Source organism: Manis javanica, chromosome 6 (assembly GCF_040802235.1).
Source record: "Manis javanica isolate MJ-LG chromosome 6, MJ_LKY, whole genome shotgun sequence".
Taxonomy (NCBI): domain Eukaryota; kingdom Metazoa; phylum Chordata; class Mammalia; order Pholidota; family Manidae; genus Manis; species Manis javanica.
Window position 1 is genome coordinate 46,860,167 of NC_133161.1, and position 1,153,433 is coordinate 48,013,599.

A 1,153,433-nucleotide genomic window follows, 5' to 3' on the forward strand; every position below is an offset into this window, starting at 1 on the left:
AAGCTTAAAGACATTGTGCTAAGTGAAATAGGCCAGTCTCAAAACAACAAATACTGTATGGCTCCATTTATATAAGATACTTAGAGTAGTCAAAAATAATAGAGTGGTGCAGAGTGGTGTACAGAGTGGGGACTTACTGTTTAATGTGTAGAGTTTCAGTTTTACAAGATGAGAAGAGCTCTGGAGATGGACAGTTTTGGTGATGGTTACAGAACATTATGAATGTACACTTTAAAACAGATAAGGTGGTACATTTTAATATGTGAATTTTGCCACAATAAAAATAAAATCAAAAAAGAATTCAGCAGCACTCTGAAAGAATTGCACCATAATCTAGGAGTAGTTAATTTGAAAAATGCAAGAACGATTCAATATTAGATGACCCATTGACCTAACTCACCATATTTTTAAATCAAAAGGGAAAACTCATATTCGTTTTCTACATGCTGAAAAGATGTTTGATAAATCTCAGTATCCATCTTTTTTATTGTGGTAGAATATACATAATATTAAATATACCATTTTAGTTATTTTTAAGTGTCCAGTTCAGTGTCATTTAGTACATTCAAATAATTAGGCAATCATCACCACCATTCATCTCCAGAACTTTTCCATCTTCCCGAAATGAAATCTGTCAAAATTAAACAATAACTCTCCATTCCCTCACCCCCAGCCCCTGGAGACCACCCTTCTTTCTGGTTCCAGGAGCTGACTACTCTAGGTACCCCAAATAAGTGGAGTCATAGTATTGCCCTTTTGTGATGGGATTATTTCACTTAGTGTAATGTCTTCAACGCTTATCCATGTTACAGCATGTATCAGTAGTAATTCCTTCCTTTTTAACGCTGAATAATATTCCATCATATATATAGACCACATTTTGTTTATCTTTTCATCTGTTGATGTACTTGGATTGCTTACACTTTCTGGATATTGTGAATAATGCTACTCTGAACATGGGAGTACACGTATTCTTTGAGTCCTTGTTTTTAATTCTTTTGAGTATATATCCAGAAGTAGAATTCCTGAATGGTATGGTAATTATATGTTTAATTCGATGTTTAATGTTTATACTAAAGAGCCAATATCCACTCTTCATCTTTTTTTAAAAAATCCCTCTAAATTAGAATAGATGAATTCTTCCTTAATATAGCAAAATACTCCATCTCAGTTTAGAAGCCAGCATTATGCTTAGTGGGGAAAGTGAAAATATTTACATCAATGACAGGATAAAAATGAAGATACACACCATCACTATTGTCATGTAATGTTTTGGAGCTACTGGCCAGCACAGTTCAACAAGAGAAAAGAATAAAAGATGTGAACTTTGGAAAGGATATCAGATTATCATTATTTGCAGAAGATGTGGAGTGTTTCCTGGAAAATTCAAGGAACTCAGCTAAAGAACTGTCATAAACAATAAGAAAATTCAGTAAGTTAGCTGGATACAGCTGTCAGTAACTTCCAAATACATGAAAAGCCACCAGTTGGAAAAATATAATGGCACAGAATATAAAAGAAAAGAAAAAGATGACATGAAAACATGATACACAAAACATTGTTCAAGAACAATTGTAATAAGACAGTTGTAAATTAAAACAAGACTAACAATTCATCTGCATCGACTTGTCCCACATCTATCCATGCATTCATCTCTCCATTTATCTGGTTAACATATGCTGCATGCCTACTATGTGTTGTTTGTGCACTCTGTGTGAGGCTCTGGAGGAAGGAGCTCCAAGCTGAAAGATGAGAGAACTGGATTCTATTTAGATTCAGCTCTTGACCCACTGCCTGTCCCCACCCCAGAAACATCATTGAAATAACATTTTTCCCATCTCAGATTGTCAAAAATCAAAAAAGCTGATATAATAGCATACTGTGGTAGAGTGACTGTGGAGAAACAGGCATTCTCATACATTGTTAGTGGAAAAGTACATTGACACAGCCCCTGTGGAGGGCAACTTAGCAATGTTCATCAAAATTACAAATTTACCCTACCTTTTGACTCAGTGGTTTCAATTCTAGTACAGGTGACCCTTGAACAACACAGGCTTTGAACATCTTGGGTTCACTTATACTGGATTTTTTTCAGCAAATATGTTGGAAAATTTTTGAAAATTTGTAACAACTTGAGAAAACATTTTCTTTTCTCTAGCTTACTTTATTGTAAGAATACAGTATATAATGCATATAACATTATAAAATATTTGTCAATCAACTCTTTATGTTATTGGTAAGGCTTCTGACAACTGTAGGCTATTAATAGTTAAATTTTGGGGGAGTCAAAAGTTATATACAGATTTTCGGTGACATGGGGAGTCAGTGCCCCTAACCCCCCTTGTGCATCAGTCAACTATACATCCATATAATGGAATACTAGGTAATCATTATAAAGAATGGGAATAATCTCACTTAATATGTGGAATATAAAAAACAAAAACTGACCTCATAGATACAGAGAACAGATTGGTGGTTGCTGGGCAGGGGAAGGTGGTACAAAATGGGTGAATATAGTCAAAATGCACAAATTTCCAGTTATAAAATAAACACGTTATGGGGATGTAATGTACAGCCTGGTGACCATAGTCAGTACTGTATTGTATATTTGAAAGCCGCCAAGAGAGTAGATCTTAAAAGTTCTCATCCCAAGGAAAAAAAATCTTTAACAATATGTGGTGATGGATAACTAAACTTAGTGTGGTAATCATTTCACTCTATATGTAATATATACATATGATATATATAAAATCACTGTGTTGTACACCTTGGACTAATACAATGTTATATGTCAGTTATATATAAATTTTTAAAAAAGAACAGAGGAACATTTTTCTTTGTGCTGATTTGCAAGCATCTCCAAGAAACATTACTATTTGAAAAACACATTCAGAAAAAATTATTATACCACCATTTATGTTAAAAGAGAGACAGAGAAAATAAGTAATTCATGTTTTTGCTTTTATATACATTTAGTATCTCTGGAAACACATAAGACACAGAGATAGTAGAGACCTGAGGGGCTGGAAGTAGTATTTGAGGGACTAGGATGGGAGGGAAACACTTTACCCTTGGTACCTTTTTTGCTTTTGCAATATATGACTGTATTACCTATTCTTAATTAAATTATTTTAAAAAGAGGTATCTACTGAGATACTGACCTAAATTAGAACTTGCATCCATATTCAATTGCTAGGACAATAATTTAGGTTAAATACAGTCTTCTAGTTGAGTTTTTCCAAACTATTGTCAAGACAACCTTCCCTTTCTCTACAAGATTGAAAGAATTAGGTGTTAACCTGGCATCTGGACAGAAATAGCTGTTTAATTCCAAGCATGGATGGGTTAGGAAAGCTGCAAAGTTATTGTTCTTATAGAATCATGTAACACCTTGTAAATACTTCTTGCCCAGTGGGGGCTCAATAAATGCTGCTGACTCCTCTGTCACAGAGAAGCAATATTAACTTAGAAGGACTAACTGAAGTCATTTAATCAGAAAATCAATTTCATTTTCCTTGTCATGGGGAAAATATTTCTGCTAAGTTGAGAAATATGCAGAGGTGATTATATTGTAACAAGGATTCAAATGGGAATCCAGGAGTTAAAATTGTGTGAACAAAACAGATGAAAATCAATTTTCTTTGCATTACAGCTGGCAGTGTTGAGCACACTTAGCCACATATGGAAGTCATGTTTACTAGTTCAAGAATATAGTATCACTTTACAGTGCTTAATATTCAGAGGCCCACATTATATTGCTTTTTTTGCAATTTTTGAACAATTCTGGGTCAAGTTGGCATTAGGGCTACTAAAACCCTAGAATAATTGCAACTTGCTGCCCTACCCCTGCATTTTACTTCCTGTGGTCCTAAGACCACGATTGTATCAGATATTAATCTACAACTCAACCACCAAGTGGATTTTATTGAAACTCCTGTAATTCTACTACCAGAAAACATGACAAACAGCTAACATGTCACTGAAGATTTATGTTTGGTTTTGAAGCCCATTATCTTTTAGGAAATATTGCATAGTATGATTCACTGAGTGGGAGCAGTTTCATATAACCAAGGTTTCTCTGTATTGATTTCACAGAGTCATTATGAGAAACTCAAGTGTCTATACTTTGCTAGGCTCACACGATTAAAAACAAAATCAACTTCAGGGATCATTAGCAAGAAATAAATGTACCCTGTAATACTAAGAATCTTAGACTGAGCTTCCACATACTGTGACTAATGCAGCCCTACATTTCCCCCCTCTGTTTAAGGCCAATTCAAGGAGAAACTGGTTGCTTTGACCAAATTGACCAAACAACTGGTTGGCATGCTGCTTTTCTCTGCTGATAAATTAATGGAACCACCTGAGATCTGTACAGTTTTGGAGTCTGTAGAGACCTTAAAGATCCTCCAGTTCAAAACTCTCACCATACTCACCATTCTAGCTGCTCTGCTTAACACAGCATGGTAAGGGCATGATATCAAAAGGAGGCAATTCAAGGGCCCAGGAGAATGGATAGAGTAGGGCCGTAGTCCTGTCAACTCTCTTTTTCCACTAACTTGAGAAAATTCTCTTTATTGGAGATGATATTGGACACTTAATGATAGAAAGCTCAGGGCTTTGCAACAGTAGTGAGATGGCTAGGGAAGTGGAGGAAGGTGGCAGTGGCAGTTCAAAGTTGACTAGGGTCCATTTTAATGGCTTGCTATTAATCCATGTACTGTAGCCAAGGTGCAAATGCTTTGTATCACTAAGCCAAGTGTCCTGACTTCCTGTTCCCTTCTCACTTAAATTTTCTGAGTTTTGGAATCTAAACTACTCTGTGCCATTACTTTACTAGGCCTCTCTTCAGCATTAGATACACTAATCAGTCTCTCTTCCTTAACATATTTTCCCCCCCTTTGCTTCCTGGACCTTACAATCTACTAGTTTTCCTTCTATTTCATGGGCAGTTTCTTCTCAATTAGATTTTATCTCTCTCCCTGACCTTTCCTTTCCTCTAACCTGATTTCTTCACTTAATGATAAGTGTTTTATACTTAACATGTCCATAAAATAACTCATTATTTATCTTTTCCCACTGCACAATTTACCCTTGCCTCACCTCCTATTCCTTTTCCCATCTTAGTAAATGCATTGTCTTCTACTCAGCTCCTCAAACCAAAGACTTAGGAATTGTCCAGCTTTTCCCTTTCCCTCATCCTGCCCCCATGTCCAAACCATCAGTAAATCCTATTGGATTTACACAAAGTACATCTCAAAACCATTCCACCTCACAACTATTGCCCTTGTCCAATCCAGTCTTCTCTCAAACTGGATAATAGGTTTCATTCTTTTCCACTGCCAGCTGTTCTCCACAAAGCATACAGAGGAATCTGTAAAATATAAATTGGATCATGTCACTTCCTGCTTAGAACACCAGTGTTTTGCCATTACTCTTAGAATAAAATCTGAACTACTTACCTGACCCACAAAGCCTGGAGAAATTGTAGCCCCACATGGTTTTGTCCCCTCACTCGAGGCTAAAACCACATCCACTCCTTTCCTCTTCTAAAGGAACCCAGAAGCCAACTCATCTTCACCTAAGGTCTTTGATACTGTTCTGTGCATCTGAAAAAGACTTCCTTCACTCCTTCACAGAGCCACTTCTTTGTCATTTAGGTCATAGCTCAAATCCACCTCCTCAAAGAGGTCTTCTTTCAGTCTCACAGTATTTGATCTATTCCAATCAAAGGGGAAGAGGATCATGCAGAAATCACCAGCTGCCTGGCCCCTAGCAGGGTGAAGCCTTTGATTCCTCTGGGAGATAGCATTGTCCTTCAAAAGCACATTCTGCAAAGACAGCTACTTGCTGAATGTGACACAGTTGTAACACCAACTTACTGTGGCTTGATTTGGGTCAAAAAATATCTCTGGGAGCATGAGACTTACCAGAACTAAGTGACAAATGAACTATTTCTTAGTTAATGAAAGGTTCCTTTCTGAAAACAATAGGTGAGTGGAGTTACTATTAATGTTGAAAGTGGGAGGGGAAAAGCAGAAGAAGGCTATCAGAGAAAGACACCTAATTTAAGAAACACTACCAACTCTGTAGCATCTTACTATGCTAATAAACAGTGACTGTAATGGGGTATGAGGTGGGGACTTGATAATAGGGGGGAATATAGTAACCAAAATGTTGCTCATGTAAAACCTTCCTAAGGTTATGTATTAATGATACTTTAATAAAAGAAAAAAAGAAACACTGTCAATGAGAAGGGCTGCTTCATATTTTCTAGTGTTGTCTGTTGTAATTGACTGTAGGAGCAGTGCCAGCCTCTACAATGGGGTGGAGTGTTTTCAAAGCAAACTGGATCACAAGTCAATAGAGAAAGAAGAAATTAAGTTAGGGTAGGAAAGCTAGGACTCATGGTAATGAGTATTCTTCTTACCTTAAGCATTACTTGATAATCTGGATTGCAACCCTTACTTTCCATTATCATACTTATACTGGAATACTAAGAAACATGCTTAAAATACCTTGAATCCAAGGTTTCTCAACCTCAGTGCCACTGACATTTTGGGCCAGATAATGCTTTGTTGTGGGGACTGTTGTGCACTGTACGGTGTTTAGTAGCCCCCCTAACCTCTACCAACCAGATGCCTGAAGCTCTCCGTAGACAACCAAAAATGTCTCCAGACATTGCCAAATCTCCCCTGGGCAAAATCACCCCTGGCTGAGACAGCTGATGTAAGATTACTGAAGCTCTCAGAAAAAAGCCCTAGAGAAGTGTCTTGGGTCAGGATTCCTATGGAGAATATTAAGGGGGGAATACTTGGGAGGAGCACCTCAAGGGAGTGAAGGAACAGGGCTGGACAGGGGGAAATGCTGAGATGCATTGCTGTAAAGTTGTCAGTAGACCCTTGGGGAGCTCTAGAGCCCCTCAGGGTTGAGTCATCCCTTCGCCTGGTGACTGCATGCATAGGACATGGCCTTGTCAACACTCTCTTTCATAGAGAGCAGTGCCCAAAGAGAACCCAGCTACGAGCCATGCTGCTGGCATCTTGGTCACTCCAGTCCTGAAGGGAGCTTTCAGCAAAGTACCACAGAACCTGCTCTCAGAAGAAGATAGCATTGACTGCCTCAAGGCCATGGTCATAAAGATCGAGCTTGGTGGTCTTTGGAATAAACTGTTAGAAGTCTCCAGTTTCATAATCACAAGGTCATTTCATAATCCAGTGCTATAATGGTCAATGCTATAATAGAAAATTAGAAGAGCAACTTCTGACTCCAGTCATTTTTGAAATGTATGTAATTTGAATGTTTTCGTAAGTTCGTAAGTCGGTTTTTATCGGTTAGAACGCAGATAAAACTTTCATAAAACTGCCTAAAACTATGCCAACCAGAGCTCTTTTTCAGAAAGTATTTAAAGGCCCCTGTGGAAATGACCAGTGGCTACTGATTCTGATTTGTTTTATGAAGGAATAAAACTAGAAAATTTCCTCTGACTCTCTGAGCCAAAGTGAATATTCCAGAAGGTGATGGGGCTGTTCCAAATCATTCTTGGCAAAAAGCTTGCTGGGTTGGTCATGATAGGCTGGAACTTGGCTCTGTCACTGTAATTTAGTCTCTTCTATCAGAGTGTAATCCTTAAACAACAGTAGTACAGCACCAAGTGCTTTGCCTTGCATTATCCTGTTTAATTGTAAAACAACAGCCCTAGAACCATCTGAGGCTCTGTGATTATCCCCATTTTACAGGAGTGAAAGTGGAGGCTGAGAGGGCTTGTGCAATTTATACAAAGTCTCCTGGTTAGTAAGTGGCTAGGCTGAATCCAGGTCTGTCTGACTGCAGAGGACCAGGTTTTGTTCTTTTGTATACATATTCTATGTCATAGAATAGCTCCTTTTCTTTATATGAAATCTCTAGACTCTGGAACTACTGAAGGAAGAAGTATCATAACAAGCACTGGCTTTTGTTCACCAGCCAGATGCATATTCCTCAACTGCTCTCTTGAAATTTTGACTGACAGGAGGAGATATGAAGACATTTATGAAACATGGTTCCATGTTTCCTCAATCCTTACAGCAACCCTCTCAGGTAGGAAATAGTGTCCCAACATCTTAGGTGATGAGAAAAGGAGGCAAGTCAAGTCCCAGGGAAGGGCCTTCCTCAGTCAGGTACGTGGTGGTGCAGGTTCCACCACAGCTTAGGCTTCTCTCCAGGCGCTGGTCTCAGCACTGCTGACTGATGCTCTAGGCAGTGGTTTCTGTGCTCACCCCCAGTGAGCCATGGGACCTTTCTCCCCTCAGGAAAGCCGTTCCCAAGATGAGTTCAACTTGGAAGCTGGCTGGACTTCTTCTTGTAACACTGGCCCAGTGCTTGGAGACGTGGTTACTGCTTTGATCTAGCTGTTGTTGCTATGTCACCTATAACTAAACAAATATATCAAACCAGAGGGTGTAGAAATGTTTATTTTTGACTTTACTCTCCACTAATAGCACAAATTGTGCAGTGGAAAGAAAGCATAGAGAAGTACTTTATCTGAAGCCACACAGACCAGGTAATGGAGCGAGAAACAGAAAAACATCCAGTCCCATTCTGCTGCCATTAGTGCTGCATGCTGTGTTCTAACTGCAAGATGCAGCAAATTAAAGCATTTGACTTTTGAGGTTGCAAATTATGAAGATTTTACTTAGTGTTTAAATTCTTGGGATTAAAAAGAAGCAAAATAACTCAACAGAATTGTGATATACACACAGAAATTGTTTTGATACATAAAAGGGAAAAAGAGGAAATGGCATGGCCTTGAATATCAAAGATGTGACTGTTAACCCTACAGGCAATAGGACAATGTAAGGCACTATTGTGTGTGTGTGTGTGTGTGTGTGTGTGTGTGTGTGTGTGTGTGTGTGCAAGTATTCAGAGCTAACAATTAATTGAGAACACACTTTGCCAGGTGTTGTTCAAAGCACTTTCAATGTATTTTCTCATTTAATGCTCACAGTATCCTTTGAGTTTGGTGATGACATTTTCCCCATTACACAGGTAAGGAAACTAAAGGCCATTGCCATGGTCTCTCAGCTAGTAAGTAGCAAAGAAGGGACTTAAGTTCAGATCTCCTGGGTCTAGAATCCACACTCTTAGCCACCATGCTATACCGGGACAGTTTCCTTGCTAGGGACAGGTCCTACTTCATGAACCCACTTTATGGACATATGACCTGTGCAATGCACAGGGCCCTGGGCTCAGAAGGACCAGCACTTGGTTTACAAAAATGGGGCTAATAGCTAAGGAGATGTATGACTAGTGAAAGATTGAAGTCAAAATGCACAAAAATCAAACTATTTTATTTAAATGGAAAGAAAATGATGAAAGGAGTTACATCATAAAGGACAGACAGTGTTAATTTTTTTTATATGCACTGACATCCCAAAAAATGTTAAGTGGGAATAAAGAAATGGTTGGACTTCCTATAGTTAGCCTGAATTAGAATACATTTTAGTGAAAAGCAAGATGGCTGCATTTCTTTTATTTTTTTAATATTGGACTTCTTAATTGAAGTATAGTTGAGAGTTGTATACAATATTATATTGGCTTCAATTATACAACACAGTGATTCAACAGTTACACACATTATTAAATCCTCACGCCAACTAGTACAGTTACTGTCTGTCATAGAAAGATGTTACAGAAACATGGGCTATGTTCTCCAGGCTGCCCTATCTCCATGACCAACTTATATTATGATTGAGTTTTTTGTGCACCTTTATCCCCCACACCCTCCCCGCCCACCCACCCCAATTCCTCCCCCATGGTAACTACAAGACACTTTTCAGTGACTCTGAGTCTACTGCTATTTTGTTCATTTTGTTTTGTTTTGTTTTTAGGTTTCACAAGTAAGTAAAACCATATGGCATTTGTCCTTCTCCACCTGGCTTATTTCACTTAACGTAATACCCTCCAGGTCCATCCACATTATCACAAATGGCTGAATAATATTTCATTGTGCATATGTACCACATCTTCTTTATCCATTCATCTGTTGATGGACACTTTGGTTGCTTCCATGTCTTGGCTATTGTAAATAATGTGGCAATAAACATAGGGGTTCATATATCTTTTTGAATCAGGGATTTTGTTCTCTTCAGGTAGACCCCTAGAAGTGCAGTTACTGGGTCATATGGTATTCTATTTTAAGTTTTTTGAGGAACCTCCATATTGCTTTCCACAATGGTTGAACCAATTTACATTCCCACCAGCAGTGTAGGAGGGTTCCCTTTTCTCCACATCCTTGCCAATACTTGTTATTTCTTGTCTTCTTGCTGCATTTCTTTTCAATTGTGCAAATGCTCATTGAGCATCTGTAATGTTCTGATCACTTTGCTGGGTACCCAGGAGGATGCCGAGGACGAAGAACCCTGATGAAGACACAGAAACACGAAATAGGAGCAATTACTAATATCTTTCAGCCAGCAGGCCGAGTTATACCTTATCTCATTTAAGTTTGACCAAAACTTCACTTGAGGCCATTGAGGCCTAGAAATGATGTAAGTAGTAAGTATTGGAGGTAGAGATTATCACAGCAACAAAGTGAGGGATGGTAATTAACCACAGGATTAAGTGCTCTGGAAATACAGAGGAGGGGCCATTCCAAATTATTTTATTAATTTGGTTGGTTAGTTTGAATTTGGGAGTATACATAGGAATTTTCTCCTTATGCACTCATTTCCACACCCTTCTTCGTTTCTCCTAAATTACCCCACCACCAGCACTTCCTTCCTCCACACTCCAAACTATTAACTTCCCAGACTCTGAGAAAGGAGGAAGAGATTTGTATCCCCTGGAACAAAATAAGTCTAGGTTTGGTTTCTAAACACCTTTTATTTGTTGCTCTTTGTTTTGCTTTGTTTTTATAGCTTCATTATCTTCAGGACATTGATTAGAAATTGCCCCAGTTTTATACTGTTACTGAGTCATTATTAATATATAAATTTGTGTGTGTTTTATATGTATATATACACACACATATGCATAAATACACAAAGTAATGAGTCCTTTCAACTTGTTCTTTCTGGTAAAAACAGTGTTACAAAGTCAAATCTGGAAATTTTGAGCAACATAAAGCCTAAAAGAAGTCAATGTTGTGCTTATACATGAATATGAAAGAGGCTTCATCTGAACCTAACCAAGGAGCCATGCCAACGGGGAAAATAAAAAAGTCACACAGCTCATCTCTGCCGTCTTATTACAAGAGTCTCCAGAGAACTTAAGGAGGTCCTTGAGTCCCTGATGGAAGGATAGTTCAGGAAATAAAGTTCTAAGATTCCATACAATTTTATCTTTGAGAATTTTAAAGTGATAAAATTTATTCTTATGTTTTCATAAATATGATTTAGATCCCATTTTTTTCTATACAACATTTGGTCTACACAATAGAATTTATTGTTGGATCCTACCAAAGTACTGGAATTCCTTTGACAGGAGACATTGCAGACTTCTGCATTCAATTTCTACCAAAATTCAAAGACATTAGAAAAAACCTATATAAAAAGGAAGTATTCAGTCAACAAGAGATACAGAATAACCTTTCAACCATGAAAAACAGAGAATGGCCCGGGACTTACCTATAGATGGGGCATCTTCCCTTCACAGAACAACCTTGTGTAGAAGTAGGCAACAGTAACTGAGATCTAAATGGTATCTTACAATACAGTTTCTACTTATACTATCTTATTCTTTGTAGAAACAAATGTTTGAAATTCAAACCAAACAATTCACTCATTAGATAAAAAAAAATTACTTTTACATGATTGTATAAGAAATATTATGTAGTGTTTGAATGTTGAATATATATATATAAAAGAACTTAAGGAAGAAATAAAAAGGAAACAGGGCTAACATTTTGATTAGGTAAATGATATATCATATCTTTAGTTATAAAGATATACCTAAAGAGGCTATCTTTATAAATTTTCTGTATGTTCAAAAATAATACAAAAATCAGACCATATACATTTCATTTTTATAAAAATATCACAGAAATTATGTCAATTCATGTATTTCTTAACATCAGTTTGAGCACCTACATAATATTATTTTAATTATGAGCCATATTATTAAACTGGTCATTTTTAGACATTTTTACCCACTTTTTTGTTATTATTTAACTTGCAGTGTAACTAGTCTTAACACACATCCCTAATTATTTTCTTAAACTTTATTCCTGTCAATGGGCTTGCTGACTGAAAGGATATACACATTTCTAACACCTTTGGCCTGTTGAGCCAAATTTATATCCATTTATTCAGTCAGCAAATGTACATTGAGTGCCTGCTACATGTTCAGTTCTAAAGTGGATTCTGGGTTCTGGTGCAGAGCAAAATAGATATAGTTGTCACCTTCACAGCACTTACAGTCTAGACAGAGAGAGACTTTAAGCAAATACCCACCTATAATAAATCACTGAGGGAAAGAACAGAGCACCATGAGTAAATGTAATTAAGGAACCTAACCTTGTCTAGGCTGGAGGAAGGGTGCCAAGGAAATGACACTGTGACATTGCAGCTGAGACCTAATGAGTAGAAGGACAGACATTCCGAGAGTAGAAGGACAGCAAAGTGTGCAGGACCTGAGAGAAGAGCTCCTCAAAGGAACTGGCAGAAGCCCTGGGGCTGGAGCACAGTGACTGAGAGGGAAGAAGCTTGGGCAGGTGACGTGCTTACTGCAGTGAAAGCTATGACTGAAGAGTTTGAAGCAGAAGAGTCACAGTGTCTGATTTATGTGTTCTAAGATTCCCGCTGGCTGCATAGGCAATGTAAGTAATAATTTAGGAGGTTAATTCATTTGCCTAGAAGTTGAATCATGGTGTCTTAGAAGGAGACAATGGCAGAAGACACGGAAGAACTTGAGACATAATTGGAGGGCAAATAAACAAGCAATTAAGGTTCAAGCACAGAAGACAGACAGTTTTCCTGAACCCTCATGATACTATTTTTAATTCAAAGTAATTAATAAAATAATAATACAATAATAAAAATAAATAAAATGATAATTAAATACTTAAAATACAGTTTCAATGTCACTTGCATTTGTATCATGCTGATTATTAGCTTCTTGAACATTTTTATGAGCAATTTGCATTTATTCTTTTGTATCTGCCCATAGGGTTGTTTCTTAGGGCTGCCATAACAAAATACTACAAAGTAGGTGGCTTAGGAGAGATATTTATTCTCTCATAGGTCTGGAAACTTAAAGTCCAAAATCAAGATGTTGGCAGAACTGTGCTCCTTCTAACACCTCTAGGAGAAGTTCCTTCCTTGCCTCTTCCAGCCTCTTCTAGCTCAGGCTTTCCTTGGCTTATAGATGTACCACTTCAACCTCGTCTTCCATCTTAACATGAGGTTTTCCCAGTGCATCGTCTGTATCTTTGCCCCTGTAAGGACACCAGTCGTATTGGATTTAGGGCCTATCCTGTTCCATTAGGACTCGTCTTAACTAATTACATCAGCAGTCACCCTGTTTCCAAAGAATGTCACATTCTGAGGTACTGGGGTTTAGGACTTCCATATATCTTTCAGGGGGACACAATTCAACCCATAATAACTCAAAAAAGATCTTTATATGCTGCAAATATTTTTCTCAGTTTTATCTTATTTGTGATGTTTAGGACAAATATAGGTAGTTCAAATTCATTTTATGAACTTAATCTACTGATTTTTTTTTTTTGAGTATCTGCTGAGTGCCTACTGTTCAGCCGGCACTGTTCTGGATGCCCTTGATCCAGATGAATGAAAGTGGGCTTCTTACCCCAATGTGCACATAGTCTAGGAGGCAGACATGTAAAACAATATAATTCAATATGATCACTACAATAATAGAATTTGAACTAAGTGGAGAGGGGCAACAGTGGGGAAGTATCCAGCTGAGTTTGGGTGGCTGGGGGAAGAGGCACAGAGGTCCTTGGGTAGTAGTGAATAACCAAGGAATGACAAGTTTCACTACTTACGCCTCAAACAGACAGATTCCTGGCGAGCTGTTCATAAAGTAGGCTATTCAGTGTGTCCCATGGCCCACAGCATCAGCATCGCTTAAGAGCTTGTTAGAAATGCAGAAGCTCAGGCCCCACTCCAGCTGTTTTATCAAAATCTGCAGTTAAACAACATTCATGGATGATTTGTTTACACATGAATGTTTAAGCATTACCTTATTCTTTGAAAGTTATTTTTTCAGGTTTGCAGTCACAGGCCTTTGCCTGTGATTTTAAGGACATAATTTGAAACTACTCTAGAAGCTTTGCAATACAAAGGCAAACTTAATTCTTCCACTGTGTTATGTCAAGATGCTGATTAGTACATCAAAATGAGCAGCCTTCACCAAATAGCTTCATAATCCATGGGAAAAGAGACCCAGTTTACACATTTCAGGGTAAGCACAGTGGAAGCCAAGGGGACAATTTGCTCTAGGGATGACCCTGGCATGACCCTATGATTCAGACCGAAGATAAGCCTCCAAATCCATGTGCTGGATCAGCTGTTCATAGGGGATTTGTCTTCTCCCTTATAATTGGTCTCCCACTTGTATTTTGAACAGGTGGTTCAGGGAAAAGGGAAACTTTTATTTTTTTAAACAGTTGAATAAAGGAAGCATCTCTTTGAGAAAGGAGAGAGACAGGAGCGGTTTCTGGTGTGGTAATTGGGTAGAGTAAGCAACAGGAGGTGGGGTGGGTGAGAAAGAGATCAGCAGAGAAAAGGGAAACAAGAACTGGTGAGAAAGAGGAGAACTCTCTCCCCAAAGTGTAACAACTGCCGGGTCATTCAAAAGCCAAGCTCAGTTCTGTGATGAAAAGGAAGGAACACAAGGTGGATGACTAGGATACAGGTGTCAGATACTGCAGCCTCCAGACAGAAAATGTTCCTTAGGAAGCATGCAACACGTAGAAAGTCAGGCCTGGCACTCTGCAGCGTGTGCGCTGCTGCCCGCATAACCTCTTCTCTGGTGAACTCAGTCATAGGTTTTAGTAGAACAAAGACTAGAATCCATCTTAATACATGCTGAAAGATGTCACAGAGGCACTCAAACAGTAAGCTGGGCTGCTTTTTTACTGCCTGCTTTGTATGCATCCTGCTCACCAAGAAACCTCTCACTGACATTAGAGGGAACTTAATGGGAATTCTTTTCAACTCAACACATAAATATGGAGACTTGCTGTCTGTAATTTATCATGTGGGTCAGGACTGCCATGTACAATTGAACAGATAGACAGCTCAACTCCAGGCACTCTTTACTGTTGAGCACTACACAACCCATACCAGAATATACAGCTGCCCTGGCCCTGGAAAAAAATAGTGGTTAAGACAAGGTGCCCATATTCAATTTAATATAAAAACTAGTAGCTAGGAAAATATCTCTTGGAGAAACCCTCAAATTTCTTATGACGTATGAAAATGGGAACTAGAAACTTTAAAATCCACTCATCCTCATATAACATGCATAAATGTTATTTTGGGTTTTTCATGGACTGTTGTTTTTATTAAAGTGTCATTAATATACAGTCTTACATTGGTTTCAAATGTACATCACAGTGGTTCAACAGTCCCCATGATCTACCTATACTGTGATTGTGAATTACTGTGCCCCTTTATCTCTCTCCCACTACCCCCCCTCACCTGTCCCCATCTCTCCCTCTTCATAACCACTAGTCACTTCTCAGTGACTGTAAGTCTGCTGCTGTTTTGTTCCTTCTGTTTTGCTTTGTTTTTATATTCCACAAATAAGTGAAATAATATGGTATTTGTCTTTCTCTGCCTGGCTTATTTCACTGAGCATAATACCTCTAGCTCCATGTTATTGCAAATAACAGGATATCTGTGCTTTTTATGGCTGAATAATATTCCACTGTGTATATGTACCATATCTTCTTTATGCATTCATCTATTTATGGACACTTACATTGCTTCCATATCTTGGTTATTGCAAATAGTGTGGCAATAAACATAGGGGTGCATATATCTTTCAAATCAGGAATTTTGTTTTCTTCAGGTAAATTCTTCTGAGTAGAATTATGGATCAAATGGTATTTCTGGGTCAAATGATATTTCTATTTTTAGCTTTATGAGGAACCTTTATACTGCTTTCAAGAGCAGTTGCACCAATTTACATTCCCACCAACAGCGTACGAGTGTTCCTATTTCTCTCCAGCATTTGTTGTTTCTTGTGTTTCAGTGACTGTTCTAACTGGTGTGAGGTGATTTCTCATTGTGGTTTTAATTTGCATTTCCCTGATCATTAGTGATGTGGAGCATCTTTTCATGTGCCTGTTGACCATCAGATTTCTTCTTTAGAGAACTTTCTGTTGAGGTACTTCTCCCATTTCTTAAGAGGGTTATTTGTTTTTTACGTGTTGAGCTGCATGAGTTCTTTATGTATTTTGGATGTTAACCCCTTGTCGGATATGTTGTTTTGAATATATTCTCCCATATTGTAGGGTGCCTTTTTGTTCTGATGATGGTGTCCTTTTGCTATACAGAAACTTTTTAGTTTGATGTAGTCCCAATTGTTCATTTTTTATTTTGTTTCCCTTGCCTGAGGAGATGTGTCCAGGAAAATACTGCTTAGTCTTATATTCAAGAGATTTTTGGCTGTGTTTCCTTCTAAGAGTTTTATAGTTTTATGACTTACATTCAGGTCTTTGATCCATTTCAAGTTTACTTTTGTGTATGGAATTAAAACAATTATCCAGTTTCATTCTCTTACATGTAGCTGTTCAGTTTTGTCAACACCAGTTGTTGAAGAGGCTATCTTTTCCCCACTATATATTCATGGCTCCTTTATTATGTATCAATTGACCATATATGTGTGGGTTTATAGCTAGGCTCTCTAATCTGTTCCTTTGATCTATGGGTCTGTTCTTAGGTTTCATGGACCATTTTTTAATGTTTTTAATTGGGTATTTCAAACTTATGTTATTTTTCAGGTGCCTCTTTATTTACAATGTATAACCTAAGCCTAGTTTTAACTTTCTTGTGAATAAATGAGATTATTATTTTTTAGCCCTCCCCCCAAATAGTTAATGGAACATATGGCAAAGCATATAGAATGTCATAGATAGCAGCCAACTGACAACTCCTTCAGCAGATCTTTTTTACAATGGAAAAGCTCACTTTGTTTTTGTATTTCTTTTTCTAATTCAGTCTAATGATGATCAACTTAAGTTTGACTGCTGTTACCTCATTGTGACAATAAACTTATTTTTTAAATACTTACTAATTTTTACTCTTAAAAATATATGCCTCTATCACATACCATATACAAAATTAGTTCAATGTGGATCAAAGACCTAAATGTAAAAGTTAAAACTATAAAACTTTCCTAAAATAAATCATAGGCATAAATCTTTATGACCTTGGATTAGGCAATGTCTTCTTAGAGATAATCCCCAAAGCAGCAGTAACAAAAGGAAAAATAAGTTAACTTGACTTCATTAAAATTAAAACATTTTGTGCTTCAAAGTGAAAAAAGACAACCTATAGAATGGGAGAACATATTTCAATGTATGGATCTGATAAGGAACTTGTATCCAGCACATATAAAGAACTTTTACAACTCAACAAATAAATAACCCAATTAAAAAATGGGCAAAGAATTTGAAAGACATTTCTCCAAAGAAGATATGCAAATGGCCAATAAGTAAATGAAAAGATGCTCAGTATCATTAACTATAAGAGAAATGCAAATCAAAGCTATAATGAGATAACATCACTTTCACCAGGATGACTACAATCAAAAAGATGGACAATAACAAATGTTGGTAAGGAAGTGAAAAAATTCAAACCCTCATATCATCTGATTGGACTGAAAAATTGTATAGCTACTTGGAAAAAATAGTTCTTCAAAATGTTTAACAGAGTTACCATATGACCCATTCTACTCCTCAAGTAAATTGAAATATATTTCCAAACAAAAACTTGTACACAGTGTTCATAGGAGCATTATTCATAAATCTAAGAAAAGGAAGCAACTTACATGTCAATCTACTGATTAACTGATAAACCAAATGCAGTATATCTATATAATATATATCCAATATGGAATATTATTTGGCCATAACAAATAAATGAAGAATTGATATGCTAAACATGGATGAACCTGGCAAATATAATATTTAATAAGCTAGACACAAGAAGCTATATATTATATGTGGATAGAATTTCCAGAATATCTCATCTGACTTTGGTACATCTACAATCATAATTCTCAAGTCAGAGAATTCAGTTAGGTTCAAAGTACCATGCAGATTAAGTCCAAAGCTCATCCATTCCAGCTATTATGTGGCAGCTGCAGCCAGGGGGCGCATCCAGGACATAAGGACTGTAGAAGCAAATAACTGTGATTGTGGGGAGCCCCTTTGCTGTTATTCCAGGAATACACAGGAGGCAAGCTTCGAGGCCTTTTCCCCAAGGTGCCAGAAGATGAGCCAGCCATCGCTGGTCCATGTGTTGAAATGTCCAGGGCCACGTCCATTTCACTCCTAATTGCTGCACCCATCCTTGCAGTGCATATCCAATAAAGTGGGTGCCTTGATTGCTCTCAATCACCGGCGACCATCTATAAGCTGCAAAGAGATGCTCTAGGCCCTTCTTGGAGGTTTGCTGATCTGCACAATTTGCAGGGCACTCCTTCTGGGCTTGGCTGACTTTTTCAAGCCCCACCGATGGGCTATAGCCCACATTGTCTTTTGCCCCATGTGCGACAAATCCTGATGTAGCTATTGGGCCACATCATGGGCAGGCTTTCCTTCTAGCCAGCGCACCTGGGCCAATGTGTCTGCTTCACCATTCCCTGGGGATGCCAAAGGCAAATGGCCAGTCATATGATATACAGTAGGTGTCTGTGCCACACCACTCCATGGCTGTTGGGTCCAGTTTCTCACCCACCCCGCGATGGGATAGGTGGTTACTACCTTGGTCAGAGCTTTTCTGGCAATGGGCTCCATAGCCAACAAGGCATGGTACATAGCAGCCAGTTGCTTATCTGTCAAGGTGTACCAGACCTCCTCTTCTTTCCATAGTTGTGACCAGGCTCCAGGCAGCAGCAGGAGCAACAGCAGTGGCAGAAGCAGTAGCCTTAGGCTCAGGCCATAGGCCAGGGTCAGTGTGGCCAGCAGCAGTGGTGGTGCCTCCATGACCACACAAGTGTAGACACATGTCCCTTGGTGTGAGTGCCACTTCTCCCCATCATTTCTTGGGGCAGCCCTCCTAAAGGTTGCACCCATTATAACAGATTTTGGGTTCAGAGGAACGCTGCTGCCATGCCAGGTGTAAGTCTGGGGAGAGGAAATCCCGGGGCAAAATACCTCTAAAAACCGAAATCAGTCAAAGGGAGAAATAAAGTTCAAAACCCATTTATTGCTTACAAAACTGCAGTCCGGCCCATCTCTCTCTTTTGCTTCAGCAGCAGCAAAACTGGCCCACCCCGTCACCTCTCAGGTACAGATAAAGCCCTCCTTGCCCAGGTAATTACCCATTGATGTGGACATGAACTTCTCTTCACCCTTGAGGAATGATGCAAATGCACTAAAGCCATACTTCTTTCCACCTCTGAACGCCTATTGATATGTGTTTACTAAAGCCAGGCAAGATATTCTGGAAATGTTACAATTTTACCCACAGGCCATCCCTCCAGAAATCTCACCTTACAATTTACTCGTTCCCCCTCTTCTGACCTATCTAGTAACATACAATAGCAGCAGCAATAGAATTTTGATAATCCTCAAGCCAGAGGATTTGGCCTATGCAGCTTAAGTAAATGTACTTTACAGCACAATCTCTCATTAAGCTGGTTTTGCTGCTGCTGGAGCAGAAGAGTGAAGTGGGCCATACTGCAGTTTTGTAAACAATAAATGGGTTTTAAACCTTATTTCTCCCTTTGACTGATTTCAGTTTTTAGAGGTATTTTGCCCTGGGATTTCCTCTCCCCAGACTTACATTATATGATTCCATTTCTATGAGATGCCCAGAACTGGCAAATCTATGGAGACATAAAGTAGATTTACTGGTTGCCAGAGGCTAGAGAGAGAGGACAGTGGGAAATTGCTAATGGGTACAAGGTCTTTTGGGGTGATGAAATGTTCTGTTACTAGATACTGGTGATGATTGAACAACTATGTGAATAGGCTAAAACCACTGAATTATACACTACAAAGGGAGGAATTATATGTTATGTAAATAATATCTCAGTAAACATATTATTTTAAAAAACTATATATTCATTTCAGAAAAGGAAAAAACAGACTAGAAAAAATTCACCCCAAATCCTAAAACTCAAAAATTCCATTATAAATATTTTTCTTTCAGAAAAATTAGAAACCTGAAGCAATGTGTACTTTGTCAATTTATAGTTCAAAAGTAATAGTTAAATCCATAAACAACTCACTTCAGGTGAATTCTACATGGAAATGACATTGCATTTAGCAGATGCTGAAGTTTTTTGCATGAGGCTTCAGTATACATTCTAAACTGAAGCTTCCAAAAAAGGGCACTTACACACTGAAAGATTTTGTAATAAAGAGTCATGATATCTACAACTTACTCTCAAATTGTTCAGCAATAACAACAATAAATAATATGTGTGAATAGAGATAAAGCAACCATTACAATAATAATTGGTGAGTCTAGGTTGAGGGTATAAAGTAGTTTTTATACAATTCATGCAACTTTTCTTTAAATTTGTGTTTTGTTTTCAAAATAAAGAGTGAAAAAGTAATAAGGTGTACTTGATACAGTAATCCCATTTTAGGGGCCTAACCTGAGGTCCTTAAAATTACATGGACCTGTTAACTGAAAAATTAGATGGGGAGGGTGGCAAAGAGCAGTAAAAAGAGTGTCCTCACCACATCACCTTCCAAATCTTGGTTTATGATGTGTGCCCTTGGTAATGGGTGGCATTTGAGGAAGAAAGCATAGCGTACCCAACTGTAACTCCAGGGGGAAGGGTGTTCCCCAGCCTGAAGCAAATCCCCTGTGAAACTGGTGAAGCTGAAATAAGTCAAGGGGAAGGGTAGGTTGGGAGAAACCATTTTTTATTGCTCAGAGCTTGCTCAGATTCTCTAGCTAGGCCCAGCCCTGTCCGTCCTCTCTAGCTGCCGCTCGCACTGTGCCCTCACGTTGCTCTCTCTACTTCCTGCCCCTTATGGGAGGTCCTTGGTGACTGGCAGAAGCTGGATTGATTATATACCAGGAAGGGAAGGGAGGAGAGAATGGTCATTATCTCTCCACCCCTTGCCCCAAAAGCTGCAGAAGGCTGCAGTGGTAAACACCTATTGATATATAAATGGACTAAGGCCAGGCAGGAGATTCTGGAAATTCTGCAAATTCTGCAATTTACGCCACACCAACCAATCACTTAAGAGGGTCCAAGTCCTCACTCTTGGCTGGTCAAGGTATCAGTTTGGAGTGCTGTCATATATACTTTCATTTCAGTTTCTTCTCCTATCCCTTTATTCCAAAGTTATTTTTAAGTGGTTAATCTATGTAATAAAAAATAATTTCTACACATGTAAGAAAACGGCTGAAAGTAGAAGGTAAGGCACAGGGGGTGGCCCCTGTCTAGTTAGGGCAAGATAAGGGCCCTGGAAAGGACAAACGGTATGCTTACTAAGGACCTTGTGAATGTGAAAAACAGGAGAATTACACTGAAACAATGCAACAATGTATAAGAAGGTTCTCACTGAACCTCCCTTGATAAAGAACATTTTTACTGACTATTAAGTCATGTAGCTCACTGGCTTAACCAAGGCATACTAGTTAAAAAAAGAAATGACCTTTAGTATGATTGGCTAAAATATAGCTGGCATTCTGATGGGAACCTATAGAAAATAAACAACTTCCTTCCCTTGTCTGTGCAACAGACATAAAACCCCTAGACCTGAGCCCATGAATGGCAGCCTTGCCCCTCTCAGTATGTGCCTGAAAGTTCTGTGTCTTAACTTTTCTCTATCAATAAAAAGCCTCTTTCTTGCTTGCCTACCTTGAGCATTTGTGAAATTCATTCTTCAACTCCATAAACAAGAACCCCAGTATCATCTTTTGGGAGCTCCTTCAGGATCTCTCCCTGTTCTCAGCTGCCTAGAGGGCAGCTACCATTCCCTACTACTCTCACTTTAATGAATTCCTTCCTTTCCTATACTCATCTGACCTATTCGAGAATTCTTTCTCATTCAGAGTCAAGAACCCTCCCCATCCAGGTTGAGATTTCTCCAGTGCTTCACCTGTGGTCAGGGAGACTCCCCAGATGCAGCTGCCTGGCAATAAAAGGATACCCACTAAACTGACAGGGAGGGGAGAGAGTGGAGAGGTGAAAAAGGGATTCCCACTTTTTACTTCATGTTTTTACATATGTCAGTATTGTTTTAATTTACTATTCATCATGAGCAGGTACTATTTTTTATAATTAAAAGCACTTCTCAAGTTTCTGGGATGAAAGTACATGATCTTGATAACTTGCTTTAAAATATTTCAGTAAAGAATAAAAGGAAAAATAAGTAAATGCAACAAAATCTTGATAATTTTTTAATCTGGGTGATAGGCATATGGCAGTATTGTACTCTCTACATTTTGTGCATATTTGAATTTTTTAAAAGACCACTGTGAATAAACATTTTTAAGTGCAGGAGAATGATGCCGAGGAAGAAAGCGCCCATTCGACCAAACTATCTGAACAATAATGTTGTTGTCTTGTTTTTGAAAAATATTTAAAGGTATTGGAAAATGCTTACTCTATATCAAGCATTGGCAAAATTTTTTCTAAAAGTTACACAGTAAATATTTTAGACTTTACAGAGCTGCAGTCTATGCTACAACTACTCAATTCTACCATTGTGATAGAAAAACAGCCAGAGATAATACATAAGTGAATGTACCAGCTATGTTCCAATAAAACTGAATTATGCACACTGACATTTGTATTGCATACAATTTTCACATGTCACAAAATCTTTTGATTTTTTTCAACCATTTAAAAATGTAAAACCATTCTTAGTCCATAGACTGTACAAAAACAGGCTATGGGCAGGATTTGGCCCCTAGGCCATATTTTTGCCCTGCTCTATACTATCTGAAAATCCTCACCTCATTTTATATACAATGCAAAAGTATATACATAACTTCTTCCTATCAAAAAATGATAGGGGGTGGTTAACCCAAAATGTGAATAGTGACTATGTCTGGGTGATAAGGTTTAGGTGGTTTTTATTTTAATTTTATTTGTTATTTTCCAAAATTTTTACAATAAACATTTCTGATAAATAATGTTTTAAAACAATAATTTCACTGTCTTCAAGAAGAGAGACAGGAAGATATAAAATGGAGATTAGGCTCTTACCCATCTGTCCTGAATGTCTTCTGGAGTCCAGATCAAATTTAAAAACTTCTGAAGATTTCCTTCCTGTTCTGGGATTCTGCCTCCTTACACAATCAAATGCCTGTGACTTAATTCCCTTCAGCTTGGAAAGCAATCCTCTCTCTCCCTTCACTATGAAAGTAAATTTCCAAAATTAAGACCTGTAGGCTGAGGGGCCTCTTGCCCATCTGGGCAAATGTGATTAGCAATTGCATCTGGTGGTGTTAAGGGAACCAGGCAGTCCAGCTTTTCTCAAAGCTTGGAAATGTGAAAAACAGTAAAAAATACCCTGCAGAAGGCCACAAGGGGGCAGAGAACCTGCAACCCATGGAAAAAGCAGGGTTGGCGCCAAGGAGAGCATACTCTTTTGTAAATTGTCCCAATTATCTAAATCCCTTTCAGAAACCAGTTTAAGAATAGTATAAAGACTTTGCTTTGTTCACATGCAATGGTAATTCACAAAATTGAGCCTGCATTTTTCTGGGAGCCTTGATAACTAGGGTCTTTCAAAAAGGCCAAGGCAACTTGCTCTTTTTTCTCATGGTCCAAGGTGAAGGTTCTGGAAAATGTACACGTTCTCCAGAAACAGGGAGATGTGTTCTAGCTCACAAGCAATCATTGTTTTATAAAGGTAGTCTTTTTCACTTTTTCATATGTAACAAAAATTAACCAAGTCAAATCTAAGAGGAAAAATTCCCGTTTATTACAATTCCCCCTATAAAAAAATCCAGGAGTCAAATGGAGAAGTACAAGGGATGTAAACAAAGGAAACATGAATTAACATCTGTCTAATCATGCAAGTTATTCTAATAAAGGGTCTTAATATTGTTTCCTAAGTGTGATACTATGATTTTAATAAGAAATACATATTTGGACAAGGTCCTGGTTTCTGGCAGAGCTCCTAAAACCCTTGAAACTTCCTAAGTGATAAGACCCTTAAAGGTGTCTTTGTTATGTTAATAAGGTGACCTTTAGACCCCACCTAAGGATGGGGGCTGGTTGCCAGCAGAACCAACCTTATAATTAGAGGGTTGGAACTTTCAGTCCCACCCCTTGGCCTCCAGGAAGGGGAAAGGGGCTGGAGGTTCCCTTTCAATCTCAATCACCAGTAGCCAATGATTCAATCAAGCACGCCTATGTAATGAAGCCTCCATAAAAATCCCGAAGACTGGATTTCAAAGAGCTCCTAGGTTGGTGAACATGTGGCGTTTTGGGGACACTAGCATGCCTGGAGAAGGCATGAAAGCTCCAAACTGTTACCCAGATTTTGCCCACCTCTTCTACCTGGCTGTTTCTGATTATAAATATAACCAGGTATCTTGTCTGAGTGTTTCAGTGCTGGGCAAGTTCACTATGGATCAGTGAGACCAAGAAATGACAACAGAAAGGTTCTTGGGGTAAAAGGGTTTATACCCAGCTTTATTCTCCCAGCAGTAGGTCAAGCACTTAGAATCATGTCTTCATCCAGAAGTCTGCAGATCTGTAATCCACCTCCATCTCTGCCTCTGGGCAGAGTTCTTTATACAGTGACTCAGTCAATAATAGCTCATTGCCAAAGGGTGTGGAAACATTAACCTAGTAGTAGGCCAATACATCTTCAAGTAATTTAGGGTCATGTAAGGATCCTTGCCATAGGAACTTCCATTTTCCCCACACCAGATAATATAGTAAGTAAAATGTTTCTCTCAGTTCTGTGAGCTGCTTTAGCAAATTGATAAAACTCAAGGAGAGTGTCCTGGAGACCTCCAATCTGTAACCAATCAGATGGGTGGATGATACAGGTGATAACCCGGGATTGTCACTGGCTTCTGACATGGAGGGTAGGGTGAAGGAGGCTTGTAGGACTGAGCCTGTAACCTGTTGGGATCTGATGCTGTCCCTAGTTAGTGTTAGAAGTGACTTGAATTACAGATACCCAGCTAGTGTTATACAGAGCTGCCTGCTAAGGGGAAACACCCACACACATTTGGTGACCAGAAGCAAAGGGTTCTGTCTAAGAAGTAAAGGAAACACACAGGTGGAAAACTGGGTTTTTCTAAAATACAGAGTAACTCACAAATTTAAAAGAACTATAAAAATTTAAGTTTTGCCTTTTTCAAATAGCAGGTAATAAACAGTAGCTAATGGTAACTGTACCTAATATTTACTCAGCACGAAGTGCCAGATGTTTTGCCAAATACTTTTCACATGTTTTTTAGTAATAATTATGAAACTAGTGTAGATAATACTATTATTTCCTTTTTATAAATGCAAATATCATCAGAGTAACTATTTCTCACCTGGACATTCTTGAACTCAGCCCTGTTTTGTCATCACTCCCTACTCTCAAAAGCTACCCACTGAAAGAGGAAATCTCTGTAAGCTTTCTTATATTAACAGTTCATAAATATGAATGACAACCTTGGATTATAATACAAGAACAAAACACTTGTCCTCAATTCTACCTCCAGCTGTGCCCATTTTTGCCTTCCTATCACAGAAAAACTCCTTGAAAGTTTCTATGTGTCTCCAACTTCTCTTCTGTTCTCTCTCTCTTTTTTTTTCATTAAAGTATCATTGATATACACTCTTATGAAGGTTTCACATGAAAAACATTGTGGTTACTACATTCACCCAAATTATCAAGGCCCCCGCACACCCCATTGCAGTCACTGTCCATCAGCATAGTAAGATGCCACAGAGTAACTACTTATCTTCTCTGTGCTACACTGTCTTCCTTGTGGCCCCCCAACACCATGTGTGCCAATCATAATGCCCCTCAATCCCCTTCTCCCTCCCTCCCTCCCCACCCACCCTCTCCTACCCCTCCCCTTTTATAACCACTAGTCCCTTCTTGGAGTCTGTGAGTCTGCTTCTGTTTTGTTCCTTCAGTTTTGCTCTGTTGTTATACTCCACAAATGAGGGAAATCATTTGGTACTTGTCTCTCTGCCTAGCTTATTTAATATAATAAGCTGAGCATAATACCCTCTAGCTCCATCCATGTTGTTGCAAATGGTGGGATTTGTTTTCTACTTATGACTGAATAATATTCCATTGTATATATGTACCACCTCTTCTTTGTCCATTCACCTACTGATAGACACTTAGGTTGCTTCCATATCTTGGCTATTGTAAATAGTGCTGCAATAAACATAGGGGTGCATATGTCTTCTTGAATCTGGGATCTTGTTTTCTTTGGGTGAATTCCTGGGTCAAATGGTATTTCTATATTTAGTTTTTTGAGGAACCTCCATACTGCTTTCCACAATGGTTGAACTAGTTTACATTCCCACCAGCAGTGTAGGAGGGTTCCCCTTTGTCCACATCCTTGCCAACATTTTGTTGTTCCTAGTCTTTTCAATGTTGGCCATCCTAACTGGTATGAGGTGATATCTCACTGTGGCTTTAGTTTACATTTTCCTGATAATTAATTAGGTGGATCATCTTTTCATGTGCCTGTTGGCCATCTGAATTTCTTCTTTAGAGAAGTGTCTGTTAATATCTTCCACCCATTTTTTTAATCAGGTTATTTGCTTTTTGGCATGTGAGTTCTTTATATATTTTGGATGTTAACCCCATGTCAGATACGTTGTTTTCGAATATATTGTCCCATACTGTAGGATGCCTTTTTGTTCTGCTGATGGTGTCCTTTGCTATACAGAAGACTTTTAGTTTGATGTATTCCCATTTGTTCATTTTTTATTTTGTTTCCCTTGCCCAATGAGATGTGTTAACAAAAAGTTGCTCATATTTATATTCAAGAGATTTTTGTCTATGTTGTCTTCTAAGAGTTTTATGATTTCATGACTTACATTCACGCCTTTGATCCATTTCGAGTTTACTTTTGGGTATGGAGTTAGACTGTAATTTAGTTTCATTCTCTTACATGTAGCTGTCCAGTTTTGCCAACACCAGCTGTTGAAGAGGCTATCATTTCCCCATTGTATATCCATGGCTCCTTTATCATATATTAGACCATATATACTTATGTTAATATCTGGACCCTCTATTCGGTTCCATTGATCTATGGGTCTGTTCTCGTGCCATTACCAAATTGTCCTGATTATTGTGGCTTTGTAGTAGAGCTTGAAGTCAGGAAACATAATCCCCCAGCTTTATTCTTCCTTCTCAGGATTAGTTTGGCTATTCACAGTCTTTTGTGGTTCCGTATGAATTTTAGAACCATTGTTCTAGTTTGTTGAAGAATGCCATTGTTATTATGATAGGAATTGCATTGAATCTGTAGATTACTTTAGGCAGGATGGCCATTTTGACAATATTAATTCTTCCTATCCATGAGCAAGGGATGTATTTCCATTTATTGGTGTCTTCTTTAATTTCTCTCATGAGTGTCTTCTGGTTTCCACAGTATTGGTCTTTCACCTCCTTCGTTAAATTTATTCCTAGGTACTTTATTCTTTTTGATGCAATTGTGAATAGAATTATTTTTCTGATTTCTCTTCCTGCTAGTTCATCATTAGTATATAGGAATGCAACAGATTTGTGTGTGTTGCTTTTGTATCCTGAAACTTTGCTGATTCAGGTATTAGTTCTAGTAGTTTTGGAGTGTATTCTTTGGGTTTTTTATGTACAATATCATGTCATCTTCAAAGAGTGACAGTTTAACTTCTTACCTTACAGGTGGGGAGAGTCGGCATTCTTATCTTGTTTCCTGATCTTAGAGAAAAAGCTTTCAACTTTTTGCTATTAAGTATGATTTGGACTGTGGCTTTGTCATATATGGCCTTCATTATGTTAAGGTACTTACCCTCTATACCCATTTTGTTCAGCATTTTATCATGAATGGATGTTGAATTTTGTCAAATGCTTTTTTAGCTTTTACGGAGATGATCATGTAATTTTTGTCCTTTTTGTTGATGTGGTGTATGATGTTGATGGATTTTTTAATATTGTACCTTCCTTGCATCCTGGAATAAATCCTACTTGATCATGATGGATGATCTTTTTGATGTATTTTTAAATTCAGTTTACTTTAATTTTGTTGAGTATTTTTGCATCTCTGTTCATCAGGGTATATTCATCTGTAATTTTTTTGTGTATTGTCTTTGTCTGGTTTTGGTATTAGAGTGATGCTGCCCTCATAGAATGAGTTTGGAAGTATTCCCTCCTCTTCCACTTTTTGGAAGACTTTAAGGAGGATAGGTATTAGGTCTTCACTAAATGTTTGGTGAAATTCAGTGGTGAAGTCATTTGGTCCAGGCTTTTGTTCTTAAATAGTTTTTTGATTATCAGTTCAATTTTGTTGCTGGTTATTGGTCTGTTCAAATTTTCTGTTTCTTCCTGGGTCAGTCGTGGAAGGTTGTATCTTTCTAGAAAGTTGTCCATTTCTTCTAGGTTATCTAATTTGTTAGCATATAATTTTTCATAATGTTTTCTAATAATTCTTTGTATTTCTGTGGTATCTGTAGTGATTTTTCCTGTCTCATTTCTGACTCTGTTTATGTGTGTACACTCTCTTTTTTTCTTAATAAGTATGGCTAGGAGTTTATCTATTTTGTTAATTTTCTCAAAGAACCAGCTTCTAGTTTCATTGATTCTTTCTATTCCTTTATTCTTCTTGATTTTATTTATTTATGCTGTGATTTTTATTATGTCCCTCCTCCTACTGACTTTGGGCCTCATTTGTTCTTCTTTTTCTAGTTTCATTAATTGTGAATTTAGACTGTTCATTTGGGATTTTTCTTTCTTTTTGAGGTAAGCCTGTATTGCTGTGTACGGTCCTCTGAAAACTGCCTTCACTGCATCCCACAGATTTTGGGGTGTTGAGTTGTTATCATTTGTCTCCATGTAGTGCTTGATTTCTGTTTTTATCTGGTCTTTGATCCATTGATTATTTAGGAGCATGTTGTTAAGCCTCTAGGTGTTTGTGGACTTTTTAACTTTCTTTGCATAATTTATTTCCAGTTTCTTACCTTTGTGGTCTGAGAAGCTGGTTGGTACAATTTCAATCTTTTTTAGCTTACTGGGCTCTTTTTGTGGCATAATATGTTATCTGTTCTTGAAAATGTTCTATTATCACGTGAGAAGAATGTGTATCTTGCTTCTCTGGGGTGGAGTGATTTTAGATGTCTGTTAGGTCCATCTGTTCTAATGTGTTGTTTAGTGCCTCTGTCTCCTTACTTATTTTCTGTCTGGTTGATCTGTTCTTTGGAGTGAGTGGTGTGTTGAAGTCTCCTGAAATGAATGCATTGCATTCTATTTCCCCCTTTAATTCTGTTAGTATTTATTTCACATATGTAAGTGCTCCTGTATTGGGTGCATAGATATTTAGAATGGTAATATCCTCTTGTTGGACTGACCACCTTATCATGATGTAATGTCCTTCTTTGTCTTTTGTGACTTTCTTTGTTTTAAAGTCTGTTTGGCTAATACACGTACTGCAACTCCTGCTTTTTTCTCCCTGTTATATACATGAAATATCTTTTCTTCTTCCTTCACTTTTAGTCTGTGTATATCTTTAGGTTTGAAGTGAGTCTCTTGTAGGCAGCATATAGATAGGTCTTGCTTTTTTTTTTTAGAGGGCATCTCTCATATTTATTGATCAAATTGTTGTTAACAACAATAAAATTCAGTATAGGGGGGTCAACGCTCAATGTACAATCATTAATCCATCTCAAGCCTAATTCTCGTCAGTCTCCAATCTTCTGAAGCATAACAAACAAGTTCTTACATGGTGAACGAATTCTTACATACTGAATAAATTCTTACATGGTGAACAGTACAAGGGCATTAATCACAGAAACTTTCGGTTTTGATCATGCATTATGACCTATAAACAATCAGGTCAAATATGAATATTCGTTTGATTTTTGTACTTGTTTTATATGTTGATCCCACATTTCTCCTATTATTATTATTATTTTTATTTTTAATAAAATGCTGAAGTGGTAGGTAGATGCAAGTTAAAGGTAGAAAACATAGTTTAGTGCTGTAAGAGGGCAAATGTAGATGATCAGATGATCAGGTGTGTGCCTATGGACTGAGTATTAATCCAGGCTAGACAAGGGCAGCAAGACATCCACGGATGCAGAAGATTTCTCTCAAAGCAGAGGAGGTGAGGTTCTGAGCCTCACCTCTGTTGATCCCCAAATTCTCACCTGATGGCCCCCCTGCAACTGTGCCTGTCTTAGGTTGTTCCTCCCTTGAGGAATCTAACCCGTCTCTGGCTAACCAGTCATCTTCCGGGGCCATACAGGGAAATGTAAAGTTGGTAAGTGAGAGAGAAGCGATATTGTTTGCAAAGGTTAGCTTTTTACTTCTTTGCAGATTTATGCCCTGTGGCTTCTATGCCCAGCACTTGTCTCGAGGTATCTTTACCACCTGGAGGAATTATGATACTCGGTAAATTCGATATGAGGCACGAATTCTATTTAAGGGTTGTAATTAGGAAGGAAGAAGAAAAGCTATAGATGTAGCATATAAAGGAAACATGGGAGGATTGATTATTTCTTTGACATATCTTCTTGTATAGTACCTTAAGTATGTATAGGTTTTAAACTACTAACTAATTTGCACACACATATTAACATAATAGGAATACAGTGACATAAACAAAGCAAATCTATAATTACCATCCATCTCCAGTGAAGCCAAGAAAACCATTTAGGCACCCTAGGCATTTGTGAAAATTTATCTATGATATGATGGATATTGTCCAACTGTACTTGAACCATCAGACAAATTAAAGCAGCCCATTTCTGGGATCTGTTCACATCCCATATGTTCTTTTAACCATAGATAGTCTATAGTCATGAGATTTTGGAGTGCTACAACTTGCACCCCTCCCAACTCCTGGTTGAGTTCCAACAGTACAGATCCGGTCAAATTCGTTATCTCACTGTATGCACATGCCAGCCTAGACATCTCCCTCCTCATTCCTATGGCAAGTCCAGGAGACGGTGGGCTGGATGCAGCCACAACCGCAGCATCGTCCGGATCCCTGTAGAGGCTTTTTGATGATCATCCCCCTGCACAAGTCCTCCAGAGAGTGCTGATGCCGGAAGCTCCTCCTCATATCTTATCTTAGTTCATTTTCTGGGTGTCCAAGATAGGCCTTGATCTTCTGCATAGAAACAAACAGACCCTTTGCCCACACTTTGACATGCCCTCTATACCACTGTGCAGAACTCATTGGAGGTCAGCACACAGTAACTGCTTTTTTTTTTTTTTTTTTTTTAATTAAGAGAAAGGAATATTATCAGAAAAGAGTACCTCCATAGCTGATCATCTGACACCCTTTAAGTGATCAACATTAAGGATATTTAAAGCATGTGTTGATCTTTGATTTACCAATAGTTTTATCCTGTTAAGGAGTAATCCCCCTTTTCTTTCTTTCTTTCTTTCTTTTTTTTTTTTTTTAATTTTTAATCTACACTTACATGAAGAATACTATGTTTACTATGCCCTCCCCTATATCAGGTCCCCCCTAACAACCACATTACGGTTACTGTCCATCAGCTTAGCAAAATGTTGTAGAGTCACTACTTGTTCTCTCCGTGTTGTGCAGCCCACCCTCCCCTTTCTCCCTCCCCCCATGCATGCTAATCTTAATACCCCCCTTCCTCTCCCCCCCCCTTATCCCTCCCTGCCCACCCATCCTCCCCAGTTCCTTTCCCTTTGGTACCTGTTAGTCCATTTTTGGGTTCTGTAATTCCGCTGCTGTTTTGTTCCTTCAGTTTTTCCTTTGTTCCTATACTCCTCAGATGAGTGAAATCATTTGGTATTTCTCTTTCTCCGCTTGGCTTATTTCACTGAGCATAATACTCTCCAGCTCCATCCATGTTGCTGCAAATGGTTGGATTTTTCCACTTCTTATGGCTGAGTAGTGTTCCATTGTGTATATGTACCACATCTTCTTTATCCAGTCATCTACCGATGGACATTTAGGTTGCTTCCAATTCTTGGCTATTGTAAATAGTGCTGCAATAAACATAGGAGTGCATCTGTCTTTCTCAAACTTGATTGCTGCGTTCTTAGGGTAAATTCCTAGGAGTGGAATTCCTGGGTCAAATGGTAGGTCTGTTTTGAGCATTTTGATGCACCTCCATACTGCTTTCCACAATGGTTGAACTAATTTCCATTCCCACCAGCAGTGTAGGAGGGTTCCCCTTTCTCCACAGCCTCGCCAACATTTGTTGTTGTTTGTCTTTTGGATGGCAGCTATCCTTACTGGTGTGAGGTGATACCTCATTGTAGTTTTAATTTGCATTTCTCTGATAATTAGCGATGTGGAGCATCTTTTCATGTGTCTCTTGGCCATCTGTATTTCTTTTTTTGAGAACTGTCTGTTCAGTTCCTCTGTCCATTTTTTAATTGGGTTATTTGTTTTTTTTTTTGTTGAGGCGTGTGAGCTGTTTATATATTCTGGACGTCAAGCCTTTATCAGATCTGTCATTTTCAAATATATTCTCCATACTGTAGGGTTCCTTTTTGTTCTGTTGATGGTGTCTTTCGCTGTACAGAAGCTTTTCAGCTTAATGTAGTCCCACTTGCTCATTTTTGCTGTTGTTTTTCTTGCCCGGGGAGATATGTTCAAGAAGAGATCACTCATGTTTATGTCTAAGAGGTTTTTGCCTATGTTTTTTTCCAAGAGTTTAATGGTTTCATGACTTACATTCAGGTCTTTGATCCATTTTGAGTTTACCTTTGTATATGGGGTTAGACAATGGTCCAGTTTCATTCTCCTACATGTAGCTGTCCAGTTTTGCCAGCACCATCTGCTGAAGAGACTGTCATTTTGCCATTGTATGTCCATGGCTCCTTTATCAAATATTAATTGACCATATATGTTTGGGTTAATTTCTGGGGTCTCTAATCTGTTCCACTGGTCTGTGGCTCTGTTCTTGTGCCAGTACCAAATTGTCTTGATTACTATGGCTTTGTAGTAGAGCTTGAAGTTGGGGAGTGAGATCCCCCCTACTTTCTTCTTCTTTTTCAAGATTGCTTTGGCTATTTGGGGTCTTTGGTGTTTCCATATGAGTTTTTGAATTATTTGTTCCAATTCATTGAAGAATGTTGCTGGTAATTTGAGAGGGATTGCATCAAATCTGTATATTGCTTTGGGCAGGATGGCCATTTTGACGATATTAATTCTTCCTAGCCATGAGCATGGGATGAGTTTCCATTTATTAGTGTCCCCTTTAATTTCTCTTAAGAGTGACTTGTAGTTTTCAGAGTATAAGTCTTTCACTTCTTTGGTTAGGTTTATTCCTAGGTATTTTATTCTTTTTGATGCAATGGTGAATGGAATTGTTTTCCTGATTTCTCTTTCTATTGATTCGTTGTTAGTGTATAGGAAAGCTACAGATTTCTGTGTGTTAATTTTGTATCCTGCAACTTTGCTGTATTCCGATATCAGTTCTAGTAGTTTTGGAGTGGAGTCTTTAGGGTTTTTTATGTACAGTATCATATCATCTGCAAATAGTGACAGTTTAACTTCTTCTTTACCAATCTGGATTCCTTGTATTTCTTTGTTTTGTCTGATTGCCGTGGCTTGGACCTCCAGTACTATGTTAAATAACAGTGGGGAGAGTGGGCATCCCTGTGGTTCCCGATCTCAGAGGAAATACTTTCAGCTTCTCGCTGTTCAGTATAATGCTGGCTGTGGGTTTATCATATATGGCCTTCATTATGTTGAGGTACTTGCCCTCTATTCCCATTTTGCTGAGAGTTTTTATCATGAATGGATGTTGAATTTTGTCAAATGCTTTTTCAGCATCTATGGAGATGATCATGTGGTTTTTGTCTTTCTTTTTGTTGATGTGGTGGATGATGTTGATGGATTTTCGAATGTTGTACCATCCTTGCATCCCTGGGATGAACCCCACTTGGTCATGGTGTATGATCCTTTTGATATACTGTTGAATTCTGTTTGCTAATATTTTATTGAGTATTTTTGCATCTACATTCATCAGGGATATTGGTCTGTAATTTTCTTTTTTGGTGGGGTCTTTGCCTGGTTTTGGTATTAGGGTGATGTTGGCCTCATAGAATGAGTTTGGGCGTATTCCCTCTTCTTCTATTTTGTGGAACACTTTAAGGAGAATGGGTATTATGTCTTCTCTGTGTGTCTGATAAAATTCCGAGGTAAATCCGTCCGGCCCCGGGGTTTTGTTCTTGGGTAGTTTTTTGATTACTGTTTCAATTTCTTTGCTTGTAATTGGTTTGTTTAACTTTTGTGTTTCTTCCTTGGTCAGTCTTGGGAGGTTGTATTTTTCTAGGAAGTTGTCCATTTCTTCTAGGTTTTCCAGCTTGTTGGCATATAGGTTTTCATAGTAGTCTTTAATAATTCTTTGTATTTCTGTGGAGTCTGTCGTGATTTTTCCATTCTCATTTCTGATTATGTTGATTTGGGTTGATTCTCTTTTTCTCTTAATAAGTTTGGCTAGAGGCTTACCTATTTTGTTTATTTTCTCAAAGAACCAGCTCTTGGTTTCGTTGATTTTTGCTATTGTTTTATTCTTCTCAATTTTGTTTATTTCTTCTCTGATCTTTATTATGTCCCTCCTTCTGCTGACTTTAGGCCTCATTTGTTCTTCTTTTTCCAGTTTTAATAATTGTGATGTTAGACTATTCATTTGGGATTGTTCTTCCTTCTTCAAGTGTGCCTGGATTGCTATATACTTTCCTCTTAAGACTGCTTTCGCTGCATCCCACAGAAGTTGGGGCTTAGTGTTGTTGTTGTCATTTGTTTCTATATATTCCTTGATCTCTATTTTGATTTGTTCATTGATCCATTGATTATTTAGTAGCATGTTGTTAAGCCTCCATGTGTTTGTGAGCCTTTTTGTTTTCTTTGTAGAATTTATTGCTACTTTCATACCTTTGTGGTCTGAAAAATTGGTTGGTAGAATTTCAATATTTTGGAATTTACTGAGGCTCTTTTTGTGAGCTAGTATGTGGTCTATTCTGGAGAATGTTCCATGTGCACTTGAGAAGAATGTATATCCTGTTGCTTTTGGATGTAGAGTTCTATAGATGTCTATTAGGTCCATCTGTTCTAGTGTGTTGTTCAGTGCCTGTGTGTCTTTACTTATTTTCTGCCCGGTGGATCTATCCTTTGGGGTGAGTGGTGTGTTGAAGTCTCCTACAATGAGTGCATTGCAGTCTATTTCCCTCTTTAGTTCTGTTAGTATTTGCTTCACATATGCTGGTGCTCCTGTGTTGGGTGCATATATATTTAGAATGGTTATATCCTCTTGTTGGACTGAGCCCTTTATCATTATGTAGTATCCTTCTTTATCTCTTGTTACTTTCTTTGTTTTGAAGTCTATTTTGTCTGATATTAGTACTGCAACCCCTGCTTTCTTCTCACTGTTGTTTGCCTGAAATATGTTTTTCCATCCCTTGACTTTTAGTCTATGCTTATCTTTGGGTTTAAGGTGAGTTTCTTGTAAGCAGCATATAGATGGGTCTTGCTTTTTTATCCAATCTATTACTCTATGTCTTTTGATTGGTGCATTAAGTCCATTTACATTTAGGGTGACTATTGAGAGATATGTACTTATTGCCATTGCAGGCTTTAGATTCGTGGTTACCAAAGGTTCAAGGTTAGCTTCTTTAGTATCTTACTGCCTAACTTAGCTCGCTTATTGAGCTGTTATATACACTGTCTGGAGATTCTTTTCTTCTCTCCCTTCTTATTCCTCCTCCTCCATTCTTCATATGTTGTGTGTTTTGTTCTGTGCTCTTTTTAGGGGTGCTCCCATCTAGAGCAGTCCCTGTAGGATGCCCTGTAGAGGTGGTTTGTGGGAAGCAAATTCCCTCAGCTTTTGCTTGTCTGGGAATTGTTTAATCCCGCCATCATATTTAAATGATAGTCGTGCTGGATACAGTATCCTTGGTTCAAGGCCCTTCTGTTTCATTGCATTAAGTATATCATGCCATTCTCTTCTGGCCTGTAGGGTTTCTGTCGAGAAGTCTGATGTTAGCCTGATGGGTTTTCCTTTATAGGTGACCTTTTTCTCTCTAGCTGCCTTTAAAACTCTTTCCTTGTCCTTGATCCTTGCCATTTTAATTACTATGTGTCTTGGTGTTGTCCTCCTTGGATCCTTTCTGTTGGGAGTTCTGTGTAATTCCATGGTCTGTTCGATTATTTCCTCCCCCAGTTTGGGGAAGTTTTCAGCAATTATTTCTTCAAGGAGACTTTCTATCCCTTTTCCTCTTTCTTCTTCTTCTGGTATCCCTATAATACGAATATTATTCCTTTTGTATTGGTCACATATTTCTCTTAGTGTTGTTTCATTCCTGGAGATCCTTTTATCTCTCTCTATGTCAGCTTCTATACGTTCCTGTTCTCTGGCTTCTATTCCTTCAATGGCCTCTTGCATCTTATCCATTCTGCTTATAAATCCTTCCAGGGATTGTTTCGCTTCTGTGATCTCCTTCCTGACCTCTGTGATCTCCTTCCGGACTTCATCCCACTGCTCTTGCATTTTTCTCTGCATCTCATCCCACTGCTCTTGCATTTTTCTCTGCATCTCATCCCATTGCTCTTGCATTTTTCTCTGCATCTCTGTCAGCATGTTCATGATTTTTATTTTGAGTTCTTTTTCAGGAGGACTAGTTAGGTCTGTCTCCCTCTCAGGTGTTGTCTCTGTGATCTTTGTCTGCCTGTAGTTTTGCCTTTTCATGGTGATAGAGATAGTTTGCAGAGCTGGTACAAGTGACCGCTGGAAGAGCTTCCCTTCTTGTTGGTTTGTGGCCTTTTCCTGGGAGAATAGCGATCTCTAGTGGCTTGTGCTGGGCAGCTGTTCACGGACAGGGCTTCTGCTTCCTGCCCAGTTGCTTTGGGGTTTATCTCCACTGTTGCTGTGGGCTTGGCCTGGCTGGGGCTGTTCCTCCAAAATGGTGGAGCCCCGTTGGAGGGGGAGTGACTGGGAGGCTATTTATCCCCGTAAGGGGCCTCTGTGCTCCCTGCTGCCCAGGGGGTTAGAGTGCCCAGAGATCCCCAGATTCCCTGCCTCTGGTCTAAGTGACCTTTCCTGCCCCTTTAAGACTTCCAAAAAGCACTCTCCAAACCAAAACAACAACAGCAACAATGAGAGAGAGAACAGAAAGGGAAAAAAAAGGAAATAACATGTGATTTTTTTTTTTTTTTTTTTTTTTTGTCCTCAGGTGCCGGTCCCAGGCACCCGCTCACTGGTCCTGCTGCCCTGTCTCCCTAGCACCAGGGTCCCTGTCCTTTCAAGGCTTCCAAAAAGCACCCACCCACCGGTCCTGCAGGGAAGGAATGCTCAATATTCTTTGTCCTCAGGCGCTGGTCCCAGGCACCCGCTCACCATTCCCGCCGCCCTGCCTCCCTAGCACCGGGGTCCCTTTCCCTTTAAGGCTTCCAAAAAGCACTCACCAAAAAGAGAGAAAAAAAGGGGAAAAACGCGCGATTTCCTCCGTCCTCAGGCGCCAGTCTCAGGCACCCGCCCGCCGGTCCCACAGGGAGAAACGCGGGATATTCTTTGTCCTCAGGCGCTGGTCCCAGGCACCTGCTCACCGGTCCCGCCACCCTGCCTCCCTAGCAACGGGGGCCCGTCCCTTTAAGGCTTCCAAAAAGCACTCGCCAAAAAAAAAACCGCACTGGTTTCTTTCCACCCACCGGGAGCAGGGGGAGGGGCGCTCGGGTCCTGCCGGGCCGGGGCTTGTATCTTACCCCCTTCGCAAGGCGCTGGGTTCTTGCAGGTGTGGATGTGGTCTGGATGTTGTCCTGTGTCCTGTGGTCTCTATTTTAGGAAGATTTTTCTTTGGTATATTTTCATAGCTCTATGTGTTTTGGGGAGGAGATTTCCACTGCTCTACTCACGCCGCCATCCTGGCTCCACCTCGGGTCTTGCTTTTTTATCCATTCAGTGACTCTATGTCTTTTGATTGGTGCATTCAGCCCATTTACATTTAGGGTGATTATTGATAGATATGTGCTTATTGCCATTGCAGGCTTTAGATTTGTGGTTACCAAAGGTTCAAAGGCAGCTTCTTACTATCTAACATCCTAACGTATCTTGCTTATTACACTATTTCAAATACAGTCTAATGGTTCTTGTTTTCCCTCCTTTTTCTTCCTCCTCTACTCTTTATATATTAGGTGTCATATTCTGTACTCTTTGTGTATTGCTTGACTGATTTTGTGAGTAGTTTATTTAATTTTGTATTTGCTTAGTAGTTAATTGGTCTACTTCCTTTACTGTGTTTTTTCCTATGGTGACAGCTATTTAGCCTTAGGAACACTTCCAACTAGAGCAGTCCCAAAAAACACTGTAGAGATGGTTTCTGGGAGGTATATTCTCTCAACTTTTGCTTATCTGGAAATTGTTTAATCCTGCTTATTTAAAAGATAATCTTGGATGGTATAGTATTCTTGGTTCTAGGCCCTTCTCTTTCATTGTTTGTGGGAGGTAAATTCCCTCAACTTTTGCTTATCTGTAAATTTTTTAATCCATGATTCTAATTTAAAGGATAGTATTTCCGGATAGAGTATTCTTGGTTGGAGGCCCTTCTGTTTTATTACATTAAATATATCATGCCATTCCCTTCTGGCCTGTAAGATTTCTTCTGATAAGTCTGATGATAGCCTGATGGGATTTCCTTTGTATGTGATCTTTTTTCTCTCTCAGTCTGCTTTTAATACTCTGTCCTTGTCCTTGATCTTTGCTATTTTAATTATTATATGTCTTGATGTTGTTTTCCTTGGGTTCCTTTTGTTGGGAAATCTGCACAATTCCATGGCCTGAGAGACTTTTTCCTTCTCTAGATTGGGGAAGTTTTCATAAATTCATCCCTCAAAAAGACTTTTTATCCCTTTTTCTTTCTCTTCTTTTTCTGGTACCCCTATAAAGTTAATACTGTTCAATTTGGATTGGTCTCAGAGTTGTCTTATTATTGTTTTACTGTTTCATTCCTAAGATCCTTTTCTCTCTCTGTGCCTTATATTCTCTGTTTCCATGTTCCCTAATTTCTATTTCAGTTGCCATCTCCTCTAACTCATCTAATCCACTTTTAAATCTCTCCATTTTATGTTTCACTTCAGATACTGTATTTTTCAAAGTTTCTATCTCTTGAAGTACCCCCTGAAATCTTGAATATTTTTCTGTAGCTTCATGAGCATGTTTAAGACTTTTTTTTGAAATCTTTATCAAGAAGATTGGTGATTTCAGTTTCACTTAGCCCTCTTTCTGGCATCTTTTCCTGTATTTTTGTTTGGACAGGAATTTTTTGCTATCTCATTTCTTTAATAATTCCTATGGAATAAAATCTTTGTGTAGGCCCCGCCTTCTAGTGACCAGAAGCTCTATTCTCTGGAGCTACTGAGCACCTGTAGCAATGGTGGGGGGTTGCAGGCAAGCAGAACCAGTACCTACCGGGAGGAAAGAACTCTTGCCTGCCTTCCTGGTCGTAATGATTGCCTCTACTACCACGTCCAGTGGGCCAAGTGTGCAGGGAGGAGCCTCTGTACTATGTCCCTGTAGCTGTTGTATGCAGAGCCATCCCCCAGCTGGCCTGGCACAATGGCAGCAGGTGTGTGGGCCAGTGCCTGCCGGGAGGAAGGATCAGCAGGCTGCTTACAGCAGTGGGGTCCGCAGAGATGTGTTGCTAGCAAGGCAGATGGAGTGTATGAAGCTCCTGAGAGTTCCCCACCTGCTGGGCTGAGTGTGCTGGGACAATTTTGTTCACCTGCCCTTTCTCCTGAGCAGTGAACTCTGTGTAATCATTGTTCCCTTATGTTCTTCTGACTGTTGGGAAGTCTTTGAAAGTGCCCAAATTTCTTTTTTCCTGGAGGGCCATTGTGCCTTACCTGTTCTCCACAAGCAGCTGGAATCTCAGTCTTTCCCAGTATTCTACCTGTCTTTGCTTTCCAACCACACTAATCTCCAGAGCACCATGTAATGCAGGTTTGTACTCCTGGAGCACATCTCCAGGGGTGGGTGTTTAACAGTCTTGGGCTTCTACTCCCTTCCTGCTCTGTCTCTCTTTCTCCCACTTGTGGGCTGGGCTTGTGTCCCGCAGGATCACAACTTTGCTACTTTACTCGTTCCTGTGAGGTCGTCTCTTTTCTGCAGATGTGGGCAGTCTGTTGCAGTCTCAAGTCACTCTTTCAGGATTAGTTGTATTTTCTGTATTTTAATGTTATATGTGGTTTTGGGAGGAGGTTTCTGCCTCACTTCTCATGCTGCCATCTTTTTCCCAATCTGGGGGAGGATATTCTTAAGGAACTCCACTTTTTTTTTTTAGTTGAAGTGTAGTTGACCTTATAATAGATTTAGGAGTATAACATAGTGATTGGATTTGTATTCATTCAAAATGCTCACCACTAAGTGTAGTTAACCTCTGTCACAGTACTAACTTATTACAATATTATTGACTATATTCTCCATGCTGTACCTTCCCTGTGAGTTATTTATTTTATAACTGGAAATTTGTACTTGTTTATCCTCTTCACCTATTTTGCCTATCCCCTCTCTCCCTTCCCCTTTGACAGTCACCAGTTCTCTGTATTTATGAGTCTGTTTCTGGAGTTTTATTTGTTCATTTTTCTTTTTAGATTCCACATATAAGTAAAATCATATGCCATTTGTCTTTCTTTGTCTGACTCATTTCACTTAGTATAATACCCTCTAGGTCTATATATGCTGTCAAAAATGGCAATATTTCATTATTTTATGGATAATTAATAATCCCTTGTGTATATATACCACATCTTTTTTATGCATTCATCTAATGATGGACACTTAGGTTGCTTCCATATCTTAACTTGTGTAAATAACTTGTGTAATTGCATATCTTTTCAAATTAGTGTTATTATTTTCTTTGGGTAAATACTTAGTAATGGAATTACTGGATCATATGATATTTCTATTTTTAATTTTTTGAGGAACCTCCATACTATTTTCTATATATTCCTACCAACAGTGTACAAGGGTTCCCCTTTCTCCATATCTTCACCAATAGTTCTTAGGTCTGTTGTTTTTAGCCATTCTGACTGGTATGAGCTGATACTTCATTGTGGTTTTGATTTTCGTTTCCTTAATGATTAGTGGTGTTGATTTTTCATGTGTCTGTTGGCCATCTGTATGTCTTTGGAAAAATGCCTGTGCCGTTCCTCTGCCTATTTGTTAATTGAATTATCTGGTGTTTTTTGGTATTGAGTTGTATGAGTTCTTTACAAGTTTGGTTATCAATCCCTCATTAGATATACCATTTGTCACTTTATTATCCATCCCATTCATTGATTCAGCAGGTTGACTGTTCATTTTTTTGATGGTATCCTTAACTGTTCAGAAGCTTTTCAGTTTGATGGAGGTCATATTTGCTTATTTTTGCTTTTTTTTCCCTTTCCTGGGGAGATGTATACAGAAAAAAATTGCTAAGGCTAATGTCCTAGAATTTACTGCCTATGTTTTCTTTAAGGAGTTTTATGGTTTCAGATCTTACATTGAGATCTCTTGTCCATTTTTAGTTTATTTTTGTTGATAGTGTAAGAATGTGGTCCAATTTCATTCTTTGGCATGTAGCTGTTCAGCAACACTATTTATTGAAGAGACTGTCTTTTCCTCATTGTGTAGTCTTGTCTACTTTGTTACTGATTAATTGACCATGTAAGGTGGATTTATTTCTGGGCTTTATTGTGGTCCATTGATCTATGTATCTATTTTTATGCTATGACCATACTGTTTTGATGATTATAGCTTTGTGGTATAGTTTGAAATCAGAGCACAGAACCTCCAGCTTGGTTCTTTCTCAAGATCGCTTTGGCTGTTTGGTATATTTCATGATTCCTTTCAAGTTTTAGGGTTTTTTCTAGTTATGTAAAAAGTGCTGTTGGCATTTTGATAAGGATTGCATTGAATCTATAGATTGCTTTTGGTGGTATGGAAATTTTTAACAATATTAATTTTTCTAATCCATGAACATGGAATATTTTTCATTTATGTATGTCATCTTCAGTTTCTCTCATCAGTGTCATAGTTTTCAGAGTACAGGTCTTTCACCTCCTCGGTTAAATTTATTTCTAGGTATTTTATTCCTTTTGTGCACTTACAGTGTATAGAAATGTGACAGACTTCCATATGTTCATTTTGTATTGTGCAACTATATCAACTCACTTTAGTTATGATTGCACAAATCTGAATGTTTCATCAGTGGATTGTAATGTTGACTGAGTAATAAAGTCATAGAATATCTAAAATATTTTTCAATTTTTAATTATGTAAAATATAATTCCATTTAAATGAAGTTACATAATAGAATTAACAATGCTTGGTAATGCATGCATCAGTAATTAAATAATAAAGAAAAGGGAGAGAATGATAATACAAAATTCAGGATAGCATTTAACTTTGAAGTAAAGGAGAGAAAGGAGGGTGTTATAGGTAATTTTCTATTTCTCAGCCTGGATGGGAGATTCACACATCTTTATTTTATTATTATATATGTTTATGCATTTTGTACACTCTTGTGTTTATGAGTGTGTTACCTCAGTCCTCTAAAAAGCCAAGATGGGGTTAAACATGCAAGAGATTGAGTAAGGAAATGCCTAGAAGGTGTGATGCAGGTCTGTGCCCTGGGGAGGAGAGGGCAGGAAAAGCAGGGTTGGATTGGCAGATCCTTAGACTACAGCATACTTCTAAGGAAGCTTCAGCCAGGCCAATGAGGAGCCAAGACCATCCCTCAAGAGGTCCCCATTTTGCACAAACAGTGTCCTTGCCATGACCAGTCACTGGTTGGAATCAACCTTGGGAAGCATGACTTTGGTGTGAATTTGGGGGTGCTTTCAAAAGGCAGCAGTTGGGCTGTCAGTTAATTACAATCCCTACAACAGGAGATCTCAAAGGTGCATTTTTGAAGCCAGCACAATGGTATGTAACAGCAATTTTTTTCGATTGAATGAAAATGGGCAAAGAATATCAAGGAAGGAAGGAAAGCTCTCTGTTACAGAAGGTTGCAATTTCATAAATGTAGAAGCAATAATATAATTAAGAAAAATCATCTTATTTTCTAGTTCCCAAAGTAATAACTGTTTTGGCAAAGCTCATCAAAAGCTTATTGAAAGATGCTAAAACATGGTACAAACAAAGTATCATCCCACAGATTACTAACTAAATACAAAGAAATAATATATGTTCCCAAAGAAGAGATCCAGTGGTCTACTACCTTAACCAGGTTTTCAAATCTGAGGATTGGTCCCATTAGGGAGACCTGAGTGTATGTGCAGGCCCACCTCACACTTACAGAGCCAGAACACAAAGAGGCCTACATGCAATTTTCTAAACATTTAAAAATTGTGAATCAAGCTAGTAATTTTCATTAACTATATTTTATTCTCATACCTTGACAAATATTCCTTTATAATGTACATAGTATGTATGTGTAAAACTGTGGCTTTTATGCAGACTTTGAGATGACAAAGCTATAAAAATATCAAAGGCAACCGAATTTAATTATTGTGCACATGTGAGTTTTGTGTTGATGCACTGTGATGTTGTAGTAAATAAAGACATATACATGATTGTATTATATATTTGGATGTTACTAATGTTTATTGCTTTCATTTCAGTAAAACCACTAGGTTGCTATAATAAATAATTTGACATTATTGTGTGCTATAGATAGTAATAATCTAAAGGATTCATAATATAAAATATAATATTCAAAGTATCCAAAATTTGAATATATTCTATTAAAAATATAATATAAATATAGAAAAATTTTATATATACTTTCCAGAATTATTGCTTATCTTGTAAACATTCAAAATGATTAAAAGGCAACTGAAATTCATATTAAAATATATAATAAAAGGTATTTAATTAAAACTGAAATTATATATTTTTTTGAAAATTTGATGAAAGCTTATACATATTTTTATGGTAATAAAATTTTCTGTAATTCTAGTGTTGGATATTCATCCAGTTGCCTATGTAAAAAATACTTATGCACACATATTTCATGCATATATAAAAACTCTTTAATTTTGCAAAGTGTGCAATTTACAAACACCACATGAATTCATGAGGATTTCCAGAACCTCAGTTTCAAATGGGAAGGAAAAGCAAGGAAATGGATGCTTGTTACTACATTGTGCAAGAATTTCTGCCCTCATACTGAGAAGAATGATTTTATGAGTTAATTTGTCTTTTCTCCTAATTAAATACTGTACCCCATGCTTCCTCCTCACAGTCCAAAGCAGTGTCCCTCCATCATTGGCACTAAGCACAGCCATAAACTTGGATTTAGCCATAATCACTGAATAGACATTGTATTCTAAGGATGAGGGTGTGGAGAAGCATTTGCCTAAGGCCTGAAGAGTGTTATTGACACCTGGAGGACCCAAACCAATGAACTGAGAATGGTAAACTTTCTGCAATATGATTGGCATGGTCCCCTCCAGAAGTTAATATGAATGAGAAGTACTAAGGACAAACATCAATCAAACACAGTGGGTGAAGCTTGATCTCTGACTGGTTTCCAAAAAGTAAAATGTCTATAAAAGATTTGGTACATTTATGGAAATTTGAATAAGGACTGGCTATTAGATGATGTTGTGAATTATTGTTAATGTTTATAGTTGTAGTAATGGCATTGTTATATAGGAGAATCTTTTTTTAGGAAATGTAGGCCAAACTCTTTAGTGATAATACATCATGATGTTAGCAACTTACTTTCATGTAGTTCAGCACAATATGTTTCTTAACTAAGAGACTAGTAAACATCCATATTATGGTGCATAGGTTGTGGTAAACAGACTCTGTTACACTACTATTGAGTGTGTAAATCGATGAGACCTATAGAAAGAACAATTTGACAATATCAAATGTGCAAATCCACAAATCTTCTAATGTAAAATGACACATGTGCAGAATGACACATGTCCATCAGTAGGGATATGAAAACTGTGGTACATCCATATGGTATACAATGGAGTACTATGCTGGAAAAAAATGGAAAGTTTTAAGTTAATGATATGGAAAGATCTCTATCCATTACTACATGAATTAAAAAAAAACAAGACACTGAACAGCATTATAGTATGCTCCTATTTAATTAAGAGAGAAGAGATGTTTATGTATAAATTCTTTTTTGGCAGGGTACGTAGGAAGTTAATCACAATGGTTGCGTGGGAGGGGGAGAATTAGGTAGCTCCGGGACAAGGACAAGAGGAAGGCTTTCCCCTGATGATCCTTTTCATGCTTTCTGAATTTTAAACATGTGAATGAATCACTTATCAAAACAATTTTTTAATTATCTACATTAAATAGTACATATCAGCATAAATGTCAAAGGTTTAATAACTGTAACATATAAATAATTTTATAGACCAGTAAGGAAAAAAGGGGAAGAGTTGGCTTTTGCTAAAGTGGCCTTGTTTAGAATGCTGGTGCAGACTGACTTTTAGTAAGTTTATTATTAATATTTTAAATACATATATTGTTTATTATTTAATAATAGGTTTATTATTAAAGTTTTAAATTGTCTACCCACAATGTACCCCCATAATTGCCTGCCCCAAGAGTAGACTGTTTTCATTGCCCTGCCCTTAATATGCCACTGCCTCAGTTTACTCTCAGAGAAAAAGAGACAGAGAAACAATGGAGGGAGAGAAAAGATGCATCAAAATATGTTCAACTTTATTACTAATCTTTGAAATGCATATTAAAACAAATATGGAGCAACATTTTTAATCTGGCCAAAGATATATATTTTTTTAAATAGTAACATACCATAGTGGCAAGTGAGTGAAGAAATGAGAATGTAGATATTTTGCATTTGTATTTTTAAATGTTCATATCCACTGACCTTATAATTCCATTTCTGGAAATTTATCTAAAGAAAGTAATCAGAGGTGGAAACAAAATATTATTTACAATAGCAAAAAATAAAAAATTAGATGTCTATAATAAGAAATTAAATAAATTACATCTGTATTTTGAGAAACTATGTCATTAAAAAATGCTATAAAATAATGCTTATTGACTTGGAAATGTTAAGAAGGCAATTCAAACCATGTACAAAGAAAGAAAACATTTTTTGGGTAAACTTTACATAACAAAATTTACCGTTTTGACTATTCTTAAGTATACAGTTCTGTAGCATTAAGTACATTAACACTGTTGTGCCACCATCACCACCATGTATCTATAGAACTTTTTCAGCTTGAAAAACTGAAACTCTATGTCCATTAAGCAACAACTTCCCATTGTGCAATTCCCCACAGCTCCTGACAACCACCATTCTACTTTCTGTCTCTGAATTTGACTGCTTTTGGTACCTTATATAAATGGAATCATACAGTACTTGCCATTTTGTGAGTGGCTCATTTCACTTAGCATAATGTCCTTAAGTTTCATCTTTACTATAGCATGTGTCAGAATTTCTGTCCTTTTACAGCTGAATAATATTCATTGGATGAGTATATCCCATTTTGTTTATCCATTAGACCCTGGGTTACTTCCACCTTTTGACTATTGGGAATAATACTGCTGTGACTATTGGTGTACAAATTGCCTTTCGAGACCTTTCTTTCCACTCTTGTAGGTAAATACTCAGAAGTGGAATTGCTGGAGCATATGGTAATTCTATTTTTAATTTTCTGAGGAACAACTGTAGTGTTTTCCATAGCTGTCACATTATTTTTCATTCCCATGATCAGTGCACAAGTTTCCAATCTTTCCACATTCTGGTCAACATTTGTTATTTTCTGTTTTTTAATAATAGGCATCCTGACGGGTGTGAAGTGCTATCTCATTGTGGTTCAGATTTGCAATTCCCTAATGATTAGTGAAGTTGAACATCTTTTCATATGCTTATTGGAAAGAACCCACTTTTAGAAAACAAACTTTTATATAAAAATCTATTACCTAGGGGAGGACAAAAAATATTAACATTAAAATACTATCAGTTGCTGAAATACTATCTAGCAAATATTGACTCTCTTCCATAGTATCACCACCTGGAGGAGTATAATTCTCCACCCTCTAACGTTGGACCTAGTGTGCCTTGTTTTGGTCACCAATGGAGACAGCCATGTTTGAATTCAGGTCCTAGAAGCATCACATGTTCCCCATATCCTCTAATCAGACATCTTCTAGGCAACGCCTTGCTCACAAAATGACCTGTGGAACAAACCTAAAGTTGTCCTATGGCCTGAAACAAAGCCACCTAAGCTGACCTACAGAACTGTGATCAAGAAATAATTGCTCATTGTTGCATGCCAATGAGATTTTTGAGGCCATTTGTTACTCTGGAAAGGCTAACTGATACGTAGAGTTTATCTCTGTATAGTGTGATTGAGTGCTTTTTCCCTCCCCTTATTTGTGCTTCTAAGTATTTCCCAAACTTTCTACAATAAACACTTACTGATGATAAAAAATAACCTGAATATTTTATACCAAAAAATTAACAGTGGTTATTCTGTTATTAGCCACACATTTTTAAAACGCCTTTGTTTAAATTCTGAATTTGTTTCACAATGAGCATGTCTTCCTTTTGTAACCAGAAAAAAATAATGACGACTTTTGTTTGTTTCTTTTTCCTCAAACAATGACCATTTAAGAATCCCAAAAAGAACTAGGAGTTAGTAGTGAAGCCAAGTAGAGAAGCATAAAACATCCTTATTGGTTGCCTAGGCTGGGGGTGGGAAGGGGCCTGACTACAGATGGGCACTGGGATCTTTTGTGGGGTGTTAGAAATGTTCTAAAATCTGATTGTGGTCATGGTTGTACAACTGTGAATTTGCTAGAACTCATTGAGTTATATACTTAAATGGGTGAATTTTATGGTATGTAAATGATACCTCAATAAAACTTTTTTTTAAAATTATTCTTCCTTTACATGACACTTTAAAGATATAGGCTTTAATTTCAAGAACTGGAACTACAGAAAACTCTTCCAGTAAAAACACAAATGACAACAAAAATAAAAATAAATATACAGGCTGAAAAAATAGAATAATTAAAAAGCAAATCTGAAAGAGGATAAGAAGCAAAGAGTCTTTGAAACAAAAAAGCTGCAACCCTTGATTTAACACAAACACTTTCTTTTCATTGAGCAAATGTGATTTACCCATCATATTCTCTTAAACACTGGTCCCAGATAGCACATAAGAGCCAGGCTTGGGGGCAAATGGCTAGTAATGGGGTAAGTTTGTATCCTTAGAAACCAGCACAACTTGAGGACAGGTTAACAGACAAAAGTGCAAACGCACTGAGCTTGCTAACAGCAACTGCAGTGTGACAGGAAATTTTCCTTTCCCTCTCCATCAATGGGCTAACTAGTCAGCTACTTGTTGAAACTTGAAGAATATAAACAAATGAGTAAACTAGTACCATGTAGGGATTAGAGATATAACCAAACCACATGGCTGATTCAGAGGTTAATTTACTTTAATCCAAATGATTTACAAAGTATGGAAACTAGTTTCAAGTACAGTAAAAGCTCTGCCCAAAAGTCCTAAATTCAGCCCGTCTGTCTGGAAGTCATCTGCTTGTCAAACCTCTAATAACATCTAGTTCTTGCAATATGAAAGTTGCCATGACAACTGAGGGAAAAGTTTTGGTCAACAGAGTATAATCCAAAAACAAAAGAAAAACACAACCCTTTGAGCAGCTTCTCTAAGCCAAAGGAGATTCGAAGGACATACACCCAAAAAGCACAATGTCTCACAGGTATCAAATCTGGGGATCATAGGCAAGAAACAAAACCAGATGGCAGGGTCAAATTGACAAAGCAGGAAACATGGCCACCCATCCTCTCCTTACCTTGGGCACCTTGTACACAAGATGTCCAAGAAATATTTATTGGTTTGATCTGCTTGGGAGAGCTCCAAATCCTTATTTCATGTCCCAAAGAAGAATGAGCTTGTCTCATTTGAACTGAGGCCCAAATACACTAAATTGATATGAATTTCCAGAAATCTCTGTACTTGAAATAATTGATCTTTTATTGTTACATTTTCTCCAACACCCTAGACTCAATATTTGGTTTGACATGAATTCAAGGGAAAACTGCTTTTGTAAAAATTAAATTCAGTTAAGACAAAATAGAAAGTAAATTTAAGACAAATTAGTTTTGAAGTGTTTTGAGAGAAATGCTTTTTCTGTGTATAATGGGAACTTTCTTATTTTTCTCTGTATTATCTATTCTTACTTCATCTGTTGACTGCCCATGATTTTCCAGCTCCCACTTTCAGCTGTGTGATTAAAGGGAGCTGATTCCATCTCAAGTTTCAGGAAGATGTGACTGGGCTTGGCCAAATGAGAAGCTTTACCCTTTCCTGGCTGTGACTGATTCAGGATTGTACGCATGACTTAATCAGAACTAACAGCCAATGCTGGACCATCCACTGAGGGAACTGGGTCCTTATAAAGCCATCATGTCTCTGGGGGTATAAGGCACTGTGGCAGACTGCAAATACCACTGTAGTGCCAAAAGGACTTATTTTAAGGCCCTGCTTCCCACAAGCTGCATCACCTTGGGCAGATCATTTAACTTCCCTGAATTTCTTTCTCCTCATCTAAAATTCCTTTGGAGTTTCTGTTAAGATTCTGTAAAGGATGCATATGTGAAGCATGTTATAAATTATGAAGCATTACAAGATCTTGTGTTTGCTTTCCTAGCAACCAAAACTGGAATAAGCATGTAGAGATTTCTGGGTCTGTTCAATGCACTGGAAAACAAAGAACATTACCCAGGAAGAAGAGAATCTGAAGCCACAGAATGTCAGAGCCAGAAAGGATCTTGCAGGATATCTGGTCCAGCCCTCTCATTTCACAGATGAGCAAACTTGCCCTATCTACCACTGAAAGAGAGGAAATCAGATAAGAACAACATTGCAACCATTCAGCCAGGTTCTCCACATTAAATTAATCAGATAATAAACTATGGCCTCTAAGCCAGAGATCATTCCTGTGTTTGAATAATGTAGTTATATTCACCTTGTGGTAAACAGCCTCACCTGCAGAGAAATGACAGCAACATTAAAAAAGAACGTGTTTATATTTACCCAATAGCTCACCTCCTCTGCACAGCTCAGCTCTCTGAGTTCTAAGATGGGAGGAAAAGAACTTTGCATTTGGAAAAATTGCTGAGCCATATGTCTGAGATGCTTAACAAATGACAGTAGAGATTTTATTTCACTTTTTTTATTTTCCCTGTTGGTGAAGCAACTTTTGCCAGGAAATTATTTGCCAAATGGTGACTTCATTTATGATGCTGACAATGTGATGTCTAACAGCTGACATCTGACTACTTTTTAAAAATCTGTCCCTTAGGTTAGGAACAGAAATGTTGCAAAAATTCAGAGATGCACATGTAGTGTTCAATCATTTTGTATGGATAAAAGTTATTGGAAGAAGTCATATCTGGTCAATATTTTTAAATATTATAGTAACACCTAGTGCAAAAGGTACTTCATGTATATTAAATAACTTAATCCTCATAACTCCAGGATGTGGTTACTATTTTTATCACCCACAGGTTTGAAGTAAGTTTCAGAGAGGTTGAAGAGCTTTCCCAAAGTCACCCAATCAATGAGTAGAAGAGATAGAACTTGAACTCAGAAATCTTGGCTCTATAGTCTGAGCATTTAACTGTGCTGACTCTCTTGTTGATAATCTTTTGCATAGAATACCTTATGTGTTCTTAAAGAAATAACTTGTGTATGAAATTAAGGTAATTTAAAATATATATTCAGATATACTTTGAGTCATTCACAGTATCAAGGGAAAGCAGGGTCATGTGAATGGGAATGTAAGCTTTGGAGCCAAATTCAGTTGAATCTGAGTTCAGTTGAACCTGAGTTCAGTTACTGGATAGGAGCTGTTATGACCTTGGGCAGATTCTTGAATGTCTCTGTGTTTCATCTGTAAAATAGGGATGATAATGTTACTTAAATCCTAAAGTGGTATAGTGGGTTAAATGATAGTTAAGTAAAGTGCATAGCCCAGTATCTGGCACATAGAATGTACTCAGTAATTATCATTCATTATCATTACTATCATCAATATGATTACCCTGTGTATCAGATATTACTTTAGCTCTGCCTCAGCTTCTCTCACCCTCACCTCTCACACCTGCAGCTCAGTCTTGCTCGGGCTCCAGTCTGCTTCTTACATCTGCTACCTGTCAAGGCCTCACCTTAAACCCAGCTGTGCCCCTGTCACCTCCTGCCCAAGGACATCTCTGTTGACCCGTGCTTGAGACTCCAGGGAAAACTGCTTGACACCTGAGCATATGCAACCCAGAAGTGCTAGCAGTGAACCCTCCAATGGTCAAAACTTGATCCTTTCTTCTGCCTTGTCAGAGAGTGTATTTGCTAGAGCTGCCATAACAAAGCATCACACTGGGTGGTTTGAACAAGAGAAATTTATTGTTTTCCAGTTCTGGAGGCTAGAACTCCCACGATAAACAATGCCAACAGGATTGGTTTCTTTGGAGACCTCTGTCTTTTGCTTGTAGCTGCTCACCTTTCTATGTCCTCTCATGGACTTTCTTGTGTGTATGTGCATCCCTGGTATCTGTGTGTGTTTCCAAATTTCTTCTTCTTAAAAAGATTCCAGTCAGATTGGATTAGGGCTCACCCTAACAGCCTCATTTTAACTTAATCATTTCTTTAAAGATCCTATCTCTAAGTACAGTCATGTCTGAAATACTGGGGTTAGGGCTTCAATATATGAATCTGTGGGGAGACACAATTCAGCCATAATGGAAGATCCCAAGAAGCATTTCATTTGGCCTCTCAGAAGACCTATGGGAAGGACAACCAGTTGACCATAGTGGTAGCCAGTTTGAAACATACCCTTCCCTGGTTTGCGTCTCTGCCCCTCTGGGATCATGCTTACCAGCAAAGTTCTCACACATAAGCCTTGGTCTCAGATTCATGCTTCTTGGGAATTTGGCCTAAGACATCTGGTGGACATTGTAGATGGTGTCCTACTACAGGGCCAACCAGACCCATCAATGTGACACAAGCTGTCCTCTCCGCCCTCCCTACCCAGCCTGTACTGGGCTTGGCATGATCTAGTCATCCTGTGCTATTCATTCTCATCTGTCCTCTCCAGGACACAGAGTCCCTATCTACCAGTGACAGGCTAGGTCCCTTCTCCCCTTCAAATTCTATTAAGAAAGCCCAATTTCACCTTCCTATCAATGACCTTTATTACCCTCCTGGAGATGAGTTTTAATCTCCATATAATTTTAAATAAATATCCTGGGCTGATTAGGGAAGGTAAGAGTGTTTCAGATTTGCACAAAAAAAGAGAAAGAAAAGCACAGTACTTCCAAAAGTATGTAGATTAATGCTTGAGAATGATATAAGAAAAGTTAACAGATGTGCAGTTGGCCAATCCCAGATTTTAATTAAAACCCATCTTTTATTGGTCAAAACATGACTAGTATGGCAGCCAAGCCAAAAGAGAGAACTGGATTAATGCACACATGCTCACACATACATATACACAAACACATACTTCTTAGCATTCTGTTATGTTACATTATGTGAAAGCCATAGGATATGGATACAAATGGATTTTTCATGTATTTCTCTTGGCATTATGGCTATTTTTAATGTAACATGCAGTAAAATAGGAATTTTAATTAAGTTTATGTTCTGACCATCTGTATTTATTTGTAATTTCTGTCTCTTCAAAGCAAATATGTGAACCTGATTTTAGACCTGGAAATATCTCAGGTTGCAACCACAAATGCATTATCAGCAAACTGAGAATGTGTGGTCTGAAATATAAAAGATTAGAAGAGGGGGAGCCCATTACCATAATACGACAAAATACCCAGATATTAGTTATGCAGCCACTAATTTATTCTAACATGCTTCAGGGAAGCTAAAAGGGAAATTCTACATATTTTCAAGGAGAAAAAAGCCTCAGCACCAATAAATTTCCAAAGAATCAATTAAATACATTTTACATGTTTCTGTGGGCTTTGATACTAGTTTTCTTTTCATCTTCACTTCTTGTATTTTTTAAATGCATAAAAAGCTATGTATAACCTGTATCCAAATGTTTTATTTAGTCATTTAGCTTCTTTTTCTTTAAAACAGTTAAAAACTCACTAATGTACACTAAGAATAGTGAATATAGCCAATATAAAATAGTAAAAAGTATTTATATGTACCTGGAAGTAATAACAAGATACTCTTTTAAAATATTCTGTAGAACAGACATAAGACAGCCCTGCAGTCTCCTGCCTGCTTTTTGGAGCATGAATTGAGTTGGCTGTATTTTACCTTTGAATTTTCTGTGAAGTATTTGTTAAGTAAATTAAAACTATAAATATACTTATGTCCAGTTTGAAATGGCAAATCTGGGTAGAAAACCCAAAACAGCATAGCCCACCTTCCTACTAAAATTCATAGGAAGATGCAGGAGACAAAAATTCACAATACTGAAAACAGACATAGTCAGCCCCCTGCCAGAATCTGAAAGGCCTTCTCAGTTTTTGCCTCTAGAAAACAAGACTGTCTATTTAAATAGAAATGTATGCAGCCTTTCACCACTGTCTTGCCCCCAAATACAAGTCGTAGGCCAAGCAGAAAAAGAGAAACTCTGTCCTATTACACGACTTCGGCTTTTCAAGGCAGTCAGGACCTAGCTTCTCCAGCTAAACTCTCCCATTTCCAAATAACTCTCTTCTCTCAAACTTGTCCATTAGATACATTTCATTTATTTACTGACTAATTATTTATTCTATGCCTACTCTCTGACAGACACAGTTCTAGAAGCTAGGGATGTAGGAGTAAATAAAAAAAATAAGCTCTTGTGAAGCTCAAATTCAAGCAGGACATACATCAAGTTTTATATCCACTTGGAGACTCACTCGAGAAAACTCTGCAGGAGTTGGGAAGAGAGAGATGAAAGTGGCAGTGCACCTTGGGAGGTATAGCCCCCACAAGAAAGTTCAATAATAGGAACAAGGAAATCTCTGTGTTTCAATGTGTTCCATCCATTCAGAGTGATAAAGACCCAGGAAGTGAGCCTAATGCAGCCCAGCAAGGCAGAACTGGAAGAAAGTCTGCCAGACAACACAGAGGCCAACCTGGGCTGTGTCATGGGGGGATAGTGTTATGGAGAAAACCAAAGCAGGGTAAGGGTGATGGGAATGCAGGGGTGGCAGTTGAAGTGGGGACAGAGTGGTCAGGGGAGGCTTCTCTATGAGGTGATATATGAGCAGAGTCCTGAAGGAAATAAGGAAGCCATGCAGGTGTTTGGGGAAGAGCAGTATGAGCCTGTGTGTGGGCATCAGCCTCCATCTCTAGGCCCTGGAGTAACTCCTGGTCTGTTCTTTCAGTTTAGTCAAGGCCAGGTTGTTTCTGCCAACAGCATCTCTACAGCACATCTTCTTCCTTCTAACCTCTAAAAACTTATTTAATCCTGACATTTCCATCCCTCCTGGCCTAGTCGTTGTTATAGAAAGCTGCCTGCAGGAGAAAGGAAAAAAATAAACCAGATGACACAGAAGGGAAATATATCCTAGAGTGTTACAAAAATAGTTCCTCCATTATACATATTCTATAAAAATTATTGATTTAAAAATAAAGAAGAATCTAAACAAGCAGAGAGAACAAAAGGTTACCTAGAAAGGATGCAAATCAGGCTTACCTCAGACTTTGCCTCTACAATAGTGAATTCTAGAAGATAATGAAAATATGTCTGCAGATTTTAGCAAAAGGATCATGACACTAGAATTTCATATGTATATGAAATTTTATGTCATTCTCAAATATTTAACATGTCAGAACATGAATTATCCTATCCAGAAATTTTTAGAAAATATATTCTGATGAGCACTATACAGATGAAAATTAAGAACTCCAAAAAGAGAAAGTTATTGCTAAAAGGGTTAAGATCCCTCACTATTCACTGTGGAACCTGAAATCAGGGGTCAGATTTGGCTGGGGGTCAGAGTGTGGGGGCAAAATTTGGCCCTACCATGCTTCCTTCAACACAGTCCCTCCTGTGGCTCCTCCTTCCACTTTCCAGTGCCAGGAAATGGGTTAATTGAGCCATATCCTTCAGCTTTCAGTTCAAAGGAAATCTTTTGCATGTTTAATTGCCACCGACACTGTAATGCATAGTGTTCTCTTCTAGCACTTGCTAGCATGCTTGATGCTTAATACCAGTTAAGAAACTGAATCAGGGGAATTACTTTTAAAAGGTGCTTTCCCCACACAAAAGCAGAGTGACACAATGCAACATAATGGCCTTTTTTTCTGACATGGAATATGAATGATTTTCTGTGCCTTTAAAAGTCATACTGAGAGTCCTGAGTCACTGAGGTTTAATTGAGGAAGACAACTAACTCACTAAGAGGTGTAATCTGTCATTGAGACTCTTCATACCTCTTTCTTACAGAATCTTCAAATATTCAATCCAACATAATTGCAATTATGTTTTTTAAAAAAAGTATTAAAAAGGAATAATAAGGAAATGCATTCAAAGGTTAAAAGAAGGGATGTTCTGCTTGGGCAATGGACTTCCAAGTGATTTCTTTTTTTCCTGCTTCATATAGTTAGCTGATGATGATGATGATGATGATGATGATTATTATTATTATTACGTTAAGAACTGTAACTCCGAGGGGGAGAAATATTTTCCCAGCCCAGGGCAAAATACCTTTGAACTGAAATAAGTCAAAGGGAGAAATAAAGTGGAAGAAACCCCTTTATTGGTTACAAGCAGTCGTCCACTTCTGCTCGCTGGTGTCTCTCAAGATCTAACTGCAAAAAGGGACCCCACCCCCCTCTGGGATCCAGGTGTGCCCTAGCTCCCCCTTGTAATCACCTATTGATAGGGAGATGGATACTTCTCTCCACCCCTTGGAAAAACCTATTGATATGGAGATGAATAAGGTTCCGCAAGAGGTTCTGGAAATATTGCAATTTTACCCATATGAACTGTTTTACTTTTTATAAAAATTTTAGCAGATATTTTTAAAACAGATTTTTAAGAAACCAGCACATGCAACTTTATGTGTACCATATAATTGTAACTATATAAAAATGTATACATCAAAAGGAAAATATATCACAATGTATTTTGAGACTATCCATAGATTTTTTTCCTTCTTTATCTTCTTATTTTCTCAGTTTTCAATAGGAGCAGGTATTTCATCTGTAATGGAAAAAAGTATTCTTAAATTAAAAGAAGGGGGTGAGTGACTTGAGCTTGCTTAAAGAGAGCAAACAGACTACTATGTGGATGCTAAAAAAGTAATTGCTAATTATAAATCGTATTTTCATCAAAACTGATCAGGTCCTTCCAAGAGGCATCACCTATCTCTGTCTCCTGCAAAGAAAACCTAGACTTCCTTGTCCTCCTGTTTGCTGGGTCTTAACTATTATGAATCCTTAGGAAGCAAATGAATGTCCAGATTCGGAGTAATCTAAATATGTATTAAGAACAAAGAATCATTTCCTAAAAGAAACAGTCTGCCAAGATTTCATCTCACAATGAAAATGACCTTTTATTTTAGTGTGCTGACCAATTTATCTTTCATTGTCTTAAATCTTTCCCCTTCTGAAAAGGAATTTGCTTTTCCTTTGAATTACCAAAAGACCCATTAAAAAGACTTTCCCCAAACAGTGTATTCTCAGTGGAAATCAAGGCACACTTTCTCCAGCCCTTTCTCAGTTTGTCCACAGTTGCCCTGCCTCACAATGATGTAGGGTGCTTTTTTAAAATGAAGATTCTCTAGGAACTGATGAAGATCTTCTGAATCAGTTTCTTAGAGATGGGCCCCAGACTTTGCATTTAAAAACAGTTTCCTGAGGAAAGAATATATGTGGCTCACAATATGTATGCAGTTAATATGTGCTGAATAAATTAACATATAAAGGGAGGAAAGTTTCCCCAGTGGTTCTAATGCAAACTAAAGTGTAAGAACCATTGTTTTACCTTAGACAAGTTAACGGAAGTAAAAAAAAAAAATTGGTCTGCTCTTCCCACTCTCCCTTCCATGTTATTCTATTAGTATTCCAAATTATTAGAGTTCAGACTCAGCCCAAGAACCCTGGTGTGTCTCATTTTACAGATACGGAAAGGGATTGAAGTTCTGTTCTGCAGGATTCACAACCACTTTAGTGATCTGACTTCAAAGTCATGACAATAGCCACGATTTATTGAGCACTCACAGTTGTCCCTGTACTTTACAGACATTATCATACTTAATCCACCCTATGAACAGGTAAAATCTTACAAAATAGATGCCACTATCCCCGTTTGATATTTGAAGAAGCTGACAATCAGAAAGGCTTTGAATCCATGTGTGTTTTGTTATCCAGACTGGGTTTTTCTGGCCGTGGCCTGATGTACCAACCTGCGGTAATCTTTGTCACTAGTTTTCATTTGTTCTCCTTTTGTTCTTCCCAAGTATATTCTATGTGCTCACCTATACCTTAAATAACTCATTTAGGGCAATCCCTTTGACTTAAAAGTTTGTTTTCTAAAATTCACATTTTATTATTCCCTGGGCATTAATATCAGATTGGTTACTGAAAACCTTTAATAAGGGAAGGGTGGCATATGAGTGAGAGGCCTCACTCACAATAATACCCAGGACCAACTTGCCCTGGAAGCCTATTCAGATCTCTTCAGTTCCATGGTCATGGACATTAGTCCTGTTAAACCAATAGCTGAGCTTTTCAGAGGATCTCTGTGTATGTGTTTGAAAAGGAGAAGATGCTAACCTCTGGGAGAGAGACTAAGAATACAGTCAATATCAACTGAAATAGGTATGTTTGTTATTCATGTACTTCTTTGTTGTTTTCTATTATAAAAATGCATGCATTTGGATTGTGATTCAGTTTGGCAAATCACTTTCCTGAGCTTTTCCTTAATTGTTAGGCCAATACCAGGTCCTTCATTGTTCAGAAAGGAAATGATCCCACAGAGGTTGTTATACGTCTGAGAGGACAGTGGAAGCTGGGGGTATCCTATAGAAGTTTAGGCGTTTGCGTCTTAATTTCACTATTTCATTTCAAGTATCTTTGTCAACCATAAGCTCTCTGAGATCAGGGATGATGTCTGTCTGGCTCACTGTATCATCTCTGGCATCTAGCCAGAAGGCACTCAATAAACATTTGTGATGAACTTTAAATTTGAAGCCTTTCAGAAACTCTGTTGACTTTGTAACAATGATTTTGTATTTTCTCATCTCTTACAGAGCAATATAATTGAGTACAGATAGCAATGTCTTAAGTTGTTAAATATCTGAGCCCATATGTAAGATTTCAGACATTCTTTTTTGGCATTAAAGATCTGACTAGAAAAATGAGATGAAACAGAAAGTATGATAGATTAGAACCATGCTAAAGAATGAAATAAATCCAAATTCAAAATTATCACAACAGTGTTACTATTTTTCTCTTTCCTTTTGTTCCAGAATGATATTACTTTGCTCTAGGAACAATGAGCATTTGTCATCTGCATTTTGCTCTCTTCCAAATAAAATAGCTATATAGTGTGGATTTACAGACAAAAGCCTTCTTGAGTCTAAAGACACGCTAAGGATAACTAAGACTGGTGATTAATAGCAGTTGCAGGAGTGTCTTGAGTTCTAAAGTCTAAAAAAATCGATCTTAAGGCTGCTACAAGTTTGGTCCTATGGATCATAAATATGGAAAAATGTATCATTTCCTTGTTCAGGTACAGCTCTTAAAGTAACATGGCATTGTTTTGACTGCAAAGATATATACTGTTCAGGGCTATTGGAGATAATAGTCATAAGCATTCTATCTATTTACTTATTATGGTTTATGGTAATCCTACAAGAATCACTGATACTTCCATATTAGCATGAAACAATTATAGAATAATAAAGTTAGAAAAGACTTAAAAAGATCATAAGGTATGGGTTTTGTTAATATACATATTATGGGCTAGGAAATATGATAAAAAGTCTTAAAAATATGCATACCCTCTCACCCAGTAATTCTGCTTCAAGGAACTTATCAGAACTGTATATAAAGGTGAATGTACACATATGTATATCGTATCCCTGTTTATAATAGCATGAAATTGGAAACAGCGTAGATGTGCAACAGTGGAAGATTGGTAAAATACTTATGGTATACCTAATAACCTGCAACCACTGAAGTCACACTGTTGACTTGGAAAATATTCACTATCTACTGTCAAGTGACCAAAAGCAGAGAAGGGGACCATATGGCTGGTATGATTAATGAGTTCAAAGCTGTGCTTTTATGTATGTGTATGTGTGGGTAAGAGAACTGTGGCAACATTAATGGTGCGTGGATTGGATACTTTCTTGTGCCTCCCATTCTCTTTAGCCACCCTTTTTATTCAGTCACTGCTATTGAAAAAAGTAAGCAGGTAAACTGCAATGGCACTTTGCTGCTGCAGAGGTTCTCTCAACCTTGTGAGTCTTCTGCAGAAACCCTCTCAGCCTTCTGAGATCTGTGCAGATTTGGAGAACAAGGGAGTTTATGCTCCATGAAGTGACCTTCCACCAAAGCAAGAGGTGGGAGCCATGGGGGTGAATATTTCAAGTGGTGTGCTGGCAAATATTTAACATCCAGCTCTGGCAAAAAGAGCTCTAATTTGTAGCAGTCACTTATTTCCATGATGTAAATGCTCCTTCTGCAGTAAATTTCAAGCCACCAACCCCACTGTCACTAAACACAAAGTTGGCAAGAAATGAGCGTAATAAACTGTGCCGTGCTGGGACAAGCAGGCTCCAACACACTGTTGAATAATACTCACCTCTGCCATCTCCTCAGTGGACAATCTGAAGCACATTCTATACATCTCATCTCCTCAGACAGTACCCATGAGACTGAGCTCTGCTTGCCCAGAGTGGTGAACAATTTGATAACACACCTTTGAATTGCCTTTCCAACCTTCCCTATTTCCCTGTCTCCAGTCCTCCAAAAGAAACATGAGACCTTGTCTAAGGCTCTTTCTAGGGAATTTTGGGTATGTCAATTCTGAGTGATTTGTATATTTTATTTGTGCTTCTTAGTAATCTCAATTTCTTGTATCAGATGGCATTTAATGTAATTTAAAGGAAATAAGGATTATTTAAAGTAGTGCATAAATTCTATATATCATAACAGGATCTCTGGTAAATCAGAAAACATTATATAATTTAGCTACCTCCAGGGCTCACATTTGTTGTTTTCTATGCCTGCTTGTCCTGTCCTCCTATAGTGCAGATTTGAGCCTGATCCCCAGGGAGGGGAAAGAAAGAACAGTATGACCAGGAAAGCAAGAATTAATGGAAAAGATAAGCTTTATTTTTCTTGTTGGGTTATTTTTTATTTAATCTCACCAAACGTCACATTTAGATATTCATTAAAGGATAATGAAAATAATAATTATAAATGAGAAAACTACGATTCTTAAAGTTTGATGATTAGAAAAAGAATGTTGGCATACCACTCAGATTTAGAAAGATTTTTAGATATAAGTTTTCAAAACTTGTCAGTTGACAAGGAAGTGATAACATCATTATTCTCAGGAAATATTTCATTCTGAGAAAACCTCTGCAGGAAAAAAGTCTTACAGTAAAAGAGAATTTAAATTTAGTTAATCATCCAGATGCAAAAGAAAAGTATAAAAATCTGTAGCTATTAGAAATGGCAAGGAGAATATATAATAGAACAAATTTTGTGTTCACAATATAAAAAAACACACACAAGTGTAATTGTATTAAACCCAGAAAGAAGTATGTGGGACCTAAAATCTGCAAGATTTTATTTACTGATGGATGTAAGTCTTAGAAAAATGGAGGGACTACCGTGTGAAGGGACTTGGGATCTTTAACCTATTTCTTTTCTTACCCATGATGAAGCCAAAGAAACACTTTTAAACCCCCAATAGTTACACAGCAGTATTTGAGAGATCTTTTCAGCCTGCTTCTTTTCCATTTACTTTGTCTGGAGTTTCCAGATGTGTGTGTATGAATGATATACATACACATGTATGCATGCACACACAAAATGAATATATGTGTATATGCATACATACATACATACATATAAAACTATCGAAAGAAATATAAATATGTAGAACTTTAAAATATATATGTAGATTTATAGTAACATTTATTTTCTTTATAATTTTTCCACTTTCTAAAGTAAAGCTGTATTACATATTACTTCTATAGTCAGAAAAGAAGTGTTTAAAATCAAATTCAAATGGGATAAAATGTTCTTAGACTCTCAAATATTTTTTATGCCTAAATTCTCCCCATCAAGCCTGTGTTACTGCCCATCTGGTGGCAGCCATCAAAATTCAGTCATCAAGTATGAGGTGCTTTGGGGACCAGGCTTTATAAACCCAGCCTATTTCAGTGGCAGCACTTGTCACAACAGTGAAGCTTAATAGCTACATAGCTGAAAGGAAAGTATGACTTAGCGATATCTTGGAGTTCAAGGGGCTCTGAGACTTGGGCTCAATGACAGAGTGCTATTTTCTTGGGCAACTTTGTTTATCAGGGGCTATTTTTTATTTCCTTCTTTCCTCTGCCTTTGAAGAAGCCCAAAGTGAAATTACTGTTACATCTTTTCCAACTCCATATGACCTTTAAGTATACATTATGGAAGTAACTTTGCTTGCTTATACTTTCTCTTCAACATGATTATCTTTTTTTATTCTGGCATTATTCTACTGTATCTTATGCTTCTATATAATCTGTCTGAAATGAGTTTTGGAAAAGGACACAGAAATATCAGTCACTATACACTGAATTCCCTCAGGACCTTCCCAAGACTCCTTGAGATCTCTGAGAAGCACAGCCTTGCACAGCACAGTGGAAAGAATTAAGTGGAAGGGGGAATGTTTTGCTTCTGAATGTGTCCTTCTCACAAGCCTTAGTAAGTGGCTTGCCTTCCTTAGACCTCAGACTATGGAATATTTGCTTTCTTACCCGAAATTCTTTGGAACTTCCTTTTGTCCTGGTTTCCCTGACTTGTAAGAGCCAATCATATCAGGCATATATGATGAGAGCCACCTATTTAACAAACATTTCATGAGGCTGTGTACATAGGATAGTGTGCTATGTTAAAATCTTCATACTCTTTAAATGTTGGATTCCTGAAATCCAACATCTCTGAGTTAATTCTAGAGAATTTCTTTTAAGACCTGCCTGCTATCGAGATATTTATAGCCTTTTCATTTATAAATGCAAAAAAAAATTAACACAACATAATTATCAACTATAGGAAACCAGGATAAGTAGTTTCTCAAATGTAATTTAAAAATTGTAAATTTAAGATGATGTAGAAATATGGAAAAAAAATAAAAACAATAGAAAACAAAACAATTATATATATATATATATGTATATATACACAGCTATGACTGCACAGGAATTTAAATGACTGAGTTTGAAATAGAGTTTTAAGTACATTTGGGGGGTATGACAGGTAGGAAAAAACTTAAATGATTATTACTAATATCAAATCATTGGTTGCTTTGCACATTTAGGTTCAAAACTTTGGATAGACTTTAACTTTTGCAAGTATTAGTGCCCATAAATGTATTCAAACTATAAATTCTTTGTCATTGGATCTAATAATCATTTGAGAAAATATCAAGGTAAATTATTGTTTCATGAAAAACTTTGGATAACTTCTCTTACAGTTTAAACAGCTTTCAGTCTTATTTTGGCTTTACAGGACTAAAATTTTTCCAAGAGTTCAGTTGCTTCATCTGCTTATTTTTTACTGTGTTAATCATAAATCTATGTTTGTGGCAAAATAATCATTTCCGTAGTAACCAACTGGGATGTCTCAAGGAGGGGATTAAGATTTCAGGAGAAGAATAAACAACAGGAGCAGATGAATAATGAAAATAACCACAATTCTTATTCTCAATAAGAATAGAAGTATTAAGATGACAAGGATGTCATGGTCTTTCAGAATTTTTTCAGCCTTTAAAACACTACTTCAGCTTGGTTTTCCAGGAGACATCAGTTACTCTAAGAGGCAGCTTACTCCTGTACCATAGACCACTGTATGCATAAAAAGTGGGCATGGAGGAAAGCCACATAAAGTCTCCATAACACTTAATTTCCTAGGGTGGGAGAAAGAAATGTATACTTATACGTAAGTTTTACGTAACTTCCCTACAGGGGCAGAGCTGAACTACTTTATTTTTTAATTTACTTTTCTTCTAGAACAAAAGAAATCCATGAAACATATGATAAAGTAGAATAAGCCATTTGAAAATTCTGTTTAAATGAAGCAGGGATTAATTTGACCTGCATTTTTCCTACTAAATACATTCTGGATAAATCAAAAATCCAAACAGTATCAATAGGATGTACTTGTGTTTTCTGTATTTTATAGCAAGTATCACATAGTAAAATGATTAGTTACATGACACACAGGCAACTCTAAATGTGTAGGACTTGAAGTTACGGCAATTTGCATGTTGCATAATTTGCCCTTCTGGCTCTATGCTTCATGTACCTCAGTCAGCTGGTCAACATGCAGTAGGCTAATGACAAGAAGAGACAGCCTAACACTGGATAGGGAAATGTTTACATTTTTTTCATTTGGTATAACTTCTATATGGTAAAGTGCACATAATTGAATCACACAATTCTAGGAGTTTGACAAATGTGTATGTTCATGTGATTAATACCTAAATGAAGATGACAGACATTTCCACCACCGCAGAAAATTCCCTCATGCTTCAATTCTCCCTTCTAACTTCTACAGAGGTAACCATCATTCAAATTGTTTTCACCTTAGATGAGTCTTGTCTGTTTGAAAACATCATATAAATGGAATCATACATTACATATTCTTTTGCATCTAGATTCTTCTTCTCATTAAGTTTTTGAGATTTATCCACCTGGTTGCATATATTGGTAATCATTTCCTTTTTACTACTGAGTGATATTCCACTGTATGTATATGTCATTTTGATTTATGCTTGCTGGTTGATCATTTGTGACCAGTCTATGTAATGTAAATTGTAAATCACAAGCGAGCCTGCTTATATCACCTGCACTTCTAATCTCATCTTATTATCACTATTTTGTATTTCTAAGCATTAAAATGATGTTAAAACTGCATAGACTGATAGAAAAAGCTAAAATAAGAGAATTTTTAAAGCAATCAGTTTCAGTCCTTTCAATATTTATACCCAAACTACTAGCTAACCTTTGTACAAGACAGAGATTTTCTTCTCAGAACTACTCTAATGAATCTACAGGGATTTTAATTAGCACATCAATTACTTCAGGGGCTATACCGTGGGGCAGATTTTGTGGAGCAGGAAACTTGATTATAAGTCCACCCACCCAGTCCCTAGCACCCTCCACACCCTGGCTCCTTTCATTGCCTTGTTCTTCTCAGGGCTCCTTACCTCATGCCCTCCCCAGGACAGCTATCTCAACTCCAGTCTCATGTGGCCTTGATCACAGCTGGCTATGACAGATGGAAATAGTTCTAATAAGTTAATTCTAAGGGTTAGATAATGAGGACCTAAGGGGTTTTCCCTGCCAGAGAGAATTTACATTTTTAAAAGGAAACTCCTAGAAAGCAATGCCCAGCATGTGGAAGGTAATCAATAAATGTTATCTCTATTTCATCAAAAAACCAAAGATACCAAATTTTAAAAGTAAAATTAAGATAGGGTAAGAAAAAATATTTTAAGAACCAGATGTCATAGCATCCTTTGAACTATACTGAACTCCAGTGACAATCTTGTCATGGAACTGCCAGCAACCAATTTTGCTGTTGCATAAAGACAAGAAGAAGAGTAGACTAAGACACAGAGAGGGAGTAGCCTACAAAATCATCTGAAACCTGGGTTCAGACATCTCTTGCACTTCCTCTACTAAAGCCCCAGTTATAACTATGTGTGATCCTTCACAAATGGAGAACAGTATTTTGAAGTAGTAATCTATGCTTCTTTTTCCAATATTCCAATCTACCTCCACCTTCTCCTCAGTCAGGCAGCAGAAAGGGGTGTGTGTGTGTGTAAGCATGCACGCACCTGTGTTCAGGCACCCACTCAGTAGGGTTGCCAATAAAGAAATGCAGGGATAGAAAAGAGGCATTGACTTTCAAAACAGAGTTTTGTAACTATAGATAATAGTTTGAGATAAAGCATTTTTGAGTTTCGAAAGCCTAGATTATTAGAATCAAAACCAACATCCAAGGACTAGTGACATAAAGTTTATAATATTATCCACAGATTTGGAAAAAATGCTTTGCAAAGGAGATTTAGACACTTCAAACTGAGTAAGGAGGAGGAAGAAATATGTTTAGACACTGGTGGGTGTTCCAAAGAGGGAATCAGATAGGTAGAACCCCTTGATAAATTTGGGGATCTGAAAGCAATCAATGGTTGTGCCTCCTTCCATAGATGGGACTCACAGAGGTAGCAAACCTTGCAGGAACCTCCCACCCCAGCATGGTGGGACAGCAGTAAAGTGCAGCCTGTGTAGGTCCAGAGACCCTTAGGCAGCGTGGCTCCCCACATCTCTCACAAGAGTATTTGAAAGTCTTTAATTTACCTTTAATGTCATGAGGGAAATTATCCTGGTGCCATGCTAGTCTCTAAGTTTTCTACTAGGCAATCTACCCCAGAGGTGCTGGGTCAATAAGGCTCAGAGACCAAGTAAGATGTGCAAATCAATTTAAAATGTATAATAAGAAAGAGAAAGATATGAGGTAGGGTAACATACTTAGGAAAGGGTGTGAGCAAGGTAGAAGGATCATCCTGAAATCTGGGTCATGCAATGCTTACAAGTACCCCTCTCCCTGCCTCATAAGCCTTCCCTGATGATGGTGAACTAAAGAACCAAAGGTGAGGTTTGAGCAAAGAGGCTCAAGAGACAGAAGGTATCTGGGATCAACGCAGACACTTGTTTTATAGGAGAGACACAGGGTTGTATAGACTTGACCGGAGCTGTGGCTCACCGATCAGCTTGATGAGCAGTTGTAAATTTTATCTGGCAGAGGATATTTGGGACCCAAATGGCTAATTTAAGATCTCATAAGCATCAAGTGCTTCTTATGCCTCCTGTGTATTTAGTATATCATGAAGATTAAGTGCCTCTGGTTCCCCATGTATATTTAGTGCTTTGTGAAAATTAGGTGTCTTTTAGTTCTTCCCTTTCTTCCTATCTGTGTTCAGTACTCAGAAGCCCTACTTACATTTTTACATTTTACATTGTCTCCCAAGTTACTAACTTACCTATATTGACCACAGTTTATGAGTTTTCTCATCCCATTTCTGTTTTCTATAATAGAATTGAAATTCTCAAATATTAGAGCAAATATGTATTCATCCACCATTGCCCCCCACACATACATACACATACCACAATAATACCTAAGGGTTGGCCAGCAAACCAGAAGATAGAGTTACCTGATGACCAGAGACCAAATAAGAACTCAGACATCTCAGCAAACCACAGGAAGAAGATTGAGAACAAGAGACCCCCAAAGGGTCTTATAAAACTTAGATGCAATTGAGGGGATAAAGAGAGAAATGGGGTCCTTCAAAGTGACAGAGAGAAATTCTTGCTTTGACTGAGTTTGCCCAAAATTGATTATCTTTTCACCCTCTGGGAAGAATAGGGCCTCTGGGTCTGTGCTGTTCAAGATAGTAGGTAGACGGCTACTATATTTGACAGTGCCAGTATGGAACATTTCTATACATATCTTGTATGTATGAATATATCTCATATGTATGAGATATGAACATTTATATCTCAGAAAGTATGGGACAACACTGCTCTAGATATAAATTGAATTATTAAAAAATAAAGTATATCCGTGGAATGCCCAGACTTACAGATTGACATTATACTTGCTATACACATAGAAATTCATTACTAGGCATCATCAGCACTACTCTTTTTTGTTTGTTTTTGTTTGTTTGTTTTTATCAGATAGAAAGACGCTGATTCAGCCCTTATTCTCTCTTAATGTTTTCTGTGTTCAGTGGCCTATGTTTTCAAGACAGCTAGCTGCGGGAAAAGGATTCATCCAGAACAGAGTTAAACCAACCGTGATAAGGTAAAAAGAACCATTGTATCATTTGCTAGGTAAGGTCACACATGAGGGAAAATATGAGGACTTTTGTGTTTTTCTCTGAGTGAGATAGGAGCCACTGGAGGGTTTGAGCAAGGAAGTAACATAATCCAATGTATGTGTTAAGAGGCTCACTCTGGCTGCTATGTGGAGAATTAACTGGAAATGTGCAAGGGTGGATGGAGGGAGATCATTTGCTGCATATAATCCAGGCTGAAATGCTGGCTGCTTGGCTCAGGGTGGTAATGACAGTTTCGAGAAGGGAGAGCTGCCTATTGCTGATGGATCACAACTGGAGTATAAGAGGGAGTAAGATACCCTGGGGAACTGGAATAAGGGAATTTCCACTTACTGAAATGGGAAAGCCTGCAAAAGCATAAGGGTTGGCAGGGGGAATGTTTGGGAACATGCCAAATTTAAAATGACTATTTACCACCCAAGTGTAGATGGCAGCTGTACGTTCAAGTCAGGAGTTTTCACAGAGGTGAGGACTGGAGTTATGAAACTGAGTGGTGCCAACATATAGATGCCTTTAAAGCCGTAACCCTTGGATAGGATCATTTAGGGAATACGAGTAGGTGAGTGTAGCTAGAGAGGAGAGGAGGTCTGAGGTCTGAGGGTGCCCTGAGGAACCCAGTGTTTAGAAGTGGGACCAAAAAAAAAAAAAAGAAAAAGAAAAGAAAGAAGCCATCAGCAGATAGTGAATGAGTAAATGATCAGTTGGGGTTGATTGGTAGCGTAAGGTGTGTGCCAAGATTTGACCCTTGAGTCTGGAGGTCACTGGGCCTTGAAGGGACAGGTTTTGGAGGAATGATGGACTTAAAGTGTGACTGGAATGTGTCTCAGGCTTCCTGGGGTGCCTGGTCATCTTGGTGAAGTATACCAACATGCAGAAGTTAGTGCATTGAAGGACCAATTGATATTACTGATTTGGGTGAACCAAGTGAAATAAACCTGTGGAGAGAGATGTTTCACACCTAGAAGACAGGGCAGGAGCAACTCAAAATGAGACAAGAAAAGTAAGTAGAAAATCAAGAATATTGTGGCATGAACTCATATTGAAAAGATAGCAGTCATTGAGGCTTTGGAAACACCCAAGATTATTTATGTTGCTGTTAGATAACTTTTTCCTCATATTAAATTAATTTTTCTGGCATTTCCTCTTTAAACTGGTTTTTCAGACTTACTCAGAAACTCTAGCTGATAATTTATGAGGGATCAGATTAGCAAGATTAATAGAGTATAATATGCCTCATTAGAAGGTTGTTGGTTTAAAAAAAACACTTTATTTTTGCACTTTTTTTGGGTATAGAAGGGTGTATAATTAAAAGCTCCACCCTGAACATCAAAGGAAATTTCTTCTAACTACTTCTGGATTTAGTTCTTATTCACATAATAAGTTTATGTTTCTTTTCAAAAATTTATTTGTCACTTTAAGAGATAATCATTCAAAGGTTCAAGATCATTTAAGAGATCGCTTACAAAGGGTGGAGACTTAATTCATTTTCATTGTTTTTTTTCTCTTCTCCAAAACAATGATGACTGTTTCTTTAGGTTTTTTTTTTATAGGGTACATTATCTATTTAAACATACTTTTGAGTTCTTTTTCATCAACTTTAACCACTATCTCCTGACTCACTACTTTAATAGATAGGTATATCAGGACCCTTTTGGAAATGTTTCCAGATACATCTGATAAAAATAATTTTATAAAAGCATGATCATTTGAGGTGGGAGGGGGAGTTGCTTTTACTCTCCTGCCCCGTCCACACAATCCCCACCCATCTCTGTATTCCCATTTCTATTACCTAACTTAAAACTGCTAATGACCACCATCATTTCTGACCTTGATTATTGAAATAGCATCCTAAAGGCTTTCCCGCAGTCCTTCATTTTCTTTAATCCAGTGGCTCTCAGATTTGAGTATGCATCAAACACATCAAACAAAGTAGCATGTTCAAACACAGACTGCTGAGTCCCACCCCAGTGTTTTTGCTTCAGCAGATGTGGGGTAAAGCCTGAGAATCTGCATCTCTAACAACGTCCCAGATGAGGCTGATGCTGCTGGTCCAGGGCCACACTTTGAGAATCACTGCTCTATTTCTTCTCTACACTGACACCAAAATCCTAAGCACTGGCATACAGGATCCATCATAATATGACACAAACTGTGTCTTTTTTTAATAGCTTTATTGAGATATAATACACACAGTATACAGTTCATCCATTTAAATGTACAACTCAGTTACTTTTAGTATATTCATCATTGTGTATTCCTCACCATAATCAATTTGTGACAGAAACTCTGTATCCCTTAGCCATCACACCCAATTTCCCCTATCACCCCTCAGCTCTAAGCAACCATTAATCTACTTTCCACCTCTTTAGATTCACCTATTCTAGACATTTCATATAAATGGAATCATACAATATGTGGTTCTTTTTAATTGACTTCTTTCACTTAGCATAACTTTGTCAAAGTTCACCCAAGTTGTAGTGCATATCAGTACTATTGTATGGGCACATGACATTTTGTTTACCCATTCCTCAGCTGATGAACATTCTGATTGTTTCCACATTGAGACCACCATGAGTAATGCTCCTGTAAGCATTTTTGTATGAGCATATGTTCTCATTTCTCTTGGGCAAGTCCTAGGAGTAGAATTGCTAGGTCACAACAGTAGTTCTATGTTTAACTTTTTGAGGAATTGCCAGACTATATTCTAAAGCAGCTTCACCATTTTACATTCCCAGTAACAGTGTATGAGGGTTCCAATTTCTCCATATCCTCACCAACACTTGTCTTTTTTAATACAGAAACTCTAGTGGGTGTGAAGTGATATGTTATTGTAGTTTTGATTTGCATTTCCCTAATGATTAATAATGTTGAGCATTTTTTGTTTATTGGTCATCACATAACTTCTTTGTAGAAATGTCTATTCAGATCCTTTGCCCAACTTTTAATTGTCTTTTTCTTAATCAGTTTTAAGGGTTCTCTCTATATATATTCTGACTACTATTCCTTTATCAAGTATATTATTTGCAAAAAAATGTCCCTTTCTCTGGGAATTACTTTCTTAATAGTGCCCTTTGATGCACAAGTTTGTTTTGATCAAGTCCAGTTCAAATTGTGTTTCATTGGTCTTTGAATCCCTAGAACTTAAAACAGTGCCTGGTATATAGTAGGCATCAATCTGTAGTTGTTGAATGAAGAAAAAATGCTATCAATTCAGTTAATAGGTACGGCTAAGAATTTACCATTTAATAAAGAAGCATAGAATATATTAGAGCAAAGAGTGTTATCTATCACCCTGATATCCAGATTCTTCTTCCAGGAATAGACTAATTCACATCTGGGCACACTGCCCAGTTACTCTAAAAGACCTCATTTCCCACTTTCTCTTCTAAGTTGGCCGTGTGACTATGTTCTGAATAATGAGACAGAAGTAGAAATATGTAGAACAGCTGAAAAGTCTTTCCAAAGGGAAGAGGCCACACCCTTTTTCAGCCTTTTTTTAATCCTGCTCCCTGGAACTAGGATGTGATATTTGGAGCATTAGAAGCCATTTTGGACAATGAGGAAAAGGCAGCAGCAATCTGGAAGAGCCCCTGAGACTCTGAAGACCAAGGAGTTTCACACCAACTTTAACATGAAAAGTAAATACATATATAATTTTAAGCCACTATTTTTGGAATTTCAATTATTCTAAAACTAATCTAATCCTCACTAGTCTTTCTACCACACCACAGGATTCAAAGCACAAAAATGCCTCTGTCATTATTGTTGAATTTAGCACATTCTTTATTGTCATCTATTAGTTTTCCTTTGGGCATACCCTGAACATGGGATCAATGCCAAAGTTTCAGTCTCTTGGTGTAGCACTGATTGATTGAAAGATAATGTGACCTGGAGTCAGAAGATCTTAGAGTCAATCCTGGCTCTGCCTCTTAATAAACCTTGCTGAGCCTCAACATCTTTCATCAAAGGATCCTAACAAAACTCTACCTTCAGGCTGAAAGGAAATGAGGCTTGTGAAGCATATAGAGGAGTGTCTGGCACATAGCTTATAAGTGCTTCTTCCTGTTCATTTGGTGTCTCTCTAGGGAGCTCAGGTCAGAAATGAGTTAATTTGAGATTCCTTAGTTATTTCATGGAATGCGCAGGAGACATGAGACAACTATGATTTAGAAGAACCTGAGCAGGATTATAAACCCCACAAGGGCAGGGCTGTCTTATTTTTTGTTGTATCCCTATTGTCTGGAAACTATAAACACTTGAGGAATGTTGGCTGAATGGATTAATAAAAGTATGGTAAATTTCATGGCCCCAATGCCTCAGAATCAATATTTTCCTGAATGTAACCCAGACTAAGGATAGGCCAGTGTTACATCTGAAATGACCACTCAGACCTTGCATTAGGATCTCCTTAGGCCAGAGCCAGAACACACCCCTATAGCTGTTTAAGAGTCGTTGAACTGTACATCCTAAAAGGCCATTATGCTCAACTATCAATATTAAGCAATAGGCAAAGGGATGCAAGTGAAAGTCACAACATGGCAAAATAGAAGCAACCTGCATAAAATCTACCTCAATCCTAGGTACTCGGAAATATTAAAAATTCCCCCTGCTTTTTTTCATTTCTTTCTCCTCTTGGGAAAAGTATGACTGGGTAGTAGATTCTGTGCCCAGGTTCTGCTTTACCTGCTCTGTTAAGAAAAAGAGCTCTTCTTATCTCCAGAGCTGTTATGAGCTAATTACTGACAACTGCTGTGAACTGCTTTACAAAATATAATATCCCTATGGTGATTCTATTAGAAGCCTTAGGAAAGAGACAGCATTCTCTCTTCTATTTTTACCCTTTAAAAGGTTTAACTAAAGCTCCATGCAATCCCCCTGGAAATTCCCTCCTAAAGTCTATGAGTAGACAGTAAACAAGTCCCAGCATCTCTGAATTCAGATATTCATTTTGAGGACAGGTGCAAGATTCATGTCCCATGCATCAAAGACCAGCATAAGTGTTGATCCAAATACAATTTCATGAAGCAGATTTTGCAAAGGAGGTAAATTCAATATGTATGAAAAGACTTGGAGCCCAAAGCCGAGAAGATAAAAGAGAAAGCAAAGAAAACATTCTCTATCCTAGCCAAGCCCTCATCACCAGTAGGGAGGACCAGGCTGCTTGCTCACCATGGCTCCCATGAGGAGAAAACAGACCTCAGCAGAACAGCTCATCAAACCTGCCCTTCATTTCTTTCTTATGTTGCTAGTCTTTTGTTGATCTTCATTACTTCATTGCTAAAGGAATGGAGAGCCGATGGGTGCTACAACATGAATGAACCTTGAAAATATGATGCTGAGTGAAAGAAAGAAGGTACAAAAGGAATATTTAGAATAGGCAGATCTGTAGAGATAGGAAGTGGCTTCATGGTTACCTAGGCCTAGGGTTGGGGATGGAGGGATAGGAGAGTGATAGCTAAAGGATATGGGGTTTCTTTTTGAGGTGATGAAAATATTCAAAGACTGACAGTGGTGATGGTTGCACAGCTCTGTGAATACCCAAAACCATTAAATTGTATACTTCAGATAAGTGGATTGTATGATAATATGAATTATATCTCAAAAAAATATAATCTATCTAAAACTTGCTCTGTATAATTCCCTTCGCAGCACCAGTCCAGAAAGGACAGTCTGTGGGCTAGCTGGGCAAGTGATTATAGTTAAAGCCGTGTATGTGATTGAGAGTTTCCCAAGAGATACTCTAGAGGACACTAGGTTTTCAGCTGTTAGATATAATTCTAGTTATTTTCAAATAGGTTCCAGTCACAGAAATTTGGGAATGTTAGAGTTAAATTTAAACAGGATCTTTACCGCTGGAATGCTCAGGTTTAATGGGCAGACATGCATTGTGAATCTCCAAGAGAGGAATAAGAGCACGCATGGTTTCCCAAACTGGTTTAATCCTGAAACCTTTCGTCACAGCATCGTGCAGAATCAGTCTTCCATGACATGATGCTGGTAAATGCTCGTGTAAGTCTCTAATCTCAACAGGAAGCCCTGGAAACAAATGTTATCATACAAAAATTAATATAGGCCTTCACACAGTTGAAATATTTTCAATTACATGTCTGCATCTGCTTTTAAAAGTTCAGTCACAAGCATTGTTTTTGCTTTCAAAATTCTTTTAATTCTGTATTCAATATTTATAAATATAATGAGTGTGATTTGAGTAAAAATTCACCCTTTTACTAAATAAGTAATTCTCTGGTATATCTCCACTTGCTTCTGTGAAATGGAATTTGTATTATTTTTCTCCTGAAATAGAAAGGCACTCTAAGAACATATAAAAATCCTCCATAATCCTTCTGTCCTGACCCACAGATCAAATCATTCTCTCAGAATTCCACTTAGTTCACTTCTCAGCAGCAATGTACTGGCAGGCTAAATGAAAGAGGTTTCAAATTACACAGACTTCATTCATTTTACAAAATATGCTTTGAAGTTCTGTAATAACAATTAAAAGTAAATGACACATTTAAAATTAGTGAGCAAATGTGTGGGGCTGTTACTCTGTCTACCCTATTGTTCTCCACATATAGCACTGCAGAAAATACAGTAATCCACTTTGTGTCTTTCCCTTATGACTGCTTTGCTTGGGTTCTAATTCCCAGACTTATTTGGAAATAATCGTTCAAGAGGCGAGAGAAAGAGACTAACAATTACTGAGTGTAATAACTGGGTAGACAGAAATGTGAAGAAAGACTACTCCAGGCTGAGAAAGGCAGTAAGTTGATAAACTTCAGGTGAGTGGGTCATCTATATCACTTGTTCTCTGTGGCAGCCGACACCAAGCAACATCTGCATGCCCTGTCAAGTGCAGCATCTTACTTAGGGTTCAGATCAACCATGAGAGCAGGGTCCTCTCCACCCATTTTACAGATGAGGAAACTGGGTCTCAGAGAATTAAGAAACCAGCCCAAGATTCTCAAATAGAGTATTGCGGTACAGCAATTTGGCGCCGAAGTTTCTGGAATCAAAATGTATGACAGCTTTTTTCACCAATACTAGACTGGGAGAAGTTAGAAAGGCAGACTGGGGAGGGGTTGTGAAAGTCCTTGCACAACAGATAGATTTATACTTTACCCTGCAGGCAGTATGATTGTTATTTGTTATCCAAATGCTTGCAGACTCAATATGCTTAGGCAAATAGATTGGCCATTTCTGGTTCTCCTAAGAAACTTCCTGAGTTTGTCTAACCCTCAAAATGAGTTCAAATAATCACAATAAACATCAAATATTTCACTTACCATTTTTAATCCAGTTTTACAAATGTGCATTGTGCAGTTAGGCCAGGATCTTTTTACAAGAGGTCAGTATCAGTCATCACAAAGGATATCAATAAGCCAATTTCCTAACCCTTTGCCTATACCTATAAGCTTTATTCTGGAACAGAAAGTTCTAAGTCTAATTTTATGTAAGAATTTACTAATGTATTCAACGTATGTTAATTGAACACCTACTATATGTTAAACATTGTGCCAAGAGCTGGGCATTCAATAAATGAAGATATGTCCCTGTCTTTATAGATACAGGAAAACATCCAGGCAAACATAGTACAGTGTGATAAAGAATATAATAGAGAAAATACAGAAGGATGTAGGGTTGTATAACTCTAGATCTAAGGGTTGAGGCAGTTTCCCTTGGTGGCATGGTGTGCAGGCTGAAGGAGTAGCAGAGTACAATGATGTCAGGACTGGATGGAGGGGTTCTAATCCTGCATTTGCATTACACTCATGTGGGGAGTTTTAAAAACTGCTGCTATCCAGACTCCCCCTCAGGCCAATTCAATCTGAATATCTGTGAGTAAGGAGCAGGCAATTATTTTCATAAACTTTCTCAGGTGATTCTAATGTGTGGCCAAGTTTGAGAATTGCTGACTTGAATAGTTACTAAAGTTTTTCAGAGTGGAAACTATGTGAACCATCTCTAAATTCAGATTTAATGCCCATGTAAATTTGGAAGTAAATCATTTTAAAATGCTTTTCTCAGTTACTGTAATGTGATCTTTATCTTAATTATTCTGGAGTTCAGAAATATTTATGGCTACAGAGAGATAATAAATCTTTATGAGAAATTAGATGAATCTGAATAGTGGGGAAATTGCTAGCTTTTCCTAATAGTTGGGTGGAAAAAAGTGCCTCGTGGTAATTATGCCTGTGTTTACCAGTATTTTCTGCTCTCCTTTCATGGTCAGTGGGAGGGTTATTCTTCCTTGCCCCTTTGAAATTCTGAGTATTCATATGACTTTGTTTAACCAATAAATAGTGAATATAATTGGCATGTATCGCTTCCATGAGGAAGTATTTCAGAACAGGTCATCTTATATTCCTCTTCCTCTGCCTCAGAGATCCCTGAAGACTTGTGTTGACATGGCATCGTAAGATACAGTCACAGGCTGGTGTGCTGAGGCAGCACACAAAGAGCAGGCCCTGTGAAGAGCCACTCAGGCCTACAGTGGACTTTGTGGGTTCAAGAAATACATGTCTGTTGTTTAAACTGCTGAAATGTTAGAGTTGTTTATTACTACAACATAATCTAGCCTAACTACCTTCTCAATCAGGTGGAAACTACCTTCTCAATCAGGTAGACACCTATTTTTGTATTTCCTCTCCCAGATCCAGGCTTTCCACTCACATTCTTATCTATGATCAGTATTATAATTAATACCCTTCCTTCCTTCTTCCCTTCCTTCCCTCATTAACGTTTATTTAAAAAGTCATTAGGCAGGTCCAGTCAACAGCCAGAAAGTAGTTGAGTGGATGGTGGTCCAGCAGATTAGAGGATTTGTTGCTTACAGGAGAATTGAGCGAATGAGTAAATATACTGAGGATTATAAAGCCATATTTCTTGCTCTCAGATAAGGGAATTACAAATATAATACAGAAGGATAATGAATGTGGCACTCAGTTTGGTCTTAAAGAGCAGTTATGTTGCAGACTCATAGTTGACCTATATCTATATCTGTATCTAAGTCTATATCTGTGTATCATTTGATGAATGGAAAGAAAAATGAATATGGATGTATCTTACCTTCCATCATAGTTCTATACTCTGAGAGATCCTGGAAGGAGCTATAACTCATAGCAGTAAGCATAGCTTTGATTTCTAAGAATCATTTTCTATTAATAGTTAAAAAAGGAATCTCAGAAAAACTTACAGATTTTAGGACCTAGGGCAGCAAAAGCACAAGATGAGTATGGAAAGTAATTTCTTGTCAGGAACTAATAAAGTACTCAAAAAATGATAGGGCCATCTCAAAAGGACATAGCAGCATAAAGGGACAACCACTGGGCAAATCTGGGACAATGTGAACATCAAAATAAACAGTGGTAGGAATGGATTATAAACTACTGAATAAAATATCCTTAAATCCATGCAGGTTTAAACAAGGAAATGAATAAATTAATGGGGAGAATAGGCTCTCTATAATAGAATGCCAACTATTAGATGCAGAAGAAATAAATAGAAAATCACCACTAGGCAACAGTCTTGATGATAATTAATTCAGGCAAGAAATTCAATAAATGCTAACTTTGTGGGTGAAAGAAAATTAGATGACAAGTGGAATATTTACATAGTCTCAAAGTATCTCCCCATCAAAGACTTAGAGTTATGAAGGGGACAAGAATAGCTCTTCAGTAAAGTAAACTGGCAGACACCACCTTATTCAAGTGTAACATTAAATTGTATCACCAGATTGCAAGTATGTGCCACCTGACAGGATGCAAGGAGGAATTAGCACTGATTTTATGGTAATCCTGCCCCAAATTCACATATAACCTGGGTCTAATTTTAAGGAAAATCAGACAATCCCTAAATTGAAGAGCATTTCTACAAAATAACTTGCCCATTGTGTTAAAAAATCTTACAGTCATGAAAGTCTAGGAAGGACTGTGGAATTATTCTAGATTAAAAGGAACCAAAGAAGTATGACAACTAAAGGCAACAGACAACACCGTATTGATGTGTATTGTCATTTTGCTATGAAGAATGGTGCTAGGACAGTTGGTGAAACTTGAATAGGGTCTCTGATTCATGGATACGTAGGAGTTCTTTGAACTGTTCCTCTAACTTTTCTGTAATTTTGAAATTATTTCAAAACTACAAAATATTAACACTGTTGTAAAGTGAAATAGTTCTACAGACTTCCCTTTCAGGTTTACATTATAAAGTGAAAAGATGTGGGAAGTTTGAAAGGAGTCTCAAATTATTTGGCTTAGCTCTGGAGTGTTTTCTTTGCTGTTTTTTTTTTTTTATTTAATGAAGTACCTAAAGTTAGGGATCTTAATTTTTTTAAGTTTGTCCTTATTTAAGTTTGCATAATTACTTACTGCTTTCAGAACTGTGATGGGCACTAGGGGTATATGGTTATGTCAATTAGGTAAGTGTACAGTGATCTACTGAGAAATTATTTTCATCCAGGTCTTTAGTAATTTAAATGTATATCCAGAGCATATGCCAATAGAATATGACTCAAGAGGCCATTAAACTCAAAATATAGAAGAAAAATAGACGTAAGCAGTGATCTTTTTACCTATGTTTAACACAAGTAAGCAAGGTCCTTTAGCCAGAAGAATATGAAATGAAGATTTTTGAAAATCCTTATCAAAAAATACAAAATGCTTTTTTTTCTAGTCATAGGCAGCCTGCAAAATAAAGAAACAATGGAAAATTTTATTAAGCAAATAAACATTATTTTTCTATCTCAATAAACATGTAGTTTGCAAATTGTGCCAAAAAGGGCTGCTCTTCACCTTGCTAGTAAACAGGTATCCTGTTGACAATCTCAGCATGCATCTCCTGTTTCTGCCTTCTGGGCTAAATTCTACCTACATCTACTGAAAGAGACACAACAGGGAGTTGAAAATTTTTGGAGTAATTATTCTAGGGCTGGTCTCTAAGTGAGACTTCAGAGAAAGAATTCCAATCTCTGCCTTCCTCCACAGCAGTTTACATAAACCACTCTCAGTATCAGTCATACAGTGAGACATTCATACTGAATGTCCACATGTGTCAGGGGCTGAAAGCCCTAGTCGGGGAACACAGTACAGAGTGAAGTGGAAGCCCTGCGCCAATGTACAACTGGACTGAAAAGTATTGGTGATCAGTATATTTGTCTTGCTATTTAATATCATACCTCTTTGATTAAAAACAAGAATAAGAAAGTTCTGAAATTTTCACAAAAGATTTTTCATTTATCTCAAAAATAAATGACTTGGTAGACTCTGTAAGAAGCATATTAAAACAAATAGAGCAGGCAGTCTAGTAAGTTATCAAGTAAGTTTCCACTTACCATCTTTTCTTTATCTCAAAGCTTGAGACAATAAAATAGGTGTTATGAACAACTCTTTGGCCATTCCTAGCTGTATTTATTTGCTAGGGCTGCCATAACAAAGTAGCACAGACTGGGTGGCTTAAACAACAGAAATTAATTTTCTCACAGTCCCGGAGGCTAGAAATACAAGATCAAGGTGTCGGCAGGACTGATTTCTTCTGAGACCTCTCTCTTTGGCTTGCAGGTCTTCACAAGGTGTTCCCTCTGTTCGTGTCTGTGTTCTAGTCTCTTATAAGAACACCAAAAGGGTTAGGGTCACCCTAACGACCTCATTTAACCTTCATTACCTCTTTAAAGGCCCTATCTCCAAATACATTATGAATTAATGGCATTAGGACTTCAACATATGAATTTTAGGGGGTCACAATTCATTCCATAACAGTAAGTATTGCTTAAGAATTTTTCTTATTGCTTGGATTAGAGCCTTTGTCAATAATATCCACATATTTTCAAAAGAGACAAAACTCATCCCATAATGAGTTTCTAGAAATATTTCATGGTAACAACTTCAGGGCTGGACAAGTCCCATTTCCTGGCCCACTAATTCAGATCTGGCTCAGGTCTTTCTTCACTAGATCTTTGGGAAATCAGCATTGTCATTAATTCCAATTTGATCTCAGTCTGCTTTTTCAAGTCAAGATACTCTGGGGTTTAAGGATATGATTGAGCCCTCATTTCATACACATCCTATGGTGGATTTTAAGAGCAGTCGTGATTCAAGCCACGCAGGTACCCACCTTGATCACAGTCTCATGGCCACAAATGCTAGACAAGCCAGAATGGCATTTGAGAATATGACTTCAAGAATTGCCTTCCCTGAAAATAATACTCATTTAGGAAGTTGGTGGAAATACTCATTAGGAAATAATTACTCATGGTGAAAGTCTCACTCATTTCTACTGCATGGAGTATAACTTGGTGATAAATGTCAAAAGTAAAAATGTATAATAATTTGGTCCTGATACTTACTTCTGAACACTTACCCTACAGAAAAATGAATTTATGTATATGTTATATTATAAAATATAGAAATGCATTCATTGCAGTATTATGTTTAATATCAGAAGATTGGAAACATGTTCATCATAAGAGCATGGTTAAATTACTTTGGTATAAGCATATGATAGAAAGGTATACAGCTATTCAAAAAATAGGTGATTATATTGTTGCTTTTTATAATGACAAGCTAAGTTATTCAGATCAACCCTCCACTGAAAGCAATTTAAAATGTTGGATAAAACATTAAATATATAAATATATATTAAATACAAATTAAATATAAAAATTATATAAATATAAATATATAATTATATAAATTTAAAAACTATATATATTTATCCAGGCAATAAGAACAATTCTTAAGCAATACCTACTGTTATAGACTGAATATATATATAACTCTTAAGACAAGGGATATCTGACAAATGAAAATGATATCTAAGCAAAAGTGGAAAACCAGAGAGATGAGTACAGCAGCTACTTATGTTCTGAGATCATTTTCAATCCCAGCAACTTTGCACTTATGTATTTTGGAGTAAAAAAGAACTCAAAGCCCCAAGCCACCCCATGTGGGTACTATAACAGAAAACCCCATAATGTGAAGGGACCTCAGGGTAACAATGAACCAGAAGTAAAACCAACACTCACCCCAACCCAGGGGAATGCAAAGGAAGATGATTTCATGCAGAGCTGAGCATGAGGATGTGGGGGGAACCCCACCCTGAGATTTTTTTTTTAACCATAAAGTGGCCCTCACAAACATGTTTACCTCAACTTTACATTATGTGGGTGGTCCAAAAGAATCTCAGGCGATTAATTTAAAGTAATCCCAGATTGACACTACAGTTTTTCATGTGGAACAACAAATCCTTTCTAGAAGAGGTACCTTTATTCTTGGCCTTAGAGAACCCCACATAGAGTTTTTCAAAGGCAATGAGAAGCACACAGTGAAAGAAGCCAAGTGCCCATGGAAATTAGGCTTCATGAGTGAGAATAACAGAAAGTAGAAACAGACCCACAAATAATTGAGGTATTGGAATTTCTAGACATAAGCTGGATAATATCTACAGATACAGCAAATTTACAAAGTTATCAAGCATATTTGAAAAAGAACTAAATTGATGTCCCGAAGTGAAACTAATAACTCAAATTAAAAACTCAATAGCTGGGGTTCATAGTAGCATTAGACAGAAAAAAGTATCTGAAACATAGGAAGAGAAAAAAAGATGGGGAAAAAAAAGGGGATGGAATATAGAGTGATAATTTCTAATATATATATATATTTTTTTCTAATATATATTTAATAGAGATGATATTTCCCACTTAACAGATACTCTTTTTATTGCTGTAAGAAAATAGCTGCCACTCTCTAATTTTATTTATTTTCTAGTGAAAATAGCTTTCAATAAGGAGAACAATAAAGACCTTTGAAAAGCAACAAATACAAATAGTTTGTTACCAGCTAACTCTCATTCAAAGGTATTATAAAGAAGGTGTTACAGTCAGAATGTAAGTAAACTCAGATGGAAGGTTTGAGATGTAAGGAGTTAAACTTTAAAGCAAAGACAAAGGATAGAAGAATGGCAAGTCAAAGAGGGAAAAGGTGATGACATAAAGGAGTAAAGGCAGAGGGTTGGGCAAATGTTTGGGCAAACCTAGCCCACACCTACCACATCATGTTTCTCTGTCCTGCACACATTTAGGAACGGAATTGACAAGTGCCTAAATATAGAATTAATCATAACAAAACTAAAACCACCAGTTAGAAACTGATATAACAGGACAGTGATATTAATTTGCAGGCAAGGGAAGTGCTGGTTGTCAAAGTGATGATATGATAATATGACAAAGGGAATAAAAATCAAATCAATACTAACAACAATACTGAAAATAGTGGGACCAGTCTATATAAAAGTGGTTGTGAATCTTGACAATAAATAAAAAATTACAGTCCTTATATGGAAGTAACAGAGTGAAGAGATAAAGATATCATCTATGAAGTCTGACTGGCATGCAATTGGACCCTAATAGTGGCTGGCCGTTGACATAGTCACCACCTCTCAGGGGCCTGTCCTCAATTCTGAAGGTCCCAAACCACAATTTGTCAGTGGACTCCAAAGTGAACAGTCTTTTAGAGATTGTTTCTCAATTGCTCGTTTATTAAAGTATAGCTTCTCTTCTCCAGTGACCAGAAAGCTTGCATCCACTTTTAAGGTCATCTACTGCCAGAATTAAGGTGAAATATCTCACTCCCCAACTTCAAGCTCTACTACAAAGCCATAGTAATGAAGACAATTTGGTACCGGCACAAGAACAGAATTAAGGTGAAATAAGAATTTATATTTTTATTTTCTCATATGTGCCTAAGGAACTCTGGAATCTGTGAGTTTACTGGTTAGAGGACAGGAGTGGAAGAGACTTTTTGGTATGTGTATTCACATGGTTCAGAAATCTTTGAGTCATGTGGATTATCTATAAATTTTAATAAAGGCTGTTGTTTACCCTTTTCTGAACACTCTTGAAGGCTTAGACAGTCTGAGCAACAAGGTACCTTGCAGACGTGGGTAATGATGAATCTCCACCTCTGTTCTTATAGTGCTGACATAAACCTAAACCATAATGCCTCCCTGCCTGAAATTATATACTTCCTGCCTCCTACTGATCAGCCTTAAAACAACCTGAATCCCTTAGTGTTGCCCCCTCTGGGCCTGTCAAGAAAGTGACCCTTCCTGAGCCAGGAATAAGCCTAAAATCAAGTCCACAGCAAGAAGTGAGATGAATTACCCCAAGGGTGACCAACTTGCCCCAGTTTGCCCAGGACTCCCCCCAGTTTCAGCACGGAATTTCTCCTCTCCAGAGAAACCTCTCAGTCCCAGGCACACTGGGGCAATGGGTCACTCTTGCTGCCACCAACTTGGCTATTCTCCTTTCCTTTTAGAGCCCAAATGACTTCAAATTCATGAAAAAAAAATTATGTGAATCGAAGCCAAATAATATCAGACATGTATGTATTAACTACCATATGCTAGACATTATTATAAGCAGTCAATTCATGTAGACTCATTTAGCCTGTCACAACAATTTTATTTTAACTCCATTTCATTGATGAGAAAACTAAGGCTCAGAAAAGTTAAATAACTTGTCCAAAAGTGCAGAACCAGTATGTGGTAGAGCTGAGATTCGAAGTTAAGTAGTCTGACTTCAGAGAACACATGCTTAACTATTTCACTATACTGCCTTTTGCTATATTATGTTTCCCACATAATTTCTATTCCCCAAATGTTACACCCTCTTCTGTGATTTCTTCTTTCCATTGTCCCTGCTACTTTATATGTTGGTTCTGATTCACTTATGAATCTCCCCTTTACTTCTAATCTGCTCCTCATTCATTTACTCAACAAACATTTCAGTATGCCTACTATGTGCCTGGCTGCCTTCAATAGCTTTCAATCTAGAGGGTGTTCTAGACATGTAAATAGAGTGCAGAAGTTCCCAAACTTTCTCAAGTCACAGTACCTTTAGCATGATATTACTAATAATATTAGCAGTATTTCACAGTGTCCCTACTTCAAAAGAAATACCTAATAGTTTTCTTTATTAGTTTAGGTCCAAACATCTTAATAGTAGTTGCTTTTGTGGTATCTGATATATATCTGTTTCCCTCAAAAATATAAAGATCCTTCAGTGGCCATTAGCTCCCTGTGGCCCTTAGGGGCACCTCAGCACACAGTTTGGGAACTATGGGCATAGCGATTACATGCTTAGTACCTAGAGTCAGTTGACTGGGTTCAAATTGTAGCCCTTCCATTCGACTGTGAACTTGGGCTGTAATGAGGTCTCTCTGAGCTTCAGCTTTCCTCACCCGTATGGGGATTATAATAGCAGGCTGGCCTCATAGGCAATGACAAGAAGGTAATGAATATATGTAGAGTCCCTGGAAAAAGACTTGGTATTCAGTCACTAGAGTGTTAAGTTCCACAGAGGTAGGGATTTGGTCTGTTTTGTTCACTGTTGTATCTCCACTGCCTTTTTCTTTTCTCTTCTTTTTTATGTTCTCTACTTTAAATAAACCACAAAGAGGACAGTCCTGATCTAATATAATTAACAGTGGGAAAACCACAAAGGAAGTAGATTTCTACAACATGTATAAAGCAGGAACATGATCTATGCTAGGGACTGAATGTTGTGTCCCTCAGCATTGAAACCTAAATCCCCAGTGTGACGTTATTTGAAGGTGGGTCATGTGGGAAATGAAAAGATCATGAGGGTGGAGCCCCAGTCATAGGATTAGTGCCCTCATAAAAGGTACCTCAGAGAGCTCTTTTATCCTTTATGCTGTGCGGGCACAGTGAAAAGACGGCTTACTATGAGCCAGGAAGCAGGCCCTCATCAGTCACTGCATCTGCCGGGGTCATCATCTTGGACTTCCCGGCCTCCAGAGCTGTGAAACATAAATTTCTGTTGTTTAAAAGCCACTCATTCTGTGGCATTCTCTTACAGCAACCCAAATGGACTAAGACCGTCTAGTGTGTATCCTATTCATAGGTGAACATGGGAGTGAAGGCAGGCATGTAATCCTTTGCACAGGTACACCTGACACTTGGTATATCATACTTTGTAAGCAAGTTTTTTTTCTGGGCCTTTCTCTGTGGCTTCTACCAGTGACTCCCTTCTGTGCTATCTTAAAGTTTCATCAGACTGATTCAGAGCCTGGACAACATTGGAAAAGCAGGTGTATCCTTCAGCAGCCCTATTCTCTATGGTAGACTTACTGCAGCTGTCAGTAGAAGGTAGTAAGACATTTTTCTGACTCTCCAAGATGTGCTAGATTATTGTCTTCCAGAGCCTTTCATTCTCCTTAAGGCTCTAACAAAGTTCCTGTAACAATCCTGTCTCTCTTTAAAATACACTTTTTAAAAATTTCTAATTGCTCTGTCACTTTTTCAGTTTATTTAAGTGTACAATCAGTGGTTTTTAGTATATTCACAAAATTGAACAACCATCACCACTATTTCCAGAACATTTTTATTTTCCCAAAAAGAAACCCCATACTCATTAGCAGCCACTTTCTATTTCTTCCTTCCCCTAGTCCCTCACAGCCATTAATCTACTTTCTGTCTCTATAAATTTGCCTATTATGGACATTTCATTTAATGGAATCATACTACATGTGGTCATTTGTGACTAACTTCTTTCACTAAGCATAAGGTTTCTTTAAGGTTCATCGTTGTTTTGGCATGTATTAATACTTTATTCCTTTTTATTGCAGAATAATAGTCCATTATATGGGTGTACCACATTGTATTTATCCATTCATCAGTTGATGGACATTTGGGTTGTTTTTACTTTTTGTCCATATGAATAATGTTGAAAAGAACATACATGTACAGTTTTTGTGTGGGCATATATTTTCAATTCTCATATTTCTCATAATTCATTTTCATATTTCAATTCAACACCTAAGCGTGGAATTGTTGTATCACTATGACTCTGTGTTTAACATTTCAAGGAACTGTCAAACTGTTTTCCAAAGCAGCTACAGCATTTTACATTCCCACCAACAATGTATGAGGATTCCAACTTCTCTATATCCTTGTCAATACTTGTTATTATCTGCTTGTTTTGAAAATTGTAGCTACGCTAGTGAGTGTGAAGTGGTGGTATTCACTGTGGTTTTAATTTGCATGCTACAAGTAGCTAATGATGTAAAACATATTTTCCTGTGTTTATGGGTCATTACATTAAGGCAAGTCAATTCAAATTTCTTACTTCTTTTTAAATTGGATTATTTGTCTGAGTTGTAAGAGTTCGTTATATATTCTGAATACAATTCCCTCATCAGATATATAATTTGCAAAAGTTTTCTCTTATTTTATAGATGGACTTTTCGTTATCTTGGTGTCATCATTTCAAATACAAAAATTTTTATTTTAATTTTGTTAAGTCCAATTTATCTTTTTTTTCTTTTGTTGCTTGTGCTTTTGGAGTCAAATCTAAGAAACCTTTGCCTAACCCAAGGTTATGAGGATTTACTATTATGTTTTCTCCTATGAGTTTTATAGTTTTTGGCTCTTACTTTTAGGTCTTTAATCCATTTTGAATTAATTTTTGTATATGGTGTGAGGTAGAACTTCATTCTTTTCATGTGGCTATTATCAGCCAACTGTCTTAACACCATTTGTTAAAAAGAGCATTAGTTGCGTCACTGAATTATCTTCACATGCTTGTTGAAAATCACTTGACCATAAATGTAGGAGTTTATTTCTAGACTCTCAAATCTTAAAAAAAAAATTTCCTTGTTTTATTGAGAAATATGGACTCTCAATTCTATTTTATTGATCTGTCTGTTTATCTTTATGCCAAGACTAAACTGGCTTGATAAGTGTAGTTTTTTAGTAAGTTTTAAAGTTGGCAAGTATTACTCCTCCAAATTTCTTTGCCTTTTTCAAGATTGTTTTGACTATTCTGGGCCCTTTGAGTTTCCATACGAATTTTAGGATCAACTTGTAAATTCCTGCGAAAACATGGGACTCGGACAGGAATTGAGTGGTACATTTGTTTAGTATTGTTACAGGTCAGTTTGGGGAGTTATTGCTACCTTAACAATATTAAGCTTCCAATAAGATGTCTTTCCATTCAGTTAGGTTGTCTTCAATTTCTTTCCACAGTGTTTCATATTATAGTTTTCTGTGTCTACACACCTTGCACTTCTTTTGTTAAATTTGACTTTAAATAAAATTTATTTAAATCAATTTTAAGTAAAGTTAAAGATTATTTTATTCTTTTTGTTGCTATTGTAAATAGTTTTTTAAATTTCATTTTCAATTCATTGCTAGTATACAAACAATTGATTTTTGTACATTAATCTGATGTCCTATAATCTTGCTGGACTCATTAGTTCTAACAGATTTTTGGTGTGTGGATGAATTTCTTAGAGTTTTCTATATATGAAATCATGTTATCTGTGAATAAACAATTGACTTTTGAATGTTGAATTTCTTGGTCAAAAATCCTGTCCGCATTGGTGTAAGGAAGGTCTCACTAGTGAGCAGCAAGATGCTCATCTTGTTATTGAAGAGAAAAGGGAAGGTTTCTGTCTTAGGATATTCGCTGAGATGTTTGATTAAGCAGCTGTTCTTGAACAGAGGATATTTTGCCACAGGGGACATTTGGAAATGTCTGAAGACATTTTTGGTTGTCACAACTTGGGTGAGAGGGGGAAGAGTTCAGACTAGCATTTAGTGCTGAGAAGCCAGGGAGACCGCTAAACATTCTGTAATACACAGAACAGCCTCCCTCCGTCTCTCCCTCAGCAAAGAATTATCTGAGCCAAAATGTCAATAATGCTAAGGGTGACAAACCCTGAAATAAAGGAGTAATTTCTGAAAATTTCTTCTCTCAATAGCACCTGAGCCACTCTTCTAAAATCTGCAGGCCTCTAAGGAAGTTAGGAGCGAAGTTCAGGCAGTGATTTCTTAGGCCATAGGGGCTGCGTAACAGCGATGGAGACAGCGTCTGAGGCCATGGCTCAGCAAGTCCATAAACAGCTGGATTAAGTAGTGCACAGTCTTCAACACAGAACACACTGCAACTGCCCCGGGGCCAGTGGCTCTGTGTGATAATTACTGTGGCACCAACAGGGGATGTTAGGTTTTGCGGAACCTGATGCTTATATAATTGCAGGGTGGTAGGGCTGGGGGCAGCTCTTTAACAAAAATGCAAACAGCACATTAGACACTGGGCCTTGGTAGGGACCCATGCGAGTTTTCAGAGCCCTGAAACTGAAATGCCACTAGCTTTATGGTAAATCTGCCTCAGAGCAGAAGTGGTACAGGGTGCAGTGGGACCACCAGTGAATTGCTCCATCCTTCCTGTTTTTCTGAAGAGCATTTTAGCTAATTTGCATTAAGGAAAATATAGGCAGTGTGGTGTGTGTTTTATTTCACTTTTTCTTCAGTGAAAACAATCTAAAGTTCTGCAATTTGGCTTTAAGATCAAACTGGACCACTGCAGAAAGATAAACAACAGCCCTAGACACTTAGAAACAGGCACCAAGTGGCTAGGCTAGTAAGGACAACAAATGGCTTTGATAATCTGTTTCCAAATGCCACTTGATGAAATTTAGTACATAAGATGTAAGCTTTGCAACACAAACGAGTCATGTAACCCATATTACAATAAAAGCAGTGAAATGTGCTTTTTTATACTACTTTTTTATATTTCAAAGTATTATTATTTCACATTTACATAGCACTTTGTGTCAGCTGAGTGTTTTTTAACTTCATTATTTCTTTTAATGGTCTGCTGAAGCCAGTCCTGGTGGGTATTAGCATCATTTCAAAGACGGAGAGAAAGAGGGAGAGGCTTACCAAAAATAATGCAGAGAAAGAGAGGGGAATGCTGAAAGAGGACAGACTCAAAGGATCAAGAATATTGGAGAAATCCAAAGGAAAGTATGACTGAAGTGTCTGCAGCTGTGACTATCACAGAAACCTGAACTTTCAGGCAGTGAAGAGGGGGCATCCCTCAGAGTTTGAGAGGGAGAGCATCAGAATCAATAAAAGACCTATTACTTTTCTCAAATATAAATAAGCACATGGAACAAGGAGAAGTAGCATTTGGCCAAATTTATGAATGACCAGGCTATAACTAACTTCCTTGACAGTGTAGAATTCCCTCTGTCAATGTCAGAGAGGAAATCAGGTACTCGGGTTGCAAATTCCCTTAGTGTGACTGTCCCATGCAGGATCTAGTAAAGGGAGGAAGTGTACCTGAGCCATAACAGCCATGCATATGTCACATCTGTCTCACTCACCAGATTTGGGCGGATTCCTGCAAACCACTGAACTCCTCCATGGTTAATTCAGAACCCACTGAACGTTTAGACTCCTTATGAATGGCTGAAATTCCAGCATTATAGTTATTCTTCTGTAGAAAACAATAATGGCTGACACCTAGTACTCAGTAAGTGCCAGTTCTGTCCTAAGCACTTACAGACATTAACTAATTTAATTCTCACAATAACCTTGTGAGATAAGTACTTATTTTACAGATGAAAAACTGAAGCCCAGAGGGGTTAAGGAATATTCGCAAGGTCACACAGCGAGTAAATACCGAGTTCAAATTTGAACTCCAAGCAGCCTGGCTCCATAATCTGTACTGAAATCTCTTCTCTAGAATGCTTTATTAACAGCCTTTAAAATACTTTCTTATTTCATTATTTGCAAATAAAATACCAATGTACATGTCAATATTTCAATAGCATTAGAAGAATGGACAACGAGCAAGCTATTTTTTAATATATTTTTTATTTTGATATCATTTATGTACAATTACTTGAACAACATTATGGTTACAAGACTCCCCCTATTATCAAGTCCCCACCACATACACCATTACACTCACTATCCATCATCGTAGTAAGATACTATAGAGTCATTACTTCTCTTCTCTGTATATACTGCCTTTCTCGTGTCCCCCACTCCGCTACATTATGTGTCCTAATTGTAATATCCATTTTTCCCCCTATCCCTCTGTTCCCACCCATCATCCCCAGTCCCTTTCCCTTTGGTAATTGTTAGTCCATTCTTGGGTTCTGTGAGTCTGCTGCTGTTTTGTTCCTTCACTTTGTTCTTATACTCCACAGATGAGTGAAATCATTTGATACTTGTCTTTCTCCGCCTGACTTATTTTACTGAGCATAATACCCTCTAGCTCCATCCATGTTGTTACAAATGGTAGTGTTTGTTTTCTTCTTATGGCTGAAAAATATTCCATTGTGTATATATGCCACATCTTCTTTATCCATTCATCTACTGATGGACACTTAGGTTGCTTCCATTTCTTTTTTTAATTTTTTTTAATTTTTTAAATTTTGGTATCATTAATCTACAATTACATGAAGAACATTATGTTTACTAGGAACGCCGCTTCACCAAGTCCCCCCCACAAACCCCATTACAGTCACTGTCCATCAGCGTAGTAAGATGCTGCAGAATCCCTACTCGTCTCTGTGTTGTACAGCCCTCCCCGTGCTCCCCCCATTATACATGCTAATTGTAATGCCCCCTATCTTTTTCCCTGCCCTTATCCCTCCCTTCCCACCCATCATCCCCAGTCCCTTTCCCTTTGGTAACTGTTAGTCCATTCTTGGGTTCTGTGAGTCTGCTGCTGTTTTGTTCCTTCAGTTTTTCTTTGTTCTTATACTCCACATATCAGTGAAATCATTTGATACTTGTCTTTCTCTGCCTGGCTTATTTCACTGAGCATAATACCCTCTGGTTCCATCCATGTTGTTGCAAATGGTAGGATTTGTTTCCTTCTTACGGCTGAATAATATTCCATTGTGTATATGTACCACTTATTCTTTATCCATTCATCTACTGATGGACACTTAGGTTCCTTCCATTTCTTGGCTATTGTAAATAGTGCTGTGATAAACATAGGGGTGCATATGTCTTTTTCAAACTGGACTGCTGCATTCTTAAGGTAAATTCCTAGGAATGGAATTCCTGGGTCACATGGTATTTCTATTTTTAGTTTTTTGAGGAACCTCCATACTGCTTTCCACAATGGTTGAACTAGTTTACATTCCCACCAGCAGTGTAGGAGGGTTCCCCCTTCTCCACATCCTCACCAACATTTGTTGTTGTTTGTCTTTTGGATGTTGGCCATCTTAACTGGTGTGAAGTGATATCTCATTGTGGTTTTAATTTGCATTTCCCTGATGATTAGGGAGGTGGAGCATCTTTTCATGTGCCTGTTGGCCATCTGAATTTCTTCTTTGGAGAAGTGTCTGTTCAGCTCCTCTGCCCGATTTTTTTATTGGATTATTTGCTTTTTGTTTGTTAAGGTACATGAGCTCTTTATATAATTTGGATGTCAACCCCTTATCGGATATGTCATTTATGAATATATTCTCCCATTCTGCAGGACATCTTTTTGTTCTACTGACAGTGTCCTTTGCTGTACAGAAGCTTTTTAGTTTGATATAGGCCCACTTGTTAATTTTTGCTTTTGTTTCCCTTGCCCGTGGAGATACATTCATGAAGAAGTTGTTCATGTTTACATTCAAGAAAATTTGCCCCTGTTTTCTTCTAAGAGTTTTATGGTTTCATGACTTACATTCAGGTCTTTGATCCATTTCGAGTTTACTTTTGTGTATAGAGTTAGATAGTAATCCAGTTTCATTCTCTTATATGTAGCTGTCCAGTATTGCCAACACCAGCTGTTGAAGAGGCTGTCATTTCCCCACTGTATATTCATGGCTCCTTTATTGTATATTAATTGACCATATATGCTGGGGTTAATATCTGGACTCTCTATTCTGTTCCACTGGTCTATGGCTCTGTTCTTGTTCCAGTACCAAATTATCTTGATTACTGTGGCTTTGTAGTAGAGCTTGAAGTCAGGGAGAGCAATTCCCTCTGCTTTATTCTTCCTTCTCAGAATTGCCTTGGCTATTTGGGGTCTTCTGTCATTCCATATGAATTTTAGAACGATTTTCTCTAGTTCATAGAGCATGGGATGAGTGTCCATTTACTGGTACCTTCTTTAATTTCTCTTAAGAGTGTCTTGTAGTTTTCAGGGTATAGGTCTTTCACTTCCTTGGTTAGGTTTATTCCTAGGTATTTTATTCTTTTTGATGCAATTGTGAATGGAATTGTTTTCCTGATTTCTCTTTCTGCTAGTTCATCATTAGTGTATAGGAATGCAACAGATTTCTGTGTATTAATTTTATATCCCACAACTTTACTGAATTCAGATATTAGATCTAGTAGTTTTGGAGTGGATTCTTTAGGGTTTTTTTATGTACAATATCATGCCATCTGCAAATAGGGACATTTTAACTTCTTCCTTGCCAATGTGGATGCCTTTTATTTCTTTGTGTTGTCTTATTGCCATGGCTAGGACCTCCAGAACTAGGTTGAAGAAAAGTGGGGAGATTTGGCATCCTTGTCTTGTTCCTGATCTTAAAGGAAAAGCTTTTAGCTTCTTGATGTTAAGTATAATGTTGGCTATGGGTTTGTCATATATGGCCTTTATTATGTTGAGGTACTTGCCCTCTATACCCATTACCCATTTTGGTGATAGTATTGTCATGAATGGATGTTGAATTTTGTTGAATGCTTTTTCATCATCTATGGAGATGAGAATGTGGCTTTTGTCCTTCTTTTTGTTGATGTAGTGGATGTTTTGACAGATTTTCAAATGTTGAACGATCCGTCGGATGAATCCCACTTTATCATGATAGATGATCTTTTTGATGTATTTTTGAATTTGGTTTGCTAATATTTTGTTGAGTATTTTTGCATCTATGTTCATCAGGGATATTGGTCTGTAATTTTCTTTTTCTGTGGTGTCTTTGCTTGGTTTTGGTATTAGAGTGATGTTAGCCTTGTAGAATGAGTTTGGGAGTATTCTCTCCTCTTCTACTTTTTGGAAAACTTTAAGGAGGATCTGTATTACATCTTCACTAAATGTTTGATAAACTTCAGCAGTGGAACCATCTGGTCCAGATGTTTTGTTCTTAGGTAGTTTTTTGATTACCGGTTCAATTTCTTTGCTGGTAATTGGTCTATTCAGATTTTCTGTTTCTTCCTGGGTCAGCCTTGGAAGGTCATATTTTTTTAGAAAGTTGTCCATTTTTTCTAGGTTATCCAGTTTATTACCATATAATTTTTCATAATATTCTCTCATAATTCTTTGTATTTCTGTGTTGTCCATAGTGATTTTTCCTTTCCCATTTCTGATTCTGTTTATCTGTGTAGACTCTCTTTTTTCCTTGATAAGTCTGGCTAGGAGTTTAGTCCATTCAGTGACTCTGTGACTTTTGATTGTTTATTTTCTCAAAGAACCAGCTCCTGCTTTCATTGATTCTTTCTATTGTTTTATTCTTCTCAATTTTATTTATTTCTGCTTTAATCTTTATTATGTCCCTCCTTTTACTGAGTTTAGGCCTCATTTGTTCTTCCTTGTCTAGTTTCATTAATTGTGAGTTAAGACTGTTCATTTGGGATTGCCTGTATTGTACTATATTTCCCTCTTAGCACAGCCTTTGCTGCATCCCACACTGTTTGTGTTGTTGAATTATTGTTTTCATTTGTCTCCATATATTGCTTGATCTCTGTTTTTATTTGGTCATTGATCCATTGATTATTTAGGGTATGTTATTAGCCTCCATGTGTTTGTGGGCTTTTTCATTTCTTTGTGGAATTTATTTCTAGTTTCATACCTTTGTGATCTGAGAAGCTGGTTGGTACAATTTCAATCTTTTTGAATTTACTGAGGTTCTTTTGTGGCCTAGTATATGATCTATTCTTGAAAATGTTCCATGTGCACTTGAGAAGAATGTGTACCCTGTTGCTTTTGGATGGAGTGTTCTGTAGATGTCTGTTAGGTCCATGAGTTCTAATATGTTGTTCAGTGCCTCTGTCTTTTTACTTATTTTCTGTCTGGTTGATCTGTCCTTTGGAGTGAGTGATGTATTGAAGTCTCCTGAAATGAATGCATTGCATTCTATTTCCCCGTTTAATTCTGTTAGTGTTTGTTTCACATATGTAGGTAATCCTGTGTTGGGTGCATAGATATTTGTAATAGTTATATCCTCTTGTTGGACTGCTTCCTTTATCATTATGTAATGTTGTTCTTTTTCTCTTGTTACTTTCTTTGTTTTGAAGTCTATTTTGTCTGATACAAGTACTGCAACTCCTGCTTTTTTCTCCCTATTAGTTGCATGAAATATCTTTTTCCAGCCCTTTACTTTCAGTCTGTTTATGTCTTGGGTTTGAAGTGAGTCTCTTGTAGGCAGCATATAGATGGGTCTTGCTTTTTTATCCATTCAGTGACTCTGTGTCTTTTGATTGGTGCATTCAGACCATTTACATTTAGGGTGATTATTGATAGGTGTGTACTTATTGCCATTGCAGGCTTTAGATTTGTGGTTACCAAATGTTCAAGGGTAATTCCCTTACTATCTAACAGTCTAATTTAACGAACTTTGTATGCTATTAGAAACACAACCTAAAGGTTCTTTTTTTTTCCTCCTTTTTCTTCCTCCTCTATTCTTTGTATGTTATGAATCATATTCTGTACTCTTTGTCTATCCCTTGGGTGACATCTACTTAGCCTTAGAAATACTTCCTTCTATAGGAATCCCTCCAAAATGCACTCTAGAGATGGTTTGTGGGAGTTAAATTCTCTCAGCTTTTGCTTATCTAAGAATTGTTTAATCCCTCCCAAATTTAAATGATAACCTTGCCAGGTATAGTATTCTTGGTTCAAGGCCCTTGTGCTTCATTGCATTAAATATATCATGCCACTCCCTTCTGGCCTATAAGGTTTCTGTTGAGAAGTCTGATGATAGCCTGATGGGTTTTCCTTTGCATGTGATCTTTTTTTCTCTCTCTAGCTGTTTTTAAAAGTCTGTCTTTATCCTTGATCTTTGCCATTTTAATTATTATATGTCTTGATGTTGTCTTCCTTGGGTCCCTTGTGTTGGGAGATCTGTGCACTTCCATGGCTTGAGAGACTATCTCCTTCCCCAGATTGGGGAAGTTTTCAGCAATTACCTCCTCAATGACACTTTCTATCCCTTTTTCTCTCTTCTTCTTCTGGTACCCCTATAATGTGAATATTGTTCCATTTGGATTGGTCACACAGGTCTCTCAATATTCTTTCATTCTTAGAGATCCTTTTTTCTCTCTGTCTCTCAGCTTCTTTGTATTCCTCTTCCCTAATTTCTATTCGATTTACCATCTCTTCTACTACATCTAATTTGCTTTTAAGTCCCTCCATTGTATGTTTCATTTCAGATATGGAATTTCTTAATGATCGAATCTCTGACTTAAATTCGTTTCTGAGTTCTTGAATATTTTTCTGTACTTCCATAAGCATGTTTATAATTTTTATTTTGAACTCTCAGGAAGATTGTTGAGTTCAGTTTCATTTGGCCCTTTTTCTGAAGTTTGTAAGATTTTGGTCTGAACCATGTTTTTTTGACATTTCATATTTCTATGGGTGCCCACTAGTGCCCAGAAGCTTCAGTCTCTGGAGCTGTTCAGCCCCTAGAGTGAGGTTGGGGGCCTTAGGGGAGTGGAGCTGGTGCCTGCGGGGAGGAAAGATCTGTTTCCTGATTCCCGTCTGCCATGCCTGTCTCCAGTGTCAGACAGAGCCCATGGGCCAAGCACACAGGTGTAAGCCTCTGTGCTCTGCATCTCTAGCTGTTGTAGGCAGAGCTTCCCTCTGGCTGGCCTGACGCCAGCACAGTGACTGCAGGTTTGCGAACTGGTGCCTCCAGGCTAGGAGGAAGGCGCAGCAGGCTGTGAGTCACAGAGGGGGGGCCTCAGAGCTGAGTAGGCAGCCAGCAAGTGGAGCACCTGAAGCCCCTCAAAGTTCCCAACCAGGTGGGCAGAGTACACCCAGACAACCTTGTCCAGCTCTCCTTTCTCCCATGCAGCAAGCTCCTTGCAAACCCTGCTCCTTCAGCAGGCCACTCACTGCTAGGAAGCCTCTCAGGCCGCCTGCCTTTCATCTGACACAGAGCAGTCAGATGTGGATCCTCTCCTCCACAAATGGCCAGAATCTCAGTCTCTCAAGCACTCCACCTGTCCAAGCTCCCCAATGTCCAGAGCACCACACAATATAGGTTTCTGCTCCCAAAGCAGACCTCCAGGGCTGGTGTTCAGCAGTCCCAGGCTTCCACCTCCTCCCCAGCTCCGTTTCTCTCTTTCCTGCCAGTGAGTAGGGGAAGGGCCTGGGTCCTGCCTGAGTAAGGCTTTCGTACATTACCCTGTTCTGTGAGGTCTGCTCTGTTCGTGAGGTGTGTGTGCAGTCTGGTTCAGCCTTATTTCTTGTTGCTGTTTTAGGGTTAGTTGTATTAATTAACTATATTTTCATAGTATTTGTGGTTTGGGGAGGAGTTCTCCGTCTCACCTCTCATGCCGCCATCTTGAATCCAAGCAAGCTATTTTTAAAGATGGGAGAATAATTTCTGTATTCTTGTCTCCAGGATTATCTACACACTGTATCTTCTCCTTTTGTACCCCTAAATTGCTTTGGAACTTACTATTGTATTGGTTATTTTCTCAGTTGTAGTTAGCTGGCATTCCTTGGGAAAGTCTAGGAAGCACATCAGTTTTCCTCCATTGATTTGTGACCTGTCTGAGACAGGGACGTTTAAAAAAAATTATGATGTATGCCTTGTACAGAGAGGCATTTGATAAATGTTAATTGAATTAATGGAATTGAATTAAATGTCCAGGCAATGGGTTGGTTCTAATTTGATAGAGGATCAAAAGAACACTCTGTAGCAACATTGTTGAATAGAACTTCTACAATGAAGGAATTGTACTATATCTACACTGTCTAATGTGGTAGCCACAAGCCACATGTGGCTATTGGGTGCTTAAAATGTGTCTAGTGTGACTGAGGAAATTAATATGTAATTGTATTAAATTTGACTAACTTTAAATAGCCATAGCTTTATAGTATTAAGTTTTTCACCAAATAAATTAATTCAAGTCCCCATTTCTAAAACCATTGCCTGAGATACAGGGCTTTTGTGAAAGTCAAGGAACCAGTCCTAGTAATCATAGAAGAGACGTAAAAGAGAATAAAATTACATTACCTTATAAATGGTTTTATGATGATTGTGCATTCAGAGTATCTCAAGTAAAATAAAGTTTTAATAATTACCATGACAAAGATTTATCAAAAATTTAAATGTGTATATCCTTTGAACCTGCAATTCATTTTACAAGGAGTTTCTTCTATTCTGACATGCACTATAGGGCAGATGTACAGGGATAGTCACTGAAGCACTGCTTGTAATAATAAAATAGCAAAAGACAATCTAAAAGTCTATAGGTACAAAGTGGGATTAGTAAACTATAGCTCTGTGACAGGAAGAACAATGGTCCAAGATGTTTACATCCTAATCCCTAGAATCTGTATATATGTGACTTACATGGCAAAAGGGAGTCTCCAGATGTAATTTAGCTAAGTATCTTGAGATGGAAGAGTATCCTGTACTATCCAGTTGGGCCTAATGTAATCACAAGAATCTTGTAAGAGGGAGGCAAGAAGGTCAGAATCAGAGAGAACAAGATGTGATGGCAGACATGGAAATCTGGGTGATACAATTTGTTAAGCTGGGGCCATGGGCCAACGAATGGGGCAGACTCTAGAAGCTGGGAAAAGCACAAACGTGTATTCTGCCTAGAGCCTCCAGAGGCAGTCCTGACAACACCTTGACTTTACCCCAGTGAGGCCCGTTTGGGACTTCTGACCTCCAAAACTGTAAGATAAGAAATCTATGTTATTTTAAGTCACCAAATTTGTGTTAATTTTTTACAGCAGCAATAGGAAAGTAATACAGGTATTTTCATATATAGTGGAATATTGTGCAACCATTAAAAATGAAGCACACCTGTTTTCATATGGACAGATCTCCAAAATATATTATTAAATAAAAAAAATTAAGGTCCAATTCAATTTGTATATAATGGTACCGCTTGGTTACAAAAGATCACGGGCCTATATATTTCTGGAAGGCAAAACAAAAAATTAGTAATAGTGATTACCTCTGGCAAGAGACACTGTGGGGCATGGCCAGTCAGCGTTAGAAGGGATTCTTACCACAGTGTGCAACTCAGAGCTGTAATACATTTTGAGAATTGTAACTTGGTAGAAAAATCCACCTCCAAACTAAATTCTTTGTGGGCCGAGATAAACCACACCAAACCCCATTGGCATTTTGCAGGTGCGTCCCTCTGAGCTTCAGGGAAGAGTAGGTAAATAAGTTCCCTGACACTAGCAATTAGCTTCTGGGTATGAGAACTGCTAATGTGTGCTCCAGAGCAGCCAGACTTGAAGGTCAGATGGAAGTGGAGAGAAAAAGTCCCAAGGTCATGGTGGAAAAAATAGACACTAACTCCATGTGCAGAATTAGACCATTCAGAAAGAAGAAATTGTGCTTCTTTCCCAGAAGTATGGTAGTAAGGAAGTGTCAGAGGGGATTTTAGTTTTGTGAGCCAGGAACCTAGAGCAGGAAATCTAAGTGGTGAGGCTAGAATTAATTAGTAAGTGTGGACTGCAGAAGAAAGGAAACAGTCCACAGCCACTCCTGCAAACTGGTGTAGTTCTCACCCAAGGCAAGCCGACTGCTCTGTCTGAGCCTGCAGGCCTTGCTCTCAGCAGGGGCTACGCTACATTCCCCTCTCTGCAGTCAGGCACTGCCCTTCACCCAGTGGCTCACAAGACAGGAGGGAGTCTCACTGGGGGATCATGGGAGTTAGCTCTGGGAAAGGGAAAGGGATGGCTTTTCAGTTTAGGTTTGAAGGGTAGAGAAAAAACTTGTAAAGCCCAAGGTCAGTTTGGGGAGTAGTGATGACCCCTGGCCCCTGGGATTCAGGGCTTCTTGAAGCATAAGAGAAAAGGGCAGGAGCCAGCCCCCAGGCCCTCAGAAGCACACAAAACACAACTACTTAACATGTGAATCATTTAATCTTTCTAAATCTTGATTTGTTTATCTGTAACATGGGAATGAGTAATGGTACCTCTGTGGTGAGGGTTAACAGAGGTTGTCACTGTGCTTGACAAACACCATGGCACTCACATCATTTATTATGTTACTCACTTAGTACACCATTAGCTCCCTTAATATCTGCTACGGCCTTGTGTGACAGGCTCATTAAGTCCCATTTAACAGATGGAGAAACTGAGGTACAGAACACTGAAGCAGCTTGTCATGGTTATCCAGAAATGCAGCAGCAGAGCAGAACTTACTGCAGGCAATTTGGCATTATAGGTTCTGTGCTTAACCGCTAAGCATACACCTCTTGAGGTAATTAGAAAACAAAAACAAAAACAGTATCTGTGGCTGTTATGATAACTTGTGCAGGGTAAGGTACAGTTATTTATTCCTATCTTGCAGATAAATAAACTGAAGTTTAGGAGGATTAAATCATTCAAATGTTAACTAGCTATTCTTTTGTAACCTGATGTGTGGGGCTCAGGTATCCGCACCAAAGGCATGAAGACAAATGTCACCAGGCCACCTGCTTCACTGGCAGCTCCCGAAGGACTGTGAGAGCTGGTGGGAGTCAGGCAGGAGGGACATCCTACTCATGTCTAAAGAGAGGGCAGTCCCTACTGTAGGGACTCCTACTCATGTCTAGAGAGAGTCAGCCTAAGGTGCCCGGTGCTGCCAGGACTCCCTGCCCATGTCCCAGGGTGGAGGAGAGCCGGGTGGGCATGGTGTGGCTCCAGAGCCAGGGCCACAGCAGAGTGGTAATGTCATGGGCCCTTTGAAAGCCACAGCACTGTCCAGGTGAGGCTGCCAGGAGCAGATGGTGACACTGGCAGGAATGGAAGCAGTTATAGGTCCCTCAGCAATCCCTTGTCTGGTTTGGGTCAGAAGGGGGAGACTGTGGGAGGTGGGACACAGAATATGAGCTTCATTCCTCATTAGCACTTTGCCTGTATACCTGGCATGGTGGTCTGGGTAAACACCTGCTATAGCTTTCACTGATACCTGTGACACAGTAAGATGGCTCTTTGAGTTAAATGTAGTTTGAAAAGCTGGCTTCAGCTCACTTCAGAAATCACAGGAGAGTGACAAGTTTAAGGCTACACCATTGCCAAAATGACTGTAGTACTAAGGGAAATAGCTTGGGTAATTAATTTAATAACTGAAGAACATAGAAAATGTTCTTGTTTTGGAAAGGGGCTCATTTATTTGCCATGCTAGTAGGTCAGACTTGCTTATGTTTGAACTCATTTCTTTCTTCTCTTTTTCTCTTCCTGCCTTAATCTTGAGTTTGCTTTAGAGTTGTGCATCTATAGACTCCTTTTCGGAAGTTATACTTTACAAAAATGTTTCAGTATGAAGTTGACCTATTTTGGTTTCTATCAACATTTTCTACTGGAATATACTTTATTTTTATTCATCAAATGATAACTTGGGGAAAAAATGCAGGGGATAGAAGGAGGGATAGAGACTGAGTGGGAATGATGCCTGGCACAGTGGTCATTTCTGTTGCTCCTCTCACAGCTGCAGGGACATTCTCACTGGTGGTGGTGTTGGGCTGGGTGTGTGGCCAGAACACCATCCCTAGTCCAAGACCAAGTGGGAAAAGGCAGATGCAGTAAGAAGGTGTCATAGGCTGATTATAGAATATTTTACACCTACCAGATGATCTTGACATTTAGATTCAGGGTCCTGATTAAATAGGGAGGCCTACAAGATTCAGTGAACAGTCAGGAGGAAGTCTCATATTTGTTCCAACATTTTGCCATGGATCTTTCCTTGCTGCCGTGACAACAGGCCGAGAGCTCGCTCTGTTATGGTAACTCTCAGACCTCGGCCTTTGATTCTATCATGTGGAATTTGCAATACTCTCTTGGAGTAGGACTTGCCCTGCTGCCCAGTCCCTGGTTTCATAGTGGGTAATTCAGCTTGCTCATTCTCTAAGGCTAATCTTTTATGATCCAGGCCAGGGAACCTGAAAGAATTGTACCTATCTCTGAGATATGTCTTCTGTTCAAAGACATGTTGAATAAATCAAATGGAGGATTATACTCAATGAGTATTTAGAATGCCAGAATTGCATTCAACTGTAAGTAATAGAAACCTCAGACACCAGTAGTTTAAATAGGAAAGGAATTAATTTTCTTACAAAATGAGAATTCCACAAGTTGTCAGTTCAGGGCTGATGTGGTAGATTCAGGACATCATCTTAGAATGTGGTCCTTATCCTTATGTTCACAGATAGCTGCTGGAGCTCCAGCTATCACATCATGCACTTGGAAGCAGAAAGGAAGAAGGGGCCAACTGGTGCCCAGCAGTTGAGTCAGAATGGTATTTCATTTATTATTTTCTTAATTAAAGTACCATAGATATAGATTCTTATGATGGTTTCAAATGCACAACACAGTGGTTCAGCTTTCACCCATATTATCAAGTCCTCAGCCCCTCCATTACAGTCACTCTCAATGTAGTAAGATGTCATTAATTGACATCATAGAGTCAGTAATTGTATTCTCCATGCTGTACTACTGTCCTTGTGACCTCCCTATATTATGATTGTGAATTATAGTGCCCCTTAAGCCCCTTCTTCCTCTCTACCCACCCTCTCCAAACCCTCCCCTTTGGTAACCACTAGTCCTTTCTCAGTGTCTTTTGAGTCCATTGCTATTCTGTTCCTTCTGTTTTTCTCTGTTTTTATACTTCACAAATTAGTGAAACCATTCTGTGTTTGTCTCTTTCTGCCTGGATTATTTCATTGAGCATAATACCCTCTAGCTCCATCCATGTTGTTGCAAATGGCAGGGTTTCTTTTCTTTTTTATGGCTGAATAATATCCCATTGTGTATATGTACCACATCTTCTTTATCTATTCATCTACTGATGGACACTTAGGTTGCTTCCATTTCTTGGCTATTGTAATAGTGCTGTGATAAACATAGGGGTGCATATGTCTTTTTGAATCAGGGATCTTGATTTATTTGGGTAAATTCCTAGGAGTGGAATTACTGGGTCAAATGATGTTTCTATTTTGACTGTTTTGAGGGACCTCCTTAGTGCTTTCCACAATGGTTGAACCAATTTATATTCCCAGCAACAGTGTGGGAGGGTTCGTCTTTCTCCACATCCTCCCCAACATTTGTTGTTTCTTGTCTTTTGGGTAGTAGCCATCCTAAATGGTGTGAGGTGATATCTCCTTGTGGTTTTAATTTGCATTTCCCTGATGATGCACGATGTGCAGCATCTTTTCATGTGTCTGTTGGCCATCTGTATTTCTTGTTTGGAGAAGTGTCTGTTTAGGTCCTCTGCCCATTTTTTAAAGTATGGCTTTTAAGAAGCTTTGACAGAAGGTCCATACAACGACTTTCACTTACATCTCAACAGCCAAAACTTAGTAATATGGCTGCCTCTACCTGCAAGGGAGCCTGAAAAATACTGAGTTTAATCAGGACACATTGCTTCCCTTCACAAAAATCTGTTACTAAGTAGCAATGTTACTAAGTAGACATTGAATAGGCACGTAGGAGTCCATCACAAATGCCCCTGAATGGATGAACATGTGAGGTACTGAAAATGACCAAGTGTAATGTAACAGCAGGAACAGGCCTAAAGAAGAAGCCAGAATTTCTGGAGGTCTATTCAATAGCTTCCAAAGGCTGCTGATAATATTGACAGATAATGATATCACTAATCCAGCATATACGACACGCCTACACAGTAAGAGGCAAATGACATTGTAATTGGGAACAAAGAAATCGATTCATGGGGTTGCCACCCCCTACTTCAAGGATGGAATGCATGAAAGGTGACATGTAGAAATAAATTAGGTACTGTTTGAATAAATATGCAGAGTTTTACCAGTTTGGTCATTTGTTTTTTAGTAAATACATTTTTAAATGAGAACATTTTGTCAGTTAAATTTCTATCAACTCTCTCCACCATTTTCAAGTAAATCCTTCGTAAATCCTTCGTGCGTAATAAGCTGGTGTCACTAGTTAACCGAGTCTGATGTAATGAATTTTTTAGATAATGGAAACATTCTTTTAAGCAACAATGAACAAAAAATTGCCAAGTATTACTGGAGATCTTATGAAATCTTACTTCCTGTTTCATCAACACTTATTGAATAATGTAATGGAACATTTTTGACTGGCTGCTACTTTTGTAGAAAACCTTTCTCACCATTTCTCACCCCTTCACCACCTCCCGCTCTCCCACACATACACCTTGCACATACCACACATTCCTCCCCAACACTGCTGTATATAAGGAAGGGAAATTCTGATGGAGTGCTGAGGTATTCCTTTTTCCTGGGGCATGATTTAGAATCAGCAGGTACTCAGATGCTTGGAATACACTTGTACTTTTTATAACTTATTGAAATGTATTTACCTCTAAGTCATCACCTCAAATTGTTACGCTTCTTGAATTCTTATGCTTTGTTCACCTTTTTTGGTATATCTCAGTCTAGCAACAGCCTTTTAATTTGCTATTTGTAAACTGCTGCGCTCTGGTAAAACCAGAACACCTCATTGATTAGCCTGTGGACAAAGTAAAAGTAAAAAGCTCAGGGAGCTCTCAAACATTCATGGCGTGTATGTACATTGGTCAGCCCACTTTGGAAAATGGTTTGGCAGCATCTACTAAAATTGCACATATGCATAATCATGGACCATATTCATGTCCATTAATATAGGACACAGCTTTATGCATACCCTGTGCTAGGTAGGACTTGCTCCAGCCTTCCTTCCCCTATACCAGCTCAGGCCTTATTGTTGATACCCTTCTCCTATGGTGTCCCTCCCCTCAGCTTGTCTTAGGCAGCCTGCCTTAGCCCATTCGAGGCGTGTCCATGACTGGGAACCTCAGTGGGGAAGATCAGGAAACTTGAGCAGTTTCCCTCAGTAAGCTACACCGTGTGACGTTCCCACACCTTCTCCAGAAACCTTCAAATTCTGTACCATTTAGGATGACTTCACCATCAGTATCTACCACTATAAGCCCAACACAAACTGGCTCAGACAATAAAAGGGAGTCATTGGCTCCTGTAACTGTAAAGACCAATGTAGTCTTGAGACACAGTTCTATCAGAGATACAGTTCAGTTTCTCTAAAATCTCTCAACTATGTGTTCTGCCAGGTTGGTTTTGTCCTCAGACAGAAGTCTCTCATGGTCATAAGATATCTGCCACCATCAACTGGGCTACGTGCTTCCTCGTTCAAGTCAGCACAAGAGAGCAGGCCTCTATCCAGATGACTGCTGAACAATAACTCCAAGTTAAGTTCTGAGGAGAACTTCCGGGCAGTGCCCACCTCCTGAACCAGTCATTTTGGCAGCAAGACCCCATCTATAGAGTTGAAGCCCCAAGCCCTAGTCAAGCAAATGAAACAAGCAAACACAAACAACTCCTCCTGCTGGAATAATGGGTGCTTACTCTTACTGCATCTACAGGACTAAAAGGATTCACTCAGGTGGCTCATCCCAGAACAGAGAGGGTATGCTCCGAAGTGCTGTCTTAGAAATAGCGATGGTTGGCAATTTTAAATGCCAACTTCCCTCCTAAAACACAAAGTTCTGCCTCACTGCTGTACCAGACTGTAACACCCACCCACCTCTCCAAGAAATCTAAGGGCATTTGGTGAGGAGAGGTGACCACACACCATAGCATCTGCAGACCTGGATTCAGAGATGATAATAGTAATGCCCATCTTTGATGGGCATTTTGTAGTTCCCACTGTGTTTCCGCATTGCAGCATCTCATTTCATCCCCAGGAGCTGGGTAGGGTCTGTACTGTTATATCCAATTTATAGATAAGGAAATCTCAGAGAGTTTGAGCAACAGACTTAGCCAAGGTTAACAGCTTGTAAGTGGCAGTCACCTAGCATTGGGATATAGGTCTTTTTGATGCTGAACTTTTTGTAGGGACCTTTACTCTGATTTAGCCTTTGGACCAGAGTACAGAGTAAGAAAGATGTTAATTTGATTGTGGTTCAAAGGGATGGGAGACTGGGTAGGGGTTGTCTGAAAGAAGGATCTGCTGCAGGACTTGGAGAGAACATGAGAGAGAAGATAGAAAGATCTTCTTAACCTTTGCTTCTGCCCTTTTGCTGGTTTTCTTTCTCAATTTCCTAATTTGCTAACTGTGTTTCTTTCTCAAATTCTCTTCTCTGGTGCAACTTTCTCAAACATAATACCAGTTTCCATGCCCAGGCCCCATTCAAGAATCAGTCCTGAAAAGGAAGAGGGGTGGTGAACAAGGTGGAGAAAGATGGAGGGGTGCATAAGATTGGAAAGAGTAAGAATGGGGGTGCTGGAAGAAAGTGTAAAGAGAAAGAAACTGGCATCATGAGTTGGCTAGGACACCAAAGATTAACTGTAATCTAAAATGTTAGGTTATTATATACATTTTTAAAGAGAACTAATGTATTCAAGCCAGTATGACTTTGAACTGCAGACCCAAGGGTGGAGACACTCTAAGATTGGAAAGGCCATATCTACCAACCAAAGGGTTTTGTCAATAATTTTAAAGTATAACTGGAGACTGGTCAGGCACTTGAGAACATTATCTTTGTATACAGCACTTGTTTTAGATATATTTGGAGTACTCACATACTCAGCTTGTTGAAAATTAATTTTCTTAAGACTCTGATCTGCATTGGAATATGGAAGGAAACTGAGAATTATGAAGTTTTAGAGCCTGGAAAAAATCCTTGCCAACTATTTCTTCCCTCTGATGTGACCATTACCTGGGCAGCTCTGACATTATCTTAGGGATCTGTTTAATGGGCAAAGGGTCCTTTTTGAATTATTTGCACCAAGAATTAGATTTCATTTAACTTCACTGTGGTGAGAAATTTGGCAGAGTAATTCATCTGAATACTGTTGTGACAGTAAGAGTAATCTAATTTTTGTACTACGGCACGGAAGGAAAAACAGGTTGCAAACTGGTTGTTCACAGGCCACATGTGGTCTGCAGATGGGACTTGTGTGCCTTCCAGTGTTGAGGAGAACAGTTCTCCTCAGATCACCACCGGTCCTCACTATCCACACAGTGCGCACATGTGCACTCACACACTGCCACCATCTTCCATTGCTTTCCATCCTGGCCCTTAAGCCTTCTGAGTTTTCTGAGCCTGGGGCCTCTAAGATTAAAAAAGTCATTAAATACAGGAAGAAAGAACCATTTATGTTGGCAAAGCATAGTGAGATGAAAATTATAAAAAGGTAAATTTAGTTCTAAAACAATAGGGAGAACTCCTTCCTGAAGGAATTACTGGAATCTAGGTCCATTTTCTGAAAAGCCTCTACATGGGTCCAGCTCTGAGAAGGGACTGAGTGGCAGAGCCCTTTGAGATGGCCTTCAGCAGGGTTGTTTGTTCTATGGCTCCAGGAACTAAAACTACAGCAGAAGATGTGATTATGTCAAACAACTGGCTGAAAAGCAGCAATGATTAGAGTAGTTCCATAGACAGGAGACAAAGACAAAGACCAGGACAAACAAAAAGAGTCACTTTTCCACATGATAGGTGATGCCTGTGTTTCCCACTGCACCACAAAGTCAACAGAAGGAAGGTACAAAATGAAGGGGAGGTCAGGGACCCAATGAGGAGCAAAATAAGGATCTTTCAAAAGTCTTGCTTCCCTCTAAAGTTCAATTTAAGAATATTTAGGCAACAGCAATGAAAGGAACTTCCAAAAGAAGAGGGAAGGGAAAAAACAAGCCAAGAGCCTCAATGCCTGATGGAGGCGCCCAGCTCTTTCTGTAATCAGTTACCTATCCTGCCCCTCAGTGCCCTCACCTAAGCACGTTTGGCAGTGCTTCTCCCCCTCAGCGTTAGTGTCTGCAGTGTACATGAACATACTCCTGTCTTTTACCAGGAGCCTGACTTCAACCCCCAGGTTCTAGGAGAAAGAAGGAAAATGATCCATAACACCCAAATTCAAGTATGGATATTATGTTAAGAGCAAGAACTCTAGAGTCAGATGGACTTGAACTCAAATCCTAGTTTTGGCACTTATTAGCTTTATGGACCTCAGTAAGTTAACTTACTTCCCTGGGTCTTATTTTTTCTCCTCAATAATATGGACATAATGTATTTATGGATCTTATAGGATTTAAAAACTTAACCCATGTTAACACATCTAGTCCAATGCCTGACATAATAGTAGGCACTCAATGAACAGTGGTAATTGTTATTTAAAATAATCATCTCAATGAGCTTGAACATCTGTGAAAGGGAAAGGTATCCTGGTCAGTCAAATAAAAGGAGAGCTAGTGTCAGATCTCATGTCATGGCTGAATGCCTCCCTGCTTATCTCTGTCCAGTTGAATGGCTTTGTCTATATCAGCAGAGACTAAGAAACTAATGAGACAAGCATTTCATAAGTGCCTGTTAGGGGCACAGGGCAGCGACACTGTACTGGACCCAAAAGAGGTCTCATCAAAGGTTGGGCCATAATCATGGAAAGGTATAACTGTTACTATCTATCCAAGCTGAAAAATGATTGAAGATGAAAATAACAAATTGTTAGAGATTGCTTCAGCATTGAAAACGGAGATCTTAGTGCACTGCCTTATCACAGTGCAGAGCTATACTCCCATACAGCTTTTATTGAGCAAAATGTGCAGTCACAATGAAAGATTGTCTCCTTTCTCAAGGACACTAGGATTGATGGCCTCAAAGGTGGAATGCATTCACCCCAGGCTGGGGGCCAGATAATACTGTGGGATGTGGGAAGAAGACATTAGACCTTCCATTTCTGTTTCTAAAAAGCCACCTTCTTAAAGTATCTGACTTATTTTATAATATGCCTACTATATTTGAATAGCAGTGCTTGCATATAGTTTATAAATAAAAATAAAAATATTCATGGGATCGAGGCTTACATTTTTTAATTGATGGGGTTCTTGATTAAGAACTGGTCTAGAGGAGAAGGAAGACCAAATAAGCCAACATTCAAGATCTAATGCACAGGGAGCTTGGCTGGAACACAGATGATAAGCATGTACTTCAACAGGGAAGGAAAAAGAAGCAGGATGCAGGGAAGGCTTCCTAGAGGAGGTGACAGGCTGAGCTGCTAAGGTATGTTTGGTGAGGGGAGAAGGGAAGAGGGAAGGCTGTTTCAGGCAGGCTAAACAACACATGGAAAGTCAAGGTATACAGTGAATGGATTTTGAAAACTAAAATAATTTGCTCCAATTTGAAGTGTCAGTGTATGTGAGGGAACTGCAGGAGGTCGGGCCAGAAGGCTTATACTGAGATCCAATCATGAAGCCCATTGAAAAGGAAGCTTATTCTGATGGTGAAGGTTGGTGCTGAGGGGGATTCCAGCAGAAGAGAGGTCATGGATGGTGTTCCCAACTTGACCTTCTAGCTGCCTCTGTTGACAGTTATCTGGGTCCTAGAGGAAAAGGATTTCAATAGTGGGAGCTGATGGACCCTCAAAAAAGGGGCTTTTGAAGGGAGAGAAAATGTTCAACACTGGCATTGCTGTGTGAGCATCAGTTATGCCTAAGGACGCATCTCTGGGCTAAAAGGCTCTTTTTCGAGCAGTGTTGCCTTAGTGAACCCATTACAATCAACAGCAACAAGAGTTATCCCCTGATTGAGCTCAAGTTGAAAAGGAGGAAAATGGCAGACACCAGAGCCACAAAGGGGACAGCATGTGGAGTCTACTGAGCTGCCCCGGCAGACTCTAAAAACCATCACAGGAGGGCCTTGCAAAGTCTTTGGTGTTTCTTCATGTAAGGAGAGATTGTACTTGTCTTATTCAAATTGTATCCCTCATATCTTGCCCAGTGGGACAGGCTACAGGGTTGCACAAATCCTGGGGCCACTGTCCATACAGTTTCCTGGATCAGTAACACTGAGTTGTGCCATAGGAGACTTGCATAGATGTTCAGTCCAGATATGTTGAAGGAACAAATGAAATACTGATTGGTTGGCTGCTCTTATGACCTTACTTAAACCTCACTGGGCTGGCCAAATCCCAGCAGATTTGGGTCTAGAGCTATTAGCTGGGTGGCAGTGTGGCAGATTGCAGAAGCAGAAGCAGAATAAATCTGGGATGGTCGGTTAGAACTGTAGTCCTTGGCTGGGTATTTCACACGTTAGTTCTGGAGAAATCCTGTAAGGAACTGGAAATAAAATGCCATAGCTATGCATGTAGTCAGTAAGGCAGAAGCAGCCAGGCAGAGAGCTAAGGGGCAATGCCCATGAGGACTGGTCACTGGTGGTATCCAACTAGAGAACCCCTGTTACTCTTCCTCAGGCCAACACTTAATTCTAGGTAGAATGAGACTGGGGACCAAAACCAGAATTATTCTCCAAAGAACAGATAAGACTGATTCATTTCTGAGCTGGAATAAAATCAGTACAAAGAATTTGAAGATGTGGTTGCATAAAAATTAAACAAGAAAATCTGGAATAGATGTTGGCCTCCTTGGAAGAAGGTAGGCCCTAATTTAAGTATCTGGTCAAGGCAAAGGTTGTGGGTGGCAAGAGCTAGGGAGCATCAGACATTCTTATAAGTGGCCATAGACTGGCATGAGCTGAATAAGACCTGGATTCCTGATCTGCTGTCTCTATACTGGTAGCAGTAGAAGGAATACCTCAAGAACACAAGAGCCAGTTTACATGTAGTAAATTGAAAAGAAACTTAAGAAGGACCTGGGGAGTGACCCAGAAAACCTGAGAAAGCAGGTTGAAGTTGAAGGCAGTATGGAAAGTTAAATTCAAAACAGAATCCAGTGTTCATACACATCCTCTCATAGTGCTAACAGATGTCCATGCAGGGCACAGGAAGTGCACGGTTTTGATTACAGTGTATCTCTAAATTAACTGAGTCCTGTATGTGGAAGCCAGACAATTTCACAAAGCAGAATCCCTTTATGGTTTTGATTGGCTCCATAAGACCAATGTATTCACACTTTCCTGACAGTTGCCCCCCCCAATCAGCAATGGACATGCTGGATTTTAAGAGACTGCTCCTGGATCCCAAATCATTTGTAATGCTAAACAGCAAGCTAAGGAGCCACTATATTTCCATTCTTTGTCTGGGCCTACATGTTGGGAGGCACAGTGCCCTGGGGAGAGGCAAATGGTTTCCAAGAAAAGGGTCTAAAACCCAGAGAATGCTTGTACTCCACAGCCACTATCAGATCCTTCTGTCTCTACAGTGGTCTCTCACTGTCCCTTTTCTTTGAAACATTTTTACTCTCCATATCAGGCAGACAGGCATGTTTTTTGTAGGTATAGCGGTATACCAGCCATCACTATTCTCTTTGATAGAATAGGTTGAAGTGTTTGTTCTATATATTTCTATAGCCTGCTATTGACTTTTTCTGAAGGGAGACCATTGAAAAAACATTTTAAAATAAAAGTACATAATGGTAAGCATACCATACTAAAGGATTTTTTTTAAAGTTTGCCTTTGGTTACTATCTCTGTCCTTTTATTGTCTTTTGATGCCTTACTGAATGTACTACAAATGCAGAGAGGAAACAGGAGGGCTGTGTGTACCTGAGAAGTTACTCCATGCTTCTGGCTTCAGTTTACCAAATCTTCAAAATCAGTGGGTATGATTGTCAGAGTATCTTCCAGATCTAGAAGACCATGATTATGTATCCAATATAAAGACCAGAAAGGCCTAGCATGTGCATAATTTTTTAAAAAATCATATGACCACAATGTCATATAAACGGAGCTTCAGTTTATGCATGAAGACTTGGTAGTGGGTTATTTCATGCAAAATAAACTGAGTCTTTATAAAATACTAATAATTGCTCAAGATAAAGAAAAAATTTAAATCTTAAAATCTTTATTCATTAAAAAAATTATTTCGGCTTGTTTCATTTAAAAACTTCTATGTATTTAATTTGGCCTATCAACATTTTATTTTTAGGAATACTGAAACTGATAGTAGGTAGTGGAGACTTAGGCATTTGTGAAATCCAGTTCCCTTACTTCCTTCATTTTTGACCTACACATTTGTGGCACTATCTCTGTACTCTCTTGCCTGAACTACCTCTGTTCCTCTCCACACTCTCTCTGGAGCCAGTAATTCCACATAGCTTTTCCTCTGGAAGACAGCGTTGCAACTTCTCCAAAGCTCTCAGTGCTTCCTAGATGCTGCGTGGTGGGGGGTGCCTATCACTTATCTCTAGGGGGAAGCTGCTTTGGCACCATTTGGCGTGAAGTTTTTGCATTACATTTCCCTGTCCTGTTGCGTGTGTGTCTGCCAGATATTCTGCCTGCTCTCAGCTGAAGGCCTTGGGCTGGGCAGCTGAACACACTGCACTGTTGCCAAAATTCTAATTCAAGGTCTAGAATTCTAACTCCTGCTCTTTAGACCCTTGTCTGGCCCAAGCTCCAGTCTCTCCCACCAGCCGGGTCTCTGGTTCATTATCAGGCCACCCTGGCCCTGCCCCCATGCCCAAATGGGCCCAGGAAATCATTCTTGGCACCAAACTGAACTTCAGCAACACAATGCCATGGGTGAGGGAGTGTATCATTCCTATTTGCTGTGACTGTCAGATTGTAAAACTTTTTGTGGTGCCTTTACTCTAAATACTCAATGAAAAGCCTTAACAATCCTGTTATTAGAAATGAATATGGTTTATGGAAAGGGAAATATATTTCTCTTATGTAGCTGCAGCAGAGGGTAAGTGAAACTTGTTCTTAGTAAAAATGCTAAATGCAGCATATGTGCATTAATTTAAAAAATGTACTTTTGGATCATAAACTGATAATGTGTAGTGTTTCTTAGGCACTAAAAGTGCCTTTTGAGGGAACACACACTTCACAGGTAAAAACATGAGTGCAATCGGGGTGGCAGTGGGGACAGAGATAATTGATTCTTAGCAAAAATGCTGGTTTTCTGGTAAGCTATCAAATTTAACTCAAATGCATAAGTGGTCAACATTATGGTTTAAAGGCTTACAGGATGGTGTAATCTTGACTGACTGGAGGAATCTCTTCTCTTTTGAATGAAGAATAAATTTGTTTTTATTTATTGACCCTTAACCCTATTTTCACTCCTTGCCTTAACCAATGCACAGTCCTTTCTGCTGAGGCAGTCTTCTTGCTCCCACGGAGACAGATGGGCTCATTTCCAGACCTGAAAAATGGGGCAGTGAGGTGCTGTAATTTGGGGAAATGAAATCATTTTAGTTTTTGTTTTCCCAAAAAAACCAGGGAGCATAACAAACGTGCTACATATGTAAAACATAGGCAAATGCACTTGACAATCTTTCTCTTTTGAAATTTAAGTAAAGCTAAGACTGACTTCTGGCCTAGAGGGAAACTTCATTAAAATCAATTACTTAGTACAAACCTCCAGAGAACAGTGTTTTTCTTTTCTTTTTAAAGAAGGTTTAAAGGTGCACACAATTACCTTTCCTGGGTCCCCTGTGAATGTGTCACACCTAGGCAGATGGCCAAGTGCAAACAAATGTCCCTGAGAGGGGCCTGGGTAACTCCCCGAGTTCTCATCCCTGCGTGCATGTGTAATTAATGCAAGTGTATGTATCAAGACTGGAATACACACAACCAAGGAGGCTCCAAAGCGATTGCAACCGTTACCAACTGTGTAAGGCAGGCCGAGTGAGAGAAAGTTGGTGGCAGGCGCTCCCAGGTGAGGCCTCGGTCCAGGAGCAGAGGCTGGGGCCGCACAGCTGCCGCCACACGCCCTGGTCCCTCCTCCCAGATGCGACGGCCTCCCCCCCCACCCTCCCCCCGCCGCCGCCGCCGCCGCCTCCGCCTCCCCTCGGCCTCCCGGTCTCTCCCCGCTCTCCTCGCATCGCTCTCGCCCCCTCTCCCTCCGTCCCGTCCTCTCCGCTCCCCTCACCCCGCCTCTCTCCCCCTCCTCCGGCCCCTCCTCTCCTCACCCCACCCTCCCTCCCTTCCTCCGCCCGCTGGCCCGGCGCTCGCAGTGCCGACTCCAGGGGGGCTCTCGATGTAGCACCATGACAGGCATCGCCGCCGCCTCCTTCTTCTCCAATACCTGCCGATTCGGGGGCTGCGGGCTCCACTTCCCCACCCTGGCCGACCTCATCGAGCACATCGAGGACAACCACATCGGTAAATGGCCTGGGGATGAGTGGGGGTGCCCGGTGCGCGGAAACTCTTGCCCAGGCGAGAACCCCAGAATGTCCAGGGGTGGCCAGGAGGGAGGAAGGCGGCGGCGGGGCGGGGAGGCTGTGTAAAAGCCCGGGGCGTGGGGGTGGCGGGATGCGGCGGCGCGAGGTGCTGAGGTGGGGGCGGTTGCAGGGTGTGGGTGGGGGAGGGGGGCGCCCCGAGGTGCGGCGGGCCGGTAGGCTGGCTGGGGGAGTCCGGGGGCGCGCGCGCCGGCTGCTAAGTGGTGGGAGTGGGGGTGCGCCGCGGCGGGGGCGGTAGGGGGCGGCACCGGGCGTAGGGAGATGCGGCGGCGGCCGGGCCGCCGGGGGACGGGGCGCCGAGCGGAGGGCGCGGCGGGGTCGAGCGGCAGGCCGGAGGGCCGGCGCTGGTCAGGGGCGCAGAGTTAGTTGGCGCCGGTGGTCCGAGCGGCTCAAGGCGCCGGGGGCGGCGGGGGGCGGGCGCTGCACGCCGCCCGCCGCTTCCGCCCGGGCTCGAGCTGTCAGGGCTCGGCGGCGGCTGCAGCCGCTGGGAGGAGGGTGGGGGGAGCGGGGGTGGCTCCACCGCGGCAGCCATTCCGCTTCCTCCTCCCGCCGTCGCCGCCACTGCGTCCTGTCAGCGCCGGTTGCTAGGTGTGGTGCGTCGGGAGGGGGCGGGAGCCGGCGGCCACGGGCCGAGCACTGGGCGCTCGCCTTCTCCCCCGGCGGCGGTAGAGCTCGCCCAGCCAAGCCGGAGACGCTGGCCCTGGGGCCCTTCTCCCCCGCCCCTGTCCCGGCCTGGCGCGGACGCCGGGGCGCTGCGGACTGAGGTCCCGGGTGCTCCCGCAGGCCGCGCCCAGCACCCGAGCCCGGCTGCCCCGAAGGCCGCTGCGTCTGAGTCCTCTGGAGAGCAGTCCCCAGAGGCTCGCGGCCAGGCGTTCAGTGTGTCCCGGCTCTGAGCTATGCTTTTCAAAGGGTTCTAGGCCCGAGGTGCTCTGGACGCGCCCGGGATCCGCTGCGGCAGCGTGCGCAGCGCCCCGGGCGTGGGGGGACTCTGGCGGTGGGGGAGGGAGCGCCTCGCCGGGCAGCTGCTATCCCTTCCTGCCCAGGACCCCTGAGTCTTTCAACAAGTCCTTTAATTCGCTGAAGTCCTTGCATACATTTACATGCTCTTGTCCTGAGCTCCTGCGCGGGGCATGGGTTGGGTTCATCTGGCTCAGGCCAGCCAGCCACCTGCGAGAGGTGTGGCCGGTACCCGCGAGCTGTCCCTAAGTGTGTGGAAGGTGAAGGGACCTCATGATGCCCCGGTGTGGCTGTCTACTCTAGAGAACCTGTAAATTGCCCTAGAAAGTCATTTCCAAATGAATGCTATAGATTCAGCCATGTGGATGCAGCTCACGTTTCTACGAAGTTGAAAGAATAAATCACGACTGCTGTGTATTTATGCACGAATAAAATGAGGCCCGGCCTTATTCTCCTTTGCTTAGTATAATGCTATCTTTTTGCACACAGTGGGTTTTTAATCACTGAATGCCAGTTTAGAATGTTTCATGGGGCATCCAAAATGGGAAGTAGTCATTGAAAATGTCTACAGACTGTCTTTCAAAAGGTAATCCTGATGAGTAAAATTGTCCAGGTTTTGAAACTTAAAGTTTTAAGACATCTGTCTAATAGCTTCTGCCATCTCCTCTGATAAGAGTGTAACAGAAGAGCTAGGCAAGGTTTGGTAGTCTTTAAAGCAGGAGTTTAATGGGGTAACAGAGTTGCTGATTCATATCACGATTGAATAATCATAACTGAAGGTGCTTAAAGAATTTTTCATGATGGATAGTTCAAAGTAATACTAAAACACGAGTAATATAAAGTTTCAATAGAAATTTTGTTCAAGCTCCTTCCCTTTCAATGATAAATAGAAAATAATAAATGGAAATAAACATAAATAATATTTCCTGACCTAAGTATGTCTGCATATTCCATTCACTCTCACTAACAGTTATTTCAGGATAAGCTATAGTTAATGTAAGGTAGCAGAAATCATTTTCCTACATTGTCTGCCTACTTGGACTACCTAGTTAAAAGGAAATATAAATTATATTTATTGAAATGTGTTAAAGATGGTTATCCTCCTTGATAATTTAGTTTCTAATCAGATGATTTAAAAGTAACTTGGTGAATCCAAAGAGTTTTTTAAGTTTGCAGAAATTGTCTTTGGTGTTGTGCAAATATTTTAGGAGGGTTAAGGGTTCCATAAATTTTCTAAAACTCAACTTTTAAGTAATGGTTATTCCCAAAGGGCTAGTGTTTTTTTCTCACTGAAAAATATTGAAAAATTACATTTATAACAATAGTTGTGGCTAGGCAAACTGTGTGGCCAAGTTAACAGTGATTATGCTTTGGAATTAGTTTGAAACCGGCAAACTTTATGGAAGGTACGTGCTAAAATAAACACTTGAAATTCTCAAGATGGAGACAAACCTCAACTACTATGTACCTCAGCTGAGGAGAAGCCCCTTACTTTCAAAGACAGCCCCATATGCAAAAAGAAGTTTTAAGAATTGACCTCAAGAAGAATAAAAACACCTGAAGAGTAGGGAAGGTCATGTAAGTGCGCTTTTGATAAAGAGCATGAGTGAAACTATATCAGACAAAACATTTAGTGAAAATACATGTGTTGTTAAGTGATATTATTGTTTGTGTTTTAGTTATAAATTTTTGGAGACAGATGGTTATTTTTAATAACTGACAACTGATTTCTTGTTCTTATTAAGTGGCCACATTAAAAAGCTGCATGGAGAGACTACCGAGAGATTTATGTTAATACTTAATTTTTTTAAGTAGTTTGTTATTTAGCAATCATAAGGATATTAGATGTATGCCTAGGCGGAACTTCCATCTTGGGGACCTTCCTTAGTTATTATCATTAATCAGCTACTAGTCAAAACCTCAAGCAGTAATGAAATGAAGGTTTATATGAACATGGTGTGTTTCTTGCTTGTCAGATTTTTCAAGGCCTTTAGTGCACAAGGCCCATAGTTTTCACTGTAACTGTGTTATTTACAGTGTTCAGATTAATTAAATGCTTTAAGTGAGAGCACCTATCTCTGTTACTTATATGTGCATGCTTAGCTCTTGTTTTTTACCACTTTCCTAGACACACAAGGTACAATATTTGGGGCTGCAGAGCCAAGGGAAGTGTGGTTTTCACTGTCTACTGTTTTAGCTATCTTCTATTCTGATTTTCTTACTTGCATTTCATCCGTGGTCTAGTACTGGAGCACCTGTTGCTGTGTACAACCCAGTATCCCAGCTAAAACATTTTACCCACCCTAAATTGCCTAGAAATCCCACAGTCCTGCAACCATCAAGTGTTTCTCTGTCAGCTTTGCTATCCATTCATCCATTCATACCCTGGCTGTTTCCTGGAGATCGGAAATGCTGATTAGGATTTGTTTGTTTCTTACTGTGAGTTGAGTTTGTAGAAACACCTATGCACATCCTCGGTAGGTGAAATTACACTGACACTAGAAATCATAGAAACACCCGGAACACTAAATTTAACACTGAATGGTTATGGCACAGACTCATGAAATTCCTGCTCTGTCCATGCATCCCAGTGCTGTGATATCTTTTGGCTTTTGGTCTCAGAAAGACAACTATTTAATCATTTTTATCAGATCTGATTATTTGGTGCATTTATAAAAGTCCCTCTGCATTTTTAATTATTTATAAAAATATATAGACCACCCACCTATTTTGTGCTAAGCACAGTTTTAGACACTTGGGGTTTTTTTTTTTTTTGGTGAATAAGCAAAGATCCCACCCTTTGGGGAGTTTCTGTTCTAGAGGGGAGGTAGACAATAAACAATGAGCAAAAGAAGTAAACAACATAGTATGTTGGAAGGAGGTTAGCGTTAATGAAAAGTGAATGATCAGAGCAGGCTAAGGTGGATTGGGAGGAGGAAGTGTTGGAATTTTAATTGGTTGGTCAGGATAGATGTCACTGAAAAGCTGATAGGTAGGCCAGAACATAAGTGAGGGAGTAGTTACAAAGATACACTGGGAACTCCAAGGTCCAGGCGGAGGCATGCAAAGGCCCCAAGGCAGACCATACCTCTTAAACTGAAACACAGATCTGGCCCAATTCAGTTATTCTTGGTGCCAAACTAGCAAGTCATTTAGAACTTCCTCAGATGTTAGAGCTTCAGCTTTGCTGTTGTTGATTCAAACTGTCCTGTAGGGGCTCCACTAGGATATGGAGTATTGCTGACTAATTACAGTAGCTTCGACTTGGTGGTTCTCCATCCTGAATGGCAGCAGGTTGCTCCTTGTTAGTTTCCTCATCTCCAAAACTCAGGCAATTTATCCATGCTATTTCATTTCAGAGGGTAGGTATGTACAGCATCTAATTAACAAAGGTCAAAGTCTCTGCAAAGAAAAATAGAGTAGTTATTAGACTATCAATAATGTAGAATTTGGCTCCAGTGATAGTTTAGTAAGCATTTGCATTACTATCTTATAGCACAACATAGTATACTAAATAGATTAATGTATGTCCCATATGTAGTAGACCCTTATTATCCTTACTTTATAGGCAAACTGAGGCTCAGAAAGGTTACATAACTTGCCTAAGTGTCCTTAGCTAGTAAGTGTGAGCTGGAGTTTAAATTTCAGACAGGCATGGAGAACTGGGCCCGTGCTGGATTGCCAGTAGATAAAGAACACAGTATATTCCCTACTCCCTCTCCAGACACAGTCTGTGTAGAAAGTAACTAAACTCTTGAGATGAGGACCATTCGAGAGGTAATAGTGAATCCAGCCTGCTTGGGTTTGAGTATACACTCCTGCTACTTGTTGAATGTTTGTGGACTAATGGCTTGACCACGCTGTGCTTTGGTTTCCTCCCCTGTGTAATGGGGACATTGATAGCACCTGCCTCATGGAATGGCTGATGAGGCTCAGGGGAGCTCATATATGTCAAGTACTCATCTACAGTGTTAAATTATCTACCTTATCCAATTTTTTGCCATTTTATGTTTACTAAGTAAGTATGTTTGAAATCTTTCTATGCAAGTCTCCATTAGAGGTTAACAGAATATGGGTTCTGTCTACCTACAAATGTGTAAAATCATTAGGCCCTTCTTGGGAAAGATTGAGAATGAGAAATAGGAGAACCTTTAGCAGTCCAGCATTGGGGTTGCAGTCTTGGCCACTTTCTCTTCTGTGTGGCCAGAGGCACTTGAGATGCTGGCAAAGGCCTTTGCCGCTGTGGATTGAAAAGTGGGGTTAAGGCCCGTGGCTTTCAGCATGGTCTTCCTTGTGGCCTGTATTTATTTGAGGCACACACACACATGCACACACCACACTGCAGTTTAGGGAGACCCCTAATTCTGAAACTCACAACCTTCTCCAAGATACTGTCTTCAGTAGTTTTTCCATTTACCCACTTCTCACCTGTGAACAGTCCTGTCACTTTTAAGGAAACATTGCTAGTGAAAATTCTGTTTCAAAAATTTCACAAGCTGCCGATTACTTTCTTTTAGTGTCCCTGTGTGTGAATTTCTACTGTGTGACTGAAATGTAGAAACAGAAAAAAACTGCCTGTAACTCATGGCATTGATAAAGGCCTCCATGTTCTTTGGAAAATGGTTTTCTTTAGAGTGCATATATTTTGGAGACATCTCCCACCTTGACAACTCAAGAAAGGTGAACTGACCACTGTTTTAAAAAAAATCCTATTTTTCCTGTTGATGACAGTGCAGGAGCCACAAGGCTGGACCAGGCTGGTGACACTTGATGAGCAGGGCTTTCCTAGGACTGTTTGGAAGCCAAAGGCCTTGTGTTTTTAGACTAAGGTTTGAGAGACAGGACACAATGCTATTGAACCGCTTAAAGTGCTCCCCTTTTCCAGCTTTTGCTTTTAGGAAAAGAAATATTCCATATTTCTTTTTATTTCTCTCATCACTCTGTCCTTACCCTGCCCTCAGATCTTGACTATGCAGACATGTCCTGGGCACTACTGATTAAATACTTGCTGGATTGCAGATAATACATTTTGTTTCATGTCAAGCTAATAGATTTGTTCCATACTGACCTAGCTAAACTGTGGAATAGCAAATGCTATTTATTTGGAGTCTGAAAATTGGAAACTGCAAATGTCAGAAATTTATTATATGTTTGTTTAAAAAAAAGCTTTTTATTTAATATGCTACATCTACTTAAAGGAAAGTATGTTTTCCCCTTGCTCTAAGCACGAAATGTTGCTGTCGTTTTCACCTATTTTTTTAAAAGGCCAGCTGCAAGCAGAAACCAGATAATGGATATTCTCTTTAAGGAAGAAGTCTTCCCACTAATAATTTCTCCACTTTGACAGAAGTCAAAGTGACTCTTTTTGGATCACTAACTACAGACTCTGTCTGTGTCCAGTATCGAAAAGCACTGACAGTCTTCTGATGGCCAGAGTGGCCCTTGCCTAGCTCACCCACTGGCCTCCTAAAGGGAGCCCTGTTTATTGTGTACTGGGCTATAATGGTGACTTTCTTCTGAGATAGACCTCTTTGAAGGGACAAGATCTGGATACCATGTTATAAACATAGAAAGACTCACTCTTTCTTTGGTAGTACATATATATAATTGATATATATACAAAATATACAGATAAAAGGTATATAATATACAAAATACATATACATATACTATCTTAATATATATGTGTGTTTATACATATACATGTATATCTACATACACATATATGTATGTGTGTACATACATTTATATTTACTCTCATTCTCTCTCTGTCAAGATTACTATGGAAAGTGAGGACTGCCGTACACATTTTTTAGTATTTTCTGTATGTGAGTACTTAGACAGTACTTCTCCAAGAAATTGAGGTTTATTTGGAAAGACCAGGTATGTACAGATTGAGATAAATGATAAATAACAACAGAGGCAGATTTATCGGAAAGCTAATGAAACCCAGTCCCCCCTCCCTTGTATAATACATGTTTTATAATTTTTTAATACATTGCTAGGGCCCACACAGCCCTTTCCAAGGCCCAGGAGGAGCCCTCACAGTGTGTACAGCAGTATATTATGGGATCATAACTTGTAAAATTTGAAAAAGTAAGATTAACAGCTATCTGTTAAAATTTTCCTTTTCCACTCTGACTTCTCCTCTTAATGTTTCTGTTCGGGTTGAGTGACATCGGAGTTTAGAGTATTTGAGAGTTTGAGATACAGTTAAGGGAAGTTGAATTGGGGACACATTTAGTTTGAGTTTGGTGGGATATATTTATGTGGTTCACAATCTCTCTTCTCTGTCTGGTTAAGGTCCCTAGCCATCCTAAAGTGGGAACCACTTTCCCGGAGTGTCCTCCATTGTGCTAGCTCATTTGGGGTTCTTCACAAAGGGGGAGGGACAGAGGTAGTACTCAGCATGAGAATGTCCTGTGACTTCTGCCAGTAGGAATTAGTTTAAAAGGTATGAAGCCAGAAGCTAGTCTGGAAAATTCTACAAGTTAGTTGTGTCAAATTTTAAGTAGTGAGTTCACTTCTTATCTAATGGTAGCTAATATGGAAGTTCCTTTTGTTAGGCATATACTCAGTAATGCAGATAAACTATTTTAAACATGTTTTTTATGGGAATTCTGTATAAGTTTCTTTCTCATTTGGTATGAGTGTGTACATTACAATAACAAAAAGTATTGGTGACAAGCTGGTTAATGAGTATTATCAATATAAAGAATATTTAAAGTTAGTTCAATGCATAAGAAAAGCTTGAAATTACCTTGAATTCTATGGCTCATATTTGACAGGAATTAACAGAAGTGTTTACAAATTTGACAACAATCCTAAAAATTTATGTAGCATTACCAATAAAGAGCTATGAGGCTGAAAGTAACTTCTGAATTATCAGTAATTAAAAATAAGTTTCAACCACCCACATTTGAGGAAAGACTGATTTAGCTTTGCACCTTACAGAAAATGATATAACATAAATCATTGTCATATGAGAAATAAAAAGAGTGAAGCTCAGAAGAAGTGGTAATCAGGTGGTGAATTCACATACTGGGTTCTTTTTCTACATTTTGATTTTGTGAGGTTTTGGTAATGTTAGCTCTAAAATTTTTGGATTTTGTGATTTCTAAATCTCAATAAATGATCACTTTTGTAAGCCTTTTGTATTTATAACATTGCTCTCCCGCCTCCTCCCCCATAAAAAAAGGATCCAAAGCTAAAGGCCTCACATATCTTGAGTCCATTTTTTGGTACCAGTTAGAGAGTTACTACTATGTGCCAGAGACTGTTCTAACAATTTTTATACAGTATTTAATTCACCCTCACAGCAAGCCTATGAAATAAACATTACCCCATCCTAGATGTACTTTCAATTTGGAGTTAAATATCTTATCTAGTGAAACATCAACTAGAAGTTTATTTTGGTAAGATCATAAAACAAATATTTTCCTTTAATACAGAAAGCTTTTTTTTCCTCAGAAAATAACATCATTATAAATGGTCTTTTCTTTCCTCTGTCCTGTAGTGCCTGCTCACATCCCTGCCACAGTTGTGAGCACCATACTTTATGGTAACCACTTGTATACTTTGCCTCCCCAAGAAATGCAGCCCCTTCTAGAAGTCAGGGAACAGGGCCTTGTCATCTCCCTTAGCCTGTTCACCAAGAAGTGTTTTCAGAAATGAAATGAAAATATAAATTGAGAAGTGCTTTGGGGAATGAAAAGTAAGTTAATAAAGGTAACTTTGGGCAGTGAAAAACATTTTTGAAGCTGCTCTTTTCTGGATGTGTGCATATACATAGAATGCTATATTTATGTATTATACATGTATGTTTATGACACATAGATACTGCTTATGCAGTTAGTCTAGGGTAGCTCATATTAAAGGAATTTGAAGGTTTTTTTTTTAAAGGAGATTTGAAAAGGAAATCCGTATCTTTATATTTGGGAATTTAACTGGGTTAGTCCTTTTCTAGGTGGAGGATATTATAAAGCTTACAAAGAGCACACTTTAGATCATACTACTCCCATCACCAGACCTTAAACAGCTGGTGCAGGAGCACTCTTGAAATGGTTTAAAATGCTTAAAATTGAAGCACCCTTTTTCTCACCTAAATCATCAGTGGAAGTCTTGAATGCTGATTTAGCTATCTGATTCTCAAAACGTGGCGTAATTATATAAGTAATGACAAAGGCAAGGGCATCGATAGAGGCATATTTGTACAGCTTACTGTTAGGTAAACTGAACACCATGGTAATAAGCATAAACTATGCCCATGCTTCCTCAGGTATCAAACATCAAATGAAGGAAATGGAGTTTTTGATGTTTCTTTATAAACTCAAGCTAAGTACATATTACAGAAAGTTTTCACCTCAAAAATTCCAGATTAACTTTTCTAGGCCTCTCTCCTTGAATAATCTCACTTAATTGAGGTATCTGATTGACTGATGGACTGTGAACTAAAATTCCATTTTAGGACTCAGCAAGTATCACACAGGTATGTCCTAGGCCCCAAGTTATCCATAGATAGTTTAGATTTTAGATCTTTATCGAGTAGATCTGTTGATAGGATATTACAGATAGTAGACATCTGGAGTTTGGCATCAACTTATTGGCTAAATCTGTGTGATTTAAACTAATGTGTCTCCATGTTCTGCCCAAGTTGGAAACTCCCTTTTATGTGTTGGCTTCAGTTCAGCACTTGCAGGGGCCCACACCGAAATACTTACTGTTAAATATGCAAACATCAGACAAAAAATTTGGTCAAGAGATGTTAAGTTACATGTGCATTTCACTTCAGATGTTAGAATAAAGAAACAATGTTTTGTGAAAACCTGGAAAGATGATAGCATCTTAAATCTTAACTGTTTATGTAATACATATTGTAAAGTTGTGAGAATTATTCTTATCTGTGTGGCTTGTGGAAAGCATTCATTGATTTATAAGTCACACCCTATATATATCAATGGTTTTCCACATGGGTTGTCATTAGTGAACATGGGAACAATAAGGATGCCTGGGCTCCACCCCAGAGCTTATGATGTGATTCACCTGGGATGGTCTGGGTCTGAGCATCTGTGTTTTCAGTGCATCAGAGTTCATTCTAATTTGTTGTAAAGTTGGGAACCCATTGATTTACACTAATGGAATAACTAGCAGTGTAAAAGTTATGGCGTTTTAAAAAGGAATCACACTTTTTAAAGGGGTGTGGCCTTTTTTGGATTTCAGTTCTGTAGGTGTAGTTTTACTTCTACTGAAAGCAAGCATTTAATACAGAACAAGTTTGAAGATGTGATACTATCTCTCATAGGTCGGTAGAGCCTAAATGGCTGAACTGGGAAGCCTGTGGCCTAAGGTCTTAAACGCAGTGCCCTCAGAATACAATTATGCATGGAGGGACCGATGTGCAGTGTAATTTGGAGTGGTGGGGATACACGCAAACTGAAGGGCCCTTGCTTTACTTTAAAAGACAGCTGCAGCTTACCTCTAGTCCAGTGTGCAGCTGGAGTGTACGCCCCTTGCTGGCAGATCCTTTTTAAAGTTATTATTATGTTTATTATTTGAGAGGGATGCCAGGAATTAAGATTTTTATGTGGAATCTATCTTCAGATGTTTGCAACTAATACAGATGGTTTTAAACATTGTGCAAGAAAACCAGTCTATCTAACCACTGTATTTAATAAGAGATATTGATGATAGGCCATGTGTTTTAATGGAGTGCATGTGAATGCTGAGGTGCAGAGCACACTTGGAAGACAGTTGTTTCTAGTAAAGAAGTTACACAAATTAGAGAAGGTACAATGGAAGAATAGTGGCTTATAGTGTTTTTTCCCCCCATTTTTCTTTGTGAAATGGTTAACTATTTTTTAATATGAAAGCTTTGTGATTTAAAATTTTTCTTTTATACCAAATTCTAAAAAATGAGCTTCAAAACCTGCAAATTTATTAAGATCATGATCACATGTATTTCCCTCCCCTGGGAAAAAGGCAGGACCACTTAAAAAACTCTATCCTGTGTGTTTTCATCATGGCAAAAAGATGACTTTAAGCAGATGAATTGAGCATTGTATCACTGAAAAACTGGAAGGAAACTTAGAGAGATGATCTAGCTCCCCTAGTTAATTCCATAGATGAAAAAGCCGAGGTGGTTTAAAGTCATGAGTGAGCAAAAGCTCTTGACCCAGGGGAACTGTGAGCACAGCATCGGGCGCAGTAGTTCAGCATGCAGTTCTTGGGGCCAGCTTGCTTCCCTCAGAATCTTGGCTTTGATCCTTCTATCGAGTTATATAACTGTTCTGTGCCTCATTTTCTTCACCTCTCTAATGGAAATAAACAGTATGTATCTCAGGTTTAGTGAGATACCACGTATATTTGGTGTATTCTCTGTTGGAACTCTGGTGAATTCTGAAGAAAAGAAAGCTCTTAGGTTAGTTCCCTTGTCTCCTGGAGGAGGCTCTCGTGCAGACTAACTGCAGAGGGGTTAAGAGTGCTGCCTTGAATCCTGCTTGAATACTGTGGCCAAGTTATTTAATTTCTCCAGACCTCCACTTCTGTCAGATGAGTGTAGTTAGTATTTATCTCAGAGTGTTATGAGGATTAAATAAAATCATGCATGTGAAGGGCCAGGCAACTTGGAAGCACCCTGTGAATGTTAATCCTGACATGGTTATACCATCTTCTTGCATCCGTGGTGATGCTCTCAATGCCACATTCCTCAGATTCTTCTGCCCTTTTTATGTTTCCACAATATGATGAAAGAAGAATCAAAATAACCTTATATATTTCTGTTTTTTTGTGAAGTATTTTTGCTTTGAGGTATTTGATGAAATTCAATTTCCCTGGTAGAATTTTGGTTTGTGTTTGTGTAAGTCATACTGAGTTGTCATAGGAATTCATGAGCTGTTAAAAAATTCCACACAAAAATTCTTGCTGTTTCAAAATATACCAGCCTTAATATAGTATTGTTTATCCAGATTTATGTTTGAGACATTAGATCATGTGACTAGAAAAATGACCTCCATGTTTGATAAATATAATTTTACATTTGGGAGAAAAGGGATTTTAAGAGTCTAGAGAAGTTTATTGAACTATATAAACAGAAAACATATTTTTTTTCATGTTGTACCAACTAAGCAATGGAGAGACAGGAGATGATTTTGTGTGTTGTTTGTAAAGGTTTGTTGTAAATCACTCAAAAGGCTTTGTAGGGCTTTTATGGAAAAATCCAAGAACATGACGATAGGACTCTAACAAAATGCCATGCTCTCCTCCTTAAGTGGCTGTGCATCTCTTTAATAATAGTCCTTGAAATGTCACATAGTCAATGCTGGAAGCTTCTCAGGAAAGTCCTGGGATAGGCCTTGTTTTAGAAGCTCAAGTGGCAGTAATTGAGTTGTTTACTGATTGCAGAGAATATTTAAAATACTTTGTTCCTCAATGGTATTTGACAATGACTGAAATCATTTTCCATCCTATAGAACTTAATGCCACTGGTTTTCCCCTTTAAAGAGTGGGCCATGATCTGATACATTTAAGCAGCTGGTCCAGTTTTTGTGGCTTATCAGTAGTTGAATAAGAAAATGGTTTTGAACTCTCTTACTAGTGGGGGTTCCTTTAGTTGTACTCCTTCTCCCTCCCCATGGATTTATGTCTTGAAAGATTTTTGTCTAAAAAATAATCTGATTTAATAAGTAATTAAATGCTTTGTTTTCCTGCTTTTTTTTCTATACAGCCACATCTCAAACTCCTGATGTATGTATTTAGTAAATATTTATTGAACACCAGCTATGCCAGCACTGTCTAGGAGCTGGGGTGCAGTAGTGAACTGCACAGGTAAAGTCTCTGCTTGTGGGAGAAGCAGACAAAACACAAGAACCTAAGAAACGATCATAGTGCTGTGAAGAAAAATAGAGTGAGGAGATAGAAGTTAAGAGGCCTATTTGAGATAAGTTAGTCTGGGATGGTCTCTAGAGAGGGAGGCATCTTGGAAGCGACCTGAATGAAGTAGGGGGATGAATGAGCCATTCAGGCATCTGGGGAAAGAATGTCCCAGGCAGAGGGACCAGCAAGGACAAAGGTCCTGATCAGGAGGGTCTGGTGTGCTTGAGGAGAAGCAACAAGGCAGTGCGTGGGAGCACAGGGAGAAGGGTAGGGGATGAGATAGGGACAATCCTCAGGGGCCTCCACATGAAGACCTGTGCGTCAGCCAGTGTCACCAAACAGTGTCACTAAATGATGATGTGGAATGTTGGTGCAGCTTTATTATGGCTATAGTTTCCGCTATGCTTTTTGTAACGTTCAAATAGCTTAAGGACCCCATTACTACCTTGAAAGCCCTGTGGAAGTCTGGGAAACCCTAATTGGAGCCCTGATCTCTTCAAATCTAGTTTGCTTTTTGTTTGGTCTTAAAAGCTGTGTTTATATTTTGAGATACATATTTTGAGATCTATATTTGACTAATGTAATTCATTTAGTGTTTTCTATTGTATTTTGGAGTAGGAGTGAAAAAAAGGATTATCAATAATCGCAATGCATTAAAATATAATGTTTGGTAGGGTTTCCAAACTTTGGGGATGTATAGATTTCTTTGAAGTTTCTCTTTAGGAGCTTTGTGAAATCTTGCATAGATTTTAGTGGGTATGAGTGTTGGCAGAAAGGTGGGGTAGGAGATGGGCAGAAGAAAGGAGAGAATGGTCTTGACAGCAATAACTTAAAACATATTGAGGGACCAAAATATTACTGAGGAAGATTATATAGACTGTGAGCCTGAAGATACTATTTTATCATCAGTACCTTTTTTTTAATTCTGAAAGATGTATTTTATATAGCTCTTCCATGAAAAATAGACTGTTTTTTCTTCTATATCTGCATCTTATGGGGAGTATAAACATTTCACTGAAGTAAGCTTTTGATTTTGTTAAGGGTATAAGAGCCTGTTCTCTGTATTGTAACGTGTCAGTATCTTTGTTCAAGTAATTGAGAAATGGTGTGTTTTGGGTAACAGGATGTCGAGGCAGTTCATGAAATTCAAGGGAAAAATCAGAGTGTGAGATACTCAGAAATACGTGTATTTGTATTTGTATTTGTATTTATTTGTAGCTGTAAAGCCTTTCCAATTTATGTAAGATGAGGACTTATTAGTTAGCTTCTGCCACAGTAATGCAGCATAACAAACTATCCCCAAACTCACTTATTCTTATGTCTCTGGCCTGCAAGGTAACTGTGTTTGTCTGGGTCGGGTGGGAACTGGATTCAGCCTGGTGGCTCTGCTCCCAGCTGCTGCAGGGTGGCACAAGTCTGCTGACTTGTGTCCATTCTGGGACCAGGGTGAAGGGGCAGTAGCCATGAGGGGCTTGCTTTTCTCCCGGTGGAGCACTGGAGCACAAGTGCCATGCCAAATCATAGAAGCTTATTTAAAGGCCTGTCCTTTTTATGTCATGTACATTACATTCCTTTTGTCAAATCAAGTCACATGGCCAAGCACACAGTTGATAGGGCAAGGAAATTCCTCCTAAGGGGAAGGGGTAGAATGACAGATATCTTTTATTAGAAATAGAACAATTCCAAAAAGATATGATGTTTAGTAGAGATATAAATTTTCCCCTAAAATGATCATAATAGTATATAAACATGAGGTTGTTACCTCTACAGCCTCCCAGAGAATTTGGGAGGCATATGTTGAGACTTCCTAATGAGGAATAAATAAGCATTTCACACAGGGATATAAGACTTAGAGAAAATAAAAGCAGTTAAATGATTTCTGCTCAGCCAGAAAGAACACGGGGGATCTTCGCTGGTGAGGAATGACCTGTTTTCCATTCTGGGGTTACTTAAGAATCCAAAGGCTTTAATTTGGGTCCAAGGCTCAGTGTTGCGTGTCTGTCTTGTAAGTTCCTTTCTGAGCACAGAGAGCTTCAGAAAAGCTTTGGGACTGCTTTGTGGGGTGGGTTTTGTGCCCTTTCTCTTTCTTGAGTTCTGAGCCAGTGTCATAGAGGATGGAAAAGGACTAACCTGCCAATTGAGAACCTGAGGCCTTAACTACAATTCTTTGCTGTGGAGGGAAGGGAGGGCTTGATTGAGTGAACAGCTAGCAACTTGCTGCCTTGGACCAACAAGTTAAGTCTGCTTTCTGTTGAATAGCTAACAGTCTAGTGGTTTTATGGAAAAGAGTGAGTCATTACAATAATAATTAATATGATTTACAATTTACTGATACCCATTCTACCTCTGTACATCACATCTTCTGGTGGCTGAAGGAGTGGCCACTGGTATCAGACACCCCAGGTTCTGGTTGGGCTGCTCTGTGACTTTGGACAACTTACTAATGTATAATTTTCTCATTTGCAGAATGAGAAATATGATATTTACCATATGGAGCTGTTAGAGTTAAGTAAGTGGCAAGTCCTAGCACACTGTCTGGCACATGTAAAACGTTAAATACTTATGAGCTGATACTGTAGTGCTTTTATTATTATCTTTTGTAACAGGTACTACAGGCAGCATTCCATTACTGTTATTCCAGGATTTCTGTTTCTCCTCACTAGTTTGTGAGCCTCCAAAAGGTATGATTAATGGCTCTGTGTTTTATCTCTGCATCCCCATTCTGCAATATCACAAGTCAATGATAAGGAGCTTGAATGGCTAGCCACTAAATTGTATCCAGACATGTATCCTCTACCATAAATAAAGTCTCTGGCTCCATGGACCAAATTAGACTGTTCCTAAAAACAGATTTAGTCACTCTTTTTTCACATTCACACTTTGCCTTGAAATAAAGACTTTCAAAGTAAAAGGAACTTAAAGGTTTTGAGTTAGTTCTATACTCTCCCTTTAATCAGATCAGACACTTTCTACTTACTTAGGGAAACTGTGGCTTCTTAGTTACATCAGAAAAGTTGAAAAATTATGGAGGCAAATTTTCATGGTGTCTACATATTTAAAGAGCATTTAAAGAATATTTTTTTCTAATATTCTTCTAACTCCCGTCCTTTGTGTTGCCTCTCAGATTGTGGCTGTGATCTTACCATCAGCTTTTTCAAAGGTATTGTAAATTTTCAGCCAAGTCATTGTTCTCAAGGAGTAGTCACTGTAGAAAAAAGACTCAACTATTATAACAGGCGCCCAGTGTTATGTAGATTAAAGGTCTGAGAAGTTTATTTATCTTCCATGTAAGGCTCCATAGTGGAGAGGCAGGCTGCTTAGCTCCATGCAGCCAGTCAGGGCTTCACATTCCTTCCATCCTATTTCTCTGCTCTCCCAGACTCTCTACTCCTCTTCTGTATGGTAAAAGCTGTGTTCCCTGGAGTCCTTCTTGGAGGGTGAATATTTGTATTCACCTTAGGGAAAGGAAAAGAGTGTGAAAGAGTGTACATACTATGTGTTATGGCCCAGGCCTCCAAGGGTAACCTGTCATTCCACTCCTGTTCTATCGGTAGGAACTAAATTGCATCACTACATGTAGCTGCAAAGTTGCTGGCACATGTCACCCCCTAGACCTTAACTACAGTTCTCTTGTGTGGAGGGAAGGGAGGGCTTGAGTGAGTGGACAGCTAGCAACTTGCTTCCTTGAACCAACAAGTAAGTCTGCCTTTGAGAATTTGGCCTTTCTGTTGAATAGCTAAAATATAGTCTAGTGGTTTTATGGAAAAGAGTGAGTGGTTACAGTAATAATTAATATGATTTACAATTTACTGAGCTCCAACTGTGTGCTACTGTGACTCTTAAACACAAGAATGCATTATCTCATATAACTCTCCTCAGAAAGACCATGAGGAAAATTCTGTTATTACCTGCATTTTATAGGTTAAGACACTAAACCTTAAGGTGGGTAAGTAACCTTGTCAAATTGACATAGCCAGGCCTGTTTGACTCCAAAGCCTTCACCATGCTCCCCTGGGAAGGGTGAGTCCTTAGGAATAAAGCATAGCTATATGCTGCTTCTAATTTTGGCTTCTGTAGCTACTCAGGAGCAGAGACTGTCAGAAAAACAGTGGGTTCTCTGGAAAGATTCAAGCAAAGGCTGTTAACCTTCTGTTGGGGAGTCCATAGATGGACTTCCTGCTTTGAACTGTGGGTCATGGCAGACTTCCATGATGCTCTCTGAAGGTTAAGTGCACTGCTTTGTGCGCTTTGGTTTCTGCATGCCATCCACAATTCCTCATTCATTTGACAGAGGTAAAGTCCCATTAGTAGACACATTGTGTGTTTGCTTGATAGTGAGGCACCTGGCAGCATATAGCACATGAGGGTCAATAGTTGAGACTAGGGTTCTAGCTTGACTTTGGTCAGTCATGTCAACCTTGAGACTCCATTTCTTGGGGGGTTAAATATTTGCACTGGGCTTAATAACTGGTTTTCTGGGAGTGCTTCTCAGGCCTCTAGGATTTTTATAGAACTCTGGTAATTTTCATCCCCTACATATAGGGCAGTTGGATTTTTCTTAGATTAAAGGATTTTTCAAGTTTCAAAAAGTAAAAATCAAAGGGCTGATTATAGTGATAATGGTGAATTATTGTTGAATGCCTATGGTGTGTTAGGCATCACTGTTCTGAATGTTTTGCATGAATGGATTCACCTGGGGGATGTACCTGTTATTATTTCCAGTTTACAAATGAGGAAGCTGAATGACAGAGGTTAAATAACTTGCCCATTCCTGCTCCTTAAAAAGTAACCAGGATTCAAACTTGGACTTTGAGATCTAGAGCTACGCTCTGCTGTGGGAATGGATGATTTCTGAGGTTTCTCTCAGGTCTAAAAATGCATGGCTCTATGCCTGTTGTGTATACAGACATAGACAGCTCAAGAACTTTTCTTCTCCAAGAAAGACTCCCAAACATTTACTACCTCCCTCATGACAGTTAGAAGCAAATCATAAAGGTCCGTATCTTGTTGATAATTTCAGAAGTCCTGTTACCTGTTTGTCATTACCAATGCAGCATGAAGTTCTGTTATATTGAAATTTCTAACCATGGACATGCTTTGGTACATATACTGACAGCTTTCTGAAACACAGCTGGTCCCGGGGGTAGTGGTCATAAATGGGGCCCCCTTTTCATGAGATGCTTTTGGTAAGCAAGGAATGACCTCCTGGGATGGATCAAAAATGATGCTTTGAGACTAACAGTGCTATTAAGGGCATCTTAAACTCATAGAACTTTACAGCAGAAGGAACCTTTGAGATCATCTAATCCAACAATCTGCTTTCATGCAGTAAGCCTCACCTCCATGTCCCTGCACTGGTCTGAGTGCTGGGGACACAGCAGTAAACAAAGGCTGCCTTCCCGTGGAGCCTACCTTCTAATGGGAGACCCAGAGCAGCAACAACTACGAGAGAACACACGCCATATTAGGTAGTGGTAAGTGTTGGAAAGAAAAGTAAAGCAGGACAAGGGGGTAGAGAGTGATAGTGGGGGTTTTGTTTATATTATGTTTTCGATGGGATATTCGTGTAAATCAGTGTTTCTCAGCCCTTTCTTCCTTAATCCCCTCCCCAGGAGCTATTCTTGATACTGTTTCCTGTTCCCCTCCAACCATGAAATTTTAATACCGTAGAGACTAATATTTGTTTAGTTATTGTATGTGTATCTGTCCCTTATATATAAAGGGTGAGATTGCCTAGCCCCACCCCAGGATCTGCTTTCATCACTTTGGGGGCAGAATCACCTCATCGCTGTTATGTTCTGCTTTCTGCTATTGTAAACAAAACAAGATTTAGCTGCTTTTAAAAAAAGATCATAGTCTAAGCTAGAACTTTTTAATTCAATTTCCTAATTATGTTTTTACGAATAAGGAGTATCAGGGCTTTGAGTGAAATTCAAAAAAAAAAAATTGTTCAGACATAAGGAGTGAAGCCCGAGACCCTAGGCTCCCAGTTTTCTGCGGTGCACAGTGCGATAGGCTGTATATACACCAGGAAGGATGAAGTTCACTAAGCGTAGCTGAGTTTTCCTGCGGCTGGTGTGGAGCTGAGTGATGGAGAGCCTCCGACCACTGCTGTCCAGTGCTGCAGCCTCCTCACTGCTCTCCCGACTCCATGTCAGCTCCTCCATCCAGCAAAGCTCATCCTCTGCAGCAGCAAGAGGGAGCTTTTGAAAATGCCCATCATATCAAGCCACTCTGCTTACCAGCCTCTCCATTTTAGCAAGAGAAAATCCAGCTGTTCTGTGAAGGCTTACAAGTCTCTCACCTGCCCCCTACCCCTCAGACCCTACCTCCTTCCTCCACTGCGCTCACCAGGCCTCAGCCACACTTGCTGTCCTCTTTCTGCAACATGCTGACATGGTTCATGCCTCAAGATCTTTCTTTTGTTCCGTTGCCTGGATTTCTCTGGTTTAGATTTTTAAAAGATGGCATTCAAATTTTTGGAACAGTTTCAGAATTACGGAAAAATGGTGATGGTAGTACAGAGAGGTCTCCTGAGCCGTGTGCTTGGCCCCTTCTGTAAGTTTTCTCCTGACTCTTTCCTTATCGTTCACGTCTCATCTGCCCAGAGGCTTGCTGTCTCCACCTCAGCTGATGGGGCAGCCCGCACTCCCTCCTCGTTCTGTCACATTACCCAGTTACATATTAGCACTTAACCTCTGCTGGGATTATATTATTTGTGTATTTGTTTGTTTATCCTCTGTCTCTCCTCACCAGAATGTGAGTGTCTTTAGGTTAGGGACTCACAGCTGAGGGCACTGTTTTCTCAGGGCCCATGAAAGGTTTGTCTAGGACCTAAAGCCATTACTGGCGAGCCAAAGCAAGGAGCTAGGTTTCTTGTCTCCTGTTCAAATGCTTGACGTCACTAAACTCAGCTCAGTCCGTGTCCATGTCAGACTGAACTCAGCCCAGCTGCAGTCAGTGATAGGACTGCATGTTCAGAGGACCAGTTGGAAGGTATATTAGGATGAGGATATAAAGTGGTGGTGAGAGGACCCTTAGACAAAACTGGCTTCCCCAGAATCATCCTACAAGACATCATCTTGACCCCTTGTATTGTTGCTTCTTTATAGCTGAGAATTTTCCCTGAGCTGTGTGCCCTGTGGGTGTGGGTATCATCTTTACTCAACTGTGCAAATAGGATCTAATTTGGGGCCTACAAAATTAGATTGCATTGGCCCTGGTAACACACACTTGACCACAGTAGCTTAGGTAAAAGAATTCTGAATTTAGCTTGTTGCTCTTTCTCAGTGGCCCAGGATGTTCTGCCATCTCTGCCATCTCTTTCTCTTTACCTCCTAGTCCCAGAGTTCTAGTTAATATTCCTCATTTCCAGGCTTTCAGGAAAGCCAAAGGGGCTTTCTGGGAAGCCCTACACAGCAGCTTCTGCTTATATTACATTGGCCATACCTATGTGAATGGGAAGTGTGTGTGTGTGTGCGTGTACACATGTTCAGTGGCCTCCTTTCTCCTTAGGCCCAGAGTCGTTGCTTCCAGCTGAGCTTGGGGAGGCTGAAAAGTATAACTTTTCCCCAGGGAGCACTGTCCCGGGTTCTGTTATGAAGGAGCAAGGAGAGAGTAGGTGCTGGGCAATCGCCGCTGCAGTGACCAAGGTAGATGTTTACTCCTATCAATTCTGCCACCTTAGGAAGTTAGAAGGAAATAATGGGGTTTAAGCTTACATCAGAGATTTTTTTTAAAAAGGACTCTTACATTCATTTTGAACAGTTCCAATATCTTGGACTATCTCACACCAAAATGTGATTTTGTATATGTAATGCATGATCAGTAGTTATATGCAAAACTTTTTAACAGGGACCCTAACATATAATGGCTCAAAGAAGATAGAAGCTTCTTCCTCTGTTGTTAATAGTAGACTGTGGTTTGGGATGGGTAGTCCTTCTGTTTCATGAAGCTCTCTAAGGACAGCTTTCTTTTCTCTTGTTGCTTAATCATTCTCTAGGGTGTAATTGGCATATTATGTCCCACGGGCCATATTTGGCCTGTCCCTGTTTTTGTATGGCACATGTACTAGTGGTTTTTACATTTTAAATGTTTGGAAAAAAAGTTATATAACATGTGAAAATTCTGTGCAACTCAAATTTCATGTCCATGAATAGGTTTTATTGGAACACAGCCACACTCATTTATTTCCATACTGGTTTTGGTTGCTTTCATGCTACAATGGCAGAGTTGAACAGCTGTGACAGAGCCCACACAGCCAAAACACTTACTGTCCCGCCCTTTACAGAAGTTTGTCACCCTCAGCCCTAGTATGTGGTCGTAGACCCCATGGTTCAAGCTGGCCTCCTCTCGCCTTGTCTACTTTTCAGCCTATGGGAAGAGGGACTTGTTATTAGGCACACATAGCTTCAGGAAAGTGGAAAAATAGTTTGCAACTGGGCAACAATTTCCCCAGCTAAAACTCTGGAGTTCCTGTTACTAAAATGGAGAAGGAAAGTACTGATGCTGGGGTACGTTTGAAAGACTGTCACAGGGCTCTGTGTGTGCATGTGTGTGTGTGTGTGCATATGCATGCTATAATCTTTTTTCTGTTTTAAAATCCGTTGTGGTTGACTGAAGGATAGTGAAGGCCATCTTGATTTGTATATAGTGTTCAGTGGTTTCGATATAAACAGTTAATGGAAAATGTGGTCTAGATGAAGGAGGACTTACTCATCCATTCATTCAACAAGTATCCAATTAGAATTATTACCCCTTCTTTGCTTGGTAGTGTGCTGTGCTTTAGGATCTGAACTTAGCTCTCTTACAGCTAGGGACGTACTCCTGCTTGTAGAGCACGGGTTCTCAGTGTGGCCCCCAGACCAGCAGCATCAGTACTGGGACTGTTAGAAATGCAAATTCTCAGTATCACGTCTTTTTGCCCCAGACTTACTAAATCAGAAACTAGCTACTATCAGAAACAGGGTGGGACCTGGTGTTTGTGTTTTAACAAGCTCTCAGGCAATTCTGATGCACATTGGGAGTCACTGCTGTGTAACCTTAATCCACAACTATGAACGAGTGCCCCCCTCCCTTCACTGAATGAACATTTTGTGCTTTCAGGAGAATCAACAAACATTTTCTCCTCCTACCTAGATTCCTTATCAATAGTCTCTTGTACTGAGAAAATGTACACAAGTCAAAACAGACAAATCATATTTTGCTCTGGATTTTTTCCAGCAGACAGTGGCAGACTCTGCCAAGCCACAAAGTGACTCCCTGTGAAATTGGCCAAGTGACCACCACCACCACCACCACCACCACCACACAGAGCATTCTCAGTCCTTGACTGACTCCTCTGTTTGAAAAGGGGCCTTAATAGCCTTGACCTAATGACTTCTCAGGTTCTGAGGAAAACAGACACCTTGTGCTCATACAAAGGACCAAGAGAACCTTTCACTGCAAGGACTTAGTTAAGGAGCAGTGGCTCCAGCCAAACAGTTTAGGTGATTGGCTATTTAAGTATATTGTTGCAAAGCTCTTGGCAACCGCAAAACCCCATTCTGTTGGAAGGAGCGGCGGTTTGGGTTGACAGAATCTCGTGTCTCCCAAGGCATATCTGTATGTACTAGGTACTTTACTTTGGACATTACCTGTATTAATCCATATAACCTCTTAGCCACCTTTTGAGGCAGGTATCCTCCTGATCACTCTTTATCAAAAGCTGAAGCATGGCGAGGCTAATGTGCACAGGTCTTCTATCCAGTAAAAGGCATGGTGAGAATTTGAACCCACGTAGCAGGAGTCTAGAGGGCCACACTCTTTACCGCCGTGCAGCACAATCTCTAAAAGTGGTGCTTAAGTTTGTACTTCTGTGGCCACACACACAAACACTCACGTACACACACACATTCTGGGCTGTCACGACCTGGATGTGGTTGTTCTCTGGGTCTCCTCCGCGTGGGTTCTGTTGCAGATCTTGGTGGAGGCGCTCCTTGCGGCATGGCCCTGAGCCGCCGGGCCCCGCTTTCTGTGTTCAGTACCTCTGCTGATTGACTTTGAAAGGGGAAGAAAGAATTACTTACTGTAGGCCAGGGGACTGTAAGAGGTTCCCAAATTACTCATTTCCTATCTGAATTCCTCCTCCTGCCTCAGAACTAAAACACACTTTATAGGGGAAGAATGAAGACTGTTTGACTCTGTGGTAGCACATTTTGGTAATTAATGGACTTGTGCCTCTGTCAGGAGAGTGATGTATTATTCTAGAGTCCTGCAGGATGAATTAACGCCGGAGTGAATTATTTGATTTAACTGGTATTTACAGTAACTAAAGACAGTTTATTACTGGGTTGGGTTTTAATCTTCTCTCAAAATGAGTTCTCCTCGTATTCTGCCCAACTGCCCAGTCCCTTTAATGGGTCCAAAATTGCATAAAATGAGAAGGTGCCAAAATAGTTGAAATAAGTTAAACCTTCTGCTTCATCATCCATTCCATTCAGTAATACAGTATGTTTTTACTGTAGTCTCTCTTCCATCCCCCTCCCAGTCATTTTTATTAGTGATTGATGTGATTGCAGAGTGGTTTGGTGGGAAAAGCACTTGCAACCAAATTTAGAAAACCACAGGCTAACTTTTATTTTTAGTTTTAGGGAACAAGGGCAGATAGCAGTTGCAAGTAGATTACTGTATCTGCTTTTAAGCTTTTTTTTCTTTAATGTTTTGGCTCTTGCTCTCCCTAGTATGTTTTGTCTATTTTGAATATACTTTTCTTTGAGGAGAAAAGGCCATTCTTTTCTATCAGACAGACCCCATTTATTTTATTTCAGTATGTAGACTTCACCTTAATAAGAAATTGAATATATTTTTACTCACTGAAGTTACAGAAATTCAAAAGCTGAGAAATTACTAAATCCCATAAAAAATGATACGTAGGAATGGGGAATCATAAATAATGGTTTAATATTGTTACCAACATCCAAAAGTTGCTCAGTGATACATGAATAAGGTACAAGCAGAATAATAAAGGATGTCATTGAATAGGGAATGTGAATGGGATTCATTTTCCACCCGCATAGACAATTGCAGGGATGGGGGGGATAGCCAGTGAATGTAGTTTGGTTAGTTGGTTGATTGTTGAGTGAATGTTTGAGCCCTGCATCACTCCAGGGCACCAGGCTATTGGAAATGAGGGTAAGTTTGCCCAGGGATATTGAACAGACTGTGCAATTATCGAATCTGAAGTACCAGAAGGGTCATCAGAGGTCTCAAACCCATCCAGCAATTCCATGCAAGATTTCTTCTGTAGGAATCCTGACAAGTGGCCCACTGCTGTTGGACATTGTGATGATTGTGATTGCAGGGCCTTCCTGGGCCATTCTTCTTGGATTCTCTCTTATACAGGCCAGATATCCTCAGGGGTGGAGGGAAATTAACAGGACAGCAATCCTCTAAACCCTGGGAAACCTGTGTTAGGGGTTGCCATTCATTCACTTCCTTCATCCATTATGCAAGGACCAGGTACTGGGCATTCTCAGCATTTCCCAGCACTCTCCTTGGATTTTCCCTAGTGAAGTTCACACGGAGCCTTCTTACAGATGCACGTGATTGTTCCTGAGGGGAATGTAGGAGGAATCAAGAGAGGGGCAGAGAAGTTCTGGGCTTTTGGTTCCTAACAAACTCAGTCTGAGCCCACATTGTTACAGGCTCTAAAAGCTTCCTTTTAGAAGTATCACATCCTGGCTGTGGTGTGTGGTAGCCCACCATGGTCACTGCTGGACCACATCAATTCTGAGTGTCCCATTCAATGAAATAGGTCTCCAGACAAGGGTTGTCAAAGAATCAAGGCTCTAGAAGCCATGAATGAAGAAATAATGAGAGACTGGTGGTGCTAGGCTTGGTGAAGAGAACCCAGTTCCAGATACAAGGGGGCCTGCTGAGGAGGAGGGAATAGATTTGTTCATTGTGTTTGCAAAGGGTGAAAATGGTCAGAATAGAGATTACAGTGGGCCAGTTTGCTTCAGATAGAATTTCCTGGTATCTTCTAGAATTGACCAGTTACTGGTGGCCCCATGCTAACTCATCCAGACGCAGTGGAGGTGAGTGAGAGGAACCTGGAACACGGATGAGTAGTCAGAGGAAGAAGTCCAAACTCACGAGAGGCCTATGAGCAGGGTCTTGGAGGACGAATGAAGTCAGAAGGCAGAGAAGGGCAGACATTTCCCCTTGGGTGACTGTGCACACAGGCATGGGGTTTCGGGGGAGCAGGCTGCATTTAGCTCCTAGGGACTAAGGCTGTGTGGCAGTAGGCATACATGGTGGAGGGAAGTGGAGGAGAAAGCAGGCTAAGGCTTGCACAGTAGGTTGGTTTCCATGCCTTTATTTTGTTGACAGGAGGTGGGGGTGGGAGGGCTGGCCTGGCAATCCCAGACTATATAGTTTGGTTGGAGACAATCCCAGGCTGTTCTCTGCCCAAGCATTTTTCTCCATCTTTGCTTCTGAATCAAAGGGAAAATTGTCATTAACTGGAAATTGGCCTCTGGAAGTTGGAAATTAGCCAGATAGCTCAACAAACCTTTTACATGAATTATACATTTTAAAAATTCTGCCTAGAAACTAACACAGACACTACATAATACCACTCTATGCCTGTTCTGAAAATACAATGCAGATATACATATTTAGCTATAATGGTTGTGAAAAACTTTTTTATTCAAATCTGTGTATCTGTTTATCTGTGTATCTTTTTTGTGCTTTCTCATTCTTTGTCACTTTAATCAGTGTCTCCCCTTTTCATGCCTCCTGCCTTCCTTCTTTCTCTATGTAACCCTTTCTGCATTCACTCCTCCATCCCAACTATTGTTATTAACTGGCCACATTTACTTATCATTCTTCTATTTCCTGAGTAGAATTTTTTTTATCTTCCTTTACAAAGGAAAACTAAATATTTATTTTTACTTATTGGCTTTTGATTTTTCTACCTCGTTCTAAATCAATGGGAGATACAAGAAACTCATACAATGTCTTGGATAGAGTAAGCATTTAATAAGAATTACAAGAAAGGCAAAGAAGCTTGGGAGAGAAAAGGATGTGCTAACAGGTGGTTAGTATAGTGGGGTAGCTGGTGGATCGAGTACCCATGGGTCAGAGGGCCATTCTACTTATACCAGGAACTAGACTCAAGGTTTCATGAGTAATAAAGCAAGCCATTGTGGGTGTTCATACTTCTAGGAGTTTATACCAAATATACAACTGTTAGGTGTTCAGATGAATCTTAATAAAATCATTGGGGAGGTGTCAAATGTGGGAAAATCCTACACAGAGGTGGTTTGGCAACCCTGTCATGAATCCACCAAAGCTAATATATTTCTTTTTAAACATATCTATCATCAGATGACCTGTAGCTTTATTTTTTTAAGCATAAGAGAACATACAATTATTCATCAGATCTGGCTGGATTTCATCTCTACAGGATAAAATAATTAAGTCAGATTGAAACTCCCACTTCATCATGTCAGAATGAAACTTTGTGAAGACATGTTTTGGAAAATCTAAGTAAAATGGTAATGTGATCGATAACCTAAAGCAGAAAGAAAAAATAATTAGTATATGTCAACATGAACCACAATTCTTTATTTTGTTTTTAACGAATAAAGAGTATTGTTGCTAACCTTTATTGAATTGTGGCAATTTTTAACAATTTCAAAATGCAGAGTATTTATTTAAAAACTTACTTTTAATTCTTACAATTCTAAAAATAGAAATATTATATCTTCTGGTTTTAAAAGTATTGTAGAAAATGAAGACAATAAAGAAAAATACAATTATAAATTATAGAAAATTTATAAGACATAGAAAAACAAAGTACATTCATCATCCCCCCCTTCCAGGACTATTGCTATGAACATTTGGAAATATTTCCTTTCAGTCTTTGTTTATATGATCCTTTAAGTTATTATGTATAGTTTGTATCATGCTTTTTCCATAACCTGATAACTTCAACATTTTTACTACTAATACAGATTTCTTGTACTTGAAATTTTGAAACCATGCATTATAATTGCAAATAGTTTATGAATATACTTCACATTCAGCCTGTAGACACTGAAATACCTGGTGGAATTTCAGACCCCACAGCTGGTCTCTTCCAGGCTATATTGCAGGGGCCTGGAGGACACGTAGCCTGTGGCAAGAGAAGCCTGTGCACTTTGTAGCCACACAGGCTTCCTTTCAGACCCCAACTGAGGGCTTCCTAATCTTTCACTTCTGTGAATCTCAGGCAGGTTACTTGCCTCTTAGGAGAGGGAAGGTCTGCTCTGAGCTCAGTAGTAATCCTGCCCAAATGTGCAGACCTGTGCCAACTCATGATAATGTTCTCACTGATCTGCAGCAAAATGAGAAAAAATACAGAGACACTGTGTGAATGTCTCTTCAAGTTAAATGTGTCATCTGTATCTTTTATTCTGAGAAGATGCCCTCTGGTGTGTGCATGAAACTATTGTTTTTTTATGAAATGAAGATGATAACAGTAGGTAGCTTTCTTTCTGGACTCTTCTTTGGCACATCACTTGTCTTTAAAGGTCTCCTTTGTGAAATCTAGGTCTGGAAGCAACTTGTTTTATAGGCCAACTAAATTGTTGGCAGTTCCCCGACTGTTCCCTGCATATCTTTGCTCACCCTGCACAGGCTTCCGGGAATGCTCATACCCACCCTTTATCAGAATGGAAATTCTGTCATGGCCCCTCAAGAATCACCCTCTAAGGTTTCCAGACCCGCCTCTCCACTAGGTGGACCGACCATTTCCCATCTGTGTGAAACTTAAGTTTCACCTACTCAGTTCTCTGACTGCCTTCCCTTGAGTCTAGATGCTCATTGAAGAAAACGAGTCCTATTCCGAGGACCGTTCCTTGAAGGAGCCAGGCAGCACTCCTCCTACGCTCAGCAAGGGCACAGAGAAGCACAGTATCCTAGCACACCACCTCTGGCGACCACCGGGCTCTCTTGTTTCCTACGGTGTTGCTGCCAGAAGCCGCTTTTCCAATTGAAATTGTAAGACTTTGACAGTGTGTTTATTTCATCAGAAGAGTAAAATGTGGGAAAGAGTAGAATAAGAAAATAGACAATGCACAGAAAATGAGTTAACTGTTAAGAACAGTGAATTACCTAGTAATTAGTGAGCTTGTTGCCCTTTCAGATGCTTCAGCAGGTAACATTCATTTTAGACAAATCCCAAGTTTAAAGATAAGTGAATTTTTTTCTTCCCCACTGATTCAAATTGAAGAAAAATGTTGCTTGTGTGAATTTATTTGAACCCATGGGTTTGGGCTTTCCCCTTGCTGCTTTATTTTTGCTCTTTTTCCAACTAGATTCTTCCCCCTGTTTCTTATACTGAGAATTTCAGTAGTGAGGAAGACTTGCCAAGGAGAGCTTTCAGTAGCCCAAAAGCCAAGGCCCCGTCTATCTGAGAGACTGGAGGGATGGAGGGGGTGGAGACTTTTGAGCCTGTTCACATTTGATTTTGAGAGAAAAATATAACTAAATGAATCACTGCCCTTTCTTTCTACCTGGATATCTTTCCTGACATTGGTGACAGACCTCTGTGGCACTATTTCCAGTCTGAATGGCATTAAGAATAAAAGAGACTTTTTATGCTTTGGTTGACAGAGCAAGAAAGGGATATAACTGTCTGATGCACATTGCTAAAATACGAGAGCTTGGACTGAGGAGAGGAGGCTGTGTACAGGCAACACAGCCCAGCTTATATGTGAATGCTCCCTGGTATTACGAAAAAGGTCTTGATTGCTTCACCACAAATGACAGTGACAGTGCCTAATCCCAGGAAAGAAAAAGTTACAGTTTTTGGTATGCTTGATTTTGGATTAGGAGAAAAGAAATAGACCATCTCCTTGTTAATATCAAAACAGTGTAGTAGATGAAGCCGGTATAAGTGGATGGGACAACTTTTACCTGTCCTTAAGGCCCCTCACCTGCCCACCTCTGACCACATCAGCCACAAGAGGTTTTCCTCCAGCAGATGCCGATGTGCACATGTCATCAGTGCAGTGTGGTTTCGCAGCAAATCGCAAACCTGTGGACCCTGTTCTTTGTGGCTCCTTTGTGCAGTGCGTTTGTCTGCACAGCTAACTTGTGATCTGATGGAGGGCAGGACCATGTCTCACTCTTTTTAACTTATTTTACTAAGAAAGACCTCTTGACATCAGGTAGGAACTTGCTAATGTTTTGAATGAATGAGTAGATGGATGGATGAATTAATGAGTGGAACAGTTTCTTAGTCTTTACTCAAAATCAAGCCATGTAATACTCAGACATGCTTTCTGAGTAGATTAAAAGTCAAGAAGGTAGACTGTGCATGAATGTTCTCTGAAGTCTATGTACAATAGCAAGGAATTGGAGATGTCCTGAATGAGTAATAATAATGAGATAGGATTGGTTTCATAACTGGTACATTCACTGCTCTTCTGCATAGCTTCTGAAAAGTGTTGGTTATGTAGCAACTTAAAGAAACATGTTTGATAAAATGTTATAAAAATGGCATTCCAAGTTATATGTATGCTCACAGATATTTGGGAAACCCAGTTGCACAGGAAAAAAAAGGAAATTCACTGAAATGTGAAGACTAGTTAAGATGGTAGATATGAGTTATTTCTTTCCTCTATTTTACAAATGCCTTGGAAAGTGGCTGAATTGCTTTTATAATGTAAAAAAAATAGTATATTTTACTAATAGGGGAAAATATATTAATTGTGAACAGTTTCTGAGTTGGAGGGTGAGGACTTACTCTGTAGACTTTTCTGTGTCATGGAAATGCTTTATGATTTTTTTTAAGGGAAAACACTAGTAGTTTAGCAGCAAGGGCATAGTAACAGTTTCCAGAGTGACAGTTAACATTATAGGAAGAAGATGGAAACTTATGTTTAGAAATGACAGTTGTCTTGAGCCATTTAGAATAGGGAGACACAAGTCTGCTAAACTTGGTAACCTCTGAGAACATCTCTGTTTAAGAGCTTTAACACATTAGGCTGTTTATAATGATGATTCTGTATCATCAAGTAAACGCTTAATTATGTTCAGTAGACTCTGTTTAATAAGGCATGGACTTAGTGCCTTTTTAGTACTTAATTAGTACTTAAAGGCACTTGATAAGATAAATTTCATTTATCTGAAAATTCACTCATGTGAAACACCTGAAGATGCTAAGTCTTCAAGTATCATGGGGTAGCTCGTATGCCCCTCACAGCGGGCAGGTGGCAGTTGGTCAGGCTTGTCAGTATTACCTGTAACGTAGAAATACTGGCCAGTTGATGAGTGGAGAATAGCTCTCCCTAATTTAGTGTTGGTCTGGTCTTTACAGTCGAGAGATTTCATCAGGATGTTGGCTTCTTATCTTCTGGCTTCTTTTCTTCAGCATGTATAGGCATTTCCAACTCTTTGCTTGAATTCTTGTTGGCTTGCCCAGCATGGCCCTCCTAAAGGAGTCAAAGTGACCAAACCCTGTTGATATTTCTTTGGAGGAGAGAATCACAGAAGTCAAGAAATAGCATTTGGAATGTTAGCACAGGGCTTATTTCAGGCTATCTAGGAAGAACATAAAAGTGACATGAAGCAGTGGAATGCTACTCAATAATAAATAAAACAACAGACTCCTAATCCACATGGCACATGCATGAATCTTAAAATCTTCATGCCAAGTGAAGGAAGCCAACACAGAAGACTTCATACTGTATGATGCCATTTACATGAAATCCTCGGGAAGACAAAACCGGAGGGACAGATCAGTGGTTGCCTGGGGCCTGCAATAGGGGAAGAGTCTTGATGAAAAAAGGCAGATAGGGACCTTTTGGGAGGTTATGAAGATGTTCTCTTCTTTCATTGTGGTGGTTACACAACTGTGCACGTTTGCCAAAACTCACCAAACTGTACACTTAAAAATGGGTGCATTTTATTTTGTACAAACTCTGTTTCAGTAAAGCTGTTTGTAAAAGTTAACACGGAGAGACCTTCAAACCATTTTTCATGCTCCTTTGAAGATGAATTAGTTTCTCAAACCATTTTCAGTACTGTTACTGTTTGTTGGATGTCTACAGGAAACTACCTTGCTGAGTGTTTAAAAATGCTTCATATGACTTCACTCAGGGTTAAGTTCAAGCGAGTGATTGATTAAACTACAGGGCCAGGGTGCAATTTCTCCTCAGCCTTGGATTTTCCTTGTCCCCATTTCAATATGTGCTCAGGTGTGTTTTCGTATTTGCTTCCAGTATTTTGGGAGGCATGACCTCATAGTGTCCTACCCTCAGTACCTGCAAAAGCAGATTGTGCCTTGGAGCCTTGCCTGGGGGACCTTTCAGTGCCCTGGACATTTTGGTGACCTTCTTGTTGGACCTTCCATTTGCTAGAAATGTAGATCAGGCTTAAAGGGGATTGAGGATGGGGGCTTTCTTGTTTCCTAATGGTCTTGGCTCCCCCATTCCCCATTCAGCAGTGCAAGCTCACTATGGACCTCTGTCCATCTTGCAGTATTGAATGTGTTTTTATGTTTTAGTGGAAAATAATTTTTAAAGCAGAAGAGAGGAGATTGAGCTCATTTTCCAAGCTAACTAAAAAGCAAATTGAAAAAGACCAACCAAAATTAATTTATAAATTCCATCAAAATTTATATTTTACTGTTCTTGGAATATGAATAATGTTGGGAAACCAAGTATAATTTTTCAGCAAATTTAATTTTGATTGAAAAAAGCTGAAATAGAAAGATTAGGAATTTTTATCCATCTGTCCATTTTCCTGCATTTTGGGTGTATAATTTAGAGTCTCATTTGTAATATAAATGAGCATATTTGCTGCTAGATGATTACACTGTGATTAAACTGTGATTATGTATGCTTATTTTTTATGTCACACTATTGTTTATTTGATTTAACTTTCTCCTTTTTTTAGTTGGTGTTTTATTCTTTTTCCTTTCCGTCCTTTCTGTAAAGAGTTTGTGCAGGCCCTGATGTAGATTGTGCCCTAGCCTCCTGGTGACAGAGTGGTGTCACTGCTGATTGGCAGGCTGGGCCTGAGACTGGAGCAAAACTGCAGCTCCCATTGTTTCCAGCAAATGTTTGCCTCTTAGGGCCATGGAAATTGATGACTGAATAATGCAGTGTACACACACTGAGAACTTACAATTCCAGACAGAACAGTCTGTTTTTCTTCCAATGCAGTGTGCTGAGAATATGTGCAAAGCTTTCTTGGTCCCGTGTCTTCAACTCTATCATTTCCTTTAATATTTCAACCTTCTACAAATCAGCAGTATCTTTAATCTTGTTCTTATTACCAGCTCAGGGTTAAGCATTGAACTTGAAAGTGATATGCTGTTTGACCTTGGGTTTGAATTCCTTTATCTTTAAATTGGGAGGATAGTACTGCCTGCGTCTAAGGGGATGTGGTTTAGAAAAGCTAATTAGTGATTATAAAGCAATTCATAAACATGCTTAGCATTGAAGAATCTGTTCCAAGTTCTTTCTCTCCTCTTAATCCCCCCACCCAGCAACTTTAATCTGTATAGCTTCATTTGTTAGTCCACTTCTTCCTTCCTTCCATCTACTCATCCAGTTTTCTTTACAAGCCACTTTCTATGTGCTTGGGGGATTCAGTAATGAATGATATTGACTCTAACCTTTTGGAGTTTACATTTTAGTAGGAAAGACAGATAATAAAATAACAAACAAGACCTGGCTTATGTTTTTAAGGGCCACTCTGGCTGCATTGATGAGAATACACCATAGTTTACTTTTGTGAATAGTATAATTTTCTTTTATACTTAAAGGATCTATCTGCAGTTCAGAAGACTAGACATGGGTAATGTTCCTTTTCTGCCTTACAGAGGGACAGACACTTCAGTAATTGCTAGAGGGGAGAAGAGAGAGTCCTCCCATTTATTAATTCTTTCAGTAAATACTGTGTATGTTATACCCCTAGGACTGTGTGGTCAGTGGAACATCATCTCCCAAGGATATGGTCTCTTCCTGTCATGGGGAGGCAGACACTCCAGCCAAGAATTACAATTCAGTGAAATACCTGCTCTGAGGAAGGTGTGTTCAAGGTGTAGTGGTTAGAAGCAGTACCTGAGGGAATCAAGAAAGGCCTAACCAGAGAAACAGGTAGCCTTGAACTCAAATTTAGAGGATACAGATGAGTTAGCAACATGAGGAAGTGTTAGGAGAGGCTTTCCAAGAGGGGAACAGCACTACAAAGGCTGGAGGCATCACAGAGCCTCGGTCTATGCCTGATAATAAGGAAACCTTCCAGTTCTTAAGGCATGCTTTATTTAAAAAGCCTAGTTTGATCTTGGAACTGAAGATAATATAACAACATAAAAGGTGAATTGAGAGTCTTGTTGAAATTACCTTGACATTAGTCTAAATACAGCTTTTCTGCTGAAGAAATTGGTCTGGTTTAAGAAGTATTGGCCTCTTACCAATTCCTTACAGAAATTTCCGGCATTCCATCACTATGTACCTAAAGAACGCAGAGGAAGTTCTTGGACTCCGCCTCTAGAGGTCAGACAGCTGAGTCTTCAGGGAATCTTTTTCTGAAACCTTCTCTTCCAGTTGTCAGACTTTCTGTGTAGGAGCTGCTTGTTCATTTTGTTTGTTAATGTTAAATTTCTAGAAGTCACATGTCTCTGAGTTGTGTCTAGATCGACTTTCTACTTAACATTTGGCTTGGAATTTCACTGGAACAGGACACAGGCTGTGGCTGCATCTTCTGAACCTGTGAATTTTTTTGGTACCCCAAATTAAAATCTTGGATAATATAACCTGAGAGCTTCCTTAAAATATGTGCTGTGAAAGAATTTCAAATGCACCACCACATATTCATAGCTGTAAATTTCTTAGTGTGCTGAAACATTTAATATTTCCTTCAACCATTCAAAAAGTTGTAACAGTTTGAATTATATTTGAACATCACTTGTATGGCTTCCTTTGTAAACTTGCTGAATTCAATGATTTCAAAAGAGTGTATTTGAAATATTTATACAAATCCATTGTTTACTATCTTTCCTAGCATTTTTTATCATAATATAATGAAAGAAAATTGATTTTTTTTTCACCAATCCCCACATTTGTGTTACCAGATCACCTCTTTGTTACATCAATATGGTATATAAATGTTATCATTTATTGTGTGTGCCATGACATGAAAACTATTGGCAGCACCAACAGAATCCATTGGGACTAGGTAAAGTCAACTGTAGAAACTTTTAAGGGCATACATGTTCTCGCCCTGCCCCAGACCTACTGTCAGAATCCCACAGAGTTTGGGGAGTGGGGCAGGCAGGCTTATGTTTCCTAGATTGCAGTCGAAATAGTGTAATGAGTATTTTTGTGTCTGCTAGTGTTCCTCTATTTTGACACTTTAGCACTTTGCTTTAGCTCAGTCTGGGCAACTGCGGTGTGTAGTCACTTCATTAAACCTTTACAGGAACTTTTCAACCTTCCCTGGTCTTCCTACCCACCTCCTTCCCTTTCCTGAGAGAACCCTGTCCTCTGTCTCCCCCGCACCAGCGTTCTCTCAGCACACTTCAGTGACTGTGTTACATGTTTGTCCAGAGGGCTGTTGCCCCCTGCTTCACGCTGAGCTCCTTGGAGGCAGAGTGCTGTCTTCATCCTGGTGTCCAGGGTCCACTCACCTAGGGGGCCCTCAGTAAGCACCTTGAATAAGTTCAGGGCAACAGGAAAACAAGTCAGTATTCCCTGGTCCTCCAGCTGGTGCAGAGAGGAAGGAATGAACCCTTGCTGAAGTTCCCTTGGGTCTTTCCCTTGGCAGTTTTGGCCACTTCAGGGACAGGCCGATGGCCCTTCAGTTCCTCATATTCTGATGGCAGCATACAAAGGCAGCGTTTTGTGGCAAAATCTGAACCAGGATCAGGTATCACTGTAGGCAGTCATGAAATTTGTCTCTGATAGTCAATCAAGAGTAGTAGAACAAAAGGGCATCAGAGCCTGGCCATGGGGCAGTAACTCAGCCCTTCTACTCTAATCATTAATCAGTCAGTTAATTAATGACCTAATTAGTCAATTAGTGAATTTTCCAACTAGTTAATTATAGTCAACTAACAACCTAGTCAACTAATTAATTACTCAGTTAACTAGTTAACTAATCAATTAAGGCTTATGTAATTTATGGTTTCCAAACAGCTTTCATGTATGTTATCACATGTGAGCCTCCTGCCAACTCTAGAAGGTAGTTAGTGTTGATGCCTCTCTTTTACACATGTGGAAATTGAGGGCAAACTCACAGAGCTCCTAACTGGTAAGTCTGGGAGTGAGCCCAGGTCTTTGGATTCCTAATTCAGTGCCCCTTTCCCTGTCCTAGATGTCCATAATTCCTTCAGGTCCTGTCAGTCTTGGCAAGTGTATGCTCAGCACAGAAATGAGACCCAGGACCCTGTGGAAAAAACTGGAAGCAAATATTCTTCCAAGACCCAGTTTGGATCAGACGCCTACTAAGATTTACAAATCGGATTTCCTTGTTCTCTTTGAAAGAAGTCTTTAGTCTAACTGAAAAGCATGTCATGCCTGTCAAAAGAAGCTAGCGACAGATGAATAGTAAAGCTTTCTGAGGATGAGAATAAAGGGTTTTTATTAAAGAGGGAATGCATAGCAACTTAATAATTACTGTTGAAATAGTCACAGCAATGCTTTCCATAATTTAATCTAACTTAATACTAACTGTCTCCTCCCTAGTGGCAATACATCAATTAATTAATAGTAGGTTGGATTTGAAGCTATGCCTTTATATTTAGGCCATTATTAACTTGTTCTCTATGCCTTTCTGACTTGGCTGAGTCTGTTCATAGAGTTGCAGAAATGAAAGTAGCTTCTTCCTATTTTCATTATGATTTCTACCAGCATCAGGATTTTAGAGTGTATGCTATTCTCTGTTTTACTCTTTTCTTGTAATAAACATGTAAGCCCCGCACACAGGGAGATTACACCTGTTTGCTTTGTAGCACATAGTAGTGTCGTCTTGCTAGTTTTTTTTTGCAAGAGACAGTAGAAGATAGTTGTTAAGACTTTGGGCTATGAGTGAGATTACCTAGAATTGAATTCTCACTCTACCATTTCACTATTGTGTGGCCTTGGGCAAGGAGTGTAACCTGCCGGTGCATCAGTCTCCCCATCAGGAAAATGGGTCACAATTGTATTTACAGGTTGTCATGACAATTAAATGAATTAACACATGTAGCGTTCTTAGAATACCCAATATGTTCTAAATACCAGAAAATCTGTGTTAACACTAGTAATAGTATCTTCATGGGTCCTCACTTGCTCTTCATTTCCAGGGTACTGAACTGACACAGTATTCCTTTGTTGATAAGTCACTCCCATTTGCCAGATGGCCTAAAACTATCCAAGTTGGCCATCCTGCATTCCTGGCTCCACTGCAGGTACCATTAGAGAGATGACTAGAAACGGCATTGGTGCGGAGGGGGAGGCACCATTCAGAAAGCATTGCCATCTCCATCCTGGGGATGTACAAGATGAATTATGCATAATTCATCCAAGAGCTCACCATTGAGAGGGAGGAAAGGACTTGCAAGGAAGTGCTTCTGATGCTTTGACACATGCTTTTGAGGAGCCCCAAGAAGTAGCAGGTAAAGGTATTTCTGTTTATTGCAGTTCTCTTGTCCCAAGTAGATTTAACCCTCTTGTTTTGTAATTGCCACAGGCTAGTGGATGGTCACTGGCAGCAGGACAGAGGGGCTGTAGATGAACAGAAGATAGGCTGCACAGAAAATGCTGCATCTTAGCAATTGAATGGCCTCATGCCTCTAGCCTTCCCCCTCCCCCCTTCCCTGCCCCACATTTTTTGTATGGTTGACTCTCTGTGTAAACCCCTTCTTGCCCTCAGGAGAGTTCTGAGAGGTCATACATCACAGTGGTCCACTCTGGTCTTTGGAATCAGATGTCCTGAGTCTCAGTCCCAGCACCACCACTTTGCTAAGCAGTTTCATGCCAGTCACTGCCCCCCTCTGTGCATTGGCTGCTCCACTTGTAAGATGGCATCAGTAAGACTAGCTCATTGGGTTGTTGATCAGAAAGGGGTCTTGCACAGGGTAATCATGTAGCAATAGTTGTTGTCATTTTCTAACCTCAGGCTTGAAGTGGGAATGACCCAGCCCACCCTCCAGCCCTCTGGCTTGCCTGCTCATCTCACTTGTTGGCTCCCTCATGGCGTATCTCAAGACTCAGTACCTCTGGGAAGCCTTCCTAGCAGTCCCTCTCTCCTCACACCACATGCCTCTGGGCCTGAACAATTGGTACTTATGTCAGTATTGGGTCTTATCATGCAGTATTTTCACTGCCATTCCTACTGGTCTCTCTCCTTAATTAGACTATATATCTGTGATGACAGGTCTCCGTTATTCTGGCAGAGACTGAAGTGCCTGGGGTGCAGCAGGTGCTCACTAAACATGGGTGAATTTGAGCTGTCCTGTCATACCACACATTCAGTCTCCTGCTTGACTGAGCCCAGCCTGCACCCACCTCGGTTGAGGTGGTGTTTTTGTCTCGATTCTAAACTCGTTACTGTTTCTGGACTCATCCTTGATGGAGGAGTACAGGCAATACCTTTATGTATCTATAGTCAATTTCCTTTTTCCCTCTCAAGGGAGGCCGACTTCTCATTTAAGAGATCACAAGAATGGGAAAAAAGTTAATGTGGCAGATAACAACTTGGGTTTAGAGTTAAGAAAACTGGATTTGAATCCATTTTTTAGCTGTACTTCCTCAAACAAGTAAGTTAAATTCTATGTCCCAGTTAACTTCATCTGTAAGATTAGAAGATTATATGTTCTTCACAGAGTGGTGAGGGTTATGTGAGATAATAATTGCAAAATGTTCAGCACAGTGCCTGGCATATAGTGAGCTTTGAATAATTAGTCCCTGCTATGATTATGATCATTGTTGTTATGTTTTTGGCTTCCATAGTAGCATGGTAGATTGTTAATGCTAGCCATACATTTGGGAAAAATGAATATTTTTTGCTTTAGTGAAACAGAATGGAAAAAGGTATTTGTACAGTTACCAATCTCAGCAGCTTGTAGAAACTTCATTATATGGTGTTGCTTAAAATAAGAAAGTCTGTACTATAGCACAAGACGTTAATACAGGAAGAAAACTAGAGATGAATGTGTTGATAACCTCCTTCTATGTAAATACATACAGACAGACAAGTTTATGTTGGTACCACCTACGTAGCCAAAATACAGCCAGTTTGTTTATAAGTATTTTGTTTGTGGTGTTGCTGTAATGTCACTTCACTTCACCCTGAAATGAATTTTTAAGAGGTATTTTACAGTTCATCCTCTTTGCTATTGATCAGACTTAAAAAGTAATTGCTTCTTTTGAAGCTCTCTTTTGCCCTTGAAAACATCTCCTCTGTGTTCTTTCAGCACAGTGCCTCAGAATGTCATCCCCAGATGTCCGTGTGAGGCGGGGGGCTTTTTATCAGGTAAGATTTTGGCAGAAAGTCCTGAGTAAAGTTATTTTGCTATAAATCCAAGCCAGTTCTTATTAAAATAGCCAAAGAACATGTAGTTATGAGCACGTGGCAGAGTGCTGTTTGCTCTTAGAAGCAATTAACTGACATAAGAACAACTGTAAAACTCATAACATGTGGCAATCCCCACATCTTTAACAGTATGTTTTGTGCCACATGGTGAAAGCTCTGTCTCATATCTGCCTTTCAGTTAATATTTGTAGTAACAACGCAGTTCTGTTGTTAGGTACTCAGCCTGTTGAGGAGGAACACAAACACTGGGCCTAGAATTTTCCATGTTTAGATTTCCATGTTTAATCTTCACTCAAAACCTTTCTCTGTGTGTATGTAGTATAACGTGCATGTTTGTATTTCAAATAGTCTGTATCTTTCCATGGTAATTGATGATGTTACCATATAAGGAAAATATTAATGTCCCCCCCACTCATTACTTCCTACTTATCACTTAGGAAAATTGCTTCCTAGCTATCACTTAGACAGCATAGCTCATAGTTTGCTTCATTTTGAGTAACAGAGGAGGTACCACTCAAGCACCTATTTGATGTTTATTGAGCACCTGTAATATTTTGTTAAGTCCAGTGATGGGCATTTGGGAGGTGGGAGGAATCAGACACAAATCCCATCCCTCAAGGACCTTAGAATCCAGGAGAGATAATACTCATATAAATAACTGATGGAAGATAGAAGGTGGGAAATGGCAGTGTGAGAAAGGATTGGTCAATATTCTATAGGTGTTACAAATCCATCTATCTATCTATCTCTCTATATGCACACACATATCTTTCAAGTCTCTGTTGTCATATCCTTGGGAAGACCCCTAACATGAAGCTTACATTGTCACTATAGGACTGTGCTTTTAAACTAATTAAAATTACCTCATTTGGGTATACAAAAATCACTTTTTTTGGGCCTCTTATTGGTGTTTCTCACAACGAGGGTTGTGTTGTAGTTCTTCAGTAAAAGATAAATACTGGTAAATTTAAAACAATAGTAGAGACCCAACTGTGGATATTAAAACTGTAAGTGCTTAGTTACAAATAGACATTGGATATGCTTTTGATGCTTTTTATAATGGAGAAGTCTCCAAATTTAAAAAGCAAGGTATTGCCCCATATGTATGTTAATGTTCCTTTTGAAACAACCAGTACCAGTGGAGTGCTCACTACATGCCAGGTACTGACCAGGGCACAGTGGACAGGACAAGGAGCAAGAGATGAAACTTCTTCTTTTGTGAAAACTTGGGTTTTAGTTCAGGAAGACAGGGATACACAAATGAACAAATATACAAACAAGATAACATTTCTGATAGGCCTAAGTGTGAAGAAGGAAATAAGATAGGCAACGGGACCAATAAAAATGGATAATAAAAATTGTATATGAGTTTTATAGGTGAGAGGAGGGACAACATTAGTTAGATTCAGGGAAGGCCTATCTGAAGAAGTGAAATTGATTCTGAGACCAGAGTTATTGGAAAGAGTGTCTGGATGATGACTGTTCTGGGCAGAGGGAGCAGCAAGTGCGAAGGCCTGAGGTAGGACCAAGTTGGCCTGTTCAAGGAACAGAAGGAAGCCTCTGTGGCTGGAACATTATGAGTGAGGGTGAACGGGGAGGTGAGGTCCTGGTAAGCCTCAAGGAGTTACTGTGGGTAGGTTCAAAAGCTAGTGCACAAAAAGCCATTTATCTCAAGTTGAAGCTGAACCCATAGTATTAATGCTAGGCTGAATGCTCAGTCCTGAAAACAAGTTGTCACTAGGTGAAAGGAGACAAAGGAACATCTCTATTTCCTGTCCTGTGTCCTCCTGGCAGATTTTAAAAAGTAAACACAATTTGCACATTCTGTCTCACCATCTCTTTGTACCAGTATCTCTTTATCAAGGCAGCAGATGTTCTTATGCTCCTTTAATTTTATTTCCCCATTTTATCCCTTCCCTGCTATATCCCTAAAGTATTTCATTTTATAAACTTAATTTTACCTTTCTTCCCTATTTAATCAGTCTCAATAGAAACCCTGGTTTCTTCAAGGCAGTAGATTATAACTGGTGGTAGGAAAGCAGAAATAGAAAATAATTGATATGGTCTGGTCTGCTTATAAAATTTGTATTTTAAAAGAGGGTTAAGCAAAATGAATCTATTTTAATGAATAAGCTGGTAAAATAAAGATGTGTAAGCTATTTGAGAGGTTTGGAGGGTGATCTTTTCTGGAAAGCAGAGACTCATCCTTGCTTGTTTGGGAGTTTGCTTCTGTAGTTCCTTTCCTCCACTCACATATTCTCTCGAGAGTTCCATGGACATCGGTAAAGATTTTTTTGCAGCAGCAGTTGGAATTTGCACATTTGGGAGTAGTGTGAAGGGTCGGAGATGGGTTGGGGGTGAGGGTGGGAGAGAGTGGCCAGCTCTGTGGGTTTATTAATTGTTTGTAAATTGAATATAAATTGAGAGCTAACTAAATTCTGGTATTTTATTTGGCAAATTTCACCTGCACCTGGAGGATTAAAGAAAGCTAATTATGATTGACCTTCCTTCCACGTCTACGTTTCATTTCCACTCTATGTTTATTCATATGGGTGCAGGCTAATTCTGAATAATGCTAATGATGAAGAGCCATCATTACACAGAAGATCATTCTGTGCTTCTAATTAAAACTATGGCTGGAAATTGGTTCCTTATGCGTAGCTCAAATTGCCTTTGCAGTAATTTCACTTTATAACTTCTAGTTAATCCTCTCCTTACCACCCATAAGAATCCTTTCTTGTCCTTGAAGTTGACGCTTTTGAAATCTTTATGGGCAGTCCTAGTTTCCCCTAAGCTGTGTGAATATCCTGATACTTCTTCCTGCAAGTCTTCACATTTGTAAGCAAAATAGACTCTGCTCCATTTTCTCCCATTGCACTTTTAATGAGTTCTGGCACTGAAAGAAGACTTGATTTCATGTTGCGGTCAAAATTATAAATTAACTGAGCCTGACTGATTCTCATTCTCCCTAATGAATTCATTGCTAAATGTCTTTCAGCCAGACTGCCACATACAGTTCACTCTGATTAGTGTTCTGCAATGGCAATCAAGTGACCAATAACTCACATGTTTTCAAAATGAGCACTTACTACATTCCATTTCATCAGTTATAGTAGGAAAATTACATATAATGATATTCTTATTGGGGTTCCAACTAAGAGATGTTTTAGCCAAGAAACATCTTATCATGGGGGACAGTATGATCAAAGAGGTTTTCTTTTCTAACCAGTGTTTTATGAGTTATGGTCAGTCTCTGATCCATATGTTCCAGGTAAGATTGCTTAGCACAATCAGTTTGAAGATTTGTGTGCTGATTCTCTTTATTCCACTGACTTTCAAGAGCCACACCAGACAGTAGGATGTAGAGCTGTGCTGCTGCTTTTCCCGCAGCAGAAGAAATTTTGAGAAAGAAAAGTGACATGGCAAAGTGACAGCCCAGTTTTCCAACCTAGAGGTTAGAAAAAATCAGGCAATATTTGACTCTCTAAAAGAATGGTAACAGAACTGTAGGCAAATTGAAGGGTACGGCTCCGGGATAAGCTCTGTAGATTTGTGGTTGGTGCTGAGAAATGCTTACTTCGGTCATTTGTTGAATGAGTAAAAGAATGTGGTGTCCAGAGCTTTTTGTCGGTACGTGTAAAGAGCAGGTTGTAGTGGGCCAGATGTTTGTCTTTTTTGTTTGTTGTTTAGAGGAAAATGAGAAAGTAATTATGTCTTTGGTGATATTTAATTTTCCACTTATCTTGTGCATAATGTTGTATTATTTATGTAAGGAGAGAAGGATGTGGTGAAATAAAAAAATACTTTGGAAGAAGATAGGCTCTCTTTTGTTATTTCCCTAACCCTAGGTCCTAAGGGGAGAGTTCCTTGTGCATATTTGGGTAGTCATTTAGAAAGATGTTTTTGGTAAAGTGACAGGCAACAGATTTGATGGCCTTCTGTCGCTGTGAATATACAAATCACCAACATGCAGTTCACTCATATTTACTTAGGGTTCCTAGTCTTATGGAAACTAGTGGACACTGTTTAATAGTAATTTGGCTTAGGAATTACTGTGAAGGGTCAGGGCATCTTACAGTTTCATATGTAATTATGTTAAAACTTCATCAGAATCTGACGTGGGGTCTGGGAGTCTTTGTTTCTAAAAAGCTCCCCAGGTAGTGGTTATGAAAAGCTAGGTATGGACCCATGCCTTCACTGTCAGAGAACTATTATATATGAAGAACTTCACAGAATATGTCATTTTCATTTTGACTCTTCAAGTGGGTCTGCTTCCATTGTAAAGCAGTTCTCAGGCCAAATATTAAAAGGATAAATTATTCCCTGCCCTTTGGCCTAACACACATTTTGTATTCTTCTGTCCAAACTGTTGTGTTCAAGAGACTAAGGGGTATGGTGGGAGTACAGTAGACTCAGAAATGGTGAATGAGCACTATTTCAGAGAGAGCTAAATACCAGCTAGACTGGATATCACTGGAGTAGTACTTTAGAATTTCACATGTATTATCCCACTTGGCCTTCAGAAAACTCTTGGGAAATCAGTAATATAGATAGTATTCATTAACATCCTCATTTTCCAGATAAGGAAACAAGTGTAGAGTAATTAAGTGACTTACTTAAATTCACATGACTATTAAGTGTTGAAGCCATTGCAGGCAAGCTCTGTGATACCAGGTCTTGGAGAGGAGTGTGAATGTGAGCAAGTCACATAAATTTCTGCTCTGTTTATAAAGTATGCAAGAATTTACCTTTCAAGTTATGATGAGTGTATTCTGTGAGATTCATTTATGTTTTGACCACTTCTTGGTTGAAAAAATTTGAAGTTTATAGAATCTCAGGGCATAGTTAAAAGTTTTGGTGGGAAAAGGTCTCAATTTTGTTCCATTATAGTCTTTGGCTCCCTTTGAATTTAATGAGGAAAATTTGGTCTAATAAGTTCATTGAGTTGAAACCTTATATTAATATATTGTATGTATGTCTGGAGGCCTTCAAATAATGTATACACATTCATTAAAGTGAACTAATGAGCTAATAAAAATTAATAAACTTAATCACTTTAATAAAAACAATGAGATTTTTAGTGTACTTGTACAAATGACAAAATATTTCTATTGTGTACTGGCTACATAAACAGAATTTTTATTCTTTTTTTAAATTTAAACTCTTACCAGTAGAGAGTTAATGTTTAGGCATTCTGTCATTTTATATAAAAGAATCAAGGAGTGGTAGAAAGTTGCTGACAGATATAACAAACACATACAATAACTACATATACTCTGTCTTGCCAATGGGTTTCAGCCCCAGGGAAGTTTGCTATGGATTCAGTGTGACCAAAGAAAATGACAGCGAAATGTTCTTGGGGTGAAAGGGTTATACCCAACTTTATTTCCAGGTAGCAGGTCAGTCACTCGAATCCCGTTCACTCAGAGCGAGTCTGCATACAGCAAGCAGGTCTCTGCCTCTGGGCCCCTTTGTCCACACAGCCATCCTCTGGGCCCCTCTGTCCACACAACCGTCCCCTGGGCCTCTCTGCCTGCACAGTTGTCCTGCACAGCCATCCTCTGGGCCTCTCTCCTCTGCTCTCCTGCACCCTTGCAGTCCTGCCACTGTGTTACACCCAAAGCACTGGGTGAGCTCTTTTTATAGTCAACAGCCATGTATTGCCCACAGATGTGCAGTGAGCTAGTCAACGAGGGCCAGGTGAGAATCCTGGCCACAGGAACTCTCATTTTATCCACATACTCTGATCCCACTGTTTTTTTTTTTTTTTTTTTTTTTTTGTGTGTGTGTGTGTGTGTGTGTGTGTGTGTGTGTGTGTGTCTGTGTGTGTCTGTGTGTCTGTGTGTGTCTGTGTGTGTGTGTGTAGAAAGAGCCAGCAAGTTATCTGGAAGAATATAATGTACCAAGTTATCTCATGTGGTGGGGTTGTGGGTATTTTCACTTTCTTCTGTTAGCTTTTCTACTTTTTTTTTACAGTGAATATATATAACATTCGTAATCAGAAAAAAAGATATTTTTTAAAAAATAACTTTAACAAAAGACACAAACTTTTTCTCAACTGCAGTCCTCCAAGTTCATCACACTCAGAGAAACAGGAGCTTGTAGTTCTTGGCTATAGTACTGCTTTGTTTTCCCAAGTGAATCTTCTTTCATTACTCCTTATTTAATACCCCTTGAAAAATTGAAGTAACCATAGTGGTAACTTAAATACAAATCCCTGCATCCAATATTGCATTCTTATTCAAAAGGCAGGATGCTCTATCCCAGCGCAGGTGAGTCAAATGTCTGGAAATGGGACCCAGAAATCCACTTTTTTATCAGGCTTTACAAGTGATTCTGCTGAACAATTAAAGTTGAGCTTCACCATTCTGATTGTAGGTTTCCTCATGTGTACTTACTTTATAATGATTAAAGTATCTTCTAGATTGTTTTTTCATCCTCATAGTTTTTGATACATGTGTGCCCGCATACCATCCATTTTATTATCTGGAACACTAAGAGATTAAATGTTCTCTCTAAAATACAAGAACTAGCGGGAGTCATCCATTCAGCGATGGTTTGGGGAGTATTTACAGTGAGCCCTCCTGGAAGCCCTCCCACCGACCCTAGGCTGGAGCCCTGACAGTGCTGGAATGGGTCCAGGGAGAACAGCGTTAGATCGGAGAACTCAGTGATTCTCAAAAGCTTCTCTCAGAAGGCTACCGCGAACTTGAGTTTCCTAAAGAATAACTTTCTTTTCATTTCTCTCGCAGCCAGAACAATTGGTTATCTTAAGAAATAAGTAAATCAGCATCTTCTGTTCTGAGTGGTGCATTCTTTGGAAAAAATTACTGTGTCAGGAATTCACACAATGAGTGTGTTTGTTTTGAATGCATGCCATTGTGCTGAAGGTACAGGGCAACTGTCCTTGGTTTCCTGTTAACTGAAAGAATTTGTTGCAAGTTGGTGGTATCTTGCTGAATTGACCTCAGCAGGTGGCTCTCAAATGTAGCATGCATAGTATCACCTGGAGAGCTTGTTAAACCAGATTTGTGTGTGCATTGCCAAATTTCTAATTCAGTAAGTGTGGGACTAGGCCTGTGAATATATATTTCTGATAAGTTCCCAGTTATTACTGCTGATGGTACATCAAAGAACCCCTGGCTTAAAAGAAGCATTCCAGTGACCAGGACTGCAGTCTGTCTACAACATGTTTGATTTTTTAAATCAAAATTTAACGTAGCGTCCTTGAACTGTGGTTATCTAACCTCAGAGGGAATAGAGGGTTATCTTCTTTCTAAATGGATGGTAAGCTACATTTTTCTTTCTTTCTGTGTGTCTCCACTTTGATGAAACTAAAGTGTGTGGCACTTTTTTTTTTTCCTTTTAGACTCCCAGGCTAAATGAAGTACTAGTGGTGTTTCTCTTTAAGGGTTAATATGAAGTCAGGCAAGCCTGGTGAAATGGTTGTGTCATCCACACAAGTATGGCAGCTCCTCTGCAAACTGCCATTATTGCTCCCCAAGCGGATCCATTCTAGGCCAGCCAGAAAGATGAGGTCCTATTCCACTTCCACAGGTTCCTCTGGTGTCTGTATGCCCCAAACTGAACCCCCCAGCCCCACCCCCACCCCACCTCACCCCTAGATGGGCTACATCTAAGGGTGCACATGTTTTTCTTAACGTCATTTGTGTTTAATAGAAACTGTTGGTACCTTAAAAACTTAAGGCATGATGTTTTGGAAGAATCTGGCCATTTTCCCTTGGCTTAACTCTCGTAAGGTTAGTCTGGGAACCCTTGGTGTCTTGCCAATGGGTTTCAGCCCCAGGCAGGTTCACTTTGGATTCAGTGTGGTCAAAGAAATTGGCAGCGAAACATTCTTGGGGTGAAAGGGTTATACCCAACTTTATTTCCAGGTGGCAGGTCAGTCACTAAAATCCCCTTCACTCAAAGTGAGTCTGCATGCAGCAAGCCGGTCTCTGCCTCTGGGCCCCTCTACACGCATAGCCGTCCCAGTCTCTGTCCTCCGTGCTGCCACCACTCCAGCCTCTGCTCTGCTCTCCTCTCCTGCAGCCTTGCAGCCATGCTACGGTTCGCCCAGAGCACTGGGCAGAATTCTTTATATAGAGTCAATAACAACTTGTTGCGCACACATGATGTAGTGAGCTAGCCAACCAGGGCCAGGTGAGAATCCTGGCCACAGGAACGTCCATTTTATCCACAAACACTAAACAGAACCATTCGTGACCTAACACTGATGAGAATAATTACAGTGTGATTCAGCAAGGCCTAGAAATACCATTTTGTTAGTTATCTCTGATTGCTTGCCTTGGGGCCAGGGCGGCGCTAAGGAGAGCCAGGGAGGACAGGTAAAGGAAAATGGCAGCCCTAGTAGTGTGCAGCCCTTCCTAAGGGAAGATCCTCAGCTCTTGGGCTTTGAACACCAGATTGATGTTAATTGGGATTTTTTTTGTCTCAGCATTGTCAACATTTACATTCACTTTACACATTGGATTTGCATCTGAAAAGACCAACTATAATCAACATTTAAGGGATAACACTCATATTTGCATATGATTGAGCAGACATGTTAAGTAATTTTAGCCCGGCTGTTGCTAGGAAACCAATTAATAATGCTCTGTGTTTCATTAAAAACTGGGTTCTCTTTGCTTTCATTTAACTTCACAATTCAGCTGCTTGGGCTGCACTTTTTCTCCCTCAGTAAATTGTGACAGATAAATTATCGTTTTACTAAATTTATTTCTGTGATTACAGTTGTTAGTCATATCTGTCAATACAACTTCAAAGCTTTTTTTTTTTTAATGCTTAAGGTGGGGGAAACTGAATTTTAACTGTTAATCATTTTTCCCTCTATATAACTTATGGGGGATTTAAATCATACTTTCGTGAGGGCCTCACAAATTGTCAGTTAACAACAACAACAACAAAATTAAAGCAATCATCCCTGTCCCATAATTGCACCTTCACCGTGTGGTGACTAATAATTAGAATATTAGTCACTATTCAGAAAGTGACAGACAGCTGATTAAGCATTCAGCTGCATTTTGTTTCTCTCTGCCTTTCCCTGGTTTGTGGGCTAGGCTGGGTTCTGTCTTTTATGCAGTGCAATTAAAATTGCCATGACTTTATTTTACATAATAGACTTCTGCTCTTCTGAAGAGAAAATACATAATTTTAGCTACTATAAGTGCCTCTCTGAACCAATCAACTGGGCAGTTGCATTTAAACTGTAATGGCATATTGCAGTTCAGCATTTTGTAGTATTGATCTGGTCAGAATGCTCATTAGAAAGCAAAATTAGTTCCTATTCACATCTGTTTCACAGTATTTCAATTACTTTATTTGGGTGATGCCTGCAAATGCATCTGTTTCTTCAGCTTAGCTAAAATGATGATCTTACTCATTTTCAGAGGGCTAAATAAGGCAAATTAGAATCTGCTCTCATATTTTGTACCCCACTTTGGTCTTTGGATGTGAAGATAGAGTGCAAAAGAGGACATAGAATTTGGAAGCAAATAGCTCTGGAGTCAGGTTCTGTCCGAGCTCCCTCTTTTGGCTCTGTGCCTCAGTGTCCTCATGTGTCAAAAAAAGAAGAAAGGGTTGTAAACAGTGGGGTGGGCAGTGGATGCTTGGCAAACATTCCTTCCTTTGCCTTCAAGAACTGCTTGGGCACTGTATTAGTTTGCTAGGGAGGCTATAACATAACACCACAGCTGGGTTGGCTTAACCACTAGAAATGTATTTGCTCACCATTCTAGAGGCAGGGAATCCAAGATCCAGGTGTCAGCAGGGCAGGTTTCCACCAAGGCCTCTCTGGCTTGCAGGTGGCTGGCTCTTCCCTGTGTGTCCCCATATTCTTCCCACTGTGTGTGTCTGGGTCCCAGATTCATTTTCTGAGGTAAGGAAATGAAGATTGCACTGGAGCTCACCCTATGTGTCCCGTCCAGCGGGACTTAGTTATTCGTGGGGACGAGGGGGATCCGACCTGAAAGAAAATGGGGGCGAGAGAAGAGCGAAGGCAAGACAGTATTCTGATCAAGCCTTCAAATTTTATTGTAAGACGGGGGTAGATATACACCAGTGTTCAGGGGCAGAGTGGGCCATAGGATACTTGTAGGCAGGGGATTGGCTGCATAGCAGGGGTGGCACAGCGAGTTACATTCTGATTGGTATATGATAATGGGGAAGGAGGGGGAGAAGAGTATCTCTTGGCGCGCGCGGGCTTCCTTGTTGGCGCGCGCGGGCTCGTAGCTAATCTCCAAGAAGTGAAGCAGGAACCTCATGAACTGTGGCCATCTTGTTGTCTTTGTGTGGCTCCCAACATCTCCTCTCTTTCTATTTATTTTAGAAAGGTGGGCCTTAATCGAGTGAGGGAATAGAGGCCTGGCTCCTCCAGCAGGGTAACATCCTGCAAATGCTCTCGGTATCTTTTAGGGAGGAGAGGCAGAGCTGAAAGCCAAATTGACCTTAATATATCAAGGCTTTATGTACATATGGATACCAACCTCTATGCAAGCCAGGCGTATTCTCAGGGAGGACCAGAGAGGTTCTAGGAAGAACCCTCCCTTGCGGTACTTTGTCTCGCACTCATCTCGATGCCCATACCCTCATAGTTAGGGGTATGTCTGGCTCTGGCTGACCAGCATATGGGCCACATTAAGTACGGTGCCAGAATCGATGGTACCATGGTTGAGACGCCTGTAAAGTTGAAAACCGGAGACCGGGAGCATTGGTTGGCTCGGTGTAAGACTCTTCATCACAGGCCGTAAGTCTGTGATAATGAACAGCAACCGCTGGCTTGACGAGCTGGTCAACTTGCTCTCGAATAAAAACTGTCAGTTTTCTTAAGGCCCAAGGGCCAAGAGACACTAAAAGGAAGAATCCTGCCAAGGGTCCAAGGATGGTGGGGATCAGAGTAGTTAACCAAGGGGTGGCAGAGGTCCAGTTTTTATACCAGGCCTCATCCTTTTCTCTTTGTTTTTGCCTGGCTTCTAGGTTTTTCTTAACTTTATCAATGCTATCTTGCACTAACCCTGTTTTGTCTTTATAGAAGCAACATTCTTCTTTAAGAGCAGCGCAGAGGCCTCCTTCTTTCAGGAAAAGGAGGTCTAACCCTCGGCGATTTTGGAGCACTACCTCAGAGAGAGAGACAACAGATTCTTTCAGGCTGTCTAAACCCTCTTGCAGATTTTGTATGTCTTTATCAATAGCTTGACTAAGAGCATAATATTGTTGTTTAGAAGTAATTATGGAGGCAATGCCTGTTCCAGCCCCAGCTGCTCCTAGTCCTAATAATACAGATAAGGTAATGGCGGTTACTGGCTCACGCTTAGTGCGAGTAGAGCCCGAGTAATATGGAAGGAGGTCTTCGGTGGGATGTATGAAAATCTTGGGCATGAGCATGACTAAAACACAATATTCATTGTTAGATATTAATAAGCGCGGGTTAACAGAGGGCGTTATGCCAAAGGAGCAAGCAAAATAAGTACCGTTGGGCGCGACAAGGAATTCATAGGACAGCGGGGGTGAGAAGGAGCTGTTACAAATGGGTACTAGCTGAGGGGGTAGACGCAAGAGGGGGCTATGTATACAGAGGCCTATTCCCGAAAGCTGCGTCAATGTGAGACCCGGAGAGGTCTCTGAAAAACGGGAGGGGTCTGACCAGCGAGTCTTGCTGGAGTCATTGGTAAGTATGAGGTCTGCTGAGGTGTTTACTAAAACTGCTATCCCTTCGTAAAACGGGGGAACGGGGGAGAAACATAACCAGCACTCGCTATATCCAGTGGAGTTAAGGGATTTTGCAGTCACATTAGCCAGGCCTTTAAGGATTTCGCCTGTGGAGGGTAAAACCGGGGGGAGCAAGGCCTGGAAAACAGTACTAGTAGACAGGGGAGAAGGGTTAGAAGGTCTTGGGTCTCTTGCCTTAGGGGCAATAGGGCCAAGGACAACGTGCTTGTTGGCGTTTGGAATGGATCGAATTAATTTGATTTTAAAAGTGAGCCCAGGGTCCTTTCCTGAAACATAAAGCCTTAGCCCCCATTCATGTCCCCTGAGCCATCCATCAATAGGGGCCCTTTTTCCCTTGTCAGTAAAGGTAATGGAGAGCGGTGTACATCGCCCTCTTGTGGATTGGGTGCTTTGACATTCTGGGGTAACAGTTGAGTTAGGCTTGGGATTCCAAGCCCTACTTACAGTTATATAATCCCAGGTGGAGCTAGGCTTCCAACTAGCATCTCCCGTAGTCTCACACCCCCAGGAGTCACAGAAATAGGAGTCTCTATATCCACATTTATAGTTAAGGGCTCGATCTCTATGAGCTCCCGGGCAGACATAAAATTCTGTTTCTCTGAGGTAGGTTCTCCTAGGGGTGTTGTTACACCCAGGAGAAGTGGTAGATTGTCCCTCAGGGTAGGTCTCAGGGGAGGTGGAAAAAGGAAAGTAAATGTCTGGGGTCCCCCAGGCCGCAGAAGCTCCAGCGGCCAAGTCACAGAGATCAGGGGCAAGAACAGGCCATGGGGGGGTACTTGCTAAGGTGGAAGAACTGAAAACGACGTCTCCTGCTTCATTGGTGACTGTCCAGGTGAAATTGGAAATCTGATGGGTCCAAACGGGGCGAAAGGTCATGACGAGGGTCAATAGTGTACATATCTTCATTTTTGCCTCCTGAAAATAAACAGAAAGGGAAGGCTTCTCAGGGGTTAATATGCCCTGGACTGGAATTATTATTGTTTTTGCCTCTATTTGTGTCTAGGAGTTTAATGAGCCTATCTGGGAGCCATCGGGCATTTTGTGCCTTAGCATCATATATACAAGCATGTCCTTTCCCCCATATGAGCACAGGGTCAGGCCCGTGCCATGTGTTGGTCATCGGATCTCTCCACATAGCCTGTGCATAATTATCTGCCGTGGAGGGATGCCAAAGGCGATCAGCAGCGGTTTTACCCGCGGAGTCATAAGTAAGGAAATTGAGAACAAACAGTGCATGATTTAGGAGTGTCTTTGCATTACCTGTTCTCGGATAGAGTACTTCTCCCCCCGACTGAAGTTTGAATAACATGTTTTTAAGGGTTAAGTGGGCTCTTTCAACAATGCCTTGGCCTTGGGGATTATAGGGAATTCCTGTTACGTGCTTAATATCTAACTGCGCACAGAACTGTTTAAAGCTAGAGCTGGCGTATCCAGGCCCATTGTCAGTTTTTAAGATTTTAGGTTGTGGTAGATATGCCAGGCATGAGAGAACATGGGTAATAACATTTTTAGTTGCCTCTCCCGTTTGCAAGGATGCACATAGGAAACCACTACATGTGTCAATAGACACATGGATATATTTTAATTTACCAAAGGGAGGGTAATGAGTGACATCCATTTGCCATATCTCTCCTGGGACTAACCCCCGGGGGTTGATTCCGTTATGAGGCTCTGGGAGGAGAGTTAGACATCCTTGACATTGTCGAACTATTTGGCGGGCCTGTTCTCGGGTGATTGAAAATTTGAGTCTAAGAGTGTGAGCATTGAGATGATGTAGTTCATGAGCCCGTTGGGCTGCAGCTAAGGGTGAGTCTGGCGTGACAGAGGCTACTAATTGAGTCGCCAGATCAACCTTGTCATTGCCTTTGGCAAGCGGCCCTGGAAGGCCAGTGTGAGCGCGTATGTGCCCGATGAAAAAAGGGGCATCGCGGCTTAAAATTAGTTTTTGCAACTTTGCGAATAGGGGGGAAGCATTTGTAGAGGGACGTATGTAAGGCACTGTCTCTAATAGGGGAACAGAGGTTGCTACATAGGCACTATCAGTGTAGAGGTTAAAGGGGGCATCTATTAAAAGCTCAAAAACCTTGATTATTGCAGTTAGTTCAACAAGCTGTGCAGAAGAGAGGTCTGTCTGTATTCGAGTAACTTGCTCATTAATACTGAAAGCGGCTATGCCGGAGGAGGACCCATCAGAGAACACCATTACGGCCCCAGCAATTGGCGTGGTTTTAGTCCTTTTGGGAAAGACAACCGGGGTCTTTTGAAGGAACTGGACTAATCTGTCTGCAGGGTAATGATTGTCTATTGTCCCCTGGAAGGAGGTGCAGCTAATTGCCCAATCATCATCATGTTGAATAAGCCATTGTAATTGAGATGTATTGTATGGGAGGGTTATAACCTCAGGGTCTCTCCCAAACAACTTGAGAGCTGCCTCTCGGCCTAAACGTAAGAGGGCAGCAACTAATTGAGGATAGGTAGCTAAGACTCTAGGGGGGGAGGCTGGCAGATGAACCCAAAATAGTGGATGGTTTTGCCAAAGGACTCCTGTAGGGGAGAAGGGGGTAGGGAAAATGAGCAGCCACAAACTTAGATGTGGAGAGAAGTAGCTAATGGTCTGTTCAGAAATAGCCCGCTCTACAATGGTTAATGCCCTTTGTGCTTCTGATGAGAGCGAGCGGGGGGAGGAAGGATCAGGGTCTCCACGTAGGACATCAAACAAAGGCTTTAACTCTCCGGTGGTCAGCTTTAAATAAGGCCTGAGCCAGTTGATGTCTCCTAGCAGACGCTGAAAATCATTAAGAGTGTTTAAGGAGCTTCTCTTTAACTGAATTTTTTGAGTGAGGATTTTATTAGAAAATAATTCAAAGCCTAAAAATAGTTGGGGGGGGTGGACCTGGACCTTTTCTGGGGAAATTTGTAGTCCTCGATCTCGGAGGGCAGTGACTAGCTGTTGACTGGCCGCATAGAGCTGTTGCTGGTCAGGACCGGCAAGAAGAATATCGTCCATATAATGGATAATATACAAAGTGGGGAAGAGCAACCTAAAGGGGTCTATAGTCTGGGCTACAAACTTTTGGCAAAGAGTAGGGCTGTTGGCCATTCCTTGTGGGAGAACTCTCCACTGAAACCGGGGAGAAGGCCCTACACAATTGGTAATGGGTATACTAAAGGCAAAACGTTTGCAATCATCAGGATGCAAAGGTATGGAGAAAAAGCAATCTTTTAGATCAATTACTAATTTGACATACCCTTTAGGAATGGCTATTGGAGAGGGAATTCCCGGTTGTAATGCGCCCATAGGGACCATGGTCTTATTGACCGCCCTGAGGTCTTGTAGGAGCCTCCACTTGCCTGATTTCTTTTGAATTACAAAGATTGGGGTGTTCCAAGGGGATGTAGAAGGTTCAATATGTCCAGCAGCCAGCTGTTCCTGCACTAACTCTATGGCTGCATTTAATTTTGTAGTGGTAAGGGGCCATTGATCGATCCAGACAGGAACATCACTTTTCCAAGTAATCTTGTCTGCCTGGAGTGCAGGAGGAGCAACGGCCCTTACGAAAAATGTTTTTCAAACCCTAAACCTGAGCGGTCTATCTTAGGCGTGGCCAGTATCGGGTTGGGATCTCCCTGTTTTAGTTTGCCCAACCCCTGACCAGGGAGGTAACCCTGTGAGAGCATCTGCTGTGTTACAACTTCATTAGGGCTACACATGATGACTTTCATTTGAGAAAGGATATCTCTTCCCCAAAGATTTACTGGCAACCCAGGAACTACGAAGGGTTGAATGAATCCGGTATTTCCTTCTTCATCTTCCCAGTTTAGTAACTGTGAGCTCTGTAAGGTGTTTCTTGACTGCCCAATTCCTTGTAGATGGGTCAAGGAAGCGTGTAAGGGCCAGCTGGAAGGCCATGAAGCCTGAGATATGACCGTAGAGTCGGCCCCCGAATCTAAAATTCCTTCAAATACTTTTCCTTGGATTTTAAGCTTAAGAGTGGGGCGTTCTTTAGTAATAGCTTGGATCCAATATAAGTCTGAAGAACCTGGGGTAGAGGAGCCTCGCTTCTTATGAATAGCAGGGTGAGATGTACTTAAAGGGAGGGGGAGTGCCTGCGCAAGGCGCTAACCTTTCATAATGCTGACAGGGCACTGGGGAGCACTAGCAAGAATTTTTATTTCTCCAGTATAGTCATTGTCAACTAAGGAAGGGTGGACAATAAGGCCGTTTATTGTGGTGGAAGCTCGCCCTAAAATTAGAAAATAAGTATCTTTGGGAGGTGGGCCATAAATTCCTGTGGAAATAATTGTAACTCCCTCTTCAGGCGTTAATATTGTTGAGGAGGAGGCACAGAGGTCAAGTCCTGCACTCCCGGGTGTGGCCCGATAGAGGGCGGGAGTGCTACAGCTAGGCTGTTCCCCGAGGCCGGCTGAAATGGAATTGGCTGGGGGGCCCGGGGCTGGCCCCTCAGCCCGTTTCCCTGAAAAGGGGGGGTGAAAGGATTTGTGGTACTATAAAAAGGATTTGTTGGATTGTTACGGCACTCTTTGGCCCAGTGCCGCCCCTTATGGCAGCGAGGGCAAATACCGGGGACTGACCCAACTCTAGGAGGAGGAGCTGAGGTAGGGCATTGGCGAGCGAAATGGCCTGGCTGTCCACATTTAAAGCAGTTACGCATAGGCGGTGCGCCCCTGGGGAAGGAAGGAGGATAAGAAGCCGGGGGAGTCTGAACAGCGGCACCTACAGCTAAAAGGGCTTGGACTTTGGATGTAAAAGGATCGACATCTCTACACATTCTCAGCATTTCATCAAGAGTTTTGTCTCGAGTCTTACCGCGGAGGACGGCTCGACATGCCGAATTGGCGTTTTCATAGGCTAGCTGTTTTACAATCTTATCATTGGCAGCCGCGGAACCAAGGGTCCTTTCGGCGGCCTCTAACAGTCTGCTAACAAATTCGCTATAGTCTTCTTGCGAGCTTTGAGTGATCTTAGTTAGAGGAGTGTTAGCAGTCCCGGAAGCAGGGAGTGATATCCAAGCGCCCAAAGCGGCATCTTTCACTTGAGATAAAAGACCAAGGGGAAGGCGCTGCTGCCTGGTTTCAGAGATATATCTGCCCTGTCCCGTAAGCTTATCAAACGTCCAGGACGCTGTTGGGGAATGAGGGTCTTTTACATTGGCAGCAGCGATGGTCTGACAGCGGTCAGCAAAATCTGCCTTCCAAGTTAGAAACTGACCACGGGTAAGCACCGCCTGGACTATACGCAGCCATTCACCTGGGAGTAAATGTCCTCCTCGAGACAGCGAATCAAGAACAGAAAGGGTAAAAGGGGCATTGGGGCCATAAGCTTTAACGGCTGCGTTCAGCTCTTTTAAGCTTTTGAAATGGATTTTGTGAAATTCTCTAGGGCCATCGGCAGGTTCGGCCGGCTCTGGCTCAGCCTGCTCTTCCCCCTCACTTTCTAATTCCTGAGCAGCAGGGGCGTCTTCACCATCGCTTTCAAGATCGCCCTCTCCCGGGCTACGTGTTGTGGAGGTGGGGCCAGAGCGGGCGGAGGCCCGGGTAAGAACAGGAAAGAGCAGTTTTTTAGGTTTTGTGGCTGTAAGCGGTTTCTTAGAGAGGCTCCTTTGCGAAGATAATGAGGGACGAACTGGTTGGGAGACAACCAATTTTTGGAGATGGCAAGTTATTCTTTGTTCTACTATCTGTGCTATTAGGTCTTCAGTGCTGGTAGGGGGGCTAACAGGACCGGGAGCCGGAGGGGGTAGCGGAGGGGCCGACGGGGGCAAAAAGGCCGGGGCGCAAACATTGGGAGGCCGAATAGGGGGAGTGTAAGAAGGGGGGTTAAGCGACGGGGCGGCAAGGGGCCAATCTGGGTTGTGATACCTGGCCGCCTCGTCCTCTAGTTCGGCCGCGTCTCCCGGATCTAAAGGTTCGCTATTTTGGCTCTTAGTCACGACCGGAAAAACCTTTTGTGTATCGACAAAGTCCGAATCTCGAGGGAGAGGCGGATAAATGCAACATTTGGGAGGGGTATCATGGAGGGCACCGAGCAAAGATGGTGTCAGGCTAGGGGAAGGGGATTTAGCTGATTTTGGAGCAGGGGGATCACTCGAAAGAGACGATTTTGAGGCCGCCCGAGATAGGGGGCGGAGGCAATATTCTGCCACTGACAAGAGTTGACGTTTATCAGGGTCAGTATTTTCAACAATATCTCTGATAAGACTCCAATAGGAAAATACTGAAACAGGAACAGAGTCAGGGCCGTTTTTGATAAGATAATCATTTAAATCTCTACCTACTTTCTGCCATTTTTTAGGATGAATTTCGGGGCCATTAACAATAAACCACGGACAGACTTCATCAACAAAAATAAAAAACTTTACCAAGTCTTTCTTTTTAACTCGAACTCCTCTCTCCCTAAGCGAACTTTTTAGGTCTCTTATGAAGACCGCTTCTTTACTTAATCTAGTTCCCATTTTCTTATAAGGCGGCCGGTACTCACCAGGGACGACGACCTCCGTGAGCGGCGAAAGGCGTCTCCTATTGTTTCATCAAGAAGGGGTCTGGCCAGACGATATCTTACTCGGGGGTCCGCCTGCGAAGGATCCGCGCCTCTGGCCCCACGTTGGGCGCCACTTGTCCCGTCCAGCGGGACTTAGTTATTCGTGGGGACGAGGGGGATCCGACCTGAAAGAAAATGGGGGCGAGAGAAGAGCGAAGGCAAGACAGTATTCTGATCAAGCCTTCAAATTTTATTGTAAGACGGGGGTAGATATACACCAGTGTTCAGGGGCAGAGTGGGCCATAGGATACTTGTAGGCAGGGGATTGGCTGCATAGCAGGGGTGGCACAGCGAGTTACATTCTGATTGGTATATGATAATGGGGAAGGAGGGGGAGAAGAGTATCTCTTGGCGCGCGCGGGCTTCCTTGTTGGCGCGCGCGGGCTCGTAGCTAATCTCCAAGAAGTGAAGCAGGAACCTCATGAACTGTGGCCATCTTGTTGTCTTTGTGTGGCTCCCAACACCTATGGGCCTCATTTTACCTTAATCACCACTTTAAAACTCCTGTTTCCAAATACAGCCATTTTGAGGTACTGGGGATTAGCACTTAAGCATAGGATTTTTGAGGGAGACACAGTTCAGCCCATAACAAGCACTGACAGAGAAGCTGCACACGGAGCATTGCTGTCTCCAATTCACTCAGTTTGAGTCCTACCCAGTGGTCAAAACAACTGAAACAAATCTACTGAAAAGGGGTCAGGCAATGGGGTTCTTTGATTATGACTTTTATGGTTAGGTCAGAGTTGATCAGAAACAGTAATACATAAAACCCTCTTTTTGTTTCTTCTTTCAACATTTCTGGGTATATTTAAAGGCCACTTTTTCATGGCCTTAAAAGGGATCTTTCAACTTCAGGATCTTAACATCCTTGTTTTTACCCTCCGTTGTTACTAGATGTGGACATACAAGGTGTAGGCGACAGGGATAAATGTCCATTTACCTATCTAAATGAATGAATTGCGGAAAGTGGCTCTGAGGTGGCTAGCAGGGGTCAGGATTTATGACCAGTACACAGATGGGCAATTGTCACTGTGGTTACAATGATAAATAAAAATAGTTACCATCTCTGCTTTTATGGAGCTGACAGTCTAGTGAGGAAATAGACTTTTATCAACTAATATCTCAGTTCTAACAGTACAGCTCTGATAAGCACAGGGAAGGGAAGGGAAGGCATGTGATGCTGTAAGGGTGGATAATGGTAGAGATCAGGGCTGGCTTTCCTGGCTCACCTGAGATCTGAAGGGTAGTAAGGCTTCTCTGGTAAATGGGTAAACGGTGTGGCCTGTGGTGCTTGGGGTGGCCATGGGCTAGAATATGGGCAGTAACATTTTTTCAGGAGAGCAGGCTAAGTGTGCAAATGCCCAGAGGCAGAAAGGAGCTTAACAGGGAAGGCAGGAACTGAGAAAAGAGCAGTGTGTTGCTAGAGGAGAGAAGAAAGGAGGGAGATGTAAGCTGGGCAGCCTTGTAAGAAGACTGGGGGAGTTGGAAAGAGTTTCCTAGGGAAGTGACATCTGTATCTTTAAGTGTAAATTTAACTGATTTCTTCTGGTAGAGAAGAGGGATAGGCATTTTTGGACAGAATATCAATAATGATGTGTTCACTGTAGCCAAAGTGTCCCTTACATGAAGGAGCCCCATTGTTCCAATTAATGTAATTCAAACATCAGTGGTTCAAACTAACTAGGAGTTGACTCAGTTTGCCATATATGGAGGTATATCTGCAGGGACTCATTAAAAAGAGAAGGAGGAAGGAGAGCCGTGTTACTGAGGGACAGTGTTGGAGGGTGACGCTCCAGGGTTGCCCGAGCCTTAAAAGCAGTGATACTTTAGTTTTACATTAGTTCAGGTCTGGTGGACTAATGGAAGGTTTGCTGCACTGACATCTCAGGCCCAGTGGGCCCCAATCCTTCTCCTGCTCTAAGATCCAGGAGGGCCCCTTAAATCCTGCTCCCAGCCCAGTGTCACTCTAGTTGCTGGAAGCAGTCCCAGCTCAAGGCAGGAGAGACCAGAGAGAGAGCTCCAGCCCCTGGTCTGGGTCAGCAGTTATTATTAGGGTGACCCAGGTCACGGTGGCCCAGTTCTGAAGCAAGGTTCAGATAATCACATAAGCTGAGCTGCAGAGCATGTTCTAGACATGGTGGGCAGTCCTGGGGGGGTGGAAGATGTTCTGCCTGCAGGGGAGGAAGAACTGGAACAGCAGATTGGGAGCACATTAGACAAGACTGGCAGCTGTATCTCCTGTGGAAGAACTGGTCTGTCATTTGGTTTTGGCTCAGACATCAATCTGTTTCTTTCCCCAAGGAAGCTAAAATCAGATACAAGAAGATTTAAAATTGGAGCTTAGAATTTTTTTCTGCTTTAAAAAATTTATTTACCTTAATAGAAATAAACAAGGCCACTTGCTGGATACTGTTAGTCTCTGTATTTCAAAGGTTTTCATAAATGTGGAGAATATTCTTTGATCCGTGAAAACCAAGATTTTTCTTCCCATGTGAATATTGTCACCAAACTATACTTTAGGTCCAGAGGTAGCTTGAGAGAGAACTGTTGATGGCTTCCAAGGTTCTGAGATTCAGCTATACCAAAAGACCACGATATCTAAGGATTATTATAATTAGGGGCACAGATTTCCTTGTGAATAATAGAGCAGCTACCTAAAACAACATCTGAAAGGCAGTTACCTCCAGTCTAATTCGATGAACATGGGCTTCATAGTATCTGGCCAATTGAGTATTATCAGTTCTTCTGAGTCCCCCAGAGAAACGTATAAATGTGAGATGCTCTTATCTATGCTGGCCACATGTGCACAACTGTGCTTCTGTTAAGTGAGTTTTTGTTTTAGCTCAAGCGAACGATAAACTGGCCTTTCACTTTTAGGAGATTCAGGAAACATTATTGAACACCTGATGTCATGTCAGTAGGAACAAGGAATGGGATGAAAGAATGGTCACACATCCCCTCTTGAATTTCATGTGAGTAATGCAGAGGAAGTCACATGGATAAAGGCAAATAGAAATGGAGCTCAGGCTAAAAACCCTGGCATTTATACACATTGCTACATCTCATAGCTTTGTAGATGACTTATGGTCTCTACCAGCCTGTTCTAAAGTATACTTCTCCTAGGGTCCTTCTTTTGTGCTTGTAGATACTTTTAATTGCATCTCCGCTTTACTGGAGTGCTCCTGCTGTTAACAGCCACCTCCTGCAGAGAACTCTGGTTCCCAGCAGCAGAGGCTCCCTGGCCAGAGTGGAGGGAAAAGCGTTGATATGGTAGGATAAGGGAAACCCCAGATATGGGGGCACTGAGAGGAGAGCATTGTGGAATCTGAAATCTATGGGCTTAGAGATTTCTTGTTTAGCATCATCAAGGTCTCCGGCAATCTGCTGGAAGAATTGGAAAGAGGGCAGCAGTGCAAAGCTGGGCAAATCCACCAATGCAGGTGGCTTTTCCAGGCTGGTTAGGCTGCAGCTGTGCATTAGCTCTCAGCAAATTGTCAAATGGCTTGGGAACGTGTGTGGACTCCAGGGAAAAGAACTGTATGCAGCTAGCAGTTCAGACATCTTCCTCCACTTCAAGGGACAAAAGGAAGGATGCCTGTCAGTCTGCCATTCATAGTCACTTTTTTTAAAAGCACTTGACACTGACTTCTCTATGAGTCAGCATTCTCAAGCAACAAGATGGGTTTGATGAACGGGTGTGCGAGGCTTCTTGGGGTTGTAATGTTCTGTGTTTATAGATTGTGCTAGGGAGTGCAAGGAGGAGAGCAAGCGTCTCATCCTCAAAGACCGCTACTCTAGTTAGGGGGTTTGTTAAACCCATGACAAGGCAAAGCAAAACGCAAAAAACCAAAACACTTTTCAAGACAAGACAGACATGGACTGATGGCCCCGCTGTGGGTCTGGGTGCCAGGGATGGAAGTCGGAGGGTCTGGATTGCACATTTCAGGACAGGCAGGGTTTAGAGGGTAAGGAAAGGAGAGGACATTGGGAGCAAGAAGGTGAGAGAAGGCCAGAGGTGGACAAAAGAAACCTATATCTGTTGTGCTCACTACTGGATCTAGCACATGATAGGAGTTTGTTAGGCATCACTAAATATATAACTAGACCAGAATATAACTTCTGGTATAGATTTATTTATAGATAATTCTTATAATTTTCTAGAGGACTAGTAAAATGAAGGGCAGGAAAAAAACAGGTTAAGGCAAAAAGAAACAGGAGTTTTTATCCATTGATGTGTCCCAAATGTCTAGAATAGTGCCTGGCAAAAAGTGGGACTCAATAATTGGTGAATGGATGAAATAATCAATGACATGATTTCAGGATGTCATGTAAGTAATAGGGAATAAATAACATTGCAATTTTTGAGAAAATACCGTTTAGGAAAAACATGGCAATCATATGTAGAATTGTTCGTAAATGGGAGAGTGAGGAACAAGATGACCAGTTAGGAGATGATGAGGTGGACACAGTGTCCAAGGAGGGTCTGAAGGAGATGAGTGGTATTGGGAACCAAAGAGAAGAGTGGGGTAGGGGACATGATGAATGGCTTGGTGAGTGGCTGTCCTAGGGTGTGAGAAGAATCAGAATATGCCTAAGGTATAAGGCATGAAAGAGTCCAGGTAAATTGCAAAGTGATAATATTATTGGCATAGATGGGAAAAGCAAGGTAAGTCTTAGCTGGAGGGGAAGCACAGAGGACATCCTTAGTTTTAGATACTTAGGTGTGATATGGGGGTACTTTGCCTCCATTAGGCACTTGAAAGTTGAAAGCACGTTGACATTGAAGAAACTCGCCTCAGGGCTGGAGATGAAGTTTGTGAGTCGATGGCAGACTGCAGCTCACTGTGGGGGGCAGCCGCTGGGGCTTCAGCAGGGAGCCAGGGAGGCCTCTGTTCCAGGGCAGTTGGCTTCCCCTTCAGCTCCGTTTCCCTTAGGAATACCACGGGGGTCTTAGCAGCTCAGGTTGTTCACGTGCTGGGGAGTTATTAATCCCCAGGATTCTCCTGACCCGCCTCCCCAGCATTTCCTTCATTTCTTACGTAGGATTATTTTGTTGCTGTTGTTTTTCTGGTACATTATCCCCTATGTGAAATTTTATAATTTGCATCTGATATACATGAGCATCTGCTTAGAAACTTGCTGTTTTTAAAGGATATGCACATAAAGGTGTGTGTGTGTGTAAATCTCTTAGAGACTTAACTGTACTTATTTTTACAACCTCAAATGACAGGGAAATGTGTACAAAATGCATTGATTGAATTAAAGGTGAAGGATGTTAATAAGGAAATAAAAATTAATATTGGAATAAAAGGGTATTTACAATAGAATTCTATACCTTTCTCACTTCTACCTTAAATCTACCTTAAAAAATTCTTGTTTAATAGAAACTTTTCAATAGAAATAATTGGAGATGTTAAATATTTGTCAAAGAGTATCATTTTTTGTGCTTGTTTTGGAGCAAATGTTAAAATGGAATGATCGAAGGTTAGCATAGCTCTGTGCAAGGATGACACACAAATTCATGAAGCATTCCACATTTTTACTTATTTTTATGAACACTCAAAAAAAAAGTACCATTCTTCACTTTCCAACTGAGGTAGACCAGAAATTCTGTAAACTGCTTTTTCTATTTTCTCCCTCCTTTTTTTTTCTGTAAATCTTCTGACTGTCACACTGGTGATCTTGAGTAAGTGAATTTGGGTACGCCAGAATTCTGTCATTGACTAGAGATACCAAACTTCAACTATGGGGTGCAGCTTGCCTTTTAAACAAATTAATTGTGAAAAATAATTTAACAGCCTCCAAATTGTGAATTTCTCAACAGCATATTGTGTCTGTATATCTCTTTAAGTAGCACATCTGCTGAAAAGATATTGATTATGTGGGAGTATCGGCATTGCTGTATGAATGCAGTTTCGTAAAATTTGGCAGTTCCCATAAATAACTGAATAGCATAAATTGTATTTAGTGTCTAGACTAGAGAATTAGAACTACCTTGTTTATAAAAACCCAGATTGCTGTCTACACAAACAGAAAAGTATGTAAAAATTGTGTTTCTAATGTGATAGTGATGAAATTTTTCATATATTGTGTTGGGCCAAGGGGGTAGCTATCCAAAGAAGGGCAGTGTTGGTTCTGTATCTCATATCATTCAAATAAGCTCCATCTTGATCAGCTCATTTTTTAATGATGGTTGATGATATTCAGAAGAATTATGACAAAGAAAGGGAGAAATCAGGAAGGCAATTCATAAAATACCTGGTCTACCTCAGTTGGAAAAAGTGAAGAATGATATTTTTAACAAGGATTTCAAGATATGAGTATATATTCATATCTACTTTAAATCATAAAAGGACTAGAAGAAATATGGGCAAACTCCTTTATAACTTTGAAGTTAAGACAGCCATTTCAAACTCTGATTCAAAATTCAGAAACCGTGGAAGTAAAAGATTGATAAATCAGACTAAATTCAGATAAAAAAATTTACCTGGTTAAAAAACACAATATGCAATTTCAAAAGATAAATGACAGTTGGGAGAAAACATTTGCAGTGGATAAAGAGCTGCTCTCTCTATATAAAGAGCTACAAATGAATATGAAAATGACATTCAGACCAATAGAAAAATAGGCAAAAGATATGAACCTGTTATTCATAGGAGAAGAAATACAGGTTGTCTTTAAACTGAAGAGCAGATCTTCAGATTCAGGCATAATAAGAGAGATGCAAATTTAAATTAGGCTCAAGTTGCACTTTTCACTTTGTCAGACTGGCAAAAATTCTAAAGTGTGGTAATTATACAGTGTTGACCAGATGTGGAAAAATTGTTGCTGTACTTCTTGTGAGAGTACAAAATAGCACAACCCTTCTGTAGGCCAGTTTGGCAATATCTGTCAAGATTACAAATGCAATTACTTTTTGACCCAGCAATATGGTTCTGTTAATTTTTCCCTGCAAGTACATCTGAGTACGTATGAAGTGATGCATATAGGACGTTTCTCGTTAGACCATTGTAATACAAAAGACTGTAAACAATTCAAATATCCATTAGTAGGAAATTGAGTGAAACAATCTGATTCATCCATACAATTGAATATTGTGCAGCATTTAGAGAACATGGAAACTCCTTTATACAGTGATTGGAAAGATCTCCAAGACATTATTAAATGAAGAACAACAAGGTGTAGAACAATTGTAGCATGCTACCTTCAGTGTAGAAAGGGGATAGAATATGAGTGTACATTCATATATACTTGTATCTGCATGAAGAAACATTGAAAGGGTAAGCAAACAAAAGAAACGAGGAAGCTGGTTACCTTTCATGGGTGGGTGGGGAGAGGGGCGGACAGAAAAAACGAAGGAGCAGCACTGTTTGTTGTACTGTGTTATTTTAATTTGTGAGCCAGGTGAATGAATCTTACCTATTCAAAACAAAAAACAAGTTATGTGTTTGTAAAATTGCATTTCAGTGCGTCCAGGGACTGGAAATAAACTGTCTGGACCTTTATCATCTCTTGTTTGGACTCTTGGCTTCAGCTTCCTGAGTGGGTCTTGTATTTAGTGTATCTGGAACTGTGCTGTCCAGTGTGGTAACCACTGACCACCTCTGGTTTCTGAGTACTTAAAGTGTGGCTCATCCAAATTGAGATGTGCTGTAAGTGTGCTGGATTTAGCAGACTTAATACATGGGGGAAAAAGAATGTAAACTATCAATAATTTTAAAAATAATGATTGCATGTTGAATAATAATAGTTTGGACTTGGGGGGTTAGTGTGCTATTATTCAATTTCATTTGATCAATTTTTTTCTTGAAATGTGGCTACTAGAAAATTTAAAATTACATATTTGGCTTGGTTCTTTGGCTTGCATTTTATTTTATTTTTTTGTACAGCACTGATGTAGACTTCTGTCCATACTTGGCATATCTGCCAGAATTACTTAAAAAAAAAAAATAAACATGCTTTAGAACTTTTTTATTTTATTTTTTGTACAGCACTGATGTAGACTTCTGTCTGTATTTGGCATATGTGCCGGAATTACTTAACAAAAAAAAGATAAACATGCTTTAGAACTTTTATTTTCTCCTAGATGCCAATAGAGACCCTTCATAATAGTCCCTGAGATGCTTCCTTTCCTGAGTGCCCATCTCCTTGCACATGTAAACACTGCTTCTCTTTACTCCCTGGACTGCAGGCCCATTTGTAAATGTGAGCCTTTCAATGTGCTGTCACTTCTGCTTGCAATGTCCCTGAATCTGAGTCTTGTTGGCTCGAAAACTCTCACTAACCATATGAACCCAGTTTATATGCCCCTTCTTTCATAAAGCTTCCCTGGCTCCTCTGCCCTTCCCTGTATAGGTTTGGTGCACCTGTGTGTTCTCACACTTATCACCTAAAGCTGCCACTAGGTTTTTGAAGGGTATTCTCTCTCTCCCCAGACTGAGCTTCTCAAGGGCAGAACCCATCATTTTTTTGTATTCCTAGGACCTGAAACTGCCAGTAAATAAATTTCAAAAAGTTGGTTGTATTTTGTTGAAAGCACACCATGCCTGTATGCCTGGCTGGTGCTTCTATTTGTCAAGTCTGTATATTGAGGAAAGCAGCCTCAAACCCCATAGGTCTTCCCTTGACTAAGAATAGGCCTCTTTGGAATGTTCAAGATTTAAACAGGCCAGCCTCCCTACAAACTGCTAAGACACTGGTAGCACCAACCCTACAGTGAGTCCTGGTCTTCAGGGTTGTGTTCAGACTGGAAGATGACAGGTGTTTGTATTCAGTCAGAGGTCAAAAATGCAGGCTGGCTGCATGCCCATGTTTCCAGAAAGTAAAGATGGCAGGTGATTGCCAAGAGGTGAAGAAAGCACTGGTGGAGGCCAGCCAGCCTCAAGAAGGCCATGAGCTGGAGTAATGAAGTTCTCCAACATCTTGTCAATGGGCTCTTACTTGAGTGACCGTGTGTGGAAAGTCACTCCTGCTTGTTAAGATTACCTTTGCCTTCCCTTCTGCTTGTGTTCACTTAAGCTTCTTCTTGAAAGAGGAAAGAAGAGTCATAAACAGAATATCCAGGTTCTGTTGAGCAAAGATTTTTTTTTGTTATCATTAATCTACAATTACATGAAGAACATTATGTTTACTAGGGTCCCCCCTTCACCAAGTCCCCTCCACAAACCCTATTACAGTCACTGTCCATCAGCATAGTAAGATGTTGTAGAATCACTGCTTGTCTTCTCTGTGTTGCACAGCCCTCCCCGTGCTCCCCCCTCACATTATACATGCTATTTGTAATACCCCTTTTCTTTTTCCCCCCTCTTATCTCTCCCTTCCTTCCCATCCTCCCCAGTCCCTGTTAGTCCATTCTTGGGTTCTGTGATTCTGCTGCTGTTTTGTTCCTTCAGTTTTTCTTTGTTTTTATACTCCACATATGAGTGAAATCACTTAGTATTTGTCTTTCTCCACCTGGCTTATTTCACTGAGCATAATACCCTCTAGCTCCATCCATGTTGTTGCAAATGGTAGGATTTGTTTTCTTCTTATGGCTGAATAATATTTCATTGTGTATATGTACCATGAGCAAAGATTTTTTAGAAGGAAAAAGAAATTTTGCAAGAAACTTCTCTCCTTAGCTAAGTGAAAGGGCTCATGTTTACACGCAAATTTTAGAAGCTTCCTTACTGCTGTTCAGGATCCATTTATTTCTTACATAATGACTTACATTTTTAGTAGGCAAAGCTTCTCGTGTAGCTCTCATTATCAGTAGGATGAGGAGCTCTATCTTTAGTTTGAGGGCTAATAATGTAGCAGAAAGTTCAATGTCTTCAAGGGGCTAGAAAAATTGGTCTGCACCTATTTTGCTACTTAACTGGTGGTATGAGCATAAGCAAATTATGTCACCTCTCTAAGCCTCATTTTTTTTTTTAGTATAATAGGATTGTGAACAACTCCTGGCTTGTGAGCATTACAGGAGGCAAATGACAAATGGTACCTAATATAGCCTTGAACATACTAGGTTTTGTTATACAGGGTTTATATCTCCCATACGAATGTAGGTTTTCTTTCCTGACTAGTCACCACACGAGCACATCCAAGGCAGAGGCAAAGAGCTGATGGTTTCCTGCTTGTGATGGACTGTGGTGGCTGCTCTTCTGGGCCTCCTGTTATCTGAGGGAGGGAGGGAGCAGGTGGGTCACAAGTCAGGGCTCCTACGCTGGAGAGCTAGCTTTGCCATTAGTTAGTCCCTTGAGAATGCACTCTTATCTCCTTGGTTCTGAGCCTACTCCTTTGTAAAATGAAGGTGTTCACTTTTTTCTTGTCTAAAATGCTCTGATTCTGTCTCCACAAAGCAACAGAAGTGGGCCTCCAGGAGTTACACTGCACTGTTTGTAGGGCACCCATTCACTCTGAGAACCTGCACAGCAAGGCGCTGCCAATTCCAAACAGGCTTGAACAGGAGGACTGGTCCCCTTTCCCTTTGGGATTAGGTTCCAAGGCCAAAGTCACCTTTCTGGGCTCCATTTTCTATGCTTTGCTGTCACCTTCTCCCAGGATCCACCCAGCTGCATTTCTCACCAGAGATGCTTGTGTTTTTTCTGGGGTTGAGAGTGGTTCCTCATTATTATTCTGATAAGAGGGAGAATAATCATTTTTAAGAGGGAGATTATCAGCAGGCTTTTTTGTTAAAGTAACCTTTGTGCTTAGAGAACATCTATAATGAACGTTTTGCTTTCTCTTCGGCACTGAGGTCTATGCAGTTGGCCTTCTCTACGTGTTTATTCTAGTCTGTCTCTGCCTCCTCACCTTATCTGACTGCTCACCCTGAGGGGACCCATCCTTCATCTTGTCTGAGATGGATGAACACAGTACTTTGTATGCCTTATGACCAGCTAATTCAAGCTGGCAGCAATCAAGATTTGGGGCTAATTATCATTAAAGGGTAATTTCATTGCTGCCTATAATTGATTTTGTCTTAAACCCACTATTACACTCCTTTTGTCACATGATTAAAAAAGAAAAAATGCTTTTGGCAATGAACTTTCCAAAACAGGTTTCCTACGTTCAGTTCTTTTTCAAACCAACTTTAAAATTTAAAGTCTATCTTAATAAAATAAAATGGAAACAGTTCACCACTGAACATTTCAAAATCAGCATCTGGTTTGAATAATGAGTTTTTTGGTCCAAGTTTTGCTTCATTGAATGAAACTAATAAAACTGCCCTCAATTATTATGTCAGTGACTTCTCCTTCCCTAACTTTTGCCAATTTGGAGGCCACTAGGATTTCTCTCTGAAAGTTCTCTCCCAGTGGTACTTGTTTTACATTTTTCTGTCACCAGCAGGGTAGAGGTGATGGTATCCCATGATCACAAAACCATAGGTTTGGGACATTTCAAGTATCTTCACCAGTCAAGCTCTTGGAACAAGAGCAAAGTGAAAATTAAAAGCCCTAGAGTTGGAATGCTTGACAATTAGATGTTGGTATAGCACTGTGGCAGCTCTGCATATTCTCTTTGAACCACTATAGAGTGGCATTTGCTCTGATAAGGTCCAACCCGTGAGGTCATCGTGTCCATTATTCCTTTCTTTGTTTATCTAAAGTTGACTATATTTTACTTAATCTTGTATCATGTCTTGTCTGCTCGTCTGCCATGGAGATCTCTGGCTTCAACTGCTGCAGTGTAATTTTTGGCTTGAGAGGTTATTTGGAACATTAGATCTCTGTATTCCTAGCCATTTCATGCTGCCTATCTTGAAACATGCCCCCATTTGAAGTTTCATCAGTCTGGAATGAGAAGCACAGTGACTACAGGTACCAAGAACATTCTCTGCTCTCCAAAGCACTTTTCTGTGCTCCAGGTTATCTGGCACAAGGATGAACACTATTCCTGGTTGTATTCTTCGCAGGTGAGTTGGCTCAGCTACTCTGTGGTTTAACCTTTGCATAGTTTATATGTGGTTTTAAAAATACACGGAAGTGCTTCAAGAGACTTGTTGTAGAACCCTGCACACAATGAGGTGCCTCAAGAAACTTCACTCAATAAGAACTGGAAATTTACTCTCATCGGAGGCTTCTGGGTTGGTTGGTATGTGAGGGACAAGTTGAAAAGTACACCTGTAAGACTGGGAAATTTAGGTGACAGATTAATTTGATGTTTGTAGCTTGAGTCCTTTGGAACTGCTTAAAGGTTAGATGTTTCTACTGCATTATAAATTTGTAGTCCCCTTTCCTGAGATAAAACAAGTGGGTGTTATTTAAATTACTTTCCTAAACTCAAAACCTGTCCACAGCTAATGCATTCCTGTAAGCACTCAGATTTCTCCAGACCCAGTTTTGTGCTAGCTCACTAGACTGTGGGGTCTGTGGAAAAGATGGAAGTATACACATTCCTGTATTTCCTAAGTCAGGAATTTTGTGTCTTTTTCTTGTATAAAGAACAGTATTTCATAATGGTATGTATGGCGTTCAGAGCTGAAAGGAGTATTTATATGGAGGTTCTCAGAGGGATGCCTGGTATAAAAACTGTAAGTAATTTGCCTCACTTGTTTGTTTAAAATTCTCAAGCATAGTGCCATACTAACATAGCTTTTATTCACTGAATCTCCTTTACAGTGAGGGAAAAATGACCATGTGATGAATGAAATAAATATACTGGACTTGATCCTCAGAAAGGCCTATGATGTTTATGTTAAAAGGTGATCCTCTGTTCCTTCTGCTTGGCAGAAGGCCTGGATGTATAATGAGGCACTAACATGTCAGATCTTGTTTCTCCCAAGACCCTAGTGTTGTCTTGTAACACTTGGGTTCTATTTATTGAAGCTATGATGTGCTGTAATGGTGCATTGATGCGCACCTAGCCAGGTGCAAGACTCAGTGATGGAAGTAGTGGCTATTGGAACATTAACTTAAGATTTCCTGACTTGTGTGTGATGAAAATACCCATCCCAGTGTGGAATCAAAAGCAAGTGGAAAAAAAATCATTGGTCTTTGGAAGAAAATAATGTCATGTCAGCAATACTAGGGAATTTCTGTGTTTGTAATCCTTTTCTGATATGGACTCATTTATTTTCTCTAATTTCGTTGTCGTAATAAAGCATCTCATACACCAAAGTAAACTGTAAGATGCCCTCCACAGTGAAGATTATTCTTGCTACCTGCTGAAAATCTCTGCATGTGCTCGGAGTGGGTCCCAGCAGAATGATCATGAGCTGCTGTGTGTCGTCCTCAAACCAGTTCCCATTCCGTCTGATCCTTTCTGGGAACGCATTGTTACTCCTGGCAGAGAGTCCAGATGCAAAATAATTTTTTGTTTGTTTTGTTTTTTATGAAGAAAAGGAAGCCAGGGTTGGTGAGGATGAGATGCAGTATTCTCATCTTATTAGTCACTTCCATAAAATGAAAAATAGAAGCTTTTTAATAGAAACTTGTAGAATTCTTTCTGACTGACTCTTCTTGGGTAATGCAGTCTCAACATAATGATGTGAGAGGAACAAGTCAGGCTTGCTATGTTGCTGACAAGCAAAATCGTACTAAGTTGATTGAGTCAGTCAGTTTTACAATTTTGCTGGTAGAATCTCTAATAGGATATAATTTCCTAGTTGCTTCTTTCTGAAGGGTCTGGTGGGTATGATTATAAAATGCATAAGTGAGCTCAACAAGCCTGCCTTATGTCGCCTGTGCCCACGCCTTAGATGGAGCTGGCCTTGTTGCTGGGCTCGGGTGTCCCAGGGTGTGGTTTATCCACTTGAAACCCTATGTGTTCAGCTCAGTTAGATTAATTACCTTCCTCACCAGGATTCACAGTGCTTTGCAGTTTAGCTGTAGTAACTAAGTGTTAGTTTTGCAAGTAAAAGGTGCTATTACTGTCCTCTGAAGAGCTATGGTTTCTCTAGAATAAATAGAAACAAGTTCTAAATAAGCATTCCAGCCAGGATGGAACGTAGGTTAGCAAATTTGTCTCTAAGCTGAGTTTTATACTGGCTGTGAGACATTTGCATTTAAAAGAGAGTTCCAACTCAGTATCATTTCTGTTTACTGCCTCCTAAAGTAATCCCACTGTGTCATAAAAGAACATGCTAGAGTTAATAGAGTATGTCGTATCCTCTTGGGTTTCCAGGTAGGGATCATTGACTGGAACTCAAGCTTTTGTCCATGGAGAGTTTACACAGAAATCCACTCCGGGTGAGACATGGCTGTATCATTAGGGCCTAGCAAAAGTCAAGGACAGCATCCTCTTCCTTGAGCTTCCTGAAGTCAGGTGATATTTCTGACACACAATAAAGGAGATCAGGCAGTCTCTGCACCCTTAAGTGATCACACTTAATCTTTTAATCTCCCCTTCCCTCTCCCCCATTCTTCTCCAGGGGAAGACAAAATCCAAATTTATGATTAAGATAATCATTTGTAGGGTTAGACATTGAGTGAGTGGACCTATGAACTTAATCCTTTCCAGAATCCTTATGTTGTGAGAATTCTGTTACCAAACTTTGTACTAAAATAGATAAGTACAAGGAGGTAGAGAATTATAGTTCAAGCATGACTAACTTAGGCACATCTTCAGTATAACAGTGTACTGTAATAACAATAACACCACTACTCACGTTTTTATTGAAGTGTCAGATTATTTAGTAATTATTTTCACATTCCTTATTTCATGTGTTCCTTATGTAACTCTGAGAGAGATGAGGTACCATTTAATTCTAATAATTTATTTGATATTTATTCAGTGCCTGCTGTGTGCTAAGCCCTGTTTCTAAGTACTGGGACTCAGTCAGGAATAAAACAATAAAAAATCCTGGCTTTTGTGGAACTTGTACATTAGCTGTGGGGAGACAGACCATAAATAAATGAAATGAGTGACATACAAGTGTTGGTGGGTAGTGGAACTGCTATAGAGAAAAGTAAAACACAGAAAAAAAAGGAGGTAGGAAGTGTGTGTTGGGTGGGGGGAGAGAATTTTGTCACAATGCTTAATAGGGTGGTTGGGGAATCACCTTGGGGAGAAGGCCTTTGAGTAATGACCTGAAGGAGGTAAGAAGGTGAAGGCCTGGGAGAAGAATATTTCAGGTCAAGGGAGCAGCTGGTACAAGTGACCCTGAGGTGGGAACCTGCCTAATATGTTTGAGGAACTGCAGGGAAGGTAGCGGGGTCGGAGTGAGTAAAGAGGGTAGTGGGAGATGAGGTGGGGGTGTCCACAGGTGGGCCAGCACGAGGATTTGGGCATTTTGTCTATGAGAGATGGAGAGCTACTGGTGGACTTGAGCAGAGGAGTGACATGGTGGGTGGACACTTTAATAGTATTACTCTGCTGCCATGTTCAGAATAAACTGAAGGGGGCATGGCTGGAAGCAGAAACTGATCAGGGAGCTCTTGCAACAATCCAGGCTGGTGTGACAGTGGTGTGAAGTGGGGGAGGTCTTTTATAGGTAGGGTCAACAGCATTGGCTTGAGAGCATGAGGAAGAGAAAGAAGTCAAGGATGACTCCAAAGTTTTGACTTAAGCAACTAGAAGGATTTGGTTATCATTCACTTTGATGAGGGTGACTGGGAGGAGCAGGTGTTGAGGGCTGGTAGGAGATCATGATCTCATTTGGGGCTGTGTTAAGTTTGAGAGGCCTTTTATATCTCCAAATGATTATCTCCAGTATGCAGTTTTTGATATTCCAGTGTGAAATTCAGGAGAGATGTCAGAAACTGAAGATAGATATGTAGGAATAGTTGGGCTATCGGTAGAATTGAAGCCATAGACCGGATGCGATCTTGCGATCCTCCTAGGGGGTGAGAATAGATAGAATAGAGAAGAATCAAGGGGTGAATCCTGGTCACTGGAACAATAAGAAGCTGAGAGACTGGAGCAACCAATAAAGGAGACAGAGGAGAAGGAGCCACAGAGATGGAGGAAAACTAAGAGGGGGGTGAGTTGGAAGCCACGTCAAAGTGTTTGAAGGAGGAGGGAGTAATCATCTGGTCAGTGTGATCAGTGGATTCTGTCGTCATAAACCAAGCCCTGCAGCGAATGACTCACCACATCCATGGCTGGGAAATAGCTGGGCTAGGGCCCAAAGTCAGGCGCCCTTTCTTTCTGCCAGAGAGTCCTCTGGCTGTATCTGACTTTCGTGTGCCATCTTCTGTCATCAGGTGCTTCCTGCGTTGTGTTCACAGCATTGCACTAGTTCCACTATTTCAACAACAGTATGACATGCTTTTGTTTTTTAGTTTGTATGAAAATTTTGTTCTCCCAGATATTTAAGTAAGTTATACATGCTCATTGTGGAAAAATTAGAAAAACAGATAAGCAAAAGTAGAAAAAAGTTAAAATCATTAATAACATTTGTACCACTCAGAGATAACTATGCTCACAAATTGGTGTATGTCTTTATAGACTTTTCTCCAGCCATGTACATGGACACATATAGTCTTTTCCAAAGATGTCTTTTCCAAAGGTTCATTTCCAAAGTACTAAATATATACTATATTATATTACATTGTAATCTTTTTAAAACCATTTTTACTAGTATGTCATGAGTGTCCATCATGGTGTGTATACCATGCATATTGTTTTATATTTTTTAAAAATTGTGCCTGGATATTTATATTACGGTTTGCTGAGGTTATGGTGATAAAAGGTAATCTCCGGATCACCTACAGGAATTAACCCTGAAGGAGAAGAGTGAAAATAATGGGCAAGTTTACATTCGTTGAGCTGTAGCAAATTCTAGGCACTGTTATCTGCAATATATTATTTAATTCTTACAGCAATCCTACAAGGTAGGTACTGTTATCTCCAGTTTTTGTAGTTGAGACCTCAGGAGACATACACTTGCTCATGGTTAGGATGCAACCTGGTTAGAGCTGGGGTGGATTTGGACCCAATCAGTCAGCTCCAGGGCACACAGCGTCTCCACTGTCCATCTCTTCTCTCTCACTACATTCTCACAGTTGACCCATACTTAGTCTCATTAGCTGCCTGCCTCCCATGCCTTCTCAGGGCAGCAGGCAGGCAGGATGGTGGAAGGGAGCACATGCTGGGAGTGGGATCATTAGCTCTCTGCTTCCCGCCTGCAGTGGCACCGCTACCTACCCCAGTCAGTTACTGAGTTGTATTTGATGAGGTGCCATTTATTCATCTGGGGTTCATAAGACAACATATAGAAAATTAAGGTTTTATCATTCAAGGTTTACTCGATTAAAGAAAAAATTTCTACATCTAAAAAGGTCCCTAGTAATATGGGGCCCTTTTGGGCTTTAAAAAAAAGTGACATTTCAACCCATTAGTTAAACACTGATGCTCAAATACACCAGGCACACACTTTGAGTGGGCTTAAGCTTTAAATATGTGCCTTTTGGGATCCCTTTTTCAAACTTTCTTGTGCACCATAGTCTTGTTAGATACTCTGCAGTGGAATAAACATAATATATAACACAATATATGTGAACAAATGGTGTATGGTATATAGCATTTAACTGTCTATGATAAAGATGTGCTTACTAATATGTAGGCTATAGCAATAGTTAAAATGTTGGGTTGTGGTGGAGGACATACCAGATTATGTTTGAAATTAGAGTTGTGGTGTTTGCAAAATTAATGTGGTGCAGTGAGAATGAAAAGGGAACTCCTCTATTTCCAGTGTCCCTGTTGTTACCTATAGTTTGAATTGATGGTTTACTTCATTAAGTCACTGCACATCATACTTCAAAGCAATACTAAAAATGCAAAATTCCATACTAATCACCTAAGTATTACTGTCTTCTTAGGTGCTCAGATTATATGATCTCTAAGTAACTACTACCACTAGTTCAGTGCTAGGTTAAGTAAGAGCTTTATCTTTAGCCAAAAAGTAGTTAAGTGCTGCTCTAGGGTTTGGTTCATCATTCCAGTTTTTAGCCCAGTACAGAACCCGGTGCTTCCACACAGATCTTCCAGCCCTGCTTCTCGCTGGTCCTATAATCACTTTCTATAAACTAGTCTATCTATTCTGGTGATTCTTCTCTTCCAGGCAGACCTTTACTTCTCAGAATATTGGCTTAAGATTTTAAAAGCAGTGAGTATCAGTGATGGTCTTTTGATCCCATTTTCCATTCTCAAATACTCTCTTAGATTTATATCTATAGAGTGATCAGAATAAAGGTACTTCTGTGGTGGGTTAAACTGAGCTCTTTCCTAGGAAACTGTCATGCTGCTTATAGAAGTCAGCATGCTATCTCAAAAATATAGGATAGTACATTAAAGTAAACTTGTGGAGTCATCTGTAGCATTCGGATGCTGACCCTTAATTTCCAAGCCTATCAAAGTGCCCGTTCCTGTTCGTAAGCTGGAAACTTCCTGTTAAGTCTGAAGAGAGGAAATCCCAGGGCAAAATACCTCTAAAAACTGCAATCAGTCAAAGGGAGAAATAAGGTTTAAAACCTGTTTATTGCTTATAAACTGCAGTCCCGGGCTGTCTCTGCTGCTCCAGCAGAAGCAAGCAAGCAAGGAAGGACCTCGCCCTAATTTCTCAGGTTCAGATAAACCCTCAGTTGCCCAGGTAATACCCGTTGACATGGAGATGAACTTCTCTCCACCCCTGAGGATATGCAAAGGCACTAAAGCCAGGCGAGATATTCTGGAAATATTACAATTTTACCCATACTTCCTCATTCAATAAGAATTATATCTTGTTAGTTATGTGTATGTAAGTTGTACTTGAAGAATCCATAGTTTCAGAAAGAAAACATTTTTCATGTGGATTTATAGTGGTTTACTTTATGGAAGTTTTAGGCAAGCTCAGAGATGCTAATCTAAAATCTAGAGTTCTTGTAAGGATTGTGGTTTATAAAAATGCTCTTTCGTGTTGTTTCATAAATCCTGGTTTACAGTTTATTTTGAACTTGATTTATGGACAGAAGAATTACTCTGATTTACTCAAGCTGATGGGTTTCTCCACTCATCCTCTCTTCAGAACTTGCCTTTAACTCCCTTTTAATAAATAGGGAGTCTGGAACACATTGTCCATTTCTTTTCCTTCCAACATTGGATTTCAGACTAATTAACAGAATAAGGCAAACATCTTTCAAAAATTTGACTTTAAGTACTTGGATATATATCACCAGAATGATTAAAAAAGAACAGGGTGTTTCATGTGCCTCCCCTCTCTTAGCAAGCACAAAAACTTCTCTTGGCTGTTCCCAACACTGAGGCCCGCCAAGCACAGCTCTGAGCCCCGAGGTTTTGGAGCCTACGAGTCCAGCTCTCTTTGTAGGAGAGCGAAGTCCCCCTTGTTGTTCCTCAGTTCTGGTTTCGTCACTGGGTAGCTTTTGAAAATATGTTAAAAAGGCGTTCCATCTTGCCTACTACCTCTCCCCCATTTTGGTGAGGTTCCAAAGCTTAGAAGAGTTAACTTTGCCAAAGTGGAATTTATTAGCTGTAAAAAATGCTTTTTAGTCTTGCTGGAAGTTGTGAATAGACAATGAAAATTTCATAGCATTTTGTCAGTCAGTCTGAATACAAGTTAAAAAAAAGTACCAAATCCTTTAGCATTGGGACTTGGGGTTGGGAGTGTGTTGGGTGACTATCAGATAAAGGACAAGATATTGGGTATTTAACAGAGTATTCTATACTCTTTGAAAAGAAGAGGAAAGTTTTAGTTCCATTAATGCAAATGATTCCCATGTTATTCTAAGTCATGTTGGGCAAGTTGTCAGCAGTAACAGAGTCAGGAGAAAGGGGGTGCCGGCCACCCTCAGTCCTGGTCCTCACTTCATCCTGTTGCTCATGAGGGTGAGTTAGAGTAGCTCAGGACTGCGTACCATAGCCCAGGGGGTGGGGGACATTTAGTTAAGAACATTAAGCTTTGTCTTTGTGAACAATTTCCAAAGAGGAATTTGAATTTGGGCATGACTAGTGAGTGGATTTTCCTTTATGGATCTTCTGGGTGCAGTGGTAATAATAGTGTTCCCCTTAGACTTTCCTTCCTGTGTGGTATGCCTAGCAAGCACCTGACATATTGTAAATGTACACTAAGTCTTAGCTGTTGCCATTATCATTATTCTTAATCATCTGTTACCATCTGAAAGGAAAGGAGTGACACATAGCAGCAATTCACCAGAGAGTTCTGCTTTATTAGGGAAAGGTGCTGGGTTATATAGGAAGGGGCATGAATTGATTGAGGTGTCACTTCTACGGGGCTGTTGGCTGTTGGCTAGGTGCTGGGATTGGGAGGGGGGCGAGAGGTGATTGGGCTTCAGGTGGCGCCGGTGGGAACTGAGGACCCCCGAAGAGAAGCCGGAAGTTTGCCATCTTACTGGTGGGGACCCTTCATTCCCCCCTTTCTCCTCTATGGGTTTGTGGACGTTGCTTTCTCTCTGACTGCTTCTTGCTGAATAGGGGCGTAGAAGGAAGTGAGGGTTTGAGGATTGGGAGGAAAGGGTTGATAGGACTCCCCGCAGTAAGGACGAGTAGGTGTGGACTTCTTCAGGTTTGGAAATCAATGAAGGTTCCCTGTAACCATAGGTTGCGGACCTGTTGATTCCAATGGTGCCAAGAGGATATGGGTGTCAGGAGCCAGGCGTCTGCGGCCATTGTTTCCAGGAACAGTTTCCAGTGGAGAGAGGGGTCCATCTCAGCGTGTGGTGAGGAGGTCACCTGAGGGTGAGGGATCTTCTGTGGCCAGAAGCTGGTAGTTCCTGAGTAAAAGCTGGTTGAAAGCTTGATTAGAGATTTTTCCGACTTGGGATTTGATGAACTTTATTATACAGGGTAAGAAGAGACAGGCGAGAAGAATGATTATTATGGGGCCTGCAATGGGCCAGAGCTAGGTGAGGAGGGGGTTTGTTAGTATTGAAGAGAATGGGTTGGAATTGGAAGCAGAGTGGAGGCTGGAGGCAAGGTCGGTGAGTTTGGTAATGTTAGTTTCTACAATGCCGAAATAGCAGCACTCTTCCCAGAGGAAGATGCAGGTGCCGCCCTTCTCGGCTGTAAGCAGATCCTAGGGCCCGCCGGTTTTGAAGGGTGACTTTAGCTAGCGAAGTGACCTGTCTTTGGAGAGAGGCTAGAGAATCGGCAGTGGATGTCAGGGCTCCCTCAAGTTTGGCGTTGAGATCTCTAACTGCCTATAGAGAGTGACCCAAGGCTTCTCCCGAAAACCCTGCCCCAATGGCTGAGGTGATCAAAGAGCTACTGACCATGATGGGAAGGAAAGCAGCTCTTTTTGTGCGCGAGGGCAAGGGAGGTTGGAGCTCAAGGAATTCTGCCATGCTGTAAAGTGTTAACTGTGGGATTAGGGTGACGAGAATGCAGGGTGTATCGGAGTTGAGAGGCAGTGAGTTGAAAAGCCTGCCATTACACCAAAAGAAGTGTCCCGGTTGTGTAAAAGTCTTAGAGCCGGAGGTGGGGTGTAGATAGAGAGGCAGTGAGGTGCACTGGAGGGGGGGTGGAGTTGGGCCTACACAGTGGTGGATGGTGAGATTATCTGCGTATTCTGGTTCCCATAGGGGTATGTCTGCCAGGGGGCAGAGGGGTTGTCTTTCTGCATGGAAGGAGTAGTTGGAAATATTAAGGGGCACGGCGGCCAGCAGTGGGCGCTGTAGTGATGCGCACAAGAAACAATTGGCTGTGTTAAGGGTGTGGTTGAGAAAGATGGTGGTGTCCTGAATGAGCTGTAATGAAGAGTAGGAGAAATGGGAAGAGGGGTGGGGATAAGAAGATGAAGAGGCGCCATCAAGAGTTTGGATAATGACTTTTTCGGAATGTCTGATATCTGATGCAACTTGAGAGATCCGGGAATGAGAGGGAACATACTTTTGAGAGATATGAAGGGTACCGTGGGGGGTCGAGGACCCCCCCCCCATAGTAAACTGAGGCTGTGACTTTGGCAGCTCATCAAGAGTCCCAGGGATCTGGGATTGATAAGGAGAATGAGCCGTTGGGATATTTCATGAAACAGTTGGAGGAGTAATACTGTGGGTACTGGAAGTTACTCATGTAGTGAATTGCACAAGACCAGTAGGGACATCTCTTGTAGGTGTCTGGCTATCGCCTGTAATAGGCTTGTTTTTGGTCATAGAGGAAGCAGAGGTAGGGAGAATGAGGGTAGCTGCTAGTGAACACTTCGGTGGAGGGAGGAAAGTGGAGGTATAAAGGCTCAGAGCAGCTTTTCAGAGGGCAGTCTGGTGTGGCAATGAGGGCAGTAACTTTTGTTTGATGCTGTGTGTAAGTCTGTCTGACTTTGAATCGCCATACAAAGGAGGCTGGGGTGGCGGGGAAGACAATAGGAATGAGGAAAAAAAAGCGAGAGAGCAGTAAAGGAGGAAAAAGTCATGATTCGGGTATGGATGGCAAAGGGTACAACATTGTCTTTGGTGCCTATGGTGGGCATTTAACTCGGACTTGGAGGGTCCGGAAAAGCTTGCTGGAAGAAGGGATCTTTCTGCTGGGACCTGAGGAGGGAGTAGGAGTAATGAGGAAGGGAGCAGGAGGCAGGATGAGCACTGGCTTACAGTGGAGTGGCACAGTTGCGGAACTTTGAGGACCTTGTTATGGCTGGAGTGTGAGGCCAGGGGTGGGGAGAGGTGGGAGAGGAACCTGCAAGCCTTGGGAAGGAGAAAGGAAAGGAAAGAGCTGTAAGCAGGGAGTGACACAATTAGGTTTGCATTTTAGAAAGATCACTGTGGCCGCCAGTGGAGGCTGGATTGGAGGGAGGCAGACTGGAGGCAGTGAGGCCAATGAGAGGGGAGTTGAGTATTTTGTGTGGAGTTGATGACGGCCTACACCAGTGTGGGATGTGTGATGAACATGATAACCACAAGGGCATCGTCTCTCTACCTTACACAGCACGTACTATGCCAGAAATTTACTCTGAGTGCCTTATATATATTGACTTACTCCATCCTCAAAATTGTTTTTTGGAGATGTGTACTGTTAATACATAAAATATTTTATTCCACTGGACAGATGAGGAAGCTGAGGGCCAGGAACATGCCCAGTTGCAGAAACGTAAATGGTGGGGACGGAGTTTGAACCCAGGCAGATCTTAGCTGTCACACACATAAGCGATTGGATTCAAGTGCATTTGGGAGGAAGAATGCAGAGGATTTGGTGATCTTAATTTGAGGGTTGGTGATAAACCAAAGTGATCTATGGTTCCTGGCCTGGGCTCCAGGTGACTAGTGGAGGCTTGACTGAGATCGGGGTTTTTAATGGGGATTCTTAAACATTCCCGTATGAAATCTTTCCCGCCATACCCTGTTCAGTCTCTAAATGGTGAAATTGTTTTAGAAAGAGGACCTGGTAACTGCCTAGCGAAGAAGTATATATAGGGATAAAACTACCTATTTGTGTGCCCCAGGATTTTGCCCCTAGGGTCTTGTTTATTTGGGTCCCCATCCCTTCCCCCATAGCTGACACCATGCCTTGGTTAAAAAAAAAAAAAGATCTGCCAACCCTGCTGTAACTCCCGACCTCAGCTGAGAACCAGGCCCTCCCCCCAACTCCCGGTTCTCAGCGCCCTTCCCCCTGCCTCGGGGTCCTCTGCAAGGTGGCATGTGGTGCACTGGCTGGCCTTGATCTGGTCTTCCTCAGAAGCACTAGCTAGCCCCAGGCCCATCCCAGGTGATCTCCTGTTTAGCCCCAGGCTCCCCGGCTCCTACAGGATGGAATTCTTAAACTCAGAATCTCAGCTCTATTAATGGGACCCTGCCTGGATCTCCAGCCCCAAGGGAATGTCACTACCAAGAGCAGTTGGAAGAGCTAGTGCCCATCCTCACAGGCCTCGCAACTGAATCTTTCTACCACCTGTTTGCTTATAAAACCAGTGTTTCACTTAAATGGCCATAAAAAGTAGTTGTTCACAGTATATGGATCTTGGGAACAGCAATAACAAGAGAAATCAATCTGTGTTTGATATATGAAAATACAGTACAAGTAAATACATATTCTGCTTCATTTAAAAAGAAAAAACACTGTGACCTGCTACCTTGGTTGGCCTACCTTTTGACAAACACTGCTTTACCCTTGGTCTTTGACTTAGTTGTTAAATGACACAATAGAGAATTTGTGTTTTCAGCTATGAGGGATTTTTACAGTAGAAGGAGCAGAGCAGTCAGCATTCCCACTCGTAAAATCTAGGTTTGTTAACATTTGAATTCTGCTGTGTCATATTGATGCCGGGGTTCTTGTTCACGAAGCCCAAGAATGAGCTTCACAAACACTCAAGGCAGGAGAGCCACAGGAGAGGCTTTTATTTAGAAATAAAGTGAGAGAATAGAGCTCCTGGCTCATGCCAGGAGGGGACAAGAGAGCCCGTAGTGGTGTGTTGTCTAGGGGGTTTTATAGGCAGTTGAGGATTTTTCGAGAACATGAAAAAAAAAATTTAGGGTTGTGGACTTGTTAAGTGGTCTCTGAATGTTTAGAATTAATTTAACACAAGCAACTTCCTCTGATGATTTCTCTCTGAGATACCAGCATCTTGGTCTGGGGACACAGGAAACAAGGCCACCTGCTTAGCCCCCCAAGGTTGGCCGAGGTATTGTTTGCTAAAGAGTAAGTTAAGAATTTCTAACCTCTTAATGTCTTGGGTATTAAATGTCTTGGGTATTAAAATGCAATCTTATCTGTAAGGTGGAATCCTTCTTGCCTTGTTGTTTATGCCTGGGCTTACTTGCTAAATTAGTTGCCCAGTTTGCAAAATCACTTCATCAGATCTGGAGGAGAGACAGCACATAGGCCCATAGGCCCGGGCCTTTTAGTATGCTAAAGTGAATCTTACACATGTTTATAAATGGTTAGCATAATAAAACATTGCTACTCTTTACCTGGGGAACATTAACTGATCTCACTGAAGAATGATTCCAGAGCTTAATGTTTAACATAGAGTTTTAGTAGGGGGGTTTCCTTGCACGTAGTTACATTGCTCTGACTGTAAATATTCCACCCTGCTTTTCCCGGAGGCCCTCACCCTACTCTGACTACATCCATGGTCCCTGTCTCAATATGTTTAATGTTTACACTACTGCAGCCATTTAAGGCTACACTTATTTTTATTGAATATTTGTGTAGTAGTGGAAAGAGCATAGAGCTAGTATGGGTAAAATTAAACATTTCCAGAATATCTCGCCTGACTTCGGTACATCTGCATATTAACAGGGGTTCAGAGATGGAAAGAAGTATTGCTTTAGTGCATTTACATCTTTCCTCAGGGATGAAGAGAGGTTCATCTCCATATCAATGGGTAATTACTTGGGCAATGGAGGGCTTATCTGTACCTGAGGTGAGAGGGAAGGCTGGTTTTTTCTGCTGCTAGAGCAGAGAGATGGGCCGGACTGCAGTTTGTGAGCAATAAATGGGTTTTAAACTTTATTTCTCCTTTTGATTGATTTCAGTTTTTAGAGGTATTTTGCCCCAGGATATCCTCTCCCCGGACTTAACAGCTAGTAATTGGGGGAGCTGGGTATAAGTCTCCTCTTGGTTCTGAATGAGTTGGTTTGGGCTTTAGTAAGTCAGCGTCACCTGTGTGTGTAACATTCTTCCAATAAAGTATGGTGGGTGCTCGGACTAAATTTTTTGTTCATATTTTTTTAGTTCTAAAATTCTTTACATTTGTAAAATAGCATAGTGATTTACATACAAAATGTCTAGAAACTCAGCACTGCTCAAATATAAATATTTTCTCAAGATCTGAATCTTCCAGCATGTGTTCTTTCTCAGTATTTTTTCTGGTTAAACATTCAAATATCACATTCAGTTTACAGAAGTATGCTGAGGAATTTTTTCCTCAGTGGCAATGCAATTGTATTTCATATTCAAATGTCCAACTTATTTTGTGGATTAACAAAATTACATTGTGAAAATTTCATTTCCAGGCAGCACATTGTTGCATTTCACCTATAAGTCAGTAATGAAAATCAGAATGTTGGGATTCAATCCCAGCTCTGTTAGTTCAGACAAGTTCATGGGACCAGCCTTTGTGCTAGCTTCCTTATTTCCCCAGCCATAGGACACCATTTCTGAGCGGTGTTCTTTCTACAAAATGTTCTCTGCACTAGGTGACCAGCCTCACTCTACCTGCTCAGCCTGTTTGTCTTTGGTTCTGGGCTTCCGCCGCTAAAGCCACATCAAGATTTATCTTCAAAATATATGTCACTTTTTGGATTACTAATCTTTTCCCACCTCAATACCTCATCTGTAGTTGGTTAGTATCTGCGTATTTATTTGCCATTATTGTCAAGTTTTGTACATGTGAATATGTAGGCTTCCCCAACTAGACTGAAGTGTGCTGTTCAGTAAATGCTTTTGGAGTGGATGAGTGAGGCGTGCTGACCAGTGCTGCCTGAATGGATGCCCAACTCCATTCATCTCCATTCCCGTAAGTGGAAAGCGTGACATAAGTGAGTGGACCAGTGATGTCACCTTTGTTTCCCAGAAATGTGACGTTACTATTGTAATTGTCATTGTGTGTGTTTTCTGGTAGTCTTTTGCCCAGTATTTCCATCTCTGCGTCTTTCTGAGCACATAGTAGGAGCATGCTTCCTGCCCCTAGGCTGGAATTGTGACATGATTGGGTGAATGAAGTTGTTTGGGTCTGTATGATTGGTTCCTGCCAGTGACCTCTGAGTGGAAAGCAATATGTGGCACATCTGGGCAAGAGCATATAATTACTGGTGCTCAGAGGTTCTCTGGGTCCCCCTTGTCCCTCTTGTGTGTTGACTGACAACTCTCAGTGGACAAGTAGTGTGAGCAAGAAATAAGCCTTGTGGACTTGGGGGTTGTTTGTTCCCTCAAAAAAACGTCTCCTTTCCTGACTACAGATTATAGTAACTGGAGATTATAATGTGCATTACGTTATATGGCCCAGCATAGTAGTTAAGAGCCCAAACTCAGAGCCAGAATGCCTGCGTTTGATTTTTGGCTCTGCCACTACTAGTTGTGTGAACTTAGGTAAAGTATCACTTTCCATGTGCCTCAGCTTCCTCATATGTAAAATTGGGAATTTAATAATATAGCCTATGTTATGGAATGGTTATGAGAATTAAAAGTGTTAATATTTGTAAAGAAGTATGGCCTATTGTTAGGTGTTTGTTGAGTAAAATAAATAAATGTACCATAGAGCAGTGGGAGAACTTAAGGCCTTGTGCAGCTCTATGAAGGAAGGTTTAAACTCTCAAAGACAGCCCATAAAGCAGGTCAGTGACTCAGGCCAGCTAGTAACTTGGCACCAACTTTACACCTGCATCTGGAGCTCTTTGAACGCCTCTGGGGCTGTGGAAGCCTGGAGTTCATCATGCCTGTGCAGAAGCGCACAGTGTGCTGGAAAGAAAAGTTGCTCTGTGGCCACTGGGAGTTGTGGAATAACTAAAATTTACTTCCTTCATGTCGTTGTCCCACTCCTCTGTGCAGGAGACTTCTCTGACTCAGCTGAAGCCAGGGGCTGTGTCCTTCCATCCCAGGTCCCCAGGCTTTCCCCCTTACATTCAGGTACCTGGAATTTTACCTCCTTCCAGAGGCATTCCTGTTCAAGTTAGCCAGCTGTGATTTTTCTCTCACTCCACCCTTTATAAACATCCAGCTCATAGAACTCTCCCATTTTTTTAACCTTAGGACAAAATGTACATCACTTGAATGAATAAATGTACCTGTGCTATTTGTTCCATTGTGTCAGTGTATGTTACTCCCATCTATTTTAGAAAACAAGCTCTGAGGCAAGGATTTGGCTTAACTCATATATACAAGACTAGTAAAATGTTCTGTGAAATTAGAGACACCTAATAAATGCTTTAGACTTTTGAATGACGCTATAATCATTTTAAGGGAGGCTGATGTATGTGTGTTTAAACAAATGGCATGTTTTCAGCAACATTCTGGCAAATTAGCAACTTCTTAATTTAAAAAAAAAAGCCTACACTCAGAAATGGAATTTTGTAAACTGCAGTAACATGCAGTTATTTATTGCTGAACTGATTTAAGCAGGGACTGAATTGCAGTGGTGGAGCCAACATATAATTTTTTTTACTATATCTGTTTATTTTCTGAAAAGTTGGTTGGGTTAGATGGTAAAGGGGGGCAAATTAAAGGCATTATTGTGAATTTAATGCATATTTTACAGAGTTAGTTAAAAAACCCTTTATATTAGGTTAGCAGATGTGATTTGGCACCACCTCTTCCCACACATGTGCCCTTTTCATTAGGAATGTGTGCCTGATGTGGTGCAGATGGTATTTAAGCCACTTAGTAATATTTTCCACAACCTGTTTTTAGTAACTAGGCTTGAATTTGCTCCTTCAAAATACTGAACTGTCTTGTGACAACTTTGTGAACTAAGGAACTTGAAATGTGGTAAGTGTACCAGCAGAGGGCAGTGTAAGCCAGTGTTTTATTCACAGGATCCCCCTCCTGTTTCCACACTGGAAGAGTTAGTGTTGTCACTTTATTTGGGAGATACGATTTGAGAATTTTTTTAAAAATGAATTCATAATGACAGAGTTTTAAAAATATTCCGTTGCGTGTCCTCTAGTAAGAAAATAAATTGTCCATCACAGATTTGAGCTGCAATTCTATTTTGTGAACTTAATTGTTTATGACTCCTCTGTCAACCGATATGCGTGACTGAAAGGTATAGTCCTTCTATAAATTCTTAATGCACTTAAAAGCGGTAATGTTTAATTGGATAAAAGAGGTTTTTCCTCAGCTCAGTGAATACTTATGTTTTTCAATATTATGTCTATGAGGGGTTTCTGTTGCTTTTATGATAAGAGAGTAAAGGTCATTTCCAAGTCACGTGGTCCAGTCAAATGTCTGTTACCATCAGAGTAACAAGGGCTGCCTCCTGTTACATTCTGTTTTGTTGCATAACATAACATTGTTGACTTTTACACATACATTTTTCCCCCCATACCACCATTCAGAGAACCCTACCCTCAGGGTCTCTCATTTCCTTGTTGCTATTTTTCTCAACTCCAAAAGTACAGTCTCCGCCTCTTCCCTTCTGTCTTCAGTGCCTCTAACTTCTGCTCACCCCTCTCCCTTCGTGTCTGTCTGACATCTACTACTCTCCCTCCCTTATAGACTGAATGTTTGGCCTCTGCCCGCAGCTGATACGGCGAAATCCTAGCCCAGAATGTGACTGTTTGGAAATAGGGCTGGTGAGGAAGTGATGAAGGTTAAATGAGGCCATGAGGGTGGGGTCCTAGTCTGATAGGGCTGATGCCCTTGTCAGAAGAGGAAAGCTCACTCAGGAGTCGGCTGCTAACTGAATAAAACACGGCCGTGTGGGGACACAGGAGGAAGGGGGCTCTCCCCAGGGCCCAAGCTGGCTAGTGCCTTGGTCTGGGACTGCTGGCCTGCGAAGCTGCGGTCTGTCGCTTAGACGGCCCAGACGGTATTTTGTTATGGCGGCCTATGGTAGTGCCTGGTGGGAGCCCAAGGGTCGGAGAGGGGAACAATCACTGCCTGTCGGAAGGTAGCAAAGGCTCCTCAGGAAGGACTGAGGATCAGCAGGAGGCAGGGGACTGCTCAAAGTGGGGAGTCTGGCCCAGGAGGTCCAGAAGAACGAGTGAATGCATAAAATGACCCGTGCATTTGATGGAGAATGAAGAGACGGATGAAAATGAAGACTCGAGGGATGGGATAGACTGGGTGAAGCCCTGGAAACTAGTCTTGAGTAGTTTGGTCTTGATGCCGTGGGGAGCTTCTCATAGATTGGGAGAAACCTAACTCTTGGGACATGGAGATGTTGGGAGGAAGCCAAGCAACGGCATGAGGACTGTGCTCTCTCTGGTTGCCAGTGTTTCTAGGCAGGGCTTCTTTTTCAGTGGGACTTCAGATATATTTCTGGATATTTATTTTCTTCTGCCTTCCTGTGCTGCTTTGATGGGAAAGTTGAGGGCAGTAGAGGAAAGGAGGCATTTTCAAAGTCTATGAGCAGAATCATGAAGGAAGTGGGGGTGGAGCTGGTGCCTTGTGTGGAAGGAGAGGCTTTGGGTCTGCTGGCTCCTGTTTCCATCCAGGAATTTCCAAGTCCTCTGTGCCTAATGGTTCATTCTTCCCTCGGAACCTTCCTGTAAGACAGGTGGCTGTTTTTCAGCAGATGGGAATCTAGAAATAGAGCTTATTAACATGTATAGAATCACAAACAAGTTAGCTTATGTTTCTAGGACAGAAGCCCAGACCAGTCTGAGCCTCTCCAGGCCCTTGGAGCAGCATAGGTTATAGACAACAGGCAGAGTGAGGCAGCCCTAAGATAGGGCCTGGAAGGATTGTGACCTCTGATGTTTGGTGAGCTGGCCCTTCAGTTTCTGCCCTGCCACTTGCCAGCTATTGAAAAGTAGCCTTTATTCTGGGTGAACATTAGGGATGTGTGTTAGTGGAGAAAGGGAAGGATCAATACTGCATAGGCAGACAGGTATTTGTTTTTAGATTCTTTCTTGATTAACAAATACAAATGTCTTATTGCCACAGAGAAAATAGAACTTAGACTTTTATTGCAAAGAATTATATTGCTGACATATAGTGTTGCCACATTTTGGACTTACGTGCTTTTCCCACCTTTGAGACATGGAACAGTTACCACTTTCTGACATGATCTTATTTATGTGATTACATGGTTATGGTCTGTCTCTTGCTTTCACTGCACAAACATATAGGGTCCACTAGGGCTGAGGCCTTGGTATTTCTCATAGTTATCTCCACATTTATGATGTGATTGTTGCACTTGATAAATATTTGTGAATGAATGAATGAAATAGTGAAGGGGGAAGGAGCAAATTTTACTGAGCACTGAATTCATTCTTTCCTCCTGTTACCCTCTTCCCCCGCCGTCTTACTCTATGTTCAGAGTTGAGAATATACTAAAAGGTTTCTATGTTATTGTCTTGTTTGCAGGCATTGCTGGGGGAGGGGGCACACTACGGCATCTGAGAAGGAGGAATCAGCACCTGGTACCTGGCAGTGGGGGTGGCTCTGGGCTCAGTCAAGAGAAGTGGAATATCACCTCTGAGCCCCTTCATTCCTCCCACAGTGGGCTGTGTCCTGCTAGCTTAGCAATTTATCAGTAAACCAACCCAGTGAACTCACTGCCTGGTAGACCTGGATGGACTTTAGCCATGTGAAATGCTCATATACCAGGAAAATTTTCAGCAAGTTGAGAAGATATCTAAATGGTGACAGATCAAAAATCAGGATTATCAGAGAATTAAGTTTGAAGTTATTCAATCAGTACCTTTTTAATTGCAATATCAAAATCACTGATTCTAATTAATGGGTGGAGAATAGGGGGTGATGAGTCAGATGTTGTAACATCACAAAGATTTTTTTCAAAGATGTGCCCCTTAATGTTCTTCAAATACACATGCGAACTAGGACTCAGCTAAGTAAAACTAGAACAGCCTGTAGAAATCCTTCAAGGACATGTTTTAGTGAAGAAATTTGAATGATAGGAACTAGCATATTATTTATCTGTGACTGTTTCTAAAAGCTGTTCTATGAAGTAGTTTAAGCAGTTCTCCTGCCCCTTATAAGTTTTTAACATTTTTGAAAGTTCAATCAAACTCCCTGTTTTAACCAAATGAAAACCAAAATAAATGGAGTCATTTTTGAAAATGTGATCTTTTCATTTCCTTCTTTTTCTATTTTGGCAATGGTTGGGATGACTCTCTGCTTTCTTTTTCCTAAGATGGAATATTAAAATTTAGATTATTGCTGTGAGATTTTAAAGAGTAATTTTTGAAACTAATTATGGTGATAATTTAAACATGAACTCCTGTCCATTGGTTCCCTTCTGTAAATGTGTAAGCACAATGTTTACTTACACACATGGAGTCATGTGTGGCACTCCACGTATGTCCCCAGTCAGAAGACAAAGAAGATATCTAAGAGGTTCCCAAAATCTTAACCTCTTTTAACTGGAAGTCAAGTGTTGCTATGGACTTGTTTTAATTAAGACTTTCTAGCAAAAATGTTTTCTCGGGGTAACAAACTTGAACTGCATGAAATGTTATTGCTAAGTTGGTGTTACAAGGTTGTGATCTATTGGCATACTAAGATGAAAGCTGAGTCCTTTAAAATCTATCAAATGGGATTCAAGGACCCTTATAATTTAAAACAAGGTAGGTAGTACTTTCCTTATTAGGATGCGCACACACACACACACATACTCTCTGACCTGACAGATATGGATATGGAAGTATATTTCTGAATTTTAATATGCAGAAGTAATACACAAATCTTACATTAAACAGATTTCCCTCTGATCTTATTATACACATATTTAAGTTAACAGTCTGCTCTGCATTCAGGATTCATTTTTCTTTCAGGTTAATATTAAGCTGATTTTTAAGAGCATATAAAAAATTAAAACCTTATTCCCTCTCTCTAAAAGTGAACTTAATAGGAGTAATACCTAAATTAAAAAATTAAACTATTTAAAAAATGTTCTTAGTGGCAAAAATTGTTATGGTAGCATAGTCAGAACAAGGGAAAATACCTTATAAATACCTGCTTTAACAACTGTGACTTTTAATAATTGTGAAAAATAGCATGACTGTTAGAGGGAAACATTAAATACTCATGAAAATACAGACTTCTCTTTGAGACATAATGAAAATTAAAGTTCAGGGTGATAGAAAAAGTACAACTCTCAAAAGTATATAAAATAATGTTATTTCACCTTGTAGAATTAGAAATATAATAATTCTAATAAAATTGTAAATAAAACAACTGAAACAAAAAACATCCATGAAATAGGAGAAAAAATGACTTGAGTAGGAAAAGAGGAAGGCCAGATGAGGAGGCATCGTTACAAGTCCAATAACATCCTCCATCCAGGCCCCCACATTACCCTTGTGGCCTTGGGTAAGTTAAACAGCAAAGCCTCATTCTCCTCTATGACATGGAGGTAACAATACCTGTTTCAGAGGGGGTGCTGTGCTACTTAGGTGGGATGATTAGAATATAGAGAGAGTTAGCTATTACTTTGTCTAGATAGAATAGAAAATGTTAAATGTTAAGAATGCATTATAACCCTAAAATAGTCTCTATTTGGCACATAAATTGGCCTAGACTTTATTATTAACAGCAAACTGTAGGTTCTTATACCTTGATTTATAAAAGGTATGAACAATAGATAAAGAATGGGCAAGTTAAGCAGTTACAGAAATTGGAGAAAACCCAATATTCAGCCTGCATGTTTGATAAGCAGAGAGGTTTATCAATGATAATGATGATGCCAATACACATTCATTGAGTTTATGAGCTGTTCTAGGCACAGTTAGGACTACATAGGCAGTGTCCTGTCTACTCTCACTACAGCCTATGAGGGAGGTTTAGTTGTTAAATTAAATGACAGTTGAGAAAAGTGGGGTTTAGAGAGGTTAAGTAACTTGACCAGTATCTACAGTGGATGTTGGGGTTGAAGCCTTAACAGGCGGCCCTGGAGCCCTGACTCTTGACTGACATCAGCACCATAATGAATTTGGGGGTGCCTGTGGTTATATTCTTGGAGACCCAAATCTAACATGGACTTTTTAGCCTAACTAGTATAATTCTACTATTGAGTTCCTTGTTTCTCTTGCCTTTATTTTTTTTTAACAGAAGCATATTTTTGGCAAATTGTGGGTAGTATGTGTGTAAGAGGCTATAATTGCTTAAATTTAAATTTCCTTAAATATCCAGTGCTATCACTACTTTAGTCTCTGTATTGTTTTCTCCCATATTGCCCACTAGAATGTAATCTGATGACACGGTATATCCAAATGGGAACTATGTCACAGGTAACATTTTTATTCTTGTTGAAAATTGGTGGTGGTTGAGTGTGATGAATATAGGCAGTGCTTTGTTTGACCAACGTAGCTCAGAGGTGATAAATTAAAATGACCTAGGAAAGAGGAATTAATGTGGAAATCAAGCCCCTTAGTAGTTTAAGAATGAATTTATCCTCAGAGAAATTATGGTAGGGTAGGGTTTGGAGTTAGAAGGAGTTAGAAGGAAGAGAAGACACTCCTTAAACAAGTCAGGCTAGACTTCCTCACACTCACCTCCAACTTTGATCTTTGCATCAGGAAGTGCTCCTGTTAAAATTGGAACTTACTGAGATTTTCCCCTGTAATTAGGGACAGGAAAACACATTCCACAATGGAGCCTGCATGTCTAATTACCTGCAATCTAGTTGTACCTTGCTGGCAAGAAGCAAGCCACCAATGGCATTTATTAATGAATTACTGAATTTCGTTATAAGATACTGGGAGTCTGTTAGGAAGCTAGCTCCTAACAACAACCAAAAATATCTCAAAATCAACAACAACAAAAAGATTTAGCCATGTGGAAGACAGACTTACACAACAATGAAGAAATTGTACTTTAAAAAGTGATGAGGTTTTTGGAGCACCATTTCAGTTGGAGCTGCGCTGTGTTACCATGCTCCGATATTATTGCCCTTTCGCTGCGGTTGCAGCCATAGGGATGTTAGCTCTTTGGAAGCTCCATTAAGGGGCATGTTTTCACACCACCTGGTTTTCAAGGCTTTGTCAACGTAGGGCATCTAACCTGTGGGAGGGGCTCTGAATGTAGTAGTTCGTAAGTTGGCAGGCAGGGCGATACCCGGTGGGAAATGGGCCTGCCTGGGTAATTGCTTGAAAGACATAAAGACCCTTGGTCAGATCCCTTTCTTTACCTCCTGCATTCCTTCTAGGGAGAAGATCAGGGAGGAGAAAGAATATGTGAGAATGCTAATGGTGATCATTTTTTTTCCCTTTTAAAACTGACGTTTTTAACGTTCTTCCATAGGAGAAGAGTTGTTGACCAAGACAAGGAAAAGAAAGGAAACAGGACAAAGCAAGGGTTAGGTTTTCATACTCCTTGTTTCAAATAAATAAATGGTCTCTTCCCTATTGTAAATCAGAAAAACCATATGTAAAATGAATACATTCTGAAGCTTAATATCCTAAGTAGACAAGTCCTCAACAAAATGTTCTCTTAAGGAGCAAGTGATAATTAACTGTATGCAGAGGAACTTTGTTTCCTGTGATTTTGTCCTCAGAAGATGGGGAGATGGGTTATTCATGCAAACTACTGGTGCATATATGAGCCATGGTATTTTCTGGAGTAGAACTGCACCACTCTCTCTTTTTTTTTTTCTCTTAAATCTGTCCTGGTAAATTTAGGTTTTCCTAAAAAATAAAAGCAAACAAAAAGGAAAATACCCCAACAGCCAAGAAAGGAAATTAGGAATCAAGTTTGAAAATTATTTTTGTTCAGACATGATCATATCCATTTTGCCCTCCGAAATTAAATAGAGTATGATTTTTCACTTTTAAAAGGGCCCTTGGACCAAGTCACCCAAACAAGTCAACTTCTTAGGATGGTTCTCCCCAGTGTGTTCTTGAAATCAAAGTGAGACCCTGTCTCATTGTCAATAGCAGGATTTACATTGCTTTTCAGGATGAAATTGGTCCTTGGATTAGCAGCTGGTACACAGTTACTTTTGCTTATCTGATCATTAATATGTAGAACATCATATAACTTGTTGACAAAGCACAAAACCTTGCTAATTCAGTCATTTGATATCATAAAACTTGATAACATTCAACTATTACTTAAAAAGTAAATCAAACTGACTACTGTGAGTTACAGAGTAAAGAGAAGAAAAATCATAAGTAGGTATGGAGGAATCAGTGATTTCTGTATTCATTCTGGTAGGAAAATTTCCCAGGGTACTGCTATCTTGAGTAAGCTGTTAAATAACTCTCTTTAAAATTGTACTTCTAAGGATATTTGTCATCATCAGAGGTAACCTTTCCTCTTGCTTCAGATGTGTTAAGTCTTTACACTTTTTAATTCTTTTATGTAGTGTTTGTAGTTTGTAGAAAGAAATTTATTTTCTTGTAATGGGAAAATCATCGCTCCTATTATGACATAAAACTTTAATTTGATGCCTCCTCCACTGACCCAAGCTAATCAGAACAAAAACATGTTAACAGAGTAAAGTTCTTTCTTTCATGCATCGATTTTACTACTCAGGGCTGCCCCAGAAAGTCTTAAATGAAGGTGCTGCTCTGTTAACCCTGAGACTGTGTGTGTGTGTGTGTGTGTACACGTGCCCATTGTAACCATTCTGACAGACTGTGAAATATTGATGTTCAGGATGAAACTTGAACTCCTCAGATAATCAGTTTCAAAGAACAAAGAAATATTAAAGGCGGTTATCATTAATGGGCAGAACTCACAACAGCTGAAAACATGGACATAGCTTCCTCTTTAATTTGGGCAGATGGGAATGCACTCCCCCCAAATCAAACGGAAATAGTAAAATTTAAAACTTTTATGAGTACCCAGCTCAGCTGCACCTGGCTTTCCTAATTGCCTTCAACCAAGTCATTACTGGGGAGGCAAGATGTTTAGCCACTAATAGCCCTTATTAATGTATAATAGGAACTTACTTGTAAAACAGAATTACTGGGATGGCATGATGTCATAAAGACAGAGTGCTGACATTTTAGATTGTTTTATGTAGGAATGTTGAATTATGATATAGGAGTGAAATATTCCTTTGGTAATTAATCACAATTTGGTGTGGCCTCAATGTAGGTTAGGCTGATAGATACATAAAATTCATAACAGTAATGGTACTCCATTAAAGGCTGTGTTTGCGCAAATGCACGTCATTCTCATGAATTATCTATGTGAAAGAAAATCTCTAGTAGTTTACAGATGTGCAAAATCTGACCATAGCAGGTGTAAATAAAAGGTTTCAGCACAGTGGCTTCCCTGATTCTGTAAAAATGTCATTTTACAATTATAAAAGTGCCTGCAGATTTTCTTCTTGGTCTCAATAATGCAAGAAATGGGACACATTAATTTTCCTAGACCTCAAACTTAGAATCTGTCAATATGGCTCTGTGATTAATGGACACAGACTTTTACCTGCCTCATAAATATAATGTGTCTTGATTACTGGCTCTGTTTGCAGAGCAATAGTTAACATGATGTCAACACTTACATTGTAAACCCCGTTTTTGAAGGGGTTTATAACTTGGTCATAAAAAGTCACTCGGGATGACACTCTGAATATGAAGTCTTAGTTCTGGGGGATGGAGATGTTTAAAGGAATAGATTTCTGAGTGTTCAATTTACCTATTTGTAAATTTATGAAGACCTTAGCTACATATAAAAATTTCAAGTTTTATATACTCTAAAGAGAAAATATTTAAATAATAAAGAGGGCTTCTTATTGCTCATTTTCTTCAGTTTTTTCTAAGGAAATACTCTATATTTAGGTGTTGGATCATTTATTTTACGCCAAAAGGGACATTTTAAACAGTTATGATACGTATCAGAAGACCTTTAAAAAATATCATTCAGTATTAGTCTTTGGGATTTTATGCAAGTTAGCCAAAAAAAGTCATGTTTTAGGTCAGAATCTCTAAGAGTTTTAGGATAAAGCTTGAGACATGCAAGCCTTGGGTATAACATGAAGTGGGTAAGACAACAAGCATCCTTTCTGAATTAGAACATAGTTTCTCTTGTTTTCAAGTGACTAAAGTCGCCCAGACTTGCGCCTAGGCCAGCTCCTTTCCACCTCCTGGGGCTTGGGGACTGCGTGATGATGCTTCCCCAAGATGTAGAGGTCAGGCGGGGGTCACCCTCAGGCAGTCGGGTTTCTTAAGAGCCCTTAGAACTGCCACGTGCAGTGCTTCTCTTACAGTCTGCAAGCGCAGCAGCCAGAAAGCTAGGATTGACTGTGGGAATTTGGCAGGGGTTGGATGGGAGGCCGTGGGCAGAAGGCAAACTTCTGAGATAGGTGTTTAGCTGCCACAGTTCATTCAACTTATTGGATAGCTTAATTGTTTTAATTTAAAAAATTGTCTTACAGTACTTTGTAACTGGTTCCAAAGCCGCTAGTTGAACTGAAAAGGTTTTTGTTGTGTTAGTTTTTGCCTTTTGGGGAGATAGGGAGGTGAACAAGACTGTTAAACCTGCAGTGATGGGCAAGTTTTAGCTTTGCTTCCTCCTTCCCATCCTGTTTCCCTCCCTTCCTATCTCCATTCCTCTCTCCCAACTTTGCTTTCTTAGGAAAATATGATATTCCCTTTAAAGCAACAGTAACAAGCCATTGGAAGAAATCTTGAAGCCCCAAGCAGCAAGAGGTCTTTTTCGGAGTCTTCTGCAGGCAGCAGAAAGGGTTGCAGTGTGGTGCTTACAAGACTGGCATATATTTTAGTACTCTTCATGGCACCTGAAGTATTTATCAAAATACACTCATAATTGTTTTCTGCTCTCATTCAATCATCCTGGGAAAGGAACAAACTTTTTTTATATTGTTAGACTTGTTACCATAAAATGTGAAACGTAGAAGCAATGTCTATAATTCTTAGATTGACAGGCAATAGTCATACCAGTTTGCTTGAGTGGTAATTCAGGGCTCTGAATGAATTTGCTGAGCCAATGGGCAAGACTTACTTCTTTGACTTACTGCTCACATAACGAACTTCAGAAATGCCCCTAATGACCTGAAGGTTAAGGCAGCAGTAGTGTTGAAACAGTGGTGGACACGTGCATAGTACTGGATTTTGAAAAATGAAAAGATGAGAGTGCACTTCGTGCTTTATGTCATATGTGTTTTAGTTCTCACAGTAATCGTATGAAGTAATGGTTTATTCTGCCTCTCCAGCTTTGGATATTGAGTCTGAGAAGGCTTCCTTACGTTTTACTAAGATCACATAGCTTATAAACTGTGAAGCCAGGATGGGAACCCAGGTCTATCTTTTTCTAAAACCCATGGTATTCCCATTTTGTATTAATAACCCAAAGGCCAAGTACTCATGAGTAAAGTAGTAATAATTATTTACTAACTCAAAAGTAAATATATAATGAGCACCTGTCATGTGATAAGTCTTGGTGCTAGGTTCTAAGACAGCATTAAGGAATGTATACCTTCAAGGGTTTAGAAATGAGTTAGGTGAGGATACTAAGAAGTAAATGGGAAATACAGACTTGGCAGAAGGCCTAAAATGAGGAGCATCTGTAAGAGGCACTTTATCTAGATGCAGGCATTAAGTCAGAACTTCCCAGAAGCGGATCCTGGGAGTACAGCAATGCAACGGTGAAGAGAAAAATTTTTAAGTCAGTCAGAGGCTGGAGCGCTTGGCATTGGTCAGGACCTGAAGGGCCTTAGAATTTAAGGAATTTTGACTTAAGGGCTGTAGGAAGGCATTGTAGGGTTTTAAGCTTGGATGAGGTATTCAGATTAGCATTTGAGAAGCTGCTCCTGTCTGCTTTATGGAGCATGGAGTAGATTTGGGTGCAGTAGAGCCAGAGCCTCAGACATAGTTGCCATGACTAGGATCTGACTGGATGCTGATGATCCTTGGTGATTTATGGGATCTGAGGAGTAAGGCCCCAGGGTGAGGAGTGGCTGGGTGGACAGTGGTGCCTTTCCCCTGGGGAAGGACCAGAGGATGGTGCCTCCAAGCGGGAATATGCTGGAGCCTGGGGAGTCACCAGGTACACACCTCTGATAGGCAGTTGAGGCCAGAGAAAGATTTGAGAGCCATTACTATACAGATATTCACTAAAACCACGGGAAAGGAAAGAATGTGTGGAGTGAGAAGCAAAAAGCACATAGGAAGATCTTCTAGGACAAGGACACTCCAGGACTGGATAGAGAAAGAGGGGCCTGCCTAAGAGCAAAACAAATGGCCCGAGGTGGGAGAACAGTGGTGCTGTGGTCTGAATGTGTGTTGCCCCCCTCATCCCCGAATTCCTATGCTGAAATCCTAACCCCCAAGGGGATGACATATTAGAAGGTGAGACCTTTGGGAGGTGCTGGGTCATGAAGGTGGAGCCTCTGAATGAGATTAGTCATCTTACACCCCTCGTGCCAAGTTAGGACAGCTACAAGGTGCCTGCCATCTATGAACCAGAAAATGGGCCCTCACTGCACCCCAAATCTGCCAGCCCCTTGCTCTTGGACTTCCCATCCTCCAGAACTGTGTCTGTTGTTCATAAGTCACCTAGTTGATGGCATTTTGTTGGAGGAGCCCAAATGGACTAAGACAAATGGGGAGCCAAGAAAAGAGGGTTTCAGTGAGTGCTGGTCTGTGCAGTTGAATGCTGCAGAGAAGCCGTGGATGCAAGAACCAAAGCTGAATAACCCCCTCCCCACCACACACATACATGTGGGCTTTGTCTTGAGGGAGAGGTGATCCTTTGGCATGGTTTTTCAGAAAAATGGTATCAAATCTCACCTCATTTTGTCAGAGACCTATTTGAAGTATGCTTTACTGGTCCTTAAATTTTTAAGTCGCCATACACTTTCTCATAATTATTAAACATACTCTATTCTAAAATAGGATAGGGATGTTTAAATAATAAACACAGTTGCTATTGCTATCTCAAAACATACCATTAATTGAGATCGGCTTGTCTAGCCCCTGATTATTACCTTCAATCATTGGTTTATTCAGTAAGCATTTATTAAACTATTATCAGCAAAGGTATGTAGATAAATAGAGCTTTACTGTATTGATCTATTTAAGTGTGTGTAGAGAATTTTGTTGTTATAAGAATATTATAATATGTGAATGTAGGGAAATAGAAAAAGTTCATTCCATCTTAAATTTTCTTTTCCTATTTGGGAAGATGGAAATACAAAATACAAATGCATTTTAAATCATTCTCTATGAGGTTTTGAGTACTTAGCACTCCTTGGCCTTTACACTTTACCAAGTCCCTGCATGTCTTTATTGCCTCTGGTCTTGTCCCACATCCCTCTCTAGGAGCTGTCGGGCTCCTGGCCAAGGCTCAGCGTCAGAGCAGACCCACGTGCACCAGGTCCCACCACTTACCCAGGAGCATGGACACCACATTCTCCAGACTCAGCTCAGGTCCATCCTCTGTCCCTACACCAACCACCCTAAGCCAGCATGGAGGGGTAACAAGTAGTGGATATGGCAGGTACTTGCCTTATTGGTGCTGCTTATGACCCAAATTTGCTTGAAATTTTTCCCCTTCAAGCTCATCCTCTGCAGGTGTAGACCCTTCCCAGACTCCTTCCTTCAGGTTGGAGCTGGACAAGGTTGCTCTGTCTCCCAGTTGCCAACTGCATGTTTTCTCTCATCATAATGTCATTATCATAAGTGGGGGGCAGTGCTCCATTGCAGGTCACTGAGGAGTGGGAACACTCAACTTAGTCTGTCTCAAAAACCTTACCTTAACTTGGTTACATTCCAGCTGTGTTCTCTCTGCCCTGATGTCAAAGGAATGCCAAGCTCCTTCTAGCTCTGCCTGCTGCTTCTCCTGTGCTGTTCTCTACAGGGTTTTCTTTGCCCCAAATTTACCAACTTTCTCAATTTCTTCTAAGGATCCTTTATATCTGCCCCTCATTAATAGATCACTTCTCTGATCCATGGTGCTCACTCTGGTTTGGAAACTGGTGTGTCGTCAATAAAGGTTGTTAACGGCATACCGGGTGTTGTGATGAGATTATAAGGAGAAAGGCATTTACAACAGGGCCTGCTGCATGGTGGGTATTATTAAATATTTCTTAATGAAATATTTTAGAGAGGAGCCAGGTTGAGTGTTTATTCAATCCAACAGTATTTATTGATTTGCTTGTGAACTGACTTGTCATTTTTATTATTTTAATATTTTCTAACCCATGGGTAAGCTCTCAAGTAATTTTTTGTTTGCAGACTTACTACTCCTGTGATTTCTCAGAATTATTTCCTTGAAGTGATGATTATCAGTATTGTATTTTGCTTCCCATGGCTTAGTTTTTCCATATTTTTTAGTCTTTCTCACTGCTGTAGACTGGTGTCAGAGAGAATGGAAATGAAATTATTTTGAGCTGTGAGTTAAGACATGATAAAAATGGAAGCAGGAGGCTGCCTGGTTTGATGGTGTGTGCTGTAGTGGGGATTCAGCCGTCCCAATCCAAATCATGCAGGATCCAAATTATCTGGATCTTAGAGTTTTTCAACTATAAAGAAAGGAAGTGAAACAACGTGATATCTTAGGTTCCTACTAGTTCTGAAAGTCTATTATTCTAGTTCTAGAGTCCTGGCAAATCTATGGATGGCTTTTTGGTCCTACAGTTCATGAGTAATTCCACTGGCTTTTGAATATCTATGTTCAAAGTAGCAGGGAAGGCAGGACTTCCCACCAATACTCAACTCATCTGAGACAAGTTCTCTTCTTGTTAATACACCCACCAAAAAATTTTTTTTTATCATTGTCTAGTGGTTGAAAAAGTGGGCAGGAGTATCACATCTGGATTCACTTCATGAATTTAGGATTTTTAAGCTTTCTCTGTGCTCTGTGTTACTGATATTCAGACTCGACTGTGGCATCAAGGTAACAAATGAGCAAAACCCAAGTAAATCCTTCTCATTTTATATTCCATGTCAAGTGCCCCTTTCTCCACTAGCCTAACAATCAAGAGTTGGTTACATAAAAATAATCTGGTAGTATATAATTAAATTCACAAAGGAACTTTTGCCTTTTGAGTAGCATTGCAGCTTTCTCACCACAAGAGGGCAGTGCGGGTGATTGAATGAAGGAAATGGCTTCTAGAAATAATGACGTTTTTTAACACTAGTTTCCACTTTACAAAGCATTTTCATACGCATGTGTGATGGTCTCAACGTTTCTCTCTGAGACATGAACAGGCATAATTATTCCTGTTTTACGGATGGAGAAACTAAAGCTGGAAAGGCTTCAAGATGACTTGCATACAATTGTACAGCTAATAAATGCCATCCAGTGCTTGAATTCAGGCAAGTCTTCTTACCTGAATCTAGATCTCTTTTTATCACACCACTCTACCCATAAATGGTGCATTATCATCATTCCAGTGGCCTCCTAAAGTAGAGCTGGGGCACTGTGCAAAAACTAGTAAACTATCTGTTTTGTTGCAGTGTTTCTCAAATTTTTTCACCATTTTTGAAAGCTTTCCAGACTTCTATATGTCCTGCTGTTTTAGAAAGATGGGAAAAGACAGGGCATCTTTTCCTTTTAAGTACTACCATGTAGAGCTGTCATTGCAGTATCAGTTATTTTGATCTGTATCATATAGTGGGACTTACATATAGGAGATGGAGAGGAAAACAAAAGAGGTCAAAGTGAAGGAGAAACCCAGACTTGAAGCACATAATCCAAATGACTACTCCAGTTTCCATGGTGAACTTGGAACTTCCTTGTGGCCCCTTAGAGCTCCACCCCTTTAAGTCGTTCCAAAGGAGATAGCAGAACACAGTAAAGGCACAAGCAAGGCTAAATCAGAACTAAACTGAACACCCAGGTGAAGATAACTTCTAAGCTCCCAGTTTCCAAGACCTAACACTGGAGGGCCTACAGGCAGTCAGACAGTGGTCCCTTTGCTGGGTGCATTACATGCAAAGTTTATTCTAAAGGGAATTTTTTTTTTTTGTAGTTAGGACGATTCTTTCAGGTAATTAATTTTAAGTGCTTTTATCCATTTGCTGAAAAAAATAAATAAAAGGCACAAGTCACAGCCTGTGGTTATTCCTGTTGCCCAATGATTCATGCCTTCAGATCTAAAACTGGAGTAGGTACAATCAATACATGAAAAATAGGTGCTGCCTAAATTGCCTTTTCAAATCAGTAAAATAATTAAATCCGTTATAGTCTGGCCAATTAATGTTTGCACATCTGTATGGCCAGATTAATAAGGAAAATGCTTAAGATAAAATTACAATACCAAAAGCAACTGATAACTGAAAAAAATTCCAAGTGTAGTTGATTAATTATCCTTCTCTTTTTCTCCTAAGAGAATAAAAATTTTGTAAGTCCATATAGTTCCAGTTAAGTCAGCATTCCCAGTGTAGAGTGCCAGTGTTACAATTTTTCATTCATCATCTTCTTAGATTCCGATGTGTCACTGGTGTGTTCAGCAAAAAAATACACATATTTATTTCAAATATTTCTTTAAACAGATTCTTAGTGGAGGGTAGAGCTCACTAATGCTCTGCAGCTGTGTTTTGGTACTTTAAAATTGGTTGTCATCTGCATACTAAGTCCTCAGCAAATACTCAGCCTCAGAGAGCAAAATCCCACTTTGACAAGAAATCTCTAGATACGGATTTGTGCAATGGGATGTAATGTTTACTTTGGGCCTGCTATGATCTACCTGGGAGATTTTTCCTATTATACATTTATTTAAAAGTTCTAAATACATGTTTGCACAGTGTTTTCTTAGGGAAACATCTATGTAAGAATTCTTTAACTTACTCCTTTCCAAAAGGGAATTTTTTAAAGGGAGAAACATAGCAATTGTGTAAGCAAACCAGAGAAAAAGTATGAAAGTAAAACATTTAGAGCTAACACTGAATTCTGGCTGAATATTCTTTCATTCTCACGTTAGTGCAGATAGGTAACATAATTATCCTAACCAGAATCCAGAAGCTACCTCTCATTCTCATATCCTTAAATTAAATATTTGATCAGTCTTTTTGGTGGAGCCCATCATCATAGGAGTTGGGTATTAGCTTTTTTTTCTCCTCCTTTCTGTTTAGCCTGTATTGAACCTTTGGCCTTACCCCAAGTGTATGGGTGGTATATGGTTTAAAACTGATATATTAATGTTGAATTTTTATTGTCACAGTTTCTGTTCATGTTCCTTTCAAACCTTTCATTTATTTGTTTCTGAACCTTGGATATCTCATAAAAATGTCACCATTGTGGCTGAACATTAAGCACCTTCCCATTTTGCCCTGGGCTATTGAAATAAATTTGGACCAGGTGCTCTGCTCATAATAGAGCGCCTTGAAGTGCTCTGATAATGAGCCGGGAGAGGAAGCTGTCAGCCTTCAGCTGGCTTGAAGAATGCAATTAGAGCAGTTTTAATACTGTGGAGGGACCCCATCCAATCAAGGCTGTTTGAGTTAAACCAAGTCTAGAATCCTAAACATGTACTTTTAAGCATTTGTCTCTGCACTGAGAATGGGAGAGAGGGCATTTTTCTACAATGGATCCATTTTGATTCAAAGGGAAAAAAATGCTCCAAATACCAGTGGAAATTCTTTCTCATCTCTCCTGCTATATTATTGTGACCTTATTTATGATCTGATGTCACTGTGATCTAGATAATAGTGTCAAATTAAGTTTCAAATCAATCAAGTACTTAGACCACTTAGCTCTACTTTTTTTTAATAGCAGAAAAATTGGATTCACCTAAATATCCATTAATACAGGGCGTGCTTAAATAAAGTATATTAACTACAGGAAACCACTAGAAAGAATAATATTGTCTATTATATATTGTTGAATGCAGCATGTCATTTACAGAACAGTATGTACAGCATGATCCTGTTTTCCAGGGAAAACGGACCAACCATTACATACATTTATAGGTGCATAGAGCAGGTCTGGAAGAACACACACCAGGTCATTAATCGTAAAAATAAGGAAAGTAGGGGTGGGGGTAGGTTAAGATTTTGGCTCTCTCTATATATGTATTCTTTCATTTTCTCATTTGTTTAACCAAGAATTCTTATATTCTTGAGGTAGGCCGGCTCACTAGCAAGCGAGTGACTTACTGTAAGTAAATAAATTGCAGAGCAGGAGGATTGGAAGAGAAGTTGCCACATTTATTACAACTGGAGAGATGCTGGGTTATAGTAATGAGAGAAGTTATTTACCAAGTGAGAGCTTTACATTAGTCATTTCAGATAATCCTTCCAAAAGTCTTGCTCGGTAGATGCACACTACACCTGAGGACACACAGGCTCTGAGAGAGTCACTGATTTGATGTGTCACAAGTTTGACTGAAATGTCAGGATTTGAACTTGAACCCAGATCAGCTCAGCTCCAAAAGTCATGCCTTAATCCCCCCACCCCCCGCCCCATCTCCTCCCTGCTTGGTTTCTGAGGAGAGTTTTTTAAAAGCAGCTTTATTTCCAGGGTGTTGTTTTCCTTTGATCCTTGATTTCTTTGCAAAAAATGAAGACATAATTCAGGAGTAGTTGTTATTGTTGTTAATGGTGACATTTCTTATAAACACTTCGACCAGTCATTAAATAGTTTCATTTTGAGCCTCTGGGATTCACAGTGGATTCTCCAGGGAGTAGAAGCCTTTGTCCTAAAATAAGGCCATGTATAATAATGTCAATTCAATTTCAGTTGAAAATAAATAATTTCACATGGTGGGAAAGGCAGGCATGTCATCATTAATAAATAATTATTATGCTCTCTAAGTTTTGCATACTATGAAAATACTCTTTATTAAACTCCTGATTGCTGAACAGTAGCTTATGAAAACAAGACTTTTCTTCTAACATATTTATTATTTAACAGACTGTGAATCTTTTTTATTCCATAAAAGTATGAAGCGTGTTCCACAGACAAGAAATGTCATTTTCTCTGTGTTTGTATGTGTGTATATATACACATTTATGTATTTCCATTTCTTTTTCTAAGCCTTACAAATTTCTTTTGTTTCTCAGATCTTTTGTTTGGATTTCTGCTAAAATGGGATATTGCTTTACTGTTGGTCTCTTACAATGTTACGCACAATATTAAAATCCCATTTCAGGTTGCAGCTCTGTTTCAGAACTCAAAGTTTGGAATTATTCCTACAAAAGAAATAGTTACTCAGAGACAGAAAGTAGAATGGTGGCTGCCAGGGTCTTGGGGGAATAGGAGTTTTACTGTTCAACGGGTGTGGAGTTTCAGTTTACAAGATGAAAAGAATTCTGGAGATGGATGGTGGTCAGGGTTGCACAACATTATGAATGCATTTAATACCACAGAACTGTGCACTCAAAACAGTTAAGATGGTAAATTTTATGGTATGTGTATTTTACCACAATAAAGAAAAAACTGGAAAAAAATTTCTAAATTTGCCCAAGATGGAACCTGATCCAGTGACTGAACTAACATTTAATGGCTGCCTTCTGACATTGTGATACTGACATCTTATCTGGGGCAAAGTAATACTATATTTAGGCCAAATAATTTAAATATCCTCTCCCAGAAGCCTAAAAAAACAGTGAGACATTGGTAATCATGTGGCACTTTGAGATGTTGCCTTGACTCCTGTGTAATACTGTTAACTTAGCTATATTTTTATAAAGCAAAATAAAGTGACAGAATGCATTCTATGGGAAAGCCTCACCTCTGTTTTTTTAACTGAGGAAAACTATTCTTTTATGAGCATCAACACTGCAATTTAAATTGAGTTTATTTGGCATTTGGTTTATTTTTTCACATATAATTTTCCACTTATGATTGTTTTATTTTACTTTATTAAAATAAAACAATTTTTTTAAATTTTTTTTTTGCTTCTTATATCAACCCCTTTAACCATGCAATCATGAGGTTGTCTTTGAATATTCTCTCCTTTATGGCAAAGAAGTCACAGATCCAGGGGCTTCTGCATGTGGAAGGTTAGTTACTTTGAAACCAGCCACAGCAGAGTGGTTATCCCTCTTGAGGGGCCACCCGGCATTCCCGAGGCAGGGAGGAAGATGCAAGTGTGAAGTCAGGGGCATAAACAGTTACATTCAACATGAGGAGGCGAAGGGATTTGATGTTCCTTGCACCTCCGTGGTTTTAAGTGCACCTTGTACAATTGCTGCAGTGGAGGGGCCAAACCACTAAGAGACTTGGCCAAACAAACTGTTTGATTTAAAATGAAAATGAAGCAAAATGCATAGAGTCCAGTGGGGGGAATGTGGTCATGACTTTGATGTGCAAACTGTGCGCATTTGTGTCAGTCAGGAGGACTGACTGTTCACCTCAGAAGTGAGACTGCAGGTAGGAAAGAGCTCAACAGGTCACAGCCTTGGCTGGGGGTGGATGGGACAAGACCCGGTCTCCAGCCAGGCTCTGGCATTCCTAGCTCTGCCTATGTAACTGCCCTAGGTATTGTTCGCTTCTTTAAAAACCTAGGGGATTTAAAAACTTCCTCTCTTTTTTTAAGGAGTGAAATCTAGAAAACTACGGTTTTTATACAGATCTCATGTTTTCTCCCCAGCTCACACCTGCAGATATTGCTAATTACAGAAGTCTTACATCTTCCTACTTGGGCAGACCTGGAGTTTCTATTTGCCTGGGAAGGAAGGGGGAATAAGGTGAGAGAGGTTGTCTTTCTGTGTTTCCTAAACACAGTTTTTTCTGTGATTATGTAATTGCAATTTTAGCTTTTAAAAAATATGTACCCAGAGAAAAGTCTGGAAGGTATGTGCATGTGTCTGTAAGCTAGTTTTTTAAAAATTAAAATTGTAATAACATGCACAGGATAAAAGAAATTTTAATGATACAAAGAAAGGTAAGTTCATCCTCCCTGATCAATCCCTTGACCCCATCCCAAATTTTGAAATGGCCACTGTTTAGTGTTTATATCTTTACTATTAAAACATTAATCATAGGTTTTTTTTTTTGAATGGTGGAAGGGAGGTGAATTTTGGGTGGTTTATATTCTTTTTGTTTTTCTGTATTTTCTAATTTCTGTTTCTACGCTTTTTTTTAAGTTTTATATAAGAATTTGTATATCTGGGTATATTTATCTCAGTGGTGAAATAATGCCAAATTACACTAAAGACCTAACTTTTGGAGTTGTTTTATGCTCTTTAAACATGTAGTTGCATATAGTCATATCCATAATTAAATGTGGTAACAATTATTTTAAATGAATTTTATTCTTCAGCTTGAACAGATTAAATTCTGTAGTGGGCTCATGCCATTTCTTTAATTGCATGAATTATTTATTACATACTACCACGCATATACAGCTCAGTTGGTCTGGAGGCAGTTGATTATAGCAGTTTGTTTCAAGTCAGTTTTACACCCTGGGCTGACAACATTATCACACTTTCTCACTGAAATGAAAGAGCTGGGATACTGCTCCAGGGCAGTTGTAGCAGATGTAGGTGAAGGTGCCAGCTGTGTTTGAAGTATATCCACCATATTTGCATTGGGACCCAGTTTATGCAAGCAATACATACTTCCTTCATGTATCTTCTGGGAAGCTCTTCATTTTGGCAGATGTTAGAACAGAAGACATGTTTAATGCAGGTACTGTGTCCTCTCAGATTTCAGACTGCTGTGTTAAGTTTACAGGACCACAAATTTCTTGTTTAGTCCAACATGTTCTGTGCTCTTACAAGAAATAAACCTTAAAATCAACTCCCTTTTATTGTTTGCAGTTTTGCCCCAGTTTTTGGGATAAGAAAGGCAAGAACACATTAAGTATGCAGTCTCTCAGGACGCTGTGCCGTGTAAGCCTCTGCATCAGCCTCTCTCCTCGGAACCCTGGCAGTCATAATACAAATCGAAAGCAGCTTCCTTTGCAGATTTGTGCTTTTTCTGATCACAGATGTGCCCTTCCATGTTGTCTGTTTTTGTAAACGGAGCATATTTTCCTCATCACCTTCAAACCCTTTAATCAGCTATAAATGCTGTCACTGGGTAGAAGGTCCATCTGTGGGTCTGTATGTGGGTGGCAAATGGTAAGTGAAAGGTTTAGCAGAAATCTTGGCAGGTTAGAAGTTGAGTTAAAAATATATTTATGGAAAGTATTAACATTTGTATATTAGTATATTTGTTGAAAAAAACAAAACTTTTCCAAATGGTCCTCCGAGAAAGGAAAGAGGTAAAAGCTTAACTTTAAGTTTGTTTGGAAGGAGGATTTAAAGCTTTTTTGAAGACAATTTAGGCAGGATTTTCAAATGAATTTGAATTTAGCAATTAAATTGTAGACTCTTCCTGCTGTTGTTGACAGAGATATGTCAGCTACAGGTATCGCATCTTTGTCCAGGTGGGTGAAAGCTAAAAAGTATGTTGTGATTTGAATTCTTAGAACATTGTGGGGCCTTTCTTGCACCTTGTAACCTCCTCAGTCTCTTTTGGTGCCAGACCATTCCTGTACACTCAACTCTGTGGCATCCAGTTTGAGGACTTTTGTATCGCAACACATTGCTTACTGACATTTAGGACACTTCGCTACCAGTACAGAGAGGCTGGTTCTTCATACAGTGGGAAAACCAGCCCCGTTCCATATTAGGCAGCCATATTTGCCATGTAGAAATACTTTATTTTGCTTTTACCTGCAACCAGTTCTATTTAAGATGCCTGCTGGTCTTGGCCCTATTCCCACAAAAGCACTTGTAGCTTTATTTCTGGTCAGTCACATTTATTGTCTAGTCTGTGTGTGCAATATGCCAGTGCTGGGCATACACAGATGAATAAAAACGCACATCCGTGCCCTCGAGGACCTCATGTTTAATAAGGGATTTTGCATGACCTTAGTATCTCAGGACAAAGAAATAAGCCTTATACTTGTGAAATTTTTGGCTTTGTTGATGAACATTGTGGAGAGAATTTGGTACCTCCTCTTGCCTTTGCACTCCATGCTGTTCAAATGCCAGAGCCGCCTCTTAGCAGGTATGAAAAAAACAATGGGGTAGGGGAAAAAAGAGCTTGTTCTAAAGTCTAAGATGGGCTAGATGATTTGGGGCACTTTCTTCAGACCCACTGCAACTGCCAGTCTGCCCAGGGTGGGACGTTGGGCAGAATCATGAAGGGGACTGCAGTGACTGGATGGTGGAAAGTTTTGCAAAAACATCTGTTCTATTTGGAAGGTCCAAGTATTTTCAAAAACATTTGCTAAGCCAAAGATCATATTTCATAAAACCTTTGCAAATATCCACAGTTTTTCTTCTTTTCCATGTGGACATGGAAGCAAAGGAAAGGAAAAATGTGGCCACATGTATGTTTTCAACTTCTTATTTCCAAGTGTTTGGTTTTTTCAGGCATGAAAATCAGTCAGTCAGTCAGGTCACTTTCCTGAGGTATGTGATGCTTCTAGACTTTTCTCTGTCTTTCAGAAAGATATACGAAGTTTTAAAGAAATTCCTCAAGAGGCAATGTGGAGAGATTACAGTAATGATATCAAGCTCTAGTTTTAATTGCTTGAAAATAAATAAAGAAAAAAAAGTTTCACAGCTGTTTGAGGGTGAGGATCAATCAAGGATAGAGGCACAGAAAAGCTCCTCTGTTCTGGGATTACTGCCAGGACTCAGCTCTCCACACCGGAAGAGGGTTTTCAGAGTGCCCTTTGCAGCAGGAAGGGAGGGAGAAGCATCCAGAGAAGGTGGTGCAGGGCTCTCCTGGTGAGAAGCCTCCATCCTGCCTTTATCCCAGGCCTTCAGGCCTCAAGCTAGGTGTGCAGACACTCAGGGGCCAGGCAGACTGGGCTGGCGGGGACTTCTCTGGGGACTAGTGTGAGTTTGTTACAACTTGAGGGATGAGGTTATGAGCAAACTGCTGCGGTCAACACTGTGATGCTGTGAACCAAGCATGAAGCCACACCCCAGTGCCTCCAAGAGAAAAAAGTGCCCAAAGCTAACTCCAAGAGCCTCTGCACATGACCATCAATGATCCAGCTGGGTTGAAAATAAGTTCATTTCCCCCATTTCTGTGGTTATGTACAAAAGATGAAAAACAGTGACTGGGGAAAGAACCCAGGGACTTAAATTGAAAATTAATTGCAAGAGCACACTCCGTTGGTTCACCTGACTGGTGTCAGTTTGGATGTGATCTGGATGCCCAGGACGTTGGCCCCCTCTACGCAGCACCATCAAAGGTGGTTGGGTCATCTGCAGGGTGGGTAGAGCCAAGATGTTACAGCCTTCATAAGCCCCAAGCTTGATGGCACAAGTTTTATTTCCTCTGTAATTCCAATTTGGGCATGGAGAGAAGCTTTCCAGTACAGACCCAGGAAACCAGGCCTCTCTTGCATTATATTTCAGTTTGGTTGTATGGCCCCCACTTGCTCAACAAATCAGTTAAACTTGCCTTTGTTAGTATCACTAGTTAGCAAGCAGGGAACTAGCAGACCAGGGAAGTGGATTTTAAGGCCACCTTTGGTGAAGTGGAAAGTGTAGGATCTGCCATTTTTCATGTCACCTTCAAAGAAAAGATCTAGGTGACACAACTATCTAATTGATGTGCAATACTCAGCTCTCCAGAATAAAAATAATATAGTCAAGAAGCATGAGTTTCCTTGTGAGAGCAGTTGAGTGCTGAGCAATTTCAGTTTTCACTACCACTGAAAAGAGTGGGCAGTGAGATGGTGAGGAAGGCGTACTGAGCTAGGAGCCCCGTTCCTCCTGCTCTGCCACTGGCTGTGGTGGTGGGAAGTCACGGGGCTCTCCACCCAGCTCTGTTTGCCTGTATAATAGGCAGGTCGGATAATATGCAAGTCTCCCCCACTCTCAGAATCTGTGAACTGAGGACCTGCTTTCCCAAACCCAGGAACAACTTAGAAATAGAGTAAATCTTGTGGGATCTTACCAGTGGAGGCCTTCATCGCATTTTGTGCAGCATTCATTTGTGTGCACGTGCCGTGATAGCAGGCATCATTTTGAAACTATACATGGGGATGACTCAGTTAATGGCCTGGGCTATTTGTCTTGGCTGTCAGAGCCGGCTTTTCTGCAATTCCAGGGGAAAATATGGGCAACTGTTAATACCCCAAAACACTGTATAGTTTTAAACAAAGTTGTCAGCAGACTGTGTATCAGTGACGCATGCTTTCTTTTTGTCTTCTTCTTTTTTCATGTGACATTTCCTAGGCCTGTTACCTCTGTGTTCTATGTGGTGTATGTATGGGTAGCTGTCTTGAAACCTGAAATTTTAACATCTGTATTTTCTGCACTTATTCTGCTCATGAGATTTTCATGTGGCCCTGGTTAAAACTTTAATTTATTAGTAGAGTTAGGTCTCATTAATGGCTTCGCAACAATCGGGCCTTCTGATCATTGACAAGGTCTATGGGGAGGTTTGCCTTTATGAAGTTTGGGAAAGATTTTATTAATTAGGTAAGTAGTATAATTTATATAACAAAGGGAATGTTTACCTTAAAGGAACTGATTAATTTTGCATGCATTAGAAACTTCTAGGTGTTTACTGATCAGTTGTATATTGATTAGAGCTCCTCTGTGTATTTTAATGGAAGAATATCTTATATTGTTTACCTCCTAGCCCAGTCTCTGGTATACTTGAAAGTAATACAAACAGTTCATTTTTAAAATAAATATCAACTCAGGAGAAGCAGAGTGAGAAAGGGGAGAGGGCCCCCAACTGAGAGACCACGGCACCTCTGACCAGCAGATGATCCCTGGGCTCTTCACCCATCTGGGAAGTTGGGAGATTGGAGGGAGGACCTGTAAGCTCCTTCCATCCTTTTTTGTCACTGAGATTTCACTAATTCAGAGTGATTCCCCTACTTGGTTCTAATTCATTATGTTTTTCTGAGGGACTAAAGCCCATCCTCCTCGCTTTATTTTTCATTCTGTTAAGCTGAAAACCAGAAAAGGTTTGCCTGACTCGGTCTACATCAGTTGTCCTGCTGAGTTTCCCAGGGGCAATCATCAGGTTCCCTGACTCCTGGCATGGTGCGGGTGACCCCTGCTGAGAAGCCGGCTGGAGCCTCCAGCGGCTGTCGATGTCCCTTAGTTGCTGGATTGTGGGGGGCCTGCGGTGGCTCTAGGGAAAGGGCGGGAGCAGCAAGGGGTTCCTTTGGGGAGGGGGGGCCACAGCAGCATTTGCCCACTGAGGGAGCAGGAGTCTGCTACTTAAATAAGCAGTGGCATGGCATCTAGTCTAGCTGATCTAGCCCAGGACATTGTCACCTGGAAGCTTCCCTCCAGACTAACCGAAGTGACAAGGAAACGTTATTTAGTGAGGATTATATTTCTTACAATTCAGTTTTGTTCAAACCAGCCTTTCCTGCATGCATCTGCTGAGGGCCTGGTAAATGGTAAAGCTCTGCATAATTTGCTGAAGTGGACATGGACTAGCATTATCTCCTTTGTTTTTTATCCGGGTGGTTTTATAGCCAAGGATGGATGACAGCAGCTTGTCAGAGACCCTCATGTTCAAGGGTGAGGCCAGGTGCAAAGGAGGTAACTGGAAGGACCATGAGTCTATAGTGGGGTCTGGAACCATGCCAGGATTCTGTAGGTTCTTGCTGGTTCTCCTGGCTCCAGATGAACGGAGGCCATCTCTGCGTGGATTTTGTAGGGGTTTTTGGAAAGCCTTTCTTAAAGAGGCCATGCATCTTCTCAGGTCATGAAATGGAATCTCAAACTGATTTTCCCAGCTCGAGCCTTCAGACAACAAGAACAAAATCAGCAAGGGCAGCCATCTTCAAGAGGGTGGTGCTTGTGTCGTCAGGCAGACAGCTGAAGGGCACAGGCTACTCTGCGCGCACGCACCAAGGCCTTGCAGGACTTTGGTGGAGCGTCGTTACATGGCTTGGTGTTTCCCATCACTCGGTGTTTTCCATCACTCGATGCTTCCCGGCTCCCAGCCCTGACCCAGCCTGTGTCAGAGCCTTTTCGGTGGGCTTTTAGAAGAAAACCAGCAAGTTTTGAGATACTTCCGGTGAAATTCTATAGCCTCGGAGATTTATTTCCGTAATTGTTTGTGTTAGAACTAAGTGCATCTAATGTGTTAACACTTATTCGAAGTGCTAAGTGAAAGACTGCGTCTGCCTGGGGGTTGTTTCCTCAGCATTTCTAAACCCTTGGATTTTGGAGGAATAAAAACAAAAATAAAGATAGAAGAACTAGCAAGTTCCATGCTTCTATTAGTTGTCCTCCTGTGAACATTTAACTGTGCTCTTGGCAAGTTTGCAATCCATCTGGTCCAGTATTTGTGTCACAAGTAAAAATTTGCTTGTAGTTCAACTTCCCTTCTTTTTCTTTTTCTGCCTTTTGTGTCAGATCTAAAAGGTATATTATTTGGAAAAGAAGAGAAGGAAAAAATAACCCCAGGCTATATAGTTAACATAAAAATAAAACATGTTGTAGTTTTATTATCTATGCTTTTTCCCATTTAAAAAGAAGAACAAATATAAGACCTATCTCAGAGCTCTTGGGGAAGAGAAACCGGCATAAAACGGTCTGTTGAGGTTTTTTTTTGCCTTTAGCTATCACATTAAACTGTTGGGATTTTACAAATTTAGCTAACAAGATTCTAAGAATTAAAACATTTTTGGTAATTTTTCAAAATAGTTGCACAATTTCTAAGTCCTCTTGCACTGACTTAACAACGCATGTTAGGATAGTGACATTTATGGTCTGCTCATTGGCATGGGAGGGTCTGTGTAACGTTGTGCAATAAACAATCTGTGTTTCTTCCAGTCTCTGACTTCACCTTCCGGAGTGCTCTCTTAAGGAGCTTTTCCCCCTTACTTCACCCACTCCTCTACCCTCAGCTTTTACTCCACTCACATTTTTAAGAACTCCAGACTATGTCTCTCTGACCCAGGGCTGGTCCCCTTCTGACTCCTCCTACTATTCAAAACTTAACCTCTCTGGAGTCTTGTTCCCCGAGGATTCTATGTCAGTGTTCAAGGAGACAGTTGGTCATTAATTTGTATATTATTACTGCCTGCCAAGCTCTGGAGTTAGAGGTAAAAGAGACCCAATCATTTCCTGTGTGTAAAAGAACTTAACCTAAGTGTAATTCAGATATGCCCCTTGAATGAGTTTGGATTAATCTATAAATGCCCTTCCAGCTTTCAGCTTTTTTTATATAATGCATAATCCAAGAGAACAAATCTCTAATGGTACAATTTCAGATACACTATAAGGCTGGTCAAGAAATTGTAAATGCAGGGTAATCTCCTAGTGCCTCTAAAATTGCATTCTGTTTATTCCACCTGCTTATAAGACGAGTAACAGAGAGTTTTCAGGAAAAAAGGAAGACATTTATTTGGTCTTTGATTTCATAATCTGTGAGAGGAGATTGAATCGAGCTGATTAAATCTGTTTCATTCCACATTCATGACACTTTATCTGGCAGGCATGAAGTATAGGGAAGCTCTGTTTAACTACTTGAGTGCTGTTGACAGTTTGTTTCCCCAACAGTCATTAGATCAGTTTGAAAATTAACAGAATTTCTTTTTGGAATGCATTCTTTTAGTTTTTCATTTTAGAAACTACTTCTTTGCTGAGTGGGTGATGAGTAGGATTGTGTTTCTTCTTTTCTAGTTAATATCGTCAGTTTCCAGAAATGTTGCTTTCTGCTCCTAAGGTGGTATAAGACTTGAAAAAGCATTTGCTTATATAATATTTTACCATAGTTTCCTTCTTTTAAATTTTACATTAGTTTCCTGCTAGCTGGTTTAAATAGAAAATGCTGAGGGTTAAAATCTGTATTTTTATGGGAAATGAGCTAACTTAAAATTAAAAGGTGGAAATAAGTGAATATATGGCCAGATTTTTCTTGTCACTGCAGGGTGTTAGTTCCAGATCTTGGATTTTTCTTGAGGCATAAAAATTTTGCCTGCCTCAGTCATTTCTATTTTTTAAAAATTATAATTTACAAAATGCCTAATTTTTCAAAACATCTTGGCAGTTATTTATCACCATTAGACTAGTATGACCTTTGAGAAGTATTTTGGGGGAAAAAGAATGTTTCTTGCAGTCCTGTTGAAGCTATCTATGAGGACATGAGATGCAGCTCATTACATTTGAAATTTCATTGTGATAACTTTCAAACAGTGGCATTTCTTGAGGCCTCCCTTCCATGTCAAAGAAACACATATAGATTGGAAAGTATTTACTGAGGGAGTCTCAAATGTTACTGAAAATACAGTTGTAAAAAGTCAAGTTATTTGCATGCTGGTGAATTGGATGTCCTAAAAAATTTTATAATCTCAGATATTTACTTGTTTTCATTACCAAGAATTATGGGGAAATATTACAAATAAAGGTGCTGCATGCTCTTTAAAAATTTTTTTCTGTTTTTGTATACTAACTGCTATGTGTAAGTAGTTTTTTTTTTTTAATTCGACTTTTTCAAAAGAACCTAAGTCCAAATGGATGTGGTATAAAACTAAAAAATTTTTATTCTGGAAGATGTATTTGATCTTTTTCCTCCCTAAGTATATGGGTTATAGTAATACTTAAGAGATATTTAGTGATGTTTATTGGTGATTACAAGGGTGATTCTTCGGGGCAACTTTAATCTTTTGCCACCATGTCTCCCTTCTTTCTCCTTCCCTTTTTTCATCTATGTCCTGGTCCTATTCCAGTGAAGGGAAGGGAGGGTGCCCCATTCATCTTTTTATGCTATAGTACCCTAATCAAGGATCTGTGCAATACTGCATCCTCAAATAACTGAGTAAATGGACAAATAATTCATATTTTAAAATGTACTTTGTGTCTTGGTTGCAAGATCTTGGTTGTTTCCATGGAAGTAATCGGTATCTGCAAATTACTGTCAAAATGAAATGCTTTAGAATAAGACATGGGGAAATATTCTACTTGTTGTTTTAAGATTCTGAACAGAAGACCAGCCTTCTTTGTGAAAGGAAGGAAGAAGAGGATGTGAAAAGAGGATGCAATAATTAATTTGATTTTAAATCCTTGGGTAGCTGAGGTGCTGAGCTGGAATTATTTTATATGATATTAGAAAAGAATAAGTTTGGAAGATATCCCCTGGCATCATTCAGGGATTTTCAAAATGTAAGAAGCATGTTTGGCCAACATTTTAACTGTAATGTATATTCAAAGACCGTTTTTTTTAAACTGATAGAGTGAGTGGTTTATGATGAGACAAGAGTACATGGCTGTATGAATTCAGAATGCAGTCCACTACTGCACCAGTTTGGACCGAACCAGGAAACAAGCCACTCAGTCGTTCCGTTACGGCAAGTTTAAAATAAGGAATTATTAAGCTAAGGTAGGAGAGCAACCATAAGGATGTAAAGAAAGCTGAAGAAAGAAGAGTACCCAAGGAAGGACAGACTGGGAATGGGGCTCCTGCCCCCTCCCCTAGGCTGTGGTTCAGATCTCATTGGAGAGGGTGTGGATGCAGCCCCTGGGATGGCAGGAAGTTTGCCAGGTTGCCTAGGCCACCACTGGTCCACAGTTGCTGAACTAGCAGTAATAACACTCTGGGCACAGGCAAGCGGAGGCTGGTGGGTCAATGTGTAAAAGGAGTTAGGGTACCCCTGTGGGTGCAGGGCCTGCAGCATACAGGGTCTGGAGCCAGGACAGTTCTGTGCAGTCACTGAGGGACTGTGTGCTCTGGACTCCTGGCTGGAACAGAGCACACCAGATGTTTTCATATGTGTTCAATGCTGAGGGACCAAGAAGATGTGGAAACACACGTGCTGTCAGGGAAGGCAGTACAGCACAGAGAAGACAGGTAATGGTATGACATCCTACCACCCTGATGGTCAGTGATTGCAGTGCGAGGGGACTTGAAAATATGGCCACAATGTCGCTTATGTGAAATCTTCCCAAGATTATATATCAATGATACCGTAGTTTAAGAAATGAAAATAAACACATGTGCTGGAACCTTTGCGATGTCCCTGCAACGCCCTCTACTGACAAAGCCTAACATTGAGCTCACTCTGAAGAAGAAATGCTTAAGAGTCTAGTTCATTATCTAGAGCAGTTGTTAAAGGGTGAATTTGGAGTTGAGCCCTGGTAAATGGATAACTGGCACAACCCTCAAATTCCAATTTAGCCAAAGATATTCTATTTCTTGCTGTTAAGAAAAATGATAAATCAAAAGAATCTGATTCCCATGGAGAACTTACTCTCCTTTGTAACAGAAAGACCTGTCAATGCTGGCAGCATAACTGAGGACTCAATTAATAATTGAGATCATGATAGTGTGATTGATTTTGATACGTTATTTTTAAAGTAGAACATATTACAATCAAGAAATGCTTGTCTTACAAAAATCATCTCTCTGATTATTAAAAGATTAAAGATGTGTATACTACATGACTTTTTTACATTATTTGTACTATATTGGCTTTCCACCTCTCTAAAACACAGTCATTCTGGGCCTGAATACTCTTACGCCTCTTATATGTGTACCTGTATATTATAAGGCTTAGTAAGAAAGAGGGATAATCATATTGAGCAGAGCCCAGGCCATTTTTCCCATCAACGTGCCACATAGTTGCTCACCTGCCATTTGAGGGCAACAGCTGGCTCCCTCCCTTAGACATCATTAAAACTACTCTCTGGTTTTTAAAATTTAGCCTTTAAATTTCACTATGCTCCCTCTTGGTCCTAGATTACAAGAATGGATAACTAGGAGTTTTCAGTGAGGTGTGCCATTCATTGTTATGCATATATTTATGTGTATTTTATACTTTCTTAAATAGAAGCTTCATAAAAATTAATGCTTTGGCAGACATGTTAATGTCAAATTATATTTTGTAGGGCTTGATTTTACAAAAAGGTCATATAGGGGAGCAATGTTATGGAGCAGAAAGTTAGCATCTGCATTGTAAGGTCTCAGAGCATCACTATCTAATAGTTATGATAATGAAAACAACATTTTGTTTTGAGTGCTGGCTATGGCCAGGTGTGTTCCAAGGGCTTTACCTGTGTCAACTCATTTGGTCCTCTCAAAAACCCACATATGAGGCCAGTAATATTCTTAATACCCTTATATATAGATAGGTGCACTGAGGCAGAAAATTTAGAAGACCTCCCAAGACTACCTAGTTTGTAAGTACAATGCAGGAATTTAAACCTAGACAGTTTAGTTTCAGAGCTCTCATTCTGAACCCCTGTATACCATACTGCCTGCAGGATCAATAGAATAGATTCTTTTTTAGTGCCCTGCCAATCTGACAAGATGGGAAGAATGACAAGATGTTAAATACCAAGTGAAATTTGGAAACTCAGAGAGATAAGCTAAGCACTGCAGGCTGACTTTCACCTTAAATGTGCTCTTAGGGTTTTGTAACCTTCAAGGCCACAGAAAACAAAACGCTGGGTCCACCCCAGCTGGGTAGTGTAATAGCAAAGGCTCCTTCCGCCATGGAACTGGAATCCTTAAGCTACATTTTTTTGGTAATGAAGAGCTTAGAATGAAAAAACAAGTTGCTCTAAGGAAAATTTTCTGTCTTGAGCCTTCAAACTATGTGGTGGAGCAAAAATGAATATCATCAGAGAATTTTTAACCTTAAGGCAGCTCATAGAATTTATACTAGCTGGATGGTCAAAAAAAACATTAGACTAAGAATTAAAGTGGTATCTGGTGGGGTGCTTCTCCTACCACCTATCAGAAGCAAATGCAAATTGTGAAGAAACTCACCTTAATTTGACCATAAAGAAGCCTCACAGAAAGTTTCTAAAATATATTAGTTCCCACTGAAAAATCTCAAAACACAACAAAATAAGTCATCATGAAACAGCCAGCAGAGTCAACCTGAAAAGTTGTTAGATTTTGACTTTTTGTTCTGCTGATGGTGCTCTTTCTGTACAGAAGCATTTTAGTTTGATACAGTCTCTTTTGTTCACTTCTGCTTTTGTTTCCCTTGCCTGAGGAGATGTGTTCATGAAAAAGTTTCTCATGTTTATTATATTCAAGAGATTTTTGCCTGTGTTTTCTTCTAAGAGTTTTACAGTTTCATGACTTACATTCAGGTCTTTGATTCATTTCGAGTTTACTCTTGTGCATGGAGTTAGACAGTGATCCAGTTTCATTTTCTTACATTTAGCTTATCAGTTTTGCCAACACCATTTGTTGAAGAGGCTCTCTTTCCCCATTGTCTATCCACGGCTCCTTTATCATAATTAATTGGCCATATATATGTGGGTTTATATCTGGGCCCTCTGTTCTATTCCATTGATCTGTGGGTCTGTTCTTGTGCCAGTACCAAATTGTTTGATTACTGTGGCTTTGTAGTAGAGCTTGAAGTCAGGGAGCATAGACGCCCCCATCTTAGTTCTTCCTTGTCAGGATTGCTTTGGCTATTCTGGGTCTTTTAAATGTAATTTATATAAATAAAATATACAGTAATTGAAATTAAAAGCTCAAAAGGCAGTTTATTGACAGATAAGAATTGAAAAGCGAATTAATAAACTGAAAGATATGCATGCATAAGTGTTCAGAATATTGTACTATGGGGGACAAAAAGATGGGAAATAAAGAAGAAAGGTTAAGAGATGAGGATTATAGTGAATTTTCCAGAAATGATGAAATCCACACATTCAGGACATCTACCAAATCCCAAACAAGATTAAAATTTTTAAAGCACTCCATACCTAGATATGACATGTAAAACTACAGAACACCGTGACAGAGAGAGGATCTTAAGTAGTCAGGGAGAAATGGCAGCTTGCAAAGGTACAGTTCAACAGTTCAACAAACAGCAATGACAGAGGCAGAAAATAGTGGGACAGTGTCTTCAGCATGCTGAGAGAAAATCAGTCAGCCTGTCATTGTGTGCCTGACTAAATCTACTTCTCAAAAAGAAGGGTATAACAAAGCAACTGTCAGACCAAGAAAGAGTATTTGTCATAGATCATCATGAAAGCAGTTTCTAAAGTGTGTGCTTTGCAAAGAAGGAAAGAGCTCTCAAATAAAAAGACAGAATTTTTAAATAAGAAATAAAAACAAGTGGTAAATGTGTAGGTAAATAGGAATCAACATTAATTGGCTTATGAGCTTAAAAAAAATTCAACTGTAGTTTATCAGTTCTGAAATGATTAGACGTACACGTTATTTGGGAGGAAGGGAAAGAAATCTATGAAATTTGAGTTTTAAAATATAAAATAAGATCTTAAAATGTAGGTACATTATGTATACATTTCACTATTTCTAGAATAACTACTGAATGATTAGAAACGAAGTGTTTAGTATCCAAACTAGTAGAGGGGGCAAAAAAGAAAACAGTGGATCAATCCAAAACTAAAAGAAACACAGGGATAAGCAAGACAAATAGCTCAAAATAAGATGAAGAAGCAAATCCAAATATAGTAGTAAACATATTAAATGTAAATGGACAAATCATTCTCATTAAGAGACAAAGATTTTAAGACTGGATTTTAAAAACTCTAGCAATACACTGTTTACAAGAATCATGATTACAACATAAAAATACCAAAAGGTTGAAATTAAAGGTATGTAAAATTACATGCCAGGCAGAGTCCTACTAAGAAAAACCTTGTATATTAATAATGGAATTTAAGGCAAAGGTATTATTAGTGATAAAGAAGGTCATACCAGGTGCAATTTACCAGAAACATAAAACAATTCTGCATTTATGTTCTTAATTAATATGGTCTTTAAAACACAGAAAGCAAATGTTAGTTGAAATCACAAGGAAGTACAACGCAGTCCATTATCATAGGGTGAGATTTTAACCTCTCTCTCTCTCTCTCTCCATCAATAATTAGTAGATAAAACAGGTAAAAAATCAGTAACATAATTAACACAGGTAGTGTGAAGCTTTATGTAAAAGACATATTAATCCTGTACCCAACATCTGAAGAATACATACTTTTTTTTTTTTTGAGAGGGCATCTCTCATGTTTATTGATCAAATGTTTGTTAACAACAATAAAATTCAGTATAGGGGGGTCAATGCTCAATGTACAATCATTAATCCATCTCAAGCCTAATTCTCATCAGTCTCCAATCTTCTGAAGTATAACGAACAAGTTCTTACATGGTGAATGAATTCTTACATAGTGAATAAATTCTTACATGGTGAACAGTACAAGGGCATTCATCACAGAAACTTTCGGTTTTGATCACGCATTATGACCCATAAACAATCAGGTCAAATATGAATATTCATTTGATTTTTGTACTTGATTTATATGTTGATCCCACATTTCTCCCTCTATTATTATTATTATTTTTATTTTTAATAAAATGCTGAAGTGGTAGGTAGATGCAAGATAAAGGTAGAAAACATAGTTTACTGCTGTAAGAAGGCAAATGTAGATGATCAGATGATCAGAAACATGGGAGGATTTGGACTAAGTATTAATCCAGGCTAGACAAGGGCAGCAAGACATCCACGGATGCAGAAGATTTCTCTCAAAGCGGGGGGGGGTGAGGTTCTGAGCCTCACCTCTGTTGATCCCCAAATTCTCACCTGATGGCCCCCATGCGACTGTGCCTGTCTTAGGTTGTTCCTCCCTTGAGGAATCTTACCCGTCTCTGGCTAACCAGCCATCTTCTGGGGCCATACAGGGAAATGTAAAGTTGGTAAGTGAGAGAGAAGCCATATTGTTTGAAAAGGTTAGCTTCTTACTTCTTTGCAGATTTATGCCCTGTGGCTTCTATGCCCAGCACTTGTCTCGAGGTATCTTTACCACCTGGAGGAATTATGATACTCGGTAAATTCGATATGAGGCACGAATTCTATTTAAGGGTTGTAATTAGGAAGGAAGAAGAAAAGCTATAGAGGTAGCATATGGAAGGAAACATGGGAGGATTGATTATTTCTTTGACATATCTTCTTGTAGAGTACCTTAAGTATGTATAGGTTTTAAACTACTAACTAATTTGCACACATATTAACATAATAGGAATACGGTGACATAAACAAAGCAAATCTATAATTACCATCCATCTCCAGTGAAGCCAAGCAAACCATTTAGGCACCCTAGGCATTTGCGAAAATATATCTATGATATGATGGATATTGTCCAACTGTACTTGAACAATCAGACAAATTAAAGCAGCCCATTTCTGGGATCTGTTCACATCCCATATGTTCTTTTAACCGTAGATAGTCTATAGTCATGAGATTTTGGAGTGCTACAACTTGCACCCCTCCCAACTCCTGGTTGAGTTCCAACAGTACAGATCCGGTCAAATTCATTGTCTCACTGTATGCACATGCCAGCCTAGACATCTCCCTCCTCATTCCTATGGCAAGTCCAGGAGATAGTGGGCTGGATACAGCCACAAACGCAGCATTGTCCGGATCCCTGTGGAGGCTTTTTGATGATCATCCCCCTGGCACAAGTCCTCCAGAGAGTGCTGATGCCGGAAGCTCCTCCTCATATCGTATCTTAGTTCATTTTCTGGGTTCCAAGCTAGGCGTTGATCTTCTGCATAGAAACAAACAGACCCTTTGCCCACACTTTGACATGCCCTCTATACCATACCACTGTGCAGAACTCATTGGAGGTCAGCACACAGTAACTGCTTTTTTTTTTTTTTTTATTAAGAGAAAGGAATATTATCAGAAAAGAGTACCTCCATAGCTGATCATCTGACACCCTTTAAGTGATCAACATTAAGGATATTTAAAGCATGCATTGATCTTTGATTTACCAATAGTTTTATCTTATCAAGGAGTAATCCCCCTTTTCTTTCTTTCTTTCTTTCTTTCTTTTTTTTTTTTAATTTCTAATCTACACTTACATGAAGAATACTATGTTTACTATGCTCTCCCCTATATCAGGTCCCCCCTAACAACCACATTACGGTTACTGTCCATCAGCTTAGCAAAATGTTGTAGAGTCACTACTTGTCCTCTCTGTGTTGTGCAGCCCACCCTCCCCTTTCTCCCTCCCCTCCATGCATGCTAATCTTAATACCCACCTTCTTCTCCCCCCCCCCTTATCCCTCCCTGCCCACCCATCCTCCCTAGTTCCTTTACCTTTGGTACCTGTTAGTCCATTTTTGGGTTCTGTAATTCCGCTGCTGTTTTGTTCCTTCAGTTTTTCCTTTGTTCCTATACTCCTCAGATGAGTGAAATCATTTGGTATTTCTCTTTCTCCGCTTGGCTTATTTCACTGAGCATAATACTCTCCAGCTCCATCCATGTTGCTGCAAATGGGTGGATTTTTCCACTTCTTATGGCTGAGTAGTGTTCCATTGTGTATATGTACCACATCTTCTTTATCCATTCATCTACCGATGGACATTTAGGTTGCTTCCAATTCTTGGCTATTGTAAATAGTGCTGCGATAAACGTAGGGGTGCATCTGTCTTTCTCAAACTTGATTGCTGCGTTCTTAGGGTAAATTCCTAGGAGTGTAATTCCTGGGTCAAATGGTAAGTCTGTTTTGAGCATTTTGATGTACCTCCATACTGCTTTCCACAATGGTTGAACTAATTTACATTCCCACCAGCAGTGTAGGAGCGTTCCCCTTTCTCTACAGCCTCGCCAACATTTGTTGTTGTTTGTCTTTTGGATGGCAGCCATCCTGACTGGTGTGAGGTGATACCTCATTGTAGTTTCAGTTTGCATTTCTCTGATAATTAGCGATGTGGAGCATCTTTTCATGTGTCTGTTGGCCATCTGTATTTCTTTTTTAGAGAACTGTCTGTTCAGTTCCTCTGCCCATTTTTTAATTGGGTTATTTGTTTTTTGTTTGTTGAGGCGTGTGAGCTCTTTATATATTCTGGACATCAAGCCTTTATCGGATCTGTCATTTTCAAATATATTCTCCCATACTGTAGGGTTCCTTTTTGTTCTATTGATGGTGTCTTTCGCTGTACAGAAGCTTTTCAGCTTAATGTAGTCCCACTTGCTCATTTTTGCTGTTGTTTTTCTTGCCCAGGGAGATATGTTCAAGAAGAGGTCACTCATGTTTATGTCTAAAGAGGTTTTTGCCTATGTTTTTTTCCAAGAGTTTAACGGTTTCATGACTTACATTCAGGTCTTTGATCCATTTTGAGTTTACCTTTGTATATGGGGTTAGACAATGGTCCAGTTTCATTCTCCTACATGTAGCTGTCCAGTTTTGCCAGCACCATCTGTTGAAGAGACTGTCATTTTGCCATTGTATGTCCATGGTTCCTTTATCAAATATTAATTGACCATATATGTTTGGGTTAATTTCTGGAGTCTCTAATCTGTTCCACTGGTCTGTGGCTCTGTTCTTGTGCCAGTACCAAATTGTCTTGATTACTATGGCTTTGTAGTAGAGCTTGAAGTTGGGGAGTGAGATCCCCCCTACTTTATTCTTCTTTTTCAGGATTGCTTTGGCTATTCGGGGAGAATACATACTTTTTAAGGATGCATAAACATTTAAGACAATTATTTAAGAAAATTATTCCATAAAGCAATTTTCAGCAAATGTGAAAGGACTGACATCATGCAGACTGAACTGTCTGCAATTTAATTAGAACTCAGTAATAAAAACTAACTACAAAAAAACCCTCATGTTTAGAGATTATGAAGAATGCATTCAGATAAATAATAGGACAAGGTAGATAGTATGGAAATTATAAAATATTTAGAGATAAATCACAATAAAAACATTACATATCAAAATTTATAAAATATATCTGAACAGTACTTAGAAATATATAGTTCCTTGCTTATTTCATACTTGAAGAAAGGCTGCTGGAAATTAATGAGATGAAAGTATCTAATCTAAATTGGCCTTTTAGCTTGGTTACACTAGGAGCTACATTTCCCAGAATCTCCTTCCTTGTATAGTTCCAGGTTAGAGCTGGCTAGAAAGGAACTTGTACAAGACTGGGAGGTGGCATGAATCCAAGCGTGGCTTTTAATTCTCTGAAGGCCTCAGGATGAGATCTGGTGATGGACAGAGCAGAGAGGCGCTGGAAGGTTCTAACATGTCTTCCTTTTCCTCCACTTTCCATCCAGCTCTTCTTACCCTTGGCTGGCCACCCCCAGATTCTTCACCGGGACTCACAGAGGATCCAGAGGCCTGTGTGTTATCCTCATTGCAGGTTGACTTGGGTGCCCCTGAGCCTGGCCCCTGAGTTTTCCGCATGCGCATTGATGGTCCTCTGCCTCAGGAGGGTGACTAGCTGTCCCTGCCGCCACCTGTGCTCCCCCAGCCCCTCCCACGAAAGTAAGGCATAATTCCGTGATGGATTCCTCCTCTCATATCTTAGAGGTTCTGATTCCCTCACTGATAGCAATGAACATCCACCCTAGGTTACAAAAGAACCACATTCTAAACCCACAGAAAATAAAAGGAAGGAAATAATGGGAAAAAATGCAAGAATTAAGGGGAGATTTTTAGAATTTTACACAAGATAGAATCAAGAAAGCAGAAAGTTGCTTCTTTAAAAAGACCAGTAGAGTTGACAGACCTCTCCCAAGAGTGACCTAGGAAAACAAACAGAAAAGGCACAGATGAACAGTTAGTAAAGGGAAAACTGCACTCCTGCACTTAGGGCAGAGATTTAAATCTAATAAAAGAATGTCTTTAACGAACTTAAGGCCAGCACACTTTAAATTTTAGATGAAATGAACAAATCCTTAACCTACTAAAACTTACTCAAGAAGCTACCAACAATTGGTTAGCCTGTAGTCATCAAAAACAGTAGTCAGAAATCTTCTCATAGCAAAAACACCAGGCCCAGATGTTTTTACCACATAGGATGGCTGAGATGTAAATGAGAAAATCCATATCAAGTGCTTTGACAGTACTTAGCACAGTACTAATTTTAGCTGTTACTGTCATCATTCCTTAGGCATGTTTGTGGGGTCTCTCTCTAGTTTGTACTGAGGTCCAAAGGTAGAGTGTAAAATGTCTAACAACCTCTTAGAAGCAGACACATTGGTTAAAGTCCTGGATATATATTTTTCTTTGATGTACTTTTGCAGTAATCAGACTGAAATCTCCCTATACTACCGATTCATTTAGTTAGCAATTGGTTAATTGGACTAAGACATGAGTCCCTGGTTAAAATTCACCCTATCCCCATCCATAGCAGTCCCCTGTCTAGTTTATGGGAATCTCTGGATTTAACTTTAAAGTTAACTCAGTGATGAGGGTTACAGCATGATGGTTTGCTGGAAAATTAGCTTTACTCTTTCTGTTGTTGAGAAATTGAGAAAAATGGCCAAATTGGTGTGATTTTTTAAGTATTCAGGAACAAATTTAGTGACTTAACATTTAGCATGTTCTAGAATAGTAACTCAAAATCCTATCCCTTAAAGGAACTAAACATTTTCATAGGGATTTATTAATAAAGGATAGTAGAGGGAGTCTGCAAATTAGAGATGAGTGTATTCTGAAATGTTATGAGTTAAGTTACAAAAATAAAGAGCTACAGACTTGGGAAAGGGTTTCAGAAGCTGGGACAAGAGTGCCCTAGGAATTATTAGGATAAGAAAGATGAAGGTGCTCAGCCCTGGTTATTGCCAGATAGTAATCTGAGTCTCATCTGAGGATAAAGCTGGGGAACTCTGCTGATTTCATAAGCTGTATTTGCTTTTAGTTTAGTCCACTCATTCAGCACTTGTGATACAGCAGACATGATTCCTATGGAGTGAAATGTTTGGGCTGATTTCTTCTGTGAAATTTCGTGCTTACATTCAGATAACATATTCAATCCAGCCTTAACAGTTCTTCTTTTCCCCAAAACAGGACAATAAATGAAACTGCCTTCAACATATTGTTGCCTATGAGTCTTGCAGTTAATTTTTATGTTAAGGACTTACACTCCCAGGATCCCCATCTAACGCAGAGCTATTCTCTACTGTCAGGTATATGTGGTGTGAATCACCTCCTTTTACTAATTAACTTGCCTCCTAATTTGTCCTCATTTATGCATTACTGCATGTTTCAAGTTCTTTTGTTGTTTCTTTTTTAAGAGAGATGCTAAATCATACAGTCTCCACCCCTTTATCATCTGCCCTCAGGGACTCACTAGATATCTGTGGAGCCCCTACATTGTGAAGCTGTGAGCTGGGCACTTCAGACAATACTGTGATTGTTAAGCGTGGTCTCTGCTCATAAGGAATGGAAAGCAGGAGAGGACAGGCTGTTACATAACTGCCATATCACACATAAGATAAGCACACCATGTCATTCATGCCCTGCGAATGTTACAGAGAGGATATTGAATCCTGATTATTCTGAGCTGCAAGGCCTCGGACAAGTTAACATCTCTGAGCTTTAGTTTCTTCACCTAGACTGTGGGGCTTATATTATACATATTGCAAAGATGTTTTTAGGAATAGAAATCCTAGGTGTAAAGCACAGTGTGTGGAAAACAGCCTGTCATTCATGAAAGTCATTATTACTAAGTTAACAAATGTTGTGCACCTGGTATGTGCCAGGCACTGTCCCAAGCCCATGGTATACACCAATGAATAAAACAAGGAGCCCTGCCTTTGGGAGCGAATAGTCTGTGTGACAGTATTAAAACATTACTAGTTAATAAACTCATAATAAGCAAGTATTTGTTCCTCTTAGTATTACATTATCCACTTGGATGAATCTGGAAAGAGATAGATAGGGTTTTTAACAGTCTGAGATGGAAGTTGGAAAGAAGTGGAAGTAGGGGAGAAAGAGGTGTACATTGGTGGATCCGGATGGGATGGACTAGGCGAGAACCACCAAGGACAGTGCCAGGCTGGTGCACGGCTGACCCCGAGGGAGGGGCACGAGCACCAGGCTGGCGAGTTTACAGCAGTAGAAAACTGTGGTGGCCCATCAGGGATTTTTAACCTGGAGTGTGATTTGACCAAATCTGAACCGTAGAAGTTTCAGTGTTAGTGATGTGTAAAGGAAATTGGAAGGGGAAGAGACTGGAGTTTGAGTTGTTGGGTCATTGCAAATGTTTAAGAAAGAAAAAACCCAAAGGGAGTGAATGAGTTGGAGCCATCCTGCTATTTATCGGGTCTTTATTGGGAACTTTAAAACTTAACTTTTTGAAGTCTTATTGATAAAAGATAGAGAAATCCGAAGTATAGCCAACTTATTTTTATCAATATATTTTACATGTGTGCTTTCATGAACATCTAGATTGAGATATAGAAGTTTGCCAGCACCTATTTTGGGGATTTTTGACTCAGAAGTGTGGCACCATTCTCTGTGGCCTATTTTAGGGAAAGATGGTAGGCACATCCGTGGCACATATAGTGCCAGCATCTTTTCAGCTCTCCAGTCCATCTCCCTCCCTTCCTTCCTCAGCAGCCAGTTGCTACATTAACCAGACAGCGAGAAGAAAGGCAGACTGTGTCTACCAGAGTCTGCACCTCTTCCTGAACTAACTTTTTAAGTGGGATACACGAAACACGTTTACCCTAATGGCTCAAGCATGAGAGAATCACTTTTTATGCCAAGCTCTGAGTTTCCTAAAGGGAAACAGTAGAAATATTTACAATAGCTTCAGTGTGGCTAGAACATACCCAAACAAACCACAAACAGAGATCCTGTCAGCCGGTGCAACAGGAGGGGTTACCGGGCCCCAGTCAGTACAGTCAGCCACTCTACTCCCCCTCTCAAAGTAATTGCACAGTGTTCTCTTTAATACACAGGAAGGGGTCCGTTTTTATTCCATTGCTGATAACTGAATTGCTGTATACTAGTTAAATGTATCTGTAGCAGTTGTTATATAAGACTACTAGGATTGATCACATTTTAAAAGGGTCGATTCTTTTATGTTGTCTCTTTTCAACTTCTGTAGCTATTGTGTGGTCAGGTGTATACCAAGGCAAACAGAAAAGGAAGGCATTCTAGATAAATGGTTTTGCCTGAGCATCAAAGTAGTGTTTTAATAGTTATATACATGTAGGAATATATACTCTCTGGAAAATAAAATTTGAAGCTTTCATTAGTCCTTATTGGTTCATGACTTGTTTTCAAAGTGGACTTGGGAAGTATATATTTGGTAAGGCATATATGGAAAGTCAAAGGAAAACAGAGAATTAGACTGATTCCTCTAATTGAAGAAGTTGAACTTTAGTCCTGGGAGGGTTTTAAATACTAGTGGTTTTCCCTTTTGCTTTACTCAACAGATTTTTTTAAAAAGACTAATGCAGAGCTGCTGTGAATGAGGGTTGGGGTGAGGAAGGGGGTTGGAAGGGTCCCACAAAGGCCCCTAGCATCTTCCCGGGTAAGACTGGGTTCAGCCCAGGTCTCCTCAGCCTGCTACACTCCATTCTACTCCTTAGCTTAAAACTCAGTTGGTGGTGTGATGAAAGTTAAAAGTCAAACTCCTTATCTGTTGAAATCTCTCACTTAAGATTACAAAATATTTTGGATCTTAGGAATACTTTTGCAGTTAATAGGAGATATGAAAATACTGTTTCATGTACCATTTTCTTTGGCTAACTAGCAGAATGGATCAAACAGCTTCCATTATTTCCTGAATGTACCCCTGAAAACTCTTCCTCCTAACCGAAATTGTCATAGCCTTACCCAAATCAGTCCATTTAATGTAGAAATCTAGAGCTGGAAACATAATTAGTGTCAGAAGCAGTGAATTGATTCTCTCAGGAATGTGTTCTGTTATGAGACAAATAATTTCTGTAGTATCTGACTTACCTTTAAAAATAACTCAAATGCATGAAAGACACAAAGCTGTTAAACGAAGACATAGGGAAAACCTTTAGGTCTTCAGATTTGGCAGCAATTTCTGGATATGACACCAAAGGTACAGGCAACAAAAGCAAAAATAGACAGATGGGACAACACCAAACCTAAAAACTTACGCACATCAGAGGAAATAAGAAAATATTTGCCAACTATGTATCTGATAAAGGATAAATACACAGGATATATAAGGAACTTGCCAACTCAACAACAAGAAAACAAATATCCTGATTAAAGAATGGACAAAGGACTTGAATAGATAATTCTGCAAAGAAGATACACAAATGACAAACATGAGGATGAAAAGATACTCCACTTCACTAATCATAAGAGAAATGCACATCAAAACCACAGTGGGATGTCACCTAATACCCAATAGGATGGCCACTGTCATAAAATAGAAAATAACAAGCCTTGGTGAGGATGTGGAAAAATTGGAACCCCTGTGCATTGTTGGTGGGAATGTTAAAATGGTGCAACCATTATGGAAAATAGTATGGAGGTCCCTCAAAAAACTGAAAGTAAATTACCATATGATCCAGCAACTCTACTTCTCAGTTTATACACAAAAGAATCGAAAGCAAGGTCTTGAGGAGAGATTTGCACACCCATGGTAACAGGAGCACTGTTCACAGTAGCCAAGAAGTAGAATCAACCCAGGTGTCCATCAAATGAATGGATAAACAAAATGTTGGGTACAAATACAATGGAATATTATGCAGCCTTTTAAAGGAAGGGGATTGTACCACGCTACAACATGGATAAAACTCATGAAGAGTTTTTTTTTTTTAGATAATTATTTTTTATTGAAGGGTAGTTGATACACAGTATTACATTAGTTTCAGGTGTACAACACAGTGATTCAACATTTATATACATGATAATTCTAGGTACCAGCTATCACCATACCAAGTTGTTACAATATTTTGACTATATTCCTTATGCTATACATTACATCCCGGTTACTTATTTATTTTACAATTGGAAGTGTGCACTTTTTTTTTTTTTTTGTGAGGGCATCTCTCCTATTTATTGATCAAATGGTTGTTAACAACAATAAAATTCTGTATAGGGGAGTCAATGCTCAATGCACAATCATTAATCCACCCCAAGCCTAATTTTCATCAGTCTCCAATCTTCTGAAGCATAATGAACAAGTTCTTGCATGGAGAACAAATTCTTACATAGTGAGTAAGTTACATTGTGAACAGTACAAGGGAAAGTTTCACAGAAACTTTCGGTTATCATGCATTATGAAGTATAAACAGTCAGTTCAAATATGAATATTTGTTTGATTTTTATACTTGATTTATATGTGGATACCACATTTCTCTCTTTATTATTATTATTTTTAATAAAATGCTGAAGTGGTAGGTAGATGCAAGATAAAGGTAGAAAACATAGTTTAGTGTTGTAAGAGAGCAAATGTGGATGATCAGGTGTGTGCCTGTAGACTATGTGTTAATCCAAGCTAGACAAGGGCAATAAAACATCCACGGATGCAGCGGATTTCTCTCAGAACAGGGGGGAGAGGTTCTAAGCCTCACCTCTGTTGATCCCGAATTTCTCACCTGATGGCCCCCCTGCGACTGTGCCTCTCTTAGGTTGTTCCTCCCTTGAGGAATCTTACCTGTCTCTGGCTAACCAGTCATCTTCCAGGGCCATACAGGGAAATGTAAAGTTGGTAAGTGAGAGAGAAGCCTTATTGTTTGAAAAGGTTAGTTTTTTACTTCTTTGCATATTTATGCCCTGTGGCTTCTATGCCCAGCATTTGTCTTGAGGTATCTTTACCACTTGGAAGAATTGTGATACACGGTAAATTCAATATGAGGCACGAATTCTATTTAAGGGTTGTAATTAGGAAGGAAGAAGAAAAGCTATAGAGGTAGCAGACGGAAGAAAACATGGGAGGATTGATTATTTCTTTGACATATCTTCTTGTAGAGTAACTTAAGCATCTATAGGTTTTAAACTACTAATTAAATTGCGTACACACATTAACATAATAGGAATACAGTTACATAACCAAAGCAGACCTATAATTACCAGCCATCTCCAGTGAAACCAAGAAAACCAGTTAGGCACCCTAGGCATTTGTGAAAACTTATCTATGATATGGTGGATATTGTCCAACTGAACTTGAACAGTCTGAGAGAAATCAGACAAATTAGAACAACCCATTCCTGGGGACTGTTAACATCCCATATGTTCTTTTAACAGTAAATAGTCTGTAGTTGTAAGATTTTGGAGCTCTACAATTTGCACTCTTCCTAATTCTTGGTTGAGTTCCAACAGTATAGATCCAGTCAAATTTATTGTTTTACTGTATGCACAGGCCAGCTTAGATATCTCCTTCTTAATTCCAATGGCAAGTCCAGGAACTGGTGGGATGAATGCAGCTACAACTGCAGCATCGCCTGGATCTTTGTTGAGATTTTTTTGATGATCATCTTCTGGTATGACTCTTCCAGAGAGTGCTGATGTTGGAAGTTCTTCTTCATATTGTATTTTAGTTCATTTTCTGGGTAGCCAAATTAGGCTTTGATCCTCTGTATAAACACGAACAGACCCTTTGCCTACACTTTTATATGCCCTTTATACCATTGTGTAGAACTCATTGGAGGTCACCACACAGGAACTGCTTTTTTTTTTTTAGTTATCATTAATCTACACTTACATGATGAATATTATGTTTACCAGGCTCTCCCCTGTACCAGGTCCCCCCTATAAACCCCTTTACAGTTACTATCCATCAGCATAGCAAAATGTTGTAGAATCACTACTTGTCTTCTCTGTGTTGTACAGCCCTCCCCTTTCTCCCACCCCCCCATGCATGCTAATCTTAATACCCTCCTTCTTCCCCCTCCTTATCCCTCCCTACCAACCCATCCTCCCCAGTCCCTTTCCCTTTGGTAACTGTTAGTCCATTCTTGAGTTCTGTGATTCTGCTGTTGTTTTGTTTCTTCAGTTTTTCCTTTGTTCTTATACTCCACAGATGAGTGAAATCATTTGGTATTTGTCTTTCTCCGCTTGGCTTATTTCGCTGAGCATAATACCCTCCAGCTCCATCCATGTTGCTGTAAATGGTAGGATTTGCCCTTTTCTTATGGCTGAGTAGTATTCCATTGTGTATATGTACCACATCTTCTTTATCCATTCATCTATCGATGGACATTTAGGTTGCTTCCAATTCTTGGCTATGTAAATAGTGCTGCGATAAACATAGGGGTGCATCTGTCTTTCTCAAACTTGATTGCTGCATTCTTAGGGTAAATTCCTAGGAGTGTAATTCCTGGGTCAAATGGTAAGTCTGTTTTGAGCATTTTGATGTACCTCCATACTGCTTTCCACAATGGTTGAACTAATTTACATTCCCACCAGCAGTGTAGGAGCGTTCCCCTTTCTCTACAGCCTCGCCAACATTTGTTGTTGTTTGTCTTTTGGATGGCAGCCATCCTGACTGGTGTGAGGTGATACCTCATTGTAGTTTTAGTTTGCATTTCTCTGATAATTAGCGATGTGGAGCATCTTTTCATGTGTCTGTTGGCCATCTGTATTTCTTTTTTTGAGAACTGTCTGTTCAGTTCCTCTGCCCATTTTTTAATTGGGTTATTTGTTTTTTGTTTGTTGAGGCGTGTGAGCTCTTTATATATTCTGGACATCAAGCCTTTATCGGATCTGTCATTTTCAAATATATTCTCCCATACTGTAGGGTTCCTTTTTGTTCTATTGATGGTGTCTTTTGCTGTACAGAAGCTTTTCTGCTTAATATAGTCCCACTTGTTCATTTTTGCTGTTGTTTTCCTTGCCCAGGGAGATATGTTCAAGAAGAGGTCACTCATGTTTATGTCTAAGAGGTTTTTGCCTATGTTTTTTTCCAAGAGTTTAATGGTTTCATGACTTACATTCAGGTCTTTGATCCATTTTGAGTTTACCTTTGTATATGGGGTTAGACAATGGTCCAGTTTCATTCTCCTACATATAGCTGTCCAGTTTTGTCAGCACCATCTGTTGAAGAGACAGACTGTCATTTCGCCAATGTATGTCCATGGTTCCTTTATCAAATATTAATTGACCATATATGTCTGGGTTAATGTCTGGATTCTCTAGTGTGTTCCATTGGTCTGTGGCTCTGTTCTTGTGCCAGTACCAAATTGTCTTGATTACTATGGCTTTATAGTGGAGCTTGAAGTTGGGAAATGAGATCCCCCCTACTTTATTCTTCTTTCTCAGGATTGCTTTGGCTATTCGGGGTCTTTGGTGTTTCCATATGAATTTTTGGATTATTTGTTCCAGTTCATTGAAGAATGTTGCTGGTAGTTTCATAGGGATTGCATCAAATCTGTATATTGCTTTGGGCAGGATGGCCATTTTGACAATATTAATTCTTCCTAGCCATGAGCATGGGATGAGTTTCCATCTGTTAGTGTCCCCTTTAATTTCTCTTAAGAGTGACTTGTAGTTTTCAGAGTATAAGTCTTTCACTTCTTTGGTTAGGTTTATTCCTAGGTTTTTTTTTTTTTTGATGCAATTGTGAAAGGAGTTGTTTTCCTGATTTCTCTTTCTGTTGGTTCATTGTTAGTGTATAGGAAAGCCACAGATTTCTGTGTATTGATTTTGTATCCTGCAACTTTGCTGTATTCTGATATCAGTTCTAGTAGTTTTGGGGTGGAGTCTTTAGGGTTTTTTATGTACAGTATCATATCATCTGCAAATAGTGACAGTTTAACTTCTTCTTTACCAATCTGGATTCCTTGTATTTCTTTGTTTTGTCTGATTGCCGTGGCTAGGATCTCCAGTACTATGTTAAATAACAGTGGGGAGAGTGGGCATCCCTGTCTGGTTCCCGATCTCAGAGGAAATGCTTTCAGCTTCTTGCTGTTCAGTATAATGCTGGCTGTGGGTTTATCATATATGGCCTTTATTATGTTGAGGTACTTGCCCTCTATTCCCATTTTGCTGAGAGTTTTTACCATGAATGGATGTTGAACTTTGTCAAATGCTTTTTCAGCATCTATGGAGATGATCATGTGCTTTTGTCTTTCTTTTTGTTGATGTGGTGGATGATGTTGATGGACTTTCGAATGTTGTACGATCCTTGCATCCCTTGGATGAATCCCACTTGGTCATGGTGTACAATCCTTTTGATGTATTTTTGAATTTGGTTTGCTAATATTTTGTTGAGTATTTTTGCATCTATGTTCATCAGGGATATTGGTCTGTAGTTTTCTTTTTTGGTGGAGTCTTTGCCTGGTTTTGGTATTAGGGTGATGTTAGCTTCGTAGAATAAGTTTGGGAGTATCCCCTCCTCTTCTATTTTTTGGAAAACTTTAAGGAGAATGGGTATTAAGTCTTCCCTGTATGTCTGATAAAATTCCGAGGTGAATCCATCTGGCCTGGGGGTTTTGTTCTTTGGTAGTTTTTTGATTACTGGTTCAATTTCGTTGCTGGTAATTGGTCTGTTTAGATTTTCTGTTTCTTTCTGGATCAGTCTTGGAAGGTTGTATTTTTCTAGGAAGTTGTCCATTTCTCCTAGGTTTCCCAGCTTGTTAGCATATAGTTTTTCATAGTATTCTGTAATAATTCTTTGTATTTCTGGGGGTCTGTCGTGATTTTTCCTTTCTCGTTTCTGATACTGTTGATTTGTGTTCACTCTCTTTTCCTCTTAAAAGTCTGGCTACAGGCTTATCTATTTTGTTTATTTTCTCGAAGAACCAGCTCTTGGTTTCATTGATTTTTGCTATTGTTTTATTCTTCTCAATTTTATTTATTTCTTCTCTGATTTTTATTATGTCCCTCCTTCTGCTGACCTTAGGCTTCATTTGTTCTTCTTTTTCCAATTTCGATAATTGTGACATTAGACCATTTTTTTGGGATAGTTCTTCCTTTTTTAAATATGCCTGGATTGCTATATACTTTCCTCTTAAGACTGCTTTTGCTGTGTCTCACAGTAGTTGGGGCTTAGTGTTGTTGTTGTTGTTTGTTTCCATATATTGATGGATCTCCATTTTGATTTGGTCATTGATCCATTGATTATTTAGGAGCGTGTTGTTAAGCCTCCATGTGTTTATGAGCCTTTTTGCTTTCTTTGTATAGTTTATTTCTAGTTTTATGCCTTTGTGGTCCGAAAAGTTGGTTGGTAGGATTTCAATCTTTTGGAATTTACTGAAGCTCTTTTTGTGGCCTAGTATGTGGTCTATTCTGGAGAATGTTCCATGTGCACTTGAGAAGAATGTGTATCCTGTTGCTTTTGGATGTAGAGTTCTATAGATGTCTATTAGGTCCATCTGTTCTAGTGTGTTGTTCAGTGCTTCTGTGTCCATACTTATTTTCTGTCTGGTGGATCTGTCCTTTGGAGTGAGTGGTGTGTTGAAGTCTCCTAAAATGAATGCATTGCATTCTATTTCCTCCTTTAGTTTTGTTAGTATTTGTTTCAGGTATGTTGGTGCTGCTGTATTGGGTGCATATATATTTATAATGGTTATATCCTCTTGTTGGACTGAGCCCTTTATCATTATGTAATGTCCTTCTTTGTCTTTTGTTACTTTCTTTATTTTGAAGTCTGTTTTGTCTGACACTAGAATTGCAACACCTGCTTTCTTCTCTCTGTTGTTTGCATGAAATATCTTTTTCCATCCCTTGACTTTAAGTCTGTGTATGTCTTTGGGTTTGAGGTGAGTCTCTTGTAAGCAGCATATGGATGGATCTTGCGTTTTTATCCATTCTATTACTCTGTGTCTTTTGATTGGTGCATTCAGTCCATTTACATTTACCGTGATTATTGAGAGATATGAACTTATTGCCATTGCAGGCTTTATGTTTGTGGTTACCAAAGGTTCAGGGTTAGCTTCTTTACTATCTTACTGTCTAACTTAACTCGCTTGTTGAGCTATTATAAACGCGATCTGATGATTCTTTATTTCTCTCCCTTCTTATTCCTCCTCCTCCCTTCTTCATATGTTGGGTGTTTTTTTCTGTGCTCTTTTTAGGAGTGCTCCCATGTAGAGCAGTCCCTGTAGGATGCCCTGTAGAGGTGGTTTGTGGAAGGCAAATTCCCTCAACTTTTGCTTGTCTGGGAATTGTTTAATCCCTCCCTCATATTTAAATGATATTTGTGCTGGATACAGTAGTCTTGGTTCAAGGCCCTTCTGTTTCATTGCATTAAGTATATCATGCCATTCTCTTCTGGCCTGTAGGGTTTCTGTTGAGAAGTCTGATGATAGCCTGATGGGTTTTCCTTTGTGGGTATCCTTTTTTTTCTCTCTGGCTGCCTTTAATACTTTGTCCTTATCTTTGATCTTTGCCATTTTAATTATTATGTGTCTTTGTGTTGCCCTCCTTGGATCCCTTGTCATGGGATTTCTGTGTACCTCTGTGGTCTCAGAGGCCATTTCTTCCCCTAGTTTGGGGAAGTTTTCTGCAATTATTTCTTCAAAGATGCTTTCTATCCCTTTTTTTCTCTCTTCCTCTTCTGGTACCCCTATAATGCGGATATTGTTCCGTTTCAATTGGTCACTCAGCTCTCTTAGCATTCTTTCATTCCTGGAGATCCTTTTATGTCTCTCTGCATCAGCTTCTCTGTGTTCCTGTTCTCTGTTTTCTAGACCATTTATGGTCTCTTGCATCTCTTCCATTCTGTTTTGAAGTCCTTCCAGAGCTTGTTTTATTTCTGTATTTTCCTTCCTTAGTTCTTGCATATTTCTCTGCAAGTCCATCAGCATGGTTATGACTTTTGTTTTGAATTCTTTTTCAGGAAGACTGGTTAAATCTATCTCCCCAGGTTCCTTCTCAGGGGAAGATGTAGCATATGCCGAAGCTGTCTGGGTTAGTCTTCTCTGGATCATATTTTTTTGCCTTTTCATGTTGACAGGTGCTATTGACTGTCAACTGGGTGGGCCAAACTCTTCACTTGCTACTGGCCTTTCTTTACTGGGACAACTGTGACCCCTAGTCGCTTGTGTTGGGTAATTGCGTGTAGACTGGGTCTTTGTGTCTTGCCCAGCCGACTTGGAGGAATCTCCCTTTCTGTGGGCGGGGCCAGCCTTATGCTGTTTTCTGCTTTCGCAGCGCCCTAAGGGGTAATGGACGGAGAGGGCAGGGGCTGTTTGGCTGTTTACCTCCGTGAGGGGTCTCAGAGCTGTTGCCCAGGGGGTAGTATGCCCGGTTTTCCCTGTAATTTCCAGCCACTGGGCTGTGACCTTTGTTGTTTCCATCCAGCTGTTATGTCCCTGTCCCTTTAAGACTTTCAAAAAGCCCTCGCTTTTCTTTGTCACAGGGGCATCAGCTTCGGAATCCGCTCAGAGGCCTTGCTGCCCTATTTCCCTAGTTTCCAGCCCTCCACGCATGCACTGTGTCTGCGCTCTGGTGCGGGTGGCTGGGGCTAGGTGTTTAGCAGTCTTGGGTTCCCTCTTCCTCCCGCCAGGAGCTGGGGGGAGGTGTGCTTGCATCCTGCCGGGCCCAGGCTTCTATCTTACCCCTTTCACCAGGCGCTGGGCTCTCGCACGTGTGGATGTAGTCTGGCTGTTGTCCTGCGTCTTCTGGTCTCTCTTTTAGGATTAGTTGTATTTGTTGTATTTTCAAAAACATATGTTTTTGGGAGGAGATTCCCACTGTCCTACTCTCGCTGCCATGTTGGCTCTGCCCTCTCTCATGATGAATTTTATGTGGCTAAGTGAAATAAGCCAGTAACTGAAGGACAAATATTGTATGATTCTACTCATCTGAAGTATTTAAAGTAATCAAAATAATAAAAGTATTTTCAATCATCAAAAGTATTTAAATAATCAAAATAATCAAAAGTATTTAAAGTAAATCAAAATAATAAAATCAGGAAGTGGAAAGATAATTGTCAGGGACTGGAGGAGGGGAGACAGGAAATTAAGAGTTTAGTAGATGTAGAGTTTCAATTTTGAAAAAGTTCTAGAGATCTATTGCACAACAATGGGAATATACCTAACACCACTGAACTCTATTTAAGAGTGGTTAAGATGCTAAACTTAATGTTATGTTATTTTTTACAACAATTAAAAAAAAAAGTCTCCATACTTGTCCTTGTTTCTTGGGGCAAAAATGATTCCTCCTCTTTGTGAGTGTCCTTTATTAAAACTGGGAGTCTTAGCATGATTTTTGAAGGTTTGATTTTAACATCCTCATTAGCATATCAAGTAATCTCAAGTGTGACTTGATCAGCATATCACAAGTAATTCAAAGCTACAGGTTGCTTTATGTCCTTGTGAAACTGGAGACACGATGGGGTGTTTGTTTGTTTGTTAACTACTTGTACAGTTCTTGCTGTGCCAAATGCCTTCATCATTTTCAAACAAGGTTGAAGAAACCACTTGTAGGGGAGGGCTTGGAAAGTAGATTATAAATCTGTATGCAGTACTCACATCTCCTTTGCACTAATGTAAAATGAGTGTCAGGAGGGATTTCTCTCTTCCAAAAGTTTAATACTGGATTTTGATGCCTGTATTTCAATTATCAAATTATCAAATGAGTCCAAAGACTCAAATAAAATGAAAATGTGGTAGAGACAAGTGGTATGCAGTTTCCTTGGGGTCATACAATTTAGGAGGCAAAGGATCCAAATTCAAATTTTAATACGAGCAGTTTACAACCATGCATGGTTTATAGATCTTTGCAACAAAAGGTGGTCTAATTACCAAGGAGGGAATAATCTAGCCAGGTTATTTACAAAGTGTTGATCTACTTAAATTATGATGCTGTTAACTATACAAAAATGACAGCACAGACATCAGAGCAAATTAAACATTTGGCTTATCATTAATGATCTTGAATATAGAAGGTGTGCACAAGGTTAGTATTTTTTCCCCTTTAAACATCACATAAGGCCTGCCCTTGGAGTGAACCTGCAATTTCAAAGATTCAGTGCATCAGCTCCTAAACACACACAAAAAAAGAGACAGTATTTTTTTCTTTTCTGCTAGGCCACACTAGAGTGCTTAGTTTCTGTCACTAAATCACATAGTATGTATCTAATTCCCATCTAGATTGATTTTAGGTGTGATTTCTTTCCTTGTGATTTCTGTTTTATTCTCCTTTACTAGTTCATTTTAATTTTTCATTTTTGTAGTCTTTAAGTGTTGATGGGCTGTGTCATCTTTAGTTTATTGGTGTGTGGCAGTGACCTCTGCAGGAAATTTGCATGTGAATCCCAGGACAGTGTTTTTAGCAGTTGGGGTGGGGGAGCTTGTTGGGGATCTATGTTAGTCATAAGTGAAAAAGGTGAAGAGTATGCAAAAGATGTTAGAAAAATTAGTATTCCGAAGTCAGTTTGCAGGAAAAAGTGTAGAATTTTACTAGAGACATAGTAAATTATATTTAAAATATATATTCACTTAAAACATAACAGTAGTTTTTAAAAAACACATTCATAATGTCTCTCTCAGAAATTGCCTGGAGACTAAGTAACAAAAGAAAGCATATAGAAAATATTAGTAACTCAATTAATAAGCTTGATTTAATGAGAGTGTTAGACCCAACATGAAGATAACAAATGTTCTTTTCAGGCACTCACATGATGCAGAAATTTGAGTATGGACCAGCCCAGAAAGAAAATCTCTGCACATTTCCAAAGTTAGACAGTATGGATAGTCCAGGTTCTTCAAACAAGATATAGTAATATGAGATGTTAGCAATAAGTACCGCTTTCCCCTAAGCTAACTACTTGGAAATTTTCAAATATTATTCTTTAAAAGTGTTGTTTGAGATACAATTCATATACCATAAAATTCACTCTCTTAACATGCACAATTCAGTGGTTTTTAGTATATTCACAGAATTATACAACCATACACATGATCTACTTTCATGAACATTCTCATCACCTCCTAAAGAAGCCCTGTCCTGTTACCTGTCAGTTCCCAGTCACCTCTCTCCCCAGCCTTTGGCAACCATTAACTTACTTTCTATTTTCATGGATTTGCCTACTCTAGACATTTCATGTAAATGGAAGCATAGAATATGTGTCTTCTTGTATCTGGCATTTTTCACTTAGCTTTTTTTCAAGGTTCACACATGTTAAACATGAATCAGTACTTGATTTATTTTTATGGCTCAATAATATTACATTATGTGATTATACCACTTTTTAAAATCCATTTATCCATTGATGTATATTTGGGTTGTTTCCACCTTTTGTCTATTATGAATAATGATGCTGTGAACATTCATGTACAATTGATTTGTGTGAATTTTTTTTAACTGAGTTAAGGAATAAGATCATAATTAATGACCTAGGCTATGTATAAGGTACTGAGAATGAGAACATTCCATACAGAAGCCCATACATTGTGAACAAAGCAATTCTCAAAGTATAAATTATAGTTTAAAGACTTTATTAAAAAGCTGAGAAGTGCTGAAAATAAATAAGGTACATATTCAAATCAATATTTGTGGAAAAAAAAGTGAACAAATAAGTCAAGAACATAAGCAATAACTATAAACTCAGAAATTATAGCAAACAAAATTTAAAAAACTAACAGATTTTATTTAAAAAATTGAAAAACCATTCTTTGAAAACACTGATAAAATAGGAACACCTCTGGCAAGCTTAGTTGGGGAAAAAAAGGGAGGTACATAAACACTTTCTATTCATCTGTATTTTTTAGAGTGAATTTGAAAGTTAAATCATCAAAGTAGACTCAAGAAGGAAGACGTGAATAGAAAATAACTTGGAAGAAAATTACTCTTCCATCTGTCTTTCCATCCATCCATCCTAACCATCTAAACCCTTTTGAAAAGTTGCCAATTTCCTCCCTACTAAATACCAGGTACAGATTTGGGTACTGGCAATTTGTATGCCTCCAAAGCATAGAGAAAGAAAGGAAGCACCCAGGTTTATTCTGCAGACCAGCCTAAGTCTTGTTACCTAAACTAGACAAGAACATGACCAAGAAAATGTGGAACCATCTATGTATTTGAGACAAATAATAGAACTTTACTGAAATGCATGAGGAGGTGTTGATAAAGGGAGATAAATTCCATTTCTGGCTAGGAACTCAGAATTGTACAGTAAGTTTTCTCCAAGTTAATGAAACACTTAATATGCAATTCCAATAAAGTCCTAATAGAATTTTTTTCAAGCTGGTAACTTGCTTCTAGTTCATACAAAAGAATAAATAAGTGTAAGTGGCAAAGAAACATACTTAAATTAAATAATTGTGGGGAATTTGCCCTACTATATTTTAAAACATGCTGTGGATAACCTATAAATGTGTACTTAAGAATTTAATATATAGCAAAGGTAAACTATCAGATCAGTAGGAAAGGATGGGCCGTTTAATATGTAGTGTTGAGTCAACTGGCAATCTCTTTGGGAAAATAGATAATTTAGACCCCTATTTAATGCCACAAACTACACTGCAAATCTATAAAATTAAAAAAAAATCAATATTTTTTATAGTTTTGGAGGAGGGCTTTAAAAGCATGACAAGAGGCCCTGAAAAGTCTTTACATGTTTAACAAATTTAGTTTCATGGAATTATGGTGAAAGAAACTATAAACAAAGTATGGATAGCCAACTGGGAGAAAATATGTAAAACATATTTAGCAGATAAAGGGTTATATTCAGCATTTATAGAAAGTCCTCACACATCAGTAAGGAAAGCCAATTTAATAGAAAAGTGTGAAGAGCGTAAGAACAAGTGCATAAGAAAAACGAATGGTGAAAAAAATACTAAAATCCTTCAACTACATTTACAATTAAGGAAAATTATTAGATTCAATTTTCATCTCTCAGATTGCCAAAAATTAAAATAACTGATAATGTCTGGTGCTTGGCAAGGTGTGTCAAAAAGGGCACTCATACTCATAATGGAAGTTTAGATTCATAATGCCTCTTTAGGAGGATCACACCTATCCAAACTTAAAATATACCTACTTTTATGACCTAGCGGTTCTGCTATACAACAGAAATTCATCACTGCAAATGCTATGAGAGAGAACACTTGGGGACAGCTGAAATGTCACTGAGTAAGGGAACAAGGTTAAATAAAATTTGATGTATTCATTATATATAATACCATGAAGCCATTAAAAAGAGCAAGCTAGTTTTGTATAATTTGACATGCATAGCTGTCATGTGCCAGCATAATCGTTTAGAGACCGGTCTGGGACAGATTTGTCATCTACAGGCTGCACAACCTTAAGCAGGTTACAGAATTTAGATCTAAGTGTTAGATTGCCCGTCTGTAAAAATGTGGTTGTTTCTAGTACTCACTTCCTAAGGACTTCCTGGGAAGTCAGGGATACTCCATGTGTCATGCTGGGCACTGCAGTAAGCACTCGATAGGAAATGGATACAAAATGTAGCACAGGCAGCTCCATATTTGCTTGTGTTGAAAAAGTTAAAGAAGGTTCCCTCTCACTTGGAGTAGTTAACCAAGGGGAGGTGTGGGAGTGCTCACAAGGCTTCTAATTAATCAAGGGGAGGTAGTGGGAGTTCAGGCAGTTCACTTTCAGACTTACACATCTGTATGATTTTGTTGTTTAGTGGTTTTTCCACTTGAAAAATTAGCAAGTGCTGGTTTGTAATTTTAGAGCTAATAAAATGGGTTAAAACTCACACATGCTCCTACTGTGATGTGTTGTAACAGCATCCGCCTCACTCAGTCTACTTTGGCAGGTGCTAAACTAATAGGTATTTCTAATTCTGAATATAATCACTCCCCACACCCTTGAGTTTGGAATAATCCAGAATACAGGAATAGTAGAGAAATAGTTCAATCTCAATTCAGCAGAGCTTTTCTTCAAGTGCCCCTTAGCAATTTTTTCCTCACCTGGCAGTTTCCCGTTCATGGGCTCTTCAGCACAGATTGACATGTGTGAGGAAGAAAGGCAGCGGCCCAGACACTGCCAGGAGGAAACATTTTTGATTTGTGGGAAAATGGACTCTGAGGCTGGTTGCCACACTTCTGCCTCCCCAACCCCCACCTTTGAAGAAGCAAAGCCAATCAGTTTCTTCTGTCTCCTTGATTTTCGCTTCCCTCCTCCTCCTCTCTGCATCTCTCCTTCCTCCCTGGCTCCCCACCCCTCAGGCCAGGCATGGTCTTGCCTCATTCAGAGTCTAAGAGGCTGGTGACCCCTGGTGTCAAATTTTCATCTCTTTTCCAACAGTTGAACTCCTTCCTGCTTGCCTTTCTGGGTGTTGGAAGCATTAAAGGAAAATCTGAGACTAAATTCTGGAGTATTCCCCACTCCAAATTCCAAATGGGTTCCAAATAAGGTTGGGTCATTCCTTTGCTCAAGTATGATTATAATGCCTCTTAATCTGTATCCCCTACACGCATGCATGCACACACACACACACACACACACACACACACACACACACACACACACACACATATGGCATGTAGAGACTTAGGAATTCTGTGACGATTATAACCCATTTCAGTGTACTGCCACTCTGTTAGTATCACCAGTAAATGACATCATTTTCCATTACTATAGCTGCCTCCAGCCATAGATTCAGAAAGGTCAGTTTTAATTAAAAACCGAGAAAAGTAGATTTTGTAGGGTTTTTTTTTTTTTTAGAATAGGTTATTAGATTTCTTTGTAACTCCGATCTTGCTGAACTTTGAGAGAACCCAGACTTAAAGTTCTTTGGCAGATTGCCTCATTAGCTAGCATAGTGCAGACCCTTTGGACAAGGGAACTCTCATCTCTGGGGCCCCTCTCTGCTAGGAGGTGTCCCGCGCATGGACTTCCATCGTCCCAGTAAATTGTCCTTCAAATGTTAGAGCAAAAAACATTGTAAGGCTGTCATCTTAGTGCAGTTCCCGTTTTGCGTATGAAATTGAGGACTGAGGGTTTTCTTAACTTTGTCCAAGGTTCCTAGCAAGCTGGGAATGGAGGGAATTTAGAGGAAGAGAGGGGTGTCAGAGGGAAGGGAGGAAGGGAGGACAGATGGACACTCACAGAGAGAGACTAAGGAGGTCCTTTTATTTGGATCTTAGTGGGATTAGATCTACAAAGATGTATTTTTTTAATTGACATAAAATTTACTTAACATTCACCACTTTAACCAGTTTAAAGTGTACAAGTCAGTGGTTTTAGTGCATCCACAGTGTTGTACAACTATCATAACTATGTAGTTCCAGAACATTTTCATCTTCCCTAGAAGAAACCCCATACTTGCTAAGCAGTCACTTCTTAAGCCTCCATGGAATCCACTATTCTGCTTTCTGTCTCTATGGATCTGTTTTTGCTGGATATTTTTTATTAAGTGGCAGCATTTAATACGTGGTCTTTTATGACAGGCTTCTTTTACTTAACATAATATTTTCAAGATTCATCTGTGTTGTCACATGTATCAGTACTTAATTCCTTTTTATGGCCAAGTAATATTCTGCTGTATGGATATATTGCATTTTGTTTATTCATCAGTTGATGGACATCTGGGTTGTTTCTATTTTTTGGCTATTGTAGATAATGCTGTTTTGAACATTTGTGTACAGGTTTTCATTTGAATACCTGGTTTCAATTCTCTTATTGGGTATATAACTAGGCATGGAATTATCAGTCCTATGGTAATTCTATGGGTAACTTCTAAAGTACCTGCCAGACTGCTTTTCACAGTGGCAGTATTTTTCAAAAGATGTTTAACTGGCAGTGTTTCTTAAAACAAACACAATGTGCCAGGCCTGGAGAACACAAGAGTGAATAAAAAGCGGCCAACATTCACAGGCAAAGGTATGCAAGGAAATACTGTTGGGCTGCCTTGGTGGGTGTGGGAGGTGCAGGGCTTAAGGTAGGGCAGTGCAAGCTGTGGCTCTTTGAAGAGGTGGTGCTAGAACTGAAAGTTGAAGGCAGTTGGTCACAAGAGAAGAGGTGGTACTTGTGATTCTTACATGCACAGAGCACATCTTCTGGGGTAGGGAGGGCTCACAGTCGGGTGTTAGCGGGCAGCCATCTTTTCTACAAGACCATCTGTCAGCCAGATTTTCTAGGTTTTTCTTCATTGCTTTCATTACCGACTCAGATTCCTCTCCTAACGTGAGCCCTCATTTACTATTCCAGCATACTTCCTGGCGATACTCACATTTTTTATAGCAGTTTCATATCCATACTTTTCCAGGATCATTGTAGTGTAGAAGCCTCTGCCAGGGAGCCAAACAAAACACATGTACTTAGTGGTAGGATATGTTACAGCACACATGAAACAAGTACACAGGAAACAGCACTGCAAAAGCACCCCTCCTGCCAGGCAGGAGGTGAAAGGATGGTTGTAATTTTGGTTTTTACATAAGTTAGTTGTTACATTATCTTGCCAGTTTGGGCACCACCCCTAGGGCCCCAGACTTACCCCAATCCATTCTCTAGCTGCTGCCAGCACTGTTTCTAAATGCAAACTTGATCATGTCAGGAACCCATTCCCCCACAACACCCCAAACTCACAATTCTTCAGTGCAGCTTCACTTCCTCAGGGTGCTCACCACACTGTAGCAGGACCTTTCGGGCCCTTCTGGCACTGGCAACAGTCCCTTCTCTAGTCTCATCCTCTCTTCTGTCTGTAATCTGTTGGGGGCTACTTATTCTGCCGGCATCACACTCCGTCTTGCCCCTTTACTGTCATACAATTGGGTCCTTTTTTGAAATGTCTTTGCCTCCTAACCCTCTTAACCTGGCTCACTCCTATTTGTCCTTTACAACTCATCCTGTGTGCAGGCAAATAATTGTCATTCATTTTGCCTTGAACACATTTTTCCTCTTGGTGATAATTGTTTGCTCCTCTGCTCCCCCAAGAGAACTGTCCCTTGCAGGCACCCAGGGATTTGAGTGGTGACTCTGTCCCCTTAGACTGGCCAAGTGAACATGATTGAAGGCAGCACTTCACAGGATTGATGTAGCTTCTTGTACTGGGTAGAGAGGCTTTTTCTCCTCCTATAGGATGAGAGAGGGGCCATTCCTTAATAGTCCAACAGTTGTTAAAATTACTACTTAGCAGTTTCTCAGAAAACCTGGCCATTAGTAGTGTTTGTAAGTATGAGAAAGGCTGTGATGTCTGAGATGCTGCTCAGGATGAGTTTTTAGGCCTGGCCTATTGCCATACAGTTCATGACACGGGAATTCTCTCTGAAGATTTGTTAATAAAGAATAAGGTGGCCCTTTCCTGAATGTTGACAAGGGTACTCAGAATCAAAACTCTTGGCTCTTGTATGTATTACAGTCATAATTTATAAATTCAAATAATCTGAAATATGTAGGTCTTGCCCTCAGGCTGATGAAGCTCAGACACAAAAATGTCTTGGAAAGTGAAGAGGCATAAGATGCAATAACATTTTATTGGCTTCTGGAGAGCTGAGGCTTGGGAAGTAGATGTGATCATGGAATTCTGTGCTGCCTCATAATTTTGCACTTTAGTAAGACGTCTAGCTTCATTTTTCCCACGTCTACATCACTTTAAAAAAAATACATTTTATACCAAATGTATCTAAATGAAAGCTCAAAGAACCCCAAGTAAGGAAGTATAATTGTTGGTACTGTGTCACTTGGAAAGGAGGTATATTTCTCCTTCCTTCCACTGTCAACCAACATCAGCTCTTCCCCGTGCAAATGCAGACACAAACATGCTCATGCACACACCAACATACACCAGCCAAACAATAGTGTTTTGTGTTGTGAGCCACAACTAAAGGTCTTTTCTTCTGATGTCTATTATGCAACTTCTGGTGCACATATTTTAACTTTAAAAAATTGCCACATATAGTAGAGCCCCTGTTGATTTGCATTCTGTGAAAGAATTATGTCTTTGCTGTTGCTATAAAATAGAAATAGTAAGTATGGTTCCTAAAAAGGACTTTCTTTCCTTAATAGATGTTTCATGACTTGCTTACTATATTGAATTTGGGGTATATTAAATTAAATATTGCTTGACTAAATTGAATATCTAAAGTGATTCATGGAATGGAATAAAGCTTGTTACAGAACTACTGTCTTTGCCCCACTGTGGCCATAATCAGCAGCATCCACCCCAGATTCCTTCCTTGATGCTGAGTGATCATAAATTCCTATGATTTATTGTTTTATTTGAACCATTCTTTTAAGCAGGCATCTAAAACTCCACATATCCAAAATAGATCTCCTAATCCTCGCACCCTTCCATACACACAGGTGTGCACGCATGTGGGAGCCTTCCTGTTTCCTCTCTCAGGCTTCCCCATCTTCGTAGATGATGCCATCACTTGCACCGTGGCTCAGTCACAGTGGCTTTCCCGCTCCTCAGACCTGCCTTGCTTAGTCTTGCCTTCTCACAGTGCACCGGTCGGTCTCTCTTTCTGAGATCTTTGTGTGGCCAGCTTCTGATCATTTAAGACTTGACATCAGTGCTACTTCCTCTGAGAGGTCTTGCCAATCACTCTTCATCATATTACCCTTGTTCTTCATTGTTCTCATCATTCTTAGGTATTTTCTTGTTTATTTGTTCCTTGTCATTTTCCCATATAGTCTGTAAGCTGCACAAGAACAGGACCTTGCTTGCCCCACTTAGAATAGTACCTGTCTGGCAGGTACTTGACACTCAATAGATATTTGAATGAATGAATGAACAAGTGAATGAATGAATTAATGAATAATAAAAATGAAACTGACTTTAGATGTTTCTTAGGAAGATGTAAAATTGAAGCCTTCCTAACAGTTGAATTCATTTTTGATGAAATTGAGGTTTTTCTTCCATAAGTAAAGAATACCCTTTAATACTTGAGATTTGCATTATCGGGACTCTCAGCAATTTTTAATGTGTTGGAGTCTTCAGTTCGAGGACTTTCTGAAAGGCTAACTTTAATAACATCAGACCTGCCATTTCCACAGGGCTTAGAATAGATTCCAAAATGCCAGAGAAAATTAAATGCAAAAAAAGCTCCAGTTAATTAATGTTTCAGAATAAATTAATGCTTTAGGTCTGACTTAACTGACAAGAATGGTGAATTTCAAAGTTAAAACTGCCACCCTGTTCCCATGTCTGTACTTTGTGCTGTATTCAGTCATTCCAGTTATTTATCTCTGGGGAGAATAGATGACATACACTTACTGAATTTTAAATTAAAATAAAAAAACACAATTGAACTGATTATTCTTAGGGAAATGGGTTTTAGCATGCTTCATAACTCTCTTAAGTTCTGTGATAGTTTCCAGATTTTCAAAATTGGGAGCAGATCCTAAATATCTTTGTTCATTGTTGCAATGCTAAGAAGAGAAGAAGCTAACATTTATGTGTATAGCTGCTTCAGAGCCTGCATTACATATCTCTCAGTAAATTAATTATGGAACATTAGTGGCAGTGAACACAAGGAAAGGAGGCACATTTTCATCTTGTCTGCTTGTTTATCCTGAGTCTTAGACCATAGGATAGAATTGGCGAAAGCATATAACAATTCTTTCTTTCTTTTTCCTCATCTTTCCTCCTTTGCATTCTCAGTTTGCCTGTTTGCAAGATTAATACATCTATCTCATAAGAATTTTGTAAGGAAATGAGGTGATTGTGTGTGGGTGTGCCTGTGTGTGTATCGAGTATAGTACTTGATACCAAACTATTTTTTAAAGTACTGGAATGTTCTTGGAGGATTCCTGCACTAAGGAGGGCTAGATAGATCTCTAAGGTCTCTTTGAACCTAATATTCTATAATCTTGCATTCCATATACTGTACAGTCATTAATCTTTTTAGATTTAATATTTTATTATTCTGCCTCCAGTTTACCACTGTTTATTAATTTGTTAACAGATACTTCAGTATGGAAGTATAATTGCAATATGCTAAGCAGTAGAGTTACAGAGATAAAAGATACCATCAATTTGTATTCTGCCTTGTTCCACAGAAGGATTTGAGGTAGAGATAAATGTTTATGAACATTTGGTCTTCTTTTATAACATTTTAACTGTACCAAGTGTAGATAATTGGGCTGGATATGTACTGATCTATAAATATGTTCAGCAAATCTTTTGCTTTAAATAAATACCTACTTTATTTAAAATTTAATACTTTTGTGAAAGTCATGTAGGAAGGACAAGCTCCAGGTAATCTGGAATTCTGATTGTTTGGTCTTCAGCTTTCAGTTAATCAAGTTAATCAAAAATGTATGGCATTATGAAGTGTGCACACTTTTTTTTTTTGCAAGTAATTCTTGGGAGTAAGAATTTCTAACATGGACTATTCACAAGAAATAACAATATTATAAAAAGAAGATGTTAAACAGTTTTGTTTTTAAAATATAAAAATTATCTCCATTATTTATAAATGTTTGAAAGAAAACAAATTCAATAGTAGAGTTTTTATCTTTTCCTTCCTTTATCTAGTCCAGTTATGCAAACAAATACATATGAATCACTGCTTAACAAGTTGTAGTCTACATAGATTTAGTGTTAAAGCCATAAAACCCTGAAAAATGAGTGTGTATCTATTAGTTATGTTAATGAATATGAGCACCATAAGAAACTATTTGCTCGGCATTGTGTAGCCAGAATTCTTAAGTTAGGCCTGTTGATCTAGTGAATGAGTTGCAAAACTCATTGGTGAGCTTATTTTTGGCCAGGTAAATAAAACCTGGACACAAACACTATCAGAGTACACATTTGGAAGAAAACATCCAACACTTAAACTTGAATAGGGAGAATGATTCTGGCCTGAATTATCTATGCGAACAATCTTCATTGCTTGGAAAATTCCCATTCTCCCTGCTCTTTGACCTGGCGTTATCAGTTTGATTGGGTTTTTTTCCCTCCTTTGTTTAGAGCCATTTGTAAGAATTATCAACTGGGTTACAAGCATTTCCATTGGAAGAAAAAAGCAGGGGGCTTTTTTCCTATTTAAAATTGTCTTGTTGTGACATTGGAAGTGAAAATTCCAAAATCTTTCTGTCCATTCCTAGTAAAGCATTTTAAATGTATTTGTGACTAGAAGAGAGAAGTGTGAATGACAGGCAGACATTACAGGGAGGCATGTTGTCAGGCAGCTGTGATAATTAGCACTACCCAAAACTGGGGGACCTGCCTGACAGAAGGTTCCTCACTGGTGGAAGTGTCCTGGTGTTCCGGAGCTCATCTATAGAAGTTGAATTAGGTTAACATCTCTATCCCACACAACCCTGGACACTGAATGGTCTGTGAATCAGAATTTAGAAAGAGGACTCGTTCTGAACAAGAGTGTTTTACCCAGGCCCAGTTTTTATTGAACTTGAGATAAAAGGAATAGACACATGCACGTAAAACTGGAAAATTCCTTCCCTTTCTTTCAGATGATGAAACTGAGACTCTGAGATGTAAAATGACTCATCCAAAGCCACACAACTAGTTCCTAAATTTGGGGATGATTCCAGTCACATGACCCCTCCTCTACTTTTATTTCATTGTGTCCCCAAGTTTCTGCGAATCATAAAACTCAACTGAGGTCAAAAAGTGGCCTGCTAAATTCCTGAATATACATGTACCACACAGATCAATCAGTAAAGAACTGCTTAAGAATTAAAGTCAGCTTAATTGGTCCTGCCTGGAAAACTGGAAAATTAAACTGATTTTTTTCTGACAGAGCAGATCTCTTAGATATTTTCTTTAAATTCCTTAGCTTCTGTATCCATTGCAGAGGACACTGGCAAGAAAACATGGTTATTATATGTGAGTATGTCTGGTCTTGTTGCTTTGTCTTCTATGGTCATAACTGTGTTTTCAACCAGAGGTAGACAGAGATGTGAGCAAGGTCTGATTCCCTCTGCTCCCCTCTAAGGATTTGCTCAGCTTTCCGCTCTTGTCCCACAAGTCCAGAATCTTCTTAAGGTAACCTAAGCAACTGAACTGTGCCCATTGCAGACATTGGCTCCTGTTATATCTAAAGAGAGTTTGTTCTTTAGCTGTAGATGGTCTGCTGTGAGACTTGTGTCTGCCATCTTCCACAGAGCTGTATGTATTCTTTACAGATTCTTCATTCTGTTCCCAACTAAGCTGCCTCACCCTCTCCAGGAGCACAGCCTCACCCCCAACACCCCACGCCCTGGAGTGCCAAGCAGAGTTTTAGAAGTTTCTAGGTGTCTAAGAAAGGGATCAAAGCCACTGGCGCACAGCTGGAAGGCAGTGTGCCTGCCTGCCTTCCCCCCATTTGGGTGGTCCTGGAGTAACTTACATACCATGAGGAAGCCAGAATGCCCTCCAGAGATGCTCCTGCTCCCTCTAAGCTGTGGGGCCTTTGTCCAGATGCTCTCCCAGTCCAGAGTTGCCTGCAGAGTGGGGTTTCATTAATCTACCTTTTATATTTGCATCCTGGTTGTTCCCAAAAAATAAGCCAGGAACTATGACACCAGATGAGGAATGAGCAAGAAGGAAAACTTTATTGTTGCATAGTACTAATATCCCTGGCAACAGTATGAAACACATAAGAAGACATTCAGCATAGAAGGTTAGATATGTTTCAGTATGTTACACGTCAGTGACTTGCTAATAAATGTTTATCAAGTAGACTCTAACCTGAAGACTATTGAGGGCTGGGCAGCCATCCCATTGGACTTTAGTATATAAAGGAATTGTAATTATTGGCAAAGAGCAACATGTTAAACTGACTGGTTTGGAGAAGGTTTGATTTATTTTCCCCATAGTTTTACACACTAATGCATCAAGATAAAGGATTGCAATTGACTGAGTAAGGTTGCAAAGGTCCTTAGTGATCTTCTCACATATATTTCCTTATAAAGAGGCTGGAGGGGTTGAATTTTACTTACTGTATTACATTATGAAAAAAGTAATATTCTTGCTGAATTGCCACAAATGTGCCTTCACCTGGTTAAAGATATTATTTCTGACAACTACATTTAATTTTTCCTTCTTTCTGTACTTGCATATGTTTATTATCATGTATGTCTGTGTCCTGTTCCCCAAGTGTCAGCTGCAGCTACTTTAGAATTGAACTGAGAATTGACCAGTACAATTGAAAACTTTGGTGGGTTTTGAAAACTCAGAATGAAAATGTATCACATTTACATTTTGTTATTCTTTTGTGCTCTGATGAACACATGTTAACAATTTCTAAGCATGTCATAGTTTCTCTTTATATACCTTACCTTCCAGAGAAGGCTCCTTCTTCCCCAGAATAAAACAAGAAACAAAATAAACAATTAGGAGAATGAACTCTATACCTTCATCAAATAGTTTATTTGTTTTAAGAGTTTATTTTCTCAGAAAATATTTTCTAAAAAAGTTAGTTTTGATGATGCTCTTTCTAAAAATGCCTTAAATTTCCTGTCTCTTCTTTTTTCTGCTTTTTTACTTTGAGATTAAGGCCATCCTGATCTTTTTCAACTGTTCAACAGATAAATTGGTCCTGTCTCTTTTATATGTCTATAACACTGCAATTTGAGGACAGTAATTGTTTAGCCTTCATGTCCTCTGCTTCATGTTGCAAGTTCCCCTGTCTTACCAGGTGTGATGATATTTCAATAATACACACAGGCTAGTAAAACAATCACATGTTGTTTGCAGAGGCCATGGCATGTTTACCTTTTATTCAACAACAAATTCCTTTCTGAGTGAATAGGAGAAGCAGGATTTCTCCTTTGATATTTCATCTAGTTCCATGTTTCTGTTAAAGTGGATGATGGTGTCACTTGTATATTGTTCTAGAAAGATCATAACATTTGAATTCAATCTGAATAAAAAATTAGAAGTCTTTCTTCTGTATATCCTTTCTGGAATGGGGTAGGATTACATGTTATAAGAATACCTTCCATACAAGGATGTGTGAGTATTAATTGCTGCATTACATAAATGGTAAGTCACTATGTGTATGTTATCTTCTTTCAAATTCAGTTTATCACAGCACTGTTTACAATAGCCAAGAAATGGAAGCAACCTAAGTGTCAGTAGATGAATAGATAAAGAAGATGTGACACATATACACAATGGAATATTATTCAGCCATAAGAAGAAAACAAATCCTACCATTTGCAACAACATAGATGGAGCTAGAGGGTATTATGCTCAGTGAAATAAGCCAGGCGGAGAAAGACAAGTACCAAATGATTTCGCTAATCTGTGGAGTATAAGACAAAGGAAAAATTGAAGGAGCAAAACAGCAGCACAATCACAAAACTAACAGTTTTGTGGACTAACAGTTACCAAAGGGAAAGGGACTGGGGAAGATGGGGGAGAAGGAAGAGGGGAAGGGGAGGGGAATAAGAAAGGCCTTACGATTAGCATGTATAATATGAGGGGGCACGGGGAGGGCTGTGCAACACAGAGAAGACAAGTAGTGATTTTACAGCATCTCACTACGCTGATGGACAGTGACTAATGGGGTATGTGGGGGGGACTTAGTGAAGGGGAGAGTCTAGTACACATAATGTTCCTCATGTAATTGTAGATTAATGATACCAAAATAAAAATTTTTTTAAAAATTCAGTTTTCAATTCTAGCTGACCACCCTCAAAGACTGCCTACTAATTACTCAAAATAACAAGTAGTAAGATATACTTACTTGGTCAGAAAAAAAACTGAAATGATTTCTTTGTGCTCAAAAGATTCTTTCCCCTGCTGTTGTTTTAAAGGCAGTAGGACCTGGGTGGGTGAAAGCCTTCTAGGTCTTGGCTGAAGGGAGCAAAAACCTACCTTAACTGAGAACTCACCAACATTGCTCCAGGGGCAGACCTGGCTTTAGACACTTAAGAACAGAATACTGGTTTCTCAGTTTACTGAATTAGTCACTTAACACAAATCTGTATAAACTTCATTTGTGTGTGTGTGGTGTGTGTGTGTGTGTGTTTTGCCTTGAAGCAGTAGAGCACAAAACAATTTGAAATTTATATTATCATGTTTTATTTCAGAAACTCAAGTGAAAGAGACTCTTATTTTGGGGAGAGATATTGGTATTCTTTGTGCATCAGGACTAGCTGACTTTTAAAAGAATTACAAGTCCCTGCAGAGTGCTGTAATTATTAAGTTCAGAAATCAGGAAAACGAGACATGAGTTATTGCACTATGGCATTTGAAAGAATTCTGTTGAGCCCTCGGGACAACATTGGCCATGAAGTTGGTGTGTTCTTGACTTTGTCAGCTGGGGAGTCCCCTGTTTCACATCGTAGTGATTCCCCTGAATCTCAAATGTTCCAAGCCCTCAGTCCTCATTGGTAAGCTCTCTCCTTTCCAGGGATTCTGCTCACCGCATGCCTTTGTGAGTGCCCCATTGTGACCTAGGCTGGCCAGTTCTGGGTCCTGGGTTGTCTCATGCATAATCAGAGCCACAGGCTGCTCCTCCTGTACCCGAACATGTGCTGCTGTCATCAGCCCTGTCCTCTGCCACTGTGCCAGTTTCAAGTCTTCATCCTGCAACACACAGGCTCCAAATCCAGTCTTCCTCTTCAACTCTTTGGTTGTAAGCTTTTGATCCCTTAATAGACGTTCAGTGCTAATGTCTGAGCAGTTTCCTTATTCTCATTTCAGTCATCATTTTATCAACTAAGTACCAAGCATTCATATGTTCTAGGGGTGAAGATGAAAAAGGTGAGCTAGGAGTTCACCATCTAGTGTGCTTAAGTGATCATAACATCATGTCCAGGTAGGTCCTAGGCTAAATTCAGCTTGTCAGGTGCTATAGTAACATCTTTAGAAAATAAAGCTGGAGGAGTCAAGAACTCAAAGAACTGCTTGAGCACACACCTTTCTTGTGGGGTGCTTAGCATCATGTGGGCAGCTGAGGAGCAGTGCTGGGCATGGAGTGGGAGGACAGAGACACAAGGGAGAGCACAGAACAGAAGTGCGCATAGTCAAAGAATAAACCCTTTGTGGTTATGTGGCCGCCTTACCTGGTCATGGCACTTGCCCAATCCTGGAGTCTCTCCTTGATCAGAATCATCTAAACTCAAGTATTTAAAGCCAGCAATCCCATGTTGGCTCTTAGACCTAGCTTGACATGCATAAAGCACAGAGGCAGTTCTGTTGCTTCGGAGACTGCCTTGAATCATGTTCTGAACGTTTTGGGCAGATTCTCATTAAATTGAAAGTAAGGTTTCAGTTACCGCAAGCAGAAGAAGCAACCAAACCCAGTGACTGAGCTCGTGGGTTTGACTCTCTCAAGCTGTTGCTCACACTAGCAAAGTGAAATACGTAATTTACACATGTGCCTGGGAAGGGAATGCTTTCAGCAGAGCAGAGGAGAGCTTCATTTTTTCTTCCTTTTTCTTTAATTCCAAACTTACAAGAAGTATTTACTCTCTGTAAATATATGTTCTTAAAAATAAATATATATTTCTATAAAAAATGCCTTTAATTCCCAAATTACAGACATATGTATTTCTTATGTAATTCCCTCCAGGAATATGTATTTTCTTTCTTTGGCTTCTAGCCAAAATGTGTAGACTCTTAATAGATTTTTAGAATCCATAGTACCCACGTGCAGGTTAAAGAAGTGGAAAAGGAGAAAGCAAACGTTGAAAGCAAGAAGGAAATCATGCTGTGATGACGTTTTACATATTTTTTTGCACATCCAGGATAAATTTTGCATAGACTATACCCAGAACTTGCTTTTAGATTTGTTATAAAGATTACATACCCAGCCCCCACCTCCAGTCTTTGCTTCTGGATATGTGAAACACCCCACAGTGTTCTTGGAAAAGCAACGCCTCCCATGTGCAGCAAGAACATCAGCTTTCTCCTGTTCCACCTACCTCAGTGACAAACCTCAGGTACCTGCCTCCACCAGAGGGTCTTCCGCAGAGAGAGGCAGCCCAGTTTCTAAGTCTGAAAAAACTGTGCATACATGAAGTGCACAAACAAACGGTGAACTCTGCAGGATGGCACTTGTATCTCAGATAAGGTCACACTGGGCCACTAGCTATTCATCGTGCTCTCTGCTTCCCATCCGCAGGAGCAATCTGGGGCTGAAGGATGGGGAACTACGAGTGCACATCTTCCCACAAAATGCCTTCTCTTTCTTCTGCCCATCATCCACCACTCAACGTCCATCCTCCCGCGCATGCCAGTATTTGCTTTCTGTGAACTTTCACTGTGTGGGCACACAGGCAGGAGTGACTATCACAAGGATCCTCCCTGGGCCCGTCCTACCCATATCAGCTTCTGAAGAGTCTTCTTGAGAAAGTGTGACTTCTTTTTTAGGATCTAATGAACAAAGGGGCCATCATTAGAGAAAAGATGGAAAAGAAAAGTGGACCTGAAACAAGTATCTTTATAGTTCTAGAAGGCTCAATGCCTCATCTACTATAATGATTCTAGGTAACGTTTATGGACTTAGTAATATTTAAATACACTTCATGCATAGCAACCAAGCTTTGCCAAGGTGAGGTACTTTGTTTAATTGAATAGATGCCTGTGAATTCTGGATGCTCTTGATAACTGTGCCCTTCTTGGTATGCGTCACAACACAAAAATGTAAGTAATTAATACATTCATCTGCATGTACCATAAGGTGGCTCGCATCTTCATCACAGGAACAGTTGAGGTCAGATTAACAATCGTATTAGTAAATGTTTATGAAATACTTTGGTAAGGACCAAAATAGAAACCAAAACTTTTATTATCCTCTCCCCCTAAACCGAAAGAAGAGAGAGACATTATTTAAGGTTTAAATTCAAAACCAACACAAAGATAAATAAAAATGATTTTAGAGTCAAGACGGTCACTGAGGACCTGTACTTTACATTACAAATAGTAGAAAGGTTCAGAGTAACTCGTGCATTTTTTTAGTAGTGCAAGTCTCAGTCTGACAAATAGATAATGTGAAATTTACAAGATCTTCCCTACTCCCTTCCAAAAAGAATGAAAGCCAAATCTTGAAAGGATTAACGGCCCTGACTTAGGCACTGTTGTCCATACAAGTCACACTTCCCTTGGAAAGTACCTGCAGGAGGCATTGCCTTCCCCGAGAGGCCACGGCTGTATCTTATGTGGTTTCATAAAGCCCTGTAATTGGAATAGCCAGAGTGAAATGTTCCAAGTCTCCCCTTTGGCAGTGAACCTGGCTTGCAGAAACATCTTAGTTGTACAAGACATTTAAAACTGTTTATCTCTTACTCTTGTCCACATTGATTTGTTTGTATTCCATGCCTGCCTTGCTCAAGCCTGTAAAATTCTGGCTGCCCTGCAGTCAGGGCCAAGGCTGCATTCTGTATATGTATATTTAAACAGAACACTCCTTTTCAATTCTTTAAAAACATCCTCCATCATGTGCCAACTACTTAAAGGGCTCTTGCTCCTTCTGGTTTGCTCACATCTAAATCTAGAGATGCAAAACCTGTAGAGTTCTTGTCCACATTCTCTGAATCTCATCAGCTCACATGCTTTATGAAATACTTTTGGTATTTGGTATTGGATATAATGTAGTCGAGCTGTATTATTAACTCTTGCTGTGTTCTAGATCTTGAACGTAAGGTTGCTTTAAACGAGATAGAACCTGAGGTCAGTGCTTCAGCTAGGAAGGGCTCCATTTGACTGCAAATGCCTGACTTTCCGGGAATACTCAGCACTGTACTTAGTCTGAACCTGCCTCCTTATTCCTGTGTTTTGCTTTCCACTTAGATGTGAACTCCAGTCAGTACCCAGGTGAACATAAGATTCTTCACCTTGCCAGCAAACTTGGTTCTGATTATTTCAAATGAAAATAACAAATGTAACATTGCTTTCTTGTTGAAAGCTTTTTAATAATTAGCTTGTAAAATGTAAGAAAAGATATGAATACAAGTTGAAAAGCATTTCTTATATCTCAGTTGCCTCAGTTTTTTTAAATGGTTCTCATTTTATATAGTAAATAATTGCCGTGGAATTGCATAGATTTCCCCACTGTCGCCTTTCATTCTCTGCTTAGGTCTTACTATGGTCTGCAGCGATTTTTATATACCATGCATCTGTTTAGAATAATGAAAGTTAGCAGTTGCCTTTGTAGTGACTTCCCATATGATTCCAGTGTGTTCTGTTGCATGTATTTGGTAGCTAATTATTCAAGAGGGGTTTTTTAGAGGACTGGCTTTTCATCTGTTAGCAATTCTTTACAACAAAGGAAGTGTGATACATCTGATACTAACTCTTGATTGCATTGCCTCATCCTCACTCTTTGTCTTTATTCTTAAGATATTTCATAAGCTTATGCCGAAGTTCTCTGAATACAGACAGCATTGCCAAATTATTTAATGGTCCAACATAAAAATGAATTGTTGGTTTTATAGGAAGTAACTGACTTGGCAGGACTCGCAAGAGTGAGTCCTGTGTGGCAGGAACCATTTCCCTCCCTGGGACCATCCTCTAGAAAGCATTCAGCAGGCCCTTGAATACTCCGATCCCTGGAAGTGAAAAAATGCAAGGAAGATATTTCAGGAACATGGATATTAACAAAGATGTCTGCATGATTTTGCTTCAAGTTAGGTATATTGTTTTGAATCTTGTGTAAAATAATTTTTTCTCTTAGTATGAGGAAATAAAGACATTTGAGCAACTCATGAGGGTATCTGTACCATAAAAACTGTCCAAAAGTGAAAATAACCCTCTTTAAATATAAACTTTCCATTTTAATTTTAAGAAGTAAGGTTTTTACTGTCTCCTCCCAACTAGGATGAAAAATCCATAAGGGCAAGGATTTTTGTCTGTATTTTTAATTTACTCCTGCGTCTGTCACCCTGAACGATGGCTGGCCTTTAATAGACACACAGTGCATTTTTTTAAAAGTATCATTGATATACAATCTTATGAAGGTTTCACGTGAGCAACATTATGGTTTCAGCATTCACCCATATTATCAAGTCCCCCCACCCACCCCATTGCAGTCACTGTCCATCAGCGTAGTAAGATGCTATAGAGTCATTACTTGTCTTCTCCATGCTAAGGTTGCCTTCCCTGCGACCTACCTATATTGTGTATGCTAATTATAATGCCCCTTAATCCCCTTCTCCCTCCTTCCTCACCCACCCTCCCCAGCCCCTTCCCTTTGGTAACCACTAGTCCCTTCTTGGAGTCTGTGAGTCTGCTGCTATTTTGTTCCTTTGGTTTTGCTTTGTTATACTCCACAAATGAGGGAAATCATTTGGTACTTGTCTTGAGGGAAATCATTTGGTACTTATCTTTCTCTGCCGACAGTCAGTACATATTTGGTGAATGAGTGAGTAATTGCCTAATATTATTCACCAACATTCAGTAGAGTTGTTATGGCAAAGAAGACATTCCAAGTGAGAGGCAAAATCCTGTCATTATTGTGACAACAGTTACATACAGCAATACTGACTGCTACATGAACCTGATGAAGACATCCACAGTATGGTTTGTGCCATCCTGGAAAGTAGCAGTAATATGATTAAATTAAATCCACAGATAATGTTCATATGAACTCTTTGGTTCCTTCCACTTAAACTCTGATAGTTCTGAGGAACAATTATTTTGGCCTACCCTAACTTTTTTGGAGATGGCAATAAACAGCAAAGCACCCGAAAGGAAAGAAAAGGGATGATAACTACTTGGATAATTTAGATTTGGCTGAATAATGTTACTTTGCTGAGTAACATCTGAGATTAGGTGGTTGTTTCATATTGAACAACTGTTTTGATGAAGGTCATTTCCAGGGCCTTTGCAGAGACCAATTTTCAAATAAACCAATGAGCAAATAGAGAGAGTAAACAAAATTCTGTTGTAATATCTGTGACCACTTTGGGTTTTGTAAAGCAATAGGCTTAATCTAGAAAGAAGCTCCCTCCACAACTCAGTGATTAATTTGGAAGCTTTGTTGTGCTTGTTCAATAAAGGGCTGAAGCCCCTGCCTCCCTGCTTCATGCCCTGTATTATAGGGAAGCGGAAAGGCATTGGGACTGAATCCCAGCCTTCCACCAATGACTTGGTATTACCCTGCTGTCCCTTTATTTATGTCCTTAGCTATAAAATGGGAAACACAGCATCTGTTTCGTCTAGCAGTTATGAGGATACTGTAAGTACAGAGCCTGTTGTAGCATAGGTGCTTGTTGCCTTCCTCTTTATGTGTTAGTTCAGGTTTATGTTGCACTGAACAGATTGAAGTTCTGAGATAAGAGTGTGTGCTCCCCACTCCCTGGACCCCCATCACCATTTCTCTACTCTTCAGAAGCCCTGGCATGGAGCCTAAGGCAGTGTTTCCCAGACTTCTGCATTTTGTAGACCAGTAAAATTTTACCAAAAAAACTATCAACATACTGATCCTAACTTTTTATTCTGCCAGTTAAATACCAGCTACTGTCCACATCACTTCACAAAAGACAGGATATTTCTTTGACCAAAACAGTATATAACTTCCAAGTAAAGGACTGTCCTTACCAATGTTTCATCTCTTGTGAGACATCAGAAACAGTCTACAGAGCAGCATTTAGGAACCACTGTTTCATAACCTCCAACACGAAGAAAGATGATGTCCTTACTGACCATAGAAGAAACACTGTCCCCAAAGTGAGCCCCTTTTGGGGAAGCCCCCAAGACTGGCATGTTTCTCCAGGGACAGAAGACAGGACCATAACCCCCCTGTCCCCTGCCTCCCACAAGCCTGCTCAGCTGTTGCCACTTGGAGGCCTGGGTTTGGTGAGTCTGAGCCTTGGAGACTTTCACCAGCCCTAAATGCCCATAAATTAAAGAGTCTGTGTTTAAACATTGGTAATGGAAAAAGCCACACTGGCAAATAGGAGGGAAGGTGTGAAGCCCACTTGGGGCAGCAAATCAAATCAGTTTCTGACCTGATGCAGTGGAAAACCAAGGCAAGGGGTATATAGTAAGTTTTGTGACTTCTGCCACTTTGTGGACATGTCTTTTTAACTATGCAGCATTAAGGGGCCACTTGTTCCCATTTTCAATTAATAGAACTTAATTGGGTTCTGTTCTGTCGATAGAGCATTTAATAAGTGACTGCTAGGTATAACCTGAGTTCTGAGTTAGGTGAAGATTGCTGGGTGTATAAATTCTAATTTCCATGAGAATTCTTTTTACAAATGCACAAATTATAAAGGCCATTTATGTTTGTACAGTTGGAAAAAAATTGCTCTTGCATGGTGCTTACAGTTGTTACACTAATGGTACAGCGTTGTTGGTCAGATTCCCCTGCAACGAGGACTTCTCATGACCAGCATATTCTAGGGGTTACATATTCAGCATACACCTTGTGCATATATTAGAGGCATTCCAGTCTCTAGGAAGAGGCTGGGGCTTGAGGAAAGAAGGTGATACACGTTCCAAATCAGGGCTTTTCTGGGGCTACAAGTGCCAGGGACTGTCACTTTGGTGCCCCAAAGATTAAACATTCTCTTTCTATTGTTTTTGTATCCCTCTTTGGGGAAGGATATTCTCTTGGCCCTGGGCCCAGATGTAGTAAGGAAAACAGGCTGCCTCCGCAAGCCACCCTGCTCCCAGGCTTAGGGCAGGTAGCTAGGACGGCTCTGGGCGGGCTCTGGGCTTTAGAGGAGAATGCTTTTTGTAGTTTTCCCTCCCTTGGGGCACTTTTCCTTAGTTTCATCTTTAGAAGCCACTTGTTGCTATTAGCAACAGGATGAGGTTGTAAGCTTGGGGACAGACCCAGCGAGGACTCTAGACAGGCTGTAATCTAGACATTAAGCTAGAGGGCAAACAACCTCATTATAACCAGGCTGACTGTAAGTTCTGCTTTGCCTTGGGCCAACCTGGTTTTCACATTTGTCCTGGTGTAATTATTAGTAGTGTCCCCTTGTACTCTCAGAGGTGGCCCAGTGGTTTGGACAATAAATTATGTGATACTTTACTTATGAGTCACTGAGATATAACCCATTCATCTTACTAGGGCTGTGGTGAGGTTTGGTGCCGAAGCTCTGAATAATAACAGTGTGCGTTGGCTAGAGTTACCCCAGGCCAACCCACCTCTCGTGAACTGTAGCCACTATGGAAGGCTGGCCTAGAATTTAGGGTTTCAGAGACCTGGCCAGAAATCTTTCCATTTCACGTCAGTGAAACATACAGTGCTGTGAGGACTTAGACTGACAAGACTAAATACACCACCAAACCAGAATTGGAGGTTTAGGAGTTGCAGGTATGATTTCAAAGTAGAATCTTAAACCTGAGTTGTTCTCTAGCAAACACAGAGTCTTCCAACTTGAGGAAGATAGTGTATTTTCAAATGACCTGCTTTTCTTTCTGATTAAGTAAATAACATAGTAGAATGATTCCGAACTTGGAGTCAGAATGGATTGTAAATCCTACCTATGCCTTTATTAGCCATGTCAAATAAGGCGGGGCAAGTTACCTTTCCCAGTTTAGTTATCTGTTCTATGAGGACGAGCATATCTTCTTAATGTAGTGGGTGTAAGGATTTAGATATGATGTTGCTGTACAGAGCTTATTAGATAGACTGAAAAGTTTACTTCATTTCTCTTCCTTACTCAGCTTTGCAAGAATGGGGATAAGAGGTGGACTAGAATAATGCTAAGAAGGGGAATAAATGTCTTTAGAAAAAAGTAGGACTCATAAGTGGCTTTTTTGGCAAAGGTGTGATGAAGTGGATAAACCCTGAGGTGAGACATGAGGTCAAGCCAAGAATATCCCTGGGCAAATGCAGAGCTGTGTGGACACTTCGGCACAAGACCAGGGCAATCCTATACATAGGATGGTGTGAGCGGATGACTCTGTCGTTGTCCTGAGGTTGTCAGACCCAGGGAAGTACTGGGGCTGGAGCTGTAGACATTGTTTTCCTGCTTCCTGTGCTTTCTCTTCTTGGTAAAAGCTCGGCCATCTTATGAAGGAGAAACCCCAACCTGTGGTTCAACTGGACATGATTCTTAGGAAGCAGTTGGACTGCGGGATCTTATCCAAGGGCTGCAGAGTGCTTCTGGTGTCCTGACACGCATGCTGCCCCTGCAGATTATTAATTAAGCCTTGAGGACAAAGATTCTCTTTTATCTATCATATTAATTTCTCAAGTTGCAGGCTCAGGGCACTGAACCAAAGATGAAGGAAAGTGAACCCTTTGACTTGTCTAGGAAGCTTGGCAAAGATTTCATCACCACTTCCTAATGGGCCTCATTGACCTCCACCCTGGACCCCTCCAAACATGCACAGAATTTTTCCAATGATGCAAAATTCATCATGTCCCTCTGCTGTGCAGGATCCCTGGGCTACTTACGCTTATCACTAGGTAGTGCTCTCCTGCCCTCAACTGTAAAGCAAGAATAATAATGATAGGGTTGTTTTGAGGTCTAAATGAGTTCACATGCATACACGTGTGCATATGCACATATACATGCATGCATGTGTGTATATGTGCATACACATACCCACATGCAACTTCCCTTTAGCCTTGTCTTTCACCCAGATCCTCCCATTCCTCGTCTCTGATCCAGCCATTCTAAATGTCTCTTTTCCATGCTTTCACAATGGTTTTCTCTCTCTACAACTTCTGAGGTGCTGACACCTCCTTTGCTGCCACACCTGCTTATTTGCTATTCTTTCATGAGTTTAAATACCGTCTCTTTCCTGATTCTCCAAGCCTAGGTTAATGTAGTGCCCCTCTAGGTGCTCATTCCTTAGCCTAGCATTTATTCACGGTGCCTTTGTTCCTTCGCCTAGCATTTATGACACTGGGTTGGTTGACAAGCAAACTGGATTGATTTGCGTGTCAACCCTTCTACTAAACTGTCAGTTCTGTGAGGGCAGGAGCACTGTCCCTCTGGTTCCTTAACCTTTGTATCTGTGGCACCCAGCCCAGAGCTGGACTCATTAATAGGCACTCCGAGATACTTACCAGTATTTCTGAATGAATGAGTGAGTGAGGGCAGGCTAATCATTCCCCAGGAGTTAGGTTTGACAAACATCATGATCTTATGTTGAATAGGGTTCTGTCTACTTACTACTAAAACAAAAAGAATTGTTGCTAATGCTATATACATGATCTCTTGCATTGTGTACTGTTTAGACACCAGGAATCTGGATTTTCAGAATTCATTTCTAAATCCTCAGATTAGTCCCTGATTTTTACTCAAAGCTCCAGTTTTCCTAGTGCACAAACACATAATTTAAAAATTATTTTGAATTACTTTTAGACTCATTTATGGTATTTTGAGAGACAGCTTTTGCAGGAGTCAGTTTTGTCCATACTAGCAAAGGCTTAACAGTGGGAATGACGACCTCAGTTGGTACTTTGGGTAAAGGGGAATACATCAGTTCTCATTAGCAGTTCAAAATGATCTGTAGAATCATAGTGCTTCATAGTTGGACTCTGGTCTTTCTTCCTTCATGAAACCCTCAAGATTGTTCTAGGCCATGGTAATCTTTTGAACCCCTTACAGATTTTTGCTTGTACTGGCCTTCTGCAATCATATACATCATTATGTGTTTCCACTGTGTTTGTCATGCATCCTGGGCAAAAGCACAGACTTCTGGAGAACATGGACTCCACCTCCCATGTCTTACGATACCTGGGCTTAATGTATTAAATGGGTGCTCAGTAATTTTTTTATGAAGAACAAAATATACTCTTTAGGTTATAATAAGTGGAAAGATGAGACTGACTCCATTTGAGAAAAATATATGCAAAGTCTAGAAGGAAATACAGCAAAATGCAAAAGCTGAACTATGTCTTGATAGCTGGTTATGGATAACTTTTAGTTTCTATAATTTTCTAGATTTTCCACTTTTTCTACAGTCCTGTGATGTTCTGATTAAGAACAAAAACCATGAGTGTTATTTTTAAAAAGAAGATATTTTTCTTCCCTATTTAGTATTAGAACCTTGGCAGGTAGGAACAGATTTGGGGGCTAACCCATCTTACTGTAGCATAATTTACCCATTTGTTGTGACGACTGGGATGAGATGGTGCCGACTGCATTCTTTTGGTGGAAATTTGAAAAGACTTTTTGTCTGGAAAAGCAGTTAAGGACAGTGCTGTCACGGTGTGTTTTTGGAACTATGCTTAGGAACAGAGAAGTTACACAAGTGAGAAAATAAGATGGTAACCCAGTTTTCTTAACAAATTCCTTACAAAATATTTTTGGGGTGACCTTGTGCAATCCTTCCAGATTTATCCTAAGCATCTCCATTGGTCTTTGAGACTGGATTTCATAGAAAATAACTGCCAGCAGGTTGGCTCTGATAGCTTTATCTTTTAGTGAGTCTGTCATGTATCTCTTCACTTGCATTTTCTCAGTCTTTACAACAAAGGAAGCAAGTATTGTTGTCTATGCGTGTATTTCTTTTTTTTAAATTTCACCATTTAGTATTCTTTTTTTTTAAATCAAGTCCCCACCACATACCCCATTACAGTCACTGTCCGTTAGCCTAGTAAGATGCTATAGAATCACTACTTGTCTTCTCTGTGTTGTACCTCCTTCCCTGTGCCCCCCACCATCATGCATGCTAATCATAATGCCCCTTTTTCCCCCTTATCCCTCCCTTCCCACCCATCCTCCCCAGTCCCTTTCCCTTTGGTAACTGTTAGTCCATTCTTGGGTTCTGTGAGTCTGCTGCTGTTTTGTTCATTCAGTTTTTGCTTTGTTCTTATACTCCACAGATAAGTGAAATCATTTTATACTTGTCTTTCTGCACCTGGCTTACTGAGCATAGTAGCTTCTAGCTCCATCCATGTTGCTGCAAAATGGTAGGATTTGTTTTCGTCTTATGGCTGAATAATATTCCATTGTGTGTATGCACCACATCTTCTTTATCCATTCACCTACTGATGGACACTTAGGTTACTTTCATTTCTTGACTATTTTAAATAGTACTGCAATAAACATAGGGGTTCATATGTCTTTTTGAAACTGGGCTCCTGCATTCTTAGGGTAAACTCCTAGAAATGGGATTCCTGGAAATGGTATTTCTATTTTGAGTTTTTTGAGGAACCTTCATACTGCTTTCCACAGTGGTTGAACTAATTTACATTCCCACCAGAAGTGTAGGAGGGTTCCCCTTTCTCTACATCCTCTCCAACATTTGTCGTTGTTTGTCTTTTGGATGGTGGCCATCCTAACTGGTGTGAGGTGATATCTCATTGTGGTTTTAATTTGCATTTCTCTGGTGATTAGGGATGTGGAGCATCCTTTCATGTGCCTGTTGGCCATCTGAATTTCTTCTTTGGAGAAGGGTCTGTTCAAATCCTCTGCCCATTTTTTAATTGGATTATTTGATTATTGTTTGTTGAGGTGCATGAGCTCTTTATATATTTTGGATGTCATCCCTTTAACAGATATGTCATTTGTGAATATATTCTCCCATACTGTAGGGTGCCTTTTTGTTCTATTGATGGTGTCCTTTGCTGTACAGAAGCTTTTCACCCTGATATAGTCCCACTTGTTCATTTTTGCTTTTGTTTCCCTTGCCCGGGGAGATATGTTCATGAAGAAGTTGCTCATGTTTATGTCCAAGAGATTTTTGCCTATGTTTTTTTCTAAGAGTTTTATGGTTTCATGACTTACATTCAGGTCTTTGATCCATTTCGAATTTACTTTTGTGTATGGGGTTAGACAGTGATCCAGTTTCATTCTCTTACATGTAGCTGTCCAGTTTTGCCAACACCAGCTGTTGAAGAGACTGTCATTTCCCCATTGTATATCCATGGCTCCTTTATCATATATTAATTGACCATATATGATTGGGTTAATATCTGGACTCTATTCTGTTCCACTGGTCTGTGGATCTGTTCTTGTGCCAGTACCAAATTGTCTTGATTACTGTGACTTTGTAGTAGAGCTTGAAGTTGGAAAGCGAGATCCCCCTTGCTTTATTCTTCTCAAGATTGCTTTGGCTATTTGGGGTGTTTTGTGGTTCCATATGAATTTTAGAACTATTTGTTCCAGTTCATTGAAGAATGCTGTTGGTATTTTGATGGGGATTGATTGCATTGAATTTGTAAATTACTTTAAGCAGGATGTCCATTTTAACAATATTAATTATTACCCAAGAGCTTTGGATAAGTTTCCATTTGTTAGTGTCCTCTTTAATGACTTTTAAGAGTGTCTTATAGTTTTCAGGATATAGGTCTTTCACTTCCTTGGTTAGGTTTATTCCTAGGTATTTTATTCTTTTTGATGCAATTGTGAATGGAATTGTTTTCCTGATTTCTCTTTCTGCTGGTTCATCATTAGTGTATAGGAAAACAACAGATTTCTGTGTATTAATTTTGTAACCTCTACTTTGCTGAATTCAGATATTAGTTCTAGTAGTTTTGGAGTGGAGTTTTTAGGGTTTTTTATGTACAATATCATGTTATCTGCAAATAGTGACAGTTTGACTTTTTGTTTACCAATCTGGATACCTTGTCTATTTCTTTCTTCTGTCTGATTGCCATGGCTAGGACCTCCAGTACTATGTTGAATAAAAGTAGAGAGAGTGGGCATCCCTGTCTTGTTCCTTAGGTAAAAAGCTTTGAGCTTCTCACTGTTAAGTATGATGTTGCCTGTGGGTTTGTCATATATGGCCTTTATTATGTTGAGGTGCTTGCCCTCTATACCCATTTTGTTGAGAGTTTTTATCATGAATGGATGTTGAATTTTGTCAAATGCTTTTTCAGCATCTATGGAGATGATCATGTGGTTTCTGTCCTTCTTTTTGTTGATGTGGTGGATGATGTTGATGGATTTTCGAATGTTGTACCATCCTTGCATCCCTGAGATGAATCCCACTTGATCATGGTGTATGATTCTCTTGATGTATTTTTGAATTCAGTTTGCTAATATTTTGTTGAGTATTTTTGCATCTACGTTCATCAGGGATATTGGTCTGTAGTTTTCTTTTTTTTGTGGGGTCTTTGCCTGGTTTTGGTACTAGAGTGATGCTGGCTTCATAGAATGAGTTTGGAAGTATTCCCTCCTCTTCTATTTTTTGGAAAACTTTAAGGAGAGTGAGTATTATGTCTTCTCTATATGTCTGATAAAATTCAGCGGTGAATCCGTCTGGCCCAGGAGTTTTGCTCTTGGGTAGTTTTTTGATTACCGATTCTATTTTGTTGCTGGTAATTGGTCTGTTTAGATTTCCTGTTTCTTCCTTGGTCAGTCTGGGAAGGTTGTATTTTTCTAGGAAGTTGTCCATTCCTTCTAGGTTTTCCAGCTTGTTAGCATATAGTTTTTTGTAGTATCCTCTAATAATTCTTGTATTTCCATGGCGTCCGTCGTGATTTTTCCTTTCTCATTTCTGATTCTGCTGATGTGTGTGTATTCTCTTTTTCTCTTAATAAGTCTGTCTAGGGGTTTATCTGTTTTGTTTATTTTATCAAAGAACCAGCTCTTGGTTTCATTGATTTTTTTCTATTGTTTTATTTTTCTCAATTTTATTTATTTCTTCTCTGATCTTTATTATGTCCCTCCTTCTGCTTACTTTGGGCCTCATTTGTTCTTCTTTTTTCAGTTTCAATAATTGTGACTTTAGACTATTCATTTGGTATTGTTCTTCCTTCTTTAAATAGGCCTGGGTTGCTGTATGCTTTCCTCTTAGAACTGCCTTCACTGTGTCCCACAGAAGTTGGGGCTTTGTGCTGTTGTTGTCATTTGTTTCCATTTATTGTAATGAGGAACCTGCAACCAAGAGAAGTTAATTAATTTGCTCAGAGAGACCCAGCACAGTGCAGGACCAAGCCAGATGCTTCTTGAGCGGCCACTATGCACATGGCTCTCTGCTGGGTGCACTGTGGTATATGGCCTGTGCCCTCAACAAGCCAGAGTAACCTCCAGGAAGAGAGGATACCAAATAGATGAAAATAACCAAGTGACGAAGATTCAGGAGACACTTGGGAAGCACAGAGGAAGCAAGAGCTGGTCAGATTCCTCAGCCTGGTGTGCAAGGACCTCTGTCTTCCCTGAGGTTGCGTGCCACTGCTGTCCTGGCCCATCATGTGCCCACTATGCTCACACACTCTTGGTTTCAGCTGGCAGCAGCAGCCTTTGCTACCCATCTCCCTGTGCCTGCTGCTCCCTCCACCTGTTAACAATGATCATTACTGGTGTGTCCTTAGTATGTGCTGAGTCATCACTTTTGCACATTACTTCATTCATTCCTCACAAAGACAGTATGAACCTCTGCTTTTCAGATGAAGAAAGTAAGAGGCTTTGAGAGCTCAGGTAACATGCTCAGATGTACAGTTAGGAAGTGACCAGCTAGTAATTAAATCCTATTTTGCCCGATTCCCAGGGCCCATGACTTTAACCACCTACTAAGCACCTCCATGTCCATCTTTATTTGCCCCAAACTGCTCGTCCTAAAGATAAAAGCTGCACCTCCATTGAAGCCTTCCCTGATGTCTCCCACACCGAAACTCTTGGCCCATGTCAGCCTTCCTCCACTTTTTAGATTTTCTGGTACCAGGGTCCACATCCACCTCTGGGACTGTGTGCTTCTCTGGGGCACACCCAGGCCCTCCCAGTGTTTTATGTGCGGTAGACAGTCAGTACAGTGTGGGGTTCTGCAAGATGGAGGCTTTCTGGCACATATCCATCACCTGGTTGCTCCTGAGAATGGTTGTGAGGACAAATTTAATTTTGAAACTTCAAATAGGTTATTTTTATGTTTCCTCCCTCCCTTTCTTAGACTTCCTGAGGGGAGGTTTGGTTGGTATTTGAAAGCCCCAGCTGCCTTTTTCATTTCATTTTCAAAACAACCAAAAAGTTTCAGTAATGCTCCTACCCGAAGTCTCAGGTACCAGATAAGAAATCTCAGCAAAGAGTTAACAAATGCTTGAAAACAGGTATTTATTAGAAGTACGAGCACTGGGGTGCAAATGCCAGCGCACAATTAAGCTGCTGGTCAGTACATGTGTTCCTTGACATACTAGCAGCTACCTTTCTTTACTTCTGTTTCCATGGTTTGAAAACAGTGATTGAGAAAACACTTGAAGTTTTTTAAATGCTGCAAAATGACAGATGGTAGTGATATTAACATGCAGGTCCATTTTGCTTTGGGGCTGCATCATGCCGTGATACTTGCAACCACAAGATGTCAGTATGGTATCAATCCTGGGTGAGTCAGAATTAATCCTGTGCCTCCCTCAATTTATAAATCCCAAAGGAAGACACAGTGGAGGACAGTGGCTTGCCTCGCCTGTTTCCCCCTGCAGCATTATTAGCGCACATACTGCCTTTCCTGTGACTGTTCCCCATGCAGCTTTCTGTGGGCCCACACCTCCTCAATTCTCTAAATTTAAATACTAACTCCTACTTCAGTCACAACCTCAGGAGTGCCCCCATTTTGGTATTTTCTCAGCACTGTAAGAAATTTGCGAAAGGATATAAGTAATAGCAGAGTTCTATTGCTTGTCTAAGGAGGGTTTTTAAGTCCAGGGTGTCCCTAGTAATAGAACTGTTAGGGCTTCTCTCTCTCTCTCTCTCTTTGTAAAAGTGCCCTAGAGAGGAAAAAGTAGAAGCTGTATCAATGGTGCAAAACAAAGCAAAAGAGGGGAAGTGGTGCTCAGTAAAGAATGTGTGTTCTAGTGTGCTCCTTCCACCTTAATAGACAGGGAGGTACAGTGTGCCCATTCTCCCGGGGAGAAAAGATGGAGTATCTTTCCCACACTCAGTTAAATAGTAACTAGTAACCTAGTGGTAGAGTCTGGATTTGAACCTGGTCTCTTTGTCCCAGAGCCTGAGCCCACGCAAAGGCTGGTAGCACTGCTCTTGTTCACAGTCTGTATCGCCAAAAGGGAGGAAGAGCCTTGAGAATTGCATTGGCTAGCAAATGTCTGCTGAGGCCTGGCTACACAGAAGATACCATGTTGTGAAAAATACAAAGATCTTTTGAATAAATTCTCTTCCTTCAAGAAGTAAAAGCCAAGGAGGGGGACAGGAAAAGACATGCACACACAGAAAGCACAGGGCAGTGACGCTGGAGTGATGGAGGGGTGGCACAGCAGAGGGAAGGGCTCCAGTCCAGGACTAGTTCCACCCACTGGTGGGCTCTTTATTAAATCTGCCAAACAAAAGGAATATTGCTAAGGTGGCCTCTACCCTGATAGTCTGTGGTTCTAAGATGGAATATGAGAAGGGGGACTAATTCAAGCTGGTGGAGGTTGCCATCCATGCATGCCTTTGTAACCCAGCTGCTGTAAGATCACGCTTAATCCTCTCTTTAGGTGGCCTGCTCCAGGGAGGACAGGTGAAAGCAGACAGAGGTCTGGCACAGTAGGTAGGACTGTTCACAGCACCCAGTCCGTGGCTCAGCTGTGGGAGAGCGCCCATCGAGGCTTCTGGGAAGATTTGGCAGGGGGAGTGGCAGAGTGCTCCTGGAACATAGCTTTAGAAGCACTGTGCCGGTAGGCAGAATTTGGCGAGGGTAATCAAAGGAGCCACAAGGATGACTGAACATTTGAAAAATAAGACCTGAGCGGAGAGGTTAGAGAAGCAGGGGTTATATAACCTGGAGCTCTTCAGAAGTGACTTTGGCAGGCTTCTCCCAGAGCAGGACTCTGAATATCTCAGGACAGAGAACAGTATCTCTGTTTGTCCATATCTAGCGAGGATGGACTCCAGCTAAGCTGTGAAAACTCTAGATTTGATCTGTGCAAAAGCTTTCCCCATGTAGCAGCTGTGAGACATGGACTATGTCATGGAGAGAAGTTTATAAAATTTTCTTTTCTTCCTTAAAACAGAATACAGTAGAACTTTTTAATAATTTTGGTGCTGGAGGACAGGTTTAACTTGACACTATAGACTATTTTATATACAGCTTCTACTGAATTTGGTTTGAGTAGGACATGACTGGTTCAGAGAATATCAGATTCCATGTAACAGTGAATCATAATCAGTTGTAATGGATTATGGGGATGACCATATAATTTTTAAAAATCTGCAACACTTTGCAGAGTGAAATGGGTGCTGTTCATAATCTGTTGGGGCAATAGGCAGAAAATGACATTGTCCCTGACAGACTGTGACATGTAGTCACCTAATTCTGGGGTTGTTAGAGCCATTTTCTTAAAATACAAATGTCATGTTCTCTCCTGCCTTGACTGTTCTGTGACTTCTCATTGCGCTTAAAATACAACCCACACTCCCTCCTATGGCCCCCGAGGGCCTGTGGGAGCTGCTCCTGCCCGTCTCGCAGCCTTGTCCCTGTGCTGACTCAGCTCTCTGATGCAGTCAGCACATTCCCACCTCCAGGCCTGTGCCATCTCCTCTATCAGGAACCCCAGTCTCACTGTCCCACCCACACCCCTGTCCTGCCTTTTGCCCTCCACATCCTTTAGGTCTCAGCGGGAACATCACCCTCCCACAAAGGCCTTCCCCAATCTCCTTGTTGTGTTTCTCCTTTTCACCTCTTAGCTTATTCCCTTCAAAGAAATGGTCATGTGTTGAAATAATTTCCTGTTTACCTATCTTTCGGCTGTCTTTTCCAGCAAAATGTACACATGATGAGGGCAGGAATCACAGCTGGCTGACTCATGGTGTCCTGTCAGGGCTGCAGTCAGTGCCCAGGAGACAGGGACACGATAAAGATGAGCAGGATGAATGCCTCGCTGCACGAGGCCCCATGGAGACAAACTAATCTCCTGACTTTGCTTTGCACCCAGAAGGGGTAATTAGGTTCTAAAATAGGAATCAGCGGCATCATATAAACTGTTTTCATTCAATAGAATTGGTTGAGCATCTCCTGGGTGCACAATCCTGTGCTCAAGAAAGAAGCCTGAGAATAGCCCCTGTCCTGGAATGTAGGGTTATCCAGCTGAAGAGGCAACACAGAAACATTAACAGGTTAAATAATAGTATGTGCTAAGTGCCAAGGAAGAGACCAGGAGACCACTGCTCTAGACTGCCTTTCCCTTTTTAATTTAGTTTTCTTCTTGAAATAGCATGTATAATAGTATATATTCACTGATGTCCTTATTGACCCTTTCCCTTTCCAGAATGTAAACTCCACAACAGAAGGGATTATCTTTTTTTTTTTTAATTCATCCATTGCTGTATTTCTAGTGCCTGGAATTGTACCTGGCACATAGTAGGTGTTCGATAAATATTTGTGGAGTGAAAGTTTGAATGCACTGTAAGAGAGCAGAGAACCCCTGGGCTGCCTTTAGGATTTTAATGGGCCCCTTAGGGATGGGTTGGGCTTGACAAATCACTGAAGGGTAGAAGAGGGAACAGCCCAAAATGAGATAATACACATAAGGGCAAGGAGGAACCAGTAGGTACACAGCGTTGACGTGCCTGGTCTAGAAAACAAACCAGTAAGCACCGCGCTTTATTTATTGAACTCGCAATGATGTCCCCTTGGCCCTCCTCCCCCTCATCACTCATTTGGTCTGGGCGAGACCCAAGGCAGAGGTGTTGGGGGAAGCTGGCTGATACACACATTCTTCAGTACTGGCATCAAAACAGCCCAGTGAAAATAGCCAGCCTCAGGGACACATGGGCAGCTGTGAAAGTTCCACTATTCCAAGGATTAGAATTCAGTTTATGGCTTGTCCAGGGCTCTTACGCCCTCTACCCTTCATTCCCATTCTTGATGTTTCACCACTGGGTTTTTACTCCTATGGAGATTGGAAACATAAGAAATAAGCATGTATATTAATTTGTGCAATATCAAGAGCTCTGGCTGGCACTGGAGGCACCTTTCAGATAGGCCATTGGAGCATGGAGAATGGGCTTTACCTGTGACCAGATGCAGTCCAGTCTGAGGCACGGAAGGGACATGGCAGTATCCACGTGGCTTGGTCTGAAGGCACAGGTGCCCTCTGGCCATCACGATGCCTTGAAATTCACCATTCAGTTCATCCTATGGGTTCAGAGGCTCTCCTTTGTCCTCATTAAAATCACTGCTCTGGGAGTACGTCATAAGGCAGCCCACCACCTGCACTTGATAGGGTCTGGCTGAGTTTAGACTCCATGGGAGTGTAAGTATGGTGAAATGTGGAGGAGCTGCAGTGGGCAGAAGGGAAGAGGGCAGTGTAAGTCGAGGGAAAGGAAATCCTAGGGCAAAATAACTCTAAAAACCAAAATTGGTCAAAGGGAGAGAGAAAGTTTGAAATCAATTTATTGCTTACAAACTGCAGTCCAGGCCCTTCTCTCTTTCCTGCTCCAGCAGAAACAAAACCAGCCTTCCCCTCACCTCCCAGGTACAGATAAGCCCTCCTGTTGCCCAAGTAATTACCCATTGATATGGAGATGAACTTCTCTCCACCCTTGAGGAATAATGCAAATGTACTAAAGCCATACTTCTGTCCACCTCTGAACGCCTATTGATATGCAGATATACTGAAGCTTGGCAAGATATTTGGAAATACTACAGTTTTATCCACAGGCAGAAACCAGAAACCTGGGGAGCACATGGGAGCAAGTTCATGCCCTTCACAGCTTTCCAGTGGGTGTGGGGGTCCCCTCCATGGTGACAGCTAACAACCCAGGAGGCCTCAAACTGGAAGGATCTGTAGCAGCTCTTGGATAAGGGTGTGCTTCAGGCCTGTTTCCAGCATAGTGTACTTGTCTAAACAAACACCAGTTCTTTTCAGGTGGGAGGGTAGACAAAAGTATGTGTGTGTACAAATTTTATAGTTTCAAATTACAAAATATTTTAAGTGATTAAATATTTCAAACTATTTTAAGTACCCAGAAAATAATACAACAGGCACTCACCTGTGTGTCCACCATGTTGCTTTAACTAATGTCTGAGATCAGTTCCCTAGTTTTTTTTAACAACCTTTTAGTTTAGAATAGCTTTAGGTTTACAGAACAATTACAGACAGTACGGGTTATATACCCCCATACCCAGCTTCCCCTATGTCTTGCCAGTGGGTTTCAGCCCCGGGCAAGTTCACTATGGATTCAGTGTGACCAAAGAAATGACAGTGGAACATTCTTCGGGTGAAAGGGTTATACTCAACTTTATTTCCAGGTGGCAGGTCAGTCACTAAAATCCTGTTCACTCAGAGCGAGTCTGCATGCAGCAAGCCAGTCCCTGCCCCTGAGCCCCTCTGTCTGCACAGCCATCCCACACAGCTATCCTTTGGGCCTCTCTGCACAGTCGTCCTGCACAGCCATCCTCTGGGCCTGTGTCCTCGGCGCTGCCACCACTCCAGTCTCTGCTCTGCTCTCCTGCCCTGCAGCCTTGTAGCCCTGCCACCGTGTTGCACCCAGAGTATTGGGTGGAGCTCTTTATATAGAGTCAACAGCCATGTATTGCCCACAGGTGTGCAGTGAGCTAGTCAAACAGGGCCAGGTGAGAATCCTGGCCACAGGAACTCTCATTTTATCCACCCCTCCAGGATTCTCTCCTTTCAGTCAATGTGCCTTTAGTCCTCTGCAATGGTCCCTGTGCAAGGAAGCCCAAACATTGTTCTCCAGCCTCTCCAGCAAAAAGTCTTGCAGACACACAGGCCAGACTCATGGCTCTGTCTCTGACCTCTGCCTCTTTGGTCTTAATGGCTGGACCTGCTGCTCTGGTTTCAGTTGTTGCCATACCTCCAGTAAGATCCTATTTGGCTTCCCATCTAATTTCCTTCCATCTACTCCTGCCTGTATCAAATCAACCCATATCTGGGTCCTTGTAACCCTCACAGAGCCCCTCAAATTTCTCCTGTGAGTAACAGGTCTTATTTCTTTCCTGGTTCTCATTGCTTCAGCTACTGTATGTGTCACCTCGCATTTTGTAATTGCTGCCTCAAGGTGGGCTGCACTGTCAGGGAAGACAGCTTTCCCATCTCTGATCCTGACAGAACAATTCCATCCACCCCTAAGTTCCACAGCCACTGGCTCAGCCTGAGTATAGGGGCAGACCATAGAGTGCTCCATGACCTGGGGAGGGGGCTGCTCCTCTCCTTGGGGAACTTTCAGCTGCTGGGTCTTTATTTTCTTTACAACCACTGGGTGTGTTTTCAGTACAGGAGGGGCTAGTGCCTCCAGCACTACCCCTTCATCCTTCCCCAGCTCCTCAATTTCTGGGGCTGATGGCACCTTTCTCTCCACTCCCCCAAGTGCCTCCTCTGCTACTGTGCCTCGCAACAGTGCCAGCTCAGTCTTCAGAAGGTCTCTTACCTTCAGCTCAATGCTTCACAGCTGACGTTCTCGTGCCACCTCCGCCTGTGCTTCCTTCAGGAGTTTGTCGTTTTCCTTGATGGCCTCTTCCTCCTTCAGAACACCTGGCAGCACTGCCCTCTCATCTCCAATGGCACCTTGCTGACAGTGCTCTCGTGCTGCCTCCTTCCACATCAAGGCCATCTCCCTCCTCAGGGAATCCACAGAGGTTTGCAGCTCGTGTTCTCGTGCCGCCATTTCTTGGGTCTCCTCTATAGACCTTTTTAATACTGTGAGAAGCAGCCAACCCATAGTCTGTGCTGCCTCATGGGCACTCTGCTTCTCAAAGAATCTGTTTATTATACCAAGGGCCACCCCTACTGCCTCAGGTGTCACCTCCACTTGCCTCCAGTCCTGGGGTGGGGCCCAGTCCTCTAGGAGGCAAGCCACCTCAGACCACATACCCACTGAGGGGGCAATCCACTGTCTCCCCATTCACTGGGGCAGCCTGCTGAAGCACCCTTCCCATAAGGGCAGCCTGTCTTTTTCCTAGGTGAACAATGAACCCTGCCAACTATGCCAATTGTCTTGCCTATTTATTAACATCTTACACTAATGTGGTATCTTTGTTACAGTTATGAACCAAATGGACAATGAACTGTAGTTCATACTCTATTCAGATCCTTAGCTTTTGCCTGCTGTCCTTTTTCTGTTCCAGGATCCCATCCAGGATACTGCGTTACATTTAGCCATTATGTCACTATGGCTTGTATGTAAATGTAAGGCTCTATAATTACTGTGTGGGTGAGCCCTCCATCTTTATGCCACTCTCTTCCTAATAACGGAGGCTTTTCTCAGAAGCCACAATTTCCTGTTTACTTAATCTCCAGGAACTCCTTGAAGATTAACTGTTTCACAGCCCAAAAGTATTTCATGCCCAAATTTATCACTACTAGTTAGAATCCAGAGGACATGGAGAGAGACTCCCTCTGGCTTATTGTCACAACTCCACTCGTGCTGCTGCTCACTGGCTCGTGTGATTTGAGGGGAGCCAAAGGGCTGGCAATCATTCCTCCTTCCCGATTCTGTGAACCAGTAACCCATGCCCTCTTGGGAAACCAAGGCACCAGGCGTTTTCTAATTCCTTACCTTTGTCTTTTAAGCAAGGAATCTCTTAACTGAGAATAGCTGAGGAAAGCAAGCATTTTTTTCCCTGAGGAACCAGTATTGCATCTATTTGGGTGGCTATTAGAAGCTTGGATTTTAAACCACTGTATTTTCACAGCTGTAGAATCTAGTGCCTGAGTTGATTTAACAAGCAGCCACGGGTTTATTTTCTGGGCTAAGTCTGCAACTGGTGCTCCGGGAAAATTTGATCTTGGGCCTATTTCTAGGAAAGTGTTCTGTAATTTTTTTATTTAATGTTGATGGCAGTCTGCTGTTCTTCCTGACCACACCTGAGCAAGCGATAGATGATTCAGATACTTAAACTGTGAAAATTAAAGATTGCCGAGTGGATAGGGAGTCCAGGGGGCTCTTTCTTCAGCTCTGGTCTGTGGCCAACAATCAGATAGGATTAAAAACTGGCTCAGTCCCGTCTTTCCCACAGTATTACTGTTGTTAGCCACAAAGTCAGGGATGCCTTCAGCCCAGGTGGTGTTACTATGTGTTGTCTCACCTACGATAACTAGGCTGCTGTAGTCATTTTTATTACACTGATTCTGAGTGTGATCCTGAGACCAACAGCATCCGCACCACCTGGGAACCTGTTAGAACCTCAGGCCCCGGACCACTGGATGAGAAAGTAGGGGGTGGGGCCTGGCAGTCTGAGTTGGAACTGGCCCTCCACTTGATTCTGATGCACACTCAAGTTTAAGAAGAACCGTTAGTGTATAACCCCTGTTGAATGCCCCTATCTTCACCCCCACTTTCGTCTTCAGTCATTGGACATCTTTTTATTTGTTCAATTAATATATTTAGGGAGCAGGCATTGTGCTGGGTGCCAGTGTTGGGCTGGGGTGGGAGCATCAGGGGTCAACAGGCCGCAGTGCGTGTCCTCGGGGAGCTGAACACAGCAGTCGTTCTCAGCCCCTGCTACCTATTAGTGTCACCTGAGGAGCTTTTAAAACTCCAGGTGCCTTCACTTAGTGGGTTTTTCATCCCAGATCAATTAAATCAGAGTCTCTTGGTCAGTATCCAGGTGTAAAATAGTTTATAAAGCTCCCCAAGGAGAAACTCTGGCCTTCTGGGAAGGAACACTAGCCAGGCGGTTTCAAAACTAAGCAGTAAGTGTGGACTTGGGGTGACTCAGGGGTGTGGTGATTGCAGATGGGAGGGTTACTTTACCATCGTGGGTAAAAGTTTACCAAGCTTGGGTCAGAGCAAAGAAGGGGAAGTATCTGCAAAGCTTTCTCAACGTTGTATTGAAAGGAAAACTAAAGAGAAGGTTAAAACATGGCTTGCATATGGACCTGCTGGCAATATCAAAAGAAGCCATGAAGGAGAATCTCAGGAGATTTGCTTTCTTCTACAGCATACATACTTCATCCTCCCTGTGTACATCTGAACTCTTACCCATTGGCAGTGGATAGCAAAGGGCCAGCAGAAGCCACACCCAGAGTGGCTGGCCTGCCCTTTGGCCCTGTACTCCTTCACTGGACATGTGTACTCAGGCTTTGCCTGAATGGCTGCCTGGATGGACACCGAGGGCTCCCATTTTCTCCCATCTGTTTTAAGCAGCATCAGCTCAGGAGCAGAAACCCCTCCCTCACTGGTCTGTAGTGCCCATCCTATCAACATCTTTTCGTCCCCCAAATTTTTATCTTACTTGCCATGCTTTAAGAGTTTTTTTTTCTTTTTTAAAGAAGTAAAGGGGATGTTTATGTAATAACTTCTTATTCATGAGTCTCTCCACTTTTTGATTCAGAAGGTCAAGTAAGGAGACTTAATGTGAAATATTAGCTGTCTTTGCCAATTGCTGTACCCTGTTACCAAGCTGTAAGCCAGAAATAGAAGCGACCTGTTTTCAATGACAGATCAAAATTTAGTGCTATGTTGATGGTCCAGAATGAAGATTTTTAGACACAGTGAATGACAGATCAAAATTTAGTGCTATGTTGATGGTCCAGAATGAAGATTTTTAGACACAGTGAATGAAATACATACAGTGCATTTCTGGTTGTGATTTAGCTGACCAAGTAGTTCTGTTATAATCATATTATTTTTACTCCTGGAGATCATTACTCTGAATGAAAAATGCTTCAGTGTCCAGACTATTAAGATGTGGATGGGGAACATTATTTAAAACAAAATTAGTATTTTTTCTTTCTGGACTGTTAAACAGCTTTATGAGCATGTGGAGGCTAGAATATGGTTGTTAGCATTTAAAATTAAATTAAAACATGGAAATGTTCTTTTGGTTTAAAAAATAGAATAAACTTGACTGTCAGTTATTGTATGCTGCTTTCTGTGACCCATCTTTTCTTGTTCCTTAAGCCCCTTATGATGCAGTGGGGAGACATGTCTAGTAAATATACAGCCGACATAAATCTGAGGACATGAATATTATAAAGGGCATTGAGAAAAAGGACTGGGGAGGAATAGGCTGGAGGAGGTTTGTGTATCATTTTTTATGAGGGACAATGCTCTTTGGGATTGAAATATCCTTTAAAGTAAGTGTAGGTTTGATCTGATCTCTGGACCACTATGTTGTTTTCATTGACAAATATTCCCCTGGGCTCTGATTACCAAGGTGTTAGAAGAACTTAAAATGTCCTCTCACTCCCAGGCTTAAAAGGCTGAGTGTTTATAAGGGACAGAGATGATGTAAACATTCAGCCAACTGAATAGTGTTCTCATTATGACACCTACCTCCCTGCCTGTCATATAAGAAAACAGAGGCTGATGTTTGTTGTGTTTAGAAATCCTAGAATGAATAAATATTTTCAAGAGACCAAGTATGAGATGACTGCTCTCTTTTTATCACATCTTTCCATGTAATAAAATGATTAAATCTGTTGGGCAATGCATTTTAGAACCCAAAAGTTTAAACCCAGACTTCATTAGGCGTCATTGGACTAAATCTGAAATGTAAACTTTGGAGAGACTATAATTGAATAGATTTAACCTATATTTATGGAAAGGAGGAATCTCTAGGAGATTATCTTTTCTTCTCTTTTCTCCAAAGACCTTTCTTAAACTCTGCAGGTCTCTTCTCTGTTGACTTGATTAATGAATATTTTGCCCACTAAAATTGGCCATTAATTATTTCCTTGGGTTGCAGCAATAATTACATCTTTCAACTAAAATCTAATTAGCATAATAAGCAGAAAATACCCTGCCAGGTGATGGGGGATCGTGGAGAGCTGGGTACCACCAGAGAGCTGGCTCACGGCGTGGTGAGTAGCAGTTGTCTTGTGCTGTCTCCCAGCAATTACACTGAGAGCAAAATCTCACCCCAGAATGGGAATTACGATGAAGTAGGTCTGTAGGTGCTGTTGTTGAAAATACTACCTTGTGGCATAAAATTATGTCATTTAATAATTAAGAATCCTTTTTACCTTAATTTATTGTTCCTTTCAGTGGTCACAGCAACTTGTCAGCCTTTGTACTAAGTTCTAAGGACACACAGAAACAGGGTGTTGGCTTTGGAGATGCTGAGTCCATCAGGAACGTAAACACTGTAGAGTATAATTCATCCTTTGAACAGACATGTCCTAAGGATAGTTCTACCAAGTAGGTTCCTGGAACACTTGGAGGGGAGGAGGTAACCTTTGTAGTGGACCTTGAAGAATGCATCTGAGGATGGCTACAGAGAAGTGTGGAGGAGAAGGTGTTCCAAGTAGGGAAAACAGCCTACCTTACAAAGGCTTCGTCAGTCCTGTTCTCTCCTGTCACCCTCTAACGACCTGCTAGTTCTTTCCACTGGCTGAACCCAACCAGAGGCCAGAGGGTGTGCGTACTCCAGCCGGGAGCCGAGAAGCTCAGGCAGGGGATCTAGGGAGGCAAACAGGATAATCCGAACAAAAGGCCTGGAGAGTAAACACAAGGTGCACACAGAGGACGGTTAGAAGTAAGGAGCTGCTGGAGGGCAGGGAGCATGCAGAGAACTAAGGAAGATGAGTTTGGAGCCAAATCGTAAATAATCTGTATTTTACCAAAGTCTTTTATCATATAAGCAATAAAGAGCCACCTGTGGGAGCAGACTTAATGCATGATATTATTGATTTGAAATTTAGCAAGATTTGCATTTTTAAAAGTCAACATTTGGGACTCAGTGAGTCAAAATCAATTTAATGGGTTGTCTCAAAGTCTTTAAAAAATGAAATATCAGAATGCATTGCATGTAGTGAAGTTGAGTAATGTTTTGTGAAACTTGTATACTTTTGTGGAGGCAGTGTACTGGTTACAATTTAAAATATATATCATACTGTGTTGCAGAGAAAATTTTGAGAAAACACTGAGCTAGATCATTGGCTAGAGTGGAGGTGGACTGAAAGGAGAGGTTGATGGGCAGGGTGGCTGTAGACATTCAGCAACTAATATGTGTGTGTGTGTGTATTTTAAAGTGTATGTTATCTCTGCATTCCTTTTTTAAAGCCATTACTTTACAATATCTTTATTTTATTGAATCCACATCTAGAGTATTAAAGTAAGCTGAGAAAATCCATCAGTCTCTGCCTTCCATTTTCTGAAGCTCAGCTGATAGTAATGTTTACGATATACCAAAAATCTCCCAAACCTCTCTGAGGAATCTGATGTCTTGCGATTCCTTTGATAATGGCTATTTTGCTTAAGCATCATAGAGAGTTTTGCCTTTGTTTTGAATGTGTGATAAAATTAGTTAAATGTATCTTGGCTTATAAATTGAAAAGCTTTCCTTTTATCTACAAAGCAAACTAATTGGTTTCCAATTAGAATGGCTTTTAATAAACTCAGCTGAAAGATAGCTAGAAAGCTTTATCTCCATTGAAAAGATACATGGCTCTTGGGAAGAGCAATTGGGGAACATTGTGATGAGGGTCTTTACTCTTCCAGGAGAAAAGTAATGCAGGTGCATACACATGTCCACTCAGCTCCAGGGATGGCAAAGGAAAATGAAACTGAAGTTCTTTGTGCATATAACTCAGGTCACTATTTTAGTGTATAGTTTAAGCCTTCTTATCCTCATGCATTATTTGCCAGAGAAACTAACAAGTAAATTTGTGGCTGTGTGGAGATATTCCTGTTGAAGAGTCACTCCGAGGTGACCTTAGGTTGGCAGCTGGGTGGGGCCTTAGTATTTACACAAATCGTTCAATTAAAATGTGTGCTTCTCAGCTCTGGCTTGTGAGGGAGGCAGTGCACTATCATTATCTCCATCTCACAGGCAAGCAGACCGACTTGCTAGAAGCTGTAGGTTAGAAATAGAACCAGGACTAGAACCATATCCTATGGTTCCATATCTAATGGTCTTTAAATCAACCACCCAAAGGGGTAACTGATCAGGAGATGCAGATACAGCAGCTACATTTAATCTGTGTCACAGCTTCTGGTTTTCATCAGAATTTGCCCATGTGTTTTATCCCAGTGCTCCTGTCCTTGAAGCACCTTTTAGGGGATGGGGACAAAGGGCCACTTGGCAATTTGAGTCTTGATATTGGATATTGTGATAGGGCTAGAGAGCGATCAGGGTCAAACAGTGTGCATTTGGAAGTTATACCTGGATCTGAGGCTTCTTCTCCTGGTTATGTGATCTGGACCTCTTCTGAGCTTTATATTTTCCTTTAGGATGGGTGTGGGATACCTACGAGATGCCTCCCCTGCAGGGTTTTCCTGAGGACTGCACATGGAAAGTAGCTCATTCTATATAGATTTATAGTAGGCACTCAGTAATGGTAATGATACTTTTATTATCAATTATTGCTATTTAAGAACAGTTGTTCACAGTTGTAGTCCTATAATGTAAAAACACCAAGTGCTTTCAGACCTGACTACCTGAAATAACTGTGATTTATCAAGTATTTACCAAGTACCAGCCACTCTGATCAGTGGTATATATGGCTTATCTCTTTAAAACCTCACAATAACCTCAGAATGTGCAGGAACTATTAATCTCTGAATTCCCTATCAGAGAACTGAAACTTAGGCAGAGAAACTTTTCTCAAGTCACACAGTAAGTAGCAGACTGTACCCATAACTACCATATTATATTGCCTTTCTAAAAAAATTAAAGCCTTATTTAAAATAAAAAAAGGCAACAGAAAGTTCAGGGTTGCTTCCCAGAAGTCCTTCCACAAAAGTCAAGAATGCCAGGTGCCAAGAGCTTCCCAGATACCCAAATTCACAGCAACAGCAAGATTGATCTGAGTTATAGCCCAGCATTAGCAAGTAGGATGAAGGCATGCCCTGCCCAGGAGCCTGCACAGCATGCTCCTGCCTGCACTCTGGGCGTGGAGATGGAGTGAGGGACGCTGAGGGCAGCCAGGCAGAGCCCTGCAGATCCACCCTCAACCCGGGTAAGCTGTAACTGATGTGTGTGCTTATGTTTGATGAATCTTAGGCAGAACAGTCAGGTCACTTTACGTCCAGATGTTCAGCTACTTCTCTCTGTACCCTTTTTCTTTTTTTTAAGCAACGATCCGACTTCCCTGGGAGGAATGAGGGTGACTCTTTTTTTTTTTTTGTATCATTAATCTACAATTACATGAAGAACATTATGTTTACTAGGCTCCCCCCTTCACCAAGTGAAGGTGACTCTTTTAGCCAAATCCTCAACTTAACTGGTTTCCAAAATGCCAAACTAATGTGCTTGGTTATGACATGATGTGTAACTGAGGTGAGAAATAACAGCACAGGAAAACCACACTGATTCAGGTCAACCTGACTTACAGAAAATTCTGAGCCCCAGAATGCTTCACGTGCTGTAGGCTTATTAATTTTAGGAGCCTATTCTGAAGAAAAACAATGACAAACAAAACCAAAAGGAGTCCTACTCAGGATCTTATCAAGAAGACCCTTACAGACAGATGAAAGTTTCCTATAACTCAAGAATTATTAGTATTTGGTTGGCTGTGATTTGGTTTCAAAAATACATGAAAAAACTATCTTGTCTACATAATTAAGCTTAACACTTTCTGTATAGAAAGTAAAAGATGGGGAGACCAGAGCTCCAAGTGAAGTCTGAATTTAAAAGGTTTTGCTGGATATAGATTTATGTATAAAACTTCTCAGTCACTTTGAATTATTCATTTCCAGTTTCACAATTTCTTTAGTTTGGGGGAAAATGCAATCTGGTTTAATGATTTCCCCAACCAGTTCTGTATCCCTTTCCTGGTTTCTAAGCCTCGGAGTCTGTATTAGTGATTGTCGACCCCAGTTACATATTTGAATCTTTGGAGATTGGTTCTGGGCATTAGAATGTTTTTAAAGCTTCCCAGGTGGTAGCAACATGCAGTTCTGATGGAGAGCCATTGCCTCTAGGGACTAGGTGGTATAGAAATGACTGAAAGCAAATTAGAAAAACTTGCATATAGGATTTATAGGTATCAGGTCTTAGGTATCAACAAAGGAGTTTCTCCTCAGCTTGGACAGCCCTATTCAAGTCACTCATCTCTGTTTATTCCCACCACTTCTCCAGTGTCCTTCCAAGTATTTAAATCACAAAACATGCAAGTAGGGAGTGATTCCTACAGTTTAGCAGAAAAGCAGATATTTTTTACACTAGATCATTTTTATTACAGATCAATATAAGTCAGATTCTCTGGAGTCTTATCTACTTCAGAACTGGGACCTTTTTTTTTTTTTTTTTTTTTTTGCTGTGGTAAGGAGAGGACCTTCAATGCCTAGCACCCAATATTTAACATATATATTTGGCCTTCTGTAAACAGCAGTTGTTAATATTGCTTATTTTAGCATTGATTTTGTGTTTCTCTAATTGGGGCTTACTTCCTTACCAATTAATTTTCTTCTAGAATCCAGGCTTGTCCTAAATTTATATTTTGGTCAAGAGAGAGGGAAGGAGATTTCTTTAAGTGCAGATGGGAGAGATGTCACAGTGCATATAGGTTCCCAAGTGGATGTAATTCATGGTGTCAGAGCTGCCCTTTAAAGAAAAAAATTTTGGCAGTCGGGGTGGGATGGGTCACAGGGAAAAACAGAGGAACAAATGGGAACAGATCTGCATTAATAAATATTCAGACTAAGTCCCACTCTGTGTCAGTGTTTGTAGGTGCTGTTATTGCATGTAGTATTGGGTGATGGAAGTTGTGCACACTCTCATTTTTCACTTTAATTGCTTGCCTGAAAAGATCCTGACAGCTTCAAAGGTTACTGCTGGTTGCAGTGTTCATAACTCAGAAATAATATGCATGTGCAATTTGCTTCATTATTGCCCACTAATAACCAATTCTGGAGAAAGTCCTAAAGCCACCAAAGAAACCATAATTTGACATGGAGATTTCTTCCTCTTCTTTCTCCCATTCTTTCTCAGTTTAAGAGTGAGCCACAGATGCTGTGTTGATGTGGATGTGATTTTACTGATTTTCTCTCCATAAGCATAATGTGATAAAGACAATGATTTTTAAAATCTGTAAAAAGTAGGGCAAGACACAATAGTTTCAGATTAGAACTTTAGGCCCAACAAAATAAAATGGCATTCCTTTTTTCCATTTTTAAAATTTGGTTTGGCTGTACATAACTGAGAAACCCTCAAAAATCAGTGGTTTAAGTAGGAGTTTTTTCTTTCACTTTTAAGGAGTCTGGAGGTGGTTAGTCAGGGAGCAGCAAGGGGCTTCACAGGATTAAGAATCCAGATTCCTATTGACTTCCATTCCCAAATTTTCTCATATCCAAACTAGATGGAGGAGCTCAAATTTTCTTCCAGCCAGCTGGCAGAAATAATCCCACAAAGAGAGGTACTTGCCTTTAAGGAGGCTTCTTAGAAACCTTACCCTGTTGGCCACAATTTAGTAACGTGGCTGTGCCTGTCTCGTGGAGTGCTGGGAAATGTAGTCATTACACCAGACAGCCATGCTCCTAAGCAGCATGGAGGAAGAATGGAAAATGACTTGGATGGCAGCCAGCAGTTTCTGCCTCATTATGTTAATGATAAATTCTTAAATTTTCTATGTATCATTATGCAAGTGACTGGAAAATGTAGATAATCCATGTATGAACAAAAAAACAAGACTCAAAGAGATTATTAACTAGTGTTGAACTGAGGCAGTTTGATTTGTAATCCTAAACAACACTAAGAAGTGGGAGCTAGGGAGTTCCAATGAGAGGATAGCTATAATAGCCTTAGGGACTTGTACCAGATCATTTAAAATACTGAACTCGGGGCCCTTTGTGACTCTGTGTTGTCGTTGCCCCCTCTACCCTGCACTGCAATCTTTTATACTCACTTCCTTGTGAAATTTACCAATTACTTAGTCTCAAGTGCAGTACAACCTCTGGCTTTTCTTTATCCCTGCTAGAATTCTAGGCCTGGTAGGTCCTCAGTCAATATTTACTGATTAATTGGCTGAGTTATATGATAACCAAGTTTTTAGAGTAGTTGGGTCTGTACTATATATCATTATTTTGTTTTGAGGAGCATGCTCTGGTTCAAGTGCCTGCTGGAATGTGTGGCCTTATGATGGGATTTCTTCACTTCAGTTCCTATCTGTATCAGTTCTTTATCTCTCCTTTCTTTGAGGCCCAGACTTCTTGGTTCTGTAAAATGTCTTACCACACATTAGAAGCAGACCTCCTTTTCTTGTCTGTGAAACCCTTGTTGCTTTCTAGTTGCTTCCTTACTTTTGTCAGTGAGGCATTCAGATCTATAGCATAAGAAAAATCTCGTATTTCCATTTCTGCTTTTACCAAGCCATGTATTTCTGTAATCTAGTTTCTCCTCCATTCTCCACACCACCACCAGTTACTTTTCTGAAACTGCCTACATCAGTTTACACCTCTGTGGGCTCTCCATTGTCTTCAGAGTTAAGTCTGAACTCAGCATTTCAAACCTCCTAGGATGTGAGTCCAATATGAATTGAAAGATTCTTCTTGCAGTGTTCCAGCCACACTGGACTTCTCACCAGTCCCTGCTTGTTTTTGCTGCTCAGTTTTCTATTCTGACTCACCATTTTTCCCACCTTTTCTGACTTCAGATTTAGTTCAAGGCTCATGTACAATTTTCTTTCAAGAATTTTCTCTGATTCTCAGAGAATCATGTTTTATTTCTAAGCAGTTAGTATATTCCTCTAGATTGGCATATATCCAGGTCTGTTTTGGGTTATTAACTGAATTGTGTTGTCTGTCTTGCTCAGTTGTGAAACTGCTGACCTCAAATTTCATTTCTTTGTCTATATTTAAAAAGTCAGAGCTTTTATCTAAGTCCAAACAACCTCTTGTATCATTCCTTTGTAGCTTCCTAACCAGCCTGTGGCCTCTTGATTTAGAGCATAGAAAATAACAGAAATTATTATCTAGAAGCAGTCTAGGAGCAATAGTTCCATTTCTTTATAATATTCATGTAGTTCTAAAGCAGGATTTTTTGACACTGGCAGTATGACATTTTAGGCCAGATAATTATAATTATTTGTTACTGGGTGGGGGGATTGTCCTGTGTATATATTGTAGGATATTTACAAATCCTGGCCTCTTCCTACTTAGATGCCAGTAGCATCTTCCCTTTAGTTGTCTTCAGACAGTGCCAGACATTCCCTCAGGGTGTGAATAAAATTGCCTACAGCTCAGAACCACTGTTCTAAAGTATCTATTTAAATACTCTGTTATGACTAAGGAATATTGGCTCTTCGGTCCTTCTGCTTTACCGCAGTACCCAAAGACCTCTCACCTATGCTTTCTGCCCCAACCTTAATGCCACTTTTACAGTCCCTAACTTCACCTATGAATGATTCACTTCCTTCCCTCAAAGCCCAGCTCAGTTCCTGTTCATCAATAAATCCTTACCAAATCAGCCCTATGTGCCCTGTCCCCATTACTCTGAATTTTGTATCATTTTGTAGCCCTCCAAACATCTGTGCTTTATGATATATATTTTTCATGTATCTATATATGTATGCTGGTACAGTTATTTATGCATGGGTTATTTCTTCCCGTCTGACTCTCCTAGTTGAACTGAGATGCTTATCTTTGTGTTTTTTGCATTATGAATGTCCAAGGCATTCATTTATTTCTTCAGCATACATCATAATGAGCATTTATTATTTACAGAGCACTGGGCATAGGATTTGTGGACTTTGAGATTTGGTCTCTTAAAGGACTTCCATTTTGATGAGATGTTAAGACAGATGTGCAAATACATATGCGCAGTGTATAGTAGAGATAGTATAAAGGCCTTGGAGGATGGGTAGAATTTCCTGAGGCAAACATTTTAGTCAATAGAAGTAGAAGGTGTTTTTCTATAAACAGATAGTTCCTTTCCAGCCTTGAAAAGAGGGCTTCGAGAGCCTCGGTTTCCCTGCCTTTTTATTGTCACTTAGCTTCACCTGCCAGCAGCTATGTTGTCTTCCAGATACCTGCTTATGGACTTCCCATGGCAGGGGTGACATAAAAGCAGCTCTTTTATGGTCTTTTATATTACATGCTACTTGGATCCATCATCAGGTTCATTTCCAGGGAAAGCAGACATCTGTGCATACATGTACACGTGAATGTGCAACTAAATGGGACCAAGGTTTGCCCTTCCTCCTGTCTGAAAGTTTTGTATTGTGGTGTAATTCCTGTAGCTCAGGGCTGCTGTATACAGATGTAAAGGTTGCGCACTTCACAAGCATACCTGACAGCCAAGATGGTGTGTGGCAGGCTCTCTTGTCACAAGGTAACAATGTTAGAGCTTGGGTGGATAAATAGCACCTTGGTACTGCTGAAGTGTATGGACTGATAGTGTCACAGATATAAGGCTATACAGGGAAATATATCTTCCAATCTCTAGCAGTCATCAATGGCCCTAGGAGTTTGGTGAGTAGGTGAAGACTTAGAAAGCATCCTAGTCAGAACTGTTTATTTCTAATGATTTAATCTACTGGCCATGCTAGAAACCAGAAAGGTTGTAGCATGCTGTGTTTGTTTAAAATCAGCCTCCTAGAGCATTGTCCAAATGGTTCTTGGTTGAATAATGTTTATTCATTCACTTGTGGGGAAAGCTCAGGGTAAAAATGTGAACACAAATGCTTTTTTTTAATAGATGGTGTTACTGTGCTGTACAGCGTCCCCGGCTTTTAGATATTTAACTCATAAAGTTTACAGCAATACATAACTGCATCTGGATTTCACATTGAATTTGGGGAGGCAAGAATCTCGCTGTAATTTGCACTGACTGCCCTGTAATGGAAATTATGGCTTTGGGAAAAGTTTCAAATGACGTGTCTATAAACTAAGGAAAAGTTGATCCATTCAAAGACTGGTTATGTGCAACTGTAGGATTTTTATTTTTGAAAGGGGCATTTCCAACAAGAAATATTTCAACAGCTGAAGTAAACTAGCCATGAATTAAAACTTGGTCTTTACAAATTGTTGGTTCATCAAATTCAGTCTTAAAAGTGGAGCAAAAGTTGAAACAGAACTATGCTGGGCTTTTAAGAAAACTGTAAAGATTGTCTGGAGTCCAGTGTTAAATTTGGATAGTAGCAGTGAGCTGTCCTCAGAGGATGAGCAGCCTTTTTAATGGTCATATCACTAGCCTAATGGCACTGGGGTGAAGGGCTCTGGAAGGTCCTAGCCCTGCTGTTAACTGGATTTATGTAAGTAGGCATGTCACATGACCTCCCAAGCCTCAGTTTGTCTGCTCTTTGGCTCCCGTATCCCTGTCTCCCTCCCCACCATTTGTTTTGGTATTGCTCATTCATGTTCGAGACTTTCCCTCAAATTTATAATGATCTTTCCTTGACTGCTCTTGGCTTATACTTAAGACTGAGTCAATAAAAAGCTGATGGGAGGCTCTGGATGGACCATGGACTTAACTGTAGGGAGATAATTTAAGGAATTGCCAGATACTGGCATCAGTTTCGTCTTTGTGCCCACTTAATCAGAAAGGACTCCTGTCTGTCTGCCAGTGTTCTTAGGAGCAGTGGAGTAGGCATATTTCCACATTGATCCCTCCATTTTCAGCCCTGAACCCCCTCCTGTGTCCTCTCAGCTATGCTTGGTCTCCTTATTCCAGGTCTCTGGATACCTTTTAAGTGATTCTCCTGTCTTCTGCCCTGAACCCTCCCTTCTTTGCCTTTTACCATACCCAGAACCACCAAGTCCAGGGCCTCTCCGGGTTTCTACAGCAGGTTCACCTCCTGGCTCTCGGTCTCCCCCACTGCAGGCATTTGAGGATATAGCTTCCTCTGCTCTCTAGGTGACTTTCCATGCCTGTATGGGTTTTCCATCTTGCAAAACAACTGGCTGAAAGCACTTGTCTGCCGGTATCTCTCCTTTCTTTCTTATATTCCTGGTGAGTTTTTATTCCTTTATTTCTACTTTAGTGAGGCCTTGGGTGGTGAAGGAAATAATTGCCCTTGATCAATCTTCCACGTTTCACCAAAAGTTCAATTATCTCATCATAAAACTCATTAGGGTATCCAATCAATAATTGTGCATCTGCCTTGTGCCAGGCACTGAACTGAGTGCTGGAGAGATAAGAGAAGGTGGGGTCATTCTTCCCCTCTGGGAAGTGTGGAAAGGGAAAAGGATATACTCAGATAATGCTTCTATGGTGCCATACAGGGCCAGTGCTGGCAATGAAGCAGGGCAGAGAAGGGAGGAGGATGTGATGAACTCACCTAGGATGTTGTGGCAGGCTTTGCCGAATAAACTACAGCGCTGGCTTTACGAGTTCAGCTGCCGGGGAAAGACTGAGAACAGACTGTGCCTACTAGTTACTAGTTGAAGAGAAAGTGGGGAATCCAGCCCACAGCTCCAAAAATCATTCTTCTGGCTGGGTGGGACTTTGCCTTCCCTGGGTCTTCTGGGGCTGCAGATTGCCCACTGGCTTACCACCCACATCCTTTCAGGCCTCTCACTGTTGCCATATATGCTTAGAAAACAATCCGGTGTTCGGAGGATATAGAATTTGAGGAAGGCCTTCTGGGGAGCTTGATCTTCCCCTCACTGCTGCCTCCCAGGCTACAAAGAGCTTATGGCTGATAGAGTCCTCATTAGTCCTATTGAGAGGTAGTATGGCTGGTTTCTGACTTTCTTAAGATAGAAGTAATTCCAGGTGTATAAAAATCCCAGCTACATGTGGACCAGCTAAAGCATAGCCAAAGCCCATGAGCTCATTAATTAGCCTCAGTTAACCCAGCAAACAACCTTCATAGTTTTCACTTAGGCCTGAAGGTAACACTACAAACGCCTTAACTCATGTCACATTCCAGACGCTCGGCTCAGTTGCCATTGGTTCCCAATGCCAGAGACAGCAGTCGATGGACACAGCCTCACTGATTGAATGAAGTGTTCTGTCCTGTTTGTCTTCCCGTGGTCATGTGCCATTCCAGTTCCTACTGAGAAAAGGGTCTGACTGCTGTCTTATTTCTGCCATCTGCCTCATTTCCTGCTGCTTGAGAAGTAGTGGGCTAGTGCTGTGACATCAAGCCCTTTGCCATTTAATTGAACCTGTCAAGCCACAAATCCCTTAGACCATATGAGCTACAGAGGGCTTCTCTTAGCCTTGAGTCAACCTGAAGTCTGTGAATGCTTGGGCTAGTAGGAGGCAGAAGAGAATTGCGTCTCAGTGCTTTTCTGGTCCACACTCTGCCTTGCTGGAAATATTGGGGTTTATTTTCCACTCACTTCTAAGCAATAGAGAAGTGGTACACTGCTGTTATATGGGGCTGCAAACAGCCACATTATGGAATGCTTTGTTGCCAGTTGCCAGCTTTAGGAGCATCATGTGGCTATGAAAAATTCAAGAGTTTTTATTCCACAGACCATTTACTAAGGATTTTATCTCTGGGCAATAGTAGCCAATGGTTTCACTTTCATGTTTTTCTCAGTACTATAAACAAACAAGCCAGGGAAATATCTAGGAGATTCTGTGCTAGAAACATTGCAATTCATATCACATTTCTTATTGTAGCAACTTACATGGGAAAAAATTCTCAGTGGTGTGGCACATGGCATAAGGAAGTTCTTTTTATTGAATTCAGTAACAGCCAGTGGATAGTGTTACTCCCACAGTTCATTCCAATAATGTACATTCTGTCTTCATGAGGAGTACGTCATTCCTGCTGTGAAAACCCTCATCTCTTGTTGCTCTAATCCTTGCCTGTAGAGAGTTTTTAGCATCTGACAGTTACTTTCCTGTCAGGGATGGAGAAATAATGAAGGCAGCTATTATACTTTTACTGAATGTGAAGGGCTCAACGGCGTAATTAAATCCATAAAATGGTGAGTCATGATCACTGCACACTAGTCAGCCAGGAAGCGAGTGACAGAGCTGATGCCATTCCCCCAGTAGTACTTCTGCAGGCCTCTCCTGATTTGTGGGCACCAAGTGCCTCATTTTGTTTTAAGAACTCAAAGCTTTAATGGGTGTTCGAAAGGCTTCCCAAGGAAACACTTAATCTGAAAAAGATGTTTCAGGCCCTGTGGATTTCTGTCTGTAAGTTCTACTTTCTTGTTGGTTGCCAGAGTCTTCATTCTAGAAAAATGAGAATTCTGCCCAAGGTGCTTCCAGATGGTCTGGAGAGGATGTCATTTGGAAGCTTCTGGAAATCCATTTAACCACTCGGAATTTGAGGGTATGTGAGTGTAAGTCTAGCATAGGTTATAGGAGGTGGTGAAACAAAGTACAGAAGTTTTCAAAACGTCACTTTGCAAATAGAATACAAACATTCTTGATTCTTTGTGAAATGAGATTACAGAATATAGTTTGTGTGATGTCAGTGGCAACACTATTTATTTGAGCATTGGTGAACTGTAGAATTTTATATAAAGTTCTTTCTTCCCCTTCCCCAAAAAGGTGCTGGGGCATGAAGCAGAAGAGAGTAATACAAATATGTATGTGTGTGTACACCTACTCTGACATGCATATGCATGTGCAATAATAAAAGAAAAATGTCATGATAGGTAATACTTAAAATATTTTAGAAATTATATGATTTGGAAACAAAGGAAAGCTTTAGAAGATTGATGGGAATACTGCTAGACTGAGCATCAGTTATAGGAATAAGGCAGCAGTGGAAGACATAAAAATGTTTATTGGCCTGTTAACTTTCCCCTTTTATGCATGCATTTTAGACTCAGAATGGTGCTCTTTCAAAAGAGGGTACCTTATGTAATCCTGTACCAGGTTCCTCTGTGAAGGAATGATTTTAGCGAATCAGGTTCAGGCCCCTGGCTCAAGCTCAGCACCTCAATCACCAGTGCGTAAACTTGAGGTCAAACTTTCGTGAACACTTGAGAAATTTCCACACAGACATTTTCAGTCATTACCTTATTCTTTATCTTCCCCCTTTCTTTTCACTTTTGTGACTTTTGTCCCCAATCTCTTTCTTCTTACCTCATTAAGCACCCAGAAAGCCCTTGCAGGATTGGTCTGTCAGTCACCGCTTGCACACATGGCCTGCGCAGCATTCCAGTGGGCCAGTTTGAGGATTTTATGCCTTTCCCTAGTGAGCACTGTTCTACTGACTCCTCTCCAGCAGATACAGGTGAAGTAAAGCAGTCCTCTCAGAAACATGGATGTACTTTGGGGTTCCAGCACACTTAGATGAGCGTGAGTGCAGGTTGTATTTGAAAATGAAATTTCCCTTGAAGAGTGGTGTGTCTGTAGGCCAGTGATCTACAAACAGCCTCAGTTGCATATGTAATCATTGTAGGAGGGAGAGGAAATGTTGAATTACTGAACTGTTCTCACTTGCTCTGCCAAAACCTTGAGACCCGACTTGATGGAGCCATTCAGAGGATCTTTGTCTCTTGTTTCAGAATTTGGCTTTCAAGGACCAGTTATGGCAAAGACCCAGGAAGCACAATTTCTAAATAGTATGTCTCAGAAATTCTTGGCCCAGGAAAAAACAATAAAGTGAACATGAGATTCTTAACTTTAACACCAAGAATAAAATTGCCACTACTGTCTAGGTTTAGTCTGGGAGTTGAAAGCATTGTAAATTGATTTTTATGCTATCATTGTTGCCACCTGTGCTCTGTGCCACTGTGTCTGCTCCCCCTGCTCCCATCACCTGTTAATGTACTTTGGAATGAGTGTATCTTACATCTACCACGTGCAATAAACACTTCCTGTACAAAGGTGCTTGAAACATCTGTCATTACATCAAAGAAGGTGTTATTGCCAAGTGCAGCTGGACGAGTTCTGATAATGAGATGGTTTTAAACAAGGCTATAATGAAAAGAGATCTGTGTGAAACATCTGAACCTTTTTCTAAAAAAACAAAAATGTGCTTTGTTTTCCTCCTTTTATCATCTTACTATATACATTTTTTTTTGCATGTATTTGGCACGATCATTTATATGAGAAGCTTGCGAATACATTTCTGGCAGTGTGAAGTGCATTTTTTGTGTTGCGTTGGAGAAGCACCATTACAGAAGGTTGCTATGGTGCTGGACTCTGTGTCTTCAAAGGGAAGGACTCCTCTGATGAATGTGGTGTTTGTGGACTCTGAACCAGTATGAGAATGTCTATTGAGGGTCCAGAAAAGTTATAATAAACTTATTATACAATTAAAAAAGATAGGTGCTGCCCTCCAGAATGTGAATCCAAACCTAGAAAAGTATTCAGTGAATGAGAACAACACTCAGTCGATTTTCCAACCGATAGAGCTTTCCAGTGGCAGCTAATTTGTTCCAGCATCGAAGTGAGCATAATTAACAGAGACTTTCTTTCTTAGGCCGATTAACCACCAAAAACCCATGCCAGCATTGTAACTGTAAGAGTGAAAACCTATATTTATGAGGGGGATTGTGTAAGAGTTTGTGTGACAGATGGACATTTTATCACTGTTGATGTTTGGAATTTCCTTGAAAAGTAATGCAATATCTTGTTATTTATGAATGAATGAACAAATCACTTGCTTTGCTGACTGAATTCTCTTTAAGAAGAGGTATACTAAATTAATCTTCCTCTGGGTAGCCTTTTACTTCATTAGGCAGCCTCCTCTTTTCTGATGCAAAAACCAAAAAATCATAATTGTGTTTTTATTACAGATACAGATCCACGTGTGTTAGAAAAACAAGAATTACAACAGCCAACCTATGTTGCCCTCAGTTACATTAATAGGTAAGCCATTTTCAGAATTTATAGCAACCTCACCTGCCACATGTTTATTTATTAAATGCATCTTTTTAACAGAGGAGAAAAAAATGTCTTCAGTCTTAAGATATTTACAGGACATTATTTAAGATCAACCTCTGTATTGAATTTTCTTGTTTCTCTGTTGGGAAGAGGTAGGATTGTAGTTCTCTGAACACAACTGATTTATACCTTCATACTGGAAGTACTGTGTATGCAGAGTTACAATACGCTCTTTTGATTTCATGGACCAGTTTGGGAAATCAATGGATTTATGTTTGAGTGAAACTTAAACCCTGGGGCAAAGAGGTACTTCATGAATTCAGAATGTTGTTGGAATATCAGAATATATCAGGATATAATGAATTGAAATAATTTAACATCAGAAAGTTATTTAATAGCTCATCTTTTAGTAAAAACATGCTTAGCAACTGGCCCCCTGTGTGTAAAGTAATATGCGTTTTTACTGAAACTGATATGTCAGGTCTAAGAGAGGACTTGGTGTTTCAGCCAACTCAAATAATTGAGAAGACAGTGATTTTTGGAAAGAATCTGAAATCAGTATGTTAAGAAAACACTGTACGCCCCCAAAGAGAACAAGGCAAAGCAAAAGCAATTCTAGTTTTTAATGAGAATGAAAACTCTCTGCTCGTAATTCAATGCCTGAACTTCTGTCAACTGCCTCTCTTTTATACAAGGTGAAGAATGTTTTCAGTCTCTTGGTAGCAGCACTGAGGTTCTCAGGGTATGAAGTAGAAAGCTGGGAATGAGTTATTGCACTGTTTCACTTTAATGCCTGTTTAGGAAAACTTACTTAAATCTTGTCTAGAGAGAGCTTTGAATTGGAGTTGCCTGTGCTTAGTTTCAAGTTCTTTTATGAGGCTTGTTTCCAAAGGATTTATTAATGTAAACATCTATTTACAAATTGCTTTTGGATTTCCTACTTATCAGCATTCCCTGGGAGTGAGATAAAATATCTACAGTTTCTCATTATATTTTTGAGATGTTTGAGGTAGAACACCTTCAAAATCACATCAGATACAAATAAAGATGGATATGCTTATCTGGATTTCTCACAAAACCTATTATTGCCAGTGATTAGCATGGATTTTGAAAAGCTGTTTGTTATACATTAGAATTATGTGAGGGCAGTGTATATGATTTAGTCTACTAATATTTGGGAATAGGATCAATAGGCTTATAGATTAATTCTGGTATTAAATAGGACTTTTAAAAAGTGTAGCATTGTATTTTGGATAAAATGCTACCTTTGTATATACAGATTTTGGTGTAATACTAAGCCTTATTCGGCTAAGAGTCAGTGGGATTTTCATTCATTCTCTTGTTGATATTGTCAGTCACATTGGCAGCAGGAATTTATTAATTACAAGGTGTTATACTCAAGAAAAATATCCTGCCAGGAGTGATTTTGGACTACAAAAGAAGTTGAAGAATTAGAGACAAGACACAAAAACACCACCAGAGAACTTGGCTCAAGTATGATAGTTGAGCATAACTTGTGCAGTAGGGTATGCCCGCATCCTAAAGAGTCTAAGTGAAATTGGTGGGTATGAAATTTCTTAGATGAGTCTTCTGGGAGAAAATGTGTTATTAAAAAAACCAACCTTTTATTATTGAAGCCATAAACAGGCATATAGAAAATAAAATCAAACATCACATTCCCACCACTCAGACATCACTACTAGTAGCACCTTAACACATATTTTTCAGATCATCTTTTAAAAATACATACATAAGTTTTAACCAAAAACTATCCATACTCTTTTACAACCTGCATTCAGTCACTGATCTCTACTTTGCCATTTCAGTACATTTGAATCTAAAACACAGATTAGATTGCCCCAGTTGATCTAAGCAAGTTCTTTATAGCTGTTTATCTAATCCAGTGTCCAATCTAGAACATCGCATTGCATCCGGATGTTTTGCCTCTTGAGTGCCTTTTAAAAATCTGGGATAGTTCGTTTCATTGATAGTGATTTGTTGAAGGGATGGATTAGTTGTCACACAGAATGCTCCATCTTCTGGGTTTTCTTTTGGTTGTCTTCTCAAAATGTCATTTGGCAGGTTCCTCTGTCTCCTGTATTTGCCACAAACTAGAAGTTAGATCTGGAGAGGATGCATCTTGAATGGGAGGCATTGTTGTATTTAGAGACCTGAGGAGTTAGAGAATTCAGCACCTTGTGTCCTAGCTGACAGAGAGGTAGACATGCGGGGATCAACAGGTTGGCTGGTGACCTGTAAGCGAAGAGGACTGTGTATGGAAGGTTGCCCAAGTCACTCTCAACTCTCCTCACTCAGGAGGCCTCTGTTGGCAGTGCTACATGCATCAGATAGTACTTAGCACACAGTAGAGGCTCTGAATATCTGTTTATAGGTGGTAAATAAACACCTAGTAAAGAATGAGAGGGCCAAGCAATGGAGAGCTACAAGGAGGAAACCTAGTCTGGCCATAGGGAAAGATACGCTAAAGGGAGTCTTCGGAGCTTTACCTATAGAAGGGACACATTGAAATTCACAAGCCAGTACAAACTCAAGAAGAGAGTAGTAAGTATTAGATAATGTGAAAGAAAATCAGCTTGACAGTGATATCCTGAATATAGCAGAAAAGAGTAATAATAAAAAAAAATTGACCAAATAGATATTTTTCTTAGACCTCAGGGGGAAATAAAGTCTAATTTTGTTGAGCAATGAAGACAGGAAAAGAATTAATATTTCTCTGCTCATATATATGTTTATACAATTCTAGTGTACTTTTTGGCATCTCCAAATTGAGTTAGAACTTTCTTTGGCAATAAGGTTAATAGAAATACGCAGAGTTAGGGTCCTTAAAATGGAGCTAGCTTTTTGGACTCGAAAAAGGTAGAAACTGGAGCCTCTATAACTATTTTAAATTGCTTTACTTCCTTGAACATATGGTTGAACAAACATTTAATTCCTTTAAAAGCAGGTCTGTTACAACATCTGGGCAAATTTTAAAATACAAATAATAAGAATGAGGGAGACATTGAATTAGTGAGGGTTATGGGAATAGTTCTGGGGAGAAATGTTGGGTATGAATTTAAGGATACGAAGTTCTCACAGTAACCTTATGAAAGAGATACTTTGATGATCTCCCTTTAAGGGGTGCAGAAGTTGAGACTCAAGGGGGTTAGTAATTTGCCCTAGTATCCCGGGTGGAATATAGGGGGAAGCATGGGGTTCAGACCTGCACAGTTAGGCTCCCGGATTGGTGATCCTAATAACTGTATGATCTGACTTGCTGGGATATCAGAGTAATGTGCGAGTTTGGAAAAAGTAAGAGAAGAATTTGGAAAACTAATGTTGGAAAAATAGGGTAGAATGTCTGGACAGAGGGGACAGAGACATACAAATAAGAGTAATTACCACGCCAAAGATAACTGAAGGGTAACAACCTAATACAATGAAACAGCAGGAAACAGCAGAAGCTAAAAATGCTTCCAGAGAGGTGAGCAGTACCTCCTAAATGATGACACCGTTACAGGGAGATTGGGTTGAGTGCTTAAGGCTCCCAGCACAGCAGCCCCAGCTGTAGTGGGAAGGAGACCTTGGCATCTTAGGAGGAAGGAAGGGGCGGAGCGCAGTTCACAGGACACTCATCCTCGTCTCACTGGTAACAGGCGGCAGATGGGCTGCAGAAGAGGTCAGGTGACTCCACAAAATGATGGATGAGCCCTGGGCTGCACTGGGGTGCTTCCTTCAGGGTGTTGTGTGTAGTTGCCTTGAGGTGACAAGATAGCTAATTAATGTTACGACCCCCACCCCCAGAATGGGTAACTGAGGTAACTTAAAAACATGATGACATACATGTCTATGGATATTAATTGTACAAGATACAGTTTCAAAATAATATAATTGGAGTTCCCAAATTAACTTTAATTCTTAAAATATGTATAACATTCATAGGCACAAGTTGGTACCTTCTTGCACTAAATCCTTGTTATTTACTACCTAATAAAAATTCAATTAAAAAATGGGCAGAGGAGCTGAATAGACAGTTCTCCAAAGAAGAAATCCAGATGGCCAACAGGCACATGAAAAGATGCTCCCCATCACTAATCATCAGAGAAGTGCAAATTAAAACCACAATGAGATATCACCTCACACCAGTCAGGATCGCCATCATCGAAAAGACAAACAACAAATGTTGACGAGGTTGTGGAGAAAGGGGAACCCTCCTGCACTGCTGGTGGGAATGTAAACTAGTTCAACCATTGTGGAAAGCAGTATGGAGGTTCCTCAGAATGCTCAAAATAGAAATACCATTTGACCCAGGAATTCCACTTCTAGGAATTTACCCTACGAATGCAGCACTCCACTTTGAAAAAGACAGATGCACCCCTATGTTTATCACTGCACTGTTTACAATAGCCAAGATCTGGAAGCAACCTAAATGTCCATCAGTAGATGAATGGATAAAGAAGATGTGTTACATATACACAATGGAATATTACACAGCCATAAGAAAAAAACAGATCCTCCATTTGCAACAACATGGATGGAGCTAGAGGATATTATGCTCAGTGAAATAAGCCAAGTGGAGAAGGACAAGTACCAAATGATTTCACTCATATGTGGAGTATAAGAACAAAGGAAAAATGAAGGAACTAAACAGCAGCAGAATCACAGAACCCAAGAATGGACCAATAGTTACCAAAGGGAAAGGGACTGGGGACGATGGGTGGGAAGGGCGGGATAAGGGTGGGGAAAAAGAAAGAGGGCATTATGATTAGCATGTATAGTGCATGGGGGGCACGGGGAGGGCTGTGCAACAAGTAGTGATTTTACAGCATCTTACTACGCAGATGGACAGTGACTATGAAGGGGTATGTGGGGGGGACTTGGTGAAGGGGGGAACCTAGTAAACATAATGTTCTTTCTGTAATTGTAGATTAATGATACCAAAATAAAAAATAAATAAAAATAAAATGAAAAAAAATTCAGTATTCTTTTCAATGTAAAGTATAGCTCTACTGAAATTCTTTGTTAGACTCCCTACACTGCTCAGCACAGTTGTAGTTAGGTTTGACTTCCTCTGAAAATGGGTTTTTATTTAGCTTGTTGTTTGTTATTGAAGTTAAATAGCAAATTCTAAATATGTTTCAAAGAACAGCAATTCCAAGGTTCATTCTGCAATATCTCTCTGCCTTATGCGTGTGCACCCATATGTGTGCAACTTATTTTACTCACAATGGGTTTAGTGGTTAAGTAAGTTTATGAAATCCTGAGTTGTATAAAATGGGTTTCTTTACCACAGGATTTAACAGGTCCTCTCCTATCCTGATAGGAATTTTAAGTCTCCAAGAGGGATAATATAATTCTCATTTGTACCTGACCCCAGAGCACTTCCACCTACACCCTCAACTTCCCCAAGAAACCCTGAAGCCTTTTAGCCAGGACAGGTTTCTATTCTTTGTCTAATGAAAAATGCAGACCACTGCCTTATTCTGGCCAGCTGGGAAGGAGGAGGACAAAATCGTGCCCATATGGGCTAACTCAGCTTCTTCTCTTGCCACCTAGCTGGGTTCTGTTTCTTTGAGAAACAGAGTAATGCAGTGGTTGCGATTAGAGCAAGAGTCAAATTATTCAGCTCATGAATAGCAGAGACAGGATGCAACCCCCTGTGAGCAAATAAGCAAGGCTCAGCCTCTGTTTCCTCATATCTAATAATAATATCTCCCTGATTATGAGAATTAAATCAGGACATGTAACAGTGCCTGTGACATAGTGTCATGTAAGTAATGGGACTTTTTATTTTTCTTTATACTCTACTCATGCTTAATTGCCCTTTTTGCTATCAAGTCAGTTATATGAGGATCACCTGCAGGGGAAGCATGGTTTTGGGGTGCAGCCAGGAAATAAGTTCCATGAGAGCACGAACATTTTCTATATCCCACAACTGTGTCCTCAGCCCAAGAACAGTGTCTGGCATATAGTAGACTCAAAAATGTTTATTGAATGAATGAATGAATGAATATGAATTTGTATGTGAGTGAATGAGAGTGTAAATAAATGAATGATTCTAGGAGTTCTTGGGATGCTTCTGTGAGAAAACCAGTTTTTATATAACCCATGTGCATTGAGAGGGTATGTGTTGAAAATGGAATATTGTGCTTTTCAGCATTCATATGGAATGCAGCATAAAAATACACTAAACAATGGCTGTCACTAGTTCTCCCACTGTAAACAACTGGGACAAATGTGTGAGATACTGGTTTTTAAGCCCTGGACAGTGGGCAGTAAAGACTGATCCTTGAGAAAAGAAAACTTAGGAGGTGAGCCCTGTGATCTCTCTACAGACAGTTCCTTACTGCAGTGGAGTGAGCTAGAGCCCAAGCACAGCACAGCAGTTTTACTGACCTGGGGGGAGAGAAGTCAAAGTTGGGGCAACTAAAGCTGGTGGAATCTGCAGCGTATGTGCAGAAAAGAGCCACAAAGTCTGTGAGTGTCCCTCATGAATCCATGGCTGTGGGTGGGCTGCACCTGTTCATGGTAAGACTCTGAGTCTTACCAAAGAACAGCAGCTGCAAGGGTAAGAATGGAACAGTGAGACCATAAGTCAAGCAGTGCTGGTAGGCATGGCATCCCAGCCCAGTCAGTATGGAGCAACAACTTGTTAACACACTAGTCTTCCAACTGAAAGACCAGAAAGACCTCAAATTAGAAATAAGAACTTAATCCTAGAGTGTAGCCTGCTCTAGAGATACCCTAACAAGACCTAAAACCAAGTCTCCATAAGACTTTCAGAGGAGAGAGTTTGGAGGAAAGTCCTGACAAGTTAGGAGGTCTTGGGAAGCGCTTTGGGCTTTCCACAGATTCGCCTAATAAAGTATAAATCTAGGTGAGATGATGAATTCTTTTTTTTCTACCTACCTACATACACACACACACGTGTGTGTGTGTGTGTGTATGTATGTAGGTATAAAAATAACAGTATTATACATAGCAGTAATAGTAATATAACTCCATTCAGGTTCCTGGACCTGATTCCAGTGTGTTTTAAGTATGTGAGAGAGGGTCTATCCACACATACTAATATCAAGCAATTATCAAACACTAGTAGGTTGGAGAACTCAACTCAATTCTGATGCTACCTGCCTGGAGACAGCACCAGATTCCCCAGGTTCAGGGCTCCTTCCTACAACACTGCCGTCCACTTCCAATTCCAGTTGCCAGTCTTAAGCCCCAGGCAGTTACCTGTACTTCTGACCTACCAGCTACAGATTGGAGGGTCCCATGACCTCCCCCTTGGGTTTGGTTAATTTGCTATAGTGGCTCACAGAATTCAGGAAAACACTTAATGTTTACCAGTTTAATAAAGGGTACCATAAAGGATGCAAGTTAAAAGCCAGATGAGGAGATACATAGGCAGGTCCCAAATAAAGGAGCTTCTATCCTCATGGAGCTCGGGGGCCTGGCTAGGTGGCATGTGGTTCCCTAAGCATAGAAGCTCTCTCCAACTGAGAAGCAGGATGCAGCTGAGCGGAGCAGAGAGCCATTGCTCTTCTCAGGGATTTGTGTGAGGGCTTCATTGAATAGTCGTGACTGACTAAATTTTGGCCATTCAACCTCCAGCCCCCACCCTTGGGTGAGGGGTTTAAAAGTCTCTCATTAACATGACAAAACACTTTCATCTTTTAAGATTCTGCAGTGTTTTCAGGAACTGTGGATGAAGATCAGATATACTTGGGAAATATATATTTGATCAGATGACCAAATATGTATTTCTTATGACTCATTATATTGCGCTAGGCTTACACAAGTTGAGCATGATCAGCCTGAAACTGAATCACCTGCTAGACCAAAAACCAAGTCTTCATAAGAATGAATCAGAAATTACAATGTCTAATATACAATAAAAAAATTACTAGACATGAAAGACACAGGAAAATCTTACCCTTACACAAGGGGAAAAAAAGGCCCTCCTTGAAATGGCCCAAATGTTAGATTTAGGAAACACTTGAAAGCAATGATTATAAATGTTTTCGAGAACTTAAAGGAAAAATATACAATAAGAGGTTGTTTTGAATGAAAATAAAATCAGTCTGGATGCTTTCTTCTAAATCTTCCTACCAGGAGGTGAACTGCTTAACAAAAATTTTCTTCCTCTTTCCCACTTCTGTTCCTACTCCAAAACGTCACCTAATTCTACCACACCATCACTCTTGCTGGTTCAGTTGGACTCATTTTTGCCAGATTATAGTCACTTATAGCCTCAAAAAAAATGCTGTAATTAGTCAAGCATGCACTGGACTTGTATTTATTTTATACAAACAAGCCTGAAGCATTTGATTTTTTTTTTTAACTCTAAAGGGACTGGTTTTTTTTGGTTGTTATTACAAAACCACCTGTTTGTGGTCTTCTGAGAGCAGTCATATATATTACAGTACAAGAAATGCTTTCCTATTGCTCTCCTTTGCCCACCAGATCTGAAGTTCTGTGTGCCCTAGCCCTGGACTGAAGTTGGTGGCCTAATACATGCCTTCTACCTATTGCATGAAATTGGGCAAACACCAGCTATACTGCCATTTTCTTAGCCCATGTTTTAGTGGACACCAGTTGAAACAGAGCCGAGATGGCTGCTTGCTGGATTTTCCTTACAATGTTTCTAACTTGATTTGGCTTGTTCCTTGTGTTCTGCAAAAACCATGTATTCTCAAGGGACGCTGGGAATCTGGAAAGAGCCCCTTTGTGATATTTTGGCTTGCTCCAACAGAATTAACTTATGTTGTTGGCTTATAACACATGGTAGGAGAGGTGAGTCTTGGCAGAGCTGGGTAATACGATTCACTTGTTAGGCACTGAGCCTCCTTCTCGTCTGTTCTGAGGACAATCAGTGTTTAAAAACAATTGCTTATACAACTCATTGTATCAGGCCATTTTTTAAGTTTGTCTTTTGTTTACCCATCAGCATTTATAACTGCTTTTTTATGTCTAGTTCAAAGCTGCATTTTTTCTCAATCTTCAAACTTAGTACAAGTCAGTTAAGATTCAGCTATACTGAAAACGTCTAGAAATAGACTTAGAATTCCTATTTTTTTTCTCCTCTTTATAGAAACCCATTTTCTGGACTCTCCTAAGCAAGAATTGCTCTTTCTGTATCTATAAGTGTGACATTTCCCTGGTGATCTGTCCCTAGTGCCACCTCTTATTGTACCCACTCCCTGGTGCCACATTTGCCTTGACCCCTCTAGGGTCTTTGCCCTTCCTTTCTTGCCTCCACATTCAGGCTGCTTGTAGGTTATTAACCTGGAATTTACCAATTTAGATTAATTCCCTTGTCCCAGTGACCTTGCCCACTCATTATCTCCACTCTCAATCTCAGATAAAACCTAACATGTGCCTCTCTACCTGGACTAGCTGCTGAGAGGCACCACAGAAACGTGCCTGGCAGTGTGATCTGTCCAACCTCAAACACAACCATTCCCAGGTCAGCTGGGCCCTCAAAACTGTCCTATAATCCTTTCATCCCACATGAAACCCTTGCTGAATTTCACCACAGTGAGTTTGAAACATTTCCCTTTATACTGAAGTTGCTAAAGGAATTTCCGACAGCCGCCCCACCCCCGGCCCCATCTATCAGCAGATGTTCTCAGTTCCTGTATTTAGAGGATGGAAACCATTCCTGCCCAATCTCAAATTCCCTCATTTCCATCTCCAGATTCATCTGGATCTTTCATCCATGTTCCCTTCATTGTCTTTCTCCCTTTTTCAAAGCTGGCACCACAGCCTGAACTCCACATCCACCTGTCATCTCTCTGGCCTCAAACCCCTCTCCTCCGGCTGCATTTAGTCACACTACAGATACCTAAGGTCTTGTCCTACGAATTCCCTGTGTATTTCTTTTTCATGGATAACTATGGCACTTTCCTTGAGACCTTCCTCTGCTTGGCCTACCTGCATTTGTGGCCATCGGCTTCTGTTTGTGGAACCCTTTCCTTCCTTGTGCCTATTGACTTGTTCTGTTCTAATTATTCTGCCTCTTTGCCACACAAATGGAGGCTTCTTCCTGTTTTGTCCCTAGTATTTTGCCCTTCTGTCTGTCTGTCTTCACTCCATCCCATGAGTTTAAGTATCCCCTCTGTGGTGAGGACTCCCTGAATCCTAATCCCAGGTTTCCCACAATCCTCATTTATTTCCTGCCTGTTCACTCCTGACTCGATGGCAAGTATTTTGCTGTGGTATGAAATGAAATCAAGGGTCTGTTGTACATAGTGGATGACCTTGGAGATCTCCTCTCCATGGCCTCCATACACATTTACACAATCACTCAGGGCGCTACAACACTTCTCTTATTTCATTTGGAAATTCAGATCACTGGCAGTAATCTATTTGATTTATTGTTTTCCCCTTACGTGCAGCTCCTCGGAGTTAATTAAGGCAGCCATGAATCTTCCCTCTGTAGCTGTAGCGTACTCCCATTTGCAGGATACTCATATTGCTGAGACTGTTGATTTGGGACTCAAGTTGAAACATTACTTAATTTTCTCACATTGAGGTTCATTATGCTAAGCCTAAAGACTAGTCTTGCCTTTGAAGGCCCCATCCCTGGCAGGCTTTAAAACACCTCTGTGTTCCCAGTTTCTAAATAACTTGTTCTCATTTCCGCCACCATGGCCAAGACCTTGCCCATTGGCTCAAAGCAGCACAGCTAGGTCAGCCCTGTGTCCCCAGAAAGACCTTCCATCCTCAGCCACAGTGTAGACTCACTTCTCGTCTGTGCACAGGCTGTTTCCAGCAATACCAGTCTGGACTTTGGACAGCCACATAGCCCTGTTATCCCATACATGGCATAGGGCCATCCACCCTGAACAAGTAAACACAGTCAAGTCATAAGAAAGTATTAACTTTAAGTCTTTAAAAGACCAAGGCTAAATTTTACTGAACATGTCACATTAAGGAAGAAGGAACTGTGTAATACAGAAAATTCCCCATCTTGTCATTTCACACAGATTAGATTCTCTTAGTTGACCTCCTACGGTGTGGGGGCACTGGCAGTGAATGCACTTTATTCTGCCGTGTGTGATCTTGCAGTGACCCAGCTCATATCTCCCTTTTACACCTAAGAAAATGAGTATTTACAGGAAGATTGTGGGAGCTTTTAACCTTTTTTAGTACCTTGGACCCCTGTGGTGAACTGGTGAAGCCTATGGACTATTTCCTAAAACAATGTTCTTAAATTCATAAGCTAAAATATATAAGATTACAAAGAAAACCAATTACATTAAAAGCAACTGTTAAAATTATAAAATTACGAATTTGTCATATGGTAACATGTGTTTCTTTATTAAGGCCTTAAATAAGAAAGCTTAAGTTAATAAACTGGGTTAATAGCTTCCATAATTTTCAGACTAGTGATGTGTATAAATATATTTTGAGATATCTGATATAATTATACTGGGAAATCAAAATATCTTTGATTTCTATGGGTATAGTCATAGATTCTGTGAAAATACTGTACTTTAAATTAGCAATATGATACAATATAACTATTGATAAATAAAATAAATGCTACATTTCAGTTAGAGGTTAGTGAAAGTAAAGACGTAAATTTATTTTTAATCCAAGTTCACAGATTTCTTGAATTCTACCCGTGACCCCTTGGGATCCACAGATCCACAGACTCACCAGTCAAAAACACCTCATTTAGGTATCACGGTTAGTAAGTAGCTTTTAGAGGTGGGCTCAGACCCAGATTTATGCAATTCCAAAGTCTTTGCTTTTTCTTGTTGTGTCAGGTATCTCCCCATACTATTACTTTGCTTTCCGTAAGAACTTCACACTTTTAAATGTTGTCATACTGCCCTGTGGAATAGGTCATGGCAGAAGAATATAATAAAAATGAAAATGTTTATAATAACTCTTTGTTTTAAGAACTTTCGCAAATACTTCCAAATATACCGGTTTCTTATAAAACACACATTTTCTGCTACTGAGCCATCTATAAAAGATTGCACTTACCTCATTTCTTACAAGGATCAAAAAAATTCAGTGACTTGTTCAAGTTCATGCAGGTAGAAAATGACAGACATGACATTTGAGCCCCCAAATCTTTTTGGTTTGTATATCCCTGTTCATATCATTCTCTGGATTGCTTGGATACTAAGGCAAAAAGATGTCAGATGATTTCTCTCAAAACCACACAGAATCTTGACACATCCAGGATAAGGCCCATGTCTCGTAATCTCCAATTCTCTTGTCTTGCCTCATACACGTTGCCTCTATAAACCTACAGCTCAGAATATTCTCACATGTAGTTTTTTAATCAGACATGCAGACCATGTGGAGTTACTAGCCTTGAATAATTTAAGTGCCAGCTTGTATTTTATGTCATTGTCTCCAGTTGCTGATAAAACCCAACAACAAGTGAAGAGGATTTTCATTCCAGCCCACACAGGTGGTAATTTAGTCCCTGGTCATTGCACTCATGTCAGTCCTGTCCCAGGGGCTTTTTCCCCTCACTTGATGCGAGTTAGTGTGCATTTTCCTTAACAATCAGTTCACTCTGCACGGTCACTAAGGCCATAAACCTGATGTTCGACAAGCAGAAGGATTTGCAGAGAAGCCTTCCCAGAGGCTTCCACCCTCCGTGATGGCTGAAATTTCCCTGCAGATTTAGGTGACAACACGGGCCCTTGTAATTTACAGATGGTGGGGCCAGCATACAATCAGTACTTGCCAACTCCCTCTGCTCACTAATGAGATGTGATTTGGCATGACAAGACCAGAAATTGAGTCTGTCTTTTGTAGTTGTCCCACCTTCTTGGCAAAGTTTGTGTACATCTTTTCTTGACTGTGCCTGACTTAATCTTTCATTTCAAGTTGAATAATTTAACAACAGTCTGTAGTTGTTTCCTCTAAGAAAGCACAATATCACCTCGGCAAATTGTGTGCTCACTTCTTTAAAGGAGATACTGCCCAAGTTTGCCTTTTGCCCAAGCCAAGGTTAGCAGGAAAGGATAAGTGGTATCATTGTCCCTACACTTAAAGAAAGCATGCTGTGGTCATCCGTGGCAGTGTGTGTCAACTACAGAGGCCTCGATACTACTATAGGCTTTCGGAAAAATAGAATCCATTGTTAATGCAAACTTGATTAATTTTTTCATTTTCATTATAGGAGCAGATTCCTTCGGAGCAAATAAGCTGGGAGGGTGCTTAGCCTTGTTATTCATTGTCCTCCTACAAACATTTTTTCTTTCCTTTATTGCCCATTGTATTGTTGTGTTCGGCACCAACCAGATTCCGTGATGTATAATTGTCTGCGGCCAAACAAGTATGATGTAAAGCTGGTTTCTATATTGCATTAATCTTTGCTACATGGCAGCCATATTTTGTTAACACTCCAAGCCAGAAGGCTTTTAATAATAAAGACACATTGTGCTGTTAGCTCATTTACCTTTTTAAAAGAGGTTTTCTTTCTGGTCTTTAGCACAGATTTCTAGAGGCCTAAGGCATCATGGTCTTACTTTCTAGCGTTTTGAAGGAGCATGCACGTATTTGTGTATATATATCAATGTCAAATCTTAATTCAAACTCAGAAAACTATTGTAAACTCTTTAATTTCTAATTCCTTAGATCATGCATTCCGTATAGCCCCCAAAGATGTTGAACACAAAAGACCAGTTCTTGGCTCTGGACATCTACCTGATACAAGCCTCTTTTTTTCCCATCTTCAGAATAGCAAAGCTTTGCCGTGACTGTGATCTCTTTCATCTCCCACTATGTGAACTGTGAATTATGGGACTCATTCTATTATGTATAGAATAATACTGTTTATGGTGAAGCACATTAATCAGGAATCTCAGGTGGTCTTTCATTTAGTTTCCATTTAACTATGATTTCTTTTTCTCAACATGTATTTTGAGATTTATCATGTTATTATCTTATAAATGTTAATTCATTGCATGTATTGGTAGATGTTTTGTTTCTGTTTGTTATATAGTACTACATTATATGGATTACCAAATTTATTAACCAATCTCCTGTTGGTGGTCTTTGGCCATTATAAATAGAGAGTACATTAACATTCTTGTACCGGTCTTTTTGTAGACATATTGTTTGTTTCTCTTTGGTATATTACTAGAAGTGGAGTTGCTGAGGCATGGTGTAGGCATTTATTTAGCTGTTAGAAAGAGCAAGTTTTTTAAAGTGGCTGAAGTCATACTCCTCTCCTCAAGATACAAGACTTCACTTGTTTTGCATACTCACCAACACTTAGTTGTCGGTCACTTCAATATTAGTCATTCTGATGGTTGTGTAGTGGTATTTAGAGCAATTTATTTTTACTCCAAAAAACTGGAAGAAATAGCATTTAGGTTTCATCAACAAATAAGATGCTTTTATGTTTCCCTTCAATGTTTATCCACATGTTTAAAAGTTATGAGAGAGAAACTGTAAAGATTTTTTCATTTTCATTTGTTTTCAGGGTTGCTGTACAATAATAGGTAGTCCTTAAAAACCCTGGCCAATTTGAAGTCACAAATATGTTTGGGAAGAAGTCCATCTTTTCACATAGGAAAGTGTGAGTCTGTTTCATCCCTCCCTTTACCACCATAAGATGGAGTGGCTAGTCATAAAACTGTGGGATGCCCCTGTATTCCATTTTTCTCCTCCTGTGCCCAAGCAGAGAGCTCCACAGGTGTCCTTGAGCCATTCTGTCCATGGCTCAGGGCAGGGTGGGGTCAGCCAGCATGCAGGTGGGCCTACATGTCTGCTCCTTTCCCAGATAGAGGCCATCATATGCATCTGGTCTGTGGGTGCCTTTGACCCACAGCCATCCTAAGAAGAGTGCAGCTGTTTCAGATTTTCTTGTCAAGAATGAGAATGAGAAAAAAAAGTGGTGTGTCTAGGTGTACATATGTATGTAATAAACATGTAAAGAAGTACATGTAATGGAGAACTGCAGAATCCAGTATGGTAGTTATCCCAAAGGACAGAAGTACCATGGGAAGAGTAGAGAAAGGGTTTTTTCACCTGTGTTGATAGCATTTTATTTCTTAAGCTAAAGGTAGGTTTACAAATATTTGTTCAAGAGTTTTATTCTTCATATCATTTGAAATCTTAAATGTTACAAATGGTGCATTCTCATTATTAACAACTCATATAGCAGTGCCAGATAAAGACATGAGAGTCACCTGTGTTTCCACCACCAGGCACAGGAAATACCACTCTATGACATATGTCCTTCCAGGATTTTGTGTGTTCTATTCTCTTGCTCTCTCTTTATATATATGTGTGGTGTGTGTGTGTGAATGTGTACACACACATGCACGTGTATACATACACAGACATATGTAATGGACTAAACTCCATTTTTGTAATTCTCCCCTCTTAAATTTCACTGTGGAACTCTTTATGCATTAATAAATACTGCTTTATTTAATTATTGGAATATATATTAGCCTGCATATGAGTTTATTTTAAAATTATTTAACCAACTCTTGGTGTCCATTTAGGTAATTTTTTGAATCATTAATGTATAAACAATGCCAACAAGTGAACAACATGTATTTATATCTTTTGCACTCCAGTCCAGTTGTTCCCTTAGGATAAATTTCTGTTGGGGGACTTGCTTAGTCTAAAAATGTGCACAGCTATGATTTTGATAGATTTTTCCAAAGTATTCTGTAGAAACAAGTTCCAGGCAGAGGATGTGTAAGGATATATCTTGCCCTTCCTTATCCATATTTGGAATCAGGATACTTTTGAGTCTTTGCCAGCTTAAAAAACTTAACCTAAAACAGTTTTCATTGTTATAATATTCATCCATTTGGTTCACTATCTAATTTTTTTCTCTTTATAAAAATAATATTGTTATAAGAGTTTGGTAAAATAAAGAAGATAATGGAAATACTTAAGTCTTTCGCCCAGAGTGAATCGTGATTAATATTTCTGGGAATTTCATTCTAGAAGTCTTTTTTTCTTGTGCATATTTTTCCAGAATCATACCATACATAGAATTTTGTCATCTTCTTTTCTCACTTAACTATATTGTGAGCATTTTTCATGTCTAAATGCTTTTTAGAAATAGTCATTTGGCACCATTAACACCTTATTCCATTTCCCATGTTGGTTATTGGATTGTTTTCCATTTTTCACTGTTACAAATGATGCTGTGTTCTCTCTGACATGTTTCTAGAACCGAGATTCAAGAGTGTCAATACTGTAATACTGCTACATATTGCCAGATTATTCCATAAAAGATGTAGTCTTTTTTATTTTTACCAGTGGTGAACAAGAGTATTGCTTCACTCTTTCCTTGCCGGCATTAAGGACTATCATTTTAAACACCTTGTTAATTTAATACTAAGGAAAACATCAGTACATGGTATTTATGAATTACTTGGTATGATAAATCTTAGTTTTCCTTGTAGCAAGACCCTGGTAGAACACAGTATTAGATTTTTTCAACTCTGAAGGAAGGCTGTAATTTCTAAGCTATCTTCTGGAATTCCTTCAAAAGGGTACTGAATATGAGATTCAGATTAAAGCTGAGATTTATAGCCCCAGTCCCCATAAAACAGTGATTGAATCATTCATACAGAATTATAGAGTACCTGACTGGAAATGGAATGACTGGATAAACAGATGTGTGATTCCTGAGAAATAAATATCATCTTGTGTACAGATTTGGTCCTTCCTTTTTGCCATTTGTGGTCAGTTTTGTGAGAATCACAAAGACCTAGAAGAGTAAGGAACCAGATATATGAGGATGGAGAAAAGAGAAGGCATGCAGGCTGGTTTCTGTTCCTCTCTCTTCAACAGCCCCTCGCTCCAGCCCCCACTTCCTTCCCGTTCTCCCCAGTGAGCAGAAGTCTAAGATAAGACGCTGTAATAAGAAATGGTAATTGAGCCTTTTTCACATCTCTTGGTGTAGAAGTGATGTAGATCTTGACTAGCCCAGGTCCTTAACTCTGGGCAGTCTGCCCCATCTTGCAGTTAACCTGCACATCATAGTTTCTTTTCTGTCTGAACTTAAGCAGCTGGAAGGTTAAGCAACTACCTCATCGTTGCAGCTTATCCTGATTCCTTGCAAGTTATGAGATCAGAATCCCAGACCTCTAAGGAATTTAGAAAGAACTGGAAAGAACTTTCCAAGCAGGGGACCTCAGAAAGGTTAGACTGTCAGGATCATCTCTTGAGAATTTCCTAAGAATTTTGTTTATTCAAAAGCTTCAACTAAAATAAAAATGTGAGAATAAACCTGTCTTTCCCACCAGAAACATTTGGCCACCAATGATGATTGTGGGACACTGTGTTATCCTGCTTCTTCTCTGTATTTATAGAGGCTCAGAGAAGGATAATGGAGCTTATGGACTTCATCTCATTACAGGCATGGCCATATTCCATACACCATTGGTACCCTTGCCTTCCAGGAGTTCCTCACCATGGACATGTCCAGGGTTAACCTTAAACTGTATTCTTCTCACTTGTGACAGGAGTAGAATTTTGCATCTCACTCCACATCCATCTATTGCCAGACCTCTCCAGTTCCCTCATCACTGCTTCAGTCTGCACAAAGTGAGGTTTCATTACTATGTTTTCAGTAAAAATACTATAAATCATGTAAGGCTGGTATAAGAAAGAGTAGGTGGGGATAAAAGAAAAGCAGCATTCTCTTCCCAAGTTAAACCCAGCATTTGTGCAACACACCTTCTCAGAAGAACCTGGTGTTGTGTTAACAGGAATGTTACCCTTCCTTGTAGAGTTGCTCAGTGTATTATGTAGTGTTAATGTGTTGAATACTTTTTCTTTTAGCAAATCTTCTAGAACTGAGAAGTGATGCCAGCATGTTGCTCATAAAACATTAGCTTCTCCTGATTAGATTTCCATGTTGTGCAATGTCGGGGGAAGGAGGTATCAGGTACTTCCAGTAGCTTTCCTATTGAACATTCATGACAAAATACAGAAACATAGTATCCAAGTGACATGTCACTTGACAGTTAATATTTTTCTGTCTCATCTTGTATTTGTACGTGCAGTGGCCACATTGGTCATGTGTTTTTATTCATGTAATCATATCTTTGTACCCTGCTGCCTGACTTGTTCTTGAGATGGAACAAGACGAACTTCAGAAGTTAAATTCAAACAAGATGTGCGGGAATGAATTTCTTTTAGGGATAAGGGAGGAATGCCTTCTAGTCAGGAAGGATTTATGATTTTTGGCTTTGTTTTCTCTTTCGTTTTTCATTAGTCCTTAGACTTACAAAATCTGACATGCTCAAGATTTATCAAATACAAGGATTTTTCATTTCTGTCAGGATAAAGATCAGAAAGGTTAATCAGCACTTTACTGAATATACTCAAATGTACTCCAAAAAGAGGTTACATAGAAATATAAATTCTTTAAGCAGGGGGACATTTGCCAGTCTTTGTCACGTAGTCAAATATGAGGAGATTTAAGGATGTTGTGATTCATGGACCTTACTCATCCCAAGCAGTAGTTTGGAAATGTCAGAAGACTTGAATGATAGACATTTATGTGTGTTAATATTAGCTATCAGGAAAACATACATATGTATGGTGCATGAGACACTTTGACTATAAAAATATATATGTTGTGTGATCTTTTAATGCTGTCACCAGTTTTTTATCTTGGACTTTGCATGTAGAATGGATGCATTTTTCATTAGATGCCTGGCTTTTTGTTTGCCTACTTGCGTTAATATATATATATCATGGAACAAAGTTATCCTGGGTGTGCAACAACTTGAAAAAATAAGAAATGCAACATTTTGATACTGTCAAGAGTTATGATCTTAGCTTAAGATTTCATGCTGAAGAACAATATGTACATATTTTAACCTTTGAGTCTGATATGTACTGAAATGTGCAGTGTCAGTGTCTATAAATGAAACCCTGTAGCTGTCAAAGCTGTCTTGACTTCTGAAAAATTCACAGTACTTTTCTAGTCGTTCTCATGCTGATAATATTAGAAAAAAGAAACACATCGAGGATACACACTCACAGGCACAGATACCACGATAAATTCCAGACCACAAGATCAACTGGGAAAGTTTCTCTCTCTCTCTCCCTTTTTTTTGAAATGACTTCTCTTGAGATTAGCTTGAGCATTTTAGCCAATATTTTAAGGACTAACTGATCCATGACTTGCCATCGCTGGCATCTGAGGCGACCCAGTCCACTGCCACTAAGATTCATGACCCCCAGAACAGACTGGTTTCCTATCCCTTTGGTTGCCTTAGTCGTCTCCTGCTTGACTCCTTTTTAAAAATTTAATACACTGTATAGACCACTACAAAAAGAACTGTTTTTCAAAATTATTAAGGAAATCCTAAAGTAACCTTTGAAGATAGACTGATGATGGATCATTTATATTCTCCTGTTCCTGATCATTTATATTCTCTAGCACAATATTTTATCTATAGGCATTTGTATATGGTTGTTGTTTGGACATATGTTTAACTATGTTATTTTATGAGCATTTTTCATGTTGCTACATTTTTTGAATTACTATTTCTAAATGACCACATAATATGCTATCCGTAAGATAAGGTAACAGACACATGCCCTCCATTTTCATACTGGCTGCTTGCAAACTTTCATTATTATAAATTACACTGAAGCAAACATCTTAACGCACCATGCCAATAGTGTTTTCCTTTTAGATTATTTCATAAGACCTTTTCTCAGAAGTGGATGCTGTTTACCAGTGAGTCTCCAACTTCCTCTGCCACGGCATGCATGTAGATGATAATATCTTCACATATTCCCATGGGAAAACTTAGGTTTCAGTGAATCCCAAAACATCTGGAGGAGGAATTTGTAGATGAAGCACTAGAGAAATTCACAATTGCCATCACGCTATTACAGGCACTTAAGCAACCAGTTCATATGCTGACATCATTCTCCGTGTAAGAAATTATATTAGAATAAGAATGTACCACTTACATACAATTATCCTTAAATCTACCTCAATTTATTGAAAGTGATCCACAAACATTGATCTATTTGTTTCCTCTCATATGATCATTGGTGACATACCACAAATGTGTGTGTGCAATTTGTGGCAGGATTCACAGTCACTCCCATGCCACCATTTTAGTATGAGTAACCACAGGGACAGAGACAGGCAATTCACAGTTTGAAATGAAATAAAGCTTTTTCTCCTCTAAAAATTAGGCCGAATCCATTCAACGGGTAGAAACACAGCCCAAAAGATAACATTGTTTCAAATTCTGAGCAGAAATTTAGCTGTAATATAAAAGAGGTGAATTATTTCTAGACTCCTGAAATTATCATTAATTTAACAAATAGAAAATAAGTTTGCAAAATTCTGTATATCAAACTGTAGTGAATATGATAATGTATTCCCCAGAAAATCCTCAGTTTTATTATCTGTGTTCACCTTGATTTACAGAAACTCAATCCCAAAGAATTCCACTTCAAAGCACAATATACTTTGGATTTTGAATTCCATAATTCTGAGAGTTTACTTTGTTAAATTAGCTTCATTTATTAAATTAAAGAGTTACTAAATTAAAGTGGTGAGCTTTCAGTCTATGCAGTAATGTTTTAAAAAGAAGATCATGGGTAGAATCATTTGTTAGCCTTTGGAGAACTTTAATATATTGATTTAAAGGCAACAAAAAAGATTTGTAGTTTATTCCAGACAGGCATATGTAGGATTATTCTATAGCCAGGGCCAAAGTTCAAATTCCCTACAGTATCAGGGGAAATTCTCTCTTCAGCATGTTACTGTTTTAAAAACAACTGTCTTTCTTGCTGATTAAAAGTGATTTTAACTCTAGTGCCAAATACCAAAATGAAAGCAGTAGATAGAGAAGCACTTGCATGTCTATTTGCTTTTACCCTAAGCCTGGACATTAAAGGTAATTAATTTATGGCCTGGCAAAGCCTGTTGCCTTTCTTCTGTGGATTTGTTCTGTATTCAGTTTGGGATTCCAAATATAACTTAAATCTACTATTTCTGATATATTTAGTTTCCCTTCTCTCTTCAGTAGTCCAGGGTTAGCATGAAGGCCTTTTGGAAAAGCGGTTCTTGACTGTCCTGGATTGGAGAAGACTGTATAACCCAATCATTAGTCCCAGTGGGATAAACCTTTCCTAAGTGATGCATATGTACTCGAGCTTGGCCTTCCTGCTACTTAAAGCTATGGACCTCATAGTAATTTTCCAAATACTAGTATGATCATTTTACCCTTTTCAAGCATAATTATGTGCATCTACAATCAGAACATTTTGAAGAAGTTATTGATGCTTCTTTTCTATGTTTTTGCTTTGCTGTGCAGTTAGTCTTGTGAAGAAGTTATTGATGCTTCTTTTCTATGTTTCTGCTTTGCTGTGCAGTTAGTCTTGTGTCTGGTAAATTCTCAGAAAGTTGAGTGAGGACATCCATTTTGTGGTGAACCATGTTACTGTACATAGAGGACTTTCAGGAATCCATATCAACCAAAAGTTGGCAGAAAGTAGAAAGGTGTGAAATGTTTATTTTAAGTAATCTATTAGTACTCCTGAGATGCCATCTTCACTTACTATATGAAGAAACTGAATCTAAAAGCAGAAGCTCCAGTAGTGGAGCTGAGGGTCTTACAGGCTTCAAAGCCCTGGACCAGCGCAACCTTCTGCCTCTAGGTGATTACAGTAGACCTTTGACACCAGTGATGGAAGGATCCTGAGGGCACCTGAATCCCTTGATTCTCAAATACTGTCGCATGGGTGCACAATTAAAATGTAGGATTCCCCTGGTCCAGTTACAACTGTAAATGTTTTAAGATGATATTTCCTTGTTTTATATAAAATGGTGGACAAGTCCATATCATAAAAGTTGATCAAAGACAGCATTTCATTCTTTACCCAAGAAGATATCCAGGCAAATCCCATCTTTCCTATCCCCATTAGCTCTTGCAGTCGGCTTTCTTACTGCCTAGGCATGTTCCTATGCATGTGTATGGTGTGACAAATAGAAAACGACTTCTGATCGTGAGGCAGTCAGTGAGGCCAGGTCATTCCAGTGCTGCTCACCCACGCACCCCAGCCTTGAGCAGGAAAGTTAAAAACCCTGCCTCAGGCAATTACATCTCATACACAAGTCACAGATGTTATAATTGCATGTCATGAGTCTGTGGGAGATACTATAACTTAGTGGCTAAGAGCACTGCCTCGAGACAGACTACGTGGGTTCAAATGACATCTCCTCCTCTCATAAGCTGGATAGGCTTGGGCAAGTTACCTAGCCTCTCTGTGCCTCAGTTTCCCCATCTGTTAAATGGAGGTGGTAATAGCTTGTTAGGTGCCAAATACGGTAATACCTGTTAAGTACTTAGAATATGCTCTGCACACAATAAGCACTAAGGAAGACAGTGTAAACTTCCCCCAGTGCCAGGTTTCCTTTTTTTTATTTTTTATGTTTTTTGGTATCATTAATCTACAATTACATGAGGTACATTATGTTTTCTAGACTCCCCCCATCACCAAGTGTCACACCCACATACCCCATTACAGTGACTGTCCATCAGCATAGTAAGATGCTGTAGAATCACTACTTGTCTCCTCTGTGTTGCACAGCCCTACCCATGCCCCCCCTACATTATGCATGCTAATCATAATGCCCCCTTTCTTTTTCCCCTCCCTTATCCCTCCCTTCCCAGCCATCCTCCCCTGTCCCTTTCCCTTTGGTAACTGTTAGTCCATTCTTGGGTTCTGTGATTGTGCTGTTGTGTTGTTCCTTCAGTTTTTTTTTTTTAGTGGGTAATTAAAAACTTTATTTTATAAAAAAATAGCACACATTCAGTGTGGCAAATCTAGAGAATTCAGGTAAGCCAAAAGAGGAAAACAAAAATTATCCATAATACTAACCCCTAAAATAACCACAGTAGAGATTTTGGAGTTCATCAATTCAGTCATACACATATGGAATTTTTTTCCTACTAGAATAGTATCAATCTGTTTTGCCATCTATTTTTAAAAATTTACCAATAACGCTTGAACAACTTTCTAAGACATTAAATATTCTTTTACAGCAGAAATTATAAAGCACCATAACAGTTACAGTATACATTCGCTTGATTTATTTAACCAACACACTCTTACTGAAATTTTATCTTGTTCTTAATATACTGTACTAGAAAATTCTATTGTGAAATCCATATACCTTAATCTTTTTGCACATTGTCATTATTTCTTTAGAATAATTTCCTAGAAGTAGAACTACTGGTCAAAGAACAGGTACATTTTTACAGCTTTTTTTTTTTTGAGAGGGCATCTCTCATATTTATTGATCAAATGGTTGTTAACAACAATAAAATTCTGTATAGGGGAGTCAATGCTCAATGCACAATCATTAATCCACCCTAAGCCTAATTCTCATCAGTCTCCAATCTTCTGAAGCATAACGAACAAGTTCTTACATGGTGAACAAATTCTTACATAGTGAGTAAGTTCTTACATGGTGAACAGTACAAGGGCAGTCATCACAAAAACTTTTGGTTTTGATCACTCATTATGAACTATAAACAATCAGGGCAAATATGAATATTTGTTTGATTTTTATACTTGATTTATATGTGAATCCCACATTTCTCCCTTTATTATTATTATTATTATTATTTTTAAATAAAATGCTGAAGTGGTAGGTAGATGCAAGATAAGGTAGAAAACATAGTTTAGTGTTGTAAGAGAGCAAATGTAGATGATCAGGTGTGTGCCTGTAGACTATGTGTTAATCCAAGCTAGACAAGGGCAATAAAACATCCATGGATGCAGAAGATTTCTCTCAAAACAGAGGGGGTGAGGTTCTAAGCCTCACCTCTGTTGATCCCAATTTCTCACCTGATGGCCCCCCTGTGACTGTGCCTGTCTTAGGTTGTTCCTCCTTGAGGAATCTTACCCGTCTCTGGCTAACCAGTCATCTTCCGGGGCCATACAGGGAAATGTAAAGTTGGTAAGTGAGAGAGAAGCCTTATTGTTTGAAAAGGTTAGTTTTTTACTTCTTTGCATATTTATGCCCTGTGGCTTCTATGCCCAGAATTTGTCTTGAGGTATCTTTACCACTTGGAGAATTTATGATACCCGGTGAATTCGATATGAGGCATGAATTCTATTTAAGAGTTGTAATTCGGAAGGAAGAAGAAAAGCTATAGAGGTAGCAGACAGAAGAAAACATGGGAAGATTGATTATTTCTTCGACATATCTTCTTGTAGAGTAACTTAAGCATGTATAGGTTTTAAACTACTAATTAAATTGCACACACACATTAACATAATAGGAATACAGTTACATAACCAAAGCATACTTATAATTACCAGCCATCTCCAGTGAAGCCAAGAAAACCAGTTAGGCACCCTAGGCATTTGTGAAAACTTATCTATGATATGGTGGATAGTGTCCAACTGTACTTGAACAGTCTGAGAGAAATCAGACAAATTAAAGCAGCCCATTTCTGGGATCTGTTCACATCCCATATGTTCTTTTAACCGTAGATAGTCTATAGTCATGAGATTTTGGAGTGCTACAACTTGCACCCCTCCCAACTGAACTTGAACAGTCTGAGAGAAATCAGGCAAATTAAAACAACCCATTCCTGAGGACTGTTCACATCCCATATGTTCTTTTAACAGTAGGTAGTCTGTAGTCGTAAGATTTTGGAGTGCTACAACTTGCATTTCTCCTAATTCTTGGTTGAGTTCCAACAGTATAGATCCAGTCAAATTTGTTGTTTTACTGTATGCACAGGCCAGCTTAGATATCTCCTCTTTCATTCTAATGGCAAGTCCAGGAACTGGTGGGATGAATGCAGCTACAACTGCAGCATCGCCTGGATCTTTGTTGAGGTTTTTTGATGATCATCTTCTGGTATGACTCTTCCAGAGAGTGCTGATGTTGGAAGATCTTCATATCATATCTTAGTTCATTTTCTGGGTAGCCAAATTAGGCTTTGATCCTCTGTATAAACACAAACAGACCCTTTGCCCACCCTTTGATATGCCCTTTATACCATTGTGTAGAACTCATTGGAGGTCACCACACAGGAACTGCTTTTTTTTTTAAGAGAAAGGAATATTTTCAGAAAAGTGTACCTCCATAGCCAATCATCTGACACCTTTTAAGTGATCAAAATTAAGGATATTTAAAGCATGCATTAATCGTTGATTTACAGTTAGTTTTATTCTATCAAGGAGTAATCCCCCTTCTCTTTCTTTCTTTTTTTTGTTATCTTTAATCTACACTTACATGAAGAATATTATGTTTACTAGGCTCTCTCCTATACCAGGTCCCCCCATAAACCCCTTTACAGTCACTGTCCATCAGCATAGCAAAATGTTGTAGAATCACTACTTGTCTTCTCTGTGTTGTACAGCCCTCCCCTTTCTCCCATCCCCCTATGCATGCTAATCTTAATACCCCTCTTCTTCTTCCCACCCCCCCTTATCCCTCCCTACCCACCCATCCTCCCCAGTCCCTTTCCCTTTGGTACCTGTTAGACCATTCTTGGGTTCTGTGATTCCGCTGCTGTTTTGTTCTACAGTTTTTCTTTGTTCTTATACTCCACATATGAGTGAAATCATCTGGTACTTGTCTTTCTCCGCCTGGCTTTTTTCACTGAGCATAATACCCTCTAGCTCCATCCATGTTTTTGCAAATGGTAGGATTTGTTTTCTTCTTATGGCTGAATAATATTCCATTGTGTATATGTACCACATCTTCTTTATCCATTCATCTACTAATGGACAGTTAGGTTGCTTCCATTTCTTGGCTATTGTAAATACTGCTGCGGTAAACATAGGGGTGCATATGTCTTTTTCAAACTGGGTTCCTGCATTCTTAGTGTAAATTCCTAGAAGTGGAATTCCTGGGTGAAATGATATTTCTATTTTGAGTTTTTTGAGGAACCTACATACTGCTTTCCACAATGGTTGAACTAATTTACATTCCCACCAGCAGTGTAGGAGGGTTCCCCTTTCTCCACAACCTCGCCAACATTTGGTGTTATTTGTCTTTTGGATGGTGGCCATCCTTACTGGTGTAAGGTGATATCTCATTGTGGTTTTAATTTGCATTTCTCTGATGATTAGCAACATGGAGCATCTTTTCATGTGTTTGTTGGCCATCGGAATTTCTTCTTTGGAGAATTGTCTGTTCAGATCCTCTGCCCATTTTTTTTTTTTTTTGAGAGAGCATCTCTCATATTTATTGATCAAATGGTTGTTAACAACAATAAAATCCAGTATAGGGGGGTCAATGCTCAATGTACAATCATTAATCCATCTCAAGCCTAATTCTCGTCAGTCTCCAATCTTCTGAAGCATAACGAACAAGTTCTTACATGGTGAACGAATTCTTACATAGTGAATAAATTCTTACATGGTGAACAGTACAAGGGCATTCATCACAGAAACTTTCGGTTTTGATCACGCATTATGACCTATAAACAATCATGTCAAATATGAATATTCGTTTGATTTTTGTACTTGATTTATATGTTGATCCCACATTTCTCCCTTAATTATTATTATTATTTTTATTTTTAATAAAATGCTGAAGTGGTAGGTAGATGCAAGATAAAGGTAGAAAACATAGTTTAGTGCTGTAAGAGGGCAAATGTAGATGGTCAGATGATCAGGTGTGTGCCTATGGACTAAGTATTAATCCAGGCTAGACAAGGGCAGCAAAACATCCACGGATGCAGAAGATTTCTCTCAAAGCAGGGGGGGTGAGGTTCTGAGCCTCACCTCTGTTGATCCCCAAATTCTCACCTGATGGCCCCCATGTGACTGTGCCTGTCTTAGGTTGTTCCTTCCTTGAGGAATCTTACCCATCTCTGGCTAACCAGTCATCTTCCGGGGCCATACAGGGAAATGTAAAGTTGGTAAGTGAGAGAGAAGCCATATTGTTTGAAAAGATTAGCTTTTAACTTCTTTGCAGATTTATGCCTTGTGGCTTCTATGCCCAGCACTTGTCTCGAGGTATCTTTACCACCTGGAGGAATTATGATACTCGGTAAATTCGATATGAGGCACGAATTCTATTTAAGGGTTGTAATTAGGAAGGAAGAAGAAAAGCTATAGATGTAGCATATGGAAGGAAACATGGGAGGATTGATTATTTCTTTGACATATCTTCTTGTAGAGTACCTTAAGTATGTATAGGTTTTAAACTACTAACTAATTTGCACACACATATTAACATAATAGGAATACGATGACATAAACAAAGCAAATCTATAATTACCATCCATCTCCAGTGAAGCCAAGAAAACCATTTAGGCACCCTAGGCATTTGTGAAAATTTATCTATGATATGATGGATAGTGTCCAACTGTACTTGAACAGTCTGAGAGAAATCAGACAAATTAAAGCAGCCCATTTCTGGGATCTGTTCACATCCCATATGTTCTTTTAACCGTAGATAGTCTATAGTCATGAGATTTTGGAGTGCTACAACTTGCACCCCTCCCAACTCCTGGTTGAGTTCCAACAGTACAGATCCGGTCAAATTCGTTGTCTCACTGTATGCACATGCTAGCCTAGACATCTCCCTCCTCATTCCTATGCCTCTGCCCATTTTTTAATTGGATTATTTGCTTCTTCTTTGTTGAGGTGCATGAGCTCTTTATATATTTTGGATGTCAACCCTTTATCGGATCTGTCTTATGAATATATTCTCCCATACTGTAGGGTACCTTTTTGTTCTATTGATGGTGTCCTTTGCTGTAGAGAAGCTTTTCAGCTTGATATAGTCCCACTTGTTCATTTTTGCTTTTGTTGGGGAGATATGTTTATGAAGAAGTTACTCATGTTTATGTCCAAGAGGTTTTTGCCTATGTTTTCTTCTAAGAGTTTTATGGTTTCATGACTTAGATTCAGATCTTTGATCCATTTTGAATTACTTTTGTGTATGGGGTTAGATAATGATCCATTCTCTTACATGTAGCTGTCCAGTTTTGCCAACACCAGCTGTTGAAGAGGCTGTCATTTCCCCATTGTATATCCATGGCTCCTTTATCATATATTAATTGACCATATATTTTTGGGTTAATATCTGGACTCTCTATTCTGTTCCACTGGTCTATGGCTCTGTTCTTGTGCCAGTACCAAATTGTCTTGATTACTGTGGCTTTGTAGTAGAGCTTGAAGTTGGGAAGCAAGATCCCCACCTGCTTTATTCTTCCTTCTCAGGATTGCTTTGGCTGTTTGGGGTCTTTTGTGGTTCCATATGAATTTTAGAACTATTTGTTCCAGTTCGTTGAAGAATACTGTTGGTATTTTGATAGAGATTGCATTGAATCTGTCGATTGCTTTAGGCAGGATGGCCATTTTGACAATATTAATTCTTCCTAGCCAGGATCATGGGATGAGTTTCCATTTGTTACTGTCCTCTTTAATTTCTCTTAAGAGTGTCTTGTAGTTTTCAGAGTATAGGTCTTTCACTTCCTTGGTTAGGTTTATTCCTAGGTATTTTATTCTTTTTGATGCAATTGTGAATGGAATTGTTTTCCTGATTTTTCTTTCTGCTGGTTCATCAATTATTCTCTAATAATTGTTTGTATAGGAAAGCAACACATTTCTGTGTATTTTGTATCCTGCAACTTTGCTGAATTCAGATATTAGTTCTAGTAGTTTTTTAGTGGAGTCTGTAGGGTTTTTTATGTACAATATCATGTCATCTGCAAATAGTGACAGTTTGACTTCTTCTTTACTGATCTGGATGCCTTGTATTTCTTTGTTTTGTCTGATTGCCATGACTATTTTGAATAACAGTGGGGAGAGTGGGCATCCCTGTCTTGTTCCCGATCTTAGAGGAAAAGCTTTCAGCTTGTCACTGTTAAGTATGATGTTGGCTGTGGGTTTGTCATATATGGCCTTTATTATGTTGAGGTATTTGCCCTCTACACCCATTTTGTTGAGAGTTTTTATCATGAATGTATGTTGAATTTTGTCAAATAATTTTTTGGCGTCTATGGAGATGATCATGTGGCTTTTGTCCTTCATTTTGTTGATGTGGTGGATGATGTTGATGGATTTTTGAATGTTGTACCATCCTTGCATCCCTGAGATGAATCCCACTTGATCATAGTGTATGATTCTCTTGATGTATTTTTGAATTTGGTTTGTTAATATTTTGTTGAGTATTTTTGCATCAATGTTCATCAGGGATATTGGTCTGTAATTTTCTTTTTTGGTGGGGTCTTTGCCTGGTTTTGGTATTAGAGTGATGCTGGCCTCATAGAATGAGTTTGGAAGTATTCCCTCCTCTTCTATTTTTTGGAGAACTTTAAGGAAAATGGGTATTATGTCTTCTCTGTATGTCTGATAAAATTCACCGGTGAATCCATCTGGCTTGGGGGTTTTATTCTTGGGTAGTTTTTTGATTACTGATACAATTTCATTGCTGGTAATTGGTCTGTTTAGATTTTCTGTTTCTTTCTTGGTCAGTCTTGCAAGGTTGTATTTTTCTAGGAAGTTGTCCATTTCTTCTAGGTTTTCCAGCTTGTTAGCATATGTATTCTCTAATAATTCTTTATATTTCTGTGGTTTCTGTTGTGATTTTTCCTTTCTCATTTCTGATTCTGCTTATGTGTGTAGATTCTTTTTTTCTCTTAATAAGTCTGGCTAGGAGCTTATTTATTTTGTTTATTTTCTCAAAGAACCAGCTCTTGGTTTCATTGATTTTTTCTATTTTATTCTTCTCAATTTTATTTATTTCTTCTCTATCTTTATTATGTTCCTCCTTCTGCTGACTTTAGGCCATTTCTTCTTTTTCCAATTTCAATAATTGTGACTTTAGACTATTCATTTGGGATTGTTCTTCCTTCTTTAAATAGGCCTGTATTGGTATATAGTTTCCTCTTAGAACTGCCTTCTCTGTGTCCCACAGAAGTTGGGGCTTTGTGCTGTTGTTGTCATTAATCTCCATATATTGCTTGATCTCTATTTTAATTTGGTTATTGATCCATTGATTATTTAGGAGCATGTTTTTAAGCTTCCATGTGTTTGTGAGCCTTTTTGTTTTCTTTGTATAATTTATTTCTAGTTTTATACCTTTGTTGTCTGAGAAATTGGGTGGTAGAATTTCAATCTGTTTTAATTTACTGAGGCTCTTTTTGTGGCCTAGTATGCGGTCTATTCTGGAAAATGTTCCATGTGTACTTGAGAAGAATGTGTATCCTGCTTTTGGGTGTAGATTTCTGTAGATGTCTATTAGGTCCATCTGTTGTAGTGTGTTGTTTAGTGCCTCTGTGTCCTTACTTATTTTCTGTCTGGTGGATCTGTCCTTTGAGGTGAGTGGTATGTTGAAGTCTCTTAGAATGAATACATTGCATTGTATTTCCCCCTTTAATTCTGTTAGTATTTGTTTCACATATGTTGGTGCTCCTGTATTGGGTGCATACATATTTATAATGGTTATATCCTCTTGTTGTACTGACCCTTTTATCATTATGTAATGTCCTTCTTTATCTCTTATGCTTTGTTTTGAAGTCTTTTGTCTGATACAAGTACTGCAATACAGGCTTTTTTCTCCCTATTGTTTGCATGAAATATCATTTTCCATCCCTTCACTTTTAGTCTGTGTATGTCTTTGGGTTTGAGGTGAGTCTCTTGTAAGCAGCATATAAATGGGTCTTGCTTTTCTATCCATTCTACTACTCTGTGTCTTTCAATTGGTGCATTCAGTCCATTTACATTTAGGGTGATTATTGAAAGATACATACTTATTGCCATTGCAAGTTTTAGATTCGTGGCTACCAAAGGTTCAAGGGTAGCTTCTTTACTATCTAACCATCTAACTTAATTCGCTTATTAAGCTACTATAAACACAGTGTGATGATTCTTTATTTCTCTCCCTTCTTATTCCTCCTCCTCCATTCTTTATATGTTAGGTGTTTTATTCTGTGCTCTTTTGTGTTTCCTTTAACTGCTTTTGTGCATAGTTGATTTTATTTATTGCCTTTAGTTAGTATTTGGTTGGTCTGCTTTCTTTGGTGTGGTTTTATTTTCTCTGGTGACATATATTTAGCCTTAGGAGTGTTCCCATCTAGAGCAGTCCCTCTAAAATCCCCTGTAGAGGTGGTTTGTGGGAGGCAAATTGCCTCATGTTTTGCTTGTCTGGGAATTGTTTAATCCCTCCTTCATATTTAAATGAAATCATGCTGGATACAGTATTCTTGTTTCAAGGCCCTTCTGTTTCATTGCATTAAATATATCATGCCATTCTCTTCTGGCCTGTACAGTTTCTGTTGAGAGGTCTGATGATATCCTGATGGGTTTTCCTTTGTAGGTGACCTTTTTTCTCTGTCTCTAGCTGCCTTTAATACTCTGTCCTTCTCCTTGATCTTTGCCATTTTTATTATTATATGTCTTGGTGTTATCCTCTTTTGGTCCCTTGTTATGAGATCTGTGGGCTTCCATGGTCTGAGAGACTATTTCCTCCCCTAGTTTGGGGAAGTTTTCAGCAATTATTTCCTCAAAGACACTTTCTATCCCTTTTTCTCTCTTCTTCTTCTGGTACCCCTACAATGCAAATATTGTTCCTAACTTGGTCACACAGTTCTCTTAATATTCTTTCTTTCCTGGAGATCCTTTTATCTCTCTCTGCCTCAGCTTCTCTGTATTCCTGTTCTCTGATTTCTATTCCATTAACAGTCTCTTGTGCTTCATCCAGTCTGCTCTTAAGTCCTTCCAGAGATTGTTTTATTTCTGTATTCTCCCTCCTAACTTGATCCTTTACCTCTTGCATATTTCTCTGCAGGTCCATCAGCATGGTTATGACCTTTATTTTGAATTATTTTTCAGGAATATTGGTTATATCTGTCTCTCTAGGCCCTCTCTTGGGAGTTTTCTGGTTAATTCTGGTCTGGACCAAATTCTTCTGCCTTTTCATGGCAATAGAGGTAGTCGTATGCAGGTGGAATGTGTGTCAGCTGGGAGAACAAAGTCCTGCTTGCTGGTTACCCTGCCCGTCTGTGTTGCCTGTGTCGTTCACCCACACACCTGGAGCAGCCTCCAGATTAATTTCCTGAGCTTCCATGGGCGGGGTAGCTATCAGGGTAGCCCAGAGCCCTGCAGTGGTTGGCAGGTGTGCCAGGTGTGCTCTCCTGTGAGAATGGCACCCCTTCGCACCTTGCCCCGACTCCCTCTGTTGCAGCAGTCAGCTGAGTGCCCATGACGGCCCCTGGGTGTGACCCGGGCGGCTGTGCGCCGGGAGGAGACCCTGCGTGGCTGCTGTGGGCATGGCCACTCCCAGGCTGCTCTGCCAGGGCCACGCAGGAGGGGGAATGAATCGCAGGCTGTTTATCGCTGTGAGGGGCTTTAGAGCTGCACTGCCTTCCTGGGGGCTGGGGCGCCCAAAGCTCCTCAGAATTCCCAGCCTGCTGGGCTGAGTGTGCCGGTTCGCTTCCATCCAGCTGTGGGGTCCGTGTCCCTTTAAGACTTTCAAAAGGCACTCGCTTTTCCTTTGTCCCAGGGGAGCCAGTTATGGGAACCCACTTGCATTTTTTACTTTTTCGCTTCCCTAATATCCAGCACACCATGCAATATGTGTCTGTACTCCGGTGCAGATCAATAGGGCTGGTTATTTAGCATTCCTGGGCTCCCTGTCCCTCCCTGCTCTGACTCCTCTCCTCCCGTCGGGGAGCTGGGGTGGGGGCAGCGCTCGGGTCCCACCGGGCCGCGGCTTGTATCTTACCCCCTTCATGAGGTGCTGGGTTCTCGCAGGTGTATATGTAGTTTGGCTGTTGTACTGTATCGTCTGGTCTCTCTTTTAGGAATAGCTATATTTGTTGTATTTTCAAAAATATATGTGGTTTTGGGAGGAGATTTCAGCTGCCCTACTCACGCCGCTATCTTGGCTCCTCTTATCCAGGTTTCCATTTTGATGAAGAGATTTTATTTTTCCAGTTGGCTGCTCCATTGCCTTTTCTCACTTGCTCCCTGCTGAGCACCCCAGCTTTTCTTGTGTTATCTTTGGTTGGTTGTGTTCTTTGTGACTTCTCATTCTTGGCTGTGTCTCTTGTCCGTTCTCTCTACCTTTGGGGTCTCCCGTAGCTCCTTCCATATTGTTTCTTCCTTTTCTGCTCACCTCCCGCAGGCTGTATCTCCCAGCAGCTTTTCTGCTCTTCCTTTTATGCTGTCAAGAAGCTGTCCATAGCAAGCCTGAAATTGCACCTCATGCCACAGCATAACATACTTGCACATGGAAGACCATACCAGCAAAGACTCTATGAAATTGTCAGAACCAGTTGGGCCTTGTCCCATTTTACAGTGTCTTCTCTTCTGAGTCTTCGTGTTAGGTTAATTAACCATGAGTTATCCCTAAGTGAATGTAACCTCAAGAAATTATACATGCAAGTGAAATGTAGTACTCCCAGAAAGAAAGATATTGTGCTTAAAAAAAGCAATTAGAAACCAGAGGTTTTTTTCTCCCAAGCAAGTAAATCCTCACTTCTGGAATCCTTGGGTACTTTCAGTTGTGTGGTTTAAAAGAGACACATGAATTATTAACTATATAAAATTTCCCAGTGAGAAAATTGTTCAGCTATTGGTCTAGTGAACTGGGAAGAACTTCTGTTCAGAAATTTGCCTTTTTCTGTTAAAAAGTTGCTCACAGATGTATACCTTTTCCACAGAGAAGAATTTGGGGGATTTAAATGCATTTTTATTCTGAGTAATGAGGTTCCACTATTTTCTCCATAACCCCACTTTGTGCCCTCCTTACATTGGTTGCACTAATCGGTGTAATCTGGCCTTATAATCTGTGGAATAAAGATAATGTTTGCCTGAAGCCCAGTCCAGGTCCTGCAGAGAAATAATGAGGGCCAGGTAGGGAAGACAGAGAATTACAAAATTTGGTCCATACACTCAGGTAAGGTGACACATAAGGAAATTTAAATAACAGCATTAAGCATGTCACAGGGCATTGTACTGAGTCAGCTTTAAGTGATCAATGTCAGGACATCAGAGGAATTGAAGTGATCAAAGAAACTGCATGAAAGAGAGGGAAAGTGAGTGAGGCTTTGCAGTATCAATAGGAGTTGGCTAGCTAGAGAGGAAAGAGAATGACCTTCCATATAAAAGGAATGGAAGAATTAATGGCTTAGAGGTAGTTAGTGGTGTCTCCTGAGAGTTGTCCAGAAGACCTTGTGTGTAACTAGAAAACATCAGGAATATCCTAATTAAAATCTGAAGTCTTGTTTACTCTGTGTGAGCATGGGCAGGTTACTTAGCCTTAGAGCCGTGGTTTTCTCATCTGTGAAGTGAGTGTGGTTAAGAAAAATTAATAAAAAGCTGACACAATTTTTAACACTCAGCAAGCTCTCCCCATTGTTGCTGGTGTTAGTGCTGCTGCCTATCATGATCCTGCCCTCTACAGTACTATTGCTTATCTGGCCACTCCTCGACTTTCCTGATTGCTGCTATGAGAACCACTGTTACTACTGCTAGGACTGTGCTGAGTTCTATTAGTAAATCATGCCCCAGCTCTTCCTCCCCTTCCTCCCACCATTACCCATTCTCTTCCCCCAAAATTCTTCACAAGGAGATTCGACTTGAACATAGCAGAGAAGGCCTGGGGCAGGCTGGACTGCAAAATCAAATTTCAAGACTGAATTTAGAGGTAAAACATTTTACCTTATTCACAAGTTACAGTGAGTAAAGATGAGTGACATGGAACAGGACTGTGCGGTTCAGAACAGGAATGAATTGGAGAATCTGGACTGGGCTTCAGGTTTCACTAGAGCCATTTTGCACAGCTCTGGGGATGCTTCAAGTAAACTGTAAAATCTTGCTTGCCATATTGGGAGCACAACAGCCATGTTTTCAGGGCACAAACTAGGTTGGCTCTCTATGGCAGTTGAGTCCTGTAGCTCTGTTATTCTTCCTCCTTACTCCTTGTCTTGAGGCTGATAGTGTACATTAAAAAAAAAAATTCCTATCTATTTGCTTCAGAGGGCATTCCTTCCCTTAAAATATTTGAACTGCTCTTTAATAGAAACTGTGCATCAGCCACCTTAGTGATGTACATTTGAGCATTTTCTCATAGAGCCACCCTAACATCCAGTATGTCCTTTCGGAACAGGAAAATATGTTAAAAATTAAAATATACAAAAATTGGTTTAAAAATAAAAGCAAACCATGCATTGTTTCCTAAGTATGCCTTTATGCCATTGCAGAGAGGTGACTCTGAAAAGGAGTAGGAGTAAGAAATGTATGAGTAAATTAATAAAGGTGACCCCCATTCCTCACACCTGCTGTCTGTGTGATAAATAATAATAATTTCCAATTCTCATTCCTGATATATTAGAATGCTCTCAAGGTTCCTGTGTGATGACCTATTCCCTCATTTCTTAATTCACTGACCAAGGTCTCCTACTGCACAGATATGTAGAACTTGTCTGGTGGGCATGTTAAATACATGTTTTATTGCTGTATCTAAAGGTGTGAAATATTTTACATGCTATTTTTAGAAATTTCAATTAGCAAATTTTAATTAACTAATTGAGGTTTCTTAGGAAGCTTTTATGATTTGTCATGTAGTCTGTGTGTGCACCTTATTCTATTAAGAAGCCATTAAATCCTTAGAAACAGCCTGTGAATTCATTAATCTTACTGTATAATTGCAGTAGTCTGGTTATAGAGCTGGGGCATTTGTAAGGCAGTGTCTTAAAAGTGAGGATCCTGTAAATCATAGAATGTAACCACAATGGAGCTGAGTTGGGCTCGGGAGGATTCAGTACTCCAGGTAACCCAAAGCATCCCATTGGGGTTGATTTTTAATCAGTTTTTCTTCATCCATATTTTATACATCTATACCCGAAGTCCTGGAAGTTTACAATACTTCATACCAGCTGCATAACTTGAAATTCTGCAGAAACATCCCCATAAGGTGAACTAGCCCAAGATGTCACTTCATCTGAGACTACCTGAACTTTATCCCTTGTGTCGCTATTTCCTAGAAAATAAGCACCAAATAGGTTGTCTATTTTATAAACAAGATAAAGGCTAAAACCACTTCTAAAGTACCAGATGAGGCCTAATATCTAGGATACAAAAGCTAGAAATTTCAGGAGTAAATGTGGCCACCTGATGTCAGATTCTAGCCATTGTGCCTGAGGGTCAAGGAGAAGGGCTTTGAGAATTTAAATCCAGTTCACTTACCCAGGAGGGAACTGAGCAAGAACTGTAAGTCAAATCCTAACAGGTTTTGTCAGTAGAGGGGAAGAGAGGGGAAAATGGAGGTCAGGGCAGAACAGCTACATCAGCAGCACAGCCTTTCCATCAACATAGGGCTTTGAGTTACCACATTAATTTTTGTATTAAAATGCAAAAGCAAGATTTGCCATTATTCACAAGCAGTCTGGACTCTGGGATCTCAAGTAAGTGGATTCTTACTTCAGCAATAGAGTTCTAACAGTTTCCTGCTGCTCCAGTCCCCAGGCCCCAGGTGGTGGGATGTGTATGTAACTGGCAGATATTCTTGCTCTGGCCCTGTTCCATGGAGGCAGGGGTCCCTGATTGCCAAGCCTCACCTTAGCCAAAACAGTGCTGTGGGTGAAATTTGGCATGACTGTGTCTTCCTCATCCTTTGTATGACGTTCCTGTGTTCTCTGGACTTGTGTCCTATAATCCTTCCACAAAAGGACCTCTCCTCCAGAAAGCAGTTTCAGAATGCATTTTTGTGAAGAGATAAAAATGTCCTCAATAGCTTTGGGAGTCCTGGTTGGGGGGTCAGTATATGACAATTTCCAAGTAGAGTGGGCATTAGGGAATAATAATGAGCTACTTATAATGTTCAAGGGCATTGGCTCATCACAGCCTAATACGTTACCTTCCCTGATAGCATTCCCAGGTTAAGATGTTGTTTGACTGTTTGGGTCACGAACCCCAAGAGCTTGATCTCAGTAGGGGTCTTTGGACACATGGCAGAATCAGTGAGAGAGACACTGAGTCAGGAGACTTGTTTTATGTAACTAGTTGGTTACCTGCTTTCGTGGTAAAGGGGAGATCCAAACTAGATAGGTTCCCTGGTAGCCCGTGTATCACTTTCTACTCAGGACTTCATCCCAGTGCTCGGAGCTGAAGAAAGGTTCTGAGCCTGTACAGTGTCCTTAAGATCGGTACCCAACTCAAGGACTCTCTTGGGCCTCCTCTTACTACTTCGTCCATGTGTCCCACCCCAACCCAGCCCTTTCAGGATACAAGTTCATCTGCATATTCCTCCAGCATTCTGTTTGGCAAATGAAGTCAGCATATGCCAGAGTGAGTTCCTCACAACACTCATCCCATGAGATTCTCTTCTATGGCCTCATCTATGGTCAAGTAAGTTATCCATGATTTAAGTTTGAAAGATTCACACTGCAAATTAAAGCCTCTGAAAAAAAAATATTTTTCAGTAAAAGTAATCTGGTTAACCTTGGTTAGCCTCGAGATTCCCACATTTATTTGACTGTACAACCTTTCAGGAAGTATTGCATTAAGTCAAGATCATGCCTAATTGTGTTCTCAAATTATTACTACTCCCAGCTGACAATTTTGTGTAAAAAGCATACCTTTTAAGTGATACCCTCAAAATCAGTTGTAAAGTGAAAAATGTAATCTAATCACTGGGCGGGGTTGGGTGAGAGGGCAGAGAAGGAAGTCTCCATACAGCCCTACAGCAGTGCTCCCAGTGTCACAAAACAACAATTTGTTCTTGACCCCACAGAAAGCCTGAAGCTCAATGAATCTGAGTCAATTTCTTGTTCTTTTTTAAGAGCCAGGAGACTTAACAGGGCTTTGGGGAGGTTATGTGCATCAGGAAAACACTCTCTAGAAAGCTAATTAAAAGTCCTTGAGTACTGTAAGAGTTTCAGGGAAAACAGACCATCGCAGTTCGATTGGAAAGGTCTCTGTCAAAAGTAGCCAAGAGTGTTAACTTACCACGATTATAAATGGAACAATATAAATTATACCTTTTTTTTCTAAAAACACTGAGTTCAGGGAACACATGTTGGCTTGATCTGCATAAGTTACAAAGGATGTGTTTCACTTATTACCACTATTTTTTTCTAATCACAAAGCTGGCAGAAACCAATGTTGAATATGTGAAAGACTAATATATATTTTAAGAAGTATATGTAGGCCAAACCACAGGAATTTATTGGCCAGGCTCCTTAATTGTCATGAAGTTAGAAGAAGTCAATTAAGAGAGTCCCATTTAAACCTGGAAAGTCAAGTACAGTGCATAGCGAGTAATCTTGTTCACAAATGGGAACCCAGCCTGCCTTGTCCCCTACCCATGGATCTTGACTTCCACACGTTTGGTTTTCACACAGTAATCACTTTTATACATTAAGGTCAGCATCCTTAGATGCCTTAATCTTTGAGTTGCTGGATTTAGCCTTCATATATGGCTCACCAGTCTCGATAGTGAAAAATTGTTAAACAACAAGGCCAGACTTCTTTAGGGGGTGGAGGACAAGATTGATTGCTTCTGCAGGTGGACAAGGATGTCTCACAAAAGCCACTCCCCTAAATAGGTGTTCCCAGGCTGGGTGGTCACACTCACTCCTCACCGCACCCCATCCCACCCACATCAGACGCCCTCTGCAGTTGGTGGCAGGCGCTGAGCATCTCAAGGGCCACCTTCATCCATGCAGGGACCTCCCAGACCCCCAGGCAGGCTGGGCAGAGTAGCTGGGGAGGGAATTCAATGAAGGGAAGGCATATGTTTACCTATAGGAACTATAACAGGTAGATTACTGAACAGGGCAAAGGATGGCCATCAGAAGCCTTGGGATGTCTGCAGTTAGAAATGTAAAGCCCTGTCTTTGCTGGTTCCTGGACAGACTGGCTGGGAGGGCCAACTGAGGGATAAGCGTGCACGCTGTGTGGAGGTACCTGGTGGGACACCAGGGTGGGACAGGAGTTAGAGAGCCAGCGAGTCCCCAGGCACAGCATCCGGCCCCCAGGCGCACTACCGTACCTGCCATGCTGGGGCAGAGTTAATACTGTGCCTATGACTTTCCTGGTGAAATCGCCCTAAGAAGCTTACTGTTGACAATTTGTTCAGGGTAAACAATCCATCTTTTCCACAGGTTGTTGAGCAGCATTCTTATCTTTTCCAGACTCAGCCCATACCTTAGATGGGTATGTTTTTTACAGATCTTTGGTCTGATCTGTAAAGGAGTCTAAACATCAGTTTCAGTCTATTTGTTTTCCAGTTGAAGTTAAATTCATCTTTTTAACCTCTGCTCTGCCCAACACAAAATAATGTGGGTGTGTACCTGCCAATTGGAACCCTCTTTAGACATTCCAAGGCTCTGAACCCTTCTAACTAGGTCAGTTCTGAGGTCAAGCATGCCAGCCAAACCACAGGGCCTGTTGAAGCCTGCTTAAACCCCAGCAGCCCCCACCCCCAAGAAGCGCTGAGCTCGCAGTAAACTGCAGGCACTTCAGCTGAGTGTGATGTCAGAATGTTGGATTTGTCATTTGCCTTGGTGACTAAAACACATTTTAGGTTTTAGCATTAAGATGGTAAATCCTTTTTGTACACATGAATTTTAATTTCAGATGTTACCGTCCAAATGAAATGCTATATTGGGTGTGGACAGTTTTCACCTCTGGGCTAAAGTGAACAAAAAGCCCACACCTTAAAATGTTGTTCAAGGTAAAAACTCATCCACCTATGGGTAGGATTAGAGGGGCTTGAAAAATTACCCACTGGCAGAGAGAGTATTTTTAGTCTGTGGTGCTGTATGACTTTACATGACTTCACTTTTCAGACTGTGGTTTTTTACCAGCTGGAAAACTTGAGTTTGGTAGAACTTGAGGCATCATCAAATATTTGTCTCATGCTTTTAAAATAAAGTAAGCTCAAGATTGTGCTAATACTGTAACTAAATCCTGTGCTCCTGCCTTGAGAGCAACAAAATAGGACTGTCCTTTTTTGTCTGTGCTAAAGATGATTTTATTTAATATTATGAAGCTCTTTGTTGATCAGGATGTGGTTCCATTCAGTAACATTTAAAGGATCAAATCAGTAAGACTTTTTACGCTGAATATTGATAGCAGGTGCCTCAAATCCCTACCATGCATGTACTCTCATAAGAATAAAAATATCTTAATGTGTTTTTCCTGAACATGTTTTAAACATGTTTTAAATGCATTTCTGTGCCTCTGCTTATAAAGAGAAGAAAACAGACTAAAGTTGATAGCATCTGATTTTAATAAAAAAGGAACAGGCTTGTTGTTTAGATCTCCCAGCCCTGTAACTGGTTACAGTTCACTTCAGTCCCTTTTCCACAGTGATTCATAGTCCCATAGTCCAGAGAGACAACTCCACTCCCAGCTAAAGCTCAGCCCCTTTGGGTTTAAGCCCTAAATGGATTTGACAACTTTTAGCCAGATCTCTATTTCAGCTGTTGGTTCTACTTATGGGACCTGCAAAAGAATGTAAACAGACAATTCATGGATTAGAATGTAGTTTTGTACTCATGGGTTGTGTCTGCATCAGCAACACCTCTCATGGAAAGTGGGAAAGGGACCCCCTATTTGGATTGGTGGCCCAGATGAAGTGTAGGAACCATTTCACTGGGTGCTGGAACCAATGCCCTAATCCCCTTTTCTAGCTGATAAACTCTAATTGATCCCAAAACCCACCTTCTCCAAAAAGACTCCTCTGACCTCCCACCCCTTATAATTTATTCCTCTGTGCTAAGTGCTGCCTCCACCTTGTACAAAAGTAGTTATGTTTATCTGTTGATCCATCTGCATGACTACCTTCCCTACTAGACTGGGGGTGCCTTGAGGGCAGGGGCCATCTCTACTCACATTTATACCCCAGGAACTAAACACAAACTTGTTAATTGAATTTCTAATAATGCAGCTGCTCTGAGCACCCACTCCGCTTAACCTCATCATTAACCAGTTTTCCATTCCACCAGTATTTATGGAGAATCCTGACTATCAGACTCTGAATGTTTGCTGGATGAACTAATTGATTATGCAAGAATGGGCACACTTACATTCTTGTAGCTACAAAGCAAGTATGGTTGCCCAGGGAAGTTGAACAGAATCAGAAAAGTAAGCATATAGCTTATGGTTTAACATCTCAAATGCATGCTTTTACTTTTTATTTGCATACACTGTGGTAGCCAATGCTTTAGAACTTGGTAAAAATTGCATTATTAAATAATCAGAGACCTATATATTTAATTAAGTTGGCTTAGCATAGCTAATGCATCCAAGGATACAGGGTAAGAACCATTAAAAGGCATCAAACAGCAAGCTAGTATAGTATTTTCCTAAAGGGAAGTTATCACATCCAGGTTAAAATGAAAGAGCGTGCTTAAATAGGGGAGATGGGCTTAACAATAATAACTGTTTATCAAGCTCTTACTGTGTGACAGTCACTGAGCTAAGCTTCCCAAGTTAGGTGGGTGAAGAGAAGTAATTAAGTCCAGTTTAGGTGGTTTATTATCATAAAAGAATAAGCAAGGTTATGAAATATATACCATTAAAAAGGGAAAGTATAGTAGCTCATTTTATTTATTTGTAGGAAAGTAGAGGAAAAAGGATAAATTATCTTGTATGCAAGGGATGTGTCTTATGATTGAAATTCAGGTCATTTGAGCCATCAGTGCATTTTTTATAGAAACTTATTGCATGGACTTGTAATTATTTTGTGTCCCATGTTTGGCCTCGGAATAACTATTAATTTATGGATACTGTGGCAACTACTTAGTGTAGTTCCAGGCAGCACATTGTAGGCCAAGTATGGGATTAAAAAAGATAAGTCATAGTACATAGTCCTGCTCAGTAGGACAATACAGAATTCAAGTTTTGTTAACTAAGTTTGGTTCAAAGTTAGAATGACTTCATAAATACCAGTTAAATGTTTGATCTGTAGTTTCCAATTACTATAGGTTGATGATTGTTGGGGCCAATCATAAAAATACCATTTTTAGTATAGTGTATGCCTACCTAGACTTAAGGGTCCTGTGGGTATGATACTGGCCATTCATGGGCAGTCATCCATAGATGTATTTTCCTCACATTCAGATGGGGTCACTGGATAATTCCAGTCCCTCTTGGCAGGGATAGAATTCCCAGGGTGGCATGGCTCCAAACATGCCTGAGGACACTGAACCATCTTGAAGATGAAGCGACTGCATATTTAGGCTCTCATGATTCCTTGTCAATCATTTAGATTGGCAGCTAGGTGTCCTACTCTGACCCCAGACTCTATTGACTCAATAACTCTGCAAAGAAGAAAGAAAGTCTTGCACTGAGATTTGGCTGCTTATAAAACATTTTGATATATATAATTTCATTTGCCATACTCATGATAGTACTACAAAGGCTTGAACCTTGAAAATGTTAACAGATGTCTGTGAAACTCGAATATCTGTGTCTAGCAAAGGGTGGTGGGGTGAAGTTGTGTCAAAAGTGTCATAAAAAGCAGGGACATCTCTAATACAGGTCTGATGCTGAGTGTCCAATAAATGGGAGGGAATCCTGGGAAGTTTCTAAGTTGGAGCTATGAGACAGTGGAAAGATAGTTTTGCCTGAATCTGAAAGGGAAACTTGAGGAAGCTGGCAGAGCTGTGAGACAGATTCTTAAAGATTGGCATTTGCTAGGAAGTAGAGTTTTAAATGACCAAAAGAGCCCATTTTATGGGTCAGAACCCGTGTGGCAAAAACGGACAGCATGCCATAAGCGTGGCAGCACTACCTTTCATGTGATTTGGCTCCTGGGACTACACGTCCATTCTGAAAGCTGGCAGTGTGAGGAGCTCAGCTCGAAAGAAAATGGGAAAAACTCTTAACTGATGGATAAGGGCACAACCTCAGAAAGGATCTTGGAAGCCAAATGGTGCCCAGGTGTCAGCGGGATCAGCCAGGATATTTTTGTTGAGAATTGCCTTTATATATACTCTTCGCTTTCTCCCCAGCTCTCCTTCACATCCTCAAATCCAAAATGGAACAATATATTCTGCAGAATTTATGAATGACTTGTTCAATTGGAGGATTACAGAGAAATAATGAAAAGCAAAAGATTAACAATCCAGGTGCAAAGGATGTTACTGATGGAGGGAGCAGCTTTTGTGGGATGTGTGTGCAGCTGATCATAGGGCCTGTTGAATGCAGCCACTTAGCCTTGAAAGTTCTTGGGTGCACATTTTAATGTGTCATACATAGCCTCCTAGTATTCAGAAAATGGGTGTCTTATAAAAGCAGGTAGTAGTTAATAATGTTAATTGCCAAGTTTTCTGATCGCTGGCATGGGGTAGAACATTGACACAACAGTGGTGTGGGTCTAGGTGAGGAAGTTTTGAAAGTAAAGCTTAGAACTCAACCACTACCTTCAAGTATATTTTAAATCCAAGAATCTCTGTTCTTTTTTTAATCACCAAAAAGATAGGATGTGGCTTGCAGGAAGGGCTCCAGCTTGGTTAACATTAACTGCTGTGAAGATCAGTGAATAAAACTGAACGAGGTTCCTCCATGTTGGGGAAGTTGTAGAAATCTCTAAGCCCTTGAAGATTACCAGCATGGACAGACCATTGCTGTGTTGCCGTTCCTTACCTCTTGGCCATACGTGCTCCCACATGCCTGAAATTCATTTTCAGCATGCGGAGCTGTTGAGGTTTTCCAATGCCTTGAAAATTCAAGGGTGCACAAATACTGTCATCACTGTAGAGGGATTTAGAAACTGCTACTAACGTTCTTATTTGGGTTCTTTTTCCATAGGCATTGTAGTGTAGTGGGAAACATTAATGTAGAAAAAAGATTGCTTCACTTGGACCTTAAAGTCTATAATATTTATTGCCAGATTTGTTTGATTAGATGAGACTCATGTGAGGGAAGAAAAATAAAACAGTTGCCTTCCGTATAAGTTTTACCAAATACCAGCATGTAGTTTTTATTTGACCATCTTTGTGGTGATAAGCTGGAACACCGTGGCATGAAGCAATAAGTAAAATGAGCACAGATGTAAACACCCCTGGGTCTTATATCTCCCAGTAAAGGCCTTCAGAGTTTCTCTCTTTGCCCAGCTTCCCCGGGTTCCTTCAGTCACCAAGTACCCCAAGACAGTGAGCCGCCTGTCACACACCAAGCTGGTCATCAGCATCACACCTGCCCCTGTGCCCCCAGCCTCCTTTCAGACCTTTTGGTGTCCTTGGCAGCCTCTGCTACAAGTTGACCGAGCCCCAGGTGAGATGAGGAAGGAGAAACGGGAAGGCAAGTGGAGGCCAGCCCCAGAGCGTGGAGGCAGGGTTGGCTGGCTGAGACGCCCAGCTGTTAGTCATCAGAGTCTCTGACTCCAGTCGGCCCAGGGCAGCAGTGGCGGCGGGTACTGTGAGCAGCCAGGTGGGAATCAGTGGGCAGGGCCTAATAAATTTTCATCAAGCATTACAACGCTTTGATCCACAGTGAGGAGTGGATGGTGATGGCAATTTATTACCATATGTCACTAGTGATGTAAATAACCAAATAGGAGAGGGGAGGAAAAAGTATATTTGCTGCATTTAGAATTTTATAGGTTTTTTTTTTTTGGTTGGTTGGTTTGTGGATCATCATGGATCAAAAGGAAAAATTAAGGAGTGTGGACTTGACTAAACTATGTGAAATGTCAAGAAATAAATGATGTATTAGAGCAGATTCATTTGGAAGAAGCAGAAGTTATTGTGAGCCACAAATATCAAATACAGAAAACAATTACTATGAGTGGGAGATTGTTAATAAACTAATTGTCCCTATTACATTGTTCTTTATGGACGGCTACTATTATGTAGCAGTTACAAATGCATTAGAGAAAGAGTACATCCAGTGTGATGAAGTGATAGTGAACTGTCAGTGGAGAGCAAAATAACACAAGTTATTTTAATCTTGGAAGCACTTAAAAGCATTTCAAACTATTTTGCAAACATATGACATTATGAGCATCCTCAGACATCATGATTAAATAATCTATGCTACTAGAAAGCAATGAAAACATACTCTGCAGATAATCAAATGTATAATATCACTTGCTTTATTAGGTAGCATGGCCCTTGTAACAGACATAAGTCTTCTATTTTCACATTGGGGAGGAAAAACAAATCATTTCATGATTCCACTCTAAAATGAGGGAGACTAAAACCATGTTTTTCTGAAAGCAAAAAATACCAAATCATTTCTGATTAAATGCATTCGGCATAGATAGCCTGGCTGCCCAGAACATTTTGAATTATTTTTTCCCCCTTGAGGCAGTGGGCAGCACATATTTATGAATTCAAGTGATACTCTGTCTTTGCTTGTTGGAATAATGAATAAACCAACATAGTTTACAAAGCACATGGGCACAACCTCAAGGACTAACACATAATCAGAAAAACCCTTCTTTGCCTTTGGACTCACAGTTCTATGTAGAATAAATCACTGTGTATAAATTTGTTTGTGATCAGGGTCTTAACTAGCAACAACAGTCAAGCCACCTTTGGAGCTACTCAGTGTCTTAGAAGAATGGCCCCTGTTTCTGGCCCCTCCCCAGAATCACCTGGGAGATCTTAAAGGCATAAATTATTGGATCCAACCTCTAGAGATCCTGATCTAGAAAGAGAGATGTGCAGCCCAGGCATCTTCCATACTCTAATCTTCCCAGTTGGCTTTTGGAAGCCACCCGCAGCCCTGTGATCTTGAGTACTCCACATGCTCAAGGAGGCTTGACTGGTTCCTGGGGGAACCATGGAGACTCTGGCCTTTTTTCCAGTAGAAATTCAAATAAAACATCCCTGGTCTCTGTCAGCTGGTGCTAAGCATGAGGCCCTGCAAGATCCCAAAGTGCCTTCAGAGTTGCATATTAGACAGATGTTCTTTAGGTTAACTCTTCAACGTTACTTAGTCCTATTTGGTGTGTATAGTTAACTAGAATATTTAATTACCCTTCTAAATAACCAAATTTACTACAGATTTGACAAATCTCCTGGTTACCCAAGTAGCATGAGCACTCCACCTGTTGAGATTTGGGGAGATCACTATGGTTGTTGATAGTCTGAGGTCTGGCCCAGATTCCTAGGTTACTCATGAACTCTGGAAAATTTGTTATTTTCAAGAGAGGCCTATCAGTTCCAGAACTGTGCTCCTCCAACCTGAACTACATACAAATCACACGGGTCTGGGGTGGAGTGTCAGAGTCTGTTTCTGACAAGCACCCAGGCTGCGCTGCCACTGCTGATCCTGAGAACCCCTAGCAAGGGTAGTGGATGAACCAGCCCCCATATGTGTTTTGGCTCCTGGTCTGGAGGGAATCAAATTACCATTAAAAAAACTGGCCATTGTAACCAGACTTGCTGGGGGACATGGTGGTAACTCTCAGAGAGGAAGAGGACCTGCTGAAAAAACTCTGACTTCCGAGGGCCCACGAGCCCTGGAACTGAGGGAAGAGGTGCAGAGGGGGCTCTGCTAGCCTGCCTCGAGGTCTGAAGTTGGGGGCTCAGAAGCTCAGTGAGGATGTTCAGGAGAGCTGCTCACATTCCAGAAAACTAGTTCTGGGCATAGCTCACCCCTCTGGGCTTCCCTGGATATTTTTGCACGAGCACTGTCATAACTTTGTATCGAGCTAATGCCTCCTCACACACTCAGTTCTGTTTGAAATAATGTCATCTTGTGTGTACCCAAAAGCTGTGTGGTTAAGCTGTGATCCTGGAAGATTTCTTAAAGGGTTTTTTCCCAGTTCAATACTCTAGAAGTACCAAAGTGGATTCTCAAACACTTCTCTAAAGATTGGAAATGGAAGGATTGTTTTCTTGTAAGCCTTATAGCAGTTTTAATATGATTTGTATAGTGGGGAGGTGTCAAAGATTTTTTTCTTAAAATCCAAACTGTATTAACATTCACATCAGAGACAATGATGCAGTTCCACAGTGGGTATGGTTTAGAGAAACAGAAACTAGGCAAGGGGTTTCCTGCACGGCGAAATGATCCAAAATCTTTTCCTGCCCCTTGGAAGGACAGTGAGTGAGGCCCCAAAATAGAAATGAAGCTCCCTAGGGCTGGCTTTACTCATACTGCTGGAGTGCGAACTGCTGACATGTGTTTTTATGAATATTGTTGCTAATGGAAACAGCTTCAGGCAAATAACAGCACCCAAGATTCTCATGTGACCCCTGCATGATTTTGGGGAGAACGTGACTTTCAAAAACAATAAATGAAATCCCACATCCATATGTTTCAGGCAAGTTCAAGGAACTATTTTGTTGGCCTGAGACCAGGACTGTGAAATAAATAGCAGGCATAATTAATTTTTAAGATGTGGTCAACATTATAAAATGAAAAATTTGATAATAGCTGCTCAAATCTGGCATCCACATACAAAATAAATTATAGTCCACTACTGAAGTCACAGCTTATATTTCACACTACTTGATTTTTCAGTAGAAAAATATCAACATGCATATTTTTCAAAATAGGAAGCCAAACGGCAGTGGTTGGGTACCCAGAAAACTAGGGGATCGTTTTGTGGGGAGGCAAAAGCCTGTTAAAATCGAGTGCATTATTGACTCAGCCTTTGAGCCATGCTTTCTATTGAACTGGATTTATGCACAAAACAATTTGGAATGCAGAGGATACGAATATGAGGCTAACTGCAAACCGGCACATATATTGCATCGTATACTACTAAAGAGTTTGGAAAGATAGAGTTCCTTTGTAGTGTTCAGATGGAGTTAAATGGTATCAGACCACTGGATGCTGCCCAATGGGCATATAGCTTTCATGCTATACTTGTCTGTAAAGGATGTGTTTCCATAGTTCTGTGAAACCTTATGTGGAATTTGAATGGATATTTAAGGAGGGAAGTGGTACAAAGTATTTTCCACATCAGCGTCACATTGTGTCAGAGGGATCAAAGGAAATGGGAAGATCAGGACACAGACTTAGGCCCACGAGGTTTTATTCCCAACTGAAATCTGGGTTCACCTTGACAGAGCAAGGTATTGAGAAGCTTCAGGATGTGCAAAACTGGGCCCCCAGACATCCCTGTGGAAAGGATGAGGTCTCAGCTAATACCCCAGAGAAAGAGCTTTGAATCTCACCCCAGGGGTGGTGAGCAGCACTGGTCACAGAAGATGCAGCCACGCTTACTTTGTGGGGAAACTGTGAATGCTCATGAGGAGAGATGATTGGCTTGGGCCCCCACTGGAAAGAAAATAGCCCCCACAGTACTTCTGAAACACTTGACTTACACCCTCATGGCGCTAACTTGGTATGATCCTGACAAAGATTGGCTTCCTGGTTTGAGATCCTATGTGAAGGAAGTAATGGAGCAGGCCCGAGGTGCTGGGGAAGGGGGAGCACATTGTTTCAGAACAAAATGATCACGCTCCTCTCTTGCATCTCCCTGGATCTGCCACAGAGACCCTTATCTGGGCCTCATTAGTCCCCCAGCAGCACGGCCTCGCGCTGGCAGTGGAGGTGCCTGTCCCCTACGTTGTTTCCCACAGCCCCAAATCCTCGTGGGGAAACATCCCTTGGCCCCTCGTGGAGCAGGATGGAGTCTCTGTCCTTCCCTCACAGAGCCAGATGTAGGGATGTGAGCGTCTGTTTTTTTAATAGGGGCTTGCTTGAGACGGTGTCCTTCTAATCTTGGAAAACTGGGGGCCATTTCTTAGGAGCTCGCTTCAAGTTAGGCTCAGAACCCCTGCACCACTCTGGGTTCTCGTCAGGTTGACCTGGCAGGAACAGGCGCATGAGGCAAGACAGTGGAGATGTGGCAGACTGGAACAGTGATGGAGTTCCCATTTGAAAAAGCAAGCCTCTGTGGAGTTGTAAAAGCCAGGGGAGAGGAGGTCTGTGCCCCCAAAATCACTGCATAAGGCTGAAAACGCTTGAGGTCTTGCAACAAAATAGTACCTCCTCTCACTTCCATCCCCAGCCCCCTTGGCCCCCTGAGTAGCGCAGGCTTGTTTCGGACGTGGTGTGAGCCCTGCTACTTTGTGGTCAGTCACAGCAGAGAGCCAAAGGCATGTATTACTTATTGTTCCTTGTAATTAAAATGCCACGGTAACAGTGTAGTATAACATTCTCAGACCAGTGTTAACCTCTCCCATCCTTAACACCAAAGCATTTGTCAAGGTAAGTAAAATACATAGTCCCCCTACTCTGGGAAGTGGGGGCTCTGGGCCTGGCTCTCAGTTCAGGCCCCAGCTGTGGAACCTACCAGCTGGGGATGTTGGGTGAGTCATTTATGTCTCAAAGGCTGTTTACTGGTCCCCCAGAGGAAGGTGATAAGAGTGATCTTGTGTGGATTAAACAAAGCAGAGCACTGCCCAGTGACTGGCTGGGAAAAAGTGCCCAATTCAATAAATACTACTCCTTTTATTATTACCCAGGCAGGTTCAAAGTGCTTGCCTCAGATAATCTTTCAGAAGAGTCTCTTCTTTGGCTTTCAATAGTTGAAGGCATTTGTACCTATAAACAGGAGGCTGTACTAAATGATCTGTGCTAGGAGCTTTCAGTTCAGCTCTTCTCTTAAATTCTGACTATGGTAAAGGAGGAAGATTAAGTGACAAGATATATGTAAGACGTTGTGCAGGGCACATAGAGCTTCATTAATGTTACTTGTAACTATTGTTATTATCTGTTCTCTTGATCTTGGGAATGGAAACAAGATGAGGAAAAAGTAAACGTATTCACCACCCATAAGGTGATAGCACCAGCTAAGTGTTTCTACACTCGTTACCTCTTAATCCTCGCCCCTGCCCCTGATCAGTGAGGTGAATGGTGTTGACTCCGCCCATTTTCAGTTGAAGTGATTTATTCCAAGTCACAGCAAGTAAATGACAGAGCTGAAATTGAACTCAGATCTGCCTCCAGACACCCTGACAAATTGTAGAGATGTGCAATTCTTTGCCTCCCCTTCTCCAGCCCCCTCCTCGCAGTAGCCTCCCTCCTGTGGGCTAAAACCAGCTAGTTCTTCCTGCTGGACAGGCCATAAGTAAGATGCATCATAATTAGCTATGTCTGATTGACCTCCTGTTGTCCTAAGCTGTAGCCCCTAATTGCGTGGTGGTGGGGGTTTTGCTATGGCTAGTTTTATCATTTTGACAGTTTGCTAATAAAAGGTCACCACAGATACAGAAGCACTCTGATTTACATATGGCAAGTAAAAAGGGCATTATGGGAAGTCGGTGTCTAAGGTAGGCTTGTGCATTTGTTGCTATTGACACCCATGCTGAGATTCCATAATTGACAAGAAATGCTGTTATTAAGCAGGTCTGTTGAGATAATTAGCACTCAGAGTTGCATTTTTAATCGGACTTGAGTCAGATAATTTATCACAGCGGTAGCAAGCTGTCAGGGTCACACAATAAATGCTCATTAAGTCTGAATAAAGATTAACTGCAGGCTGAAAGAAAATTAGGCCAAGTAGTAATATTTGATTCCAATATTTACAGTGCAAATTTGGACTGGTATTGGCAAAAAGATCAGATCCCCAAATCGAGCTCATTTATGAAGGAAGACGAGAGGGGATGCTATGTTGAAGTGCTTGAATGGGACTTTAAAGCTTGAAATTTTACTCCTAATTGATTACCAAAAGTATTAATTTTGAAAGGTTCATTTGGCATGGCTGTTCTCAGAGCCTTGATGTTTCTGCATTAATAAGATGACAACTCCAAACAGAGGAATTGTGCATCTCAAAGGCGTGCGTAATTTGTTAACATTAGTCAGTCCTGCACATTTAATTTAATGCAGCTTGCTTGTCTTCGTTTCATACGTGGGCAGTTTATGGCACTTCAAGTTAATTAGAAACACCTACCATTAAAACATGCAACATGTTTAAAGGAAAGGGGAAGTCATTTCAGGCCACTATATTACCAGCCCAAGACATTTATGTACTTGCTGATAATTTACAGTATACTAAAGATAGGGAACCAAATGAGAACATTAGTATTTATGAATACAGTAAATTTTGTTGATAAAACCAGTGTAAAAGGTCAGATACAGAATCCACAGCAAATGTACAGTTTGTTTATCAGACTAAGAGGCTTAGATTTTAATAGGAAATTGATTTCAAGGGCTGCTGCATTGGTGTAAAACCCCTCTGAGACCCAAGACCCAGGCAGCCCTGCTGGAGCCCAGCCCCATTGAAGGACCAGCAGCCAGTGGCTGGCACAGGCCATCATTCACATCTCAGTGTTGTCGTCAGACTTGAGGGACTTCAGCCAAATCACTGCCATCATTGGAGAACTTTTGTTAAAAGCCTAGTTGTGCTTGCCGTCTTTCTCTGTAGAAAGATGTCGGTGATTCCCTAAGACAGGGCTTCTCAGTATATGTGTGCTGACTATTAAAAATATAGGCTATAGAGATAAAATGAACTAGACTGAGGCAGAGACTAAGCTGGGGGAGGGGTATCTAGGTCACAGGAAGGGCACATAGAGAGTGGGGGGACCAGACTGAGGGCATTTTAGATGTCCAGAGGTCAGAGGCATCTAGGGGGATCCAATGCTGAGGGGAGGTAAATGAGAGCCCTGTGAAAAGTATGAGGGTGTTTGGTAGCCACAGCAGAAAGGTGTTGCCTTTTTCACCAGCCTTTCCAAGGAACTCAGAGAAAATAAACACCAAGGGGAACTTTGTGTACCAGGGTTCATTTCTAAAGGCACAACAGGGGCATGTGCAGGATCGGTGCAGTGTTCAGGGCCCAGTGGGTGAGAGGAGGGTGGGAATCAGCCCTTCTTCGCAGGAGACTGGGAGCTGCTGTGGGCCTTGGTCCACGCCCGCAGTCCCATCCACTGCCTGCCTTAGTCCTCAGAACCCTCCTCATTGGCCATGGTGGCCACAGAAATAGGCTTTCAACCTTAGCTAGAAAATGCTGGAGGTAATCACAGGCAAACAGGAAAACAGCCCCCAGTTCCAGTTATCCATTTCAATAAACATAATGTGTAGGCCTTGTGATGGGAACCCAGGGAAGCAGATCTGAGTCCTCAGTTTCTCATGAAGTTGGGAGATAGACCAATAAGCAAGCAACTGTAAATGTAGGCTTCTGTGGTGAGAGCCAAATGTAAGAAAAACAGTATGGTAAGGTTGCTGATGCCAAGGTGACAGTTTAGCCTGTGGCCGTACATGTTGGGTCATCCCATTTCTAAAAGACCACCGTTATTTCTTGCCTAAACATGCTATGTGCTGAAATTGCGTTAAGAGGGATGTGGAGGAAGAAATAAACCTGAGGCTGTGGTTAGTGAGCTAGTAGAACAACATGGGGCCACCTGCTCCAGGGCACTGGAGCTTCCATCCTTCTCTCCAGACCTGGGGACCCGGCAGGCCTGGCGCCCCTGGTGCTCTGAGTACGGGGGGCTGGGGCACCACACGCAAACTGCACCCAGGACAGTAAGTGAGCCTTCCTCACTGTCCTGCTTTCCCCCTGCTGTTCTTTTTCTCATCCTGGTTCTCAGTCCTTCCCAAGCCATTATTTCTACCTATTTTCGCTAAGTTCCCTGTCAGCTCATCTTTGCTAAGCTGTGAGCTGATAACTAAAGTTTTCTTCCTTCAGGAATGTTGGTATTTTAAGCAGTGAATTCCTGATGCCTAAATAGCTCCCAAGGCCCCTAGTAATGAATCTCTAACTGTAGCATTTTGTTAGTGTATTTTAGAGTGGAAAGGTCTGCCCTGTGCTCCTCAAACCACATTGCATGGCCAGCTGCTACTTGGCTCTGCCACACTGGGGGTGTTTCAGAGACGTGGCCCAAGCGTCTGATTTCCAGCTATATAGCAGTGGAGGTGAAAGAGGCAGAGTGCTGTTACAGAAACAAGAGTGAGAAGCACTTCCTTGTAGGGGTAGAAATAAATATTTCAGGTCATCTTTTAATCATTAAAAGTAACCACACAACTGTTAACAGTAATGGCTACTATTTTTTGAAAATTATTCCTAGGTACTGTTCAAAGCACTTGCATTGTATTAATTCATTTCATTCTCACATCAGCATTATCCCCATTTCACAGATGAGGTAACTGATGCACTGAGGTAATACGTAACTTGCCCAGGGTGATATAGCACGAGTGAAGGGCGAAGCTGGGATTAATACATCTGGACCTTCATGGAAAATTGCTGCACAGCTATGAGCTACTGGATAGAGGTTTTCAAAGGATTTCAAAAGAAACACAGATGCTTTGATTTTTTTGTTTCTGTTTTTATTTCAGGGAAGAGTTAATGTTGAAAAGTTAAGAACAAAACAAGCCATGCTTCTATGTATATTATAATCTGAACTTCCTAAAGAGAAAAAGACATGAAATCAAGTTCACCTGAGATGTGTTAAAGCCATTCATTCCAAAAGGCAATGAAGCTTGGAAAAACCTTTCCTAAATGTCATGAGACTCGGTCAGGCAGTGAATATGTCAAGCATTTGACTATGAAAGTGTGATAGGAAAAAAACTGAAAATAACCAAAATGCTGTTCAAAGTTTAAAAGAAAAAAACAGCAATTTGCAAATTGCTACATGTGTGTGTGTATACACATACATTTTCTTTATATAGAAAAATGCAATTTGGAGTATTCCTCAGCACCTGACACTAGTTGTGATGGGACTGTAAAAACTTTCTCTTTATACATTATAGATAACTCTATACATTTGGGTATTTATGGTAAGATATGTTGCTTTTGAATTCCAAAGAAATAAAGAGAGAAAAAACAAGTTTTAATGGATAGTCCTATTCAGTCAAGTATATAAGATTTCCTAATGGGATATAAAGCTTTTTCATAGCATATTGATTCTGTTGTTACATATCCATAAAAAACAGGAGAGAACACAGATTGTTTAATTTTCTTATTTGTAAGCAATAAACCTATTCTACTGATTTTTTAGTGCTTCCAAGTCGATAACTTATTTTCCAATTAGTAGATATGCTCTTGGAAGAGAAGGATCATATTTTGGCTTCCTTTGAATAAACCAGGCTTAGTATATCATGGAAGTGTCCTAAAGACAAAAATTCAACAATAACGGAAATAGTTAGTGCCTTTATTGAGTAACTACTATGCACTTTTAATCCTTACACAACAGCCTTATGGAATAGGTGTTATATTGGTTCCCATTTTTCCATTAAGAAAAGTCAGAGCTAGCATAAGCAGCCTGCACAGAGCTAGTAAGTGGTAGAATGGGGTTTCAAACCTGTCTGTCAATTCCTCTTCTGGAGTCCTTGTTAACCATTAGCTTAACTGCTTCCCTGTGGAGTAAGTGTCTTGGGCACTGGAGCTTTCGCCCTAATGCCCAAATCTCTTTGCTCTGTAAGAGGCATACCCAAGAAGTAAAGTTGGCAGGACTTCAAAAACTTTCTGGACACCAAGCAATGTAAGTACTTGAAAACAATGTAACAACTGTTGGCAAAGCCTCACATGAAGACTTAGGAGTAAGGGAAATGCCTGTCTGGGGAAACAAATAACAGCGAAACAACATTAAAACTGCAAAGCCTGGGCACCCATTTAACTTGCTGTGTAATGGGATCCTTAAACTTGGAGCTACAAAGCATGTCCATGATTTCACATATTTGACTATGATTAAAGCAGGAAATTGTACGAAAATATGTTTAGTAAAGGCATGCAGTTCTTCCTGGAGAGGATAATAAACAAGGACTCTTAACAACAGCAAATAACTCAGAACAGATAAATAGAGGAGCTGGCCTTAGGAGCCTTTTATACCATTGACAGGCAAGCTAGGTAATCAGGGTAGACATGGGAGAGCATTGTAATCTTTGTTGCCATCATCGTTTATCAGAGTTATCATAGAGGTGAGCAAAATAAAGCCGACAACCTGGATACTTTTTCAGGAATACTTTGTACTTTGAATATAAGCCAAGCAATAAGCAAAGGGGTATGTGCTCAGCTTGCTTTAGAGAGAATGCATAAATGTGTAAATTTTTAAAAAAGGACTGTTGAATAGAGTAACTCAACATTTTTACTGTAACAGACTGTCCACTGATAAGCTGTATTTTCCATAAGGGCAGCCTTTATTCATTATACTTCCAGAGAGACCCGGGCAATAAGAAGGAAGCATTTCAGTATAGATGCAGCGGGGTAAGAGTACTGGCATGCTGCTGGGTGAGCTGGCAGCTCTAGTAGACAAATTGGGAAGACCATGCCACATGAAATGATTAAAATTCACATTCTTGTTACTTCTGGTCCCCAGAGAAAACATGTCCTCTTGGCAGGCATGTATAGTTTCTCACTTGGTTTTCCTTCCAAACTCTGTCGACCTCTTGTTCTTTGGGTCATCTCTCTTTTCCCTAAAGTAAAAGGGGAAAAAAACTTTTTCTTTAATGACATTTGTAGGAAAAATGAGGAATGATGGTGGAAGCTGTGCAACAGTATCCCTATTTACAGATGCTCTCATTTTGAACTTCCCAGGAAGGTCATGTGGAGTGTGAATGGAACCCAGGCTGGGCCAGGTGAGCAGGGCTCTGAGACGGCACCTCCTGAAATGTCATGTTCCAGGGGCTCTTGCCTTTCCCTAGTCCCGGGCCTGCTTAGGATCTGACAGTGCCGGCTCTGGTCCCACCTCTGCCACTGACAGCTCTGTGACCCCACCAAGTTCTGTTTCCTCTCCCGTAATGTGGAGCTAAGGGCTTGGAAGCCACAGGATCAAAAGGGTCGTGGAGATCTTATTTTTTTACATAAATAGTATCTTCCGTTTGACAAGTGAGTAGCCATTGAGAACTGTTCAACTGAATCTTATGAGGTGTAACTCACATACCATGTATTTTATCTATTTAAAGTACACACTTCAGTGGTTTTAGTATCTTCATGAGTTGTGTGACTACTGCCACAATCTAATTCTATAATGTCTTCATCACCCTTAAAAGAACCATATACACATTCATTTTCATTCCATTCCCCCACTTCCCAGCCCAAGGCAAACACTTAATCTTCTTTCTGTCTCCCTAGATTTGCCTGTTGCATATTTTGCATATGAATGGAGTCATACAAAATGTGGCCTTTTGTGTCTGGGCTACTTTCACTTAGCATAATGTTTTCAAGGTTCACCCATGTTATAGCAAGTATCAGTACTTTGTTTTTATTGCCAAATAATGTCCCAGTGTGTGCATATACTACATTTTGTGGATCCATTCATCAGTTGAGGTACAGTTCCATTTTGAGGATCTCCCAAACTTTTTTCTCAAATAGCTCCCACCAGCAGTATCTGAAGATTCAAATTTCTCTGCATCCTCACCTACACTTAAAATTGTCTGTCACTCTGATTATAGTCAGCCTTGTAGGTATGAAGTGGACTCTCACTGTGATTTTGATTTGTGTTTCCCTAATGATGTTGAACATTTTTGCACATACTTCCTGGCCATTTCTATGTCTTTGGAGAAACATCTATTCAAATCCTTTGCCCATTTTTAAGTTGGGTTATCTTTTCATCAGTGAGCTGTAAAAGTTCTTTATATATTCTGTATACAAGTTCCTTATCAGATATATGATTTGCAGATATTTTCTCCCATTCTGTGAGTTGTCCTTTCATTTTCTTGGTGGCATCATTTGCAATGTAAAAGATTTTACTTTTAATGGTCTCTGGTTATCTTTTTTTCTTTGGCCACTTGTGCTCTTGGTGTCATATCTAAGGAACACTTGCCTAAGGTCGGGAGGATTTGCTCCTATGTTTTCTTCTAAGAGTTTTATAGTTTTAGCTCCTGCATTTAGGTCTGTGATCCATTTGAATTCAACAGTATTTTGAAATTTACAAAATAATCTTTCCTGTGGATTGGATTGATTTTTTTTGTTCAGTTTTTCAGATGGGAAGTAGAGCCAGAATTTAACTGCTCCAGAATGTACCATCTGTCAAAGCGCATTTATCACTGCAGTCTTGCATACTGGACCTCAAGTCAAAATGACTGCCTTTTAACCTTTGTTTAGTTTTTATTGCTATTAAATGCCCTTTAGGTGGTGCTATTGCATTTTCTTTTTTCTTTTGCCTTTGAATGTGAGAGTATTTATATTTTGCTTTTTGTCAGCCACCAACTTTCAAGAGAAAAACATTACACCAAAATACAAAATTAAAATAGTGTACTTAGATGAAATTTACCTGATATTCCTTATCTAACTGAAATCACCCAGTGAATATACTTCTTCAACTTGGTTACTTTGTGCCTTAACTATCAAATAAGCATGCTGGCTTCTGAGAACTGGCGGGGGCACAACTGGTTAAGATCTCCATGTGGCATTAATGATGATTTCCAGCTCTTTCAACTTCCATGTGGCTAATTAAAAGTAAAACTTCCAAGTGGTTGATTTCCTAAAGAGGTTTGCAAAATGCCTCTTCTGTTAAGGAACCTGTGTACAGTTTTTACATCTCATTTCCTGGATTATCTTCCCTGTGCCAACTCACAGTATGGGACATTAGGAAACGCTATGCTTTCTTTTTTTTTTTTTTAACCACTTAAAAAACTCCCAGGAAGGTTTTTTCCACTTCAACTGCCTTCCCATTATGTTCTGCAATCTGCCAAGCTTGCCAGAACTCAGCAGGTAGCCCACATGGTATGCGTGTCTGTGTGAGAAAGCTCCCCTGATGTGGACAAGATGTTGGTTGTAAAATGAAGCCAACATCTTGTCCACAAGTGTGCAAAAATACAGGATATCGCAAACACCAAGGCCATAAAGAGTGTTTAGTCAAATATAGCTTGCTAGAATGACTCTATTGTTGTAAATGTGATTCAGAGATCAAAACTTCTAAATCTAGAGCCAGACTAGGTATGTGTGTCTGTGTGTGTGTGTGTGCGCGTGCGCATGCATGCTTTTTTCTAACACAAAACATCATAATACTCTCTCTCTTTTTTTTTTTTAAATAAACTGGAGAGTCCCAAAGGAGGATCCTGGAAAGATTTTACTGTAGTTTATTTCCTACTGTAGAACTAGCTCTGCTGGTTTTCTAGAGCTTACACTTCAGTCGGTTCTACTTTCTCAGTGTGTAAATTAAAGTATTACTTTGGAAAAATATCTGCTTACTAATTGTCAGTCAGCTAATGATCATTTCTTAAGTTTGCCTTTCTGTCCAAATTGAAAATCAGTATGCTGCATCGCACATCTACCTAGGTTATAGACTGAATGTTTATTAAGCCCTCAACCACTGACTTTTAAAGCATTACAGAAAGCATGTGATCCTCTTTGGCCTTATTTTACTGGGAACATTTTGGGCCACCTGTAAAGACAAATTATAAGAGTGGGAATCTGAGTATGTTTACTAAAAACAAACAGTTAAATTTCAAAAATGGAACTATTTGAAGGGAGAGTTTCATATAGCCTTGCTCTGTTTATATGTGCCTTGAGTTGTAGTCCATTTTATATGTGTTCCTCTCCCCCATTGGACTGTAAACTCCCTGAGGTGAGAGACTCAAATTTGTTTTAATATCTAACCTGTGATTACTCCAGAGCCAGCCGCAAGTTGGTACTCAGTCAGTGTTCGTGGAATTGAATTGTATTCATAGCTCCCAGAGCAGAAGCTATAGCCAAGAAGAGACAAAAGATTGTGATGACGTTTCCTTAGTATATTGGAAGTTTTTGTATTGAAGTTCTTCATTGCATGTCTTCTTCAAACTAAGGGTCTTCTCTGAAATTATAGCAGCAGTTTGTTTAGGCAATTCCACCGCCCAATCAAAATTAAGGTGTAAAGTGAAAGAATGAAGGTGCAGTTTTGAGGGACGGAGATGGTTATTTTTTTTAAAAGGTTATTATTTGGTTTCTGTTCTGCTTCTGTATTCCTGCTTTCAACCAAGTTCAATGGAAATGTGGATCTCTTGGCCCAGACCATTCCTTGGACTTCTTTCTGTGCCTGTGAGTCCACACGTGGGGGTCCTGCTGCCCATAGGACTGGGCGGAGCTGTTGGGTAGTATGCGGGAACAATACCAGGGCTGGCCTTTGAGTGGCTGTGTGAGAAGGGGTGGCATAGTATGGCCACAGAATGCTAAGCCAATCAAAAATGCCGGCTTCTACTCTGTGCACTTCCAGTTTACAGGCAGCCCCTAACTTACAAATGGGGGATTGGATTGCAAACGTGTGTTTGTAAATCAATTGCAAAGAAAAAAAAAGTACCTTCCAGAGAAACAGTCTTATTCATAGTGACCAGGGTCCCATGTTAGTCCATAGAGGTTCATCTAACCAAAATGTAGCTGGGATTTTGTACATGTGTGATAAGAAACTAATTCCACATTAATGAGTAAATGGTGACTTGAATATAACTAGTTTATGTTGAATATTTTTGATGGTCTAAAAGCATTAATAGGAGGAGAGAGGGAAATAAATAGAAATGTTTGCAGGGATTTTTTAAATAAACTCTAGGAATATTAAGGGAAGAAAGAAGGAGAGAGACTCCGATAGTCCAAAGTAGGCAGCAAGAGGGAAAAAGAGAAAGTGAATACCATATGATTTCACCTAGATGTGGAATCTAAAAACAAACAAAACAAAATGAGCAAAACAGCAGTAGACTCAAAGACACCAAGAGGTGGCCGGTGGTCACCATGGGGGAGGGGTTGGGGGTGTTGGGTAGGATGGCTGAGGGGGATGAAGAGGCACAAAACCTAAACCACAATACAGGTTGGTCACGGGATAGAAGAGCAGCAAGGAGAATATAGTCAGTATAGTCAGTGGTTCTGTAGCATCTTGCTATGTTGACAGATAGTAACTGCACTAATTGGGGTGAGGATTTAATAATGTGTGTTAACTGTTGAGCCACTGTGTTGTATACTTGAAACCAACATAATATTGTTTATCAACTACAATAAAAAAAAAGCTGCTGGGAAAGAAAAGGATATAAAGCTAAACATTAAAAAAAAAAACTCCTCCCAAAGAAGCTATCTGAGCTGCAAAAATAAGATACAATACAGCGAAGTTTTTGAATCATTCCCTGGTGATAAGCGAATTCAGGCATGTCTTCCTAGATTCCAGAGGCCCCCACCGCATTCACATATTCTGACACCAGAACAGGTGTGGCATTTTTGAAGGTTTCTATAAGTGAGGAGCATAGTATTATGACCTTAGAAAAAAATAATTCTTCCCCAAGATTGGATGTACATGGTATCTCTCCTCCTCCGGTTGGTGTTCACTCACTCTAGAACTTCTCCCATTTGTAGAAGCAGGAAATGGGACTTAGTGGATTTGAATCCCAGTTCACTGTCTAGAACCTGCGTCACCAGGGACATTTTCACATCTCTGAGCCCACTTTTCTTAAGTGGAAAATGGAAATCACAATACCCAGATCACAGAGTTGTTGAGTGTCTCTCCTGGTAACATTTGTAAAGTGCCTCCTGGCCTGTGTGTTGGAATGCTGCGTGAACAACAGCCATCACCAGCAGACCTGAGAGGTGAGATTTGCACATCTCTAGCCCAGTGCCTGTATGCAGGATATCAAAAACATCATCAGCATAAAGAAGAGTAAGAATGTTTTAATGTAGTTGTTCTGTAAACTTCAAAGCCAGAAGAGTCTGTTTCCCAGTAGTGTCCCAGATCACCACACATTTAAGTGGCTCTAAAATCATACAGCTTATAGGTTTGCAGGGGAGTAAATAAGGAGTCTTGTTGCGTATGTCATCACTGAGTTCATTCTCACATCTAGAAAGGCTTCAGTTTTCATCTTTGGTCTTGATTTAGTTCTAGGTATAGTTGTTTAAAGAAAAGATGAGTTTGTAGCAAGTGGATAACCATTAATATGGCTTAAGATAGACCATGTGTGACCAAAACCTTTAAAGTCTGTATTTCATGTTGGGAATCATGTTTCATTTAGCATTTTAGGCTGATTTCAGAGGTGAGTAAGAACACAGCACGTGTGTTTTCTCCCATTTGCCCCTGCATTGCAATGGTGTTATCTGATTGTACATAGCAGTAATCATCAAAGAGGATGACAGTACGAAGTAGCCTATCAGACACCAGTGTTTTTCTCAACTGTGACTAGTCATAAGTCCAAGATTATGCCACTTCAAATATCATTCTGATTACCCATGGACTGACAACCCCTGCATTCTTTTATCCAGGGTGGATTTGAGAACAACTGGGGAAAATGCCTTAACTGCCTAGTCCCCTTCTACTCAGAATGGCCTTCCAAACCTTGGGTTTCTCCTCTTCCTTTCTTACGCTCCGTACCCATGTATATCACTCTCTTATGCCTCCTTTTTAAAAAACACACAATAGCCCATGTGTTTAGTGCATCAAATGAGTTTCTGTTCAGAACTCGGCCCATGAGGACTCGGAGAATCTTCCCAAGCACACCCAGGCAATTCACCTACATTTGATTTTTACCATCACATTGCAGACCTTATATATGCTGTGTAAGGTTATCCCAAATCTGTCTCCCCCCACAAACAAAGTTTATTCTAGTAATGTGATAGTCACGTGTTTTTCTTTTTTTAGAATACCCTTGAAAAAAATCGTTTTATAATTTGATTGCTTTGTTCCACTACAGCATGGACTAGCAAACTATGGCTTATAACCCAAATCTAATCCTCCGCCTGCTTTTGTAAATAAAGTTTTATTGGAATGCAGCCACAACCATTCATTTAGGAATCCTCTGTGGCTGCTTTCACAGCAGAGTTAAGTAGTTGCAACAGAGACCATTTGGCCCACAAAGCCTAAAATATTTACTATCTGGCACTCCATACAGTAACCTTTGCCAACCCATGCCCTCTATCTAGTCTCATTGTAGATGGCCTAATAGAAGACAAAGATTTAGTTCTCCACTGAGAAATTCTCCTTCACCACAAACTTACCCAAGGGACAGTAGACTGTCATTGGATCTCCTTAACTCTGGTTTCACATTCTGTGGAGATGTGATTGTTCACACCTGCTTGATTTTCCTGAGCACAAAGTGGTAGAGAAACTTAGAATTACTGTTCATACATATTTCCGGCTGCTGAGACGCTGGCATTAGATGTAAGGCTGTGTTCATATGGAGCATATGCTTTTCTCATCATTTAGCCTTTCCTTTTTTTTTTAAATTTGCTTTCAATTTATAGGAGAAAATTAGATGGAATATTTGTATTATAGTCGTAAGATAAAAACATTTTCTGAAGACTATTAAATCATTTATTTTCATGAAGAAAAGTTTGATCTTTGCTTTTTCTTTAAATATATCTCAAAACCTAACAAATTATCAAAAATTAAATATGTACATATACATGTTGGCATTTTCATAACTCTGCAAATGTGCCATTTTTCATTAACATCAGTGTGACCACTTGTGATTTGTTCTTGGAAGAGATGGAGAACAAGTTTGGACTGTCCCTCCCCAAAGGCTACCTGGAAGGGCAACACCAGGTTTGCAGTGACAGTTTCTTGTCTTGTTCTTCCTCGTAGCCATTTCTTTATTGTTTTCATATAAGATGCACTTTAGTATTATAATAACTCTATACTGATCAAAAAGTAATACATATTCATTATAGAAAATACAGAGAAAAGCACATAGAAGGAAAAATTCCTATAATCTCACCACTCAGATTACTACTGTTGATATTTTGGTGTCTTTTCCAGCCTTTGTTTTCATATGCATTATATGAATTTTTGAAAATTGCTACTACACTGTCTTATAGTAACGTTGCTGTTTATTGGATATCTGGTTTGACTGTGCACCTTGCTAACAGCTTTATATGCTTGATCTCACTTAATCCTTACAGCATTCCTCTAGTGTACAGGGATTACAAACCTCATTTTGAAGAACTGAGACACAAGAGGCTAAATCATTTGCCTCAGGTCACATGGCCCACACCTAAACTCACTCTTAGACACTACTCTCCTGCTTACAAACATGCTTATGGTCAATAAGCTGCTGTTTGAAACTTGCAGGCTAAGGAACTTCTTTGTGGTTAATGTACTAGTTAGTAAAAGTGGTTCTTATGCAATGTACCCTAGAGTGAGTATTTTCATTGAAGATACCAGAATGCCCCTTGCTTCCTGCTGCAAGCCTGGATCTCCTCCACATAGCTACTGCTGGAGAGGCTTCCTGGCCTACCAGGCTGGAGTTTTCAGGGTGACAGGCACTTCTGCTCCCTCCCCCTGCTGGCCACAGCACACAACATGATGGTCATCCCACAGGACACTAGGCAGTGCCTGACTGCCCACTGGAGCCACCCTATCCTAAATCACAGAGAAATGTTTTAACCACTAAATAAATCATAAAACAGAATGTGTAGCAGCTCCTTTAAGGGAGTCAACTCCTAGAAGACTACTTTATTTTTAAGTTTTGAAGAAGAATCCAGAAGGAAAAGTTGCATAGAACACTTTGAATTTCAAGAAAACTTAGCTGCCAGTTTAAATCAAACTGAGCATGCCTCATCCAAGCTTAGATTTAGAGCACTGGCCCTGCCCTCGAGTTGCTAACTGCCATGTTCTCTGTTAAAAGACTGTAACTCAAAGATGGTTAAGGAAGGTAGTCACATATGCTAGGAAGGGTTCTAGCAAAGAGCAAAGGAAGAATTTAGAGTACTTCAGAGCATACTAAAGTAACAAAAGCAAGCTTTTAGCAATTCTGTTTTGTTCTGTGCTAGTAAGTAAGATCAATTGTGAAGTTCTTTAGTGAGAGTCATAAAAGGCCTTGCCTGCAACTGACTTTCCACTGGGAAACCTAATAAAAATTGGTTAATGCATTGTGACTCAAAATTACTATGAAAGTTAAGAATAATAAAGCAGAACCTAAATAAAGTGCTCCTAACTGTGTTTATGTCTGCATTAGGCTTAAGCTATGCTGGCAATTACATGTTTTTACTTTTCATTGTTCAACAGTTTCAAATGTACCAGAAAATGCTGGCCAAAGACTGTTGACTAACTGAAACCAGATAGGTTCAGACTTCCAAAAGCTACGAGAAGAAAATAAATCCCTCTGTTCAAAATAATCTGAACATTTTAAGTATAGCAGTCACATACCATTTGACATAATTTGGTACAAGTCTGTGTTGCTTTTCAGTAAATTTATGATTAACCTATTCAGATAATACACAGACACATTGACACAAAGTTATATGACCTCATGTTGCATGTGGGCCCTGTAGATTCAATTATTATTTTATCAATAAACATGTTTTATGTAAGAAGGTCCCTGAAAAATGATTCTGGGGAAGGAACTCCTGTTTCTAGAATTAGTTGTCCTTCTTGTAGAATACTATTAGCATTTAGAATTATTTAAAGGGTGCTGAGGATCCCTTACCTAAACAGTGTTACTAAATGAATTCTTTATTAATTCATTTTATTATTTATTACCTAAATAGTTCCTAAATGAAGTATTGTTTTTTATTTGTTATTTATTACCCAAATAGTGTTCCCAAATGAATTATTCTTCCATTATGAATTATTCCTTTTCCTAACTTCTCTCCATAATTCTTTCAAATGTGGGTACTCTTGTTAGACTGTTTTTCCAACAAGAAGTATACATTGATGACTCTGTAAGATACCATGGTTCCTGCTCTCAGCAGGCTTAGAGTTTAGTTGGAAAAGAAAAATAGGCATTAAAATGTCACTACTTGTAGAAGGCAATATGTGGTACTATGATAATAAAAATACCGTAGTACAGTTGTTGAGCACTTAATTACATGTGTGTGTCTATATGTACATGCCAGACACTGTTCTAAGTGCCTTGTAGCTATTATGTAATTTAATGCTTACAACAATCCTATAAGGAAAGTACTGTTACCACCATTTTACAACTGAAAACTCTTAGGCACAGAGATGTTGAGAAACTTGCCCACGGTCACACAGAGAGTAAATGGCAAGGTTGGGATTCAAACACAGCAGAATGGTATTGGGCCCAGGCTCTCTAACGTGTGTCTAAGGTACCCTCCTAATAATGAGAGCTTCTCTGCTCCTTCTGTTGTAAATACTGTCAGTACAGGGAAGACAATGGGTAGGGAGTCTGCGAGGAATTCTCAGCTGAGCAGGAGAGAGCTTCAGCTGCTGCCTCTGAGAACGGAAGGAAACTGCAGGAGGAGCTGGAGCAGCCCCTACCCTCCTGGTGCAGCCTCAGAGGCTCGCCTCAGACCCCTGCATTTTTGAGTCTGGGGCAGGGGAGGCAGTGAGACTGCTAGTTGTTCCCTTTCCCCTGTTTCCCTCAACTTCTGGGAGACCTTGGGGGTTATTTGAATCAGTTCACAGGAAAATCCACCCCCATCTTTCACTCTGGCAACTCCATGAAAATGAGAGGGAAAAGTATCGCTTTCACAAAATGAAGTCCTCCCTGGGGAGACATCCTGCCCCCTGAGGCCCACAGAGGTGTGGCCACGTGCCCTGAAGAAAAGAGCAAGGCTGCTGTTGCCTTGATAAGAATGCTGTTTATGTGTACCCACTTCCAGAAAACCTGCTTCTTTGTTGCCTCCTGCCGCTAAGCCTGGACTCTGCTGAATCTCCAGTCTCCAGCATGGAATGGACTGTAAAGGGCAGCCAGTCTGGAGGGACTCTTGATGCCCTTGTGCAGAAGCATTACCTCTTAGCCATTCTGTGCCTCAGTTTCCTAACCTGTAAAGCAGGTCTTGTAACACTTTTCCTTTCTACATCACTGACACTGTCGTGAGGATTGTGAAGTCTTTGCACTGACAAGTGCCTGTGGCACACCTGATACGTACTAGGTAATGAATGAGATGACAACAAAATAGTGAAGGAGTCTGGGGTGCTGGTACAGTTTTTCCCGTTAGTTGGCTAGAGCTCCCATGTGTTCCATTAGCAAGTCTGAGGTTCTCAACTTGACACAAATGGTCCAAGAACCCACTGGCTGCTTAGTGCAGAGAATGAGTCTCTGCTTCAGAGGCCAATGAGCCGTCCTCTTCCCGCATCCTTCTAGCACAGTGCTTCTCTCAAAGGTGTATCCTGCCAGGTCCAGGGACACGCCCTCCGTTGTCAGGACGAGCCTGCAGGCCCAGTCGTGGCCCACACAAAGGCAGAGGGACCCTAACCACAACTCTGTTCCAGGATCCTGCCTTGAGCCATTGTTCCCCCACCCCCAAGTCAAGGGCTGTGCCTGGAAAGCTGGGTTCAGGGGTGCTTCTAACAGTCACAGGGTGTTTCCAAACCCACCCTCCTCATCATCTTAAGCCTGGGTCATCTGTCCACATTCTTCCTACCCTGTGGCAACATCGCTCCCCTCTAGGGGTGCCTCTGACACCTGCAGAGTGGTTTATTCCCACCCCAGCACCCAGACCTGAGGGGACTGTGCAGGCTGGCTGTGGGGAGGTTTCCTTCCTCATAACTAAACTTATGTGTGTATGTCTGTATTTATGAGTATACACCCATGCTGTTCTGAAGATTCAAGTATGTGCCCAGAAAAAAATATGATTTGCATCTAGGTGACCTCAATAGAGATTCCCAGATGTAGGAGAGGCTCCAGTGATTTTTAAGGATGACTCTGGGCATCTTGCTTACTCTGACACACGCACACCCCAGAATGCATACATCCAAATGAGGTGACACTGGGAGATGTTCGCAGGTGTATTTCAGTGATTGTGATTCTCCCAAAATGTGTTTGCAGCTGCTCTTCTGGAACGGCTTCAAAGGCAATTTCCAACCCACACAGGGGTTTAGGCCCCTCTCTAGCCACACCTTGTTTCTTTGGGGTGAGTTTGGCGCGGGCAGTTTGGGCACCTTAGGGGCTGAATCAGCTGCCTTATTCTCCAAACTTAAATTACAAATGGCTTTGGCTTCTCAGTGATAGAGTTACCACCCCCCAGTAATATGCCACAGAATTCTAGGCATTTTCCAAGGTTGTTTTGAAGAGGAAGTCTAAAACATCTCTGGGTAATGCAATGGCATATAGTGGAGTAAGTGCATACCACTGCCTAAGATGGCAGCAGTAAGTGGGAAAGCCCTATCTTGTTGTCTGTGTTCTGGCATTTGTCTTAAGATTAGTCTGATTACTTTACAGTTAGCCATCCTGTGTTGGTAAAGTACTGTGTCCATGGTGGGTGGTGGTGGTGTGCTGGTGTTTGTATCCTAAGTGATTCTAGGTTTATGTTTGCTTAGAGATGAATTCACTGTATCTTAGCAAAAAACAGTTAAAGAGGCTTATGCAGATTTGCCCAGAGAATGCACCTGGAACTAGTTGGCTTCGTGAAAAGGAGAGTCAATGACATCCATTTTTCTTGCTTGCTTCCATTATTGGATGACACAGTTATCTAAACAATCATTTAAAAAATCACGTCTTTTCCTAGTTTTCCCAAAAGAAAAAGCTTTAGAAAGATGAAAATACACTTCACAGGTGCTAATCATTCTTTTTTAATTCCCGTTGGTGAGAGGTTGTTAAAACATCTTTATGCTTCTACTTATTGTAGTGAAAAAAATCTCAAAAAATGTCCAGTTCCTGAAATACCTGTCAGACTATTTTTGAATTTGGCTGTAGGCAAATGGTGGGTGGTGTGACTGAGGCATATAAAGGCAATGAAATAGCTACCTAGACAGTAATAAGGAACCAAAACAACCCTCCTCCCCCACCCTCCAACAAGAATGAGATGAAGGAGACATTTCTCATGGCTGAGAATAAAGCCCACTTGTAATTTATGGGTGAATTTTAAACAACACTTTGGATCCAAACTGATTAATTTCTTTCTGCTTCTTCCATTAACCCTGGACTAGCCCATCCCTGCCAGATGTGTTGCATTTTATACCTCCTTCCCTCAGTCTGCTGGCGTTCAGAAATTGGTCTAGGGCTTTCTCAGGTTTACATTCAGCCACTAAATCATGTCCCTGTGGTGTTAATTTCCTTCCCTGTGCAGAGAATATGCAAATACGCTCAGCTTAATCCTCATCACCTGTCCTCTCCTAGCGGGCCGAGTCTGCATGCGGGCCAGGCGGTGCAGGGCCTGCGCTTGGGGGCTGCCGGGAGCAGGGGTGGGAGGAAGGACTGTAAACGGCGGCGGCGCCAAACCCGGTCGCGCCCCTGTTGCTGGCAGCCCGGCGTCTGTTGGGAAGAGTGCGGTCCCACCAAGCGGGCCACAGCCCCCCAGTGGGAGATAAGCCCAGCGACGGAGACGGTGCCTGGCGGCCGGATTCCAGGCCCGGGAGAATAATGTGTTGGACGTTCAGCTCTGTGAGGGTGGGATGGGGGGTGGGGAGATGATTCCACAGGAGCAGCAGCTGCCCCATTTTAACTTTGGCTGTTGACAGTTCATGCTGAGAGCACTTGTTTCCAAACTCAACAAAGCTGGAAACTCAGAAGTTTTAACTTAGGGTTTTCATTTGGAAGAGTCATTGGAACCAACATGTTTGCTGGCATTGCCGTAAGGACATGCTGGTCCTGTCTGCCCCACTGAGTAGAGGATACGGCAGGTATGCCCACCAACCGCAGGGTGCAGCTGGGACTTCGGCTGCCACCAGAGTCCCCAGGGAGCCGCTGAGTGTCTTCTAGAGGCTGGCTGTGGCCTTGGGCTTTGCCCCCAGACCACTGCCTCTTAACTCCCTATAGGTCTTTCAGAAAGGTCCTGTTAACTGAGTAAAGGTCCTGAGGAAGGAAATTTTAATAAAGACAGTATCAGGCTCTTTTTCATTATCATATCACTTCCCATGAATTGCACTTATCCTGGTTTCCAGATGAGTTGCAGACCACATGGGTTTCCTGCCAGGGAGAGGGACGTTGAGGAGATGGCCCCAGTGTCTTTGAGAGCTGCTAGGAGCGTGTATCTCTGGGTGTCCCGGGAGGTGTATGAGTTCTCTGGCACAGATTAACTCAGTAAAAGGAAATATTTTGGTCAAATGCTTCCTCTTTTAAATTAAGACTCTCTTGGCCATTGCCGACTTAAAAATATTTTGAAAAAAATGTCCTATTAAAAGTTGTTGGTTATTTTGCTGACTTTAAGAATATTTTATAACCAACATAAAATGTGGTTCAGAAAATACTGTCTAAATGAAAACAAGAGCTTGTTTTTTTTTTGTCTCATATTTATCTTTACTTATAGATATCTTTCAGTAACAATTTATATCTGCTCCATCCATAAACATTTAAAACACAATATAAAATGGCCCTGTAAAAATTTACACTAAGTTCCCTGAAACACTTCAGAAATTCACTGAATTCTGCTAGGCATACAGTTCATTCATTAACATGAAAACTTGGCTGAGGAAATCATGGTGTTGGCATAGCTAACTTCTGGTTTCTTCTTCCCCATAGCCCAGCCTTTACAGCCCAGATTACTACAAATTGCATTTTTTAAAGTGAACAATTCAGAGCCTCATATTCTGCATGGATAAGCTTAAGAAGTGTGGTAGTTATGATAATATTGTTTGTAACCCTCTGCAATGCATTAGGAAGAGTTCCTAGGGGCCAACTGAAAGGTTCCTGTCATTCCTTAAATGAGTTACAAAGCATTACATTTTAGTGAGTCTTTGGGAAGGGTCAGTGTCATCCTGCCCCTGTGACAGACAGCTTTCCCATGAGATCTGATATGTCTAGATTTGGCAGCTGTGGTTCCTGTTTCACTGGCACTCTTGAGCCGTGCTAGTAAGCCTCTACAAGCCTCCTGGCCTGCAGAGGGCTCTGTAATACCATGTTTTCCTCACCCACGCTGGGGAAAAGGCAAAAAGCCATGCTTTCTGGAAGGGGGAAGGGGAAGGGGAAGCAGCCCAGAGGCTTTATAATGCTCCAGCAGGCAATCTGGTTGCGGTCTGGTAAACAGACTAGGAATTGTGGGCAAAGTCCTTTTCCTTGAGTTTTGTACTAAGCATGAGATCGGATGACTCTGTCCGGACTCGTTACTTTAATAGCCTAGAGCTAGTTCACATAGCAGCGGGAGTCCACCAAAAAGGCATTTCATTATTGAAACCAAAATGGGGACGTTGTAAATGCCCATTTTTTTTTCAGTATTTCGAGTAATTTATAAAGCGTTTACACACATAAATAGAAGGCTTTAAATGCTGATATTCCATAAAAAGCAAATAAAATATATTTTTGTGCATTAAGACTTAATTAAGGGGCATGATTTCATGTCACAAATTTAAAACAGGGAGGTGAGACTTGCCAACATTACTGCAGCTGTGTTTTACATTAGGAAATTAATTAAAATGGCCATTTATGCTTTTTTCCACCTAGTGGTATTTAGACCTCTCTGTATTACACCATGTATTTTCCCTTCAATCATGATATTATGGTAATCTACCTTAGCAGGCTTTATCTTACTCTGTTATTGGCAGAAGACTGAGGGGGGACATTAATCTAATGAAAAATTTGTCCTATGCTACTGGGACAGATCAAAGAGGCTGAAGGCACTCCCTGCTGATCTTGAAAGAGGGGATGCCTTAGTATTTACACACCGCCCCCTTCTTCCCAGCTGAGCAGAATTTCATTTTACATTTCATTAGAATACTTTTGTGTGTTTTTCTGGTGTCAGGAAGGGAAGCAAAGGAAAGGAAATCAGAAAAATATTTGACATGCCATGCAACACATCATCAGACTTCCATGTTATGTGAGACCTTAAGAAGCAGAGCTGTTCATATAGTTCAGATAGGGGATGTGCTAAACCTAAAGCAAATGAAGACCCACCCAAGTGGGTACTTGATAATGCAGTCTGCAATTCAAATAAATACTGTCCTCATTTTATGTATCGGAGCTAAATAATGATCCTTGAGATACCAAAACAAGTTGATCACCCTGTACTTATTTACTGCAGTTTTTTATGTTAACTGTAATAAAATTCTGACTTGATGAAGTTTTAATGATGTAAGTAATTTTCCCCAAGAGGCATCCGTCAGTTGCCAAATGAGGCTGAAGTTTTGAAAAAGCTAAGGACACAGTGCATGAAAACATGAGCATCTTTACTCTTGGATATAATTTACAGTAATGTGGACTAGTCTTAGCTCAGGTCCAGGGGCTTTTGGTTCCACCAAAGGCACTCCCTTAAGGCATCCACACCCATGAGACATCCACTTGCTTGTATTTTAAGGGTGGCAATCAAGGAGGGGTCTGTGTGCACAAGTTGCACACAGAGGAAACTCAACTACAGGAAACAAGGAGTGAATTTTCCTTTATTACATTGTCATGGCTGGTATTTAGAGTTAGTGCCTGTTTCCAGATTGTATTTCTTGAATTGATTAGCTACATTTAATTGTTTAATGCATAGGTAAAATTGGACTACTGTTAGCTCTGAACGTTCCTTGACTCTCTGGAGTCCAGAGTTCTCATGAGTGTTCCTGATAATCAAACAGCACAAAATCGAGCCCAGTGCTTCCTTTTGTAACCTTAAGTGACCCCTCTTTTCTAAGACTTCACCCAAACCTATTGTATGCACTCCAGCAAATTTGGCATTACTTGAATGATTATAAAACTATCATTTTGTGGTGTTGCTGTATTGTCATAGAGTGTACCCCCATGCTTGTTCTCTCTAGCACTGGTAATGACATTTTTGACAAAAGATGCTGCACTGATGCTTTAAGGTGTTACTGACATGCTTGCATGTTAAATAGCCTGAGCTCATTGGTTCTCAAACCAACATCGTCAGCCTTACCTGGGAACTTGTTAGAAATGCAAATTCCTGTGTACCGCCCCATACCTATTGAATCTATTAATTAACTTTGAGAGATTAAATGATAGATTTTTTTTAACTCTTATCACAGGATTGAGCATGATTGACTTATGATCATTATTCCTTACTGGCTCATCACCCCCAAAAGTTCCCCATTTTAGTTCCTATTCACAATTGGGGTCAGGTCTAAAATATTTCTCTTTTCTGATAACTCAAACATTGTTATTCTGTGAAGTATAGTTTTATATCCTATCCTGTTGGGATAGTCCAGCCAACCTATGATGAGTATTAAAGTTACCCATTAGTAGGATCTGTGTTTCAATACTACCTTCATCATTTACAGGCAGATAACCTTCAGTCAACCTCTTAACCTTTAAGAACTATAATACTTTGCATGCTTGACAGCAAAAATCTGAAGACAGAGGGTTGGGCCAGGTGATTCACAAAGTCCCAAATTCAAATTATTGTCATTAATGAAACTTGTTTAAAAAAGCAAAATTCACCTGGGTAAAATTTGAAGATCTACTTGAGTTTATTCAGTGACTCATAAATTGGGCAGCATCCATCTAGCAAACAGAAAGGAGCTCTGAGGACTGTGCAGAATGGAAGGCTTTGATAAGCAGAATAGGGCAGAAAAAGCAAGTTTCTAACAAAGTGAATTTTTTCAGGCTAGGTCACCTTCCTTTGGGGAAAGGGCAGGGGTCTGTCATGCAGATGACCTCGCTCCTGCTGATGAGGTAATTCCAGACTGACTGGTTAAAGGTTACATTCCTGGGAGGGGCTGAAACTACAATTAACTTCAATATTAAGTCTTGGTTTGCTGATTATGGCTTAGCACAAGTGACTCCAGTTTGTTGCATTTTGTTTTCTCTTTTTTAACATTTGGAACATGCTTAAGGATTCCTTTTCAACAATCAATGTCATTTCCCACATTTAAGCAGAAATTCAATGTAAACTCACCAAATTTCATTTTAAAACCCACTAGCTAATTTCTTCCCCTAAATTACCACTACTGTTGTCTCTTCTACTCTTTTCATTTTGGGAAGATATAGTGAGCATGCCAGTATATAATTGAGTTGTTCAGAAAAATGGATATTTCTATAGGTATTAAAAATTGAAGCAATAAATGAAGCAACTATGTGGCTGCTTGTAACTGCTCTCAGTTTCCAGTATGATTATACAGGCAAAATGTGCTCATTAGCTGCCTGATTGTGTGCAAATAATAAATGGAAAAGTTCAAATACTGGAAACTATTGACAGCTCCATTCTTCAGCTAAATTCTATCTGTTAAGTTGCTTATTTCCCTCCTTTGCTCAAGAGGATACAAAGATGTCTGTAACATGATCTCTGTTCTCCAGAAGTCTCTGATCTAATCAGTAAAGTGATAGTTAATATAGGCAATTGTAAAACAACCACATACTGAACCTTGTGGTTTTCTTACGGTTGGAATTGGTGTACACATGACATAAATGTTGGCTGAACTGATGATGAAATGTAACTTAAGCCAGGGCTTAAAGGATCATTAGGATATTTTTTAAAAGGGGTGTTTGAGCTCAAAGAAAAAAAAAGCAGGATAAAAATTTTTATACTCTATATTAGGTGGCATGGCCTTGATTATACTACTTTTAACAAATAATCTCCAAATCTCAGTAACTTAACAAAACTTTATCTTTTGCTCACTGTAAATGTCTGGCATGGTTCATTAGGAATGCTCTGCTCATTTTAGTCACTCAGGAACCTAAGCTGATAAAGGCTTTATTTTGACCCTTGTTCTGTAATCAACTACAGCAAGAGAAAGTATCACCGAGAACCACCATTGTCACATATATTTCACTGACCAAAGCAAATCACATGACCAGGCCGCATGAGGTGCCCAGAACAGAGCCAGAGATACTCAGGACACAGCCTGAATGACTGCCACATGTTTCTGTGCAATCTTTAGAAAGAATATGTCATTTGGCACACCGAGTAAATAAAACTATCTTGTATGCAAGCCGATCATAGCTTGATAATCTCTAGTTTACCTTCTACAGATTTTTAAAGTTTGCTTGGTTTCAGCTTCCATCTAGAAAACTGGAAATACAGGTTGCTTGTCTTCTTCAGAGTCCCCACTTTACAAGTACACTGGCCAGTGTTTGAACAGATATATATTCTATGAAGAACATGTATAGTTGTCATTGGTTTCTATCCAAAACTATCCCTCCCCTTCTTAAACTTAGGGTCCTAAGTTTGTTCAGGTGGTAAATCTTGAAGCCCAGTGGTTCTCAAACCAACAGCATTAGCACTACTGGTTAGAAATGCAAATTCTTAGGTTTCACCCAGAAATGAATCAGAAACTTTGGTCTAGGCTAATGGTGGCAGTTCATTCTTCTTGCCACTGCTTGATGTAAAGTTAATATCGTGATGTAGAGTAGATCTAGCCAATGAAACACATAAGACAGGAAATATGCCAGGTTGGAGGGTAAAAGGAGACACTTTGGAAGAAGCCCTCATTGTCTTTAAAAAAAAAAAAAAGACTTTCTCCCTGAAAAGATGTGATGACCAGAAATGCTGCAGGCTTCTTGCAACCAGGAGATGAGCATCCAACATGCTCATGATGATAAAAAGATAGAAGGAACCTGAGTCCTGTATGCTACCAAATTAACCATCCTGGAACTACGCTTTTCCCACCATTATTGTAGTTAGTAATTCAGTATTAATGAGGTTCTGTGCATAAAAAAAAATCCCAGCTGGGGAACAAAAGTTCCACTAAGTTCTCCCTGCTTGGCCACAGTTCTCAGGACCATCTTCTTTGAGGATCAGAGAGACCTGTAACCTTGCTGGTTTGTCTACTCTAAGACCCACTTTGGGCAAGTAACTCTTCCTGTTAGCTCATTGATTCTCCGGCTATATACAATTCATATACCAAAGTTTTCCTCTGTACTCTACGCAGTCTACTCAGTGTTAGAGCAACAGATTTTAAAAAGGATATTTAGTAAGTTCAAAGTTGTTGTGGGTCCCACTGTCTCGATTCAGAAGCATTAATGGATAGATTTGTGTTCACACCCTTGCATTGCCAGGACCTACTTAGAACAAGCTTAATATTTCAGCCAAGTCAACTGTGAAACCTACAACAATGACACAGTTGTAACTCATAAACTCGCCCCTTTGCAAGCATATCTGTAGAAGTTCCAAGGGGCAGATAAACCTTGAAGGACTGTATGAGACCCATTCAAAACCCATCACAAGATCTTATAAATTTTCAAAGGCATGGAACAAAGCAAGAGGCCTCTATGTCCAACTTAACAAGAAAAACCTTTCCCAAAGTGAGTCCACTTCCTACTATGCAATTAATTCAAGTGCCGTACTCACAGCCAACACATCCTGCAGATAGCACTGAATGCTCTGGCTTTTTAGCTGACATCTCCCCCAGCACACTCATGCACATGTGCGACCCCCTTATGGAGGAATCTGATTTTTATTGTCCCTTGCCAAACAAAATCCTGTTGGTACACTTTAACACTTCATCTCTTCCCTTCCCCAGTTGAGAATCACCAATCTATTGGTTGCTTTTTTGGTATAGATACTGATTTCTCTATCTAATTCAAGTTCTCCTAATTGGAAGGAGGCTTATTTGGCTCTTCTCAGAAAGGCCAGCTGGCACAGGGCAGGCCTAGTAAGTACTTGTTGAATAAGTGTTGTTAAAGTTTTGTATATCTAGGCAAGGGGTGGAAAATCCAAGTACTTAAGAATGTCAGACAAATGATGTAAATGCATGGAGATGGCTTGGGGCTAGAAGGAGAGAATCTGAGAGCCCATGCCCCTCATGGGACATGGGACGGCAGTTTGATTCTCTGCTCAGCTCATTGTTGCTGTGTGAGAATTCTGGCTCAGTAATGCCAGTTGCTGATTTTCCAAAAGAATCCGGAAGTCTGGAACATCGTGTGAAATCTCATTTTTTAATCTTGGGTCAGCATTCTGTAAGCCATCAATTTGTAACCTCTGGCCCAGATTCTAATATAATGACTAAAAATTTTTAATTGAATTTCAGCTCTCCTAGATGGAGGTATTATTACATGTTGAGTTGTGAATATCCTTCCCACAAAGGTAACCAGCAAGAAGTCTTTCGTTAAATGTTTTATATTAAAAAAACATCATTATTGATTTGGAGCTGTGCAAACCCAGAATGTTACTTAATGTCTCTAAGTGTGAAATGAAGCCCTTCTCTGAAATATGCAGATAAATAAGAAAATGTTTGACAAAAACTTGAAATGTCTCCAAAATATATATTACTTGAAGCTCTAATTACTATTCCAATTCTTCTAAGAGTAAGTCTCAGAAAATTTTCAGGCTTTATCAAATCATATATGTCTGGCCCATGCCACTGCACGAGGGGCCTATAGTAGGGCCAAGATTATCGTAACAAGTAAAAAAAGAATTTGAGCAGATAAGCAAATATAGTACCTAGGTGAATGAGTATTGTAAGCCGGTGGTACAAGGGACAATCAATCCTCATCATTTGCGAATTCAGTATTTGCAAGTTCTCCTTCTCGCTAAAATTGCCTTATAAACCCCAAATCAGTACTCTCGACACAGTGACTCAATATTCATTAATTGTCAATATTCACTCATTCAGTGTTTGGGACAACCATGAATACCTGAAGAATCAATTATTATTTACAGGACGAAAAAGAAACAGTCCTTTAGTCTCCTTTATATAATGAGTTTTCCTTTTCCTTGAACCATCACTAACCTTCGTACTTGTACTACTTTGTACTTATAATCCATGTGCACAGCCCCACACTGTGGCCACCACGGCACCGAGTGGACTGGACCACCTTCCCCCATGTGTAACAAAAGCTGTATTCTCTGTGTTAAAAATAAAAAAAAAAGAAAGTTTGTGACTTAGGCTACAGACCACCTTTGAGCTGTAACTAGTGGCCTCTTGGTAGTTTATTGCAAACTTCTTTTGGATAGAGTTTAAAAATGACTGAACCAGTACTAATCCACCAGAGAATTCCAGTTCACTGGGGTGCAGAGTGGTGTGGAAAGCTCTTAGGTCCCTCCCCTACCTCTCTGTCTCTCTGTCTCTGTGTGTGTGTGTGTGTGTGTGTGTGTGTGTCTCTCTCTCTCTCTCTCTCTCTCACACACACACACACACACACACACACACACACAATTTAAACTCTTTTAAGAATACTTGAGGTACAAAGATAAGAGGTTTGAGGTCACATAGTTCTAAACATGAACTGAAATTTCAGTTGAATTCCAGTTTGTTTTGTGATCAAATCTTCTCTTGCAAGAACCTTGGTATTCACTAGACAATATTTCACTGTTATCTTGAATAAGTCAATAAATCAAGTCCATCATGTCTCAAATTTAATAGCTGCCTTATTAACCAAAATTGAGTATTAATAATAAAGTCAACATATTTACTGCCCTTTTCGGTGGGGTGATTTTAATTATTCATTACTCAATTACTTTTGCAATAAAAAGAAATGAGTTATGATTTGTTTTGGATGAACATGTTATTAAATTAATGGCTGTTTCAAATGTTTTAACCTAAATGTTGTAGCTGAAAACATGCATAAAACTTTACATTTTACTTTATCCAGGATAACCCTGTTCTAATCAAAACATAAAAATCCACTCCATTTTTTAATTACTCCACAATAATACTATATTGTTATGTGATACCTGGAATACAAAATTTTTAAAAAGTTGTAGGGATCAAATTATGCACTTGAATTAATTAGGCAATAACCCCTGAAAGATCTATTGTTACCAGTGGGTGAAAACTAGTTTGCTGTTTAATGGCCCAAGCTGAAGTCAGGCTGAGCTAAGCTGAAAGAAGGCACTCGTTAACCAGAGGAAGGATGAATTCTGAGAATTAAAATTACCATATTAAATGGAATTTGGTGGTTTATTACAGCCTCCTTTTGAAATGTAACATTATAAAGAATTCCTGCCCTCAGCAAGGCAGGAAGCTTGATATCCTCCCCTGTTTATTATATAATTACTCAATAAAATCCAGATGAAATTAGTTGTTACCAGTAATTAATGATCAGTTTAATAAAAGGAGTCTAGCAGATGGTGATTATTTTTTTAATGGGCCTACTTGAAGGGATCATCCTGATAGTAAACTCTGAACAGTAATTTGCAGCTAAAATGACTGGTGGTTGCCATCTTATTGGTTACTGAGGCTAGGTCTCATCCTTGCTTAAGAGCCAGGCCTCATTTCTTCACCAGCTAGAATTCTTAAGGTAAATGGCACTCTGGCTACTGCCACAAATAAAATAGGTTCCATTAGCACACCAGAGGGGGCAATTCTAAAGACAGAGGGAACCCTGTGCTTGTCTTGGGAAATTCAGAGGCCCGTTTTCTATGGCAACCTTGAGCATGAGGTGGAGTCAAGGTTGAAGGGACATACACAATTCTAAAAGAACCCTGGGTGAAAATGAAAGTTAATAACAGCCAGGCCTTTTTAAGAAGTGGTGCATCTGTATAGGAGACTGAATAAGAATGGCAAGGTCGTTCTTGGCTACTTGCCCTTATCCTTGGCTGGTGAGCAGGATTTTCCATATTTAGTAAGGGATGTGAGGGCTGCTTTCCTGGCAGTCATGCTTAACGTGTGAGAGAGTCAGAAATGCAGTTTGGAAACAAAAGGTACACAGAATTTATATAGACATAAACAACAGAAACTGAGGGTGGCATACACACGGAGTTCTTAACATCCAAGACCAGTCTTCTTTGGCTTTAAGCCTCATCCTGTTCTGCACATACGTTCTGCTTTAGAATCACTTGCGCTCCCCCTCGGGCTCCCCACCTCAGACTGCTGGCAGGAGTGGGAGAGCAGGAACCCTGTCTTTCTCTCCATGTCTGCCTCTGCCTCTACACCTCCATCAGTTGTTAAATGGGGTTACAGCACACAGTCCTGTGCTTAGTAGCTGCTGAAAATATTGGAAGCAGTTCCTTATATTCGTTCAGAACTTTACAATTTACAAAGATTTTCAGGAACATTCAACCCACAAAGCAACTATGTAATAAGGTGTTCTCACCCTTAGTTGTTTTGGCCCCATTCCTGCCTTTATGCTATGTTCCCAGCCTTGTTTTTGCTTGCCTTACTTCTCTGCTTTTCTTATCACTCATTCTATTTTATTGTACTTTATGTCTCCTAGAAAGACACCTTTCACTCTTCCAGGACTGGTGGGGATAAATAAACCCCCATTTTACAGATAAGAAAACTGAAACCCAGAGAGATGAAAAATTGGCTCCCAGACATATAACCAGCATATGGTAGAGCTGGACTGAGGTCATGTCTGCAGTTCCCACCTTTGTTTTTCTGCACAGTCAGAAATAGAGTGGCCACAATCTCTGCTTGTGTGGAAGGAGGGATGGGGCCTTTGGGAGGTCTCCGACAGGTGGGCTGGAATTCTTCCTTCCGTAAATTTCAATCAGGCAAGAGATGCAAGGGGGGATATGAGCTGAGCTCCGACCCAGCCTGCCGGAACGTGAGTGTCCTGACTGTTCAGTATCCTGCCCCTCAGAGGTCACCCACACCTGGGCTCCTGAGCCCTGTCCGCAAGGGGCCTTCCTGTTCTCTTCCTCCAGAGAGCAGTCAGGAGTTAGAAAGACCACTCTCTCCTCACCAGGCTTACTTGTCCAAAAGGTAGGCCACCTTCTGATTTTTGTTTTTTCTTCTTTTTTAAAATTTTGCTAACAATACATTACAATCTTGTGAAAATTTTTAAACAAAATGATCAGAAAAAGTGCATTGGTTACTGGAAAAAAAAATCATATAAGCTATTCTGTAATGGCCTTCCTTTGGTTCCATTAGGCCTGATGAGGCATATTCTCAGGGCCCTCAGGAGGTGAATTAACTCTTCCAAAAGCACTGGGGTTCCATTCAGTGAATTACGGGTAAATGACTCCCGGGTATCCTGAAAGATAAGTCTTCTCTTGCAAATTCCTCATGTTCTCCCAGGGAGTAATGCAGATGCAGAGAAAATGTGGCTAATTGCATAAATGAGGCAAAAACCAGTTGTATGTAAATTCAGCCCCACAATTACAAACAGTATGTGTAACAATCTGGAGTGAGGATGGGGAGAATGGGAGCTTAATTTGGCATTCTCCAGTCTTTTCCCAGTTTTAATAGGCAACACTGGCTTTCTGTTTGCACACTTCATGCATTTTAACTCCCAGAATTCCTCCCTCCCAATTCTGCATTGTGCATTTTAGCACCACGTGTGCTATGAGTAGTCACCAAAGCCCCATTGTAAATTACATAGGAAAGAACTTGGAAATATTTTAATGGGCTTTCCAGAACTCTGAATTTCAATGATTTTGTTTTAACTTGAACCTTAATCTTAGCAGGCTTATTTATCGCCTTGCTAATGCCTTTCTCACTACCCTTTCGGCCTCCTCCCCACCCCCACCTCACCCACCCCCATTCACAGGGGTGGGTGAGAAATTTCCTTTTGAACTCAGTGGGAGTTCCCACCCTATAATTGGGTAGGATGAGGAGTGTGGGGGTAAACTGACCCAAGATGTTCCTCAGCCTCTGCAAGGGAAAGTAGATTTGGTCTCAGATCTTACCAAAGTAGAATTCCATGCTGCAGAGGCATCGTGAGTGGACTTTTTCACTCCCAATAAGGAAAAGAATCCGACATTTTCCTCTGGGTGACTTTGGTTACCCAGTAAGAAATACAGGGTCAGCAAACTTCAAAAGGAATCCCCCAGGCAACTGAAAAGGAAGTTTAAGTGAAAATCATGGGAAAGTACCCTTCACAGCAAGGACCTGCATAAGAGCTTTTATTTCAGCAAGTTGTTGGGATATCATTATTAAAGGGGTTTGTGGACAGTTTGAAGATTGAATTTGAACCACTTCCTGTACATTGCATCAAAGCCATGTGATGAGGCATCCTGAGCTAGCAGTTTTCTGCACAGAGCATAGCATACCCAGCTCTGAGCTGGAAGGCATACATTATTGCCTTTCAAAGGGAAGACATCTTTGCACAAAACAGTTACATGAATATACACATGTACTTTTTCATTACAAAAGGCAAATCTTCAATCTCAAATATATTTATTCCCCAAATGTTTATATAAAAATGTAACTCCACAGGAAAATATTTTCCTAGCCCGGGGCAAAATACCTTTGAACCAAAATCAGTCAAAGAGAGAAATAAAGAGGGAGAAACCTGTTTATTGCTCACAAGCAGTTGTCCACTTCTTCTCACCCATGTCTCTCATGGCCTGGCTGCAAAAGGGGACCCCACCCAGCCTCTCCAGTTCAGATATGCCCTAGCTCCCCCTTTGTAATTACCTATTGATATGGAGATGGACTACTTCTCTCCACCCCTTGGAAACACCTATTGTATGGAGGTGCACTAAGGCCAGGTGAGAGATTCTGGAAATGTTGCAATTTTACCCACAGCCCACTCCTCCAGAAACCTTGCCTCACAATCTACTTGTTTCCCATTTTCCACAGTGGCTCCTATGTGAGAAAACTGGAGCATTGTAACCAGGCTAATAACATACAGTAGCAACAGCAATAAAATCCTGATAATCCTCATGCTGGAGGATTCAGCTAAGTTCAAAGTCCTATTCAGGTTAGGTCCATAGCTCTCCCTTTCCACAGGCAGGCAGAAGCTGAATGGGGTAGGGAGTTCAGGGCCATCGTCATGCAGCAGCTGTAGCTCCGGGGCAGGTCCAGGCCACAGGCCTTAAGAAAATAACCTTAAGGGCAATAAGATGCATGTTTTAATGACACCAGCATAAGCAAATCTTATCCATCAGGTAGGATGGAATGGGGTCTCACCCTGGTCTAGTATACAGGACTTTCACCCCCTTCCCTGTGGGAGTAACTGATGGGTCAATATATATGGCCACGGAAGGTACATGCACTTGCCATAAAGATAAAACAAAACTTCCCTGTAAGATGCTCTTACCTCCCAGATGTTTTGGGTACACTACTGTGATCTTTGGGGACCACTCTGCTGTTACTCCAGAAATACACAGGAGGCCAGCTTCCAGGCCTTTTCCCCAAGGTGCCAGAAGGGCCAGCCATCTCTGGTCTATGTGTCAAAATGTCCAGGGCCACATCCACTCAACAGAGTGTCCTGGGTTTAACACAGTTGGGACTGGCAACAGGATGTTGTTCTGCTGGCCATATCCTGGCTTCAGTAACTCCTCTTTGGTTTGCACATACAGTTGTATAGGAGAGGCAGCAATGTGTGTTAGCATGTCCACAGGGGCTCAAGGCTCCTTCTTGGGGCTTCTCATTAAAACCCATAGCACTGTCCGTAAGTGAACTGACCAGTGCTATAGACTACTGGTGTCCAACTTCAGACCACATTTCAACAAACCGTTATACCTGTCTATCATGCCTACTCCAGTAGGGCTATATGGTACATGAAACTTCCACTTTATTCCTAATTGCTGCACCCATTCTTGTAATGCATGTCCAGTAAAGTGGGTGCCTTGATCACTCTCAATCATCTACAGCAAGCCATAGACTGCAAAGAGATGCTTTCAGCTCCTATTGGTCATTTGCTGATCTACATGATGTGCAGGATCGAAGAGATAACAGTCCAGTAGTTGTATCCACACAAGTCATGGCATACCAATATCTTTCTGGTATGGGAAGAGGCCCAATATAGTCTTATTTGCCACCTGACAAGGGGTATCAGCCCCTTTACTATTGTCCCATGTTGCTGGGACTCAGTGTAAGTCCCTCTTAGAGCACATAGGCACTCCTTCTGGGCTCTGCTGACTTTTTCAGAGGTCAACGGCAAGACCCATTGATGGGCTACAGCCCACACTGTCTGTTGCCTCACATGCAACAAACACTTATGTAACCATTGGGCTACATCAGAGGCAGGCTTTCCTTCTAGCCAGTGCACCTGAGCCAATGTGTCTACTTCATCATTCCCTGGAGATGCCAAAGGCAAATGGCCAGTCACATGATATATGGTAGCTATTTTAGTCTGACCAGAGGACATAGGTCTTGCCACAGCTCTTACCCCGAAAGGTGTTGGTGACCAACCATCCAGTTAGCATGGTACCATGTCGGTAGCCACAGGGTCAAGCCCAAATAAATGACCCAGCTGTTAGTGCAGACAGCTATAGGGGAGGACTCCTAGGTGATCATGAGCCACACTGCCCGCAACTCAGTCCGTTGACTGCTCTTCCCCTCTCTGTCCTCCATCCGTATTGTCTCAGTCTTAGGATGGAAAGCCACAGCCTTCCACTTCAGTGGCTGCCCACAACTGGAGCCATCTGTATACCAAGCATCTTCAGGTATAGGGGCTTTTCCCTCCTGATAAGAAGTCTCAGCTACCAATGGCTCAAAAGCAAGTTCTCCCTGCTTTCCACTGGTTTACATCACTGGCCCCAATAAGCATTGGAGTTCTCCACTTAACAATGTTTTCCACCCCCCTATCCCTGAGACACAAAAGCCATGTAGGCAGAGGTTCCGAGGGCTTCTGCCAAACCAGATGTTCACATCCATCACTTCATCCTGGGTCTAGGGGCAGAGTATGGAGTGCTCCATAACCTGGGGAGGGAGGGGTCATCTCCTCCCCCTGAAGAGGCTGGCGCCTCAGGTAGTAGCCTCCACAGCAGATCAGCCCTTGGCCCCAGCCCCTCATCCTCTCCCAGCATCTCTTCTACCATCTCCAGGGCTGATGGCACTGCTCCTTCTGGCTGCCTCCTCTCTCCCTGTTAACATATCTTCTAGGAGTGCAACCTGACTTCTCAATAGCTATCTCTCTTTCTTAAGGGCATTCCATAGGTCATCGCCCAGCTCCTCCATGTGATACTTAAGTGTGTGTCTCTCTCCTCCTGAAGTCTGTCTCTCCTCGTCAATAACCCTTTCCACTATCTCGAGAAACAGACATCCCACAATCCTGGCTGCTACACAGCCACTCAAGGCCTCTAAGCAGTCTTCTATCTCACAGTAGGGCTAATTCCACAGCTTCCAGTGTCTCCACCCTTCCCCACTTCTAGGGAAGGCCCCACCCCTCTATGAGGTACTTTACACTAGACTAACTCCCCACTAGGGGCTCCCCAATTGGAAGCCCCACAGATAGGGTCTCCCAGGTGAAGCTGCACCCTCCACCTGCAGCCACTGGGGCCTCCCCACCGTCCACAGGGGAGGTTCCAGGTATCTCCCCACGATCTCTAGAGGGAGCCCACCCACGGGTTTCACTCATGAAGACAGATTTTGGGTTCAGAGGTCCTGCTGACTACTGCTAGATGTAACTCTGGGGGGAGATATATTCCCAGCCCGGGGCCAAATACCTTTGAACCAAAGTCAGTCAAAGGGAGAAATAAAGTGGGAGAAACCTATTTATTGCTTACAAGCAGTCGTCCACTTCTGCTTGTCCATGTCTCTCGCAGCCTGGCTGCAAATGGGGCCCCACCCAACCTCTCTGGTCCAGATATGCCCTAGCTCCCCATTGTAATTACTTATTGATATGGAGATGGACTACTTCTCTCCACCCCTTGGAAATACCTATTGATAAGGAGATGCACTAAGGCCAGGTGAGAGATTCTGGAAATGTTGCAATTTTACCCACCAAAAAATATAAGAAATGAATTATTAAGCCTGACAAAGGTGTAAAGTCTGTATTCCTCAGTAACTTTGAGGTCTCCTCCTCCTACTGTCTAAAATATGGACATTGCTCCACATTTCTCTTCTCAGTCCTTGTCCCCTCCCCTCTCTCCCTGCATGTTCTTGCTTTCCTCCTATGGGTGGGTAACTCCCAAATCTAGATTGCTGACCTGTTTTATACCCATTGGATGTCCCATCACCATTTCAAACCCAGCATATCCAGGACTGAACTCCACCAGGTGTAGCAGCACTGTCCACCAGGACTTTCTGTGCTGTCCAATATGGCGGCTATTTAAATTTAAATAAATTAAAGTTAAAATTAAAAATAGAGTTGCTCAATCACACTAGCCACATTTTGAGTGCTCAGTAGCTTCAAAGTAGCTGATGGCTGTTGGACTGGACATCATATCTTTAGCATTTTTGTTTGTATCTTCCCTATGATATTTTATTAGCTGTGGGTGCTTGAGCAAACTACCCAGTGTCTCTGAGGCTCAACTTTGTCATCTGTAAAATAGGACTGGTAATAAACCCTGACAAGGTTGTTAGCAGGATTCAATAAGGTAATACATACAAGGCACCTAGCATAGTGCATACTGGAAAGGCCTTTTTAAAGAGTAGGTCCTTTTTCCATATCCCTTCTCTAATATTAACTTCCAATATCCATCTGAAACTTAGATCATCTGAACAGTCACCAGAGCCATTTTAAGAATGAGTCCGTTTACATGCTGTAGGGAACACTTAAAACAAGTTGAAGCTGTAGACCTTTGGAATTTGGTTATTGGAAATCTTCTAAGAGACTCTACAGGAGGGTTAATACAAGAGTGCTCTTCAGGATCTTATGAGACTCTTCTAGGTTGAATGGAAGTATTTTAGTTAGGGCATTAGCTTTGTTTCCCAGGGTATAATGACAGGAGAAAAAGCCCCATGAGGCTAGCATCTTTAAGGAGAACTGAGAGGTCTCCCCTTCTGAAAATGCAGTACTGAGTGGGTGGAGGGAGTGATATTGGTGTGCATGCCTGTGAACCTGATAGAGTCTTGCTGGGCATCAGAAATGGCCTGGGTATTGGGTATAGAGGTATCCAGGGCCTTCTGAGAAAGCAGGGACTTCACTCCCTTAACAGGAATCCTTCTGGCATGGACCAGTCCTGCACACTCAATAAGCAATGAGTCTAAAAAGGGGGTGTGTATGGTTTATATCCTGGCTGCAATCCATTAAAGCTTTAATTACACTAATTAGGGATTGAGATAATCAAGTTGGCCTGCCTGAAATGGGAGCCTACACTCTCTCGTGAAGAAAAGCTTTGCTAAGTAAATCAGCAGGATAAACATGATTGTGGAGACACATGTATTTCTGGGAACCAGCTGATGCTAAGGATTAGTGCATGCTTTTGGCATGCAAATGAAGGCTGCTCATTGTAAATCTGCAGAAGGGGTGGAGGGGCTTCCCAGAAACACTTCATTAGCAGCTAAGTCCAGTGACATTCTTGAAAGTTTAAACACACATGCATATATGTGTGCACACGCACACACACACCCTGGATTTTTTTCTCCCAAATAACCTGTAAATTCCCCATTTTGGGTGGAAATTGTTGTGGGGAAAGATGGCTAGGATATCTTATAAAATAAAAATTCATTTCAGAGCAATACTGAATATTAGTTTTGTGTTACTCCTTTCCCCCCCCTAATTTAAAGGACACCAGAAGTACCATTATGATATTCAAATCAGCACACCATTCAACATTGTAATGGGGTCCCCATAGCTGGAAAGAGTTGTGAACCATTGGCTCAGACCTTCCAAATTAATAAACTGCATTATGTCATTCAACAGTATTTTCTCTGAATAACTGTGCTCACGCTTTTCAGGTGCTATATTTTTGTGTGTGTGTGTGTGTATGTGTGTGTGTGTCTGTGCATGTCAGAGAGAGAGGCCCTACAGTTATGCTGCTAGCCATCTTACTCAATTTTGAGTCTTCATGAGGCATTTCCCAGAGACTATGTTGAAGTTTTTCCTTTTTCTCCCTTTGTTTTAACTTCCTCCCTATTCTTCCATTTTTTTATCCTTGAAAAATCCACAGATTTTTTTCAAGTAATTATGTGAACACAAGATGACAAGTATATGAATGAACAATAATCATAGCCTAAGGGAAGAGGCAGGGAGAAAGTGAAACAAGTTAACAAAATGTTGATATGGCGGCTCACCATTCTAATCTCTCTAGTTTTGTGTGCTTTTGAAAAGATCTCTAATAAAAACTTAAATTATCACCACCGTTACCCCCTCATCCTCCCTTGCCACCCTAAGGGAAGAGGCAGGGAGAAAGTGAAACAAGTTAACAAAATGTTGATATGGCGGCTCACCATTCTAATCTCTCTAGTTTTGTGTGCTTTTGAAAAGATCTCTAATAAAAACTTAAATTATCACCACCGTTACCCCCTCATCCTCCCTTGCCACCCTCAGCATTTATGCACAGTTTACCGGCTATCTTCCGCATACTCAAACAGGAAGAAAAGGAGACACAGAAGTCACATCTCCTTGATTTTTAAAAAATGATTATTCAGTTCTCAGATATTTGTGCTTATCTGAAGAACTAAATACCTAAACACATCAGGTGCCAGCCTCCTGGAAAACAGGGAAAATCAAATTCTTTAGTCCAGAAGCAGCGTAACTGAACTCTGAAACAAAGGGGGGGAAAATCACTTTGAAAAAAATCAGCCCCCAAGGCTCCTGAAACTTGAGGTCTGTAGGCCACTGATGCCCATAGATATATATATGTTGTGAAGAAACAGTCCATGTATAGAACTGACTTTGACCCCAAAATAGTTTCATTGCCTAAATGGATTAATCCATTTAAGAAAAAATGTTGTTGACTCCACTCTGTTCCCAAACAATGCTAACTACTGACTGACAGCTACCCTGTATATAAGTGAGTCACATATACACAAAAAATAAATTTGAGTAAGCAGTTGGCCTTACAATTCATGAATACATTCAACTATCTGAATGTGTGCTTAATGTTCTTGCTTCATTTGGGGGACAGCTCTTGACTTGGATATAGCTTTCTTTCTTAGTATGTTTATTATCTGCCACCTCTGTTCCTTCTCTGAGAATGGGTAATGTACCAGTTGAGTTGGAGTGTGTCTAGGCTGGGGTATTAGGGTAAATATCACTGGCTCTAAGGGAAACTGTGAAAGTCAGAGATGGCACAGACTTTCAACTTGTGTCACCTTAATCAGTGAATGGTGGCTACCTAGGGCCCAGTGATGAGGAGCATCCTAGGATTAAAAGCAAAAGCACAGGCAAGAATGCTGTGACTGACTGGTGATGCCTGCCATGGGCAGAGTGGATTATAAATGGCACTAGAGGTACTGTAGGTGCTATCTTTGCATAAACAGACCCTTCTTGTTTGAGATCTCTGACATTGAGAATCCTCTACCATCTTATTCGTTTCTCCTCCCCTTTCTCACATCAGCATTTCCTCAACCAGAGCCTTCCAGTGTACCCCATCCCCCGGTGCTGGATTCACATGGAGTCACTTGTCCTTAGCTAAACATTAACTACCAGCTGGTCTTACAAGAGTTCATCTGAGTGGAAGGTCATGGCAGCATCAGACAAGTACTTTTCTTTGGAAACAGGCACCTTTGAACCCATCTGTGGACTGCATAAGTTCCCCCACCCCCCTCCCAATAAATAACCTCTTGTGTAGGAATTATCCAATCCATGGCTGTTGCATTCATAAACAATTTCTCATAATTCCTGGGTGAGAGTCAGGAGCTTAGGACCAACACCCATGGGAATACCAAGACTCTGAGGGGCTCCTTGACATATATTCAATATTATGTGTGGCCAGTGCTTTTCATGCATTTATCTAATGAGACAGTAACCCCCCATGAGGTAGGTGTTAGGGTTACCTCTGTTTTATAAATTCAGGTGCCAAATCCAGAGAGGGTAAATAATTTGCTTAAGCTCAAATACCTAGTAAAGCCGCTTAGGAGTTGCCTCCAGAACCTAGACTTTGAACCACCAGGCTATGTTCACAGCTGTTAGTGATACTGGAAATAAAACTCCAGAAATCCTAAATCCAGTTTTTTTCTTTAGTTTTTAAATTTCTCCCAGCTTATGGGGATAGTTATGCATCATCTCATTAGTAGTTTACATTAAAACCTCAAATAACTCATTTAATTTACTTCCAGAGGAGGCAAAACAAGAAAACTCAAAAGCTATTTGTAGCTTTGTACCACAGAACCTCATAAAATGCAACTTCTTTGTTTTATCCATTGGTTTTTTACATGGATGTCAAATTAGCAATGAAAACCATGTGTAAGAAGCATAGTTATTCTCAATTTGATGAAAGTAGAAAAGGAATGGAAAGGATGATAGAGAGTTGCCAAGAAAGGGATATTCCAATTGGCTCCCAGACCAAAGATTTGTGGGTGTAGTTTTCAGAAGTGGTTTTATTCTTGGCATCGGCGATGAAAAAGACCATGGTTTACTCTATTCAGGCTAAAGTACATCAAAATTAATTGCTTCACTGATAATTTATTCTGAACTGTGGCTTAAAATAGTGGTTGCTGGAACCTGAACCAGAGCTTTCATTACGGTAGATTGACTATATTATTCCTTAGTTGTGAGAAAATGCCCAATATTTATGGGGAATATACAAAGGAATGGTATTCAGGAATGAAATTTTGTTCTTTATTGCAGTTATCCAACTTCGGTGCATGAATTTCATTTGAGTGCTTAAATTCCAGGAAAAAGATCATAGTATTTTTATTTTTTTAAGTGATTCCTAAGTACTATTCACAGAACAACTGCCAGTCTTTGACTAATGCTGTTCATGAGGGTGTTTCCATTGGGCTGAGGCCTCCCAAGTGCCTGGAGCGTGCAGGGCCCGGGAGCTCCAGCACCCACAGCCCCTCCTCTGTGAGTCCTGCCATAGGAGAACAGTCAGCTCTTTCCCCCTTTCTCCCAACTCCTGGAAAGGAGAAGCCACTAGACTTGGGTACTCATGTATCTGTTTCTTTCAATTTGCCGAGCATATCATAGATAATTCCTCCTAAATTTGAGAGTCCCATTTTGGTTAACATTTCCTTGAAACAGTTTTTAACAATGGCAGTGATAGAAAATAAAGTTGGATAGAGAATAAGTATAAATGACATAATGTACATATGTATTTACAAAATAATGATAAATTCTCATATTGTAACTTCTCAGCATCTCAAAAAATTTTAAGTAAATTTTTTTCCTGTGTTTTTCTATTGTTACCATATCTCAAAGAACAGCCTTAAGAAAGGATTATTTTATTCAAAGGTTATATCCTTCCTATAGTTTGTGTTAAAATGGTTCTTTCTTTCCAATGAGAAGCTAGTGATGGTAGATGATTAGGTAAGGTACACCATCTGGCAATATAAACATTGGCAAACCAATGTTAGTTATTAAATAGTTTTTAAAGTTTTAGGATATCCAAGCTATAGTGTACCATAGAGAATGTAACTGAACTGTAGCTACCATAAAAAAAAGAAACTGATTGTGAAGACAGTAGATTTCTTAAAAATCACCTTTTTTTCTTAACCCCCCACCTTTTCTTCTCTCCGTGTCCCCAAAGATAAAGTGAAAATTTATAAGAAAAATGAACTACATGGTCTGATATGAAATTGGCTTGCCCTCATGTTAATTTGTTTTGTGCTGATTTGACTGGAAGTCTTCAAAGTCCAGGAACTATATCCTTCTGTATATGTCAGATATAAACTTAGTTAAAGAAAAAAAAAAAAAGTCTTGTGCAGTAAATCTGTCAGCTTTGGTTCAGTACCTGAGAACAAAATCTGATTCATTGGCTAGGTGCTTCACAAATTCTGCCCATAACCCATGTGAATATCAGATGCAAATCACACACACAAGAAAAACCCTCACAAGTGCCCACTGATCTGATCAGATGGTGTGGTTTTTTCCCTGATGCTACTTTTAGTTTTATTATTTAGCATTAAAATTTTAATAGCAGCATGTTAAAAGAGGCTCAGAGTTTTGGTGACGCTGCAAAAAATTTTATGAAGCTTCAGAATCCACCCCATAGGCCTCAGATTGTGAAGTCAAAAATAGCTCTGGGATGAGAAGTGAAACATATGAGTATTCAAAACATTACTAAAAGCTTTTCTGAAATCAGTGGTACTTAGGAGTCTACATTTTCTTTTGTCTGTTGAAAAGAACAACATTTATGAAGTCCCCAGATGATCAGAAAAGACTCCTCTGCTAATCAAGGGGCATGGATAAGCGATGACTCCACTTGCTCTTTGCAGGTTATGTTCACTGCAGCTGTTTTAACCAAATACTCCTTAAGCTTACTGTAGCTTTAAGTTGCTGCAAAAATGAGAAGACCGCCCCATGAATTTATTAGCAGATGTGTGTTCTGAAAGCCATCATTACTAGGAGACCTTAGAGCAGCCAGATCCTCTGACATGTGGGCCACACATGATCTCATGCTGAGATGTACCCATTATTCCCATATCCATCTCCCATGGCTTCTATTTGAAGGTCCTTTGGGTTGTTTTGCTTCCTAACTGGCTTTCTGTCCATCCTCATCCTAAATTCCACATAGTAGTAGGGAAAAAGTTGCAGGTTGGATCTCCACTGGAAAGATCGATTATGCCCTTGCCAGGTAAGAAATCCTGTCATCTGGAGCAATGAATTACCAGACTCGGGAATGCTTGGAATCCCATGGTCTATCTGCCAGCTCCCAGTAGCTTTCCTTCAAGGCTTTCTTGGTTTCATGAACTTGATTTCATTGAAAAATAGCAAGGTCCAAAGGGCTGTTGATAAAGCAACGTTTTGAACTTCAAGTGACATAGTTGGATGTGGTGCTTCATACAGAGGGTCTTGCGGACTGTGTCAGAGCCCTGTGCAACTTTATGACTCTCCCAAGTCAGGGAGGCTTAAAGTACATAGAAAGAGGTCTTGCCATCAGCTAACTGTGTGAATGGTCTCTTGTTGCCTGTCCTGCAAGAAAGGCCTTCTGCAGTTTCGTTCTCAAGAAATCAAGGCAGAAAAGTAGAGAGGAGGTATGTGGGTTTCTAACGGGCTTCCCAGCATGTCATCCCAAAGGAGAGGAACCTTCTACTTAGATTTCAGCTGCTACACCTACCTTGAATTTACCTATGCTTGCAGCAGTTCAGTAAATGCATGCAGAATCAGTAAAGGTGGCTCTTTGTTGGTATTACTTATCCTGATTCTCAGTAAATGAGCTTAGACGTAACCAAATTGCTGGCTTAGTGTCAGAGATGAAAGATTTGTGAGTTAGTATTTCTAGACCAAATATTTTCACACCCATTATGTACCAGGAACCTGACACTTGTTAAGCTCAAAGTGCCAGGCCCTGAAGCACTTTACATGTATTAATGCACCTAATTTTCACAACAACTCTATTAAGACAAGCCCTGTCACCATTTGCAGATGAGAAAATTGAGGCATGGAGAGAGGTAATTTGCCCAAGGTTGCACAGCTGGAGAGCATAGAACAGAGATTAGAATCTAAACAGTCTACTTCCAAAACACACCCTCTTAACTGCTGCACTAATATTTCCCAACTGCAGGCCTTGTTAGTAGGTCCAGAAATCAGTGTGGTGGTCACAACCAGGCTATTTCATTAAAATGAAAAGATGTCAGAGTGTAACATATGTAATAAGGATTGTTTTGTGAAATTTTGCATGACATTTACATAAAAATTCTTTATCTTTGCATCCAGACATGTTTCATAATTCATAATTTTTCTGATTTCAGAAAGGTAATTCCATAACACTCCCTGGAGAGTCTGGGGCAGCCCCCTACAGACAAACACATTAATATGTTTGTGCAGTGAAACATGAATATTCATACTAAAAATGATTAAATGAAGTAAGTAGCCTTTAAGCAGTTCATGTCAGGGTTTGTCTCCAAATGAGTTTTGCTGCCAAACTTTTAAAAAATTTTCCAGTTTTCAGAGCTGTGGAGATTTCAGAATTGCAGATTGCAGACCTCATTATACCTAGATACATACAGGCTCCCAGTGTGAGATACACTTCTTATAATGGGTTGAGGTCGAAAGAAGTTTGGAAAACACTACACGATGCTATTGCTGGAATCATTGTTGGAGCTGGAAGGAACCTGGGGGGATATATTCATATATCCATAAAAGCAAACCTCCTCAATTTTAACAAGTGAAAAGCCAGGGCCAGAACAGAGAGCATAGGGACTTCCTGGAGGCCACCTGCTTCTTTGCCCAGAGCCAGCCTTTCGATGCACAGCTCAGGCCTCCGGACCACACGCCCTCTCCGGAGTCTCATAACAACCAATCCATACCACGCATCTCAGAGTTTGGATTCTTTTCAAGTGTTTCTGAGAGAGACTCAAGTTTCAAGTGGTCACTTCCATCTCTGGCTTCTCCAGAGCTGGTGAAAGCCAAGTGGTTCTTCCCAAGCAGGACACATAGGCTCAGGTGTTTGGCTTTAGAGAGAAGAGGGAGTGGAGTCTCTGCCCAAGTTCCAGTGAAATGTGTAAATTTCCTGAGTTTGTGGTTGAAACTGGTCTCCCTGGACCAGCAGTTTGACGTTTTCCCCCTGTGGTGTCATATTCATGTTTCCACATTTAACATTTCAGACTGAATGAACATTGTGGTCTAAGGATTTAAAAGATTTATAATGGAGTCTTGAAAATTTACTTAAGCAATATGTACTTCCCCAAGCAATAACAAATATTACTACAAATGACCATGTGAAATTAAAGTAATTTAGGCATTTCTGATGTGTCAGAAAATCAAAAATAATCTTACAGCAGCTTCAGTTTCAAAATGAAAACATGGCTTTGCCTGACCACAGATTTCCAGGCTGTTAGTCAACACTGAAGGAAACCTAAGGTGACTTTTCTTTCTTTAGAAATACCACATTTTCTCTACATGTAGGAAAGCAATATTAAAAGGGAAATGCCCTGAAAAATCAGCCATAGTTGTATCTGGAAACTTTAAAAGTTCTGGGACTCCTTTTTTCACTAGCTGAGTGGTGAGGATGTGGATGGTCATTTTGTTACTGTTTAAACTGTGCATGTAAATATGTACATAATTTGTGTATATATACTCCACAATTTTAAAAAATGTTTTTAAACACAAGTCACAAATACATAAAAAATTTCCCTTGTTTTTTAATGAGATATAGTTTTAAAAAGGAAAGTATCCATTCTGTATACCCTTCCCTGATGAGTGACTTTAGGGGTTCGTCAAGGAACCTGGTTCAAATGCTTTTTTCCACATTACAAAAAAACTACAAGGCTTACTGGTCAACGTTTATAATAACTGACTCTTTGGGAGGTCAAAAAAAAAAACACCTGATTTGTAATATTTGCTAATTTCCATGGTATAAATACTCCCGCTGTGGGCAATTTCAGACTACCAACATGATGTTGCTGAGAGCTGGAAAGAGATGGGCACTGGCACACCATTACAGCGTGCTATAGTGGTAACTGTACACATTCTTGGCAATCTGACCAAATAGATACAGTATTACGTAGTGTAGATACAGTAGCCTAGATGATAAGTAAAATAATTAAGAACTGATAAACTGAGTATCATTTCCTTTGATTTTAATAGGTTTTTTCTTATGCCTTCATTATAAGTTCATATAATTTAACTTTTAATAATGGATGGGCTTAACAACTGGTTTACAAAATCCCTGGAAACTAAATGAGCAGCTGTCACCAGCCAGCATAAGCCCAGTCTAGCACACTGCTACTACAAGATTAGAACAGTCCCTATTGCAAAGCAGAAAGGATTTGGGGAGGTGGGCCCAGCCAGCCTTTGCCACAGCACAGCTCCATGAGGCCACCAACCCAGGGCAGGCCACAACCCAAAGCTGTGGTCCTTCAAGGATGTGTCAAAATGCAGCTGCCATTGAAGGTGGAAGATGGTTTCGTCTGGTTTTCTGGTCAGAGCCAAGTTACTCAGGTCTTCAGGTCTTGGCTGCAGTTACAGCCTATACTCTGCCTCATCAGGTTCTTTATAAACTTGTCTCCCCCAGGGATTCCTTCCCACTGGGAACCTGCCCATCTTTTGACAAATAGCTGTATTGATGGAATATTGCTTTAAAACTTCAGGGTTTAACAAATCTCAAAAAATAGGTAGATAAAGTCATGGCAAATAAGTGAAAGAGGAAGAGGAGCAGAGCAGCTTTGCCGGGGAGAAACTGGGGAATTCTAACCAGTGCTCCCACAGCGTTTGTATTCCTATGTGTGAGTGTTGTCACCAGGAATAAATTGTGCAGCCATGTGTCTCGGTATAGCAAGGTTGCCATGATTTATGGGCGTAGCTGAAAGTTCATAACCACCACTCCGTGAGAGGGGGAAGGGTAGAGGTAGAGAAGGGTTGACAGAAGTGCTTTATGGGTTTCATGTTTAATGCTTTTAAGTTGGTGCCTCGTTCTCACTTCTAGAAAGCACTTAGCAAATACAAGCCAAAAATAGATTGCCTCGTACAGCTGCCCAAACTGGAGAGGGGTGAAGGTGTGTGCGTTGTGGTGGTAGTTTCTAGTTGTTTTCTATTTGAGCTGTAGGAGAGTGTTTGTTGTACAATATAAAGCATGAGCTGATTTTTGTTTTGTTTTGTTTTTTGACAAGAGTTTCTGTCCGACATTAAATGTGCACTCTGGGCTGATTCCCTGTCAGCCATTCCACAATCCATTCTACCATGTGAGGCATGAGCCAGGTGCTGTCAGAGCTGGAAACATGCAGTATGTCCTCAAGAAACTTGGAGTTAGGTAAGGTAGACAGAATATATAGATAAAATCACATTATAAGCTTTATGTAATGATAACAGCTTCTATGATTTGAGCCACTCCTTACATGATAGGTGCTGCCACCTCAGTTAATCCTCACCACAGGGCTCTGAAGTCAGCACTGTTACTGCCCTGTCCACCAGCAGGTGATCGTCCTAGATCATGAACATTCAGACTCACAAGATGACCAGAGGCCACAGTGGGCTCTGGGTCTATTCAGGGGGACAGTGGGTGGAGCCGCAGCTTGCCGGCAAGGCCTTCTGTGGAGTCCTCACCAGTACACAGTCTGCTCACATGCAGGGGAATGCGATGGACCTCGGGCAGGAGCAGGAGCTGCCCTGGCATAAGAGGAGTCAGGGCTCCTGTAACACTCCACAGCCACCCTCCCCCATGCCCCACTGGAGGCATGCCTAGGTACAAGATCACCTCGCTCAGAAAGCCCCAAGCTCTGGCTTCCTATCAAGTATGAATACGTGTTTTCTCATTCTTGCCAGTCCAGATGCACTTTACACAGTCAGCAATCAGTCCTCTAAGGCGTGTTGCCTATCAGCATAGTTGACGTACCATATTAACAGGTTTACCAGAGTTAACCAAAGCTGAAACTCTCCTGCACAAAGGGAATCTACGTGCAATTATTAGTCCCATTTTACAGAGAATAAAGCTGAGGTTTAGAGAGGTTTATAAATTTGCCTCAATAAGTAACACAGTCAGGTCTTGAATTCTGGCCTGCCTAACTAACTCCCATGCTCTTAGCTAAGATGCAGGATGTAAAATTTTCATTCTACTCCATAGTGTATTTGTGTTGATTTTACTACTTTAAAAAAATGACTTGAATTACCAACAGTGAGAACAGTTGGTCTTCCTGGAAGAAGCAGTATGTTTTCCCTGTGATTTTGCCCACTCCCCAGCACACTGTGTACCATGCCAGCTTTAGTTCTGCTTAGAATAATAAAGCACTAGTTCCTTGCTTTTCTCTGAGAGTCCATATTTTGAACAAAGCTTAAGAGGAGGAAAGAAAAGGAGTTTTAAGAATAGTAGAGCCAACTTTGCATCTGAAAATAAGTGGTTTCCTAGCCACCAGGTGCAAACAATTCTGTTTTGCATTGTCATTCCTTCTTTTTAAGTCATCAACATCTTGTAGTACGAAGCCCAAGAGCTCAAGGCAAAGCTTGTAGCTTTATTGCAGTTCAGTTCTACATATAAAATCCAATTTATAGATGTAGATTATATTACAGAAACCATTCAAAACAACGTGCAGTCCATATTCCAAGTATGAAAGTAGACATTCTAAGACACTGTAATAATATTGTAATATGTTTCATTGGGTGTTTGATCAACTAAGCTTTTACTAGGCCTTTGGAACTGTCTTAACTTCCCAAAACTTCTTAGTGGAACAAAGACGAACTCTAAGGAATTTTGTAGGCAGAATGCATAATGGGTTGGGTAAAACACCATGCTTAAGTGTAAGGGAATTCATTTATGATTAATTGTATTAAAATAGTCAAAACACAGTGATGAGAGGTGGGTACCGACAGGACTTGAGGGGCACGTTTATATTCTGTTTCTGGGTGGAGGGCATAGATACCTGTTTTATTACTGATGCTTCCACCCACTCTGTTCACTAGGCTTTCCACCAGCAATTTTCAAAAATGCAACTGACAGAGTCTGCCTGCCAATAATACAAAAAGATGTTTGCTCTTTAGGTAAAAGCTGCCTTATAGACATTTTGAATCTTGTGTTACACGAATCTATGAAATGTTAGATTATACACAGAAAAGAACAAAGCTTGAATAATACGAGCCAAAGTGTTCAAAGAATACCTTTGAAGTTTCCAAAGTCAAACTATCAGGAAGTCACTTTTCTCTTTATGAGCAGTAAAATCACCATGTGAGCAGACCGTTAGTGGAGTTCTTCCGCCCTGTACGGCTCTCTTCCAGTCTTGAATCTCCTGGGCAGATTTGTTCAGGGGTTCTGTGACTGTTTGCAGATGTGGGTATGGCCGTGTGCTAGCAAAGATGGTAGGAACTTGAGTCCTTTTCTTTCTGCTCATTACTAAGGAGACAAGGCCTTCAGTCAGTCATGACAAATTTTAAAACCCAAATAATAAGAGAATCCAGAGTCACAAAAAAGAACCAGAGTTTTCATGAGACCACATATGTTGAGTGGCAGCGAAGTGGTACGAACAATAAATACTACCAGATGAAGGGACCCGTTCTACCTGGGAGTGGTTGGGGAACTGAGATTGGGTAGACTTTCTGTGGGGTGGAGGAGAGAGAGGCCCTCGCAAGAGAAGGGGAGCCTTATGCCTGCAGGCCCTGCGGTGATGTGGGTAGGGTCTGTGTGCATGCATTTTCCCCGAAGAGGGTTTGCCCACAGAAGAAATGGGCCCGACTGTGAGGAACCTTAAAGCAATGAGCTAAAGATAACTTCACCATGTAGGGAAAGGAAATGTGTTGTGAATTTTTGAGATAGAGACAGACCTGTGAACAAGCGCCCTTGCCAGGGTGGAGCCCCTGTCAAACTCATTGGCACAATCCTCATGCCCTCAGATGGCTGGCCCCCTTACTTACCTCCCACTGTTGCTTCAGGTTCATGACAGATGCTGCCCGCAGAGAGCAGGAGTCCCTGAAGAAGAAGATTCAGCCGAAGCTCTCGCTGACCTTGTCCAGCTCAGTGTCTCGAGGGAACGTGTCCACTCCACCTCGTCACAGCAGCGGCAGCCTGACTCCCCCGGTGACCCCACCCATCACCCCATCCTCCTCCTTCCGCAGCAGCACCCCTACAGGTGAGCCAGGTGGCCCGCGTCATAGGTATAAGGGGGTGGGCGCCCAGGGGCTGTGCTGTGTGATACGCTGGGGACAGATGATGATTCAGACATGTCTCTTCTTTTACCCTTTACTGGCCTTGGAGTTTGAAGTTTGTTGATTGATTTGTCTTTTTGTTACTGATGAACTATTTATAAATTGTTTATAATACATATATGATAGTGGTTTTATAGATTCTTTTTCAAGCCTTTGCCATTTACAGATAAAGTATTGTGATGTCTGGGGTTTACTTCAATCAGATTGAGGAGTAGATGGAACAAGATTGTCATGTGTTGATTATTGTTCAGGCTAGGTGATGAGTACATAGGGGTTCATTATGCCACACTCTCTATTTTTGCTTATTTAAAATTTTTTCCATAATAAAATGATTAATTAAAAAAAAGTTTAAGAGTACCTTCTGTGTGCCAGGCACTGAGCTACAGTAGTGAGCTGGAGTTGCCCCATAACCTGTCCTCAAGGAGCTTAGGCCTAGCAGGAGATATTGGCAGATAGAGATACCAGTAAGACACCCTTGTCTTCCCTCCCAAAAATGGAAGGAACTGAAAAACAAAGCAGGAGTCAGAGGTAGAGATCAAAATCAACTTTCTTAGTGCATAAGCTCAAATGTACAATGGAGTTTGGGTCTGTAAGCATTGGGCTTCTTAGTCTGTCTTTCCTAAATTTAACTTATTTCCCAGACTTCCTTTCTAACTTAACCTGGAGTGGAAATAGACCAGGGTGCAGTCTGGGCCTGAGCTGAGCGTGGCACAGTCTCTTCACACTGCAAAGATCCTCGAAGTTATTGCTCTGTGGGCTGGAGTGACTTAAGATGGTAGAAAGAGGTGACCTCTTCTTTCTCCCATCTGAGAACCAGGAATGCATTTCCCTTCTCCCAAGTCAGAGTATAGACAGGCAATAGCCAAATAAATACATCAATAAATAGAACACTGTAATCATGACAAGTGCTATGTACAACTCAGTGACTTTGGAGTATCCAGAGAGTTCAACCCAACCAGGAAAAGCTTCCCCAAAGATAAATAGGAATCAAGTAGGTAAGGAGGGAAAGGAGGGTCCAGCCAGGCAACAGCACTCACCAGAGGCTCTGTGAGGGGGGCGCCTGGCGGGTCCCAGGTACCAGAAGCAGGCAAAGTGGCCAGGTGTTAGAGGCCAAGGAGGACAGCCTTGGGTCTTACTAAAGATTCTTGTTCATCCTAAGAGCAAAGAGAATCACACCATCATCTCCATAGCATCGCCTCCTTGACTGTGGGTAAAAATGTTAATTTTCTCTTAATGACTTTTCTTTCATCCATCTCTGATCAAAGGAGGGGACTACAGTAGTATTTCTGAAAGTTTGTTTCAGAATATTATTCTCACAAAAGGGTAGTTGGGGAAAAGGGATTCTTTAATAACTTTGGGGAAATGATAGGTTAACCAAAGGTAAACTGGTTTCTTTAATGCAGCGTTTTAGTATACACCACTATTCTCCAAGGGGAGGATTTAGTTCTATTCCCAAACTTTGATGATGGGACCTGTTTTCCTAGGGGCAGGCTGGGGGACTCGTGGTTGACAGGCAGCCTGTGCTGTCAGGACTGGGCGTTCTGAAGACAGGATAAGGGTGGGAGGCAGGTGGGTCAGAGTTCCCACCTGAAAGCCCTTTACATTACATATCACTGATAACGCCCTCTGTGTGGGTTGTTGTGTGAGAGTTAACTGGGGTAGCCTATGTATGTGCCCAATGTCCCATAAATGTTCATCTCTGATCTGCAGTTTTCAACTAGTTGCTGTAGGAACAAAATCAGGGTCAGTTCTCTGCAGAGGATGAAGTGGTGGTTCATTTGTGTTGGGCATTTGTCCATTTCCTTAGATAGGCCACCGTATATTAGTCTGTGAAGATTTACTTCCCAGGATCTTTGTGTAACATTTACTGTGTGAATCTAAGGAATGCTGTGAGAATGTAGTATAATTCTGCAGTTCTCTATTCTGGGTATTTCTATGAATATGTATTCGTATATAATGAATTATGAAGGCAGTTTTATACCTGGGTGTGTTTTATACCTGATTTAATATGGACTGACTCACAGCCAGCATCAGATAACCACGATTCTCCCAATTAGTAATGGGTGCCTTAAAACCCCATGAAAATAGACAGTTTAAAAGTGAGAGTTTATTATTTTTCATGTAAGAATGTTTGGAAGAAATGGAATCATTTCCTTTCCTTCAGACATAAAGAAATCTTTCTGACGCCTTGCCTATTTTAGCAATTTCCCACTGAGAGAACTAATTTATGTTGTGGTAAAGATGTATCATTTTCAGTCTGTCAAGATCATTGGTAAATTATTTGCTGCTTGAAGAACATTCCGTGTAAACATCAAAAATTAGCAGAGGAAATAGTTTCTTAAACCCCTACCCTGTACAATTTTGATTGTGTACATTTTTCAATGTTTGAAATGTTATTTTACCTGTAGTAAGAGAGATCAGCTTATTTTGCCTGACTAATATGGTTTCAGTCACTTTCATTGCCAGGTTATAAATAATATTCCATGTTTCTACCTTCTAAATTTACTCATCCAAGTTCCATATCCAAGGTGCATTCCTGGCCCAGAAGTAATAGTAATCTTGCAGAAAACTTCATTTATAAAACATTCCTTATAATATACTGTCTTTATGAGACCAAATTAGAGCTCAGCTTAATCCAGAGTTGAAGTGTTTCCTAGATATTCTTGGACCCAGGATTTATTTTGAATGCCAAATCCTAGGAATTCTCTTTTTATCCTAAGAGAATCTTTTTATCTTACCTTTGTCATTTCCTAAACTTACTTGTTTTGTTTTAATATTTATTTTTTAAAGTATTCACTTAAGGAAAGTTTGAAGTGGTTTAAATCAATGGGTCAACAAACTTTTTCTGTAAAGGGTCAGATAATAAATAGTACTTCATGCGTTGCAGGTCATAGGGTGTCGATTTTAGGTACTCAACTCTGCCAATGCACGTAAGCAGCTATACAACTTCAGAAACAAATGGGCATGGTTTGTGCCATGAAAACTAAATGTATTTCTAAAACTTTATTTACAAGAACAGGCCAGATGTGGTCCACAGGCCATCGTTTGCCAACTCCTGGTTTAAATCACAAAGATACAGAATTTAAAGATAAACATAATTAAATTCCCTGAAAAAAGGTGTTAGAGAGACAGGGACCATGGGCTTAGACAGAGTAGGGTGAGGGCCTCTGGAAAAAGCAAGGCAAGATATTTACAGTCAAAGCAATGTAACAATGTAAAGTCCCTATCAAAACTCTGTGTTCAGCATTATGCAAATTCAAGGTCACACTAATTCTCTAGGGTAAAGATACCAGACTAGGAATATAGACATCTTCAGTGAGATGAGTAATAGTCAAAGGTCATTCAAGGAGCAACTTGGCCTGGAATGTTTGAGTGTTCCCCAAGGGTATCTCAGCATAACCCATGACTTCACTGTAAACAGCCCTAGCAAATAGACAACAACCCAGCCCACCTTGAGGGCAGGGCAGTTGGTACAGGTCCTTAGGGCAGGAGGTCCTAAGCCCTCAGTTACCCAAAATCCTTAAGTGCCTATAAATCCCCTAGGCAAACGCACCACCCCGGGCCCTCTTGTCCCTTCCTGACATGAGCCACAAGCTCTTTCCTCTCACTTTATTTCTAAATAAAAGCCTCTGCCCTGGCTCTCCTACCTTGGGTATTTGTTAAGTTCATTCTTCGACTCCGCAAACAAGAACCCCGGCATCATTAGAACAATTCATATCCTTCTCCTTTAGAAGTAATAATAACTAGAATGTAATTACTGAGGAAAGGCATCTCACGTTTGTAGAGTGTTTACTGTATATGCTCACAATATGCTTTATGGACAATGTTTTCAATCCTAATACCAGTCTCCCTGAGACATTATTAGTCCCATACATAGATTAAAGAGAGAGAGGCCTGATAAGGGTAACTTGCCCAAAGCCCATGTCTGCCTACTTACAAAATGTGGTCTTTCTGTTTTCTCTTAACATTAATACCTTTTTAAAAACTCTTATTAGATCTTCAGTCATCCAGTTGCCCTGGTTGCTAACTGGACAACTCCAAACCCAAACTACAGCGGTATGTTAAGATATGAAAACTGTGGTTCACCTCCATTCACAGGGACTCCCACTGTCACCCATTGCACCATTCAAATACCATGTCAGACCTGGAGAATTCACCCGTTTGGTTTAGCAGGGTTTTCTGTTGCAAACATTCAGGTTTGCAAGCCAGTTACTAAAAGGATTATCTTGAAATTGGCTGGGTGGGAATATTTACACTATTGCCCTTAGCAAATGCTACCTATCAAGACATTCTCCCCTCCTACTTTACCATTATACCTTATTTTATCCTTTCTGTGTTTATCAGATTAATCTTACTTAGTTTGTAGAAGGGGCCATGGTCCTAATTATGTCTGAGTAAACCTAAAGCAAAAGTCAATCACCAATAAATAAATAATGGCCATTTCAAGCAGTGGATTGCTTTGCAGACATTTACAATATGCAGGTCACTATGTAATGACACGGAAAGGTTTTCATATTATCAAGTTACAAAATTGTACATGTGGTGTGATCCCAATTTTATTTTTCACTCCAAAAAAGTTAACTGTGCTTATTTTAATAAAATAAGAATTTGGATATTATTTTTCTTTTTTTTCTCTCTTTTCCTGTTTTCAAAAATGAGACCATATTACTTCTAACGAAAACAACTGTTTAGTATGTATAACTGGAAGATATGGACAGAATTAATAACCCCCACCCCCCTAGAGTTTAATTTCTTTCCTTCCGTTTAATTTAATTGCCTTTTGTTAGGGAAGGAGTGAGGTCATCCTGTAGGAGAGCCTAGGTTAGCTTTTGCATTTATCATTAGTGAGCAGTTATTTGATTTATCAGTGCTTATAGCTTACTAAGAAAGTAATTTTTTCCCCAGTCCCCATATTTGCCCACTTAATCTCTTAGAGCAGTGAATCTCAATCAGACTGAAGATTGAAATCATCTGGAGAATTTTTAAATGTTATTTTGCCTGAGCTCCACCCCTGAGATTCTGATTCAGTTGGTGGGTGGGGCTTGGGCACTGGGGTTTTTAAAAGCTCTCTCAGGCTAGGTATTTCTGACCTATAGCCAATTTGAGAAACCACCTTTTTTAAATGTGACCAGTCCAGCTGTCTTAGCTGTGTGTCTTTTTTTTTTGCTTGGCTTAACATATTTCCACCTTGCCTGTAGAAAGGTTAGCATAGCCTACCTGGTTAGACACCAGAGATGAGTCCCCTGGGACTGAACAGATGCTTGCATATGTCTTAATGGAGAAGTCAGAGAAAGAGTTGGCTGGGTTTCTGATTATAATAGCATTGCATAGTCTCTCCTAGAAAATGTTTGTTGTGTATTTTTGCCCACTTTGGGGTGAGGAGGCAGGGCAGGGAATTCAAGTATTAAACCAGAGAAAGGGACCCAAGGAAATTAAACTACGTTTTTGTTTTCTTATTTAGGTTGCCTGTAACGATGCAGAAGTCATGGACTATATATCTATTAATGCATATAATTTAATATCAACCTTGTGCTATTTCATTTCCTTTCATTTGCTATCCCTGCATCTCCTGCTATTTGGCCTTTTAGGAGGTCTTAACATTCCATTAAGGCTTTTGTAGGAAGTTGTTCACATAAAGATTTTAAAATTTTCAGGAGTTACTGATAGACAACACATCATTTTTTAAAGTATTTTACTCTTAGGATGGAAATCACTCTGCCATACAGACTCATAGAACTGACAGAATTTTACTTGACACTTAGAGTCTCTGTGTACATGGAGTTGAGATGAGCTCTTTCCCCATGCCTTTATTTTTTAGAAAGCAAAATAAACTTGAACAGGCTAATGATAGAGGCAGAAAATCTTGGAGAAAAAGATAATTAAGGTAAGGTCTAATATACATCCCCACCCACCCACTGAAAAGAAGAGGAAGAACGAGAAAGAAAAACCTCAGAGAGAAATTCTATCCCATTTAATGGGGGAAATGAGAAAAGAAAAAGCAAGGTATTTCAGTCTGACTGAATTTTGCTTCCTACTGGTGAATTCCTGAGGCTGTGGTTTGGGATTGTTCTAACTGGTTGTGCCCTTAAGAGTTGAGTATCTGGATAATGCCTAAGAAACATGCCCTACACTCTCCCTATTAAGAAAATGGCCTTGATTTATATTTCCCATTTTACAGAAATGTGCTTCTTGTAGCTGGAGAATGACAAGATTTCATAGTGTTCTCAGCTGGCACAGTGTTCAGGGTCGCTCATACACCCTTTCCTGGTCTGTGGTTTGTTTCTTTCTTTGTTGATATGCTACTTTGTTCTAATCATTACCCTTTATCTTCTTTTTTGATTGACTTGTAAAGTCTTTATCCTGCTTCCTGAGTGTCATGGTCCAGGTTTATGGCTAATATGGCTTCCTTCCCCACCATCTTATGTGACTATTTCTTTCTAATACCCTCTTGCAACTCAAATTGTGGGTAGAGTAAGGATGGCAACAATGAATAGCATTTCAGTTACTGCTCCACAGCTACACAACTTATGAGACCTTCCCAAAGGAAATGTTTTCTTGACTTGAAAAAACAATAAAGTCAATGGTGAGCTGTAATAATAATAGATTTAATCTTTGTAGCACTTTATAGTGTGTACAAAAGCATTCATATTCACCATTATTAACTTCACTTTAAAGACCAAAAAAAACTGAGGCTCATTTAAATAATAACTTCCCCAAGTTCAGGTGGTTCCCAAGTGGAGTAGCCACTGTTTCCACAGCACCAGGATTGGACTTCTTTTCACTTGACATAATTTATTAGGCATCTCTTTTGTTACAGGCAATGTGCCAGTATTGGCGATACCGAAAAGCAGAAGGCATAGCTCTTGTGGACTAGAATTTATGTCTCTTACTAGAAGCTGGTTATACACATGCAAGAGAGACACTTAATGAATGTGACACACACACACAGGCGGCCTAAGTTATCAGCATGGATGATTAGTAAGACAAGACAGAGATACACACAGTCTTTCTCAATGCCGTTCAGTGTGGTTATAAGCTGTACATGCACACCTTAAAGTGTCTTAGCTGTTGTAAGGCCAATGTAAATTCCCAAGGCGTTGGGATACAGAAAGTGATTTGGAGGCAAACAATTTTAAAGCCCATGATCATTATGGAAAGTCAGCTTAGGGAATTAGTAACAGAACCAGAGACCTAACAAAAGGGAATTAGTAAACAGAACCAGAGACCTAACAAAAGGTATTATATAAATGTGGAGTTTTATAGGTCAACTTTCAAAAATCCAGGCGTATGTAGGTAAGGTGGTAAAAGGCTTTGACCTCTCAGGGATCTGGGCTCAAATCTTGTTTCTGCTACTTGAGAGATGGTTGGCCTTAAACCTTTCCAAGGCTCGGTATTCTTATCTGTATATTGGAGGCAATGCCTAACCTCCCTGTGAGGATTAATGAAATAAAGATGCGGATGGAAACAATTGCTTGTATTAACACCCTCTCTACTTAAAATAGTGGTTCAGAACAGACATCAGGTTTGGAAGTGCCCTACTCTGCATTCAACACACTGTGCGCTAGTAAATAGCCCAGTGTACTCAGGATTGCTGGCTTTCAGTGATGGAAATGGCTGTCAGGTTAGTTAAGGGCTTCTTGAAGTAGCTATATAGCATGTTCCAAACAAAGAAAACATTTATTGCTCTTAGCTGAATCCTGCTCTTTGAGTGGATGGTATTTCACCAGCCCTGGCCAGCACTGCTTGTGCATGTTTGTTTTTGGTCTGCACTAACCTCAGAGAGGCTGGTTCCAGGAATGTGCATTACAGGTGGTATTTGCTAATGACCTGCTCTGGGCTTGGGCACATTTCCTAGGGGACAGGATATCTGTAAACAAAAATGACACTATTTGTTGTTATTAATACCAGAGCATTTAAGATAACCATTTTATGACCAGGGATGGTAGAAGTAGAGTCACAAATTTTTTATATTGTTATTTTAGTAAAAGTAGCAATAATAACCCTTTTAATTGTAGAAATTCAAAGTACTAAGAAAACAGAATTTTGGATGTTTCTAACACATTTACACACTCATTAATGAGATCTGTCCCCTCTCATTGAAGGATCTGCCCACATAGGCCCAACCACCATCATGGACCACTTTGAGGTCCTTTTACATTGTGGTGACCTTTAAGATGTTGAGGAATTGACCACCATCTCACTGATAAGATATGCAAAGGTCATAGGGCCATGGAAAGGCATCTCAAGGTCTTTAGGACCAGGTAAGCTTTGAGAACAGTGTTTCAGTAACTCCCTGCCCTCATTCCTGTGAAGGACAGAGAACATCACCAGAGCTGCTTGTAGAGAAGAGGGCATTAGATGTCACTGTTCCCCCACGCAGCTGAGGAGGGCAAGGCCTTCTTCAGGGCTCCACAACCAAAGTGATGTAGGCCCCCCCAATTCCACCCTAGGTATTTACCCAAGGGAATGAAAACATGTCCATAAAAGACAGTACAAGAGACACAAAACAACTTTATTCATAAGAGCCCCAAACTGTTTTTTTTTATTAAGATATTATTGATATACACTCCTATGAAAGTTTCACATGGAAAAACAATGTGGTCACTACATTCACCCCTGCTATCATTGTCCCCCCAATACCCCATTGCAGTCACTGCCCGTGAGTGTAGTAAGATACCACAGAGTGACTATTTGCCTTCTCTGTGCTACACTGTCTTCCCCCTGATCCCCCCACACCATGTGTACCAATCATAATACCCCTGAATCCTCCACCCCTCCCCCCGACCCCTGCCCTTTGGTAACCGCTAGTCCCTTCTTGGAGTCTGAGTCTGTTGCTGTTTTGTTCCTTTAGTTTTGCTTCATTGTTATACTCCACAACTTTCATAAGTACCATGAAATCATTTGGTACTTGTCTTTCTCCTCCTGGCTTATTTCACTGAGCATAATATCCTCCAGCTCCATCCATGTTGTTGCAAATTGTAGAATTTGTTTCTTTCTTATGGCAGAGTAGTATTCCATTGTGTATATGTACATCTTCTTTATCCATTCATCTACTGATGGACACATAGGTTGCTTCCATATCTTAGCTATTGTAAATAGTGCTGCAATAAACATAGGGGTGCATATGTCTTTTTGAATCTGAGAATTTATATTCTTTCTTTTTTTTTTAATTGAAGGGTAGTTGACACACAGTATTACATTAGTTTCAGGTGTACAACACAATGATTCAACATTTATATACATGATAATTCTAGCTACCAGCTATCACCATACAAAGTTGTTACAATATTTTGACTATGTTCCTTATGCTATACATTACATCCCGGTTACTTATTTATTTCACAATTGGAAGTCTGTACTTTTGTTTTGTTTTGTTTTGTTTTTTGAGAGGGCATCTCTCATATTTATTGATCAAATGGTTGTTAACAACAATAAAACTCTGTATAGGGGAGTCAATGCTCAATGCACAATCATTAATCCACCCCAAGCCTAATTTTCGTCAGTCTCCAATCTTCTGAAGCATAGCGAACAAGTTCTTACATGGAGAACAAATTCTTACATAGTGAATAAGTTACATGGTGAACAGTACGAGGGCAGTCATCACAGAAACTTTCAGTTTTGATCATGCATTATGAACTATAAACAATCAGTTCAAATATGAATATTTGTTTGATTTTTATACTTGATTTATATGTGGATATCACATTTCTCTCTTTATTATTATTATTTTTAATAAAATGCTGAAGTGGTAGGTAGATGCAAGATGAAGGTAGAAGACATAGGAGAAATTATATTCTTTGGGTAAATTCCTAGGAGTGGAATTCCCAGGTCAAAATGGTATTTCTATTTTTAGCTTTTTGAGGAATCTCCATATTGCTTTCCACAATGGTTGCAGTAGTTTACATTCCCACCAGCAGTGCAGGAGGGTTCCCCTTTCTCCACATCCTTGCCAGCATTTGTTGTTCTTAGTCTTTTTGATACTGGCCATCCTAACTGTGTGAGGTGATATGTCATTGTGGTTTTAATTTGCATTTCCCTGATAATTAGTGATGTGGAGCATCTTTTCATGTGCCTGTGGCCTTCTGAATTTCTTGGAGAATTGTGTGTTCATATCCTCCACACATGTTTTAATCGGGTTATTTGCTTTTTGGGTGTTGAGGTGTGTGAGTTCTTTATATATTTTGGATGTTGATCCCTTGTCGGATATGTCATGTACAAATATATTCTCCCATACTGTAGGATGCCTTTTTGTTCTGTTAATGGTGTCCTTTGCTGTACAGAAGCTTTTAAGTTTGATGTAGTCCCTTGTGTTCATTTTTACTTTTGTTTCCCTTGCTTGAGGAGATGCGTTCAGGAAGAAGTTGCTCATGCTTATGTTCAGGAGATGTTTGCCTATGTTGTCTTCTAAGAGTTTTATGGTTTCATGGCTTACATTCAGATCTTTGATCCATTTCGAGTTTACTGTTGTGTATGGGGATAGACAGTAATCCAGTTTCATTCTCTTGCTTGTAGCTGTCCAGTTTTGCCAACACCAGCTGTTGAAGAGGCTGTCATTTCCCCATTGTATGTCCATGGCTCCTTTACTGTATATTAATTGACCATATATGCTTGGGTTTATATCTGAAGAGCCCCAAACTGTTAAGTAGCTCATGGGTAGGTACATGGTGATCTATCCATACAATGGATAGTTAGGAAAAAAAGGAAGAAAGTACTGTTACACAAAACACCGTGCATGAATCTCACACACTTACTGAAAGGAGCCAGCCACAAAAGAGCTATATATGAAATTGAGGTACAGGCAAACCGACCTGTGATGATAGAAATCAGAACAGTAATTGACTCAAGGGCAGCAGAGGGAAAGGGCATACACGGAAGAACTTTCTAGAATGATATAGACATTCCATATCTTGATTGTGATGTTGATCACACAAAAGGATACATTTATCAAATTCATCCAATTATGCAGTTAAGGTCTGTGCACTGCACTGTATGTATTTAGCTCAGCTAAAAAGAAAAGAGCTGAAGGCCCAGGCAGAAATGAGCAGAAACCCATAACTTCCACCCACTCCTTGAAAGAGCAAAGTGTATTTCCTCTGCTGTAAACAATCCATTTAAAAACAAAGGAAGTAACTATATGCAGTAGTTTGAATACGAAAATTTCTGGAATTTCCTCTCTTTTAAAGAAAAACAGTAAGCAGCATCCTTTATTCTCATCTTTCTTAGTTTAAGAACATCAAGGAAACAGTATCATGGTCAAATAAAACAATTTCAACAAACACATTAAATAGAAACAGATAAAGCAAAAAGAGGAGAGAAGGAAAGACAAGAAGAGTCCATTGGCGCACACTCGATCTTAGGTCACAGAATTGGTAATTAACTGAGAATGTTTCTGGTATAAGATTACAGTGTGTGGGTCTTCCAATATCCAAAATACTTTGCTTTCTGTGAAGTAAAGAGTATTTCCTTTTGTTGAGAGTTTTACAGGAAAGACAGTCAAAGCTACTCAACTTCAGCCCATGTCGAGCACATCCTCTGAAACTCTAAATCTGGTTTCTATAATGGGCAGCTGCATAATAGCAGCTTACCTTCAGATTTAATATTTGCAGCAACAGAAAGGTATCAATAATTCATTGTCTAATGAAAATATTTTTGAGGCCTATCATTTTAGCAATATTATGCTTAAGTGTATACCTTTAGTTAGAAACCTAAGTTTCATAGCTATTCTGAATTGTGTTATTGTTTAATCAAACTCAATAAAAATAGTATGTCCGCTGTTAAGAATTCCCACAAGAAATCTTGAAGGTCTTTACAGTCATATTTCACCTGGTGCTGGAAACACACTTTGTGGCAAGACTTTGGCCTTCAGTCGTTGTTGCTTTTTCTTTGTCCCAGCAGGAGTCCCTGTACTGGCCAAAAACGTATCAAGAAAGATCATAAGATAGTTCTGTTCAAGGGCACATGTTACGACTGCGCTGCTCACACCTCCTCTCCCCAAAAAGAATGCATCTCTTTAAGCCCAAGTCCAGAGCTCATTCATATGCCAACACCCATCAGTACACACTTCTCAGTAATTTTCCTCTGGAAGCAAGTACCAGAACTGAAATATGAGTGCTAAAGAGAGCAACATATTGTAAGCCTGGAAAATGGTGCAGATTCCACTGAAAACACGAATAAACAAACAGACGCTCAGTGCTCCCCTTACACCTCCACAGTGAAGGTGATGGAGATTTAACACCTGATGAATTCGTAGCCTGGCCAAATGTGTATGTTTCCAAAGAACCCTTTTCTTTTTCCCTCCCATCACACAGCATATTAAAATCAAAGAAGCCCTTTCATCTTGGTGGGTATCACGGCAGCAAACATATTTTAATGTCTTTTCCATGTGGGTCTAGTTTTAACAATAAAATGGTCCCAGGCACACCCAACTGCACAGCATTAAAGACAGAATCTGCAGAAAAATGAGCAAGATTGAAGCAAATTTGTCCTTGCTAAAAAGACAGTCAAGGTGCAGAATCTCCCTGCTCCTGTCCCAGGGCTTTGTTTAAACTTCTTGGAAATGCCCTAAAAAGGACATGGTATTTGACAGGAAGGGAGCAGCTTAGGCTGCTGGAGCCTTCCTGGTGCCAGCGGCGGAATGGCTCCTGGCTGTATACGGCTACACCTTGCCTCCATGCTTACGTAGTTCCTCCTTGGAAACTGGATGCTGGTGTTAATTTATATTCATCAGAGCAGGAGTAAGTTAGCTCGATCGTCACAGATCAAAGATGTGTTTGTTTCATGCTCCATTGGGCTGAACAAGTAATTTATTTAAAAAACCTAGTCGGCTAATTCAGGCTCTCTTTGGTGAAATACACATAGAAAATCACCCCTGAGAAACAGAAGATGGTTGGGGGACAACTGTACAGGAATTTTAGATCCAATAACACCGTGATATGCTGGGTTTTCTACCTAGGTACCCAATTATTAGTTTTTTTCCCTAAAGGCATAAAAAGCAGCCAAGGTGTTCCAGACTGTTACAGGCCCAAGAATAAGTCACAGTCAGGGAAAATTCTTTTCCTTTTGTCAAAATAATTTTGAGTCACGTGGCTAGACAGCACCTGCCATTGTCTATCAGCTAAGATGTCTCTTGGCAACCTAGGTCTAGGGGGAGTTTTAGTTTCAAAATAGATCTTTCAAAATTACCATAATTTTCAAGGAACAATTCCTGTAAAGCAGATTTCTCCTGTAGCAAATAGTGAAAACGATGCTTTCCATGTAAGATAGTTTGAGCTCTCTACATGCTGTGTAATTACATAGTTAAGATTCTGGTCTTAATGTTGGATCTGAAAATATTTGCATAGGATCTTAAACGCAGGGGTACAAAGGACCTTGACATTGGCTTTTCCCATTGGCCGTCCTTGTCCAGTTTCCACCAGAGACAACTGGGTGGTAGTATCTAAACTAAACTACAATGCACTAACGACTGTGAGGGCCAGTGCCAGGCAGTCAATTTCAGATGACACTTGTGGCACATGATCATGATCTCATGCCTTGAACAGGCCCCCCATAACCACCCGCTTAAATGGCCACTTCCTAATATCACGTAAAATGCTAGTCCATTATTGTGTTGTAAGTCTCCCTAAAATTCACGTTGATGAAGTTAATTTTGGCAGAGAACTCAGATGCTAGGAATAGTATTTCACTGCTAGTAAAAGGAAACAGTCTTTGAAAAAAATGTTTAATTAAAGCCACTTGGTTTCAGTAATATATGTGTGTTTAATTTAGAATATGTTATGTTGCACCTAAAGGAAAACTGTTTTCTTAAGACTAACAAAACTTGACAAATGATCAAGTTTTAAAAGCATGAAATGAAAATGTTGCAGCTCAATGAGGACTGGGCTGCCAAGGGGATCTTGAGCCTGGAGTTGACTGTGACAGGCTAGATGGGTTCCTGCCACCACCTGTGGACAACACACTTAAAGCTGGAGGGTTTTCTCTCCCAGGAGATGAATAAGCCCCTTTTAGAAATTAAAACCATAAAATTAAAATTATGAAGTAACTGTAAATATAAAAATTGGGATTTAAAATTTTTCATCAGTTTCTGGAATAACTATAAAATAAGTATTATTACAGAAACATAAATATACTATTGATAATTAATACATGATACTCAGCAAGTAAAAAGCAAATTAAAAATTGAGTAGAATCCAGTTAATACATTTGTAAACAATCTATAGGACCATCTTTCCTGAAATGAATAAGCAATAAGTATTCCAAAAAGGACTTTTTTTACTCCCTTTTTTACTTCTCAGCAAAGATCTGTTTCCTGGCATCATCCAAAGAGGAAATTTGCTCAGACTAGAAAGCTCATCCTTAGCACATGTGAACCCTTTTGCTAAAGCTATAATTGTGGCATACTGGTGAACATTATCAATTTAATTCTGTCAAGCAAGGAGGGCAAACTGGAAAATGAATTATGCTATGTATAAACTTGAAAGCAGCTTCAACTTCATGATAGGTGTGCCTCTTAAAAATGGCATTCACAGCCTCCCAGCATTTCTGTTTACTTAATCTGCATTTTCTATTATATAATAGTATGTTTTGGAAAGATGACAGGACTGAAAAGTGAATGGGTATTTTCTCAGAACATTTTGCCTCTTTGCTCAACTTCCAGAAGGTGACAATTTATGACTCCTTCAGAGTGATACCTAGTTCTTGTCTAGAAAGTGTTTTGAGTAGCCTGAATTTATGAACCTAATAAACATACCATCACACAGGTGTCCAATTAATAGTTGTTGTCGATTCTTCTCACTGACAGAGAAAGATACTAAATAATCAGTTACATATTCCAGTTCTCTGCAGTCTTGTGGCAAGTCATCTTCCCTCTCTGTGCATATAGTCCATGCCTTGTGTTAGCTCAAATGATGGGAGCATGGAGGACTACGTCTGAGGCCATGGGTGTGAGTCCTGTGTAGGCCAGCTCACTTGGCTCCGTCCTGGGGCCATGAACCGTGCCCTTGATGCTAGCTGAATGTCAGACAATAGGTAGTATAGTCCATTGAAATCTCCAAGAAAAGAGGAGCTGTGGCAAACACAGAGCAGACCAGAGGTTTGCCTTGTTCTCTGGCTTGGCTTAAGGGCATCAAGGTCAGTGTGAAATATGATTATAAAGAACAACTCAAAGTGCAGTTCTGTAAGTGCTCTGAATGGCCTCTGTTTATTCAGTGACAAAGCAGCAATATTGCTGTAATGTGCATTTCCCCAATTTTTTGTGTTCATTACAAATGTCTTTAAAATATTCAAAAGACTGACAAAGAGAATTGGTAAAAATAAATGTCTTTAGACTGGGGAGGCCTCAAACTGCCTGCTGCCTAGAAAGGACTGAGAGTCTGTGACTTGGATGAAGGGGGCCTGCCCAGCTGAGAGCAGCGCCCTCCCCTCCTCTGCCCTCTGGGAGAGAATCTCGGGAGAGTGGCAGGTGGGTGATGGAGTAGCTTTACTATGTAAGTTGTCCTTAATACCCCTGAAATGAGGTACATTACTGCCCCAAACTCCTCCTAATTAAAGCAAAGGAACAAAAACAAATAGAATAGGATCACATCTAAGTACAGATCATCTTGGCTACTATAATTTGTAAGTTATGACCAGTGTTTTGAAAAAAATAAGAAATAAGGTGCTTCACACTTAGTAAGGGTATGTATTGTTGGGAAAATTTATTTTAGTTTCATGTGTGGGGGTGTGTGTGTGGTTTTCTGAGTTATGATATAAGCTGTTTTTAATGGGCAGAAAACTTGAAAGCCAGTGATCTAGGCTCACGCCTTTATATAATATAAATGTAGTCTCAACCTCAAAGTCATGTAGCCCAGGTAGGTCCAAGCAGTACCAAAGTCAGAGCCTCTTGATTCCCACTCGAGTGCTTTTCCTCTCACTCACACTCCAGCCACTACAAAATACCAGGTGTGTTTTTATCATCAGTTTTGTTATATTCATAGTTTCCCACTCACAATATCTCATCAAACCATAGCCGTACCGTTCCTCCCGGGCCCCAGACTCCCCACTCCCAGAGGGAATACAAGGCCCTTCACTAGAGCTTAACTGCAACAAGAAAGTGCTTTTTTTCTAAATACCCTTTTTTTGTAGAAATTTCTCCCTTGTTTAATCATTTATTCATCTTAGGTAGTAACTGAGCACTTACCATGCAAGACCATCACTAGGTCCATCAGAATGAAATAACAGTAGAGGAGGATCTTCAGCACCCTAAGGCAGTCAGTGGGAAAGAGAAGAAACCGTCACAACAAATAAGATACCAGTGAGGAAAGTGCGTCAGTATGAGTGTAAGGTAATATGAGAGCAAGGCCAGGAGGGGTGCGCATGGCAGAGGCCCCAGTGTGAGCAGGTGTGGTCTGGAAGGGCTCCTGGAGATGGTCTCCTGCCAGAACCTGCTTTGCGTTTGGATGTGAACCTGGGCATGTAGGCCTTGACTTCCCTTCACGGAAAGCCATTTTCCCTCCAGAGGAGCTAGCTAAGCAGAATCGAAGGCTTTCAGACAGGTGTTTTCTCTTGGTTCTGTCCTGGGGTAGGTGAAAATGATTTCTTCCAAGTATTGAAGGAGCACGTCCAGCTACCTACTACATCTATCAGCCCCCGTAAAACCTGAGGTGGAAATAGTTGTGAGTTCCTCTGGGTTTTAGCACCGTGACTCTCTGATATTTTTGGAAGCATTTTACCCCATACCCAGTTCAGACCATAGTATCTTTACATGCTTGCTTCTGAAGATCACAAGAGGCCGAGAAACCTGAAAGGCCCATGTAGGAAATAGAAAGCTGAAAGGTGGTCAGTCGTTTCCAGCTTCTCAGAGCTACAGACAGACAGCATTCATTTTTTGTTCTCCCTTGTTACTAGTGCTCTTGTTCCCCTTTCCTGCCTATGTTTTGACAGGGAAGAAAATAAATGTAGCGGGTGACAAAGCTGGGAGGGCTGGCTTTCCACTGCAGCCTCTGCCAGCGCCTCGCGCCCTCTCCGTAGCCTCCCTTTGGAATGGGAATTCATTGTTTGGGCATTTTCACAGTAACCTCCCCGAGGAGCAATTTCACCAAAGAGTAACCCTCCTGTCTAGACCGTACAAACCCATAAAGTCATCACTAGCTGGGATTTCCATGCTACAAAGCCACAATAGAAAAGACTGCCTCCAGTCTTGGAGGACTTGCAGTACAGAGTGCTCCCTGCGGAAACCTGCCCCTGGCACACACGCATGGGCTCTCCATCATCTGGCCAGACACCCGCCCAGGAGTTCTGCTTATTGGCCTCTTACGCAGCCTTGCCTGTCCTCGTATTTTACCCCAAGTTCTCTTTCTGGGATTTGATTTTTACAGTTTATCTTTCATTGAGAATGATCCAACTGTGCCTTTTACTTTCTTGCCAAAGCTAATTATTAATTAGTGAAGTAAAAGCAGTTTAATACTTGCCATTTAAAGAAACTAGGCTGGCAAAATTTACCCAGAGAGAGAGAAAAAGGATCCAGACTTCTAACCCAGTGCTCATTCTGCTTTAGGGATTTAGCAAAGTACTGGCAGTTGTGATGACAGTAATGTCAATGAAACTGAAAAATGGAAATGTGCAATTTGGAGGGAGAAGGGCAGAGAGGGTAGGGTGTGCCCTGAGTCCTTCAGATTCTCTTCTAAGAGTGAAAGCGGGATCAGATGACTGAACTCTGAGACTGGCAGAGGTTGACTTTTCAGAAATGACATTACAACAGAAGTTACCTAAGGAGGAGAGCAAATCAGGAGACAAGATATATGGAATTATAGTGATGAAACAGATTGGAGAGAGACCCTCAGTACCCTACCCGACCTTGGTGAGGGGCACTGGAGTTAGCCTGTGTGTGCCCACCTGGAGGAGTAAGAGTAACAGTGCTAGTCACCATGTGGGGACACCTGGACTGCGCCTGGGTACTTTGCTAAGCACATTTTTCACATCCTCATTTTATACATGAATGGAAACTAGAAGAGCAGAGATGTTCTGTAACTTGCCCAAAGGCACACTGTTAGTAAGTTGGGGTGCCTGGATCTTGGTGCTTTTCTCCAAAGCACACTCCTGGTTGCTGCTCTCCTACTGAAAACATGAAATATGAAATGCAACTCATTTGTGTGCCCTTCAGAAGTGCTCAATACATCCTACGCTTCTAGGATAATTTTTTTCCAGGTATAACTGGAAGAGGTGTTATACATACCCTAGATGTCCGACATATCCTACACAGAACCAACATTTGACTGCCCACTATGTGCTAAATGTTTGCCTCTTTAAAAGCCAGAACCCCTATCCTCAAGTAGCCCAGACTAGTTGGGGGAGACAGGCAATGAAAAAATGCACACAGGATGTTAAGTTCCCCAATAGAGGCAAGCTCCGTGTGTACACAGAGGGGGCAGGCACCTAGCTCTGCCCCAAGGTGGGGAGTCACAGGAGACTTCTTGGAGGCAGTGCTAGCTGAATTGAGTTTTGAGAATGAGTATGTCATAGATGAAATAAAAGAAGAGGGTGCATGAGGCTGGCTGGTGCAAATGGGTGGGCAGGGAGGAAAATGCCCAAATGGTAAGAGTTTGTCCTATTTTCTAAGTGTAATGGGATCCATTGAAGGATTTTAAACAGTGGGATGTCAGGGTTTACTCTACAGTTTTAAAAGATTAACCTGACTGGTGAGTGAATGTTGGGATTGGGCAGGAATGGCAAAGAGGGGTGGTGGGTACTGTGGCTCGGATAATAGGGATGGACTCGGGTGTTTGGAGGCAGAGCCTGCAGGCGTTGGATGGGGAGCTGGAAGGGGAAAGAGAGGAACAACTCCCAGGTTCTTTGCTGGAGCAGCTGAGAGGACAGCGGTGCCATCTCCTGAGCATAGTGGGACAAGAACGGCTCTTCAGGGCGGTGTGTAATCAACCAAGGACTATAGAATCGCAACATGATCTTAAATCATGGACTACCTCTGTCGTGATATACTTTGCTTCAGTAGTTCCCAAACTTTTCCTGGTGACCTGCAAGCATCTTAAAAATATAGATCCCTGGACCCACCCTACATCAGACGACATTCCAAGGGCAGAGCTGGGAATCCGGAGCTTTGAGCAGCTGCCAGGTGACTGCAGAGCTGCCAGCCCAGCACCAGGCTGTGGGTACTGTTTGTAAACCACTGTTGTGTTTCATATTTGCCAAGGCCTGTCATGTTGACCTGAGGGCTATTTGAGCAGTGTTCCTGCCCAGATGCAAAACCAGCGTCACACCACACCATGTCTGCCATTTATCATAGCCCGGTGAACCACTAGCAGCTTTCCCAAAAAAGTCACTCTGAAATTAAAGGTTTGCTGACTGGCCTGATTCAGGCTATGCTGCTTTGATGTTTTTCCCTAGATGTCCGACATATCCTAGTCAGTAGAGAGCCTTGAAAGAAGAGCATTTACCTAAGCGACAGGAATGTTCCCGTATATTAATGTTTTTCACAAGGACGTAAGGCTCAGATGTCTGTCTGAATGATCTGATCCCCATAAATTGGCAGATTGGTTCTGGAAATCCCATGAGCCTAGGCTTTCTTGAGAGATTTATGGCACTTCCCGCTCTCGCTGAGGCCAGGAATAACATCACAGCTCCCTCAGCACTTCTGGGTCTCGTTCCTGAGGGAGAGGTGTGCTGAACCAGTACCACTTTGAAAGAAAACCGTCCAGATGTGTTTTCCTAACCCACAGAAAAAGCCTCATGTTCTGCTGAGAGTGTAACAGTTTCCTGCCCTCTCATCCTCTCCCTCTGGGGATCAACCCAGCCTCATCTCCTTTCCCCAGTGGATTCTGTGGTGTGGGACTGGGGCCAGAGCCGGCTGGAGCCTGTGGACATAGTCCAAGGCAGGGCCAGCCTCTTGGGGCTGTGGCCTTAGACCTTCAGCAAGCAAGGTACACCGAACTTTTAGTAAGCTCTTTTATGGTGTGTTTTTAAGATCCTTCCAAGACAATGCTAATTAATGAGTAGCAGCTAATTCCCTCTTGGCCCAACCAAGAAAAGGGACTAATTACGATGGCCATTCCAGTTAGAACCCACTCCTGGAAAATCTGCTTGACCAAATTACACATTGTATTGATGGAAGTAAAGATGATTGTTTTTAATTCATGTAACAATTGCATCAAGATATCTGTAGCTACCTTAGCAGCAGTGTATCAGACAAGAATCAGAAAATGTTATACAACTCTGTAAGAGAGACAGCCAGGGCCCCAGGTCCAGTGACTTGTTACTGGAAGAGCCAGCGCTGAGCGCCCAGGTGATGCAAGATGAATAAAAGAATCAAAGCTCCTTTAAGATCCTCAACTGAAGAGCCTTGAATGAAGTGGCATAATGGTCAAGGGAGTGAGAAGTCACTTCTACTTGGGAACAATCTAGTTAACATTTAATTACCGGAGGGAAGTAGCATTTGAGAGAGGCCTTCAAAGTTGAGGGCACGTAGGGTACAGGGTGGGGTGGGTATTGTGTTGTTGATTCTATGCCCAAAAACCTAGCTTGACATCACGAAGCGTACACGCTGATACAGCACAGCAATCCTAAATGCTAGGCTGGGCTGTATGTTCAGTAGAGTCGGCAGTGGGAGCCATTCTAATAAGAGAAGTGACTATTATTCATACTATCAGAGAAGAGTGGTGTTATGGGTGCAGCTACGTGGGGGAGGAGGGCAGATCGAAGGGCAGGGAGAGTCAGGCTGGTATCTCAGGAGATTATTTCAATAGGCAGGGCGAGGGTATGGAAATAGATTTGATCTTCTTAATGAAATTTCTGCATGTTGGATGGGAAATGACTGGGTACGGAAGGCTTTCCAGCACTGCTGTGTGACACACATCCCTCCCACTTGATAGAAACCTGCCCAGCTTCCTCAACATAAGTAAACCTTGTAGATATTGGAATGTTTATGTTCTGCCCAAAATGGCTCTGGTTTTTTACACAGCTGTAAAGTGTATTTAACTCCCAAATATAAAACACTTCTGGACTCCTGTTTGAAAGCTTCATAAACGAGGCTCCGTTGCGTAGGTGCCCTCTGTCGTCGTCCCCTATCTCTCTACGCAAGTCTGTTTCCTGATATTGTTATTCCAGCAGACAAAAATGCCACCCAGTGTAAACTACCCTTTTTACAAGCAGCCATAGGAAGAGAGCCCCAAAGACAATAAGGAGCCTCTGCATTTATATTTTTAACCCAAGATTACAGATCTAACTAGCAGGGAAACAAAAATTGTTTTAATTATGAATGTTTTTCATTGTGGTTGTGAGTGTAAGTCAGTAACAGATGTTCATTTTCCCCAGTTTGACTGTTTTTAATTCTTCCTTGTATGTGGAGAGAGAAATCTTTAAACATTTGCCAAAGTTCAATTAATGTCCCTGGCTGAAGGTGGAAAATGCCCTACTTTGTGTTTTCTCAACCATATACCTGCTTTGGCTGCCTATGCCATGGCGCAGAGGGGAAAGAGTCCAGCTGGCACAGGTTTTATTACTGCAGAGCTAATTTGCAGAATAAGCCTTTGGCGGGAGGGGTCTGTCGACTTTTTATATATTTATTTACTTACTCTTTTTCAGTTATAAATAAAATTGCACTGTAAAACATTGCAGCTTAATTGCAGGAAACCTAATGCATTTTTTTGTCCTGCGAGTGGTTAATAGCCCATGTTTTGTTTATAGGGAGTTGTAGAAATCTTGTGTAAGAATATGTTTACTGCCAAGGCTGCTGTGTGACTTGGTTTATCATGTTTTTCCTGTGCTCTGTGGAACAGACCTGGCTGTTCATTATTGAAAGGACTTTTTCTGTGGAGAACGGAGTTTTTTTGGGAGAAAGCATTTATGTAAGAATGCAGAATGACTTCCAGTGACTACAGGCACTCTGTGGCTATAAAGCCTCACAGCACGTTATGCAGTGACATTACAACAACTTGCTTTAGCACCTCAGAAGTATTTCAGTTGCATTTTCTGATGCAAGCCCCTTTAAACAGGGCATGTGCAAAAGCACCAGTCAACTTTTCTCCATCTTCGATCCTTGACATGAATGTCTACTTGACAAGATCCATCAACAGTCTGCTAAGACAGACCACATGCTCTTCACACACTTCTCAGTTCTGGAACCAGCCCCTTAAAGATTGGAACCATCATGTAATACATTTGGGGTTTGGCTTTTGAAACTTTCATTTTTTAGAAAAATATAGTTATGCAAGACATTTCTCATGGATGTCAAAACTTGAAAATCATGCTCCTGAAGCAGTTTGAAATGGCTGTTTACATATGCATACTGTGCAAGTTGCTAGGGCTTGCACATCCCAGAGGTTTGCTGGGTATCTGTTCATTAATCCTCATTCAGGCAACTGGAAATAGTTCCTTTATAATCTGTGACACATGGATTATCCCATGCGGAAATCCGTGGATGACATATGACTTACAGAATTTACAGGGTTGTTGGCTTGAATGTGGAAATAAAAAGGAACCTTTTCCTTACAGAGCAAAACAAATGCAATGGAAGAAAAAGGGCGATGCTAAAAAATGGGAGGCTGGCTAATGGTTGTGATAATCGCACTGCAAACATCACAGCCCTTCGGCTTGCAGGACTGACTGTGCTTCTCCAAGGTCAGCCTTTATGCCTCACGGCTAGGATTGATGTGGAAAATGGACCATTTGGATTTAGTGCTGGCCACAAATCAAGCTTCAAATGGTAGTGGAGGAGGAAGATGGGGCAGCAAAGTTATTCAGTGATGTGAGAACTAGAATTAAAAATTCTCACCTTCATTTTTCCCTCTGGACCCAACTTCTACCTTGGCTTTAGAGTGGCAGTTGAGAAGTGTTTAACCCTCTTATTTTTATATTCATGAAGCTGCATCTCTGTATACAGATCGTGGCTAAGGGATACACAGATTCGGTCAAAGCTATGAAAACAATTCTAACTGCATGTAATTTTCAAAAGAACTTACTCTTTCACCCTCACATTTTGAGAAGTAAATAGTTTGGGGAGATAGTCTTGGAGGATGGGGTATGGTGTATTCACTGAGCAAACTCCTGAGAACAAGTATTAAATAGACTAGTGCACAGCATTTGTGAAATGAGAGCAGTCTCTATATCTGGCTTGAAAATGTTGGTTTGCCCATTTATTCGCAGCGGGAAGCCACTGACAGCACATTAGTGGGGGTGGTGGCAGCGTCCAGGACCTGGGTGCCAGACTACTGGCTGCACCTTTCCCAAGTGTGTGACTGGGGACAGCTCACTTCTCCAGGCCTCAGTCTTGTCCTCTGTGAGAGGGGAGGTTGGCACAGAAGACCTGAGGTCCTTCCCAGCCTTGAAATATAATCACTTTATGACCCAGTGATAACATTGCATAAAGGTCAAGTTTGAGCACTTTTAAATAGTCAGAAAGTACAGACTTGAGGGTGAGAGTAGTGAAAACACCTTTTGGAAGGAGCTTTATAAATGGGGGTGCAGGTGGAGGGAGGTGGTAGTGGAGGGTCAAGGAATGAAAGACACAAATACAAAATAAATTCTTCCTTTACTTTGCATGGAGAGTCAGATGTTAGAAATGCAGTTTCCTAACTCTAAAAGGGAAAAAAAGGCTGAAGGACGGTGGGATGGTATCTTTTGTCACTGTGTTTCTATTTTCGTTTTTTATGGACAAAGCCCCACTTCCTGCTACATATTGAAAATGGCAGGTGGGGCATCTTCCTGGCCTGCCCTCTCTTGGATGTGATGCTGGAAAACAGACCAGAGGCAGCCCCTCAGGTCTCCTGTGGGATCACCATGCAAGGAAGCGACCCAAATAGAAGCACCAGTGTCGGTCTGATAATCTGTCTTAGAGGCGTGAGGGAGGAAGGCAGAGAGAAGCAGTGCTGGTGTTTGCACCAGCCAGCGAGTGCCATCAAGACACAGCTGTCTGAAGTCTCAGGAGTATCTGGTCAGCCCCCATCCATTATAATAAAAATGCCCATCCAGACTGGCCACAGGCAGTTCAGGCAGAATAGAATTTAAGAAGCAGACGATTCTGGCATCAGGCAGGTAAACATGGCATCATCTCATTTCCATGTGAGGCTTTGGGCAGAGCCACAGCTTGTTCCTCGTTTCTTTTACAGCTTGTCTGGGGACCAGTGGGTGTGGTTTACTGAGCCAGGGCTGTTCCTGTTTCCAGCCGTCAATAGATACCTGATCAGCAGCCCTGAGTCATCTTACTAAACCATGGGAAAACCTTGTTTATCACCATGTGGCCTTTCTGTGGCATTGCTCTGATAGACATGACTTACTGCAAACACACTGAGGAGGGGCGGCCTATGAAGGCAGGATTTCCAGTCTAACAATGCATGTGCCAGAGAGCCCCTGAAGTTGCCTGAAGAGGGGCAAGGGTGGCGGGAAGGGAAGAGCCCACCCACCTCTCTTCTGGGCAAGGAAGAGAGGTGTATACAGTTGGTGCACAGGCCTGTCACCCCAGGGTCCATGCTGAGCCTGTCCCTGCTGAGCACCAAGAAGAGCCTCTTCTGTGTACTGGCCGGTTCTTGCCATGGCCATCAGGTAGCTGTTGTTGCAGTTCTCATTTCTTAGGTGGGGTAACTGGGGTGTGAAGGAGGTAAGTTCCCTCAGATCCCAGAAGCAGGATTTGTGTCTGGGCACTCTGGCTCCAGGGCGGCCTCTCATGGCCAGCGTTGATGAGTCACGGCAGCCAGGATCACTCAGAGCCACTTTTTAAATCAACTGTATCCAACGTAAATAAGAGTGGTCTTACGACGAAGTGGCATCGTGTCTTCATCACACAATATAGGTTAAATGAGCTGGGGCAGAGAAGCAGAGGGAGTCGGCTGGCCAGTCAAAGCAGGCCATTCCGTATCCTTGTCTGGGATGGAAGGCAGGAGTCCCAGCAAGACTGACCAAGAGAAGCACGTGGGGCCGGTCAGTGTGGAGGTGGTGGCCAGGTGGCAGTTTATGCAAGCTGCAGTTTAGGTAAAACACAGGTAGGCCACAGCAAGCCAAGAGGGAGAGGCCAGCGTGTGGAACGTAGGAGCCGAGCGAGAGAGAGCAGCAGCCACGCGAGTGCCCGTGGGCAGGGGACCCTGGGGACTCTGGGTGACCTCCACTGCTCCTGGCATCTGTCTCCAACCCTAGGTCTGTAAAACAGCCACTAAGCAACATCATCCTGATGGATTCACATATTTGTGAAATCATGTGTCCGCTCAGCCAGTGAAGATCCTAACAGGCAGGGCTGACCGAATGGCGGCAGGGCTGACCGAATGGCAGCTGGTGCTTAAGCGCTTACAGGTGTCCAGCATTTACCTCTCTGAGGAGGGCTCTGGGGCAGAGAGAACTTGAGTGACAGCCTGAGGTGAGTCAGGGGAGGAACGAGCATGGAGACCCAAGTTCTCCAGCTCCAAAGTGTCCCCTCTCGGCTGTGCAGACTGGTATCAAAGAATTAGAAGTTAGAGGGAGAGTGCCCTCAGGGTTGCCGGAAGGTCGCACTAAGGCCTTGGCCTTCCAAAGTCCCCACAGTGCCCGGGCACAGGAGGAGCCCCGTAGGTAAGCGTGGAGGGAACGAGCAGCACCAGGAGTGCAGAAGGCCATGTTGTCCACTTCTCAGTCCAGCCTTTATTATCGTGCCTGCTGTGTAAAAAGTCTCGCTCACTTTCATAACATGCTTACAACCACCTCTTTGGGAAATTCATGCCCCTGCAGTTTCTCCAGATCGCCTTTGTCAGGGTTTGTCATACATGTCACGTCTCACCAGATTTGAATGCAGCCTCGGCGCTGATGCAGCCACCCTGGTTGTGCAACATGTAAAAACACCGTTGCTGGGCCTTTGGGAAGCTGCCCTGTTAGAGAGCCAGACAGCCCTCTTAAAAATCAGAAGTGCTCTCAAAAAACTCATTTTTCATGCAGCATAGGCTGTAGTTTCCACATGGGACAAAGTGTGAAACTAAGCTTTTATGGGAGATCTTGGAGATTTGTGCGAACTTTCAGTGACACTCATGCCATTAATCCCCAGAGAAGCAACTTACTTAATGTTGTGGGGCATTTTCACGTCATATGCTCTGTCTGGGAAGCAACAGGTATTTTGATGCAGTAGAAACTGGGTTTTGCTGGCAGACTAATTATTTTTCATTTTGATTATTGCAACATTTTCCCCAGTATCTGTCATCCTCCCCTTCCCAACCCTCTTTTTTACTTTTTTCTTGGCCAAAAAATATTCACCCTGTCAGCAAATATAGCCAATTATATTTCATAGTTAGAAGGGAAAGCACCATGCGAATAACCAGCCCTGGCAAGTGCCTCAGGACTGCAGGGAAAGGCTGCATTTGTTTCAGAAAAGATGGTTCTCTGCTCCCTTTTTTTTACAGAATTCATACTACTTAGAGCAGGGCATGCCCTACCCCATGGAGGAATCCACAGTGTGATAGTGAGAACATCTGGGTACCCCACTTTCCTGACCAGGGATGAAGGAGCCAGGAGGGAGGCACAGCCTCCTCGGCACCAGCCCTGACGGCGACAGCAGTCACGTCACTGCCACTGAGAAGCAGTGGCTTTGCTGTCAGGCCCAGCAGGGTTTGGGGGTGCAGCCCCGCTGTCTTCCAGCGTTCCCCTTTTTGTCAGTGCACAAGCAGGAAGAGCATCTGCCTTCTTTCATTCCATCAACCAGTGATTTTCATTTGTTTGTCAAGAACAATCACAGAAAAGTGACAGGGAATTGGACTGAGATTGGACTTACGCATCTCATTGGCAGTTAAATGGCAGAACCGGAATCCCAGACCCCAAAACTGTTTTGTACCTACGCTTGCCCTCACTGCATGTGCTGCAGCCCCAGGTCTGGCGCTCTCCCCCAGGGAGCCTCATCCTGTGGGGAGTGGCGACCTGGCAGCAGGAGGCCTGGTGCTGCCCTTGCCTTTTACTTCCTTGTGCAGCTGATATATATCAAGCGCCTACTGTGTACCAAGCACTTTTAAGAACACCAGGAATTTGGTGACATGGAACTTACTTTCTTGTGGAGAAGAAAAGTAACAATGAAAACAGGACCATTTAGGAAGTTGAACGTGCTGTGAGGACGGTGCCTGGAAGGGAGGAGAGGGCTGGGCTACTTGAGTGGGCAGGTGACTGGAGCCAGCCTCTCAGAGGAGGTGACATCTGAGCCAAGACCTGGGTGCTGAGGAAGAGCCAACCTCGGGGTAAGCTGGGAGAAGAGTGTCCAGAGAAGGGATGCACGGGAAAAGGCCCTGAGGGGGTAACAAGCTCAGCAGCGTCCAGGCACATGGCCTCTAATCAGAGCGGGCAAAGAAGCACTGTCACTCAAGTAACCCCAGCGTGGTGGACAAGGAGACACACAAGCACCATAAAAAGAAAAGGAAGGAAAATGATGGGTAGGGAAGTAGCTGTATTGTTGAGAAAACATATTTAGTGTTTATTTTGAATAACATTTGAATGGATTGGCTAAGTGAGAGTTGAATCAGGAAGGTCAGTGAACTCACGCTTACGTAGAGCATCCTTACAGCTCTGCCTCTGCAACCACTCAGCAGAGGGACCCAACGCCAACCCTGCCCTGGGAACGTCTGACCAACTGCCAGCACCCACAGTTCTCTGTACTGTCCTACTGAAAGGAAGTAGAAGGTCTGGGGCAGCAGAAGTCCAACGGGGGCCTGGAACTTTTGTTACCAAAAAGAAGGATGTTTTCAAATCAGCCAAGAAACCTCCACGTAATGATGGCAGACTTACCAGGCATGCCCCTAAAATAACAGAAAACAAGGTTAAAAAGTCATAACCCACAAAGGTGAGGAAGGCACAGGTGGGGCAGCAGCAAAAGGTGTGGCAGCTGGAAAGCAGATGGTTGGAGCCTAAGCAGACAAGACGCGCTCAGCAGCAAGTAGATTGGCACCAAAGCCTTTCAGAATTAAAGAAACATCAGGGGTGCATGGCCTCCATCTGGAGCAAGAATGCTCTAACTGGATTGGGGTGATGGCCGCCCTCCTCTCACTCCACTCAAAACCCTGCCGTGTGCACCCGAAACGGTAAAGTGTACAGGGTGTGAATTACATCTCAGTAAAGCTGTAACATATTTTTTAAAGAATTGGAGCAACAGATACCTCAGAGCATAGGGGACAAAGAGAAAAGGAAAGGCCCTGAGTCTCCCGAGAGGGAGGGCATGTCCCGAACCTCAGGTTGGTGTGGAGGGGGGCTGCTTGGTGGCCCCCGACAGCTGGAAGACATCAGGCAACACCTTCACACTCCTGAGGGAAAACGGTCTGTAACTCAAGAGGCTGCAGTCAAGTGTGAGGGTAGAATAAAGACATTTTCAGACATTTAAGGACTCAAAATTTTACTTCATGTGACCCAAGCAAGAAGTAAACAAAGAAGAGGAAGACACAGAATCTACAGCCTGTTGCCCCCACAAGGGAAGAGGCAAAGGGCATCCCTGGGGTGGTGTGAAGGGACGTCCCAGGGGCACAGCTGTGCAGCAGGCAGATAGTCCGGACAGGGGCCGAAGGTGGAGGGCAGTAGGATAGAGTGTCTCAGAAAAAGGACGGGAGGGAGGGCGTGGGGAGAGAGGAAGGAGGGGAGATGAAACCACATGCCGGACGGGTTTAAAGAGATTGAGGGGAGATTTGCTATTCCATTGGAGTTTGGGGTGAATTCAGGAAAGCAAGACAATATACTGGTTAGGAATGCAGGCTCCAGAGCCAGATTGGAACCCTTCTCTGCCACAGAAGAGCCCTGTAACCTTTTGTGACCTCAGACAAGGCACTCTGCCTCCATTTTTTGTAAAATGAAGATAATCAGAGTATCAGCCACATGGGGGCTGCCATGAGGTTTAACGAGTTAATAGACGCACAGTGCTTAGAACTGGGCCTGGCACGTGGTGAAGCCCACCTAAGTGTCAGCTGCCCTCCTGACTATGGTGGTGGTGGGGAGGCGGAAGGTGAAGGTGAGCACGACCCCATGGGCTTTGGATTTGGGGCTCATTAGTTCCCAGGACAACATAAACATCATCACAGTTCTCCCCGTGGCCCGGTGGCATCATAATGCAAACACTAAATACTAATGAAATCAAATATTATAGTGCCACCTACTAGGACCAGGAAAGTGCAGGAGGGGCAATGGAAGTATGTAAAAGGTCACAGCTCTTACCTGGCATGGTCAGTAGGTAACCAAAACTGAACATCAAAAATAACAGGAGAGGCATGTAGTTTAGAAATGAGAGGTAAATTCAAGTTAAAGACTTGGAAGTGGCTGCCATGGGGGAGCAAGGGAGAGACAGGACCAAGGACTTCTTTTTCATTATTATAAGTGTCTTAGAACTATCTGACTGACTTTTTACTCTGTACAATGATAACTTCAATAAAAAAGAAGAAAATTTAGACTTAAAAAAAGTGAAATACAGAAAGGTCACAGGAGACCACCCTTCCACTGGCCAGGTTGTGGCCTTCTAAGCAAGGTGTGTGTCAGCGACCACTCAGTGCATCTGTGAGAGTCAGTGAGTCCAAAATGGCACTCAGCATGGAGAAATTAACAGTATGGTGAAAAGTAGCCATGACAGAAGAGGAGTGCAAGGGACAGGACATGTTTCCATTTCTGTATGTTTTACTATGTCAGGAAGTGTTGGCATAGCTGCGTTTTGTTCTGTGAAGTAGATGTCAGCTTATAAACAGGTACCTTTGTCTACCTCCGTTAGCATAAGCCCCATAGTTGCTGAAAAGGTAGGAAGTGGGGCAAAAGCAGGAAAGAACAGCCGCCATCCTGGTCACAACCAGGTGGAAAAACGGACTTAGCAAGAGTGGGCTGCAAGGTGGGGGAGTAGCCATGTGCCCGGAGGGACGCCCCGGTGCCCCGGAAGGTGTGATCTCCCATGCCCTAAGTGATTACACTGAAGAAGGGATGTGGCAGTAAAGACATGGGCTTTAAAAATCTTGTTTGTGGAGCAAATGAAGTTTGGAGCCCAGGAAGTGTAGCTTCTTCTTTTTTTTTTTTTTTTTTAAGATGAAAGAATACATTTACTTATAGTACAGAGTTGACATTACATAAGAAAATTCCTATTCACACAAATGGTCAAGAAGTCACCTTTAGTGTGGTGGAAGGTTTCTAAACAAATACAATGGGATGTTATGAACATACAGGACAGGGGAACAGAAATAATACCGGCAATTAGTCAGGTACAGGGACTCCTCTTGTTTCGGTTTCTTTTCTTTTTTTTTTCTTTTTTTTTTTTTTTAGAGGGCATCTCTCATATTTATTGATCAAATGGTTGTTAACAACAATAAAATTCTGTATGGGGGGGGTCAATGCTCAATGCACAATCATTAATTCATCTCAAGCCTAATTCTCGTCAGTCTCCAATCTTCTGAAGCATAACGAACAAGTTCTTACATGGTGAACGAATTCTTACATAGTGAATAAATTCTTCATTGGAGAAATTATTGGCATTCATCACAGAAACTTTAGGTTTAGATCACGCATTATGAACTATAAACAATCAGGTCAAATATGAATATTCTTTTGATTTTTATATGTGATTTATTATGTTGATCCCACATTTCTCCCTTTATTATTATTATTATTTTTATTTTTAATAAAATGCTGAAGTGGTAGGTAGATGCAAGATAAAGGTAGAAAACATAGTTTAGTGTTGTAAGAGACCAAATGTAGATGATCAGCTGTGTGCCTGTAGACTATGTGTTAATCCAAGCTAGACAAGGGCAATAAAACATCCACGGATGCAGAAGATTTCTCTCAAAGCAGGGGGGATGAGGTTCTGAGCCTCACCTCTGTTGATCCCCAATTTCTCACCTGATGGCCCCCCTGTGACTGTGCCTGTCTTAGGTTGTTCCTCCCTTGAGGAATCTTACCCGTCTCTGGCTAACCAGTCATCTTCCGGGGCCATACAGGGAAATGTAAAGTTGGTAAGTGAGAGAGAAGCCATATTGTTTGAAAAGGTTAGCTTTTAACTTCTTTGCAGATTTATGCCCTGTGGCTTCTCTGCCCAGAACTTGTCTCGAGGTATCTTTACCACCTGGAGGAATTATGATACTCGGTAACTTTGATATGAGGCACGAATTCTATTTAAGGGTTGTAATTAGGAAGGAAGAAGAAAAGCTACAGATGTAGCATATGGAAGGAAACATGGGAGGATTGATTATTTCTTTGACATATCTTCTTGTAGAGTACCTTAAGTATGTATAGGTTTTAAACTACTAACTAATTTGCACACACATATTAACATAATAGGAATACGGTGACATAAACATAGCAAATCTATAATTACCATCCATCTCCAGTGAAGCCAAGAAAACCATTTAGGCACCCAAGGCATTTGTGAAAATTTGTCTATGATATGATGGATATTGTCCAACTGTACTTGAACAGTCTGAGAAAGATCAGACAAATTAAAGCAGCCCATTTCTGGGATCTGTTCACCTCCCATATGTTCTTTTAACCGTAGATAGTCTATAGTCATAAGATTTTGGAGTGCTACAACTTGCACCCTTCCCAACTCCTGGTTGAGTTCCAACAGTACAGATCCGGTCAAATTCGTTGTCTCACTGTATGCACATGCCAGCCTAGACATCTCCCTCCTCATTCCAATGGCAAGTCCAGGAAATGGTGGGGTGGATGCAGCCACAACCGCAGCATTGCCCAAATCCCTGTGGAGGCTTTTTGATGATCATCCCCTGGCACGAGTCCTCCAGAGAGTGCTGATGCTGGAAGCTCCTCCTCATATCGTATCTTAGTTCATTTTCTGGGTATCCAAGCTAGGCCTTGATCTTCTGCATAGAAACAAACAAACCCTTTGCCCACACTTTGACATGCCCTCTATACCACTGTGCAGAACTCATTGGAGGTCAGCACACAGGAACTGCTTTTTTTTTTTTTATATTAAGAGAAAGGAATATTATCAGAAAAGAGTACCTCCATAGCTGATCATCTGACACCCTTTGAGTGATCAACATTAAGGATATTTAAAGCATGCATTGATCTTTGATTTACCAATAGTTTTATCCTATCAAGGAGTAATCTCCCTTTTCTTTCTTTCTTTTTATTTTTTTTTTTAATCTTTAATCTACACTTACATGAAGAGTACTATGTTTACTATGCTCTCCCCTATATCAGGTCCCCCCTAACAACCACATTACGGTTACTATCCATCAGCTTAGCAAAATGTTGTAGACTCTCTACTTGTCCTCTCTGTGTTGTGCAGCCCACCCTCCCTTTCTCCCTCCCCCCCATGCATGCTAATCTTAATACCCCTCTTCTTCCCCCCCTTATCCATCCCTGCCCCCCCATCCTCCCCAGTTCCTTTCCCTTTGGTACCTGTTAGTTCATTTTTGGGTTCTGTAATTCCGCTGCTGTTTTGTTCCTTCAGTTATTCCTTTGTTCCTATACTCCTCAGATGAGTGAAATCATTTGGTATTTCTCTTTCACCGCTTGGCTTATTTCACTGAGCGTAATACTCTCCAGCTCCATTCATGTTGCTGCAAATGGTTGGATTTTTCCAATTCTCATGGCTGAGTAGTATTCCATTGTGTATATGTACCACATCTTCTTTATCCATTCATCTACCGATGGACATTTAGGTTGCTTCCAATTCTTGGCTATTGTAAATAGTGCTGCGATAAAGATAGGGGTGCATCTGTCTTTCTCAAACTTGATTGCTGCGTTCTTAGGGTAAATTCCTAGGAGTGGAATTCCTGGGTCAAATGGTAGGTCTGTTTTGAGCATTTTGATGTACCTCCAAACTGCTTTCCACAATGGTTGAACTAATTTATATTCCCACCAGCAGTGTAGGAGGGTTCCCCTTTCTCCACAGCCTTGCCAACACTTGTTGTTATTTGTCTTTTGGATGGCAGCTATCCTTACTGGTGTGAGGTGATACCTCATTGTAGTTTTAATTTGCATTTCTCTGATAAATAGCGATGTGGAGCATCTTTTCATGTATCTGTTGGCCATCTGTATTTCTTTTTTAGAGAACTGTCTGTTCAGTTCCTCTGCCCATTTTTTAATTGGGTTATTTGTTTTTTGTTTGTTGAGGCATGTGAGCTCTTTATATTTTCTGGACGTCAAGTCTTTATCGGATCTGTCATTTTCAAATATATTCTCCCATACTGTAGGGTTCCTTTTTGTTCTATTGATGGTGTCTTTCGCTGTACAGAAGCTTTTCAGCTAAATGTAGTCCCACTTGCTCATTTTTGCTGTTGTTTTCCTTGCCCGGGGAGATATGTTCAAGAAGAGGTCACTCATGTTTATGTCTAAGAGGTTTTTGCCTGTTTTTTTCCAAGAGTTTAATGGTTTCATGACTTACATTCAGGTCTTTGATCCATTTTGAGTTTACCTTTGTATATGGGGTTAGACAATGGTCCAGTTTCATTCTCCTACATGTAGCTGTCCAGTTTTGCCAGCACCATCTGTTGAAGAGACTGTCATTTTGCCACTGTATGTGCATGGCTCCTTTATCAAATATTAATTGACCATATTTGTTTGGGTTAATATCTGGAGTCTCTAATCTGTTCCACTGGTCTGTGGTCTGATCTTATGCCAGTACCAAATTGTCTTGATTACTATGGCTTTGTAGTAGAGCTTGAAGTTGGGGAGTGAGATCCCTCCTACTTTATTATTCTTTTTCAGGATTCCTTTGGCTATTCAGGGTCTTTGGTGTTTCCATATGAATTTTTGAATTATTTGTTCCAATTCATTGAAGAATGTTGCTGGTAATTTGAGAGGGATTACATCAAATCCGTATATTGCTTTGGGCAGGATGGCCATTTTGACGATATTAATTCTTCCTAGCCATGAGCATGGGATGAGTTTCCATTTATTAGTGTCCCCTTTAATTTCTCTTAAGAGTGACTTGTAGTTTTCAGAGTATAAGTCTTTCACTTCTTTGGTTAGGTTTATTCCTAGGTATTTTATTCTTTTTGATGCAATGGTGAATGGAATTGTTTTCCTGATTTCCCTTTCTATTGATTCATTGTTAGTGTATAGGAAAGCTACAGATTTATGTGTGTTAATTTTGTATCCTGCAACTTTACTGTATTCCGATATCAGTTCTAGTAGTTTTGGACTGGAGTCTTTAGGGTTTTTTATGTACGTATCATATCATCTGCAAATAGTGACAGTTTAACTTCTTCTTTACCAATCTGGATTCCTTGTATTTCTTTGTTTTGTCTGATTGCCGTGGCTAGGACCTCCAGTACTATGTTAAATAACAGTGGGCAGAGTGGGCATCCCTGTCTGGTTCCTGATCTCAGAGGAAATGCTTTCAGCTTCTTGCTGTTCAGTATGATGTTGGCTGTGGGTTTATCATATATGGCCTTTATTATTTTGAGGTACTTGCCCTCTATTCCCATTTTGCTGAGAGTTTTTATCATGAATGGATGTTGAATTTTGTCAAATGCTTTTTCAGCATCTATGGAGATGATCATATGGTTTCTGTCTTTCTTTTTGTTTATGTGGTGGATGATGTTGATGGATTTTCGAATGTTGTACCATCCTTGCATCCCTGGGATGAATCCCACTTGGTCATGGTGTATGATCCTTTTGATATACTGTTGAATTCTGTTTGCTAATATTTTATTGAGTATTTTTGCATCTACATTCATCAGGGATATTGGTCTGTAATTTTCTTTTTTGGTGGGGTCTTTGCCTGGTTTTGGTATTAGAGTGATGTTAGCTTCATAGAATGAGTTTGGGAGTATTCCCTCTTCTTCTATTTTTTGGAACACTTCAAGGAGAATGGGTATTATGTCTTCTCTGTGTGTCTGATAAAATTCCGAGGTAAATCCGTCCGACCCCAGGGTTTTGTTCTTGGGTAGTTTTTTGATTACCGTTTCAATTTCTTTGCTCAGAATTGGTTTGTTTAACTTTTGTGTTTCTTCCTTGGTCAGTCTTGGGAGGTTGTATTTTTCTAGGAAGTTTTCCATTTCTTCTAGGTTTTCCAGCTTGTTGGCATATAGGTTTTCATAGTAGTCTTTAATAATTCTTTGTATTTCTGTGGAGTCTGTCGTGATTTTTCCATTCTCATTTCTGATTATGTTGATTTGTGTTGACTCTCTTTTTCTCTTAATAAGTTTGGCTAGAGGCTTACCTATTTTGTTTATTTTCTCAAAGAACCAGCTCTTGGTTTCATTGATTTTTGCTATTGTTTTATTCTTCTCAATTTTGTTTATTTCTTCTCTGATCTTTATTATGTCCCTCCTTCTGCTGACTTTAGGCCTCATTTGTTCTTCTTTTTCCAGTTTCGATAATTGTGATGTTAGACTATTCATTTGGGATTGTTCTTCCTTCTTCAAGTGTGCCTGGATTGCTATATACTTTCCTCTTAAGACTGCTTTCGCTGCGTCCCACAGAAGTTGGGGCTTAGTGTTGTTGTTGTCATTTGTTTCTATATATTCCTTGATCTCTATTTTGATTTGTTCATTGATCCATTGATTATTTAGTAGCATGTTGTTAAGCCTCCATGTGTTTGTGAGCCTTTTTGTTTTCTTTGTAGAATTTATTTCTAGTTTTATACCTTTGTGGTCTGAAAAATTGGTTGGAAGAATTTCAATATATTGAAATTTACTGAGGCTCTTTTTGTGAGCTAGTATGTGGTCTATTCTGGAGAATGTTCCATGTGCACTTGAGAAGAATGTATATCCTGTTGCTTTTGGATGTAGAGTTTTATAGATGTCTATTAGGTCCATCTGTTCTACTGTGTTGTTCAGTGCCTGTGTGTCCTTACTTATTTTCTGCCCGGTGGATCTATCCTTTGGAGTGAGTGGTGTGTTGAAGTCTCCTAAAATGAATGCATTGCAGTCTATTTCCCTCTTTAGTTCTGTTAGTATTTGCTTCACATATACTGGTGCTCCTGTATTGGGTGCATATATATTTAGAATGGTTATATCCTCTTGTTGGACTGAGCCCTTTATCATTATGTAGTATCCTTCTTTATCTCTTGTTACTTTCTTTGTTTTGAAGTCTATTTTGTCTGATATTAGTACTGCAACCCCTGCTTTCTTCTCACTGTTGTTTGCCTGAAATATATTTTTCCATCCCTTGGCTTTTAATCGATGCTTGTCTTTGGGTTTAAGGTGAGTTTCTTGTAAGCAGCATATAGATGGGTCTTGCTTTTTTATCCATTCTATTACTCTGTGTCTTTTGATTGGTGCATTAAGTCCATTTACATTTAGGGTGACTATTGAGAGATATGTACTTATTGCCATTGCAGGCTTTAGATTCGTGGTTACCAAAGGTTCAAGGTTAGCTTCTTTAGTATCTTACTGCCTATCTTAGCTCACTTATTGAGCTGTTATATACACTGTCTGGAGATTCTTTTCTTCTCTCCCTTCTTATTCCTCCTCCTCCATTCTTCATATGTTGTGTGTTTTGTTCTGTGGTCTTTTTATTGGTGCTCCCATCTAGAGCAGTCCCTCTAGGATGCCCTGTAGAGGTGGTTTGTGGGAAGCAAATTCCCTCAGCTTTTGCTTGTCTGGGAATTGTTTAATCCCGCCATCATATTTAAATGATAGTCGTGCTGGATACAGTATCCTTGGTTCAAGGCCCTTCTGTTTCATTGCATTAAGTATATCATGCCATTCTCTTCTGGCCTGTAGGGTTTCTGTCGAGAAGTCTGATGTTAGCCTGATGGGTTTTCCTTTATAGGTGACCTTTTTCTCTCTAGCTGCCTTTAAAACTCTTCCCTTGTCCTTGATCCTTGCCATTTTAATTACTATGTGTCTTGGTGTTGTTCTCCTTGGATCCTTTCTGTTGGGGGTTCTGTGTACTTCCATGGTCTGTTCGATTATTTCCTCCCCCAGTTTGGGGAAGTTTTCAGCAATTATTTCTTCAAAGAGACTTTCTATCCCTTTTCCTCTTTCTTCTTCTTCTGGTTCACCTATAATACAAATATTATTCCTTTTGGCTTGGTCACATAGTTCTCTTAGTGTTGTTTCATTCCTGGAGATCCTTTTATCTCTCTCTATGTCAGCTTCTATACGTTCCTGTTCTCTGGCTTCTATTCCTTCAATGGCCTCTTGCATCTTATCCATTCTGCTTATAAATCCTTCCAGGGGTTGTTTCACTTCTGTGATCTCCTTCCTGACATCTGTGATCTCCCTCCGGACTTCATCCCATTGCTCTTGCATTTTTCTCTGCATCTCATCCCATTGCTCTTGCATTTTTCTCTGCATCTCTGTCAGCATGTTCATGATTTTTATTTTGAATTCTTTTTCAGGAAGACTGGTTAGGTCTGTCTCCTTCTCAGGTGTTGTCTCTGTGATCTTTGTCTGCCTGTAGTTTTGTCTTTTCATGGTTATAGAGATAGTGTGCAGAGCTGGTACAAGTGACCGCTGGAAGAGCTTCCCTTCTTGTTGGTTTGTGGCCTTCCTCACCTGGGAGAATAATGACCTCTAGTGGCTTGTGCTGGGCAGCTGTGTGCAGACAGGACTTCTGCTTCCTGCCCGGTTGCTATGGGGTTTATCTCCGCTGTTGCTGTGGGCGTGGCCTGGCTGGGGCTGCTCCTCCAAAATGGTGGAGCCCCGTTGGAGGGGGAGCGGCTGGGAGGCTATTTATCTCCATAAGGGGCCTCTGTGCTCCCTGCTGCCCAGGGGGTTAGAGTGCCCAGAGATCCCCAGATTCCCTGCCTCTGGTCTAAGTGACATGTCCTGCCCCTTTAAGACTTCCAAAAAGCACTCTCCAAACCAAAAGAACAACAGCAACAATGAGAGAGGGAGCAGAAAAAAAAAAAAAAAAGGAAAAAACACGTGATTTTTTTTTGTCCTCAGGCACCGGTCCCGGGCACCCGCTCACTGGTCCTGCTGCCCTGCCTCCCTAGCACCAGGGTCCCTGTCCCTTTAAGGCTTCCAAAAAGCACTCGCCAAAAAGAGAAAAAAAAGGGGAAAAACGCGCGATTTCCTCCGTCCTCAGGTGCCGGTCTCAGGCACCCGCCCACCGGTCCCGCAGGGAAAAATGCGGGATATTCTTTGTCCTCAGGCGCCGGTCCCAGGCACCCTCTCACCAGTCCCACCGCCCTGCCTCCCTAGCACCGGGGTCCCTGTCCCTTTAAGGCTTCCAAGGAGCACTCGCCAAAAAGAGGGAAAAAAAGGAGAAAAACGCGATTTCCTCCGTCCTCAAGTGCCGGTCTTAGGCACCCGCCCACTGGTCCCGCAGGGAAAAATGCGCGGTATTGTCTTCAGGCACCGGTCCCTGGCACCCGCTAACCAGTCCCGCCGCCCTGCCTCCCTAGCACCAGGGTCCCTGTCCCTTTAAGGCTTCCAAAAAGCACTCGCCAAAAAGAGAAAAAAAAAAGGGGAAAAACGCGCGATTTCCTCCGTCCTCAAGTGCCCATCCCAGGCACCCGCCCACCAGTCCCGCCACCCTGCCTCCCTAGCAACGGGGTCCCTGTCTCTTTAAGGCTTCCAAAAAGCACTCGCCAAAGAAAAAAAAAAATCTGCTCCGGTTTCTTTCTGCCCGCCGGGAGCCAGGGGGAGGGGCGCTCGGGTCCCGCCAGGCCGGGGCTTGTATCTTACCCCCTTCGCAAGGCACTGGGTTCTTGCAGGTGTGGATGTGGTCTGAATGTTGTCCTGTGTCCTGTGGTCTCTATTTTAGGAAGATTTTTCTTTGTTATATTTTCATACCTCTATGTGTTTTTGGGAGGAGATTTCCACTGCTCTACTCACGCCGCCATCTTGGCTCTCTCTGTTCTTAGTCTTTTTGATGCTGGCATCCTTACTGGTGTGAGGTGATATCTCATTGTGATTTTAATTTGGATTTCCCTGATGATTAGTGATGTGGAGCATCTTTTCATCTGTCTGTTGGCTATCTAAATTTCTTCTTTGGAGAACTGTCTCTTCATATCCTCTGCCTATTTAAATTTATTGATTTTCCTCATGATTTATTTATTTATTTATTTATTATTTTGGTGTCATTAATCTACAATTACATGAGGAACATTATGTTTACTAGGCTCCCCCCTTCACCAAGTCCCCCCAACAAACACCATTTCAGTCACTGTCCATCAGTGTAGTAAGATGCTGTAGGATCACTACTTGTTTTCTCTGTGTTGCACAGCCCTCCCCATGCTCCCCCCCCACATTGTACATGCTAATCATAATGCCCCCTTTCTTTTTCCCCCTTCTTATGCCTCTCTTCCCACCCACCCTCGCCAGTCCCTTTCCCTTTGGTAACTGTTAGTCCATTCTTGGGTTCTGTGATTCTGCTGCTGTTTTGTTCCTTCAGTTTTTTTTTTTTTTTTTTTGAAAGAGGTCGACATTAATGTGTATTCACAAACAATGAAATCTCTCCAGGATACTTTGGTTCAACTTTTGACTAAACAGCATGACTTTTTTGGTTCTTTTATTTATTTGTTAGTTTATATTTTTTTGAAGAATATTGTTTACTAGGCTCTCCCCTACCCCAAGTCCCCCCTACAAACCCCATTACAGTCACTGTCCATCAGCATAGTAAGATGTTGTAGAATCACTACTTGTCTTCTCTGTGTTACAAAGCCCTCCCCTTTCCCCCACCCCCTATATTATACGTGCTAATCATAATACCCCCTTTCTTCTTCCCTACCCTCCCATTCTCCACAGTCTCTTTCCCTTTGGTAACTGTTAGTCCATTCTTGGGTTCTGTGATTCTGCTGCTGTTTTGTTCCTTCAGTTTTTCTTTTGTTCTTATACTCCACAGATGAGTGAAATCATTTGGTATTTGTCTTTCTCTACTTGGCTTATTTCACTGAGCATAATACCCTCTAGCTCCATCTATGTTGTTGCAAATGGTAGGATTTGTTTTCTTCTTATGGCTGAATAATATTCCATTGTGTATATGTACCACATCTTCTTTATCCATTCATCTACTGATGGACACTTAGGTTGCTTCCATTTCTTGGCCATTGTAAATAGTGCTGCGATAAACATAGGGGTGCATCTGTCTTTTTCAAACTGGAGTGCTGCATCCTTAGGGTAAACTCCTAGAAGTGGAATTCCTGGGTCAAATGGTAAGTCTATTTTGAGCATTTTGAGGAACCTCCATATTACTTTCCACAATGGTTGAACTAATTTACATTCCCACCAGCAGTGTAAGAGGGTTCCCCTTTGTCCGCAACCTCGCCAACATATGTTGTTGTTTGTCTTTTGGATTCTGGCCATCCTTCCTGGTATGAGGTGATATCTCATTGTGGTTTTAATTTGCATTCCTCTGATAACTACCAATGTGGAGCATCTTTTCATGTGTCTGCTGGCCATCTGAATTTCTTCTTTGGAGAACTGTCTGTTCAGCTCTTATGCCCATTTTTTAACTGGATTATTTGCTCTTCGTTTGTTGAGGTGCATGAGCTCTTTATAATAATTTTGGATGTCAAGCCTTTATCGGATCTGTCATTTATGAATATATTCTCCCATACTGTAGAATATATTTTTGTTCTATTGATGGTGTCCTTTGCTTTTTAGTTTGATGTAGTCCCATGAGTTCATTTTTGCTTTTGTTTCCCTTGCCCAAGGAGATGCATTCAGGAAGAAGTTGTTCATGCTTATATTCAAGAGATTTTTGCCTATGTTTTTTTCTAAGAGTTTTATGGTTTCATGACTTATATTCAGATCTTTGATCCATTTCGAGTTTACTTTTGTATATGGGGTTAAACAATAATCCAGTTCCATTCTCTTCCATGTAGCTGTCCAATTTTGCCAACACCAACTGTTGAAGAGGCTGTCATTTCCCCCATTGTATGTCCATGGCTCCTTTATCGTATATTAATTGACCATATATGTTTGGGTTTATATCAGGGCTCTCTAGTCTGTTCCATAAGTTGGGGAGCATAGTCCCCCCAGCTTTATTCTTCCCTCTCAGGGTTGCTTTGGCTATTCGGGGTCTTTTGTAGTTACATATGAGTTTTAGAATGATTTTCTCTAGTTCGTTGAAGGATATTGTTGGTATTTTGATAAGAATTGTATTGAATCTGTAGATTGCTTTAGGCAGGATGGCCAGTTTGACAATATTAACTCTTCCTATGCATGCGCACGGATGTGTTTCCATTTATTGGTATCTTCTTTAATTTCTCTCATGAGTGTCTTATAGTTTTCAGAGTATAGGTCTTTCACTTCCTTGGATAGGTTTAGGTTTATTCCTAGGTATTTTATTCTTTTTGATGCAACTGTGAATGGAATTGTTTTCCTGATTTGTCTTTCTGCTAGTTCATTGTAGTGTATAGGAAAGCCACAGATTTCTGCATATTAATTTTGTATCCTGCAACTTTGCTGAATTCAGATATTAGATCTTGTGGTTTAGGAGTGGAGTCTTTAGGTTTTTTATGTATAATATCATGTCTTCTGCAAACAGGGACAGTTCAACTTTTTCCTTGCCAATCTGGATGCCTTTTATTTCTTTGTGTTGTCTGATTGCCATGGCTAGGACCACCAGAACTATGTTGAATAGTAGTGGGGAGAGTGGGCATCCTTGTCTTGTTCCTGATGTTAAAGAAAAAGCTTTCAGCTTCTCGCTGTTAAGTATAATTTTGGCTGTGGGTTTGTCATATATGGCCTTTATTATGTTAAAGTACTTTGCCTCTATACCCATTTTGTTGAGAGTTTTTATCATAAATGGATGCTGAATTTTGTCCAATGCTTTTTCAGCATCTATGGAGATGATCATGTGGTTTATATCCTTTTTGTTGATGTGGTGGTAGATGATGTTGATGGATTTTCGAGTGTTGTACCATCTTTGCATCCCTGGAATAAATCCTGCTTGATCATGTGGATGATCTTTTTAATGTATTTTTGAATTTGGTTTGTTAATATTTTGTTGAGTATTTTTGCATCTAAGTTCATCAGGGATATTGGTCTGTAATTTTCTTTTTTGGTGGGTTCTTTCCCTGATTTTGGTATTAGAGTGATGCTAGCCTCATAGAATGAGTTTGGAATTATTCCCTCTTCTACTCTTTGGAAAACCTCAAGGAGGATGAGTATTAGGTCTTCACTAAATGTTTGATGAAATTCAGCAGTGAATGGTCAATTAATATTTGATAAAGGAGCCATCGACATACAATGGTGAAATGACAGACTCTTCAACAGATGGTGCTTGCAAAACTGGACAGCTACATGTAGGAGAATGAAACTGGACCATTGCCTAACCCCATATACAAAAGTAAACTCAAAATGGATCAAAGACCTGAATGTAAGTCATGAAACCATTAAACTTTTGGAAAAAAACATAGGCAAAAACCTCTTAGACATAAACATGAGTGACCTCTTCTTGAACATATCTTCCCAGGCAAGGAAAACAACAGCAAAAATGAACAAGTGGGACTATATTAAGCTGAAAAGCTTCTGTACAGCGAAAGACACCATCAATAGAACAAAAAGGAACCCTACAGTATGGGAGAATATATTTGAAAATGACAGATCTGATAAAGGCTTGACGTCCAGAATATATAAAGAGCTCACATGCCTCAACAAACAAAAAACAAATATCCCAATTAAAAAATGGGCAGAGGAACTGAACAGACAGTTCTCTAAAAAAGAAATACAGATGGCCAACAGACACATGAAAAGATGCTCCACATCGCTAATTATCAGAGAAATGCAAATTAAAACTACAATGAGGTATCACCTCACACCAGTAAGGATAGCTGCCATCCAAAAGACAAATAACAACAAATGTTGGCGAGGCTGTGGAGAAAGGGGAACCCTCCTACACTGCTGGTGGGAATGTAAATTAGTTCAACCATTGTGGAAAGCAGTTTGGAGGTACATCAAAATGCTCAAAACAGACTTACCATTTGACCCAGGAATTCCACTCCTAGGAATTTACCCTAAGAAAGCAGCAAATCAAGTTTGAGAAAGACAGATGCACCACTATGTTTATCGCAGCACTATTTACAATAGCCAAGAATTGGAAGCAACCTAAATGTCCATCGATAGATGAATGGATAAAGAAGATGTGGTACATATATACAATGGAATACTACTCAGCCATAAGAAAAGGGCAAAGCCTACCATTTGCAGCAACATGGATGGAGCTGAAGGGTATTATGCTCAGCGAAATAAGCCAAGCGGAGAAAGAGAAATACCAAATGATTTCACTCATCTGTGGAGTATAAGAAGAAAGGAAAAACTGAAGGAACAAAACAGCAGCAGAATCACAGAACCCAACAATGGACTAACAGGTACCAAAGGGAAAGGGAGTGGGGAGGATGGGTGGGTAGGGAGGGATAAGGGGGAGGGAAGAAGAAGGTGGGTATTAAGATTAGCATGCATGGGGTGGGGTGGTAGAAAGGGGAGGGCTGTACAACACAGAGAAGACAAGTAGTGATTCTACAACACTTTGCTGTGCTGATGGACAGTGACTGTAAAGGGGTTTAAAGGGGGACCTGGTATAGGGGAGAGCCTAGTAAACATAATATTCATCTTGTAAGTGTAGATTAATGATAACAAAAAAAAAAAGCAGTTCCTGTGTGGTGACCTCCAATGAGTTCTATACAATGGTATAAAGGGCATATCAAAGTGTGGGCAAAGGGTCTGTTTGTGTTTATACAGAGGATCAAAGCCTAATTTGGCTACCCCGAAAATGAACTAAGATACGATATGAAAAAGAACTTCCAACATCAGCACTCTCTGGAAGACTCATGCCAGAAGATGATCATCAAAAAACCCCAACAAAAATCCGCATGCTGCTACAGGTATAGATGCACTCATCCCACCAGTTCCTGGACTTGCCATGGTAATGAAGAAGGATATATCTAAGCTGGCCTGTGCATACAGTAAAACAACAAATTTGACTGGATCTATACTGTTGGAACTCAACCAAGAATTAGGAGAAGTCAAATTGTAGCGCTCCAACATCTTACAACTACAGACTATTTACTGTTAAAAGAACATATGGGATGTGAACAGTCCCCAGGAATGCACTGTTTTAATTTGTCTGATTTCTCTCAGACTGTTCAAGTTCTGTTGGACAATATCCATCATATCATAGATAAGTTTTCACAAATGCCTAAGGTGACTAACTGGTTTTCTTGGTTTCACTGGAGATGGCTGGTAATTATAGGTATGCTTTGGTTATGTAACTGTACTCCTATTATGTTAATGTGTGTGTACAATTTAATTAGTAGTTTAAAACCTATACATGCTGAAGTTACTCTACAAGAAGATATGTCAAAGAAATAATCAATCTTCCCATGTTTTTCTTCCACCTGCTACTTCTATAGCTTTTCTTCTTCCTTCCTAATTACAACCCCTAAATAGAATTCATGCCTCATATCGAATTTACCGTGTATCACAATTCTTCCAAGTGGTAAAGATACCTCAAGACAAATGCTGGGCATAGAAGCCACAGGGTATAAATATGAAAGAAGTAAAAACCTAACCTTTTCAAACAATAAGGCTTCTCTCTCACTTACCAACTTTACATTTCCCTGTATGGCCCCGGAAGATGACTGGTTAGCCAGAGACGGGTAAGATTCCTCAAGGGAGGAACAACCTAAGACAGGCACAGTTGCAGGGGGGCCATTAGGTGAGAAATTGGGGATCAACAGAGATGAGCTTAGAACCTCTCTCCCCCTGTTCTGAGAGAAATCTTCTGCATCTGTGGATATTTTATTGCCCTTGTGTAGCTTGGATTAACACATAGTCTACAGGCACACACCTGATCATCTACATTTGCTCTCTTACAACACTAAACTATGTTTTCTACCTTTATCTTGCATCTACCTACCACTTCAGCATTTTATTTAAAATAATAATAATAAAGAGAGAAATGTGGTATCCACATATAAATCAAGTATAAAAATCAAACAAATATTCATATTTGAACTGACTGTTTATAGTTCATAATGCGTGATCAAAACTGAAAGCCTCTGTGATGACTGCCCTTGTACTGTTCACCATGTAACTTATTCACTATGTAAGAATTTGTTCTCCATGTAAGAACTTGTTTGTTATGCTTCAGAAGATTGGAGATCGATGAAAACTAGGCTTGGGGTGGATTAATGATTATACATTAAGCACTGAGTCCCCTATACAGAATTTTATTGTTGTTAACAACCATTTGATCAATAAATAGGAGAGATGCCCTCACACACACACACAAAAAAGTACACACTTCCAATTGTAAAATAAATAAGTAACCGGGATGTAATGTATAGCAATAAGGAACATAGTCAAAATATTGTAACAACTTGGTATGGTGATAGCTGGTACCTAGAATAAATGTTCAATCACTGTGTTGTACACCTGAAACTAATGTAATACTGTGTGTCAACTACCCTTTAATAAAAAATAATTATCTTAAAAAAAAATTCAGCAGTGAAGATATCTGGTCGAGGGATTTTGTTCTTAAGTAGCTTTTTGATTACCAGTTCAATTTCATTGCTGATAATTGTTCTGTTCAGATTTTCTGTTTCCTCCTTGGTCAGTTTTGGAAGGTTGTATTTTTCTAGAAAGTTGTCCATTTCTTTTAGGTTATCCAGTTTGTTAGCATATAATTTTTCATAGTATTCTCTAATAATTCATTTTTTGTATTTCTGTGGTGTCCGTAGTGATTTTTCCTGTCTCATTTCTGATTCTGTTTATGTGTGTAGACTCTCTTTTTTTCTTGATAAGTCTGGCTAGGGGGTTATCTATTTTGTTTATTTTCTCGAAGAAGCAGCTCTTGCTTTCATTGATTCTTTCTATTGTTTTTTATGCTTCTCAATCTATTTATTTCTGTTCTAATCTTTCTTATGTCCCTCCTTCTACTGACTTTGGGCCTCATTTGTTCTTCTTTTTTCTAGTTTCATTAATTGTGAGTTTAGACTGCTCATGTGGGATTGTTCTTCTTTCCTGAGATAGGCCTGTATTGCAATATACTTTCCTCTTGGCATGGCCTTCTCTGCGTCCCACAGATTTTGTGGTGTTGATTTATTGTTGTCATTTGTCTCCATTTATTGCTTGATCACTGTTTTTATTTGGTCATTGATCCATTGGTTTTAGTAGCATGTTGTGAAGCCTCCATGTGTTTGTGGGATTTTTCATTTTCTTTGCATAATTTATTTCTAGTTTCATACCATTGTGGTCTGAGAAACTGGTTGGTACAATTTCAATCTTTTTGAATTTACTGAGGCTCTTTTTGTGGCCTAGTATATGATCTATTCTTGAAAATGTTCGTGTATACTTGAGAAGAATGTGTATTCTGCTATTTTGGGGTGTAGAGTTCTGTAGATGTGTTAGGTCCATCTGTTCTAGTGTGTTGTTCAGTGCCTCTGTGTCCTGACTTATTTTCTGTCTGGTTGATCCATCCTTCAGAGTGAGTGGAGTGTTGAAGTCTCCTAGAATGAATGCATTGCATTCTATTTCCCCTTTTAATTCTGTTAGTATTTGTTTCACATATGTAGGTGCTCCTTTGTTGGGCGCACAGATATTTATAATGGTTATATCTTCTTGTTGGATTGACCCTATCATTATGTAGTGTCCTTCTTTATCTCTTGTGACTTTCTTTGTTTTGAAGTCTATTTTATCTGATACACGTACTGCAACTCCTGCTTTTTTCTCTCTGTTAGTTGTATGAAATATCTTTTTCCATCCCTTCACTTTTAGTCTGTGTATGTCTTTGGGTTTAAAGTGAGTCTCTTGTATGCGGCATATAGATGGGTTTTGTTTTTTTATCCATTTAGTGACTCTGTGTCTTTTGATTGGTGCATTCAGTCCATTTACATTTAGGGTGATTATCAATAAGAATATACTTATTGCCATTGCAGACTTTAGATTCGTGGTTACCAAAGGTTCTAGGTTAACTTCCTTACTATGTAAGAGTCTAACTTAACTCACTTAGTATGCTATTACAAACACACTCGTAAGGTTCTTTTTTTTCTCCTCCTTTTTCTTCCCCCTCCATTCTTTATATATTTGGTATCATATTCTGTACCCTTTGTCTATCCCTTGATTGACTTTGGGAATAGTTAATTTAATTTTGCATTTGCTTGGTAATTAGCTGTTCTACTTTCTTTACTGTGGTTTTATTATCTCTGGTAACAGTATTAAACCTTAGGAACACTTCCATCTATAGCAGTCCCTCCATCATACACTGTAGAGATGGTTTGTGGGAGGTAAATTCTCTCAACTTTTGCTTATGTGGAAATTAATCCTTCTTTCAAATTTAAATGATAATTTTCCTGGATAAAGTAATCTTGGTTCAAGGTCCTTCTGCTTCATTGCATTAAATATATCATGCCACTCCCTCTGGCCTGTAAGGTTTCTGCTGAGAAGTCTGATGATAGCCTGATTGGCTTTCCTTTGTATGTGATCTTATTTCTCTCTTTAGCTGCTTTTAATAGTCTGTACTTATTCTTGATCTTTGCTATCTTAATTACTATATGTCTTGGTGTTGTCTTCTTTGGGTCCGTTGTGTTGGGAGATCTGTGGATCTCCATGGCCTGAAAGACTATCTCCTTCCCCAGATTGGGGAAGTTTTCAGCAATTACCTCCTCAAAGACACTTTCTATCCCTTTCTCTCTCTTCTTCTTCTTCTGGTATCCCTATGATGCGAATATTCTTCCGTTTGGATTGGTCACACAGTTCTCTCAATATTCTTTCATTCTTAAAGATCCTTTTTTCTCTCTGTGCCTCAGCTTTTTTGTATTCCTCTTCTCCCCCTAGTTTCTATTGCATTTATTGTCTCCTCCACCATATCTAATGTGCTTTTAATGCCCTCCATTGTGCTCTTCAACAATTGGATCTCTGACTGGAATTCATTCCTGAGTTCTTCAATATTTTTCTGTACCTCATGAGCATCTTAATGATTTTTATTTTGAAATCCCTTCATGAAGATTCATGAGGTTGATGTCATTTAAATCTTTCTCAGGTATTGTACTAATAATTTTAGTTTGAACCAGGCTCTTTTGGCATTTCATATTTGTATATGGCACCCTCTAGTGCCAAGAAGCTCTAGTATATGGCACCCTCTAGTGCCCAGAAGCTCTACTCCCTGGAGCTGCTCATCCCCTGAAGCAATGTCAGGGGTCGAAGGGGCATGTTATTGGTGCCTGGGTGGAGGAAAGAGTTGTTTCCTGCTTCCCGGCCACTATGCCTGTCTCCACTGCCTGAACCAGTGGGCCAAGCACACAGGTATAAGCCTCTATACTTTGCATTTGTAGTTGCAGTAGACAGATATTCCCTCTGGCTGGCCTAACACCAGGGTAGGGTGTGCTGGTTTGAGAGCCAGGTGGGGCTGGTTAGGAGAAAGGTGCAGTAGGCTGCATATCACAAATGGGGTCCTTGGAGCTGTGTAGCCAGCCAGGGAGATGGAGCACCTGAAAATCGTGAAAGCTCCCAACCTGCTGGGCAGAGTGCACCCTAATGGTTTTGTCTATGTCTACCTGTCCTTTCTCCTGAGCAGTAAGCTCTGGGCAATCCTTGCCTCTTTAGCAGCCCTCTTGCTGTTAGGAAGTCTCTCAGACTGCCTGCCTTTCTTTTGTCCCAGAACAGCCAGATATGGATCCCTGCTTTCCACAAGTGACTGGAATCTCAGTCTCTCCAGGAATTCTGCCAGTCTTAGCTTTCCAACCCCCTAATCACGAGAGTACCATGCAAGCACCATAAAATGCAGGTTTGAGCTCCCAGAGCAGATCTCTGGAATTAGGTATTCAGCAGTCCCAGGCCTCCACTCCCTCCCTGCTCAGTTTCTCTTCCTCCCACCAGTGAGCTGGTGTGGGGGAAGGGCTTGGGTCCCTCTGGGCCACAAGTTTGGTACCTTACCCTGTTCTGTGAGGTTTATTCTTTTCTCCAGGTGTATGCAGATTGGCACAGCCCTCTTTTCTGTTGCTCTTTCAGGATTAGTTGTATTAATTACATTTTTGTATTATATGCAGTTTTAAGAGGAAGCCTCTGTGTTTCACTTCTCATGCTGCCATCTTTAGTCCTACTAGAAATTAGATCTTGATTTATCTAATAGTATCTGAATCTTTATAAATACTAGTTTAATAGATTGATAGGTATAAACATTTAGCACTAAACAAAGTACAGATATTTAAGGTTTCTTATAAAAAAAGAAGTCCTTCAGTTATTAAAGATCTAAGCAACTACAATGTGGAATGAAGTCATGATAAGGCATTTGGTTCCTTCTTGTTATGGGAAATCTTGCAGGGTTTTAAGCAGGCAAGAAAGAGAATACAATTTATTTATTTTTATTTTTATTTTTTTAAGACTGTAAGAGGTCAGGAGTGGAGGCTGTGTAATCTTGGATCCCCATCCACTACTAGAGTCTATGAAGTATAGTCCCTCAGTAAGTCATTCAAAAAATATACAGCCATTGACTCTTTAAGTGTAATAATGTCTAAGTGCTGCCCTGGGCACTGTATAATGACCAAGAGCTCAGTGTAAATTAGAAAGCATTAAGTCCTCTAAGGGAGAGATACTTCCAGCTTGGAGAACCAGGAGTAGTTCATAGTTAAGGAGGGGATGGGGAGAATGACATTCCAGGAATGAGCAAGGAAGTCAAGAATTTCTGAGTCTGGGTGGTTGGTCCCCGGAGCCATTGGTGTCTCATCATGGTCATATATTCCAGTTCATTTGTGCTATTGTTGCTCAGCTCATATAAAGTGAGTCAGTACCAATTAAAGCTAATTTATAAAATGATAAATCCATAAAGCAGAGAGGCAAATCTTTGCTAATGTATTTGCCAGAATCTGACACCCCAGAAGTTTTAATTTGCTGTCACTGCAGTTTACCACTTTTGTGTGAATATTAATCATCTATGTTAGAAGAAAAGTGTGGTATATTTGGTTTCTGGAAAAGGTTGACTTATTTTTGTCTATTTGTGTGTCACTATGTTTATGAATACATAAACATAAAAGAAGGAGAACACTCTAGGTGCAAAATGTAGAGCGGGCTCTCTGCATAGAGTGAAGGGGTGAGAAAAAGGGCAGTGTGGACAGAGGTTAGAGGCGGGGACAGGGCTAGAAACAGCTGTTGGGGCAGGTGACAGTGAGCTGGCCAACTGCTCTGCAGGGCCCCTGGGCAGTGATGTGGGCTCAGTCCAGGTTGGTGAATATGTAGGTAGGGGGTGTACAGGGGCTCCAGAGCACCTTGTTTTTTTCATGAAACCAACTCTGGTTTTTACTTCCTTTGCTGACAACCAGTACGAAATTATTCAGCAATCCTGTGGAATGGAATGGTCTTATCATGAAATCCTGTCTACCAGGTTTTGTTCATGTCGCAGACTTTAGGGCTGCAGCGAGCACTGGGTGCTCCCAAAGGCCCCTCTCAGCTGCTGCTCTGCCCATCTCAGGCCTCTGGAGTGTGGATTGTACAACCATGAAGCATAAAGATGGACAATTCAACCCAAGGTGGATTCAGTGGCAGCCAGTGCTTCCATGTGATAGTGCATAGTGGAATTACATTTTTGTGTGTAGAAACTCTAAAATTAGTGAATATCATTTCAAAATCGATGAATAATGTCTAAGACTAAGAGCTTGAAAAAGGCAATTCATGTAGCTCCTTGAAAGACTGGACTGCAACCACCCAGGGGGGCAGTGTCCCGTCACTTGGCTGTCCGAGGTGCTCCCCACCTCCTCCCAAGTGCTCACTGCCTGCCCCATGATGGTTGTGAGGGACTCCACGTGACATAGCCAGTTCCTTCCCTCCCCAGTATTTCTAGGGCTTGACTTTGTGTGTCACATCTTTATCTCCCTCAGTCTGGATTTTCAGTTTGAAAATTACTCAAAGGAGCACACACTTTGGAATCAGAGACCCAAATAGCAGTCCAGTGTGTCTGTTTCCATCCTAGTGACCTTCAACACATCCCTCGCCTTCCAAACCCCAGCTTTCCCCTCTGCTAAATTGGGGAAACACAGGTTAGTTATATGGAAAGCACCTCTCTTAGGTCCAGGCACACAGAAGTCACCCCAAAGCTAAATGGCAGAGGCATCTCCCGACTCTCCTGGTTCTAGAAACCGTGCACCCAGAAAAACATGCCCATTCCTAGGCAGCTAAAATCTTTATTTTAAAAAAATCCAAGTAAGCACAGTAAGCACAGGTAGATTTAGGCATATGGGAAGTGTCAGAATTTAAGGAGCAAGTGAAAGGTCAAATACAAAACAGTCATGGCAGTCATGGCATATGTGCAATCACCAAAGCCCTCAGGTGCACTGAGAGTACCAAGGCTCTGGGAGAGTGAGGAGGGGCTTGGGACTTGGTAACCAGAGCATCGGCAAGAACAGGGACCAGCCTCAAGAACATGACAGCTCGGTTCAATCTCCGGGGCGTGTTCACCCCACAGCCCAGCGAGTCCATGGTGTCCTTCACCCGTGGGGCCCCTTTTGAGATGCAGATCTCTGAGAGTGATCCCTCTTCTAATAGAGAAGGGTTCATCAGAATTGGAAATCTGATCCAGTCAATCTTTGTTTTAAAATAAAGGGGCAGCATCTTGGAGGTTGGTTTCCCTGCACTGTCGGCTTCCCAACGTGGCCCACCCCAGAGGGAAAGGGTGGTGCTTCTGGAGGCCTAAGGAGGCTGCTTCCGTGGGGTTTCACCTGTCTGTCTGAATGAAGGTCGGCAAGCTTTCTCTTTAGCTGTGAGGAAGCTTTCCTCTGGACATTTCCTTCAGAACATTAAGTATGGGCATAGGGTGGTGGGTGGAGGCGGCTTTTCCATTTTCTGTTTGAGCACCCCATCACTTTCAGCTGTTGCCTGCAGGACTTAGGGCTGATTGGTAGCAAGGAGGGGTGGTGGTGGAGGAGCAGTGGAGCTGAATGGGCATGGGCCGTGGCATGCTTCACAGGTAGAGAAACTGGAGCCATGGGGTCCTGAGAAGGGAAGCCACGTGCCAGCCACTGTGGCCGCACCACTCCAGAACTCCCGATACAGTAAAACCAGTGTGGGGCTCAGCAGCCCAGAAGTTCCTTGTAGTTGTAAAATTCTGATTCCACAACCCAGTATCCCCAGTAGAACTTGCTAAGAGGGCGACCTTGGAGGACATCTGCCAGCCAGTCCCCAGACACCTGCTCCGGGCCCCTTCCTGTGACTCTCACACTCCCAAGTCCCTTCCTCCCTCCCTCCCTGCCGCAGGGACATACAACTACATATGGGGTGTGGGGTTTCTTTTCCTCTTTTATGCTGAGGAAATACTGTTTTATGTATATATATATATATATTGTTTAGAAAACTATGCCAAAATTAACGTTAGTGGATTCTGGATGGTGGGGGCTCAGGACAGGAAGCCCACATTGCTCCCTGGCCCTCCCTCTCCCCTCTGGCTTGCAGCCCGGCCCGTTCTCCTGTAGACTTAACGGGGGGAGAGGTTCCACAGAACCTCAGAGATCACCCACTCTTCTCATGATCACTTGGGGTGTTTACTGTGTGAATGAATGGATGTACTGCCGCTCCTCTCCCCTAGAATAGGCCAAAAACTCAGTTCAGTCTGATGGCCTGGAAGCTGGCTGTGATGTGTCCCATCCCGCCCCTCTAGCTGGTCTGGAGGGCAGTGGGCTCCACAGGGGTGTAGGAGGTGGTCCATGAGGGGGAGGAAGGAAATATGAAATCTTTGCACTTACTAAGTAAAATACCTATTTTATACATGTTTATTAAACTGTATCCTCATCCTTTTAATTTATTTGCGTATCTGTTTTATACAGTAATAGTACATGTATGTCATTTACAGTGTATTCATGCACACTCATACTTGGGAGGCAGTGCTCACAGTTTTTATTGATTGGGGTGGAGGATCACAAGGCTGAGAGGCATTGCTAGGAGGGTCAGCCTGACTTCCCCTAATGGGGGCTGAGGCAGGGGATGGGATTCTCTAGCCAAGGTCTAGAAACAGCTAGGAATTCTTTCTTTCTGAAGGTTGTTTTGAAGATAGAAGATGAAGCAGAGATTGAAAATGAACCAGGTTGGGGTTTTTCTCCTTGGAAAGACATGAGGAAATTAATAAGTAAAGATGGGAGGGCTGGCTGGCCCAGGTGATTTTTTATCTGAAGACTTAACTTTCATTTCAGGTTAGCGCTTTTTAGAGTTCCAAGATGTTTCGAAGGAGCTGAGCAGCAGTTGTTTTTTCTGGCCTTGGATGTCTTCGCAGGACACCGCAGGCCCTGTAGCAAGTTTTCCTGAGGCCAGCATCTGGGTACATGTGCCTTTCTGGAACCCTGCAGCCTGTCTCCCTGCAGCTGCCCCTTAGGACCCGCCTCCCAGTTGCTGACAGTTATGTTGGATGACAAGGTAGCCCTTGCCGCACGCATGGTAACCCCAGCAGCAGTACATGCTACACACACTCCTGTTTTATAAAAGCAAGTGCCCTCAAGAGAGAATGGGACAGTGGATAACAAAAGAAAACTGCTCATGTGACATTTTGCTAATTTACTACCACATACTCCTTTAATGCTTACCAGTGCTGGGCGTGGTTCTTCACTCCTCACAACAACCTGAAGAGGTGGCAGGAGTAGCAGCAGCCCATCTTACGGAGCCGGAAGCTCAGGGAGGTGGCAGCACCTGGCAGACTGCGGCCTCCCTGTAGGTGGGGAGCTGCTTAGCTCCACCTGCGCTGGGAAATGCAAAGTGAGCACTACACCTGCTTGATCTGGAGTCATACTTTTATTTTTTTTCTAGTGGATATTCCCAAGCCTCTCAGAACTACCTTATGTTTTGCTGTTTTCACAGCAGGCCTTTATAAAAATATTTCAAATGTAATATGTATATTATTACAAAAATGGAGTTTACACTGTCTTCTACCTTTTAAGCACTTACTATGTGTAGGTCCTCCTGTGCCAGCTGTTCAGTAGACATTAATTCTAATCCCTAAACTGCAAGGAAGAGATTTGTGCCCATTTCACAGAAGAGAAAGTAGAGGCCAAGTAGCTTATCACTCACCTGTCCTGCCCAGCCAAGACATGAACCCAGGTCTGGGCCCGTTCTGTGTTGTTGTAGGACAGGACTAAGTAACACAGATCCTTCTTGGTCCCTGTCCAAAGGAGATGGTTAATTTCACAAAGCAAAGAGGGCCTTGTAGACTGAGGAGCAGGGTGCAAGTGGCCCACTCAGCCAGGGGCAGTGCCGATTACACCTGGCATTCCAGTGCTGGCTCTCACTCTCTTCACTCTCAGAGGCATCCCAGGGGGATGATACACTACAGTCCTGCATGCTGCCATGCCACCCTTGGGGCTGGAGCTGCCCAGCTTCCGGGGGCTGTCCATGGCATCAGCCGCTCAGGGTCTGGGCCCTTTTGATCCAGTGCAGTTTTTAAGTCTTATTTTCTGCTGGGCTTCAGTAAGCCCTCCGTTGGTCTGAGGCTCTCCACTAGCCCCACTCTGCCCTGGTTGTAAATGTTGCGTGGTTCTTAGTATTCAGGTTAACAAATTAGTCCGATTAGATGGGTAAATTAGTCATTCTAACTTTCTGAAGTCCTGCTGGAAGAACTTTCAAAATAGCATTTGTGGTTTTCAAACAAGCAATTTAAAGGACACCAGAATGTGGCATTTGTTTAAGAGTAAAATGTTCCAAACAATGTCCTACTTAAAAGCACATTGAGATTGGTTCGCAGTCAGACTCAGAGACGTGGAGGCGCATAGCCCCATGTTGTCTCATCCGAGCCTGTCCAAACTGGGTCTGGTCCAGTTCCTGGGGGTACAGCCAAGTACAGCAGGGCTTCCTGAAACCCTCATTTCATTCCAAAGCCTCATTTTTGCCAAATATTTTTTCTGCACCACCCAAGAGTTTCTAAACAGACTTGCTCTGAATTCTGAGTGGTGGATGTTCCACTCAGCCACACGGAGGCAGTTGAGAGGGACGCCGTCAGTCAGAATGGGGCTGGCACGGGGGCTGGGGGCCAGGAAGCAGCCTGGGAAAAAGCCATGTCCCTTAGCGCCGAGAGTGCAAACGCTCCTGAAGCTCTCCATGCTCTGTGTCTTCGTGTTGGTGAAAGCGACAGCCATGCCCCGCTTCCAGGGTCACCGGGGATTAAATGAGATGATTTAATTACACCGGGGATTAAATTACATGCCTGAAGCCTCAGAGGCACTCAGTCAACTCGAGGTTCCTTCCTTTCTTCTTGGAGCCTTTTAAGTGGTAGCCTCAGATGCTGGCGTCCTTGTTCCTGGCTCAACTGGCTCTTCAAACAATCTTATTAATACCTATTAAAATGAAACCCAATAAAAATGCCAATATTTGGTGTTGAAATAATTGATGTGGCCAAGCAAGCCCCATGGAGCATCCCGGCAGACCCTTGGTGCAGTGTAGCCTCACACCTGGGGGATGAATTTCACAACTGTAATTGCTACCATATAATTCTTATTAATGTTGTGCTATAATTCCTATTTATTCCAAGGGGCTTGTAAATGCATTAGGACTTGTCAACATATTATTTTACACTGTTTATGATCTGTAGAATTATGTCCTTCAGGGTTGTATTATGCAAAAGCTCAAAATAAACGGCTTTGGGCCTCATTAAAAAAGAGCCAAAAGGGGCTATTTGTTGAAGTGGTTCTCCATCACTGCTGTCCTGAACAGATGTCAGTGAAGCAGGTTTTTAATTCAGTTCTGAACAGAGCGCTTAACCACAGGAATACATGGGAATCCCCTCCTCCCTCCATGCTGAGCCACGTGGCCGGGTGGGGGTTGGGGGGGATTCCTTGAGGGTGGGTGTGCCAGGCAATTGTTTGGTGCTGCATTCCAATATGAAAGTTTGCCCTCAGAGCTCCGGGCATTTCTGTCCCTCTGGTCCCTAGTTTGGGGTAACCCCTCTTTCAGTTCCAAATTTCCTCATGGTCCTCCTAGCTCAACCTATAAAGAAAAAGATCTGAAATCAATTCCCACTGAAGTATTAACTCTAAGAAGTATAAAATGTAACCTTCTACCTCAGATTTTTGCATTTATTAGCCAAGAAAGCATAAAGCTAAGGAGACAGTTCTGCGCACTGGAATGTCAGGCTGTGTATGTGCATGTGTGTATCATTGTTGCTTCTTTTTGGTTTTGCCCTCAGAGCCTTCCCCGCACCTTTGCAGTCACAGACTGGCCTGCCACGGCATCAGGTTCTAGTTCCTGCTCAGCCAGTTCCCAGCCGGGAATTGCTGGGAAGCCTAACTTGGTCTCTTAGGTGGGAATGTGAATGTCTTCTTCCCAGGGCGGTGCCTGGGACTAGAGGCGCTTGCCATCCCCGTGCCCTCTGGTCACTGCAGTTCCTCCTGGCGTGTGGGTGGGGAGGGGACTGCTCCTGACACTCTCTGTGCTTCTCCTGTGACCTCACAGGCAGTGAGTATGATGAGGAGGAGGTGGATTACGAGGAGTCGGACAGCGATGAGTCCTGGACCACAGAGAGCGCCATCAGCTCTGAAGCCATCCTCAGCTCCATGTGCATGAATGGAGGGGAAGAGAAGCCTTTTGCCTGCCCAGTTCCTGGGTGTAAAAAGAGATACAAGGTAAAAGCAGTGCCACCTCACCCGGCAGGACAGCTCCAGGGGTAGCACCTCACTCTGCGGGGAGCACAGGCCGCCAGAGGCACTTCCCCTGGCACCCTGGGCGTGGGCAGTGCTGGCCCCTGAGTTCTGGGTTTGGTGGGGTGTCCTCTCCACTAACCTATGTGGAGCTGTAGGTCAGGAGATATTTTTGTAGGAGGCCGTGTCTTTGATATTCTTCAAATTTGTGTGGTTATCAGGCAGAATCTCAGATGTGTCACCTGCTAAATCAGCCAAACACCTTCCCCAGTGGTTTGGCTCTCGACGGCTCGCAGAAGCCCACTTTGAAGTCTGGAAAGCCCGCCAATGGCTCATGGGAGGCCTTTTTGGAAACACTGTATGCAGCTTCCAGCTGAGGAAGTTCTTGCTTCCTTCCCCCAACTGGCATGAAAGGAGAGCAGGAGAAAAAATGTTCTCAGCAAACCACCCACTTGAGCTTTAGCACCCACTCTGTAGGTAGCACAGGACTCTCTGGGAGCCTGACTCGGAGTGTCACCGGCAGCCGGGGGCACTGAATTTTCTATTAAGAAATTTCAAAGGGACAAAACAATGAGAAACACCCACAGCATCCAAGTGTGGGTCCAGAGGGTACCTTAAAAAGCAAATTGTAAACTTTCCTGCGAAGTGTTAGCAGCTCTAAAAGTCCGTGAGATAGGAATACAACCTGGTACATTTGGTGACATGCTAATTTACCCATAGCTCTGATTATTTTTTCAAAAGGCTTGAAAAATGTGTGATAACAAGCACTTCTCATATTGCTCTCTTAAATATGTCTCTTTACACTGAAAATAATCCCTTTCAGTACTTCTTATACCTGCCTCTGATAGAAAAGCATAAGACACAAATACCTCACAAGGTAAGTGGCCCAGGTTTCACCTGCTCTACTGTTAAATGTCATGGGAAGTCCAGATGCACTTGCTTAAACTAAAGGAAGACCTGATGGAGTAAGGCATCCCATCAGCGCTAACAAGTGCAGCACAGGCCAGTACGTGTGCCAGAAGGTGGGCACACATCTGTGTGTCTGGGGCGTGTGGTGGGTGAACAGGAAAGGCAGCGAAGCTGCTCACTCAGGAAACCAAGGGGATTGTTGGATGGGCTTGTTTTCCCAGAGGGCAGCTCTGTGCTGCAGAAAGAGGTTTTTCCTTTCTTAAATTTCAAAGTGGGGAACACTAGTCAGAGCTAGCATTGTACGCTGCCTGCTCTCCGATGCCGGGTCCCGCCACGGCCCGCCTCAGCTACTCCCCCGGCTTCACTGCCCTGCCGCCTTCCCGTAAGTACCCGAACACTGTTGAAGGATGTCTTGCCCATCAGCTGTGTTAAGAGGGAGCCAAGTAATGACCCAGACTGGGGCTGTGTAAGCTACACCCTTTGTTCTGGCTGAAGAAGGTGAGCATTCAGGCCTCCTACCTCTAGCTTCATTTCCTTGTTTCCATCCTGTTCCCTGGTCATTTCTACTTTGTTGTCATCATCCCTTTATTCTTCTGCTTTTTTTCTTGGGTTTCCAGCAGTTTCCTCCCGCAGTTGTCTGTGGCTGGGTTGCTGGTGGCTTTTCTGTGTGTTCTTTCTCCATCTAAGGCCAAAGGAAAATTAAGTGACCCATGGGCTGCAGAGGCTGCCTGCTCCAGTATCACTGACTGGCAAGTGACATGGTGGCAATCAGTGGCCCTGATTTCCACAAGGGAAGTAGTGTAAGTTTCCTTTTCTGGGCCAGAATGTCAAGCAATGAGACATGGGACAAGCACAAGCATGTAACTACCCCTCCTACCCAAGGGCCTGAGAGGAGCGGGGTCGCACTCCCTGAAGCTGCAGTTTGACTCCCTGCCGGGAAGTTCCTGGCTGCAGGGCAGTGGTGATCTCTGGTTTAATTATTATTGCATCATGTTTGCTGCATGGCTCTATGAGTTAGGTGTTGGCAAGAGGCGGGTTGGATGAGCTGTGTGCCGTGGAGTCAGGCAGACTCCAGGAGGGCTGCCGTCCTGTGTATCCCCGGGGCTCACTACTTCAGACTTGTCCCGTTCCCTCCCCGTTGGCAGGAGTCTCTGACCAGTTGGTCTCTCAAGCACGGACTCAGGACCAGCTCTTCTCACCATTCCACTGGCATGTGCAGAACTGGAGGAAAATAAGCAAACTTCTCAGGTTCAACCTTCAGTAGGGCAAGGGGAGGGGCCCAGTGGCCCACCGAAGTCTCCATGTTGGTTCCCAGGTTAATTCCTTTGCCTACATGCCTCCCTCCCCCCTTCCCTCCTTTCTCCTTCAGTACCCTCACTTAAATTCCTCTCATTTCTCAAGGCACAGCTCAAATGCCCCTTCCTCTGGGAAGCCCTTACCTTTTTCCAGACTGACTCCCGCTCACAGATACAGGTTCCACCCTCTGACCACTGCACGTGCTCTGTTGACACTACCAGCTGAACACAGAATACCTTACAACCCGAGGGACTGTACAGTGCTTAGACCCCCCAGCATCCAGCATGGCTCTTGGACAGAATAGGTACTCTTGAGGATAAAGGGACAGAGGAAAGCACATGGAGAAGAGGGAGCAATGTGGGCTTGCTTCCCCGACCCCAGGAACCCCAGTGCAACAGCATGATTCCTTCTTTTGGATTCTTCCCAGATACATTCGGGACCAGGAACAATTGATCTTCTCTACCTCAAGTGCTGCACACACTTTTCTTCTGACTTTAGGCACGAGAGAGAGGACTCCCCAAGCTTATAACTGGAAATAGGTTTAAAAGATGGGCGGAAGTGCTTTGAGGTTTTTTTCTTCTGAAAATGTTTAAAGATTAAAAGGCATTTTGCTACTTTTCTCTTAGGCAATATATAACAGAACAAGCCCTCCCCACCCAGTTTCTCTGATAAAGCCCTCTGCTGCATCAAGAACACTGTTTCAGCGACATAGTATCTGTCCTCTGATATCTAGATACACAGCCAAGCAGATGAAGAGCTCAGGGTATCCCCAGGAAGGGTACTTAGGCCTCTCCCTCCATGGCTGTAAGTCTCCTTGCTTCATCTAAGGGTCCCATCAGAAGCCCTGGTATAGAGCATAACTGACAGCCTTTCTGGATGGTAACTGGGCAGTACAGAATGAGACCTTCTTAAAGTGTTACATACTCTTTAACTCCGTAATTCTCCCAGAATTTTGTCCTAAGCACATCATCAAAGGTATAAAGATGGAAGTACAATAGTTTATCACATTAAAGTTGGCACAAATTTGGGAAATAATAAATTTCTATTAGGAGAATAAAGAGAGTTCTGCCATCGAAACCCTATTTTCAAAAAAATGATGACAACAGAATCTAATCTCATATCTCATAGGAAAAAAAATACCTCAGATGTTAAAAGTGGTTACATTTTTTTCATGCTCTTCTCTATTTTCTAAATATCTACAATTACCTACACTGGACACAGATTACTTTAGTAACAGGGAAGAAAAAAGACCTGATTCCCACCTGACTCGCCTTGGACATTCTGTGCCATGTTGATCCAGGGGGGAGAGACTTGCATTTCAGCTCTCAGGATGGAGTGTCACATGCTACGTTTCCAAGTGGCTTCACATTTTTTTTCCAAGGAGTCACTGGTTTTATTTTTTATGTACATTTTTTAAAGTTTTTTATTAAGGTATGATTGATATACTCTTATATGAAGGTTTCACATGAAAAAACAATGTGGTTACTACACTTACCCATATTATCAAGTCCCCACCCATACCCCAACGCACTGTCCATCAGTGCAGCAAGTTGCCAGAGATCCACTATGTCCCTTCTCTGTGATAGTTCTCCCCGTGATCCCCCACACCATGTGTACTAAACACGATACCCCTCAGTCCCCCTCTCCCTCCCTCCCCACCCACCCTCCCACACCCCTCCCCTTTGGTAACCACTAGTTCATTCTTGGAGTCTCTTGAGTGTGCTGCCATTTTGTTCCTTCAGATTTGCTTCATGAGGGAAATCATTTGGCATTTGTCTCTCTCTGCAAGTGGCTTCACTTTTAACTGTTAGTACCACCACCACCCCCAGCTTCTGTGTTTAAATTTTTCTTCCTTATCAAAGCTCCAGGTGACTTCATTCTCTCCTCTACTACAGGAAATTGTAAGTTACAGTTTCTATATTAACAACATGTGTCACATACCTATTCAGGCCTGAATGCTGAAAACGAAGATCAAATACCGTAAAGGACATGATAGGCCCAGTTTGGCATTGACTCTGGATTTCAGTTTGATTTGGAGTCGAATTTTGAGAAGAGCCTCTAATTGTTGGGTGTCTCTTACTGATTCAATTCCCTTACCTGGGCAGGTAGTTTCTGGTGGTTGGAGAACCTGGTACAGCAATGAACCAGTGCCAGCCTTGCCCAGTCCATCACCTCAGTCTCTCCTTCCCCACTGCTGTATGTGAATGGACTGATAGGGCAAATCTTGAGTCTAGTTAGAGCAAGTACTAATATCTGTGGTAATGGTGGCCCACTGACACTTGTGAGCACTTGAAATCCCAGCAACAAAGAGAAGAGATGTTAAAGCAGGTTTTTCTAGGTTCTTGAGCCAGACCTGGAAATGCCATGTTTCCGAATGTGCAACTGGCTTCCTAATTTTTTTAGAATGAGGCAATATATGGAGTTGGCTGTTTTTTTCACAGCCTCAAAGCCAAACACACAAAACAATGTTTACATTCAAGCTGGGAACAGCCCACAGAACCTACTGTTATCATCCCTCAACCCTGGGTTTGTCCCTCTGATGATCTGGCCATGTTGGACTGACAGCTCTAACAATTTCTGGCTTCAAACTTTCCCCTGCCTAGTTATGGAAATGCAGGCCTGGATGGAGTACCTACGGTCTGATCCTGTTGGAGTTGCTATGCTTTTCTGCTTGTGACTCAAATGTTTTATTTTTGATCTCCTGTTTTCTGACATGGTGTGAGTGGTACTGGGGCATAGGGATAGCTGGAGTTTTAGTGATTCTTCTTGCAACAAGTTCTTGTGAAAACAAGGACATGAAATTTTTTAGTAATCCTCCCTTTACCCACAGAAAGGAACCCTAGTAGTTGCTCGGTGTGTTATCTGTTGAGCTAATAGTCATTAAACAGATGGATGCAAATGTCTAGCATTTGTGAGCCAGTAGACTTCTTAACTGTATTTAGAAAACTAGTTTTTTCTAATGTTCATAAAACTATTAACTCACTCTCCTTCAGGTAGCTTACAACTGTTACTCTATTTCATGGTTCTGTGGGTTGCCTGACTCCAGCTGGGTGGTTCTTGCCTAAGTCTCTCATGTAGTTGCAGTTTAAAATGCCAGCCGGGGCTAGATATACAAAGTTGGCTTCTTTACTCCTGAGGCCTCTGGTGGGATGGCTGGGACAGTGGGCTAGTAGGGCACATCTCCCATCTGTCTTAACGGGTGGCATCGTACCCCTGCCCTCTCTCTATCCCACTGCAGCCAGTTCTTACTCCCCACCGTGCCTCTGAATATCCATGAGGGGCTCTTCACCCTCCATGTGGAGACTGATGCAGGGAGCACTGGGGCTGAAGAAGGTGGGAGCTAGGCGTTCAGGGCAGAGGGTGCTTGTCCATGTTCAACTCACTGGACAGCCTTCAGACTCTGAGCAGCCAACTGGTTGCTGTTTGGCACCCCTGGGTCCACCAAGTCAAGTAGAAGGTCAAGCAGAATTCTCTACCACAGGACTTAGAAAAGTATGTAAGAAGTCAGTACTCTAGTTTTCAGAATAGTTGAGGCGTATCTGAAACTGTCATGCATGACCCAGTCTGCACGGCCCACAATCATTATGCACGTGCTAGACTGCTCAAAGGGTCACAGCTGGAGTCCATGCAAAGCATCCTTTTACATGGCTGCCATCCAGGCGGGCGCTGGCCGACTGCCGTCCACACCCACACTGAGATGCTCCCGAGGCTGATAGCCATCATGTGAAGCCATCTGACAGGTGATACTTTTGTCTCTTCCACAGAATGTGAATGGCATAAAGTACCATGCTAAGAATGGTCACAGAACACAGATTCGTGTCCGCAAACCATTCAAATGTCGCTGTGGTAAGAGTTACAAGACAGCTCAGGGCCTGCGGCACCACACAATCAACTTCCACCCCCCGGTGTCGGCTGAGATTATCAGGAAGATGCAGCAATAACACGCTGGTCGTAACTGTGCCAAGAAATCCTCACCAGCAGTTGCTGATTTTGAATACAGCCACCTTTTTGCAGGGGAAGCATTCAGCAACCCTTTAAAAAGAATTAAATGCATGCTTTAAATTTTTTCTGTAATTTTGGAATGATGTATCTTTGTAGAGTTAATGATTTTGTACATTTGCACATGTAATCATCATACCCATTTTCATTACTTCAATATAAGGTGCTAAACAAAAAAGCTCTAGGTTCTTCACATTTCCCCCAAAACAAAATAAAGTTGAGGGCATGTTACATGTTGTTTAGTTGTATTGCAGTGATATTAACTGGGGGGAGGAGCGGCTGGCACTGAGATTTTTTTTTTCCAAGATTGTAATGTGATTGAAGTTTTTCAACACATAAACTCACTATATTCAAAACCAAAATAATACCTTCATTATCAAGCTGGTTACCATGCCTTACATAATGGAGTTAGTATTTGTGAGTAGAAAGACATTAGGTAATGGAAATATAAATAAAAATGTTTAACATAATATGCTAAAAATATTTTCATATTTAAATAACATACATAAAAGGTGTGCTTTCTGTGTTTTATATTATCTTGCAAATCTTTTAGCCCTTTAAAAAGCTGAGAATCTTGCCATCTGACTTACCAATCATTTTAGTGTTATAAATGGCATTTTTGTATAAAAGTCTACTCAGTTCACACATTAACACATTCATTGAGTGCCTGCTGGATGCAAGGGATTCCATTTATGCCTATTGATACTTGTGGACCAAGATACCAGTTTAGTGAAATACTTTTTCCCTTAAATCTGTTAGGAAACACTTTTTGAAATACTGAAGTGCAAATTTTGTGTGTGTGGAATTTAGTTCTATCTTCATCTTTAGGTGAAGTTTTAAAGCACTTTGTAGTTCTCTATTGCCAACAGATTTAATGTTTTATGTGTTGCCAATTCTTGCAACCATCGCCCTAGCAAACCTGTGGGTTGCAAACAAATATACAAACATGTTGCAAAGAGGAACATTTTCATTAATTAAGACTCCTATTGCCTCTTCTTCATGCCTACTGTGTTTTGACTTCTTTTAAAGGCACTTTTCCATCAACATTATCGATGTCTGTAGTCCCACTGGAAATGTCTGTTTAGCATTGTTAAACATTTTGCCGAAATACAAAATTGAGCCTTACTGACAATTAAGTGCTTCTTGCAGCAGGTGGTCAAAGAGTGACTAATATGACCCATCAAAGTAACGCCTGGACCATTCCTGAAGTTTTTCTCATCAACAATACCATCACGCCTTGAGTGCTCTTCCCTCCCAAGTGCTATTCTATAAACATGAGAGTTTACCAGTTGCCTAATTATGCAATAAAAATTGCTGTGAGATGGCTAGCTGCCTGCAAAACTGGTGAAAAGCAAACTCAAAATGCTTATAACTTGTTCTCATTTGATGGCAGTTTTACAGCTGGGAAGCAGGTGTCCCCTCCTCCTCAATTTTTCAGATATTTAAAAAAAGGATTGACAATTCTGTTAGCCAGACGGGTAAATTTCTATATTCTTGTGAATCCCTCATAATGAGGGATTTTAAAGTATTTATGAAAATTATGCCCTCTAAAAATTTCCTCAGATCTCTGAAGAGCGGTCTTGGTCCTGAGTAAAGTGTGATCCAGACATGAGAAGCAACCAGTTGGTGCATAAGAAGGCCCTACTTGGCTATTTCATATTTACTTAAGGTAGACCAAACTTTTTTTAGGCCAGCAATTATTCAGCTCTGCTCCTTAATAGTGCAAGAAATTGTAGGCTGGATCAGTAGTTCAACAGCTAAACAGTCATAAAATAGTCATTGTGCATGTTAAATTTCAACTATAAAGCAAATTCTGATTTCTACTTATTCATTGTGACAGTATTACTAAACAGGTGAGGATGGGAATATGTTGTTATACCGTGTGTAGTGAATGTATTGTACTGTGTGTGTGTGGAAACTGTGCTTTAAATTATATTTTCATATGTTTTGTTGGGGACAGAGCACATAAGTTTGAAAGCAACAGAGGTTTGTTTTAGAACTGAAAGCAACTTAACGAATCAGAATTCCTGTCAAGAAAAGCTGCTTATAAATGTAAGTGAAATAAAATCTAAAATAAACTGCCTCTGACCCAAAATAAACTTGGCTCTTTATTTTCATTAGCATCCATTATGAAGATCTGTATCAAGTGACTCTGGGACCTATCCATGCAGTACCTTGTTGCACCTTCCTCAGCCAGTTCTTCGGCAGACTTCAGCTGACACAGAGATTTTATTCCTTAATTTGTTGCTTAGGCCACACTGGTTTTCTGTCACCACTTGGGGCCAAAAACTACTTTTTTGAGCCATGCTCAAAAAAAGACTGTTCATCTTACCAGTGAAGTGACTTGTAGGCTAGTAATACAACAGGGATGTTTTGTTAGTATGGTCTATCTATCTTTAACACTTGTAACACAAATGCTACTATTGAAGCTACTGGAGGCTAAAACATAAGTCTTGAGTACTACTGCCTGCCTACCCTAGACTCAAACTTTCTAAATGATTCCAACAATACACAAATTCTCTGAGAAACAATTACAAGCAACATGTTAAACACAGTTCACATACAGTACCCCAAAATGCCACCACACTGCATATTAGGTTAACAGTTTGCTTAAGACAATCTTAAATATTCTGGTAACTAAAAAGCAAAATCAAACTGCACTTTAATTCTTAAACATTCATATTTTAAAAGAGGAATACAGTTCAGAAATCTAAGGCCTAGACCAAGAAGAGATGTTACACTTCATGAAAAACTGTCACAAATAAATCTGACAATGAAATTACACATCTCCATGTGTCCTCTTTAATGCTGAGAGTGTACCAAGAAACACATTACTTTGATTGGGTTTATGTATTACATTTTATCACTTACTGAGAATGTTATTTCAAAGCTATACTTGCATCAGGAAAATGTGAAAAATATTTTTTCATGATTTTATGCCACAAACATTTAACAGATCATATAATATTAAACAACTACATTGACTTATCTTGTTCCATTTTCCCATTAGATAGAAATACAACTTAAAGATGGCTTAAAAATAATCATTCAGGTTTTTAAAATCAAAATTAGCAAAATATGCCCTCTATTCCTAAAGAAAACATTTCAAATATAAAAAGGATATTTGCCATACTGTAAGCATGTGGTCTCATTTTACATGCAGCTCCATTTCTAAAGAGGGTTGTGTATTTCATGAGCTGAATTATGGAAGCTTCTGTATTCAAAAAATAACTTTGCCAGACTTTATAAATTATTTTTATTATGTAATATTTAGTAGCCATGCTCAATCAACAAGGTCAACATAAACTTGTAAATATTCTAAATATACTCTACATATACTTTTTCAGTGGAGTAACATTAAAATAATCCTTAATTTTGCAAACTGGGGAATAAATAAAGATACAAACACAAAAGAATTTTTCTTCAGCAGGTAAGAGTAACAAAGGTTAAAATTATATTTATTGATAAGCCAAAGATTGACCCTGACCCCTAATGACACCAAACTCAAAGTAGCTCTTGGTCAGAAAAGTTAGAAGGGACATAAAAGTGATACCTTGTGGTCTCCTTAGTGGTCTACTGGAGATCTGTTAACTGCTCAACTGTATCAACTCTATCATAATCAAAGTAACTAATCAAAATTTAAAACATTCTGATCAAAATGGGTCTGCACATGCCTTTCAAACCCCTGCTGGTCGTAGTCAGGAGGGAACTGCTCGCTGCACATTGGGCACACCTTCCAGTGACTTTCCACATGTTCTTCAAATTTGCTCTGATCATAGTTGGGAGGGAACATTAATTCACAGAGGGGACACTTCTTGTGAACATCAAAGCTTGAAGAAATAGAAAAATGAAAGAATTACATATGTCTAATAAATCTGATAATAATAATCTTTATAAAATATGATATGGTTACATTTATCTAGTTAAGCTGATTCACACTAAACAGCTTATCTTGAAAGTCTGCAGTTACTCCAGAAACTTCTTTTTCTGCTTCTAAAGGCTAACTATTGACGACTGTGTGGACCATTTGTAAAGCTTCTCAATTTAGTTTTGTGATTAGACTGACAAAAATATTTATTCATTAAAATCCTCTACATACAATCACTATATGAAATGAGGATTCATGACAGTTCATTTTTTAACTAAACAAAACGCCTTTTGTAAAATCATAAAGATTAACACAACTTATTTCAATAGTATTCATTTGGTTTAACAACAGTGTTTTTATTAGCACTAGTTCTCACAGGACTGCATCCATCAGAATCACCCGGAGGACATGTTAAAACACAAACTGCTGGGTTCCACACCAAGGTCTGGGGTTCAGAAGGTCTGAGGTAGGGCCCTGGTCACAAGCATTTCTAACAAGTTTCCAGGGACCATATTTTGAGAACCACTGGTCTACATATACAAATTCTAAACAAGAAAGAAGGAAAATTACCTGGAATCAAAACAAAAGCCTGTTCCATGACCCCGTAAATGCTGACTTGGAGGATCAGGGGCAGTGGCCACATGTTCATTTTCCTAGGCAAAAAATAATTTTGCAACTTTTGAGAAAAGTAAAAGTACATATAAATTCCTTAAGCCAACAATAAAGGAAGATTACACTTTCAAAAATTTTACTTCTATTTCCATTTAATTAGATTTTCACATAAGCATGTTTGAAAGTAAATTTTTATATAATCTTTCATTGTGGACTAAGTCTTACTTTTTGGTGTAAAAGGCAGTGTTTAGTGGGATGGAGAGTATATCACACCTGTATATGTGACTGAAGTAGAGACCCATAGACTTTGCTGAACTTATATGTAGGTGACTTTATGGATTCATACACTGAATGACCACTTTTAAGACTGTATTATTTTTCCTATTATTTAGTAATAGTTAATTTGCAAGACAGTGTCTGTGACAACATACACCCACTGCATGATAGAAATTATAAATAAAGGAAAACTGGTAAAATATACAAAGTCCATGTGTATGTTCATGGGCACACACACAGGCAAATTCAACTAAACCATGTGAAGGCAAAGCACTGCACCAAACTACAGGCCTCAAAACACTGTTGGGGAAGAATAAAATCCAAATTTAAATATTTGGTTAACAGATTATCAAGGAAGGAAGCCTCCGAAAAATATGTAAATCTGAGTCTGAATATGAAAGGAAACACTGATTAGATTTCCAGCCCCTCATCCCTGCAGTTCTTATCTGTACATGCCACATCAACAGCTAGACTCTCACTTCACATCAGAAGCAGCCGCATCATCTGAAGTGTCCATCTGCTGCCCTCCCTCGAGCAGCTCTGTTAGCTGCTCTCAGGTCCTGACCCAGCAGCACATGAGCAGAGCAGATGCTAACAAAGACCTGATGTTGGGTGGTCACGCTCACCCCAGAGCTGCTAGTCATGTGCTTAGTAGTTAAAACACAATGGGAAGAGGTAACAAAAAAATGTGAAGTGAACAGACAAATCCAAGTTATCTTAAAACCCAGACTTTTAAAGCTGTAAGTACACTGTGGGAAGATGACATATATAGTACTTGAATCTGCTCAGCTTAATATATATGACAGTAAATTTTGATTCTGTAACACATTACTCTAGCCAGATTTAGGACCCAGAAACAATATCTGAAACAACGAATCTGCTGAAATAACTACATATAAAATTCTCTCATTTATATTTTAAATAAAAAAAATTTATTTTCTATTTAAGAAAATAATTGGAAAAGATTAAAAAGTTAAGGCCTTGATATTCTACTTTGAGTATCTACAAAATTCCTAATGACAGATATTTATAGTACAACTTTCTAGGTGCCAAAATATAATGAAACCAAAAACCTCCTTTCCCTGGTTTTTAACAGCTAGTAGCTTAGACCAATTTACTGCTTCCATGAATCAGGCAACAACAGTTGTTGCTAGTTACAGTGCTATCAGACCAACTATCAGACATATAGTTAACCCTACTTGTAAAATATCTGGAGAGGGGAAAAAACAATTTACATTTTAAGTCTTTGTACTTACTAAGCCATATATAATTTGAGAATGACACTAATATTCTGTTTCTACCACCTATTTCTTAATAAAAGGGGAGAGAGGTTCAAGAGTAGAATTCTAAGAATAAATATGGAGGTGAAAGGCCTGTACTCTGAAAACTGTAAGACACTCATGTGAGAAATTAAAGAAGGCATAATTAAATGGAAATCTATCCCATGCTCATGGGCAGGAAGAATTAATATTGCCAAAATGGCCATCCTGTCCAAAGTAGTTTACAGACTCGATGCAATCCCTATCAAAATAACAATGGCATTTTTCAATTATCTTGAGCAAATAATCCTTAAATGCATCTGGAACCACAAAATACCCCAAATAGCCAAAGCGATCCTGACAAAGAAGAACAAAGTTGTGGGGGTAGAGAGGTTATGTTGACTTAAAGCTATACTACAAAGCTACAGTAATCGAAACAGTATGGTACTAGCACAAGAACATTCATAGATTGACAGGTAAGAATAGAGAGCCCAGATATAAACCCACGCATATACAATGGGGAAGAGACACCAGTTACTGAGAAAACTGGACACATAAGAGAACGAACCTGGATTACTGTCTAACTCCTTACACAAAAGTAAACTCAAAATGGATCAAAAACCTAAACATAAGACATAAAACCATAAAGTCCTTAGACAAAAACCTAGGCAAAAATCTCTTGAAGAATTGCATGAGCGATTTTTTCCTGGGTACATCTCCTCAGGCGAGGGAAACAAAATAAAAAATGAACAAGTGTGACTACATCAAACCAAAAAGTTTCTGTACAGCAAAGGACACCCATCAGCAGAACAAAAAGGCATCCTACAGTATGGGAGAATATATTCATAAATGACTCATCTAATAAGGGGTTAACATCCAAAATATATGAAGAACTCATATGCCTCAACACCAAAAAAACAAATAACCTGATTAAAAAATGGGTGGAAGACCTGAACATTTTTCCAAAGAAATACAGATGGCCAAGAGGCACATGAAAAGATGTTCCACATCACTAATCATCAGGGAAATGCAAATCAAAACTACAATGCGGTATCACCTCACACCAGTTAGAATGGCCACTATCCAAACAACAAGGTATAACAAGTACTAGCAAGGATGTGAAGAAAAGGGAACCGTCCTACACAGTGGGAATGTCAGTTGATACAGCCATGGTGGAAAGCAGTATGGAGGTTCCTCGAAAAACTAAAAATAGAAACACTATACAACTTAGTAATTCCACTTGCAGGAATTTACCCAAAGAAAACAAAATCTCTGATTCAAAAAGACATGCACTCCTATGTTTACTGACACATTATTTACAATAGCCAAATATGAAAGCAACCTAAGGGTCCATTACCAATGAATGGATAAAAATGATGTGGTATATATACACAATGGAATATTATTCAGCCACAAAAAAAATCCTGCCATCTGCAACAACATGGATGGACTTAACAGGAATGAAGCTAAGTGAAATATGCCAGGCAAAAAAAGACAAAATGATTTCACTTATTTGTGGAATATAAAAACAAAACAAAACAAAACAAACAAAATGAACAAAATAGCAGTAGACTCATAGACACTGAAGAAGTGACTGGTGGTTACCATGGGAGAGGGTGTGGGAGATAAAGGGACACAAAAATGCTAATCATAATACAAAGCTGGTCACGGATATACTAATACAGCATGGAGAAATAGTCAAATGATTCTCTAACAGATTCCTGTGTTGACAGATAGTAACTGCACTAGTGGGGGCAAGGGTTTAAAAATGAAGCTAACTCTGTTGAATCACTGTATTGTATACTTTAAACCAATATGTGATTGTATTATCAATGATACTTCAATTTAAAAAATAAAGTAGAATTCTAGATGTTATAATGAGGCCTAACAAGTTCTCATGAAATAAAAGAAGAAATCACCTACTCAGAATAGTTCAAAACCAGTAGGTATATAAGTTCTTTGAGTAGCCAATTCAAATAATAGGCTCTTGTGATCCTGACATGCAAAATGGCCACATTTTCACTCATGAATATATTTTTCTATTTTACGTGTCAAGCTTGGTTAAGTTTCCAAAACCATATTAGATTAAATATAACAAATTATATCGGGAAGTGAGGTTCTTAAGGCAGGCCCACTGTCAGCAACAAAAAATGCCTATGAACAAAAACAGAAAAGCAGGTAAGAATCCAAAACATCCAACATGTATTTCAGCATTGGATCATACAGCTTTACTATACATCTTAAAAGAATGTGAAGACATCGTTTAATGTTGAGTTTTACATTAATAAACTTAAGTAATTGAGGTTTATTAGGTATTCTTCAAGAAGGCAGAAAATCATGTTTTAGAAAGGTTTCTACACAAAACTACTAAAATAATCAAATTTCAGCACTCATGTGTTGACCCAAAACAATTTTGAATAGCAGGTTTTAAAGTATCAGTACCTAGTATTTTAGCTAAAGTGCTAAAATAATCTTATAAGCAAATTTTATTGGGAATATCACAATGAGATCTATTTAATACCAAATAATTAAATTTTTAAGAAAACATCATTTCCAACAGCATTTTAATCTCTTCAAAGGTCTAAACCATCTTACATTGTTCATCTACCTTTAGACCAGTCAGCACAATAGCACAGTTGACCTTTGAATGATGCAGAGGTTAGGGGCACCAATCCCCCACGCAGTTGAAAATCTATGTACAACTTTTGGCTCCCCAAAAATTTAACCACTAAAAGCCAACTGATAACTGGAAGCCTTACTAATAACCAACAGTCAATTAACACTGTTTTGTATGTTATATGCATTATATACTGCCTTCTTATGAAATAAACTAAAGAAAATGTTTTCTAAATTGTCACAAATCTACAAAAAATTTTCCACTATGAATGTATTGAAAAAAATCTGTGCATAAGTGGTTCCATGCAGTTCAACCCTTGTTGTTCAAGGGTCAACTCTACTTCTACTACTACAAATCGGTTTTTAAGCAAAGGAAACAGCTACTGTAAACTGAAGCTCCATCTGAAATTCCAAAACTTCTCATCAGATGCATGAGTCAAAATCTAGTTTATAATAAAATTCTTGTTTTCTTATCAAAGTATATCTGAAATAGGATTAAGGTGGGTTTATCTCTTGGACATTAAAATAAGGTTAATCATACTAAATTCAAAATACAATCATGAGTGTAAAAATAACATATATACAGCAATTGCATTTATGCATATATATCCAAAAGAATTTAAAGAACTGGAATAGATGTATTTGAACCTATAGGGTCATAGCAGCATTATTCACAAAAGCCTATGTGAGTATCTTAGCAATGGATGAATGAACAAACTATGGTGTATACACACAATGGAGTATTATTTAGCCTTAAAAAGGAAGGAAATTCTAACAAGTGTTACAACATGGATGGATCTTGAGGACATTATACTAAATAAGTAACAAAAAGACAAATAGTGTATGATCCCACTTATAAAAGGTACCTAGAGTAAATCAGATTTATAGAGACAAAGTAGAATGGTGAATTGCCAGGAGCTGGATGGAGAGAGGATACAGGGAGTTGCTGTTTAATGAGTACAGAGTTTCTGTTGTGTAAGATGAAAACAGTTTTGGAGACTGGTTTCACAACAATGTGAATGTACATAACACTACAGAACTGTACATTTACAAATGGATAAGATGGTAATGTTATGTGTATTCTACCACAATAAATAAATGCAATCATGATTAAACTAGCAATATAGGAGCTAAGGACTGAGTTATGCCATCTGAATTATTATGATTCCAGACAATGGGACCATACACAATCATTTTCCAAATTGTACTGTGATTCTATCACTGCTAAGAATTACTAATTGAAATATTTACATATCATTCAGGAGTTAGTAATGTATGTCAAGGAAGAAAGGCCCACTGCTTAATAAAACCGTTACTAAATTATTAATTATTACTTTAGTTCAAGAGCTTAAGAAACATTTGCTAAGGCCAAGGTCAACAAAAATTTAAAAAGTATCAATGACTGGCTAACTCTTATATAAAACTGAAGTATTCATATTTATTCTTATCCCTCAAAACTTTGTACTATTAGGTAAACATAGTCAATATTCCTCTATTTATGAGATGTGTTTAAGCTCTGACAAACATCCATTTTGAGTAACATTCTCAATGAAGGAATATCACTGAACTATGTAATTTAGAGGTATTACAAAATCAGAAAGCAAATTATTTTGCAAGATCTCTATTACTTTTCAAATGTTACTTTTCTCCATATTCAGAAATTAACTCAGAATGGACTAAAAACCTAAATGTAAGAGCTCGAAGAAAACACAAAACACAGGGGCAAATCTTTCTAACTTTGAATTAGGCAATGGTTTCTGGGATATGACAACAAAAGTACAAGTAAAAAACAAAACAGATAAATATGACTCCATCAAGATTAAAGACTTTTTTGACTACAAAGGATACCAAAAAAATTAAAAAGACAACCCACAAAATGGGAGAAAATATTTGCAAATCATGCATCTGACAATGGACAGTCCATTTAATGAGCAGCCAAAGGATTTGAACAGAAATTTTTTCCAAAGCCAATATACAAATGACCACCTAGCACATGAAAGATGCTCAACATTATTAGCCATCAGAGAAATGCAAATAAAAACCATGATAATATGCCACATTATTAGCCATCAGAGAAATGCAAATAAAAACCATGATGATATGCCACTTCACACCCACTAGGATGGACTATACTCAAAACAACAGACAAGTGTGGGTGAGCATGTGGAGAAACTGGAACCCTTTTCCATTGCTAATAGCCAATTAAAACTGTACAACCACTGTAGAAAACAGGCTATTCTTCCAAAGAACAGTTACCATTATGACTCAGCAATTCCACTCCTAGCTATATACCCAAAAGAACTGATAAAAGTATTCAAAAAACTTGTATACAAGTTCACAGCAGCACTACTTACAACCAAAAGATGGAAAAACCCAATGTCATTCAACAGATAAAAGAACGAAATATGGTATATCCATACCATGGAATGTCATCCAGCATTAAAAAGGAATGACGTATATTTATATTCTTCATGCTAAACACATATGCATGCTAAAACATGGATGAACCTTGAAAACATCATGCTAAGTCCAAGTCACATATATGATTTTTTTATCAATGTCCACAACAGGCAACTCTCCAGAGACAGAAAGTAGTTCCCTGGAGCTTGGGGAATAAAGGTTGGGAGGTAAATGCTAAAGATTATAGGGCTTCTTTTTACAGTAAAATGTTCTAAAATTTATTGTGGTGACAGCTGCACAACTGTGAATATACTAAAAACCACTAAATTGTATACTTTAAATGGTGAATCATATGGTATGTAAGTTGTATCTCAATAAAGCTGTTAACAAAAATTACTTTTCCAAGATGACCTGAACATTAGTTTATTATGCAAAAAATTTAAAATCAAGCATCTAAATAGTCCCTACTGTAAGAAAGGCATTGTACTAAATAGGATAAAAATAGCAAATTCAGATTAAGAGATGCCAGCCAGAGATACCTTATCAGCTGGAAATAAGTGTATAAAAAAATTAAAACATAACAGTATAAAATTAATGTAATCCTTTTGATGAAGTCCAGTTTATTTTTGTTGCTATGCTTTTGGTGTCACATCTAAGAAACCACTGCCTAATCCAGTGTCACAAAAAACTGAACCTCTGTTTTCTTTTTAATTTTAGTTTAGCTCTTATACTTAAGTTCAATTTTTTATATGGCATATGTAAGGTAGAGATCCAATTTCATTGTTTTGCATATGGATCTCTAACTGTCCCAGCACCATTTGTTGAAAAGACTGTTCTTTTCCCATTGAAATGCCTTGGCACTTTTGATAAAAGTAAGTTGATGGTAATTATATACTACTTTTGTAAGCAGAAAACGTATCGGTCATATTCAAAATAAAATTTAAGAGTAAGACAACATTATGAAAAACAGCAGTTTAAGAAAGGTAAAAAATCAAATAATGCATCATGACAAATTGGAAATGGATCTTGATTCTTTCAAACAGTGGTTCTCAACAATGTTGGAGTCACAGAACCTTTGAGAATTCATAGATCCCTCAGAGAATAAAAGCTAAAAACTCATCAGAAAACACAAAATGCATATCAATAAAACCGGTTTTCAGTTTGACAGTTCAGTGTTCTTGAGGAAAGCTGCAAACCACACATTAATAAAATGTGTGAGCCTTAGTCTTTCAGAAATAGAGGGGAAGGGAAAGGAGTAAAGCCAGTCCAGGTAGAAGGGAAACAGTGAACATGAAAAACAACTGGGAAGTAGAATGTGTGTTAAAGGAAAAGGAAATAATCCAGCCTTGAATGACAGGCTTGGGAAGTTTAGACCAGTGTCATTCAAATTTTATTGAGCATAGGATCACCTAAGGATTTTGTTAAATGTGATCTAATTCTCAGTAGGTACAGAATGGAGGTGGTGGAGATGCCACAGTTCTGACAAGCTCCCGGGAGATACCAATACTGTTGGTCCACAGATCATATTTTTGAGTAACAAGGGTTTAGACCCATGTTTTCAAAAACTGCAAGAGGCTAAGGCACACAGCAAATTCACAGGGGTACTATGGGATATTTTTAATTTTCTAAGTTAATTATGCCAAAACACTCCACATTTGTCAGATACCACATGAACAACTAAGTTCAAGATGGCTTTTCAGTTTCAACATTAGACAGTGCTACATTCCTTTCAGTGACATGCTATCTTTGAGAAGCTGGGTTTTGGCAGCCACTGAGATATAAAGTATGCACCTTGTGAAAATCAATGTGAAAGAGGAAATGAAGGTGGCTTGTCTAATCTGATTCTAAGGTTTGAGAAGTCATACAGTGGTCAACTGCCACATATATACCATTAGTAATTGTGGTTATTTAAGTAGGAAATGAGAATATGAATCTTTCTTTCAATTCATATGTACTTTTTTCCATATGGTTACTACATTTGTTAGGATATTAAGTATTTCTTTTGGCCTATGGCAGGAGGGGGACTATAAAAAAATTTACTGAGATGCTAAGGGTACCTAGAATTGAGAAAGTTTGAGAACCTCTGGTTTAGTCTATTTAATAGGTTGACAGGTGGTTAATTAAGTGCACAGCTTCAAAGCTAAACCAACGAGGATCAAATCCTGGCTGTACCCTTACCAGCTGTGTGATCTGAAAAAAGGCAATTAAACTTAAGTTTCCTCCATTATAAAAAGAGACAGTAGTCCCTACCTTATAGGACTGCTATGAAGAATAAATGAGTTAATGTATTTAAAGGGCTAAGCATTAGCTGGCAAATAGAGCTATAGAAATGTTTGTCGCTATCACAGTCATCATAATTATGATGTTAGAGTTACTATTATTCCACTCATTAGGTAGAAGGGAGTCAATAAATGCTTTTGATCTGATAGTAGACCACTATCAGTTTCCGATGCAGAAGGGAAGAGAGGTGGCAGGTATATGACTACAGCAGGCTGGAAGAGGCTACCTCAACCATGACTCAAAGGTGCTGAGTCCTGTGGCTGTGAATCATTGCCAGGGTAGAGAAACAAAGAAAAGGAACAGGTTAAACTTATAACTGTTTCCTGTATTCTAACTAAAATTACTTACTAAAATACTTCATATGCAAGTAGTTTTTGTTTTTGTAATGACAAGATCTTTTTTAACAAAAGGTCTGAATATAAAAACTGTCTAATGTGAAAAGTCTTCTGATTGCAAAATACAATCACCTAAGGTGTGCCTATTAAGAACCCTTCCGTCTCATTACCAAATCTAAGCATGTCAGCAAACGAGCACAAGACTCTAACACTGCTTCTCATAGGTTTGCAGGAGGGCAAAGCACACAGATCAGAAAGAACATTCTGCTAATTAAACTGAAGCAGATGACTACGAAAGAGAAGGGCTTGTCACAAGTAACATCTGTGCCAAGAATGATCAGATTAAATATGCAAAATATAAAGTAAAGGTGTAAAAAAGCAGTAAGATTATACTCTAGACCTTAAATAGGCTACAAAAGTTTTGACAGTTTTTCTAATTATTCCCAGTAATAGACATAGGAGGCCAAAAGGCAGGAGGGATAAATACATTTTTCTCCATTATGGGTGTTGAGCAGAAGGGGTAACATCATGCCTGTCTGAACACTGATCAGTTTCTACCAAGGTTAATAGCAATTAAATGCAGCAAACTAGATTAAATGAGAAACAGGTCATGATACTGCTGTACTTGCAAAGAGCACGATAAAGCATTTCTTTTAAATTCATTTTAATGCACAGGAAATCCAAAAAGAGCTATGAGGAAAAGAATATTTATTAAATGTTGAAATCTCAGAAATAATGACATGCAACACAAACTAACTCAGTTATCAGTACTGTGTCGCTGAGAGATTATACTAACAATGTCTAAACGAGCATTTTCTGAAAAAGAAAACTATGACACACTTCTTCAGCTAAAGAGTCCACCTTAAAATTTAAAGTAGGATATAAATGCTAAAATGAAAAGATGTACACTAAAGCACAGTAGTATAATTAATACTGCCTCTTCTAACCTAGTATACCTACAATAAAAAGAATACTCAATAAGTGATAAATTAAGGTTAAACTATCTGTGACTACAGTTAATAATAATGTGTATTTGAAAGCTGTTGAGAAAGTAGATCTCAAAAGTTCTCATCACAAGGGAAAAAAAACTGTATGTGATGACAGTAGTTAACCTAAACTTGTAATCATTTTGCCATATATACAATTACTGAATCATTATGTTGTATACAGGAGAACTAATATGTTATGTGTCAATTACATCTCAGTAGAAAACTTTTAAAAAGGTTAAACTATCTGGTAACTACAATATCCTAAATTCAATCACAGAACTTATTTAATCTTTTACTTTAGTATAAATCCTAAAGTTTAAGTCTGAAGCATATAAATGGTTGATTTTTCAAATTTAAATATAAGCAAGTTTTTCCAAAAATCAAGCAAGCAATCTTATGTACTAACAAGCACACACACTCTTTTCACACACACCACTCTACACAGGACAAAAAATAGAAGGGACAGGCTCAGAAAATGGAGAGTCAATTTACTTTACTATCCTCGGGGTCTTCTAAACCATCAGGCCGACTAAGGTTTCGAGCAGGCTGGCTGCAGACAACATTATCTTCCAGTCCCCAAGAGGGTGCTCTCACAGGTGGCCTTTGGATTTCATCTGAGTAAAAGGCACCATCTGCTCCATCTGAAAAATTTTGGAAGGATAGGGTGAAACCTGGTACTAAAATTAGAATCTCTGTGTATAGCTATGATGAACAAGATAAAAAGAATCATACTGGTACACACAAAAAATAAAGTCTTTATTTTTAACCCAAAAGATTTTTGAAAATAACTATATGTAATAAGCAAATACACTACTCATTCAAGCCGCAGCACTTCTAGGTGAAGCCAGTTAGTGTTAAACATTAAAACTGCTCGTCATAAGATAATGTTTCCATTAGAGTTGATTTTACGAGCAGTTCTCTTAATCCCATGTAGATAAAAAAAGAAAACTCCATATTCAGCTAGTTCCAAACCAAAATATTTTAATAACCTCTTGTTTCCTGTGTTGCATAAGGATTTCCATGTTGCAGAAATGGTGGTGTATTTGGTACTGCTGGAACGTGACCATTTTCCTCCGAGCACGTGCTGAGACACTGTGAGTTCTTCTGATGACTCTGGGAATTCTGACCTTCCATTTTCTTTCCTGCTTGATTTTCTAGATTCCTATTAAATTCCTAAAATTAACAAAAACAAAGGTGAATAAGCAATCAAATATTTTATAATGAGGACAGTGTTAAACATTTAGCCAAAATAAAACAATAAAATTATTTTCCTATTATATTTAAAGTATACAGTTGGAAATACTGCCTCTCAACTTCTCATAAATGCCCATTCCACATATAACAAAATCAGAAAGCAAGATAAAGCCCAGTGTATTTTCAAATTTATTTGTGTCAAGAAAGTACCCTTTTTATAGAGCTAAATGAGAGGAAACTGAATCTCTCACAACTTAGCTATTAATAAAAGTCAAAAGACAAAAAACAAGTCAGACTGCTTCCCTAGTAAAGTCTATAAAATATTTTAAGAAAATTATTTTTTAAAAATACTATATATAGTATAAACTCTTTCAAAAACTAGAGGAAGAAACACCTCTCAACTTACTTTATAAGGGCAGTATTCTCCTGACACAAAAACCAAACAATAACATCATAGAAAAACTGCAGACCTCATCCCCTATGAATACTGATGCAAAAATCCTAACATTAAGAAATCAAATACAACAATATTAAAAAATAATACATCATGACCAAGTGGATTTTATCAGAAAAAAAGCAAATTTAGTTTAACATTCAAAATTCAATATAATTCAACATGTTCAGAGACTTAAGGAAAGAAAATATATGATCATTTCAATAGAATGAAGAAACATTATGCAAGATTCAAAAGGCATTTATGATTTATGTTTTTAATCTCAAGAAACTAGAAATAAAAAGGCATCTACAAAAACCTATAGTGAACCTTAATGGTGAAAAGCTAAATGATTCTACCTAAGACCGATAATAAGGCCAAAATAGCTGCTCTCACAACTTCTATTCAACGATGTACTAGAGAGTCTCAACAGTGGATTATGGGAAGATTAAGACAGGTAAACTGGAAAGGATGATAAACTTTTACTCACAGATGATTTGATCATATATATATATATATATATAAAATCATAAGAATCTATTAAAACTAGGAGAATTAGTGAATTTAGCAAGGCTGCAACAGACAAGGTCAATATGTAACATCAATTGTATCTCGACATATTAGCAACACACAATTGAAAAAATTTTAAAATATTCCATTTAATAGCATCCATAAAGTTAAATACTTAGGAATAAATTTATCAAAAAATGTGCAAGCCCTATCCGTGGATGTTTCGTTGCCCTTGCCTAGCTTGGATTAATACTTAGTCTATAGGCACAGACCTGATCACCTACATTTGCCCTCTTACAGCACTAAATCACGTTTTCTACCTTTATCTTGCATCTACCTACCACTTCAGCATTTTATTTAAAGATATAGGCTTGGGGTTGATTAATGACTGTGTATTGAGTCCCCTATACATAATTTTATTGTTGTTAACAACCATTTGATCAATAAATATGAGAGATGCCCTCTCAAAAAAAAAATATGCAAGCCCTATACATCAAAAACAACAAATATCGAGAGAAATATGTCACATTTGTGCACTGGAAAACTTACTATTTTTATTCTATAAATACCCTACCAAATTGATCTATAGATTCAGTACAATCCCAATCAAAATCCCCACAAACTTTTGTATAAATGTCAAGCTGTGTCTAAAAATGTAGACAGAAATACAGTGGTGGTTTTCAAAAAGCAGAACATTGGAAGATTTATACAACCTAATTTCAAGACTTATTATAAAGCTATATAATCAAGAGTATACAGTATTGGCATAAGGAAAAAAGGCAAAAGGATACAGATCAAGGACTGGATCCTTTTTTCCATAAAGGGACTGATCATAGACATTTTCAGCTTTCTAAGACACACAGTCTTTGTCACAACTACTCAAATCTGCCTCTGCTGTTGCAGCCGTACACAATACCTAAATGAATGGGCATGTCCACATGCTAACAAAACATTATTTATGAAAACAGGTCATGAGCTGTAATTGGCTCATAGGCCTTACTTTGCTGATGCCTGATGTAAATCAGTGAAACAGAAGACAAAGTCCAAAAATATACCATATTCATTACTATAGTCAATTTCAACAAAGATGCAGAAATAACTCAATGGAAAAAAAAGGATGTTTTTTTAAACATATGATGCTAAAAAACTGCTTATCAGTATATAATAAACTTTTGACTATCATACACAAAAAAATAATTTTAAATAGGTCATAAATCTAAGCTAAGAGCTAAAACTACAAATCTACCAAAATAAAAAATGAGAGAAAATCTTTGTAACCGTAGGTTAGGCAAAAATTTCTTAAGAAAGAAATATAGTATAAGCCATTAAGAAAAATAATACTATACTGGACTACTTCAAGATCAGAAGCTTTGCTCTCAAGAGCAAATGAAAAGACAAGCCACAGACTGGTGAAAATATTTCCAAAATATGGGACAAAGGAATTGTATTTGGAACAATAGAGGACTCTTAAAACCAAATACAATCAAAAAAGATAACCCAATAAAAAAATAAGTAAAAGATCTGAATAGACACTTCACAAAAGAATACATACAAATAGGCAATTAGCACCCAAAAAGATGCTCGGCATTATTAATCATCAGGGAAATTAAAACTAAAACTACAATAAGATAAACTATACACCAAATACCATCAGTTGGTAAAAGAGTTAATGTCCATCAATTAGTGAATGGATAAATTCTGCAGGATTACATTTATATGAAATGCTAGAAAAGGTAAAACTATATAGTGACAAAGTATATTAATGGTTATCTGGAACTGGGGGTGGCTGGAGGAGTTGACTGCAAATGAGCATGAGCATGAGGGAACTTTGTGCAGTAATGGAAACATTGTATGGTTTAAATGTAATGGTAGTTACAGAACTATATATATTTTCCAAAATTAAATTGCAGTTAAAATGGGTGAATTTTAGTACATGTAAATTTTACCTCAATAGAGCTGTTAAAACAAAATAAACTAAAATATTAACAAAGGATATAAGGATAAAAAATTTCATCTGTAAAGTAAAATTCAGCTAGTTTTGCTGACTGTCATTCCTTGTCTTGGGAGTAGAGACGAGTCTTCATGTTAACAATTTTATATCTACATAAAATGGAATAAGTAACCTTAGAATGGAAATGAAAGCAAAACTGGTACATGAAAAATGAAAGTCAATTTAGGCTTGAGAATAGAGATGGGAATTAAAAGTTCCTCTCACGCATGTGAAAAGAAGAGAGAAGTCATGTTAAGCAACAACATAGTGCAGGGCTGGGAAGTGAATCACATGGCAGATCACAGGATGCATGTTAAGAATAGGAGAAATGTAGGTAAAAAGACAAGTTGGAAATCACTGTGCCAAATCTATGTCATACAGTTTACTAGAATGGACTTACTGTTCTTAAACAAAACAACATGGTAAAATGGTCCTTAATAAGGTTATTCTGGGGGGTAGGGGAGGCAAAATGACTTAGGAGCCTAGAATCAGACTGACCTGGATTTACTCATGACCTCCACTAATAACCCCTAAAGAACTTATTTTCTCCAGGCCTCAGAGGACTATTGAGAAATAAAGGGAAGGTTCAGAACACAGCAGGCCCATGAAGCTTCTCCTTCATCTCCTGCTATGACTCAAAAACCCCAGACATGCTTCTATAATAATTCAGGATTGTGAAAGTGGCAATGTGAATAGAGAAAAAGGGAGAGAGTTAATGCAAAAAATATTTCAAAGATGATTCAAGAAAAGAAAAAGGGCATGAAAGCAGCAAGAGTTAGAGATGATAAACTACTTCTACAGAAGTTTAGGTAAAATGGAGTCAAGGGTCATCAAAAGATTCATGCATGTATTGGTACAGTCAAGCAACTTCATAAGAGTTTCAATCGAATAAAAAGTTAATTCTAAGTTAATTCTCTCTCCTCTACCATCAAAGATGCAATAAATCCTCTGCAAACAGGACTCAAGGTAACAAAAGGACCAGTAATAAGCATTCTAATTCCTTGCAGAAAAACTGGAGGCAGGGTAAACAGAATACTAGGACACAGACAACATAGTTATGGTTAGGTTGTTGGGTAAATCAGAAACTGAACTCTCGACGTAGGGAAGACTCTTAGATTTGTATTCAATCTAAGAATACAATCCTAGATTCCCTAAAGGGTCGATGTTCAGAATCCAGGAGATCCATGAACTCAGATGGGAAAAACATTCACATCTTTCACTACCTTCTAAATGAAATTTAGCATTTTCTTCAATCATGAATGTAGACAGACGAACACCACAGCCATAGTGGCAGTGCCTTTATCACCTCAGAAATCACTGATATATTCACTTCATATTAGTCATCACAGCCATCTCAAAACAGCCTTTTACATTCATCACTCCTTTGAAATTACAGTATTTAATACATGTTGTCTTATTTAACATTTTAATAAATAAGCATATACTACTGTAACATATCACAATGTTTTAATATTTTGATTAACTATTACTTATAATTGGTTTCCTTTGTAATTCTGTATATTTTACTTCATTCATGTAAAAATTTTCTGAAAACAGATTTCACCAGACTGTCAAAAGGTCCTTGAAACAAAAATGGTCACGAACCCCTGGAAGAGTGCTCCCCCTACCTTCAAAGACATGCATGATAAGAATGTGGCTATCTTACCTGAACGAAATCAATATTAACTGCTGATTATAATTCACCTACAACAAAAATCTTCTACAATATAAGAAATATATTGTTAAGAGTCCTCTTTTATGATGTCAGTTCCAGGGCATGAAAGTTTATTTAGCCGGTTTGCCTTTTCTAGAGTGCCTGTATCTTTTTTCTTCAGGGCCTCCAAAATGGCTCACAATAGCCTTGTTTTTACAAATTAAACAAGTTAAGGGTGTCTCTGGCACTCCAACTGTTAGATAGGGGGAATAATATATTCCTCTTATCTACCACATGTGATGTTGTAAGAGTAAAGGAAAACAGACATTAAATGTTTTGAATTACTTACAACTCTGTGAACAAGCTGTTCAAGGTATTAGAGAATTCTCATAATCTTTATCCTTTTATCACTTCCAGACAGCCTCTAAAAGTTATAGCAAAAAAGGTAAACAAATGGTAGTCCATTAAGACTTTTCTAAGATCAACTCTTTGGAGCCATGATTATTTAATTATCATGCTATTGTTACAGCATTTCATTAGAGATATGTTCCATTAATCATTTATATGTGTGTGTGCATGTGTGTGCATACATAATCACTTTTCCATTCTCAGATGGAAAGCAGTATCATCTAGAACTATGAAATAATGATTCATAAAGTATGAGTCAAGTATCTGATGTTAAAGAACATTTTGAAATAGTTTTAATTTTTTTTACTTTTCAATTTTAATTTTTTTCTGGCAATCGTTGATAAGTATTTCCCACGATCCTTTCATTATTTGCCATTTTGCTTTCCCTTTATTTTCTTTACTCTCCCCTTTTTAAATTTCTAGTAAGGATCTTATGCAGAATATCTGAAATAGCATAAAGATATTAAAATGACTAATAATTCTAAATAGTACTTCTTAAATGACATGAAAAAAGATACTTTAAGCTAGTAAGTTTCTAAGTAAATTTAATATGGTGGGGTTTTAATCCTAAGAGATATACTAAATTACTTTATCCTACAAAAATTATTTTTTAAATATAAATATTTTACAATACTTAGGAGCTAGTTATTTTTAAAAGCAAAAAAGCTTTTATTCACACATATATGTTCAATAATTTACTAAGTATCTACTATGTTTATTCTAAGCCAATACTCTAAGTTGCAGGCACTGTTCTGGGTACTAAGAATTTAGGAATAATCAAAACAGACAAAAATTCCTGCCCATATAGGGCCTGAGACAAGAAAGCAATTAACTGGTGAGTTGTGAGACTGAGTGACTAGAATAGTTCTCAAAGTGTGGTCCCATACCAGCAGCACTAGGAATTTGCTAGAAATGCACATCTCTAGCCCCAGTACAAACCTACTAAAGCAGAAACTCTGGGAATGGAACCCAGGTATCTGAGACAGACTGACTCTACAATAGAGGACAGTGAAACAGGCAATTGTGGCTTAAGATAGGTCTAGAGAGATAAAAGGAGGCAAGTCATATTAGTGGTTATGTTAAGAATTTTGGCTTTTATCCTAAGCATACGGAAGGGCCACTAAGGAGCTTTAATTAAGGTTAATGATCAGCTTTACATTTTTAAATGTTAGCCTACCTGTGGTTTAAATAACCTTTTACCTGAGTGGACAGTACCAGAGTGGAGTGACCTCTGCTTCTGACGATGGCAGAAGAGAAAGTGTGTCCCTCAGCCCAACAATCCTCGGGGAACTGAATCCTGACAAAAATCACTTCATTGAGCCTGAAGGTAGATCTATACCCATGAGATGTCTGAGCCCCATTTGATAACCTGTTTGCAGTTATGAGAGGTCTAAAGTAGAGGACCAAATTAAGTGACACCCAAATTTCTGACTCACAGAAACTGAGATAACAAATGTTGCTTTAAACCATTAAGTATTTGGTAATTTGTTACACAGCGCAATTAATACAGTCACTATATTGTTTTCTGTGTGTAATTTCAGCCATTTATACCACAAAATGTACAAATGGTCATTGTAATTATTTCAGGACTACCTTTCACTGTTATGTATGAAATTTCAAAATAAATTATATGAAACATTTTATATATGCATAAACTTTAAAATAACGTGAAATGAACTAGTATATAAACTATATGTATAAATTATATGTATTTATATATGAAATATACTTTTAATAAGTATAAAATATATAAAAACAAAGTATCTTGATTGCTTCTCTCTAGTTAGATTATTATTGTTTTAACTCTGGGAAACACCTAAAGAAGATTCATACCAGGAATAAAAAATCATTCTCTTACTCTTCATTTGTGCTCCTAATGTTTTAATTATATCTTTAATTCACTATTTTATTTGCAGGAATCCTTTAACCCACTTGCCATTTTGTGTTGCTAATTCACTGAAAGGAACAGAGAGGGAGACAGGGAGGGAAGGGGAATGGGGAAGAGCAGAGAGAAGGGAGAACACAATGCCAGCCTGTGGGCAAAAAAAAAAAATTGTGAACATCTTGAATTCTGTACTTATTATAAGGTTTCCTTCACATAGTGATATAGCTCTAGCAATTCTAAAACTGCTTTATGTGGATTACTGGTTTTAGCAAATGTTGATATTACTGGGCAACAGTATTCTCACTGTGGAGGGAGTATACAGACAGGAAATGAGGAAGGCAAAGAAGAACCCTGTGGAGTTGGACTACAAGCACAGTATCTAAAATATAAATGTTACCTAGCTCTTTCCACTGAAAGCATCAGTAATAATGAGCACATCTAGGTCCTACATTTTGTTTTCTAAATACCATTTCCCAGCTAATAAGCAATCAGAACTTCTTGGAAAAAGAAATGATTGCTGAATTGACAAGAGCTTTTTTTATTTAAAAAAAAAAAAAAGGCCAATTTCAAAGATGAGGTAAGAAAGGTACAAGATGAGCCAGAATATCCTACAGTACTAGAAAGAAATTAAGGGCTCAGAAAGTTAACATCATCCTTTTGATACTAGGGCACATCAGGAACCAGCTTGAAGGTGCTCCCACTGACCAAATCTGGAACTGTGTGAACATCAAATTAAGAACAGTAATAAATTCTAACCCACTCACTAAAGAGTTCATACTTACAACTCTCAGGTAAGAAGAAAGATACAAAAATGGAGAGAGAGAGAGAGACAAAGAGAAAGACAGATGGACACAGGCACTCAAATGTAAGTTTAAAATTACAAACACTGTAATATAAAAAATTTATTTGGTCTTTGTTCCTGGTTCCTAGCACATTACCTCCTAAAATTCAGAATTTTCTAAATAATAGGAGTATCCTTGTCATTCATAGCAAGCCCTTTTAGAACATACTAAAATTTATGCTAACGAGGTGACTCCTGGTAGACCCTCAGATAGTTTCAAGGGAGTGGGGCTGGCCACCAGAAAGATCAAGCACATGATTACAGAACTGGAAATTTTAGCACCTCCCCCCAGGGATGGGAGGGAGGGTAACAATTGAGTTTAACTCCCTTGGCCAATGATTTAACCAATCAAGCCTATGTACTGAACCCCAAATTAAAAACTCTTTAACAAGGTTTGGGAACACATCAATGTACTAAGATGTTGTGCCTGCAGAGGGCATGGAAGCTCTGTGGCACCTCTACCTTGATCTATGCATCTCTTCTTTTTGGCTCTTCCTGAGTTGTACCCTTGACACTAAAACTTTATACTGTGCTTTATAATAGTACATAATCATAAGTGCTTTCCTAAGTTCTGTTGAGTTATTCTAGCAAAAGATAGAACCCAGTGGAAGGATTGTGAAACTGAGCCCTTAACTGGGGTCTGCACAAACTCTGCATAGTTAAGTGTCAGAACTGAACTGAATTGTAGTACACCCAACTGATGTCAGAGAACTGTTTCTGAAACATAAATGAGGACAAAGGAAGGTTCTTCTTTATAACAGAATGCCAAGGGACAAATAGGAAGGAAGCAGTGGAGTTCAAACATCAGAATTTTGCAACTATCCACTTGGGATGGCTTTTTTACTATGCATGACTTTGTTGTATTATCATTAGCCATTTGGAAAAACTATTCATTTGGGTCACTGAATTATGTAGACCTTACAAATGCTGACAAATTCCACTGAACAATTTTTAAAAATCAGTCTTAATATTTACCATCTATCCCCCTAGGAAAGTGTGTGCTATGAAGTATCAAGCTTATGGTAGCAGATACAAGGTTTCCAAAATTCTCTTCTGGCTTAAAAGCCTGAATTTTATAATTGGCAATAAATGCTATCAATTGTTTTTCCTTAAAGTAAAAGGCTCACTTCACTTCAAGAAAATATCTGCCAAATACCCTAGTCTGAATAACCATATTTTGTCTATTAGTTATTCTTTAAAACAGACATGATGTACCATGAAAAAAGAGACTAGTTCGGCTCCCAACTCAAAAGAGTTGCACAAATACTTCACCTTAAAATAACAAAGGTACTTCATTAAGCAGAAGTGCTTTAGGGGTATGTCTCATTTCATCACACAGAATATTAAAAAAATATGTATCCCGAGGTCAAGCTTCCCTAAGATTTCTACTTTGTTTCATCATCTTAAATAAAATCGGCTTTTTTTAAACTGTGAATGCATGGTTGTTAAAGTATTTTTATTGATAAACACAAAATATGTAACAAAGGCCAAACTAAATTTCTTAGGCATTTTTTCATATTATGAAGTAAAATATTTTTAAATTTTAACATTCTCCACCTAAAAGAATGTTAAGCCTTGGTCTTTTTTCATTCAACTTTTTAAAAAAACCACCCTCACATGAACTATAAAATGTGTCTTTATAAAGATGTATCATTCACACTTTCATACAAAATATTCTTTAATACACATTGTTCAAACCTTTTCCCTGGAGAGGTTTTCCAAATGTGAAGTTAGACCATTTATTTCTTTGTCTTTCTCTGCCAATTGAAGCTGAAAAAAGGAAAAAAATTATCATTAATTTTTTTTCATTATCTTTCCTTACACCTTTAAAGAGCCAGTTCTTACCATTCCATCAAAGTAATTTCTGTTACTATATCCACATATTTCCCTTGGTTCTTATTCTTTGATATCTCTTAATTACTGGTCAGTACTGACCAACATCCCTTACTCAAAACTTTTCCCTTGGTTTATGTGAAGCTGCACCAATACTATCATCCTCTCATGTTCTTTTATTATGCCCTTTGTGTGTAATTTTAATTACACAAATATTGGTATTCTCCAAAGTTTCTTCTATGTATATTCTCTATGGAAACTCCTTTTCTTCTATGCCTTCAACTATCATCCTCATGGGAGTACATCATAAATATTAACTCATGAACCACAACACTCTTTTTCCCTGAGTTCCAAATCTGCCTTTCTAACTGATGGCTAGACACATTTTCACTGTTGTCTTTTTGCATTTTAAGGACAAAATGTCCCAAACCTACTTATCCACTTCTGTTAACTGATACTATCTCAGAGCCCACTGTGACTGAAGCTAGGAAACTCTATTAGAACACTTCTTCCTTCTCCTCTTTGCCATTCCCCAACATTTTCAGTCTCTAAATTCATTCATTCATTCAACAACCACTTATTGTTTGCCTTTACAGCACAAGCATTATGGATATAAATACAAATAAAACCATTCTTCAGCGGTTTTTTCCTAAGGATTTCTTTCAAAGTTTTTCTTGATAAACTCAAGTCCTATCCAATGACAGATGATCAGGGGAAGTACTTTCCCCAAGGATGTGGCCTTTATCAATTCATTCTAAGAATATTTCTACCTGTTTTTCTTACTCTCAAAAACCTTTCCCACCTGCAAATCCTCTGTGCTACCGAATTATTTTCAGACAGACCCATTCTATTTAGGTGCCCTTTCTCCCAGAAAATTCTTAACAGCAAATAGCACACAAATTCCATTTTAGGCTCCCCAAAATCTGGCTTCAACATATTTTCAAGTTTTATCTATTCCATCACAGACAATGAAATCCTATTACTCAAGATGGCTCACAGTTCCCAGACTATGACCTCCACTTGTGATCCCCAAACCTATAGTAATGCTTTTCCATTCTGCTTAGAGTGCTGTTCTTTCTTTTCCTAACCCTCTTCTCTTCCCCTTCAGCTTGGTCTTTCAAAGGCCTAGTTTCTCCACATCTAACCCCTAAATATTCCATTGGAAACAGTCCTACTTACTAGACTTATCATTCATGTAAAATTTCATCACATTTTGCAATGTCTCATGTGTGTTTGTGCATGGAAACAGTACAAATAAGGGAAAGGTCATTAAACAAAAAGTCAAGCACTGTTGCCAGGTATATAACCCTAAATATGATGTTTAATCTTGATGCTCATTTTTTATCATTAATAAAATACAAATGTATTATTCAGCTTCCCATGGGTTTGACAGATGATTGACTAGGCTGTGAATGTGAGAGCTGTATCACCATTATACTTCTAGCAATCCCTTCTAGTTTATAAATTCCTTAGGCACAACACTGTGCCTTATTTATATCATCATCCAAACAATAGCTAACACAGTGCTTTATATATAATAATCTTCAATATTTACTAAACCATTTACTTCTAATATATAAAAATAAATGTTCATATAAGTTTAGTGTTCACACCTCATAAATAATGAGAAGTCACTAGCCTTTGAAAACAATATCCACAAGATTTCAGAAACAATAATAATTTCAAAATAAAAGTTTCAAAAATTTCATTCTGATGACAGATGAAGATCAAAAAGGACCATTAGCTTGTAAGGTGACACCCCTCTCCACAAGAAGGGGAACCTAAACGTGTAGTGTCTTTAAGAACATTGCATTTAAAAATTACATTACAGGTATAATTAACTATGATATAGCAAAGTTAAATCATACGAAACTTCCTGGTCTTTAGTCACACACACACAAAATGCAAATTACACATACATCCATATCTTAAAATATGTAAGATTACAGTTTATTCTAGAGGGAAAATATCTTTCTAGTTATTAATCATCTAGACAGCCTGCTAATTTTTTTCTCTAACATTCTTACAAATATCATTTTCCTTTCCAGCTTTGTTTGTTGCCTTATAGTTACATTGGCAAAATAATTTTCATTAATTGAGGTTGTATCACTTACTCTGCAGTATTTCATTTAGGATCACAACATACTTTAGTAATAGATTTAAAAACACATAAATTCTTTAAATTACTGATACACAAATTTTTTAAATAACCAACCATATATTGTTACACTTCCACAAAAAATCTCAAAGTCCAAAAAATACATACACATTCATGTTTATTTTTAAGTGAACAAGAGGATGATGAAATGATCACTTTTCATCTTAAAAACTAAGCAGGGTTAAGATATAATTTTAATAGCCATCTGAATCAACAGAATTATAGCAACAATTGCAATTTATATCCATTTTCTCAGTGCATACTTAATAAACTATTCAACATAACTAAATATTTTTTATTTATACATTAAAATATTATCCCAACTGTACATATTAAAATAGCACATTAGATAAAAATTACAGATAACCCATTTCAAAAGTACCAGGTACTATGGCTCCAGTTATATGTATACTAAACTTACTTACTTTGTAATTGTCCTCTACTTCAGCTAGTTCTAGTTTTACACCTTCAGAAATTTCCACTTGTTCTTTCCATTTCAACTCCATTTTTGCAAGTTCATCCGCATATTTATTGCACTTTGTTTTCTCATCCTAAATAAAATTGGGATAGTTAGCAAAAGACCTTAAGCCATATAAAGCTAGTATCTATACAAAGACCATCAGGTACATGCTGAATGTTTATTATAACACTGTTGTAACAGCATAAAAATGGAAATTAATAAACGTCTGTCAGTGGGAGACTGGACAAATAATTTTATGTCCACGCAATGGAATAGTATATTATTTAAAAGAACAAAGTTGACCTATAAATTAACAAAGACACATTCATTAGCACAATGCAAAAACAGAATATGTGAGTTGTTTTGTAAGTCACTTAACATAATTGTATGAAGTATCTTTGTAATGTATAGAAAAATATAAACCAAAATATTGACAGCTCTTATCTCTGGGGATCAGGATCATGATGGTGTTTTTCCACCTTTATTCTTTATTTCTATAATGCCCTAAGGTATCACAATAAGCATATACTACTTTTGCAAAAGGAGGTAAATAAAAATCATGTATTTATAATGGTAGTGATAAATAAAACTCTGAGATTTCCTGACCAAGAAAATCTGCAGGTTGACTTCTTACTGCTCTTGTTTACAACCCAGAATGTTAAGAGTTACAAATTATAACAAAAACGAAAACTGGCCAATTTAATTTTAAATGTTTTTGTTCAAGGTACAAGTTTAAAAATACACTTTAAGCATTTCAATAGAGAAGAGAAAATATTTTCAACACATAATGCTGGACAAATGGGATATCCATACTATACATCTCTCACACCATACACAAAAATAAAACAGTTAATAGACTTAAACATAAAACCTAAGACTATAAAACTTTTAGAAGATAGAAGAAAATCTTTGCTATTTGGATTCAGTAAATGTCTCTTAGAACACAAAAAGAAACACAAAACATAAAAGAATAAATTGAAAATCTGTACTCCATCAAAATTAGAACTTTTTCTAAAAATACAATTAAATAAATGAAAAGGCAAGCCACAGAGAGAAAATATTCATCAAATATATACATCAGACAAAGAACTTGTATCCAGAGAAAGAACACTTAGAACACAGTAAATAAAATGAACAATCCAATTTTTAAAATGGCAAAAGATTTGAACTCTTGCAATGAAAAGGAATAACTACCAACAAAGCAACAACTTGAATAAATCTCAAAATAATTGCGCTGAGAGAAGACAGGTAGAGTACATATCATACGATTCCATTTATACAAATTGTACAAAACGTAGGCTAACCTATAGTGCCAGAAAGCAAGCCAATCGTTTCCTGGGAATGGGACACAGGGAGGGATGAGTTGCAAATGAGTACAAAAAAACTTTAGGTGCTAACAGAAATGTTCATTATCTTGACATTGTGATAGTTTCACAACTATATATAGCAAAACCGTTCAAACCACAGACATTAAATATGTGCAGCTTACTGGATTTCAATTATACTTCAACACAGTTGTAAAAAAATGCATCTTGAGGAAGTTTTTAGCTTGCAGGAACAGTCTTTTCAATAATACTATATAATAATATTTCTTAAAATATTCATCCAGAATTTTTTCTCACTTAATGAAAAACCATTTAGTCCCTTATAAACAACTATTGAACTCAAGGGTAAAACTGTTCTATCTAATCCTTACACAGATGGTAGAATCCTCTCAAGCAACAAAAATGTTTAGTGTAAAGTTTGATTAAAGGATTATATTAAATTAATATTTCGAGGGCAGTAACAAATATTTTAAATCACTATAGTAACAGTGAGCTAATGTGTGAGCTTCATTCAATAACTAAAAATTATTCCTCTCCTCTCTACATGCACAGAGAAACATACACACAAAAAAATATTTAATTAAACAAAAATCATATACACAAACACCTTTTCCTCCAAATCAGGTAAAAATAAAAAGCATTTTCCCTTTGTCCTTTAGATACTCCAGGAGTGAATGCTACCAAGATGAATGCAAAACTGAAATGTTGGAACAATACAGTTTAAAATAATCAAGCAGTAAAGGCAACAAGTCATTTGATTAACATGCCCTTTTTCTACTTGCAAATCCGGGTCACTCAAAGATGTGGTATAAATTCCTTGCTATTATTACAGTAAGCACTTCCCTTCTATGAAGTCCAAACATTTCCCATGCATCCTTAAAATAAGGAGACAAACAATAATACCCAACCTCAATTAATCAGTTGCCTATTATTAACAGAATGATATCAGGTGAACAGAAAATAGTAATTTCAGAAATGATTTTACACACAGGTTTACATGAACAGGTATATAAGCAACTCACTCTCACCATCTACATATAAAAACAATAAAGGTGAGCTAAGCCATTACATTTGATAAATCTATTTTTCATTTACAAGGCACCTAGCTTACCTGCAAGAGTTGTTTACATTTATTATACTTTTCTGTTTTGTCAGCAATTTCTTTGGTCATTTCACAGACTTGTCCCTTTGTTACAATGTCAAAATCTGTCTCAGCTATAGCAAGGCAAGAAAATAAGTATTAAACATTATTTTGCCTCTTGTATTATCCTACTGTTCAAAATAACTCAAAAGTCAGTATAATGTAAAATACAATAAATGGAATATTGAAAGAGAGAAACATCTATTTAAAAACATCTGTTCATATACTAAATAAGCAAAGAAGGATAATATAAACTCTAGGTGAGAATTTTTTAAATATGTTTGGCCAGAAACAAGTTCTCATTCAACCAAATAATGAAAAGATCATTATTTTGTTTTTAATTAGTTTTTTAATAAAAAAATAAATAATAAATATTTTAAATAAAAAATAAATACTTAAAAATAGTTCTAAGATGGTACAAAATTCTGCTCTTCATATAACTGACTAGATAAGATAAGTAGGACAACCATAATCTGAAAAAACTTTTGTTACTATTTTCTAAGTCTTTATTTACTCTTACTGCTATCCTAGATCCTACAGAGGATGTACAGAAATAAAAGGCAGAATTCTGTTCTATAGCAGCTGAACTTAGTATTTAATAGTATTACATACCGATATAATATAAATAAACTTAAAAAATCTACAACATAAATTACTCCAAACACTATACAAGGAAATATACTTTTATATATTCTAGTACTTACTTTCATTTTTGCTAAACCTTTAATATACGGTTAAAAAATGTTATTAGGACAAGTGAAAATCTAGAATTAAGTCCAATTTTCATGTTCATGTATTCACTATGTCTGTCTAATCTGTTCTGTAAATTACTAAATAAAAATTTTAACTTATCTACAAAAAGGTATACTAATGAGGTACCCTACTTATCTAAAAAATTAACATGAATTGAACAGGGAATTTATAAGTTTTTCTCCTCAACAGAACTACACAATTAAAGTGCCATAAATTTCAAAATTCCATAGATTTAGAAGAATATTAATTAAAAATTTAATTCTTGGCTTTTGTCCTATAGCCCAAATGCTGTGTTTTGTATATGCACCACATGCATGACTTTACGTTGTTCTCAGACCCTTACTTTTCCCCTTGCCTCAATCCCTGCACTTATTAAGGATTTTTATAAGCTACCTAAAATTCTTACACTTGGAACAAAGCAGTATAAACAAGTATAAATACTTGTCAAGACAGGACGTTTTACACAGAAAGTCTAGAAGATTTTTTACCTGCAAAAGGTGGCACCTTTACATCTACAGCAGAGACAGTAGTAGCTGGGTCTGTGTTTACTGCGGTATCATTCACTTTCTGCTGATTACCAATTTTCTTTGTGAAGACACTATTGTTACTGGCCTATTCAAAATGTTAGCAAACTGTTAAATGAATTATTTCCTTCCTTCGATAACTATATAAATAGTAATCATATAAAGAAATCCTGAGAAGTCCACCAAGCAGCTATTGTCTTAAAGGCCAACAAAGACACACATCATTTACTAACTGACCTAAATGTTACAAAAAAGCAAAACTTTATTTTGTTTTTTCTCATCAAATCATCACAATACTGCCAAAACAAGCCAGTCACAGAAATATTGTAAGTTTTCTACTACAAAGTTATAGAACACTTAAAGGCCCCAAACCAAATCTATGCATGTGGGTCATACTTAAAGTATGTTTTCTCACAGAAGTTTTCCTACTTTACCACATGCATTTCTTTATTGTCTCCTTTCAGATTTCAAAAACACTGGGAAAATATCATCTGCATCATATAGTATACAAATAAAACTCTTTGCAGAAAATTTTTACTTCAAAGAGAACTGTGGTATCATTTTCAACTTCAGGTTTTAAATGTGTTTCTTCACTATTGCATAGCAAGCCTTATACTTAAGTACAATTTAAGGACCCACATTAAAACATACATTAAACAGAAATACTTTCTTTGCTTTCATAAAATCTGCCTACCCATTCTCAAATAGAATACAAAATAACTAACATTTAGTTCTTCCTAATCTGGTGGATATCAATATGATGGAAGAACTCACCAATGGTAACTGAGAAAGCATCTAAGATGCTGAGGATGATCAATGGTGAACCCCACTGAGAACAGGTATCAATATCCCAAGGAGGGATTCAATAATATGTATTAAGTTTTTAAGTAGAAAAGGAAAGTATCAAGAACTTGTAAATGGTCAAGAAAACGGCTCCTGTTTTTTTCTTTGCTGCTGCTCTTGTGTCCTTTGTTGGTTCTCCAGCAAATAAACTCCAGATTCACTAAATTATTATTGCATTAGACCAATGGCTTGAACTCAAGCAGAGATAAATTATATTCAAAAGGCTACTTAGAATATTATGCATTTGATTTACACATAGAAATATTGATAAAGGAAATATTTTACTATGTATGAATTCAATTATACTTACTGACTGGTCTGAAAGTTTATTTATTTGTTTTTGGAGCCTCTGGCATTCCTTGAATTTTTCTTTATAATGATCAGCTGCCATCTGAAGTCGAAGTTTCAGATCTTCAACTTCTCTTCTCAGTTCATGTTCCAGTGTATCAGTCTTCTCCTACGAGAAAAACAAAAACTTTCTCTAAGAGAAAAAGATAAAATTTCCTGTATCTCATAACACAGTGTAAATCCCAACTTCATTATTACTTTCTTCTTTCTGGCTTTTAATTTTTATTTGTTTTGGAGTTTAGGCTACAGAGCTACATTAGCTCTCCTAATTAACCCAGCTTTATATTCTTAGGAGTAAGGTTCATTAAAAAACTAGAGAAGAATAACCCACCTCCTGAGGAGCAAGTATTACCCTGTTAAATAACCTTAATACCATTTTATGCAGCTAGTAAATAAGAAATTCCAAACAAAGCAATATATACCTGATACTGACCAGTAAGTTTAATTAACAGTAAGTTTAATCAACAGTTTGATTAGAGCAGCTTTCACTAACCATTAGAAATTTGTTATGTCAGTTTTTTCTTAGAACTTACATTAACTTCAACCCAAGAAGTTACAATGACTAGACAAAATGAATGGAAATTTAAACTCTTGTGATCAAGAATCTAATCTGACTTATAATAACATGTAAGTAACCTATAGGTTATAGTAAGTTTTTGATCAAAATGGAAATTCAAAACTAATCCACTTTACCTGGCCTTTTTTCACAGTATTTAGTTTAAGTTCAGTCACTGCATCAGCTAGCTGCTTTTTCACTTTCTCATTTTCCAAGCGTGCAGTGTGTAAATCTGTCATTGTTTTATCTCGCACATTTACAGCATCACTAAGTTCTTTAGCCAGAAAGACAACTTCTTGTCGAGTTGCCTGAACCTGTTCCTCTGCTTTACGAAGTTGCTCCTTTAAAAAAAATGTATCTTCCTGAAGAAAAGCAGATAAATATGTGTAATTAAACCATTCATGTAAAAAACAGAAGAAATTTTACTCAATTTCAATGGATCCATGCTTTTGTATTCATGACTTAGATGAAGTATGTAAGTCTATAAAAAGTAGATGTGAGTGTCAGCATCTCATATAACAAACCTATGCACTGGGTATCACTACCACCATTTTATATATAAGGGGCTTTTAAGCTTTTAAGAAAATTATTTAAGGGTATGGATACATGTTTAGCTTCACAAGAGATTCAGTAAAATATTAAAATAATGAAAATTATTAAAAATCAATGTCTAACAATATGAGAATTTATTATAAATGAACAATACATCTTCTATACAATTAAATTTTTACAGCCATTATGAACAGTAGTATATCTAATACACTATTGGTGTATTAATTTTTTTGAAAGGCAATTTGAAAATAACTACGGAAATTTAAACACTTCACCCAGCAATTGTACTTGGAGGAATTTATTCTACAGAATTATACATGTGCCTAGGTATCTGTACAAGGATACTTATTTACTGAAGGATGTTTATTAACAGCTAAGGGTTGTATATACACAAATAAGGACAATTACATACTACACAGTTGTTCAATAAAAGGAGGGATATTATACAGTTGTCCCAATGAATGAGGAAGATCAACATGTGTTATTCATACTGTTAAGTTGTCCAACATTACATAAATTTCTCAAAAAAAGACTTTGGAATACCATATATATTCTCATTTTTGTTAAAACAAATACTCTGCACAGATTTCTAGAAAAATTAAAAATTCCATAATGATGTATCTGGGAAAAGATATGGGTTACTTGTACACATAGTACCCTCACGTACTATTTTAATTTTTTAAAAACCATGACCTTGTGTCACCTTTATAATTTTAGAAGAAAAGTTCAAAATTTAGTCATTTTTCCCGGGTATTTCCATACCTATGTTTTTCTCACAGAAGTCTTGCCTAAGCAGGAAAAAGATGCTTAGAAGAATCTTTAGCATCTTTTTAAATAACAAATAAGCAAATACACATTTATCTTTTCATTTGCAATCTACACATTAAATACCCTGAAAAGTAACCTAGGTTTCAATAATTAATTCTAAATGTCACCCATGCATGATGTTTTAGGTGTTATATTAACTGTCTGACTGTATTTAATATTAATAGTAAACTACTGAAAATAACGCAATACTCATCCATAACATCTAATGAATAAATGAAGGCATATCTATAAAATGTAGTATTACACAGCCACTTTTTACAAATTAGGAAGATCTCTATGAACTGAAAAGGAATGACTACCATTTTACGTTGTTCAATGTAAAAAAGCAAAGGGTGAAAGACTATTATAGCATTGCAACATTTTTTAAGAAAGAATAGGATAGAGAATAGTGAGTATATGCTTGTGCATATAACTATGCTTGCAAAAAGAAACATAAGAATAAACTGGAAACTAATGAAAATGCTTTTACCTATAGGTACAGGTAAGAAGGGCTTTTTTTAGGCAAAAGAATGAGACATCAGAGTAAATTTTTCTATATCATTAACTTTTCAATAATGTATATTTTACATATTCAAAAAATAAAATTAAACAGTTAACAGGATGAAAACAAATCTTACAATTAAATACAAACAAAAAATTTAAACTGTATTATAAATCCATAAGTTAACAGTGTTAAAAAATTAAGTAACTTTTAAACATGTTACCTTGTACTTCCTTAATGAAATATATTCTAGGAAAAAAGAGCTGGAAAACATCTTAATTTTATTTAGTAGACATACTGGTGGAAGTGGCACTGTGGTAATACTTCTGAAACTACTGGTGTGTGTAGCTGGGTAAAAAACATGAGTAAACATAATATTTTAGATATAAGGGTTCTCACATTGGGGGAAGAGATATGTAAATATGGAATGGAAGAAGGTATAAAAGAATCCTAAGGCAGTGGATTTGAATTGGAGGTATCAATATGAAGACTTCAAATGTCTGTCCAATGGAAGTACAAAGGAGCAACAACCCCTAGCAGCTACAGGATACAGTTCTTGGTTTCAAAATACCATTCCCTACTGAAAAGCCAGAGTTCCTTGAAGAAATGGCTAATACAAGGTCTGGGGCAGACCCTAACACTGTAACATTCAGTTGTGCCACAAAGCAAGGAAGTATTCAAACCATTAGGGGAACACATCAAAAAGACACAAAAGTAGACTTGGGGATTCCCCCTAGCTAAATATGGGGCAATTTGGGTATGAAGAATGGTGATTATAATGTGTAATACACTGAACAAAAATAATCCCTAAGTCCATAGTGATAGAAGAAGAAGGGGGCAAGAGCAACAGGGAACCTCCTCACTGTAAAATACCTACTAATACATGTAAAAGGGACAACAGAATTTTTTAAATCACCGTTTTGCAATCATTAATGTAACAACTGATGCAGGTGAGGATGGTCAAGGGATTAAAAACTATTGGGTGAAAGCTATTTGGGAATAGGATATTCCCATGATCTCAAAGTATTATCCCACAGATTACTCAATAATCACAAAGAAGGAAAGACATCATTGTAATGAACAGACAGGCAGACATAACTTTAAATAAATAATTAAATCTGTCATAATCAAGAATGGAATTAACATTTTGTGTCTTTTGATAATGCTCCAACAGAACATACAAAACATCATCTATGCTTTCTCTTGCCAAACATGTTTGACCTTAATCTACTTGTAAGTAAACAAGACAAATCTAGATAATGGACCATTCTTTTAGACAAATCTAAATTCTCCAAAAATATCAATGTCATAAAAGACAAAAAGTAGAGGGAGACATTATTCTAGATTAGAGCAATCAAAAACACAATAATCAAATTAATGTGTGATCTTTCACTACCCGTGGATCAGGATATTGCACTTATTTACAATTTGAACGTGGACTAAAACTATATACAAAAATGAATATTATCATATCAATGTTAAACCTCTTAGGTGTGATCATGCCAACATGGTTATACAGAAGAATGTACTTACTGTAGAAGAGACATGGCAAAGCATTTAGGGTGAAATGTCATAATGCCTGCAGCTGACTTTCAAATGGCTCAGAAAAAAAAAAGCATATAGGTGGGAGAGATAAATACAGTAAAATATTTGAGGATATGTATGTACTCATTGTTCTGTTCTTATAACTTTTCTGTAAATTTGAACTTTTTCAAAAGAAAAAGTTGGGGGAAGGGTAGGTTAAAAATAAAAACTACCATATTGTAGATATTTGAGATGTTTTCTAATCTTCAACTACAAATTACAAAAGTACTTACCTTACTTGAGGTTGTAAGCAAGAAAGCCCTTTGCAAATTTTCCTTTTCAGCCAAACAGAACTGCAGTCTGCCAATCTCTTCTTTGAAATGAATAATCATGCTTTCTTTGTTCCCATCTAAATTCTTTAAAGTCTGGACCTCTGACACAAGCTTAGTATTTTCTATTTCTGTATTCTTCAAATGTACCTGTAATAGTGCTTGAAAATGTCAAGAATATTCTAATTCCATAACTCTGTTAGTCAAAGTTTAAAATACCACTGTTTAACCCAAAATGATCAAGGGAAGTTAAGATTCGGAGTCAGGAGACCCAAATTCTGTCAAATATCTAAGGATGTGGGAGAACACAGCTTTTCTTAGTTTTAAAAAAATGTTTCCATGGAGATTAATTCTAAAGTCTAACACATGATCTCTAAAGTCTTTTTCTTTGATTTAATGATTTGTATGTTCTGTTTAAAATTGCAAATAGATTTTGTTGTTCATCTAGGGGTAACAAGTATTACAGGCACATTCAAATACAAAGGAAAGACCAGATTCTGAAAATTAGAAGGGGTAGATTCAAGAACATCTTAAGCAATTCTACTTTTTGTTTATGTCACTTACCTCCTATGTGCCTAAAAATATATTTGTTGATTAATTACCCCAACTGTATTAATTTTCCCATGAACTCTGGCTGCTGCTACTCATTTGTTCACAATACACAAATCAAATTTCACAACTGAAATTATAAAGAGTATAAAGATCTAGTTTCCACTATAAAGAGTACCTTGCTTTGGTTAAGAGTACCAGACAGAAATGAAATGACATAATTTTTGAGCTTTACTCTTTAAATGTATAGAATACTGAAAAACCAGCTCCTGTTCACAAGGCTGGACTGTAACTCTGGATTCTCTGAAGGTGTCATCAGCCAAGACCTTTGAGGCATAATTTTACAAACACTTTCATAATCATCAGATCATAAAAGTGTTTTACCAGTTACTTTAAATTCTGATAGGGCAGGGATAGATAATATAATCCAAGAGGGGCTAGAGAAGAGAGAGAAAAGCAATCTCTTTGGTTGTTCATATTAACAATCTGGAAGGGAATTTATGTTTTTAAGCTGAACAGTATAGTAAGAGGTCTTACCACATGGGGTAAGTAGAATCTTCAACAAAAGAACAAAACAAAAATCCCTAAGGAACTGTTTTCCTCCAACTTTTGGGGTATACATATACAAATGAAATACTGTTCAGAGCACTGGAAGGTTGGGAGAACATGTTCAAATGGAAATTTTTAAAGAATAAATCCCCAAGATACCTCGTTCTTCCCTTCCTTCCTCCCTCTCCAGTCTTTTTTTGCAAAGGACTCGTCTTTTACAATCATGTGTAAAATAGACACATAGAAGTCTGCATTAAGTGAGGAAAAACAAGGGAGAGTATAAGGGATAAATAACAGAAAGTAATAAAGAGAAAATAAATGCTGGATTTACCCTAAAATGTGCTTACCAGCCCTCTATAAACAGAAGTTCCTGTTTCAGGACAGAAGAAAAAAAAAAAAAAGGTAGAGTAGAAAGGTGAAATCTTTAGGAATAGATTTTCCTCTTTCCAAAATAAATCATCCTAGTTATCATTACACTTCTTTAGCATCACTATTAATTAGGACTTTCCTAAATCCTTCCCCTGATTAACTATCACACCTTTAGAATTCATTTTACTTATTACTGAATTAAAATGATTGAAGATGTAGACATTCTATTTACCCTACTGTCTAAAAAAAACAACAACATGGGAAGCCAATTATCCACAGAGAATGCTCATGTCTTTTCCTGGCATTAAAAACTGAAACATTCTCACTAAAATTCAGAGTAACATTGAATAAAAAATTATCATAGATACCAAATTTTCACTCAGGTAAAAAGTGCTTTATAGCTTTTTTTAAAAAACTGCATTTGAAGATAGTTTCCCAAAAACACTAAATACATAGTAATCTAGTTGCATCAATTTTTTTCTCTAAGTATCTATATTAACTCCCTTTTCACAAAATCTTGTTCAAAAACCAAACACTATATATATGGGCACTTTTTCTTAAAGAGTCAAATCATAAAATCATCCATCATTGAATCTTCACTATTTTTCTTCCAGTTTAGAGAGTAATACACACACGCACACATGTGCACACACTCCGGAAATGACTTGTTCAAATAAAAGATAATGCATATAATTCATGACATGCAAAAAATCCCTACCAGAGTGATATAATTTTTTTATCTTAAAGGACAACCAACCAATCACAACCAAAAATAAGAAGGAAAAGCCCACCCATAACACAATAAATCATCTTCTAGTTTCTTAGTGCAAACTGTGACTCTCAAATACTGAACATATGCAGAGTGTATGTTTTTATCTTTAATCAAATGCATACCATAATATATAAATGTGTTGCCTTTTTCTAATTGAAACGCCTCATCTGAAACTGCCTTCAGGAACTGCTTACGAGCCACTTAAGATAAATTTGTGTAAGTTAACTATCCTATTTCAGAATCACTTAAAAGGGAGAAGAAAAATTTCAAAAAGATTTGATGGCAGTGAGAATATCTTTTTTAAAATGACAATCTCTGAAGACTCTTCTGGAGGTCAAACTCTAAAACATCATGACCATCACTGAAATAAATTAATGTCCTCCCTATGTTCTTAAAAGAGGAAAATAATTGGTTATATAAATTCTGATTAACAGGTACCTTGTTACCATTAAGCCTCTTTGATTTACTATATAAATCATCTGCTAAGTATCAATAATATCAGCAAATTAATCCTCGGAAAACTACCTTCTTGAGTTAGTTTACTTCTAGGGACTACACACAATGACATAGTTTTAAAATATGTCCCCAAATCCTTTGTTATGCCTCTCTTCAAGAAGTACAGTCTAATTTCCCCAAGTTGAGTTGACAGCTGGACCAAGCGACTTGCTTCTAATGAATAAAATTAAAGTAGAAGCACTGCTGTACAACTTTGGAAACTAGGTCATAAAATGCACTGTGTCTTCCTCTTTGCTCTCTCTTGGATAGCTCACTCTGAGGGAATTTGGCTGCAATGCTGTGAGGACATTCAAGCAGCCACTGAAGAAGTCACACAGCAAAAAACTGAAGGGCTTCCTGCCAAAAGTCTTGTGAATGAGCCACCTTGACAGATACTCCAGCTTCAATCAAGCCTTTAGCTGACTATACCCCTTGCCAACATCCTGACTCTAACTAACTGAGCCTGACTGTAAGAGACCCTGAGCCAGAAAAACTCAGCTAAGCTGCTCCCAAATTCCTAACAATTAAGTGTTGAGTAATTTGTTACACAGCAATATTTAACCAAAAGAAATGGACAGAATAAATTACCTTATAAAGTTCCTTCTCATCCTTTTCTGTCTTCAACTGACACTCAAATTGTTCTCTTTCATATTGTGCCTTCTTGAGTTTGTCCTTTAAACTGGGTTAAGGTCAAGTAATGTTAATATAAGAAAAAAACTTTGTTAAAACGCTTTCAAAACATAAAGGTAATCTTTTAGAGCATCAGAAATACCTGTCTAGTTCAGTTTCTTTTTCAATTGCTTTCTGTGTCACTGACAAAATGTCTTCTTCAAGCTGGAGAGCTTTGGATGTAGCATCATTGTATCTCTTCTTAAACTCTTCATTTTCCATTTTTAAACTTTGTGATACTTCAGTAAGACCCTTGAAAACAAAAACAAAGTATCTTGAGAAACACAAAAACACAAATAGTTAAGATAAATTTGCTTATCTTTAGGAAATTTATGTATTCTTAAATTTTTAATCCCACATTTGTCCTCTCCAAAGTTTATAAACTAACACTAAAAACTAAAACTCAAAATAGTAACATACATTTGACTTTTCATTTCCCCTGGACTTTTCATACACCCTGTATGCTGATTTCACTAATTTCTCCACCAGAGGGCAGGCAACAAAAACAAGACAAAAACTTTAAAATTAGTCACTCTAGTTTTTCACATCTCATGTTTCAGTATTACCCCAATGACAAATCAGGTTTGCATAACACTACCACAGTTATAACACCTGCTTTCTTCTGGCACAGATCACTAAGTGCCACTGATAATTATACTAAAGCACTAACATATATGCCTACAGCAATGTTTCTGATATTCTTGCCACTGTGATTCAGAAGCCTAAACAAATATTCAAAGAAACTGACACAAATATAAAATAGGTAGTAAATGCAATAAGTAAAATGTATTTCTATTTAAAATACAATATTCTACTTTAAACAGATAATTTAGAAGTTCAAAAAGTTTTATCACATCAATTAAGGCAATTAAGTAATTTATGATAATTGCTCAAGGTTCTTCTCTCTAAGCCTGTTTTATAATTTGTGAAACAGAGATAATAAAGCCTTTTCTGCCTAGTTTGTAAAATTACGAGTAGCAAATGAGACAATACATATGGAGGTACTCTGTACAGAAAACTGTACATCAAAGAATTGATAAATTAAGACAAACAATTTTTGCTAAAAAATAATTTTAAAGTTTCCCACTAATAAAAGGACTACCCACCTACCCAACAAAAATTTATTAGCCACTTTGATTTTCATAGAATAACCCAGAAAAATTTTTACTTGTAGGTAGAATTTCATTTTAAATATCTTTCTAGAAAGTGAGAATTACTATGCTGCATTTACATTTCATTACAAAGTTTATAACAATAACAGATAAACTCTACTGGCTTTATTTTTGCTCAAAGAAAGTACCTCCCTTACTGAGTTTGCGATATTAATCAAAGACTGTTACATAAAACTGAAATGCCTTTCTGATTCCAATGCCACAATACCAGAGAAAGCAAATATTATTTGTTCCCTTGGTATAATTGTTGTCAACATCCAGTAATTCTTGTATATTCTGACACATTTTCAATATTTGTGTTGCTGTTACATAAGGACAGCCAAGGAGGTTTGTAAATAGTTTTTTATGTTTTTTATTTTTATTTTTACCAAATGCCCTCTTGGCACTGCAAATAGATGAGTGTACTTAATCCAGGTATTTCTTCCTAGGACAAAGACTAGATTGCCCAGATGCAAAAACTAATTTCTAATTCTGTAATTAATGAAGTCTTGTGATGGGTAAACAGCATTCTTAAAAACATATGGGGCAAAACTAGAAAATATTCATAAGCAACTAAGTGCAAAATATGAACTAATTGCTTTAAGTGAGTCAGTTATATCTATAATGAGTCACAAATTAATTCTAACTATAACTTGAGTATCTTGGAATCTTTTTCTGGTACCCATCCCTACAGGCACCTGACAGCTTCTCAGCATACATGCCTATTTATTAAAAGCATGAAAATGTAGGGATTATTCTTCAAGCCTCTATCTAGTTCTCATGTCTGAGCATAGCATAAGCATCTTTAATGTGGCTAAGTCTTCCTCTGTGAAAATGACATCAAAGCCTTCAGTGTACATACAAACCAACTAGAAATCATGTCTTCTTTAAAAAAAAGTTTTTTTTTTTAAAGAGTAAAACCTACAACATAATCTTTGAAAAACACTTGAAAGTTGGGATACTCATGTAGTCAGTATCGGCAAATCATGCCAAAAAAGCACTGTAATTCTAATATTAAAATGGAGGAAAAACTGGAAAATATAAGCCGTCAATTACATGTGCACCAAAATAAGAACAATTTCAAAAAATGGAGGCAAAAAAAGATTAAGATACTTGGGCATCAGAGATTCACACAGCAGACTTCTCCCCACTCTCCTAAATTGAAGCATCACTGCTACCACACACTGTTATTAGCAATTCCCCAAGTCATAACTCTCAAATATGGAAAACCAGATAAAAAGACTATGAATTACTTACCTGGTCGCTGCACATGCACTCAAAATATCAAAGTAACAAAATACATTCATTCCCATGTTAAAAAGAGACATGATTAATTCTGATTACAAATGAATATATATGAAGAAACCAGATCAGACAACTATCTAGGAAAAATATATGGTATTCTGGACTCAAACATATACAGCAATTAAAATTCAGTATTTTAGTATCTGAATACTCTAAATAGCAAATTACTGACAACAGGATATTACTTGTGGAAACTGCAAGTAGATTTTAAAATAAATCTTAATCATTTGATTTAATCCAGCTTTCTTTAAACACCCTGCTTCTTGAAGTCAGCTAAAATACCAAGCCAATGTAGATAGCTACATAAAATACATGCATTTTCTCTAGTTTCTAGAAACAGACCAGACAAAAACATAACTGATTACAATGTACAATAATAAACAGTCTTCATGGCATTAAAATAATGGGTTAAAAGGAAACATGAATAAACATTAGGCAATTAGTCGTTCATTAACATTTCCCCATTAAAACAACCTGTTTAAGGTACAGTTGGGTTTTTTGCTTTTTTGTAAACTATCCTGATAGAAATCATATTTATCTTAGCTTATTTATTTCATTTTAGATCTCTGAACTTAAAACATCTTTAAAAATCAAATATTCATATAGCCTTTTCAGTAATAAAACTTCAAATTTATCATGAGAAAACCTTATACTTTTGGTCAAACCAATGGCAGCAAGATCATCACCAGGAGATGCCCATGAGGAGGAATAGGGCCCACCCACGTTTCCGAGAGCAGGGTTTATACACAGTCAATGTTAATGAGGGTCACACCGACTGTGTGTCAAAAACCTGCTCTGAGCAGAGGCACTTAAATTTTACCTTTATAAGAAAATACCAAATCCCAAGGATTAGATTTTTGGTTGGAGAAGAGGTGAGGGAAGAAAGATAGATGACAAATACATCTAATGTCTAAGTTATTTCCTGAACATGTATACATTTCACAGACAAGTAATTTTTAATACTGGGTTTCACAGACTTCTTTTTTTCAAGCTGGGAATAATAAGAAAAATTTAGGAATAGTACCCTTTCACTTATACTGAATTACCTTTTATTTTAATGAAATTGAGTAGTTCATGTATATTGTTATAATGATCTGTTACATATGGATATGTAACATATGCTATATACAGATCAACTGAACAGAATAGAGAGACCAGAAATAAACCCATGCATTTGTGTTCAATTAATTTACAACAAAGGAGCCAAGATATGTGATGGGGAAAGGATAATCCCTTCAATAAATATAGTTGGAAAAACTCAACAGCCACATGCAAAGAAATGAAACCAGATCACTTACTTCATATACAAAAACCAACTCAAAATGGATTAAAGACAAATTTAAGACTTGAAACCATGTAACTCCTAGAAGAAAACAGGGGGCAAGCTCCTTGATGTTGGTTTTGGCAATGATTTTCTGGATTTGACACCAAAAGCATAATAAGTGGGACTACAACAAACTAAAAAGCTTCTTCACAGCAAAGGAAACTACCAACAAAATGAAAAGGCAACCTCCAAAAGGGGGGCAACATTTGCAAATCAAAAATCCAATAAGGGGTTAATATCCAAGTAAAGAATTCACAACTCAATAGTCAAAAAAAGAAAATCCAATTAAAAATGGGCAGAGGAATCAAATACACATTTTTCCAAAGATAACATACAAATGGTCAACAGAAACATGAAAAGGTTCTCAATATCACTTATCAGGAAAATGCTAATCAAAACCACAGTGAGGTATCACCTCATACCTGTCAGAATGGCTGTCATGAAAAAGACGAGATAGCATAGTGTTGGTGAAGATATGGAGAAAAACTATGGAAAACAATATGGAGGTTCCTCAAAAAATGAAAAACAGAACTACCATATGAACAGCAATCCCACTTCTGGGTATGTATACAAAGGAAATGAAAACATGATGTGAAAAAGAGAATCTGTACTCTGTTTACTGCAGCACGATTCACAACAGTCAAGATACAGATAACCTAAGTGTCTATCAATGAGTAAATGGGTAAAGAAGATGTAGTATTTATATACAATGAGATATTGTTCAGCCATGAGGAAGAAGGAAATCCTGCCATTTGCAAAAATATGGATAGACTTGAGAGCACTGTGCTCAATGAGATAAGCCAGACAGAGAAAGACAAATACTGCATGGCATCACTTATATGGGCAATCTAAATAAAAAGTCAATCTCATAGAAACAAAGAGTAGAGAAGTAGTTGCTGGGGGTTGGGGAGAAAGAGACAGAGGTTTATAAAAGTTTAAATTACAAAGTTTCAGCTATAAAATTAATAAAGTCTGAAAAGCTAATGTATAACATGGTGTCTACAGTTAATAACACTGTATTGTACAATTGAAATTTGTCAAGAGTAGAATTTATGTGTTCACACAAAAAAGGAATATAAGTATGTGAGTTGATAGATGTGTTAACTAGATGGGAGGAATACTTTCACAATGTATATGTATATCAAATCTTCACAATGTACACTTTAAAAATCTTTTTTTTTCAATTATACCTCAATAAAGCTGGAAGAAAATGAATGGAGAATACCTAATGATACAAATCTTAGAAAACTAAAAAATGCTTTATTTATTAACACTTCAGTATTAATATATACAAAGACTATGAGCTAGTTCATTTAAATATATTTTAGAAACAAAATACTATGAATTCTCTGGAAATATTACTCAGCAAATCAGGTAGAAAATGAAAATAATTGAGTTTAAAGAAATTTATTGCTATATACACATAAGTCATAACCATCAACCCTACACATTAAAATTAAGCCTCTGTGCCTTTTTTTTCTCAATTACAGCAGTAAAAGATAACCTGAAATTCAGTGGTATCATAACTTCAAAATATGGCAACTGCACATATTAGGAGAGATATATATAAAAGCAACTGAAGTAACTCCATATATTAAGTAGTTTAAAATGCCTTTAACCTCTGTCCAAAACTAGGTATCCAATAATAAATAAAGCTTTACAGAAGAGAAAGCCAAAAAACATAAAGACAGTGGAAGACGTTGACAAAAGTGAGAACCAGAGCCATAATGAGAGAAATCTCTCCTGTTCTCCCACTCCTCTAAACCTGTGGTAACTCCTAAATGCCTAGGAATGTTTAAAGGTACCCCACCTTGTTGGGGAAACTTAAGAACCAAGACAATATGAATATATACCACAGTTTATAACATGCTCCTTATATTTTTTAAGCAATACTGTTTCAGTATACTCAAAAAGAATTTCATTTAAAAATACCATGAAGTATATCTTATCGACATTCAAGTTAAGATTATAATTTATGGAAAAAACTCAATTTAGAGTGAGGCTCCAGAAAATTATACACTAAACTAAAAAACCTGACAGGTCACAGCCTATTTTAGTCATATTTGAAAAACAACATTCGGTATCACTGGTTCCCTAAACCTCAGTTTTTAATCTTCTAATTTTCAAGTATGTATCTAGCATTCCAAATCAAAAACAAGAACACAATGAATGGATATAAAAACTTCTAATTGTTACTTTAAGTATAGTGTACTTAATTTATAAATGTACAGTTGGGGTAAGAAATGTACTACTCAATATCATGAAATATTATCTGACAATAAAAGGAAGTACTGATACGTTCTACATGATGAACCTTGAAAACATGCTAAGTTAAAGAAGCCCAGCACAAGGGCCATGTAATTCCATTTGTGTGCAATGTACAGAATATGCAAATCCTTAGTTAAAAAATTTAATAGTTGCCTGGGACTAAAGGGGATGGAAATGGAGAGTGACCAATAATAGGTACAGGTTACTTTCTGGAGTAACAAAGATGCTCTAAAATTAGGTTATGGTAATGGTTGCACAATTCTGTAAATATATTAAGAACTGCTGAATTGTATACTTTAAAGTGGTGAACTTTATGGTATATAAATTACATCTGAATAAAGTTCTTTTCAAAAAAGATGAATTAGGTAATTTCACATCTTTGGCCCTCAAGAGGTGTAAGTATAGTGTCATTAAGTATTGTGTATAGAATGTGATTAAAGGCATTGACTGCAGCCAGACCACTTACAAACTGTTTTGATAGTAGGCAGGTTAAGTAACCTCTATGTGCTACCTCTGCAAAAATAGAGATTTCAGTGCATACTTCATAAATTGAGTTAGCATATCTAAAAAAACACTCAGAACAGCCCTAGCTTACATTATGAGTTATTTTTATTAATCAGTCTTTTTCAGGAGAGAATAACCCATACTTAATTTAAAACTGAGCTAGAAATGAATGTAAAAATTATCCTTAATAATGAATGTAGAGCTACTTTTTAAATCAAGGGTATACATGAACAATAGGACATATATATAACACTAAAATAATCTAGGGGAAATACAATATTTATAGTTCTCAATTTAAAAACACTGGTTTCAGTTTTAATATATTTTGTAATTCTACTTCATTCCTTCAAGCGGCCAATTACACAAAATTACCTTAAATATAATCAAATTTATCACTTAAATCTATCTTTATAACATTCACATATACAGTTTTTTATAAAATAGGGTGTTTTCTGACATTTTACAGTAAGAAAAGTTAGTTCATAAAAGATGAAATATTTTATTTATAAACATTAAGTTATAAACATTTGTCTTAGTATTTGTTGAGTACTGAAGAGGTAATAAGCCAGTATTATTTTAACATTAAAAAACAATGAAAATGTAATGAGTTTCTTCAATCATGAAGAAAATGAATGTCTACTAATTATTACAAGGCATTCTTCATCTTATGAACTAAATACATGCAGTCATAATGGGCCATTTTCAGGAGTCATTTTCTATCTCACTTCTACCCCTCTGGCTTGTAAGAGCGCTTAAGAAAGAATGGTATCCCACTTTGGAAAAACTGCCAAAATTTTAATTGAAATTCTGGATAATACATCATAATGATCTTTGATACCAGCACCTTAATACTCAGCACCTCAAAGAAAAGACCTTTAGAACTACAGGCATACCTCATCTTATTGCACTTTATTACATTTTACAGATAATGTACTTTTTACAAATTAAAGATGTATGGCAATCCTTTTTTGTCCAGAATGTCTATCAGTGCCATTTTTCCAAGAGCATTAGGTCACTTTATATCTGTGCATCACATTTAGTAATTCTTGCAATATTTCAAATTATTTCATTATTATTACATTTGTTATGGTGTTCTGTGATCAGTGATTATATGAGTCACTCAAAACTCAGATGATGGTTAATCTTTTTAAAGCAATAAGGTACATACTATTTTTAGGCATCATGCTACTGCACACTTAATAAATTGAGTACAGTGTAATGCAGACATAATTTTTACATGCACTGGGAAACCAAAAAAATTCATTTGATTCACTTATTGTTTTCATTTTATTGCAGTTTCTTCAATCATAAAGAAAATGAATGTCTACTAATTATTTCTGGTATACTTCCCATTATAAAATTTTAATTGAAACTCTGGATAATACATCATAATAATCTGGAACCAAACCCACAATATCTCCAAGATATGCCTATACTATATATTAAGATGTTTTTTTAGAATTCATACCATGGAATAGATACAAGTGCAAAGAAATGTCATGGATTTTAAAAGTCAAGTTAAGTTTGAAAGTTCCTGAGCTGTTCTATCTGCCCAGCAGGACTGTCTGAGTAGATGGAGACTGTCGTTTTGGAAGTAAAAAGCAAATTCATAAAAACCTAGAAGCCCCATGACTAGCAACAGACAGGAACTACCTTTTCTAGCAAGCACTTTATTTTATCCCCAGAAATAAGCAATTGCCAACATAATAACTTTTTTTTAACATTATACAAGTAGTGCTTTTAGAATCTGAGCAAAATGGTAAGAATTTACATTCCTCTTGTATGACACTATTCATATTTCAGCTCCTTGATGGTTCTTGTGTTCATCATTATGAAAAGTAATAAAATCATAACAGCCACTTATATTTAACAGGAATCTACTATATAACAAACACCATTTTAAGTCCTTTTATCACCATTTTCAACTGTATAGATTACCATTAAAAAAATCACTTCTATGTACTATATGTTCCCAGAGAGTAAGTGTATCCCAGTACAAGAACAGCAGCAGGAAAGAAGTCCTCTGTAAGATTAGTGATTGTCATCAAGATTTATGACTTCTGAAGACCTTTTCTGGGGACCACAGCTACAATCTCCTACAAATTTTGCTTCAGTAATCCCCCAACCTCAACCTACCACTATCTCAGCCTATATTTGTCAGAATAAGCTTTAGTCTCGTCTGTAATGCTTAGACCCCTGTCACCTGGACAGCAGAGAGAATCTGAGACTATGTACATCTCAGTTAATACTTCACTGGGAGAGGTATGGTCCAGCATACTGGAATAACTTCATGCAATTTAAGACCTGTAATTCTGCCATTCTTGTTCTCCCAATCATCCATTCTTCCCTTGGATTTCAAGGGAAGCTGAAACCTCAAAGGCATTCTTCATCTTGTGAACTAAATACATGCAGTCATAATGGGCCATTTTCGGGAGTCATTTTCTATCTCACTTCCACCCCTCTGGCTTGTAATAGCACTTAAGAAAGAATGGCATCCCACTTTGGAAAAACTGCCAAATCCAGGTAAAAATAATGAGAGAAATGTGTAAAGAATAGAGAAAAAAGGGTAATAACTATACAAAATAGTAATGGAATTATAAAAATTGAAAAAAAAATGTAGCTGTATGTCTTTACAGTCAAGGTAGGCACAAATGATGATTATTTTAATATTTGGCATGGCTGCTTAGAAAAAGTGGTTCCTTTACCGAACAGAATATCCTACTCCTACTACTGGATACTCCTACTGCAGGACTGCAAGTATTCCCCAGAGTAAAATTGAGGGAATAACTGCTTATTTTAAACTAAAAAAGCTAATGGTAATGAAAACAGAAGACTTTACAGATGTTTGTAAGATTTATAATTGCACACAATGTTTGATAGTATATTTACTCAACAGAGCACTCCTCAAACAGAACGAGGAAAACAGAAATCTGTTTTCAGAATTTAAACTTATTTGTATATTATCTTTGCTCAGGTGTACAATACTCCACTTAAGTGGAGTATAAAAATTGTGAGTATCACTGCACCAATGGTTCAATAACATTAAAAAATTGCTCCAGGCCTTTTTAGGCAAAAGAATAATGGAACAGACCCCATCCTTAGGGAACAATAACTCAATCCAGTCAACAGACATAAGTATATCCAATTAGCTTTAATACAGGTGAGACATGATATGTGTAATCACAATCTATATTAAGTTTGTTAAAACAAATTTTTCTTGTGAAAATATTAAATAAAAAGATCAATGACTAGGTGGTTGCCTTTTTTTCACTGTTTTTGGCTACTAACTTAAATCCATTTGAATCTCTAATGAAATCATTGTTTTATCCTTACAACTCTTTTTCTCAGCTAAAGCAATTGAGCCAATTTTAATTAGGTGTTTTTTAGGATAATTTATATTATTTCTCACATAAAGGATTTCAATACTTTAAATACTACATCTTATACTGAATCCTGCTTTTTAGAAAACTAACTACTTTATTATACTGTACCTTTATTCAGTGTTTGCCATCTGTAATCATCTTTTTTATCAAATGTAATCACAGTGATTCGACAGTTCCCCTCCCCCCTCCCCCCACCCATTCCTCTCCCCCACTAGTAACCTCTAGTCACTTCTCAATTTCTATGAGTCTAATGCTATTTTGTTCCTTCTTTTTTGCTTTGTTTTTGTGTTCCAGAAATAAGTGAAATTATACGGTATTTGTCTTTCTCTTCTTGGCTTATTTCACTGAGCATAATACCCTCTAGATCCAGCAATTTGTTGCAAATGGCAGGAATTTTTTTTTATGGCTGAATAATATTTCATTGTGTATATGTACCACATCTTCTTTATCCATTGATCTACTGATGGACACATCTATTGACAGACACTTAGGTTGCTTCTGTATCTTGGTTACTGCAAACAGTGCAACAATAAACATAGGGGTACCTCTAATTGTATTTTAAAAACCCCTCTGCCCAAAATCAAATATTCTACCATTAGATGTAAAGTATCTAGAAACAGTTGTCAGGAACTACCTCATCAAGATGGGCACCAAAAATTTTTAAGTATTTAGCTACTTATGAAAGAACCTGTGGCACAAGGTGATAGGAACTGACCTATGCTTGTATAAATATCTATCTAAATACTATTTTTTCAACAAGCGGTTTTCACTCATTTTAATTGGTTCAGTTCTTGAAAAAAGTGGGTTTCAGGTAATATACTGTCAGCTCCTATTAGTTACATAAGACACAACTAACCTTCTGCTCTGCTTGTAGTTGGTCACATCTTTCTTTCTCATGGTTAAGTTCTCTTTCCATTCTTCCAACTTGCTCTCGAAGCTGTGTTGTTTCTTTTTCCAGAACGGCAATTAACTTTAACAGTTCTTCTTTTTCTTTCATGGTTTTCTCAATTTTCAACTATAAAACAAAAAAACTCACAAATTGTTTTTTATAATCCTTAAATATGTTACAAATTCAGTCTCTATTTCTAAAAAACAGTGAAGAAATTATCAAAAGAACTTTAACTGCTATCTACTTCATATCAATCAGACTCTTTTAGCTTCTAGTTAGAAAAATTCATGAATCATAAATCTAAACCTTTTGGTTGGGCAAAGAAGGTATAAAATTAATGCATTTTATTATGAAGATATATGCTAATTACTTTTCAAATCATTACTAAAAATAAAGCATAGTAAGTTTCATAAGCGACTTAACTCAGGTCTTCTCTTGAGTAATAGTAAGAAAATGTGCACCTCTTCTTGAGTTCAAATCTATGGGAAATCTTTGAATCTATTAAGAACTTCTCAATGTGTCACACAAGGCCTTCATCTATGGGATTACTATTAAAAACTTTGGTTTTGTAAAGTACTAAGGAATAACAGTTTATATATACATATATATGCCTCAGTGAAAATTTTTTAAATACTTTATAAATAAATGCAAATTTTAGGACAAAAAAGCAGACCGTAGCATTAATATGACTGATTCCTATGGGGACACTAATAGTTACTCAGTTCAGGAAAATCTTGTTATATTTCTATTGTAGCAAAAAGTCTCTGATTCTAACAGAAGAATAATGGAGACTCAGAGAAAACTTCAAAAAGGCAGTATCACACATTTAGGTAAAATAAAATGTTTCCCCTCAGTAAACCCCAAGTCAGCTTTGCAGGGTCATGGAATCAAAATGATTAAACTCAAAAATGGCTCTTACAAAAGCTGAGGAGCTGAAAATTTTCAGAATGACCCTTCAGACCAAAGGAAAAGGACAGAAGTAAATACTCTCCAAAGAGAAAAGTTTATTCACTGAAATTTTACACCATATTTTTTTTTTAATGACTTTGGCTCTAAACTTTCTGGCAGCTTAAAAATGAAGACACATTTTGACACAGTGGAATAGAAACATTATGAAAGAACCACAATCTCCCCAGTGATTCATTTAATTGGTACATACTTTCTGATGTTCACTGACTTGAAGTAGAATTTTAAAAAGGAATTCAAACTAGATAATATTGTGTACATCTTATTCCTGTCCTCAATTTTGCATTTTGTAATCTTTCAAGTATGCATAATAGTTTTAGAATGAATATCCATTACTTAAGTTCACTATTTATTTCCCTTTATTTATTTAAATTTGTTTATGTAATTTTGTTGTTGTTAAACCATTTGAAACAAAATTACAGACATCTCACCTCTAAGTATTCAGACCAAGCATTTCCTAAAGACAGTCTCCTGTTCAACCACTACTACTATCATAGCTAAGAAAATAATTTTTATAGTATCTAATAGATATTCCATAAATATCCTCCACTATCCCCAAAATACCTATTTTCAAAAATCTAGGATCCAATCAAGGTTCATACATTGAAGGATGTCTCCTTAGTCAGTTTTAATGTCAACAGTGTCCCAGATAATGTTTCACATTTGTACTAATTCTATACAAATTTAGATAAAATCAGTAAAGATTTTGTTGAATGTGGAAATTTAAAAGACTTGTCAAAAAAAATTGGTCAGATGTAAAATTTTTTATCTCAGAAATACTTGTTTTAGAAACAGCAATTTAAATTTTCTTTATAAAATACCTTTTATGAGGCTCCTCTCTCTGAGGTTGCCTGCACTTTCTAAGTGCATAACCTTTTAAACTTAAACTCTCTTTTCAACCTTTCGGGGTGCTGCTCTCTCTCTGAGGTCACCTGCACTTTTTCTCTAAGTAACTTTAAATAAAACTTTTACTCTGTTTCACTACTGGATCTCTGCCCTTCAATTCTTTGTTGCAGCGGGGACAAGGACCAAGGAAAATACACAACACTCCCCCAACATATTTGGTGCAGTGCCTCAGATAGATTTCCACCCCTGGTAAGCGGAACCAACCTCTCCCACCAACGTATTTGGTGTTGCACGACTCTGATGGATTTCCACCCCCCTTGTCAAGGTCCCTAGAGTCGCCTGCTGTGGAAAGATCCAGCAGTGCAGAGTCACAAGACCCAAGAACCTACCTACACCTGCGAACCTGTAGAATTAAGTAAAATATCTCTTCAAGCAACAGCCACCTAAGATAAGTGCCCCATAACTCCAATTCCTTAACTCTCTCTGGGCATCCTTGTGAAAGTGAGACTTATTATTCATTTCCTGTGCTATTGTAAAACCCCTTTCCTTTAGCCAGCAATATTTCTGCCCGTTAGGTTTAAATCTTAAAAAAAAAAAAAATTAGCCTTGAACATGCCATCATTACTATTATTAACCCTCACCTTACTAGTTCCTCTCCTGGCAGGCATATGACCTCTATTTTTAATCCATGGGGACCATGGGATCGATCCTTCTTTAGCCAAACAGAATAGCCTCCTAACTTCACGTGAAAATAGTAGGCTACAAGGATGGTCCACTAAAGCCATGCTGGCAAAAACAGAACTATTCTTCCTTTGTGGAACAAATGTGTACTTAACCCTGCCTGGGGGATGGAGAGGAAGGTGCACAATAATTGCAGCCATCCCTCATGTATTAATTCGTAACAGTACCCCCTTCCCAACAGCTGGGAAGCCGCCTAGCCTAGGCTCCTTCCTGAATAAGTCAATGCGATGTCTCCTCAAAAGAAGCCTAGTGCCCCAGCCTCCTAATTTAAACGGAAAAAAAACACACACACACACACACAAAACTCCTGGCTAAGCCAAATTACATCTGTCACAGGGTGGGTGTGGCTCTGGCTGGGCCCTTTCATCCCCTCCTTAGAGTACTAATATTAGCCCTCAGATTTGGACTGTGCTTACTTAACCCTCTAATCCAATTTATATCTTCTCACCAAAAAGCAATCAAACTGCACGCAGTCATAAGACAAGGATTCCAACGGGTACCCTCCAATGACCACACCTCCATCTTAATGGGACCACTTGACAGACACCCCTATAGCCAATCTGAGTTCTCTTTGCCTCTGCAGATAGTAAGCAACTAAAACCCCTAACTGGGTGCCCTTCCTGTTCTCGTCTCTACCTTCCTGACAGTCAGCAAGCAGAGGGACCCAAATAACCACACCATCCCTCACAAGCAGGAAGCAGCCAGAGCAGTTGTCGCCACTCACCCCAATGATTTGGGTCCCAACTGCCTCAGGGGCGAATGTCAGGAGGAAAATAGATATGAGTGGGGTGGAAAGAGAATAAGCCAGGAAAAAGCCCACTAAAAAAGACCCAGAGTTAGTCAGTTAAAACTCAAAAAGGCAGGAGCAACTTGGCCTGGAATGTTCGAATATTCCCCAGACAATGGAGGGTACCTCAGCATAGTCCATGTCTTTATTTTGTTAATCATGCAGGCCCAGCTTATTTTTCAACTTTACCTATGTTCTGGTTTTTTTCTCCTTCAGCCCTAATCAAGTAGTTTGCAATCTGCGCAACTAATAATGGCAAGCAAGCCCAGCATAAACAACATAGTAAAAGGCAGGAAGGATTCATCTTACAAATAAGATTGCATTTTAATGCCCAGGAAGTTAAGAAGTAAGATTCTTAACTTACTCTTTAGCAAACGGATAATAACTCAGCCCACCTTAGGGGCTGGGCCGCTAGTCTTGTTTGATATGCTCCCATACCAAGATGCCAGTATCCCAGGGAGAAATCAGAGCCGGAAGTTCCTTGTATTAAGTTCATTTTAAGTATTCAAAGACCATTTATCAGGTCTGTACCCCAAGCCCTTAGTCACATTGTTGAAGAATCCTTAAAAGGGGGAACCCCCAATCCTTCGGGGCACTCCTCTCTCTGAGGTCACCTGCACTTTTTAAGTGCGTAACTTTTTGACTTTAAACTCTCTCTTTTCAACCTTTCTCGGTGCTTCTCTGAGATCCCTGCACTTTTTCTGTAACTTTAAGTAAAATTTTTACTCTGCTTCAAAAAAAAAAATAAATAAATAAATAAAGTACCTTTTATGAGTAGAAAGAAGTGAAATAAATTGTGCAATGTCCCAATTTACTTAGAGAAGGAGCATAAGAGAGATGTAGACGAAAAAATGCCCATTGTTTTTCTACTGGAGGTCCTGAAATCAGGGTGGTCTAACAAGTATTCAAAAAGCTACAATATAAATTCTAATTACATTCCTTTTAAGAGCTAACCTTATTTCAGCATCCTTGAGTAGCACTCAAATACCAGACTGAAAACCTTGATCACCAGGCAGTTGTCACCACAAAATGTTTTAGGCACCCTATAAAAGTTGCATTTCTTTAAGATAAGAGAGGAATTTCTGGAAGGGGAAAGGGAAGATATGGAAGAATTCACAATAAAAAATGATTGGTGTCTTCTAACCTTCTTAGTTCAACTATTTAATAAAAGCATTGTATCTATAACCTCGTCTTTTTTTCTCATCTCAGTTTTTTAAGATAAAAGCCATAAAGAAAAATTATCTGCCAAATACTAAATGTGAATGTGAATTAACTAAAATATATGCTGAAACAATTACAGAAGCTGTTTTTCACAGAAATGCAAAGGTTAAGATTCTATTTTTTTAGGTTTAGGTTGAAGATACTGAGAAATCTCTTGAAATAAGAATACTGTACTATTTTTTCCTTTAATAGTTACTGAAATTTAAGACATGAGGCATTATTAGATTATCTATACAGTTAATTTCTATCAGAACCAATGCAATGACTCCAAAATAGTCAATGAAAAAAATAGCTAGGAATTTTTTTACCTTCTCTTTTTGAATTATGATTAATCCAGGCTTATTCATTTGATCAGATGAACAAGGAATAAAAAGTCATTCTAAAAATGCTCAAACCACACTAAGAGACCCTGGTTCACTGCCACGTTTGGGATAGAGCATGCTCATGGTATAGTGAAATGAAGTTCACATCCAGTTACACTTAGATGTATTGCTTTATACCACATTCCCAACAGCTTTACCCCCTTAGGCAACCGCTAAAAAAAAATTAGGGTGAGGGAACATTCGGAAAGCTAAAGGCCTAAATTCTCTCAATAGTTATTTACTACACATCGACTATACACAAAATACTGGTAGGCCCTAGGGACAGTCCCTACCACAGTGATATCAGTAAAATAACTGTAACAGAAAGATATTTAAAGTATTTCAAAACAAGTTTATTTTAACTAAAAAACATTCAATTTTCAGGTTGTGCTTGTGACGGACCTGAAAATTCTTAACATGCTAACCAACATGAGCTCTGTTCATTAAACTGTCTATGAATCACTAGCTCACTGCTGGTACCAACCTCAAGAAGGCCAGCCTTTGTGGTCACCACCAACATGTCAGAGTTTCCTTCATCTTCCATAGTAAGCAACTCTTCAACTGGAGAAGAAGCTCGAAACTGGAAAGGTGTACTCGCTCCACGAATTTCACCCTTATGGGTAACGTAACAGAATTGATAAAATTCTCCATCATCATTTGGAAGGTAATATCCTAAGAAAAGGTTAACAAACAAACATAAATTATTTAACTTCCTTGATCCTGTTCTAGGTACCTGGATATGTCTTTCCTCCTCTTTTTCAGAAATTATCAAAACTACACCCTCTCTTCATCTCTACACACGCCCAAATTTTTCTTATCTTAGGTCTAAGCTTATACTCCCAAAATACCCTTTTCCCTTATCTTTGCTACTGAAACAAGTCATCTGGGAAAGTCAAGCAGTTTGCAGTGAGAAAGAGGCTGGAGGAAGAGCAAGGCAAGAACCAGCATAAAAATCTAGGAAGAGAAGGTAGAGGCCTGAAATTTTCTTGAATATTTGTTTGTTAGCACTTTGAAGAAGTAAAACCACTTTTTAAGTACTAAATCTCATTATATGCCTTTAAAGTCTCCGGTGCTTTGGGTTTTAAATAATTTAGTTATGTCTTTCTTTGTATATAAGTTGTATAATTTACTTTCAAATACGAGTACTTTGATGCAGTTTTTTGGTTATCTACAAAAATTGAGGAAAACGGGGATGCAAACCAGTACTTCCCAAGCATAAATTCCTATCTGTAATTACGCTTACTTAAGCAAATATTCAATTTTGTTTTCATTCCTTGAAAATATATTTACTTGAAGATAAAAACAATCCAGATCTGTCTAAATATCAGACAGAATCCAGCCTATATTAAAATTTCATTGGTTAATCCATAAAATGAATAATTCTGATATACTGACAGTGTAATTTTGCATTTTTTCAGAAAAAAACTTAAAGCAAATTCCAGTTACCTTTCTTTCTACTATAATGACCAGCTTTTGGTATATCATTGTTACTGAGATTTATTTTTAGAATAAAAGTTTGTTCTTCATCTAAAAAAAAAAATCTAAGAGGACTGGGGGTAGAAATATGTCATTTGAAGAAATCTTCCCTCAAATTTGACATTAACAAAAGGAATATGCTGCATATATGAATTGTGTAAAGACAGAAAAGAAGATGAGATCCAATGCTGCAGTAGAACAAAAAGAAGCTTTGGAACCCCACAGGTTTATTCTGGAATTTTAACTCTTCTACTATCATTTATTTAACCTCCTTAAGTTCCAGTTTCTTACCTGTAAAAGATACGAAGCCATGTATCTCCGAGTTCCAAAATATCTATAGATAATGTGTTTTTACTATCTAGCACACTATCTGACAAACTGTATTTGGCATTTGTTCCATCTTTCAACTCACGCCATTTTTTTAAATTGAAGTATCATTGACATGCAATCTTATATTGGATTCAAATGGACAACACAGAGGTTCAACAGTTACCCATATTATTTAATCCTCACCCCTTCTAGTGGGATTACTATCAACGTAAAGATGTCACACTGTCACTGGCTGTATTCTCCATGCTGTACTACAGTCCCCGAGACCAACTTATATTGTGATTGTGAATTACTGTGCCCCTTTATCCCCCTCACCCTTCCCACTCACCCCTATGCACTCCCCTTCCTGTTGGTAATCACTAGTCACTTCTCAGTCTACTGATGTTTTGTTCCTTCTGTTTTGCTTTGTTTATATATTCCATAAATAAGTGAAATGATATGGTATTTGTCTTTCTCCACCTGGTTATTTCACTTAGCATAATATCTCTATATTCATCCATGTTGTTGCAAATGGCAGGATTTCTTTTCTTTTTATGGCAGAAAAATATTCCATTGTGTATATGTATCACTTCTTATTTATTCATTCATCTAGTGATGGACACTTAGGTTGCTTCCACATCTTGGCTATTGAAAATAGTGTGATGATAAATACAGGGGTGCATATATCTTTCCAAATAAGGGATTTTGTTTACTTTGGGTAAATTCCTAGAAGTGGAATTACTGAATTAAATGGTGTTTCTATTTTTAGTTCTTTGAGGACCCTCCATACTGCTTTCCACAGCAGTTGCACCAGTTTACTTAAATTCCCACCAACAGTATATGAAGGTTCCCCTTTCTCTGCACCCTCGCCAGCATTTGTTGTTTCTTGTCTTTTGGATGATGGCCATCCTAACTGGTGTGAGGTGATATTTCATTGGGTTTTGATTTGCATTTTCCTGATGATCAGCGATGTTAAGCATCTTTTCATGTGCCTCTTGGCCATCCGTATTTCTTTTTTGGAGAAGTGTCTGTTCTGGTCCTAAACCCATTTTTTTAATCAAATTATTTGTTTTTATGGGTGTTGAGGCATGAATTCTTTGTATGTTATCCCCTTATTAGATGAGTCACTCATGAATATACTCTCCCAAAGTGTAGGATGGCTTTTCATTCTGGTGTCCTTTGCTGTACAGAAGCTTTTTATTTTGATGTTGTCCCACTTGCTCATTTTTTATTTTGGTTCCCTTGCCTGAGATGTGTCCAGGAAAAAACTGCTCATGCTTATATTCAAGAGATTTTTGCCTATGATTTTTCTAAGAGTTTTATGGTTTCATGACTTACACTCAGGTCTTTGATCCATTTCGAGTTTACTTTTGTGTATGGAGATAGACAATAATCGTTTCATTCTCTCACACGAGGCTGAACACTACTCTTCCAAAATGTAAAGGTCATTGAAGTCAAGAACCAAATGAGGAACTGTCATAGATTAGAGGAGATAAGGTAGGACAGGACAACTAAATGCAATGTGGGATTTTTGAATCAGACTGAGGAAGAGATAAAAGAACACTAATGGAAACTCCAGTGAAATCTGAATAAGGTTTGCACTTAGTCAATAACATTGTGCCAATGTAAAATTCCTGGTTTTTTAAATAAATGTACTACAGTTATGGTGCAAAATGTTAACATTAAGGGAAGCTGGGTGAAGGCTATACAGAAATTCTGTGCACTGTTTTTGCTATTTTACTTCTAAAATTATTTCAAGATAGAGTTTTTTAAAAAGTAATGATATACAGCTGGTAGTATATTTTTTAAAGTTTTTTTAAAACCCACCCTCCTAATACCTACTATTAAATGTATTAATCCATGGCTGAGTAACTTTGCAAATGGCCCCTAGAATTATTTTAAAAGTTGAAACAGAAAACGAATACACAATCTGACTAATCAGCTCTGGCATTATGACATTTAGAAATTTCACAAACTAGATACTCAATAGTGTGATGATAAATACAGGGGTGCATAATAATTCACTAAAAAATGGACCAAATACCATTTGAGATACAACATGTTATTCAGCGTGGTAATTTTAAGCTATCTAGAAAAAGCTCACCAAATTACATTGAAAATAAAATAGGAAAAAGTAAAACCCAAACTCAGAATCAAATTTTATAGCCTGTGACATTAGCAATCAGTCAAATTAAAATAAACAAGGGTTCACTTGGGAAAACAATTGCATCTACATATTTTTGTTTACTGTTCTGAGTTTTGCATTTCAGGATTCTCATGAACCACAAAATAAGCAAAGTGATTTGGATGGTGCTTAAAATCCCTTCTAGATCTAACATTCTATGAGTAATTTTTTGTGACTCTCTCCTGACTTGTTTATATAACAAACAAGGTCTATGCAAGCAGAAGCTTTTATTTCTGAATTTCAAACTAAAAAATAACATGACAAAATTTTAAAAGCTTGTAAAACTTACTGCATTTATACTTAAATTCCATGAATATGCTTCTAAAGCATAAAGAGCCATAAACTGGATGATTTCTCCTCTTTTTCCACTGCTTTTAAACTTTTTGCTAAGTCACTAATAAAAAAAATTCCTACTCACTATACCAAATTCGATAAGTTAACTTATAAGAAAACTAATTGTAAAACTGAGTTGAACTAAACCCAAAATTTTTAAGAATACCTTAATAATAACAGTATCAGTTCTCATATACATACTTGGATTTGATTATCAAAAAGTTATGAATATAAAAGATAAGCTACATATATCATTTGTAATATTTCTTAATCCATAAAACATGTGAAAACCTCAATCTGTCTATATACTACAAATTTTTACCTTCGAAATATTTCTTGACACAATACACAAGGAAAATTTTTTTATGTGCAAGTTTCACATGCTCACATTGCCAAATGAACATATACATACTTCAGAATAAAAAATTTTTTCAAAAAACCACCAAAATTCCAAACTACACCAAAATTCCAGACTACACCAATTGCTGGTGAAGATGTAGAGCAATAAGAACTCTCATTTGTTGCTGGTGGGAAATGCAAAAGGGTATTGCCACTTAGGGAAACAATTTGGTGGTTTCTTACAAAACTGCAAATACTCTTACCATATGATCCAGCAATCCCACTCCTTGGTATTTACCCAAGAGTTAAAAACACATCCATATAAAAACCTTTGACTGAATGTTAATATTTGTAGCACCTTTATTCACAACTGCCAAAACTTAAAAGCAAATCAAGTTCTCCTTTTATAGATGAATGGATGAATAAACTGTGTTACATCCTTACAGGTTTCCTTTCAATTCTATGCATTTTATGTGTATTACAATATTACACTGAGACAGAGTCCATTAGCTTCACCAGACCAAAAAGAATCCACAGCATCAACAAGCCAAGAAGCTGCTTTACTATACAACCCAGAGTAAGTACAATTATAATACACAAATCACTCTGCAGAAAATTCTGTGACAGAATTCTAAATAAGATTTTTTTTAATCTGTATTTTTTAAAACACATAAAATCTGTAAAGACTATTTTAGATATCTACAGATCACTCTACCCAAAAGCAGCAGGATACACATTTTTCTCAAGTGTACATGGAATGTTCTCCACAGCAGACCACATAATAGACCACAAAAAGAGCCTCAATGAATTCAGAAAGACTGAAATTGTAACAGACAGCTTCTAAGACCACAATAGTGTGAAACTAGAAATAAATTACACAAAGAAAACAAAAACCCTACAAACACATAGAAACTAAACAACATGCCTCTAAATAATCAATGGATCAATGATCAAGTTAAAACAAATCAAGTAATACATGGAGACGAATGAAACAAAAATTCAACAGTCCAAAATCTGTGGGACACTGAAGACAGTTCTAAGAAAGAAGTACACAGCAATACAGGCCTACCTCAAGAAACAAAAACAATCCAAATGAACAGTCTAAACTCACAATTAAAGAAACTAGAAAAAGAACAAATGAACCCAAGTTAGTAGAAGGAGGGATATAATAAAGATCAGATCAGATCAGAGAAGAAATAAATGAAACAGAGAAGAATAAATCAATAGAAAAAAAAAAAATCAATGAAACCAGGAGCTGGTTTTTTGAGAAAATAAACAAAACAGATAAACCCCTAGCCAAATTTTTCAAGAAAAAAAGCATGTACACACACAAACAAAATCAGAACTAAAGAAGGAATAATCACACGGATACTGCAGAAATACAAAGAACTATTAGAGAATACTATGAAAAATTACATGCCAATAAGTTGGACAACCTAGAAGAAATGGACAACTTCTACAAAAACACAACCTTCCAAGACTGACCCAGGAAGAAACAGAGAATCTGAATGGACCAACTACCAGAAATAAATCAAATTGGTAATCAAAAAACTACCTGAAAACAAAATCCAGGTACAGATGGCTTCAAAGCTGAATTCTACCAAACATTTAAAGATCGAATACTGGTTCTTCTTCAAGCATTCCAAAAAGAAGAGAAGGAAATACTTCTAAACTCATTCTATGAGGCCAGCATCATTCTTACACCAAAACCAAAGACACCACAAAGAGGCCAGCATCACTCTTATAACAAAACCAAAGACACCACAATAAAAGAAAATCACAGACCATCATCCCTGATAAACATAGATGCAAAAATCCTCAACAAACCGAATCCAAATGTATATCAAAAAGATCGTCCATCATGACCAAGCGGGATTTATCCTAGGGATGCAAGGATGGTACAATATTTGTAAATCACTATCATACACCACTTTAACAAAAAGGAGGATAACAAACACACAGTCATCTCAATAGACATTGGAAAAGCATTTGACAAAATTCAATATGCATCCATGATAAAAAACTCTCAACAAAATGGGTATAGAGGACACATACCTCAACATAATAAAGGCCACATACAACAAACCCACAACCAACATCATACTTAACAGCAAAAAAGCTGAAAGCTTTTCCTCCAAGATCAGGAACGAGACAAGGATACCCACTCTCACCACTTTTATTCAACACAGTACTGGAGGTTCTAGCCACAGCAATTAGACAACACAAAGAGATAATGGGCATCCAAATTGGTAAGGAAGAAGTTAAACTCTCACTATTTCCAGATGACACAGTATGATACACAGAAAACCCTAAAGACTCCATCAAACTATTAGAACTAATAACTGAACTCAGCAAAGTTGCAGGATACAAAATTAGTACACACAAATCTGTTGCATTCCTATTTGCTAACAACAAACTAACAGAAAGAGAAATCAATTCCATTTATAATGGCATCAAAAACAATAAAATACCTAGAAATACACCTAACCAAGGAGGTGAAAGACCTGTACTCCGAACTCAGAGAAATTAAAGAAGACACCAAAAATAGAAAGCTCTCCCATGCTCATGTGTAGGAAGAATTAATATTGTCAAAATGGCCAACCTGCCCAAAGCAATCTACAGATTCAATGCAATCCCTATCCAAATACCAACAGCATTGTTCAATGTACTAGAACAAATAGTTCTAAAATTCATATGGAACCACAAAAGACCCTGAATAGCCAAAGCAATCCTGAGAAAGAAGAACAAAGCTGGGGGGATTATGCTCCCTGACCTCAAGCTCTATCACAGAGCTACAGTAATCAGCATAGTTTGGTACTGGCACAAGAGCAGACCCACAGATCAATGGAACAGAACAAACAGCCCAAATATAAACACACACACATACATGGTCAATCAATATATGATAAAAGAGTCATGAATACACAGTGGGAGAAACACAGCCTCTTCAACAACTGGTGTTGGGAAAATGGGACAGCTACATGTAAGAGAATGAAACTGTGGATTATTGTCTAACTCCATACACAAAAGTAAACTCAAAATGGATCAAAGACCTGAATGTTAATTCATGAAACCACAAAACTCTTGGAAGAAAACACAGGCAAAAATCTCTTGAATATAAGCATGAGCAGTGTTTTCCTGGACACATCTCCTGAGGCAAGGGAACCAAAATAAAAATGAACAAGTAGGACAACATCAAACTAAAAAGCTTCTGTACAGAAAAGGACACCATCAGAATGAAAAGCCATCCTACACTATGGGAGATATATATATATATATATATTCACAAATGACTCATCTAATAAGGGGTAACATCCAAAACATATAAAGAACTCATACACCTCAACACCCAAAACAACAAATAATTTCATTAAAAAAATGGGCAGAGGACCTCAACAGACACTTCTCTAAAGAAGAAATACAGATGGCCAACAGGCACATGAAAAGATGCTCAACATTGCTAATCATCAGGGAAATGCAAATCAAAACCACAATGAGATATCACCTCACACCAGTTAGGATGGCCAGCATCAGAAAGACAAGAAACAACAAATGCTGACAAGGATGCAGAGAAAAGGAAGCCCTCCTACACTGCTGGTGGGAATATAAATTCGTTCAACCATTGTGGAAAGCAGAAGCAGTATGGAGGTTCCTCAAAAAACTGAAAATGGAAATTGCATTTGATCCTGTAATTCACGCCTAGGAACCTGACTGAAAAAGACATATGCATCCATGTGTTCACTACTGCACTACTTACAACAGCCAAGATATGGAAGCAACCTAAGCATCCATCAACAGATGAATGGATAAAGAAGATGTGGTGCATATACACAATGGAATACTATTCGGCCATAAGAAACAAAATCCTACCACTTGCAACAACATGGATGGACCTACAAAGTATTATGCTAAGTGAAATAAGCCAGGCAGAGAAAGACAAATACTATATTATTTCACTTATTTGTGGAATATAAAACAAAGCAAAACAGAAGGAACAAAATGGCATTAGACTATAGACTCTGAGATGTGACTAGTGGTTACCAAGACGGAGGGGAGAGGGCTGGGGTGAGGAGGAGGGGGACTGTTGAACTATTGTGACTACTGTGATGTACATATGATAATATAATAATAATAATAATAATAATAATAATAATAATAATAATAATAATAATAATAATTTTTTTAAAAGACCGCAAGCAAAAAACCTTTTAAATGTCTACATAAAATACCATGTGAGGGAATACTCCTAAACTCATTCTATGAAGCCAACATCACCCTAATACCAAAACCAGGCAAAGACCCCACCAAAAAAGAAAATTACAGACCAATATCCCTGATGAATGTAGATGCAAAAATACTCAATAAAATATTAGCAAACAGAATTCAACAGTATATCAAAAGGATCATACACCATGACCAAGTAGGATTCATCCCAGGGATGCAAGGATGGTACAACATTCGAAAATCCATCATCATCCACCACATCAACAAAAAGAAAGACAAAAACCACATGATCATCTCCATAGATGCTGAAAAAGCATGTGACAAAATTCAACATCCATTCATGATAAAAACTCTCAGCAAAATGGGAATAGAGGGCAAGTACCTCAACATAATAAAGGCCATATATGATAAACCCACAGCCAGCATTATACTGAACAGCAAGAAGCTGAAAGCATTTCCTCTGAGATCGGGAACCAGACAGGGATGCCCACTCTCCCCACTGTTATTTAACATAGTACTGGAGGTCCTAGCCACGGCAATCAGACAAAACAAAGAAATACAAGGAATCCAGATTGGTAAAGAAGAAGTTAAACTGTCACTATTTGCAGATGATATGATACTGTACATAAAAAACCCTAAAGACTCCACTCCAAAACTACTAGAACTGATATCGGAATACAGCAAAGTTGCAGGATACAAAATTAACACACAGAAATCTGTAGCTTTCCTATACACTAACAATGAATCAATAGAAAGAGAAATCAGGAAAACAATTACATTCACCATTGCATCAAAAAGAATAAAATACCTAGGCATAAACCTAACCAAAGAAGTGAAAGACTTATACTCTGAAAACTACAAGTCACTCTTAAGAGAAATTAAAGGGGACACTAATAAATGGAAACTCATCCATGCTCATGGCTAGGAAGAATTAATATCGTCAAAATGGCCATCCTGCCCAAAGCAATATACGGATTTGATGCAATCCCTCTCAAATTACCAGCAACATTCTTCAATGAATTGGAACAAATAATTCAAAAATTCATATGGAAACACCAAAGACCCCGAATAGCCAAAGCAATCCTGAAAAAGAAGAATAAAGTAGGGGGGATCTCACTCCCCAACTTCAAGCTCTACTACAAAGCCATAGTAATCAAGACAATTTGGTACTGGCACAAGAACAGAGCCACAGACCAGTGGAACAGATTAGAGACTCCAGACATTAACCCAAACATATATGGTCAATTAATATTTGATAAAGGAGCCATGGACATACAATGGCAAAATGACAGTCTCTTCAACAGATGGTGCTGGCAAAACTGGACAGCTACATGTAGGAGAATGAAACTGGACCATTGTCTAACCCCATATACAAAGGTAAACTCAAAATGAATCAAAGACCTGAATGTAAGTCATGAAACCATTAAACTCTTGGAAAAAAGCCTAGGCAAAAACCTCTTAGACACAAACATGAGTGACCTCTTCTTGAACATATCTCCCCGGGCAAGGAAAACAACTGCAAAAATGAGCAAGTGGGACTACATTTAGCTGAAAAGCTTCTGTACAGCGAAAGACACCATCAATAGAACAAAAAGGAACCCTACAGTATGGGAGAATATATTTGAAAATGACAGATCCGATAAAGGCTTGATGTCCAGAATATATAAAGAGCTCACATGCCTCAACAAACAAAAAACAAATAACCCAATTAAAAAATGGGCAGAGGAACTGAACAGACAGGTCTCTAAAAAAGAAATACAGATGGCCAACAGACACATGAAAAGATGCTCCACATCACTAATTATCAGAGAAATGCAAATTAAAACTACAATGAGGTATCACCTCACACCAGTAAGGATAGCTGCCATCCAAAAGACAAACAACAACAAATGTTGGCGAGGCTGTGGAGAAAGGGGAACCCTCCTACACTGCTGGTGGGAATGTAAATTAGTTCAACCATTGTGGAAAGCAGTATGGAGGTTCATCAAAATGCTCAAAACAGACCTGCCATTTGACCCAGGAATTCCACTCCTAGGAATTTACCCTAAGAACGCAGCAATCAAGTTTGAGAAAGACAGATGCACCCCTATGTTTATCGCAGCACTATTTACAATAGCCAAGAATTGGAAGCAACCTAAATGTCCATCGGTAGATGAATGGATAAAGAAGATGTGGTACATATACACAATGGAATACTACTCAGCCATAAGAAGTGGAAAAATCCAACCATTTGCAGCAACATGGATGGAGGTGGAGAGTATTATGCTCAGTGAAATAAGCCAAGCGGAGAAAGAGAAATACCAAATGATTTCACTCATCTGAGGAGTATAAGAACAAAGGAAAAACTGAAGGAACAAAACAGCAGCGGAATTACAGAACCCAAAAATGGACTAACAGGTACCAAAGGGAAAGGAACTGGGGAGGATGGGTGGGCAGGGAGGGATAAGGGTGGGGAAGAAGAAGGCGGATATTAAGATTAGCATGCATGTGGGGGGAGGGAGAAAGGGGAGGGTGGGCTGCACAACACAGAGAGGACAAGTAGTGATTCTACCACATTTTGCTAAGCTGATGGACAGTAACCGTACTGTGGTTGTTAGGGGAGACCTAATATAGGGGAGAGCATAGTAAACATAGTATTCTTCATGTAAGTGTAGATTAAAGATTAAAAAAAAAAAAAGAAAAAGAAAGAAAGAAAGAAAAGGGGGATTACTCCTTGATAGGATAAAACTATTGGTAAATCAAAGATTAATGCATGCTTTAAATATCCTTAATGTTGATCACTTAAAGGGTGTCAGATGATCAGCTATGGAGGTACTCTTTTCTGATAATATTCCTTTCTCTTAAAAAAAAAAAAAAGCAGTTCCTGTGTGCTGACCTCCAATGAGTTCTGCATAGTGGTATAGAGGGCATGTCAAAGTGTGGGCAAAGGGTCTGTTTGTTTCTATGCAGAAGATCAATGCCTAGCTTGGATACCCAGAAAATGAACTAAGATACGATATGAGGAGGAGCTTCTGGCATCAGCACTCTCTGGAGGACTTGTGCCAGGGGGATGATCATCAAAAAGCCTCCACAGGGATCTGGGCGATGCTGCGGTTGTGGCTGCATCTCCCCCACTGTTTCCTGGACTTGCCATTGGAATGAGGAGGGAGATGTCTAGGCTGGCATGTGCATACAGTGAGACAACGAATTTGACCGGATCTGTACTGTTGGAACTCAACCAGGAGTTGAGAGGGGTGCAAAGTGTAGCACTCCAAAATCTTATGACTATAGACTGTCTATGGTTAAAAGAACATATGGGATGTGAACAGATCCCAGAAATGGGCTGCTTTAATTTGTCTGATTTCTCTCAGACTGTTCAAGTACAGTTGGACAATATCCATCATATCATAGACAAATCTTCACAAATGCCTAGGGTGCCTAAATGGTTTTCTTGGCTTCACTGGAAATGGATGGTAATTATAGATTTGCTTTGTTTATGTCACCGTATTCCTATTATGTTAATATGTGTGTGCAAATTAGTTAGTAGTTTAAAACCTATACATACTTAAGGTACTCTACAAGAAGATATGTCAAAGAAATAATCAATCCTCCCATGTTTCCTTCCATATGCTACATCTGTAGCTTTTCTTCTTTCTTCCTAATTACAACCCTTAAATAGAATTCGTGCCTCATATCGAATTTACCGAGTATCATAATTCCTCCAGGTGGTAAAGATACCTCGAGACAAGTGCTGGGCATAGAAGCCACAGGGCATAAATCTGCAAAGAAGTAAAAAGCTAACCTTTTCAAACAATATGGCTTCTCTCTCACTTACCAACTTTACATTTCCCTGTATGGCCCTGGAAGATGACTGGTTAGCCAGAGACGGGTAAGATTCCTCAAGGGAGGAACAACCTAAGACAGGCATAGTCGCAGGGGGGCCATCAGGTGAGAATTTGGGGATCAACAGAGGTGAGGCTCAGAACCTCACCCCGCCCCCGCTTTGAGAGAAATCTTCTGCATCCGTGGATGTCTTGCTGCCCTTGTCTAGCCTGGATTAATACTTAGTCCACAGGCACACACCTGATCATCTGATATTTACATTTGCCCTCTTACAGCACTAAACTATGTTTTCTACCTTTATCTTGCATCTACCTACCACTTCAGCATTTTATTAAAAATAAAAATAATAATAATAATAAAGGGAGAAATGTGGGATCAACATATAAATCAAGTACAAAAATCAAACGAATATTCATATTTGACCTGATTGTTTATAGGTCATAATGCGTGATCAAAACCGAAAGTTTCTGTGATGAATGCCCTTGTACTGTTCACCATGTAAGAATTTATTCACTATGTAAGAATTCGTTCACATGTAAGAACTTGTTCGTTATGCTTCAGAAGATTGGAGACTGACGAGAATTAGACTTGAGATGGATTAATGATTGTACATTGAGCATTGACCCCCCTATACTGAATTTTATTGTTGTTAACAACCATGTGATCAATAAATATGAGAGATGCCCTCTCAAAAAAAATAAATAAATAAATAAATAAAATACCATGTGGCCTACACTAATAATTTACATTCTTTTGCTAAACAAAGATACTAATTAATTCAACTCTGAGTTGCAGGACTCATCTAAGTAGATAATTACAATGGAGTATAAAATTTTCAATGTCAACAAAACATCTATTTTCATCAAGTTCTGCAGTTTTCAGTTCTTACCTTGAAACACTAATACACAATTGACTGCTGATCCTTCTACATACTGTTCAGGCATAGGCGACCATAAGAAAGTATAATAATCACGAGCAGTACTCCATCCAACCTGAAGGAAAATAATAAAAACATGGATATTTTAAGTAGTTTAATATTAGAATAACTTACAGTATATTGTTTTTTACTCTATCCTAAAGTTAAAACATGCATTAATAATATGTTTACAAATCATGAGTATTTTAACAAGCATGTCAAATATTTATGATTTTTTATTAAGCTATAACTCAATGCTATAAAGATCTATATAAATTACACAGTAGAGTTTCTAACTGTATTAAAATGCAATTTGAAAATAAAATACCTAGGAATAAACCTAACTAAGGAAGTGAAAGACCTATACCTTGAAAACTACAAGACATTCTTTGGAGAAATTGAAGAGGACACTAATAAATGGAAATTCATCCCATGCTCTTGGGTAGGAAGAATTGATATTGTCAAAATGGCCATCAGGCCTAAAGCAATCTACAGATTCAATGTAATCCCTATCCAAATACCAACAGCACTCTTCAATAAACTGGAACAAATAGTTCTAAAATTCATATGGAACCACAAAAGACCCCAAATAGCCAAAGTAATCCTGAGAAAGAAGAATAAAGCTGGGGGGATCTTGCTTCCCAACTTCAAGCTCTACTACAAAGCCACAGTAATCAAGGCAATATGGTACTGGCACAAGAAGAGACCCATAGACCAATGGAATACACTAGAGAACCCAGATATAAACTCAAGCATATATGGTCAATTAATACATGATAAAGGAGCCATGGATATACAATGGGGAAATGACAGCCTCTTCAACAGCTGGTGTTGGCAAAATTGTACAGCTACATGTAAGAGAATAAAACTGGATTACTGTCCAACCCCATACACAAAAGAAAACTCAAAATGAATCAAAGACCTGAATGTAAGCCATGAAACCATAAAACTCTAAGAAAAAAACATGGGCAAAAATCTCTTCAACATAAAAATGAGCAACTTCTTCATAAACATATCTCCCCAGGCAAGGGAAACAAAAGCAAAAATGAACAAGTGAGACTATCAAACTAAAAAGCTTCTGTACAGCAAAGGACACCATCAATAGAATAAAAAGACATCCTACTGTATAGAAGAATATATTCATAAATGACATATCGGATAAGGGGTTGATATCCAAATCATATAAAGAGCTCATGCACCTCAACAAACAAAAAGCCAATAAGCCAATTAAAAAATGGACAGAGGCCCTTCGGCTCCGACCTCACCCCAAGGTGGGCGTTGTGTACGGGCGGCGCTGCGGAGACCTCCACTCAGGACGGCTCTCCCTCCCCGGGCCTCTCCCCTCTTCCCTGTGAGTGCCGTAGTCTTGTAGGCCTCTTGGATCTAGTTCGTGGGGTGAGGTGAGAGCAGGCCCGGGGAGGGTGCTTATCACCAAGGAGCCGCAGTCACAAGCAAGGATGATAGAGGTACTAACAACTGACTCTCAGAAACTGCTACACCAGCTGAATGCCCTTTTGGAACAGGAGTTGAGATGTCAGCCAAAGGTCTGCGGCTTGAGACTAATTGAATCAGCACATGATAATGGCCTCAGAATGATGGCAAGGCTAAGGGACTTTGAAGTAAAAGATCTTCTTAGTCTAACTCAGTTTTTTGGCTTTGACACAGAAACGTTCTCTCTAGCTGTGAATTTACTTGGGTGTGTTGGTCTGAGCTGCTTCTATTTAGCTGTAAAATCAGTAGAAGAGGAAAGGAATGTCCCATTGGCAACTGACTTGATCCAAATAAGCCAGTATAGGTTCACAGTTTCAGACCTGATGAGAATGGAAAAAATTGTATTGGAGAAGGTGTGTTGGAAAGTTAAAGCTACTACTGCCTTTCAATTTCTGCAACTCTATTACTCATTCAAGAGAACTTGCCATTTGAAAGGAAAAATAGCCTTAATTTTGAAAGACTAGAAACTCAACTTAAGGCATGCCTCTGCAGGATCATATTTTCTAAAGCAAAGCCTTCTGTGTTGGCATTGTCTATCATTGCACTGGAGATCCAAGCACAGAAGTATGTAGAGTTAACAGAAGGAGAAGAATGTCTTCAGACACATTCCAAGATAAATGGCAGAGATTTGACCTTCTGGCAAGAACTCATTTGAATATTCATCAAACAAGTGTTCCAAACCAAATGTTCAGAAGTTGAAATGGATTGTTTCTGGGCGTACTGCACGGCAACTGAAGCATAGTTACTACAAAATAACCCACCTTCCAACAATTCCTGAAATTATGGCAATGGAAAACTTGGAAGCCCTTCTCCACAATCCTGAGCTATGGATTCCATAATAATATAATGGATTTAAGCTGTGAGACCTCAAAACATCACAACTAGAGTAGCATTGATGCTCTCAGGTTTGGGAAAACTGAATATTATTCTGAAGTGGAATTATACTAAAATTTGATTTCATCTGTGAAGCATAAAATCAAGGGTAAGAGCATAAGTGAGATGCTAATGACAAGCCTGTCAAGATAAACTGTGAATCTTCATTTCTCACACTGATCCAGCTTTGTATACTGGGTCAATATATCGCATTTAGATGATATTAAAAATGGTGACCTACTTAATTTAAATTTTAAATTTATGAGGCTTATATCAAAACCAACATTTCAGAAATGCACTTTTAAGGTGTAACAAGTGTTACTATTTTAGGCAGTAAAAGTGGTTTGTTGTGACCCATAAAGCAAGTAATTGACTATCCAGAAATGTGGACTTCATTGCTACACAGGAATTATTTAAATTTGAGAGCATTTTATATAAAGCAAAAAACTGCAGACTAGCAATCTTGACGTATTATCTTCAATGTTTTTTTCTAGAAAACAATGTTTGTATCCATGACAAATTTTTATACAAAATCTGCCTCAATCTAGTTCTACTGACAAAATTTGTTTTTGTATCAGTACATCAAATTAACATCACTCCAAAAACTTACTAACACTCCAGAAGTTTTTATACTAAGGACTGTTTGTATAAAATTGCCATTGTTTCTAAATTTGAATTTTGTTTTAAAGAAAGTAAAAAGACTCCCACTAATTGCCCCTACTGTGCCAAAAAGAAAATCTTAAGAAAAGTAAGTAGGTATTTTCATAATTATGAGGTTGCAATGGTAGTGTTCAGGATTTTCTATTAAGTCAGTCAGTGTAAGGAGATCTACAGCATTAAAAGTGTTGTAAACAGTTACTCAGTGCAGTGTGCAGCCCAAGTCCATCCAAAATGACAGTACCCAATTTTGACATCATGTTATGAATAAATAACTGGACAATAAACCAAAGAACCACAGTATATCTTACACTTTTGTAAACTGTGTTTTATGGATAACTTTTCAGTTTTCCCAAATTTCACTACCATTAAATTTTGCTACTAAGGGATATACCTTTCAATAAAGTTACTGAAATGCAAAAAAAAAAAAAAAAATGGACAGAGGAGCTGAACAGACACTTCTCCAAAGAAGAAATTCAGATGGCCAACAGACACATGAAAAGATGAAAAGATGCTCCACATCCCTAATCATCAGAGAAATGCAAATTAAAACCACAATGAGATATCACCTCCCACCAATTACAATGGCCAACATTCAAAAGACAAATAACAACAAATGTTGGCGAGGATGTGGAGAAAGGGGACCCCTCCTACACTACCGGTGGGAATGTAAAATAGTTCAACCATTGTGGAAAGCAGTATGGAGGTTCCTCAAAAAACTCAAAATAGAAATACCATTTGACCCAGGAATTCCACTCCTAGGAATTTACTCTAAGAATGCAGGAGCCCAGTTTGAAAAAGACATATGCACCCCTATGTTTATCACAGCACTATTTACTATAGCCAAGAAATGGAAGCAACCTAAGAGTCCATCAGTAGATGAATGGATAAAGAAGACGTGGAACATAAACACAATGGAATATTATTCAGCCATAAGAAGAAAACAAATCCTACCATTTGCAACAATATGAATGGAGCTAGAGGGTATTATGCTCAGTTAAATAAGCCAGGGCGGAGAAAGACAAGTACCAAATGATTTCACTCATCTGTGTATAATAACAAAGCAAAAACTGAAGAACAAAACAGCAGCAGACTCACAGAAGCCAAGAATGGGCTAACAGTTACCAAAGGGAAAAGAACTGGGGAGAATGGGTGGGAAGGGAGGGAAAAGGGAGAAAAAGGGGCATCACAATTAGCATGTATACTGTAGTGGTAGTGGGGGGGCCACGGGGACGGCAGTATAACACAGAGAAGACAAGTAGTGATTCTATAGCATCTTACTATGCCAATGGACAGTGACTGTAATGGAGTGTATGGTGGGTACTTGATTAATAGGGGGAGTCTAGTAACCATAATGTTGTTCAGGTAATTGTACTTAAGTCCTTTCATTTGTACCATTCCTTCAAATAAAGAAATTTGGTACCCAAAAAAAAAGAGAGAGAGACCATCCAAAGATTTTACCCAATAGATACACCTAGTACAAAGCCAATAGATACACCTAGTACAAAGCATTTTTTTGTCTCTTTCCATATTCTGATCTTGAAAGAAATACTATCTAGAGTGACATCTTTCTTGAGAAAAATCTCAGTAAGTGTACAGGTTCTATCAATACCACATGGTCAAGAGAAGGACTGTGTGTGCCATTTGTATGTGATGGCTGACACACAAAACTGTTAACATCCCAACTACAGATATGATTCAGGTGGCAGTGGGAAAAGCAGTAATAGATCTAATTTACTGAATGTTTTGGAGTAAATATCATTCTCAACTTAACAAAATAAGAAACTATTTAAAAGAATAGTAAAAGGCAGTCAGATTTGAACCTAAAGTTAAAGCTCTTAACCACCAAGACACTTACTACTCACTCCTCACCTGGCAGGGTATGAAGTACTATATCACACTTTCTAAAATTTCACCTCTTCCTTCCAACACTGAGTCTGTGACTTAGAAGAAGTGCAGCTGACAAGAGACAGAAACAGTAAGATAAAGAGGGAAAGCTGTTCCTAGCTGTCTTTCCTGAGAAGAAAAACAAAATGGGGGAAATGAAATTTTTTACCATGTAAGAAAAATACGTATGAGATACGTTGAGTTGGTCCCTAACTGTGTTTTTCTCTAACTGAACACAACAGCTATGATTGTTTCTTATTGGTTGACTACAATGGTAACTTATACTTTGCTTTCTTTTATTTCCAAGTCTGGGCAGTTCTCAAGAAAGTCAATCATGCTATTAGATGTCACATGTATCCCATGTTAAGGCCACAGAGGAGCTGGGGCAATATGCAACCTAATATTAATATAAGAATCAGGAATATACAACCATGCTTCCAACTCCTTTGAGGAAGAAAAACTCAACAAGAGATCTCAGGTCACTCTGGGAAGGGCATGTCAGGCATACATAATGAATAAGCTTAAATGAAAAAGTTTCTAAATCTGGAAACATACAGAGTATAGGCTCCTTTAGGATGGATATGTCTTACATCCAGACTCCCACGTGAAAAGATAGTAGAACAGGCAACAGGGGAAGAGACACAGAAGAAGGACATCTGGAAATTATGTAGGAGTGCATGGTTAGTTTACAAACCTAATTAGAAGAGTCAATAAACCACAGTGCCCAAGTCACAAGTTGTTTCTCTTTTACTTTCCTGGTCACCTGGCTGGAATTTGACTGGATTTCTGGACTACAGATTTCGACCCCTTGAAATTCAAGGGAATTTGCTTTTTGGTTCATTAGCAGCAAGTGTAAAGAAAATTATTACATTTAGAGTTGATAATGACAATTTTAAAACACTAAAAAATGACAGGGAGAATATGACAACACTTAGAACGATGGGACAGGTCAGTTAAAGTTCACTCTAACTGTCAAAATATATTGCTTCCCAGAAGCTACACTTTAATCCAGTTAAGAGGGGTGTTCTATGCTAAGGAAGGTACCAAAGCAACAGATATTTTACATCATTTAGTTTGGGGAATTACAACGGTACTGGGCATCCTTCTTCTGCTACTAATGCTATTGCATTAAAATAAGTAAAATAAGAGGGAAAAGGGAAATTTGTAAATAAGAGTGATACAGAAGGAAAAAAAAATCAAATGTGACCCTTTATATAGGATTAGCACTTTAGAAAAACATGCTAAATGAGAAGTCCTGATCATAAAGGAAATTCTGAGAGGGAGTTTAAAGAAGATCAGAAGGACATAAGTGTTACCTAATAAAATTAAGGTTTTAATAAATTCTGGAGAACCTTGAGAGAAAACAGATAGAAACGTTAAAGTGGAGAGAACACTCAGAGAGCACCTGTAAAGAGAAAAAGACAGATATCCAAGGGGTACTAGTTTTGGAGGAGTAGTAAAGCAGACAGACATAAGACTTGAAGTAAGAAAGGCACTGAAAATAAATTTGCTGGTTATGTATGGATAAATATAAAACCTATGAAATAATATAAAATAAGCCTGAGTTGTTAAATCTAGAAAAACATACAACCACAGACATTTCTGGGGAAGGTGGGATACAACAGGTAGGGGCATTTTCTTTCTTTTGTGTACACATAACTTTTCAAAAATCTTATTATCAGAAGAGTAAAGGTCTTTCCTTTTTAAAAGAAAACCTGCAAAATGCCTAGATATTCATGAGAAGATGCAATGCTGATTCTGAGACAGAAGTATCATAAACAGTATAAACGTCCCTCCATGAGATAAAATATTACCAAGCTACTTACAGTAGTAAAAAAGTGGTTACACTCATACCACTGGAAAAAGTCAGAACATAGAAAAGGGCATAGTATTCTAACTACTTTCAAAATATATGCATTAGAAAAAGACTGCAAATCTTCTTCCCTTAACTTAAAAAAGATTGGAAGGAAGTACTTAAAACATTAACAGTGCTAGCCACTGTTATGAAGTAGGGACACAGGCATTGAGACTGCTTATCTTAATTCTTTTCAATCTTTTTTACTTTGTACTGTGTTCAAAGTTTTCTAAAATTGTGATTATTTTTGACAACAGGATATTATTTTTTAAACAGAAAATAAGACCAGACTGGAAGAGAAACAAAGGCAGGAAAACAGAAGCAGCAAAAGGGAGAAAAATATGAAAAGGAAAGGTGAAATGAGGAAGAGGGAAACAAGCTTAAAACAAGATATTCAAGCATAAAATCACTGCTCAGATTCACTTTCCACACCAGGAAATTAAAGGTTTTTATCTAGTTGCCAATATGATGCAGCGAGAACAGTACTAGGAGGTTTTGTTTGCCTATGTGACTTTGGACACATGACATAATCACTCTGCACTCCCAACTTCCTCAACTAGAATAGTATCTTTGAAACATGAGAACAGCAAGACTCCCTTTAAAGTTTAAAAAAACACAAACTCATGGAGTGAATCAGTTGAGTCTACTCTTTAATTACATTAAAGTGTACTACTTTAATTACAAGGTAATCTAATAAACATAATTCTAAATATAAATTCTTTATGCTTATATATTTTTATAACTAAGAACAAATCAAATCTATAAACAAAAAAATAAAACTCAAATATAATGTGACATACAACATTTCACTACAACTAATGTTGGGTTTTAACAATTAAGATACAGCATCAGGTATAGTAAGTAGTATAGCTCTAAACCTTCTCCTGTATTTTTACTTTGATTCTATCACTCATGAAATGCATGTTGAACTTATTAGGTATAGGAACTCTGCTGCTAATTTTGGGTAACTGGATCTCTCAGCTAATGAAACTACCACAGAACAATTCTTAAATGCCACTTTACATGAGGTTCAAATCAAAGCTCCAAAGTTTAATGGGTAACCTTGAGCAAGTCACTTCTCTCTCTCTGGACCTTAGTTCTCTCATCTATAAAATGGAAACTCTAATGCTCCGATGAAAGATCTTTGCAAAGTATAAGTTGAAAAACGTGTTACATGTTTATTTTAGTTATAATTAAAACCAGTTAATATTGGAGGAGGAGTAAAAATTAAAAGTAAAAAATTAAAATCTCCAACCTAGTATCCCACATCTGGCTTCACTGATTTCCCTAGCCAACTCAGACTTTACAGTCAGTTAATCATTTCAATAATGCACGCCAAACCACCCTAATATCTTTATCCTCTTGACTTCCCTTCCTATTCACACTCCCCCGCCCTTCTCCAATTCCCAGTCTGAATGATAATCCACTTTTGGAATTCTTCACTCACAATTTTGGGTGCTAAAGGTCTCTGGAGAAAGTCATAAAACTGCTGCTCAGCAATTTCTTGGTTAACCTGCTCCAATTCCCTATAACATTCTTCTACAGCAGCAAGAGCAAATCTCCATTCTCAAACCCTCCTTCAACTCCTAGCACAGGACTTTGCTCCTTCTTACTGAATATACTCAGGCTGTAAATTCCTGAGTATTTTTCAACTAATTGCCAACAAATGGATTATTACTCACAATGATTCCCTTCTCTACTTCAGGCCTTCATTATCTCACCTAGAAAATTAGGATAGTCTAAACATTCTCTCTGCCTCCATTCTCTTCCAATTCCCATTGACCTTACTCATCACTACAAGATTAAAGTTCACCTCTAAACTCTATTACTCTCTGCTTCAACTATTCTTCAGCCAAATATTAGAACAATCCACAACATGATTCAAACCAACCTTTCCCATTCATCTTCTAAAACTGCTATCTGTCCTTAACATTTTTTCAAGCATGCCACACACTTTACTTTTGTTCCTTCCCTTGTATCTACTATCCAGGCAGTTTCTCCCTGGGCCTTCCTGTCAATATTGTTATCTGTCAAAATCTTTCAGGAGGGCAATTTGCAGTACATGTAAAGTGTTTAAAAACATGCAATGCTATAAATATGGCAATTGTACTTCCAAGAACTTACCCTATGAAATAAGCAGACAAACTAACAAAATATCCTCATTATGCTGTTGTTTAATAGTAACCATTTAGAAACATTTCCAATGAATTCCACAAGGCATCAATAGCATATTTGTATACTTTTTTACATACTATGTATGTGTAAAGCTACTTAATTACATGTAACTATATGCCAACTGTTATCATTGGTTATTGCTAAGTAATAGTATTAAAACATGATTTATTTTCTTCCTTGAGTCTTCCAGTATATTCTGAAATTTTTATTACATACTTGAACTTCCTATTAAGTTTTAAAATATTATCCAGGAAAAAAAGATGGAAAAAGTATTCTACAAAATTTTATTCATTCATTTATATATCTACATATTTATGGTTTACAGAAAAGTTATAGTCCTTGGAGCGCACAAGAGATAATACTTTAGCATTACGAAAGCAAAAAATAAGCAGGCAATGACAAAAAAAATGAAGGTGTACTACAAAGCTACAGTAATCAAAACAGCTTGGTACTGGCACAAGAACAGACTCACAGATCAATGAAATAGAACAAAGAGCCAAGATTTAAACCCAGGCATACATGGTCAATTAATATATGATAAAGGAGCCATGAATACACAATGGGAGAAAGACAGCCTCTTCAACAACTAGTGTTGGCAAAACTGGATAGCTACATGCAAGAGAATGAAACTGGATTATTGTCTATCCCCATACACAAAAGTAAACTCGAAATGGATCAAAGACCTCAATGTAAGTCACAGAATCATAAAACTCTTAGAAGATAACATAGGCAAAATCTCCTGAATATAAAAATGAACAACTTTTTTCTGAATGCATCTCCTCGAGCAAGGGAAACAAAAGCAAAAATGAACACAAGGTACTACATCAAACTTAAAAGCTTCTGTACAGCAAAGGACACCATCAACAGAACAAAAAGGCTTCCTACAGTATGGAAGAATATATTTGTAAATGACATATCCAACAAGGGGTTAACATCCAAAATATATGAAGAACTCATATACCTCAATACCCAAAAAACAAATAACCCAATTAAAAAATGGGCAGAGGACCTCAACAGACACTTCTCAAAGGAAAAATATAAATGGCCAACAGGCACATGAAAAGATGCTACACATCAATCATCAGCAGGGAAATGCAAATCAAAACCGCAATGAGATATCACCTCACACCAGTTAGAATGGCCATTATCCAAAAGACAAGAAATAACAAATGTTGGTAAGGATGTGGAGAAATGGGAAACCTCCTACACTGTTGGTGGGAATGTAAATTGGTGCAATGGCTGTGGAAAACAGTATGGAGGTTCCTCAGAAAACTTAAAATAGAAACACTATTTAATCCAGTAATTCCACCTCTAGGAATTTACCTGAAGAAAACAAAATCCCTGATTCTTGTAAAAGATACATGTGCCCCTATGTTTATCACTGCACTATTTAAAATAGCCAAGACATGGAAGCACCAAAGTGTCCATCAATAGATGAATGAATAAAGATGTGATACACATATACAATGAAATAGTACTCAGCCATAAAAATCCTGTCATTTGCAACAACATGGATGGATCTAGAGGGTATTATGCTCAATAAAGTAAGCCAGGTGGAGAAAGAAATACCATATGATTTCACTTATTTGTGGAATATATAAACAAGCAGAACAGAAGGAACAAAGCAGCAGTAGACTCACAGACGCCAAGAAGTGACTAGTGGTCACCAAGGGGGAAGGATGTGGGGGTATGGCGGTAGAAGAGATAAAGGGGCACAGTAATTCACAATCACAATATAAGTTGGTCACAGGGATGGTAGTATAGCATGGAGAATATAGTCAATGATGCTGTAACATCTTCCTACATTGATAAGACAGTAGCCGCATTACAGGGGGTGAGATTTAGTAACATGGGTAACTGTTAAAGCACTGTGCTGTACATCTGAAACCAAAATGATACTTTAATTTTAAAAAATGAAGCTGTCAATTAAGTCATAGAAAGGAGCCCTATATGGCAAACTAAGTTATTTAGTCTTGGCATTATTTTATAGATGAAGAACCACGTAAGAGTTTCAAACAAAAGGAAGGTATGTTCAGATTTGATTTTATATTACAGTTTATACAGAGCAGTTTGAAGAACAGATAAGGTGGGGGCAAGAGTGAAAGCAGGGAAAAAAGATGACCTATTGCAATAGACTTGGAAAAAGATAAGGAGGGCATGAACTAGAGTATGACATTAAAGATACAGAAATACACAGGCAGTAAAATGGACAGGATTGGTGTCTGGCTGAATTTAAAGGGAAAGACATAAGCTTTTACCTTAGGCAAGAAACTAAATATGAAAAAAATAAAGTAGCCTGAAGGAAAAAGGTAAAGATTCAGTTCTTGAAATACAATTTATCACACATCAGCCTATATACCTACATATGCAAAGACTTTCCAAGGCCCTTAAAAAAAGTCTACAGTTTAGCCTAACACTAAAGATCCTCTATAGACAGACAGAAGCCTAATTCCATCCTTATCTCCCTCCACTTCCCTAAGTGAAATTATGTGCTAGTTAAACTAACTCATTTTCATGAACATTCTCACCTCTGTGTCTCTCCTTATGCCATTTTCCTACCAGTAATACCCTTTCTTTTTCTCAATCTTATTTCCCAGCTCTATTCTTCCTCTCTCATACATTCTTGCAGAAAACACCAATTCTCAGTCAGTATCTTTAACATGATACCCATATCTCACATAAAATCAAAATGGATACTGATTTCATAAAATGCTTACAATGAATGTATTCCCATTTTGGAATTTGACAAACTTAAAAAACACAAAAAATTAACAGCAAATGACTCATCTGTCCAGAAACATCAAGAAATGAGAAATTCTAAAAGGAACTAAAGTTGTCATTAATTGCCAAACCTTTGTTTTATCCGATACAGTGTTTCTGTTCTCTAGCACTCTATTAGCCTGGACTTTTCACTTGCAGGTACTCTCGGTATGCTTAATTATAGCAGCTACCCATTCCTTTCTACTTTGTATTTAACTTATACAGACCAGACAACCAAAATTTCAGTTAAAATTCTATCTAAAATAAAACAAACTACTTCCTTAGAGACAATCTAGAGTAACCCAGGAGAAAAGTTAGTTTTACCATTTGGACATTTATGACAGTATTTTGGCTGTTCAAAGGACCTTCTTATATTTTGGTTCCCTAGTACATTCTGAAGAGCTGAAATAGCCAGAAAAGCTCCAGCACAGTGAAGCACCACTGTAATGATCATTCTAATGTAATTTTCAACCAAATATTTTAGAAAATTATTGGCAAAACGTAAGAACTGAGACTCTTGCCATCCAAGAGTTAATTTTTTAATCATGTAAAACGATTCTTAAAAAAGCATTAAGACAATATGAGCAATATTTAAACAATGCAGGACAACAGAAAAAATACAGTTGTCGAGCTGTACAAAATTAAATACAAATGACTGGAAAAGATAGTAAATGATACAGTAACTCAAAGGAAAAGATAATTTTTTTCAGGCAAGGGATGGAGAAAATGAAAGAATTTTAGAAAAAGATTCTGAATAAATTTTCACAAGATCTTGAGTGACATTAAACTTTTTGACCACAAGGAAGAAAGTGGTGAATCAAAGTTCCCAACATTTGTGTATGCTACCTGCAGTGTTAAATATGTCATGTTTGCATTTACAAATGTAAATGTTTTACATGACATTTACAGAAATGACCCTTCATGTAGAGTTAAGACTTAAGACTAGTATAAGCTACTTATCAACTTGCTTAAAAAGAAAACAAAGAGTACCTACATGGAAGAAATATGCAAAAGGTTTTTCTTACCTTGAATATACCAACCCAATCTTTTGGATGTGGATGGATATATGGAGTTAAGGTATAATGACATTCCAGGTGTGCATTAGGCAGATAACTTTTGGCCACATTTTGAAAGATGACATGGGCAAAGTTGGAAGTCTGCAATGGTACTTCTTGAAAGGATGTCATTGTGAATCTGAAACAAGTAAATTACACAAGTTGAATGTTAACAACTAAAAAAAAACTTATACCTTCAGAAAATACAAGATTTAATGAAAATTACATAGATACTTCAATGTCATCATTATTAGGAAGACATCTTTTTCATATCAGAACTTCTCCTTAACAATGCGATTAAATATAAAAACATAGACAAACTAGAAAATAATTGATTTCCAATATAGTTCAGACAGCTCCATGGGGGTTAAAAAATTTAAAAACCAAAATCAAAAACTCTAAACTCTCCTGGAAAGTCTACCCACCTCTCCCTCTTTTGCAACCAAAAGCAAATGAACCAGAGGTGTTTCTATGTTAAACCCTTGAACTTCTTCGTTTTCCTCCCTAATCTGACCCAGCCCATCCCTCTCCTCTAGGTTCTAGGCTCCTGTAACTGATGCTAAAGTCTCTGTGCCTGCATTCCTGACCGATGTTTATGATCCCCCAAAACAGTGTTTCTCAACCCTGGCCAACTATCAGAATCATTAGAGGACTTAAAAAAAAAATAGAGAACAATGACATTCTAGATGTGGGACCTGGGTGCACGTGTGTTCATATGCATATACATTTTTTTTTCTTTTAAAGTTTTCCCAACTATTCTTAATCTTGGATGCAGCCAGGATAGAAAACCACTATTTAAACTTAAGTCTAGCCAACTCAGATTTAGTCATCTAAGCAACTTAAGTCTCCATTACCTCTCACTCATTTCTAGAGGTCCAGATCTGGCCTGTCTTCTTGAGCTTCTGGTACATACTTGTTCAGATCTCTCAAACCATGTAAAATTTCAGGTAGGCTACCTGAAATAGCCCAGCCTATTTGTTCCTCTCCACTTATACTATACTGACTCTACCTTTCATTCTGGTTCAATGATCCTACTTTGACTTTCAGTATTCATGTACCCTTCCCATTCACTGATTTAAAATGAACATTTTTTTTAATGTATACCATCATTGAAATACATACTGTTGAAAATGTTACAGATTTATTGAATGATCACTGGATTAGTGAATACCGCACATGGGAGAGCAGATGAACAGTGAAAGTGAACTATAAAAATATCCAAGTCTAAAGTGCTCTACTTTTGAGGGAAAGGAAACAACTGAGGATTTACTGGAAAAAAAAAAAAAAGCTATCTGCTATCTACAGTGTGTTACAGACTCAACATCATCATTGCTTCTACAGTACACGTAAGAAACTGTGACACTGACCCAGTGGCACTTGCTTCTGAGTCATCATAACAGGAATCCTGGAATAATGGGGAAATCTGGGGCAAAATTTTTGCTAACCAAATTAATCTAATTTATGTCATAAATCAACAAAGTTTCTATAAAGCAAGTGCAGAAATAAGACTCTACTCATGTTTTAACACTTATTAAGGAGTCATTTAGCTAAGAAGACTTAAGACAATATGCTTCTACAACTGTTTCTTTTGCTGACCTGTTGGAAATACTAAGACAAATTTTTAAAGTTTTGAAATAAAAGCACTTGAGAAAATACCCACTTTTCTTCCTATGTTTTCTCTGCTTCTGTTATGGAAAACGTACTGCTTTACTGAAACGACATATTGGACATCCCATAAAGAGACTATCGATCATGAACCTGGAAGCCACTGTGGTAGACCAGGATGGTTGCCTATTAGCTTCTCCCCACTTGAGGTTTCCCAGAATTCCAAATTAAAGGGAGTGCATTCGATAACAACCCTGTACCTCTGGACCAACAAAAAGGTTTTATTACCAGTAATCCCATTTCACAGGATTTAACTGTCAATACTCCCCTGCTGCTAACCCAAGGCCTTCAGGAAAATGAAAAGGTAGCACTTACAAACACTAGGAACTCTGCCTAAGGTAAGTGAAGAGTGCTATTATTTTGTTTCTTTGAATTGTGTGAGCTATTCTGGGTCCGGGGATGTCATGACTCTAATGGAATCACTAATGATAAAAAAAAAATTATATTTTTTTCAAATCAGTGGCTTGATAAACAAGGGAAAAAACGCACTGATTACAGTTTTGAAAAAATGTTCACTACTACCTATAAGATAGCAATAAGAAACACTATAGCTTCATCAACTGAAACAACCCCTATTACATACAACTACCAAAACTGAGGTAAGTCAATCAGTAATATATTTCTATGAAGAAAGTGGATATTTAGGTTTCTCTGGGGAAGATATTTAGTAAGGAGAAAATTAGGCCAGCTTAGAATGATTTCCCATGTTTTTAATTAAAAACAATTTAAGAAAACTTTTTTCTTAAAACTTAATGTTTCCTAAACAAAATCAACAAAACTGTAATATTTATTATAAAACAAGGCAGTGAAGTTTAAACTTTTGTTTAACCTCTGTGGATAAAATGAAGGTTCCTGTGGCCAGATTCTCTCCTGGCCTTGGTTGGCTAGCTCACTACACGTGTGGGCAAAACAAAAAAATTGTTATTGACTCTATATAAAGAGCTCTGCCCAGTGCTCTGGGCAACACGGTAGCATGGCTACAAGGCTACAGAGCAGAAGAGGCTGGAGTGGTGGCAGTGCCAAGGACAGAGACCAGGACGGCTGTGTGGACAGAGTGGCCCAGAGGCAGAGATTGGCTTGCTGCATGCGGACTCGCTCTGAGCAAATGGGATTTTAGTGATTAACCTGCCACCGTAGAAATAAAGTTGGGTATAACCCTTTCACCCCAAGAACGTTCTACTGTCATTTCTCTGGTCACACTGACTCCATAGTGAACTTGCCTGGGGCTGAAACCCACTGGCAAGACAACCCAATTATAACAGTATTAAAAATTCATAATCCAACCTTACACTTTTACTTCATTTAAAAGTTTTTAAGGTATAAAATAGCATGAAAGTGTATGTACACACACACACACACATTTATATATGTATATGCATAGATATGGATTTATGTGTGTATATATGCTTACAAATGCATCAAAAGGGAATCAAAAAGTACACACCATACAATTAATAGTCTTTACTCAGAAGAGATATGTGAAGAGGACTGACGAGGACTTTATCTTCTAACTCAATTGTCTGAATTTTTACCAGTATATAGTTTTTATTGTTTTAATTAACATGAAATTTCATTTTTAAACCCTCCCCCCAAAATTCAAGTTTTAAATAGAAAACCCTAACATCAGACTTTAAATATATTCATGATGTTTATGAATCTGGAGAGCAAAATAATTTGTGATTATCATATTAATAATGTTCATTAATCTCTCTACAGCACTCCCACCTTCTAAAAAATTTCCATGATTGTAACCACAGAAAGTGTACACGTCATTCCACTCTCATTTTTACTTTATTAAATTCCCATACATACTTTATAGTCATACAAAACTTAACATGGATAAATGTATCTGAATGTAATTACAAAATTAGTCAATGCATTTTAAATAGTAAAATAAAATGTCTAATTCTCATGTAGTTCCTGCTTCAATTCCCACAAAGAAATGGAAGTGAAATGATGGACAAGCTTATAAAAATGTTGACATTCACTGAGAATGCCAATGTATCAAGATGATTTGCAGATTTATACACTATGCATGTACACACACACACAAACACGCTGCCCAGTGGAGAGGTAATGCGCAAAGTCACTGCATCACCTTGTGGTAATGCTTGGTAGTGTAGCTTCCCTAATCTTGAGGCCATGTTTGGAAGTGTAGCTTCACTAACATGTTGAGAAAAATAAGAAACTGTACCTCAGTTGGAGAGAGGAAATAAAACCCCTACACACAAAGGGAAGTGGAGGTAGCTTTACTATATTAAATTCTGATTTCCATTCTCTAACGTGCATCTCCAGAAACACAGGTACATTAACATGCAAGCCAAAGCTTAATAAAAAAATTTCCAGTCAAGAATTAAAGGACCAGACACAACTGGCTGGGAAACAAAGTTTGAAGTGCATCAAGATGCCACCTGCAGTGCCCTCTTCCATGTTTCCTATTATATTCCCCAAAGTTCTAACATCTCCAGCATTCTTTTATATATGTTTCGCTGTAAACATTGCGTCTTTGGTTAAAATACAATTTTGTTACTCTGTGGATTCATCAATATATAAGGAAAAGAAAAGGTGCAACAGGCAGTTAATTAAGTATCTAGCTAAAATAAATTTGGGGGCTGGTAGGAAGCATTTCAATGTCATCTTTACTTCTTCCTCTTGGAACTTCTTCAAGCTTCTGATTCTCACTTGACCAGCGCAAAAATGTTAAGCCTCAATCAACTACAGTAGAAAACAGACGTTAGAACTTTCATGCATTAAACACATAGAACCAAATTAAGCTTTTAAATTTAGACAAATATTTAATATAACTTGCTGTTTCTAAGTATTTAAATTCAAAAAGAAATATGGTAATTTTGTTCTGTGTGATAATGATACAGTTATTAAAGACGCTAAACTAATTTTAAGTGTAATATCCTGATGTCTGGGATATCCTTTAAAAACTCCAGGGGGAAAGCTGTGTTCAAGAGGATAATAAACAGTATTAGCAAAGGGTTGGTTCTTTTTACTCTTCGTTCTCCTTTTGTGTATGTTCAAAAATTTCCATGACAAGTTAGTAAAACCAGAGCAAAAAGATTACTAATAAAAATTCCAGGTATGACCTACTGCAACAGAAACATACTATATGTAGCGGTTGACAAACTTGACAAAAGTTTTTAAAATCTTCAGCTAAAACAATGTGAACTTTTAAAATTAATTCCAAACTTCAGTCCTATATAGGACATACAAACATCTGATGGAAAAGACTATGTCTGACATTCTAAGTTTCCAGTTATTCCTATTTAGATCAAACAATGACTATCAGCTGGTTTATAGACAAGAAAAGTGTTATCAGTCATCCTTCCGGAAGAAGCAATGCCACCTGTTAATTAGCACTCTTACAGACATCACTCTATCAGAATCCTTTGTAGCTGAGTGCCCAGGTGTCACATCACTTTTATTTACTTTCTAGATTGCTTTAAAAGCTGGTTTCTAAAAAGCAAGGATCTTAGCCCTATATACTAGAGAAAAGAGAATTTTTATCTTTCCGTATGGGTTTATTTGGGGCAAACTTTAAAAAGCCAGAAATGCATACATCCAAAACTGCACTTAGTAATATCGAAATTGCAGAGGAATACAATCCAATAAACTTCACGAGACAACTGCCCAGAAGAAGTATAGAAAGAGCATCGTTAGGATCTTTAATAAACATTTATCGTTAAATAGATAAACTTTAAAAAAAAAAAAGATCAACTTGGAATTCCAAAATACCTGTTAGGGAAGTGTATTTACTGGTTAATTCTATATAAATGGCTGTAAACAGGTGTGCGATTTAAGAATATGGCTAGAAGAAAACAGGATGTTCCTCAAATTAAAAAAAAAAGACCTTATAAGAAATCATTTCTACTGTAATCAAATTCCTTCAAGAAATCAACTCTACTCTTGATAACAGAAGGCCTGGCCTTAACCCCTTCTTTACACCCAAAGGGCACCTTGAGGCCGATTAGCCCACTTGCAGATTAACATGTTATTCAAATTATCTCTTTAAATGCTTTTGGAACTGAGCACCAAAATAATTAGTAACTGTTGGTGCACAATTGGTAGAAATTTTACAATGAGCGGAACTCAGAGTTGGAAATTTTTAAATTTTTCCCATCTATATCCCTGACATTATAGTAATTCCTTATCACTTTGTAAAACTTAAAACATAATATATGCATAAGGTTAAATCACACACGCGCGCGCCCGGCAGCAACCTGCCGGGACTTGTCCTGCGGACGTTCGGGTTGCTGGGTCGCTGGGTTGGGGAGAGAGTTGTGAAATCTGTAAAGCTTGCTTAAGCAAAGAAAGATTTGACTCTCAGAAGGATTTTTAAGATCTCTCGGAGCAGGAGACGCGGCCCCAACACTAACTCCGCCCGCGGCCCCTAAACGTAGGCGGCGCAGAGTCTCCGCCTCCTGTACTGGCGACTCAAACCAAAACACTTGGGTTTCACTCCGCACAGCAGCCCGGGAGTCGTACTAGACATAGTTGTTTTTCCAAGCCTACCGACGCCGGCCGCACACACGTTGCCCTCAAAACAGTCACCCTAGAGTTGAGCTTTGCGCCAGTTTCTTCTCGGGGTCCCCCGCGTCACTCGCCCGCCCCCCCCACCCGGCGAGAGGGCCCACGTCCCACACAGCTCCCCCAAGACTGAAGGCCTATCCGGGGACCTTCCCGCCCTGAGGGGCGGACCCCGTCGCTTTTGCTAACTCCAAAGCTAACAGAAGCTGCCCAGAGCCCCGGCACAATCGCAGTCCGTGATGAAGGTTGTCCTCCGGAAGGAAAGCACCGTCATTTGGCCGCATCGTCACCACGAAGACCATTCCCGACACCGGTTAGGCCCCTGAACTCTAGGTGCTGAAGGGCGCAACGCGAGCCCCGAAGAGCTCCCGCTGGGGTCCGCCCCCCCAAGAGGCGCCGGCGCGGGCCGGGGAAGGCGCTTACCCAGGGAGGGGCTCCCGGACAAGGAGAGTTAGAGAGGCTCCCAAGCCTGGGCCGCCATCAGCCGCTGAACCTCTTCCGCCACCACAGCCTCCTCCCGGCGACGGGCTACGCCTCCCTTCAGGGCCGAGAACTGCTTCACGCCACTTCCGCCCATGGGGCCGCCTCTTCCGCCGCCGCCGCCGCCGCGCCGCGCCGCACAGACGTGACTCCGGCCGCCGCGCAACCGCGTACTTGCCCTCTTCTCCACTGCTTCGTCCCGGCAGGTCCGAGCTGGGCTTTTCCATAGGCCTTGCTATTCCTGCTCTTTCTTCGGCCTCGGCGCCACCTCTCAGAAACTTAGTCACAGCCAAATAGGGTCCGTTTGGATTTGCACTTTCGATGTTTTATTACATTAACCGGGAAGTTAAGTAACTTACCTGCTAGGTGGAAAGGGTAGACCAGAGATGTATGGACTATTATCATTCCATTGCCTGGACTTTAAAAGTCAAAGTGAATCCTCTTATTTTATAGATGAGAAAATAAACAAGCATAGACGTGAAGGAGAGACCACACGACTAGGGCTCTAACTAGCCCCTAACTCCAAGGCTCTTTCCCAACTCCCCGTCCAGTCCTGTGCATAACTGCGAGGTTTTGTTGACAAAATCTCGGTTTCTTCTGCGAGCTTTTCCATTTTAATGCTTTTTAATTCTATTTCCTCTTGCTCCAGCCGTGGCCTAGTTCTAACCACACTTTTATGAGTTAACTGCTTTTGTTATCTGTGTTATTTTGTGTGTGTCAATTTTGTCCTGTATTCTCTGTTCAGTTATAAGTTTCTGAAATCAATTGACTTAATATATCTTACCTTCCTACAATAGGCATTCATTTTGAATCCTAACTCCAAAGAAGGAAGTGTGTTCAGTTCTAATGTCACCATATTCCTGTGCTGCTGTAAAATCCTGATTAACTTTGCAATATCACCAGTGAAGAAAGGATAAGATCACATTAAATGTGGAAGCACCTTCTAAATACAGAACATAAAATTCTCTTTCATATGCTTTTATCTTTACTTCCATGTATTTAAGATTACAATACCATCAATAATACAAGTTCTTAATATTTGTTGACTGATTTGTTTACTATATATTGAAAGCTTTGAACTTGGTTATATTCTGTATCACGCTTGATTGTAGAATTTCAGAACCTTTACTGGTCATTTAGCGCCAACCTTCCTATTTTATAGATGAAGAAAATGGAGAGACATCATCAGTAGTCACTAACAACCATCTAGTACTGGAAATAACTATGTCCCTTATGTAATGTAAATATAACTGTGAGCTTTGTAAACACAATTTTTCAGAGATGTCACTCGTATTTTTTACATTTATTTATTTACATGTAATAAATTTCTAATTACCAGAAATTTTCAATTAATGAATCAGAAAAAAATAATGTGCATAATAAAAGCCCCAGTTGGAAAACATCTTTTGTGCAGGTACTACTTTGTTATTTTTAGTTTCTTGAATTTTTAGGCCTTATTTTACCCATGAAGGTATTTGTTTAGGAACTTTAACTTGCTTGAATCCTTTTTAATAATGATCCCTTAAATTTGTAGGCAATATTTCTCCCAGCAAAATAAATATATATTCTTTCAGTATTTAATCAAAATTTTTTTTAATTAGCCTACTATATGTAGAGCAGTGTACTTGGGCTATAAGTAATATGCCTCCAAGAGTCCCTTATATGAAACCTCTGGGCCAGATGGATTTCAGAATACAGAATTTTTCAGGCTTTGGAAAAGTGTACTTTATGTTACATGATGTCAGACAAGGTCTGAGGCAGCATTTTTTGTAAGAAAATGGTGACCATCATAGTACTAAGTAGTTAAATAAAGAGTGTATTTTATTTTAGTTCAGATCAAGTGTTTCAGATAATGTTTTGCCACTTGGCCAGTGTGGGCTCAGGTCAAGTTTTATAAACAAATGAGTTCAGGTCAGAATAGTTTTTGCTGCCAAATATTAAGAAAATACTTGATTTGCAAAGCTTTCTGGATTCCAAAGTAGTGAAAAAAGACTGTAGACCTGTTCAAAGAATTATTGGAAAGAATCCTTCAACATGCTGTGGTATTTCTGGAGCCGTTACAATTTCAAGTAGTTTCTGGGCAATTGTCCTAATCTATCATACATATATCACCTGTCCTCAGTTTTGATTGGGATAATATCTAAAAGACACCATTCCTCTATTAGAACTTATAATAGCAAAGGGAAGAAAATAACCCATGAAAATGTAGGTGACTAAAGTATAAAATATAAAATAAAATTTTAAATAAAGTATAAAATAAGATATTCAGAGATGGGAGAACTCAGCACAGGTTTGTGTAAGCAGTACACCTTTCTTGGAGAAGGAAGGCCTAGACTGTTAAGGAGAGTTTTGAAGATATGATAGAAGGAAGAAGAGCTTGGGTAAAGCAGTCAGGTAGGGAGAAGACTGTTAACAAAAAATAATAATTCCCATCTGGAGTACACAGTGCTTTCTATGCTATGTGCTGTGTTTGATACTTAGGCTGTCTCTGCTCCTCACAGCAACCCGTGTTATCCCCATCTTCCAGGGGAAGGTGGGTTCAGAAAAGTTAAAAACTTGCCATGATCACAAAAAGGGCAAACTAGACTTAAACTCAAACCTATGACACCCAAAGTTCATGCATTTTTCCCTGTACCATGATGCCTCCTGAGAAGAGCTTATGCTCTGGGTTATGCTAGGTGCTCTGGGGAAAATAGAGTAAACCATGGTTTCTTTCCTAAAGCAGCTTTGAATCTAGTTAAGATACTACAAGATGGTACAGTGAAGTGCTGGGTTCATAGGAAAGGGGCTCGGAGAAATAAAATAGATAGAAAGATTTATACAGAATAATTTTAGAATTAGCAAGACTTTGTTAAACTGGATTCTAAGCTTAAAAGATGAACAGGATCTGAAAAAGTGGCGAAAAGGCTTATATAGAAAGAATAATTAAAAGGACATCCTTGGGATAATTACATGGTATAACATGAAATGAAAATTAGAAAAAATAAGTTCAAATATGAATATTATAGAAATATCATTACAGGTTTTGAAAGCCAGACAAATGAGTTGTTCTCTTCTTTTGGAACTCTCATCTATGGTTTTCCTTAGAGTTTGTTTTAAAGATTCCCTTTGCTAGAAATGATTCTGCCTTTAAAAAATAATACACATGTAGACTTTTTTTTAAAAAAAGAGAGCTTTTAAAAATGGGATTTGAATAATGGTACACTTTGGATAGAGAAAGAGGATTCAAAACATTCTAAAATAGGGTTATTTTCTCTTACCCTGTTAGGAAATGGTTTTGAGGTACTCCTTGGTACATTTGACTTCCCTACCATTGCCCTCCCAGATATTTGTAAAAAAAACTTTGCTCCTTTGAGGTGCATGCCAGTCAGTTAGCACCCCCTCTTCCCTCCTTGTTGATGTCACTGCTAATCTCCAAGTCACTATTCCTCATTCGTTAAAGAACATCACCAAGCACACAACCTTCCTCTCCATTCCAAGCCCTTTAGTGTCTACTCGGATGAGATTAAAAAAGGCTAACATCCTGACCTTTTAATTTTTTAATCCAACACCTCCACTTCAGATACCTATTTTCATGCTCACACCTTGGACCTTGCCACCACCCATAAATGCTTCACCTTCAAAATCAAGCATCCTGTTCTGACAACAATCTACTATTCTTTTAACTTGCCTGTTCAAATACACCAACTGTAACGGTTTCTCTCACACTCATCAGGATCTCTAATCTATTAAGCTTTCCCCTTTCCCCTCTTCCCCTCATTATTCAACTCTGAGTCCATGGACTATCATTTCATTAACATTACTTTCAAAACCCTAAATTTCCTTGATTTTCTGTCTTGCAGATTAAGTGCAATTTCCTAAAACGTGTAATACCACTAAAGGTTACATCTAAGAATATGAAGCAAAAACCCGACATTAAATTTGAGAATCTTAGGAAGTTTTTTGCACTATCAAAGAAAGAAACTCTATAATTTATGGTACCAAGAAGCAGAGCCTGCAGAGGTTAATACTTTTGTAAGACCTTTGCCCCACCTGGCTCCTAACAGTGTTCTGTGTTCCTTGTGCAACTGAGAGGTCACTGGAATGTAAATATTCTCCAACCTCTCTTCCTTATTTTACTGGAAAGAGCAATAGACAGCACAGTACTTAAATTATTAAGGTACTTTTGTCAAGTTCTTTCCTCTCAGTGTTTTTAATTGTATACATATATTTCAGTAATTTGCATATGAATGGTAATTAAAGTTAATAAGTTATTTTACGAAAATGCTATTGAGATAATCATCTAAAGTTTTAATTTTAACAAAGGCTGCATCAAAATTTGAGGTTAAAATAAGTTATTTCCACAGATCCCATCTGCTTCCACCCTCTCAGAAACTACATTATCTTATTTGCAAGCCCTCCATCTTCACTGGATCTTTCCCATTGTCTTTTTCAACATGCTTAAGTCTCTTGCACTTAATGTTTTTAAATTCCCCAGCTTCATATTTCCCTCCAGCTGTTATTGCCTTTTGTCTTCGTCTTCACAACCAAACCTCTCACGACAAAAAGGAAATGTCTATTTCCACTCTGTAGTTTCCCACTCTTTCTTACCCCATTTTTATTCTGGATGCTGCCCCCATCACATCAAAACAATTTGCATTAGTATCATAGCATGTATAATGTGTTCTAGACAGGCAAATCCATCTTAATATTCATTGTATGTCTGGTGTCTGACCTAGATGCTAAGCATGGTGTTTGACCACATCCCATGGATTGCCTGGGACTCAGGAAAGCCATAAACAGGATTTTGAATTTTGTCTATGTTGGAGAGTTCAGTCATTTCCCTTGATTAATATACAACACTTCATGAAACATTTAAATGTTTTGAGAGACTTAAAATTTAGGGTGGGAGGAGGTAATTTGGGAATTATTGTCATACCAGTTATTTTGTTGTCTCTCAGTTCTAAATTCATCCTTCTTGCCAGCTCTGTGGATATGCATCTACATCCTTTAAATTTTTTTTTTTTTTTGCCAGCTGGCACAACGTTAAGCTTTCTCAGTAGAAAGTGCCGGAGAGATATTGTGAGAGAAAAAAAATGGATTCTGCCTCTCGGTTTCTGTATACTCACTCAGTAGACTCCTGCAGTGCATATAATTCTCCAGAGTCCACCTACTACAGCCTGCTCAGCTGTCCCAGTGTCCAGCTCCTGCAGTGCAGGGGGCTTCTTAAGTTCCTGCAGCACACGGAAGCTAGCAGCACTCCGCATCCAGCAACTGTACCCACAGAGCTCCCCTCTGGATAGTTTGTGGCAGAATGTCTCTAGTAGGATACTTCTCCATAAACAACTTTCCTGAGAGTCTTAGAGGAAAGATTTCCAGCAAGTTCCACACAGTTGCTGCCCAGAAAGTTCCAGAAAGTGAATTTCCAGCGAGGTCCAGCAGCTCAATAACACTTCTCTGAGAGATTCCCTGTGAGACTTCATTCAGTGACCCATAGACATGCCCTCTCCAAGGACTGGATCTCAGCCCTGGAGGTGCTCTTGCTTGGGCATGTATCTCCGCCACGGGGACTAGTCTGCGGGTGTATTTCCTATTCATATAGAGTTCCCTTTACTCCTTACTAGCCTGGTTACTTCAATGCCCATTGCAGTTAATAACTATTTTAAACTCTCCCTGTTCAGTCACTGTGTGGTTTCTCTCTAGTGACTGGACCCAGACTGCTAGAAGCACTATGCCCCTTCCTTTAGCTTCATAGGGAGAATCTAACTTGATTATTTTTCCTTCTTTCCCTTTAGTAATTGCTCAGTGGGTTAATTTAGTTCTGAGCAGGTAGGGTTATTGCCATGTAGCTCTTTGTTGTATTGCAATCTTGTACTACTATTTGATGTTAATTATGATGCATAAGGGCTAGAATTTCTTCTGTAACATATAGTTTAGGTTGTAGAACTCAATAAATGGTGATTTATTGCCATTTAACTTTGGGTTTCCTAGATGAAAGAAATACTTTTTTCCCAGAAGAGACCATGGCTATGCTGATCCTGCCATCAGGACAGAAGGAAAGGTGAAATAATTACTAAGTACTTCTGTTGAACATCTTTTAAAAGTGATTTATAATACACCCTATTAGTTAATTGTGAAAATTGACTTTGAGATTGGTTAGGGTGGTATAGCAAATTCTAAGAAGCTGAGAGCAGACAAATTTCCCTTCTTGAATCCTTCCTTTTGTACACTTTTCCCTCCCTTTAAGATATTCTTTCCCAGGCTCAGCAACCCCTACCTCTCAGGCACCAGTCTTGTTCAGGGAAAAATAGAAACTTATTCTCACTATTAACCTCTGTGACTATGAGGGACTTAATGAGTCCATTAATGAAGATCTCAAAATAAGACTTCTGAGCATGAAACAATGAGCCTGTCATGTAGGTTTTAATGTATATGTGGGGAAGAGCTCTTTAAGTAAGGGACCCTTGTTGTGATTTATTAAATCACCACTGCTGTCATTCCAGAAGAACCTTCTTTTACCCCATATCATCTTCCAACTATCATCCTATTTTTCTTCTTCCCTTCCCAACTTAACTTCTTTGAAGACCAGTCGATATGACAAGATCATTTGTTTGAGATATTAAGCAATTTTTGTCCTGGTATTTTTCCCTTCGATAGCTCGGCACTTCTCCAAACCTCACCCCTATCAGCTCCATAGAGTTGTTCCCATGGGGAAGGGATATAGATGGAAAATCTTTCTGGTGTTTGTTTCCAAAATCACAAGCTCCAAAAAGGGGAGAGGATTTAGGCCATGGCTCAAAGAGAATCCAGGGGCAGGAGGATAAATGTGGGGGAAGAACAAGAGGCATCCTCTCCCAAATTCTAGAAATAGATTCCTCTGGGCTGGAGAAAGGTGGAAAAGTACATCTAGGGAAGAAAAGCCACCCAGGCCATCTAACCTTCTTGGGTATCCGAAATGTCCCCTACCCCATCTTAGTACTGAGTAATATTCTAAAATCCTAACAAAACTGGAATTGGGAGTGACTCAAAATAGAAATTGAATTGGTGGAATATATCAACAAATTTTTTTTACATAGTTGAATCATGAGCTGATTTCATACTCTACATGTTCATTAACCTTGAATCCACACTGCTTCACTGACCATTCATTCCTCATCTCAAGCAATGTGCTCAACTCCACCAGTCCACTAAAAGGACCTAAGATAAAGTGATCAATAACTCTCTGACTTCCCAAACTAATTTTCAATTCTCAGATGTTATCCCACAAGTTTTTCAACCAGCAGATCGATATTATTGATACTACTGTTTAGTCCTACCTACTTGAAACATTTCCCAACATACCCTCTAAGACACAAACACATCCTAGTTTTCTCTGAAAACTCCTTCCCAATTTCATTTGCAGTTACTCCCGTAAATACTGATCTTCCTCAGAGAACAGCCTCTGTCCCTTCAGCTTTAAATTATTTCCTGTTATTAGTACATATTTTTAACTGCCAAATGTACTAACATACTTTTGTTAATAACAACTAGATCTCCAGCCCAGGCATTCCTCCTGACCTCAGCCCTGTAATACACATAGCCACTTGGATGTCACACAAACATTTTAAACTCAAAGTCCTGGCAGGAAAAAGATAACACACTGGAGACGATACTGAAGAGAGTGACGGGCTTAAGAGATTCCCTACAGATTCTCTAGCAAAAGAGGTGAATCAGTTAACTAGTTGGAGATGGAGATGTTATCTGCCTGTGGAGGGAGGGCTGCCTCAGGAGCTGAGGCCACACCCATGACCAAACTGTGGCCTGTCTCCATGGTCTCTCTCTAATACTGACTATTGGCCAAACCCAACCTGAAATCAGACTTGGAAGGAGCCCAGGTGATTCAGTCCACAGAAGTCAGCTTGTTGGGACACAAAGCAGTGAGGCAAAGGGTGGAGAATAGCTCTGGTGGGGCAAATGGAGATTCATTAGCACATCACCTCAGTGAATGGCATCACCAATAACCCAGTCTCTCCAGCCAGGAACCAACTCTTCTCCTTACTTATGCCACTATATCCAGCCAGTCACCAAATCCTGCGTGTGTTACTTTCTGAATGTTTGTCTCATTTGTCTCCTCCTTGTCATTCCTTACCAGTGCTCCAGGACAAGTCTTTGTCTCTTTTCATCTTGATAAAAGCCTGCATTCTTGCTTAGTCTCTCAGCTTCCAGCTTTGACCACCCCTTCACCAACATGTCATATTGCTGCTGAAATTATCTTTCTAAAAGGCTAAACTCTAAGCACTTTAATGGCAGGACCACACCTCCCCCCAACCCTGTTTTTAATTTTAAAATTTTTAATTAATCACAAAATTACATAATTATAATTAAATTAATTACAAAATAATACATCAGAATTTCAAGGAAAGCCAAGCTGTATTGATGTATTATTGATTGATGAAGTAAAATGTGAAACCTTCTAAAGAGGTAACCATTGTTAATAATTTGGTTTTCTTTTTCCAAATAGGTGTTTTTTTTTACCCCAGCTTTACTGAGGTATGATTCACAGATTTTCTTTTTTTATTTTTTATTTTGAAATAACTATAGACTCAGAGGAAGTTGCAAACAAGAGTACAGAGAGTCCCCTGTACACTTCACCCAGTGTTGTGAGTTGAATTGTGTCCCCCAAAAAGATGTGTTCAAGTCCTAATCCCAGGCACCTATGAATATAAGCTTATTTGGAAATAGGGTCTTTTCAGATATAATCAAGTTAAAATGAAATTGTACTGGCTTAGGACGAGGGCTCTAAGCCAGTGACTGGTGTCCTCATAAGAAGATGGGAAATTCAGACACAGGCATAGGCACACAGAGACACTGAGCCAGAGACATACATGGAAGCAGATACTGGAGTGATGGATCTACAAGCCCAAGAAGCCAAGGATTGCTGGCAAACACTACAAGTTAGGGAAGAAGCAAGAAAGGATAGGATCCTTTCTTGGAGACTTCAGAGAGAGTGGATCTGCCAACATCTTTATTTCAGACTTCTAGCCTCTCAAAATGTGACAGAATAAATTTCTGTTATTTTTAATCATCCAGTTTGTGGTGGTTTTTTCAGCAGCCCTAGGAAACTAATACACTCAGCCTCCTCCAGTGGTTGAATTTATCCCCCAAGGGTGATACTTAATTTAACTATAGTAAAAATCAGAGCAAGGAAACTGACACAATACTGTTATCTAGACTATAGGCCTTGTCCACATTTTACCCCAGACTGATTTTTTTAATCATAAGAAGTGTGTGAGCACCACACACACACACACACACACACACACACACACACACACATACACACACCACTTTCATTGTTCCTAAACTAAATTCCTTAGTTCTCTGTTTAGATAAAGCTTAGTCATTGGTAACATATGTGACAAAGAATTTTTATGTAAAACACACCCCGAAATCAACAAAAAGACTAACCAATGGAGAAAACAGGTTAAAATATATAAATAGACTATTCACAGAAGGAAAAATATAAATGGGCAATGAACACATGAAAAGGTGCTGAGCTTTACTAATAACCAGGGAAATACAAATTAAAATCACAATGAAATTTTTTTCACCATCAAATTGTCACCAGTATAGACACTGAAGAGACAAAGAGAGTCTCGTACTCTGTTAGAGAGCTTGGGTATAACTTGGTATAAAAAACTTTAGAAGACAATTTTGCAGTATTTATAAAGCTTACGATGTTTGTGCAATTTGACCCTGCAATTGCACTTCTAGGACTCTTGGAAATACTTACACATATGCACAAAGATAATATCTAAGAGGACATTTACTGAAATATTGTTTTGAATATGGAACAGTCAGGACTACCTAAATGTTGATCAATAAGGGGATGGTTACATTTATTTTGATATACCCATTTTATGCAGCCATTAAAAAAATGGAGTAGACATCATATACTGATATGTCAATAAAGACAACAATAGAACAACTGGTTTCAGAGAGACTGTATTTAAAGAGCATAGGCTCTATTTGGATTAACAATCCTGCTCCACCACTTACTAGCTCTGGGAACTTAATAGTTTAAATATTCTCTTAACCTTTGAAACTTCAGTTTCCCCATAAGAAAATGAATGTAGTAATGTTTGTAATCTATCTCATAGGGTTACTGTAAGCATTAAATTAGTCAATTCATATAAGCATGTTTTAAAATGGTCTCTGGTACACAATAGTTGTTCTGTAAATGTTAGCTATACTATAATTATTGTTTAGATTTTTTAAAAATCTGCATGTTATCACTACTTTAGATAGATACATACATGCCTGCCTGCCTGCCTGCATATCAAATTGTGACTTCCTCTGGGAAGGAGTGTCAGTTTCATCTTTAATAATATGGACTTCTTTATCTATTGCAGAAGCAGTTGACTTTTGTTATTATTCTTGGCCAATCAACATCTGAGCCACCTTGCTCTTTCTGGAGAATTCCCCACCCTATGAAGCAGACCAAGCATTCCATTCTAGAAACTAAAAAACAAGCTACGTGCTTGCTTTTTATATTCCCTTGTGGTCAGGGTATGCACTATACCAGTCAGATGCTTACAGAATCCATTTTGGCCCAGAAGAGGCAGTGGCTTCATGGCAGCTATATTCTGTCTCCAGTAAAAAACATGGCAGCAACCGGAGCATCAGTGGGAGCAGCAGAACCATCTGTGAGGTCGGTGAGGTGAGGGCAAGGAGTTCTTCACAGAATGTGGTGGGCAGTATGATTTTTAAACCTTCCCAAAGGATCTGTGAGCTACCCACTATCTTTTTAATAAAGACCTTTTCTTTAAATAGACCAGAGTTGGATTCTTTAAAACACTAACAACACTGATGGAGTTTATTTTTGAAATTTAAAACTTCCAATTTTTACATTAGGAACAATTTCAAATTTACAGAAGCATTAAGAGAGAATAGTAAATGAATAGTAGAGAATAGAAAAATGAATACTTGCATATCATCCACCCAGATTCAACAATAGTAATGTTTTGATGTATTTTTGCTTTATTTGTGTGTGTGTGTGTGTGTGTGTGTGTGTGTGTGTGTGTGTGTGTGTGTATGTGTGTGTGCATTTTTTTGCTGAACATTTGGAAGTTAGTTACAGGCACCTAAGAAAATGAACAATAATTCCATAATATTTTCATATATCTGAGCAGTATTCAAATTTCCCCAGATGTCCCAGGGATGCCTTTTGTACCTTTTTTTTTTTAATCAAGCCAAGATCCAATAAAACATATTGTATTTAGTTGTCTGTTCAGTATCTTTTTGTAATTAAAAAATGTAATTTAAAAAATCAGGGAATTAATAGGCTTTGGTCCTTCTTTTGTTGGTTTCTACCTAATGATCAAGAAGATAAATATCAGAACTAACAGCTATTATGCACTGATTGCTTATATATCAACAGAGTTGAGTCATGGGCTGATTTATGTGAGGTGCTAGGCATATCAATATGAGTAGGACAAGGTCCCTGACCTAAAAAATGCAGGCTCTCTGTGTTTCTCCAAATACACACAACTTGTTGGTCTCACTTTTAAGCAACTTAAGGAACAGATAGAGACAAAAGATACCAGAGTTAATCATTTCCTTAGCTCAGAGTCATGTTTATGGTGTGTGAGAGCTGAGCAAAGCTGGATGCACACATCTAGTAATTTACCTTCCACTACTTTCTGAATCCTGTATGAACTTCTCAGCATAGCAATCAAGGGCCATCGAAGCCTGATTCCAAACTAATTTTTCTGCCTCAACCTCACCAGTTCCTCTTACAAGCTCAAACTGGACCCACATTTTCTAGAACATGTTTCATGTTTTCCCATCACCACATTCTGCTGAAATACTTTCCCCATTGCATCTACCTTCAAACTCCCATCCACACTGCAAGGCCCAAAATGCATGCCACATGTTCAGTGAAAATGTTCCAGGGTCTACTTCTAACAAGAAGTTTACTTTCTTTTGTGCTTTTGTTTGTATGTCTCTTATTTTGCTTATTAAGTTTTGTTTTGTATTATCTTACTGTACTTTTCTACCTACTAAGTAAACTTACTGAAGGCACGACCTTTAATCATTTTAGTTCTTTCCCATTCTACCTACCACTTAGTAACCAATTTTTGTGAATTTGATTAAAATTAATCATACAGATGGAGAGTAATTCTAGAAAAACACCAAGACTAAAAGGAATTATGATAAAAATAAGATTCAAATTGTTAATTTTACACATCTGTGCTTCCGCACATCAAACATCACATCCTTGGGGAAGCTTTCTGAGATCCCCCCTAACTAAGGTTTATTTCCCCCATTATCACCTTTTGATACCATGTAACTTTTTTTACCCACTTTTTATAATTCTGTTGATTTTTGTGATATTTCATTAATATCTTTCTCCATTACTAAATAGAAGATTCTATATGAAGTAAAGGATCCTGTTTGGTTTTGTCATCATGTCCACAGCACCTAGAAAAATTCCTGGTACCTGATAGGCATTTTATAAAGAACTGCTGGATGAATGAGTGAGTATTGTATTATCATGGTGCCTAAGAAGAAAAAGTTTACATATTGTAATACTAATAACCATACAATAAATAGTCCCAGAAAAGTGACCACACTCTTAAGCTACAAAATAACACATGTATATCTTATTCTGTGCAATGCACCATTCTTGCACAATCGTCATTGCATAATTATTTCTGAATTAATTAGAATATCGTTTGATAAGTCTAATTTTATAAACTTACTATGTCTAAGAATAGTGAGCAATTTTTTGAAAATACATTTTCCATGCATATGTATGTATATGTAGATTATGAATATGATATATAATACACACATCCTTCTTTAATTAGTTTTCTAAAAGCTATTTTAAAATTTGTTAGAAAATCATTTTGTAGCCTGAATCAATTATTCACACTGTTTAATCTGAAGAAAGTAAGGTGGAGATTTAGCAATCATCTGATTCATGTGATAAAGACACTCAATTGACAATATAAACCAAAAAATAAAGGTCTATAAATTACCAGTTTATTTACATTGTTCATAGCTTCTGGGTGATTCATAAATCTTCATTTTCTTCATGAAGAGAAAGCATAGTTATAGATTATTTTTTTAGATCAATTTATTTGAACTACACAAACAAAAAAACTGTTCATCCATTTCTCCCACCTAAAACTTATCATTAAAAATAATGAAGAAATTTTCTTTTCAGATCACATTTAATATTCTCCCAAACAACCCAACACCTTAGACTCCAGTATTGTCTTTGTCACAGTTAGGGTCACATGTTATCGACACTCTTTATTAAGGAAAAATCTCTCTGTGTTTTTGATTTTCATTTCTGACACTTAATTAGAACAAATGAAATTACTCCATCTATATTTGCCAGAGCTGCCAGGACTCCTGAAACTATTAGAAAGAGTAATGAAATCTGTGACTTGCCTCACATGAGGCCAAGTTCTACATGTGTAGTTGAGAATGTGTGTGCTTCCCTGTCTGCAGGGAAGAGGTTAAGTGAATCTAGGGTGTGATCTTTGACAGCTTTATGCAACATGATAGCATGAAGAAAAATGTTTATAAAAGAACACATTCTAATCCCTGGTATCTCTCAGTGGGATCACTACATTGTCAAACAGTAAAGGAATGTTTAACTACAAATAAATAATGCTTCCCTGAATGAAGTGTCCTCTCTGGTGTGTAATTACTGAATGTGTATTTAAGAGTTCCAGGTTTGAGTGAGTGTTTCATTTTTCACTTATGGGATTCAGCTCACCTCTTGGCACCCACAATGCAGTAAACAACAGCTTCCAGATGCCAGAAATACACTCCTGCCAGCAGCCAGCAGATGGCTGTGCGGATGACAGACATGATGCCTTCACACATAGTTCCATCCGGGACTGGCTTGTTTGACTGATTTACGTATATGATAATTGGTACATACAAAGGAGGTCACATAATTTATATCTGAGCTTTGAAAAATTATAATGAACAGCCATGAACATACCACACAAATTTAAGGAGAGCTAGAATGTTATCGGTGTTTTTTTTGCATTTACCTATATGCTTCTCTCCTCTGCCTCCTCTTCAGAGGTAACTGCAATCTTGAATTGTTGTTTTTATTTTTTCTATTTAAAAAACCAGTTTAGCATATACACATTACCTTTAGACTTTGTATTGTTTCATTTTCCTTGTTTTATGCTTTGTAAAAATAATAGCATATTCAACGTAGTCTTCAGCAACTTGATTTTTTTACCCAAGGGTATCAGATTTTTTACCCAGGGGTATAAGGTGTAGGCCTTCTACAGCTCAACTTTTTTTTTTTTAACAGTTCAACTTTTTTTTACCAAGGATGTTCTAAGATTCATCTGTATTGCTACTTGAGCTGTTACACATTCATTTACACTATTGTATAAAATTTCATTTGACCATAGGACACCTTAGGAAGTTGTTTCATAAGTCCCTAGATTTTTGGGGTGCTTAGTTTAGCTGTTGGGGTTTTTTTGCCATTATGAACAATGCTGATGGAACATGTCTCCTTATGAACAGGTACAAGAATTCTCTAGGAATTTGTAGCACGTCAAAGAAAAATGTTCTTAACTTAGGAAATACATACTAAATGCTTATATGCTTCTTGGATTTGCTTTCAAATAATCCAATATTGGTCAGAGGGAAGCTGGTGAATTGGCTGGAAGTACAGAAACAGAATGGACACATGGGGTTCATTATACAATTCTACTACATTTGTACATGCTTTTTCCATAATAAAATGTAAAAATGATGCAAATGTACTTCTGCTCAGAATATGCTTTGTAAGTGCTCTGACTTCTGCCTGGAATGTTGTTACTCCAGATAGCCACATACCACACTTCCTTCGTTTATTCCAGTCTCTGCTCAAATGTCTTAGAAGAGCTTTCTCTGACTACCTTATGTAAAACAGCATCCCTCTTCTCCTGCTTTGTTTTTCTTTACAGCACTTCTCACTAGCTGACATGTTCCATGTTTTCATTTGCAGAATACGGAGGTTCCAGGGATGCTGTTTCATTTACCAAGTGTCTCCACTCTTTATTGCACTGTCTTGAACAGAGCCTGGCACATAAGAGAAACTCAAACAATATTTATTAAATGAATGAATGTATATGTTACACAGTTTAGAGTCCTCATCAAAGCCAGATCAGAACTCCTGCTATATTGAGCTCCTTTCTCTACCACCAATTGATTTTCTATCCAGGGTTCTACTCATGCATTTAAGGATGGAAGAGAGCACTTTGTAAATGCTAAAGTGCTATTGATATTGTCATTCTCAATCCAATTTGGAAGCACTAAAAAGGAGTTATAATTACAACACTGAGGTCATCAGGTTTGGCAGTGTCTTGGAAAAGATTCTTTTGTAAAATCAGCTCTTCACAAGGCCATTGTCTAGAAGCAAATGTACTCTGGCTAATTTAACTCTTAGAAACATAGACCATTGTGATATTTCACATGAACATAGGCATCTCCTTTTTCTGGGGATAGTGAAATGACCCCAACCTTTGAAGAACATAATTTTGGAGGGCTTTCCCAATAGAAGTGAATTTACTCCTGGTGCTTTATAGCTGCAGACTGGTCCTTCTCAGGACCAGCCATACAGTGTCACAAAAAACTGACCAGGCTTCTGCCCTTGGAGCCAAGAAATCCAGGGTCCTGGCTTCATTTGCTAAACCTGAGCTTTGCAGGACCTATGCCCTTACTTCTCTTTCCTTTACCCTGTTTAATGTGACAACAGTGATTTCTGGACACTCTTGCCAGACTACGACTTCCTCTTCTTCCTTGGCTCTTCTCCTGGTATTACCCACACCTGTTTTGGGGATGCAGCAGAGACAGCTACTGAGCCAGAAGACCCTACAGCCACCTATTCCCCAAAGCCTGGCTCATAGGCAGAGGACAAACAAAACCCACAGAACCCAGTTATCTTCTTTAGGAAGCAACACATTTTGAAAATTGTGAGTTTATTTGAGGATTTCAAATTTGGCATATTTTACTTCAGAGAAATAAACCTGCATCTCCAAGATAGGAAGAACAACATAAACATATACATACATATTACAAGCATACATAACACATACGTACATGATATCAGAGACCTATCTTATCTGAACGACACTCATAATGGAATGTCACATAATTACAGTGATGGTAGCTAAAAGGAGCCAAAATTTTAATATGAGAAACTGTTAAATATGCTAAAGTTTGTATAAACCATGCTAAATAAGCATTTTCATGTTTGTTTAACATTTGCTTTCCAGGATATTTTTCTGCCTACCAGATAGACCCATGATTAGGTTCCCACATCTTGTGAAGGCTGACCAATGTGGACTCTGGCTCTTTTGCACATACATTTTTATGGAAAAAAGTTTGGATTCTTGGAAAGGCCACTTCCATGTAACAATGAAGCCTTATGTTCAATAGCTTCCAGGAGAAAGGAAACACACAGCAAAAAATGCACATAACAAATGACTGACTTCTGCATCACACAGAAGTAAGGCTACGAGGAGGCATGCAAGGGCAGACAGAGGGAGCAGAAACATGATCTCAGCAGGCCTTATGCAGAAATGCCCTTTCCTTGAGTTTAATTAAATAATAGGCTGAACATCAAAAATAAATAAATACCCATGTACACTTAATCCAGTTTAAAGAAAAATAATTATTAATGCAGTGTAGCCCCTGTGTACTCCTCAAAGATTGCATTCCCCTCCCTATAGAGAACTAATATTTCTGTGTTCATCATCCCATGTATTTCTTGAAAACTATATTTCATGCCAACCCTGTGGAAGCTATGAACATTCTCTTTCAATTCTATAGCTTTAGGGCACTTTCAATACTGTGCTAAAAATATCTTATTGCTCTAATAAGTTAATACTAAATATATTTTAGCATAACATGACTCTGTGGATTACCCTTATAGTTTTTATTCTACCTTTATTTAAACTTAATCAAAATCAGCCACTCAAATGTAAAGGAATCCTGGATTCCCTGGAGGTTGGCCAAAGTCCAGGGTTTATATAATCAACTGACAGTAGTCAGAATGTATTACTTTCAAGGGACTAATAACTAAGGGGTGTACTCTCTACTATTTTAAGTGGGTAAAATTCCCAGTGAACTAAGCCTTGTGCCCGACACTCCCTAGTTATAATTAGGTATGTTTCAGAGATGTATGAATGCTTGTTAAGCAGCAGGGCACCATTTAATATATCTCTGGCCTGTCTGCTAGACACCAAGTACTTTTGCTGGAGTGGGAGAACAGCTAATGCACGTAGAGAGGACATTGTTTTTAGGCTAGCTCAGTAAAACGTGAATGGGCCAAAGAAAGCACCATGTATTTCGTGAAGTGCCAGACCAGTGATGCATTGTTGGGAACTGTTAGTGAGGATAGCTATGGCCCAGGGACTTGCCTTGTTGGCGTTCAGTTCTAGGACATAGACCGTATAGTATTAATTCAAGTCCGTAATCTTTTATCTGAAACTGAAATCTATGGAACCTGAAAGCTGGCAACTTCAATTTGTTCACGACTCATCTGATGCCAAAACCATACGCTAATGTGAACTCATTTGGTGGCAAACCATCACCAAAACTGCCATTAGGCCACATAAAGTCTTTATTTAGTTAAAGCAGTTACTGTGACCATTTACATGTTTCACTGTGGAAATTATTAATGTATTTGATTAGAGACTTTTGCTCCAGACCCCCTGGGGGTGCTACATAATACAGAGCATACCCTTTTAAAATCCAAAAACTTCTGAATTCTGGAACATAGTTGTCCCTACAGGTTTCAAATTAGAGATCACTGAGCTATGATGGCTACCACCGATTTCATAACTACCAGGGCCTGGGACTGTGAACCCTGAGGCTATTGCATTTCACTCTCATGTGGACCCTGTGCGTGCAAGTATATTTCTGCACCTTTGTCATTACATCAACATATACTTTTTCCTGTTGCCTCTGATTGCTGGGAAAATCCCAAAGCTGATAACATAGGTGCTAAACTGAGCAAAATAGGTGTTTATATGTCTGACCTTCAATTTCCGCCTTCAAGAAAGCCTTTGGATACGTGCCCTCAGAATCTGCTGAAAGCAAGGCTAGATTTGCTACTCCAACTATCAATCCTATCACAAATAGATATTTACGAAAACCAAAAATTCTAAAAGATATATCAGGAGGGTGAGTTCCTCCTTCCACCATGCTTTTTTCTGCTTCTTCCTTTCCTGTCACCACCCAGGCCAAGTGAGGAAGACACTAGAAGAACCGCTGATCAATTCATAAGTTTGGAAAGTGCCTGCAAGAAGAGAGCGATTTGTCAGCTGAAGTTATGATTATGCCCTGGAATTGCTGGCCTACCCTTTGTGCCTATTTGAGCAGAAGGAAAAGGAACTGGGGAGTGATGACAGGGAAGAGAGGGGACAGTCAGGGAGTAGTGTGCTCCTTTCCTAATGGAGCAGTTAATGTACTCAGAGATGACACTTAGGCTAAGCTGGTAAAACATGAATGTGTCAGTTCAAATGAAGTTGTTTTTTGTTTTGCTTTTATTAAAGTGTCATTGAGATACAGTCTTATGTTGGTTTCAAATACATAACACAGTAATTCAGCATTTACCCATATTATCAAGTCCTCACCCTCTCCACTGCAGTCACTGTCAACACAGTAAGATGTGTAAGATGTTACAGAATCATTAACTGTATTCTCTGTGCTGTACTAATGTTCCCATGACCAACTTATATTGTGAGTATGAATTATTGTGCCCTTTAATCCCCTTCCCCCTCCCTGCCCACCCTTCCTCAACCCCTTCCCTTGGTAACCACTAATGCCTACTCAGACTCTGAGTCTACTGCTATTTTGTTACTTCTGTTTTGCTTTGTCTTTATATTCCACAATGAGTGGAATTTTAAGGTATTTGTCTTTCTCCATCTGGCTTATTTCACTGAGCATAATACCCTCTAGATCCATCCATGTTGTTGCAAATGGCAGGATTTCTTTTCTTTTTATGGCTGAATAATATTCCATTGTACATATGTACCACACCTTCTTTATCCAATTATCTATTGATGGACACTTAGGTTGCATCCATATCTTGGCTATTGAAAATAGTGTGATGATAAACAGAGGGGTGCATATGTCTTTTCAAAGTAGGGATCTTGTTTTCTTCAGGTAAGTTCCTAAAAGTGGAATTCCTAGGTCAAATGATATTTCTATTTTTAGGTTTTGGAGGAACCTACATATTGCTTTCCACAACAGTTGCATCCATTTACATTCCCACCAACAGTGTAGGAGGGTTCCCATTTCTCGGCATCCTCACCAGCATTCATTATTTCTTGTCTTTTGGATAGTGGCCATCCTAACTGGTGTGAGGTGATATCTCATTGTGGTTTTGATTTGCATTTCCCTGATGATTAGTGATGTGGAGTATCTTTTCATGTGCCTGTTGGCCATCTGTATTTCTTCTTTGGAGAAATATCTCTTCAGGTCCTCTGCCCATTTTTTAATTGGGATATTTGTTTTTTGGATGTTAACTCTTAATCAGATGAGTCATTTAAAAATATTCTCCCATACTGTGGGATACTTTTTGTTCTGCTGATGGTGTCCTTTGCTGTACAGAAGCTTTTTAGTTTGATGTAGTCCCACTTGTTCATTTTTTGTTTTGTTCCCCTTGCCCAAGGAGATGTGTTCAGGAAAAAGTTGCTCATGTTTATATTCAAGAGATTTTTGCCTATGTTTTCTTCTGAGTTTTATGGTTTTGTGACTACATTCATGTCTTTGATCCATTTTGAGTTTACTTTTGTGTATGAAGTTAGACAATAATCCAGTTTCATTCTCTTACATGTAGCTGTCCCATTTTCCCAACACCAGTTGTTGAAGAGGCTATTTTCCCCACTGTGTATTCATAACTCCTTTATTGTATATTAATTGACCATGTATGGCACTGATCTATGGATCTGTTCTTGTACCAGTACCAAATTGTCTGATTACTGTGGCTTTGTAGTAGAGCTTAAAGTCAGGGAGCATAATCCCCCCAGCTTTGTTCTTCTTTCTCAGGATTGCTTTGGCTATTCAGGGTCATTTGTGGTTCCATATGAATTTTATAACTATTTGTTGGTATTTTGATAGGGGTTGCATGGAATCTGTATTGCTTTGGGTAGGATGGCCCTTTTGCAAGTGCAAATGTTTTCTGAAGCAGTCAGATTCCCAACAGACATGGCAAAGATGTGGGAGGTTCTCTGGATAAGTGTACAGTGAAAAGCAAAGCAGACTTGAACTATCTTGTAAGTAATCTACTTTAGGGAGCCTTCTGTGGTACAAGAGGACCCCCAGTATCAAGGAAATAGTAGGGTTATATGGGGGAAAGAAGAGTGGTTGATGGACTTTAAAATACATCAGGCTAGTTTACCTTAAATCAGAAAAATATTCAGTGGAGAGGTCTACTATAGAGACACCCCTTCAACACACACAAAGGAGCCCTCCATATGTTCCAGGGATGCCTGTTTCACAGAGAGTGTCTACAGTCAAGAAGGGACAACAGAACAAAATAAATAAAAAGGCATTTTCCCCCTTTCACAGCCTTCCCCCTTGCCACAAAACACAAAGGAGAAAAGGACCCAAGAGTGTGTGTGCACATGGGTCCCCCTTTTAGGCTTCCCTTACTTTGATATCTACTGTTACTCCCATGCCTCCCTCCATCCCATTCCGTCCTTTCCTCCACCCTTGACAGAGAAAGTGTTGTTCCTCACTCTCTGGCTCAAGCGTGAACAAAAGAACATTGTTCTTCTCCACAGCAAAGCAGGCTGGAATTTTCCAAAGGAACTTGACTGAAGACAAAGGTAAGCAAAGAAAACACAAAGTCCTTAAATATAGTCAAACTAACAAAGGACAGGTTTCCAATCCTACAGTTGCTACATAGTGCTGGGCTCTCAGATGTTGTGCCCATGCCCTCTCTGAGAATCCTGTTCAGAGAAATTCTGTGTCAGATCTTCCACAAACCTTCTCTCCACACCTTTCTTTGTCTCCCAAGTCTTCTTAAAGGAGGGTTTGAAAGACATTCTAACTGAATAATGGTGATATATACATGGATTAAAAAAAACTGCACTTTCTCAGCTTTTGAGTCTGACAGACCTGTATGATTTTATATCAGTTGCTTCACCTCTCTGAGCCTCATTTCTTCTCATCTACATGACACCCTTTTAGTAGAGTTGTATAGTGCTCACATAAATGCTTGTATATGGTAAGTACTCAAAAAATACTTGTTTTTATTATCATTATTCAGTGTACAAAGTGATTTCTAAACCATCTAGTGTCATCTTCCTTCTTCCTATAGATAGGTAGATAGATAGATAGATCAATATATATATGTCTCCATCTCCCTATTATTTCTTATATTGCTCCTACCCTCGTGAGTAGATGAAGTGGATTTCTTCATACCCGGATATATCTATCAGGTTGCCCTATTGATTTGAACAACCTGTATTATTGCAATAAACCATATTGAACTCATCAGTCCACTCACAGGAGAAGCTTAGCTTCTGTACCCAAAGTTCCAGCCTGGCTCTGGGACCAAAAGACCTTAGTACCATGACACATTATTACTTCCCAGGTTTAGCTGAACATTTCTGTCGGTTTCATCTCTGAAAGACAACTTTATTTCCAAATCCCAGTTGGTGAATCTGCTTAATATTAGCCACGCTTCACATTTTCTCCAACCCACATGGCTCATGTCTAAAGCAGGTGAGCCACACACTGCCCATACCCATCCAGGCTTCAGACACACCACGCTCAAACTAAATTACTAATTGTAAGTGCTTAATCTTTCCAAGCTTCAGTTCACTATTTATGGAATGGTGATTACGGTATCTCCCTAACATAGTCTTTGAAGATTAAATGAGCAAATGAATGTCAAACACTTACGGCAGATGCTGGCCCACAGAACCATAGGCACAATAAATGGTTGCCGACATCATCACTACCTATTTACAATACCACAATTACTTTACATGAACAATTACATTGATAATTCATATCAAAAGATAAAAAATGACTTACCTTTAGATAGCTTCTAAGCACATAGAAACCTAATCAGTAACCCATCAGTTATCAGTCTTGAGGTTTATAAGAGACACCTGTTTACCTCTGAACCCTGTTAAGTGTCCTACTCACCTTAGATAGAGTATAAACAGCACATTTATGGACCTGGCTACTGTCGGTTTCCTAATTATGGTCCATCTTTATTGCCAACTCCAATCACATAATTAAACAAAGTTTCCCTGCATTTATTGTTCTTGGAAGCCTGTTGGATAAGGGTAAAGAATTTGACTGACTAGTAATGTGTTTACATTTCATACTCACATTTACTAGCTGGAGACCTACACTGCAATCTGCCCTTTGTTTCTATCCAAAGTCCCTCCTGTAAAATGCAGCCATGTCTGCTCCATAGTAGAGCTAATGTGTTGTTAAATAAGTGAATCCACAGGCATGGCTGGTTAAATACCTCTTTCGTTACCACTTTGCCTCAACAATGAGTGTTCATGGATAGCAGACTGGCATTCTTTCTTTGAAATATACCAGTGTGAGGCAAGGTAGTGGGCTTCTGAGTCAGACACACCCTATTGAAAGTTTGGCTCTGGGTGACCCTGGAAAGGTCAGTTAATCTCTCTGAGCCTCTGTAAAGATAGATATAATAGTAGCATCTACCTCCTTGATTGTTGGCGGGATTCACTGAGTTAATCAATGAGAAGTACACAGCTTTTAAGAGACAGTCTCCTGGGTGTGGACTTTGGTTGCCCCATCTTCTCTTATTTTTGTTTACCATCTAATCTCTGACCAGAGATTCGTCCCAGCCAGACATGGACAGTCATGTTTATTTCTGGGCATTTAAAGAGGACTTTGACCAGGATTTTTAAGGCTAGTAAAGTGGCATGCAAAAAATGGACTTTTAGAGTTTAGGTAGAAACTAAGAAAATATGAGTAAAGCATGGACTTTAGCTAATAATAATAGTTCATTAACTATGACAAATGTACCAGATAATGTTAAAAATAGGAGGAATGAGGTGTGGGTTAAATGGGAATTCTCTAAAATTGTCACAACTTTCCTATCAATTTAATATCTATCCAAAATAAAAAGTTTATTAACTGTTAAAAATATCTATCAAAGTATAAAGAGTTAAAAATTATATGTTTATAATTTATTCCTATCTGTATGCAATAAGAAAACACCAGAATAAAAAGGGAAAGATAATTTTTAAATGGACATTATCCAGGAATAAGGAACACTTTGTTGAGATGATAAAATTGGTTACTTTCTTAAAAAATGTGCAGGTCTCTTTTGTGTGGAAAATAAGATATATGCTGTGTAGTGTGCAAGGCAGAAACAGTGAGCGGAAATTACAGGTGATCCAGTTTCACCTCAGGTAATGATTAAAACTGTCCACACACACACAAAAATGGACACATTCTGGAGTAGAATATGATCTCTTTCAAAGTTGTTACTGAGTGAGTAGATGACCACCCACCAGGGGTTGTTGCACTGAGTAGGCAGAAAGTTGCCCTTGATATTACAACTGCCTCCTTATCCTTATGTCCATCTGTTCTCCTTTGCTTTTTTCCACATTTATCCATGCTACATTAAGTTTCAGATTTGGAAAGGACTTCAGAGATCATCTAGTTCTTATTTGGCGTGTGGATTTTCAAGTCTTCTTGGCCTCTGGAATTATATGCAAACACATCACTAGGAATTCTACTTGTTTCACTTAAACCTTATTCTTTGTTCTTTTATTATTATTATTAAGGCATCATTGATACACAATCTTATGAAGCTTTCACATGAGCAACATTATATTTACTATATTCACCCCTATTATCAAGCCCCCACACACACCCCATTGCAGTCACTATCCATCAGTGTAGCAGGATGCTATAGAGTCACTAGTTGTCTTCTCTGTGCTCTATTGCCTTCCCCGTGACCCCCCTACATTATGTGTTAATCATAATGCCCTTTAATCCCCTTCTCCCTCCCTACCCACCAACCCTCCCCAACTGTTCCCTTTGGTAACCGCTAGTCCCTTCTTGGAGTCTGTGAGTCTGATGCTGTTTTGTTCCTTCACTTTTGCTTTGTTGTTATATTCCACAAATGAGTAAAATCATTTGGTACTTGTCTTTCTCCACCTGGTTTATTTCACTGAGCATAATACCCTCCAGCTCCATCCATGTTGTTGCAATTGGTAGGATTTGTTTTCTTCTTATGGCTGATTATATTCCATTGTGTATATGCACCACATCTTCTTTATCCATTCATCTACTGATGGACCTTTAGGTTGCTTCCATATCTTGGCTATTGTAAATAGTGCTGTGATAAACTCTTTGTTCTTTCTTACACTTGCTTAACATCCGCATCTCAGGTTTTCCCTACTTCGACAACCAGTTTGAACACACTTCACCACCTCCGACATCAAACCGTGCAGAGATTTGTTCGTGCCCTCCTGCCACACACTGAAGCCATGGCTGGTCCTGCTACCAGTTAAGTCCCAGGGACCTACCAGGCAATGAGGAACAGAAAATCATCTATTACTGCCTGGTCCTGGGGTTGACATCCAATCTCAGTAATTATTGGCATGCAACACTCATAATCAGGTCAGGGCCTTTATGCCCTTGTACATTTGTACAAATGGATACTGAGAAATGAAACAGGAATGCAACTTGAAAAATACATCATGACTCACAAAACAGGTCAACTGTGCTGAACCATAACATGTCACACACACTATCTAAGATCAAACTGATTGACACCTAGCTCCTCTTGATTTGCATCTTCCAATTAAGACCATAAATGAACAACTAACTTTGCAGACTCACAGACCCACTGGTTCTTCCAACAGCTCACCTCTTTTATAAATTCTGACCAACTCTGGCCAGACCACGCTCACCAACTGTGGCCTATGATCCGTCTGATGATTAACGACAGCCTCTAAGTAACCTTCCCGTACCCCTCCCTCTGAGACTCCATATTTATGCTCTGTCTACTCAGTATGTACAAATCCAGTCTGGGATGATCAACAGGTTCCCCTAGTGATCTTTGATTAGGGAGATTCTTTTGCTTGGTTATGTCTATTTTCTTCTTATTTTCCTAGAATATACCTACGAGTCCTTCCAGAATCCATTTAAATATCATGACAAGTCTTCCCTGATTTCTTCTTCACCTCAGTCCTTTACATTATTCATTGTCCTACCCTCTGTTTTCCAGGCATTGGGCTCAGCCATTCCATTAGCTTTTTCACACTTTTTAAAAGTTTTATTTGTCTGTCCACTCTTTCCACATTTCCTTAATGGCAAGATAGCTTTTATTTATCATTGTATGTCCCGGTTCAGGGCACAGAATTGGCACCGAATAAATGTTACTTAAACCCAGATTATTATTCATAACAAAATTGCAAACAGAGCCTTAAGGGATATCTGTGTTCATTATTCTTTCTGGCCATTATTGATGTATGGGGAGTATCACATAGAACAAATCTCTGTGATGCCCATTCCTTTGTGGTGAGAAGAGTCTACATAGTCATGTACAGGGTGGCCAGGATCAGAAGTAGTGATATGGGATTATAGGGACACAGGTGATGGGCATGGCAAATGAACTGTTAGCAATTCTGTTTTACAAGGAAGAAAATCAACCCAATTAAACATTTTCATTTTTTAAAATTATTTCAATTATTAAAATAATAAATTACATATATACTACAGGTAAAACTAAAGTCCTCTTACAAGACTATCTTCATCCTGATTCCAGCCCTACCTCTCCAGAGGTATTCATTGTTATCAATTAAGCATACATCCTTCCAGATTATTTCCATGCATTTACAGACGTAGCAAGATTATAGTACTGTTTATGTATGTGTTTAATATAAATTTAATCATCAGTAATTCCTTTAGACCTTCATAAACACTTCAGACCTTCATCAAGTTTTGCATATGAGATACCAATGGCAAAAAATGCATAAAAAACATTCATTTGAGGATTAAAGATGGCGGTGTGAGAGGAGAGACAGAGGCTTCCTCCTAAAACGTGGCTCCGCAGGACCCGAGCCCCTCCCCCACCCCAGCTCACCCGCAGGAGGAAGACAAACGGAGCAGGGAGGGAGTGGAAGGCTTGCGACTGCTGAATACCTAGCTCCTGAGATCTGCTCTGGGAGCACAAACCTACATTTCATGGTGCTTTCATGAGACTCGCATGACTACCAGGTTGGAAAGTTAATACAGGCAGAGTTCCTGGGGAGACTGAGATTCCAGCTGCTTGTGGAAAGCAGGGATCCATATCTGGCTGCTCTGGGACAAAAACTTATACCTGTGTGACCAGCCCACTAGCTCAGGCAGTGGAGACAGGCACAGCAGCCAGGAGGCAGGGAACACCTCTTTCCTATCCCCAGGCACCAGTACTGCTCCCCTGCGACCCCCAACATTGCTTCAGGGGCTCAGCAGCTCCAGAATAGAGCTTCTGGACAATAGAGGGCGCCATATACAAATACGAAACACCAAAGGAACCTTGTCCAGAGTAAAATTGTTAATACAACTCCCAAGAAAGATTTAAATGATATGGACCTCATGACTCTTCCTGAAAGGGAGTTCAAAATAAAAATAATCAACATCCTAATGGAGGTATGGAAAGACATCAGAGAACTCAGGAATGAATTCAGGTCAGAGATCCAATCGTTAAAGAACATGATGGAGGGTATTAAAAGCAGGTTGGATATGGTGGAGGAGACAATAAATGAAATAGAAACTAGAGAAGAGGAATACAAAGAAGCTGAGGCACAGAGAGAAAAAAGGATCTCTAAAAATGAAAGAATATTGGAGAACTGTGTGACCAATCCAAGCGGAACAATATTCACATTATAGGGATACCAGAAGAAGAAGAGAGGGAGAAAGGGATAGAAAGTATCTGAGGAGGTAGTTGCTGAAAACTTCCCCAATCTGGGGAAGGACATAGTCTGTCAGGCCATGGAGATCCACAGATCCCCCTACACAAGGGACCTAAGGAAGACGACAGCAAGACACATAGTAATTAAAATGGGAAAGATCAAGGATAAGGACAGACTGTTAAAAGCAGCCAGAGGCAGAAATAAGATCACATACAAAGGAAAGCCCATCAGACTAACATCAGACTTCTCAGCAGAAACCTTACAGGCCAGAAGGGAGTGGCATGATGTATTAAATGCCATGAAGCAGAAGGACCTGGAACCAAGATTACTTTATCCAGCAAGATTATCATTTAAATTTGAAGGAGGGATTAAACAATTTCCAGATAAGCAAAAGCTGAGAGAGTTTACCCCCCACAAACCATCTCTGCAGTCTATTTTGGAAGGACTGCTATAGATGGAAGTGTTCCTAGGGTTGGATAGCTGTCACCAGAGGTAGTAAAATCACGGTAGGGAGGGTGGAGCAGCTGATTGTGAGGCAAATACAAAATTAAATTGACTATCCCCAAAGTCAATCAAGGGATAGACAAAAAGTACAGAATTTGATACCTAATATATAAAGAATGAAGGAGGAAGAAAAAGGAGGAGAAATAGAAAAGAACCTTTAGATTGTGTTTGTAATAGCATACTAAGTGAGTTAAGTTAGACTCTTAGATAGTAAGGAAAGTAATCTGGAACCTTTGGTAACCACGAATCTAAAGCCTGAAATGGCAATAAGTACATACCTATCAATAATTACCCTAAATGTAAATGGACTGAATGCACCAATCAAAAGACATAGAGTCACTGAATGGATAAAAAAACAAGACCCATCTATATGCTGCTTACAAAGAGACTCATCTCAAACCCAAAGACATGCACAGACTAAAAGTCAAGGGACAGAAAAAGATATTTCATGCAAACAATAGGGAGAAAAAAGCAGATGTTGCAGTACTAGTATCAGACAAAATAAACTTCAAAACAAAGAAAGTAACAAGAGATAAAGAAGGACATTACATAATGATAAAGGGCTCAGTCCAACAAGAGGATATAACCATTTTAAATATATATGCACCCAACACAGGAGCACCAGCATATGTGAAACAAATACTAACAGGACTAAAGGAGGAAATAGACTGCAATGCATTCATTTTAGGAGACTTCAACACACCATTCACTCCAAAGGACAGATCCACCAGACGGAAAATAAGTAAGGACACACAGGCACTGAACAACACACTAGAACAGATGGACCTAATAGACATCTATAGAACTCTACACCCAAAAGCAACAGGATACACATACTTCTCAAGTGCACATGGAACATTCTCCAGAATAGACCACATACTAGGCCACAAAAAGAGCCTCAGTAAATTCCAAAAGATTGAAATCCTACCAACCAACTTTTCAGACCACAAAGGTGTAAAACTAGAAATAAATTGTACCAAGAAAGCAAAAAGGCTCACAAACACATGGAGGCTTAACAACACGCTTGTAAATAGTCAATGGATCAACAACCAAATTAAAATGGAGATCAAGCAATATATGGAAATAAATGACAACAACAACACAAAGCCCCAACTTCTGTGAGATGCAGCAAAAGCAGCCTTAAGAGGAAAGTATATAGCAATCCAGGCATATTTAAAGAAGGAAGAATAAACCCAAATGAATAATGTCACAATTATCAAAATTGGAAAAAGAAGAACAAATGAGGTCTAAAGTCAGCAGAAGGAGGGACATAATAAAGATGAGAGAAGAAATAAACAAAATTGAGAAGAATAAAACAAGAGAAAAAATCAGTGAGACCAAGAGCTGGTTCTTCGAGAAAATAAACAAAATAGATAAGCCTCTAGCCAAACTTATTAAGAGAAAAAGAGAATCAACACACATCAACAGAATCAGAAATGAGAAGGGAAACATCACAACGGACCCAACAGAAATACAAAGAATTACTAGAGACTACTATGAAAATCTATGTGCTAAGAAACTGGAAAACCTAGAAGAAATGGACAACTTTCTAGAAAAATACAACCTTCCAAGACTGACCAAGGAAGAAACACAAAATCTAAACAAACCAATTACCCTCAAAGAAATTGAAGTGGTAATCAAATAACTAACCAGGATAAAAACCCCTGGGCCAGATGGATTTACCTCAGAATTTTATCAGACATAGAGAGAAGATATAATACCCATTCTCCTTAAACTTTTCCAAAAACTAGAGGAGGGAATACTCCCAAACTCATTCTATGAAGTCAACATCACCCTAATACCAAAACCAGGCAAAGACCCCACCAAAAAAGAAAATTACAGACCAATATCCCTGATGAATGTAGATGCAAAAATACTCAATAAAATATTAGCAAACAGAATTCAACAGTATATCAAAAGGATCGTACACCATGACCAAGTGGGATTCATCCTAGGGATGCAAGGATGGTACAACATTCGAAAATCCATCAACATCATCCACCACATTAACAAAAAGAAAGACAAAAACCACATGACCATCTCCATAGATGCTGAAAAAGCACTTGACAAAATTCAACATCCATTCATGATAAAAACTCTCAGCAAAATGGGTATAGAGGGCAAGCACCTCAACATAATAAAGGCCATATATGATAAACCCACAGCCAACATCATACTGAACAGCAAGAAGCTGAAAGCTTTTCCTCTGAGATCGGGAACAAGACAGGGATGCCCACTCTCCCCACTGTTATTTAACATAGTACTGGAGGTCCTAGCCACGGCAATCAGACAAAACAAAGAAATACAAGGAATCCATATTGGTAAAGAAGAAGTTAAATTGTCACTATTTGCAGATGACATGATATTGTATATAAAAAGCCCTAAAGACTCCACTCCAAAACTACTAGAACTGATATCGGAATACAGTAAAGTTGCAGGATACAAAATTAACACACAGAAATCTGTAGCTTTCCTATACACTAACAATGAACTAACAGAAAGAGAAATCAGGAAAACAATTCCATTCACAATTGCATCAAAAAAAATAAAATACCTAGGAATAAACCTAACCAGAGAAGTGAAAGACCTATACCCTGAAAACTGTAAGTCACTCTTAAGAGAAATTAAAGAGGACACTAACAAATGGAAACTCATCCCAGCTCTTGGCTAGGAAGAATTAATATTGTCAAAATGGCCATCCTGCCCAAAGCAATATACAGATTTGATGCAATCCCTATCAAATTACCAACAACATTCTTCAACGAACTGGAACAAATAGTTCAAAAATTCACATGGAAACACCAAAGACCCCGAATAGCCAAAGCAATCCTGAGAAAGAAGAATAAAGTGGCGGAGATCTCACTTCCCAACTTCAAGCTCTACTACAAAGCCATAGTAATCAAGACAATTTGGTACTGGCACAAGAACAGAGCCACAGACCAGTGGAACAGATTAGAGACTCCAGACATTAACCCAAACATATATGGTCAATTAATATTTGATAGAGGAACCATGGACATACAATGGGGAAATGACAGTCTCTCTTCAACAGATGGTGCTGGTAAAACTGGACAGCTGCATGGAAGAGAATGAAACTGGATCACTGTCTAACCCCATACACAAAAGTAAATTCAAAATGAATCTATGTCATGAAACCATAAATTTCTTAGAAAAAAACATAGTTAAAAATCTCTTGGACATAAACATGAATGACTTATTCATGAATATATCTCCCCGGGCAAGGAAAACAGAAGCAAAAATGAACAAGTGGGACTATATCAAGCTGAAAAGCTTCTGTACAGCAAAGGATACCATCAATAGAACAAAAAGGTACCCTACAGTATGGGAGAATATATTCATAAATGACAGATCCGATAAAGGCTTGACATCCAAAATATATAAAGAGCTCATGTACCTCAACAAAAAAAAAGCAAATAATCCAATTAAAAAATGGGCAGAGGAGCTGAACAGACAGTTCTCCAAAGAAGAAATTCAGATGGCCAACAGATACATGAAAAGATGCTCCACATTGCTAGTCATCAGAGAAATGCAAATTAAAACCACAATGAGATATCACCTCACACCAGTAAGGATCGCCACCATCCAGAAGACAACAACAAATGTTGGTGAGGTTGTGGAGAAAGGGGAACCCTCCTACACTGCTGGTGGGAATGTAAATTAGTTCAACCATTGTGGAAAGTAGTATGGAGGTTCCTCAAAAAGCTCAAAATAGACTTACAATTTGACCCAGGAATTCCACTTCTAGGAATTTACCCTAAGAATGCAGCAGCCCAGTTTGAAAAAGAAATATGCACCCCTATGTTTATCGCAGCACTATTTACTATAGCCAAGAAATGGAAGCAAGCTAAGTGTCCATCAGTAGATGAATGGATAAAGAAGATGTGGTACATATACACAATGGAATACTACTCAGCCATAAGAAAAGGGCAAATCCTACCATTTGCAGCAACATGGATGGAGCTAGAGGGTATTATGCTCAGTGAAATAAGCCAAGCAGAGAAAGACAAATACCAAATGATTTCACTGATCCGTGGAGTATAAGAACAAAAGAAAAACTGAAGGAACAAAACAGCAGCAGAATCACAGAACTCAAGAATGGACTAACAATTACCAAAGGGAAAGAGACTGGGGAGAATGGGAGGGTAGGGAGGGATAAGGGCGGGGAAGAAGAAAGGGGGTATTATGATTAGCATGTATAATGTGGGGGGTGGGGGAAAGGGGTGGGCTTTGCAACACAGAGAAGACATGTAGTGATTCTATAACATCTTACTATGCTGATGGACAGTGACTGCAATGGGGTTTGTTGGTGGGACCTGAGGTAGGGGAGAGCCAAGTAAACATAATGTTCTTCATGTAATTGTAGATTAATGATAACAAAATAAAAAATAAAAAATAAAAAAATAAAAAAATAAACATTCATTTACTTGGCTCTATTATTTAACCTGTGTCTAAGTAAAAATGTTAAGAACTAAGCATACACAAATTATATATTTCATAATATATAAATACTTATATTAATAATATAAATGTATATTACATTAACCTTATGTTTCCCAAAGATTATGACTGATTCCCAGTATATAGCTCAGGGGAGTCTTATAAAGATTAATGAGATAATTCATAAAATTATTTCAGCTGTTTGGAAAGCAAAATCTGAAATAAAGCAGTAAGCTTTAAGTGATTAAAAGCATACTATGTGCTTTTGACCTAAATGCACAAAGACATATATTGTCTGTAGTGGAAAATCAATTATTACTTTATAATCTAAAGGCCTCCATATAGTCACAAAGTACTTATTCAATGCTCAGGAAATACTAAATGGAGATATCACATCTTTCTCAGTTGTCTGTATAAATCTTTAGTTTGCTTGTGTAAATGGGTCATCATTACATGTATAATTTTATATTTTATAATACGAAAAGTCACATTCATGCTCAGTAATTTTACTTTAGACCAACTTGAACTTTTCCAACCAAACAGTGGGAATACACTTCTGAAATGTAATGAAAAAGTATCAATAAATGATGAATTAATGCATTCACAGTTGGAAAATAGTGGTTGTGGTTTTGGACTATTTGCTAATAAATTGTGTGTTAAAATCTATAAAATCTTTTAGAAATGCAATTAATATGTGCATTATAAGCATTCCAGGAAATCACTAGCTCAATGTTGAAAAGTAATATGAATAAAATATATAGTCAATATAATACTTTATTGATATAGCTTATGTGTGAAAGCATTTTGTCTGAAACATGGCTGGAATAGGCAAGGCACATTTATACCCAGCTAAGAGTTTATTCTTTCCCCACTTAGCCATCCTAACAGAGGCTCATTGTAACCAATATTCCTGGTATTGGGTAATTATCTTGTGATATTAAATATAGTGATTTTTCTTTTAAATGACATATCTTAAGAGGGGTGATTTTTACCACAGGAGAAACTAGGCTGGAGGAGAGCTACAGTGAAGTAAATTTCTGAGTTTTCTGTCAGAGAATGGATTAGTCAGGCTTCTCTAGAGAAACAGAAGCAACAGAAAATATATTCTATTGACTACAGATGGAGAGAGAGGGTGACTTGATAGATTTATTTTAAGGAATTGGCTCAAGTGATTATGGAGGTTGGCAAATCCAAAATCTGCAGTTCCGGTCCAAAGGGCATAAGGCTGGATGTCAAGGAAAGAGTTGAAGTCAAGAGTTGCAGTTCAAGTCCAAATGCTGTCTATTGCCAGAAGTCCTTCTTGCATGGGGTGAGGGGTGGGTGGTCAGTCTTTGTGTTATTCAGGCCTTCAGCTGATTGAATGAGGCCAACCCATGTGTGGAGGGCAATCTCTTATCTCAAAATAGATGGAATTAAATGTTAGTTTCATCTAAAAACACCCTCACAGAAACCTAGAAGAATATTTGACCACATATCTGAGCATCACAGCCCAGCCAAGTTGACACATAAAATTAATCATTACAGAGAACTTGACCACTTCAGCAGAAAAGGCTGTGAGGCCACCCAAAAAGGAACAAGAGCACCTGATGCTGCTGGTTAACAGCCCAATGGGGATAATCTGAGGTCCATGAGAACCAACTGGCTCTTGCTGTCAACATGAAGTCTGTTGATCCTGAGAAGCCCTTCTAAGTACAGCTCCAGCCCTGGATTTCCTCTTCTAAAATAATTTTCCAGTAGATAAACTATAAAAAAGCTCCTACTTATTACCTCACTTAATCTCACAGTAACCTTGCCAACCACATTTTATTCCCCCCCCCATTTATTCAAGAGAAAATTAGAGCTCAAAGAGAGGTTTGCATGAGGCCAGGTAGCTAATAAGTAGCAGAGGTAGAACCAAATGCAGGTTTCAGATAGACTACAAACTTCATGTTCTTGTTCTCTAGAGGAACAACTTATCATCCCTCAACTTTATTTTTACTGCCCTGGGGAGTTTTATTGGAGGTCTGTGGCAGACTGCTGGTTGCCTAGCATGTCCATTCTCACCTTCTTTCTTAGTCAGTTTTTTCAGGCAATGGTGTGCTCAGCTAAAAGAGTACAATTCCCCAGCCACATGAATAAGTTTTGATCCAACCACCCCTTTCCTGCTTCCTGTCTAGAAGGTGGACCTGGTCGTTTGTGCATGAATAAGGGTAGTCTGAACTAGTACATGGAATAGACTGTAAGAAAATAAAACACAACCTACTGAATTTTTTAAATCAACTTTTTTACTTTGAAATAATTTTAGATTTACAGAAAGGTTGCAAAACCAACCAAGCATTCCCATACCTTGAAAACATTATGCTCAGTGAAAAGGGCCAGTGTAGGGGAGGAAAAGGTTTTCCTTGATCCTCTTAGAATCCTTGGCTGGGTCTGAAAATTAACTGACAAAGACAGATAGGAGAAAAGCATAAAACGTTTTTAATATAAGTTTTACGTGACATGGGAAGCTTCATAAGGAAATGAAGACTAAAAGACAAACCTGAGTGTTTTGATGGAGAGGGGGCAGTCATGTAGAAAATGATAGAATAAGGACTTTGAGGTAATTTGTGTTAACTGGGGGAAACTTAGCAAGGCTTGTTTGCTTGGATTTTTCTCTTGCTGTTGCTTTGTCTTAGGAAATGAGGCTGTTCCTTTTTGCCAGGTACAGGGAGGGCTCCTTTCACATTAGGGTTTTATGACCTGCTTTAGGGTAGAAGGGAGAGGGAGGAGGAGGTCAGAGTGGCCCTCCTACATCTCCATTTTCTCAAACTCTTTCATCTGAAAATAGTCAATATACTAAGGTGCTATATTTTGGGGTAGCATATCCTGACCCCATCACCAGTCACAAAAGACCACATAATGCATAATTCCATTTATTAAAATATCCAGAATCAACAAATCCATAAAGACAAAAAAAGATTAATGGTGCCAGGAGCTGGAGGGAGGGGAAATAGGGGTAACTGCTTAATGGGTACAGGATTTCTTTTGAGGATGATCAAAATGTTCTGGAACTAGATAGTGTTGAAGGTTGCACAATACTGTGAACACACTCAATGCCACCAAGTGGTACATGATTAAAATGGTGAATTTTATCTTATGTGAATTTTACAATATTAAAAAAGAAGAGTTTCCAAGTACCTTTCAACCAGCTTCCCTAATGCTAACATCTTACCCAGCAGGGTACATTTGTCAAAACTAAGAAATTAACATTGGAACGATGCTTATAACCAAAGATTTCTTCACTACTATACATTTCATAGTCTCCTTTTTTCTGAAGAGGTGACTTAGTTGCAATTACCCTGCTAAGTCCCCTACCCAACAACTATTATATAGTGGGTGCATTAGAGGTAAACTTAGCTTTTCATTTTGATGACCAAAAAGGATGACATCCAGACATGAACAGTGAGCACTGCATCTAGAGATCCTAGAATTTTGTGGGGTATGACAGCTGGAGGAGACTTGGGGAAGGAGTGAGCATATTCTATGTTTGTGGAGAAGGATGTTGCTAAATTACTAAAGGGACAGACTGTACCAGAGACTATTAGCTGTGTACCCACTATCCAGGCTCTGCTACCTCCTCGTGACAGGATGCTGATTTTAATTTGAGCTGACAATATGCTCAACTAAAGTCTTCATTTCCCATTTTTCTTTGTAGCCAGACCAAAGTTCTGGCTAAGGAGTTGGAAGCAGACATTCTTAGGTGGAGCTTTCTACAAAGCTCCTTAAAATAGGGGCAAAAAATCCTGCTGAAAGCAAATAACAGATTCAATGCAATCCCTATCAAAATATGAACAAATATATATAGTTCTAAAATTCATATGGAACCACAAAAGACCCCAAATACCCAAAGCAATTTTCAGAAAGAAGGACAAAGCTGGAGGGATTACACTCCATGACTTCAAGCTCTACAAAGCCACAGTAATCAAAACAATTTGGTACTGGCACAAGAACAGACCCATAGATCAATGGAACAGAATAGAAAGCCCAGATATAAACCCACACATATATGGTCAATTAATATACAATAAAGGAGTCATGAATATACAATGGGGAAAAGAGAGTCTATTCAACACTCTTTGCGTTGGGAAAACTGGACAGCTACATGTGAGAGAATAAACTAGATTATCATTTAACTCCAAACACAAAAGAAAACTCGAAATGGATCAAAGACATGAATGTAAGTCACAAAACCATAAAACTCTTAGAAGAAATATTGGCAAAAACCTCTTGAATATAAATATGAACAACTTTTTCCTGAACACATCTCCTTGGGCAAGGGGAACAAAATAAAAAATGAACAAGTGGCACTACATCAAACAAAAAAGCTCTGTAGAGCAAAGGACACCATCAGCAGAACAAAAAGGCATCCCATAGTATGGGACAATACATATTTAAATGACTCATATGATAAAGGGTTAACATTTAAAATATATAAAGAACTCATATGCCTCAGCACCCTAAAAGCAAATAACCTCATTAAAAAATGGGCAGAGGCAACCTAAGTGTCCATCAGTAGATGAATGGATAAAGAAGATGTGGTACATATACACAATGGAATACTATTTAGGCATAGGAAAGAAACAAATCCTACCATTTGCAACAACATGGATGGAGCTGGAGGATATTATGCTCAGTGAAATAAGCCAGGCAGAGAAAAACAAGTACCAAATGATTTCCCTCATTTGTGGAGTATAACAACAAAGTGAAAATGTAGGAACAAAACAGCAACTGACTCACAGACTCCAAGAAGGGACTAGCGGTTACCAAAGGGGATGAGTGGGGGAGGGTGGGTGGGGAGGGAGGGAGAAGGGGATTGAGGAGTATTATGATTGGCACACATGGTGTGGGAGTGATCATGGGGAAGACAGTGTAGCACAGAGAAGGCAAATAATGACTGTGGCATCTTACTATACAGTTGTGCAGTGACTGCAATGGGGTATGGGAGGAACATGGTAACATGGGTGAATGTAGTAACCACATTGTTTTTTCATGTGAAACCTTCTTAAGAGTGTATATCAATAATACCTTAATTAAAAAAAAAAATGGGTGGAGGATCTGAACACACACTTCTCCAAAGAAGAAAGTTGGATGGCCAACAGGCACATGAAAAAATGCTCCACATCACTCATCATTAGGGAAATGCAAATCAAAACCACAATGAGGCATCACCTCACACCAGTTAGAATGGCCACTATCCAAAAGACAAGATATAATGAATGCTGGTGAGGATACAGAGAGATGGAAACCCTCACACTGTTTGGTGGGAATGTAAATTGGAGCAACCGTTGTGGAAAGCAAGGTTCCTCAAAAACCTAAAAATAGAAATACCATTTGACCCAGGAATTCCACTTTTAGGAATTTACCTGAAGAAAATAAGATCCCTGATTCAAAAGGACATATGCACCCCTATGTTTATCATCATACTATTTGCAATAGCCAAGATATGGATGCAACCTAAGAGTCCATCAATAGATGAATAGATAAAGAAGGCATGATACATATATACAATGGAATATTATCCAACCATAAAAAGAAAAGAAATCATGCTATTTGCAACAACATAGAATGATCTAGAGAGTATAATGCTCAGTGAAATAAGCCAGGCAGAGAAAGATGAATACCATATGATTTCATTTATTTGTGGTGTATAAAAGAAAAGCAAAACAGAAGGAACAAAATAGCAGTTGACTCATAGACACCGAGGAGGGACTAGTGTTTACCAAAGGGGAGGGGTTGTTGTGGGTTGGGAGGAAGGGGGAAGGGAATTAAGGGGCACAGTAATTCACACTCACAATATAAGTTGGTCCCATTGATGGTAGTACAACATGGAGAATATAGTCAATGGTTCTGTAACATCTTACTACATTAAGAGATAATAACCACAGAAGAGGGGGTGAGGATTTAATAATATGGGTAACTGTTGAGCCCCTGTGTTGTATATTTAAAACTAACATAAGATTGTATATCAACTGTATTTTACTAAAAAAAAAAAGGCGGGGGGCAAACTTGTTCTTTTCCCCCTCTTCCTTTCCTGCTTCCTGCTGTAATGCAGACATGATGGCTGGAATACAAAAGAAAGCTATGCACCATGAATGGCAATGCTTTGGTCTCTGATGACTGTGAAGTCATTATAGAGCCCTAAAGTGTCATGCAAGGACATGTTTTTTAATTGAGATATAATTAACATAACATGGTATAATCTATAGTTGTGCAATGCTGTTGATTTGATACTTTTATATTTTGCAATATGATTACCACAAGCTTAGCTAACACTATCCTGGCACAATGTTCATTTCTGTGGTGAGAACATTTAGGCTCTAGTCTCTTAGCAACTCTGAAGTATGCAACACAGTATTGTTAACTATAACCACTATGTTGTGCGTTAAATCTCCAGAATTATTCACCTTCTCACTCAAAGTTCATATACTTTGGACTTATTTTATGAGATATAAGAAACAATATGTTTAAGCCACTTTACTTGAGTGTCTGTTGGCAGCAACTGAAGCTAATTCTAACTGATAGAAGGTCATTGATGGCTTAGGGTTAACTCAAATTTCCAAGCTCACAAGGGAGATTCAGGTACTGTCAATAACACTGACTTCATATTAAAGACCAGGCTATGAAAGAAGAGACTACAAGATGAAGTGCTTTAGCCAAGATTTTATATTTGAACTCCACATTAATTCAGCAATGGTGTCAGGACAGCTAGATCTAACTCTGCAGCCAATTCCCAAACACAGTTAATAATACCCTTTCCATATTTTATTCTTCTGCCTAGACAAATCATTGTGATGCCTACTGGAGACACTAGGTTTCTATTAATTTTTCTAGCTAAGAACAGATGCAAAAGATTCCTTTCACTAATATTCCTGAGGTCCACTCAAATCCCAGTTTTAAATGTTTATATTTTTATTTCGTATAGTTTGTGATTATGTGAGAATGAGTTGCTTGAACAAAATATGGAAGTCAATTTTGTTTTCCTTATGATTCTTATCATGTTTTGGCTCTTAAAAGCTATGATTCTCATATTTTCATATTTTACATTCCACAAGTTGTTTTATCCACAATGATAAAATACACATCTTTTGTGAGAAACATATTTTTATGTCCACAGGCATTGTACTTTATATTTATAGAAGTATCAAGGACAAAAATTGCATTAGTGTTGGTGTGGGTGAATTTTGTCATGAAGGATAAGTAATTATTTCACAGATCATTGTTCTACTTAGATTTTACTTGAATTTCAACAAAACATATATACTTCTGGTTGAGGACTGCTTTTCTACAGTATCATAGAAACTGTATTGAGAAATAACCAGATAGATACCATGAACTGTCTGAAAGGCAACTTGAATCATTATGGTCAATCTGTTCATGTTGGCAAACTATAGTGATTTTAAAAGTAAATATTAGTTATGATTCTACTGGGTGGAAGTTAATTAATAAATAAAATTTAAAGTAGTTTTAAAAATAATTTACTTTTATCACACAACAGAAGTCCAGAAAGCTCTAAGCTAGTTTTTCTGTATTTTTTATCTTTATCTTCATTGTCACAAGATGGCCTCCTGGGCTCCAAGCATCACACCTACACACAGTCACATTAAAAAAGAAAGGCTGGGAGTGGGAGGTAGGGAGAAACTTCTCTTTATATTCTTTCCCAGAAATTCCCAGGAGTGACAGGTCAGAACTGTGGTCACAAAAGAGGCTGAGAATGTGAATACTTGGCATTTTACTCCTCTACTGTGGGAAGATAGTCCTGCCAGCAAGAAAGTCAGGGGAGAGGAAGTATGACTTTGGGAAGGCAGCCAACAGGGTCTGTCACAAGGGCCTTGTAGCTATGATCACTGCTTGTGCCTTGCTGGTCTCTTATGGCCAATGAGGTAGAATGTGGAATGTGCAGTGTCACATGGAGTACGAAGAAAAGGAGAGAATGGAAAACATGCGGCTGATGTAGAAAGCCAGTTCTGATGAATCCCTAACCTGTAAGAGTCAGAAAAACAAACTCTCCCTAACCCTCAAAGCTATTCAAGTCAGCACAGACAAAACTGATTAGTCAGCTGAATACTGAATACTAAATACTGAGAGTTAGCCTCAGAAATACTCACTTTTCCCCCTGCTCTCTGAGGCCTCACACATATTGAAAGGGATCTTTCTGTTAGGGTTTCCCCTCTTAACGTTTTGTCTGGAAGTTTGCTTGATATTTGTTTGTTCATATTGTTATTCATGAGTTCTCTCTCTGTGCTGGGATCCAGGCCAGTAGGTAGTTGAGATTTCATTTAGAAATCCGGAAGCCAATGGACAGAGCACTGTTTACTCTGCTTATTAAACATAATGTGATCTCTCAATTGCATTTATTAATGAGGACACTCTCCCTTGCAGAATCCAAAGAATGATGCCATGCCAGATTTTTGTTTCATTCAGTAGAATTCCATCTTCCCAGGAGGCTCCAAAGAGCTATTCTCAGGATTTTCATTAGAAGGAAACAGCTAATGCATACCAAAGCGACAGGGGGATTGACTAGGCATTGTATATTGTAAAGCGCAGACAAACATCTTTTGTTTTGTTGTTATTGTTAATAAAACATGATAATAAATATCCTAATCAAATTTAAAAGGTGGGCATTTGAATATTTTTAGTTAGAAAGACTAGTGCATTGTGCTACATTTAGTCAAGTCCAGTTCCCATTTCAGGTTTAAATCATAAATGTGGGCATTATTGCCTTTTACAATACACCATTGATAAAACACCAACTTTAAAGCCAATTAAAGGTTGGCAATCTTCCTACCATTGGCAAAGTAACACTTGTTAACAGTTCCCCTTGTGACACGTTTCAGCATAATCACTGATTTCTGGAAAGCTTATTTAGAGCTTACGGATATTTTGAAATCTCTAATGAATTTCTTTTTATAGATATTTTTATGTTCTACTCTAATTTTTTAAAGGTGTTCAGGTAGTTTAATATTATACACTCAGATGATGCATATACCCAGATATTTATATGTGAAGGACAAAATGTTAGAGTATGTAGAACTATACTTTATGATGAATAGTTTACTCATAATACTCAGGTTTTAATGGTTCCATATCTGAAATCTAATTGTATCTAAATTTATTCAGAGATACTTCATATCAGAATCTGACTATGCAGATACTATTCTGTTTAGTATATTACAAGTTATTGTCATTTAAGAATTGGTTAAAAGATAGAATAAATAAATTCTTTCACACTTACTTCAAATAAAAAGTGTTTTAGAGGCTAGTAAAGCTTTTTTTTCATCTCACATGGAAATAATTTGATAAGCTTGGCAAAGATGTGACAAACAAATGCTCTAAGAACATTCAAGCTATTTTAATCTGGAATAACACACTGAACACAGAAGCAGTTTTCACCAATAAAGAGCAGCTTGATTATATGTTATGCAAAAGCTAATGCAAAAATGAGCAATAGCTAGTTCTCACTTCGGTTTTCTTTTCTGGCAGGCTTCAAGTAGATAATATTAATTCAAGATGACACAATGCATCCAGAGACTCAATGTTAAAAATTAGATAACACTGAAACAAGATTATAGAAGGCATACTGACATTCAATAATAGAAATAGATACGGTCGATACAAGATAATGCAATGTGTCCAAATATTGACAGTACGTTGATTCAGGAGAAGTACGTGATCTTCAAAAAATCAGCAAACTTCTGAAGCTGCTTATAACATTTTTGCTTTTTGTTATCTAGTCACACATAAATTAGCAGCATAAGATCAAAGTATCACAAAAGCCACAAAATTTAATATCTCTCTGTTTTTAGCCATCTATTTCTTGACCCAGTGTTTATGCCAGAACTAAATATCAATATAACATTTAATTGCTCCTTTCATTTGTTAAAAGAAGAAAACCTCTACTGTAATCATTGTATGTTTAGTTAAGTGCACATTGTTTAGCTGATTTAATAAATGGAAAATGTCTTCCAAAGTAGTGTGCTAGTTATTTAGGAATTAATTATTTAAAATTTAGAGCAGGATACAAGTTAAAAGTTTGTAAATGATGTTGAGAACAATGAAAAACTGAAACAACCCACATAAATACAAATTGAGCTTTGATTCAATAAAGTATGTCTTAAGGTTGTTGTGGCAGAGATAATTAGTTGCCTGTCCATATCAATTAACCTTTATTTCTTAGGAACAACCTGGTTTAATTCAGAATGGTAAGTTTCCAGCAGAAAGATGATATTTTCTGGCTTGATCAAGTTTGGCTGACCAGACAGAGGCAGAGCTGGGCTTTTGAGAAGAGTCCTTCAGAGGTTGTGATTCAGCCTGGAGTGTTGACCCTTTTGAATTTCTCCCTACTTACTGCTGATACTGCACTCCCACAGCCAACATGGATCACGAGGTGACCTTGAGGGTGAAAACCCCACACAGAGGATAAAGGAGCAAAAAAGATAAGAAGCCATGTCTTTGAAGGCTTGGTGAGACATGCCAGCTTCACAGGCATGCAAGTTGCGCAGTCACACCAGTTTGCTGGTCCAGAAGGGCCCTGCTCTTGGCTTAATGCTCTCCTGTTGTTATCTTGAAATCCTCAATAATTTTGTGTTTGAAGATGAGTTCTGTAAGTGAGGTCTGATGGGCCAACAGAACACGTGTGTGAGAAGAGGGATACTTGCAATATGCTTGTTTGCTGTTCCCTGTTGCTCCATTTGTACACAGCCCCATGAGTTCAGAACCTCCATGAGAACGATGAGTTCAGCAAGGAATACAAATGAATACAAGGAAATCGAGTTACATCAACAATTGATTAAGCTGCATCCCTGGCTGCCCTGAGGAGCCACACTTTCTATTTTAACCAAAACTTGCTTCACAGAAGAAAGGGATAACATTCCTGGAAAAATGACAATCAAGGAACCCTGTTACATCATTTCCTACTCGGGTTATTTCCCTCTAATAGTCAACAACTTACCCTGAAAATGATGACATAGAAGGAAAAGGAAAGACAGAGAACCCATAGTTCCTTTCCTGTCAGTATCTCCTTAATCTTCAGTAAACTGAAGTTACAGAGTGTTGGTAGAAGGTATGTACATCAAGAAGTGAAATAAACACAATTGATTTCATTTTATGCAATATTGATATTCTTGTGAGAACAAGGTATAAATGCTTGCAGAAGCTATGAAATAGAAATTATATGATGTCAGCGATTTCATATACAATTTAAATGTTCTTATATTTAAACCCACACATATATGGCCAATTAATGTAAGATAAATGAGCCATGGATATACAGCGGAGAAATGATAGCCTCTTCAACAACTGGTGTTGACAAAACTGGACAGCTACATGTAAGAGAATGAAACTGGATTATTGTCTAACTCCATACACAAAGTAAACTCAAAATGGATCAAAGACATGAATGTAAGTCATGAAACCATAAAACTCTTAGAAGAAAACATAGGCAAAAATCTCTTGAAAATAAACATGAGCAACTTTCCTGAACGTACCTCCTTAGGCAAGTGAAACAAAAGCAAAAATGAACAAATGGGACTACATCATGTTAAAAAGCTTTTGTACAGCAAAGGACACCATCAGCAGAACAAAAAGGAATCTGACAGTATGGGAGAATATATTCATAAATGACATATCTGACAAGGGGTTAACATCCAAAATATATAGAAAGCTCACACGCCTCAACACCCAAAAAGCAAATAACCCAATTAAAAAATGGGTGGAGGGTCTGCACACTTCTCCAGAGAACAAATTCAGATGGCCAACAGGCAAGTGAAAAGATGCTCTACATCGCTAATTATCAGGGAAATGCAAATTAAATCCACAATGAGATATCACCTTACACCAGTTAGGAAGGCCAGCACCAGTTAGGACAAGCAACAGCAAATGCAGGCGAGGATTCAGAGAAAAGGGAACCCTCCTACACTGCTGGTGGGAATGTAAATTAGCTCAGCCATTATGGAAAGCAATATGGTGGTTCCTCAGAAAACTAAAAATAGAAATACCATTTGACCCAGGTATCTCACTCCTAGAAATTTACCCAAACAAGATCCCAGATTCGAAAAGACATATGTACCCTTATGTTTATCACAGCATTATTTAAAATAGCCAAGATATGGAAGCAACCCAAATGTCCATCAGTAAATGAATGGATAAAGAAGAGGTGGTATATATACACAATGAAATATCATTCAACCATAAGAAGAAAACAAATTCTACCATTTGCAACAACATGGATGGAGCTGGCGAGTATTATGCTCAGTGATATAAGCCAGGCCGAGAAAGACAAGTACCAAATGATTTCACTCATTTGTGGAGTATAACAACAAAGCAAAATTGAAGGAACAAAACAGCAGCAGACTCACAAACTCCAAGAAGGGACTAGCCGTTATGAAAGGGAGGGGGTTGGGAAGGGTGGGTGGGGAGGGAGGGAAAAGGGATTAAGGGGCATTATGATTAACACACATAATGTAGGTGGGTCACAGGGAAGGCAGTATAGCACAGAGGAGACAAGTAGTGACTCTGTAGCATCTTACTATCCTGATGGACAGTGACTGCAGCGGGGTGTGTTAGGGGGACTTGATAATATGGGTGAATGTAGTAACCACAATGTTGCTCATGTGAAACCTTCATAAGACTATATATCAATGATACCTTAATAAAAAATTAATAAAATGCATGTTTTTATATTTGCATTTAAAACTAGCATTACTCAGTATAAAGATAGGGGGAAAATTCATACTGATCATTTAATTTTTTATTATTTCATTTCTGAGAATGACATTAAATAGAAAATAAAAACCACTATGACCACTCAAGAGAGAGATCTCAGAAGAAAAGCATCTTTCTATATTAATCTTTTTAATGAAACTGTTACCTACTTTTTAAACAAGAGAACACATATTTTCATTTTTCACAGAGTCCCACAATTATGTACCCAGCCTTGACTTACTGGAATCAATCCACTATCTGTGGTCACCTATCTAAATTTTGTATTTAAATCACTGTTATTTTATTATACTAGAATTTAATCCTAAGTGACATTTACACTTATACTGCAGCCACTAAATCAGTGCTAAAGAAGGATATTTGATTATTGGGAGAACTTACTTTTGTTAGGGTTTAAGTTGGGTTATGTACAATACATGACATTTTTGTGTCATATGCAACGACATTAAAAAAAATACACAAACACATAGACATACATAGGAAAAACAAAAAAAGACCAGAAATAATTATACCAAAATGTTGATAGTGCTTTTCTTTAGAAATTAGGGTTGTTGATGTTCATTCTCTTTGGTGTGTATGATTTTCTATTATTCTTGATTTCCCTAAAATGAATATTATTACTTTCATAATTAGATACAATATAGAAAAATTACAAATGATGTTCATTCTCTTTTGTATGTATGATTTTCTATTATTCTTGATTTCCCTAAAATGAGTATTATTACTTTTATAATTAGATACAATATAGAAAATTTACAAATGAATCCTGAGCTGGTATGAAATTTACCATTAAATCTAGAAACTATATAAAACTCAACCTCATATAATTTTTTATGTTTCATATAATTTTAAAGTTTCTTTAATTTGGGGTTTTCCGGAGTATAAAAATGACACATGCTGATTGTAACAACTGAAACAATGCAAACATATAAAGAAAAACTGATTTTAACTCTCTATTCTATCCCTGCCTTCTGTCTAAAGTAAACATGTTAAAAAATTGACATGTATCTTTTCACAAACAATATAATTAAACCTATAAAATTTGTTCTCACACAGACACACACATAAACTGAAGAAAAAAAGAGAGAGAGAGAAGCTGATTGATTTGGGGGTTTACTTGTTTTCCATGAAATAGAATCCTATTTACTTTTTTCATTTAATATATCATGAACTTCTACATGTCAAGAGATATAAACTTGATCATTTTTCTCATTTCTCTATGCATACATTGAAAGAAATGCTTTAAATTTGTGTTTCCAAATAAGATACATTCCCCCCATGTTTTCTCTTGCCTCTACTTTCTTATTCCACATTTCATCTTGTATTATACTAAAATGTCTAGTCAGTTATCTGGTTTGTAATTTGCTTTTTTGATGCATCATTTCTTACTTTTTAGAGGGAAACGATATTTGGTGCCTTCAAGAAGTAAATAGGTATATAAGAACTAAGTCAGCAGATAAAGTACTATTTATTATTTTAACTTAGAAAGCTAAGAAAACCAGAAACTTTCAGTACAGTAGTACCTCCTGAGGAACTGAGGGAATCTTTGTAGCATGTAAAAGAATTACAAAATAGACCATGTTGATATTTAAAAAGTAAGGTTATTCCACATGATACAAAACAGATTTGTAAGGCATTGTCTCAAAACTGACCAATTTGGGGCTTTGTGTAGACAAAACTTCAGTGAATTCTCAGTGATGCAGCGTTCCTATTAGTGCGAAATAGTTAAAAAAAGATTCTGCCTAGTCTCAAATGCATGTGCATGCACTGACCGCACTTAAATCTTCATTTAATCTGAGCTGGCAAGGAATTACTCTACAAGCCAATGTTTCCTTGATCATTTTAAAATATATTACATGAATAATTAAGTTATTTCTTCTCTATAACAAGTTCACCATTGCATCATCTATTGATAATGAATCCACACCTTCTTAATTTTGCTTATTTATGGCTTTATCATCATTACCAATTATTCATTGTGCACTGAATGTGCTCTGCAGTCTCTGCTGATGAGACTAGAAAATGTTCCTATCACCACAGGGAACACGTAATTAACCTTTGGGGATTATTTTCTTGAAAAAAAAATTTGATGGAGTTCTTACTCCCCAGATGAGTGGGTAGAAAAATCTTTACAGGATGCAAATGCAAAATTTAGATGAAGCAACTGTAACACTGAAGATATTGTGAAAATGAGGAAGTAAGAGAAACCCCTCAAATTCTATAGCTAGAATATCTTTCCAAAAACTAGATTTTTGTACCCAAAGATATAGCTGGGTTATTTTGTTACTTAACAGCTTAGCCCACAATGCAGATAGAAAATAAAAATTAAACAAAGAAAAATGAAATGAAAATGAATCCTCTGCTCCAAATGCATATCAAGACATTACTATTTCTCCCCAAACCAAGTTTATGCCAGGCTGTATGATTAAAGAGGACTTTGTCTTCAAGGACTGGTCTGGCCAGAAGCAAGCTTGTGCAATTGAAAGTTTGTCCCTGGCACATTCACTCTCCAAACTGCTCCCCTTGCCCTTCCTAGGCACCTCTCCCCTCTCTCCTCTTGCTCTCAGGGGGACTCTCTGTCCCTAGCTAAATTTTGCTCTCAGCAGCTAATTAGTGGGTAAAAGGGTACTTTTGGGGAGAAAACTGTGCTAAGTATTTACAATGTCATTATATGTTTCAGCATTTTTCAGTTATTAGAAACAGGGAGGAAAATTCTAGTAGTAGAAAAACCAGTTTGGCTCCGGGTCAGTAAGCCTGTCTGGCAATTTAATAGAATCCAACCTTAATAATTAATTTTGCATCATATGTGTTAAATGACCTTAAGGATATCTAAGCAGCAGAAGGGGAAAAGGGAAGGTCGAAGTCATGCTTTTGTAATTTTCTTTTTCATAGGGTTGAAACAGTCATGGGATCCAACAGAGTCTGAAAAAATTGCTGTTTTCTTCTTTGATATTTAGTGGAGAGGGGAAGGGGACCACCAGCAGATGAACTGTAATCTGGAAGTTTTGGTCTTGAGGGGGTTCAAAAACAGGCTTTATAGGCTTAAATATTGGGAAAATAGGGTTTAAGCACCAGCTACTTCCCACCTACAGCAGAAGCAAACAGGCTGAAAGATGGTGGGATGGAAAGCTTTAGTATGTCCTCTGGCCAAATTCTATATTTAACAGGGAGAAACCCACATTTGATTAGACTTAGAGTAAAAAAATGAAGTCAACATAAGAAAAATGTTAGCTTAGTTCAGTATGAATTTTCACTAAGATGTTATGTTCTCTTAGAACTATATTTTAAATGGGACATTTTTCGTAGTTAATTACAGCTGAAAGTTGTATTATATTTTCCTAATAAAGAGTTTAAATTGCTTGAGGTGGTTTCCTGTTTCTTTAGACCAGGAATCTTCAAAATTCTTTGCATATGTAATCCTGAGAATTTTGAAAAACATAGCATCCCTTGAACATTTTGCATTGCTACTTAAAAATGTTTTATCTTTGAAAGATAAATCAAAGTTTAAATCATTGCAAAGAATATACTTCCTGGTGTATTGTAATTTGAATAAATCAAATTTTTTTTAATCAAACCCTTGGAGCTGCAGGTTTAGCTCATTGAGTTTTTAGAATAAGTCCACCATATAAATATATCACTTTTGCAGCAAATCTTCATGGTCAAACGAATCAGCTAAATCAGACTTACTATCCTTTTAACATTTACATAATTGGGGTAATATCGTTCTGAATCCTAATTCCATGTGACAGAGACAAAGAAGAGATAGAGAAGTATGGAGACTTGCCAGGAGTTTGTTGCCTGGATAAAATAAGACTTTAGTACCTTTTACTGAGGCTTTCTTTGCTTTACTTTTAGGTGGAAGATAGGAAGATGCCCCGAGAAGCAGTGCGTATTTAATTATATACTTAGGAGTTGTCTCTGAGTTTTTTCAGTCCAGGGCAATGCACTTAGGGAAAATCAGGTTGGGAGAGACCTATGTCTTCTGTGAGGTGGGAGAAGGATGAATGTGAAAAGGGAGGAATCGGCATGCCTTGGGAAGAGGGCTTTCAAGAAAGGGACTTGTGAAAGTTGAGAATCTGAAAAACAATGTATTTAAACTAGCCAATAGCCATGTGTTTTTGGAAAGTCTTCATGTACCCCAGGAGTATGAGCACCCAGTTTGAAGTCTGCTGCTCTAAACCCTTTTTAGAAGAAAAGTGCATATGCTACAAAGATAAAAGATAGAAGACAGCCTTCCCATGGTGAGACACTCAAACAGCAACAGACATTCCAGAAAGTCAGTGGGACAAAGGGAATTACTTTGTTAATACTTCATTTTCAGAGCAGCTTACATTCCAAGGCCTAATTCTTATATTATGATACAAAATTTTTTGAGATGAAAAGCCTATAAGACAAAAAATTACAAAGCTAGAAATAGTAGGGGTAAATAAATAGCTGTGAGATTATTTTGCATTTTTTGCCTCTGCCTAGGTAGTATAAGGCATCTTCTGACTTAGTGTTTCCACAGAAGGTTGTAAATTATTATGCCCAATTAAGGGGACACTTAAAGTAATGCCACATGTCAGTGGGCCTGAAAGCATGTAAAATTCATGACTCACTTTGAGATCACCAATTGTACAAAAATCTAAACGTCATTACAGTTAAGGTAATATTTCAAAGGAATGCTTCAAAAGCCATCCTTCAGCATCACTTCATGTTAATTATGTTTTCATTTTACAACTTTTTCCCACAAAGCATACCTCTCTCTGTTGTTCTCCAGGAATTGTAAAAACAACCCCAAAGAGAACCAGCCATGAGAAAGAGTCAAATCTTTACCAGTGCTGGGTGTTGCTTTTGTTCTTTCAGCATTTCTGTCTTTCATCATCAGGTTTCCCATTTCCTTTGGTGTATTCTACTTTCCTCCCTCCATGCCTTTCTGGGCTGCCACTTCCACTCCCTGCATCATAGGAGCTGGCACGTGATATAGGTGTGGTCAGTCACGTGATCCCACCCATATGCCCATACACTGGCCAGTGGTGGGCACATGACCCAAGCTGGGCCAAACAGAGTCCTTCCCCAGGATTTCATATGAAACTGGGAGCCCTGCAGTGAAGTTACCCAAGCACAAAAATGTTGATATCTACGGACTTTCTTAAGGAAGATATGTAATGGGAGTTCTCCCACTGGATTCTAAAGTGGAATAGAACCTAGCAGGCTATGTGTATGTAGGGGACCGCAAAAAATAGACACAAATAAGGAAGGACACATAAATTATAAAAAGTGCTTGAGCTTCCCCAGGCTTTGCACTAGTATTCAGAGATTTAGCTGCATCACAGGTAAATCTGAGACAGGGAGGCCCCGGAGACATATGGATGACAGGGTCTCAAAACCAGAGGTCAGCAAGTAGAAGTTACTGGACAGATGAAACGGGAAGGTCCTGTTTTGTAGCTTTCAGGCAAGCAGAATGTCCAGGGGCTTGTTTGCACTGATGGAATTTCCTGCTCTGAACGGAACTGTGTGTGAAGGGGGAGAGGGATGCTAGGTTTTTAGAGATGCAGGCTGGTTCACAGTAAAGCTCTGCATGACTAGGAGCAACCTGGGGGCAGGGATGCTGTGAGGAAGGGTACTGAGGCAGCGGCAATACCTGTGCTTCAATAGCGCCACCATGTGGTTCTGATACCAGGAGCAGCCTAAGCCTAGCCCAATATGCCACCTTGGTTGACCCGCTGAATTTCTAGTTTTTCTTTTCTGGAGGTCACTAAGTAGGGCTAATCACACAGTCTCTGAGGTATATAGACTTCTGATGGTGGGAGATGGGGAATGGTTAGAGAGCAGAGATTACATAGAAGAAACATGTTTTCGTGACATCAGAGTGGTAGTATTTGGATAATAAAAAGGGATGGGTCCTAATTTTGATCCCCAGGTTGGAAAAATGGGGTTTAGAGGTTTTGGTGTAGTGGACTGGGCTTGTGTCAATTTGGGAGAATTGACTGTTAAGTTTTCAGGAATTTTGCAAGCTGGTTATTAAGCAAAGCTGTCATGAAAAATTGAAAACTTGTGTCAGATTTAATGGCAGATTTATCAGGAAAAGAGCAGACTGGGATGCAACTCTGCCAAGTCATAGTTCGATTGCAACTATACATTGGCTACAGATACAAAGTTTGGAAAAAGTCAACACAAGCATTCTATAAAAATCCATTGGCTATATGGAAATTACAGTAAAAGAATTGTATATTTTATTATTTGTAAATTACATGCCACACACCGTTTATAAAAATGTATAATAAACACACATTTGTATACACACACGCACACACACATACCTTTTTCCCCGAAGAGTTAGCTCTTAAATGTTTACTAGCATACTACTTCTTATAAGGTTATACGTTCATAATGAATTGCTAGTAACAACAAAACACGAATAATGTCATCATTTCATTCCACATCCACTTAGTTGCAGACTAATATGACTCCATCCTGAGTCATACTCCATCAGTGCTACAAAAAATTCAGGCTGTTGCCAATGCTTAATGGGAATACCCATTCTGTTGTTTCCTTAAATGCTTTGGTGTTAAATTGACAAGTGAATTCCTATGAGCTGTATGGTGATACTTTAAAGCCATTCCTAAAACGCTAAGTGCCTTAGTTACTGGAAGGTAACATTTTGTTCCTACTCATATAATTCAAGTTTATATAATTATATAAGTGGTTAGATCTCACCATGAGCTACTTTTTTGTGGAAAAAGTAGACAGGTGAATTCTTATGCAACACAATTATTCTGAGGCACTAAAAAGTAAGAAGAACTAGGGAGAGGCTTCCCACTTGAATGACAAACTTTACACATGAGTTTGATCTGGATGCAGTGAGAATGATGGTAAAGGGAAAAAAAATCAAAAGAAGAAAAGAAGGTCACATGAATGAAGAGAATAGAATGAAAGCCACCAACAGATGAAAGATTTTTTGTTAAGCTTATGGAACTCAGAAAAGAGATGGAGCCGTGTAATGGATTAAACAAAGGGAAGGAAGCCAGAGCCCAAGTACAACCAGAACGGGCTGCAGTGGCAGCAGGAGTGAATCTGTCCAATAAAACCTCAGATGTTCTGGGGTTGGAAACTTGGAATCAAACTGTTAAGTAAGCAGTAGAACAAGATAAAGATATTCAAGGACTTAGACACTCCCTTTCTTAGGAAGTTACTTGATGTACTTGAGAAAAAACAAGAGGGAGGGAAATAAAAAAGAAAATGACCTGGAATACAGAAAATATGCAACTAACTCAAGGTTTGATGAACAGAAGTCCCAAATGACTGTTAGTGCTGCAGGCCTAGAAATAAGTCTTTCCAAATTAGAACAAGCATCTGATGGGGACTAAAAAGAATGTCTGTTATAAGAAAGGAATAAATTCCATGCTATAGATAGAATAAATAAGGTGTTAGAAGATATTTGGACACAGTGAACAAGGCATGTCTCTTTTCCCAGGAAAAAAAGAAAATGGGAAGAAAAAAAATAGAGAGGAAAAGCAAGGTAATTAGAAACTCTAGGAAAACAAAAAACTGAAGTAAATTTGTGATCTAAATATTAATCAGTCTAAAATACAATACAATTTTAAGCAATTGGTAGAAAATAAGGAAAAACAACATTTAATTATGATGTCAAAAAGTATGCATTTTGTATTTCAGTAGCTATTGCCAAAATCCCTTCTGAAGAAGTTCTATTAATTTTGGCAATAACTATTAAAATATAAAATGTATACACTTTGACCCAGCTAGTCTACTTCTAGGAATTTATCATCATATCTTTGTTCAAATATGTAAATTGAAGGATGTTCATTTCACCATTATCTATAAAGTGGCAATAAATAGAATGGTTAAGTGAATTTTGGTACATCCATACCATAGAATACCATGTAGCCTTTAAAAAGAATGAGATAAATCTATATGCATGATTTGAAATGATGTCCCAAGATATTTAAAATGCAAAAAGCAAGATATTAGAACAATGTGTATATCACGCTTCTACTGAGTAGAAACAAGGACACATATACACATACACATGTGAGACTTATTCTGTGGTTGACTCTGGAGAGGTGGATGATACCTGAAATGAGATGGACACTTAGTTTGACTTCCTTTCATAGTGCTTGAATTTTATTGCATGTAAAAAAATTTTTTTAACCCTTAAAGTATTTTAAAAGTGAAATAAAATGAAAACTTTTCACTTAGGATACTTTTTCCTGAAAGTAACAGAAAATCAGACTCCATTTAGTTTTTATCGGCTCATGTAGCTGAGAATTCACTGGTTTACGTAACGGAAGTCCAGAGCAGGGACCAAAAAACTAGTATCAGACACCAAAAAACTAGTATTAGCACCAGGAAAACCTCTTTCTTAAAAAATACTGTTCTTGATACAGTGCAGTCAGAAATTGTTTTAGGGACAATTTGTTCACAAATAGAAGAGTGAAAAAGGATAGTGGGAGGTACTAAGTTCCTTGATTTTTCTACCCTAGATTTTTCTATTCTAGGCCAGCCTGCTAGGATTGTTATTCCTGTTTGTTAGGTTCATCCTCATACGGCCTTTTCTCATGACAAAATGCTGCTTCAGATCTGCTCTCCTGAATGTTCAGGCAAAGAGACATTATTTCTTCCTCTTTCTTAGAGATTCTGCACATTTCTTCTCATTTCTTATTAGCCCACACTGGCTGACATGTTGTTGCTGAACCAGTCCCTCAGGCCGGAGGAATGCCATGTGCAGGTCAGCCTTGGCTTGGTTTCCAGCACCCGCCACTGTAGCAAGGGAGATGGCATTGCCCTTAATTCAAAACAACTTTTCTCTGGAGCTGCAAGTGTGACAATTTCCCCTGACATCCATGAAAATAGACATACCAGTACTGAATTAGGATACAGTTTGGAAAAGGAGAGAGGGAAATGGAAATGGGTGCCTTACAGGTAACCAGCAATGCCCGTTCCTCCCACCCTAATCTCTTCAGTGCTATTATGAAAGCCTTTCAACAAGTGTGTTGCCCTCACACAATTATCCTAGTTCATAAAATTATTGTCAAAGAAGACTAATTGCTGCTCTGCAGAAACAAAGATGGGCAATAATGATCATGACATGCCCTTTGAAAAGATGGGATTTATAGGAAACTCCCCCATTTGATATAGAATGTGTTATTTGTTAGATTATTCTGTTACCTAGGATCCAACCATTGGGAATAGCATTGTGTCCTTTAAGAATGTCAGGCTTGGAGAGAATATAGAATAATGATCATCATGATGAAGATGAATGTACAATAATTATAAACTCCAAAGTGGAATTCATTAGGTTTAATTTTCACTTAGTAATGATCAGTTATAAAGAAACAATGTAAAGTTTAAAGAAAGAAGCCCACAGAAAGTCTGACAAATAAGCAGCAGAATGTGTCCTTGCTAATAATAGGGTCAAGTTGAAATGAATGTAGACATCACAGACATTTTCTCTCTCCCAGATCCAGTCCAATTTAAAGTAAATATTGATACCCTCAAGGGAAGGAGCAGCAATTCTGAATATTCAGGCTTATCTGTTTTTCATAATATTCCCAGCAAAAGACGATATTCCTGAAGGACTGCATAATGCAAGTAAAGCTCACAATTTCATGGGCACCACCTACAAGAGAATTACTGTTTGGCCATATTTCAGACTTCAGTGTCCTATCATTTAGGTCTCAAGAAGCCTGAAGTTCCTCCCAGACTGCATGGAATTCTTCCATGTGGTTTGGTAGAATGGTGACTGAAAGAACAGGGAGGAGTTTGAGTGAAACCCATAACTGTAGTGAGTATTTTAAATGCTGGTTGAATGGAGGTATAGGGAAATTTCATAGTGTGAAGGTTGCTCTAAGGGCAACAGCCCTATTGAGAATGGCCTAAATCAGAGATCCTTAGTTCTTGGTTCATGGATTCTTGACCACAAGTTGAGAGGTTATAAGAAATAGACTTGGACCTGAATTTAAAATATCTTGTAAGTATGGGGGTCCCCCAAGGGTTCTGTGAGAAAGGAACCTATTTGGTGGTCTGTATTATTCCACCGCATTTTGTAGGTACATGGTTGCAGGTGCATAATTGAATGTCCAGTACCCAATGCAAGCAGGCACAGGTGACACATAAACTATATTCACCAATAGCCCCAACACCACTGAGATGGACTCAGAGAGACAGGAAGTTTTGTGATTAAATTGCATGACATGGTGCCCTAGCAGATTCAGAGGGCAGGAAAACGATTAACAGCTCCCTGGGAATCACTGACTTGTCTTTTGGACAAGAGTATCCTTTGTACTTGTCTCACTAATGAAAGAAGTTATATTACATATGGGACTATTAGATTCCCTAATGAGCCAAATTAGTTCTCTTGAAAGGGTCCCAGTGGCCCTCTTAGTCTGCATCCTGGTACAGCAGAGAGGCCTGACTCTAAACTTTGTCTGCTGGGACACGTTACTGTCTATAGTTGCACGGGAAACTTTCCTTCCTCTCACTTCACACTAACTGTCAGGGTATTCCCAAAGCTCTGCTAAGCATGGACAGATGTAGGAACAGTTGGCTAGATGTTGCGGGAATACTGTCCACCAAAGTCAGCCTCTGCCACAAATGCACTCTGAAAGGTTCCTTGGGTCTGTGTCAGACACTCTAGAGACATTAGACTTTAGCTGGCACCAAAGAAGTTGGGACAGTGGGAAAAGTGAAGCCTGGAAAACTTGCATGGCACTGGCTTTGCAAGATAAGCCATCACCTCAATGACTGGTCTCAGGCTTTCTTCCCTTGAGGTATCCTTGCCAAGCTGTGGGGACACCTGCAGAACATGTGCATGTCTTGGCTCTTGCCTTGAAGCAGTTGACCGGCTATGCACCAGAAGGGCTACCGTTGGGATTAATCACCTCCAGGGACATTCAGTCAGGTTCCTGTTGCTTCCCCAGTTTTGGTTTTCTTTCTCATTCACTGTCTGGCTGCAGACCTTTGGACTTGGCAGTTGTGTAAGAAAACTTCAGACTCGGACTCTTGGCTCTTCCTCAAGAACTTTGCCTTAGACCTGTTCTATCAGATCTCCTTTACTTGTACTTTCCCAGGTATTAAAAAAACTGTTAACACAGCAGACTAACTGCTATCCTGTCAAAGGCCTCCTTAGATGGTTGGCCCTTGGCTGGTATTTGGGAACTTTGATTTGGAAAGGATTCCCACCACCTTAACTAGTAAGAAGGGCTCACTATACTGAAGCCATTTGTACCAACAGTATGGTTTATGCTGAACACCAGCTTTCCTTCTGGAGTCCAGAATTTTATGCTAGACAGAGGGTGTCTATGTGACCAGCCACCAACAAAAACTCTGGGCACTGAGTCTCTAGTGAGCTTTCTTGGTAGACAACATTTCACATGTGTTATTACAATTCATTACTGGGGAATTAAGCACGTCCTGTACGACTCCACTAAGAGAGAGTCCGTGGAAGCTTACACTTGGTTTCCACTGGACTTTGCCCAGGTGGCTTCTACCTTTGCTTATGTTGCTTAGTATCCTTTTGCTATATTGAATAATGACTATATGCTGAATCCAACTCTTTCTAGTGAATCTCTAAGGGTCCTGGGGACCCTTGACATATAAGGTTATATCTTGAAGCCACCAGAGGAAGACTTGAAAGTGAATGATTCATGGTTTGATATTCTTTCTTAAAGACCTAGGAATTAGAGCTCCTGGATACATCTGACATTACAGAACGTGGACAGGAGACCCAAAGCATGAAAGCTGAGGCTAACAGTGTGAGGAAAACTGGCAGATGGAGATGTCTCCAGAAGCACATGCCGGGAAAGGTTACATAGCATACACTTAAGAGAGGCAGTGGAAGAAGGCCAAGGAAGGTTTGGAGGATTCAGCATGGCAGAATGACACCCGAATCAGAGGCAGCACCCTCCTTAAAAAGAATCCGAGGGGCCATGTCCCAGAAAAGGAAATAGATCAGGGCTGGTCTTGCCTAGTCATCTTGACAGAGTAGGTTAAAACCAGGATGTTTGTTGAAAAAAAAAAACACCAAAAATCTAGTATCAGCACCAGGAAAACCTCTTTCTTAAAAAATACTGTTCTTGATACAGCGCAGTCAGAAATTGTTTTAGGGACAATTTGTTCACAAATAGAAGAGTGAAAAAGGGTAGTGGGAGGTACTAAGTTCCTTGATTTTTCTACCCTAGAAAATGCAAGTCATTTATTTCTATGGATTGAGTGGATTAGGGTTAGAAGTGAATATTTTTTTAGCACCAAATATAAAAAAAAATACTTAACAAGGCCCTACTTAGGCCTCATTAGTTTTGCTGTCTCACAGGAAACCAAGGTTTAATTTCCCAATAAAAAGCAACCCCTGATTTTTTGAGAGACATGGACTTTGGAATCAGATACCTAGTTTTGAGTTTTAGGTCTATAGTTAACTAGCTATGTGATCTTGGACAAAATAACTTCTTTATGTCATAATTATCTCATCTTAAAATACAAATATAATTATAATTACTTCATAGGTTGCCGAAAGGACTACCAGAATTAATCCATGTAAAAAATTTTCTTTGTTCTGGCATGTAGTATATGCTCACAAAATGGTAGATGTTATCATTATTATTGCTATAGGACATGATTTCCATGCTCTGAGGAAGTGAATTAGTAGGATATTCTAAATACTTTAGGGCTATAATGATATCCCTGATAACCTGTAAATGAGAAAAAAAATATCTAAGAGGTTAGCTGTAAACTAAACAACAAAAAAAATGGATCACCTAAAGAACACTTGAAGATTCAGAACATTTCAGTGTAACCAGTTTGAAGTTATTATCCTATCTTAAGAATGTGTCCATCCCCAAAGGCTGTGTTCATTTGTGGGAGGAATAGAATAGTAGTTTCAGGCCTTTAGGCTTTATGAATCAGTTTTAAAAAAAATTTGGAGAACCTGATAAAGTGCTGCCAACTTTTGAATTTATTAAAGACTGGTATCTAAAAAAGATCCAGCATCTACCACCACCATCATGTCATAAAGAAAAGATGTGTTACCACCAAAAAATAATAAATAGCATATTCTCAGAACAAAGGCAGTTGTTCTCAAAAGTCTACTAATTTAGGGAGATGGTTCTTTCTTTTCTCCCCAAATAGGTGAAAATCTCATTAACAGCAAGCAATAGTCTTTTGAAGTAGCCTTTGGGATATGAAAGTCACAGAGACAAACACCGATAGTTCCCATTGTCCAGGGAAAAGCAAGTCCCCTCTGACTTCAATCCATTTCTGGTCCCAGTTACAACATCATTACTAATATGAAGACAAATAGGAGATTTAGACATTTGATTTTGAGTACTTTCTGTCACTAGAGTCACAAAAGGGAAAGGATATTTACTAGCTATTTGATTCTTTGTTTCCCCTGTTTTGATTTCATTCTCATGAAGCAACCTTCTAAGTTCCACATAGGTCTGCCTACAGGAAGAGAATGAGATGATTACATGAAGTCCAAACATTTCTGGCAAGTCACTGAAATAGCTCTGATGATTTCTCTTTCCATGCAGCTTTATTATTGGGGATAGCATGAGCTTCTTAGGTCTACAGAGGTTTTGCTGTTTTATTTCTTCCAGTAAATCAATCAATTTGTATTTTGGCGTCAGCTTTGGTCTCTTGTGCTTTTTTTTTTTAATATGGAACGCTTCACGAATTTGCGTGTCATCCTTGCGCAGGGGCCATGCTAATCTTCTCTGTATTGTTCCAATTTTAGCATATGTGCTGCCAAAGCGATCACTCTCTTGTGCTTTTTAGCCAACGTATCTTAGTTTTTCAGGGCCTAACATTCTTAGGCATTGAGAATATGAAATTCCTAGGCTGTGTAAGCAGCTGGTCTTCTCACAGACAGTACTACATACACACTGATCCATTTTCAGAGCCATGCCTTATCTACTTTACTGATGTTTTCAAGGAACACATAAAGAATAATAATGGCTTTATTAGTCAAGATACAAGCTAAGCTGCTGAAATATACAGACCTCTCCCTCTCTATCCTGCCCCAAATACAGTGATTTAAAGTGACTTAGTTTGCCTAGGTGGAGGTCTGGGGTTGGCTTGGTTATCCTGCTCCACAAGAGCAGAGGCCCCGGCTTCATTAGAGACCCAGGTTTTTTTCCAATCTCATTGTTTCACCATCTGGCTGAGAGTTGTCTTCATCCACATGGCTGAAATTCCAGTCCACATGGTTGAAATTCCAATCCACATGGTTGAAATTCCATGTGTCGGGGAATGGGAAAGAAAATGTCCAGAGCAGGGGGCTCCAACTTTAATGAAAGACCTAGAAGTGGCACACACCACCTCTGTGGGGGAATGGGAAAGAAAATGTCCAGAGCAAGGGGCACACAACTTTAATGAAAGACCTAGAAGTGGTTCAAATCCAGTTGGCCCGGATTTAGTCACATAGCTGTATCTAGCTGCAAAGGAGACTGGAAATGTTCTGCTCATTGTCATGCTCTGTGACAAGGCATATAAAAAAACACCTATTCCTTTGAATAATTTGTCTGAACCTGTAAATGAGCTCTGTGAAATGTGTCCTAACCTTGAAAAATTTACATTCTCTGACACACCATGGGTATGTACTTAGTTTGTAAAAATTAGCTCCAACTTGTTCCTTTTTAAAAGAACTCTTTTAAACTGCAAAATATGCCTACAAAAGAGTATATGTGTGTGTATATATTTAAGAACAACATTAATATTTAAAGAATAATACTAAAATGAACACCATATCTATCAATATATGCTTTGATCCAATGTTATACAGAGGTCTGAAGGAAAAAACATGCGTAAGAGCAACCAGATCCTACCGCATGTCAAGATTCATTTCCCTAAGGAGTGAGTACTTAGTGCAGGAGTACTTAGTCTCCTTTATCTAAACTCACTGGTCATTTCCATATCATCTAGTAATAGAAAAGGTAAACCATAAGATGACAAAACACGTGGCACTTCATTTGTCCCTCTGATTAGAATGTAAGTGCACTGTTACCCATATACAGAGGGACTTTGACTCAGAAGAGAAGAGTTTGCATCAACTTTCTCTGGCATTCTTGCTGCCAAATAGTCACCTTAGTATGAGTGTTCCTGCCTTGATCTATCTTTGAAAATTATTATACCTCACTATGCTTGTATATGTGGGACTGTTCCAAGTTTGTACTGCTGCTGGAAAGAAAATCTACGCCCTATCTCTTTATGTGCTTGTTTGCTTTTTGACTCTAGGTCTTCCATGTAGAAACTAAATGGGGAAGCATTTTTTTAAGCTAAATAAATGAGAGGAAAAATCCTGGGGATTGTTCAGCACTAACCCCCAGACTATCTTCCATTAGCCACCCCCCTCCAACTCAGTCTCTCTAGTTTTTCCACTGTAGCATTTAAATATAATCAAATCTTTTTCCTCTTTAAAACAAAAAACCTCCCTTGAATTCACTTCCCTCTAATTTCTCCTTTACTTCACAGCCCAAGTTTCTTGGAAAAGCAGACAATATTTACTGTCTCTATTTCTCCATTTTGCCATTTATCATTTTGTCCTTGATCTATTGTGATCTGGCCCCATCGTTTTGCTGTAACTGCTCTCCTGTACTAAAGTCAACAACTCTTAGTTACAAGCCTACAAAGACTTATCTTGATGCTTACCTTAGCAGTCACTTGATAATGACTGGGAAATACTCCCTCCTTGAACTTTTCTCCTGCACTTCCTTCTCTAACATCACTCTGTCCTTGTTTCCCTCTTCCTCTTCACCCTCCTTCTCAGTCATCATAAGCTCTAATTCCTCTACTGACTCCTTAGGGGGGGTCTCTGGGGTTTTATCATCAATCATGTTTCTTCATCACTCCAGAAATATTCAGAGTGACCTTATCCACACCCATGCCTTTCATTATCATCTGTTAGCCTGTGACTTCCAAATACTTATCTTTAACTTAGACTCTCCATATGGCCAACCGCCCCTGGACCAATCCACTTCAAATTCAACATAAGCTGGTTACCTATCTTGGGAAACGGTATTTTCATCTATCCAAACCAAACACTAGATCACTTTTTCTCTTTCAAGTTTCCTTCAATTTCAAGAAGAAACTGGTAATATCAATTTTGCCTCCCAGGTATCTTTCAAACCTGTCTCTTTCCCTCTATGCTTCTATGTTCAGTGTCATTTCCAGCATGATTAATTCCTGAGCATCTCTTATGTCTTAGATATTTTTGCCTTCTATGGCAGTGGCTGTCAATATTCTCTATACAGCAGAATCATTTGAAGAAATATAACATAAATTCAAATTCTCTATGTCTCACCCCAGAAGTTACTTGTGGATGAGAAATGGGCTTTGATATTTTGAAAAAGTTCTAATGTGCACTTGGGATTGCAGGCCACTGCTTTATAATCTTTACCATTGAATTAGACCAGATTAGAAATAATCTGACTAAGAAATATTAGAGGCATCAAAGGCTACCAAAATCATGTCAAGGGCCTTTGGTAATTATGTCTTTTAAAAAAGCCACATAAACAAAGCAAAACCAAAAATCTCTATTATTTTTATTGTAATTGATATATGGATATAGAACAAAGTTGATCCATTGTATCCTCAATTACAAAAGGGCTAATGGGTTATATAAACATACGATATGAATACTGGAGAATGCATGGCTTGTTCAAAGACATTCTATTCTGAATCCAATTTTAAAAGCACTGTAGTATTTTAGGGGGACCAGATTTAACCTGGCGCTCCAGTCTAACAGCTAACCTATTGTTGTGCTTATGTATTAATATGCTGGGTCACTGGCTAAACTTGACAGCCATTGTTGTTTTGTAGCCTTTCATCCTCCTTTGGATTAAAAAACAGCAACTATTCTTTCTTCATCCCTTACTCTTAAGCCATTTGGTTTGAGTGAGAATGGTCTCAGCTTAGTCCAGAAGTGGGCCTCAATTCCATTGTTTCGGCCATAGACATTGGTTTGGATAAGCTAGAAGCTGATCAGAATTGGAGTTTCCAGAAGGTATAAGGTCTTATCCACCTCAGGGATGATGCAATATGAAAATACAAACAGCTGTAGCCGTTGGTAACTGCTAGGGGAGCAATTACAACAGTGTGTGATGCTTGAAGATGAAGCCAACTTCTGTAGTAGGCAGAGTGGAAACACAGAATGAATCTCTCTTAAAGCCAGTCCTACTATGGACTTTTCAGTAATGGAAACAAATAAGCTCCTTCTTTAAAAAAAATAAATACATTTTTAAATCACTTGTGACATGATAATTGAATTGGTATGCTGTCTTTATTAGAATTAAAATACCCATCATTTATAAATGTCCCTTTCTAATATTGTTAATTCTTCTTATGTTAAATAAGTAGCAAAAATATAAGCATGATTCTGAATTTTTCCTTACTCAGAGGTGTTGGAAATTCAGGTCTGTGACGGAGGAACAAAATTATCAAGATGAAATATAATGAGGGTTTCTTGGATTTATAGTACCTTTCCACAGGGGACATCATCAAAAGAGGCAAGACTCAGTCTAGTTACTATCAGATCATATTAAAAAATATGTAATATACTGCTCCATAGTATTTATGAGCATTAACATGTTTATATGTTTTGTAAAGCAGAACAAAGGACTATAATTAATCTGATTAAATGTCTTGAATTTACATGTTAAGGACCATATAGAAAGGAAAATAACTATGGATATAAATTAGGCTATATATTATTAAATCATAATTATTGGCAGAATCAACAAATACTTATTGCATGGTAATTAAATTTATTCAGTAACATTGTGCAATCCAAATTTAAAAGGTTAGATAATTATTGACCACCACAAAGGTAGACATATAACTGAAAAACACAAAACACTGGATATGCTCATTGCAACTCATTGCTTCAAAGCTCTTTCAGATGACAGAGCAAGGAGATATATTTGTGTATACTAACCTCTGTGTATATCTATATTGATGAATATTTCTATATATAATCATCTGTATCTATATTAAACATGAATTCATACTGATTGCTCCAACTCTAATCATTTAAATAAATGTTAACAGTATGTACTTAGAGATGCTCTCAACTTGGGACAGAATTCAATTATTTTATCAATGTTTTGTGTTCCAAACATTTTTGAAACTGACTATGGCAAAGACGGGTCGTTGCCTATTCAATTCCATTCTTCTCCTTTATTCCCCCTCAGCTAAAAGAATACATTTCTAATCTTCTAATGGCTAAGTAACTAAGTTCTGGCCATTGAGGAATGGAAATTGTGGGGTAGGACTAATAAGAAGACTTCTGAAAATGAGAATTGTCCACTGGCCCTTTCCTTTACCTTTTCCCCTTCTTTTCTGTTGCCAGGGACTCAGACAAGATGGTTGGACTACTAGCTGCCATCTTGGATCATGAAATAATCATGAGGCTAGAAACAAGTATTAGATAGTAAAACAAAAAGGGAGGCCTGGGTTTTTGATAACTTAGAGTGGTTATACTGACCCTGGTCTGCTTACATCCAGACTTCTTTTATGTGATGAAAAAAATAGACGGCTATCATTCCACCCTTCTCTTTCTTTCAGCCAAACCTATACTAACCGGTACACTTTTTGAAAGTGCCTTTCAATATATAATTTCTTAACCAAACTAGTTCATTTTCTTGGCTGCTTACCCTCCTTCCCACCTCCAAAAGAGATTACTTAGGGAAGGTCATTTAGAATTCAGTCCTAAAGAGTGGGGAGTAGAGAAGGGATATCAGACCTTGTTGTGGAAAAGGGATAGGTGGAGAGAGAAAATGAACTTGGAGAGTGCAGAGTGATCTGGCAGGGAGATAGCATCATTTAAGCGGGGAAGTGAGTAAGAGTAATAATATCTTGGGGAGAGATTTAAACATGATTAGAGAGTGAGGGCCTTGTTGGGAAAGTTTTTTTCTTCTTTCTCACAGTCGGACAACATGACAGTTAATCTGTTGTTACAGTTGCAGTGGGCTTCCACTGCTATCTCCCTAGCTGGAAGGGGTAGGAGTTCCTCATTACTGCTTTCTACTGGCACCATGGCACATGGGATGGCCTCCTTATACTGGGCAGTGGTGAAAGACCTGACTCCCCACTAGGTCTTTCCTCTGACTCCAGCCCTGCTGGGAGAGGGAGGGGTGTCTCACAACTTTCAGGTAGGGGTGGAAGTCCAAGCTCCCCAAGCGGTCTCCAAGGATACCTTGAGGATGGGAGTCGGGGTGGGGGTGGGGGGAGGGGGCTACTTGTTACCACCAAGTGATGGGGATATAAGTCCTGGCTCTCTCCTCGGCCTTTTCTGACACCACATTTGTGGTGGTGAGGTAAAGGGAGATTGGAGTGTTCGGATGCTGGGGTGTCTTATTATAGCCTAGAGAATGTGCAAGTCTAAGCTCCTCACTCTGCCTCTGATGGCTTGGATCCTCTGCTTGCTGGGGCAATAGGGTTTTACTGTGTTGTGTTTTCTTCAGTAGAGTGGTTATTTTCTAAAAGTTATTTGTCTTGGTAGGTTGCCCCTTTCTCATTCTTTGGCTAGAGAGAGTAGCCTTTTACTGGGGCATTTTTGGGTTTCTGGTTTGCTGCTTCTCTAGCACCCAGTATGGGATCATGCGGTTAAACAAAAACTCAAGAACCTACCTTTTAAGTATTCCTTTTTGGGTCCTGAGGTCCCTAGCTGGTTCGTAGCTTTTAGGAGGGAAAGAGAAAAGTATACCTACTCCATCTTTCCAGAAGTAGAAGCGAATAACCTATAATGCACTGAAATACTTGCAGTTCCTCTCAAAGATACCAGGAAGGCAATCAAATAAAGTCAGCAATAGGCAGTAACTGCCTTTGTAAGTACAATGATATCCAGAAGCATCTTTAAATAGTAATAGTTTCTATCAAAGATAATAATTTCCATGATAAATTTCTATGAAAATTTCAACATCTGAATTTAGGAATCAGTATAGGGCTTCTGGAAGAAGATATTAAACTACATGCTGTATAGGGATATGGGAAATTGTGACTTATCCCCTGGGTCTTGATTGAGCAAAAAAGAATCAAATGTTCAATGCCACTCACTCCCTTTTCAAAACCAGTTAAAACAAACAAAAAAAAGCAAATAAAAAAGATCTCATGCCCAGCTTTACCTCTGCCTGCTCTTCTTTCTGAGCCTCTTTCCTCTTCTCTCACCTTCAAGTCCTAGGAAAATGCTGTTCACCGGAGGCAGCCTTTTGTACAAAAACACTCATTTGGGGGACCTATAAACAACCTAGAGAAACAAAAACAGTAGCTCACAATAAAAATGACAAAAACAATCTGATTGGATATAAAATCTCAAGAGGACTAGGATATAAACTTTAGGAGCTGGGAGATCAATTGCTATGTTGTCCTGTGTTGTAAATAGCTCTGCTATGTAGGTTGACATAGTTGAAAGGCAGACTGCATTTCAGCAGTTAATTATATAAATCTGTAGGAGTACATTTAATGGTTTCAGGATGTCTATTCCAGCTAAAGCCTAAATAAACCAAGAAAAAAGGATCAGGTAGGAAATGCTCCAGAAACCAATAAATGCACTTGGGTGGGGACCAAAATCTAGCAGATTGTCTTCGTAGCTGAAATGATTTTTTTCTTCTTCTTTCTTCCTCCCTTCCTTCTTTTTGGTTGGTATTGGGTAGAGAATTTGGGTGAAGAGACAGCCAAAGAAGGGAACTGTTTTTCTATCAGTTGTAAATGGGAACCTTGTACTCTGTACCGGTTTCTGGAAACATTGCTAGCAGGCTCAGAACCATTATAGAGCCTGCCTGGAAATCATGCAATTCTGTTGCTTTTCCTTTAGGCACTTCCAACTTCGTGAGTGACTGGACATAGGAAAAAAAGAAGGTCAAAGTCAAATCTGTTGATTCCTTTACTTGGATTAAAAGCTGGGGAGCACCACCTAGGCAAATGAATTTAGGAGGGTGGTAGACTTCCTGGGGTTCCTATTGTCCTAGTTACTCCTTACTCTACCACCTTTCTGCAAAGGCTGTAAATCTTGGTTTGGTGTGCCATGGCTCCCAACCCTCATGGGGCAGTGGGGACAGGAAGCCCTGCAATTATCACCAAATGGTTCAGAGATTCAAATATAGATACAGACAGAAAAATGAACCAATTTCCCTTTCTCTGACACACATACATACATATACACTACTTTCTGGATTTTCGTTTACCTTTAATTTTGGCTTATGAAATAGATGCAGAACATTCAAATATTAGAGGAATATATATATATTTGAATAGAAAGTGCAAACCCCTAGTAATTCTACCTTTCAAAGAACAATGTTACCAACCCGTTTTCCTATTACTTCCCAAATTTATATAGAAACTGTTGAGTTAAATAAAATCGAGTGAATTTAAAGTTACTGCATTTATGGTAGATTTCTGTGATAGTCTCTCAGTGAACAGATACTAAAAACACAAATGCTAACATCAGAAGACCCACATAGTATTGAAGTTAAAAATGGGTCCCTATACTTGGAAAGATCTGAGATTTCTGTTCTTGCCTAAAAATTGAGGTAGCTGCTGCAACCCAAGGAAGGTATTGCCCTTGCCTGTAAGGGTCCAACGCACGCAGTTAAACCCTCCGAGTGGGCGGTTCTAGGAGGTCAGGTGCTCTAAGGAAACGGTAGTGAGTGACAGCCACGGCCTCCCACACACCCTCAACATTTTGGTAAACAAGGAGACTCCCGCCAGCTGGGTAAACGTGGGAGGAGCTCGGGGGCAGGGCCAGGACGCCCAACGTAGGCATTCTAAAAGGCCTGCTATTGGTGGTTCGCAAAGAGCGCAGGATCTTGGAACTCTGATTGATCCGCTCCACTGTCCGTAAGGGGATTGACGGCCCCCGTTCCGTGGTGCCGGGCCTCGCCGCGCCGTGTTCCTCCCCACCCGGTGAGTGTCCGCCGCGGGCAGGAGAGCGCGTGCGCGTACCGCCCCACGCCGTGCTTGTGCCCACCCGCCCCACAGCACACTCGTAGTCAGTGGGCGAGCTCGGAGCGGCAGAGGTCACCGCGGGGAGGCGGGGCGGGGGCAGCATGGCAGCCTCCTTACTGCTCCGTGGAGCCGCCTCCGGCCTCCGGTACTGGAGCCGCCGGCAGCGGCCGGTAGCAGCCAGCCTTGCAGCGGGTAAGGATCTCGTGCGTACTCCCCGCGCCCCTCCTCCGGCCGCCCGCTTCTCGTGCCCGACGGCCGAAGAGGTCTGTTCACGGGAGGCGCTGCGGTTGGGTAGAGGCTTACAACCTAAGATTTTGGCTGTTCCCAAGGCCTGGTCTCTTCTGCGGCTGTCGCTTGCGCCGCAAGTGCTTCCCCCGCAATACCCTGTGCCCCGAATCAGGGTGAATGGCATTCAGCGTCCTTTTCGGGACTCAGGAAGGGATGGGAAAAACTTGGGCTAACGGAGGAGTATTTGGGTTCGGGGCTTGAGTTTTTGGAGTTAGGGCTTCGAGGACAGCTCCCTGGGCTGTTATGGCTGGCTCATCTTTAAACGTCCCCAAAGTACGCCCTGGGGCAGCAGGGCTTGATTTTTGTTTAACCACCTTAATTGCATGCTACGGTCCTAAACAAGTGGTGTCTCTCTAAAGTCAGCTGGTAAGTCATGCCAGCAAAGTTTTAAGTCACCCGTGATCTGCAAGGCAGGCTCCCCACGTTCTCTGTAACTGTGCTACCTGCAGATGGCATTTCGGTCAACTTATTAACCAAAACACTTAAACATTCTCAAAACTGTGGCCTGAATTTGTTCTTTTTCCCTGCTCTCATATCATTATAATAAATTATGGAAGCTAATCATCTACTTAGAAAAAGACAGTTTTTAATACACAAAGATCCAGTGTTCCACATTTTTCAGATGAAGAACGTGAAGCCCCTTGGATAAGTGAATTAGGGTATCTCAGCAGGATCTAGAAAGTAGTCCTTGATTCTTCCCATTCCTGTACTTTCTACCATACCAGGATTCCTCTTTAATTGAAAAAATTGCTGGCACTTTTTTAAAGCATGATCATACCCAGAATTTAAGGAAAAACACCTCGGTATTAGTTTTTTCCTGATCTTTGCTTTAAAATGAGCTGGTTGGAAATTGAATTCTTAACAGCTTCTTTCCCTTCCCCTCAGTAAAACCTAAGCAGAAGAGTGAATTCGTTTCTGGCTTGGGAAGGGCAGGCTCCATGTGATGCAAGAAAACAGATGTCTGATACAGAATCACAGTAACAGATACAAACTCACAGAATCTGCCAAACTTGAGTGTAATCACTATTTGAGATACATGTATTGTGCTACAAAAAATACCTCCTACTTTGCAGATACTTAAAAAAAATCTATTCGTCACTTTTCCACAGTAGTAAATGTAGCACTAGTTTCACATGATTGTGCAGTTCTTTTCAGTTTGGATCAGACAAGGAAGACATATGTGCCTGTCATTAGTGGTTTTGCAAGGTGTTCTAATGATATTTTAGTGAACCCTTGATATGCCTTTTAGAGTTATGAAAGTTACTTCCAATTTATGATACAAGAGTCTGAAGTCTGAGGTCTAAGACTGTAATAATTGTTTCTGTAAGCTGGGAGGGCCTACCTTACAAGGCTGGTTAGACTGCTTGGGCTTTGGATTCTTTGACCCAAAGACATCGTCCGCACAGAGCACAGAGATTTCTGATGAATTTTAAGTAGTTCTTGGTGGTGATTGTTTCACTTTAGCAATTGTTTTTGCTCTGACATTGTTTTAAATGTTTAATTGTGATTTTCTACAGAAGTGTTGACTTCTTTAACATTGGAATCTTGAAATTTTTTTTTTTTTAACTACATGCAAGTTTGGAATCTAGCGATATTAAGAACCCTGTTCAAATAACATCTAGCTTTCAGAATTCTGTAGGATATTTATCTCTCTAATAGTTTAAGATGTTTATAAAGCATCAAAAGGAAATAGGAAAATGAGAAATATTAAACTATAAATATATTACTATTTGACCAACACTTAATAAACTTAAGTTTTGTGTTTTATATTAAAAGATGATTAAATTTGGTTTTAGACTTTTCGTTATCAATCTACAATTACATGAAGAACATTATGTTAACTAGGCTCCCCCATTCACCAAGTTCCCCCCACCACACCCCATTACAGTCACTGTCCATCAGCATAGTAAGATGCTGTAGAATCACTACTTGTCTTCACTGTGTTGTGCAGCCCTCCCCATGCCCTCCCCTACATTATACTTGCTAATCCTAATACCCCCTTTTTTCCCCCTGCCCTTATCTCTCTCTTCCCACCCATCCTCCCCAGTCCCTTTCCCTTTGGTAACTGTTAGTCCATTCTTGGGTTCTGTGATTCTGCTGCTGTTTTGTTCCTTCAGTTTTTCTTTGTTCTTATACTCCATATGTGAATGAAATCATTTGGTAATGGTCTTTCTCCGCCTGGCTTATTTCACTGAGCATAATACCCTCTAACTCCATCCATGTTGTTGCAAATGGTAGGATTTGTTTTCTTCTTATGGCTGAATAATGTTCCATTGTGTATATGTACCACATCTTCTTTATCCATTCATCTACTGATGGACACTTAGGTTGCTTCCATTTCTTGGCTATAGTAAATAGTGCTGCAATAAACATAGGGGTGCATCTATCTTTTTCAAATTGGGCTGCTGCATTCTTAGGGTAAATTCCTTGCAGTGGAATTCCTGGGTTAAATGTTATTTCTATTTTGAGCTTTTTAAGGAACCTCCATACTGCATTCCACAATGGTTGAACTAATTTGCATTCCCACCAACAGTGTAGGAAGGTTCCCCTTTCTCCACAACCTCGCCAACATTTGTTGTTGTTTGTCTTTTGGATGGTGGTGATCCTTACTGGTGTGAGGTGATATCATCTCATTGTGGTTTTAATTTGCATTTCTCTGATGACAAGCGATGTGGAACATCTTTTCATGTGTCTGTTGGCCATCTGAATTTCTTCTTTAGAGAACTGTCTATTCAGCTCCACTGCCCATTTTTTAATTGAATTATTTGTTTTTTATTTGTTGAGGTGTTTGAGCTCTTTGTATATTTTGGATGTCAACCCTTTATCAGATCTGTCATTTATGAATATATCTCCCATACTGTAGGATGCCTTTTTGTTCTATTGATGCTGTCCTTTGCTGTACAGAAGCTTTTCAGCTTGATATAGTGCCACCTGTTCATTTTTGCTTTTTGTTTCCCTTGCCCGGGGAGATATGTTCATGAAGAAGTCACTCATGTTTATGTCCATGAGATTTTTGCCTATGTTTTTTTCTAAGAGTTTTATGGTTTCATGACTTACATTCAGGTCTTTGATCCATTTCGAATTTACTTTTGTGTATGGGGTTTGACAGTGATCCCGTTTCATTCTCTTACATGCAGCTGTCCAGTTTTGCCAGCACCATCTGTTGAAGAGACTGTCATTTCCCCATTGTATGTCCATGGCTCCCTTATCATATATTAATTGACCATGTATGTTTGGGTTAATGTTTGGAGTCTCTATTCTGTTCCACTGGTCTGTGGCTCTGTTCTTGTGCCAGTACCAAATTGTCTTGATTACTGTGGCTTTGTAGTAGAGCTTGAAGTTGGGGAGTGACATCCCCCCCACTTTATTCTTCCTTCTCAGGATTGCTTTGGCTATTCGTGGTTCCAAATGAATTTTTGAACTATTTGTTCCAGTTCATTGAAGAATGCTGTTGATAATTTGATAGGGATTGCATTGAATCTGTAGATTGCTTTGGGCAGGATGGCCATTTTGACAATATTAATTCTTCCTAGCCAAGAGCCTAGGTTGAGTTTCCATTTGCTAGTGTCCTCTTTAATTTCTCTTAAGAGTGTCTTATACTTTTCAGGGTATAGGTTTTTCACTTCCTTGGTTTGGTTTATTCCTAGGCATTTTATTCTTTTTGATGCAATTGCAAATGGAATTGTTTTCCTGATTTCTCTTTCTGTTAGTTATTGTTAGTGTATAGGAAGCCACAGATTTCTGTGCATTAATTTTGCCTCCTACAACTTTACTCTATTCCGATATCAGTTCTAGTAGTTTTGGAGTGGAGTCTTTAGGGTTTTTTATGTACAATATCATGTCATCTGCAAATAGTGACAGTTTGACTTCTTCTTTACCAATCTGGATTCCTTGTATTTCTTTCTTTTGTCTAATTGCCATGGCTAGGACCTCCAGTACTATGTTAAATAACAGTGGGGAGAGTGGGCATCCCTGTCTTGTTCCTGATCTCAGAGGAAAACCTTTCAGCCTCTCGCTGTTCAGTATGATGTTGGCTGTGGGTTTATCATATATGGCCTTTATTATGTTGAGGTACTTGCCCTCTGCCCATTTTGTTGAGAGTTTTTATCATGAATGGATGTTGAATCTTGTCGTATGCTTTTTCAGCATCTATGGAGATGATCATGTGGTTTTTGTCCTTTTTATTTATGTGTTGGATGATGTTGATGGATTTTCGAATGTTGTACCATCCTTGCATCCCTGGGGTGAATCCCACTTGGTCATGGTGTTTGATCCTTTGATATATTTTTGAATTTGGTTTGCTAATATTTTGTTGAGTATTTTTACATCTACATTCATCAGGGATATTGGTCTGTAGTTTTCTTTTTTGGTGGGGTCTTTGTCTGGTTTTGGTATTAGGATGATGTTGGCTTCATAGAATGAGTTTGGGAGTGTTCCCTCCTCTTCTATTTTTTGGAAAACTTTAAGGAGAATGGGTATTATATCTTCTCTGGATGTCTGATAAAATTCTGACGTAAATCCATCTGACCCAGGGGTTTTGTTCTTGGGTAGTTTTTTGACTACTGATTCAATTTCATTGCTGGTCATTGGTCTGTTTAGATTTTCTGTTTCTTTCTGGGTCAGTCTTGGAAGGTTGTATTTTTCTAGGAAGTTGTCCATTTCTCCTAGGTTTTCCAACTTGTTAGCATATAGGTATTCATAGTATTCTCTAATAATTCTTTGTATTTCTGTGGGGTCCGTCGTGACTTTTCCTTTCTCCTTTCTGATTCTGTTGATGTGTGTTGACTCTCTTTTTCTCTTAATAAGCCTGGCTAGGGGCTTATCTATTTTGTTTATTTTCTCGAAGAACCAGCTCTTGGTTTCATTGATTTTTTTTCTATTGTTTTATTCTCAATTTTATTTATTTCTTCTCTGATCTTTATTATTCCCCTCCTTCTGCTGACCTTAGGCCTCATTTGTTCTTCTTTTTCCAATTTCTATAGTTGTGACATTAGACTATTCATTTGGGATTGTTCTTCCTTCTTTAAATAATGCCTGGATTGCTATATACTTTCCTCTTAAGACTGCTTTTGCTGCGTCCCACAGAAGTTGGGGCTTTCTGTTGTTGTCATTTGTTTCCATATATTGCTGGATCTCCATTTTAATTTGGTTGTTGATCCATTGATTATTTAGGAGCATGTTGTTAAGCCTCCATGTGTTTGTGAGCCTTTTTGCTTTCTTGGTACAATTTATTTCTAGTTTTACACCTTTGTGATCTGAAAAGTTGGTTGGTAGGATTTCAGTCTTTGGAATATACTGAGGCTTTTTTGTGGCCTAGTATGTGGTCTATTCTGGAGAATGTTCCATGTACACTTGAGAAGAATGTGTATCCTGTTGCTTTTGGATGTAGAGTTCTATAGATGTCTATTAGGTCCATCTGTTCTACTGTGTTGTTCAGTGCCTCTGTGTCCTTACTTATTTTCTGTCTGGTGGATTTATCCTTTGGAGTGAGTGGTGTGTTGAAGTGTCCTAAAATGAATGCATTGCATTTTATTTCCTCCTTTAGTTCTGTTAGTATTGGTTTCACATATGCTAGTGCTCCTGTGCTGGGTGCATATATATTTATAATGGTTATATCCTCTTGTTGGACTGAGTGCTGTGTTCTCGTAGGTATAGATGTAGTCTGGCTGTTGTCCTGTGTGTTCTGGTCTCTCTTTAAGGGGTAGTTGTATTTTCAAAAATATATATTGTTTTGGGAGTAGATTTCCACTGCTCTACTCACACCACCATCTTGGCTCCACCCCCCCGGTTAATATACAATCTTATATTGATTTCAAGTATACAACACAGTCGTTCAACAGTTACCCATATTATTAAATCCTTATCCCCACCAGTGCGGTTACTGCCTCTCAACATAGGAAGATGGTGCAAAATCATTGACTGTATTCTTCATGGTGTACTACCATCCCCATGACCAATTTATGATTATTTTTGCGCCCCTTTATTCCCCTCACTCCACCCACCCACCTTAGCCCCTCCCCCATGGTGAACCAGCAGTCACTTCTCAGTGTCTATGCATCTACTGCTATTTTGCTCGTTTTGTTTTGTTTTTGGAAATATGATTTGTATCAGATCATCTTAAAGTGACCAACTGAGCAAAGGCGGAAGGGGAATATTAACCAGCATCATGTACAGAAATGGGAATAAAAAGTTTTTTATTATTGGTCCTTTTTGTGTATATTGTATGTACTTTACTAAAAGCAATGCTCAGCATAAATAAAACATATAATTGCATTTTCCCCCCTTTATATTAGTTTTGGAGGTTGTACTTGACACTCTAAAAAACTGCATATAGCCCTAGTATCAAGAGCTGACCTTCAACTTGTGGAATTGCATAGAATATTTATTTCTAAAATGACTTGAACCAAACCATAAAAGGACTTTTTAGAGTAAGTCACCAGCCTTACTTTAGTAACTCTTATTAAAGCAAATGGAGTGCTTATAATAGTACACAGTAAACTAGGACATGACATTCTATATACAATATAATCTCATAATAAACTCAGACTGGAAGGGCTATGCAAAATCCTGATTATTTTTGTACAGTGAGATTAATTTTTTCCTTTACAACTTTATATGTTTTCAAATTTTCCAGTTTTCTGCAATGAAATGCATTGCCTTGATTAGGGAAAAAAAACTTTGGAAATGTAAAATAATTAACCTATTACAAATTTTTGCATTTTGAAACTTAAGAGTAACTTGATTTTTTGGTAGCATTTCATGTTACAATGATATGGATAACTTTGCTCATGTACCATTGGAGAAAGAGGACATGATCTGTAAATTTACATCTATAAATTTAGAAACTCACTTTACTGCATTTTCTTCTAGTTTATTTACGAGTCAACCAGTGTCACCTTTGTATTTGTGTTCTGATTTTCTGTCAGCTTGAATTTAGGTATAGTCTAATTAGTATTTCCACACACTGATGTCTGTAACTTGCTTCAAGGAAGATGTATTATCTAAATTTGGAAGTTTTTAGGCCATGATTCCATTTATAGCCATTTGAATTTCTGCCACTTTGGGAGCCCATGCTTCTATATTGTGCAAGCACTCCTGATGCTTCACCTTAACTAAAAGCTGTCTTTCCTCAGATAGAGGACATTCCCTAAAGTTCTCTGAATTCCTTCTAACACTGGCTCTTCTAACCCGCTAAGCACAAATGGGCATTTGACAAAGGACTGTACCCCAGAGCTACTTCTTAACCATTGAAAGTAAAACTAGCAGATACTTACTGACTGTCATGTCAGGCACTGTTTACAGCTTCACATGTGTTATGTCAAGTAGTCCTTATAATAAATTACCTTCTAAATTAGTGACTTGCTGATAAAACTTAATGTCCAGAGAAATTAAGTAACTAACTTGTTAGTTTAAGGTCATTCATCTAAGAAGTGACCTTGTCTGGACAGGAATCTAGGTTTTCTAATCTCAGAAAAGTTCTTAATTATCACCATCAGTAAATACTCTTTCTCTTTTGACATCATATCTTCTAGTTATACTACCCTTTCTCTAACTTTGCCACAAGCAAAGAAGAAATGAAGAGAACGATTGAGCCCATATCATTAAAGACTTTGTTGTCACTGATGTTCATATTGGCACATCCAGGATATGGGCCTGATTACTTTTGACCTCAGCTAATATCAGTGCTCTACTTAAGCTCTTCTAAGATCTCATTGCTAGGAATTGCTATACTGCCAATATTTCAAAAGCTGAACTAGTCTGCTGGTTAATATAACCCCCTTTGACTCTTGTTCTACTAACCAACATGCTTTTTATCATCATCATTACACCTGGTCATTTGACCCTCTCCTTTCTCCCCAAATACATGGATATGCTTTCCTGCTCCCTCTGTATCCAGCCTTAAAACTTATTTATAGTTAGAAACTTCAGGGCTGCTTTTGACAGCATCCTAGCATTATTTTTTTCTCAACTTTCTGCTCTTATTTTGGGTCTGTCATCTTCCTGGCTGCCACTTTAGTGATACTAAGAGACATGGAAGTTTTCTGATTAGACAGAAATTTTCCATTAATCTCTAGTTCATTCCCTGTTACATATAGAGGTTACCCACAGCATTTCAAGATCTTTTCCTTAGGGCTGCCAGTCTGAGAACCAGTCCTTTGCAGAGAGCTGGCATTGCCATGATTGGTTTAGATAATTTGGAATCTGATCCTAGGTTTGGGAGGAAGGGTATTGAAGAGGCAACCTGTAATGTTTAATGGTTGCTGCAATACAAATTACCTTTGCTGGATCTACTTTATTGCTATTTGCTTTGTAGTTGTTTCAGAACTGACTTACCTCCATATTCCCATTTGATAAAACCTTTCTAGTTATTCATTCTTATAACAAGATGAAACACCCACAGTGTGCCAATTCACTCATTTCATTTTATTAGAAAAATAGTTGTGAAAGTTATATGCACATGGTAAAAACTCAAAAAGTTGTAAAAGAAAAAGTATCTTTTCTCTAACTGACCCATCAGACCAGATGTAACTACTGTTTCTTATGTATCATTCTAGGAATTTGGATAAATTTATTGTGCATACTTTTTTCTCCTCATATGTTATTGTGTGTAATGCTTTGCATCTTGCCTTTTTTCACTTAATAATTTATCCTGGAGATTTTTTTCTTTATACTTCTACACAGATGTAACAATTCTTTTGAACATCTGTATAATATTTTTCATCATACTGATTTCCTGTGAACTATCAAGTTAACATATATTTAGTTATTAAAAGTTAAGTGCCTTGTTAATGTTGTTTTAGTTATTTGCGATTGTTCTGCTGTTACAAACAGTGCTATAAAAAACTATATTTTTGTATTATTGAGAGTTTATATGTAGTAGGGGTTGGCAAACTATGGCCCATAGCTGGGCATCTGTTTTTTTTTTTTGAGAGGGCATCTCTCATATTTATTGATCAAATGGTTGTTAACAACAATAAAATTCAGTATAGGGGGGATCAATGCTCAATGTACAATCATTAATCCATCTCAGGTCTAATTCTCATCAGTCTCCAATCTTCTGAAGCATAATGAACAAGTTCTTACATGGTGAATGAATTCTTACATAGTGAATAAATTCTTACATGGTGAACAGTACAAGGGCATTCATCACAGAAACTTTCGGTTTTGATCACTCATTATGACCTATAAACAATCAGGTCAAATATGAATATTCGTTTGATTTTTGTACTTGATTTATATGTTGATCCCACATTTCTCCCTTTATTAAGTATTAATTCAAGCTAGACAAGGGCGACAAAACATCCACGGATGCAGAAGATTTCTCTCAAAACAGGGGGGGGGTAGAGGTTCTAAGCCTCACCTCTGTTGATCCCCAATTTCTCACCTGATGGCTCCCCCTGCGACTGTGCCTGTCTTAGGTTGTTCCTCCCTTGAGGAATCTTACCCATCTCTGGCTAACCAGTCATCTTCCGGGGCCATACAGGGAAATGTAAAGTTGGTAAGTGAGAGAGAAGCAATATTATTTGAAAAGGTTAGCTTTTTACTTCTTTACAGATTTACGGGCATCTGTTTTTGTAAATAAAATTATATTGAAAGAAAAGCACAATCATTTGTATATCTATTGTCTGTGACTGCTTTAAAAATAGAGTGGATAAGTTGAATTGTGACCAGCCTCATAGCTCACAGAGCTGAAAATATTTACTACCTGACCCTTTAAGAGAAAGTGTGCTGACCCCTAAATTTTTTCCTTTTTATTATGAGAAGTTTCGAACATAAAATATTGAAAAAATGATACCGTGAACATCTATGTACTCTCTGCCAAGAGTCAACACTTGTTAACATTTTGCAACATTTGCTTTATTTCTTTACAATTATATTCATATCCCTCTTGTATCATTTGAAAGTAAAATGCAGACAGTGTGACACTTCAACCTTAAATAATTCAGGGTGAATCTCCGAAGAATAAGGATTCCTAGACCTGGAATTACTGGATCAAAGAGTATGCACATTTCAAATTTAAATTTTATAATAAAATTCAAATGTAGAGCATTTTTTTCAAATTGCCATCCAAAAGGTTGGCCTAATACATAATTTTACAGTGTAGAAGAATATGTATTTTCATCAGTCCTCCCTTGTCAGTACTGAGTTTTATCAAAGATGCAAATTTGTCCATCTGGTAAGAATAGTATTGCTTTGTTTTGCACTATTATAATTACGACAAGTTGAGTATGTTTTTCAAAGTTTTTTTTTGTTATTTACGTATGTTCTGTTAACTGACATTTTGTGATTTATGCCTACTTAAAAAAAACCGGATTATTCATATTTTTCTTTCAGATTTTAGAGTCAATTGCATATGAAGTAGAGTAGCCCTATTTCTATCATGTATTGCAAGTATTTTTCCTGGTTACTTATTTTTTTATAATGTTTGTGATATTTTTCCATATACATAGGCTAAATTTTTTCCTTTTTATTATGAGAAGTTTCGAACATAAAATGTTGAAAAAATGATACAGTGAACATCTATGTACTCTTTGCCAAGAGTCAACAATTGTTAACATTTTGCAACGTTTGCTTTCTTTCTTTACAATTATATTCATATCCTGCTTGTATCATTTGAAAGTAAAATGCAGACAGTGTGACACTTAAGCCTTAAATAATTCAGGGTGAATCTCCTAAGAGTAAGGATGGTTTCCTGTATAATCAAACAGCCATTACCTAATTAGCAATTCAGTGGTATCATATAATATACAGTTGATATTTAAAATTCCAGTTTTCTTAAGAATGTCTCTTACAGCCTTTTCTCTTTTTTTTCCAAATCAAGATCTATTCAGACGGCACACATTGCAAGTGGTTGATATGTAATTTTAGTATCTTTTAATTGAGAACTGTCTTCTCTTGTTTGTTCTATAAGCATGCTGACTTTAAAAACAGCTTTCTTGCACTATAGTTGACTTAAAATTAACTGTACATATTTAAAGTTTACAATATGATGAGTTTTGATATATGTGTGAAACCATTACCACAATCAAGATAGTGAACATATCTGTCACTGCCCCCTCCCCAGATTTCTGCATGCTTCACATACACAAATATTTTCAGTTATGTATTTTCACTCCATATAGATTCCTAGCACAACAGTTGTTTTTGTTTCAGGACTTTAAAAGATGATGCTCTGCTGTTTTCTCAGTTGGCTTATTTCTGATAAGAAATCTGCCTTTGTCCTTATCTTTGTACCTCTGTACATAATGGCTTTTTCCCTCTAGCTGTGTTTGGGCATTTTGATAATGTCTTGGTGCAGTTTTCTTCATGTCTTTTGTGTTGGGGTTTATTGAGCTTCTTGGATGTATGGGGTTTACAATATTCATCAGATTTGGAAATTTTTGGTCATTAGTTCTTCACAAATTTTTTCTATCCTACCTCTCCTCTTCATTTGAGGTATCCATTTACATGTGTATTTGGCTGGCTGAAGCTGACTCAGGTCACCAATGTTCTTACAATTTTTTAAATCATTTTTCCTCTGTGTTTTTGTTTTGGGTAGTTTTCTGTTGCTATGTCTTCAAGGACACTGATCTTTTCTTCTGTAATATCAATTCTATTTTTAATCCAATGTAATTTTCCTTTTCCACATTATGGTTTTCATTTTATAAAATCCAATTTGCATCTTCTTTATATCTTCTGTATCTCTACGTTTGGAACAACATATGGACTACAGTTATAATTAATCACTTTTAATATGTGTCAGTTCAGGGTTGATGTCTTCTTTTTGACTTCTAAATGTTGACATTTCCTTGGGCTTTGTTCTTCAACCTCTGAAGTCTCATTTGGTGATTTTATTAACTCCCACAATTTCAATTCTCTTCCTAAAATAGTTGCCGAATATGTCTTTCTTTCTCATTCTGTTTCTGAGATGATCGTAATTGGTTGTAGTGTTTCTAATAGTTGGTGGGACATCTTTCAGCTCATTGACAGCTTGCAGTTACCCTGTTTAAAACTGAGTCAGCTCTCTTTGATTTCTCCACTGTGTTTATTAATATCTGTTTTCTTGCTGTCATCTTTGCCCTTATATTAGCCCATACTCCAATCTATTGCTATGTCCTTTTACTTCTGTCTTTGAAATATTTTTCATATCTGCCTTTCATATGGCCACCATCCTTTATTAACTGACTGAAGTTAGATGGACTGAATGTTTGTGTCCTCCCCACACAATTGCTGAAACCCTAATCCCCCATGGAATGGTTTGAGGAGGTGGGGCATTTGGAAGTAATTAGGTTATGAGGGCAGTGCCCTCACAAATGGGATTAGTGTCCTTCTAAAAAGAGACAGGAGAGCTTGTCTTCTCTGCTCTCTGCCAAGTAAAGTTACAACAACAAGATGGCCACCTACAAATCAGGAAGTGGGCTGTCACCAGATGCTGAGTCTGCTGCCACCTTGATCTTGGACTTCCCAGCCCCCAGAACTGTGAGAAATAAGTGTGTTTGTTGTTTAAGCCACCCAGCGTATGGTGTATTTGTTGTAACAGCTGACTGACTAAGGCAGAGCCAGAGTATTGCCGGTAACTTTATATTGACCTCCTGGCTTTCCTATGACCTTCTTCTAGTTCACGCATTGCACATTGTTGCCGCATTTCAGTTCCTAAAGGATAGATCATATTGTGTTCTTTCTTTTGCCTAAACGTTTCAGTAACTGTCTTAGTCCATTTGGGCTGCTATAACAAAATACCATAGACTGGTGTCTTATAAACAATGAAAATTTATTTCCCATAGCTCTGGAGGCTCGGAAGTACAAGATCAAGGTGCCAGCAGATTTGGTGTCTGGTGAGGGCCCACTTGGTTCAAAGAACCATCTTTTCACTGTGTCATCACATGGCGGAAGGAGATGAGGGATCTCTCTGGGGTCTCTTTTGTAAGGGCGCCAGTCTCATATGTGAGGGTTCTGCCCTCATGGCCTTAACGCCCTACCATCAAATACCCTTACATTGGGGATTGTTTCAATGTAGGAATTTTGAGGGGACACAAACATTCAGTCTGTGGTGCTACATCTTGCTTATAAAATATAGTCAACTTGTTCGGCATGCTTCCCAGCCTTTCATGTTATGGTTGTGTTGTTTCTTTCCATCTTAATTCTTGCTGTTTTGTGTGTGCATCCTCTGGGACGAATGGAAGGCAGTGTTGTACAGTGGTTAAAAGTAAAGAACCTAGAGTCAACTTGGCTGGATTTGAATCTTGGCATTATAACTTAATCAGGTCTTAGCTATTTTATTTAAACCCACTGTCAGGAATCTCAGCTAAAAGAGACTTAATGATACAATAAGATGACAGTATTATTTATAAAGTGATTATTACAGTGTCTGACATATAGTAAAATTGCCACAAGTACTGACTTTTATTACTATTACCCATTTTTGCCTTGCTTTCCTATTTCCTTGCATATACTCAATGTTACTTTTCTATGTGGAGTTCCATTTTCTACTTCCCTTTCTATTTGAAATCCTACCATTCTTAGAAGCCTCAGGTCAAATGTTACTTTCGTAAAGTCCCCAAACCAGATGAATTTTCTTTTTTGTCACCATTGTTTTTATACTTTAACTTTCTTGTATTAATGTTTGTGTACATACTTTATTTCCTCTTGGATTTTAAGCCTGGTGACAGCAAAGACTCTGTCATTGTGTTGTCTGTAGCATCTGGCACAGTACATGTGACAGTTGCTTCATATTTGTGATGTGTATGAATAAACTGTAGTTCTACCTTGCTTGTATTTATCAAGTATTTGATCTAGAGTGAGTTATCTGTTACTAACTATCTTTTAATCACAATCTCCCTAGTTTCTAATATTTTCAGTTGAATTACACCTTTCCAAACTTAACACAGTAGTTGGCATACTAGTTATTAGCATTAATTAGAGTTCTCTGAAAGTATACTCCTCATTCTGTTTAATATCAAAATAAGATTTCAGTTAGGTGTTGTTTCTCTGCCATTGAACCCCCAGTGGGCCAGAAAGTCAGACACAGGACTCCTGTTATACCAAGTGTGCTAAACCCTGGTTAGATGATGTTGCACATGACACCTGTAGTTAATGGAAATCATAGAGAAAATAAAGTTAAAAAGAATTACATATGCTTCTAACACAAGAAGACCTCTATTTCTTAAGCATTAGAACTTAAAATAATTTGCTTTTAGGAAATCTTACTGCATTTAGATTTATTCTAATCTAAAGGAGGGGCAGGGATCCATCAGTTGAGAGGACCTGAAACTTGAAAGGGAGACTGTGATTAGCTGATGCATTAGTTTTAAAACTGGAAACCTTGAAAGAAAAAGGAAACCTAGAGCCAGGAAATAATAATAGAAATGGTAAGTGGAGTTAATTCCTCTTTCTTCTCTCACTAGACTGGGAGCTTTTTGAGGGCAAGGGCCATATCTTCTTGTGTACTTTCTATAATAGTACTTCATGCAGTAAATATTTGTTGAGTGGAGTTCTAATAGAATCAGAGACATAGTGTATGGTGATGCAAAGCCTCTCTGCTGTGTTGCAGAAAGCATTACTTTGAATTGTGTGCCCCATTTTGATTTCAAAAGGCCTTAAAAAATTTGCACATAACTTTGTAAGAACTTTTTTTCTATAAAGTGAAATTCCTCTTCTCTGAAAGTGCATGGAGTTGTTCGCCCAATGTCCTAACTATTACCCTTGACATTTAAAGCCCATGAAAGTGTTCCCTCTGCCCCACCTCCTAGGACCCCATTTATAAACTGGTGACTTTTGGTTGAAATACATTCTCCTGGGCTTAACATTTTCTTAGGATTGTTTTTTGTACCATAGGAGGTGATGGTTTCTACAATAAACTTTTCTACTCTTGGACCTTATCCAAGATAGATGTTATACTGAATATATACAATTTTTTATACACATTACAAAAGGAGATAATATAGATGAGTAGTCTAGAATACCTTACGTAATAGATAAAGTACATAATATATATTTTATAAATGATAAAAATTTAAAGTTTATTATTAAAAATGGTAAAGGAAGGGATATTATAGAGGTAGGAAACAGAAGAGATTGTTTTTGTATGACTGTTCCCTGGAGAATTAAATAATTAGAGATTAGCCTGCCTGTACACAGTTGATATCATTAGTTTAAAACTAATCTTTTAAAAGTACTTTATTAATAGAAAACGTGTAAATAAAAATTGACTTATTAATAATGAATGTTTATAATAAAAAATGTTATGTGCCCCTATTGAAAGTAATATATTGAAATCAGTGTGTTCTAGGTCAATGGCTTCTAAGACTCCAGTTGGATTCATTGGACTGGGCAACATGGGAAATCCAATGGCAAAAAATCTCATGAAACATGGCTATCCACTCATTATTTATGATGTGTTCCCTGATGCATGCAAAGAGTTTCAAGATGCAGGTGAACAGGTAAGTCTTTTCTTTAAATTTGTTTTGATATTGATGTTTAACAATGAATATACATTCAAGTCTGACAGCTTCTTAGAAAGAAGTATACCTGATGGGATTGTAAACTGAATTTGTTAATTTTATTTCTCTCTCTCTCTCCAATTATAAGTAAATAAATGTATTAGAGAATCTGGGAAAGGTAGCCTTTATCATCTTCAGGGATGATAAGCAATTCAAGTTGATACTCAGTCTGGGATGCATTGTATTTTTAGCAGATAGATATTACTTTGGGGATAACATATCTGTTTGATATTGGCACTTTACAGTGGTTTATATATTTGTAACAGTGGTACTTAATCTCTAAACAGAGGAAATATCTTCCATTAAATACAAAATTTAATCGAAGTTATAATAATATACTCCTTTGGCATTTTGGAGAATAATATGGTACTTGGTCTCTAAACAGAAGAAATATCTTCAATTAAATACAGAAGTTAATCAAAGTTATAATAATATATTCCTCTGGCATTTTGGAGAATAATGTTCCAGAAATTTACACATACTTTGTGTATGTGTGTATGAAAAATCATAGGCATTTCTCCTTCTCCAAATTGGAGACAGATTTAACCTGGACTGGCAAAGCAAAAGCTTAGGTCCTTTCACATTGTTACTGATGCCATCACTCATCCCTCTATGCCTATAGCCCTTACAGTTGGTCTGTGGAGAACTGAAGTGATCACCACTTCTTTGTGAATCTCTTTTCTGCTTTTTCCCAGATTTCGAGAGCTCTCTGATGCTCTGTCTGAATTTCCTTATTCTCTGAAGTTGCCCTTTTACCTCCATTGCTAAACAAAATTCTTATTTTTTTAGAGTTGCTGATTTCAGGTAGGTATGAAGGAAGGTTACTTTAAGAATAAGACTTATCTTTGAATACAGGATATATTTTCATTTTAAAAAGGAAAGAAAGACCCCACCAAAAAAGAAAATTACAGACCAATATCCCTGATGAACATAGATGCAAAAATACTCAACAAAATATTAGCAAACCAAATTCAAAAATACTTCAAGATGATCATACACCATGACCAAGTGGGATTCATCCCAGGGATGCAAGGATGGTACAACATTCGAAAATCCAGCAACATCATCTACCGCATACACAAAAAGGACAAAATCACATGAACATCTCCATAGATGCTGAAAAGGCATTTGACAAAATTCAACATCAATTCATGATAAAAACTCTCAACAAAATGGGTATAGAGGGCAAGTACCTCAACACAATAAAGGTCATATATGATAAACCCACAGGCAACATCATACTGAACAGCGAGAAGCTGAAAGCTTTTCCTCTGAGATCGGGAACAAGACAGGGATGCCCACTCTCCCCATTGTTATTCAACATAGTACTGGAGGTCCTAGCCATGGCAATTAGACAAAAGAAAGAAATACAAGGAATCCAGATTGGTAAAGAAGAAGTCAAACTGTCACTATTTGAAGATGACATGATATTGTACATAAAAAACCCTGAAGACTCCACTCCAAAACTACTAGAACTGATATCGGAATACAGCAAAGTTGCAGGATGCAAAATTAATACACAGAAATCTATGGCTTCCTATACACTAACAATGAACTAACAGAAAGAGAAATCAGGAAAACAATTCCATTCACAATTGCATCAAAAAGAATAAAATACCTAGGAATAAACCAAACTAAGGAAGTGAAAAACCTATACCCTGAAAAGTATAAGACACTCTTAAGAGAAATTAAAGAGGACACTAACAAATGGAAACTCAACCCAGGCTCTTGGCTAGGAAGAATTAATATTGTCAAAATGGCCATCCTGCCCAAAGCAATCTACAGATTCAATGCAATCCCTATCAAATCACCAACAGCATTCTTCAATGAACTGGAACAAATAGTTCAAAAATTCATATGGAACCACCAAAGACCCCGAATAGCCAAAGCAGCCTTGAGAAGGAAGAATAAAGTGAGGGGCATCTTGCTCTCCAACTTCAAGCACTACTACAAAGCCACAGTAATCAAGACAATTTCAAGAACAGAGCCACAGACCAGTGGAACAGAATAGAGACTCCAAACATTAACCCAAACATATATGGTCAATTAATATATGATAAGGGAGCCATGGACATACAATGGGGAAATGACAGTCTCTTCAACAGATGGTGCTGGCAAAACTGGACAGCTGCATGTAAGAGAATGAAACTGGATCATTGTTTAACCCCATACACAAAAGTAAATTCGAAATGGATCAAAGACCTGAATGTAAGTCATGAAACCATAAAACTCCTAGAAAAAACATAGGCAAAAATCTCTTGACATAAACATGAGCGACTTCTTTATGAACATATCTCCCCAGGCAAGGGAAACAAAAGCAAAAATGAACAAGTGGGACTATATCAAACTGAAAAGCCTCTATACAGCAAAGGACACCATCAGTAGAACAAAAAGGCATCCTACAGTATGGGAGAATATATTCATAAAAGACAGATCTGATAAAGGTTGACATCCAAAATATGGATGTCATCCAAAATATGGTTGACATCCAAAATATGGATGGCCCACGCACCTCAAGAAACAAAAAGCAAATAATCCAATTAAAAAATGGGCAGAGTTGCTGAACAGAGAGTTCTCCAAAGAAGAAATTCAGATGGCCAACAGACACATGAAAAGATGCTCCACATCACTAATTATCAGAGAAATGCAAATTAAAACTACAATGAGGTATCACCTCACACCAGTAAGGATAGCTGCCATCCAAAAGACAAACAACAACAAATGTTGGCGAGGCTGTGGAGAAAGGGGAACCCTCCTACACTGCTGGTGGGAATGTAAATTAGTTCAACCATTGTGGAAAGCAGTATGGAGGTTCATCAAAATGCTCAAAACAGACCTACCATTTGACCCAGGAATTCCACTCCTAGGAATTTACCCTAAGAACGCAGCAATCAAGTTTGAGAAAGACAGATGCACCCCTATGTTTATCGCAGCACTATTTACAATAGCCAAGAATTGGAAGCAACCTAAATGTCCATCGGTAGATGAATGGATAAAGAAGATGTGGTACATATACACAATGGAATACTACTCAGCCATAAGAAGTAGAAAAATCCAACCATTTGCAGCAACATGGATGGAGGTGGAGAGTATTATGCTCAGTGAAATAAGCCAAGCGGAGAAAGAGAAATACCAAATGATTTCACTCATCTGAGGAGTATAGGAACAAAGGAATAACTGAAGGAACAAAACAGCAGCGGAATTACAGAACCCAAACATGGACTAACAGGTACCAAAGGGAAAGGAACTGGGGAGGATGGGTGGGCAGGGAGGGATAAGGGTGGGGGGGAAGAAGGGGGGTATTAAGATTAGCATGCATGTGGGGGAGGGAGAAAGGGGAGGGTGGGCTGCACAATGCACAGAGGACAAGTAGTGACTCTACAACATTTTGCTAAGCTGATGGACAGTAACCGTAATGTGGTTGTTAGGGGGGACCTGATATAGGGGAGAGCATAGTAAACATAGTATTCTTCATGTAAGTGTAGATTAAAAATTAAAAAAAAGAAAGAAAGAAAGAAAGAAAGAAAGAAAAGGGGGATTACTCCTTGATAGAATAAAACTATTGGTAAATCAAAGATCAATGCATGCTTTAAATATCCTTAATGTTGATCACTCAAAGGGTGTCAGATGATCAGCTATGGAGGTACTCTTTTCTGATAATATTCCTTTCTCTTAATAAAAAAAAAAAAAAAAAAGCAGTTCCTGTGTGCTGACCTCCAATGAGTTCTGCACAGTGGTATAGAGGGCATGTCAAAGTGTGGGCAAAGGGTCTGTTTGTTTCTATGCAGGAGATCAAGGCCTAGCTTGGATACCCAGAAAGTGAACTAAGATACGATATGAGGAGGAGCTTCCGGCATCAACACTCTCTGGAGGACTTGTGCCGGGGGATGATCATCAAAAAGCCTCCACAGGGATCCGGACGATGCTGCAGTTGTGGCTGCATCTCCCCCACCGTTTCCTGGACTTGCCATAGGAATGAGGAGGGAGATGTCTAGGCTGGCATGTGCATACAGTGAGACAACGAATTTGACCGGATCTGTACTGTTGGAACTCAACCAGGAGTTGGGAGGGGTGCAAGTTGTAGCACTCCAAAATCTTATGACTATAGACTATCTACGGTTAAAAGAACATATGGGATGTGAACAGATCCCAGAAATGGGCTGCTTTAATTTGTCTGATTTCTCTCAGACTGTTCAAGTACAGTTGGACAATATCCATCATATCATAGACAAATTTTCACAAATGCCTAGGGTGCCTAAATGGTTTTCTTGGCTTCACTGGAGATGGATGGTAATTATAGATTTGCTTTGTTTATGTCACCGTATTCCTATTATGTTAATATGTGTGTGCAAATTAGTTAGTAGTTTAAAACCTATACATACTTAAGGTACTCTACAAGAAGATATGTCAAAGAAATAATCAATCCTCCCATGTTTCCTTCCATATGCTACATCAATAGCTTTTCTTCTTTCTTCCTAATTACAACCCTTAAATAGAATTCGTGCCTCATATCGAATTTACCAAGTATCATAATTCCTCCAGGTGGTAAAGATACCTCGAGACAAGTGCTGGGCATAGAAGCTACAGGGCATAAATCTGCAAAGAAGTAAAAAGCTAACCTTTTCAAACAATATGGCTTCTCTCTCACTTACCAACTTTACATTTCCCTGTATGGCCCCGGAAGATGACTGGTTAGCCAGAGATGGGTAAGATTCCTCAAGGGAGGAACAACCTAAGACAGGCACAGTCGCAGGGGGGCCATCAGGTGAGAAATTGGGGAACAACAGTGGTGAAGCTTAGAACCTCAACCCCCCCTGTTTTGAGAGAAAGCTTCTGCATCCATGGATGTTTTATTGCCCTCGTCTAGCTCGGATTAATACTTAGTCCATAGGCACACACCTGATCATCTGATCATCTACATTTGCCCTCTTACAGCACTAAACTATGTTTTCTACCTTTATCTTGCATCTACCTACCACTTCAGCATTTTATTAAAAATAAAAATAATAATAATAATAAAGGGAGAAATGTGGGATCAACATATAAATCAAGTACAAAAATCAAATGAATATTCATATTTGACCTGATTGTTTATAGGTCATAATGAGTGATCAAAACCGAAAGTTTCTGTGATGAATGCCCTTGTACTGTTCACCATGTAAGAATTTATTCACTATGTAAGAATTCGTTCACCATGTAAGAACTTGTTTGTTATGCTTCAGAAGATTGGAGACTGATGAGAATTTGACTTGAGATGGATTAATGATTGTACATTGAGCATTGACCCCCCCCCATACTGAATTTTATTGTTGTTAACAACCATTTTATCAATAAATATGAGAGATGCCCTCTCAAAAAAAAAAAAAAATGGGCAGAGTTGCTGAATAGAGAGTTCTCCAAAGAAGAAATTCAGATGGCCAACAGACACATGAAAAGATGCTCCACATCGCTAGTCATCAGAGAAATGCAAATTAAAACCATAATGAGATATCACCTCACACCAGTAAGGATCGCCACCATCCAAAAGACAACAACAAATGTTGGTGAGGTTGTGGAGAAAGGGGAACCCTCCTACACTGCTGGTGGGAATGTAAATTAGTTCAACCATTGTGGAAAGCAGTATGGAGGTTCCTAAAAAAACTCAAAATAGAAATACCATTTGACCCAGAAATTCCACTTTAGGAATTTACCCTAAAAATACAGCAGTCCAGTTTGAAAAAGACAGATGCACCCCCATGTTTATCGCAGCACTACTTGCAATAGTCAAGAAATGGAAGCAAGCTAAGTGTCCATCAGTAGATGAATGGATAAAGAAGATGTGGTACATATACGCAATGGAATATTATTCAGCCATAAGAAGAAAACAAATCCTACCATTTGCAACAACATGGATGAAGCTAGAGGGTATTATGCTCAATGAAATAAACCAGGCGGAGAAAGACAAGCACCCAATAATTTCGCTCATATGTGGAATATAAGAACAAAGAAAAAACTGAAGGAACAAAACAGCAGCAGAACCACAGAACCCAAGAATGGACTAACAGTTACCAAAGTGAAAGGGACTAGGGAGGATGGGTGGGAAGGGAGGGATGGTGGGGGGAAGAAAGAGGGCATTACGATTAGCATGTATAATGTGGGGGGAGGCACGGGGAGGGCTGTGCAACACAGTGAAGACAAGTAGTGATTATACAGCATCTTACTATGCTGATGGACAGTGACTGTAATGGGGGTTGTGGGGGGAACTTGGTGAAGGGGGGAACCTAGTAAACATAATGTTTCTCATGTAATTGTAGATTAATGATACCAAAATTTTAAAAAAAGGAAAAGAAAAGCTTAGATTTAGTGAGTGCCTATTGTGTGTCAGGTCTTTCACTAAATATTTGGTATTCACTATCTAATTTTATCTTTGAAGCAGAAGTGTTATCAGGAAATGATTCTTGGAGAAGTTAAATAACATCTCCAAGGTTACACAGTTTGTGAATCGCAAGAGTCAGGATCTGAACAAAAATGATCTTTCTTTGACTTTGGAGCTTTAGCTCTTTTAATTATGTGAAGCATAGTCACTAATTAATGTGAGACAGTTGTGAGTGTGTGTGTGGTATCTCCCTTGATAATTGTGAAATGTACCTGTTATCTGTAACCTAGACTACCCAGAAGTAAAGTGCCTAGATTCCTTTTGGATCCGTAATGTCAAGCCACTGATCATATAACACTCCCTACCTTCTCTGTTTAATGTGTTCTGCACCCATGGAGTTTTTTGGAATTAAATAATAATCTATTATAATTGGTTGTATAGTGAGTGAGTATACATAGTTAGTTGAATAGTGGCCCCCAAAAGGATTTTTTAGAAGAAAACAGAGGGGTAAATCTTCATGAGCTCGGATTTGACAAAGGATTCTTAAGATATGACAGCAAGAGCATAAGCAACATAATTAAAAACAAGTCTTTGTTAAAATTAAAAAGTTTTGTGCTTAAGAAAAACACCACCAAGAAAGAGTGAAAAGAAAACCCACAGAACAGGATAAAATATTTGCAAGTCATGTATTTGTTAAGGAACTTCTTGTATCTAGAATGTGTAAGAAGTCATGCAACTCAAAACTAAGAAGGTAACTCAGTTAAATGGGCAAAGGATCTGAGTAGACATTTCTAAATGATCAGTAAATGGTCAATAAATATATGAAAAGATGCTAGCTTCATTAGTCATCAGGTAAGTGTAATCAGAACCACAATGAGATTCCCGTACCTTCTAGGATGGGTAGAATCAAATAGTCATATAACAGCAAGTGTGGAGACACTGAACCCTCACACACTGCTGATGAAAGGTAAATTTGTCCAGTCACTTTTGAAAAGAATTTGGCAGTACCTCAAACAATTACATGTAGAATTACAGCGTGTCCCAGTGATTCTACTCCTAGATAAATACCCAGAAGAAATGAAACACATATCCACACAGGAACTTGTATGTAAATAGCAGCAGCATTCATTATAACCAAGAGATGGAAATAACCCAAATGTCTATCAGTGGATGAATAGATAAACCAAAGGTAGTATATCCATACAATGAAATATTATTCAGCTGTCAAAAGAAATGAAGTACTGATACATGCTACATAGATGAACCTTGAAAACTTAAGTGAAAGAAGCCAGTCACAAAAGACCACGTACTATACAGTTCAACTCATGGTCCAGAATAGAGAAATCTATAGAGACAGAAAGTAAATTAGTGGAAGCTTAGAGCTCAGGTGTGGGGAGGGATGAGAAGGCAAGCATGGGGGAGTTATTCCTAATGGATATGGGGTTCTTGAGGTGATGAAAAGGTTCTAAAATTGTGATGATTGTACATATTTGTGAATAAAAACAATCAAATTATATATTTTACATGGGCAAATTGTATGGTATGTGAACTGTATCTTAACTATTTTTGTTTTTAATGTCCAAGTTCTAACCCCCAGTACCTGTGAATGTGATCTTATTTGGAAACAGGGTCTTTGCAGACGTAATTCAGTTAAATCTTGAGATGAGATTATCCTGGATTTAGAGTGGGCTCTAAATGTGCAAGAGACAGAAAAGTAGAAGACACAGAGAGACACAAAGGGGAAGGTCGTGGGAAATCAGAGACAGACTTTAGAGTTGTGCTATGGTAAGCCAAGGACACAGGAGCCACCAGAAGTTATGAGAGGCAAAGAAGTACCCTCCTTTATAGAGAGCATGGTACTGCCTGCACCTGAATTTCACACTTCTGGTCTCCGGAGCTGTGGGAGAATAAGTTTCTGTTTTAAGCCACCATGCTTGTGGTAATTTGCTGCAGCAGCCATAGGAACTAATTCAACAAATATTGGGAGTCTGTGGGTTTGGAATCTGCCTTGACCATTTAGAGCCTGCAATCTTCGACAGGTTATATAATGTCTCTATATCTCTGTTTCCTCATGTGCGAAGTAAGGATAATAATGCCTTTCTCAGAGAGTTGTTACAAGGATTAAATGAATGAATATATGTAAAGAGCTTAAAATAATGTTTAGCAGATAGTAAGTACTGTATGTCAGTGTCAGTCAGTTCCTGTAAGACTGAGTTTCACCTTTGCTGTACAGAGTTGTTACTCCTTTTCTAATGCCTTCCATACAAGTGACAATGTCAGAGTCTCTGGCTTCTCTGTGAAAAAAAGGTACTTTTTATTGCTCTGATCACTGTGGTTTGAGGCTACCTTAGAATCACTTAGCAAAGGGTAGTAATATGTGAAAAGATGCTAGCTTCATTAGTCATCAGATAAGTGTAGTCAAAACCACAGTGAGCATCAGCAGTGTGTGAGGGTTCAGTGTCCACACTTGCTGTTATATGACTATTTGATTCTACCCATCCTAGAGGGACAGGGCCTTTATTAATTTCCTAACTTGACAGCTGTTTCTTGAATACTTTCTGTGTGCCAGGCACAGGGAATACAGACTAGAAGAAAATAGTCACAGTCCTTGCCTTTGGTGGCCAATAGGAGGTGTTAGATTATGAAATAACACATGTATGTGATTCCAAATTGCGATGTTGAAAGAAAAAGTCTCATTAGTTTTAGTAGAATGTTCCTGACATTGGGGGAGAGAGCAGAGGAAATTCTCTCTGAGGACTAGACATTTAGGCACATAGCAGAAGAATAAGGATTTATTCACATGAAGCAGTTTTCTTTAAAAGTGGAAGCCTCAGTCTCCAAGTTTCTAGGGTTTTTTGTGTGTATGAAATTTTGAATTTTAATACTGCTATTTTTTGTGTATATATATTGATTAATTGATATACAGCCTTATTCTAGTTTTCTACTGTAGGTCAGCAGATACAGTTGACTACCTCCATATGTCTTAACAGTCAACCTTGTGCTGAGGAGAATAAAACAAGTTTAGTTCAAAGTATTAGATGTGGTAATACTAAATAATATTACAAGTAAATTTCTATTAAAATTATATTTTGACTATAATAAAGTGCTGCAACAGTTTCTGAAGAGGAAAAATAACTAATTGTTAAAAAGAGTAATTTCATTTCTCATAGGGAGTATTATATGTAATCTTTGTTCACCTATAAGCAGAAATGATGTAGTCTGAAATGAAAGTCATAGAGATAAGATCTCTTGGTCCTGAACAGAAATTAGAAGGTTCTAGGATACAGACTCAGTGATTGGATTTTCCTTTTTTCCCCTCTTCCTTGAAGTACGTAAGTGGGTATAAGGAAGGACACAAGATGGTTTCTGGGTAGCTGCCCTTCCCCGATAAGTGAAGAGTGAAGACTTCTCTTAGTTTCATGTCTGCAGTTCTCATCCCTGCGAAACACAGTGGGGAGTTCTGTGGGTGGTGCACACTGAGTCAGCAAGCCTGAAAGAGAGAATCCTCTTTTCCCACATCCCATCTTCCTCACACCTCTGCTTCCTCTAAGAGTCTTGATTTTTAAGGGGTCCTCTGAGTGTTGACTAAGCAGCAGCAGAAGGTAGGACAATGTGAAACTTGGATGAATGAAGGGAGAAGGCTGAAGGGTAAAGGCTTTGGGCCTGAGGGGAAGTATCATTTCATAATAAAATGATGGATGAATAAGTAAGTTCTGATGTATTAAACTGTCAATATTGTTATTTCATAGTTATGTTTAGTTTTTAAAAATGTTGGATTAAAAAAAAAGTTTAATTCTACTACTAAAAGGCAAAGATAAGACTTGGGATGAGATGGAAACATGCAGGTGAAAACCTTGAAATTTCTTGCTGTTGTGCACAGTAGTGCAGTGAAGTAATTAAGGGTTCATTCAGAAATGCAGAGTACATTTGAGTTGACACTTAACTTTTTAAGGGCAGGGGTCCTCTTCTTTCCCCAATGTTACTATGTCAAGTGAAATTGATGAAAAAATGAGTTATTTTTCAACAAAGATTGCAGAAAGGCTGGTAGTTGATTTCTGGTATTGAATATGCTTTCAGTGGGAAATTTGCAGGGAGAGAAAGTACCAAGGTAGACGTACCTGGATCAAAGAGCACTCAACTGGTTCCAAGGTCTTTGGATTTCACCATGAGGAGGCACTTTTTCTTTTTATAAAGGCCAAAGCTAGAGATTTATTGTTTCATGTAACTAAAGAGTTTGGGAGTGGTCTGATCCCAGGCAGTGCTTTAGAATGTTCCAGCCAGAGGCTTTTCTTCAAGTTCTACCTAGTAGTAAAACATTCTGCATGGATTATGTAGGAAATAAAAACTTTGAGAGGTTAAATATGTTGTATATGACTGATTGTATTAATCAACTGATTTATCCCTTTAAATGTTAGCCTATTCTAATAGGGCATTTATAATTGGTTGAATATGGTATTTGTGGTCATGTCCATAAAATAATTGGGCATTCCTCCTTCAGTATCCCTGTATTATATCCATATTTCTACAATGCATCATTTCAACTTCTAGCATCTTTTGTAAGAATGTAACCCATGATAAATTATCAGGCCTATGTGTGTTAGAGATGATGAATCAATAAATTGTGAAAGTATTGTGAACATAAATCTTGGAACCAGACTTCCTGGGCCAGATCTCTGCTGTACCATGTGCTGGCTTGTGTGACTTGAGACATCTTATTTAAGCTCTCTCTTCTTAAATTTTCTCATCTTATAAAATGGGGATAGTAATAGAACCTTCCTTTTAGTCCTGGAGAACCTGGCACCCAGAAAGTACTATTACTGCTACTCCTACTATTACTACTGTTGTTAGGGTTGTCATTACTGTATCTATACCATATTTCTCCCAAATCTTCATTTACCAATACCACACATTGAAACAAACCACTGCCATGGCTGAGTTCACTGAGTTCAGAGTGATTTGGAAGAGAATTATAAACATGTTTTTAAATGAAAGAATAATGATAAAAGTTAAAACCACAGTAGGAGATGAAGTGATTTGACAGCATCACTGCTTAACCATATATTTTGCACCATCCCACTTTTGTAGACGATACCAAATTTCTCTTTTTAGTCATTAGCATCAAGGTCATGTGACCTATGTTTCATTTTCATTTTCATTGCCTAGGAAATTTCCTTGGAGATGTTGCTGATTTGTGCCAAAAGTCTTAGGACTTATGCACCATTTCTGTGTGGGTTTTCTGGTTGAATTAGGATTAATTAGATTATCATTTGTTTCCTCTTTAGTAACCATTTTCTTGTTCTGGGTTGTAAGGCTGAACATGCTTGGTTAAGTAATTCCCTTGGTATCTCATCTGGCGTCCACTCAGGTCTTGTTAAATGAGAACCTTAGAAGCCTCTTGCTGAATGGGCTTCTCATTGTTGACCAAATGTTTCAAGATGTAGGCACAAACCATTTTTGTCAGCTTTTCAAGCATAGTGTAATTTTGAAGTAATAGTACAACTCTTCTCCTTGGAGAGGTTAAAAACACAGTGGCAAGCTTAACCAAGGTCTGTTCATCTTGTTTCTTTGTAAGTTTCTCTCACCGATTTGTTTAACTTGAAAGCAATGCTGAGCTGATTTATGTGACTGTTTTGTCTAGAAGAGACAGTAAATTTTTCTCTTTATAAAAAGCAACTAGTTAACAGTTGTCTCCATCCAGTGGATGTGTAAAAAGGAAATGTAATTCCTTCAGATTACTCTGGACTCTGATGCCTCATCCTCCAATCCCCAAACCCAGGAAAGCAAATCTGGTCTTTAATCCATCCAGTCTTCTACTCTTTGTATTGCACATCTGCCATTGATGCATACTAGCATACAGATGAGTTTGGATCCAGAGAAATTGGCTGCAAAATTCTTAAGGACTACAAATCTCATGATACACAAGGGAACCAATCGCCTGTAGTCAAAATTGAGATAATGGAGAAGAAGAGTTATCTTAATTCATAGAAGTGTAAGAATGATACAGTTGGAATTAACAAGAGATCTTTCTGGGATGGCCATGACAATCAGAGCAGAGCCATAGCCCGGAGTCAGCCAGGCCAGTGGCCATCCACAGATGTGGAGGTAGAGAAGAGTCCTGCTAATGCTGCACATTTGTACTGAGTCTTTCCAGATGCTCCCTATCCCATCAGCCCTTTTTCACAGAAGCTATACCCTTCTGAAACTTAAGATTACTTTACATGAAATATTTCTTTGCCTAAATTTCTTTTCTACTTGGAGATAGAACCCTTAAAGGTAACCTAAATCACTCTTCTTATTTTGTAGATTCAGAAACTGAAGCCAGAGAGGTTAAGTGATTTACACAGAATTACACATGACGTAGTGGCTGAGCTGCAACTAAACCTGGGTCTCTGGCTTCCCAAATTAGTGTTCCCTTCACTGATCTATGCTGTCTTTGCTTATTCATTCAGTTAGCAAGTGTAATTGAAGGGACACTAATTAGTTTGGCTCCTAAAGGCTTTTGTGGTGTCAGACTGGCAACAAGGTTGGTTTTTTTCCACCCCAAGTCTTGAGTTGTGGCCAAATTTTGCAGTCAATTATTTCAGTCTTGAAGTCATCACATGGAAGGCAAGATGATTTGAATAGCTAGACACACATGTCTCTCTATCTGTCTAATAAACATGCCTTCTGTAGTGCAAATTAGAGACTGTTACTGTACCAAATGTATATATTCATTAGATATGGAGCAGTTGTGGACAAGTACAGTGGTGACATTCCAGCTATCATTATCATTGTGTGTTTTTTCCGGACCTGTGAGCTTTGACACCACTTCCTATATAATTGAGGGATTTGCAGTACTCTGGCAACCCAAGCATCCCAAGAAGCAGATGCTAGGGATGCAGGGGGCTGATTGGCCACCCCATGCACTTGGCAGTTGAATGAATTGGCACTTCCAGTTCATGAATGTGAGAAGCTTGGAGGTATGAAGTATCCTTAGATCAGTGAACTAATTGTTGGTGCCCCTGAGGGCATCTCTCAAGAAGTTACCTAGATGGGATTGAATTTCTTTCAATGGGAGAGACCCTCAATTTCTAAGAAAAGGTCTGAAATTGACTTAGACCTCCGGGCTTACTGTAGAAAGATCTAAAGAGATGGAGCTGTGACAGCAGGAAAAAGGTATGCCGCCATTATGCAGTGTTTATTACTTTATTTACTAGGGATGAACAGATGGAGCTCTCTATGTAACCCATATTGATCTTGTTCAGGGGTACAGAATTGTGACTTCTACAGCTTTTCCTTTTCTTATCTCCTTATCTTATTGAGCTATGTTTTCTTTTGTGAACTTGACCTCTGCCAGAAAGTAGTTCCCTCTCTTTGAATCTCAGTGCTTACTTGGGTTTTCATTTAACGTAAGTATTTCTTTGTAATTTGATGAAAGACAGTTTTTTTCAGAATTGTTTGTAGCAAATTCCCTTCTATTTCAAAATACATTCATTGTGTGGTACGCTGTAGACTCTAAAATGTTCTATTGCCTTTAGAACAAAACAGTGAAAAAGAGTATCTTTGTTTTAGGGTCTGAGATGTCTTATATTACCATTTAATGTTAATACATGAGGTACTAGGACTTAGTTATCTGAAACTTTAAAGTATGACTTATAAAATTATGTTAAAACTGTATTTATCTAGAATTTGATTTGGAAGCTGATAGTCTCAGAAAATTGAAACGTAATTACTTCTAGCTCATAATAGATTACACACTGTTTGACTTTCTCTTTCACTTTCATCAACTGCACATCAAAGACAAAAAGATTGTGTATCAACTACTATATATCAGTTAAAAAAAATCAAACAGGAAAAAAAAGGGCAAAAAGAAAATGTTACATATACTTCTACCACATGAAAAGCAGAGACATTCCAATTCCTAAGATGCTTACATGTCTCTTCATTTCCTAGTAGAATATGTCAGTTTCTAATACACATTTAAAGTAGTCTTTGGAGATCTTCAGTTATCTTTCTGATAGTCCTTTGTGTTTTTTTTTAAAGAAGGAAAAGGCGTTAGAGGGACTTTTGTGACAATGACAGTGATAAATTCTTTCTGTTAGAGGAAAGTTTGTTTGCATCAGGGACTAGTGAATTCCTGCTCTCTTTTGACCTCTTTGGTTGATGACTGACTGGCTAGGCATATCACAGTGTATATGAGAGAGAGCAGCGGGTTGGGGAATGTGAATGTGGGTGTATACACCCGTGCATGCACACACACATACACGGGATGGACATAGCAACTGTCCTTTACAGTATGTGAATAGTCATTATTAAAGCAGAAATGAGGGTTGAAACCTTGATGCCTTTGCGTATGTCTTTCTTGTATATTGAGTTTCCACGTGAGTCCTGGTAGGTCACACACTCAGTCTTTATGGTGCCGCTCATATGAACAGTAAGTGCTCATGTCCTTGTCCTGACCTTTTCTCTTCTGAAACAGGCCTTTTCTTTTTCTTAAAAATAGAGCCTGGAGGATGGTGATGATTGGGCTTGAGCATTTATTAGGGGATTTTCTGGCCGTCACATCACTGGGGAATCCTGTAATTCGGCTGTCAGCCCTGTTGTACTAGAATGTTTTTCTTAGTCAGAGCATCTACCAAGAAGTATGCTGTTTAAGAATCTAACTTGGAGGAATCCATGAGAAGTAGTCCTCTTCCCAGGACTGCTGGGTTTTGCCCTTTCCCCCTCAACTCACTTCACACTTTTAAAAAATAAACACTAGATTCAATTCCATAGAAACTGTATCTGTATGTGTGTAAGGATTGGTCTGTCTACTTTAGGCAGTAAGCTTTTAGTGTATGTCTTTTGGAAACAAAGATTAGTTTTTATTCACTGTCACTGTTACTGGCATGGGTAAAAAGTGGATCCTGCTTGCTCTCTAGAAACTGATTACATTTTAACTTAAATAATGTGCCTTCACACTTTTTTTTAAAGGTAGTATCTTCCCCAGCAGATGTAGCTGAAAAAGCTGACAGAATCATTACAATGTTGCCTACCAGTATCAATGCAATAGAAGCTTATTCTGGAGCAAATGGAATTCTAAAGTATGTATTTCTCAATCGTGGATGTTTTCTTGTTATGACAGTTCATGAATTTCACATTTGTTAAAACTGTTAGGTTATTACAGTTATGTTTGTTAAACTGTTCTATACTATTTTCTTATTTCTTAAAAGTAAATGGTGTGGTTTCTCACTCGTAAAGGGTGTATTTTTTCACTGAAGTCAACTATGTGACTTTGGGGAATACATTTTTTTTTGCTTCAGTTTCTTTCCTTTAACTCTTGCATTAAATGTACACTTTCATTGGTAACGTAGTTAAGAGAGGTTTAAAGCTTGCATTTTAAACTGTACAGATGTTACAAGCATAATTTTCTTATGGTTTATAGAATTCAGGAAAAGGTTTCTATGAAAAATAAAGCCAAACATTGGAAAGAACACCATTTTTTAACATTTTATTATATAATAAAAAGTTATTGTATGTCCTCTGGGTTAGTACATCTGTAATAAGAACTTAAAAAGTTGGAATTAAAGGTTAACAGTAGCTCTTTAAGTAAAAAGTAATTTAGGTCAGAGTTTCCTAGCCAGTGCCTAGCTTCCCTGGCTTTGAAAACCTTTCAGTTAATTGCTGCCTGTAGCCAAACCTTTGTGGTTATGGTTATGTTAGGATGACAGTGGTTGAATTCCCAATTTAGTTTTTTGGTCTTACTGGTTCCTGTACCTAACTTGTTTTGTTTTTGAATTTCAGCAAAGAGCTAGAACAAACTGGTAGGCCCTGTGGATGCATGAGGGGCTAAAAGACAGGGTTTAATTTTATGAAGCTGTAGTACATGAAATTTGAGGTTTTTGGAAATTGAAATGGTTTGGAAAACTAACAAACTTGGGCTTGATAATTGGCTATTAGGCAGAAAACTGATAAGATAAATATTTAGATTTCAGGGAAAGTTGAAAGACACTCATTTTGGATGGAGCCCTCAGGCCCACAGTGTGTGTGGTCCTGAAGCAACCTAGCTATCTCATTACCTAGTTTGTTCTACTTATGGCCTTACTTTACCTCTCAAGGAAAAGTTAGTAAAAACTTGTGTGGAGACAAAATCCTACATTTATTAATGTCACTTACTAAGGAATATCGTGGCCGGCTACCAGAGCAGTTTCATCTAGGGAGTGCCTTGAAGGAGTTTGGCTTCGTATTGAACTGTAATTTAATTCTCATGGGTGATTCTTTTTTTTCTTCTGGGTCAGAATCATTTCCACATACCCAGTGCATGTGTAATTTTTAAAAATTGGAATGTAATTGGTATACAATATTATATTGGTTTCAGATGTACAACATAGTAACTTGATAATTATAATACATCACTAATTGCTCACCACAGAAGTGTAGTTACCCCCAGTTACCATGCCAAGATATCAAAGTATTACTCATCATTTTCTCTATGTTGTACTTACATTCCTCTAACTAATTTGTTATATAACTTGAAGATGAATTCCCATTTGCTTAAAGATTTAAGATCTTAAAAATATTAATATTACAGAAGATAGTAAACTTAATTCTTACTTTTTAGGTTACATAAAGTGAAATTCTGCATACTGAGGTGATCTATAATAGAATGTGATATTTCTTTTTTGTGGAATATAACCAGTCATTGTATTTGGACCAGATCAATTCATATGTCTAAAATGGTTTAAAGCATTTGGTGTGGTATTTTTTCTATAAAAATATTTCTCTTCTTTGTAGTTTTTAACAGTGATTTTCTATTTCCCCTTTGATATTTTTATTTTTTCAATCATATTTTCCAATCATAATTATTATTTTCCAATCATAATTATGACTAAATGTCTTCTGGGTTAGTTTTATTTATAGTAAGAACTTTAGGAAGTTTGATTGAAAGGTTAGCCATGGCCCTTTAAATAAAATATAATTTAGGTTGGAGTTTCCCAGCCAGTGAAGATATGTATAAATTACAGATTATAAGGGAACTGTGTAGGTAAACAGTCTGACTTATAGTACAAAAATGTCTTACTATAGAGTGCCATTTAAATAAATTGATATAAAATATGACATAAAAAAGAATGCTTCCTCCCTTTGCAGGTGTATGTATACAAATTTACCATAAAGAAAAACAAGACTGAGATTTGCAGGTCCATTCCTTTATTTTCATTTCTGCCTGTTTGGTATTTTATTTTGTATTTAAAAAGGTATAGTTATTAAAGAATATGCCATCCTAAAGAAAATGGCTAAAGTTCACATTTATGTTTATTTTACATAGTGGAAATGACATGGATATGTGAAATTTGCAATATGGTTTGTTAAAGACAAATAAATTACTTTTTAAAGAGACCCAGTTACTTTACAAACTAAAATTTAAATCCTACCAAATAGCCCTTTTAAAATTACTAGGTGTTTTAATCGCTTACATCTTAGCTTACCTATATACTATGGTTAGTGTGTATTTCACCTGAAACCAGAATATATCCATGTACAGCCTTCTCCCCCTATCCAAATGTAGAGCATTCCTGTGAAAGCTTTTGTAAGGCAAAATGGCATAAAGCAAAGCAGTTACCATTAATTTATATGGAAAAACTTCTAAGCATTCCAAGACCCAAAATATAACTACTCTTTGGCTTTTCTGATACCTAGGTATGAGATATCTTTTTAACGGATGCACACCACATATTGAGAGAAAGCACAGATGCTTACATAGTTCAAAGCTTTAGCAACTCAGTGCTGAGATGCTGAGTGTAGGTACCAGGGGAAGGTGCTGAGCAGCACTGCTCTGACTGCTGGACTGCTCACCACCTCTATAACGGCCCACTGCAAAATAAATGCTGAATGATACTTTCACTTTTCAATTTTTTTTGCAGAAGTGAAAATCCTCTTTGAATTTCTTTCAGTTAGCAAAAACAGGTACTAATATAGGCCTTTCTTAAAAGGAAAGTGGTATAAAGCAAACTTTCAAAAGTGGGGGATACCTGTCATTTATTAGATTATTTTGGTTTGAAAGAGTTTGGATTTGTTTTGAACTACAATTTATCTGAAAATTAATTTGAGATTCTTAAACAGTTCTAATAATGTTTTTAATACTACACAGACCTGCTTGATATCTGGCAGCTGTTAGCTGATTCTGATTCTGTGGGTAGTTGCATGAAATGTTTATTCGGAGTTGAAACTGTATTTTTAAAACCATAAACCCATAGTTTTAACAAAAATATTTTTTTATTTATTTATGTAGAAAAGTGAAGAAAGGCTCACTATTAATAGATTCCAGTACTATTGATCCTGCAGTTTCAAAAGAATTGGCCAAAGAAGTTGAGAAAATGGGAGCAGTTTTCATGGATGCCCCTGTTTCTGGTGGTAAGTGATCACTGAAATATATGCACACGTATTTCTGTTTGTCCAAAGTATCAGTGACAGTTTTTTGATACTCATTATATATCCAGTTATCCAGTTATTTTTAGACCTGTTATAGGATTCTCATTCTCTCATTAAAAATATTTTAAAAACCTGATTTAATACTCTCAAAATACATTGCTCATTCTAAATTTCAATTTCATTGCTCATTCTAAATTCCAATAAAAGAATGTCAGTTTTAAAGAGTTGTAAATTTTTGGTCCAAATTGCTGTGGGTAGGGATAGATCAATTTCTAGAAAATCTTAACTTTTCAGAACAGATTGAAAAAATAGTTTGCTTCAATAATCTTGTAATTATTAAAGAAGTTAAAGAAGTGGTGAAAAAGAAAAAATCATTTCTCAAGGGAAACATTAGGCCTAAACGATTTTACATGTTACCAAAATTGCAAGGAACAGGTCATTTCAATTTTGTATGAATTTTTCTAGATAATTGAAAAGAGGAAGTGCTTCCCAACTCATTCTATAAGACCTGTTTAAGTCTGATATTTAAACCAGAGGGAAAGAGTATTAGAAACATTGTAAGTCTATATCAGTCATGAATATAGAAGTAAAAATTTTGAAGAAGTATATTAGCAAACTAAATCCTACCATGTATTAAAGAGATCATACCCTACAACCAAGTTTGGTTTATCTCATATTCTCATATATGGACAGATGGCTTAATATTAGAAAACCTATAAATGTATTTCACCACATTAGTATACTTCAAAATCATATCAACTCAGGACAAAGAGACGCACTAATAAAATTCTAAAAGCTTATTATTATGTTAAATATTGTCATAATATCCAAAGTTTTCAAGATTATGGTGTAATCAAATACCATATACACACACACACACATACACATATGAATATGCATACATATATACATGCTGCATATGTAATTATAGCAGTATAGTAGAAGACAGTGGAATAACAATTTTTTTCCAATGTAATTTTTTCCAATTACATTAAACTTGAGTGTGGGCTTTGGAATTTAAAAAATTACAAAATATAATAATTTAAATCAGTTTTTTTTTTCATAAAGAACTTAATGGTCTTATTGTAAAGGTATCTTATATCCCAAACAATTTTTGAATGTAAAAGTATAAATAATTGTTAACCCCTCTAATTGTTACATTGAATTGGTTAAGTAGGATTTGGGTGTAAAAATTTACAGTGATGTGTAGGCACTTTGATCGTAAGATACTAATAAGCAATTTTAAGTTTGGTGGTGGTATGGTTTTTTAATAGAATGGAATTAAATTGAACGATTCTTTCTTTGAGTGGCTCTGTAATTGAATGTGAAAATTGATATAGGACATCTGATCTTGCTGTTGGTTGACTTTTTGCTTCAGGAGTGTAATCTGAAATTATTTAGTAATGAGGAATACCAGTTGATTTGTAAACATTATTTAACTTTTAAAAAATTGTCATTGTGCTAAAACCTTGAAATTACTCTCGTTCTTATTAAGCTATTTTTAAACTCTGGTTTGTAGTTTTAGGATGCTAAAATGTTGATTTGTAATAGTGAATATACCTGAATCTGAACTATATTATACATTGAAAACTTTGTGTAGAGATGGTTTGTGGAAATTTATTGGTTGACACATACTCATTATGAGATGAGATTGGCTAGTATATATATAATGGAAGTTTATATTTGTATTCTCAATGTTAAAACAAAATAGAGGAAACTTTCTGTAAGTTAAATAGCCTGGTTTAGGAATCATTATATTTTAACTAAATAGAATTAAGAAAAAGTGACTGGGAAAAAGCATGGCTTAGACACCTAAGAAGGGCCCACAATTTTAGAGAGATTTTGTATTTATCAATCTTAAAATACAGAATATTTGAGACAATTTGAATAAAACATTAAAAATTTTCCCCCATTTTATCTCTTTCTCCCCACCTCTCATCTTTTCTTTATCTTAGATTTAAAAAAACATGTACATGTATTTATATAGGGTATTACAAGTACAGTAGTATTCTAAAAATAAAATGGAAACATGTTATACCTCTTATTCTATCATTAACATTTTAAGAGTTTTTTAACTCAGTTGAGTTTAAAATTGTATCAGTTTTTGAGCAAGTGGTTTCTTCAGTCTTTGCCTCTACTTCCTGCTAAGTATTATAGTGGTAGGTAAAATGAAAAGAATAATTATTTATCATTTTATCAGTCCATGATGTTACTTTGATATTTATTGGACCCACCCTATAGCAGCTCATCTATACATCATCCTTATTATAAATAAAGCAATTTTATTTACGTTCTATATGACTTTTTTAAAAATCAAAAGCAAATGATGCCTACACTGTTAGTTATCTTCAAACCAGTGTAAATAACTGTTTTATACTTGTATAGTTATCACTTTATAGTATAGATGTTACTTTATAAAGTACTTTGTCATGCTTCACCTGATTTGGTGTTTCCATTTGAAGCTGTCAAACTGTACATGCCTTTATTAAAACCCATATTACATTGTATTTATAGGCACTGATTCTCTTCCTCTGATAGAGTTTAAGCTTTTTGTATGCAGGTATTAAGTCTTCTTTCCTCAGTTGTTTCTTTATGAAACTATGTATGTATGTATATATACACACATACATATCTATGTATATATATGTGTATATATACATATATATAGTTTATATAAAATACATAAATATGTATGAAATTTTATATATATACATAGACATATATATATACACACACATATAAAGGTATACAATATAAGTATACATTGAGCCCATGTGTATCCACCCTCCAGTTTAAGAGATAGAGCCTTAATTACTGTTACCTTTGACATTCTTGTGTGCTCCTCCTGATCCTGTTTTCTTTTCTTCCTGATTAGAGGAAATCTGTGTCCTGAATTTTTGTGACTCATTCCCATGCTTTTCTTACAGTTAAGCCCATGTTTTTCTCTCTAAACAGTAGTGTACTGAACACAATTGGGAACACTGAAGCAGTGGAATGGAAATGAGTTTGTGTTCTGTGACCTGCTCTTTTTCCTCATGTTGTCTTCCCGAGTTGCTGCATGATGTTGGTAGAGCCACTGGCCTATTCAGTGCCTTTGTGAGGAGTAGCAAGAGTCATTTCCTCTCTCCTAAAGCAGTCCCTTGGATAAGCAGAAGGCACCTTTTTAAAGAGAAAAGATTCTCCTTTGTCTGGACAGACGTGGCCCTGCTTCAGGGTTTGTGGTTTGACAAACCAGACTGACTTGATGTCAGCATCTACTTACCCCCTGGGCTAATGCCTGTGTGCAGGGCATAAAATGTATTTTATTACATGGTTGTTACATTGCTACATGTAGTTAATTAATTTTAACTTCTCTGTGGTAATCTTAATAAATATATCATGCTTTATATATGTTTGGGTTATTTCCAGTTTTTAAAATATTACTCACATTCTTATACATTGTGGATGTGTGTCTTCTTTTAGTTTCTGTGCCTGGAATGTAGTTGGTTTTCAGTAAATGTTTGAAAACTTGGTTTGAGTTCAGTTGGGAAAACAACCATGTGATACAGACATGACAAGAAAGTGGTGATATTCCTATTTTAGCAGGGATGAGCGTAACATCCAGAGATACTAAGTAATTTCTCTCAAGATAAGTCAGTGGCAGAGTTGAAGTAGTTTCTAGTTGAAGACTGGAAGGGCTAGACTGTAGAAACCAATCATTTGTTCAAGACTTAAGACTGGACGTGATTCATATTCCAGTGTATTAGCAAATACTATTTTATGTAAAGTTCTAATTTATTATAAGAGGAAAATGGTTCCTAAATGAAAGGCTGTCCTTTCAGTTATGTGGCTAAAATTAGCTGAGAGCTAATGTGGTATACTGTTACAGTAATGACTCTTAATGACTTACATCTCTGAATCTATACTGTGTATGCACTGCCTACATTGCCTGTGTTTTGACCAGTGGTATGTTAGCAAATGTTACACAAGGGTAGACTTCAAAAGCACTTTGTACACTGTCTTACTGTCTTACCCTCTTCTGCTGCTGGGAATTCTTCCAGTGCCGCATAGAGAAGCCTGGACTGACTTGCCAGAGACAGGTGCTGACCACCAAGCATGCCAGTGAGGCTCTCTTGACCATCCATTCTGAGTCCAGCTCCCAGAAGAACACAGCTAAATTAGTGACCTCCGGCCTGACCAGCAAATGAGCTGCCAAGCTAGGATAGTCTAAATTACTCACCCACAGAATTGTGAGCAAATAAAGTCAAAATGTTTTGGGGTGAGCGTTATGTAGCAATGGATAACTGATAGAGCCAGTGTAGTTGATATTTCCATAGTTATATAGAAATGTTTGTTACTTACTGTAGCAGACTGCCATTTTTAAAATGAAGATTTATTATTAAGCCAGTCCATAAAATAGTTGTTTGCTGTTAATAGGTCCCTGACTTATGTCTTTATATTTCTGATTACAAATGACTAAATGTTACCTAAGTAGCTACCCTGGTGAGCTGATACAAGATAACCCTATTTAGTAAGCTCTGGAAAAATAAGTTGGTAAAATTTTAATGAATGTTGTTATAGTGTTCTCAGGGTCTACTGATGTTAAATGTCTAGCTTTTAAGTGTTTTTTTTTTTTTTGCTCTTAGAACTGAGTTTTATTATTAGAAGGGATCTTAGTAATAATTTGATTTGACTCTGTTATTTCTTAGATGACAAATTGAGTTCCAGGGAGGTTAAGTGCCTTGCCCAGGGTTCTCTAGCTTGATAGCAGATATAGAACTACTCTCCCAGCTAAACCTAAGGTTCTTCCTACACTTTGCCAGGCCTTCTTGCCTTCAGTCCCACCCTGTGGTGGCCCCTTCTCTTTTTCATAGTAGTTGTCTGCTGTTAGCTCCATTTCTAACAATTTTATCCACCCAAGTGGCTCATCCTCTCTCTTCTGTGTTGCTGGTTGACAGGTACTGCCATGTAGAGAAACCTTGGAGGGTGAGGGGACACCTCTCTTCTTTTCTGCAGCTCAGAGGCTGGCTTCTAATCTGGAGGAGGCCTAGCATCTCTTTGTGAGTCATTTGCAAAGAAATGGTTGAAAAGCCATCATTCTCAAATCTGGAGATTCCCAGAGAGTTCAGATCAATCCTATGTTAACTTCACCCTGGGAGGTTTATTAACTGACATCAGGAGACTTTTTGTTCTGGGGGTGGGTTGGGATAGAACCAAAGGTTTTTGGGTCCTTCCTGTTTGGGATCCACCTGACTGGTGCTGTTTCATCAAATAAATACCCAGAAAAAGGGAAAGTAGAGTGATATCTTTTTCTTTTTTTATTAAAGTATCATTAATATACAATCTTATGTTGGTTTCAAATGTATATCACAGTGATTCAGCAGTCCCCATGATCAACTTATACTGTGATTGTGAATTATTGTGCCCTTTTATCCCACCCCAACTCCTCCCCTCTGGTAACCACTAGTCACTTCTCAGTGTCTAAGTCTACTACTATTTTGTTACTTGTTTTGCTTTTTTTTATATTCCACGAATAAGTGAAATCATACTATATTTTTCTTTCTCCACCTGGCTTATTTCACCAAGCATAATACCCTCTAGAACCATCCATGTTGAGGCAAATGAGAGGATTTCTTTTCTTTTTATGGCTGCATACTTTTCCATTGTGTGTATGTCCCACATCTTTATCCATTCATCTATTGATGGGCTAGAGTGATATCTTGACATATCCCTATCATGTTTGAGTTTGACTGAGACAAGATCTGTTTTGAGGTGTAAGGACTTGAAATTGAATAGGATTATCCTCGATAGCAGAGGGATGAGAGGGTCTTATATAGCAATGATAAGGCTATTTTCCATGCTCTTCTGTGTTGCCAGAGTACGATATCCATGTTGTTGCAAGGACCACTGTGTTATGCTTATGTTTGTGCCTGTTTCTTCTACTACCAGGCTCCAGAGAGGACAGATACCATGTCATTTTCAACTTTCTATCTGCAGTGCTTATCTCCTGGTGGGCATTTAATAAGTTACAGTTGATTGAATCAAGAATCTTCTATTTTTTAAATTAAAGATAATGTTAACTATTTTGAGCCTTCCTGAAGTTATTTATCAAACTGTTCAACTTATTGATCTCCAGATTATTGACCTCTCTCTCAAGTTTAACTACCTCTACATTCCAACATCAGTTAGATAGTAAGCACTTCATGTGTTCAAAATGTCATATTGTAATGTTAGATGCCATTGGGAAGTGTGATCATGATCAAAGTGGTGGGGTCAGGATAAAAGAAGTAGATAATATTCAGAATAACTTAGAGAGGACGAATTTAGCAAAACACACTAATAAAATGATTTGCAAATAGTTACAAAATGCAAAATAACACAGTATCATAGTATTCCCGATTCATACCAACCAGAAGGGGAACTCCTCATAAGCAGTTCGGTCAGAGCAACATGCTAGGCATTGTAGAGAAACACTGTCTTTTGTCCCATCTGGGGTGGCTATTCATAGTTATTTTGACTTTTATCTTATATCCACCTTTGTGGTTATTAAAAGAGATAAGCATATTTGTAGACAGCAGATTCTGGGGCAACAGAAGGTATTTGGAAATGGAAAATTAATGTTAGATCAACTAGCAACCTCCTAGGTGATTCCTGGTACATCTGACGGGAACCAATAGAACTTTGATTAGATAATTCTTTAGTAAATATTCTTTAAACAAGGGAGGAAGGAAATTGATTTGTTTATAAAATTCTCTTGTCACCTTTAGTTTCATTTTTTAGTTGTGTTAAAAGAAGTTCACTTGGACATGAGGGAGAACCTGGAATTTTAGAGAGAAAAAGTAACTAAAAATGAAGGTCTTCATTTTTTTCTCCAATGAAATGTCTTACATATAAAATTATTGCATTTATATAGTTTATACAAGATTATATACTGTTTACTGATTATACAGCACCTTGATTGCAAGGGACATGCTTCATTCTTCATTTCATACAAAAAATATTTTTTGAGTACTTCCTATGTGCTCGGTATGTTCCAGCACTAGAGTTAGGGTTCAAAGATATTCAGACTTTGCCTCATGGAACTTATGGTTTAGTAGGAATTGAGAGAATAAACAAAAATAATTTCAATGATGAGTGCTATGTAGGAAAAAAAGTAAACAGGGAGACAGAGACTAAGGGGCAGGGCCCTTTTACATGGAGAGGACTGGATGTCTTCTCTGGGGAAGTGATGTTTAAGTAGGGGTCTGAGTATGCAGGTCCAGGGAAGAGTATTTCAGTTGAGGAAGCTGCTCTGTAAGGGCTCTGAGGCATGAACAAACTTAATATGTTTGTGGGACATTTATCTTTGTATCACAAGGACTTAGCAGGTAGTTTCACTTAGTTAAATTGAATCACCTGTAAATTGACTTGCCATATGTCTAATACCATGCCTTTGTTTAACAATTTGTGGTTATCAGAGTAAAGCTAACTGGGCTTTATGTAAATTAGCCCATGACACTGGCCTCAAAAGTATGAGGCCTTAATCTGTTTATCAGTCTGTGTAAATCACACCTCTATGAAAGTTATAATCCTTCTCTAATGTCAGGTGTTGTTTAGTTACACCATTTTATATATATGGATATTTTTTTAGTGTGGAGTAGGTCTGCTACCAGAGTTCCAGTTTGATCAGCTCTCTTGTGTAATGAGTGCTAGACATAGAACAAATTAAAACTATTGTTTGTGACTAATGACCAAATATTGTTCAATCTGCTCCAAGGGCATAATTACAGCACTTAACTGTGCTTGAGTAATTGAAAAATAAACTTACCGATTGCCAGATATGTCTGTAGATTTGCACAGACACCTTGAATTGATGTGACTCTGAAGTGGCACTTGTGGTTAGCCTAAGGCTTTCCTTGCTGGCAAGCCTCACTGATTTGCTAAACTGTATTATTGCTCCAGTTAGGGATTAAGTCAGAATTAAGTAATTGAACTTGTGTGTATGTGTTTGTATAACTGTTCCCTACCAGAAACCAAATTTTATACTCTATTTGGCTGGGTTAAGTTTTAGTAATTTGTTTGAGGTATTCTTAAAATATGCAGTAGTAAGCACAAAACCTATTAAGGAGTTTCTCTTAGAGCACTAGGCTTGCTTGCTAAATTCTTCAATGAAAGTCTCATATAGCCTCCATTAATGTTTTTAAAATCGAATGTTCGGTCTTGGCCTTTACTGTTCACTGAGCCTACTTTTTCCACTAGATCTGTATGTAATTTGTGATAAAGGGATCACAAAAGCAAAACTTATTTATATTTTGGCACCTAATGCCATTACAGTTAAGGGTCTGTTGGCATTTCCATTAAAACATTTTCTTGGAAAGGTTTATAACTTGGCAATTTTACTTGGCTTTGGGCTGTAATGTTGCTATTTCTGTCCAAAAGCAAATTCTTTTACTAAATTTCATATAACTGAATTTGCCTTGGGAGGACGAAGAGTTATCACAGTAGGGTTTTTTTTGATGCTCTCACAAGCTATTTGATTACACAGTAGTACTGTGTGTGGTGTTTATTCTTATAATTTAGTCTTCAATAAGATTTTATTTTTTTAATGTTTGGAAATAAGTTGGTTTAACATGATTAAGATAATTCATTTTCGTGGGTTCTTTCCTTTAAAGAAATGTACTGTTATGGTGATTTTTAGTTCTTTTAAAATTATCAACTTCAACTATTTATTATAAAATTTAAAGGTACTTTGTGGCATTGACGTATGAGAGATTGGAATTATTCTATCTTGAAAAATACTAAATAAAATAAGCCTCTCTTTGGCCCAGTTGGTTGGAATTGAAATTTAGTAACTCAAATATAAAATTTTCTTTAACTTTGTTGGTTGGACAAATCCATTTCCTTAGAAATGATAAGAGATTCATTAGTACCAATACACCAGAAATGGCTTAACTATGTTAGCCATATATAGATTTACGTGCAATTATACATATTACCCTGAATCTGTTTAGTATCCTTTTTGTCTCTGGAAGATACCTTCTGCCTTAGATTTTCTCCAGTTTGCACAAGTAGTTCAGAAATGTTTGGTAAATAAATTCCAGGGATTTCTTTGAAATTAGTCCCAAAGAAGGGGTGCCCATAAAAACTTTTTGCATTCTTTTGCTTGCCTGACTCCCTTACAATAGTTGTCAGGGACTAGAGCCCCTATATAAGGTGTTAATGAGTTCTTAACACATTGAAAGAAGACTGCTGACTCACTGCCCAAGATAAAATAGTTGAGGCAGCTTTAATTGTCTCCCAAGAAAATAGTAGAAGAATGGGCTAAAAAGGCAAGGTGATCAACTTCACACAGTGTTTGTGTTATTGCTGTCATTTATTGTTAGTAATAATTATTTTTGTTGAGAACAACCTAATTTATTTCTAAGACTTTATTTTCTAGCATTTTGCAATCCCTTCATCTCCAACAAATCTGCAGGCCAGATTTTAATTGCATTGCAATTTCCAGTCAAGTAACCATTACTAGGATTGCTCTTGCCAGTCTCTGTCCTGTGGTGGAGGGACACTGTGTTCTCTTCACATGGTTATGCTGAAAAGTGCATGGATAAGGCAGGGGGCCTGCCTGAAGTAATCCCAGGGTATTTTTAATGTATTTTAATTGCCATTAAGGATGTTAAGTCAGAACAGACACACTTGGGTCTGGTCACAAAGTTCAGTACTGCCTAGTGCTGTTTATATAAAGGTGAAATGGAAAGGAGCAAATAATTCTCCTGAAGCTATTACTTATATAATCTTTTTTTCAGTAACATCTATTGATTCCTAAACATTGTGAAATTAGTTCCAGTATACCTTATGAAATCTGTCTTTTCTCTTGTTTTGCTTATGACCACTGGATAGCATCGGGGGTGAAATGGGAAGAGGAAATGAAAATAAGAGTTTGATAAGAGCTTTGTCATCACTATTGAACCCTTATTAGACTTATTTGCAGTTTTCTAGATGTCTAATTTTCTTACAGTTTAATAATGTTAGCAGATGAAAAGTACACCAAGTTTAAATCCTTCCTTCTTCATTTATTTGCCATGTGATTCTATTTTGTTTTGCATTCCTTTGGGTGTTTTAATTGTGAAAAGTTGAAATTCACATGCACATTTCATAGTAGTCATCTTTCATCTTGGCCAGTGAAGGTATGGCAGCAGACTTAACTTCCCTCGTCTGCTTTGACATGATTGTAACTCGACCTGATAATAGAAGGGTTTTGTTTTTGTTTTGTATTTCACTCAGATTGTCTCCAGCGATGTAAGAGATGTGGACTCTTTTAGAAGAGTATTAAGAATTTTAGGAATTGTACCTGGCATCTTTTTTTATTGCATTTATTTACTGTTAATCGTGGTTATCAGAAATTACCCATTATAACATTATTCTCAGGGAGGCTTTTTTTTTTCATGAAATTTAATATGAGGCTAGGCATACAAATAGTCTTATCATTAATTATATTCATTTCCTCTAATTCTTATGTGTGAGGGTAATACTTGTTTTCAAGTGGCCAACATTTTTAATGTACTGTGTACATATATTAAAAGAATAGAAAATAGTTTTGGCAGACACTGAAATAGTTAATTGGATTTTCCAGCCAAGACTGGTTTGTAAAACTTTCTGAAAATTAAGAAGTGGGAGGGAAAGAATTTTTCTTTGCTTAGTGCCGTATTTTATTAACCCTTTACTGTAGGCTATAAAAGTTTTCTTGCAGCATTTTTTCATTAGATAAGCAACTAGAGGAAGGAGGAGAGTTGATTTGTGGTAATTGTCAAATATCTACAAACATTCAGATAGTTAAAATAATTATTTTGACATAAAATCCTGAGTAGAGATTTTTTTCTAAATGATAATTTCAAGAAAGGAATAAAAGCAGTAACAATTTTGACTTTGAGATCTGTAATCTTTAACAGCAAACATTTAAAAAGAAAAATATTTGATGGTCAGTCGGGCTGTATTTTTATATTCTTATTAGTACTCGTATAAAATCAACAGCTTTTCATGATTGGGCATTTACATCTTAAATCTTGCACACTACTGTACTAGGAAATAGACTGAGTAACACTGGAGATTTTGAAGTTAATAGGAATAGTCTGCATTTGATGCAGAAAGGTTATTTTACATACTTTTCAAGGGCTAATGGACAAGGCAGGGTATGAGAGGGAATGGGGAGGGAGGCAGGGCTGGAGCATGTTGGAGGAGTAAGAGAGATTACATTGTCCTTTTCCATTTTAGCTGGTAGTTTGGAGTAAAACTATAAAGCTAAACTTTTTGGAATTGTTAACTACCCCAAGCGGGTATATAAACTATATTGAACAAAATTTATTTAGCTTGTTAAAAAGTCAACCTAAAACTATAGTTAATTAGTTTACATTATTACATCATTTCTAGTAGAGAATCAAACTGGTAGAGTAAGAAGAGCTCAGTCAGGTGAGCTGACTGCTACCCATATGGGGCTTTAAGATAATGATGAGTTTAAATTTCCTCTTAGAGCTAAGTGAGAATAAAACTGGAGGCAATAAATACTCTTGGCTAAAGCCATTAAATGAAAAAGCTGGGAATTCTCCAGCTCTTGACTTAAATTGTTTGTTTATCAGCTGGCGCCTAGTCTGGAGTCAAGAGCTGGAGATTTCTATCTGTGACAGAACTTTTGAGACTCACGCAGGACGCTTTCATTTCAGCTTAAGGTAACTTGAGTTTATAGCTTTGGCTTTAAAGATTACTAATGATTTACTCATTTCCTTACCATTTAACCAGAGTGGACTTTTTCCCAGGAAGGGATCTGTGTTTATTTAGGGCCTTTGTCTGCGGAGGGATTAAAAGGCAGCCCACCAGCATTGTGAACTTGATGGTAATAAAAGGTCACCAAAACACACCATAAAAACATTCTTACCATGGAATTAATTATACAGTGTAATTTTACAAAGCAGCTCAGTTATTCCATCCCTACCCCACCAATTTTTAAACATATTTTGTTTTAAAAATTAAGCTTTGGTACAATTTAGATTCTTGATACCTAAATAGAAATTTTGCTTCTTTTATGGCATTTAAACATTGAGCAATGTCACATGCAGTTAAATGCTTAAATTCTTTTTAAGTTTTTAAATAAAAATTGTCATTTATTGTTAGACCAGGATGAATAACTTGTTTGGAAGGAGTAGAGTGGTCAAGAGGGATGATTGGTATTTCATACCACAGCTCAGTTTCTATAAACCTAAGCTTACTTGAGAGCTTTTCTGTGCCACCAGGTGGCATTACATCCAAACCTGCTTGTGATATTAAGAGAGGATTTTAAAATGCATTCTCTTTTTGTTCAAGGAAGGGAGGTCATAATACTTTTTCTAGATTTTGCATTTGAAGTTGTTTTAAAAATATATCTAATACCAAGTTGATTAAATGTCTCCAAAGAACTGAAAAGATTTCTGAACTCTGCACATGTTTGCTTTTAGGTAGTTAATACTGAAATGAAAGTAAGTTAAAATGTTGAAACATTTGCAGAGGATTGCCTTTTTCCTTTTCAGTAAAATGAACATTTAACAGTTGGTTATTTTGTTTGTTTTACTTGTCTAAACACTCAGGAGAGGATCCTGCCTATAAAAGCCCTCACAAATGTTGCAGAAAACCCAAATATGGCAAATGACCTCCCCCACCCCAACACAGACACTCACACCGCCCCAGCCCTTATTAAACCCTTATTAAAAGTGTCAGTGGGTCTCACTGTATGGGAATTTTTAAAAAGAGGGAAAGACTCTGAAAGGTGCAAGTTGGTCCTTTTCACAAGCCTAACTATGAGATTCATTAGGCAATTCACGTTCTTGTCTTAAAAGCTGTTTTTGGAAAAGTAAATTCTTGCAGTTTCCTGTACTGGTTTTGAGAGAGTCTTTATAGTCTTTTGAATCAGCTCATTTTAAGAAAGTGATAATGTAAAAGCAAAAAAAACAGACAAACAAAAAACTCACTATACATTTTATTAAAGTAAGATTTTTCTTCATTAAAATACGTATGAATGTTCTACTTTTATGAACCCATATATATGTTAATAAACTATACAGACACCATTAAATGATTTAATACAACCTATCCAGGTGCTACAATATGTTGTCAGAATAAAGTTCACTGTACATTCTATTTTCATCCTTTTAAAAAATATATTCACCATGAAGAGAGATGTTTAATGCTTAGCTTTGATCATTTATCAGAAAGCTTTATGAAATGTTACTCATTTTATACTCTTGCCTCTTCTCTGAGACTTCTTAGTGGGCACAACCTGTTTTAAGAAATGTATATGTTTTCAAAGTAAATGTTTGACCTCCCACCTTGATGTTCCTGCTTTTAAACACACACACACACAAAACCTTTCCCTTCCCTGTATTTTGAATAACTTGGTTGGAATATGGGTTGTATTAAAACTAAATGTGTACAACTTTATCATTACAAAGAGAGAACTTTGTTTTAAAATTATGAAAATTTCATGTTTGAAAGTAGTCTAGACAAAGGTACTCATGACATTTGACCCTAAATATTTTACTTTAAAACTTGATATAGCAGTCTGCTTCTTGGCTTTGTTGTATGCTGATATTTCTACTTATTTAACATCAAAAAGCTGTAGTGGTTTCTCTTTATAGATTGTGCCTGTGTTCTGGAATTGCCTCCTGCTGTCCATGAATTGCTTCTTGGCTAGTTTTGTTAGAATTTCTCACCAAGTTTATTGTGAACTATGTGGCCAACATGTTTAAAAAGTTAAATTTGATACAGTAGACTGGATTAATGAAAATTACACTTACTATTCATAATTGTAAGTGAGTAAGCCTCCTGGCTTAGCATGTCAGTTTTATGTAACCAGAGTAAACACATGCAAATCTTATGTAATAATATGCATATGTATAATTGCCTACAACTTTTTCTAGTTATTTCTATAATATTAAATGACCATTTTTTGCTAAAATTACAGAAATCTACCTTCTTATTAAAAAATAATAGGAAAAAATCCTTACTCGTTTTAGGGTGTGTCTAATTTAGTAATGAAGCATTTACATTTTGGCTTCTCTCATTTCAGTTGGAAATAGTATTGGTGTAAGTGAGTGTTGCCATGGGAACCTCCACATAGATATAAAAGGCAAGACTGTCCAAGTGGAGGAGGAGGGGCAATGTACAAAATACCACTGGCTTAAATGTTCTACTTTATGTATGTGTTGGGGGTGTAGGGGGAGCCTAGGATAAGAAGAGAAAGTAGTGCAGAAAGTAAATGTTGAAAGTTAAAACCGTGTACTCATACTTTTGGAGTATCAGAGGTGAAAGTTTTAAAATTTGAAATGTGATTCTTAATTGTTTCATTTGCATAATGTTGGGGAGGCTGCATGCCTTTTAAACTGTGTGGATGGACCATGTTTAACTTACTTGCTTTTAGATAAAATATTTAATTCATTGAAATCTGTTGGTTGGAAAGTTAGGATTTCATTCTCTGAGATGTCTTTGCTCATAAATTTTGTTAAAGATACTTAATTTTTTCAGGTATCTGAAAATTAAAAAAAAAATACTTTGCTGACTAGGAGACAGTAACTCCTACCTAGGAGTTTTTCAAAGAAAAACTGGCATTTTAGGCTTTATAATATTTTTTGTATTGGATTTTAAAAATTAAAAATTTTAATACTTTTATATATAGTCAGGAAAAAATGACTTATCTGCATGTATAATATTGTATTATTTTCTAAAAAAGAAATAATGAAAACAGCAAAAGCAAGCATGCTGTCCTTTTACTAGAACCTTAAGAAGTACATGTGTGGCTGCTAATAAAGATGATTAGAGAACAATTTTACTGTACATACAGTAACATTTTTGTTTTTGTATATTTAGGTTACAAAACACAGTGAAATTGTGCCGAACATGAGTTAGCCTGGTAAAAATGCAATACCATCATCGCAGTTTTAACACTATGGATTCTGGTTGTCAGACACATGGGTAAAAAAAGAAAAGACAATACATTAACCTGACAAAAACTGTTTAAACTTACCTTTTTTAGTCAATCCAGAGAAAATGTAAAGCTGCCAAGGTAATAAAACATCCGGAAGTTTTAAAATTAAAAATAGTAATTTAAATTAAAAAGAAGGATTGGGGAACCGGAGAAGAAAGGGGAAAAAGACCAGTGCGTTGCTTGCTTCCCAGGTCTGGCTGCATCTGATGTAAATTAACCAGTGAGGGAAATGTATTGTTTCCAACTCCGGCAAACAATGCCAGGCATCTCCTGGGGGGATGTGTGGGGGTGGGTGTTGGGGTGGAGAAGGGGTGTTGAGAAGTGAACGGGCATGTGAAGGGTTTAGTCATCAGTGGATTCTACAGGATAAAAAATTGCGGGATTGAGGGTAAAGAATGAGGAAGAATGTTTGTTTATAAAATGAAACAAGTGAAACCTTGAAGTGTTGTGAAATAATTCATAACTGAGAATATGCTTAGTATACTAATCTTAGTAGATAGTAATCTTCAAAGTCTTTTTTAAGAGATGAGGCCTTATGCTGTAAAATGTTCAGCAACCAAGATAATCTACTTTTAGGTGTATTTTTACCATAGGATATCTGCTTAGTTTCAGACTTCTTAAAAACAAGCAGACTAAGAAATGTACTTCTTGGAAAAATAGACAATAAGAGAGATTAAAATGTGAAGTTTATATTTTAAAAAAAGGATGAAAGTAAAGGCAACAACATCTTGTGTTAGTTTTGTTTTAATTTTTGTCTCCTGCTTTCTCTGGCTCCCCACATTCTTCCTTGGAGGAAAAAAATGACGATCTTAATGGGAGTGAAGCATAAAATGCACACAGCCTTCTCAATAAGTGATTCAAAATATCTTTAATAACCTTTAAAAAGGTGATTTAGTAATACAAACTTTCTAGAAGTAGGCAGCTAGTATTTATTAAGTACCTTTGGTATGTCAGGCTATCATATAAGTAGTTTGTGTATTTTAATAATTTAATCCTTATGGTAACCTCTTGAAATGCAGATTATCCTCACTTTTTAGTGAGGAAGTTGAGGATCCTTTAGGAAAGGATAAAATGACAACATGGAATCATTATAAGGATTAATTAGCCTGATGTAGCAAAAAGAAGATGTTTTAGGTAGAGGATGATATAGGACTAGTACCTTTAAGTTTGGAGTTTCTTTTGGTTGCTAGAATAACAAAAAGGCTTTGATTTGTTTTATTTAAAAACAAAATCAACAGAAATACTTTTTCATGCTACATCGATATCACCATTCAGTGACACTCTCCCTCCACATCTAAATATGGAAAGAATTATTAGCCGACTAAAAATGTCTACTTAGGTAATTTAAAGCAGTTTTGGTTTTGGTCTTCTATCTAGTCAACTATAAGAATTAAAGGGACAAGAAAACGTGGAACCAGAAGTGAAAACCAGAAGTTTTTAGACCTTCTAAAATTACTTCCTTGGAAATGTCTTTTAAAAGTTTGGTACTAAAAAGGGCCGAAGGTTATCTCATTTAGTTAAGTAATCGAGTGTCAGAACACAGGACAGTTTCACATATGTTTTCTCTTTTAATTTATGTTTTAAAATTTTTATTTTCCAAAATAAATTATTTAGTTAAATGTACTTTTACTTTTCAATACCAAAAATTGGCCATTACAAAATACCTATGAGAGTTTCCTTGTACGTGTATACTTTTTTTAGTGTTTTTATAGTATTCAACGTTAAGACTTAATGACTAGCAATGTATCAAAGCTTATTGCTCAATAATAATAATAATAAAGTACACTGTTTAGTCTTATTTGACATGACAACTGTCTTTTTGTGCTTTACTAAAATAATTATAATGTATTAGGAACTAGTGATTTTCATCTTTTTAAATTTTTTATCCCTTCTTAATACATACAGTTCTTCTCAAGTCATAGTACTTAAGGAAATCTTCCCAACAGCTTTTAACAGAGGGCCTTTAAGAGTACTGTGGGATATATGCATGTATGAGTGTGTTTTAATGGTTTGATCCCAAAGGTATTTTGGGGTTGGTCCCAAAAGATATATCTGTGAAAGATATTTTCTGTATCCACCAAATTCAGATTATGTGAAAAAAAAACAAATGGACAAACAAATCCACACTCATCATAGCTTAACTATAAAACATAGGTTTCATTGAAGGCTACAGGAAAATCCAATTTGTAATATTTTGCTTTGCCAATTTTTCTCTGAATTTTGTAAAGACCAAGTATGCTGAAGTACGAAATGCTAGTGCAGTTTAGAAAAGAAACCGAACCCCACCCAACCTCCTGTTTTGCATATTCTAAGAGTGAGAATTTCAAGTGTTTAAGTAAGTCTGGTATGTCTGGTTTCATCCTCAAAGATTTTTAGCTCCAAACATGATTGGCAGCAATTTGTAAAGAAAAGTAAAGAGAACACCCCTGTATTGGTGTGTTCAACAAGGAAAAAGCAAACCAATATTCTTTCAAGAAGAGCCTTAACCAGTTCCCAGGTTATTTTAGAAGTTATATGTGGAACTTCTTTCATTTCAGTTTGTTTTCCTTATTCTAAAGATTCTAAGCTTGTTACATACCAAATTGTTTCCCAAAATGTTTCTTCAACAGATTCCTGTGAAAGGTAAGGGTAGAAAAGGCAGAGGAGAGGATATTGGCAAGGAATTTTTGGAAAAAAATTGTTTTAAAAAAATTGCCGTGACCCTGACCCTTACTAGGGTAAAGTTCCAAGGGAAAAATGATTCTTGCTGGTCAGAAAATTGTCCAACTGGATAGTGATAAAAACTGGAGTTTAGCCAACTCTGATTTTTGTGTGGTTTTGCTCTGTCTTTTCCTGTTGTTGCTCATATTGGAAGAGACCTTTAGTGGGTCATCTGATTATGGTAGGATGAAGGTCAAGTTTAACTTTGCCTGACTTCAGTGAGTTATCTTTTCTAACCAGAGTGGCCTATGGTAATGAGATCCTTCATCAGAAAAAAATGAGCAATTCTTGATCTTTATCTACACAACAGTTTTTAGTATTGATGTGTTTTTTGAAGATGGAGGTTGTGACTTTAAAAGGGTGAACTTGTTATGTTTCAGGAAGTATGCTAATGTGAACATATGCTAATGTTAACATATGATAGTGTTTTCATGAAGGGGAAGTAATATGGGAAACTGTAGTAATGGGGCTGAAGAGGAATACCTATTCTATTTTTTTTTTTAAGGGAACTTGTTTGTTCTTTAAATTTTATGTGGGTGTAAAGTTTAAAAAGAAAAAGCTTCAGAATGGTAATTTTGATGTCCATGCTGAGTATATTTGCAATACAGTTGAACACCAAATAAACTCCAAATAAATTACAAAATCAGGCAGTGTTGACTTTTATTTTAATTTGTTATAATGTGTCATATGGCTATGAGGGTCTCCACTGGGGAATGAGTTTTGGGAAAAGGTAACATGGAAATAAGCTGTGTGGTTTCATGCTCTAACCATTGATTATTTTGCACTTAATTTCCATCGAGAATTATGGAGGTGCGTCTGTGTGGATGTGCATCTTCATCTGGCTCTTCCCCCTACCCTGCCAAAACAAAATTGTAGCATTTGAAATTGAGGTTATTATTTTCTATTATTTCCTTCACATCTCAAAGTAACTTAAACTCTGAATTTTTTCCCATTGGCAACAAAAATGAAGGTGACATACCTTCTTTTTACTTACATTCAAATTTTAAATGTTCTTAAGTTTTTTATATGATAATATATGCACATAATTACAAGTAGACAAACATCTACTTAGAATTTTTTGTGCAAACCTTCTTTAAGAGGGAAAAAAGCCTTACCAAAAGAAAAACAAAACAAACCAGTTTTTTGAGTAATTGCTATTTAATTTTATTTACATTATTTTACTTCTGCTTAATTTTAATCATAATTTTTGAAACTAATAAAAATGCAAATGTGAAGGATTCAAAATCAAGTTTAGGGTGAAAATTTTATCTAATTGTATCTGTTTCTGCATTTTCTACTGAAATTCCTTAAATAACGTTCCTTCCTTTTAACCCTTCTTTAAATAGGACCCAAGGAAGGTACTTAATTAACTTTTTTCTCTGGACCCAAAACCACTGCTGTGATAGATTATTATTGGTATATACTCATATTAAACACATGTCTTTGATATAGTGTTTGCTTTATGAAGGGCTCCTTAATTATTCCTTCTCAGTAATGATGGAAAATGGATGACAGGGGGGATTGTGTTACATTGTATGTCTAGTTTGAGTTGTACCCACTTTGTCCAGGTTATGCTTTTGAGTAGGCATACTTTCTGCTTTTCTTTTCAGTGTTCACTCAATACGTAATTATTGAAATGAAATGGTGATAAAGCTTGTGTGGGAAAGAAGTCTTTGTTTCCTGTCTTTGTTGGTACTTGTGGGTTCCTAATCTCCTAAGAGTCTTGGGATGTAGATCTGTACATCACAACTAAGGGTGGGTAGTTTTTATGGTGAGGAAGAGGGAAAAAGATAGTATTGAAGCAATTCCTGTCTAGGTCTGCAAAGTGCAGATTGCATTTCTCATTCAGTGGTGTTAGGTTTATGACCCTTTTTTTGGAAAGTGCTATTAAGCGTTTGGAGACTTTTATCTTTCTCTGTTTTGTTGTAGCAGATGGAGTTGTCCTCTGGTGGCTTTGCTAGGTATGATAAATGTTGTACTAAAACTGCTCAGTGGAAGTTTGATCTAGAAAGATTACTATTTCTTTCAGTTTCCTGAAGAAAATGGAATCATAGTATTCAAACTATTGAGCAAACAAGCCCATCAACAGAGCAACATTCATTGATGCTTGTGATTTTTTCCCTCTGCTTTTTAAAAGAAGGTTTATGAGTAAAAACCAGAAGTGATCAGTTTTATCTGAAATAATGCAAGTCATAGAAATAGTCAAGCCTTTTCCTCAAGAGCATACAGGAAGAGATGCCTGCATAATGAAGAATTGTTCCTGTTTTAAGAAGGAATGAAAGCAAAGAAGTTACACAGTTTGTGTGTTCCCAGAAAGTTTCAAGGCACATGGCGTTGAAGTCTTATGTATCATTGTTATCCTTAGTTTTATTGCTACAAAGTCATCTTTGTGCATTTCTAATATTCTAAGAGGCATTTCCCTCTTTGGCCACATCTTTTTAAATTTCAATTCTGATTAATATGACTCGTAGTAGTTCTAGATAGTTAATATACCTCTAATGGCACTTACGCTGTTATCTACGCTGAAGGTGAAAGATGTTAGCTACCTCAACTGCTGAATTGAAATAAATGTTTGACTAATTGAATCCTTCTGACAAACTTGTTACTAAAAACAAGTAGGCAGTTCTGACCAAATTACGTGGCATTTGAAGACAGTTTTTCCTTCTTGAATGACCCCACTCTAGTTCTACTCGACACAACTGGAAGTAGAGTTGTAGGCTGAACTGAATCTGTAGGCTGATTTGTAAATTTTTATTATCTTCACATTTCAGTTATTTGAATTAATACTTCCTTATATTTGTACAGGTAATAAAAAATTGACTAGTTTTTTTATCTAAAATTTCCTCTTTCAACTCCTTTATCTCTCATGTTATAGCTTTTATATATTCCTGGCTTTAATAGGAACAATGTAGTGAAGGACAGCAGGAATGTCCATGACCTTCAACCCCACTTTTTATGGGTGTTGGAGGAAAGTGGTGAACCATCCTGGGAATATGAGGTGGTCTCAGTGGTGTCTTTGACTGTGGCTATAGTACCTGAGTCACAGGATGCAGAAGAGTCTGGTTTGGGGGATTCTGGCAGTACCTCCCACAGTGCTATGGCCTGTGTACCTGGAGTGTTATTGACTCATATCATGATGTTTTTATTGAGGCTATTGGGAAACTCATAGCTAGATTTTGACACCCAGTAATAATAGTCTTTTTCCCTAGGCTTTCTTTTTCTATATGATTTCCATATTTGCTTGTAGCTTTCTCTTATTTAGTCTTTACTATCTGCTAGGCACTGGGAATACAGTGGCGAACATGAGAGACTTGTTTTCCTTCAGCTTAGTGCTCACAGTCCATGTGTTTGTGTTATCTTATAAACTACCTCAGAGTCTTTTGTGGAAGTCAGGATATTAATGGTAAATATGGACTCACAGGACCATTAGGTTTTCTTACTACTTTCTCTCTTTTTAGTCTTCCTCTGTGTACTTCTATTCTTGCTTTTCTTTTCATTTTCTTTTCTATTTTTCCTTACATTTTAATGAAATGAAGACTCCCTACCTCTTCTTCTTAAAGCTTCTGTATATTATAATTGAAGACTGCATCGTACATTTAAACTTTTATTATATGCATATGCACACTTTTTAAAAAAACAAAAATGGGATTCTTCTTTGCAACTTATTTTTTTCATTTAATGTAATTTCATGTCTTTTAATATGTAATTTTATATTCTTTAATTACTACAATGTAGTCTATTATGTGGATAGACTTACGCTGTTACAAAAAGGCTGCTCTGAGTCTTCTTGAATATAGATCTTTTCATGTATATGCTAATTTATCAGTAAGAGAAATCTTAAGAAATGGAATTGCTGGGTCAAAGAGTGTATTTTACATTTTGGTGAATGTTGCCAATTTTTTTTTTTACCAAAGTGTATTTCCATCAATGTAGGAAAGTATTACTTATTGACAGTTTTGCTAACACTACCTTTACATTTCTTTTCTAGTCTGAGACCTGTTAAAATAATGACATGGTGTGGTTTCGATTTTCCTTTCTTTTCAAATTATGAGTTCATTTGAGCATTTTAAGAATGTTTATTGGCTATTTATTTGCATTTCTTTTTTCAGTGATTATTTCTTCCTGTCCTTTGGGCATGTTTTTATTGGATTCATTCATTCAGTAGCTATTTGCTGAGTGCTTAGAGTGTGCTGGGCACTATGATAGGCATTGATCTTTTCTAATTGATATGTACTAGTGTCAAATGCTCATTCATTTTTCAACAAGTATTTATTGACTGTCTACCATGTACTAAGTACTAGCCTAGGCCTGGGAATACAGCAGGGAGAAAACACACACCCATGCATTCCTGCTTTTAGGTTGTATTTTAATGAATGTGAATATGTGTGGGGAAATATATTTGTTGCAAATATTTTCTGCCAATTTGTTCTTTCTTTATTCAGTTTCTATAGTGCTTTTTGAAATAGTTTTGAATTTTTATGTAAATTTGTAAGTCTTACTTTATAGTGGCTTCTGAATTTTATGTCCTGTTTTGAAAGGCTTTACTTCTCCAAGATGGTAACCTTTTTTTTTTGTCTAACATTTTTTTTTTGTATCATTAATATGCAATTACATGAGCAACATTGTGGTTTCTAGATTCCCCCCATTATCAAGCCCCCATCATCAAGCCCCCATCACATGCCCCAATATAGTCATTGTCCATCAGCGTAGTAAGATGCTGTAGAGTCACTAGTCTTCTCTGTGCTATACTGCCTTCCCCATGTCCCCCCCTCCTACATTATCTGTGCTCATAAGATTGTAAACTTTTAAGAAAATTTATGCATTTTTCTTCTATGTTGTGATTTCATTAAAAAAATTAAATCTGATTCATTTGGAATTTATTATGGTGGAAGGAATGAGGGTAGCAATCTAGGTTACTTTTTCTTTTTAAAATGCCTTTAATGAAAAATTCATCTTTCACCATTAATTTCAAATACTTTATTAATTTCATGAATTCAGTTCCCTTCTGTATTTGGGTCTATACTGAACTTTCCATGCTTTTCTGTTGATACTTCATTATTGATTTGTTCCTAAGTAGGACATTTTTACCTTCTGTTGCTTCATTTTCCTCCCTGGAAGGGTAAGTCTTCTTTCATTGGTCTGTTTTCCCTCCCAGAATTTTCCAGGCTATTTTGCTTTGTTTATTGTTCCAGTGGACATGAAAGTCATTTTATCATGTTCCTCCTCAAACAGTCTGTTAATATTTTGATTCAGATTGCACTGAGTTTATGGATTAATTTATGGCAAATTGACTTGTTTACAAAACTAAGTCTACGGGTAAGATTTACTCATTATTGATTTCTTATTTTATGTCTCTTACTAGGACTTTTAGTTTTTTTCTTTGTACATCCTAAACATTTCTTGCACGGTTTATTCCGAAGTCTTTTTGTCTTCATTATTGTTGTTCATATACATGGAGGCCTTTCTTTTTTATGAACAACTTTGTTGTTTATAAATATGAGAAGTATTGATTTCTACATATTAATTTGAACTCCTTTTTTGAATTTTCTTACTATTTCTAATAGTTTTTCAACTGGTGCCCTTGGGTTTTTCCAGTTCTTAAAAATGATAATTTTGCTTGTTATTTTAAAATTTTAGGTCTTACTTCTTTCTTAACTAATTACGTTGGTTAACTTTCAGAACAATTTTTAATAATAGTATTATTAGCAGGTGCCCATGTCATGTACCTAACATTAATGAGAGTGCTTTTGTGGGTTTGATCTTAAAACACAAGGTAGCTTTTTGTTTGGGGGAGATTTTTTAAAATTACACTGAGGAAGTATCCCATTATTCTGATTTTAATGTGTATTTTCATTATATCCTCAACAAATATTTATTTTTCTTGTATGGGTCAGACACTACATTGACACTGGGAAGTGAGCAACTGGAATACACCCAGTCTCTGCCCTAATGGAACTTAAGATCTAGTTGAGAGGAGAAAGATATTAATCTTATGATCACAAAAAGCTGTACAGTGTTTTTATTATTGTGTTGCAGTGAAGGGCTATAGGAGTATATAAATAGGGAGATTTTCTTGGAGGTCAGGAAAGTCTTATTAGAGAAAGTAACTACTGATTTGTGACCTCAAGAAGGGAATGAATTAACTAGCACAGGGGAAGAACATGCCAAGCAGAGGGTGGCATATTTGAAGGGAAGTACGGTGTTAGATGAGGCTGACAGGAAAGATTAGGCTGAACTATCAAGACCCTTTCAGTCATGCTACTCATTTTGTTTTTTAGACTAAAATCAGTGGGAAGCCATTGAAATTTTTGAACAGGGAGACAGCATGATTGGATTTGGATTTATAAACAATCGCAGTAGCTGTAGTGTGGGAAACATTATTTTAGAGGCAGGGTGAGGGTAGAAGCTAGGAGACTAATTGGGAGGCTGTTGTAATAGGCCAGGCATAGAAGGATGGTAGCTTGAGCTCGAGTTGTGTTCATTGAGCTCTAGAAAAGTGGTCACATGATTGTGCGTTTTGTTGTTTTCCTAAAAGTACATTAGAGTTAGGCATTGCAAGAAATCAGCCTATAAAATTCATGAAGAATAACTCGTAAGATGGATGGAGCCAGGTGGAGGTACAGCTCTTACAATTAAAATATCCAAGTTGGTCCACTTAGTCTGCTTTATTGTTTTTATTCTTGCCTTCCATTTCTTCTCATCTTTTCTCCTTTTTATTCCTGACCTGGAAATCCAGTCTCTTTTCATCTATTAATTATTCTTCAACATCCTTTCATCCAGCAAACATTTATTGAGCAACTCCTTTGTGTCATGTACTCTTCTGGGTGCTGAGGAAAGAGATGAATAGGCCCTTAAGGTCATCATAATATATTAGAAGAGGCAGATGCATACTCATAAAAAAACACATTGTACTAAATGTAACTTATGAAACATGCAAAATTAAGTTATTGATCCATTTGGGGTCTTCTCATGGCTAGCTTTTTGGAATAAGTGAGGTCTAAATTACATCTTAAAAGATACGGAAATTTACCAAGGAGAGAAGGGGGGAGGTCTATTTTTAGGCAAAGGAAATATAGCATGTGCAGGGACACAGAAACATGAAGAAACACAATGGTTTTGCTGAACTATGACAGTTTAGTATTTCTGGATTTTGATATTCTGGTTGTAAATAGTGATAGGCTAGATTGGCAAGACATTCACTATGAAGTTTCTTCCAGAATCGCTGTATTCAGAAAAGTATTTATGTTGATGGCATGTAGAAAAGCATAGCATGAGAAATTAAAATAGCAATATAGTTTTTAGAAGCCCGTGACTCCATTTAAAAAATGTCCTTTCACCTAGGCTAACAAGTAGTTGTTAGACTTTAAAGAGGGCAGATTTAGTTGTACTTTTTAGAAAATCCCATCTTTGTAAACCTTACATTGTGTCATATGCAAATACTTGCAGATTAAAAAACTGAATAATGAAGGTGCCTATGTTGTTCATGGAGGCAGTCAAAACTTGCAATGGGCTCAGTGATAGCAAATTGAGGGGGCTCAGGTCCTCAGCAAACTTAAAATTTACTTCCAGGGAGAGGCTTGAGATTTGTGGAGAATTTTATGAATGATAATTTTTATTGTACTCAATTAATTGAATTTATATACTGCTTCCATCTAGAAGAGCTGAAAGCTGAGTTTAAAATTAAAAACTAAAGGTTTAGATGAGACCATTTGATACCAAAATATGAAGGTTTTATCGTTTAAGTCCTTTAAAAAGTATGGTGGTTTCCTTGCAGTATTAGCATTTCTCTGAGCTATTTTCTCCTCCAGTTAACCATTTATCTGATCCTTGAGGGACCGAACGATGTTCAGGGATTGAAATTATAACAGTGCCTCACTGAAAGGCTGGAAATACAATTTCATTTCACCATTCCTGGTAGTATCTTTTAAATATGGTGGAAAGTGCTTTTCTAATTCCAGGTGTCAATATTATGACCAGACTTTGAAAAAACTGATTACAGAATTAAGTGAGATCCTTATCTGGGACTGTGAGGGCATGAACAGATACCTTAAGAATGATGTACTCCTGAGGTACTGTAGATTGAAGTAAAGCTCTAAAGGGGTCAGATGGATGGTGGGTAAGTAATAGCAGCTGTCCCTTTCAGAGTCTATATAGCAGAGGTCTCGGAAGTACAATGATTGGTTTTGGCCGACTTCATTCTGTGGGAAACTTTTATATTTGTGCTTTCTGCTTCTGAAAGAATAAAGAAGAAACCCTTCAGATTATTTAAAAACTTGGAGACCAGGATTTTTGCTTTTAAAGTGGACAGTTTTGCTTAAGAAAGAAATTCTGATTAACTAATGGGGAAGCAAAGTATTTAATTACAGTATGAAAGTGAATTTGGTATAGTGAAAAGAACACTAATGTTAGGTATCTGAAGCCAGATTTGTATCCACTACTTGTTGCCTAGCTTTGGGTAAATTATTTGACTTCTCTGAGGCTTGACTTTTCTGACTGTAGATAAGAGTAGTGAAAGTATGAATACTGAGTCTATCTATATTGATTATTTTTAGGCTTAAATGAAATAATGTGTAAGATGAAAACTCTTATTGGTCTGTAAAAATTTAACCATTGAATCTCCCCAAGTGTGTATATTCCCTTCTATAATGCCATTTTTAAGACCTTTGCTTTTTGTGAAAATCAAATAATGAGATTTCTATCTTTACTTTTTTTTCCTTGCCAAAATTGCAACTTTACCCGAATGCTGTTAACATACGAGTGAAAAAGGTATACATTACTGTTTACTTGGGGACGTTGTAACTCAAACCAGAACTCTAGTTCACAGAATAGGCAGGACTTTTGTAGAGCTTTGAGAAGAGGCAGTGTGGTGTAATGGAAAGGTCATGGAATTCAGATTCAGGACTCAGATTCAGGTCACTTAATACTTGTATAGACTTGGGCAAGTTCACACATTTCCAGAGATGAACCATAGTATCTCTGCCGTAGAGAAAACTGCTTAGAAAACATAACTGTCTTTAGTTTTATATTCAGAGGAGTATTTCCCGAGTCCACATTTACAATCTGGTGATTGTCTTACACCAAGTGCTTGATTTCTACTTTTCTCTTAGGTTGTCCAATCATTTGGAGCCAGTGGAGTTCAGAGTTAGTTTCTCTGCTGCATAGTTGAGCAACTTACTAACATCTTTGTGCCTTAGCTCCTCCATCTGTAAAAAGACATATAAATGATACCTCCCTCTTTGGAAAAAGATGTCTGATCCATAGTATGTGCTCAGTGGTGTTAGTCACTCCTTATTATTAAGATCACTGTTGAAATTATTAAGGAGAAAAAAGTGAAGTTCTCATTTAGTTGATGAGAGTTGGAGAACCTAGAAGAATAGTTTAAGGATGAATCCTAGTCACTGATTTTTTACTTTGTTTGTAAAGATTTTGGGGAAAAGGATTTATCCACTGTAGGAGGAAAACAAATATTTTTTCTTCTACTCTCTTAGGTTCTCTGACTGGGGTTCCTGTAAATGAGACCCACAGAAGTCAGATTAAGAAGATAAAAACATACAAATTAATTCAGCATCACCTATACATAACAGGGAGCCTTCTTAAGGAAATGAAGACCTGAAGAAAAGGTTGAACCTGAGCGTTTTTACACTAAGTTTGAGGAAGAGTGGAAAGTGGTGGGAAATGTGGGAGGACAAGGGTGTGAGCTAATAAGTACAGTAAACTGAGAGAAACTCAGCAAGGCTTGTTAGTTAGTTCAGATTCCTCTCATAATCCCTCCGTCTTTGGAGATAAGGATATTCCTTTCCTTTGTCCATTAGGGAGGGCACCTCTCACATGAGGGTCTTACAACCTACTTCAGGGGAAAAAGGGAAGGTCAGAGAGTCTTAACTGACTCTGCTGTTTCCCAAATTCCTTCAGCTTAAAATACTCAAGGTGCCGTATTTTGGGGTAGGGTGTTCTGAACCCTGGAACCACCGTAAAAATTAAAACCACTAAAATAAATCTTAGGTTTCTCCTAATTGAAGTATTAGCATTTTAGTTATTTCTAAATATAAAAGAAGTATATTTTCCTTACTTTTTGGTTAATTTGACCTTATAAGTAAGAACACAACATGCTGATAAAAACATTTCATTAGATAAAAATACACGTTTTTGATATTACCTTATTTCCTAATGTTGCCATTCCTACATTTTAGAAAATATCTTATTGTAGGACAGTTATGTTGTTACAAATTCAAATGGTTCCTAATTTGTATACATAATATATTTATACTTTTACATACTTGAGTGAAATAATTTGCTTTATATATTTCAATTTGAACTTGTAAATTTTTTTAAAACTTTGTTCTCTCAGAAGTTAAAAGATACTTGGTTTTTGAAATCATTAAAAATGAAGCATTTTAGAAGCAACTCAAACAATTTGATTTTAGGGGTTTAAGGCCAACCGTGTAGGCACTATGCTTCTTCCCATTTGATCAAAGTCATGGTAAAGAGTAAAAATAGAGAATATAACAGCTTATGCTTTTAGAGTTTTGATTCCTCAGATATGATTGAGGAAATGTTAGTAATTTCTAGAAGCAAGATTATGGAATTATGAATTAGTAAATCATCTTACCCAATGATTATGTGATGTATTTTAAAATACTGTATATTTTATTATCTATATTTAAGATACTACATATAGATATAAGAATACTGTATATTGATATTAAAAATATATATGTACATAGTATATATAGTATATATATGTGTATATAAATAAATTAATGAATATATATATATGTGTGTATATATATATATATATATATACACACTTAACAAAATTTCTTGCCTTGTATTTATCCTGGATCTCCTTTCCTTACTTATTTTCAGGATCAGTTAAGAAGTGAAACAAACAAACAAAAAAAGCCCAATACCACCCCTTCCTTCTCTTACAGACTTTAAATCTGAAATCCACTTTAAATTTGGCTTGTGCCTGGCCAGCTGTCTTTTTATTCTTCGAGGTTTGCAGTCAGTGGTGAATTGTTATTTTCAGAGTAAAGATCGTAAACATTCCTGTGCTAGAAATATTCCTTGGGGACTGAGGTCCAGATATCATTCTGTCATTCTGTAATATCTGTTTTAGCTAAATTTGTGTTGGTATTTGCATCATGGCATGATGCACAAACAGACGTTTACTTAGACTCTCCCCCCTCAACGGCTATACTCTGATCATAGAAACTGCCAGTTTGGAAGTGCAACTACCGGATACACTCATCTTTTTTCTCTTGCACTCTCAGTTGTTTAAAATGTCTTTTTTTATAATGACATTACTTAGGAGAGAATCTGTGAATTAACTGGTGGAATCTTCTCAGTTGTTTTTTGAGACAGAAGTAGTTAAATGCCTTTGAATATTCTTATCCCAAATAATCTTCAAGTTTTGGGCTGGTTAAAATGAGTTATTAAAAGAGAAAGAAACCTAATTGTCAGGGGAGGTGAAGAGGGCACATGCAGAGGAGGAAGTGCATGCAGGGCTGTGGAATCGGGGAGGGGTGCACAGAGTGGGGAATGGAGACAAGGCAAAGAGCTGTCAGCCTGAACTTTACCTGATGAAATTTCATGTCACTTCTTTCCTTTTTTTCTATAAGTGGGTATTAGTTGGAAGTACCACTACAGCATTTTTCTCCTAATAATTCTTTTTTTTTTTTGTCCAGTATAACGTGTTGTACCAGATTTTCCTTTCAGTCATTAAGATTTAAATTTCATATTTCTGGTAGTAAAATCATCTCTGTCACCTGCAGGGAGGCTGCAGCTTTAACACCACTTCATGTCTGATTAGAAGGTTTTCTTTTGTAATTAATTTTCCTCTGAGCTCTTTGTGGAGAACAGTAGCCCACTGCAGAGAGGTTAGAATACCGTGGACTTTGGCTGTTCAGCTTAATGATACAAGGGAATAGCAAAGCAAGAATAAATGAGGTACTTTTTGGTGAGCAAAAAATGTGAACTGACTGTCAGTGTGAGATTGGTTCTAGGAGCAGTTAGCCAGCAATAATAGGGCACACTTGAGTAATTGAATTTGCATAACAAGGCTTGCTGAAGAGATCTGACAGGCATAGAGATTTGTCTAGCTAGAGAGCTCCAGATGGACGTGACCACGCAGCAGCTGGGTGGCACGTTGCTCAGCATGGACAGCACCGCCCAGACTGGCAGCTGGACCCTGGCGACTGCAGGGCTGTGGCAGGCCAGCTGGTGGCTTCTGACAGCCAGTGGCCCTGTTAGAGAGTCTTTTCATAATGGCCTGTCAGGGTACTGGACCTGCAGGGACCGGCAGGAGAATGTCACAAGTCATCAGTGCGGGTTGTTAAGCTGAAGAAATCTGTCCCAGGGAAGTAGAAGTGGTCAGCTTTGCAGCCGCAAAGCTAAAATCTCCCAGAGTGATTCCCTTCCCTTTCAAAGAGGGCAGCCCTTTTTTTACCCATTTTCTCTAGACTGCAGTCATTCTGGATTTATGTTATATTCTTAAAACCTTGAAACCAAGTTGGCCGCTTTCCTGAGAGCCCATGTTGACTGTCAGTTGAGATGGAAAAGAATCTTGCTTTTCAGGTTTTTCCTCTGTCTTTGCATATTTGCAACAAGGGAATATTTGTTTTTTGGGAAATTGATGATAATTAATAATTTATCTTGAATTTATTGCTCATAGGAGAAAACAACATGTTTAAAGAATAAACTGCAGAGAAAAATGAGTGAACTGGCATGAAGTTGGTTTGTTCAGGTTACCCCCCACCCTGTCCAGGTGGACTGCCTTTATGTGGAGGAATTATATGACCACCCATCTTCTCAGATTAGAATAAACATGGAAGAAGGCCATCTTTGTGCTTGCTATTAATAAAGGTTACATCTGTGTTCTTAAATTGAGAATTTTGCATTGTTATAACATTTCTACTCTAAAAAAACATCATGTAACTAGACAATACAGTTCTTTTTTAAGGGCAGGACAACTTAGAAGCATTTTTCAGTCAAATCAGAAACTTGCTGTTATAAACCCCAAGCTCACTTACTTTTAGTACAACCAAACTCTAGTTAAACAAAGTGATTCATACTGGAGCACCTTGGACTTTATGGCAATAAGAATAGCCCGAAAGAGTTACCATTTTTGGTCTTCAGTCTCTTTTTCTTTTTTTATTAAAGTCTCGCTGATACACATTAAGAGTTACCATTTTTAACTTTCAAATTGGCAAAGATACAAAAATCTGTTCTTAGTAAAGGTAGAAAGATGTAGCTTCATAGACTGCTATTTGGGATGTAAATTATTTTAACCACTTCAGTGAACAGTTTAGCTGTATGCATCAAAAGCTTGTGTAGTGTGTGTATATATATATATATATATATATATACACACACACACACACACACATACACATATATGCACACATTATAATATATAATTATATATAATTTATTCAGTAATTCTACTTAAAAGAATTTAATATATCACTCCAAATTAAGAATGTGCCACCCATGGACCACCCCCAGGGTGGGGCATGAGATCAAAATTATTTTCATAATAACACTGATATTACTCACAGTACAAAAGTCATGGTAGGTAAAACTACTGGCCCTTAGCATGAATCAAGGCAGTGGCATTGTGGTCTTCACTGCCACATACATGCGATTTCACTTAAGAATGTCCTTATTGAAGCAATAAAAATTATCAGTTTTATTAGATTATGATCTTTGCATATATTTTTTAAAAAATGTTCTATGTGATGAAATGGAAAGCATACACAAAACACTTCTGCTACAATAGATATACTGTGGTTGTCTTGAGGGAAAGTACTTTTGTGATTGAGCTGCCAGCTGAACTGTCTGCTTTCTGGTGGAACACCATTTTTATTTAAAAGAATGACTGTCAAGGCATTTTATAGAAAAAAGAACAAAATGAGCCTGTTACTTCAGGGAAAGCAACTGACAGTATTGGTGCCAATGTTAAATTTGGATCTTTTATGCAAAAAATTAGAATTTTTAAAAGCTCTTATCAGATTCTGTGAACCTGACAGCTTCCTAATAGTAAAGACTTATGATGAGATTTGTGGTACTATTAAAGAATGTGAATTTCTAATACTGTACATTGGGAATTTGGAAGATGCATGACTCACTGAACCACTATTTTCCAATAGTCCATTATATGATGCTGCAGAATTATGGGTGAAAGATGTATTCAGAGTGCAAAGTAGATAGATTTTAATATAACAAACTAAAAAAAGTTGCATTGATAACAATTTTATATTTCACACAGCAGTTAGCCTTTAGTAAACCACGATTTGTCAAGTTTTGGTTAATGTCAAAGAAAGATAATCACAATTATCTGAAAAGGTTATTAAAGTATTCCTCCCTTTTCCAACTGTATATCCATATGAGGCTAGCTTTTCTTTATATACATTGATCAAAATAACATGTATCATACAAAATTCCTGATTCAAAAAGACATATGCACCCCTATGTTTATTGCTGCATTATTTGTAGTAGCCAAGATATGGAAGCAATTGAAGTGTCTATCAATAGATGAACAGATAGAAAGATATGGTGCATGTACACAGTGGAATATTATTTAGCCATAAAAAAGAAATCCTGCTATTTGCAACAACATGGATGGAACTAGAGGGTATTATGTTCAGTGATAGAGAAAGACAGGTGGAGAAAGACAAATACCATATGATTTCCCTTATTTGTGGAATATAAAAACAAAAATGAACAAAATAGCAGTAGACTCATAGACACTGAGAAGTGACTGGTGGTTACCATGGGGTAGAGGTTGGGGTGAGTAGGTGCAGACGGTGAGGGGGATAAAGGGGCACAAAAATTCTCTATCATAATATAAGTTGGTCATGGGAGAGTAGTACAGCATGGAGAATATAGCCAATGATGCTGTAACATCTTCCTATGTTGACAGACAGTAACCACACTAATGGGGGTGAGGGTTAATAATATAGGTAACTGTTGAACCACCATGTTATATACTTGAAGTCAATATAAGATTGTATATCAACTATACTTCAATTAAAAAAAGAAGAAATAACATGTATCAGCTTCTGCATTCAAGCTGGTATGATGATCCAGTTGTTTTCTCTCCAGTCAGAATTAAAGAAATGTGGAAAATGGTAAGACAATGAATGCTGTTCTCACTAACTGTGTTTTTTTGCTTTGGGAAGTCTTTTTTCATAAAAATATATTAACATGTAGTAGGCTTTTTACTTTGAAGCAAATTAAAGATTTTAAAATTTTATCAGTTTTGATTTCTAATATAGTAAATATTGGCAGATAAAATCCACATAAGACAAAGCTTTGGGGTTCTGAATAATATTTAAGACTGAAAAATTTAAGAACAACTAATTTAAAATAATGCTGATGGGAACCCAGTGCCCAGAGGAGGGAATGAATAATTAAGGATTAAGTTACTTAATATGAATCAAATTGATAAATATTTGACATGAAAAAAATTTACAGTATCTTGTTAGCTTATTTTTATAGAAATTTGTATAGTATGTTTATTACAAATGTATTCTGTAACACGAAGGTATTAATCCGTTTTCTCTGGTAGAAAAGGTCTTTAAGAAGTCATAAGAGTAGTTAGGCTGCCTTATGAGATAGCGTTTCCTCCTCTCTTGAAGACATCTTGTTCTTCACTGGTTTCATGACATTGTCCAAGTTACCTAACCTGAATTGTTTTCCTCTTACTTAAAAAATCAGGACAACAGTAGCTACCCTCAGGCTTGTTGAAAGAGTTGAGTGAAGTCATCTGACATATAATAGTTGTTAAGTATATTTACTACCCTCTTAACATCTCTCTCAGCTCTATCTCTGTATATTGGCAGTGTATCTGTGACATTCAGTGGCTTATAAAGCTTCTCTTGAAATCAAAATAAGGGTCCTTTGAAAATAAGAAAAGTATATAGTATGTGAATATATTTCTGTGAAAAAGTTTTTGGGATAATAGCTATAATACAAAAAAATGCTTTTTGGTAAGGCTAGGTAAGAGAAACTCATATTTAATGACTGCAATTATGTTAGTCCTCAGCAAGGTACTTTGTGAAATATAAAATAGATGAATGCTTTAATCCTCACAACAACCCTGGGAGTAACTGTTGTTACCCCCACTTTACTGATGTCGAAATTGTCAAACAAAGAGGTTAAGGAACATGTCCTAGCCATTTGTGGAGATGGAGCAAATTCAAACCAGATCCTGGATTACTCTAAGTTTTGTGTTTTTTACCCATATAATATACTACCTTTGATTAAAAAGGAGTGAAAACCAACAAATGAACACAAACAGAATGCTAGCTCAGCTCTGGGAGACCGGATGGATGCATTCTGAGGTGGGGGGAAAAGCCTGAGTTAAGTCAGTATCTCTGGGACTTACAGACTAACTCTCCAGTGTTCAATTAAAGTACAATGACTACTCAAAACATAGTACCTGGATAGTCATTCAGTAAATGCAAGTGAATTATAACTCTGTCACCAAGCCAGAAGTTTGGGTTCCAGTTCATAAAATAGACATAGAAAAAAAATCACAATGGTTCATAATCTCTTACTTGAAACTCTTGGAGCCATGTGAGTTTTGTTTTTGATTTTTAGAAAGATAATTCCATATACTTACCATATATTATCTAACATCTCTAGCAGGGTCTAGGGTAGACTTAGAGACTTGGCCCTAATCAAACATTATTTCTGCAGTGAAATATATGAATACACACTAAGCAGAATAAATAGAAACTAAATAACCTTGCATCAGTTCAGGTAAGGTTTTACAGTCCAATGAGTAAAGAAAAACTTTTGCTTTTAGAGGTTTTTCTATAACATAGTTGTAGGAAAAGGATTGTGGGCTTGTAAAACATACAGTACTGTTTCAAGGAAAATAAAAAAGTGAATTACCTTACCAACTGAAGAACAGATAGTCAAGAGATTAGTTCTGTTCAAAAGAGACTAAATCCTAAATCAAAGCAACTAAGTCTTTTTTGGTCCCTAATCTCAAATACTAATTATATCCAAAGAGAAAACAAGCACCTCTTCTTTTATCTTCTCACAAATAAGTACGCTTCATTTTAAGTAAAGTTGGGGACAAAATCAAGTACAATATTCTTTCTAGAGGATCTGCCTTTATCAAAGAAACTACAAGAAGCCAAATCTATTTGAATTGGTCTCTCTTTCCAGATTTCTTCTTATAATAGAATCTTGTTTCTTTTTGGTGAAAATGGAAAAATGATACTCTGTGTCTTTGTCTTTAGATGCTAAAAGACCTGCAAATACTAATTTCTCCTGAACAGTATGTAAAAGATTCTAAGATTATAGGCTGTGTTGGGTCATTCCAAGAAATCTACCCTCTATAAAATAAAAAGAGTTGAGTAATTTTAAAAGAGGAGAGTTTGGATGTTAGCAAGATAAGCAGTATACTTAATGGCAGTGCCTGATGAAGCTAGAACTGAAGCAGAATAATAAAACAGCCTCTTTGTGTTTATCCTGGTCCTCTTCATGTCCTCGCTCTCTTTCCTACAAGTATATCTTCTGTGGTACATGATTATACATAGTCCACTCCTTTGTCCCTCGTTCCTCTTGTTGAATTTGGCCCCAACCATGGTCAAATCCAACTGTTCGTTTGCCCTGTACCAGCCCTTGGGTGAATGGAGTAAATGGATGACCATTTTTTAATATTAACTTAAAAATTACCAGTTTCAAGTGGCCCTTAAGGCTGCTTGACAGTTCTTCATTTCCTTATTTCATACACTCTTTCCATCATCTAATCAATTATTTCTTACCCTGTCTTGTCTCTTTAGACCTCTAGTATCCTTCCCCAATGACAGCTGATGCTTTTCCTTCTTACTTTCACTGAGAAAATAGCCAGTCATGAAATACCTTCCACATGATCCAACCACCACATCTAACCTACATCCATGTATATGCATATACTCTGCCTTCCCTGCCAAAGTGGATGAACCAACAGGGGTCTATTTGAAGCTAACCTCTCCACTTCTCAGATTTATACCTTTCCTGCTTTTTCCCCAATTAAATGAGTTGTTTCTAATATGCATTTGGGGTTGAAAAACCACTGTACTAGAATATAAACTCCACAGGAGGAGAGATGGGCCCTGTTATGTTCACTGTTGTCAAGGCCTAGATTGATACCTAACACATACTAGTCACCCAAACTTGTGCTGAAAGAATAGATGAGTAAATGGATGAGTGAATCTTTCTAGAAAGAAATTATATACATTATTATATAAGTTCTGAATAGCACAAAACATATGTAATAAATCATCTTTCCGTATTTTTATAATCAAATTGGAAGCTAAAATATGTTCACCAAAAAATTGATTTAAAGAGTTTTTTACTGAATTCCTACAAATAATCCTCATCTGAAAACTTCCTAGAATTTTTATGCAGATAATCCTAGTTACCTGGATATTTTTTGGTTACTGGGAGCTAGGATTTTTCTGATTTCTCAGTGCTCACACCTTTCTTTTTAAATAGATTTCATTGGTGGCAGTTTATAAATGAGTAGATCTGTATAAATCCCAAGCTGCTTTTTACCCAGCACTGCTGTTCAGAAAGAGCTGGGTTCAAATACCTGCTCCATCACTTTTTCTTATCTATTAAGGAGGCAGGGGTAAACGATTCTTTACTGAGTAATATCTGTTACTATCTTAATATACTTGATTGCATTTCTTTCATTAAAATCAGAGGAGAGTGTTTATTTTCTTGACACATCTGTTTCATAAGTCATAGGAGAAACAACCATATGTATTTTAATGTGGTTCTGTATATATTTTCCCCAAATTCTAATTTACAGAAATGTGGCTATTCAAACAGATGTCTGTATATTTTGAAAATGTATATGTGCAATATATATTCAGTGTGGTTTTAGTATGGAAGTAAACCTTTTGGGTTTTCATAACTTTAACTCAATAGCAGGGCAATGTGGAACAGAGACTGTGAGCCCTACTTCCTAGTCTTCTTACTAAGGTGAGTCAAATAGTAAGATACCTAGCTTCTTTTTTAGTGTTTGAGTTATCATTTGTAAAACAAACCTAAAATGGAACTCAGCTGGGTAATTTCTACATGTAAGGCCTTGGTAGATATCCTAGAACAAACACCATTAGTGTGGTTAGTCATTTACTTGGGAAGCTATTACTAGGGCACTCTTAGAGCTACTAGAGACAGAAAGAAAGCATGTATGCAAATCTGATTGTAAAAATGGAGATACACAGCTAACTCTGCAATATAATAATGTACATTAATGAAGATTTATTCATTTAACAGAAATTTGACTCAGATGTTTTAAGAAAGTATCTTCTGTAAATTAAGATGCAAGAGTTTATCTCCATGGCTTTTGGGGTCAGAATTTTTCTCCTTTACCTCCCACCTTTTAAAAAGACAGTAAAAATAGAATTCATGAAACATTTATAAATAATAAGTATATAGAGATTACATTTAGGTGTGGATCAGTTCTCTAAATTATTTGCTCTATTTCTAATTTCAATTTATAGCCCCTCCTCCCTTTTTCTTTTTTGCCTGAGCCATTTACCCACATCAAAGTACTTTTAAAATAAATCTCCCGAAAACAGGGACATTACCTATGTAACTCCCAAGACTGTTACCACACCCATGAGATTTGACATTGATTCACTTGCATCCAATAATAACCCATATTCAAATTTTCTCAATTATTCCCCAAATAACTAGGCTTTTTCTTTTCTTTGATCCAGTGCTGTGTAAAGGTTCATACGTTAAGTTTGGTTGCCATGCTTCTTCAGCCTTCTTTAATCTAGAGCAGTCCCTCTACTCTCCCTTTCAAAAAAAATCTTTCATGATGACATTTTTGGAGTCCACATCAGTTGTCTTACAGAATTTTCCTTACTATGGATTTGTCTGATTGTTTCTGTAATACTGGTTTCACGTTAAACCCTCTTGGTTACCAGACACAGCCTGATTAAAAGAAAAAAAAATGGCTGGCATTTAGTTGTAGAGAACCTTTGATGCCGGGGTTCTTGTTTGCGGAGTCGAAGAATGAGCTTCACAAACAGTCAAGGTAGGAGAGCAAGGTACAGGCTTTTATTTAGAGATACAGTGAAAGGACAGAGCTCCCGGCTCACGCCAGGAGGGGACAAGAGAGTCCGTAGTGGTGCGTTGTCTAGGGTGTTTTATAGACAGTTAAGGATTTTTCGAGAACATGAAAAAAAACTTAGGGGTGTGGACTTGTTAAGTGGTCTCTGAATATTTATAATTAGCTTAACACAAGCAACTTCCTCTGATGATTTCTCCCTGAGATACCAGCATCTTGGTCTGGGGGCACAAGAAACAAGGCCACCTGCTCAGCCCCCCAAGGTGGGCTGAGGTATTGTTTGCCAAAGAGTAAATTAAGAATTTCTAACTTCTTAACTTCTTGGGTATTAAAATGCAATCTTATCTTTAAGGTGGAATCCGTCCTGCCTTTTACTGTGTTTATGCCTGGGCTTACTTGCTAAATTAGTTGCCCAGTTTGCAAAATCACTTAATCAGATCTGAAGGAGGAAAGACAGCACATAGGCCTGGGTCTTTTAGTATGCTTAAGTGAACCTTACACATGATTATAAATGGTTAACATAATAACGCATGTGCTACTCTTCTTTATCTGGGGAACATTAACTGATTTTACTGAAGAATGATTCTAGAGCTCAATGTTTAACATAGAGTTTTAGCAGGGGGGTGGTTTCCTTGCATGTAGTTACATTGCTCTGACTGCAAATATCCCGCCCTGCCCCCTCCGGAGGCCCTCACCCTACTCAGACTACATCTATGGTCCCTGTCTCACCTTGACTTGTTTTACCTATTCTCAGATGCTTTTCTTAGAGTCCCAACCTCTCAGCCAGGTACAGACAATAAGTAGTTTTATCAGTTTTTGTGGATACTGAAAATCTATCTTATTGTAATGAAGGAAGTTTGATTCTATTTTTAGTAGTCAGCTATCCAATTTGCGATCTGAAGAGCCATTCTGAAACCTGATGATAGGATGTGTGTTTTTCTATCACCTCATAGGAATCTTCAAACTGCAACACTAAACAATCTCTTCTCAAATGCCAAACTCTCAGGTTTACGTCCAATCAAAAATAGCCCATTGTGTAAAGCAGAAACAGGCAGAATTGCAAGGGGATAGATACATGTATACTACAATTACACCAAGAAAATGAAATATTTTTGTATGTTTTTGAAGGAAATAATGACATTCCTAAATGTGTGTTTTTAGATCCTTCTGATAGTAACTGGTTATTTTTGAAACTCATGTGTAAGAAGTAAGAGTTTAGCACTGAATTTTGTAACCAAAATGGTATCTTAGTCTAATCCTTGTTAATAATGCTGTCTGTTTTAGAAAATAAAGCTAATATTTTAATGACATATTGAACTTATAAGATCAGGTATCCCCAAATAAATGTTGCCCTTAGTTGTAACAAATGTTGACATTTAATTATTACATTTAATTACATTACATTTAATTAAAAGTATCTTCAGCTCTACCTTTTCAGAACCTCTCACATAACAAAATGTACATACCAAATTCCCTAAAAATACTGTTTTTATTTAAAGATTTGACTATTGTATTTTCATACTAAAGAACAGTAGATGTTAATAACAATGAGATGTAAGTGGCTTTTTTTTTTTGAGGTCAGCAGTGTTTAGATTAATCAGATTGACATTTCTTGCTGGTGGGTCACGAACTGCTTATAATAGCAGTAAATGGTGACTCAGTTCTTTCAGAAGGTATAACTCATTATCCAGCTACCATATTAAACCATCATGGAAAACAACTGGCACCCCATACCCATGTGTTCTGTCAGAATAGTACAGGAGGAAGTATATATGTTTTCATTTATATTTCCAATTTATTGGAGGCTTAATCACATTATCTAAGGAGGCTGCCTCACTGCCACTACTTTAGAGAACCAGGATCAATACCTTGACTGATTTGAGGGGATGAAGGGAAGTATTATTCTTTTAATAACATACCCGATGTCTCTTCATATTGTGAACATTTCTGAAATCTTGTTTTAGTAATGAGTATGTCTGGGTAGCAAGTAATAAAAGCAGGTATGTTTATATATCTAATTTGGGTTTAATTTCAACTTAAATTACTACTATAGGCATATAGATACTTTTAAAAGATTTGTATTCATTTTTAGGGCGATATAATGTTCTGAAAGTTCACTTATGTGCTAAAGGTAGATTTCTTGAGAAGTGTCATAAAAACCTCTTTAAGAAAAATTTTTAAAATGAGCTGAATTTCTTTTGCGGTTGCTAATCAATTGCCTTTTAAGGTAAATCTCAGTAGTTTATAGTATGAAGTGAATCTGAAATTACTAGTATCTTTGAATTTTAAATTAAAATGTGTTTTCAGCAAGTCCTATGTGCATTTAGGCAGTGAATAGTTAGTAGCATGACTGTTGTATTAATGTTGATTTAGTTTCTGATAAGATAGTATAGAATGAATGAAATCACTTTCCAAATATTAATAAAGTACCCCAGACATGCAGCTCAGGGTCTTAACAGATAGGTGCTTAGTCACCATGTGTTAATGAATGTGTGGCACTTGGGCAGAAGTATTTGTCACACAGAATGTATTTTAGGAAGGGAAAAAGAGGAAAAGGAAATATTTCCCTTTATAGGGAAAAAATATTAACAGCTTCAAAGTACAGCCTTGTTTAGAATAAATGCGTCCTTGGAATCTCTGCTCTTTAATAAAGAGAAACAATATAGCATTAGAAAATTATGGGCCACTAGAGGTCACTGTTTAGTAATCAACTTTTAATGAACCAGAACAGTCAAGAAAGCCAATAAATTAGTGTGGATTTTTCTAATTATGAATTCATATTTAATCATTCAATGACAGGTTAACTGTGGCAGTGGTTCTGTGCACTTTGCATATGTGGTTATGCTAATATACTATTCTATTTCTCAGATGCTGGTCCTCCATCATTAGAGTAGTACATTGCCTGAGGCTTTGTTATCTAGGCTTAATTACTAATTATGAGATGTAATTAACTTTGTTACCCCCTCCATCCCTTTTATGGACCAAAAGTTCTTTTGAAAATAAAGTTTCACTGCAAATGAAAATTACATTTCCGTGATCACAGGTATTATGGTTCTGATTCATTCCACCCTCTAAAGCCTTCATGCTTCATTCTTGGTTTCTCTTGCTCCCATCTCTGCTCTCTCTCACCTGGTTTCTTTGCTCCCTCCTTTGGGTTCCTTTTCTAGTTGAATGTAAATCATCTGCTTTATTTCCTCAGTGACTGAATGTTTCTTCTCATGCTTTCCAGCCTTGTTTCAGTGAGTAGTGGAGTGTGACTTCCTGCGCATCTCAAAGGAATCCCAGGGCGGGCACCTGGGCTGAGCCACCACCCAGATGGAGACTGGGCATATGAGCGAGTGTGCTGCCCTGGCTGCGGCGGGTGCTGCAGGAGGATGGCTCTCCTCAGCCCATCCAGCCTGAGATCGATTCAGGGAAAGACAGATTTCCCTACTCATACGATAGAAATTTGTTTTCTTCCTTAAAGGCTAGGCCAATTGCCCAAGAGAAGGCCTCTGAATCATGGAAAAAAACTGAACATGTGCACGTGTGTTTCCCATTTCTTGAGCACAGTCCTGTACATTCTACTCAGGAAGCAAGCCCATCAGCCGTCCACTGTTCAGACTCCCACTCCTTCGTGTTGCCTTTCCCCACCCTGCTGTTAGGCCACTGCTGTGTGCTTATTTCCACTCACTGTTTGGACATTAGCTTCTGTCTGTTTGCACAAGGCACTCTGTTATAGCGGTGGCTCAGCCTAGGTGCCCGCCCTAGGATTCCTTTAAGATGCGCAGGAAGAGTCACACTCCACTACTCATTGAAACAAGGCTGGAAAGCTGACACACTGTTCACCCATGCCAGACCAGCCTTCTCAGCCTGCCATTCAAGGCCCTCCACAGTCTGGCTCTAACTTACTTTTCTCCTCTTACTTCTTACTACTATTATCCACTTGCCTTAACTTCTAGTGATACTAGACTACTCACTATTTCTTAAATGTGGACTTCATTTACTCAAGTCTCTGGTTCTTGATTATGCTTTTCTTTACTGGAATTTTTAAGCTCTTCCTAGTTTTTTATCTGTTAAACACTAAGTCCAACATAGATGCCACCTCTTGTAGCATCCTTCTTAGGTAGAGGTGATCCTTCTTAAAAACCACCATTGCAGGTAGGGCACTAATCCCACCTTGCATTGTACCTATATTCTTCTCTACCCTTGTATTCTCTCCTCTACCATATTGCAAATCCATTGAGTCCAGGAATTTTCGATAAATAAATTAAAAGTACTAAAATTCCCAACAAAAACCTACTTGGCAGGGTATCTAGCTTTGTAATTTTTTCCTGAGAAAATTAAATAATTTTATAATGCTAAGGTTTGTGATATCAAGAATGCTGTAGGAAATTCATTGCTGGAGACCTTTTTCACAAAACATAGACCTTTGTCCATTAAAATGAGTTCTATCTGCATACATGATGATTAATAGTTGCCCTTCTTGATTACCTGTTTTGTAATATCACTGGGAATATAAACAGTTCTTTATTAAATTCCCTAAATGAGAAGAAAATGTATTTCACACTTTGAAATGATGCTCCTAATATTTGCAAGCTCTATCTTGAAGACGTTGGAGTTGGTTAAAAATAATCATTTACTTAAAACAGCTACAAATTTGTGTTTTTATAAAAACAAAAAGAAATATGGAGGATCTGTGGATTTTGAACTTGCACTATATTTTGCAGCTCTTTTTCAGTTATTATATCCAGTGGCTGAATATGGTATATAAATTCCATATTATTGGAGAAAGATAATAACTAATTTTTTTATTCTCTCCTAGAGGAGCAATAACTAAACAGTTTCATACACCTAAACCTATATATGCATTTCATTATGATAGAAAGTACCTCACAGGATTTTTGTTTGTTTGTAATTTAAACATACAGAGTTACCTGTTTGAATTTGGAATGTACTTTTCCTTGGGAACATTTTCTAATATATTTAGGTCCCTATTTTTTTTTTTTTTACCTCAAAGGTATTTAACCCAGAATATTCCTAAATTATACTTCTATTAGTGTGGTATTTCTGCAGGAAATGATTTCAGAGATCCAATGTGGGATGCCAGGCAGGATATCAGTCATTCCTTTGAGAAAATCCACCTATTGCCTCCTTTCTTCCTTCTAATCTGTGGGATTAAATTTTCCTGTGGGTTTCAACTGCTTTTCCAAGATTTCTAGTATCTCATCTCTATAGAGATTTCCTAATTTTTGATTCCCATCACAGACTTCTCTGCTTTCTACAACTGCCTTTTTATCTGTTGGACCCCTTAAGTCAAACTGATTTTCTAAGTCAGGCTCATCTTTTCTATAAAACCAGTTGTTCCCCTTGTTCTCTAATTTATGATGTACCACAGTTCAAGTTCTCTAATCTAAGGTGTAAACTGTGAGAGCAGCACTGTCCAATACGAATATGTGAGCCACAGAGGTGATTTAAAATATTCTAGTAACAACATTAAAAAAAAAAGAAACACAGGGGAACATAATTTTAATAGTATATTTCATTTACCCCAGTAAACCATTTCCAAATGTAATCAATATAAAATTATTGAGATATTTTACAGCCTTTTTTTCCCACAATAAGTCTTTGAAATATAATATGTGTTTTTTACATAAAGCAAACCTCAGTTTGAACTAACTTTTACAAGTGCTCAAGAGTTGTATGTGGTCTCGTAGCCTCTGGACACAGCTTTAGAGTCAGCCACTACATATATTTCTCATGAACAGTGACATACTTGGTTCTTCACTGTCTGCCAAGGTTCCTTCATTGCTTGCATGGAAATTTACATTATCCTTCTCCTATCCTCCTTCCTCCATTCCTGCTGTGAGAATAATGTATGTATCATTTATTGTGCTAGAATAAGTCATCCTTGTTTTCAAGGGCCTCTCACGCTAGTGAGATGGGTATGGAAGAAGAGACTGCATTACGTTGCAGATTGCTAAGTGCCGTAACAGAGGAATAAACTAGTTCTGTGGTAAGCTGAAGTTGTAGTTTGGGTTATTTGCATTTATTGGATCTGACTTCTATGCCAACTGCTTTCCTGAAAAACTGATAGGTGTTTCCCATGCATTGTGGAGTTGGGTGAAGATATTCCAAGAAAGCAAGGTAGCTTTCAAGATTTGGAATTTGAAAAGGACAGGGGACATTTGAGGAAGATTGAGAGTCAGAATATCTGGAGTTGTAATTGTTCCAGATGCAGCTACTTACTATTTTCTGAAGAGATCCCATACTTTTATACCTTAGTGTATTTGCTTTCACAGTTCTCTTCACCTGGAATTTCTCTACCTCAAGTCATTCCTTACCAGCACATCATAATCTTAATCATCTTTCATGGTCCATATTGATAACAATCATTTTAGTGAAGGTTCTCCCCTTTGCTTTTCCTAGTTAGATTCCTCAAGTGAATATGATGTTTCCTCCTTTGAATTTAAAAAATTTTAACTTCTATGGCACTTCATTTGAATAAGAATCGGGTCTTAATTTCTGAACTCTGAAGAGTCAAGAGTGGGTTCCTTGTATATAGAAGATATTTAGCAAATACTTGATTTGTATATAGTAATGTTATGTATTTCTGTGAGATGTTTAAAACAAAAAATAGTAAAGCACGAAATAAAAGTAATCTAGAGATTCCAAGTACCTAGTGTCTCCTTTTAGATTACTGTCCCAGAAATTATTCATAAACTTGATTGACTACTGTATCTGGTTGGCTGAAATTTTTTAATTTTATTTGTAAAAGTAGATGCCATAAAAGCAGCATTCTGTTGTAAATTTTTAGTGTAACACAGGTGCTGATGGTAAAGATGAAACCTGTTTTATTATCAGAAAAGAGTAAAAGATATCCTATTATAAAAATAAGATGGAAATCAATCTTTCCTTTGACATTTAAGGATCCATTTTGCTTCCTTACATAGCCATCTACTGCTTCTGGCAGTGTGGTAGATTAGGTGTTAAAATACTCTGCTGCCATGAAATACCCAAGTGCTTTATAAATTACAAGAAACATACTTTGAAATGCATTTCAAATTCCTCAAAAATAAGGGAAATCCTTCGTGACCAAATAATTGAATAGTAAACCTGAAATCCAAGTGATAAACCCAGAAGCTCTGACTGCCCTGGGGGCAAATGCTGATTTCGGGAACCAGGGGGTTTGGGGATTGATATTTATGTATGAAGAATCATGAGGGTAATGGAAACTGGGCTTTCTGCTCACACAAAGTGAAAAGGCTGACCCCGCCTCCTATTGCTGTCCACACAAAAAGCCAAAATACCCTCAGGGAAAAGGGGTGGCCTGTGGATATCTCCCTGCTAGTAAAGGGATCTAATTAGGAAATCATCTGCCTATGCTAGTTATAGATTGGGAAATAAAATATATTAGTCTCCCTTGAATCTTGTAACAGTAGATCTGATCTTTCCTGGGTATAGAATTCAAATTTAAATAACGTACCCAGTCAGGAAAACACCCAGCCGATAAATTTAAGGGCTTCTGAATTGGTAGGGCTGGTAGGACCTGTCATCCACAGAAAGAATAAGAATTCTCTCTGGAGAAAATCATCCTCAACCCAGGATTTGACAAATTCTTTAATATTAAGCACAGTAAATATGAACATTCTCTCTCTCTCTCTCATGCGCATGCACACACACAAACACACAATTCAGACACACACACAAGTCACGAGTCAACAGGAATAAATTTAATCCTTAGGAACTACAGATAGTGACTTTTCTAAAACAATATAAAATGACTATATAAAACAATAAAGAAATAAAAATGGGTTGAAAATAAATGAACAAGGAACAAGAGAATATCAGAAAGGACCAATCAAATTTGGGGGAAAAAATCATTGAAATTTAACCCATAGATGGGTTAAATGGCATATGGAAGCTGAAGAGAAAATTAGTAAATATATTTGAAGAAATAACCCAAGGTAATACAGAAAGACTTAGAGATGGAAAATATGAAAGATTAAGAGACATGGATATATGGCTAGAAAGAAAAAGTCAAACATGTATCTGGTTGGGGTTCCAGATGGAATGGGGAAAATGCTCAACATGATGTCTGAGAATTTTCAGGACTGACATAAATCCACAGAAATAGGAAGCACAAGGTATACTAAATAGGAGTTTTAAAAAATGTTACTAAGAATATGGTTGTGAGACTGCAAAATACCAGCAATAAAGAGAAAAATATTTAAATCATCTACAAAAGAACAACAGATTTTCTAGACTTTCCCCCCTCCCTATCCAGCATTATCAAGGCATCATTTGTGTATAAGAGAATTTACCTATTTTAAGTAAAAAAATTTATGAGTTTTGACAGTCATAGTCATATAACCATCATCACTTAAATATGGACTATTTCCATCATCCCTGGAAGTTCCTTCATGCCCCTTTTGTAGTCACTCCCTTCCCGCAGCTCTGGGTAATCACTGATTGGCTTCCCGACACATAGTTTTGTCTATTCTAGAATATCATATAACAATTCATGTAAAAACCTAAGTAGGATACATGCAATGTGTAGTCTTTGTGTGAATAGCAGACTTCCTAAGAGCAACAATGGAAACCAGAAGACAGTGGAACAAGATTATCAAAGTACTAACAGAAAAAACTTGTTAACTTAAAATTAGCATCTAGCAAAACCTTTTCTTTGGTATCTCCCAGCCTGGATGCAAATACAGTGTGAATGCTGGAACCTTGCCTGGGTACAAACAAGAGTTCCAAGTGAAGGGAATTTAGTAATCCAAGGAGCAGGGAGAGGGACTCTATATGAGACAGAGAAAGTAGGGGAAATTTTCATTTTTTCCTCCCAGCTCTGCCACAAGGCAAGCTTTACTCCTGGAACTGCAGTTGTGTGGTGGCAGCAATTGCACACTTAAATATCTGAGTTTGGTGAGTCCTTCTCTCTGACCAGAGGAACTATGGTCCAAAGATTATGGAGGTCTCCTTGTTGCTTCTTACTTTATTCGTTGGCTCCTTGGCTCCAGAGACAGACCTAGCTGCAGGAATTGCAGACTTTATAGCCAGAGGACCAGAAGGGGGAGGTTTGGAAGTGGGGGGTACTGGAGCATGGGGGGGAGTTCACAGATAGGAGAGAATTCAAGAAAGAGATCCTATAGTGTTGTAAGATGGACTTGCCAAGAGCTGTAGAGCATGGACTTCACTCTAAACAGCATACCAAAGGCTTTAAGAACTTAACTATGGGGTAAATAGCCTCCCAGGTATCATGTGGGCTTCTGGCCGATGCACATGTAGGACAGATTGAAATAGCACTGCAAAGACTTTGAAAACTGAATTGCCTTTGGAACCACAGCCTGCAAAAGGCAGGTTGCAATTGCACCTTGACCCTTATCTGGTCGATTTTCTGGTAAAACAAACAGACAAAAATCAAAACACTATCCTTCATAGAATTTGAACAACCCCCAGAATCTCAAAACATACAGTATTCCAGATGTTTGTGATATGATGAAAATTGCCATAGAAAGAACCAGAAAAGTCTGATAAACTCTCAAATGAAAAGACAATCAGGATGCCAATCCTGAGGTTATCCAGATGTTTCATACCAGTCAATGGCTTTAAAAGAACTATTATAACTATGTTCTAAGAAGTAAAGAAATAGAATCTATAAAAAAAGAACCAAATTGAAATTTTATAACTGAAAAACGCAATAACTACGAATTTGAAAAAAAATCACTGCATGTATTCAAAAGCACAGTGGGTATGACAAAGGAAAGAGGCAGTCAATCTGAAGCTAGAAATGACACAAACAGAAATGACCCATTCTGAACAACAGAGAAGAAAAAATGAGCAGAATATCAGGAACATCTGGATAACCTCAGGATTGGCATCCTGATTGTCTTTCCATTTGAGAGTTTATCAGACTTTTCTGGTTCTTTCTATAGCAATTTTCATCATATCACAAACATCTGGAATACTGTATGTTTTGAGATTCTGGGGGTTGTTCAAATTCTATGAAGGACAGTGTTTTGATTTTTGTCTGTTTGTTTGTACCCTTGGAGTTCCGAAAGGAAATGAGACAGTGTGGTGCAAAAAAAAACTTGAGGAAAAAAATGATTGAAAAATGACTGAAAGCTCCCCAAATTTTGCAAAAGATAAATTTATAAATCCAACAAGCCCAGCGAGCCCAAAATAGGATCAACTCAAAGAAATCCATGCCCAGGTATATCATAATCCAACTGCTGAAAACCAGAGAAAAAGAAATTCTTGAAAGTAGCCAGAGAAAAAATGATGCTTACAGGGCAACAATGATTTGAATAACTTCAGAGACAGGAAGCCCAGAAGGCAGTTGAACAGCATTTTTACAGTGCCGAGACCAGAATTCTATATATGGCAAAATACCCTTCAAGAATGAAGGTGAAGTAGAGACCTTCTCACCTAAAGGAAAAACTATAAGAATTTATCTCCAGCGACCTGCTCTAAAAACATCATGTACTGTACCTCATAAAATAACCTAAACAATGTGGAAAACAAGGAAACATTGATTAATGTCCATCATCACAGTGAGACATTTTAGTATTCTTTTCTTAAGCAATAGATGATCAAAGAACAAAAAAAAAATTGATGAGCTAGATTTGAACAACACGATTAATGAGCTTGATTAGGACATACATAGAACAGGACATGTATAAGCTACATACCCAGCAATTGAAGAAGGAATGTATTTCTCAAGACTTATGGAAAAAATAAAATTAAAACCTACATATTTGAAATTCAAAATCATGTTTCTAAAGAACTCATAGTCTTTAGTCAAAGAAGTTATGTAAGAAAAAAGAATAATTAGAACTCAGCAATAATGAAAAAATAGATATTAAACTGGGATGCAGCTACCTGTTGGTGGGGGCAGATCTCTATTTCATATCATATACAAAAATAAATAGCAAAGTCACTCTTAAGAGAAATTAAAGGGGACACTAATAAATGGAAACTCATCCCATGCTCATGGCTAGGAAGAATTAATATCGTCAAAATGGCCATCCTGCCCAAAGCAATATACAGATTTGATGCAATCCCTCTCAAATTATCAGCAACATTCTTCAATGAATTGGAACAAATGATTCAAAAATTCATATGGAAACACCAAAGACCCCAAATAGCCAAAGCAGTCCTGAAAAAGAAGAATAAAGTAGGGGGGATCTCACTCCCCAACTTCAAGCTCTACTACAAAGCCATAGTAATCAAGACAATTTGGTACTGGCACAAGAACAGAGCCACAGACCAGTGGAACAGATTAGAGACTCCAGAAATTAACCCAAACAAATATGGTCAATTAATATTTGATAAAGGAGCCATGGACATACAATGGCAAAATGACAGTCTCTTCAACAGATGGTGCTGGCAAAACTGGACAGCTACATGTAGGAGAATGAAACTGGACCATTGTCTAACCCCATATACAAAGGTAAACTCAAAATGAATCAAAGACCTGAATGTAAGTCATGAAACCATTAAACTCTTGGAAAAAAACCTAGGCAAAAACCTCTTAGACATAAACATGAGTGACCTCTTCTTGAACATATCTCCCCGGGCAAGGAAAACAACTGCAAAAATGAGCAAGTGGGACTACATTAAGCTGAAAAGCTTCTGTACAGCGAAAGACACTATCAATAGAACAAAAAGGAACCCTACAGTATGGGAGAATATATTTGAAAATGACAGATCCGATAAAGGCTTGATGTCCAGAATATATAAAGAGCTCACATGCCTCAACAAACAAAAAACAAATAACCCAATTAAAAAATGGGCAGAGGAACTGAACAGACAGTTCTCTAAAAAAGAAATACAGATGGCCAACAGACACATGAAAAGATGCTCCACATCACTAATTTTCAGAGAAATGCAAATTAAAACTACAATGAGGTATCACCTCACACCAGTAAGGATAGCTGCCATCCAAAAGACAAACAACAACAAATGTTGGCGAGGCTGTGGAGAAAGGGGAACCCTCCTACACTGCTGGTGGGAATGTAAATTAGTTCAACCATTGTGGAAAGCAGTATGGAGGTTCATCAAAATGCTCAAAACAGACCTACCATTTGACCCAGGAATTCCACTCCTAGGAATTTACCCTAAGAACGCAGCAATCAAGTTTGAGAAAGACAGATGCACCCCTGTGTTTATCGCAGCACTATTTACAATAGCCAAGAATTGGAAGCAACCTAAATGTCCATCGGTAGATGAATGGATAAAGAAGATGTGGTACATATACACAATGGAATACTACTCAGCCATAAGAAGTGGAAAAATCCAACCATTTGCAGCAACATGAATGGAGGTGGAGAGTATTATGCTCAGTGAAATAAGCCAAGCGGAGAAAGAGAAATACCAAATGATTTCACTCATCTGAGGAGTATAAGAACAAAGGAAAAACTGAAGGAACAAAACAGCAGCGGAATTACAGAACCCAAAAATGGACTAACAGGTACCAAAGGGAAAGGAACTGGGGAGGATGGGTGGGCAGGGAGGGATAAGGGTGGGGAAGAAGAAGGCGGATATTAAGATTAGCATGCATGTGGGGGGAGGGAGAAAGGGGAGGGTGGGCTGCACAACACAGAGAGGACAAGTAGTGATTCTACCACATTTTGCTAAGCTGATGAACAGTAACCGTAGTGTGGTTGTTAGGGGGGACCTAATATAGGGGAGAGCATAGTAAACATAGTATTCTTCATGTAAGTGTAGATTAAAGATTAAAAAAAAAAAAGAAAAAGAAAGAAAGAAAGAAAAGGGGGATTACTCCTTGATAGGATAAAACTATTGGTAAATCAAAGATTAATGCATGCTTTAAATATCCTTAATGTTGATCACTTAAAGGGTGTCAGATGATCAGCTATGGAGGTACTCTTTTCTGATAATATTCCTTTCTCTTAAAAAAAAAAAAAAAGCAGTTCCTGTGTGCTGACCTCCAATGAGTTCTGCATAGTGGTATAGAGGGCATGTCAAAGTGTGGGCAAAGGGTCTGTTTGTTTCTATGCAGAAGATCAATGCCTAGCTTGGATACCCAGAAAATGAACTAAGATACGATATGAGGAGGAGCTTCTGGCATCAGCACTCTCTGGAGGACTTGTGCCAGGGGGATGATCATCAAAAAGCCTCCACAGGGATCTGGGCGATGCTGCGGTTGTGGCTGCATCTCCCCCACTGTTTCCTGGACTTGCCATTGGAATGAGGAGGGAGATGTCTAGGCTGGCATGTGCATACAGTGAGACAACGAATTTGACCGGATCTGTACTGTTGGAACTCAACCAGGAGTTGAGAGGGGTGCAAGGTGTAGCACTCCAAAATCTTATGACTATAGACTGTCTATGGTTAAAAGAACATATGGGATGTGAACAGATCCCAGAAATGGGCTGCTTTAATTTGTCTGATTTCTCTCAGACTGTTCAAGTACAGTTGGACAATATCCATCATATCATAGACAAATTTTCACAAATGCCTAGGGTGCCTAAATGGTTTTCTTGGCTTCACTGGAGATGGATGGTAATTATAGATTTGCTTTGTTTATGTCACCGTATTCCTATTATGTTAATATGTGTGTGCAAATTAGTAGTTTAAAACCTATACATACTTAAGGTACTCTACAAGAAGATATGTCAAAGAAATAATCAATCCTCCCATGTGTTCTTCCATATGCTACCTCTATAGCTTTTCTTCTTTCTTCCTAATTACAACCCTTAAATAGAATTCGTGCCTCATATGGAATTTACCGAGTATCATAATTCCTCCAGGTGGTAAAGATACCTCGAGACAAGTGCTGGGCATAGAAGCCACAGGGCATAAATCTGCAAAGAAGTAAAAAGCTAACCTTTTCAAACAATATGGCTTCTCTCTCACTTACCAACTTTACATTTCCCTGTATGGCCCCGGAAGATGACTGGTTAGCCAGAGACGGGTAAGATTCCTCAAGGGAGGAACAACCTAAGACAGGCACAGTCTCAGAGGGGCCATCAGGTGAGAAATTGGGGATCAACAGAGGTGAGGCTCAGAACCTCAACCCCCCTGCTTTGAGAGAAATCTTCTGCATCCGTGGATGTTTTGCTGCCCTTGTCTAGCTTGGATTAATACTTAGTCCATAGGCACACACCTGATCATCTACATTTGCCCTCTTACAGCACTAAACTATGTTTTCTACCTTTATCTTGCATCTACCTACCACTTCAGCATTTTATTAAAAATAAAAATAATAATAATAATAAAGGGAGAAATGTGGGATCAACATATAAATCAAGCATAAAAATCAAACGAATATTCATATTTGACCTGATTGTTTATAGTTCATAATGCGTGATCAAAACCGAAAGTTTCTGTAATGACTACCCTTGTACTGTTCACCATGTAAGAACTTATTCACTATGTAAGAATTCGTTCACCATGTAAGAACTTGTTCGTTATGCTTCAGAAGATTGGAGACTGACGAGAATAGGCTTGAGATGGATTAATGATTGTACATTGAGCATTGACCCCCCTATACTGAATTTTATTGTTGTTAACAACCATTTGATCAATAAATATGAGAGATGCCCTCTCAAAAAAAGAAAACAAAAAAAGCACACCCTCTCTGACTCTTAGGAAGCCCCCTTTCCCCCTCATTCTGCCACTACCCCCGCTAACTTTCTACCTGCCACCTGTCCCCCTATGCATTCCCTCCCTGTCCTCTCAAACAGCCCCATTCAGGCAGGGGTCCTTTAGGCAATTGGACCCTCACACAGTAGCCAATTCGAGCATAACTTCTGACTCCCCCGAAACTCAAGTACTAATAGCCTACTGTTGACTGGGAGCCTTATTGATAACAAAAATAGTTGACTAACACATGGTTTGTATGTTAGATGTGTTATGTGCTGTATTGTTGCAATGTAGTCAACTAGAGAAAAGAAAATGTGTTTTCAAATTGCAGCAAATCTCCAAAAAATTTTCCAATATGGTTATTGAAAAATATCTGTGTATAAGTGGACTGTTGAAGTTCAAACTCATGTTGTTAAAGGTCAATTTTATATCCTCTTTGTTGAAGTGTCAGTTCAAGTCCTCTGCCCATCAAACAATGGCTTATTTTTATTACAGTTAATTTGAGGGTCATTAAAAATAAATAAATAAATAAAAATAAATAAATAAATAGCAAATGGTTAGAATTGAGTATTAAGGAACAAAATATATGGGAAGATGATAAAGAAAAATATGAAAAAATATTTTCATAATCAGCATGAGGAAAACCTGAAGCAAGATACCAAAAGCCATTTTTAAAAATTAACAAATCTGCAAATTAAAAAGAAGTCTTCTGTATGACAAGATAAAAAGGTAAAACAGTGTCAGAGAACATGTTTGCAACATCTATAATAGTAGATATTAATACTATAAGTTAACAAGGAAAAGACCAAGAAATCAGGAGAAAAATAAACAAATAATATGAAAGTCAATTTATGATAAGAAATACAATGGCCTATATGAAAAGATACTCAGCTTTGCTAGAGGATAGAAAATGACTACTGTGAGGCAAGCACTGCTTATTTTAATCTTTCACAGTCCTGTAAAATGGGAATTGAACCCCTTACAGGTGAGAAAAACTGAGTCTTAGGATTAGTGAACTGACTTATTGGTGGATGTTTTTACAAATACTGCATCTTATGGAAGGAGTAGAATGTTTTCTCCCTTTAATTAAAACTCCTTATTCTTCGTGGCTGTCTTTAATATAAATTTTCTTTACAGACTATATTGAGGGTGTTATTTTAGTATAGTCCCTGAGGGCAAGGAAAGAAATATAGTTTACTATCTTTGATCATGTGACTCTTGGTTTCACCTTCTCATGCTTTGTACACACACACACACACACACACACACACACAATTTGACCTGAGAAGATACGCGTGATTTTTACAATGATACGTTATTTTGCTTTGCTTAATATTACATAGATCTTGTCTCTAGATTTTGTCTTAGTTGATACTTCCTGGCATAGTATGGAATTAATTGCCTTTCAATAATTGATCCAGGTTTTTTTTAAGCTTAATAGGGAGTCTGTTTTCATCCAATTCATTATTTGATGAAATATGGTTTCTTTATCATTTTTCTTTGATTAAAGAATATTTTCCTGAATGGTGGAATTACTGCTTGTCATATGTATCTATACGTATATGTGTATATGTATATATGTATGTATTTTTTTAACTTAATGGGTAAAAATTTTTTGCTCTTATGTAATGAAGATTTATTCTTTTTAATCCTAGGATTATTCTTTTGACTGTGTCTCTTTTTTTAAAGTACTGTAATGACTTTCTGGGAATGATCATAACTTAATATTGTGTTTTATATATTGTATCATACAGATTTCCATAGCTTTCTTCATCTTCTGCATTCATTAACAAATCAAAAACAAATTTTATTAAAATGCTATTCATTATTTCTTAATTATTTTTTTCTATAAGACCTCCACCTTTCTTTTTGCTGGAAATTTTTACTCAGTTTATTGAATACTGTTAGAGCTCGTGGTCTGGGCAAAGCAAACAGGTAAATAATTATAAAAAAAGGTTGTGTGATCAACCAGGAGTATGACTAAAATGTGTGTGGCGACTACACAGGCTTACTGAGTATGTTATGGGATGGGGGTTGGAAATGACACTTGAGCTGAATGTTGAAGAATAAGTAGATTTTTGCTATCTAAGCAGAGCGTGAGTTGGCTGGTGGAGCAGGGAGTAAATGTGGATACAACATACTAGGAAGAGGAGACAGCAAGAGTGGGGGGAGAGGCAAGAAAGATGAAATTCATCTTTCATATGCAGGGAAGAGTAGTCATCTGGTTTGGTTAGTATCACGCTTTGGGTGTCAGGAGCCAAGAAATTAATCTTGAAAGGTAATCTGAGGCCAGACTTGGGAGGACCTTGCATGCCAGGCTGAGAAACCGCTAGTCTTGAGATAAGTTAGAGATATGGAAGGGTTTCAGTGAGACAAACAAGATGAGTGTCTCTTAGGGCGTTGGTGAGAACTGAGTTCAAGGGATAATATACAGGCAGAAGAAGACCAGCTAAGTTACTGCAATTTTCTAGGTGAGAAATGAGCAGAGCTACAACCAGAACAGTAGCTGGGGATGGAAATAAAAGAATAATTGGAGAAAAATAAATGTGCTTTGCTTAGATGGTAGGGCAAATTCAAGTTTAGATGTACCTGTTCTGTTCTAAGTGCATGAAAATACAAGGATGTAGTAATAGAATATACAAGAAAACTAGTAAGACGCGGTTGTGCTCTAAGATACATATCTCTATGGACTGGACCAAAAGTAGAGTGGAAATACAGTGCATTAAATGACACTGAAGCCACCGTTTAGTTAAGCTCTAGGTCCAAAACTGGGCAGTAGGGGCTGGTCATTCTGTTCTTGGATAAAAAGTACTGAGTAAAGGGGACTGGTCCCAGGCTCACAGTTTGAAAATGGAAGGTTAAAATCTCCTGGTGACCATCATGTAGATCTACAGCTTTTTTAACAAGCTTTGAACTTAGGACATGGGAAGACAAAATTACAGTGGCAAAAGTAGGCACTGAACCAAGCCACCTGCTGGCTCTATGACTAGATCTGGAATATCCCTAATATCCCTACAGAGCAGGCCAGTGCTCCAATCCCCTTGTAGGTGTAGGAACCGGTCCTAAACTGGGGCCTGGGATGTCAAAAGAGACAACTCTGAAATCATATACAGGAAAAAGTGAGCACAGACAGCTTGGGTGAGGAGTGGGGGTTAAACGAAAAGCTCTCCATTCACAATGAGTCTGCAAACTGAAATTCTACACACATAAAAAAGAAAAGAGTCAACAAAATAACTGTGCCTAAGGAATTATTAAATGATATACGTCAGTAAGAAGAAAAATGAATCTAAGAAGAAAGGCAGAGAATATAAGAAATAACCACAAACACAAAATGATTTTAAAACATGAGATCATAAACTTTAAGTGTTGATTACTTTAAAAACCTGTTTTTGTGTGTATCAAAAACAAAAGCGGGGTGGGGGTAAAACTAAAACTCTGGACAACAAAAGATTAAGGTGGGGGGGGGAGCAGAATGGTATCCCCTGGCATGCTAAGATTCATACATATTTGAGAAGAGAATAGAAATACTGAAAAGCTTAGATATTATTAGAAAAATTTATAGATAATTATGGATGTTTACAAATCTTCAGGATTATCATTAGAAAAATAGAAAAGTGATCCATAGCTTCCAAAGCTCACAGGAAAGAAAAGGAACCTAGAAAACTTTTATCAGTCCAACAAAAAGCAAGAGAGGAGGGGAAAAAATTTGAGGAAAAATGAAAGTTAAAAACAAAATAAATGCCAGAAATATGTAATCACAATAAATGTAAAAAATTAAATTCACCTTTAATCAGATTGCAATTTAAAAATCCAGCTTTCAGTCTCACTATACTGATGGATAGTGACTGCAGTGGAGTGTGGGGGGACTTGATAATATGGGTAAATATTGTAATCACAATGTTTCTCATATGAAACCTTCATAAGACTGTATGTCAATGATATCTTAATAAAAAAATATAAAAATAAAATAAAATCCAGTTTTTACTCCTAATGAGAGACATGTACAAATGTCTTTTAATAAAAAGCTATACCATTTGATTTCACTTATTTGTGGAATATAAAAACAAAACAAAACAAAATGAACAAAATAGCAGTAGACTTAAAGACACTGAGAAATGACTGGTGGATACCATGGGGAGTGGGTAGAGTGGATGGAGGGTGAGGGGGAGTAAAGGGCACAAAAACTCTCAATCGTAAATAAGCAGGTCACAGGGATAGTAGTACAGCATGGAGAATATAGCCAAGGATTCTGTAACATCTTCATATGTGGCTCATAGTTACTACACTAGTAGGGGTGAGGATTTAATGTGAGTAACTGTTGAACCACTGTGTTGTATACTTGAAACCAATATAAGATTGTGTATCAACAATACTTCAATTGAAAACAAAGGAAAAGCTATACCAAAAGATTAAGCATAAAGGAAGAGAAAACAATCCACTGAAAAAATATTAACCGAAAGAGGAATCTGGGATCAGAGTTAGCAGAAATTAGTAGGTAGATATAAAAAGGTAGGAAGTCAGATGACTAAAAAAATAGCATTCCCTGAAGCATAGCACCTGAGAAAGCTAATTCTGAGGAAATACTTTGAAAAAAGGAATTTTATGATCAAACAAATTTGAGAAATGGTGTGTTCTCTACTCCCCTTTTGGAAATAGTCAAGGTGCACATTTTATTTGCATCTTAAAATAAGTCATTATATTCTTAGACATCTGTTTAACTTTGTTTAGTCCAGTATATATTTGAAAATAAAACCTTCATCAATTTGAGGGAATTTGCAAGGGTGGGGAGATTGAAACTACTGGGCTAGCTCTCAAACTGAAAGAAAATCTTCAGGAACCAGGGTTTCAGTGACTAGAGAATTGAGCACTTGGTGCTGCCTCAAACACTCTCCCTTTTTTCTGTCTTCATCATCTGCTTGCTTCTGTTGTGCTTTGCAAGTCAACCTCGTTATCTTTTACTACAGACACTTCCCCTGAGCCTTTAGGAGGCGTAGCCCAGGGCAGAAGTCTTTTGGTTTTGTTGCATTTTCTTGGCCCCATGGACTAGTTCCTGATGCCCTGAGGATGGGGTACAACCCTTTGGCCAGAGGAGTAGGATTTGTTTACAGGAGAATGGGAAGCCTTTCTAGCCAGAAACAACACATGGCTACCACTGTAAGTATCCGTTAACATCTTCTAGAGGTAGTGTTCTGAGGAATTGACCCTGCAGAATGCTGCCGTGGAGCTTCTAGCATAGGTGGATGTAGTAATGTCTGAACTGTTAGAAGACGTGCAGGAGGAAGAACCAACTTGAGGTCCTTGTGGGGAGGGTGTGAGGACAAAAAGTTGTTGGACATGTGGAGCTCATTAGATGGGAAATTTTTTGGTTTGGAATAGCTCTGAGTCTAGGGACTGTTAAATACAGGCTGCCTTGAAGTTGCTGGCACAGTGCTGTGTACTATAGTTGTTCAGTGATGTTGAATGAATATATGAATTAGCAGTGATAAATTTATTGAATTCAATAATTAATAGTTTAGTAGAATCGAGGATGAGATTCATTTTATAAGTGAGGGCACTGCGGCTCAAAGCAATTGATTTGCCCCACTAAGAACACTTGGGCCAGCGTCAGAACTGGAGTCTGAACCCATCTGTTGTGCCCTCCCCAGGCTGCTGTGTCCACATCTGCAACATGTGCCCAGCTGAGGAGACCTGAACTCGGGGAGAAATCCACCGTACTCTCCACATGCCAGACTCTGTGTTCTTACCTTTTTCTAATTGTCAGCTTAGGGCAAAGCCTTTCTGTTTTGTTCACCCGAAGGGGCTGCCTTTTTGTGGTTGGTCAACCTCGAAGGGTAATATTTTACGGTTCATGCAAAGGGACCCCTAAGGTCTCATGCCCCTGGGGACAGAGGAAATTAAATAAGCCTAGACTTGTGGCCTAAATCTGACTTCATAATTAGGCACACCAGACAGCCCTCACTCTGTTTCCAAGTATTATTTTGGGATTATTGCCTTCCCTTGAATCTTGAAGCCATTTCACTTTGCTTCAAGTCTTATATTCTACAGCCATCCCAAGACCATAGGTAGTTCCTTATTTTTATGTGTGGCGGTCTGAATATATGTGGTACATATAACATGTTGGGATTTTTTCACCTACTGTCATGTTTTGGGGTTAAGTTTAAGCACCAGTCCCTGTGGACTTTGTATTATTTGCTTTGGTTTGGTTTGGTTTACTTCGTGCTTCAGCCTGTTCTTTTGGTTTGACCAGTTCTTGATACTAAACTTGTGCTTTGGTCAGTCTCTTGCTTTTTTTCAACTAAACTCCTAGATGGCTTCTCATCAGCACTTGTACATACTGTTTTGGGGGAAGCAACCTGGCCTGTGAAGTGAGGGTAGTTTTGGAAATTGGAGGATCTTAGTTTTGTCCACTTGCAACCATGAACATTTATTTATTTTTAACTATAATTTTTTAAAATGGAAGTTACAACACTATGGCTTTCATCAATTTTCTCTGAATAATTACATCAAGGATTTGTAAAGTTCACTATATTAAAATTATCAGTATATCAAAAGTTAACAGCATTTCATTAAATTACTCTAGTCTTTTACAGTGTGAGAATCAGAATATCACCAATAAAAATAAATTATTTTTCTTTGGTTTTCTTTTTGATTATTTTATTTTTAATGTAAAATACACATAACATAAAATTTACCATCTTAACCATTTTTCATTTTTCAGGGTGTGGTTCAGTAACATTAAGTACATTCACATTTTTTGTGCAACCATCACTAACTACTACCTATCTCTAGAAATCTTTTTATCTTGCAAAATTGAAACTCTATACCCGTTAAGCAGCAATTTCATATTCCTCTCTTCCCCAAGCTCCTGGCAACCACCATTCTACTTTCTGTCTTTATGTGGCTCTGACTACTCTCGGTACCTCATATAAGTGGAGTCATACAGTATTCATCTTTTTGTGACTGGCTTATTTCACTTAGCATAATATCCTCAAGGTTCATCCATGTTTAGCATGTGCTAGAATTCCTTTACTTTTTAAGATGAATATACTCCATTCCATATATATATCACATTTTGTTTATTCATTCATCGATGGAAATTTGGGTTACTTCCACCTTTAAGCAATTATGAAAAATGCTGCTACAAAAATTGGTGTACAAATATCTCTCCTCAAGAAGCTCCTTTTAAGTCTTTTGGGTAAATGCCAGAAGGGAAATTGCTACATCATATGGTAATTCTATTTTTAATTTTTTGAGGAATTGCCATACTTTTTTCCCTAGAGGCTATACCATTTACTTCCGACCAACAATGCACCAGGGTTCTAATTTCTCACATTCTCACTTAACACTTATTAAAGCTTTATTTTGTTTTATAATAGCCAACCTAATGAGGTTTTCTTTAGTATTGTTTTAGAATAAATTTTGATTCATATACGTTGAGCCAGAATCTGGACTTGGGATGACAGGTTGACTGTTGTCCTTGTGTTCAGCGCAGGAAACAAGTTACAGCTCTTGGTTGTACGTATACTCAGGACATAGGTTGTATTAAGGAGTGAGAAAAGAGAAGGCTATCATTGATGGTAGGATGACATACATGGCTTATTCTTTATTTAAAAAAATAGGGCAAGTAATACTCCTTTCTTCAGTGATTCATTCTCATGAAACCTGATGACGAGTTTTCCTAAACTTCCATCATCAGCATGCAGCAGTCACTTTTGTCACATATTTAGTCTCACAGCACTTTGTAAATTTTTTTTCACAGGTTTTAGTACTTGAAGTCGACCACAAATATAATAATATTTTATTATTTCATACAGTAGTACTTTTCAACTCAATAAAGAAATAGTTAAGTGCGATCCAAACCTGGTGTAAATAGTAATGCAAATCGGGTTACTTACTTTTCCATAATGTTGTATCACGCACCATCAGAAATGGTTGCAGAAGATACATAGGAGCTGAGACCTAGAAGGTGTGGCAGAGTGGAGTAAGTCCAGCTTACATTTGGAGGTGCCACTTCTTCAGCTGCGCCCACCCCAAAATTCTAGAGTCCAGATTCTCAAGGAATTGCTAAGTAGTTTCTAGAGATGATAATTCCTGGTTAGCAGAGGGGAGCTTCTTAGCACAGCCTTCTCTTAATCTTAAGTTTCTTGCTATCCTTGGCATACTCCACTTTGCTATTTGGTTATCATCTTGCCTTTTCTTATTCCGTCTTACTCTCTACTCTCCTTTCTCTGTCAGCCATCACTTCTTTTTACCTACCCCAAAGTTATGACAGAAAATAGTGAGTAATCAATTCTCTGTAAAACAGAGTGCAGATGATCATTACACTTGCTCTTCTTCTCAAGCAAACTGGAAACAGGGTTGGGGGGGATCTCCAGAATGGTGTGAAATATGGCAGTGATTGGGTTACTGAGAATTTGGTTGTTAGCCTTGTTTTACATTGTGATTGTTAATGCTGAATGCAAGGAATGAATAGAAAATATCTGAGTCTATTACAGAAAAATGTTGCAGATTATGTAACTCCTAAAAAAGTTTAAAATACAAGGACATTAAGGTTGCAAGCTATTTAATGCAAGATTTCTTATTTGGCTTTTAAAAATGATTTTTAAAGCTGAAAGATACATTGTCTACAAGATGGAGTTTTAAAAATCACATTCTCTGAAGCATTAAGTTAACTTTCTCCTTGGGCTCCAGATAACTAGTTCGGGAGCCTAGAATTTTATTGCAACCCAACATTATGCACCATCTTGATCAGAGTGAATGTCAGAGAATTGACTTTTAAAGAGATTTTCAAAATGAAAGCAAGCCATTTCATTTTCTGATATACTCCACTCTTTAAAAGCCCCACTCTGCATTTTATCTGATGGCTTCTGTACTGCACTGGTCCTTCTCAAGCCAGCCCAGCTCCATGCAGAACATTCTGTTGCTCTTTCAGCATAAGCAGGTCTATTGTGATATTTATCTGAATTCAAACAAGGCTAATTAAAAGAGCTGCTGACAGTTGTTGTGATCTGACTTTGACTGCAGCTTGATGGTCATTATGGGTAAATAATGAAGCAGGTCTGCAAATGTAGCAGCTGCCAACTTGGGATAGAAGAACGGCTATTTCTTCCAATTTAAGGATCTATCGACCGCTTCCCTTCTCCCTGCAGATCTTCTGCAGAAAACTAATGTTTTCTGCTGCTGTGTATTGTGGTTTCAGCTGTTTTAGATATAGCCTATAATTTCCTTCTTTAATATTTAACTTAGGACATTATTAGCTTTCAGAGTTAACAACTTTTCTATTTTGAAGAAGTTCAGCTTTGTCCTTATGTATGCCATAACTAACTCACCAGCTGTACTTTATTTGTATGTGTTTAATTTGTATTATACAGAAAACAGCTAGTCTAGAAGAGCAAGTATACCTTTAGGAAGATGTTTCAAAGTCCTATGTAAATGGTTTTTCTTAAAGAGAGAAATGCATGTTCCTTGCTTTTGCGTTTTAAAGATAGATACCTGCCAAACTTCAGTTTCACATTTTGTTCACCTCACTAATGATTTATGAAGTGTTATGATATTAAGCTCTATCAGGAACTGAAGTGACTTTATTTAAAAGTGCAGTACTGAATATATTGTCACCCCATCATGAGCTCTTCCTAGTCCTATTAGCAAGTAGGAACAGGTGCAGTAAAGGTAAGAGAAAAGGCACCCTGCATTCATAGATTAATGCACTTTCCTGCAGATTCCCCACACTTACAAATACAGCCTCAGATTTAAAAGTCACATTCTAGAATGTTATCACTAGGCAGCACTTAACACCACATCCACAGCATTTGTTCACCTGCCATGGAATAGGCTGTCTGCATTATGTGAAGCGTGAATACAGTGGTGCTTTGTGCAGAGAGCAGCAGAGTTTCAAGATCTTGCTGGGAGGAAATGATCCCAAACATGCCCCTGAAAGACAAGTCTTATTTTGAAAAATAATGATGAAAAATTGTTTATTTCCCCATGTATTTGTGTCTGTGTTTATTTCAAGAAACACCAAACTTTGTTATCTGACTCCAGAACAGTGCTGTGAGTGTTTTTGCTTTTCGGTTGCTAGCTAGGATAATGCCAGAAATAGGTTAACAAGGGGTTATGTTATGCTGGCTTATGTTAAACCAGAACACCCCTTAACATGTGCAGAGTCATTCATCTGTGTCACCAAAACCCAAGAGAACATCTGACATGGACTCTGAAACAGAAACAGTGATCACTTACAAATCAAACATGGCACGCTCTAAACTGATTGTGCACGGCAATCTTTTCTAGAAAGGACAACTAATTGAACATGATAAAGTGTAAAGTTAATTAACACCCTTAAATTTGTTGATTACTTTCACGGGATTATATTGTTCGTTGAGTAGCAGCTTTCTGTCCCAGCTGTCGCCTTTTTCAGGGAATGTCGCTGATAAACAATAGAGACACCATAACAAGTCGTAAATGGTCCCTGTGACAGCAGCCCCTTGTGAGGCTGCATCTGTAGAAAATGATTAGAACAATTGCATTTTAAAGACGGCTCACATTGCAGCCCAAGTCCCATTGGTCCTCTTCTTGATCTCTTTTGATGGCAGACTGGTTAAAACATTTAAGTCCTTTTGAGTAAATTAAGTGATTTACTATGTTTTGCTATATATCAATGAGATGCTTTGGTGGCAAGATTTTTACAGTATTAAAGACAAATATAATTTGATTGTACTTTTCAGGTTTCAAACCTTTCCGTCTCCAGATTTGAAAGCTTCTTTCCAATAGGCACAGCATTGAAAACAATGTCCTTACTTGTGACTTGTAAATGATCATTGTACGTTACCAGCACGTGCAGAACTCTCACAACTCCTGGTTCAGCTTCTCAGTAAAATTAAATCAGGAATTTCACTTTTTTGGCAGTTTTAGGCCAAAGACTTTGACATGTTCAAGCTGGGGAGACTTACTTTTTATAATTATATTTTTTTTATAACAATTGTGTAACAACTGTGTAAAATACCTTTCCAGTGTTGTGTTTTCTTTCATTTGAGTTTCAATGTAAGTATGGCAAGTATTTTTATCACCATTTTCAGATGGAGGAACCAAAATTGAGAGGTATTATAACAGGTCCAGGTGGTATAACCTTGAATTTTGACTTCACTCCAAGTCACTTAAGCCAGATCACATGTTCTTCATTTTTTAAGTCTTCATAATAATGTCTGCATACATGTGCTCCAAGGCTCATGCATGTTTATACAGCAAGAAGTGGAAATGCCATTTGCACATGGGGAGAGTCAAGGTACTACAAAGTTGGGCTTTTTTTTGATAAATTAGAAAACATTGCCTTACTTAGTCTTGCTTAATAATATTCTTGGTTATTTTATTGATCATTGATTCCTTCTCTTCCCACCTCCTAAAAAGACAATGGACATTTACCAGACACATGTCATATACTGGGTGCTAAGTTTAAACAGCTCATGCCCATAAGGATCTTAACAAGACACACAGAAAAACCACTGATGAGAGAATGTAAGTGGCTTATTAGAGGTGTCACTAGGAATGACATAAGATTAGAGGAAGGGGCTCGTGGTCATGAACAGCTTCTCAGAGATGACATGAGTTGAGTCTGGTAAGATAAGCAGGAGTTAGCCAGGTAAAGGAGAAAGGGAAGGGAATTTCATACAAGAGAACAGCCCAAGAAAGGCACGGGTGCCTGAAGAAACCATTGCACATTCCAGCCACGGTAAATAGTTCAGTATGCACAGAATGGTGGCTTTTTGTTACAGGTAGTAGAGGAGGAAACCAGAGAAGTGGTTAGAATTCATTGATAAGAAAAGTAAAACAAAAAAACTGGAAACCATTTAAGGAAAAAAAAAGTTCATTGCTTGCTATAACTTAAGATAAAGGGAAGATACAGTAAGGTACATAGTTTTTCCTTTTTACTGAAATAAACATACAACTACTTCAAACAGAATAACTTTTACCTAAAGAAAAGAAAAGAACTGTGAGACTGTAGAAATGCTAAGTAATAGTAATATCTTTGACCACTGACTATGTTTATGTTGATGCATATTTGAGACTTAAACCTGTTTTGGTTCTTATATCAAACAAAACTGCCAAAGACTGGGAGAAAGGTAAGCATAAATATTAGACTTAGTGATTAGTGAATATTAATTTCTATTAAGTTCTACTACAGGTATGAGGCTAAAGTTAGAAAAGGATGTAAAGCAAGAACTGAGTTATCTTGAAAAAGTTATCACTGCTTTTGGTATGAAAATATGACAAACGTTGCATGTGGCTTCATTTACTATGTCCTCCATAAAATTCCAAATGAGAACTTTTTTAAACATGTAACTCAATTCAGGGAACTGTGTTGTTTTCCTTGAGGCTGCTTTATCCTTCTCCCAAATAGTGTTTGCCAAGACCTCCTAAGATTCAAGTCCATATTTGAAATTCATTGAAATCTTGTGGTTTCATGTTTATATTTGTTCTTAAGTTTGGTTTTCAGTTTTCTAATTGTTTTGTTCAAATAAGCAAACTCAGATCCATTGTGAAGAGAGGTAGAGGATTATGTGCATTTAGATTAACAGCAGACCTCACTGTTCATGTATAAAACATACAAAATTACTTGCTCAGGTGATGTTATTTTAAACTGCTCTGAACATGATTTGTAAAAAGATTTGGGATACCTGTGTTCTTATCAAAGTTTTTCAAAAAACTACCCACATTGACAGCAAGATCACTCCTCTCTCACTTTCTCCTTTTCTCAGAGAATTAATTCATTATTCTTTCCATGATGGAGGTTGAATGGAAGGGAAGAAGAAATCAGGATTTAGTGGTAATTGTCCTCATCCATATGACACTTGGTATATGATGCTACCCCTCTTGGCATTTACTTCTCAGTATCCATCTCTTTTCCCTTTAATAAAACAAGTCCATCTGTGCTAGGTGCAAAGATGGAAGGACTAGCATATTTTCTAACTAAAAAAATCAGGACTTGTTTTCTGGTATTAGGAGAATATTTGAAATACAACTATTCCAGAAAGTCCAAAATGTATTTTTATTAAAGGCACTGAATGGACACTTGCTGGTGATTTTTCATCTTTGAACCTCTGAATGACTATATTTATGCCTCTCCTGAGGTACGCATCTAATTGTTTTTTATGATGTGTTGTTGCGTATTTGCCTTCTCTCTTCTCCCATCTCCATATACAAACACATCCACCTCTACCACCACTAACACTAGATTTCAAAGTCCTTGAGGACTGTGTCTTCCTCCTTCCCAGAGTTGAGGACCACTGAAACTTAGATGTCCAGTGGTGAAATTTTGTTGTCAATCGTAAGAAGGAGTGGAAGAAAAGAAAGAAGGAAGATTGTTTAGAGAAAGGAGGCTTCCTATGATAACCTTTTTTGGAGGAGGAGCGGTACTGACTTAGAGACTGTGATTAGATTTATAATGCTTCTCCACTGTAAAGCTGATTGAAATTGAAGGAGACTACCAGGAGAAGTGATAGATAACTGTTACTTTAAAAGCAGGGCAGTCAGCTACCTCTTTTGAATGATTTGGGCATTTGCCCTTTCATTTATTTGTACAAATGGGTTTGATTTTTCTGATTCTAAGGTCATGGGAGAGAGAAACACTCCCATGAGTCATCATCACAGGAAAGTGTTAGATAAAGCATTAAAGGCAACCACAAGTATTTAGTTTTGTTAGATTTAACTGAAACAGTTTCATGAGAAACTTTTTTCTCTAACTTGAAACTATTCATATAATTTGTATAAAATGAAACATGCCTTGGTTTATGTATTAATTTGATAAATGTGGGAAAGTGAATATATGTGAACATGAAAATCCCAGATTATAGAATTTCAAAGGTTTAGAACTACTTCAGTGATGATCTTGTCTATAATCATTTCACTTTACAGATGGGAAAACTTAGGGGCTAGGAGCATTTAAATTACTTGCTGAAATGGCAGGTGGTTTTTTGTCTGTAATGCTTGGCAACTTGTGCACGGCTCTACGAGGGCAGTTACTGTGCAGTATTGCAGTCATTCATTTCCTCACTCTCCTCCATCATTAAATGTAAGGCCTTTGAACAAATAGTGTATCTCCTGAGCATTTCTTGTGTACCAGACACTGTGCACATGGGGTGAATGAGCCAACAGAGTCATCACCCACATGGATCCCAATGCTCCTGTGGGGAAGCAGGCCAAAAACAAAGAAAATCAACAGGTGGTTGTAAATGCTGTGAATAAAGTTGAAGCAGGAAAGGGAGATAGAGATTGGTGGGTGTCATTTTTGATTGCTGGATTAAGTGGTCAAGAAGGCTTCTCTGCAGAGGTGAATTTTGAGAAGAAACTGGAATGAAGTGAATGAAACAAGCCATGAATATCTAGGGAAAGAACATTCTGGGCCAAAAGAACAGCAAGTGCAAGGCTTTGAGATGGGAGCAGATTTGCCCTGCCTCAGGAACAGCCAGGCCAGTGGGCAGGAAAGCAGTGAGTGAGGGGGAAAATGCTGAGAAATACCATAGGCGAGGTAGCCATGGGCCACATGATACAGGGCTTCCTAGGACTTTGAATTTTATACTGAGAATGATGAGAAGGTTTTGGATGAGAGTAGGCAAGAAACATGAATTACATTTGTGTTTTAAAAGGATCCCTCTGCCTGCCATATGGAGAACAGACTATGGAGGCAAGAGATGAAGGGAGATCAAGTGGTAATTACTGTTGCAGTAATCCAGGCAAGAGATGGTGATGGCTCTGTCCAGGGTGCTAGTAATGGTTAAGGAGAGAAGGGTTGGATCACAGGTGTGCTACTTCTTAGGAGCAGGGTTATATGTTATTCATCTTAATTCCAAGATTTGCTACCAGGCCTGATTCTTATGGAGTTCTCAGTTAATAGTGTTGAATGGATGAGACATGCAGCATCTTGGACACTTCCTGTACACTATGCTGCCGTTACAAGTTTTTACAAGAGGTCTTCCCTGTAACTTTAACACTTTAACACTTCTTAAACTAGACCAGCCAACTTCCATCGTTCATAGGTTTGCTCATACCAGCTAATATTTAGCCAGAGGCTAAAATTATCCTAGAGAAGACAAAGGCTTTGATAACCAAACAGGAAAGGACTCAAGGCATTATATAGGTGAAGATAAAATTCCCACTTCACAAACTCAAGTAACAAAGTTGTAAGGCCTTACATTTAAATAGCATTTTATATTTTACAACATATACACATTCATATATTCACAGCCATTCTATGGACTCAACTTATTAATGCTTTTCTGATTTTATACACTGAGACTGAGAGAAGTTGAGTAATTTGTTCATAATCACACAGCCAGCAAGTGGTACATCCCTTGAAGCACATATTTCCATATCCAGGTCCTTTACTCTTTCTACCATGTTCATAGTCATTTACTACGCTACATATTGAGAGAGAATGGGAATGCTGACTTTGGGAAGCAAGGCCCCAATGCTGACTTTGTAGGCGCTCAGAGTGTAACGCAGGAATGGGGGAAAAGAGTCAAAGATTTTTAATACGGTGTTATAAATGCTATAATAGAATTAAGCACAGGATATATTTTGGTTTTGTATGTACAATTACTAATATAAGGTAAAACAAATACTTTCCCCAATATCCTAGCAGCTGCTTGAGTGTATTCCATGTTTTCCTATTTTGGCCAGTGGACTTGAATTAAAATGGCATGGTAGTGTAATAAATTTATTGTTTATTATTAATAGATGTCAAAATATATGCAGTATTTTCTGAAATCCATAAGATGTCTTTGAGTTCCAGCTTTCCAGATGTTTTTTCCTAAACTCAAAATGTTTACATTTGTTTCAGGATTACTAAGGTCTCAGTTTGCTTTTGCAGAGGGACTAGCCTTGATCATGTCATACAGTTGGAGAAATATGCATGGGAAGATAGGATTTGGGCCCAAGGAATGCCAGATACTTCCAAATTATCCATTTTAGTGAGACCCTTACATTAGAATGTAAGCTATGATAAAGTTGAAATAATTACATCACCACACTGAGAAGAGGAGAGTGGAAATACCACAGGCCTCTGAGTTAAAAGATGAATTATTCTTTCTTCTGTGATCTGCTATTGCTTAAGTAACTTGTTTCTTCTTTTTGAAATATGTGTTTGAACAAGTGAGAAAGTATAGCTGTCAGAAGATTAACCAGCTGAGAACCATTGTCAGCATTCATTTTTCTTTAATAAATGACTCTCTGAAGCTATTTAGCAGTCTGTAATCTAGATACAAAGCTATTGACCTATGATGGATAGTGCTGGATTTGTTTGTAAGCTTTTACTTAAATTGTCTACTTAATTTCTATAGGTCAGATCAACAGGATTAGGAGTAAGGGTGGTTATGTAGTTTGGATAAAAATGGCTATGGAAACTGAGCAAAGTAATTGTAAAACATTAATGATCTACCATCTTGGTGATGTAAATTAGAAACTAACAAAGTGACAGTCATTTAAACTTCAACATTATCAGAATGTTCAAATGACACAGATTGGCTAATTAAAAGCATTCATTATAATTGGGTTTTTGTATGAAATCAATTCCAAAGTATATCTGAAATATTGTAAAACAATGTAATATAGCCATATGTGTGAGCATCTCAGGCCTTCATAACATGTGGGCATTCCCTCTTCCAAGATTGTTTGGCTAACATAATGCTGACTTCTTTTCCTCTTAATAATTAGTTTAAAAAAAGCATGAACTGTAAAATAGAAAGGCTAGTTGATTTGGCAATAGCAAAATACAGTTTGAATGAAATAGGGATCTCTTCACTTGGGCTTTTTATGTATTTAAACTATGTATCTCATTGAATAAATTAAATTCAAAAGTAGGCCGTTATTTGCAGCTGTCTAATTCTTATGGCCAGGTTTGATACATAGTACAGACAATTACAGTTTCTTTATTCCTAGCTGTCCTATAAAATAAGGTGTAAAGGCAAAAATTGTACTAATGCAGCTCTTCTACCTACTTCACTGGTTTTAATCAACAAAACCTAACTTGAAAATTATAAATTAAGATTTCTTTAATACTAAAAGCAGTAATAATAGTCTCAGTTTTATTTTATAGTTAATAAACATTTAGCTAAGCACAGCTTCCTCACCCCCCTCCAACCCCATTTTAGGACAGGTCTAGGCCATGTTATGTCTGATAAAGTAGTTGTTTCTTCAGTCATTTCTATGCATGAGCACGCATCAGAACTTGTTTAAATATACTAAGGAGTAGCTAAGTCAAAGTTTATTTCTTCTTCCTGCTCATATCACTAGGAATAAATTACACAAAAGATGTGTAGCAGGAGGAAAAAGACAAAGCAAGTAATATTGGAAAGTGTATTGGAGTAATCAGTCCAAATACGCCACTGTTGTCCTTACCTTAAAAAAGAATCTTATGGAGGTTCCTCAAAAAGCTCCAAATAGAAATATCATATGACCCAGGAATTCCACTTCAGGAATTTACCCTAAGAATGCGGTAGCCCAGTTTGAAAAAGACATATGCACCCCTATGTTTATCGCAGCACTGTTTACAATAGCCAAGAAATGGACGCAACCTAAGTGTCCATCAGTAGATGAATGGATAAAGAAGATGTGGTACATATACACAATAGAATATTATTCAGCCATAAGAAAACAAATCCTACCATTAGCAACAACATGGATGGAGCTAGAGGGTATTATGCTCAGTGAAACGAGCCAGGCGGAGAAAGACAAGTACCAAATGATTTCACTCATATGTGGAGTATAAGAACAAAGCAAAAACTGAAGGAACAAAACAGCAGCAGACTCACAGAACCCAAGAATGGACTAACAGTTACCAAAGGGAAAGGGACTGGGGAGGATGGATGGGAAGGGAGGAATAAGGGTAGGGGGGAAAGAAAGAGGGCATTACGATTAGCATGTATAATGTGTGTGTGGGGGCACAGGTAAGGCTGTGCAGCACAAAGAAGACAAGTAGTGATTCTGTGGCATCTTACTATGCTGATGGATAGTGACTGTAATTGGGATTGTTGGGGGGACTTGGTGATGGGGGGAGTCTAGCAAACATAATGTTCCTCATGAAATTGTAGGTTAATGACACCAAAAAAAAAAAGAATCTTACCTTCTGAATCTCTACTTGTTTATGGGTAAAGAAGCCAGGTCTCTATCTTTGTAGATCTCATCTTGCTGCAGAGAGCAAGTGTGTGAGCTGAGACTCCAAATCCAGACTTGGGCTGCAGACCCCTCCGGCTGCCCTCTGGTTGGGGCACAAGTGACCTTCTTCATAGACTTTCTGTTACTGAATAGGTGGAGGATAATAGATGCATGGAAAATAAAAACATTCACATCTCAAATTCCCATATGTGCCATGCCATAATTATGCCACATATTTGAGATGAACTGAGAATAAGAGTTTGACTGAATCTGTATGTCTCTTTTGGTTTATAATTAACCTGCATGACACTTGATTATTAAAATATCCCAGGAGAGATTTAGAGTATCTTACACATGCCTGACATAGCTATAATTTGGAGGCAAAATCTTTTTTATCTGGTTTGAGAATTTTCTGTAATTTTACTGTCTACTTACATACTTGAAGAAATGTATCCTTTTGCTTCTGACCCTTTATTCCCAAATCTTTCAGGTGTGGGAGCTGCTCGGTCTGGAAACCTCACGTTTATGGTGGGAGGAGTTGAAGATGAATTTGCTGCTGCCCAAGAGCTGCTGGGGTGCATGGGCTCCAATGTGGTGTATTGCGGAGCTGTTGGGACTGGGCAGGTAACATGTTCGTGTTACTTGATATAAAATTGGCTGATGCCCATTTCTCTTTCTTGGCTACATTCTTTTTCTTCCTTACTCTGTTTAATCTGTGGATTCCTTGTTTGCTCAGATTTTCTTAAATTAATTTGTAATATATTAATTTTGTATCATTCCTGTTGGCATTAAGCATACAGCAGCCAGTTAGGTTACTAAAAAATGATACCAAAAGTTGCATCATTCAGATTTTGACATATCCCAAGGACCCCTGAAGTCATCCTTAAAACTGTTTCTATATGAAGTGCTCATGTCTGAGTTGCTATTACCACCCACCTAATTTTATAATTACACTACAGTTCTTTTTGTAATAGTCAGGTAGAAGTGACCTATGCACTTTACTATTTTTATTGAAAACCAAGTAATTTTCATTAGAAGTATGTTATATCAATGCTCTAATCAGATAGAGGTGAATGACAACACTGACCTCTGAAATCAGAATGATTGTCCCCCTCCCACTGACACACTGCCAGTCACCTTGGGTAATGCTCTGTCCTAACCGCTGGCATCCCCTTTATCAATGAGACTTTGGTGTTACCTTAGCTGTATCTACTGTCTTCATCCTCTTGTCCAGTCAGCCACCAGGCTCTATGGGTTTTTGCTTCAGGGGCTCTCACTGTTGACTGTCTTTTCCATTACATACATTACCTGGTCCAGTCTTTCTCTTCATCTGACACCTTGTGTACTGCTCAGAGGGCTGAAAGAGTTTCTGGACGCTAGGTTTGCCACTCTGCCCAACACTAACCAAAACCAACTCCATCAAGATGCTTGGATCAGCATAGACTTCCCTGTTCTGAAACTTTGAATAGACCCCTACTTCCTACCATGTCAGATTTTAACTCTCCACCCTAACTTTCTAGCCCCTGCCCCAGTCTGAACTACCAAATTGCCCATCATTCCTTAGAATGTACGCACGTGAGTCAGTTTTCTTACTGTTCTCAGGAATATCTCGTGCTCTTAAATACTTTATCCCTATTTACCTTTCTCCCTGCTTCCCTCCTCTGTCTCTTGCCTGACCTTCCGATAGGTGGTTTTAGGTTCCATTTCCTCTTTGCTCCTGCCCTTAGCGATCTTGTTACTCTGAGCTCCTCCTGTATATCTATATAGTTGTTTTTAATTACATGTCCACCTAATTGTTTTTGTTTGTTTGCTTGTTGCCTTTTCATTCAATGTTTTATTCCCATTTCCCCAGTTAGAATATAAATCCGTTTCCTTAAAAAGAACAGTTGTACTAGGGATGGCTATAGCCAGCACTGCTGTGTGACAGGTAGGAAAGTTGCTAAGAAAGTAGATCCTAAGAGTTCTCATCACAAGGGAAAACATATACACATTTATTATTTATATCCATATGAGCTGATATTAACTAAACTTACTGTGGCAGTCATTGCATGATACATGTAGGCGAAATCATTATGCTGTACAACCTAAACTGCATGTCAGCTATATCTCAAACTGGAAAAAATAAAAAGAGCCGCCGTGCCACATAGGTCAGAATTGCCTATAGGACTGAGCCCACATCCTGAGACCGCAGGATGAACTTGGTCACCACTGCAGGGTTCTTACCTAGTGAGAGAGACACCCCGCCATCTTCTCCCCACCAGTATGCTCTGGAAGAGCATGTTAGGCTCAGTGGGAGGCATGGAGCACCACATTCCTTTCCCCATTTGAGAGAATCAGCAGTTGAATGTGCTTACTTTTAAAAAGAAGCCTGTGGAATTGAGTGAAGAATAATTTCCTGTGAGTAATAACTTGAAAGTTAGGATATTTAATATGTACTCAATTTATTTTCAGGCTGCGAAGATCTGCAACAACATGCTGTTAGCTATTAGTATGATTGGAACTGCTGAAGCTATGAATCTTGGAATCAGGTTTGTTGACTAGAACATTTTCATATACTGACAATTTTTATGAGCTTTCCTATTTGATTTTCTAATGTTGAAAAATGTTCATGAGAGATAAATGAGTTGATCCAGGGACATTTTGAAAGTATTTCATTATTGAACTTTAATAAACTTTGCTTATTGGATGACTAGGAGGACCCTGGAGAGCATGAGCAGTCTCTGCCATAGCCATAAAATACACTGCACTATATATTTGAAGTTACATTATCCTTTTTATATGGACTCTCCATTTTTCTATTATGTTGAAATGCAAGAAACACTTCTTTGCTATAAAATTTAAACATCCTTTGGCCATGTAAGACACATTTGTATAAAGCACAGTTTCGATGTATAGTGAATTCTAGCGTTCTGCTACCATGTGGCTGTTTTTAAGTATCTGTTTTTAAAATATTGTCCCCAGAATCAACACTAAAAGGGCTCTTGGTTGTTTATTCTTAAGATAAACCAGATGACATTCATAGAACTGCAACTCAGGTGCATAACACTTTGATTTTAACTTGCCTGTGATTTTATCACTTCACATTAAGGATATATCTTTCCATTAAAGTAAAATGGCATTCATACTTTGCTTAAAGTGAATCAGGAGTTCTGTTTTTCCTATGATGATGGTAATCCTTTATATTGCTTAAGGTTAATGTCTTAATTTTAGCCTTTAATCTTTTGGGTTAGGAATGCCACATATGATTAATCACCTAATTAATATTTTGAATGTTTTATATTTCATGAATATTATAAGTACACATTTCTTACTTTAGAAAATGCTTAATGAGCAAGTTGCTTTTTTCAGGTGTTTTCTTTACACCTCCCCAAACTGTTTATGAAATAGATCACAAATCAGGGTAGTATTTCACATCCCAGCTTTTGATAAAAGCAATGAAAGGAACCAAAGTGCTTGAGATATTTTTTAAAACACAGTAATGGATTCACATTTCCTCTTAATTACCATATCAAGATGCTGTTGTTTATTAAATTGCTCTTGTCTCAGATGTTAAACTATCTTGACCTATTAAGTTGTCATGTTGTAATTGAGATAAAAGAGGAATTTGCTTTGCATCAGTGCTAATTGGTTTATCAATATCCTGTACCATTTACATTTTAAAATTGAAACTCTGTAAGATGGTAAGGTGTATCTGTACGAAGCCTTAATAAAACTGGTTGTGTACAAGATGCTGTTCCGAGTGTAATGTATGTATTATAGGTAGTTTAGGCTATGGGTCACTTATCATAATTGAAAAACTGGTTACTGGTAACTTGTTTTCATGTCCCTCCTCTAGACTATTTCATGGAAGAGGGAAATGTACATATAAAACGAATTGATATTGACAGTAGGATTAGAACATTATTATACATATGCATCTTCAGAATTTTGTTTTTCTGGATATAAATTAATATAAGTAAAAGCCTAGATGAACCTAGGTTGTACTATATTGAAATTTTCTTCTTTATCTTCACTACTTTGTTTTATATTCTGCTCCTTACTTGGAGCATCACTGAATCAGGATGTTCCTTAGGCATAGTGACTCATCCTCTGGCATTCCTCAAATAATTTTCCAGCAAAACTCTTATTAGATGATCATTGTCATTCTAAAATTAAGTTTTTGTATGGTAAGTGCTTATAGAAGTCTAACTTCCAAACACCAGCTAATAAATAATAGTATGAAAATGAGTTGAATCAAACAAATCGAATAAAATGTATACAGTGAAGTGCATACATTGGCTTCTAGACCGAGTGGGGCTGTTATAAAGAGAAAATGAAAAATTATAAAATTCTAAATAGAAATATTAAGAGCAGAAGCAATTAATATATTTTCCCTTATTGTTGACTTGATCCACTATGATAAAAACAAAGTTTAGAAATATGAAACTTTTATATGTCTTGTTTTCCCAAAACTATATATTACTATTGTGGTATATTTATTTATACATATATAATATTTACATGTATTATGCATAAAAAATGTCTGAACACAAAGCAGGAACTCACTAGTTTCACTTAACTGTTATAATTTATGTTTCTTGTACTTCAGATTGTATTAATGAATTACCTATTTTCATAACATCAGATGTTTGTCAGTTTATTTGACAAAGATTCTCAGTGGTTTTAAAGTGCTAAAAATGATTGCTTCTGCTATTGTCTTTTCTCCATGGTTTACAGACATGGTTTAAAATGACAGGACTGTTCTCTAATAGAGTATAGAGAGCAGCCACGATTTATTGAGCTTGGCAAGGTGAAAGAGAAAATGAACGTCAGCAAGCATACGTTCCCAAGTAGTAAATTCCCACAAAGTAGTACAGCATTCCAAGTGGGTCAGCCACATTTATAATCTGTGCACTCTGAAGGGAAATTTTTTTAGAGCATTAATGTCAACATTTACAAAAGGAGTCACCTATTTCTCTGAAGTGATCATTTCTGATTATATTCATTCTCATAAGTCAGTGTTTTTTTCTAGAACACTGTTTCCCTTTTTTAAAACAGAAGAGTAAAATCTTACAGTTAAAAATTCTTACTGACTCTGTGATCTTTTGCAGTGAGTCTTTACGGATGGTATTACAATTTTAAAATGCTAAACCAAGAAAGTGTGAAAAATACTGGTGTACAACATATTTTGAAATTATTTTTTATTAGACCTTTCTACCTTCTAATCAAGTTCTAGTGAGGACTTCGAACACATTTTTATGTTACTTTAAGTGCCCTGCTTGCGTTAGAAAGGAACACCATTGATATGTGAATTTTGTTGTTTTGTTTGTATTTTTGCTCCACCAGGAATTGTTTTCTTGTTTTCCTTTTTCAATATTGGTGGTATAACAAGTTATTTGCATTACCAACCAAGGCCCTGGCCCCTCTAGCAACAACCATAATGTCTTCCTCCACCAAAAGATGCTTAAAACAGTCGAACTTCTGGAAGGCTATGCCCAATGAGAACTCTGCCACAAGCATAGATTTTAGTTTCTTGGCTACTGCTCTTAGAAGACACTGCCTTTTCATTCAGGTGATGGCTGAAGCCTCTTAGCTGTATACCCTAATAGACAGAAAAAAATGGCAAAAGTTTGTAATAAAAGTTAGACAAATTTCCTATTAAACTAATGAAACGCCTCCATCAGTGAGAGTCATCAGGTGAGAGTTTGGGTGTCTCAATGCCTGCATCTTAGCTCTGCCACAGACTTTAGCTTTTCTCATCTACAGAATGACAAAAATAATAGTATCTATCCACAAGGATGCTGTGAACATTAAATGAGTTAATCCATGTAATCTTTAATCCATGTAAATCTTTTACGGACCAAAAGTTTAAAAGTTTTATCTTTAAAAGCCTTGGTTACAGTGGAGGCAAACATTGGAATTCTCTTTAATTTTTTTTAGTTTATGCATCATTTTTACTTCTCTGAAAAGTTCATTTAAATTCTTGTGTTTAAAGGTGAGTAGATTTGACACCATGATGTTTATTTGAGTTGCATTACATATGCGGTCAGAGCAATGAATTCTTTCTCTGTTTGTATCAGAGAACATTCCAGCAATTGTAAAGCCACATGCATGCACACGCACACTCTCGAACCACATCCAGTGGCAAGTTATTATGGGGACTGACAGACTGTCATCCTTTTGATGGCTTGAGCTGTATATCTCCGGAACAGCAATGGGGCTCTTATGCAGAAAGTATCATATGTTCCCAGCCAATTTACAGGGAAACGGCAATAACATTTTATCATGGTTGAGAGCCCAGTAGCTGCTTCCTATTAAACTTGCCCTTTCAGATACCTGTCTTGGATTAATTTGTTGATTTCAAATGGAAACTCAGTCTTCTCCAGTGAAGCATGACGTTCTAGGATAGACTCTCTGAATGACAATTACTGTGTATTCTAGCTGGTTTCAGACCATTACAAGCCTTGGGCACAGCGAAAGACAGAGGACTTCAGTAACTGATTTTAATATTATGTCTAATTTTAACTGTCAGTTATATATGTGCCAGTGAAAGAATCCTCAGAAAGATGAAATGCAAAACACTTCTAACTTGCTTTTTTTAATGATACAGTTTGCTGTGGGGTGGGGAGTGGGGGAGGAGAAGCGGAGAGGGAGTAGCCATCTCCTGAAGGGAATCGCACAGTGGGGAAGCATCAGATTGGAAGGTGAGCACGAAACAACTGCCACCTCATTTTTTGTAGCCCTCAGGATGCTTCTAAATACTAATGTGTTCACCAAAAAGGATTCCATAAATCAGTGCCAGTATTATTCCTTGAACATTTTGTAGGGTTTTACAAAGGATAATAAGCTTTGCTCACCATGTTGAATATTAGAGACAGAGCATGGATTTCTTTAGCAATTAAGACTGTTGTGAGGTACTGCTGAGGAGATTATAAAGAGGGGAGTAACTCTGCTGCTTTAAATGTGATGAGCCATTTAAAAAAAATCCAATAGGAAGCCCCTAAATGATATTTCAAATGGAAGAGAAGAGTGATGTTTTGGGGTATTAAAAATACTCCCTGTGCATGCAACCCAGGAAACATACACATTCCAGAACACTTGTTCTTAGAGAATATATTTGCAGTTACAGCAGATTAACTAATTGTTAATTTGTGATTTTACTTTTCATAATTATTCTCTAAGCACATTGGCTTTATATCTTTGTAAGTCATCTGCTGCAATAGAATACTGATAGCCTAATTTTATTTAAAAGGGAAAAGAAAGCATCAAAAGCAAACTACACATGTAGCAAATTTGGATTTTTACAGAGGAATGAATGAAGATGTTGGGTTTCTGTCAAGCAATCTATAATTGAACAGAAATGTATGAAAGCCAAGTGAGATTGAATCTTCGATATCTGTTACAATCCTTAGTAAAAACTCCTCATTATGTCGTGGCCTACCATAGGAAGTCACATCCGTGACATGCCATATACTGTTCCTTGAACCACAGCTACTCCTTGAAAGCCTGAATACCTAACAGTGGTGTTATGTGACAGGTCCACCCATGTCCTAACTACCTTGGCTGTTGGTCCTAGCCCTCCACTCTTGTAGTGGGAAAATGTTTTGCTGATCATGATAATCAGATTTGGAAATAAACAGACATATATTTCAAACACTCAGAGTAAACAAGAACTTAAGCATGCCAAAGTGCAGTTTGTTCAACATTTATATGTGTCTCTTTTCAATCTTTTTTATGCTAGAAGAGATTGGTTTTAAGAAAAAGAAGAAAGCTCTTGTGACAATTGTTTTATAATGACCCTTTGTATGAAAGAAACCAATAAATTGCTGGGTATAAGTTTTATTTGAAACTTGATTCAGTGATACTTAGCAAAACTGTGCTTCCCAAACTGCATTAAGATACTTAGAATCAAAGTAATATAGCATTTTGATGCCTTTTTTTTTCTGGGTCCACACTGAACAGCCGTTTATGCCATCAGCTCAGTGATAGAACAAATGATGTTTCCGCTTGGGCAAGCTTTGTTTTATCAGGATCAGTAACCTTATCAGCAGTTGACCCAGAACTATAATGCATGTCTCTGAATAGATAGCATATGTCACAACTCTGTGCAGACTTGCTTCATAAGCAAGATTGTCTAATGAAGATTTAATAAATAAGGAAAAGTTTGCTGCAAGAAATGCCTTCTTTTATAATGATGACTTCTCTTAAGCTTGTTTCACTGCTTATGGCTCATCTCTTACATTTATTCTCTTAAAAGCTAAAATACATTTATTCTCTTAAAAGCTAAAACAATAGACATACATAAAAATGCATCCACTCGGACTCTCACGATGCCTAATTTATCTGTCACTATTTCTAAAATATATCATTTGTGAATAAAAAATGTAGACTATTAGGTGATCATATTGGTTTAAGATTCTTATGTGACACATAAATGCAGTAGTGTCCAAAAGACTAGAAAACTCATGTGTGTGACAAGCCATAACACTTCTATGCAGTTACATATTATTTCTTAGACGTAGGATAGTGCAAAGGGTTTTCTCTCAATCCAGAAATATTTAATCACTAGCTTTTAACCCTGTAATTTAAGGTTATGTTCTTCACTCTCATCAGTCTGCTTTGATGTTTGGAGACATGTACTTAAATGGAGAGAGAAGATGGAACATCCTCACATATAAATAAGTCACAAGTGACTTGTACATTTTGACCTTTAACACTTCTTCTCCTTGACCTTTGACAGGTTAGGGCTTGACCCAAAACTATTGGCTAAAATACTAAATATGAGCTCAGGACGGTGTTGGTCAAGTGACACCTACAATCCTGTACCCGGGGTGATGGATGGAGTTCCCTCGGCTAATAACTACCAGGGTGGATTCGGAGCAACACTCATGGCTAAGGTATGGCAGAGGCTACCCGGGAGAGCAGGGGAAAGTGCTCAGTGGTCTAACTGTCCTCCCCTGCCTTCCTCCCTTGTGCTCTATCCTCCTCTCCCCTTTTAACAAAGTATTGTCTATCCTAGGAGGCAAGATTACTAAAGTAATGATTCATTTACTCACTGGAAATGAATTAAGACTAGCTTACATAAAAATCCTCATCTTGTTCAATTTTTATTCATTCTTGGTGTTTGGGATGAGAGGAATGGGCTGGGATTCTTCTTTTTCTCTTGGGTATGTCTGTAACATGAACTGGTAAAATTGTGTTCTTCATTATGCTTACCAAGCCCTTATAATGGAAGCAGTAGGATTTTCTGATGGTTGATAATACATAAACAAAAAAGAGAGAATCTTTTTCATGGTAACAAATTTCCAAACATACCTTCCTGTTTTGAGAAAATACAGGTGTTTATGTGTAAAGTCGTTTGAAAAGCAAATTGTTGGCCTCTTCACATAGTGATCTCAACTTTGGGGAATACTTTTTAGAGGAACAGACTTTCAGATTTCTGCAGGCAATGACAGAGGAGGGAACTGGAGAAATTCTGGCATAATTCCAAAAGAATGGACAGAGTCATAGGAAATGTAAAAACCTGGAAAACCGTAGGAAATGAAAAACCATAGGAAATGTAAAAGCCTCCTTAAATGTAAAGACCTGATTTTGTCATTTATCCTGTGCCATGTGTTTCATGGTTTCCAGTCACTTACAGGTTTAAGTCCATCTCTGCAAGTTGTCTTATAAGGCCCCTAATTAGATTTTTGAGAGAAATGGATGGAAATAAGAGAAATTCCCATCAATACTATATTGATTAAAACAGTCATACCTGCTTGGCCAGATCAAAGCTTTACTTACTAAGAAGTGTTTTACTCAGCTGCCACCAGACCTCACTGTACTGGGGACATGTTGTTAGTGTCATTGAAGTTAGAGGCCTATACATTTATTTTTAGGCCTTTATGCCCAGTTTCCATAATGTATCTGTAAGAGCTGGGTTGTGACCTGTTAGTTTATTTGGTTCCTAAAATACTGCTAATGCTTGTTTCCCACCCCACCCCCACCCACTACTATTGACTTTTCCCTCCTAATTACAAAAGTGCTAATACATACACCTGGATACCACACACAGCTTATGCTCCTTCATTTCCTATGACTCTGTCCATTCTTTTGGAATATGCCAGAATTTCTCCAGTTCCCTCCTCTGTCATTGCCAGAATCTTGGCTGGGCCTCATGTAGATCATCCCACATCAGCTTTACCTGGTCTCCCGGCCTTTCAACATAATCTTCCCCAGTTGCATTTTCCACACTAAGGTAAAGAGTGGGCCTCCTAAAATGTAAAAACCTGATTTTGTCATTTATCCTGTGCCATGCGTTTCATGGTTTCCAGTCACTTGTAGGTTAAAGTTCATCTCTGCAAGTTGTCCTATAAGGCTCCGATGGGCTGGCTCTCACTTGCCTCACCAGCTCATTCTTGCTTCCCACTCCCCTCTCCATTTCCACCATCCTGAACTCATAGTCGGCCTTGTGTTCTCTCTCACCTGCAAGCCTCCATACGTGCTCTACTCTCTGCCTAGATTATTGGCTCAGTCTTCCTTCCCCACCTCACCCCGCCCCAGCTTCTGGCCCATTGCCTGGCACATTGTCAGCACACTTTAAATATTTATTGGTTGAAGCTGTATTTGAAACTGTCTCTTACTTTGCAGTTTCACTGCTCCTCCTTTCATTTAGGAAAACATTTTGCCAATCTGTACCTTGTATATGGGTTGTATGTCCTCTACATGGGCTTGTATAATTGTCACGAGGCTGTTGCTGGGAACAGAAACTAGCTCCTTATGTGTATTGTTTTAATCAAAGCTGCAGGGTGATTGATGAGGGCATATGGAAGAAGGAAGGAATCACCTTTATGCCCAGTCTCCATTATGTATCTGTAAGAGTTGGGTTATGACCTGTTAGCTTATTTGGTTCCTAAAATACGGCTAATGACTCGAACAGAGGAAACAGCTAGCAAGTTAAACATAGTAAGTAGGAGGCTCCTAATCCGAAGGGGATGAATTTGGCCTCCCGGTCTACAGTGAGTTGTTTTGGAACTGTCCACCATTGCTCTCTACTCTGCGTCACACCTTAACTCATTTTCTCCAGTGTCCCTGCCCAGGAACAATCTGCTACTGTTAAGTTCCTTCCTTTAAAATTATATTTTCTTGATAATAAGAGAGTTCTTTCAATTAAGAGCATAAGATGGTGTATTGGAAAAACATATGGATATTACTGCTCTCATTTATTCTTGTTTCCTTTATGAAATGTAGTTATTGTCTCTTATGAAGAGGAAGACTGCTTAATTTTGCTTAGAATGAGAGTAGGGAAAGGAACTTCGAAAATTTTAATTTTTCTTCACCTCAGATAGCTGTTAGCAAAAATATAACATAGCTAATTAGATTTTTGAGAGAAATGGATGGAAATAAGTGAAATTCACATCAATACTATATTGATTAAAACAGTTGTACCTGCTTGGCCAGATCAGAGCTTTACTTACTAAGAAGTGTTTTACACAGCTGCCACCAGACCTCACTGTACTAGGGACATGTTGTTAATGTGTCATTGAAGTTAGAGGCCTATACATTTATTTTTAGGCCCTAATATTATAAAATTCTAATCTATTGTGTATTCAAATCAGTACATAATCAATACAGAAACCAAGTCATTCTTCTGAGCCCTCCAACCTAGAGGTCTGTTTCTAAGGTCCTCTAACAACTTAGGAAAATCATAATGGCTCTGGGTACTCCCCCATGACACCTGCTTCCTTGTAAAACACAACTTTGTCCTTCATTGATTTGTTGAAACCTTTTTGCAGTTGTTTATATTTTTTTGTGAACCACCCACTGAGTTCACGAATTCATAAATATTTTATTTGATTAGTGAAATGGAATATTTATTTGTTTTAAAGTATATATTATAAGTTTTAAAGGATGCCTTCTTTTTCTACCATTTTAGAATTGACAAGCCAATTGGGCTTTTATAGACTAACCACCTTTCTCATTTTAGAATGCCCATCCTTTAAGGTAGCAGCCATCAAAGCTATTTTAGTCCTCCTTTTTTTGGTTTTATTAATTCTTACTTGGGATATTTACTTGCTCCTTAGAAAAACTCTCATAGACTTTTCTTCTCAGTAGTGTTGTTTTCTCTTCAATATGTTATATTTACTCTGAGTTCCTATATTCTAGTTATATTACTAGCTTAAAAAGTAAATGCAGTCTTCCTATGCAGATTTTTTCTCTGTCATTTTAAAATACATCTTTTTATAAAAATGTGTATTTTTATAAATAAAAATAATGTCAACAAAAGAGGCTTGTCTGCTTTTCTGGCTATAAGCAATAATGTACCTGCCCACATTTGTTCAGCCTGTGGGTAATAGTTAAACTTTTTAGTGGAAGCTATAGAAGAATCTAAGGCTAAGTAGATTTTCCAGATCTATATGTTTGTATGTAAAAATCATATAAATAAGCACAAAATAATGTTTGTATCTATAGCATCATACACATTCAAGAGGCTAGAAATTCAATTCATTTAAAAAAATTTGCTCATTTTTTCTTTGATCGCCAAGTGTCAGTCCCCACTCAGTGGTAAGTTTGTTCCCCCAGGAGGAGGAGTACTTTTCATCTGCTTCTCCCTTTCATTGCCTGTTGACTTGTCCATCGGTGGAGCAAAGGAAGAGGGAAATTGATAAGAAGAAAGTCTAGTTGGTTTTGCCACTTGTTTACAGCTCTTATAAAAATCACAAGAAAAATGACATATGGGGAATATTGTTTCAGTTATTCAAGCCTTCATTTTCTTCTATCTACCCCAGAGATTTCAAGTTTGGATCAGATTCCATTTTTCAAAAATGGTAGTGAGTATCCATAAGCTAGTTTAACTGTAAAAAATGTATTATGTTAACTGTTGTCTAGTTTTAAGCAGTCATACATTTTCTGCAACTCTCAGAATGGAGCATCAGCTCTGAGATGTCAAAGGGTTCTTGTGAAGGTGATTGTCCTGTTGCACTTCACATCCACGTGCCTTGCTGAGCCTGTCAGAGCTCCCATGTCCCTCCACTGCCCCTGTGTCACTAATTCTGCCTCATGGCCTGCTGACTGTTTCTTGAATATCCACCCATAATCTATTGGACATTCAAGGCCATTAGCTTGCTACTCTACCTTCCTGAAACCCTCTGACCCCAGCTCTCCAAAGAGGCACTGCTCCCAACATTCAGCTCTTAAGTCAGGTGTCATTGCCTCAGAGACTTGTGCCCTAAACACTCCTTCTATCAGATCACCCTTCCTTCCACCCCACCGCTTGCTAGTCATCACTTTTTAATCCCTTACCCTGCTTTATTTTTCTTCATAGAACTTGTCATTGTCTGAAATGTTAGTATTTGTTTTGTGGTCTGTCTTCCCCACTGAACATTAAGCTTCATGAGAACAGTGACTTGGCTTATCAGGACGGAATCACCAGTGCCTAGAAGAGTGCCCAACACAAAGCAGTTGCTAAATATTTGTTGAATAAGAGGTTGAATGGACATTCAGCCGTTCCATGATGGGGTTAGTCTCAGGCTCACAGGCTTCTGCAGGTTTGAAAGCATTTCCCCAAATGATCTCATCTGTATAGCAAGCCCTCTCCGAAGTCAAAATAAAACCAGCAGGTCTGCCTGGCAGAGTGCGGAGGAGTGGAGAGGACACACAGAAATCAAGGTTTCTGTCTGGAGCAGTTTTGCAGCTATAGGAAAGCACTTAGAAAAATATCATATAACTTACCACAGTGCTTGTTAGTATGTTTTTTTTCCCCAGACTAATTTTCCTTCTGAAACCAAAGCATTAGGAGCCACAGTTCCAAAGTGAGCCTTAACTACCAGTTTCGATGTGTTTCTTCTGCCCTTGTTTGATTTAGGATCTGGGGTTAGCACAAGACTCTGCTACCAGCACAAAGAGCCCAATCCTTCTGGGTAGTCAAGCCCATCAGATCTACAGGATGATGTGTGCAAAGGGCTACTCAAAGAAAGACTTCTCAGCTGTGTTTCAGTTCCTACGAGAAGAGGAGACCTTCTGAGTTTGCCCTTGGCCATGGACACTATTGGAAACCACATCTTGGAGCCTCTTTACAGCTCACTGCACAAATAAGCAGGCTTAATCAGAGGTCACCTGTCTGCTTTTGATTATCTAGGTCACAGTAATTCCTAGGATTTTTCAGCCATTTTTAACTGTTTATTCTTTTTATCTATTTAGCAAACCTATATTATCTGAAAATTATTTTTCTTGCAAGCCACTAATGGTCTCTGCTAACTAGCATATTGACCTTTTTCAAAAGTTTGATCCCTGAGCATCTTCAGCTAAATTGTTACATACTTCAATCAGGATGTTATTTACTTTACAAATAAAACCGAATATTTTTTCAACAGGATGAAACCTACCTTAAAGGAAAGAAAAGAAATCAGTGTCAGGAAAAGCGTTAGAGAAAGGTGAAGTGTAGTGAGTTACTGCCTGTGTCCTTAGGAGGTTTGCCTTGTTAACTAAGTGTGGTATTCTTGCATTATTGAATTTACTGATTTATTTTCCAGGGAGTTGATAAAGCAAGAGAACTCCATGCTGCATGTTTTATAATTTGGACTCTGTTACATTATGTTAGTGTATCCCTCTTGTAACAACTCCCAATACTCAGCAAACTTGTTTTTTATATATTTTCTTCCTTGTACATTCTTAGTACATATTTTTTGACTTCCAAAGAATGACATCTTTAGAACTGTTTCAGAGCCAATGATGATAATTGCTTTAGATACTTATTATATTATTCTAAATATAACCATATTATTTTGAATTCAAATAAATTTCTATGCCGATAATACATTCTTGGAGTTTTTGTGTCTTCCGAACCATTTAGTGAGCAATGAAATGATCTGGCAAACTGGTATTAACAGATGAATCGGGAGAGGATGGGAGAAAGGGAAGGGCAGAGGGGTCAGAAGGAACTGCATCTGCCCTGGCCGCTGTTGCTCTGCCTGGACCCTTAACAGGCACTCAGGAGAATGTTGTCTAGGTTGTCAGTGCTACAGGAGGTTGGCCTGCCTTCAATGTGGTATGTCCCTGTATGGGTCACAGTTGTCACCCTAGAAATATTCTAGTTGATGGACTTAGACACCAGATTTGGCAGAAGTACCATTGCTTCCATCATTTTCCTGCTGATGAAGAATTCCTGGTGATAAAAATGCTGCAGGTACAGTGATGAACAAAGCAGAAAACATCCTGCCCTGGTAGACCCTAAATTCTTGTTCCTCATATATATGTGTGCATTGTGGGGGGTGGCGACAGACAAGGAATTAAGTGTTTAATGTATATATCAGATGGTAATACAGACTCAAAGGAAAAATAAAGTAGGTTAAGAAGGATAGATGGTGAGTTTTAGGGGTATTTTGTTAGGAGGTGAAGGAAGGTGGCATTTGAGCAGAGGTAAGAAGGAAGTGAGGGAGCAAGCCATGCAGACAACTAAGGAAAAGACATTCTGGGCACAGGGAACAGAAAGTACAAAGGCCCAGAGGTAGGGTAACACTAGTTATGACGAATAGCAAAGAGGGTGTAAGTGAAGTGTCACAAGATGAGGGAGATCTTGCGGGGCCTTGTAGGCTGTTAGGACATTGGCTTTTATTCTGAATAAAACAGGCAGGCGGTGTATCAGCAAAAGACGCTGCCACCCTGAAATTCAGTGGATTAAAATAACCAGTGTTTATTGTTGTTCAAGATTCTCTAGGTTGGCTGTGGTATTCTGGACTGGGCCAAGTCCTCTGGAGCTGGAGGGCCTACTTGGGCCTTTATGGGACATCCAGAATGGTTTTTCTCTCCACGCGGTCACTCATCCACCTAGAGGCTAACCCTAGTTTGTTCATGTGGTGGCAAGGGGCCCCCAGCAGCAAACTAGGACAAGTCCAGTGAACAAACACATTTCTAGCCTCTTGCTTCATGGCTGCACTGTCGCACTGGCCAAAGCAATTCACAGACCCAGGCCTAGAGTTGCTGTAAGGGATGGCTGCATTGGAGTGGGGACCCAGAGGGGCATACAGTGGCTATTTTGCAAACCCTCTGTCACCATGGGGGGTTTTGTTCAGTGGATTGATTTGGTCTGACCTACTTGTTAAAGGGCTGACTCCAGCTGCTGTGCAGAAGAGACTATAGTGGCAAGGCTGGAAACAAGGAAACCAGTTAGGCGATTATAATAATCCAGTAGAGAAATGATGGTGCAGGAACCAGAATGTTAATGATGGAGGAGGCAAGAAGAAGTCATATTCTGATCGTCAAAGATTTGGCCACTAACTGATGGATGGGGTGAGAGAAAGGAAGGAGTCGAAGATGAATCCAAGATTGGTAAGCAAAATGGAAGAAAGGAGTTATCATTTACTATGTGGGGATGATTGTGGGAGGTCTAGGAGAAAAAGATGAGTTTATTTGAGATCCTAGCAGCCATCCAAGTGGAGAAAAGCAAAGACCCAAGACCACACCCTGGGTTACTCTTGACCTTTAGTGATTGGGAATGAGGCAGAAGCAGCAGATGAGACTGAGGAACACTGACAGGAGACGTGGAGAAATGGGAGCAGTGTCCCGGAAGCTGAATGAAGGCAGTGTTTGAAGGAGGAGTGCTTGTTTGCATCAAAAGCTACTGATCAAATTGAGTAACATAAGGGCAGAGAATTAATCACTTGGATTTGGCCAAATACAAGTCATTGGGGACCCTGCCAGGTGTTTTTGTGTTGGAAATCCGATTGAGAGAAATTGGAGGTGATGAGTAGAGACAACTCTCAAGAAGTTTTGCTGTAAATGAAAACAGACAAATGGGGCAGAAACTGGCAGAGACTGGTGGGGTCAAGGGAAATTATATTTTCAGATGAGAGATACTGTGGAGTTTTGCTGATAGAGTGGAATGAACCAGTAAAAAGGGAAGAAGCAATAATGCACAATAGAGCAAGAGGACACTTGCTGAAGTGGTAAGTTTGAGTAGTTGTGAGGAGGGTGCAAGCATGGCTGGATCTCTGAAAATGAAAAACCATACACAAGTCACGTGTCAGACTGCCAGTGTCTTATATGTAGAACAAAGTCTTGTTAAAATGTAGTTTTTCAACATAGAAAAATAAATATTAGTGCTGGAAAGGACTTTACTGACCTCTAAGCATGACCTGTTTGTCACCCTCCTCTGACCATTAGTTTTTTCATCTATAATGTTACTGTAAACAATATAGCACAATATTAAATGCTTGCTTGGAAACTTGAAACAAAAAAATGCGAGTTAAGGGCACTTCTCCAAAGAAGAAATTCAGATGGCCAACAGGCACATGAAAAGATGTTCCACATCACTAATTATCAGAGAAATGCAAATTAAAACAGAAAGGGGAACCCTCCTACACTGCTGGGATGTAAATTAGTTCAACCATTGTGGAAAGCACTATGGAGTTTCTAAAACTAGAAATACCATTTGACCCAGGAATTCCACTCCTAGGAATTTACCCAAAAAGACAGATGCACCCCTATGTTTATCGCAGCACTATTTACAGTAGCCAAGATATGGAAGCAACCTAAGTGTCCATCAGTAGATGAATGGATAAAGAAGAGGTGGTACATATACACAATGGAATACTATTCAGCCATAAGAAAGAAAGAAATCCTACCATTTGCAACAACATGGATGGAGCAAGAGGGTATTACACTCAGTGAAATAAGCCAGGTGGAGAAAGATAAGTACCAAACGATTTCACTCATTTGTGGAGTATAACAAAGCAAAACTGAAGGAACAAAACAGCAGCAGAATCACAGACCTCAAGAAGGGAATAGTGGTTACCAAAGGGAAGAGGTTGGGGAGGATGGGTGGAGTGGGAGGAAGAAGGGGATTAAGGGGCATTATAAATAGCACACATAATGTAGGTGGATCACAGGGAAGGCAGTATAACACAGAGAAGACAAGTAGTGACTCAATAGCATCTTAACTGTGCTGATGGACAATGACTGCAGCGGGGTATGTGGGGGGGACTTGATAACATGGGTGAATGTAGTAAGCACAATGTTGCTCATGTGAAACCTTTCTAACATTGTCAGTGATACCTTAATAAAAAAAATTTGGCATCTGGGAAATCCAAAATTTTAAAAAAAATACAAGTTAAGGCAATTACAAGTGTTGTCAAGCACGTGGAGAAGTTAAAATTCTCATACATTGCTGCTGCCGGGAATATAAAATGGAGCAGCTACTTTGGAAAACCATTTGGCAGTTCTTTGAAAGGTTAAACATAGTTACCACATGATCCAGGAATTCCACTCCTAGTTATATACTAAAGAAAAATGAAGATATATGTCTGCATAAAAACTTGTACACAAATGTTCAGAGCAGCACTCTTCATAATAGCCAAAAAATGGAAACAATCCAAATGTCCCTCAACTGATGTATTATAAACAAACTCTGGTCTAGCCGTGAAATGGAAGATGGGTCATAAAAAGCAATGAAGTACCGACATGTTACACTGTGGATGGACCTTGAAAACATTATGCCAAGTAAAAAAGCCAGACGCAGAAGGCCACATATTTTACAGTTCTGTATGAAATGTCAGGACTAGGCAAGTCCATAGAGACAAAGTAGATGAGTGGTTTCCAAGGACTGGGTGTGGGGGAAATGGGGAGTGACTGCTTAGAGGTGTGGAGTTTCTTTTTGGGGAGGTGGAAATGTTCTGCAATCAGATAGTGATGTGCAGACTTTGTGAATGTATTAAAAACCACTGAATCGTATGCTTGTAAATGGTGAATTTTATGTTGTGTAAACTATATCTTTATGAAAAAGAAAAACTAAAAAAACATCATGAGTTAACATCTTTTTCTCTTGAGAAATGGTTCTCAGTGGGGAAATTTTGCCCCCAGGGGACATATAGCAATATCTGGAGACATTTTGGTTGCCAGTTGTAGATGGGTACACTCCTGGCATCTGGTGGGAGGAGACCAAGGATGCTGCTAAACATGCCCCAGTGCTCAGGACAGGCCCCCCACAAGGACCACCCTACCCCAAATGTCCAAAATGCAGTCTGAGAAACACTATGCAGGTGTGTGTTCCACAGGTACCTCAAACTTGGCATATCAAAACCTGAGCTCTCCATCCTCCCCACACAACAGACCCTCTTCTCCCAGAGCCCAGCCCACCTGGGCTTCCAGGAACCACCCCTGTCTCCTCTGCCCACTCTCCATAGTGAGCTCTAAATGTCTAGTGCTTCCTCCAGGCCCTCATCCATTCTTGTCTACAGTACTTCATATCTTTGTAATTGCCTCTCTTTTTCTCCATCTTTACTGAGGTAGTAGAATTTGCATACAATAAAATTTACATGCACATCAGTGACTTTCATAAATTGAGAGTTGCACAGTTATCACCACAATCCAGTTTTAGAACATCACCACCACCTTCCTTCTCTGAAAAATCCATTGTGCTCATTTGTAGTCACACCCTCTTCTCCCCCAACCCCAGTCATAGGCAACCACTAATCCTGGCTTTATAGATTCAGTTTCTTCTTGGCCACCAGTGTGGTTCTTCCCTAAGTCATCCTTCACACCACTGCAAGAGGGTCTTTCTAATACTCCAGTCCAATCCAGTCATCCTCCTACATAAAATCCTTTAGCGTAGGATGTAGTCTGAGGCTTTCAGCATGATGTGCCTGGCCCTCTGTGCTCCAGCTCCTATTTTACTTTACCAGCACTGTTATCCTGGGCTTCCTCTATGGCACCCTGTGTGCCAAAGCTTGTGAATCACAGCACTTGCTATTTCCCAAGCATGCCATGCTTCTCACACCTCAGTGCCTTTGCACATACCACTTTCCCTCACCTGAAATGCCCCTCTCCACTCTTGGCAGATTGGCTCAGGCACTGTATCTTCTGACAGGCCTTCCTCAGCCACCTGTGGCTGAGTTGCTTCCTCTGTTTCCATAGACAGCCCTTTGTAGTTGTCGCCTGTACCCTGCTGCATTATGTTTGCTGCTTTGCCTGCCTGCCTGCCACCCTGACTTAGAGATCTTTGAGGGCACAGACTCTGTCATGTTTGGCACCTGAAACCGAGTAAGAGCTCCGTAAATGTGTGGCTGTGTGGATGACTGAGTGAGTGGCAGCCGGGACACAGCACTTGTGTTAGGTGAACGAGCAACTGCAAAAACATTCCTTACATATTCTTCTTTAGCAGATGAGTTTATTTTACAAGTTATAAATGATGTAGTTTGTTACAGCTGCCCAATAAATCTTACAGAATGTGGATCTTTCACAGTTTTCTTAGTCAAAAGGTTAGCAGATACTGAAGAAACTTCTGGGGAAAAAATACGCAGTTTTGATAGGTAGCTTGAGTCTTGATCTTCTATATAATATAAGCATCAACTTGGATGCAGATAAAGCATGCACATATTTCCCTGTATGGAGCACAACAGTTCAAAATGTAATCTTTTAGCAGGTGACATAGATCTTGAGGCATAAGATGAATCTCATAATAACACAGATTATATTTATTCCAGGGAGTCTGTGAATAGTTAGGTGTTTGAGAGTCTTTTGCTCTCCTATTGATCTGACATGATGATAATGGAGCTTATGCTCAGCCACAGCTGAGTCCAAATTTAGGGGAACCCCAAATGGATGGGTCCTAGTCTGGGGCCATTTTTCTTACTGCATGAATTTTGACTTGACTTTTTTCCTAAGCAATCAGAAGTGAATGTGAGCTGTCCACTTCCTGTGGGGAGTCAGGGAGGAAGGCAAATGTGAGCAGAGAAGGGGCCAGCATTATCCATGTGCATAAATTCTACTCAGGCTACTGTCAGAAGCCTGCTGCTGCTCAGGCAAACTGCACAAGTTGCTATCAGCCTCAGCTGCGGAAACTGCACCCCAGAGTATTCTCAAATGGCTGGCCAGTGGGGAGTCATCTGCCCGAGTGGGGTTTTTAGCCATCTTTCAGTTCAATTGAAGAGGGATCTTAAGGACATCATAGGGATTTGTAATGTTCCATGCAAGGTGTCAGACCCATAAACTAGCATGTCCATCGCACTGATGCGCACATGGAATCGTCTCTCATTGGTGGCAGAGAGATTGAAGATGACCTTTTACTACTTAATTGTATTCATCATTTAATAATTCAAGAGTACCTAAAAGGGATGAAGACTTCTTCATTCAGATTGGAATTAGACTCTTTCAGAACATTCTTAGGAAAATACAGTAAAGCGGAAGCACTTTGCAGCCAGCCTGCAGGGAGTACTCTCGAGCGTCTGGGCTACCAGCACTGTCCCAAGCTGGGAGAGCAGAGACCTGCGTTCTAGCCCTAGGTCAGCACTCATGTGCCAGATTGTGGATAGTTTCCTTCTTAAGATGAGGGCATCACACTGATCTCCCAGGTTGCTTTTAGTTCTAAAATTGTACTTCCTCTTAGTTGTGGGTTTAAGAAAATGTGAGATACGTGCTTCTGACAGTTTTTGGACTCTTGCCGGTTAGGTATTATTTATTGCTCATATAGCCATCTCATTTATTAGGGTTTTTTTTATAGCCAGGAATAGATTCAGAGATCAATACATTTTTATTAATGATAGTCCGTCATGCCTGGTAAAGAGCTGGCAAGAAAGCTCATCTAGAATGAGCCACTTGAATAAACCTGACACACAAGCTTAGCTACAAGCTGCATTTTGGCAGGCCTCTCTGTAAAATAATGACATTGGCAGAGGGAAAGACTATGGAAACCTTCCTCCCAGCCAGAGTCATAAAATCAAAGGGCAGGTTTGGGGTGTGTTTCTCAGCCTTGGCTGTATATGCAAATCCCATGCCTTTTTGAGTGTAGCATTTTATCTTCTAAAGGACAAAATTTGGCATTTACCATAGTCATTAAAAATGATAAATGCCTAAAATGCTTTAAAGTTGGGGTTAGAACAAATATTGTTTCAGTAGCAAACAGAATCTTAGAGAACTTCTCACTGACATTGTCAAATCAGGAAATAAAAAATCCTTCATTATTTTCCCTTTAAATTGTTAAGAGATTGGGCTTAACTGTTGCCAGTTCTCCTTATAAAGATGAATGGTCTGGGCCCTTTGGAGGTGAGTTACTCCTCCCAACATCATGAAAAGATAGCCTTGTGCCCTGCAAGAGTTAATTCACCTCCAGATGGAGCTTTTCAGCCCCTGTGAGTGGAGTTCAGATGGTATCAAGTTCACAATTCTTTTATATGTGTGCCTGTTGTACTTTCATTCCATTTATGGATACAATTTGAAATATCCTATGGTAATTTTAGACTGTTGAGACCTTTTCCAGAAATTTCACCTTTGAGTTCTCATCTCAGAGACTCTAAAAGCGCATGTAGCTTTCATCCCTGTTTCTCTCCTCCTAATGACCTTAACCCTGACCCCCCGGCTGCTCTCCATAAGTGCCAAACATGATTCATTCTCCCTGCTTGATTTGGTTTTGTCCTTTTAATGAGCCAAGACGACCAGGGAGAGCTGCTAGCTTATTTGTGCTAATGCAATGATGCACTACTAGTTAACTCCTAACTCATTTATTTGTCTTTTACTTTTGCCTCGAATTGACCCTTTGTCTTAGAGATGAAAAGCCCTTATTTTAGACAAAGGAGAAGCAAACAGTTAACATTAACAAGCAGGTCAGGAGACAGACACTGCACTGGAATGAAACATAAAGTAAACCGCAGGAGAAGGAGAGAGGGTCTTGACATTTAGTACCTCAGCTGCCGTATCACAGATACAGTACAATGTTTGTTAATAGCAGTTTATTCCGCAGTCACACAGCCTAATGCATATGATACTGTTCTGAACCACTTCCCTCTTCTGAGTTCTAGGTGTCCTAATGTCCCCAAGGGAAAAATTTTTGTACTTGCGACTTTCTAGCCTGAATGTCTTACTTCTCCAGCCTCTATAACATAACTTCTGATTGTGGGTTCAGGAATGCTTTTGCCTTGGTGTTTAATACACATTATCTGATTTTTTTCTTCAGTGCTGCACAGCAGAACTGGGCCATCAGGACGGTGATTAGAAGGTGATAAGCGGGAAGAGACTTTTAAAGAGATTTATGATAAGTTTAGTCTTACTGTTGCCTGGCTTACCACTTCAGCCCAATTCCTGTGGGTTGGTGGGGGTCAGACCAGGGGTTCTGACAAATGTGTTTTTATCCTTGGGAATTTATGCTTGCTTCAGTGTCAAAAAAAAACCCATCACTGTTAAAAACTGATAAGACTTTGAACAGTGACTTGATCCCTGATTATGGCCTTTCCTGGCCACCCCATTTAATTTCTGGCTGGTCCAACTAGCGACATTAAAAGCTGCCCCTTCCGAGGTTGGATGTTGACTGCACTGCTCTGTCCTCATAGCAGTTTAGTCTGACACCTTTATAGGTCACTGACACCCTCCAGCTTGTGTACCTGTGCTGCCACAAATCTTAGAAGATGCAGTTTTCTTGGCAGCTTCATCCTCCTCAGATGAACTGGAGGGTGGGAGTGAAGGACAGGGTTCTAATCTCCATGTTAGGACCAGGTTGGGCAGGCACCTCTGTCCTCCCTCACACAGTGCCAGGGACACGGTCAGTGGTAGGCTTCTGCAAGAAGGACTCATTAGTGGTGTTCGTCACAGGCTGGAATGGGTGAGTGTGTGTGTGTTTTAAATAATCTGCTTGCTCTCTTCTGAAAATACCTAGTTGTGCATCTCCTGGAACAGAACCACTGACTTTCCTCACCCACAACAGTACAGCTCTACTCACTCTGTTCGGAAGAAAGAAAATTAAGACTTCAAAGAAAATTCTCCTAAAGGTAGTCAGAGGGTTACCTAATCTCCAGCTCTTCCGAGTTGGGAAATCTTCCTGCCTTAGCCCCGTTACGCCAGATCATTTCCTCCTTTTTAAAGAAACCATAAATGAATTCTGCATGGTCAGGTATTGTCATCTTTGCGGAGAATTTTCTTTGCCTAATGTCCTATCTGATGGGCCATTCTCTGTATTACATGCTACATAATCTCCACAGATGTATACTGTGGTCCATAAAACTGCCATACTGTTTTCAGAAACTAGTAAGTCACAAAGTAAACCTGAGACAGTGCTGTTAATAAACACAAATTGCAAACAAGAAGGTAGTAAGTGGAAATAATGCACTCATTTAGGAGTAATAAAGCCTTTGATCTTACTTTGAAGGAAAGAGTCTATGTCTAAACTACCCATTCAGGGACAGCCAGATGCCCATAAAGAGCAGTGCTTTGCTTTGATAGAAAATCACCGAGGCCTGTCTAGCAGGTCTGGTTTGTAAACAGATTAGTTAAGGGCTCATCAGGACTGATTTGCATAGAATTCCGTGAGCCCCAGTCACTTTTTCAACCTTAATGAGCAATGCCGTTTCCAGGTTGGAAATTACTCCAATTTTTTTCTTGCTAGAAATCCTAGGTAATTACTTTGTGGGAAAGGAAAAGAATATTCATATAAAGTGAACCCTTGCTATCCTCAACTAATGGGAAAATGATGACCTCAGACTTGTTTTGCTTGCTCTAAATGTGAAGGAGATAACGAAGGAAATAGGCTGTGTTTAAAATTGGGTTACAAAAAGGTTTTCCTCCATTTCTCTGTATGTGAGAGGTAATGGAGGATTAATCCAAATTATAATAGAAAAGGTAACATGGCACTGCAGACTCAGACCACAAATAGTGATTGGTCTACAAATGTTTATGGAGGACCTCCTTGGAGCCAGGCTGTGTTCTCTGGGCCCAGTGGCCCTCAGCGCTCAAGGCAGGCAGACAAAGGCCCTGCCCTCACCGAGCCCACCTACCAGAGCTGCCGCTAAGGAGAAGTGGCAACAGTGGAGGGAAGGAATTGGCCCACATTAAGAACATGTTCTGAAACTTGTACTGGTTAGCAGCCATTCGTTTGAAAGAGAGCAAGACCAGTATTTCCAGTGACAAAAGACCCTCTGATCAAACCAACTGCACTTTCATTTTTGATTTTCGTATAATCTGTAATCACCTTGCCATCAGTAATCAGCAGTATCACCTCTCCATACATTTTGGAGTGAAGAAAAGGTCAAAAGAAAACCTTTGCTTACTCTGATCACTTGAGCAAAAGGAGCAGCTCAGTAGAAGACAAGGGCAACTGAAAACAGAGAGTTCCTAAATAAAATGAAGTGATACAGGAAATTTTCAGCTCTGACCTTCCAAAAGTACACTAAGCTGACAGTGGACAATGGTCCATTTCTTTGTCTGGCTTCAGCAGCCTCGTTCTGCTTATCTGAGATGTTTCTAAGTATTATAAACATTGGTGACACTAAGTTGCTCAGTTGGGAACTTGGGTTTAAATAACAACCTTTAGCCTTAATGTCCTGCCTTGTTAAGGCCAAGGACCTCAGCCTTACCCGGCTTCCTAGAAGCAAGATCAAATCAGCACACTCCTATAAATGTCACCTTGGATACATTCCATCCTGAAAAAAAATGGTCCAGCTCTGGTAAGTGTTAGAAGAGAGGCTGGGGACAATTTCATACTGACTTGGACTGGACTCCAGGTCCTGTCCAGGTAATTCAGATGGATGGGGGTGTTAAGGGAGGCCATGCCCTCTGTCTCTCCAGATGGACTTGATTAGACTGAGGAGGAAGAGGAGGCCTTGCTGGGTCCTTTGTGAAGATTGCTAGGGAGAGGGTTCCAGTAAAATCCATTTGAGACCAAGTGAGACACCTGTACTCCTTTGGAAAGCAGGGCCACACGAGCTCTACATCTCTCAGGGACCCTGTGTAAGGCCGTGGAGGGCTTTTCAGTTCCCCTTCCTGGCACTCCCCTCCATTTTTTCTAATGGAGGGATCTCCCTGCATCCTGCCCCTTCCCACATCTTTCTCAGTTTCTATGTGGGAATACACCTGACCACTTCTTCCAGGCAGGTACCCTTGCCTGGGGGGAGCCCCCAAGTGGGCACTGACAAGAAGGCTCTGACCTGCCTTGCAGGTGTCCGTTTGACACATGGCCACACCACACCTTTGACACACATTAGTGGGAATCAGAGCTGTGCCACCTCCTCCTTTCTTTAGACAGCTTTCTCCGGTTCACTTCTTCCCAGCTCAGCTGGCATGAGGCAGATCAGCAAGACCGGTGCCTGAGCAGATGTCGAAATGTGAGCTCCTTGCAGATGAGGCCGTCACCTTAGTGCTGATGTATCCAAGCACCTGGCACAGTGCCTGGCATATAGTATTGACTCACTAAATACTGAATTGATGGGAGAATGAATGAATAAGTGAATGAGTGAATGAATACCAGTTTTCTCTTATAAGCATCCCCAATCTTTATTAGTAATACTCTTGGCACTTCCCACTCCTTTAGCTCACTCAGCACAGAGCCACAGCCAAATCCCAGGGGCTCTGCTTCCATGGACTCCAGAGCAGGAGGGATTGGAGGTTGGAGGGGATGGGTCTGGTTGTAGTGAGGCAGGTTTGCCAATTCTTAGGAAGCCCAAGTGGGGGTTATAGGATGGTGCCAGCCCCAGTATTTGGAACCATTCTTGAGTTAGAAACAAAGAACACTTGGCCTCTGTTGTTATGGGCCCTAAGGCCAATTCAGGGTATCAGGAAAAGTCCCACGGAACAGCACTTACACACGTGAAGCCACTAGCACAGGCTCTGAACTATAGCAGATAATTAACGTCCCTTCTCAGAGCAGCTGTGTCTGAATGTTGGCAGAAAAGTTCTTTGGCTGGACTAATATTATCTGAGTGAGACAGGTCCTGGTGGCCACAGTAGGTGCTCACTAAATGCCACAGGGGTACTGGAGGCTCCAGACTTAGCAGTTGAGTTAACCTGCTCATCCATCAGAGCTTTTATAAGAGCTGCTAACAGGAGGGAGATTGCTGGGTTTGAGTTTCACCTCTGCCCCTCACCAGGTCACCTTCTGGAGGAGGTGCTAATGAGCAGTGAAATAACCAAAAGGTGGGCTGTAAGGGAGGAAGCAGCCAAGGAGCTTAGACAACCCTCTGCTAGATAATCAGCTCTTGAATGAGCAAGGCCTCACAGGCATCTGGGAGCCCAGGCTCGGCCCCACTTGGCACCCAGAGGAAAATAACTGCAGGGTCCAGAGCCACGGCTCTGCTTCCAAGGAGCTCTGGAAAGAAGCCCAGAGCAGGCCTCTCTCTCTTTATCTCCCTCTCTGGGGGGGAGCCCCCATGAGTAAGCTTCCAGCTCCCAGCCTCCACCATGGGCATCTCGGTCTTCTAATAGCTGCTTTTTCTCCTCAATAGTTTCTAGTTTCACTGACCACCCTCCCAGTGGAAATATTAAGCCACAGGGCGTCACTGGCAAGTGGTTGCCTGAGAGTGCCGTAGGCAGAGACGGGACCTGAGTCTTCTCTTTCCGGGCCAGTAACCAGAACAGGCCCAGGACTGGCAGCTTCCTAAACACCCAGAAAGCCAACCAGCTCACTGTGAGGAGTGGTGGGAAGATTGGAAACAGTCACCTGAGCTTCCCCACCCTCTGTCAGCTGAGCAGTGCAGGGTGACAGGGCCTGAAGGAATGGGCCGGCCAGCCCAGTATCCACTGGCCATTGCTTGCCAACTCCTGCACTCCAGGGCTGAGGGTCAGTGGCTCACAGCTCTGCTGCACAGGAGAACCACATAGGGAAGTTTTTTAAAAGTACAGATGTCCAGATTCCACCCCAGGGTTTCATACTGAATTGGTCTGGGGTGGGGCCTGGGCAGCCATCATTTTTAAAGCTTCTCCAAGTGATTCTGTTTGAGCCCGACTGGAGACCCCCTAACAGAAATGAACAGCGAGGTGCTGCATGATGTAAAGGAGAGCACGGGCCCCAGGGGCCAGCACACAGGGTGGGACCCCCCTGTGCCACAGTCACTGCTGGTCCCTCAGGCAGTGGCCTAAACCCCGAACCTCAATTTCTTTAATTGACAAAGGAGACATGATGTTGCTGCCATTCTTGAAAAGTTGCGTACTTAAGGAGGTAATGGGTCTGCAGCCCTTGACACATAGTAAAGGAGCCTTTTCTCTGTTTTGTAGCCCCAGACCTTACCAAGAACAGTGTATTAATTTAATGTAAGTCTAATACAAATGGAACACAATTTGAGGTGCCACTCTACAGTGGTCGGTCTGTGCTTTGCCCTGTTGTGGTTCCACTGATATTAAGTCTGAGATTGTCGGGGAGGGAAGGAAGTATACTGCTTCACGGAGCACATCAGAAGGCGGTAAGGAAAGAGGCACGGTGGGCTTGGGGAATCCTGAAATGGGCTTGAGAGACTTACATGGGCTCTGCCTCCCACGGTACCCAGATGGAAACCTTATGGCATGCACACAGATAGCCAGTGATCAAAAAGTTTTTGAATATCCAAATGATTTTTCTTCTGGAAGTGCCACTGTATTGATTTCTTTTAACTCAGGATATTTATAATTCAAAAATTGTGAGATTCTGTGTTTACTGAGCTGGCAAGGATTACTTCTCATAATAACACATGGGAAACGTTTGGTAATGAGCTTTCAGGTGGGGAAAAATGTGTACCTATTCAAGCTTGAATTTATTGTCTTCTCAGAGGAATTCTTGACCTTGAGGTATGTTGGCTTCTTTAATTTTTGCTTAGAATATGTCTTTGCATGGAATTCAAAGTTGTAACCAGGATGAATCTACCTGAAAGGTGCCAGAGCTCATGGGAAACCCCGGCGCCTTGGGGGTTCTGCTAGGTGAGAACGAGTTCAGGCTGGGAGGCAGAACTGATTTCTTCTAGGGATGAAAGGCCAGGGCCAGATGATTCTCTAAGGCAGTGGTGCTCCCGCTTGAGCATCAGTATCACTCCGAGGGCTTGTGAAAACAGACTGCTGAGTCCCACCCCTAAGTTTTCATTGAGAGGATCTGGATTGAGGCTAAGAATTTGCATTTCTAGCTAATTCTCAGTTGATGCTCAAACCACAGGTCTGGTGAGATGGAGGCCCACCGTCCTAAGGTGAGCTGGGCAGGAAATGCAGAGCCCAGACGCTCAGGAGCAGATGCAGAGTTCTGTGCCCCGTAAGAGGTGATCCGACATGTAGTCAGCTGGTGGGGTTTGTGCGCAGTCCCAGTCCTATCTCTGAGCCTTCCTCAGAATTAGGCCACCTAATTCTCAATAATAATTAAGATACTTATCTTAATAGTTGATAACTTGTATCAAACTCTTATTATGTGTCATGCATTGTGCTCCTTTATCTAATGTGATCCTCATAGGATCATTACTGCACCTGTTTTACAGACAAGAAAACTGAGGCACAGAGACATATAACTTGCCCAAGGTCACATGTGTAAGTGGTGGCATCAGAATTTGAACCTAAGAAATCAGAAACTGTGAAGGGTCTGAGATTTTGTGCTATTTGCTGTCTGACAAATTAGCCTACTACCATTTCATGGATGCTGGCCACAGACATGATACTCCTGGGTCAGAGACAAAGGACAGTTAATTGCTCATAGCAATATCAGTAGCCATGGTATCAATATTTTCTTGTGCCGCTTTCCTGAACCTCAATTCCCCCAGGACAACATGAAGAGGGCCACTTGGCACCCTTAGATGTAGTGTGTTAAGTCACAAGAAAGGAACCCTAAGATTAGGGAAATGGGCAGAGAGCATGCCTGACTGCTTCTGTGTAGGGAGGTGCTGTATCTTCCAAAACTGTAGGCTATACAAAATCCTTAAAAAGACAGTAAGAAACACTGTCATTCAGTGCCTCTGCTTTGGTAGATGTGCAGAAGTATAAGAGACCCATGGAGAACTGTCTCCAAGTAAGTCTATTTTATTGCAACTCTACACTAGAGTCAGTAAGTGACAGCTTTTCAGCCTGCAGCCTGTTTTTCTATATCCAATGAGCTAAGAATTATTTTAACATTTTAAAGGGCTATAAACACACACACACACACACACAAAGAAGAATATGCAACGGGAACTTTTTGTGGCCTGCAAAGCCCTTCTATCTGGCCCTTCACAAAAAAGTTTGCCAATCCCTGCCCTCTGCAGTACTGATTCTATAGCCTTGGCTAGACTGATGCCAAGATGAGCCTGGGGACTTATTTTAATGTTTCCTGTGACCATTAGATTATCGAGGGCTTGAGTGTTGTGTGTTGGATTGAACATCCCTCTGAGTGTTCCCCCAGTGGGCTGGGATGTCCAGGCCTTTATACTCCTGTATCAATCAGTCATTGGATGTTGGCCACCTGGAAAGGGGCAGATCTTGGGCAGAAGTTGGCTCTCTGGAGGTGAGGCATTCCCTGAAGAGGCTGATAACTGAAGGCTATCTGCCCAACACTCCCTGCAGCTGGGACAGCAGACATTTTGTTGCAGGAGGATCTGGGAGGTGCAGTATCACAGCCACAACATAGTGCAAACATTTTAGGGCCATGACAGTGGAATCTACTAGATTATAAACTTACAGGTAGGAGTGGTTTTTCTAATCTCTTTATCCCCTGAAGTACTTAGCATAGCCTCAATGAGTAAATATTCAATGAGGAGATGAATTAACAGATGGATGGATGAGGTGAACGAATTATGTGAGTTTAAGCACAAGATCTTCTAGCCCTTTGGTCTTCCTTTCATGGTTCTTTCCTGCTCCCTCTTCCCTCTCCCAACCCAATCCATTTAACTCCTAACAATAAAATGCTAATAACAGATATGTTCAAAAGTATGTGGGGAATGGAAGAAAAATGAATCAATTACAGAACCATTTTAAATCTAAAATAACCTTAAATTCTGAATATTACAGTGTATCTTGTTATAATTTTATTTTTCATGAAACTCTTCCAAAGCCTCTATTTAAAATTTTTAAAAATGAAAAACAAAAAGTGTATAAAGTAAAAGATTTAAGTCCTCCCTTTCTGATTTTATTAACAGCATGTTATGTTTCCTTTTAGGTTTTCTTAAGTGTGTACACCATCATTTACTTATATATAAATGTGTTGTGGTGGTGTGTATTTATCTAAAATGGTATTATCATATACATAGATTTTTATTTCCCCTAAAAAAGGCATAGAGCAGACATCTTGAGATTTTTACATAGAGACTGTTGTTACTTTAGAAAATGGTCTAATCATACCCCATAGCTCTAGCACCAAGAATTCAGCAAAGGTGATTTGAATTGAATTCCATTGCTAAAGTTTGCTTCCTCAAAGTCTTTCCTTTAGACCCCTGGTTGTGGAAGCTGGGTTAGGGTGGGGAAAGAACTACTGAGAACCTGCCCGAGGAAGAAGGGGCGGCAGGGTTGTTGGAATCCTGCATGAACCATGGCAGAAGATGGTGCACCCACAAGCACCTGGAGTCTGGTGGATCTTCCTCTCATAGAAAGATGGAGGGCATGTGATAGGACTAAGATGGAGCCATCCCTGCCAGGCTGAGAAATCTCCAGTTCTTGGAAAGTTCTGTGGCACTCATCCATCATGTGTCCAAATGTCACTATCTCACAAAGGCTTTATGGGGCACAGAGAACCCATTGCTTCTGACACCTCGGCCAAGGAGCAGGATCCTAAAGTCCTTGATCCAACCACACTCACCTCCTCCCAGGACCCAATTCTGTGTATCGGGAGCCCTGGGAGGGGAAGCACTGTTACAGAATGCTACCTCTCACCTTCCAAAGGCTGTTTTTAAAATCAGCTCAAACAGGACTTGATTTTTGAAAAAAGAAACATTATAGCCTCTTCTGGTAGAGGGGAAATTCAGCACCAGCAACAAAATTGTGTGAGTCACTGACCGAAAAGGGGCCAGTAGCTGCAGCTCTCACCCATACAAGACAGAGGCGGGCAAAGGCAAATTAAGATACTATCTTGCAGATGCTTCTTCACAAAGTAGATGAATCACAAAAGAACCTTTGAACAGTTACCTACTGCTAAATCACCCCAGGCATAAGTAATTTTCTGTAGTTTTTGTTGGCAATTCTTTGGAGATTCGAAGGAACAAAGAAAAACTAATTCAATAATAATGATTAAAAAAATAGACAATGGCCAATTATTCAATAAGAAGGGTAAAATTGTTATAGGAACCCTTTAAAAACAGGTTCACAATAGAGGACAGACACTTCTGCTTTCAGTAGTGGCAGACTAGGAACAACCTACCTGTTGAAGGCAATTAGAAAAGCTGGACAGAATCATTTTTAAAAATCTGCTTGCAGGCATTAGAGAGCTAATAAGGCAGGAAAGAATTACCAAGTTAAGATTTGGGAAAATATAAAAGTCCAGAGTGATGGAAACCCAGTGGCAGCTAGGGTCATTTCTGCCAATTACAGAAGAGGTGGTTTAGAGGCTGAGAAGCTCGGCAGGGCTCTGATAGCCTTGCCAGACATGAGGAGACAAAAATTGGAGGCTAATGCTTCCCAAAGTGGGGAGCCTAGTAAGCTAGCCATAATGTGGGTGATACCCCTAGATATCTATATCCTGGAGGTAAAGGTGATCAGACATAAAGTGACTCTCAAAGGGTCTGAAAACCAGCTTAAAATCCTCTCATCCGTGAATTTGGATTAAGAGGATCCCAGGTTACTAATGCCTCTAGTTATCCAGAAGCACAGACAAATCCTTTCCGAAGGACTTACAGCATCCTAGACTTCAAACTTTTTTCTATGATTTTTCTTACGTAGTTTCAGGCACTCAGTCAAAAACCAGGCACAGTAAGAAAACACACAAATATAAATCAAGAGAAACAAAGGCCCACGGGGAATCCAGACAATGGAGCTATTAACAAAGATGTAAAAATAATAATGCTAGATATGTTCAAAGATATAAAAAATAAAATTGAGGTTTTTGGCAGAGAAAAGTCAAATGGAAACCACAAAACTGAAAATTTCAGTAACTGAAATTAAGAACTCATTGGGTAGGTTTAAGAGGAGATTAGACACAGCTGAATAGAACATAAACTGGAAGGTCATAAAAAATACTTGGAATGATATTTTGAATGAAAAAAAAACAAGAATAAGAAACACAGAGATTCTATGAGAAGGTCTAACATAATGTATGATTGGAATCCCGAAAGTAGAGAACAGAAATAGGGCAGAAGCAATATTGAAAAAGTAGTTGGGAATTTGAAAAAATTGATGAAAGACATCAAGCCATAGATTAAAGAATCACTACAAATCCAAGCAGGAGTAATAAAAGGAAAACCAGAGCACCTCAGAGCAAAAAAAAAAATTTTCAAAGATTGACAGAAAATCACTGCCCACTTAGAATCCTATCCTCTGTGTAAATACCTTTCAGGAATGAAAGTAAAATAAAAATCTTTTTAGCCAAAAAATGGATGAGTCTGTCATTAGCGACACATACTAAAGGAAATACTAAGAAGTGTTCTTTACACAGAAGGAAAATGACCAAATGTAAGGAAAATGAAACATAGAAAGGAACAGAATATAGGAACAATTCCTACATATTTACATACAGAAAGTGTAAATATGTAGGGAACATGAATATTGATATGCTAATGCTTTGTGGAATTTTTAATATGTATAGAATTAAATACATGGAAACAATATCACATAAGGTCAGGAGGGGGGTAAATTAGTGTCCTAAGGTTCTTGTATTATCAGAAGAGGGTAAAAATACAAAATAGCATTAGACTTTTAGAAATCAAAGATGGATATTGTACTTTAATGACAATAAGAATAGTAACAGTGTACGCATGTATTTCACGCACCCATATGCATCATGCACATGCACATAGAATAAATATAGCAAGTGTCCATCATAATCACTGTGGTTATATCTATGTAGGTGGAAATGATCTGGTTATTTTTTCCCTTTCCTTTGGTTATTCATATTACCAAATCACCTTCCATTAAGTCTGTATCTACTTGCTTCTTACTTGACGGGTATAAACGAATTGGGATAATAGCTGTAACTGTGTGCACAGTCTATGTCCATGAGAGCTTCAAGCTTGCTGTCTGTGCTGCTGTGATCACACGTGGAGAATCACGCTCCGCAGGGATAGCGCCGCAGGATAGCGCAGAATTCAGTAGTCTTGTGAGTTGGTGGTAGTCTGGGAGAGCTTCGTGGAGGAGGTATGAGGCTTGAGGGAGGTCTTGAAAACAGGAGACAGCCGATGTGAAGCAGAGGCCCGACTGGCCCCAGCAGGCGGCTAGTGCTGCCTAGTGGAGCTGGACCAGGCTAGCTGCAGGCTGGCTGGGGACGGGGCAGCCATCCCATGCTGGGCTGGGGAAGACGGGTGCCAGCATCCGGGCCCCTGAAGCAAGGCAAAGGCTCGGTGGAAGGGGCATGTCTGTGCCCTCACTTCACCTCCACACTTCATGGAAAGAAATTGGGCTTTTCTCCTTATTATATCGGAAAACAACACCCCTGCCAGTTTGGTAGATATTCTTGGAAGGATAATAAAAATAAAACTTTCTTCCTCTCTCAGCAGAATGGAGTAAGACTCACCTTGTTACAGATTGTGGTACTACCAATTAAGAAGAGAAAGAAAGAAACTCTGCTGAAACATTCACCACTTTCCAGCTGCTCTTATTTAATCCATGTAGTTTAAATTCCCCGAGGACCTTAAACGAAATCGACCACCGTAACTGAAAAATAAAGCAAACTGTTAATTAGAGGGATTGCAAAGAATGCCTTTCCTTTTATTTAGTAAAGGGAAGGAGAGAAGTTGTTGGATGGGAAGCGTGAGGAAGAGAAGTTCAGGCCACCTTCTTTCTCTCCAGGGATTTCAAAGCAAAGATTTGTAAAGACTCCAGGAATGCCCGGGACAGCCCCGGCTCCTGTTAAAGCAGGTAGGGACCTCATTAGAGATTGATGAAAGCGGGAGGCCTCCCTGCAAGGAAGCCTGGGCGAAGCTGGCAGCGCCGACAGCCGCGCGCGAGGGTCTGGGGACCCGGAAAGCGGACGCCAGGCGATGACGGCCAGGGCAGACCCCCGCCTCCAAAGCAGGCGACACAGCCCCCGTCTGCCCGAAGAAGCCGCCGCTCGCCGGGGCAGATCGCCTGGGAACGCCCCTCTCAGGGCAGAGTTAGAGCGGGGAGAAGAGCCACCCGCGGGACGGCGGTGCCTTCTCCGTGCTGCGCGGCTGCACCGCAGGGCCCCGCCCTGAATTCAGAAACAGGACTTGGCGGGGTCAAGAAATTTTTGCAACTGTTGAATTTGCAACTGTTGACTTTCTATTGTTTTTTAAAACTACTGAAAGAGCGTGAGGTGTACCAAGTGATAGAGTCCCTTGCCCAGGGGACTTCAGGTGACGTGCTTTTCCTCACCAAGCCTGTCTTGCTGCCTGTGAAATGGGCCTCTGAATGCAGCACACCGCAGAGGGGAGGGGCTGGGGGATTAGGTGAGGCGGGGTGGGGGAGGGAGCGCAGGCCAGTGAGGTGCCATTCACCTAACTCCAGGGTCTGGGGGGAGTGCTACCTGAGTCAGACCTCTAGGGCAGTCAGGGGTCAAGTAAAAATCACAAACTTCTCATTAAAAGAAAAAAATATCTTTATATAAGGCAAATTCTTCCTACTGGGCCATATCTGAACCCAAGTTTGAAGTGGGATTCAGAGGTAAGACAGGCATGCAGAATGGCAGGACCAGGCCCTAAAGAAATACAAGGAGCTGGATTGTATCAACTATTTAGTGCCCTTCTGCTCTGGTTCAGATTTTTATTTTCCTGATTTTCTCTGGCTCAAACCTGTGTTCTTTTGTGGTAATTTTGACCTCTGTGGGAAGCCTGAAAACGATTATGCACTGAGATGGAATGCATTTATCTATGCACAGGATTTCAGTCCAGGGAGCCCTCCACACCGCCAAGCTCTGCACACACTAGGATTTAGAGGCTTCTGCTTTCACTTTGCCTGCTTCCAGGTCTAATCACTATCTTCCAGGTGACCAGCCTACAACATGGGTACAGCCCCTGTGCTCTGGGGTGCCGACTCAGTCCATCAGAGAGGCAGAAGTGGAAAGGGGTGCAGGGCTGCGCCTTCATCAGGGGTTCCCCAGGAGCTCTGGTCATTTGCAGACGGGCCATCACTAAGGACTCTCTCTGGGTGGTCTTGTAAGACGTGGAGACTCACAGGAAGGCTGGCCTCTCGGGTGGCTCCTGGGGTCCAGGCTAAGCTTAAGCGGCCCTGGGCTGCAACCAGGGGGTGGAGCTCACAGATGGGGGGTGGGGGGCTGGGGGGAAATCATGCTTTTGAGTTTGAAACTCAGGAACCTCTCCTGCTCTTTAGACAAGACCTTCACTCTCCAAGTATTTGCCAGCCTTCCTAATTTTCTCTGCATCCTGAAGATAGTCCTATTTTGTTAAAAATATATTAGTAACTGACATCTTGGAAAACAATGAATGAGACAAGTCATAGTTTGATACTTTGTCTCTTAAAATTCACATGCAGTTTGCCAGATAACAGGAATGGGCACGATCTTTGATGTGGATGGCTGGCCAAGGCACCCACAGAGCCTCCTCCTCTTTCTCAGAGACCCCACCATGGAGCCATGCCTCCAGCTGAGGAAAGCCCATGGTCATGCTTATCTTCGTGGGGATCATCCCTCCCTATTTCCTCCACATCTCCAGAAATCTAAGCTATGCAATCATTAGAAATGTAAGACCTACATATTAAATTCTCAACAGTGTGCTGCCATTATTCCTTCAGCCCCAAAACGTGTCATTGAATTGTATTATATACCATGTATCCTTTGCTGTATTTATTGTGTTGGGACTTTTATTAACTAATTTTACTAAGTGATACACGCCCATAGTTAGAAAGTAAAAATGTCTAAAAGAGTGTACAATGAAAAGTAGCCTCCCTTCCTTCAGGCCCAACACCCACTCTTCTCCCTGAGGAGTACCCACAGTTATCAGGGTTTGTGCCCTTCCAAGTTGGTCCACATTTATACCCACGTGAATGGACAAGTGTGTGTATATATATATAAAACCTTCTTTTCAAACCAGAAGAGGTGGTACACTGTAACCATTCATTTGCATATTGATTTTTTTCACTCAGTGGTAGATCTTGGAGTTGTTCCACATCATAATAATCTACCTCATTATGTGTGCCATAATTTAAGTTCCCTATTTGATGGACAACTGTGTTGTTCCTAATCTTTTGAAATTATATACAAACTACAGAGAATATCCTTGTGCATACTTCTTTGGTTACAATACATGTATCTGATTGTATCTGTGGGTTGAAATTCTAGTATCAGATTGTTGGGCCCAAAGGCATATGTATTTTAAGTTGTGACAGGTGAGGTTCTACGTTTTTGTCCATCTGCCAGTGTATCAGTGAGTAAAGGTAAAAGGACGACAAAGAGGTATGTTATTAAAATAGCATTAAAAAGGATGTTTTAAGCAACTAGACACAGCACTGAAGGATAGAGCTTTCCACATATAAACTACCCTTAGAAAACTTCTGTTCTGAGAAAATTAAAAGAGCATTTATCAAATCCTTACTTCACATCAGGCATTGTGCTTTATATACACAACCTCATTTCATTCTTAAAACACCCCATGAGGTGTGATATTTATCCCTAATTCCTGGAGGAGGGGACTAAAGCACAGAGAAGTTAAATAACTCACCTAAAGCCCCACAACTAATATGTAACAGAGGCAGGATTTGAACCCAGACTGATTCCAGAGCCTTGATCTCAATCACCATGCAGCTTCCCTCCCTTATAGTACTTAACATGGTACTTACACCCACTAATTCTTAGATGTATCATATTAAGATGTTTTTTCAGAATACTACTGTGACATTAGCATGCACAGACAGAAATAAACCTCAGCAGCACAAAACAAGGACAAGGCTTACCTCAGTTTTGCTCATTCTAGGCACAGAGTCTTGAATGTAATAGTTTAATTGGAACTACAGTTTGGGCCTACCTGGTCCGGGTCTCTGTAGATTCTCTGAAATGATTTTTAATTTAGGGCTTGTGCTCCAGATGCACCCTCCACCCTTCCCTACACTGCTCTGTGCCTTGAGACCTCCGTGCTCTGACCTCTAGGAACTGCTCGGGCCAGGCTTCTTGCCCTCTGGCTTCTGGTTGGGTTTGGCCAATGGGAGGCACTAGCAGGAGATCAAAGGGCAGGAGTTGAACAAGGTCAGGGTATTTATTTCACTGTCTCCTTCCTTCCGGGCTACGATCTAAGATGTCTTAAACCTTGACATCTTCTTGCTTCAGGTCACTAAATCTCAGATATTGCTTCTGTAATTTGTTCTAGAAACAGTCTTTTCAAACAGAGCCATTGATATCTTTGGAACACTGTTTCCACCCATTATGCTCTGTAAAATTCTGACTCTGCCAACAGAAGGCCTCTGTCTCTCCAAACTGTGCATGTCGCTATCCTCTCAGGAAGAAGCAACATTTTTCTGCACGCTATGGCAAGAGGAGCATTGTTTTTGGAAAACTCCTTTTAGCATAATAACTTCTTTCTTGTAATAGGGGTCCACTTGCCCTCACCTTCACTTTGTATGGAAACAATCCTGGGCAAAGCTCTTCCCTACTCCCTCATGAAAGCTTCTCTGGGTGCTACTCTCTAATCACTCTGTAGCAGATTGCAGGTTGTATTTTCAATGATGGATGCAGTATCATCCCCCATTCCCCATGGTGTTCCTCAATGTGACCTTGACACTCTTCCCATTGAGTGATGGGATTTTTGCCCCTCTCCTCTCCCTGCTTCTTGGATCTGGGTAAGTTCATGATTGCTTCTACCAAAAGAGTATGACAGAAAGGATGCAGTGTGACTCTGAACCAGGGTCAGAAAAGGCCATGGGGCTGCAGCCTGCTCTCCTTGGAATGATCACTGTCCAAGGCCTGCTCCTGAGACCCTGCCTCTCAGAACCCAGCCACGGAGCTGTGAGCCCCAACCATGGGGAGTGGTCTAGGCCACAGTCTCAGCTGAGCTAGTATGCTACTTATCCCAGCTCAGACAGCCACGTGAGTGAAGAACTCATCTGGGAAGTGGATTCTCCAGTTGCAGCTCTTCTAGCGCCTAGCAGTCCAGCTATCCCCAGTGGAGGCCCAGGCGTTACAGAGTAGAGAGGAATCCTCCCCAGAGCCCTTTCCAATACTTGGCCTCTGAAATCCATGAGCCCCATAGATGGCTGTGGTTTTACATCACTAAGTGGGGGTGGTTTGTTATGCAGTCATAGTAACTGGAACATGAGTTACTATGTGCCGTTTTGTTAACAAGGTAGTGGGCCTGGCTGGTTCATTCAGAAATGCACAACCCCAAGAACCAAACATTAAACAACGGCCCCTCTCCTCCTCTATTTTAGAAGGAAGGGAGATGGTAGAAGATAGGATTTTTCTCCAAATATTCAATGATTTGAGAACAAATAGGGTATTTAAAATCAGAGGTATAGTATAAACAGTAAATATACTGCTCAATTCTGGTGCAACTTTTATAATAGGGGGTTGCAAGTTTTCTCCCCTTTGCTGCAATTTTCTCTAATCTTGCAGGCATCTGTCCCTGCTTGATGGAAATAGAACACCCTGTGCCTTCTCTCCTGATCTCTGCTCACATGACATGCTTACAGCAGGTTGAACTGTATGAAATTGCCATTGTGTAGGTCATAAATGGTTAAATCTCAGCAATATTCAATTAGTTCAACCTAATACTAATCTCTAACTCCTCAAATACATGTAACCATTAATATGTATTCTTAGGATTCAACCTAAGTGGGCCTTGTTCCCTGTTTTCCTTTCCTGCTCCACTCCATCTAAATTGGATTTTCCTGTATGATAACATCTTATCCTTTGCTCCATAGCACTTATCACAATTGACAATTATGTGTATGTTTATTATATAATGTCTAATACCCTAACTAAACTTACATAAACTCCATGAGCACAGGGTCTGGCACATCATAGACACTCAGTAAATGTCAGCTGAATTAATGTATATACAATGTGGGTCTCTTCATGTGCAGACAGTGTTTTTATTCTGTTGCCAGCATGTCCTGTACACACTGATCTTAGTCATTGTATATGGATCCAAATGTAAGTTTCTAGAGCAGTGAATGGTTCCTAATCCTGACTGCCCATAAGAAACACTCAGGAAGATTCTAGAGAATATTGAACCATTTGTCCTGAAATCAGTCAAATCAGTCTCCAAGGAATGGAGCCCAGGCATGGTTGAGAAACACCATTATGGAGGGCAGAGACCCCACCTATGAGGTCTCTTTGCCCCTTGCTATGAAATCGTGATGCATTCCTGCTGCTTCCCAAGGGGTAGAGTCTCAAACCCCATAGAGTAATTTTGTTCTCAGTACCAGTTGCCTTCTTTGGGCACATCAGACATTGGCACTAACCAGTAACCTTTTGAGAACCAATCAAATTTATTTTGCAAGTAACTTCTCCAGTGGCTTTACCCAAGGGGTGGCTTTAGCTTTTCCATAGATTCGAATAGTGCCCCCAAATTCACTCCAAATAAGCATGAAATTTAAATTAAAAGAGTGTGTGCTCAAAGGCTCTCCAACCTCTCCTTTCAATGAGACCTTTCCTACAGAGAAATGCTCAAGTCTTCACTTAACTTTTCCTTTCCTCTCTTCCCAACTCTTGGCATTTTCCATAAGTCACAATTTAAGGAAAATCCACATATCCATTTAACCTTCTTTCTATTCATCTATTCATCAATTCATCTATTGATCTATTTGAATACTGAACATCCATTTATCTAGCTTTTCTATGTGCCTTGGACCATGTCTTACCATTTGGGAACGCACCAAACTGAGTAAGACTTAGGCCCAACCCCATGAGCTCATGGAACCAGAAACTGAACCAAGGTGGTAAGTACTATTTTAACAACTTGTAAAAAGTGTCACTGGGCCACAGGGAGGGAAATAATTAATTAATGGTAGGAAAAGTAAAGGAGGGCTTCACAGTGGTGGTGTTAAGTGGACATTGATAAGTAGGAGTCCACTGAGTTGGAGGCAAATGGGCAAGTTACAGATGCCTGGGCAAAAGCAGAACTTAAAAAATTAGAATAAACCCAAAAATCTTGATGGAATCAAAATAAGTCAAGCAGTAGGTGGGTATTTGTTAACACTTTATTCTGAATGTGGCCTTGCACTGCAGAGGGCCCTCTCCTCATTTCCTAAATATGGAACATGTGCATTTTGTTACCTACATTCACATACAACTAATTCTATTTTCTTAAACTTTATTGATTCCACCATGCTCTTTACAGCTACTGATTTTATATGCTCTTCTCATCAAATTGCAAGTTGATTATTTTGCTTTGTACATATTGTAGTAATTAGATTGCTTACTTTAATGGCACAGTAGTTTTTGCACACTTTGCCAGGGACACTGCTGACATAGCAGTTTATCTCACTTTACTGGATTGTTCTTATTAATTCTTCCACAGCCAACTAAGCTGTTTCTCTGGGGGAATTGCCTGGGAGGAAGAAAGTCTTATTTGGTATTCCTAAGGATGAGAATTTTTAATTGGTCCCATTTTCCAGTAAATATAAGCTGCCTGGTTCCAAATCAGAAGTTGTTTGAGTTATCTTTTGCTGTGTAACAAACCACACCAAAACTTAGTGGCTTAAAATAACAAAAACCATTTACTGTATTTCCCAATTCTGTGGGTTGCCTGGGCTCAGCTAGGTGATTCTTCTGTTTCATGTAGTGTTGGATGGGGCTGCAGCCATCTGGGTGGGGGCTTCACTGAGTGGAACTTCTATGCTGACTCACCAACATAGCTGGCGTTTGCCGCTGGTTGTCGACTGAAACTCAGCTGGGGTTGAATAATAGTTTTGTATCCTTTATGAACTCTAATCAAAGCAGGTTTAAGTAACAATTTTCCAGTTGTTCTGATCAGATATTGATATTAACTCTTAGCCATAACATTGTCCAATGCAATTTTTTTCCAAATATTGCCAAATTGGTCTAGCATTTTGTGTAAATTCACTTCTTCATTAATTCATCAATCCACTCATTTATGTTACCTTTTAGAGATTTTTGCTTGGACAAACCACTTTGGCATTGTTGATACACAGATGAATGAGACAGAGCCCCTGATTACAGTAACCCTGCAATCTGAGGATCTAAAATGTACACACCTTTGTATATAATATGCTACATGACGATGGGGGCAATGCTGGTATAAAAACAAGGGGTGAGAAAACAATCAGTTCTGCCTAGGAGAGTCAGGGAAAGCTTTGAGAGTATGTGGGGAGAATGGCAAATGCCAGGGGATGGGAGCAGAGGGGCTGGGAGTGAGGGGTTAGGAAAGAGTGGGAGCAGCACTGATTGCCGCATTTTGGCTGCCTTCTTCTAAGTGGTGGTGAGAGAGCAAACGTTTTTAGTAAACAAGTGATGCTGTCTTGAATGAGAACACTTTGGGCAGTATGGTGTGGGACTTGGAGGAGGGTATATCAGGCCAGAACCTAGAGGTAAAAAAAAGCCAACAGATGTAAGAATGGGTGGCACATTTGAAAAACTCACAAACAGGGCAGCACTGCTAGAGCAGCACAGGCAGCCCGGGACAGCCAGTGGCACCCATGTGGCCATCTCAGGTGTGTTCCAGGCACCTTTGCTTTTGGTCCTCAGTCCCCCATGCTCTATAGGGGCACCGAGCCCTCCAGCGTGTGTCCCTGTATCCAGCTGTTTCTCCTGCCCATGGTGCCCTGACACAGTTGGACTTAGTTTTCAGGTTACTAGTCCTCCTTGGTTTCTTGTGTTCCCTGCATTGTGGGGCTCCCTGAGCATGCCTTGCAGGGATGTGCCCTCTGCCATGCTGCTCATAGCACACCCACCTCCTGGTGAGCCCCCGATCTCTTGTTTTTTGGGGGTAGGAGGGTCACAGAGCCACTGGCTGCAGCTGCTAAGGATAAAAACAACCCAGAATTAAGATCTCAAAGCCCCTTATAATCTGTAAAGTTGTGTGCAAACAGTATTTTTTTTCTTACATTTGTTTTTATATTTTTGAAGAACATTATGTTTACTAGGCTCTCCCCTACCCCAAGTCCCCCCCCACAAACCCCATTACAGTCACTGTCCATCAGCATAGTAAGATGTTGTAGAATCATTCCTTGCCTTCTCTGTGTTGCAAAGCCCTCCCCTTCCCTCACCCCCCACATTATACATGCTAATCATAACACCCCCTTTCTTCCTCCCCACCCTTATCCCTCGCTACCCTCCCATTCTCCCCAGTCTCTTTCCCTTTGGTAACTGTTAGTCCATTCTTGGGTTCTGTGATTCTGCTGCTGTTATGTTCCTTCAGTTTTTCTTTTGTTCTTATACTCCACAGATGACTGAAATAATTTGGTATTTGTTTTTCTCCGCTTGGCTTATTTCACTGAGCATAATACCCTCTAGCTCCATCCATGTTGCTGCAAATGGTTGGATTTGTCCTTTTCTTATGGCTGAGTAGTATTCCATTGTGTATATGTACCACATCTTCTTTATCCATTCATCTACTGATGGACACTTAGGTTGCTTCCATTTCTTGGCTATTGTAAATAGTGCTGCAATAAACATAGGGGTGCATCTGTCTTTTTCAAACTGTAGTGCTGCATCCTTAGGGTAAATTCCTAGAAGTGGAATTCCTGAGTCAAATGGTAAGTCTATTTTGAGCATTTTGAGGAACCTCCATATTGCTTTCCACAATGGTTGAACTAATTTACATTCCCACCAGCAGTGTAGGAGGGTTCCCTTTTCTCCACAACCTTGCCAACATTTGTTATTGTTTGTCTTTTGGATGGTGGCCATCCTTACTGGTGTGAGGTGATATCTCATTGTGGTTTTAATTTGCATTTCTCTGATAACTAGCGATATGGAGCGCAAACAGTATTTTTGCCATCATTAAAAGTTCCAGAATTCTGCAAGTCCTTGGTGGTAAGGAGCTTGTGTGTTTTCAATTTCTTCTAAGCACTTGGTATAGTTCTTCAGTGGTATAAATGTCCTCAGTAGGTAATAACATGTAATGAATAGTAGTATGTTTAATATCTGTGTTTACCACTTCCAAGCATTGGGATAATTTTTCTTCTAAGCATTAGGGTCTGTGAACAATTTTAAAGAGTGTATTAAAGTTCAAGAGTTCTTTGTTCATCCTTTCCTTTCCATTTTGGACTTTTAATATAACATCTACTGACCTCTAAAGATGATATATCTTGAAAGTGTAGGAACTAAATTAAAGATGAGAAATTATTGGGACAATGAGATCCCACTTCGCACCCATCAGGGTGGCTATAATAAGAAAGACAGGTAATAACAAGCATTGGTGAGGATGTGGAAAAGCTGGAACTTTCATACATTGATATGGAAATGTAAAACGGTGCTTTTGAAAACAGTTTGGCAACTCCTCAAAATGTTAATATGAAATTGCTATATGACCCAGAAATTCTTCTCCTAGATAAGTATCCAAAAGAATTGAAAACATATATTCATACTGAAACTTGTACATAAATGTTCACTGCAGTGTTAATAATAGCCAAAAAGTGGAAACAATCCAAATGTCCATCAACTAATGAATGGATGAGCAAAGTGTAGTATATCCATTCAATGGAATATTATTCTGCCATTAAAAGGAATGATACATGCTACAACATGGATGAAACTTTAAAGGGTTATGCTACATGAAAAAGGCCAGTTACAAAGGACCACATATTGTATGATTTTGTTTATATTGTTTGGAAAAATCAAATCCATAGTCAGAAGGTAGAATAGTGGTTGCCTAGGACTGCGTCATGTGGGGAAGGGAGGACTGCTAAGAGGTATGGGTTTTATTAGGAAATAATGAAAATATTCTAAAATTGATTGGTGGTTGCTACTCTATAAATATACAGAAATCATTGAATTTTACATTTTAAGTGAGTGAAATGTATGGCTTGTGAACTATATCTCAGTAAACTTTTTAAAAAAGAAACTGTTGTGAATAGAGATTAATAAGCATTTCAACTTTTGTTAGCATTCACTGTCTTCTAGTTCTGGTCATCCCTCATGAGCTCCTCAACTCTAAGAATCAAGTTGTAACTTCTACTACAATTCTCTCCATGTCCCTACAACGGACTGTGAGTGTGGTTTGCATCTGACTCAGCCTTGCTTCCTTTCCTCAAATCCTTAGTGGGCTGTTCCCTACTTCTGTAGCATTAGCCCTGGTCCCTCAGGCTCTATAAATCATGCTCACCATTCTGTCTTCTCACTTCACAGCAATCTGAGACACTTTGTATAAAGGATGAGACAGTACATAAAAATAACTGTAAAGTACTGGTTTGTCTCATCTGGTGGTTTGCGGGATTATATTTGTAAAGTCCTAGCAAATGTGAGAAGCGACAGAAAGTTGATTCTCATCCAGATGGAGGAGCTAGGTTTTTTATTTTGTTTTTTTTGATCAGTGAGGTATGTACAATGATATTCTACTTCACAATTTTCCTGCAAAGAGTGATATCTACCCAGCTTGCTGCAACTGCCAAGCCAACTACAGGAGCCAGCCATTCTGTAGTGTGCTGGGGGCAACCACAAAAAAGGCAGGCTCTCTGGATTCATGGGTTAGCCAGCTACACTTCCCCAAACTGCAAATGCAACATGAAGTATATTACTTACTAAGGGAGCACTTTGCACAGACAAGTTGGAAGAGTCTGTTTGACAGTTGAAGTCAGACCGTTTTGATTTTTACATAAAGACAGTTAAACATTGGCTTGACAGGTTTATTCTTATTTGGTAAAGGCAATAATTTTATGGGATGGTAACTGTTTCCGTGTAGTCATGATTCCTGCTAGTACTCTTGCATTTTCTTCTAATTGGCAGGTTGATGGGCTCCCAAGAATTTTCTCAAAAACCATTTGCAGAAGACAGACAAATCAGAGGGGCTTGGCTCACTCCTGAAATACTACTTCTAACAGTGTGGGTAAAAGGACTATTTTTACACACAATTTACAAATGATTTCTGGCATATTAATGGAGTTTTTACCTATTTAAGTTTAATTTGTATGAAAGTAATAAATGTGCTTAGTTTAAAAGTCAAATACTATTACAAGGAAAACAGCAGTCCTTTACCCACTCCACTCCCTCCCCCAATTCCTCTTTCCAGGAGATTCCAGGAAATTCTTTTCATGTCTTTAGCTGTTCCTCCTGTTATTTGCCTTCTTATTTCTAGATAACATTATACTGCTATTTATTTTTCTGTTCTAGATATTGCCCATTAACTTTCTGCTCTGGACGATGAGAATTTAGCTCTCTCATATTCCTCCACCTTTTCACCCTTAGAATTCCCTTTTTTCTTTCTCTGTTGGATCCTCTCATTTTTGTTTATTTGTTGTTATTGTTGTTGTTAATCTCATGTCTTGCTCTTTCTTAACTACCTTGTTTTGGTGAAGCATATCCTCCAGTAACTTTTTGAAGAGTGATACATGGAAGATACATTTTGAGATTTTGTCTTTCCTGGCATGTTTGATTGAGAGCTTAGCTGGGTATGAGATTATAGCTTGGAAATTATTTTCCCTTCAGACTTCAGACATTATTCCATTGTCTTCTTACTTTTGATATTGCTATTGAAAAGTGTGATACCATTCTGATTTTGTATGTGACCTATTCCCTCCCAGAGCTTTTTTCTTTATCCCCAGAACTTTACAATATCATGATGATATGGTTGCTTGTGTCTGTGGTCCCGGGAGCACAGCCATCAGAGGCACTGACATCGCAGGCTCACTCCTCACAGTGCTGCTATGCTGTGGTATTTTTGCTTTCTTTTCTGCTGGTCTGTGATGGGAACTTTACAATATCATGATGATATGCTTTGTTGTGGGTCATTTTTATTTATTGTGCTCACCCTTTGTTGCACTCATTCAATCTGAAAACTCACATCCCTCAGGAAAGTTTTCTTGTATAAATTCCTTGATAATTTCCTGGACCATTTTATCTATCCTATCTCCTAGAAATTAGACCTTCTGAATTAATTCTCCAACTTTCTCTTCTACATATTTTTGCCTACTTATTTTTTCTTCCAGAAGAGTTAATCAATTGCCTTCTAATTCCATTACATTTGTAATTTCTGTTATCATGTATCTAATTTCCAAGAGTTTTATATTGTTCACTGAATATTCGTCATTTCTAGCATCTCATTATTTTTCTTATTCTCTGAGGATACCAATCATTATTCCCAGAAATTTTTTCTGTTTCCTGCATTGCCTCTGTGTCCTTTACTATACTTATATCATGGGGCAGCTCTAGCACGGCTTGATAGCCAAGTTAATGGAAGGAAATCACTATTGAAGTTCTTCTTTTTGTTTCTAGATACACTGCACCATATGGAGTCACTTTCCAATACATTTGGCCCTTTTTATCTCTCTTCAATGCATCTTCCTCTCACTTCTTTAATTGAAGAGCCATCATTTGATGGATCTGCTACTCTTCTATTTATAAACTTAAAAAGAAAAAACAACAACTCTGAGGCTTTCCCTAGTCTCACAGCATCAACTACTACTCTGTGTGAATCTACAGTGCTTCAATCTATTTTTCAAACTGCCTCATACAAAAGACCCGTTTTTTTCTATATCAACTACTGCCTATCAGACATTTCCCCTTGAAGATTCTGATATGCTTCAAATACTTGTTTGCATCAAACTCATTTCAAACTAATTTTCCATGGAATTAACTTCTGCCCCCAGTAGCATCTCCTTCTCTAAGTCTCTCAGACTTGGAACTTGGGAATTACCTACTAGTCCCTCTGGCCTTTAATCCCAACAGCCATCAACACTCAGCTGATGCTTACTCAGAATTCCTCATATTCATATGTCCCTCCCCATTCATTATTATCCTTTCATGGCAGGCATAGTTGAGAGTGTTCTATGTACTAGAGACTGTGGGGAAGGGGGCTGTCCAGTGCTATGAAAGGTGTAAGACATGGTCACTGTTCACAGAGTTTATAGCCTATAATCTGGACTTGCATACAATTCAAGTTAAGGATGTGTTTATGCATCTTCTAGATCCCTGCCATTGCAGGCTGGGCTCTCCAGGAAGCAGACTCTGAGGTGCAGATTAATGTGCAGGAAGATTATTGAGGGGTGCTCTTGGGTCAACATCTGAGGGGGAGGAGAAGGAAGCAGGATCTGGCAAAGGGAATTGTTGAGCTGTGGTGTGGTTTTTGTGACAACCTGAGCAGAATCTAAAAGGATTTCAATAGCTTGGACAACAAAATCTTCAGAGTTGTCCCCAGCAGGGCATGGGGGCCAGAGCTGTATATCTCCATGGACCAGTCATTTGGATGCAGGCCACCCTAGCCAAGGGGGTGACCTTGGACAAAGCAGCTCCCTTTAGGACAAGCAATCCCCAAGGACTTCTCAGCAGCAGTACTCCCAAAAGCTGGACAGTCAGGCCTTCATCCCTGAAGGGGCATGTTCCTGTGATGCCTCCCAGCATGCTCCAGATCTGTGACCCTAAGCATAGTCTTGGACATCTCAGCAGTAAATAATAAATAGTCAGGGGCTGGTTAACTGAGTAAAGACTTTCGGAAGAGTGAGGCAATCTTTCCTTCATTCATTTTATTACATGATAACCAAACAGACTGTACTGGGTATTGGCTATAAAATGGTAAAATTCACAGGCCCTGCCTTAAATAAGCTTGCAGTCTAGTAGGGGGTACCAAAAGTAAGCAAACACTACAATACAGCAAGAATAATAAAATAGAGGATATAGACTAAAAACGCATTTTTCAAAGAAGTTTAGGGTGATAAAACTGCCAAATAAAAAAAGTACACAAACTGTTTTCACAGATTTGTTTAAGCACTCATTTTCCAGCACAGTTTTTTGTTAAACTGCTGCTTTAAAAAAAAGTCCCTTGCAATCTGATTTTAAGCTTTCTGAACTATTTATTAAAGTTACCAGTCACCTAGAAACACTACATGCACTGAACTCTTTTCAGTCAATATTCTCCTTGTCTTTTGCAACATTTTATTTGTTATCCTTTCCCATGTATGTAAAAATGAATAAACATATGCATAGAAAACAATACTGGAAAGAGAATCATCAAAATATTAACAGTGCTTAAAACCCCAAGTTTTGGCTTACATTTCTTTGACCTTTTTTTTATTGTCCAACTTTTCTACAGTAAGGCTGAGTGAGTTTTATTATGAGGGAAAAATACTTTAGAATACCTTGTGGCAGTGTTATGACGAAGCCATGTGAACATGGAAGAAAGGTGGGTTGGAACTGGGTGAAGAAGGGAGGGAGGGAGGCGTGTGCACGGTGCTCACACTGGAAGGACACTTCAAGCAGAAAAAACAAAATGTGCCCCTACCTAAGGGTGTGAAGAAGCATCCTGGGTGAACTACACGTTCAGAGAGGCTGAGAAATAGGGAGGCTGTGAGTGGTAAGACATGAGGCTGAGAGGGCAAGAAAGATGCAGATCATGAAGGGCTGGAGGGATCAGGAACAAGCCTTCATCTGGATGCCCACATCAGACACTCATGTGTCCCCCAATCTCAGCCTGAAGCCCATGGTTGAACAAGATGTTGATTAATGGATGATGTTTTCTGGAACTAATTTAGAAGCAGAAACTGATTTAGAGTGCAAAGCTGCATGCCTGACATGGAGTTTCCTGGCCACAGCAAGGTGACCTGACTCAGGCAGGGAAAGTGGTCTGCTGAATGTAGAAAGGAGCCCACTTAGACATGACCTCCACTCCCACCCCGACTCCCCAGCCTTTTCAATTTAAAAAGAAGAAAAGAGCCAGTCCAGGCTCACTTTGCACACTTTACAAGTAATAACCAAGATTTGCAGGTAGCCCTTATCCACAGGTCTGAACTCTCCACAGGTCAGTAACGATGTGAACCGTTAGCAGCCTGGGAATCCATTATTAACACATGCTCAGGCCGTCACTGTCTGAGCTTCAGGCACGTGTTTTGCTGAGCACTTACCTTACCTTTGCAGAGCTCAGCACCTCTGGTTGTGTGTGCCAGCTGGGCTGGGCTCACTGGGGAAGCAAGCCTGTAGATCTGCTTTCTTTCAGGGCACCTTGGATGACGCACACACTATTTTTCTGTCCCTGCCTTGATTCTGTGCGTGTGGAGAACCAGCAGTCAGGGCAGGCACTGCTTTTTCTCTTGTCAAATCCCTCCCACTCTGTCCCCACCAGCACTGTCCCGTGGGCTCTTACCCCTCTCAGATGGTCACAATAGGCTTCTCACTGCAGCTCTGTCATGCTGCACATTCTCAACCCTACCACCTGCACGGTCTCTGAAGCAGAGATAGGAGGGAGTCACTTACCTGCTCAAAACTTTAATGACTCCGATTATCTCTGGAAGCGTCTGAAGTCTCCCGCCATTTTTCCATGCACTTCACACATCCAAGGCCCCCCATGACCTGGCCTTGGCCTACTCTGCAGACCCATCTGCCACCATCTCCCATGCGCTGCTTGCGTCTGCGGTCCCAGGAGCACAGCCATCGGAGGTACTGACATCGCTGGCTCACTCCTCACAGCGCTGCTATGCTGTGGTATTTTTGCTTTGTTTTCTGCTGGTCTGTGATGGGAAGAATGGATTTTAGAATCGGACCCAGCTGGGCTTTCATCTTCTAATAGCATTACTGAGTCTGGGGTCTAGGCTGAGAAGTTTGATGCATCTGTAATGCAGGAGTCTTGCTGCGTCCTGGAGGGGCTGTTGTGATGTTAAATCAATAATATGTGTGCCACAGAAAGTGGGAGGGGCTTATCCTGCTGTCTCTGTTCTGAGCTGACTCTCCGAGGTGGAGACATTAGGTTATAAGGACCCCACATTTGAAAGAGTGAAACAAGATACATCCCTCAGGATTTACAAAGAGGGACCTAAGAGACCCAGCAACTATGGCCCCAACAGACTGTGCACGAGAAGGCTAAAGATGCCCTAAATTTCATGGGGCTTGTGTATTAAATCGCCCCAAACCCCTGCGCACTGGAGGTGAGAGGGCAGAACCTCTCTCAAGACGGACAGTGAGGCTTCCCCTAAAATACCCGCCTCACAGAAATCCCCTTCTCCGGTCTTGGTGCCTCACTGAAACTTCAGCCTCACATCCCTTTACACAAGGTATTAGTCACAAAATCAGCACAACGCATAAGCTCTTCGCGGAGAAAGGCAGAGAAAGGCACCAGTTACAGCCGGCGTGACTGGGTGGCGCCACGGTGGTTGCAACAGCCAGAGCGTCTTGCTTCTCAAAATCTCTGCTGAGAATTTAGTGCCCATTTTTCAGTCAGGGAGGGTTGGTTGTACGTCTGCCAGCTTGCTCAATTAAAGAGAGGAGGATGTTGAACAATTACAGGGGCAGCGCATGAAGTCAGGCCCAGCTGGTCTTCGTGGGGCTTGCTGACGCGACCTGTGAGGCTGTTAGGCATCCAGGCAGATTTAAACCGAATCTGAGTCTGAAGTTTTGTTTTGGTCTGGACTGGGCTTTGTCATACCTAAAACTGGAACTGTTTTCATAGTTGAATGTGACTAGGAGAGACAGAGATCTGATATTGTCTAATTTCTGATGGACACTGTTTAGAAAATAAAGATGTTTCTAGATTACAGCCTACTTCACTGGGCCCATTCAGTAAAAAAGTACATCCAGGGTGTAAAAACAGCACACGTTTGGCATAATTTACACTAAATAAATATCAGTTATATTAATAATGGTTATGATTAGTATAGTATTATCACCCAGTGCCTGGCACACAGTATTATTGTTATTCATGTGCATAACATCTCTCCCTCACCTAGACCAATGCTCTTATTTGTTGAATTAATTGTAGTAGGTGGGGGATGAGCAAACTGCATGAATGTGGATTCCTTGCACCCAACAGTGAAGACCCATGATTCTCACAGGAAACAGGGGAATGGGGGACCTTGGTACCCAGGAGCACAGCCAACAGTATGTTCATTGGCTGTGAATGACTATTGCACACAATTGCTGAAATTCTTGGTTCTCTTCAGATATGATTTCTAGCAAGAAGCAAGGGCAACAAGATGAAGCAAAAGAGGAAGAAGGGAAGAAAACAGACATTTCTAGGTTACCTACTATGTCCCCAGAATTGTGCTGGACCCTTTTCATTTGTTATCTCATGTAATGAGACGAAATAATAAACAAATGTAGCTTGTGGCTTGCATTGCCCAGAAAGAACATGGATATATTTTTTAAATGTGAAATGCTTGTACAGAGAACTAGAAGCCTTTTTCTTCCATTATAATTTTTGTGTAAACATGAAACGACAAGAGTTTAAAGATGGAGTCTCCTTGGGCACAAGCATGAGTTTCTAATATAATCAAAACCCTCTTTATTTATTTTCTTGCCTAAGTGGCTTCTCCCAAGAGGACAGCAGTTGCATTTCCTTCTTTCTCTGCAGCAGTGGTTGCAAATTAATGTTCTCTGCCATCAAAACAGCTATCCACACCACCTCTGCCAAAGGTAGTTATCTCACCTAGTAATAGGTACAGCCTAGAGACGATAGAGTTGTAAACCACAGGTCTTAGAAATTCTGGGCAATTAGCCATTCCTTTGCAGAAAAGATCAAGGAAGGGCAAGGATGCAGTAAAACAAAACTTATTATGACAGCTGTTGTTCCAAATAATATTTGCTTTATGCTTCTAGACACTTCTCCCAACTTACAGGCTAGAGCGAATGAATTGAGATGATAAATAGGAGAAAAGAGAAAGGGAAGAAAGGGAAGATGATGAGTAATTAGTAAGTTCTCAGCTCAGAGTTGGTTCGAGGTGGCAGGTATTGGCTAGAGATGCCTTTGCTTTCAAACTGGGATCAGAAGGAAGATGTACACCTAAGAAAAAGCCAGAAATGAAGCTTTAGAGAGAATTTTAGAATCAAGATCTATTTGAAGCACATTAGATGAATGCTGTCCTACTAGATCAAAGTTGTATCTATATACAAACCTGCAGAATTATGTTATACCAATATAGAAATCTGTTGAATTAAATAAATGGGTTTTTTTTCCTATGGTATTTATTAGCCACAGTATATTTTGCAGTTTGGGAATTGCTGTGTGAAAAACTACTGCCTCTGGAATAAACATTTCTTGACATGGATTTTAGGATGGTTGTATCGGGAAAGAATTTGCCTCCAGAGACCTGGCTTTAAAAAGTCAGTTGGAAATAATAGGTAAATTCAGTCATAAATACATCTAAATGATTTTGTTTAAAAAATACTACTGTATCTTTCATTACTTGTGTTGAACATTCTGCACCATAACTGTCTTGTTGATCTGGTTTCAGGTTTACATGGAAAAGTGGGCACAGTTAGCTCAAAGCTCATGGGATGTGGGACTAGAGGCACTCAGTTAGTGTCCCACATTTGCCCCGACTAGCTCTGTGAGTAACATCTCCTTGGCAGACATGGTTAGCTGCCCACCAGATCTTTACTGTCTTCTTGCCCCTCATTTCAGAAATGTCATCTTGCCCAGAGCAGCAATATGTCCAACTCAAAATATTCACTTCTCAGGAATCCCTTGCAACCATGGCTGATACTTCATTTTCTAACTTGTCAAATATATTCTCTTGTTACTACTGAGTGGTCCACTCAAGTGCATGCTTGGTTCTAGATTTTAGTCATAGAATATTACATTGAAAAGGAAAGAGTCATTTAACCAAGACTAGGCTAAACCACCTCTTGCCTATATCTTCTTGCCCACTTATCTGAAAAGGAGTCATTCTAGAACTAGGCTTCATTTGGTGAGCAACATCAGGGATCTGCGATGTTAGGGCAAGATTTCTGTTGGAAAAATGGATCAGGGTTTAAGTTGGAAAATATTCAACATAGAAAAAGTTTTGAAGTCTTACAAGGTTTCAAATAATGATCACTGGTGACTGTCTTTTAAAAAATGAAGACCCTGGGACTGGAGAATGATGGGCACTTTTAAGTTTTCTCTATACTTGTCTGTGTTTTCCAAGTAGTCTACAATGAAGATCTGCTACTCTGTAACCAAAAAAAAAAAGATATTTTGGACTATAACAAAATGGCTTAAAGTGAAAAAGAAAGGCCTAATAAATACAACTTCCTTAGAGAATAACATTACATAATATTAATAGAAATAAATATCAGCATTAACATTTTCATCAAATATGCTCTTGAATGTCAGCTGCAGTTTGCTTCTGTTATGTGTGCATTCCAAGTAACTGAATTTGTTTATGTCCCAGGTTTTAATAATGTACTCTGGAAAATTCCCACTGATCTAATAATTTTTCTCCTTATAGACAGGCAAGAAAAGCCCATTACTTCAATGCAGGATTCCATTTACAGAAATGGCCTAAATCATGGGGCTGGAAACAACAAGAACTGAGCAAATCCAAATAATTCTCAACTAACACTACTGTGACATTTGGTTAGGGAAGATGTCCCAAGAGAAATGTGAACTATTTGAAAACATCCTTTTATTAAAACTTGGACATAGAATGACAAATGGAGTGGACCCAACAGTGTAATTCTAAGCGCACAAGAGTTTGGCTCCTGCGAATACATTTTTAGCACATACTATTTTTCATGTTCACTTATATGGATACCGTTCCTCCAATGCAGAAAGATCAACTGACATTTATTACTCACCAAAGAACAGATTGGAAGCAATCAGCACCCTCATTGCTGGCCTGGAGTCGAGACGAAAGAGTCACAGAATCCTCAATCCTTGCTGAGTCTCTCATCCAACTTCCCTCCAAGGCTCACCCCTAGGGACTGATTACCACCATCTGCTTCAGAGCTATTACTCTGACTAAAAAAATTAAAAGCTACGAATCGTCAAACAGAAGGAACCCAAGAATAGCAGGGCAAAATGACCTGATCTTAAACCAGGCTTGGAATTCATAATCCCCCACACAGCTTTAAATGCATCCAGCTGAGATCGCAGAAGGTGAGATCGCAGAAGGTGTGGGTCAAACGTCGAGGGAGTGACATGCTGAAGCTTCATTTCCACTGGAGTTGGACCAGTAAACATGCAGGTCCAGGAATTCCAAGACAATGTGTGAATATTATTGCTACATTTTCTCCCTTTACAGTCCAGCTCCATTTGGGAGAATTTGTAGAAAGATTTTTTTGGTCTGGGTAGTTTCGTTATTGGCAGATTTACTCTTTCAAGATATTTTTAAGGCAAAGTAAGTGTAATAGGAAGCCTGTAGCATATTAAGAGTGAGTTATTCTCTTGAAAAAAGTGGAATGATTAAGTGAACACTTTGAAGCATACCATGCGTGATCAATATGTGGAGAGATGAGGAAATCTTAACTAAAAAGAGACGAGAAGAGGATTCAGTGTTAATAACATTTAAAAGTCAAGCATTCCTCTGATAACATGAGCTGTAGCTACAAACCACAGAGGATATTTGCTTATTGCTTTATTAAAAAATTAAAAGATGAGATATCTAGATAAGAAAAATATTAGAGATCATGTCTTAAGCGTCCTTGTAGTGGAAAATATAAAACAATATACAGTTCTTTTTCATTTTCCTGCTCTTTCACAACCAAAACCCAAGAGGTGAAGAAATTGTGGAAGAAATTGTCTGGCAGCCAGGGCAATTCCCATACAAAGGTCAGCACAGGCTTTAATATGACTTAAAGGGTTTCTTCCCATCCTCTTTGTAAGACAGTAGGTGCTTTAAGAACAGAATCTGTGTCTGATTGTTTATACAACTCCCAAACACTGTTATTAGCCACAGAGAAGGCTGTCAATAAATGCTAGGTGAATTGAACTGTAGCAACTTGGACTCTTTTTGACTTTCCTTAAGTCATATTTTCTGTTAGTTGCTGTTTATATTTGAGTCTTAATACAAACTGTATACAAGGCTTAGGACAGATTCAAGAAAGATGGAGAATGAAAACAAGTGAATTGGGATAAAGAGAGTGAAACGTGGCCTCAGTTGCCCCCATCTATGAAATGAGGAAGATAAACAAGGATGCCCCCTAAGATCCTTCCAGCTTTCACACATTATTAGCTTTGCTACATTTTTCCATCTCATTGATATTTTTGCTTTTAGAGTCTCACAATTCAACACCCCAGTGAAATACTGCATTTTCTATTAATTCTACCATTATGAATCTAAAATATTGGAATGTCCAACAGAGGGGTTTTATGCAAAGTCTTTATTAAATAAAATATGACCCATCTCTAGAACAGAATACTATTGGCAGTGTGGCTTGTAACACATTGATAATGTAATTAGATGGCCATTTGTTAACATTGAAAACTGTTTGTAAGTAAAAAGAAGGTTAAACACCATGATATCATGGTAAAAAGAAAACCTGGAATATCTGGAAGGAGATTCACCAGTATATGATTATCTTCTGATGGTAGGATTATGAGTGACTTTTTTCATTTGGAGTTAATGTATTTTCTAATGTTTTTACAATAAACATAAATTGGCTTCTAAGCAAGAGCCTTACTATACCCTGTCCCATATGTAAGGCTCAGAAATGAGATGAAAATAGAAATGTCATTTTCTACCCCTAAAGTCTAGTAGTTCATCTGATATACACACCAAACTCAGAGTTGTAGATTTAATACATTTCTCCACAAACACATTGCTCTTTAAATCTAGAAGTTATAAAAAAACTTGCTTTTTTGGACTGCAGCTCTAATAGAAGTGGAGATCACCAAGAGCATTCTAATAACTTTTTTTTTTCGTATCATTAATGTACAGTTACATGAGCAACATTACGGTTACTAGACTCCCCCTATTATCAAGTCCCCACCACATACCCCATTACAGTCACTGTCCATCAGCGCAGTAAGATGCTATAGTCACTACTTGCCTTCTCTGTGTTATACTGCCTTCCCTGTGTCCTGCCCCCCGTACATTATGTGTGCTAATCATAATGCTCCTTTTTCCCCTTATCCCTCCCTTCCCACCCATCCTCCCCAGTCCCTTTCCCTTTGGTAACTGTTAGTCCATTCTTGGGTTCTGTGAGTCTGCTGCTGTTTTGTTCCTTCAGTTTTTTTCTTTGTTCTTATGCTCCACAGATGAGTGAAATCATTTGGTACTTGTCTTTCTCCGCCTGGCTTATTTCACTGAGCATAATACCCTCTAGCTCCATCCATGTAGCTGCAAATGGTAGGATTTGTTTTCTTCTTATGGCTGAATAATATTCCATTGTGTATATGTACCACCTCTTCTTTATCCATTCATCTACTTAGGTTGCTTCCATTTCTTGGTTTCTTGTACTGCAATAAACATAGGAGTACATATGTCTTTTTCAAACTGGGATGCTACATTCTTAGGGTAAATTCCTAGGAGTGGAATTCCTGGGTCAAATGGTAAGTCTATTTTGAGCATTCTGAGGAACCTCCATACTGCTTTCCACAATGGTTGAACTAATTTACATTCCCACTAGCAGTGTAGGAGGGTTCCCCTTTCTCCACATCCTCGCCAACATTTGTTGTTGTTTGTCTTTTGGATGGTGGCCATCCTTACTGGTGTGAGGTGATATCTCATTGTGGTTTTAATTTGCATTTCTCTGATAATTAGCGATGTGAGCATTTTTTCATGTGCCTGTTGGCCATCTGAATTTCTTCTTTGGAGAAGTGTCTGTTCAGATCCTCTGCCCACTTTTTAATTGGATTATTTGCTTTTTGTTTGTTGAGGTGCGTGAGCTCCTTATATATTTTGGATGTCAATCCCTTAACAGGCATGTCATTTATGAGTATATTCTCCATTCTAATAACTTTTTAGACTCCATGCAGGGATAACACTGGTTATCTCTGGTTATCCCTGTCTCAGGGTGAAGTGTAACAAGCATTTCATGGTGTAATGCCTGGTGAACATACTGTTGGGAAGCATAGGAAAATAGCATCTCTAAAAGAAAACCTGAGAAGATAAAAGTAACTCTGGGCAGTACTGCACATTTTCTAGGGCCTGGGAGTATTGTTTCAAGTGTCATGGGCTCTTTAAAAGCATTAAGTCAATCTCATGTATAATAAACACAGCTTCCTTGGCCCCTTTGCCTCCTAACTTGCTTGAGCTTTTGTTTCCTACCATCTCAGAGGAAGACTGTTTTCTTCCAAAGAGGCATCTCTTGTGAGTTTTAATTTAAGCCTGGGACTTATGGGGCAGACACACACCAGATAACTAAGTCAACAGGTGCAGAGAGAATTGGAAGAATGTGAAGAAAGTAGCACTATTATTATTATTTTAATTAAGTATAACTGCCTTATTAATCCTCATTTGCATAATACTTGGTAAAGCACTTAGCTAATACATGGCTATATTTGCAATTTTATTCACCCAGAATATTTCTATTCAGCATTTATATAGCACCTATTGGTTTATGGTGCTAATATAGTAGATTCATGTTTCTGTTAAGGCTTAAATGAAAGAAGTTGAAGCCAAGCTCATTATATTACCTTCTTTATATAGTACCTTTCATCATTAGGGATTCCAAATTGTTTTACAAAGTACAGTGAAACCTTTTACAAATGGATTCCTGAGGGGACAACTATAGCCGTGTTAGTTTTGACATTTCATGGTATGAGCATTGTATTCAGCATTATGGGATTGATGGGGTAGGGGTAGATTTTAAATCTTTTAGCCCTTGGGAACTCATATTGTGTTATTTGCCAAGGTGTCTACAGTCCAGAGCAAAGGAAAAATTAAACTCTGCTACTGACCTATCATTAGATGAAATTTTAGTCTTATAATATAAAGAAAGCATACAAAAGGAAAATATTTAATGCAAAGAAAAAAACCCCACTTTAATACAGTAAGTGAGAAGTACATCATATGCAGAGGACCTACTAGTAAATACCAAGTATTTGATAATTAACACATTTTCTCAAGAACACAATTTTCTTTCTTTTTTAATAGTTTGTTCAAGTATGATATTCAGAAAAGTGTGCAAACTGGTAAGTGACAAGTCAATGGATTTTCACAAAGTGAGCTCACCTTGTGTCCTGTTGGAGAAATAGGATATTACCAGGACCCCAGAGATCCCCATCTGTATCCTCCCAGTTATTACCCAGTATCCTAAAGGGAACTACTCTCCTGACTTTTAGCAAGATACATTAGTTTTACCAGTTTTTGAGTCTTATGCTGATGGAATTACACAGTATGTACTCTTTATGATGGTTTCTTTTGCCCATTATTATGTCTGTGAACTTACCCACAGAATTGTATATAGAAATGATTCATTCATTTTGATTGCTATATAGTAGTCCATTGTATGAATATATTGTAGAGGAGGAAAAATATAATTTTCCTCTACGCAAGTCGTTGACTGGTACCCCTGTAACTAAAGACAGATTAACAAGAGAAAAGCATACAAATTTATTTGACAGAGGAGCTTTCATAAGGAAGTGAAGACCTGAAGAAAACAGTTAAATCTGAGTGTTTTGATGCTAGGTTTGATGATGAGTGGAATGTTGTGGGAAGATATGATAGGACAAAGAGTATGAGGAAAGTGTAGTAAACTGGGGGAAACTCAGCCAATCTTGTTCATTTGGATTCCTCTTTGTGTGCCCCATCTTTGAAGATATGGCTGCTCCTTTCCTCCCCCATGGATCCTCTCCCATGAGGGTTTTATGACCTGCTTCAGGGGAAGGTCAGAAAGTCCTTCCTGTACATGCCATTTCTCAAATTCCTTCAACTTGCAATATTCAATATGCCAAGATACCGTATTTTTGGGTAGTGTGTTCTGAACCCTAACAGTACTATAATTTATTTGACAAAGGACACATATACAGAATATATAAAGAACTCAAATCAATAAGGAAAAGGCAGGTGTCTCAATAGAAAAGGGGACACAAATTTGAACAGTCACTGTAACAGAAGTGAAAAGGTGACCCATCTCATCAGTTATCAGGGAAATGCAAACTAAAGCCAGCAGATACCACCATACTCCTAGCAGAAGGGCTAAATGGAAAAAGACTAACAATACTAAAGGTTGGGGGATTCTCAAAGATTTCTGGTTGAAGTGTAAAATGGAACAACTTCTTTGGAAAGCTGTTTGACAATTTCTTATGTTAAAAAACAGGACAGCAGGCACAAAATGGGAGTCACTAATGCTAAGTCCAATGTCACCAAACTGAGATTTAACTACAGATTTAGCTCCCAGAAATGGAATCATAAAGCAGCTAATCAGGAGTCACCTGCTCAGCAGTAGTTAAGTCATATGCCTGACAGACCCCTGCCCTCACCTAAAGGGACTTTGCGATAACCAACCCACTGTTTGCCTGATTTAACTTCCTTGTTCTTACTCCCCTTTGCCTAAAAATCTCTCACTTTGTACAGCTCCTTGGAGCTCCTTTCTATCTGCTAGATTGGGCGCTGCCTTATTTGAATAGATTTTAGCTTAAATAAGCTCTTAACATTGTTAATATGCCTCAATTTACCTTGCAACACTTACAAAACTAAACATACACTTACCTCATTCCTATTCCATTCCTAATATTTACCCAAAAGAAATGAAATCTATGTTCATATAAATACATGTACATGTAAAATAATGTTCATACAACTTTATGCATAATAGCCTCTATCTGGAACCAATCTAAAAATGGTCATCAATAGTATATTGATAAATAATTTTTTCTTCTTTTCAATAAGTCAAAAATAGTTTTGTTAGCAAGCAGAAGGAAGGCAATAACAAGCTGAAATCAACAAAATAGAAAAACAATTGAGATAATGAAGCCAAAAATTGATTCTTCAAAAAGATCAACAAAATTGACAAACCTTTAGCTAGACTGAAGAAGAAAAGAGAAAATTCAAATAATTAAAATTGGAAATGAAAAAGGGACATTGCTACGATCTTACAGAAATAAAAATAACTATAAGGGAATATATGTACAACTGTATGCCAACAAATTAGACAACTTAAATGAAACAGACAAATTCCTGGAAAGAACCAGATGGCTTCACTGATGAATTCTTTCAAACATTTAAAGAATTGATACCTATCATTCACAAACTTTTCCAAGAAATAGGAAAGAAGACAAGACTTCCCAACTCACTGTATAAGGCTGGTATCACTCTGATATCAAAATCAGACAAAGATAACACAAGAAAAAACTATAGGACAATATATTTTATGAATATAGGCCCAAAAATCCTCCACAAGATATTAGCAATATATAAAATGGATCATACACTATGCTCAGGTAGAATTTATCCCAGGAATGTAAGGTTAATTTAAAATCAGCTAGTGTAATACACTACATAACAGAAAAAGGACAAAACCATGTAACATCTCAATATGTACAAAAGAAGCATTTGACAAAATTCAACACCCCTCTTTGATAAAAACATTCAACAAACTGGGAATAGAAGGAAATGTCCTTAATCTAATAAAAGCCATCTGTGAAAAACCATAGTCAATATTATACTTAATGGTGTAAGACTGAATATTTTCCTCCTAAAACAAAACAAGGATATCCACTCTCACCACTTCTATTCAACATTGTATTAGAGGGTCTAGCTAGGGCAATTAGTCAAGAAAATGAAATAAAAGGTATCCAGATTGGAGATATAAAAGTAAAATTATCTCAATTTACAGATCATGTAATCTTGGATATAGAAAATCCTAGAACTCCACTAAAAAACTATTAGAACTAATAAATGAGTTCAGCAAGATTGCAAAATACAAGATCAATGCCCAAAACTCAATGGTATTGCTGTAAAATAGCAATAAACCAGCTAAAATGATATTAGGAAACAATTATATTTATAATAGCATCTAAAAGAATAAAATCTACTTTTAGTAGATTTTGAGAATCTACTAAAAATTTTTTGTTTAGTAAATTTTTTAAAAGTATGAGTGCAAAACTCATATTTGGTAAACTACAAAACATTGTTGAAGTTAAAGAAGATCTAAATAAATAGAAAGATATCATATGATCATGGATCGAAGACATAATACTGTTAAGATGGCAATATTCCCCAAACTGATATACACAATCCTTTCCAAAAATCCCAGTTGCCATCTTTTGCAGATGTTGATACATGGATCCTAAAATGCATATGAAAATGCAAGAAACCCAGAACAGCCAAAACAATCTTGAAAATGAAGAACAAAGTTGGAATACCCTATGCCCAGTTTCAAAACTTACTGACAGTGTGGTATTGACATAAGGATAGACATACAGATCAGTGAATAAAATCGATAAGCAGAAATAAACCTTTATGGAAACAAATAACACAAACAAAATATTTGTTTTTGACAAGGGTACCCAAACAATTAAATGGGGAGAAGGATGGTCTCTTCAACAATGGTACTTAGGCAATAAGATACTTACATGAAAAAGAATGAAGTTGGACCTCTATCTCACATCATATACAAAAACTAACTCAAAATGGAGCAGACCTTAATGGAACAGCTAGAACTATAAAACTCTTAGAAGAAAGCATAGGGTTAAATTTTTGTAACCTCAGATTTGCCAATAGTTTCTTCCATATTACACTAAATCACAAGCAACAAAAGAAAAAGTAGACTTTTTTTATTATCAAAATGAAAAACCTTTGTTCTTCTAAAGTCACCATCAAAAAAGGGAAAAGACAACCCAGAGAATGGGAGAAAAATTTGGCACATCATATATCTGATAAGGGACTTGCATGTAGAATATATGAAGATCTATTAAATTTCATTTAAAAATTATATAACTCAGTTGAAAAATAGGCAAGAGATCTGAATAGACATTTCTCTTAAGATTTACAAATGTCCAAGAAGCACATGAAAAAATAAATGTTCAACATCCATGGCCATTTGGGAAATGCAAATCAAAACCAGGATGAGATATTACTTTACATCCACTGGAATGACTAGATTAAAAGAGAGATAATAATTCATGTTAGCGAGGATGTAGAGAATTTAGAACACTTATACACTGCTGCTGGGAATGTAAAATAGTGCACTAACTTCAGAAAACAGTCTGGGGCTTCATAGAATGATTAAAAAGAGTTACCTTATGATCCAGCAATTCTCCTCATAGGTGTATGCCCCAGAGACACTAAAACATATGTCCACTTACAGACTTGTAATTGAATGTTCAAAACAGCATTATTCATCATAGTCAAAATGTAGGAACAACTCAAATGTCCCTCAACTGATGAACGGAAAAATAAATGTGTTACATCCATGCAATGATATATTACTTAGCTATAAAAAGAAGTACTGATGCATGCTATAACATGTATGAATCTTGAAAAAGCATCATGCTACATAAAAGAAGCCAGTCGCAAAAGACTACATATGATATGATTCCATTTATATGAAAGGTCCAGCAGACAAATTTATAGAGACAGAAAATAGGGGATGCAGGAGTAAGGGAATGACAGATAAGGGGGTATAGGGTTTTTCCTCTGGTAATAAGATGTTCTAAAGTTGGCTGTGAATGTACAACTCTGAATATACTGAAGTCATTGAACTCTACACTTTAAATGGGTGAGTTGTATAGTATGTGAATTATATCTCAATAAAGCTGTTAAAAAAATAGCTTTGTTACCAAATTACAAAATCAATACACATTCTTTGTGGAAAACTTATAAAAGATTGAAAATACAAAAGGATAAAAGTCAACCATAATTCCACAGAGAACAAAAGTTAACCTTCTAGTGTATATCAAGGACACCCTTGCTCTTCTGAAGAAAGGGAAAAATTTCTTAACAGTACAAACTATCAAGAACTTTACTGGCTTTACCAATTCCCCAAAATCATGTCTTGGTATATGACATCATTTTCACAAAGCCCTAATACAGCAGAAATGTGTTCATTTTCTGAGATGGCTAAAAAGTAAAGCCATTGTCACTATAGCAAGTGAATTTGAAAGTGAAATTTATTAGGACCTTGGTGGTATGGGACACCCAAGGATGAGTCTGTGTGAGAGGTAGAGGAATAACAAAGTTTGGAGCCTGGACACATTAGAGGCCTTATGACCTTGGGAAAGAAGGAAGCAAAAATAGAAGATTGAAGTAGAAGCCTAGGGGCAGGGGCACATCTTTGAAGATAAGCCTTACCAATTATGATGATTTTGCATAGGACTAGTCCAGGCTCTGACAAGCGGCAGGCCAATAATAATGTCTAATAGAACTTCCTAGCATTAATATTATTACTGACAATAATCTCTACCCCTAGGATGGTATGGCAGACTGTATTTTCCCAGAGATGACCACATCTATATGTTTATCCCATCCCACATGATCTTTTTATAATGTGTCTGACACTTCTCCACCAAGAGATAAGAGATCTATATTCCCTCCCCTAGAGTCTTGGAGTGGCTGCCCTAACCAAGGAGTGTGGTGGAAGGAATCTATATGACTTTCAGGGCTATGTTATTATAGGAAAGATTTGGCTTCCACCTGCCTCTTTCTCTCAGGATCCTTGCCTTGGGATCCACCTCTCATATTTTGAGGAAGCCCAGTCTACGTGGATAAAGCGTATGTGTGTTCTGACCCTCAGCCCCAGCAAGACCTTCAGCCAACTGTCAGCATCAACAGCCAGACATATGTTGAAGAGCCATTGAATGATCCCAGCTGTCAGGCTTCCCCAGTCTTCCAGCCGAAGCCACCAACATCGAGGAACAAGAAAAAAAGACATCCAAGCTGTACCTGTTTGGATTCCCTCAGAAGGACCCATACAGATCAAAAGTGAGGCAGGTGTCAAGGAATTTATATTTCTATATTACATATATTATAAATGGTGCCATTTATATTCCAGTTTTCAACACTCAATAACCTTAATGGTGAATCAGTTTTAGAACTATATAACCACCTGAAGAATCCTACCATCTTAAAAAAAAAATCTAATAGATCTACTATCTCATGTCAAGACATCTCAAGCTGTATCTCAGGACATCTAAATTTCTGTAGATTATGGTAATATAGGCTTATGAATTCCAAAGGATTCCCTAAAGAACCTCTGCATTTGCTAGTTAAGTACTCAAAACATATTTCTTTCTTCTGGGCTGTTTTGCTTGTTGTCATTGTAAATTAGGTAGCCTGTGTTAAGTGAGTAAGGGTCTTGGTTATGAAATGATAAGGTGATCAAATGATACAGTGCATGCTTTGATTTGAGATCCATTTGAAAACCATGACTTTTATACTCAGTCAGTAGCTTGTATTTATTTTTTGAAAGAAAAGTAATGATGTGTTTGTTAAATCACTTTCCACATCCTTGACAGACTAGCTTTGATCAGAAATATGGTTCAATAGGATATTTCTAGAAAGATATACAGGAATCATACATTCCTTTGAGAAGTAGGTCTGGAGGGAAAATAAATATTACCTTTCACTTTGTACCTTATTTGAATTTTTTATTGTAAGCATGTATTGCTTTTATAATAATAACAAAAGCAACATAAAATTTTTTAAAGTTAATTTTTAAAAAGGACATTGCTTCTGCAAGATGTTCATTCACCTTCACCTGATCTGATTTCCTAATTTCCTTCTGCCTTTACATCGAGTTACAAGTATAACAAAGTAAAATTCAGTCCATGATATTCACCATGGAAAAGGAAGAAAGTTCTCTTCCTAAATCTCCACCCACATTATCCAGGCAATTGTGGGTACCCTAAATACCTGGAGAAAACCTATTAGTTTGCAAAGACTACTATATGTTGATCTAAGGCCTTAAGATTGACTTGTGTGTGTAGTTCAAGTTGAAGACTTGAATTCACTCTTGGGAGCTTAGCCTTCACTTAGGACCAAACACCTCAATAAACATTTGGTTGTTTAAAGATAAAATCCAAATCAAGAGGTTTCATGGTAAATAGCTCTGGACAGTAATATTAGAGGTATCTATCCACTATGGACTGACATATTATTCAGTATGTTGAAAAGGGGGAGGAAACCCACTCCTGGGAACTCCATCCAGAAACTCTTCAGTGTGGGGATTGAGTTGGGGGTGTAGGGAGCATAAGGAAAGAGATCCAAGGGGTAGCTTCTCTCAAGGGCCATTGCAAATGGACCCTTACAGTGGCTCTATCTGAGACCCAGTTTTAGTATTTTCTTCCATGATTTGTAATCTTTTTACAGTCCAAGATTTCTTGAACACTAAGAAAAAGTCTAGCTGAGAAAAATTTAAAGAGGACTGTTTGATGGCCATGTAGTATGTCAAATGTTCTAGATTATTCAGATTTTTCTCTTCTTCAAGTCAACCTCAAAAATATCATCTTGTGCCATATTGTTCTGGCAGATTCTAGGATTATTTCCACTGAGTTTGTTTTGGTATAATATGCTCTGCTTACATGAAGGACACACACCAAACAGCCATGCGAGTGTCATTGTAACATTTACTTTTAGGATACATTAAGTGTGGTCTTTCCAATGGAATTCAATGTCCTTTATATAAAAATGCATGTGTAAAATTTCCTTCGGACCAAATCCCAGGAAAATCTTATTTCCCTGAGAAATCGGTACTTTCCCTCATTGACAATGTAAATCACATTGTAGATTATGTTTCCCGTTTTACTTTGACTGCCAGGAAGCTCAGAGCCAGATTTGCCATTCAGTTCTAGTAATTATTGAATCAGATGGCCAGCATATTTTTGTTTCAACTTTAAGTTTGGTCTTCTTCTAGTCTAGACTTTTTTGTGACCCTGGTTTTAAAATCTATTTATGTTTTTCTATTTTATACTGCTCATCCTTATAACATTCCTCAAATCCTTGGTAAAAGTAGTCTATGTAAATAAACAAACAAAAATAATGAACAACTTAAGGTAATCAGTTTTATCTGGAGCTACATAGAACTTGATATGATCTAATCCAACTCCCTTATTTTACAAATAAGGAGACCTCAACATGGTCAGGGAGGGTGAACAACTATCCTGATTTGCCCGGGGCCAAGGAGTTTCCAGACACACTCAGGACTTTCAGGGATAAAATCAGGATTAGTTAGCCACCCCACTGACTTAAGTGATTTTCCTAAAGACACACAGCAGTAAATAGCAAAAGTGGCCCCAAAGATCAAGCCTCTAGCCCTGTACTGTGGCACTGTTCTCTAATTAAAGGTCATTCAGACCATGGTTTTATGAAAAGAGTTGAAAATATGCATTTAGGAACAATTTGACGTCCATTTCTTAATTCTTATGTTTAAAGTTTTTTCCTTTCTTATTTAGGTTTGAATAACAAACCTAAACCTTAATTTTCATAGGGGCTTACACCTCACTCTTCTCTTGTGCAGAGTTGTATCCATGGCTAGAACGTTCTAAGCACTTCCTGCAGATAAAGGTCCTATTTCCTAGGGGTGAGAGAGGACATTTCACTGAGCCTCACTTCCCCAAGTCACCCTCTGTTTCCCGGACAGAAGCTGGAAGACCAAGACCTTACACTCACAATGCAGCCATAAAAATGCATGTGATCTCCTATGTCTTTTTTCCAATACAATCCTGCCCATTTTCAGGAAAGAAAACTAAAAATATGTCTTTTCCCACTCTTTTTAATTCTTCAGCCAGACTGAAGGAACTGAAAAATTACCTCCAGTGTCTCTGTAAGCAAAACAGCAGCTTTTACAACTTACTGTGGAAGCAGATTCTGTAAAAATTTTACAAAAATCTCAGCTTATACCTTATTTGTCCAATATCCAATAATTTAAACCAGTGTAAAGCAAAACTTAGCACACTTAAAAATGGAAATTAAATAGTTTTCCTGCAAGTTTTGGACGGGGAAATGAAAAATGCAAGATTATTAGTGGAGCAAAGATTGTTTTAACTCTCCCTTGGTACAGGGTCCCTCTGTGCAAAACAAAGTGATCCTGTGTCAGGACTGATGACGGTGAGCACACAGGAAACTCTCAGTGATGGCACTTCTGGCCTCTGTCAGGAGGCCTGCCAATGTCCCATGCCTAATGTGGCTGACTGCCTCAGCTATTTCCTAAATGGAGACTTAATAGAATGTACAGACAATATTGTGTCACCCTCAAAAGACTCTTCTTTTAATTTTTAAATTTTGACTGTATCTTATGAGGATCTCTGCAGGAGAAAATAACTTAGGACTTAGGCCCATTGCTCAGCTGCCTAAGTATTCATCCTGCCCAGCGGTTTCTTCCTTCCCTCCCTCCCATCTTCCTCTGTCTGTCTTTTCCCCTTTTTGTCTTGCCCTCTCCCTCCCTTCCTTCCTCTTTTGAGAGGGTATTACAAATGTGGGATAAGCTATATTTGAATTTTATTAGTTCTCAATCCATGATTCTATTACTGCTTCCTCCTTTTGGAGTGTATTTCTTGATAGCTGGAAATGATCCTTTAATGGTATCTTTCAATTTCAAAAGCAATTGCAGTGAATTGCTGGCCATGTTATTAGGTACGCTTATTGTACAGCATCTATCTTAAGGAGAGACTAGTCTTTGCGAGAATTTTGGTGTGGGTTTGTGACTGCCCTTACCACCTCAGTGCCACTTGCTACGTATATTTATTTGATAAATGCACTGTACCAGGTATGATGCTTGGCACCATGAAGGTTCTTTCTTCAAGGAACTTATAATACAGTGGACAGAAACAAAGATGGCAGCAAGTTGGGGTAAAATAAGTTCTAAGTAGAGGTGGAAGCAATGTGCTTTTTTATATTATGGTGTGATGTGTGTTGAAATTAGAGAAAGCTCCCCTGTGGGAATCAGCTTTTCAACTTGGAAGTCCGTGTTCCTGTTGGTCTTGGGCTAGCCTCCTCTCTGGGAGAGAATATGTGACTACCAACGTGCTGTGGCCTAAGGGGTTCCAGAAGCTCCTTTGCCCAAAAATGTCTTCTCCTAGGGGCCTGTCATGATGCCTAAAATCCCATTACTGAGCTCCGTCCTTTAACTCAAGATGCTGAGACTCCAGAGGACCCCAGTTAAAAAAATGTAAGCAAGGTCGCTCTGGGAGAAGTAATGCACTTCAGTGTTGGGCACGTGATATCTAATAGTTTATCAGGTCAACTAGTGGTCACCTCGGAAAGTGGAACACAGGGTTGATACATTTTACTGGGTTCCCTCAAGAAAACGCTTGGCTCTTACAGCAGTGCAGTACAGATGGTAGGGGCAAGGAAGGTCTGTAATATAGAAGAGGGGGACTGGAAAACACACTTCACTCGTGGAGCATGAAAGCCCCTATGTCTGTCTTGCCTCCTTTACCGAGCAACTCATGAGTGTGTCTGGGGGGCGGAGGGTTGGTGGGAACAGACATGGGGTTCACATCAGCAGAAGCTCTTGTGGGTGTGGGGTTCTCAGTGTGATCTTGCAAACACAGAGTAAACTTCAGGGTGCCAGAGGACCCACGATGAGCAGAGAATGCAGAGCCAGCCCACATTGGCTGCCCAGCATCCATTCTTCCCTGCCCCCTTCTGCAGTACCCAGATTTTTATCTGTCTACATGAAGCAGCCTTTGACTTCAGCCAGAGCTGCAGCCAGCACTGCAGGAGAAGGAAAGAAACTGAATTCCTCGTCAAGGTTGAGCCTCTGGATTAGGAATCCCAAGCGTACCTGTACAGGTGACTTGCCAGGGACATGCCTGTTAAATACCCTGACAAGTGTGGTCTGAGGACCATCCGCATCAACATTCCTGGGGAGCTTACTAGACAGGCAGACTCTCAAGCCCCACCCAGGACTTACTAAATCTGCATTTTAATAAGATCCCCAGGTAATTCATGTGCATTTTAAAGTTTAAGAAGTACTGCCCAGTATAGATTAATCCCATTCACTTGGGTTTTCTACAATTCTCAATTGAACAAATCCTGTCCCGGGCTCCCTCACCTGGTGACTTTGGGTGTCTCTGGTTCTGTGGTTTTGATCAGTCCCTTTTTGTTTCACCATAACTAACTCCTCCCCAGCCCCCAACCCAATGCTCCTTTCTTCTTACCATGTCCATTTAAACAACCATCTGGAGATGCTCTGTCTATTTCTTAAACATTCAACAGATATGTAAGCTGGACCAATTCCAAATGGTTTTTAGAACAGCAACAGGGAGTTTTGTACTGAGCAGCAAAAGACAACTTTACTATTTGTTTATTGCAAGGGTCAGAAGGTTAGCTCTTAGCACACCAACCCAAGTCTTTGCAAGTGGTTTCTTGCTCAGGCCACCAGAGTTGTAGAGTTTCTGAAATACTTGGGAGATGAAGATTCCATTGTTGTGTCTGAGCTTGAGAGGAAACTTTTTAGGCAGAAGGGTATGAAAGGATCCCACTCTCCTCACAGATTTGTGGGGTTGGGGGAAATCCCACCAGCAAGCTTACTGATCAGGGCAGCACCTGACAGATGGCACATGCTTAAATATCATATCATCGATGACCTTTTTAATATGGAGATGGAAATGGCATTCATTTCGAGAGGGAATGGCCTGATCATTTTGACCATCAGTGATGTTTTTTCTGAAAAATAGGCAGTAAATGCTGTGCAACCCATTGTGTGTCAAATTTAAGGAATATAAGTTGTAAATTTTACATTGGATTCCACACAGCACTAAAGGCTTTCCTGGGGAGGCCTGTGGCCTGGAACTGAGAGACTTGCTTCTCTGACTCCACAACAAACCCGCCACATGGCCTGTGGCAGTCACTCTACCTTTCAGGCCTTCCACTGTCAAAGACATGGCTGCTCAAGTCTCTTCCGAAGGCTTGGGAACCCATGACTCTGCTTTGGTCTGTTTCTATAGCATTTTCCTCAGTTGCCCACCCTGAAGTGATTACAGTTTAGAAAACTCCCATCACGTGAGAGTGGAGCACAGAAGAGTGAGGGGATTCACCCTGAGGTCTGACTGTGAGAAGCCGGAAGCACAGCTCTAGAGAAGCTCTCCTCTCCCTGATGCCAGCTCCGGACCCACTGCTTGTCATGTGAGTGCATCTGTCTCCAGGGATGCTCTGGGACTAGACACAAGTCCAAAGAAGTGCTCACTTCTTGGCAATATGTTTGTCCTATTTCATGAAATCTAATTGCTAAATAAGTCTAGATTAGAAGGTGGTTTTCTTGATCTGAAGTGTTTTGTTGACTTTAAGATAGTTTATATCATTCACCTCAGGGTTTGAATGAGGACAGACTGTCACCTTCCTAGGTCTTAAGATGCTGCCTCAATTGAATGGTGGTTTTTCAACCCTGTATTTGAGCAATAAAACCAGTTAGCAGACCAGTCAGTGAGTTTGCTCTGGGGGGCTATTCATTAAGGTTATAATGGAAGCAAGAGCACCTGGTAACATCACAAAAGCAGGCTTCATTTCCCTTTGTAATTACAACTGTAAAATAACTTCCAAAAACCCAAATTGCTATTGAGAACCAGATCAGGCAATTCTCACATCTCCACCTCAGTGAGTGACAGCCTCATTTCTGCTTAATTGAGCAACAGTCAATTGCTTTTTGTAGTCAGGGTGGCAGCATCGGCTTGTTGTCGCTTGGGTGAGCTAGTTATGATGGAGGGAGCAGCAGAGGTCTCACTTGGCCTAATGGTGCTCATCTGGCAATTCTGCCATCAGCCAGACCGGCTGGCTCACCGAAGGGTGCTCCTGGTAAGCGCTACTGTAACTTGTAATTTCTTAAGGAAAGCAGAAAATAATTACCGAGAGTAACTGCATTACACAGTGGCTGTTCTGACAGCAGTCAACTACAAACAGCAAGAGTTCCATAAATGGTCCCTCTTAGGCTGATATGAATACATTGATTTTTTTTTTCATTTACTGAAAAATCTCAGCATTAAATTTAATCAATATTAGCATATGACATGGCTGGATTAGACAATTGTTGGCCTCCACACAGACTATAAAGTACTATCAATTACCTTCCTACATTCTCTTTCTCATTAAAAAAAAAGGCTATTACTACAGAAAGAAGTGATTGTAGGCTGAAGGGCAGCAGCTGTTTAATTTTTGTCTTAATTCAAAAATTCTGGTCAGACTGCCATTTAAAAAATCAGACTCAGAGTTAACCATATGTAGAGAACTATTTAAGTTAGAACAAAACATGACTGTATGTTTCTTAAATAAAAAACAATGACCAGTTACTAAATGTTTATTATTAATCTCCTTGAATCCCAGCTGTGCTATGTCCCAACTATGTCCTTGAGCAAGTTCCTTAGCTTTACCCCAGCTCAGTTTCTTTGTTGATAAAGTAGCAGTAATAGCTCCTATCTCACAGGCTGGTTGTGAGAATCAGACTTGATATATATACATATAGAAAGTGCCTGGTACAGTTCCTGTTATGACTGTAGTAAGTGCTCTATTTTGCCAATGGGTTTCAGCCCCGGGCAAGTTCTCTGTGGATTCAGTGTGACCAAAGAAAATGACAGCAAAATGTTCTCGGGGTGAAAGGGTTATACCCAACTTTATTTACAGGTGGCAGGTCAGTCACTAAAATCCCGTTCACTCAGAGCAAGTCTGCAGGCAGCAAGCCGGTCTCTGCCTCTGGGCCCCTCTGTCCGCACAGCCGTCCTCTGGGCCCCTCTGCACAGTTGTCCTGCACAGCTGTCCTCTGGGCCTCTGTCCTTGGTGCTGCCACCACTCCAGCCTCTGCACTGCTCTCCTGCAGCCTTGCAGCAGCATTGCCACCGTGTCGTGCCCAGAGTACTGGGCAGAGCTCTTTTTATAAAGTCAACAGCCATGTATTGCCCACAGGTGTGCAGTGAGCTAGTCAACCACGGCCAGGTGAGAATCCTGGCCACAGGAACTCTTTTTATCCACATGCTCTCATATGAGTTTGCTTTTACTATTAATACACAATTTCTACTCATTAAAAACTCTAAATTGCAGTAATTAAGTCATGTATGCCCAGGAGGTTAAATATATTCTTCAGTCTTCCTAACTTGGTTTAGCATGTAATGGAGCCTTTAGACTGTAGATCGCTCCTCTGAGGAGCTTGGCTGGGAGAGCAGCAGGGAGGAGAAGGAGTGAGGTACAGAGGTAGCATAGGGATCGGCCACCTGCACCAGTGGAGGCCTCAGCAGAGGGCAGGTGCATGTCATCCTCTAAGCCCAGAAGGAAGAAGGCAAGGACTAAAGAAATGGAACATTGAGTAAGTGGAAATCCACTGAAAGAGCCTGTGTAGAATAGTTTTGGTCTACATAGGAGTGGCTCTTAACCCTGGGTGCACATTGGCATAACCCAGGGGGCCTTCTAACCCATTACACCAAAATTTTGCGGGTGGGATCCAAGCATTGGTATTTTTCAGGCTCCCAGGGTGATTCCAAAGTGCAGCCATGGTTGAGAACCACTGCACTAAAGAGTAGGGAAGAGGAAACAGCAGGTGTTGAGGAAGTCCTAAGAGAAGACAACTCCAAACTGCTGCTGTGAGGAATTCCCCAGAGTCAAAAAAGGAGATGAATAAGTCAGTGCTAAGCTGTAGTGACGGATCATCTTAAATGGACTTGAGTAACGTGTAGAAGATTTCATTGTAATTGTTTCTTGGCAGCCTCAGTTGAGGTTCCTTTGGTTTGTTAAAGGTAGAAATGCACTCTGGCTAGCATATGAGGAGGGAGGAATTTACTGGAAACACAAGGAGGTGTCTGAACAGAAGCCAAGAAAAGTGAGGGAGCCAGGCCATGTGAGACTCCTCAGCGTTAAGAGGTCAGGGACCCTCTCTCTAAAGTTCTGCCTTTAAAGGTTCAAATCAAGGCCTCCATTCCAACTTCAACTTCCTAGGAAGAGAATGATGGGCCCAGAATGAGCCACAGTCTGTTCCTTGACCAATCAGCTACAGCTGGGGAGAAGGACGCAGAGGAGTTGGCAGCCCAGCCCTGGGTACTGGAGATAGTCCCCAAGAAGGGGGATCACAATGAGCCTGACAGACACCCAAGAAGGGTCCATGTCCCCACCCTTCTCTAACAACGCTGGACTTCTTAGCAGCAGGAGTGGAAAAGACCAACCCTAGAGGTCTCCAAGACTGTACATTGTGAGGGCAGGCACGGCAGAGTGGATTGTCCTTGGTCAGAAGCCATACAGCTGGATTTGAACTGTGAGCATAAGGAGCAGTGATTGCAAAGAGCACCAACCCTCCATCGTGCTTATGAGCTTCCCACTGCTCTACGTGCTTATCTGCACCAAATTCATCTTACCCTTGCCACAGCCTTATGGAATTGCACCATTATATCCCCCTTTTATAGATGAGGAAACTGAGGCACACTGTCATTAAGTGTCACACAAACCCAGAAAGTCAGGCTCCAGAGTCTATGTTCCCACGTATTCTGAATCACCACACCTGTCTGCACAGGTAGGAAACCCTGCTGATGCTTACCAAGAGTGGGGTTTAGAAAAGTAGACAGTAGTAATGATATGATGGGGAATTGTGTTAAGTGTTAAGAAATGGACATGAAAAGTTTTATTTAAAATGACTCCATCAAATGTCTGTTATTATAATCAACCTGTAATTATCATATCATTATCTAGATGGTGCTCTGACACACCACAGGTAAACTCTATTTTATTGTTGATTATAGGCTCCTCGAGCACAGAAATCACCCCAGCTGAGGCTCTACAAATGTTCTTTTGGCAGGTCTAAATTGCGAGGGTATTTCCCACCACCTTCGTTTGTTGGTGCACAGTACTTAGCCTAATGGAAGAGAAATTTCCTAATCAAGAAATTCTTCCCCTCCAGTCTCCATGTTCCATTAGTGTGGTCTAACTGTTCCTGCAATGATTCACTGCCATTGAGACTTGATTTAATTATGCAAAGTGTGACAGATCATTTGAAAGGTGTTAGTTGCTAAGGAAGCACATTTGTGATCTGGAGAAAAAAAAAGGCCTTTTCATTTTGCTAAGTTTCATATCCTCTGTGAACACTTTTTAGTGGGAAAGAGCTTAAATTCTAAATGATTACCCTGCAGATTTATGAAATATCTCAACTAGATGTGACAACAATGAGAATGTGCTCAACTGTCTCCAGCAGTGGAAAACAAAATGATGCACTCTGAGAACCCGACTCTATTACCAGTGCAAGATACGTAAATGCCTTCCCTTCCCTCAGCACCCAGCTTGCATCCACCGCAAAACTGTAAGGGAATCCTGACTGCCCTCAGGTTACCTGTGCTGGGAGGTTTGCACTGGCACTCAAACTCCTCTGGCACTAATAAATCCAGAGCTAAATCTATGCATGGTAAGGCAATTAAGCTATGACTCGATTTGTTAACGGAGCCATCTTCCCAATGCCAAACACAGTCAGATGTGCCAGAATAGTTTGTTCCTCAAACTGCTGTGGACAATAGCATCAGCCTCAACAGGGAATGTGTTAGAAATGCAGAATCTCAGGTCCTGCTCCAGACCTAAGCAAGCAAAATTTGCATTTTAACATGATCCCTAGGGATTCACTTGCACATTGAAGTCTGAAACTCATTAGCATAAATTATCAATAAGAATTCTTTAAGGGCAGATTTTCTGCCATTTGTTCATGTACCACCCATGCCTGGTACAGTTAGTGGGAGATCAGTTATTTGTTTATTGAATTGAGTGGCTTATATGCAAAAGCCCACATTTATGAAAGTATTAAGGCTTCTGAACAATGCATGGTGGCTGTAGTATAAAAGAAAACCAGGGAAGTCACTTTTGTTCCCTTCCTCAAGTGGTATTTTTGGGTACCTGTCATGTGCCAAGTATTGTTCTCGGCAGTCAGGTACAGTGTTAAGCACAGCACTCCAATGCCTGTCCTCATAGAGCTTACCTTACTTACACAATAAACAAGCAATAAGAATTTCTCTTCAAACCAAAGGTGAAGAGGATCTTTTGATTACTCATACTGGAAACATAACCACTCTTTGCTAACAACTAAGATAGCCACATTACTTTTCATCTGTTTTTCCTCACATTTTTTCCTCTCTCCCTCTCCATCGATAAGAATGGAAAAAGGCATGATTTTTAGTCATTATCCTTATTGGCAGCGATACCACTTTTCAGTTGTTTTAAAAGTCTAAATCAGGAGTTTATAATGGCTCTTTCATACCTGTAATGCTTCTCAGCTTTATGGATCTATCTGAGATTCATCGCCAGCCCCAGTGCTGTATCTTGCAGAATATAAGCAGATGACAACTATCAATGGCACCATCTCAGGATATTCCTTCTGTACCAGTTGGATGCCTGACAATCATAAGAAAGGAAAAATTTACTTTAAAATGTCCTTTCCTTTTTTTCTTATTACCTTCCATATTTTGGGACCCCAAAACATGACACTTGAATTGAACTAACAGTTTTAGTGTTGAAGGTGTGTCACTTTTTTCTTGGTTATCCTTATCAATATTTGTCATATTGTATCTTAAAATTTTTTAATATGTATCTATTAATTCATCTAAAACAACCATAATAAACCCATTTCATGTCAACAGAAATATTTTTATGAAAAATTACCACAGTTCCCAACACAAAATTAGTGATCAGAGTAACACTATTATTCTTTTTATTTAAGTAAGTCTCTTTGAGGCCTGGATAGATAGCAGTCAGCTTAATTTTCATATCTTCTATATTTAATTTGTTGCAATATGTTGTTTTGGTTGAAATGTAAAAAAACACTGCTTTTACACAATATATAGCCTTTCAGATAACTGTGGACATTCTTCTTCAATACTACACCAAAACTTGACAAGTAGCCTTTTAAAAAATATTTGCAGTGTGGAATCTAAAACTATTATCAATGAACTTTTCATATGCCTACATTAAAATTCACTGATATCTCTTTCAGTTTGATTAGATCTTTTACCTTGCATGATCTTGAAATATGCAATACCTTGCATTGGTCATTTGGAAAATATACATTCAACATTTCATTACATATATTAAAAAAGTCATATCCATTACTGTTATCTCTAATCTCATCAGAAAATTCCTTAAATATTGGGAAGCTGTCAAGCTCCTGGGAGCAAATAACAAGCTTTCTAAAATTCGAATTTTCACCTGAAAGACCAAACTTTATCTTAGGCAACAAACACTGTCACTTGTTTTCCATGAAGTGACAGTCTTATTTTGTGCACTTTCAAGAAGAAGCCTGCAATATTCCCCAGTCTGACTAATCATAGCTTATTTTTTGGTTGTTCTTGGAAGGCACAATAGTGTTCCATGAACAAAGCAGCTAGTTCAATTTACAACTCAATTGCACAATTGCTTTTCCTCAAGTCAGCTGTCATACTTGGTTATGCAGAAGGATTTACGTGAACTTGCCATCTCATCATACTGAATATTAAAAGAATGAGTACTTAAGAGTTGAGATTTAGTAAAACTAATAATTTTCACTGCATCTTCAAAGACATTTGCAAGCAAAGTTGAGTTTTTTTCCCTGCAAGTAGGTGGTGGTAAAAAATATGACTATTTGTATAATTTGGTGCCACTACCAAGATACCTGTTACTGCTTTTGTACCAGCAGTGCAAATGTCAACACAGTGTAAAAGGCAAGTTATATTTTAATATTATTATGAAAATAATTTTGACTTTGCAGACCCCCTGAAGAAAGGGTCTTGGTGACCCCCAGGTGTTGAAAACTACAGTTTGGAAGCTGCTGATCTATGTAAAATGCTAAATACAAAGTTGTGAGGTATAAGGGCTTACTAAATAATAGCTATTATTAGCTTATAAATGGGGGATACACACAAGAAAGCCAATAACTCCCAAGGAGAAAGTTCCTTTCCTTACCACTACAAATATAAGGTTAATCTTATAGACTGAATTTTGTCTCATCCCTCCCCACGGAAGTCATATGTTGAAGCCCTAGTCCTCAATATGACTCTATTTGGAGATAGGGCCTTTAAAGAGGTAATTAAAGGTAAATGAGGTCACAAGAATGGGGTTCTACTCTGAAAGGACTGGTGTCCTTATAAAAAGAGTAAGAGAAGCATTCACTGAAGAAGGGCCATGTGAGCACACGGTTGAGAAAGCGGCTGCCTGCCAGCCAGGAAGGAAGTTCTTACAAGAAACCAGTCCTGACAGCATCTTGATTTTGGACTTCCAGCCTCTAGAATTGGGAGAAAATTAATTTCTGTCATTTAGGACGTTCAGTCTGCAGTTTTCTCCTATGGCAGCCTGAGTTAAACACAAGATTTTTGGTAGTTATCATGTAATAGGCTTCTAGCCTGAGCATAGTCCCACACTCAACTGCTTTAAAATATAGTGGAGGTTCTCTTCAACAATCAGCTGGATTAACTGAGATTGTATCACTTAGGAGTCCTTTAGTCAAAAGTAACAGAAAAGAGTCTTAGAACAAAAGAAACCTAACCAAAAAGTCTCTAAAACTGAAAGAACAAGAAGTGTAAAACTGAGGTGTCTCTTGGATTGGTAACCCAGAGGCTCGGGGACCCAAGAGTTCTCCATCTTTCCATTCTACTGCCTCATCATGTTGGTGATTACCCTATATAGTGGCAAAGTGAGTGTAAAAGTCACAGACATCAGAAGCAGACTCTAAAATCTTAGCAGAAAAAGAGAGATGTTCTTATCCAGGCATCTCTTTATGAGCAAAAAAACCCCTTTCCATATTCCTTGTACCCACAATCCCAACTTCTCAGGTTTCTTAGGTCAGGACCGGGGCACATGGCTATGTCTACACCACTTACTGCCTAGAGGACTGAAATCACCAAACATGACTCTCTTCCCAGGGCCTGGGGGAGGTTCAGCTTCCTCTGGTAGATGATCCAAAGGGGAAAAAGAGGGCTGTTTTGTACCATCCTCGGGATCCTGGTGTATATTTGTGTTCATGCTATAATGAGCTTGTAACTACATTATAATGAGTCTGCGCTTTGGGCCCTTTCTGATGTTTGAGCCATGATTACAGCTTTACTCAAGCATGTTGCCAACAGTAGGTCCCAGGGCCCTTGCCCTTTTTACAGCAGCTAGAGGAGGGAGAGAGTCTCCTGGTAAGAGCCTGCTATTCTTCCCCAAAGCATCTTCCACTCTACACCCTTGGGCAGGAGAGTACAAATGTTACAATTTAAACTGTAGCAGTTGCTCTCCATGCCCCATCCATATCCCTCCAACACCATCAACTCAGTGGGCTCCCAAGAACAAGGACTACTTCTACCACCAGAACCCCTATCTCCAAACCCAATAAGGGCTCTTTCTGGAACTGTTCAAAGCTCTTTGTCAGTAATTAATCCCTCCCCAAGCAGCCTTCAGTCAATGACTGACTGGAGTTGGGGTCTAAATACCCTGGCTCACCTAGCATTTGGTGGGGTAGTTCTGAGACATGCAGCCATTTCCCACATCCATCTCCAGGTACTCCCTGTAACACTCGGCTTAATTACGCACCCGTTTTTGGCCAGCTTCTCTGCCTTGCTTCCCTTTTCCCCTCCCAGTCCTCTCTGCCCCTCCCAAATAAATTATTTGCATTTGAATCCTTGTCTCTGGGTCTATTTCCAGGGAACCTCAAAAAAAAACAAACTAACTATCCTATATTATATAAATCAAGCTGGGCTTAGAGTATAGGGAATGCCTACAGTAAGTTTCAACCCCATCTTGAACAATGAAAGATAAAAGGAATTTGAACCACACTAGGCATATGGCCTGACCACATCTCATAGATGCTGGAGTCAGAATGAGTTTTGAACTAAGTGTTCTAATAAGATCTCTTAAGAGGATTGTCTTACCAAAACATCCTTACTAAGCAAGCCTCCCAAAGTCAGGAACCTATATTATATATTGGGGTGAAGGTGGGAAGATCCCCAGAAATAAACAAAATGACTATACTTACAAGGGCAAATATAGTGCAGGCTGAGTATGTAGGAAAACTGAAAAACAGAAAAGTAATTAAAGATGGGAGTGGTTGAACAGCTCTGTCCCTCAGATTATGGACTCTGCCTAGTGTCTGACCTGTAAAAAGATTTTAGATGGTGTTCACCTGGCTTCCAACTAATTAAGTGTAAGAAAAAAATCTAAAGTGAATAATAGAGTGTTATAAATGCAGAAGGAAGAAAATCTTTAAAACCTCTTTATATGATTTTTGTCCAATTTTCCATTTCTACCCATATGTCCATTTGCAAGTACTTGTTGAACAGCTATCATGTGCCAGGACTAAACAAGGGACTGGATCTATAGAGTGCATTTACCCCACATCACCAGTGTTTCAGGTGTTTTTCAAACTTTCTGGTCCATTGATAATGACCTCTCCTTCCAGGGCTGTTATTTAGTCTTCACTGTTGTTATGTAGTTACTATTATAGATGATAATGTTGGATGCTCCATTCGATTTGGATCTGATTGTCCTGCATGATCATAGACATTCCCGGTTGTATAGTGGAGGAAAAGTCATGTCCCTGTTTTGGTCCTCTATTTCCTTATCTGTAACATGACAGTATGTGCATGATCAGTAAAGCCACCACTCTCCGCAGCTGCATGCTAACATCTTAGTCTCCATTCAGGTTTCTCAGCTGGACCTTCCTCCTCTCTCCACCTTCCTCCAGGGGTCTCCCTCTAATCCACTTGGCATGCTCACATTAAGATAAAAAAGTCACCACACTTGGTGCTTCTCCCCACTGAATGCCTCATTATAACCCAACAGGAAAGAAGTTTAAACTAAGCAAATGCTCACTTTCCTTTTCTCCCCCCACCCATCAGTCTCTGTCAGCTTCATCGAGAAAATATGGCTGTTAATAACCTATAGAGGAACAAACATTTGCATAACTGTTACCTCAGAGCCCATAACTCTGAGCTAATTGGCTGAGGGTGATTAAAATGATTAAGTGATTGTAATTTATATGATTAACCAATTAAACCATTCTCCAGTGATTGGTTCAGGGCAGGTCTCGATTTGTGCACTCCTCTCCCAGCAAAAAGGCCCAGATAAACGGTATGAAATGTTCTTTGAAATGCCGAGTTGTTCCTCTGACCAGCAGGGAAAATGTTTTACACAGGGTAGTTAGTTGAATTTTATCATGTTAAGTGAATGGCTACCAAAAAATTCAGAGCTTGGCATTAAAAGAAGTGGGAGGCAGAGAGATGATACTTTAATGTAGAGGCACAAGGTGGAGGACTGCTCCCCAAAAGCAGGACTGCTCTTTGAAAGTAGCCCATGCTCCATTACAATGAAAGACATGATTAAGACTTAGAACTCAGAGCCAAATCAGCTGGTTCCAGCCCTGGCTCTACCACTCAACCAGTTGTGTTGTGTCATCAAAGTATCCCTTTTAAGCCTATGGATTCCTCTCCTATAAATAATATTCTTACCTAGGTCTTAAGTTTATTCTAAAGATCAAATTAAATCGTACCTATTATACTCCCAAAAGGTATGAGCTGCCATTGTTATTGTTATTTGTGTTATGATTTTATTATCACACCCCTGGAATACAAGCTCCAAAGACATCCTCACTTTTCTATTTCTGGCATTCTGCATGGTGCTAATGCCAGGTACTAAAAATATGTGCTGATTGAAATAATAGTGAACACAGAGCACTGAACTAAAGCCAGCACTTTACATTCCTTGACATGGGTAATCTTTGTAACCATTCTATGAAGTAGGTACTATTTTTTCTTTTGCATTTTAGAGGTGAGGACACTCAGGTAACAAGCGGTAAATTAACTTGCTAAAGGTCCCACTGCTAGCGAGAGGTGGATTTGACAATGAGGCCTATATTTGGGTGTCTCTATAACTAATAAGGAGAAGGATGTTTGTACATTTCCCCCACTCAAGGGCCAATGTCATTACCAAATGGAAATAAGAAAATAATACGGTCCCTTCCATTCAGTGGCCAAATTTCAACCAAAATTTGCCTGGTGACAATTTGTGGAAAAGACTCAGGTAACTGGTATCCCTGTTCTGGGAGCTGCAGCCAACTACCAAAGGCAACAATGTGTGGGTGTGTATCTCCCAGGTCTCTGCTGGTCATTAAATGTCAGTGTGATAACCAGAGCAAGTGTCTTACTTCCATTTAAAGAGTAAGGTTCAGTTGTGCCATAAATACTACCGGGGACAAGGGGTATTGTACTGACACCACTCCAGACTGCAATAAATGTGGGAAGTTGGAATTTTTACTGTTAACCTGATGCTGAAATTAATTTCTACTTTCTTTCACCATAGCTTCTTGGTGTTAGTTGATATGACTTTACCAAAGTTATTATTTAAAAAAGTTTTTTCTTATAAAGTTAACATTTTCCTATTAGAAATTTTATAGAATATAGAAAAAAACAAAGAAGAAAATAAGAACCACTTTGGCATACCTCCTAATTTTTTTTCCTTTAAACCTCCTATACAACAAAAAAGTGAAAAAAATAGTTTTAAACCTGAAAGACTGCTCCATGTATATGCGTGTACATAAGAGGAGGAATGGGTTTTGGAGAAAGCCCTTCATGAGTCACTGGGCTTGAAAAAAATATATCAAAGTATTTGACAAGTTCAAATTATGGCTGGGTCCTCACAGCACTACCTCTGGATCCCTAGAGTTTCCCAGGGTTTAGGGAAACCTTTCTCTGGCTATTACTGGGAGAAAGAGAAAACCAAGCTCTGGACTTCCCAGGTCCAAGTTACTCAATTCATTTCTAAATCTTTACAAATCCAAGAATTTTCCTGAGATTGTCATTCACTCTGAACTTGTCTGTTGATTTTTGTAAAGCAGAGGAAAGAATCTTGCTTTGGTTAAACATCAGCTCAATGAAACCAAGCGTTGAAAGGCGACAGAGTCCATAATTGATTTTTCTGACAGGTTATAAAATATTAAAAGATGGAAAAGTTTTAAAACTAATTTTTAGGTATCCATCTGAAGCTGTGTCCAGTTGGCCTGCAGGATCAATGAAACAACATTACATAGAAATGCTGAATTCATACTCTTTTGGCTAATCTATATTTCAAAGATGAGATTGAGCTCTTAAATGACCTATGGAGAGTGAGCCGATCCCCAGTTTAAACCCCCATTTGGAACCTTGGCTGCAAAGATTAACTATTTCAAGGAAATGAAAGTTAACACATCCCTGAAGTTTCAGCAAGATGGGGAGGTGGGAGAAAATTAAGACAAACCATGTAAAACAGTGAAAATAAAACCCACAGTCTCTTTTTATCAATTTCTTGTTGACTTCTTATAATGAATTTTGGCTTTTCATCTGTATTGTGGTTCACCTCTCACTTTGGGGAGCAGCATAGGAGCTAACTTTCTTTATTTTTTTTTTATTTTGGTATCATTAATGTGCAATTACATGAGCAATATTATGCTTCCTAGACTCCCCCCATTATCAAGTCCCCACCACATACCCCATTACAGTCACTGTCCATTAGCATAGTAAGATGCTATAGAATCACTACTTGTCTTCTCTGTGTTGTACAGCCCTCCCCATGCCCCACCCTATATTATGTGTGTTAATCATAATGCCCCTTTTTCCCCCTTATCCCTCCCTTCCCACCCATCCTCCCCAGCCCCTTTCCCTTTGGTAACTTAGTCCATTCTTGGGTTCTGTGAGTCTGCTGCTGTTTTGTTCCTTCAGTCTTTTCTTTGTTCTTATACTCCACAAATGAGTGAAATCATTTGATACTTGTCTTTCTCCACCTGGCTTATTTCACTGAGCATAATACCCTCTAGCTCCATCCATGTTATTGCAAATGGTAGGATTTGTTTTCTTCTTATGGCTGAATAATATTCCATTGTGTATATGTACCACCTCTTCTTTACCCATTCATCTACTTAGGTTGCTTCCATTTCTTGGCTATTGTAAATAGTATTGTGATAAACATATGTCTTTTTCAAACTGGGCTCCTGTGTTCTTAGGGTAAATTCCTAGAAGTGGAATTCCTGGGTCAAATGGTATTTCCATTTTGAATTTTTTGAGGAACCTCCATACTGCTTTCCACAATGGTTGAACTATTTTACATTCCCACCAGCAGTGTAGGAGGGTTCCCCTTTCTCCACATCCTCACCAGTATTTGTTGTTGCTTATCTTTTGGATGTTGTCCATCCTAACTGGTGTGAGGTGATATCTCATTGCATTTCTCTGATGATTAGTGATGTGGAGCATCTTTTCATGTGCCTATTGGCCATCTGAATTTCTTCTTTGGAGAAGTGTCTGCTCAGAGCCTCTGCCCATTTTTTAATTGGATTATTTGCTTTTTATTGAGGTGCATGAGCTCTTTATATATTTTGGATGCCCACCCCTTATCAGATATGTCATTTATGAATATATTCTCCCATATTCTAGGATGTCTTTTTGTTCTATTGATGGTATCCTTTGCTGTACAGAAGCATTTTAGTTTGATATAATCTCACTTGTTCATTTTTGCTTTTGTTTCCCTTGCCCAGGGGATATGTTCATGAAGAAGTTGCTCGTGTTTATGTCCAAGAGATTTTGCCTATGTTTTTTTCTAAGAGTTTTATGGTTTCATGACTTACATTCAGGTCTTTGATCCATTTTGAGTTTACTTTTGTGTATGGGGTTAGATAATAATCCAGTTTCATTCTTTCACATGTAGCTGTCTAGTTTTGCCAACACCAGCTGTTGAAGAGGCTGTCATTTCACCATTGTATGTCCATGGCTCCTTTATCATATATTAATTGACCGAGCTAGCCTTATTATCCCTGGATATTCCTTCAAGGGTGACATTATGGAAATTTGTCTGACCTTATGTGCAGATGAACTCTATCCCAGAAAGAATGAGGTGCTTTTCAGTTTCTTTAGCTCCTGCAACAGGAAGCTGCACCCCAGGAGCATAGAAATTTAGGAAGCTGCAGTCTCAAGAGCAGGGTGTGAGTCTGGAGCCTTGAGGCCTTGAGGCTTCTAGTCCTGTCTTCACCACTATGTGTCAAGTGACCTTGAAACAAAGGAAAACATCATGGCCTGAGGCAAATTTGGATGGGGAGTCCATCTAACCATTTCTAGCAACTATCTTTTGTTCTTATCTCCAAGACTGGGCCTTTCTGGGACATGGTCCACCCTTTAAATGTTCTAGTACTCTCAGAAGTTTCTCCTAAAGCTTAGCTCAGAAGTGTCAAAATTGCAGCCTTCCCCAAGACTTAAGATGTGTCTCCCTGTCTGTGGCCTTGGGGACTCCTCACACTTGGGTATTTAAGTGCTCTTTCTCCTTTTCCTCTTGATACCTGACTGCTCCTTTCCCACCTCTTCTCCTCCCCACCTCCCCGCTCCCCATGACCATAAGCTCCTTGTAAGCAGGGACTGGGTCTAACTCATTTCTATTGCCAGAACCTAGTGTAGCATCTGGTACCATGACCGTATGACATATATTTAGTTGTTTACTTTATTTTCTAGCTCCCTATGTAGAATGTACACTCAGCAAAGACAGAGCTTTTACCAGATTTGTTTACATCTCCAGGACTAGAAGAGTGCCCAGCACATAGTAGTGTAATTCCAGGGGGAAAATGTGTTCCCAGCCCAGAGCAAATAACCTTTGAAGCCAAAATCAGTCAAAAAGAAAAATAAAGTGGGAGAAACCAGTTTATTGCTTACAACAGTCATCTACTTCTGCTTGCCCATGTCTCTCGTGACCCAGCTACAAAAGGACCCCACCAAACCTCTCCAGTCCAGGTATGCCCTCACTCCCCACCCCCCCTTGTAATCACCTGTTGATATGGAGATGGACTACTTCTCTCCACTCCTTAGAAACACCTATTGATATGGAGATGCACTAAGGCCAGGCAAGAGATTCTGGAAATGTTGCAATTATACCCAAAAATAGGTGCTCAACAAACATTTGTTAGATGGCTGGATGGATGTATGGGTGAACAGACAGATGAATGAGCTGAGATATAATGTGGAAGAAGTGTGGTCAAGGTAAGGTACTATGGGAATATAGTTCTGGAGTCATTTGTTTTGAAAGTGTTGAGAAGGACACTGGGGAAGACTCAACTGAAGAGATGTGATTAGAGCTGGGCCTTAAAGTATAAGTAAATCTCTGCTACTTAAAGGTGAGGACCTGGCGCCAAGGTGGAGGGGGTAGTGTGGTCAGGGCAAGAGGGCATGACCTTATTTGGGACACACAATCCAAATGGAGAGGCTGGAACATTAGGTGGAGTTAGTGCACCATGGAGATGAGGCTAGACAGGTAGGTTGAGGCCGGACTGCAAAGGGTCTGGGATATTGTGATGGTATTAAGATTTTGTTGTGTAGGACTGTTGAAGGCTTTTAAGGAGAGGAGTGATCTCATCATAGAAACTGTGGAGGATGCGTATGGTGTAGTGGGCAGAGTGGTGAGAGGGAGGCCAATGAGGAGGGACCTCCTGTCTATGAGCAGGGAACAGGAGATGGGTGTGAGCCAGCCTAGAGTTGCATTGTGCTGCCCTTGGACCACAGGTGGGGCTCAGCACAGACGGCTGAATGAGTGCTGACACTTCCTGAGTTTCTCTAAAACCATGTCTAATCAAAGTTAGTTCAGTTCACATTAGGTCCCTGGTTCTCAACTGGGCTGATCTTGTCCCCAAGGGCAAAGTATGGAGACATCTTCATCACAACTGGAGTGAGGGGTACTACCAGCAGGCACTGAGCAGAGGCCCGGCGCTGCTCACGTCCTGCAGTACACAGGACAGCCCCTCCCCACAAAGACTAGCCCATCCACAATGTGAACAGTGCCAAGGATGATACAATCCATAGAGAAAGGAATAGCCTAGATATGGTGTGTCCAGTAAATGTGTGTTTTTGCTCTGCTACAGGCAAGGCCTTAATCCAAGAAGGGCTCCTTTGAGGTATTTAGATGCCAAGAGGACTTCTGACTTGGGGTGATAGACACCCTGAGGCACTGGCTAAGCACATTTGACCTTGATTGCAGTTTGTTGCCATTAGATGAGTGCCAGCAGAAGGCACTGTTAAATTAAAGAGATAACACAAGTAAAGTGGCCAACACCACTTCTCATGGGGTGGCCTTCCATAAGTGCCAGCCCTGGCTTTTAAAAACTTGTCCTGATATTTCTTCCTGATTCCAATCCTAGGTTTTCCAAGAGGCACTTCCTTGGGTGTCTATTCCATTGTCCCCTTCTCAGTGTGGTTTTCTAAATTCAAGCCACCCCCAACCTTACTCCTATCCTCTTTCTCTACAGTGTGTTTCCCCATCTGACATACCCATATTTTGCTTATGTGTTTTTTGTGCTTCTCTCTGTATCAGATGTAAGCTCTCTCAAGGCAAGGGCCTTTGTTTGTCTTCAGCACCCAGCACAGAGCTTGGCATTTAGCAGATGCTCAATAAATATTTGTTGAATGAATGCATGAAACGAACCTAGTTCCCAGTGACCACAGAAAGTTGCTATAATACCCTGTGAGAATTTGGATTTTTCTATCATTCTATGGTTAGTATACAATGAATGTTTTGAAAGTGAGCAGAAGAAAAAAGCTTCCATGCACTGCTAACAATTCTTCTCTTGTAAGGAGGCAAGTGGTAGGGGTACGAAGGGCTCCACATTCTTCTATCTGTGAAGGAACGATGTTCCAGGCTGAGCCTGCCCTCTCTCCCCACTCTCACACGGCTACTTCTGCAGGGAGGTGGGCCGTCAGCCTCTGCAGCGCTGCTGGGCTCATAATCAGATTTTAATGACTGTCTGCTTCCCTTCCTACATGTTTATAGTCCTCTGCACTCTGATTAGGTTTTTGGTCCCACAAGATAGTTAAAAGCCCACAATTGGCACTGGGTGTTTTATTTTTTCTGAGTTAAGTGAGTGGGTAAATGTCCCTTTGATCATCCCTATGGGGATGAGAGCTATTTGCGTTTTTAAGGCCCTCACCAATTATGTGAAATGGACACAGGACTGGATTTGTAGCTGGCCTTCTGGGTGGTTCAAAAGTCCCTTAGTGGTTTTTCTTCCTTCTCCTCCTGTTTCCCTTGCATCGCTGGTAAGGAAGGAACAGAGAGGGAAAAAGCAGCAAGAAGCTCTGGGAAGAAAAATGAACTGCTGCTATAGGCCAACTGAAGGTCAGCTTTCCGAGTGGTGTTCTAGGTGGTCAGAAGCGTTTCTCTCTGTAGGGGTTCTCCTCACCTTTGATTGGGTAGGTTGCCCGTGGTGGGGAAAGCACATAGCTTAACTCATTCTCCCCATGGAGTGTGGTCAGCAGCCCCACGGTGGCTGACCAGGAGACAGTCCCACCCATCTGCTGCGCTAACTTTGCAGCCAAAGGAGTAATCAACAGGCCTCTGGTCATTGCTTTTACTCTAGCAATTATGTGTGCAAGAGGGATGAGGAACTCTGGGCCAAAGAGAGAAGGGAGGGTATCTTGGAAATTACACACAGTGCCTCCGAGGCTCCCCGGTTGTATTAGGATTGAAATATGAGCACCATGCTGGCTGGTGACTTCCTGGTGGCACATATACATTATCCCGCCCATGCCACAGCTAAGTCATAGGCAGTAGCACTTCATTATTTTAATTAAGCTTATTGCAAGAGTAATCATCATTGCCGTTAGTATCAATCATCAGTAATTTTTCTGGTTATGGCCGTAAGCAGTGACAGTCCATGTTGACAATAAATGATAATGCCTCTGGCTTTAATTGACACTTCATTGGACTTTACAAGGTTGCTCTGAGCACTCCTGGGCTTGCTATGTAAAGAACTATTTATCTATGACAAAAGCTGGTTCTATCTGATATTTGTTTTTGCCTCCCAAATGGGTAAGTTCATAATATTTGCAAAATTCATCCTTTAGTAGATGACAGCCACAGAGTCCAAAACACATTTAGAAAGAAGTTATATGCTCCTAGCTCAGGGCTGCCGAATCACAGCCATTCCCCAACCTGTTCTAAATGTGTATTAGTTGAGTTATGGCTCCTTCTTCCAAATGGACATGGGAAATGAAGTTGTTTCGATTGCAAAATGGCTCTTGCCTGTTTCCTATTTCTAAGTAGAAGGAGGAGGAAGGGAATCTGAGGGAAAACACCTCCTTCCCTTTATAACTGGCCCTTTCTGGCACCCGATGTGATTGAAATTCTACAACATTTAAATAAGACTTCTCAGGAACAACAATGACCTAGTGGCTTATTATTCTTGTTACTGCATTTCCATGGTTTAAAGCACTCCCTGGTCTCAACCATTTGTGCTACAAATAATTTTAATTGAGCCAAGAAACCCTTGACATTTTAGAAATTACCTTCTATTTATAAGACTTTAAGAGGAACCTTCCTGGCAGTCCTGACCTCTGTGTGATTTGCCCTTTTTTCCCCCACTTTGAGTTTAGTTTTTTATTTTCATTGAACCCAATTACTTTCATTCCTAATTTAGTTTTTGCAGTAGCAAAAAGACAATTTGATATGTCTGTAAAATCCCACACAGGCTATGAAATTCCCAAGCTGCTCGACACACGTATCAGGAAGCTGTTCATCTGAAGTCCATTCGTTAAGGTTGATGAAATGAGTTCTGGGAAGATAACTAATGATGACGGTCTAAAAGCAGAAGCTCTGTTGGATCCTAAAATATTCTATTGGGCTAATGAAAGTTTTCTGAATAGTGAAATTATTAATTTTTGTTATTTAATTTCCCCAAACATCACAAATCCTACCAAAGTAGACCTTGTTGAGGTAAATTCTGTTTTGCTATGAAGACTAAAATACTGTATATTTATATAGTCATTTCACATTCTTTGTCTTTGTTCTTCTGAAGAACCCATTCATTCATTCAATCAGTAAATATTTATAGACCACCTACCATGTTCCTGGCACTATTGCTTTGGGGTCCCATGGCTTTTCTAAAAAACTGAGGTGCAATTCATATAACATAAAATTAACCTTTTAATTTTAATGTGAACCATTCAGTGGCATTTAGAACACTCATAAGGTTGTGCAATCACCATGTCTAATTCCCAAACATTTTCTTCACCTAAAGGAAACCCTATGAAGCAGTTACTTCCAGCCCCTGTCAACCACCAACATACTTTTTGTCTCTATGAATTTACCCATTCTAGATATTCTTCTATAAATGGAATCATACACTATGTGACCTTTTTGTGTCTGACTTCTCATTTAGCATAATGTTTTTGAGGTTCATCCATTATAGCATGTATTAATACTTCTTTCCTTCTTATGGCTGAATAATATTTGATCAAATGTATATGCCACCATCTATTTATCCATGCATCTGTTGATGGACATTTGAATTGTCTCCACCTTTTGGCTGTTGTGAATAGTGCTACTATGAACACCTGTGTAAATGAATTTGTTAATCTGTTTTCAGTTCTTTTGGGGGATATGCCTATGAGTGGAATTGCTGGGTCATATGGCAGTTCTATGTTTGGTTTTTTTGATGTAACACCAAACTGCTCTTCATGGAAGCTGAATCATTTTCATTCCCTCTTCAGTGTACAAGTATTCCAGTTTCTCCACATCCTAGCCCAAACCCTTGCTATTTGCCTGTTTTTTTAAATTATAGCCATTCTAGTGGGCGTGAAGTGGTTTTGATTTGCATTTCCCCAACAAATAATGATGGTGAGCTTGTTGGCCATTGGTACATCTTCTTTGGAAAAATAAACGGCCGTGTTCTTTGCCCACTGTTTAAATGGGTTGTTTATCTTTTCATTGTTAGGTTACAAGAATTCCTTATATGTTCTGGTTACTATATTTTATCAGGCATGTAATCACAAATATTTTCTCCCTTTCTGTAGGTTGTCTTTTCACTTTTATGATAATATCCTTAGATGCACAAAAGTTTTACATTTTGATGATCTATTTTGTTGTTGTGACTCATGCTCATATTCCTTGACTTCTTTAAAGCAATGTGAATACAATATTAATACAACAGCAGTTGTATTAATAATAGTAAACACTAACACAGAAGGAGGAAGTCGTAGGAGAGCATCTGTGAATTTTCCCATTTTAGACCAAGAGCTACAACAGACATGGAATTTCTCAATCTCAAAAAAGTATGAAACTATAAACCTTTGAGTATTCCTCTTACAACCGCTGTGTGGTTTAACCAGACAGCAATCCATGTCTGCCTCATGTCAAAGGTAGGATGACTTAGCAGGTTCAGGGCCCCCAGCTACTTCTAATGCCTGGTTACCATCCTTAACACATGGCTTCCATCTGGTGGTCTGAGATGACTGTTCCGACAACCACCATCACATAGCAGTCCACCCATCAGGAGGGAGAAGAGAGAAGGGGAATATGTGATCCTTCCCTTTAGGTGTATGTCCCAGAATTGGCACACATCACTCTGCTCTCCTCCTATTAGCCACAACTTGTCACATGGCCACTCCTATGGGAGGCTGGGAAATGTAGTCTTTAATTCAGCAGCCATGTGCCCAGCTGAAAGTTCTGTAATTATAGAAGAAGAGAAAATGCATATTGGGGAACAAAAAAAAAAAAAAACAGTCCCTGGCATAGAACCCCAGTTTTAATGACTCTCAGAGCAGCTATCTGAGGACTGCTGCTAAAATTAGGAGCAATAGGAGGGAAACTTCAATTTCATCCTGTGTTTACTTTCCCATTCAGGAAATGGGTCTCCTCAGATGACTTGGGCGAGTGGACTAAATCTTGGTACTAAGACAAGTCATCAGGGAAAGGACTCAAGTAAGTGCAGGGAGAAAGAGATAAAAGGAATTCACAGGTGAGCTCTCTAAAAGGGCCCAGAGATGATGAGGCGATGGAGAAGAGCCGTGTGTTTGTACCAGGGTCCCGTTACTGTAGAGACATTTTTATGGGCAGAGATTTCTATCTGGAAGACAAACCATCACCACCACCACCACCAACTCCAACATATGTTATTTTGGTGCTTTAGGGTGTTTAAAGTGTCTTCACAAACTTTTTTTCATTGAGTCTTTATAACAAACTTAAATACTAGGAATGGCAGATAATGCTCCCTCCATGATAAAAGGGAATTCAGAGGTTAGGAGGTTTCTAGCCTTTTGGTGGCAGAGGTAGGGTTCAAACCCAGCTCCTCCTGACACCATCTTGTATTTATTCACTGCAGGGCTTTCCCATAATGCTTTGCTCCCAACCATGAGCACACATGGAGCTAATGAGCCAGACTACCTGAAGCCCGAGGCTGACATACATTGCAGGAGAGCGTAGAGAGCCTACCCTTAGGTTTCCATCTATCCAGACTTGCTGTTAAACTCAATAAAATCTTGGAAGTTTCCTGGAATGTCATTCCCACCCACATGTCTTTCTGGACTGCTGCAAGAGTGGCACAGACAGGGGAGGAGCGCTGTTGGCAAACATGCCGTGGGGGACCTCAGTGCCCTCTTGAGAAAAATGGAAGCCTGTGGCCCTGGATTCAAGAGGAACACACTGTCCAGGGCCTCAGTCAGGGCTTGGAGTCAGGGCAGTGGTGAGTGAGAGATGCCACATGCACATCCTGGCTAATGCCCCTCAAGCAAGTCTATTCCCCATCTCAGGAGACACCTTAGAGGTACACTGGACACGTTAGAGTGGCTTCTGTTAAAAAATACAATGAAATAAAACACCTTGTCTAATCTTTTTCCAACAAGTTGCTGAGGGTTTTAATGACAATGACAGGAGGTTATGACCTGAGGTTTCTTAGCTGGGAGCCAACATTGATTCAAGGAAAGGCAAGAGATTTGAAGGTAGAAATCCTGCTGCTAACTGACCATATGATCTTGAGCAAGTCATTTAAGCATGCTGACCCTCAGTTTCCTCATCTGAGAAATGGGAGCTACTTCAAAGGAACTTCAAAGATAAATTAGAAAATAGTTTAAGCTTTGTAAACTCTTAGCAAATATACAAATATTAATTGTTATTACAGTGTAAACCTAGCCTTTGAGCGTCAGGAGAACTCAGAGTTAGGAGGGAATATAAGTGAAAGAGAAATTCAAGGGCAATTAGGAGATCATTAACTGGGCTTCATTCCTGGTTTGCTGACATGTCTGTCTTGTGTGTGTCGGGGGTCCAGTGTCAATTGTGGGTGAGAATCATTAGGATGCTGTGACTGATAACCTCACCTCCCTATATTGCTACAAAGCTTTTCAAGTGCTTTTCATGACAACTTCCACAAAAATATCATTCCTATAAATGTCAGGAAAGGTTCTTTTTTCAAAAATAGTAATAGAGGCTTATTTGTTAATTCTCTGGCAAATAGACTTGGGGCTCCAATTTCAAGATATGAAAAAATTTTAAGGGACAAAAATATAGAGCATGGGAAAACTGGCTATTGTACAAATGACAGCAATTTATAAAACAATTTTTCCTATCTAGGGATTTCTGTTACATGGCTATCTCTCATATTATTTTTAGTATATGTTTTTAAAAGGTTTTTCTCAACAATTTTGTGTCATACCAAGTTGAGGCCTATACTTATTTTAAGCAGTCCTGAAAATGATACAAATATCTACTAAGGTATCTGAAGAGGAGGACTATAGATCAAACTTTTAACAGTGGTTACCTTAGAGGGGGGAGTTGGAGCAGAACTGACGAGGTGAGGAAATCTATCACTTCTTGACTATTTCAATTAGCATGTAACATAGTAAAATTATAGATAATGTACATTTGTAAAAATTATACAAATAGAGATGATTTCAGAAAAATAGATATTCCTTTTGTCTACACAAGTCTTCATATTGCCTGGCAAAAAATATCATTGACTTAGAACTCCATTTTATTCCCCCAATCCTTCTCCGTGCCTTTACTCTCCTCCCTCACAGCATGCTGACTTGGCAGATCATTGCCAGTTACTGGCAATTTTGAGAGGGAAAAGAAATACAGTTTTGGTGAATCTGAAACCAAAGGCCACTGACACCTCAAGAGCAGGGGCTTTTATAAAAGTTTCATTCTTGGAATCATTCATTCATTTAAATCATTCATTCATCCATTCGATAAATGCTTATTGAGGGCCATGCACACTGTATTCTATGCACAGAACTACAGCAAACAAAACTGATACAAATCTCTGCCTACAATTAATTTACTTTCTAGTCTTGACAGAGCCTTAAAAATCTGTTGAGTGAGTGAATGTGTTAATAAAAAATTAATTATTCATAATATTATAATTAGTTACACATCTAGTTGTATATAACTAATAATATAATGTTATTTATGACTATTAATTATTAATAATTAATGCTAATAAAAATACAATTAACACTTCCTATGACCCCAGCATTATTTTAAGCATGGAAGTGGTAGCAGTGAACCTGACCAGGCATATATTCTAACTAGGGGAAGACAGACATAAACCAAACAAGTCAGTACAGCAGTGTCAGATGAGAAACTGTACTCAGCATGAGCACTGTGCTGGTACTGCTTCCTGTGCCTACAACTGTACCTTCACAAATGGGAAAATTTGCAGACCGTGCTTCTCGCCTGCTGGTTTAGGTCCTTGGACTTACTGTGACAAATGGAACTAAAATTCCATTGACATCATGTGTGCCATTGGGTCAAACCTCCCATCCTTTCGTCCGGCTCTTCCACAAAGGTAGCTTGCTAGGAGACTCTGGGGGTCTATGTTAGTTTTCCATTGCTGCCATAACAAAGTACCACAAAGGCTGTGACTTAAAAATATAAATTTAGTATCTTATATAGTTGGAAGGTCAGAGGTACAAAATGGTTCTCACTGGGCTAAAATCAGGGTGTCAGTAGGCTGCTTGTGGAGGTTCTAAAGGAGAATCTATTTCCTTGCCTTTTCTACCTTCTAGAGACCTGGGGCATTCCTTGACTTAACCCTCTCCACCATCTCCAAAGCCAGCAACATTGGGCTGAATGCTTCTCACACTGCCATCTCTCTGATTCTTCCTCTCTGCCTCTGCCTTTCACTTTTAAGGACTTTGTAATTACAGGGGACCTGCCTGATAAACCAGGATAATCTCTCCATCTCAAGGGCAGCTGATTAGCTACCATAATTCCATCTGCAACATTAGTTCCCCTTTGCCTTATAGCCTAACATATTCACAGGTTCCAGGGATTAGCACATGGGCATCTTTGGGACCATTATTCTGCCTACCACAGACAGGCTAGAAAAGAAAGAGCTGTTTTAGTTTTACCACCTCCAACCCCGATTTCTAGCACAGTGTTGAATATCTAGAAAATATTGTCTAGTTTATATATGATACTGGTAAACAGAACATAAAATGCCCCAGTCTCCCCACATCAGGAAACATGGAGCCTGTATTTATTTGCTGAGCCACATGACCTTTCCCTGGCTCGCAGCTCTGTGGGGCAGCACGCTCACAGACTCCCACCAGCAAATTCAAAGACTTCTTGAAGGAACATTTAATTATCTGCTCTGTAGTTTCTCAGAACTGCTTAAGTATAGAGAAGGTTCCTTTCAGCAATAATCTCATATCTCTTATCTTGGTATTCTTCCCTTTTGCACAGGACTTTACAGTTTACTGAGCACTTTCACATACTCTCACTTGACCCTCATGGAAGCTCTGTCAGGGAGAAGGGCAGCGGGTAGAGTTATTCCATTCTAGCAATCAGGAAACTGAACTTCAGACAGGAGGCATGCCTTGTGCAAGAATGGGAAGTCAAGACTTGCACCAGGCACTCTGACACCAAAGCCTGCCTGCATTCTCTCCATTACAGCCTGTTATCCCCAGGAGTCATTCCCCTCGGTTCTGGGCTCTTGAGTGCCTGACCAAGTTCCAGCCTCATCCCACAATCTTCATTGCTATCACCACTATTCTCATCCTCATCGTCGTATCATTGTCACCATCATCTCTATGGATTTCCTCAAAGTTCTTCATCAGCAGAGATCTTCAAGTGTCAGTATCCATTTCTATCTCCATCCACGGAGGCCAACCAGGACTGGGCTTACAGCCTCACTTTCTTATTCATGCTATTAACACGTGAGGAAATCCATCATTCTGGTCTCCTTTCCTGTGAGTGACCGCTTTACCTGTTCTCCCTAGTGACACCCAGACTCAGTCCCCAGATGGTTGAAGAGTCCTGGAGTGACCCCAGTCAGGGTCAGCAGGACTACCGGCATCAGCATGCACCCCTGACATGCCTGTTCCAATTATCTACAGCTGTAAAACAAATCACCCCAAAACTCAGTGGTTTAAAACACCCACCATTTCCTTTGCTCACGAATCTGCAACCTGAGCCATGCTCAGCTGGGTGCTCTTCCCTCAGGCCTGTTGGTGGCCACTCATGTGAGGATGAGAATGAAAAAGACAAATACTACTTTGGTATTATTATGAGAGTAATTTTGATTTTACATACCATCTGAAAGTATTTCAGGTACCAACACAAAGGGTCCCTGGAACACACTTTGAGAACCACTATCATACCTGTTTTTCATTTTCCATTTTCAGAGTGGACATGGCTTGTCCAGAAGGAGGACCCCAGTTAGCTCCAGGGAAACTCTCTAAAGTCCAGAGGGTGCTGGGAGAACTTCTCTAATTGCCAAAAAGTGAGCAGGAGTAATTGGTGCCCAGCCTGGTTGACATCACCCAATTCAGCTTCCAGCCTCCAGAGCTACTTAGCCTCCTCAAAATGCTCTCACATGTACACAGCACAGCAAAGAAGTGAAGTGACCTCCAATCCGTAATTCCTATCACTTCTTCACAAGGTATGTGGAATTTGTTTGGGGTCAAGTTTTTTATCATCAGAATTGAAAATTTCCACCATCCAGCCTGAGCTTTGCTCCCCACATTACATCTTCCATGATGTTTGCCGTATTTTCTAAAAGTCTCTTAGCAACATCACTCTTACATTTATTAAGGGAGGAGGGGTTGAACATGTAGCTTTTATTAAAACCCATAGCAGTCACACAGCTTTGAAAACTTAGTGGTTAGCTAATATAAAAGTCATAAAAGGTTTGGGGTTCTGGGGACTTCCATAAACTTACAATTTTAGGTTCCCTGAGATGCAATTCCTGAGCCGTTTCTTTGATCTCTGGCTGCCCTGGTAAATCATTTATTAGGGCAGCCTTTTTAAACAGAATCCTCTCAACCTCTCCCAGAAGATGTATAAAATAACATACTCTGCAAACAGTCATCAACCCCCTGCACTTACTGTATTCACTGATTACAAACCGATGGAGATGTTAGGAGCTTTCTCAGCCAACTCTTTTTATTCTCAGAAACTTGTAGGAGAGACAGTGATAATGGCATACATGATGCCCCACTGTAGCTGCCTTAAACTTCCAGAATGGGCCCTGCCACACCAAAAATACTCAAGTAGTATTTGCTTTTTAAAGACTATGATATTTACAGCTAACAGAGTTCTAGGCCTTACTAGGTCAACCTCCATGTTGGGCCATCCATACCAGTTTCTTATAGCATCCTTGTATTTCCTCCCCTCTTCCCCGAACCTGCTCAATCATTCTCTCTGCCATGATTTTCAGGGATTTTAAGAGGAGAGGGGAGTAGTCATCAGATCTCCAAACCCACCTGCCACCAGTCCTGTGTGTGTGTGTGTGTGTGTGTGTGTGTGTGTGTATGTCTCTCTCTCTTTCACACACACACACACACACACACACACACACACACACACACACACACACTGTCCTAGGTGTATTTACCTCTCTGCCTTCTCTGAGGACTTCAGAGAAATCAAAAGTAGTTGCCATCAGAAAAATATTTGGGGACTTCTGGTTTAGAAGAATACGCATCATGATACTTACCAAGTGTCTTAACACAACATGAGAGAAGAGATTCATGGGGAGAAGTCCTGGTGAAGTCTTAAAAACAGCAAATTTCAAGTGTCCACCATTATATTTTCAAAGCCAAAAGTTCCTGGTGTTGTGGATTAAGAAAAACATTCATGAAGTCATCTTGAAAAAACTACTCTCATCGTCTATTTAAGTACCAATTCATGACTCAAGATTAGGGATAAAAACCTAACCCCAAATTTGTAAGTCTTGAAGAAGGAGAGAACTTTCTAAGCAAGATAAGAAACCACAAAGAAAAAGACTGATAAATTTGATTATATAAAAATCTAGAATTTCTGCATAAAAAGCCATATAATAAATGACAAATTCAGAAAAACATTTGCAATATATAGAAAAAAGGCTAATTTCTCTAAAATTCAGCAGTGCTTATTAACCAATAGGGTAGAAAAATGGATAAGGAAAGTAAAAACTTAATGGAAAAATAAATACAAATGGCAAATAAACATCTAAAAGGTTTACAAATAAAACCAAAAATAACAATGAGATACTGTTATGGGCTGAGTGTTTGTGTCCCTCCAAAATTCCTCTGTTGAAGCTCTAACCCCCAGTGTGATGGTGTCTGGAGAGAGGCTTTGGGAGGTGACTGTGTTTAGATGAAGCCATCAGAGCAGGGCCTCCGTGGTGGGATGAGTGCCCTTATGAGAGACACCAACAAGCTTGAGCTCTCTCTCCATGTGCTGGGAGGACGTGGGAGAAGCTGGTTGTCCGTGAGCCCAGAAGAGATCCTCACCAGAACCCAACCCTGCTGGCCCACTGATCTAGGACTTCCAGCCTCCAGAACTATGAGAAATACATATCTGTTCTTTAAGCCACCCAGTTTGTGACTTTTGTTATGGCAGCCCAAGCAGACTGAGAGGCATACTTACTTCATCTGCCAGGTTGTAAGCTATTTTAAATGTCTGAGGATACCCAATATTGGCAAATGCAAAGTGAAATAAGCACTCTTCTGCTCTCTTGTTGCAATCATTTGGGTAGGCCACATGGCAAGGTATATCAACTTTCTAGAATCCATGTATCTTTTTCACTCAGTAGGTCTCAACGCCCAGCAATCTGTACTGAGGATCCTGTTGTGTGTATATATATATCCAACAATGTATGTATAAAGATGGTTATTAATGTGCCATGTAACACCAAAAACTGGGAGAAGCATAAATGAAGGTCAGTAAGAAACAGTTTGTCCTTAGAAAATCTAATCTATAGCCTTTTAAAAAGAATGTGACAATTGTAGAATTGAAAAGTGAATACAATGTTTGTTGTATATATTTTTAAACTTTTCCGTTTGTCAGAAAATTTTTCTGATAAATTGCTGGGCACTGGGGAGAGAATATAGTAGATTTATAGCTGCTTTAATGGAAACCAAGATAGATTAAGAGAAAAAAATTAATTGCAGAATGATGTATATGGTATTACTCAGAGTTTTCCAACCTTTGATCCATCATATACAGATTTACCTAAACTAAATTGCCTGATTTCTTGTTTTCATTATTACAAATAATTATAATTCCATAATAAACATCTTTGTTCATAATCTTTTTGAATATCTCTATTATTTCAGAACAAAAATCATAGATGCTTCAAACTATAGCTTATAACCATAATTAAGGCTATTAATACATATTTTTTAAATGCCTCTGGAAATGTTCTTCCAACTTGTTCTTTACCAGAAATTCCACAATTCAGTAAACACCTATTCTGTGTGCATATTATTGAAAATACTAGGAAGATGTTTTATTAGAATTCCCAAGAAGTGCCAATACTTCTCTTAAACCACTAACATAGTAACTAATTCTGAGTGCAACTCTATGCTAGGTCCTTTGCTGAATGTTTTCCAGGCAATACCGAGGGCCAAATTCTGACTCAGTGTGGCAGGCTGCATCTGAGTTGCTTCTTTGGGGAGCTGATTTTTAAAAGGGAAGCCAATCTCCCTGGTCCTCCCAACTCTCCATTCCCTAATTTAAAAAAGAAAAGAAAAAGGTGAGTTCATTCCCTTGCAGACTCCCACCCTCCTCTTTGAAATAGAGGTTCCTTTCCTTGTGGTTAATGTTTCAACACATGGTAAATGCCTTCTGAGGCTTTCTGCAGGAGGAGCAGCCGCCAGCTCTTCCACCTAATTGGTCTGAAGGCGTAAAGTCAGGAAGGGCTCAGTGGAATTGTTGGGTCTCACTTGAAATGGATCAGTAAACTGAGAATGAGTGAAATCGCAGCATGTCATTGATGGGCAGAAAAAAGAACCTGGACCCTTTCAAGATAATGCAAGGGGATCACCTTATAAAGTAAAATTCAGCTGTTCTCTTCCTGAGTTTGCTGAAACACCATTGTCCCTTATGTCACCTAATGATTACTATTATGTAAAAGCCTGCATGAGATATGTGTTTAGAATTTTACTTTTCTAAGGAACTGGTGTGCTTTCTTTCTGAATAAAAGAACTAAGGAAGCTGAGAGCCAAAACTGATTAAAATCTCAGCAACTCTATTTAGTGGTCATGAATTGTACGTATCTTTCATCTTCCTTTTCTTCCTCCCAATTTTCTACTTCAATTTCTGTCTTAGCAATGATATTGTATAAATGCCCTTTAATATATTTTGCTCCAAATCATGTTAGAAGGGAGCCTAAGATATAAGGTATTCTTGTCCAATGTGTGCTGCCTTTCATATCCATGCATTTGCAGCCTCCTGAATATCATGCATGTTCCATATTGATCCTGTCATTCAAAAGAGACTTATAAACACAGGTAAGCAGCATAGAGTAGTGAGAAATATCATGGGCCCCAGAATTAAACAGGCTCCAGCACTTACAGTCTGTGACTTACAAGCAGGTCACCTAATTTCTCTGTGTCTCATTTTCCTTACCTGCATAATGGGAGTGATAATAGTAACATTCTTAATTTATCATCTTAATAGTGAAGATTAAGATAATACAGGAAAAGTACTTGAAACAATGTCCACATATAACACCTCGATAATATAAGCTGCCATGATCACCACTAGTATTTTTTATTAGATGCTATTATGGACTGAATAGTGTTCTTACCCACAATTCCTATGTTGAACCCCTAACCTCCAGTAACCAGAATGTGGTTGCATTTGGAGAGGGTGCTTAAAGTGATGATTAAGTTAAAATTAGGTCATCAGGGTGGCCCCAAATCCCGTATACTGGTGTCCTCAGAAGAAGAGAAAGTTGGGACACAGAAAGGTCTGAAGGGAAGACTGTGTGAGGACACAGGGAGAAAGTGGCTGCCTACAAGCCAAAGAACGAGGCCTCAGAAGAAATCAACCCTGCCAGTGTTTTTGATTTCAGAACCTCCAGAATCTTGTGGAAATAAATTTCTTAAGCCACCAGATATGTAGTACTTTGTTATGGCAGCCCTAGGAGCTAATACAGGGGCCTACTATGTGCCTGGCTGTTTCCTAGGCACTGGATGTACAGTGTGGAGATGACAGACAAGGGCTCTGCTTCTGTGGAGGTTGTCTTCTAGTGGAGACAAGTAATAAACGTGTATGCAAATCTATGGACCACACAATTTCAAGAAGTGGCAGGTGCTCTGAAGAAAATAGTCACACTGATCTGAAGGGTGTGACATGGGATGATGCATATATTTAGACTAGATGGCTAGACAGCCAGGGAGGGCCTGCTCATGGAAGGACAAGAGGGAGCCTGTGTGGGAACCAGCTCCAAAGCATTCCAGGCAGAAGGAAAGCACTGTTCAGGATCCTCTGTTCAGGGATCAAAGAGGTGGACACATTGCTGGAGATCACTAAGTGAGGGAGGGAAGCAGGACAGGAGGTCAGGGAGGAGTAGGGCCAGGTCATCTAGGGCCTATAAGCCAAGGAAAGACATTTGGATTCAGGCAGGGGTGGAAGCCAGGAAAGCAGTCAGAAAGATGGTCGCACCTGGACTGGAGAGAGTGGTGGAGGCAGAAAAAAGAAGATGGATGGATGGATTCCAAGAAGAGTCTACAGGACTTATTTGGGGATTGGATACAAGGTGAGGGTGAATCCAGAAAGGGATGAATATCAGAAAGGGATTGATTGACAAGGTGCTAGGTTTTTAAGTGAACAACCACATGGGAAGAGGTGACATTTGATGATCTGGGGAAGACAGCAGGGAGTGGGAGAGTGGGAAGCAGGTAAGGGGTAGAACTTAGAGCTACATCGCAACCAGACCGTGACTGAGAGAACTGTTACACATCCAGGAAGAAATGTGAGGAGCCCATTAATATCTCCTCCTCAGGGAGATTAAGGGCCAGAGACACACACCTGTGAGCCAGTCATGGGAATGGAGGGGATCCATTCCTAGGAAGATGCTAAAGCAAAAGGCTTGGGACTGGGACAGGGCCCTCACGTCCTCCAACTTCAGAGCAGGAGTGGAGGAGACTAAGAAAGAGCCACTGGTGAGGCAGGAAGAGAAGCAGAGGAGTGGATATCACAGAAGTGGAGAGGAGTGAGCTCCAATATACACACATTGGCACCACTTTTGCACATGTGCATGATATGGTCCGTCTGAGAATGCATGTGCATTCCCAGAAGACACACATGTGTGTGCACACATCACGGGAGCTGTCTGGCAGTCTATATAGTTATAGTGTCCAGTGCTTTAGGGTTTGAAGCTCTTTTTAAAATTACATTTTACACATCAGCAAACTTGTAATGCAGCAACTGCTTTCTCAGGGTTATTTATATTCCTGGGTTGTGAGGATTTGTCAGGAAATAATATGAATGTTATTTATCTGACTGTTCAGTGTTATTGACTGCTACACTTCACATCCTTCAGTTCTTTTTGGCAGAGGAGTAAATAACACTGCTATTAACCTCTAACACCAGTATAAAAATAGGTGGTTATTAAGGGGTAAATATTACTTTGATGGTTATTGCCCTGGTCTGCTTTCTCTGGGAGATGTAATAAATAAGGCTTCTCGTGGGGTCCACAAAGTTCCCAATTTTGTTGAGGGAGCTGGCAGCTTTCCTGGCCACAGGCAGTGATTTGGAGCCATGTGGAGCCAATAGGAAACACTCTGTGAGCTATTGCCCATTCCTGGAGGAAATCAAGGCAGAGTTAATGCCTCTCTGTAGTTGTACATGCAGGACCTGAAGGTGACAGGTCCTAAGGCTTCTACCGAGAGGGAATCAGAGAGGGCTGAGACCTGCTAAGGGCCTGGTGAGCTAGGATCAGGAGCAGGTGAGTATGTAGTAGCTGGAGCTTGTTGATGAGCCAGCTATGGCTGCAGAAGCTCAGGGCCCAGAGTTTCCTATGGTCATGCTTTATGAATGAACATGTTAACTGACAGGGTAACTACATGGAGTATCCCCATTTTGGCGGTAAACACATGAGGAATTGTGGTAACAGGTAAAGAAGGAGTCTTGGATTAGAAGCTAAGAGAACTAAACTATAGTTTCAACTCTAACCTTTGGTTGTGTTATGATCCTTGGCAAGTTATGTGTCTTTTCACCCATAATAAACGAGGGGACTGAGCAACATGGTTTCCTAAGACCCCCTCCTCTAGCAATGCTCTGTCAATCACCCAGTTAGACCTGGATGGATGAATCTACCAGGTCTGGGGAGAACTAGCATACAGTGAACCACAGCCTAGTGATGTCTGCCCGCATGGTGGACACGATTGTGTGCACAGCCAGCAGCCCCTTGTCTTCCTGCAGGAAGCCCCAAAGTCATGGGACCCGTGCGCTCCAGCAGGCCCTGGGCTGTAGCCGTAACTGAGAGACAGTTGGCTCTGCAGCTCTGCCACAGGCTGCTGGACTTCAGGCAGTCATTTTATGCTTTTGTTTACTCTCCAGCACTGAATTTTCTCAGCTGCACAGATGATTTTTTATCTTGTTCAATCCTCTGATGATAAATGTAAGAACGTGGAATTTTTTCTCCTTGAAAAACTTTCAAGTCCAGACTGCATGATTAAAAAGGATCAAGTTGGAATGTTTCATGCAGAATGAATGTGCAGGAGATTGACTTCTGAAAAAGTTGCATTCTAGGAACCCACTACTTAAGGAACTTTTTGTTAAGTGAAGGTTCCAGAATTAATCACTTCTTACGTTTGGAAAGCTGGGGATTTTAGACATCAGTGTTGGTGGAGATGATTTGTAGCCAGACATGATTCTGCCTTCCTGCATCTGAACTATCCTGAAATTCTTGCCTCCAGAAGACAATACTTTAAAGGATGTGACCATCTTGGCATCTCCATTACACTTAGAAAGCAGATGATGTCAGAGTTTTATTTATGAAATAACAGAAATGTGCACAAAAGAGTGAAATATAATGTTATAAACCCATTTAGCATAAAAGTCAGCAGAATGGTTGGAAATCCAGGCCCTACTTACTTACCCCAGAATTTACTATTTTAAACTGCCATGTTAATAGACACTGTGCGAGTATTTCCTAAAGGTTGTAAATTGTTGCAAGGAACATTTCAGGTCATTATGAGGGTCCCTTCAACTGGCTAGTAGCCCCTCAAATAATGAAAAACCAAAAACAAGAAAATGTGCATTTCAGCAAAGGAAAAGATAGTTGTGTGGTTGACAGTAGCCTAGGGTATAGACACATATCATGTCATATACATGTAAGAAGGGAATGCAGCAAATGGAGATAAAAAATAGAACTTGGAAAGATGCTGAGGAGGCTGGTACAACAGAAGGAGGGAGAAATGCTTCCCTAACCACAGAACTCTTCACTGATAAATGCGCACCCACTGCCCAGTCACATAAAGTCCACTCTAGCATGAGACAGACAGTCTGGGGAGAGTTTTTGAAAGTCCTGCATTAAAACGTGGCCAGGGAGCCCAGCCCTCCCTGCACAGCAGAGCCCACTGGCCAGGAATCACAGGAAGTGTTCCTGTTGCTCTGGAGATTGTGGCCTAGTGCTCTTTGGCCTCCACCCAAGAACTCTTTTCCTCCTGTATCCATACTCCTTTTTCAATCGGACCTGTCCTATTCCTTCTAGCAACAACAACAAAAAAGCTTGGGCTGGCCATGGCTCCTGCTTGAAAAAGAGCAGGGATTCTGACAGGACAGTCACCCAGGCAGGTGGGCCTCTGGGTACCTTTTTGCAGTGGGCAGGGGGTCCCTTCTAAAAGAGAAATCGTTCTAAAGGAAAACCATCCCTGACACCTGGAGCTGGACAGAGCAGTTTGGGCCAAGCGATCCTGAGGACAGGGTAGTGCCTTTTACCTAGAATGGTCTGCTGGCTGGGTCCCCCATTGGAATCCCTGTGGGCCCCATGGTTGGAGGCAGGGAGTGGGGTCTCAGTAAAAACAAACAGATATAATCAAGAGAAGGGGCAAATGTTTGTAAGCCCATGTGAAACTCTCCTTAAGAACTATCACAGGACTATTGGATATATTTATGGGGTCACTTTCCATGGTGGTACTGGGGGACAAGGATGCCATACACCTGTGAGAACTTGCTTAAACAAGAGTGAGTGGAACTTGAGTTACTGCTGTGTAATTCCATTTGTACTCCAGGATGAGGAAACCTGGAGAAACCAAGTCCTCACTGTCAAATCTGATGCTCCCCCAGATGCACCATTACACATGGTCTAAGTCCCATTTCATTGCTACTGTGCAATCTCAACACTACCTGGGAGTTTGTCAGAAGTGCACAATATCAGGGCCCACTCTTGACCTACTGATTCAGAATCTGCATTTAACAAGAAGCCCTGCACATTAAAATCTGAGAAGGACTTCCCCTGAGCAGTGATGCTCAGTTTGGGCCCACACACCAGAATTACCTAGGGATTTTTAAGAACTACTGATGCCCAGGTCCTACTCCTAGAGATCTGATGGGCTGGGCTCCAGGATTTTTAAAAAGCTCCCTATGTGATTTTAATGTGCAGCCAGAAAAGAAAAATAAAGGGAGAGGTTCTCCAGAATTTATGCCAATGCCCTTTGCCAAGTAACCTGCAGTGGGCACCTCTTGGCTGATGAATGCATTCTTGACTACCTACTATGCCACCTATTTCAGCCCATGGGGTATATTTGAAGTAACATGTTGGCTTTACAAAATATTAGTGTGATTTGTCATTGCAAGTACGCATATATTTTGGCTTATACAACAGAAATATGAAAAATAATGTGCAATGGCAGGTTTGTAGCTTGAACCATATTTTCACAGAGATATATTAACATTTCAAAAGTTTATTTTATTTAGGTCTATGCCCTTTGTTAGTTACTATTATTGTAAAAAAAGACACTTTTTATTTGAAGGATCTTTTTTGTAAAGTATAGTAACTATCATGCAACTGCCCCACTTAATTTCTCTAGGATTAAATTTTCATGCATTAGGTTTCTTTGACATGAAGGATTATCAGTGTCCATTATAGTGTCACATTTCATGAGCTTGTGTTGAAGTTAATTGGCAGGGTTAAAATTCAACCAGAATTAAGTCTTCCTCTCCGTCTCTATCCATGCCCATGTCTTTCTCTTGAAGCATCTTCTTTAGTCACTGGTCCACAGATTACATTCTGTGGGCTGTTTATTTCCCTCCAACTAGATTTTACCCTCTTTGAAGAACAAAGATATGTGACCATCTCAGTGTCCGTCCACACGAGGTGCTCAGTAAATGCTTGCTGAGCACATGAGGGGTAAATGCAGAGAGCCAGGAGGAAATGTGTGAAGTTGGCTGCCAGGGAGGCAGCACTGCCTGAGCCAATCACCTCAAGCTGCCTGCTGTCCCCCTCACCTTCTCTCCTGGCAGCTCTCACCCCACTTTCTGTGGTGCTTGCTGGCTGTCACTCAGGTGCCTAGGCTTTCCTTGAGTCCTGTTGTGTGCAGCTGCTTCGTCACCTTCTCTCCCCCTCTTTTTACAGAAAACAATACACTCTCCTCTTCCACCCAAACATTCCATTTTTTCTCATACCCCTCCAAAGAAGACACGCATGGAGGGAAGTCCCAGGTGAACCAAAATTACTGGTTCAGGATTTGTACCAGTACTGGACAGGATTTGTAGTTACAAGATCTGTATGACCAGGATGGCATCTGACTTCAGGTGGTATTGGACCATCAATAACCTGGGGGCCTTTCTAGGACAATGCAGGGATTACTGTCAGAACTGTTTATTTCACCCACATTTGATCTTGAAGTAAAGTGGATGCTTGGATGTCATAAACAATACTTACTAATGGAAGGAAGGAAAGAGAAGGAGAAGAAGGAGAAAGAAAGGAAAGAGGAATTTACTCCTATACTCAGAAACATTTTTGCCCAGTAAAACGAAGTGTTGAATTACAAAGAAAACATTAGAAAATCCTCTGATGTGGAAAATTATACATGGAATAATGAATAGATTATTTTTCTAAATTGTTAATAGAAAATAAAATATAACCGAATAGTGTTTCCTCTCATGGAGACTATGTTTTTATTGTGTTGTAGAGAGGAGGCTAGGAGGGCAGGGTCATCCTAACCTTCTGGCTTGGCTGATGGAATTTCAAAACCAAAGAAAATACAACTTTCCAGTGAGGAAAATGGAAACTCTGGTATTTGTGTTTCCTTTCAACATCTCAATCTATTGGTCTTTTTCTTGTCAATAACTTTTAAAATGTACTGAATGACTAGATTTTCCATTCAAAACTATACATGTTCCTGGGAGAATATATTTCTAAATGACATGTCTGACAAGGGGTTAACATCCAAAATATATAAAGAACTCACATGCCTCAACACCCAAAAAGCAAATAACCCTACTAAAAAATGGGCAGAGGATATAAACAGACACTTCTCCAAAGAAGAAATTCAGATGGCCAACAGGCACATGGAAAGATGCTCCACATTGCTAATCATCAGGGAAATGCAAATTAAGACCACAATGAGATATCACTTCACACCACTTAGGATGATCAACATCCAAAAGACATGGAACAACAAATGCTGGGAGGATTCAGAGAAAGGGGAACGCTCCTACCCTGCTGGTGGGAATGTAAACTAGTTCAACCATTGTAGGAAGCACTGTGAAAATTCCTTAAAAAACTGAAAATAGAAGTACCATTTGACCCAGGAATTCCACTCATAGGAATTTACCCTAAGAATGTAGGATCCCAGTTTCAAAAAGACATATGCACCCCTATGTTTATCGCATCACTATTTACAAGAGCCAAGATATGGAAGCAATCTAAGTGTCCATCAGTAGATGAATGGATAAAGAAGATGTGGTACATAAACACAGTGGAATATTATTCAGCCATAAGAAGAAAACAAATCCTACCATTTGCAACAACATGGATGGAGCTAGAGGGTATTATGCTCAGTGAAATAAGCCAGGTGGAGAAAGACAAATACCAAATGATTTCACTCATCTGTGGAGCATAAGAACAAAGAAAAAACTGGAGGAACAAAGCAGCAGCAGAATCACAGAACCCAAGAATGGACTAACAGTTACAAAGGGAAAGGGATTGGGGAGAATGGGTGGGAAGGGCAGGAGAAGGGGAATAAGGGGCATTACGATTAGCACACATACTTTAGAGGGGCACAGGGAAGGCAGTATAGCACAGAGAAGACAAGTATTGACTCTATACATCTTACTACACTGATGGACAGTGACTGTAATGGGGTATGTGGTGAGGACTTGATAATGGGGGGAATCTAGTAACCACAATGTTGCCCATCTGATTTTATATTAATGATACCAAAATAAAGAATAAATTCAAAAAAGACTTGGGGAAAAAAAACTATACATGTTCCCCTAACTCATTTTGTTTATTTTGTGGCTGATGGAATGGCCCTCACACTAAACAAAGGTGAGTTCCTGTTTCTTTGCTACTTTATGGTCTTCTGTTCCACCCACAAGAGGTATCAGAGAGTCACACTCTAGGAAAGCAGAAATAAGATTAAAACAATCATTGATTGGACATTGAGAAATGAGACAAATGCCCAGAGAAAAATCTAGACAGTCTTCCGGCAGCCATGTTCCTGTTAGGTGAAGAAACCTAGTCAAGGGAGCAGGCATCCCTCCCATCTGTGCTTCCCAAGGAGGGTGTAGGTGCCACTCCTCACCCCTGGGCACATGACTGAGTGGCAGGACAACAGGTAGCCATGGGATTAAACCCAGTGAATCTTGGAGTACTCATTTACTTAAGGCATGTAAGAGAACTGGAGTAAATGTCCCTTGTCCACATTTATGCCCCTCCAATCTATTCGGTCCATCAGTCTTATCAAAGTGCAAATCTGATCTCATCACACTTTCATTTAAGCCTCCCTTGCCCTTCATGTACCAGCCTACATGATTGCCTTCTGCCAGCTTCAGCCTCATACTTGAACTGCCTCTTTGCCTGGGTTCCTGCCTTATTGACTTCTCAGTTGCTCAAAATCAACACTGTCTCCCCTGCCCCAGGGCCTTTGCTCCTACAGCTCCTTTTCTGGAGAATTTCTACTCTTCACCTGGCTGACTGCAACTTATTCTTCAGTTCTTTATTTGAATATCACTTCCTCAAGGAAACTTTTCCTACACTCCCCCCCAACATTCGGTTAGATACCTCAGTTATATGCACAGAAAACAATAGACTCTCCTCTTACATAGCACTGTGTGTTTCCTCCAGTACTTAGCATACTTGAAAATCATGGGTTCTCTGATTAATTCATTTCAATTGTGTGTTTAATATACATTTTGCTCACGAGATTGTAAGCTTCATAAGGGCAGAGCCCATTCGATTTGTTCAGTACTTGCTACATAGTAGGTGCACAGTCAATATTTTTGTTGTTTAATAAATGAGTACAATTAATGAAAATAGAAAAAGAAGAACAAATGAGGCCCTAAGTCAGTAGAATGAGGGACATAATAAAGATCAGAGCAGAAATAAATAAAATTGAGAAGAATAAAACAATAGAAAAATCAATGAAACCAGGAGCTGGTTCTTTGAGAAAATAAAAAGAATAGATAAATCTCTAGCCAGATTTATCAAGAAAAGAAGAGAGTGTACACACATAAACAGAATCAGAAATGAGAAAGAAAAAATCACTTCAGACATCACAGAAATACAAATAATTATTAGAGAATACTACAAAAAATTATGTGCAAACAAATTGGATAACCTAGAAGAAATGGACAACTTTCTAGAAAAATACAACCTTCCAAAACTGACCCAGGAAGAAACAGAAAATTTGAACAAACCAATTAGCAGCAATGAAATTGAACTGGTAATCAAAAAACTACCTAAGAATAAAACCTCTGGACCAGATGGCTTCACTGCTGAATTTTATCAGAAATTTAGAGAAGACCTAATACCCATCCTCCTCAAAGTTTTCCAAAAAGTAGAAGAGGAGGGAACACTTCCAAACTCATTCTATGATGTGAGCATCACTCTAATACCAAAACCAGGCAAAGACACCACAAAAAAGAAAATTACAGACCAATATCCCTGATGAACATAGATGCAAAATGCTCAACAAAATATTAGAAAATCAAATTCAAAAATACATCAAAAAGATCATCCATCATGACCAAGTGGGATTTATTCCGGGGATGCAAGGATTGTACAATATTCGATAATCCATCAATATCATACACCACATCAACAAAAAGAAGGGCAGAAACCACATGATTATCTCAACAGATGCTGAAAAGCATTTGACAAAATTCAACATCCATTCATGATAAAAACTCTCAATAAAATGGTTACAGAGGACAAGTACCTCAACATAATAAAGGCCATATATGACAAACCCACAGCCAACATCACACTTAACGGTGAAAAGCTGAAAGCTTTTCCTCTAAGATCAGGAATAAGACAAGGATGCCCTTTCTCCCCACTTTTATGCAACATAGTATGGGAGGTCCCAGCCATAGCAATCAGACAACACAAAGAAATAAAAGCATCCAGATTGGTAAGGAAGAAGTCACACTGTCACTGTTTGCAGGTAACATGATATCATACATAAAAACTCTAAAGAATACCCCCCAATAATACTAGAACTAATAACTGAATTCAGCAAAGTTGCAGGATGCAAAATTAATACACAGAAATTTGTTCCATTCCTATATGCTAATGATGAACTAGCAGAAAGAGAAATTAGGAAAACAATTCTATTCACAATTACATCAAAAAGAATAAAATACCTAGGAATAAACTTAACCAAGGAAGTGAAAGACTTATACCCTGAAAACTACAAGACATTCATGAGAGAAATTAAAGAAAATACCAATAAATGGAAACACATCCCATGTTCATGGATAGAAAGAATTAATATTGTCAAAATGGCCATCCTGCCTAAAGCAATCTACAGATCAATGCAATCCCTATCAAAATACCAACAGCATTCTTCAATGAACTAGAACAAATAGTTCTAAAATTCATATGGAACCACAAAAGACCCCAAATAGCCAAAGCAATCCTGAGAAGCAAGAATAAAGCTGGGGGGATTATACTCCCCAACTTCAAGCTCTACTACAAAGCCTCAGTAATCAAGACAATTTGGTACTGGCACAAGAACAGACCCATAGATCAATGGAACAGACTAGAGAGCCCAGATATAAACCCAAGCACATATGGTCAATTCATATATGATAAAGGAGCCATAGATATACAATGGGGAAACAACAGCTTCTTCAACAACTAGTGCTGGCAAAACTGCACAGCTACATGCAAGAGAATGAATAGATAAAGAAGAGGATTATTGTCTAACTCCATACACAAAAGTAAACTTTTCATGGATCAAAGACATGAATGTAAGTCATGAAATCATAAAACTCTTAGAAGAAAACAAAGACAAAAATTTCTTGAAGATAAACATAAGCAACTTTTTCCTGAACACATCTCCTAAGGCAAGGGAAACAAAAGCAAAAATGAACAAATGGGACTACATCATGCTAAAAAGCTTCTGTACAGCCAAGGACACCATCAGTAGAACAAAAAGGCATCCTACAGTATGGGAGAATATATTCATAAATGACATACATATCTGATAAGGGGTTAACATCCAAAATATATAAAGAACTCACATGCCTCAACACCCAAAAAACAAATAACCCTATTAAAAAATGGGCGAAGGATCTGAACAGACACTGCTCCAAAGAAGAAATTCAAATGGCCAACAGGCACATGAAAAGATGCTCCGCATCGCTAATTATCAGGGAAATGCAAATTAAAACCACAATGAGATATCACCTCACACCAGTTAGGATGGCCAACATCCAAAAGACAAATGCTGGCAAGGATGCAGAGAAAGGGGAACCCTTCTACACTGTTGGTGGGAATGTAAATTAGTTCAACCATTGTGGGAAGTACTATGGAGGTTCCTCAAAAAACTAAAAATAGAAATACCATTTAACCCAGGAATTCCACCCCTAGGAATTTATCCAAAGAAGACAAAATCCCTAATTCAAAAAGACATATGCACCCCTATGTTAATCGCTGCACTATTTACAATAGTCAAGATATGGAAGCAACCTAAGTGTCCATCAGTAGATGAATGGATAAAGAAGAGGTGGTACATATACACAATGGAATATTATTCAGCCATAAGAAGAAAACAAATCCTACCATTTGCAACAACATGGATGGAACCATAGGGTATTATGCTCAGTGAAATAAGCCAGGTGGAGAAAGACAAGTACCAAATAATTTCCCTCAGTTGTGGAGTATAACCACAAAGCAAAACTGAAGGAACAAAATAGCAGCAGACTCACAGACACCGAGAAGGGACTAGTGGCCACCAAATGGAAGGGGTTAGAGAGGGAGAAGGGGATTAAGGGGCATTATGATTAGCACACATAATATAGGGGGGTCACGGGTTAGGCAGTATAGCACAGAGAAGACAAGTATTGACTCTATAGCATCTTACTACACTGATGGATAGTGACTGCAATGGGGTGGGGGGGACTTGATAATATGGGTGAATATATAGTTAACTACAGTGTTGCTCATGTGAAGCCTTCATAAGATTGTATATCAATGATACCTTAAATAAACAAACAAATAAATCAATCAGTAAAGTGGCATTTTAATCCTAATGCTAGTTTCCAACAGAGCTCTAACCACTCAGGGTGGTGGTTCCCATCTCTCAGGATATATATATATATATATATATATTATGCTCCTACCATGATTCCAGGAAGGCAAAAGCAACTGTGATGCTAAGAGAAAATGAGAGCCTTTGTACAGCACAAAGGATACTTATGTTACTTTAGAAAGAATAGGGTAAAATAACGGCTTTCTTAAAAGTAGGAAGAAGCAAGAAGGAGAAGAAAGTGTGGAGTTGGTGAAGAACACAGCATGCCTGTTCTGCTGATGGAGCTGCCTTCTGAGTGGCCCGTGGTAGGGGCTGCAGGAAAAGGAAAGGCGGAAGGGGACTCTAATGGTGGCAGAGGGACAGCTGCAAGCCTCTGACATTGGCACAACATATTCATCCTTCTCAGTTAGCTCAGACAAGTTTTAAATGTAAAAACCACATTTACATGACAGAGAAAAGGGAGACTTTTCTAATGCCAGGAATAAAGAACTGCTAGCAGGAGAAAGAAAGTGAATTGTGGATATGCCTGACTTTATAAAAAGAATATCATAAATGAACCTGATTTATTTGACTAAAAGGCCAGCTATGGCATAAATGTTAAAAGACCACTTGTTTTTCCATATCACAAAATGCAAATCACTAAATTTGCAATATGAATGCTTTATTGTACTTTTAAAATTCTGAATTCTTTAAGCTGTTCTTTTTCTGTTCCAAAAAAGCTATTTTAAAAGCTCACATTAGAATATTTTATAACTCTTTTATCCCTCCTGAACATCTGTGAACCAGAAAGAATATAGTATATTACAGAAACAATCCATTTAAAGAAAAACAATTAAAATGAAAACTACTTCCATTTCTGTGGCATAAAACTCTAATTCTCTCCCCTTTGCAATTTTATTACCACCCTGACATGATATAGTCACAGCTTCACTTACACACAATGTTAATTTGACTCATACTCTACTTAATCTTCAAAACATTGCAGAATAACATTTTTCTTTAGTAATTTATCAATTGCTATGATAAGGCAATGTGTTTAGAGGATGGTAGATTTTTTTAAGTTTGCATTTGTCTCAGTGCTGAAATGTGCTCCGAATGCTATTAAATATATCATTTATACACTTTCACATTTAACTATATTAACTATACCTTAACTAGACATTTATTAAGAGCAGCATATTTATTTCCCATTCAGGACTTTTTAAATCTGTGGAGTCAGCTCCATAGAAATGAGCAATTTTTGCCAGCTCCACACTGTGTAATAGGTTAAACTGAGCAGAAACCCCAGGGCCCCATTGTGGTGGGGTACACAATTGTATATCTTTTCTAGGCTTCCTTAAATCATTCACCAATGCAGAGCCTCTCATAGTTCCACCTGCTGCCAGAGATGGGCTCCAAACTCTAAGTAACCTCGTGCCAGCTCTCATTCCTGTACTCATGATCCAACAAATATCTTCTGTGTCTCTTACTTTAAGATCTTTCCCTTGGGATTAATAATGAAAGCAAATTCCTCTTGCTAATTTAATTTATATTTCTATCAAAATATAGCATGCACATAGCTTAGAAACTCGAGGCTTAACCCTCTTACAATGAGAAACTAGTTTTTGTCCTACTCCTCCCTACCCTTAATCCTGCTTTCCAGAGGGCACCACTTTCCATTTTTAACTGTATCTTCTTGTTTTTATCTCCATAGTTCTAAATAATGCTTCTACTGCTATTGTTTTTATTTTTCAGTTTTAGAAAATATCTACTGTCTTCTAATGGTGGAAGATACTGTTTTGTTTTGTTTTTTTAACACTATCACCTCCCTACACATATCAAACTCTTGCCCTTCCAACCTCTCAATATAGTATTAGGCTGAATAAATAAATACTATCTACAGTTAAGTGATAGTAGTAGACTATAATTTCATTTCCTTTTCTGTATAGCTTTTTGTTTTCCCTGGAATTTATAATTGGCTTTTCTTGTCACTATAACTAATTGAATCCTAAATCTTCTGATAGAACTGTGAAATCTTTTCTCCATATGTTCAAATACACCAGGTTGGTTGTCTATTACTTTCTTCTTCTTCTTTCTAAGACAACTTCAGCATCTTCTGTGCTCCTGCTACAATCTGGCCTGCTTGTTCCCCTGCTGACTGTCTGTCAGGCGGAGGCCTCCCCTCACTTTCATCCTGGGAGTCTCCTTTACCTCTCTCCTGTGTTGGATTCCTGTTTCCTCAATCTGAGGTCTTTTTCTTTCTTAATTTCTCCTCTTTCTTGGTAGAGTAAACCCTCTAGTAGCTTCCTGAGAAAGGTGTTTTGGAGGTACAAGATGCCTCCAAATCCTGAGCCTTTCTATGGATCCACACAGCTTGTCTGTAGTTTTCTGCCCTGAAAGCTTAGGTTTTAGCTTTTCCTAGCCTGGCAAAACAGTTAAGGTGAACAGTCATTAAAATTTTGTTGAAATCTCTTTTCTGCTCTGTCTCCTCTCATTCTCTTAGTCTTTGTGAGTTGATGCCTTTTAAATTTGTTCAGAGGGATTTCCGGAGGGGGTAAGAGAAAAACACATGTGTTCCATTTACCATATTTAGCCTGAAGTATAATAATTTCCTATTATAATATTAAGGATTTAATTCTTCAAATATAACTATTCATTTATTTTTTTCATTTACTTAGCAATTAGAGAGAGTGTGTGTGTCTCTGATATGCCAGGCATTCTAGGTCCTAGGGATGCAGCACTAAACAAAACTGACAAAATTCCTTACCCTCATGGAGCTTACATTCTGATGGAAGGAAGACTAGACAATAAAATAATTCATAAAATATATATCTTAAAAGATGATGCTGTTTTATGGGGGGAAAAAAACCCAGAGTGATTTTAAGGTGTTCACATTTAAGTAGGATGGCCAGAGATGCTTCAGTGAAAAGGTGATATTTGACCAAAGGAAGTGAGAGAGGAAGACATATGACTGTGGGGGAAAAGCATGCCAGAGAGTGGAATAGCATGTATGGTGGCCCTGAGGTGAGAGCATGCAGAATGTCCAGAGAAGCACAAGGAGGTCATTGTAGCTGAACAGAGAAAGTGAGAAGAGAGATCAGAGAGGCTAAGTGGGGGTCAGGCCCCTATCATCTCTGGCTTTAGAAGTCATCACTGTAAGGACGTGCATTCCCTAAACTAGAACTTGGTTCACAGACACTGTCTCCTAACTGGTCATTTCTCTCCTCATCTGAAAGCCTTTACAGAAAACATTCATTTCCCCTTTCAAGAACATTAATGTTTCCACATCAGAACACTCTCTGTTCAAATATCTGTATGATTAGCTCCTTCTCATCAGTAGGCTTCCTCTCCAGGGCCACCTCGTCAGCCTTTAGTACCTGAAGGGGCTCCCCCAGCATTCTCTACCATTTCCCCCTCCACCATTTTTTACAGAACTTCCATATTTAGAAATCATTAAGTTCATTTATTTGTTTACTTGTTTTTTGTTTTTGTTTTTGTTTTCCACGCATTAGAATAAAATATCCATAGAAGGGACAACATCCACTGTGTTTGCTGTGTGCTCCCTGTTCCTGCCCCACCAGTGCCCAGGTATTGAATGAATAGAAGGACAGATGGATGGGGATGACTTTGGGAAAGCTTAGGCAAGTCTAATAATTACATTAAGTTGGACTTTCTCAAATATCCTTCTTCTTTTATCCTATTCTTCAGTCTCATTTAGCTTGTGCTTTTCCTTACAAAGAGCCTAATAAAAATTTGAAATTCTTTAATTAACACTTCTAACATATTCTCAAATTGCAGTTCCCTCCCTTTACAGTGTGTTTTATAATCTTTATTTCATCTACTTTTTGTCACAGTATGAACTCTGGGCTGGGGGCCTTGTTCACATACAACTTAATTGAATATAATAAGTTTTCAAAAGAAAAATTCAAATCCATTATGATTTGAAACTCCACTTTCTTAATAAGCAAAATCCCAGTTTTCTTAGCATAATTGTGTCTACTGCATTATTACCTTGTTGTTTTTTGAAAGTGAGATTTTGCGGGGGGAAATGGGTATGGATGGGGAAAATCTGTGAAGACTTCAAGGCAGATGAGGCAGGATGAAGAAAGAGCAGCAAGAGTTACAGGACTTCTGAGCAGAGATCACTGAAGCTGCTGAGCCCACTACTAAAACAATGATATGCTAATGACCATGTGAGAATTTGATGGATGAGGTTAGAGATCAAATAAAAGTGAATTAACACAGGCAGTAAACAATATGGAGGAACCAGCAGGCAGCAAAAGAGGGAAAAAATCTGCATGGAAACTTTGAGCAGAAACAGATCAGAAGGAGCAAAAAGGAAAATAAAGAATAGGCAGCTGAGGCTTTGGGACACTTCCACAATAACTCCTAAAGGTTGAGCTAAAATTGGCTTCTTAGAGGAAACCATTGTTATTAGTTCAGTATAAATCTTTTCAGAGAGGAAAGTAAGATACTGTAAAATAATTTAATATGCTTATATTTCTTATTATGTCCCATCTATCCTTTAGGGTTTTTTTTGTTTTTTGTTTTTTTAAGGAATTGAAGTTTCATATAAATATAAATCAGAGAAGTAAAGTGGATCTTGGGCACTCACCTGGCCCAGGTCTCCTTTTTAAATACATTAGGAAACTGAGTCCAGGTTAACTTGGCCAAGGTTAACACAACATAGTGTTTTCTAGTCACTTACGTCTCTACACTAGACAGGTTGGGTCTGATTTCCCCAGTGTCCCTCCCGTCCAGCACTCACAGAGTCTAGCACACTCTAAGTGCTCTACAACATGACTCTCGGTGAGAAAGGGCAACTCATTGTTCTTATTTGGGGTTATTCCTCTTGGGTCCATCTTCTGAAAGGCTGCCTTATTCCAACTCATTATTTCTAGCACGCAAAGAAATAACAGCTCTAGATAGAAGAATGGCTGTCTGCAGTGTGGCAACTGGGAGTTTAAGAAAATGTGTCGCATCAGTCGGAAACAGAGCTTTCCAGAGCAGCAGGGCTCCAGGGCTCAGTGGCACCCCTCACACGCAGAGAGGGAGCTCCTGGGGTGCCACAGTGCCCCTGTGAGAGCTGCTCATCCACAGGGCTGAGCGGTGACTCTTGCAGCTTCAGATGTCTGATCTTACTTCTTGATGACTCCACTTGTCCTTCTGTGAAGTGGAAATCAATTTTTCCAAGTCCTAAGGGATATTATATATGCTTAACATAGAGTTTGAAGAGCTGACAGAAGAACTGACGTATGTTGCTTATTGAGCACAAATGAGGATGGGGCATCAGTTGGCCCTGTCTTCCATTTGGGCCATACCTGCATTCTGGTCTTGGACAACAAGTAAGATATTGTGGCCAAGTGAGTATAAACCAAGCAAGAGATTCCTGCACATAATCCTGCTGAAGGCTCACAACAACCCTGTAAAATTGTATTATTCCACTCTGTCTATATTTAAAGAAATCTAGGCTTGGCAAAGTGAAGAGTCTTTCTCAAGGCCATACAGAAGCTCAGGTTCAAACCAAAGACTGTCTATCGCACCCTTTCTGTACCCCATTTGTTTCTACTAGCAAGATTTCAGTCAGATTGAAAAAATAATCAGGGCCAAGCAGGTGGCTTTGGGATCAGGAGAAAGATTTACTGACCCATTGCAAAGGCTGGTCTTTGGAATAGGTAAGATCTGCACTGGGCTTTTCTTGGATGTGTCTCTGTCCACATATATCACTACGTAATCTATACAGTGGTGTTTGAACAGACAGAGAGCTCTTACCTGTAATAATTTTCTTTGAACTCACACACTCTAAGAAATACCAATAAACTAAGTTGAAGTAATTTCTTATCTATAGGACATGCATTTGCACAGAAGGACCCTAGATCTCATGAACAAGAGAAGAACATCCCGTAAAGTCTGCACAGAGCAGCCATTACATGCAAAATGGACGTTTGAAAAAGAAAACATTTGACCCTTCCATTGATTGAACTTTCCTTCAAAGTGCTCTTGAGGGAGTATTGAGCTGGTTGCCAGGAAACAGAGAATCAATTCTTGCCATTCTAAATGTCTTGGAATGTGTCACTTACTAGAATCTTGGTTCCCAACTTATAATGGAGGTGTTCTCCCTCTTGGGCTTCCTCCAGCAAGAAATGTTGGGATTCAGAATATAGCTACAATGAGCTATGAGGTTTTTGTGGATGAATAAAATTAATCCTTTTAAACTGTACATTATAATGGAGCTATTGTCAAATATCATGTCATTTAGAAGGTACTGAGTGACAGTAATTGAAATACAAAAGAAAGATTTTCCTTGTGGGTTCTGTGTACGTGTGTACCTTCCCTTGGTGTTACAGTGTAAACATTGTGTGATGTCTTTTGAGGCCTGGAGGTTTGGAACAAGCTTGCGTGAGCAAATCTAAGTTCTAGCCCAGCTCCTCTCACTCTATGATGTAGGGTGAGTGACTCCAACCCATGGAGCTCAGTTTCTTCATTTGTAAAGTGAGAAAGTTGGGTGAGGGGATCTCAAAAGTCTCTTATAATGCTTGCTCCTATTCTGTAATTGTACCACCTCTTCCAGGTCACACAAAAGCATACAAAACCCTGGCCTCAAGTATTTTATAGTCCACTTAGGGAACTGGAAAACAAGTAAATAAATAGGATGATTACACATTCAATGTTAAGAGCCAAGAAAAACTAAACCAATGGTAGTGGTATATAATGGGGGAAGGAAGCTAATACTCAAAAGCACAAAAGTATGAGGGCAGAAGAAGCCTCACTAACTTCCTCATTTTTCACAGCAGTGTGTCAAATATACTGTTTGAAGGTGACCAGTCAAGAAGAATTTTTAATACATTACTATAATTACTGAGGTATCATTAGAATAACAAAAATTAGAATGTCAATCTTCAAAATTACTAAGGGGTAAGTACATTCACTCAGCATTGAACATAAAAGACCTATGCCATATAGCAAAAGATTTTTAAAAGAAAGGTAAAACAATAAATCATAAAGATGATAGAACTAAGACCAAAAAGTTTATCAGCAAATGTAAATGAGGAAAATTTTCTATTTAAAAGATCAGATAAAAATTGTAACGGTCATATAACATCTATAAAAAACTTCTTCAAAAGGTTGGATGAAAAGGAAAAGCAGAGATGTGGAAATTAAGTGCAAGTCAATGTAGCAAGGATAATTATCAGGCAAAGTTAAATTCAAGACAACACTATACAAAACAAAGATAAGATACTTTGTAATGATAAACATTCAATTCAGTGAATTTTTATGCAGCAAATAACATTACTCAAAATGCATAAAAGAAAAACTGCAGTAAAAGCAAAGAGAAATTGACAAAAAGGCAAACAGGAAATGGGGAACTAATATATACAAAATTAAAAGAACTCTGAGATACTCTTGCTCAATTCCACCCAAATAAAGCTGAAAATCTGGGTGGAACAAATGATTTTCTACAAAAATACAAAGAACTAAAACCAACCATAGAAACTCTAGGAAATCGAAGTGACTCTCATAGAAAAGTAGAATAAATTGTCAGAATCTACCCCTCCCCAAACCACCAGAACAGACACTTTCAGACGTGTGAAAAATATCTTCTACCAAATCTTTAGAGAACAGATAATCCCAGGATTACCTAAATTGTTTCAGGCCACAGTAGAAAAACTTCCAAATTAGTTTTTGAAGTTACCAAGAAATTGATTCCAATACCTGACAAAGGTAATACACACATATAAAAAGAAAAACTATAACTCAAACTAATCTATTAATATTAAGGCAAAAAAATTAAATTAAATTTTAGAGAGACAGAATCCAGTAGCATATAATGAGAATACTACCTCCTGACTAGAAATTCAAAGATAGCTGATGAGTGTAGATGTCGAGAGCATAGATTCAGGAGTCAAACTGCCTATGTTCAGTTCCCAGCTCTGCATAAGACCATGGACATGTAATTATTTAACTTCTCAGTTTTCTCATTTGTAAAATGGAATTAATAATAATGTATTGAGAGGATTCAAAGAATTAATACACTTACACTGCTTAAAACAGTGTCTAGTACATAGTAAATGCTGAATAAACATTAGCTATTTATTATCCAATATTGGAAAAAGCTATTGCTATAATTCACTCTATTCATAGATCAAAAGAAAAAATCGATCATTTCCATAAATGCTAAAAAGCCATGGAACTATGTTATATCCATTTTATTAAAATTGCATACAACTTTTAACAAAACATTAAAGATGGATGCTTCCCTAGTACCTTAACTCAATGTTATAACAAGATCATTAACCAAAGCCTGAATACTATTGAATGGGGAAACCTTAGAAGCCTTCCTATTCAAACCAGAAAACCAGGGTACCTACTAGCTCCACTGATATTTGACAATGTTCTACATGTACATTGCAATAGAATAGGAGAAAGAAATAAAAAGGGAAAATATAAGGAAAGAGTAGGTAAAATCATTATTTGCAGTTTATACAAAAAGCCATTCAAGTAAAAAATTACTGTAGGTTATAAGAATTCAGAAAATTGATGGATACACAAATTAGATAAAAAGTTATATACAAATTAGAAAACAAAGTAGAATGTAATATCCATTTACCCTTAAGGGACCAAAATCTACCTAGGAATGAACCTAACAAAAAATGTACCAGTATATATGAAGAAAATTTTAAGATGCTACTAAGGGACACAAAAGAAAACTTGAATAAATGGAAATGCTAACCCTTTTATTGGATAGGAAGACTTAATAATCATAAAAAGGTCAATTGTCTCTATATTAATCTATAAATTTAATGTAGTATCAATAGAAATGCCAATAGGATAATTTTCAATTCCATACAAATTTTCAAGTTTCTATGGAAAAGTAAGTATGCAAGTATATCCAGAAAATTCTGAAAAGGAAGTGCAGTGGGAGATGCCAGTCCTACCAGATATTAAAGTGCACTCTAATGTTGCACTATTTCTTATAATGAGATTCTGGCAAATGAACACACCAATCAATGAAATGAGTATAGAGGGCACAAATAAGATGCTCAAGTTCAAATGGGAATTTAGTTTATTATCACAGTGACACTGCATATTGTTAAAAAAAAGTGGATTATTCAGCAAGTAGTACTGAAATGGGGAGCCCTTGGGAAGCATAATAAAGTTGGATCAGTACCTCTCTCCTTATACCAAAATAAATATTTAAAAAAACATAAACCACAAAACTATAAACCACAAAATTACTAGAAGAAAACAAGCAAGAACTGAAAAAAAAAATCTTGGTGTGGGGAAGCCCTTTCTTTTATAAGCATGACATAAAACCCAACTAGTTATTAATAAAAAGAATGGTTACATTTAACTACATAAAAATACAAATTGTCCATGGACTAAAACACCTTAAACTAAATCAAAAGAGAAATGACAAATTGGGGGAAAATATTTAAAGTTGGTATGACAGAATTTACAACATGTATGACAGACAAAGGCTAATTCTTGATATATAAAAATAGCTTACAAAGCTCTAGGAAAAAGTTCAACAACCAATTGAAAAATAGGTGAAATGATATTATCAAACTTCAAAGAAAAGGAAATACAAATGGTTCTTACATATATGAAAAGGTGTTCAAAGGCACTCATTGTAAGAGAGATGTGAATTATAGGTCTGAAATAGCATGATTTTTGCCTACCAGACAAAAATTTTAAAAGTTTGTCAATACACTATAAAACAGAGCAAAACACTGACACTTTTGAAAGGAATGAATATTGGTGTAAACTCTATAGAATGTAATTTGCCAAAATTAAGAATACACAAAACTTTTCTCCCAGAAACTCTGCTTTAGAAAATCTTTTATTTGTCAATGTAATTAAAGGTCTCCACATAATTCAAAAATTGTCTGGAAGTACAAAACTAGAAACAGCCAAATGACCATAAATATAATTAAATAATTAATAGTATATATTTACAAAGAAGTATAGTATTAGTGTGAAGAGACTTCAAGATGTGTCATTAAGCTAGAAAAAGAAAAGAAAAAGAAAGTGAGTGTGTATGTATGTACATAAATATATATTCAGAGAACTCTGGTAGGGACATATGAAAGAGGTTAATCCTAGGGAATCAGCCCAGGATTCGGGGTGGGTGGAAAATCACTTTTCATTGTATACTACTATTTTGTGCTATTTTTTTTTTACCATGTGCAAGTGTTATTTGAATCATAATAAATGTTAATTTTCTAATTATGAAACAAAAAAGAAGAAATAAAGATTCAGGAGTGATTTTATAAGGGACTTTGTAAGAACTTTTCTACCATGGACAGTGGCTAGCCATTATCAATTTCCACAGAAGAGCTCTCCAACAAGAGGAAATAGATTTAAAAGGAATATGTATTTTGGATTGGAGAAATGAATAATTTCCTGATAGAGATTAGGGAGAGTTGTAAAATCCTCCAAAGGGGTTTGGAAAGAGGGTTTGCTTCTGGGGTGGATGGTGAGTGACTCCGGGAGGGGAGGACCCTGGTGACCTGGGGAGGCTTCCTTGCACCCTGTGACCCTCTTTCCAGAGAGCAACACTTCTCTGCTAGCTGACAGTTTAATGAGCATTTTACCCAAGGCATTCACACCAGTAGGAAATCCTGTTAGATTTACAAGTGCCCATTAGTTAAAAGTTCTCCAGAGCCACTGTGTAGGGTTCCTGTTTGGGATTTCTCTGTGCTTCCCAGTGTTGAACATCCAGTGCAGAAAGGGCAGCTCCTCTGGGAACTTGGTTCTTCTCTTTTACATTATCAACTGCCAGAGGGGCAAAATCTTGAGCTCCTTGTAATTGATAAATCACAAGCCCTACCACTCTCCCACAAGGAGCTCCAGCCTATAGAGTAAAAATGGTGCTCCTCCATAAATGAATGACTCAGTGAATGGGGAGCATATTGAGAATTCCTGAACTAAACCAAAGTAGGGAGGAAGCCAACCAAGTTTGGACAGCTGCTGTTTTCTCTTTGCTGCAAAAACACCCTCCATCAGTCACCCCCTAGATCAGTGGTTCTCAAAGTGTGGTCCCTGGACCAGGAACATCAGCATTACCTGGAAACTTGTTTGAGATGCAAATTATCCCAGACCTCCTGAATCAGAAACTCCTAGGTGTGGCCTGACAGTATGTACTTTAACAAGCTCACAAAGGGATTCAGATATGCTCAAGTTTGAGAACCACTGCTCTAGGCTTCTGAAAGTCCACCCGCTGATTGGAGTGGGAACTGGCTCACTCTGTATTCTTCACTCCAAGAAGACCCAAGGTGACACAACCTGACATCTCTGGACGGGTTTTTCAATGTCAGCCTCAACGTGCTTCTCCAGCTCTGAGCGTCGAGCACATCAGTTCTGCCTCCCTTAAGAGGTGCATCACCTGATGATGCTGGTTATCCTGTAGAAGGCAATACCATTCCAGCTCTTACATTCTGGTGTAGACATGTTCCAGAATGCCCAGAGAAACAAGGCTGGCCTTGTGTTCTTCTGCAAGCCATGACAGCCAGACACTGGAAGTCCACCTCACACACAAATATATGCCAGTAACTGCAGGGCACTGAATCTCTCCCTTAAAGACTGGAACATTTGTAGGTCAAAATCTCCTGTTAGGATAGATGTTTCCTTTAAAGAAATCATTAAAAGCCTGGCAGGATTAGCTCTGTAACTGTCCCTTATATTAGTTTAATATTTTGCAGGCTCCAAGTGTGTTTTTATCCCTTTTCTCATTTTGAGTATGGGCCTCAGACAATCCAGAGAAACACGTGTTGTGGATGATGTCTGATGCTGCTGCTCTGGACCCCTCCCCTTTCTAATGGGAGCTCAGTTTTTATTCTAGTACCCTCCCCTTCCACAGCAGCCCCTGAGCCCTCTAGCTGCTCCCCCAGCTCCAGAGGTGAGCCTACTTGCTCTAAGGGAAATCCTATCCCTCCTGCAAATCAATTCAAGCTACTTAGATTCAGGAAAAGGTTTTTCTGAGGCTGCTGGGCAATGTCTTGCTCACCTTACTCTGCCAGGAAAACGTCCAGAGGCAACCCTCTCCCTCTCCTCTTGGTGCTCTATGCCCCAATGTCAGGATAGGAATTGCTGCCCCTAACTCCCTATTAGCCCAAGGATGTAGTTGCCATGGGAAGGGAGAGAGATGTTGGGAAAGGAAGCCAGAATCACTAAAACCCCATACCACTAGGCTTCCTATTCTGGGAGTCAGGAAATATTCTGTTGAAGACAATTTGACTCGGATTTTCTGTTGTTTCTGAAAACATCTTATTGATAGAGTGAGGATTTTTATCCCTTTACACATATGGGGAAACTGAGGCACAGTTTTGGCAAGTTGGTAGTAAATGGCAGAAAGAGTAGAAGCTCATGTTCTTCCACCCACTGGAAAGCAAGTCACCGGAGGGTGTTTCCTGGGCACTCGGGGTGGGGGTAAGGAGATGAAAAGCAGCACAAATGGGGTATTGGAGCTGCCAAGGGCAATTTTGTCTAGGGAATGCCCAGATGGAAGGACTAGAGGTAGGAATACAAGAGAGAAGAAATGCTAGAGAAAGGAGATGGTAGTTATTACAGGAAAAGGCTGACAATAAAAAAATACAATGTGTTCCTTAGCAGTAGGGCAAAATCCTGCCTCTATGAAAAAGCTAATGTCTCTTTAAAGGAAATATTCTTTAAAGGCATTTCTATTAGTTTACCCTCAGTGTGTGCAGAGAGAAATGGACTGTGTTCTGCCAGGAAGCACTGAAGGCCACTCTGTCCAGTTTTCTCACCCAGTGACAACACTGCGGCTGCAGAGCCCTAAGAATATTACCACCGCACTCTGCAGGGAGACACCATGCTTTTGCATCAGAAATGTGCTGCCTATGATACCCCGGGGTAGTTCCCAGATAGGGATGGGACTACTACCCACACCTCCATTACCTTGAGTAGCACATCACAAAGCCCCATTCAGAGCTCCCCTGGCCCTGGCCCCTGGGATGGCGAAAGCTGATTGTTTGGAGGCTGCCAATCCCTCCTCTCCCATTGCACTGGGAGCCAGGTTGCAAATCAGTATTGCTCTGTGTACAGCAAATCAGGTTTCAAGGTTAGAGGCAACAGAGAAAGGAAGACAGCACATGGGAAATTTATTAAGACCATATTTAAAAGAACAAAAAACCACTCAGGTCAAAGATGAAACACAACCTCTTAGCTCTATTCCCCACTGGTGTTGACTGAATTTCAGGATGCTGTGAAATTTAAATGTATTTTCAGTGGGTTTTGCGATTTGGGGTCAGATGTGTCAAAATGTTCTTGGTCACAGAGTTTAATGCATTTTTTTCCCTCCACTGGAAAGGATCAGATGGCTTGATTTCCAATGGGAAGACGCTAACAACTTTGGGAGCTGCTAGGTGGGCCTGGCTCCCTAATCCACACCTTGACTTTTTAATTGGTCCCCTTTAAATTAGACATATTTCTGGTTTAATAAGGAATTCAGTGTTTGAGGAGTTAGTAGTATCTAGGAGGAGATGCAAGAATGAGAAATCACATTGCAGGGGTGGGAGGTAAGGGTGAGGGTGGTCAGCAGTGAGCACCCTGAGGTTCAAAGAGGTTAAGCACTTTGCCCAGAACAAATAGCTTATTCCTGATTCCTACATAACTTAATGCAGAAATGGCCAAGCGAGTAACATAAATAAAAGGGACTTGTGAGAAGGATCCTGTACATCTCCCACAACTCTGGCCACTGATAAACCCCAACCTGGCCAACAAGATTGCAGAGATGACTGAGCAGTATAATGCACATAAGCAGGGGCAACTGGACACCATAGCCCAAGATGGGGCCCCACATGTGCAGCTGACACCTCCACCTCTGGCAAGCCCACTAACCAGCTTACACATCACCAGCCCATCAGCGACACAAGAGATTCTGCTTTCTAATGTAACGTGGAGACATTTATGGTGTTTTGCTTTGAAAACCCTACCCCATTTCTCCCCACCCTTGCACCTCATCCCCCAGAGCCTAGACACAGACTCCTGTTTGGCAGTAAGGCTTTTCCACTTACCACTCAATCCTTGACTTCACAGATTTTATTTTTCTTTACTTCTACCAACTCAACAACACCTTTTGCCCACTGCTGCCTCCATGGCCCAGAGAAAAGCTGCAGAGGGCCACCGGCAATCTATGGCCCTAGTTAAATGGAAGCACCTCCTCAGCAAACCCCCCACTTTTCAAATCAAGTCTCTTTCAATCCAAGCCAACTGATTCTTCCCATAGAAATCCCCAAGTGCCTCTTGCAGAGGTGTGAAATGTGCTCAGTAGGGCTTTATTAGGCTACTAGAACACAACCCTTTTTTCCACCAGAGAAATAAAACACACTGTCATTGAAAACAGCCACGGCCCTTTGATAATAACTGTAATAGTAGATGGAGCTATTTACCTTTTATCTTACTGCAGGTGATTTTTGTCTTGATGCTTGAAAATTTGCTTTCAATTCTGGAATCACAGAATACTTCTGGTAGCTGTTTGTTCAAATCTTCATTTGAGCTCAGAGTCTGAGGATGATACACAGAGCAGAAGACTATTATAACTTCAGCTATGGTTATTTATTTTCCTCACCTGAATTTCTCTTAATCAAGTAAATATCTATTATTTTATCTCTTTCTTTGGTACTGGCTGAGGAAATCATACATTTCTCGTGTTTTTTGTTAGCATATGCTGGTTTATATTTGACTTTCCACTATGCTTGATATTGAATGAATAACTGCACAAAGATTTGCAAAAGGACTTTTTCTTCATTTAACAAATGTCCACTGTTCAGAAAACCTTTAAAAAGAAAAAAAAGCATCAGGGTCATTCCACCTGGGGGGATACACATCAGATTGGGGAGGAAGGCTTTGGACACCCTGCCCTTGAATCTACGTTAGCCCCAAATGCTAGAGGACTTTCACCTATCTCACCCTACTCTCCGGAGGGCAGGCTTGCAACAATAGAGAGAGAAGTCAAAACAGCCATATAGTCTTTCTGCCGGTCACCTGTCTTTTCTTAAGCTATTTCTGTTATTCCTGGGCTTAGTTCTCTAACATCTCTGGCCAAGGAGAAGCCCAGATAGGCTCACTTAAGGATTCAAAGCTGTAAAACTGAGAAGCAAGTAAAAATGCCTACAAGACCATTAAACTCTTTTGTACTTGCAGCCAGAGACTTTGGATCCTAAGAACTAATTTAAAATCCATTTGTCCTTCATGTTTGGGCTATGAGTCTCCAGGGGCTTAATCAGAATGAAAAAGAATCAAATACCCCATCAACTGCCCCCCACCTCTGGTACCCAGCTCTTGCCTGTGGACTGCAGGAGATTTAGATTCCCACATGTTCCCTAAAATCACCCCAGAGGTGGAAGAGAAAAAGCTGCAGCTACTTAGTGGAGGAAAGGCCGAGGCAGGCCGATGAACTAGGTACAGTTCTAAAAAAACACCAGTGGAGGCAACACTCTTGAGCTGCCTGAGTCAGGGTCTCAGAGATAGTGGATGGGGGTGGGCATGGTGAGGGTGCCCCTTGCCGCTGTAAAATGAAACACGATACGGAGTTATCCCATTGCAGGTAACAAGGAGGGAAGGTGAGAGCAAGCATTAAGGGATGTCAAAGGTAGAAAGTCTATCTGCCCAAATAAAGTGTGGACAGGGATGCGAGGCTGCTTTTTTATGGGCTGCAGGAAACAAAAGACATCAAAACCATTACTTTATTCCTGGTCTAGCCCTGAGCCACAGTAACATTCTCATAATAAGGAACCAAAGGCAGAGACATTTCCAACCGCTTGTGGAATGTGTGGCTCCAGCCCCCTCAATTTAGGGGAGGCCTCCAGCTACTGAACCTGCAGCTGTTAATCTGCATGATTACTGGAGAACAGTAAAACCATCAACCCCCTGGCCCAGCTTAGCGGGGGGCAGGAAACAGCCCCCTGGCTGGATCTCTGGGAAAGTGTAGAAGAAAAAGGCCGGCTGGGACCTGGCTTGAAAAAGCCGCTCAGCAGCTCACGGCTGTTTTCACTCTCAGGCTTTCTTTCCTGGCCCAGGCTGTGGAACCAAACAGCAGTGAGGAAAGGCAGCACAGTGACAGCACCGTGTAGGACCCCAGGAATGCTACTCGTCAGGAGGGATGTTCCCACCCTGGTCATGTTTAATAGTACTTTGTGACTTTTCATGATCCACCTAATTATAGGAGAAAAGTCAGGGAAAAAAAACACTAGAATTCTGTTCACAAACACAGAGAAGGCAGGTTGTCTCTTTTACAGAAAAACAAGTGTTTCCACTAATAGGGTCTCATCATTTACTAAATATTATTGAGCATCCATGTATGAGTCCCTTTCCCAGGACTAGGATCCAATGGAGGGCAAGGCAAGGTCATTGCCCACCAGGACCAGCAACCTGCAGAAGGATGGAGGCCATGCCCTTTGGCAGAATGGGCAAGTCTGAGACACTGAGAGCGGCAGGAGGGGGACACCTAACCCAATTTAGGGGCAACAGGGAGGTCTCCCTAGGGAAGAGAAGGAGAGGATGGATATCCAGAGTGGCCATCAGACAACAATGATAGCCAAGGAAGTTCAGAATAAATTAGGAAGACACTGTCTTGTTCGGATGGGGCAGTCCCTGTGTCTGCTCCCCAGCAGCATGCCCCAAACTGCTCTGGACTTTTAGGAATAATGAGGAAGGCACATCTTAACCTTGTAGCCTGGGCAGCACAGAAAAGGCAGAAAGGACATCGGACCCTGATGATGACTGAGCTGCTCAATTAACCAGTCCTGGAACTCTCTTCTGTACATCTCGTTATGTGAGATAATGAATTTACTTCCTATATAAGTCATTTTTGTTTATGTTTTCTATTACTTGAATTTAAAAGTATCTTCACTGATGACACAGTGGGTTCGATGCCCTCCAGATGACCATCTCAATTTACTCTGCATTAGTTGAGTATAAGAGAGCCTGCTTCCCCTTACCAGCTTTAGGGTAGTTGTACTTTGCCAGTCGGATAGGCAGTATGTAGTTTAAGACTGATAGGGCCGGCCCATCCACTCGGGAGAACGAGCTGTTTTAAGGACTTTTGTCTCCTGGCTGCACAGTGAGTCTGTTGGTTCAAGTCAAGTCCAGCAGGACCTCTGCTTTCTCATGCTTAATTTCAGTCATAAAGTATGATTAAGAGAAATACATTTTCCTTTGAAGGGTCCATGTTTTTTAATTTAAACTTTTCACTGATTGCCACCAATCTTCTTCTAATTAGTTGTTTAACCAGGTTACAACCAGGTGTTGTAAAATGAAAATCAGTTAGAAGTAATAAATTAACGTATACCTCCACTCAACTTGTTGAAATTAAAAAGTATGTGAGAGAGACAGACACAGAGAGAGGATGAGCCAGGGAGAGACTTGTGAATGGAGAGAGCAGGGCATGCACACAGCCACACTGGACTTCTCCAGTGAGGACAGTGGCCTGTCCCAACCCAGTCCTCTGAGAGACCACTTAGGCAGGGAGGTGTGATCACAGTGAACTTTGCCCCTTGACATCACTCACTCAGGGTGGAGGCACACAATAAGGCCTCTGTAGACTTGACTTTCAACGCTGTAGCTGAATCCAATGTATTCATTTAAGTACACTTGACACCACTTGGACTGACTCATTAACTTCTCACAACAGCCTTACTAGGAAGATGGTTTTAGCCCCATTTTAAAGACACAAAATTGAGGCACAAAAACATTAATGCCCAGGGTCAAATGACCAAGATGAAGATTTGACCACAGATCTAGTTGGCACAAAAGACTACAGTGGCACTACATCCCTAAACAGGAGTGCTTCGCTGCCAGGCATCTACAAGACTTGATTATGTAAAGACTAAAATGGCAATAGGCCTAAGTGACTCATTTGTAATTTGTTGAATAGCTAGTCAACATAAAATTTCAGTTCTGTAAATCATATGGAGCAAAAATAAAGTCTTATTCAAATTATCACTATGTCTTTGGATTTGTTTGTTTTTATTGCTTACTTTAACTATAAAAGAGATAATAAAAAATAACATGCATACAGGATAGAAATTTAGGTAAGTACAAGGAAAAAGAAAAGAAGCACCTGCTGCCCCATCACACAGAAAGACATTACTCTTAACATTTTGATGATAGATCCATGGCTTCTTAAAAATCATGTCAAATATGGAAGAATTGCCATTTTTAGTATTGTTGTAATTTTTTTAAAAGACAAGTTTCATCTAACAAAACTACAATGGTGAAAGGAACTGTTGCTGTTTTTGTCAGTTACCTTATCATTTTATCGTTACTGCTTCATTCTCTGCATTGGCCCTGCATATTTTTAGAAGTAAAAATACATTACCACAGAAAACTACCTGATGTATATGAGATGCATTACAGGAAAGATATAAGAATTTGGGGTACATTATTAAATACAGCATGGCCCACAAATCACACTCCCCAATAGAAAAACTGACAAAGCCAGGAACTTAAAATTCACAGTAACTAATACAAATACTCAATAAACACAAAAACATGTCCAATCTCACTGTTAATCAAAGCAAACAAATTTTTATGATAAACATGACAATCAATTTTTTGCCTATAAAATAATCAAAGATTTGAAAATATGGTAAGACTTGATACTCTAGGGTTTCAGAAGATAGACTCCCCCATCCACACCAGATGGGAGAGAAACTGGCCCAGTCTTTTTGGAAGTACATATCAGGAAGCTTAAATTTGTTCCTGCTCCTACCCTTTTCTAAGAGAGAATTCTTCTCTAAGGAGAAATAGCAGAGTGGTGATCAGGGATATATATATATATGCACATGATCATTCATGGCAGCAAATTTCTACTAGTGAGAACCTAAAACAACTTAAAAGTTCAAGAGACAGAGAAACAAGTTATGGAACATTTGCCCAGTATAGAATCAAGCTGTTGTAAATACTCATGATGTATGAAATGATATTCACAGTGGATCAGTGGATGGGGGTAAAAAATAGGATATAAAACTGTAGATACACTAGGATTCAATTTTTATACATACACCTGCAATTTAAAAAGTGAAAAAAATATATTAAATACAGTTGTTATCTCTGAATGAATTCGTGAGTAAATGTCATATAATTTTTTTTCCTAAAACTTTCTACAATTAAAGAGCATACTATGAGAAAAAAAAAACACTTAAAAAATTTCTGTTGGTAGCTAGGTTCAGAAAAGAGCACACAGCTTGAACCTGATAACCCTAAGCCATCCTTGGAGGATTCTAATCTCAGGATTCTTCCTCAGTCTTCCCTTCTCCCTGGGAATTGGGACTAATAGCTGTGGCAACTGCTAATATTTATCAAGCAATTATTATGAGCCAGGCATTATGCTAAGTGCTTTATATTCAATACTGCCTTTAATCCCTACAGTGGCCCAATAAGTAGGTACTAGAATTCTCCCCATTTTACAGAAAGTGAGGCTAAGGTTTTGAGACTTAAGTGATCCATTTAAGACCATGCAGGGATTAAAGCAGAATCAAACCAGGTTTGACTCTAACAAACCCAAGACTAACTCCAGAGCAAAATCAACAATTTTATTTATGCAACTTGGTTTCTCTTAAATCTCCCTCTATGCTCTGTCCCTCCAATTAAAACAATTCTGAGTATCTGAACAATTAATATTTCATGTTCTTAGCTCTTAGGAAGAAAATCACTATTTAGATCTAAGAAATGTATACAGTAAATAACAGAAAATGTGTTCTGTCACTTTAAAGAGTATAGTCAGCAGGGCTGGCATCAAGGGCCTCAGACCTACACAGACGTCCCATGCTTCAAAGGGCTCCATGCTTGATTTAATGCTCTGCTACCACTGTCTTATAATTCTTAATAATTTTTCAACAAGGAGCCCACATTTTCATTTTGCACAGGCCCTGCAAATTATGTCACCAGCCCTGCTGGTCACACATGAGTAATTAGCCTCAAGCCTCATTTAAAAAGACATAGTGTTCGGTGTTTAGAGTTGTCTTCTTTGTTTTTATTACCAACCTGGGCCCAGTAGCTATAGAGGTATTCTCCCTTGCTTCAGTGAATCCTCCACTGGAAAACACACCATGCTGTCAAAGTCTACCTGGTTTTCTTGCCCTCATCAATCCCAGCGAGCCCTGTGTTAAACACTGTGCATTCCCTACTCTGTGGGGTCTGGACCATCAGGGCCCTGTTGGGGATGGCCCAGTCTGTTTTACAGCTAATCAGTGTTGCCTGCCTTCAGAGTGAGAGGCAGGCACCTGCTGCAGACAAGGTTTTGCATATATAGAGCACCAGGATTCTTCCACACAAAGCCACAGAAATTCCATAGTATGGACTGTTAAAGGTCATTGTCTGGGACGATAGATGGGATTATATTAACTATATGGCCCTACTCTTTTGAATAGAATAGTAGCTGGAAAAGTGTAAGAAAAATGCATTGCTAATAAATTACCTTCCAGCATATCTGTGAATATTTGGGACTGCCAAGCCTCGGGTCAGGGAAAGCAACAAACTCTCATTTGCCTTCACTGATTTGTACAGGATTCTCTATGACTGACTTCCCTGCATGTTTTCACTTTTAAAATGAAATCTAGCACAGAATCAAGCTAGGGCCTCTGGTGGAGGAGTGGATGCTTCTGCCAAACCATGGGGTTCCCTAAGGGCAATGCACCATAATTGTGCCTGTGAAAAGTCTGAGGTCTTGCCATGGGTAAGCAGAAGCCATGTGGGATAACAGGAATTTTGCTAGGAAATAAAACAAGAAAACACATAAGAGACAATGAAACAACAGAATTTAGCTTTTGGTCAGTCCTTCTGACCAAACAAAAGAGTCTCTTTTTACTGTCTTGTTCCATTGCAAACACATGGCTTTTCTTAAATTTGTTGGCTATCAAAAAATCACAGGATTCTGTTGATCCTTTGCTCATTATCCATTCCCATTTCTTCCTTCCTACAAAAGCTCTGATTTCGTTCAGGTACATTCCCTCCCCCTGAATACTCAGGCTTAGCTTTGATGAGACCAAGCCAACTGCAGTAGTTCCAAGGCCCTTGCTCCAACACTAATGGAAGACATCGCACGTGCCAATTCTGGAGAAGGAGAAAAAGGTTTCTGGAAGTTACTAGGAAAGTCCTATCTTGCTTATAAGAAACAACAATGGGGAAATCAGACTCTCTCTTCTGCTAGGAGTGAACTAGCAAGCATACTGCCCCAATTGCTACTGACTGCAATTTTGCCACATAAGGAAAGCCAGCTAGAAGCCAAAGTCAGCATTGAGAAGAGCACAGAGACAGAACTGCCAATAGAGTCAAAACTTGGATGGAACCAAGCCTGAAGTCCCTCTTCCATCATGCCACTCCCTCACCCCGCCTTTCTGTTATGTAAGCCAATGCACCTTTTTATTGTTAAAGCTTGTTTTAGTTGGTCTTTCTAATTGCTTAGAGCTTAAAGCACAAAATGGCACTCACCCTGGAGCCAACCTGGGATATGGGAGAGCTGGGCTCTAGGCTTCAATCTAATTATTTACTGTAAAAATTACTTTGTACAAGTCCTAACTTCCCCCACCCTCAGTTTTCTCATCCAGTAAAATTGGACATCATAATAACTGTCCTGTTTACTTTGGGGGAATATCACTAGAGATAAAGAGATAAGAGGTAAAATGTACGAAAGCCCTTCAAAACATGCCATTGTTACATACCTATGAAATCCAGTTGTTCTTAGGTTAAGTAAGCTTGTAATGTATCTAAGAAATCTACTTGTTTTTCTGGACATGTGTACATAAATAACAATGCCCTAGTTTGTTTGATTTTCCCTATTTTCCTTCTCCAACCATATTTAGTGTTTCAGATGTGTGGGGGCAGTGATAGAGCTTTTCAGCATCATTTTTTTCCCTATTCAGCAGATTCCCAAAATACCAAACAAAAGGAGACAGTAAATTCTTTTAGACATCTCACTGGAACCCCTCTGTTCTATGCTTGGAACAGGAATCTGAGCTATAGTACTGAAGAAACATTTTGGGGGCCACAAAGAAATTTGTATTATCTCAGAACAGAAAAAGTGTCGAGTACATTTATCCTCCTGAAAGGTAAATGAAATTGTCAAAGGCTTGTAATGGATTGGCAGAATTTTAAATGGAAGCTGTGTATGTTTTCAGAAATGCACTAACTTATGATCATTCACTGCAGAGGGAAATTAAACTGAAGTCAGGAAAAGAAAAATCTAGCCTTTGAAAAATACACAAATGCAAAGCAAGGAACCATCGAGAACCTGGGAGACCAACTGGTCAATTAAGTACCATGTAAAGATTTCCAATTTTCTCGTAGTAAATTATTTATTTAGCTCTTAGATACCATCAATATATTTTACAAGTTTAATACCCAAATTATAGCTGGCCCACCCATTTATGGCCCCATAAATGAGTCCTGACTTACCAATGTGAATTCTTGTTCCTGGCACTGTCAGATTTAGATTGGATTTGGATCTATTGCTTTTATCCTTATCAGACATTTCGAGGCTGATATTTTATTGCTATATTTAAAGTGGAAAGTGCTTTAAAATAGACTTGGGAGGGAGCACCACCGATTCCTGCCCCGATATGTCATTTCCTGACTTAACATCCTACTATAATCTAGGTTAAAGGGTTGGAAGTCCACACAGAATCTTTCTCCACTCAGGATTTACCCCCACACAAAGAATTTTCTTGGAGGAAAGTGAGTGATTATAAAAAGAATGACTTTAATCTTAAGTAAGAGTAGCTGTAGCCTTCAGTAGTAAAACTGACAGGCAATTTCCATGCCCATATACTTTGTAAGTCAAATGAATAATAAAGAATATAAATGAAACACATCTAGCCATTTCTTAAGTTTTAAAGTGCATATGGAGCTAAATTGCCAACACTTGTTTTTCAAGGATTAGATTTGGTAAAATATGTGGAAGAAACCAGTAAGTTAACAGTGGAAGAAAGACTAACAAATCAAATCTAGGGAACAGCTTCCACTTATAGTTATAAAAAGTGCTATAGCCCTGAGATTAGTAAATCCCACAGTTACACATATGAAGACAAACACAAGGGAGGATCAATGCCACCCAAAATTATAGTAATATCTGATTGCAGTTTCTGAGTGTTTGAAAGAAAACTCACCAATCATGATTTTTTTTACTTTTTTATATTACTTAAAAAAATTTACATTGTGATTGTTCTTTTAAAGATTTCTTTATAAAAGTGTTTAGTGGACCATAAAATAACATATTCGAACATGAGGTTCATAGGGACCAGCCCCACTCAGCAGGACAGGAGTGCTCAGCCCTTGCACTGGCCCTGGGAGGAGATGCTGAAAGAAGCTATGGAGCTTACTGTTCTCATCCTTAAAATGGGCTTATCTCATGGAAATATAGCAGAGGCAAAGTGCTTTGGAGGGGAAACATGGTATTTGGTATGAAGGGAAATTATTAAGAAAAAAGAAGGAATTGCTTTATCAAGGAACGTAGAGTCATTTAAAAAAATTAATTCGATCAGCAGTTCCAGCTACACCCGTGGGCCCCAACACTGTACCTATACACTCCCCTCCCAGGCCTTCTACATAATTTGTGGGGCCCACTGCAAAATGAAGATGTGGGTCCCTTGTTCAAAAATCAGGGGGCACTAAAGGTACTAAACTATAAAATTTTCCCTTTCTCAGTCTCTTGACCTGTTATGGTGTGTCTTATTTGCCATATGCTGTACTAAATAAAGAAAAACAAAAAATTAAAATTGTTGGAATGAACTTTACTCTCCATCTTTATATTCTGCAACAGAAGTTTTAAATGAAAATATAAAAGCACTGAGCTTGTATGCAGAATCACCAAAATAACACGATTTGTATTTTTACTTCATACATGCATATGTATTTTGTTCTTATCAAAAATATCAAAACAGTGGAAGTGCTGCATAAACTGAACTCATCAGGTTCACTTTCACTTCTTGATAAAGTGCATATTCTGCCAATGCTCCACCTTGGCTTTGGCTCACTGATGTGGAGGGAGGACTCAGGAAGAGGGATTGCGGGTTGTCCCCTCTCACCCTTTCCTTTTAGGTCATCATTTCCTATACGTGTCCCTAGTCATTTGTACTTCCTAGAACCCCCCTTCCTTCTGCATTTGAAGCAGGTTGGAGAGCAAGTTTCACATGGAAAGCCTGGCCTCTTGGGGCTTTCAGCTCCCCCATGCACTCAGGAGTGGGCCTAACACACTTGCCTCTATATTCACTTTGAGTCTTGTGAGCCCAACAGAATTTGTTCTCATGAAGCATCACAAGCCCTTTATGCAAATGGGGTGTAAGGCACAGTGAACATGATTATTACACAGAGGCTTACATGCGTGCTCCATGTCCCATCAGACTTTATATACAAAACCCAAGTTCAAAAACTAAATTATTAAGAATTTCAAGATGTTGACAGCAAAGCTTTAAGCCAAGTGTGAGTCTCTGAGCTACAGACCTTGTGCCACTGCACAAGTCATACATCCATGAAGCCAGATCTGCCTTTTACCAAATCTCTACCTGGGGCTTCTGGGATTCCAAGTGAGGGAGAGAGTCACAAACCTTCAATAAGCTCCCCTCTATTCAGATACACACGTTACTTATGCTGCCTGGGATCACCTTAGGGAGACCCCTGTAGACAGCCTTCTGCCACCCGCTTCCTCCTCTCCGCCTCTCCCTCTTGCACAGATCCATCCCAACCTGTCCCACTTATTTCCAGACTTTGAAGAAACGCAAATTAGCTCCTCTTCCAGTTCAAAAGTAGGTAAACAAACTACATTCCCATTTTCTTGTACCTTCCCTTTTAAAATAGTGTTTGTGCTGCCTCAATAGAGCACATTTCACTGAATGCTCACTGTTGCCAACTTTTAAAAGCTGGATGGCAAAGAATAGTTTCGTTTATTATATTACTTAGGAAGGACTTTTTTTTTGGAAAACAAGCTACTTTGAAAAAAATCATGGGCTGGAAATTTTTTAAATTTTTGTGTAAAATGCTACTTTAAGTTTGTAAAGAAAGAGCTCACCTAAGAAAAATCACAAGTTTGGGATGAAACCCATGCCTTTCTATATGCGATGCAACTTGGTACTTAACTCTAGAGGGGAAAATCTGACTAGGCCGTGGAATAACAAGGAAATTGGGTGAGTTTATTAAGATTTCTTAAATGATCCTGGAACACAGCCAAGTATTTTCTCACTCACTGAAGAGTGATGCCTGAGGAAAATTCCTTTTTCCATTTTTTATAATTTTCCTGCTTTTCCCCTTCTCTTCCCAGCCTAGCATTTCCAGAGTTTCCAGGTTTGTAAAGTACTGAATGAGAAAACAAGACCACAGAGCTGCTCTTGTTGGTACATGAATTTCTTTTTTTTGTTTTGTACCTGCATAGAAATATATTCAATTCACCTATAGGAATTGGTAGCTGTCTGAGTTAGGAGGGAGAAAAGGTAGGTAATTTCAGCCCGTTGAAGCTTCAGAATGGCATCCTAACAGAGCCTGCTAACCAAACCACTTCCCCCATCCTCCGTCGAGAGATTTAAGATCAAAAGAGTCGAATGTCCAGGTTCCCACAGATTTCAGCACCAACCTCTCAGTGAGTGAATAAAAGACTATACATCCTTTTCCAAGAGTCCAGTTTTCTCCAGCACTTAACAGATTCAATATGTTGGATGGAGCACAGGGCATCCTTCCACAGAGGTTAGGAAACTCACAGGCCATACTTTACTACATTGATAACTTGGTGGCAGCCAGGAGTACATTCCTCACTTTGTTCATAATCCCCATTAATTAGCCCCTGAATGTGGCCAGATTCCAACTAAAATCATTTTATTCGGCCCTACTTGGGCCTTTCCTGGAAGTCTAAATGGACATCATTCTCCCCTCCTGGCTCGTGGGCAGCCTGTTGTGCCCCGAAGGTGGTTGTGATTCAGGCAGAAGGAAGCCGGAGGCCCTGACAGGTAAATATTTAATAACCACAGGAACTTTTTCTCTTTAGATCCATGCTCTTTTCCTTCATGTCCTTTAGAGCTGAGTACTTTGGGATAACACAAAAGTTAAAACACATTCTGAAAAGGCAAATCCACAGAGACAGGAAGTAGATGAGTGGCTGCCAGGAGATGGGGGAAGGGGAAAACAAGGAGTGACTGCTAATGGTATGGGGTGTTCTTTTGGGGTGATGAAAACTTTTTGAAATTAGAAAGAGGTGGTCATTGTACAACACTGTGAATGCACTGAATGCCACTGAATTGTACTCTTCAAAATGGTTGATGGTAGGTTATCTGAATTCACCTCAATTTCTTAAAAAAGTAAAATACTATTCTCACAGATTTTATTCACTTTTCATTCTATAGTCAACTCTCTTACAGAAAGTTTCAGGGATATGTTTTAAGAGAAAGTACACACTACCAAATGGGCCTTAAGAAGAGAGTTTAACATCAGCCAAGGAGTCTGTTCAGTAGGTATGATCTGGGACAAAAGAATGGCTTTCTTCAATTACCTGAAAAGATGTCATCACAAGTAAGGACGGTAACTGTCTCTTTCTAGATGAGACTGTTTTCCCACACAGCAAGAACCACATAAACTTAGGACAAAGATGCCAGAAGTAAGAGCACTGAGGTGTGCTGTGAACCTCCTTGCTCAAAACTCATGTGTGAATGGCTTTGGCTGCTGAAGGGGCACCTCTGTTGGCTGGAATGACAGGCCCCAGGATGATGCCCAGTGCCCCAGCTCCCAGTGAGTGGCCCACTTGCTTTGTCAAACTCGAAAGGATTAGCCACAGACATGAGTGATACCCTCCGTCCCTTTGGTGTGAAGCAGGCTCACTAGAGCCACAGTGCTCAACCTGTAATGCAGGTGCTGCACGAAGCACTAATTAAGAAATGTAGAAGTCACACATGCCAGACTGTTTACACAGTCCAGCCCTGATGCGGGCTTAAATATACCTGTTTCTGAATGTTCCACCCTGTCAAATACATGCAAAGCAGAACTGCACTAATTGACTTGAGCAGTGTTTCTAGTTCTCCCCAAAACTTTATTTTTTAAGCTGGAGCATGTCTGTATTTTAAAAGTATATATTCAGTTTGAATCTTTCATCACACCAGTTGTGACAGATGCATGATTTGGTGCCCTAATTGCATGAGCTTCTTGAGTCTCCATAAACCCTTATTTACTAACCCATGGCTGCCCAGCCACTAAGTCCATTCTAAGTTTTCGATTTGCCTGGTATATAATTAGTTCTGAATTGCTGGTTTGTTTTCCAGTAAAAACATAGCTTACAATAAATTTTAGAAGACCTGTCAGCATTTTTTATAACATCATATTAGCATAGAACCAAAGACACTGTGGGGAGCTTATACCCCAAAAGTCACCATTATGGAAATGAAGCACAGAGAGATTGAGTGATTTCTTCAAAGTCCCACAGTGAGTCTGAGTCAGTGACCATGTCAGACAAGAGACCAGAACTCTGATTCCACTTCATTGGCTGTGATCCATCACTTGGCCCTTCTTCACTTCAGAAGCTCTGAAGCCAAAAGACGATGTACTACCAGAAATATACCATTATGTCATATTTTAAATTATTTTATCCACACAGAGTATAATGGAATAAAAAAAAACAGCACCTTAGAAATCTGCATCATGTCTCACACATGTCTCTTCCCTGGCATTAGGCAAACCAGCAGGCCAGGGTCTTGTTGAAACCTTAAAACAAACCAGGCCAATTCTGAGGTCTAGACAGGCCCCAGACAGGGTTTCCCAAAGCTTTGAAATGCGATTTTAGAACTGGGTAATTTAGAGTCAATTTAACCCTGAAACCAAACTGACATTCAGAACGTTTATTTTGAAAACATTTTTAAAGCATCTACTCACCGCTTTAAAATACAATTTTGTGTTTCACTTAGGGCAGACCAACTGGAATTGCAATTAAGGTTCAGATTCACTAACTCTTAGTGAGTTCTAAAGACAGAAAGTGAAGCATCCTTCCTGGTGCACTTGCCCTGGATCCAGGAGAAACTTGCCTTATCAAAAAATACTCCAAAAATCAAGTTTAACTTTTGCAATGCTTTTGCAGCAGTAGAGGGTTATACTTTCAGGTTATATTTACATATGCAAGAGCCCTAGAAACAATTTTAACTCTAACTTTTGTTTTAGGCAGCCAAATTATTCACCTATGCAAAAGTATCATTGCTTCAGGATTCAGCCTTGCAATTCACAGGTATTTATAATTTTTCTTTTTAGTGAGTAAGTGAGTGCTCTCCAGATACCTTAGTTCTAGGGTGTGCAGACTGGGGTATAATCTTTTTTTCTATCAAGCAACCAGCAGTCACAATTAAGAAGACACCAGAAATCCTATCACACTCTAAGTGCTGCAGATTAACTTGAATCCCCAGTATGTGGAGAAGCAACCATTTCTACTTCAGGCTCATTTTCCTTTGTGGACCCTGCTCAACATCAGGATAATTTTATTTTTCAAATAAATGACGGTGTCGGATGGGAAAGGGCAGCCAAAGGTATTGAACAAATCAGAACCTGCTGTGTCACAAATGAGAGTGAATATGTGGTACTTAAAGTTTAGATCTTGAGAAAGCACAGTTACTTTCTCAACAATGTATGATTATTGCTAATTACTTTAAAACATACCTGCAGGAAACAGCGTCAGGCTGCAGTGCCTCTGCATCTCTCCTTCCTTCTTTTAATCCTTATTAGTCATTTTAAATTCAGCTTTTTAAAAGTCTGAGTCCAGTTGTCCTTCGGGAACAATGAAGTGGCAATTAAGTATGACAAAGGCATGGAATAGACACAATTACTTATTGCCGTAGTAAAAGAAAAAAGATGGGTCTATGAACCTATCAAGAAAACCTGCAAAATGGAATGGGCTGCTGGACCTTATGAAAAATGTATCCAAACATTTGCAAAATGTATTTTTGGCTACCTCCCTATACAGATATTAAACCATTTTCTTTCATCCGAGAATTTACTACGATTACATTGTATATTAATTTAACGACTTTGATCAGGCAATCATCATTTATTTGCCTAAATTACCAGTCCCTTAGTACTTCATTGGCAAAGAGAAATATTTCATAGAACATGAGGCAAAGCCTCTAATTACGATTAGAGCATAATTTAAAGTAACTTCAACAGGTATTATAATTTTGACCAATTGAGTTACTAATTTGGAGAATCAATTATCTCCTGGATCCCTTCAATTTGCTGCCTCGTTTAATTGGCAGTGGCTGTCCAATTACACATCTGGCATGGTAATAATATTTGTATCTGCAAGTCTTCAGCCAATCAGCCAACTAAGCCTAGTTATCAGGCAATAGTTGTGTGGGTTTGAAGACTTTGATATATTTGCATATCAAATGATTTTTACAATTTGTATCAAATTATTCACAAACTTATCTCCTTATGTATCCTTCCTCTGCCATTTATCTTAAAATTATAAAATGTTAAGCAATTCTTTTCATGTAAGTCATCTGATTTCCTTCCTTTCTACCCGCCCCAAAGACACTCACTCTCAAAACCAAAACCAAAACGGAAAACCCAAAGTGAACAACCTGGGTTCTGTTTGCTGGCAGCAAACAGAAAACGCAGGATCATCCAACACTGCAAGGTAAACTAGTGCAACCCCACACCACTAGTTACAATGTAATCACGCAAACCTTTGAAAAGGTATTGCAATTTTGACCAATTGAGTTACTAATTTGGAGAATCAATTATCTCCTGGATCCCTTCAATTTGCTACCTCATTTAATTGGCAGTGGCTGTCCAATTACACATCTGGCATGGTAGTAATATTTGCATCTGCAAGTCTTCAGCCAATCAGCCAACTAAGCCTGAAAAGAGCCACAGGTGTCCATGCCCTTTGATCCTGTGATACCACCTCCCGAGTTTCATCCTGAAGAAATGATTCCACAGAGGAAAGAAGTCTATGACCAGGAGATGTTCTCTCCAACGCTGACTTTCACATAACAGGCAACAACAGCAAAAACACAAAAACCGAAAAAAATATCTATAGAAATATTTAAATAAGCTATGTCAAAAAATAAAACATGTAGCCATTCCACATGGAAATGATTGAGACTAAGCAGAAATATGGAAAATGTCTATGATGTTACATGAAATAAACTATAAAATGAGACGACTGCAGCAATGTGCAGAGGGGCACCCAGAATGCCTCCTATGAAAGGAAGCAGATGAGGCGCTACAGTCTCTGGCAACGCCAAGGTATTTCAGGAGCTAAAGAGAAGGGGCTGTCATATCCGTCTGCAGGACTGGGGAGATGGCATGTAAACTTGGCATTCAAGGGTTCCAGAAAGTCGAGAAGGGGTTACTGTGGAGGGGACAGTTTAATGCCAAGGAAAAGATATGGTAGATTTGGGGACCAACAAGGGTTCAATGTGGCTGCATTGTGGGGCATGTTCACAGGGAACGGTGACATATTTGCCTGGAAGGAGAGGCCAGCTTCTTACTGTGGAAGGCTAGATGTTAAGGTTTCTTTTTGGAAACAGTGAGAGAAGATGAGCATTTTAGAAAAGAGGGAAGCCTCATGCTATGGGCAGACTGAGAATTGGAGGAACCAGGTTTGAATCCTGCCTCTGTCCTGTGGTAACTTTGTGGCTCTGGGCAAATTAATTTCACATATTGAGTCCTGGTTTCCTCACCTGTGCAATGGTAGTCATACCTACTTCTTAGGGTGACTGCGGGAATTAAAGACAATATACATAAAGTGTGTCATACCTAACAGGTACTGCATAAATTGCACTTTGTATTGTTATCACTAAAAATAATCTGGTATCAGGAAGCAGCCTGGATTAGAGTAAGGAGAACAGATGCAGTGAGAACCACAGTAGACGCTTACATGGCTAAAGTTCATACAAAAAGAAATGAAGTCTGAAGAAAGTTGATGCTGATGGTCACAGAAAGATAACAGAAGGCCCAGAAACACTGTGCAGGGTGAATCCACACAGCTGGGCGGAGGGAACACAGGTTTGGTGGGGTGTGGAGCTAATATAATTGGAAGTCCTTCTTAAAGAAAAAGAATAAAACAGTAAGTATAAAAGTACATGTTCATTTAGAATGAGAAGAGAAATTATAACAAATTAGAAAATTGAGAAAATTGACCCATCCCACAGTATCACACACACAAAAGATGAGCTGCCCGGCAAACCTCTGTAATTTTTGTTTCTATATATTTTTTGCTATATCCTCCTTGATTGCTTCTTCATATGACCACTATTTTATATCATTTTCTATAGAGAGAATAGAAAGATGACTCAGTCTTTCCTCTAGCATGGTTGAAATTATTTTTCTATTATTGATAGTTTAGAAAAGCGTTTTTGGCCTGCAATTTGTTATTGGTAAAGTCAAATGTATTTCTAGGATTCTTTTCAAATCAAGAAACATTTCTATTAAGTTTGTTTTATATATGAGTTGTTACAGACATGCTATATAGTCTTGCTACAAGTTTGTGCCATATAAACACAGGCTGATAAATTTTATATTTCATTATTTCCACTACAAAAGAAAAAGAAGTATGATAAATTCCTAATTGTATATTGCATCTTAGCATACATTCCTGATCAAGAACCAGTGTGTTGACCAGGTGTTAATGAAAAGTGAAATTTTAATGATTTAAAAAAATTTTTTTTGAAGATTTTACATCTGAGGGACTGAAAGAACTTGGCAAAGACCAGCTCTGACTCCACAATTCACACTGTTTCGCTTCCACACCTGTACAGCACGACACACTCAGGCCTTACTTATTTGTCATATGACAAGATGATTGTGCACAGTGGGCAGTAGGAATATAGTAGAGGCTGTCCTCTATATTGGAACAACTGGTAATAATCAGTTATAAACAGAAGTGCCTCCAAAACTCATAAATATTTCCCATTAAACCCAAATAAATGTCCAAATTATCCCTTTTGCCCAATCTCCAGACTGGCACTTGACAAGGGAGAAAGTGTGGCTGAGAAGAAGTTAAAGTGGAAAGAGGCATCAGCTAAAATTCCTTTTTTTCCAAATTTTACAAAAGCATTTGGCCTTTACAAAGACACATCGCTGGGGCCCCTGCCAGAGACCTGGAAGACACCTGTGCAGAAGAGGGGCCCTGAATTGAAGCTTCACCTGTTTCTTGCTAAGTGTGTCCCTTTCAGCAATGATTGAATATAGTAAGCAGACAGAGAAATGGGAGGTAAGGTTATGGGCAACAGTAAGGGAAAAAATATGGTGCCATTAAGGCAAGAAAGAAAATCAAGATGAAAAGGAACAGGGTTAGTTTTGTTGTATTATAGAATAGTTGGGGAAGAATATGATAGTAAGTCTAATCTTACATATGGTGTGTTTAAGATGCCTGTGGAACATCCAAGTAGAGCTGGCAAGCAGGCAAAATTAATTAGAGGGTCTGAAATCAGAGATTCTCTAAGTGAAAATATTCCTCTGAGTTCTTACCCTGCACCTACAATATGTGTTTCCATTCTTGATCCTTTCATTAATCCCTGACTTGACCATTCTACCTTTTGCTGAAAGCAAATGTACTTGTATTGATAGCTTTTGAACAACAAAAAGCAAGCCCGTAGCCTGAGATTACTGTGGCTGGAATGTGGGTATGGAACTTGACACAAAGCTTCAGTGAAATTGTGAAGTCCTACTTTCTATTCTCTGACTTAAATAATTCACAGAGCCTTCAGTGTTAAAAGAATCCTATGACACAGAACCAGCAGGAATCACCATTTACTGTTCTCTTTCTGCCAATTCTCCTACCTTGAAATAAAAATAAAAGAGATGATAGTTCACTTTTTATATTGGTCTTCATTTAGGCCATTTTGTCTACAGTGCAAACAGAGTAATCAGAGGATGAACCAACAATGAGAACCATTGTGGCTACTGTACATGACTATAAATTCATGCTCATTGTGGCTGATGTTGTTTGACAGACTATTTTTCATGGTTATTACCTTGGCTATCTATTTATGTCCTTGTCTATTGATAGTTAATGCATCTTCTGTTATTGTTCCATGGAGCAGTTGTGGTTATCTGGAACAATACGATGATATAGGAAATTAAATATTAATAGGCAATTTATAAAAGGGCTGAAATTTTACATTCCAATAGATAAAATTGAAAAATGGAACGTGTAAAAGGCTATCAGAATCGGAAGGTTGTTTCTCATTGAATGTGTAAATCAGAAGCTCTCTCAATCCTTTTAGCTTTGTCTAAGGATTAACAGAAGTTAACCCTAAATGTCTCCATTGGAAACTGGGGAGACCAGCTGGCATGAAAAAAAAAAATGTAAGTCTATCTTTGTTTTGTCCTTTTGGAAAAGAAAGACTCAAGTAACTGAGTTGATTTCAACTGACAAGGCAACAAAAAGAGTAAATTTGAGGGAAAACATCTCTAGAGAAATCTTTCTTTTGTACTTGATAATGCTCATAGTTTAAGCCTTTTCTCTTCCCTTTTATTGTCTCATTTGGGATGAAGTGCTGTGTCGTGGTTTACCCCAGAACTCAGTGGTTAACATCAACAGTGACCATTTAATCAGCTCTCATGGCTTCTGTAGGTCTGAATTTGGGAAGAGCTCAGCAAGGCAGTGTATCTAGGCAGAGACTCCCCTCGCTATAGCCAGATCGTGGGTGGGGCCCGAGAAGCAGAGGGGCAGAGCAGCTGGGGCTAGCCAAGCATCTCTGCCTCTTCACATAGAGTCACAGGGCCTCTCGATGCTGTTCACATGGGCTGCACTGGGCTTCCCCACGACATGAAAGCCTTTTGCTGATGAACTTCAAGGAGCAAGGTAGAAGCTGAACTGCCTCGTGTGGGTTAGCCTTGGAAGCCACATGGTGTCACTTTCACTACTCTATCGGTCAAAACAGTCACAGAGGTCTAGTTTCAAGGAGAGGAAAAATAGACCAACCTTTCAATGGGAAGGAATGTCAATGAATTTTTTGGATAAGTGACAAGTACAGCATAAGGAATATGAAGAAGAAGAAGAAGAAAGAAAGTATTTCTGGATGTTTTAAAAGCACCATGGTGAGGAATGAGAATTGACAGGGCTTAATGATTGATTCGATGTGGGGAATGAGCAATACGGAGTGGAAGATGAGACCAGAATGAGTCACCTGGTATCTTAGTCTGTTCAGCCTGCTACAACAAAATCATCATTAGACTGGTGGGTGGCTTAAGAAACAAGCATTTACTTCTCACAGTACTGGAGGCTGAGAAACACGAGGTGCCTGCAGAGTCAGGGTCTAGGGAAGCCTGCCTCCTGGCTCATAGACACCATCTTCTCACTGTATCCTCACATGGCCAAAGAGACAAGAAAGCACTCTGGGGTCTCTTTTGTAAGGATACTAATGCCATTCTGAGGGCTCCATCTTTATCATCTAATCACCTCCCAAAGGCCCTACTTCTTCATACTATCACAATGGGGGATTAGGATTTCAACATATGAATGGGCGCTGGGGCATAAACATTTCATCCATAATACCTGGGTCAGTGGGAATATTACCAACCAAGGTGTGGAATTCAGGAGGAAGAATGGGTTTGATGAGAAAGGCAGATTTAGGCCAGACATGCAAGCAAATATGACTAGGACAGCAGTTAAAAAGTTATGTTTGGACCCAAAAAGAAAGCTGGAGTTAGAAACAAAAATATGGGAGTGACTAGTGTATAGGGAGGCAATAGACTTGGAAGGAATTTCCCAGGGATCAAGAATAGAAGTCTATAGACAAAGAGAATTAAATTTTGAGGCCATTGGAGTGTCCCCAACTGCCAAGCAGACTATAGTCACCCATAGACAGATGTAAACATGACTGACTCCACAGGAATCTCTTGGTAAGTGAGTGGATATTGAGTGAGGCTGGCAGCTGGGGGTTGAGGGAGCATTGCAGTGATGGTGAGTAGGATGGGACCAGGGCTGTCTGATCCCAAAGCCCATGCTCTTCCCCGCCCTAGACCACCTCTCTCCTTGCTGTATGTTTCCTTGTCACTGGAACATTCATCAGTCTCACCCAGTTGTTAGTTGTCAGCTGCCTGCCTCTCCAACCTTCTTGTCTTTTGCTAGGGTCTAGAGTGAGACTGATTCTCAACTGTGCCCCATTTGACAGACTATTCATACATACTTGTGTTTCCTAAGCCATTCTTGCTGGCTTGCACCATCCTTTTTAATTCAAATATCCATCTCTCCTCCCTTCAGAAAAGGAAAAAAGCTCTTCTAGATTCCTCTTGACTTTTATTGTTCTGCTTTCAAATGACTAGCACTAAATTACTTACACTTAGATTGAATTTGACTTTTCCAGATCTTCAACAAATCACTTGATATTTTCTACCTATACAAACCCCTGCAGAAAAGCCAGGTCACCTGGCCCCTTGATATCAAATGAGATATAAAGATTAACTTCATATAGAGTTTCTTATGCACAAATGTGGGCTTATTTGATTCTCTTAATAACCTTGCAAAGGAGATAAGCAAGACAGGTATTGACTTTGTTCTTATTTCCTCTGAGGAAGATGGAGGTTAGGACAGTGCAAGTCACTTGCCTCCTAAACACTGCTACTGAAGGAGATAGCCCACAGGCAAATCCAGGCCTTCTGCTATGACTCTATGATGCACTGCTTCTCCCAGGTCTGTTATATATGACTTTCATTATAGTGAGACATTTGGAATAATTTTTAGGTGACAGAATTGTTTGTAATGGAAATAGACATTCTGAAGAATCAATACTAAATCAAGAGGGTATCAGCAGGATGGCGTTATGATCCTGGTCCCACTGAAGGTATTTATTTGTGAGGTTTTTTTGTTTGTTTGTCTTTTAGGAACAGCACTGACACCTTTGCTACAATAATTTTCTTAGGCTGACAGTGTCTTGGGCATTTCTCTGGGATAGCACCTTATTAATCACGAATGGAGTCCTAGCTTTCATTTTAATCATGTGTCCAGACATCAAGGGAAAAACTGGGAATTTAACCTGCTAGATTCTTGAGGCTAACTTTAAATCCTGTTATTAAAACAATTTCTTTCTGGGGAGATACCGTGAAGACAGAAAGAGGACTCTACTTACTGGCCGTACAATGAGGTGGACAGACTTCCACCCTCTTTGCCCATGGCCTTTCCTGGCCCTACCTTATTTAAACATACACACTCCACAGCCTCCCTTGATTTACACTGCTGCAGCTCAACTGTTTTGAAAAGCTGATGTTGTGGAATCCTTAAGTCATCTGTGACCTAGGTCACTAAAGACAGGAGCAATTTACTAAAAGTATTAATTGAAACTCTCCTGACAAGCCCCACTCCTCCAGATAAAGTTACACTTCAAACCCACACAGGCTGCCGGGCTATTCTGAGCAGCCTGAGATTTTCAATATCTCATAAACAGGCCTCTCAATCACTACAATCTAATAAGGCTATAATCATCATTGACACTATAATGATTAAAATGAATAAAACCCATTAAGAAAAGTCATGTTGAGTTATTAAAAGTTTCGCTCTACGTGATATGTAATCTTTTATCCATTTTTTATGATGAAATCTGTAACCATCTATCCACAAAAGAACCATTAATTTACTGCTCTGTGGATGTTACCATGCTCTTTAGTTTAACAGCTTATCATTGATTTCTTGAGGGAGATATTATATTTGGAGAGATACACATGAACAAAAGCCCGAATGTTGCTGTAAATTTCCCACTGACAGGATGATCAAAGTATTTTGGCCTGGGCTGCAGCCCTGGGCTGGCAAACAAGTTTTCTAGAGCAGAGAGAGCCCTCCGGCTACCAGGCAGCAGATACGTGTTTTCAGGCATTGCAAATGCTTCTAAGGAAAGGTCATGTGCATTGCTCAGGGAAAAACAATAAAATGTCCATTAACTGGAGCCTAGTTAACTGGCTTATTGGCATCTATTAGAAACAAATTGCAAACAAAACTGATCCTATTATAAACTTCTCCTCATCCCCTCCATCAAGGGCAACCTCTGATTGGCTCAGAAGAGGCCCAGCAAATAGAATGCTGGCAGACGACTCCTTTATTTGCAAGGGAAAGATTGGGTTTCGGCCAGCAGTGGCCTACAGCTCTGGTCAGCAGAGAGCTACAAAGGTGGAAGGGCTACGTGGCCCTCCACAGCAGAAGGAGCACTGGAGAGACAACTAATGTGCTCCTGTCCACATTCTTTCACCAGGGACTTTTTTTCCTCTAAGCAAACAGCAATAAAAAAATTCTGAATGGAAGAATGTGTACAGAGTACTGAACTAAGTGGTGGGGAGCCTGATTCTTAATGTGTACTTTTTCTCATAATAAACTCTGTTCCAGTATCTTTACTGCCCATCTCTTATTTAATCTTATTAACAGTAAAACCTAAAAGATTTATAAAGCCAAGGAAAGGGTGTTGTCTTTGAAGGTGTTCTTCATTTTTCCTGAAATGATTAATAAATCTGTTTGCCAGTCTCTGAACAGACCTGCCAGGGTTTTCCAGCAGGTAATGACAAGGTCCCACAAAACAATATGAATATGGCTGCCTTATGTTTTATCATACCTTATTTTCCAGATTTGCTTCCTTAATTGAGGTTCTGCTAGGGTTTTTGGTGTTTTTGTTTTTTTCCCTTTATCTAAATAGTGTTAGGTTACAAATGTCATTCCATAACATGTCATCTCTTTTACTAAGGGGGCCCTTTTACCAAAATAATCAAATATTGTTTGTGATCCTCCCTTTAAAAGAAAACAGCAAATTCCATTTATAAGGTTGAAGTATAGTTCAAAGTGTAGTGAACAGACATCGATTTTTATCAATCTTTGGAGAGTTCATTTAAATCTACATTATTCTATCATGTAAGACAAATGGTTGCTAAATGAAATTAAAAGGAAAATTCACCAAGAATAAAAAGGAAATCATTCTTTACATAAAACATCATTAACCTGTGGACATAACTTCTTCAGACCATGATGGAGGCTAACAGCTTTCGTAAAAAATTTTAAATGGTATAAAACTTGTGTCGATCAGAATGGCATCAGCGAATAGTAACTCTATCAACCATCTCAATCTCCGTACATCCAGTCATATCTCAGTTGAAGTCAGGAAGACATTTCACCTGCCCTCAACATACCAACAATAAATTGCTGAGATGTAAATATAGATGTATCTGGTACACAGACAATTCACTTTGTCTGCTGTTCTCATACCTTCCTCTCACCTTATCTAGTGATGTCCACTGTATTTCAAAATGAAAATGGATTGGATGAGCTATTTGTCCATTTCTGTGTGGCAAATCTTTATTCCCTCTCCCATTTTGAGGGCGATCAAGAAGTAACGCAATATAAATGGGCATTTGACTATGTCACTATGTCCAAAGGCCCTTAAGAGAAATACAAAATCAGTTAAATATTCTGATAAAAAGAGACTGCTATGTAGAAGAAAATTATTTGTGTGTGTGTGTGTGTGTGTGTGTGTGTGTGTGTGTGTGTGTAGGATAAAGATAAATAATCCAGAGTAGGGGATAAGGAAATCACTCCATTACATCAAAGGCTTCTTTTAGTATGTCTTCAGAGAAAGTGAAACTGACTGTTAAAATACCTATAAGGGTTTTAAAGACATTCATGAATTTCAATTTATCATCATGGTATTAGAAATATAGCCCTTTCTAGCCATGGAAGCCCTGAGAATTTTGTGACCTGAAAGTTTTCCTGGTGTTAATTTGAGCATTTAATTAATTATAGCCTTTTAGAAGGGGGTTGTTTAACTACAAAAAAAAAAAAAGGTTACACAGAAACGTAAAAACAAGACTGGTTGCAGATTTTAGTGAAGCTGCATATCGGTAAGCATGGTTCTACAATGATGACTCAGCACTTTGGTGATTACAGGTGGAGAGAGCAATAAAATCTTGCTGAGTTTAGTTATTGAAATTATACGGTTTTATAAATAGTATAATGTTGTTCTCAGCAGGGTAAATGTTATATTTTAATGCCATTCGTATTACAACACATAGAAATTCTCAAGCTCAAGGTCAACAGGTCCTCCTTCAGTATGAGCAGCTGGAGTTCAGCTCTAAGACTGCCGATGAATGATTCTGGCTTTGAAGTGATGAGCGCGGGAGAGAAACTGAGATCACAGGAACGTACCAGTTAGGAAGAAAATATTTTTCTGGTAGGCCATTCGTGCAGGTTTGAGCTACTTAGAATTTGTACAGGTGATCAAGCTCTCTTACAGAGGGACAGAGCCCTGTGTGACCTTTGCCACAATGCGGGGAGCAAAGTGGCCGCAGGGATAAATGCCTTTGGGTCCCAGCCAACATGCTCCTTAATTCCTCCCAGAACACTATACCCCTGTTTAAGCCTGAAAGTTGGAAGGACAGGTGATGCATTTGTACATCTAAGCCCACTTCTGAATTTATTAACTTAAAAAAAAATCTTAAAGAGACTACTTCTCTTTAACAGTTAACAAAGCACTCTGCCTGCATCACCTTTTATTCTCCTCACGGTGAACTACCTACTGTGAGGTAGGTAACATCTCTATTTGACAGATGATTAAACTAAAGCTCAGAAAAGCTGATTTGTTGTCTAAGGCCAAACTAGCAATTGTTGAAGTCAGACAACAAATTTAAGTCTTCAAATATCCAAACCATTCCATTCCCTACCACACCAAACTACATGATAGGAGTTTGTGAATACCACATGATGCTCAGTAGCCATCCTATAGTCATAGCATGATACCTCATCACTACTGATCCATGAAATAGTGTTAGGTCATGGGAGGGAGGTGGAATAGGAGCTGCGAGTGATGCTGGAAAGCTGAAGCTAGAACTAAGCCAAAACTATGAGAAAGCAAAATCTACAAATTCCTTTTTAAATAAAGTAGACAAAAAGAATATCTATTTTGGTGCTAATTGTAATCAGAGGCAGAGGAATAGATATGCAGATTGCAGAGTCCCATCACTGGTGGACACCAGAGTAAGGATCGGTGGGCTCCAGTTCTTGGGCCATTAGGGCCACCATAGATGCAGAAATGCCCTTATGTTCTTAACTCTGCGGTCTGGCCCAGTTTTAGCTGTGTTCTTGGAATTCCATGAAGATACATGTTAATCCTTACATAAACTGCTTCCTTCTTGAACTTGCTTGAGTAGAGATCACTGTCACTCTTAACTGAACAAGTTTCATCAGTCACAGTCCATGAGAGCCTGATAACAGGTCCAACAGTAAAGCAGGGTCTGTGACCAGGAGTGGGGCTTTGACAGACACATTAGCAAGGAAATAGAGAAGTGAGATAGGCATGCTGAGTTATTGCTCCTGTTGCAAACTCATGAAACAGGGTGGGATTTCTGCCTCCAGTCTGGGTACTGAGAAGCTTCAGCTCTAGGCCTGGAGAGCAGCAAAAGCAAGGGCATTCGTGTTGAGGGTCTCCGAGGAAATCTTTGCCTGCCTGATGCACTAGCTCTACTCCCAGGTTCTCCTCTTCCATGCAACAACCTGAGCTTTGACTTCTAGAGCAGAACAGGATCTGGTTTGGAGAACTACTAGTTGAGAGTAAGCCAACAAATAAGACGGGTCAGGGGCTTGCCAGTGGATGGAAAGGATGATTCTGAGGATTTTTTGTCCATGTGGAAGTCATCTTCATTGTCTGTTATGCTGTAGGATGAGGATTCTGTCAGATGTTTGCTTTGAAACAACATAGTAGAAAGAAGATGGGCTTTGGCATCATACCGAATTGGGTTCAAATCCCAGTGCCACCACTTTCAGTGTGTGATGGAAACACAAATTACTTAAATTCTGTGGGTCTCAGTTCCCTCATTTGTCAAATGAAAATAATAATAGCTAGTCTGCAACATTAGTTTAATGGTTAAATAAAACACCTGAAACATATTCATAAATCATAAATAGATCATAAATATTTTTTGTTCTTCCCCTTAAAAAAGGGAAGGAAGTCACTGGAAAATCGACATTGCCTATGACTCTCTAAATCAGCTTTATTAACTTAAAATATAATTCTGGTCAAGGTGGGATAGAACTCAGAAATTTTATTCATTACATTTCCTTGCATAGTAGACATTAGTGTATAAAGCTATTGAGACTCAGAATCCTCAGACATTAGAAACTGAGGAACATTGGCTATCATCCCCACTCCTTATTTGTGAGGTGAAGGAACTGGGGCTGAGAGAAGTTATTTGCTGTGTCTGGGTCACACAGCCAGTTACCAGCAGAGCCAGGAGGACAACCTGGGTTTCCAGACGTCCTATCCAGTTTCTTCCCACCAAACCCTGTTTGTTTTCTTAATCTTAGATCAGGTTCTCTTCTCAAAGCAAAACATATCCTACCAGAATTTCTGTCATTTCTGTTTTTGGTTTTCTCCATGGCAAATCTGAAAATACTCTTCCCTGTAGCCTTTTAGCATCCCTCCCCCATTCCTTGAAGTGCTCTCCTCTCCCATCTTCCTCAGGTTTGGTCTAAGGGTCCCTCTGTGACTTTCCTGCTACCACACAATGTTCTTCTTGGCTCTGCTGTCCCTGAAGGTGGGGCCTGTGCCCAGTCCATCTTGTACATTCTGGCTGGATGAGTTTTTAAATGTATGTTACAGATCTTGAAAGAGAGACTTGTTGGAATAAAATAACCTCAAATGTTGGGGTAAATGTCATGACCCTCTGATGCCAGGCATTTCCTTACTGAGGACATGTACTGTAAATAGAGGTTGATGCACAGCAAAAACTGAAGAAAAGGTTCAGTCTTGCCAGCCTCCCTAAAGTGGTGACAGTGTGAACACTCCAGATCTATCAGCAGGGTGACATGGAAAGGCATTTCCCAGTTTTCTGTCAACTTTTCCATCTGTAAAGGTGTGTAGGGGCACAGGTGGTTACTTTAGATCATTTTTAAGGTAATTTTCAGTTCTGAAATAGTAAGATTTTATATTCTAAGTACATTTAACTAAATATAACCCTGCTAAAGGCTATGAAATATCATTGTTGCTTTCAGATCAGATCCTAAAGAAATGACAGAGACTAACATGTACTATGCTTCATAACAGCCTATACTCTTAAGTGTGAGTCATAAAACAGAAACCTTTTGAAATCTTAGAGCAAAATACACATAACATACCCCTCACGTTTCAGAGTCTCTAGGGCAGAACTGGGAATTGATTGAACTAAAACTGAGGAAAGATCTACTTGACATAGGTGTAGCTACCAAGGGTTCACTTGTATTCCTTGGTAATAATATTAAAAAGTTATCTATGTTTGATGACTCAAATCTAGTGGAAGGTAACCTAGAAAAACTTAGTAAACATGAGACAAAGGAAGGCATTGACAATTCCAACTTGTCTTCATTTAAGAACTGTTTAGATTTAAGAACATAAACACAAAAGGTCTTCACACCAATTCATTCATTTATTCTATTAAAATTTACATTGCAAAGACTGCAGCATTTATTCCCCAAGAAAGCCAATAAGGAGTTTATATCTGGTTAGTGATACTGCCAGGTCCTTGCATTAAGGAAAAAATGATCCCCTCAAGTGAAAGATCCTGGTTTCAATTGTCTTTTCAACATGAATATTTTCAAGAACAGAAAGAGAAAGAACAGAAAGAGAACCAACATTTTGGTTTCAAAAGTTTAAAACAAAATCATATGCAGAAACATGTCAATCTGTAAACAGATGATCCCTGCTCCAGGCAGGAATGGAGAGTTCTCTTTCCAAAATGGTTTTTGTAAATAACCTACCAACTATACAGCCATAAACAAAAGACTTTGGAAGAGGCTCTCTCCCCAGAGTATTCTTTATTATACAAATAAGTGCACAATACTCAAGTATGAGAAATGCCCTTAAATTTCCCTTTATTATTTTCAAGAATGCTCTTAGATTGAGTAAGGAATAAGAATCAAAATGTGGAAATTCCTTAAACACTTATACTTAATGGGTAAAATCTTAGAATATGAAGCATCTTGAGAAATAAAAGTTTTTCTAGAAGCTATTGAACCACAAGGCAGTTAATGAGTGAAGAAATGTCTTTGGGGTTGGGGAATAAATAAAGATTATGTAATAACATCCCCATTTCTCCAGGGCAGAGCTGGGAATTGATTGAACTAAAACTCAGGAAACATCTGCTTAACATAGGTGTAGCTACCAAGGGTCCATTGGTAGTTTTTTGAAACCAGTTACTGTCCTCTGCAATAATATTAAAAGGTTATCTATCCCTGATGACTCAGATCTAGTAGGAGGTAACCTAGAAAAACTTAGTAAACATGAGACAAAGGAAGGCATTGAGAATTCCAACATATCTTCATTTTGACAATTTAGTATACTGAACATGCTATGCAATGTTTACTACTACATATATATCCTACATCAAACTGAAAATGGAACTGAAAAAGAGTGATTATGTTTGCTGTGTGTGTGTGTGAGAGAGAGAAAGAGAGAGAAGGATGGAAAAATGAAAAATACAAGCAATTCCTGAAAATTTATACCTAAACTATTATGAATTTTAAAAATTTAAAAGAATGCACAATCTTGAGCAAAAGAAGTCAAAGATTTCCTAAGATTCCATTTATATGAAGGACGAACTAATCCATGCTGTTAGAAGTTAGGAGAGTGGTTACCCTCAGGATGGGTGATATCTGGAAGGAAGGTAGCCCAAGGGGGCTTCTAGGTGCTGTTTCTTATCTTCTCCTTAATGTGCTGGCTACATGGGTGTGTCTAGTTTGTAAAAACTCATCGGGTTGTACCCTAGTGATACGCACTTTTCTGTCAGTTGGATCAGAAGCAGGTGCTGCGAAGGAGAGAGGAGGGCAAAAGGTTTATCAGAGAGTCGCATTTGTGAAAGGAAAAGTGGGGGCAGGGAAGCAGGATGGGGCAGGAAGAGCTGTCAGACTATCAGGCAGAGCTGACAAAGGCTGCCAGCTCATGGGGAGCTCCACAGCAAAGGTTGCTCCTTGGAGGAGTTCTGTAATCAGTAGAAACGACGAGGCCCTTGTAACAGTCTTCCTCAGTCATTAGCTAGAGTCGCCATGAGAAAAGCATGACCTCAGCTCAAAAGCTCAAAAGTGGACCTGAAGGAATTCATAATGAAAGGATGTCAGCTAACCATACTCCTTGTAACTGGGCAGCGAGTTCTTTCTTAAGGTGGGTTTGAGCAGCACAATGGTCCATATAGTGCAAGGAGTGGATTGTGGAACCATATTAACTGTTAAAACATGATATATAAACATATGTTATTATATTTCAATAAAATGGTTTTTTTTTTAAGAAAAAGAAATGCTGTACAACACAGAGAAGACAAGTAGTGACTCTACAACACTTTGCTATGCTGATGGACAGTGACTGTAAAGGGGTTTATAGGGGGGACCCAGTATAGGGGAGAGCCTAGTAAACATAATATTCATCATGTAAGTGTAGCTTAATGATAAAAAAAAAAAAAGCAGTTCCTATGTGGTGACCTCCAATGAGATCTACACAATGGTATAAAGGGCATATAAAAGTGTAGGCAAAGGGTTTGTTTGTGCTTATACAGAGGATAAAAGCCTAATTTGGCTACCCCAAAAATGAACTAAGATACGATATGAAAAAGAACTTCCAACATCAGCACTCTCTGGAAGACTCATGCCAGAAGATGATCATCAAAAAACCCCAACAAAGATCCATGCACTGCTACAGGTGTAGATGCACTCATCCCACCGGTTCCTGGACTTGCCATGGGAATGAAGAAGGAGATATCTAAGCTGGCCTGTGCATACAGTAAAACAACAAATTTGACTGGATCTACACTGTTGGAACTCAACCAAGAATTAGGAGAAATGCAAGTTGTAGTGCTCCAAAATCTTACAACTACAGACTATTTACTGTTAAAAGAACATATGGGATGTGAACAGTCCCCAGGAATGGGTTGTTTTAATTTGTCTGATTTCTCTCAGACTGTTCAAGTTCAGTTGGACAATATCCACCATATCATAGATAAGTTTTCACAAATGCCTAAGGTACCTAACTGGTTTTCTTGGTTTCACTGGAGATGGCTGGTAATTATAGGTATGCTTTGTTTATGTAACTGTATTCCTATTATGTTAATGCGTGTGTGCAATTTAATTAGTAGTTTAAAACCTATACATGCTGAAGTTACTATACAAGAAGATATGTCAAAGAAATAATCAATCTTTCCATGTTTTCTTCCGCCTGCTACTTCTATAGCTTTTCTTCTTCCTTCCTAATCACAACCCATAAATAGAATTCATGCCTCATATCGAATTTACCATGTATCACAATTCTTCCAAGTGATAAAGATACCTCAAGACAAATGCTGGGCATAGAAGCCACAGGGCATAAATATACAAAGAAGTAAAAAACTAACCTTTTCAAACAATAAGGCTTCTCTCTCACTTACCAACTTTACATTTCCCTGTATGGCCCCAGAAGATGACTGGTTAGCCAGAGACGGGTAAGATTCCTCAAGGGAGGAACAACCTAAGACAGGCACAGTCGCAGGGAGGCCATCAGGTGAGGAGTTGGAGATCAACAGAGGTGAGGCTTAGAACCTCCCCCTCCCCTGTTCTGAGAGAAATCTGCTACATCCGTGGATGTTTTATTGCCCTTGTCTAGCTTGGATTAACACATAATCTACAGGCACACACCTGATCATCTACATTTGCTCTCTTACAACACTAAACTATGTTTTCTACTTTTATCTGGCATCTACCTACCACTTCAGCATTTTATTAAAAATAATAATAATAAAGAGAGAAATGTGGTATCCACATATAAATCAAGTATAAAAATCAAATGAATATTCATATTTGAACTGACTGTTTATAGTTCATAATGCATGATCAAAACCGAAAGTTTCTGTGATGACTGCCCTTGTACTATTCACCATGTAACTTATTCACTATGTAAGAATTTGTTCTCCATGTAAGAACTTGTTCGTTATGCTTCAGAAGATTGGAGACTGACGAAAATTAGGCTTGGGGTGGATTAATGATTATACATTGAGCATTGAGTCCCCTATACAGAATTTTATTGTTGTTAACAACCATTTGATCAAAAAAAATAGGAGAGATGCCCTCACAAAATAAATAAATAAAGTACACATTTCCAATTGTAAAATAAGTAAGTAACCGGGATGTAATGTATAGCAAAGGAATATAGTCAAAATATTGTGACAACTTGGTATGGTGATAGCTGGTACCTAGAATTATCATGTATATAAATGTTCAATCACTGTGTTGTACACCTGAAACTAATGTAATACTGTATGTCAACTACCCTTCAATAAAAAATAATTATCTAACAAAAAAAAAAAAAGAAAAAGAAATGCACCATCCACTCTCTCAGCATCTACTCACACAAAACCCCAGTGTTATACAAGTTAAAGTGCTCCACTAATGAAAAATGAAAAAATCATGATTTTTTTCCATTTTCACAGAACAAAAACCTAAGATCATGCATGTTTTTCTTATTTTTAAGTTTTTAACCTCAAATTCTTCTTAAATCATTGGTACATACTACTACTGCATGTTTGTACAAGAATTCAGATAAGGTGGCATCTAATTTTGCACAGAACTCTGTATTTTGTCATATCCATAGTTCATGAGATTTCGTAAAGAGTACAGTGACATCCAGATGTCCCACACAGGAACAAGTTTGAGGACCATTTAAGCTATTTGGAAAGACTGGACGCTAGAACTGTAAGGAATTGCATAGTATAAGTGCTCTGGGGAACAAATGGTCCAACCTCAAAGGTCACAAGCGGTTACAGTGCTGGGTGTGTCTCCCTGTGTGTCCTGGAGACTGTGCTGTGGTCCCTTAGCTCACTACACTTAGGAAATAAACTCTCTACTTATTCCGTTAAGCTCCTGCACCTGTATTTACCTGTATGTTTAGTCTCTGTTTCTGCCCAGACATACCATCAGTCTGCCTATCTGGGTTCCAGAGACATGCCAGGCTTAGATCTTAATGATCTTAACCATGCTTTCTGGGTTCCAACACACACACACACACACACACATACACACACCTTTCCAAGTCTCCTTTCTGTACCTTCCCACTCATAACCTCTTGCCATTACCTCATGCTCTCTGCCTGACCCCAAGCTGGCCTGGTTCCCAGACCAGAGGCCTCTAGGCTTGCCCTATCTCGCAGCCACTCTGGTATTAAAGTATGTTAGGGATAAGAGCATTTTCAGAAGTTCAGAATAGAAGCCAAGTGTGTGTAGCAGGACATATATAAAGTCTCCTGATAATAGGATGCAGCAGCAATTATCTGAGAATCATATCATTCAAAGTATTTTCGAGTACAATGAAAAGTGATCAGCAGGCAGTTACCTGCAAGTTCTTGGTATCATAAGCCAATAAGATTTCAGTACTAGGAAAATCCAATAAACATCTTCATGAATGATTACTAGCAGGAGACATTGTTTTGGTTGCACGGATCCATGTCCTTTGTATGGAGAGAGCATCCCTGTTTCCTTCCAGGGCCTTACCTTCCCATCACAGTGAGCAGCTTTAAGAGGGCTGTCAACCAAGGCACACTGTGCTCCCAAGCCAAGAGAAGCTCATGTGGCCCAGCCTGGACCAATCAGGTTCTTGCAGTTTTCCATCTTTAGTAGAAATAGGGGCACAAGGATAGGATATAAAATGGTTGGAGATCACCTGTTACTGCAAAGTATACTGACACAGTGGTCAAATAGTTAAAACTTCTTTGCTCTCAGGAGCTACTATTCTCTCCTGATCAAGTTTTAAAAAGAACAGAACAAATTTCTGGTGAAAACATTTTAACAAACTCCTACCACAGAACAGGAATAGTAAGAAAACTATAAAGAAATGGTTTCCATTAAGATTAGATACAAAATTCATTTATGCCCAATTCACATTTATTAACAAATATTATATTTACTGAGACTTACACTGGCTAGAGTAACAGGGCCCTAATTTATACTCTGCTTGAAACCAACAAACAAAAAAGCAAATTTAGTTTTTAAGACTTTGGACATAAGACAACAGAGAGCAGTTATCCCTGAAAGATGGAAACATACAAGCTGAGCCCTGCAATTACCTTAGTCTACTACCTGCAGAGTTTTCAGGCTGGGCACAGGGAGGGGAAAACCCAGGAGGAGTCCCTGAATTCCCCTGCTGTCTGGGAGAGCTGGGAATACAGGGAGAACAAGGAAGCTAGAGCACACAGGACAGAGGAACTCCACAGATTTACACAGGCGTCTAAGTATGGACAGTGCCTGTGGGTGAGGAAACCAGCCGAGGCTGGGAAAACAAGCACTTGAAAGGTGTAAACGAAACAATCTCCAGAAATCATACAGGGCCGGGAATGGTTCCTCTTCCCACCAGCCAGAATGGAGACTTAGACAATTCACAGGGCATTTGGTAGAGGAGTCCTTGAAGAACGGAGTGGGGCAGAAAAAAAATATTTGAAGAAATGATGGGTGAAAAATGTCCAAATTTCATTACCTATGGATCAGAAAACTTACGAGAAACTTAAAGAAAGTGATTCCAAGACATGTCATAATATTGCTGAAAAACAGTGATAGAGAAAAATCTTAAAATCATTCAGAGAATGTGGTAAATGTAAAAGTTTTTATTAAGAACACACTATGTTCCAGTGTTTAAGGGATTATTCTGTTTCCTTCCTTCTTTCCTTCCTTCCTTCCTCTCCCACTTACCCCTCCCTCATCTCTCTTTCTGTTCCTTTCTCTCACAAGAATAGAAGGTCTAGGAGAAGTTACCTATGTTTTCACTTTGAACCTCTGGTTCTTTGGATCCCAAGGCTATATCATAGAGAAATCGCTTTTTCCTTTCCTTAAATTAGACCCTTTCTTTGACTTGAAGGGACTTATGGTCTAGAAATTAGTATAAAATATTCAGTATTCAAGCTTTCAGACTTCTGCTTCATTTTTCTTGAGTGTGCCTATTACTAAGTACTCCTATATATATAACAAAGGTGAGTGTTCTAAATTACTTACAAATAAAAAATTAATATCCTATCACTGCAAACATATTTTAAAGAGAAAGGAGTTCTGAAGCTAATTATAATTGGTAATTGTACTCACACAGAGGAGAAGGGAGTCTGAGAGTGAAGGGAAGGAAGATTTCTATCCTCAAAACTTTCAGTACTTTTAAAACTACAAGTGTACAGAGACAGAAAGTCCTAACATTTATGAGTGAGGTGTGTGTGTGTTGAGACAGGCAGATTGTACAAGTAAATCTTCTGGTATCACCCACTTCAGAAATTATATCCAAAGATTTCTTTATGCAAATATACTTCTTTGCTTATGAACAACATTGTGACGATGTTAGAAATGTTCCATTTGGATGTTCAACATGGAATGTACTATGTGTTGTAGAGGATTTTTAGCATGCTACTTGTATTTATTTGGATTCCATAAACACAAAAGCCTAGACTGTCTCTTCTCTTAGCCTCTCCTCCTCCATTTCCTTTCATCTATTCCTTTCCTTTGCAATGAATGTGCCCATCACTTCAAAAACCAAGATCAAAAAGCCTGAACTAAGAGGATTTTCTGTTAACTTCGGTTGTTCTACAACTCATTATCCCTCAATTGACCACTGGAGACTCTACTGCCATATATTTAAATCACCCCAGGCATTAGCTGGGGATGGATTTATCATGAAACTTTTATAATAGAGAGGGCCACGAGGAATAGAGTGCTTTTAAATGTCTCCTCTTCTGCAGACAGGTGATAATTTCACTCTTTGTTGAGTCCCTGCTGCTTTACTATTACACTCAGATGTTTTTATTCTGAGAGAAAAATTATTATGGATGGACATAAAGTTTTAGTATTTGGGATGGTTGGATTGCACACCAGGTAGTTAGATCTTTTTTTCTACCTATTTTAAGATCACTTATATTTAAAGCTTCTGATTACAGCTAGTTTCCATGCCAGATGAAAAGTAGACTTGTAGGAAACTTAGTTTGAGTTTGAAGGAATTGTTCTACCCAAACTTCCAACCAGCATAACAATCCCCTCTGTTGCATTCCTAAAAGCACCAACCTCTCAAGAATGGGAATAGTATTTGGGGTTTATGTGAAAAGCTAATTCAAGATCTGTACAAAAGATTGAGAATCAAGGGCTCTTCTAAGTAACAAAAGAGCAGGACCACAACAAAGAGATTGGTGAGGGCAAGAACACTGCAAAAAGTTATGCAGGCTGTGCACTGCACAAGTCATAAACCACAATGAACAGTGTCCCTTAGAATGCACAGTACACAATTTGAACAAACTACATGGCAGCCCTAAGCAAGAGAGAAAAACAAATGTAAAACACAGTGATGAGATAGTAATAGAATCAGGAACTCAATCAAAGGGCCTGGGTAAAATTATCAATGCCAAGAATAAATTCTGGATTTGATGTGATGGTTATAGATATGCACAATAAGAACACACCTCCTTCCCCATCCTAGTCTGACAACTTCACCTATGTTTACATTGACATAGTTCCCACGGTCCCCATTACCCAATCAGAACTTTATCCTCCATGATCATACTATTTTCCTCTTGTTCCTTGTCCGGTCCTCACTTCTTTCAAGTCCTCGCCATGGTAACTATCAATAGAGCCCTATTCTGTGGGCCTCCAGTATGAATAAAAGGCTTAAAAACATGCATGCAAAAAATAAGTGATCAAGCAATTCTGCTTTCAGCAATTTGCTCAAAGGAAATAGTCACTGTTATTAATAATAATGGTGATAATATGAAACAACATGAATGTCCAACAATAACAAATCGTTTAAATAAACTGTGTTGTAGTTATATAACGGAGTACTAGGCAGACATTTAAAATGATTTTGTGGACAAAATCTTAATGGTGTAGAAAGATGCTTAAAATGTGAGGGTAAGTTTAAAAATAAGGTTACAGAACAGTATGACTGTAACAATTTTTTTAAAACTCTAGACATAAGAAAGAAGACTTGAACAATATACACCAAAATATTAGCAATACTTCTTTCTGAGTGGTGGTATTCATTTTAATAACATTTATTGTGAAATTGTTTTTTCCCCAACTACAAAAGTAATATAGTTGCCATTGTATGAAAATAGAAAGAAAAAAAAGTCCAAAGAAGAAAATTTAAATTACTTGTACTCTTACCACCCAGAAAAAAATAACTATTAACATTTTGGAGAATATCTTTCTGGCTCTTTTAAAATTAAAAATAACCTTTTTCTTATTGTAAAATAATATATATTCAGTGTTGAAAATTTGAAAATATAGCTGAACAAAAAACACTTAATGAGTTTTCTTTCTTTTGTTTATTGTTATATTATAAACTTTCAACAATGAATATACATTGCCTCATAACCAAAAATAAAACATGTATTGATCATGCCTCTCTTATTTCCTCAGGTTCTCCTGAATTGCAGAAATTCAGGAAAGAAAATCACTTGATGTTAATGGCTGATAACAGCTTAATATGAAAATCTCTCCCATTTCAGCTGGGGCTTTCTAGAAGTTGTTTTATTCTAGGATGGGCAACAGCATGAAGCCCACAGAGACACACACGCCATGGAGGAGGAAGAGGAATCTGAGGCCAAGTAGGACCAAAGGCCCATGAAACTGCATTGCTGCAGGCTAGTCTTGGAGCTGTGCTCACAAGGGGTAAATTCAGATGGGAACTGAATTCTTGGCGGCCGGTGGGGAGTGTTAGTCAGGCTTGCCAATGGTCTGACCCTGTGCCTCAGAAGTATACTGAGAAAGTCTTCAAATACGCTGGCTGCTCCAGGTTGGGGTGTCAGGACCCCAGTTTCTGACTAGAGGATAGAATGAGCCCCACTCCCAGGGAATCTGGAGTGCTACACAAGCTAACCATGTGAGCCAGAGCACACTGAGTCAGAATCCCCTTACATAGGCTGAAAGGCATGGGAGGGGCAAATGGGACATAGTGGAACCCAGAGCTTTCCCTGGACCAGGGGACACAGGACTTGGCTGGCTCTGAAGACTTTATCCAGTCACTCATCCATTCAACAAGCATTTATCGAGCTTCTAACAAGTATCAGGCACTGTACTGATGGTGCCAGAGACACACAATGACAAAATATAGGTGTACAGAGGAAAACCTTAAGCCAATGTAGGAGTCACACAAATAAACACAGCAAGAATGCAGCAAGTTCTTCAAAAGTGAATCAGGATGCTCTAGGGAACACCAAGGGTACAAAGTTTAGATTAAGAAGGGGTCATTAAGGAAGACTTTCTGAAGTGATTCTTAAGCTAAGACTCAAAGGTTGGGCAGGAGTTAAGGATAAATATTGGGAGAGAAAGTATGCCAGACAGAGGAGGCAGCTTGGGTCAGAATACGCATGGTAAGCAGGGACACACACAAAAGCCAACAAACTAGCTAAGACTGATTATGACTGGCTACTGGACCCTGGCTCACAGAAACCAGACTTCGCTCCAAACCTGCAGGAGAGTCAGGGCTGATCCGGAGCATAGGCTTCAGCCTGGCCACATCGATGGCCCAGCCAGGAGGAGCTAAGGTCATGGACACATTATGACTTTCATGGACCCCAAGCACTTTTGCCTTCATGGGCTGTTTCCTCCATTTAAAAAATATTAAAAATTATGTTATATGACAGAATTGGTATAAATATTCATGCTGGATTATATTCACTCTTTTCTTCTGATTTTAAAGAAATTAGAATGTGTTTGTGGTCCTCTGAAACTGCCATAGGCCCTAGGCACTGTCCCTCCTCCTGTACCTAATGGATAAATTAGCTTTGGCTTAGGAAGGTGGAGGTAGATAAAGCCTGACCCATCAAACCAAAGGAATAAGTTTAAAGAAATTTCTAGAATCCTTGCAAAGAGGTCTGGAGATACTTGGGGCTTTTTAGAAGTCTTTATTGACCATCATATGCATAACAAATAATAATATAATGTATTAATGATAGCCACATATACTTCTAAAAGTGCTTTTTGCATTTATAAGGTTTGTCTATACTCAATCTTTCATTTGGCCAAGTAGGGTGTGAATTATTCAACTATTCCTAGGTCAAAGTTAAAGCAAGTAGTCAGCTACCTAGTTCTACCAGAAATCAGAGTGGTATCTGACAAGATTATGGGCTTTGTAGTCAAGTTAGATCTGGATTCAATATCCCTTATCTACCAAGTCATAGTTTGTAATCTTGGGCAAGTTGCTTAACTTTGCTGAGCCTCAATTTCCTCTATGATAAAAGAAAAATGTAACACTCACCTCAAAATATCAATGTAAGGCTTACGTGAAATAATGGACCAAAAGCATCACTGCAACTCAAAAATAGTTTAGGATTTTTAAAAATTAAAGTATCATTGATATACAATCTTGTAATGGTTTCAAATACACAGCAGTGGTTTAACATTCACCCATATTATCAAGTCCTCACCCCTCCAGTGCAGTCACTGTCCAACAACATAGTAAGATGTTACAGAATCATGAACTGTATTCTCCATGCTGTGCTACCGTCCCCATGACCAACCTATATTGTGATTGTGAATTATTGTGCCTCTTAATACCCTTCTCCCTCCCTCCCCACCCACTCTCCCCAACGCTTCCCCCTTGGTAACCACTAGTCCCTTCTCAGTGTCTGTGAGTCTACTGCTATTATGTTCCTTCTGTTTTGCTTTGTTTTTATACTCCACAAATGAGTGAAATCATTTGATAATTGTCTTTCTCTGCCTGGCTTATTTCACTGAGCATAAAACCCTCTAGACCCATCCATGTTGTTGCAAATGGCAGGATTTCTTCTTTTTTTATAGATGAATAATATTCCATTGTGTGTATGTACCACACCTTCTTTATCCATTCATCTATTGATGGACACTTAGGTTGCTTGCTTCCATATCTTGGCTATTGTAAATAGTGCAGCGATAAACATAGGGGTGCATATGTCTTTTTGAATCAGGGATCTTGTTTTCTTTGGGTAAATTCTTAGGAATGGAATTACTGGGTCAAATGATACTTCTGTTTTTAGTGTTTTGAGGAACCTCCATATTGCTTTCACCAACGGTTGAACCAATTTACATTTCCACCAACAACTTAGAAGGGTTCCCATTTCTCCACATCCTTGCCAGCATTTGTTACTGCTTGTCTTTTGGATAGTGGCCATCTAGTTTGGTAGTGTTTTATGGTTTTTTTTTTTAAAGCTCCCAGAAGAGGGCTTGATAGAATATGGTATACTATCAAAACTGGAGCATCTCCTGCTTACCGGAAGAAGTTGGATAGAATGTATGAGTGTGGGTGTGTAGGTTTTGGAGGAAAGACAGGCATAGGAGAGGAATAAAGCTGAGATTGAAAATCTGTGTCAGCCAGTGTCCTTGTGAGAGCTGTGATATATATTATTGTGAGCTGGCTGTGGGGGCTAGTACCCTCAGGTATTGGCCAGGTTAGAAATGGTTTGGGTCTCCTATAATCTTTGGAGGCTTTCCATAGTTGCAGATGAAAATGAATTCTGAACTTCTCTGAGTAGATTTCATGAAGTATATCTGGTAAATTACCAATAAAACTTAACTGAGTTCATCTCATGTCAGGAGACTCTTAAAGCTGCTGCCATAAAGCTCTACTGATGAAAGAGTTTCTTATTGATTGCAATCATTATTGGATCAGCCCACCCAGCAAAAAGCAAATATGTATTACACCCCTTGAGAAAACACATTTCAGAACCACACCAATTTTATGAGACAGGTCTAAGGAGGAAAGCATTTATTCAAAGTCTCACTGTGATTTTTCAGGAGGCCTGTCTCAACCCAGAAGGTCTCTATAATCCAGAAAACTCCAGCTGCTGTGATTTATGCAACCTGTCCATAGCCATGTGGTCTGATTAAAAAGATGCTCCCACACTCAAGCAACCTAATTTGCTATTTTATATTAACATTCTACATCTATTAACTCAGTGCATCAACTATTGATCTGAAAAAATTAGTTCTTGCTTTCACATAACAAAGAAGAACTGCAGCTTATAATAAAAGAAATGCTCATACTTGATTGAATAATAGAAATCATTATGTTTTCTTCTTACAAAGGTACCTAATTAGCAAAGATTTCCATTTTTCCCTGATGTCAAAGGGTTCAATCACTATTCTAAGCACACAGCTGTCCCTTAGGTACATCAAAATTTGCATCTTGCAAATTCCTTTTGAGACAATGCTTTAGAAGGAAACAGAATATAGATTTGTCATGAACTTTTGAAGAGGAGAGGATAGATTTATTAAGTGGCAATTGTGTTCCTCAGGAATCAACCAGAGAATTATTTAGTCTCTCTGGACCCTCTCTGCAATTTTTCACTTCTGCCTATGTAAAAACATTCTTTAGAATTCTCAGCATAATAAATAAGATACCTTGTATTTTTCCCTACTGCTCTGAAGGTTCTTGCAGAACATCAAAAATTTAAGATATACTAAATATAATCCTAGAAGTTATGACACAATTAAATTTGTAAATAGAATAATTTTCAAATAAAATAACATCCAATGCTGGTAAAGGTATGGCAAAATTGATATTTTCATGCATTGTTAGTTGCCTGGCAAATTGGTGCCACCCATTTGGAAACAACACAGTAATGTGTACCATTAATGTGTACCAGATGTTTCATACTCTTTGATTCAATTATCTTCCTTTTGGAATCTGTTCTATCAGCCTGAAAAATGGTAAAAGCCTTTCTGTGAGGATAGTCTCTGAGGTACCAATTTTAGAAGTAAAAACTGAAAATGGCCTAACTGTTAAATAATTAGGGCATTTCCTTACTAAAATGCAAACAAATTTTGAATGCTTACCTGGCAATGCTTGAGTAAATCAGAAAGGTTCCCTTATTTCATCTGCTAAGGTAGTATAAAATATTACCAAATAAGACATAAATCCAGCTGTATCAATAACTACACTAAATATTAATGAACTAAACACTCCAGTTAAAAGACAGAGACTATCAGACTTGATTTCTTTTTAAATGACTCAACAACTCAACTATACACTATTTACAGGAAACATACTTTAAATATAAGGATCCAAAGTGGTTGAAAATAAAAGAATGGGAAAAGAGATTATGCAAATGCTAGCCATAGGAATGTGGTATGGTTATATTATCAGACAAAGTAGACTTCAAGACAAGGAATACTATCAGAAATAAAGAGAAACATTTCATAATGATAAAAGAGTCAGTTCATCAGAAAGATGTAACAATCCTAAATTTGTGTGTACTTATTAAAATAAATTTCAAAATAAAGAAAGCAAAATTGATAAAAATAAAAGGAGAACTAAATAAATCACAATCATAGATGGATAATTTTATGGTCTTTACTAATAGTTTGCTCACAATCATCTCTGAGATGGCTTATAACCTAGCCCTTAAGAAGTAGGTCACAGGGAAAGTCTCCTTTGATTCCTGGGGAAGGTAAAGGACAGGTCTTAGATTGATATGGTAGTGGGAAAGGTTGATAGGGAATTGGGGCAATGGCACAGCTATAGAGCCATATGGGAGAGAAAGTCAAGAGGGAGGACAGATAACAAGGGAGGGGTATAGGAAGATTTGGATGGAATCAGAGAGTGTGATCTCAGTTTGAATGTCCATTTCAATACTTATTGAATAATCCTGGGCAAGTCCATAAACCTCACTAATATTCTGATACCTATAAAAATGGAGAAAACATTATCTGCCTATGGTTTGATATGGAAATTAAACACAATATGATACGTGCTGGCAATACAATATCTCACCTTTCTCCTGCTGTTTCCTGATAGTGATTCATGTACCTAAGGTTTTTGTGAAGTACCAGGAAATGAACTGGAGAGGGATCCCAGGACCAAATCCTGTGGAAAAAAGAAAATTAACTTACCTAGTCCCAAGAAGGTACAGAGAACTTCAAAACAACCTAGCCTCTACATTGTCACAGTCACATAAATACTGAATACTGACTTAACTGGAAACTATAAAGTATAGGTATGAGTGGGGGATAGAAGGATGGCTGTATAGGACAACTACTTCCTCAACTTCCAAAATAGAAGTCCAGAGATAATATCCAAAGGTAGAAAATAAATAAGTTTAAATATTAAAAATGAGATAACTATAAATACCAGAAGGAACTGCTGAGAGTTGACAGTGGTTGAACGATTAGAAATTTCTGAATTTGTTGACTCTCCACCCTAAAAAATGGCAATTTCATATAGTTTAAGCTAACATACTATAATAATGTTACTTTATTACTGATCTTAGAATAAACTGCATTTGAAACAGAAAAAAAAACCTAGCCTTTGGGACAATTTCCTTTGGCAAAATAAAAATAGCTCCATGTTAGTTCTAAATCTCCTTCATGAAAGTGTGTGCTAGTGTTTTCCCTTCTTATCTACAGGCATGTGCTATCTTAAGAAATTAAAACTATCTCAAAAAATTTAGTAGAATTTTAATTATCCAGACCTTTTGACAGTCATAAGTTCACTGACTGACTTTCACACAGGACAGGGCCTCATATAAAATTTCTCTGAAAGATGTAACCTTTTCTTCAAAACTTCCAAAGAAAGCTAAATTCCCCTCCTTGGTTGATAGTACATTTCAGTTTCCTTTCTTACAGTCAGGGGGTCCTTCCCATCTTATTTCAATATCTATGAAACGGCAGAGTCCTAAAATCTGAAACAGAATTACCATGTACTATAGGGGCTCAGAAGAGGGAGAACCTTTGTGTGCTTTGGGAAACAAGGAAAAAATTCTTAGATAAGTGTCATTTATTCTTGGCCTTAAAGAGTGGGCAGGGCTTTGATCCTCATTGGGAGGAGATTACAAGTGGATCAACGGCTGGATAGGGAATTGTGGAACATGCTGGGAGGAAGAGATGATGGTCAGGATGGGGGAACAGAAGAGAGGAGACAAAGAAGAAAGAGTGACACCATGTTGTGGGGAGCCCTACACACCAGCAAGAAGACTGTTGCTTTATTTGGTAGGTATGAAGGGCAGTAGGGGATTTTGCTAATATGTATAGTCAGAGCTGAATTTTAGGAAGATTAATCTTGCAGAGAGATTTGAGGGGTGGGAGGAAGAGCAGGGGTGAGACATGAAATATCAGTTATGAAGTCCTTTCAACCAACTGGGTAAGAGTTCCCAAGAACCTGAATGTCAGTGAAAGCAATGGAAATGAAGATGAGGAAGGGCATGAGGCCTTGAGAACAGAAAGCATTCTAACTCATCTTTATGTTCAGACCTGGCCCTCAGTAACTATGTCTTGAATTAGAGTTGCTGTTCAGCTACAAGATGTAACAATACAGAGGAATGCAAGAAAGAAGAACCCAAAGAGATAATGTAGATAATAATTAAATCAGAAAGTTCTATTTCAGTACTCATTTCTAAGAAGTCCCTGACTCTAGGCTCTTACAATCATTACTATCTAAATAACTCTAAACACATACTTAACTGATGATGGATCATGCTGTATCTTTGTGTCAGAGGGACATCACATTTGCTTGATCCTATTTTCCTAAATGTGATGCCATATAGACCAAATAAAGGGAAATCTTAGGAAGTATATTTAAGCTTATTGTACCCATAGTCAATATAGTTGAGGATCTATTATATATATATATATATATATATATATATATATATATATATATATATAACTATGTTATAAAGTAGATGCTACTATTCTCTTTTAACAGATAAGAACACTGAAGTTAAGTTAAGATACAAAGCTAGGATTTGAACACAGGCAATTTAACTCCAGAGCATGGACTGTCTTCCCAGCACACTATGGTGCCTTCTAAGAAAAAAAAAATGTGCCACAGTTGAAATCACCACAATTGGAACACAGGTAGGTGTTCAGTAAGAGATATCTTTCTGCAATTTATTTAAAAACAAATGTTCAGGTAGCCAGAGAAGCAACCCCATCAATTCTAAGTTTGGTTGTTCCAAGTCAGGGCTTTCCCTTCTGAAGTTCTGCTCTAAGAAGATACGTTTCCTTCTGAAGGAGGGTTTGGTGGGTGAGTGCACATACTGCTATAGCAAAAGCCTCAGAGACACCGCTGTTTGTTGTATGCAGAAATGAATTGACAAAGTTAACAAAGAGATAAGAGAATTTAGTGGAAAAATCTAGAAAGGCTGAAGTACCAAGACTAAAGTAAATCCAGGCTCTATGGATACCTCTACCAGGACACCTGTATCAGGAGGAATCAATAACTGCCACCCTTGTCTTATAGGCTCTGCTCAATTTCAGATTCCCAAGAGATAACATCTAATTGGCCAGACTTGGGTCATGTGGCTTTCACTTAACCAGAGGATGGCAGGGCAGTCTCACCAAAATGGCACACAATGCAGGAGAGTGGAATCCTCAAAAGAGAATCAGTTACCAAAAAAGGGGGGAGTGGATGCTGGGCAGACAAAAAGCATAGGTGCCCATTGCATGCTGGGAAACGAGAGTTTTCTGAGCTGCAGATGCACCCAGGTATATGCAGAGGAGGCACCCCTAGCTTCACAGTATTACTCAAGGAGTTGAAAGAGTGACTCTGCCTGACTCTCCCTGCTGCTCCTCCAGCAACTCTAGATTTACTTATAATCATGTTACAGTATCATTAGGCAATTAGCACATGAAATCAGTTAGGAACATTCCATTTTGAACTTTGCTGATTTTTCAAATTTGCTTTGCATTCTTGGTAATGATTCCTTGCTCTATTTTTATGCCTTCTCAGATAAAGTGCCATCATACATGATGTTAGCCCCATTAGACATGAAGTAAGCATTATTTATTATTATAATCAGGGTTATGAAGCATTAAAATAGGGAAAAAATTATTTCCATGGGCCTTTTCAAAGCCTTGAAAGTTGGAGTTTATCAGATTGTTTCTTTTTTCTTGCTGTGAGTGTTGGGAGCAAAGCTGGCTCAGGAGTCTTTTGCTCACAGTATTATATGAAACTGTTTGGATATTTCCCAGATTCCACCCCAGAAAGATGGAACCCTGGTCGAACTCAGCCTTCTTTGACAAGTTGGACAGGAGTGAGACTTCTCATATCTGGATTTTAGCCTTATGGAGATGTTATATGGGTCAGCCATGTAAACTGGAATTCAAGGATAACTCAGGGTACAGACCAGATGGTAGATGACTAAGATAAGACTCAATTAGATTAGTGCAATAGTGTACCTTATCAGCATGTGAAACATATGTTAAGTGCTTATGTAAAACTGCTCTTTGGGGAGAAGTTGTTTCTTTCTTTCTTTTGAAAATTGTCTAAACCTTCCTCTATATTGACAAATATAGCACAAAGATACTTGAGGAGAGTTGCATTGAAGTGGAGGTGGGAACACAAGAAAAAAATAAAATAGGAGGGAAAAAAATGAAGTTAATTTTAGATTCACAAATAATGAAGTCACTTTAAGATTTGCATCAATTATGAGAGAAAGCCCAATTAAATAAAAACTTTAAGGCTCAGATAATGAGTGTTCGATTAAGGTCATTTCTTGCCTCATATTTTTCAATTCAATAATCATGAAAAGTATATTTAATTGATTATAGGATTCATTTAGCACTTTTAAAAAGTCTGGAAATAAGACTTTTCTCTGCCCTTTAGACCGACTGCACTGGACATCATAAGGATGGATACCTTAGATGCTACTACCATTGACAAATATGGTCCTTGTTGACTGAGAGGCCAGGAAAGGATGGTAAGGACTAGCAGGAGCGTGGCTGGGGAGACAACCAAGAATTAAGTGTCCCTACTTTGCACCCTTGACATTTGCCTGATGCTTACAACTGGAGGGCATTTCTCCAACTTTTACAGGTATTTATACTGACCAACTCATTCAATAGGTCTCCTTGCAGGACCTTAGGGCCTCCTTGGGCTAGAATTCTTGGTTCAAAGAGAATCTCCTTTGTCCATGATCTGCAGCTAGAAATCAAAGCTACCAATTATAATCTATGAGTTAAGGTATAAGTATTATCATTATCCCCACTTTACAACTAAGAAACACAGGGTCAGAGAAGCTAAATAACTTTCATGAAGTCACACAGCTGCAAATTGATAAATTCAGAACTTGAACTCAGTCTAACTCTAGTTAGCCTAATCTAACTCAAGTGCCATGTTCTACTTCCTCTAGCTAACTAAATTCTCCCTAATTAGAAAATACATACTGGTCATTCTCAAGAAATCAGAACTCCACACCTGGCAGCAGGAGCCAAATCACATGATAGTTTTGCCATAGAGAAACCTCCAGCCAAAAAGTAACAAAAAAGCTGGTTCAAAACTGGCAAACTCTATAGGGCATGAGCAGAGAAAACTATGAAACAACTCTAAAGCACATAAATGACTCCCATGGAAAAAGAGATTCAAGGAAGCTAGGCCACATACCTAAGACATGTAGAATTCATACCCAACAAGTTACAGAGAGTAGAGAAATTTTAATCTGAAAATTAATCTGAAGAACCTTCAAAATAAATGTTCAAAATGTTTGAAGCAATGGAGGAATATAGTTCATAAAACAAGAAACAAGAATAGGTGATTTGAAAAAAGCAAGAAGTAGAGATCACAGAAAATAAAACAAATATCATCACAGAAACTAAGAACTTAATAGGCAGACTAAAACATATCTAAAAAGAGAGTCAAGAATTAGGAGGTAAATTTGGTAAATCACTGAGAACATAAGACAAAGAGCTAAATATATGGAATATGTGAAAAAGGAGTTAGGAAACATGGAAAACAGATGGAAATTTTCCAGAAGGAAAGCACAGAGAGTGGCTGTGAATCAGTACTGAAGATATCCTGACTCTGAATTTTTCCAAATTATTTTAAAAAGGACTGAAGAAGCACATAAATTTCTGATCCAGATAAGGAAAAACAAATCTACAAAGAGACCAATTCAAGTAAAATTGAACACCAAATGGAAAAATCTCAAGTGATGAGTTTGGATTTCTCATTAATAGATGCTAAAAGAAAATGGAATGAAATCTTTAAAATGCTGAAGAAAAATAAATGTTAAATAATAATTCTATATCCTGACATAGCATAGACTGTGCCATGGATTCATTAAACCTTCTTCATTTCCTCCTGGGCACACAAGGTAACTACATTTTCATTCCCCTTGTGGCCGTGCAGCTGGATTTCTGGTCAACATGATGTGATAGAAGTGATAGACACCACTTCTAGGTTTGTCTGGAAAAATAAAAAACAGAAACAAATAACCATGCTCAATATTCTGTTCTTCCTGGAAAGGACTCAAATATGGCAGAACTGCAAAACCGAAGAAGCAAGGATCTCTGAGTTGCTGGTTGGAGGAAACCACTCAGGAGATCCACCTGACCCATACGAGATTGAGTTATGAATAAGAATTTCATTTATACTGTGCTAAACCACAGAGATTTAACACTGAAGGTGGCGAAGAGTAAAGGTAGTTGTCCACTGTGCGGACTAATCTTGAGACAGCAGCCTGAAGGTATGATTTATCCTAATATATTAGATAAGCAGTCATTCAAGAATAGAAGTAAAAAAATGACCAAATACTTTCTGGAAAAATTACTAATGAATGTATTTCAGGAAAAAAGAAATGAATCCAGAAGGAAGGAATGGGAAGCCAGTAGCAATAGTGAGCAAAAATATTAGTTGCATATGTTAGTAAATCTAAGTAAATATTGACTTAATATAATCACAAGGGAGAGATAAAATCCTTGATTAAAATGTAGAAAATTGAAAAGGGAAATGCTGAAAGAAATTTAAGCATGCTTAGTAACTTATGTTTTTCAGGAGGGAGATAAAAGTATTGCTAATCTTTAGACTTTTTTAGCAAAACAAAGTAAAGAATGTATGTTTAAAATTTAAGTTTTATTAGCTAGAGAATACAGGATGAGGCATAGACAATATGGTCCAGTGTGAGTGGCTGTGTCCCATGGTGACCTCATAAGCATTTATCTGGTCTTCCTCTAGTTATAGTGCTTCAATACTGGTAACCTGGCTTAATAAAAATTGATGAGAAAATTTAAAAATTGGAAATGGAGGGGAGGAAGAAAGGGCAAGTGGGCCAGTGGAAGAAACTCTTAGATTGCAAGAAAACATTTTCTAATTGCCTGAGAAGACTTTGTACATTTTATGCAAATACACTGACTTCCTATTTCAAATATGTGCTCTTTCCCCAAATCCTGACAGAGACCCCTGGCTACAGAGCTACAGTCTGTAAAAAAGCAGAGAAAAGTTTGGCAGTTCCTCAAAATGTCAAACATAATGTTACCATATGACCCAGCAATTCCACTCCCACATACATACACAAGAGAATAAAAACATACACCCACACAAAAATTTATACATGAATGATCATTACAGCACTATTCACAACAATCAACAAGTAGAAACAACCCAAATGCCCATCAACTGATGAGTGGATAAAGAAAATGTTGTATAGCTATACAATGGAATATTACTCAGTAATAAAAAAGAATGAAGTACTGATTCTTGCTACAGCATGGATGAACCTTGCAAACACTATGTCAAGTGAAAGAAATGAGTCATGAATGAGCACATACTGAAGGATTTTGTGTATATGACATGGCCAGAATAGGCAAGTCTACAAAGACCTAAAGTAAATCATGGCTCCCCCCTCAAGCACCAGGGGAATGAGAGAAATGGCGTAGAGTTTCTTCCTGGAGTGAGGAAGGTATTCTAAAGTTAAATTTTGGTGTTGGTTACACAACTCTGTGAATATACTAAAAACCATTGAATTGTAACTTTAAGAAGGTGAACTATATAGTGTGTGAATTATATCTTAATAAAGCTTTTTTTTTAAAGGGTACCTAGACTTCTCCCCCAAAAACACAAGACAAATAAAAGATCTGAGACCAGATTGCAAAAAATAAATAGAATATTGTTTTCAAGCTTGAAATAAACTATATTAGTATATAGATATAGATGATATAGATAAAGATATAGATATAGATATAGATAACAAATATAGATATATAGATGATATAGATATAGATATAGATATAGATAACAAATATAGATATATAGATGATATAGATATAGATATAGATATAGATATAGATATAGATATAGATATAGATATAGATATAGATATAGATATAGATATAGATATAGATATAGATATAGATATAGATGGATATGAATATATAAGTATCTTTCTTCCCAGCAAACCATAACTAAATACAGTTACTAGGGACATGACTGTGACTTTGCTGTTGGAGTCAGTGACAGTGAAAGAACAGGGCAGGAGACAACAGGGGCAATGGCCACAGCTGGCCACTACTCTCAGGGTTTGGTGCAAGGAGTTCCAGTCTTGAGACAAGAAAGGCAACTGTCTGTGGTTCTAGTGGGACCAGGGCCCACCATTTACCTTGTGAAATACAGTGAGGCCCAGCTCAGGCCTGGCAGCAAGTGCTATTATATACATCATCAATTTTAACTGTGAGAGCCCAAGTCCACTCATAAACCTACATCTCCATAGATCCTAGACAAAAATAAACACAGACTATTATTTCTAATCCTTCCTCTGCTTTTCTCAAAGTGCTGATTAGATTGCATTTCTATGAAAGGATGAATGAATTTAGTCTTTTCTAAAGATTTCTTCACAGGTTCATCCACGATTAAGGGCACAAGGTTTCCCCATTTGAAAGATGCATGATCCAGCTGTTCTTTTTGCCAGCTGCAGCATCTTGCTAACCTTTATGGAACTAAGGAGAGAAAAACAATGTTTAATAATCCTGACCTGAGCATGTCCCTCCCAGATGAGAAGAGATCTTTTGTATGTACACCCCAGATAAGAGCTTCTTTTAACCAGTAGTGAGCTGTCATTCTAATTCTTTGCTTGCAATTTCAAAAGCTGGTATGTATTTTATCTTTTAGGTCTTTGAAAAATACAGTCATTTTGGCTACCATGAAATGTCATACATTAATGCCTGTTAAGTTGAAAGTTAAATGTTTTAAGGCCTCTAAAGGAATAATCACTAAGTGCTTAATTTCAAAACACATACCATTCATTTGCTTCCACAGGTTGAAGTGCCCATCACAGAGTCACACCACTGGCACCAGGCCAGATTTTTCCTCCTGGACCTTTTGAACGTTTAGACTGCTCAGACAACCAGTTTCTAAGGCTTCCCAGTTTCTGCCTTTCAGGGTAGCTGGAAGTCCACCATATGTGTAAAAGGGGCAGAGGGAGCCCTTCTCCCTTGGCACTGGAATCTACAGGGGCCAGTTCTAAATGAATGTCTAGGTCACTTCCAGTGCAGTTGAAGCTGTGCAAGATACTTCTCCTTCCTGGATCCCCATCTGTTGCCACTGCTGGAAATGCTGCCTGGGACTGCCCCAGGGGTTCTTGCCCAGAAGGCCAGATCAGCACTGTCTGTACCCCGACTCACAGGCTGGCTGATTGCCAAGAAGTACCAATGGTTGGCTCTGTCCTACAGGGAACCAATTTAATTTATATATATATACATATATATACAAAAACTTATCACATAATCCAAAATAATCGAATGACATATGGACTTGAGTCAATGAATAGCTCTCATACAGGAAACAAGACAGGTAGACCTCTGACTTGGCTGAGACCTGGCTAGGGTCTGGCTGAAATCTGAATTCAAGCTTAAATGGCAAATCAGGTTTTTGTTTGTTAAAGAACAGGAAAGTCAGGTCAGTATTTACTAGACAGTAGATTGCCAACTGAACCAGAGAGAGAAAAAGTTAAAACAGGAAAGTAAAAATCTTCCTAGACAAAAAAACTATTATCAAAATGCATATAAGTTTCAATGAAAAAGAGATGCTGAACAGGTACATACATATGCCAACTTCTAGTAAAAAAAAGAAAAGAAAAGAAAAGCTTAGATAAGTAATATATCTTCCTGCCTGATCTTTCTAGAAGGATATACCAGTAACTAGGAAAAAATGGTTACTTAGTTTGGGGATGGAGAACTGGGAGCACTGAGGGCAGGAGGGAGAGCTCGCCTTTCCCCTATAGGTATTTGCATGTGTATTTTAATTTTTTTAACTATATGTGAGGAACAGTCTAGGTTCTTAGGAGTTAACAGGGAATAAAATTTGTCCCTCAAGGGGCTTACATTCTAATGAGAGAAGAATGTAAGCACATGAAAATAAGTATTGTGTGGCTAGGTAGTCATGAAAAATAAAAAGGGGAGAAGACTAAGGGCTATAAGGGAGTTCGGAGATAGGCAGTTTGTATTAAGATTGTCAGAATAGCCTCAATGAGATAAGATCTGTACTAAGGTTTGAAGTAAGTGATGGGACATAAATATGGATTTTGGGGGGAAGAATATGCCAGAAAGAGGAAACAGCTAGAGCTGTGGTTCTCTACCAAGGGTGATTTTGCCTGGAAGACATTTGGCAATATCTGGAGATGCATTTGATTGTCATGACGTGGGTTGGGGGATGCTACTGGCATCCAGTGTGTTGAGCCCAGGGATGCTGCTATGTACCATACAGTGAACAAGGCAGCACCCCACAATAAAGAATTATCAGCCCAAAATGTCTGTAAGTGCCACTGTTAAGAAACCTAGAGCTAGAGCAAAGGCCCTGAGAAGGGAGAATGCCAGGTCCACTGGAGTAATGAAGAGGCCAGTGTGGCTGCAAGAGAAGTAAGCTGTGGTGCTTCTATCTTAAGATTGTTCAGTGAGCTACTGTGAATCACACACACTCACCAATCCCACAGCAAACATTAATTCTCACTAGCAGTGCCCTCCAGTCCTGAAGAATGAAGAGAGTTTCCTAACAGCCCCATATTCACAAGGTCAGGTCTTTACAACAGGGCTCACACTTCCAGTCGCCGTGCAGAGCCGTGTTAGCATTTCCTTCACCCCTCTGCTCCCCCATCACCAGTCCCATTACAAAGCACAGATTCACAAAGATTGCAGAAAGGACAACTTCTTAGGGCTTTATTCTGTTCTTAGTTAAAGATGGAGAAAAATTCAAAGCAAGTATGTTATCTAGAAAAATGAGAATAATACCTTAAGCTTGGAATATTGAAGAGAAATGGAAAAGATGGAAGTAAATTAAAAAAATGGAGAGGGAGATGGTTTTCTTCCTTTTTCAAAGAGAAAGAGGTGCTGGGGTGTCCTGCAGAGGGTACAGTGAAGAAGGGAGCCCTTCAAGTCTGTTGACTCAACCAACAAACAGACTCTAGACACGTAGTCAATCCTGGGATTTCCCATCATTTCCAGTCTCCTTGTTACTGGTTTCTCTTTGGTTGCTACCTAGTAATTGCTAGTAAATGTTTGTTGAACTGAACTCTTGCAAAACAGAACTGACTGTCATGAGGACTTTTTTCAGCATTTCTAGAGCCAAAGTATATACCAGTATGCAGGAAAACACAAGGTATATTTAGGTAAGAGTGACTGGTTCAATGTAATTAGACTATCACTCAGGTTAGCGGGAGCAATTTAGTACAATTGGAAGCCAGAGTGATATCAAAATATTTAGCAACCAGTATGGTTATAAAAATCAATATATAAATGAATATATTTCAGGCACTTAAAGAATATCCTCTTCTAATCAATAAACTAAATTATATATGTGTGTGGAGGCATTCTGGCAGTTGTTCGAATGATTTGGTGTCACCTCAACCTGGATTTGAGTCCTGGCTCCACTGATTTTTTACTACCTTTGAGATACTACATCAGTTATTTAAGTGCTCTGAGTCCCAATTTCTATAGGTACAAAATGGGGGTGATGATAATATCAACTTTTTGGAAATGCTGAGGGTTAAAAATATAATTTATGGAGAATACAAGTCTGGCAATAGTAAGAGATCAATAATGGCAGACATTAACAACATCAAAATAATTGCATTCTTTATATACCAGCAAGACAATACACTTTTGTTATTTCTTATATCATTTGCATTACAAATATTTGCTTTCACAACAATTACCTAGGTAGAAACTTTCTCTCTGAATTATCTGGGTAACTGTTTCACTGGGAAGGCCTTGTCAAGAACAGGAGGTCAGGAACAACTCACTGTAGAGCATCTCAGGGAAGGAGTATTAAAAGTGAGTGTCTAGATCAGGCATAATGCTGCATAATAGAAGAGTTCTGTTTTCAGAGCAAAGAGATAAATGGAAAAACAGATTTTCTAAATTGGTCATTTTTTAAATTAAGTAAACATTGATAATAATGAATGGAAATGATCTCCAAAATCTTCTGTTAAATGAAAAAAATTATAGTATAAAACAATACAGATAGGATAATTATGTATATGCTTATAGTATATATACCTATACATGGAGAGATGGAGTCAGAAATGAGGAGTGGACTCATTTTTCATTGTGTATGTTTTTCTGCTCTGAATTTTTTTTAAATCATGTACTGTATTTGTTTTGTAAAAAATAATTTTAAAAATTATAAAACACAAAATGGCTGTTAATTGGAAAAAAAGATCAATGTATTATAGTTGAAACACAAAATGTTTAATTCTGAGAATACCAGGTATTGGCAAGGATTGGGGGAAATACAAATTCTTACTTACTCTATCCTCCTGGGAGTGTAAACTTGCACACTCATTTTGAAGAGCATTATAGTAATATAGTAGGGTTAATAACACACATACTTTACAAACTAACATTTCTTCTTTTAGACATATACATAAAGAAATTCTCATCTATGTATCCAAGGAGATGTGAACAAATATTCATAGCAATAAAGTTTATCAATAAGAGAAATGAAAAAATAGCCTATATTTTAATAATTATATTAGAATATTAAATAGCAGTTAAATGAATGAACTAGATTTACATATGCCAATGTAAATGAAACTCAGAAACATAATGTTAAAATTTTTAAAGTTATAAAACAACTCATTGAGTATAACACTATTTATGTATCATAAAACACATAAATACCCCCAAATAGTTCTATATATATGTATATATATAGGGACGCACATTTGTAGTTAAGGCACAGAAAGACTCAAGGGAAAAATACATCCCAGTCCTCCCTAACAGTAAACACCTATGATGAGAGGGGAAAGGAGGGAATATATCGTAGAGAAGTGGGGTGGAAGTTAACTGTGTCTCTACAGTTGTCTATAATCCAATCTCAACTAATATCTGTGAGGTTGGACAGGAATGCACTTGAGCCCTGCTTTGAATGAACACCTGCTTTATTTGCCCAGCAGCAGATAAATCACCTGTGGATTAAACATGTACTGCAGGGCACAGCTCTAGGAATAAAATCTTGGCTTGGGCACTTGGAAGGGTCCTGTGTCACCTCTGCTGCAGCATGACTAGCAGCCTCTGCTGCCCAACTCGCTACCTCCACATCCCCCACCACACATGTTGAACTGCCACTGTGAGTCCATGGGCCCTTCTACTATGGGACTCACTGCCTAAGCGCACCTGCACACCCTCCCAGGGTACACACGGTGCTGCCATCATAAGCCCATGGGCCCTTCCACTGTGCTACTTGCTGCCTAAGCATGCCTGTGCCCTCCCACCACGTGGCTCATGTGGCCACTGCCAAGCACCCAAGGACTCCACAACTGGTGACTTGCTACCACTAGGAGCTCTGCACTCTGGCGTTGTGCAATTTTCCCTGCAGCCACCCTGCCCATCCCATTAACCCAGCAGCCCCACCATTGCTATAGGGTAGGCAGAGAGTGGTTTTTCCCAGTGACCCCAGCAGGAACCACTGCTCTGATCACATAGGCCTGGCTGAGGCAAACCACTGGCCTCAGCAGACTGAGATAAACCCCTGCCAACAGACAGGAAGAAAGGGGACCCAACACATTGCCCACCAACAGAATCTGGTGCTCCACAGCAAAGGAGAAGCAGGCACTGGAGAGGAAAGAGTCCTGAATTCCTGGGCACCACAGGAGGCCTTCTTCATAAAGCCACTCTCTAGATCAAGAAGCATAGCAGATCCATCTAACACAGAGGGAGAAACACAGAAATCCTAACAAAATAAGGAGGCAGAGGAATATGTTCTAAACAAAACTATAGGATAAGATACCCGAGAGAGGGCTAAATGAAACAGAGATCATCAATCTTCTTGATAAAGATTTCAAAGTAAAAGTCATAAATATGCTCACTGATCTGCAGAAATGTATTAAAGTTCTCAGGGAGGATCTCAACAAAGAGATAAAAGAGCAAGAATACAGTAACTGAAATGGAACAAAATGGAGGGAATGAAGAATAAGTTGCTTCAAGTAGAAGAGACAATCAGTGAGATGGAAATTAGGGAGAGAAACACAACAAAGCTGAGGAGCAGAGAGAAAAAAGATCTCTAGGAATAAAAGAAGGATAAGAGAGCTTGTGGCCAATCCAAACAAAACAATATTTCCATAATAGGGGTACCAGAAGGAGAAGAGAGAGACAAAGGGATAGAAAGTCTCTTTGAGGAAATAATTGTTGAAAACTTCCCCAGTCTCGGGAAGGAAACAGACTCTCAGGTCATGGAAGTACAGAGAGCCCCTAACAAAAGAAACCCCAGGAAGAAAACACTGAGACATATAATTAAAATGGCAGGTATTAATGATAAGGAGAGAGTATTGAAAGCAGTCATAGAGGGAAAAAAGATTACTTACAAGGGAAACCCCATCAGGTAATCAGCAGACTTCTCAGAAGAAACTTTACAGGCCTGAGGGAGTGGCACAAAATATTTAATATACTGAAACAGAAGGATCTTTAACCCAGAATGCTCTACCCAGAAAGACTATCATTTAAATTTAAAGTAGGGATGTCTGTGTTTTTCCACTGTTATATTGTATTGCTGTTATTTCTCTAAACATTATCGTTCTTAGTATTAACACATGAAAACAGCAGTGTGACTTTGGAAAAACAAAATATTTAGGAAAAAACATGCCCTTTTAAAATTCAACATTCACATATTATAGAATGTTGAAGCTTTAGTTTCATTATTATTAACTATTGCCATACCATGCTGCATATTAAATCTCTAGAAATTATTCATTTTATAACAAATAAACAAAAAAGGGTAAGATGAAGATATGGTAATTAGAAAAAAATTTTTAAGTAGGGATTAAACAATTTCTAGATAAATGAAGGCTCAAAGAATTTATAACAAAACCAGCATTACAGATATGTTAAAAGGACTGCTATAGATGGAAATGTTGCTAAAGCTAGAAAGTTTTGATTATGACATCTAAAACATAAAGTGTGGAGGAGGAAAAAGAAAACATGAACCTTTAGATTTTCTTTGAAATAGATCAATCAGTAACTTAATATAAACTGTTATATAGTCAGGAAGTTATCTTTGAACCTTTGGTAACCACAAAGCTAAAGCCTATAATAGAAACACAAAAAATTTAAAGTGAGAGAAATCCAACCATAACATTAAAGAAAACCATCAAATAACAAGAGAAGAATGTAAGAGAGGAAGAAAGGAACAGAAAAGAGTTATAAAAACAAACATAAAAAAATAATATGGCAATAAGTACATACCTATCAATAACTACCTTAAACAGACTGAATGCAACAATTAAAAGACATAGAGTAGCAGAATGGATAAAGAAATAAGACTCATCTATATGCTGCCTACAGGAGACTAATTTCAGACCCAAAGATATACTCAGGCTAAAAGTGAAGGGATGGAAGAAGATATTTAATGCAAACAATGGGAAGAAAAAAGCAGGAGTTACAATACTTATGTAAGACAAAAGATTTCAAAACAAAGGAAGTAACAAGAGACTAAGAAGGACATCACATAATGATAAAGGGATCAGTACAACAAGAGGATATAACCATTATAAATGTCTACACACCCAACATAGGTGTACCTAAAAATGTAAAAAATACACTAACAGAATTAAAGGGGGAAATAGATTACAATACATTCATTGTAGGAGACTTTAACATGCCACTAACATTGATAGATGAATCAACCAGATAGAAAATAAATAAGGAAACAGAGGCACTGAACAATAATACATTGTATCAGACAGACTTAACAGACATCTATAGAAACTCCACCCAAAAGCAGCAGGATACACATTATTCTCAAGTGTATACAGAGTGTTCTCCAGAACAGATAGCATATTATGCCACAAAAAGAGCTTCAATTGATTTTAAAAAATTGAAATTGTATCAAGCAACTTCTCAGACCACAATGGCATAAGCTAGAAATAACTTTTGCAAAGAAAATTAAAAAGCCTACAAACACATGGAGGCTAAGCAACATGCTTCTAAATAATCAATGGATCAGTGACCAAATTATAACAGAGACAAAGCAATATATGGAGACAAATGAAAACAGAAATACAACAGCCCAATATTTGTGGGACACTACAAAGGCCATTCTGAAAGGGAAGTACATAGCAATACAGGCCTACTTCAAGAAACAAGAACAATTCTAAATAAACTGTCTAACCTCACAATTAAAGAAACTACAAAAAGAAGAACAAATGCAAACCAAAGTTAGTAGAAGGAGGGACATTTAAAGATTAGAGCAAAAATAAATAATATCGAGAAGAATGAAACAATAGATAAAACTAATGCAACTAAGAGCTGGTTCTTTGAGAAAATAAACAAAATAGATAAACCCCTAGCCAGACTTATCAAGAAAAAAAAGAAATAGTACACAAAAAATAAAATCTGAAATGAAGGAGTAGTCACAATGGATGCCACAGAAATACAAAGAATTATGAGAAAATACTCTGAAAAATTATGTGCCAACAAATTGGACAACCTAGGAGAAATGGACAACTTCCTAGAAAATACAACCTTCCAAGACTGACGCAAGAAAAAACAGAAGATCTGAACAGGCCAATTACCATTAATGAAATTGAATTGGTAATCAAAAAACTCCCCAAAAACAAAATTCCAGGACCTGATGGCTTCACAGCTGAACTCTACCAAACATTTAAAAAAGAGCTAATACCTATCCTTCTTAAGGTATTCCAAAAAGTATAAGAGAAGGGAACACTTCCAAACTCATTCTATGAGGCCAGCATCACTCCAATACCAAAACCACGCAAAGATACTACAACACTACAAGAAAAAGAAAATTATAGACCAATATCCCTGATGAACATAGATGCAAAAATCTTCAACAAAATATTAGCAAACCAAATTCAAAAATACATCAAAGGGATCATCATCACAACCAAGTGAGATTTATTCCAGGGATGCAAGGATGGTATAATATTCATAAATCAATCAATATCATATACCACATTAATAAAAAGGACAAAAACCACCTGATCATCTCAATAGATGCTAAAAAAGTATTTGACAAAATTCAACATCCATTCATGTTAAAAACTCTCAACACAATGGGCATAGAGGGAATATACCTCAACATAATGAGGGCCATATATGACAAGCCCACAGCTAACATCATAATGATGAAAATCTGAAAGCTTTTCCTCTAAGATTAGGAATAAGGCAAGGATGACCACTCTCACCACTTTTATTCAGCATAGTACTGAAGGTCCTAGCCACAGCAAACATAAAACACAAAGAGATTAAAGGCATCCAAATTGGTAAGGAAGAAGTTAAATTGTCACTATTTGCAGATGACATATCATACAAAGAACACCATAAAGACTCCACCAAAAAACTATGAGAACTAATAAGTGAATTCAACAAAGTTGCAGGATACAAAATTAATGCACAGAAATCTGTTGCATTCCTATATAATAACAATGAACTAGCAAAAAGAGAAATCAGGAAAATAATCCCATTTACAGTTGCATCAATACAGAATAAAATACCTAGGAATAAATCTAACCTAACTAAGGAAGTGAAAAACTTATGTTCTGAAGACTGTAAGACACTCATGAAAGAAATTAAAGAAGACACAAATAAGTGGAAATCTATCCCGTGCTCACGGATACAAAGAATTAATATTGTCAAAATGACTGCCCTGTCCAAAGCAATTTATAGATTCAATGCAATCCTTATCAAAATTCCAACAGAATTTTTCAAGAAACTAGAAAAAATAGTTCTAAAATTCATATGGAACCACAAAAGACCACAAATAGCCAAATCACTCCTGAGAAAGAAGAACAAAGCTGGGGGGATTACGCTCGATGACTTCAAGCTATACTACAAAGCTACAGTAATCAAAACAATATGATACTGGCCATAGACCAATGGAACAGAACAGACAGCCCAGATATAAATCCACACATATATAGAGTCAATAAGATATGATAAAGGAGCCATGGTAAACAATCTGGAAAATAGCCTCTTCAATAACTGGTGCTATAAAAACTGAACAGCTACATGCAAGAGAATGAAACCGGGTTACTGCAGAGAAAGACAAATACCGTATGATTTCACTTATTTGTGGAATATAAAAGCAAAGCAAGACAGAAGAAACAAAATAGCAGTAGACTCACAGACACTGAGAAGTGACTGGTGGTTACCATCGGGGCATGGCTGGAGTGAGTGGGAGGGGAGGATGAGGCAGATAAAAGGGCATAAAAATTTTCAATCATAATGTAGGTTGGTCACAGGGATAGTGGTACAGCATGGAGAATACAGCCAATGATTCTGTAACATCTTCCTATGTTGACAGATAGTAACCACACTACAGGAGGTGAGCACTTAATAATATGGGTAACTGTTGAACCACTGTGTTGTATACTTGAAACCAAAGTAAGACTGTATATCAATAAAAAAATAGTACCTAATTCATAGGATTGCTACACAGATTGAAGGAGAAAACACATGTGAAATGCTTAAGCAAAGCCTGGCACATAATATGTGCTCAGGAAGCATTAGTTATTATTAGTCAACCATGGGCAAAGCATGAGTTCCTTCTTGCTCACCTCCCTCCTGGAGGAGAGAGCTACAACCCAGTTTCTATGAAAGGCCCCAAGAGGACAGGTTTATTGGGAGGTGACCTTCCTGGAGAAAAATCTCAGACTCTCCCAGAGGTCCATTCAAGAAAGGTTGTTTGAAGAAAGGACATTGCAGGCAGTGAAGTCAGCAAATGAGAAGATAATACTTGCAAGCAATGGGCCCAGGTTGCCCAAACATAATAAGCCACTCCTAGAAAAACAGCACCAAAGCACTATTCAGTGACTTCAAGTATGCAGCTTGTTGATAAGGGAAACTTTTTCATCTCTGTTTGAAAAATTCAGTTCTTAACTTATGTGCTAACGGAAATCTAGGAGTGGTCTGCTATGATATTTAGTTCATGAGGTTTCTAAAACTCTGGGGGATTTGAATATTTCAGAAAATAAGATAATTACATTATCTAAAACTATATCATTGCATCCCATTATAAGGCAACTTCTGAGGCCCAGATTTGGGTATACTGCTAGGCACATAAGGACAGAGCTAAGTGCCAGAAAAAAGTGAAACTTTCAAATAAGTCATCTGGGAAATAGCAGTTACAGTCTCAGTGGCTAATACTTCCTCTGTGCCAGGCACTGTGCTAGTTATTTGGAGTGAGTTATCGCACTCAGTCCTCAGAACTTCTATGAGAAAACTGAGGCCATGAGTGGTTACGTAACTTGCCTGAGGTCCAAGAGCTAGTATGCAATAGAGCACAGATCTGCCAGAACCCAGCTGTCAGCTCTTGGCTGGTCACCTCCCCTCTCTGGACCTCAGCCCCCTCACATTTAAAACTAAGGGTGGGCTAGACGATCTCAAACAACCTTTCTTTCAATTAGATTTCAGGTCTCTATAAAATCAATAACCTCCCCTCTGTCAAGAGGATGACAACTTTCAAAGCCTTTGTAATACAGTTTGCCACATAAGGAATAGTCTCTTTCCCTAATATTACAATTAAACAAAGGTTTCAGTGTTTCAGTCATAGGATGTAAGGGCCCTGAACAGCCTTATACAACAGAGCTTGTGTTTAGGGTTTTTTGGGGAGGGATGGGAAGGAAGAGGAAAGGGGACAGAGTGGGCAACTCACAGGAGGAGCGAGGTTCTGGTTTCTGGAAAATCAGGAAAGTATCTCCTGCTTGAAGTCATCAGTTCCACTATAGCCCTAAAAACCAACCTTGTGACCTTTCTGCTGGGAATACTAAATGAGCCCCCAAGGTCTTTAGAAATATGGGGCTTACAAATAAGGCCAAATATTTCACCTCTGATTCTGATGAAAGGTTTATGAGCCCCAGAATAGTTCAAGCACGACATGTCTGGATTGAATATTTGGTGTGCACTTAACACCAACGGGTTTCAGAGGCTTCATGTTTCACAACCAAACTTTGGCAGAGCTGTGTTAGTTACCTGATACCCATGGTAGGGGACATTTTCTCACTTCTTGGTGCCATAAATAGTGCAGGCTCCTGTCTGTGGCACACGCAAGTTAATTGGGCACATTAAGCTTCAGAGATTTGCCGGCATTGCTGTCCCTTGACCTTGTGACTATAGAAAATAAGGCTAAGGAGATGTTGACATGCAGCAGACTGAGGTTCTAATGGGGGAACCATCTGGAGGAAGGTTCCAGAAAACACAGTCTAGAGATGTAGCTAGAGATGTGGCTGGTCAGGATCAGATTTCAGAAACCTGGCTCTCTTTACTCAGACATGCTATCCAAGCTTTGGTCTTAAGGTTAGAACATGAAAATAGAGATATATGAGGACATGGACAGAAATAATATCCTCTGAATCTCAGAGAAGATTCAGTCCTATCTGCAGATAAAAGAGCGTAACCGGTGCTGATTTATTCTCAAGTCACTACTTCATTGATTGAGCTCTTTATTTAGGCAACATTCAAGGAAGAATTAAAAGCAAGTATCATGAAGGAAATAAATAGAACTGATTCTTTTAAAAAGGACTTTGAATATGTATGGCACATTCCAGTTTACAAAGCACTTTTTCACACATAAACTAGTCTGCTTAGCTCTCAGTGGAGAGATGGGAACCAGGAGTCTCTTTATTCCCAGGCCATTGCCTTCCATTGCTCCTGGTTGCTTACATTCTGTACTCTGCTGGTATTTATTAAGTACCTACTATGTATAAGAAACTCTGAGGTATGAAAGATGAATAAAATGACACAACCTCCAGGTTAAACTGAAGACTTATATGAAGTGTTGAAGGGGTAAAGAAAAGGAATGGTTTTGCTGCCTGGGGCAGGCAGGTAGAGAGGTCCCTAAGAAGGCTTCAATTTTGATGCTTTCTTCAAAGGCAAAGCAAGAGTTGCCCAAATGAAGAGCTGGCAGGAAGGAAGAGTATGTACAAGGAGGGAGTTGAAAATAGAAGAGCATTCCAGGAAGCAGACCTGGAGCAAAGGCTTACACATTAACCCAGAAGGGACAGTCAGCCTGAGACATCCAGGTGACTGTGCAGAGGGCAGATGAGGAACATGGCTGGACAAGAAGCTTAAAGGAGTAGTTGAGGCCCAAATCCAAAGGCTTTTGAAGGGCATGCTAAAAGGTTTCAGCAACATTTAAAAGAAACCTTTTCTAGACCACTATGACATGATTTTAAATGTTTCCTTCCAGCCTTTTCTTCTCCATTTTTTGAGAAGTTGACTTCCTATGTTCTCTGAGTCCAAAAAATTCCTCAGAGCCAGAAAATGCACGTACGATCTCACTTTGGACATACATAATACTTTTAGAAAGTGAAAGCAATGAGGATGGGAGAAAGGGGTGGGGTTTTTGTCTGGTGTCTCCTTCGGGTCCTCAGCGTAGTTTCCTGAGGCCTGGGCAAGGAGGCAGAGACCACTTTCATTTTTAGACTTGGGCCCTGCAGAGCTGCAGGCCGGCAGATTTCTGACTCACCAGGAGCATCACAGCCTGCGTCACCCCTCCCTCCCAGCCCTAGTTCAAATAACTTCACAGGGTCAAAGCTAAAGAATCTCCAGGCCAGGCAGCCTGGAATCTGCCCAAGGGCTGACTGCACTCCAGATCCAACTGGAGGTTTGACCTGATGGGCCCCCAAAGGCTCCTGGTGATAGGAGGAGGGCCTTTCCCTGGAGGAAAGCCGGATCATAACTATATGAGTATCAAATTATCTCATATCAAATTGTATCTGCCTAAGCACTTGCTCTTCTTCATAGTCCTTCCACATCTAGTATCTTTCATGATCCTGACAATGACCCTGGTAGCCTGGCAGGGCAGATACTACCATTCTAACAAGGAAACTGGGATCCAAATTATAGGATTTACCTAAAGTCACACAGCAGAATTTAAGTCCAGCACAGCTAATTCGGAGAGCATTGTCATTTTAATATCACTCTCAAGCAGTCATTGGCAAACCATAAGGCAAACAATGGCATGGGCCTGGGCCTGGGTGAAACCTGCTCAGATAATCAGCCCATTCATTCATGCAGTGTCTATGACTGCTTTTACCCTACAGAAGCAGAGTTGAGTAGTTCCAATAGAGACCATATGGCCCACAAAGCCTACACTATTTACTATCGAGCTCTTTACAGAAAAAGTTTGCCAATCCCTAATCTGAAGTATTATTGTTTTACCTTCAGAAACTGGAATCATCTGGTATACTCATTAATAGAACCAACTACATACTGGCCACAGGGACACCATCTCTGGAAGAAAGGAAAAATGCAGTATACTAGCTTTGTGGACTAGAAGATCCTTAATTTTTCTGAGCTTCAGTTTCCTCATCTGTAAAAGGGGCACCATACTAGTACCTGCCTGCCTTAGTCTGGTCAGGTCACTACAACAAAATATCACAGACTGTGTGGCTTACATAACAAAAATTTATTTTTCACAGTTTTGAAGACTGGAAGGACCAAAATAAAAATGCCAGCTAATTTAGTTTCTGGTGAGAACTCTCCTTCTGGCTTGGAGATGGCCGTCTTTTCCATGTGCTCACATGGCAGAGAATGTGTGTGTGAGAGAGATGGGGAGACAGAGAAAAAAAAAAGACAGTGTCTTTCTTATAAAGACACTAGTCCTTTTGGATTAGGGTCCCACCCTGATCACTTTAATTTTAATTACCCCCTAACGATCTTATCTCCAAATAAAGTCACCTTGTGAGTTAAGGCTCCAACATATGAATTTTGGATACAATTCAATCCACAGCACTTCACCAGATTTTTGTAAAAGCTAAATAAAGTAATACACATTAAAAGATTAGCTTAGGGTCTATAATGTAGTAAGAGTGTAATAACAACAAGAAGTATTGCCTTTTGACTTATTAACAAAATATAAAAAAAGAACACAGTATTTGAAGTCAGAGGACTTTTTGGTTGACCTTGAGCAAGTCACTCTGGCTTCGGTTTCCTAAACTGTTTCATTTATTTAGTGTGTTGGCTTCTTTCCTATTGCTTATAATCTCATGATTGTAAGAAAGCTGCAGCACCTCCAGCCATTTCATCTACATTCCTTACAAGAAACAGGTAGAAATAAAGACAAGGCACTGACCAGCTAGGTTTGTCTCTCTTTTTTTCAGGAAAACAAAAGCTTTCCAAGAAAATGTATCCAACAGACTTCTGTTTTTATGTCTCATTTTCCATAATAGTGTCCCATGACTAACTCTAATTGGAAAATAACTAAAAAGGGATTTGTGACAGTGTCTGCCATAAAGCCAAAAGGTTTCATAGACTGAAATCAATAACATTATTGTGGCTTGTAATAGAGATGACAAGGCAATCTTTTGTGGAGTCATCAAGAAGCACCACCTTCATCATATGTGATCATTGGCAACCTCCACCAAGAGCATCCTGATCTACAAAACATACCAAGAACTTGGGAAAGAAAAAAGGAAACAATTACACAGAAAAATCTGAAAAGGAAAGTGCTGCAGCACATGTGATAGCATATAAATAGAGAAGCTCGCTTCCTGTGTCTAGGAAGCATGGAGAGATCTGTTCTGGTCACCGTCCTCCTCACACACCCCATTTTCAGAGAGCATTTGAGCAGTCCCAACAGAGATGTCATATACTCTAAAGTTCACATCACTCCCTAACCAAGCCACAGTGAGAAGCCCCAGGCCCCAAGCCCTGATCTGGTGCCTGTGCCTCCCACAAATGCCTAAAGGCTTTTTAATGAGGCAGGCAGCCAACTATATCATCTCACCCCACAAAGGAAGGATCAAGGTCACAAAAGACAGAGTAAGCATTATTTAAAGCACAGAATCTAGGCAGAGTGGGGAATCTTCATGTCATGGGGAGACACAATGTCTAAACAACAGTGCAAACATTCCGAAAATCTTCCACTCCACAGGGCTACAGAGGAGGTGGCCAACATGATGTTTTCAATGAGTACTGTCATGAAGGGTCAATGGGCTTCTCTTTCATCTACTAGCAAAAGCAAACAAATCACTAAGCCCTGTTTATTCTAGGAGGTTTCATGCAAATATTTTAAAATTCAGATTTTGTCAAGCTGGTTTAACTAGGAAAGCCTATTTGGAAGAATATGCTAATAAGTCATTAAAGTGCACTCATAGCATGCCATATGGTACACTTGAAGCAAAACACACTAGCCTCTATTCTTTGGGCAGGGTCGTTTGATAAAAGAGAGCCCTGGGGAAAAGATTGTTGCTCTGTCCACCCTCACTTAATATGCTAACGCTTATTAGAGGAACTTGTTTGTTTTGATGAGGCTTGGCAGATATCTGTAAATAGCACTCCAGTTGAGAAAACTACTGCAGATAATGTGTCGATGTAAAATCCAACCTGGCAGAAATATGCTTGCATGAACTCAGTTCCAGGGTGGCATTTGTTTTGCTAATAATTGTTTTGATGATTATATTCTAAGTTCCATCTCTGATTTCTGATCTTTAAAATGATTATTTAAAAAAGTAAGAAATACTTGGGATCAGTGCATATAACAGGATACACAGATTATACATTGATATTGTGTGGATGTTTAGTGGATGTCTTTAATATGCAAGTCAGGCCTAGGGTGATGTACATTCAGAAACTCAACTTGGCCATTTGAGTGTTTAATTGCATTGTCGCCTGTGCACCACATTTGAGGAAGCTGCAGATGAATGCAGAAACCCAGATTTGGTCTCTGGCTGCAGCATTACCTCCAAACCCATCCCACAACCAGCAATTCAGAGAGGGGATATGGACAACAGCAGACCACAGTCAGCCATCAAAGTAATCAGAGCTTCATTTCAGCACTCAGTTACTAAGGAAAACACATACTTTGGAACTTCGGGGCAGACACTCTGCTTTTCACTTTTGCTTGAACCTCAGTTCTCACTTTGAGTCCTGGACATTCAGGTACTTGATTAGTAGACAAGTATGTTTGTCAGAATGTCTCTCCTTCACATACTGTAGAGGAAAAACTATTTTTACTTATTTAGAAAGGAGATCCTATTTCTTACTCTATGGAGCAGAAGATGAAAAAAAGAAAGAAAATCACTGTCCAACACTCTGCCCATGATAGAAATTAAGTGCCCCGGAAAGGCCCATGCGCCAATGGGCTTCCTGAACTTCCGCCTGTTGGGCAAAACTGAGGTAGGGGCTGGAGGCAGGACAAACTAATAGCAGGCTTCAGACAGCTCTTCCGGGTTCCCAGAACAAAACAGCATATCAATTACTTGTCCTAATAAATTATATAAGCCTATCACTGATCAATTAATAAGAAGTATGACTGATTTTTTTACCTCTATGATTATAATTTCTAAACAATGCTTGTATATACTAACTATAATAATTGTATACTTACAATATTTTATATAATATAGGTAATCATTATGTTATTATAAATATATTTGTGCATTTATATTATATGCTATATTATAAATAATCTATATTATAATTCTTATAACTATAAAACTATGCCTATATAATAACCATTCCACTTTCCAAGATATATTGTTAAACAAAAAAGGAAGTTGTAAAAGAATGTCTAATATGATGCCATCTTATTATAATTATTTTTCAATTCATTTGTATTACTTGGGGGTTCTTTTTCTGACTACAAATAGAATGCATGGCAAACAAATTCAAACATGGAATGAGTTAGCACTAAATATCAGCTCTGGGTAATCCCCTCCCTTCACCACTGCCAGAGCTCTGCCACATGGGATTTATATGTTAAACATTTCTCAGATGGAGGTTTTCTGTGTGTGTATTTTAATGAACATGTAATGCTATTATCTGAAAAGAGAGTAAGTACGTAATTTTAAAAAGGAAAAGTTTTCTATCCCAAAGCTTTTTTGGAAAAGGCAGCAGAACACAGAAATCCATATTTTTTTAAAGTCATTAAAATTATCTGTTAATAATATGGGTAATGCTGATCCTTCTGTTAACCCCAAGAGCTCAGCAGGCATTTAAAAATCAGAGAAACCTAAAAGTTTCTGCCAAACCAGTTGCTGAGACTCCTTAGAACAAAACTGCAGAACCAAAACATAACAAGATGCTGTGACTCGCACCTTCGTCCTCTGGTCACATTCTTCATCACTGTATTCCTGGGTCATTACAATAGCTGCCTGCTGTCTTTCTGCTCAGTGGAGTGTCTAGCACATGAATGTTGGGATGAATTAGTCTCACTGTCGCCAGCCTCCATACCTGCCGACTCTTCCCATTCTTCACTGCCAGATAAATCCTAGAGAGTGATGGGAAGAGACGACCCGAGCACAGGTTTGGAACTGAAGAGACCACAGTGAAATGCAGGGCTTCTCCACGTCATGGCTGTAGAGTTGCTTAAATCAGAAAATACACACCACAAAATATACACCACCACCTATAAGTATACTTGCCACAAAATGAACTCAGAATCTGATGGAGTTGGCTATCCGCACCAGTTTACAGAAAAATCAAGTGACAGAAGAACATGTTACATGGAACAAGGGGATGTACCACAAAGTTCAGAATATGGAAAACTCCAAGAACAAAACCTGGTTATTTCAACAAATAAGTTCCAAGAAAAAAAAGGGAGAGAGAAGGGGAGCTTTCCAATTAAAAGAGACTTAAGAGATGTAACAACCAATTTCATTGTAGAGTTGACCCTTGAGCAACACAGGTTTGAACTGCACAGATCCACTTACACACAGATTTTTTTCAATAAATATATTGGAAAATTTGTTGGAGATTTGTGAAAATTTGAAAAAGCACTTTATTTTCTCTAGCTTGCTTTATTGTAAGAATACAGTATATAATATATATAATATACAAAATATGTGTTAATCAGCGTTCATGTTATTGGTAAGGCTTCTTTCTGTTCAACCATAAGTTATTAGTAGTTAAGTTTTAGGGAGTCAAAAGTTATACACGGATTTCCACCTGTGCAAGGGGTGGAAGCCCATAACCCCTGCATTGTTCAAGGGTCAATTTGTATAGACCTTTTTTGGTTTCTGGTTGAAATGAAAGAAAAAATTTTTTAATTTATGAGAATCAAGAAATGTGAATGATGACTACTTCATAATATTAAGGAACCATTTTCAATTTAGGTATGATGATAGTATTATGGTTCTGTGTACTTTTTTAAGATTCCTTATCTTTTAAAGACACACACTGATATATTTTTGAAGTGATACGATGACTGGTATTTCCTTCAAGATAATTAGTGGCTGGTGGAAAGTGAGGAGTAGAGATGAAACCAGATTGGCCATAACTGATAATTGCTGAGACTGAGTGATAAATACATAGAGCATTCATTATACTATTTTTTTTTCTTTTTTTGAAAGTTTCTTAAAATAAACTTCTCCTTTATTCCTGCAATTTCTCATATTCTGATTCCCTTGTTTGTATCCTTATGTATCAATTAAAATGCTCCTCTGTTCCTCTGTTCTGTAAACTATTAATAATGTCTAGAGACTCAAACATATAGGTGATTTCTGTACCTTTATCAGAAGGCATATAATGTCTATAATAAAAATATTTTTTATTGGTTTTCCCAACTGAAAAATGGGGATGCTTCCTGGAGAGGTCATTTTGAGATTAAATTGTTTATGTAACTAAAGGACCAGCACAGAGCCTGGCACATCATAGGTGCTTTACAAACGTCAGATTTCTTCCTTCAACCCCTCAATAATCCCTCTAATAATGCCATTATCTACTAGATAAAGTTCTAAGTGTCTTTAAAATTCCAAGTCTCTCATTATCTATTCCTAGTGTACATTTCTAGTTTTATCTCCTTCCTCTGCTTTAAACATATGCATGTACACACACACACACTGCGTTCCTTAACCACAGCCTTTGCTCACACCAGTCCCCCAGTTAAGATGTCCTCCTTGCCTCCTCTCTGTCATCTTCACAACTCAAGCCCTACCTCCTGTAGGGGAATATCATGATCATGGACAGCCTTTGAGGTCTCCCTTAACACTGCCTTGAATCGCTATTCAACACCTGCATTAGAATCTTCCCATGATGAGTTTTCCTTCACCAAGTGGCCCAGAGCACACATTGTGCGCCGCCTTCCTCCTTTCACAGCCCACAGTCCGGCACCGTGCAGGCTGCAGCCCTCTGCCAATGTTTGCCGAATTTAGAGAATGAAGGAATGAACCAGAGAAGAGCTTCCAACTTGAATAGATGGGGCAAACCTGCCCAGTCACACCTGAACATGCTCTCAGTTTGGGGAAAGGACAGAATATGTGAAGATACTTTTATTTCACCTGAAAGAGAAAATATCTGCCAAAATTATCATCTTACTTTGTTTTGTCTCGTTATGAATTCCTTGTTTGAAGAAGTCAGAAATCTCCCAGGCCCTGATATCACTATAATTCTGGGCAAGATGAAATAAAATCAAATGACAAGCTCATGTCTGAGCACACAATTCATGTCCCAAACGATCCTTTCAGCTGCCCACGTTCCAGCACATGGACCTCAGACCTGCCTGAAAGTTGGTTCTGTAAAAGGAGTCATGACTGCCTGAGTCAGAAGACAGCAAAGTGATTCTGAGACATTCTGTGGTTGAAGAGTGAAAATTCCACCCTCCTTTTGTTTCTCCCAAAAGCCCAGAGAGGTTTCCAGGCAGCCAACAGGCCCCTAATGGACAATAAGGAACCTGAGCTGTTCCTGAAGTCTCCACAGCTCTTTGCCACATAATCATGAAAGAGGGCTCTATGGTAGGGGAATGTTTGTTTCAACACTGAATTTTAGCTATTATTTTTTTTAACTAATTGTAACAACAGAGCATTTAAGTCATTTACATAGTTCTGTTCCTTTGTCCCCAGCACATACTGTGCAGCTATCTTACAATTTACCACAGGGCTCAAGAGCAGAATCTGGTGAAAGCTCTAGTCCAAAATGCACATATACATGCAAAATTTTGCATATCATTTCATACATGTTTCTAAAATGACATTTAAACAAGCAGTTTATTCTCTTACTGCTCCCACCAAACTTACTTTCTACCATTTAAAAATAGTGAAACACTATTAGAAATACTATTTAGAAAATGAAATGCTCCCAAACCAAGTCATGTTCCTTCAGAGAAGCTACCTTGCTTTTATGCTATAGGAGCTTTCCAATATTCCAGGAACTACTTGAAACAATGGTCAGGGTCAAGAGGCCTTTGTGAGAACTTGGGGCAATCTTGCATGATTTCTTAATAAGGCAGTCATCACTTTTTTCAGGGAGGAAAAAAAGCAACACACCACTTAAGAGAACATGCTGAGCAGAGGCCTAATAGATCACAGGGCTATGAAAGCAAGGCTAGAAATAAAGTGATATTGATTTGGGGGTAGATGAGGGGCCCTCTCTTGCTCTATTTTGCTCAGAACTTGACCCTTTTTGCTCCCCTGGTACAGTCCAGGAGAAGTGTGCTGGCGGTCACAGTCAGTTATTAACAGGGTGACAAAAAGGAGCACAATACACAAAGTGACTTTCTGATGTGCCGTATTTTCCACTGTGAAAATCCTCCTTGCTTTTGGGCTCTAATTCACAAAAGATTCAGCCATATCCCTGTAACTATGTTTAACTGAACTTCCAAAACAAAATAATCATGTTCCCTATTATCTTAACTGCCCATAGTTGATAACTTTCCTCATTAGCACCACACATGTTTAAGTCTCTCTAATTATTTAATGACGGTCACCAGGTAATTCATAATAGCAATTACATATCTAAACTGTCATGGACTATTGGACAAATATGTAATGGGGCATTTTAAAGGCATTTAAAATGTAATGCTAATTAGAAAGCTTATCAAATATGATTCTTACCATAATAGCAAATATGTTGGAATTTTTGTAATAAAAAACAAGGAAATGGCGTTTATTAGTACTTAGATTTTGTGAATGTAAGTAAGAGTGAAATCAAAAGATACAGAGAATTAACTGGACCCAGATACATAGGTTTAATGCTGGATTCATTGTTTTCTTTGCCCATTAATTCCAGGTATCATTTCTTTGCCCATTCAATAGGTGAGTAACTGTATTTTCCTAAGTATTAAAAGTTAATCCCAAAAAATTTAGATGAATATGTTATTTTGCTCATGCCCTTCAGAAGTCTGAAATCTGGATGGAAATACAGGCCACAGAGAAACAGAATTACCAGAGATCAATTAAGCAATTGAAATTAATATTACCATTATAAAAGACAATATGTAATGATCTAATTCCAACTATATACAAAGCAGTGAGTAAACATAACAAAGTCTTCTGGATGAGGCAATTTCCAAGAAAACTCTTGAATGGGGTGGTGGATAGAAGTAGATGTATACTGACAGAAAGCCAAAGAGAAGTATTAAAGATTGAGATGACTGTGATTGCAGCATAAAAGCCCAAGAAAGGACACTAGGCTTGGAATCAGAAAATTTGGATTGAAATTCTGATTCTGCCTCTTACTGGCATTTTGACTTGAACATTTGAATTAGTAAACATACGTAAAAGTATGATGTTTAACAAAGTGTTTCACATAGAAGGCATATGGATGCTCTTTAAATGAATGAGAACAAAGTTGTAACCAGAACTTGAGGCAGAAAGTATATCTAAAGACTAACTAGTCCATGATGTTGTACAGGTAGAGTGGGTTCATCTGGTAGAATGCCTTGAATACAAGGCCGAATCACTTAAGGTTTATTAAAAACTATCAGGATCCACTGTCAGCTCTTGAATGGGGGGGTGTATGGGAACATGACCTTGATGTTGTCCTAGCAATATGAGAAGATTGGATGAAGAAAAGATCGTCTAGAGGTAGAAACTAGAAGGCTCTTGGAGTGTTTAGACATGAAGGGAGAAAACACAAGGAATGGAGATACTAATCCAAAGAGAGAAGAAAGAGATCAAAGTTGAAGTAATCTAAGTAAAGTTGGTACTCAGCCCTCTCACCCTAGTCCAAGACACTAGCTCTCATCTAGACCCCACAGATCCTCTGGGTTAGTCAGAAATGATTTCAGGCACAGATAACAATTTAGCTGACTATTAGGGGCTTCTATAGTAAAAGCATTTAGTTGTTTCTAAGATTTAAAAATCTGCATAAGTTGTCTCCAGTGTTTTTTCACTGTTCCATGCCTGTATCTCTAACTTTCTGGGCCTTTCCCTCATGGTCACAAAATGACTGCCACAATTCCAGGTATCATTTAATCAAAGGCAAAATACACAGGCATATGGCAATGAGGAAACGCAGCTAACCCTTGTATCTGTTCCTTTTGTCAAGAAACACAGTATTTTTTTCCAGAAGTCTTCCAGCAGACTTGATTTTATGGCACAGAGGTCAGATCTGGGTCACATGGCCACTCTAGCTGCAAGGGATATTTGGAAAGTAAAAACTAAGCTTCCAGACAGTATGGTGGGAGCAGCAAACAGATGAGGGATAACCTATATTAGCCGAACAACAGTATCTGTCGTGGCTTCCTAACTAGTTCCTTGCTTCCAGATTTATTACCCTGCAGTCCATTCTCTACATATCAGTCAAACCATTATTCAAAAATTTTAACTCTGATTTTATTATTCCCTTACTTAACACTATTCAAAGATTTCTTAGTAGATTAAGTCTGACCTCCTTCCCAAGGCCTCAATGCCTTGCACTCTCTGAGCCCTGCATACCTCTTAGACTATACTTCTCATGGCCCCTCTCCTCTTGCCTCACCTTCCCATGGCCACAGTGGCTTTCTATTAATTCCTCCTCAGGGACTCTGAACTTGTTCCTAGTTTGGGGTTGATTTCCTTCCCATTTCTCATCCACCAGCTCCTTCTCATGCAGGTCTCTCCTCCCCAGAGAAGTCTTCTTGAACTATACTATTTAAAGTAGATCTCGTGGACTCAAACCCCATTGTTCTCTTTCACCAAACCTCATTTACTGCCTTAGTCATACTTATCTGTAATTTCACTTATCACAATTGGTCATTATTGTGCTTGTTTCCTTATTGTCTGTCTCCTCTAGAACATGAGCTCTGTGAAGATGGATACCACCTTCCTGTTCACCCTTTCGTGACCACTTCTTAGCACAATGCCTGGCACATAATAAGTGCTTGAAAAATATTTGCTGAGTGAATGGACAAACAAATGAACACATCATCAAGAACTGGGTCTTAGACAATGAGAGGAGGAAGAACCAGTGAAAGAGAAAAAGAGTGGTCAGAGAGTTAAGAGAAAAACCAAAGGAGCATGAATTATATAGGCCAAAAGAGTTTTGGGATGGGTAGAGGGAAGATTCATTAGCATCAGGTGCCATAAAAATAGCATAGAGAAGAAAGAGGTGAAAATATTGGTGATTCATGTAGGAGGGCGCCTGGAGTGACTTGGGTTTAGAGGTTATATAAGGAATATATATTCTGCCTCTTGCCTAAAGAGCTTCAGAATCAAAGAGAAGACAAAATGGACCCTGAAAGCAAATGGTTTGCTTTCCTTCTTGGGTCCAAGAGAAACCATATGGAACCTCTTTTATGTTTCAGTTTCCTAGCTATGGAACAACAAGATCAATAATCTGAAGTCTTACCCCCTACCTTGGTGGCATACCTTATACATCAAACGACAGAAACAAAATAAGTCAAACACCCAAGATGTTAAAAAAAAAACAAAATAGTTTAATAATAATCCAGAGATAGATGTTCATGTGGAAAAAGACCCAAAACAAGCATATTCAGTCCTCTCCATGGGAATACCCAGCCCCTCTGTATCATTTGATCATCTCTACCACACCCTAAACTACTCTGCCTTATATAACTTTCATACACAGTAATTAGTAGTAGGCTGGCAGAAAAGCCACACAAACTAGTTCTGAGTGAGGAGACTTTGAGAGTAATTGCCCCATAAATTTTTATCATTTTCATTTAACTGCCATGTGATATGGTTCAAGTCATTGCTGGAGGGAGCAGAGACAGTTCTTAGTCACAGCCTATGAATCATATTAGAATGAAACTTGGTGACATTTAGGAAAGAGTAACTAAAGGAAATCAGAAACTTCTGGTGGTAGTCCTTCCAGAGTTTTCTCAGAACACAAATCCATGTGACTATTTCCATTACATGTCCATGAACTTAAAAATATTCTAAAAACCTACATGTTTTTAGAAAGATGAACAGAACTATATGCCTTGCCTTCTGATCTTAAACATAGGACTTACTGGGACATCAAAGTTGTTTCTTGTGAATGGTAGAGAGGGGAAGTAAGTGGATCAGAGATTAGGTGGCCATGATTTTATCCACACTATAACTCTGAAAAGACCTAGGAGCTCCCTCTGGGTCTCAGTAAAAGTAGGGGTCTATGTAGATGGTCTCTTATTTAATTCTAATTAATTATTAAAAATAAGGGCACTTAAGAAGATTCAATTATAGCAAAAAGTAATTTCCTGGGGAAAAAAATGATTTTTTTCACTTAAAAAATTAGTAGACAAATTGAAGAAAAGGGTGATTGGTCACTGTGGAGGTGTGAATTAGAGGCCAACTGGAAGAAAGCTCAAGGAACATAACAAAAATACCAACAGGCAGAAATTATGAGGAAAAAGGCTAAGAGGTTTAGAGGACATCTATTATGTGAAAAATAGGAGTTCTAAAGAGAGGAGGGAGAGGTAATAATTTTACCTGGAAAAAATATTCCTTAGCCTGCAGCTAGGGCATGCCACGCTCCTAGCAAGTTCAATGACAGAGGACTCACCCCTAGGGATATCATTGTAAGATTCCTGAACTCCAAGTATAAAAGAAAAAGCTTAACAGCTTCTGGACAGAATTAGTAACTCACAAAGGAGACAAAATGACATAGGACTTCTCATCCTCAAGAAGGGAAGCTGAGCCAACATCACAGGTGTGTGAGAAAAAGGAAGCCACAACATAAGAATGCCAATAGCTGGAGAGGTGAAAGCAAGATATTTACATATATGGAAGGATTTAAAGACTCTATCACCCATGTTTCCCGTCTGAAGAAATCAGAGTCCAGAAGTAAAATTACCAAATATCTCAGCCGACCCCAGGAGATGAGAGCAGAAGATGGGTGGGGAGGGAAGTAAAAGATTTCAAGGATCTCATCTGGGAAAGGAAGGAAGCAGAGAAATGGGAACTGCAAGTACTCTGAAGCGCTCTTCTTTGGGATTGGAGGGTACGTAGGGTCTTATTAAGGGACACAGCACCTATCTTGCTTCAAGCAACAGTAAAGATACTTCTACGAGTGACAAGAAAGGACAGAAACTAGAAAGGAAGTCGATCAAATGTGATTCCATCTCACTCATAAATGAGGAAATGTAAGTTTAAATAATTTTTAAGTGCCATTTTTACCTATCAGATTGGCAAACGTGAAAAGTGTGATTACATCCAGGGTTGCTGTCAAGGATAGTGGGGATAGGGAGGTGTCCTCACACACTTTTGATGGAAATAAAACAGATGTAATCTTTTGGAAGAGCAAATTCAAGTACACAGCAAATGTAAAGTGAATATATCCACTATGAATCATTCCACTTGTACTTTTTAAATGCACATGTATAAAATATATATTATTTTAAAGTCATGAGGATACTAAAAATCTCTTAGCTATGGTAATGGGTGGAGGAAAGAACTTGAGAAGGGAACTTGTGCATTTCACTCTCTGTACATATTGATTTTTTATCTTATGCATGTATTTTCTTAAATGTATCAAATTTGTTCATTAAAAAAGTACATGCCCTTTTACCATTGATTCCATTTCTAGGAAGTTGCTCAACCATCCAACACTATACCTGAACATGCGCAGACAGATAATGTTGTAATGAGTATTCTTATTCATTGGCTTGCAATAGAAAAACAGCATCAACAGCTAGAAACTACCATATGTCCATCAATATGGAATTGATAAATAAACATTTCTTACAACAGTATGTAATGTAACCATCAAAAAGAATGAAAGTGAACTGTATGTGCAATGTAGAAAAATGAAGTTTAAGACATTGTTTACTAAGGAAAGTAAATTGGAGAATGGTATTATAATCACATTTGCAGGATTTTTTAAGGACATAAGCACATATGACAGTGAACATTGCTGGCAGGAAATTCTAACTTCATTTACCTCTGGGTAGTGGAACTGAAGATTGAGAAGTAGGGGGGCAGATTTTGTTTCTTCCCTTATATATTTCTGTCTTTTGTGTAGTTCCAATTTTTTTCCATGAGCATATGTTACTTTTACAATTTATCAGTTAACTTTTTAAAGGTATGATAAATAATATACTTTTGTGTATAGATGTGTGTGTGTACTCATACACACACACATGAAATTGTGCCTAATACTTTTAAAATATCAAAGAGTATGAGATATCAAAATCTTGATTACAAAATACCATATTACAACATGGCATCTTTGTTAAATAATTTGCACTTAATTGTCAAGCATTTTTACCTTGGCATTTTGGGATACCTTTTTGCACCTTCTGTAACTGATTGCTCAACACTAATTGTTTCTCTCAGAAACATGGCCCCATTAGGAAGCCCAGTTTCAGGTCACATATACCATACCAGATAAAATCCCTGTCTTCTGAAATCTTCAAATACTCTGCACAACATTTAAGAAACATTTAAACCATAATATCTAGAAATGAGAAAATCAATTTAATGTGCTAAGCGTAAAGCACAGCATCTTGAAAAATCTATTGCTGAGCAGTTTCATCAATTATATTGATGTAAATCAAATCTTTTAATAATAAGGATAATTGCAAAATCCCACTGGGTCTGTAATAAGCACATTTTTATTTAAAAAAGTGAACATCTGTTAATATAGCAACCATAGTGCATATTCAAGAATTTCACTTCTAATTATCTTTCCATTATAAAATATGTCCAGTTTCTCTTTTACAAGATTTAGACTTCACAAATCTTGCTTATGTCTCTTTCCAATGGGACACTTATCTGCAGTGATGATAGATAAATGTTGTTAATACTAGAGGAAAATGTTTTGAGCACAGAAATGGAAGAGTCCTGTAATGGCATAATAAGCACAATGCACAGAATAGAGATAAATCTTTAGAAAATTAGTCTTTTTCATTGAATTAGTTTCTAGGGGTCTTTTTATGATATCACAAATACAGAACTAGCAAATAAAGTTCCTTCTCTCTTTTCGCTTTTGTTCTTGTTCCTTGCTCTCATGATTGAGGAGATAATGACCAAACCAAATCTAGCATCTAGTTTCATTTGTTATTATTGGACACCACCAAGTGCCTACAGAAATCAACTGACCTATCAAAAACCTTTCCAAATATTTGAAAATGACTCCCAAAAACACAAACCAAAGTAATTTATAATAAGCTATGCATGCTTGCTGGACTGGAGTCACATGACCTGGGGGCAAGTTCCAGGTTTCTCATTTTCTGCCACTTGGTGCCTTAGAAAACCATAGGAATTTTTCTGAGCATCCATTTCCTAGTTTGTTATAGAAAAATGATAACTGTGCCTGTCTCCCATCAAAAATCTTTTTGTTGATTCCACAACAGCAAGATTATGTGGAGGAAGAGATGAAGTGCAGGTATCAAATAAAACAGTACACAAACATTGGATGCCTGTGCTATGCCAGCTAATACATGAAACAGTATAGCAATCAGGGCTTCCAGATCTAGCACCAAACTGCCTGACTTCTAGTTCTGGCTCCACTTCTAAACTAAAGATTCCAACTGTCAGAATCCTCATCTATAAAATGGAGATAAAAGCCTTTCTTATTTTATAAGCTGTGGGGAGGATTAAGTGAAAGAATGCATTAAACCATTTAGGATGGCATCTGGCACATGGCAAATACTCAGTGAATGTTTGCTATTTTTAGTAATTACATCATATCAGTTTTAAAGAGTGATATTGAAGACAAACTCTAATCCCAGCACAAATCAGACCTTCTTCCCCTGTGGAATCTAGAATTGCTGATTGTCTGCAAGTCCCACATTTTGTCACTTAGAACAATGATTCCTCAGAGTCCTCCTCCCAATACATACATCTAACAGAATCATGGAAATTAAAACAGGGTGGTTATCCAAAATCTTTCAACTGCCTGCATGCTAGAAGAGACATTCTGAACTAACCCATTACAAGGGCAGCCAAATCCTATGCAGACAGAAAAATTACAGTGCTGAGCCCCATGGTATCAGTAATAGACTAACATCACCCATATCTCCAGGAAAAGTGCTTTTCTAGAGTAGTAGGGAAAATACAGTACAAATTTACTGTGATTTTTAAGATGCTTGGAGTCATGGATTCTTCTGAATATCTGATAGAAAATATGTCCTCTCATCTGAACTGACACTTCTCCAAAGAAATTCAGATGGCCAACAGGCACATGAAAAGAGGTTCCACATCACTAATTATCAGGAAAATGCAAATTAAAACCACAGTGAGATAATACTTCAGACCAGTTAGGACGGCCAAGGTCCAAAAGACAGGGAACAATGCTGGCAAGGATGTGGAGAAAGGGGAACCCTTGTACACTGTTGATGGGAATGCAAATTAGTTCAACCTTTGTGGAAAGCAATATGGAGTTTCTTCAAAAAACTAAAAATAGAAATACCATTTGACCCAGGAATTCCACTCCTAGGAATTTACCCAAAGAAAACAAGATCTCAGATTCAAAAAGACATATACACCCCTATGTTTATCGCAGCACTATTTACAATAGCCAAGATACAGAAGCAACCTAAGTGTCCATCAGTAGATGAATGGATAAAGAAGATGTGGTACATATACACAATGGAATATTACTCAGCCATAAGAAGAAAACAAATCCTACCATTTGCAACAACATGGATGGAGCTAGAGGGTATTATGCTCAGCAAAATAAGCCGGGTAGAGAAAGACAAGTACCAAATGATTTCACTCACTTGTGGACTATAACAACAAAGCAAAACCGAAGGAATGAAATAGCAGCAGACTACCAAACTCCAAGAAGGGACTAGCTGTTAACAAAGGGAAGGGGTTGGGGAAGAATGGGGAAGGAGGGAGAAGGGGATTAAGGGGCACTATAATTAACACTCTCAATATAGGAAGGTCACGGGTAAAGTAGTGTAGCATGAAGACAACAAGTAATGACTTTATAGCATCTTACTATGATGGTGTACAATGACAGCAAAGGGGTGGAGAGAGGACTTGATAATATGGGTGAATGTTGAAACCACAATGGTGCTCATGTGGAACCTTCATAAGACTGTATGTCAATTATACCTTGATTTTTAAAAAAAGTAAAGGCAATAAAAATAGATTTAAAAAAGTATCATAAAAAAAGGTATCAAAGACCTAAATGTAAAAACTAAAGCACTTTGAGGAGGAGCTAAGATGGCGGCATCAGTAGAGCAGTGGAAATCTCCTCTCAAAACCATATATATTTTTGAAAATACAACAAATACAACTATCCTTAAAAGAGAGACCAGAAGACACAGGAAAACAGCCAGGCTACATCTACACCTGCAAGAACTCAGCACCTCACGAAGAGGTTAAGATACAAGTTGCAGCCCAGCGGAACCCGAGCACCCCTCACCCCAGCTCCCAGCGGAAGGAGAGGAGTCAGAGCTGGGAGGGAGAGGGAGCCCAGGACTGCTAAATACCCATCCCTAGCATTCCGTACCAGGAGCACAGACACACAGTGCATGGGGTGCTGGATACTAGGGAAACGGGACAGTAAAACCTGCAAGTGGGTCCCCACAGCCAGTGCCCCTGGGACAAAGAGAAGCGAGTGCTTTTTGAAAGTCTTCAAGGGACAGGGACCCCACAGCTGGATGGAAGCATCCTGAGACATGCAGCCCAGCAGCTGGGAATCCCAGGGAACTCTGGGAGCCCTAACCCTCTGGGCAGCAGCGCAGCTCTGAGGCCCTTCATGGCGATAAACAGCTTCCCACCCGTTCCCCCTCCGATGCTGGCTCTGCCATATGGAACAGCAGCCTGAGAGCAGCCCTGCCCACAGCAACCATAGAGCTTACTCCACAGAGGCTGGGCAAGAATCAGAGACCACATGTGTGCGCAGCTACATAGCACAAGCTGCTAGGGGTCACCATTCTCCCAGGAGAGGAAGGCCATAAACTAGCAAGAAGGGACGTTCTCCCAGCTGACACACACACACCAGCTCCCCACAACTACCTCTATCACCATGAAAAGGCAGAAGAATTTGATCCAGACCAAAATCACAGAGACAACCCCTGAGAAGGAGCTTGGACAGACAGACCTAACCAATCTCCCTGAAAAAGAATTCAAAATAAAGGTCATAAACATGCTGATGGAGCTGCACAGAAAAGTGCAAGAGCAAACGGACAAAGTAGGGAGGGAGACTACAGAAATGAAACAATCTCTAGAAGGATTTAAAAGCAGAATGGATGAGATGCAAGAGGCCATTGATGGAATAGAAACCAGAGAACAGGAACACATAGAAGCTGATGCAGAGAGAGATAAAAGGATTTTCAGGAATGAAACAATATTAAGAGAACTTAGTAACAAGAGATAAAGAAGGACATTACATAATGATAAAGGGCTCAGTCCAACTAGAGGATATAACCATTATAAATGTATATGCACGCAACACAAGAGCACCAGCATATGTGAAACAAATACTAACAGAATTAAAGGAGGAAATAGAATGAAATGCACTCATTTTAGGAGACTTCAATGCACCACTCACTCCAAAGGATAGATCCACCAGACAGAAAATAAGTAAGGACACAGAGGCACTGAACAACACACTAGAACAGATGGACCTAATAGACATCTATAGAACTCTACATCCAAAAGCAACAGGATACATATTCTTCTCAAGTGCACATGGAACATTCTCCAGAATAGACCGCATACTAGGCCACAAAAAGAGCCTCAGTAAATTAAAAAAGATTGAAATTCTACCAACCAACTTTTCAGACAACAAAGGTATAAAACTAGAAATAAATTGTACAAAGTAAAAAGGATCACAAACACATGGAGGCTTAACAACATGCTCTTAAATAATCAATGGATCAATGACCAAATTAAAATAAGACATCAAGCAATATATGGAAACAAATGACAACAACAACACAAAGCTCCAACTTCTGTGGGACGCAGCAAAAGCACTCTTAAGAGGAAAGTATATAGCAATCTAGGCATATTTAAAGAAGGAAGAACAATCCCAAATGAATAGTCTAACGTCACAATTATCAAAATTGGAAAAAGAAGAACAAATGAGGCCTAAAGTCAGCAGAAGGAGGGACATAATAAATTCAGAGAAGAAATAAATAAAATTGAGAATAAAACAATAGAAAAAATCAATGAAACCAAGAGCTGGTTCTTCAAGAAAATAAACAAAATAGATAAGCCTCTAGCCAGACTTGTTAAGAGAAAAAGAGAATCAACACACATCAACAGAATCAGAAACAAGAAAGGAAAAATCATGATGGACCCCACAGAAATACAAAGAATTATTAGAGAATACTATGAAAATTTATATGCTAACAAGATGGAAAACCTAGAAGAAATGGACTGTTGCTCTTCAGCAACAAGAAGGCGGGGGGACGAGCAGGACCAGCCTGTTATCCCCGGGCTGAGCGAGAGGGCAAGTGTCGGTGGCTTGGACACCCTCCCCTGAGATCCGGGGAAAAACAAAACCACACCAAGCCAGGAGATGCGTCAGCCTCAAGGGCGCAGCAAAACTCAGCTTTATTCCATCAGAGGCTTAGTTATATAGGGGAAGATAAGGAAGTAACAGAAACCAATGGGAATTGATTATCTCATCTGTCACTAGGGTCTTTAGGCAGGTTTCGGGTTAGGTGGGGAGGCAGAGTTAGGGCCAAGAGCACGCGCGGGAAGTAGTTAGGCCACGAATGTGGAAGTAACAAGGGAGGATGGAAACCTCCAGTCTGCGGCTGTCACAGGCCTAAAAGAGGCAAAAGGTCCCAACAATGGACAACTTCCTAGAAAAATATAACCTTCTAAGACTGACCAAGGAAGAAACAGAAAATCTAAACAAACCAATTACCAGCAAAGAAATTGAAATGGCAATCAAAAAACTACCAAAGAACAAAACCCCCAGGCGAGATGGATTTACCTCAGAATTTTATCAGACATACAGAGAAGACATAATACACATTCTCCTTAAAGTTTTCCAAAAAATAGAAGAGGAGGGAATACTCCCAAATTCATTCTATGAAGCCAACATCACCCTAATACCAAAACCAGGCAAAGACCCTACCAAAAAAGAAAATTACAGACCAATATCCCTGATGAACGTAGATGCAAAAACACTCAACAAAATATTAGCAAACCGAATTAAAAAAATACATCAAAAGGATCATACACCATGACCAAGTGGGATTCATCCCAGGGATGCAAGGATGGTACAACATTAAAAAATCCATCAACATCATCCACCACAAAAATAAAAAGGACAAAAACCACATGATCATCTCCATAGATGCTGAAAAAGTATTCGACAAAATTCAACATCCATTCATGATAAAAACTCTCAACAAAATGGGCATAGAGGGCAAGTAGGTCAACATAATAAAGGCCATGTATGATAAACCCACAGTCAACATCATACTGAATGGTGAGAAGCTGAAAGCTTTTCCTCTGAGATTGGGTTCAAGACAGGGATGCCCACTCTCCCCACTGTTATTCAACACAGTACTGGAGGTCCAAGCCATGGGAATTAGACAAAACAAAGAAATACAAGGAATCCAGATTGGTAAAGAAGAAGTCAAACTGTCACTATTTGCAGATGACATGATATTGTACATAAAAAACCCTAAAGACTCCACTCCAAAACTACTAGAACTAATATCGGAATTCAGCAAAGTTGCAGGATACAAAATTAACACACAGAAATCTGTGGCTTTCCTTTACACTAACAATGAACTAATAGAAAGAGAAATTAGGAAAACAATTCCATTCACAATTGCATCAAAAAGAATAAAATACCTAGGAATAAACCTAACCAAAGAAGTGAAAGACCTATACCCTGAAAACTATAAGACGCTCTTAAGAGAAATTAAAAAGAACATTAACAAATGGAAACTCATCCCATGCTCTTGGCTAGGAAGAATTAATATTGTCAAAATGGCCATCCTGCCCAAAGCAATATACAGATTCAATGCAATCCCTATCAAATTTCCAACAACATTCTTCAACGAACTGGAACAAATAGTTCAAAAATTCATATGGAAACACCAAAGACCCTGAATAGCCAAAGCAATCCTGAGAAGGAAGAATAAAGTGGGGAGGATCTCGTTCCCCGACTTCAAGCTCTACTACAAAGCCACAGTAATCAAGACAATTTGGTACTGGCACAAGAACAGAGCCACAGACCAATGGAACAGAATAGAGACTCCAGACATTAACCCAAACATATATGGTCAATTAATATATGATAAAGGAGCCATGGACATACAATGGGAAAATGACAGTCTCTTCAACAGATGGTGCTGGCAAAACTGGACAGCTACCTGTAAGAGAATGAAACTGGATCACTGTCTAACCCCATACACAAAAGTAAATTCAAAATGGATCAAAGACCTGAATGTAAGTCATGAAACCATAAAACTCTTAGAAAAAACATGGGCAAAAATCTCTTGGACATAAACACGAGCTACTTCTTCATGAACATATCTCCCTAGGCAAGGGAAACAAAAGCAAAAATGAACAAGTGAGACTATATCAAGCTAAAAAGCTTCTGTACAGCAAAGGATACCATCAATAGAACAAAAAGGTACCCTATAGTAAGGGAGAATATATTCATAAATGATAGATCTGATAAAGGGTTGACATCCAAAATATATAAAGAGCTCATGCACCTCAACAAACAAAAAGCAAATAATCCAATTAAAAAATGGGCAGAGGAGCTGAACAGACAGTTCTCCAAAGAAGAAATTCAGATGGCCAACAGACACATGAAAAGATGCTCCACATCACTAGTCATCAGAGAAATGCAAATTAAAACCACAATGAGATGTCACCTCACACCAGAAAGGATCGCCACCATCCAAAAGACAAACAACAACAAATGTTGGCGAGGTTATGGAGAAAGGGGAACCCTCCTACACTGCTGGTGGGAATATAAATTAGTTCAACCATTGTGGAAAGCAGTATGGAGGTTCCTCAAAAAGCTCAAAATAGAAATACCATTTGACCCAGGAATTCCATTTCTAGGAATTTACCTAAGAATGCAGCAGCCCAGTTTGAAAAAGACATATTCACCCCTATGTTTATCGCAGCACTATTTACAATAGCCAAGAAATGGCAACAACCTAAATGTCCATCAGTAGATGAATGGATAAAGAAGATGTGGTACATATACACAATGGAATATTATTCACCCATAAGAAGAAAACAAACCCTACCATTTGCAACAACATGGATCGAGCTAGAGGGTATTATACTCAGTGAAATAAGCCAGACGGAGAAAGACAAGAACAAAATGATTTCACTCATATGTGGAGTATAAGAACAAAGAAAAACTGTAGAACAAAACAGCAGCAGAATCACAGAACCCAAGAATGGACTAACAGTTACCAAAGGGAAAGGGACTGGGGAAGATGGGTGGGAAGGGAGGGATAAGGGTGGGGAAAAAGAAAGGGGGCATTATGATTAGCATGTATAATGTTGGGGGGGTCATGGGGAGGGTCGTACAACACAGAGAAGACAAGTAGTTATTCTACAGCATCTTACTACGTTGATGGACAGTGACTATAATGGGGTTTGTGTGGGGGACTTGGTGAAGGGGGAGCCTAGTAAACATAATGTTCTTCATGTAATTGTAGATTAATGATAACAAAATTTAAAAAGAGAATATTAAAAAAAAACTAAAGCACTTAGAAGAAAACTCAGGAGTAAATCTCTGTTACCTTTGATTATACAATGGTTTCTTACATATGGTACCAAAAACACAAGCAACAAAAGAACAATAAATTGAACTTCATCAAAATAAAAAAGTTTTGTACTTCAAATATCACCAAAAAAATGAAAAGACAACCCAAAGAATGGGAGAAAATATATGCAAATCATATCTAATAAGGAACTTGTGTCCAGATTACATAAAGACTTTTACAACTTGAAATGAACATTTGAATAGACATTTCTCCAAAGAAGATTCACAAATGGCCAATGAGCACATGAAAAGACGCTCAACATCATTAATGATTAAGGAAATGCAAATCAAAATCATAATGAAGTGCACAGCAAAGGAAACCTTCAACAAAATGAACAGGCAACCTATGAAATGGGAGAAAATATTCCCAAATCATATCTGACAAGGGGTTAAAAACTGGTTGCACAACTGTTGAGGTAGACTAAAAATCATTGGATTGCATACTTTGAAAGGGTAAAGTTTATGATTTGTGAATTACATCATAAAGCTTTTATTAAAAATGTAAAAAAAAAGTATGCCCTTTCCCCAGAAAAAAATGCATATGCCTATATGTACAAATAATTTTACAAATAATTTCAGAGAACTCAGGTGTTCCTGAAGCACACTCATAATTAACCTCATCTTAAAATATAATTGCACATATGCCAAAAAACAAACTTTTAAAAGATCATAGAGATGAAAATTTTTTTAATCTGGAAAGGAGCACACTGAAATATTAATAGTGGACACTTACTTTTTGCCAACTTTCATTGTTTCCTTTACTGAGCTTATATTACTTTTATGATTTAAAAAATTTTTAGTATATAAATATTCACACTGTACAACACAGAAGAAACAAATTCAGTTTGTAACAAATTTGAACTGGAGTATGTATTGGCAGAGTAAACAGAGCACTCTACCCTACCTGGATCCCAAGGTCTGGGTCCAGCCAGGCTGTGAATCATAACAAGTCAAAAAGAGAAGGAGAAGGGTAGGCCAGCCTTTGCGAGCACAGCAAATCAGAATATGCATTTACCCTCGATATTCACCATCCCTGGCAGTGCCTGTGTGGTCAGGGACTGATCCAGGTAAAAGATCAGTCTGTAAATCAGCTGCTGGGGCAAAGGACAGACACAGAAAAGGAGTAAAACAAAAACTAAATGAAGATAGGTACTGTTTGCCCAGACTTTCATATTTACCTTGATTAAAGTATCTCATTGATCATTTAGTCCTCACTACAACCCTTCCAGATATTAATAGAATGCATTGCTTCTCTCTTAAGTCTCCCTGCTGATGGAGGTTGAACTCTGATCATGGAGATGTGAGGAAGTAGTTCAAAATAGTCCGCCAAAGCCATGACATTTCTTTGCAGTTCTTGTGTTCCTATAGTTTGCCCTTAATGTCATGCAAATTAAAAATTTTAGCAAATAGCACATCTGTTTGTTCATTCAAAATCATTATTCCTAAATTTCTAACAAAATGAATGTTTCAACATTTCTTCTTACTTGAGAAGAATCAGGCATTATATTTTTTCCATTTTACAGATAAGAGCCACATAGGTATATAGTGAAAGAGCTGAAATTTAACACCGATCCCATTCCCAATTGGCAACATTCTATAATTATATGTGGTGAATGAGAAGAAGGTAGAGAAAGGGGAAAGATAAAGAACTTCTTGGTAGAAAGTTTAGCATCCAAAAATGGTATTGTCAATGAGGGATTTGTTGAAGGCTTTTAGAAGACTAAATAAGGGAGTAGTCAGCCAAGTATATGCAATTTCCAAAATTCTTAGTAGTTCAATTTCTTTATATATAAAATGGAGCCAATAACACCTCCTAGGGCTGTTGTTAGGGTTAAATGAGGAAATCTATGGAAATTCCTCAGCCCAGTGTCAGACCCATGGTAGGCCTTCGTTAAATGATAGTCTTGGTTATCCTTGGGCAAGTGGACATCTCTACCTGTACATCTCTTAAGCAGTTCAAATTGAACATTTCCCAAACCAAATTTATCACTCTCTTCCTTCCCCCTTTTCCTACCTTCACCTCCAAGAGAACTGCTCCCCTTCCTCTGTAGACTCAGTTATGGTTAATGTCCCTGCCATATCCAAGTTAGAGCTTCAAAGTCATCCTCAACTCCTCCCTTTTCATGCCCAGCATTGCCCACACCGTTAATAAATTCTGAGCATTCCTTCTCCAAAATATATCTCAAATCTAGTCCCTCCTCAGCTCCTTTGCTATTGCCTTTGTCACCTCTCCCCAGACAGCTGCAATATTCCCCAACTGATTTCTGTCTTCTTGACACTGCTGATAGTGATTGTTCTGATGATTTCACTACCAGATTAAAAACTTGGAAAATTTCAAGTTATCTTCTGTAAAAAGCCAAATTCTCCACACAACTTGGACCCAGTGTAAGTTTCCAGCTTCTCAACTTCTCCTATACACAAAACACACACACACACACACACACACACACACACACACTCCAGAACCCAGGCTAACAGGCCCTTTGAACATTTCTCCTAATGCCTAGAATCCTCTTCCTCTTAATGTTACTGGGAAATGCCTACTCTTCCTTCAAATGCATCTGAAATACCAACTCTTTGATATGTTCTCCCAACCCTCAAACATTTCCCTGCTTACCAAAATTGTCTCCTAGTCTCCCCATATCTACCCTATTCTAATCTGTTCTCTGTGTTGTAGCCAGAGCATTCTTTTTAAATGCAAATAAATCCTGTGTCAGGCTCTCTCCCCTGCTAAAGTGGATTCATGCTGCTAAGCCCCAAATCCCTGATTAGACCTATAAGACCCACCTCCATAGACACATCTTATGTCTCTTTCCCACTAATTCTCTGTGATCCAAACACACTGCTCTTCTTCCAGTTCCTCAAACACATTAATCTTATTCACCCTGCAGTGTTTGAATATGTACCTCCCTTCCCTTATCTGGTTAAAGCTTACTCATTCCATCAGAACTCAGCTCAACTATCACTGCTTCTGGAAAAGCCTTCCTAGACCCTCCACCCTAGGCCATATCATTGTATTCCCAACAACTATACCTAGCATGGTGAGTGGCATGTGCAAAGTATTCAGTACATATTTGTTAAAATCCCTCCCTCTGTCCCTCCAACCTTTACTCAGTACCTTGGCATTTATCATACTGTAATATAATTAGTTATACCAGAATGTGTGCTTTAAAGGATCTGGAAAATGGTCTCTCTTTTTTATTTTTTCTTTCTTCTTCTTCTCTCTCCTCTTGTCTTCCTCCCCCTCCCTGCCTCCCTCCTCCCTTAACCATTTCCCTCCTCTTCCTCCTTTTTCTCTTCCTTCTCCTTATTTTCCTCCTCCTCCTCCTCAGTAAACACCTCACATATCCCCATGCCTACTGGTTCATGGTTGACAGGAAAGAAAATGTTTGTCAAAACAATAAACCTGACCAACAACCTAATGCTGATGAAGAAGGCCCAGATCACCATTATTTGTTCTAAGTGGGAATGATTTTTTAAAATTGTTCCATGGGCCAAGGCTCCGTAAAACAGTATGGAAACAGTCCACCATATTTCTCAGAGAAGCAGAGAAGGAAAGCAAGCATGTACAGAATTCTGGTGCACCAGGGAGAAAATCTGCCTCAGTGAATAGATGCTGCTGCAAAGATATTTTTAAATGGAATCTATAAATTGTGTTAGGAGCAGGGGTCTGTGCTTGATATTTTCATAGCAGGAGAAACACTGGGCTAGCAAACATATTCTGTTAGACTTTAGAATATGTGTTCATAAAGATGAACCAAATGGAAAATTTAGAAATTGAAAGCACAGTAATCAAAATTTTAAATGCACTATAAGGGATCAATAGCAGAATAGAGATAGCAGAAGAAAGTCAGTGAACTTGAAAATAGATTTTTAAATATTATCCAATCTAAACAACAGAATGAAAAATGATTGGGGAAAAAGATGAACAGAGCTCAGGAAGTTGTGGAACAATACAAAAAGATCTAGAGTTCACATCATTAGAGTCCTAGAAGAGAAAAAAGTACAGTGAAGAAAAAATATTTGAAGAAATAATGGCTAAAAGTGTCCTGAATTTGGTGAAATACATAAACCTAATTCCAGAAGTACAGTAAATCCAAAATAAGATAAAATCAAAGAAATACACACCCATGTCCAACATAATCAAATGCCAGAAAACTAAAGAAACAAAGAAAATATCTTAAGAGCAGAGGAAATGGCACAGTACGTACAAGGGAATAACAATTTAAATGGCTGCAGATTTATTATCAGAAGTGATGGAGGCAAGATAGAAGCAGAACAACATTTTGTAAAGTACTGAAAGAAAAGAATTGTCTAACCAAGAAAGAATTCTATATCCAGCAAAAATATCCTTCAGGGATGCAAAATGAAATACATCCTATTATGAAAGAAAATTAAGAGAATTTGTTGTTGGCAGACTAGCTAGACTATAATTGCTAAAGTAAAATATTCATACAGAAGGAAAAGGATATTAAAAGGAAATTAGAAATAAAATAAAATAAAATAAAATAATTAGCATGCATGGGGGGGAGGGAGAAAGGGGAGGGAGGGCTGTACAACACAGAGAGGACAAGTAGTGATTCTACATTTTGCTATGCTGATGGACAGTGACCATAATGCGGTTTTTAGGGGGGACTTGATATAGGGGAGAGCATAGTAAACATAGTATTCTTCATATAAGTGTAGATTAAAGATAAAAAAAAAAGAAAAGAAAGAGAGAAAGAAAAGGGGGGTTACTCCTTGACAGGATAAAACAATTGGTAAATCAAAGATTAATGCATGCTTTAAATATCCTTAATGTTGATCACTTAAAGAGTGTCAGATGATCAGCTATGGAGGTACTCTTTTCTGATAATATGCCTTTCTCTTAATAAATAAATAAATAAATAAATAAATAAAGCAGTTCCTGTGTGCTGACCTCCAATGAGTTCTACACAGTGGTATAGAGGGCATGTAAAAGTGCGGGCAAAGGGTCTGTTTGTTTCTATGCAGAAGATCAAGGCCTAGCTTGGCTACCCAGAAAATGAACTAAGATACGATATGAGGAGGAGCTTCTGGCATCAGCACTCTCTGGAGGACTCGTGCCGGGGGATGATCATCAAAAAGCCTCCACAGGGATCTGGGTGATGCTGCGGTTGTGGCTGCATCCACCCCACCGTTTCCTGGACTTGCCATTGGAATGAGGAGGGAGATGTCTAGGCTGACATGTGCATACAGTGAGACAATGAATTTGACCGGATCTGTACTGTTGGAACTCAATCAGGAGTTGGGAGGGGTGCAAGTTGTAGTGCTCCAAAATCTTACGACTATAGACTATCTACGGTTAAAAGAACATATGGGATGTGAACAGATCCCAGAAATGGGTTGCTTTAATTTGTCTGATTTCTCTCAGACTGTTCAAGTACAGTTGGACAATATCCATCATATCATAGACAAATTTTCACAAATGCCTAGGGTGCCTAAATGGTTTTCTTGGCTTCACTGGAGATGGATGGTAATTATAGATTTGCTTTTTTTATGTCACCGTATTCCTATTATGTTAATATGTGTGCGCAAGTTAGTTAGTAGTTTAAAACCTATACATACTTAAGGTACTCTACAAGAAGATATGTCAAAGAAATAATCAATCCTCCCATGTTTCCTTCCATATGCTACCTCTATAGCTTTTCTTCTTCCTTCCTAATTACAACCCTTAAATAGAATTCGTGCCTCATATGGAATTTACCGAGTGTCATAATTCCTCCAGGTGGTAAAGATACCTCGAGACAAGTGCTGGGCATAGAAGCCACAGGGCATAAATCTGCAAAGAAGTAAAAAGCTAACCTTTTCAAACAATATGGCTTCTCTCTCACTTACCAACTTTACATTTCCCTGTATGGCCCTGGAAGATGACTGGTTAGCCAGAGACGGGTAAGATTCCTCAAGGGAGGAACAACCTAAGACAGGCACAGTCGCAGGGGGGCCATCAGGTGAGAAATTGGGGAACAACAGTGGTGAAGCTTAGAACCTCAACCCCCCCTGTTTAGAGAGAAAGCTTCTGTATCCATGGATGTTTTATTGCCCTTGTCTAGCTCGGATTAGCACATAGTCTACAGGCACACACCTGATCATCTACAATTGCTCTCTTACAACACTAAACTATGTTTTCTACCTTTATCTTGCATCTACCTACCACTTCAGCAGTTTATTAAAAATAAAAATAATAATAATAATAAAGGGAGAAATGTGGGATCCACATATAAATCAACTATAAAAATCAAACGAATATTCATATTTGACCTGATTGTTTATAGTTCATAATGCGTGATCAAAACCGAAAGTTTCTGTGATGAATGCCCTTGTACTGTTCACCATGTAAGAATTTATTCACTATGTAAGAATTCGTTCACCATGTAAGAACTTGTTCGTTATGCTTCAGAAGATTGGAGACTGACGAGAACTAGGCTTGAGATGGATTAATGATTGTGCATTGAGCATTGACCACCCTCTACAGAATTTTATTGTTGTTAACAACCATTTGATCAATAAATATGAGAGATGCCCTCTCAAAAAAATAAAATAAAATAAAAGGAAATTAGAACATCAGGAATGAAGAAAGAACAAAAGAAATTCTAATTATCTGGGTAACTATGATAGATATTTCTTCTCCTCTTGAATTCTTTAAAATATATTTAACAAATGAAAGGAAAAATTATAAGTTATAAATATAATTTACATTTAAACATCAAGGTAAATTATAAATATTTGTTTTCAATTTACATAGGTATAATACATAAAACAAAACATAAATGAGGGAACCTATCTGGTGGTAAAATTTCTACATTCCATTTCAAGTAATCAAATATTGAAGTGATAAAATATCAATAAAAATATAAAAGTTAATTGTGAAGAATAATGTATATTGTAATCCCTAGAGCAACTCCCAAAAAAAATTATACAAAGAGATACAGTGATATAATCCAAAACAAGCTAGATAAATTAAAATGCAATACTAAAAAATATTCAAACAACCCAAAACAATGTAGGAAGGGAGAAATAAAAGAGCAAAAAGAAGAGGGAAAAAAATAGATTAAAAATGATAGATATAAATCCATGTATAGGAATAATTATTTGAAATGTAAACAAATACACTAGTTAAAGACAGAGATTGTCAAAATAGATTTTTAAAGAAACATGGCCAAACAAACCATGCACAGTATATAAGAAGTTCACTTTAAATATGATGGTATAGGTAAATTGAAAGCAAAAAGAAACAAAACAAAAACATTCAAGCACTAATCAAAAGAAAGCTGGAATGGCAATATTAACACCAGAAAAAGTAGACTTCAGAGCAAAGAAAATCACCAAGGATAAACAGGGACATTATGTAATGACAAAAAGAGTCAATTCACCTAGAAAACACAGTAGTCCTTAATGTGTATGTACTACAAACAGAGCTGCAAAACACATGAAGCAAAAGTGATAAAACCAACAGGAGAAATAGGCAAATTCACAAGTGTAATTGGAGGTTCCAACACTCTTCTTTCTATAATTGATTAAATCAGTAGAAATAAACTCAGTAAGGATAAAGACATGAACATTGTCAATCAATTGAACATATTTGACATTTATTGAACATTCCACCCAACAACAGTAGAATACACACCCTTTTCAAATGCACATGAAACAGTTTTATGGCCCATATCTTGGGTCTTTAAAAAAATTAACAAATTTAAAAGAACTAAGAAATATATATATATACAAAGCATGCTCTCTAACCAAAATGGAATTAAGCTAAAAATCAATAATATTAAAATAACTGAAAAGTCATCAAACACTTGGAACTAAAACGTAAAACTTCTAATTACTTTATGAGTCAAAAGAGTCTGAAAGGAAATTAGAAACTATTTTTCAATGAATAAAAATGAAAATATAACAGATCAAAATTTGTGGGATTCAGCTAAAGTAGTGTTTTAAAAAATGTATAACATTAAGTATTTATATTAGAAAAAGAAAAAAAGTTTCCAATTAATTATTCTACCTAAAGACACTAAATAAAGAAGAGTAAAATAAACCCAACACAAGCAGAATGAAGAAAATGATAAAAACAAGATCACACTTCAATACAATTCAAATCAGAAAAAATTTAATATAAAAGCTGGTTCTTTGGAAAAATCAATAAAATTGATAGGCCTCTAGAAAGACTGACAAAGGAAAAAACAAAGGAGATACAAATCATCAGTACCAAGAATGCAAGCAAGAGGTCACTATAGAGGCTGCAGACATTAAAAAGATAGAAGAATATTATTAATGATTTGATGTACAGAAGTTCTACAATTTAGATGAAATAAGCCAATTCCTCATTGGCTTATTCCTCAACGATACCACAACTCATCCAAGATGAAACAGATAACTAGAATAGTCCCATAACTATTAAAGAAATTGAATTTATAGTTTAAAAAACTTTCAAAAAAGAAATCTCCTTGTCCATATGGTTTCACATATAAATTCTACAGAACATTTCAAGAAAAAAAATATAAAAATTCTACAAAATCTCTTCCAGAAAATAGTAGAGGAGAGAACACATTTCAATATACCTTATAAGGCAAATAGTATATTAACAAAATTATACAAAGTCAGAAAAAGACATTTATAGACCAATGTGTCTTACTGTCATAGATAAAAATACTCAACAAAATATCAGCTAATCAAATCCAGCAATATATGTAAAGAATAATATACCTTGACTGAGTGGGGTTCATCACATAATGCAAGGCTGATTAATATACTAAGATCAAGCATATTAATTCTCTAAAGAAGGAAAATTATAAGATTCTATCAGCTGATATAAAAAAAGAAACCATTTAACAAAACTCAACATCCATGCATGATTTAAAAAGAAAAGAAAAAACCCTTAGCAAACTGGGGCAGAAGAGAACTTTCTCAATTTATGAAGGGCATCTACAAAAAACCCACAATGTCATACTACATATGATTTATATATATAACTATATGTGACATAATGTCACTTAATACTGAAAACCTGAATGTTTTCTCTCCAAGACAGGAAATAAAGCAATAATGTCTACATCCACAACTCCTATTCAAAATTACACTGAAATCCTAGCCAGTGCAATATGATGAGAAAAAGGAATAAAGGACATACAGATTGAGAAAAGGTAAAATTGTTCATGTTCTCAAATGATATCATTGTCTGTATAGAAAATCCCAAGGAACGTATTTTTTAAAAAACAGCTCTAGACATAATTAATTAGTTTAACAAGGTTGCAAAATACAAAGTCAACATATAACAATCCATTGTATTTTTACATACTGATAATAAACAGTAGGAAACCAAAAAAAAATTTTTTATTAAGGTATCATTGATACACACTCTTATGAAGGTTTCACAAGAAAAACAATGTGTTTATTACATTCACCCTTATTATCAGGTCCCTCCTATACCCCATTGCAGTCACTGTCCATCAGTGTAGTAAGATGCCACAGAGTCCCTATTTGTCTTCTCTGAGCTACACTGTCTTCCCTGTGACCCCACACACACCATGTGCACCAATCATGATACCCCACAATCCCCTTCTCCCTCCCTCCCTACCCACCCTTCCCCACCCCTCCCCTTTGGTAACCACTAGTCCCTTCTTGGAGTCTGAGTCTGCTGCTATTTTGTTCCTTCAGTTTTGCTTCATTGTTATACTCCACAAATGAGGGAAATCATTTGGTATTCCTCTTTCTCTGCCTGACTTAGTTCACTGAGCATAATACCCTCTAGGAAACCAAAATTTTTAAATAATACCATTTACAATAGCCTTTTGAAATGAAATGAAACTAAAAACCTAACAAAATATACACAGTACCTATATCCTGAACACTACAAAATACAGATGACAGAAATGAAAGAAGACCTAAATAAATGAAGAGACATACCATGATCGTAGACTAGAAGATTCATTATAGTAAAGATGTCAGTTCTCTCTAAATTGATCTATAGATTAAATTCAGTTCCAATGAAAATGCCAGAACTTTTTTGGTAAAAATAGACAAGCTGATTCTAAAATCTAAATAAATTCTATTAAATGTAAATAGAATAGCCAAAACAATTATGAAGAATAAGTTTAAGGACTCACAATACTCAATTTTAAGACTTAACAAAACACTACAATAATCAAGACAATACAGTATTGTAAGAGATGGGTAATAGATCATTGAAGCAGAACAGATAATCCAGAAATAGTCCCACAGAAATATGGCCAATTGACTTTTGACAAAGGTACAAATGAAAAAATGATAGTATTTTCAACAAATGGTGTTAGAACAACTGAGCATCCACATGTCAAAAAAAAAAATCGACCTAAACCTTAAATCTTATAAAAATATTAACTCAAAATAGATCTAAATAATGAAATATGTAAGCACAAAACTATTAGAAGAAAACATGAGAAAATCTTTGTGATTAGAGCTAAGAGTTCTTAGACATGACCACCAAAAGCACATTAATAAAAGAAAATATTGGCAAACTAGACTTACCAAATTTAAAAACATTTGTTCTGAAAAAGACACTTTTTAAAAAATGAACAATCTATAAACTGGGAGAAAATATTTATAAATCACATATCCAACAAAGGTTTTATATTCAGAATATAAAGAACTCTCAAAAATTAACAAAAAGGGGAAAAGTAATTTAAAATTAGGCAAAGACTTGAACAGGCCCAACACTAAAGCAGGTATCCTGATGGCAAATAAAGACATGAAAAAAATGTTTAGTATCATTAGCCATTAGCAAAATATAAATTAAAACCGTAACAAGATGCTACTACACATGTACTAGAATGGTAAAATATTGTTTTAAATATAATCTGAGCAATATCAAGTACTGATTAGGATGTAGATCAACTGGAACTTTCATACACTGCTGGTGGGAATTCAAAATTATACATCTATTTTGAGGCAGTTTAGCAGTTACCATAGGCCCAACAATCCAACAACTAGGTATTTACCCTAAAGGTGGAAATTTAGGTTCACACAAAGATCTGTACACAATTGTTGTTAGCAGCTCTATATCACCAAATGCTGAGAACAACCTAAACGTGCCTCAACAGTTTAAGGCATAAACCAACTGGTACATTCACACAATGGGATACTACTCAGCAATAAAAAATAATAAACTATTGATACACACACCTGGATAAATCTCAAATTCATTATGCTGAGTTAAAGAAACCAGTCTCAGAGGATTACATACCATATGATCTATATGATTCTTTTTTTTTTTTTGAGAGGGCACCTCTCATATTTATTGATCAAATGGTTGTTTACAACAATAAAATTCTGTATAGGGGACTCAATGCACAATCATTAATCAACCCCAAGCCTAACTCTCAACAGTCTCCAATCTTCTGAAGCATAATGAACGAGTTCTTACATGGTGAATAAGTTCTTACATAGTGAATAAGTTCTTACACAGCGAATAAGTTCTTACGTGGTGAATAGTGCAAGGGCAGTCATATCACAGAAACTTTCGGTTTTGATCATGCATCATGAACTATAAACAATCAAGTCAGATATGATTATTCATTTGATTTTTATACTTGATTTATATGTGAATCCCACATTTCTCCCTTATTTTTTTTTTAAATAAAATGCTGAAGTGATAGGTAGATGCAAGATAAAGATAGAAAGCATAAGTTAGTGCTGTAAGAAGGCAAATGTATATGATCAGGTCTGTGCCTATAGACTAAGTATTAATCCAAGCTAGACAAGGGCAACAAAACATCCACGGATGCAGAAGATTTCTCTCAAAACAGGGGGGTGAGATTCTAAGCCTCACCTCTGTTGACCCCCAATTTCTCACCTGATGGCCCCCCTGCGACTGTGCCTGTCTTAGGTTGTTCCTCCCTTGAGGAATCTTACCCGTCTCTGGCTGACCAGCCATCTTCCGGGGCCATACAGGGAAATGTAAATTTGATAAGTGAGAGAGAAGCAATATTCTTTGAAAAAGTTAGCTTTTTATATGATTCCTTTCATATGACATTCTCAGAAAGACAAAGCTATACTGGAAGAGAAGAGATCAGTGGTTGCCAAGGTTTAGGAATTGAGGGATGGTTTGATCTACAAAGGGGTAACTAAGGAAGTTTCATTGGGTGTTGAGTTTTTCCAGATTGTGGTGGTGATTACATGTATCTATACATATATTAAAATCCATAAAACCATACGCAAAAAAAATACTAATTTAATTAACATATTAAGGGTTTTTTTTAATGTTAAGGCAATTATTTTTAAACAAAACAAAAACTGGTAGGGAAAGGACTCAAAAAGGAGACCCACAGGCCTGGACTTGAGTCCTGCCATGAAGGATCTTAAACCTTGTCCTTTATAAACCCTAATTATTAGCCACTGAAATTTATTTTCTCCAATCGCTCTCCTCTGTCTCATTCTCACATCAGTACTGGGTTCATGAGGATCCCTTTTCCTGGAAGGCATTTTTCTCTCCATTCTGGTATTTGGGTTGTTCAAATGCTACATCCTTCATTCCCCGATTTAAAAACTACCTTGTTCTTAATGCTTTGCTAACCCATTTCCCTTTCCCTCTTAGCTGTAGTTAAATTTGCTCTTTCTTACAAAAAGTCAAATTATCATGTGTAGACCTCTTTTACAGCACTTAGCAGTTTCTCCCCAGTGTCATGGCTCCCTATGCTGCCTTACCATCCCTACCAGGCTACAGTCAAGAATGATCAAGAGTCTGAGATTTTCTCCTGCATAAAAGCTAACAAGTCAGCCTGCTACTGTTTCTCAGATGCTTGCAGAAAACTCTACTTCTGCATCAGAGACCAAGGACTTTATTACTCATGGCATAACAGGCAGCGTGGGGTCCCCTTGTCTTCCAAGACTGATGGGGGTGATGCAGGATTGCTCAGGTAGATGCACACACATTAGGTCTCTGTCACAGCTAAGATGCCCTGAGCTTAAGAAACCCCCAATCTTACATGGACACTTGCTAACAAACCTGCCTAACTTTTGCCCCAGAGGAAGATATCTTTATTATCCTGCCCTCTGCCAAGGAGTAAGACACTATCTCTGCCCTCTCAGGCTGTTTACCAAACAGCCTTAAGAAAAGGGCCCAGGACCAATGCTGATATAGATGTATAGGAATTCCAAGGACACTTGCCCCCTAGCAACTATCATCTCGCTAAAGATCTAAATTTGATTCACTATTGAGTCACCTGAGCATCTTGCCCAAAAGGTACCTTTGGGGTAGTATATGTTCAGTATTTGTTAACTCTGTAAACACAGATTTGTCAAGGAAATTTTAACTTGGAATGGGCTGAGGAGGGACCTGAAGTCTTATGTGGAAGTGGGCAGTCAGTCCAGAAGTAACTCTGAGTTTACAAAAAAATATATATATGAAGTTAAGAAATACAAATTGAGGATTTACCTGCCTAAAGGATACTTTGTCTATAAATGAAACACTGTGACTCTGATGTCAGGACACAGCACCCACTATTGGTCCAGTTTCTCCCAAAACATAAAGGAATCACTGGATACAGGGGAAAGATGCTCATTAATGTAGCCAAGAAGTAGGGGCACCCCAGATTGTCCATGGAAAAAAAATATATGGCATACATGTACAATGGAATATTATGAAGCCTTCAAAAAGACAGAAATCCTGTCACATGCTGCAACATGGATGAACCTGTAGGACAGCATGCTGAGTGACTGAAGCTGCTCACAAAAAGCAAATACTGTGTGATTCCATTTTGTGAAATAACTAGAGTAGTTGAAATCATTGAAACAAAGCAGAAGGGTGGTTGCCAGGGGTCAGGGGAGGGAGAAATGGGAAGTTGTTTCATGGGCCTAAAGTTTCAGTTTGTCAAGATGAAAATGTTCTAGATTTCTGTTACACAACAATATGAATATATAGTTAACACTACTGAAGTGGACACTTAAAAATGGTTAAGGGAATAAATAATTTTATATTAGGTTTTTTTTAAACCACAAGAAAATTTTTAAAAATACATCTCTAGGCCCTACCCTTGGTCTGAATGAGACTCCTCGGCACTTAGCCTGGTCATCTGCATTAACAAGCTCCCCAAGTGGTTTGGAAGCACATTCAAATTGGAGAAGTCCTGCTCTAGAACATATTTCCAAGGACCTCATCAAACTACTAATTTCTTCATCATCTCTGCCCTCTCCCACCCTTCACCATATGGAAAGAGGCAGAAGGGAATCCCCTAAAACATACTACACACAGGCATCCATCTGATTTTCAAAGAAAACTACTCCCTTGTGTCTTCTTCTTCTTCTTCTTCTTCAGGGATTTTTCTCCACTCAACTTTTCTTTTGCCAGGCAGGAGTAATCCCTGGCTTTTTTCTCCACCAAGGGCTGTTACTACCACCATCAGATAATCTGCTCTTTCTCCTGATTATGCCCAAGCAAACTATGACCGTGTCCTTGTGTTATCTGCACAGACACCCGTATGACCAGAGTTGCCCACCAACCTCTCCCCTAATCTTCACTCTGAATACCAGCCAGTACAGTGCAGCCCAATTAAGAAATCCTTCTGCTTGTCTCCAGTAAATACAGCTTCAGGTCTGTTTCAAGTTTGAGTAAGAAGATGTTTCTCTTGATTAAAAGACTTGGTTCGCCCTACCAGGGTGTATTCATATTTTACAAGAATATATCTTTCCAAATAAATCCTTAATGCAAGTAAATTCTCTAACAGGAAGAAGTTCAGAACAGGGGTAGGAGGTGGCAGCAGTTAATCCCTGTTCTACAAAAAAGGAAGCTGAGTTTCAGAAAATCTTTAGCTTGGCCAAAAGTAAACTGCAAGATGTGAATATGAAACTCTATCTTCTAATCACTGTCTCCAAACTTTGTCTTCTGTCTGCCAGTGAAAGTAACTCAGAATGTATCCCATATCCAATTATCAAGATTTTTTATATCTCATCTTAAAAATAAATGCAATTTTTTATAATTACAGTGTTTATTGAATCACTCATTCATCAGTTACTTGTTAAGGCCAGTCATATTTCACATATTGTTCTATAATAATTAAGAAAAAAATCAGTATGTTGACTATTTAAAATTTAGCATCAAGCCCAGGAAACAAAATACTAAAGGTAAAAAAATACGAAATAAAAATTAAATGAAAACTTTGAAGCACTAAACTGCAAAAATGGAAATGGAAAATACACTCACTTTAGGCCTAGACTTTCAGACTTAGCCAGGCCAACAACAGCCTGAGTTAACCCACCCAAGTAAATTTTAGGACTTGGTGTAAAGGATGAAGACAGGGACTTGAGGACCAGCATTTCACTATAATGGAAATGTGATCAATGCTTTCTTTCCTTTTTCTGACTTAAGGTTATTAACTTACCCTCCCTGGCCTCAGTTTCCTTCTTTATAAAAATGTGGGCCTCAGGAAAGTCCCTCCCAACCATGAAGTCCATAGCTTTACAATCTCAGTCAGCTGTACTTTCAGAATGGAGCTGGAAGTCCAGTCTGAAACCTTCTGGGCCTCCCAAAACTATAGAAAGTATATCAATTACCTTCAGATGCCTAATCAAATTCAAGCCAGTCTTTGTGGTCCAATTACAGCCTGAACAAGATTGGGGGTGGTGTGGGTAGGGAGAGTGAATCTGGGGTTGCTCTCTAGTGTTCCAATCTTCTAACATGCCAGTTCACTGAGAGGTTGTCTAAAGCTAGTGTTGCTCAGACTGTGCGTCAAAACCCTCAACTGAATCAAGAAATTTAATGGGTTACCACCAGCATGTTTTGGAACGAAACAGAATTAAATGAAATGGAAAAGAAACCTTCAGAGTACATGAATAAGTATAAGTATTGTTCTTGCAAACTTTTATTTTGGGGTCATGATATAAGATGTCCTTCTTTACTGCGAGAAACCTTCAAGAGTTTGGTAAGCACTGATCTAGAATGTGAAGGCACAGGGATAAGAAGAGTATCTTTTCAGAGCAGAAACAGGTCTGGGAGAGGGTAGGGGACCCAGCCAGATTAGAATTGTTCCCATGGCCCAAACCTCCAATCTGACCTCCGAAAATTATCTCAGGAGCCTTGAGAAAAAGGAAGACAGGAAGGCCTCGCATACCCAGAAAGGGGCCCTGGAATGTTCACTGAGCTCTCCTGGCACTGGCCTATAACAGCTTCTGCATATTTTTCACCAAACTCATCATGCAGAACCAACAAGGGCTTCTGAAGTCTTTGCACCAACCACTGTGCTTCACATCACCTTGATATTTCCAAGATTTAAAATGGTCCAAACAGGATCTTAAACTTATCTATTTGGTGATACACTTTGCAATTCTCACTCCAAGAAGGTTTAGGTGACTTGGCTTCCAGGAAGATTATCCCTGCTGACACAGTCTGGCTTCAAAGCATCCTACCTTATCTCCAGGACCGGAATGGTCAGGAGGATGTGTGTTACTAATTACTCAGTCTTTGTTGGGGGAGGGGCAGGAAGTTAGTGGCATGACTATCAGTTTTACATCCCCGATTATACATAGGTAGGTATTCTTCCTCAAAGGAGGCCCCCAGGTGTAGGAAGTTAATTTTTACACATGGCTAATGTGTGGTGAAAGGGGATTTGAACTCATACTTTCCTGGTTTCAAAGCCTGCACCTTTTCCACTCTATCAGGTTGCCTCTATTGCTATAGAATAAGCAACTACATTTCTCATGAATCTGGATCTATTTCCATTTAAGCTGTTTTAGAAAATGTTCATACTGTGCTCCCAACTGAAGAGTTCAAACTCCTCTCAGAAGCAATAGCAGGAACCAGTGTTGCAGATTCCACAGAATTCACAATAGACAGTGATCATTGGGGAGTGTTGTTTTCAATGGGAATTGATAATTATATAGGTTTGATTGCTCATTTGACCAGCTTCTTTAAAGAGATAGTAGGAGAATTAGACGCACAGAGACCAAGCATAGAGAATACTGTTGGACATGAACACTGGATAACTAAAGCTGGATTTCCAATATGTGTTAGATCAAAATTTTTTATACAAGAACATATTTCCAAAATTATAACAGATATCTTAAGCAAAATATGATTCAAGATACAAAATTCCTTTCAATAAACCTTTTTTATGCCCCACAAAAGATATAAAATAAAGTCAACTTATATCAGTCCATTATATATTTACAAATAGGACTTTTAAATTCTGGAAATGAGGTGCCCTTTAAGATTTAACTCTTTGAAAGCCATTTAACAATCTTACTGATTATTCATTTTAATTTGGCTCATTTTTAGTGTCTGAAATAAAACATTTTCCTCCAAGATAAACCGGACTGAAGAAATTTAATGTTTCACTTTTCACAAAATCAACATATATGCTAACCTACTGTACTGTACCAAGTAACTGATAAACAAAAATGTTGGAAATCAATTGTCCTCACCCCATCCATACAGCACTGTTAGGTCTCTGTGCCATTCACTGTGAATTTAATGACTCAATGTGATGGGAAATGAGACATGACTGAAGAATGGGATTAAAGGCAGAGTTCCCACAGCAAGCCAAAAATGAGGCTATTTCACATACACCTTCTCCCAAGAATGCATTGTTTTGACCTAAAATTGGAATAATTGGCTTGGAAGGGAGGAAGGAATAAAGCACAGCACTGGATCTATACCATGTATATTAGCCAGTAACCAAGGCATCTTCCTTTAATCAATGAGATTGTCCAACAATAAAGCATTCAAACACTCACTGTCTAAGTCAAGGCAATTTCTTAGGCAAAATGTCTAAAAACTACATTGTAGGAAAAGGGCCAGACTAAATCTTTATGTCACTGGGACTTAACTTCACAGATAAGGAGAAAAATCAAAGGGTCCACAATTGATCACTGAAGATAGGAACCCATCTTCAGAATTATCACTGGTGTTAAGTACCATGCCACCACTCGCTGAACGTACCATACATCGTGAAATACATATACTATGTTAAAATTGCATTCAGATAAACTCCAGTCCCTCAGTAGAAACTGACTCTAGAATTAAAAAGTTTTGTGAAACCCATCCTTATAAGTGGAGACTCCAAGCTGAAGAGTGTTTCTGGGTACTATTGTGGACAAAGAGGTCATGGGAAGTAGATGCGAGCCTCAGTGCACTGTGGGACGTGTATAAGAAATGCAAAAAAAATGCAGTTTGTACACATGAAACATGTAATATTATATGACAATTTCACCTCAAAAAAAAGAAGAAATTCAAAGTTTAAGAAATTAAGAGTCTGACAGAGATCACCCCACAAATAGTCCAGAAAGCCAGCAAGTGCCATGAACAAAACCCAAAACTCCCCTCTGCTTCTTCTCAGAGCCTATGTAAACGTCTCACTCCATCCTCTCCCACCAGAGAGAGGCAATCCTGTAACACACAAACTGGATAGTCCACTAAATGTCTGCCCTTAAATAGATAGTCATGTGAAGTCGTCTGAGCTGTTGTGGAGCTCCCACCTGTGTTATCCACAAGCCTTGATGCCTCTACAGATGGGGAAATAACAGTGAAACCAGTGGGGGGCCTCTGTCACATCTTACTAAAACTCTAGTGAATAAAATGAGGAGGAGATTTTCACCAGGCCAAAATGATGATTTTAATTTACTAAAAGAGTATCAGACACAGGGTAGTCATCCGTATATCCCAGGGATGTGATCAGTGACTTTCCTCTGGTACCTCCAAGTGAACAAGAGCATGTTCTTGGAGCAAAGTTCAATCCAAGTGTGGGTCTCCAGACCCAACTGGCATTTCTGGTTTCTATCAGCTCACTTTATGAGTGGTTTGCTGAGATTTGCAAATTATACTCAACTCTCTTTCTTGCTTGCTTTTTATCATTTCCTTTGATCTGTTCCAGACATCTCAGCAAATGCAAGCCTCTGGCTATGGCAACAGAGAGAAGATATCCTTACCAAGATGTCTCAGTTCCTCAAGAATTACTATGTATGTATTGACCTAAATCTATTTATTTAAAAAATAATAATAATATCCTTTTTTCCCTGCAGAAAGTAGAATTACCAGCTTTTTTGCAGGGATATGATGATAGTTCAGAAGTGCTAAGAGCATTTTCCAGGAATTCTAGAAACTCTTTTTGGAGTTGCAAGACTGTTTTTACACATATTTCTTCCAGAATCACTGCTGCCTGCAAACCCCCCAAACTGTATCTCCCATCCAAGCAATCATGATTCCCTAAGTCACCTGACCAGCTCTGGTCATCTAGATAACAGAAACTGGTGGCACTCTCCAAAGGCACCCCACTCCCCAGGTACACTGAAGACAGCATGCATGCTTACCTTCTGGAGCCTGTGGTTAGAGCTTGTAACTCCTCTGCACTTCCTTCCTGATAGTTTAGTGGGGTAACATCTAGGTGAGACAATGCCCAGTTGCCGTGTTTTTCACAAGACCTTGCCTTTCACTAACTTCAATCACTGACCCCAGAGGTTTTGCCCCCTTCCACGTTCTGTCTTTGTGTAATCAATGTGCCAGAGCAGCTTCTACTCACTTTTGCTTACTTAATATTAAATACTGTGTTAGTTAGGATTAGGTTCCATTCCATGGAACAGAAAATCCAAAATAAGGATGGCTCAATGAAGATAGAGGTTTATTTCTTTTCATGTAAAAGAGGTCTGGAGGTGGGTGGTCCAGGGGGATTCCACAGAGTCAGAGCCCAGGATCCTTCTATCTCATTCCCTTTGTTTAATGCATGGCTTCCTTCTCATGGTCCAAGGTAGCTTCTTGAGTTCTATCCATTATGTCAAATTTCAGCCAGAGGAAAGAAGGGGCAAAGAAGGGCACACTCCCCCCTTTTAGGGATACTTCCTGTTAAGTCACACTCGCCAGGTCTACTTATGTCCCATTGGCCAGAATTTAGTCACATGGCCACATCTAGCTGGCTAGGAAACATAGCCTTTACTGGAGGTGGTCACTTGCCCAGCTAAAAAGAAGGGTTCTTTTACTAAAGAAGACGGGTATGACAGGACAGGGGCAATTAAATCTCAGTCATGTTTTCCTGTCTGTTACTCCAGCCTTCCCTCAAGGACTGTGGCCCTGACCTGAATATCATCAACCTAACAAGTCTGGGAGACTTATTTGTCCTGCCCTCCTTGCACCAGTTTTTCCTGCCAGTCACACAGCTTTTATTTTTTACCTCAACCTGCTGAGTCATAAGACATCTTCAACTTCTGTCCTTTTGCTCTTGGGCTCCACCAACCTAACTGAGTAGTCCAGTACCAACAGCTCATGGAATCAGGACTGAGCCCCTTTGGATGCTGCAACTTGACCTCCTGGCTACCCATTTTTGATTTAGCTTTTAGCTGAGTTGATCCTACTAGCTAGGTCAGGCAAAGCTGGAAGCCCTAACCTAGCAGCTGACATATTGTCTCCCTACCCCCAGTACTACATTCATGCCTATCACCTGCCATCTGAATCTGTAACATCAAGATAAAGCAAAGGTAGGCAGCTGGGGCAGGAGAGTACAACAAAAAGAACCAAGGGCTGGTATGAGACAACCTCACAACCTGGATTTGAGTCCTAGATTCCTACCACTTACTATCTATATGACCTTTCTGAATATATCAGTCAGGATTCTCCAGAGAAACAGAACCAATAAGATTTATATATATATATATATTGGCTCACATAATTACAAGTGCTGAGAAGTACAGACCTAGGAGAGCCAAACGTGTAAGTTCCAGTCCAAGTGCAAACCTGAAGGAAGAAGACTGGTGTCCTAACTTGAAGGCAGTCAGAAGAATTCTTCCTTATCAGACTCTTATTCTATTCAGGCCTTCAACAGACTGGATGAAACCCACCCACACTGGGAAGGGCAATTTGCTTTGCTTGGTCTACTGATTGAAAAGTTAATCTTATCTAGAAGCATATTCACAGATATACCCAGAATGATGTTTAACCTAATATCTGGACACCTAGTGGCCCAGTCAAGTTGACACATAAAATTTACCATCACATGGGCCTTTTTCCTCATCTCTAAAATTGTGATAACAATAATTTTTGTTTCACATGGCTGTGGTAAAAATTAAGTATGATAATGTATGTGGAAATAATTAAAAAGTATAAGCCCCTATACAAACATCAGCCAGTATGATTACAAAGAGAAGAGTATAAATAGTAACTGCTTGATGCAGGAAAAGAATATATTTGAGCAAAAAGACTAGCTGACAAGACTCTCCTACTTTACCTCTTATTTCTGAGTATCCTCCCTTGGAGATATTCCAATTCTTCCATTCTATTTTCTTTCTATTCTGCTGTCTCTTCCACTTTTCCTTGTAGCAGTGACTCTCTCTTGCCCTTCCTATAGTTTTTTACACAGCTTTGCAAGAAAAAAGAGAAATTGAAATAGGAGCATCCAGATGAAGAAATGAGTGCTCAGTAGGATCAGAAAGATGACTATATGATCTGAGCTAGCAGGTACTCTGCTTGTCCTAAGCTGTTCATATATAAAAAAGTCATATGATCCTCATAACAGCCATATGAGATAGGGCCTGTAGGAAGCAGCCTCTAAGACAGCCTCCAGTGCCCCCTGATTCCTGGTTTTGATGCCTTCTGTAATCTCTGCCTTCTGAGTGTGAATCTAGTGACTCACTTCTGATGAATATAATATGCAAAGGTGATGGAATGTCACTTGAAGATTAGGTAACAAAAAGACAGTTGCTTCTGCCTTAGGCTTGCACTTGCTCTCTCTCTTTCTCTCTCTCTCATGTGTTCATGCACGTGTGTACTGCCTGGCTTTTCACTCTGAGGGAAGCCATGTTGTGAGCTACCCTATGGAGAGGTCCACATGGCAAGGAACTGAAGTAAGTCCTCAACCAACATCCAGTGAAAAACTGAGGCCTCTATCCAAACAACCTACCACCAAGGAACTGGATTCTGCCACCAACCACATGAGAGAGTTTGGAAGCATATCCTCCCCCATATGAGCCTTTAAGATGAGACCACAGCCTCAGTGGACTGACCTTAAGCTAGAAATCCAGCTTAGCTGTGAAAAGATTCTCAACCCACAGAAATTGAGATGATGATTATTGATTTAAGCTTCTACATTCTGGGGTAACAGTAATAGATAACTACTAAAGGCCTATTGTCATCATTTCCATTTTGCAGGTGAAGCAAATGTGTCTTAGGGAGATTAAGAAACTTTCAGTGTTGTACAGCTTTTAAGTGGCAGAGTGAGAATTCAAACCCACAACTTGTGTTCATGAATCTGTGCTTTTGAATTGCTTGAATGGCTTATGTTTTAATAATAGATGTCAAAATGTTTATATTTTATATTTGGTACCATGTAAATCATCTGATACTGAAGATGTACAAGCTCTAAATCAGATAACAGGTGAGCTCTCTTTGCCAAGTTCCCTGCCAAAGCAAGTGTATTTTCTACCATAAAATCACCTTAACCACAGTCATCATCACTAATGAGTTCTTCTCAAGCAAAGTACAAGTTAGTTGTAATAGGTTACAAACACAACCCAAGCCACATCAGCACCAAATTGGAGGAGAAAGATAATATTGTGTAAACCTAAGTCTGGTATTGGCTATATAGTAGAGGCTTGGATGCTGAATAAATATTTATTGATTCATTCATTGAATGAATCACTAAATAATCACTAAATTCACTAACTCATTCACTAAACTGCTTACTGAATGTCTACCAAGAAAATTGGAAATTGTATTTTGGGAAGGCAGAGTGGAGTTGTGGGTCTTTTAAGATAGACACAAGTCCATCTTACCTCCTACAATAGCTGCCTTTATCTAGAGCCCACTTCCTGTAATAGTAACTCCTGGAGAAAGACACTCTCAGTCTGCCCTTAGCCACCACACTACACCACAAAGGCAGATAGAGCAATTTTAAATGTGAACTCTGGAATGAGACTAATCTATAAGCTGTGTGACACTAACTCTCTGTGCTTTGATTTCCTCATCTGTAAAATGAGAATTATAATAGTACTGATCTCAAAGGGGGTGTTGTGAGAATTAAATGGAATAACTGATGGAAAGCATAGGATAGTGAATGACATGTGACAAGATCTCAGTAAATGTTAACTCTTCAACCTTACTGCCCAGCACCACAAATCTGGTTTCTGGACTTCCCAAGGGAAAGCAGAGAAATGTAGAAACCACAATAACTACTGATCTGAGGAAAAACCTCAATGGAGCACTTGCCCCCTGCCTTCCTTGAGCCAGATGCCCATCAACTAGAAACTTGAAGACCCCCCAGCCCAGCTGCTGAGTTCCCTGTTTGGTGGATTCAAAAAGTGATGTGTTTGGGGAATTAACTAAAGAAAGGCATTCTAATAAAACAACATACAAATAGAAAATTGGCAACAGTAGATGCATAAATCATAGGTCTCCTAGTCAAATTCAAGGATCCTTTACCTTCTGTTCACTGTCAAATCACCAGGACTCCAGGAAAGGATATCCCTCTGCTCCCCTGAACAAAGTTTCTATCAAGATACTTATCTATACTGACTTCTTTGCCATCTCAACAAAATTTATACTTCATTTACTGATTCCTTTTTCCTTCATGCTACAGTTTCTCTACACAGATACACACATTCTATTCTACTCCCTCCCAAGTTCTTACTCTCTTGTCTGCCTTAATAAAATACTGTATTTCTGAATGACACACACAGAGGGATCTACAAATTGATATTCTGCTCTCACAGTTAAAAAATGCACATTGCACCATGATTGGCACATAGTAGGCCCTCAAATATTTGCTGAATAAAATCCTCCTTGAGTGACTCCCCATGGCTTGATAGAGACAGAATATCTCACAAGGTGCTCAGTTCCCTCACTCTGGTAAGAGCTGGAGGAAATAAAGGAATATGCATAATCTATATCAAGCCTATTTCCAGTCTATCTTACACAATAGAAAACAATGTAACACAGATTACACTGCTATTTGGGGCACTGCCCAAGCTAGAAGCCTCATCTTCTGTCTTCCAATCCAGTGCTATTCACATGTGCATGCAGATACCCCTAACTTCCCAGAGAAGAGATGTTGTAAGGCCTGGGAAGCAGCAGGTAGCCATCTCCCCTCAATGGGGGAAAGGAGGACAGGGTGTCGTGGTTCAGACCCAGGCCTCCCTTTCTGGTCTCCAGCAGACTACTGACAGGGTTTGACATCCTCACTTTATTGGGACTGCCTCCTAAACGGGTTTTCTATTCAACATGTTAAGGGGTTGGGCCTGTGTTGACTTCATGGAGGAACATCCTGGAAAAGGATCCTACACCTTCTTCCCTCCTTCTCTGCCCCAGGGCTACCTGCAGGCTGTTTATTCCCATCTTCCTCCAGACTCCTGCATGTCTCTGTGCAGCTTGGCTCCCAGAGCCTTTATGAGCCATGTTTAATCTTCCACCCGGATTATTTAACCTCCGCATACTTGTTAACAAACAGCCATTATTAACGAGATAAGAGACCACATGAGGTGGGTTTCTACAGACAACGCGCGTGCTCTCTTGGCCTTTCTGCAAGCAAATTCATAATCCTCAGCGACTCTGCTGCCAGAGCCCTCCTGCCGGGCCCGAGAGGGAGTCAAAAAACTAAGTAGAAACAGGGTGATCTGTACCTTTACCCACGACTCCTCGGCTGGAGGGTCTTGGCGCTGCAAAACAGAGCTGCACCTCTCCCTTCCTTTCCTGCTTGCCTCCCTCGCTCGCTCTCCCAAGGGACTGCTACAGCGCGTTATAAATTTTACCTTTCCAGTGCGCAGGAGAGGCGAGAGGAGGCTGTGTCCCAGCTCCAGGCCGGCCCCGTCCCGGAGGACACCAATTAAAGGCACTAATTGGACAGCAGTACATCAAAGTCGCTCCTGGGAGTGAGTCCTCAGAGCGTCAGGAATCCATTAGTTGGGCTTTTGTTTCAAAACCGAGAAATACAGAGGAAGAAAAAAAAAAACTTGACGCGGTTGGGAGTGGCCGGTGTGCTGTACCGCGTGGACTCCGCTGTGTTCACTGGGAGCCTCTGGCTGTCCTCTCTTACTAGGCTCAGCACATCAAACGGTATTTCCCGCTCCTCTGTTGCGAGCTCACCTCACTTTCACCCGCGAAGAGCGCCGCCTAGAAAAGCTCCCTCTCGCTCGACCTGCGCACAAACAGCCGGCGTAGACGCGGCACACTGTTGTACTAAGCGCGCCTGTACCGATTCGGGAAAAACAAACTCCGCTCCTGTTGTACTGGGGCTTTGCCTAACCCAGCCGGGGAAGGGGAAGTGGTCACTTCAGGGAGGCACATGTCGCCTCCAAGTCCTGACGGCCGTCTCGCTGCGTTGGGCCGTCGCGAGGCACAGGTCCCGCCTGCCCAAGGGGGTCGACGCCCGGGACTGCCTCACACGGTGGGGTTATTTCAGGATAGGGGAAGGGCCCTTCAATGCGGGAAGGAAAGGGCTCTTGTTTGGAGAAATGGACGCGACTCAGAGATCCGAAGGCCCCCAGAGAAGCCGCCCGGGGAAGGGCCCAGGCCCGGAAGGACGGGAAGCGACCCCAGGAGCATTTCCCGCCTCGGGACGCCAAGGGTGAGGGGCCCGGTGGAAATGGGGGCCCTTCCTCTCCATCAGCTTAAGAGGAGACAGCGTTTAAGAGGAGGCTGCACCTACAGCGTCCAAGGACGGTCTCGGGAGGGACCTTACGCTTTTGCCACCAGCTATCCCCGCCCGGTGAGAAAGCTGGGCCTCCCGACCTCTGCGACGAAGGCCGGAGTGCGTCCGACCGGGTGTGTTCCCAGCGAGGCCAGAGCCCCGGCACGAAGTGGAGAGCACTGGGGTCCGCGTCCGCGGGGCGCACTTCCTCGGGATGCCGGCCCGGGGCCACACCTGGCCGCCGTGTGGGCCGCGGAGGCGGGAACCTCACCCGGACAGGGGCTCCAAGGCCTGGCTGCGGTTTCCCTCCCGAACTGAAGCGGGTCGGGCGCCGGGTCCCCGCGGCAGCAGACAGGGCGCAGGCTGGAGCAGACCTGGCCTCACCTGGATTGTGGGGTTACCAGAGGGCGAGTCCGCAGCACCCCTTCTCCTGCGGGGGCCGCGCCGCTCCCGTAGCTCGACGAGCCAGATTGGAGTGGCTGCTTTTGATCTCATTTGTTACTAACCCCGGCATTTGTTTTCCATTTTATAAACGCTTCTCTTTAAGTAATTGTCCCTGTTAACAGCGTATACCTTTCAGCAGCCCTCACTGCGCTATAAATAATCTCGATGAAGATGCAAGGATATGACTTTCACAAGATTGGACAATTGATTCAATCTGTGACCCGCGATCGCGAATAATATTGGAAGGCTATTTAAACAGATGAAGGCCTAAATTGTCTTGCTTGTATCTGAATTAATTTCTCATTCATCATCATTATGAACTGATTGGTCTATTCAAGCTCTTCAGCCTGCTGGAACGGAGCGGGATTTAAATGAGATTGTAACACAATTTAAATGCTTGCCGACTTTAACGAGGCCAATTGAGCAGCTGCAATAAATACAAATATTTTTCTAAACAGCCTTGTTTTAAATAATTACTTAATGCTTTCATGTTATTTTTAAGTGGCAATCTTTCTCCTACTCCTGCTCAGAATATCACATACTTATTTGCTGAGAAGGCAATTTTGGAAACGACTTTATGTTTCTGTTTGCTTTGTAGAAGGTAGAATGTTATTTGTTGTTGACTTTTTTCCCCCTTCGGGTCAACACTTTGGGATCCTGCAAGCTGGCACAAATGGTGAGCTGGGCCTCGGTTTAGCCCTAATGCAATCTTATGTGCCTGCCCCCACAGAGCCGGGGAGGAGCTGAGAAATCAAAGAAATTTGCCGTTTGGATCAGTCACTTATCCAGACGCGTTTAGCTGGGCCTTGTAAACGAATGCCTGCAATTGCACTTACAAATCACACCCCGAAGAGTCGCATCATTTCTAACTCGTCCTGATGACCGTCATCATCTTGAACAAATCAGAATTCCAGAGTATCCCAAAGGTGTCACTAAGGAAGTTCAATCTGCCAGCAGTTTGGCTCCCGTGGAAGTCGACTGGAATGGGTGGAGGCCGGCTGAAGATTTCTTTGTTAGGGAACGGTCACAGAAATAGAAGGTGGCCACAACGATTGACTGGGGTGGAGTAATTAGAAGAAATCCCATTCTTTTGCCCCAAACTCTTTTCCGTCACCCCACTCACTGACTCCTACTCCTCCCTCTCTCGCTCGGGGTGACAGTGCATGGAGAGGATACTAAGAAGGAAAAGCTCTTTCCACTTCGAGAATGCCATCCGTCTGGCCGTCGTCAACAACTGTGTGCCATGACACCCACGCTCTTCGGTGGACATATGGCGGAGGGTGTTTCCTAGATTGGGGAATAATGGAGGCAACCGAGCGAGCGGGAGAAGCCTGGGGAACAAAAGAATCTTTTAAACTTTCGCGAAAGGGCAAAAGGGGGAGGGGGTGGGGAGACACACCGCTTGCTACAGGACCTAACCTCGCCTTTGCGTTGACCGTCTAGGACCAGATCCCCAAGGGAAGCCTAGGTTGAGAGGATGCATTCTGGATCTATGCCTGGATTGGGTCAAAAGGACTGGATGTCTGGAGTGTGCGGGTGCAGGGCTCGCGGCAGGGAAGGTGGAGCTGATATGGTCACTAGAGAAACCATTGGTGGGGGCAGACCACATTGGGCGATGCGATCAAACTGCAGGGGGGAGGGGGCGGGCAATGGGGACAAGGGTGGAGGAACCAAGTGATTTACTATGTAACTGGGCAATTTAATGCCAGAGTTAGGGAGCTGCTGGCTGGAATCATTTCGTCTTCGGAGGCTCTGCCGAGCTCATCCTCTTTATCCTGTTTTTTAAAATGAGCATTATTCCAAACATATGCAATGCAATCAGTTTGGTCACAGTTACAAGAACACGCTTTAATAAGGCAATCAATCACTCGCTAACAAGCCAGCGACTGCCGGCGCTGAGCACACACTCGGGCTGCGAGGTGGCTGGTCTTTCCAGCACTGGTGGCTGGAGGCTGGGCGCTGCTCTGCGCTCCCAGGTCCTGCCGGTCTTGATCAAGTTGAGGAGCCCAGAGGGAAAGTGTGAATCAGTGAGGTGTCAGGCTTCTAGAGGAGGGGTGACCCAAGAAGTTCTGGGCAAGGGAGGAGGAGCAGGAGCCTGATGCTTATAGTGGCATGGGCCACTAAAAACATTATGAGACCTAAGCCTCCATTTCCCACCTGCAAAATGGGAGCAAGATGGAGCAAAGCTAAGCAGAGGTGCTCAGAAAGCTGAAAAGCAAAAACAGTAGTACCCTGTCATCCCTGTTGCTTGGTGTAGCCTTCTCATTTTACAGAGGAAGAGACTGAGGTTGTGGAGGGGAGGTGCCTTCTTCATGGGCATCTCCTATTCTCCACCCCCCCAAAAAAATGGAAGTATCAGGCCAGATGCCCTTTTCCTTGCAAGCTGGCAAAGCCTGTTTTTAAGTGCGGGGGTGGAGGGATTGTGGGAAGTGGTGCCTAGCGCCAAACCGCAAACCTTGGCAAAAGGGAAATTTCATTATGAAATAATGAGTAATTCCTCCTGGCAAGATGTATTGTTATATCTTCCACTTCAATTTGGAGGAAGAGAGGCTCAATTACCCAGAAAATACAGTCAATTAAAGGCTGCTGATTGGACACGAGGCTGGATCATCGATCTTGTACTTTCCAATATCGCTGCAGACACCTCATTTTCCCTCCCTATTAACTGAAAATACGCCTGGCATTACGGCAACCCGCAGCCCATTTACCTGTCGCAAGCAATCTCAGCCCAACGCGAAGTAACCGCGAAACTCGTCGGTGTTTAGCACCGGGAGCTTCCCGGATGCAGAGGGAGCTGAGCAGAGCTGGGGGGAAGAGTTGTGGTGGGCAAGATGCTGGAAACTTCAGGACAAAGCTTTGCTTGGGAGGGTAGGGGCCCCTGTGTACAAGAGGGTTTGTTCTGGAGCCCAAGGAGGGATGAAGACTGACTGAGGAGTTCCCACCTGCCCTTCAATACACAGGCAAATGACCCTTGGAGTCCAAGCAATCCTGAGCTCCCAGCCTGTGAGGAGCCCTGCGTCTCCCCTGCTTATGCAGGACTTCAGAGGACTTCAGTGGCTCTGCTCAGGGAATGGAGGATGGGTATAAGGTGTCTTCTGAGCACCGTCTTTCTCCTTTCCCTGACCAGCCCAGTATTCCATCTTTGTAGATGACTTCCAGTTTGGGGATGGTTCATACCCTTCCATCCCAATGCAGGAGTCCTCTCTCCTCTTCCCAGCTCTAAGATGCTTGACCAGTGAACCTAGATTGCCACATGCAGTGCTTAAACTCCATCTCCACTGCTCCATTCATCTCCACCTTGGGCTGGAGTGGAGGTAGGATCCATGGAGATCACAGCCCAGTGTACCCTTTCCTCAAAGCACTGAAGTAACTGGAGAAGAAACCATTGAAAGGGTGAGCCCCAGGTGGAATCAGCACTCTTCTGGGCCAGTTGAGCCATGGAAGGCTCCCAACATGCACAAAATCAAGGAAACATGCACCCCAGGTCAACTCAAAGCCTGCCTTCTCCACCTCTGTACAATGTCCACTCAGACTTCACCTGTGCCTCCCAGTACCCAACCGAGGCTTAGGAGACTCTGTCCATGGGTCCATCTTTTAAATCCTTCCCTGCTTGAGCCTATGGAGACTGAATTAGCAATTCAAAAAGTCTTTGTACTGCCTGCTACACAAAAAGTTAAAATGCTGAAGTGAGAACTGTGTCCAGCTTTTATTGCAATATGGTTGACAAATTGTAACAGCAAATTCTTAAAGGAAAACCAAACCAATTTCATTTCCTACAGGGGAGAACCACTCCCTTGCAGTCAGAGTGAAGCTTCCACTGAGGGGTACAAGTTCTATCTCTCAAAAACTGTCTGCAAGAATGAGTGTGGGAGTGTGTTTGGGAGTGGTTCCCAAACAAACTCCTGTGAAGGGGCAAGCCAAGTTCCCCCGAAGGGGCAGAAGGCTCCTGCTAGAATTTGAAAGTCAAGTCCCAGTGGCAGCTTGGGAGAAAAATGGGAGGAAAGAAGATGTAAAATGCCAAATACAGAGGAAAGGGCAACAAAGCTTCTGGTGAAGGGAAGGTGAACAGGCAAAAGCTGGAAATAGCCTTTAATTTGCCACCAGACACTAAGAGGTGTGATGAGGTCCCTGCTCCCTAAGCTCTTCCCTGGGCGCCTTGTTAACAGCTCAGCTCCGGGCTGTGTGGCCACCCTTATGGTGATCATTATACATTCAACATTCAAAAACCCTTCTCACACACATCTCTTGCCAATCAGGGTGTCTGTTGGGCCCAGGGAGAAGAGGTTTGCTGGAAGCCTCCAAGGGGGTCTGCGGTATTTGCAGCCTCCCTTCAGTTCTTAAAACGTGGGTGTGTGGGTAGAGATGGAGTTGCAAGTTGAAAGATATCAAGAAGCTAGCAGAGAGGAAAAAGACCAAGTGCTGCTAGAGGCCAGAACCAGAATCTGTTGTGTATCAGAAACTCCAGGAAGGCAAGGGACTGCCCAGAATTCACAGGAGGGCCAGGGTTTTCCTTGGTAGTAATCATCTCTCATTCTCCTCCCCTATATGGCTGGTGCACTGCTATCCACAAGCCCCTTATCATGCCTTGGAAAAGCTGGCAAAGACTAATCTCTAGCTACTCTGCATACACAGCATTTTGTTCAGAGAGACAGCAATTTCCCTTTTCAGTGCTTAGGCTGGGGCTTGGCAGGTGAAGGGGTCCGGGGTGAGGAAGGGGGTGGGTGGGGGGCAGTGCTGAGGAGCTGATTTTAGTTGCTGTTGCTACTGAATTTTTATTTAACTTTGGAGCCATGTCCTCAACCCCGGTCAGGGGCAGTGGGTTCGGGGAAGAATGGCAAAGAGGGTCTGTCTGGGGGAGAGCCTCTGAGCCTCTACTTTCCCATCCCTACCCCTGCTCCCAAAACGCGCCAGCCTCAGCCGCTTCCCAGGCATTTCGATCCTCAAGGCCGGGTCCTGCTGGTCCTTTTCGGCCCTCTTCTTTCCCCTCGGTGCCCTGGGGGCGGGGAGGGGCACTGGCTGAGTCCCCCGGGGGCCCCCACGGGCGTCCTGGAGCCGGCAGCCCGCGGGCCACCCCTTATCTGGTGAGGGGCACCTCCTCCCTCTGGTCCAGCGCGACAGTGGAGGTCTTGCTGAGAACGGAGGGCGCGAAGGTGAGGAAGGAGTCCGAGCGGGAGGTGGAGGCACAGGTGAAGTCCGAGGCGGCGGCGGCGCGGGGCGCCAGCCCGTTGGCCGCGCCGCTGTGGCAGGCGAGGCAGGAGCAGGGGCCGCCCGCCGAGGTGCCCAGTCCGTGCGCCGGGCCCGGGTAGAGCGGCGGGTGGCGGAAGGCGCACAGCAGTTCGGGCCGCGGGTAGGGCTGCGAGAGCACGCGGAAGGTGTCGAGCGGGCGCAGCGGGCCGCTGAAGGGCGAGGCGGCAGCGGACGCCGCGGACGCGGCGCCCAGGCCCACGGGCGAGTAGTAGGGCAGGGGCAGGTGCGACGGAAAGGGATAGGGCAGGCCGCCCGCGGCCGCCGCGTGGCTCATCATGTAAGTGTAGAAGGCGGGGTCGGCCGGGTGCGGCCATGTCATGGCCAGACGCTGCCTCTTGTCCTTCATGCGCCGGTTCTGGAACCACACCTGGGGGCAGAGGAGCAGGTTCGGCGGCTGCCCTCGGCCCAGTGCGCAAAGCCCAAAAGTTCTGCCCACCGAAGCCAGGACGGTGCCGGCAGCGCAGGGAAGGGCCAAGTTGGCGACCCTCTGGGCAGGGGCAGATCCACCTCCACCACCTAGAGCTGGAATCCCTCCGTGAGAGGGTCTGGGAGTGACTCCATTCTCTCTCCCTCCCGCGCTCTGCCCACACAGCCAGGTCCCCCTGGAGTGCCAGAACCAGATGTGAGTGTGGAAGTGGTTGGGGGACTAAGGACTCCACCGGTCTGAGGAGACAAGCAGCGTTTCCCCAGAAACACCTCCCCTTTCAGTCGCTCTCCTTTGGGGCATTTCCTTGTCACCCGCACAGGCACCCCATCCCTAATGTTTATTTGGCTAGGAAAGGGACAGAATCAACTGCAGCTCCCCAGTGCCCACCTAGGGACTGTTGGGAGGGTAAATCTGCACACATCTGGCATTGGTACACCCTGAGCCTAGCTGCCACATGGGCCGGAAACCCTAAGTCTTCAGTTCCTGGCTCAAGATTTAGAGAGTAGGCAGTTGGCACTTACTTCCTGCTGACTGAGTGCACTCCCTCTCCCTCCTCCCAGAGCTCATACCTTGATAGTAGTTTCCGGCAGGTTTAGGGCAGCCGCCAGCTCACATCTCCGGGGCCTGGATACATAGTTCTCCCTGTAGAATTCCTTCTCCAGCCGTGCAATCTGCTCCCGGGTGAAGGCAGTACGGTAACGGCGCATCTGGTCACTGGCACTGCAGGCCAGCGTGCCCTGCGAGCTGCCACCGCTGTTGCTCTTGGGGGCCTCACTGCCTCCACTGGGACTGCTGGCCAGTGACTGCTGGTCAGAGCTGGGCCCTGCACAGGGAGCCCAGAGGACATGTACACACAGAGAACACACAGACATACAGACAAGGCTGATGTAGGGTGTGTGTGGAGGTGTGAAGGGTGGGGTGGAAAGGGACACCCTCCTCTCAGTAGCCTCAGTCTACCTCTGGTGGTGTGCCAGTGACTTCCAGAACCCAGGAAGGTCTGAACAGGGGTTCATCATTCAAATGAGCACACAGCAGCATTTGGGCCTGGCCAGGTACAGAAAGCCCCAGTCACCCTACTTGCCCTGGGGCAAAGCGAGATGCAGCCCCTCTGAGCTTTCTGCCTGTATTTGGCACAAGTGGGCAAAGATGTGCATACTGGGCAGGCAAGTGAGTTGAGATGCACCTTTGTGCTGGAGTGTTGAGCTCTGGGTCTTCGTGCATTGCAGGATGCCGGGCACAGACTGAGCTTCCTTGCTTTTGTGTGGGCCAGGCCACTGGGGCAGGCATGAGAATGCGTGTACTAGGTTGTGTGTGTTGCAGGGATGGTGCAGGACTGTATGTATAAGTATCCTATAGGTTCTCCTGAGAGCATGCTGTAGTTAGGGAGTCTGAGTTGAATGGGTAACGGGTGAATGTGGAATGAGTAACAGATTGAAGTGAGTGCTCAACAAGGTGTTGGCGACCAAGGCGAGAGGGTTAATTTTTTCTATACCAGGCTCTTCCCACCCACCCTTACAGCTTTGTGGAGGGTCTGCTGGTGGGTTCTACCTCCTAGCTTTCCACCCTTCTCAAGGAAATTCCCTTCCTGAGCATTCACCCCATTTCCCCCAGCTGCTGGTCAAGGAGGGGGTTCTCCAGTTAAAGCAGTGGGACAGCACTTCCCCCCTTTGGGGGTCTAATCCGAGGAAGGGTGGGGCTCCTGCCCCCTGCAGCTCTTTTTCCTTTGGGTGGAGAAGTGGGACTGGGAAGGAATGGGGAAGGGGGAGGGCCAGAGCTGTGCCTTTTCAAATGCAACCGGAGACCAAAGGCAATTAGATCATTGGGACCATTTCCGACCTGGCGCCAAGGAGCCCGGGAAGTGACAAGGTAATTTGGACCACTGACCGACGTGCAAACTGGTCGTAGGCCCGCAGCACCCTGGCGGCTGAGTCCGCGGCGATTTTACGGTCCTTTATGGACTCCCGACTTCCGCGCCTAGACGCCTTACAACCTAGCCAGCCAGCCACAAACTGCTCGGACACGCGTTTGATCTAGCCCAGCCAGGGGAAGGTGTCTTCCCCGCATATTTGAAGCAGTACCACAAAACTCTGGGGGGTTGGGGTGCATTTTGAATCCCCCTCAAGTCCAGGACTTGCGTAGCCCTCCTCCCCCCAAAGCACAGCTGTCACCCTCAGTCCCGCCAATGCAGAGCACAGAAGGAGACCCCCGCCAGGGCGGATATAGCAGGGGAGAATTGCTCAGGTGGGTCCCCCCAGCCATCCTGCCCTGAGGGAAGGGAGTGTCTTCCCTCCAGAGCTGAAGTGGAAGGTGGGCGCGGTGGGAGGCTGGGGGAGAGAAGGGACGCAATGGCTACCTTTGCTGTGCTGGTACTCGGCGTTCCCCGTGGCGCAGTCCGGGGTGCAGCTCACCTCGATTTCTTCATAGAAATCCGACTCAGTGTCCGAGCTGCTGGGTTGCCCCTGACCCGAGAGGCTGTCTGCGGAGGGGGCCGGAGGTCCGGGGCCGAGCACCGCGGCCCCGGCTGCCCGCGGCTCGGCGCCCGGCCCTGCAGCACTGCCTGCTAGTCCGTCGACCGGCTCCTCCTCCAAGCCTCCCCCGCCGCCCTCTCGGGCGGCCGGAGGACCAGCCCGCGGGCTCAGGCAACTACGGGGCACCATCTTCTCGGGCGGCTCGGGCAGCGGGCTGCCCACGGCTTCGGACAAATTGGAGACCCTCTTGCCAACCAGAGTGCCAAGTTGACCCCCTTCCAGAAACATAACCATGTCCTTTCGGCTCTCCATCACGGGGCTCTCCTGGGGGGAGGGGGAAAGCCCCAAGTGAGCTCCTATCTCCCTGAGTCCCCAGCGGTCCGACAGATCTTGGCTGCGGGAGGGAGAAAGGCCAGGAGGCTGGGAGGGCGCGGAGCGGCCAGAGCGCTATGCCGACGGTGACGGCGGTGGCGGCGGTGGGGAGATAGGGTCACCTTGTGATGCGAGCGCTCCTCTGTGCCGCACCGCCTCTGGGAGGAAGCCCCATTGCCCTCTTCTTTCTAAGCTGTCATCCTCGGGCTGCAATCGTCATTACAGTACCGCTGGTGACGCCACTGGGCGAGCGCAAGTGGATAAATAGAAACGTCTGCCACAGCGAAGATGAAAGGAGACCCGCAGCTAATGGCTCGGCAGTGATGCGCCAGGTGTGGGCCTCGCTCGAACGGGGAGGAGAGTGTGAAAACAGAGAGACACACACACTGAGAGAGGGAGACACCCTGGCAGAGGGGATGCAAATGGAATTCCGCAGAAAGAAAGAGAGCTTAACTGCGCACGGCGAGTTCCGCAGAGGCTGCGGGACTCGGTAATTGAATACGCTTTGTTGTTGTTGTTGTTGTTGTTGTTGTTGTTGTTGTTTTGGCTTTTGTTTTCTTAACTTGGTGCCTTGATCTAACACAGATGAGAGAATCCATATCTGCATTTTAGAAGTGTGAAGGCCGACTCACAAGCTTCGTTCCTCTCGTCATTCTTACGAGACTGCCTGGCCCTGGCGAGCTAACCCCTTACCGGCTCCAAAGCCTTTTTACAAGCTACCGAAAACCATATTCCCAGCCCCCGCCCCAAGATGTCTGGAGAGCTTGAGCTGGGGTATCCTTTCCTCTCTCTTCCTCCTCCCCCCATTTTACCCCTGCTGTCTTCTTCCTCCTGGAAACCGAAAGAGAACTTTGCTCTTTTTATTTCCCAAGGGGCAAGAGACAAATACCTTAATGTTTTTTCTTTTAAGACCCATCTTGGCTGCTGACTCAACATGTTTGGTGAATTTTTTAATTCCCCCTCCCATCTAGACGACCTTAAGCTTTCCACAGCCGGCTTGTCCTCCAGGTGGCTATTCGTAGAAGAAACTGCTTCCCATTTGCCTGGGCCTCACCTGCACTCCAGGTATGTTAGGGTGGGGAGAGGTTCTAAGAGTGGCCTTTTTGCTTTTCTTGCCCATATTTCAAGGTATTCGTTCAGAGCCAACGAATTCCCCAGAAACAGGTTTTGCAAGTGAAGAAGCGCTGACAAATACGCCCCTATAGTGGCAACGCCAGATGTTCCTGGCTCGGCAAAGGTACTGTTCTCACTGGGAGATTTGGGGCAGAGGTTGGGAGTGCCCCAGCAGAGGCTTTGGGGTGCACAGATTCTCCCCTAAGGGTGTCCATCTCCTGCTTCAAAAGTAAATGGTGTTGCAGGTAGAAGAGAGAGAGAGGTTATCAAAAATGCCCTGAAAGCACAAGTGATGACTGGGGGCTCTCATAAATCTTTGAGGCTAGAAGGGGAGCCTCCATAGCAGGTCTGGAGGGTTATTTATAGTGCTTGATGTCTTTGGGAGCATCCGGAGGCTCCCTCTCCAGCATCCTCCTGGGAAGGTGGAATAGAGCCCATTAAGAAACTGACCTCTTGCCAGCTCTGAGCAGGTGTGTTAGGCAGGTGGGCTGAGTCTCTCCCCACTTTGCTGAGAGGAGACAGGCCCTTTCTCTGCAATGCGACCTCTACAACTCTTTTCTACCTACCTTCTCCTCAGAGCCTCTTGCTCTTAGCCCGGTCACCAAGTGCTGCCCTGACATCCTCTTCTTTTCCATGGCCCAAGACAAAGCCCTAATTTACAAGATTCTAAAGAAAAAGTCCCTCAATCACTATCTGTTTTGTCTTCTTCCTAGCTCCCATTTTTCTCTCCTTTTTCTTGTTCTCCACTCAGTTTTATTCTCTACTCTGCCTCAGTCTTCCCATCTGTGGACTTGTGGAGGCAGTGGAGGAGCAAGGGGTTCAGGAGAGACAAAAATTCCCTTCTCATTCCTGCTTCCCACTTCTCCCCCTTTTCAATAAGATGTTCATTAACCTTGCCTGGGGATCCGGAAGGTAACGTCCCCATAAACATAACTCCTGGGACCCCCCAAACCACCATCTCCTGAGCACTGCTAGCTCACAAATCCTGGGGAAATTTTTGTGAGAAGAGGGACTGGGAGCGGAGGGTATCAAACCCCAAAGCAATTGGCTGAGGTGCAGAGTTGCCCTAGGACTCTGTCATGCCTGCCAGCAGCTGGAGCCTGAAGAAGCACCTGACTTGTGCTCTCCTTCCTGTCAAAGTGCAACTGCCAGTGTGTTTGCTGGACAGCATGGTGGCCCACCCTCCATTGGGTCCTGCTGCCTGGACCTGGGTCTGGCCTCCCCTCCCCTCCCCTGTGAGCCTGCTGCCTCCTCACTACTGCCCCACCGGGCTCTCCTCTGTGGGGCCGGGTCCTCAGAGGGACTCCGGGCTCCTCTGTCCCGCCCCCCACTTTGCATCAATGGGAGTTTTTTGTTTGATCCTCTTTTCCTCTGGGTTTCCCCTGAGAGATGAAAGCGGAGAAAGATTGAAACATCAAGAGGTGCCACTTGCGTCTCCTTCCTGGGTCTGGCCCAACCAAGCCAGGTTTCCCCTGGCGGCCAGGGAGGATGGAGGATCAAGCTGGGGCTCAGTTTCTCTGGGAGGGGGCCTGCCTCCTCTGGGCTTTGGATCTGAAGTTTCAGGGACACCCTCCTCAGCCCGACTCCATCGCCCTTTCAAAGCAGCCTCGTGACGCCGGTCTTTAGGGCCCAGCTGCATCCCCTGGCACAGGAGGGGAAAAAAATTTTTTAACCAAATGTCTCTTCTTCCAAAAGCATCCTTTCCTCAATGGTCAGATGAAGATTGGTTAGATTTTTAACAAAAGGAAGAAGAAAAAAACAGGAGGGGACTAGATAAGAGCACTATTTCTGTGGGGAGGGATGGGAGTTATTTTACTAGCGTGGTTATTACTGTACCATAAAGGTTATTCCCAACAGGGCTCCAGAAGGAAGGTAAATTCACAGAAGGTGTGAAAACCGCGACCTCCCAAGCCTGGGCAACCCCCAAAGAGCAGGGGGAGGGTGTGATAGAAGCCTAAGTGGGGCCCAGACTGGGCCCCCACCGGTTCTCACCTCCCTCTGCCAGGAGGACCCCCTCCCCCAGCCGCCCCGCGGGCCCGCTGTCCCCTCCCCCGCTGGGGCTACTGGCTTAGGTCTAGCCGGCTTCTCTCAGATTGAAATTCTCCGGACTTCAAAAGCTCAGGCTCCGCTTCCGCCACAGGGCTGGGCTAGGCCGGGGGTGGGTGGGAACCCCGGGGAGGCGACGCGGAGATAAGATGCGCCGGTTATGTTAAATGGAATCGGAAGCCGGGCCAGGGCCACCAGACGCGCTGATCGTTGGAGTCGCTTCGCTTCCCAAGAAAACCACACTCGGGAGAGCGGCGGCAGGGGGTGGGAGATGCCTCAAGGGCCTGCGGACCCCGCTCGGGTGCAATGGTCTGCAGCCCAGGTACCTTCTGCAGCCAGATGCGGGGCCTTCCAGCGGCAAGCACGCGCCGCGGCCGAAAGGAAGGGACATGAGTTCCAGGAGCTGGTTTGATTGCTTCTGTGCCAGCAAAATTTTAATAGAAAAATATTGGTTTTGCTTCTGACTTGGTAAAACATGAGAATAAAGGAAGCGTCCTTTTAAACAATAAGCATCCCTCGGCTCTCGTGGATATTTATCTCAGTCATCGAAGCCGTGGCGCGGGCCGTGGCCACTGAAGTTCCCGCGCCGCTAGGTCTCCGTGGAGGGGACTTCTGGCAGCTGGTCCCCATCTCGTCCCTGACAGTGCCGATGCCCACCAGGGAACTCAGAGACCAGAGGCACCACGGGATGTGCCCCACCCCCACGCCCCTGAACAAGATCCCCTGGATCCCAGAGGCCCGGTGGAACCGGGAAATTCCACCTGCATGCACTTCCTGCACCCTCTCGCCCACCCTGCAGAAGTTGCTGGCAGCATGTGCCAGCGATGGGCACCACAGAACAGTTTGTGCTTCAGGCAGGAAGAACCTGGGGCTTCTGGAACTCTGGTTTGGTAAAGCAGCATCCCCTTCTCTTCGCACCTCCTGGAGAGAAGGACCAGGCACCTGGAACAGGAAACTCGACTTTTGGGACCTTCTGCTCCTCAGGTCGTCCAAGCCAGACAGCCCTGCGCTGCTCTTGCCTCTACACCTGTCAGTCTGGGCTCCTGTCAGCCAGAGCCCAGTGGTTCCCCACCTTGAGCTTCGAGACTGCTACCTGGGCAGCCCACCCACCTGCCCATCACAGAATTGGAGGACTCAGGGCAGGACTAGAAGCCTCCCCAAACCTGAGCTTGCCCTTGCCTCAAGCCATCAACTGGAAGGGCCTATATTCCAGCCAAAGACCAATTCCCTAATACACAAGCACCCAAAGGCCCAGACATTTCTCCCCTACCCTAGCAGAAATGATACGGAGTTTTCCTTCAACATTACTGTCCTGAAATTTGCTTTCATTACAAAATGCATTGATTCCCATTTTGCTTTAATCTATGTAACACTCCTTTGAAAGGTCTCAACAGGCCAAAATACCTTTTCTCCCAGAGTGAAATGGTGACCAGTGGTCTTGACTCAAATGGTCAGAGCCTGGCTGAGTGTCAGACACTGGACAAGTGTTCCTTCCAAGGCCCTGTCCCTCCTGGCCTGCAGGGACGCCTCAACACCCACAAGGCAATCCTCCACAACCTGCCGACCCTTTCTGGGACCTAGGTGGGTCCAGGGGCCTCCCAGAGATGTTGCCAACCTGCCCTAAGAAGCCAAAGGCTCAGGGCCCACACACCTGGACTGCTCTCATCCTGCCCCACCCATGATTTCCCAGGAAAGCAAAGAGAAGCCCCATCTGGAAGACTAGGAACCTAAAATGATAAGAGTGGTCACTGTTCTAAGATTTCACTTGTATTAGCTCCTTCCTCCTCATAACAGGCCTGAGGAGGATAATATGAATCGTCCCTATTTTGCTGCTGAGTAATGTGAAGCATGGAGAGTAGGCTTACATACAAGTAACAGTCAGGATTCAACCTTCCTCCCTCTAGCTTCAAATCAACATACATAAAAACTGCAGCTATTAGGGAGTACAGGGTATTATATTCTAAGCCTGTAGTTTTCACCAAGGCCTTTTCTCCACCTCCACTCTCAGATGAAATTTGAGGGGTTAGGAGAAGTGGGAGAGGAGCTGTGGGCAACTAACCTCTGGCTGTTCACTTTGGGCATGAAGGAGAAAAGAGAAAAGAATAGCCCAAAACCAGTTGGGAACTTGTCCTGGAGATCTCCAGGCCTTTATCTCTTTTGAGACCAGGGACAGAGGCTTGGTAGGGACTGTGCAGGGCCCTGCAGGGAAGCTGGAGGTACCCACCCTTAGGGATGTGGGATAGACAAGGCTAACTGTTCTGCTAAAGCTGGTGGAAAGACTCTTCAGGACCTGAGTTCTGAATATCAGGAATGCTACTACATTCTGGAGATCCTAAGAGACAAAAGCCCAGTCCTTTTTTGAACATAACAATCCACTGAGGCCTTGAGCAACTATCTGGAAAGGGGCAAGGGTTTGAGCTGACCTTCCTTTGGGATAAGGGGAATCTGGAGTGCAGGGAACTGGTGGGCTATCATGAAATCCTGCACACTATGGGCTCCTTTCCTGCATGGGGTGGATAAGTAGTGGGTTTTCATGTGTGTGAGCACGCACACATGCATGTTTTAAAGTAAAGACCTGAATATCAGGAATGCCACTACATTCTAGAGATCCTAAGAGACAAAAGCCCAGTCCTTTTTTGAACATAACAATCCACTGAGGCCCTGAGCATCTATCTGGAAAGGGGCAAAACTCCCCAGGCTTACCCAGTCAAGTTATAACCTCTTGGGAGCCATGGCCCCTTCATATACCTGGCAAACCTCTCCCCCAGAAAAATGTAGAGGCATTGAAGATAGCCTTCATTTCCTAGGCTCCCCTATTTCCTAGAGTCCCCACCCACCAGACTCCAGACACAATTGCCTGATCTCTTTGATTGGGGTGTGTGGCTTTACCCAGGTGCTTTCCTTTATTGGGCAGTTGCTTCCCTCCAACTGTCCTCCAGGATTGACTGGCCCAAAGGACAAAATGGGAGGGGTCTAGCCAGGCAGGCCTCCCCACACTGCATCATGGCTTGAGCACATCCTTCATGCCTCCATTCAAAACCTAGGCCCTGGAGGTGCATCTAGGGGGAGAGAATAGCAGAGCTGGCTTCTTCTGAAAAGACTGGTACTTGGTTTGAGCTGACATTCCCTTGGGATAAGGGGAATATGGAGTGCAGGGAACTGGTGGGTTATCATGAAATCCTGAACACTATGGGCTCCTTTCCTGCATGGGGTGGATAAGTAGTGGGTTTTCGTGTGTGTGAGCACGCACACGAGCATGTTTTAAAGTAGATTTTAAATAGATTACATAGATTTTATACTGGCACAAACCCTTTCAAATACTGGACTGACCAAAGGCCAGAGGAGTCTGATAGCCGTGTTCCCTTTCCAATGGAGTCCCCAACCCCCCCCCCCACTCCCACCCGGGGACCCTAGGCGAAGGAACCAAGTACTGCGGCAAGCGTCAGGGTGGCCCAGTCGACGATCTGGACCCCTATCTGGGTGGAGTTGTTAGCAGGAGGGATCTCTTTTCTGCAAGTTAACTAGCCTTAAGTGCACCCTCCCAGTGCGGGTTTCTCTCAGTGAGTCTGCTTCTGTGTGCTCACTGACCGTATGTCGTCTCTCCTTGTTCTCGGGCCAAGGAGGAGGATGCAGCCCCTTCCTCTCTCCCTCTCCCGGCCAGGAGACGCGGTGGCGCCGGACTGCAAACGGAGGAGTCCGTCTCCAGGGAGAGGGGTAAGAGAACCGCCCCCAAGCAAGGAAGGACAACCGGTTGGGCGGGCTAAGCCTCGCCCTCCCGCGAAATGGAAAAACCCTTGTGTGAGGAGTTCTGGGGACTGATTTTTATAGAGCCTCCTCCTGACCCGGACTAGTTGCCTTCCTGCTATTGAGCTTCAAAGAGCCCTGAGGGATACAGTTCCTTCCGTTGCGCAGTGGCGAAAACGAGTCTCAGAGAGGTTGAGGAACTTGCCCAGGGTCACACAGCGGGGAAGTGGCTGAGACAGGACTTTAACCCAAGTCGCAAGGCATCCAACAGCCAGATTCTCTTTCGAACATTAGCGCTGCTCCCCCAGGGCCGAGCACTACTTTTCCTAAAACCGCAGGTAGACCACTGCGGTGTGTCTTGGGTACGACAGAAAGACCCAGACAAGGGCAACTCTTTCCAGCTTGGCAGCGCGGAGGCGGCTGTGGCCCCCGCAGCGAGTGAGCAACCAGCGGGAGCCAGCTCAGGCTGGTACCGTAAGTCTCAAAGGAGTGGGGCAAAACGGGAAAAGTGCCTAAGAACAGAAAGGGCCGGAGGGCGCCGCGACGTGGAGACTCCGCGCCTTCCCGGCTCAGGAGCTCGGCCGGAGTGACTGAGGATGCGCACACTCCCGCGGCAGTGGGCTTTGCAGAGTAGGGTACCGGCTATTAGGGGATTGTTGTAATGGAGGGATGTCGGCCCAGAGGACAAGGTGTCACCGGTCCAAGAATGGAGCGCGCGCACAGTCCGGGCCCGGACCTGGTATCTCAGTCCCTTCCGCTCCTGACAGGCCTGTGCCAGGTGCCGCCTGGAGCCCTTGGGCGTCCCTTTCTGGCCTGGGAGCCGGTCGACCGGCCTGTCCTGTCCCCGCGGCCCCTTTCTGAGACCTCTTCCCTGCCAGCCTCTGGCCGCCGCGTGACCAAGCGCGGCTCCCGAACTGCTGTCTTGGTGCGCCCCCCACTGCCGGCCGCCAGAGGCAGAAGTCGCGGTGCTTTCCAGCATCCTCGCTGGCTCCGATCCCGGGACTCTGCCGGGGGCGGCAGCCCAAATCCTCCAAGCCCACAGGACAGCCGACAGGCGCTGGGCAGGGAGCCTCGTCCCGGCCTAGGCGCTCGCCCTCTGAGCTGGAACCCAGGAGGAATGGGTGGCGGGTCAGGGACGCTTAGCTTAGGCTTCCAGGGAATAGTAACTGACCATGCACAGGTGAGGGAGCCAGCAGCTCTCCTGGGACGCTACCCTCCCTCCTTTGAGAGGGGGCACGGAACCCTCTCGCGAACTGTCAAGGCTTGCGGAAGGATGGAGGCGTGGGCGTGAGTACCTAGACTACCCTGGTCAGCGAGTATGATCAATCACACCCCCATTGGTGCGTCGACCCTATTTGTATAGTAGTGCTTGAAGCCCAGGTACTGGGGAGCCCCCCCCCTTGGACATCCCTGCCTCTGAAACCCTTGAGCATTCTTTCTTGAGCCTCACTTAGTTTTGAGGTTCATTTGTAAACAACATAGCCTCTCAACTACTCTTCTCAGATTCCCTTTAACGGTGTTGTAGTGCCTACAGCACCTGGAAACTTGTTAGAAATGTAAATTCTTGGGCTCTATTCCTGACTTTATTGAATTAGAAACTCTGGAGGGGGACCCAGGAATCTGTATTTTATCAAGCCCTCCAGGTGATGTTGGTACACCCTCCAGTTTGAGAATTATTGCCCTATGGACTCGTCACCGTGGTTTCTAAGTTCCCATGATTCTCCACTATGCCTGGAATGGGTTTTTAAGGGTCACCTTTTTTTAACCTCTGGTGCAGAGCGTTATCCCTGTTATCCATGACTATTCATCCCTGTTCTTTCCAGTTTATTACCTCCATGTATCTCTCTGTGCACTTTTTACCTGATGATGCATTATCTAATTTAGTGCCTCACTCATCTTCTCATTCATCCACTGCCTAAAGACATGCCTTCACTGGATGGTGATTAGAAAACCACTCTGGAACTGCAGCAGCTGGGGCCTAGTGAAAACCTTGCCCTACCCACAGATTTTTCTCATAAAAGGGAATCAGAGACCTGAGATGTGATTGGCTTGCTGGCTCCAGAGTAGAGAAGAGCAGATCTTTCATGTCTGAGTACTCCTACCCTGCTTGAGAAGGGATAGAATGTAAAGAAGGCCTTGGAAGTAAGTGGGGACAAGGAAAGGTGAGGCATAGAAATCGGTTTTCTATGGGTGCCCCCCCAAAGACCATGGGCAAGGGTTCTGCCAGCACCGTTGCCGGCAGCCTCTTGGTCATGAGATATATAACCCTTTTTCTTTTCAGATATCTCAAGATGGCAATTTAAGCATCTGCTGTAACTGGTTAAAAGCAAGCAGCTTTAGTAGGAATTAAAAAGGACTAAGCCACATAACTATACATATAGATGCTTTTCCATTCAGTTAGATTTTTCTAGTATCAGATATACTCTGAGATGCTATTTAGCAAGTAGAATTTACAACTAATGTTGTCAATTAGGCAGCATGAGGCCAAGATGCCACCAAGAATATCTAAGAATAAAGAGAGCTACACGTATCTTCAGAGTACTCAGTAATATTCTAAGTGCTTTGCATGTATTATATCCCTTAATCATCACAACTCCATCAGGAGTTACTGCCAGGATAGAGAAACCAAGTCAAGGGGGGATTAAATGCTTACTCAGGATCACACAGCCTGTTAGTGGCAGAAGGGAGATTTGTATCCCAGCAGTGTAATATCAGAGGCCAGGCTCCTACGCACTGAATTTCACTCCTGCCTGTGGAAGCTAAAAGGTCATGCCCTGTGATCTCAAAGGATTGATTTCATTTCCAAAGGTGGTAAAACTAGTTGAAGCTCTGGAACAATAACACAGCTTCACCAGGCCTTAGCACCACTACTACTAGTATTAACAATAAGTAACAGTTGGGTGGTCTTTTCTTATTCAGGTAATATTTTCATACCCACTATCCCATTTGCTACAATAATCCTGTGTAATAGGAAGAGCAGCTATTAATACAATCCCCATTTTACAGATGAGGAAACTGAGGTCCAGAGAGGTTAAGTGCCTCCCTCAAATTGCCCAGCTAATAAATGGCAAAGCATAGAACATTGTTACTTCTTTTGACTTCTTTGTCTTTGTTTCTTATTTTTCCTTCCATTCTCACTTAAGATATATTGGTGCATCACCATATTAATCCTTGACATCTCTCTATTGGTTCAGGCTACTCCAATGGATTTCTCTTCCTGGCATTTCATTTGCTCCACTCCAGGTCCTTAATGAGATAGAAGAGGCCAGAGTTGTTCTTCCCAAGTTCCAGTTGAAGAAGCCAAGATTTGGAGAGTTCAGAGGACTTGACCAAGGTCACAGAGCCACAATAAGGACCAAAGTCTCAAACTGTTCATAGCCAAGAGTATGAATTTGTAGAGATTCTACAAAATCAATGAGTTACTCTTCGTCCCCACCCCATCCTTAAAGCCTGGAAATGTTAACAGACACGCAAAGGAAAGACAGTTGTGAAATACTACCAACAATTTACAAGTATAATGTGCTGTTACTGTGAGTTTTTATTATAATGGACTTAAAGTTGTTTCACAACTTCCATTATTGGCTATATGTCAACTTTGAAATGTTTTCCTAATTATTCTAGAGTCAGCCTTACTGGTCTTGGAAAGAATTAGAAGAGGAAAGAAAGGTCACTGTTTTAAATAGAGGCATGGGCAGGGCCAAAGGAAACTTTCTGGATCTAGGACCTAACTCTGCCCTGGGGAGGGGGTCTGCCCTTGTACAAGTGGAAACAGTCATGACACCATTTTAACCCTACAGCTGAAGAATCAGATTACCTCAAAAAATTGACCAATTTTCCTTTTATTAAAACCTTCCTTCCTTCACAACCCTCATCACTTCCCAATACAGGCAGTGGAAAAAGAAAACATCCATGTGCTTAGGCTTTAAGCTAAGAGCATGCTATGAACACTCACTTCTCAGCCACACACCAATCCTTGGAGGAAGGATGGGTCTCCCCATTTTACAGATGAGGAAACTGAGTTGTAAAGAAGTTAAGCAACTGGCAGGAGGTCACACAGATAGTAAATGGGACATCTGGGGGAACCACAGACTGGTAAATGCTAAATTTTACTTCCAATAGCTATGAATCTGCTTCCCCTATGGATAGAGAGTCCGAGATCTACTGACCCAGCAGCAGACCTTGCTTGAAAAACAGCAAGGAGCTGGTCTGAAATGCAGTGAGACCTGGATTTTGAGTCCAGGAGGGAGAGAGACAGATCACAGGGACCTTTGGCAAGATAGAAGATGATCTGTAAGTGCCACAAAAGCAGAATTGATAGTAGGGAAGTGCTTATGAACTTGCTCAGCTGAGATTCCTTGTACTTCAAAGACAGTTGGTGACAAGGTAAGAGCAAGTGCTTGGAAGCCAGATAGACCTGAGCTTGAACCCCAGCTTTGCTACTAACTAGCCAATGACTTTAAGCAGATCAAAGCTGCAGGGTATCAGGCTAAGACAAAGCTCTCAGGGAACATTTTGAGGCCTACCTGTCAGAGCTGTTCTGAAGATTCAATGAGATGCCAAATGGGAAGGTCCTAGATTAGTGTGTGACCTACAGTGTACTCAACAAGTTCAAACTCCCTTTTGTCCAACCTTGGCAGTGCCTCTAGTTCTCCATACTATGTCTATGATTCTCCCTTTTCAAGATTATACCCTTGGTGAGAACCAGCAGTGAATGTGAAGTAAAGGGGAATGGTGCCCAGGAAACCAAAAATATATTTGTGTCCCTCTCCCTACAAAGTGGCTAACATTTCCCAGAAATAAATAACTGTATCTAGTGTGCATTCATGCATTTGTTGGAGTTCAACAAATGTGGTAATGGTTAAAACATAACAAATAAAGAATTATCTGGCTAAAAGAATAAAGAATTTTCGCAGAAAGCATCCAGAATCCTGTGCCCTTTCTGTAACTCCATTCATTGGGATCTGCATAACAAGAAGAAAATTAAGACATGCCTAGTGTGATAATGGAACTTTCCCTTTCTAGTAGATTAAGGGCGTAGGCAGATGACCTATGAATAATAATAGGATATCACTCTTGCCCTCTTTAACTATGGTGGCAATTCAGCATAATAGCTAAGTGCGCACACTCAAGTGAGACTTCTTGGACTCTAATTTCAGCTCTGTCACTCACTGTACTGTGTGATATTACTTAACTTCTTTGAGCCCCAATTTCCTCATCTGTATAATGAGGCCATATGAAGATAAAGTGAGTTAGTACATATAAAGCACTTGGAAGAATATCTAGCATAGTGTCACAGTAAACATTAGCTGGTAGTACTATGGTGCATTATTTCCCTGAATGTGAACCCAAGGGAGTTCTGTGAGTTTGTGGAATGAAAGGAAGAAGAGTGGGGGCAAGCACCCCATGCTTGGAGCAAATATACCAATGGGCATCACCTTATATTCAGGGTTTCAATACTGGTTCTACCACTAATGGGCCTGGGCAAATCACTCAACCTTCAGGAGTCTCCGTTTACTCCCCTGCAAAATGGGGGTGAATAATAGTTGCCTTGCCATCTTCATGTGGTTATTGGCCCAAATAGAACCCTATTGTCTGCTATTTTCACTTTTAATCTTTGGACTCATAAAGGTTTTCTTCTGCTTATGAAGGAGTACACCCTCTGGGAGGAGCTGCATTTTAAACCATTAACTGCAGAGTCCTTAGCGACCCATCAGCACCTTACCAGTGTTACCGGAATGGTGAGAGAAGCAGGGGAGGGAAGGTATGGAAACAGGATTGAGGAAATGAGAGTAGGACATGAGCAGCTTCTAAGACCTCTCCTGTTCTTCACCTTGCCAACTAAGGAGCGCAGTGCCTGATGTCACTGATTTAATGTCACAGATATTATAAATTGCCAAATGAGAATTATTCCTGCCATTCTTTTTTCTATTTTGAGGGAAGAGTTAAAGTTTTGGTGGGGTGGGACTTTGTTACCTGCAGGAGGTATAGGCAGATAACTTATACCTAACATACCTATACCTAGTATAACAAATGAAAGGAGGAGGCCATGCCAGGCACTGTTTTCAATGGGATATTGAGAGATGGAGGGAACACATTACATAGATTTCTCCTTTCGCCAAAGAACTGACTTAAAGGTATAGCAAATTTAGAAAGCAAAGCTACTTGATTCCTTCTCACCAGCTTCTACTCCCACCTTCTTGTCCCTATGTGTAGCAGGAGATTGTTACTAACCTTCCTGGTGAAGGTCCCAGAAATCATCAAAAGATACTTTGGTTTAACTCAGTCTAAATAATATTTATGGAGGTCCTACTGTGTACCCTATACTATGCTTGTCACTTAGAGTTATGTGACAGAGACAGCTGTCTCCCCTTCTTTCATAAGGAAAGAACATATAAGCTTCAGCTGTGGACATGGCTTTCAGACCTAAAGACAACATTCCTCTGCTCCCTTGCAACTAGGGATAGCTTTGAGATTGAATTCTGGGCCATTGAAATTTCAGAAATATATGGCAGCTTCCAGAGGCCTTCCTTAAAGGCAGAAATGTATGAGCCCTTTGCAGGGTAATTGTTGTCTACTGACATCCTGGACCTACATATGGCCAAGAAACAAGGTAGAAGAAGCCTAGGTCTCTGACATCATGGAGCACCACACCAGAAGGATCAAAGGACTGCAGAGAACCGGAAATTAAGGAGTCATGTTTTCCAAATTAAAAGAGACCAAGAAAGTGGTGGAGGGTGGGTAGTGAGGAGAAAGACCTATAAGAAATATAAATTTCCCAACCTTTTCTGGGTGGTGATAAAAGTGTGTGTATGTATGTGCATGCATGTGCTTGTGTGTGTGTAATATTTTCTACCAAAAAATAATAAAGTATCTTCATAGAACTTCAGTCTACACAAACCCTTTTCTAGGTAGGCAAAAAAAAAAATGTTGCTAGAGCATAACCAGTGGCCCAATTATTTTGACATGTATAGCATGTCACTTTTTAAGAAAAACTACCTGCACAGTGGTGGCACCTAAGTGAGATATTGTAGAGGGATTGCGAAGAGGGAAAGTGGGAATTTTCTCTGGAGATAGAATGAAAATAAACAAGCCTCTTTTTTGGAAACCAACTGAGAAAAACAGCCAACTTCTATTTCTATTTCTCTTCTCAATTTGCTGTGAGACCATAAGTGAGCTATTAAATATCTTGGACCTTATTAAAATTGGGTGGTAATTTCATAAAGGGTAGGTATTGTTAAGCCTTCTTGATTTCAAATCCAAACTGAGCCCCACTCACAAAAAAAATACAGCTTTTGTAAGCTGTTCACTTACTCCAGGGAGGTAAAAGGATATGTCTGAATAGCTAATGCAGTTACAGATTGATATTCCATATGATAACTTAACACATGCCTGACACTTTCATTCCTTGATGGAGAAACATCAGGATTGTTGGCCTATTTTACGTTCTTTAGTCTTGGGTGGGAAATGCTCCTAAGTAAAATAAGAAGCCATTTCAGATGTATTTCTCCTTACCCACACCAGTTATTATCTCTAACAACTTGCTTTCCATCCACTGTGTTTCCCTGTACTGGTTTTATGATAGGAGTCTCCACGACTACAGGCCCTCTGCTAGTCTAGGCAATTCTTTCTGGCTCCCCAGTAAAGAATGGGGCACAATACTCAGAATTATGACAGAGCTGGCCATGTAATGTGGTTGGTGCTTTTTCAGTCTTCATCCCTCCTGTAGGTGGCAAATTTGAAGGTTTGGGGAAATTCCCCTGAAGGCTAGATGCTCCGATTTCCAATAGGGTCAGATTGGTACATTTAACTGTAATTGCTATTTCAGTGCATGAGGGCGAGCAATAGCTGCCCACCAATCTATGAGGTTTACTAGACAATAACCCAGCACTGGAAAACTAGGACACATGCCAGCCCTTATGGATGCTCTCCATTCTATAGGTATAGATAGAAGCAAAGGAAGCTTAGCTGGTCTTAGCAAGGACTAGGTCAAAAGTCCAGAACCCAGGTCAGGGCCATGGACAAGATCTTTGGCCAATGGTTGTGTTTTATTGAAGCTCCTGGGCAGCCAAGAGAATGGGTCAATGGTTAGGAAAGTGGGCTCCAGTATCATCCCCACGACTGCCTGCCTGGCTGTCCTTAGACAAGTCACATCACTCCTCTGCGCCCTTGTGAATAGAGTACCAATCCCAACTCAGCCACACACCTTGGCCAATTCACAGTGTCAAGTATCAGAGGAAGTTAAATGGATTTGTTTTGCAGGGTGCCCCCCTTGTCTGACTCTAATAGGGGACACACACCAAGTCCTATAGGAATAACCTGGAAGTACAATGAGAGAGATGGCCTTGGTCAATGTTAGGAAATTGAGAAGACTGGGATAGCATGTTCTCAGCTCCAGCAAAGTGTGCCAGATATTTCATTTCAAATGTTTTTACAAGTTGGCAACTAATCTGAATTGTTATTAAAGTCTGTATTGGCCCATTACTCTAGGCCAGAAGTGACCTACCAAGCCAGCTGGAGACTTCTACAGGTCACTGACCCAACAAAGAGACCACGTAGGTGGTGGGAGAGGTAGAGGGGTAGATTCAGTGACCCCACGTGGAGGACACAGCTGTCTTGGCCAAGGCTGGGCTGGCCGGTCTGGGCTCCACAGCCCTGCTGAGGGTAACCCAGCCTCAGTTTCCCCAGCACAACTGGAGTGGTCTAGGTCAGCTCGGGCCTATTTTCCTCTACACATAGGAGGCCTTTCTCCACCCACAGATGGGCCTGCCGGTCGCAGGCGGAAAAAGGAGTATGTAGACGTTAAGAATCAAACCGTCTGCTCCTGGGACCAGTCAAACCCGAGACGCGCGGGGGCCGCACGTTGCGCACACCGCCAAGGGCAGGTGCGGGGTGCCGCGGCGCCGGCCGCCCTGCAGCTACGTCGACTCCGGCGGCTCCGGCCGGCCCCTCGGGCCGAGCGCACAGCCTCTCCTGCCGAGAGACCCCAGGAGCGCGGCTTCCGGGCGGCGGGCGGGCAACTCGAGTCGCCGGCGGGATGGCGGCAGCGCTGGGGGCCTGCGCCGCAGCCAGGGAATTTCCTAAACTGAACGATCCGCATTTGTTGCGGGGAAACCCGACCTCGAGACACCGTGGGCTGGTGGAACCCCGTCCTGCCTAGGCTTAAAATGGATCCTCCATCTGCTGAGAAAGCCTCGGGCTCCAGGCGACGATGTCCCGCCCCTTGAGCTGTGGGGAGCCCTGCAGACATCCCGACCCTCGGTGGACCCTCGCTTCGACCGCCCCTCCCCTCAGAGACACCCCAGGGTTCCCTGACGAGGTTCCTTTCAAGGCACCCTCACCTCTCTACACGGAGGCGAAGCTCTGTCAGGTTCAAATTAAAAAGCCTATATTCTATATAATTCAGTTTCTGCAAAAGATCTTGGAAGCCACACGACAGTGTACAAGGACAGTATCCACCCTCACATTACTGGTGTAACGTAAAACACATACACACACAGAGGTAAACTTCTTTGCAGGCAATTTTCACTTCATGAATTTACAGTTATTATTCCATTTGTCCTCCAAATCGCACTTCTTGAAATTCTTCGTACACATTGCATTCAAAAATATTTGCTGTATCATTTTAGCAATAACGAAAAGTGGAAATAGCCCAACTATCCATCAATGTATAAATAAGATGATTAAATAATGAGTATACATATCAAGAAATTCTCTATATAAAAGGAGATCTATGTGTTCACAGGCAAATAGGGCTAAACTTAAAAGGAAAAAGTAAGCTGTAAAAAACAGTATGTATGGTATGGTTCCACACTTGCTAAATTCAGAAAGAAACTATAAGTAAATGCAACTCATTCAAATATGATTGGTGATTTTTTTATTTCATGGATGCTTAGATAGGAAATATATGTATATTTTACATGGATAATTATATTGGAAATATATGTATATTTTATATGCACATTCATGTGGAGGAATACACAATCATTACATTGCTTATCTTTGGGATGATGGTTGGGGGGACATTACTTACCACATTACCTTACCACACTGTATTTCTTTAACGTTTGATTTCTTTTAAATAAGCATGCATTAGTTTTGTTTTTCACACACACACAAGACAATAAAGATTTTTAGAAATCATACCCCTTCCCATCCCAAGCCCACCAGATTGTTATCACTTGTCTGCTTCTCTCTGATCTTTTCATTACTGTTATTTTCCCTTCAACCTCTTCTGCCTGTACAGTATCCAAGAAACTTGCATTCCTTTCATTTCAACTTACAAATTGCCCATTCCTTATGTGCAAATAATTTTTTAATTCCTGTAAACCAAAAGAATTAAAAAAGTGAAAATACTACATCCACTCAATCTATTCATACAATCCAAACAAAAAGATTAAGCACAGAATTTCTGGTCCTTGAAAGCATTGCAGTTTTGAGTCCATTTCTTCTCAAGTTCTAAATAGATGTGGCCTGTTTTTTCTTCTAGCAGCACATATTCTCTCTCAATGCAGCAAACCATGAAAGAAGATCCTTAAAACTTGTTTGTTTTTTTTTTTGTTTCTATTTCATCCAGAAAGGCTTCATATTTTATGGAGGAAACAGCATTGGAAAATTGAACAGGATTTCCAGGGACAGGAACTGGAGTGGGAAGGGCACCCTTGGCTGAATGAGGGACACTGTGAAAGAAGCTAGAAGAAGGGAATGTGATTTGGAACATGGGCTGTGATTCTGTGATTGTTTCATCAGTCTGAATGTTATCCCAGAAACATGAGTTCAGTTAATACTATGGGAAATGAATATGACCACACTTCAAACACAAAGAGAAAAGGGGTTGTCTAGAATTTTAAAATATTCATAAAGAAAAATAACACCCCGCAGTGATAAACAGAGAGGATCCATCCCCACCAAGATGTCTGGCGTGGTTCACATTCACACATAAAACATTTTCCTAAGCGTAATCACAGAATATTCCAGGCTCACACACTCACACACATAACTCAAGATTTTTGCTTAGATCCCTGACATCCCTCTCCTTTTCATATGCATTAATAGCAGCATGAAATGCAGGTGCTCTGGAGCAAACTACCTGAATTCTAATCCTGACTCTACCATGTATTAGCTCATGATTTTCATCAAGGTATTTAACTTCTATGTGCTTCAAGTTCATCACCTCTGAAATGGAGATAATGCTACTCATTTTATAATATGTTATGCAGTTTAAAAAAGATGATGTATATGAAGCTTTTAGAACACTAAGCTTTTTTAAATACTAAGAATATAGCTTTAGAATATAAAGCTATTTAGAATGCTGAGTTAAAAATTAGCCACAATTATTACTCTTTTACACCTCCATTACACCAAAAATGCTTATTCTTCCCCCATTCCCTCCTCCTTAAGATACTGCCATCTCTACATTTTCCAAATGTACTTAATTGCATCCTTTATTTAATAGAGATTCTAACAGTAGCTCTTCCTCTCTTCTTGCCTACTCTCTTCTACCCAATGGGAGGCAAATGACTGTGCCATAGTCTACAGAACACCTAATTGGAAAACTGGATTCTGTTCTCTTTCTCTTTCTGAGTTGCTTCCTAAAACTTTATTGACATATGTTTTATATATAACAAAACTCACCCATTTCAGGTGTACAATTCAGTTATTTATAGGAACCTTACCAAATGGTGCAACCATCACAATAAATCCATTTTAGAATGAAATTCCCCCACAATAAGACCCCTTATGCCCTTTTACAGTTAATCTCCCCTCCTACCTCCAGCTTGAAGTGCCCACTAATCTCTACTTTCTGTCTCTATAAAGTCACCCTTTCCAGACATCTTAGACACATGGAATCATTTTAGAATAGGTGGTTTCTTGACTGACTTCTTTCACTTAGCATAATTTTTAGGTCTATCCATGATGTAGCATATACTAGTGGTTCAATACTCTATAAAATGAGAATGACTTCTGCCATGTCTATAAGAATTACATTATATAACAATAATGATAATATGTAATTAATGTAACTATTCTTACACCTCCATTATTCTAGGTACTTGGTTAAATGCTTTATTTGCATCATAGAACTTAAACTTCACAACAGTCATATGAACTATCTAGGTGAATGTTTTTCGAAATTTTAAAAATTTTGATCAGAGTGTAACATAAAGGCATAAAAATAAATCATAAGTGTAAAGCGGGATGAATTTTCACAAAGTGAATACAAATGTCTAAACAACAGTCAAATCAAGAAATAGAACATCACCAGCCCTATAAAAAGCCCCTTCATTCTCCCTTTCAAGTCATTACCTATGTCCCTGAGGGTAAACAGTATCCTGACTTCTAATTCCATAGAATAGTCTCTCCATGTGTTAACTTATATAAACGGAATCATATAGAATGAATTCTTTTTGGCCTGACTTTTTTTTTTCAGTTTTATGTTTTTGAGATTCATCTGTATTGTTGCATATAGTTGTCATTTGTTCCTTTTCATTGCTGCATAACATTTCATTATTTGAATCTATCACTATTTATCCATTCTATTGATGATGAACATTTCAGTTTACACTTCAGGTCTTTTTTTTTTTATTGAAGTATCATTGATATTCAATCTTATATTGGTTTCAATATACAACATAGCGGTTCAACAGTTACCAGTATTATTAAACCCTCACCTCTACTAGTGCAGTTACTATCTGTCAACATAAGAAAATGTTCCAGAATCATTGACTATATTCTCCCTAGATGATATCATTATATCCTTTTTGAGTAGAGGAAACTTAAATTTAGAAATTTAAAGTCACAAAGCCAAAGGATGTCAGAATGGGGACTCAAATGTAAGTCTGTGTAACTCCAGAGCTAAAGCCAGAGTCACCTTGCACTTCAAAATTAACAAAGAATACTTACATTTGGTATCCTTCCATCATTACAAAAACAACCCCCAGGGAACTATTTGTATTAACCCACTAAACAGATAGAGAAATGCCTAGTGCTTTGTCAGCTATAAATCCTCATGTGTAAGGAATTGGTACTGTAACATTTTCTCCATACCTGATTCGGAGGACATCTAACTCCCTGGGGAAAGAGCTCATGGCAAGATGGACTCAGTTCTGCTGGATTAGGATCTCTCATCTCTGAAAAGGTTGCCCTGAGCCCCATCCTGGTGCATCCCCAAGCCAGACATATTAGGAAGGGAGGCTGGACCTTTACCCCTCACCCTGTCTAACAGGGAATGAACACGTAGGGAGAAAACTCTTTGGGATCCATGCCTTCTACTATTAACAATTTTTATGCTGGAACTCAGGGCAGCACATTAGAATGGTGAGGATGGGCCATTCCAATCTACCACCCAGGGGTGCTTAGGGGGATCATTAGGAAGATTCTGTTTACGAGGCACAAATACTCTAAGGATTTCCAAAGAAATCTCTAGTTGTTATTTAAGTAATAGAACCTCTTTGAGGTTTTATGATTAGCCCAGGCCCCACATTTTTTTATGAGCCTCAGGCTGGGGATATTCACCTTCAGATGTGTTATTATTATGAATACATTAATAATATTTGTTTTAGTAATAATGTATACTGCAATGAGCCATGCTCCCAGTCCATCTTATTTTTTCTGATAAACCCAAGCCACGTTCATTAGTCACAGAAGAAAGGGTCCTCAGAGTGAAAGACAACCCCCTCATCCCACCCAAGGAAGCCCAGAGATTGCAGGGGCGAGGCATTCGCGAGAGGGTTGAGGTGAGAATTCAAATCTCCAGTCCCTTGAGAAAGATCAGGAGAATCAAGTACTCAGATAAATCTCATTCAGGCTCAACAGCAACTAATTTAGACAATGGGACCTCATTAATAGAGCATTATTGGTCATGTATAATACCCTTTCACAGCATCATTGATTTGTTGAATAAATGCCCTTTTAAATAAAAAACCGTTAGGGTTAAATGCCAGGACTGTGGCTCCCTTTGGGTTAGTGAGGTGCTAGTCAAGTTCTGTTTCTTGATCTGCGGCTGATCACACAGGCATGTTCAGTTTGTGATTTTTTTAATCTTAAAAAAGTATGCACTTTTCTGTATATGATATTTCAATACAATTTATTCAAAAAGATACAAGTAAAAATATTTTAGAATTAAAGAGCCTAGCACAGTGCCTGTCATATAGTAGGTGGATATCATATATATGCTCATTGAAAAAGCCATCTCATTTGACCCTATCACGCGGGGTAAGCAAATGCTTATAGTACTGCTACTGTTGTCATTACTAATTTTCTTCACAGATTAGAAGTTTCCTGACTTCGTCCCGGTCACGCAATTGGCTAAGTCGCGGAGCCGGGAGTCTCAGTTTCTCTCCACGAGGGGAAGAGTGTGGATCACGGCCCCATTTCGATTCGCTGAGGCGCGGGCCGGTGCTGACGCACCCGGGGCCAGGCAGGCAGCTCTGTCCGACAGCCCCGAGCGAGCCCGAGGACGAAGCCGGGTCGGGAAGTTGCCCCGCCTGCGACTCGGCGCAGCGGGGTCCCGCCGGCTCTGAGGTCGGGGTCTCTGGGGCTTCAGGCTCACGCGATAGCTTGCCGATCCCCGTGCGTCTTCCGGGCCGCGGCCGCCCCTCTCCGACCTCTGCACGGGCCTCCACGTGGTGGACGCCTACCCCTAGCGACGGTGCCCTCTGACCTGCCCCGGAAAGAACACCCAGTTTATCACCACTGCATATGTCCCTCAGGATGTGATGATGGCAGGGAGGGAGATACAAAAATGTAAGAACAATACAGCTTTTTCTTATGCGAACCACAAAAAAGGCCTCCTACTTGGGCTCCCATTTACTTAGACCTAAACTGTACCAGTCTACCAATTGACTGGTTCAGAGTGGCTAAGAAAGGGACTCCCCCAATCGTACAGACTGTGGCATACTCCACCCAGCTGTGGGACCTTGCACAGTCACTGATCCTCTGCCTCAGTTTCCTCATCTGCAACCGTGGACTAACAACAAATGTGCACCCTCTAGAACATAGTGGGTGACAATGCTTCCTTCAGCCCAACTGTGCGTTCTTCCCAACAACACCCTCACTTCTCTACTGGAGAAAATTCTGCCTGCCTACCCCAGGGACACCCTCTAGGACCAGGACAAGTACCCCAGGCTCCTGCTGCTTGCTCCAAGCTCACCCCACAACTCAGCACACTGTCCATACTGTTCTGTCCCTGGGTTTCATCTCAGACTTCAGTGCTGTCATTTATGCAGTCATGTCATCCTATTTTTCATACACAAGCCCACACATGCACACATCTGTAGACTGTTAAGGATGTTTGGGGTAAGTGCCACCGTGCCTGTGTTAAATGCCCAGTGGTGCCTAGCGCAGAGCCTTGCTGACTCAATAAATATCTGTCCCAAGGCTAAAGGGAGAGAAGGCCTGCCCCACCTCCAGTCTCCCCCATCCTAGCTCCTACCCCATTACCCCCTCCCCTCATCCCTGCAGCTGGCAGTGCTAAAGACTAAGCCTCCACCCCCTCCCCACAACCCAGAAGCCATATTCACCCTGGCTGTGGTGACAGGTTGATGACTCCTATAACAGGCCCCTTTCCTCCTCTGGGGGGGTTCCTGCTTGCATGGAGCCTGGTGGAGGGGCCACCAGCAGGGCCGGAAACCTGGGAAGAATGTCTCTGGCTGCCACTGATTTCTGTTAAAACTGATGTTTTTCTACAATTACAACCTTCCCTCCTTCATTACATCTCCTGTGTCCTGAGGTAGTAAAGACCAGGGATATGTATTACATTTCCTATAACTTACTTTCAATGATCAGAAAAGCTAATATTAATAGACCCACTGTTGACAGGGAATCTGGCCCCAAAGCTCAGAGTGAGCTTCTAGAGCAGTATCTGCTAAGCACAGAGATGCCACCTCTCTAACTTTTGTCCTCTGGGCCACTGTCTCTACCAAGCACATAAACAAGAGGCAGCAGAGATTAGCAGTTGGAAATAGGGCTCTTGGACCCAATGACTCAGTTCAATCCTGGTATTGCCCCTTACTAGCAGGATAACCATGGGCAAGTTACTGAATCTGTCTGTGCCTCTGTTTCCCCATCTATAAGATGGAGATGACTATAATATCAACTCCTAGAATTGTGAGGTAAAGTAAATAGGTTAATACTTGTAAAGTGATTAGCACTCTATAAGCACTCAATCAGTGAGTTTTGTCAAATACCTAAAGCTTAATGCATCTGGAGACCCCAACTCCTAAAGGTGCCTAGCTAGCCCTAAACAGCTACAACCTGTTGTACAGGAGAGACTAAGAATGCCTGTAAAATAAATACAAGGATCACCAATTTAACCCTATTTTGATAATTGATATTTAAGCCTTATAGAACTATGCTTTGTAGATTAGCCAGTTTTTCTCAATCTTTATGTTCATTCATTTGTGTTGTATGTGGACACATTCTGGAAAAAGAAAAGGGGAATAAAGAAATGAAGGAAGGAAGAAGGGAGAATCTGGTTGAAATGGCTGTATTATCAGAAAATTCTTATTATTTGTACTATTTTCCACCAGCATTATAATAATAATGCTAAATGTTCAATAAATTATGCCAATACTTTCTTGAACCTTACAGCTTTCAGAAAACCTACGTGAGAAGAAGTTGTTCAGAGTCAGGTTGGCTGGGTCTCAGTGCTGGAGGGAAGCAATGGCTACAGAGGTATAGGGCCACTTAACTGAACCAGAATCTGCCTAATAGCATCCTAGAGACCAACTGTCCCTTCAACTCTGGTAATAGGCTCTCTTCTCCGTGTTAATGTCAACAGCACAGGTTGTACAAAAGCTCAGCTATTTCCTACCACAAGGCCAGGTATGCAAAGGAAACTTCCATTTACTTAAGGCTGAAAGAAAAAGTGAGGCATGGATCTCCCTCCCCAAGCATCTATCCTAAACACACACACACACACACACACACACACACACACACAGTCATCCTAGATTCAGTGTGCCTAAAGATTTGGATTATTTGCCCTGGAAGCTACAAGCTTGTTTAAGGCTTCATGCAGGTAGGTGTTGCAATGGAGATTCAAGACAGTCCTGAGAAGGTGTTCATGATCCTGCTGACCAAAAAGGCCAAAAGAAAAAGGAGGCTCCCATCCAACTCCCCTGGCTCTTTGAAACCCTCTAAAGAGCATTTCCAGCAAAGCAGTCCATGTTTTCTCCAGAAATGTCTGCCTCACAGAAACCTAACTGGTGGTTCTCAACTGGGGGTGATTGTGGCCCCCAGGGGACATTTAGCAATTGTATGGAGACATTTTTCATTGTTACAACTTCAGTAGGTACTACTGGCATTTAGTGGATAGAGGCCAGAGATGCTGCTAAGTAAGCACCCTACAATGCACAGGCTGACCCCCACAGCAAAGTAGCCTGCCCCGGATATCAATAGTGTCTAGATCCTGGCCTAAATTCCCACTGCCTTGGAGAAGCCAGATCTCAGAATCCCTCCAGGCTCTTAAGCAGAGAGCAAAATGGAGCATCAGGAGGGGAGCCCAAGAGAATCCTTTTTCAGGCCCCACACTAAGAACGGGGAGGGCCCAGCAGATGCCTTCCTCCTGCTTTGCCTCCATAACACAAAATCCTGGCATCTGAAAAGATTAAACAAAACCCATGATTCCCAGCACTTCAGGCTGCATAACCCTGCCCCTCATATCCTATTTCCCTCCTGCACCCCCTCACTCTGGGAGCACAGTTGGAAATTTGAATTGCAATCTTTACTGTCCAGCCCTCAAATTCTCTGCCTGCTTCCTCTCCCAGGGACAAAATCTCCTCAACATCCTGCCTCCCTTTGGGATGAACCCCCCAACCCTGCCTCTTTCGCCAACTGTAAGTTTTTCTTCCCCACCTCCATCTACATGGCCTACTCTTTCTAATTAAATCACATCCAGGGTGTTGGGAGGGAAGGCGAAAGGATTCTGAAGACTTCCGTGCTACAGGTTCTGGAGGCCTACGGCCTCATGTTTTTGTGAGGTGCCAACCACACTGTGATCATTAAACCCCACAGTCGTGGTGGGGTTTTTTTTTTTGTTGCTGTTAACCTGGGAGCCAGCTACATCTTGTTTATCAGACTTGTTTTAATTCTGCTTGGTCAGGTTCCAAGTGTTGAGGTGGAGATTAAAGGCAACTGAAGAATCCAATTAGCCGCCCAGTCTTCTTTAAGCCAAAAAATCAGGTCACAAACCAGATCAAAGTGAAATTATTTCTCGACAGCTCTGTTCATTAAGGAGGGGGTGGGGGATCACACTGCTAAGTTGGGCTCATTACTGGGATTGGCATTTTAAATACAGTATCTCCCCCAAACTACATGTTTCAGAGGTCGGAGGGAGAAACCAAGATTATCTTATGTGAAGTCTCTGTTTGGCTAATAGAAAACAGAAAGCCAAAGAATGAGCATATAACTTCTAGGAAAAGATTTAAACAAGGCCCCGATTTTCCTGGGCTGGAAAACCAAATCTGGAAACCAAAATTGGCAACAATCACTCCCAAAGGGAGAATTCCTCCTCTAGGGAATCTACAGAGCTGAGAAACCTAAGTTTTCCAGGTGGCCCTGTCCACCTCTTTCCCTAGCTGGGTACAGCTGCAAGGGAGACCCCCTGGCAGCCCAGCCCAGCTTTCTCCCAGCCTCAGGACCCTGAGAGCCTTTGAAGAGAAACCACTCACCATTTCTGGATTCTGGGTACCAGGCAAAGTCATTTTCAGCAGCAAGAGAATCCCCCTGTGCTTTCTGTGTTTCTGTGGGCTCCTTTGAAGGTGCTGGAGGAGAGCAAAGAAGGCCCTGATCAGATTCACTTCCTATAGGGAGGATCAAATATTGGATTGTTGTGAGGGTATTGAGAAACCCTTGATTCTACGTGAGAGAGAGAAAGAAAAATTACATTCAAGAGAGTAGTAAGAGGACGACACAAGTCCTTCTTCTGTGAGCAATGATTTTGAACTGAGACAGGAAATCTTCAGAAACTGGCTCCCCCCTTGCCCACCGCCTCCCCCTGCATCACCACCACCATCTGCTTGCAAAATTCAGCTTAGTCTCTCAGGCATCCAGGAACCTCTGGGTTAGAAAATGGCACTTTTTAGGCCCTCTAGGACACAAAGTTGTGGGGCACAATGTGATTAAAGTTTCCTTTGTTGGGGGGAGTCTTGAGTTGTGGCCATTTCTGGGGTCTCTGAAATCTGAACCACTATTGAGACCCTTTCTCAGATTTTGCAGTTTCTCATCCATTCATCCAAGTAGAGCCTGGGAGCAAAGCCACTTGTACCTGGAGGCCTGACCTTAACGAGGAAAAGACTGGAGAGAGAAAGGGAGACACAAAGGGGGAAGGAAGAACAATGGGAAGGAGTTTTAAACCTTTAGTCTGCACCTCCTGCCAGGATCGTCTTACCCCCAAACTTCTAGCTACTACATAACTAACCAACTCCCTCCTCCGAGTCTGAGAGCCTTGGTAACTTCAGTATATGGAGGCATCCCAGACATGGAGTTCACTTTGGGGCTGCAGCCAGGCAGGACTCCCAGCAGCCTTCCCATCTCCCTTTCATTCCCTGTACCCAGAGCTTTCATTCCCTCCTCAAGATGGACGTTGGGTGTTCAGATCTCAGGGAACTCCCTCCCCATTGGTGGATCTGAGGCCCCGGGACCCCTGAGCCCAGGTAACTGTAGCCCAAAGGGATTCTCCTTGGATGATGCATTTGGAGCAGGAACAAATCGCCTCTGGTGGGTTTTGTTTTTCTTTTCTGTGTATTTCCTTCCCGGGAATTATGTCGTCCTCCGAGATCCTTCCACACAATCATATTCTCCATACCTCAAGGCCTCAGAAAATACACCCTGGATCCCGCACAAATTTTCTTACATGCCACACAAAAGAAAATGAGCACCAAATGCTGTTTCGTTTTGTTTCTGTTTCTGTTTTGTTTTGTTTTGTTTTAAACCAACAGCCTAAAATGAGTTTCAAAATCTGGTCGTTTCCTAAGGAGACAGGAAAGGACATGGGCCCGCGGCGGCATGTTGCGCTAACAGGAGCTCAGACCCACGAGCCCGCACTCGGGTGGACACGGCAGCAGCCCCCGACCGCCGCCCGAAGGCCTCCCCGAGGGGTCTCTCGTCTGCGGATTGCCGAGCCAGGGGCGCACCCAGCCCGGCTCTCGGACTGAGCGCCGCCCCTGCACCCCACCGCGACCTTTTTTTGTCCTAAAAGCCTGAGAGGAAATGGAAATTTGGGGGGATTAGGGCTGCTGTTGGGGAAACGTACGCCTTTGTCCCTCAGGGGGCCGGCCACCGTCCCGGACTGTTGTCCCTGAGCTGGTCATCCCAGTTGGCGGGCGGAGCTGCTGTCCGAATATGGGCACTGAGGTGAATATGTCGCGGAGTGGAAGGTGCCAGCACAAGACCTTACAAGGTTCACGGAGAGCCCTTGTCGCTCGCCTAGGCCGGGTGAGGGTGGGGGGCTCTGGACCGGCCCCTGGGCGTGGGCGTGCCTGCCTGGGGATGGAGGTGGGAGCACCCCATCCCAGCGGTTCCCTTGGCCCCGCAGCACCCGGAACCCAAAATAGTAAGTTCACCCCGGGTCAGCCCCGTGAGAGCCCACCCCGCGCCCCACCCCAGCAAGGGCTCGGCCCGCGCCTTTCGAGAACGAGCACGGGCTCAGGGCCTCGGCATAGAGGCCACACTTCCCGCATTTCAACCCGGAGCAGCCCCGCAGTGCAATCTGCGGGCCTGATGCGGAGGCGGCAAGGGTGAAGACCGGGACACGGAGGGAGCCGCCCGCCGCAGCTAGGGCTCCCGGCGCGCAGCCCCAGCCGCCTCCTGGGGCCGGGCGGGGCACCCGACGGTCCTCCGAGGGCCGCGGTCTCCGCGGATCCGCGCGGGCTGCCCGCTCTGCTGCTCTGCCTTCTTCCCGGCGCGCTCCTGAACCTGGCGCAGAAGCCACCCAATAGACACTTCGAACCATACGGGAGAAAAGAAAGAAACCAGTTTGTCCGCGTAAATGTTACGAGTCACTCAAAGTTTTCTTGGCTACTTGTAAAGGTGGCCGGGGCTATTTACAGTAAGAGCAGAATGAATAATGTTTGCGACTGTAGGTACGACATAATTATCTCCAGACTTGCCTCTCCCCAGCTCCCAGCTAGGGTTTTCACCAGCGAAAGAGGCTAATGCATTTGCACACATTAAACATCTTGAATGCATAATTACAGGCTGCAGACAGGCAAGACAATAAAGTATCTCCGCTCGATATTTTTGGAAGCCTTTTGCGACTGTGCCTGGAATAAATAACGGCTTTCTATGTCCTCGGCCATCTAACTGCAGCCACCGTTATTTCAGTACAACCCCACTCTACCCCTGCCTATGCTTTTGAGAAATGGGGTGTGGAAGCAGGGACCTGGGGAACTGCAGCCACCTTGGAGGGGTTTTATGGGTCTCGGGCTCTACTGCGGGGTGCACCCAGGCAGGGGTCGCTAAAATAAGAAGAAAATGTTAGGAGCCCCGAAGGCCACCTTCACCATTAGAGGGACACAAATGGGCCCATCTAGGCCTCACAGAGCACCCTGTCCTCTCCATATCTCTCCCTACTGGAAGGCTAAAGAATTCGAAAAAGGTGCAGACCATCCTGTTCCCGCCTCACAACCCCGGTAAGAGCATCAGTAGACTGAGCTGACTCCTGATACCTGTGAAATCTGTGGGAAAAGAAAGAGAGCTGTCTATAGAACCAGTGAGGGGGTGGGGGTGGGGCGGGGAGGAAGCTGGGAGAGGTTATTTTCTCCTACGGAAGCCAGGGATGCTCTGGTGTCCCTTGAGTTTTACTTGCCTTGTCTGTAAAATGGAGATGATTATAATAACCTTGGGACCTACTTCACAGGTTGTTATGAGGAAGCACTTTAAAAAATGTTTTTATTACCATATAACTTATATATAGCAAAACATAAAAATCTTAAGCACCTAGCTCTCTGAATTTTTTATGTGTGTATACATTTATGTAACTACTACCCAGATAAAGATACAGAGCATTACCAGCTCTCAAAAGCTCCTTAAAGAAGCACTCTAAAACTAACTTTAGTCAGTGAGCTTTAGTCAAGTATGTGGAGCTTCTTGACAATTAGGGACAAGAATTGACAAACTAAATATACACATAAACGAAATTTACTATTCACACTATGGCTCAGGGCTGTGGGAATTAATCTCTTATCTGAAGGAGCATGTAGGGCCACAAACCCTCTGGTACTCAGGGGTGGGGAAGAATTAAAGATCACGCTTTAGTTTGTTTAGAGACAATGGAGTTCTCAGGCTGGAGCTTTTTTGGGGCTGGAATGTTCATTCCCAGGTTAGGATGAGTCCAGCAGAGAAAACTCTTCCCAAGGGGGGAATCTGAGTAGATGCCTACAAAGCTGAGGTCTAAGCTTTGGGTGCCTTATTTCAATGTCTCCCCTGAATCTAAATCTGGTTTGATGTATGGAGGGATTCTTCAGAGAGATGTTTGGCCATGAGATAAAGGGGGCACCCTATTACCTCTAGAGTGCTACCCCCAATAGCTAACAGGTGAAATTGGTGCATGTTACAAACAATACAAAAGAATTTACAGCAAAGAATGAATTCTCCAACCAACCCTATGTCCCCCAGTTCTCCCCAGAGGAAGCCACTGTTACTGATGGCATGTCTATTCTTCCAGTCCTTATGTACAAACCCATTTTTAAAAGCACACTGGTAACCCTCACTGTACATGTTTCTGTGGCCCCGGATTTTTTCCCCCTAGATAACTACCCAAGACAATTCTCCATGATTAGTGTATTGGTTCAGAAAGTTGTGTTCAGCCCTGGTCACTCAGTACAGCTGAAATTCAAACTAATCTTGTGTGGCCTGTCACAGGGGAAAGGTTGCTATAGCCTGGGTTCTAGATCTTAACCTCCCTGGCTTGGTAATCTTCAAAACAATCTGCTAATTTGGTTACAACATCATTACCAGCAATTCTTCACCGCTCCTTGGGTGACCAGAACCATGCTAGGGGAATAATCACAGTACTGGCCATGACTTTGGACCTACAACCATTCTCTGCAGTCATGGGAAATTGGAAGTGCCGCTTAGAATTTTTAACTATTCGGCCTACTAGCTATAAAAACTGTGTTCAGGGCATTAGCCCACCCTGGGTGTCTGCCTCCGATCCTATTTCCTCAATCTTCTTTGGAGCTTGATGGGATGGCCCTCGTCCTGGCCCCCACTCAGGCCTGGGGAGAGGCAGGAACACAGAGTGGGGGCCTCAGCCCAGACCTTGGACTCTGCAGTGTCCGCCAGGAGATGGAGGAAACGCGTTTACCACCTGGGTGACCTTGACTGCAGCCGATTAAAGTTTAATCCGAGGTGTGTACTCAGCCTTGCCATGTTATTTAAACACATCAACGGTCATAAAAAGATTCCAGTGGCGTGAGCAGATCCCGACGACGGCCCGCAGGGAGCCAGCGGTTGATTCTGGTTGATTTCCAGAGTCAGGATTTGGAGTGCGGAGCAGGAAGGGGGCCGTAACAAAGAAAACGGTTTGCTTTCCCAACGGAACGCCAGACTTCAGAAAGCGGCGGGGTAAACCAAGTCTCGGGCACGGGAGCAGATAGCCATTAGGTTCCCATTAACTCGGAAGACATCTAGTGGGAAGAGGTCGCAACTGCAGCGGCGCCCAGTGAGCATCCTCTGCCTTTGCCTAGCTCGAATGTAAAACCGTAACTGCGGCTGATTGGGTGGTGGGTAAAAGGGCAAAAAAAAGAAGACCCTCTTTCCCTGGTCACCCCTTTGAAGCACGCGACTGCCTGGAAGATCCCAGGGCCAGGTCTGGGCACTTATCCTACTGAGGGTGGAGGCGCTATTTCCACTCGGAAAGGAAAGGTCCAGTTTTCTCTGGCTTCCCTCTCTCCACGTTGGGGTTCTGGTCAGCCGAGGGCACTGCTGGGCCCAGGATTCCTGGATTCTGTCCAACTCATCCGGGGGCTCCTGAAGAGTCCTGGTGTGACCATATGTGGACGCTCTTAGAATGTCCTGAGTGACTCTGGGGACTAACAGATAGCAGCAGAATCCAGGTGAGGCCAGAAGTCCTGAAGGCCATCCCATCCAGTGGCTACCTTTGACCACCCTCCCCATTACCTATGGACTAGTGTGGGCCAGGTATATTGCAGAGCTGTGGGGCCCAGCTTCCCAGGGGTGCAGTCATTATTTTTGCCCCTTCTCCGTCGTGGGGCTACTGCATCTTGCCCTGTCTTCTTCCTCTTACCCAGAATGTCTCAGTTCTATGGAGGATTGGGCATCTTTCATGGGCCTTCAGGAATGAGCCTCATCTATGGAATGCTGTTTTTTTCCTTACTTCTCCCTGCTCCATAAGTGCCTCTTCTTAACCTGAAGGCAGCAGGGCAGATAGGCAGACTCTGTGCTGGCCTCCCCAGCTGCCTCAGAGATACCAATTATACCTTCTCTATGGACCTGCTTCCACTGTTTAAAGTGGGGTCTCCCTTCTCAGGTCCTCCTGGTTGACCACCTTGGCTGAGAGGAAGAGCACTCTCCCACTTGTTGTGACATCATATTATCTTAGAATTGTCAGGGAGGAAGAGCAGCACCAGAATGCTTTCTGATGATACAGAAGACCAAGGTATATATATGCACCACATTTCAGTGTGTGAATCCCAAGACTTCATGGAGCCACAGCTGGACCCCCAAGTAGGGGGCCTGTGACTCCCCTGATAGACTTTCCAGGCCATCTGGTTTGGGGCTGCAGGGGACTATGATGACTGCTGAGTTGCCCTCTGTAGAAGACAACTACCTTCTCATCTTTCTAAGGCTGTCAGAAGCGGCTCACTTTCCTCCTTTTGTGCATCAAGTTGCCTTCTCCACACTTACCCATACTCCAGGGCTAGGACCCTCCTTGATTTTCAAAGAAGGGCTCAGGCAACCCAGTTCTTTGGCTTTGTGATATCCTCCTACCCACTCTACTCCACCCCATAACCCTGCAAAAACAAACAAACAAACAAAAAAAACCCTGAAAGTAACTGGAAACACTGGATGAAACCATTCTAGGTAAATGCCTTGAAGCCCTTCACCAGGACTTTAGCCAGCCCTGTTGCACACTGAGGTGCTTTTCCAAAGGGGTATAACCTGTTGTGGCTCCTTCTGTCCTCTCCTCTTCATCACCTTTCAGCTGGATGAATCTTATCCCTTAGACAGGGAGACTCCCTTAGGTTTTATTGAATCAGGTACAGAACATTGGAGCAGCAGTAGGTGGGGGGTGGGAGGAAGGACTGCAGCTGGATTAACCAGCTTTAACTTTGGGGAATGAAAAACTGAGTTTTGGATCATATAGCAAATGAACCTGGGATCCAAGAGTTTGGAGTAATCTGTACCCCATCCATTGACCTCTGATATGTGTCATGCTGATAAATGTTTTTGGAGCAGAGCTGACCCCTCACTCTCCTGAGCTGACACGCATGACCCTGAAAGCCCTCTCCCAGCCAATGTGGTTAAATCAGCACTGGGTTCTGTAGCCCAGGCAGTCCCACTTGGCTCTGCTTTCAGCTCAGGCCCATGGGGATGTCTATTCCTCAGGGTAACAAATGAGTCTGCTTGCTCTTGGTGACATCAAATTACTTTGCACCAACCAAGGGTCCCATGACCTGACATAACCCCACATTAGGTCCTAGAAATGTAAAGAAATATAGCCTTTTTAAAAGTGGCTGAGAGCATGTAATTGCTAGCAGGCTTGAGGGGTTGAGGTTGATCCCAAGTCCAGCTCACAACCTGTGCTGGGCCAGCTGATACCAGCCAGAATTCACTGCTTGGGCTCTCTGTGGGCAGAAGTTCACCCCCACATTTAACTCTGGGCCCTAATCAGTTTCCCAAAGCCCAGATTATTTTTGTGCACTTAAAGAAATTACAAAGAGGCTTGCAGCCTAAGTGTCCCCTTCTCACAAGCAGGCAACCCCAGCCAGGCTTCTTCAGAGGAAAAGGCTTCCGCAAAGAACAAATTTCTTCAGCTTTACATACACAGGTCTTCCTTGGGCTACTGTGGCTTGACTTTTTCTTGGGAATTATGGTTTCCTTGCTTATTTTTTGCCTCCCATCTCTCTCTTCCTCTTTGCCTCCCAGCTTTTCTGGGGCACCTCCCTTTTCCTCTCCCTCTTCCTCCAAATCTTCTCACTTCTGCAATCCCGACCCTGACCCTGACCCAAATCCTGTCCCCCATGAACTCCATCCTACATCCAGAAAACCAGGGATCCTGGAATTAGTTGCTGTGCCCAAAGTCCCAGTAGAGATTGAGCTCACTGATGTCCCACCAGCTGCAGGGGAGGGATTTATGGCCCGCCTCCCCAAGGGCTTCTGCTGGCTACAGTTGTTAGAGTTACATAAAATCTGTGCATATAATTTCTCCTCTTGTTTAAACCATGCACCTCTTATGAGTTGAGCTAAATAGCTCTTTTCTAATGCAATGAGCTGTTATAGTAATGTATAGTCTTAGTATAAAAGCATCCCAGAGCAAAAATGTCCCAGATATTTAAGAACTCAAAATAAGGTAATTAAGGAACCATAAACAATCCAAATGTGAAATAACCCAACATTCTGCCACAGAAAGGATGGCCAATATCCATTCAGACAAGTGGGGTTAAAATGTATTAAGTAGCTGGCTATGTAGGACTTGTCAACGTTAAGGGTTTTGCTATTTTCTGGTTTTGCCTTTTTGATTTCTAAAGTTGGCAAGGCTTTTAGTTATATCACCCTTCAGAGTTTGCTGGGGATGATTATGCTCACTGTCACTTAGACCACAGAATTAAAACAAAACAAAATAAGCCACAACACCTTTATTAATTCTTTTTTTTAAATCTACTGCTGAGTTTTTATAATACACTTGGAATTGTATTTTTTCTTGAAAACTGTTGTTGCTGTGATGAGCTACCAATCCAGTATAAACATTCCCTTTCTAGCTTATCATTCAAAATCTCTTTTTTGGTTTCTACCAGGGGAGGAGGTGTGTTGAAATGGGAAATGGTCATTTATCCAATAAGAAGGGAATGTATTGTCCACTTAAGACAGAGAAAGGACTGAGTCATGTTTTTCATGTCTCCTCCAAATCCTGATACAGTAGTAGAAACCTTCAAATATAGGAGGACACACTCATGGAAAAGGGTAACATAAGTATCCTTCATATATTACATATTTTTTATAAAGAGACCTATAAAATTTTAGACAAGATGCACCTCCACATGAAACCCCTTTTTTGTCCATATTTGGACCCTCGAATTCTTTCTATATTAGAGTCATAACAATTCAGGTTCATACCCACTGACCCTTTACCTCAGACATAGGAAGGATTTCTTTCTATTGAGCAATGTTGCTCAACCTTGAAATTTATCCTCAAAATCCTATGTTGAGAATGAAATGATGCAATACCTGGAATTTACTTTAAAATACTCCAAGAAAAAAGTGCAAGTGGATGATGAAACATGAAAGACCAAACGATAATAGTAGTTGAAACTAGGAGATGGGGATATAGGGGTTCATTCTTCTTTTGTTTGTGTTTGGGAAACTCCTTAATAAAAAGATTTTTTTTAACATTGTATTAGGTAAAAGTGACAAAATTATTCCTGTCAGGGCTCAAATAAAAAATATAGTCTGCTGGGTAGCACCTGGAGCTACGCATTTAATCTTCATTTTCCAGCAACGGAAAACGACCCTGCGCCCTTTTCATTTCTGCAGCATCAGCCGACCATGCCCAGGCTTTCTTTCCAGCAAGCTCCCTTTCTCAACCCATAAACTAAGCATCCAAGCCTGAGGTTGGGGACTGATTAATGGAGCTTCCGTACTCAGCTCCCCTGACCAGAGAGTAAATACCCATAAAAACTAATATCAAAAGTTTTTATTGAGCTGCTTCGTTTTCCTGAGTGTTGGGCCGAGCGGGGCCAGAGCAGCGGGACAAAGGAGCGGCGGCTGCACCAGGAGCAGCATTGGGCGCTCTGAATCAGCTCAGCGCCGGTCCCCAGAGCCAGCCAGAGTTTCTGGGGAGGACATCAGGTAAATGCCAGTTGGGGTTTCAAAAAAGCCTTCCACTATAACAGGTGTATTTACAAAACCACAGGGGAGGGAATGGTCAGAAAAATCATAAGAGGTAGGGAGATGGCAGCCACCTCAAAATATGTCACCAGGCTTGTCTGACAGGGTGAAATATTTTTCCTCAGGACTTGGTGTGGTGCCTGTATTTCACCCACATGACACTGGATGTCCGCGTTCACTGTGTGTGCATGCATTTGATGTGAGTCTGTATTGTGCATATCAAGGCACACGCATCTTTAAGGTTACGGCACAGATTGTGCCTAGAAGTCCGATCACATCTCTGTGTTCTCTGCTCTGAGTTCCCCTTCCTCATGGCTGCGCTGGTGAGTTTCCTTCCCTCTGTTGCTCAATGCCTTAAGAATTCGAAACCGGGGCTCAGGGACGTGGGAGTGTTTAGGGATCTGAGAAGAGATGAACTCACGTGGGCCCAGACCTCCTGGCCGCCTGGCCGCCTGTACCGGTTTCTCCACAAGAAAGTTAGGACTGCTGGGAGTCAGGCTTAGGTCCAAAGCCCCTGTTTCCTTCAAACGCTAGAATGTCTTCAGTGTATTTGTTGACATAATGAATCCACAGCCCAGTGCTGATTTCCTGTTTTGTTGCGGGAGTTAGCATCAAGCTAGGGTGGGGGTGGAGGCCAGCGGGTGGGACTCCATGCTGGCAGTGTCAGGGACAGACAGTGCTGGGGACACAGACCTTCTTGCCCTTTCCACACCGCAGCTGCCCAAAATTCCTTGAGGCATCTGCTCTCTCCTCGTGTCCTGTCTGAATAACAGGGACCTCACTCCCTGGGTGGTGTGGTGCGGCAGTCCAGCCAGTCGATACCCCTGCCTGCCGGCTAGCTGAAGACTGTGAGAAGGCGTTTCCTCCTCCCGGCTGAGCACTTCACCAAGTCCCTTCTGCTTCTAACACATGCTCCCACCCTCTAAGCGAACACTGAGTTTCCAGGTTCAGTCAAGAGCAGAGCAGCAGCAGAACCGTCAGGGCAGGCAGAAGTCCCATCACCAACCCTAGCACCACTAGCGGGGTCACCCAGGCCTCCCCAAACCCGAGAGCAGTGGGTCTCAGAGGCGGGAATGCACCTCTCACTCCAAGGTTCTGTCAACCCTGGGGAGTCTGGGTGCTGCTGGCTGGGACTGCAGAGGGCTTGCTCCTCAAGGGAGCCTGCACTCCAGGGCTGCTTGTTCTTAATGGAGCAGGGAGACCCCTCTCCCTACTGAGAGTCTTCTCTGGAAGAAACTTCAGGGAAACAGGGTCCTCTCTGGGCTTCCCTGGTCCTTTCTGAAGCTCTGTGCACTGGTGGCCTTGAAAGCCTGGTACTGGAAGGAACCCACCAGGCAACAGGAAAGCTGGTTCTCCAAAACTTGCTCTCTTCAAACTCATGGAATGAGGGGATCTGAAAGGCAAGGTGGGATATCCATGGTTCTTTTTGGATTTTGCACTTTCTCCCATTTTCATTGTGTGAGCATTTGGACACCATAATGCCACATGAGTTCCCATGGCCCCAAATTGTTGTCCTTACAGCCTTGGGCTTTTTGCTGCCTCATTAATGTTTCAAATGCACAAAAATCTAGAATGAAAGCTTGAGCAAGGGACTCAGGATGTGCCATTTCCCTGCCTACTGAACAGCTTTGCCCCAAGTTTCTTTATTATCTACCCTTTCTCCTTAAAAAAAAAAACAAGAAAAAAGAAGAGTATAACTTCCACCCTGGTGCAGATAGGGGTGGAGAAACTTGCAAAGCCTACCATGAACAAAGTGGTTCCCTACTTGTCTTTCCCATATGGTCTGGTGGACTGTATATTCGGATGTGCTTTTTTGTTCGGGTGTTTTTCCCTTTCTTTCTTTCTTCCTCCCTCCCTACCTCCCTCTCTCTCTTTCTTTCTTTCTTTCTTTCTCTTTCTCTCTTAGCTAGCCTCAGCTCCTCAGCCATCTCCTCCCCACCCCCACCCCATCTTTCTTCCTTTGCCATTATCTCTGTGACCACCCCTCTTGCAGTGGGATAGAGAGGGTTAAGATGTTCTGCAAATGCAGCTCGTAAAGCTGCTTGGATACATTAGAAACACATGAATATCCTGAAATACAAAGTGTCTTTAAAACCAACCCAGGAATGTTTATCCTAATGCTGGATGGATGCAAGAAATAGTGCCAGGGAGCAGTGCTGACAGCCTCCTCCGAGTTAAAGTGAGAGCAGGTAAATTTCATTTGCTAGTGAAAATCAAACTCGATTAAAACCTGGTTTCCCTTTGTCCTTTTTTCTTCCAACTCTGGAAGCCCAGAGCCCTGAGGTCCAGGCTGGCAGCAAGTCCCATACCCAAGAACACCCAGCCAAGGTCTCTTTCTTCAGCGGGAGGCTCCCGGGTAGCCAAAGCCCTGCAGGGCACTCTGGTGTGCCCTAGGAGGAAAGAAGTCATGACTGCCAAGGATCTGGAGAGAGAGGTTCTGGCAGCTCGTAGAACAAAGGCCAAGCCACTGGGCTGCCATCCTCCAATCTTGCCCAAGCTACCCGCTTTGGGATCCTCCAGGAGAAATCAGAGAGCACCAGACAGAGCCCACCTCCATCCCTGCTGCCCTCTTGCTCAAGGGGCCACAGCCACGGCAGCCTGCAGATCCCAGTGGGCATCCTGGCTTCCCCAGCCTAGTCCACAAAGGGTCTGAGGATAAAATTATCATCACCAGGATTCAAGCTGATGGCACCTGTCTTCGATCCCATAGGAATTCCTGAATTTGGTAGACAAAAGCGGAGAGACAGTTCAGAGGGTCTGACCCAACTAGCTAAGAAGGCAAGTGAGTCTTGACCCTGCCTTTGGGAAAAAAGGAACAGCACTGGGAGAGTCTGTGCTTGCCTTCCAACCTTTCTTTTTCCACAGCAAGCTTGCTTGATGGTTGCCTGGAGGACTAAGAGGCTAAGAAACAGTATTAGGAACCATTCACGAATCTCTTATGTCCCTCGGCAAAGGACAAGAAGTAGGGAGAAAGATATTCTTTCTTCAAAGCGAATAGAAATTCTAGAAACTGAGACCCAAAATTATTCACAGAGCTTATTCAAATTCTATAAACTATCCCACGAGTTAGTGGCTACAACTCAGTATCTAACAAGACCTGCAGACTTTAAGAAGAAAAAACAGTGGAGTCATGTCAAGAAGCCGTTGACTGGCCTGGTAGAAAAACCATTTTGGTGTATATTGAGATCCAAGACAAGAAGAGAAAAAGAAGGCTGCTTCTCTCTAAGTAACCACGTCTTGAGAGTTTGTAAATGCTGCTGATGGGAGATCTAAGAAACTAAGAAAATATCTAGGTAACTTTGTCGCTAACGATCCACCACAAAGTTCAATAAATAATTCAAGCCTGAAGCCCTTCCTTAGCAGAGCTGCTAAGTTTAGGGAGCAAAACCTAATTTGAGATGCAACCCAAAGCCTTCCCCCAGCGCCGTCCCTTCCAGACAAACCTGCTGTAGCTCCTTAGCGGACAAGATGAAATCTCATCTCACCATTTTTGGTGAAGAGGGACCCCGTTGACTTGGCCACTGTGCAGACCTGGGCCCCTTTCTCTGCTTCAGGGCTCAGTCTCAGATGAAATGGGGAGAGGAAGGGAGAAATGTGGAGCTGGCTTTGGCCGCTTTGTGCACCAGCAGCTATGCCATGGCCAGAGGTGAGCTGGCACAGGCGCCGGCTGGTGGGGGCTCACAGAGCTGTGTTTTCGTTTTTCCGGGTCTGGCTGGAAGTCAGAAGAGGCTCAAAGCCTGGGCCAAGAGAGCAGGGTGGAGGCAGAGAAGAAGAGTCTGTAAACACCGCCCCAAAAAGTCCACGAAGGCAGCAAAAAATGCTGGGTAACCAAACGGAGACAGAAACAGGAATTCCAAAGAAAAAAGAAGTTAAGAGTGAGGGAAGGGAGGTGGGTGGTGGGCCTTTTGCAGCTGCTTGGGTCTCAAGGCTTGCATGGCAGTTCTCACGCTGGCTAGACTGCAACTTTCAACTTGACCTTGGCCTCCAGCCGCGTCTGACCCGTATGTAAAACAGCCCTCAAGTCCTCAGGAACTGGGGCCCCAAACCCTACCCTGTCTCTTTGTCACTGTGAATTTTACAATGCCACTTGAAGGAAGAAAGGGGGGTGAATGGGCCCGGAAAAGTCCCTACAGAGGCTGGTTCCTTAGCCTGCAAATGGCCGGTCAGGGAGGAGGTAAACTGGGGGCAAATCAATATTTACCTGGAGCTACAAAAAAGGCAGAAGGAAAAAGGGCACAGTGGATATGTGTACAGTGTGTGTGCTGGGTGGCGGGGGAGGGCAGGTGTCATAGAAGGTTTAATTGGGCAACACTTACGTTGTTCCAGGCAAACCCAGGGATCAGAAAGGACAAAAACTGGAGCCCAGTCTTGTTGCTCCCGACCTTGCAGGAAAACCAGGAGCCTTAGAGAGCAGACCAGGGCCACGGGCAGGAGCTGAGGATATTCAGTGTCCTGAGCTTAGGGCTGAGTCCACAATCAGGGACTGGAGTGCAGATCAAAGCCTGGCTGCTCACTAGTCCTCCTGGGGTAGAAGGGAGTCCAGCATGCTTCCCAACGGCGATGGCCCCGTGGAAGGCACCCACTTTCACTTTGAATACATGTTGCCCTTCTTTCGATCAGCTCACAGCCTCCATAATCAGAAATGGAAGTATGTGGCCCCAAAATGACAGGACCCCCAGAATCCCTCTCCAAAACGTGGTGGCTGCCTGGCTCTTCCAGCCCACAAGAAATCTTTGCATTTCCCAGGCATGAAGGAAAGGCTTCTCGGCTGGTTCTTGGATGGCGGAGGACTAGGCACCCTCTGCAGGCTAGAGACGGTGCTCTTTCCAATCCTACTTGGGAGGAAGGTGTGAAGTAGCCCCAAAGAGCTCTTCTCTCCTGTCCCAAAATGGAGTGAAATAGGAGTGCTCAGGTGCCTGGAGAGTCAGCTCCTACCCAGGCTCTATGAAACCTCATTAGACTCGGGGAGGCGGCGGCGGAGGGGCTCAAGTCCCAACCAACACCCAGGGGCTCTTCCTCTTAAACTCCTTCCAGAACAGGCCAGCCCAGGTGGAGATGTGGGAGCTCAGGAGAGCAGTGTACACAGATTGTTCTCTCCATCTCAGAGTCTCTGGACAAGGAAGAATTGTTACTGGGGTGGAGTAAGGAACAGTCTGTATACATAAGTGAGTGTGTACTCAAGGTACGCTTGAGCGTACACGTGTATCGGTGTGTGTTCCATGGGTCGTTCTGAGCCTATGGACCCAAGTGCTAGTGTATGAAATTGCCCAACAAAGTGGACAGGGAAGTAGAGGGAACTCCTAAATGCAATCCAAGCTTTCCTGGGACCATGAGGCAGGCGCATCTGCAAACGCGCAGCCACTGTTCCCCTGGAAAGAGAGGTACATCGCGACACTGTGGAAGCCGAAAGCACTAGTGTCCATGCTGGGGTCTCACTGCAGGAAGACGGGTGGATACCTGGAAAGAAAGCAGCTCCAGAAGCCCCCCAAAACACCCCGCCACTATGCCCAGTTCTCGCCACTACCCCATCCTAAGCCTCCCACATATTTACCTGACCTTACCCACGCCTCAGGTCGCAGCCCAACAAGGAACCCCTGTCGCCTTTCCGCTTCACGTTGCTCTGGGACCCACTGAGGTATGGGAAGGGAAGAGGAGCTGTGAACCCACTCCCCGGGTCCTCTGCCCCCACCCGCCCGCGTCTCCCGCCTCTGCCCAGGGTGAACGGTGCGCGGCCGCCCCGGGCGCTGGAGCTGGGGACGGCGCGGGAGGCGGCGGGGACGCCGGGGTGCGCCGCACAGAGCCGGGGTTGGAGCCGCCCGCTTTGCATACGCCGTGGGCGGAGCGGGAAGGGGGGGCCGGGCCAATGGGCGGCCGCCTGGCGCGACCCCGCGGGGCGCGTTCCGCCCCCCTCGCTCGGGCCCCGGCCCCGCGCCGCGCGCTCTTCACTTCTTGGGGGCTTTTTAAAACAGCGCCACTGGGGTCTTCTCCATGCGGCTCGGGCTATGACAGCCTCCGTGCTCCTCCACCCCCGCTGGATCGAGCCCACCGTCATGTTTCTCTACGACAACGGCGGTGGCCTGGTAGCCGACGAGCTCAACAAGAACATGGAAGGGGCGGCGGCGGCCGCCGCAGCGGCGGCCGCGGCGGCGGCGGCAGGGGCCGGGGGCGGGGGCTTTCCCCACCCGGCCGCCGCGGCCGCAGGGGGCAACTTCTCGGTGGCAGCGGCGGCCGCTGCGGCCGCCGCGGCCGCGGCCAACCAATGCCGCAACCTGATGGCGCACCCGGCGCCCCTGGCGCCCGGAGCCGCGGCCGCCTACAATAGCGCGCCCGGGGAGGCGCCTCCGTCGGCCGCCGCCGCTGCTGCCGCCGCCGCCGCTGCTGCTGCGGCGGCCGCGGCTGCGTCGTCCTCTGGAGGCCCCGGCCCAGCGGGCCCGGCGGGCGCCGAGGCCGCCAAGCAGTGCAGTCCCTGTTCGGCGGCGGCGCAGAGCTCGTCGGGGCCCGCGGCGCTGCCCTACGGCTATTTCGGCAGCGGCTACTACCCGTGCGCCCGCATGGGCCCGCACCCCAACGCCATCAAATCGTGCGCGCAGCCCTCCTCGGCCGCCGCCGCCGCCGCCGCCGCCTTCGCGGACAAGTACATGGATACCGCTGGCCCCGCGGCCGAGGAGTTCAGCTCCCGCGCTAAGGAGTTCGCCTTCTACCACCAGGGCTACGCGCCCGGGCCTTACCACCACCATCAGCCGGTGCCTGGCTACCTGGATATGCCCGTGGTGCCCGGCCTCGGGGGCCCCGGCGAATCGCGCCACGAGCCCCTGGGTCTTCCCATGGAAAGCTACCAGCCCTGGGCGCTGCCCAACGGCTGGAACGGCCAAATGTACTGCCCCAAAGAGCAGGCGCAGCCTCCCCACCTCTGGAAGTCCACTCTGCCCGGTAAATGCCCCCCCCTTCTCAGCCCCGGTCCTCCGGCTCTGCTCCAGCTTCTCCTTTGCTCTCTCCCGGGTCACCCTGGTGCCCCTCTGCTCTCTCCTTGGCCTGCCCTAGGGGCTCTGCACCCCTGGGAGCCCGACCCCGGCTGGCTGGCGCTGCCCGCACTGCCCTTGAGATGGGCTGGCTCCAAGCTTTCCCTGGGTGAGGTATGGCTGGGAAGAAACGTGTGGGGACTCTGGCTAGCGTCCTTCTCCCTCTGCGCCCCGCCCTCCCCGGCCCTTGACATCGACTTGAGGATGGAAAATTGACCTGGAAACGGTTTACCAAATTGCCCCTATGCATTCTCTCAAGACTAGCTTCAGTGTAAGAAGCATCAATTGTTGAGGTATGGGGTATACAGGGAGAAGCCAGGCATAGAAGTGTATCCCCTGACCCCAGTGCCAAGTGTGGGCCGCTGAGTCAGGCGATCAAGTGTACCCGGCACATTGTGCAGGCAGGGTTGCCTGGTTGGGGTGGTCATTGGAGTCCTGGATGATTTCATTTTAGTGCAGAACTAACCACCCTCCTCACTAACCCTCCAGGTTTTGGCAGAAGACTGGCAAATGTACAACGCGTGGCAAAGGGTAGTCGAGCGCTGTAAGGCGGGTGGCTGAAATTGAGCTGTCGCCTATGTCCTGGCCTAGTCTGATCCCCATGTAACTTGCCTTATTCCCCTATCTTCCAGACGTGGTCTCTCATCCCTCAGACGCCAGCTCCTACAGGCGAGGGAGAAAGAAGCGCGTCCCTTACACCAAGGTGCAATTAAAAGAACTCGAACGGGAATACGCTACAAACAAATTCATTACCAAGGACAAACGGAGGCGAATATCAGCCACGACGAATCTCTCCGAGCGGCAGGTTACAATCTGGTTCCAGAATAGGAGAGTCAAAGAGAAAAAAGTCATCAACAAACTGAAGACCACTAGCTAATGGATTAAAAGTTGAGCAAGAGGGTAACTTGAAGAAATGCTTCAGAACTCGTTGCTTTGTCCAGATAATGAATATAATGTTTAATAATAATTGAAGAATGGGGAAGAGAGAGACACTGGCATTTTGCTTTCCTAAAGGGGATCCCTTTCTCTGTGGTGGAATCTACAGCTCATTTTTAAACTTTAAGAAAAGGTAAAGACTGCCAATTCTGCCGCCAACCCCACCAGATCGTTAAATGGCAATCTCTAGAGTCAATCGTCAACCCCTAAATTCGCAATTTCAGATAAGTTACACATTTACTGAAATCTTGTAAGTATTTATGTGGCTGTTATATTTGAGGACACTATGTCATACGGTAATAATCCGAAAGTTGGTTACAAAAACAAGAGGCTGTTGTAAACATCTCCTTGTCCTTGAGTCGCCATCACCATCCCCTTTGCATGTTAAGTGACTGCTCAGGTAAATCTTAGTGAAATTCCTACCGACATTGTATATTCTGCAAAACACGTCACGTATAGATTTAGAAGGGGAAAGACAAGAAGGTACTGAAATAATGATCTTGGACTATTTGCTATGAAGGGAGAAAGGGAAAGAAAACTCTTCCGAGGATCATTTGTTTGGGGAGTGAATACAACCAGCTGAGCCTCTGAGACTGCAAGGGAACCCCAGGCTGGGAATGATCTTCCTATAATAATTTTTAATTGCATATAACAAGCATATTCTGTGGCATTTGGACTGTATTTTCTGCCCCAATATCTTTTACTTTCCAAAGGATTTGATATATTTTTAAAAAATATTTAAAGCATCAAATGCTTCACAGAATTCGCTTTTTCAGATCTTCTGAGAGGTCCCGCCCCAATATGGTGGACTTTGGTTTGAACACAATTTATTATTTAAATTAGTGTTTCCCAATATTTACTAAACATATTACTGGGTAAATAATTTTCCTTTTTTATTTTTTAGAAAACTCAGAACAGAAATCCATTCCCCCAACACATTTAGATGTTTACATTCTATAGTTTGATCTATTAAGGAATGAATGTGTTTTCCTTGTTTATTGTGTTCTGAGACTGCATTAGAAAGTTTAGGGATTCATCTTCACAGCACATTTTTAATCAAGCAGTTATTTCAACCAGCACATTTTTTGTTTATATTCACTATGAAATGTTGTCTTGTAAATAAAAACATTCAGCACACTGTGAAAATGTATTTGTGCACCTGCTTTTCAAATATTTCTATTAAACACAGTAATTAAGAGAACCTTAGACCTGTAGATAGTGATATAGTGGTATTAATTATGTTAATAAAATAGTCACTGCCAATAAAATCTGAAGGAAATACTCATTATTTTCCTATGCTAGATGTGCACCACACAGAAAGAAAAAGAGCAGGTTTGTCCTATACAAACTAAGGACCATTCTTTTCTTTTCTATTATTCACTTTTTTTTCTACAAATTTTTTAAGCGAAGGGAGAAATCCCTAATAACTGAAATCTTAAAAATTTAAGTAAGTGCTTGAAGAAGGCTAAAGTGTCAGGTATTCTGAAGGGAGAAAAAAAAAAGAGGAAGACATAGTATAAATTCCCAGGCTCCTTGTGTAAAATGAAAACCAGTTGTTCAGTGTCAGCAATGCCTAGGCTGTAGTACTTAAAATACACTGTTGGGTCTGCATGTGTCTGAAGGGGCAGGTTTTGATATTTGTTGAAATGGCAGGACTAGGAAAGGCCTTAAACCTTGACCTTGACGAAAAAAGACAATTTGTGACCTTGACTTTTGACAGCTCATGAATTGGCCTTGGCTGGATTAGTAGATCAAGGGCGCCACCTCGCGTTGACAACTTTCCTTGTAGTTCTTCAGCTTCAAGGGAATCAAAAGGTCTTACCTCTTTGACTCCTTGTTTCAGATTTAGTACTCATTTCTTTTTGGCTCCAGATGAAGGAAATTTGAATATATGTAACTTATATATGTACCTGTATATATGTGAATATATTTTTATATGTATATACATTTGCATATTAGTGTTTGTGTGTGCTTGTATATATATTTGTAGAATCTGTACAGATATAGTATCATTAATTACTGATGACCCAGGATTTTGTAATTTAAGGTGACTTCTAGAGTTGAGGTACAAAATGTACTTTACATAATGAAGTTTTGCTCCTTTTCTTTAATGGCCACGTTTGATTTGTCTTCACAGTGGCTTGCTCTGCATCAGATTTCTGCAGATCTGCTTTAAAGTGGTACATTTTTGTTACAGTCTAAGAGGTGTTCTTAAATAACCATTTTCCTAGCCCTCACCCTCCAAGGTGGTCTACCATCCTAATTAGAGCTATAGGGAATCTATATGACAAATAAAAAGTTTCAAATGCCTTGCTAACTCTAGAGTTATCTTTCAGACATTCAAAGAAACTCACCTCTTAAGAGGTCAGTATGGAGAGCTTAAAGATATCATATCTGCAAAATGACCATAATATGGATGGAGAAGGAGAGATTCTGGATATCTGAGAGCCAAGTGCTGCTCCTGGGTGGTGTGCAATCTTATACTGATGCTTGTGAAGCTGCCTTTGGATTTGTGGGAGAAACATACACATTCAATATTAACCACCACCATCAAAACTATAATAATAAGTATTATATCTACTACTTATTGATCCCCTAACAGCACATCCAGTGCTGTTTAGAGTCATAAATAATGCATATGTATGTATATATTTCACATACACCTAGGGTAATTGTGTTTTTGTTAAATCCATGCAATGCACATATGCATTGAAACGCTGATGGAACCAGGAGCCTTATGATGAAGCATTTTGAAATGAAGTTAATTTTATCTTTGTCAGAGTAATTGTGAACCTAAGAACTATGTTCACTGTTTAATGGAAAATAATACTGATTGATCACCAGCCTGGCTGACAGACACCTCTCCAACCTGAACACTTAGAGGGTCTTAATAGATGGAGCATTAGAATGAATCTCTAAATCTGTCTCAAAACCAGCATAGTCTTGAAACATACATATGGAATGGTCTTGCGAAGTGCAATCAAATATTGCTGCGCTGAGGATTTTCACTCCACTTGTGGAATCAAATGAAAATGATGCTCCAGGTCAGTCTCCCCACGCCTCAGTTTCATAGCACTCCATTTCTAAATGAGCTGCCATTAAGTTAACGTCACAGCTTTCTCCCAAAATGTTTAAAGTGGTGGAAAATCCCCTTCAAAGCTGGATCAAACTGTGTTTATGAATAGCTCCAAAGGGGACTCTTCTTTTGACGGGGGATATTTTCCTTTAGATTTAAGAAATATTCTGAGCCTCCAGCCTAGGAAGGAGGCCAACAGCAGCTCTGCAGACGGAATGTAGCCCCTTACACAAGCCATCCCCACTGCGGGAGCTCTGGGTAAAGTAGTAGTTTTCTTTTTTCCTCTCTTCAGTTTTTCAAACTAGTGACAGACAATATTTCAAAGGTTTTTTCCCCCCTTGTCCTAGAATGGTTGTAGATAATGTCGGTCTTACCTAACTCTGTTCTGACTTTAAACACACATGGATCTTCCAGATAACCTGGAGTAACCATGTATTATGATGGCTCCCTTATGCCCAAACAGCAATTAGTCTAAACATTTAGAAAGAAACGCATCCAGAGGACACCAGTCATCTTATAGGAATAATAATGCCAGACGCTGGGATAGTTTTGTTGAATAGCTGATTCAAGCTTTTTTTTTTTCTTAAAAGGGAAGCTCTTTCTGAATAAGAAACTGTAAATATGAAAACAACAAGACACCTTTTTCATCCATTAAATTGGCACAGATTTTTGAATCATTGAATGGCCGGTCTTGTTGCCATTTTTAAAAATTGCAAATACAGGATATTTTTTAAAAACCTCCTTTTCCCTCTGCTCTTAATACTGTCAAGTTTATTAAGGTATTTTAAGTGGATGATTGTAAAATGTCACTTTGCATTTCACTACTAGTTATGTTTGATGCAGAGCTGAAGCCATCCATTTTTAAAAATTCTTTTTGAAAACAGAAAAAAATCAAGAAAGACACGTAATTTTTTAAAAAATTCAATCTAACTGGAATGTTTTCTTAAAAATTCACAAGGCAGCGAAATTCAACTAAGGAGGATATATGCGTGTGCGTGTAGTTTAATGACAGATTTCACCGTATAGTATATGTGCAGATTATACACCCTGCTGCATGTAGTTGGAGGGTTTGGTGAAAATGCGGCATCTCTCTTTCTTTCTGAGAATTGCCGCGTTTCGGAGTGGAGATGAGGCTGCCCCCAACTGCTTATCGCCCAGACCCGGTGGGTTCAGAGGCGCCCTTCCGGATTTGCGGACCTCACGGAGGAGACGCTAGGGGCTTGCTGATTTATGCGCATTCCTTTAAAGTTGATCGAATGCGTGTCAGCAGCCCAAGACCTGGAGAATCAGAGAAACGTGCCGCGACATCCCATTTTTCATAAGCAAATATGTAGCGTTACCCAAGAGGCCTGGGGGGATTTATGCCTAGGTTTTAGGACAGGCACACAATACGTTTTCATTTGCTAGGCCGCCGGGTAAAGCAGCCGGCTTCATCCTTTATGAAAACACCCTCATTCTGGTGGGTTGCTTCCATCCTCGCCCATCTACCTAGCGCCAACGAATGCCTGAAGTGTGTTTGCTACTTTTAATTTGAATTAAAGAGAAGAAAAAAGACGCTGGCACAAATTCTTCCGCTAAAGCAGACAAGGCCTTGCCACAGTTGATTCCATTTCTGCGGCTCAGTCGCGCCGCTGCAGAGCTGGGTCCTCCCGGCAGGAATTAGGACGGCGTCTCTGCCCGCTTCGGACCTTTGCTCGCGGACATGCGGCGGCGTGGAGCTCCCTCAGGTGCAGGCTTGAGTCCTATCCCGGACGCGCCGCTGTCGACTTGCAGAGCCGCCCGAGGTCGCGTCCGTTGGGGACAGAGGCGAGGCTCAAAGCCGGCCCTGCTCCCTTGGAACCCTGTGCTCAAAATGGAGGCCCAAACCCTCCCAGAGCCGGCCTCGCCTGACCGCTGGCGAGCCGACGGAGGCGTGCAGCAGGACCACAGGCCTAGGTCAAGGCCCTGGCCCCCCAGGCCCGCGCCAGGCGGACTCTGGAGGGCTGGGGACCGCGCCGCAGAGGCGCCCCGCAGCTGCAGGCTGACGTCACCGTCGCCCGAGCGGGCCTTCGCGGCCCTCTCCAGGCGTTATTTGATGAGGACAAGCCGATTCAAACGAATGTTTTGTGCGGGTATCCCCTTCTCCGCCCCGCCCCTGCCACCCCAAGAGAATAATCGGGTATTTAATCTCTCCCGGTCTTAATTCTTGGCAGCGTGGAAGGTGGTTTGCACGGGAAATAAAACTTGACAGGAGCATTTTCTCTAAAAGGGGTTCTGAGACGGGCTGAAAAGAAATGGTGTTTTTCGCTACCAAATACTTCCGCTTTCTGAGCTCCAGGCTGAGGGGTGGGGTGAAAGCGAAGGCGCGGAGAGCGAGCCGGACACGCTGTGGACCCGAGCGGCTGAATCCGGTGCTCCGGGCCGTCCTGGTCTCCGCCGGGACCTGAAAGCAGCCCCGGGCCTCGCTGCGCCCCGCACCTGGGCCCCGTTCGCCTCGTATGTAGGCCCCCGGCGCCGCCCGCAGCCCGAGGCCAGGGGCCCGCGCACGGGCGGTCGGCACCGGCAGGGCAGGGCTGGCACCCAGAGGAGTACCCTGGCGCTGGTTGAGGGCGGCTGGTGTCAGGCGAGAGAGGAGGGCTCTGAGGAGGGCCTTCGACCGCTTGTCGTTGGCTCTGAGCCTTTGGGCCTAGGGGAGGTGAGGGCAAGAGCTCGCAAAGGAGCTGGTGAGAGCGTTGCTGGGGGCTTTGTTCGGGCTGAGGGTCTGTGGACATTGCACAAAATGGAGGGGGACAAGGGGGTGAGCGGCGCAGGAGGCGTGGGTTGTCCGGGCTGCTATTGGGTGGGAGAGGCTGGACCCGGCAGAATCCCCTCCCGGTAGCTCGGAAAGCACCCCTCCCCTCGCGTCGCAAAGGTCAAGTCCTCGGCGCCACAGCTGCCCGCACTGTCAGAGCCGGTCGCGGCGGCTGTTTCAGGAACGCGCAGGACGGGGCACTGACCGGCAGCATGCATGTTCTGAGAGCTCGGGATCGCGAACTGGAGGCACGGGTTCTTTCGTTTTCCAACTACATCGTCCCCAGCCATATTGAAAAGCAGTTTCCTCACCAAGGGGGGGCCCAGACTATGTCTGTCGAATCCTGGAAGAGTGGGGTGCTGGAGACTTCGGAGCCCACGGGGACCTAATCTGGGCGAGCAGCAGTGCATGCAAGTTCGGAAGCACAGACATAGAAACGAGGCACTGGGCATGGCCAGCCACGTCAGGGGGGCCAGGAATAGGACAGGGGAGCAAGGACCCTGATTGGAGTCTCTTAAGGTCGCTGAGTCCAGGTCCACTCTCTCATTGCATGATAGGCCTTTGGTGAGACCTCTGATGCTCTTCTCTTGCCTGAAATCTGTACCAAGAAGGGAGGCACACTCTACCAAAGGTAAATATCCCTGACTCTTGGGCCCCAAGATACCCCTCGTTGTGCTCTGGAGGGGTGGGAGCCCCTTCCCTCTGCCCGCAGCCTGCCTGCCAGGTCACCACATCAGGCCTAGCAGTCAACAAATAGCACAAGTCCAGTCTGCCTCTGAGATTTTTGCTCCAGGTGAGTCAAAGACGCCCTGCAAATGATTTCATCTTTTTTTCACAGATGACAGAGAAGCTGGGCTTTATCCCCAGGGCTGATCATGAGGAGCACGGCCTTAAGGGTATACCTGCCAGAGAGATTGTGAATGTGTACCGCTGCACAACTGCCTGGCAGGGTATGTGGGGGAACCCCTAGGGCAGGGTTGGACTGGGCAGAGGTTTGCACTTTTCATCTGGAATGTGACCCATCGATTCCCGCTGAGTAGAAAGAGAGGAGCTCAGTGAACTGCACTGGGAGGCAGCTGGAGCTTGGGGCATGGGGCATTCCTGTGAGCCACAGCTTAGGGACCAAAACCCTGAGGGCCAGAGCTGGCCTCCTGTTTGGGCCGCCCTCTTTTATCCTCTTTGTTACAGACACACTTGGCTGGGAAAACCCGTTTAGGCCGAAGCTTTACAGAGAATAGAAGGCAGATGCTTTGACTTCACAGTTCCCTCTACCCCCATTTGTTCCCACTCAGTAGGGGAAGAAAACCCCTAATGAGTCCACAGCAATAAAAATAGTTCTTCTCAAAAGAAGTAACTATTTCTCCCATCAGTTTGGGATCCACTAAACTAAATAATAATTAGATTGCTTGGGTATCTGAGATACCCAGCTCAGCCCTATACCCCTCCCCTCAGTGGCCAGGGGGAAGGATATGAACTTTTTTCAAATGTTTAGGGACCTTGGAGGATTGAACCTGTGATGGAGATTGAACCAAGCAAAAGGTCAAGTTCAAGGCACTACCTGTTCTTGTGCTTTAGGGAAAGATAGAGGAGTTTGTGGGCAGGGTGTGTGCCTCACCAAGACAAGGGGATATATTAACCCCTGCCTCCATCTAGTAGTGATGGGGTGGGGGTGGGGGCTTCTGATATTTCATCACAGCCTTGATGGGATCCACAACTGTAGATCTTTGAGAGTGAGTTTTGGTCTGTCAAGTGGGCCTGTGTCCTCCCTCTAGGTCGGCTGCCATCCGGGATTTCCAGGCCTAGGAAAGCAGGAGCTGGGTCCCCAGAAGAGAAGGAGGATGTGTTGGTGAAAGAGGGAAAAGGAGAGAAAGGGCACAGTAGGGCCTTGAAATGGAGTCTTCAGAAGGAAGAGGTGAGAGAGCCAGTTCTGATCGTCGGTGAAGGCCTGAATTGGGGAAGAGTCAGGAACCCAACAGTCCCTTCTCTGTGCATTGGGTGTCGTCCAGTGGCACCTCAGCTATTGCTCAGCCTAGGAGAGGCATTAGAAGATTCAGGAGGCTGTGGAAGGGGACACTTGGCCGGGAAGAGGCAGGGTGGGACATAGGCAAGCAAGAGATGCAGGGAGATAGGACAGCCTGGTGTTGGCATTCATGCTATGGACTACACACTGAGCAGCCAAAGGGCTACAAGTGCAGGCCCTGGAGTCTTCAGAGTCTCAGATTTGGGGAACAATGAGTCACTGCCAGTGCCCAAGACAGCCCCAAGAAGAGAAGAGGGCCGCCTAGGAGCAGGCCAATTGGAGTTCAGATCCCCTGAGTCTGGATATGCTCCCTGTCTACAGGTCTATCCTCCCTTGGAGTGAGTGTTAAGCAGCCTATCAAGTGACAGTCCTTTCAGCTCAAGTCCCTTAAATGAGTGTGATGGAAAACATCCCTAGCACAACTCTAGCGAAAAGTTTTCACATTGCCCAGGTGCTCACAACAGTTCCAAGGCTACCCTGTGCAGGCACCACAGCAGGTGCCCTCCAGCTGCTGCCCAGACCCCTCGTCTGCAAGAAGAAGCGGAGGCAGCAGTGCTGGGCCAAGGCACCTGGACACACTTTATTCCTATTTCCTGCTTGGGTCGGCAAATGGAGTGCTTAGCATCTGCATCATCTTTGCCAGGGTGCACTCAGCCTGCCCAAGGAAGTTCCAGAAGGTGCTGCAGAACCCCCCAGCCTCTCCACCTTTCGGACCAAATTAAATGAAGCCTTGGAAAGCTTGGTCTGCTTTGGTGAGCAAATCGCCTCGTTAGCCACTTTCGCCTGACAAGGGTGGCGTGCCTGTGGGGCGCCGGCCTTCTCCTCTCCCGGTGGCCATCTCCAAATGCTGCATGGAGAGCAACGGGGACTGGCCCTTCGATGTCTGCCTAGACCTTGAAGTTCGGAAAAACAAGAGATCGAAATGGCTCCCTCCCTTCTCCACAGACACACACGCACCGTCAGGCTGCCGCCACTTCCTGCCTTTGTTTTTCTTCCTCCAAAACATTTTTGGCCTCTTACATTAGCTGCCGGGGGTGGGAGGTGCGGGGTGCTCCAAGTTGACGATTAAAGGAAATACATGCTGAAGAATTGTTTTCTGGAGATGGCCCCAAGTTGTGAAGCTCCTGAAAAAGAATTCCTGGGAAGCCAGTCTCTAGCCCAAAGTCACAGCCTTGCCCATCTCTGTCTCTTCAAGAAATGCAACTCAGACTTGGCTTTTCTGGCAGCCTTCGCCCTGTTTTTGGGTCTTCCCCTGAGCTTGGTGGGCTCATCTCAGCAAAGTGGAAGAGTCAATTAGGCTTAGGGCAAGGTAAAAACCAAGGACCCACAGCCCTGCCTCCTCTGCTGCCCCAAGATTTGGTCTGATCCTCAGAGCTGCACACACCCTGCACTCCCCTCCACCGCAAACATTCATACTGCCAACCAGTATATTCTGGGCAAGAGAAGCAGGCCAAGCCAAGAACAGCGAGTGCACAGCCTTGGGGATCTGAGCACCCTTTCCTGTCCCTGCTGGGGAACACCACTCCAGGCATTTTCCCTTTTCCTGGCATCAAAAGCCTTTCTCTCTTATCCATCTTCATGGCAGTACCCCCACACCACCCCCTTTCAGCCTGCAAGCCCCTCCTGGCATCCTGTTTCCATGTAGCTTTCAAAAATCACCCTGCCAGCCGCTCCCGGAGCTCTTTCCTCTGCCCCAGCCTTTCTTCGGGGATCTGCGTTTGTCTCCTGCAGACACCCATGGGATCCAAACCTGCCAGCACCCTCTCAGCTTGGCTCTCAAGGACATAGGGGGTACTGGTTATGCAGAACGGCACACATCTCCATGCGAGCCTTTCTGCAGGGATCCCCTCTCCCTGACGCCAAGAGAAAAAATGATATAATTAGGAACTGGGGTTGGGGGAGGCATCCTGGTGTCCCCCACTGGCGGGTCACAGCAGCCGGTCTGCTCAGACACAAGCTGAAGTTGACTGCCAAAACTGCTATAAAACCCCAGGTCTGTCTAGAACTATTTTCGGTTCTCCTAGATGCTCCCGGGTTCAATTATAGGCTTAAAAGCCCTAATACAAGTGCAAGAATTTGTTTGCCTTCACGCAGGGGCGGGGCAAGCCCCGCAATGGTGGCGCCTTTGTTATGGCAAAGTCACTGAAACCCCTCATGCATTCCTTTTGTTCGAGGGTCGGGTGGCGGGGACTGGGTGGGCTGCTGACAGCGTTAGAGAATCAAAACCAAGCCAGAAAATGGCTCAAATACTGCTGGTCACACACCTCTCCTTCTTCCTTTTATATTCAGTTTCCAAGAAAGAGACTCTGTGGAGAAATAAATATTTTGCCTTGATGGTCGCCGCTGGAAATTGAAGTTTTTTCACTGCAGGGCAATCCTGTAACTGTGATTCCCAGCTTTAGGAGGTCTCAAGCTACCCTTCCCCAACAGCCTTCCTTCCCACCAGATCTTCTCACACCACTACTGCCCTCTGCACAGCCACAGTGGACATTTATGTCGAGCTGAAGATGCACAAATAATTTCAAGTTCAGCTTTTAGGGATTTAAGGGGTATGAAAGTTCTTGCAGAAAATCCTGAATACAGAGTTCATTAAACCAATGTGTCCGAGTAGGTTGATTTGTGATAAGCTACCCTTGTAAAGGCAGAGAGAGAGGAGCCACGTAAACATTAATGCTAATAAATTAGTTTACTCCACTACAGAGTAATTACTCGATATTACTGATATTTACAGCGGGTATTCAAATGCAATGGTAGGCCATCATTTGGAGAAAATACATAATGAGAATAGTTCTTCTCCAGTGCAATGCATGATTAGATTTGTTATTGAGTCAGTTACAGTCAGCTCAGCAATAAATAAATAAATCGATGTTGACACTTAAATACCAAAAGATCTTAGAGTTTATACTCTAAATCTCTCCAAGATATATAAATACCTTCAGCTATTTCCCAAATGGGGAAAAGGAAAGGTTATCCTTTTTTCATTTTCCAACTTGCCTTCAGTGGCATCCAGCTCCTTCCAAGAAGATAGGTGCAGGGACACCTCACGGCAGAGCCCCTCCCTGGTCTTGGCCCCGCCTGGCAGCTCCATGCCCTCTTCTTTTGATTCTCCCAAACATGGTTAACTTATTTGTGCAGGATGGTGAGCATTTTTTTACCACCTTAATTTTTTTCTCTTTCCAAGAAAGCCAGACTCACGCTGGCCACTATGACCCCCATCTGTATCTTTAGTTCAAACCTAGCCTTTTCAAGGCGTCTTTGTCACCCAAGGTATTGGAAGTTTGGGTAGCACATCTCTTCTTCGGTGTTTCTGTTTCCCGCTTTCTTCTGTAGGATGAGTAGCAGGAAATGCGCCGAGCCTTCTGAGTTTCTGCCCTGCACATCCCCGACTGTAAGGCTTTGCAAGGAAGGAGGGGAGGTGTGTTTACCATTTCCTCAGCCACAGCTCCCTGGCCCTCACCCTCTCCTCACTGTCTCCACTCTCCCTACAGTTCTGGAGCTCCTCTAGCAGACTGGTGTCCCCCCAACTCCCCGAAGGTGCAGCATACCCAGGAGAAGGCTCCTCGGATGTCAGCGCCTCTAAAGCAGCCCAAGGCTCGCCTCAACTGCATGGTTTCCCGAGTCCTCAGCTCCAGAAGACCAGGCGGGCAGGCGGGCGGACCGGTACGCAGCGGCGCAGCCCCCACGCCTCTGGCTCTGCCGCGTGATTCCGAACCCCGGCAGGCAACGAGGAGGAGGGGGTTTCTCCAAGGGCAAGGGGTAGGGTGAAGAGGCCGGCAGGGAGGATGTAGGGGAGGTGGATCCCGGGTAAGACGAAGGCCCTTCCGGGACTTGCATATCCCTGACAAACCGCGAGGGAAGCCGCTTTGGTTGTTGGCGGTTTAGGGACGGAAGGCACTAAAGCGCTTCGGAAGTGACCATGAATGCGAGCGTGTAATCAAGTCACCGTGCAAATCGGGCAAGCCACGAGGCAGGCACATCCACGGCTGCAAACCCTGGCCCCGAAAGGGGTCCGGCCAGGGTCGAAGGAAGAGATGGTTCCCAGAACAAGCCTGTGGGAGGGGGACAGCGAAGAAGGAGGTGCGAACGCGAGCCTCCAGGCGAATAGATTCCAAGACCACGCACGGGCCACGCAGCGACGAGCTTTCACCCAGCCACCCCCAGTCTGTGGCATCCCTCACCCGGGGAGTGGTGGGTGGCAGGAGCTGAGCTCTCTCATCGCCCTCGGCGCACTTGAGGGCCAGGACTGTGCAGCTGAGCACGAGCGAGTGGCATGGGGGCGCACCCCAGCCTCGCCGCGCGCCGGGAGGACCCCCAGCCAACATGAGTTACACCGGCGATTACGTGCTTTCGGTGAGAACACCGAGTGACGATCTGTTGCTTCCCCTGAGGTGGCTACAAAGAAAGGAAGCCGGGGGAGGAGGAGGGGGGGGGAAGGAAAGGGGGGAAAAAAAAGCCGGGACTAGCTCGCAGCTTGTCAATTTCAACATCGGGTCACATGACCAGCACCTCCCTGCTAAGGATGGGGATAGATTTCCACGTCAGCTTACGTCTCCAAATTTCTACTTCACCGATCCGCTTCAAAGAGGCAGCTGCAGTGGAGAATCATGTTAAGCTCGGCTACTGCGGAGAGCCCAAGGTAGCCCAATGATGGATTTTGATGAGCGTGGTCCCTGCTCCTCTAACATGTATTTGCCAAGTTGTACTTACTACGTCTCGGGTCCAGATTTCTCCAGCCTCCCTTCTTTTCTGCCCCAGACCCCGTCTTCGCGCCCAATGACATACTCCTACTCTTCCAACCTGCCCCAGGTCCAACCCGTGCGCGAAGTGACCTTCAGAGAGTACGCCATTGAGCCCGCCACTAAATGGCACCCCCGTGGCAATCTGGCTCACTGCTACTCCGCGGAGGAGCTCGTGCACAGAGACTGCCTGCAGGCGCCCAGCGCGGCCGGCGTGCCTGGAGACGTGCTGGCCAAGAGCTCTGCCAACGTCTACCACCACCCCACCCCCGCTGTCTCTTCCAATTTCTATAGCACGGTGGGTAGGAACGGCGTCCTACCACAGGCTTTCGACCAGTTTTTTGAGACTGCCTACGGCACCCCGGAAAACCTCGCCTCTTCCGACTACCCCGGGGAAAAGAGCGCCGAGAAGGGGCCCCCGGCGGCCGCGGCGACCTCCGCAGCGGCAGCGGCGGCCGCGGCCACGGGCACTCCGGCAACTTCAAGTTCGGACGGCGGCGGCGGCGGCGGCTGCCGGGAGGCGGCGGCGACGGAGGAAAAGGAGCGACGGCGGCGCCCAGAGAGCAGCAGCAGCCCTGAGTCGTCTTCCGGCCACACTGAGGACAAGGCCGGCGGCTCCAGTACGTATAAAGGCAGCGCCCTGCGCTTTATGAAAGGGGAGTTGGAAATCTAGCGCAGCACCGCTGTTAAATTTTTATATGCTGTTTTATAAGCATATAAGGTTTATGAAGGGCCTTTAGGTTTCCCCCAACAAAACTTTGTTATAAAAGGCGGGATCACGTGGCGAGTGCTGAAATTGGCCGTGAAATACCCACCGGCCAAGGCATGCCTGCAAAAAAAACAACTCCCCTTTTCCCTTTTTTCCCTTCTCAGCTCCCAAGCCCGGCAGCTCTACCCCGCTCGGGGCCAACTCAGGGCTGGGGAGCCAGAGGTGGGGGCCTGTAAATTCCCCCTGCAAGGGCTCCAGGAACCTTTGATAGCGAGGTAATCCGGAGATTTTTATAAAAGCCATGTGTTGCGCTGGGACTCCAGTCCCGGCCCTGATTCAAAGGCATCGCTGTTTAACGATGGCGCTAGGAGCGTGTTTAACAGATAAACTAGCCGGCTTAACTCGAGCAATATATTAAAAGAAACAAATTAACCCAAAGTTGGCCTTTTTGTCCAAAGGAAGCCATTTTCCTCTAGCGCGGTGGCAATTACGTGCCGACTCCTGTCCAAATGAACGTTATTCAAAATTGTTATTCAATCTGTCAAAAGCAGGGTTTTTTACTTTAGGTCTTGGGGATTTTATGGAAAAGGGGAGCAAGTGGAGCCTGCCCGCAACTTTGGGAAACCTCTCTTCCCTCCACCCTATGTAAAACAGTGCGCCTCTCCTGCCGGGGACCAGGATGGCTGTGCCTTGGTGCTCATGGAGAGCCCAAGGTAGGGGGCTTCGGCTGCCACCTCCTCACCTCGCGAGGCTGCTCAGAGAGGTAGGAGCTGGTGGCCAGAACGCAGGCTGACAAAAGACCCGGCAGCCCCCAGATGTTGAAGGCCGAGTCCCGGCCGAAGTCTGAGAAAGACTGGAACTGGGGCCTCCTTTACTGCCCTGGGAACCCGCCGCCCAGGTGCTGGAAGGTGAAATGTCCGCAGGCGGCTGTTTGTTTAGTCTGGCGGGGCTGGAGGCAGGCGGCAACCCCCACTCGGCTGCTTTGAAAGCGGCTTCCGCGGCATAAACTCGCCTGTTGCTATGAGGAGCCCTTCTTTCTGCTCTGGGGGCAGAGGGAGTAGCTTCCCTGGGGGCCTATCTAGGGAGCTGGCTTTTAACTGGGGCCGAGCCTCCGCCAGCAGCCTGTCCCCAGCCGGCAGTAGGGGCCTGAAGGCTGGGGCCTGGGGAGAATTTGATGGGGCTTAGGCCGGGCCTCTAGTCCCTGGAGCAGCCCTTTTCCTCCATTCAGGACTCTAGGATGGATTGCAGCCCCCACACCTGGCTCACTACCTGCTTCTTTCTTCCTCCACAGGTGGCCAACGCACGCGAAAAAAGCGCTGCCCCTACACTAAGTACCAGATCCGGGAGCTGGAGCGGGAGTTCTTCTTCAGTGTGTACATCAACAAAGAGAAGCGCCTGCAGCTGTCTCGCATGCTCAACCTCACCGACCGTCAAGTCAAAATTTGGTTTCAGAACAGGAGAATGAAGGAAAAAAAAATTAACAGAGACCGTTTACAGTACTATTCCGCCAACCCTCTCCTTTAAGGCTCTAGCTAGCTGGAATTGGGTGGGGGGCTTCCTACACATGAGATTATATGCAGATTTTGCCCTCGACAAGGTCAAGACACATGGTGACTTTTGAAGAAAGGAGGTGTGCAAGAGGGAGGTGGCTACCCAGACATAGCCCCAAAGGAGGTGGCTGGAACTCTCTTGGGCATCTGTGGTTACTATTCCTAACAATTGGATTTGGAGTTCTCATCGTGAGAATGAATGGTTTGGGACCTCTGGTGGTTCAGTCTTGGAGACTCTGGAGCTTTAGGCTGGGTGTGGTCTCCATCAGGGACTGGGACCCCCGCCAGGCTTCTGGAAATCGACCCAAGCCCAGGACCCTCCACATGGAGCCTGCTCACCCCCAGGACCCCTGCACCAAGAAGCTATTCGATCTCCAAATCCAGTTCAGTATGGGGACAGGAGAGGGAGGAAGGGGAGGGATTCCTCGACATCCGAAATGGGGCTGCTTTCCAAACCCAGTGTGAAAGACTGCTGGACTAAGAGGTGGATACGAGGTGGGAGAGGGATGCTGATCCTTGAGGGAAGAAAGTCTACTATTCCAGGTGTCATTAGTGGCTCTCCACCTCTCCTAGCCACTCACCACACTGTCCCAAGCCTGAACTTCTGGTAGTCGTCTCCTGCAGCCCACCTAGTTTTTCCTCCCAATGAGGGTCTTTGACCTGGCCTGCCACTCAGGCCCAGAGCAGACTGTTCCCGAGGTGGAAGGCATCAAAAAGCCAAGAGGCTGCGCCCAGGCCGCTGGCCCCAACATCCCTGCAGGAAATGCCTGTGGAGTGCGGCAGCCTGGCAAAGTCTCCGCCACACTTGATTGAAGCTTGGATTTGCTCAGCGGAGCAGCAGGCCTGGCCCCCGGTTCCCAGCTATGAAGGGCTCAAGTCCCTCAAAACACCCGGTTCCAGCGCTGCACCCTGCCATTTACCACCCCAGAACTGAGCTTAGAAGCTTCCGGCGACCTTCCAAGAGCCGGAGAGCAATTTGGAATTATTTTATAAGATAAATATTATATTATATATATATTTCCCTGCAGGAACCAAAGCGAATTTTAAAAGATGCAATGTAAAGGGGGAAAAAAGATGAAAATATTTAAAGGCTCTATCTGTTTACAGTGTTCCACGGTTAAACTCACTCTGCTAAGAATATTTGAATGTATGCTTCATACAGGGATGGTGTTCAAACGACTTGTAAATAAAGGAACCATAACCTATTTTGTTTGAATACATTTTTTTCTGCCATTAGTTGATTTCCTTTCGGGTGTTCAAGATGGGGGGAAGGGCGTTGGGAACGGTATTTTTAATTTCTTACAATATCTGAAAAGGGGATGCTCTGAAGTAGCTTGGCCCCCCAGGGTTTGTGGACCTCAGCTAAGAAAGCCAGGCATCCTCCAATTGAATCTCCTCTGCCTCCCGTGTTAAGAAGTGCCTGGGGTCTCTGTTTTAAAGGCTATTTTGGCCTGTCCTCCCTTCGCAGTCACCCCGTATATCGCAGCATGTATACAGGTGACAGAGCACAAGGAAAATAAAGACTTGTGGAAACTTGAGTATTGGGCCCTGGTGTGACATTCCTCTCCCTGGTGGCCTTTTACTGCCAAATGTCTGCACCCCCATCAACATCCCCCCCACACACACACACTAGGAAAGGGGCAAGTTACCAGGCCCTTGAGGAGGTGGGGAAGTGACTTAGAATTTAACTCTGCTAGAAGTCAGGCTTAGAAAGTCAAGGTGACTGGCCTGGTTTTTCTGGGAAGTGGGGTCCCAGGAATAGGGTGTACCAAGGTCTGCAATATGGAGCTTCATCCTCGCAGGCTGACCCCAGCCTTGGGAGTAAAACTTGGGGCTGGAGGTGGCCAATGGGTCTGATCCAAGGCTAAGCTTGCTCATCTCAGGACGGAGGGACCTGAACTATGACCACTGTAAGGTGCCCTGGGATCCCCTTAGCAAAGGGAAGACCTGCCTGGGTACAGAAAACAGACTCAGGGTCTCTATAGGCACTTTCCGTGCAGCTCCCGATTGAGGCTGCATTTTCCCTTTGGGGAAAGAAAGATGCTGGTTTCCTTTTTGTTTCCTGCCTTTGAACTTCTGCCTTAAATTTGGACATCACCCATAACCTTGAGGGGCAGGGCAGAAAGGCCAGAGCCTTTTGTTGCCCACCCCATTCTCCAACCCCACCCCCACCCCACTCCTACCCCACCCTCATCCCACCCTCTCCCTAGCCACCCAGGCAGGGACAGAGGCAAAGAGAGGATGGAATTTGGATAGAGGCCCCAGACCCCAGGCCCCACTTTGTTTATTTATTTGTATATTTGTCTAACTGGTGCGACTAGGGAAATCGAGCTCAAAAGAGAGTGGGACAGACCTTGAGATGAATGTCTAGGTTGACAGACACACAGAGGTGAAGAGGACTCTCCTGGGGGACAGGGCGGGGTGGATAGGGGTGGATAGGGAAGCCCAGAGTTTAGGGAAAGACTTCCTTTGGGACGGTTAAAGATTAACCAAAGTCTCCCAAGTTGCTAGAGAGAGTCTAGCCAGGAGGATTGTTAGCGGGCGGGCGGCGAGCGGGCGCGGGTTTGATTTCTGAGTCCTATAAAAGCCCATCCTCCGATGGCTGTGACAATGTGGTCGTAAACCCGTCCGGGGCTGGCCAATTTGCATATTTGGAATGCGCCGCTATAAACCCAGCTGGGGTTTTGCAGCAATTTCTTAGATGTAAAAATGAGATCTCTTTAGCAGCGGGCTGGGCACGTTCTCTCCCTCCGTTTCTGCCCCGAGCCTGCTTCCCTATCCCAGCTCGGGGCTGGAGTTCGGCCGGGCCTAGGCTCTCAGTCGCCACGAGATGGCGCACTTCCGATCAATGTCAAAGCCGCCGGGGAGCCGGCAACCCCAGCACGATTCTTGGCCTTTGTTCGCTTGTGATACTAAGAGCAGCACGTTACATTATTTCACTTGTCCCGTTCCCCTTCGTGTCAAAAAAAGGAGGGCTCACTTTCAAGAAGTTATTTGGTTGTGTAATTTAAAGCAACGCGCCTTCTCCAGACCTCGCAGGCGTCGCAGCGCGGAGAAGCCAGCTGTCCCGTGGCAGTGATTTCGGAAATGTGCTCAGGTAAGAGCCCACAAGTTTAGCAATTTGTCTGGCTTGAGCGGGAGTTGGAAGGTGACCGTTGTCTGAGCAGAGCTGGGGTAAGTGCTGGGTTTGTGCGCTCCGGAGTGACGCTATAGGCATTCGGCCCACCCCCACTTCTAACATCGCTCCCTAAGGTTGGAAAGCAGGAAGAGGCCTAAGCGGAAAAGTTGACTGTTTAACCTCCCTGCGCCAGCATTCTACCTAAGGCAATCTTTCGATTTTGTAGAGATATTCATGATGGGCTGAGCCAGGGGTGGAGGCCATCCAAGCGAAAGGGTCAGGGCTGTGCTCGGCATAGGGGGCATAGAGGGTTGTGGTGGTAAAAAAAAAAAAAAAAAGAGAGAGATGGCGGGACTGGGAAAACTGAAAGTTTCTACTTGAAACAATGAGGTGGTTAGCAACCATGGCGGCTGAGGCGGGCTTATTCCCTGGGGCAATCATCGAGGGGGAGGTCATTGGTTTCCTACTATGTGCTGTCTCTCGGTCTGCCCAGCAGCCGGGGGAAACCTTTGTTCCTAAAAAGGCCGATTCAGAAAAGTCGCATTTGATTTTCGAGGCTGCCAGAGAAGTCTGTATGTTTTATTTGGAATCTAACACTCTAAACCTGGCTGGGATTTTGCAACAATTTCTTTGATGTAATAATGAGATCTTTTGCATATTTTGCAAATATGCAAAAATTGTATTGGTAAATGCCTGTTTTCACAAGCTAGTTTTGAAGATAAGCTCTGATCCAACAGTCCCTACATCAGGGTTGTCATAAAGCCAGTTTTAAATAATTATTTCACTTACATTCAGAGCCCAGATTCAAACTCCTTCTTTTCCTATATTTAAATTTTTATATCAATGTTTTCATTAGTTTCTTGAAATGATTATGTTTTTTTCACAAATATACAGTGCATGGGTGAGTGGGGGCAAATTTCGGAGAAAGTAGGTGCTGTCTGTGCGTGTGTATATGTATGTGTGTGTAAATTTTGCCTATCAGAATCACTAGTCTTTGTTGGGCACGAGCTCCCAAACTCTGCCAGAAAAAGGCAACCACAGGAGCCATACGAGGTGGATGTCCACATGGTGCTCTCTGCAGCCTGGGCATTCCCTAAAATTCTAAAGCCGCTTTTAGTTTCAATGCCAGAGGCAGTTTATTATGGAGAAAACTAAGGATATTGCAATTTAGGAGGTCTGTGAAAAGGCCCCAACACTCCTCCCATCCCAATTAGGAAAGTAAGGCTAGTTCAGTGGTCAGATTTAGAAAAATATTTAAATCGGTTGTTTAGGGACAGATTGTACTTGATTGATTCAGAGCAGACACATCGAATATCCCTCGAAATGTTGATATTCTTAAAGATGAAAAGGAAAGGAATGTAATCGCTTACAAAAAAAAATTCTTACTACCCAGTAAATGCATTAAACAGAAATCCAAAATTTTTGTTGAAGCTGAATATGTATGTGAAAGTTGTCTTTTGTTTTTTTCTCTCTGGGGCCGCAGCCCTACTCCATGGCAAGTCAGATAATTCTGAGCCCTGAAAGTGCTGAGCTACCTACACATACACATTTGGTTACTGGCTGTCTGAATCTTAGTACCTTATATTTATAAAAAGAATTTTTGTATCTGTGTGTGTGTTATAAGCTTATTTTTCTCATGGTTTGCAAGGGCCTACTCAGAAAGAGAAATCTGCTATCTGGTGAAGGGCATCTGGAATCTCCACCAAAGGGCTTATTCTACCGGCCTGGCATTTACTTCTACTCCAGAGCCTTAGGGATTGTTACCACCCAGATTAGAAATGGGCAATATTTACCTATAAGTAAAATTTGGGCTCTGGCTGCTTCTACATACCCGCTGCACAGACCTGGTTGAAGCAAACAGGCACCCGGTGTTTTAGGTCAAAGGCATCCTGAGGGCAAAAGAGAAATTCAGCAGCTGGAAGGGAGTGTGAAAGGGAGAGGGAAGGCCAGCAAATGGGTGAGAGGGAGAGAGGAGAGAGTACTCAGAAGCAGACCCATGATGCAAGTGAATCGCTTTTCTTAATCTGCCCCAGGGGGTAGGGATCCTCTGGAAAAACAAGGCGATCAATAAATGGGATATTCTATTGAAGAAGTTAACACCTCGATGTTATAAGGGGAGTGTGGAGCCTTAGGGGAGGTCAGGGATGCTGGGAGCTCCAAGATCTAGTGAGAGGGCAGCAGCGTCTAACTGGAGCTTCTGCAGCGAGGAAATCTGGAGTGAACCAGAGGCAGCAGGCCAGTCTGTGTCCCCCTGGAACCCCGCGGCTCTTCATTCACTCTTGGCTCTGCAAGCCCAGGTAGGGGTCAGATGACAGTCCTGAGGCAGAAAGGGGCTCCCACATGGGTTTACCTACTCTTTTTTTTTTTTTTAAGCAAGAAACAGTACAAATCCAGCATCCGTTTGGTTTTGGGGGGGCGTGGCAGGAACTCTGGAGATAAACATCTGGCTCTTCCCAAAGGTTGGTGAAGACCCAAGTGCCAATGCCAGGCCTGGGGGTTTCATTGGGCCTTCCACCTCCACTGCACTGCAGCCAAGGGGCCTTCTTGTAGCAGATGCCGTACCAAGCTGAATTTTGTAACCTTGGTTGGCGTGTGTTCTTTCTTGGATCCCATCCAGCCAAGAAGTCTGTATGGCCACCCTACAGGCCCCTGATCAGACCCCACTTGAGTGGCACCCGGATTGTCTTACCAAACTGGCAAGGCTGCTGAATTTCCAGAGAGTCCTGGAATATTCTGGATGGCTCAAGGTGAAGGCTTTGAGAGATATGTGAACTCTTTAAAAATGATGGGTCAAATTGTGGGAATGCACAGATATGCACTTTTCACAAGGTAAAAGTTAGAAATTGACCTTAGATTTTTCCAGGGGGGCCTTAATGTCCAAATAAATTAAGATAGATTTAGATCACTGTCTTTCACTTTATTTTCTTTGTCTCTGGCACCTCAAACATTCTCCTATGGCAACCAGCCCTCACCAACCTTCCCACAGGCCTGGGAAGTTACTTTCTGCATTTAGTGGGAAGAGGCACCAAGTCCAGGCCCACGGGCCTGCTAGGGTCGTTTTTCTCAAGGAACACTCTCCTGTTCTTGGGACCTACTTCCCATTCGGCAGAGCTTTTCCTGCTGAGGGGAAAAGCCACCTTCTAAGGCATCCTCAGCTTTTTCACATTTATCAATGACACTGCGGAGTTCAACAGTCCCAGTCAGTTCCACCCTCCTGGTGAGCTGGCTAACGACCAGGCCCATCTGGGAAGTATCCTAAACTACAAGTGCCTGAAGCGTTTCCTTAGTCAAGTTCGTTGGCCTCGCGGCCACTAACACTTCAGAATTTGCCTTGGACTTGTGCATGTGAGCGACATGGAAAGCAAAGGGCAGTTTCTGATCTCTCCACACAGACCCCTGACTTGACTCAGCTGGTCGGCTACTGCAGCCTCAAGACCTGGTGGGATTGGAGAGATATGTCTCTCTCCCCCTCTGTCCTCTCCTGTCCCTCTGCTTCTTTCTCTCTCTGTCCCCCTCCTCTTCACCCCAGATGCCCAGTCCGCTGAGTCAGTCACCGAAAGGTGCAGAGGTAGAAGAGGCTGGAGCGCATTGCAAGCGGTGGCGAGGCCTCCCAGCACTGCGCAGAGCAGCCACCTCTGGCAGAAACCGCAGCTGCTTTGCATCTCAGAAGCCAGCGCCAGGGCTCTTCCCCAGCTCTCCCGGCGCTTTCTATGGGTCCTCTCAGGCTTGGCTTCCTCTTCGGACTGGGTTCATACTGGGAAGAACAAGGCCAAGTGCCTGGCAAACCACCCCAAGATGCAAGGGTCTTTCCCCGCTGCATATAGAGGCCTGGACAGTCTGCTTCCTGCGATCCTGGCATTCAGCCCCTCCAGTTGAGGCCTTTGCAGGGGCTGGAGATGGAAGGACCAGCAGGTTTGGGGCATCCTGGAGAGGTTAGGGGCAAGGCAGCGACCTCCTGGGCTCCACTGGATCTGGCCGGCTGGAAAAGGTCGCATTTCCTGAGACATGCATGAGGCCCACACTTAGGGGCTAACTCTCTGGGCTGGCCATTTCCAGTTGACAAAGAGCGCGTCCCTAAGACTAGGGAAGAAGGAGGCCCAGTGTCTGCCGAGCAATGGACCTGGCCTCCGAGAGCTCCTATAACTGGGCTATGAGCCCAGCCCGGCCTTGCAGGAACAGATTTCCTCACCACGGGCCTCCCTTGTTAAAATGCCCATGCCGCGGGAGTGAGGGCAGCCCCAGCAGTGGGTTTGGAAGGGAGGGGGGAAGAGGGGAGGAGATGGAGAGTAAGGAGCGTGGTGACACTGGTTCTTGTTATAGCCTCCAAGAGCTTGCGAATGGCAAGGCTCAAGGGAGAGTTGGAGAATAATCTGGCAGAAGTGCCCATCGGCCACCCCCCACTCTGTTTCCCCTCTATGTCTGCACCTCTGATGAAGCTGAACACCCTGAAGATCAATATTTCTTTCACTTCCCTGATATGGCTATGAGCTTGGAGACTGCCAAGTGATGGGGCTGTGGAGTGCCTGGATCCGCTCTGGCCTCGCAATAAAAAGGTGGCAGAGTCTTTCAGCCGAGGTCAACAGTCTTTTCCACCCCCCTTGCCAGCCCATCAAGGTCCACCGCCAGGAGCTGCAGAGAAAGCAAGTCAGGTGAGCACACCAGAGGCAAAGAACCCAACTTAATCAACCTGGCTGAGAAAAGTGTAAGGGGGCTGAGAGGCCAGGGCATGACATTGAATGAAAATTCTATGTGGGATGCAAGAAAGTGACAATAGCCAGCTTCCAGTCTGCTCTGGATTTAGAACACTCTGAGGGTCTTGGTGGCCTCAGGACCAGGTCCGCACTTTTGGGAAGCCAGTTCCAAGTCCAAAGCTGAATGGGAACAGCATGGGCCCCCAACAGGTCCCCTTAGAGGTTAGAGCGCACCGAGGGCTAGTGGTTGATTCTGAAATGAGGATGGGGAGCACCTATGGCGGTGCGGGGTGCGCACCATAAACACTCCACTTGTTAACTACGCGGGGCCCAAGGGCCCTTCAAACATATCCTGCTGGAGGGCTCACGTCCGGGCGTGGGTGGGGCAAAACCAGGGTCCAGGCCCCCCACCAGCCACCTTTGGGCAGCCCCCGCAGTTCCTGGCCTTTGGGCCGTGGTATAGGATGTGTGATTAGCGAGCCTTCGATACAGATTACATATTTATATCAATCGTGGGCTCGGAGGGCGCCCTCGGAGAGCGGCCCCGCGCCTACGAAACCAAACTGGGAGTGGTCGCGCGGAAACTCTGGCTCAGGATTGGCTGTGGGCGCCCGCCGCGGTGCGGGGGGATTGCTAATCGTATTCAGCATGTTTTGCACAAGAAATGTCAGCCAGAAAGGGCTATCTGCTCCCTTCGCCAAATTATCCCACAACAATGTCATGCTCGGAGAGCCCCGCCGCGAACTCTTTTTTGGTCGACTCGCTGATCAGCTCCGGCAGAGGCGAGGCTGGCGGTGGTGGCGGTGGCGCGGGGGGCGGCGGCGGCGGAGGATACTACGCCCACGGCGGGGTCTACCTGCCACCAGCCGGCGACTTGCCCTACGGGCTGCAGAGTTGTGGGCTCTTCCCGGCTCTGGGAGGAAAACGCAATGAGGCGGCGTCACCGGGCGGCGGCGGGGGCCTGGGGCACGGGGCGCACGGCTATGCGCCCGCGCCTATAGACCTGTGGCTGGACGGGCCCCGGTCCTGCCGGATGGAGCCGCCCGAGGGGCCACCGCCCCAGCAGCAGCCCCCGCCCCCGCCGCAACCTCCTCAGCCCCCGCCGCAGGCCACCTCGTGCTCTTTCGCGCAGAACATCAAAGAGGAGAGCTCCTACTGCCTCTACGATTCGGCGGACAAATGCCCCAAAGGCTCGGCCTCCGCTGCCGAGCTGGCCCCCTTCCCGCGGGGCCCGCCGTCCGAAGGCTGCGCCCTCGGCACCTCCAGCGGGGTGCCAGTGCCCGGCTACTTCCGCCTCTCCCAGTCCTATGGCACCACCAAGGGCTATGGCAGCGGCGGCGGTGCGCAGCAACTCGGCGCCGGCCCATTCCCCGCTCAGCCCCCGGGGCGCGGCTTCGACCCACCACCCGTGCTCGCCTCCGGCTCGGCGGATGCAACCCGCAAGGAGCGAGGCCTTGATTCACCGCCACCTCCCACGCTGGCTTGCGGTGGCGGCGGCGGGGGCTCGCAGGGCGATGAGGAGGTGCAAGCGTCGTCCTCCGCCGCGGAGGAGCTCTCCCCGGCCCCTTCGGAGAGCAGCAAAGCCTCACCCGAGAAGGACTCCCTGGGTAAGCAAGGCGTGCTGAAGGGCCGCAGCCAGGCGGGCAGACCAACAGGCAGACACAGAGAAGGGAAAGAGCAGAGAGCCAGGCGCCCGCGCAGCAGCCGGCCGGCCTTGGCCCGAGCTGCAGGCAAGCTGACCTTGTGAACTTGCTTTTTAATATTTGGGCGTGGGTATGCAGTAAAATTTCATGTCCGGCTTAGCGCTCCACTGGCCTCAGTTCACCTCGATTGGGGGTGGAGACACCGGCGAGCAGATCCCCTCTGGTGCATGCCCTTCTCCGTGGCCCGGAGCACCGAAGCCGTGGTCAGGGCCTAGCCTGCGAGGCGCGGCCCACGCGGGGGGAGGAGGAGGGAGGGTAAGTGGCTCGCTCTCAGATAGCGCGGATGTTTGTAAGGCATCCAAAATAAGCAGCCGCCAGCACCAATAAATAAGCCCATTAACCGGCGAAGTTCGAGTTTACGATCCCCCATGCTTTTTTCAAAGTTTCTGAAGGGGCGGGAAATCCTCATTGCGGGAGAAGAAAAGGCAAATCCGGCCGGGGCGTCAGGGCCCAGGGCCCTGAGCTGAGAAGCAGAGGGGCCATTTCGTTTACCCTGGAACACAGAATTGCCCAGACTCATGTCCCTGGCTCCTGCAAAGAGGTGAGGGAGGGCCCTTGACCCCGTATCAGTTTTTCATGCCGTCTCCATGTCGCAGCTGTGCCCTTCTCCCTCTCCTCATCGGGCCTTGTGCAACCAGGGGACTAGAGTGAGACACAGCCACAGTCCGTCCCCCTTCCAAGTAAGCACCCCACGCCCCAGATTAGGGGGCTGCAGAAAATTCTTGTCTGCCTTGGTGGGAGAGGCAAAGAAAGACGTTAAGTTCAAGATATACAGCCTTGCCCTCCCAGGCCGCTCCTTCTGCAAGCGCCTGACAGCTTTGTGCTGAAACAGGTGTTTGGGGAAAGTGGAGGAAAATGTAACTTGGGATGGTAGGTGTGGGTTGGAGGCCCACCCGGTTTTGCACATGCCTTTTGGAGGAACTGCTCTTCCCCGGGTAAGATGGGGGTGGAAGGGGATAACTTTCTGTGTGAGGGCATCCCTCTTCTGGCGGGAACATCCCGAATTCACTCTTGTGTGCAGCCCGTGTGGCCTCGATTTAACCTTCCCCTCTTTACTCTCTTAAATACCAGGCAATTCCAAAGGCGAAAACGCAGCCAACTGGCTCACTGCAAAAAGCGGCAGGAAGAAGCGTTGCCCCTACACGAAACACCAGACGCTTGAGCTGGAGAAGGAGTTTCTGTTCAACATGTACCTTACTCGAGAGCGGCGCCTAGAGATCAGCCGCAGCGTCCACCTCACGGACCGACAAGTTAAAATCTGGTTTCAGAACCGCAGGATGAAACTGAAGAAAATGAACCGAGAAAACCGGATCCGGGAGCTCACAGCCAACTTTAATTTTTCCTGATGAAGCTCCAAGCAACGCCGTTTTTTCTCTTCCTGAGAGCCATTCTCCTCCCTCGTCTTCGACCTCTGCTCAGGAACTCGCACCTGTGCTGGAGCCCCATTCCTCCCTCCCACACTCTCCATGTCGCTGGCCGTTTACATCTGTGCAGGGCTGGTTGGTTCTGACTTTTTGTTTCTTTGTTTGCTTGGTGCTGGTTTATTTGTTTTCTGGGGGAAAAAGCCATATCGCGCTAAAATTCTATAGGTAAATATTATCCTAAATGTCAAGGGATGGTTTGCTGTCTTGGGGTTCCACTGCTGGAAATGGCCCGTCCTCCTGGTGGGGCTGGTTTCCTGCGGGGGCCCCTGGACAAATCTGGCCGGAAGGCCGATGTCCCATTGTAGGCGCTGAGGTGTCTGGACTGAGGTCAATGGTGCAAGGAGCCGCCATCAGGCTTGCCTGCCTGGAGTCTGGGCTGTGTTTAATCAGGGGATACAGGCCCCTGGGTTTCTTTTTTTCTTCCTTTCTTCCTTGGCAAAGAGAAGAGCTTACAGGCATGGACATGTAGGTTGGCAAAAGGGCTTGACTTTGGCTGATTAGAAAAATGAGAAACAGGAAGATTAATCTTTTCCTTTATCTGTAAGATATCCCAGCTTAAAAAAAATGATCAAGAGAAAGAAACTTCTCTTTCAGTCTGTGTAAGTTTTTGCATTGTGGGACTAAATTATTTCACTTACCTCTGAATTTCCATATCATTCTGGCTGTAGATAATCTAATGTAGTTTTAATACATGCAGATTGACTAAGTTTTTTTGGTCATTAAATAATTGTTACCACTGGTAACACTAGACAAGCACACCACAATTCTCCCTATCTTGTGGAGGTTTTTATTTTCCACTTTTCCTCTTCTTTTTCCTTTCCTTTCCTTTCCAAAATTCACAGAAGCCGAGGAAGGCTGGGGTAAGCAGAATAGACTAGAGAAGGGAGATATTGTTTGGGTTTCTTTTATACTGTGAAGTTACATGCATAAAAGGGTCAAACCTGTAGGTGCAAAAAAAAACTATAAATACAAATCTGTATAAATGTCTATTATGAAAAATTGCCAATCTTGTTTTATGCAAATGCATTCTATCATTATTATAAATGTTAGTTCTAGCTCTATTTACTTCTAATCTTAAATCAGAATAAATTAATATTGTAATGCTGCTGTGCGTGGAAAAAAAAGATGTTTATGTTCTTATAGAAGAATAAAAGCTGTGGAATGAAGCTTTTTAATTTTACCTCTTTTTTTTACTTCTTATCTTCACCTTCCACTTTATCCCATCCACCACTTTTACAACATGAGGACTAGCCCGCGCTCCCTGCAATTACTTTAGGCATCTATTTAAATATTACCTAGACGGTCGTAATTTGTCTGGGCCCTATAGCCCTGGTGCCGCAAGGTTTGTCGGCTTTTGTTCAGTTTTATGACTTGCTAGTTATCTGGATTGTGGCTGTCTTGGACCAATAGTTTCAGTTGAGAGGGGAGCTGCATAGGCAGAGGAAGCCAAACAGGATTTCTTTCGGGAGCCCCGGGGAGGCTCTCAGAGGGCAGTTATTTTGTGGGTCCCCTGGTTCCTAGATGACTCCCAGCCTACAAAACTGGGGAGCAGGGTGGGCTCACGGTGCGCCACTAGCTTCTGCCGCAGCGGGTAGGTAGCGACCGGCCGGCTGCGCTGGGCCTCCCCCACCTGGTCGCTGTCGGCGGGGCCACGCGTTTCCTGCTCGCAGGAGGTGTGAGGCGGCGGTAGGGGGAGGAGGCGCGGGAGCGCGCGCCCCGGCTGGTTGGCGGGCGGGGAGGCGGGGAGGGGGAGAGCGAGCAGCGGGGAGCGAGCACTGGAGGCCAGGACCAGAGAGGGAGCGGGACTCGGCGCTGTCCCTGGCGCACTCGGTTGCCCAGGGCTGCCGCCGCTCGTCCGGCTAGCTGAGCTGCAGATTTGGGACACCAGCACGAACACTGTTCGTTCTCCTCCCTCCTCTCGCTTTCTCCCCTCCTTCCATTTTCCTCTCTCTCCTTTACCTAGCTTCGCTGCCTCTCCCAGGTTTACCTTAGCGGGCCGGGTCGTCTCCCTGCGTAATGCATTAGCGGCAGCCCTGAGCACGCAGTGACAGCGGCGGGCGCAGGTTGGCACGGGGTCGGGTCGGTCGCGATCTCAGGGTTCTTCCCTGGTGACGGCAGTGGCGGCGGCGGCGGCGGCGGTGGCGGCGGGCGAGGCAGCTTCGCGTGGGCAGCACCAGAACTGGTCGGTGATTTAGGTAGTTTCCTGTTGTTGGGATCCACGTTTCTCTCGACAGCACGACACTGCCTTCATTACTTCAGTTGAAATCGTCTCCAGGTACCTGTGCGCGCGGGAGCTGGACCGGGCGGGGCATCCAGCCCCTGGTCGTGCCAGGCCTATGGTGGCAACCTCGGCTTTTCCCGCGCTGGGCTCTCGTCCCTGCCTCCTTCTCAGCGCTTTGCCAGGCTGCCAGCCTCACCCCTCTCCCTCACCTGGCTGTGAGCAGGTACAGTCAGGTTAGACCTGTGGACCCGGTCGGGTTAGACCAGGGGCGTGGTAGGAATTCTGGGCCCGGGGCCATTCAAGGTCAGGGGCGCACGCTTCCATCCTGGACCTCCCCCACTCCAGGCCTGCTCCTGGCCCGGGACCCCGCCATTCTGCGAAGATGGGCCGCCACCAACCCCAGTTCGGGGTAGGAGATCCGGAAAGATCTCTTTGCCAGTGGAGACCCAGGCCAAACTAGGAGGGTCAGGGAGGAAAGGGGCTAGGATCCTGGCCTTGTCACTTACTTACCCTTCTCTCTGTAAGCTGCCCTCAGCTCCTAGAACCTTTGCCTTTTCTTCATTCCTTCCTCCCTCCTTTCCCTTTTTTTCTGTTCTTTACTCCTTTCTTCCTTCTTTCCTTCCCTTTTTATTTTTCTTTTATGTTCGTGTTCTTTGTATCCAGTTTTCTATTTCCACCTCATCTCCTCCCCAACTCTTCTTTCTGGAGGGATCCAGGGCTGGCTTGGGAGAGCCTTGTGTTTGGGGGGGGTATTTTTCTGTGCGCCCCAAGTAGAGGTAGGAATCTGCTGGGGAAGGGCTCGCGTGGGGGCGGCTGTGGAAGGCTGTGGATCTGGGCTTGGTGTGCCGCTGCATAGACAAGGCCTAGGTTACGATCACGACCGGATGGCGGCGGCCTTGCGTTCCTACTTCGTGGGTTGGCAGCGGCATATAATTAAGGGGCATTCGCGACGTTTTTGTATGCCCATGCCAAGGGCATAGAGACCTTCTCCAGCTTCACGAGGGACCTGAGACTGTAACTTAAGCTGAGGTCTAGCTAGGCTTGGTGGAGCCTAGCCATGCAGAAAACTCTGCTAGGAAGCCCCCTCGGCTCTCCCAAGTCTGCTGGTCCCAGCTCCGGCTTTAACCGCGATAAGGGAGCCCTGTTGGGGCATAGATTGGCTGCTTGATTGCCAGTGGTTTCTGTCAGGTTCAGAGTATGTTAGATATGGCATCCTTGTGAGGAAGGGTGCTGGAGAAGGGGACGCGTCCAGGGCCAGTCTGTTTCAAATAATACGAGAAAGGAACCCTAAAATTCCAGAACTGTTGTAATACACACTCGAGTCCTTGTTCCAAGTTGTAGTCCACGGTTACTAGCCAATCGGGCGATTTTTGCTACCGGGATCTGAAGTCAACCTCCATCCTCCTTTACCCTCAACCCCACACATTGAAGCTTTTAGACTCTTGCTCACTGAGCAGTGCTTCCCTTCCCAGCTCCAAGTGCCGGCCCAGGAACTGTTTTTTTTGCTCAGTCCGCGGTCCTGTTATCTGAAAAGCCGACACCCCGCATTCTCAATTCCTCTCTGCCATTTTCCGGACCTGAGTACTGGATTTGTTTTGGAGGCTAAGGTTTTAGAACTCTCAGGCTAGAAGAGGCATTTGTAATTACATGTATTTATTCTTTCTTTCTGCACACACAATCCCTTTCACTTCCCAAATACAGTCAAAAGCCCGAATGTTCTCCCCTAGGCTCCAGTAAGAACTGCTTAACACTCAACGTTTGCTAATTAGTTAGTAACCGTCCTATTTGGGGGGCTAAAGCTATTTAAAGGAACAGCTTTTTATTTTATTTTTTTAATAATAATTTGTATCTTCTCTGGGTACAAAAAAAAAAAAAAAAAAAGGAAAAGGCCACCAAGGCATGTCCAGCCCGTTTGCAGACAACTATAGTTTGGAGTGAAGGTTTCCTCCAGGGTTAATTTTTCTTAATGAAAATCTCAAACAGTGAGCTGCCCGATATTTGGGATTTACTGGGCTGCGTTGGGGGTGGGGATAATGCGGAGGAATTCACAGGGAAAGAAATGTTAGGACGGAGGAAGCTGAGACTGCCAGGACCGGCCACGCCAGAGTTCACTGTGTCAGCCACTTCCCTCTTCCGGCCCGAGCAGTGAAAGGGGCACCACCCGTTTGCTCTCGGCGAGGCTTCTTAGTCTCACTCTCGGGGAGAGCCTAGCATTTTAGGGTCCCCGCCAGGGATGGGGATGTATCAGGGTTTAGGGGTAGGGAGAGGTTGCTGGAACTGTTGGGGAGGATGAATGCAAAAAAGGAGGTGGAAGCACCCACGGCCGCCGGCCCTTGCCGCCAGGGAAGTGGACTAATGAGAAACACACTCTTGCAGGCACGGTGTTCACACGTGAATTTAATTACCCCGTTTTCAGCAGTTGCAGCTTTCCGTTCGGATTTGCCGTGGGTTTTTTTCTTGCAATTAACAGAGCGGCCGAGGCCTTTACCGCTGAAAGACTCCAGTGCGAAATACCCTCCTCAGTTTGACCAAGCTAAGGGATGGGATTGAAGTCAGTGCCCCGTGCGCCTCCCCGTTTTAATTTCTAGCCCTAGACTTGAACTGCGGCCGGGCCGCCTCACTTTGGGCCTTGTAACTGTGGAACCGCCGGCCTGGAGGGTAACCGGAGCGGTGGCCAAGAAGGAAGGAAGGAAGGAGCCCTGAAGAAGCCCGAGAACAGCCACTCTCATGAGGGCCTCCCAGCTCCTGGAGCCCCGGGGTCTCCTGCGCGGCTGCCTTTTCGCAAGCCGAAGTCGCCTTCCACCGATGCTGCCTCTAGTTTTTCTCGCAGCAGCTCGGATTGAGGGAGTGCAATGAAGCCCGCAGAGCTCAACGTTAAGGGCCTTCCAGGTCCCAGCACAGGGCTGCGTCGCCCGCTGCGTCCGCGTTGGGAGCATGCTTTCTGACTTACAATGAGCAGGGCGCGGGGGACGCGCGTGTGCGCGGGGTGAGACCGGAGCGCACGGTACAACCAAGCTCTCAAATCCCTCGCCTCAGGGCCGGCTGGCGGCTCCTCTGTGCGGGGCTCATCCGAGGTGTAGCGGCAGACCGGGGAGTAGTTCGGCCTCCCCCGGATTCAGTTGGCCAAATTCAGGGGCCCACAGTAGGTGGTGCCCTCTCAGCAGCCTGTCCGTGCCCAGCTTGGGCAGGGGCAGTGGTGGCTCAGTTTGGAACGGATACGTTGAATTTGACTTGTCGCAGCCGGCCGTGGGTAAACTGGCATCTCCGGGGACCGCGGGGATTATTTACAAGGAGCTGGCCGACCAAACACAACTGTCTAATTTAACCTTTCCAAGTCCTCGTAAATTTTTACAGCTGGGAGCCACAGCGAAGCAGACGAATCTGTAGGTCGTTCCCAACTTCCCACCAGCCTCTGTGGCTTCTGAAACAATAACTCCTTATGAAATATCATAAATATAGATTTAAATACAGTAGAGCGAGAATGTGATTTGGCTGCTTTTTTATGGCTTCAATTATTGTGTAATTTTATGTGTGGGGCTCCACTGGCCGCACTCGCGCGCGGAACCCGCGTGCCTTGCTGATGGCGTGATTAATTGTGATATAAAATAGTCCGCTTAAGAAATGTGTGTATGGTGGTGGCGGTGGGGGGAAAGGGGAGTACAGAGGCGAGGCCAGATTTGATCTTTTAATCTTCGTTGGCCACAATTAAAACAAACCCGATCGTGGAGTGCCGCGATCCCTTTGCATAAAAACATATGGCTTTTGCTATAAAAATTATGACTGCAAAACACCGGGCCATTAATAGCGTGCGGAGTGATTTACGCGTTATTGTTCTGCTGGGCGGACACGTGACGCGCGCGGCCAATGGGTGCGCGGGCGCCGGCAACTTATTAGGTGACTGTACTTCCCCCCCCCCCGGTGCCACCAAGTTGTTACATGAAATCTGCAGTTTCATAATTTCCGCGGGTCGGGCCGGCCGGCCGGGACGGGGCACGGCGATGGCTACCACCGGGGCCCTGGGCAACTACTACGTGGACTCGTTCCTGCTGGGCGCCGATGCCGCAGAGGAGTTGGGCGCGGGCCGCTACGCTCCGGGGGCCCTGGGTCAGCCCACCCGGCAGGCCACGGCACTGGCCGAGCACCCCGACTTCAGCCCTTGCAGCTTCCAGTCCAAGGCGGCGGTGTTCGGCGCCTCATGGAACCCGGTGCACGCGGCGGGCGCCAGCGCGGTGCCCGCTGCGGTGTATCATCACCATCACCACCATCCCTATGTGCACCCCCAGGCGCCCGTGGCGGCGGCAGCGCCGGACGGCAGGTACATGCGCTCCTGGCTGGAGCCCACGCCCGGCGCGCTCTCCTTCGCGGGCTTGCCCTCCAGCCGGCCTTATGGCATTAAACCTGAACCGCTGTCCGCCAGAAGGGGTGACTGTCCCACGCTTGACACTCACACTTTGTCCCTGACTGACTATGCTTGTGGTTCTCCTCCAGTTGATAGAGAAAAACAGCCCAGCGAAGGCACCTTCTCCGAAAACAATGCTGAGAATGAGAGCAGCGGAGACAAGGCCCCCATCGACCCCAGTAAGTGTCTCCTCCCTCCAGACCTGCCGCCGCCTCCACGCTGGCCACCCGGATCTGCCGGCCCTCCAAGCTTTTCTCTCGAGCCTGCCTTCGCCCGCGCCCGGAGCCTCCAGAACAAGGACCAGGAGCCAGAAGTTGCTGTTTGGGATGCCTCAGATGGGGCCCCAGAGTCCAGAGAGCAGTGACAAGCGGCCCGCTGGGCTCAGGGGAGGGGAGCCGGTTGCTGCGGAAAGAGGGGGCGGGGCGGGCGCTGCGGGACTAGCCAGACCAGTAGCCCCTCTCCCTGGCTGCCTGGTATCAGGACAGAGATACTTTGGTCCGTTCTTCGAAAGCAGCGCTGCAGTCGTGCGGCTAGATTGTCGGGTGCGGCGACAGCATCTGTAGCCGGGACGCTAGAAAAGCCGGCCGATTCCTTCCACTTCTTGCCTACGGCCAGTGGCGGCGTAAATCCTGCCCCAAATGAGGCTGCAGGGGACCGGGCCACGAAGGTCCCCATGCCAGATTATTCAAATAAATAGGAGAGGTGATCAACGGCCTTGGGGCGCCATACTGGCTTGCCCAGCTCCCGCAGCCTTCCATGGAGGTCAAATAGGGAGTGGGGAGAGTAGAAGGAAAGGTGGGGTAAGGAAGACACACAGCGAGGGGAAGAAAGGAATAGTAATCTTGCTGCACGAGCACAGGGCAGCATGGTTTTCTCCTTCCTGGCAACATGTGTTCCCAAATTTCACTAGTTACACGGTGTACCAAGAGTGGGAAGAAGGAGAGGAAAGGACAGGAGGACAGAGGAGGAGAAAGAGGGCCTTGGAGGGGAGGCGGAGCCGAGGTTTTACAGCGTGCAATTGTAAGTGACCGTCCCTGTGTCTGTCTGCCAGGGTTCCATTGTGCAGAGGTCGGGCAGCCTGCACTAACCAGCTCAGCAGCTTTCCGCACTTTGCCTGAAGACCTCAGGAGGTTCCCTCGCCCCCAGCGGGGGCGGGGGGTGGGGGCGGATAGTGCCTGTCCTCCTAAACACGGTCTCATTCTATCCGCAGGCAACCCGGCTGCGAACTGGCTCCACGCGCGCTCCACGCGGAAGAAGCGCTGCCCCTACACAAAACACCAAACGCTGGAACTGGAAAAGGAATTTCTGTTCAACATGTATCTCACCAGGGACCGCAGGTACGAGGTGGCCCGACTACTCAACCTCACGGAGAGACAGGTCAAGATCTGGTTCCAGAACCGCAGGATGAAAATGAAGAAAATCAACAAGGACCGAGCAAAAGACGAGTGATGCCACTTGAGTTCACTTAGGAAAGAGAGCGAGCTAGACAGAAAGAGAAAAGACTGCCCTCCCCTTCTCCCATCCCCATTCCACCCAGCCTGCACCACCCCGCACAAAGGGGCTCTACATTTCAGGCCTCATCATCCCTGCCAAACCCGTCTTAGGCTGGCTCCTTGGCCTGACGCTTTGATGGAGGAGGTATTGTAAGCTTTCCATTTTCTGTAAGGTGAAAAAGGGGGGAAGGGCAGCGCTGATGGCTGTGTGTGCTAGCTTGTATATATTTAAAAATAAAAAATCTACCTGTTTCCGACTCAAAACGAACAAAAAAAACTACCTTTTTATAATGCACAACTGTTGATGGCTGGCTGTATAGTTTTTAGTCTCTGTAGTTAATTTAATTTGCTCTTCGTGCGGCAGAGCTATCTGCCCAGATACTTGAACACTGTGTTTTATTGTGGTAATTATGTTTTGTGACTCAAACTTGTGTGCTGGGTGAAGCACCCGTTGTGATTGTGAAAGCTAGAATTCAATTTGAACTCAGGTTGTTTATGGGGGTAGGGGGGAAAGCAGTTGCATAGAGTATAGCTCTGTAGTGGAATATGTCTTCTGTAAAACTAGGCTGTTAACCTTTGATTGTAAACTAGCTGTATTTCCCAGTGAAATAAAATTTTGAAAGAAAGAAAGGATTCTCCAGGATTCATAGATTCATGGTTTTCTCCACCTTTGAAATGCAGGCATTTTAGTTTTTACATGCTCTATAGATCCATCTTGTTCATTATATATATAATCCACCATCAAAAAAAAGTAATCAGACAATTTTGAATATTGTTTTGCACCAGATGAACAATGAGGAAATTCGGAGCTATACGTATGTGCAGAAGGTTACTACCTATGGTTTACAGTTCAACTTTAATTGGGGGGAAAATGAATGCTTATTGTAATGGAGTTAATTTTATTAATAAATTATACACTATGAAACTGCCATTGGGCTACTGTAGATTTGTATCCTTGATGAATCTGGGGTTTCCATCAGGCTGAACATACACTGTATATTTTGCAATAGTTACCTCAAGGCCTACTGACCAAATCGTTGTGTTGAGATTATATTTAACTTTTTGCCGAATAAAGTATATTGATTCTTTTGTATTTTTTGCGGGTCAGCTCTTTGCTCCTTCTTCTCTAGGGCAGGCGAAGCTGGGCTGGGTAAAGTCTCTGGGTGGGTACTGGCTGGGGTGGAGGACAGAAGCTCAACTTTGCCTCTGGCAGGCTTTCGGAGAGGGAACCTGGAGCCAGAACCTGGTGCAATCAGCTCTGGGCGGGCCTCAGCGCTTCCAACCAGGCCCGCTGCCTGGCTGCACAAGCAGCAGAGGCCCAGCTCCCCTCTCCCTTGCAGGAAAGCCGGGATGCTTCTGCAGAGTTGGTCTGGGGTCCTGGGTATCACTGGCCAGTAGCCAGAAAAAGCCATTCTTTTATCTTGTCGCCCCAAGAAATCCCCCAAATCCGGGTACACGGAGACTCCTGGGGCCTTCCCTGGAAGGTGGGGGTGGGGGCAGGAGCAAGAGCTGAGGGTCCGCCTCCTGTGGCTTTTCCGAGGAGGGAACCAGGAGCCCGACTGCCCCAATGTGGCCGCCTAGACAGACACTGGGGTCTCTCAGGGGACTGAAGGCTTGATCCCGCACCTCCGCGTCCGGTCGGGCTGGCCGCGGGTATTCTGGGTGCTGCAGTGCGCACCCTCCCGAGCACAAGTCTTGGCAGAAGCAGGGCCTAGGCAACCGAGGAGCCTAAAGCGCCATAAAAGAAAATGAGGGCTGTTACCGTTTATGGGGTGTAAAGGGCTGCAGGGGGAACGGCCACAACTTCGGAGGCCCGAGCGCCTCCTGGATGTGGCCAGCGTCTCCCCCCTTTTTCTTTTCTCACTGCCCCTCCCCCCACTTCTGCAAAGTTCTGTGTTCCGACGCATAAAAAGGGAACCAGGTTGCTGGAGGATGCAGCGTCCGCTCACACCCCTACCCCCACCCCGCCGCCAGGCTGGGACGCCCTCTGTTCTTGCAGACAGAAGGAACTTCAAAGAATGGGTAGTAAGGGTGTGCCATAAAGGCCAGGTCTGCGAACTGTCTGGAATTCGGCCCTTAATGAGTTTATAACTGTCCAGCCCCAATTAAGATTTTCCACCAAAGCCCTTTCATTTGTTTGCTCTGTCTGCCGCCGATAAAGCGGCTGCGGAAACAGCTCTCTTTTATGGGCACTGCCCTCTCGGAAGCGTAGATTCCAGGTTCCACGCAGACGCCTCCACCCCCTCCCGGGGACTGGGTTCTCGCGGCGCTTTGGGAGTGGGACACCCGGCCCGCTGCGGCAGCTGTTGAAAGTTCAGGCCCTGTTGCTGAGGCTGCAGTATCTATGTATGGCCAGCAGATGGCAGTGTGGCTCCACGCAAGAGGCGCCAGCGCCGCCATCTCCAGCCGCCGCAACTCTGGGAGTTCCTAAAATGTCGACTTGACGCGAGTCTTTCTGGAATGGGAGCCCCAGGTTTAAGTTAATCGTGGTCGTATATTTTCGGTGCTGCCCTCGTTAGGCCTAAGGGCTCGCCGGGAAACCAGGGAGCGGGGAGGGCTCGCCTCACCTGCCCCGCTCCCGTTCCCTCTCCCGCATCCCCTAGTGCCTAGCGCTGAGGGCTGCCTCTGTCGCTTGGCTGCGGAGATGTAGCTCCAGCACGGGGACAGCTGTAGGGTCACCGTCCCCGCCTCAGGACAGTCCTTGGGGCAGCGCTACTCGCGGAGAACCTGGCTGACTAGCGGACAGACACAAAAACTAAGGCCTACAGCCCCGGGACCTGGTGACCCCCAGAGGGCCCTGCGGCGGCCCGAGAGACCCCTGAACACTGCGCTCCGGTACGAGGTTGGAAAAGCCAGCACCCGCAGGACAGACAGGACCCCGGGACCGGGCCGACTTGAATGTGTGACAATAAAATTAGGCGGCTGAAAACTGGACGTAAAGCATTGTTGGTGACTGTCTAGTGTGGGTCTGAAGGCTGAATTGCCCAGGATGGGGAATCCCTGGGGACAGACCAGGAATTGCTTTGGTTTTTGTAAAATCAATATTTATAAATATATTTCAAATAATTACAGCATCCTACTTCCAGAAGAGGAGCTCACGTCGTGAAAGCAGCACTTGCTTTCTCTCAGCCGCCGAATTTCCTCAGCAGTGGAGGTGCTGGGGCTATCCTGGTCCCCTGCTCAATAGGAGGGGGAGCCTGATTCAGGCCCAGCCTATCCCCGACCCTGGGCCGGGAGCCCGTTCCGGCGCCTTCCAGGAGCATGGGCGTGAGAATCTGTCCCGGGTGTAGAATAGTTTCAGAGGCAGAACGCAAAAGCAAACAGAGAACCCTGCCAGGCACTCCGGAGCCCTGTGAACACGCTACGCGGTGCGTTTATTTGGGTTGTAATAGTCTCCGCCAAGCTCACAAAATGTTTACAACCTGCATCTCCAGGCTGTGCACGCTGTAAAACTAGGGACTGCATTTGGCTGACATCTCTCCCGGGTGTTCCTCTCTCTTTCTTTTTTTTCTCTATTTATACACACACGTTAGTAGTACAGACACACACCTTCATTATATTTACGTATGTAATATTAGCTATTTCACAGCATCTGTTTCTAAGTTTTCATAGCTTCCCTGAGGGCCTCCCATGGCTGTGTTTTCAAGCCACATATAAAAAATACTCGATTTGTGTAACTACAAATAAATGGTAAAGGAGCAGATTCGTGGCAACCGCTTCTCTTCACCGATCACGGAAGCTCCAGGTAGGTGCAGGCCGTTTGGGATCTCAGAGGCCTCAGGGACTGCCAGGCGCGGCCTCTCTTGCCCTTGGCCGGCCGGAGACTGGGAGGCGGTTCTCCCTGCTAGCGTGTCTGGGAACCGCTTTCCTGTAAGCCTCGCAGACAAGATACCGCGGTAGCCCCAGCTCCTTTGCACTCATGGGGCATGGATTTGTCCCCGCGGCACGACCGGGGACTAGTCACTGCTTGGAGAACCGATGCGCACACCGCGCGCGGGTGGGAACCTTCAGAGAGGCAAACCGCCCGGATTCCCGGCAGGCTACATTCGCTGCCCCAGAGCTAGGTTCATATTCTTACCCGGATTTAAATATTGAAGAGAATTTGGTAAAAAGAAGCAGGGGAAACACATTCCGCTTAGTAGGTAGGAGTTCAGCTTCAAGAGAGATGTGGAAAAGCGTCTTTATTTAAAGAGAGCTCTGCTGGTTAGAAATCCGCCTACACGTGCCTGCTCCAGGCCAAGTGTCAGTGTGTATTTCTGTGAATATATTATCATATGAACTAGTGCAATTGTGTCTTTTCAACCAAGTTAAGTAGGAAGCCAGTGGCTCAAAAACACGCGATTGAAGAGGCCTTATTGAAAGCCTGACTTGGTCTGGCCTTTTCGTTTTAAAACCCTGTCATAGAAAGCAGGAGGGGAGGGAGCCCAGAAACGAAAGGGAGGTTTCAGCACCCGCAGGACTCATCCCAGTTGACTGACTTGGGCCCAGAAAGGCCGAGGCCTTGCCGGCAGTATCTGGATCCTCCTTGGCACGGGCGGAGGGGCAGCACATCTTGCCCAGATCACTTGGATCTGTGCTGCAAAGCCAGGGCAGGAATGAGCCTGTGGTGCAGGCTAACAGCCCTCTTGAGGAAACTGGGTTTCTTCCCGCGATCCCCGAAATCATTTCCCAGGGTCTGTTGGGTGGCCTCAGTCGGGGCAGTTCTACTTTAAACCCCCTCGCTGTCGGCAGCTCAAGCCGCTGGAGTCTAGACAGACGGCGGCAGCGGCCCCGGGGTCTTTCTCTGCATCTTGCTCTGTGTCACCCGAGGAACAATTTATTGGTCTAAAGCTAATTCCGCCTCTTTGATCCCCTGGCCTTCTTCTTGTTTGCTTCGTCTTCCTTTAACTTTCTTAGATTTTTATTTCCTACCAGAAAGAGATGCTATTTGGAACATTTTTTTCTCTTCCTTTTTTCTCCTTACCCCCTCCATTCCCCAACCACGACACGCTATAATCCTAATCTTCCATAAAGGGCATATCCGGATGTTGCCCTCCCCATGGCTCTTGTACCCCCAAAGGAAACCACCAGTCGCCCACCTGCCCCACCAGCCCCCCTCTCTCCCCCTTCCACATTCACGCCCCTGAGTAGTCCACCAGGCGGGAGCTGGGGCTCCGTTGTATCCGGGTCTGAGCCTCCCGCCGCCCTTTGTGCTCCTGGGACCCCCTGAGAAGGTGCGGTAAACAGAGGGGGACTGCACCCTCTGAAAGTGATGGAAAGCGCTTTGTACACAAGGAATCAAACTCTATAATTCAGAGGAGAATTTCCGGAGCAATTCCATTGTGAGGTCGGGTTTATGGTGTGCAATCGAGCTGAGCAGTAAAAGGCATACTGACCTGGTGGCTGGGCTTCCAGCGCGGCCTCGGCAGTTCATGAGTTGTTTAGGGGAAGGGCTCACCCCACTACCTTCCACGGAGCGGTGGCAGCAGGGGCTACGGCTGGACCAACCCCTCTCAGGTCTTGGTGGCTTGGGAAGGTAAGCTCCATGAGACTGGGGGCCTGGGTGGAAAGGAGTGAGGCTACTGTGTTCCAACTCTCTGTGAGCCTGGTTCTTGGAAAGGTGAAGCAGCCAGATCTGAGTGGCCTTTTGGGAGGGGGTCCCTTTATTTGTTTTGGGGTCTACAAAAGAAATAGAGATAGATAGTGGGCTGCAGCCCCCAGGTGCCTGAACTCCCCTCTCTCATCTCCAAACTGTCTAGAGCATGTGTTGCCTGCAGGCATCCAGGCCCAGGAAGAGCCGGTAAAGGCTACCAGAAACCTCACCAGTACTAGGGGTACCTGGAAAGGTGTGGCACCCAAAGTTCCTCCAAGCTGGGGGAAAAACACTTAGTTCCCTTTGAGCCAGGGGACCAAGGGTTGCAGGATGGACAAAAGAGTGTCCAGTTATTTCTTAGGCTGCCAGAGGCCACCAGCCAGGTGCCCAGGAGGGACGCACAGAGCCCGCCCGGCCAGCGGTGTCCAGGAGAAGGGAGGGGAACCCCATGTTAATAAATCTGTTGGCAAATGAGGCTCATTAATAGATAAATATTTCACTGCTTCCTTTAGATCGTATAAACAGTACGCCACTGATTAAGGAAAGGAAGCTGGGAGACGTTGACTTTATTCGAACCACATGGTTCCAGTTTGGCCGTTCTCAGTGCAGCTGGAAGCGACGCTGCGTCTGCCCCATCTGGATGGGAGTCTAAGTGGTCCTATTACCCAGAGGATTTCAGCGGGGGCATACTCGGGCAAAGTCGATTTGCTCAGAGCCGAGCCTTGCCCACAGGGCCACCCTGGGGCAGACGGGTGCGAGGGGTGCAGAGACCTTCCGTGGGCTGAGTCAGTGGGCAGATGAGGGACAGGGAGGACCCGCAGGCTTGGTCAGGGGTTCTATAATTGGAAAGAGGAGGCGGTGCCCGCCCGGCTCCGCGCGGCCACTGCAGGCCAGGTGTCCAGGTTGGCAGCGAGCCGAGTGCTCCTGCAGAGTCTCAGGGTCCTTTCCCCGCAGGACGCGCCCGGCCGGCCTGGCGTGGGCAGATTCGTTGGCCACATATTTGAGCCTCTTCCCCTTCCATTCTAGGCTGCCGCGGGCCCCGCGGAGCGAGACCACCTGTGAGGGCTGCTGAGATTGGCGGAGACAGTCATGTGGGCGGTCACGTGCTGCGGCAAGCTCCGTCCAAAAGAAAATGGGGTTTGGTGTAAATCTGGGGGTGTAATGTTATCATATATCACGCTACCTCGTAAAACCGACACTGAAAGCTGCCGGACAACAAATCACAGGTCAAAATTATGAGTTCTTCGTATTATGTGAACGCGCTTTTTAGCAAATATACGGCGGGGGCTTCTCTGTTCCAAAATGCCGAGCCGACTTCTTGCTCCTTTGCTCCCAACTCGCAGAGAAGCGGCTACGGGGCGGGCGCCGGCGCCTTCGCTTCGACCGTACCGGGCTTGTACAATGTCAACAGCCCCCTCTATCAGAGCCCCTTTGCATCCGGCTACGGCCTGGGAGCCGACGCCTACGGCAACCTGCCCTGCTCCTCCTACGACCAAAACATCCCCGGACTCTGCAGTGACCTCGCCAAAGGCGCCTGCGAGAAGGCGGACGAAGGCGCGCTGCACGGCCCGGCCGAGGCTAATTTCCGCATCTATCCCTGGATGCGGTCTTCAGGTAGGCGCAGTCGCTAGGCGGGCCGGGGATGGCGGACGCGGAGCGGGGAGCGCGGGGCTGGGAAGCGCAGAGCGCGGAGAGAGGTGGCTGCGAGCCGGCGGCCCCGTGACTCCTGGAGGCACTGCCTTTCTGGTTTTAATTAGAGCCGAGGCGCCATAGCGTGGAGAGCCTATAGCATTGTATGTAAATGAGGCTCATAAAACTTTTTATGGTCCAATTAATGGGTTCGATCCTCGTAAATTTATTTAACTCCATTTGCCTTAGAATTTTAGCTTTAAGTTTATTCGCTATTCCGTCTCCCTCCCTCCCTTTCTTCTCTCACCCTCCCTTCTGCTTTTCCTTTCAGCCTGGCTTTTCTTTCTCAAAAGCTGAGAGAGCCAAACCCTTCTTCAGGGCCCCCTCACACCCCCTGTGACAGGGGCCATTTAAAAGCGGGAATTGGGGGAGCGGGACAGAGGGTGAGTGTCCTCAGAAGGTCCAGGATGGGGGCGCAGACTCCATCTCGGGGTCCCTCTTCTGGGTAGGGAAGGCGCCCTTGGAGTGCGGGCCGCCGAGGGTCGCCCGCTTGCCTAGCAAGGCGGGGAAGCGGCCGGCTCATCTCTGAACGGCAAAAGCGCAGCGTCTCCCACTTGCCCACGCTCTGTATTTACAATTTCCCTTTGTCAGGGGGAAACAGGACATTGTGGAAGCCTAGCCGGCTGGAAAGAGCGGTTGTAAAGTTGGGATTCTGCGCCCTGACTCCTCGCAGGGCAGCCTGCGCGGCTGGCAGCGCGGGTTGGGGTCTTCCGCAGACTCTCCCGCTCCTCCCCCAGCGCAGTTCGGAGCGCCGGGCCGAGGGAACGCGCCGGGTAGGGGCGGGGAGGAGCGTGCGGGCTCTGGGATGGCGGCTAATGCTCTGTCCTGTTTGTGCCCTGTCGGCTCGTCTGTCCTTGTGTCCATGTGTCCGTGTATCTGCTCCCAGGGCCTGACAGGAAGCGGGGCCGCCAGACCTACACGCGATACCAGACGCTGGAGCTGGAGAAGGAGTTCCACTTCAACCGCTACCTGACGCGGCGCCGCCGCATCGAGATCGCCCACGCGCTCTGCCTCACCGAGCGCCAGATCAAGATCTGGTTCCAGAACCGCCGCATGAAGTGGAAGAAAGAGCATAAGGACGAGGGACCGGCAGCCGCAGCAGCCCCCGAGGGTGCCGCGCCCGCCGCCACAACCTCTGCCTCCGCTGACAAGGCCGAAGACGAGGACGACGACGAAGACGAGGACGATGAGGAGGAGGAGGAATGAGGGGCTGAGCTGGGGCCATGGCTGCACCAGACAGTGGGAAACGCGTCTTTAGAGACCCATTGGTTTTATTTACAAAAGTGGAAAAAAGTAAAAAGAAAATGTAAAACAAAGCAAAACAAAACACCCCTCCCGTCCCTAACCTGCGCCCCACTTATACCCCATTACCCAGTCCAGGTCCCAACATTTTCTGGACTGTGCAGTCGCCTAGAATGTGTCTCTTTGGGGATCCCTCTGCCTCCAAGGAACCGCAACAGACACCCCCCCAAACCCAGGCCGGCCAGCTCTGTGCTGGTGCGGCTAAAATACTACCTAGCACAGGCCTCAGCTAGAGGCACCCCAAAACTACCTATGGGCCCAGCCCCAAAGGGCCTCCACTCCCAGGAAGCCCAGAAGTGTCCCAACACTGGCCGACACTCGGCACCTCCCCCATACCGGCAAGGACCTGACTCTCAGTACTACCTACTGTCCCAAACTACCTATTTTGTGCTTGCTGGCTCGCCTCCTACCTAACCAGCCCCTCCCTTGTCAGGCCCTTGCTGCTTCTGGATGGCAGCCTTTGGGATCCCTAAGGCTGCGCTTAGAAGGCACTGGGGTCCGGGGACAGGGTATTGGCCTCTATTTAAATTGAAAAATAATATATTTATTCCAAAGCATTTTAAGTGCTGCAATCTAGAATCCCTCCTTTTCTGGCCTGGGCACCCCAAGTTCAGGCCCATCATCTTCTGGAGGGGAGCATTCCCAAGCTAGCTGTAGACCTCTGAGTTAGCTAATGTTTAATAGGACTGCAGAGATGCTCGCAGCTTCCCTGCCTCCTCCCCTGACCCTTGTGTCCTCCTGTCCAGCCTTGTTGAATATGTATACCCTTACTTTTCCTACAATAGCAAATGCTGTATATTTGAACAAGATTTTTTTGTCATTTATATAGTCTTGGAGCTCATTTGTAAGGCAATGTCTTGACTTGGGAAGGATGTATTAACGGGGTGACTTTGCAGCATGGTGTGTTGTCTTGAGCTAACTGTAGTGGGTGGGGAGAGCCTATGCCCTCCCTCCTCAATGCCCTTCATCTCCTGTGTTGTCCTACATCCCTTCATCCCTCTTGGCTCTAGCCTGGGGTTCCAGGAACAGGAAGGTACGCTTTCTGTCTTGCCCAGCTAACCATGTTCTATGTAACAGAAAAATAAAGATGCTTGGTGACAAAGAAACGTGGACTGCTTTATGTAGGGGGTTAGGAAAGAGATGGTGAGCATGGCTGGAGAGCAAACCATGGCTGTGTCTATGTTCCCAAAGGGGCTTTGCGGAAGCAAAAGTGGAAGGATGAATAGGGGAATATGGTCCACGTGTTTGGTGTCCGTGTATTAGTGTATATGCATTTCAAGTTCCTTTTTGTGTGGATTTTTTATGTGTGGATTTGTATATAGGTATGTGCATACCTCATTTTGTATGTGTAGTTCTCTGTATGTCTGCATAGATTATTTCATGAGTCCATAATTGTATTTGTGTCCATAATTGAGTGCGTGTGTTTTTCTGCGTGTACATAATCGCATGTGCTTGTGTCCATAAATGTGTGTTTCTGTGTCCATAATTGTATATGTGCATTTCTCTGTGTGGAGATTTGTGCCTGGTTTTTGTGTGTGTCCACATCTTCCAGATCCCTTGAAAACAATCTTCGATGGATGCATTATATTCTCTCAACATCCCCCCAAAACTCCATAAATTCCTGGGCAATCCCAAATCAACCTTTCTTCTAAGGCTGTGGGGTGGGCTTGGAAAGGGGTATCACCCTGCGATTTATCCTGAATTCTCCAGGAGCCCTGAACCCGGCTCCAGGCTAAGAGGGAGGGTCAAGGCCTCTGTCACAGTACCCCACCTCACATTCAGGCGAAGCAAGGGTTCCCAGGGACCCCGCGCTGCAACTGGGAAAGGGCAGGGGCCATGGACCCGGTCAGTGAATCTTCAGCGGAGGGCGTCTGGGTACGGAGAAGAATGAGGGGCTAGGAAAGGGGCGAGGGTCGGTGTCGACAGCACAGAACATTCTGAATTCTGTAGGCTAGGCGAAACCCTTAACTCCAGTCTCCTGCCTGGGCTGGATCCGATTCTTACTGCTCTTTTAATGAACGGCGGCCCAACTGGGTCTGTGAAACCTGCGGCCCTAGTCGGGGCAGCCTCCGTGGAAAGATGGCGCCGGTGTAAGAGCTGCCTCCTCTTAGTGATGGGGAAAGGGTCATAAATCCGTTGTTGTTTATGAAAATTTACAACTTTGCAATACAACTTTATGAGTTGTTCGGCCCTTCCATTGGCCGCTGTCGGTCATGTGGATGGCAACCGTGAACATGAACTTTTTTATAATTTCCCTTGCGAGAATAGAGCCGCATTCTTTTGCTCCGCTCCGTCCTGCCTGCTTCAGAGCTCTGCCTTCCAGCCCGGCTCGGCTGCGCTTTGTCCAGCAATGGCGAGCGAGAAGAGGCCCAGGTCCGGCCCGGCCCGGCCGCTCCCGCTGGAGGTGGGGCGCGCCCAGTTCCTGGCGCCGCGGCGGCCGCTTTGCAACTCGCAACCTGGCTAATTTCCTGCGTCCTCTGGCTCCAGGAAGGACAATTCGTCTCCCCGGGCTGCCCAAGCGACAGCTGTCAAGGGGGCAGGAGCTTCTGGGAGCCGCTATCTGAAGGTGAGACATGTAGGGAGACAGGAGCAAAGGTGGTGAGATGGCAGCCGGCAGCGGCGGTGGGAGAGGGCACCCAGGGCGGCTTTGAAGAGGGGCATACTAACTCTCAGCCACCCACCCGCTCACATTCGCGCTCACCTCTCTCTCTCTCTCTCTCTCTCACACACACACACACACGAGTCCTTCCCTCCCTCCTCTCCCTGGCTCACGGCTCACCACGGCAGTAAATGCCTGCCCGCCTGTGGCACAGCGCCCTTGCAGCAACTCAAGAGGTCTTCTCTGTCCCCATGCCCAGCACCCAAAAAAGAAAGTGGCCCTGCACCCCGCGCTCCTTGTTAGCCTCTTGGGTTTGGATTTCCTTTTTCTTTTTCATTCCTGGCCCAAATGGTTCGAATGAATTCCCCAACAACTGCAATGGGAAAGTGGGAAGAGGTGAGGGAAGACTGCATTAACCGACAGGCGTTTTCTTAGCATTAACATAGCACCTTCTGTGCTGTGGGAATTGGATCTGGAGAGAAAGTACAATGAGGCGGGAAAAAAACTCACTAATTCAGCCAGATTCCTTTGCTGATTGCCTGCTTCCCTTCACGCGGTTTTCCGATAGGCGGTGTCTGCAGCAAGCGGAGGAGTAGGTGCGTGGGTGGAAGTCTGTGTTGGAAGAGAAGATGGGGTTAATTGCTGGTTGGTGCTTGGCGGGAAATTTCGGTGCAAAGGAGGCAATAGTGTTTTGAGAATGACAAGGGCCCGCAACTAAGGCTGAAGGCAGGACGCAAACCGAGTCTGGGCAATAGCGGGACCCCGCACCCACCTCGGCACTGCGGGCTGGCACCGCACGCCCCGCTTCCCACAAGCGCGGGATGTGGAGCCGTCTGGGAGAAGACGCTCAGGATGCTGCGGGTGTGGGCTTTACATCTGGTGGCACAGTGAGGTGGTAGCTTGGCCTGGGTGCTCCCCAGGCAGACCTGTCTCGGGAGCTTCCTGGGACAGAGACCAGAAACGATTTTGAGGTGCTAGAGTTTTTTGGGTTTTCTGGTTTTTTGGTTTTGGTGGTTGTTTTCCCATTTTAAGGTAATACATTTGGTATACATTAGATAATTAAGACGGGCTGTGGATCTTGGGGGCGTCCGCCAGCGCAGGGCTGTGTTCAGGGGGGATAAAGCTGTATATTTGCATTGCAGGGCCGCGGGCAGCTTGATTGCGGCTGCCGCGGGAAGATTATTTATTGTGACCGCGCTTGGCGCTCGCTGCTGCCACGCTGTGGCAGTCGCCGGGACCGACGCCAGCCGCAGCCCCGCGTCGTGCAGTCTGGCGCGACTGCTGTGCGGGCCCCTCAGAGATTCTCAAGCAGGCTTAGGAGAGGGGGGCGAGAGAGGACCTGACAGGCGGCCTCCCAGAACCTGACTACCCGGGAACCTCCCCCGACTTGGCCACCCCAGACAGGAGTTGAACGCCCGACTAGACTCGGGCCCTCCTTCCCTCCCACCTTCCTCCCTTTCCCCCAGCCCCCGCCCCCCAGCACCGTGGAGACTGGTTGCACAGGCTGTCTGGCACGTCATGGCTGCTTCTGTCCAAACTGCGCGTCCCAAGGCGCCCCCAGGGGCGCACTCTGGTTCTGGGAACGCGCCCGCCTTGGGATTTTGAAATCGGAGAGACCACTCGTAGCCCTGCGGCCTGCAGGCCTGGCTGGCCCTGAGGAGGATTGGCTATGGCAAGGAAGGCGGGCTTTGGCTCCAGGAGAGGGCCTGTGACAGGCAGAGGCTGCACCTGTGTGCTGTGGGCTCTGGCTTGGGCTAGGGATCCGGGCGCACGGGGTAGCCTTCAAAGCCCCCCACACACACCGGCAGGCCGCCCTCCAGGCTGGCGGAGGTCGAGGAGCTCAGTGGGCAGCCCAGGGAAAGGGCCCACTGTGGGGCCCTGCTCGCCATCCCATCCCCCCTTGAAGAGCAGCTAAAAGGTAAGTGGACTTTCTGTGTGGTTTTCACCGAGAAGACAGAGTCCTGGTAGCCATTCTCACCGTCTCAGGAGACGCTCCCTCCAGCGTCTGGGCTTCTATTCTTGCCTGAGGGAGTCGCTCTTTCTATCTGTGATATATGTAAAATGGTGGTTGGAGAAATAAATTGGGCAGCTGCCAACATGATATGTACTAGCCTTGGCTAACACATAGAGATTTCAATTTAATATATTTTTTTCCTTCTTAGTGCGTGCCTATAGAAGCTAGATTTGTAATGCTTTTTGACTCTTAGCTGAGAAACCATTATTTTCTTGTTGGCTGAGACAATTATTAGCTTGAGAATCCAGGTCAAACCATAACAAATTATAACCATAGTAGTAAACAGCCACCAGGTCCCAACGCTGTGTGGGACCTGGAGAAATGAAGCAGAAATAAATGTAAACATTTATCAACATCTCCAAATGGTTATTTTCATATTACATAATAGTAAATTGCTTGAAATCACTGTCATTTGATGGTCTTGTTTAAGAAACTACAGGTCAACCAAGATTTTCTTGTAACATAGCTTTTAAAAAATAATTCCCTTTTTAATTTTTGACCCTTGGATTTTCATTTTCACCTATCGAATCTGTTCCCTGAAGAAATTCGAGAGCAGCGTTAAATTCTATTCTCCCCTGCCAGGCGCTTTTTTATATATGCAGAGGAGAAACTTTCCTGGCTTGGAATCTCTGGGGCACAGGCAAAGGCTTGTAGGCGAAGACTAACCCGGTAGGCAGCAGCTGCTTTCAAGGGGGCACAGTAGGCTCTGTTGAGGCAAACCTTAGCTCAGCTCTTTCACAATATTTTCCCTTTGGGGCAAGTGGGGGCAGGAATAAAATTGAAAAGCAAGGGAGAAATTAAGGAAGCCGTTGCCAGATTCCTAGGGGCGTATTGCCATTCCCCCAAGTCCTGAATCCCACCAGCCTGCATTTGCCAGTTTTACAGATGTTATGAACACCCTCCAGAAATTCAACCAAATCATATAAAGTCTTTCTTCAATCTCCACAGAATTGAGGATTTTAGAGCTAAATCAAGAGGTTTTACAAACCCAACGAATGCAGTCGGAAAATGCCACTAGAAAGGTATAACATTTTACAAAATGAGACTGCTCCCTATGCTGTAAAAGTCAACTGTCTCCAAGGCACACCTCAAGAGATATCCACAAGGCAGGAGAGAAAAGTCCAGAACCGGGTTTTCATGTCCTGCCTGGGTAAGGCCAGGCCAGGGACCACGGCAAAAGCAATTCAGGTGGTTTCTGTAGCCAATAAGAAATATTCCCGGTTCTGGGGCAAGTGCTGCGGCAGGCCCTGAAACAGTCCCAGGAAAGGCAGGAAAGAGGGCACACCCAGGACAGTGAGGACAATCAGGAGCCCCAGAAACCAAGCACATCAATTATCCCACAGCCTTGCCTCACCCGCCCACCCCCCAGGCAACCAGCTGCCCTCTATGTTCGGCTGGGCCAGGGACCCTGGGTCGTCTGTGCCTCTGGAATGAGGACAGAGGTTCCATAACTGGATTTGTCTCAGCTCTGAACAGTCGGGGTGGCGGGAGGGCAAGAAGGAAGCAGTTTCCATTGCTGAATTTGGAGCTCAGTCTCAAGGCCAGTCCTATACAGGTTCCTTTCTTGTTGAAACCAGTGCTTTCCGGCTTCTCTTTTCCTGGGTTCAGAGGCGAGATGGGGCTCACAGCTTGTGTGGTGCTTTGAGGCCAGCAAAGGAGACGTGTTGTACGTGGGCGGTGGGGGCTTGCGGGGGAAGAGACCGTTCCCTGGTCAAGAAGGTGAGCCTTCTGCTCCCAGCAGCGAGGCCCAGGCCCTTGGTGGGAGCTGGGAAGTAAAGGAGGGGATGCACCGCTTCCTAAAGCACAGGAGTGAGGTGCTGGGCGTGAAGGCCTGGTTTCCCAGACCCCTTCTGCAGCTCCAGAACCCGCACCTACGGGAAGGGGAGCGCAGGGGGAGGGGCAAACTCAACACCCTGCTGGGAGGGCAGGCAGGCGGGGAGAAAAGCCATCCTTATCACGCCCCTCCGGGCGCGGGGCTGTCAGGTTTCCTGTTTGGAAAGAAAACCCAGCAACATCCAACACGGCAAAAAGGGGAGGAGGAAATAGCGGGCCTGGCGGGGCCTGCGGCAGCCGGATGCTGGTGCCCCTACTCCGGCCTGATCTGTACTCCCCTGCCCGGGCCGTGCCCGCCGCTGGCGTTCGGGAAAAGCTGGGCCGGCTGGCTGTGTGCGCCCATTAATCTGCCGGGAGGGCGGTGGGCGGGCGGGCTGGGGGCTGTTTGTAACTTTGCTGCCTCGGTCGCCGCGGTCCCCGGGGAGCGGGCTCCGGAGCTCTCTCCCATTGGCCGTCGCTGTGTCAGCTGGTGCGATTTGCTGCTGTCGCTTTTGGCGTTCGGCCATCCAGAAACAAACCAGTTCGATGACTACTAATAGTTATAGCCAGATGTACTAATACACAACAAATCACAGTCCTGCAGAGGGGCGCGCAAATGAGTTCCTATTTTGTGAATCCCACTTTCCCCGGGAGCCTGCCCAGCGGCCAGGACTCCTTCTTGGGCCAGCTGCCCCTCTACCCGGCTGGCTATGACGCGCTGAGGCCCTTCCCAGCCTCGTACGGGGCGTCCAGCCTTCCGGACAAGACGTACACCTCACCTTGTTTCTACCAACAGTCCAACTCGGTCCTCGCCTGTAACCGGGCGTCCTACGAGTACGGGGCCTCGTGTTTCTATTCTGATAAGGACCTCAGTGGCACCTCGCCCTCGGGCAGTGGCAAGCAGAGGGGCCCCGGGGACTACCTGCACTTTTCTCCCGAGCAGCAGTACAAACCCGACAGCAGCAGCGTGCCAGGCAAAGCGCTCCATGACGAAGGCACCGACCGGAAGTACACGAGCCCTGTTTACCCCTGGATGCAGCGGATGAACTCCTGCGCGGGTAAGGCATTTCCCTGCAGCCCACCCCCCAAGAGAGTGGAGGGAAAGGGGGAAGAAGGCAGGGATAGAAGGAAGGAAGGAGGAGAAAGAAAGTAGAAAAGTAAAAGGAAAGAAAGGAAGAAAATGAACAAAGTTTCTTTAGCTTTTAAATATGAATTAAAAAAAGAAAAAAGCACCCAATCCATTCCCAATGGGGCAATCAAGCTGTGGCAAAGTCAAGTCAGGGCACTAGTGTCCATGTAAAGTGACACCTTAGGGGAGTGGAGGGTGTCACAGACACACTATGTGAGATTCATGACAAGGGCAACCTGGAGAGAGAGGGAGACTGGATAGGAGGGAGCACCTGCCCACACAGCTCCCTGGGAGCACCCTGCTCAGATTGCCAAGCAGAGTTGTTCTTCTGCATCATCACTGATAACTGACTTTCACCTCCCAACCCCCTCTCCTGTCTACCCTTCGAAATCCCATATAGATAGAGGCTCTCATTTGGCCTCTTCCAGTGTCTCCCCAAAGCCTGAAGGCCACATTCACAGTCTCAGGATTTTTCTCTCTCCTCCCACCCCTCCTCCCTCTTCCACTCAACTGCTCACTCACAGCCAACTTCTACCTCCTTCTGAGGCCCTGCCCTAGTCTCACACACCCAGCTGGGGAAAGCCCCCCATCCATGAGCCCCCTTGGCACCAGAATAGATAGTGCATCACAGCTCTGTATTTTCAGAAATCCCAGATGTCCCTAACTCCATCTCTTTGCCCCTGCTTTCCAAAAACTCCATGGGGAATCCTTAGAGAAGGACACAGCCTAATGCAGATTTTTTAATTTAGTGTTTTGCTTTAAAATCCAATTTTTTTCGAGGGAACTCTGCTTTCTCAGAAGGGCCATACAATTTGGGTGCATTTGCAAAGATTTGAGAGGGCTGACCATTTAAATTTCCCCAAAAGCTTGTTGAGTCCTGACATGGCTGGCCACAGTAACATCTTCACAGAGATCCGTGTGTGAATCTGGAGTGTCTACCCTATCCACAAGGTTCCACACCCATCACTCCTAGGCACACTCACTATACTCCCCCCAAAAAAACCCTACTTTGGTACCCGGAATTAAGATTGGTCATTCTATTCTTTTGCTTTTAATGGTTTTCTTAACAGAGCAGATTTTTCAAAGCAGTAACTCTCACCCCAAGTCATTTTAGGTAGAAAATATCTCGGTTGGTATGAAATATCTCCCATCCATCCCGCTTTCGGCCCCGTAGTGGGAGAGGCTGGAGCGGAGGTGGGTGGTTTCAAACCCAGATGCCCAGGGCATGGGGCGCAGGGATGACTGGCTCAGCTGCCCAGATACTGCTTTACCGGCGCCCGGCCATTTCTGCCCGCAGGTGCTGTGTACGGGAGTCACGGGCGCCGAGGCCGCCAGACCTACACGCGATACCAGACGCTGGAGCTGGAGAAGGAGTTCCACTTCAACCGCTACCTGACGCGGCGCCGCCGCATCGAGATCGCTAACGCGCTCTGCCTCACCGAGCGCCAGATCAAGATCTGGTTCCAGAACCGCCGCATGAAGTGGAAAAAGGAAAATAAACTCATCAATTCCACACAGCCCAGCGGGGAGGACGCTGAGGCAAAGGCGGGCGAGTAGACTCCTGGGCAGGGACAAGGCCAGCAACAGCAACCTCCCTCGGCTTTGCCCCCTTGCCTTCTCCTGTTCCCCAACTTTTCTCCCTGCCTGCTCCTATTGTTTGCTGGTGGGGGGGGCTTCCGCAGCTTCAGGGGAACCCGGAGCTTTGAAACGCCTGAGTATTTCTTACGAAATAATAATAACCCACACACAGCCAACCCTAGCGGTGGAGCAGGGCGCACTGCACACATAGCCCGGCTCTCCAAGGCTGCCCAAGCCTGCTCGGGATCCCAGGGCGCGCCCCGAATTCGTCCCTGGCTCTTGTGCTAGCGTCTCTGTACGCCTCTGAGCTCGGGACGCAGGATTACTGGAGAGGAGAGAACACCAGGCCGAGCCCCTTTTGGTGCCTGGGAATTTCCGCCTCGGTCTTTTGCCACCAAGTCCCGGAGGATACCACCAAATCGACTGCGGCCACTGGAAAGAGGGGGCCTAAAGGCTGGGCCCCAGGAGTTCTGTGGCCTCCCAGCCCCCCCCCCCCCAGACAGGAAGAAGAGCGGGGAACAAAGGGTGCCCTGAGAGAGCCTGGGCTCTCGGCCCCGCGCCCAACCGTCCATGGAAGAGGAGCAGCCTCAGCCGTGTTGAGCCAACCTGGGCGCGGGTGGAACTTTACAGCCCCGGGAGCGACTGGGCTCCCAAAGGCTCCGTGCTCTGGATTCCGGCTGCCTGCCTCCGATAGCGTCGGCGCTGCCAACAACCACAGCAGCTTTCAGGACCTAAGGAGGGAGCCCAGGGCCATGGAAACAGCAAGAGTTCTGGTTTCCAAACGTGCCAGAGGTGCCTGCGACGCGCGGCCTCCAGCTTGGATATCCCTCCGTGATTTTCGGCTGTTTGAGAATTTATTTCGTCTTTTAGAACGCAGGAAAATAACTACGGAGACACTAGGCACTGCCACGAAATGCTTCCACTAGCATCCTCATTTTACTCCTGGATATCTAAGCAAGACCATAATAATTCAGTCCATGGGTCCCCAGCCCCCAAGCAGCTTCTGTGGCTGCGGGGAGCCTGGGTTCACTCGCCGGCTTCACCGGGAACCCTCTGACTTGGGGCCTGGCTGGCTGGAGGAAAGGGACTCGTTGGTGAAAATTCTCCAGAATGGATACTTAAAGCAAAACAAATAGCAAAGTAATGACACGAAAGCCGTACTTAAAGAAAGAAAAATCAACTCCAGTTATAAAAGTGTATGGAATTTGACCTCGCCTCAGAGAAACACTACACAAAAGCTATCTTTAATAGACGCCTGTCATTTAAGAGCGGCAGGGACACTGTCCCGCATGCGCTCGCAAAAAACAGAGTCATAATTGTAGCTGCTGCTGCGGGCAGGATTTATTTCTCCAATTGACTAAATGGCCTCCCCTCTTCCCCGAAGGTGATATCTGTATTTTAAAATTTCAGAGCTGCCGGTACGACAGGCAGAACCGACCCCAACCTCGACACAAAAATAAGGGGCTGCACAGCGGGAAAATGAAGTTGTTGTAAATAAAATCCAAGTCACCATCTCCCCCCCAGTCCTCTGCATCCTCGCCGGGCGCGCGATCGGCAGCTGACGGCCTCACAATTGGTACATCCTAATGGAACTGCGAGGGAAATGCAATAATTTTGCCATAATGGGCTGTAACCTCAATTCGACCCCGGCCCTTGAAGCCCCGGGTCGGAAGCGGAGCGATGCGCCCTGCCTCCAGCGGGTGGCGCTCGAGTCCGACTGAAAGGCAGTAGCGGGTGGCGGGCACGCGCCTGGGGCGCGCGCGCCACCCCTCTTGCCTCCACCCAACTCCCCCATTAGTGCACGAGTTTACCTCTAGAGGTCATCAGGCAGGATTTACGACTGGACAACAAAAGCACGTGATTCGAAGTCGTACCCCATATTTGGGTGCCTACGTAGGAGGGAACCAAGTACATGTCCCAGTCATTTCCATAATTCATCATAAATTGTGCAAGGGTGCTATAGACGCACAAACGACCGCGAGCCACAAATCAAGCACACATATCAAAAAACAAATGAGCTCTTATTTTGTAAACTCATTTTGCGGTCGCTATCCAAATGGCCCGGACTACCAGTTGCATAATTATGGAGATCATAGTTCCGTGAGCGAGCAATTCAGGGACTCGGCGAGCATGCACTCCGGCAGGTACGGCTACGGCTACAATGGCATGGATCTCAGCGTCGGCCGCTCGGGCTCTGGCCACTTTGGCTCCGGGGAGCGCGCCCGCAGCTACGGGGCCGGCGCCAACGCGGCGCCCGCCGAGCCCAGGTACAGCCAACCGGCCACGTCCACGCACTCGCCTCCGCCCGATCCGCTGCCCTGTTCCGCAGTGGCCCCCTCGCCTGGCAGCGACAGCCACCACGGCGGGAAAAACTCCCTGGGCAACTCCAGCGGCGCCTCGGCTAACGCCGGCAGCACCCACATCAGCAGCAGAGAGGGGGTTGGCACGGCGTCCGGACCCGAGGAGGACGCCCCCGCCAGCAGCGAGCAGGCGAGCGCGCAGAGCGAGCCGAGCCCGGCGCCGCCTGCCCAACCCCAGATCTACCCCTGGATGCGCAAGCTGCACATAAGTCATGGTAAAGCCAGCCTTTTTCTAGATCCACGCGGCCGCGGGGGTGCGGCTCTCGGTCCCCCTGCTTTCTTTTATCGCCCTGTCTCCCCATCTCGCCCTTGGTCTCTCCTCTCCCGCGGTTCTCCTCCGGCCTTCCTTCTTTCCTTCTCTGGAGCACCCAGAGCTTTCAGATGATGGTGTTGGGGGATGGGGGATGGCAAAAGGGCCGCTGGCCAGGCAAGTTTACACGTTGAAAGTGGGGAAAGGAAAAAGCCCATATCGAACCCCGGCGCCTCGGAACGCTCTCCCCTGTCAGGCCAGCCGAGCAGGGCGCAGAGAGGTAGAGGATGGAAGTAGGGGCAGTGAATCGGGCTTGTCAGGGTGGATAATTTATGAGAAAGGCTACGCTGGGGAAACAGCGTTACTAATTCGAGTCCCCGAAAAGGGGCTTGGTAGGGGAATAATCGAGGCGAGAGCCGGCGGGATTTTGAAATCTGGGGGCAGGAGGGAGAGCAGAAAAGGAGAGGGAAGAAAAAGAAAGCAGGAGCCCCCAGCGTGCGGGCTGAGCAGGAGGCGACTCTCAGGGCTGGAACTTTAAGGGAGGGTGACCTGGAAGCCAACTGGGCTCTCAGAAAAGGGCCTTACTTTGGTGGGTTTCTGAGCCGTGGGCAGCCTGAGAGGGCTGTACCCCTGCTTCGGGCGCCAGGGCTAGGGCCAGAGGGCAGGAGAGGGGTGAGGGAAAGACTGGCAATCCTCAGGGACGCGGCTCCAGCCTCAGATGGGCCGATTGTTCCCAGAGTCTAAATTGTATTGTTTTCTCTTTAGAAAGGAAGAGGGAAGGAAATTCGGGAGGGGTAGGCAGGCGAGGAGGGAGGACTTGTTGAGCTTTACCCCGCTGTCCCTTTCTCAGGACCCTGGCTCCTCCAGCTGGTGGACTTGGTAGCTAGGCGCTGAGGAGTTGATGGCTAAACGGCTGACTTTTCTGTTGCAGACAACATAGGCGGCCCGGAAGGCAAAAGGGCCCGAACGGCCTACACGCGTTACCAAACCCTGGAGCTGGAGAAGGAGTTCCACTTCAACCGCTACCTGACCCGCCGAAGAAGAATTGAAATAGCACATGCTCTTTGCCTCTCCGAGAGACAAATTAAAATCTGGTTCCAAAACCGGAGAATGAAGTGGAAAAAAGATAATAAGCTGAAAAGCATGAGCATGGCGGCGGCGGGAGGGGCCTTCCGTCCCTGAGTATTTGAGCGTTTAAAGTACTGAGCAGTATTAGCGGATCCCGCCGTAATGTCAGTACTAAGGTGACTTTCTGAAACTCCCTTGTGTTCCTTCTGTGAAGAAGCTCTGTTCTTGTTGCCCTAATTCATCTTTTAATCATAAGCCTGTTTATTGCCATTTATAGCGCCTGTATAAGTAGATCTACTTTCTGTTCATCTCTTTGTCTTGAATGGCTTTGTCTTGAAAAAAAAATAGATGTTTTAACTTATTTATATGAAGCAAGCTGTGTTACTTGAAGTAACTATAACAAAAAAGAGAAGAGAAAAAAACACACAAAAGTCCCCCTTCGACCTCGTTTAGTGCCAATGTTGTGTGTTGCACTCCAGTTGTTTAACTGTGCATGTGAGTGGAAGTGTTCCTGTCTCAATAGCTCCAAGCTGTTAAACATATTTTTATTCAAACTACCTATATTCCTTGTGTAATTAATGCTGTTGTAGAGATGACTTGATGAGACACAACTTAACTTGTTTGACGTGTAGTGACTAGTGACTCTGTGACGAAAACTGTGACTCTGAGCGGTGTGTCCCTGCGTGCCTTTGTAGGACCCTTTGCACGAACTCTGGAAGTGGCTCTTATAAGCGCAGCTTCAGTGATGTATGTTTTTGTGAACAAAGTTACAAATATTGTCCAAGTCTGGCTGTTTAAGCAAACTGTGATCAGCTTTTTTTTTTTTTTGTATTTGTTTTTAAGGAAAAAATACTGACTGGAAACAAAAAATAAACTTTCTATTGTAAGTTCTCCTGGTCTGGTTTGTGCCAAATAGTGAGCGGCTCTTTCTGCTCTTCTGTCTGTCCAAGCTGGAAGGCAGTGAATCTGAGGCTACCTGAGCAGCCTGCCTGTGCAGGGAGATCTCAGACCTCATGATCCGCAGCCTCCCCTAACTCTGACCCATCAGAGTTCAGGGCAGAAGGTGGAAAACTGTAGGTGATTTCAAAGCCTTAGTCTAACATGCCCATCTCTGAGGAAACCAAGTTAATTTGCTGGGTACAAAAAAGAGGAAGAGAGAGAAAGGAGAAAAAGCCCAGGGCTTTGTTAGTAGGGTTCCACATAGGTGCTGCCTCTTTTTCTAAGGCCATCTGAGGCCTCCACTGGCTGAAGAGGATGCTGTGCCAACTTACGGCCCCCAAACCCTCTGCCCTAACTCACCCAGTCATCCCTTCCCACTCCTCACCCTGAACCCAGTTGGCTTCTTTAACTACAATTGATTTGCTGCAAATGGAAGGTACTTACCCCATTCTAGCTTGATTGGGAAACTCTTCAGAGCAGCTAAAGCGCAACTAGAGATTTGCACATTTACCGACTGCTTACACTGATGCCGTCTTTCCTTTTAAAAGTTATAAAACAGTAAACTTTATAAGCCCCAGTTCCGGCTATATGACATTTGGGTGCCAAATGAATAGGGTTTTGTCTATGAATTAGATCGTAAAATCATCCATAGCACAGACAGATCGGCTCACTGGCTATAAAATGTCACGTGGGGCCATTAAAATAAGTTTTATGGTTTTGGGGAGTTGACATCCAACATTATATACCACATAACATATAATCTCACTGACGCTGGACTCCATTTGACTCTTTTGCAGGCTACGTGTGCCGCCTGGTCATTCAAATTGTCAATTTTAGGTCCAGAAGTGTCTAAACCACAAGTTCTCAAAACTCCGAAAAATGGCTCCCTCCAAGTTAAGGTAAGCTTGCCTTCTGAGTGCTTTCAAGTTTATCTGTACTCTGAAAACTTTCTTCCTCCATCTTTCTCTCACTCATTCTCTCTGTGGTTCAATGACTCTGAGGTTGTCTCTGAATTCAAAAGGGCAGAGCAAACTTTTTCTCTGTCCAAACGTGCAGCGCCAGGAGCCAGCTTTGCGGAGGCCCCACGGTGAAAAGCGCCTGTGGCCGCCGCATCCCAGGCCTAACTTTAATTGCTGCCCAGCCGCGGCTGCTAATGACTTCCGCTGCTCTCGCCAGCGTGTAGAAAGATGGTTTTGGTGTGCGAATGGGCCTGTGTGTGGAGACTTGGCAGGGTCGGCCCCCATTCCGGGGCGGGTGGGTCGGCTCGTGGGGGTACCGGAGCCTTAAGTGGGGGCTGGGAGACAGTGGGGCGCCTGCTGCGGGCGCCGAGGGCCGCGATGCGCTGGGATTGCTTGGGAGTCTGAAAGAAAGGCCCGTGTAGGGCCGAGGCAGATCTGGCGGGATTCCTTACGGGGCTGTGGCAATACGTCTGTGCAGGCTGAGGTCATTTGGCAGCACTGAATTGAGGCGGCTGCCTTTGGGGCCGGGTTCAGGCTGGCTCTTGAGAACCAGAGGGTGGCAGAGGCCGGCAAGACGCAGGCCAGGCCTGCAGGCTGAGTCCTTGGCTTGCAAGGCGAGGCCGAGGCCAGGACACTAGCGCCCACAGGATACTGGAGACCTCGCGTTTCCACCGCTGGGAGGACCCGCCATCCCCCACCCCCGCACCGAGGACCAGGCCCTGAACCTTGTTTGCCTGCATGTTTTTTTTATTTTGGTGGGACTGTTCTCACCCGCCTGTGAGTTTGAAGCAATAAACTTTATGGCCGGGTTTAACTTTAGTCTTTGAATCCCCAGGCTAAATGAAAGGAGTTAAAGTGCTTTCTTTTCTTCCGCCTTGCCTTTCTTCTCCTCTTCTTTCCTTTTCCTCTCCTCCTTTGTAGAATTAAAACCTCTATGCACAGGACCCTCAATAAGCAACTTAGGCATCCCCCTGGATAACCCTGAAGATCAGAGAAATTTACTTCCCCTCAACATACAGACAAACTCTCTCTTCCAAACTAAAGTTTGGAGGGAAATCGAGTAGTCTTCAGTGCCCAACTTAAAAGTCCCCAGAGCCATTAGGTTGTTTTTCCTGACACATCATAAAGGGTAGTTTGGGGAAGAAATTGGTCGTTTGTCAGTAGGAGATTTCCGCCTTTCTTTTGTTAGCTGCTCTTTCTGTTTGATCCCAGGAAATTTACATAATCTATGATTTCCAAAATAGTCCCCAGTATTGCACCAAACGGGTGAAGTAAGGTGAAATAAAAATTTTCCTGGATACAATTCCAGCTTGGCTCCAGCCACCCACTCTGGCCCCAAACCCCCATTATTCAGTAGCAAAGCAGTGACTGGGGATCCTGTGGCCTGTCCTGGGGTCTTTCTCTGGATGGGTACCCACAAGAAACCTAGCAGATGTCCCCTATCCTGTTTGAAGAATTAAGCCAAATGAAAGAAAAAAAAGGGGGATCTTCGGTCTCCAAATGTTGTTCTCCTTAGGATCTGGGTAGTTTCTGCAAGTACTAATTGGTAAAAATATGTATTGTACTAAGTACTTATATTAAAGAAAAAAATTTAAAGTATAGATTTGGAATTTCAACAAACTTTATTGTGCAGAGGCCACTTACACCTAAGTCCAACAGATGTTCCTATATCAGAGGTCCAAAAAGCAAAACCTGGGAAGTTTTTTTGAAAAATCAAAGCCCTCCCACAACTATCACTTCTCTGGAATAGTGGCAAGGTGAATTCCTGAAGTCATTTTTGTGTAACCTGTTAAAGTGAGCATTGCTACTTCAACCCTCAGGAAGGTGTGTCGGCATCTTACTGGGAAGTAGAATATAAACCTCTATTGGGGTTCTCTTTTGTTATTTTATATGTCTGAGAATTCTGGAGTCTTTGTTTTGCTGCTCTCCGTTTCAGGTTCTTCACTGGAAACTACTGGGTTAAGGTTTTAGTTGCTCATTTGGTAATCTTGCTTGAGTGATTTCTTGGTGACCAAAATTAGTAGCAGAAAGAAGAGTGATAGGGTTGCTTGCAGGTACATTTGTTAGCTGCTGGAGGAACGTGCCTGGAGGAAGTGTCCACACCACCTCCGTGGCCACACCCTACCCTGGGGTGTGGGAAGAGCAGAAGGGCTATTGGGCTGATCTTCAGCATTACACAATATAGACATTTTTCCCCAGGAACTAAAAAGAAAATTACAGATTGTAAATGTTGTCAGCTTGCTGACATCTGTCTGTTGCAATTTTCCTACAACTTTTGAGCTTAAAAGAGCAGGCCAACTCACATTGAGTTACATGACTTAAAACATACAGCATTCAGTCATAATAATGTGAATATTATTGGAGCAATATTTTTTCTTTCTTCTGCTTTCCTAGGAAGCATAGTGAAGAGAATGGCTTGTTATCTCCTCATTTGGCAGATATTTCTTCTCGTGCATTTTTTGGATTGTTTTTGCCAGAGAACTTACTTAGAAAAAAGAAATCTCTGTAATTGAGGGCTTTATGAAGACATTCAGCCTCAGCTGGTGGCAGAAGTGTCTGTCTGTGCTTCTCTTGTAAAAGGAGAAGGTGTCTGAAATGTGCAGGGCCTCGTTTGTTTCTACAAGCTGAAGAGACAATATTTCCTGAACTATGAATATAATAAGAAGCTTCTGGTCACACTTACTTAGGGTTTTGAAGGTTTCCGTGGTCTAATTTCACAACATTATGTTAAGATTCCTTTTCTCCTGCTCTTTTCCTCACTTCATTGTTGGTGGCTCTGGGAAAGCAAGACAGAATTTTCTATCAGAAACGGAGTCATTTTCATTTATTGAGATGTAAAGAGTATTTATAGCCAAACAATTAGTGAGGAGAGAGTAAATTACATCCTGAAAGATGAACTATTAAAAAGGAAAGCCTTGGAAGCCTCTCCCCTGCCTTAGCTCGGGAATCTCTGAGGTGTGCCGGCCCTGGAGAGTGCAGAATGCTGTGGGCTCCACCCTTTGGCTCCTAAGGCAGGATCTCTTTCTGTTCAATGACAAAACTATAAATGGGACTTCCAGACAGAGCTGAGGGGGGCAGCCTAGGCTCCCACCCACATAGGAGAGGGGAGCCACAGTTCTAGCCATTCTAAACACCAGAACTGGAAGATCTGCCTAGGTCTGTCTTGTTTGGTGTTTCTCACAAAGAAAGCTGTCCCTCTCCTAGTAGGTCCTCTCCCCCGCAATCCAGTCTTTTCCATAATAATATTTGTTATGAAGGTTATTGGGTAATTATTGCAATTTTGTGAAGCAGTCCTTGCTGGAGGTGAAGTCTGTCATCGCCTAACAAATGACGCCCGCGCAGTTCACTGCCGGGTTAAGTAAATGCAGAGAAGATAAATCTGCACACCCTAGGAATCGCCAGCAGAGCACGCTTTAGTACAAGTTCACAGTCAACTCGCCTGCCTGGGCCAGCTCTTCCAACAATTAGGGCTGCATCTTTATTTTTAAATAAAGAAAAAACGTCTCCAACTCCCATTCCCTGCTTTTTCCCCATCTTATTTTTTTCTTTCACATTTTGTGAGTGTCCCCTGTTCTAGCGCAAATTTTCCTCATAAATATAATGAGTGATTTTGAAATAATCTCATTCCTATTTAAATGCTGACAGAAGGAGGTAGGAGGCTGATTTGACAGGAAATACAGTCACAAAAATATCCATTTTACCCTCTTATTCCAAAAGGCAGTTGGCAGAAACAGGGTGTCCCTGAGATCCTTGGGGGCCCCTTCCCCTTGAAAGAAGAGGCCCAGCTTTGTGTATCTTTGTGGTTGCAACTGCAGGTCAAAAAGTTGAGGGTCAAAAGTTTATGTTGTGCAGCACTCTTAGTCATCTGCCCAGACAGAGTTTGATGTCAATGTTAGAGCTGCGATCTTGACTATCAGCACGAAAGATAAAATGGCTTGGAGTGATGCGTGTATCACGGTATGGACTCCAGGTGAACCCTAGTGGTTGAATGACCTCAATTACACAGGAAAGGATAGAAAATTCCTCTTTTCAAGAGTAATACATGCTGTATTTCATCTTGAATTATTGCTCCCATTCTGAGGGAATAGCAGCAGGTAAATAGGCATAGATTACTGAAACACCAACACCTTAGATGTTGGAGAACCAGGAGTCTGTAGGTTTGTCACAAAATTTAAAAAACCCTCACTACTCATGAGCCAACCTTTAAGAAATAATATAGCAAGTTCCCCCCTGTTCCATCCTACCTTCCAAGGCAAGAGAACAGAGCAGGAAACTTCTTTTATTTGAAAATGGTGGTTTTGATTGGCCAGTATGTTTTCTTTTTAGTATATATAATGATTCCTAAAGTGTGTGAGAACAAGAGCAAACACAGGCACTTCTTACAAAATGTATTCTTTACAGTTTTCAAACATGGAATGCTTTTTCTGAAACTCCTACTCACTAAATGCAAAATGTTCTTAAAGCTGGGGAGGGGAGGAAGCAGAACCCCTCCTGAAAGACACAGGATTCCTCCACCTCTCCACCAGTGAGAAAATGTTTATTGGTACCATGGAAATGTTCTCATTGGTGGAAATTTTTCATTTTGTTTACTGTTAAACCTAAACTGAATGGAAGAGGAGTGCTAGAGTCTGTAAGTGAATAACTAAACTATAAAGAATATGCCATTTGTGCAAGAAGGTGAATCCACAAATGCCAGACCAGTTCATAAGACCACCATGAAAGGCTTCTGTTCTCCAGAAAATACTCTTTAAAAATACATTTGGGATAAAAGCCAAGGAGAGGGGAAGCAAGCTAAGGAGGAAAGTAGGAAAGTAGCAAAGAGAAGGGATATTGTATTAAGGAAGCCTACCAGAACCATGCCTTGTGTGTGAGTTGCAACTGGAGAGCTAAATAATATTTTATTTTTCATGCACCTATATAAGCTGTAAGTGTTGGTGCCATTAGAATCTACTTTCCAGGGGGACATACTTGCCTTTTCTATGTGCTGATCCTTAATGCAATCAGTGTAGGAAAACAGAAAAGGAAAAGATGCCAAAATTTTCTAGGTTTTTCTTTTTAACTTTAGAGATAAGCCAATGCAATTACTCAGAATGCAGGGACCTTTAAGACCATCACAGTATATTCTGGCTGGTTGGATGTGCTGGTGCCAGGTACATTCAGTAGTAAAGTAAATATTTCTCAAACACTGCTTTCATGGAAATAATCAGATTGCTTCCACTATGCAATGTGTAAAGTTTTCACTCCGGTCAAGAGCTTGAAGTCAAATGGGGGTGTGCCAGAAGAAAATAGAAGAAAGGAACAACTGTGGTGATTGCTGCTACAGCAGTGAACACTTTATTACATCTGGGCTAGCAAAATTAAGAAAACTGAAACCCCCTCTGTTATTAACCATGATAATTAATTATGTGTCTCTTCCTTGTTATTGCATTATTGGTCAAAAAGGTGCCACACCTTAGAAACATGTCAGCGTCAATGATCATAGACACCTATTAACTAGTTTTTAAAGAAAAAGAAAAAGGTACCTGCAGAAGTAACTGCTTTCAGAGTGTTTACTGTTTTATTTGGAGGATTTTGATCTTCCAGTCTCTCACACCTTCTTGGTTAACATTCATGTATAATCCAAATACAATCCTTAGCCTGGGTCATGTTTATTATCATAAACTACTACAAGGAAATTACCCTCAATTAATTGGTCAAATGGTTGATAAAAGTATTGCTTCTCCAAAATCATATGCCTAGTGTAGATGGAGAGAAGCCCTCAAATGCCACCATCAGGCATTTTGAAATTCAACCATTCCCGTGTACGCTCCAGAGACGTGCTTCAGATAGAGAACAGTCTGAGGGACTCTCACTCTAAAGAACAAAGGACAAATACAGTCAATGCATTCCATAACGTTTACATTTCCTTTGCTTTTCCCCTCTTGGTTTTCCCTGAGAAGGAATGACCTGGGCAAAGCACCCTGCTCTCTAAAAGACACTGTATAGACCTTTTAGAAGCGCAAAGTCCAAGGCCGAGGTGAACTTCAGGTCAGTGCGTCTAACAAATATGAAAATGTCGGCTGGTGAAGGGCGAGCCTTGTGATTTAACAAAGACTGTCAATGTATAAGATTAATAAGAAACAAAATGCACACAGTGTCACTGTTCGGTCACTTTGAAACTTGGGACAAGGTTGCATTCAAGAGGAAGGCTGTTCAAAATATATTCAAAATGATTCAAATCAGATTCAAACTAGGCTGCAAACACTGCCTCCCTCTCGCCCTCCTTCTCCCTTGGATTCCCTTCCCTTTCCTTCTCCATCTGGAATTCGAGGACATAATGAAAAGTCATTTCACTTAATGGGATTTTAAGACAGCTTTTGTTGGGAATATATGTTATCTCTGTACGTGGAAATGAGCAAATGTGCTTACCAGTTTCCAAGAAAAGGATAACGCTTTCACCCTGCTTGGAACTGGAGCCAGTTGGTGTGCGAAGATTATCACGCTCTCTCTCTGCTCGATTTCAGGGCATCCCATCTTTTCTCAGGCAAGATGCTGCTGGTAAACTTCAGTTTGTTTATTGAGTTAGTTTCTTCCTGGATTTACTTTGGTGTCTTGGATCTTATGTAAAGGCAAGAGTTGTGGGTTTTTTAAAAATGTTTTTTAAAGGATTATTATTTGATTCAATGGAATGGTGCGATGGCTTGCAAAGAGATTGTGGAAGGATCAGAAAAGGTACTGAGATTGTTTATTACAGCCATAAATCTTGCAGTAAAATGTCAAAATGTCCTTGTGTGAGATAACACTTGGTGGTCCTGGCTCCGTTTGTGTTTATGATACGAACCACAAAGACAAGTTACAGGCCTTGGGGGATTCTGTGTAAGCCCATCTTCCTAAAGTAATAGAACTGCATGAAACACAGCACAGTTAACTCGTTTAGGTTAACCATATACAAAACAGTGCCCATGCCTTGTTAATACTTTAAAATAGAAACTCAGTAGAAGGTTCTGAATGAATTCTGTGTTTAGTGTCTGTAAATAATATTAAACAGACATGGTTAAGACCCTAGTACTCAAGACGGATTACATGAGGAGGGTGAAATTTCCTTGTCATATTCTCCCCCTCAAGCTTGAGAACCCAGTTTTGTAAATTATACTATATATGTATTTTTCATACAACATAGTATATCATGTATGTATGTGTTATTTTTTCTTGCTGTAGAGAGATATTGGTTTAGGCAGCTGTATTACAGGCTAGATATTTCTCCAAGTCTAGAGAGGATGTCTCAAGATTATACTCAGCATTGATTTTTCTCTGTGGCTCAGATTTCATTAAAAATTGTTTTCCGGTTGCCACACTTCGATTGACAGCACTCTTCACAGGCACACATCCAATGTGGGAAACCTCTTTGGACCACTTCAGGGTGATTCCAGTTAGAAAGCTAACATGATCCCTTTTTTAACCTCTTTTCCTAAATTAGCTTAAAGATTAGCCTCATTTAATAGGCTTTATGTGGCTGAGCATTAAATGGCTATCCATCAAATGGATATATTCCAGCATTTACTAACTCATATGAGTAACTGATACAAATGAAGATGGAATTGACATTCCTTTTGAAGTGTCTCCAGATTTACGCTGTAACTTTCCTTGTCTGCGTTCCAGACTCAGTTGTGAGCTGGCTGTTTATACTGTTTGAAAAACCAACGAAGGTGCACCAGCTGAAAAATCCTTGCTTTGCAAGCCAATATGAAGTATTTTTAGAATGGTGACTATGCTAGTTTGCATTGCTTTAATCTAGGCTGAAAAGTAGAGGATCTAGTGTGTCTGTTACTTGGAAAAGGGAAGGGATACGAGTAAGGAAGGCATCAGTATTTACTTCAAAGATCAACATTAGGTGGAATTAATAAGAAATGTATTTGTTAATAATGGCGTAATTAGTTTACTCATCAAATTTCAATTACCAAATGGCGGGCAACAGTCCTCTCTCCCCCCTTTTCCTGAGCTGCTGATACCGTTAATATGCTAATTTTCATCAATTCAGAAATTATAGGCTGTCCTGTAAATATAACTTTAGCCTCAGATACCGCCTGAAACCATCCAAAAGACAAAACAACATTCTTAGCGGGAAAAGACCCGTCGGCGATCAAACTGGGCACAGTGCCTATTCTATCCTTAGCTTGTTTTTGTTCGTGGATTATTCTAAAATCGGAAGCTGTAGGTTTCAAAGCTTGGTGTTGTGGAGGCGTTGCTTCTATCCCTTCCCACCCTTGAGCCACCTTCTCTCTCACATTCGCACTTAGTAAATGCGAGCATCGACACCTTCTTCAAATGAGGTTCTATTAGAAAGGTTCCAATTTTTCTTAGGAGAAACACCAAATAGATTGTGCCTCTAAAAGAAATCAAATACAAAATGCCCACCCAGTTATATTGGAATGGCCTTTTACATCTTCCGGACGATTTCTCAGTTGCTCACCCACCCACCCTTTGGGGCTCCGGTCGGGCTTCTCAAAGCAGGGGTTCTTGGGCGGATGCGGCGAGAGCAAAGTGGGAAAAGGGATGAGCAGGTGAAAAAAAAACGGGCCTTTGGGCATCATTCATTTTATTCCAGGGCCAGGATTAAATGCAGGATACCCCTTTGGTCCCGACGCCATTCCCTCCACCAGCCGACCTCGAACCCTGGGGTACGTCAGACCGGGCTACCCTGGACCGGAGGTCAACGCTGGGCCAGAGCTGCCTCGAGGCCTAGGCTTGTAGTTGGGCACGTAAAGGGCCCGGCCTGGATGTCCAAGAAGACCAGAAGCCTGACTGGCCCCAAATTCCCAGAGAGACTCAAAGTTGGGGGGTTGGGGGACCGAAGCGCCAGCTCCCTCCCTCCGCCAGGGCCAGACAGCCGAATCCATCAACCAACCGCGCGCTTCCTGATCCGGGTCCACGCGCGTGGCGCGCCCATTGGCGGGGGTGGATCACGTGGGGGCATAGGCGGGGCGCGCGCAGAGCTGAGACGGAGCGCGTGCGCGCGGGCGGGGGAGGAGCGGCGCGAACTTTGGTGGCGTTGGCTGCGGAGGGAGGGGAAGGGGGAGGGGTGGGCGCTTGACAGCGGGGGATGGGAAAGGAGCAGGGAAAAGGGGGGATGGGAAGAGAGGCAGGAGGGGGAGGGGCCTCGGCGAGCCCAGAAAAACGACAACGCGAGAAAAATTAGTATTTTTGCACTTCACAAATTAATGACCATGAGCTCGTTTTTGATAAACTCCAACTACATCGAGCCCAAGTTCCCTCCCTTCGAGGAGTACGCGCAGCACAGCGGCCCGGGCAGCGGAGACGGCGGCCCGGGCGGGGGGCCCGGCTACCAGCAGCCCCCAGCGCCCGCGGCCCAGCACCTGCCACAGCAGCAGTCCCACCTTCCCCATGCGGGCAGCGGGAGCGAGACCCCTGCCTCCTACTACGCGCCGCGGGCGGCCCGCGAGCCCTCCTACCCCGCGGCCGCGCTCTACCCTGTACACGGTGCTGCCGACACCGCCTATCCCTATGGCTACCGCTCCGGTGCTAGCCCTGGGCAGCAGCCGCAGTCCGAGCAGCCCACGGCGCACACCAAGGGTCCCGCGCACGGCCTGCATGCGAGCCATGTCCTGCCGCCCGGGCGGCAGCCCCCGCCGCAGCCTCCCCCGCAGCATCGCGCGGCGCCCCCTGCACCCCCACGGCGCTGCGAGGCGGCCCCCGCCACCCCGGGCGTCCCGGCAGGGGGCAGCGCCCCCGCGTGCCCGCTGCTCCTGGCCGACAAGAGCCCGCCAGGCCTGAAGGGCAAGGAGCCCGTGGTGTACCCCTGGATGAAGAAGATCCATGTCAGCGCCGGTACGTGGCGACGCTGGGGAGGCGCGGGAGGGTGGGCTGGGGCCGGGGCCGGGTTAGCGGGTCGGGGAGAGGGTCAGGAGGAGAGGCAGAGGGGAAAGGGGCCTCGGGAGGGCAGCCCCCATCTGGCCCAAGCTACAGTGGGTTGTGGGTGTGTGCGCGCCAGCCAGCCGCCTGATCCCAACGTGAGAACCTTTTTGTACCGGGGGTCCCTTTATCAGGAGATTTACGAGACGCCAAACTGTTAGGGCAGTAATTATAGCCCCCATAAATTTAATTGCCCTGGCAGAGGCTTCAGGCCGTGTGTCTTTGAAGCTTTTCTTCAGCCCCAATGCCCAGCACCATTCTTTATGGCTCTCGGGTGTTTCCCGTTGTCAATAGCCTGTGAAACATTTTCTTTTGCCGTTTTATGTGTCTTGCGTGAACTTGGTGTCAGGTTATTATATAATGATGATGTCCAATTGCTCTTCCCCACCCCACCTTCTTTCTCCTCCTCCTTTCCCTTTCTTCCACTCCCTCCTCCTTGGCTCGGGGTTATGGGCGTTCAGTCAACCCCAGTTATAACGGAGGGGAGCCCAAGCGTTCTCGAACCGCCTACACCCGGCAGCAAGTGTTGGAGCTGGAGAAGGAGTTCCACTTTAATCGCTACCTGACCCGGCGGCGCCGCATCGAGATCGCCCACACGCTCTGCTTGTCCGAGCGCCAGGTCAAGATCTGGTTTCAGAACCGGAGGATGAAGTGGAAGAAAGATCACAAACTGCCCAACACTAAGATGCGATCCTCCAGCTCGACCTCGGCCTCAACGGGCCCGCCAGGGAGAGCACAAACTCAGAGTCCACACCTGCATCCCCACCCCCACCAGGGCGCCTCCACACCCATTCCCTCTTCCATATAATCTCCTAGAGATCTAGACGAGTTTCTTTCCCTCCCCTCCTTTTATTCTCTTCTACCCTTTTCCCCATCCACCCTCCCCGTCTGAACCATAAAAGACCCCAAAACGAAACCCACCTTGGTGAAAAGGATAATAAAAAAAAGAAGACATTACCCTGGTAAGAGTGTATGTTAGTTGCTATCCAAGAGAGGACAATGGCCACGATGCTGGCTGGTGGAACAACCTACTGGCCTGAACAAGACTGCTAGGTTTGGGTACCCTGAGAAGGACCACTGCATCAAATACTTTTGAGATGGCTAGTCAGCAAAGCAGCCGATGCTGACTGAGGACATGTACATGAATACTTGTTGCAAGCAGAAGAAAACAGATCCTTTTCCCAACTTCCTTACATCCTCCTCCCCCATTAAGGAAGCTCTCATACAAGCTTGTGTTGAACTGAATATATGATGAGTAGACATTGTGGACCTCACAAGATTATTTAATTCTCAAAATGTGGCAGTTGATGTGACACATGTTAGTTTCCCTTCCTTGCATTTATTTAAAATACTGTTATAGAGATACTGGTGTCTTATTCTAAGACACAATCTTGAGGGAGAGGAGAGTGCATTTAGACCCATGTACATTGTACAAATTGTGGTGTGGCTATATAAAAAGCCATGTGCTAAGAATAAACTCCGTTTAAAAAAACATTAAAGTTCTAAGACAGGATTGTGTGTTTCCTAATTTAATTTAAAAAAACCAAGTTCTCTGGATTGAGATGCTTGACTTGCATGTAAAAATTTTGTAGATGGCTTGAGGTGTGTTCACTTGGACTGATTGTCCCATAATTTGTGTCAGTGTGTTCAACTTGAGCTGAACTCTTGTTAAGTTTGACCCACTGTGGGAAAAGTTCCAAAGAGTAGAAAGGCTCTTGAGTTCTGAGAGGGCTCCTCTTCTTCCCAAACTTGGCCAGGCTTTCAGCCTTCAAGTCTCTGTAAGGCACAGAAACGCGTCCTTCCCTGCAATGAAAGGTGAAACCATGCAGTACTGTGGCCCAGGAGTTTTTGCAGCTGTTCTACATGCTGAACACCAAGCACACTTGGAAAGAAGTAGTCCCTTTGGTATTTATTGCACCTTCATATTTAATCTGCCTGTTTCCATGGAAATAAAAAATAGTTTGTGCGAAGGGTTGAGATTGCTTTTTGTTTCTTGGCTGTTTTTAAGGTTCTTTTCTTCCCTAGCTCCAGCTTGGGAATTTTTGTTTGCTTTTCTGTTTCTTTTCTTTCTTTCTTTTTTTTAAAGGAAAAACTTTCAAAATAAACGGAGTTTTCTCAGTACACCCTCCAGAGTTTCTCCTGAGAAATTAAAAAGCGTAATGACACTCCAAACCACACCCCAAACAAGGCAGACCTGGGAGTATTCAGTGCTGGCAGAAAGCCAAACTCTCAGCTAGGGTCACTTTCCTTAAATGTGCTTAGATCCCAAAGGTTGAAAATCAAAACCCACTTCTCAGTCTCGATGGCCTCAGTAATTGTTTACTGATTTACAAATCAGTAAAGAGGATTTAGACTTGGTGGTAACTGAAGGAAGTACTTTGATGCAGAAAACCAACAATGCTAGCCTCAGAATATTAGAACTGTCACCTGGCCTTGAATGAGTGCAGTTTTTAGTTCATGTAATAATTTTGGCAGAGATTGGAGTAGGCACTCATCTACCTTTGCAATATCAGAGGAATTTTAAGAACGTTTTTCCAGCAATAGCATACCTTTAGCCGGTGGTCAGGGCTGGTACTGCTTTTGCCTCTTCTGCCCTGTGTGTGATACAGGCACGGGTGATCAGTTTGTTACCTATGAACAAGCCAGATCTGAGAGGAAAATGATGGACACCAGTCTCTGATGGGTCTCCACCTCTCCCCAGGAAAATTCAGGGACAAATAAATACACTTGGTCCCACGTCGGGTCAAACCTGGCATAAAGTGCATTTTATAAGGTGTGAACGGGTGCCAGGGATTTCTGGAGGCACTGCAACTGCTGCTGAAACTTACTGACCCTCCCTCTTCTACAGAAACTTGTAAAACGAAATTAAATTGCGCTGAAAATAGCAATTTTCCCGGGGATCATTAATCACCTCATACAATAAATACTTCTTTGTAATTCAACAGCAATTCTGAAAGGCATTCTCTGGGAAAAGTCTGTGGAGAAGTGAGGGATCCTCTTGCAAATAATGTGGCCTCGGCAAAGACAGAGTATCCTGGCTGTCCGCTCAAAAAATGCCTAGACTGTTGGTGGAGAATGAGTGGTGGGCTGCAAGACCTCAAATGGCAGATTATCATCACTTAAGGTAAATTGTTACATTTCTCCTTTGTAGGGAAAGAGGGTTATGCGGATATCCATCAGTCTCATACTGAAGTTGCATGGGAGTGAAACAGATAACTTTCTTTCACTTACTCTTGTAATCTATCCAGAAGAGAGAAGATCGAGATTGTTTCTCTAATATTCCAGAATAGAAAAGGGGCATTTTTGCCTAAACTGTCTTGATTATTAAAGTATTGGTAAGTATTGCAAAGCCAAAGTTATCCAAAATGATCCAAATGATTGTATCATTTCTTCACAATGTTTTGCCTGTTTCAGATCTGGCCTTTAAGAAGCTTGTTATAACAGCTTAGAAAATCCCACTTTGGGCTTCAAAATCATGCATTGTCTTCCCTTTGCTAGGGCAACCATAAGAGTTCACCCAGAGGACAAATTTTCTCTCTCATTAATTGTTTTTTTTTATAAGCGAACCCTACTGGCCTCTCAAACCCTTGACCTTTAAAGACAGTATTTTGTATAAGCTCTGTAACTCTCCTACCAAAATGACCCTTACACATGTTCTTCTCCTCTTTCTCTTTCTTCCTTCTATCTCTTTCTTCCTTCTTTCCTAACATACACTGATCTGCTTTAGTCACAGAACCAAGCTGTGCATGACTCTGGAGATAAAAGTTTTGTCAACATCTGAAATCAACCTAAACCGGATAGGAGACATTTTAATGGTCACAGTTTGAATTAAGTACTTAACACTCTCCCCCCTGAAGAAAAATGGCACTTTGCAGGCTCTCTTTCCTAGTTTTGCTGGAATCTATGATATACCCGGTGTTTTATTACAGCAGGAATTCAACTGTGACAGGCATAGTAGAGTACTTAATACCCAGGATGCAGCTCATGGGAAGATTACCTAGATATATGGGGAGTGGGCCCTCTGCACAGCATCTCTAACTTTACACCCAGCTGTCCCAGGGTGCCCACATTTCTCCCTCTGCTCAACATCCTCCCCCTGGGATCAGTACCACCATCTCTCCTCTGTCCCCTTGCTACCCTAAGCTTTTAAACAGTGCTGCTCTTCTCACTGCTGCCTCCCTCCAGCAGTTTTAACATAGAAACAGATAGACATAGAAATAGATCAGCAACTCTTTAGAATGGGAGGAAAGAAAAACCCCAAAGAATCAACGTAGCAAACAGAAACCTGGGGCTTCCCATCTGAATGAGTGGGTTCTGTGCAGACAATAAGCTGTTCTTTGCACTTCTCTGGTTTCTACATCCCTAGCCACTGTCCTGTATTGAAGAACACAAGATCACCCTTCCCAATGGCTGCTTCTGTTGCCCCATCTCCTTATTATACACCACTGGTCCAAAAATAAACTGTTCCTTATTTCAGAGTGTGAGCTGGGGAAAATAGGAGGAAAAATATGTGTTCTAACTCTTTGAGAGCATCAGGAAGGCTGCTGTGGCTGTTATGAAACATACTAATCTGAAACTTCTGTCTTGGAATTCTGGCATCTCTTCTTCTCAAGGCCCCAAGCTCATGGAGTAATCCCATCCCCATTTCAGACCAGCCCCATTCTCACTGGAACTAATTCCTGGAGCTAAGATGTGCCCTGATGGAAAGAATGCCCAACGTGAAAGAAATCTGGAGGCTATTTTGGTTCCATCCTCTCAGTTTACCGATGAGAAAACTGAGGCAGCTGAATGCTCCTCCTCCCCACTATGTTCTTGTTTCTAAGTGCGTAGGTTGAATAGAGCCACTGGTCCCACGGTAGGTAGGGGGAAGTTCACAGGCATCTTTCCTGTGGAAGCCTAGTCTACCTGGAATAGACGTATGCATCTTGGTTTACACTTGACACGGACGCCACAGGTGTGCCCAGGTGAGGGAAGGAGGGTGGGTTCTTGCCTCATGCGCCGTCAAAGCAGCCCTGGGATGTTAACCAAATACCCTCAACCCGGGCCTGGAGACAGGTGGACTGCCGCCTGGGTTCAGGAAGGGGCGGACGTCAGGGCGCCTGGGAGAGCGGTGGGCACCCCCACCGTCCACAGTTCTCGTAGTCCTGGAGTGACTAATTCTGCTGTGCTCGCCCTGGGATTTCGGTGGTAGTCACTGAGTCGGGAGGTGGGCAAGCGCTTCTGCGTTCCGGAGGCCTGGAAACTAAAAAAGGCCAAACAAGTACCCCGGTTGCAGCAGATAAAGGTGTTGCGCCTGTTCGAGGGAAATATTGAAATTGTGATCTCCGAGGTCACGTGACTCATTAAATAATTAATGCGGATCGTCAGGAATGGATTGGAGTCGTCAGGGCCTCTCTAAGAATGAATCTCTCAGAAGTGAGTCTCCAACTTCCTATTTGATTTAAAAAAATACACACCCTCAGGTTAATCTCCAAAGGCTTTTAACTCCTTCTGGAGGCCTAGAGGGAGCGCTTCAGCGAGGAGGACCGGAGCTGGCGGGACCACGCTGGGTCTTGCGGTTTTTTCTGCGGGGTTTCTGCGAGACTGGGGAGCGCGCCGCGTCCGGGGAAACGTGAGTTTGGGCTCGGGTTTTCTGCGGTCACGTCCTGGCTTTGGTGATGAAGTGGGACCGATGCGCAGACAGTTGGTAATGTTCTGATTCACACTGGGGACGGCTGCAGAGATACCATAGGACGGGCGCGCGGCTTTGTTCAATTTTCCCGGTGTTCATAAATCACCCGCTCCGGGCGAGCGAGGGAGCAAGCGAGCACCAAAAGCGCGGAGAGGCCACAGCGGCGGCCATTGCAGAGGGAGAGACCTGGGCAACATCTCTTTGTGACTCATTAGTCTGAACGATTTATGGGGAACCTCATCCTTGAATATTTGACTGGGGGATAAGGAAATAGCAACAATAGTAATAACCGTAATGATTACAATACTCCTAAGCGTCGCGGAGGGGAGGAGGGCGGCGGCGGATAGTGGCATAGTGGATCTTTCTGCTGCGAAGTTGAGTGACAATGCACAGGGTAGCTAAGCCACACCTTGCTCAGGGTCACGCCAGGAGCCCCAAGGCCAGGGGGCATTCCCTTTAGGGACTTAGAGGGCTTGTTTGAACAAGAAAAAGGGGCCTAGCATGGATTCTGAGTCCCAAGTGGAAGGTGGGGGCTGTAGGTCAAGGAGGTGCAGAGGGCAGCTAACTGCTAGTTTTTGGTCACTTGTTCAATGTGTTAGGGGGCCTGAAGCCCGGGGGATCAGGGGAGTTGTCAGCTATTTGGTAACCTCTCTGGGCACACTAATCAGCAGGATTGCATGGAAGCAGAATAGCCATTGACGGCTGGTTTGGGGCTAGCTGGAGTGTGGAGAGGCTGCCTGGGCCTGGGTGAAGGGGTTATGGGACAGGCATAGAGCAGTGAAAGCAACTGAACCCCCAAGAGTCCCAGCCCAGTGAAGAACTCCAAGCCAGGGCCAAGCACTAGAAGATTTTTTGCCCCTTGCCCAGCATCTTCCCTCCACCGTCCGAAAGTTGGCTGACCACTTATTTGCTAGTTGGAGAGCAAGACAGGGTTGCAAATATGTTGAGGGACGAGGTGGCAGCAGAATTTGGGCATGGTGCTGGGCAAGGCGAGGCTGAATAGGGTCCCCAGGTCGTGTATTGTCCAATGTCTGCTTCCTTCCCAGTTTCTCCCTATTTCCATCAGCCTTAAATGGCCTGCTCTGAGGAATGGGCACCGGGCAGTCCTACTAGCCCACTGGGACCAAGAAGAGACTGCCCAGGGCTTGAATGAAGCAGAAAACAAAACCTCTCAAGACTGCCCCCAGCCCATGGACTAAGCCAGAGACTGATTTCTCGCCAAACATAAATGAACACTATTTGTGAGGTTTCAGGAGAGTCCATGATTGAATGCTCCCAGACAAGGCTTCCCTTTGTTAGCAAAAGAAAATAAAGCGTGCATTCACATTCTCCAAGTTGAGGTGCGAGAGGAGAGGTCTCCGACCAGAGACCGCACCAACAGCAAAGCCTCTTCTACCCTCCTAGCTTTCTCCGCCTCGTCTATTTTTCCCCCTTCCTCCATAAAAAGAAAGAAAAAAGAGAGTGTGGGTGCGGAGATGGAGTACGTATTTATTCTACAAAAATAAATCACTATCTAAAGGCCATTTGTAGACTGGACCCTTTCGAGAAATGAGTGTGCCGCATGGACGAGTGCCCTGGCGACTCCTCCGTGTCCGCGTCACCCGGGGGGCCACCCTGGCGCCCGCGCCGGCAGCGGTTCCAACTCCGGTTCTCTAACTCCCTTCCTTCGCAGCCACCGTTCACCCTCTGCTGTTTATTTGTCCACAGAGCGCCCGAACACCGGAAAAGACGATTCCCTGAGCACCCGGAGTTGGAGGCAATCTCTGGTTCAGCCTTAAACATCTTTGGAGGTAAGCGCTGCGCCGAAACTCTTCAGTGCGCCGGGACTTGGCTCTTCCCAGGTGGCTCAATCCTTTGAAAGAGGTTCTGGTCAATATGTAACTTCCGAGAAGTTTTGGAGCTCGGTTGCCTTCAGCTGCACCGCCGGAGAATGCGGGGCTTCAGGCGGACAAAGAGCCTGCCCCAAAGCCGAGTTTGTGCAGGAAAGGCGTCTGCAGAGACCGAGAACGTGTGTGCGTGGGGGGAGGTGGGTGTCAGAAGGGTGTGTTGTTTCTTCCGGCAAGCGCCAAACAAACCTCTACACGAAACAGTAGGGCAAAAGCAAGTAGAGGCCACGGGCGTGGCGGCCGCTGCGTGGGCTGCTCTCCTTTTCGACTGTTCTCGGAGCCTGTGAGTTCGGAAACTGTCGTCAGCTCTTCGTTGAGGAAACAACCTCGTCACCTTGCAGATTCTCCCTTATTTTTGCCTTTCCTTGGCATGAGGGAAGTTGCTGGATTTCAAATACGTGGACCATCGCAGGCAGCCGGTCTTCATTCCTTTAGCGGGGTTGATCTGCTGTTCTTCCTACGGAAAAAGCCCGGGTTTTCTTTTCCTATTTGGAACAAGGGAAAACTCTTAAAAATTATTTTCAAGTTCTGGCTTAATTTATTCTCTTAGTTTGGGATGCAGGGAGGTAATTACTGTGGTTTATTACCTTGTAAAAGATCCATAAATTTTGTGCCTATTTGGGGGAGGGGCTCCTGAAATAGCTTTCGGAAGCTTTGTGTGAAGGAATGGGTTTGCTATGTTCTTTCTGGAATTACTTATTTTAGAAAGTTTTCTGAGATTTTGTTTTCTATTCCCTCGGCCTCAGTTTTTGTTAGAGTTTGCTCCCCAAATAGATATCATGTTGTTAATTAATTGCAATATGCTATTTAGTGACTCTTTAAGGCTGGTATGGTGGTCTGGATACAATTATTATTTTATCCAATAGGAAGTAAATAAAATAGTAAAGTGGGGTTACTTTTTCAGCTACTGTATGTCTATTTATATCAAGCATAGACACAGTCATTTCAGGAATTAGCAACTCTGTGTGTACATATGATTTGCATCACAACAGAACGATTGCATGTGTAGATGGTTGCAGGAGTTTGTGACCATGTCTATAAAATGATATATACATCTATATGTGTCCAGATAACTTGGAGCCCATTTGTATTGCAGCTGTACCCACAGGTAATATTTCATGTTAAATAATGATCTATAACCTACACACACACACACACACACACACACAGTGAGCTAAGAGAGCCTTACCTTATGCTGAGTAGAAAAACCACTTGAGTTAACTAAAGGGAGAAAAATGTAAATGTTAAGTGTATTTTTGACAGAGAAATTAGATTACAGTGTTTGAATACAGCTATATCTAATCTGCCAACAGCCTTGCAAATATTGACTAAAGCTCTGTATCCTTGGTCACCTGCTCCTTCGAAGACAACTTTGTGCCTGTTTTAGTTCTGCTGGTGTGGATTCAGGGCATCTATCCCCAGCCCTGGCCAGGTTGGGGGCTGGGGATTAAGTGGAGAGGGACTGGCAGCTGTGTTTCCCAGCCTAGACATAGATACTTGAACATCTCTATTCTTGTTCTGTGGAACTTTTAACTTTAAAAGGCCCATAGCTTTGCTCCAGAGAAGTGGATTTCAGCGTGGTGAAGGAGGACTCTCAGCTGCTGGTTCCCTAGTGGCTTGCTCACACAACAGTCTAGGGAAGCTGTTTTCACTTTAAAAGTTTCATTTCCTTTGACTTCCTCAGATTTTTCTCTTCACATTCACCGAATCACCCCATCCCACCCCGGGTCGTTAATGTTAATTGTTAAACAGCAGTTGGAGTATTAACTGAACCGTTAATGTGGGCATGGAAGCTCCTGGCTGGAACTGAGATGCCGCTGGGCCTTGCTGGCGTTAAGGCATTTCTCTGAAGCTGTACCAAAGACTTTCCCCATTGATTTATGACCTCAGGAGTTTCGATTTGCTCTACACTGTTCTGAGAGTTCTAAAGAGGCCCCTTCTCCTGTTCGAGTTGAAGCCTCTGCAGAAACTTTGACTGGGGTGGAGGGAATTTGTCAGCAATCCAGCAATACTTACAGGTCTTTCCTAAGCTATCTGGAGAGAATGAAATATTGGTGGGGGTGGGGGGGGGCATAAAGGGAACAGAGGACGGTATATTAGTGGGCTGAGTCCTTGGGGAACTGGAGAGTGCTTTTTGGAAACTAGTTTTTGGTTCTGTCTCCCACTGCTAAACCTGAGAGAAGCAGGTTTTTACTTTGCGTTCTCATGTTTGAGCTCATGGCTTAGGTCAGAGCTGGGAAAGTTCATATAGAGGTTCTCTCTCTGTTATACCATAGACAGAGCCTTATTGTTATACTGCCCACCAGCTCAGGCCAGGGCTCACTTCTAAGGGATTAGATCTCCTCCTCTTTTATTGCCCTTCTGATTTGGACACCCCCATGACCAGGACCCCTTACTGAGGGCCTAACATTCTCACCAGGCTCCTTCTGTTCCTCTGTAGGGGAGGAGATGAAGGGAGGAATCATGCACAGCCTCTTACAGCTGCTACAAGTGAGTCCTCTCTCTTAGAGGCCTAGCCAGCTGAAGACCCACTCTCAAGAAAAAAAAGAATTTGGCATGAGGACCTCACCATCTCAGAACACTCACAAAGTTCAAAAAGTAAGACCTGACAAGAGGGACTTCTTTGAGTGTGTGAGAGGGTGAAGTGTTGTATTCAGTGGACAGTGTCACCAAGCAGAAGGCAAGAATAGGATTGGGATGGGGTGGGGGTGGGGGCTTATTTGTTTCAGCCAGGTTCCTCTGGAGCAGAGTTGGTGCAGTTCAGTTTCTGCTGGTGGACAGAGTTGTCTTGGGGGACAGTGAACAGACTCATCTGCAGAGAGGGTCCCAGGCTGTCTTATAGGTTAGTTCAACGGATGCCAGCAAAGGTTGGTCCTTTTTTTCCTCTTGCAAAGACAATTAGATTTTCACCTTATATATTTCATCATTACAAGTCTATAATTTCTTGTATTCCCTCAGCAATACAATGAGGATATGTGTAACTGCAGGTTTGGCCTGGGCACAGGGTCCCACCAAATTTTACAAAACTCTGACCCACCTCTGTAGAGCCAAGCACCTCTTTTCCACGGGGCTCCCATGGAAAAAACCAGAGGGACTTGAAGGAAGTACTTCAGCCTTTTGTCAGGTAATTTTGGACCTTTTGGGTTTCTCCAGTGGCTGCGGTGTACAGCGTGGGTGTGAGCAAACTCCGTACAATGGCAGGCCATGAGGGAGTCCACTGACTAGGCCGTTATTACTGGGTTTTCTTCTGGAAACAGGCCTGCGAATTGCCTTTTGATGTACTGGCCAGTGGACCAGAGGAGACTGGAGAGCTTGAGTGTGCTGGGTTCAGTTTGTCAGTGAGTGGAAGATTGTAAGAAAAGTTATTTGGACTCTAAGAATGGGGACAGCATTGCTGTTTCCTTGTGTATGGATTATGTGTAAAGAAATATAATCGGGGATAAGTGGCCTTGTGTAGCATGTGTTGGGGTGTGGGGAGACACCCCCAGCATCCTACTGCCCTAGACAAAACTCTTCTCCACTGCCGGTCAGGGTCCTCCACTTCTCCTCCCCCAAAGCTAAGTGTTCTGCTTGGAAACCTAGTTCCTTCAGTGATTCCCTATTTCAAATAAAAGGATTTAAGTTGACGTATGACCACGTGAGCACATAATACAGCGCATTATTGTGGCATTTGGAACGGAGACCCGGGCGGGCTACGCCTGTGATTACGTTTTCTAGATTCTCTACAGAGCGAGAGCTTACTCCCACCCCCACACACCCACCTCCTCCTTCTTCCCCTTCTCCGGAGAGAGCTCTCCTAGCGGGTTGCAGTTTTCATCGCTCATGGAGTGGCTCTGGGAGAGCTAGCCGATGGGACCCGAGCCCACACCAGGAGGATGGAATTTATTTTAAGGTATTTCCGCTGATTGTTCATATCTAGAGTGAGTTATGGCTGTGAGAGACAAAGGTCAGGCGAGGAGACCCTGGTTCACGGCAGGACTCTTAGCCCCTTTCTTCCTTTGTTTCTCCTTTAGAACCGAAACCGTATGAAAGATCCCTAATAGTGCCTCAGACTGAGTTTAAATCCCTGGAAAGTGTTGAGGGTGTAAAGAAAGGGGCACTTGGGGGCTTCTAGGTGGGCCCGGTGGCCTCCAGCGCTTCGGTGGCTTTGTCCACTGCAGCGGGGCTTGAGTCTCAGGAGCTGCTGAGCCCCAGGCAGAGGGAGGGTCCCGAAGCACCGGCGGGGCCGAGCTCGCTGGGCGAGACTGCCTGGAGGGGGTGGGGGCTCGCTGAAGGAGAAGGGGAATTGCTCAGGCTGGTCATGTTAGCTAGCCTGCGATGGAGGGTTAGGGCTGACCTGGGTAGTAGGAGCAGCTGGGAAAGGGAAATCAATGAGTGCAGATGCGCTGCCATTTTATTGATGATGCTTCGGGCCACTTTGTTCAGTATGGGGTTTGCAGGACTGTCTTTACCACCGAAATAACCCGACTGCAGGCCGAGCCATTGTTTTCCTGTGCACCCTCTGCCTGAGTAGGGGTGGAGGAGGATAGCTCAGATCTAAGAGAGGCTTTAGCAAGCATGCTGGATGCTCAGAAGCTCTGTAGTAGTTCTATCATTCGGGAGACAGGAAGCAGGGAGCCACAGCTGGGTTTGGGCTTCATAATATGCATGATCTGGACACCCCCTTGTGCGGATTTGGAGAGTCCCAGGACTGGCCAGTGTGCCGTGGGCTGGAGGGAAGTCTGGAGGCAGAGTCTACAGGAAGCAGAAGTAGACATTTCTCTGGCTTTGGAGTCCCAGAAATGGTGCTGTAGCCAGATGGAGGCAGATGAGAGTTAAACTGTGTGCTTACAAATTACTAGGAAAGCCCAAGCAAATTGGGCTTTGGGGACCCAGCACTTCTGGGAAGGATGGAAACTCCCTGAAAAGGTGAACGAAACTATCTATCCTCTGCTTTTGGAACTCTCAGACCAGGAACTGGGAATAAGATTTGCCCGGCACTTTTTTTAAAAATCGTACTTCTTTTGTACTTGAGAAAAAAAAAATCAAATCAGCCTTCCCCTACTTGACCAGAATTTACTTCACCAGAATGGAAGGGCTGCTTCTGCCCTCCCTTGCTATCGGCTTCAGTGCTGTGTTTAACTGAGGCAGTTTCAAGTGCTCTAAAACACTCCTTGAAAATAAAATGTAAGCTTTAATTGCTGTTCAATTACTTGTCAGCATTTCATATGATTTATGACCCAGTTCTGGTGCATTTTTGACCCAGTTAAAGACTCATAAATAATATAGTTTCGCTAGGAAGAACGGGAGAAGGAATAGAGGGTTGTTAAAGGCATCTTTTTATTGTCACTTAAATGCCAGCAAGAAGAATAAATATCTAAGGATGGGCTCTTGAGCTGGTTCTGTATAAAAGTGAGCACAGTGAGAAGAAGCCAATAGTCAAATTTATAGAGCACAGGTTGGTTTTTCCTCCATGGAAAGATCGAAAGCCACTCCATTATAGCTATATTATAGTTATAAAAAAAGTCTCTTTTTACCCTGAAAAATGCCAGCCTCATGCGCATGGACAAGTGTATTTCCTCATTAATTTTCCTTCCCATTGTGGAATTTGGATGCCTCTTCTTGCCAACAATTAGTCCTCACCTTCTGCCCTAGCTGCAGAGGCAGCCTCTGAGCCATATCAGGCCCTTGCAGTCAGTCATGTGAAGGTTAAAAAGGCACAAGCACACTGTTTCTGTCCCAAATATTCTTCTAGTGCCAAGAAAATATTTTCTTCTAGTCCTCATGGGCAAGAGATTGGGGAGGACGGTGGAATTTAGGGGGTCTACAGGTCTTCTCAGTAAAGTAAACCTCAGAGGCTTGGGCCAAGCCGTGTGAATGGCTACGGGGTTTGCCAGAAAGGGTATGGCAGTAACAGCAGAAATTTTGGGTGGTGGTAATCGACAGGCAGTATTTTTCTCTTAAAAAAACAAGGACAAACAAAAATACATTCAGCTATTGTAAATTATTTTTTAATCACTTTGCCTGCCTTGCTTCAAAAACTAGTTATTGGATTTCAGTACAGAGGACTCAACCCCAACAGTCTTCTGTGCCAGCACACCAAATCCTAGTCTTGAGGTTGGATCCCCACTTCTGCTTGCTGCAGCCCACGGCCCAGAAGCCACCTAGTTTGGGGGCGGCCCACGCTTCCACCCCAGCTTTCTCTGGGTTCCCGCAGTTGAACGGGTCCAGTCCCCGATATTTGCCCAGCAGGTCTTGGTGCTGGTGGAAAGGTATGGGCCCCGGAAGCCCTAGCCCTTCCCTTGGCACCCTGGACCCCCTTGGCCCAGGCTGTCCCCTCCCCTAGCAGGTTCTCACAGAGAGCTGGCCTTCCTTCCCTGCAGCTGGTTTAGCTGAGAAGGCGGTGAGAGTCGCGTCAGCAGTTTGGAGGAGAAAGTGCGGGTTGATTATTGACCCACGCCTTCTTTCTTCGAATGCCACATCCAACCCACCGGTTTGAAGAAAAAATGCAACCGATCGGATTTTTGCAGATCTCGCTTCCTACGCTGTCCGGCTCCCCCTTTCAAGTCGTGCTGCTGAAATATGCCATAAGGAGCAAGTGTTTGCTGTTTTGTACTCTGTTTACAGCTTTGGGGCCCTGACTCATAAATCTTGCCCAGCCATAAATGACAAAAACCATTGGTATGCATGAGGCCACCCTGGCCCGGAGTGCTTTTTGATTTCTCCCTTTTCCCTTGGCTTTATTTTTGCTCAAAGGTGACACTTTGGCTCCCTGACAGTTTAAACATACTACTTATATTTTTAACACTTTCCTTTGAGAAGGACTGGCCATTGACACCCTGGAATTGCACGAAAGTTCCATTTCTCTTTTTGCCACCCGAAGACCCTTGCAGTTTGCTTCTGAATCTGGGGAGTTGAGGGAGGCATTAGGAGGGAGAAAGACCGTCCTCCTTAATAATACCAGGCACATATGGGCAGTTGCCTTGTTCTGCAGCCCTGTATACCAGTAACTGGTGTGGGGGGTCATATATGACAGTTCATGTTGCTGTCAGAGCTTTATCTCTTTCCCTGTGAATGAGCTGCATGTCTGTACTGTGAAATAGACACAGAGGAGCTGGCAGGTCTCTAGGCACCCTTGTGTGTACCTGAGCCCAGAGCGTCCCATTTCACTGCCCCCGACTAAGTGCATTCTTAGCCTGACTGCTTCCCTCCCGGCTGCAAGGATTTCTGCCTAAAAATATAACCAAAGGCCACCCAGTTGGCCTTGGGGAGGTCCCTCGACAAAGGAGGCCTGATCATAGCTCCCTTAATATTGGCTTAGAGGTACTTGGGCTGGGGTGGCAGGTGAGGTACTGCCCAAAGTCTTGGGGAACTTTCTTCTCCTGGTTCTCTTTTCTCTCGCACTTCCCACCCCCGCAACTGGAATGTCCAGGGCAGAGGGTTATGTGGTTTCTCAAACAGATTCCTAAGAAATAGACCCCAGCAAGAGAGCCCCTTTGTGAGAGTCGGTTGTCCTCATTAGCATAATTTTCCTGGACTTTAGTGACGCCTAGGAGCGAGGAGAGGGAGGGGATTGGGAGTTGGGGGGAGCCGCCCTCCACCCGCCGCCGCCGAGCTCCCCCTCTCGCTCCTGTCCCTCCCCTCGCCTCAGCCCCATCCCCCACGCCGGCCAGCGTTTCCCCAGCCGCCTCGGCCTCCCCTCCTGCCCGCCCCCAGCACCCCCCACCGCACCCCCGACCAGAAGCTGCTCCGCGTGTAATATTCATAAGAAACATACCTAAGTCGGTGCCACTAGCCCAGGCAGAGCCTGCGCCGCGCTAGCGCTTATCTCAGGGCTGCGGCTGCTGCCCTCGGGAAGGGCAGGGGGCGGGGGTGTGGGGGAGGGGTGGCAGGGTGGGGTGGGTGGGGGTGGGGGGTCCAAGCAGCCCCAGTCCGCCCTGGGCGAGCCGTTCAGGAGCAGCGAGGCGGCCGCGCTCTGCGCCGCGGGGTCCGGGCTTCGGGGTCTCCCTCCCGCCCGCCGTCTCGGCTGATGCTGAGGGTCGGTGCCCATCCCGCGCCTACGGGACCCGGCCGGGCCTCCGAGCCGGGCCGGGGCCGCAGCCCGAGCCCGAGCTTGCGCTCGCGGCACTCGTCAGAAGTTAAGGTAAGCAGGGCCGCAACCGGCCGCTCTCAGCGCTGAATGGCGGAGTTTACGTCTCGGTGATTTATGGCTGCAGACTTAAATCTCGGTTCAAGAAGAGTTCACAAGCCGGAGCTTCCTTCCCGGCAGTGACTGATACCCTTACACTTCGAGTTCAGGCCTCTTTCCCATCCCCGCCCCCACCTCTTCCCTCTCTCCTAGCCCAGCCCCAACTTTTCTGGTTTGGGTAGGTAGGAGTTGGCTAGGGGACGCGGGGGCTCTTACTCGATATTTCCGCCTAAATTCGGGCTGAGGGCAGGCTGAGGAAGGGGCGGAAATGGAAAGAGGGAGCGGTGTCTGAAGGAAGGAGGTTGAATTTGTGCAAATCTTCCAGAGAGACAATAGGGCTTGCTTCCTGCACTCAATTTAGCCTCCTCAACTCTCTTTCAGCTCTTAACACCTGGGAGTTATTGCCCAGAAACAGACCTTTTCGTAAGAATCTCCTCCCATCCCAGGCTCTTGCTTGGGGGTGCAAAGCAAAGTTTCCCGACTGGCAAGTCTCCAACTTCTTTACTAGGTTGCAAACATTGGCGACTGGATTGAGGGGAGGATTATGTGCGCCCCAAGGTGGTTGCTTGCTGACCTGAAACAATAGAAAGCACTTTGGTGGGGTCTCTGAGGTGAATTCATATTTTAAGTTAATGAACACTGTTGTATGCTCTTTGATTTTTTAAGTTATTTTTTGTTATTTACAAGACAATGCATAACTTGATGAAAACACTTAAGTAAGCAGCAGGCCGGTGGTGTAGCTTGTGATAATAGATTAACCAAGTCACTTTAAATGTTGCACATTCAAAATCAACTTAATTTTGTTTTCTCTAATATCTTGCTGTTTAAATATCTGGAGTAATTTTCTTAACCTGACATTTTACTTTACACAAGCCTAGTATCTTAAACATTTATAATTGCAGACATTAACACTGCCAAATGTAATAGGAACTGTTTTCAGTAAAAGAACAGGAAAAGGAGACATTAAATTGCTATTCAGTTAAAAATTTTATTTAATCCTCTATTTATTTTCAGTCGTTGTATCTGTAGCTTCCTATCTGTCTCCGAAAGAGAAGTAATACTCCAGGGCTCAAGATCATGCACAATAACTCCGGATAAGGGATGCTGTAATTTTTAATTGAGGTTCTGGAAAATTAATTGTGCCTGTTTTCCAGATGTTGGTCGGATTCCATTAAACACAAAATTATAATCATCCACTGGTAGATGCTTATTACATTTTTTAAAAATGTAGTTAAGGAAGTGTCTGCTATTCTTGGAAAACTCGAAAAACTCCAGGATTCAAATATATATAGTTGGGGTATGAAGTGTGAACCATTTTCTTCATGAATTTATCGTTGTAATTTTCTTAAATGGTCAGAGAGACTAATATTCTGAGTGTGTATTTTTGTGTGTGAGAGAATGTATTAACTCACATGGAACTTTTCTGAGCTGATAATCAGAGGTAGAGCATGAGAAGGTTGAAAACAAAAACAAAACACATATTTCATTTCTGCAATATGCTTTCTAAATAGAAAAAGGGTTGAGAAGGCTTTCAGTTGATTTTTAGATTTTCAGATGTGCCCTTTACTTGGTGTTTCTGAACCAGGATAATAGGCTAAGTAACAAATATCAACAACAACAGCATACAAAGATCAGGGAACTCTGGCAGGATTTTATGGCTTGTGTTTCCATTCCTCGTCCGGAGCCAAATGACCCCCATACATCAAATTACATAGCAGTTTCTAAGACAGAACCTATTATCGTTAAGTTGGAAGGAGAGTTCAAACGGTGGTCATGGAGATGAACGCTGGTTTTTCAGGTTCCTCGTGGGTTGTTTTTTTTCCTCTAATCCATCATGTTTTAACAGGTAGAATTCGATAGTTGCCCTGAATAACAGCACCTCAGAAAGTCCAAGGCAGGAGGGTCTGGGGACCTTCTGTAACAGGGGAAGAGAGGTGGGAGTGGCTTGCTAGGACATGCCTGAGAAGTAAGGAGAGGAAAGGAGTAAAGAACTGTCCAGGATTTGAGTTTGACTTGCTGGTAGTGGCCTGATATGTTGGTCCCTCCTCACACATGATGTACCATCCAAAGTTTTCTCTTTTCCTTTCTTGGCCCCAGTGGTATCATTTGGAGGACGTGGAGCATATCCCTGCGCAAGGGTAGATGAACTGCCTCATCTAAGCTCAGCTTCTGAAATCCAGCAGGGTGGAGTAGGGCAACTGCCTCAAAACTTTTTTGTGCATACCTCTCTCTTGGGTGCTGAAAGGTCCAAGAAGGGACTGGATGGGAAGTCACCCTATGTCAGGGCTCTTTTCGCAAATATCAGTCCCAAAGCGAGGGTTGCGAGAAAAATTGGCGACTCAAACTCCCCTTTGCCTCCTCGCCGCTTTCCCAAGATCCCTGGAGGGAAGGAGTCGTGGGGCTCGCTGGATGAGGACAGGCAGCAGAGAGGAAGGGACATCCCAAGTTTCTTGTTGCCTGGAAAAGAAGGATCCCAGCCCTATTCCTTTCTAGCCCATCGAGCCGTTCTTTTGGACTCCAACTACGGAGACCCGGCTTCCAGCCTTCACTCACTCTCCTCCCCTCTGCCCGGAAAACCCTCCAACTCCAGACGCAAGTTAAGCAAATATTTGTAGCTGCCAGTAAATTCCAGCGGCTTTTTATAGCGCGGCTCTCTACGCCTGGGGCCAAGTCGTGCTGCTAAATATTGCTGACCACTTTTTCTTTTATGGCTTTCATGTCACTTAGCTATTGAGAGTAAGATGGATTTGCGCGGAGCCCTCACCGCGCTGCGATTCTCGCCCCACCCCAGGTCTGCGCGGGGCTGCTATTGGCGGCGGAGCGTCACGTGACCGCGGGGCGTGCCAATGTGCGCCCTCACGGGTGTCAAGCCCCTGTCAGAGTGTGCGATCCAGATCGTGAAACAACGCAATGCAAAAAGCGACCTACTACGACAGTTCGGCGATCTACAGTGGCTACCCCTACCAGGCAGCCAACGGGTTCGCTTATAATGCCAGTCAGCAGCCGTACCCGGCGACCACATCATTGGGCACCGATGGCTACCACAGGCCCGCCTGTTCACTCCAGTCGCCGGCCAGCTCCCGGGGCCACCCTAAGGCTCACGAGCTGAGCGAGACATGTCTGCGCACCCTGAGCGGCCCGCCCAGCCAGCCCCCAGGCCTGGGCGAGTCGCCCTTGGCCCCGCCGCTGCCCCAGGCCGCGCCCCCTGCCCCACAGCAGCCCCAGCCCCCGCCGCAAGCCCAGGCGCCCACTCCTGCCGCGCCCCCGCCCCCCTCTTCAGTCTCCCCACCTCAGAATACCGGCAGCAACCCCACCCCCGCCAGCACGGCCAAGAGCCCCCTACTCAACTCGCCCACCGTGGCCAAACAAATCTTTCCCTGGATGAAAGAGTCTCGACAAAACACAAAGCAGAAAACCAACGGCTCCAGCTCAGGTAAAGGGGTGCCTTCTGGAGGAGGGTCTTCCCTCCTGCCCCCAAAAGCCACTTCCAGCCCCAGCCAGCACCGTCTGGGAGTGCTGGTGGAACATTCCCAAGAATTCACTGCTTCTCGTTTCTCCACCCCACAAATGTTTCTGGTGTCTTTGCAGTCAGGGGGGTAATGGGACTCTGGATGCCCACCCCAGGAAACCCAAGAGAGAGACCTGATGGGAGTCTCTCTGGACCTGTCCAAGAGCAAATGGGGCCAACTAGTTTGGAATCCCCTCTGTTCCACTCTTGGAGTTAGAACCTTTGGGCAGAACGAGCTTAGCTCTACTGTCTCTCTTTAGCATAGCTCATAGTGTCTAATGAAACAGTGACATCCACCCCACACTAAAAAGGAGCATAACAAAAGTAGGCCTAACTGTCCTCCAAGTCAGAATCAATGCTTTGCCTATAGCCAGAGCCTACTTTAAATTTTTGCTCCAGTAGATGGAGCGGCTGCCTTATCTCTGAGGAACCCCTACTCATACTTCGTACAATGAAGGCAGCTAGGGACCTCCTGAGGGAGGGAATTCAGATTTGTCATCCTAGTAAGAACCACAGGGGCCTGCTGGAACTGGACTCCACTGGAGGATAGACCCTGAGTCTTGGGCGTCCCAGCATCTTGGTTACCTTTGCCTCTGCCCTTTCTAGTTACCAAATGCTCTATTCAGAGCCTGAGCATCTGGGACCCTCTAGAGCCAGAATTTAGGGGGCCATAAGATTAGCTGCTAAACCGGGGACAGGCTGCTAGATGACATGGAGAACCCTAATTAATAGGATCATCATCAGGGACTAGCTTCCCCACCAGAAATAGATATCTTCAATGGGATCTCTTCCTTTGGACAGAGAAGGCCTTCCAGATTGGAGCTTCCACTACAACCAAATCCACTGAGTAGATTAAATAAGTGGCCAGTTGAGGCAACTGTCTAATCCTTCAGTCAAATAGTGAGTGAGGGAAGATTTTATTGAGTGTATATTAGGTGCCCCACACTAAATTTATTAAAGGGATTGAAGATGGTGAGGCCTGCCCGCAGGGAACTTGTAGTCGGGTAGGCTTGAAGGATCAGTAAATGAGTCAGAACGTGAATAGCTCCAGTAAGGAAATATAAACCAGAAAGGCAAACTGGGAGTTCTGCTCTTCTGTCCTTTCTCCCTTTGGAGAAGCCTGTGATTTGCAACTTGACTGAATGAAGGGCTAGGTACTCAGCTACCAGCACTGTTCCCCAAGAGAGAAGATAGCACCTAGTTCTTCCTCCCCCTTTCTGGGCGATGGAGTAGTCTTTGGGGCCTAGAGCAAGGAGGGGCCTGGCTGGGTCAGGGGCTGACTGGGCGCGGCCGAGGGCAGCCCCTGACGCCACTCTTCGTCTCTGTCCTAGCAGGGGAGAGCTGCGCTGGTGACAAGAGCCCGCCTGGCCAGGCAGCGTCCAAGCGGGCGCGCACAGCCTACACGAGTGCGCAGTTGGTGGAGCTGGAGAAGGAATTCCACTTCAACCGCTACCTGTGCCGACCCCGCCGAGTGGAGATGGCCAACTTGCTGAACCTCACCGAACGCCAGATCAAGATCTGGTTCCAGAATCGCCGCATGAAGTACAAAAAGGATCAGAAGGGCAAGGGCATGCTGACGTCATCAGGGGGTCAGTCCCCAAGTCGCAGCCCCGTACCCCCTGGTGCGGGCGGCTATCTGAACTCTATGCACTCGCTGGTCAACAGCGTTTCATACGAGCCCCAGTCGCCCCCGCCTTTCTCCAAGCCCCCCCAGGGCGCCTATGGGCTGCCCCCTGCCTCTTACCCCGCACCCCTGCCGAGCTGCGCGCCTCCTCCACCCCCTCAGAAGCGCTACGCTGCGGCGGGGACTGGCGCGGGGGGCACACCCGACTATGACCCGCACGCTCATGGCCTGCAGGGCAACGGCAGCTATGGGACCCCACACTTACAGGGAAGCCCCGTCTTCGTGGGGGGCAGCTATGTGGAGCCCATGAGCAACTCTGGGCCGGCCCTCTTTGGCCTCACTCACCTTCCCCACGCCGCCTCCGCAGCCATTGACTATGGGGGTGCTGGGCCGCTGGGCAGCGGCCACCATCATGGGCCTGGGCCAGGGGAGCCGCACCCCACCTACACGGACCTTACCGCCCACCATCCTTCTCAGGGAAGAATTCAGGAAGCCCCCAAGCTCACCCACCTGTGATGGTGGACTCAGGGCTGCGCGCCAGGAGAGTCCCCCACCCTCATACGTTTGCTTTTCTTTTTTGTTTTGTTTTGTTTTGTTTAAAATTCTTCCTGTCCCTCCCTTTTATCTCTCCTCTGCCCCCCTCTTCCCTCCCACTCCCGTTTGTTTTCTTTGGTAACACGTTTTTATAGTTTTTGTGACGTAGCAATCTTGGTTGCTGGAATGGCTGTCAGTTATCAGTAGCGGTATTTATCTTATCCCGCCCTCGCTAGGCCGCAGGCCCTGCACCCTTTACCGTCTCTACTCTTTGATCAGAAACAGGGTATATGAACAAATTTTCCAGCCGAGGTCTTCAATGTGAATTTGTTCGTACATTATGGCTTCCGAGGGGAAGCGATTTCTTTTTTTCTTAATTTTTAGTTTTTTTTAAATTGCACTTATTAAAAAGCGAGAAAAAGTCAAAGGCGCTTTGAAACAGGGGTTCCCTGTGCAAGGATAAGTGTACGTCTTTCCGTATGTGTATGCTGGTGAACAGTCAGATTTATTTATATTTTTTTGCAAGCTATGAATAATCTAAGTTTTAAATATTATTTATCCCCATCCGTTCGTATTTATATTAAAGAAATTCTGTACCCTGATTGTTCAGAAGGTTTCTTGGGCCTTTTGTTCAATAATGTATTGGCGTACATAGAAACATTTTTTTTATTTGAAAGGGAAATATAATTCCTTTATAAAAAACGGTAATGATGCAATAATACCAGAGAGGATCCAGCTTTCGAAAACAGTGATTTAGGTTTGTAACATCCGGCGAAACTGAAAAAAAACAAGCACTAGCATTAGAAAAATGCTAGATTTGTTCTGAGAGTTCTACATTCCTTGCTGCTCACATTCTGAGAAACAAAACAAAAATAAAGTTTTTATTCTGAATAATAACCGTGTTCAGAAGGGGTTCTTTGGCTGAAGATGGGGATCTGAGTGGAATTCAGGCAGAGGCAACTGTCGGGGCAGGCCACCACGGCAGCCTAACAGCTCCGGAGTGGGGCCCGGCTAGGCGGCTACCCTGGGAATACTGCGAATTCTCGGGACGGCAGCCGGAGCTCCTGGCGGCGTCAGGCTGGAAACGCCAGGCAGCCAGCCCGCTGGGTTGCTGATTCCCAGCTGCCAGGGAAGCCAGCGCGGGAGCAGGGGTGCGGAGTGCTGAGTGTGGAAGAAAGAAAGGCAGCCGGTCGTAGGCTCGGCGGGGAGCGCACAGGTGCTCGGGCGGTCCCACCACCGGCATAAGGCAGGGCTGTCTTGTCCACGATCTTCCTCCGGTCCAAGCGGAGTAACTAATGCCCTAACCCGTGAAATCACCGGCAGCGCGGAGGATGCCGAGGACTTCTAGGAGCAACCCGATTGTCCGCGGATGTTTCGAGGTCCCTTATCGCGCCAGGAGGCTTGATTCATTTCTAAAATCGCCCCTGGGAGCAAGGCGGCTCGAACGAGACTGAAGCTCACCCAGGTATCCAGCAAAAGAAGGGCTGAACTCCGAGAGCCTTCCTGAGCCCTTCCCTGGACTGCTTGAGTCCCAGCATCGGCTTCCGCCCGGAATTTAAGATTTGGCATTCTCTTGATTTATTTCCTCTCCTTCCTCCCTCCTGGCTTTCTTTTTATGGGCCCAGGGGGAAGGGAAGAGAGAAAGGAGATTGGTATCTTTCTAATAAAAATGCAATTTCATAAGTACTTCTTTCTTCTGATGCTACAAGAGCTAAACACTACATTTTTACTCCTGGATTGAAGATAGGGCTGCCTACTGACTGGCTGGCAGAGGCAAAGGGAGGCACAGGAAAGGGAAATATTTTCATCTGCAGATTGAAGAATTGCTTCAAGAAGGAACCAAATTCAGAAAGTGGAAACTCAGAACTGCACCCCAGCAGCATCCCTCCCCCCTCAAAGCTGGAAGCGAGGAATCGCCTGCGTCTGAGGATCAGGGGCGTCTGATGCGAGAAATAACCCCCCTTCTCCCTGGACTGTGTCTTTCAGAGACTGAGGTGAAAAATGTCGCCATTTTGTTTGCAATCTAAAATATCCATTATCATGGCCTCAGTCTTCCCCAGGAGAAGCTCCCTCAGATGATCTTTGGGAAGAGGCACTGGGGGCATTTCTGGGTACCTGCTGGTTCTGCAGGAGCTGTTTTTAGGTAACCTCACATTTTAAGAAAAAGAAAAACGCCAGGCAGCTGTAGAGATCTGGATGTTTCTCTCAGCGAGAGTGCTTCCCCATATCGGTCCTGGAGCTTCTGATATATATATCCCATATACGTGTGTGTGTATTCTTTTTAAAGAGTTTAGGCTGTGGAAAAGTAGATTTGCTCCCCACTCCATTCCCAGCCTCCCTGCTGAAATATGGCGCTCCTCAGAAATGAGAGGCTGGAAAACCAGTCTTTGTAAGGACTAGAGATTCCGCCCTTTTGGTTGTTCAGATCGGAACTGAGAAGGCTGAGAAGACACAGGAGTCTTAAGTAATACTTTTAGAGATGCGTACAAAATAACCTGGGAAAATAAGGAACAGTGGAGAGAGAGAGAAAGGGAGAGGGAAAGAAAGCTATCCACCCATAAAGACAAATCTTTCAGGGACACCACTGTTTGAACCTGTTTCTAAAATCTACTCTTTAGCTGAGGAGGGAATGGTTTGGAGGCCTCCTCCTTCCCTCAGGGGACAGATTTTAAAATGAGATTCCAATATGATTTCCCATATCTTGTCAATCAAGACATTCATTTGGGCTTTTGAAGAAAAAAATCTTGATCTCACCCCCAGCTTCATAGATACTGAAAAAAAAATCCTTATTAAAATATCACCTGAGTTAAAGTTATAGGTTTATGGGAGATTTCATGAGTGGTCAGAGAAAAGGGTTTTCTTCCAGATGGTATTTGAATTAAGGCTGCTGAGGCGAACAGAAAGCTCTCACCCACGCAGCCACTGACAAAGCCTCAAAGATATAGGGGCAGCGCTGCTGCCTCTCCATAGCTCCCCTTCCCCTTAACTCAGTATTTTCTTGTAAAAACAAATGCCAAAAGCCCCCTTCCCAGAGTTCACAAAGCACCTTTCCTTAAAACAGCCTTATAATCCTGCTGCCAAAAAATATATTTTAAAAGACTAGATTTCCTTGTTTACTTGTGTTTCCTGCTCTCCTCTTTGCTCAGCCACATTTGATCTTGGAAAGAGCTCGAAGCTGAAATGTGTTCTTAAGGGCCAGAAGCTGTCAAGGCTTTTGGTGAGCAAGATTGATCGTGCCCAGACTTCCTTCAGAGCTTTGTTTGGAATAAAAGCAAGAAAACTGAAAAATCTCACATTTTCCAAAATAGCACCTCTATCTGTAAGGTAATGCTGTGGGCTAGTCAAGGACAGAGGCAACTTTATATCTAATTTCCAACCCAAGCCCCCTTAGATGCTTGCCTCAGAGATGGAGTCCTAGTCTTGCGCCGTGTTCGGCCTTTCTTGTTTTCTGCTTAGATTTTTCTCCCCCACCAACCTCTCTCCCTGGCCATCAGAATGATTTATTTTTCTGCCACAGATGCCTGCCGGCCTGGGGGAGTCTGATCACTTGGTCCATTTCAAAGAATGCAAAAGAGAATAATGATTCTTAGGGTTTGGGGGAAAAGAGATACCTTCAGATTTCTCTTTCAGCCTCCTCCCCTCTTTCTCAGTTGGTGGATTTTTTTTTTAAAGTTATTGTTTGGTACCTAAAGGTGTTATCTTTTGAGCTCTCCAACACAGTCCAAGATGTGCTCAGTCTCAAGCCTCCAATTTGGAAAAAAAAGTGAACAGAGAAACAGAACCTTTATAATCCCTCCTTGAGTCTCTCTCTCCCATCCGCGGTGCTGTTTCCCACAACAGAACCCAAGTGCAAACATCCTTGGTGGCCAAAGAGCAGGAAGGTGTGGGAGACAATTCGGGCTGCCGGGGAGCCCTCACTGCATCTGAACCAACAAGCCCCCGTCAGATCGACAAGGCCAAGGAGAAGAAGGGAAGGAAAAGAAAAAAGAAAGAAAGGAACAAGTTCCTTCTCCCTCCCAGCTGGCAACTTCCAACCGACTTCCTGGAAATCAGATATACTCACCGCACCCCAGCCCTACGGGTATGAAACCCAGAGTGCCAGGAGCCCCCGCGCCTGCTCGAGGCCGCATTTCTTTGGCTGGTCGCCGCCCTGGCTATACAGGGATTAGAACACATGGACCAGGGGTTGTTGTCTCGTTTGGCACATGCATCTATCTTTCTCGAGCCACTCCTGAAAAGTTGATGGTGCAGGAAGGTCGGGAAGCTTCGAGAGCCGCCTCCTATTTTCCGCTTCCCTCTGGAGCCAGATGCATAGCAGCAGCCTTGGAAAAGATGGCTAACAATGGGACCGGGTCCGGGTCCAGGGGCGCGGATTCTGAGCTGGGCTTTGGGAGGGGAAAGAGGACGTGGGGGAGGGGGTGAGGAAGGAGAGGTGGACGGAGGAGAGAGAGGGAGGAGGAGAAGGGAGAAGAGGGGAAAAAAGGAGGAAAAAAGGGAAAAACAGACAGGAAGGAGAACAGAGAGAGAGTTCTGAGATATAGGAGCTGGTTTTAGAAAAGGAGGAGGGAAGGGAAATAAAAGGGGGAAACCCCCCAAGAGTCCTTCTTCTCTTTTCTGTTCTTTCTCTCCTTCCCTCCCTCTTTCTTCTCCCAGTCTCATATCCCTTCTCCCTCTGCTCCTTCCTCCTGCCTTAGCTGAAGTTATGTGGCTGGGATGCGGGCCCTTGGGTGTCAAAACTTTGAAGATTAATGGATTACTTTGTTAATGACTGCAGGCGTCAGACTGAGGTGCTTAAATGATTTGTGAGGTGCGAGGCGTCTTCCCGACAGTCCCAAACAATGCTCGGAGTGTGCGGGGGAGGCAGAGGGCAGCCTCCAGCTGGACCGGCAAGCACGGCTCACACTCGCGCGCGCGCACACACACTCACACACATTCCCAGGCGTACACACCAGATCCTTGCTCATCAGGAGGCAGCCAGGCACCCTCGCCCCCACACACTCCCATGCATTACCACCCACACCCACATAAATATATTTTTGCCTTGAAAAAAGTGTAAATAAAGCCTCGCTGGCCCCCAATGAGGCGTTCCTTCCCGACTTTTTTGGATCAATCAAACAGACAGTGGCTTCTTTTGATTAAAGCCCAAATTGTCATTGGGCAGAAGCAATCATGTGACAGCCAATTCGGTCCAATTTCAACCTTGTCTCCATGAATTCAATAGTTTAATAGTAGCGCGGTCCCCATACGGCTGTAATCAGTGAATTAGAAAAAAAAACACCCCAGCAGCGATCTTCTATGATAGATTTTTTTCCCTCCTCTCTCGCCTTTTTCCTGGGCCTTGCCCCCCCAAAACCCCTCCAGAAGAGGGAACTTTTTCTTCGAGGGGGCTCCAAGGAGAAGGCCATGAATTACGAATTTGAGCGAGAGATTGGTTTTATCAATAGCCAGCCGTCGCTCGCTGAGTGCCTGACATCTTTTCCCCCTGTCGCTGATACATTTCAAAGTTCATCAATCAAGACCTCGACGCTTTCACACTCGACACTGATTCCTCCTCCTTTTGAGCAGACCATTCCCAGCCTGAACCCGGGCAGTCACCCTCGCCACGGCGCTAGCGGCCGCCCCAAGCCGAGCCCCGCGGGCAGCCGCGGCAGCCCAGTGCCCTCCGGCGCCCTGCAGCCTCCCGAGTATCCCTGGATGAAGGAGAAGAAGGCGGCCAAGAAAACCGCTCTGCCGCCCGCCTCAGCCGCCGCCGCCGCTGCCGCCACTGGCCCTGCCTGCCTCAGCCACAAAGGTCAGTCCAAAGACTTGGCCCCAGGTCCCGAGACCGTTCCCCTTCTGGGCTGCTCAGAGAGCGGCTAAGGGGGAGGGGAGCGTGGGATGGAGAGAAGGGGGAGAGGGAGAGATGCTTGGCTGCCTTCCCTTCCCCTGTGGGCTCAGGAGTGGGTTTGATGGAGAGAAAAGGGATCCTGCGCTCCACAATAAGACATATATATATTTTTAAGGAAGGGGGAGGGCGGTTTGGGAACTTTCCCTAACTTGTGTAATGTGGGATGATTTATTTGAGTTGGAACTGACCTCCTCTTGTCTAGTTGTCCTAGAGTTTGGCTTTTTGACAGTAATGAAGAGTGATAGATCGCTCTTGCTCAGCTAAGCAGCTGATGCATTAATTATAAATTGTGGTGTGGCTAATATAAAGTTTGCTCCCGGATGGAGAGTTTGGGGAGAGCTGCAGGCAGGAATCTGAAGGAGGTCGAAGAGATGGGATCTCCCAGGGCTGGGCTCCCAGGAAAGACAGTACAATAGCTCTACTGCATCCAGGGGCGGCCATTTTGTTGCAGTTGATCTTTTCTGCTATATTTATTCTCCAGTGGAATAACCACGCTGGGACCCCTTCACCTCCAACTGTGCCTGTGTCTCTTGTTGGTTTCCCTTTTCGCAGAATCCCTGGAAATCGCGGATGGCAGCGGTGGGGGTTCCCGGCGCCTGAGAACTGCTTACACCAATACACAGCTTTTAGAGCTGGAGAAAGAATTTCACTTCAACAAGTACCTTTGCAGACCCCGAAGGGTAGAAATTGCAGCACTGCTGGATTTGACTGAGAGACAAGTGAAAGTGTGGTTTCAGAACCGGAGGATGAAGCACAAGAGGCAGACCCAGTGCAAGGAGAACCAAAATAGCGAAGGGAAATTTAAAAGCCTCGAAGACTCTGAGAAAGTGGAGGAGGACGAGGAAGAGAAGTCGCTCTTTGAGCAAGCCCTCAGTGTCTCCGGGGCCCTTCTGGAGAGGGAAGGTTACACTTTTCAGCAAAATGCACTCTCTCAGCAGCAGGCTCCCAGTGGACACAATGGCGACTCCCAAAGTTTCCCAGTTTCGCCTTTAACCAGCAATGAGAAAAATCTGAAACATTTTCAGCACCAGTCACCTACTGTTCCTAACTGCTTGTCAACAATGGGCCAGAACTGTGGCTCTGGCCTAAACAATGACAGTCCCGAGGCCCTCGAGGTCCCCTCTTTGCAGGATTTCAATGTTTTTTCCACAGATTCCTGCCTGCAGCTTTCAGATGCAGTCTCACCCAGTTTGCCAGGTTCCCTGGACAGTCCCGTAGATATTTCAGCTGACAGCTTTGACTTTTTTACAGACACACTCACCACAATTGACTTGCAGCATCTGAATTACTAAAATCATTAAAGCAAAACAAAGCATCACAAAACAAAATCCCCTTTGACCAGGTGGTTTTGCCTTCTTTTATTCTGAGAGTTGATTTTTATTTTACTTCTTCTCAACCTACTCTCTTCCTCTTCTAAATGCTGAGGATTTTCTGTTTAGTGATTCCCCAGACCCAGTTTCAGAGCCATCTTTAACAAATTGTTTTGGAGTTTTAGTTATTTTAAATCGAATCCAACAACCCTCTATGAGATTTCCTGAAAGCAGTATTTGAGGTTTGCAAGAAAGTGATCATATAAATTGCATCTTCACTTTCTTTTTATTTTTGTATTACATTAGGATGCATTGTCATTGGTATTTTTGGTAGAATAAATTTTCCTTTGCTATAAGTAGCTTTCTTATTTTTTCTCCCCCTCTTTCTGAAGTCTCAGTTTCTTTTTCTTCTTTTAGTCTAACTTGGAAAATAAAAATCTGGTCACAATTCATCTTCATTTTCAATTTTAAAATATTTATTAAGGGGGCATGTTCAAAGTCTTCAATAGACAGCAACAAAAAAGAAAGCCAGAAAATGGTTACGGCTTCTGAGAAATGATTTTTTTTTTAAGGTAATGAATTTGGTTTTTCAGTGTAGAGGTTCAAGCCATAGATTTAAATTGGTAGTAGAAACAGGACTGGGCAGCCTCAGAGATGAGACAAGCCCAAACTTTTCTAAAGTGGAGGAATAAAGTGCCTACAGAAACCCTCAACTCAAGGAAGGAGGAACGTGGAGTTTCTTTAACAAGCTACCAGTCTCCAGGTCAATAACTAAGTTATCAACAATTCATTTATTTATACACATTTGTTTCAAACATCTACATTCCACCCCCCACAAATCCCCAACAATTTCAGTGTGGTTGATTAGTCTCCAGCTGTTGATGGGTTCAGGCAAACAGACCTAAAAGAGACAAATAAAAATAAAATAAAACAATGGTTACTAGTTGGAAAATGCACTTCAGAAAGCGTTCTTTCCAATCTTTTGCTTCAGTCATTCTAGGATTCCTTTTTTCAGGGTCAAAAAAATCAGAATTTCATTCTTAAATCTGTGTACATGGCAAATAATGGATCATTAAAGAGCTTTGAAGTCAGGTTAGCAACAACTTGAGATTTAAAATGGAGTGTTTCTGCACAGTAGGTTATAAATTCACCCAGTTTCTAGAGAGAGAAAGAGGAAAAGCACTTTAAATGAAATATCAATAAAATGTGATCTAGGGGATGTTACTGGGTTGTTCTGTCCCCCCCTTCTTATGTCTCCCCATGTTTATTTTTTCCTCACTGAGCTCTGTTCTGATAGCTACTTACTGTGAGAAAACGCAGCGTGTAAGCAACATGTGTGGGGGCGGGATGATTTAAGACCTGGCTTTGGTAGCAAGGGCTTGGAAATTATAATGAAATCACGATCTTTCTCCTTGGATTTGCTTCCTACCTCCCACCACCCCTTGGCCCCCTAAATTCTTGCAGTGGCAGAGGTGTGTGAGGACCCTGGGGTGGATAGCCTGCCCAAGGCGCGGAGCAGAGCCGGGCAGCCAGCCGGCGGCGGCCAGGACTGAGCCGCTGCTGTTTGCGATTTGTCCTATGCTCATAAATCAAATGCTTTCTATGAATGAGAATGTCATCAAAGAGATCAATTGCAGGAACACATGCACAAATAAAAATCCTCTTACGTATTTGCCGGGGATCCCCGTCCGAAGGCATTAAGTTAGAAGGCGTTCAGTCATAATTCATTTTTATTGCTCTTTTAAAACAAAAGCTTGGCTGAGCCGCGGATGCCATAAACAGCTCAGGGCCTCCGCAGCGTTTTGTCTCCTCCTTGCTCCTTCCCTTTCTAGTGGTAGAGCCCTGAAAGAGGCGCTTTGAGCCCAGCAAGCCGCTTGCAGGCAATCATTTTATTGGAGTGGCCAAGCTCGCCTTTCACCCGTTCTCTATGGGTGTTTGAAGAGACTTTAGCTCGAGTCGTAGGGCTCTGCCCTACTTGCCAGAGGACCGAGGGTCTCCTGCACCGCGGAATGAGCCCCAGGATTTCGTGGGGGTTGGGAGGAACCGAGCTACGGAAGCCTGCGGGCTCGAGGCCAGAGGAGCCTGCCTTTGTGAGCAGCACCGGGAGAGCGGCGCTCTGGACGGCCAGTCCGGGCGGAGCCGGCTTCCACGGCACAGTCCGGCCTGCCGGGAACTGGGAGCAGTGCGCGGAGGCGGGTGGGTCGCCGCCCGTGTGTCTACGGGTCTGTGTGCCAGTGCAAGCTTGTGATTTCAAGAAAAATCCCACCCATGCTGGCCCTGAAAAGAGGCCCGGAGAGAGGAACAGAGGTGGAGGTTGAAGAGCGCACTGGCCGCAAACTAGCAGGGGAGGACAGCGGTTGAGGCCTGGGGCGGCTTTGTGGCTGGAGCCTGGGGCCGAGAGAGTAGTGAGAACCCGGGCGGAGGCCAACAAAGGGATAAGAAGGAGGCAAGGGGGAGAGCGTACCGACGAGCTTCAGCTCCCAGAGCAGATAGTCCACAAAGACAGCATGGATTCCCTCACGTCCTGTCTCCTTCCCGACAGGAGCCCCTTCTCTCTACATCGCTGGAGGCCTGGCGCTCCCAAGAAGCTGCCTCCAGGAGGGCCACCTTGCCTTTCCAACATTCTACAGAATAAGGTGCCCCAGGCACTGAAACTGGGGCAGGAACGCACCTTCCTGATCGTGCTCCCCCTTAACCGTGCGGATATTGGTCAAAGGTCACAGAAAAATACCATTTCAAAAGGAAATGTTTAGGAAAAATATTTCTTTGCTACTGAGGAAATCCGCAGTCAGATGTCTGCAGAGTTGTCCCGCTTGGGGGGAAATTCTGTATGTGGAGAACAGAATGCAGAAACCTGAAAGGTTGACTAACACTTTGAAATGTGCCCATCTCAAGCAAAACTTCCTTCTTTTAACTGGGGATAGAAATCTAGAGTGAAGTGGGAACCCCAAACCAACATACAACCCTCCAGTAAATGTCATCTGTCCTATTCCAATGTGGTGGCAAACATGGTCAGAGTAAAATCTGTACAATATTGGCAGCAAAGCTTCTTGGATGATCTCTGGATTTCTTTTACCTAGGAATGCATCAACAATTCCCGGCCTCTTTTTGGCCTTTTCTCTCTACACACCGAGAGTTGACAGGCCTAATAGTAAACAGCAATTAACGACCCAGTCAGCATCAGGGTAGGATGAGGGTAATGGAGAACAGGACCCCTGCTCTAGGATGACGTTCAGATCTGTACGTGTCTCTCTAGGGAAAGACTTGAAGGTTCACACAAGGAACCACACATTCAGTTACAAAGGGGAGGAGGTGTTGGGGAAGAAGAAAATGTCCCGCCCACCATCAGCCATCTGTCCACCGCCCCTCCCACCTGCCAGCCCTCACCCACTACTTCAGACGTGCGGTAGAAGGTGGGGAGGAGGGTTGTGGGTGGATAAAGGAAGCTCTACCACTCCTTAACACCTCCCTCCAGAAAACTAGAAACTTTGCGGGGGGAGTTCAGCCTACTTTGTTGGAACTGTGATCTCGCCCGTTGAGGCCCTTGCTGGAGCGCGCAGGCTCCTGGGTCCTGGGGAGTCGGCAGATGGCCGGCCCCCACGCTGGTCACGTCCGCTAGCGTCATCTTTCTCCCCCTCCTCCTACCCCTCAAAATCCAGCCGCCGAATTGCTCCGGATCCCGTTGGGCTCCCTGAGCAAAGTTGAGTGGGGAGGAGAAAGGGGCGGAGAAAGAGGTGAGAGGGAGGGCGAAGAGCTTGGCCACCCTCGGCCTTTTCCAGCAAGCTTAGCTACCAAGGCTCACCCGTTCCCAGGAGTCGAATTACATTTGCTCCTCATTGCCAGGCTAGAAACCAGTTTGTGTGTGTGTGTGTGTGGTGGTGGTGGTGGTGGTGGGGGGGGGAGGGGTTGAGGGTACTTCGGGACCCTCCGTGGAGAAGGAAGTTTCTTTTCTTGCCCTCAACTCATCTTCGCGTACCCTGGTTCTTCCTAGCCCGCGCTCTGCAAATTTCTCTCTCTGTTCGGAGCTTGAATAGCTGGCGGCTCAGCCTAGATGAACGCCACCATTCCACCGCACCATAGGAGGGGCCGGGCAGTGAAAGCGCCGGAGAAGCTACCCTTCCTGCTCGGCGCACTCCGGGCTCTGGCCGAGTGCTAGTGGCGGCCCAGCGAGCTCGGGCCTACTAATTCCCGACCGCCTACTGATTCCCGACCCCAGAGAGCGCGGAGCTCTCTTCCCTTCTCACCTCTTGCCAGTTCGTCTTTCTGGGCGCGGTGGGCAGGGGGCGGAGACCCAGGATGTCTCCCAGCCCCCACCCCCGGAGGGGGGCAGTCGGCGCGTGCAGAAGGCAGCCTCTGCTCTCCTTCGCCCTAGAGCTCCAAATCTTCTCCTGCAGCAGCCGCAGCTGCTGCTGCCGCCTGGGCTGCCTGGGGGGGCGACTGTGCGTCACCTAGACTGAGGAGCGCCGGGGATTTAAATGCCACTGAAACGGTGATCCATCACCGCGGGAGCCAGCAAACTTTCGCAGGAGGTTCCACCATTGGCCGACATAGTCACGTGCCCCTCCCTTAGCGCCCTCCGCCCTCGCGCCCCCCCTCTTGCGCACTGTACATTCATGTCATTTTTCTTCTCCGGCCCTATGGAGGAAGTGAGAAAGTTGGCACGGTCACCCAGGGCTTCGCAGAACCCGGTCACTCAGTGACAGATGGACAATGCAAGAATGAGCTCCTTCCTGGAATACCCCATCCTCAGCAGTGGCGACTCGGAGACCTGCTCAGCGCGAGCCTACCCCTCCGACTATGGAATTACAACTTTCCAGTCCTGTGCGGTCAGTGCCAACAGCTGTGGCGGTGACGACCGCTTCCTAGTGGGCAGGGGTGTGCAGATCAGCCCTCCCCACCACCACCACCACCACCACCACCACTCCCAGCCGGCCACCTACCAGACTCCGGGAAACCTGGGGGTGTCCTACTCCCACTCGAGTTGCGGTCCAAGCTACAACGCGCAGAACTTCGGCGCGCCTTACAGCCCCTACACGTTAAATCAGGAAGCAGAAGTAAGTGGCGGGTACCCCTCATGCGCTCCCGCTGTTTACTCTGGAAATCTCTCATCTCCCATGGTTCAGCATCACCACCACCACCAGGGTTATGCCGGGGGCGCGGTGGGCTCGCCTCAGTACATTCACCATTCATATGGACAAGAGCACCAGAGCCTGGCCCTGGCCACGTATAATAACTCCTTGTCCCCTCTCCACGCCAGCCACCAAGAAGCCTGTCGCTCTCCTACACCAGAGACGTCTTCTCCAGCGCAGACCTTTGACTGGATGAAAGTCAAAAGAAACCCTCCCAAAACAGGTCAGTCTTGCCATTCCGTGGATGCTCCTTGATTCTGAAAGGAGCTGGTATGCTTAGTTTCCAAGGAAAAGTATTAGTTTCTTTTAAAAGTTCTTGCTTTCCCCCAAGTGTTGTAGGGCATGGGGAGATTGCACAGGTGTGTTGGGGCAAAGGAACATTTGGGACGGTTGTGTTTCCAAAGGTTCTGAAAGTAGGAAGTGTGTAGATGTGCGTGTAGGGGGAGGGGGTGTCTGCTAATATCTTCCATCTCTATTAATCACTGGTCTGACCATGCTAATGGTTGACTTCAGATTAATACTTTACACCTTATCACTCACCCTCCCAGCCCGGTTTGTGCTGGGAAATTGTTCATCTTCTCTTTACCGAAATGTTGCTCCAAAGTGTGTAGGGAATCTCACATCGATTGTAAAATTTTTACCTTATTCTCTCATCGCTTCCCATCCTGCCCCCAGGGAAAGTAGGAGAGTATGGCTACGTGGGTCAACCCAATGCGGTGCGCACCAACTTCACCACGAAGCAGCTCACAGAGCTGGAGAAGGAGTTTCACTTCAACAAGTACCTTACGCGCGCCCGCAGGGTGGAGATTGCCGCATCCCTGCAGCTCAATGAGACCCAGGTTAAGATTTGGTTCCAGAACCGCCGAATGAAGCAGAAGAAACGAGAGAAGGAGGGCCTATTGCCCATCTCTCCCACTACCCCTCCGGGAAGTGAGGAGAAGGTGGAGGAATCCTCAGAGAAGTCCAGCTCCTCACCCTGCGTTCCTTCCCCAGGGTCTTCTACCTCAGACACTGTGACTACCTCACACTGAGACCACCTCAGGCCCCAGACCCCGGAGCTCAGGCTACTCCTCCGACTGGGACTTGTTTTCCAAAGCACATTCTTAGCTTATCTTCTTTTCCATTTACAGCGTCTCTCGTCCTTTTTGATCCTATCTGGGGAGCTCCTGGCCGGGATAATGTGTTTCCAGAGAATTTTGGACTAGAGGCTTGCTGGGTGGTGGTGGTGGTGGAGGGAGTGTTGCCTTCCTACTGCTGATTGGGTACCAGCATCAATTTTCTGATGCCCCTAACCCCCTTCCCACTTTAGGAGATTTCCACAGAACCTGCTGTTCCTTGCAGATGCCCTTTGGAAAACAGTCTCCTTTGTCAGCAGAAACATGTCAGAAGGAGGCCTCTCATCTTTCATCTATCTATATTTACAGTTCTCTCCTACTTTGAAGTAGGATTGAGAGAGAGAGGAGTCCAGAAGCTCATGAAGAAGAGATGCACTATGAGCGTGTTTACACAATTAATTCATCCTTAATTTAATTCAGTTTCATGAGTGGGAGTTTGCTGGTTGTAAATACTTTGTTCTGAGAGATTTATCTTTATACAGATTTTCTAGGAGTGTTTAGATTAAGTGACTAAAACAGGGTGGGCAAACTCTCAAAGGCCGTACAATTTTATATGTCATTATAGTTTTAAAAATAACAGCCCTCATTTAAACTCAGTCTAATGCCTGCGAGTAGCCTCAATTTGTTCTTTCAGTGAATTAAGAAGGTCTGCAGAACACAGGGTTTGGAAACCCTTGCTTCCCTGCTAAGTCTCTCCCCATCTCCACCCTTTTCTTGTTTCTCTGGCCATACTCTGTATAAAATTTGTGCTGGATTATTCAGAACCTAAAGGTGTTATTCAAACCAGCTTCTTCCTACCACAGTTATCTTAGCTGGATATGATGTGTTTTTAATGTGATGGATGGCACAATGAATGTATATTTTGTGTGATTCGTGAATAGTCCTTTGCATGTCGCACAATGTTTTGATGTCCTTGCAGTACCACACTGAGTTCTATCAGTTATCCTTTGTGAGCCTATGATGTTTCCCATTTCCTGTACAATCATAAACAACTCTGAGATCCTGGAGTGAGCTGATCCAGAGCAGAGTTTACGGGTCTTAAGATGTCTGTAATAAATAGATTCAAATTTCAGATATACTTGAGAATCCGTGTATTTGACTTGGCTACAATTTATTGGTTTCTACAAAGTTGGCTTATTTCATGTGGGGAAGGGGAAAAGGGTGGTGTGCATTTTCAAAGAGGTGGACATTTTCTTGGAAAAAAAAGAGTAAATGTTTTCCATTATGTAGCTGAAACTTCCCCTGTGAGTATCATTGCACCTAATAATGTCTATTTGATAGGTTGGTTTTCTTTAAAATAGCAGTAACTCCTTTATTACAGTCAAAGCTCATAATAGAAAAATGAGTGATCAGGAAATTTATGAAGCAGATTTATTTTTTGAAACAAACATGGATACTTCCTGGGTCAAGTGCTAACCTTTTCACCTCCAACTGAATGTTGACATATATATAAACAGAACCCCCTTCAAATGCTGAAACTCTTCAGTCAGTCTTTCCTCACATTAGTGAACCAAGAGCTAAGAGATTCACATTTAAGTAGCCCCAGTATAAAGCTGTTTGAAGATGGGGCACCGACCTCACCCCTCTTTCTTCTTTTTGTGTTGTCAGGCAGTGTTCTAATATATTAAACCCTTTAAATAGTGTGTGCTTTGTTTTCAGTAAACCTTTGCATCCCTCCTCCCATCCTTCTGTCAAAATCCATTCCTTCCTGCCACTCTGTCCACATCCCTCTACCCTACCCCTGCCCAATCTCCTCTGGGTTGCATATCTCGTTCCCATCAGATTTACCTTTGGTTTCATAGTCATCATGGCTGTAATGGGTCCACAGTTCTAAGTCTATACCACATAACCTAGAAAAAGTTTTTATTTTTTCCTCTGGTCTCCACAAGTTCATTCTTCCAGGTGAACTTGTGGAGGCCACCCTGAAGTCTTTCAATGTTCAAATTCTTCCAACCAAGGCATGTGTCTACTCTCAAAGAGGAAGCAAGCAAATCAAAAAATTCAAAATGACTCACCTCCTAGACCTCTTACCAGTTTTCCTTTATTTTCACACATTTTTGGAGGTTTCAATTTAGCCCCAAAAGCAGAGCAGACATTTTACAGCATCAGAAACAAAGAGATATGACTGACTTCTGCATCCTTTAAAAAGGATGGGCTAGGGGTGGGAGGGAAAAATCCTACAAAAACTTGGAATTTGCAGGTCTAGAGCACCCATGAGATTTCCTGTACTTCTCTGTTAAAGGGAGCCAGCCTGGACTTTGCAGGCATAGTTGCTGCGGCCATATCAAGGGCACCTGGTGTCCTCCTCTTGACTCCTGGGTTCTGGGGTTTCCTCTAAAGGACATAAGTGGAGAACTTCAAAGACAACTCCTTTATTCATTTTACCGCCGGGCCTTATACAGTATCTTTTGTTTATTAGTATAAGGCCACACAGCAAAACAGTTGGCTGGTTTCCAAATACTTTAATGTGTTAAAGTGTCATTTGCATACCACTGCAGTGATTTCAATATCTAAAAGCAGGGCCCGACCAGCTGGAATCCGAGATTCCAATCTTCAAGGTGATGGCTTCACTGTAGCTGAGGGAGAGGAAAACGATAAATTATGGCTAAACACCTCAAGCCTTCCCTAGGTTGTGGAATAAATCAGTTAACAAGCAATGCATTTAGGATACATTAATATACCTTTCAACAAGGAAAACATTTGTATCTTTTTAGTTGTTCCAATCGATTAAATCAAAGGCGCTTAACACATCCTATTTCAAGGTCTCTTTTTGTGTTGGTCACTAAGGGGGCACAGTTAGCCCCTTGAAAAATGGCAGCAATGGTAACTGAAATGGCGAAAGAGGAAAATAAATATTTTATTGATAAATTAAAGATGGGTAAGACTCTCAATTAGGGACTTGGGATAATTGCAACATAACATTCCAGTTTTCAAATGCGTTTTCCTTACTTCCCCTCACATTCATTAGAGGTACTCTTGAAATTTAGGGTGTCCCCACACTAGGCTGCGTTGAGATCATCTTGCTGTGGCTCTGAAGTCTGCTCTTGGTTTCACCTTTGAAAGTTTACTTTTGGAGGCTATTCAGATGCCATGGTGTTTTCCTCTGGGGCAATCAGATTCAAACCGATCAATATTTACTCAGTCTGAAAGGGTTGTTGAAAAGGCTGCTAACAACAAACTGCTTAGCTGCTCACCCCTGTTTAATCTCAGGTTCACCAAAAGTTCAAGAAGAGATGAATGCATTGATGGGTCACTTTAGAATGAGTCCCAGCGGTTTATCTGAGCTCTTCGCTAAAGGCAACAATTACAGTTCCATCCCTTTTTGGGAGAGGGGCAACTTTCCTATTATTCTTTTGCTAAACAGTGTTTACTAGAAACTTAAAACACTTTCCTCTCCCTTCCTGGCTTTTATTTTCAGGAGGGAGAGAGAGGAGCTTCCAGCCTCACTTCTTCTGTCTCCTTCTTTAGCTTTCTGTCAATCCATTTGGTTTCATTTAACTTAAAACAAATTAGATTGGGTATTTTTAAAACATTAAATTGGTCTGACAGAAGAGATCCAATTTATTTCAGATGCCAAGATCTATGAAATGAAGCTTTTTGGGCAGTTAGAGTTTTCCTTCTTTTCAAAAGTACAGGGCAAGATGGAATTGAAATCCATTTGCGCTTGAGTAATTTTGACAATTGGACCCCCAATATCCATTTGAGATGGCTCTTTAGACAGGAATGGGGGAGAGGAGAGGGAGGAACTGATGTGTGCAGAATCAAATACCTCAGGTAGAAAGTCAGCTTTAAAATTTTACACTCTCATAGTGCATAAATTACCCAAGGAAGCCACAGGGAATGGTGGGAGAAGATGCCGGACACTGAAGCTAATTGCTACAGCTCTTCAGAGGTCAAAGTTCATGTAATCACTACATGAATGCATACTAAATAGGGATTTATTAAGCTTTTCTGATGGCTGAGCATGTCTGTGAAGAAACGTTCACTGCTGTTTGCGTTTCTTCCTGAAGAATAATCATTCTTGCAGTATAAACTCTAGGAGTCTGAGTCCTTACTCTTTTGAATGACGGGCAACCTTTCTGTTTAAAAATTTTGAAAGCGGTGCATAGACATCACGTTTATATTTGATGGGACTGTAAAATGCCTCTCTCATTCTTAGAAATGCTATGGCTTTTTCAATACACACACAAACACTAGTTAGCGTGTCCCTATCAGATAAGCTACTCACTAGATGGCTAGCTTTGGTGACCCTGTGCTGTAGATGAGCCTACTTTTTGCCTGCATTTCTGAGAGCGCACAAATTCTGCTTCTTGTGCCTGGATGAGCAGAATTGAAAGGGACCCAATTACCCAACCTCTCCTTTTATGAATCAAAAAGACAAGGCACCAAGTGGTGGATTGATGTGACTTACAGCACACAGTATTAGAGCTCTTACTTTCTAGGTAAAAACCAGGTTGATTTAGAACCTGAGGCTAGTGCCCTTCTTAATTCTAAATTCCTGATTTGATATTGCCCCTTCCTACTTATTCCATGTGATTTGTTTCAGGCTGGATATTGCTTATATTTTTCCATTTCTGGTTTGCTAGCCCTGTCCACTCAGTCAAGCCCTTGATTTTGAGGCCATTAAGATTACTGAAGATTTGAGACCACCTCCCAGTTGAATGTTTCTGCCATCTTACTGAACAATAAAACGTTGGGCTACTTATTGTTAAGGAACTATGTTCTTAAAATACAGAGACAGCAAGTAAAATTCAAGACACATCTATTTTTGTTGTTTTTGTTTTTGAATCTAGACTAGGGAAGAATAAATTAAAGAGGAGTTGATTGCACCAAAGTTCAGTCTCCATTATATTGCCAAGAGGTATTGGCTAGATAGGTCTTTAAGATGCAAGGTACATTCTAGGAGGTGTTTTAACTCTGAATCTTTTTTGTTTGTTTGTTTCTGTGTGATTTGCGGCATAACATAGCCTCTTGAATTGTTCTGGGCCACATTTCTCCATTTTATCTATGACTCACTAGTGTACCCTAACACATGCACACACTCCAAGCTCAAACAAGTAACAAAGTTTCCTTGCAGCACAACTTCCCACATTTTCCTTCCTCAGTGAGGTCTTACTGATCTTAGTAGAACCGGCTGCCCAAAGGGACATCTCTGGCTGTCAGCATTTGAAGAGCTGAACTGGAATCTTTAGAGTTTTAGAGCTTTATTTGTAATAACACCAGTCATCAAAAATAGCTGACCTTGCATTGCAGAACTGCAAATCAACTTATCAATCAAGCAACTCAGCTTCGCAGACGCTAGCCTATGAACACTTGCTTTTTGTATGTGTGTATGTGTAAACCTGAAACCCCAATTACTGTCTGCAAAATATTCTAGAAAGACTGCATTTTGGGTTTACTGGAAATAAGTGAAAAGACCAATGTTTCCTATGAACATTTCCAGATGCAACTAAAATGTCTGCCTTAAAAAAAATTACTTTTCTTTTTAAAAATGTGTTTGTGAAACGTCTAGACACAAGGCTAATCTATAGAAATCAGGAAGTTTTGCGTTTTCATTTTAGGCTTGGGTGGTTAGTTGCTCAGGAAAAACAATTTCTTGCAACAGAAAATAAAGGAAAAATTATTGAATGACTTCTTTTTGAACTGGGATACTTTTTAGCCGTGTTGCATTTTAGTTTGCTTCTTTTTAAAAGAAAAATCGCCACAGAACCATAACAAGAATACAGAAACAGTAAATTAAAATGGCACGGACTTCCCCAACCTCACCCTGCCGCCTCAAAATCAGAAGTACAGTTTTGGGAAAGTGTGAACGGGAATTTTCCATTCTGAGGAACATACGGGGTCCTTCCTTCAAGACGCGCTGGGGGCAGCTGACCGAGCCTCGGGGGGCGAACTCTGCTGGGAGATCGGCTAGCAGGGGTCGCGGAGGGCGCGCCAACTCCGGCTCCGCCAGCGTCGCGTCGGGCGCTGAGACCAGCGCCTGCCTCATGGCGGCCGGGCCAGTGCAACTGCCTGAGGGGCATGCTACCCGGGCTTGGCGGCCCCGCGGGAGTGGAGGGGAGCCCCGACACCAAGGTGAAGACTGCTTCTCTCCTCTTTAACTTCCCCGCCTTCTCTTTCCGAAGTTTCAGCAAACACCGCCGCGGCCTCTCTCGGCACCCACGGGACCACGCGAAGAAGGGAGGGAGCAGCATCCGGGCCCTTCGCGGGTGAACCGGCGGGCGGCCGGGCGGCCTGAGGCCTGCGCGTTTCCCAGCCGGAGCCGTGGGCAGGTGGGCTGTGACGGCAACATCAGTCGGCGCGCATCCCCTGAGGCTGCTAAGAGCCCCTCAACAGACACTAGGTCTCACGTGTCCTCATTCTTTTCCCGTCAGCATAGCCCTGCCTCCAGGTACTCCAGGAAGTCGCAGGAGCCCAGAGGTGCGGCCTGAAACGCCACAGACGTCTGCCGGCCTCATCCCGGTGAGGGCCTCCGAGCTTCCATCCCCACGAGGAAGGACAGAATATTTCCCCCCAGGAGAAGAAACACAGGTCTGAAGCCTAACCCCCAAGTTCATCTTTTTAAGATATGAAAATGGGAGGGAGATTTTACTCCTTGCCTGTTCCCGCATCCCAGACTTGTTCAAAATATATTTACTCGAGGAATATGTTCATTCCTCTTCAGTTTAGATGTTTTGAATGGTAGAGTGGAGGTTGCAGTTGTGATGAGTGGAAATTTCTAAACATTGGTTGTTCCTAGAGAGATTAATGCTTCTCTCCTCAGGAAAATATTCTTGCTTCTCAAATGTCCTCTCCTCATTCAGTTGCAGAGTCAAAACCGGCCTTGCCTGAAGCCTCACCTCTTTCCAGAATGTTCCCTCTCAGCTGAGTCCCTCCTCAGAACTCCACCTTTTACACAGGAAACTTTGTTATATAGCATTTAACTAAGATTGTGAACTGGATTATCCATGTGTGTTAGTCTTGGTTCCCCAAAATGGATCTTAAGCTTCTGGAGGGCAGGGCCTTTGATTTTCAGTAACATAAAGAGACAGTCTCTGTGGAAGGAGCTCTGGGATGGATTCAGTCTTTTCTCATTCACAGTATGAGTTTGGGTAGGATATTTAGCCTTTCTATGCTTTCGGATTCTTAAATTATAAAATAAAGTGACTGTTCTTATTGACTTTTAAATTACCATCTGAAATATATGTGGTTTGCCAGTATCCTGAAAATCTGGTATTTATTCAGGATTACTCTGAGCCAAGCCCTATGTCAAATACTTTACACACAGTAATTTATTTAATCCATATTCAGCCTCAAGAAGGAGGTATTTTTATTATTTCGATTTTACAGATAAGGAAATGGAGGGGTCCAGGATGTTAAGTAACTTGTCCACTGAATCTAGAACCCAAACTCTTTTCCACTTTGTAGTAGTTCTTCCCCACAGGGTCAACCACGTAAGTCTCCTGCAAAGAGTTATGAGTCTATCATTGTTGATGCAAGTACCATAGTAGGTAATTGCTCACTGGTAAGGAATTACAGAAGTGGAGGAACTGTTTGATATCTGATATATTTGCAAATTGTTTCTACATATTCTTGGGAAAATAAGCAAATGACATATTTGAATGAAAACAAATCTAAAGAGTGGGATCAAATTTGACAATAAAGCAGTAAGAGGACCAAGTTAACAAAAGACTTTTTTCATATTGGACACTAATTGATTAAGGGAGTTATTTGAAGCGAGAGGAAAGATAATCTTTAATTCCACAAGTTATATCTGTGGCATGCCTAACATGTTGACAAAAATGGGAATAATATAAAATGCTGATGTTTTGTTTCTATGAAAGCCAGCATCCATACGGTTGAAGATATTTGAATGCATAATATTCTACCCCTCCACCCCCAGTTTTCATTTGGTTATTTTATATACTGCAAATACAGTCATAACTTACATTTGAAGAAGAAAAAAAGAGAATAATTCATCCTCACCCAAAAGAACTAGTTCTCATCGTTGACAAGGTAGTACCCCTTAGCTAAGAATAACCAGAGGAATCCAGTTGAACAAGAACTTCAAGGAATATATTATGAGGCCTAAAGAGAGCCAGTCTTTAGAAGCCAGTTATTCCAAGAACTAAATTTTCGTGAATGTAAGTCCCGAAACCATAAAACTCTTAGAAGAAAACATAGGTAAAATTCTCTTGAATATAAACATGAACAACTTCTTCATGAACATATCTCCACGGGCAAGGGAAACAAAAGCAAAAATGAACAAGTAGGACTATATCAAAGTAAAAAACTATTTTAACATTGTGGTTACTAGATTCCCCCCATTATCAAGTCCCCACCACATACCCTATTACATTCACTATCCATCAGCGCAGTAAGATGCTATAGAATCACTACTTGTCTTCTCTGTGCTCTACTGCCTTTCCCATGCCTCCCCACCCTACATTATGTGTGCTAATCCTAATGCCTTTTTTCCCCTTATCCCTCCCTTCCCACCCATCCTCCTCAGTCCCTTTCCTTTTGGTAACTGTTAGTCCATTCTTGGGTTCTGTGTGAGTCTGCTGCTGTTTTGTCTCTTCAGTTTTTGCTTTGTTCTTATACTCCACAGATGAGTGAAATCATTTGGTACTTGTCTTTCTCTGCCTGGCTGATTTCACTGAGCATAATACCCTCTAGTTCCATCCATGTTGTTGGAAATGGTAGGATTTGTTTTCTTATGGCTGAATAATATTCCATTGTGTATATGTACCACATTCTTTGTCCATTCATTTACTGATGGACAGTTAGGTTGATTCCATTTCTTGGCTATTGTAAATAGTGCTGTGATAAACATAGGGATGCATATGTCTTTTTCAAACTGGGCTGCTGCATTCTTAGGGTAAATTCCTAGAAGTGGAATTCCTGGGTCAAATGGTATTTCTATTTTTGAGTGTTTTGAGGAACCTCCATACTGTTTTCCACAGAGGTTGAACTAGTTTACATTCCCACCAGCAGTGTAGGAGGGTTCCCCTTTGTCCACATTGTCGCCAACATTTGTTGTTGTTTGTCTTTTGTATGTTGGCCATCCTAACTGGTGTGAGGTGATATCTCATTGTGGTTTTAATTTGCATTTTTCTGATGACTAGTGATGTGGAGCATCTTTTCATGTGCCTGTTGGCCCTCTGAATTTCTTCTTTGAAGAAGTGTCTCTTCAGAACCTCTACCCATTTTTTAATTGGCTTATTTGCTTTTTGTTTGTTGAGGTGTGTGAGCTCTTTATATATTTTGGATGTTAGCTCCTTATTGGATATGTCACTTATAAATATATTCTCCCATACTGTAGGATGACTTTTTGTTCTACTGATGGTCTCCTTTGCTGTACAGAAGTTTTTTAGTTTGATATAGTCCTACTTGTTCATTTTTGCTTTTGTTTCCCTTGCCCGTGGAGATATGTTCATGAAGAAGTTGTTCATGTTTATATTCAAGAGAATTTTACCTATGTTTTCTTCCAAGAGTTTTATGGTTTCGGGACTTACATTCAGGTCTTTGATTCATTTTGAGTTTACTTTTGTGTATGGAGTTAGACAGTAACCCAATTTCATTGTCTTACATGTAGCTGTCCAGTTTTGCCAAAACCAGCTGTTGAAGGGGCTGTATGACGGCTTATTTCTTTATGTTAATATTTATGGAAGGTTTTCTTTATACCAGATCCTGAGCTAAGGGTTTTATATACATTATCTCAGTTACTCTTCACAGCAGCCTTATGATGTGGGTTTTATTTTCCTCATCTACAGATGGAGAAACTGAGACTTAGGGAAATTCTCTAAGCTTCTCAGCATTACACAGTGGGTGAGTAATAAAGTTGGAATTTGAAGCCTACACATTTAATCCTTACATGTTGAAGCCTCATATCTTAAGAATGTGAGATAATAATATAATTGGGACTAAACTTAAGTTTAATTTCATATTTAAAATGTATGTATTTTAGAAGCCTGGTGTTAAGTTGTGATAAATATGTTTATGTATTTATATTATGTACACTATGAATGATCTTAGTCTTTTAGAATAAAAAATGTATTAAAAATATTTTAAAAATTTAAAAATAATTATACACATACAGAGAAAAAAGTTTATTTTTTTCCATTTGGGGTTTTATTGCTGACAGAATTGGAGCTCTCAAATAACAATAAGTGTAATGATAAAATAGTATGTTTCTATATCATAATAATAAAATTATAGAAGGAAAGAAAAAAACCCAATTACCATCACATTCCCCCCAAAATAGCTGTTTTCTACAGTCCAGTCTTTGTCCCCATGCATATTTTTACTTAAAGGCAAATATTGTGTGCCATGATTTTGAATTCTACTTTTTTTCACTTATTTTATATCATAAATATCTGTGTTTATGTGGCATAATTTTTATTAGTGACTGCTTAAAACAGTGGATGTACCATTACTTATCACATGTTTTTCTTTCTTTCCTTTCTTTTTTTTGACTAGGATTGGCCAGCATCTGAACCTTTTAGTGTTTAGGCAATGTCTCACTCTGAGTCAGAAAAGGCTGTATTCTTGCTATCTCAGTAGCCTCGTCTATTTACAGCACAGACATGGTGAAGTTGCTAGACATGGTATCCAGCAGCACCCAAGTCCAGTGCTTTGGCAGGGTGGGTGGCAGCATCAGGGCTTGGGGCAGGGGCAATGGTCTCACTGGACCAGCTCTGTGGTGACACAGCTCTGGCTGTCAGATTTCCATGTTTTCAAGCTTGATTTCCGGTTTTCCTAGCAATTTCCTGAGCTATCCATATGTTCCTTTTCTGATTAAATCACCAATAGTCAGTTTTTGTTGCTTACAACTAAGGATCCTGATATGTGTACCATGTGATATACAAAGATTGTGCTTTAAAATTTTTTAGGGCTTGTGGCTGTGGCCTGGTACTGTGGTAGGGAAGTTGTATTATATGATTTAGAAAGTATCTGTGTAAGGTGAGCCAGATGGCAGCTTTTTCCAATTCCATTTTCTGTCATTCCCCAGCTTTGAGCTCTTTTAATGCACACACATTTTGCTTTGTTAAACCTAAACAAATACATAAGACGAGCCAAAGATGATCCCTTTGCTCACTAAAAACACACAGATATATTTAATTGAATTGTATAACAAATTTATTTTACAGCTTTCCTATCTTACTACCTTGAACAGTTATTCTTCTGAGGCTGGCCTGTAAGTGCAAAAGTAGTTGACAGTTGTTGATAGTTTACATAATACTAGGCACTGTATTAAGCACATTACATGGATGGTTCATTCAAGTTCTTTCCACAACACCATGAGGTATAGGTACTATTATAATCCCTATTTTAAAGAAGAGGAAACTGAGGGAAGAGTTCACCCAGCTAGAAAATAGCAAAGCTTACTTCTAAACTTAGCAGGCTTGCCTCTCAGCACTCATTCTTAATACCATTGTAATGCTCTTTCCCTTAACTAGCCTAATTACCCAATTTTTCTTTTTCTTCCCATTCCTCTTTCTCATCTTCTCTCTCTAATTTTTTCTTTCTTATATGAGAATGACACGAAGGCATCCAGTCCAGTCCCTGATGAGCATCTATAACTGTGTGAGGTGAGTGGTTTGTTACCTATCAGCTGTGGAAGCCCTTGAAAAGTACCTATAGTTTGCTCTTCTGGCTCTAGGAACTCCTCCTGGCTTCACCTCTGACCTCTATTAACTCTAGCCCCTGCCCCCGCCTTGGAACTTCTGCTCTCATCTTGTTACCCTGGCTTCTTTCTTTGAATCCTGTCTCATGACTTTATTCCTTCATTAATCAAAATATTTATTCAGGGAAGATGTAAAACTTTACAGAGAGAAGATACCTTCCCTTTTCAAGGAGTTTATAAATTGTTGTGAAACATATAACCTATTATCTTGTTTATACTATATTACTTATTAATATTTTTATAGAATTTAGTTAGACATTTAAACTTTTAGGATTTTATTATAAAAGTCCTATAGAGTAATTGGAGGTGACCTTCCTTTCCCCTAAAATCTGTAACTTGAGAGGATGCCTTTAATTCTGGTTAGAGAAGTGATCAGTATGTGATTTGGTCAAATACTAAGGTTTTATGATGACATTTGCTGGAGAATACAAGGTGTCTGGGTAACGTTAACTTCATAGGCCCAGTTTGACTGTGAAAGGCAAGAGAGTGGAAGTAGAAGAGAGTAAGAATTATAGAAACTTGGGGCTTTTCACATGTTTGTGGGGCAGAAAGGATGAAAAGGGAGCATAAGATAGATGGAAGTGACCCTTAGGAACAAGAGGATCTAATTTTGGGAAAATTCTGTAGAGGGGGGTCTAAGGATGCTACCAAGTGAGAGTTCTTATGGTTTTAAGGTGATCAGTTTTTTTTAGATCCAGTGCTGCAATATATGAGAGATTAGAGGATTTAAAAAAAAAACTTCTAGTTTAAAAAATGAAAACAGAGTTAAAGCCACCTGTAAATGCAAAGATAATTTATCTATAATTTAATACACCTATGCAATTACATCTATCTGTCTATCTACTTACCTACCTACCTATCCATCCATCCATCCATCCATGTATCTATTGGATGAGTCTTTGCTCCTAAGGCCGCACTGTTCACATTATTCACCTGCCTTCTTGAGTTCTGTCCAAAGAGCCAAGCTCTTTCCTGCCCTGGGTACAGATTCATCTATTTTTTCCTAAGATGTTGAAACCTTAGCTGAATGATGCTTCCTAAGAGAAACTTTAACTTAGTACCTTCTTTGTTTCTTTTACACACTTATCATAGTTAGCAAATGTAATTTTATATTTTTTGGTCTCTCCTTCTAGGCCGTAAGCAACCTATGTCCAGAGAGATTTTTTATCTATTTACCAGTTTATTTCCCTCTCATATAGCTCCTGTCACATAGTAAATGCTCAATAGACATTGAATGTATGTTTGTATTGCCTGGGGTCTGGCTAAATTGTTGTAACAAATTACCTAAAAATACGGTGGTTTAAATATGGCTGAAGTTTAATTCTCTTGCGTGTAAAATTTCAGAGGAATGTGAAAGCCCAGACTGGTGGGGTGCCTTATCACCATGAGGTCATTCACAATTTGTGTTTATTCCATTGTGATGCTACAACAATCCTTAGGTCTTATCTGCATGGTTTAGGCTGTGACACCTCCCATCTTCATTCCAGTTTTTAGGAAGAGGGATAGAGTTAAAGTGGAATACAAGCAATTTCCTATAAAGTAAGTGACTTGTAAGTGGCACATCACTTCTATTCACATTTTATTGTGATAAACTTAGTCATATGGCCCTACCTAGCTGCAAACAGTACTAGGAAATGCCGTCTCTGGGTAGGTGACTATGAGCCATGTAAAATGGAAGGAGAGAATGTGTATTGGAGAATAACTAACCATCTACTTCATTGTTGGATAAATGCTTGTTGAAGGAATGAATATTCATTCTTATTTTATCAGAGGTTGAAATAATATAGCAGATTGAAGGCTGTGTTTTAGAATTCCTGAAAAAGGGGTGTGATACAAAAATATTAGACATTGACTGAGATAACATTAAATATATTTCATGACACAACTTATTCACCTGCAAATTTGGGAGCAAGGGAGGGTAAAGATCTAAGAAAGTTGCTTAGAACAAGAAACTGAGCAAAGGGAGTACAGGGTAGCTCTAAGTACACACTTGGGTTTGTTAGATTTTTGGGGACAAAATCTCTGCCTTCAGCAAGATTGGACTTCCCTCTAATCCTTCCCAGGCCAGAAATGGAGCTAGTTTTAAGTAAAGGACAATACCTGACTTCCAGCGTTTTCTTTTTGTTATCCTAAATTTGACATTAAATGAAAGGCTTTGAAATTCTAAGGACAAAAACAGAGCAAAACCAAATATTAACTATTTCAAAGAATATAGATAAAATTTATGTTCACTGATGTATCCTGATCCAAAAATAACATTTTAAGACATGTAGGTTGAGTATGGAATTATATGACAATGCTTGCATCTGCCCTTGCCTATAGTGGCTAAGGGCATCTTGGCAAGGCTTATCATCAGTTGGCTTCAGCATGTGACTACAGATGAAATGAAGTCACCTGCTGCTGCCACAACCTGAGTTGTCATTGTATTGTGGCTGTAGAAAGCACTGGGCTTGGCTTTAGCCTCTCTTCCCTTAAATTCCCTCAACACAAAAAAGGTAACCACTCTTCTCCCATCTTCCCTTATATTTGACCAAAAGATTAAGAAACCCACTTTTCCCCTTTCTTGGCCTTTTGTCCTGTCAGACTTCTTCTAGCTGAGCTCCTGGGCCTGTCCTCTGTGAAACCCGTCCCAGGGAGGGTGAATCCCTGCTCTGCTCTCTTCCTTTAGCATTTTTTATTTGTCAAAACACTTCTTATTATTGGACTTGAAATTCTTTTAACTTCTTTGTGACTATAAACTACTCCAAGACAGAGGCCATATCTTATTAATCATTGATTCTTTCTGCCTTGTAAAATACCTGGCACATGGTAGAAAACGTGATAAAATTTGTTGAATGCATGAATGAGTGAATGAGGAAACAATTCTTTGGTTCTCTAAGCTATTCTAAGCCTCTAAGCTATTCTAATGTGGTTTATGACTCCCCAAGGTCAGGAATACAAAGTATGATTTCAAGTTCTTCCTAGTTTCCAGAATATTTTCTTACTTGCTTACTGAAGTTAAATTGAAGTTTAAAATTCTTTAATGGAAAAATTGCCTTTCATTATACAATGAGGTGTAAAGTGGCTTAAATATAAATGCTGCGTGAATTAACATATTGACTAAAGCTCATTGAAACTAAACTGTAACCAAACAATCAATCAAAAGTAAGTAACTGATACTAGAGTCTTTTCTGTTTTGGCAGTGGAGTGGAGGTCAGAGAAAAGTTGGTGCTTGGGCCTTAGTGGGGCTGGAGAAGGTGGAGGTCAAAGGGTCATCTAGGTAGAAACAGAGAATAGAAAGGAGAACTAGGGGCCACTGATTTAACACTTCCTTAATGTCTCAATTTTAGAGAGAAGTATGGCACAACTGTTCATGTTTGCAATTTTGTGTGAGAACAATGTTGGGAGTTATATGGCACACACATACTGCTTTACAGAATTTGCTAAAATTTTTGGGTATTTGTGCATGTGTGTACTTTAAAAAGTTAACATTGTTGCAGAGGAGCTACATTTTTAGAAGAGTTAATGTAGAGTCATGTAATCTAGAGAGTACCCTAAAATATCTCTCTCATTAGTAGAACAACTTGGGTACTTTGCATGACTGATTAAGTGATTTTGGAAATGGCCTTGGGCAGGGAAAAGTAGAAGATATGCCAAGATTTGATTTTGAGTTGGAGTCCTCTAAATAGGGGCTGCCATAATTACATTTTATGATAAATTGCTGCTATCAAAGGGTCTCAAATATCTCAGACTATTCAGGTAGAGCTGTTTAAATACTCAAGGGCATTTTGCAAACTTCTGATTAGTTCTCTTAGTATCTTTGGAAGTGGAGAGGAAATATGTGCAAACAGAGGCCAGTGCTCAGCTGAAAATTTGCTGCTTATGCAGTGCCAAACGATCAAGTTGACCTTTTTTTAAAAGAAGTCTCTCTTGAACTGGAATTGAGCTAGAGCATTGGTCTGAGAGTCAGACATCTTAGCTTTTAGTTTCCTACTGCACAGTGATAGCTTATTATATTTCTCTTTGTGTTGAGGTGAGATAATATGAACCTCAGAACTCATTCCAGACTTAACTCTTTCTATGTTTCTACTCAGTTGCACCAACAAGATTATTTGTCGTACAGTCCAAATAATAGCAGAATTTGGACTAGAACATGTCTTGAACACCTGTCATTTAACCTCTACTTTTTTTTTAAACTTTTTAAACTTTCTTAGTGAAATATAACATACACATAGTAAGTACATAAAGTGCTCTAATCTTAAGTGTACAGATTGTTGAATATTAAGTAGGTATTGAATTGTACTTTAGCTATAATAAAAGTAACCTTTTAAAATATGTAGTTTGATGAGTTTTGATAACTCTATACTGTTATGTAACACCACTACAGTCAAGATATAGGCCATTTCTATCATCCCCAAAAAGTTGCCTTGTGTCCCTTTACAGTGAACCCCCCACCTTCCACCTCAAGCTGCTGACAACCATCAGTCTGTTTTCTATCTTGATAGTTTTGCGTTTTCTAACATGTCCTATAAATGAAATCATACCATACATACACTTTTCTGTCTGTCTTTTTTCTATATGCTTTTACAATTCGTCACATACCTGTATGATTGACACCTAGATCAAGATAAAGTACTTTTCTAGGATGCCAAAATGTTCTGTCATGTGTTTTTCCAGTTAATATGCTCCTCTCATTATTCTGACTTGTACTCCTGTATTAGTCTGTTTTGTATTTCATATAAATGAAACCATACTGTATGGCATTTTTGGTTAATGTAAGATTCATTTGTGTTAATAATAGTTAATTCTTTAAAAAAATCACTGTGTAGTTTTCCATTGCATGAATATACCACATTTCATTTATCTATTCTACTTTAATGGCATTTGGGTTGTTTCTAATATTTGGCTGTTTTGAGTAGAGCTGTTACAAACATCTTTGTTGATGAATTTTGATAATATTCTTTTGAGAATATGCACTCATATCTCTTGCATATATTCTTAAGAGTGGAATTTCTAGATCACAGGATATGCATATATTTAGCTTTAACAAATGTTGCCAAACAACTTTCTGAAGTGGTGTTCCAATTTATGCTCTCACTGTCAATGTATGACAGTTCCATTTACTCCATATCCTTGTCATCACTTGGTATTGCCAGTCATATTTTAGCCTTTGTGGAGAGTTGTAAAGTTACCACTACTTTCTTTTCCCCAATTTTTAGTTGTTATTGGTGTGGTAAAATTCACCATGTTAACCATTTTTAAGTGTATACATCAGTGGTATTAAATACATTCATAATGTACTGCTATTACTACCATCAATTGCTAAAATTCTTGGTCTTGTAAAACTACATTCTATACCCATTAAACAATAATTTCCTATTCCCTCTTTCCTTCTAGCTCCCAGTAACCACCATTCTACTTTCTGTCTCTATGATTTTGACTACCCTATGTACTTCATGTAAGTGGAATCATACAGTATTTGTCTTTGTGATTGCCTTAGTTCACTTGGCATAATGTCTTCCAGGGTCAGCAACATTGTAGATTGTTGCAGAATTTGCTTCCTTTTTAAGACTGAATAATAGTCATTGTATGTCTATAATCACATTTTGTTTGTCCATTCATCATCAGTGGACACTTGGGTTGCTTCTACGTTTTAGCTGTTATGAATAATGTTGCTATGAACGTAGGTGTACAAATATCTCTTTGAGGCCCTGCTTTCCCTTCTTTTGAGTATATTCTCAGAAGCAGAATTGCTGGATCATATGGAAATTCTGTTTTTAATTTTTTGAGTGAGTGTCATACTATTTTCCACAATGGCTGTACCATTTTACATTCCCACCAATAGCATACAAGGGTTCTAGTTTCTCCATATCCTTGCTAACACTTGTTATTTTCTTTTGTAATAAAAATTTTTAAATCAAAGTATAGTTGACATACACTATTACAATACTTCCAGGGATATAATATAGTGATTAGTATTTTATGTCTTTCTGATAGTAGCCACCCTAATGGGTGTGATGTGGTATCTCATTATAATTTTGATTTGCATCTTTTCATGTGCTTATTAGCAATCAGTTTATCTTATTTTGGAGACATATCTATTCAAGCCCTTTGCCCATTTTTTTAAATTGGGTATTTTTGTTGTTGAGCTTTAAGAGTTCTCTACATATTCTGGATATTAGTAGTCATACTTTTAATAAAGAGAAATTGCATATGCAATGCCAGTTGTACAATTCAGAGGTGTGCAGAATCCAGAGTGATCAGTAACAAGACAGTCAACAAGAACAAGCAGTGGTGGAGCCACCTTTTGTTGTTGCCAAAAGGACGTGAGATTATAAAATTTATCTTTTCCTGTATCACTAAGTAATAGTAGTGGTGGTGGGGAACCTTCCCTCCCTGATTTAATCACCCCCTTTAATATTTATTTGATCCCAGTTTCCCTAGAAGAAAATATTTTGGGGATTGATTGGCGTGGATCCCTTTCCTTAAGCCTTATCAAAAGAAATAGGTGAGTTTATTACTCTTTCATTTGAGATGGCTTTTGGAAGCCTGTGTTGAACTTCCTCTGAAATCAGGGCAATAAATATGAATGGTAAGCTGGCTGCAGAGAATCGACAATGGAGTGTGGATCCCTGTGCACGTCTACAGCAAAGTGTACTTTATATTTGCCAAGATAGTAGCTTCCAAGAAAGATAGGCTAAAGGATCCAGTTAGGGTTCAGCTGTTAACTCTTGATGGTGATAGCACTTGGCAATTTTGAGCTGGTGTGCTCTGGGTGGGCCTTGCAATGTGGGTGTTCACCTAATAACTATAAAAGTACTGCCCAAACTACCCAATGTTTTTATACTCTAAATCTCAAACACACTGCATTATGGAGTTTCTGTATGTACCTAAGAATCACTGTGTATTTTGGAGTATTTCTAGCCATTCTACAAATACATGAATCAGATTAAAGAATAGTCAGTCAGACTTGAATTAAAAATATATATTCCCATAATGGTGGTTATCTCTTTTTCTTGGCTTGACATTATTATAACAAGTTAAAATAATAGTAGATAAGTAGCTATTATAAATGAACCATTAAAAGCAATAGTAAGCTATAGTTATCATTGATCTCTGTCTCTCACTTTATAAAAACAAATGTAGTGAATTGCCGTGGAGTTACCTACTTTAATAATAAATCTGTTGTGTCAGGATAGTGACCTGATGTTTTCTTTTGCATATAATTTATAGTCTATTGATTTAATCCTCTGAATATCTCACCCTGTCGTTGCAATGTAAAACCATTTCTTAATAGAAAGACAAAGGAAGCTTGAGATGAAACCACATGGCAGAACATTTTTATTGAAGATTTCAACTTGATCAATAGCCAAATAAATACAAGCTTCTTTTTAATGACAGTTTCAAGTTTAAAAGACCAAGAAAGAAGATACTTTGATTCATCATCTATTTGGGTAATGGATTTATAGATGTATTTAGATACTTAGATTTTTTTTCCATAGGGAGGGTAGGAAGTCTTATGGAGACATTTTGAGAAGTACTAGCTTCTTTTTTTGGTGAGTCATAAACAAGGATATGGAAGATAATTTCAAGTAGTAGACAGTTTAATGTAACTGCATAAAACATTGTTGTTGTTCTCCTACAACTCTTCCTTCAACTTGTAGAAGACAAAGCCCGCACTTTATGCTCCATTAGCCAATACCTGGCACACCTTTATTTGGCTATACATGCCAGGATACCAGGTCGTACACCACTACTGTCTCACCTGAACAGAGTTTCTGGCTTCCTCTATTGCCAGTTTTAAATTTCTGACAATTATTACCATATCCCTGTCATACCTCCTGTCTATCTGAACAAATCTTTATTTTGGTGTCTAGCTCTTGAACATTGTTTTACTTGTCTCAGGCAAAAGCATAATGAGTACCATCAAATATGATTGAGAAAAAGATGAGAAATAGCAAATAATATAAAAATTAAACACAGGATTTATTTTGCAGAAGGATTTTCTCTATTTTTCCACCTACCTACTTACTTATGTGTTTGTTTTTCTTTAGATGTCACAGATCCTATTCAGGGAAGTTAAAAAAAGTGACCATATATCATTGTCATGTCACAAGTATAACTCAGTTTGGAAGGAAGCAATTTGAAGATGGCTATCCTATTACCATGCTTTATTTTTATTCACCTAATGCAGATAGCTGTAGAGAATATGGAGGAACAACTTAATACTTACCCCTTGAAGAGAAAGTAGTGATTTTTTTATGGTGCTTGTAACTCAAGCCATCAATTTTATCTGTGGTGGGTCTATGTCAAAATTAGAATAATTAAATGGAATGACAATCTGGTTAAATGTGTTCATACCACTGCATTGGCAATAAAGCATGTGTAAATTTATAATTAAGGCTTATCTTCTCTTTAGCCATAGAGAATTGTGATAAATACTAAATTGTGCAGGCATAGGGCTCCAAACGGGTATTTAACAGAATAAAAAACCCCAGGTGGATATTCTCAGGATTATATCTTTTTAAACAATTACTCTTTTTCACTGCATACTTTTGACTGAATAATAATTACTTCTGTACTGAGAAAAGGCAGAATCATTTAGTTTCAACTTGTTTTATTATAGTCCCCACCTTTTAAAATTTGCAAGGTAGCCTGGAACCATAACTGTTTATTCAGGTAAAAGTATATTTTTTCCAGTTCTTAACTTTCAAAGGGTAACAGACTCTTTCAAATATAGCACATTGAGCTTTTAATACAGTCACTTTAGTACTACAAAATACACCATAAGATGCATATGGATTGTGTGGTTAATTTCCTAAGCTATCGCTAGGGATCATCAATATAACAGATAAAGGAGACTTGAAACCTAGCCCAAGCCATGAATTGACAGCCGTCTTTAACCACCATGACCTAAGAATGACCCTGAGCTCCACTGGGTGCAGGAGTTAGATATGTCACAGAGCACAGGAATCAGATATCTAACAGGCTTGGAGACCCCCACTGTGTGGCAACTGCAGAATCACTTACAAGGTCTGATATACACATAGGTGACAAATGGTGATGCCAACTCTGTGCTCTTTTATTTTATATTTCAAAATAAAGTTGTGTTTTATGTTTATTTTAGTTGTTCCCTGCTTTGTATAGTTGTTAAGATTCATGAAATGACAGTTAACAAGTTTTTATATTAAGCCATTCTAATTTGACCATGTTTCAAATATTGGTATTGTGTATGTATATACATTTTACACATACACATCCAGAATTGATTCTATGGCGGTGCAAAATATATTCTAAAGTGCTTAAAGTCACTCATGGCATTTTGTAGTAAAATGGACCCTTTGTTTGTTTTTGGTAGTCCTTTATCCCTAAGTCTTGCTTACATTTAACATTTCTTGCTAAAATCTTTATAACTTGGTCAGTAATGATAGTTTAGGGGAAGCACACATACAGAGCTGCTGAATATGGATTTAGATTTGATTGCCATGTTCCCTTGTTGTTTTAACTAAGCAGAGTTGTTAATAAGAGGCTGGACATTTGGAGGAGTTAAGCAACAGGACTGCAGGTGACCTCATTAGCTTTCAGTGACTAAAGTGGGGAGTTTTGAGTTTTTTTCTCTTTTGTAACACTTCTTTTTCTGGGATTCTTATGATGAAAAGTAAATACACTTACCTCAAAAATAAAAATTAATTGTACTACTAGCATATGCATAGTGACAAATATGTTCACATATCAGTGAAAATGCAAATGGCATGTTAACTGTATAATCTCCTCCAAGGGTAGGAAGCTTGTAAAAAATCATCAAAAAAGCCCTCTGTTCCTCCAAAGTGTCTTTGATTTTCAGTTTTTCAAAGACTACTGCAGCTCAAAAGTAGATCCTGCATTTGGAATTTGCCAGTCACTTTGGAAGTTCCATTGGCAGCACTATAGGAATTGGGCTCCCAGGTCTTTTCTCAGTGCAGAGCACAGGGAGTCTGTGATGCTGAGGCAGTGCTGAACACAGAATAGAGCTGGAGCTTCCACACTGACTCAGTTGGGAAAAAAAAAGCCCTTGGCTTCCTACTTTCAATGCTGAAAAATGGTAGAGGTTTTGAATTAGATCTTCACAAATACCATATTTTAGCTGAATCAACTTCCCTCCAAGGCCATTATAAGATGCCAAGTTCAATTGCAGCATTTACTTTCAAGCCCATGCTTTTCCCAGGCTGGTTGCCTGGAGAACTTGCTGTTCTCTTAATGAGAGAAACAGGTAGTAATCTGCATACTCTAATTGGTAATGCTTTCTAATAATATTGTAGTCTGGCTTTATACAATGGTTCTTCTCTGTAAAGTGTGGGGGATCTGTGGCTAAGGGAAGAGTATTGCCTCCCTGGCTGTGTGACAAATGAGGATTTTAATGTGATTCACAACCTTTTACAAAGCAGTTCTCTCTTAACCAGACCACTGTGTTTGGTGACCTATTACATTTATTAATGTTTCACATTGGGCCTAAGTCCCTACAATGGAGAAATGACAACAAATGAGTACCAGTGACCTCATTAACTTGGCTAACACTGCTAAATGGATGGCTTGGCGTTATAGAAGAGGTGTGGAGAAAGATACCTGAGGAGAAAGATAGTAGGATGAAACCTTACTATTGGCTGCTGCAGAGATTTATATATTCTGCTACTTTGTTCCTTTGCATACCTCCCAGTGCATTTTTTAAAATAAGTATTATCTTCTGTGTCCAAGTGCCACCTCCCTGTAAGAGGGATTCATTTTGGCTTGACTTGTTTATCTTTATAACTCTATAATGCTTTAGGCAGCAGAATGTTTCATGGCTCAGTTTCAGGAAGCAAAGACTATTCTAGCTCTGTTATGAAGAGGTTTAAGTATAGGGAATTTTGTCCTTGTAAACATTGGAGCTCAATGTTGGGCCAGCAGGAGTGACTCCCAGAAAAATGCTACTGAGCTTGGTTAAAGTTTTAGCTGCTACTTGACTAGGAAGGTAGGGAGTCAGGAGGCTGCCGTGGACCTGTGGAATTCAAGAGCTCATTACAATAGCCTCACAAAGCTAGTGCCTGGACACTGGAACTCTGCGGCAGAAAAACTCAGTATCTCCCTTCCCCAGCCCTACTTGCCAAAGCAAGAGAGATAGTAGCAGGGTGATTACTTTCAGTTCCCTTCCGCCTTCCAGATCTCATGTGATTGCATCTACTTGGTGGGTCCTGATTCCAGAACTCTTGCTGCAAGGCAATGTAGGGAGGAAATATGTTTTCTAACTTTCTAGTCTTTTCAGTACCAGAAGGTACTCTTGAAGGGAGTTGGAATGGTTGTTGATGGCTAGTTCACCATTTCTATCTCACAGTCTAAAGAGGCACAAACACGTAACAGAATAGGAAATCTGTGGGTTCTCTTTCCCTTCCTGATGCCCTTTGATTTCCATTTAGACCAGTGAGGTTTATTTTCACTAAGGTAGTAAAAATAATGATGATTCTACAGTATTTTTCCTATTTGACTGAAATAGCGTGGCACCTTCATAGCCCTTTCCCAGGTGTTGATTGAAGATGTAATAACCTGGGTCTCAGAGATTCTCCATCTTCTTCCATCTTCGCTTCCAGCCAGTTGCTCCTGATTTCTCAATTGGCTCCCACTTGTTTTTGTCTCACTCTGTGCCCATACCCCTCAAATTATTGTTTTGGTGGGGTTGTGTTGCTTGGCCTCAGCTTTTTGGAAGCTGTCTTTGGGATCTTTCTTGCTCTAGGCTCAGGAGCCAGAGGAAACCTTAAGTAAATGCCCACTCTATTGTTCTAATGGCTTGGGAGTGTCACTTGGATTCCCAGTCATTCTAGGAGGGAGTTGGGCCAATAACAGTTATGTTACTGAAATGCTCTTAAACATTTTTATCATAAAAATTCTCAAACAGAGCTAGATATTTCAACTGAGCAAATGGAAACATTTAGGGACCACATTTATTTCCCACTGCTGAGCTGCTCTGACCTTGCTGGAATTGGCCTTGCTAGTCACAGAATAGGCATGCAATATTGGTTGAATTAATCACAGAATTCAATGGCCATAAAACCGCATTCTCAGAACTCATTCATGTATTTTAATGTTAGAATTATGCTTTAAGTTTATGTGTCTTCTTTTTCAGTTGCAAACTTTATGAAGTGCTATGCTGTCATCTGACTATATAGTGTGTTAATCATGAAAAGGAGTTATTAAGCTATGTATCAGTCAGAACTCTTAAGGTAATTTATTGACTCACCTAAATGAAAAGCAATGACAGTCTTCAAGGGCAGCTGGTCAAGGCTCACACGATGTCATTAAAACCTGTCTTCCTTTCACCTCCCCTGGTTCTATGGCTACCTTCTGCTGTAGTCAATTCATTGTCAGGCTGTACATGATAGCTTCAAGTCGCTGCAAAAGCACATCAACCTAATACCAAATCCAGTGGGAAAAAGAGTTCATTGTCCCCTGGAACAAACAAGTCTAAACCTGAACCTTCTTAGCCCGGATTGGCCTGACTTAGGTCATGTGCCCATCTAGGAACCAATCAGTGGCTGGAGGGATGAGATGCTAGAATTGACTTAGTCTTGACTCCCAAATCCAGAGATAGAATCAGCTTCTTCATGGATTGAGAATAGGGCTGGAGTGGATTCCTAAATGAAGATTTAGAAATTGTTATCACAGGAAACAGAGCCAATATTAGAAGGCAAAAGCAACACATGTTTTTACAAGCGGGAAGCAAGCTACCTTTACTAAGAAGGTACTGTGTTCTCAGAAACTTGGGAAATATAAAGTCAAGAACCATTCTGAAATTTCTGGCTGTGTTTCAGTGTTCTGGGCCACAGGTCTGATTGACTCTCTGAAAGCACTTCACCTCCCCGCCCCCGAATAAAACAAATGAAATCAAAGTCAACAGCCAGTCTTAAGGACATAAATCTAGAATCAAGCTGAGATGGACCATGATGGAATACACCCTGCTGTTCTCAAGAATGATTCAGGACTCTGGGCACTGCATGTCTGGATTTTTGTTTTTAATTTAAAATTGTTTTTTCAATAATGTAACACTTTAAAAGTAAAAACATTCAAATATACACAAGTGTAGAGTGATGGTACAGTGGCCCCCATCTACGCACAACCCAAATTAAATTGCTATCTAGATTTTGTCATTTTCTTCATCTGTTATCTCCTTTCCCCACTTTGCTGAAATACTTTAAAGCAAATCCCAGATATGCCATTTTACCTCTACATACCTCAGTATCAAGTGTTCTTTTTTAATAGCCTTCTTTGATTATTGCTATTTAATACAACTAGGAGTGATTCAGCTATAAACCCAAATATTCTGGGGTGTTAGGAGTTTAAAGTCTCTTTTTCATAAAGCCAGAGAAGGCAAATACAACTCTGACTCAGTATTGGACCTACAGAGTATAGACTGCAGCATTCCAAACAATAAGAAAGGAATGAAAAAATAGGTGTGTTCTATGCCTACATGGACAGGACTTTGGCTGGCTTCCTGTTGAAGCAGTTTAGACATTTGAAAGATACCACAGCTGCCAGTTTTGTGGAATGATAATTATAACAGTTGTCTTTTTATTAGGGAATAAGGTTTTCTCCTTTGAAGTTTTAACAAGATTGTTTTCTTTTCTGGGAATTGATTTTTTTAGAAAAGTACTTATAAAATGAGTGTGAAACTCAAAGTTTATTAGAATGTTATTAAATGACATTTAATAACATTACATCTTGGGTATCAACACAGACACCCCAATCTGGTTAGTGTGAGCCATTTTCTTATGTACAGTTTGATATGCAGGCATAGCCAAGTTCCAAAAGGCATTTGTGGTTAGAATTTTTACACTAAAAAATCCAATTGGTATTGTCAGATTATAAATCAAAGTTTAGACATGTGGTTTAGCAAGATTTCTTTAAGTAAAATATCTAGATTTCTTTAAGTAAAATATCTAGTATTTTTCTGCAAAGTTGCCAGTGGGCCTTGTTCTCTGAACCTGTAATTCAGAAGCTCCCATGAAGCTTTGATCTCTAGCAGCATTTCCATTGCTGTTGATTTAGGTGAAACAAGGCAGGGGAGGAAAGAGCAACTGGAAATAGCTATTGATTTTTTTTTTGTAGTTCAATTTTAAAATTTTATTTCGGTATCATTAATCTACACTTACATGAGGAACATTATGTTTACTAGACTCCCCCCTTCACCAAGTCCCCCCTACAAACGCCATTACAGTCACTGTCCATCAGCATAGTAAGATGCTATAGAACCACTACTTGTCTTCTCTGTGTTGCACAGCCCTCCCCGTGCCTCCCCCCACATTATACATGCTAATTGTAATGCCTCCTTTCTTTTTCCCCACCCTTATCCCTCCCTTCCCACCCATTCTCCCCAGTCCCTTTCCCTTTGATAACTGTTAGTCCATTCTTGGGTTCTGTGATTCTGCTGCTGTTTTGTTCCTTCAGTGTTGGCTTTGTTCTTATACTCCACAAATGAGTAACATCATTTGGTACTTGTCTTTCTTCGCCTGGCTTATTTCACTGAGCATAATACCCTCTAGTTCCATCCATGTTGCAAATGGTAGGATTTGTTTTCTTCTTATGGCTGAATATTATTCCATTGTGTATATTTACCACATCTTCTTTATCCATTCATCTACTGATGGATACTTAGGTAGCTTCCATTTCTTGTCTATTGTAAATAGTGCTGCAATAACCATAGGGGTGCATATGTCTTTTTCAAACTGGGGTGCTGTATTCTTAGGGTAAATTCCTAGAAGTGGAGTTTCTGGGTCAAATGGTATTTCTATTTTGAGCATTTTGAGGAACCTCCATACTGCTTTCCACAATGGTTGAACTAGTTTACATTCCCACCAGCAGTGTAGGAGGGTTCCCCATCCTCCACAACCTCGCCAACATTTGTTGTTGTCTTTTGGATGGTGGCGATCCTTACTGGTGTGAGGTAATATCTCATTGTGGTTTTAATTTGCATTTCTCTGATAACTAGCGATATGGAGCATCTTTTCAAGCGCCTGTTGGCCATTTGTATTTCTACTTTGGAGAACTGTCTGTTCAATTCCTCTGCCCTTTTTTTAATTGGATTATTTGCTTTTTATTTGTTGAGGTGTGTGAGCTCTTTATATATTTTGGATGTCAACCCTTTATCAGATCTGTCATTTATGAATATATTCTCCCATACTGTAGGGTACCTTTTTGTTCTATTGATGGTGTCCTTTGCTGTACAGAAGCTTTTCAGCTTGATATAGTTCCACTTGTTCATTTTTGCTTTTGTTTCCCTTGCCCAGGGAGATATGTTCATGAAGAAGTGCCTCATGTTTATGTCCAAGAGATTTTTGCCTATGTTTTTTTGAAGTGTTTTATGGTTCCAGGACTTACATTCAGGTCTTTGATCCATTTTGAATTTACTTTTGTGTATGGGGTTAGACAGTGATCCACAAAGTCTGGAGGTAGGAATAAATTTGGCATGTTTGCAAGAAACTTAGGGTTAAGTGGGAGATGTGAGACAGGTGAAAGGTCACACTAGGTCATGTCAGCCATGTTAAGGAGTTTTGATGTTTATTTTCAATAAAATTATTATACACCTGCTATGGCAAATAGTGTCTTCAAGAACTCACAGCATGGTAGAGGAGACAGACACAAAAAGTCGGTGTGATAAATTGACCTCCTATCTGTGGTTCTCAGTTCTGGCTGCAAAGTAGAGAAAGTGAGGAGCTACATATTCCTGAATGCCGTCCCTAAAACTTATGATTTTAACTGAACTGGGGTGAGGTTGGGCCTCCATGTGTTTAATAAGCCACTTAGGTGATACTAATACCATCAGGTTGTGAACTGCTGCTGAGGAGAAAGGCTGAAAGGCTTTGATTCCAGCAGGCATATGTTGATAGTTTCTGGGCAGGTTTATTCAAAAAACCACAAGTATAGTGAAGATCAAGGCTGGAATCAAATAGCTTATATAATGTCCAGAAGTCCATGTTTGTAAAGAAATCAAGGGATAATCACAAAACCCAGAGTAGGTAGCTTGATGAGTTTTGTATGAAGAAAAAAGTTAAAAGAGTAGCTTTTCTGTAGAAAAATGATATAAGAAAAATCAGAGGTAACATACATATTTTAGAAGAGAAATAAAAATAAAGCTATCAATTTGACAAATTATTGAGTACTGATGGTTAGCCACTATTTGATGTTCTAAATTATGTGAGACATCTGCCCTACAGCAAGGGAGGAACAAAGGGAGCTTTAAAAATGCTAGTTTTTTAAAATGGAACCTTGGCAGATGCTGTCTTCTGCAATCCAGTGATTCATCTCATGATTTGTAGGAATGTTCTTGGTACATACACAAAAAATAAGAAACAAGGTTTATCAGTGTTTACTTTTTCTCTTATTGTATAAGAAAGCTAAGGCAGTAGCAAATTATATTTGGGTTAGTGTAATGTTCCAAAATTAAAATTGAGGTACTACTAACTCCTCAAAATACACAATATTATATTGGTTTCAAATATACAACACAGTGGTTCAACAGTTGCACACATTATTAAATCTTTACTCTAACTAGTGCAGTTGCTATCTGTCAACAGAAAGATTTTACAGAATCATTGGCTATATTCTCCATGCTTCACTTCAATCCCCATGACCACCTTATATTGTGATTGAGATTTTTTGCCCCTTTATCACCATCTCCCTCCCCACCCATCCACCTCAACTCCTCCTCCATGTTAACCACTAGTCACTTCTCAGTCCCTATGATTCTACTGCTAGTTTGTTCATTTTGTTTTGTTTTGTTTTATAGTCCACAAATAAGTAAAATCATATGGTATTTATCTTTCTCCACCGGGCTTAATTCACTTAGTATAATACCCTCTAGGTCCATTCATGTTGTTGCAAATGGCAGGATTTCTTTTTTTATGGCTGAATAATATTCCATTGTGCATATATACTGCATCTTCTTTATCCATTCATACTTAAGTTGCTTCCATAATATGGCTATTATAAATAATGTGGTGATAAGCATAGGGGTGCATATATCTTCAAATCAAGGATTTTTGTTGTCTTTAGGTGAATTCCTAGAAGTGTAATTACTGGGTCATATGGTATTTCTATTTATAGTTTTTGAGGAATCTCTGCACTGCTTTCCACAACAGTTGCACTATTTTACATTCCCACCAACAGTGTAGGAGGGTTCCTTTTCCTCCACATCCTCACCAACACTTGTTATTTCTTGTGTTTTGGATGGTGGCCATTCTAACTGGTGTGAGGTGAATATCTCATTGTGGTTTTGATTTGCATTTCCCTGATGATTAGCAATGTGGAGCACCTTTACATGTGCCTGTTGGCCATTTGTATTTCTTCTTTGGAAAAATGTCTGTTCAGGTCCTCTGCCCAATTTTAATTGAGTTATTTATTTATTTGGTGTTGAAGCATATGAGTTCTTTATATATTTTAAATTGTTTATGGATATATTCTCCCCTACTGTGGGTTGCCTTTTTGTTCTGTTGATGGTGTCTTTTGCTGTACAGAAGATTTTTAGTTTGATGTAGTCCCACTTGTTCATTTCTGATTTTGTTTCTCTTGCCCAAAGAGATGTGTCCAGAAAAAGATTGCTGCTCATCCTTATGTTCAAGAGATTTTTGCCTATGTTTTCTTCTAAGAGTTTTATGTTTTGTTTCTTACATTTAGGTCTTTAATCCATTTTGAGTTTACTTTTGTGTATGGAGTTAGTATTTACAAAAATATTAAATAAATAATAATACAACTTAGTGACTTGGAAAAGTTAGAAGCAACACTTCAAGACTTACTCTGTTCCTTAGGTTTTATGAACAATAGAGTTGAACAAGAAATGCATAATATATTGATTCTGATATCTCTATTTAGCATTAACACACTAACCATATTGTTGCTGAGTTGTGTGTATGTGTGTGTGTGCTTGTGTGTGTTTTTGGAAATAGTTTGGAACATTTAAACTTGTATCTTGCTCATTCTATTTGTATTTCTTTCTATTTTCTCTATTAAATTATTCTGTGCAATAGTTTCTCCTTTTAATATATTCTTAATTTTTTTGCATTTTTCTAAATTACATTTACTAAAATCTATTAAGGAAATGTCAACAAATGGGCCTTCAATCTGTCACCATCATACTGCTTCAATTTTACCATTCACTTCTTAAAGACCATTTTAATTGCTTATGGAGTTAAATATATACTTTTCATTAGATGGCCTCTAGGACAAAGATTTCTAAACTTTTGGATTTAAAAAATTTTTATATTTTAAGTTAAAGTAGGGTAACTTATATATGGTTACAAATGTTTTATTTTCCCAAGTAAGGCCATTGAGGAAAATAAATACCATCTAATAGAATTAGCAGTTCATTAATAAATGTTAACTCAAAATAAAGTAAGGAATGATTGCTTTAATATTCCTTCCAATTCTAAATTTCTGTTTTAAATGCTGATTATATAGAGGTGATAGTTACCTCTCTACATTCCTTTATAATAATCACTACCATACTTAGCATAGTGCTAAATACATAGGTGGTGCCTAATTAATATTTTAGAACTGATATTCTGGTTGTTTTAGACTCACCTGATAACTGACACAGCAGTAGTTGCTCAATAAAGGTTTACTGAAAGAGTCAGTGAACAAATGAATGAGTGTTGTTTTTTTAGTATATCTGGAGAGTTCAGAAACTAATCTCCAGCACTTTGAGCAGGTAGATATGATCACAAAGTCTGACGCATGGTTTCTTCTTTATATCTGTCCTTTGCTATAAATAAAACAGCCATGGGAAATATAAATTTGAATACAAATGCTTGTGTTTCTGCTATTGATCAACTTATCTTATATAAGGAATTTTAATAAGGATTTAATATTTTTCCAATTTAATTTTTATTCTTACACTTGATTGTAAACTAATCAATAACTTCGTAAGCAGTTTTAATATCTTTCATCTATTCCATTCTGTCCCCTACGTACAATAGTCTTTTCTTTAATTGCCTAATACTTTGACATTGAAAAGTTGATGTAAAAGAAAGATAACTTCTTAGAGAAATGACATGTATTTAAATGTTTCTCAGTCCTGCTTTGATCTGCAGGCTGCATGCTTCTATTGACTAGTAAATTGAACAAGTAACTTAGCTCATTACTCTTTCACTGAAAGTTATAGCAATTAGAATCAAGAAACCACAAATGGATCTAGGTCCCACCACAGTTTAAAAAAAATTAGATGTAGAAGTAGTATTGGCCTACTGAGAATGTTCAAATTATACAGAAGTATTTAAAGTCAAAAAAGGCCCATCCTGACCATTGCCTTTCCCTACTTTTAAGGGAAAAGTCTTGCTAGCTATTTGGTATTTTATCTTCATATGCACCCATACACATACCAATTTCACATAATTATATTTCCTAAAAGTTGTGTTAAAAATACATAACATGAAACTTAGCATTTCAACTATTTTTAAATATACAGTTCAGTAGTATTAGATATATTTTCATTGTTGTGCAATAGATCTCCAGAACTTTGAGTCATGTAAAACTGATACTCTATACCCTTTAAACAACTCCCATCTCTCAGCCCCTGGTAACTACTATTCTACTTTCTGTTTCTATGAATTTGACTATTTTATACATTAAAAAAAAACAAACATAGGATCAATCTATATCTATTGTTAGATTGCTTTTTAAAATTTGATTTTTAAAAATTTGACTATGTATGAAGAACTTTCATGTCCCCATTTTTTTAAAAAGTAAAATTTATTTGCTTTCAGTTACCAAGTCATAAATGTTTTATGATTATAAAAATACTACATTCTTATTACAAAATGTTTAGAAAGTACTGAAAATGAGTAAGACCCAGAAAAATTCATCTACAGTTTCCTCAAGCTAGAAGCTACCATTATTGTTATTTTGGCACCTTCCTTTTTGGTCTTTTTAAAACCTACTTTCCTCTCTTCATTTTCATTTAGATCATAGAATACATACAATTTGTATTCTGTTTTGTCACTTAACATTATGCCATTTAGGCTTCTCATTTAAATATATTTACATACGAATTTTAAGTTATAAAATGTTTCATTATTCTTATTATCATAATTTGCTTTAAGCATTCCCTTTGTTGGGCTTTTAGATTGTTTCCAGCACTTTTCTATCATAAACAACTCTGGCATGTCTTTGGGAGTAAATAGTCAACGTTTTGATTTACTTCCTAAGGTTGGACTCCCAGAAACAGTAATACTGGATCAAAGGATTATTACAAGGAGATTATTTACAAGGCTCTTGATTCATAAAACCAAATTGCTTTCCAGAAATAACCAACTTATTTTCAAAATGAAATAAACTTAAATGTTTATTAAATATGCTGGTCAGTATTGAAGATGAAAATAAATTTAAGTGTTTTCCAATTTGTTTTTCAAACATTTTAAAATACAGAGATTGTCTCTTCTTCGTCACTTGTTCTTTTAGTATTGACAGATATATTTTATGTTTTATTGAATTCCCTAACATAGAATGTAGCACATATGGGAAAAAAGCTAGCAAATTTAGGATCTAAGATCCTTGAAAGGAAATAATTTGTCTAAACTAAAATACATGCTGACCAGTAGTGCTGACTTAGGAGTAATAATGTCTGTAGCTGAAATAGAGTCTTCATGTATCAGATTATAAACATTATTTAACTACATTAATTTAATGCCTCTCTACCACTACCTCTGTAGAAAATAAATAGGAATACAGAGATTTAAAAATATAAAGGCCTCTGAATAGCACTACTAGAAAATTTTGCATAAACTCCTATAGTAAAGAAAGTAGAGAAAGCAAGTTTTATTATGAAGTAAAGAACAAGGGCTTTTATTTAAATTGGTGAAAACATTTCCATTCTATTTTAATGTCTTTAAATGATACACTTCCTACTGTTAATAGCATAATCCCCATGGAGAGTAACATTCTTGTTAAAATCATAATAGATCTCTGTTCATTCATTTAACAGCTTGAAGGTTCACTTTTTAGGCAGTAGAATGGTAATTTATCTTTGTGGTAATATTTCTTTAATGACTTGTGAAAAAACAGGATTTTTGTTAAGATATCATTACAGTTGGTGAATCTGTGGAATTACTACTATACAATTTAAAGGAACTTTACAATTTTTAATTAAAGATTACTGTTTGCAAATTTACAGAATCATATTTACCAACAATTCTTTTCTTTACAATGGCAAATCCTAACCTTAAGCTATGGAAGGAATTATATGTCATATTCTGTTTCTCACTGAAAATTTATGTCAAAATGTATTTCCAATATTTAACAAAATGTTTTAAATATATTAATAGTCTAATTTGCATTCCATGGCCAATAATCTTATTTATAATCTAAGAACAAATTTCTATCAAATTAAAATTTCATGTATTAGGAAAGTAGGCTAGCTGAACTGGGTCTTCATAGTATATTGGTTTACACTCACTTCTCATTCCTCACTAATAGCTCTTAATGTGTTTTATGGATATTTTCATGATTCTATAATTATTATTATTCTTTTTGAAAAAGAAGCCAAGGTAATAAATAGATGTTAAGTGGCTTGCTAGGGTCATAGAGCTAAGGGGAAGATATTAAGATGCTGATTCAGTCCTTATACACTGGACCAAACTGTTAGTATATAATGATGTATAAGAGTTGTTAACCTTTTGAGGCCTCTGGAAAACACACAAGTGCATATGAAAGGGGGCATGTTCTAAATCAATACACAACTATCCCAAGATTTGATTAAGGAAGAGTTCATTAAAAAGGAAGCATTGATAACTACATTATTTTTTGTTGAGTTATCTCAGCATACTTGCAAATTATTATCTTATGATAAATAAATATTACAATTTCCTTTTTCTTTCAAAATGCAAAACTGGATAATTTTTAAAAAAGAAAACAGTTCCATAGTTATAATTCTTTGAAATAACTATTCAGTTATACACAAGGTGCATTGCTGTTTGTGAATTATTTTCCAGGTTTTGCTCACCCTCATTATTTTTTTTACATAGTTGCAATCATAATATACATACAATTTTTTAAATTAAAGTATCGTTGATATACAATCTTATATTGGCTTCAAATACAATTGGTACAACACAATGGTTCAACAGTTACCCACATTATCAAATCCTCACCTCCTCTAGTGTGATTACTATCTATCAATGTAGAAAGATATTACAGAATCATTGACTATGTTCTCCATGCTGTACTATCATCCCTGTGACCAACCTATATTGTGATTGTGAATCATTAATATACATACAATTTTTACTCTGGATTTTTATAATTTTATTTTACATTGTGAGTTTAATAATTCCTAAGGTCCCATATGAATTGATAATTCATAAACTCATAAGCAAAATCCAGACATTCTAATAGTCTGCCATGTACTGAGACTATTTTGCAACACAGACTATTTTGTTATACTTTCTTGACTTCATACTGAGAACTTGTTTGAATCATGTAATGAATTCTTAGTAGAGCTGAGAAAAGGAGAGCGGCAATACAGAAAATCTCAATGATGTTCCAGAATAGGGTCAGGCATAGACAGCACAGCTGGGGCAGAAATGGCAGGGTGAAAAAGAATAAGACTGTAATTGAATGTTTTTAAAAAGGTCATTATTGTGAGACTCTGGGTGGGTCTAGAGAGGAGGTCCAGGCTGATAGCCACTCCATGGTTTATGAAGTAGATCATATGCCAGTAAAATGATATTTATCTTGAAAGTTCCTTGTGAGTATAATGGTGTTTCTCAACAGGCATGTGAAGCACAGGTACAGAGAATCCAGGAGCTTGTAGTACTTGAAAAACAGCATGGTCAGGTATGGTATTATAGAACCCTTGCCTCAGGACTTAGGATCTTCTGCAGTATTTTCTTCCCAGTGGAGCCTACCAGGGTTACAATTCTCAGAGACTTGAAATCCCAACTCATATTCAGGGAGTGAGACCATCAAGGATTCACTTACCATAAATGGAAATCTGGATGGACACCAACCTATGGAATAAGACCAAAGTGGTCTTGACAAAACCAGGCTAGTTGGGTGAGTCAGAAGAGGTAAATTGAGCTTGGTTCTACAGTATTTGATTTGAGTTAGAACTCATGAAATCTTTATTGTTTAAG

The 1,153,433-nt window shown here is 40.5% G+C and overlaps 15 protein-coding genes, 7 long non-coding RNA genes, 1 other non-coding gene and 2 pseudogenes across 46 annotated transcripts; 16 read left to right on the forward strand and 9 right to left on the reverse strand.

Moving 5' to 3' along the window:
- Positions 1–56,289: 56,289 nt before the first annotated feature.
- LOC140849886 (uncharacterized) lies at positions 56,290–112,449 on the reverse strand. Its single transcript, XR_012132236.1, has 3 exons — positions 112,315–112,449; positions 111,355–111,429; positions 56,290–56,484 (listed from the first exon to the last, which is right to left on the reverse strand). It is a non-coding gene; the product is annotated as an uncharacterized lncRNA (long non-coding RNA).
- Positions 112,164–466,725, forward strand: JAZF1 (JAZF zinc finger 1). Of its 8 annotated transcripts, none has more exons than XR_012132234.1 (6): positions 235,471–235,693; positions 306,200–306,272; positions 403,680–403,876; positions 460,106–460,275; positions 462,345–462,514; positions 462,923–463,812. XR_012132234.1 is itself a non-coding variant. In XM_073238667.1 (6 exons), the coding sequence occupies exons 1-5, from the start codon at positions 235,621–235,623 to the stop codon at positions 462,432–462,434; spliced, it is 603 nt and encodes a 200-aa protein (XP_073094768.1). In that variant the 5' UTR covers positions 235,471–235,620; the 3' UTR covers positions 462,435–462,447; positions 462,923–463,812. The 8 variants fall into 8 exon arrangements, 7 of the variants coding, with proteins under 7 accessions (XP_036883416.1, XP_073094772.1, XP_073094768.1 ...); XM_073238667.1 differs by having other exon boundaries at positions 462,345–462,447; XM_037027521.2 differs by lacking the exons at positions 235,471–235,693; positions 462,345–462,514; positions 462,923–463,812 and adding exons at positions 112,164–112,391; positions 466,260–466,725.
- LOC118966959 (U6 spliceosomal RNA) lies at positions 174,606–174,701 on the forward strand (annotated as a pseudogene).
- LOC118974166 (uncharacterized) lies at positions 460,119–463,870 on the reverse strand. Its single transcript, XR_012132235.1, has 4 exons — positions 463,758–463,870; positions 461,719–462,420; positions 460,433–460,692; positions 460,119–460,252 (listed from the first exon to the last, which is right to left on the reverse strand). It is a non-coding gene; the product is annotated as an uncharacterized lncRNA (long non-coding RNA).
- A 2,414-nt stretch (positions 466,726–469,139) lies between the features above and the next one.
- TAX1BP1 (Tax1 binding protein 1) lies at positions 469,140–555,986 on the reverse strand. Of its 2 annotated transcripts, XM_037027519.2 has the most exons (18): positions 555,831–555,986; positions 549,177–549,345; positions 536,427–536,529; positions 523,334–523,521; positions 517,894–518,052; positions 507,206–507,354; positions 507,022–507,112; positions 503,664–503,849; positions 500,123–500,347; positions 499,392–499,538; positions 498,203–498,326; positions 496,932–497,035; positions 494,461–494,586; positions 491,743–491,814; positions 482,119–482,302; positions 481,622–481,770; positions 470,933–471,015; positions 469,140–470,324 (listed from the first exon to the last, which is right to left on the reverse strand). In XM_037027519.2, the coding sequence occupies exons 2-18, from the start codon at positions 549,336–549,338 to the stop codon at positions 470,123–470,125; spliced, it is 2,454 nt and encodes an 817-aa protein (XP_036883414.1). In that variant the 5' UTR covers positions 549,339–549,345; positions 555,831–555,986; the 3' UTR covers positions 469,140–470,122. The 2 variants fall into 2 exon arrangements, with proteins under 2 accessions (XP_036883414.1, XP_036883415.1); XM_037027520.2 differs by lacking the exon at positions 503,664–503,849.
- On the forward strand, positions 537,471–538,719 carry LOC108392935 (cyclin-G1 pseudogene; annotated as a pseudogene).
- A 58,144-nt stretch (positions 555,987–614,130) lies between the features above and the next one.
- LOC118966952 (U6 spliceosomal RNA) lies at positions 614,131–614,237 on the reverse strand. The gene has a single exon (XR_005053709.1). It is a non-coding gene; the product is annotated as a U6 spliceosomal RNA (small nuclear RNA).
- A 7,992-nt stretch (positions 614,238–622,229) lies between these two features.
- On the forward strand, positions 622,230–742,177 carry HIBADH (3-hydroxyisobutyrate dehydrogenase). Of its 2 annotated transcripts, none has more exons than XM_017648991.3 (8): positions 622,230–622,375; positions 637,964–638,124; positions 653,492–653,601; positions 656,787–656,908; positions 727,895–728,028; positions 729,856–729,932; positions 736,124–736,280; positions 741,227–742,177. In XM_017648991.3, the coding sequence occupies exons 2-8, from the start codon at positions 637,978–637,980 to the stop codon at positions 741,383–741,385; spliced, it is 906 nt and encodes a 301-aa protein (XP_017504480.3). In that variant the 5' UTR covers positions 622,230–622,375; positions 637,964–637,977; the 3' UTR covers positions 741,386–742,177. The 2 variants fall into 2 exon arrangements, with proteins under 2 accessions (XP_017504480.3, XP_017504479.2); XM_017648990.3 differs by lacking the exon at positions 622,230–622,375 and adding an exon at positions 622,382–622,609.
- A 228,196-nt stretch (positions 742,178–970,373) lies between these two features.
- EVX1 (even-skipped homeobox 1) lies at positions 970,374–973,753 on the reverse strand. 2 transcript variants are annotated; one of them, XM_017646481.3, is made up of 3 exons: positions 973,327–973,753; positions 971,543–971,796; positions 970,374–970,913 (listed from the first exon to the last, which is right to left on the reverse strand). In XM_017646481.3, exons 1-3 carry the CDS (start codon positions 973,751–973,753, stop codon positions 970,374–970,376), a joined length of 1,221 nt encoding a protein of 406 aa, XP_017501970.2. The 2 variants fall into 2 exon arrangements, with proteins under 2 accessions (XP_017501970.2, XP_036883203.1); XM_037027308.2 differs by having other exon boundaries at positions 971,543–971,779; positions 973,316–973,753.
- Positions 973,754–994,826: 21,073 nt separating this feature from the next.
- On the reverse strand, positions 994,827–1,001,240 carry LOC140850080 (uncharacterized). The gene is made up of 3 exons (XR_012132823.1): positions 1,000,968–1,001,240; positions 999,385–999,477; positions 994,827–995,375 (listed from the first exon to the last, which is right to left on the reverse strand). It is a non-coding gene; the product is annotated as an uncharacterized lncRNA (long non-coding RNA).
- Positions 1,001,241–1,014,708: 13,468 nt separating this feature from the next.
- Positions 1,014,709–1,019,120, forward strand: HOXA13 (homeobox A13). The gene is made up of 2 exons (XM_017646482.3): positions 1,014,709–1,015,714; positions 1,016,436–1,019,120. Exons 1-2 carry the CDS (start codon positions 1,014,787–1,014,789, stop codon positions 1,016,678–1,016,680), a joined length of 1,173 nt encoding a protein of 390 aa, XP_017501971.2. The 5' UTR covers positions 1,014,709–1,014,786; the 3' UTR covers positions 1,016,681–1,019,120.
- Positions 1,019,121–1,019,187: 67 nt separating this feature from the next.
- Positions 1,019,188–1,032,171, forward strand: HOXA11 (homeobox A11). 4 transcript variants are annotated; one of them, XM_073238672.1, is made up of 6 exons: positions 1,019,188–1,022,290; positions 1,023,143–1,023,216; positions 1,023,424–1,023,535; positions 1,028,094–1,029,241; positions 1,029,412–1,029,961; positions 1,031,342–1,032,171. In XM_073238672.1, the coding sequence occupies exons 4-6, from the start codon at positions 1,029,101–1,029,103 to the stop codon at positions 1,031,572–1,031,574; spliced, it is 924 nt and encodes a 307-aa protein (XP_073094773.1). In that variant the 5' UTR covers positions 1,019,188–1,022,290; positions 1,023,143–1,023,216; positions 1,023,424–1,023,535; positions 1,028,094–1,029,100; the 3' UTR covers positions 1,031,575–1,032,171. The 4 variants fall into 4 exon arrangements, with proteins under 4 accessions (XP_073094773.1, XP_073094774.1, XP_036846461.1 ...); XM_073238673.1 differs by lacking the exon at positions 1,019,188–1,022,290 and adding an exon at positions 1,022,352–1,022,489; XM_036990566.2 differs by lacking the exons at positions 1,019,188–1,022,290; positions 1,023,143–1,023,216; positions 1,023,424–1,023,535 and adding an exon at positions 1,030,705–1,030,813 and having other exon boundaries at positions 1,029,107–1,029,961; positions 1,031,342–1,031,474.
- A 7,902-nt stretch (positions 1,032,172–1,040,073) lies between these two features.
- Positions 1,040,074–1,042,473, forward strand: HOXA10 (homeobox A10). Its single transcript, XM_017646489.3, has 2 exons — positions 1,040,074–1,041,016; positions 1,042,184–1,042,473. Exons 1-2 carry the CDS (start codon positions 1,040,074–1,040,076, stop codon positions 1,042,456–1,042,458), a joined length of 1,218 nt encoding a protein of 405 aa, XP_017501978.2. The 3' UTR covers positions 1,042,459–1,042,473.
- LOC140849888 (uncharacterized) lies at positions 1,042,424–1,044,966 on the reverse strand. Its single transcript, XR_012132237.1, has 2 exons — positions 1,044,524–1,044,966; positions 1,042,424–1,043,029 (listed from the first exon to the last, which is right to left on the reverse strand). It is a non-coding gene; the product is annotated as an uncharacterized lncRNA (long non-coding RNA).
- Positions 1,044,967–1,045,214: 248 nt separating this feature from the next.
- Positions 1,045,215–1,051,742, forward strand: HOXA9 (homeobox A9). Of its 2 annotated transcripts, XM_073238674.1 has the most exons (3): positions 1,046,629–1,049,072; positions 1,049,246–1,049,335; positions 1,050,367–1,051,742. In XM_073238674.1, the coding sequence occupies exons 1-3, from the start codon at positions 1,048,814–1,048,816 to the stop codon at positions 1,050,603–1,050,605; spliced, it is 588 nt and encodes a 195-aa protein (XP_073094775.1). In that variant the 5' UTR covers positions 1,046,629–1,048,813; the 3' UTR covers positions 1,050,606–1,051,742. The 2 variants fall into 2 exon arrangements, with proteins under 2 accessions (XP_017501977.2, XP_073094775.1); XM_017646488.3 differs by having other exon boundaries at positions 1,045,215–1,049,335.
- Positions 1,051,743–1,056,819: 5,077 nt separating this feature from the next.
- Positions 1,056,820–1,060,318, forward strand: HOXA7 (homeobox A7). Its single transcript, XM_037027296.2, has 2 exons — positions 1,056,820–1,057,835; positions 1,058,797–1,060,318. Exons 1-2 carry the CDS (start codon positions 1,057,457–1,057,459, stop codon positions 1,059,114–1,059,116), a joined length of 699 nt encoding a protein of 232 aa, XP_036883191.1. The 5' UTR covers positions 1,056,820–1,057,456; the 3' UTR covers positions 1,059,117–1,060,318.
- A 1,317-nt stretch (positions 1,060,319–1,061,635) lies between these two features.
- Positions 1,061,636–1,062,779, reverse strand: LOC118974134 (uncharacterized). 2 transcript variants are annotated; one of them, XR_005063738.2, is made up of 4 exons: positions 1,062,584–1,062,779; positions 1,062,322–1,062,423; positions 1,061,992–1,062,184; positions 1,061,636–1,061,772 (listed from the first exon to the last, which is right to left on the reverse strand). It is a non-coding gene; the product is annotated as an uncharacterized lncRNA (long non-coding RNA). The 2 variants fall into 2 exon arrangements; XR_005063737.2 differs by having other exon boundaries at positions 1,062,322–1,062,779.
- Positions 1,061,641–1,106,111, forward strand: HOXA3 (homeobox A3). 8 transcript variants are annotated; one of them, XM_073238676.1, is made up of 7 exons: positions 1,061,641–1,061,778; positions 1,073,759–1,073,860; positions 1,086,775–1,086,953; positions 1,091,208–1,091,290; positions 1,093,827–1,093,984; positions 1,102,345–1,102,986; positions 1,104,393–1,106,111. In XM_073238676.1, the coding sequence occupies exons 6-7, from the start codon at positions 1,102,464–1,102,466 to the stop codon at positions 1,105,199–1,105,201; spliced, it is 1,332 nt and encodes a 443-aa protein (XP_073094777.1). In that variant the 5' UTR covers positions 1,061,641–1,061,778; positions 1,073,759–1,073,860; positions 1,086,775–1,086,953; positions 1,091,208–1,091,290; positions 1,093,827–1,093,984; positions 1,102,345–1,102,463; the 3' UTR covers positions 1,105,202–1,106,111. The 8 variants fall into 8 exon arrangements, with proteins under 8 accessions (XP_073094777.1, XP_073094776.1, XP_017501973.2 ...); XM_073238675.1 differs by lacking the exon at positions 1,093,827–1,093,984; XM_017646484.3 differs by lacking the exon at positions 1,093,827–1,093,984 and having other exon boundaries at positions 1,104,396–1,106,107.
- HOXA6 (homeobox A6) lies at positions 1,063,736–1,072,913 on the forward strand. The gene is made up of 3 exons (XM_073238679.1): positions 1,063,736–1,066,695; positions 1,068,064–1,070,919; positions 1,071,886–1,072,913. The coding sequence occupies exons 1-2, from the start codon at positions 1,066,254–1,066,256 to the stop codon at positions 1,068,321–1,068,323; spliced, it is 702 nt and encodes a 233-aa protein (XP_073094780.1). The 5' UTR covers positions 1,063,736–1,066,253; the 3' UTR covers positions 1,068,324–1,070,919; positions 1,071,886–1,072,913.
- Positions 1,070,358–1,072,913, forward strand: HOXA5 (homeobox A5). Its single transcript, XM_017646490.3, has 2 exons — positions 1,070,358–1,070,919; positions 1,071,886–1,072,913. The coding sequence occupies exons 1-2, from the start codon at positions 1,070,358–1,070,360 to the stop codon at positions 1,072,134–1,072,136; spliced, it is 813 nt and encodes a 270-aa protein (XP_017501979.1). The 3' UTR covers positions 1,072,137–1,072,913.
- Positions 1,083,011–1,085,335, forward strand: HOXA4 (homeobox A4). The gene is made up of 2 exons (XM_037027294.2): positions 1,083,011–1,083,745; positions 1,084,291–1,085,335. The coding sequence occupies exons 1-2, from the start codon at positions 1,083,118–1,083,120 to the stop codon at positions 1,084,635–1,084,637; spliced, it is 975 nt and encodes a 324-aa protein (XP_036883189.1). The 5' UTR covers positions 1,083,011–1,083,117; the 3' UTR covers positions 1,084,638–1,085,335.
- Positions 1,106,112–1,106,378: 267 nt separating the features above from the next.
- Positions 1,106,379–1,112,945, forward strand: HOXA2 (homeobox A2). The gene is made up of 2 exons (XM_017646492.3): positions 1,106,379–1,111,010; positions 1,111,659–1,112,945. The coding sequence occupies exons 1-2, from the start codon at positions 1,110,515–1,110,517 to the stop codon at positions 1,112,396–1,112,398; spliced, it is 1,236 nt and encodes a 411-aa protein (XP_017501981.1). The 5' UTR covers positions 1,106,379–1,110,514; the 3' UTR covers positions 1,112,399–1,112,945.
- Positions 1,112,946–1,113,188: 243 nt separating this feature from the next.
- LOC108388075 (uncharacterized) lies at positions 1,113,189–1,116,874 on the reverse strand. Its single transcript, XR_005063736.2, has 2 exons — positions 1,116,661–1,116,874; positions 1,113,189–1,113,317 (listed from the first exon to the last, which is right to left on the reverse strand). It is a non-coding gene; the product is annotated as an uncharacterized lncRNA (long non-coding RNA).
- A 69-nt stretch (positions 1,116,875–1,116,943) lies between these two features.
- Positions 1,116,944–1,119,734, forward strand: HOXA1 (homeobox A1). 2 transcript variants are annotated; one of them, XM_037027293.2, is made up of 3 exons: positions 1,116,944–1,117,470; positions 1,117,674–1,117,768; positions 1,118,221–1,118,449. In XM_037027293.2, exons 1-2 carry the CDS (start codon positions 1,117,120–1,117,122, stop codon positions 1,117,731–1,117,733), a joined length of 411 nt encoding a protein of 136 aa, XP_036883188.2. In that variant the 5' UTR covers positions 1,116,944–1,117,119; the 3' UTR covers positions 1,117,734–1,117,768; positions 1,118,221–1,118,449. The 2 variants fall into 2 exon arrangements, with proteins under 2 accessions (XP_036883188.2, XP_036883187.2); XM_037027292.2 differs by having other exon boundaries at positions 1,116,944–1,117,768; positions 1,118,221–1,119,734.
- Positions 1,119,735–1,124,447: 4,713 nt separating this feature from the next.
- Positions 1,124,448–1,125,693, forward strand: LOC118974156 (uncharacterized). Its single transcript, XR_005063776.2, has 3 exons — positions 1,124,448–1,124,932; positions 1,125,035–1,125,191; positions 1,125,464–1,125,693. It is a non-coding gene; the product is annotated as an uncharacterized lncRNA (long non-coding RNA).
- The last annotated feature ends 27,740 nt before the right edge of the window (positions 1,125,694–1,153,433 follow it).

Bases quoted from the DNA above. Each gene is read 5' to 3' on its own strand.
- JAZF1 (XM_037027521.2), top strand. From the start codon at position 112,277: ATGACAGGCATCGCCGCCGCCTCCTTCTTCTCCAATACCTGCCGATTC. The intron at 306,273-403,679 runs GTAAGCCATTTT...CTGTTGCTTCAG, and splicing joins GCCCTCAGTTACATTAATAG to GTTCATGACAGATGCTGCCC. The intron at 460,276-466,259 runs GTAAAAGCAGTG...TCTCTTCCACAG, and splicing joins GGTGTAAAAAGAGATACAAG to AATGTGAATGGCATAAAGTA.
- HOXA7 (XM_037027296.2), top strand. From the start codon at position 1,057,457: ATGAGTTCTTCGTATTATGTGAACGCGCTTTTTAGCAAATATACGGCG. The intron at 1,057,836-1,058,796 runs GTAGGCGCAGTC...ATCTGCTCCCAG, and splicing joins TCCCTGGATGCGGTCTTCAG to GGCCTGACAGGAAGCGGGGC.
- HOXA4 (XM_037027294.2), top strand. From the start codon at position 1,083,118: ATGACCATGAGCTCGTTTTTGATAAACTCCAACTACATCGAGCCCAAG. The intron at 1,083,746-1,084,290 runs GTACGTGGCGAC...ATGGGCGTTCAG, and splicing joins GAAGATCCATGTCAGCGCCG to TCAACCCCAGTTATAACGGA.
- HOXA5 (XM_017646490.3), top strand. From the start codon at position 1,070,358: ATGAGCTCTTATTTTGTAAACTCATTTTGCGGTCGCTATCCAAATGGC. The intron at 1,070,920-1,071,885 runs GTAAAGCCAGCC...TTTCTGTTGCAG, and splicing joins CAAGCTGCACATAAGTCATG to ACAACATAGGCGGCCCGGAA.
- HOXA6 (XM_073238679.1), top strand. From the start codon at position 1,066,254: ATGAGTTCCTATTTTGTGAATCCCACTTTCCCCGGGAGCCTGCCCAGC. The intron at 1,066,696-1,068,063 runs GTAAGGCATTTC...TTCTGCCCGCAG, and splicing joins GCGGATGAACTCCTGCGCGG to GTGCTGTGTACGGGAGTCAC.
- HIBADH (XM_017648990.3), top strand. From the start codon at position 622,519: ATGGCAGCCTCCTTACTGCTCCGTGGAGCCGCCTCCGGCCTCCGGTAC. The intron at 729,933-736,123 runs GTTTGTTGACTA...GACCTTTGACAG, and splicing joins GCTATGAATCTTGGAATCAG to GTTAGGGCTTGACCCAAAAC. The intron at 736,281-741,226 runs GTATGGCAGAGG...TGTTTGATTTAG, and splicing joins GAGCAACACTCATGGCTAAG to GATCTGGGGTTAGCACAAGA.
- HOXA13 (XM_017646482.3), top strand. From the start codon at position 1,014,787: ATGACAGCCTCCGTGCTCCTCCACCCCCGCTGGATCGAGCCCACCGTC. The intron at 1,015,715-1,016,435 runs GTAAATGCCCCC...CCTATCTTCCAG, and splicing joins CTGGAAGTCCACTCTGCCCG to ACGTGGTCTCTCATCCCTCA.
- HOXA9 (XM_017646488.3), top strand. From the start codon at position 1,048,513: ATGGCTTTTGCTATAAAAATTATGACTGCAAAACACCGGGCCATTAAT. The intron at 1,049,336-1,050,366 runs GTAAGTGTCTCC...TTCTATCCGCAG, and splicing joins CAAGGCCCCCATCGACCCCA to GCAACCCGGCTGCGAACTGG.
- HOXA3 (XM_073238676.1), top strand. From the start codon at position 1,102,464: ATGCAAAAAGCGACCTACTACGACAGTTCGGCGATCTACAGTGGCTAC. The intron at 1,102,987-1,104,392 runs GTAAAGGGGTGC...TCTCTGTCCTAG, and splicing joins AACCAACGGCTCCAGCTCAG to CAGGGGAGAGCTGCGCTGGT.
- HOXA10 (XM_017646489.3), top strand. From the start codon at position 1,040,074: ATGTCAGCCAGAAAGGGCTATCTGCTCCCTTCGCCAAATTATCCCACA. The intron at 1,041,017-1,042,183 runs GTAAGCAAGGCG...CTTAAATACCAG, and splicing joins ACCCGAGAAGGACTCCCTGG to GCAATTCCAAAGGCGAAAAC.
- HOXA2 (XM_017646492.3), top strand. From the start codon at position 1,110,515: ATGATAGATTTTTTTCCCTCCTCTCTCGCCTTTTTCCTGGGCCTTGCC. The intron at 1,111,011-1,111,658 runs GTCAGTCCAAAG...CCCTTTTCGCAG, and splicing joins TGCCTGCCTCAGCCACAAAG to AATCCCTGGAAATCGCGGAT.
- HOXA1 (XM_037027292.2), top strand. From the start codon at position 1,117,120: ATGGACAATGCAAGAATGAGCTCCTTCCTGGAATACCCCATCCTCAGC. The intron at 1,117,769-1,118,220 runs GTCAGTCTTGCC...TCCTGCCCCCAG, and splicing joins AAGAAACCCTCCCAAAACAG to GGAAAGTAGGAGAGTATGGC.
- HOXA11 (XM_036990565.2), top strand. From the start codon at position 1,029,250: ATGATGGATTTTGATGAGCGTGGTCCCTGCTCCTCTAACATGTATTTG. The intron at 1,029,962-1,031,341 runs GTACGTATAAAG...CTTCCTCCACAG, and splicing joins GGACAAGGCCGGCGGCTCCA to GTGGCCAACGCACGCGAAAA.
- TAX1BP1 (XM_037027519.2), bottom strand. From the start codon at position 549,338: ATGACATCCTTTCAAGAAGTACCATTGCAGACTTCCAACTTTGCCCAT. The intron at 518,053-523,333 runs GTTGGTACCAGC...TTTGTTTTATAG, and splicing joins CAAAGGCTGGCCTTCTTGAG to TTGAAAATTGAGAAAACCAT. The intron at 494,587-496,931 runs GTAAGCTAGGTG...AATTTTATTTAG, and splicing joins AATGTAAACAACTCTTGCAG to GATGAGAAAACAAAGTGCAA.
- EVX1 (XM_017646481.3), bottom strand. From the start codon at position 973,753: ATGGAGAGCCGAAAGGACATGGTTATGTTTCTGGAAGGGGGTCAACTT. The intron at 971,797-973,326 runs GTAGCCATTGCG...CTCCCTGTGCAG, and splicing joins CGAGTACCAGCACAGCAAAG to GGCCCAGCTCTGACCAGCAG. The intron at 970,914-971,542 runs GTATGAGCTCTG...CTCTGCCCCCAG, and splicing joins TGCCGGAAACTACTATCAAG to GTGTGGTTCCAGAACCGGCG.